The sequence below is a fragment of the Panthera pardus genome, unplaced genomic scaffold (assembly GCF_024362965.1).
Source record: "Panthera pardus isolate Hobbes unplaced genomic scaffold, ASM2436296v1 HiC_scaffold_21, whole genome shotgun sequence".
Taxonomy (NCBI): Eukaryota; Metazoa; Chordata; class Mammalia; order Carnivora; family Felidae; genus Panthera; species Panthera pardus.
Window position 1 is genome coordinate 63,497,862 of NW_026526777.1, and position 1,153,433 is coordinate 64,651,294.

At 41.3% G+C, this 1,153,433-nt stretch overlaps 5 protein-coding genes, 6 long non-coding RNA genes and 2 other non-coding genes across 41 annotated transcripts; 6 read left to right on the forward strand and 7 right to left on the reverse strand.

The window, feature by feature from the left end:
• Positions 1-36,973: 36,973 nt before the first annotated feature.
• CEP170 (centrosomal protein 170) lies at positions 36,974-163,044 on the reverse strand. Of its 10 annotated transcripts, none has more exons than XM_053909387.1 (21): positions 162,827-163,042; positions 128,205-128,350; positions 113,849-113,938; positions 106,626-106,707; positions 97,136-97,191; positions 96,877-97,039; positions 95,378-95,512; positions 89,131-89,607; positions 84,483-84,646; positions 84,003-84,296; positions 73,111-73,260; positions 70,445-70,571; positions 66,213-68,027; positions 58,968-59,202; positions 53,886-54,063; positions 51,688-51,858; positions 47,361-47,449; positions 41,721-41,814; positions 40,955-41,006; positions 39,213-39,338; positions 36,974-38,732 (listed from the first exon to the last, which is right to left on the reverse strand). In XM_053909387.1, exons 2-21 carry the CDS (start codon positions 128,307-128,309, stop codon positions 38,722-38,724), a joined length of 4,614 nt encoding a protein of 1,537 aa, XP_053765362.1. In that variant the 5' UTR covers positions 128,310-128,350; positions 162,827-163,042; the 3' UTR covers positions 36,974-38,721. The 10 variants fall into 10 exon arrangements, with proteins under 10 accessions (XP_053765362.1, XP_053765360.1, XP_053765361.1 ...); XM_053909385.1 differs by having other exon boundaries at positions 39,178-39,338; XM_053909386.1 differs by having other exon boundaries at positions 36,974-39,338; positions 58,968-59,094; positions 162,827-163,044.
• A 204-nt stretch (positions 163,045-163,248) lies between these two features.
• Positions 163,249-409,065, forward strand: SDCCAG8 (SHH signaling and ciliogenesis regulator SDCCAG8). 14 transcript variants are annotated; one of them, XM_019422827.2, is made up of 19 exons: positions 163,249-164,017; positions 175,956-176,114; positions 177,274-177,359; positions 180,215-180,328; positions 191,736-191,861; positions 202,992-203,132; positions 211,609-211,673; positions 215,124-215,312; positions 225,241-225,379; positions 236,086-236,238; positions 244,589-244,723; positions 247,569-247,685; positions 282,707-282,849; positions 318,815-318,942; positions 321,005-321,113; positions 331,496-331,627; positions 398,641-398,767; positions 404,947-405,062; positions 408,727-409,065. In XM_019422827.2, exons 1-18 carry the CDS (start codon positions 163,771-163,773, stop codon positions 405,016-405,018), a joined length of 2,382 nt encoding a protein of 793 aa, XP_019278372.2. In that variant the 5' UTR covers positions 163,249-163,770; the 3' UTR covers positions 405,019-405,062; positions 408,727-409,065. The 14 variants fall into 14 exon arrangements, 11 of the variants coding, with proteins under 11 accessions (XP_019278372.2, XP_053765366.1, XP_053765368.1 ...); XR_008424699.1 differs by lacking the exons at positions 404,947-405,062; positions 408,727-409,065 and adding an exon at positions 348,384-348,493 and having other exon boundaries at positions 398,641-398,745; XM_053909391.1 differs by lacking the exon at positions 404,947-405,062.
• On the forward strand, positions 379,744-379,908 carry LOC128778941 (U1 spliceosomal RNA). The gene has a single exon (XR_008424800.1). It is a non-coding gene; the product is annotated as a U1 spliceosomal RNA (small nuclear RNA).
• Positions 390,960-397,217, reverse strand: LOC109251391 (uncharacterized). The gene is made up of 2 exons (XR_002073505.2): positions 397,120-397,217; positions 390,960-391,271 (listed from the first exon to the last, which is right to left on the reverse strand). It is a non-coding gene; the product is annotated as an uncharacterized LOC109251391 (long non-coding RNA).
• A 1,627-nt stretch (positions 409,066-410,692) lies between the features above and the next one.
• Positions 410,693-716,667, reverse strand: AKT3 (AKT serine/threonine kinase 3). Of its 5 annotated transcripts, XM_053909400.1 has the most exons (14): positions 716,436-716,665; positions 705,662-705,819; positions 583,307-583,432; positions 556,116-556,227; positions 540,243-540,387; positions 531,731-531,862; positions 504,680-504,745; positions 503,296-503,364; positions 477,203-477,325; positions 467,832-467,960; positions 456,277-456,491; positions 449,210-449,297; positions 421,549-421,651; positions 410,693-414,243 (listed from the first exon to the last, which is right to left on the reverse strand). In XM_053909400.1, exons 2-14 carry the CDS (start codon positions 705,705-705,707, stop codon positions 414,158-414,160), a joined length of 1,440 nt encoding a protein of 479 aa, XP_053765375.1. In that variant the 5' UTR covers positions 705,708-705,819; positions 716,436-716,665; the 3' UTR covers positions 410,693-414,157. The 5 variants fall into 5 exon arrangements, with proteins under 5 accessions (XP_053765375.1, XP_053765376.1, XP_053765378.1 ...); XM_053909401.1 differs by lacking the exon at positions 583,307-583,432 and having other exon boundaries at positions 716,436-716,667; XM_053909403.1 differs by lacking the exons at positions 705,662-705,819; positions 716,436-716,665 and adding an exon at positions 574,253-574,366 and having other exon boundaries at positions 583,307-583,415.
• Positions 716,668-790,131: 73,464 nt separating this feature from the next.
• Positions 790,132-815,324, forward strand: LOC109251273 (uncharacterized). The gene is made up of 4 exons (XR_002073434.2): positions 790,132-790,253; positions 791,952-792,060; positions 792,402-792,546; positions 815,253-815,324. It is a non-coding gene; the product is annotated as an uncharacterized LOC109251273 (long non-coding RNA).
• On the reverse strand, positions 814,419-818,012 carry LOC109251268 (uncharacterized). The gene is made up of 2 exons (XR_002073430.2): positions 817,296-818,012; positions 814,419-815,742 (listed from the first exon to the last, which is right to left on the reverse strand). It is a non-coding gene; the product is annotated as an uncharacterized LOC109251268 (long non-coding RNA).
• A 52,810-nt stretch (positions 818,013-870,822) lies between these two features.
• LOC128778974 (U6 spliceosomal RNA) lies at positions 870,823-870,926 on the forward strand. The gene has a single exon (XR_008424825.1). It is a non-coding gene; the product is annotated as a U6 spliceosomal RNA (small nuclear RNA).
• Positions 870,927-921,878: 50,952 nt separating this feature from the next.
• ZBTB18 (zinc finger and BTB domain containing 18) lies at positions 921,879-930,682 on the forward strand. Of its 2 annotated transcripts, none has more exons than XM_053909404.1 (2): positions 921,879-921,989; positions 926,874-930,682. In XM_053909404.1, the coding sequence occupies exon 2, from the start codon at positions 926,888-926,890 to the stop codon at positions 928,454-928,456; it is 1,569 nt and encodes a 522-aa protein (XP_053765379.1). In that variant the 5' UTR covers positions 921,879-921,989; positions 926,874-926,887; the 3' UTR covers positions 928,457-930,682. The 2 variants fall into 2 exon arrangements, with proteins under 2 accessions (XP_053765379.1, XP_019278231.2); XM_019422686.2 differs by lacking the exon at positions 921,879-921,989 and adding an exon at positions 922,600-924,464.
• On the reverse strand, positions 921,975-922,888 carry LOC128778893 (basic proline-rich protein-like). Its single transcript, XM_053909498.1, has 2 exons — positions 922,813-922,888; positions 921,975-922,696 (listed from the first exon to the last, which is right to left on the reverse strand). The coding sequence occupies exons 1-2, from the start codon at positions 922,886-922,888 to the stop codon at positions 921,975-921,977; spliced, it is 798 nt and encodes a 265-aa protein (XP_053765473.1).
• A 136,569-nt stretch (positions 930,683-1,067,251) lies between the features above and the next one.
• Positions 1,067,252-1,077,662, reverse strand: LOC109251255 (uncharacterized). 2 transcript variants are annotated; one of them, XR_002073425.2, is made up of 3 exons: positions 1,077,508-1,077,662; positions 1,076,771-1,076,883; positions 1,067,252-1,071,634 (listed from the first exon to the last, which is right to left on the reverse strand). It is a non-coding gene; the product is annotated as an uncharacterized LOC109251255 (long non-coding RNA). The 2 variants fall into 2 exon arrangements; XR_002073424.2 differs by lacking the exon at positions 1,067,252-1,071,634 and adding an exon at positions 1,075,166-1,075,400 and having other exon boundaries at positions 1,076,676-1,076,883.
• Positions 1,074,091-1,090,027, forward strand: LOC109251248 (uncharacterized). Its single transcript, XR_002073423.2, has 3 exons — positions 1,074,091-1,074,240; positions 1,088,436-1,088,670; positions 1,089,792-1,090,027. It is a non-coding gene; the product is annotated as an uncharacterized LOC109251248 (long non-coding RNA).
• A 48,803-nt stretch (positions 1,090,028-1,138,830) lies between these two features.
• On the reverse strand, positions 1,138,831-1,141,294 carry LOC109250504 (uncharacterized). The gene is made up of 4 exons (XR_002073052.2): positions 1,141,109-1,141,294; positions 1,140,781-1,140,858; positions 1,139,728-1,139,823; positions 1,138,831-1,139,564 (listed from the first exon to the last, which is right to left on the reverse strand). It is a non-coding gene; the product is annotated as an uncharacterized LOC109250504 (long non-coding RNA).
• Between the last annotated feature and the right edge of the window lie 12,139 nt (positions 1,141,295-1,153,433).

Below are 1,153,433 nucleotides of genomic sequence, written 5' to 3' on the forward strand. Positions count from 1 at the left end.
CTGCCTGACTGGCTTTGCAGATGGAGGAAAAGGTCCATGAGGCAAGGGATATAGGCAGCCTCCAGATACTGAAAAAGTCAAGAAACAGATTCTCCCCTAGGACCTCCAGGAGGAATACATCCTGCCAACAACTTGCTTTTAGTTCAATGAGACTCTTTTTGACTTACAACCTCCAGCATCATAAGATAATAAATATATACTGTTTTAAGCCACTAAGTGTGTGATAATTTATTTTGGTGGTGATAGAAAACCAATACAGATATCCTGTGTGGTCAGGGACAGATAGGAGATGGTATCTGAGCAAAGTTGGCAAGAATGTGTAGCAGATCTCTGGGCAAGAAAGAAATGTGGAGAAGGGGATTCTCAGCAGAGAGCAAGATAAACACTAAGGCTCAGATCATGACACAGAGTGTGGGCAGGGGACAGCGGGTATCCTAGTGAGGCTGGCACAGGGCACAAGTTCAGAGCAGCAGAGAGAAATCCAGAAGGACCTGATATGCCAGAATAAAAAGTGAAGATTTTATCTTGCAGGAAAGGATACTATTAAAGGATTTCTAATAAAGACAAATTTTAATTTCAGAAAGAACACTCTGGTTGCATTATTAACAACAACACTCATGAGTATGGAGGATGAGTTGGGAGGAGGGGTGGCCTAGAGACTAGGAAAAAACTAGTTATCTAAGAAAGAGATGATAAAGGCCAGAGAGAGCAAGGTTGGAGGATGTAACAAGTTTGAAAGATACTCAAAAGGTATAATTCATAAGATCTGGTGACTTGTTTGATGTCAACAACCTTCATGGCTTGTGAGATTAAGAGGATGTTGCTATTAGCAAAGGCCAAAAAAAAAAAAAAAAAAAGGCAGCATGCATTGGAAAGAGGGAAGCTATTTTGGTTTTGAACAAATAATGATGGTTACAATTTATTAAGTGCCTATTATGTGCCAGTTCTTTATATATATTACCTCCTGTAATACTCATACTGACACTTATTATTTTCATTGTCAGGTGGCAAAATGAGACTCTGCTCTGGTATAGGAACAAAGATTTTCTTATGGTAAACCAAAATTTTCTCTCCGTCCACTCCAACACTCTGCCATGTGGCATGTGATGGGCTAAAGGGCAAAAGTATTTTATGGTGGTGTCCAATAAACAATTCAAAATTCAAGTCTGAAAGTGAGACTTGGACTTGGCATTTAAAGAAATTGGCTGTCATCTGCACACAGGCTGAGAATGGCTGAAATTGTTCAGATTAAGAAAAAACTAGGGCTCCTGGCTGGCTCAGTCAGTTGAGCGTTCAACTCCTAGTTTTGGTTCAGCTCATGATCAAGGGTCATGGGATCAAGCCCCATGTCAGGCTCTGCAATGAGTGTGGAGACTGCTTAAGAGTCTCTCTCTCTGTCTCTCTCTTTGTTCCTCTCTCCTGCTTGCACTCTCTCTCTCTCTCTCTCTGAAAAACAAAACAAAACAAAACACTAGAATTCAGGCAGGAACCTAGGAGGACACATTGTCAAAAGGATGGACCAAGGAAGGTAAGACAGTGCAAGAGGCCAAGGTGTGCCAAGGATGCAAGACAAAACACGAAGCAAAATGATGTCACAGAGCCAAATGGAAGTGTCACCTACAGCAAGCTCCCACCAGTATGTGCTGGTGAAATATAATTATATACAAAATCTTCCCCAGTCCAGAAATCCTCTTCTCAAAGGTAGTAGAGAAATGGTGCACCTGGGTAGCTCAGTCAGTTGACTCTTGATCTTGACTCAAGTCTTGATCTCAGACAGCCCACATTGGGCTCTGTGCTAGGCGTGGAGCCTACTTAAAAAAAAAAGTACTAGAGAAAGAAAATGAGTTATTATTAAGTAAGCTTTAAAGCAGAATGTGAAACACATCACAGGAAATTGCCAAGACATAAAGAAATCTCATCCTTTTTTTTTAATGTTTATTTTTGAGAGAGATAGAAAGCACGAGCAAGGAAGGGACAGAGAGAGACAGACAGAGAGACAGAGAGACAGAGACAGAAAATCCCAAGCAGGCTCCTCACTGTCAGTACGGAGCCTGATGCAGGGCTTGATCTCACAAACCATGAGATTGTGACCTGAGCCAAAATCAAGAGTCAGTTGCTTAAGCGACAGAGCCACCCAGGCACCCCAGAAATCTCACCCCTTTATACAGAGAACCAGATACAAACGATTACATCATGTGCTTAAGATAAGCAATAACTAGTCCTCAAGTAAGAGAATGTGATAAAACCATTTATCACACATAGTTCATCTTAATTTTACCTACTAGTTGAGGTGACCATCTGTGTTAGCTAAGTGGCTTTATACAAAGGAAAACCACTTTTTCATTTCTTTATGGCAGGAGGTAGTTTTGCAGGTTGGAACAAGGCACCCATTGTCATGCCATTTAGGGTCCTGCCCACCCCCCCCCCCCCCACATACACACACACACATGCAGAATCTGGGAGACAGGGGTGCTCTCTCTCTTGATGTTTATATTACAAAGAGACTGTCCTGTGTCCTGGAAAAGACATTCTCGGAGCATATATCTGACAAAAGACCTGTGAAGTCTTCAGAAGGATTTATAGTCACCTCTCAGGAAAAAAATGCACAATTATAAGTTTTCTAAAGTAAATGCTCTAAGAAGAAGAGAGAGAAATCTCTTATTTTCAACGGAGAATTAAACCTCTTATTTTTATTGTTTTATTATTGTTGTTTATTGTTTATTTATTTATTTTGAGAGAGACAGAGGGAGAGACAGAGAGAGAGAGAGCACACAAAGGAGGGAAGGGCAGAGATAGAGAATCCCAAGCAGCACCCCACCCCCCACCACTGTCAGCGCAGAGCCTGATACAGGGCTCGATCTCACAAACCATGAGATCAAGACCTAAGCAGAGATCAAGAGTTGGACACTTAACTGACTGAGCCACCCAGGTGCACCATAAGCCTCTTGTTTTAAATACGTGCTTGTCTTTACATATGAATGGGGAACCTCCAAGCAATCAAGTAAGATATCATCTGAAATAAGGTTCTTTTTGTTTTGTTCTGTGTTTAAAGATTTGGCAGTTAGAAGTTTCAAGATTGCAATGGGTTGAGAAGGGAATATGGAGAGTTAATGAGGACAGAGAGCTGCTGTACTTTGCAAGAAGTTTGGTCAGGAAGAAAAATAAAGAAATTGAGCTTCTGCTAGAGGCCAGATTTGCGACAGACACCCAACCAGGTTTATTTGTTAAAGGCAAAGAGGCAGTAGAAAGGACTAGTTTCTGGAACCAGGAGATAGAAGGTATGGTGCAGAGTTTGGGAGGAAGTGAGAAAGGGGATGGTCAAGAGCCAGGTAGAGGGATTCACCTGGGCCAGGAAGAGAGACAGATAGCTCTTCTTCCAAGTCCAGAGTGTGGGAATTAAGGAAGGGAAGAAGGTGTGGGAACATGCAGGGTTGGAGGAAAGAGTGAAGTGTGTGTTTATATTTAACATACTCTATAGTTTCTAGGAAAATAGAGGCAAAAAGATCCATAGTTTAACAAGTTTAAGAGAAGGTAGTGTGCCTTTGACTTAGCCAAAGATGAGAATAGGAGTCTCAGACTGACATCACAAGGCTCTGGTCACAGGTTCATCAGAGACTGCATTGAGATGACACATATGATGTACCCAGCACAACACCTAGCAAAGAGTAGTAGTTGGTACATGCTTACTGTTAACATCACCTGAGGTCAGACAAGCAAATCCTGGAGCCCAAACTGGAATCTGCACTCAGTGCTCTGTCCTCTATGCCATGCTACCTTTTGCCATCTGGGTGACCTAGACTACTTGTTAACTTCTCCGGTTCTCAGTTCACTGCAAAATGAGAGGATTGACTTTATTGATCTAAATCTCTAAATCCCACTGAGTCTGTAGCATTGGGGTAGGAACCCATCATTGAATTGTCATCTGGGAACACTACAAGAAGGCACATGGAGAGACTCATAGTCCTGAGAAGAGAGTAGGGCACCAGGAAAAGGAGATACTGGAACTTGGTACACATTGTCTCTTCCTAATTCCTTAGGTGCCTGGATTTTTCTTTTTCTCTTAATTTTTTAAAATGTTTATTCATTTTTTGAGAGAAAGAGAGAGAGAGACAGGGCATGAGTTGGAGAGGGGCAGAGAGAGAGGAAGACACAGAATCTGAAGCAGGCTCCAGGCTCTGAGCCATGAGCACAGAGACTTATGCAGGGCTCAAACCCACGAGCCATGAGATCATGACCTGAGCTGAAGTCAGGCGCTTAGCCAACTGAGCCACCCAGACGCTCCACCTGGATTTTTCTTATACTCGTTAAACATGAGACTCAGAAATTATGTGACTATTCCAAGGTCACATAGCTAGTGTGAGAGGGCCATGATTCAAACCCAGATATGACTCCAGAATTCATGATATTTTCACCACTTCAGGCCCAGAATGGTTCTTAAATAGTATTTCTCTGAGAAAAAAAATTAGCTATACACAAGATCAGTCTAGGACCAGTAGGTGACACTAGAAGGTGGGAAAACACCTGTAACAAGATAGTGTTCATATATATTAGGCTGTTAGAAAAAATTACTGAGAAAGGCTTTGAAATTTAGTGAGTATTCTTAGTCCATCCACCTGAGTTATTTTCAACTTTCATGGTGTTTGACCAGGTTATACTACAGCTTTGTGGAAATGGAAATTGACTATAGAAACCTAATAGTAACCAAATAATTCCTGCTATAGAAATGCAAATTCTGTCACAAGGAAGTTCAATTGGCTTCCCTCCCCCATCCTGGAGAAAGCTAGTTCACTTTGCTTGTAATTTGCTTAATGCAAATACAATTCCAAGTTCTTAATGGCTTATAATGGTGTCTGTTCTTTGGATTCCTCCTTTGAATCATTTGTAATGACTTCCTAGTTCCTTCATTAATTAATGAGCTAAATAAAATCTTTGATGTGTGTTCATTTTATATTTGTATGAAAATCATAATTTTAAATCCCTGTGGCTTTTTTGTGTTTTTTAGTGCTTATTTATTTATTTTGAGAGAGAAAGAGAGAGAGCATGAGCTGGGAAGAGGCAGAGAGAGAGGAAGAGAGAGAATTCCAAACAGGTTCCATGCTGTCAGCACAGAGCCCAGCACAGGGCTTGGTCTCATGAGCCATGAGATCATGACCTAAGCCAAAAGCAAGAGTTGGACTTGAGTTTGGCTTAACCACCTGAACCATCCAGATACTCCCAAACCATGTTTTTATCCTTGGTTATTCCTAGTTTCAAACTGCTCCATAATAAGAGCTACACCCTGCCCACCCAGGTCTTTGTTCCTTTCCAGCATCATGGAAAGTAACCACTGCCATGAAGACTTAAGCTGTGTGTCTGAAGCTTGTCCCTGGGAAGAAGACAGATTAGAGAAATTAAGTCTGGTCCTTTTTCCCTAGGGAGGGAAAAGGGAGATGTATTGAGCCTAATATGGTGATGGGGCTGAGGAAGCAGTAAGGTAGATATGAAAGCACCCAAGAAAACCAGTCAGCTTCCCTGATTGCAGGATGAACAGATACCAGAAGACCCCCCGCCCCGAAAATCCCATGTTCAGCTCAATTCACACAGGTGCTAGGGAATGATACTGGGGAAGGGAGAATGGCTCTATTTGTGCACGTTGAGCAGATCTGGAAGTTGCCATGTACCCCTTGGAAGGGTTACAGAAGTGCTGTGGAGTTGCCACATAAAATATAAGATGCCTAGGTAAGCTTGAATTTCAGATAAACAATGAATAATTTAAAACATATTTTTAGTGGGGTGCCTTGGTGGTTCAGTCGGTTAAGCATCCAACTCTTGCTTTTGGCTCAGGCCATGATCTCACACTTTGTGAGTGTAGGCTCTGCATCAGGCTCCGTGCAGACAGTTGAGGAGCCTGCTGGGATTCCCTCTCTCTCTCTCTCTCTCTCAATCTCTCTCTCTCTCTCACCCTCTCCCTGCTCACATGCTCTCGCTCTCTCAAAATAAAAAACATTTTTAAAATCTTTTAAGATATATTTTTACTTCCATACTTATACTAAACACTATTTGTTGTTTTGTGAAATTCAGATTTGACTGGTATTCCATGTTTTTATTTGCTGAGTCTGATAACCTCAGCTGAGAGATCACACTCAATCATCAGAAGTCCAGAGAACACAACAGAGCATCTCCTCAAGGCAGAGAAAAACAAGAATCCAAAAGCTTTCCAGAGCCTCCAGACTCAGAGGCTCCTTCCATCTACCATCATGGATGTCCCAGAGACAGACACCCAGACACCCAACTGGGGAGGGACAACTGGGAGCAGCAGTCTGAAAGCCAGTGTGATCCAAACAGGATTATCTAAAAGGGAAGAGAATTTATTACCTTCAATTACCAGGTTTAAAGTTGTTGTTCCCATTCTTGCAAATAGGAACTTGTAGGGAAGGAAAATTTTTTTCTCTACCTATCTAGATTCTTCTGGCTGGTCAATTAATCAAATTGACATAAGACAAATTAACAGGAGAAAATAAAATTTAGTTATATGTGTATAGGGCCCCATAAAAAAAATGAGACCAAACACAAAGTTGGCCAGTTGAGGCTTCTATGCCATCCTGAGCTAAGGATGGGATAGGGGCCTGGGCTTCACAAGGGAGGAGAGAAATTCACAGGACAAGAAAAAAAAAAGCAGCTGTTTGCTAATTAGATATTTGCCTTGCCATACAAACAGTATGTTTCAGATAAAACATTCTAGTAATAACACTTTTTCTAGGGCAGGCCCCTGTTAAAGAACAAAAACTCAAGAAATAAATTTGAAGATCTAATTGTCTTTATTAAGTGATTCAAGAATCAGGCAGCATCCTATTTAGCAAGTAGAGAGATGCTCTGAGGAATTGTACAAAAACGGAAGGTTTTTATCAGAAGAAGGGTGGGTCAAGGAAATTATTAGCAACAGGAAAGGTTGTTTCAGGAGAGGTAATATTCCCCTAGGGGGAAAAGCAGGGGCTGTTATCATGCAGATGACCTTATCTTCCTTTTGGGGTTGGAGAGGGCCCATGTGGCAGATTATCTCATTGGTGCTGACCAGAAAATTCCTGACTGACCAGTGAAGACCCCATTTCTGGGGGAGGTTGAAACTGCAGTTAGGTTTAAGCCTCATTTTGGTGATGTGGCCTAGCATAAGTGACTCCATTTTGGCCTGGAGTTTTCTTTTTGATACCCAGTAACTAAATTCTTTTAGGTAGTTAAGGAAGAGATAAAAGTTTTCTTGAGTCTCCTGGGTCTTGATTGCCTTCACCTCTAAATAATTCACATGCCAAAGTGACATATTTTGGGGGTGTTTTGCTTCCTCTCAGAGTCTTGGAAAAAGAAATAAAGAGAAGTGAAGGAGGAAAAATAATTTTCCCTCTACCTTTCTAGGTTATGGCTGAGACACTCCCACCCCCACCCTCATAATGAAGGACAGGTTAACAAGAGAAAAACAAACAGAAGCTTAATAACATATATACCTTCTGTATACATGGAAGAGATCCAGGAAAACTGAGTAACTCCTTGAAATAACTCAAGCCATCACCCAAAATATTATCTCCAGCTAAAGACAAAAGATGTTTGTGGGTGGGGTGAAGTTGTGGGGCCAGTGGTCAGAGGTTTCCAGGTAAAGCACAGTAAGTGAGGTGTGGTTGTTATGCAGATTTGTCTCTGCTTTCTCCACTGAATTGATAAGAGTTTCTAGAGATTTATAGTCATTCTTCTCTTCCTGGTGCAGAGACATCTTTACAAATGGAGATTTTCCCTGTAAATTTAAATGTCTTTTACAAAAGTGTAACTTTTACTCTGTTTTCAGAGTTTCTCTTGTGTTTAGTTCTTCATAAATAACAATCTTAAAATAATCCCTATGCCTAGAGGCATGTTTGGGAGTGACAGATTCCACTCCCCTTAGAAGCTATGTTTTTCTTTGCTTATACATCTAAACAGTGTGGGTGTTAAAGTTTGATTCTGCAATGCTGACTGAACAGATGTTGGGCATAGGAGTCTGGACAATTCCTAACAACAAAGGCCAAGAAGAGCACCTAGTCCCCTAGTGAGAATAGTGTTCAAAGTTCAAGTTACACCCAGATACCAGGGGCAGATGCCTCGTGCCCATCTCTACTTGTATCTGTTAGGGTACCCAGAAAACATGTGCCCCCACCACCACTTCCTGTCATGAAATGGTGAGGATTTGGTCTCTGGTTTTGTATATCGTTGGCTTTTGCATAAGGCATGTTCAGAAGACCACCGGGAACTTTTGAAAATGACTAATCAAGCAATTAAGTTAAATCCAGCAACTAAAATTTCCCTTAAGTGAAAACACCTGAGATCTTCTCTCCAGGAAGGAATTATGCTCAGTACTTCACAAAGCTTTTATGAAGATTAATAAATTGATGTTTTCAAAGGTGTTTGAGAACTCTGGATAATAGTGTCTACATTGCATGTTTTAGAAGTTTATGAAGATTTGCATTAATAAGGCTTTTCCTGAAAAAGCAAACTAGACCAGATCTTTCCTAGGGCAGCTACCTGCCACATATGGCTTTTGAGCACTTAAAAATGTGACCAGTGTGACTGAGGAACTGAATTTTAAATTGTATTTAATTTAAATTAATTTAAATTTAAATAGTCATTACAGGAAGCAATGTTAGAACAATGACAAAACAGGAAAATTTAAGATTTAAAGTAAAGTCTTAATGGTAATGACAATTATTAAGGCACTTACTATCGTTATAAATATTTTTAACATTAACATCAGGGTTTCCCAAATTAGGTTTGCAAATAACACTTTCCCCTCAGGAAATAGAATGCTTGATTAAACAAAATGAGGGGCACCTGGGTTGTTCAGTCAGTTAAGACTTTGACTTTGACTCAGGTCATGATCTCCCAGTTAGCAAGTTTGAGCCCACAGCCGGCTGGCTCTCTGTTGTCAGTGCAGAGCCCACTTTGGATACTCTATCCCTCTCGTTCTCTGCCCCTCCCTTGCTCATGCTCTCTCAAAAATAAATAAAACATTTTAAAAAATGAAACAGGACTTGTCAGATCCTTTAATTTTTTTTTTAAATGTTTATTTATTTATTGAGAGAGAGCGTGAGCATGAGCAGGGGAGGGGCAGAGAGAAAAGGAGAGAGAGAATCCCAAGCAGGCTCCGTGCTGTCGGTGCAGAGCCCAACTTGATCTCATGAACCATAAGATTATGACCTGAGCTGAAATCAAGTTCTGATGCTTAACACACTGAGCCACCCCAGTACTCCAGATCCTTTAATATTAATATGCATTATGCATATCCAGGAAGAGGACACTGTATTCAGGATTTTCAATGTTTCTACCAAATTTATTTACTCCCAGAACCACTTTCGCCCACAAAGTACCTACTCATATCTGAAACTTGTGTTTGAGAAATCTCCTGGAACACAGTTTGAGAAATCCTGGTGTGGAGAGAAGAGACACAGTAAAATTAAGATCTTGAATCTACACATATTGCTTTTGAAGTGAGCTGATGTCCAGACACAGCATTAGGACTTGAGGCTATTCACTATTTTGGGTTGATGTCCTTTTTCCATCACTACACGCATCTCACTCAATCCTATCCCTTAACTGCCCCAACCTACATTCCTTCACAACTGTAGCTAAAAAACAGTCTATATGACAGCCAAAAACAGTTGTTTTTTTGACTTTTTCTAAACATAAGAACACACTTTATTTTTTTAAGGTAATTTCTTCTTTAAAAAAATTTTTTTAACATTTATTCGTTTTTGAGAGACAGAGTGTGAGTGGGGGAGGGGCAGAGAGAGGAAGACAGAATCCAAAGCAGACTCCAGGCTCTGAGATGTCAGCACAGAGCCCCACGTGGGGCTGGAACTTATGAACTGTGAGATCATGACTTAACTGAAGTCTGACGCTTAACCGACTGAGCCACTCAGGCATCCCAAGAACACACTTTAAAAATGAATTCTTATATAAAATGCTATAATCTCTGTATATAGAAGATAAAAACAACATCTCATAGCTATAAAAGTGTTTTAGACATATACATTTACATTAATCTGTCAGGATAATTAATAAAAATAACAAATTTCTCACTGGGAGTTGTGAACATTAATAGGCATCTTACATCATTCTCAGCAGGTAATTGATTTTGTTTTGTTTCAGTTATAAACATATTTTATTTATTATTTTTTAAAATGTTTATTTATTTATTAATTTTTAAAATTTTTGATGTTTATTTCTGAGACAGAGAGACACACAGAGACAGAGTGCAAGCAGGGGAGGGGCAGAGAAAGAGGGAGACACAGTATCCGAAGCAGGTTCCAGGCTGTCATCACAAGGCCTGACACAGAGCTTGGACTCACAAACTGTGAGATCATGACCTGAGCTGAAGTCTTCCACTTAACTGACTGAGCCACCCAGGTGCCTCTATAAACACATTTTAAAACATGACTTAAACACATAAGTAATTGTATGTAGTAACAGAGCTTTATGTGTATTTTGTTTTATTATTTTTTTACTAGCTGACTTGCAATTACAAGATACTCTTTTTTTTTTAATTTTTTAAATATTTACTTTTGAGATAAAGAAAGCATGAGTGGGGAAGGAGAAAAAAGAGGGAGACACAGAATCTGAAGCAGGCTCCAGGCTAGGCTCTGAGCTGTTGCGGGGCTCAAACTCATGAACCGCGAGATCATAACCTGAGCCAAAGTTGGTTGCTTAACCGACTGAGCCACCCAGGTGCCCCACAATTACAAGATACTCTTAAGTTAAGCAGATTTAGCAGGAAAAACTACATGTCAATATTAATTTATATAAATTGAAATTTCCACTTCCAGTCAAGATGCATGCAATAAAAGGGACCAGATTTATCCTTCATACATAATAATAATAAAAAAAACACAGATGAAATATAGGAAACAAAGGTTTTCCATCAGTGGACATCAGGCAGCACAAGAGAGGGAAGCATACAACTTGAGTCCCACAGGTGCCCCAGCTAACGGCCCTGAGAGAGTTTCTAGGTTGCAGCTTAGAGAGGAGGATCCCAAGTGGGTCCCAGCAGTCTCCCAGACAGGAGGAGACAGACCTGGAAGTCTAGGCAGGCCAAGGCAGCTAAATTCACAGAGTACCAAGGAAGAGAGAGCTGAACAGAGAAAGAGTTGAAGAAATCTGCAGAGGGTCCCCCTTGATTCTTTAGGGGAGTACTGACCAGCATATATGTAGGAGAAGCTACCCTAGGAGCTCACATGAGGCTGGAAATAGAGGCATATCTTATTTTACTGTGCTTTGCTTTATTGTGTTTTTTTTTACAAATTGAGGGTTTGTGGCAACCTGTGATGAGCACATCTCTCAGTGCTATTTTTCCAACAGCATTTGCTCACTTTGTGTCTCTGTGTCACATTTTGGTCATTCTCACTATATTTTAAACTTTTTCATTAATATTATATTTCTTATGGTGATCTGTGATCAGTGATTATGACCTGCTGGAAGCTCAGATGATGGTTAGCATTTTTAGCAATAAAATATTAAAATTTTGGTATGTACATTGATTTTACAGACATATTGCCACTTACTTGACCACAGTATAGTTTAAACGTAACTTTTGTATGTTCATTTGATTCTTTTTCTTGTACTTTTCACCTTATTAAGTGAACTTGCAATATCTTCAAGGTATGTCTGTGGTTTGTGTCTCCCCCAGCCAAAGTAGAAAATCCCCTTAACTCATAGGACATTGGGTAGATCAATAAAAGCATTTTGCTTAAACAAAGGAACAAAATTCGCCTTAACCTAAAGACTGTTCTGATCCCACCTAATAAAAGCAAGCCTGAAAAGAATCAATTTGTTTCCAAGTAACTGACTATATCCCAGAACAAAGGCCAAGAATATTTATAAGAATATAAAAATACCCAGCATTCAAAAAGGTAAAATTCAAAATGTTTACTATCCAGTTACACACTACCAAGTGTGCAAAGAAACAGGCAAGTATGAGCCGTGATGAGAAGAAAATTAATCAACAGAAATAGACGCCCAAATGACAAAGATAGGATTTATAGACAAAGGGCATAGAAGTGTTATTAAAACTATGTTCCATATATTCCAAATGGTAGAAGAAAGAGCACATTAAGTACTCAGAAAAGGTATAAAAAGATGGTTATTAATTTCTATTTATTTTTTTAAAGTTTATTTATTTATTTTGAGAAGGGGGGCAGAGACAGAGAGAGAGAGATAGTGAAAGAGAGAGAGAGGATTCCGAGCAGACTCTGCTTTGTCAGTGTGGAGCCCAATGTGGGGCTTGATCTCACGAATTGTGAGATCATGACCTGACCAATAATCAAGAGTCAGACACAGAGCCAGCTAAGCCACCAAGGTATCCCTAAAAAGATAGTTTTTTTAAAGATCTAGATCATATTTCTAAAGATGAAAACTATAAAATCTGAGATGAAAAATACACTGGAATGATTAATGGCAGATTAGAGAATGGAAAGGGAAAGATTAATTAACCCAAAGACACCAATAGAAACTAACTAAAAAAAGTCAAAACAAAAAAAACCCAAAAAACGGTACAGAGCATCAGGACATTAATCAGCCTAATTTCCATGTAATTAGAATCCTGGAATAAGAAGTGAGAGAGCTGGAGTAATGGAATTACCATTTGAAGAAATAATACCCAATTTTTTTCCACATTTCATGGAAGCCATAAACCCAGAAATCTAAGATCAAAACCTCCATGGGTTGGCTGGGTGGCTTAGTTGGTTGAGTGTCCGACTCTGATTTCAGCTCAGGTCATGATCTCACGGTCATGAGATCCATCCCTGTGTTGGGCTCTGCAGTGGGCACGGAGCCTACTTAAGATTTTTTCTCTCTCTCCCTATGCCCCTCTCCTCTGCTCACACTCTCTCTCAAACAAACAGGCAAAAGAAAAAAGCAAACAAACAACTCCAAATACTAGAAACATGAAGAAAACAACACTAAGGCACATCAAAATCAAATTGCTTAAATCCAGTTTTACAGAGAAAAATCTTAAAAGCAGCCCGAGAACCAGGAAGTGGAAGAAGGCCCAGCCCCAACTCAGGAAATTGCAGTCAACATCACACCACCTGCCAAGGCCCTTTGCTCTTATCCAGACTAAGATATGACACTTTGCCTCTCCTCCTCAATACTTTTATTCTCCTCAGCTATTGTGCTTTGGTTGGGAGATATTTGACCAAAGTCATTGGTATCAGTCAAGGTCAATCAGAGAAGCAAAACTACTAGATTTTATAGAAGATATTCCTTAAGGCAGTCTGCTGGGGAGGGAAGACAGATGTGAAGTGAGGGAGAGCAGAAACAAGGAAAAACCCACAAAAATGGATGGGGGGTCTTTGTCAGTTCTTGTTGCATATGACCCTGATGATACATATGCCTTCAGAAGCCAACGCCCTTCATCACTGAGCTAAACACACACACAGGGGTGAGAGAAACTGCAGGATAATTCAGGGGATGGAGGGACAGTTTTAGTCCTGACCCCTGCCTCATCCTAACAAAGTGCACCAGAAAAGAGTCAACAAGGTGTGTGAACCACAAAGTGGCTGGAACTTCACTTACTCCCCAAAGTTTCCTACAAGAATATGTCTAGTGGGGACCCCTGGGTGGCTCAGTAAGTTAAGCATCAGACTTCAGCTTAGGTCATGATCTGGCTGCCTAGGAGTTCAAGATCCACATCAGGCTCTGTGCGGACAGCTCGGAGCCTGGAGCCTGCTTCGGATTCTATGCCTCCCTCTCTCTCTGCCCCTCCATTGCTTGCACTCTGTCTCTCTCAAAAATAAACATTAAAAAAAAGAATTTGTTTAGTGGTCCATCTTAACCAGAAACAATACGAACAAGATTTCCAGGAAATATAATCCAATCACATTGACAAATTAAAAACCACCACAGCAATTAAAACAGCGTTTGTGAGATAGCAGAGAATTTCAATTATTTTTCTGGTCCTAGTTAGAACTGATAATCAAAAATGTGTCTTTGGATGGTCTATCTAAGCATAATGAATTATTCTATAGTCACCTTTGTTTGTATTTAGAAATCCTGCAAGAGGGGTGCCTGGGTGGCTCAGTCACTTAAACGTTCGACTTCAGCTCAGGTCATGATCTCGCAGTTTAGGAATTCAAGCCCCTCATTGGGCCCTGTGTTGACAGCTCAGAGCCTGGAGCCTGCTTCGGATTCTGTATCTCCCTCTGTTTCTTCCCTTCTCCCACGTATGTGCTTTCTCTCTCTCTCAAAAACAAATAAAAACATTAAAAAAAAATTTAAAGAAATCCTGCAAGAAAACTGCTGAATTCCTCAGGTACAAGTGGCACACACTGCCTTTTCAATGGAGAGACCACACACTGGATACAAATATTTTTATTATTATTATTTTTAACTTACATCCAAGTTAGTTAACATATAGTGCAATAATTATTTCAGGAGTAGAATCCAGTGATTCATCCCCTACATATAACACCCAGGGCTCAACCCAGCAAGTGTCCTCCTTAATGCTTCTTGCCCATTTAGCCCATCCCCCCCCTCCACAACCCCTCCAGCAACCCTCAGTTTGTTCTCTGTATTTAAGAGTCTCTTATGTTTTGTCTCCCTCTCTTTTCTTATATTATTTTTGATTCCCTTCCCTTAGTTCATCTGTTTTGTATCTTAAATTCCACATATGAGTGAAATCATATGATATTTGTCTTTCTCTGACTTACTAATTTCACTTAGCATAATACACACTAGTTCCATCCATGTTGTTGCAAATGGCAAGACTTCATTCTTTTTGATCTGGTCCTTTCTAGTCTTTGTTGATTTGGGTATTTTTTGTCTTGTTTTGTCTTTTCTCCCCCTCAGAGAGTCCTCCTTAAAATCTCTTGCAGGGCTGGTTTAGTAGTCATATACTCCTTTAGCTTTTGTTTGTCTGAGAAACTCTTTTTCTCTCATTCTATTTTGAATGACAGCTTTGCTGGATAAAGAATTCTTGGATGCATATTTTTCTGATTCAGCATGTTGAACATAGCTTGCCACTCCTTTCTGGCCTGCCAAGTTTCTGTGGATAGGTCTGCTGTGAACGTGATCTGTCTTCCCTTGTAGGTTAAGGCCCTTTATTTCCCTTGCTCCTTTCATAATTGTTTCCTTGTCTGTGTATTTTGTGACTTTGACTATGATATTCCTTGTTGATGGTTTTTGCTGAATCTAATTGGAGTTCTCTGTCTTCCTTGGATTTTTATGTCTGTGTCTTTCCCCAGATTAGGAAAGTTTTCAGCTATAATTTGCTCACATAAACCTTTTACCCCTTTTTCTCTCCCTTCATCTTCTTGGACTCCTATGATTCAGATATTATTCCTTTTTAATAAGTCACTGAGTTCTCTAATTCTTGTGTCATGCTCTTTTGCCTGAGTTTCCCTCTTTTTTTCTGCTTCATTATTCTCCATAATTTTGTCTTCTGTATCACTGATTCGCTGCTCTGCTTCGTCCATCCTTGTTACCATGGCATCCATCTAAGATTGCATCTCAGTTATAGCATTTTTAATTTCATCCTGACTAGATTTTCTTTTATCTCCACAGAAAGGGATTCTATGCTTTTTTTCAATCCCAGCTAGTATTCTTATTATCGTGGTTCTAAATTCTAGTTCAGACATCTTACTTATATCTGTGTTGATTATACCCCTGGCTCTCATTTCTTCCTATTCTTTCATTTGGGGTGAATTCCTTCATTTTGTCATTTTGGAGGAAGAAAAAGAATTAATAAAATTAAATTAAAATTAAAAATTAAAAAATTAAAAACAACACAAAATCTCAAATAAAGGAAGCTAGATCCTAGGTGTGTTTTGGGCTAATTGTTGAAAGAAGCTTGATAGAATAGAGAAAAAAAGGGGAAAAAAGTAAGAAAAATCTAAAACATTTTAAAATATATATACCATAAAATAGAATAAAATGAAATGAAGAAAGTGAGATAGAATTTAAAATTTTACAAAAAATAAAAAGCATCATAAAAAGAATTTTTAAAAAAATTTAAAGGAAAATAAAAATAAATGTTTCTCTTTCTGTATTCAAGAAAAAGAAAAGAAAGGAGAAAAAGAAAAAAAATTTAAACAAAAGCAAAAAGCAAAACAAAAAAAACCCAAATCGATGACCCAGCAAACAGAATGAAACATGAATGAAGTTACATCCATTTTCCCCTAGAACTCAAACTATGAAGCACTCTATAGTCTGTACATTAAGCAGGTGGATAGACTTGTGGTTGTCCTCTAGGGCATGTTCTTAGAAAGCGCAGTTGGGCAGGACTTGGTGTAACGACTCCTTTCTCCAGTAGGTGGAGTTGCTTAGCTTACTGGGATGGATCTGTGTGGCCTGCGTGTGAGTGTATGTGCATGCGTGAAAGAGGTGAAAATGACATCATCCTCTTCCTAGTTTCTGACACAGGAACCCATAATCAAGTGCCTCTCCTTTGTCTCTGGCTTCCATCCATTCCCAGCTTCTACACTGTCATTGTCCAAACCGTCAGCTTGCCAGGTGGCATGTACCTCCTGCATTTTATCTCAGATGGGGGTGTGTTTCCAAACCCCTCACTATGGGGGCCCTGTGGCTTGGACCTGCTCCAACCCTCTGGGGGAAGGTCTTACTGAGCAATAGCCAGGTGCCAGCTTGCACCAGAGAATGTTTTGTGGTTGCACTATGGCAGAGGTTCAGAAATCATGGCCAGGTGCTGGCTTACCCCAGGAAAAGTTCATGTGGTAGTGCAGTGGCAAGGTTTCAGAGGTTACAGCAAATCACAACACACAGCCAGCACCAGGTTTCACTGCATTCTGGCATCTCTGTTCCAATACCAGAAAACGTGGCTGCTTTCTGGGATCCCCTGGGATCTTTGCCTCTGGAGAGGCCATAGGGCCTCTACCAAATGCCCTTCAAGCAGGGGAACTACTTCTCCCTGTTTGGCCCACAGACCCCTCAGACCTTGCTGCCTGCTCCTGGGGATTCATCCTTCTTTCCCACCAGAGTCCCGCCAGGTACTGAGCTCTGGAATTTCCAACTCTGTGATCCCCTGTTTATAGAATCCTAATGGTATTGAAACCCTCTCCTTTCTCCCCGTCAGTGGTGTTAGGGAACAGATTTCTTATTCAGTCCCTTGTGTTTCCACTCTTTCTCTTTTCTCTCCAGCTACTTTTTTTTGGGGGGAGTGCTTGTCGTGTACTTTCTCTGTCCTCTCTCTGCAAAAACAGCTCTCTACCCCCTGCAGCTTCTCTCTCCCCCAGTTCACCTCTCTGCACCTTGTACTTGCCTAGTTTGGTGGCTCAAGTTATGCAAATTGTTGTGTTCATCCTCATATCAATTTCCTAGGTATGCAAAACAGTTTGGTGCTGATTTTCTGCATTTTTGGGATGAGAGAAGCTGAGAATTTCCATACTGCTCTGCCATCTTGGCCCCCTCTGGATAAAAAGATTTATAAGAATACAAACCTACAAAATAATGATAAAGAAGGACTCCATCTTGAGAAATTCCCCCTCAATACTTGAGGTCACAGGAGAGGGGTAAGGGTATCTTCTCTCAGAAAGAAGGATGTGGGCGAACTGTAGGAAAAGCCAGGATGGAATTAGGTGGTTAATGAACTTGAATCCTGGCTGCCTCTAAAGAATTATTTTCCAAACATGAGCTGTTGAGGTTAATTTAGTGTGATGTTGAAAATAACTCACTGGTTGACAAAATAAGAGGAAGCAAAACCTTTCCTGAGGGTGGCCCAGAGATCATTTTCCCTGGTGAAGGGAAGTTCTGGAAACATATGTAATTATAACCTCAGAATGTTTCCACTAAAAATTGGTGGGAATGGCTGCCATGGTTCTTCACAGACACAGAGGGAAAGGGGCTCCATTTGTGAGAGACAGACAAACTTCAAATAGTCTCCAGTGAATAACAATGTAGAGTGATTGTTAGTGGTCTAAAGGGAGTAATACAGAATCTGGTAAAGGAAAACCTGTGGTAAATAAGCCCACAGTGGAAAGCAGCTGGCAATAGAAGAGGGGTGGGGACTTCTCTTTAAGAATAGGGCTTCTGTAAACAAAGTAGGAAACACGTACACACATCATCACCACCCAACTACCACCATCACCACCATCACCACTGCCATCACCGCCATCACCACCACAACTACCACCCCAACTACCATCACCACCACCATCACTTCTGTGTAAGGGGGAAGGGACACTATAACAACAAGGATTTCCAAGTTCTAAGTATTGACAATACTGAGCATTTCTCTTTCTATTTTGATTTTCCTCATTAAAAATATTTAAAAGGTCATAAAGATGGAGCAAAAACCTATATTAGTTCATGTAAGAGTCATTGAGTCTACAAGAGATCTAAGGATCCTTTGGGGTTTTTAAACTAATGGAGCTCAAGTGGAATCCTACCTTCCAAACTCCGAACTCCAAACTCTGAATATATCTGCACTTCTGATTTCTTTTCTCTGGAAGGTTTAGGGACTAAGATTTCTGCCCCCAACTTCCTGTTCTCTGTAATAATGGCAGACATGCCGTCTTCATCCTTGCAACACTCCTGTGGAGTAATCACGGAATGGGGTTTTCAGCACTCTTAAGCTGATAAAAGCAGCCACGGAGGAGTGCTGAGGATAGCTGCATGATGGAGTAGTCCCAGGTCATCAACGAGCATCAATCAAGAAGCATAGGCAGCCCACCTCTCTAATATCATTATGAATTGGAAACCTGCACTTAACATGTGCAATGAGTTCTGCCTGTTGACATAATTGCCTTTGCCTAGAAACCACTAATGGTTTCTCAGGATGAACAAACTGTAGTAAGATGTGTGATGTCTGTTTATGGATAATTGAAGATTAATTTGATTTTTAGTGACATTCATCAAGTGTCAAATCACAAACAGGTCATCTGTAGACATAATTACATCAGTGCTTGGGTTTCACTTCAATTATCCAGAGGAAAAGTGTGATTATGAATAGCCATTACTTTTCACTGCTCTGGCAAATTCCAGAGAGTTGCAAAATATGTGAACTAAGAGTATTCTTTTTTTTGTCCTTTGTGCTTAAAACTATAATTGGCTTTAAGCCTCCATGCTTAAATCTTGACATTTGGCTTATTAAAGAATGTCAAATGTTATGAATTATCTAACAGTCTTCATCAAGCCAACAAGAGTTTGTAATTAGTCTTACATTAGTTTCCTAATGAATCTGTAACATAAGTAAATCACTGTTGCATTGAAATGGTCTTGCTTCCCCATTTTCCTAATTCTGCACTCCAGCAAGTATAAAAATGTACTTTGTTCATGTTCCCTAATTTGGTAGATTTGATTATTGGCCCCAATTGTTCATCCTTCCCTGAATCTATACTTTTTGCTATGTTAATATGCAGCTCTTTTCACTAAAGATGTGAACTTTCCCCAATCCATAACTTTAGGCTTTAGGAATATAATTTCCTTTGCCTACTTGAATGGGGGCAAAGTGATAATTTGCTAAATATTTTTTTTTAGTTTTTTTTCTTTTTTTTTATTTTGAGAGAGAGAGAGAGAGAGAGAGTGGTGGTGGTTGGGAGGCAGAGAGAGAGGGAGAGAGAATCCCAAGCAGGCTCTGCACAGCCAGCACAGAGCCCAATGCAGGGGCTCAAACTCATGAACCATGAGATCATGACCTGAGCCAAAATCAAGAGTTGAACATTTAACTGACTAAGCCACCTAGGCGCTCCTATAGTTTGCTAATTCTATGCATAAACTTTAAGAGGTTACATGTGTTTTTCTTTTCTCTATTGGGTTTCTGCCATTGCCATGAAGGGAATATGCCCCGAGTCACCTGCGAGTCCAAGGATAATGAGAGACATATGGGGCAGAGCTGAACCCCACCTGCAGCCAATAGCCAAACTCAACTGAGCCAAGATAGATTAGCCCACCCCCAGCTGGCCCACAGATTCCAAGCAAGGTATTTGTTTTAAATCATTGAGTTTGCAGATTGTTTGTTCAGCAGCAAAGCAAACTGATCAATCATTTCTTGAATGCCTACAGTATTCCAGATATGGGTTAGGAACAGGGCAGTCAGAGATATGCAAAATGTAGGTCTTTGCCCTCAAGGGAAGTCTAGTCTCACCAGGAAGTTGTGTCATTTCGCAACAAGATACTTCTCTGATTGGGAGGAGGTTAGAGAGTCCTAGACTCTCACACTCCAGCTTCATGTCCTGCCTTATTTCATGCACCCAGAAGTATTAATGTAAACAGTGACAACAATAGTGCCAGTAAAGAAATCTAGTAAAAGACTTAGGAGAATTCTTATTCCCTTATTAATAAGGGAATCCCTTATTAGAAGGAATTCTTAATAAAGTCTTATTAAAGGGCTTTAGTTCAAACTTTAGTGGCCACTTTTCAAAGAATGTTTATAGATAGATTACATGCATAGATGACACAGATAGATAGGGATAGATACATTTTTTTATTTACAAAAAAAAATTCACCAAAAGACCTTTTTAAATCTATGGTTCTCAAAAAGCTGCATAAGACTCACGATTAGAAGGGAGTCATTTTATTTTCTTTTTGAATTCAGAATCCTCAGGAATTCTGATTTAGTAGGCCTGGGATGGGGCACCCCAGTCTGAATTTTTCTTGCCCCCCTTTTTGTCCCTCCAATTATGATGGTATAGGTCTACAGGCCACTACTTGAGAATTTCTGCTCAAAATGGCAAGCTTCTTGGGACATTCAAAACATACTATGACATGAATTTACATGGATCCTGTCTCAGGTTTCTTATTGACAGAGCTTGGCCAGTTCCTAAACTTCTGGAGGCCTCCCTGCTCCATTCTTTCCATCATCTCACCTTATTTCTTGATCCCTACCTCTTGACCAGATCAGCCTGGATTCTGGATATTGCTCTGCATTTCATAGGTGCTCAACTAACATTTTTTTAAATGAACCATATGCTTGTCACTCACCTGGACCCAGACCCCTGCCAGCTTCTCCTTGCCCAGCTGACTCCTATAGATCTATCACTGACCTGATGATGGAAGCTGTCCTGGCCCTTATCTATCTATCCATCTCTTTGTTCTGAATCCTCCTCATTCCTTCATCCCTTCCCCCAACAATTTGTCTTCCTGGACCACTAACACTCAGGGCCAACAATCCCTGAGCTTTATGTTTATTGGGACCTAGTGCAGCTGGAAGATCAGACCCCAGACAAGACCTTTTGTTATCATTAAGACTGGCCTGAACTCCCACAGCTTTAGCACGTCTTAAGAAGGAAGAATGATGGAAAAAGCAGAAAACTGGTTTGTGTCTATAAATAATGACTGGCCTCCTGGGAACAGGCCAAGGCAAAACAGACTCAAATGCCATTCCAGAAATGTCAACAGTCCCAGGGAAGCAGGCATGTTTATAATACACATCCAAGTCATTTAGAATCATTGAAGTACAGTCCAGAATATGGAGCTGCTGGCTGTTTAATAGATATCAATAAATAATCCCAGCACACAGCAAAATTACAAGTCTGCACTGCCATCTGGAGCTTGATGTGGAAAGCTGATTAGAAACCAGCCACCTGATGTCATTCTATTTCTCCCTTGCCTATTATAAAAGGACTTTGCAATATCCCAGAGCATGAGAGGAGTGAAGAAACCCACAAGTGACAGTGAGGTTCTAGATTGCTCTGCATGTTTAGGAGTTGCTCTCGGACACAGAACAGGAATTGAGTTTGGTTTGGTAAACGAAATTCTTTATTTAGTGGCCCTGCGACCCTGGGATTCTGCCTGTTTAGATGCCGCCTCACATTAATTATTAAACTCAATTTCATTTTGAGAACAAATATAAAGAGCTTATTCAGTGACATCTTTCACCCAGTAAACATGTGACCGAAGACTTGCACATCAATTCAACTGTGACCAATCAAATGACAGTTTGAATTCGTTCAGGAAAACTGCCATTTAGAGGAATCCTATGACGAATTCTTTTGTAAAGCCAAAGATCCTCTTAAAGTATACAAGTGATAATTATCCTTTTTATTTTTTTAAATCAATACACGTTTCTCGTGAGTGCACAGAACACTTTTCTGTATCTCTCTCTGTAGGCCCATGTTGCTTTCTATCTGCCCCGGCCCTTGGCTTTGCTTTTTTGTGCCCTGGCTAGTCTATTCACTCTTCTGGTCATGGGCCTTCCTGATATTTGAGTTCTGTGAGCACCTATCTCCTGCCCTGAGCAAAGCAGGTCCTTGTGTTTGTTATCGGAGTGAATATCTGGAGAGCACAATTTATGTTGTCTATTACAGCAGCCAGCATATATGCCTCTCTTTGCTACCAAGAGGCAACAACACCGAATATATAAATCAGCCTTGAAAAGGTTTTACTGCATCCAGTGATGGTGTTACAGAATGGCATTGCCCTGAATTTTAGAGGGTAGCTAACATTTTCTCTTGTAAAATCTCTCTCTGTGTCATTGTCAGAATAGGAATCTGATATTGAGCAGAACAAGAGTTTAAACATTTAGTGTTCTTTGCGTTTTAGGTCCTCAAAATCATTTACCATTTCATTAGCTATACGCACAAATAATATGTAACGATTCCCTGCAGTCTGGTAAGACTGATTTTTCTCACAAACCTTTATTGTCCTGTCACTTGATAGCATATCATTGCAAAAGGTGAAATGAAATGAGATCATTCATGGCAAGGGGTTTTAAAACGGAGCCGGGAGGCCATTAAGGAACCTTATGCAAGTCCTCACTGGCAAAGCCATGAACTTTTGAATTCACCTAACCACAAATATTTCAAGGACTCGGCCTGAAAACCTGCATTCTGTATAGTAGGAGACTTTGCTTAGTGAAAGCCATAATAAACCAATGATCTTCAGCCAAGATTACTTTTCTGCCACCAACACCAATCAAAATTCTTTGTAAACACCATATACAAACCTCCCTTTTTGTTTTTTAAAACTCTTGACTTTTGTTCTGGGCTGGGGAGGCACAAGTTGGATTCCTGCCCAAATCTGTACTCCCCAAATTGCAATTCTGAGGCCCTAGAGAAATACTTTTGTTTTTATTTAATTCAGCCTCTTTTCTCAGTTAACATTATGTATTGCGTCAACTCCTTTATGGAATTAAAAAAAAATTTTTTTTGACTCCTTGAAGTCATGGACTATCTTAGGGGTTTTGTTTTTTATTACATGGACTATCATGGTTCTGTGTGAAAATAGACACTCAAGGAATAAATTCATGGACTTTGTTGAAAATAGACTATGGAAGAAAACACACCACAGATAAGATTTTTTTATTTAATTGCTGCAAACCATCTGGATGACTTTTTCAGCATCACAGAGAGCAGACAGATTCTAGTTCTTGGTCATGTAACATACCCTTAACCTATTTTTGCATAGTAAGAAAGATGTATTAGGGAGCACTCCCTAAATGGCATCATCATGAAGCTAACATTTGAGCAAACATGTCTGTGCTGACAGTCATGAGGCAGTTAGTGTTGGGAGAGAGTTCTCCATGGGCCTGTCACATTTCCACATGATGAGAGCAGAGGCCTTTCTTCTGGACTATCTTTTCCAGAGTATTTGTGTGGCAAACAGCCTTGGAAAAGAGTGTCTCCTGGGGAAAAGGGCAGGTTTTCTCACAGCTTTGGAAGATAGAGATGAGCAACATTATTTGTTGTTAAGACAATAAAACGTTTATATAGTTGGCATTCGTCACAAACATGGAAAGCCATGACAGCAGGCCCCAAGGGTCCATCAGGCATACTCCTGGGGGTCTCAAGGGTGCCCTCTATGGTTTTCACATTTCCACAGGTAGATGACAGGTGAGGAGGTGAGGCATACTTGATGCAGCTAACGGTCTGGTCACAAGGAATTCTCACTCATCTTTGAGTCCTCAAAACTGTGACAGTGTCTGGTTCTCAGAAGACCTTCATTAAATGTTCTGTTCCTTCTCTCCCTCCTTCAAAACAATCTCTTCCCTCATAATGTCTTTCCTTTCATCAAACCCATTTTGTACTCTCTCCCCTTCAGTTTCTTTTCTCCACCTTCAATTTCTTTAATGAAAAACATAGTTTTTCACTCTCCGATTATTTTTAGGGCTTAAAATAATTTTGGAAGAGGTAATACTTAAGCCTAAATTTACATTAATAAATTAAATATCGATAAGATACATTTCCAAAAACTCACTTTTACATAAAAGATCACTGAGAAAAAAAGGTGGGGAGGGGATTTCAAGAGAGAATGTGATATAAGAGACCTATCCTATTGGAAAGCTCACAGTATATTTGACAACAAATTTCCTAACTTTATATCCATCTCAGAGTACGTTTTAAAATTTAACTGACATGGGACACCTGGTGGGCTCAGTTGGTTAAGCATCCAACTTTTGATTTTGGCTCAGGTCATGATCTCACAGTTCATGGATTGAGCCCTGTGTTGGGGTCCATGCTGTCAGTGTGGAGCCTGCTTGGGATTCTCTCTCTGCCCCTCCCCCTGCTCATGCTCTCTCTCAAAATAAATAAACATTTAAAAATATATATAATAAAATAAATTTCAACTAGCACATTAAAAAATTCTGAGTCAGTAGTTGTCAGGGAAATGCAAGTGAAAACCACATGAGCTCTTCTAAAAAAAAACAAAGCTCCACAATGATATATGTCTCCCCAGCTAGTAGAATGTCTCAAGCTGAGAAGACTGATAAAACCAAGAGTTGGAAGGATGTGGAGCAACTGAACTCTCATACATTGCTAGTGGGAATGCAAAATAGTACAGCCACTTTAGGAAGCAGAATGACCACATCTTGTGAAATTAAACATACACTTTCCAGGTAACCCACCAATCCAACTCTTAGCTTTCTCCCAAGAGAAATGAAATATATCCATGTAAATATTTGAACATGAAGGTTCATATCAGCATTATTCAAAACCAAGACAGGTAAAAACTATAACCAAAAACAAAGATGTCTGCTTTCACCACTTCTACTCAACATAGTATTAGAAGTTCTAGCCAGAGAAATTAGGCAAGTAAAAGAAATAAAATGCATTCAAATTGTAAAAGAAGAAATAAATTTATCTCTGGTCATAGATGATATGATATGTAGAAAAACCTAAAGATTACACACAAACCTATAGAGCTAATAAATGAATTCAGTAAAGTTTCAGGATACAAAATTAACAGACAATAATCAGTTGCATCTCTATACACTGACAATGAACAACCCAAAAAGAAATTAAGAATACAGTCTCACAATAGCACCTAAAAGAGTAAAATTAGAATAAATATAATCAAAGAAGCAGAAGACTTGTATACCAAAAACTATAAAGCATTGCTGAAAGACATTAAAATACACATAAATAAATAGAAAAACATCCCATGTTCATAAACTGGAAGACTGAATATTTTTAAGGTCACAATGCTACCCAAAATGATCTACATAGTTTTCATAGGATTCAATGCAACCTATCAAAATCTCAATATTGTTTTGTTTTTCAGAAACATTAAAGGCTGTCCGAACGTTCATATGGAATTTCAAGTGTGCTTGCTTCAGCAGCACATACACATATGGAATTTCAAGGGATCCTGAAGAGTTAAGATATTCTTAACAAAGAAAAAAGAGGACTCACACTTGCTGATTTCAAAACTCACTCTAAAGCTATAGTAATACTGGGGCGCCTGGGTGGCTCAGTCGGTTGAGCGTCCGACTTCAGCTCAGGTCACGATCTCGCGGTCCGTGAGTTCGAGCCCCGCGTCAGGCTCTGGGCTGATGGCTCAGAGCCTGGAGCCTGCTTCCGATTCTGTGTCTCCCTCTCTCTCTGCCCCTCCCCCGTTCATGCTCTGTCTTTCTCTGTCTCAAAAATAAATAAATGTTAAAAAAAAATAATTAAAAAAAAATAAAGCTATAGTAATACAAACAATGTGGCACTTAAATAAGGATACATATAAACCAATGGAATAGAGTCTAGTAATAAACCCAAATATATGGTCAACTGTTTTTTGACAAAGGTGTGAAGACTATTCAAAGGGGGAAGGGCAGTCTTTTCAACAAATGGTGCTGGGGAAACTGGATATCCACGTGCAGAAGAATGAAGTTGGACTTTTTTTTTTTTTTTTTTGCAAACCTTCTTTATATCACATAAAAAAAAAAAAATTAACCCAGAATGGATTAAAGACTTAAATATAAGACCTGAAACTGTAAAACTCCTAGAAGAAAACAGGAGAAAATCTTCATGACATTAGATTTGTCATGATTCTTGGATGTGACACCTAAGCACAGGCAACCAAAGAAAAATGGATAAATTGGACTTTGTCAAAATTAGAAACTTTTGTGCATCAAAGGACACCATCAAGGGAGTGGAAAGACACCCCAAAGAATGGGAAAAAATATTTGCAAATCATATATATTAAGGGTTTAATATTCAGAAAGAATTCTTACAAAAAGATAAACTACCTACTCAAAAAATGGGCAAAAGACTTGAACAGACATTTGTCCAAAGAAGACATGCAAATGGCCAATAAGCACGTGAAAAGATGCTCAAGAACACTAGCTTTTAGGGAAATGCAAATCAAATCACAACCACAAACTTCACACCCATTATAATGCTATTATAAAAAAAAGTTAAAAAGTTAAAAAAAAACCCAAAACAGAAAATAAAAATTGTTGGTGAAGCTGTAGAGGAAGTAGAGTCCCTAAGAGTGTTGGTGGGAATGTAAAATAGTGCATCCCCTGTGGAAACCAGTTTGGCAGTTCCTCAGAAAGTTAAACATAGAATTATCATATGATCCGGCAACTCCATTTCAACTTCCATAGAATTGAAAGCAGGGGCTTGAACAGATCCTTGTACACAAAGGTTCACAGCAGCATTATTCATAATAGTCAAGGAGTGCATATAATCCAAATGTCAATGAACAGATGAACAGGTTAATAAAATATGATGGATACAAGCAATGGAATAGTATTCAGCCTTTAAAGAATGAGAATCTGAGACATGATACCACATGGGTGAACACAGAGCACATTATGCTACATGAAATAAATCAGTCACAAAAGGTCAAATATTGTGTAATTCTATTTATTTGTGATACCTAGACTAGTTACATTCATAGAGACAGGCTCAGGGGAAGAGAGAATGGAGAATTAGCATCTTATGGGTAAAGAGTTTCTTTTGGGGGATGATGAAAAAGTTCTGTAGATGGACAGTGGTGGTGGTTGCTCAACATTGTGAGTGTACTTAATGTCACTGAATTGTAGATTTTAAAATAGTTAAAATGGTAAATTTTATGTTATGCATATAGACAATTAAGCAAAAACTACCTACAACCCAAATGTTTATCAGCTTGTGAATGGATAAACAAATTGTGCCTATCCATTCTTTGGAATACTATTCAGCAATGAAAGTAGAAGATATTACTTACTCAGACACTAGCTCAAAAACATTCTGACTAAATGAAAAAGGTGACACACAAAAGACTCAAGCAGTGAGATTCCATTCATGTGAACTTCTAGAAAAGGCAAAGGTAAAGAGACAGAAGGAAGGTCAGCGGTAACCCTTGGCAGGGGGCTGGAAAAGAGAATTAATGGTGGAGTCATGGTGAAACTTGATAGAGGGATGAAACTCATCTATATCTTAACTGCCATAGAGGTCTGTCTCTGCATACACATACCAAACATCATCAAACACTTAAAATTAGTGGATTTTTCAATGCAAACATACCTCAGTAAAGCTATTTTAAAGGTATAATCCTTAAATTGTGCTAGCAATGGCAGAAGTTTAATGGTCAGGCAGATCACTTGTGTCATAATGACTTTAGAAACGTATATCCAATTCTTCCATGGTGCATCTTCTAGAACAAGGGTTATTCAATAACATGGGTTATTCAGCAATGGTTGGCTGACTCTTTAGCCCTTTTCCCAATTATTCTAGATACTTGTGATACACTAATGAACAAAAGAGTATATGTATCAGTTAGGATAGATAAACTATTCCAAAATCTCAGTAGCTTCCACCACAAAGGTTCATTGATGACTCAAGCCACCTGGCCATTGCCAGTTAGCTGTTCTGCCACTTACTGCCTTCCCTCTGGGCCCCAGCCTATGGGAACAGCCATTATCTGCAACACTGGAAAAACAACTGTCGTATTGTTTTTTGGATGTTATCCAGCAATGAAAAAGCACAACATGTTATAAATTCAGAAAAGTAAAAAGGATGAACTCAAAAGTATTATTACTAAGTGAAAAGTCAAATTCAAAAGACATCATGGAAGAATAACAAACACCATAGACCACATGCTGGCTCTAAAACTTCTGCAAAGAAGTGGCAATATCTCTGTTCACATGTCATCAATCAGAGCAAGTCATATAGCAATGTTGGATGTCAATGGAGTGGTATAATCCTCTCCCAGGGGGGCATGAGAGAATATATTTGAATAATAATTCAATTTATGTTATCTACTATCATATTATATAATAATAGTAAAACAGAAGGAAGTAGGGTTATAGAGAAAAAATAGAACAGAGTAAGGGGGTCAGACGCAATGGTATGGAGCAGAAGATAGCATTGAAGAGCTCCCAGGGCAGCCCTCGGTAGGAAGCAAAGAGGTGGTAGAGGGGATGGAGTTGGCCAAACAGAATCTGGGAAAGAGCACTCCCAGCAGAGGCAGCATCTAGAGTAAATGTCCTGTATCCGGAATGTGCCTGGAAGTCTGGAGGTATAGTAAGGAAGCCAGTGTGACTAGAGTAGAACAGGAGAGCACAATCAGAGGGCAGGTGACCAAGGCAATAGGGTGGGAGCAAACAGGACTTTGTAGTCTCTGCAAGGACTTTAGATTTTATTCTGGTGAAACAAGGAGCCAATGCAGGGTTTCAAGGAGAGAAATAGTTGATCTGAGTTACGACCTATGTCCTACCTTAAAAAGATCACTGTGGCTGTTATCCTGGGAACAAAGGCAGGAAGCAGGGAGACCAGTAAGGGGGTCACTGCAAGAATCCATGCAGGTGATGATAGTGACTCAGGCCAGCAGGACAGCTGTGGAGGGGGTGAGACGTGGTCAGATTTTGGATATTTTTCAAGTCAGGTCAGGAGGATTTTGTGGGTGTGAGAGAAAGAGGAGGGCAAGGATGCCTCCAAGGATTTTGCTTGTTTGTTTGTTTGCCTGGGCAACTGGAAGAATGGAGTCACTGTGATTGAGATGAGAAAGGCTCTAGGTTTAGCAGGTCCCGTCTAAAATGAGAGATCAGGTGTTTAATGTAAAACATGTTAAATCTGAAAAGTCTGTGGGCATATAGGCAGATTTCCACACTACTCTGGGTGAAACAGGTCTCACTTTTCCATTGTCTGGTGTCTTGGAAAACCCACTGGAGCCAGAGCCAACAAAAACAGATGGAGATGCTGGCCTTACCACCTGGAAGCTCTTTGACCTTGGGAAGGTCACTAGTACGCTCGCCCCTCCTAATCTATGCACGGAACAATAAAACATGCTCATGGGGATATTATGAGCCTTCAATGACATATGTTTATGGCTGGGCTCCATAGACTCAAAGATGGGATAGAAAATGGCCTCACTGTTGCAGCTGCTGTGATCCACTGTGGTGGTCTCATCAAAGGGTCCAGTTGGCTGCTTTGGGATTAAACACAGCATATACATTATACCACAGTCTCAAGATCCCAGGTGTCTGAAACCACAATTTGGAAACACTAAAGCTACTGACTGTTTTTCTTCCTTTGATATGCTGATTTTTTATTCTAACCTACTCCATTCTGGGATTCATCCCTGTAGAATTCCTTGAGCAATGTAAGATCTTTTGGTGACTCTTAAAATCAGAAGTTACATAAAGCCCCATGACCATGCCTGCAAGCTATCCCACATCAGCTGGCTTCTGGGGCGGGGTCCCAGACCCTCAGAACCAGGCAACACTGAGACTCTGCTCCTGCTGAGCTCCCTGCTCTGTGCCCTGGAGAGCAGCAGAGCACAGATGGGGGCCAGCCCTAGTGTGGCCTGGAGGAGTGGGAAGACACTTGGAGACAGGCCTGGAAGCGAGGAACAACATTCTACGTCACCATGCGGCCTGGGCCAGCTGCTCATCTTCATGAGGGTGAGGTTGAGGAAAATGACATGAAACATGGTGTGCATTCGTGTCTGCCACATGGTGGGTATCCAACAAAGTAGAGTTTCCCTTCTCCCTGGTGCTGCCTCCCCCTTTAGTTCAGGCACATGGCCTACCAGGTGCTGTCTCTGTCTTTGAGGTCATAGGAGTACACTGTGGGAACAGCATCCCATCCCCTTCCAGGTGTCAACCTAACATGCCCCACAGCATTTTATTTCTCTCAAAAAAAATTATGATTTGGTCATCCATGGACAATTTGGATTCTTTGTTTTAACTATTACACAGGTTATATCTCCATTCCATATATTCCCTTAGTGAAACGAGGCCCCTCAATTTCCTTTTTTAAGCATAAAATACTTCCTCCAATTATTTTGTTTGAGAACTGCCTCACTCAAGCCTCCGAGGGGTTCTCTTCGTCCCACTAATCTGGGGTTTGGTGGCCTTGCTCAGGCTCCGTGTACTTTGGAAGATGCGCCTTGGAAAGTGTTCTTCCTTGGTCTTTCTGAGGAGCCAACAGTTGTGACAAGTAGATATGTGCACACATACCCAGGGTGTTGACATTTCGGGTAGGATGTCTTAGCTACTTGTAAGATAGCCTTAATTATAAATTCTTCATTAGGATCTTGGAGTCTAGGAGAACAAAATATTTTCAGGTATTTTGTTTTTTTCTCCAAAGCCAACGAGGGTGAATCTTCACTACTCAGAGAATCTAAAGTTGAATACTGAGGTAAATAATGCAATTTAAGCAATACATTGCCCTATGGAAGTCATGTCATTATTATCCATGTAACACTCTTATAAAATATGAAGGAGAAAAATGTTTTCCTATTTGCTTATTACTTTAAGACTGAAATAATCCTAGTGGCCTCTGGCGAACAGCATCTTCTCCAAATGTCTAGATCAGCACACTTCTGAGGGATTCTGGAATGGATTTACTGCTTTCTCTGAAAACCAGGGCATGACCTACTTGATACAACATTGTTTTGATTGAAGTGCACAGGATGAAAAATAAAAAATTTCCAATGCTAAAAGCCAGCAACCTTGAGGTACAATTTTGTTCCCGGAGTGTTAGGATGGAAACAACACATGGATTTGTCCGGTATTGTCTCTTGTGTGGTTGAAAAGAGTAGATAAGTGGGTTTTTATTTCTCCCAACCCAGGAGAAATAAACACTGCCATTTTCGCAGCGACCACCTGTTTGGGACAAAACGTGTGCCCAGCCTCATATCTAATTTGTCCTTCTCTTACTCCAGCCACTGCTATAGCAACCAGCTTCGAATAGATGTAACCTGGCAACACTTCCTGTCTGCTGGCTCCACCCCATGGAACACCTGCAGGGGCCAGCCCAGTGCTTACACAGGCATCGTCTGAATGTACACAGGACTCAATGTCCCAAGAGGCAACACTTGAACAATGGGAGGTGGGCACTGGTGAATAAAGACTCCTTGTACCCTTTGAGTGCTTGGTTGCATATATTAAGACACATATATTAAGTAGCCCATCATGAATTATCAAGGGACTCTTGGAGAAGTCCCTGGTGCACTGCCCCCTGGATCTAGCTGGGACCACAGCTAGGTCACTGACCAAAGAACAGTTGTATTAAAAAAGCAAAAAGAAAAAAAACAACTCTCTGAAGAAAGAAATTCTGAAATCTTATTTCACTAGGTATTCAGACCTTTATTGCATATAAATTTTCCCAAGTAGAAGGCAGGACTAAGAGAGGCCTGGGGTTGGATGTAAGCCACTAGGCTACAATTTCATAAGCCAATGAATGAGCTTAGTGGACTTTGCTCTTTTCGGTAATGCTAGATCAGTTTCTGAAAGGAAGTTTTGTGCCAATTTAGTTCTTTTTATATTTTGTCTCCTTCAAATGTGTGACGAGTAGATCTGACGACTTCCTCTCCTTGTTAGACATGCCAGAAATTCAGTATCAATTTTAATCTTTTAATTGATCGACGTTCTGTAAGCACAAGTCAAATAAGAGTGGAAAAGGAAATATATTTCAAAACATTTTTTAACGTTTTTTTTTTTAAACTTGACACAATTCAGGCATACAGAAAAGCATAGGAAATAACAAGTTCTATGGGATACTATCAAAATGAGGTAGTTACTAACACTTTATCTTATTTGCTTTAAACCCACCATTGCCTTGAACAAAAAAGCTATTTTTTTCAATTTTATCTTTTAAAATTTACATCCAAATTAGTTAGCATATAGTGAAACAATGATTTCAGGAGTAGATTCCTTAATGCCCCTTACCCATTTGGCCCATCCCCCCTCCTGCAACCCTCATTTTTTTCTCCATATTTATGAGTCTCTTCTGTTTTGTCCCCCTCCTTGTTTTTATATTATTCTTGTTTCCCTTCCCTTACATTCATCTGTTTTGTCTCTTAAAGTCCTCATATGAGTGAAGTCATATGATTTTTGTCTTTCTCTGACTAATTTCACTTAGCATAATACCCTCCAGTTCCATCCACGTAGTTGCAAATGGCAAGATATCATTCATTTTGATTGCCAAGTAATACTCCATTGTATATATATACCACATCTTCTTTATCCATTCACCCATCGATGGACATTTGGCTGTTGTTGATAGTGCTGCTATAAACATTGGGGTGCACGTGTCCCTTCCAAACAGCACACCTGTATCCCGTGGATAAATGCCAAGTAGTGCAACTGCTGGGTCGTAGGGTAGTTCTATTTTTAGTTTTTTGAGGAACCTCCATACTGTTTTCCAGAGTGGCTGCACCAGCTTGCACTGCCACCAACAATGCACAAGAGATCCTCTTTCTCCGTATCCTCACCAACATCTGTTGTTGCTTGAGTTGTTAATGTTAAGCCATTCCAACAGGTGTAAGGGGGTATCTCATTTTTAATAAAAAAAAAAAATATCACAGCCTCCCTAAAAACTCACCCACTGTCCACCCCCTTCTTCTCTCCATTCTCAGGGATAACTCAATTCAAATATTTGTGTGTGTCTGGGCGCCTGTGTGGCTCAGTTGGTTAAGCGTCCGACTTCGGCTCAGGTCATGATCTCACAGTCCGTGAGTTCGAGCCCCGCGTCGGGCTCTGTGCTGACAGCTCAGAGCCTGGAGCCTGCTTCAGATTCTGTGTCTCCCTCCCTTTCTTCCCCTCCCCTGCTCATGCTCTGTCTGTCTCAAAAATAAATAAAAACACTAAGAAATAATTTAAAAAATTTATATGTGTCATTCCCATATATGCTTTTGTACTTCTGCATGGATATGAACCATGAACAACAAGTAGCCCCCTGCATCCTAGCTCTTGCTGCTGTTGAGAAGTCTAGCTGTAGTTCTTGGTGAAAAATAAGTCTCTTCTCTTTGATTAGTTTTTAAGATTTTGTCTTGGACTTTGGTGTTCCATGGTGTAACCAGGTATTTCAGAACAATGTATCAGGGTTGAGACTTACTGTGATTTATAAATCTGAGGATCCGTGTCTAAGCTCATTTCTGGAAAAAGACTGTCTATTCTCTTCTGAAACAATGCCTCTTTGCCATGGCGGGTCTCCCTCTCCTCGATGTGGCTCATGTGCACATCTTCACTCTGACTGCCAAGCAAGCACACCCTTGAGGCTCATGTCCTTTCTCTGCTCCAAGCAAAACCCAAGGCCCTTGGTCACCAAGAACCAGCGACTAGCACAAGACACAGAATCACTTCTGTATTTCGGTTTTCTTTTTAATCCTGGCCCCTGGGAAAGTTTGAATTATACTATTAAAATTAATGCTAAAATTATTAAAAATTAAAATTATGCTATTAAAACCATGTTTGTTATATTTTATCCAGTGTTTTGAGGTGTTAAGAGGGAGAGAGACTTTATGTCTGGTTGATATTGCTGGAATTAACAAGGCCAGGACAACACATCCTAAAATGTATCCTCCTGCAGATTCCTCTCTCTCTTGTGATACATTGATGACTCTACCAGCGTCTTAATAAAACGCAATAGCTTGAAGCTCAGAAGTTAAGTTTAGGAGTACCTTGGGACAGTATTTACTGATTTACTGCATATAGCTTGTGAATACAAAATGCTGGCCTTTCAAGTCAAGGCATCTATCACTCACCTTCTGAAGATTTTCAAAAAGGACCTTCCTTGGAGCCTGTAGTAATCTTAAGACAGTGCCTCTAAGTGATAAGGAGGTTTGATCCCAGAAATTGCTAAGTGATTGGTTGGGGCTGGGTTGGGAGGAGGAGGGGACAAAAGGGCCTCTGATAGGCGGAAGTTTCTCTCCAGCTCACAACCTCCTGAGCAGCTTTGTGAGTCTGATGGCTTTGTCTCAGGACTGATGCCAGGCTAGGAAACCAGCTTCAGTGCGAAGCGGCCCAGAAAGTTCCAGGTGCAGAACTTTTCCAACATCCTGGCTGTACTCCAGTGCTAATCACAGTGCCTAGGATAAGTAGATGTTCAGCAAGTACTTCCTGAATGCATCAGCAATCTAGTACATTTCCAGAGGACTCAAGTGCTCGGACTGGAGAGGCACAGGGAAGGGGAAGACAAGGGCAAGCTCCAGGCAGGTTTACAATTTGCGATTGTTAAAGTTACTGTCTCTTCCATCCTGAACTTCGCCCTCCTCCCTCCACACTTCCCCGTGTCTGTGGACATCGGAAATGGGAATGGGCATGGATAAGGGGGATTCGAGTTGAGGACCGGGTTTGTTTGGGTTTAGGATGTTACATGGTTCTTAGTCTCTTCTTAGCATAGTTAAGCGATTCCTACCTGTCCTGGTGTAGGAATGGTCTTCAGAAACCCTCCTACCTGCACTGGTGCCATCTTCACCCACAGGGCACCACACGATGGTGCAGACGCAGTATGAACGTGCTCAACAATGACCCACAAAGGCAACATGTGGGGGTGGAAAGAAACAGGTGGGCCATGTGAGGAGCTGGGCATTGGTCTCTGGAACTTCTTCCCGGCGTCTTGATGTATCATACTATAGGTGGAGGAAGGTCATCACAGGGAATGCATCCCCAAAATGCAGGACAAAAATACGGTAGAGGTTTCTTTTTTCGGGTTTGGTGATGCTGTGATACTGTGGAAACTTGCAACGAGCTGTCATTTCTTGTCTCACTCTAAATAAATCTTCACTTCAGTGCCAAATGTTGTACTTACAATTTTCTATTCCTCAGTAGTACAGGCTGAAGAATGGCTTCCTCAGTAGCACAGGCTCGGGGCACACAGCATGGCTTGGCTGCAGAACTGCCCCTCCCTACATGTGCAGACTAGAGGCTGGAGGCAGGAGGGCTGGGGGACAGGATGCAGGGAGGCTGGAGGAAGGGAGGTGGGAGGCAGGGAGGCAAAGAGGCTGGAGGTGAGAGGCAGGGAGGCTGGAGGAACGGAGTTGAAATCGCTCGCCGTAAGCCAAAACTACAGTAACTTTAGTTGCAGGATTTCTAACACCACTGAGACTCTACCCTCTTGTGTCTTCATGACAGAGAACAAAGAGGACCGGAGCAGTCAGTCAGACCCAGGGTCACATCTTAACTCCCACACTTACTTTCTTGCAGCACGGCCAGCACCTGGTGTCCTGCAGGGATGTTGTTCCTCCTTCAGATGAGAGACAGTCCTAGCAGACCACTTACTTCCTAAAGAGTGAGGGGTTCTGCAGCACATGTGTATTTCTAGAGAGGAGCCTATAGAAAACACCTTTTAGGAGACAGGCATGTAAACAATTCACCGGGAGGAAGACGCAGGATGTAATCTTTCCATCTGACATGATCAATGTACTTAATTTTTAGTTTCTATTTTCTGTCACCCTATTCTAGAACAGAAGGCCTGTGAGGGTATATTTAAGGTAAGTGTTAGGCACTCAGTACCTATTTGTTGAACAGATCTGTGATTTGGGCTCTAGCAGAGAAGAAGAGGTTATGACAACATGGTGAAAGGAAGGTTTTCTAGAACAAGGAATCTGAGAAGGTGTTCTGGAGGAAAAGAGGAAGGGGAACCATTTCACAGTCACAGACCACATGGACTGGCAGGGACGTGGAGAATGACCATGATGCTCTCGTTCTGCAGATCAAAAGGAGAGAAACACATTTTAGCTAATGAGGGATGGGTCTGGATCCCATGCTTCTAAGTCTAGTTTCCTTTCAAAAGTTAGGGTCTGGTCAGGCAGAGATATGGCAAGCAAACTCGAGGACAGATGAAGGAGGCAAATGGCACAGATACTTGAACGTACAGGGTCTATTCAGGAAGTAAAGATTAGTTTGGTGATTTGGAAGGAAGAAACACGCATATACAGTGGGGGAAGGGAAGAGAAAAATGCAAGTATGTGGCACAGCCCTGTACTGTGGCCCAGTCAAGTCAGGGAAGCTTCATGAAGAAGAAGACAGAGGATATGGGACAGCAGGAAGGAAGAAGAAAGGGAAGCTACATGTACAGAGCAGTGAAGGAGCTTGACTGTCAGGAGCTAGTGGGAGAGTCTGTATCAGGTGCACACAGACACGAAAGAAAAGGACCAGATCGTGCAAAGCCTCCAAAGGTCAAGCTGAGAAACAATGTTGAACGGTAAGAGGGAGACAGTTAAGATTCTTGGGTGTGGACGGTACGAGGAAAGAAAATGAATCCAAATGGATAGTTCTCAAATTTAGGATGTCCAAGATATCTGAAATTTCTTCTTCGTTCCCCAAATAGATCACTGTCATAGAACCTTCTGATGACTGATTCTAGGCCAGTTAAAAATAAAGGCCTTGTGTGTGCACATTACATTAGGAGTATTAAGCTAAGAGAATCAGATTTACAGAGATCAGCCAAGAAAAATTTTTCTTCCTTAGTCAAAATACTATGAAGCCTCACAATTATCACATGTTAACTAGAACTGAAGGATTTTTTGTTTCGCTAAGCCTTGGAAAATAGTTACTTGATAAACTGATGAAGTATTAGCAATTCAGATGGTAGAATAAAATGTACAATCATTGTGTAAAGTTCCAGAAACACTTTATTTAAAAATGGAGTTGTAAATGCATAACAAAATAACATAAGTAATAAATGTAACAAAAATAAATAAGGAGGATAATGTATTCATACAAAATAAAAATAACATAGTAAAAGGCCAAATGTTTATAAGTGAACAAAACCGTGTAAACACTTAAAAGGATAACGTAAGTAGAGTAGATGCTAATATTTTCCTTGACAACTCCTTACCTTCCACTTCCACGGGGGTATAATCAGTACCCAAACATTAAATAAAAGAGGGAACAATGGTGTGATTATTGTGTTCGACTTTTTCTTCAAATGGATATTGACCCTGTTTTAATGTTTCACTTATTCCTTCAAAGCATTTGTTATCATTCCATTCATGTTCTTTAAAACCTTCTCTTCAGTCTTCCTTTATCAGACAGAATGGAGAAGTTAGCTTTACAAGGAGAATAGTTCATTTACCGTGTTTTTTAATTTAAAGAAAAATATGAGATTCATTATACAACAGACTTCTGTTTTTACATCTCTACAAAAGGCTTTTTTTTTTTTTCTTTTTTTTGCATCTTTATTAACTGGCCTAACAGTACAGGAGTTTTTAAATCTTGTAAGGTTTTTGAAGTGCATGGACTTAGTTTGTTTCTTGAAACAAATGTAGTACAGGATTATTGCTGAAATATTAAAGACCATTTTGTACAAGGTGCAAAAGCTGCAGTTTTAACCTTTATAGACTGATGGGGTCAAGGGGAAAATCCAAGTCTGCTAGTAATATTTAAATGAATTCATAAGATTCACCCAAATTATAGTGTTCTGGAAACACAAAGGTAATTACTTTCTTTTAAAACTTAACCAAATGTAAACTTACTGGAAAGAGAAAAGACAAGTTTACAGAAGGTATCTGTCACAGGCTTCCTGTTCAGTAGCACAGGCCCGAGCCTTCATCGTTGCTGTCCTGCAGGGTCCTTACAAATGTATAAGACGGACAGGATTTACTACTGGGTCCTACAGGGAAACACACAGAAGCAATTCATTGCTTGGGAGTGAAACTATCAGCTAATCTTATGACTACTGGCTCTCCAAGTCTCCTAATGAAGAAAATTTTAACTTCATGATCATTTCAAGGGAATTTTTTTTCGACTGTCACATATAAACTTGGTAACACAGGACCAATATACGTGTTCTCAGATTAAAAAATATACTCCACCTAAGCAGTCCAGTTTAATCTTTCTAGTTATCATTTGCCCTAAAATGAGACAAAATCTTACTTCCGTTAAAAAAAAAAATCGAAAAAAAAAGTGCCAGATTAAGCTTTTTGAAAGTGGAGTAAAACACTGAGGGGTTAAAACAAATACAGTATTATCAATCTCCTATGTACAAAAAACACAGTTAGTCCTTATTGATATATAGCTATGTCCACCTAGCACTCCCGGCAAATCTTAGTGCAAACATAATAGTTCATCTCCGTAAACCCCAAGACAATTTACGTAGCAACAAGGTTATATAAATCACATAGATGCTGGAAAATTTCAGAACACAAGAAGGACTATTTTGAAAGGTCAGTTTGACTGTGGAGAGTAACAGGTCATTGTATCCAATGGTAATGAATACTAATATAAATCCTATTATTAAGAAGCAAATATAAGTGTTTAACAAATCTGTACAGATGAAGAAGAAGTCCATTTCAGGGAGCAGCTTGGCACAGAAGACATGGGGGTCAGAAATGTTGGGTATTTAATTTGCTTGTAGGTCACAGCATGGCTTAAAGAAAAAAAACAAAGATCTATGAAGGGAAAGGATGCAATTACAGAATTCAATTTGAAAATCATAAAACCACAAAAGGCAACACTGCCACAATCTGCTTTTGCCTACGTGTGCATCAAGTGGTTCGCTAATGGTCTGCAAGGATTAATAGGATGCCACGTCACAGGTAAAAAATAAATAAATAAAATTAAGAAGACAGAGATAACAAGATTGTAGCTGACCAAGCTGTCTTGTTTTGTGTAAGTCAACACTACGCTGCTGCCAATATTCCTAGTCAATCCACAGGTAATTATTTTTAACAACCGAGAGAAAGTCATTCATGTACTGTAACGTCTTCCTCTTCCCCATCAGGGTTGAACCTATTGAAATGTATACTGAAATCAGCCTCAGACTCAGCATTCTCAAATTCGGCCGACACAGGGATAGCGGCAGGGTGGAGTACCCTAGCTTCTGGTTGGCAAAGTGTCGGTGTCTGACCCGGGCTGCCGTGGTCATTCACAGGACTTGACTTCTGCTTTGGTGGAGACGGCAAGATAGCACTGGGGAATCCCATGTTGTTCAAAGCCTCCAGAGTTCCATCTGGGTCAATCATAGCATTGATTGCTGAAGGGGAAAAAAAAAAGGAACACAGGGAAAAAAAAGAGAATTGCAGATGCAGTTAAATTTGGACGTGAACACTGCTCATGACTTGGATAATACTTCAACTACTGATGGTTGTATGATCTTAAAATTTGCCTGATCCTCTTGACACTGTATTTTAAACCCATTTGTGGTAACTCTGGGGCTGATCTACATTGGAGATTATACCGACCTGATTGCTTTCTCTGGTGCCCTGAACAGGCTCACACATGGGCCTTCTGGAGTCTGTTGGAAGACTGAGATCTGAAGATGTGGAATTTAAGAAAGATCTTTTTGAAATTTGCTCATCATTGCAAGAGGATAGGGATAATACTGGTTGTGGTTTTAATAAGCACTCCTAGATGTATTACTACTTGGATAACTGGGGATTCATTGCTAAGATGGGGTTCAGAGTAACTGGAAGGTTGGGGAGGCCCGAGAGAACATCCTCACACTTTGAATGCTACCACAAGCATGTTGTCCCTTTTCTTGGGTAAGGATGTGGGGCATCAGCCGTGTGCATTGTGTATGTGCCACTGGGCCTCAGGGACACCCTCAGAACCTCTATACTAATATCCCATGGCGGCACCCGCGAGCCACACAGACCTGGCTACTGCATGGGAGGGGCTTTCATTCCAAAAGATCCTTGAGTTGATGAAGAAAACTCTTAGGGAGTGATTTCCAACTTGGTGTTGGGCAGAGGGCGGAGTTGGCAGAAGGAAGTACCTCTGATGTTAACAATCACTCAGAGGTCCTTTTCAAAGTATACTTCCATTCTACCAGCTAACAGTCGCTGTGTTATTAGCAAGACACTTTTCCCCATGGGAGCAGAACACATAACCCTTCGGGGTGTGGAAGCTGACTGGACGTTAACAATCACTGAGCTACGGCCAACAAATAATGCCTATGGTAATTCAAGCATCAAAGACTGAGTAGAATTAGCAGTTAACTCGGGAAGCTATTTGTTCTATCGCTGCAGATCCTAGCTCAAGACACACACAGGCATTAGTGCCTAAGATGTGCCACATACCCAAACAATGGCCCTGTCAACGTTCAGGAGGCAAACAGAGTCCCTTTCTCTTTCTTCTCTCTCTCCTTTTCCAGCCCCTTTGGCCAAGATGCACTCTTTTCTTGTGGTTCATCCAAACAACTATCACTCATTTTAGAATACAAACTCATTTGGGGTGACATCATAAATGTAACTTAAGAAATGTCAAATCAGATAAATAGTATCAACTGTCAATAAGGATTCTGAGTTGCTCACACACATTTTAATACACTATTTTACATATTTTTTATGTATTAGTATTTATATACAAGTAAAATAGATAATATATAGAATACTATGACTTCATCTACAACAGCTAGCCCACATACCCAAGATTTAACTTTACCTTTTTATTTATACTGGATTTTAAAACTTCCTTTTTATGAGTAATTTGGATACGTAGAACTATATATCCATACATTACTACATTTAACCAAATCACATTATAATATAGTAAGAATATTTTAAGAGATACCACATTCTAAAGTGGCATCTTAGAAGGTACTTGTTTGAAATCATTAGCTCTTCCTACTTAATTCAGTAGTAAATGTACCTTGTAGCTGCTTTTCAACTCTTTTCAGCTCTTGTAAGATAGAAGAAATCTCCTGTAGGGAGAGCAATGACAAAAATTAGCTTACTGTAAGGAAAGCATTTTTATTTGAATAGCAACAAATCTCACACTTCTCTTATTTGGAATATTTAACATCTACATGGCACGACATCTGCAGCAACAAGACAGGAAATGATTATGATATCCCATAAACAAGATGCAAATTTTATAATCTTTAATGTTTAACTAGAATTATTTTTTGAATGAGATAATGGTAAAAGATGAAAAGTTCAAGATAATACTACTGTAATAAGCAAAGACTTTGAAAAACTTGCATTGATCAACCTCACAACTTTGTAAAACTGTGTTAAGGATTTTCTTTGAAAAATGCATGACTAAGACTCTGACAATGAAAATCTGTACAAATTCTTAAGGAGGAGATAAGCAATCTACTGAGTAAGAGGAAATGATTCATGTCAACTTCTATTTAAGTTTGGCCCCTATTTCAAATCGCCTATTTATAATATATAATTGTTACAACAAAAAGAATGTATTAGCGAGAAACACAAAGTTCCTCCTTCGTACTGTCTATAGCTTTGAAGCAATCAACATTTTAAGCCCCTATGACAGACAGCTGAAGGTGTAAAACTTCCCAAATCTGGGTATTTGCATCTATTTAAAACCGTAAATCAACAAGCACTTCAAAAGTAAGCATATCATTCCCTTAAACCTATTAAAATGTTTTAATATTCAAGCAGAATTCCCATACCATGCTTGAGGTTTTCACAATCGGGACTTCACTCTCAGCTCTTAACTTGCTTTCTATTTCATCCCAATTCCGATCCTTATCTTTAAATAATATTCTAGAAATCAAAAAAACATAAACATTTTACTTTTCATGTTTTAAAAATCTGTCATATGTTTAACAGTCAAAGCTACACGAGGATAAAGAAACCACTAAACAAAAACCGCAAATAAACTACTGAGCCAATATTACCAATTAGCTCATTTATGTGAGAAATCTGTATCAAAAAAAGCAAGTGTGTGGTTGTGAATACACACATACATCCTTTCACATTTATCACATTCGTTACTGAAAACCAAATATACAACAAATGTTGATGACACCCCCTCCAAATTGTTTTTATCTAACATTTGTAATTAACCATAAAATGACCACTTATTAAATTAGCACAACTTGGTTCAGAAAGAATGTGTGCAGTATAAACCTAAGATGAAATTAAGATGAACACAGACTGAATTAGGTATGAAGAATTTCCAACTGATTAAAGTGTGAACATTATTTTAAAGGCTGAAAATTGGAGTACTTACTGTGCTTTTCTTTAAAAATCTTAATTCAGGTTAGATTTGTATATGATTAACCAATTAGAGTAAGACACTATCCTTCTGATAAAAACAACTGCCACACAGATAATTATCCTTACATTAGGAACTAAATATCTTAACTCAATATCTTAACTTATTAAATATCTTAACTTATTAAAAAAAAGTACCACAAAGTTTTGTCTTTCAAAAGTGGTGTCCTTCTCTCCCAAATACTTTGGAATCTTTGAGAGAGGACTCAGCAGCTTTAGAGAGATATAAATAATAGGCACCTTTCTGGTTTCCTTCTAAGATTTCTTTGTTGAGCCTGGAAATCTAGTTTAACTGACTTTATATAAACATCACCAGTGTACAAGTAAATAAATTATTACTACTGGAAGCTGATCAGTATTTAAGTAGTAAACTAAATTATATTATTTGTATTTCTTCAAAGATCAATATGGCAAGTACAACTTACTTTTGGCAAACATGAAATTCATCAACATCAAATCAAGTCTGGAACATCTATAATTATGCATCACCATTCTTAAAAGGGCAATAATGGTTCTAGAAACTGATAAATTTTCTAAACCTGAAAGGCTAATAAATGTCCTTGCCAGCTGTCTAAGAGCTGTTTTCATAATACTAAGATAATTAGGGCACTTATGGAAATTATGGGATATTTGTAAAAGAGTCCTTGCAGCATTAGGACTGGGGGGAAGAAATAGTGACTGTTTCATGGACCAATGGAGAACTGCAATGGACTCGTATAATAGAGCAAGTCCGTGCTTAGCCACAGCGTGCTAAAAATTTAGTGAATTTTGCCAGAAGATGGTTACTGGGTATAATGCTTGGGCTTCTCAAACTGTTAAATGGTACATATTTCACCTCTGCTTTTTTGAAAATGGCTTAGAATGGTCACCTGAGGTCCCTGACCCAAGAAAACCTGGAGCTCCTCCACAGCTTTAAGTACTGAAGGGATGAAAAACTTACTTTAAAGATAATCTGTAAATATTGCGGTATGGACTTAAGAAGCCAAACTTACCATTTTGGCTTTAGGAAGTGAACTCTAATACAGTATTTAAATCTAAGGAAGCAGAAAACTAGATCAAGACATTACATTAGACTAGGTCATACTGGTTAGAACTGTTTTTGTTTAAAGGTCATTACAGATCTATCAGGAAAAAATTCATAGCTTTTGAGTGATCTTCGTATTACATTACAGATTCAAAATGGTAGACTAAATGTCACCATGGGAACACATTAAATTCCAAGGATAATTCCATTCAATAATTTAACTATTAACCTAAAAAACCTTTCTTTGATAAGGCAGTTGGCTTTAGAATAAAGTCTCTGGTTCATACTCTACGACTTTCACTATCTATTCTCTAGTGCCCTTAATCCATGCAAATTAGGGTTACAAACTGGTAGTCTACCAACACAGGGCCATGCTACGCAGCTTGAGGGGGTCCTTTTCACATGGAATACTGTGAGAACTCTGTAAAACGGTTTTTGCATAAATATTTTCAGCCGTGCCCATAGAAAGCATTGGGGCAATTTAAATAGGTGTATATTGTTAGGCCCAGGTAGGCATTTGAGCTTATAACTCTTGGCATAAAAGTTAAAGACCAGTCATTCTCCAAACTGCCTGGTACTCCACACAAAAGGTTCAGGCTCTCTCCCTTAGATCTGCTTATTAAAAATTATACCTATTTTTGAATACTACCTTCCATAAAGCCTTCCTTCATTGTCCTGAATGAAAGTGATCCTTTCTTTGTCTTTAAGTGGGCACCAATCTACCACATGCTACCCTGTACAATAGTTAAGTGTGTATGTGCTTCACCTTGCTGATCAGATTGTAAACCCCGTAAGGGTAGGGACGAGGTTTTATCCTCCTTATGATCTTCCGCAGAGCCCACCATAGTGCTTTACAACACATGGTACAATTCAATGCTCACACTGAAGGCAACAATATCAAACTTGATTGAGGCATTTTTACGTATTTAACCTTTTTAAATTCTGTCAAGTTTCTGGGACAGTAAGATCAATCAACCAATGAATGAATGTGTTTTTTGGTCTCAATTTTAATTAAATGTTAAAGCCACAAAAAGTAGTTTTCTTTGGAGGAAACTAGCGAGGAGTTCAGTGCAGACTGAGAAAGATACTTGGTAGGAAGCAACAGTCAACAGGAAGAGAGAATGGTATCAGTCAGGGACATGATGAAAATCTACTGAATGAATACATGAGTGAATGGGGACCCAGTTACTGTGGAGGACGACTTGTATTTCAATAGGTGGGATGAAATAAAAAGGGATCTCCATTTACAGGTGAGAAGACTTCAGAGTTTTCCTGCTGGTAGGTCGTATGACCACATGATGAGACCTACATGTACTTTTATGGTAACGTTGGCTATTGAGAGGACCCTATTAAGGTATTAGCTTTCCATGGTTTTTTATGGTAAAGTCCAAACTCCTGAACAAATTCAACCTACATGGACCCTCCCTTACCTCTCCAGGGTCATCTCTCATCACCCCTGGTCCTCTTACTTCACCCAGGTTTTGACCATCTAACACCATGCAAAATTTAGTTATATGGGTCATCCTTCTAAATTTACTGGAAGAGAAAGCAAACTGCCTTTACAGTAGCTTAAAACATGTTAAAATGGTTGTGTTTTTAAAAGAACACCTTAAACACAATATTTTAAAAAGGTACTTTTGGAAGAGTTTTAGAAAAGAATTATCTAAATGATTTCTCTTAAACTAGATAGTTAGCCTTGAAATTCAATAACACGGTGTTCAATGTGTTTTTACCATCATTAGGTACTTATCAAACACTGATGAAATGTATTATTTCAACATACAAGCAATATAAGATTGTGTGCAATATTACAATTCACAAACCATATTCAGACATGGTTTCATTATATCTTAAAATTTTATTTACAGGAATCAGAAATTAACCCACAGCATCAATGAATTTCTGAAGTATTTTTACATAGTTTTTATACCTTGAACCTTCTTTTATACCTTGAGCCCTTATCTTGATATCCCTTAAAAATGTACCAGTTTATCTCTTCATTGTATTGCCTTGTAAAAAATATTAAATTCTCCTTAGGTTAAAAAGGATAATGTAATCTACATTGTCTTGTCCTATTTTTTACTTTTTAGATTTTTTTTTTTAACAAAAGTAATACAGAACATGGTTAAAAATACAAATATTTCAGAAAAAAAGCATACATATTATATGTAACACCTATTATGTGTGTATGTGAATGTTCATATACATATAATTCTTCCCTCCAGGTTTACTTCTTAAAGGTTTAGGCTTCATAATATATTTACTCTTCTATACCTTGGTCTTTTCACTTAATACCTTTACCTTTACAAAAGAGTTCTCAGAGAAGTATATTAACAGCGTCTCCAAATACAGTTGAAACACGAGGCATATTACCTTCACAGTGACTGCATGTTTGGCTTTTCTTAAGGAGTACCTTGTACATTTAACTAATTTAAATAGTTATTTTAATGACTACCATTATGCTGCCATCCATGGTTTTTTTTTCCAAGATAATTTACCCGTATCAATTTTCAGATCTTCCTATAAATTTTAAGTAAACTGAACTTCCTACAAAGTAATAGTAATTTAATATTCACTCATGAACAAATAGTTACATAGTATATTCTAGGTACTTTATAATTGGACAAAGACCACTGCTCTCATGGGATTTACACATTAGCTCACTTACTGAGCATATCCACTTAAACGAAGTTAGCTTTTCCTGCTATCTCCATGTGATTTGTCTTCATTATTTTGCTTTAATCATCTGATTTTACTATTCACAACTTCTATTCCAACCAAGCCCAATCACCCCTTTTTCCTTTTTATTATCAAAATCACTAGTTACACAGAATAAAAAGTACAAAGACAATATAATTTAATTGGATCCTTTCTAAATTAGGAAAATGTGTCCATTTTAAGGTTCGTATTTGATTGTAAAGAAATCAAATTAGTTGCATGTTATTTATAAATAACACATTCTGTAATTTCTGATTTGGCTTAGTGAGCCCACTGTTTTTCTTTTAATCATACTCCGTGACTAAGCAATCCGCACCCTTGGTATCATCTTAGGTAAGGTATGTGTATGTGTCCCCCAGTAGCTACATCACTTCCAAGTGTGCTGATCCCACCACCTTCTCTGAAAAGTCACAGTGCTCTCCTTCACCACAACAGCCCATCATCCTAGGAGTTGCCAGTACAACATGCAGCTGGACAAATTAAGTCCAACCAACTGAAATTTGTAGGGAAAAAAATTTTAAGCCTAACCAATTAGTTATTACACACGAACTAACAATCGTGCCTGCCTAATACCAGGAGTCATGCCTCAAGTTTGGCTCAAGTACTCACTGTAGTTGGAGGTGGTAACATTGTTATTCTGAATTTAATTCCACTAAAATTATATTCTAGAACTAGGACATACTGGAAGGATAATGAACCAAAGGAATAAATAAATGAAATAAATATTGATAAAAATAATCTTATATGGGAACAAAATCTCCAAATTTCATCAGACTGAATGATTTTTGACTGCATATTATTTGTCCTGCACTGTTTTGATGCCCTCATAATTGAGTACACAAGGCAGACAAGTAACCAGGTATTCTGAGTCTTATAAAATTATGCAATACTGTCCTCTTTACTGATGAGGAAGATGAAATTAGACTCAACTTTCAGGTCTTATAAAAGCCACCCCCAAAGGTCTGTTAAATACTTACCTATTATTTTGTGGAGGAGTAAACTGTTCCTGGTTATTAATAAAGTTAACCTAAGTAACTAGAGCTGTTAACTCTCAATTACAAAGGGCTGATTATTTAGGACATTTCTTTCCCTTTTTGCCCCCTGCATGTGATCTAGCTTATGGCTGTTACTTACACCTACAAAAGACAAGGAATGGGACACTGGCAGCAGGAAGACTCAGTGCCACCGGCTTCACTAGCTCCTACTAGCTGTGGGGGTAGGAGGCTCGCACAAAGTGGAACACGTGTCTGTTAATAATGGAAGCCGGGAGGTTCCAGTGACAGAACAGTACCTGATCTTTCCAGCTGTTTTATCTATAGACTGTCTTATCTTCCTAGAAAACTGAAAGACGGATGACAGCAGCAGATTATCTCCCATGACCTGAAACATCCAAAGAAATTATATTAAAATATTACCACTGTATTGTAAAACCATTGAGAACACCAGTCACAGCCCACTATGTTTAGGGGAATTTAGTATGTATGCTAATTTTAATAAAAGGTCAATGAAGAATATAATTAGAATTAAACTATATAACTCAACTATATAACTAAATTGAGAAAGAGAAATAACTATCAACAAAGGAGTTCCTTTTTTAAAAAAAACTTGTCAAGGTTCCATGTTATTTTGGTCCACACCACTTTTAAAAACCAATCCATATTATCTTATCTTCAATGACTATCATGATCCTCTCTCTCATGCCTCCAAATCAAATGATAATAAAAGGGAAAATACAAATAATTTAGAATGCTAAGTTTATTATCTATTCTTTCACCAAATAATATGAACGTAGAGATGAAGAAGGTTACAATCCTGCTCTTTGGAGCAGAGTCTAGTGGGAGAGATAATTTTTAAAAATTTACTCAAAAGAGGGGCGCATGGCTCAGTTAGTTGGTTAAGCATCTGACTTCAGCTCAGGTCATGATCTCTCAGTCCAGGAGTTTGAGCCCTGCATTGGGCTCTGTGCTGACAGCTTAGAGGCTGGAGCCTGCTTCAGGTTCTGTCTGTCTGTCTCTCTCTCAAAAATAAATGTTAAAAAAAAAATTTACTCAAAAGAGTAAGTTTTTATTATGGAGGTTGGTACCACCCTACTTGAAACTTATGGGCAAAACTAGGGCTTGGCAAACTTCTGTAAAAGGCCAGAGTGAAGGTTTCAGGTCATCTGGTCTCTGTTACAACTATTACCAAACTCAGTGTTATGAAAGCAGCTGTAGATAACACACAAACGAGCAGGCATGGCTGTGCTGAGATACCGCTTTATTTATAAAAACAGGTGGCAGGCTGGATTTGGTCTCCAGAAGCGAGAAAAAGGACTGAACTTGGGGCTAGATGTGGGTTCCCAAATCACCTCCTTGTATGTCAAAACTGTATTTAGACTCTCCAAGACAATCCAAAAAATAAGATATGGCCTTGGAGGTTAAGAAGCTTTAAAGAGCAGTGTGGGAGTTAAAAGCACCTAGGAAATACTGTTAAATATTTTATCAAAAAGAACATAAATAAGTGCTAACTTTTGTGAATGGTGCCAGGCAAATTCTAATGAAAGGGAGTTCAGTGAAAGGAGGCAGAAGTAAGGAAGGCACCATGGAAAATGAGAACCCGAGAATGACAAGGGTTGGGGGATAAGGGCTGACAAGTCAGTGGGGGATAAAAAGTTACTTAGGATGTGATCAGCAACATACAGGCAGTAAAAAGGCTACATAAACATGATTTTGAGAGCCTTGAGAAAACAAGCCAAAACAAGAGTGGAAGACATGTATCACTTAGGCCAGGGCAGGGAGTGTGTGTTAAAAGCATCTAGAATAGGGCACCTGGGTGGCTCAGTAGTTAAGCACCTGACTTTGGCTCAGGTCATGATCTCAGGGTTTTTGAGTTCGAGTCCCACATTGGGTGAGCTTGAGCCCCGCTTCGGGTGAGCCCCGCTTCGGGTAAAAACATGAGCCCCACTTCGGGTGAGCCCTGCTTCTTTCTCTCTCTCCCTCACCCTGCCCCTCATGGGATTCTCTCTCTCTGCCCCCTGCTCACTTTCGCCACCCTCTCTCTCACAAAAAAATCTTAGATAAGTAAATAAAAATAAACCAACCAAACAAAAGCATCTAGTATATAGTGCAGTGGCAGCCATGGAGCTAGCTGTGTGCTTTCCCGTTGGGACATTTTTTTCTACTTAGTATTATGCAAACATACACATTCTTACGTACTTTTAGCTCCTGTTCCTTAAATCCAGGGATGCACAGGATGCCAGCCTATGATCAAACCCTTTTTGCCCTCTGCTGCTTTCTACAATCTTCTCCTACCCGTGCCCTAAGGCTTTTTACCTGTACCACCCCTGCATGTCGTCCTTCAATTAGCTCGTTCCATGGTGCCATTTGAAATAGCCAGTTTCTGGTGAATAAACCAAACTATATCCTTGAATTTTTCCCAAGCTCATTTCATCTAATTTCCATTATCATAACCCTTTCCAATAAACCTCTCTTTACTTGATTTGTCACTGCCACATTTACTTAATAATTTTTATCTGCATTGGTTCACAAGTATATAGAATTAATCACAATTCTTTTTAAAAAAAATTTTGTGTTTATTTTTGAGAGGGGAGGAGGGGCAGAGGGAGAGGGAAACACAGAACCTGAGGTAGGCTTCAGGCTCCAAGCTGTCAGCACAGAGCCCGATGCGGGGCTCCAACTCATGAACCGTATCATGACCTGAACTGAAGTTGGTTGCTTAACCAGCTGAGACACCCAGGCACCTTTAATCACAGTTCTTAATTCATGACATAGCTCACTAGTCCAACACGGACCACTTTTTCTTTCTTTCTCATGAATAACGTAAGAAGCACTTATGAATCTAACACCAAAACAAAGGCTAGAATGCAACAATAAGCCATTTGCTCCCGATGCCATAGGAAGAGGATACTTGCCTCTGACCTCAAGCTGTGTGATTTGGTTTCACCAATGGGACAGTAGCAGACACGACATGAACGTGAAGTGTGCCTGCATGGTGGGGCTTGCTCCCTTGTGTTTCTGATACAACCATGACAAGAACATGCCTTAGCCAGCCCACTCGTCCAATCAATAAAAGACACATGGGGCAGACCTGGACTCAACCTATAACTTTTTTTTTTTAAAGATATTTCAAAGTTTATTTGAGAGAGAGAGAGAGAGAGAGAGAGAGAGAGAGAGAGAGAGAGAGAGAGAGAGAGAGAAAGAATGGGGAGGAGCAGAGAGAGAGGGAGACACAGAATCTGAAGCAGGCTCCAGGCTCTGAGCTGTCAGCACAGATCCCGACATGGGGCTCGAACTCACGAATTGCGAGATCATGAGCTGAATTGACGCTTAGCCGACTGGGCCACCCAGGCACCCCTCAACCTGTAACTTTCAATTGTCCAGCTGAGCTGTCCCAGTTAACCCACAGGTATGTGATAAATTTATGCTTACTGCTCTATGCCAGTGAGATTTTTGTAGTTTGTTATACAGAAATAGCTGACTGATATAATCTACTTCTACTTCTGTGGTTTCCCCCTCCCCATTTCCCTACTGCCCTCCGCCCAAGTTGAACAGTATCTTAAATTCCATTCATCATTCCCTTGCTTTCCTTTTTATATCATGTGTTACTTCCATTTCTGTCCTAAGTATATCTTTTCATTTTTAAAAAATGTATGAGAAAGAATCACATTATATATCTTCTGAGAATTACTTTTTTCATTTACTGTTATACTGTTAAAATTCATCCATGTAGTGGCATAGTGCTGTACTTCATTTATTTTTATTACTCTGTAAGTATTCAATTTGTGAACATACCAGTTTATACATTCTCTTTCTGCTGATAAAAAGTTAGACAGTTCCCAAGTTTTTGTTAGGCCCATAGCGGTACTATAAATATTCTTTTGCATGACTTCTTTTGGCAATAGGAAAGGGTTTCTCTTGAGCCTGTACTAGAGGTAAAACTGTGTGATATGATCATGTGACATGTTTACATTCAACTTTAGGAAATAATGTCAAACTGTTTTTCCAAAGTGTGCCAATTTAACCTCTAGTGGCAACACAAAAAGGAGTCTATGTATCCAAGCTCTCCAATACTTACTATTTTAAGATTTTTAATTTATTGCCAATTGAATAAGAATCACATTTTCGCCCTGAAATGTATTTCTCTGAATACTCATGAGGTTTAACATCTCTATTTTGTAGACTTCAGTTAATTTCTCTTCAGTCAAATGCTGTTCATGTCTTTTGGAGATTTTTCTGTGGAGATTGTTTTTGCCTTACTTGATTGGTAGGGCCTTCTTTATGTATTCTGTATACTACTCCTTCATTGACTGCATGTTTCACAAAGTCTTTCAATATACTCTAATTTATCAGTCTTTTATTTTAAAGCTTTTTTGTGTCTTTTTTTGAAAGACATTTACCTATACTTTTAACTAAAAGTTTTAAAGTTTTGCTTTTGCCCTTTAGAAACTTAACTCATTTGTAGTTGATTATTTTGTACATGATTTAATGTCAAGATGAAACTTCACTCTACTCATAAGGGCAAGCACTTTTTTCCCCAGCCCCATTTATTGAACAGTTCCTCCTTTTCCCACAACAGGACATGTTTCCTCTGACATTTGTTAAAGTTTGTGGTTTACTTACTTCATCTCTGCTCCAGGTTCTCCGCCTTGTAATTGTTAAGTGATCAGGAGGCTCTGTTGGTTGAGGTCTTGGATCATTAGACCGACCGTTGTTTCCTTCTGGTGTTTTAGAATGAACTAATGGAGGGATCTTTCGGAAGTTGAGGCTTTCATCAAAAACACGATCAACCAACTAATAGGACAAAAGCATATCCTTATGAGAATAATTTGGGTAAGTACCGATATTGGCATTATAATTTTTTTTATTAGACAGAAGTTATTACATTCTCAAGTAGTAACAGAAGCATGATATCTTCAATAAACCAATTACTCTTTCTTTTTATAAGTTCTTCAAAGGTGCCTGTTTAATAAAATAGATGTTCATCTACACAGATTTTTAAAATCCAAAATACAGAACTTTGTTAAGTTCAATCCTTCCATGGATAAGATTTCCCCCAACTGTAAAACAGATAGTAAATAGAAAAAGCTGAGCCATGTAGATGGACAAGTTCATTTTACTCACAATGCCTTACCAATGTAAAATAATGTTTCTTTTTCTTTTAGTTTCCTATGTTGTTTTTTGTTTTTCTTCCCCAAATCCAGGTGCCAAATTTCTTCACAAATACATAAATTGCAAATTCCAATTAAGTTTACAAAGGAAACAATTTTAAATCCACAAAGTAAGTATTTTGGTCTTAGGTAAACTTTTAACAATGCTACAGCAGTTACATATTCTAGTGAAAATGACATACTGCCATCTACAGTGCAAATTATACACATCCAATAATACAAAGTAACTCAGGTTTACTGAAGAAGGAATAAATTTTAGTACAATATTCTAAGATAAAACAAAAAGGAAAAATGAAAGTCTATTCAATGAAATGACTGAGTAATTTTACTGGGTCTGCGTGAGTGTATAATCATGTTAGGTAACATTTAGTTAGATAGCTGAGGAAATAATGTCTTCATTGTTTTAAATGTACCAGAAGAACTGTGTATGTCTTGCCACCAAGAAGATCCTTTTGTTTTTCACCAATGAGGATGATTTTATATACATTTACAATTGATCAATGTGGTAACAAAACTCTACACAGATTCACAAAAGCTCATTTACCAACTTAGACAACACATGAAGGTGAAAAACAACAACTACAACAACAAAAATGACCATTAAAGAACTGGATTATAAAAGGAATGTGACAAAAAGCAAAGGAAGAGATTATTAAGAGAGTTTGTCAAAATCGAATCTGTCAAAAAGGCTAGCCATTTGGAGCTACTATTGATGACATTATTTTACAAAATTAACGAAGCACATTAGAGGCTGGCATTTTTTCCTGTAAAAGGCTAGATAATAAATACTTTCAGCTTTACAGCCATACAGTGTCTAACTACTCATTTCTGACATTATATCACAAAACAGCCAGATAATTAAACAAAAGAATGTGGCTTTGTCCCAATAAAACTTTTAATTCATTCTCTCAAATGCCAATCTTTTGCTTGTATTTCTGCACCAGATCGAGAGCCAACATGTCAGAGTACCATTTATTTTTCATTATCCATTAAAGGCACCCTCTGGAGCAACGTTAGAGAGCCAGAGAGCAGGAGGTTCCGGTTTGGGGAGGGCAATAGTCTCTACGTGCTACCTTGCATTCCAGAACTTACAGGAAGGTTTCAAAACTAAATATGCATGTATTTGTGTGTGGTTGTGTATGTGTATATATCTTTGTGTATCTATGTGTGTATATCTTTCAGTTTTCAAGGTATCCTTAAGCATTTATGTGTAATTTTCAACAGAATTATTTCAAATTAGTGGAAACTGTACAATTTTTCCTTTATTTGCTATTAGAGGTATCTACTAGCCAGCTACATATAAAAATGCCTTTTTAATTGAAGTATTTTCATAGCCAAATTTTATGGAAGGGTTATACAATCATTTATCAAATTTTAGTTTGCTTTTCAGATGTCATTTATAGTCATATTTTCCAGTGAAACTACATACCAGTAATTGGCAGACAAAGTCCCGGTTTTAAATAATTTTACAGCTTCATGGAATAATAGACCAAATGTTAGCCTTTGCTAGTTTTGTTACAAAAACATAAAAAGAAAAATTTTAAACCAAAGTTGGAAAATGCAGAGCTTCATGCAAACAGGGAGGGTGGGTATAACTCAAATAAACTCAGCAAAAGGCTAAAAGCAAAAGAAACAAAGAAAAGGAAGAACCTTCTGCATCTGTCCATGAAGATCTCCTACCTCTTCTCTAGTGTCTATGGCAGAGCCCGGGGTGGTGGCCGCAGTGCTTACTGTGGTGCTGGGGGCGGTGCCCGACGATGTCACTGAGTCTATCTCGCCTGCTACGTCGTTGATTTCCCGAGCAATGAGGGCAAGATCCTGGCTGATCCTGGTGATAGTTTCAGAAAAGAAGTTTAATCTCTTTTAAACAACAGCTCTAGACACAATCACTTGTGATAGAATCCATTACATAAGCTCGACATCTAATTAAAGATCTGTACCAAAAACTTAAGACTTTTTGGAAATCCTATCAACTATTTTGATACTCAAAAAAGCTTTCAAGCTTTAATCCAAAAATTAATAAAATTAAATTTCACGTCACTTTGAAAAATATGTTAAACACCCTGAAGTAGTGACACATCTTTCAAAATACAGTTAATGTTAACGACCAGCACTAACAGATGACAGCTCTTAGACTTGGGGGTGGTAAACAGAAGAACCCAAGGAGTCCATGAACCTGGATAAGAAGGAGCAATTACAACTTCATTCTCACTAACCTCCACCTGAAGCTTAGCATTTCTTTCAGTGAGAATTCGGGTAACAAACAGTAGCGGAATTAGTGATACTGGGGTTTTTTCCACCCACGGAAATCATAGATAGTATGGTTGCTATAGGTGTCCCAGAGCCTTTCATCATCACTGCCTCAAGATTACTGCGGTCATTAAACCCACAGCAACAAAGTTCCAGGTATTACTCTGTCACTTTAAAAATACTTTGATAACATTACAAAGAAATGCAATCATACTGAAACACAACGAAGTAATTTCATGTTTATGTATTTATTTAGTTTTAAAGTTTTTAAAAGTTTATTTTATTTTGAGAGACAGAGCACAAGCAGAGGAAGGGCAGGGAGAGAGAGGAAGAGTCCCAAGCAGGATCCCAACTGTCAGCTCAGAGCCTGATGTGGGGCTTGAACTCACAAACTGTGAGATCATGACCTGAGCCAAAATCAAGAGTTGGATGCTTCTCTGACTGAGCCACCCAGAGTCCCTATGTTTATGCATTTAGAAGCACTGTTCTGAGGGGCACCTGCATGGCTCAGTCTGAAGCTGAAGTGTCTGACTTCAGCTCAGGTCATGATCTTGCCGCTCATGAGTTCGAGCCCCATATCGGGCTGTATGCTGACAGATCAGAGCCTGGAGCCTGCTTCGGATTCTGTGTCTCCCTCTCTCTCTGCCCCTCCCCTACTCGCTCTGTCTCTGTCTCTCAAAAATAAATAAAAACATAAAAAAAAAAAAAAAAAAAAAAAAAAAGAAGAGGCACTGTTCTGAGAAGAGATCCGTAAGCTTCCCCCAGGTGGCCAAAGAGGTTAGTAAAACCCCGACACAGGAGTCTGTTATGCACAGCACCTCACAGTACACATGAGGTCATTTGAGAGGCACAGTGTTCTTGTGAGGTAGGCCTTCTCTAACTGAATGTGAATGAGGACACATTCTCAGAGAAGGTGAGAGGCTTGCTCATGACAACACAACTTACAAATAGCTAAGGCAGAGGGCCACATTCCAGGTTTAGAGCTCATTCCCGGAGAGCCATTTATTTGTGTCATCAGCCACACAGATTGTAGAACTAAATAAATATTAACCAGTGATAAGCAAAAGAAAAAACTGATTTTTCTCTATTTTTAAAAGAGAGAAACTTACATAATCTACTACTGATATTCCTGTTTTAATCAAAAAGATTTCAATTCAATGAGACTTGAAAAACTTCTAAGTTATGGACCTACTGAACTCAATTTGGCTACTTCCACAAGGAAGGTTTTGAAATGACAGAAGGTTCAAATGAAAGCTTCTTCAACTTTAAAATCGAAAGCAGAAGCAAAGTAACATGTTTTGACTTGAGCAAAATGTAAGACTTCCAAGGAATGCAGTAATTGCATAATAATTTAACTACAGATTAAAAAAAAAGGTGCTAAATGAAAGCTTATGGCCTACCAAGAACAATCTGTGGTCACTTCCTTTATTTATCAATACAAAAAGGTAGGAAGAACACCAATAAACACTTTCTGGTCTCTTATTAATGTTCCAGGAACCGTGTTATGACCTAAGGGCTATAATGATGGAGAAGCAGATAGAGTCCCTGCTCTCATAAGCTTACAACAATTGTAATGAGCACCATCATTATAATACAGTCAAAACCACTATTTGATAGTGAGCACCATTATATTTGTTTTTTAATTTTTTTAAAGTTTATTTATTTTGAGAGACAGAGAGAGCAGAGGAAGGGCAGAGAGAGAGAGAGAGAGAGAGAGAGAGAGAGAGAGGATCCCAGGCAAGCCCCTGATATGGGGCTTGAACTCACGAACCGTGAGATCATGACCTGAGCCAAAACCAAGAGTCGGACGCTTAACCAACTGAGCCACTCAGGCGCCCCGTGAGCACCATTGTAAAGAAGCTTTATGCTCATCAACTGACTTCATTCTCACAGCCACCCTGCAGGAGGAGAGGTATTCACCATCTCGTTTTACAGAGGAGGAAAATAAGGCTTAGGAGAAGTTATGTGACCATTTTTTTGGTCAAGGTCACAAATGGTTAAGTGGTGTAACTAGATCTTTTTATTATGTCATGCTATATCTCACATAAAGTGTTCTCTAAGATGATATATTCAATTTTTGCATTTCTGAAACAAATGAAGTAGGATGAAAAACAGAATAACCAAGCTTAATGAGACAAAAAATAGATAAGCATGAGCTTATCCAAAAAATCTATTTTTTGCTCTCAAGTTTTGTATGCAGACTTTTGTACAATGAAGCTTCTGATATTTGTAGAAAGCAGGAGTTAATTAGAAAAAAATGAGTCAAAAAAAACAGACAATAGCAACATCAACAGGTCATGTGGTAACAACTGTACCAACACGAACAACTCTTATAATGTGTGTATACACAACATACGTTGTTCACTTGGCAAGCACCCCAAAGCCACCTTTTCGTTTGTGAGTGTATCGTGTATATGCCAGCGATTTCTTACACAACAATTTGTATCTGAAAGTCAACTCAGTAATACAGACCGTTAGACTGGTTTAAATCCACATGGCTTAAAAATCTCAGCACCTACTAAAACCAGCATTAGGAATTCTAAAAAGCAAAATTATCAAGAAAATCAAAGTTATAAATATCTTCAAGTAGAAATAATAGATTTATGATTCAGTGTAAAGTACGGACCTATTCATAAGGTTGTTAAATCGAAGCTTACGAATTCCGTAAGCTTCTAGGTTTACACTCACTGGAATATTTTATAATAATGTATTTCTTTACATCTCTTGTATCTGTGCTTTTTTTCAATGCTTAGATTTGTAATCCTCATTCTTATTCTTAGTCTCCACCCCCATCAAATCTGCTAGGAGGGGAAATTCTAAAATGATGCACACATTTTATTTGGAGTTTTGCAATCCATCTGCTTTCATTGCTTTCAGATACATGGCTGAAAAATACACCTTAAAAAATTAAAATCCCAAAGGCAAGTTTTATTAACACAGTGCTACTTAACAAACCAGAGGGAAAAGGCATAAAGTCATTAGAAGTTAAAAGGCCTGGCCCATTAGCTGTCCCGCTACGGGTAACAAGACACACAAGAGACAGGAGCAATAAAATGCACATAATAAAGACAGAACCAAGTGAAAGTGTCACCTCCAGTTCCCCTGCACTTTCCCCTCCGCAGCATCTTTTCTGTTTGGGGGCAGGGAAGTGGGTGTGGCCCGGAAGGAGGGGTCCAGGTTTCAAAGAGGTGGCCCCCTAAGGGGAACCATCAGGTGCCTCCTGAGCTGCAGCAGGTCCCCCCTCCACAGGAAGGGAAATGATGTCAGGAGAGTGAGGCCAGCCGTGCCCACAAGAATAAAAAGAGGTAGAAACTCCCTCACTGCGGGCGTCCTGTGGTCTCCTAATAACTCAGGGATCCCAAAGCACATACATATGCCTGTCCCCTAACTGGAACTGGCTTACAATGCTTCAATAATTAGTCTCCCAAAAAGCAATTTATATGGTAAAATAAAAATGTTTAAGAAGCACAGTGAGATTAAAAGGGCATGTTCTCAAAGAATGATAAGCAATTAAAAGCAATTACAATAGTCATTAGCGACCAAAAACCATAGACATTACATTGAAGTAATGAGCCAGAAAAAACATAATTCACAGAAGTCAACAGAGCAAAGGAAAAAAAAAAAAAAAGATAAAACACCATTAAATTATGGTTAAGAGTTTATTTTTTTAAAAACCATCTCTGGACTATTACATATCACATTCTTTAATAATGTTGCCAAGTGTAAAACTTGAAGTTTAGGGTCTTAAATTGAAGGCAGAAACAACTGTAGAGTGTCACAGGGAAACGTTTAGGTGACATACGGTATACCACAGTAAAATGTACTATCTTACAAAATGAACAAAACCCATATTTTAACTACAATAGCATCTGTTTGAGTACAAGCCTCTCCTCAGTGTTCAAACGTGGTAAGGTACTCATTAAAAATCACATCTGCAGCATGAATTTTACTTTTTAATCATATAACCTAAAGGGTATAATAAACAAATTTAATATTCAAAATAATAAAGGGTTCAACTGTACCTCACGAATTCATAAAAGTGTGAGTAAAAATCCACATCCTCGCATTCTCCCCAGAGAATAAGAGCCATGTATCTCCAACAACTATACTATTACCTCTTTGGAAGTGGAAGGTAAAAGGAAAAGTACTCAAAAATTTAGCTGCACAATTCTTAATGGTGTAGAGCCAATACCACCTTTCAAAAGCGGTATTAACTCATCGGCATCTCTACTAGAAAGAAGAAAGGGGGTTGCAAGCAAAATAAATTAGTTCTACAAGATGTTAGTAGCACTGGCACTAAAAACACAAACCCAGAGAAACTGGATGGAGAGCAACACTCTGGATGGAAGTGCGTGCGTAGCTACCTGAGGATTTCACTCCTTGGACAATCTGTAGAAATCGAATAAAAGCTACGCTTTTGCTATCGAGTTGAAACACTGACACGAAATTCCAGCTCTTAAAGATAATCCATTTAGAACCAACCTGGCTATCTCTTCTCGATGAGCAGTCCAATCTCGGATGTAGTCTTCCTGTTCTTTTATCCGGTGCTTGAACGAAGAACTAGTAGGCATTGCTGACCCAGAGCTCTGCAACCGAGTGGTTTTCAGGGCTGGAGAAGTACGTAGACGAGTATGTTTAGGGGAATTACGGTTTGATCCAAATTCATCTTCTGAGGTGGAAGCATAATCAGTAGGAAAGCGCCTCCATCTTGAATTTACTAAATTAGTTTAATTATTAAAAAAAGAATTATTATGTTACCTTTTAAAGGAGATAAAAATCATGATTTCAAAAACACCATGAGACACACACAGCACAACTTTCAATAACTGACATACACACACCTCACGAAAATAAGTCTACTACTCCTTAAAGATAGAAACAATATACTTCGGTGAATTAAAAACAATGAGGAATTAAAAACAATCGAAAGACCACGTTTTCCATAGTATGGTGAATAAAACATTCAGATGAAAAATTCACTAATGATAAACAACTAAGCAAGCTCTATCCATAAATGTTTAACTTGGGTACTTTATCATTGCAAATAGTTCTCATTTGAGTGACGATATGGATTTTTGTTTTAGAAAACGACAGTAACAACAACAACAGAAATAAGGGAAAAGATTTCCTCATGCCACATGGACTTGCAACATGGATATGGTAAACCCTCTTTTCCCAACATACAAATGTGCATAATTCCTGCTGTGGAAATTATGCTTTTATGGCAGAAAAAAAACATTACCTCTGTCATTCAACATCCTGTTACGCTATGATTGGAAAAAATCTTTTACATGGTAAAAACACAACAAAGCATCTTCAGTACAACTCGCGGCTGCTTTGACACTGAAAGCATACAGTGAAATTAGACAATGGCGTAAGACCTACAAGGAGCGAAGCTCTACAAAGCTATTCTCACAACCACTGACATTTAAGGCACAGGAGATACTGTGAATATTCACAGTAAAGAAAGTGGCAACCACTTTCGTGTTTGAGGTTAGGAAAGACATTTAAAAGATGGTGTTGCTGACACATCTGAAAAATCAGAAGACAAATTAATTTCACTAGTACTGTTAATGCGAGAACCAAACACACAAATAATTTGTGAGGCATATACAGAGGTCAAAAACAGGGCAATGATGGCTGATTTACAGCAAGCTTCACAAGGGCAGGAATCTACTACTGCATACCTAGGACTTGCTGCAGAGTGCCTGGCTAGCAAATGTTTAATGAATATTTTTGAAAAAGTAAGTGAATTCCTAGCTACTGGCCATTTGCTTTTCTCAAATTAGGGAAAACCTAGTGAAAAGCAGATGTTTTTGGTGGGTACAGGGACAAAAACTTAGCACCTGCTATATAAATTCTAGTTGCTATTAATATCAGAAGAGTTTTGTTTTTCTTTCTTTCTCTCTCTCTCTCTCTCCTTCTTTTAAAACAGAAACTGACCCGAGGCTGCATCGTGGTGAAGTCTCGAATTCCTTCATCCTACCTCACTAGGATTTTATGCACTCATGTCTTTTCCTCCCCAAACCACATTTTTGTCTGGGACTCTGTAAGTCTCAGGTGGCTGTCAGACAAAACTGACTGGTATATATTGCCAAAGAGTTGGTTTAAGAAGCAGAGAAATCTGTAATCAGGAATATGCCCTAAGTCAGAGCCTACCTATTTGTCCTGATTCACACTCCCCTTTGAAGCTCCTGGAGCTTGGAACAAGATTCATGGGTACAAGAAGATAAGCAGAAACTCCACGGCTTTTTGTAAAAGTGTGTGTGCAAACACATGTATAGAACTCTAGGTAATTATTCATAGTGCCTTTTGAAGGTGGTAGTCAGTACTGTTTCTGGTTTTACCAAGATCGTTCATTAACATAAAACTACTTTTACCATAGTGGAAAATTACTAAATTCTAGACATCTGGAAAATCCTACGAATTGAACTGACCCTAAGACTTGAAAACAATTTTAGAAAAAGTTTAGGAATAAGAGCAAAACACTAAAAATATTGCAAAATAGCTATATTTTAACAAAGGCATTTCACTAAGCGTTAGATGTTTATTTGTTTTGCTACCTTAGAATATTATTCGTAGAAAACAAGTTCAGAAATAATAAAAAGATCATTTGTTAGACTGAATTTCCTGATTTTTGATTTGGGAACTATGGAAACCATACTTACAACGGAAAGTTGTTTGGAGTGAAAACAAAACCACTAACAAAGAGTTTCAATAAACTGTAGGAGATGGTAAACTAAGTAGGTATGATGGAGCTCAGTTAGTTAACTCAGAGGTAACTTAGAATAGCATCAATGCCTGGTATATTTCAAGAGTGGGACAATACAGGAGGGCAGAATGGGAAACTGAGAACCAGGTGCTGATTGCCAGTTGACAGTCAGGTGTCAGTAAGTAGAGTCACGTTAGAAATAACTTTTAATAGTTTCAGTCTCGAGATCAGAAAATAATTACATATTTGAGGAATAAAAGAGAAAAATTCCTTTTTCAAATGACATTCATAAAGTTCCCACTTAGTTTTACAGGTCTACTTTACTATCTGGTAAGAATAGTGAAGTTCAGTAATACCTTGACAAAGAAAAGCAACCACAAGGACAGAGCATATTTTTCAAACTGAAAGGTAACATTTTTAGGTCTGTTCTGTTAAAATTGAGGGCAAAATGAGAGAGAGAAAAAAAAAAGTAGGGTACGGCAGAGAAATGAAAATAGGATTAATAACTCTTCAACCGATCAAGGGTTATCTTTACCCCTGGAAAACTTATCATCCAGGGCGTGCTAGGAAGCAGGGCTCAGTTATGTCTGGACACCACTCTGTTCATGTAACAGTGAAGAGTAGATCACTACTCGGGGGCCAAGAGACCAGGAAAGGGGATTTCATGCCAGGACCTGTTATTTCTCAAAGAACTTCTTTCAATAGCTTTTGCTTTCTTAATCTTTGCTTCTAAACTACAGCAGCAACACAGTTTATCTGAAAAAAAAAAAAAAAAAAAAAAAAAAAAAAAAAAAAATCCCTACCATCTGCTAGTTGTTGCAGAGTAAACTTAAAGTTCAAATGTTTTTAACTTTTGCTAATGCCTACTTATTTTATTTATTATTTTGAGAGCGAATGAGCAAGTAAGCAGGGGAGGGAAGGGGCAGAGAGAAGGAGAGGGAGAGAGAATCCCAAGCAGGCTCCACACTGTCAGCACAGAGCCCGACGAGGGGCTCCATCTCATGAATCAGGAGATCATGACCTGAGTCAGAATCAACAGTTAGAAGCTTAACTGACTGAACCACCCAAGTACCCCAGAAAATCTTTATTTAAAAAAAAACAAAAAAACAAAAAACAATTCCAGTTAGGCTAATTCTTTATAAAACAGCCTCAATTTCTCATAGGATGGTAATTTTTGTGATTTCTACCCATCAAGAAAAATGTTACTTCTTCTTCTTGAATTTTATTTTGTTTGGGTAAAATTCTATAAAGAATTAAATTTAATTGTATAGCATTAGGCTTATTTAATATATATACTGGTATAAAAAGGCATTTCTGATAAATCATTAAATTGAACATTGATATAGAAGCTATTTCAAATGCCAATCCCCAAGAGGCTCCTTGGTTGGTGAAGGGCTGTATAGGACATAGATTAAAATCAGCTCTAAGATCAGCTTAATTAATTTTACAGCTAACCTGAAAATTATTTTAGTTATGAAATTATGCAGCACTTCCTCTTGTGGAAATAATCAACTACTATATTCGCTCTGGAAACATACCATCCAGAATTTAAAAAGGGAGAAAGAGTTCTTAGCATTATTCATTTGTGAATGCTCAGATTTCTCTTACTATTAACCAAAGCTTTGTTGGCCTTAAAACGCAATCACAACTACAGACTTAACAAACACATTTCAGGAAACAAACACTGCATTTTCACACTTTCTATCACAATATCTTTGTGGGAAACGAAACCACAAACATATTTTACACATATGTTTATAAGCACGTAGCAATAAGATCATTTGGGGAAAAGATCCCTGACAATGTGCTATATTGCTCTTTGACCTGGAGGAAGAAAGAACTGAAGCCATGCATGCCTAACATTTCATTCCTACCATCCATAAAGTTTGAGGTTTAGAATAAAAATGAGAAATCAGTCTAAAAAAAATTCTAAGGATGTTAAAATGATGCTATTTTTTAGAATGTACACGTAAAACATAATGCAAACCAACTGCTTTATTTTGATAACTCCGCACACTTAGTTTTAAAAGCATCTTATCAAAATAAATCTGGATATTTTACTGTAACTTGATATTGAAGGATCACTGAAGGAACTGGGGTGGGGACAGTGGGGACTAAACTTTCCTAAAAGCAAATTACATCAGAATTAAAGAAGCATAAAAGAACTTTTACTCTGTTTTCCAATCAGATATTTCCATTCTTATGTTTTTATCATATACATTTCTTTGAAAAATTTTTTAAGACATGGCCTAAAATATGAAATTTGAAACATCACAGAATTATTTTCACATATGCCAATCTGGACATATCACAGGCTCTGGGTTCAGATATTTCTAAATCCTTTAAAGTTTACAGTTGATACAACACTGACCAGTATGATTTTACATTCTTTTCAATTGTATTTCAAAAGCTAAGACTTTTTATTTTCTTTTTCCACTCAAGATATTATAATTTTCTTAAATAGAAATGTCATGACATCAAAGACACCCCAATTAGCCACTAGACCAAAAAAGTGTCTGTTTTTCTTACTGCTGTTTTATTACCTACCCAATGTAACTGTTTTAATACCTTATCACTGACTAAAAGATCCTAGCTTTGTCCTTCCAGATAAGATGTAATAAGATATAAAAGTGTATCTTGAGAGAATGTGCATTAACAATCCTGGATCACAAGGTGGAACACAGAACATGAACTCAGTAAATCAGGATTACACAGATTACAGTGCACAATATATCAAATACACGGTACAGTGGCCTTGTATATACTCCTGAAAATAATCCAGTAGATTCCAGCCATCCCCTGGCAGCTTGCAAGCAAGCAGATAAAGACTATTTCTGAGAGCCAGACTAGACGTGGAAAAAGCCAGAGGCTGGGAAGGAAAAGGCCTTGACTTCTTCTCCTGCCATAGCTGTGTGAACAGGGCACATGATTTCATATCTTGCCCTTAGTTACCTGAAGTGAATAACCCTTCCAGCCTTTGAATGCCATGGTTTGAATTATTTAATACACTGCTGTTATGTATGAAGAAGGCCCACATCACATACCTCAATTTATCCTAGGGGATTTCATTAAACTGAATTCAAGGTACTTTTTGCATACAGAAAACTGCATGTTTATCAAGTTCTGGATTCAAGGCAGAAAACAAAGTTTATCTTTAGACATGGCATCTTATAGTGGTTTTTTAGACGTGCTTAAGTAATGGTACTTGGCTTGCATCTCATGTAAGCCCCTCCTGTTACGTACTGAGGAGCAGAACCACAGCACTCGTGTTAAGGACCAGACGACCAGTACAGAAGGAACTGCTCCACGCTACTCGGGGACACACAGCTTGCGTTACGGCTCATGGTAAGACAGGAGAAAAGTGTAACACTTCTCTTGTGCTAAACAGAGATGGGTGAGCAAACAGGCAACGTGGCAGAAGAGATCTGATCGCACTACGCGTCACAGAATGCAGCACAAAGGAAATGTGAATTGAAGAGGTAGGGCCATAAGGAACGACAGGAAAACGATAGGTAAACATAAACCAGAAGACAGCAGTCAGTTTTAAAACACCTGCAAAAACTGCATGAACCACCAGTGAAAGCCTGAAGCGCAGAAGGAAGATGGCACTGATAAGGGAATCTTATCCATTCTTTTGGAATCGTGATTGTATGTTGCCTATCTTCAGCCTACGACCGTTCCTACCACAGTTCTGACCATCATCACCACAGCCACTAACCGGGAGGGAGGGAGATGTGAGTGCAGGGGAGGCAAGCAGCAGTGGGAAGGAGACAGAAGGAATAAAAAGTGAAAAAATAAAATAAGGAGCATTGTTTGGGGTCTTGTAGGCCACAGAGAGGTAGATTCCAAACTATGAACATAGGACTGCAGACCAACCTTCCCCTCACTCTCCCCCCAAGACTCAGCTCACTTGGATGCTTGCTGACAAGAAATTTTTAAGTCTTTTAACAGCAGGCTTCCCCACACTGGCCCTTCCAGCCACACCCAGGGGTGAGGCCGATTATGAAGTAATGATACCGTGCTCACAGGAGACATACAAATATCTGGGTCACATCTCTGGCCATGCACATACTCTCACTGGCTGCAGCTCTGAATACGAAGGTATTGAGATAATGCTCACAACCAGTTACATGTCTATAGCCCAGTGTGACCCATATGTGCTTAGTGATTATCTCATGGATCCATCTTCTTCCACTGAAATAAACCATGGATTAGTCTTCACCTGCCCCAACCACAAACAGATTGAACCTTAAAAAGTATATGAGGGGCGCCTGGGTGGCTCAGTCGGTTAAGCATCCGACTTCGGCTCGGGTCATAATCTCGCGGTCCGTGAGTTCGAGCCCGGCGTCGGGCTCTGTGCTGACCGCTCAGAGCCTGGAGCCTGTTTCAGATTCTGTGTCTCCCTCTCTCTCTCACCCTCCCCCGTTCATGCTCTCTCTCTGTCTCAAAAATAAATAAACGTTAAAAAAAAAATTTAAAAAAAAAAGTATATGAGACATTTCTAAATAAATGGGAAAGAAAGGGTAAAACGGCAATTATTTCACTTAGCCCTGAAAGGAATAATAAAAGGTATACTGCTTTTCTTCAGGTTAAGGGCTCTGAATCACGTGAGGATATTTAAGAATCAGCCACACACTTTTAGCAGTTCAATGTTATTCCTATTATTTAAACCAGATACCATTCCTCCTCTAACTCTGACACACGGGTCCAGATGCCTCGCCAAGCAGGCAACTAAAACTCCTAAATAGGTTCCATATACTTCTAATTTTGAAATCACTATTTTGCCCTAGGTCATTAACTGGAAGGGTGTGTAATGTCTGAATTTTCCATTTACTAAGCTAACAAAAATAATTTTTAGAGGAGAAAATATCCTCTTATAGCATAACTTCTCTGTTGAATATTTTTAGAAGTAATACTAGACACTTATTTAAAAAAAAAAAAAAAAGAAAGAAAGAAAGGAGTCCCAAAACATAAAAGAAATATGCTAATATTATAAAAAGTCTGGACCCAATTACCTGAAGGAGAGCCATGTGCTGAGGTCATACTTTTGACTTTGGAGTCTGATAGTCGAGAGATACTGTTAGCTCTAATTCTAGGAGAAAATTTATCTGAAGGTACGAGTCTGGCTCCGCTTCTAATGATGGCCTCTGCAGTCCGTGAGGAGGCACTACCTCTAGAGATGGTTGCTTCAGAGTCACTGCGAGCCGACAATGAGCCAAGCCTTGTACGACGGGGCTGAGCCAATAAATCAATCCGAGAGATGTTACGCCTTCCTGTGGGGGGCTTGGACGTGGAACTGGTGGTGGACACTTCAGAGGCAACAGATGCTTTGTCAGCATCAGCCAGTTCACTGTCGGACACTTCGCCAAGCCGTGCTCTGCGCAAGAGGGAAGTCCTGGTGGGTCGTGGCCGCGGAAGAGTGGTTGACTTACTGGATGATCCAGGTGTGACGGGAGAAGTCTTAGATTTAGTCACTTTGCCTCCTTCCAGTTTGGAATGTGCATGCTCATCAGTTGAGGTAAGTGGAGTCCTTCCATGAGGCTTACAAGAGTAAGTTTCCTGATCAGAGGACATAATATCAGAGATCGCAGAATGAGGTACACTAGAGGTCTGGTCGTCGTCTGTTAGGTCTACAGAAGGCTGTCTTATTCTTCCACTGGACTGTACAAATTTACGACCATCTGCTCTTGAACCTACATCTGTGGAACGACTTTTCGTTTTCTTCTCGATTTTCTCCCTACCACCTGAAGAGGACGATTTTGTAACATCTTTGGAAGGAGAACCTGTGGAACATCTGTCTTTATAGAGACTAGTGAAACTCTTTCGCTTTTGGGTTGACTTTCTTTCAGTCTCTCCAGTAACCAGACTGATTGTACTAGCTGTGTCCACATCAGATTCTGGTGAAATAGAGTTGTCTCTATTGTAACTGGGAGTATCCGGGCCTTCATCAGTTTTATTATCTTCACGCAGTTTGGCTTCTAGAAAAGCCATTACTGCTTCTGTGTCTTTTAGAATAAGGGTTGTGTCCATACTAGAATCAGTATCCATAGAGTCACTTCTTTCTCGTATTCTGCTGGCAGCTGTCAACGCTAGAGAAGGGGGTGTAGATGACGTCTGCTTATTTATGTGGGGGATAAGTTCTATGGGTATGTTGGGGCTAGGTTTTTCTATAGTGAAGCTTCCTTGTCGCACTAAGGACTTGGAGGATTCCTTCTTGTCTCCGCCCTTTGAAGACTGACCTTTCAGAACCTCCTCCGCTTTTCTTCGCTTGCCCTCATTTTGTATCACCCTTTCTCCTTTGCTTGTAGAGTGTCCTGGAATTTTTTCTTGAGGTTGTGACTCCTGTTTAAAAGATTCCTCCCGACACCTATCTATCTGACCCGAAACATTTTTTGAAGAAGACAACTTGGTAGGCGTCCACTGCGCCTGTTCTTTTTGTTCTTGTTGCTGAATTTTAGCTAACGTTTGCTTCACCAAAGAAGTTTCCTTATCAGTTTCACTTTTGTCCTTCCCAGAAGAGCTGCCCAAGTGAAGCAAGGTTTTATTGTCTCCGCCAATTTTAACAGCCTCACCATTCACTGCCCTGTTCATCTTGCTCAGGGCTCTGTCGGCATCCTGCTTATCTTTCTGGTATACCTGTGTGGGTGCTTCTTTCTCCTGAAGTTCTGTGTCTTGTTTTTCTCCTATCTCTGACCTCTGTGTTAGAATCTTGGACTTTTCTTCACTGGGAAGCTGAGGAAGGGTGCGTCTCCTCCTCTCTCCCTGACTGACCAAGGACGTTGCTGAGCCAGTACTTCTCACTGAAATGCCAGACTCACTGATGTCTGTATCTATAAAATAAAACCACAAAGAATAAAGGTATTAGGGCAAAAAGGTACAAATACAGAGTACCTTATTAGATTTTGCCGTGTAAGTTAAGAAATGGCTTGATGTACAAGAAAACTCTGAATAAACATACCAACATGGTAACAGAGTAGTTTCAAAAGCAAGTACAGTGCCAAGACATAAAACAGGCAGATTACTAACAGGGGAGTCAAGAAAGGCAGTTTTAGGAGATGAAAACTGGGGTCATCTGATCTTACTCCTATATCCGCTGCTCTCTTTTTCTTTCAATGTATTTTATGGCAGGGAAGGTCACTGTGTTCATTTTTGCTTTTGTGATGTATTCCACCCATGAGATTTTGCCCAAGAAGCTGTTTTACAGAATTGCACAGAGAAGGCCTAAATAAACACTTCCAATTATATAAGAATAATATATTTAGCTTTTAATGCCCACTGTTATCTATCTGAAAGAATGACAAGTTTGGATTTCCTTAAGTAAAACGGAAAATGCAAACCTTTATTAGGTTTTCTAAAAAAAAAAAAAAAAATTTAACACCAATTAAAAGAATTTTAAAAAGTGTGAATGTGAAACAAGATCACAGGACTTGTCATAATTTTAAACACTGAGGGATTTTTAAATTATGGTCTTCTGGCATATTAACACCTCATATACAAATACATGATCACTTTCTCTTTTTACAATTAAGTAGAAGCCAAAGAGAAAATACATACTTTGATGTTTCCATGTTAGAGAAATTGAGAATGCTTCAGGATTTTCCTGACTTCTATAAATGGAACACATTTCTGACAAAGGGAAATATAAATTAACATATAAAGCATTCTAATCTTTGGGAGATAAGCGGATACAAGATACTAAGACATAGCTTCTGTAAGTCTTTTTTCCCCTTATAATGCTGAAAGTTTAACATTTAAATTTCACAGCAATGTAATGGTATGATGCAGGAAAATAGCTACTAAACTTACTGATTCAACTTCAGCAATTATTGTTAAGTTACTGTATTATGTCTTGGCTCCTTGATACTACTTGAAGCGCTAAAATGTAAGAACCGTTTTATCTTTTTTTATTTTTCTAGCATTTCTCACACTGTCCTGCTCCTAACACACATAAGATGAATGTTTAACAAGAATATTTTAAGATTTAAGTGGATTTATCAGTTAAATAATTTAGAATATGATGAAATAGGAGCACCTGGGTGGCTCAGTCGGTTGAGCATCCGACTTTGGCTCAGGTCATGATCTCACGGTTCGTGAGTTTGAGTCCCGCATCAGGCTCTGTGCTGACAGCTCAGAGTCTGGCATCTGCTTCTGATCCTGTGTCTCCCTCCCTGCCCCTCCCCTGCTTGCGCTCTGCCTCTCAAAAATAAAAAAAAAAAACATTAAAAAAAAAAAAAAGAATATGATAAAACAGAAATGAGATAATGAGGGCCAGGCAGTTTGTTTTATTTTGTAACAAGGGTAGAATTTTGCCTTCTACAGCTAATGCTTACTAATTTTATAATGGGTTCTTTGGTAAGTTTATCTAGCCCCTCTGACCCTCTCTGTTTGGGTGCCTTGTTTCCCCGAAAAGTGACCAGTTTATGTTAATCAATCTGCAGATCATTCAGTCTTTGATTTTTGGGAATACTATCAATTACTTCTAATTTCTATAGTAAGTAAATGATATACCTTTTCTAGTACCCTGCTCAAATCCTTGCTGAGTAATGTTTACAAAATTCCTAAACCAGATTTTTGGGGTGCCATAAGCCAGGGGCAAAATAAATTTTCATTTGTTTTCAACAATAACAAAATTAAGAATACACATAAAAAGTCACAGCAAATTCTCCTTGAGGGTTTTTAAATTAAGAATGTAATTAACTGAATCTAAAATAAAATCATTAGGCATAAAATTTCATTTTTATTTTAAGGAAACTTAGTTCACAGAAATATTACTAGAAGGTAATAAAAATCACATTACACAGACTTGCAAAAGATACATTAAGTAAATTAAGTGTGTATTCTTTTTTATTGAACTGTATTGAATGTTTTTTAAATGCACAAAGTAGCATTTAAATATTTGTTGTATTAATGATATTAATGAATGTTGTAATTTAGAACTGTAATTTAGAAAATTTAAAATTTTCATTTTTACATGTCATATATAAAAATACATACATATATATATGTATATATATATATATATATATATATATATATATATATTTCATCTTCAAATTACCTCTCATCTTCAGTTAGGGTTTTATTTTAATGATACCTGCATTATTAGTGCAAATAAAATCATATATGTAAAATAAGCAAGAGAATATGTGATTTGTTTATTTAGGTTTAATTTACTTCTCACTATGCAGATTTAGCTTGTTTTTTACAAAGCTGATTTACAAAAAAGAGACCAAGAGGAAGAAAATACCATTCTCTAAAGGAACAGGTGCAGATAATTCCATTATCCTTTCTTCTTGATCATGTCTTGTGTGGTTTGCAGCCAAACTAGCCCACTGTGAAACCCAGCGTTTGTTTCCTGATGAAGATGTGCCTTCCTAAAGGAGGAAAATAAGGGAACGAAATAGCCTATTTAGACAAGAGAGAATTCCATTTAGTTACATTATCTTGTCATAAGAAGCCGTATTTAAAATTCACATTGCTATATTATCATTTATTAAATGTCCTCAGATATAGAATGAAAAGTCTCTAGGTACCCCTTTTAACTACATCTTATCATTACTGTAAACGTAGTATAATTTTCTCTACTTATTAAATACTAACGATGGCACTAAAATAAATGCTTGGAGCTTAACATTTTCTGCGGCTGGATACACGTGGGTGTGTCACCAGGGCCTCACGGCTACCACACTGAGGCTGGCTCTGCTTCTGTCTCTGGAGCAGGAGTCTAAAGATCTATTCCTAAGTTGTTCTCTGGCCCTCTACGTGATTCTAGGACGCGGACTGGTTCCAGAGTCTCAAGGAACATTAAATCTGCCAGGTCGTGTCTTCAAGGATTTCAAAAACAAACCCAAAGCTCTAGACTTCTTTTTACAACACTTCGCTGTTTCCAGAAGAAGCTAGAAATCACTCAGCCTTTAGTCTGAGCCTAGACCTGCACATGTCTAGATCTGGCCTTAAGGCAAGTACTCTCTGAACTTTCATAGTCAAATGTGAAATGGAATTTAATTCATGAAATGGCTCTACAGACTTATGGACATAGAATGGTAACTTGAGGGCAATCCAGGCAAGACCTAGGGAGTACAGAAAAAAAATTATGTTCCCTCACAAAAAAAATAAGTCAAATCTTAATTTTGAGACTGGAATGACAACTAAGGAATGGAAGGCTATCACCAAAACTGTATTACAAATGATTCAAAACACTATCTTAAGTATCAGATTTACAGGCTAAAAACTGATGAATATTTCAAACAGGCTACAGATAACGACTTCCAGAATAGGTTAAAGCAGTAAGTATACAGTGACTTGCACACAATGAAGCCTAAGGATTCCAAAACCTGCTGGATCCTTGAAGTCCCTTTCAAGACTCTACTAACTGCTCATGCTTCTCAGCAGGAAGGAAGTACCAGAGCCCCTCCCACCTTCACTGACACACACACTTATGTTCTGTGAAGAGGTTCTCATGCCCTGTGTCGGAGATTCTCTCCACGGCAGGTACATACTGGGCTGTATATCAATTCCACTTCGGATGGGTTGAGGGGATGGGGAAGGGAAGAGGGAGTCTTATATAAAAGTTCATGGTCACCAGAACCATTCCTGGTAATCAGAACACCAGAACACTGCCTCGCATAAGTATCACTTGTTTTCAGTAAGTAAATTAAGCATCTTATGAAACGGAAACCAGAATTACAGTTCTGTATGATCAAGGAAGGAAACAGAACACTGAAATGCAAGAAATGCTTTAACAGCTTTCAGGAATAGGCATGCCATAAAGGGACCATTTTAACAATAATAAACGGATAGGTGGATTTCCCTGTCTATAGAAATATTCTATTTATGTTTCTGACAAAGGTAACATTTCATTTGTGATTGTTTTATTTGCCATTTGTATAAATTAACTCATTTCTGGAGAGGTGGTGTAGCATACTGAGTAAGAGAATGAATTAAGAAAACAGGGCTGCTTACGGTTCACATTCTGGCTCCACAAGGTGCTAGTTTTATGACCTTGGTCTACATATTTCAGTTTCCACATTTGTAAAATGGCACGAGAAAATTCCTACTGGATGTTAGCTCTGATTGAATACATTATAATGAATTAATACTTCTCAGTTACATATTTTTTTTTACATTTATTTTTGACACATCACTGGAATGAAGTTTCTAGTATCACTTCCAATAAGGGAATAACCATTTGTTGAGGGCACAGATCTCAGGCAATTACTATGCTGAGTGCTTTACATACTTCACTGACCTCCCTGTAAGTAGGTTTTATCAAAAATCCCAACTGCACAGACGATAAAACTGCAGCTAAGAGAGGGGAAGTGACCGACGACACAAGGGCACTTGGACAAATGTGGCAATTCTGGGACCTGAGCTCAGGTCTCCGTAGCTCTACTGCACCCATGCTGACTCCCCAAGCTTGCTAACCAAGCCATCCTTGACTAACTTCAGGTCATTCTAACAACATCGGGGGCTGTACTGCACTGGCACTTATTCAGGTATAGAAATTCTATCTGCCAGGCACTACTGGGCACATCCTTCCTGGCATGACAGAAAGATCTACAGATCTTTCCATTCTAACTACGGGCCCTCCTAGGAAGTACTACTGGAGTATACTTTTCCTTTTATCTCATAATGCCAATCAGAGCAGTGAGTTCATTAACTGCTTACTGAAATTAACATTTTCCCTTCACCGATGAACAGAGTAACATAATTTAAAAGAAATAACAAAAACTGAAACAGAATTACTGCAAAAATTGCTTTAGGCTTTTATTAGAAACAAATTCAGTTGTGAGAATTTAGTTTTTAGGAGAATTTTCAAAGGAGTATATCAGTTACTTAAAATAATATAACTACAAATGATAAAAATTCACATTTCATGTGTGTAAAAGTCACATATGAGGAAGAGATGTATACCTCTGAGTTGTGAAATCCAGGTGTACTCAGTGGCTTTCTTTCTTCCATTACTACCGCAGCAGAATTGAGAGCCCAATCTTTTATCAGGTCTTTATGTTTCTCATTAATAATAGGCCTATTATAATCCTGATTGTCATCTACTCCAAATACCTAAGAGAAGAAATTATTTTATAAATGAAAAGTCTGAGCACCAGATTAATATGAATATTATCAGTAACTTCAGAGGCAAATAAAAATATTCTAATTTCAACAGGTAATTCAATAATCAGGGAAACTTATTTAAGGACAGGGAGTGAAGGTTGGAGAGGAAAATTGGGTGTGGCAGCTCATGTAAATCAAACTATCCTTTTTAATATGTAGCAAAGTTCTGTTTGATAAGTAAGAAATATCCAGGATATTACATTTGATTTATTAAAAGGTGTTAATAATGTTAAATACTATAATAATGCAAAATTAGGAAAGAATACACTTTGGCTTGTTTTCAGCTTATCTCTTTGCTCTTTTATTTTTAGGAAAGAGGCATGTTGCAAAACTGTAAACATAAGGCTGATTTTACCTGTTTCTTTCTTAACAAATGTTTAACGTTTATCTATATGAACTAAATTATACTTAGAATTTTCTAAGGTCCCGAAGAACAGAGTTTGTTGTATGATCTCTGTATGGAATACAGTGAGATCGTCAAACTTTTTTTGCCTAAAAAAAAAAAAAAATCATTGAAAGGCCTTTGAAATGCAGATCTTGGGTCTACTCTCACAGATCAGCATTTTCAATAAGCAGGATGACTGTGGTCAACACTTGTGAAATATTTAAATACAGAGACCAATAATCATATGTTTGATCAAGGGGAGGATCTGAGTCTGACTGACTTCCTGGCACGTAAATAGGCCCTGATGTTGCCAAACAGATTGGAAAAAGGTTGTAACTACAAAAACTGCAACGTTCCATTTTATTTACTATTAAGTCTCTTAAGCATTATTCATAGGTGTTATTTGTGGCTCTAATTATTACAATCAAGAAAAATACTATGTGTTTGAATTGGTGCTTTGTAGAAAAGATCTTAGGAACATAACCAAAGGGCCTTTTTTGGTATAAAAAGGGGAAAATACCTTAGGTTAAACTATTTTCTAGAAAGCTTTTCAATGATTGCCTGATCACATCTGATAAATTCTGAAGTCTACATTTAGTAAAGGAAACATCATTCTCAAATTCACTGAAACTTGGAAATTTTACCACTAGATGGCCTTATTACTTAATATTTAACTCAAATAGAACTGTATAGTTTTCAAAAATTGTGATTTAGTATTCTGTTGAAGCACTCAATATTCAAATTACCTTTGCTTTAGAAGCAAATTGTATATTACTAACTTTAAATCAAATATGGATTTTAGTAATACATGGAAGCACATGGAAGTTTACAGAAGGGAAAAAACAAACCTGTTTCATTTTGTTAAACATCAGAATTAGTAAGTTCAACAACAACAACAACAGTAAAAATACTGTGTATACTGTCCTGTGTGTTCGGCCTCTAGTGTCACTTGTAAAGAAAGCAAATTAGAGCTACTCGAGTTTTTAGGACTGTCTTACAAGAACACTGAGAAATTTTTCTAGCTTAAGTCACTGAACTCCAAATTTATTTCCTTATTTTTATGATTACGAGGAATAAAAATCTAACTCAAGTTTGGAAGTAAAAGATAAAAACACCCAGGTGTGAGTATGTGCATGTGGTATCTCTCTGGCATGTTAATTTGCAAATGATCTCAGGTGATTTTCTGACTTGGTAACATTTACTTGGACACTTCACACTCAAAATGGACTTGCAAAACTTGCTTTCCTCAAACATAGAAGCACCACAAGTTTCAAACAAAATATAATCTCTCCAAATCACTCTGAAGCTATTTTGAAATGACAACAAAAGACACAGACACAAAGAAGTAACGCTTCTAGGGAAGAGGGGCTGACGTCGGACAGAAAGAACACTCAGATGACTTTCCACAGATTCCTTGCAAAGCATCGGAGACAATTATACACACATCTGTCAAAGAAGTTAAATCACTATTTGTGCCCAAACAAGTAATAGGGCCTGAAGCACTACTGTGTGGAAAAAGAAGCCTTCAAAGTTCCTACCTATATTTTTGAGTGTTCTGGAAAATTAATGATAGCAACGACCAGCCCAGCTTGAAATCTAGATCTTCCTGTTTGTGTCTAGGTGCAAAAACATCCCCTCGTGAGGACTTTCATGTGAAAACCAAGAGGACATAAACACGCTGTGTCTGTGTACTTTAAAGCTATTAAAATTTTCACATTTCGAAAAGTACATACAATCTGACATATGAATCAAGAGTTGGACCACACTTCAGACCAAGTTTGCTACATTTTCTCTTTTCATTATAAACTTTGTCCCTGGGTGATTTCATCCACATCCAAGCTTCTCTTCAATTTCCAACTACAGACAGATGCTTGCCTGTCATCTCTCCTCACAGATGGCTCAAAGGTGTTTCGAACGCACTATATGTTAATCAGGCTCATGATTCTCTTCCCTTCTCTGGGCTCAATCACACCCCCCAACTTGATATGTGTAAAATCTGGTTCTCTCATTCAGCTAGAGACTTTTTTAGGCTGGAAGTCTAAAGTGAGGAAGGGAGAGAGATCAGATGCCTGTCTGATTGTTAGGCAGGGCCCTGCACACCAAGTTTGTCAGTTTCTAATTCTTCCAGATGGGGGCAAAAGAAAGGAGGAATAGATGGGAAGAAAAATTTTCTTTTAGAACTTGCACTGTCAGAGCTCTGTGGGTCTGGGAGAGGTTTAAAGAGAACTCATTCACGCCAGGGGTGGAAAGTGTTCATGCCTCTAGGGGCTTTGATCCAAGCAGGTGCATCTCTAGTTTAGGGAGTGACCTGTGACCCCTCCTGTGGCTTCTAGCTCTCGGGTAAAAAGATGGCACTTCCCTCGTCATTCCACTCTCAGCATTATGGAACACGCTTTACCCCTTTCCTTTGAATGAATGCATGTGATATTTGGTATCTTACCTTGGGATTTCACATCTATGTCTCAGCAACTACTCTAATTTTAACAACCTGGGACTGAGGTATGGTACTTACTCTTTGTAGGCTACTGGGCTAGCTGCCATAGGGGCTTCAAAAATTTACATAACTCAGCCCTTGCTCTCAAGGAGCTCAAGTCTAATACAAGAAGCCTAAAAAAAAAAGAGACTGTCACCTGAACCATGCAAGGGCACTCTGTAGTTAAAATTTCCGTAAGATCTTTAAGTTTTAAATTTAAAGAAATGAAACATTCTCCAGATGATAAAGGACCAGTATGTGCAATACAAACCAAGCCTGTGAAAAGTGTGACCTTGGTTTTTTCACTAGCATGTTATCATCAGTGTCATTATGTAAAAGCTCAGACTGTACAGAAAATGTCCACAGTTCCTAATTCTGAAATTGGAGAGCTGGGGTGGGAGAGGGAATAACGGTATATCAAACCAAAGAGTACAGGGTCAATTTTCATGGGGGTAAATATCCCACCTACTAAATACTCATAAAGGGAGGTCAAATTATTTTTGGTAACATCAGATAAGGAGCTTTGTTTATTGTGACAGGGAAGAGACCAGTGTGAAAAGGCGTGTTGAAAGGGAGAAGACTTGGGCATATAAAAATAGTAATAGGTACAAATGCTGAGCAAAATGGTAATTCAACAGCAATAATCCTTAATTTATTAGTTAAAACACTTTCCAAATCAGTTGAAATTCAGGTTTCAACTTTCCACAGAAATAAGAAACACAATGGTAGGTTAAGTATCAAGCTTTTCTGGGTTTATTTTAAATTAGCAACTGAAGACAGTACTGCATTAGTATATCAATCAGGGTGTCAAGGCTCAACCTCAGATGACCAGGACAACGCTTTCCTCAATGAGCAAGGACCTCCTAGGTAGAGAGAGCAGGGTCTCTACCAGTTCAAGTCAACAGCAAAGGTTCCCATGAAAATCACTTGATACGTTAAGAACTATGCAGAATCCTAGCTTCTAACATCAGGGAACAAAATCAGGATGACTTTATAGAGGAGAATTTGTTCAAACATGTAATTTTTCATAAAAATCTAATTTCACTTTTGGAAAGAAAAATTCTTTAAAAATCAATGGAATAAATGGCTCTAAATGTTTAACACTGTGATTTTTAGAACATATTTGTAATCAACTTTTAAATTTAAAACGCATTTAAAATTTTAGGAAAAACGAGCTCAGAATGGGGTTAAGAGAGACATTTTATATTTTATCATGGGATACAAACATGCGTACATGCACGTCCACAGCAGTATTATTCACAATAGCCAAAGGTGGAAATGGCCCAAATGTCATCAATAGATGAATGGACAGATAAAATGTGGTCTATCCACACAATGGTGTTATTAGTCATAAAAAGGATGAAATACTGATACGTGCTACATCAAGGTTGAACCTTAGAAGCTTTATGCTTGTGAAAGCAGCCAGTCACCAAAGGCCACACACTGTATGACTTTCCATTTATATACGAAAGGCCCAGAAGAAGTAAATCCAGACACAGAAAGTAGATTAGTGGCTGCCAGGGGCTGGGGGAAACGGAACCGGGTTTGGCGTCTCTTTCTGGGGTGACAAAAATGTCCTGGAATTAGACAGTGCTGGTGGTTGTATAACTTTGTAAATGTGCCCAAAGCCAATGAAATATACACTTCAAATGGCTAAAATGGTGAAAGCTATGTGAATTTTACCTCAGTTTTTTAAAAAAGTCACCATCTAGTTTGATCCTGTTCCTTTTTACTTCTGTCTGGGTAAAAACATGCTCTCAGAACTTTGCCCTCTCCCTGCCCTACCCCGTGCGCCTTGACTCTTCCGTTCCTTAGGAGTTATATCCACGACCTCTTGCCTTTCCAGCACTGCTTAACATCTTCTGTTAGCTCCTCCTTTCATGTCCTCAAATTATGCTCAGGTCTAATCTCCTGCTTCTACACTTAAAATGTCCAATTTCTCTCTTTATGGCTCATTTTCTTGACATGCATTCCTTCCTTTCGTGTCTAAAATATGGCTGTTCATCAATGACCATGTTACCTTTTCCTTGCCAACCGGATTTCTAAGTGCTGTTAGCTGGGTATTGCCAGAAACGTAAAGGCATGCCCAGTCTCCTACTAATCAAGGCAACTCCCCTAAGACTTAAACACATGGATTTCTTCTAATACAACCTATACTCCTCAGCTTTCTACTGACAAAGCAAAGCTTATAACACATACAAGGTTTTAAATGACACATCAAGGTTTTAAACGACCCATTTTAACAAGTTATGTTAGGATCAAGATACAAACTAGTTTCAGCAAATAAAAAATACAGCAAAACCTGTTTGTGGAGGACTGGCTGAAAGTGACCAATCCACAAATTCACTAAATAAAGCAGCTTATCTATAGCTTAACCACATACAAATATTGACAGAAATTAAAAAGCAGGTCATGCAGTTTTCTTTCTCATCCATTCATTAAAAAGGGATTGAGTGTCTGCTATGTGCCAGGCACTGTTCTAACAAGCACAAGAGATACAGAAGTGATCTGACAAACCGGGTCATTCTAGAAAGGCCAGGCAGGATATAAACTAGCTAGAGGGGAGTTCTATAAGGAAAATAAAACATGGTAATGTGATACAGAGAGAGCAGAGGTGAATGCCAGGGCTACTTGGGCAGGGTGGGGAGAGAAAGTCTCTGAGCATGAATACGGAGAAGGAGCTAGGTGTGTGAAAGCACTCTAGGTGGCAAGTACTGTTAAGCAGGAAAGTCAGCAGGATTTCATATAATAACACAGGAAGGAAAGGGGGAAAACCTAGTAAATGTTAAGCTTTCAACTGATGAAGAAAGGTGAGGGTTCAGTTGTGAAGCTCTGGGAACACAGCAGGAGAGGGTTTCCTGTACCTGAGGAGGGCTACGAAGGAGAGCTGAGAAGGGGCAAGGAGCCATAATCACAGTGACCAAAAGTAAATCCTTGCGATACAGATTAAAAGAAAAAAATGATCAGTGAAGAGAGGGCAAGAAAGATTAGTATTAGAGGAAGAAAAACGAAGCCCTCAGAATTTGCTGGCTAAGAACTGCTGTTTGCTTTGGCCCGGGAACTCAGATTGTTCCTGGATTGGCACAAAGTGGAAGCAAACATGAAGTCCAAATCAAAATGCGGCCTGTTATCAAGGTCCTCTCTTCTTACTCAAGGCTCTGAGCTGATCTCCTTGTCTTAGTTCCCACGCACGTCGGACCCTGAGTCTGAGTGGACCTGGGATGTGCTGCCTTTCTGTGTTCCGTTGGGCACTGTCACCCAGATTTTGACTCAGGTTTATCAGGGTTCCCCTGGCTCTGACTTGGTCGAATCTGAAGTCTTGCTGTGGACTTCAAGGTTTGTAATATCCCCTATTCCAAACTGCTTACAGCTGGATTCAGGTTCTCAGCACTGACTTTCTTTGGGCTGTAGATATTCTTCATCCTGTGTTTCCAGTCTTGTCATAGTTTTCCTGGTTCTGGATTCTTCCCTACCACTTGCTGCCTGCAGAGCAGCACCAGTAGACACAAGGCCCATGAGAGAAGAGACTATGCTGAGAAGAGGTATTTTGGGGGATATATGGACAGGAATCAAAACTCAAGGCAGGAAACTTATGGAAAGTACTTTTTTCAAAAGAGCACCTCAAGCCAATTTTTTTGACCAATTTTTTTTTCTTGTTGTTAATATTTAGCTTTCTGTTCTCACTACAAGTTTTTCTCCCTTTGCCTGGAAGACTAGGAAATTGCCCTCATAACATCCTCCTCTTCCCTCAGCAGGGTCTGTTTCGATAGAGGAGTGGGAAGAAGAAACTGGTTACTGTGATGGGTTCTCTAGGTCCCAGAGGAAGGCCAGACAAGGGAGGGCTGGGAGGCTATCAGTACTATGGAAGGCAGTTACCTTTCATCCAGGCAGTGAACAGCATTTTCTTATCATAGCGCATCTCCATGTAAGCTTAGACATAAAACTTAAGAGGTCTTCATAAACAACAGGCATTTGTGTTATAAAGAGAAGTGAATTTGGGGACAATGCATAAAATAAGGCTACCTACTGACAACCACACAACAACAACATGAACCAAAATGCTGTAATCCCATAACCTGGAGTTTGGTGAGGGGATATTTTGGTTACCTTCTGACTACAACCAGCACAGAAAAACAAAGATACAGTATTTCAGCTTGGTAATTTCTTTAAAGAGATCCTATTTTAACTACATGCAACTTCTCCTAAATTATACCTGTCCTAATTAACTTGTTTAGGCCCAGGAATATGATGTATTTGGGGGAAAAATTGAAGAGGCATTCAATGCTGTTATCATGCGATACTGTGGCTTACTGCTTTTTGATTCCAATGTGCTATTTTCTGTTTCTTGTGTTCAATCCTTTTCAGCCTCCTTTGTTCACTCGTATTCCTTTTGTCCACCAATGTTGGTGTTGCTAAGAACTTCATACTTTGTCTCCTCTCCCTCTGTACATTCTTTCTAAGTAATCTCATCTATTATTTTGCACAGAGCTACTCCTTGATATTTCCCAACTTAGTACTTTAGCCCAGATCTCTTATCTAAGACTCAGATGTTTCTATCCAAATGAATACTGGACACACCAGCAGCTTTTTAATTGCTTTCTGTTTCCAATCCTTTCTTCACACTTCTGACAATGATTAGATGTCACTGCCCTATTTAAGAGTTTTCACGGATTCTCCTCCAGCATTAAAATATCTAAAGTCCTTAGTATGATACACAGGGGCCTTCAATATCTAGTCTGATCTCATCTGTCTAAAATAACTGTGGTCCTCTGAACAGGTCCTCCACACTCTCAGGCTCCATATTTGGAACAGAGTGCTCCATATTTCTGAAAAACCCTACTTTACCACGCCTGTTATGGGATTGATTCCACCTGCTTAAAAATGAGCTCGGTTGGCAATTAAATTCCGTATTGAAGACACGTAAAATGCCAGGCACTAGGTTCCCACAGTTATGGAGTTTACATTCATGTGTGCACACGTATTTGGGGGAATGGGAAGGTGAATAAATAGGAAAGTGTTAAGTAGTGATAAAGCTTATGATTAAAATCAAACAGGCTGACTTGACAGTGAGTGCCTACGCAGGTCTCTTTAGACTGCTCGGCCAAAAACTTCTCTGAAGGTGGGATGTTTCACCTGAGATCTTTTCTTGGAGGCTCCTGGCACCCTTCCTCCAATAGCTTATGTCTATCAAAGCACTCAGCATTACTATTCTAATTCATGTTTTTACTTGTGCATTTCCATTCCTCTACAGACTCATGTTTCGAAGGGAAGAACTCTGTCTTTTCAACTTGAACCTCTCTCTTCTAACACAAAGCTTGGCATACAGTTGATGTTGAATAAAGGCTGTGAAAACAAATCAATGAAATAAACCGGTTTTCAAATGATGGAGTGAAAAGGGTAAGAGACTAAATGCAAGTTTTCAGGGCCAAACAATGAAATTTAGATGGAGAGCAGCTAAGGCCCCAACTTCTATCCACACACCTGAACTCATCCAAGCAACTTGATATGATGCATGTACTGCTACACCCTCCCAGAGCACTCACTTCCGGGCTAGTCCTGGTCTTTGTTTTCTCCACACTTGCAGGTTACTTCATCTTCTTCACACATTTGACTCCTGCTTCCCTGCTTTTGTTTCCCAGAGTCTGACATTAACCTAATTTGGCCTCTGGCTCTAACCACAACGAGTAGACTCACAGCTCTTTTTCTCTGTATTCACAAGACAACCAGTGACTGTTTCCTATAGTTATGGGCAGCTTTGTTTTCTGGTTTATGCAAACTAGGAATGACCATTCACATAGAACCATTACTCCCTTAAAGGAATGCCGCTTTAAAATCTTGGTTTTCTCTTCTATCCACAGTGTTACCATATAATTTGCCACTGAAGAAAAAATGCTCATGATAATTACACACGGCAGGTATGCAGCAGGTTTTGTGGTCACCCTTTCCATCCAGCCGTTTCCTAAGGGTCATGTGTACCAGGGGCATGTGCACTTGTTTTTTGGCTTTCTGCTATCCTGGACAGGCTGCTCCCTTGCACTTCCCCTTGGGCTTCAGATTTGACTCTTTCAGGCTGAAAACACTTTCCAGCATTTATCCATACCTTGTGTAGAGATCCGTATGTGGAGACCCTTGGTAAGGGTAATAACATAGCTAACATTTTTAGATGTCTTATTACAAGACAGGCATTGTGTATTATTTGAATTATATATTTGAATTCTTTTTATAAAACCTGGTGAACTTTCTTCCATTTTAGAAAAAAAGAACGGTTCAAAGAGGTTACTTTACTCAAGGGCACATATCTGGTACGTGCAGAGTTTAACTCAATCGCAGATCTGTCTGCCTGCAGATGCTCATGTTCTTCAATACTACAATATAATCCCTCACCGTGAAATAACCTAGTAGAGAAAACATTGACCACTATGATCATAATATCCATAAACCAAACAAAGGCATAATACGATCAAAATCATTATTAATCTGAATTCTAAAACTTATCATTCTCCTTTTCAAACCTATTCCTTTATTTTGCATGTGACAGTATTTTAGATAGCGATATCCTTGTTCTCAATGACCAGACAGAATGTTCTTAGACTTCTTTTAATATAACTGGAAAACTCACTTTATTCATCTGCTTCTTACTTGCTTTATTTCTCTTAGACTAATGGGTCTCTGAAAGTTTGGTGTCATACATCCAACAGTAAACAATTTTGAGCATGTGTTCCTCAATAAATTATATACATGTCTATCCGTGTAGTAACAGATTGCATACACCACAGAACACACTCCAACGTGTAAACAAAGACTAAAAAAATAAAAGTAAAAGTCTTAATAATTTTCCTACCTCCCAAAGGTGGACCTCTTCGACTCCCTGAAAGCCCGCTCCGTGAACCCCTCACCTGAACTAGTGCCTCTCAAAAGTTAAGGTGCATACGAATTATCACCCGCAGATCTTGCTTTTAAAGCAGATTCTGATTCGGCCTGTTTAGATCAGGGCTAAGAGTCTCTGGGATTTCTAGTAGGCTCTTAAGTGACGCTAATGCTGCTCACACTGAGTAACAAGAACTTAAACAAGAGGTTAACATGTAACCAAACTTAAGCTGTGATTTTCTACGGTAAAACAAACAGCTGATCCTAAATTCAACTTTCCATAACTACAGGCAAAATTGTTAAAAACTGCTTTTAAAACCAAACAAAACAATCATTAGACACATTAACTAATAACATCAAAGAACACGTCTAAAATGTAAATAATCATCATGGCTGGGCATACACTTAAGTGGCTGAATTCAGAGTATCACAGTGAAACAGATTTTGTTTCCATACACTTCTTTTCTATCTCCAAAGGCAGCAGTGAACAGAAATTAAGAAGAGAAAATAAGGACAAAGAACAAAATGGACTAAAACATACACACTTTCACCTATTTCTGACATGAAACCAGTAGGCAAGATTCACGGGTGAATATCATCGGGTGATGTTTATGTTTATATTAACAGGGGCAGAGCAGCCTGGCTTTTTATGTAAACACAGAGTGAGAATGGTCACACAAAGTACACGGTTTTAAAACTCTATCTTATATTTACACAACTTTAAAAGGTCCAAACAGCTTATAGACATAAAGGACTTTACATGTGGAAGTCAGGCAAGTTCAGAAGATCAGCAGAATAAAATCAGAAAGCAGTTTGGTTTTATTGTTAGTTTTGCAGTTCCCTCACAAAATCCTAAAGTTCCCATGCCGCTGACTGCATGAGAACATTTCATGCTGACCCTCCAATAATTTCCAACAGTCAAATACACAAGAAAACTACCACCATCCCCGAATTTCAATTATTTACCTTGTCAATCATTTTTCTTGCTTCCACTTCCTCACTGTTGGGATTCTCTAACTCAATGGTATAAGTACCCTTGTCACTTTGGTCATCATCATTATCCTTTTCAGAAGTGGCAGAAGTAGGTTGATTTTTTAACATTTTATCCATCTCCTGGCTTGGTCTGTGCCCAAGACTCCCTGAACTTCTCAATAATGCAGTTTGTAGGAAGGGAATGGACACCGATGGCTCCTCTGATTTCTGTTTTAACAATTTCCCATGTGGAACACCATGCCCCCCTCTGTGATGCGTAGAGCTAGTCTGGAAAGACAAAGAAACCACTTTGGCATCTGCTGTTGGAGATTTTGCTTTTTCAAGTTTTGTATGTGGTGTCGAGTAAGTAGTTTCCTGACACAAGATTCCCGCACTCTGAGTAAAAGAGTAGGACCGTCTTTTTCTGGGATTGTCTTCGTCAAAGAATGCAATCATAAAAGCAGTTTGACTTACAACAGCTTGGTCTTGATGCTTCTCAGTGGCCTGGGCCTTCTGCAGCTTTTTCTGTTCGGAGTGGTGCCGCCTTAAGTGTTCCTCGAGAGCAGCACGCTTGCTACAGCGCCTGTGGGCCCCAGCATTTTCTGAATCGCTCTGTGTACCGTCATCATGTTTATTTCCTGGACACAAAACAGAAGCCACATAATAGGGAAGGAAAAAGTCCCATGTAGAAAATTAGACGCGTATACAAAAGTGTTACTTGCTTTTGGCCCCCTCCCCCTCTTCAACCCCAGTCATATGTTCGTTTCAGTAACAGGCTCGGCAAACTTCCCTCAACTGCAACGCTCACATTCAAATTTTCTCAACCAACAATGAGGTCCTTTATAAATAAATGAATAGGACTGCTTTTCTTTCTCTAACTTTTTAACTTTCTAATGATTCATTAATGCCTTAACAGATAAGCAATGCTATATCATCTGCGGTAGTCTGTATTTATAACATTAATAAACGTTAATCCGGCCTCCAAACCTTATACCTTCTTTAGCAATCAAAAATTGGCTTCTAGCCTGAGAGGAAAAGAGAAAAGAGAGTGATCCTCCTGAGATGCTTATTACTACACAGTAAAATAGAACACAAATGCCATAAAATGTGGTGAATTTTGACAATGTTTAATACTTCTAAAACTACAGCATACTTTTATAAAAAGTATACAAAATTTTAATACGAAGATGCAAATTTGTAGTTTCCACCAATTACTATACACTTCTCTACAAGTGTCTTTCTAGCTATGAGAAGTTTTGCAAATTTACATTTGTGCTCTAAACTCTGGTGGCTTCAAAGAGTTAAATAAAGCATGCTAAAGGCCTATCACAGAATAGCATCGTCTATGAAATCCTATATAAATCTAACCACCTTCTGGGCAAATGGCAGGGTGCTAAATATAACCAGCTAAAAATCTGTCTTCTCTATAAAGCATATAGAGTCAAGTTAGAATATGTTTGAATTTTGAAACATTAGGTTCCTAACAGCTTTTCTGTTACCCTTCATAGTTCTACTAGGGATTAAATGTGAAACATTAGAGAAATTAGTTTTCAATGATTTAGAATTTTAAGTATTTAAATAAGTACATTAGAAGAAATTATCAAATGATACTTATATTATTACAGCATAAATTTTTTTGAAGGTCAAGAATTTTTCTAGGCTTCCTAAATTATTCAATTTTAGACTGAATGAATTACAAACGAGGGCTTAAATGATGGCTTCATTGGAAGAAAAGTGCTTCCAGTCCCAAGCCTGAGTTAAAACCTTTCCTGGGCTACAAATTCTAAATCTGAAGACCTGCTGAATAATGTAGTAACAAACAAGACAATGATCAGAACTGGACGATGCATTGGCTGGGAGGGGCAAAGGGCACACATCCAAAAGAGAAAGGGGAATTTTAATACTCATGGGGTTCTTTTTTGTTTTTTGTTTTAAATGTACTTAGAGGTTACCAACTGGTGCTAATGATTTAACAGAAGACTAGTTGTAAAAATGTACATAAAAGGTGTGAGAAGACTCAGAAGATAGAAAGAATCCACAGAAAAGGGTAATGTTTTGAAAAAGTCACAGGCAAGGGAAGCCAAGGGAGAGAATTAAACCAACAAGAAGGGAGGCACTTCCCAGCAAAACAAAACTGACGAATGTCATAAACATCAGATACAACAACAAATCTGAAAATCTTTCTTCAAATTAGCAATTATTCAAAATGCAATCTGAAAAGAATAATAAAACCCCAAACAGGTGTTTAATTCATGGAATCCCCACCCTCAGGCAATTAAGCAAGGAATCAGGGATAGCAAATGGAACGCAAAACCAAACTAAACCAGTAATTTAAATATAAAACTCATTGAAAACATGCTATTTTACAATCTTTTTCATTGTTGCACTGGCTGAACTGAAAAGGAATCCAGTTTCCAAGAGCCAGTAATAACTAAACTCTAAATTTCTGTACCAATAAGACCAAATAGCCCACACAGTACACATATACAACATGAAAACACCATCTTTACAAGACTTCAGCTCTTGTACCAACGTGTAAAATTTGGCACTTAAGTGGTGTTGGGTCCTTTTGGTATTTTTTAAGTTACAGTTTAAAACTTTTTATGGAGTAGCCATTTTCTTTCATGGAGTATTGCTATTCCTTCTTGTATTTCTCAGTGTTACAAAAGGGGAGACCCCTGGCAAGAACTGCAATTTCTCTTTGTACTCAACAACAAAAATCACTGGGAAACTCTCCTCTCCGAGTTTCTGTGTTGTCTACCATCAACCACGCCTAAATATGTTGAAGTCTGTTCAGTATTTTGGGGGCAGGTTAGCTGTACCAGGTCAGACGTTGTGGTCAAAAGAAGCTGCAAGTCTCCTAAAGGGAAAAGTGTACGGGCTTTGTGAGCATGATTTTCTTCACTGTCCCAAAGCGCGTGCACTTTACTCTTGTAGGAGCAAAGGTTTTTGCTTTTATTTTACTTACTTTTAATTTTTGAGACTGATTCAAATAATTGCTGGAAGTCTAATTAATGTAAAATTGTTACCTTTATTTAAAGTCTATGTATACACTTTCAACATCCTACCTAGATTGTGGAAATTCTTTGTCTAATGATGGCATATCTGACTTTGGGAAAAAGTCAAATGTCATTTATAAATATAACTGGAGCATTAAAATGGATCTATCTTGAACCAAAAATGAGTTATATTCACAAAGATATTTTTTTTGTAAAATGGTCTGAAAGCCAATCCAAAAGAAGAGTTCTGAGCGATGGCAATATACTAGAACATGTGTCTACCCATAAATCAACTTTGAGGGAAAACAGCAATTTGTATAATTTCTGGTAAAATTTTTAAATATCATTAATGCACAGATACAGTGTGATTATGGGCATTAATGCCTGTGTTTGGAATCAGGCTTACAGATGGGCCTTGTTCAAGAAGAGAATGAGTAAAAATGATGGCTTAAAAATAATAGCTAATACAGAAAATGCTTATGATGACTAAGAAAAACAGTTATAAAATAAAGGGATAAAGGTATTTTAAAATGGCAACTTTTAAAATAACCTTTTAGCTCACTTTTGGCACATTTATTAAAAGTAGTTGAGAAAGACCATGTCATTTCTAAATTGTCAAGGTTTATGCTACCTTTTATATTACACTTGGATATCAGTACTATTTATCGATTCTTACAAATGGTCAGCGTACAGATGGGTAGCTTTTATCTGTGAGCTTTCACCTATACGTACATATATAGTTCTCAGTTATGAATTTAATATTATCTGACAGAGGCAAAAGATAACAATCAATATGAAGAGTATAATGCAGGCAATTGCTTATGATTATAATTAGATTTAGTAATAGGCCCCAGCAAAGAATTAGGTAATCACACCACCTCACTATCCTGAAATGTCTTAGAAGCAAATCAGAACAGGTATTTCTTCAGTACGGGCATAAAGTACAGGTTAAGCCAGGGTTCGTCTTATCATTGATAGCAAAGTCATTCATTGTGTATTCAAATTACTGAGTACTTGCCACATAATTAAGTCCCAGGTGAAGTGTTAGGGATACAGTGACCTCAATTAGCATTTGTTAAAGCTCATTAACTCCTTGTATAGTAACAGAATGGTCATATTAGCATGCAGTCATTTCTCTTAATGATAGCTTATGAAATAAAATTAAGATAGAGTAATTAAGATAGAGCAAAACAACAGAAAAATTATTCAGCTGATACCCTGTTGTACAGGTATAGACATCTGACTAATTTTGGCCAAGTGTTACACTAATAAAGCATATACTGACTACTTCACAAATAAACACTCAATTGTGGTTTCATAAGTTTTAATATCAAAAACATTTTTAATTCAATTAATTCCCAGTATCTCTAAACCAAGAATTTTGTTCTCTAAACCAAGAATTTTGTTTCATGAATAACCACTGAGAAAAGTTTGAAACATTTTCTCAACAATGTGACTGTATTACTGGGGCACCTGGGTGGCTCAGTCAACAAGTGTCTGACTCTTGATTTCAGCTCAGGTCATGATCTCACAGTTAGTGAGTTTGGGGCCCATGTTGGGCTCTGCACTGGCAGGGTGGAGCCTCCTTCGGATTGATTCTCTCTCTCTCTCTCACAAAATTAATAAACATTTAAAAAACCCCAATGTGACTATTATTACTAATGTAGAACTTCTCGCCCATTATCAAATGGCTTAAAATTTCTTTCAAAATCGAGACACTGACATTTCACTGCAAGTATCACAATAGAGAAGAACAGAATTGAACACATCTTTTCCTTAAGTCAAGAAAACGATGAGAAAGGTCTTCTAAGGGAATTCCACAGGTGAACTGAGTGAATCTTTTATTTCCATAGGAAAAGAAATATTTTTAATGGCATAAATATAAATTCACAAAACCAATCTGGTTTTGGCAAGAAAATGAAAGCAGACTATTTTCAATGAGTAAGGTGGATATGGGCAGTATGGCTTGCTTCTGAGCTTCAAAATCAAAACAGGAAGCTTTGAAAGAGCTGAAGTTTCCTACCATATAATTTTTTATCTAGCAGTAGTTTGGTAACTGTGAAGACTGAATTTTCTTTGTCACAAAACAGCAAGTTCTGAAATGATCAAGTAATTCACTTTACCTTTCAACCTTTTCAAGTACACTGGAACATCACTCTTAATACTTTTGGAATCCTCTTCTGTTCTTTCCCATAGCATCTGAGGAGGGTTGTTCTGTGCTAGCCAGTCAGCTACTTTATTTTCCGGTGCCATCATTCCTGTTTGAATCCCTGGTAGGTCTTGAGTTCCGGGAGAAGACTTCTTGGACTTGTGGCGCTGATCAGAAGCAAATTTTGTCACATGGTCTCTAATAGTTACCTTCCCTGGGGTACTGTCATCAAATTCAATGGTGAATGAAGCATGCCCTGCACCTGCTGTATGGGAACTTGGTGTGTCTTTTGTCGGGATTTCATGAATAGTGCTCTCTGCTATTTGTGATGGCTGCTGAAATTCTTTGGTAGGGATTTCAAAGTAACTCGGTTCCCTACAGAGAGGGAAAAGTACGTCTTCACTTGCAGCTGCAGATTGTTCCTCAACGTGCTTGGCATCTATGCTGCACCCTAATAAAAAAATAAGAGAAAATTCAAAATATTTGGGAGCTTCTAGCACAGAAGGAAATATAATCATGGCCATTTGTATTACGCCATGAGAATCAGAAGGCAGATCAGAGCCTGGATGAAAAACCGGCAAATGTCAGAGAGAAGAGATGTCGACTATAAACACGGCGTTCAGGTACCAACAGAAGATGCAAGAGAAGCCGCGACGGCAAGAGATGGATCCTTCATGGCTAGACCGTATTTTTTCCAAATTGGATCCAGAAATCATCCAAGTGCAAAAGAACTGAAATCAAATGTGGATGGAGATGCACGTTCAACACACATATCTTAGAGTGACAGAAAAAATAGGAATTTCCTTATCAAGTCAGGAGGATGAAATATGTATGAACAAAAAGTACAGCTTCTGCACAAAGTAGAAATAAACATGAGGTCACCATGTGAGCAATGTTCTAGAAGTAATTATTCCACTTACCATTCTTCACCATGACACTGAGAGGCATTACTTCTCGAATTACAAGAATAACATTGATGTGCGATCCTTGTGAGAAGATGGATACATTTTGTAAAGAATGAAAGAATAACTAAAGATAAAACATGGTTTGCTTGCAGCACTGCGATCCAAGCAGCAGTGTGAAAGAAATAGGTTAAAAATAGAAAATTTAGTTGCCAGCCAATAAGCCCAGAAGAAAATTCACGTATATGTCTATACATGTGTCAGAATATGCACAAGTGTCAAGAATTCTTGGAGGAAAGCTGAATTAAATCTCAGATCAAAACAACCAGAGTTGGCAGAAGAAGTGAGCAACGCTGGGGTGCTGTCACTATTGTTCTGCTGTCTCAGAAATGAATATAAAGGTATAAAAATGCATTTATACATAATATATGTAAATGAATAAGTAAACAAAATACATAAATGAAAATGATAATTGAAAAATTTTTGTAAACTGTGTTACCAGATACTACAAATGCAAAAAATAAATAGATAGAGAAATAAAAAAGATTAAGCTGCTCTATTTTTCAGGAAGCAAAACAACCATAGCCATTATTAAGATGATAAAGAGTTCAAATGAAAAACATTTTCCTAAAGCTCATAAAAGCACTCTGTTTTTAAACAGATTGATGGGAAAACCGTATGCAGGTAATTTACTAGGAGGAAAGGCAATACAGGGAGACTAGGCTGTTTCCAGTCATTCCCCAATTAAGTGAAGTAATATTTGGTCTCTTGAAGCATCGAATATTAGATCTTGATGGGATTCTTCAGGTCCTGTAATTGAATTCTTGGCAGTACTCTCCGAATATAAACAAACATCAAACTGTTTGCTTTCAGGTAACAAGAAGGGGACAGCAACACTGCTGTCATCCAGTGTGTGGAACAGGGTATAGAGAACATCAAGCTCCAGTCCCCCCGCCTCCCAAAACAAAACACTACACAGAAGGTAAACAGAGTATCTAACAAAAACAACTTTCAATGTAAAAATTATTCTTATCAAAGTATACTTAATTTTTCTTATAACTGAAAATGAAAAATGTACATCAGAAAATACATCAAAGCAAAAATTTTACATGCTATTTGGAAGAAGAGATTATACAAGACTAAATAACCTAAGTCATGTTTTAAAAATTTCTTTCAGAGTTAATTCATCTTTATCTTAATAAAAAAATGTTCACTTGGATTCTGTTTACTCTGAAGGCCTGTCATTTAAAATTTCCATGACAGTAAAATTAGGCGCTTCCCATGTATTAATGAATTCACTAATAAATGCTATTTGTAGTTTTTCATACATGGACTTACTTCCTGTTCATTACGGTGTACTGTACTTGGTCAATTCCATATAGGACAACTGGCTTATAAACCTATCCTCTCTTACCTATGTATCTATCTATCTATCTATACACATGTATACAATCACTCAGTCATTTATTACCTGCTTTGCTCATCTTTCTAGCAACAGGATAATACTGGCTGGGAATAAGGGGTGGTACTTTCTTGCTACCACCACCAGATACCCAAATAAAATGATGCGGCTGAAGTGCAAGCCCAAACCGTGAAAAGCTGCTCCGGGGGTACAACACTTACTATCTATTTGTCATTCATGATTTAAAGGAATATTTTCCTAATTTTCCTTCCTTGTGAAGGAAAAGTTCACAGTTAATATTGAGATACTTTCAACATGTTTTCACATTATAACACATAAAAACAGCCTAGATCAACTGCACACCACTGCTTTAAAGGTTATCACCCCTTAGTCCTACATCCAAGTCACCTTTACTTCAAGGACTGGAAACCTGAGACTTACACAACTTATCCAGAAATCAGTTATCTTGCAACATCAGGTAGCACAGTAGAGGGGAAAGGCAGCATGTTATGATCTGATGAATCCTGTGTCTGTCAGTCTTTAATTCTCATTTTTCTCATCGGAAATAATGGTATCTAAGCATGAGATCACCGTCATGATCCAGTGAGGTTCAGTATTAAGTGACATAATGTACATTACCCAGAACAAAGCCTGGCACAAAGTAGGCACACAAATAAATGTTTCTCTCTTTTCCCCAACTCTCCAACATAGCTAAGAATTAGGGAAACAAGAAAAACTAACTCTAAAAAAACTCAAGAAGGATACAATAACACCTATACTCCCATATTCATGACCTTTACTAACAGAAAAGTCACTCACTCGAGAGTCTTTTTACTATCTGCACAGACACATGTAGCAAACCTGAAGTGAGGATTAAGGTAAGATACACTGCACCAAGAAGTAAGGGTCAGACAGATGGCAGGAGTAAGACAAAAAACAAGAGCTTGGGACCCAGCTCAGAACCACAACAGTCCAGAACCATTCTGTGCAGAGGGCCAACAGTCCCACACCCTGTAATGTCTCCCAAGGCTGTCATGTGATGTATCACACTGCAGTAAGTGACATCCATCATGATGACTTTGGGTCATAAACCAGAAACTTATATTATATTCAGGCTTCTCCACTTGAGAAGACAGTGATATGGGTAATTCATTAATAGAAATATAGAAAATGGTCAAACTTTTACAAAAATTGTCAGTTGTAAAAGTTCAGTCATTTGGAAAATTCATTACGTGAAGGAATTCATCTCTCTGGAGATGATAAAAACAGATCAAGTGTGGACCTACTATACTTGGGAAATGTAGGCCTACTAGAAAAATTATTGGGAAAATTAATACAGAAGAATAAAACAGCTCTATCTCAGAACGCTGATGGAACAGATTCTGGAAATCTGTGAATTTAACATTCATTTACCTTCAAACTCAGTTCTGTTTATACCAAATTAAGTAAATTAATATATTAAATATACTAATATTTTGAGTATACTAATATTCTGTCATAATCTCAACTGCTAGGTATTTAAAACTATTTAATAACTGATTATGCTAGAATTGCTTATCTAAATCAGAAGAGAAAATGGGGACAATACACCTCCAGAAAAGCCATTCCCTTCATTCTTCTGTACGAAATTAAGAAATATTCAATTCCAGATGCTAAAGGCAATGATGAAAGCACATTCACTCAGCCTACAACATACATCCAGCCTGGCATATTCAAGGACTGCAAATAAAGACTAGGAAACAGCAAAAGGAGTCACAACTTGAAAGTTTCCAAATTTAGTGTGATTAGATGAAAATCAACGTAAAAGAGCCAGAGCTTTATTCCTCACAGCTGCACGCACCTTCTTTTCAAACACACCTTTGCAACACTAGAAGACCTTTAGATGTAACCTACGTAAATGTTTACAGCAAGTTAGCAGGCCCTGGGCGCACCTATAGCTAAAGTGAGGGCAGTTCTCCTTTTTAATTGGACTAAAAATACTCGGACAATTTCTGGAGAATTTGATTGCTCCAGTATATACATTTGCTTCCAGGGTTAGGTCTGTAGGAGATTATGGATACATGTGGACCCACTGAGAGGGACATAACAAATTACTAGGTCGCAGATACTCTATTAGCTTTTCTGAAATGTTCCCCCCTCCTAACAATTACTAAGATTTTGCATTCTAATAATGGGTAACCAAGAAGCAAGTCACTTTTTGTATTTACAAGTTGCATGCTTAAAGCATAAATGAATCACTTATTTTCATAACTGGAAACATTTAATAACACTTTCAAAATGATCAAATTAAATAAGTACCCATCTTCAAACTGATTCTACAATCTCGACTAGTATCATAAGTTATTTCAGGTCAGTAAACTGTTCCCCTCATCCTATATTGTAAAAACTGCCAATGATAAATCTGAAACAATAACATCCTTGCACTAACATAAGAAAGCAGATAAGATTCTCTCACAAGACACTTAATAGGCTAAATCTGGCTGGGTTCTTCAAGCAATTTAACACAAACATAAATCACTTAATTCCTTCTTACTCAAAAATAATCCCAAGATTATGAGACAGCTTTTGTCATCTGGCAAAAATGACACTCAATGAGACATGCCACATAAGCTGATAATCATTTAAGAATTTAGTTTCATTCACACAGATGGCCATGAGGGGAGACACCCCCCTATGCGGCCCTATACGCTCACTGTGGACTGGAGGGCTGAGAAAGGGAGAAAAACCAGTTGCTGATGACACTGTAGAGATGCCTTAGCCAACCCTGAAGAGGTACAGTTATTTAAGCCAGGAAATTTCTTTCCTGTTCAGTCTCAGGTAGCATTTGTTATTTGCATCTGATGTAATGCTGAATGACACTCAGTATGAATACTAAGTATTTCTAAGCTTGGACATGAAGAAAACTGCTGGTGGAGAGAAACAAGGAAGCTATGATGGGAATTTATTTGCAAAGTTGACAACTTCAGTTTGGGGCACTTGCAAAATCAAGTTGATAAAGCCAGCTTTCTTAGACCTGTCCAAGGTCAAATTAGCACATATTTAAAGAACAGTGTTCTTAATAAATTTATTTATTTATTTATTTATTTATTATCTTGTACAATTAGGGTCGAAGGTAGAAAATTGAGAAGAGTTGTGCTGGGATCTATCTTTGACTCAGTCAGACTTAGTTTTCCAGACTGCTCCCTGGTACCTGTGTTCAATTCCTACAGTTCTGGATCCTTATCTGACATTATCGTAGAAACTGCCCGTTTCACCCTTTGGTGTTGATGTCTTTGCCAAGTCCTTACGTGACGAATGACACCTCCATTCATTTCCTGGAAATCTTGACCCTTGCTGGTTTAAGGGCACTTGGTTCATTACTAAATCCCTCCAGCAACACAAGAATATGTTCCTTGACTATTAATGTGACCCAGAACTAATTTTTCATTCTGGCTGAACTTGGCTAGTCTTGCTACCATATCCCAACAAACAAAGCAAACTGAGGTTTTAAATAAGTTTTAATTTTATATCACATTTCTGAACATAACAGAAACTGTTCATTTAAAAACATGATTATATACCTGTGAATCTAAGGAAACACACAATTCGTTTGTGCCCACTATTTTGGTCTAATTGAAACATTTTAAAAATTCTTTTTAAATACCTTAAATGCTCAGTTACATTATTAATCTATTTTCCAAGTTTTAATCTCATAAGTTGGAAAAACCTTTTAAATAAAATGATACTGGAATTAATACTTTATATGAGAATCATTCATAATAAACTTAAAATGACAACATCATTAAGACATTCATCAACATTTTTTATTAAATTAAGGAGTAGTAGATATCTTTTTTTCAGAGTTGCCAGATTTTTGTTTAATTACAAATTCTTCCCCAAATGTCCATTTAATGTCACAGTCTTGAGATTTTCCTTACCTGCTGTTCCAGTTTCATGACTTTTTTCTTCAGGTTTGCCATTTGACTTGAAAGCCCTTTGTTCATCCACCTCATCATCCCCCCACCATGATGGCTGCCCATATAATGGAGTACCACGGGGCATCGCAGAAATATCTGGAAAAGGTGAAAAAAAATCTGTCTGAAGTATATGAAACAGAAAAAAAAAATGGTTTTGCACAATGCTAGAATTGTCTGGCTAATTTATTAAATGAAAACAACATATAGTCTAGATAGTTGAAGAGTACTCTAAGTTGAAAAACTTAGTTTTTGTGTCAGACCTTATTCAATGTTGGACATGACTAAATAAATGAAATTTTGCACTGGCTGATATCTAAGTAATGCACACTGCTGTAACCTAATAGCTTTTTGCTAAGGTGTACTCAGTGTTTTGGTATACAGAAATGGCTCATTAAGTAAGTCGAGATAAAAAAGACAAAAGTAAGTTTTGGTATGAATGACCATGAAAAAGTTTTTTAAGCCTAGGGGGACTGTACAGTAACTAAATTTAACCTAGATGTTAACATGACTAGTAGATTTATATTTGAGCAAATTTGGTAATGCCTATTCTATTAATTTAAAAAAATTGTTTTTGTATGAATAGGATTATTTATGTAGAGCTGTTCCTGGAACATCATATATACAATAATAATTATGATGACATAATATCATTGGATATTTCCTTTTATTTTTTTAGATTTTTTATTGTTATTTTTAAATTTTTTTAACATTTATTTACTTTTGAGAGACAGAGAGAGACAGAACACGAGCAGGGGAGGGGCAGAGAGAGAGGGAGACACAAAATCCGAAGCAGGCTCCAAGCTCCGAGATGTCAGCACAGAGCCTGACACAGGGCGTGAACTCACGAACCGTGACATCATGACCTGAGCCAAAGCTGGACGCTCAACTAACTGAACCACCCAGGTGCCGCTGGATATTTCCTTTTAATTCACTTGTTATAATTCAAAAAAAGCAGACAAACATTAAATAAAAATATTGAAAACTATATTTCTCTCAAATATTTAAATATATTAAACACACCTACATATAACTGTCATATGTAATTATGTGTTATAAAATGCTTTCTTTTTTTTTTTTTTTTTTTAAATTTTTTTTTTTTCAACATTTATTTATTTTTGGGACAGAAAGAGACAGAGCATGAACGGGGGAGGGGCAGAGAGAGAGGGAGACACAGAATCGGAAACAGGCTCCAGGCTCTGAGCCATCAGCCCAGAGCCTGACGCAGGGCTCGAACTCACGGACTGCGAGATCGTGACCTGGCTGAAGTCGGACGCCCAACCGACTGCGCCACCCAGGCGCCCCTAAAATGCTTTCTAATGAAAGCGTTGGCTATATTAAAACCTACTCTAAAATTGTCATTATTACAAATTTATATGGACGTGGCCAACTTTTTTAGAACAAAGGATGCAATTTCTTCATAACCACGTATAAATATGGTATTTTCAAACAGGTTAACTTACCCATGGCTTTTTCCTCAGACTTCAGTGCTTCTGTGGCTTTATGCTGCACCTCTGCTGATGTATCTGCTCCCTTTGAATCCAGGCTTTTGGCACACGCAGATTTTGATAACTCTGATTCTGAAGATTTTTGGGACAGCTGAAGCTGAATGGTAAACTTCTCATGCTATAAAACATTTAAAAATGAAAGTGAAACATCCAGGAGTGAAATCGACCCTAGCAAATGGTGGATTTACAAAGGAAATAAGTAAAAAATGTTTACCTTTAGTGCTTCTTCAGGGACCCTCATTTCTCCTCGAACTACAGTGAAAAGATTTGTATGTAAACAAGGCTAAGGAAGAATATATTTCAAAATTGTGATAATCAAGCTTAAAATAATCAAAGATAATTTAGGAATTGTCCTATTTTCAATAGGTAATTACAACAGAAGTATCATATTCCCCTTAAGAGTTAAATGTTAAAATATGCTCATAACTGTGAGGACTTTACTTTTTAAATACCAGAGAAAAATCTTGGGGCACCTGGGTGGCTCAGTTGGTTAAGCATCTCACTTCAGCTCAGGTCATGATCTCATGGTGCGTGGGTTCGAGCCCCGCGTGGGGCTCTCTGCTGACAGCTTGGAGCCTGGAACCTGCTTTGGATTCTTTGTCTCCCTCTTTCTCTGCCCCTCCCCATTTGTGCCCTCCTTCTCTCTCTCTCTCTTTCAAAAATAAAGAAACATTAAAAAAAAATACATACTAGAGAAAAATCTTAAAATCTAGCAAATAATTCTAAACTTAATAACGGCCTTCAGGAAGTAAATAACTGGGTAATAAATCAGAGCACAAAGACATGTTCAGTTCTCACAAACAAACAATATGACTACAAAGAAGAAAAAGCACCTGGATCAAATTATATTAATACTTAATCACAAAAATGTAAAAGGAAGTATGTCATCAGTGATTATCCAACAGCAAATCCTGAAAGAATTCGATTACTCAGACTTCACAAGCATTGATAAAAATGAAGCTCACTCTGAAAGTGCAGAAGAAATTCTATAATTAGGGTCCTTACAACAACCACAATCACCCCTTTCCTCCAGACATTGCAATCAGGGTCGTATCACATTGACAAACAACTGATTCTATACAATTAGAACCAAATGCTAGAAATAATGGGTGCTTTCATTATTATGCCAAGAAGAACAATGCCTCTGTATATTAAAAAACATCTTTCACTAAACAGTAGAGGTCACATTTCCCACCATTACTTAACCCTGTACTGAAAGGACTTTTATAACCATGTACTAAATTCTATTATCCTTTACCAATTCATAGCACCCTATGACTTCAAGGCTAGAAAGCTGTAATTATCACAAATGACTGGGGTAAAAATAGTTCCCATGCATAAGGAGCAGTAAACTTGCAAATGAGTTTTTAACTTCTATTTCTGTTCATTAAAATGATAAAAATTCAGAATTTTTTGGAATTGTAAAGAGCTTTAGGGACTATCCTGTTTAATTCCTGTTTAATATCTCATCCTTCTCTTCTATACATAGGGAACTTGAGGAATGGAAGGGCAAAACCTAAGACGAGAATCTTGTCAGCTGAAACCCAGTCCAGGGTTCCTGTAGCTGTGAAATATTAGAATTTTCCTTTTTTGTTATATGCATATGCTGATACATATTTGCTGACATATATGAAAATAAGTATTTCATAATTAGTAATTTCATACTTAATGAAAAATAAAAGTCCAGTAACTTTGTTTTATACCCAAGAAATGCATGAACAGCTGGAGGAGATTCACAGCATTTGCATACTTCCAATGGAAAACACAGTGTCTCAAAAAAACAGAAAGCCATTTCCATTTTTTCAATGGGAAACACCAATGATTTTAGCCTGCTCTGGGGGTTTTCCGGTGCTCCATTCAAGTTTATTGCTGAGGGAGTTCCAGGCTGTCCCCTAAGGCTAGTGTGGGGTCTTATGTTTACACTGAAGACTCCTTGAAGATCTGGGAAAACTTGAGAGAGCCCACCCTTCTTGGGGTCAAACACTTCATCTTTCAAAAAGTTTCATGTGTGTGAAACCAAAGATTTCAAGGATCCTCTTGTTTGGGTCATGAGTTCACCTGAGAACACCGGTCTGGCTGGGAGATTCTGAGACTGCCCTAATTCCAGCTTAGCTACCTTCTTCCTAATGTAACTTCCTAAGTTATAAAAAGTTTAAAATCCTACTTATTAAAAATTGTATCTGTTAGGTTATTTCCCTGTTTCTTTACATCGGGCTGTGATTGCGATTTTACATCTTCCCTGTGCTCAGTTTATTCAAGAAATGTTTATTGGGGCACCAGGTGGCTCAGTAGGTTAAGTGCCTGACTTCAGCTCAGGTCATCATCTCCTGGTTCGTGGGTTTGAGCTCAGCATCTGGTGCCACAATTACAGCGTGGAGCCTGCTTGGGATTCTCTCTTTCTCTCTCTGCCCCTCCCCCACTTGTGCTCCCTTCAGGGAGCTGTCTCTAAATAAATAAACTTAAAAAAAAAAAATGTTTATCTACAAGTGGGGTCAAAGAAACTCATCTGCATACTAGTAATGCATTCAAAAACATCTTATCTAAATGTTATCTCTTATCTAGATAATCTTAGCTAGATAAAACATCTTATCTAAATGACAATTAAAGCTAACTAAAAGGAGGGCAACATTTTGAACAGTTTTAGTTACTCCTAGGGCCTTAAAACAACAGGTGTCAGTGTGAACTTGCATCTCAAAAATCATTTTAAAAATTAATTTAAGTTGCTTCACTCGGGAGATACCAAACACTTACAGAAGAAATCAAATATTATATATGAGTTTTTGTTGCTTGGTACAAGGTTTCCAGTGTTAAGGTTTCAAAAGATGCTGTATTTTCAAACTGTTTAATGGGCATTAATACAATATTCTCTGAAAAACTGTATTACTAAAAAGAATGTGACTTTCATGGTGTTGAAGACACTGGATGCCACAACAAATGAGAATACTTGAATTATTTTACACAATGAAAAATACATTCTTTTTCTAAAATTTATGTGTCTTATATGTGTGATTTAAAATACATATATAGTAAGACTACCCTTAAAAATTTTCCTTAAAGTTAGCCAAAAACTTGTCTGTTTGGATCTTCTCCTTAGAAATATGGGAAATTTAGGGGCACCTGGGAAGCTCAGTCGGTTAGGTGTTCGACTTTGGCTCAGGTCGTTATCTCACTGTTTGTGGGTTCTAGTCCCATGTCGGGCTCTGGGCTGACAGCTCGGGGCCTGGAGCCTGCTTCGGATTCTGTGTCTCCCTCTCTCTCAAAAATAAATAAACATTAAAAAAAACCAAAACATTGTTTTAAAGAAATGTGGGAAATTTAGGGGTGCCTGCATGGCTCAGTTGGTTAAGCACCCAACCCTTGATTTCAGCTCAGGACATTATCTCCCAGTTTGTGAGTTCAGGCCCCCCATCAGGCTCTGTGATGACAGTTTGGAGTCTGCTTGGTATTCTCTCTCTCCCTCTCTCTGCCCCTCCTCTGCTCGTGTTCTCTCTCTCCCTCTCAAAATAAATAAACATTAAAAAAATATATATGGGAAATTTGTTTGACTACATTCATAATATAATACACAATTACGCTAAAATAGATTGCACATTGTATTAACAAGGCAGGTCCTAGAAGATGCCAAAGTTAAAAAAAAAAAAAAAAAGTTCATAGCAGAAAACCTTCCAAGGGTAAAATTTTATTTCTTTAAGCAAACTTTCTACTAGCTTAAGTTTGTCTTTATCTTCAGAAAGATGTATCGTTTTGTTCTGGCAGATCAATTCCTTTGTCCAGCTTTTAGAAAACCTTGTTTTAAAACAACTCCTTTAAACTTTTCTTCTATGACTTTATTCCATATCTAATAGCTCATGTCAATTTCTTAAATTTAGCTCTCTCAAACTTTGGAAACATCCTCCATTTTTGAAATCTGGAAAGTGTGTTCATGCTTTGTTGTGGACATCAATCACATTAATCGGGAAGAACCCTAACTTCTCTAAATGAAGAGTCTTTGATTTTTAGTTATGTTTATCCCCTTCCCGATCATTTTAGCAGCCATGATCTGGACCCAAACACACAATGCCATAGGTAATGTTCCAATTATAGATAAATCATCATCTTAAAAGCCACAACAATGATTTTTACCTTGTTTCTAATACAATTAATCCAATCGTTTTGTGGACATTACAGGAATAGACAACTACTTTGGGAAAAAGCAGCCCATTAAAAAAATTAAGGTACTAGGTTCTTATAATAACCCTGAGATGACTGAGATGGTAAGGATTTTGAGATTTATGGTATTTAAGTAATGTTTAAATCATTTTCCACTAAACATGGAAACCGTATCATATTCTGATATTCCTTCTAGTTCACCAGTGATTCCATCTTTTTTTCTTTTTAATGTTTATTTTTGAGACAGAGATAGAGTGCGAGCAGACACAGAGAGAGGGAGACACAGATCTGAAGCAGGCTCCAGGCTCTGAGCTGTCAGCACAGAGCCCGACGCGGGGCTTGAACTCATGAACCATGAGATCACGACCTGAGCCAAAGTCGGATGCTTAACTGACAGCCACCTAGGCACCCCTGCATCTTAATCTTTTTTAGACTGGTTCCTTATCTCTCCCACCTCTTAATACTGGTATAGAATAGGTTTCAGTTCTTGGATCTCTTACCAATCTATATACACTACTATATATTAACTACTACTTTTCCAGACACATGAAAGCTGAAAGAATTCATCACCAGCAAAACCATACTGCAAGAAATGTTAAAGGAAGCCCTGAGCAGAAAGAAAATGATATCAGATGAGAAGAACAGATCTATAAAGAGGAGCGAAGAGCATGAGAAATGATAGTTACACTGGTTTAAGCTATAAGAGTACAATGGGCATAAAGATATGATATTTTTATTTCAATCTCATTAAAAGATAATTGACCTTCCACTTGTAATAATGTAGTATGGAGTTTGTAACATCTAAGAATAGAGTTTGACAATCATAGCACAAAGGTCAGTACAGAAGAAATGAAAGTATACTACTGTAAGGTTCTTATACTATATGTGAATTGGTACAATATTGCTTGAAGATACAACTTAAAGAAGTAACTACAAATCTTGAAGCAACCAATCAAATAAAAAAGTTATAGTTAATAAGCCAATAAAAGACATAAAATGGCATCATACAAAATGTTCAAAAAATCCAAAATAAATTAGAGGAAAAAGAAAACTGATGGCACAAATAGAACAAATATCAAGATGACAGAGGTAAACCTAATTACATCAATAATCACACTGAATGTGAACGACCTAAATCCCCTAATTAAGGCAGAAATGATCAGATTGAATAAAAAAAATACCAACTGTATGATGCCTACTTTAAATGTAAAGATACAAATAGGTTAAAGCAAAAGAATATAAAAAAGAATAGAAAAGATGTTCCTTGCTAACGGCAATCCAAAGAAAGAAAGGAAAGAAAGAAGAAAGAGAAAGCTGGAACAACTAAATCAATGTCAAAACAAACTATATTTTAGAGCAAAGAACATTGTCTTGAATAGAGCAGGTCTTTTTCTTTTATTTATTTTTTTTAAGTTTATTTATTTATTTTGAGGGAGAGTGAAAGTGTGAGCTGGGGAGGGGTAGAAAGAGAAGGAGCCAGAGAATCCCAAGCAGACTCCAAGCCCAGCACAAAGCCCTACTTGTGGCTTGATCTCATGACTGCGAGATCAAGACTTGAGCTGATATCAAGAGTTGAACACTCAACCCACTGAGCCACCTAGGTGCCCCCAGCAGGTCAATTTATAATAATTAATGGGATCAATTCATCAAGAAGATATTTTAATCCTAAATGTTTATGTACCTAATAACCAGGTTTCGAATTATATGAAGAAAAACTACTGCAAGGAGAAATAAGCAAATCCATAATTATAGCCTAAGATTTCAATATTGATGTCTCAATTAACAGAACAAGTAGACAATCATTCGGTAAAACATAGAAGGTGTGAACCAAATTGGCCTGACATTAATAGAACACTTCACCCAAACAACAGAAATGCACATTCTTTTCAAGTACATATGGAAAACTTACCAGGAGAGACAAATTAGGTATATTCTGGGCCATAGGACAAGTCTCAATAAATTTAAAACGATTTGAGACATACAAAGTATGTTCTCTCATCAGCATGGAATTAAATTAGAAATTAATAACAGAAAGTCTCTGGGAAAATCTCCAAATTACTTAGAAACTAACAAACTTATTCAAAATTATTTGAATAACCAGTACTCAAAAATCAAGAGAAATCAGAAAGTATTTTGAACGGTAGAGCAGTACTTAGGAGAAAATTTATAGAACTAAAAGCCTATATTAAAAAAAAGTCTCAAACGAATAACCTCAGTTTTTATCTAGGAAAAAGAAATTAATAAGATACAAATCAAAGAGAAAATAGAGGAAACTCAGTTAAACCAAAAGCTTGTTTTTCTCAGAAGATTCTTCCCATTTTCTCCATGAAATTCACTCTACCCACAGAATTCTGTCAGTTAATGGTGACTCTACTTTTCCAACTGCTGAGATCAAGTGCCAAATCTTGGACTTTCTTTCATTCTACTTCCAATCTAATCAAGAATATTACTGGCTTCCTCTTCAAGATGCATCCATAATCTGATTCCTCACCACCTCCTCTTTCACCACCCTGCCATAAACCTCTGACTCACTTGGGGCTACTACACAGCCTCCTAACTCACCTCCCTCTTTTCACCGAGGCCCACTTCCATCCTTAGTCTTCTTGAACAAGAATAGCCACAGGATGTTTCTAAGTAAGTCATTATCATGCCACTCTTCTGGTCAAACCCCTGTAAATGGCTCCCCATTCCACTTAGAATAGAAGTCAAAATCCTTGCAATGGTCTGTTAGGGCAGATGTGCACCCCGCTCCCATACCCCATCTTCCTACTCTTTTCTGGTCCCAACCACAATGACTTTTGAAGGCTGTTCTTCAAACATGCCAAACATGTTGCTGCTTCAAGTCCTTTGTATTTAACTCTTCTATCTTCCTGAAGAGCAATTTTCCCTGATATCCATATGGCCAGCTTCTTTACTTTCTCCTTATCTTTGCTCCACTGTGGGCTCCATGAATATCCTTTTTTAAAATTACAACCTCCCACTCACCACCACGAGCTCTCTGGATCCCCCAGTTACACTTTTTCTCCATAGAACTTATCATCCTCTACTATTCTTTTTTTGTGTGCTGTCAGCTTCCTTCAACCCCATTAGAGTATAATCGCCAGGAGGACACGTATAATGGCCAGGAGGACAGAGTGGTCTGTTTCTTTCACTTTCGTGTCCCCAGACCATGGGGACAAGGATCTCCCAGCACACAGGAGATACACACATTTAATAACTGTGAAGTGAATAACCTTAGGCTTGCATATCTGCTAAAGTTTGGCCACTTGGACACTTAAGAGCTCCTTTTTGATTACTGCAGGGATTATTATCCCTCATGAGTTTATAGTCATTTCTTAAACTTGGATATTTCTTCCACTACTGGCTTTTCCAAATCACTTAATTTCTTTAATTAGAAAAGCGCTTGTGGCAGATAAATTTTGTGTCTTCAGTTCTATCTCAATTCATGGTAAGATGTTCCTTCTATTACTGTGACATTGTAATAAAGAGTTTTCCACTCCAAAGAAGAGGAGTTCGTAAACTGGCTAACTATTAAGCTTAATTTTAATAAAAATAAAGCACAATTATTTCAGCCAAATATAAAACAGGTAAATGTAACATATAAAATTTGTTTTAAAAATTTCATCCTAATGTTCATTTATGTATAGTTTTCAAAAATCATAAGCAATAGGAGATGCTATTTTAAAATAATAAAATTTACTGAGCCTACTCTGAAGATTTGGATAACAGTTCTGGTTCAACACCGATTCATAACACGAAGAAAGTCCTTTGGAACCAACAAAACATTTGTCCCAGCAACTCCTATTGCTGACTACTATGAGCTGGTATATAAAAAAGGAAGTATTAGTTCACTACTAAGAAATCACTACACAAATTGTAAAAGTGGGAGTTATTTCTCAGCAGTTTTCTTTCCTTTTTTTTAATGTTTATTTGAGAGAGAGAGGGAGAGAGCGAGCGAGGGAGGGGCAAAGAGAGAAAAAACAGGCTCCAGGAGAATCTGAAACAGGCTCCAGGCTCGGAGCTGTCAGCACAGAGCCTGACATGGGGCTCAAACTCACAAGCTGTGAGATCATGACCCGAGCTGAAGTCAGGCGCTCAACCGCGGACTGAGCCACCCAGGAGCCCCTCAACAGTTTTCTCTTGATTTAAAAGTCAAAGTAAACATTATAGAGTTTTATTGAAACTCAGATTTTCTATTTTCTCATGTTTTGAATCAGATTAAGGAGGTATTTAAATTCAAAATATATTTATTTGCATTTATTGTTTGATGAAACTTTTTATGCTGGTGGAAAATGGTCCATGGATCAAGGCTTTAATGTTAATTCTTAATCATTTTATGTGATTCATATTCTTAAAAGGATTTAAAACATACAACTCATAAATACTAAGATTCAACGGTTTCACTTTTCAATGTTCCTTTGCTGTACAAGTATAAAGTTCATATGATGTGCTAAAAACTATTTTTCACAAATTTTAAGTTAAATCTAAGAAAAAAAACTGGTTATGCTTTAAGAACAATTTTAAAGTGTTAGTACATTTATTTTATCTATGCATCAACTCCAGGTAGCTGAGACTATATTTGCTATAGTATAGTGATAAAAGTCCATCTGACTTGCCAATGTTTAATATATTCTTCAATATTAAAATCCAGATAAATGTAGTAACTGAAAAATGAAAACTCAAGAAAAACATTCAGTATAGAATATGTATATTTTAATTAAATAAAGTAAGTCCCCTTTATTTCAAAGCTTTTTGCCTTATATGAATAGAAATGCTTTATTCTTCTTCACTAGTGGTTCTTTACTATACCCTAGGGAGGACAAAGTCATGTCCCCACTCACTTCTTAGAATCCTATTTTGTTACTTACTTATTTACTTATTAAAAGATTTTATTTTTAAGTAATCTCTACAACCAACGTGGGGCTCAAGCTCTGAGATCAAGAGTCGCATGCTCTACTGAATGAGCCAGCCAGGCGCCCCTAGAATCCTATTTTTAACGAAAGAATTTTAAATACACACTAACTGTATAATGAACTGAGCCAGGGAGTATGGGTCTCAGAAGATATAGGATACTGAAAAATCTGAGTTAAATAAGTGACAGAGACAGAATTCTTAAAACAGAGTAAAAGTACTAATGGGAAAAAAAGGTAGGGATAAGTTCTCACACTCCTCCCGGGACACTGATCTGTGCCATGCTCATCCAAACAACAACAAAATCCCTGGGCTGGGCTAATATTAAACAGTCCTTTGTCCTCTCCTTGGACTGTAACAGTCCTTGTTACATTCTCTGATACCCAAATTACACATGTAAATACCACTGCTGAAACTATAGGGATGGGGGAAAAGCTGAGTCCATCAACTTTTCTAGGATTATTTTTAGGAATAGGCATAACAACCAGAAAATATACGTATTATTTTTAAACATGTATTTTAGTATGGGAGGGCAAAGAGACTTCTAGCATGCCTTTACTGAAAATTCTTAGATCAAGAAATGTTAATGTACATCAGAAAAGCTTTATGAATAAATTCAATAAATGCACAAAATCATATAAGGATATCATATCCAAATCTCAGCTTATCTTCAAGTTTCAAGGTGATATAAGTCTGTTCTGGAATCCTTACATCATTCACAAAAGTCTACAAAGAGAGAAAAAGATCTTAGGTTATATATGAAGTATTAATTATTACATTTCAGACAAACAAACACTCAAACCTTATACTTAAAAATACATTAGCTATGGTGGCTAACACAGCTTGTGTATTACAAAATGTGCCAGGCATCTTATAGGCTGATAAATGATTTTCATACTAAGTCTTTTATTAATAATTGAACACACAAAGAACCAGGCTGTACCTCCTCTAAGTCCATCATGCTGCCAAGACAAATACAGGCATTTAAAAATGATGCTAAGAAAAGCTCCTAATGTGAAGCTAGCAAATTGTAAAATACTTAACTTTTGATATATCATCAAGATGCAGGGGACTCAATTTTAGCTTTTTTCGGACAATTCTAATTATTTGTGAGGTCTGATGTTTCATTTCATTACTTTTTAAAAAAATTTATTTATTTTGAGAGAGAGCTCCAGCAAGTGGGGGAGGGGCAGAGAGAGAGAGAGAATCCCAATCAGTAGCTTGATGCAGGGCTCGAACTCAAAACAGTGGGATCATGACCTGAACCAAAACCAAGAGTCAGATGCTCAACTGACTGAGCCACCCAGGTGCCCCTATTCCATTTTTTAAAGTAAATTTTCTTTTTGTTCTTTAGAAGAATTCTAAGAATAAAAGTAATGAAATACTGGGACACCTGGCGGCTCAGTCAGTTGAGCGTCTGACTCCTGGTTTCAGCTCTGGTCGTGATCTCACAGTTCATGGGTTCAAGCCCCGCATTGGTCTCTGGACCTGCTTGAGATTCTCTCTCTCTCCCTCTTTCTTCTCTAACCCTTCCCCGGCTCACAAGCACATGCCCTCTCCTCTCTCTCTCTCTCAAAATAAAGAAATAAACTTAAAAAAAAAAAAAGGAATAAAACTGCTATTCTATTTCACAATTGCCATATGAGTCTTTTAGACCTTTTTATGACTCTAAGATACATTATAGGATCTTACTGATCTTATTTTTCCTTTTTTTTTTGAAACACTGTGCTATTTCACATCATTATTTTATCATTACTCATCAATTATTTCTAACTATGCTGAAAATGACCAACATAATAAGAAAACAGAAGAAAATGGAATTGCCCAGAACATTGCTATCCAACAGAAATATAGTGCAAGCCCCAAATGCAAGCCAAACATATACTATTAAATTTTCCAGTAGGTGCATTAAAAAAGTTTATAAAAGGTGAGATTAATTTTAATGCTATATTTTAACCCAACCCATATATCCAAAATAGTACCATTTCAACAAATAATTAAATATTTTTCAATAAGAACTTGACCAATTCTGTATTTCACATTTTCACAGCATTCTTGCATCTTTTGATGTTTTCCAACACTCATTTGATTTAGTTTCTAAGTGGATAAATGCCCAAGGCAGGTATCTATCAGGTACTAGAAGCAAAGATGATGTAAAAAGAAATAAATTAACCTTCTGTTAACAAATCTAAAACTGAGAAATGTTTTGCAATAATAGAAGAAAGCTATCATCTTAATAAAACTATAAGCTATCAAAGTCTTAAAAATAATGCATTTTGACAATACAATGCAAGAAGAACTAGAAATAATGATAAGCTAGAACCAGCTGGATATGTACTTGAAATTTGAAAAGCAACATTTACAAAACGGATATATATCCCAGGTCTCCCTTGACAACTGATGAACAATACCCATTTTGTGTATTATGTACCTTTCAAAACCAGAAAAATATGAAATAAAAATATGAGCTTGTCATGACTAATTTTTACTTAAAATTTCAAGTTGTTTTTCATTATCCTTTTATCCTTACTTCCGCAAATTATTTGTAAAAAGACAAAGAGTCAACTAGACACAGATGGCAAATGGTGATGACTATTTTTCCTGGCACGTTGGAAGTTAAATTGGAATTTGCTAGATTCACAGAACACAGAACAATGTTATACTTAACTGCTCAGAATGCAGATATCATATAAATACCCAAGTTTTCCTCTGGTAGGCTGAAACTTTAAAAATTACTTTTTTCCTAGTGAATTCCATTTTTTAAAATCTTCTATTTTATTGGATTTGAGATGGCCATAATACCTTATCTGGGAAAGCTCCCTCCATGGTGAGGAAGTTCAGAAGGGTCCTAAGTGACATACAGTAAAATATTACAGGAAATTATGTGATTACGGTCATATGCTCAAATTCCTATGCACGACTAGCACTTTGTAATAGGTCACAGAATACCAATTTATAAATCTATAGAAAAAATTAGAAGTTATAGTCTTAATTTCAAGCACAGATATATGAAGATAGTGGCATACTGCTAAAACTTGAGATCACACCTTAGTATGATGCATGAGTAATCCTAGAAAATAAGCTTCCAACAACCTTCACAGAAAGATTAAAATGTTAATATAAAGAAAATTTTGAATACAGGCATTTATAAGCTTTAATTTCATGTTCATTTCCAAAATGAACATTTTACAGTGTTTTAAAAGTTACACCCTGAGGCAGGCACCTGGGTGGCTCATTCAGTTAAGTGTCTGACTTTGGCTCAGGTCATGATCTCATGGTTCGTGAGTTCAAGTCCCACGTAGGGCTCTGTGCAGACAGCTTGGAGCCTGGAGCCTGCTTCAGATTCTGTGTCTCCCTCTCTCTCTGCCCCTCCCCCACTCACGTTCTCTCTGTCTCCCTCAAAAATGAACATTAAAAAAAAAAGTTAAACCTGGAGTTTTCCAAAATATTCTATGTAGAGTTACAAAACAGAAGAGCTTTTTCAAATGATGGAAAAGAAAAGAATAAAAGAAAACATTAATTCACTGATGTTTAGTATGCAGAAGACAAGCAATTAGATACTTGATGTACAAGGAATGCCACACTTCTAAGCCAGTTTTACTTAAAATTGTTTCAACTTAAACAACCATTTTACTCAAAAGGCTTAACATGACCAATCAGATCCACGCAAAGCTTAAGACAGCTCAATTCTCTTAATTATTAAGCACCTACTGTGTGTTTAACATACATACTAGGTAGGTACTTGCACAACAAGAAACATACAATTTTAATATGCTGGCATTTATGACGGAAATATTCCCTAAGGTCTAAGAAGGCTTAGGAAATATGAGCCAAACGCAAAGTTTCAGCTTACAAAAATGCAAGTGAAAACATCTGAAGGGAAAAAGTCTCCTGAAGGTCTGAAATTACGCAAGGAGGAGAGAAAATTTCAAAGAGCAACAGGCAAAAAAAAAAAAAAAAATCATTTAAGTAAATCAATTATGGAGCTATTTTAGTAAGTCAAACATGGGGAAAAATAGGATTGATTCCTTACGTCAACACCATTTGATCACACTTGTGCCTTGTAGGAGGAACAGACAACAACAAGGAGGCACAGAGAATGAATTGACAAACATCTGAGTTCAGAAGTGGAATAAGAGCTGGGACTCACACTGAGGTCTCTGAACTACAAATCCCACATTCTCTCCAACTCAAGGAAGTATGGGTGCCCGAGCCAGGCCAGCTCTTCAAACTCCCTCTTCCAAACCACTAGCTCATAGAAGCAAACCAAACTAGAAAAACATCTATTTATTTGACATACAACAAAATTGCATAATTGATTGCATAAAACCACATAACCACTGTGTATTGTATTAACGCTCTGGGAAATCTGAACAGAGTGAGTGGCCAGGGGCGTAACCACCCCAATCACACTGCCAGAGACAAAAGTCATCTCTTTTTTCCTTCTCCTCTGCATACTCTCTCCACTCTACGCCACTGTGGTCTGATGCCGGTAGAAACCCCAGTGCCAAAAGGGGATCCAGCAGAAGCTAGAACACAGGGAGTCAAGGGGGCAGCCTAGAACAAAAGCCAGAGGTAGAATGCCACGGGAGGCACATGGCAGAGGCCACAATGGCTCTCAGAGGGGCAAGTGCCCCAGTGGGAGAGGGAGGCAGGAAGAAGTGAAGGCAAATAAGGGTTCTCATAGGAGAAGCTTCTAGGGGCTTGCAGGGAAACAGGCCACCATAACATCAGCAACAAAACCCGTTCCAGCTTCCTTAGGCAGAGCAATCTCATTTTGGTAGCAATAACATCAAGTATAAATCTAGGTCCCCTGGGAGTGTTCTTTTAGGGTAGGATGAAAGGGAGGAGTGAAAGTGGTCACAGTTAAGAGTTATTTATAAGCTGGGGTTAGTTGGTACGTGCTTTTAAAAAAAATAAGGCAGTGGATTCACTGGAAAGCATGTAGGCTACAGGGTGCTGCACTCGTTGTCACTGCTTTGCTTGCCACGCCACCACCGCCAGCACTTACTGAATGCTCACCACCTACTGTTCTAATCATTTACAATATGAACTTATTTATAGCTTTGGCACAACCTGAGAGAAACGCCATTTTGCTACGAACATTAAAAAAGTTGAGGAACAGAAAAATTAAGTAACCCGTCTACAGTTACGTCACTGGTAAGAAGTCAAGCGGGGCTCATAACCACTACATCGTGTTCCCTGACTTCTGAAATTACTGTTAACCTGATGCTCAAATTTCTAGAGTTATATGAATATGAAGAGCAAACGGTCTCCTTATGGATTAAGCGCACGGCAGCTGGTGGTTCACAGCTCTGTTCTGGTGTATTCCCTAGGCTGCCATCTGGGTCAGAGCACAGTTATCGCTTGTGTGACGGATGCTCCCAAGTTCCGTAACAGGCACAAACTCACACGTACTGTCGTCAGGCTGCATCCCCACGCCAGTACTACTGAGCAGGAATTTCCATTTCATTATCTGAAAGCTAAAACCAGGGAACTGAACTTGTCAGTCCTCACACTCACAAATATGAAGATGTATGAGGAAACCAAATTTCAGAAAGTGATTGTCCCTGTGTTTAGGACTGGTAAATTACAGACTGACATTCAAATCTAGGTACTGATTTCAAGTTCAAAGTGCAAATGTTGCCCCCTATGAGTTATTATCTTCCACAGAATTACTGAGTATAATCGAATTATGAAGAAAGGTCAACCTAGAGAAACTTAGAAGTACTTCACCTGACTTCTTTTTATAATGAAAAACAAGTAATTTTTATATTTGATCACAGTCTTTTAAAAGAATAAAACACTGTGATGTAATTCTCACTTATTATTTTCCAAGATAATAATGTAAAGACATCTACGCACAGCACTGTGGTAAAGATCAATCTTTCTGGCTTAAAACCAGAACATAACATTGTTAAAACAGTCCACATACAGAAGTTAAAACTTTTCTCCATAAATTCCTTAATAAAGAAAATAAATTCAATTTCATCAAAAAAAGACTGTATTCGTGCACTGTGCAGACTCCTGAGCAAACATGCATGACTGTTCAGGAGCTCATGACTCAACACCGTGACAGAGAAGTAAAAGAAGATGTAATACAAAGCAGAGAAAGCACCCCAAATCAAGATTAAAACAAAGGCTTACAGATGTGGAGAAGGACGAAAGAAGTTCTGCAACTAGGAGCTGGGAATCACAGTAGCTTACTCACCTGTCTCACGTTAGAACGGTTTCTACCTAGTCTGCTCTGTTTCTGCTTTATCTGCTCCACGTATTAATGACGTCAGCAAGTTAATACTCCTAAATACCTTTCCTTTGTTCCTTCCCTTCAGGAAGAAGTGGAATCTGGGCTTGACTCGTATAAATTTATAAGTACAACTTTTCTAAATGACAAGGCAGATGGGAGAACTACTAGGTTGAAGAAAATCTAACAAAGTATTCGGAGGAGGAGACAGGACAGCAGCAGAACTACTATTCGGGAAGCAGGACAAGGGAAAGCCCAAGGGAGCAGGAATCTGGAAAAGTGTCAAATGTGAGGGATTTTGGTTCAACCCTGAATTGAGACTTAATTCTGTGTGCCATGAGAAACAAATAAAGGCTAGAATAAAACTAATAGAAAAACAAAGTATCTCAAAGATTAAACATCACTCCTTCAGTACCAGGGCAACTTAGAACAAGAAAACAATGTTTCACTATAATTGTTCAATTTCTGCATTAAGTTTTTTTTTTTTTTCATTATAGGAAGTTTATTGTCAGATTGGTTTCCATACAACACCCAGTGCTCATCCCAAAATCTGCATAAACTTTAATGTATATTTCAAAAAGCAGTGGCAGTTGGAAGCAGTGGGGATACATTTAGCTTCTGTTAAATTCATTTTAGTAATTTCAACAGCACAGATGTAGACAAATATTGCATCAGCTTATATTACCAAGGCTATTAGAAAATTAAAAAATAAGAAATTATTCAATACTTCAGCATTCTCTTAGTCTGTGGCTAGTTATGTTCCAACAATGTGGAAAGACCAAATGAAGAATTAGGAAAAAAAACTCACTGCAGTAACACAAAAATATCTTCAAAGCAGGAATACAGAAAAGCAATAATGAATACTGGTGTTTAGATCACAAAGTCACATGTTTAAGGTTAATGGATGTGTTTCCTGTCTTTTTTACTCTAGCACAGAAAGTTCTCCAGCAGCTGGCATCAAACTATGTTTTCACCTTTATCTTCTAAGTTAACCTATACTTCTTGGGCTCCCAAGAGTCCTTTTTTTCATACTTACTGCCATGGCTTTCCACTATTCTCCCACATATAAATTCAAACCATCCGGTGAGGTCAAATTTCATTTCATCTCCTTAAAGAAGTCTTTTTTAACCATTATGGATAGTAAGAACCAGCAACCGTCTGCATTCCTGTATTTACTGCCTATACAGTTTCTTGGGACATGGGCTCATTCCGTATTCTACTGTATGGTCCCCAAAGTGCCACATATCTAATAAGCCTTTAGAAGTAAAATGCAAACCCGGGTGCCTGGGTGGCTCAGTTGGTTAAGTGTCCAACTTTGTTTGGCTCAGGTCATGATCTCGCAGTTTGTGGGTTCAAACCCTGTGTCGGGCTCTGTGCTGACAGCTCAGAGCCTGGAGCTTGCTTTGGATTCTGTGTCTCCCTCTCTCTCTCTCTGCTCCTCCCCAACTTGCGCATGCACGCAAAAAAAAAAAAAAAAAAAAAAAAAAAAAACAACCCAGAAAGAAAGTAAAATGCAAACTAAAGAGAAGGAAATATAACACAAATAGCAACTATAACCTGATCTGTTTACTTACAATATTAAAAAAATATTCAAATAAAGCAAAAGAGAAAATCTTCACTTACCCCATTTAGGCTGCCCAAATCTTTCACCAAATGTTCATCTGTAGAAGTGTCATAATTGATTACAGCATGTTGCTTATCCACACTACGGGACTGAAAGGAAGTTTTCTGAGTTAGTAAATACAAGAAAATACTAGAATAACAAACACAAAGTTTTTTGGCTAGATACTTCATATTAATAGGATAACAGATAAGTATCAGGAAATATCAAAGTAAAAGTGGATTAAATGAGATTTAAACTGTGTTACTACTATATAACACAAATTTGGCATCACTCCCCAAAGAAGAAAGCTGCCAAAATTTGAAGATGTTCTTCGGATGTCCATGCACATGCGCTCACGCTCCAGAGCTTAGCGACTTGTCTGTAGATAGAAGCACCTGAAAGATGAACTGTATAAAGGCCTGTGGAAACTTTTATTGAAAGAAATATCAATCCAGTCACAGGAAGAAACAGTCTGAGAATCACAAAGAATCTGAACTCAGTAACACTGAGGGCTACTCTGTGAACCTTGGTATATAAAAAGCAAAGGAAGTATCCCACATGGGAAGAGACAGGACTTCCAGTTCCCAGTCCAACATGTCAAGAGCCTGGAGTCATCAGTCCCATCCTTACAAGAGAAAAGATGCACAAACTGAAAATCAAAAATAGTCTTTATTTTATCAGAGAATTGAGGTCATATGGCCAACTGCCACCCTGACAACTAGAGAGACAGGTGAAATCAGAGAATCACAGCTTCCTGAACACAGAAACCATGGCTGTAGCCGGCAGGGCAAGAAAACTTAAGGGTAAGATGTGTAATTGCTAGAGATGTGAATGCGAACTAGCTTGCAGACAAAAGCTCCCAGGGACACAGCACTGGGGGCCATCACTGCCATGGGTTCATGAGCTTTACCCTGGGAGCCCCACAAGGGTGTCAGGGTGAAGACTGGAGAAACTCTTCTTGTGTTCCCCTCAGTATGAGAGTGAAATACACCCAGAGCATTCTGTCACCAAGCACCTGTCCTCCAGGAAGACTACTTTACCAGTGCTCAACCAACGTGGCTTTTACCAGCGCCTAACTGACATGGGAGAACAGGAATCCCGAACTCCAGTCTCCTCTAGCCTTCCTGTCTCACCTCAGGAAGAGATGAGATGCACTTGTGGAGGTCATGACCTCACTGAAAGACTGAGAACTAAGACAGCATTATGGAACGCTTCCTTTCCCTCCAAATGCTACCATCACATCCACAGGGGTTTACACATGCACACAGTAAGAGATTACAATGGAAAAAATGGCTAAATTCAGATTATTGAACAAAAAGGGTCTCCAAGGACACTCAAAAAACCACAGGAGAGACAGAAACAAGGACACCAGAGGAAACGTTAACTTCTGATACTTTCAGCTACAGCCAACAGCAACCACGGCCTAACTCCCAGCCACACCCACAAAATGAGGAGAGGGTCAGCAGCTAATAAAATAACAATACAGACGTAAATCCTAGTTGAAATTGTCCTATCCAAAAAAGTACCACCAAAATTAAAAGTCCTTGCCTCAATTAGCTTAAATCCCATATTGAAAAGTTCTGGTTTTCCTTCTAAGTACGTTAGAAAGAAACAGTATGCGACCTAAAATAATCTTCCAACAAAACCTAAACATTCATCACACGTACATTTTCATTCTTAAAAGTTTTAAAAGTTGGGTTTTGGTTTGGTTTTCTCTGAAACCTCAGTTTCTCTAGGACAAACTGCAAACCCCAGACTCAAGAGCGACTTTGGGCAGAGCAGTATTAATGCCACTTCTCTACAACTTACCTGAAAACCAATTATTGTGTCAACTTATAACTGTAACCAATACAAAACATCTGCATTAATCTAAAAGTTACTTAAACTTTTAGTTTTTACTGTTGTGTTTTAAATCGTTGCTCTGTTTAATGAAGTCCTAAATTCAGTTATTAGGGTGACAAAAAGAAATGTGGCACCATTAGGAAAATAATTCCTCCATATTGCGGATTTACCAAGTTGAATTAGTCTAACGATAAAAATCACATGCTGTAAGGCAACTGAGATTTCAGGTATATGTAGTCTCTTAATAAATATGAATGAAACATCCATCATAAATAATCTCTGTGAGGAAGAAAATAGTAGGAGCTCAAGTCTTAGCACGGTGTACTGAAATTCATGGGGGGAAATTTAAATGAGAGCAGAGAAAAGAAAAATCATACAGGGAAGGGAAGTTACGGTTAGATATGGAAAACAAGCCAAATGGCTGCGCATGGAGCCAGGGAGTCGTCACAGCTTTGGAGGGAAGTGGTCAACACGGACCAGAGAGAAGGAGAACAAAATGGTTTAAGGAGGAGATAAGGAGAGGCCACTTGACTAAGTCAACAACTTGCCAGAAACCTGGAAATCTTGAATCTGATATACATCTTGCCCTCAAAATGTTTATGGGGGTTGGTAAGTGCAAGAATGCCTCCTATACAACATAGAGCCAACTTAAGACATAAGAAAACGACAGAGTGCACTGAGTTGAGACACCAACTTTGGAGTTGGGGGGTGAAGGAGTGAGGATGTTATGTGGGATCAGAAAAAGCAACTTAGTAAATAGGGTAGTAACTCTTTGAGAAGATTGGTCTTACAAACTTAAGGCTAGAGTTATCATAAAACAGAACAAGTCATTCCCATTTGTGTAACTCTTTAAAAAGTAACAGCCAAGGAAAGAAAGCAAAACAAAACATTCCTGTTTTTGGTTATCCACTGTCTTCAAGGTGCCAGTGTGTTTCAGTACCCATCAAAGAAATTCAGCAAAAAGCCAAGATTATAGAGAATACATCTAAGTGAGTGGTCAAGAAAAACTGAAGGAATAAGAAAGGTTTGCTTTTTACATCTAACCACTTAAGTATTAATTAACCCATTTTCATTTCCAGATAATCATATTCTCATTTTCTCTAGATTAAACTAGCCAGGAGAAGGTGTGTTACAACTTAATTTTCACAACCCATTTGGCTATCTCAATGGAAATCCAATAGTATCTCAGAAGCATATAATTTAAATCCTAACAAAGACTGTAACTTCATCGAGTTTCTGATTCTAACAGGAAAGTCTTAGCTGATCAGGCATAAACTGCAAAGATTATCAATTTTTACCAGTTCTGTTATTCTTGTCACTTTAAGCCTCCAATAAGAATGCAAGCCTCCTTATCACAAGCAAACAAATTTTTTCTGCAGCTTTGTAGGGGAACTAATATTAATTACACTTACTACGGTGATCGCTTCTCACTATATACATATGATTATTGCAGTTCACTTTAAACTAATAATGTTGTAACTCAATTACACCTCAGTAAAAAAAAACAAAAATCAAGACCCTCTAGTCACTATCTCCTTATAGGTAATATCCAGAAGAGTGTGCCTCCTCCCTCTTGATTTTCACTGTCTAGAAAGACTCTCTTCCCAAGGCTTTGCATTGCTGCTGAGAATCCGCCTTACCGGAAACTCTTCATTCTCAAGCTCTCACAGATATTTACCTCCTACTTCCTTCCTTTAACTGAAATCTGCTTTTCCCCCTGAGAACACTATTTCTACAGCATTCCTTTAAAGTGGATGCTGTCCTCCCAAATCCACCATTCTGCTGAATTCAGAGACACAGAATGAATTCACACAGTTTACACTGTGGCTTTTGGCCATTACTTTCCCCCTGAAGGGGAAAAGCCCTTTCCTTTTTTGAAGTTCTTGTTATGCACCTATAAATATAAATACAAGTATATATACATACTATATATTTCCATACACACACACACACACACACACACACACACACACACACACCCTTCCTAGGTTGCTGCAATCATCTGTGGTCACTCTTTGTTTTGAGTAAACTGTACCCCCAAAGTGGGGCTTGAACTCTATGACCCCAAGATCAAGAGTCACATGAAGCCCTCATTCTCACTTTCTGACTGAAGTTTGGGAGTTACGGTTCAGTCTTTCTCTTTGTACAAACTCCTACTTCATCGTGACTGATTTTCAACATCTATGTAGACAACCCATATAAAAATCTGGCCTTCTTGACTTCCACAACCAAACTCCATACCCTATCCTGGCATACTGCTCCCATTGCTTAGACCTTCTACAAAACTGATTCTATCTCTGGAATCTAAACTGCAGTATTTTTCTCTAGGACTACATTCCTCTATTCTTCCAGTTCCCTCATTTATTTACAATAATTGACAAGTATGCTACTTCAGTTCTCTGACTGCAGCAGGACATCTAATACTCCGACCCTTCCTTTTCTCCCACGCAACCACCCGTCACCCCGACTTTACCTCCCTTTCTGTAATACAGCTCCCCCTGGCTTCCGCTACCTCTTCATGCTCAAAACTCTACTAAACCTCTACCTTCTGCCCAGACTACTCTGGCTCTGCTTCACATATTTATTTCCTGCTTTCTACTGAATATCTCAATCTGGATGTCCCTTCAGAACCTCAAACTCATTATCTTATTCCCCAAAAGTGCATCTTCTGTACCTCTATTATATTCATTTCTATGCCAAAAACAATAGATCTGAAACTCTTTTTCTCCCCGTCCCTCATTATATAACTAGAAAGCACATCCTAACTTCCCGCTAGCACTCTGTTGCCTTTTCATTTCAAAGAATTCTCTCTTCTCTTGAACTTTGCCTTACTTTCTAGATTATTATCACCTCCTAAGTGCTTCCACCGATTCCAAGCTCCAGTTCCTTAGCAGTAATGAATGTAGAGTGATAGTTTAAAGAGCAGGTGCTGGAGTCCAAAAGAACAGGTCACAACATCTGGCAGCTGTGTGACCTTGGTAAAATGACTAATCTTTGTTGAGTCATCTATAAAGAAGATAGACTAATCTCACAGGTTTGTTTGTAAGGTTTCAAAGACATAACAGGGAGACATTTAAAAAGGCAGTATTTCCCTGTGCAAAACCTCCTAAGTGTACTTGCTGGTTAAGGTGAAACATATAAGCTTTAATTCAGCACATGCCCTCCAAGGTCTGGTCTCTTTTAACTTCCAAATGTTTGCCTTCATATTCTATACATAAATTATAAGGAACTATTTTAATTACCTAAACAGACACTGAACATGGTCATGCTGTCTTTAATACCATGGACTCCATCATACTCTAAACCTTCCAGAAACCATTTATTCACCTTTTAAGATTCAGCTCAAGCCATTTCCTCCATGAGTTCTTTCCACACTTCTCATCTTATGTCCTTGCAGGTAGGGACTGATTAATCTGTCTTTTGTGCATCCCACATCAACATTCTATGTCGTAACGTCTATATTTGTTTACATGCACATCTCCTTCTACTAGACAATAAGCCCTCAAGGACAGGGAGACCCTGCCTGGGATATGCACTGATCCCTTGGAAGCCAGCACAGGGCCTAGTGCATTGTAGGTGCTCAGGAAAGGTTTATTAGAAAGAAAATACATGCTGTTTAGCCAATCTCACTTCGTAAAGAATGAAGGTAGAAAAATTTTCTTAGAGATTAAGATATCAAAAGTACTGAACTTACAAAGATCAGACCAAATTTTAAGAAACCTACAAACTGGGTAGCTTTAAACAACAGAACCAAAGCAGTCACAACAAAATTCTGGCCCCCAGACAAGATAATTATAAAACCAGGAAATTTTGGAAAATAAGAGTATAAAAATGAAGTAATAATATGGTTTCATTTGTTTAAGAAATATTTCCTTTTCTGCAAAAACAAAACAAAACAAAATAAAAAACAAACAACAAAAAGCCTGTTATCAAATCAACTAAAAACACAAAAACACAATTCCAGGCCAGGCACAATAAAAAGCAAATCTCTACCTAAAAGCTAACATGAAGTGGCACCAATGACCACCTAATATGTGTCACATATGCTTTGGATATGAAATGGTTACTTTTTAACATTATTATTACTTCTTGTATTATTTATTTTTCCTATTAAAACATTTAAGAAAAACACAGACATACATGGACACACAGACTAAAAAAACCTGAAGAGAAAAAGAAAGATGGCCATGGTGTGTCATCACTGTTTTAAAGTATTTTTTAAAGACACTGTGGCTGTATCAGACAAAGGGCTAGTATCCAAAATATATGAAGAACTCACCAAACTCCGCACCCGAAAAACAAATAATCCAGTGAACAAATGGGCAGAAGACATGACTAGACACTTCTCTAAAGAAGACATCCGGATGGCCAACAGGCACATGAAAAGATGCTCAACGTCACTCCTCATCAGGGAAATACAACTCAAAACCACACTCAGATACCACCTCATGCCAGTCAGAGTGGCTAAAATGAACAAATCAGGAGACTATAGATGCTGGTGAGGATGTGGAGAAACGGGAACCCTCTTGCACTGTTGGTGGGAATGCAAACTGGTGCAGCCACTCTGGAAAACAGTGTGGAGGTTCCTCAGAAAATTAAAAATAGACCTACCCTATGACCCAGCAATAGCACTGCTAGGAATTTACCCAAGGGATACAGGAGTACTGATGCACAGGGGCACTTGTACCCCAATGTTTATAGCAGCACTCTCAACAATAGCCAAATTATGGAAAGAGCCTAAATGTCCATCAACTGACGAATGGATAAAGAAATTGTGGTTTATATACACAATGGAGTACTACATGGCAATGAGAAAGAATGAAATATGGCCCTTTGTAGCAATGTGGATGGAAGTGGAGAGTGTTATGCTAAGTGAAGTAAGTCATACAGAGAAAGACAGATACCGTATGTTTTCACTCTTAGGTGGATCCTGAGAAACTTAACAGAAGACCATGGGGGAGGGGAAGGGGGAAAAAAAAGTTACAGAGAGGGAAGGAGGCAAACCATAAGAGACTCTTAAAAACTGAGAACAAACTGAGGGTTGATGGGGGGTGGGGGAGAGGGGAAAGTGGGTGATGGGCATTGAGGAGGACACCTGTTGGTATGAGCACTGGGTATTGTATGGAAACCAACTTGACAATAAATTTCATATTAAAAAAATCACATTTTATTTTTATGCTTCTTTCTCTGAAGCAGTCCCTTTTAATTATGCGACAGTAAATTTCATATCCAACAATCAAATACAGTTTTGCTGTTTCATCAAAAAAAAAAAAAAAAAAAAAAAGGCACTGTGACTGAAAGACTCTTTAAAAACCCAACTGCATTTTTACAATCAGAATAATAAAGTGATTTATCCTTTGCTATGTGCTCCAGAAGACATATTTTGAAAATATGTTACCTATGATCTTTAAAACATACCATTACCCTCCTGGAAACTGTTCTTACACCAGTGTGAAAGTTAAAACATTAAAATAGTAAGTCAAATGTAATTTTGCTATTTCAGTTAGTATGACGGTATTTCTCAAAACAGAGCAAAATTCAATCATTTGGTGCAATTAAAAATTTTATGAAGATGGGGCACCTGGGTGGCTCAGTTGGTTAAGCGTCCAACTTTGACTCAGGTCATGATCTCAGAGTTCGTGAATTCGAGCCCAGCGTCAAGATCTGTGCTGACAGCTCAGAGCCTGAAGCCTGCGTCAGATTCTGTGTCTCCCCCTCTCTCTGCCCCTCCCCTGCTCACACTCTGTCTCTCTCAAAAATAAACATTAAAAGAAAAATTAAAAAATTTTTATGACGGTAAAATTAGAATTTAGGTAACCAACTTTTTAAAATGCAACTTTATTTGTACTTAGAAGTATACCATATGTTGCAAGAAGTGTTTGAACATGTTTACTAGAAGAATTAAGTTATTAAGTCCTTTTTAGGTTACACACACACACACACACACACACACACATGCAGTAGCTGCTAAGTGGTGGAAGAGAAAGGTCATTTGATTTTCGAGCCAAAATGATAAAGGTTCTAACACCAGCTTCCATGACTTAATGGTTGTATGATACTGGCCCAGTGACCAACTCTTTCCAAATCTTGATTTTACCATCTGTAAAAATGGGGATGACTGTATCTTTTAGAAAACTGTTGAGAGCAACATCTAAAAATCACATAAATGAACAATGAGAAATAGAAAGTACTATTTAAATAGAATGTACTGTTAATAGTGATATTCATGTGTTGCTCCAAAGCATAATTTTTATCTAATAAATTATACTTTATGGCTTTTCATCCATGGCTATGCAAGATTCATCTTGCATAATATGTCTTACGAAAGAGCACAATCATCTGTCTACAGCCAGAGACAGGCACAGCAAGTCTGCATAATTTGCTGGAAGCTTCCAAGCTAAGTGAGAAAACTCATCCAGAATCTTTTGTGTAATTACCTACTCTTCAGTATCCAGGCACATTTTCTTCTGGATGATCATATTCTTTAGAGTACATTTTTTGGAATGAGATGAAGTAACAAAAAATATAAAACTCAAAAATCTTTATTTTTTGTCATAAAATAACAAAAAAAAATTAATTATAATCAAACAGATCATTTAACCTTATAGATCATTTATTTCTCTTCTGCACTGGGTTTAAGCCATATTATCATCAAAGTATTTTTTTTAATGCCAGCAAATCTAGTTGTAGTTGAAATCTTTACATGTAAGAAATTACTTAAAATTATTCAGAGGCAGAGATTCTAAAATTTAACAAGTGATTTCCTGTACATTAAAAATGGAGGGCTTAAAACCATAAATGCAGACTTAGGTCGACCAAATTTTTAAAGAACTCTTATTTATTCATTAAAAAGCAATCAAATATTAGCTATTTGCACTACTAACAATTTTAATTACCACACTGACTGACCTAACCAATGCAGAACCATTTAAGCTATGTCAGGTCTTTAAAAGGAAAACATAATTTCATCAATTCTACAGCACTAATCTTTTAAAACAAATATATTTTGCATGTATAAATGCAAAATTCTTCACTTTTCTACCACTATAGTCCATTTTTCAGAAATGACATAAAAGATTTTAAGTATCATTTTACTCCTATACTAGGAAAGATTAAATTAACATTAAATCAGTTAAAAACTAAACACAATTTACAAATATTTGTTCTTACTTCCACGTATGTCTTTCAGTGCTAGGAAGAGGACTATTAATATGTAGCATTGATTCAGACTAGCAAATGACCAGCATGCCAATCTCTTCCTGGATCTCTTTCAGAGAATACACAGAGTCGAGAACAGCGCTAAAACCAGTGTGCTACTATCAGATAAAGGGCAGAAGTTATCTTTAGGGGTGGAGACTGAGGAACGGTTCAAAACTGTTTCTTTGCCCTGCCTGATCATGGAGATCTCTCATCTCTTTTACATTCTATTTAAAAAATAAAGCATAAACAAAAACAGTCATAAATAGGATAGATGCCCATATCACATTTATAAATTTAAATAAAAATGTTCTTTAAACTTTTGACTTTATAATACTGTGATATTGGTTCTACTCATTAAAATAATACTGATTTTTGTTTTAAATTTCTGTTATAAAGGCAGTATGAATCAAATGTATCAATTCAAAGATATTTTAAAATTCTATTGCCATCGATTTCCTTTTTTCATTATGGTGATATATATATATATAAATTTATATATATATAAAGCATAATATTTGCCATCTTAACCATTTGTAAGTGTACAATTCAGTGGCATTAATTAAATTCACAATGTTATGCACCACTATTTCCAAAAAATTTTTATCACCTCAAACAGAAACTCCTAAGAACTCCCTAATCTTCTTTCCCCCAGCCACTGGTAGCTTCTAACTCATCCTATGTCTGTAAATTTGCCTATTCTAGCTATTTTCAAAGAAATGATCATGTAGTGTTTGCCCTTTGTGTCTGGCTTATTTCACTTAGCATAAGATTTTCAAGGTTCATTTATGTTACAGCATATATGAGAACTTCATTCCTTGTTACAGATGAATAATCCAGTGGATGTATACACTGCATTTCATCCATTCATTTGTGCCTGGACACTTGGGTTGTTTTCACCTTTTCGCTACTGTGAATAATGTACGTATAATTCATACAAGTATCTGTTTGAAACCTTGCTTTAAAAAAAAAAAAAAAAGCTTATTTCTAGAGAGCGCACGCTTGCATGAGAGAAGGAGGGGCAGAGACCGTGGGAGAGAAAGAATCCCAAGCAGGTGCCACATACAGCATGGAGCCTGAACACTGGGCTCGATCTCAGGACCCATAAGGTCATGACCTGAGCTGAAATCAAGAGTTGGACACTTAACCAACTGAGCCACCCAGGAGCCCAGAGACCTTGCTTTCAATTACTGTGGGTATATATATAAAAGTGGAACTGCTGGTCACATGGAAATTTTATGTTCAGCTTTTTGAGGAAGCACTATTTTCTGCAGCACTGACACCATCAGCGACATATAAGAATTTCAATTTCTCTGCATCTTCACCAACATTTTCCTTTTTTTAAAAAATTTATTTATTTTGAGGAGACAGAGAGAGACAGACAGACAGTGGGGGGAAGGGCAAAGAGAGAGGGGGGGAAAGAGAATCTTATGCAAGATCCACCCCCAGCTCAGAGCCTGATGCAGGGCTTGAACCCACAAACCGTGAGATCATGACCTGAACTGAAATCAAGAGCTGGACGCTCAACAGACTGAGCCGCCCGAGGTGCCCATTTTCCTCTTGTAACAAAATTATAGCCAGCTTAACAGATGTGAAGTGGTAACTCACTGAGGTTCTGATCTGCATTTCTTAATGATGAACGATGTCGAGCATCTTCTTTTCACGTGTTTATTGAGCATTATTGTATCTTCTTCTAAGAAATGACCAGTAAAGTCTTTCACTCATTTTTTAAGTTGGCTGCTTTCTGTTGTTGAGTTGTAAGAATTCTTCATATACTCCGGATATTAAATCTTTATAAGATATATAGTTTTGCAAATATTTTCTCCCATTCTGCCAGTTGTCTTTTCACTCTCTTGGCAATATCCTTATATACACAAGTTTTTAATTTTAATGAAGTCTAATTTACCTTTTTCTTTTGTTGCTGGTGCTATGGTGTCATACCTAAGATTCCACTGCCATATTCAAGGTCATGATGACGTATCCCTATGTTTTCTTCTGTGAGTTTTATGGCTTTATCTCTTATATTTAGGTCATTGATCCATTTTGAGTTAATTTTTACATGTGGTATGCAGCAAGGGTCCAACTTCATTCTTTTGTATGTGGAAATCCAGCTGTCCCAAGCTTCCTCTGCCATAGTCATTCTTAGCTCCACTGAATAAACTTAACAGCCTTCTAAAAACTCAATTGCCATCGTAATGGTGTCCTAGGAGTACCATAACAAACTAGGTGCCTAGGTGGCTTAAAACAACACAAGTTAATTCTCTCATAGCCTGGACTCTAAAAGTCTAAAATCAGGGGTGCCTGGGTGGTTCAGCTGGTTAAGCATCCGACCTTGGCTCAGGTCATGATCTCACGGTTTGTGAGATTGAGCCCTGCACTGAGCTCTCTGCTGTCAGCACAGAGCCTCCTTCAGATCCTCTGTCCCCCTCTCTGCCCCTTCCCCACTTGCTCGCTCTCTCATCTCAAAAATAAACATTTAAAAAATTAAAAATAAATAAACAAATAAAAGTCTAAAGTCAAGGTGTTGGTAGGGCCATACTTCTTCTAACACTTCTAGGGGAGGATCTTATTTTTCCTTGCCTCTTCCAGCTTCTGGTAGACTCAGGTGTTCCTTGGATTCTGGTAGCATAACTCTAATCTCTGTTTCTATCTTTACATAGCTATTTTCCTTTTGTGTCTGTCTTTTCCTTTCCTTATAAGGATACGAGGTCATACTGGATTAGAGTCTACCCTAATGACTTTATCTTAACTTGGTTATATCCCCAAAGACTCTATTTCCAAATAAGGTCACATTCATAGGTATGGAAGTTTAGGACTTTAATATACCTTTTTGAGGGGACACAACTCAAACCACAACAGCTACAGATACATAGGGGTTTATTTCTGGACTCTCTATTCTATTCCACTTGTCTATATGTCTACCTTTATAAAAGCCAGTGACGCTAGCTTTATAATAAGTTTTGAAATCTTCTTCAAGATTTTACCGTTTTACTACTTTTTTTTTATTTTGTCAGACTTTGCTAAACTTAGCCAAACTCTTCAGAAACAAAACATCTTCTATCATCAGTCTTTATAATGGGCCACACTTCCCTGCTTCTTTACAAGACTGTGATTTTTTATTGCATGCCAGACACCATAGATTTTGCCTTTTGAGGGTGTTAAATATTTCTGTGTTCCTATACATATTCTTGAACTTTGTTATGGGACACAGTTAAATTACTTGAAAAGAGTGTGACCCTTTTGGGTACTGTTTTTAAGATTTAGATGAGGCTAGAACTCAGTCTATGGTAAACGACTCCCCACTACTGAGGGGGTAGAGATCAATGCCCTGTGTGTGACTCATAAGGTTTTCCAGTCTGGCTGTTAAGACAGGCACCATTCCTGACCCTATTAGTGTCCCACACTGTTAACTCTAATCCTTTTGAGTGTTTTTTCCCCACTGCCTTCGGTTAGTTTCCTCACTTGTATGTGATCAGTACTCAACCTCATACTCAGGGATTACCTCTGCAAAGTTCCTTCTCTGTGTAACTCTTTCCACTCTGATACTGTGTCCTGTGAACTGGAACCCACCTTGGTCTCCTTGGACTCACAGCTTTCTCTGCCCACCTCACTTACTGTCAGACAACTTCCATTTGTTATACATAGTCCAGGAAAACTATGACCTTGTCAGTCACGTCTCTTCATATTCCTTATCTCAATGTAGGAAGCTCCGGAACAACCATTCCCACATTTCTTGGCTGGTTGATAGAGATGCCACATAGAAGGCACCACTTCCATTCTCTGATAAATGAGCTCCCCCTATTTGAACCTAAGATATGGCCCAGTTCCAGGAGGCCTTTATCCAAACAGAATCACCACTGCCTTTTTCTCAGTTGCCACTCTCAACACTCCATCTCACTGAGAAGCAGATCTCTGTATTATTCTATTTCTCGCAGTGAGTTTGTTTGATATGAATATGCAACTTACTCATATGCTATACTTACATACTGCATTTATATACCAAACTAACATAGCTGTATGGTGGCTTTACTTTTATTGCTTCAAACTATAAAGTAAGTTCCCTAATTTTAAAATAAACATGTATACAAACACATGCAAGTTTGATTTTTCTAGGGAAAATGCAGGGTTTCTCAATCTCAGCACTGCAGACATTCGGGGCCACATACTTCCTTGCAGTGTGTGTTGGGGTGGGGGGAGTGGGGAAAGTATGCTGTACATTGTAGGATGCTTAGCAGCACACTTGGCTTCTTGGTCTCTACCTACTAAATGTCAATAGCAACCACCTCCAACCTCCCATCACTTGTAACAATCAAAATGTCTCTAGATATTGTCAAATGTCCTTTGGGCAGGGGAAGACAGGATTGCCCCAGTTAAGAACCAATGGGCTAACAGAATAAACATTTCTATTCTAAGTATTTGCTTAAGGCTTTTAACAAAAAAAAAAAAAAAAAAAAAAAAAGGAGGAAGAATAAGAGTATAAGACTTTATTCAAAAGTACCAGGACTTATTGGGGTGCCTGGGTGGCTCAGTCGGTTAAGCGTCCGACTTCAGCTCAGGTCATAATCTTGCAGTTTGTGGATTTGAGCCCTGTGTCGGGCTCTGTGTTGACAGTTCAGGCTGCTCCAGATTCTGTGTCTCCCTCTCTCTGCCCCTCCCCTACTTGTGCTCTGTCTCTGTCTCTCAAAAATAAATAAATGTTTAAAAAAAAAAAAAAAAAAAGTACCAGGACTTATTAAAATAACCAAATTCTCAAAACTCTGGAGATCAATTCTTTTGCTAATTACTTTACTCAAAGATATCTTCAAAGTATGTTTTAAAAGTAACTCCTTTATACATAATGCAGTAAATACTAACAATCTTTAATTATGCTCAAACTACTGAAAGGTATCTCAATGAACATCTCTAAAAGAAACAGAGAAACTACTTTCAGTGTTGTTGAAACATCTGTGATTAAAATTCAGTTTTACTTCATGCTATGCTAATTTTATGAATTATTTACAAGTCTTATTTTTGAAGTATATAATGTGAAACTTCTTACTTAAGAATAAACTCTACTCTGAGCTCTCACTTTTGAAAATACATTCCCCAAGACCTACAACTTATTTTTAGAGGATTCAAGAGGGAAAAAATGAATTAAACTGATAGGTGGAGCTAAAAGAGGAAGGGTCAGAAAGTTCAAATCCACGTAGTGTTGTTTTCCAATGGAACAGAAAAACATTTTATACCAGTCCCAGGTTCTGAGTGGACACATTTTATACACAGTCCCAGGTTCTGAGTGGACACATTTTATACCAGTCCCGGGTTTTGAGTGGAGTCACAGAAGTTTGATGCAATTACCTGCAACATGAGCTCACAGTCATCTCTTCCAACAAAAATCATTTCTCGTGGCAGCCTGTGGCGAGTGCCTCCACTGCTCACCAAAAACCAGGATGTTAAGCTCATTTTCTGCTTAGCTTCTAAGTCTTCGGCAAAGCTACGTCATCCTGCAGAGATATTCAAGAAAAACATACATTCAGATATTTAGCTTTGGTATCGATTCACCAAACCCTTCAAGCAGGCCTAAGAATAGAACTTGGTTCTTCATCTGCTCCTACTGTAAGTAAACAGACCATCCAGAGGCCCTCAGACATGGCACATCTACCAAATTCTCGTTAGTAATTTAAGTCCACAGACTCCGTGAAGAGTTCAATTAAGAAGACAGACAAAAAGGGTGCCTGGGTGGCTCAGTCGGTTGAGTGTCTGAGCTCAATCATGGGTTTGTGGGTTCGAGCGCTCCATTGGGCTCTCGGAGCCCAGCCCAGAGCCTGCTTCGGATTCGGTGTCTCCCTTGCTCTCTGCCCCTCCCCCACTCATGCATGCCTGCACGTGCGCACTTTCTCTCTCAAAATTAAACAAACATTAAAATAAATTTTTTTAAAAGAAAGACATTATGCAATTAAGTAGTCAAGTAATAAACATTTATCATACTCCTGAAAGGCTCTGAGCACAGCTTATAATAAAGGTCTAATCCTCAAGTAAATGATCACCTTATTATCACGTTAACCTTAGTAAACACTAGGAGCATTATACACTTAAATGTCTAACTTATGACTTGAGAAAGAAAGACTAAGTTCATCTGAATACATCTGAGATCTAATTAAGAACAATAAAAACTAAAGAAATTGCTCTTAGTCAACTAAGTGTAACCACCAAAAGAACTTTCAGAAAGATGCAATTTCAATTTCTCTCCTCACATGTACTTCACTTTCTTAGTACATTTTTCTACAGCACCAATTCTTAGGCTTTTGTTCTCTTAAAAAAAAAAAAAAAAACCCAAAAAGCATTTTGTTTATGTGGATTATATATATTAATATTTACCATATAAAAACAATGAAACCTGAGCAACTAAAATTTATTAATTCATTTATAATAAATTAACATTTTAATGAAAAATCTTTTTCATTAAAAAAATCTTTTTAATGTCTAGCATAATAGATTTTTGCATTTGCTCTGCATTCAATCTGTTGTCAGCACACTGTTGAACTTGAAATATTTAAAGGCCTGACTTCATTCAGATAGTTAGAAAAGGGAAATGTAATTTAATAGTCTTCTCAAATAACTGTAGTGTTATTTTGATATTAATATCAAAACTTCAATAATGGTAGTTTCTTGAAATTTATTTGTAATATGAAATCTTAACACTTTTATAGTGTGTTATGTAAATACCCATCTTCAGCTCTGAAGGGATCTTGGGAACACTGTCCCTGAGTTACACAGTCTCCCAAAGGTTAACATGTTCACTTTATTATTAAAACATCACATCTGCTAACTTTATCACCCATCTCACCTTCTCAGAAAAGTCAAGTACTGGGTACCTGTGAGGCTCATGGTGGCAGAACCAAGGTTTCTAAAATTCTAATTTTCTCTTGAAAGCTCAAATCTTATTGGCAAAAAACTACTACCAATTCTTTTCTTTGGAGGTGACAGGCTTACTTTGTTTGCCAAACACTCAAGTGTACAAAACCATTAATCTGTCAGTCGTTGTTTCAAGTAACAAGGTGGTCCATGAAACAAGCCTGTAGTGCAGTTCACAACTCAAACAACGGCACAAATGCTTTTCCTTGAGACAACCATGGTACTTTGGAATTCAATATAAGTGTTTTACATGTGCTTCCAATTACTTCTACAGAATATTAAAAAGATGTGACTTCCATTTTTACCACTTGATCAAGGACATTTAAAAAAAAATTTTTTTAGTGTTTATTATTTTTGAGAGACAGAGAGAGACAGAGTGCAAGCAGGGGAGGGGCAGAGAGAAAGGGAGACACAGAATCTGAAGCAGCCTCCAGGCTCCGAGCTGTCAGCACAGAGCCCGAAACAGGGCTCGAACTCACAGACCATGAGATCATGACCTGAGCTGAAGTCAGCTGCTTAACTGACTGAGCCACCCAGGTGCCCCTATCAAAGGCATTCTTAAGTGAAACTGGTTTTTTCTCCTCCCTTAACTGCACGTGCATGGCGGTAAATTACTGTTAGTATAATTTGGTGCTAATACCTAGATCTCTGCTAGAAGCCAGCAGCTTTACCCACCACTCTTTTTATACTAGCAACTCAAATGTCAATACAATATAAAAGGCCAATTATGTTTGATATTATTTTTAAAATAGCTTTGACCTCATGACCTTTGAAATGGTTTCAGGAACTCCCAGAGGCCTGTGGATTGAGCTTTGAGAACTACTATCCTAGAGAACATGGTGATGTCATTTAGAACCTAAATCTTGGAGTCAGACTAACAGATCAAGAATCTGACTCTTGGTTCCAACACTTGACCTTGGGCAAGTTATTTATCTCATGTCCCTTAGTTTCCTCTTCTGTAAAACGGTGATAATAATAGTATCTACTCAACAGTTTTTTCTTTTTTAAAAAAAATTTTTTTTTTAACGTTTATTTATTTTTGAAACAGAGAGAGACAGAGCATGAACGGGGGAGGGGCAGAGAGAGAGGGAGACACAGAACTGGAAGCAGGCTCCAGGCTCCGAGCCATCAGCCCAGAGCCCGACGCGGGGCTCGAACTCACGGACCGCGAGATCGTGACCTGAGCCGAAGTCGGACGCTTAACCGACTGAGCCACCCAGGCGCCCCTCAACAGTTTTTTCTTATGAAACTACTACTTGCAAATATTTTTTCCATGAAATGGCATATTGTTACAATTTAATTAGAAGCAAACTACAGTGAAATGAAACATTCTGCAATAAGAAATATATCTATACATTAAAACAAAATCCTATAAAATGTAAAACTTCATGTGAAGGTAAACATCCCATATATTATAAATTTATCAACATATACACGAAACAATGGGTTTCACCAAAACAGGCAAAGAGCCTTCTGTAAAGCTGAAACAATCAAGCCTTACTCCACTTTCAGCTTATCCCTTGATATGGTCAATTTATGTGGATTTTTAATCTTCCATCCACTTAACTCCATGTTGGAGATGTGGTTGGTTTTTCATCCATCCACTCTCTGACAAACAGGCATTTAGCACTGCATATGTACTTCCTGGCCAAGTCAACAGAGAATCAAAAAAAATTTACCCAAGAAAACCCCTCCAATCTAAATACAGCATATAAGTGGCACACACACCAGAGCCAAACATGGGCAACGGGAACAATATAACACTTTCAAAATCAAAGTTTTACATAAGCATTATTCATATGCTACAAAAACACTGTTTTAGGTATTTAGATAATATCAAACACAATTACATCATATACAAATACATAATACATAATCCTACAATACAAACATACAACAATAATTACAGTTGACCCTTGAAAACCATGAGATTGAACTGAATGGATCCACTCATATGTGAATTTTTTGATAAATACAGTACTGTAAGCATATTTTCTCTTCCTTATGATTTTCTTAATATTATTTTATCTAGCTTTTTTTTTAAGTAATCTGTACACCCAACATGAGACTCAACCTCACAACTCTGAGATCAACAGTCACATGTTCTACCAACTGAACCAGCCAGGCACCCCTCTAGCTTGATTGTAAGAATACAATATATGATACCTGTGACATGAAAATATATATATTAATAATTTATCTTATTGATAAGGCTTCTGGTCAACAATAGGCTATTAATAGCTACATTTGGAGGGAGTTAAAAGTTGTAAATGGACTTCTGGGGTGCCTGGATGGCTCAGTTGGTTAAGCATCCAACTCTTGGATTTCAGCTCAGGTTATGATCTCAAGGTTTGCGAGTTGCAGCCTCAGGTAGGGCTCTGTGCTAACAGCGTGGAGCCCTCTGGGGATTCTTTCTCTATCCCTCTCTCTCTGCCCCTCCCCCACTCTCTCTCTCAAAATAAATAAAGAAGCTCTAAAAAAAAAAAAAAAGTTATACATGGACTTGGCTGTGCAGGGGTTGGCACTCCTAGTCTGTGCGTTGTCCAAGGATCAACTGTACATAACTACATAAAATAATATAAAAATAATGGCTTTTAATATATTTTGTTTTGACTTTCTTTTTTTTTTTTTTTATTTTTTTATTTATTTTATTTTTTTATTTTTTAATATATGAAATTTACTGTCAAATTGGTTTCCATACAACACCCAGTGCTCATCCCAAAAGGTGCCCTCCTCAATACCCATCACCCACCCTGCCCTCCCTCCCCCCCTGCCCTCCCTCCCACCCCCCATCAACCCTCAGTTTGTTCTCAGTTTTTAACAGTCTCTAATGCTTTGGCTCTCTCCCACTCTAACCTCTTTTTTTTTTTGTTTTGACTTTCAATGACACTTGAAAGGTACCTAAAAGAATACATACTTTCTGAAAAACAAAAATAAACATAATCCTCAAGATGAGGGGTATTTATCCATTGGCAGTGGCGCAATGGCCTTGAGTCTTCTAGCTTCTCAACAATGGGTGGGAATGAGATATTACAAAGAGCTACTGGGCCTTTCAATTTTTACACAGGGCTCTCTCCTTCAATAACACAGCTTTCTCAGTGGCCCTTCAATTCCAATGATCTTTTACTACTCACAGAGTAATACTGACACTTAACACATGGATAAAACTGAAACCTGGTTGAGAGCTTCCTCAATGACCAAGAAATAGGTTTCAGCTCAGATTCCTCAAAAGGGAGGGGGGAAAGAAGACTTTGGGTTTGATAATATGTTCAAGGTCTTGACCAGATGTGACAGCAGTTACATTTCTCTGTAGAGTTTCTGGATGAGCCAAAAAAACATGTGTTTTGGAGTAGACTTTTTTTTTTTTTTTAATTTGCATCCAAATTAGTTAGCATATAGCGAAACAATGATTTCAGGAGTAGATTCCTTAATGCCCTTTACCCATTTAGCCCATTCTCTCTCCCACAACCCCTCCAGCAGCCCTCAGTTGTTCTCCATATTTATGTCTCTTCTGTTTTGTCCCCCTCCCTGTTTTTATATTATTTTTGTTTCCCTTTCCTTACGTTCATCTGTTTTTGTCTCTTAAAGTCCTCATATGTGAAGTCATATGATTTTTGTCTTTCTCTGACTAATTTCACTTAGCAGAATACCCTCCAGTTCCATCCACGTAGTTGCAAATGGCAAGATTTCATTCTTTTTGATTGCCGAGTAATACTCCATTGTATATATATACCACATTTTCTTTATCCATTCATCCATTGATGGACATCTGGGCTCTTTCCATACATTGGCTATTGTTGATAGTGCTGCTATAAACATGTGGGTGCATGTGTCCCTTCGAAACAGCACACCTGTATCCCTTGGATAAATACCTAGTAGTGCAATTGCTGGGTCTGAGGGTAGTTGTATTTTTTAGTTTTTTGAGGAACCTCCATACTGTTTTCCAGAGTGGCTGCACCAGCTTGCATTGCCACCAACAATGCAAAAGAGCTCCTCTTTCTCCGCATCCTCGCCAACATCTGTCGTTGTCTGAATTGTTAATGTTAGCTATTCTGACAGGTGTAAGGTGGTATCTCATTGTTGTTTTGATTTGTATTTCCCTGATGATGAGTGCTGTGGAGCATTATTTCATGTGTTGGTTGGCCACCTCAATATCCTCCTTGGACAAGTGTCTATTCATGTCTTTCGCCCATTTCTTCACTGGATTATTTGTTTTTTGGGTGTTGAGTTTGATAAGTTCTTTATAGATTTTGGATACTAACCCTTTATCTGATACGTCATTTGCAAATATCTTCTCCAATTCCACTGGTTGCCTTTTAGTTTTGCTGATTGTTTCCTTCGCTGTGCAGAAGCTTTTTATTTTGATGAGGTCCCAGTAGTTCATTTTTGCTTTTGTTTCCCTTGCCTCTGGAGACATGTTGAGTAAGAAGTTGCTGCAGGCAAGATCAAAGAGGTTTTTGTCTGCTTTCTCCTTGAGGATTTTGATGGCTTCCTGTCTTACATTGAGGTCTTTCATCCATTTTGAGTTTATTTTTGTGTATGGTGTAAGAAAGTGGTCCAGGTTCATTCTTCTGCATGTCGCTGTCCAATTTTCCCAGCACCACTTGCTGAAGAGACTGTCTTTATTCCATTGGATATTCTTTCCTGCTTTGTCAAAGATTAGTTGGCCATACGTTTGTGGGTCCATTTCTGGGTTCTCTACTCTGTTTCATTGATGGAGTAGACTTTTTGAGTTAAAACCCTAGTCCCTCATGTTTTCTAGGTGACTCAAAAAAAAAAAAAAAAAAAAACCCAAAATGACAAAAAAAAAAAAAAGTAACAACAAATGTTTCTGAACTTCAGACAAAGGAAAAAAACCAAAGTGACAATATCTAAAGAGAAAATGAGACACAGAAATAGTATCTGATAACACTTGGCATATGAGAGGCACTCAAGTAATGTTCATTTCCTTTTCTCCCTCTCCTCTTAATCTTTTCTGCCAAATAATACCCTAAAGTCATAACTTATGACTGGAACAATATCAACCAACCAATCCACATTTATGGAGTATATTCTATGTCAACATCCTAAAAGTATTCCCTTAAAGGAATATTTTAGAATAAAAATTAGGACAACATAATGTGGCTTATGGCTTACCCATAAAATTAAAAATGCTATGGTCTTTATTTCATACATATTTCAATTTTAGATAAGTAAATTTAATAGATCAATGATTAAAATTCTTACAACACTTTCTCAAAGCATGAATAGTTTTCATTGGGATCAAAAGTCTGAATAGTATACAGGATTGCTGACTTTTTTAAAAAAAGTTTTTATGTTTGTTTATTTTTGTGTGAGAGAGAGGAGGACAGAGCACAGCAGGGGAAGGGCAGAGAGAGTGGGAGACACAGATTCCGAAGCATGCTCCAGGATCCGAGCTGTCAGCAGAGCCTGACATGGGTCTTGAGCTCATAAGGTAGGAGATCATGACCTGAGCCAAAGTTGGATGCTTAACTGAACTGACTGAACCATCCAGGCGCCCCAATCACTGACTGTTTTGAAGACTGGAGCCCCAGGCCCTCTTACACAAATTCTACCACAAACTATAACCTTTGTCCTGTGACTGCAACTCTTCCAATGAGAGGTGGGTATAATTTCCCACAGCATAATTCTGGGTTCTGACTCATGACTTGTTTGGGCCAATAGGATGGTTAGTAGATCTGAGGCAAGTAGAGGCTCAAATGTGCTTGGTCAGTTGGCTTGCCCTCCTGAATCTCTGCAATCACTAAAAAACCAACATGCCCTGGCTGGCCTGTTGGTTCAAAATGAATGAGAAACATGTGGAACAGACATGGGCCTCATGTACAACTTGAAGTCAGGCGCTCATATATCATCCAATCTCCAGCTGAACAACAGTACGTGAGCAAAAAATAAAAATGATTGTTGTTTGAAGCCACTGAGAAATGTGGGCTGACTTGTTTCACCAATGAGTATAATGCACACTGAGTATAATTCACTAAAATACAGTATCTTTTAGTAAGTACATTCACAGTCTAATGCACTCACTTGAATAGTTTTTGAATTAATATACCAATGAGGTTTTTGTTTTAGTTGTCTCTTTATTCCCAATTTACTCTTTTCTTGATAATATTTATTTGTATAATGAGACATAAGGCTGCTATATATTACAGAACTAAAAATTATAGGTAAAGCTCTTAGCTTATTGTAACAAAGACCCCAACAACTGGAAAATCGTACAATGGAAGAAAATGCAATCTCACTTTTTGGAGGGGGGTGGGGAGCCAACATCATTAGTTTACTATTTTCCTCTCTGGAACAGTTCAGATTCCAATAGAAGAATCCTGCAATATTCCCCAATAAACACAATGTAAACAGTAAACACCCTGCTGATCTTGTAGGAACTAAACAAAACGGTTTAGGTGGTTTCACTGTTCAATCTGCAGTTTCTATGTATTCGTCTCCTTGGTTAAGCATAGCACTTCTACCTTGGTAAGAAATTCTATAAAAGCTACTTAGGAATACCACAAAAAATGGAGGAATAGGAAGCTCCACGAATCCATTCCTCCACCTAAACAACTATTGAACTCCTAAGAACCATCTGAAGTAACTCTTTTGGGGCTCTGATGTCTAGCTTGAAGAGGCTGCTAAACTTCAGTATTTCGCATGGTAGCAGGTGCCATCCCATTTCCCATTCCAAAAGCTGCAAGAAGTCACCTGTGGACAGCCTCTTGCATTTCTGGTGTGGCTCACCGGAACCAGGATACATAATAAAGACTTTGTCATCCAAACACTGGATTGTGCGCTCTGGCTGCTGATTGCTGCTTTTTATCACTTAGCCTTTGTGCTGACCATCACTGCTGCTTCAACTCTTATGAGCTGAAGCATCTTTCAAGGAAATAGCCAGTGTGTGCATGTTGCTTCGTTTTCTTTCCCCTTTTGGGAGCCAGGTATTTCAGGAAATCCTTATCAGGTCACTGGATGACCACAGAGATGACAGAACATAACTTTAGTGACCACACACAACAAGGAATACACAAAAGTTTGGAAAAGTAACAGTTGGCTTCAGCCCTCAACAAGAAAGATTCAGCAATCTCAAAGGAGTGTGATAATTAAATTGCCACATTTACCACAATATAATACTTCAACTGTCCAGTTCAGTTTTCAAATTATACATATAGAGCAGCAACAGGAAAGCTCACTTGCCGGGGGTTAAAAATGGACAGAAACCGCCCCTGAGAAGCCCGGATGTTCTAATTATTAGTCAAAGATATTAAATCAACAGTCTCAAATGTATAAAATAACAAAGAACTAAGGGAAATCTTAAAATGACCTATGAGAAAACCAAGAGCATAACAGACAAATGACAGAAAATGAAAAAAATCACTAGAGAAGTTTGACAGGTTTGAGCAGAAAGAAGAAATATGATCAGCAAATCTGAAGATAAGACAATTTGTGAGAATTAGAAAGGAAAAAATGAAGTAATAACATAAACAGAGCCTGAAGGATCTGTAGGGTATCATCAAATATACCAACATATACATTACAGGAGTCCCAGAAAAGGAGTCCCAAAAAAGGGGAAGAAATAGGGGCAAAAAACTTCCTAAGCCCGAGGAAAGATATAGATCTACACATCCAAGAAGCTCAACAAACTCCAAGCAGGATAAACTCACACAGGTCCACACTCAGTTATACTCAAACTGTCAAAACTGAAAGAAAAAGACAATTTTGAAAACATCAAAAAAAAGACACTTGTCATGTACAATGAATCCCTAATAAGATTAAGAGCTGATTTCTCATAAGCCGTGGAGGCGAGAAAGCAGTGGGATGGCGTTATTTGTAAAGTCTGGAGGGAAAAGACCGTCAACAAAGAATTCTGTATCTGGTAAAACTATCTTTTAAGAATGAAATCACAATTAAGATATTTCCAGTTAAAAAAAAAGCTGATGGAGTTCATTACTAGTAGACTGGCCTACAAAAAATGCAAAAGAGAGACTTACAGGCTAAAACAAAAAGACATTAGACAGTAACTAGCAACCCTAAGAAAAATCAGCTGTAACACAGGTAAAATAACTACACAAGTAAGTATAAATCCAGGATGACCATACTTTTGATATGATTTGTAACTTTTCTCTTTTTCCAATATGATTTAACAGATACATAAAACAATAATTATAAAGCTATGTCAATAGGAATAGAATATATAAAAATTTAATCTGTTACAATTATAAAATAAAAGGGGAGAGATGGAGATGTATAGAAGCAAAGTGTGGTATACTCTTGAGATTAAGGTGGTATCATTGAGATTAGGTTATTACAAATTTAAGGTACTGTTTGTAATCCTCAAGGTAACCACTAAGAAAATAAGTAAATAAACATATAGGAAAGGAAAGAAGGGAATCAAAATGGCATGTTAGCAAAAAATCAACTAAATACAAAAAGCAGGCAGGGTGGTGAAATTGAGAAACAAAAATAGAGAATACAAAACATAGAGAATATAAAAAATAATCAGGTAAGTGACGAGGTAAATCCTTCAGAAATCACATAAAATGTAAATGTTCTGGGGTGTGTGGGTGGCTCAGTTGGTTGAGTATCCAACTCTTTATTTCAGCTCAGGTGTTTATCTCAGGGTCATGAGTTCAAGCCCCACACTGGGCTCCATGCTGGTCATGAAGTCTACTTAAAAAAAAAAAAAAAAAAAAAAAAAAAGTAAATGTATTAAATTCTCCTATTAAAAGGAAGAAAAAGACAGATCAGCTAAATAACAGGATCTGTCTATATAATGTCCACGAAAGGTTCTGTACATACGAGGACACAAAAAGTTTAAATGGATGAAAAAAGATATTCCATGCAATTCGTAATCCCCTCCCAAACGTGTAAGTGGCTATATTAGCATCAGAAAAAAAATACACTTTAAAACAAAAAAGATTACAAGAGACAAAGGAGGACATTACATAATTACAAGAACTTAAATAAAGCAAGACATATAAATGTAAACATATATGCACTTAACAACAGACCTCCAAAAGATATGAAGCAAAAATAAACAGAATTAAAAGAAAAAAAATAGACAGCTGAACAATAATAGTCAGAAACTTCAATACCCCACTTTCATCAATAAAACAAAAACAAGTAGATAGAAGCTCAATAAATAGAAGACTTGACAAGACCATCAACCAATTTGACCTAACAGACATACATGCAATGCTCAATGAAATCTTGCAAAACAACTTTTCCAATCACAATGGAAGGAAATTAAAATCAGTAACAGAAGGAAAACAGGAATATTCTCAATAGGTAGAAATTAAACAACACACTCTTAAACAACTGGTAAAAGGAGTAATCATGAGAGAATGGAAAAACACACTGAGACAAGTAAAGACAAGAACACAACAGGAGTTCCTGGGTGGCTCGGTCAGTTAAGCGTCTGACTTCGGCTCAGGTCATGATCTCGTGGTTCATGAGTTCGAGCCCTGAGGCCTGCATCAGGCTCAGTGATGACAGCTCAGAGCCTGGAGCCTACTTCACATTCTGTGTGTCCCTCTCTCTCTGGCCCTCCCCACCTCACACTCTGTCTCTTTCCTCTTCAAAAATAATAAACATAAGAAAATTAAAAAAAAAAAAGACAACACAACATACTAAAACTTACTAGACAGAGCAAAAGCAGTGCTAAGAGGGAAATTTGCAGCTGTGAACGCATACATTAAAAAAGAAATATCTCCAACTAATAACCTGTTAAACTGTTAATAACCTGTTATTCTTTTTTTTTTAATTTTTTTTTTAATGTTTATTTACTTTTGAGACAGAGAGAGACAGAGCATGAATGGGGGAGGGTCAGAGAGAGGGAGACACAGAATCTGAAACAGGCTCCAGGCTCCGAGCTGTCAGCACAGAGCCCGACGCGGGGCTCGAACTCACGGACCGCAAGATCATGACCTGAGCCGAAGTCGGCCGCTTAACCGACTGAGCCACCCAGGCGCCCCAATAACCTGTTATTCTTAATACCTTAAGGAATGAGAAAAGAGCAAACTAAACACAAGCTAGCTGAAGGAAGAAAATAATAAAAAATCAAGATAAATAATAGTATAAAGAACAACAGAAAAGTCAGTAAGAACAAAAGCTGTTTCTTTGAAAGAGCAACAAATGAAAAGTCTGGCTAGAGAGAAGACTCAAATCACTAAAATGAGAAGTAAAAATGGTGACATTACTGATTTTAGAGAAACAAAAAAGGGCTGTAAGAGAATATTATAAAGCACTGTAAGCTAAAAAAACCCTGGATAACCTAAACAAAATGGACAAATTCTTGGAAACATACCACCAAACCAGATTGAGTCATGAAGACACAGAAAAATGGAATAGATTTATTGTAAGGAGAATGAATCAGTAATTAAAACATTCCAACAAAAAACAGTCAAGGACCAGATGTCTTCACTGGTGAATTCTACCTAACATTTAAAATGGAATTAACACCAATCCTTTTCAAACTCTTCCAAAACACTGAAAAGGAGGGAAGATGTCCTAATTCATTCTATGAAATCAGCATTACCTGATACCAAAGATAAATATAAAAATCACAAGAGAATTACAGACCACTATCTTATATTGATACAATACTCTTTAACAAAATACTACCAAACTCAATTCAGTAGCATGTTAAAAGGACTACACACCACAGCAATGTGGAAGTTGTTCCTGAATTAAAAGCATGGCTCAACATAGGAAAACGCATCAATGTGATAGACCATATTAGTAGGATAGGGAAAAAAACCTCACATGATCATCTCAATTGATGCACAAAGAAGCATTTGACAAAATTCAAAACTTTTCTGATTAAAAAAAAAAAACAAACACTCAAACTAGGGGAAAAAAAGGCTCATGATAAAGGCCAAATATGAAAATCCCAGGGCTAACATCAGACTCAATAATGAACGACTGAAACCTGCACCCCTAAAACTGGAAACAAGGGGCACCTGGGCGGCTCAGTCAGTTGAGCATCTGACTTCAGCTCAGGTCATTATCTCACAGCTGATGAGTTCAAGCCCTGCGTCAGGCTCTGTGCTGACAGCTCGGAGCCTGGAGCCTGCTTTGGATTCTGTGTCTCCCTCTCTCTCTGCCCCTCCCCTTCTCGTGCTCTGCCTCTGTCTCTCTCAAAAAAAAAAAAAAAAAAAAAAAAATTTGGAAACAAGACAAGAATGAGTGCTTTCATCATTTCTATTTAATATGGTACTGGAAATCCTAGCCATAGTAATTAGGTATGAAGAGAAATTAAAGGCATCAAAATTGGAATGGAAGAAGTGAAATCATCTTTATCCAAAGATGACATGATTTTATATGTAAAAAACTTAAGATTATTACCCCCCTCCAAAAAAAGGTCCAACAACCGTTTACGGCAAGAAATGAATCAGAAAAGTTGCAGGATCTAAACCCAGTCAAATGCACTTCTACTTACTACCAATGAACAATATGAAAGGGAAATTTTTTAAAAAGTCCATTTATAACAGCATCAATAATAACAAAATACTTTGGATTAAAAATAACCAAGATGGCTCAGGACTTGTACACTGAAAAATGTAAAATACTGATGGAAGAAACTTTTGAAGACCTAAATAAATGGAGAAACACTGTCTTCATGAACTTGAAGATGTAACATTGTTAAGATGACAAGACCACCCAATGCCAAGTACAGCTTTGATGCAATCCTTATGGAAATCCCAACATTATTTGAAGAAATAGAGAAATCCATCCTAAAATTCATGTGAAATTTCAAGGGACTGTGACCAACCAAAACAACCTTGAAGAAGAAAAGCAAAGTTGAAATGTTCCCATTTCCTGATTTCAGAACTTCCTACAAAGCTACAGTAATTAAAACACTGTCATAAAGACAGATATATACACCAATGAAACACAACAGAGAGCCCAGAAATAAACTGTCACATAGATGGACTATTGATTTTTGAAAAGGGTGTGAATACCACTTACTGGGGAAGGCAGTCTTTGCAACAAACAGTGCTGGGAAAACTAGATATTCACATGCAAAAGAATGAGGTTGGCTACTTACCTAACCATCTGTGAAATTAACTCAAAATGGATCACAGATCTAAACCTATACAAAATTCTAACAAGAAAAAAAAAAAAAAACGGGAGGAAATTTGCACAACCCTTGCATTTGGTAATGGTATCTTAAAGATGACACCAGATCACAGGCAACGAAAGAAAAAAAGAGATAAATCAAACGTTATAACAATTCAAAGCTTTTGTGTATCAAAGGACCCTATCAAAACAGTGAAAAGAAGGGAAGAAAATGTATGTGAATTATTTATCTGATAAGGGATTAATATCCAGACTACTAACATTAGAAATGCAGATCAAAACCACAATAACATACCACTTCACGCTCATTAGAATGTGTGTGATCCATTATTATAAAAAATGAAAATAACAAGTGTTGACGAGGGTATGGAGAAACTTGAACACTTGTGCACTGCTGGTGGGGCTGTAACAAGGTGTAGCTGCTGTGGTTTTTCAAAAAGCTGAACATCCAGCAGTTCCACTCCTGGGTGTTTAGTTCTCAAAAGAACTAAAAAGTATGGAGTAACAGATACTTGCACACCAGTGTTCACTGCAGCATTATTCACAGTAGGTAACAAGTGTAAACAACCTAAGTGTCCACCAACAATGAGTAAACGAAATATGATCTGTACATTCAATGATTATTGCATCATAAAAAGAAATGAAATTCTAACACATGTTACAACATGAAAGAACTCTGAACACATTATGCTACGTGAAATAAGCCAGACCCAAAAGGGCAAATATTGTATGATCCACTTCTATGAGGTACCTAAAACGGACAAATTCATTCGGACAGAAAGGAGAATGGCTGGGAAGAAAGAGAGTTACTGTTTAACAGGCAGAGAGTTTTTGTTTAGTATGGTGATGAAAATGTTCTAGAAATAGATAGTGGTATCAGTTACACATTGTGAATGCACATACATAATACACATTTTATACATAATACACATTGTGCAATTAATGTCACTGAATGGTGCACCTAAAAAATGATATATTTTACATTATGTATGTTTTACCACAATTAAAAAAAAAATGTAATTGGAAAAAAAAAATCTACTCAAGCCCTCTCTCTGCTTTGATTACTCTGTTTTTAAATTGGAGACCTAGTGAAGGCTTATTTGTTTAGTTTTCTATTTCTTTTTGCCTACTATTTCTTTTAGCACTACTATTTGCTACCTAGTATAATACAAGAATTTAACTTAATGAGAAATATAAAAGCCTACAAGACTGGCCCCTAAAGCTACTAGTAATGTTTCAGGGATTAGACCATATGGTGTATGCTGACCCATTAACCATGAAACATATAATTAACATAGATAGGTATGGCTTAGGTTTAGATTAAAAAGCTAAACAAATTCAGGGTCCGAGGAGTTTTATACATAATTATGAAAAATCAACAAAACACTAAATATGTATGTATATTCTGGATATGAGAAACAGGTAAGAGATTTAATTACAAGCAGTAAAAATTCCAGGAAATTTCACTTAAGAATTATAAACATGAAAGCCTATTAATGAGGGGCGCCTGGGTGGCTCAGTCAGTTAAGCGTCCGACTTCAGCTCAGGTCACGATCTCACGGTCCGTGAGTTCGAGCCCCGCGTCGGGCTCTGGGCTGATGGCTCAGAGCCTGGAGCCTGCTTCCAGTTCTGTGTCTCCCTCTCTCTCTGCCCCTCCCCCATTCATGCTCTGTCTCTCTCTGTCTCAAAAATAAATAAACGTTAAAAAAAATTTTTTTAAAAGAAAGCCTATTAATGAAAAATAGATACAATCTGCTTCATTTAAAATGATTAACAAAATGAAAACGCAACTCAAATCTCTTCCATCACCCTTACCAGCAATCCTCACGGACTTTTCTAACACTGTAACAATTATCAAAGCCTAGAGCCTTAGAAATGCAAACTAGACATGATACAAAGTTACATTAGTCTCTAGCTTCTGTGCTTAATTGTAGCATTCAAGAAATCTCAGTGTGTGACAATGTACAAAGTAGATGCCTTTCTGTAAGTCTATTCCCATGGCAGAGTAAGCCATTCTTTCCTCTGTAGCCCTACAATACTTTTCAAACATCTCTTATGCTGTTATTTAAACTATAATTTATAGCATTAATGATACTGTACTATGATATGATAATGTCTCTAGTAGATTATCTCTTGAAAACAAGAAAAATCTACCTTTTTCCATCACCAGTTCCTTCAGTAAATATTTATTGAGAAACATACGAAATCCGGGCACTTTGGGCATTTAGGGTGCACAAAGACAAAACAAAAATGGTAGCATTCCACAAGGAACTCAGTCCCTGGGGAATGCTGGTTAGTAGATACTATGAGAGAGGTAAGTCTAAAGTAATGCTTGAGCAAACAAGAGGTTGTCATTACCCTGGACGGGGATGGTGACACTGGGCGTGGTATTCTTCCAAGTCAGTGCAGAGCTGAACTACAGTCATGTTTCTTTACCTCTGTATCCCCAGAGCCCGGCCCACTGTTTCACCTCTAGAGTGTCTGACAAGCTATTTAAAAAAAAATTTTTTTTAATGTTTATTCATTTCTGAAAGAGAGAGAGAGAGACAGAGCACAAGCAGGGGTAGGGCGGAGAGAGAGAGGGACACAGAATCTGAAGCAGGCTCCAGGCTCCGAGCTGTCAGCACAGAGCCCGACGTGGGGCTCGAAACCATGGACCACGAGATCATGATCTGAGCTGAAGTCAGATGGTTAACCGACTGAGCCACCCAGGCGCCCCTGACAAGCTATTTTTAATGAGTGAATGAGTAGTTCTGAAGCTGTGGCAAATCTTCTTGAGGTGGTAACATGGAGATGTCCAGGGACAGAAGGTAAGAAATTAATCATTTAACCATTGGTACAATCAAAGTCATGAAACCGTAGTTTCCGCCCCTGCCTTCAGGTGCCTCCTGCATACTCTTCATCTCCTTGTCACACAGGTTTCTTTCCAGCAGCAACTGGACAAAAGCTTAAAGCCCTGATCTTTGGAGGTCAGAATCACAGTCTGGTTTCCGTGATCCTGATAGCTATTACTGGCTTTAAAAACAGACTCTCCTGTTAGATTCTAGCTCATTTCAGAAACAAATGTACTAAAAATCTAATATTTAAGGTTTAAATTTAAAAAAAAAAAAAACTGCAGATGTTCAGAACACACAGCTTCAACTACACTTCTAAGTTTCAACCTTCCAGATATTTTACTGCTTTTGTTTATTTATATTGAAACATGTTGCTTCCAGTCACTTAAAACTGAGGACTAATGGCAGGAATCCGAGTGCTATTAATTACTGGAATTCTGTGAGACAGACAACACTGTACTGGATATGTAATAACACTACAACAGAACTATGAAATAACACAGAACATAACCCATGGCAAAGAGCAGTTTAACTCAGATGACTGAAAAGCTATTCTATAAATGATCATCAGTGTATGTAATTATTGGAGCTAAAACACATGTTAAGGGCAGTCTATCCTTATGCTTCTGGCAATCGGCTCGCTGATTCATCACCAGATGGCTTTAGAGTATGAACTTCCTCCTACCCCACAAGTCCTGCTATTGCAGAGTAAGAAATAACTGGGGTAGCATTAAGACTATTGGGGAGCCTGGGTGGCTCAGTCGGCTGAGCATCCAACTTCAGCTCAGGTCATGATCTCACAGCTTGTGAGTTCGAGCCCCATGTCAGGCTCTGTGCTGTGACAGCTCAGAGCCTGGAGCCTGCTTCGGATTCTGTGTCTCCTTGTCTCTCTGCCCCTCCCCCACTTGTGCTCTGTCTCTCAAAAATAAATAAATGGAAAAAAAAAAACTATTAATCTACACAGCTAAAAATGCTTTCCTCCAATGCATCCAATTCTTATTTCAATAAAATATTATCTACTGATGAATCCAAGTGACAACTTTTCTTCTGGTATCAGGAGGCATCAAAGGGTGACAAAGACCTTCATGGGCCTGGCCCAGTTTTGTTCAAGCTCTGTTTCCTGAATGAATACATAACAGGGAGAAAGAAAATAGGATTTTCATAACAAAATAAGTGAAAACTTAAAGGGAAAGAAAGCAATAAATTTCACTTCCTGAAATTGTCATTTAAACCAGCAGTAAAACTAAGGTATTTACCCAAAGGATACAAAGTTATTGAAGGGATATATAAATGCACCTTGATGTTTATAGCAGCACTGGCAACAATAGTCAAATTATGGAAAAGAGCCCAAATGTCCATCGACTGATACCTGGATAAAGATCTGTATGTATACACACAATGGAATATTACTTAGCCATAGAAAAGAATGAAATCTTGACATTTGCAATGATGTGCACAGAGCTGGTGAGTAGTATGCGAAGTGAAAGAAGTCAGAAAAAGATAAATACCATATGATTTCACTCGTAAGTGGAATTTAAGATACAAAACAGATGAACATAGAGGGGAAAAAAAGAGAGAGGCAAACTAGGAAAAAGACTCTTAACGATAGAGAACAAACTGAGGGATGCTGGAGGGAGGTGAGTGGGGAATGGGTTAGATGGGTGATGGGTATGAGAGAGGACACTTGTGATGAGCACTGAGTATTGTATGTATCACTAAATTCCACACCTGAAACTAACATTACACTGTGTGTTAACTAAATGGAATTACAAAAAAAAAATAAGCAGTAAAGTGAACTAAGCCACTGCATTAACTGCCATACAGGCTTTTAGAAAAAAAAATTTTTTTAATTAAGATTTTATTTGTTTAAAGCAGTTAAAGGTTCACAGCAAAATTCAGGGAGAAGGTACAGAGATGTCCCAGTACCCCCAGCCCTTACAAATGCAAAGCCTCCCCCATCATCGATATCCTTCACCAGAGTGATTATTTTTTACAACTGATGAACTTACACTGACACATCATTATCATCCAAAGTCCATAGTTTACATTACAGTTCACTCTTGGTGTTGTTCATTTTATGGAACTAGACAAATGTTTGATGACATAGTGATGGATATATCACTATGGTATCACGGAGTATTTTCATTGCCCTAAAAATCCTATGCTCTGCCTAGTCATCTCTTCCCTGCAACCCCTGAACTTCTTATTGTTGCCATAGTTTTGCCTTTTCCTGAATGTCATATAATTGGAATCATACATAGCATGTAGCCTTTTCAGATTGGCTTCTTTCGCTTACTAATATGCATTCTGGGCTCCTCTATGTCTTTTCATGACTTCACACCTCATTTCTGCTGAACACTATTCCACTGTCTCGATGGACCACAGTTTATGTATATACATCCACTTGCTCAAGGACATCTGGGTTGCTTCCAAGTTTTAGCAATTATAAATCAAGCTTCTATTAATACCATATCTTATGCCATCATACCAGGTACCCAAAAGATAACTGAATAAATTTTAAGCAAATGTATGAATCCAAAATTCATATTTTACATTTTCCCCCTAAATCCCTAGTGGAAAATATCCTTAACATTAAAGTGTCTGCCTTCTGGGATGCATATCAGCTGAAGACTCAGGATCAAATAAGGTGTAGGTATGACTGATCATATGTTATAAAATCAAATAGACCTAGTTATCTGTAATCTTTTAGTTATAATAGGTATCATTTATAGACCATGTACCATATACCATTTTAAGAACTTCATTCATATACATACACTCATATAATTTAATTACAAAAATTATGTAAGTTCTAGAAATTGGACATAAACATTATGTACCAATCATACATGAGGACACCATTTTATAGAACACTCTAAGATGAATTAATCTGTTTTTTTTTTTCATTCACAAGTATTTAAGTACTAAGCACTAAAGGTAACGGGGTGATGATCAACATAGAAAAAGTTCCTTCTCTCATCAAAGCAAAAACAAAAATAGACAAACGAGAGCTAAGTGAGTAAGACCACTTTAGTGACCATGAGAAGACAGGAACATGAAAAGACAAATAGCATGATGTTAACAGTTTTAGGGTGTTGGGTGTTTAGGCTGGATGGTCTAGGCCAACATCTCTGAGAAAGTGACATGTTAAAAACTTCAGCTCTGCTGTATAATTAACTTGACCTGGAACAGATGATGAAAAATATACTCTTGGGAAAAATTTTTTCTTTTAAAGCTCCACCCCCATTTGAAACGTACAGTTAATCCAAAACAATAAATCCACAGCTGTGCTTTTTTTGGGTAATTACCAAGATACTTGCTCTATACTCATGTGAACAAACTTGGTACTGGGAAAATGTCTGTTTTCATGTACTCCTGCTTACTTTGAAATGAGTGCTTCAAATTTTACCTTTATCATCTGCCATATACATTAATTTTTTAAAAAAACAAAGCAAATATTGAGACAAGTATTCAGAAAAACTGTAATTTACAACTTTCACCTAAAATTAATTAAAGTGTGAAAATTCTTTTCACAAAGAAAAAAAAGGAAGATGACATTCCAATGTTAATAGTCATATATTCTATATCAGAGTTTATTACATATTTTCAAAAGAAGACTTAGTTTGGATAAAAAAAAAAGCTAGTGATTTAATAAGACATTTCTTCATAACAATCATTTTATAAAGTGCTTAAAGAAAATGCTTGAGAAAACAAGCATACATTTCCATAAATTATCTAGGCATTAAAAGTTCTTGCCAAGTTTTCTCTGCCAGTTTATGAAAAATGCAAAGTCTGACTTACTTTCTTTTGCAGAACTGCACAACTTTGCTGTTTTACACCAACAAATCAGTTAAGACCAATTCAGGGGTGGCTGGGTGGCTCAGACAGTTAAGCATCCAACTCTTGATTTCGGCTCAGGTTCTTGAGTTCCAGCCCTGCATCGAGCTCCACACTGTCAGTGCTTGGGATTCTCTCTCTCTCCCTCTCTCTCTGCCCCTCCCCTGCTTGTGCTCTCTCTCAAAATAAACAAATTAAAAAAAAAAAAAAGACTCAGATTCAAATATTTACCAGGTACCTTCTTTGTGCCAGTAACCGTGCTAAGAGCTCACACTCTCAGGGTTCATTTAACTCCCAGAACATACGTGTGAAAATCCTTTTTCCCTTCAAGAAAGCTGAAGTTCAAGGACTCACCCAAGGTCACAAATCTAGTAAACAGGAGCCACCTGGATCCAAACCTGGGCTTTCACATACCAAGGTCTGGGCTTTTCCTCACAACCACAGTCTTCTTCATACTGTCCTCTGGTATATCTTACAATGATGCTAGTGATACCAATTCCCACAAACGCAGATTTTGTGTAAGAATTTGAATATGACTGAAAAGAAATACATATTTTATCTGGTAACATATTCTCTGACACTATCTGAGCCACAAACACTGAAGGTTCATGCAAATTAATCTACCTCTTACCCTCCTGCTTGGCCACCAGTAGGCTCCAAGACTGCCTCCCTCAGACATCTGTAGACAAGAATCAAATGTCAGCTGACTCATCTGGAGGAATGATGCAAATTTAGTAAACAGGGTTCAGCATGGATCAGAAACCTAGAATCTGAAAGAATGGTAAACTATCTCCAGGCTCACTGAACAACAATGATCTGAAATTCTTGGTCAGGTCATGCATCACTAGGAGCAGGAAAAGGTGCACAAAGCAGTTTAACAGACTCTACAGGAGGGGGTGACAGTGGGGAGAAGGCAGTATGAACTGAAGGTCTGTAAGATCCTGAAAGCCAAATATTTTTGATTCACCTTTCCTAATTCAACAGTTTCTTAGTTGACACCAATTCCTCTTGTTTCTGCCATCTGTCTGTAATGAATTTCACAATATCACTGCCTAATGTGCCCTTTAAAAATAGTTCCTGCTCATAACTACTACCGTAATTCAACCACAGGGTCAGGACAACACATGAAAACCATAATCAATCTTCAAACTGCAGAATAAAGAATCTTAGAGTGTGTTAAAAGCAAGGGTATTTTCATATATATCATAAATGTGCTTATTTATTGTGTAACAAAATGTTAATAGCTTATATTTTGCAGTATTTCTTTTCACCTTCATGTAAAATTATAATGCTGATAAGTATCTCTAAAACAGTACTATGCAGTAAAATTGTGCTTATGGAAAGGTTTTAGATCTACGCCATCCAATTTTTTAACCACTAGCCACATGGTAACTATTGAGCACTTGAAATATGAACAGCAAATGCATCTGTGAAAACTTATTTACTATTAATTAATTTAAATTAAAAAAAAAAATTTTTTAACGTTTATTTATTTTTGAGACAGAGAGAGACAGAGCATGAACGGGGGAGGGTCAGAGAGAGGGAGACACAGAATCTGAAACAGGCTCCAGGCTCCGAGCTGTCAGCACAGAGCCCGACGCGGGGCTCGAACTCACGGACCGCGAGATCATGACCTGAGCTGAAGTCCAGCCGCTTAACCGACTGAGCCACCCAGGCGCCCCTAATTAATTTAAATTTAAATATTCACATATTGCTAGTGGCTACCCCAGCTTACTCAGCTCTACACAAGGAGGAATCACATGATTATTTACATTAACAGAATAGCTTTAGTTATACCTACAGAATATAAACTCACAGATTAGGCAGACAAAAAATAACCTATGTTGGAAAGAAAAATTCTGATCTGATTACAACAGCATAAGGAGCTTCACATTTTCATTTATGAAGGTATATAGCATTCATGTAAACAAGCCTATCTCTTGGCCAAAACTTTTCAACCATCATTTCAACTGTTACTCTAAGTCTATGCTTTCATATTATAATTAAATAGACTATAAATGCTTAAAGCAATTACGTTATTGTTTACCAGGATATACGCCATTAAGTATGTAATAGTTCGCTGGAAATATTTTGTGGTGTGAATATTTCTGAGAAAGCAATTCTTTTAAGGGAGGGAATCCCCACGCACAGTTAAAGAGTAATGTCCTACTGACATTTATTTCATTTGGAGAAGAGCTGCTCTCCAAGTTTGAGGATAAAAAGCAGCTATAATAGATTAAAAGATATTGGTATTTTTGTTTGTTTTTGAGAGAGAGAACTCACAGAGGGAGGGGGAGGGAAGGGGGAGGGAGAGAGAGAAAGAGAGAGAGAATCCCAAGTAGGCTCCATGCTCAGTGCAGAGACTGACACAAGGTTCAATACCACAACCCTAGGATCATGACCTGAGCTGAAATCAAGAGTCGGACACTCAACAGACTGAGCCACCCAGGTGCCCCAAGATATTGGTATTTTTAAGGACAATGATTCTTAGGAAATAATACTCTGAGTCCAAATGAATATCAGGATACGTGTAAAAAAAAAAAAAAAAAAAGTTTACCTTGTCTCTCTTCAATCCTACCTTTCTTTCCTCCTCTATTCAGCCTTTTTTCCCCTTTTCTGCATCTCTGTGTGCCACTGAACACCACAGACATCCTTCCAATCCTTTGACTCTCTTTCTGTGACTAAATGGGCCATAAACAAAACACTGAAGAATACTTTGAAATTTTCACATACACCATATTGCTTTAAAGGTTGGGAGTAACCTTAGAAATAAGAGAGTTTAAGTCTTTTATTTTTTACAAATGAACAAATGAGATTATAAGATTAAAGACTTGTTCAATGTCATATAGCTATAATGCCAAAACTAAAATGGGGATCTAACTCCTTGTACAAAGTACTCTTTTATTCACACCATGTTGACAAAGTGTGTATGTGTGTGTGAATTTACCCTAAGATCAGGAAACAACCTCAAAAGTCATCTGTGACAGAAAATAACTAAGCCATCTGGTTTTTCTGGAGCAGATATCTGATGACAGTATTTATTAAATAAAATTATATATATATATATATATTAGTTTATAAAACAAACAGGTTTATACAAATGACTGTCTCAAAAGAAAATAATTTGGTTCCTATCTTCCTGTGACCCCCATTTTTTCCCTGCAGTTTTGCAACTTTTAACAGAAAAATGGTTCCCTATAACTGCAATGGAGAATAAAATCATGTCACACTATTAAAAACCAATCTATGGGGTAAATCAGCAAAAGGAAAAATAAACATTAAATTAATTAATGAAAATCCTATTGAGATTTCTATTGTTGATTTAAATTTATTTCTTTAAGTTTATTTATTTACTTTGATGGAGGGAGGGGCAGAGAGAGAGAGACACACAGAATTCCAAGCAGGCGCCTCGCTGTTCAGGGCAGAGACAGACATGGGGATGGATCTCACAAAGGGTGAGATCTTGACCTGAGCCGAAACCAAGAGTCAAATGCTTAACCGAATGAGCCACCCAAGAGTCCCTTACTTTTTTAGAGGGAGAGAGAATGCACATGAGCAGGGGAGAGGGGCAGAGGGAGAGAGAGAGAGAGATAACCTTAAGCAGGCTCCACACTTAGCTTGGGGCCTGATGAAGGGCTCAATCACATAACCCTGGGATCACAACCTGAGCTGAAACCAGGGTTAGACTCAACAGAGTCACCCAGGTGCCCCTCTAATGTTAAATTTTTTATTTGAACCAGTTTACTGTTTCCATTAGATCTTTGAGAATCTAATAAAAAGGTATGATAATCTTGCATTTCATTGATATATATTAATTTCATATTCATTTCTTAGGGGACTTAGATCAGACATTTTCACGTAATCAAATAAAAATATTTAAAATATAAAAAGAAGTAAATAAATTTTGTTCCTATTAAGTGCCTAGAGACTCTGATTAATAAACATTTTAGTTATTCTTCCCTTCTCTGGACATTAGCCCTTATTCTGTCCTTTTTTTTTTTTTTTTTTTTTTTTCAATTTTTTTCAATTTACTTTTGACACAGAGAGAGAGACAGAACATGAGCAGGGGAGGGGCAGACAGAGAGGGAGACACAGAATCTGAAGCAGGCTCCCAGGCTCTGAGCTGTCAGCACAGAGCCTGATGTGGGGCTGGAACCCACAGACTGTGAGATCATGACCTAAGTCGAAGTCAGATGCTCAACCAACTGAGCCACCCAGGCTCAGTCCTTATTTCTGACATTGATATATGTTTGATAAAAGTTTACTTTTGCTTCCTCATCTATGCTGGATCAACACAGGTGTAGCCAAATACTTACACATTTTTAAGAAATGATTTTGATCATTATATTTGAATTCTGTCAAATAGTAATCTTACTTAAAAAAAAATTTTTTTTTTAATGTTTTTTTATTTGTGAGAGAAAGAGAGACAGAGCACAAGAGGGGGAAGGACAGAGAGAGAGGGAGACACAGAATCCAAAGCAGGCTCCAGGCTCTGAGCTGTCAGCACAGAGCCCAATGTGGGGCTGGAATTCAAAAGCCATGAGATGATGACCTGAACGGAAGTTGGATGCCCAACTGACTGAATTACCCAGGTGCCCCAGTAATCTTACTTTTTAGAGTCATAAGGTATGCGTACATATCAGCGAAAAACTCAAATCAGCAAACCAAAAAGTAATTTTGTAACAGAATTCAGTACCCATATTAGTAAATTCAAATTTCCAAGACCAATGCAACTTTTGGATTTTGAACATGATACCCTTAGACAGCAACTCATTTTGGAAAGTAGGTTTACTACTTTTAAAAATGCTATTTCCTATTAAGAAAACGTCTAATCCAGCTCTTACAAGCAGAGTTGCTTGTACACACAGCAAAGCTGGAATATAAAATACAAATGCCCACTAGAATCTAAGGATATCTTAGCCTTTCAGAATGCTATGTCCTAAAATTAATGAACTTTTCAAAAAAGGTGTTAATGTATTACTGTATGCTACAAGAGTTTATTCGTTTTAAATGTAAGTTTTTGCATCTGAGAATTTGTTTTTACAAGAGAGTTGTAAAAAAATGTGTTTTAAAATGAATTATTAGAAAGCATAAAATTTTGTAGCACCTGGGTGGCTCAGTCGGTTAAGTGTCCAACTCTGGATTTTGGCTCAGGTCATGATCTCACGGTCTGTGAGACTCAGCCCTGTGTCAAGCTCCATGCTGAGCGTGGAGCCTGCTTGAGAATCAATCTCTCTCTCTCTCAAAAATAAATAAAAGAGAAGTGAAATGAGAGAATAGTTTAAAAAGTAATCTCTCAGAACACTATATATATAAAAATCTAAGGAATGTACCCAAAGCTGAAGTGAGCAAAATTCAAAGCCTTATAAGTATTTTCTACTACACTAGAAAAAATAAAAATAAACTCATCCGACAAACTAATAGAGATTAAAGATTTAAAAACTAATGAATTAAAAACACAAAAATAAAAATGATAAATCAGAAGCTCATTCTTTAAAAAGTATTAAAATCCCTAACAGATATTTTTCTTCATTCATCATAAACATTTGGCTTTGTAATAAAAAGATGTAACCACAGGGGCTCCTAGGTAGCTCAGTCAGTTAAGCATCCTACTCTTGATTTTGGCTCAGGTCATGACCTCACAGTTGGGGAGCTCCACGTTTGGCTCTGTGCTGACAGTAAAGGAGCCTGCTTGAGATTCTCTCTCTCTCCCAGTCTCTCCCTGGCTAACACGCATACACACACACACATTCTCTCTCTCTCTCTCTCTCTCCCCCAAAACAAATAAATAAACTTAAAAATGCTTAGGTTATGGCAACAGGCATGATTTTTTAAATTTATAAAATAACTACAACTCTGTGTGTCTAAATTTGAAAATCTCAAATAAATAAACTTCTAGGAAAATGAAAATGACATATTGACTAAAATAATAGGTAGGAACTTGAACAGATTTGAAAACACTATCAAAACTAAGATCCCCAAATATACAATGGACTACTACTCAGCCATAAAAAAAGAATGAAATCTTGCCATTTGCAACAATATGCATGGATCTAGATAGAGGGCACAATGCTAAGTGAAATCAGTCAGAGGAAGACAAATACCATAAGATTTCACTCATTTGTGGAATTTAAGCAACAAAACAAGGAAAAAGAGAGACAAATCAAATAGCAGACTCTTAACTACAGAGAACAAACAGGTGGTTGGGGGGGGGGAATGGGTGAAGCAGGTGAAGGGGATTAAGAGTGCACTTAAAAATAAGCATACAAGGACAACAAAGTAAATTCTGTTAAAACCAGTATAGTGTAGACAGAACAGTCTGCTGATAAACAGATATTATAAACCTATGTTATAAAACATGGTAGTAATATAGCAGTGCAGGAATAGGTAGACAGGCAAAAGGAATAAAAGATCCAGAAACAAACCTATGCATACTAAAAGGACATTTCAAATTGTATCAGATAATTAAGAGTTACAGAATAAATGGTACTGGGACAAAAGGTGCGCATGCTCTTGTGTTCTCTCTCCTTCCTCCCTCTCTCTCTCTCTCCCCACCCCCCCCCACACACACCTAAATACATTTTAGAGAAAATAACACATTTGCACATATTCACATTATAAATTCTGTAAGAATATAAGTATGTATATAATAAAACTGTGTATAATGGTATTACTTCATAAAGGAAAAAGGAAAAGAGAAATACCCAAGTTAAAAATCCTTGTTGGGTAAAAATAACGAATTTAAAAAGGAAAATGACAATCTGGGGAAAATATTTACAATGTATATGACTTATAAAGGAGTTGGTTGTTACAACTATATACAATGATGAACATTACTTCAGAAAAAATGAATTTAAGTAAATTACAAATTTGGTAACATGGACTCCTATACCACCATGAAAAATTGGTTGGAAAGTTTAATCTCATGATAAAATATCACCAGATTAAACCAGAATCAACAAGAATATGTAACAGTGGCATCAGTGGCTAGTGGGATTACAAGAGAATATTCTTCCTGACATAATGATATTTTCTAAATATCTGCAATAGACAAGGATTAGTTTTTTAATATGAAAAATAAAAGCATGAAAAAACAAGGTGACCTTCAATTTGCAATGCACTGTTTATCCAATGAGAAGTGTTTATTGAATAACCAGAGCAAATAATAATACATAGCGTCCTCGAGATAGATATTTTGAAGTTACAGTCCAATTGCCTTGAAGTCTTTATCGCTTAAGACTATTGCTGAAAGTCCTACAACTGCAATATTCCTTTTTCACCAAAATAAGCATTTTATACTTTATATCAAGTATGCTCATTTTCCCTGTCCACTGTCTCCTCAATTCAGCTTCTAGCTGGCTGCCTCAAAGACCCCTAACAACTTGTACGATTTGAACTTGTACTTTACTCTTCCATGGGAGATGTGACAAACCCTTAGCTGGCAAAACGCCTTCCAGAAAAGAAGCCAGTGAGAAGAGAAAATGTTCCTTGTGGGCCTGGAAACAAGAAAGCTGGCCTGCTTACTTTTATCGACTTCATTCTCATGCAGACACTGTGCCTAGAACTGAAGGATGAGCGTAGGACTTGGGGGAAAAGTCATTCTCTCAAAGCCTCTTTCCCACATCATGTCTCTCTCCACTTCTAAGAACATTAAAATAATGTGCAAAACTGCCTAATGGGGATGAAATGAAGAAGCACAAAACTATTCCTACAGTGTCTGATTGAAAAAAATGTTTCTATTCCTCACCCCTAACAAAATATCTCTTCACGTGAAACACCACCAAGTGGTGCCACATTTGGGGCAATGGGAGGAGATTCCTACCTACGACCATCCCTTTCATTTGCTTTATTTACATCTACCTCATTTGTTTCTCAAAATAAACCTCCGAGGTAGATGGACTACCACTAGTGTTATTTTTACAGAGGAAGAAACCAAACTTCTGAAATTAAGTGACATGTTCGAGATCACACAGGTAGTGACTCTGAATCAATCCTGACTGCAAATTCTTCTCACTGAACAGTGCTGTCTCTCCTGTTCAAACCTCAGTAGCAGCAGCAACCACATCCATCCATCTAAGACACAGCAGGGACCTACTTACACATAAAACTTTGTTCAGGGCTTTAGATTTAGTAGTTTCTGGGGAATAGTTGTGAACATCCCCATCAAAAACTAGTAAGAGTAAGGAGAGGTCTAACAAAATCTTCTCACAGACAGTTTAGAAGGAGTGTTCAGGTGATCAAAGGCAGTATAGAGTGAACATCCCTATCTCTACAAATACTTCTTTTACTTGGCTTCTGGGACAGCATACTCTTATCTCACTGGCAACTTCTCAATCCTTCTGGGGAACTCAGTCTCTCTTGCTAAGCTTTCACTATTGAAGAGTAGCAGGTCTCAATTCTTGGACCTCTTCTCAAACTAAGTGATTGTAAGTGATGTCTTACAATCCTATGGCTTTAAATATAGTCTACTGGTGATGCTTAAGATTTGAATATCTTCAGTCTGAACTTCTCTGAATTCCAGACTCATATACTCCACTGTCTACCTGATAGCTCCACTTGGATGTTTAACAGACATTTTAAACAACATGAAAAAAACTCACAACCTTGCAACTTTCACTATCTCCACCATTATCACTCTAGTCAAAACCATTAACATCTTAGTATGGATTACTCCAAATGTCTCTTAGCTCATCCCCCTGTTCCCATTCTTTTCCCCTCCAGTCTTCTACACAAAACAGTCAGAATCACATTTTAAAAATGTAACACAATTATTTTGTTATTCCCCTGCTCAAAACCCTGCAATGAACTCCCAAAGCACTTGAAATAAATCAAACCATGCAATCTCTATCCAGCCTCATTTCCTCCTATTCTTCCTTCCTCTTGCTCAGTCACCTTCAGCCAGTGGTATCTATATTCACCGAATTCACCCATCCCTGCTGTCTCAGGACCACTGCACAGTCCAACCACACACCTCCATGGCATACTTCCTGACCTAACACAAGTCTCTGCCAAACATCACCTCCTCAGAGAGCAGTATTCCTTAACCACTCCTAAAACGGGAAGCTCTCAAGGTACAGAATATTGTCTGAAGAGGTTGTCTTTGGTGTAAAAGAGGGGAAGCAGATTAAGAATATACATTATATTTGCTTAAACTGAAAAAGAAATTCACCGGAATTATACACAAGAAATAATAAAAAGTTATCTACTGGATTAGAGTAAGTGGTAACTCAGCAGGCAAGTTGAGGGATATGAGGATTTTTCACATTATTTGTTTTTAGAAGTTTGATTTTTTTTGGAACCATTTGAATGTTCTATTTGAGTGACTACTTAAAAATAAATGAAAAATAGCAGTCCTCCATCACAGTCTATCCCTTTACTCTGAATTTTCTTCATAACACCTATGCTTACTTGACTTGCCATTATACAATTATCTGTATCACCTCACAGACTGTAAGCTTTACCCAGTACTGGAGAATATAATGGTTTTCCCCTTAACTAAAAACAAACAAAAAACCATGCAAATGGCTTTCATTATCTTTGTGTTGTCTCTTTTCTTAAGCATATTTTATTTATGCTACATTTATTCTATTTATAAATCCGCACAGCTTTGTCCTTGGCTATATCCAGTACACGGCCAGGATGAAGACATAAGAGGGCTGGTATGTTAAATTTATAAATGTCTAAAAGGCAGGAAGGGAAGCTAATCCCTTGGATGACAGAATCATGATTCAATAAGATCTCAACAAGTTTTAACTATGGCTACATTCAAGGAGATGATACTTGAAAGGGTTAAACAGTGCTTCAAAAAATCATCTACAGAATGGGAGAAATCTTAACATAGAAAAGACACTAGCTTATGATGACTGCATCAGTGGTTTCCAAACAGATTTTTCAAAAAACAAAATGAAAAACAATATAAGGTTGCCAACTTTTCATTGTTCATTTAAGAACCAAACCAATACAAAAAACCCAAGGCAAATATTAAAAGAAACTTACTACACATTATCATTTCATAAAGAAAGGTCATTTTAACATTAAAAAAGTAGAAATACAGAATCTCAAATAATCTTTTGAATTGTATAAATATAACTTGAAAAGCCATATAACATTTCCTTCTCTTTTTTTGCTTAGAAGTAGCAAAGGTTATTAAACAGTTAACACAATTTTAGACTGTAAACACAAGCGTATAGCTTGAATTAAAGAAAGGGATAATTTCACTACACTGTTTTTAGACCATAGCTGGAGAACTAAATATAAAAACAAGATCGGAACAAAAAGAACAGCATCAACAAAACTGAATGTAGTTGACAGAGATGAGAAAGGTAGAGGGAACAGCATCACATGAAGTTGTTAGGGTTGTAGTATTTAACAAGAAAAGAGAAGACCTGGTAGAGAAAAACCTTACTGTGGCCTACACTTAAGACAAAACTACAACCAATGGGGAGAAGTTACACAGGAAAGCAGATACCGGCTCTAATTAAGACCTTCCTATTACTCTTTCCAAAAGCTAAATGAGACATCCTATGCCTCATTGTTCGTGGAAGTGTTGTTCTTGGAGAAGCTGACTCAATAAAAGTCTCAGAGATATTTGTAGTAGGAGGTACACTGTACCAGATGACTCTAAAGTCTCCTCTAATTCTAAAAATTTGTGAATCAGAAAAGAGTAAATTTTGCTTTTTTAATTTACCAAAAAGAATGAGTGGAAATCTAGGCTTTTGTTAAAAAGACATAGGTTCAGTTATAGGCTCTACCACTTAGTAATGTGTGACACAGAGGCAAAATTATCACTAACTCTGGGTTTCAAATATTCTCAGATTTAAATGTGTAAAATTATACCTTACATACAAGACTCTTGCATTAATTACATACACATACACACACCTGCCGCCTGACAGTTAGTAGGTCTCAATACATGGTAGGTTGTTGTCATTTATTCAACAAATATCATGTCCCAAAGGGTAATGTCTTCTACATTATTTCTTACTGATATACTCAAATAATGACTTATTCTCTGCTATGTTTCATATTCTGTTTCTCAAACCTAAGCAATGCACGCTTGAGATTCTTTCCACTGTCATGTCCTGTACAATCCCTATATGGATTGAAGTAATTTTTGTAAGGTTTTCTTTAGCTTTGCTTTTGTTTGTTTTCTCTCTACCTTTGTTTGACATAAAAGAGGGCTTTATCATTGGTATACATTGACCATATCATTCATTTTAGCCAAAACATTTTTTTACAAAATAGATATACTGTTGCATAATCATTTCAGCTAGACTATATATCTACCTAGTTTAATCAACTCTACTACCAAACAGATGTCTTCTTATTCTTTTGTATTGCCCACAGCGACTAACTCATTGCTGAGCACTTCCCTCAAGAAATATTTGAGTCAATAAATTAAATCCCACTTCAACAAGGGTAGTTGATTACTAGAAATCTTGGTTATTAACCGAAGTTTATGAAATAAAGATGGTCTGAGGTTTCTCTCCATAAGAAACTCATTATTCTTACTGAAACACATCGACACATGATGTTCTCAATATTACCTACCCACCAAGGATTTTTCAGATGGCATCTAATTGCTCTTTTGTTATACTTACACTTCCATAATAATTTGTAACTGTACAGATATTTTAGCTGGCAATTTAGTACACTGCTGTCTGTTAAGTATTTATTAGGACACTCCTTGAAACCCCAATGTTCATGATAGAGAACAAAATCATTCATTTGAGAAAATCATTCATTAATTAAAATAGTAAAAATTATTTTACAGGAGAATTTTGTTGAATAAAAAAACATGTTAACAAGGTTAAACATACAGTGCTGAGTACTAGATGAGTGATATCTGATTGCTATCAGATGCAACAATAAAACTAGTTTTTTCTTCAGTGATAAAAGGAAACAGATACTTGAAATAAAGAAAATAGATCACTAAGCATAGGATTTTTAAATACACTTCGATATCTGCATCAATGGGCATAATGTATAATTTTGTAGCATAAATTTCATTATTTTAATGCTAAGATAGAAAACACAGATGGTTATTTATTTCCATACAAAGTAACTGACAACAGCGAAATTTACCAGTAAAATACATTTAAAGTTTGACTTAATACAATTCCCCGTGCTGCATTTAACAATAGATTACTTTTAAGTAAGCTAAAATTTAAAAGGCATATTACTAAATTCTTTTTTAAGTCTGTTGAAATGCAATGTAAAATTTAAAAGTTTATAAAGCAAAAAAGCACTTTGTGTGAAAACCAGCTCAATGAAAACACATAAATTTAATTTTGATTAAAAAGTTCAACAAAGATTTTTTCTCAAAAGGCAAGTTGCAAATAATATAATTCATTAATAGAAGAGAAAAATGAACTTCACAGGTTCTTGTTACCTGGCAATTTTATTTGTAACAGCTTACAGAGTTGATCACGCTATCAACTAATACTGAATGTTAGGAAATGCTATTAAAATATGGTTACTAACAAGTAGTAGGGAAAAGCTTCCAAGAGTTTGTTTTTATGAAAACCCCCTGGTAGGGCATCTTTCCTTACATCATAAGTTAATTTATAAAACTAAAGCTCCACTTCAGCAGAATTACTATTTTTACATCACAAAGAAAAGGACAAGATTAATACAAACTAGGGTATCAATGAACTTGATTGTCAAAGACAACTCAAGGAGCTGTAGAGAAGCTTTCCACAAATTTTCACAGGGTAGGCAGACTAAGGGACAAAACTGAAAGAGCACTCTGCAGGCACAGATCTTGGTTTGGCTCTGCCCTTTCATTAGCAGTTAGGCTCGGACAGACAAATCAGTGAACTTCCCAAGTTTTAGGGTCCTCCTCTGTGTCAAGTGCACTTAGATTGAGTTTTAAAACATCAAAATTCTACCGTATATACGAAGTTAGGAAGGATGAAAAACAGCCCTGGTTTTAGTTTTTCAAAAATAACGGCAGAAAAATACAAAATTATTTGTCCCTTGCAATGTAGTATTTCCAGAGCTGAATTACTAAATTTCTGAAGCATGTCCAGCTAGGGTTGTATCATTGAAGATTTAGATAGAGTACTCACAATGTAAGACTCTCCTCTCCCATTATTCCTCCACCTGCTCCTCCCCATCCTGCTTCATTCTTTCTTCCCCTGGTTTTAACGCCAGCAAACGGTTGTAAGCAATGAAAGCTTAAGATCAAATCATTTTAAAAGATGCATTTTCAATCACCTATCATCTGCCTCACTACATTTTTCCCAAACGAGTGAATTTTCATTAAGGGAATAAAAGTATTTATCAACAAAATCAGTAACAGAAAGGTAGGAGGCCTATTTTTTGTCTTGAATGCTCAAAAAACAAAACGGAAAGATGAAGCCTCATGTATTCCCTTAGGAACGTGAATGCGTTACCCACCCATCGAAAAAACAATTCTGCTGGTTCATTTCCCTGCTACACAACAGCCTCGTCGTCAGGCCCTTTCTAAGTCCACTCTTCCTCGCCATCTGGTAATTTTATATTTATCACCTTGGCAATGTTTGGACAGGCACCGTCCCTGTCTTCCAGGGGCTTATATTCTTCAAATAAATAAAACTCTGCTAAACACCATCCCCCCCCCCCAAAAAAAAAACCCAGAGTTTTTATAACTTAGGATACAAATCCCACGTCTTCCCGCCCTGTGTTATGCATAAAATGACGGGAAGCATACCCAAACCCCACATTTGAATCTTAGGACAATGAAGCCGACAGGAAGCCACTCTCTCCTCCCCCGGGTTTACTACAGAGCCAGAGCCAGCGCGGGTGCAGTCGCCTGGCAGGGTGCGTGACTCCACGTCTTCCACGCCCTCCAGCCGCGTCCGGAGGGCTCCTCGCCTGACCTCCCCCAAACCGCCCCACATCGCCAGACCAACCTCACAGAAAAGGCCGGCACTGTTAGCTGCTCGGATCGGGGCGGGGGGGAAAAATCCCTGCCCCGGCGGCAGCACAGCCATTCCCTCCGATGCTCCGCCCGCACCCCTAGCAAACTGCTACGACGCAGGGGGGAGGGCTGCACAAAGCCGAGAGAGGGCTGAAAACGATTCAAGACGTCCTCGGGAAGAGGCGGCGGCCGCGGGCCCGGAGGGACGGCGGGTGGGGCTGGGGGCAGGGTGGGGGAGGGGAGGGGAAGGGAGGGGGTGGCGGCGCCGTGCGGAGCCGCAGGGAAGCAACCCCGGCCGCCGCGGGCCGCGCCCCGAGCCCCCGCTGCAAACCCCGGAGGATGTGGGGAAGCGGCGGCGGCGGCATCGGCAGCGCCTCAACCGAGCCGCTGAGCGCATCACTTACCCCTCACCGCTGAGAGAGGGACCGGACGGGGGAGGCGGGGCGCGTCGCGTCCCGTGAGTCTCTCGCACGCCGTCCTCCCCCCACCCCGTCGTCGTCGTCGTCGCTGTCGTCGTCGTCGCTGCCGCTGCGGTCGAGTTCCCGGCCCTGAGCTCCGCTGGGCAATAACGTTATTCCACACACGCCCCACACATAGCGGTAACGGCAGAGAGCGGCCGCCCAGTGCGCAGGCGCCTGGGGAAAGGGCGAGGAGCCCGGCCCTATCCCCTCCTCCGGCCGTCCCAACGATCTCTTACTGCGCAGGCGCCAAACGCAGACAATGAAAAGGGGCTGTGTGGAGGGTCTCACCCAAAGGATTCTCCAGCTGCCTACTGCGCAGGCGTGCTCCAAAAAACCAGCTTGAACAATGAAGAGGACCCTGGTGTAAGGCCGGGACCGCAACTAAAAAGGACTACAGTTCCCAGAGGGCAGTGCGCCAACTCCAAGTGGAGGTCGGGTTGCGGGGCATGCTAGGAATTGTAGTGTCAGCCGCTTTCACAATCTAGGCTGTTTCGAAGATATAAAGCTTGTTTTTCTTGAGAATGTATTTGGCCATTTTGGCAGATGTCGCGGCTGAAGGGTGTAGAACTTGTTATTTGTGTCCTTGAGAAATTTCAAGGACCAACTGCAAGCCAGCAAATTTAGAAGAGTCAAGACCTTCAGTGAGCTCTTTCTGTCGATTGGGTGATCCAAACAGCAGGATGGGATAAAGGCAGGACTGAGCCAGGCTGGGCTACAGAAAAAGGGCGGAGCCTCCAGGCAGTCTCTTGGCAACCGGATCTGGCTGCCAAACCGCCAAACCTTGAGGCGCAATGACCTCTGGGAATTGTAGTTCAGTTGGAAGGGCCTTTTAGGAGCCTCGTGACTGCAGGCCCGCAGTCTGCGGACTACAACTCCCGAAATCAACCATGAGGGCGAATGGGTGGGAAGGGCCCCCAGCGAGCTCCGACCGGGATTCCATGCTCCCCAGTGACAGCGGCGGCAGGAAGCTGGCGGGTGCTACTCCGGCGCCAAGGCCTCTGGTTCCCCGAAGGGCGACATCGGACATTTCCCTACGTAACTCCCATCTCTGGGCCCCGAGTCTGTGCATGGCGAAGTCCCCGGAGAACTCTACCCTGGAGGAGATTCTAGGGCAGTATCAACGGAGTCTCCGGGGTGAGTTGCGCCGAACCTCTGCGCCCTAGCCCCTTGGTACCAGGCCCTACTGGGCGGGAGATGGCCCAGGTGCATTTCCTGACACCTTGGATTGGCCCCAGCCAATATGCAGAGGAAGATGGATGTTGCTGTGATCCTTGAGGGAAGATGAAGTCGTTTGTGTTTGTTTTTACAGTTAAGCAGTATTGTTTCCCTTGATTCCCATAGTTACCTGGACCAACTCCCTGAGCTTGACTTAGCATCTTTCTCACCCAAGTCCAGCAGAACCTCTTGGGTGGCTCTATTCCAAACTTGCCCAGTTCCCATGCTTTGCTCTTTAATCCAGTAAATTCCTTATTCACATTTTTTACACATTCCAACTGTAGTGCAATGGGTTGAATGTGATTTTTCGGACCAAGAAAAAGGAAATACTAATTATTTTAATCAGAACAGTTTCTATTTAGTCGTCTAAACTATTTACATACATCAAGTCATTTAAAACTTAACAACTTGATGAATACCCCTCTTTTACACATGGGGAAATCTAGGTGCAAAGAGATTAAGTTCGTCCAAAGTCCACATAACTGGTTAGTGGCTAAGCCAGATATTAAATTCAGTCAGGACTGGCCCCCTTAAAAGCTTTTTTTTTTTTTTCTTTATTAATCATGTCACAATTACTATTACTGAAACCTTGCTTAGTTAATTCAGGTTTTCTTAGTATGGTACCCTGTGAGTGAGTCTTTATAGAAATGATGTTCTTACTTGTAGATAGCTCTATCATCATGGGCATCATATATGCCATCTGGAAACCTCAGTTCTGTTATTTTAAAGTAGAAGTTATGGTATTGTCTACAGGGTTATTGTGAGGAGCAAATGAAATAATCCACGTAAAGCAGTGATTTTCAGCCTTTTTCTTTTTTACTGTTACACAGATATGACATATACATGTAAAAGTTTCATTGAAGAATATTCTACTAAATGTAATACATTCCACTTATTCTTTTGCATTTTCTTAACACTCTAGGCCATGACTGATAGTTTTAAATTTTTTTTTTCAACGTTTTTTATTTATTTTTGGGACAGAGAGAGACAGAGCATGAACGGGGGAGGGGCAGAGAGAGAGGGAGACACAGAATCGGAAACAGGCTCCAGGCTCCGAGCCATCAGCCCAGAGCCTGACGCGGGGCTCGAGCTCACGGACCGCGAGATCGTGACCTGGCTGAAGTCGGACGCTTAACCGACTGCGCCACCCAGGCGCCCCATGACTGATAGTTTTAAAAAGTTAAAGTGTTTAGAACAATGAGTCATTTAACAATTCAGTGCCTACTATATGTAAGGCATACTAGCGATGGGGATACAATAAAGAAGTAGACAGAGTCCCTGTCCCCATGGAGCCTCTGGATTAGTGGGAGGAAAAAACAATAAATAAAATAATGACAGATTACTATGACAGAGAATAAGGGTAAAAATCACTGCTTGGCACATAAGCACTCATTAAATGTCAGCTGCTATTTATAATTGGGACTTGCAGCAAAGTGAAGATTTTTCGAAGAGACTAGAAAGTTTACCTTCTAGTAACTCTAGATTTTGTAAGGGTTATTATGTATTGTTTCCATCTGTCAACGTGTTACAAACTGTCAATATTCTTCATGCTCAAACTGCATGAGTAAAATAATTGGTCTTGATGAATGTTTTCATCAGCCTACTGGTATTTCAAGAGCTGTTAGATACAGAAATAACTACTTTTAACTTCTCATTTGAAAGCAAGAAAAGTACTGTGCACAATGATAATGAGTGATTTTTTGAGGTTGGTGAAAACAATTTGTTCTCTGTTGTAAGTTTCTGCTAATGCTGCTCTTCCTCTTGCCTTATTTTGAACCTTTATGTAAGCATTGGGGGCTTAATTTTAGGCATTTTAATGCAATAAAGTTAATTTCAAACTAATACTGCTTTCAGTAATTATATAGAGTGGAGAGTTTTCATTCAAAGATGATACATTTAGAGATAAATTATAAATGTAGTGTGATAGTAAAGAACATTTATAATCAGAAGCAAACATAAAGAAGAGAAAAAAGTTAAAGGTTTTTTTCAAGTGATGGTTTTCACAACAAATCAGGAAATGGATCCTGAAATTTTTCCTGGGTTTTCATGACTTATTTTATTATTTATTTAGTAGCATTTTAACTTTTATGTTTATTTGGTTTATATAACAGCTTATGGGGGCACCTGGGTGTCTCAGACAGTTAAGTATCCGACTCTTGATTTTGGCTCAAGTCATCATCTCACAGCCCTGTGTTGGGCTTTCTGCTGACAGCACAGTGCCTACTTGGGATTCTCTCTCTCTGTCTCTTTCTGCTCCCACCCCCAAAATAAATAAACTTTAAAAAAATTATAGCACATGGAAAGAAACAACCAATCCTGAGTTAAAACACATATAGAAGTTCTTTGCTTCACACATATAAAAATTCGTGCTTCTGAATAAACAAAGTACAGTGGCATTATTTTACACGTGGAACTTCATTATTTTCAGTGTTTGTGCTTAATAACTTGAGAATTCTGTTACTATACAATCAGATAAAAGGTAATTTTAAGTACTTCTGTCTTATTTTGGTTTGGTTTTCTTGCTTTGTTTGTCTTTGTTTATCTGCTATTATGTCCCCAAAATGTTTTGCCTTGTTTGTGCTTAAAGAAAGGCTCATAAGCATTCTTGGTCCTTCCTCACATGTTATTTCTCTGGTTCCTAAATAACTGTACATGTAATCGTTATTAATACCCATTCAATTATATTCAGCCAGGAAGTAGCCATATAAAAACGCAAAATGCTTTCACAATTTTCTATGATAATCCCTCATTTTCATAGCTTTTCCTCAGTTCTTTGCTTTAAATGTAATTTTAGGGACTATTATAGTATATTAAGAATTTGAAGTTCTCATTTGAAAGGCAGAGTCAACCTGCTTTCTTTCTTATGAATCTTGAGTGGGATTCTTGCCTGTCCTTGACCTGTGATCTTAGAGCAGCCATGGAAGGAGGGAACCTGTTTGCAGACTCCACACTCCCCTCATCCTTTTCCTTAGGCCTCCCAGATGTGACCCCTCTTTATCCTCTCTAAAGGGATCTCTGGCTTTGGCTTGTCTGTCTGCGCCGCCACTGCAAGAAGTTAGAGAGATTTAGTGACTGTCCTTCAAAGTAAGCATTCTGACAGAAAAACTAGAAGGCCTCATTACCCCTCAGATCTGTAATATGATTGCTTCACAGTAGGTGATCTGAAAGTCTCCAGAGTGGGGAAAAGTGGACATATCCCATGTACCCTGAGAATCACAGAGCTTAATACAGAAGTGAAAGTGACTTGGGAGGTCACCTGGCAGTATGGCTAGGTGTTCATCCCCTTTGTGGTTAATATAGGCAGCTAGCATTCAAGACCTACAGAAGGACTGAGGATTGTCTTGGGAACTGCGGAGAGTAGCATATAGCTCTTCTCTCATTGAAATCTGATTGAAATCTCTCATTGTACAAGGCCACAAGGATATAAAATAACTAGTATGTAGCCAAGAAAGGGTCAGAAAAACCAATTTAACAGGGAATCCAGGCTGTTTTCAGTCCTGTACCCTGAATGTAGTGCTATGGTAATGGAAAGAAGGAGAGAACTTGTTAGAAGAGCAGTGTCCCAGCCTTAATAACACAATGATGTCTAGTCCATTGCTGCAGTGTTAGCTGTGGGTACAGTTGTGTCAACAGCACTGCGTTCATGACTCACCTATTCACGTAGGTCCTGACCACCTTTGGTTAGGTGAGCATAAAGAAATATGGAACAAACTTGAACTGTGACAAGAATACAACATTTTCCATATTTTAGCCATTAACCAGCATTTTAGATACTGGTTCCTCATTTTCTTTCAACATGGTGGCATTCTGGGCTCTAGATTGAATTTGCGTAAGAGTATAGTGGAGTCAGAGGAGAATGTGGAAGCAGGAGCCGGGTCACTGAAATCTTACTATGGTTTTGCCAATAACTATCGGTGTCACCTGAGGCAGTCAGTAAACTGTTCTTGGATTCTTGTTTCCTCGTCAGTAAAGTGAAACATTTGGACGAGGTGGCAGAATTACTGCCTTTAGGACCCAAGCAGGTGACAAAATGTGTGATGGCCTCGTGGAAGACACTAGGGAATGGTGAGGCTTATGGCCAAATTGGGCAGCTTATGCTTTTTTCTAAAAACATTGGAATTTCTTTCCTTTTCTTCTCCCTTCCACACTGTGCTGGCCAAGCAGAACACATCTGAGAGCCGGTTCCTCCTCCAGGCACTTCTCTCAGACCCCTGGGTTTCTAACATCCCTTCCATCAACACTGATTGGCCCCATGCGCATGATAAAAGGTTATGTGTCTCTCTTATAAAAATGAGAGCTAGAGTGGAACTAGGCCCATAGAACATGAGAAGTTGAATATGGGAAGAAAATACATAATTTGAGGGGGAGGGTGATTCTTTTCTCTGTAAATTGATCTAGTTTGAGAAAACTGAAGATAACATTGATATTCTATGTTTTACTTATATGTATGATTGGCACATCCCCACAGATTCTATAATTTTTTTTTTTTTTTTTCCTTCCAGGGAAGGGCTCACATCTGTAGAAGGCCTGTGTTAATCTTAACTTGCCAATACTTTGGTCACTGAATTAGCCAGCTGTGATATCATCTGGACCTTGCACAAACTTAACATGTGTGGAACTTAAGTCAAGTTCTTCCTTTTCTCAGTTTTACTCATGAAACTTATATTTCTTCTTTTTGTTTTTGCTTTTCTTAACTGTTTTCTGCATATTTTTATATTCTTTGCCATGTTTGCTGTATATACGCTGTCTCGCTCCCTCTCTCTCTCTCTCTCTCCACAGCTAGTGTTTGATTATTTGTTTGCTTTACTATCAGCCTCATTGAGACCAATGTAATAAAGGCCCCAGAAACATTCATTACGAATGGAAAAATTATTCTGGTATTTCACTGCAGACTGAAACAGCTCTCTTTTCTCAAAATTAGAGGCATGGAATGGTTTGGCTAGTAATAAGTAAGGATTGGTAATGCAAATGAAATTTGTAAACATTTGAGTTTCTTTTTGGGGCTGATAAAATTTAAATTAAATGTATTCATTTTTTTGTTGTATGTGCTCTAATGGCTTTTCTTTTTTAAAAAAATTTTTTTTTTTTTAACGTTTATTTTTGGGACAGAGAGAGACAGAGCATGAACGGGGGAGGGTCAGAGAGAGAGGAAGACACAGAATCGGAAGCAGGCTCCAGGCTCTGAGCCATCAGCCCAGAGCCAGACACGGGGCTCGAACTCACGGACCGAGAGATCGTGACCTGAGCTGAAGTCAGACGCTTAACCGACTGAGCCACCCAGGCGCCCCTCTAATGGCTTTTCTTAACACTTTTAACTTTTATGACCATTTCTTCTACCACAATAACAAAAGCCAGTATCTCATCCATACTACTGATGAGATAAAATAGGCAAAAGACGGGACTTAGAAGCCAAAAAAGAAAAGCCAGCAAAAACCTGTTTTACAAGTAAAGAGTCATCCCTGGAATTATCTAGAACCAAAACAATGCTGAGCGTTATGAAATTGTATGGGCATTTTCACATGTTCTTGGTCAGAAAAAGAGATTAAGTTACTCTCAAACTATTGAGAAACTGAGAATAATTATATTTTCTCTTGGGATGTTTACAAACTTATGCTCTGATCACTTCCCCAGTGTGTGCTGAGGTTTTCTACCTTTTCATTTAGTGATAGTCCTGTCAAGGTCAAACGGTAGAGAAAGTAGCTTGAAATGTACTTGTGTACTTGCCAAAGCAACCTTGATGGGGAGGAGGGTCTTCTTCAAAGCCCACTAGAATATTTACAGGAATGATCACCCAAGGTGTCTCTGAAAAATGGCTCTGAGGTGTAACTATTGCTTCATGTGTTAAGTCTTGAAACAATATGAAGCTAAAACACGAATTTCAAGTTCTCAGTTATAGTAGGTATAACGCTTTCTCCTGACACCTGGATCAGAGGTGCCCCATCGTGGCTGTGATAGATTGTAGGTTGTGCACTGTCCACCACCACTACTGTGGCTGAATTGCTCACTGTCCTGCCCATTTTTCATTAACAGGTGACTGTAGTTACCATGTCGTAATGTGGGAAGTCTCTCCTCGGAACTGAACAGTGGCTATCCTGTTTTATTGCTCTAAACCACTGGTTCTCAACCAGGGGTGATTTTTTCCACCCAGGGGACATTTGGTAATGGATGGAGACATTTTTGGTTGTCACACCTGGTGGTGGTTTGGGGGGTTAATTTCGACTGGCAGCTGGTGGGTAGAGGCCAGGGAGACTGCTAAGTATGCACAACACAGGCCCTTACAACAGAGAGGTATCAGGTGCAGACGTCAGAAGGGCCGGGTTGAGATACTGTGACCTAGAAGTAGCAAGGCCTTGCTCTTAGCCTTTGTTCCTCGAGAATCATTCTTTTTTTTTTTTTTAATTTTTTAACATTTATTTATTTTTGAGAGAGAGAGATGGAGTGAGAGTAGGGAAGGGATAGAGAGAGAGGGAGACACAGAATCCGAAGCAGGCTCCAGGCTCTGAGCCATCTGCACAGAGCCCAATGTGGGGCTCAAACTCACAAACTGTGAGATTGTGACCTGAGCTGAAGTCGGACGCTCAACCGACTGAGCCACCCAGGCGCCCCAAGAGTCATTCTTTTTTTTTTTTTTTTAACGTTTATTTATTTTTGAGACAGAGAGAGACAGAGCATGAATGGGGGAGGGTCAGAGAGAGGGAGACACAGAATCTGAAACAGGCTCCAGGCTCTGAGCTGTCAGCACAGAGCCCAACGCGGGGCTTGAACTCACGGACCGCGAGATCATGACCTGAGCCGAAGTCGGACACTTAACCTACTGAGCCACCCAGGCGCCCCAAGAGTCATTCTTGAGAGTAATTACCATCAAGGATACAGGTTGTATCGGTTGTGCAATCTGCCAGTCTGGCTAGGATGACTTCCTTATCAGTGGAAAGTGATGGGTGCGTAAATCCTCCCAGGTGGTGCCCCAAATCATACCTGGCATATCCCCCATTATGTAGATAGCCAGTCTCCTTGATTTGCCAGCATCCACACATCCTTCACGATCTTCCACACACTGCTTTCTTAAGATGCTGACATTCTTATTCAGATTATCTTTCACTCCCGGTGCCAACCGCTTCACATTTTTCAGCTATTAGTGTCTTTTATGACAGTATTTTCTTTTCGATCTTGTAGTTTCTGGGTACTTCTTTTAATCCCTTTCACTATCATAATTGCCATTTCCAGATCTGGCTCTGCCTGACTTCGGATTATGCTGTTCTTATCTTGGTTGCCCTACCTGTCCGTCCCCAGGTGAACAGTGACCACAATCTTCTGAACGAGCTGAGGCCCAGTCAAGGGTGGACAGACAGACGTATCTCTTATCTCGCTGTGGCTTCGTTTTTCTGCTTGTCTGCCCTGGTCTGAGCTTGTTTAGAGGAGTGCAGTGCATCTCAAGTCCCAGGGAGCTCTGGTCCGTTGCATGGTTTCTGAGAGACAGCTGGGCACTACCCAGGGTGCGGTCCCCCCTCCCTGTCACTGGAGTACTTCTTGTTCACATCTCCCTGTGCAGATGGATAAGGCAGACATTAATAATTCATGGTGGGTCTACAAGTGATGATCCTTCCTAGCCTGGGACTCCTTTGTCTTGGCGAAGACACCTTGGTGAAGAGAGACCTGATGGTGAGCCGGGAGGGAACTGGATTACTAGAATGATGAAGACAGACTGAAATTGGCCAACAGTCAGCAGCTCATTCACTTTCGGGGCTCTTTGTACAGATTGATGTTTGGACAGTGCACCCCCAGAAATACTGTTTACTTACCTTTATGTTCACGTGACTCTGTAGGACTCAGAGGTCCTGTTTGTGTTTGTCTTCATAATTAAGTTTATTTTCAATGCATGGGTGGTGTGTTGAAATCAGGATGCAGCGTGAAATACTCTTCCTGTCCTCTCTGGAGAGAAGAGGAAAGGAGTATTCTTTCTGTTTCTCGGTTATAGATAGATAAAGTTGTGCCCAATAGTAATGGGACAGGAAGTGATAACTGGCGCCTCCTGTCTAATGTGGTGGGTAGCAGATAACTGCATGTGGGGAGTAGTGTTCCTTGTAAGGATTCTGGGGCCTTCAGTTACAGTGGTTCCAGCTGAAAAGCAATAGGGTTTCATTTGTTTTAAGTCATCTAAGCATTATTCCTCCTCAGGACTGACTTGGTTTGTCTGTTACACTGTATAATTATCATTGCTGTGTATATATTGAAGAGCATTTCACATGTTTTGAAATGTAGTATTGAAATGACTTAAAACTGTCACCTCCTTAGTTTTAGTTTTAGGATGCAGTTCTTGCTAATTCCTTCTCTTCCTCTCTGATCCTAATAATTGAAGTCAGTAATTGCAAAACAAACAAACAAACACAAAAAAAACACACAAAAAACCCCACAAAAAAACCCAAACCGTGTTTTGGATATCACTTTTCTTCAGGATAGTTATTGGTTTCAGTATCTCACTATTTCATTAATAACTATTTTCATAGCATAATTTTAACATGTAGTCTTTGAATATTATAAATTCTAAAAGATTAAAGAAGAAAATTGGGAAAGGGATTAAAAGAGCTCATGAAACTCTACTGCCCTTGTAATCTGATTACAAGAACTCTACGTATAGAGTTTCAACTGCAAAATTGTTCCAGATTTCCTTTCTTTTTCCTAATGTAGCTTATTAGTTTTTAGTCAAATTATGTATAAATAAATAATTATTCTTTATCTTAGAAGTGAAATCATTTCTTAGCTCCACAGAGCACACTTTTCTTTGAGGGGTTGGGGAGGGGCAGAGAGAAAGGGAGAAAGAATCTTAAGCAGGCTCCACGCTCAACAAAGAGCCTGACGTGAGGCTCAATCCCGTGACCCTGGGATCATTACCTGAGCCGCAATCAGGAGTTGAATGCTTAACTGACTGAGCCACCCACATGCCCCCGACAGAACACACTTTTAGTGTTAGTCAGACTCTGTTTCCTTTCTAATGGATGCAGTAAAGGTAAGTACTTTATTCATAGATTCCATGTGTAAATCTAAAGCTCTGTGAACTAAATTTCTTATCAAGTAACACTTTGGTTTTCCGTTTCCATTAACAAGTCTCTTTAGAAAATCCGAAGTTATGGGAAAACTATTGCTACTTCTTATTTTGCTAAAACTAGTAATGTGTCTTATCCAGGCTTTTCTTAAACTCATGATGAGTAAGAGGAAGCCAGGCTCAGTTAGTATTTAGCACCGATGGCCTGTCACAGAAAGGTCTGTGCAGAAATAGGATTGGTGTGTGGAGAGAAACGTAGAGATAAATGCAGTGAGTCTCTTGTGTAGTTAATAATAAAATTTCATTGTTGAACCCTGACCTGAAAAACCTGTTTTCTTTAGTTTAATCAAGAAATAAAATGAGTTCCTCTAAGAGAAGAACCTATGTTAGCTATTTTGTAACACAGAGTGTATTTTTTTTTTCTCTTACTTTTTCTGTTCTAAACTTTGAAATCAATGAGCTTGGAGAAAATAAAATCTGTTTTTCAAGGTCCTGCAGAATATATGTTTGTAAATATATTTTCATCCATGGCTGGTAATGAAAAGATAGTTGTTTTGTTGCTCTCTTAGAGTTCACATATAGGTGGCAAAGATTAGGAGCTTTTCTGCTGAGGCCACAAGAAGAAACAGATCTAAGTTGTCAAAGAAGAGCCTAGATCAGAAGAGTAAGAATGTCATTGGCCATCATTGTTATGAGTTGCTCCTTCTTAGGGAACGTACCATCTCCTCTAAGGATCTGTTTTTTTTTTTTTTTCAATGTAGTTAAGTTTTTTAAGCTTATTTATTTATTTTTGAGAGATGCACCAGAGACCATGAGTAGGGGAGGGGCAGAGAGAGGGAGAGAGAGAATCCCAAGCACACTCCGTTCTCACAAACTGGGAGAACCTGAGCTGAAATCAAGAGTTGGATGCTTGACTGAGCCACCAAGGTGCTCCTCTCCTCCGAAGACCTTGAGGATTGTTTAGATGCAATCTATCTGAAATAGATAATAGATGTAGGTGAATTTGCATGGGAATCCATCTTTTTCTAACATAAATTTTCATATTAGATATATGTAGATGTTTGGTAAATCAATGAGTGAATTAAAAAATAATTTTCAAATACAAATGTCAGAATATGAAAATGGTGACAGAAATCGGGGTCCCAGCTCTAATGTACAAGGAACATTTTTTGTTAAAGGTTTCTAGATTGGAACCAGTGAATTGAATCATAAGAGATTAGCAGAAACAACAAGTTTAAATGGAGAAAGCACATGGACCTTAATTAGTGAAATTGCCAATCGATTGCCTGGTTCTCTAGTTGTTCTACTGTAAAAATATCCATAAAGTAGGATAGGATTATTATTAATGCCATCACTAGTGTCATTAATAGAGGTCTTTTAAAAAAAAATTTTTAATGTTTATTTTTGAGACAGAGCGCGTGTGTGAGCGAGCGGGGGAGGGGCAGAGAGAGAGGGAGACCCAGAATCCGAAGCAGGCTCCAGGCTCTGTGCTGACAGCACAGAACCTGATGTGGGGCTCAAACCCACAAACTGTGAGATCATGACCTGAGCTGAAGTTGGACGCCTAACCAACTGAGCCACCCAGGCACCCCAGTATAGGTCTGTTTTCAATGTAAGTCTTGGATCCTTTGCTGAAAATGCTTTCGGGTAGGTATTTCACTGCCTAATTACTTTAGTTACCTGTTGCTGAGTAGCAAACCACTGTAAGGCCTGATGGCCGGCAGCAACAACTGGAGGCATTTGGGTATCTCTCGGATCTGTGAGTTGACTGAACTCAGCTGGGCATTTCTTCTGGTCTCTTTTCTGCCATTGCAGTTACATGGCCTCTGGGGCTGGAGTCATCTAGAGGCCCTGCTGGGGTCAGCGGGGCCGGACTCCTCTCCTTCCCTTGTATAGTCTCAGAGCCTCTCCTTTCCACATGGCCTCTCCACAATCTCTCCATCAGGCAGACTTCCTACTTAGTGGCTTATGGATTCCAAGCGGGAGGAAACAAGCTACCAGACATTTCAGAAATGAAGCCTGGTCTGGCCTCGTGTAACTTTTGCATTCCGTTGGCAAGTGCAGGTCACTGACTTACTCTGTTACAGCCTGGGAGGGGACAAGGGCATGAGGCTAGATTTGTGGGAGGCTATTTGTAGAGATGAACTACTACAGTAATATGCCTTCAGATACTTTGTTTCAGACTGTAATGTTAAGTATGTGCTAATGAGCTGAAGCTCCAATTCTAGGGGTGTTGAGGTTCACTAAGCGACACTTTCTGCAAGTATGTGGTCAGCAAGCAGGGCAGAAGAAGGACTGTACTGCAGAGGCTGGTACTATGAGCACATCACCTATTTCAGTCTTGACCAAAACGCGGCCGGGTAGTCAACTGTCTCCTGTTTGGGGAGGGACATCTGGCTCACAGGGCAACTGGGCTTCCCTGGGCAGGAACTTGGTGTGGAGTCCCTCTTGCCGGTTCTGCCCACCCACCCCAGTGTCTCCAGGAGGGGAGGGGGGAGCACTTTCTGGGGTGGGGTTAGTGCTTGTAGGGTGGGGAAGAGCTCTCCCATTATCCTCTTTGGCGGTAGAGCTATACTTAGTGAATATCCACCACCGAGATGTCAGGGACCTTAGAGATCATCAGGTCTAACCTCTGACCCATAAACTTCATCTCTGTCTTCCTCTAGCACTGTCTTCAGCAGGCTAGAAACAAAACTCTGCTTTTTTTCCATGAAGTATGACAAACAATTGCTTCTTTAGAAACCGTCTTTTTGAGTAAGTGTGCATGGTGGCATGCAGACTTCCCAGGCCCTGATTCTCACCTGGCTGTTGTTGCAGAACGTGCAAATAGAAGCATTCACCAACTGAAATGTGCCCTGAGAGAAGGTGATGTCACCGTTGGAGAAGATGCTGCGGGTCCCAGTGTGGAAAATGAGGAAAATGAGGAAAATGAGGACGCTGGGACTGCCTGGCATGAACTGCGACACAGCCATGCCGGTGAGTGTGGATGGATAACAGCCCGGGTCTGAATGACACACAGAGAATATTCTACATCCCGTACAGTAAGAACTCCAGTCCACCCTCTGCTCTACTGCTAGGCTTTTCTTCCTCAGACACAAACCAACTACTATAATCCTCTTGCTTAATATTTTGTTAATGTTTATTTATTTTTGAGGCAGAGTGCCAGTGGGGAAGGGCAGAGAGAGAGGGAGACACAGAATCCGAAGTAGGATCCAGGCTCTGAGCTGTCAGCACAGAGCCCGACACGGGCTCAAACTCACCAGCTGTGAGATCATGACCTGAGCCGAAGTCAGACACTTAACTGACTGAGCCATGCAGGCGCTCCTTAATATTTTTCCTTTAACTTCGTGATGCCTATAGGCTGAAGTCCCAATTCCTTTGTGTGTCTTAGCAATATTTTCTTAAGAGGCTCCAAGATACCTCTTCAGCCTCATTTTTCTGTCCTCCTCCCAGCCACCCATCTTGCAAGGCATGTTCTAGTGCATACCAACCTACTGGCCCTGCTTCTATGCCCTTGCATAGGCCACGCCCTCCAAGTGGGATTTTTCGGACCCTTTTCTGCTTGGTAATCTTCTGTTCATCCTTCACAGTGTTAGCTCCTCCATAAAAACAGGCATGATTGGGGCGCCTGGGTGGCTCAGTCGGTTGAGTGTCCGGCTTTGGCTCAGGTCATGATCTCGTGGTTCGTGGGTTCGAGCCCCAGGTCGGGCTCTGTACCGACAGCTCAGAGCCTGGAGCCTGCTTCAGATTCTGTGTCCCCCTCTCTCTCCGCCCCACCCCTGCTTGTGCTCTGTCTCTCTCTGTCTCTCAAAAATGGATAAACATACAAACAAATTAAAAAAAAACAGGCATGGTTAGGCGCTTCCTCTTCTTACGGCACTACGTGTAGCTGCTGCTCTACATGTGAACTTACTCTATCGTCTTGTATCTGTCAGTGGATCTCTCTTGCTCGGTGGATTCTTAGCTCTTACGTGGTAGAGATTTTCTCATGTTTGCCTTCGGATCCCCACTCCATGGCACAGTTCTTGAGGCCTATAACATGTTTAAACAATATTTGTTACGTGGATGGAAGCATGGATGGGTGATGATAAGCCTCTGCAGTAAGGCTGATGAAACCATTGTGTTTGCTCTCCAGTTAATCAGCTCAAAGCTTTGTTGCGCCAACAAGCAACTAAGGAAAGTGAGGTGTCTCCATCAAGAAGGCGAAAAGTGTCCCCTCTGGTAAGTCTCAACATCTGCAACCCGACAGGAAGGAACATTGTCTCTGTGTTTTAACTCCACAATGTCGTTTCAGTAGTACATTTTGTCGATAGATTCTGAGCAAGACATTCTAATAATGTAAAGCATTGAAAGGAATTATCTTTCCTCTGATTATTTTGGCTGAGGAAGAGGCAGAGGGAATCCTGAGTTTTAAATCTATTGTGTGCTTGAAAGATGTAAGTGAGGAAACAGTTTGGAAAATTTACTTTGCAACTGTTAGCAAATATAAAAAAAGGAACAATATATGGAAAAGAATTGCCTTTTTTTTTTTTACAGGCTCCTATTGATATCCTATCATTTTTAGAATTTACTTAATTATATATCTAGCTGTCCTTTGTAATATTTGTCTATTTTGAATGTCAAAGCCAAAGTATGTAATCTTATTCTGCATTTTTAATTCATGCATTAAAATACATGGTTATAAAATTGCACAAAATGAAAAGCTATATTCTATTTTTGTTTGAAGTTGTTTTTTATTGCTATTGCTTTAACAGAGTGAATTATTCCTGATTGAGGCAGTATGATACACTAAAGCCTGGGATAGATGTGAGGGAGGGAGAGGATTTGGCCAGATTTAAATGGCCAAAATAACAGTCTAGCCTTTAGGTGTATCTAAGGCCTACTGTGTACTTTCTAGAAGGATATTGTGTCTCCCAGGGTTTCTGTAACAATAAGATAAGAGTATATATACTTAAAATTCTTTATGAACCTGTGAAGTGTGACACAAATAGAACATGTCATAGTAGCAATAACTACCTTGCATTTTCAGTGTGTGTGACAGTTAGATACCAAGGCTATATGCTAGAAACCATGGAGACACGTCACTTTCTCTACTCACAGCCGAAATGTCATAACCGTACCCCTATATTAACACTTCGTTCCAGCCTGACACATACCTTCATGCTTAATTCCCACTCTGGAGAAATGTACTACATATGCCTATTCAATATTTACGGCTCTCAATTATAATTTTAATACAACATTTCACCATTAAGTAAATGTATTACTGTTGCCACCTAGCTTCTAGAATGCTCTTAAGTAGACAGGGTGGAGTACTTTCAAGTCTAGTAGATGAAGTTGCTGTATCTGTTGAATGCTCAGACACGCTGATTAGCATTTTAAAGCTACAAAGCAGCAGCAGGATTGAACCTGGAGAGTGGGAGGAGCCTCATCAAGAGTATCATCAGAGCAGTATGTGCAGCATGTACGTTACAGATGCACAGGTCTGTGTACATGGAGCCACGTGGAAGGATGCAGCTCACGTTCAGAATGTATACAGCCCACATGGAACGATTATAAGCCACAGTAATAATAAGCAGCTTTTGAAGGTTTAGATCCACTTTTATTTGTGAAGTTTATTTATTTATTTGGAGAGAGGCAGAGAGAGTGCGAGCGGGGGTGGGGACAGAGAAAAAGGGAGAATCCCGAGTAGGCTCTGCATGGTCAGCGCAGAGCCCAGTGAGGGGCTCAAACTCACGAAACCATGAGATCATGATCTGGGCTAGAATCAAGAGTTGGACGTTTAACCCACTGAGCCCCCCAGGTGCCCCTAGATGCACTTTCATAGCCCGTATGCCATACTGGAAATAAGGGGCTGTATGGACAGTGAAATTGAGACACAGTTGAGAAGGATTTTATGGCTTATATTTTTGAAATGTGGATATCTAGACTATAATAAATCCTTCAAAATATATACAGGTGATTTTATTTTCTACAGAGTATTAGCTTGTGTTTTTGTTTGTTTGTTTTGTTTTGTTTTTACACAGACTTTCCTTTATGTGCCCAGAGTGATATTTAATTCTTATTTGCCATATTCTGGACCCATTTCTATTAATATACCTTTATTATAATGAATTGCTTTCTATTCACAACAGATCATCCATTTAATTAAAGTTATTTTGATTTTTAAATTTCTTAAATGTTCCAAGAAGCAAAACTCTACTTAATTATTCTGCCGTGAGAGCTGGTACTTTGTTGTCAGGAATTTCTGCCAGACTGAAAAATAGTGACTGGGTGTCTGATCTCAAGCTTTCTCTGGGTTCATCTATCTGGTTGACACTCATTTTCCCTTCCTGACTTCTTCTTTTCTTTACAAAATGTCATGGAATGATAAATGATTCTAGAAACCATTCTACAATCATTTTAGGAGAAAGTAGGATATATATGATATTAAAGTCAATTCAGGAATGCTGCAGGAGTACGCAGGAAGTCTCTTCTCTGGACTCCCGGTGCAAGGGAGCTCTTGAGTTTTCTCCAGTGTCTGCTTTAGCACTCTAGTCTTGGAGACTCTGTGCCCCAGACCAGCAGGGTCTCCAATTGCCTTGAGTCAAAACTCAGAAACCACGTTTGGCTAATGTACTCCTTTGTAGAATTTTACCTCATTGACCCACCCGGCGGCAAATGCTTGTCTGAAGAATCCCTTCTTCCGGCAACTGTTCAGTTTTAGGCAGCAGTGCTCTTGCATGGCAGTTTCTTGAAGGGAGTTGTCCTTTTATCTCAGCATTACTGAGTGGGGCGTCCCATTTCCAGATGGCTCTAATGGGCAGTTTTTCCCAAGCCAATTAGACTAGTCCAGCATTCTTCCACTTGCCACTCTTTTTGTAACCACTCCCACTTTCCATCTTTAACACATGATATTGGTATCCTTGAATCTTATCTATATGAAATTTATAGGATAGAGAAATGAACACTATTGGCCACATTGTGATCTCCTCGATGTTTATATGACATCAGTACTAAATTGAGTATGGAGGCAGTATTACCTGAGTCTCTGCTAAATCCAAACATGCTTAGTTTTTGTTTGTTTCTTGCCTTAGAGGGCGTCAGAAGATGAGGAAGCCAACGTGCCTACCATCCACAATCTTGTTCCGATCATCAATGACCAGTCTCAGTACATTCATCATTTAGAGGCAGAAGTCAAGTTCTGCAAGGTAAGTTTCTCATTAAAAATTTAAATGTAACTACATTAAAGTTTATATTAATGATACCTTATGTGAAAATTTGCTATTATTCGTCTTCATGTGTATTGCGATACATTTGACAATTATCACCCTTAAATGATTGAGGAGGCTGATGTGTTACAGGGGCTTCCCAAGCCGGGGAATGATACTCCTGACCATGCCATTTATGATTGCTTAATTTCCCAGCCCATAACTATGTCTGATATTTTGATAATATGCTCTCACGTTTCAGAGTTTTTGCTTTCCACCCCATGTTCTTTAGCCCAGCTGATGGCACATTCTTTGGGACAGTACGACCGGTCAGTCATCTTCCCACCTTGTCAGCCTACTGAGCACTGGTGCAGAAGCAGGAACTATAAACTGCAGACCAAGTCCATTCCATTGTCAGGGTGAAGGTTCTTCCCTTAGCTTTGAATAAGGATGGCTCGTTAGCCATTGATAGCAATGATTGAGAAACCAAATGTGTCCACTACGGCTTAAAACACCAGATGGTTCTATTGCTCAACTGTATGCAATTTAGTAGTGTCACTAATGCCATTGGAGCTTTTCTGCCTTTCCAAACTAGGTTAGCATTTTAGGTTTCTTTTTTTTTTTTTTTATTCATTACCAATGCATCTTGTTATTATATGTATAATTTTTAAATGTTTATTTATTTACTTTGAGAGAGAGAGCGCACCAGCATTGGGGACAGGCAGACAGAGAGGAGAGAGAGAGAGACAGAGACAGAGAGAGAGAGAGAGAGAGAGAGAGAGAGAGAATCCCAAGCAGGCTCCATGCTGTCAGTGCAGAGCCTGGTGCAGGGCTCAGTCTCACAAACCGTGAGATCATGACCTGAGCCAAAATCAAGAGCCAGATGCTTAACCGACTGAGCCATCCAGGAGCCCCTCGTGTATTATTTTTTTTACATTCTGGTTACTCTTCCAAGGTGAAAGTTGATATGTGCCTTCAGAAACCTTTAAACATTTCATTGTCTTGACTTTACAAAGACGTTCCTGATTTTAGCAGATACAGTCATCATTGCACAGTGTTCTTGGATTACCAGAAAGGCTGAAATAATGTCCTAGGACTCATTCCAGTAATAAGCTCCTGTTAATCACTCAGATGCTGTGGGTAAAACTTAAAAAATATTGTAGCGGAGATAAAACTTCATCTCTACCCTCTTAGAGTTTACAGCTGGGACTTAGACTTAAATTAACATAAGGCAGATTAACAGGATGAAAGTATACACATTTGTTTTTATTGTTATTGAAGTACAACTGACATACAATATTATATTATTTTTAGGTGTACAACATATTGATTGAATACTTCCATATATTACTCAGTGCTCAACACAATAAGTGTAGTGACCATCTGTCACAATAAAACATTATTATAATATTATTGACTGTATTCTTTTGAGCTATACTTTTCATATCTGTGACTTATTTATTTTATAACTGAAAGTTTATACCTCTTAATTCCCATTATCTACTTCATTCATCCCCTTACCCACCTCTCCTCTGACAACCACCTCTCTGTATTTAAGAGGCTGTTGGTTTGTTTCTTTATTTTGCTCTTTAGATTCCGTGTATAAGTGAAATCATATGGTATTTGTCTTCCTCTGTCTGATATATTTCTTTTTTTTTTTTTTAATTTTTTTTAACGTTTATTTATTTTTGAGATGGAGAGAGACAGAGCATGAACAGGGGAGGGGCAGAGAGAGAGGGAGACACAGAATCCGAAACAGGCTCCAGGCTCTGAGCCGTCAGCACAGAGCCTGACGCGGGGCTCGAACCCAAGGAGTGTGAGATCATGACCTGAGCTGAAGTCGAACGCTCAACCGACCAAGCCACCCAGGCGCCCCTGTCTGATATATTTCACTTAGCATGATACCCTCTAGGTCCATCCATGTTGTCACAAATGCAAGATCTCATTCTTTTTTATGGCTAAGTAATATTTTATGGCTAAGTAATATATGTATATATATGTATATATATGTGATTGTGTATGTACACATACATATGTATGTATACCACATACACACACACGCACACGCACACACACACACACACACACACAGCCTGCACATCTTCTTTATCCATTCATATATCAATGCACACACTTGGTTGCTTCCATATCTTGGCTATTGTAAATACTGCTGAAGTAAACAGAGATGTGCATATATCTTTTTGGATTTGTGTCAGTTTTGGGGGCGAATACCCAGCAGTGGAATTACTGGATCATATGGTATTTCTAATATTAATGTTTTGGGGAATCTCCATGCTGTCTTCCACAGTGACTACACCAATTTACATTCCCACCAACAGTGCATGAAGGTTCCCGTTTCTTCATATCCTCATCAACTCTTGTTGATTCTTGTCTCTTTGATACTTAGCCATTCTGACTGGTGTGAGGTGATATCTCATTGTGGTTTTGATTTTTTTCCCCCCTGATGATCAGTGATGTTGAGCATCATTTCATGTGTCTATTGGCCATCTGTGTGTCTTTGGAGAAATGTCTATTCAGGCCCTCTGCCTATTTTTAAATCAGGTTATTTATTTTTGATGTTGAGTAGTGTAGGTTCTTTATAAATTTTGGATATTAACCACTTACAGATATATCATTTGCACATCTCTTCTCCCATTCTCTAGGTTTCCTTTTTGTTCTGTTGGTAATTTCCTTTGCTGTGCAAAAGCTTTTTATTTTGGTGTAGTCCCAATAGTTTATTTTTGCTTTTGTTTCCCTTGCCTGAGGAGACATATCCATAAACGTGTTGCTAATAAAAGAGATTACTGCCTATGTTTTATTTTTTAGAAATTTTATGGTTTAAGGTTTCACATTCAGGTATTTAATCCATTTTGAGTTTATTTTTGTGTATGGTATAGGAATGTGGTCCATTTTCATTTTTTTTCATGTAGCTGTCCAGTTTTCCTAACACCATTTATTGACAAGATGTCATTTCCCTATTGTATATTCTTGCCTCTTTTGTCATAGATTAAGTGACCATATAGGTGTGTTTATTTCTGGGCTCTCTATTCTGTTCCATTGTTCTATGTGTCTGTTTTTGTGCCAGTACCATACTATTTTGACTACTATAGCTTTGTAGAACTTCTTGAAATCTGGGATTGTGATACCTCCAGCTTTGTTCTTCTTTCTCAAGATTACTTTGGCTATTCGGGGTCTTTTGTGGTTCTGTACAAATGTTAGGATTATTTGTTCTAGTTCTGTGGAAAGTGATATTAGTATTTTGATAGAGATTGCTTTGAATATGTAGGTTGCCTTAGGTAACATGGACACTTTAACGATATTTATTCTTCAAATCCATGAGCATGGTATAGCTTTTCTATTTGTATCTTTTTCAGTTTCTTTTATCAGTGTCTTATAGTTTTCAGAGTATAGATCTTTCATCTCCTTGGTTTAACTTATTTCTAGGTATTTTATTCCTTTTGGTGCAATTGTAAATGGGATTGTTTCAATAGAAGTTTTATGTGACATGGGAGACCTCATAAGGAAATGATGTCTGAAAGAAATGGCAAAACCTAAATGCTTTTATACGTTGAACAAAGAGAGGCAATGTGGAAACATAACTAAAATATATGGGGAGGTTAAAGGAAGATGAGTTATTTTAATGAGGTCTGTTTGCACAGATGCCTCTCAGCCTCCACTCCCTGTCTCTGGTGATAAGAATGTTTCTTTCCTCCTGATAACAGGGAGGCCATCTTTCACATGGGAGTTTTATCTCCTGCTTTCAGGAAAAAAAGGGGAAGTCAGAGCACTCTTTTTGTATTTTCTGTTTTTCAAGTGTCTTTAGCTCAAAATAATTCTTATTCCAAAATGGCATATTTTGAGGTGGCAGATTTTGCCACCCTTCAATATAAATTGTAATAAATTTACCATCTGGTCAAGAAGAGAGTACTAATGTCTATGAGCACCATAGCAACACTATAGAGAGTATAATGTAGTCTGTATTCTGTAATATAAACTGTAGTTATAATAAGAGTAGAAAGGTACTAAAAGCTGGAGTTTTGGGAGATATTTTTCTGGGAGAGAGCAATCTTAAAAGAGTAAGATCATTTAGATCAGCAGAAGTGGGGTAAAAGAGTTCCATAGAGAGAACAGCAACACTGAAAGGATATACTCAGGATGAATAGGGTTTATTTATGGGGGCCATGAGGCATCTATTCTAAATTTCTGCAGTAGAGGATTCTGTTAGAAATTATTAAAACTATGCTGAGCTGGGAAAATGGAAGATTACAAAAGCCTTGAAAGGTAGACGGAGTACGCATTTGATATGTTTTAACAAGAGAGTAACAGAATAAAAGTAATATTTAAGGGCTTAGAGATATTTTATTAATTTTTAAAATTTTTTATTTAATAATAATTAATTGTTATATCCTTTTTAAATGTATTTTTAAAGATTTTATGTATTTTCTTTTTCTTTTTTAAATTTTATTTTAAGTAAACTCCATGCCACACTTGGGGCTTGAATACACAACCAAGAGATCAAGAGTCATAAGCTCTACCAACTGAGCCAGCCAGGCACCCCTAAGTTTTTATTTAAATTCTAGTTAGTTAACATATAGTGTATTAGTTTCAGGTGTACAATATTGTGACTCAACACTTCCATACAATACCCAGTGCTCATCACAAGTGTACTCCTTAATCCTCATCACCTGTCTAACCCATCCCTCCCTCCCCGCACTGACCTCCTCTCTCTCTGGTAACCATCAGTTTGTTCAATATAGCTAAGAATCTGTTTCTTGGTTTGCCTCTCTTTTTTTTCCTTTGCTCATTTTTTTTTTGTTCTTAACTTCCACATATGAGTGAAATCATATGGTATTTGTCTTTCTCTGAGTGACTTATTTCCCATAGCATAATACTCTGTAGCCATAGCATAATACTCTGTAGCTCCATCCATGTCGTTGCAAATGGCAAGATTTCAATCTTTTTTATGGCTGGGTAATATTCCATCATGTATCTATACCATGCATTTATCCATCCATCTGTCGATGGACACTTGGGTTCTTTGTATAATTTGGCTCTTGTAGATAATGCTTCTATAGACTTTGGGGTGCATGTATCCGTTTGAATTGGTATTTTTGTATTTTTTGTATAAATAGTTACTAATGCAACTGCTGGAACTAGGGTAGTTCTATATTTAACTTTTTGAGGAACCTCCATTCTGTTTTCTAGAGTGGCTACACCAGTTACATGCCCCCCAACAGTGCAAGAGCATTCCCCTTTCTCCACATCCTTGCCAACATCTGTTGTATCTTGTGTTGCTTATTTTAGCCACTCTGACAGGTGTGAGGTGACATGTCATTGTAGTTCTGTATTGTAGCTTTGATGTGTATTTCCTTGATGGTCAGTGATGTTAAGTATATTTTCATGTGTCTGTTGGCCATCTGTGTGTCTTCTCTGGAAAAATATCTGTTCGTGTCTTCTTCCCATTTCTAATTGGATTATTTGTTTTTTGAGTATTGAGTTTTATAAGTTCTTTATATATTTTGGATACTACCCCTGTATCAGATGTCATTTGCAGACACTTCTCCCATTACATAGGTTGCCTTTTAGTTTTTTTGATTGTTTCTCTCACTGTGCAGAAGCTTTTTATTTTGATAAAGTCCCAATAGTTTATTTTGCTTTTGTTTTCCTTGCCTCAAGAGGCATATCTAGAAAGAAGTTGCTATGGCCAGTGTCAAAGAGGTTACTGCCTATGTTCTTCTCTAGGATTTTTTTTTATCAGTTTCAGGTCTCACATTTGGATATTTAATAATCCATTTTGAATTTGTTTTTGTGTTTGGTGTAAGAAAGTGGACCAGTTTCATTCTTTTGCATGTTGCTGCCCAGTTTTCCCAACACCATTCGTTGAAGAGACTGTCTTTTCCCCATTGGACATTCTTTCCTGCTTTGTCAAAGATTAATTGACCATGTACTGTGGGTTCATTTCTGGGTTTTCTACTCTGCTCTATTGATCTATGTGTCTGTTTTTGTGCCAATAACATACTGTTTTGATCAGTACAGCTTTGTAATATAATTTGAAGTCCGAAATTGTGATGCCTCCAGCTTTGCTTTTCTTTTTCAAGGTTGCTTTGGCTATTTGGGGGCTTTTGTGGTTCCATACAAATTTTAGAATTGTCTGTTCCAGCTCTGTGAAAAATACTGTTGGTATTTTAATACGGGTTGCATTAAATGTGTAGATTGCTTTGGGTGCTATAGACATTTTAACAATATTTGTTCTTCCAATCCATGAGCATGGAATATCTTTTCATTTCTTTGTGTCCTCTTCAGTTTCTTTTACTAATGTTTTATAGTTTTCACAGTACAGGTCTTTCACCCCTTTGGTTAGGTTTATTCCTAGGTATCTTATTTCCTATTTTCCTTATTTATCCTATTTTTAATTTCTTTGATCTCTACTCTAATTTTTATTATATCTTCTTTGGATTGAATTTGCTCCCCCTTTTTTGAAAGTTTCCTAAGACAAAAGCTTAGATTACTGATTTGGAATCTTTCTTCTTTTCTAATGTTTTTCACTAGTTGTGTTGCATCTCCCAAATCTTGATTAGTTGTATTTCCATTTTTATTTTGTTCAAAATATTTTAAAATTTTCCTCAAGACTTTGTCCTTGACCTGTATGTTATTTAGAAGTGTTGTTTAGGGGCTCCTGGGTGACTCAGTCGGTTAAGCATCCGACTTTGGCTCAGGTCATGATCTCGCAGTTTGTGAGTTCAAGCCCCACCTTGGGCTCTGTGCTGACAGCTCGGAGCCTGGAACCTGCTTCAGATTCTGTATCTCCCTCTCTCTCTCTCTGCCCCTCCCTGGTTCTAGCTCTCTCTCCCTCTCTCAAGAAATGAATAAACCATTAAAAAAAAATTAAGAAGAAGTGTTGTTTAATTACCAAGTATATTGGGAGTGTTCCAACTCTCTTTCTGTTATTGATTTCTAGTTTACTTCCATTGTCATCTGAGAACATACTTTTTATGGTTTCTATTCTTTTTAATTTGTTAAGGTGTGTTTTTACACCCAGGATGTGATTGGTATGTCTTGGTGAAATGTTCTGTTAGCTTGAGAAGAATGTGTATTCTGTTGTTGAATAAAGTGTTCTGTAAATGCCAAATTAGATCCGGTTGATTGATGGTGCTGTTCAGTTCAACTATATTCTTATTGATATTTTGCCAATCTGCAAGATCTCTGGGTCTTGTCAGTTATTGACAGAGGGGTATTGAAATCTCCAGCTTAAATAGTGGATTCCTCTGTTTCTCTGTACAGTTCTATCAGTTTTTGTATCGTGTATTTTGATGCTCTATTGTTAGACACAAACACGTTGAGGATTATTATGTCTGCTGGGAGAATTGACCCCTTTATCACTGTGTGATGCTCCTTTTTATCCCTTATATTTTTATTTGGTATGAAGTCTGTTTTGTGTGAAATTAATGTAGCTACCCCAGCTTTCTTTTGATTTGTGTTAGCATGGTATATCTCTCTCTATCCATTTACCTTTAATCAATCTGTGTCTTTATATTTAAAGTCGACTTCTTATGGACAACATATACTTGTGTCCTGTTTGTCATTCACTCTTACAGTCTCTGATTTTTATTGGTGTATTCAGACCATGGACATTTAAAGTTATTACTGATATAGTTGGATATCAATATAGTTGGATAATATCTACCATATTTGTTACTGTTTTCTACTCATGGCCCTTGTTTGTTTTCTTTCTTTCTTTCTTTCTTTCTTTCTTTCTTTCTTTCCTTCTCTTCTACTGTTTTTTTGCCTTCTCTGGTTTTAAGTGAGCATGTTATATGATTGCAGTTTTTCTCCTCTCTTAGCATACCAGGTGAACTATTTTTACTTTTTGTAAGTAGCTGCCCTTGAGTTTGCAGTCACACTGATCAATAATCAAAGGCTGTTGTCAAATAGCTCTATACCACTACGTGGGTAGGGCAAGGTCCTTGTAAGAGTGTTTCCAATCCCTCCCTCCTGTCCTCTACAACATTGCTGGCATTCATTTCAGTTATTCATACACTGTAATCACTATATATAGTGCTACTACTGTGATTTGAGCAAACTGTTATATGTTAGATCAGTTAATATTAAGAAAAATAAAATATTTTATCACCATATAATCCTTTTTAAATGCTCTTTCTTTTTTTTATGTAGACCTTAACTTATAAATTGTATCATTTTCCTCCTTTCTGCAGAAGTTCTTTTAACATTTCTTGCAAGGCAGGTCTACTGGAGACAAATTTCCCCAATTTTTATTTATCTGAGAAAGTTTTTATTTTCCCCCTCATCTATGAAGGTTAATTTGCCTGAATATACAATTCTAGGTTGGTGGGTTTTTTTCCTTTTAATACTTTAAATATTTCATTCCATTGTCTTCTTGCTTACATGGTTTCTGAAGAGTAGTCCAATATAATTATCTTTTCTTCTCTATAAGTAAGGTTGCTTTTTTTTTAAATTCTGATTTCCTTGAGGATTTTCTGTTTGTCTTTGATTTTCTGCACTTTGAATGTGATATGCATAGGTGTAGATTTATTTGTTATTTTATCCTGCTTGATGTTCTCTGAGCTCCCCTATACTTTTCTCTATAGGCATAGACTTTCTGCACTTTGAATATAATATGCATAGGTATAGATTTTTTAAAATTCTTTTTTAACATTTATTTATTTTTGAGAGACAGAGAGAGACAAGAGCGTGAGGGGAAGAGAGAGAGGGAGACACAGAATCCAAAGCAGGCTCCTGGCTCTGAGCACAGAGCCTGACGCAGGGCCTAAACTCGTGAACTACGAGATCATGACCTGAGTTGAAGTCAGACGCTTAACTGACTGAGCCACCCAGGCACCCCAATTTTTTTTTTGTTATTGTTTATTTTATCCTGCTTGATGTTCTCTGAGTTTCCTGGATCTGTGTTTGGTAACTATCATGTTGGAAAATTCTAGGTCATTATTCCTTCAAATATTTCCCCTTTTGTCACCTTTTATAATTGTCCTGCATTTCTTGGATCTTCTCTTCTGTCTTTTTCATTCTTTGTTCTCTTTGTATTTTCTTTTGGGAAGTTTCTATTGGCAGTTCTTTAAGCTCACTGATTCTTTTCTTGGTTGTGACCAGTCTATTATTAATGAGCCCATCAAAGGCATTTGTCATTTCCATTACAGTGTTTTTGATTTCCAGCACTTTTATTCTTTCTTAGGATTTCCATGTCTGCTTATATTGCCCATCTGTTCCTGCATGTGGTCTACTTTTCCCATCAGACCCTTTAACACTTAACATATCAATCATAATTATTTTAAACTCCCAATCTCATAATTCCAAGATCACTGCCATATTCAAGTCTTGTTCTGAGCTTGCTTAGTCTCCTGAAACTGCGCTGTCTTTTCATGTGCTTTCTAATTTTTTGTTGAATACTGGACACGATATAGTAGAAGGAACTGAGGGAATAGTTTTTTAGTGTGAGATATTATGTTTTTCTTGGTAGGAGTTGGGCTGTGTTTACTGTTTTGTGTTATTATAGGTGTCAGAGGCTAAAATTTCCTCTAGTGTCCTGGTTTATGTCTCCCCTGTTATCTTTGGGCTTCCCTTGAGAATTCTTCTTAAATATAGTCTGAGATGTGTAATTTTACTGTATTCCTTTGTTGTTTTACAGACCCCCTTTTGATGTAGTGGTTAGATGTGGGAGCAGGGGAGGCATTTTATAGTCGTATGGTTAGGTTTCCATCTTAATGAGTCTGTGCCCCTTAGCTTTGACCTTCACAAGTGCTTCTCAGTCATCCTCTCATCTTTTTTTTTTTTTTCAATTTATATATTTTGAGAGAGAGAGAGAGAGAGTATGCATGGGGGTAGGGGCAGAGAGAGAGAGGGAGAGAGAATCCCAAGCAGGCTCTGCACTGTCAGCATGGAGCCCGACGTGGGCCTTCAACTCACGAACTATGAGATCATGACATGAGCTGAAATCAAGAGTTACATGCTTAACCAACTGAGCCACCCAAGTGGCCTCACCCTCTCATCTAACGTGCAGTGAGAAGGCTTGAGTGAGCTGGAGTTGGGTATTTTCCTTCCCTCAGGTCACGTAGGTTCTGAAAAGCCCTAGCTGTTAGGTTCTGAAAAGCCCTAGCTGGTAGAATAGTTTCTCTCAAGGCAGGCCTTTCTTAGAATGCTTTGGGCATATTTCAAAATAGCTATTTTTCCTCTCCTACTAGAGAAGATTGAGGGGATTTGTCTCTAGTCTTTACTGTAAGAACCTGGTAGTGTCCTAAAGATAAAACTCACAAAACTGTGACTGGGTCCTTCTGGGTCCTTTAGACTGGGTCCTTCTGGCATTTTTAACTCTCAAACTTGTCCACCCTGAGCTTCTGGCATTTCACCAATCGCACTTGACCTTTCCCTTTCCTGGTACTGGTTTCCCTGGAAGTTTCTGCTCAGGTAGGTTGTGATTCTCAGAGACTGGTCTGTCTCTCAAATTTCGTGGATGGAAGTTTTCCCTGTGACCTCAGTTCTCTGACGGATTTCAGAAGAGTGGTTGATTTCTTGGTTTGTTCAGCTTTTCGCTTGTTGTAAAGATGAAAATGATGTCTTCCAAGCTCATTATATGCCAGACCAAAAATTGCAAGTCTGCAATGTTTTTTTAATTATAGCTTTCGAGCTCAGATTTGGTTTTTGGGTTTTTTTCTGAATAAAATAATTGAAATAGAATTTGCATATATTGCTTAATATGTTTTTTTATTATACTGGTAATGAAGATTAAGGTAAATATTGTACCATCAGTGCATTGATTTTTTTTGTTACATTTTTTTCAGAGAGTGAGACGCCACTCAATAGCTATTCTAATTGTTATTTATCTGTAATCATTTGTATTATTCCTCACCAGGCTAAGGAAGCACTCTTAAAGAACTCTCTGCCAAACTATGTCACTCATAATTTCCCTCCATCTGGCTACCAATTCATGGATAACTATTCCAACTTTCCATGCCTTTCTGTCTCAGAGTCCTGTTATCTATTTAATCACTCTATCAGGTTCAACAAGTTATTAGCATTTGAGCATGAATAATAATATATCTTATTTTTCGGCAGTCTACCTTATTCTTAAAAGTCTTTTAGATAAGCCCTTTAATTAAAGCCTTTCTTAAGCCTACAAAAAAATTGTCAGAAATCACACATTTCTGTGATATGGCCATTAACAGACCCTCTACTGTATTCCCTAGCCTCTTGTTTTGTTTGTTTGTTTGTTTGTTAGCTAATGTTTGAGTTGCTTTATTTCTCTAAATATAATAATTCAGAAAATGGATAGAGAGCTAAGTTTTCCATGCTTTATAGCATGTTGGATCATTTAGTAAACAGCAATTAACAGTGCTTAAAAATGCTTAATGCATTTGCTATTTGTTTCTGCTTTTTACAGGAGGAACTCTCTGGAATGAAAAACAGGGTACAAGTAGTTGTGCTTGAAAATGAAAGTCTCCAACAAGAGCTGAAATCTCAAAGACAAGAGGAAGCAATGAGGGAACAAACACTTCTGGATGCATCTGTGAGCATTGTTTTTAAACCATAAATTATATTTTAGTTTGAACGTTCCTTCCTACCCTCCCCGACCAGCCTCTGAACTGCTGAAATCCTCCACTTGAAATTTGCCACATGTACTCTGCCGTTGCTCGCTTGGGCCTCAAAAATTAAGATTCGCCGTGGTGGGACGAATCCTCAAATGAAATGAGGTAGCAATGCCTCATATCCACACTGGTTTCCTCCCTGAGCGCACCGTTGATGTTTCTTCCATATGGAAACAGCAGGGTAAAGCAGGAAGTGCATTACATAGGAGGGACTCTGTTAAATCCAGAAACTGTATAACTGGAGCTTGGATTTCTGTTGTATTTCCCTAAGGGTTCCAATCGTGCTCTGAATTCTGATCCGTCTGATTGGCAGAATGGAGGAGCAGAAGGAACCCTGGCCCGAGGGTCCAGGGATCAGCATGTTAGTCTTTCCATTGTCCCTAACAAGCGGGTTAGCGAGTGATTTTACAGGGTTTTCCAACATGGCTTTAACCTCATGTTCCTCTGTCTATTGGCAAATGGAGAGGATTCAGCTATATTAGCAGTTCTTAATCTTTCACGTGAGTGACAATCACTTGAGATATTTGTTGACCGTGCAGAGTCCTGAGTGCCATCCCCTGAGAGTCTGATGCAGTCGCTCTGGGTTGAGACCTTGAGTCGCAAATATGAATGTGCCATGTTTTGCAGAACAGTGGATTCGAGGATCTCTATAATTCTAGGACACAGAATTCTTGTGATGATCCTTAAGTAGTGTTTAAACTCAATATCTCCTTATGACTTTTCAGAGGTACTGTCACCTTAAAATTTGTACTTACGCTTTTGCTGTAGGACACAGTTAATCACAGCTTGTTCTGCTTTTTTGAAACAAAGTCAGGGTTGCATGGGGAAGTTTTAATACTTGCCTGCTGCAGCTTTACTTTACAGTGGATTTTGGCTTAGTCATCATTAGCAAATCCGTCCTGTTAAGAAAAAAACATGCGTGTCTTAATGTTTTATCTAGGTGTCCTCTAATTTTTGACTTAGAAGTTTTTTTTTTGTTTTTTTTAAATTTTTTTTTTTAATGTTTTATTTATTTTTGAGACAGAGAGACAGGGCATGAGCAGGGGAGGGGCAGAGAGAGAGGGGGGACACAGAATCCGAAGCAGGCTCCAGGCTCTGAGCTGTCAGCACATAGCCTGACATGGGGCTCGAACTCACGAACCATGAAATCGTGAACTGAGCCGAAGTTGGACGCTTAACCGACTGAGCCACCCAGGTGCCCCGACTTAGAAGTTTTTTAAATTTTCCTGACCTGATGTTTCATTTGTAATCCTTGAGGTCTGTGTTAGGATTTACTGTTTAGAGACAGCTGATTGTGTTAAATCTGAATGACAAAGTGGGCCGATCAGTGTTTCAGGTTATTTTTCTGCAGTACATTTCAGTTTGCGGTCAGCTGTTTTCCCTTCCCTGGAAGACCTTTTCTTAATATTTATATTATTATGTTATATTATTTATTATCAATATTAGTAGTTAAAATTTCCATCTTAATTGCTTATTCAATGTCAATTTAAGATGTCAATTTAAGCCATATAAAAAGTACTTAGAATTCACTCATTTTAAAAAATTAGTACATTCTTTTGGTTTTCTTCCCAATATGCAGTCACTTAGCAAACAGCTACTTGATTATTCATAGTCTTCAGTATTTATACAGTGGCAAGGAAGTGGAAGAAGGGGGAAGTGAAGTGAGAAAGGAAATCAGGCAGACAAGTGAACCAGAGGGCAGAGAAGTGAGTAACACCAAAGGGGAAGGAGACAATGGTAAAAGTGCAACATGCTTTGCTACATGAACAAAGGAAACTAGCTGAAGTCAATTGCGCCTTAATTATGGATAAAACACAGCTGTCGAGAGTTATGTTTTAACATTCACATGAACTAAAATATAATGCAGACAATCAAAATTATTGTTGCAGATATGTCAGGAGACCTTGATGTCTGTTTTAACGTTGGTCGTCTGTTACTTTGTAGATATAGAATTACTACCCGTACTGCTTTTTTTTTTTTTTTTTTAAGAGAGAGAGGGCTCAGGCTGGGGAGAGGGGCAAAGCCGGGGGGGGGGGGGGAGGGGGGGGGGAGAGAGAGAAAGATAGAGACGGAGAGAGTCCTAAGTAGGCTCCACACTCAGTGCAGACTTCAAGTAGGGCTCGATCCCACAACCCTGGGATCAGGTTCTGAGCCGAAATCAGGAGTCAGATTTTCAACCAACTGAACCAACCAGGCACCCCTACCCCCACTGCTTACTGCTTTTTGCTTGCGTAGGTGAAATGAGGCATTTCAGCAATATAAGCATGGTGCTATAATTCAGAGGGGTTTTTAAATTTAAATTCAAGTTAGTTAACATGTAGCGTAGTATTGGTTTCAGGAGTAGAATTTAGTGATTGATCATTTACATGTAACACCCAGTCCTCATCCCAGCAAGTGACCTCGTTAATGCCCGTCACCCATTTGTTCCATCCTGCTACCTACCTCCCCTCCAGCAACCCTCGGTTTGTTCTCTGTATTTAACAGTTTCTTATGGTTGGGAGCCTGGGTGACTCAGTCAGTTAAGTGTCCGACTCTTGGTTTCAGCTCAGGTCATGAACTCGTGGTTTGTTCCGGGATCGAGTCCCATGTTAGGCCCATGCTGACAGCACAGAGCCTGCTTGGGATTCTCTCTCTCCCTCTCTCTCTGCCCCTCCCCAACTCATGCTCGCTCGCTCTCTCTCTCTCTCTCTCTCTCAAAATAAATAAACTTAAAAAAAAAGATCTTATGGTTTGCCTCTCTCTCTGGTTTTATCTTATTTTACCTTCCCTTCCTTATGTTCATCTGTTGTGTTTCCTAAATCCACTGATGAGTGAAATCATGTGATATTTCTTTGTCTGACTTATCTCTCTTAGCATAATACACTCTAGATCCATCCACATTGTTGCAAATAGTAAGATTTCATTCTTTTTGATTGTAGAGTAATATTCCATTGTATATATATACCATATCTTCTTTATCCATTCATGAGTCAATGGGCTTTTGGACTCTCAATAATTTGGCTGTTGTTGTAGTGCTGCTATAAACTTTGGGTTGCATGTGCCCCTTCAAATCAGCATTTTTGTATTCATTGGATAGATATGTAGTAGTGTAATTGCTGGGTCGTAGGATAGTTCTAGTTTTAATTTTTTGAGGCAACTCTGCACTGTTTTCCAGAGTGGCCGCACCAGTTTGCATTCCCACCAGCAGTGCAAAAGAGATTCTCTTTCTCCGCATCCTTGCCAACATCTGTTGTTGCCTGAGTTGTTAATGTTAGCCATTCTGACAGGTGTCAGGTGGTAGCTCATTGTGGTTTTGATCTGTATTTCCCTGATGATGAATGATGTTGAGCATCTTTTCATGTGTCTGTTAGCCATCTAGATGTCTTCTTTGGAGAGGTATCTATTCATGTCTTTGCCCATTTCTTCACTGGATTGTTATTAATTTTTTTTTTTTGGGGTGTTGAGTTTGATAAGTTCTTTATAGATTTTGGATACCAACCCTTTATATGATATGTCATTTGCAAATATATTGTCCCATTTCACAGGCTGCCTTTTAGTTTTGTTGATTGTTTCCTTTGCTCTATAGAACCTTTCTGTCTTGATGAGGTCCTAATAGTTCATTTTTGTTTTTGTTTCCCTTGCCTCTGGAGATGTGTCTAGTAAGAAGTTGCTGCAGCTGAGGTCAGAGAAGTAGCTGCCTGTTTTCTCCTCTAGGACTTCGATGGCTTCCTGTCTTACATTTAGGTCTTTCATCCATTTTGAATTTATTTTTGCATATTGTATAAGAAAGTGGTCTAGGTTTCATCTGCATGTAACTGTCCAGTTTTCCCATTTGCTGATGAAACTGTCTTTTTTCCATTGGATACTCTTCCCTGCTTTGCCAAAGATTAGGTGGCCATACATCTGTGGGCCCATTTCTGGGTTCTCTATTCTGTTCCATTGACCTAAGTGTCTGTTTTTGTGCCAGTACCATACTTTCTTGATGATTACAGCTTTGTAGTACATCTTGAAGTCTGGAATTAGTTTTCATTTTCAGGATTGCTTTGGCTATTTGGGGTCTTTTCTGGTTCCATACAAATTTTAGAATTGTGTTCTAGCTCTGTGAAGAATGCTGGTGTTATTTTGATATGGATTGCATTGAATGTGTAGAATGCTTTGGGTAATACAGACATTTTTGTTCTCCTAATGCATAAGCATGGAATGTTTTTCCATTTCTTTGTGTCTTCTTCAATTTCTTTAAGAAACGTTCCATAGTTTTCAGCATTCAGATATTCACTTCTTTGGTTAGGTTTATTCCTAAGTATCTAATAGGTTTTGGTGCAATTGTAAATGAGATCAATTCCTTGATTTCTGTTTCTGCTGCTTCATTATTGGTATATAGAAATGCAACAGATTTCTCAAAGTTGATTTTATATCCTGAGACTTTGCTGAATTCATATATCAGTTCTAGTAGATTTTTGGTGGAGTTTTCCAGGTTTTCCATGTAGATTATCATCTGTAAAGTGAAAGTTTGATTACTTCCTTGCCAGTTTGTATGCCTTTTATTTTTTGTTGTTGTTATCTGATTGCTGAGGCTAGGGCTTCCAGTATTATGTTGAAAAACAGTGGTGAGAGTGGACATCCCTGTCTTATTCCTGACCTTAGGGGAAAAGCTCTCAGTTTTTCCCCATTGAAAATGATATTAGCTATAGGTATTTTGTATATGCACTTTATATAAAGGTATAAAGGTCTAAAATGAGTCTTTTGTGGGGATCATGTAGATGGGTCTTGTTTTTTATTTTTAATCCATTTTGATACACTGTGTCTTTTAATTGGAACATTTAGTCTATTTATACTCAGAGTGATTTTTGAAAGATATGAATTCAGCGCCATCATGTTACCTGTAGAGTTGGTGTTTCTAGTGATGTTTTCTGATCCTTTGTAGTCTTTGTGGATTTGGTCTTCTTTTTTTTTCTTCTCCACTCAAAGAGTTCCCCTTAAAGTTTCTTGCAGGTCTGGTTTAGTGGTCATGAACTCCTTTAGTTTTTGTTTGTCTGGGAAACTCTTTATCTCTCCTTCCATTCTGAATGACATCCTTGTTGGATAAAGAATTCTTGGCTGCATATTTTTCCCATTCAGCTTGATGAATATATCCTGCCACTCCTTTCTGGCCTGCCAAGTTTCTGTGGACAAATCTTCTGTAAACCTGATCTGTCTTCCCTTGAAGGTTAAGGACTTATTTTTCCCTTGCTGCTTTCATGATTCTTTCTTGACCGTGTATTTTGTGAGTTTTACTATGATATGTTGGTTGGCTTTTATTAAATTTCATGGGAGTTCTTTGTGCTTCCTGGATTTTGGTGTCTTTATCCTTCCCAGATAGCAAAGTTTTCAGCTATAATTTGTTCATATAAACCTTCTTTCCCTTCTTCTCTCTTTTCATCTTCTGGGACTCCTATGATACAAATGTAATTCCTCTTTAATAAGTAGCTGAGTTTCTAAGTCTTGTATTGTGATCTTTTGTCTTTGTTTCCCTCTTTTTTTCAGCTTCATTATTTTCCATAATTATCTTCTATATCATTGATTCACTGCTCTGCTTCATCCATCCTCACCATCATGGCATCATTCAAAATTCCATCTCAGTATAGCATTTTTAATCTTGGCCTGACTAGGTTTTAGATCTTTTATTCCTACAAAAAGGGATTTTCTGGTGTGCTCTATGCTTTTTTCAACCCCAGCTAGCATTCTTATAATTGTGGTTTTAAATTCTAGTTCAGACATATTACTTATATCTGTGTTGATTAAATCCCTAGCCATCATTTAACCTGTTCCTTCTTTTGGGGTGAATTCCTCCATCTTGTCATTTTGGAGGAAGAGAAAAAAAAATTTAAATTAAACAATTAAAACAAAACAAAAAAAATCAAATAAAGGAAGCTATAATCTAGGTGTGTTTCATGTGCTTCCTGAGAAAAGTTTGATAGAAAAGAGAAAAAAGAGAAAAGGAAAAAAAGTAAAAGAAAAAGAAATTAAAAATAAAAAATTAAATAATAAAATAGAATAGAATAAAATAAAATAAAAAATAAAATAGAATACAAATTTTGCTCTTGAGGTGCCTGGGTAGCTCAGTCATTTAAGCATCCGACTTTGGCTCAGGTCATGATTTCACCATTTGTGAGTTCAAGCCCTGTGTTGGGCTCTGTGCTGACAGCTCAGAGCCTGGACGCTGCTTCAGATTTTGTGTCTCCATCTCTCTCTGCCCTTCCCCTGTTCGTGCTCTGTCTTTCTCTCTCTCAAAAATAAACATTAAAAAATTTTTTTAAATGGTTCTTTCTGTATCTAAGAAAGAAAAAAAACCCCAAACTCCACAACATAATCAAAAACATAAGCAAAGAAAATGAACAAGCAAATAAGAAACAACCCAAATAGAGGTAGATCCAGTTTCCCCTAGAACTGAAACTTTGCAGTACACTGTGATCTTTAGACTAAGTGGATGGAAAGGGTTTTTGCTGGTCTTCTGGGGGAGGGGCCTACTGCTGTTTCTCAGGCCAACTTGCCCTAGTGGAGATGTGCCTGGAGAGTGCAGGTGGGTAGGGATTGTAACAGCTCCATTCTCCATTTTATGGTACTGCTTAGCTCACTGGGGTTGATCACTGCAGTTCAGCTGGTGGTGAAAATGGCTTCACCCCACTGTCTAGTCTCTATAGTGAGAATTTTGCACCTTCACAGATGTGTGATCAATCACTCCTCTTTCGTCTCAGGCTTCCATCCTCTCCCCACCTTTACTCTCCTATCCAAGCTGCTCTCTTGCCAGGTGGCACCTCCCTCCAGAGTTTTATCTCAGATGGGGCTGCGTTTCAAAACCCTACACTTCAGAGACCCACGTGGCTCAGACCCATGCTGATCCTCTGGGGGAGGGTCTTGCTGAACAATTGCCAGGTATTGATTGTCCCAAAAAAACATTCGCAGGAGACCACACAGCAGCAGAGGCTCAAAGTTTATGGTAAATCCCAACACATAGCTATCGCCAGGGTTTGTTGCCCTTAGCTAGTGTCTTTGTTCTGATATCAGTAAACATGGCAGCTCTCTGGGGCCTGCTGAGACTTTTGCCTATGGAGAGGCCATATTGCCTCTACCAAATGCACTCCAAGTAGTGGAACCCTCTCTTCCCTGTGTGGCACATGGACCCCTTAGACCACACTACCCGCTCCTGGGGGATTCACCCTGCTTCCTCACCAGAGCACTACTAGGCACTGAGCTCAGAAACTTCAGATTCTGCACTCCGCTGTGTGTGTGGGGTTTTTTTTTTTTTATGTTTATTTATTTTTGAGATATAGTGTGAGCAGAGGAAGGGCAGAGAGAGAGAGACAGAGAGAGAGAGACAGAATCCAAAGCAGGCTCCAGGCTCTGAGCTGTCAGCACAGAGTCCATCACGGGGTTCAAACCCTCAGACTGTGAGATCCTGATCTGAGCTGAAGTCGGATGCTTAACCGACTGAGCCACCCAGGCACCTCTGTACTCCACTATTTATAGACAACTGTTGGTGTTGAAACCCTCTCCTTTTTCCCTGTCAGTGGTTTTTGGAAACAAATTTCTTCTTGTCCAGTTCCCTGTGAGTGTTTTCACTCTCTCTCTCTCTCTCTCTGTCTGTCTCTCCCTTTAGCTACTTTCAGGGGAAATGCTTTTCTTGCATGATTCCAACACACTGCACTGTCTCCCCCTTCTCTCTCTGTCCTCTATCTGTGAAAATGGCTCCCTAATCTCTGTGGCGCCACGGCTTTTCTCTCTCCCAATTCACCTCTCCACACCATATACCTGCCTAGATCTCTCGCTCAAATTATGCAGATTGTCATGTTCATCCTCAGTTTAATTTCCTAGGTGTCCAAAATGGTTTGGTGTTGATCTAGCAGTTTTTCTGGGATGAGACAAGCTCAAGATCCCCATACTATGCTGCCATCTTAACTCTTTATATTCAGAATTTTAACGTAAAATGAAACTTTTTAGAATATCTTAAATATAAACACACCAAGAGAGATTATCTTTTTTTTCTGAATGCTTTTTACTGAATCTATTACCATATTGATAGTAGATCTTGCCAAAGCTATTGGAAGATTTGAGTATAGATTTTCAGTATTCTTAATACTTTCTTTTGAAAAATAATTAAAATAGATAGTAATGATTGACATTTATTGATCACTACATGGTTATGATGTAGCAGGCACTATATCAAGCACTTTGTTTACATTAAATTATTTCAGGCTTGTAGTAGGCAAAGAAGGCAGGTGTTATATCTATTTTCAGATGAGTAAATTAAGGTATATAGCAGTTAAGTAAATAAAGCAACTCTACGAATGTCACACACACACACAGCTAGAAAATGGCAAAGTGAGGACTCAAATATCAGACTGTCTGACTCCCTAGTCATCTACTAGTCATCTACTAGGGATCCATCTACCTAGTCTAGTGTTATACTGTAGAACTTCCTGGATAGGTTAAGAATAGCTTGTCAATATTGAACCAAACCATCTTTGTTTGCCATTGCATAGAAGATTCTCCCCAGAAGAGAAGAACGTCCTCTCTTTTGTTCCTTGATTTTACCCTTGGACTTGGATGGTAGCCTACATGACTTTTAGCTTTTAGTCTATTTTATGACCTAGTAGTTGAAGGAACAAACAGTTTATTTTTTAAAAACTAAAACTGTTCAAGGGATATTTCATTTCTATCTTTATTTTTCATCGTTTTTTTCCTATGAAATTTCTTTTCATGGAGAGCTTTTCTCAAGAGTTCCAAAAATTATAATAATATTAAAATATGCTATTTATTAGAAATTTTGGCATGTATACTCATTCAAAGATCTAGGAGATTTGTTTTTAAAGCAGAACATTTCTGAGCCATTTCTTTTTCTGTCTATTTCATTCTCCCCACTACCACCCCTCCCTCAATTAAGAAATCAAAGGTTTTCAGTGATCTTCAGGGATGTAAATGCTAACTAAATTTTTAAAACTTTAGTCAAATGCCATTCAGGTTTTTAAATGTTATCTGTGAAAGGACAAAGTGTCAATTAGACTAACACTGCTTTCCAAAGAATGACAGTATTTTATACCATAAGCCAGCAATCTGTGGTCTATGTGCTTTCTCCAATTTCTCCACAGGAAATTAGATAGTTTTCTAATGCAGCTTTGAATGCACTCAGTCAAATATTGAAAGATTTGTCCTTACCTACCAAATCAAATTCAAACTTGTTATACCATACTTCCCAGACCCTTATTTGCCTCTGAGGCTTGACATTTTGAACATCCATTGTTTTGGATTGCTTCAATCCCTAGTCATTTCAGATAGCCTGAATCTCTTGGAGGCACCATACTTATTCACACTTCTGTGATTTTCCCCGTGATGTTTTCTTCCTGGCATGCTCTTCCTATCTAGCTCTCTCTTTCTCACCCAAGATATCATGCCAGTGTCAACACCTCCAGAAAACCTTCCTTGAATCTCTGGTTGTTCTTAGTGTCCCTTGTCTGTTTTGGCATAGTCCCCCATGCACACCTCTGGCTTAGCACATACCATATTAAACTGAAATTATCTGCTTAGGGTTTTTGCCTTGAGGATAAGATTGGTGTGGCTCATTTTTACCCTCCAAGCTCCTTAGCACACTGCCTGAACGTAGGAGGTATCATACACAGGCGTTTGCATTAAACTGAACCTCCAGAAGAATGTGGAGGAGACTCTCGGAATACTATCTCTTTCTAGCATGATACGACACCGCAGTATAGTTCTGGGTTTCGGACCTGTCCTCTCTTGTGAGTGCTTCTTTGGCCCTTAGCAAGAGTTCCATAATTATTCGTTGATTTACATTTGTATTTCCGTCCTTGTGGTACATATAAATTACCCAGATCTTTGGGCTGCATATTTCGTTGAATGTTGAGAGGGTAACAGAGGTGGCATACACAGTGGCAGCAACAAATTCAGTCTGTAGACATGTTTTGTTTGACGAGCTATGAACCAGTGTTTAACAATGTTTTAGCTGAAAAGCCAGATACCCGGTTTAATCTCTTAAAAACTCAAAAGATTGTTTTTGTAACTCAACTTCGCATTCACACATGGCAGCAATTGCCTGGAACTGAGTAGTGGCTGCATGTTTTAGATGGTTTGTCATGGTCCCTACCAATTCTTGGTGAGTCCCTGGCATGCAGGCTGCATGTCAGTTCTGTTTATCTGCATGCATTGGTTTTTTTGTTGTTGTTGTTGAAGATAAATATTTTTCTGGAAGGGCAGGAGAGCATCGTCGTTCAGGGTGTGGGCTAGGGAATTCGATTGCCCGGGTTCAGATCCTAGCTCTGCCGCTTATTAGCCACTTCTACCTTTGTGACTCTTACAAGTTACTCAGTGTCACTCAATTTCCTTTTCTATAAATTGGAGATAACAATAAACTCACCTCCTAGGGTGGATGTGGTGATTAAATGAGTTGATATATGTGAATCACATAAACCGAGTCTGGCACATAGTAAACACTGTAGGTATTAGCACTATTATTAGTCATGGCTTTAGGAAATGTGGAAAATGAAAACAAGAGAGGGCCCTGTGTTGTAAGAATATACGTCTCCAGGGGCTCCTGGTTGGCTCAGTCAGTTAAGTGCCTGAATTTGGCTCAGGTCATGGGCTCACGGTTCCTGAATTTGAGCCCCACATCCGGCTGTCTGCTGTTAGCACAGATCCTGCTTCGGATCCTCTGGCCCCCTCCCTTCCCACTCCCCCCCCCCCACACACACACACATACTTTCTCTCTCAAAAATAAATAAATGTAAAAAAGAGAAAGTATGTCTTCAGAGAAATAAGAGAAGTTCATTTGTTGAAGCACTGGTATCCAGCCCTCCTTGCTCATTTATGTTATTGCCTGTGCCTGTAGGAATTTGACCTTGTACCACCTGTGCAGTATGACCCTCATGGGCCCACACTTCAAATTCATTCTTGATTTGCAGTTGAGAAGCATATGCTTTTTTACCCCTTTCATCACAGATGAGAATCGGTATTCCATTTGTAAAGCATGCATGTTGACTTAAAGTTAAAATGCCCATTGTAATTACTGGTACATTTTATTTTAGGGAAACATGCAGAATTCTTGGATTACAACAGGTGAAGATTCTGGGGTGGGTGAAGCTGCCAAGAGAGGATTCTCCCATGGCGATGCGGATGTTGTCGTAGGTGCATCTGCTGGGGAAGCTGAAAAATGGAAACTGGAACTGGTGAGAATTTGAGTGCTTTTCTCTTTTGTACTATATTGTGGTAAATATATATAACATAAGCTTAACACTTTAACCATTTTAAAATTTACCATTTAACAATTTAAGTGTACAACTCATTTGCATTAAATACAATGACAATGTTGTACAACCATAAACACTATCCATTTCAAGAATTTTTATCATCCCAAACAAAAACTGTTGGGACACCTCGGGTGGCTCAGTCGGTTAAACATCTGACACTTGGTTTCCGCTCAGGTCATGATCTTGTGGTTTCGTGAATTCGAGTCCTAAGTTGGGCTCTGTGCTGGCATTGAGGAATCTGTTTGGGATCCTTTCTCTCTCTCTCTTTCTCGCTCTTGCTCTCTCTCTCTGTCTCTCTCTTTCTCTCTCTGTCCCGCCCTGACTCATGCTTTCTCTGTCTCTCTCAGAATAAATACATAAAAAATAAAAAACAAAAAATCAAAAAACTATGTACCCATTAAATAAAACTTCCATTCTCCTCTCTCCTAACCCCTGGCAACCTCTTCTGCTTTCTGTCTTTATGAATTTGCCTAGTCTAGGTACCTGACATATGCAGAATCAAACAATATTGGTCCTTTTGTGTCTGGCATGTTTCATCGAGCATGTTTTCAGGGTTCATCGGCGGTGTATCATGTAGCAGAATTTCCTTTTTCAGGGTGAGTCATATTCCATTGATGTCTATACCACACTTTGTTTATCCATTCATTTGTTGATTAAAGTTTCGTTTGTTACCACCTTTTGGCTCTTGTGAATGAAGCTGAACATCAGTACACAAGTATCTGTTTTTGCCCCGACTTTCATTTCCCTTGGGTATATAACCAGAAATGGAACTGCTGGATCCTATGGTAATTCTTCACTCTTTTTTCTTTCTGCTCCTCAGACTCCATCATTTCGTCTGTCCTGTCTTCAAGTTTTCTGATTCTTTGTTCTGCTGCTCACATGGGCCCTTCCATACCTTTCGTGAATTTTTCATTTTGGTTATCGTACCTTCCAGCTTTGGGACTTTTGTTTGGTTCCTTTTATACTTTGTTTTCTTACTTTTTTAAAAGTTTTATTTTCATTCCAGTTAGTCAGCACGAAGTGTTATATTAGTTTCAGGTGTACAGTGTCTTCCTTACTGCTTGTAGTTCTTTGGACATTGGCCATGTTTCCTTTTAGCTCTTTGGGCACATTTAAGATTATTGTTTTAAATTTTTTTTCTAGTAGGCCTGGTGCCTGTAGATTTTTTTAAGGGTGGTTTCTGTAGATTTATTTGTTTGTTTGTTTGTTTGTTTATTATTTATTTATTCTATGCCTCTGAGTAGGTCATATTTTCCTGCTTCTTTGTATGCTTTTTTTTTTTTTTTTTTTTTTTTTTTGTGGTTGAAAACTGGACATTGGAATGAACTGTTATACTGTGATGACTCTGGAAATCCAATCCCCCATTTTCCCCATGGTTTTCTGCTTCTTTTATTGTTGAAGGTTGTATCGTCTTTTTGTTTCGAGACTTTTCCAATTTATTTTTGTAGACTGTTCCTTGTTGTGTGTGATCGCTGAACTCTGTTTCGTTAGCTCATGTTCCACTAATGCTTGATAGATTTCCGTGAATGCCAGGAGCTAAAACAAGTAAGCCAACAACCACCAAAACCACACACGCCTAGAAAGCCCAGAAAGAAGAGCCACCTCTGCCAGTCTTTGTGGATTGGTTCTGTGCTGGGGCATTTCTTCCTTCAGCGTGTAGCTGGGCTTGCTCTCAGCCTAGAGATCAGCTGGAGTGAAAGCTTAAGGTCTTCTCAGGCCCGAGCGTGTATCTTCCCGGGGAAGGCTTTCTAAATCCCCTCATATACGTAGCTGGTTTTGAATGTCCTCACTTCCCAGAGTCTCAAATAATTTTATTTTCAGATCAAATGATGCTTTCAAATCTTTTGATGTTGTAACAGGCCTTTCTTTTTCCTCTTGCTTGAAATCTTATTTGCATTAAATTTGATGTGCAGAATTGATCAATGATGATGAAAATGTAAAAATGACACTGTATAGGGAGGACTCCAGGGGGAGATAGGATGGATTATATAGTCCAGCTCTCGTTATCATCTCTAGGTATTATTGTTAGAGTATTCTGAGGGCTCATATGGCTCTAAACTCCCTCTCCTTTCTCAGCCCCTGACCCAAGCTTTATTCTACTATTTTGGAAAGAGTTCTTTTTTTTTTAAACAAAATGAAAGATTACGTAAACTGTATTTTCTTCCCAGCTGAATAATCTATGAAACTATTTAATGCCCACAGGATAAAGACCCATCTCCCAAGCTGTCCACAGTTTGGTTCAAGCTCCCTTTCTGGACTCATTTCTGTCAGTCTCCCAAACATTACTGTAGACATACAGACCCCTCACTACTTCCTACGTCATAAACTTATTACCCACTTCCATTAATTTAAAAAAAATTTTTTTTTAATATTTATTTAGTTTTAGGGGAGAGAGAGAGAGAGAGAGAGAGAGAGAGAGCATGACGGGGGAGGGGGAGAGAGAGAGGGAGACACAGAATCTGAAGCAGTCTCCAGGCTCCGAGCTGTCAGCACAGAGCCCAGCACAGAGTTGTGAGATCATGACCTGAGCTGAAGTCAGACACTTAACTGACTGAGCCACCCAGGTGCCCCTACCCACTTCCATTTCTGTTTGCATCACTGGCTGTGGTTTATGCAGATATCCTGACCTAAACTTTCCTTCTTAACTTCTGCCCACCGAAATACTTCCTGCCTACAAGGCTGTGTTCAGATGCCCCCTCCCGTTCTACCTTCCTTGATTACACGCTTCCACTCCTCCTTCTCCCACATTAGAATTAGTTTCTCTCTTGGGGCACCTAGGTGGCTCAGTCGGTTGTGTGTCTCACTCGATTTCAGCTCAGGTCATGATCTCACGGTTTGTGGGATCAAGTCCCATTGTTGATCTCTGTGCTGACAGTGCGGAGCCTGCTTGGAATTCTCTGTCTCCCTCTCTTTCCGTCCCTCCCCCGCTCATGCACGTGAGCACTTGCACTCTCTCTCTCTCAAAATAAATGAATAAACTTAAAAAAAAGAATTAATGTCTCTCTTACATCTCCTCTTAGTGTCGTGTTTACAATTGCTATAAATTCGTTTCTTATCCAGTCTGTGGCAAACTGCAGTCCCCATGTCTGTGTGCCCTGTGTCCTGATCCTCCTCGCTGTTTTCAAGGGTTTTGCTCTTGTACTGATCTCCTCTTGCTCTTGCATCTTTCCTCCCTCTTTACTGGGTTTTTCTCAGGAGAACATGTGCTCTACTAGCTCCCATCTTGAAGCAAGTACAAAATATGCTCTCTGGATCCTGTGCTCCCTTCGAACTATCACTCAACGATTGCTCCCCTGCATACCAACACTTTCCCAAACAGTTGTCCACATTCATGTCACCACTTCTCCCCTCCCCCTGTCTCTTTAACATACGTCGGTTGAGCCGATACCTCACGTTGGCCTCAACTTGTTCTTTTCAAGGTCATCAGTGACCTGCACCAATCAGTCCTCCTCTTCCTGAACTTTGTGGCAGCATTCTAATTATGATACGTATAATGCTCATGTCATCCCCCTTTACTTGTCTAATGGCCCAATTTAACATACGCTCAGAAAAATGCACAAAACAGGGGCGTCTGGGTGGCTCAGTTGGTTAAACATCTGACTCTCAATTTTGGCTCAGGTCACAATCTCACAGTTTGTGGGACTGAGCCCCGTGTTGGGCTATGTGCTCGCAGCTTGGGATTCTCTATCTCTCTCTCTCTCTCTCTCTCTCTCTGCTCCTCCCCTCCTTGCACACTCTCTCTCTCTCTTTCAAAATAAATAGATAAAAATTTTTAAAAGTGTACAAAACAAAAATGTGCAGCTTCATGATTTTGTTCTAATGAGCACCCTCTCTCTGTGCCCCCTCCTAGTCACTGCCCCATCATTCCCTTAGAGCTAATCACTATCTTGACTTATGAAAATTGCCGAAGCAAGATCTCTGGACACTCTAGTTGATGTCTACCTGACTTTTTAAACACTGTAAAAATTGGGTCACACAGTATATAATTTTTTGTGTCTGACTTATTTTGTTTGACATTATGTTTGTTAGATTCATACACATTGTTGCATGTGGCAGACATTTGTTCATTTTCAGGGTGGGTCTACTGTGTAAATACACTATAATTCATTTATCCATTCCTCAGTTGATGGGTTTTTGTGTTGTTTCCAGTTTGGGGCTATTGTAAATGTTGCTGCTATGGACTAACTCTTTCTTTCTTTCTTTCTTTCTTTCTTTCTTTCTTTCTTTCTTTCTTTCTTTCTTTCCTTTCCTTTCCTTTCCTTTCCTTTCTTTCCTTATTTCTATCTATACATCCATCCATCTATTTTATTTTATTTTATTTTTAAATTTTTTTTAACGTTTATTTTTGAGACAGGGAGAGACAGAGCATGAACGGGGGAGGGGCAGAGAGAGAAGGAGACACAGAATCCGAAACAGGCTCCAGGCTCTGAGCTGTTAGCACAAAGCCTGATGCTGGGCTTGAACTCATGGACCGCGAGATCATGACCTGAGCCGAAGTCGGACGCTCAACCGACTGAGCCACCCAGGCGCCTCTCCATCTATCTATTTTAGAGAGAGGGAGAATGAGAGAGAGAGAGAGTATGAGCAGGGGAGGGACAGAGGGGGAGAGAAAGAGAATCTAACTTATTTAAAATTTTTTATTAGAGAGAGCGCGTGCAAGCAAGAGAGGGGCAGGAGAGAGAGAGAGGGAGAGAGAGAGAGAGAGAGAGAGAGAGAGAGAGAGAGAGAGAGAGAGAGAGAGAGAATCTTAAGCAGGCTTCACAGTCATCACGGAGCTGGAGGCGGGGCTCGACCCCACAACCATGGCGTCATGACTTGAGCCAAAATCAAAAGTCAGATGTTCAACCGGCTGAGCCACTCAAGGCATCCCTGAACATTCTTTAAGATTGGTCTATTAGCGTACATGGCACACATTTATGTCAGGTGTATATCTTGGAGTGGAATTATTGGTCTTAGGGGTATATAGCTGTTCAAACTGAGTGGTTAAGTTGAGCTTTGGGGTGGTTTTTATCAGTTCACACTTCTACAGCAGCATAGGAGTGATACCTTTGCTCCATATCCCCCCAACACGTTGTATTGTCAGTTTTTCTGGTGGGCTTATAGTGCTATGTCCTTGTGGTTTTCACCTGCATTTCCCTGATTATGCATGAGATTAAATACTTTTCACGTACTTATTGGTGTGCTCCTCTTGTGAGGTGCATGTTCAATACCTACTCATTATTTTGAGTTATCCGACACTGTTTTTTTGAACTTCTTTATGTATTCTGGATACAAGCCCTTTGTTGGTTCTATCTGTTGTAAATATATTTTCCCACTCTGTGGCTTGCCTTATAATTGTCTTGATAGTTTTATTTCTTTCTCTTGCTTTCTATTTTTTTCATTCCTTCCTTCATGACTAAAATTTCTTAATTTTAATGTCATCCCCTTTATTGTTTAGTGCTTTCTGTGTCCTATTTAAAAGAATGAAATCTTTTCATTTGTAACTATGTGGCTGGAACTAGAGTGTATTATGCTAAGCGAAATTAGAGAAAGACAAATACCATATGACTTCACTCATATGAGGAGTTTAAGACACAAAACAGGTGGACACAAGGGAAGGGAAGGGAAGGAAAAATAATATAAAAACAGGGAGGAAAACAAAACATAAGAGACTCTTAAATATGCAGAACAAACTGAGGGTTACTGGAGAGGTTATGGGAGGTGGGGTGGGCTAAATGGGTAAGGGGCATTAAGGGATCTACTCCTGAAATCCTTGTTGCACTATATGCTAACTAACTTGGATGTAAATTTAAAAATAAAAATAAAAAATAAAGTGAGTTTCTCATAGACAATTAAAAAAAAAATGTATCCCTGCCCCAGATCATGAAGAACTTCTCTTAGATTTTCTTCTGGAAACTTTATAGTCTTGCTTTTAACATTTAAATCTCAATCTACCTGCAATTTAGTTTTGTATTTGATGTAGTGTGTAGGGGATCACCTTTTGCTCTTTTCCCATATAGTTGTCTACACACACACACACACACACACACACACACACATTAACCACTTGTTGAAGACAGTCCTTTGTCTGAATCTTTGTCATAAATCAGGTGTACATAGATGTCTGGGCTCTGTTTTTTATTGCCTTGTTCTTTGTGCTACAACCATCCTCTCCTCTCTTGATTGTTACAGCTCTCTATCTGTTAGGGTAGGTATATCTACCTATTAGACTACTTACCACATCTTCCAACGTTGTACTTTGTCCCCAAAAATGTCTTACTTCTGGCCTTTTGTACTTCCAAATACATTTTAGAATTAATTTGTCAAAGTCCAAAAAGCCATTATGAGGTTTTGATTGAGATTGTCTATTTAAAATTTTTTTTTAATGTTTATTTATCTTTGAGAGAGAGACAGACAGAGTGCAAGCTGGGGGTAGGTAAAGAGAGAGAGAGACACAGAATCCAAAGTGGGCTCCAGGCTCTGAGCTGGCAGCACAGAGCCCGACATGGGGCTTGAACTCAGGAATGGCAAGGTCATGACCTGAGCTGAAGTCAGATGCTTGACCGACTGAGCCACCCAGGCATCCCTTGATTGAGATTGTCTTTAAGCTATAAGTCACTTGGGAGAAAAGATATCTTTATGATATTATATCATCTAATCCATTAAACTTATGTATTACTCTATTTATATAGGACATCTTTAATTTTTGTCAATAACCTTTTACAGTTTTTTTTCTTTTTTAAAAAGTTATTTTATTTTATTTATTTTGAGAGAGACAGAGAGTGCAAGTGGGGGAGGGGCAGAGAGAGAGAGAGAGAGAGAGAGAGAGATTGAGAATCCCAAACAGGCTCCCCACTGTCAGCATGGAGCTCGATGGTGTTGAACTCACAAAACCATGAGATCATGACCTGAGCCAAAACCAAGAGTTGGACACTTAACTGACTGAGCCACCCAGGCTCCCCACCCCCCAGGATCATTTTTAATGTTATTTTTCTCCCCAGTTATCTATTCAGTTATAAAATTCTGTCAATTTCAGTTTTATATAGCTCCGTACTAAATTCTTTCTTTTCTCTTCTTACTGTTTGATTACTCTTGTTTGTGTGTATATCTCTTCCTGATGTAATTGTAATGCACTTCTTCATTGGTCTTTGTTTTCCCACACTTCAGAGTGACTTAAGAATCAAATCTGATAGAGTTTTCAGTGTCCACCCAATGCCTCTACTACATGGAGACTACACGAGTTGTCTGGGTAAAGGTCTTGCGTATTTATTCTTCTCGTGGCACATTCTCACCTGTTCCACCCATCTCTATCCATTCTTCCGCCTCGCATTTTATTTGTAGGGATACAGATCTGCTTACCACCCAGATATTCAGCATGTTTTCTCTCTGTGCCTTTTGCTCTGTTGGAAATTAATCCTTTAAGTGTTAGCACTTCCTCCATGAAGTCTTCTCTACCCCTCTTAAGCTGAATTACAAGTTCCCACCTCTGTGATATCAGTTTACCTTCTATATGCCTCACTGGAGTGAATTATGTATAATTGAAATTGTCCATGTGTTTTTCTTTTTCTTGTTTTTAATTTGTATTTTTTAGAGAGTGAGTATGAGCATGCATGAGTGGGGGAAGGGCAGAGGGAAAGAGAGAAAAAAGAAAGAAAGAAAAGAAAAGAAGGAACGAAGAAAGGAAGAATCTTAAGCAGGCTCCATGCTCAGCACGGACCCTAACACGGGGCTCGATCTCCTGATCCTGGGATCATTACCTGAGCCAAAATCAAAAGTCAGATGCTCAACCTACTGAGCCACCCAGGCACCCCCATCCATGTGTTTTCTATCCTGTACTAGATGATTAGCTCCTTAAGGTTAAAGGCATCTTCATGTTAGGTACCCCCAAAAATGTTTGCTGAACGAGAGAATAGTGGGACACCAACAGACCCTTGTAGCCAGTATATTAGTTTGGTCTGTCATTTATTGTGATTCATAACTTTGCTTTTATCATTCATACAACACACATTTATTGTATGTCTATATGCAGCAATCACAGTGGGGGATTCTAGTAAGATCTGATCCTTGCCCTCACAGACCTTACAGGTTATAATCGGTTTTTCCCAGAGTCACACTTTTGTTTATTTTTTTATTCATTCTCAGTCACACTTTTAAAAGTAAGACCTGATGGATGCATTTTTGAAAAAAAAAAATTGGGGGGGGGGTGGCAGTGATACCCATTTTATGACTCGATAGTTCTTTGCAGGTATATAGTCAATAAAATACAAAATTTGGGGTGGACTAGGGAAAATGTTTTTTAATTTTTAAAAATTTTCCTCCTGGGTAAAAGGAAAAAAAATTGAGTTTAATATGAATAATTAAACCTTGTTTGTAAAGCACGGGACATAGAGAAAATGTACATTTTTGTTTTTTAAAGGAGAGGCTGAAACTTACTTATGAAGAAAAGACTGAAGTCCTAGAATCTCAATTGAAATTTTTAAGGTAAAGTATCATTGTCCATTTAAAATAATCATATCAAAAGCATAATGATCTTTCAAATATATTTGAATGTTTGCTGACCTGCCAGTCTTACTCAATATAAGAATTACTTGATGACATTTTATGTGTATATAAGAAATATCCTCAGGTTATTAAAGGATAAGGGGGCATAAAATTGTGAAGGCCTTTTCCAAATCACATGTCAAAGAACTATGAGCTGAATTACAAATTTTATGCCTTCATCGGTTATAAAATATTTGTGTTTTCTTATACAAATAAGAAACACTAGCTGCTCTGATAGAAACCATGCTTTTAAAATAAAATACTGAAAATAAAGCATTCTTCTAGTTTTAAAATTACATGAAAGTATTTTTTTCTCTATAGGTATTTGTATCTAATTTTTAAAATTGTAACAATAATAGTTTGAGTATTTTTCTATACGTGATGAATAAGAGAACGTCTCCACCCCCTTCTCCATGGGGGATACGTTCCAAGACCCCCAGTGGATGCCTGAAACTGGTCAGTACTGAACTCTGTACATATTGTTTTTTTTCTGTATGTACATACCTGCGATAAAGTTTAATTTAGTAAGAGATTAGGCACAGTAAGAGATTAACAGCAATAACTCATAATAAAATAGAACAGCCATAACAGTACACTGTAATAACAGTTAAGCGAATGTGGTCTTTCAAAATATCTTATTGTCCTTCTTGTGATGATGTGAGATCTAAAATGCCTGTGTGATGCAATGAAGGGGGTGAAGGATGTAGGTGTTGTGAAACAGCCTAGGCTACTACTGACCTTCTGATGATCTGTCCGGAGGATCATCTGCTCTGGACCTCGGTTGGTGGTGGGAAACTAAGCTGTGGAAAGTGAAACTGTGGATAAGAGAGAGACTGGTTTTTTTTTTATTATTATTTATTTATTTTTGAGAGGCAGAGAGAGACAGAATGTGAGTCAGGGAGGGGCAGAGAGAGAGGGAGACACAGAATCCAAAGCAGGCTCCAGGCTCTGAGCTGTCAGCACAGAGCCAGATGCGGGGCTCGAGCTCACGGACCACGAGATCATGACCTGAGCTGAAGTCAGACACTTAACCATCTGAGCCACCCAGGTGCCCTTAGACTTCTTTATATATAATAACTTTTCATGTAATTTTTGACATGTTTTTTTTAAAAAATCCCAATAAAACTTATATATGATAGATTAACCATCAGTGATTTATTATGTGTTATGTGTAGAAAAAGTAATAGGAATTGATTTTTTTGTGCATTACAGCTTATTTTAAATAACAGTAATGAAATGTATTTCAATCAAAATTTAAAATACTTTTTATAATTTTAATAAGTCTAATTTTAAATAAAATTTAAGATTTTCAGGCCATGTATTGTTTGGAGATGTAAGTAGAGTGATACTAAGAACCAGAGCTCCTGACTTTTAAGCACACTATCATTCATTTATTTTAATACACTTTTATGTGTATTAAACCTTTAAACCTTATCCTGATCTCTATGTATATACCTATTTCTATAGATATTTTTTTTTCATGAAGAAACCTAATATTTTTTAAATGGCCTAATTTTTGCATTCTTGCTTTTTATCTTGCTTTATTATATTTTGATGTCTAGTGTATTGAGTCTTCAGTTTAAAAAAAATTCTTAACATTTATTTATTTATTTTGAGAGAGAGAGAGAGAGAACGTGAGCAGGGGAATGGCAGAGAGAGAGGGGGACAGAGGATCTGAAGCAGGCTCTGTGCTGAGAGCAGAGAGCCCAATGTGGGGCTTGAACCCAAGAACTGCGAGATGATGTCCTGAGCTGAAGTCAAGACACTTAACTGACTGAGCCACCCAGGCACCCCAAGTCTCCAGTGTTTAAATTAATATACTTCTAGGTTACTATACTATGGAAATGTGACTTCTGTTGTTTCATTCAGAAGTCAAATATGCCATAGTTAATTACATTAAAATACTACTTTGTAATGACTTTATTCCCTGCATCTTTGTTTTTTTTTTTTTTTTTTTTTTTTTGTCTTTTCCTTTAGTGTAACTTAAGAGTACTTAAAGAGGCATTTTCTTTCAGAAAGAGATAAAACCACCACTCTCAGAAACTCTACCTTTTTGGTACCTATTTCTTTTTCTTTTTTGGCATTTCAAGTAATCAAATCTACCTGAGTGTTTTGAATCTGAAACTGACAGAAAGAGTAATGCAGACCCTTTGACTTTGGAATGTGCTTCCAAAGTTATTTTTATAAAGCCTTTTGAAAGTCAGACTTTTTCTACATGGAACTTAAACAGAAAACTAAGTGTGTTGGAAAGAGTATCTTGGGCATGGGACAAAATCAGCTCCCCCCCGCCCCCCCATCCAGAGATGAGGTAGCGTGTGACAGCCAGGTGTCTTGATTATTGGCTTCCCCTCTGTGACAGCAAGTTAAGGTAGCTACAGCTCCCTGAATTTAATAGAAACTGACAACAGAGAGTTGACACAGACAGAGATCACGTGCCTGCTTTCAGGAGTCCAAGTACTTAAGGGCTATTTTCTCCTTTGTAAGCTAGGAAGTGGGGTTTTTTTGTTTTGTTTTGTGTTTTGTTTTGTTTTTTATACAGTGGGAAAGTCAGTTCTCCAAGTTGATTTTGCCAAAGCTTTATGAGAAGGGGTGGGGGTAGGAATACAACCCATACATTTTATTCTTAAAACAGTCAGCTTGGAGCAAAACCTTTTCCAGGAACTCTCTCATATATTAAAACAAACAAAGTAACCACACACACACACACACACACACACACACACACACACACACACACACACACACACACATTTCCTCTGTCCTTTCTTTATCGGGCTGCGTATTTCCAGTTAATAGCTTCTACTTACAAGTCTTATGACTGGTAAATTCTATACAACTTCTTTCTGAAAGACGAGAGGAGCCCACTTTCTTTTGAAATAGCTCTTTATAGAACTTTGTGGTTAGATAATTGTTTTTAAGTTCTTTTTTTTCCTCCTAAGGAAGAACGGGCAATAATAAATTACTCATGGACAAAATCTGTGAGCTTTATGTAATCTTTTGAGGTACTCTACAAATTTCAAGGGTTAACACTTGGAATAGGGTATTTCTCTCAATACAAGGATGTTTTGTTATATTGCCTTGCCTCTTTATTAATAAAGAGAAACTGTTGAGGATTTGTATTCGCAGTTTTACTTTTGGTTTGTGGGTAATATAATGCCATGGAGATGGGATCCTTTGAAATGAGAGCCAGTATCAAGAGGTAGACTAATCTGTGTTAAAATCTTACAAGAACTTTGGTTAATTACTTAATATATTCAAGCCTCATTTTATCCAAAGTGTCAATTATGACATGAGGACCCATCAGCAATAGTAGGAGTTACCACTGTGATGTTCCAGGTGAAAGTAATGTTCCTGGTCATTTTGCTAGAACTTTCTCTCCCTTCTTTTCAGGAAAGACTTAGCTGAATATCAGAAAAATTGTGAAGATCTTAAAGAGCGACTGAAGCATAAAGAGTCTCTCCTCGCTGCGAATACTTCTAACTGGGTTGGTGGCCTGTGTTTGAAATGTGCTCAGCACGAAGCTGTTCTTTCCCAAACCCATAATAACGTTCACGTGCAGACCATTGAAAGACTGACTAAGTAAGTGTGCTTCTCCACATGGAGAATTGCATCTTTATTTATTTATTTATTTTTTTTTTCAACGTTTTTTTATTTATTTGTGGGACAGAGAGAGACAGAGCATGAACGGGGGAGGGACAGAGAGAGGGAGACACAGAATCGGAAACAGGCTCCAGGCTCTGAGCCATCAGCCCAGAGCCTGACGCGGGGCTCGAACTCACGGACCGTGAGATCGTGACCTGGCTGAAGTCGGACGCTTAACCGACTGCGCCACCCAGGCGCCCCGAGAATTGCATCTTTAAAGGAGCGCTGTGTCCCTTTATCCCTGTGCTGTCTCATATGCGATTGACCCTGAGCTTCGAGTGAAATGGACTGGAAACGGTCCCTTCATCAGAGCTTTCTGGAAGACAGAATAGCTGGGTTCTGCCAGGGTTGTGCGATCAGGTCATTTCGGACGAGTGGTCTTACCTCTCTAGGCTTCAGCCTCATCTCGAAGTAAGAGAATGGACGTAAGGAATCTTTACAATTCCCTGCGTGTCTCTGAGTCTATAACTGCAAATCCAGCACTACTTTTAACAAAACTGAGTTTGGAGGCTCTCTTTTGATGTTGTCAAGTCCTGGACTTCCGTGCTGTAGTGTAGGTAGAGTGAGTTCTTATCACGTCTTTGTCTCGTGCCTGCAGTGAAGAGTATTACCAGTGCATTGGAAGAAGGACTCCCTATGTCCCAGTATCAATATTTGAAGATCAACTAAGGACAAGTTACAAATGACCTTTCATGTAGTCCATCTAGGCTGAAATATGACAGTTCTCTGTGCATATCCTTTTTGTCTTATTTTCACTATTCCAGGGAGGTGTTTTCCTGTGGAAAGGTTATCCTGTGCAGTTGAGAATTTTTATCTACAATACTGTCCAGTGGTGTTGGTTCTTATTCCCTGTGCTCAAGGTCACCCCTGTCTGTTTGGACTCATTTAAATAGCTCAAACAGCACCACCTCTGAGAAGTATTCTCTGGCCAACCTCATCCCACCTGGTCTTCAATTGATTTAGGCTCCTGTCTTCCATGATTTTATAATATGTTGGAGGCAGCACGTGTGATCTGTTTTTGTCTGTACGCCTGGCGTCTAGCAGAGGACCTGGCCTGTGGTAGACGCTCCATGAGTGTTTGCTGCTCGCAGGACCAGGCATTTTGGCCTTTACTGCTTAACAGTCAGAGATCCTACTGTTGGAACTGGCGTGGAGAATGGAAAGACTTGTTCATTAAAGTCAGACCAGTTTTACTCTATGTTTTGACCTTTGGACAAATTACTTCTCTGCATCTGGTTTGGGGGTTTTACGGGGACGCTTAGCCTTGGGGCCAGAGCACTAGCTTTTGAGTCAGACTGGCTGCTGAGACTTACACTCTATTCTACCACTAACTACCTGTGTAACCTCACGAAAATTACTTAACCTCTCATGCCTCAATTTCCCCATTTTTAAAATGGAGATAAAAGTACCTAATAGAGTTATTTTGAGGTTTCATTAAAAGAATACCATACACTGCTTAAGACAGTTCCTACCAGTGATGTGAATAATTCAGAAAACAACAAAAGCACACAAAAACCCAGTTTTTTTATTATTTGGCAGGCCAGATAATAAATGCTCCATAAATATTAAAACTCCTCTGTACCTCTCCTGTTCCAAAAGAATCAAAATGCCATGGTTTCCACACGTGATTAACCTGTTGGTTTTTGTATAAAAACTGAATTTCTCCAGTATGGACTGACTGATACGTTTTACGATCTCAGCTGATGGTTCTGCTTTTTGTTATATTATATTATTAAATATATTGTTAAGTTATTCTTATAGATTTCACATAACTATGAAATTTATTAAATATATATTAAATATACTTTCAGATACAACTACCATGTGGTACACATTTATATATGTCAAGGACTCTGCCAGGCTGTTTAAAAGCATAATCTTTTTTAATCTTAGTAAAACATTCGTGAGGTAAATATTATTAGCTCCATTTTGTGGCTAGGGAAACTGAGACTCAGATAAGTTAAATTTTTTCCTGTTTACTTTTGAAAAAAAGAGACTTGTTTCACAAAAACAAATTCAAGATGGTTTAAAGACCCAGATCTAATTCAGACTATAAAAATATTAAAAGAAAATGTAGAAAATTATTTTCATGGCATTCAGCTAAAGCCCTGTGCATGGTATGGAAAATGAATGGCATAAAGGAAAAAGGTTATACATTTAACTTCATTTAAAAAAAGCGTTTTCCTTTTAAACGTTTATTTATTTTTGAGAGAGAGAGTGTGCATGCGTGCGATCATGTGGGGGAGGGGAAGAGAGAGAGGAGGACAGAGGATCTGAAATAGGCTCCGTGCTGACAGCAAAGAACCCAACACGAGCCATGAGATCATGACCTGAGCCAAAGTCAGATGCTTAACCGACTGAGCCACCCAGGCGCCCCCAAAAGAAACTTTTTATGATACAATAATACACATTAAAAGACTGGGGAAAATATTTGCATGTTACATAACAAACAGTTGGTATAATGTATAAAGAACATCCTTTGAAACAAACACAGAGGACAAACTACCCAGTGGCAAAGCACATAAAGAATAGGAATTGGTGAGCAATGAAAGAGGAAACTGTCAACGTAGGAGAAGGTATTCACTCTGCTTTCATTCAGGGAAAGACAGATTCTTTTTCAAAACCAACCCATCAAATTGGTGAAAATTAAGGAGATTGATAGTGACAGGTACTGGTGAGGCTATGAGTGAGTAATATTTAAGTTGTGTCTTACGTATTTCAACATCACCCCCAAGGAATATGGATATGCAAAATGGAGTAGTTTCAGGGAATGCTTTTACAGCGTTATTTGTAACAGTGTTGTGATATTGTGATATGATCAGAAATACATATTTTGGTCTTCATCTCTAGTTCCTGGCATATAGCTCCCAAAATCCTTATAATTTCTTGGGGTGCCTGGTTGGCTCAGTCGGTTGAGCGTCCGACTTCAGCTCAAGTAATGATCTCTCCGTCCGTGGGTTTGAGCCCCACATCAGGCTCTGTGCTGACAGCTCAGAGCCTAAAGCCTGCTTTGGATTCTGTGTTTCCCCCTCTTTCTACCCCTCCCTGGCTCATGCTCTGTATCTCTCTCTCTCTCTCTCTCAAAAATAAATAAACACTAAAAAAAAATTAAAAAAAAAAAAATCCTTGTAATTTCCTAAAATGGTAAGAACAGAAGGAACATCCTTTGTTTGGATTTTGTCCCTTGCTCCTGAAATAGCTGTGGAACATAAAGGTGAAAGGAACATCTTTTGTTTTTCTTAATAAGCTTCTTTCAACCACACCTGGGTTTATGTTAATAAGATGACTTCTGGAACCCCAGTACGGACGGGTGTGCCGCTTGCCAGGGGAAGCATCCTGGTGAGTAGAGATTACTCCCCAATCTCTGGGAAATGGGCAGGGACTAGAGATTGAGTTCAATCACCAATGAGTAATGTTTTTATCAATCCTATAGAACCCCCTATAGAACCTATAGAACCCCATGAAAACCCTAAACCATGGGATTTGGAGGGCTTCCGGGTTGGGGACCAAGGTGCTGGGAGGGTGGCATGCCCAGAGCGAGCACGGCAGCCCCACGCCCCTTCCCACATACCTTGCCCTGTGCATCCCTTCTACTTATTTACCTGTTAGTGAATTGTATCCTTTATAATGAATGGGAAAGAGTAAGTAAAGCACTTTCCTGAGTTCTGTGAGCTGTCATAGCAAATTATCAAAGCTGAGGAAGGGGTCAGGAGAACGCGTGATTTACGGCCAGTTGTTCAGAAGTACAGGTGACAAGACGGGACTTGAAAGTGGCACCCAAAGCCAGCAGACAGTCTTGTGGGGCTGAGCCTTGCCCTGTGGGGTCTGTGCTGACTCCAGGAAATTAATGTCCCCACTGAGCATCAGGGTCAGTGTCAGTATCTGACACCCCCACACGAGCTGTCAGAAGTGTTGTGAGTATAGAAACTACAGAAGAAACCAAAAGTGTTTCTTTTGGATGTGAACAACTAAATATCCTTCAGAGGTTTGCATCTATTATGTTATGCACAGTAAAAGAAAAAAAGAATGAAATAGATCTAGATGTACTAATGTGGGACTAAGCTCCACAATAGATTTTTGAAGGAAAAACATAACACACATGTGATACACATGTGATACATGAAAAAGACACATGTGATACAAAACTATTTGTATTTTTATTTTTGTAAAAGTCCATACACAACCATACAGTATATTTTCTCCAGGTTCATACATACACATAGAAAAAGGCTTAAAAGGATAAACACTCAGTACTTAACCGTGATGACCACTGGAGAGGTGGAAGAAGGCACTGAAATTGAAAGTATGTGTCGAATGGGTCTTTAACCACATTGGTAATGAATTTTTCAGGGAGAATGTAATGAAAAAATTAACTTAAAAAGGGCAAAAAGCATATTCAAAGTCACACGGATGAAGAGAGGCAGAGTTTAAGTAGTCAAGCACAACCAAACCAAAAATTAAAGGCAGGGTTTCTTTCCCTATTGCCTTTCATATTACCCTTGTAGGTCATGAGAAAAGTATTTTAAGAGGAAGCTACAATGTTTACATTGATTTCAAGACTGGCAGTCATTTAGAAATTAGATTCTTAGTTCTGTATTCCTTTGTCTCTATCCTAAATTTCAGCTCTTAGCCTTTTAAAATAAATGTCAGCCTTCTCCGTTCAATTTTCTGCTTTGTCAGCACATCATTGGCTCCTGTTCTACTTTAATAACAGAGTGCAGTGGAAGGCCCCTGCTTTTATTGTCAATGAAACCTTTGTCTAGAGGAGTCCTTTGGCCAAAGCTGGTGTTCCACTTCTTTCAATGTGTTAATGCAGAATGCTGAATATTGAGTGTTATGCTCACTTGGAGGAGGGACCAGCCCTCTTTAGGTCTGGATTTCTAGTTTCACGCATAATTAGAAGGTTGAACCCTCAGTGAGCTGCATCATAGAATTCCCTGCATGACTCTAGGATGGAATTAAAAAACAAAAAAAACCCAACAAAACTTGTATCCCCAAATATGACAAATCAAGACTTCCCTCCTGGCCTCTACTTGAAATGTGGCATTGTGACACCAGCTGTCAGTTCCTTTGTTGATCTGTGAGCACGGAGTGTATTGGGTATATGACACAGGACCGACTTGAGCCCAGGAAATGAACAGGATCAGCCATGACGTGGAGGCCAGACCACCAGTCTGTTTGTGGCGTTTTGTTAGGGCCGTGAGGACTTTTGTGGAGAGTATACTTAACAACCGTTGATGACACTGGATACACTTAAAAGTTGATCTGAAGTCTTTGTAGTGTTTCTGAACTTCTGCCTTTCGCTCAGGCCTCATTATGCCTTGAGGTCAGTAAGAGGGAAAGTAACCCCTCCTTTTCACTTAATGATCAAAACGGCTTCGAATGATAATCAAGATGGAATTGCTTTATATTAAATTCTTTCCTGTAGTTGATAGTGCCTTGGAGAAGTTTCAGTGTACTGCTCAGAAAGGAGAAGTAATTACTACTGTACTATCCTGGGACTTTAGTCCAGCTTGTGATTTTTCGAGTGGGTCTGGGCACAGTCGTGTATAGTTGGCTTTGAGAGACCGTGGCAGGAACTTCCCAGAAATGAGGAACAAGGAGATGTTGTAGTCAGCCTTCTAGACCTTCTTTTAAAAAAACAGGGATAATACTGACTAATGATGCTTAATGATGCTTGAAACTGGTACTCACTGTGGAATAACTGAGGAACTAAAGGCATTTCGTAGGCACTTTATATTTCAAGAGGAAGCTCATGCCTATATAGCAGACTGCCTCTTTACCTTATTTTAAGGTTTTTTTTTTTTTAAATGCTTATTTATTTTTGAGAGAGAGAGTGAGCGTGCACAAGTTGGGGGAGGGGCAGAGAGGGGGGAGACACAGAATCCGAAGCAGGCTCCAGGCTCCGAGCTGTCAGCACAGAGCCCATCGCGGGGCTCGAACTCACAGACCGCGAGATCGTGACCTGAGCTGAAGTCGGACGCTTAACCGACTGAGCCACCCAGGCGCCCCTCTTTTCCTTATTTTAAACATTTGACCATGATTATTCAGGGACTCCCTCGGTTCTCATTGCTCTCACTGTTGCTCTGCATTCCTTAAACACCCCATGCACATCTTGTTAGTTGGTTTGTCTGAGAACTCACACCCAGGCTCCTTGCCTCATCTTCTGCTTTAGTTGCTCTCTCAGCAGCATTGAGGCCGTACTGCTTGCTTTGCTTCAGAAAACTCCTTGATAATGTACATGGTGTTGGTTAAGCACTCACAGAACTCTGGCCTTGGGAGACGGTGATATGGAGAGCTGCCATCTCACGTTCACACTCATAGGCCACGTGTGTTTATACAGCTTCCCACTGGGAGAGACGCACTCAGGCCTGGCTCTGGGCTGGGCCTGCGGACTGGGAGCTCTGGACAGGCCTGCAGCTGCCTGTGTAGTTATCCTGGGTGCTGGGATTGGCTGCTCCCGAGGGCCAGGTCACGAGGAGTGGAGTGGGGCTGATAAAGGGGAGCTAAATCAAGAAGGTGACATAGGAACGGGACCGGAAGCAAGGCATGGTGTTGAAGACAGGGCTGAGATGCCCAGAGCTGGGTTCATTCCGAACTCATCTTGCTGTTGAGATGTGGGCTGGCTGAGTTGAGACGACGCAAAACAGAAAATGCAGCGACTGAGTGGGTAATTGCAGATTACCCAAGTGGTTTCCTGTACTGGTGCAGTTTAGGCATCTCTCTCTCCTGATGAAGCTCAGCTTCCCAGTGGTCTGAAGGCCACCTGAAAGCATGTGGTACATTTCTCTGACAGAACATTGGAGTGTGCCCGTCCGGTGGCCCCACAGGTTTTCAGTACAATCATTTTATGGGCTCACTGTTGAATGATGAGCTTAACAAGACATCAGTGTTTGGGGCTGTTTCTCTTTGATGATTGTCTGTGGTCTGAAGTTGGTGAGCTGATAGTCTGAAAAATTTTTTGAACCAGAGCAACAAAACTCCTTAGTTTCCAATTCTAAGTAGCCTAGTGACTTTTTAAATTTAGATCATGCAATACTAGAACTGGGAGGAGTTTTACTTTACCTCTTTGATGCCCTCCTGTGGCAGGATCACTACTCACCCACTTGGTCTTTGTCCTCTGTTACACTGAATATCTACTATCTGGCAGACTCCTCTTAACAAGAGGACACACACAAAAAAGAGATTAAACATATTAAGCATTAAGTCTCCTGTAAGAAGCAAATTTGTTGGATTTTGATCCTGTTGTGATCTGTCAGCATACTATAAACACTGAGCTTTTTTGTTAATTCTTTTTAGTTGGAACTTTGGCTTCAATGATGCCACGGTGCCAGGAACAGATCAGAGCATCACTGAATAGTAACTTGGGTCTCTTAGTCGGTCGTACAACCTTAAGAAAGGTGACTATATGATGCCCATTTTGACTTGCTGCCCTTAAAGAGTAAATTTTTATCTTATTCTAGAATCGTAGGTTCTAGTTGGATTGCATACTTTTCTTTTTCTTTTTCTTTTTCTTTTCTTTTTCTTTTTCTTTCTTAAGTAGGCTTTACACCCAGCACAGAGCCCAACGTGGGGCTTGAACTCACAACCTTGAGATCAAGGGTTGGACGCCCCACTGACTGAACCACCCCTGGACCGTATATTCTTTTTTTTTATTATTTAACTTTTTTTAAAGTTTATTTATTTATTTTGAGAAGTGGGGAGGGGCAGGGAGGAACAGGGAAGAGAGAGAATCCCAAGCAGGCTCTGCACTGTCAGTGCAGAGCCCGATGTGGTACTTGATCTCGGAACCATGAGATCATGACCCAAGCAGAAATCAAGAGTCAGGAGGCTTAACCCACTGAGCCACCCAGGCGCCCTGACTGCATATTTTTTTTAATGCTTATTTATTTTTGAGAGAGACAGAGTGAGAGCAAGGGAGGGGCAGAGAGAGAGAGAGAGACAAAGGATCCGAAGCAGGCTCCAGGCTCTGAGCTGTCCGCGCAGAGCCCAATGAGGGGCTCAAACCCACAAACCGGGAGATTACGACCTGAACTCAAATCAAGTGTCAGAAGCTTAACCAACTGAGCCACCCAGGAACTCTGACTGCATAGTCTTAATGAACCTAGTCCCCTTTCATGTTAGAGCTTTTTTGGTATGCAAATAGGCATACATTCACTTTTGCCTTCATATAATCTATTTTTTCCTTAACCAGAACAATTTAACCATGCTTTGACTCTTCTACTTTTTCACATAATCATTGTGTTGGTTAGATTTGACCAAAATAATGAACTCCATTTTCTTTCCCTTTAGAACAAAAGAATTAACGACAAATTGTTTTTCTCAATTTAAAACAAACCAGGAAATTCTAAGTTGAAGATCGCTATGCTCCCATGAATTTTATATTTGCAGCAGTCCTTTTTTTTTAACAAAAAGATCATTTATGAAACTGCTAATAATTGTAACTTTGTTCAGTATTACATATTTCTTAAAATATGACTGCTTTCCAAATACCACAAATAGTTTAAATTATTTTGTCTTAAGAGATTTTTTTTTTTTTACATGGAGTCATTGGTTAATTCTGAAAGCCACTCAAACTCAAAGACTATAATCTTTGAAATCATTGCTCCTTAAATGTTGCTAAATTAAAAGAAAAAAAAATCAGAATTGGCTCTCTCCCAGTAGTTTGGAACTTGGCCCAAAAAAAAAAAGGAAACTTCAAGCAGTTACTTTCACTGAATTTGAAACCATGGTTTAAACTTGAGCTCTCAAACAAAGCATGGAATAGCATACATAGCAGCCCAACTTAGAGTTCTTTGCTTTGTGTGTATAGAAATTTGCCCACCTCATTTTCTCTTTGGTCAGCTGGTCATTTTTATCCAGTGGATAAATTCCAAATATCCTAAAGTCTTATACGGGATTTATTTAACCCATGGGACTGGGCCTTTGCTATGTTACATGCCAAAGTGTTTTGGCATCTGGTTCCATCTGTCCCCAAGGACAGAGGGCTTCTGAGAATTGCTGACAAGGGTGTGGGACCAGGCAGCAGTCCAACCCAGCAGGATGGGATTTTGTTAAATCGTGAGCATTCTCTGTGGAACCAGACCATTTGAGGGATTCAGCAGTACCACCCTTTGAAAGAAGAAATGGGTTCATAAGTAAGTGAAAGAATTTAATTGAAAGAGTAGGGCAGGGGCACCTGGTGGCTTAGTCAGTCAAGCGTCCGACTCTTGATTTCAGCTCAGGTCATCTCACAGTCATGAGATCGAGCCCTGTGTTGGGCTCTGCACTGAACATGAAGCCTGCTTGAGATTCTCTCTCCCTCTCCTCCTGCCTCTCCCGCTCGTGGTCTCTCTGTTTCTCTCTCTCTCTCTCTCTCTCTCAAAGTAAATAGAGAGAGAGAGAGAGAAAGGTCAAAAAGAGGATGGTGGAGAAAGACAAAAAGGAAAGGACCTATTTGTTCAGATAAATGCGTGGGGAGTCAGCAGTGTAGACAAGGCCTTAGCAGCCCCTGAACCTGTGTACAGCCCCCACCTTCTCTGTCTTATTCCTTTTTTTCCTCCCAGCCCCCAACCTTTTAATTTGTAGACTAACTTCCTCTTTTCTGGGCTTGAATCTGCAGCCCGCAGTGCGGCCATCCTCTCCACAATAGGTGGTTGTCCCTCCAGACGCAGTCCTGCCATGAAGGCTCAGCCTTTCTGGCCCCACTGCATGCACCTCGCCAGGGGAGGACAGAGGGCCTTTCTCCAGGGTGTGCTTTAGGACGTGCTAAGCCGGCCCACCCTGGCTCTTCTTCTACTATGTGTTAATGCCTTTTTCTTCCTGACTCACGAATACATGATTGTGTGACCATTTCTTGTTTTGAATGTTCTTTTTGTGCTGACAGGGAAAGAGATGACTTAATGTCCGCACTAGTTTCCGTCAGGAGCATCTTGACAGACGTGCAGGAAAGAGAAGCCGGCGCTTATGAGCAGGTGAAGCAAGCCGTGCAAGTGGCCGAGGAAGCCAATTTCGAGAAGACCAAGGCAAGTCTCAGAAGATCAAAATTAAGGCAGCCTGTCACTGCTCTTTTTTCTCCTCCAAGTATTCCTGTGGCTGTTCATCCTTAACTAAACTCTTTTTTTCGAAACATGCAAAGCAAAGACCAGTGTTTTAGTGTTGGCTTTGCTGAATTAAACAGATTTCCTGTTGGTAGAATTCTTAGTCCTCTGCAAATCCTCTTTTGTTATATCGCTGTTCAGAGAACAGAGAGCGACATGGCAAGGTACTTGGAGAGACTTGCATGCCTCACCTTTTCATTTGCTGGTGATTTCACGTGCTGTGAAGATCTTAACTACATTTGTACACGTTCAAGTATGACTGCAGACAAATGTTTCTCCTCCATGCATGGGAGATTTTGAGAACATCCAAATATGCCACAGATAATGGGTAATATATGTGTATGGAATAGCATCTTTAGCTATGAATGAGTCCAGACGCCTGGATGCTAAATCAAACACATTGAGTGATCGTGATAATGACAGTAATAGTTACCACTTCATGATCAGGCAGTGTCATAAGCACTTTGAATTATGGGAGGTTATCGTGGATTCCTTGCTCCGTCTGAGTCCACTGAAGTTGCCATGTATTCTCCCTAGCCATACCAGCCACACTTCGAGTAGCTAGTGATTACTGTATTGGACAGTGTGGATATAGAACATTTCTGTGAAGCGTTCTCTTGGATCGCTTTGGTCTAAGCCATAGAGCAGCAGCAGTATTTTATTAAGGTATGGGCTCTTCAACTCTCTCTTTAGCTCCTCAGTCACTGCCTTATCCATTTGTCTCCATCCAGTTCATCCGTGACTCTTCCCAGACCACTGGCCCTCACTGCTTTCATTACTAATGCCCCTGTGCCTCTGAAAGTTCTATTCATTCAGACCAAGCTCCCTTATATGCTTTGTCTTCTCAAACACTCCTAGTTCTTCACTTGTACTGAACTCTAGCTGTCCCTCGATGACACCGTGACCCTCCAACCCTCCGGTGAAGGCCCTTTGCCACTCCCATCGCCTCATCTGGCTGTGATGGAGGGATAAGCATCCTCTCCCTCCTTACTGGCGTTTCCAGGCCTTTGTTTTATCATCTACGTTAGTGGCCATTCCTCTTTGAAATCATTGTTGTCTCTCCTCTCCCTGATTTTAATCAATATAAACTCTCAATCTTAGATGTCACTATTTGAGACTTATTTTAAAGAAAATCATCCATTTTATTACTTGGGTTTATAAAATAGTTGTTGGCTATTTGATACTTTTTAAGAGCGTTAGCATCTGACCCTTTTCTCCCTTGTCTTTGTTCAGGCTGCTGTAACAGAACTTAAACAGCAAATATTTCTTTCTCACAGTTCTGGGGGCTGGTGAGCCCAAGATCAAGGCACCAGCAGATCTGGTATCTGGTGAGGGCTTGCTTCCTGGCTCATACGTGGCTGTCTTCTTATTGTGTCCACATATGGCCAAGGGGGTGAGGGAGCTCTCTGGGGCCTCTTCTATAAGGGCACTAATCCTATTCATGAGGGATCCCTCCTAAGGATCTAATAACCTCCCGAAGGCCAAACATCCTTATACCATCGCATTGGGGATTAGGTTTCAACACATAAATTTTGGAGGGGCACACACTTGGAGTCCATAGCACGCTCCACTGACCTCCTCGGATCATCCTGAAAGGTCTCTACATCCCTGTTGTTAATACACACAGCACTGTAATCCCAGCACACTTTGGCTTGCTTACCTCTAGCGCCTTCCCTGTTCTGCAGTGACTGCCGTGAGAACTGGTGTGTCCATGGGATCTCAAACTCTGCAGTGCTCTCTCTGACCAGAGCCTCTCTCTGCCTCGTCATCCCCATTAAACCTACTCACTGTCCTCATTCCTGCTTCTCCTTCAGCTTCTTCTCACATCTTGTTTTAACTGTTGTCTCCAGGCTGGTCTTCTTCTCTTTCCATTTAAATATGAATTTTATGTCCCCAACTGAACTCATTACATTTGCTCCCCCCAAACTGCTGTGTTCTCTGTCCATTGAATGGCACTTTCATCCATTACCGTGCCCTGACCAGAAAGCTGGTAGGTCATCTCCCGCTTCTCACCTGACTTCCAGTCACTAAGTACACGTCTTAGTTTCTGAACTTCTCTTGAATTCCTTCCTCACTGTCCCCTCTCTTGTTCAGGACACCATCCTCTCTGGACTTATGAATTACGACATCCTCTTCCTTTGCCCTGTTCCCTGCACTGTGGCTACAAGTGATCTTTCTTTAAGCGAGATTTGACCCTGGGACTCTTTGACTTAAAATCTGTCCAGGATTGCCCACTGCCTCAGGACAGTCTCCAAACCCTTTCACAGACTTCCCGAGGTCTGTCATGTGCTTCCTTCCAGCCCTTCTATGTCACTTATTACTCTCCTCCAACAGACGTGGCCACTGTTAGCTTGCAAAGGCAGCTGAGTGTAGGGGTTGGACAAGGTCTTATTAGAGTTAGCAGACCTAGATTCAACTTTGGAGCCCCGCCATTCACCAGCTGCGTGACCTAGGACAACTTACTTAATTCCCCAGGCCATGGTTTTTCCTCATGTGTAACATGGAGATGATGTCTGACTTTGAGGATTGTTCATGAGGACTGCATGTAATTGACTGATTGATTTTAAAACTTAAGTTTTATTTATTTATTTTGAGAAAGAGAGAGAGAACCTGTGGGGAAGGGGCAGAGAGAGAGGGAGACAGGATCTAAAGCAGACTCTGTGCTGACAGCGGTGAGCCTGATGTGGGGCTCGAACTCACAAACCGTGAGATCATGACCTGAGCCGAAGTCGGACGCTTAACCCACTGAGCTGCCCAGGCACCCCCATTGAGGACTACATCTTAAAGTGGAAATCTGTTATCTTGTAGAAACTTGGACACACAGTATTTCCTCAGTAACTAGGTGATGGTGATGCCTCCTGATTCCCCTGTTTATGCCCTGCTTTTTAGCCCCTGGGCCTTTGCACATGTTGTACAAATTCTTCTTCACTTCCAACCTGGATATTTTCTCCCATCTTTCAGGTCTGCTACTCCAGAATATCTCTGGGGGCACCTGGGTGGCTCAGTTGGTTAAGCATCCAACTTCGGCTCAGGTCATGATCTCACAATTCGTGAGTTTGAGCCCCACCTTTGGTGAGCTAAAGCCCCGCTTCTGGTGAGCCCCAGTTCTCTCTCTCTCTCTCTCTCTCTCACTGCCCCTCACTCACTTGCACCCTCTCTCTTTAAGAAAAAAAAGAAAAGAAAATCTCTGTTCTCCCGTGCCTAGATTTGATGTACCTCTTATGTGTCTGTAGAGCAGGGTTTCTCCACCTTGGCATTATTGACATTGTGGACTTTAACATAATTCTTTGTTGTACAGGCTATCCTGCCCGCATGCCATAGGATATCTAGCAGCAACCCTTGCCTCTGTTCACTGGATGCCAACAGCATACCTCCTGTTCCCCAAGTTCTGACAACCAAGGATATCTCCATACATTGCTACAGCTTCCCAGAGTGTGTGTGCGTGTGTGTATGCATGCGGAATCGCCTCCAGCTAAGAACAACTCTCATTACAGCATTTATCAAAGCGTATTATTATTCCTTGTTTGTCTTTATCTTTCATTAAGCTTTAAAATTTCTGCCAGGAACGAACTTACCCATCTCGATCACTATGAAATCTTTAGTACCTTGCATAGTGCTTGGCCCCTGATAGTACCCAGCATCCACTCACTAAGGAAATTGCAACCTGTTTTCACTAACAGTCTAGAATTCTCTTATTCTTATCTTTCCGGTTTACCCACTTTGCCGGTGCCAAGCGAAAGCCCGATCGCGCTTTTTTTTTTTTTTTTTTTTTTATTGCTACTTTCAGCCTGTCAAGCATTGCTGAAGAAAGCCACAGAATGAATTCCACAGGAGAGTGGTACCGGTCACCTTTGGTTGTTTAGAAGTACTGTTTAGCAATTCTTTCCTTTGTAGTTGACCGCCTTCACCACTCAAGGCAGGAATTTTACTTCCCACGCTTCCCCAGCTCCGCTGTTAGCTCATCACTCCATGGCCAACCTATGTCACTGACATCACAACCAACTGACAAGAGCCCCTTCACCACCTTTTCATCCCTCAAACGTGTCTTCTGCTCATTTTTTCTTGCTCATCTGGCCCTCTTACTTCCCAAGATGGATCTCTTTCTCTAAGTTCTTGAAGCCTCCTGCTTGGAGGATTTCAGGGAGTCTGAGCCATTAGTCACCACATCTTGTATCTTCTGTCCCTCCCTCTCCTCTGTTTCCCCTGTCATCCTGTCTACAGCTGTTATTCTTGTTTAAACAAACAAGAGGCAGCCTTCCCTTGATCAGCTTCCACGTAATTGCCTACCTTCCCACCGCCATTTTACTGGCGGACCTTTCAAAACAGGCGTTCACCTTCGAAGCTCTCTGTTCCCTTCTGAACACACTGCAGTCAGGCGTTCAACAAAATGTAGTCTGATTTCATGCTACTGAATTGCTCACTCAGTGGTCACCACTCATTTCCTGATTACTAAACCCAGTGACCTCATCTCTGCCTTCATTCGACTCCAGCTCTGCCGTCTAGGAAGCCATTGGCTGGCCTGTTATAAACACGTCCTCTTTTCCCCTTGATTTATCTGATATTTACTCCTGTGGGAGTCATCCTCTTTGTATGCTTTTTCTTCTCCTCTCCATCTCTTTTCTCTTATTTTCCACAAGCCTTCAACACCGACATTCCTCAGTCAGGAGTTCCTTCCACCCGTGTCGTCCTAATTGCCAAGAATTTGTCTCTCCAAAATCCTCCCTTCATTGGAACACCCCCACCCTGTGCCTTTAGCTGTACCAGCCCTCCTGAGCACCACACCCCCGTTTCTTGCTGCTCCTAGACCCCTGTATATGGGTGATATTCCATTAGCATCTGAAAATCTGCACAAATTATTGTTCCTCTCTATTTTCCTGTCCACCACTCCTTTTCATTCTACCATTTTCTGTATTCTCCTCAGATACTGGCTCCCTCATCTTACCAACAGCCCTGGCTCACAGCCTCTAAAATATCTTGGCTTCTCCCCATCCCTCGCTCTCAACATCCAATCAGTTGCCAAGCTCTCGGTTTTTTGAGTCTTTTCCTAAGCTATGCCCACCCTTTCCTTCCTGGCTCAAGTCCTAACATACTGTTACGCAACCTATGTAGATGATTGCATTAGCTTTCTACTGGTCTTGCTCAGGCCTCTTCCAGTTCCAGTATATCTTTCCCACTGTTGCCAAAGTCCTCCTCAGTTGTAATGCTCCCTGTTCTGGGAGCTCCCTTCTTGCAGTACAATAAAAGCATGACCTGCCAGATCTTTTACAATATGTCCCCCCACCCCCCGCTATTTTTCACTACACTCTTTCATATGACCTGTGCTGTTTCCTGAATGTGACCTACAGTTTTCCTGAATGTGACTTACAAGGTCAGGAATGTGACCTTCCTGAATGTGACCATGAATTTGCTTATGCTACACTTTACAGCACTGTATTGATCTATCTATTCAACCTGTGAGGCTCAACTCAGGTGGCAGTCTTCCCCAAAGTTTTCCCCAGCCCCTTCTTGTTTGAATTAATCTCTTCCTCCTCCATATTTGACTGAGCTGTATAGAATTTTGGTAGCTGTTTACATAGCTCTCACCACCAAAAGACCTTAAAAGTCAGGTCTGTGACATCTATCACTATATCCTTCACATGTTCATTGCACAATGTTTGTTGAATTGAATTAAAGTCAATTGTTAGCTTTAACTATGAATATGAATTTTGTAATTAGTGCTTTTAAAAATTTAACAGTTAAGAACAAAAGAAGCTATTGTGTATTGGGAATCCAAGGCATTTTTCATTCAATTAGTAAGTAGTGCAGAACCGATTTCTAAGCATCATTGAATTAGTAATAACGCAGGGACTGATTTCCAAGCAGTTTACAAAATACAATGCAGATCTACTAGTTTTTATCTCTCAGGGATGTTACAACATATTAGGGATTTTGCTTCGTGAGAGTAAAGAGTAAAATGGCATACATATTTTAATTTTAAAAACAACTACTTGATTGTTGAGCCCCTCTTCTATCTAGTTCCTTGACTGTTGTTGCCATCTAGTGTTCCATTTTGCATATTGCATTCTAAGTACATGGAATTATTTTATGTTATATACTTACATTGACAATGGCAGTGAAAACCTAAGGATTTTATAAGAAAATAAATCTATAACACGAGAAAGTTGTAATGCCATGCATAGATTCAGCTGCGGAATCGCTCTATTCTACCACTTTTTTTTTTTTAATTTTTTTTTACGTTTATTTATTTTTGGGACAGAGAGAGACAGAGCATGAACGGGGGAGGGGCAGAGAGAGAGGGAGACACAGAATCGGAAGCAGGCTCCAGGCTCTGAGCCATCAGCCCAGAGCCCGACGCGGGGCTCGAACTCACGGACCGCGAGATCGTGACCTGAGCTGAAGTCAGACGCTCAACCGACTGAGCCACCCAGGCGCCCCATCTATTCTACCACTTTTTAAAAAAAAATTTTTTTTTAACGTTTTTTATTTATTTTTGAGACAGAGAGAGACAGAGCATGAACAGGGCAGGGGCAGAGAGAGAGGGAGACACAGAACTGGAAGCAGGCTCCAGGCTCTGAGCCATCAGCCCAGAGCCCGATGCGGGGCTCGAACTCACAGACCCTGAGATCGTGACTCGAGCCGAAGTCGGATGCTCAACCCACTGAGCCACCCAGGCGCCCCTCTACCACCTTTTTTTTTTTTTTTTTTTTTTTAACGTTTATTTATTTTTGAGACAGAGAGAGACAGAGCATTAACAGGGGAGGGTCAGAGAGAGAGGGAGACACAGAATCTGAAACGGGCTCCGGGCTCTGAGCTGTCAGCACAGAGCCCGATGCGGGGCTCGAACTCACAGACTGTGAGATCATGACCTGAGCCGAAGTCAGCTGCTTAACCGACTGAGCCACCCAGGCGCCCCTACCACTTTTTAAGTCTGTGATCTTGGGCAAGTTACTTAATGTCTCAAAGCTGCTCAGTTTCTTCAGCTGAGTGATAACAGCTATTTAAAATTCGGGGCACCTGGGGAGGCCCAGTCATTGAAGCCTCCAACTTCTGCTCAGGTCATGGTCTTGCGGTTCATGGGTTCGAGCCCCATGTTGAGCTCTGTGCTGACAGCTCAGAGCCTGGAACCTGCTTCAGATTCTCTGTCTTCCTTTCTCTGTGCCCCTCCCCTGCTCATACTCTGTCTCTCTGTCTCTCTCAAAATAAATAAACATTTAAAAAAAGAACTATTTAAAATTTAGCAAGAGTGTTAAATAAATTGACCCATGTAAGCTATTTAGCAAAGTATTTGGCACATAGTAAGTGGCTAATAAATATTTTTGGTTTTCTTTGAAATTGCAAGTCTTTACAACCAGGGATAATTTTAAAATAGAGGAAAAAAAATAACCTCAAAAAATGAGGGTGGAAAAGCAGAAGTTTTGTAGTGATGCCTTGGTAAAGCTTCAAGATGAAGAGGTTAACCAGGCCTTAGACCTGCTTGCTTCTATTTGAAGAGAAATTGTTGCCTTTGGCATGAAGTTATCATGACCATCTCTATAAGGAGATAACCCTCCAAGGGAAGATTAAAAAAAACAACAACAACAAAAATCCCAGGAGGTTGAATCAATGTCCCCCAACTTTTTTCCTTTCCAAATTATTATTTTTCTTACACTATAGTAGAGTCAGAAAGGTGAAAATTATAAACCTAAAGTAAAAAGATCAGAAAGCAATCGGCCATTTGATCACAAGCACAGGCAGAGAACATATGCTTCTTGATACGTATATTATCTTCCACAAAACAAAAATCATAAACATCTTGAAAATGGGAGATAGAGACTGATAGGTTTCTAGTAGCAAGTTTATAAATTGAAAATCAATACTTTTCATTATTCATGAGTTAAATGCTTAAAACATGTTGACAATCATTTTTATTTTGTGGGTTGTAGTTCATCAAAATGAAAACATTGTCACAAGTTTTCACGTGAATTTTAAATTTAATTTTTTAAGTATGAATTCTATTATTTCTCATAAGATCTTGAATTCTTGAATCATGAATTCTTTGATCATGAAGGTTTCTAGGAACCCAACTCTAACACTTGGGAAGGACTTTCATGTGTCCTAAAATAGATTTCCTATTTTGAAAAATTTAGTTGACGAGATATAAATTTGTTTTGGAAAATGTTTTGACCCCATTAAGACCCCATTTGGAAAATTTTTTGACCCCAAAAAACTTGTTGGTTTAATAAAACTAGAACTGGGCATATCAAGTCCAATAAATTATGTCTTAAAAAGGGTGTTAATGTGGCCAGCACAGAATAACCACAAATGAAAGAAATGTCCCAGAAGAGAAAAGGTTCCTTGAGGATTGAGTCTACTGGGTGGGGGAATAGTATAATTCAGCTCCTCAAGAGCCACAGCCATTTCCACCGAAAAGGGGCCGTGCTCAGGGACTTGAAGAATCCACCCTCTTGGGAGCAATGGCAGCTACAGGTCCCAAATCATCCTGGTCCCCTCTGGACATCTCTCAGTTAGTTGTCACTGACCATTTACTGACCTCACTTGTGAGAATTCAGTTATTATGCCTTTACCAGATGGTTAGACAAGCAGAATCAGGGAGGGATTCCGGAAACTAGGAGAGGGAGCCCTGGAACAAAACAGGGAAGCTTTAATGGAAAGAGTGTATAAATACTTGTTTAGTTCTCTGTGATCTATCTAGTGTGTGAGGTCCGTGGTAAGAGAGATACCTCTAGAAAGATTAAATCACTTTTCTAAGTACAAGTGTTACTGATCCTTAATTTCTTCATTGTGACCAGGCATAGATATGAAAATCAAGACAAATAAAAGTATGCCTTCACACTTCCTCATCATCACCTCTCCGTGGTGGCCAGTCCTAACCAGGAGAAGGCCATCCACAGAAACCGAGGCTTCAGCATTGCTTTTAAGTGATTTACAACTTCTTGCTTTGGACTTTGTGTTTATAACGTCTTACCTTGGCTTAGGCCTCTTATCCTGTCAGGATCATTTACTGTTCCTTGTTCCCGAATGGACTGAACTTCTTGGAAGTGATTCTTTGGTTGCTGTTCATGTTAACCTGATGTTTAGACCTTCAGCAGTCGTGTTCTGCTGTTCCTGTGCTTCATAATGTTGACTCCTGAGTTGTTGTTCAATGAAAAAGCTTTATATACAACAGTCATTTTATTCTTTCATGCCAGTTGTATTCTATCTGCAAAAGTTATGAACATTTTTATTAGGTTCATAGAAAATCTTTTTCACAACAGCAATTGTGTTCTGAAGCACAGAAATCTCAAATTCATAATCTATCAAGCTCTAAGGGCTTAAATTATAGAAAAACTATGCTTTTTCACTTCTTTTAAAATCTAATGTAAAATTTTATTTTACAGGCATCCTCAACTAGAATTGGACTTGGGACCAAGTCCCTGGGAGAATCATTTTTCAGTTACTGTATATGCTTGTCAGTTAATCTGAGACAATTAAGTTTTACCCTCGTATTTTATAACTAGGAGTACAGCAACTTTCCAGAAGAGTTTGAAGGAAATTAGGATTTAATGCTTTCCAGATGAAGAGAAGAAAATTCACCTGTCATACCCTAGATTATTTATTGTTTATATTTATTGTAGCTTTCTCCAGAGGGAAGCAGAGCTACGCATAAAGCCTGTGGTGCTTACTGAGACAACAAATGTGACCCTATCCCACTTGTAACTTGATACATACTTACACAGTTTGTAGGTCATATGAGACTTGGGTTTCTTGGCTTCCCAATTTAGGGGAACGTAGCTGTTGAATGAGGTGGATATTGGATATTAGATAAGAGCCACTGGAATAAGACACCATAGAATGACTCAGATTTTCTGTCAAGCACCTTAGCTGTATAGGGGTTTTTTAAAATTGGGATTTTGAAGCTAGTTTATTGTTGGGTGTTACACATAAAGACACTGTGAATGTAGTCAAAAGGAAGTTAGAAAGTTTTTACTTCTAGAAATCCAGAGTGGGAAATTGAGACTAAGAACAATTATGGACTCGTAAAATACCAGCGGTGAAAGATGGTACTTCTTAGTTCATAAAACTAGGTAGTAAATGTTCTTTTGAGTCTTTCCTTGTCTAAACTTTTTATTATTACCTAATTTTTACTTTAGTTAATCAAGTTTCAGGAACCTCGATTATTTGATAATGTTAAGAATAGATGCCTGTATGTAATAACCAACTCATCTCATTTTCAGTTTTGATCTGTTTAACCAGGAGCAAATGAAAAATCAGTTAAACTGGAGACTCACATATTTCATTCAGTATAAACATGATATATAATTGAAATATAATATGAGAATGCTTGAGTTTTCTGATGCCCTTTTCCAAATTTGGACTCATCTGTGGCCTTCATCGGGGTCCATTAATCTGAATTCTTTTAGTTGCTTAGTTAATACAGCGTTAATTATGAAAATTGAAATACGTGAATAAATGTACCATTTGAATAGTATTTTAGATCTGTAATTGGTATTGACAAACGAGTATAAAATTGTTCTAATGGGCTTTACAGCGAGTTGTGATGATTTTAAGTAAAATCAAGGCTTAATTATCTCATTTTCCCCTCACATTTTCCAAACTCTAAGACCCCATTTCCCTCCATCTTACTTTGGCAGGCTTTAATCCAATGTGAACAGTTGAAGAACGAACTGGAGAGGCAGAAAGAGCGACTTGAAAAAGAACTCGCATCGCAGCAAGAAAAAAGGGCCTTTGAGAAAGAGATGATGAAAAAGGACCTAACAAAAGAAAAGGAGGACCTGGGATCAAAGGTACCTGTGGATTCAGTTTGTTCCCTGCCCTGCAGCAGAAATGTTTGTGGTGATGTCACTGATAATGCTGTAGGCTACAATTTTTGAGTGAACTCTAAATTTTAAAAATCTTGTAAGTAGCCAATTGCTTATAATTTAGAGTTCAGAAACATTTTCCATTTTTCCAATGTATTTCTCGAGAAAAGTATATTCTCGGACCTCTCCAAATAAAACAGTCAATTGGATTCCATGCTGTGAAATTGTAAAATTTGCTTTGATCCCTCCATTCTGTTTGAGTCCCTGTCTCCTGTTTCTCAGAGGAAAGGAGGTGCTCTGTGGATATATCCAGATTTTATTTCAACCTGGGTGAAGTCAAGGAGCAGTGACTCCCCCACTTGATCCCCCACTCTTAAATTAGACTTGCAGAAGATAAAACACATGTAAGAAACCAAGTGGCCAAGGAAAAGTGATTATGTACACGGTACAAAGCAGGTACCCGATGAATAGTGAACATAATCGGATGGATGAATAGAAGGGAGAAGTGAAGGGCCAAAAGAACAGCTGGCCTGAAATGGGCAGTGTTTGGGAAACAGTAAAAAACTGGAAGAGAGAGGGGCACCTGGTTAAGGGTCTGACTCCTGATTTTGGCACAGGTCATGATCTCATGGTTTGTGAGGTCGAGCCCCACGTCCGGCTCTGCACTGACAATGCGGAGCCTGCCTGGTATCCTCTCTCTCCCTCTTTTCTGTCCCTCTCCTGTTCACTCACTCTCTCTCTCAAAATACATAAATAAACTTAAAAAAAAAAAAAGGAACTGGAATACAGAGATAAGTGAAACCTAGCTTTCAAGTTGCTCTAACAGAGTAAAATTGAGCAAGATGTGGTCCATGAAATGACCAAAACAGCAGTTACATGTTGTTGTTGTGTTTACGGCAACTCGCAGCTTGTACCCTGAATGCTGTGCTATAACATTCTAGTGTGTGATAATGACCTTATTCAGCACGTGTCTCTCCTGAGTATCTGCTATGTGCAAGGCAACGTAATCCTGAGGATGCGTAAAGAGAAAAATCACCAACTCTGTCCAGTGAATTTGAAGTCTTACGGGTGCCTGAGTTATTTACTGTAAATTCCCTTGTCTTATCCTTTAAAAAAGCAAAAGTGTGCCTGTGGAAAGCCCACTATGTGTCAATCAAACTTTACCTTCTCTGGCCAGAATTGGTGATCTGAGCCTTGCGGATGGCACCAAGGTGTATCATGGCCTGAGTGTCCACGGTGCTCTTGCTGCTTTCCAGCAGTCCTGCCATGCACTCCTCTCTCCCGTTCATTCAGCATGGGGCAACAGATAGTAACTGGAGGGCTTGGGGGTGTGGGTGTCCCAGGACCAGTGCAGTGCTGCTTACAGAGGAGGGAAGAGGAAGACACTAAACACACACTTCCATAAATGAGTTTTTAATTACCACTGTGATAAAGGCAAAAAAGTACAGTATAGGGTACCGTGAGAAAATCTGACCTAGTCTAGGCAGCCATGGAAGACTTTCCTAAGAAAGAGATTTTCAAAATGAGACTCGACAGCGAAGAGTAGTAGTCAGGTGAGAGTTGAGGGGAAGAGTTTCAGACCCAGGGAAACAGCACCCCCCTCCCCCCAGACTCTGAAGCTAGCAAGCATATACTTTTTAGGAATTTAGAGAAGGCCCAGGTGACTGGGGCATAGGACGTGGGGACAGTAGTGGGAGATGAGTTTGGAGCAGTATGCAGGGACCAAAGCAGGAATGACCTTAAAATCCATGTGAAAGATTATAAGTTTTAACCCAAACCAAGTGGAAAACCATTGAACACCTTGAAATTGGGCAGCGTCATGCTGCCATTTCTATTTGAGAACTTCCATCTGTCAGTAAATTGGAAGAAGACTTGGAATAAATGCCTGGAGATCAGGTGGGAGGTAATTATCATAGTCCCGGTGGAAATGATGGTATCTTGGGCCCATTTGCAAAGACTATTTTTTTTTGTTTGTTTATTTATTTTTGAGGGGGGAGCAGGGGCAGAGAGAGAGAGACAGGGAGGCACAGAATCTGAAGCAGGCTGCGGGTTCCGAGGTGTCAGCACAGAGCCCGACACGGGGCTCGAACTCACAGATCGCGAGATCATGACCTGAGCCGAAGTCGGACGCTCAACCGACTGAGCCACCTAGGCACCCCCAAAGACTCTTGTAAATCACTTTTATTCTCCTCAAATTCTCTACTATACCTCACTCCCCTCATTCTCAGCAGAGTCTTACTTACCTAACAAAGAAAACTGAAGCCAGTGAGTGGTAACCACTTCAATATTTATCTTCCCCTCACCTGTGCCTTCAAGTACGATTTCACCAGCATCCCAACACAACGTTGTCAGAATGGGAGAGGCCTTGCGCTCATTCTTTCCCCTTGCTCTCGGTCCCTTTCTCTCCCTCTACCTCAGGGAGCTTCCTCCTTCTCAGGAAAGTCCCCTCGAGTTTCTCTCACCCATTGAAAGAAACAATCTTTCTTCTAATCCAATGGTTCTCAATCTTGGAGCCACAGAAGTTCCAAAATCTCATTGTCCAGTCTGCGTCCCAAACCAATATGTGAAAATAACCGTGGGTAGGATTCAGGAGACTGGATCCAGGTGACTCCAGTGTGCATCCCAGGTTGGAAACCACCTCAGTAATTCCATGTGCCTCCTTACTCTTGCCCTTTATGGTCCAGTTTCTTGAGAGGTCTGTCAGTACATGCTGTCTTTGTGCTCTCTCCTCTGATTACCTCTTCAGCCCCTGCATTTCAGCTTCTGTGCCCACAGCCAGTGGAATTACCATTGCTATGTCCTCCTTGTGCTAATTTTAGGGAATATTTGTTAGTTCTTATTCTCTTTATTTTTTTTATTTAAAAAATTTTTTTCAGTGTTTGTTTATTTTTTAGAGAGAGAGAGACCACAAGAAGGGGAAGGGCAGAGAGAGAGGGAGACACAGAAACTGAAGCAGGCTCCAGGCTCCGAGCCATCAGCACAGAGCCTGATGCAGGGCTCGAACTCACGAACTGTGACATCATGACCTGAGCTGAAGTTGGACGCCCAACCGACTGAGCCACCCAGGTGTCCCAGTTCTTATTCTCTTTAAAAGATTCTCTTTCCAGGGCACCTGGGTGGCCCAGTTGGTTAAAGCCTCTGACTGCTGATCTCAGCTCAGGTCTTGATCTCAGAGTGGTGAGTTCAAGCCCCAAGTTGGGCTCTGTGCTGGGCATGAAGCTTACTTTTAGAAAATAAATAAATGGAAGGTTCTCTTTCCTTGATTTCTCTGGATTTCTTGATTTGGGAGGATGATAATGTGTGCCTTTCAGTTTGCTCAGAGTTTAAAGTGCCTTTGAGACAATGAAGGAAACGCATCCAGAAAGCAACTTGATGGAAAGTTCTAGAGTTTAGCAGAGAGCATTATATTCTGATGTCTTTGGCATAAGAGTGGCTCCCGGTTTCATGTATGTGACACGATTCCTAGATCCTCAGCTCTCTAGTGATCTCCTAAACCAGCTTCTCTTGCCACACTTCCTCTCCTACGGGAGATTGCCCAACTCTGCAATCTCGCTGGCATTTTTGTCTCCATCCTCTCCCTTACCCTACTCATCACGAAGTCACCAAATTCTAGAGATTCAGACACCTAGGAGTTTCCCATTGCCCTGTCTCCCTGCCATGCATATTGTCACCCCTGGATGACTTCTACAACCCCGAGCACTCTCCTTGCTTCCCGTGTCACCCCTAAGCCACAGCCAGGATGGTCTTTCTAAAACGAACCAGGCAATATGTCAGTCTCTTGCTTTGACATCCTTTCCTGTCTCCCTGCCTCTCCTTGGATAAGATTTTGGATCCTTAAGCATTGCACACAGATTCTGCATTTCTCTGGCTGTCTTTGGTTTCCCAGTCTCATCTCCCTTCACCTTTTTCCTTGCATCACCACCATCCTGCTCTACTATTTTTCTTTCAGGAGTTTCCATGTGCTTTGCCCCTTGCTTAGAGGAATCTTCTGCTCTGTGTCCTTCCTAACTGATCCTTCAGAGTTCTTCTTGAGACCACCTACTTTCAGAGATGAATTCGGAGTCTCTCCTATGGTCTCCTGTGACTCAGTTAATTGCAAATTCTTGTTGAATTGTTTGTCTCCCCCAATTTACCACGAGTCCCCTGAATGTGTGGTTGCTTAACATCGTCATTGCTTGGCACATCCCACTCACATAAAATGTGCTCCATGTGTATTTGTTGAATGAATGAATGTAACACAGGGGAAGAAGAGAGGCCCTGTGCCATTGGAAACATGTGACTAAGAGGTTGTGAACTCAGAGGATCAGAACGGTCTGTGTCTGCCTGAGCTCATGGAAGATCTGGGGAGGAAGGTGGCATATGCACCTGTAAGTAGGATTCGGAAATACAGAGCATGAGGGAAGGGATGCTGGCTGGAACCAACAAGGATAAGGCGTGGAGGGAGGGGACTTTGTGAAGTGAGTGTTGTGCGTGTGACAAAGAACAGGACCAATAGCAAAGACCAGCTATTATTCACGCCATGGAGACTCTTAATTTGGGGGCTGTTCAGTGGAAACCTTTAGCCCTGCTGAGCGGTTCCACTTGAAAAAAATATGGTGGTGAGAATTCCTGATAAGGAAGGACAAAGGAAGGCCGAGAGTGCCAGGCAGCATTCCAGGTGCTCTTGTATAACAGCCTCTTTCTTAACACTAATAATTATTCCAGGAGCAAAAGTGGCAACAAAATACAATGTATGGCTGAGACCCGGTCATGTGTCTTGCCCTCAGTGAGCCTTGGCTGGCATTTCATCTCGAGGTCCTGCCCTAAGTAAAGTGTCTGAATGAAGAGCTGAAAGTGCTTCTCACATTCTGGCAAGTGCTGTCACCAGGAAATGGCAGAAAGTGGCTTTGGAGTCAAAGGATTCAGAGTTGAATCCAGTCTGACCTTTGTGTGACCTTGAACAATTCTTTTAACCTCGCCAGATTTCAGAGGAGTAAATAATGGAGTTGATCTACTCAAGGAACTGATGGGCTTAAATAAGAATGTCTCGGAAGTACCTGATGTACCTCGCTTAGAGCGGACATTTAATGGCTTTCAGCTTGAGGCTAGTATCATTCTTACTGCACAGAAGGAGGAGTAGGCTGAGTGGATGGAGTTCTTGCACCTGCGTATTAGCAAAGCAGGCAGATTTGAATATAAAGCCCGGCTCTCCTTTTTATTCATTAGCTTGAATGCACGTAGGCAAATTTCTGAATTTTCAGAATCTCCTGGTTTTTTTTTTCAACTGAAAAATTAATCCCATATAATTCCTTCTCCAAGGGGATTAAAAGAGAGAACGTGTATCCCACTGCCTAGCACAGGAAGTGTATCCGGGAGGGAGACAGAACAGTTCATCCTAACGCTGGGAGAGCTCTGTAGTTTGTGTTAAAGAGCCCCCTCTCGCCGCCCCCCATTTCCTAGCAGTAAGGAACGCTTGTAAGACTTTTAGGCTTTCCTTCTCTCTTTTTGTTCTTTTTTTCTTTTCTTTCTTCTTACTCATTCTCATTAAATTTCGTGTGTGTGGGAAGCTCTCGGAGAGCAGATGTCTTCTACCTAGACAGATTTCGAATCATTCCCCCATGAGCAGGACTTGCTGTGAGTTTGTTTGCTGTCTTCTGTTATGGTCCTTGGCTGCACTGAGCCCCTAGGTTTGTTAGTTCAGTGGGCCATTGATCATATTTATTGAGCGCCCCCTATGGTCTACCCATTTTTTTCAGTTGGTTCCCTTGATAATAGTCCATCACTAGAATTCTTAACTCTTGCACCCGTTGTATAGTGAGTACCACTTTCTACCGTGTTCAGTACACTAGGGACCACCTTTGTATAGAGATTTCCATCAAGCTGTCCCAGCCTGGGTGTCCTTGTCTCTTGCTTGCCCCTGTCAAAGTTTAAAGGACTTGCCTGATGTCAACGCCCCGGACATCCAGCAGTGTTGCAGCTGTCCGTGTTACTTGTGTCTCCGCAACAGATGTGGATGGAGACGCTCCTGCGGTGTAATGTTGACTTCCAGATGGTGGGCGTGGGGAAAAAGGAGGTGTGACAACAGGAGCGGAGGCCTCAGGAAGTGGGTGACAGGAGGGAGCAGACAGGTAGTGGGCAGAGGGAAGAAGTGATGGGTGGCAGAGGGAGGGAGTCAGATGGAAGGAATGTGATTTGTTACACGCTTATTATAGAAACTGACTCAATTTACAGTTAGCAGGTAAATGTCTGCATATTTACTGCAAAAACCACCAATGTTAATATGTTTACCATAAGATACATCTTCACACAAATATGATTTTTAGTAGCTGGTAATTAAAGTTTGCTGCTGTGGTATGGTTCCAGAGAAGCTAGAATTACATTCATAATATGGATACTCATGAACCTGAATTTTCAAATTAAGGATATAAATTAATCTTGTTATTTGCTGCATTTAACTTCTTTTGAATTTCAATTTCAAGTTCAGATTATAATGTGAATTAGAATCATTTGTAGCTGGGTATTAGTAAAAGTAGCTTTATGTGCAAATTGGACTTTTAGCCAATCTTTCAACCATAAGAAGGACATGTAAACAAACCATAAGTCAAATACACAATTCCCCACAATCGCCAGAAAAGTTAATGAATGTATCTACCATTTAATTAGAAAGTAGCTACCAGGGCTGATTATTTCATGTGTGTCAACTTTAGTTCGTTATGTAATTCAAAGGCAATCTTGATCTGTGTCACAAAATCCGAGTTATTGATTTCAGTTGTGAAAACTGAGTTCACACCCATGTCAGCGTGCAACGGTAGATTTAAAATGTTATTTCAATTTTGTTATGAGTTCTTGTTTACCAGATTAAAAACTGATAGATATCTCTGCGTGTTTCACTCTCGAGGAAGGTAGCGTTTCTTCTTCACGTCAAAGCTGCTAATACAAATAAGAAATTAAGAGTCTAGGAAATTTTGACTTACTGGAGCAGAGTAAAATGTAACCGCAAACAAAAAAAACTGTAAAATGGGTTAAATCTAAGACTAGAAAGCATTTCTCACCCTGAGAAGAAAAACTAAGAACCTGAGATCCGTAGAGTGGAGTGCTCCTCAGAAGAGCTGTTCATTCCAGTGATCCATTCCTCAAACATTTGGTGAGGGATACGCCCTTGAGCAACTTGCAGTCTAACGTGGAAACAGACAACTAAACAGAGTGAGATAAGTACATCGTTGGAAGCGTGCAGACCTTGCGGTGTGATGGAGATATATAGAAGCTGTTGTGGGAGCCATACACCAGAGTGAGAGTCGAGATATGAAACCACAGGACTGCATGAGCAGCAAATCTGTGAGAGTGGATGTCAGCTGCAAACAGCAGACATGGCCCCCCCAGGACACAATAGCTGAATAGCAACCCTGAGTGCATCAAGGGCTCCTATTCTGTGCTGGGAACAAGGGGTCAAAGAAACTTCCTGGAGGAGAGGGGATAATGGCTGAGAGGGGAAATAACAGGAGCCCTGGTGGTTTTGTGTAGCAAAGTGAAGTGCATAGAGCCTCCTCTGTTGGTGTTGGGGGGAAGGAGAGTAGGATCCATTGAATCTCCGTTGCTCTCTCTAAAGAGATCTGCCTCTCCAGCTCTCCCGACCAGTCCTTTTATCCTTCCATGTGAGAGAAGAGTTCAAGACTTCTCTGATTGCTTGACATCGCCCCTGAAATTTATTTGTATCAGCCTCTTCCACAACTTTTCACCTTGAAGTCTCAACCCAAACTTTGATTTTATCATCTTGTTATGTATTTCCCCAAATGAGGGTAGAGACCCAGGAATAAATGGGAAGGAGGTACATATTTGAGTCATGGGGGACGGGTGAGTGGAGGAGGTGGAAAAATGGACATACCCGATCCACAGAGAAATGATCTAAGAGTGAACCAAGTGGCCACGTGAAGACTATTAATTCAAGATTTTTTTTTTTTACATAGTGTCTTATTAGTCTGAGGTGCACCATACAATGACTCAGCAGTTCTATACATTGCTCTGTGCTCATCAAGATAAGTGCACTCTTAATCCCCTTCACCTGTTTCACCCATCACCCCTCCCCCCCCACCTACCTCCTCCCTGGTACCCACCTGTTTGTTCTCTGTATTAAGGAGTCTGTGGTTTTTTTGTCTCTTTTCTCCCTTTCTTTTGTTTCTTAAGTTCTACAAGTGAGTGAGATCATACGGTATTTGTCTTTCTCTGACTTACCGTCTCTAGGTCGATTCACGTTGCACGTGGCAAGATCTCATTCTTTCTTATGGCTGGGTCATCAGTGTTCTCAATATTTATTTTGTCAAATGCCATTATCATTTAGGACTTTCATTTCCTCCTATAGATATTGTCCCTGTCTCAAAATATTGCCCAACTGGAGGTCCAGGTTGAAAAGGTTACAAGAGAGAAGATTTCAGCTATTAACCAACTAGAGGAAATTCAAAACCAGCTTGCTTCCAAGGAAATGGATGTCACAAAGGTACAAAGTGAGATTCTAGTTTATAATTTTTTCTAACGCACAAAACTCAGAAAGAAGCACGGAAAAGAAAGGTTTTGTTATTTAAGACAGAAAAGGTCCACCTAATGGTCATTAAGCAAACATTTGCTTATTACTGGCAGGCCCTTTGATGAGTGCTGAAAATACAAAGATGAATTAGACACAAATAATGTCCTTGAAGAACTCAAAGTGGCTGAGACAGACTTGTCATTAAGCAAGTTTCACTACTTTAGTCATTGAATGTGTGATAATCCCAGCATCTCTAAATTAGACAGTTAGGAAAAATGTTTGCCAGAGATAGCATTGGTTTGGTCCCCACAAAAATAGTAAAAGACATATATATATACAACACCAAGAGTGTGCTTAAAATAAAAAATTTTCTACCTCCTATTCCTTTTCATACCTGGTCTTCAATATCAAGGTTCTCACACTAAGTGTCTTATTTTATTGGTCCTTAAATTTATACTTCAAAACATCACAGTGTCTGCACTTCGGGCATCACAAACTTGTGAACCAAGAACTAAAATGTTTAATAGTCTCAACTGGCCACTGTAAGGTACATATTTATGAAACACGAGAAGTCCATGTAGATATCAGTAAGCAGTTGCCTTAAAACTAAGAAACTGCGTGTGAGCACGCATGATGTAATAAATTAAATGGATATATTTTTTACCAGAATGTACACGGATAATTTTGTTTGCAATGTATACCCTTTTCATGTCGCATTTTAGCTATCAACATATTTTCCTAAATGTTGACACATTTGTAATGCCAATGTTGCTTTATAATTTAGTAATTGCAATTGCCTTTAATATATAGAAGAAACAAAGCCCATTTTTTTCTTTTTTTCCCTTGAATTTCTTTAATTCTCCATTTGCTTTCTAAAATTCAAGTTAGCCAATATAGAGGTTTAAAGCTATCAGATTTGCCAATATCATCATCATGTTTGTGTGGAGGCTAAGGGTAAATGTAAGGGAGTTGGGATAGAGGGGTGACAGTGGTTAATCCAGAATTAGGGAGAAAGCTGTGGTGAGTGTTCAGTCCATTGTAGGGAGAGAACTTTCTGTTGAAACATGTACAGTCAAGATGCCTCTTCTATCTTTAGAACTGTCCAAAAAAACACTCCAGCATCAGAAGGGTGCCTTGAGGTGGCTCCAACCCTGAGATGAAATCATTCTACTTCAGTTTAATTCGTTAGTTTATTTTAGATGAAATTCAAGTGTCATGGATAAACTTAGCAGATGCTAACGTGGAAGCAGTAAGGCAAGGGAACTTTAAAAATAAAATTAAGGGATAAAATAACTTTAAATAAAACTTAATGCTTAGGCATTTATTATTACACAATAATTATATGTTGGTATTAGGTTTGAAACACCATGGCTGTGTAATTATTATTTCCTGGCATCAATTTGTTTTTTTTCATTTCATTCATGTATATACATCGAATAGGTTGGAATAGTGAAGAACCAAGAAAGAAAGGGAATTAGGGCCCCTCTAATTTTTTTCTGTCATTCTTCATTTTAAACTTTATTTAGCTTTAAAATTAATAACTTTTTATAAATTACTAGTGTTTTTGAAATGGGAGGGATCACCTCTGACACATTCAGGGCATTTGAATTTGAACTTCAAGTAGAATTTTCAGTAATTGTATTCTTTTCCTAGTATTTTGAGGGCCACTGGGGAGAAACTTACTGACTTTTTCCTCTGTCAGATTGGTTTATTTTTAAAAGTGTTTTTTTTGTTTGTTTGTTTGAGCATAGGAGATAGATGGAGGTTTTATAAGATTCTAATACCTCAGTAATGATAAAACTAATTTCTAAAGTTCTGATTGTATTTTTGGATAAATACCAAAATTGAAAGGTTTCAAGCACCTATAACCATTGGATGATACATAATTTTTAAAAACTTGTATTTGTAAATCAGAGACTGAATTAACAGACGTGTGTGTTAATCTCTTCAGGTTCTCAGTTATCTCAAAGGCTCAGAATTTCTTTAGATTTATCTGCTGAATTGCATTTACCAAATATATTTACCTGTGTGTAGAGCCCTTGTATAAAAAAAAATTTATACAAAAAAATTGTGTAAGGGATGATACACAACACTTTTAGGATGCTGTGTGTGTCCATTATTTAATGACATGTTAAAATCATTTCACTTAAATGTATGTTTTCCGTTTATGTTGAATGCTACAGTTATAAATGCAGAGTGTGCATGGTTCCAGTCTATGACTCTTACGAGACAGTGTTTCTTAATTTAAGTGCATAGCACTGTGCATAAGATTGACATTATCTGAGAGATTGTAGTGAATACTAAGGACCACTGCACACCTAAATACCGATCATATAGCCTATTAGCAGAGAGAAAAATTCCTTTATAAATTTCTTAAATAAAAGCCTAATTGATCAAATCTTTAAGGGAAACCTTTATTTTATAGAATGTCTGTTTAACTTTAATAATTTGAATGAGTATTGATATAGCTTAATATTTTAGTTAATGATTTCACCTAGTTAAGATTGAGGTGATAATGCATTTTGGATAATAGCGTGCAATTGAAACGATTTTTCCCACAAAAAAATCTTGGGCACATTACTTAAATTTCTCAATACATTTCTTTATCTGTAATCTGAAGTTGTTAAACTCAGTAGTACCTGATACTGCCTTCGCATCTTAACAGATTACATTGAATATTCTAAACAGAAAATGCCATTCTTAGAAGAGTTCTATTGTATTTTATTTATATGACCTCTAGGGGGCACCAAAAGATCTAATTGCAGGCATTGCCTGGTAGATTCCAGCAGCTATTGATGTAGTTTTTACAATCTAACAGGTGTGTGGGGAAATGCGCTATCAGTTGAATAAAACCAAAATGGAGAAGGATGAGGCAGAGAAGGAGCACAGAGAGTACAGAGCAAAAACTAAAAGGGATCTTGAAATGAAAGATCAGGTAAGAGATGACAAGGGTAACTGCAGCAATTAAAGACCTAATTAAAGACGTAAGTTATTTATTTCTATTATATTGCTTCTAACTAATGGAACAATCCAGTTTATACTATTAAAAGAATTTCATTTCTAGTTGCCTAAAATTATCACCTTTCACATGAAATGGTGAGAATACAGCCGCATGCATATAAAATCCCAATCTGACAGGTCATAAATAATACATTTGGATATGTGTATCTATTACTTACAAAAGTAAAAAAAAAAAAAAAATGTTCTAATGCACAGTTTGAACCTAAAATATACGTACATAAAGTTCTTGAAAGATGCCAACTTGAATCCAATTTTAAGTGAAAAAGTTTAAAATTTGTAAGATGAGATGAGTTGATATGTAAATATGTCAATCAAATTGATTGTTGGCAGAGTGAAACCAGTTTTAACTAAGATAACCATGAATACGTTTGCCTAAATACAGGGAAATTAGAAATGTTAGGGGAAAATGCTGCTTACTTCAGTCTCAGCTGAACAGATGTTTTATGTTATATCTTTGTTGAGATCGTGTAGATACTCCCAATTTTAATTGTTGACATGGATAAAGTTTTTAGAGAGGCAATTCTAATAGACTCACTTTGGATTTTCTATTTTTATGTTACAGTACAGAACATTGGAGGCTCTCATTCTTTATATTCAGCAAAAGCAGATTGATAAATCTATTCCATTAAAATGAGTTTTCAGTGTCAATATTTTTTTTAAAAAAAACACCACAATTTAAAAGTAGGTAGCTCTTGGTAAATTTTTTCAAAACATATTTCTAGTTCAAAGCATTGTATTATACTTTCCAGCATATTTTCCCTTTCAACCCTGTCAACTTTCTATGCAGATGACACAGAGACAGTTGGGAAAAGTATTAAAAATGAAAGTGATAATGAAATTTAGTACAAAAAGTTTTTCAAGGCATAGCTGAAATCTCTGGCATTAAGTTAACATCTGAACAACCAAAATCAGATTCTGCTTTTGTGCCGCTATATTCAGACTTTAATTTTCAGAATTTTCATTACTAACATGTAGGGATAATGAAACTATTTCATGGCATCCAGTTGGGGGCGTGCCTGATAGCAGAATTGAAAATCCTCTCTGTCCTCGACTGAAGGACTAAGACTACCACACCAAACGGAACTTAACTTTCCTTTCCTTTCCTTTCCTTTCCTTTCCTTTCCTTTCCTTTCCTTTCCTTTCCTTTCCTTTCCTTTCCTTTCCTTTCCTTTCCTTTCCTGATGTATTTTGACTTTTTTTTTTTTAAGGGTATCATCTTGGTTTGCTCACTAGCATTATTATATACTTTTGTAATAGTATTTTATAGCATCTGCCCAATATAACATCTTGGACTAACTGGAAAAACAAATAGGAAGAGTGTCTGAGTTATTTAAAATTACAGGATAATGTTCCAGAGAGAAAAAACACTATAGGAATAATAAGATTAGCATATCACTTGTAAATGAATAACGTGTAGAAGCGTTTGTAGTATTTGTCTTTCAGAGCTTATAGCTCTTGGCAATTAACCAGCAATGATGTGGAGGCTAAGGTTGCAGGATTTTAAAAGGAGCCGTTTCCATTTGTAAACCATTTCCTGCTACATAGTGAAACATTAGCAGTTTTCATAATGATTTCCAGTGTTTTTAGATAAAGATGTGCCTTCTCAGGAGGTCAGAGGGTTAGGAATAAAACCTTGGAACAGTTACAAGATGCTTGTGATGTGATGTGCTCGTTACCATTTTCTCTTGGACAGAATGTGAGGAAATCTTATAGGTACTCTTTGTAACTATTTTGTATCAAACAGACAGTTTCTGAAAAGAAAGGAGTGGTGTCTCATTCCGAGGATGATCTGGACGAGCAAAGCAGCAATTGTTCTTTGGTCTTTCAGCCATGACCTGACCTTCTGTCCGCAAGACCAAAGAGCTCCTTTGCTTGCCCACCATCTGCACTCAAGAGAGAAATTTACATTCAACTTTTAAAAGCTGGGCATGTCGAGCATTTATCTGAAATACTTATAATAATATAAAGTGTATTTAACTTTTAGAGTGTTACACATCACGCAATTGAGCATGACAAGAAGGCCATCTCTAGCTTCACAAACAAAGTGTTCCTTGTAATATAGTCATTTTATTCATATTTTTGTTAATCTGGACTCTTGATACATTTTTAAAGTAGGTGGGAAACTGTGAGATTGGAATGTGGTAAGAACAAGAGCTTTTTTGATGTCTACAAAATAGGGCAAATGGTTGAGCACCAAAATCATTTTCTTTGTGACCCGAGCCTTGACTCTGGCATAATTAGAAGGAAGGGTTAGGGGACTAACAATAGCGATCTCTTCCTCCCACTTTCTCCTTTTCTTCTTTATATTGTGTCAGGAACCCATGGGCGGATTATCCTTCCCATCAACTCCTTTGTATCACATCAGCATAGAGCGGCCCTGCCAGCCCGAGAGGACGCTTCTTGAACTAAAAAAAAAAAAAAAAAAAAAAAAAAAAAGACATTTGGTTTGGAGGAGAATGAAAAATCTGTACCCTGATTTTTATTACAAATTTTTTGTAAGCAACAGGTACACACACACACACACACACACTCCATTACTGGAATTTAAAAACATACAAAGAGAATGTTAATATGAACTCCCACATCTCCATCACCTAGGCTCACCATTTTGCCAATTCTTTTCCATCGATCTCGTGGGTTTTTTTCCTCTCTTCCTCCTTCGTCTTTTTTGTCGCCTTTGTCGTCTGTTTCTTCCTCTTCTCTCCCGAATTCTGTCTTCTTCCCCCATTGCTCCTTTTGCTGAAGTATTTGAGGCAGATCTCAGACATGATGTTATTTCACTCATGAACCCCTCAGTGTGCATCTATGAAGGATATTTTTTTTCATAACCACCAGGTCGTCATCACACATGACAATACCAACAATAATTCTTTAATATCTGATAATGCCAAGCCCATATTCACACTCCTCTGACCATCTTAACAATGTCTGTTTTATGGCTGTTTTTTTAGAACCAGACAGACAGGATTATTTTTGTGTGTCAGAATGTTATGGTTTGATCTTCTTTCACAGGAGATAAAGGGATATCTCAGCAAAATTTCAACTTTCTTTATCTGTTGTTGTCTCATTAAATTTCACACATATATTTTGATTGTGCTCTGAATTTATAAGGTGCGTCAGCATCATTCTAAAGATTATGAATTAATCCTAGAGCCAACTGTCTGAAGGAAAATGGCTACCATGTCGCAACCCCAATAGTCATATCCTGAAGTGAGCCCTGTAGAGTCTGAAAGACAAGTTTTGTAATTAATTCAGTCTTACATTTAAGATTCGGGAGTGTGACTGGAAGCCCATTACAAAGGTTATGGCCGATGAAGAAGTGAAAGTTTCTTTGTCACCTTCCATTCTGGTAGATGAATCTCCGAAGGTGATTCTTCAGAGCTAAAAGGTTTGATCAGGGCATAATATAAACAGAAAATGCAGTAATTTCAAATGCAGGGGAAAAGTGATGTTTTAAAGGTATTAAAATATAAAAATTTTCCTTTTTTATGGCCTTTCTCTCTCCCCCTGTCCCTTTCTCTCTCTCTCTCTCTCTCTCTCTCTCTCTCTCACCCAGTTATGGTGTTTTCTATTTGCTGTTTAACTTCAGATGATCTCCAGCACAGGGCTCCCTGGGGTGGGGGGTGGGGTGAGCAGTGGGGAGACCTACCTGGTAGCTGGATCAGGGTAAGCAGAGGCTGTATATTGAGGCCACTGGGTGTTGTCGGAGGCAGGGATGTAGCCACCTCTGCGTCCTGCCCTGTGATGTCAGGGGCACACACCCTCAACCCCATCTTCTCCAGGTTCACATCTGGGCTCCTGTCAGAGGCAGAGCATGACAGCAGTACACGACCCCACCCCCACACCACTCCCATGACCTGATTCCACCCGAGACACAGGGCAGGATCACAACACAGCTCGGGCCAGACGAGGGAACTGCAGGGGAACAGGTGTCTGAGGACCGTCTCGGGGCTGCTGTGAGGCAGGGAAGGGACAAGACCGCGGACCCGAGCAGCAGCGCCACTGCCTCCTCAGACTTTCCTGACAAAACACAAGTGCCAATATATAGTCATGAAGAAGTTTGAGAGGTCGACCACAGAGCGCTAAACGGCAGGCTTCTCAACACGGGGCCCCATCTGCCTGCACCCATCACACGCCCGTGATGGTGCCAAGGCAGTGGGAAGAGGCAGGCAGAGGTGTGGTGTGCTGCTGCACGTACGTGCACTCCCACTGACACACGCAGACGTGGAGGAGTGTGTAACACGCCCGCGGGCCCCATACCGTAACCGACGGCTCATGGGCCGAATCGACCGACTGTCTGTTTTGACAAATAGTTGTGTTAGAACACGGCCACATCCATTCGTTCTTATTGTCGACGGCTGCTTTCCTGCTACACAGAGTTGAGTTGTGGCGGAGACAATCGAGCCCACGGAGACTGAAACATTTACGCTCTGAGCCCTTATGGACCAAGTCGGCCAGCCCCGGCCCTGGGTATAGAAATAGAACTGTATGTCTTTGGGTTCTCATTGCCTTACTAAACGGTGGAGCTTGGGTTCAAAGAGTCCTCAATCTTCGATGATAACTTAGTGGTTTTAGAGTATTTCTCAGTGCAGCACGTGGCCTCTTCCGTGGCCTCTTCGTCATCTCATGACCTTGCCAAATGAGTGTGTGACTGCTTATGGCGTCATCATCTTAGTGGTGGCACATGGTGTAATAATGGCTTAGGTGAGAGTATAAATATAAAAGTTGCTTTGCAGCACAATTTCTTTTAGGTTGGTACAGTATTTTTCAGATAAGACTCTTTTTTTTCCCACCAGTATTACGTAAGTTATAACTTTGGAGTTGTAGCTACAACTGAGCAGGAGGCATTGAAGTTCAAAATTACTTGAGTGGGGTAATGAAAACAAATATTTTAGGGTAGGGCACATATAAAAAAGAAATAGATCAGAAAATTTTGGCTAGAAAAATTGGGCCAAACAAGAATTTGAACTCCTATCTACAGCAGTATGATTCAGCACTTTAGTACTGACGTCATACGTGGACTGTTTCAATGGAGGAATTATTTCTGAAGTACAGTTGACTTATTTAAATTGTTGCAAGACGTGCATCTGTTCTGTATGGCTTTGGGTAAAGATGAGAAGAAGGCTTCAAAGTCCTAAAAGGAGGTCCTACTGAAGGGCAGAGAAATAAAGACAATGAAGAAAAGTTGAAGAATTACACCTTTTTATTTCGAGAAGTCTAAATCTTCACTACCTTCACGGGCTAGACAGATTCTTTCAGGGAGGAAGCTTAACACCTGTTTAAACGCCTTGATCCTCAATATGGAAAGAATAAGAAGAAAGCTATTTAATCACAGCAACTGGAAATCACAATAGCCTGAAATAAGAACTTTCTGAGAGTAAGATGATTGCAGTAGATTGCAGCAACAGGCAATGGAACTTTCTTCCCTGAAACTGCCAGTTTCAAACAATAAGAACAATATGCTGAAAACCCAGCAAATGGACCTCCGAGGTCCACTGTCTTCTACTGGATTGTGGGAGCATCCTCAGAATATTTCACTCCGATCTGTTCAAGTGGCTAGTAGTGGTATTTGTCTTTTCTGCTTGTAATTTAGCACCTACAGATTAAAGCGAAATCCTCCTCAGCTCTGTTCTCTGCTTTGTGTCTGTAATGCCATGTGATCTCGTCGGAAGGCTTTGGGGGAGTATACTGAGATAATGGATAGCTTCTGGAGAGCTAGACTTGAGAGACTTTCCAACTACCACCTGCAGTCTCACTTCTGCCTCTGAAAGCTGACTGGGAGAGGGGCCACTTGGGCATGCCGTTAGCACATGTAATCACTCGGCCCTGGTGATGACAGAGCTGCTCTCCAGTGTTCTTCACACCCTCTTCCAGCGCTGGAGGCTTAGCGCGTCCCTCTCCCTGCTCCTCACTCAGGCAGCAGCCGCGTGCGAGGGCTTGGCCTACCCAGGCCGGTGCAGGAGGCACCGAGGGGGTGCTAGCTGGAAGACCCAGGTCCTGCCCTGAGGGAGTTTATATTCTAGTTGAGGAGATGGGGTACACATTTGAACATGCCTACGAAAACCTTGCAAAGCAGCATATCGACAAGTGCAAATTAATGTAGTGTGAACTTCATGCTGGCTACAGCCCATGCGAGGCAGAATCTGGTTCCATGTGTGTGATGCAATAAAGCTTTTTTTTCTAGCATCTTCCCTAAGTACGCCCTAAAGCATTGTTCAGATAAATTTGTGTTCTTATCACAGCCTAACCAAGAATTGTGAGAAAATTCTTCAGCCCGGCGTATGTCTAATAAATCAGCCTCTTTTGTTCTTGTGCCGCGCGCTGCTTGAATGGGACAAATGGGATCATGTAAATAAAAATAAAATTCATTTAATAAAAGATTATTGAACTTCTGTTTTTTCTAAAACACCATGCAAAGTTAATTTCTTCATTTTGAACCGTAATTGTGTCGGTAAAATTACAAAATTAGCAGTTAAAAAGTAAGTTTTTTTTTGTTTTGTTTTGGTTTTTTTTTGCACAGAACAGTTTCCAAATCAATCCAGTGAGTAATACCAAGTTGGAGATTATTGGGACATTCATCATTTGGTAACTCTGTTAATGTTTTGGGCAGTACGTGTTTACCCCATTCATGAAAACCCAGTGGAAATTTATACGCTCAAAAAAGAGTCCTTTGATTCTCCAAGAGACATGGTAATGCTATTCACCATAATGATGTATTTTTTAAAGATCAAATGTGTAAGCAGAAACAATATATCTGAAGATAGCAACTTAGGGCTGTTCAGAGATAAGGGTACAAAGAGGATAGAAAACAAGCCAGTTTAGAAAGCATATGCCTTGTGGGGTAAACATTTAGAAATAAATGTCTTTGGATAGGAATATAAAACTGTAAAGTGAACTCAAGGAATTTTTGCTGTATTTTCAGTTTCACTGGATATACGTATTTTGGTCCTTAAAAAACTTTCTGCATGCTTCTTTTGACTTTAAAGGTTGGACCCACAGACCAACCTGCCACTCTTGGAGACCATCGTCTTGGGTACCAAGTCCGCAATAGGGGTAGCTACCAGATGGCCAGCAGCGTTTTATGTGGCCACACTGGCCAGCAAGCTGGGAAGCGTTAGACATAGGGCAGCTATGTGTGCTTTTCCTTTTTTTACAGTCCAGAAATATTAGTACTGATACCCAGTGTAAATATTACTCATTACTACAGATGTACAACTTTTAAAACAATATTATATAAACATAAGCACATTCACAGAAGCCAATAATTCCATCACCCAGTAGAGCAAATTGTTTTCATTTTTCTGTTTTACCTTTTACTATTGTCCATATGCATATATGGTATTTGCAAATAGCAAACATGCTACTTGGTAGAATTCTGGTTTTTGCTTATTTCACTTAACTATATCTCCAGCATTTTTATGTGTTACTTCCTATTCTTCGTAGTGATCACTTCAATATGGCCATGTACCTGTACTTTTAAAGGAAAGAATAATAAGTCAGGTTTGGGGGCGCCTGGGTGGCTCAGTCTGTTAACTGTCCAGCTTCAGCTCAGGTCATGATCTTCCGGTCGGTGAGTTCAAGCACCGCATCGGGCTCTGTGCTGACAGCTCAGACCATGGAGCCTGTTTCAGATTCTGTTTCTCTCCCTCTCTCCCTCTCTCTGTCTCTTTCCCCTTCCCCCACTAATACTCTGTCTCTGTCTCTCTCTCTCAAAAATAAACAAACATAAAAAAAAAGTCAGATTTGGAATAGAACAGTCACTGTTACAAATTTAGAATTTTTTGCCCTAAACTTCACTTGTTGCTTTAATTCAGCAACCATATATTGCATGCACTGTGCCGGACTGGAGCACACTTCTGTTTTTTGGTTCTTAGAGAAGGGAAGATGTAAGGCAGGTATGCAAATAACTATATGTCAGAGAGGTCCTAGTAACTATAATTAGCAAACTACACAGGGGGATGGGGATTTAGAAGAGGGAGAGACGGCATCCTTAAAGGACGTTGCCCATTAGAGATGAGAGAGGAAGGCATTTTGGTTGGAAGATCCAGTGTGGCAGCTTGAGCAAAGGAATGGGAACGGTGGGGTGGGCTGTGGAAAAGGAAGATGCATTCAAGGAACATATGTGTCTTTTGATTCCATAGCATGCTTGCATAACTGACCCCAACATCTCCAGTGCCATAGAAAATAGGCTTCTTTCTGTAAGGTTCAGAATCCCAGTGCAGTTCCCTATTATATAACATACTGCACACCCTGCAGTCAGGCACAGAAGTCATGTTATATTTGGGGAATATTTGCATTGGTTTTTCATTTCCTTTGTAGTGCTTTCTACGTAATAAAATAATTTCAAGATTTTCAAATTTCAGATAACATACAATAAAATGTCATTTTATAAATAATGTTAGAATCAAGTAGGATGAGTTTTTTTTTAAAAAAAATAAAGAATTCACAGTTCCCTTAATGATTTGTAGAAGGTATCTTCAAATGATGGAAGATATCTTCAAATGACGGGGTCCTACTCGACCTTCGGACTGTGAGTCCAAAGACTTGACTTCTTGATTTGGCTTTTCGGCTAACTTCCTGAGCAAACCTCTCAGAGCCTCACCTTCTTTCCCAGTGAAGTGAGAAGCTTGGGGAAGTGATAGCTAAGGTTTTCTCTAACTCAAAATTCCTCCGTTTCCAGAAACACAGGAGATATTTCTCTGCCTCTCTTAATTATGAACTAAGTATTAATAAAATCAATATAAATCGCATGGAGTTTCAAGTGTCATTTCAAATATTCCAGTTATTCAGCTGATCTGATAAAAGTGAAGTTTTACTGTCACCAATTTTAGATCATATTTTTTCATTATGATTAATAATAGGACAATAAAATGTCTAGCCTTTTAAACAGTTGAATTTGATTACAAGACAGACTTTAATTTGCAATAAGGATTAAAGCCCTACTCTGAATTAAGAATGAAATTCTATTGGATACATTTCAGGCAACAGCACACTGTCCAAGGAAGTATTTTAGAGGAGTAGCCAGCTTTCCTGAAACCTGTGGAATGAAATATCCTCAGCTGGAGTTCCCGTGTGAACTCTCGATCCCCAGGATGACAAGGGTGTATTCCTGTTGGAGAATTATGATCCTAATAGCTTCCACTTGGTGCTCTAACAAAGTGCAGTCCAGGAATGAAATGTGTGGCAGTTCTGTACCTAGGTGACCTAGAATATGATCATGTTCAATTTCTGTATTTTGATTTTTTTGTTAATCATCTGAGTGAAAACAAAAAAAAAATACTTTTTTAAATTCTCTTAGAGATTTCATGTATCCCTGGAATGTTTCCTGGGCCCTCATTGGAGTCCGGTGTAAGAGACACCCCAGGTGGAGGTTATAGATATAACTCTGCAGATTCTAGATGTAACTGACTGTTAGTAAGTTGCAACATGTCTAGATTCTCCCATTATTCTTGTTAACAGACTGTCAAAGTAATCTAACCCTTTTTTGGTGTTAACATCTGTAGTTAGGTGGATCAGTTGTAGTCACATTTAGTTTTTAGGGAAAAGACAAGAGAGCAGCAGTGTCCTTATTTCTTGCCTGCCTACAGCCTTCCTCATGAGGAATGGGAAATTGTTCTTTGTATCACATCTCTCTACTTACAACCGAAGTTCTGATGATCATTCCATCTCTGCTCTGCCTCTCTCCATGGTAATAAGTCATGCACCTGATAGCATCAGCCTGGCTTTGGAAATCATGAATCAAGCTGTGGTTGAAAGTTCCCACTGAAGTGCAGGAGAGTGCTCCTGTTTTCTTAGAGTGGCAGCTAGGGGAAAAAAAGAGAAGTAAATGCTTCTGAGGACACCTTAAGAAGATGGACTGAGGGGCGCCTGGGTGGCTCAGTTGGTTCGGCATCCGACTTCGGCTCAGGTCATGATCTCGCGGTTTGTGAGTTCAAGCCCCGCGTCAGGCTCTGTGCTGATGGCTCAGAGCCTGGAGCCTGTTTCAGATTCTGTGTCTCCCTCTCTCTCTGACCCTCCCCCATTCATGCTCTGTCTCTCTCTGTTTCAAAAATAAATAAACGTTAAAAAAAAATTAAAAAAAAAAAAAAGAAGATGGACTGAAAAGAACTGTTCCACTTGAAAGTTTGTCTCTTCATGGCGAGTACCGCCTTTTCTTTTGGATCCTTCTTTCACTTGCTCAGAATTTTACATAGAAACCTGAATTCACTCATAGTGAGAGATAATTTTCATATCCTAATTTGAATTAGAAACTTTAGGGTATCATGTTCAAGTTGCCTCTCCACTGAAATTTATCATAGAATTATAGGACCGGGTCAGTGTTCCTTTCCTAAGTTACTGAAGGTCCACTCTCTGTATAGTGATTGAAGCCATACAAGGGTTCGTATAGCAAGAACCAGATATGTTTTAATCGAAAGGTGGAGTTAAGATAATGGATCAAATATCTATTTATGTCTATATTTTATTTTTAAAAAATTTTTTTTAACGTTTATTTATTTTTGAGACAAAGAGAGACAGAGCATGAATGGGGGAGGGGCAGAGAGAGAGGGAGACACAGAATCGGAAGCAGGCTCCAGGCTCTGAGCCATTAGCCCAGAGCCCGATGCGGGGCTCGAACTCACGGACTGCGAGATCGTGACCTGAGCTGAAGTCGGACGCCCAACTGTCTGAGTCACCCAGGCGCCCCTGTCTATATTTTAAAATCTATGAGTGGATATTGATCTTTGTATGTATCTTGCTAACATGTCATACAAGAAGTATGACTAGCTGATGATGACAACCAGTCTTAAGTCTCTAAATGCTGAATTTAGGATACCTTAGACTTACCTCATCAGCTGGAAGAGAAGGGAGGACCCTAGAGTTGTCTCAGTTATAAAAACAATAAGAGAGGGGCTCCTGGGGGCTCAGCTGGTTAAGCATCTGACTTCAGGATGTGACTTCAGGTCATATCTCACCGTTCCTGAGTTCGAGCCCCACGTAGGGCTCTGTTGACAGCTTAGAGCCTGGACCCTGTTTTGGATTCTGTGTCTCCCTCTCTCTCTGCCCTTCCCCCCCTCATACTCTGTCTCTCTCTCTCTATCAAAAATAAATCAACATTTAAAAAACAATTAAAAAAAAGAGAAAAGGAGAGTAGAGGAAAAGGGAGGAAAAAGGAAGAGAAAATGAGAAAGATTTTAGAAAGCGTTCTATAGACATTTGCACTAAGAATAACTGGGCTTTCCATTAGACTCTAACTCAGGAAAGGCAAACATGACCACAGATCCATCCATTATGTTCCATCAGCAGTTTCAGGAGGGATCCATAATAATAGATTTTTTAAAACTAGAATTGCTATTATAACCACCTTCTCCCCACTTCCTCTCCCCTAAATCATTACTGGTTGTTGAGAGTAATTCCATATAGCTTGGCATTTTTCAGAAGATGCTTTTTAATCACATAGCAATAAAATTGATGGAGGTGATTTTTTTCATTACCTCCCTCGTTTCATTGGCCACATATGAAAAACCAGAGTTGGAGGGCCTCAGGTCATAAGGAGCAATGGCTTCATGGGCACTGAGAGCCAGAAAGTGTTTAATGACTTAAGCTGTCCCCTTCACGTTGTAGAGGTTTAGACTGCAGGGGAGCACAGAATGATTATCTCACTTTTATGCACTACTTTGTTTAATATTACTGATAAACTATTATATGTCACTCACAAATAGTCACTGGGGTTGCAGTAGGATATATTTAAATAAACTATGTGTATTGCTCATACAACTCTTCTAGTCTGGTGAGGAGGTGAAATGTGACAAGGTGGGGGCTCAGTGCAAGGGGTGGCATCCTGTGGTGGGAGAGAGTTTGAAAAGATTCTACTCAACAGCCAATTCTCCACATGGATGATAAGAAAAATCAATGGGGGAAAGAGTAGTTTTTCAACAAATGGTGCTGGGCAACCTGGATATCCACATGTCGAAGAATGAACTTGGGCTGCTACCTTGCGCCATATTCCAAAATTAACTCAAAGTGAAGACGTAAATGTAAGAGCTAAACTTCTAAAACTTTTGGTAGGAAACATAGGCCTAAATCTCTGTGACCTTGGACTAGACAGTGGTTTCTTCATTATGACACCAAAGGCACAGGCAACAAAAGAAAAAGAATAAATCAAGCATCATCCAAATTGGAAATGTTTGTGCTTCAAAGGTCCGTCATCCAGAAGGTGGAAAGGCAATCCCCACAAGGAGAGAACGTGTTTACAAATCACCTAGCTGGTAGGAGACTTGTAACTAGGACTTATAAAGCATGCGTACAATTTAATAAAAAGACAACCCAATTTAAAAATGGGCGAAGAACCTTCTCCAAAGAAGACAGGCAAATGGCAGAAGAAGTTTGTGCACAGTCACTCATCATCATTAGCTGTGAGAGAAATGCAAATCCAAATCAAGATAAGAACTACTTCCCACCTACTAGAACGACTGTAACCAAAAAGACAGATAATAACAGGTGTTGGCGAAGATGTGGAGAAATCAGAGCCTCGTGCATTGCTACTAAGATTGTAAAGTGGTGCATCTGCTTTGGGGAAAAGTCTGGCAGTTTCTTCAAAGGTTCAACATGGAGTTACCGTACAACCCAGCATTTCTACTACTACATGTATACCTGAGAGAAAGGACACATGTCTCCACAAAACTGTGTTCCTGAATGTTCACTGCAGCATTATTCATAATAGCCCCAAATGGCAGCAACTTCAGTGTTCATCAACTAGTGATGTGATTATATCTATTTCTATATACTGGCAGTAAAAATGAAAGGAGTATTGATGCATTCTATAACATGGTCAAACCTTGAAAGAAGTATGCTAAGTGAAACAAGCCTGTCACAAAACACAACTTATTGTATGACTCCATTTATGGGAAATATCCAGAATAAGCTAATCTTTAGAGACAGAAAGATTAGTGGTTGCTTGGGGCTGAGGAGGTTAGGGGCAAATGGAGACTCCTGCTAATGAGTATGGGGTTTCTTTTGGGGGCAATACAGTGCTCTAAAATCAACTGATGTGATGGTTGCACAACTCTGTGAATATGCTAAGACATGTTCAGTTGCACACTTGAATGAGAGAATTATATGTGAATTATGTCAACAGAGCTGTTGCTTAAAAAAATATTCCTACCACAGGGGCACCTGGGTGGCTCAGTCAGTTAAGCTTCTGACTCTTGGTTTCAGTTCAGGTCACCATCTCAACTTCGAGGTCACAACTCAAGTTCGAGCCCCACATTGGGCTCCGCACTGGCAGTGTGGAACCTGCTTGGGCCTCTCTTTTTCTCCCTGTCTGTGCCCCATCCTCACTCACTCTCTCTGTCTCTGTCTCTCTCTCAAAAATAAATAAATAAACATTAAAAAAAGAATCCTACCCTAGATGTCGTATTTCAGCCTAGTCTGGAGGGGAACAAGAGTAGGAAGGAAAGGCCATTCAGGTAAAAGGGACAGAATAAGTAGAGACACTGATCCGTATATATCTGGAGGACAAAAGGAGGCTCCAGAGGTGAGGATGGAAGACTGAGCCCCAGAAAACTGTAGTCTCTTGCCAGAAATATCTGTGAATCACTTGACGTCAGAGTCTGTATCTTGTTCTGCATCCCCAGTATCCAGCACAGAGAAGGCTTACCAAAAGTTTTATCTGTCAGTTGCACAAGTGAGTAAATGAATGCACAGGTGAACTGAAGAATGAACTTTAAATACTCAGTAATAGGGGCGCCTGGGTGGCTCAGTCTGTTAAGCGTCCAACTTTCGGCTCAGGTCATGATCTCACAGTTTGTGAGTTCAAGCCCCACGTTGGGCTCTGTGCTGACAGCTCAGAGCCTGGAGCCTGCTTGGGATTCTGTGTTTCCCTCCCTGTCTCTTCCCCTCCCCCGCTCATGCTCTGTCTCTCTCTGTCTCTCAAAAATAAGAAAAACATTTAAAAGAAAATACTCAGTAATAGTGCCTCAACTAAACGACACCTCCTCTAACTCCTAGTACATGTTTGTTGTGCTAGAGCAGACAAAAAGTGTTAGAGTCATGAGGAAAGGAACTTGCTTTATAGTCACATTTCCATTTTAGCAGTTCATTAACTTGTTTAAAACATTTGATCAGTCTTTTTGTATTTTGCCACTCTCGTAAGAGCGACATGGTATCTCATGGTGGTTTTAATTTGCATTTCCCTAATGATTGATGATATTGACCACCTTTTTGGGTGCTTGCTTGTCATCCATATACTTTCATCAGTTGCAACGATCCCTGCAGGTTCAAGATACCATTGTCTTCACTGGTGTTACTGCAATCATGTCCTGACTGATTTCTCTTCCCCGGTTTCTCCCCATCTAGTCCCTTTGCAACCAGAGGGACCCTGTGAAAACTGTGTCAGGTCTTGTCACTCTTCTGATTACAACCATCCATTGGTTCCCTATCTCAGTCATGGTGAAAGGCAGAGTCCTTACAGTGATCTACAAGGGGAAGGTGCTGCACAGTCTGGCTCTCCTGTTACCTCTCCATATTCATCTCCTCCTCCATGTTCCCTGCCCCCCTCACCCCCCCCCCCGCCCCCGCCGCCACCATCTCTCTGCTCCAGCTACACTGGCTTCCTTGCTTTTCCTCAAACACATCAGATCCTCCTCCCCCCCCCCCCCCCCCGCCCCCATGTCTTTGCTCTAGCTATGCTGGCTTCTTTGATGTTCCTCAAACACATCAGATCCTACTCCCCCCGCCACCCCGCCCCCCACCTCTCTGCTGTAGCTACACTGGCTTCCTTGATGTTCCTCAAACACATCAGATACACTCCCACTTTGGGGCCTTGGTACTCGCTGTTCCCTTTGTCTGAACACTGTTCCTCAGGATAGCCTTATGGATCACCAGCCTTCAAGTCATTGCTCTCCTATCTCCTCTGTGAGCCCTTCTCTGACCACCTTATTTTAAATTTTACCCTGCTACCCCAGGACTCCCTCTTGCCCTTTCTGCTTTATTTTACTCCCTATCTTTCTCACTTATTTTATTATCTGCCCTCCCCCACCCCACCACAACAATATTGGTTCCATGAAGGCATGTCCCCCTCAGTCCATACTCAACATTTACTGAAGCACATTGTGAGTTGAATTGCATCATTGAGATATCTTCTCATTTGCATTTAGAAACACAAATCCAAACTCCTAGCTTCCAAGGCCCCGTGTAATCTGATCACTACCTGTCTTTCTACCCCTTCACCTGCTCTTCCTGTCTCCATTCTCTCAAGCCTCAGTGGGTTTCCTTTAGCTTCTCAAACATGTCAGCTCCACCTTATCTGTTCTTCTGCACTCTTCCTGTGCTTAACCAGCTGTTTCTCTTTCTAAGTCCCACTTGCCTGTCTCCACCCCATTAGTCTCTCTTGGCATCTGGTTTACTTCCTCCATGGAACTTATTGTAATTTTTAATTATTTCATTATTCATTTTTTTTTTTTTTTTTTACTAAAAAATCTGTCTCTTTTATTGGAATGTACGTTATTGAGGTCAGAGACTCTTACTGTCTTATTCCCTCTGGGGTTCCTGTGCTCCAGTGTCTAACATGAGGTGAAGGCCCCAGTAACTGGATGGATGAGTGGGTAGAGAGGTAGCCAAGCGGTTAGGCCCTGAGAGTACATGCCTATAGTCAAATTCTCCCTTCACTACCTACTACCTGGTGAACTTGCGCAAGTTCCTTAAGATGTCCGAGCCCCAGTTTTCTGATCTGTAAAATGAGGACAGATAAAATTAGCACTTTACAGGGTTTTATAAAAATTGGAGATAATCTATGTTAACCCCATAGCACAGTACGTGACATACAACTGATCTGTACATGTTAACATATTAGTATATATTGGTATATGTTAGTATATTTTTACTAATGTCTTGATGAGTCTTATTCACATTCTCTGCCCACATCTCTTTCTCCTGACTGTGTTCTGTTTTATCTAGTTGCTCTCCAGAGTCATGGTAACTACATATGATATTTTTGGTATGACCTGACCAGTCAGGTGAGCTTACATTAATCTAGCTTTGGAACCAGGTACCGTTTTTGCATTATGTGTTTATCAAATATTTCTCACTGTGAACTCTTCTTGAGCTCGAGTTCAGTTAAAACCCCAAACAGCACGTGTCTGCTTCCTTACACCGGGCAGTAAATACAGCTATTTGCATTTGTCTCTCTGAAAGTTGATCGTTTTAGTTTGGACCTATTGTGTCAGCTGGCCTGAACCTCTTTGGATTCTGTTTTTGACGTCTCAGCGTAATAAATTAGTCCTCTCAGATTTATGTCCCAGGCAGGTTTGACCAGCAACATCATTGGTGTGCTCCGTAAAGTCAGTGCTTTACGCAGTTTATCAGGAATCGCAGAGCAGAACCCTGTGACCTGTGGCTGGAGACCTCCCTAGAGCTGGATACTTTCATTGTCTTCCATATGGTTTCTTAAGCTGATGTGTTTATTTTCTTCTTTGAGAACCAGGCCATTTTCCTTCTTCAAGATAATTTTAGTCAAATCAAAACACATTGACTTTTGTACCTACTATGTACAAGTAGTGTGTGTGGGCCCCACTGAGCCATATGACAGATTAGATTGATGGCAAATAATGAAGAAATTAGGCATAGATGGCTAAGAAATCAAACAAAGTGCCTTTGTAAATAGGGAGCAGATTTGTAGTTGGCAGGATTTAAACCCGTGTTGGGAAGCTCCCATCAGGGGATGGGCCTGCCTAAAATTCCAATTTCTTCATCTAAGTAATCTGGATATATACACTAAATTGGAAATTTGAGGAATTAGACTGTAGCATTCTGTTCTGAGATTTCTTCTATTCATTCTATCGGCCTACTCTCCTTTTAAAAGTATGTTTGTATACATATACCAAATCATTATGCTGTGTACCTAAAAGTACAGTTTTTTTAAAAAAATTAATGTTTATTTATTTTTGGGAGAGAGAGAGACAGAGACAGAGCATGAGTGGGGGAGGGGCAGAGAGAGAGGGAGACACAGAATCTGAAGCAGGCTCCAGGCTCTGAGCTGTCAGCCCAGAGCCCGACGCGGGGCTCAAACTCACAAACCGCAAGATCACGACCCGAGCCAAAGTCAGATGCTTAACTGACTGAGCCACCCAGGAGCCCCTAAAAGTACAACTGACCCTCGAACATCATGGGTTTGAACTGCTAGGGCCCCCTTATGCATGGGTATTTTATGATAAATACAGTACAGTACTATAAATGTATTTTATTTTCCTTATGATTTTCTTAATAGCATTTTCTTTTCTCTAGCTTACCTTATTGTAAGGGTACCATACATAATACGTAGAACTTACATGTTAATCAACTATTTACGTTATTGGTAAGACTTCTTGTTAACAGTAGACTTTCAGTAGTGAAGTTTTGGGAGAGTCAGTTCTGTGTGGATTTTCAAGTTTGTCAGGGACCAGCACCCCTAACTCCAACATTGTTCAGGGTCAACAGTAATACAATGTTATATGTCAATTTTATCTCAGTGGCAAAAAGCATTACATCCTCATCATTACCCTTTTTTTTTTCTCTTCTATGCCAACTTCATTTTTCTTTATGAAAATGAGTGAAAGCAAGAATTATGTTACTTTTCTAATCGTCACAACATGTAAATTCTGTACTTTATATGAAAGTGTCTTCTAAACTGTGAAAAGCTGTATATATAGAGAGAGCTGTTATGATTGAATAGGTGTTCAGTAAATTGAATAGATGAATTTACTCCTTTGTATGTGGATGGTATTAATGTAAAAGAATCATACCCAAAATATTTATTAACTAAAGCATCTATTTTACATTGGAAGCTTCTTGCCAAAATTAGTTAGAAAATACAGGTTATTTTTGAGTTGAAGTGAAGTACAATAAATTCTTAAGTTCCCCAAATAGAACTTTACAGAAATATTTATATAACTCACAGCTAAAGTGAATTTTCTAAAAACTCCCCATAAGGTGAGATCACGTACGCCATGTCTCAGTACAGAAGGATTTTTTTTTTCAATCAGTTATGTCTCTAAAAATAAACCCAGTTTTGTTGTTAAAATTTGCTGTTTCCTCTTCACATAAGAACGTCTCATTAATTTGGGTGAAAACCGTCCAACAAGATAAGGTTAAATTGTCCAGTTTTCCAGTGGAAGAGAACCCATTTTGTGTCACGAGCAGAGTAGCAGCTAAGAGGTGAGTTGAAGACAGACATGCTGGTTCAGTGGTCAGAGGATTTTGAATCCAAGCATAGGTGTTCAGGGAAGAGGTTTGGATGCTCTACGTGTGCTTTTAGTAATACCCTACCTCTCTTACGCTCTTTAGAGTTTTCTAGCCAGAGCACTGATATTGATGTTCTCTGTCATCAGGTACACCAAGGAGTAACAGAGAGGGGGTGGGTAGAAAAAAGGGGTGACCTCTTGGAGGTCCAGTATATTTGCATGGGGCAGAAGAGGGGCCGTATTCCATCGTCTGTACTGTTAAGTGGTCTAGACTCCTTAGATGGGGATTTACTTTTCTTGGTCATTTGAAACTGATTTTTCTGAAAAATTAAAATATGATTTCCTATAAAGTAAAATCATTCAGTTTCAAGTGAAAGGCTGGGAGATCTTGAATAGGTCTAAATGTTTGAGCTTTTCTTGGTTTAAGAGAAAAGGAATGTTTTATTTTGCCCCCAGCACCTATACTAAAGAGTAATATTGATAAAAAATAAAATCCAGTAAAATATATTTTTTAATTAAGGAATGGTATATATGGTTTTATGAAACTAATTTTAAAAAGAGGAGATCTGAGTCTAAAATTTGTTCTGATTGTCAGAGATTGACAGAATTTAACTAATAGGAGAATACACAGAGCACAAAGAAAAACTTCTTGTTGAATAACAGTTGTCAGAGAAGAAACAGATGATGTGTTTTCTTTACTGCATTTAAAAAATTAATTATTGCCAATAGAAGCTTGTTTATGCTTGTTAACTGACTTAGCCTTGTGGTTTGGCATTTTCCCACGTTTAAATAGAAATGGGTTTCGACAGAGAGTCCGAAGACTGGGTTCTAGTCCAGCTGAGTGAACTTCAGTGGGTTCTCTACAGTGGACCCCAGTGTTCCCATTTGTAAAGAGAGAGAATAGATAAAGAGGATAACTGGGCATCTTCTGTTTCACACTGTACCTTTTTTTTATTTAAAGGCCTTTATTTAATTTTTATTAAACAAAGTCTTGAAGTAAACAGGGAAGTTAACACTCAAAATGTTTCAGGAGGCTCCTAAATGATTTAGGGTCATTTTGGTAGAAGCACATTTTAGGAGAAATCTAAGCAGCACAATATTTAAGGAAGAATTTTATCAATTAAAGAATCCACATCGAGGTCTTGAAAGTTAGGTACAAAATAATCCAAAAGCTTTCTTGCATTTTCCTTTTGGGAATCAGAATATTTCACTGATATTTTTCTGACAACTCGTGAAACAGTAACATTGAGTATATAAGAGTTTTAATTTGTTCCAGTTGAAAAATAATAAAAATGTATGTGTTATCTAAGAGACACAATAGTTTTGCCATCATTGCCTGTTTTCTTACCACAAATGAATGGGCCAGTGTATTTTTACGTAATTCTTAATAGCTGACACAGTAACTAAAAAGCCATGCTTACTGCTGGAATAGTAGCAGATTTATTAACTTGTTTTCTTCGGAAATTGTGGTTTGCTAGTTGTCAATACTTTTATGTCTACTCAAAAAAAATTTTTGGCTTTGAAAAGCATACTTGGATATTGGTATTCCTGTAATTATAGTATTTGAAAAAAATCACATTTGAAGCATAAATAGAAGATATAGGAATTCCGCGTTGCTATACCTTTACGCTGCAACTCATTTAAGGTTATGGTGTCGATTTTGAAAAACTTTCGGAAATTAACTATTTAATTTAGGATGATAAATTATATCCTTGGTGTCTTTTAAGTAGTTTTAATCTCATAATGAGAACCTGAAGGCATTGTAAATACATTTGATAATAAAAAGATGTTTTCTAAACCATAAATACATAATAATACACATTGAAATTAACTTATACTTTTTCCTGTAGCATACTCAGATAAAACTTAAAGAATAGCAGTATTTTCAGTTCATGTAAATTTATTTATCTTTATAGGTAGTGAAAGCATCTTTATGTTACTTGAAAATGTCTTTCATTCTCTTGTTTATTAAGATGGTTTTAGTGTGGCTTTATATTTAGTCTTATTTTTTATTTGTGCTTAATTCTGTTTCTATCCATGGGGAATGCCAGAGTAGCAACAACTCTATAATTAGTAATTAGTGGACAATAGGACCAAAGTGATTTTAATCTTATATTTAAGTATATTTTCAAGTGAATTATGTTATTGGAAAATATTAATATCTTTAATATTCAGAGATAGAAGGAACAATATATCCCAAAATGTAGTAATGTAATGTGAAAATTAGGCTTCGACTACATATGCCATGAATCCTAGAGCCCTAAGATTAAGACCTGAAAGACATTTCTACTATAAATTTTGACAAGAACTAAACAAGAGTGTTGCTGCAATTTCTATTATTTACTATAGCCCAGATGCTTGTAAATTTGAGGAGGTAATGATATGAAAAAATTAGATATATCGTTGAGTTTGCTTTTTGTATCACAATGGTAGGGAATTAGTCTATATTTTAATAGTTATAAAGGACAAGAAAGAGTAAGATGGACACTACCTAGTAGACACTGAAAAATATTTATTGTATTGAATAGAGAGGGCTAGGGGGAAGGAATTACTGACAAGAGTTAACAGTTTGTTTTCCTAAATTGGAATTCTTTTATTTTAGTTTTGCTTTGGCTGATTTTCTCAAATGGTGATAAACAATTTTCAAATGGTAATAAAAGTCAACAATTGTAATGAACATGTGAGTTTAGAGTAGCTATTTATAGATATTTTCTTTAGCAATTCTTTTATCTCCCAGCATTTGTACTTGTTGAGTAGTCCTCTTTCCTAAGAGAGAAAAACATGTGAAATAGTTTTTTGGCCTTAGAAAAGACCAATCTTTTTATAAACTTAATTTTTTTTTATTGTTTCTTTATATTTGAGCAAGCGAATGAGAGTGAGAGACACAGACAGACAGAGCATGAGCAGGGGAGGGGCAGAGAGAGACGGAGACAGAATCTGAAGCAGGCTCCGGGCTCTGAGCTGTCAGCACAGACCCCCACGCAGAGCTTGAACTCACAAACCGTGAGATCATGACCTGAGCTGAAGTCGGTGTTGAACTGAGTGAGCCACCCAGGCATCCTGAAAAGACCAATCTTTTTATGCGAGGATGTCCCAACAGGAAAAAGATCCGGGTGCCTGGGTGGCTCAGTCGGTTAAGTGTCAGGTCATGATCTCACAGTTTGTGAGTTCCATACCTGTGTGGGGGCCCTGCTTTGGATTCTGTGTCTCTCTCTTTGCCCCCCCCCCCCACCCCCAACCTCAAGCTCTGTCTCTTTCTCTCTCAAAAAATGAATAAATACTAAAAAAAAAAAAAAAAAAGACTCAGAGCCTGATGCCTGCTTCAGATTCTGTCTCCCTCTCTCTCTTCCGTTTGCACTCTGTCTCTCTCTCTCTCTCAAAAATAAATAAACATTGGGGTGCCTGGGTGGCTCAGTCGGTTGAGCGTCTGAGTTCGGCTCCGGTCATGATCTCACAGTTTGTGGGTTCGAGCCCTGCGTCGGGCTCTGAGCTGACAGCTTAGAGCCTGGAACCTGCTTCAGATTCTGTGTCTCCCTCTCCCTCTGCCCCTTCCCCGCTCATGCTCTGTCTCTCTCTCCTTTAAAAATAAATAAAAGCATTTTAAAAAATTTACAAACATAAACATTAAAAAAATTAAAAGAAAAAAGGAAAGCCAAAAAAAAAAAAAAATCAACAACAACAGAAGAAAAGAAAAGGGATTTTCCTGTTTTTATTGCAGCTCAGTTTGTGAGAAACAACCCAGAGTTTATTTTTCTTTTGAAGTGCCTTAAAAAGCACTGGGTTACAGTTAGTCAAGCATTTTTTAGTATGGATTCTGTACAGAGCTACTATAAAAAAGAATTGTATTAACTTGTTGGGAAGTACAGGTCAAAGACTCCTTTGTGCGGGTCGCCCTCACCTCAGAAACTGGGCTTGTCTTCACTAGCCAAACTCTCCTGCCTCTTGGCCAAAAGACCATGGCCCCACTTCCGGGAAGAATGAAGGAGTCACGGTTTCTTCTTGGCCTTTTTTTAAAAAAAAAAAAACTAATCTCCCCTGTTATTTTACTAAATTCACGTTAAAACCTAATTTGGATATATTACACATATTTAAAACATGCAGACATATATAATAGATTATAAGGTATAATATATGCATATTTAATATACGTGTGTTCCTAAATATATATGAATATATTTAAATGTATTTCCCCATGGGGCGCCTGGGTGGCGCAGTCGGTTAAGCGTCCGACTTCAGCCAGGTCACGATCTCGCGGCCCGTGAGTTCGAGCCCCGCGTCAGGCTCTGGGCTGATGGCTCGGAGCCTGGAGCCTGTTTCCGATTCTGTGTCTCCCTCTCTCTCTGCCCCTCCCCCGTTCATGCTCTGTCTCTCTCTGTCCCAAAAATAAATAAAAAACGTTGAAAAAAAATTAAAAAAAATAAATAAATAAATGTATTTCCCCAGTTTTATTGAGATACAGTTAACATATAACATTGTATTGGTTTTAGGTATACACTCTGATGAGTTGATGTATGTGTGTGTTGTGAAATGATGACCACAGTAAGTTAACATCCATCACTTCACATAGTTACACACTTTTTCTTGTGATGAGCGCTCCTAAGACCTTTTCTCTTAGTAGCTTCCAAATATACAATGTGGTAATGTTAACTTCAGTCACTGTAGTCTACACTGCATCCCCAGAACTTACTTATCTTTTAACTGGAAGTTGGTTCCTTTGGACAGTTTGGCCCACCCTGCACTTGTCTGTTGTCTGTATCTATAAGTTCAGTTTTTTTTTTAGATTCCACATGTAAGTGACATCGTGTGATTCTTGTCTTTCTGTCTGACTTGCTTTACGTACCATAATGCCCTCAATGTCTATCCGTTTTGCCACAAATGTCAGGATTTCCATCCTTTTTTTATGACTGAGTATGTAAAATCACGTTTTCTTGATCTGTTCATTCATCCACAGACACATAGGTTGTGTCCATATCTCCTTCTTTTTAAATGTTTATTTTTAGAGAGAGAGAAAGAGGGCACACGAGCACGGGAGGGGCAGAAAGAGAGGGAGGCAGATGATCTGGAGATGTGGGGCTTGAACCCACGAACCATGAAACCGTGACCTGAGCCAAAGTTGGACGCTTAACCGTTGGAGCCACCCAGGCGCCCCAGTTGTGTCCATATCTTGATTATTGTGAATAAGGCTGCGGTGAACATGAAGGTTCAGATATCTTTTTGAGATAGTGATTTTGTTTCCTTCAGATAAATACCCAGAAGTGGAGTTGCTGGATCATTTGTTAGTTCTACTTTTAATTTTTTGAGAGCTTTCCACACTGTCTTCCATAGTGGTTGTACCAATTTACATCACCATAAAGTTAATTGTATATATTCACATTTTAAATGTAAAATGGTTTCTGCTTTTATTAAATTAGAATGTTAAGTACATTGCCAACATAAATTTCCTTCTAGAAAACAAGAAGCCAAACTGTTACCTTTTTAAAGCCCTCCTTTTTTTTTTTTTTTTTTTTTTTTTAAGTTATAATCTGGGGTGGTTCCAAGATATTAAAGGATGTCCTTTTTATGTACCCAGGAATATATAGACCTTTACTAGTCTTTTTAGTTCTATTTTCTCCACAAACAACATTACAAGACCTTTCATATTTAACTGTCCTAATGTAGCATTTTATGGTAAATGTGCAGCAGAGGTGATGCCATAGGATTACCGGCTTTGTGAAGCAGAGGACTGCCAATGATCTGAAGTGTTTTGAATTTATTAAAATAACTCCAGTAACATAGCTCTCAGCTATGAACGAAACACAAATATCCTCTTGAATGATAGTTCAGTTAGGTGGGTTTGTCAGAGATGAAGCAACCATTCCTAGGAAGTTTTTACTTATTGATACATTTAAACCTATTAGTTCTCCAGCGATTTAGTGAAGTCACAGTTGCGGGGGTGGGGGGGGGCGGTGTGTGGCATAAGGGGTGGTGTTAGGAAGCTGTTTTCCAATCTTTGAGGTTACAGCAGTTTCTTGATTATTTGTTGGGACAAATTCCCAAGTCTTCAATGACAGCAAAAGCAATTAATTCCTCCAATTAAATATAATAAAATATAAGTGACCCCTTCAACTTCTAGAATATTTATGAATATAGAACTGAAATTATTTGTGAAGCTATTGAAATAAATTCTACTAAAATAAACTCAGTATATTTCATATACTATATTTCATTATAGCGAAGTGACATTTCAGCAGAGGGTTATGTTCTAAATTCACTTTGAAAGGGAAATATTGTATGTGGTCAAAATTACTTTTGAAAATCTTACAAATTGCTCATAATTTACACAGTCCACAGGGATTGGAATGTATTGGTTTTATATGTGTTTAGAGCATTCTATTTCTACCACATTGGATACATTCATATCCTTTCTTAAAAATTCTAATTTGCATTTTTTCACTTCCATTATTGGATTAGATTGCCATTTATTTAGACAGGGACCAGGGATAAACAAGTTGGCTTGTGTGTGGGACTCATTTGTATGAAGAATCCATCTGTTTCTTAGATGAACTTGCACTTAATGTACCGGGATGCTCATATGGTGAGAGGTGCACACGTACTGTACCTGACCGGAGGCTCGGTAGGTCCATGTCTCACTCTTCATATTCATTCCAGGACGTTCAGTCACTGAGATAAATGGTGGACAGAGTTATGTCCACTTCTTTCGTTTCTCTCTTGCTGTTGCACATTGCAACTCTACTGTGTGCTCGCGTTGCAGTTAACATTAGCTCCGAACCCTCTGATTGTGTGATCATGATGAATGAAGGCAAAGATGAAATGTACCACACAGATGAAATGTGAGATTGCACACAACGGGGGCTCTTGGCATCAAACTATAGCATAGAAGAAACAGGGGACCTTCAAAGGAGAAATGTCTCCTGCAGGTGACAAGTGTGCCTCTGAAGTGGTAGGTTCTTTTTGTAACATCGCGATTGATGGCTATCTTTTTTTAGTGCAACTCTTGATACATTTGCTGGTATTGAACCAATGCAAAATTTATTCTCAGCTAACGTTAAAACTTCACATCATGGATACATCTATCAATAACTGGTATGGTCAACGATTAGCAGACTTACATATTTACATTTCATTAATTTAAGAACCTAACATTTATTTTAGCATTGTGTCCTTTAAGTCCACCTTTTTACTCACAGTGTGGAGTCTTCTTTATCCATTGGTATCTGAGACCCGCACCTAGTTCACCCAGTCGTTCTTAGCCAATGATACTTTTGCGAAGTATCACTAGAAAAAAATTATCGCCTCTCTTTTTATGGCTTTCCAACAAGCACATCTTATTTCAAATTTTACCTCATCTGGGGTCATCTTAAATTTTTTTTTTTAAGTTTTATTTATTTTTGAGACAGAGAGAGACAGAGCATGAGCAGGGGAGAGGCAGAGAGAGAGGGGGACACAGAATCCAAAGCAGGCTCCAGGCCCTGAGCTGTCAGCACAGAGCCTGACATGGGGCTCGAACTCACAAACCGCGAGATCATGACCTGAGCCGAAGTCAGATGCCCAACCAACTGAGCCACCCAGGCGCCCCTTTTTAAAAAAAATTTTTTTAGTGCTGGGTCATCTTAATGCTCCTTAATATTTCCACAATATGCTACACTTATAATATCATCAGACTCCAAAGGTCAAGATCTTTCTTCCCTTTTTCTTTATAATGTGAATGTGCAAGCACGTAAGTATTGGAACACTGTTAACATTTTACCCTTTTAGAACACTGAAAGAGCATGAGAGAATTAGGGCACTTCAGCGTTTTAAAGAAAAAACATTACAGATTCTGAATGGCTTAATACTTTGTCTCTGATGAACGGAAATTCGCATTCATGAGAAGACAAAGCAAGCCATTTCTCTACCTCTAGCAAGCATAAAGCATTTACTAAACCAGCCCAAAAAGTAGAGCTATCACCTGGGCTCTTTTTTGTAAACTGACTATAGAGCTGAAATGATTCTTATTTTTTCCCTTGAATCTCCTGGCGTCACAGAGCAGTGGTTTAAGTTTGGCTTAACCAAAGAGTCTGCTGTATTGTCACAGTGCAGCAGAATCAATTTTATTTTAGATGACTTCAATTTTCCTTTTCTCTGGATACATACTTTTAGAAAGGCACTTCTTTTCTTCCACAGTCCCTTCTCATCTGTTTTGAACACTTGTTTTGTCTGAGAGTTACTTTAGCTTCTGAATATAAGTGATCAGTTGATACAACTTCCCTTAATATTAAGGAAAGGAAAAAAAGAAACCTCTTGTTAAAATTCTTTAAAGAACATTTTCTTAGAATAAGGATAGATTCAGTAGTCCCATTAGAAACAATTAGAAAACTGAAAAGTTTCACCAAGATGTTACATATTGTACCTGAAAGACTGAAAGGTCAAGGCCATATTGATTCTTAGGCTGGCGTGGAGTCACTCTGTTGTAGAAGATAGAAACCGTGACCCTCGGCAAAGCAAATCCACACTCTACTTCAGATCACCACTGCTAACGTCTCATGGAGAAATGCTTCTTCAAAATTAATCTTGGCCAGGGCTTTGCAAATTGAGATCCTTGTGTTTGCCGGTGTGATATTTGATCTAAGCCATCTGAGTTATGTCCTCTTTCAGTGTCTTTGTTATCCATGCCAAATTGTGGGCCAAGAGGTTGTAGAGAGCACATTGCATCATTTCCTCTCCACCTCCTGTAAACATCTACATTTGCTTAGGGAGACAATACACAGGAGAGTGGAAAGACTAGAGAGCTTGAGATCAGACGAACCCAGTTTTGAATCCCAGCTCTGCCACTATATAATCTTATGTAAGTTACTAAACGTCTGTAAGCTTCAGTTTTTTCATCTGTAAAACCGGAATAGGATGCTTATTTTTACAAGGTTGTCATGAACACAAAACGAGATTAAAAATACAAAATTTAAAAATATAAAATGCTAACTAAGACAGTGCCTGGCACGTGGTAAGCACTCAAAGATGACGACTGGTATCAGTGTTACTATCTGGTCTGCCATAAAAACATTAAATCAATGTCGTGGGCCCTTAACAATGATAACCACGAATAGAACTTCCAGAATGGTATCAGCAACTTCCACATCTACACTAAAAAGGGCAACCATTTTTGTCCATTTCCAAAATGACGGTTTAATCTCCTACAATATCCTTTTATTCCAATAGGCTGTTTTTCTAATTGTCTAGGGTGGAGAGTGAGTCTCAGAAACACATTTTGCTATATTCTAGAGCCGTGCTATGGTAGAATTTTCTGTGATGATGAAAACATTTTATACCTGCACTGTCTAGTATGGCAGACACAATCCATATTGAGCACTTATCCTGTGATTAATGCAAATGAGGAACTAAACTTTGTATTTTGATTAAGTTAAATTTTAACAGCCACAGGTAGCTAGTGTAGCTCCAGACGCAACCTTATTAGTGATTTGGTAAAATCACTCTTAGCATCTGCAAGTTAATACAAGTGTCAACTGACAAATACTAAATTTCCAATGAGTATATTCTTTCTACCTATACAGAACTTGACAGAAACTATTATTTCTCTTCCAAGTTATAGGTTACTGTGTCTCATTTTTCAGTATCGTATACAACTTTACTTTCTAAACTTATCCTATGAATTTATCCATTGGTTTCTGAGTGATAAATTCACACTGTCAAGTTTTTTCAGCTGCAAAACCACAAGTTCTTTCTCACTTAACAAGAACTTGGGTTCTGGTCTTCTTACTGTTCCATTTTTCGCTTTTGTCCCCATTCTCTTCCTCAGTACATGAATCAGTTACCCTGTATTAAAAATTATTACATGATTTTTAAGTCACATTCTGTTTATTAGCAGGGAGCACTGGATTAAAATAGTTTATGTGTGCTACTTTATCTTTCCAGGTAAAGTTATCCTTCCAGATTAAGCTGACATATTTTTCAGATGGGTTTTACATTCATTTCTTTGGATATTTTTTTCCTTAGGAAATCAAGAAAAAATATATACTAGAGCTTCTCCTAATGAAACTCTTTATTTGATTCTCCTTAATTTATGTAAAAAAATGTTTTTTAATTCTCAGAAACCCACAATGCTTTTCAAATTGCAGGATTGTGAAATCGATATTATAGGTTGCAACCAAAAGTTTTTTTTTTTTTTTAAAGAAGTGGATAGAATCAGAAGGAATTGGACATATCTGAGTGCTTCACACATAGTGCTTCACACATAATATTGTTTTATGAAATGCTAGTTACATTTAAACATGTGTGTGAAAGTGTGCATGTTTCTGAATTGTGATGTAAAATGGATTTCTTAGTATGGTCTTATTTGAAGAAAAGAAACAAAAAAGATTGAAAGCCATTGTTTAACATGGTATGGTGTGGGGGCAGTAATGTCAGAAGATCTGGTTCAGGGCTTAGATTTACTCTTTTGAACCGTCATTCAATGTCTCTGACCCCAGTTTCTTTTTGAATAAATAGGGACACCTGCCCTATATGCTTTATGCAGTCGTTTTAAGGATCAAATAACATTTAAAGGTAATAGATAGCTGTAGCACTCCATATTCCTTTCAAGTGGTTTGTCAATCATTTCTACTGAAAAAACTCATGGCTTAAAATAGCAATCATTTGTGTTCATTTTATGAATCTTCAGGTCAACTGAGATTCGGCTGATCTAGGCTGCATTTGACTCAGTGGCTCTGCTTCAGGTTATGAGTTGTGGGTTGTCTGGGCTGTGGTTTGGGTTTGGTTCTGCTCCACATGTATTTATTCTTCAGTCCAGGCAAAAGGGGTAGCAACTGTCCAGGGCATACTTTTCTAATGGAGAATCACTAGAATATGGAAGTGAAGTATTTATGGCTTTTGCTTACATTATAGCCACAAAATTTTTATTGGCTAAGTGAAATCACATGGCCAAGCCCAAAGTCATTAGGAAGGGATAGTATATTCCATTCCTAGTGGAAGGGAGATAGAAGTGAAATTTTTCTGAACAATAATCTAAACTGGCACATTACCCAAAAACCATTTTTGCTCACTACTTCATTCTGAATGTGAAATGACAGCCAGGTATCACCATGCATTTGAAGAAAGCCTCTAACACAGGGGATTGGCTAAAAATGGATGAACAGAGGAAAAGGAAATTGAAGCAATATGTAATGAGCAGAGGAGAATATTTAAAATACTCTAATATTCTAATAGAGAGATGAGATATATCCATAAGGTAAAAATTGCATGCTATGTAAAACAGTGAAAACAAGAAATATCTCGTGGAAATGAAAAATGTGGTAGAAATCTTTTCAGAAATTCAGTAGAAGCTTTGGAAGATGAAGTCAACACAGTCTTCCAGAAGTTAGAATCAAAAGGTGAGATAGAAAGCATAAGGAAATTAGATGATAAATCCAACAGAGTGAAAAACCAATGTCTGGGAGTTCCAAGAAGAGGAAATACTAAAATGTATGACATCAAAATATTTTTAAATAATAATACAAGAAAAATTCCCCAGACTAAGGAGAACAGCCTCCAGATTGAAAGGTCTACTGAAAAACAAGCACAAAACATGAAAAAAGGCCATTCCAAGGTCCACACTGTAAAATTGCAAAATTCCAGGGAAAAAGAAATTAATATAAAAGCTTTCAGAAACAAACAAACAAAAAAAATCACAGACTAAGTATTAAGAATCAGAATGGCATAGGACTTTTCAATTGCGTGTTAGAATCTTTAAGACAATGGAGTAACCCCTTAAAAATCCTGAGTAAAAATTTATTTCAACATAGATTTTTATACCTAGCCAAACTGTCAAATGTATAGCTAGAAAAATGGCATTTCAGGCATACAAATACTTTTTAAAAAGGTATTATTCAGATATTCTTACTTATGAAAGTTGCCTGAAGAATGTACTTTAACTAAAAAAGGATGTAAACTGAAAAACAGGATGACTTATAACCCAGAAAACATGAAACTCTAATAGGAGCATGTCTAAGGCTTGCCCCAAGACAGAGATCAACCAGGCCAGACATAAGGCACCAAGAAGGATATATCTAGGGGGAAATTTTAAAAGGAACTGATAATTTATCTGATGTGTTTTGTTATCTGAAAAAATAATATTGATGGGTATGTGACAGATCTTTTTGAATATTGGGGAAAAAAATGTCAGTTACCTAGAAAAATAAGCTATTAAAAAGTAGGCAATTAATTCCAGAAATAATAAAATATTGTACAAAAAATTTAATCAAAATAAGGTTTGTCTTAGGAGTGAACAATATTTCTATAACCATAATGTAAAAGAACTATTGACTAAGGATTTAACCAAAATTGTTATATGGGAAGATGAGATAAGTATGTTGAGTGACCTAAATTGTTACTTTTTTAATGTAGGGAGGTAACAGGTAATGTCTAATATTATAAAATCAAGAAATAACATTATAAGTATGTCACATAAAAATATGAAGATACATATCAGAAGAGTGGATCGGATGGGCCATTGATGATCGGGCTTGGAGGTGGGTGTGGGGAAGAGCGTGGGCACTGCCCTTCTTTGTTATGAGTAGTTGAGTATTATTTGACTTAGGTAAAGTGAAGTGCTCTGATATGAAAATTTAATAAGTAATAAAAATAAAGTTACATATGTCTATGATTAAGAAAAAAAAACTCCTATACTACAGAAGACTATAGATAAACAGTAAAAAGTCTCCCTTTCTTGATACCCCATCTGTGGTATGATTGTCCTGAGTTAGCACTTTTAAAAAAATTTTTTTTTAATGTTTATTTTTGAGAGAGAGAGAGAGCGCACAAGTGAGGGAGGGACAGAGAGAGAGGGAGACACAGAATCTGAAGCAGGCACCAGGCTCTGAGCTATCAGCACAGAGCCCAACATTGGACCCGAACTCATGAACCGTGAGATCATGACCTGAGCTGAAGTTGGACACTTAACCAACTGAGCCACCCAGGCAACTGTAGCCCTTTTAACAGTTTCTATTTTTAGTTGTTCTGGTGGTTACATTCATGACTGGAAGTACAGCAAAACCTTGGTTTGAAAGCAAAATTTGTTCTGGAAACATGCTTGTAATCCAAAGCACTTTTATATCAAAGCAAATTCTCCCCATAGGAAATAATGGAGACTCAGATGATTCATTCCACCACCCAAAAATATTCATATAAAAATGATTACCGTACTGTAATATAATACAAAATAATAAAGAAAAATAAGCAAATTAACCTCCATTTACCTTTGAAAACTTTCATGGCTGGTGTGAGGGAGACAAGAGAAAGGAGAGTTATTGTGTAGGACGACTTTCAATATCACTAATGGACCTTGACTACAGTACAGTATTAAACTCTTGTCATATACTGTATTTAATGTAACTGGCAATAAGGCAGAAGAAAAAACAGTCTCTATCTGCAGGCAGCCTGACCTAGAATGAAGCAAAGCATTTCAAGCTTACTCTTGCATGGAAAAGCAAAGGACTGTCCATAGGTTGCTTTGAAGTGACAATAAATACACTAGTGCCTATTGTGGTCACCTTCCAACATTCTGAAATGTCACTGATTTCTGCCAAACATCGCGGCCTGAGACTGAGCATCTGAGCATGGGAGATGATCACCCACAATCCTACATAGAGAGAGAGAGAGAAAACCATTGGCTCAGTTGTGATCATGTGACGTTCAGCATCGCTTTATCAAGTTAAAATTTATTAGAAATACTTGCTCATCTTACGGAAGACTCACAGAGCAAATTACTCGCAATCCAAGGTTTTACTGTTTATCTTTTGGTAAAGCGTAAAGCTATCTGGACTTGTCTTTGCCCAGTTGGCCAAGAGATGGCCGCATCAAGTTGCACTGTAGACACTGCAGGTTAATAGTGTGCTTTGGGAGTAACGTACCACTGGCCTATGACTGTTGTTGGTCCTTCATCCCTGAACCACTGTATACAGCCAAGGAAGCAGCGCTGACCTAGTTGGGTGAGGCAAAGGGTTATCCTGCCAGTGGGAGCATGGCATTTCTGGCAAGAGAGTCCTCTTCTAACTGTTGGAGTTGGTGCCATGGCAGATTTTCCTGACTCAGGGAGTGAGTGTTGAGCCCTGGTCCAGCTGGTTATGCTATTTGTTGATTTTGATTATCTGCACCAATAAGCTCTTTTTCTGGCACAGATAATCAGAAGAAGGCAGTAATTTTCCATCTAACAAAAATGCTTTTTGCATTTTGAAATTATAATAAAGTTTTATTCAGCTCTCATCGGATTTATGGGGGAAATTTTATTGAATTAGGTCAAGAACTCTTTAGTCCTCTGTGATAGCCATATATCCTTAGGAAGATCATTTTATCTACTTACCACTGTGCTGTTCTTGAAAGAGAAAAAAAATCAGCAATAGCAGCACTAGCTGTCTTTTATTCAGCTCTTACTATGTGCTGGACACTCTGCTAACTAGTCATCATCTCATTTAATCTTTATGATAGCTTTCAGAGCCGGCTGCAGCCATAACTTCCATTGTGGACTGAACAATCTGATTAACAGTTGAGTGATTCATCCAAGCTCACAGGGCTGGAAAGTGCCAGAGCTGTGTCAAGCTTATAAAAAATTGTTGCATCTTTTCTTTTTAAGAAAGTTGGGGATTTTATAAATTTTCCATTCCTGTAATTTTTTGGCAGAATTCATAATTCTGGAGTCATCTTTGATGTCTCATGATAGCTTTCCTTTTATTTCCGTATATTCACCATGTTCTCTTTATGTTTGTTTGAAGTGTCTCTATTCTTATATCCGGAATATTGCAACTATCTCTTCATGGTCTTCCTTCCGCCAGTCTCTGCCATCTTAAATTGACCATAAACATTTCTCTCATTGTTTTAAAGCTCAGCTTCTCTCATATTGAGTACCTTTTAGAACCATTAATATCTCTCCATTATCTATAAGAAAAATACAGCTTTAATTTGTCTAGAATTTAAGACTCTTCACAATGTGGTCTCATCTATCATTCCATGAGTTAATGTGCCCTTACCTTCTTTCCCACTTTTCTTGCCCATGCTAATATATCCCTAATCTGACCTACTGAAGCACAGATTCTCTCTACTGCTCACTTGTTGTTTCTTATGTGCTTTGTATTTTGATAGTTTTCTGTATATGTATATGTCTCATTTACCCATCTGAATTAACTCCTGAGTATAGAGATGGAAACTCTGAGCCCACCATAATATTCAGTGTGGTTTCTTGCATGTAGCACTGTGTAAAAAATTAGTGAGTGAATTTTTGAAGTTTTAAAGTCAACATCTTATTCCGATTCTATACATGTTTGCCTTTGTTAATTTTGTAAACGTTAGGCAAATAAAACTTAATAGACATTCACGTTTTTTCATTTCCTTAATTATATTAAATTATGGGATTAGAAATAAATTGGTATAGCTTTATCAGTTTGAAATTTTTAAAGAAACAGGTCAGTTTCATTTAGTGTTCTAATCTGAAAGATACAGAAAATCTACTCTGAATGTAAGTGATAGGTTCATGATTACATAGGTTTTTAAAAATAAAACAATATCTGAGAACTTGTAAGTTGTTTTATTAAGTTGCTGGCAATGTACAGTTTTTATGGGGATAAACTGGTATTTATATGTGATAAATGTCAAAAAAACAAATCATTTAGTTTATCTTCCTGATGCATTAAATGTAGTTTGAGCATATTGAGTAATGATATGAGGAAATTGAGATGTACTTAAATACTAAGTTCAAAACACTTAGACATGATTTTGTTTTCCAAAAGGAGATTGCATTTTTGTGAATTAAAATTGCTTCTTGCTTTCTGTTGAATTTGAAAATGTTTCTACCCTTTACTTTCCCCTTTTTTTTTTTTTTCTGGATTTAATAGTCTGAAGATCTATCTTTTATTTTTTGTTAATTTATAGATGTTGTATGATAAATAAATAATTATCCTTTAATGTGTGAACTATTTAAAACTGTGTTCCATATAAGGTATTTTTGCTTCAAAATATTTGAGTTTCAGTAAGACAGGGATAATTTCATCCTGAGACTAGAGAATCATAAATTTTTATATATCATAAATTTTTATATATCATAAATTTTTATATATTTTAGATGTTCATATTTATTAACTGTAGAGTGCTTTTGTTGCCTTTTAATGCAATTTTAGTGTAATATTGTTTTAGCTCAGAAATCTCATATACTCTAAAGGCTTGAAGGTTCTCATGCTATATTTTTTTTCCTAAAAAGTATTTTTTTCCAAATAATGTTGAGCATCATAATGATGCCTTCTTTTACACCTCACATTTTTTTTAAAAGGTGTAACAATTTACCCTTCAGTTTGGCTTTCAAAACATCCAAATGAAACCATAAATATACCTTTCAGAACAGAGTCACATATTTGAAGTAAATCACTGCATGTATCTGATCTAATCTCACAAATGAAAATGTATTTTTAAAGTGGTGACATTTTTAAGTTAATACTGTTTTTAAAAGGACCAAGCCTTAAGAATGAAAGTGCAGATTATCCATTTTGACTACTCTCATTTAATCATTTCATTTCTGAAATTAGACTTCATCTTACGATCCAAAAAAACCTCACTAATGTGCATTTTTGGCTGGGTTAATTCCCTTTGTCATAAAATGGAAGCTAGCCTAAATTTTCTAATAATTTTTCATCCCATTAAAATTCATGGCGAAAATAAAAATGAGATAATTTTGAATTCAAGTGCATATAGTTTATGTGGATGCTTCCCCCCCGCCCCCTCTCTACCTAAGGAAATAGAGAAATTGAGATTAGAAGTCAGTGAAAGCAAACAGCACTTGGAACGGGAGCAGCAGAAGGCAGCCGGGGCCAGAGAGGAGTGCCTGCAACTGACAGATCTGCTGAGCGAGTCGCAGCACCAACTGCACCTCACCAGGTACCCCTAATCCCATTACGCGCCAGAGCACCAATTCCATCCCACTGATTTTTGCCACCGGCTTCCAAACAGTTGTTAGAGTTCGTCTTAGTCATTCAATTCACACACAGCTTTCAGGCATATTAAGAGAAGTGGAGATGTGGAAAGCAAAACACCCAGACATGTGAATGATAAGTGTGGCAGGGAATTATGATATATTACAAAACCTTTCATCGGCAATGCTCAAATATTTAGGTGATTCTCTATCAAGATGAGCAACATGACATGTTCCTCCTACCACCACCAGTACCTCTCCTGTTAATTCTGTGTCTAATAAAAATGTTGAACTGAAAGATCTGAGGAAATATATTTAGGAAAAGAATCAGATACTGTCAGTGGTGAAAGAGACCCAAGTAGAAGGCATCCCAAGATGCAAACTGAGATGTAACTGATACAAAATAAGGAACCTGAGTCCTAAGAAGGTATAGAATTTAGAGATGGAATTGATTGACACTGTTCATGTTCAAACGGTTATTATAACTGTGCCCTGTACCACTGTGGTCTCAAATTACATGGCTTCTGTCATGAGGTACTGTGAGGTGATTGTCAATGTTGTGAAACTTTAGTGAACATATAGCTCAGCCCTGGGTTACGATGAGACATTTTAGGTAGCAAGCGCTGTATAATTTGCTGTGTGGAAAACACACACACGCACACACACACACACACACACACACACGCACACAAATGCATATACACAGAAATTCAAATAGAGATTGTAAAATTTCATGTTACCCATATAAGTGGTTTCTTCTCCCTTTGAATTCTAGTACGATTTTTCATTTTTCAGATCAAGCATTTAGGTTTGTTCAGTTCTTACAGTTTTTCCGTTTTTACAGAGAACTTTGTCTAAATACACATGTAAGTTTATAAGCTTTGATGTGGCTCATAAATTAGAAAATCCCTGGTCTTTTCATCATAGTAATATGTTGAATTTAAACTACGAAAGGGGACTGATCCCTTTTACATTAAATATGACAATGTAATTCTGAGCACGGTATGATAACAGATGGAGGAAAAGCACCACTTGAACAGCCTGCATTTGGAGAAAAAAATATTCTAGGGGTTGGTGAACCTCCCAAAGTTTTGGGTTAGTGTTAAGATGCCTCTAGTTCTGTTAAAATCAAACTTTGTTAAAAACATTTTGTTATGATAATATTCCAAATGGTTTGCCAACTTCGCTTTTAAACAATGCAAGAGAAAGAGAAGAAAGAGAGAGAGAAAAAGAAAGAAAGAAAATAAATCATTTATACATGTGTGATATCTGGAAAAATCCCAATAGATAAAACACTTTTTATGAGAAGAAACTGCTTACTCCTACAGAATAATAGCTGTTCTTTTCATGCCCGTTCAAAGTGTTGTTCTGTAGACCTGAGAATGTAATGTCAAGATAGTTCCTATGGATTATTTAATCTTAGAAGTTTCGAAATTTAGCTGTGTCATGATAGTTAATAGTTGTTCTTCTGAAACAACCATTTGTGTGCTAAGCACTGCCAACGACAGAAACGGGACAGCCTTTAACGTCTCAGTGTGGCTGGGCTTCAGTAAATAAATATTAATGCTGGTTTTGTTCCCTTCGCCATTCTGTCTTAGAGAGTTAATTTCTGAAGTCGAAGTCCTGTAGGGAGTGTTCCTGCACCGTATCAATTTGTACTGTCTGACAAGACCAGTTTCTTGTAAGAGGAGCATATTTAAGGTACAGCGACTGCTGAAAATGGACTCGTAGTAACTAATTCCTTTGTTCTTGAGGAAAATGGTGTTGCTTGGTTCCATAGAAAGCTTTTTCTGTTGGGCTTTATTTACAGCTAGTCTACAGAAATTGAAAACTAGTTTTACAGAAAAAAATTACCCATTTTCTGAGTGCAGTACTCTTTTGTAAGCATATTACATTTAGTCTGCGTTCACGTTTTATAAAATCCACATTCATAAATTTAAAGAGGACAATTAAAAAAGCAAAGAACTATGTGTATCTCTCTTTTGCTCTAAAAATGGGATGTGGTTGTTGGGCTAAATATTTCTGATACACTTTTTTGGGCTTTTTAGAATTTGCTTTCCCTCAACATTCTGTATTGATTCGGTATACTCAAGTATGTGGCTGAGAAACATTATGTCTTCTTTTCCCATGTAGACCAGTGGAAATAAATACATTCCACACAGGTAGCTCTTCACTTAGCCTTAACTTTAACGTTTCGAATGACATAGTCTAAACAAAGTTTGACATAGAATATGAAAACAATGTTGTAAGTAATGACAAGATAAGGATGGAGGTGATCTAGGGAAAGGAAACGTATAAACTAGCATATTAATCCGTAGAGCAATCTGAAACAAAAATAACCCATCACTTGTTTGCTATTTCCCTTTATTGTCCACTTGGACTTAAACACGGAAAATAGAGGGGCGCCCAGCTGGCTCCATCACTGGGGCATGAGACTCTTGATCTCTGGGTTGTGGGTTCGAGCCCCATGTTGGATATACTGATTACTTAAAAAAAAAAAAAAAAAAAAAAAAAAGGAAAATAGAAATTGAACATTTATGGAAGTACCCAGCTGGTAAGTACAACATTTACTCATCCACCATCTATTTATTGGACACCTAGTATCTTTCAAGTACATTGCTTGGTCTTGGGCATAGAGAAAAACATAAGATTCAGTTCTTATCCTTAGGTTGCTCACACTCTAGTACAGAGCCAGCTCTATATATGCAGTTATAGCAGAGTGTGATAAAAATACAGTAACAGGAATAAATACTACCACAGGAGCACCTAGGAAGAAGAATCGGCTCGTTGTACATTGGAGGTGAAGATGATAGGGAAAGCTTTCTGGAAGAGGAGATGTTTGGTAGCTATTGTGATTAATAAGTTCTTGAGTAGCAGTTCTCAAAGTAGAAGAAGGTGGATGGAGCGATATATATGTACAGACATGAAGCTGAGAGGAAATATAAACTCTACAATCAGGTTAGATGTTTGGCAGGGGATAAGCCAGGAGAGGCAAACAGGGACCAGAGGAAGGGCCTTGTGATCTGTATTCTGCAGTTTGGGCCATTCTGAGAGTAATGGGTTACTCTTGATGTATTTAAGCAAGGCTGTCAACATGGTCAACTCTTTGGGTTGGTGTTCAGACTCAGCAGTGTGGAGAGCAAACTCAGAGAGCTGATGTGGGAACAGGAGGACCAGTTACGGCAGAGTCAGCAACTACGGCCTGCAAACATGGCCTGTTGTCTATTTTGGGCCATGAGCTAAAAAGGGGTTTTATATTTTTAAATGGTTAGGGAAAAAAACAAAAGAAAAATAATGTTTTGTGACATGTAAAAATTATATATCCATAACTAAAGTTTTACTGGACACAGCCATGATTATCCCTTATGCATTATGTACTAAGACTATTATGGCAGAATTGAGTATGGTCCTCAAAACCTTAAAATATTTATCATCTGGCCCTTGACAGAGAAAATTTACCAACCCCTCAGTTAGGAGGCTGTACAGTTCAAGGAAGAAGGCAAGAGAGCTTGGACTATAAGGGTTCAAATATGTATTTATTTATTTTTTTTAAATTATTTAATTTTTTTTAATTTAGAGAGAGTAGGAGACGGGCAGAGAGAGAGAGAGAGAGAGAGAGAGGGAGAATCTCAAAACAAGCTCCACGCTCAGTGCAGAGCCTGACAGGGGCTTGATTCCATGACCCTGGGATCATGACCTGAGCCGAAATCAAGAGTTGGACACTCAACCAACTGTGCCACCCAGGTGCCCCCAAAAATGTACTTAAAGAAGGTAAATGGAAGTTAATTGTAGATTGGCCGACAAAGAGACGCTTGACAAGGGCCTGGATTCAAATGTAAGTCCAGGGGTTAGTAATGAATCCCGGGCATGGCTTTGCCAGTAAAACAGAAGGAAAATAGCATCTTTAAGAAGCATTTAGGGTAGGGGCACCTGGGTGGCTCAGTTGGTTAAACACCTGACTTCAGCTCAGGTCTTCATCTCATGTTTCATGGGTTTGAGCCCGTGTCAAGCTCTGTGCTGACAGCTCGGAGCCTGGAGCCTGCTTCAGATTCTGTGTCTCCCTCTCTCTCTGCACCTCCCCTGCTCATGCTGTCTCTCTCTGTCTCCACTATAAATAAACATTAAAAACAAAACAAAACAAACAGGAGGCATGGGGTAGCAAATGAGAGAGGCCAGAATTAAAGGTGACTCCCATGTTAACTGGATGAACCATTAGTTCAACTGGAAAACTTAAAAGGAGCAACAGAGAAAAATAATACACTGTGTTTTGGGACTTGAGTGGAGATGTGCAGTGCAGGTCCAGTGTGAGGAGAAAGGTCAAGACCTGAGACTCTTCGCTGGATGCTTCGACATAAAGCTACTAGTTGTAGCCAAGGAGATGGGTGAAAGCACGAGAGGGCCATGCTTGTAGAGTAGGATGGAAAAGAGCCACCAGCCAAGGATACTGAAGGGGACATCAGGGCACAAGAGAACAAAACAGAGGGGCGCCTGGGGACGTCGAGAGCCCAACCTCGGCGCAGGTCATGATCTCAAGGTTTGTGAGTCTGAAGCCCGCATGGGGCTTGTTGCTGTCAGGGAAGAGCCTGCTTCTGATCCTCTGTCCCCCTCTCTCTCTGCCCCTCCCCTGCTCATTCTCATTCTCTCTCTCTCTCTCTCTCTCTCAAAAATAAATAAGGACATAATATAGAATGATGCACAGGATGGAATAACAAAGCCACATGCTTTTCTTAGGGCAGCCCCCTACCCAGGCGTCCAAGGGATACAAAGTGGAGTTTGGGAATCCTTTCCTGGGGCATTCGCTATCTTTGTAACTTTTGAAAAGTTACTTAATTCTTTGAACCTGCTTGCTTGCCTATAAAATGAGGTTACAAACTGATTTTTGAGTTTCCTTCTAGCCCCAACAGTCAATGATTCTAACAGTAATTTAAGACACCCCATTATGAAGTGCCTTATTTCCTGACATTAGGCATTTAAATTGCTTGGAGTATTCTTTGTTTAAGACCTTTCCTTAGTTTGAATTTCAAAGATTTCATCGAAGCGTCCTTCATGCCTCCAATTTATTTATATTTATCGTAACTTAGGCTCTGCTGACCTCTCACAAGGGCCACGGAAACGTTCCCCTGTAACATCCTCCCAGTCTGTTCCTCAAGCCTCTGCCAGTTGAAGGTTTTTAAGCTCTGCTTTGACTCTGTCACCTGCTGCCGAAACCTTCCATTGGGTGGCGCTGCTTCAGAGGATTCAGACCACTGAGGGTAGTGCGGGGGGGCAGGTATCCAGCCCCTCCAGTTTTTTCCTCGCTTGCGTGCCAGTGACACAGACGAATTGCACACTTAGAATACCCCTATGACCTTCTCTAGCCCTATTGTAATCTTACCTTCCTTTCCAGGTCTGTCCAAAGTCCTGAGTTTTCCACTGTCGCCCTCCCAGATGGCCCTGCCACAGGGGAGCACATTTCCCTCTGAATCTTCCTTCCCACTCAGAGCTGAAGGCTCTGCCCCTGAGTGAATCCCTCCAAACAGGGACAGGGACAGTGAAAATCCGAAAAAAATGAATTAATACTCTGAAGGCTTTTAAGTACTTGCTTTTCTTCCCTTCTGGAATGAGGGTGGGAGGTCTTATTAATGTTCTATTTCTCCAAGCACCTGGCTCAGCCCTTTGCGAAGAGTTGAAGCTTAGTAAGTCATTACAGGGACGGCCAGTGTTTTGCAAGTTTATGACTATTCTTTCAACAGTATTAATACAGATATAGTATACTGATATGCTGAACATAATTATTATATTAATATATTGATATATTAATATAATTTAGTACATTGATATACTAAAATATATCAGGGTAAAAATGTAAGATGGAGGTAAGACGGAAATAGCTTTTTGTTTTCATTTTTAACTTTGCATGAACATACATTTTTTTTAAAAAAATTGTTTTTAATGTTTATTTATTTCTGAGACAGAGAGAGACAGAGCATGAGTGAGGGAGGGGCAGAGAGAGAGGGAGACACAGAATCAGAAGCAAGCTCCAGGCTCTGAGCTGCCAGCACAGAGCCCGACGCGGGGCTCGAACTCACAAACCATGAGATCATGACCTGAGTCGAAGTCAGTCTCTCAACTGACTGAGCCACCCAGGCGCCCCTGAACATACATGTTTATAGCAGGATCAAATGATAGACATTCTGACAATTCAAGTAGGGTTGATAAAGTATACCACGGCTCTCACCTAAATATGCTCCCTTAAAAACCTCTCTCTCTTTCCCTCTTAAACACACACACACTTCCAAATTAGCATTTTTTGTAATTGAGAGGTGGCCCCTCTGAAAGCAGTGCCTAATAAACATGATCGATAAGTGTATATAGCCTAGCATACATGAAAACAAAAGCGAGGCTTCCTTCTTCCAGTTATGTCTTTATTACTAGTCTTATTCAAATGACTTCTTCCTTTTCCATAACAAACTTTCAAACACATCTTAAAATATCTGCTCATTTATTTGCTCATTCCACGTGAAGCATATCCTATCGCAAGACACTGTGCCAGGGATGTTAGGAGGCAGAAATATAAAATAGCTTCAGATGCTGGCCCTCAGAAACTTACAGGCTGCTAGGGAAGAAAAGAAAATACACAGAGTTGGTGAGATAAATGAAAAGATCCAGAGGGGAGATTCCAGATAAAGTATTACAGGGACAGAGAACTGGACAGCGTCTTACGAGCTCAGCAGCATTTTGGAAGCAGGAAAATGGGAACGATGGGCATTCTGGGTAGGGGTGCACCTGTATGTACGAGAGTGAGTTAAATACATACAACTTGTTGTTTAAATATCTAAGAGTATCAGTCTCTGAGATGAAGAATATATCCATGTTAAGATCTACCTGGAACCATGCTACATGCGGTAGTTCTTTCAAAAATAAGAATAGGGGTAGTGGCTAGCGGCAATGGCCATCACTTACCGAACCCCTTCTGTGTTCCAGGATCTGAGCTCAGAGCTTTTAATTTGGTACCTCCCCCCTTATAGCTGTATAAGGTACAGGCTGTTTTACAGCTGAGGTAGGCAGGGTGCAGAGAAGTAAAATGATTCATCTAAGGTCACACAGCTGACATGTTACAGAAGCAGGTTTTCAACCCCAGCAGCTTGCCTGGCACGCCTGTACCATTATCCATCCCGCTGTATTTCTGTGTAGATTACCAGGAAAAGGATTCATGCAGTTGTCCCCGAAAATACAACTGAAGAAATCAGTGGTGTAAATTTATGCTAGAAATAAGTGTTAGCTGCTCCCTTGTACACTGATATAAATACATGTCAGTGTGTTTTAATCTTGGCTTGGGTTTTTCGTAGGAAACAGTGTTTTCAGGTCATTATTTTGCCTTAGTCACTTAACATGTTATAATACAACTCTCATTCTCCTTCACTTTCTTCACTTCATTTTTACCCAAGAGGAAGGAGGGGCCTTTATAAAAAAGTGGAAATTCCTTCACATATTTGCTTTCGACATGTCCAAACATTTTTACAGAGCTACTGGGATTTCAATCCCTCTTGCAAGACTATCATTTACATCCATGCGGGTAGATTACTTTATGATACAATGTGTTAAAACAACCCATTTCAGAACGTTCATATGATTGCTGTTACACGCTTCTCCATCCCTACTGTACCTGTATCGAAGCATATTCTTTTGAATCCTGCGTCTTTTTCTCAGATCCGATCTGGAGGGGAATTACTGCAGGAAGCCTTCTGTTTACTTTCCAGAGAATTTAGAACTTGAGTGGCTCTGTGCAAAACACAAGGGAGACCAACCTGCCATCAAACCTGCAGGCTGAAGCTTATCTCAGCAGGGCTACCTTTCAAATGTTTATTTCCTCTTTTATATAAAGGATGTTTTCAGTGATACCTACTTCAAAGACTTTCTCAGAGCAGGAAGCTCCGTGAGGCCCATAAAATGGGTATTCTGCTCTTCCCTCCTTTCCAGACCCAAAGGGGAAGATCTGACCTATGACCTGGAGAGATATTAACGTGAAATGTAGTATCTGTATCTTTTTGAAATTGAGAAGGGGTACAACAGGTTTTCCTGTTATGGTGGGTGGGTTACTTGGGGAAAGGTGATTAAGCTTCCTTTCCAGAACGTTGGAGAGCATTTAGCTTCCTTCCACATAACAAGTATTGCAAATGCTTGTTGAATGTCAGGACTCTGGTTGAGGTAATTCCCAGAAAGAGGGAATTGAGTATTTACGTGAGTCTGATAATCAGCCCACATAAAATCCGGACGCACCTGGCCTCGGGCTTTCTTGGAGCAGGGACTCGGGGGTCACACCAGTCTGCTGTCCTTCCCTGCCAATCACAGGGCTGGGCTTCTTTCTGAATGTTGCCTCCTCCTTTCAGGTTCTTCCACACCATGGAGTCACTTCCTTCAGTCTGAACTGGAGGTAGAGGACATGCCCTTGATTTCAGACTGTAAGACTGGGGCATCCTAGCTTGTCGTCTTCCAATTGCACAGCCACCCCTTGGATGCACACGGGTCATGTGCACACACACCCTTTTGGGAGCTGGGGGCCTGGCAGTCTCAGCAGAAGTGCCTGAGGAAGGGAGGAGAGTTGCACTGAGCAAGGAGAGGCGCTCTGACTGGGGAGGAGTTCTGTACAGGGTTGCTTTGTGGTTTTAAGTGGAGAACTCTCAGAATACAAAAAGAGAGATGTAAAGGATGCATAAATGAGCATCTAGCACTAACCAGGCGCTGTGCCTGACTCCTGACAGCCTTGCGGCATGAAATGTGGCCTGTAAATTACGAGTCTGCGATAAATACAGAAATGGAGTGTTTGCAAACTTTTAGTTTATTTAAGTTTATTTATTTATTTTGAGAGAGAGAGAGCACGAGCAGGGGAGAGGCAGAGACAGAGGGAGAGAGAGGATCCCAAGCAGGCTCTGCCTGACGTGGGGCTCAAACTCACTTACTGTGAGACCACAACCTGAACTGAAACCAAGAGTCAGACACTTCACCAACCGGGCCACCCACACACCCCGCAAACTTTTATTTTAAATTGCCACATTATCCAGTTATCCAAGTGCATGATCAGTGACCTTTAGTTTTTTTGTATGTTTAAATTTTTTTTAATTTTGCGGTAATTCATTTTTAGTCCATTTTATAAAACCAGTGCTTTGCAAAGAAGAATTAAAAAAAAAAAAAAAAAAAAACAAAAACACCTTTCAGGGCACCTGGATGGCTCAGCCAGTTAAGCATCTGACTTCCACTCAGGTCATGATCTCACATTTGTGAGTTCAAGCCCCGTGTCGGGCTCTGTGCTGACAGCTCAGAGCCTGGAGCCTGCTTCGGATTCTGTGTGTGTGTGTGTGTGTGTCTCTCTCTCTGCCCCTTCCCCACTCACACTCTCTCTCTCTCAAAAATAAATACACATTTTAAAAAATTAAAAAAACAAAAAGCTTTCACACAAGAAGCTTGAACACTCTGCCTTCTCAGACCTTAGAGGAAGCCGGAGGAAGCTGAGGCATGAAATCCTGCAGCCGGGTAGGAAGGAAGGGGCCCGAGTGGAAGAGGCAGGCTTCGAACCAGGTCCGTCAGACTCCAGAGCCTGTGCTCTGAGGCTCCTGTTCACAAATAAGTGCAAAGACGTATTTCAAAGCTGAGTAGAAATGCCCTTTGGATTGCGGAACCTCAGTTCATAGGCCAGGAGGCGGGTCTCATGAACCACGTTTGGCATCTGGCTCAGGGGAGCAAATTGTCCGTAAACGTTGAATAACTTTGCCTCTGTTCTTTATTGTTAGGGGAAATTAAGAAGGAACTGTTCTCATTTTCAGGTGACAGACGGGCTCAGGCCAACAAACCAAACTTCCAGCCTCTCCTCATTTGCAAAGGAGAGTCTAGAATATTGACGTGCCGTCTTGCTCAGTGAACTTCAGTTTTTTGGGTTTTTTTTTCCCCTCCTGAGTTTTATTGAAGAATTTTTAGCCTCCAGTTTCCATTTAAAAGTTAAGCTTATTTTTTTTTCTTGTGCTCCTTTCATGAATAAATTAAGCAGAGAACGTGTCAAAAATACTTTTAAATGGATATATGTGCAACCAACATCTTCAAGTCTTGAAATAGATGGCCTTGGGACTGTTTTAAATTGCATCCTCTTTCCCTTCCCCCACCTGGTACCCGAGAGAACAGGCTGTCAGAGAGCCAGGAAAGCAAAGGCGTTTCATTTTGCCCTGGTGGACACCATGTTGCCTGAGCCCCTTCTCTCCACCTGTTTGATGGACTAAGACCCGGGGTCTCGGGGCAGCCCCGGGGCGGGAGAGGTTGGAGTCAGACGCTGCCAGAGAACGTGTGTCTGTGGGTTCTGCTTAAGTTTCCCTGGCTCGCTCGTCTCGGCTCCGTGAAGCCCGAATGTGTGTGCAATGAAAATCGACGCTGGGGATGTCTCTTCTTCTCCCCTGCCACACAGGCCCACAGCCTGGAGCATGGTGGTGGTGGCAGCCAACTCATTTTCTGGAGAAGCCCAGAGGAAACAGAGAAAGGACTGCCCACAGCACTTGCCTGACTCAACAACAATGAACATCAAGTTCAGTGAAAATAGGAGGTGGGGGGGAGAAACAGGCTAAAACAAAATACGGTGGTTTCAGTACCTCTAAATAGGAATATTTTTCTAAAAGAGAGCTCTGATCTCCAATATTCATTTAAGGTAAATTAAAACAATGTAACTTGACGTCTAATTTCTTCTTAAACACCTCTTCCTAATTGGAAGTGTTGCCTAGACCAATTACCAGGCATTACTTACTTGTTATTTAATGTTTTCCTGGTACCCACGAGTAGATTGTATAGTGATTCATTGATGTGAAATGTTGGAATCAAAGCTCATTTTTAGGGTCCTGAGAAAGGAAGAGGTCTGAGGAATATCCAGTTTCACTCAGTGCCCACCTGGGGCCATGTCTCAGCGGGGACCAGGGCCCAGTGCAAGTTAAACACGTTTTTATTAAGCTACTACTCTGTTAGATCGGCTTAGCAGACAGTGTAGCTCCCTGAATTCAGGAACTCAGAGCGGACACCAAATGGGTCAGAAAGCATTTGGAAGCAGTGTGTAAAGCTGGTATCCAGCTGAGGGGAACACTGTTCCACCTTGGCTCTGGGTGACCTCTCCACAGCGGGCCCCAGTCACCTGAGGGAGGGCAGAGAACCAGGCAGAGTATGAAGGGATTCCTTAGGGAGGGCACCAGTGTCTGGTCACGTATCCCTCCAACACCTATATTGTGTCTACCCCCACACCCCCAAGAAGCCTATTTCCAGCCAGATTTACCAAAAGAATCCAGCCTGTGTCAAGAGTGTAATTATTCTAAATATAACTATACCAACAAAAGAAGGATATCAAACAAAGTTAACAGGTCACTATTGGGATATATGCAAAGGGTGGAGGTGGGGGCGGGGTGTTCAAGATGAGGCATTAAGAGTGGGTTTTAGCAGGTTCAAGGTTGGTTTTCCAGCAGCTAGTCTGAAGTGTGGTTCACCAGCCTGGGCATAGCTTGACTTTCACACTAGCGCTGGTTGTTTCTGAGGATCTCCTGTCCCCTTGGGAAAAAGTCTCCCACCGTACTTTATTTACTACAGATCTTAACTGTAATTTTAGGAGGATAAATGTGAGTATGAATATCACTGAGACGCAATCAGGGCTCTGTAAATCTTGAGGCGTCACTCATCTGCTCAGGGATGACGCCACCGATACGAACTCGTGTAAAGTAAATTTGTTAGCAGGCACCACGCGTTGCTCAGTCTAGAAAACTTCAGGGCCATTGAGGCAAGGTCAGATTAGGCAAGTCCTTTTATGGCAAGGCGGTGGTGGTGACAAGTCAGGGACACCGAGAGAATGTATTGTTAAATATACGACTTCCCGTGTGCTCACTCCTCAATGGCTCTCTTTGTCTTTGGAGGAGAACCACCTTGCCGCTCCCGACAGTAACTGTTTGTCAAGCAAGAAATAATGAAAGCGGCCCCTGCAAAGTTGGATATCTTTAAGCTCTGTCCTTATTGCACTGATGACAGTTCTGGATTCTGAACCTGTTTCTGAAATAAAGCATCGATTCAGGATCCGTCGCTATTGAATAGGTCCACAGTGTTTGGCTGAGGAAAGATGAGGATTATATTAAGGAACGATAAAATTCATGCACGGTGGAAACAGAGCCCATTTCGGAACCGTAGAGGAGCCCCAATTCAGATCTTGCGCTCAGACTGATTTGCACAAAGGGTTATCTGTTCAAAGTGGAAGAAAAGAATGACAGCATGAGACAACTCACGTAACTAATAAACTTTTGAGACGCTGTTTCATATGTTTGCTTTTCATTAAATTCGGGAACGGTTGCGACGTTGTTGTGATTCAGTCAACATTTATTCCTATCTGTTTTTCATATACAAAGGCTTAGGGATGCCAGAAAATAAACTGTTAACGGAGAATTAACTTCTTTGGCATGCTTTCATACTTATCTTCCAAATTAAAGAAAATGAAATGGGCAGAAACAGAGTGTAGATTACCTCCTTTTTGTCAAAAATGGTGGGAATTTGAAAATTAATAATAAAAAAGGGAACAGATGCAGTAACATGCCAGAGGGAGATTAATGTGGAGAGTAAAATCTGTGAGCAACAAAACTGAAGCAAACTGAATCAGTGGGAGGTGGTTGTACAATCAAAATCAGGATAAAAGAGAAATTACAAACAACCCTGCACTTGTCAAAGTAGTAGTAATGAAAGCCTGACTCTGCCAGCAGTGAGAACCTGTGTTAGCACTTTGGGGTAAGGATAGTAGCCGGGTGCCAGGTAGGAGGGCAGTGTTAGGTTCCTGGGCAACAGCCATCTTGTGTCGAACAGATGGCGCCGAAAGCTGGCAGGGGAGGGGCTCCTTAGCAGAACTAATCAGACAGTAACAGATAGGGCAGCTGGGAAGACTGACCACAGAGAGGGAGTCTGCGGGGTAGCCGAGTGCCATGATGTCTGCAGTGGTGTGCCCATTGGTCTGAGATAAGACCTTGCAATGTCTTTCCCATCCACGGAAGAGCAGGAACTTTTGTTCAAGAAGAAAAATGGAGTGGAACGGTAGCACAGTTGGGGGCGGGGGTGGGTTCTCGGGGTAGGGACTGAGAAGGGAAGGCTGGGCCATCTCGAAATTTGTGGTGGGGGTCTGCAGTCCCAGCCTCCACGCAACCTTGGTTTTCGCCGTCTGTGCCCTTCCGCCGTCCTGATGTGTCCAGGGTGGCAACGTGGAATGATCACTTTATGTATTTTATGCATCAGAGAGTTTCCGGGATCAAGGCTGTACTTACAATCAGAGGAGACTCTTTGCTATGATTTCTACCACCTAGGTCTCTAACAAATGAAAACCCAAACCAACATACGGTGCGTGCGTTTGTGCTTGGTGATTTCTCATGACCTGATTGATACCGTTATTGATTCAGAGCAGCTCGCCTTCTTTTCTTTCCCCTGTAACTGCGGGTTGAACGTCAAGACGTTGGGCATAAATCCGAGCCCCAAGCCTTAAAACAAAAGTAAGATTAAGTCTTTCTGACAGAAAGGAAGGTGAAAACGATCTATTAAATTCAATAACTTAATTAAGGAATCCTTTCTTTTTAAAATCTAGAGTTGGGACCTTCAGGTTAAAACTATTACTTTAACAAAGAAATGCAGATCTCCTACATCTGTTTTTGAACTAGTATATTTCCCTCTCTCTCTCTCTCTCTTTTTACAGAAGCTTTGTAGCTTGGCTCAATTTATTCATTTTGGAGGGGGAGGGGGAAACGTTACCAGGATTTGAAATAGGTGGTATAACATAGCCATATGCTATTTATGCAGCAGTTTCTGCAATAAATCTAATTTGGTCCTGTCAAAAAATTAGACTTATTTGATACAGCAGCACATTAGTAAATGATTGTGGCAGATTTAAAGTTGACATTTAGTCTCTCCTCACTCTGAGCAGAATCTCGCAGATCTGCCTCTTCCCCCTTGATCGACTCTATGAAAATGTCTCAGTTCTTTGTCCTGCGGTCCCGCAGATATTTTCACATCCAAGAGAAGGTCTTGCCTTAAGGTAACTGAGGAAGGGGGCGGAAGAAGGAATAGCCTCTGTTTTTAAAAGACTCCGTGAATAGATGGGCAGAAAAATCAATACACCAGAGGAAAACTCATTGTGTTTTCATCATTTTCAGTTCTTAGAAAAGCAGAACTGTTAGTCTCATTCAGAATGTAGATAAATTAAGGAAGGTCAAGTTCTCTGTTACGGAGTTGAAATATTTTTACCTTCCGTCCTACGTCCATATGCTGTTTGAGGAAAACTCCTATCAGAGAATGCGGATGACATCAGCTCTCTGCCTTTACCTAGCAGGGCCCTTAGAAGCTGCTCCACTGCTCTCTCCTGCGCCCTGGCACAGCCCTGCCTCAGTGCCGCTCGATTTTTCCTGTAAAATGTGTGTTTCAGGTGTTGGTATCAAACTATCTCCAACTTTCTCCCAGCTTTTCCGTTTAAAACATAAAATAAGCCTAGTACACATTAGGCAGATGAATGTTAACAGTATTCTCTGAATTCCTTCAATGAGTCCCTTTGGAAAAGTAATCGAGATATTCTTTCCCTTTCCTTTTTCTTACGTGCTTCTGGAGGGGAGAAGTGTGTGCGCGTGTGCACATTCCCGCATCTGTGCGTGAGCATAAGTGATGTGAGACTGAGTGGTTTTTCATTTGTTTACATTCTTACCATATACATTTTCCGAAACCAGCCTACGAGTGTGTTTCTGAAACGCAGTCAGCTAAGAATGAAGCGTTCCTTCACGGTGATTTAAGCAGCCCTGTGAAACTGGCATTCTGCTCACACCTCTTTCTTGTATATAGCAAAGCAGCCCATGGAAGTGATCAAATTACCGGGACTCTTTCCGTGCTATTCAGAAGCAGGCATCCAGGTAACCGAACTACCCTCAAGCACAGATCACACTCCAGGGAAAAAAAAAATGCCCAGAAAAAGAGCAAACAAACCTGCCGAGTGAATTAGATGCTAGTTCTGAAATTTTCTCCACACGAAAATTATTTAGAAATCATGTTTTGGGGGAATTGAAAGAAGGAAGCACCTCAAAGAATCCACATTTTGCGTCCAAAAATCCACATATTAAATTACATAATATATATTAGATCAGAATGATTTATATAGGACATAGGGCATTTTGGAGATTCGTAATAAAATTGAAATTCGAGCTAAAAAAGAATGTCTCAGCCCTCGGATTTGAAGCTGTCTCTGTCGGGTTTTGTTTTGGCTTTTATATTTAGCATCACAACAGTTTTCCTTAATACATCTGAAGAATTGTTCTGAGAAAGTCTTTTTTGTAAATTGTAAATATTTAATCAATCAAACCCTTAGGATTCATATTTTAAATTATTTGTTTTTAGACTGCTTTTATTAATGAAACCTGCTTGCAATTTTATGTCAATGGCAAAAGCCTCAATTTTTATCTTTTCTGAAAAGAAGTCAGAAAATTTTCCTGACTTGATTAATGGTACTTAATAAAAGCCTGTACAATAGGATTAAGTCTTGGGATAATTCTTCCAAATGTAAAAGCAGCTTATGAACGAAGTACCATCCAGGTTTACAGTTAGCTTCACATTTGTAACAGTGCTTTGGCTAAAATTTGTGCCATCTACTTCCTCCTAAAAAAAAAAAAAAAAGTGATCTCCCTTTTTCTTCTAAGAAAATTGAATCGAGTCTTTGGTTTGTCTTTTTCCTAAAGAATACAGTTGCCTAAAATACCGGTAAGGAATTCAGCATCAAGTGATTTCATGTCCGATTTATGAAAGGAGGGCAATTACTTGCTAGCTGTGGATGGATGACAGAATAAATTCAGTTGAGAGTATAATTTTCACCTAATTTTGATGAGTTAAATTTTTTTCACAGAACTGGCCTATTGGTACAACTTACATTTCTTTAGATAGATGGTGTGTTTGTTGGGCAACATATATTTATTTGAATATTATTGAAGCCGAATTGTTCCTTTTTTAAATGATGGAATTTAAAATACACTTGATTTGTATATCCTGGGTTCAGTTTCTCAAAGCAGTAATGGAGCTGTGTGTTAATATATAGCTTATAATTGAAATGGTACATATTTGTACATTGTAAGCATGTCAGTGTAAAATTTCTTAATTGGAATACTCTTTCCCTTGGCTAATTCATTAGTGAAAATATTTATTCCTCAAGTTAATGCTGTATAGTACGAAGCAATTTTTGCATAGTGTAAACTTGTTTACGATATTTTGATTTCACTTTAAAACTTTTATTTTGCTTCTTATACATATAGTTCATACTTGATATAATGAGTGCAGACACACATGAAGGAAATACATATCAGCTGTCTGGTTTTACAAATGATCATTAAAATACCACGTCTTACTACTTTGACTCCAAATTATTGTCTTCCCGAACCCAAAAGTAATTTTCACAAGTGCATTACACAACAGAACTTCATCTTCTGCTGGTTAGCAGGAGAGGATTTAAATCCGTGCCGACAGTTCATTTGACAATGACCTTGAGGGGCTTTGCTTCTTGAAGAAGAAAGCAGAAGCTTGCGGTAAACAAAGTTCACTTCTGACAGATGGATTGAATGACAGAAAGGTTGCGAGTGCCAGAATAGCCCTGGCAGAGGAGGAAATGTTCAGTGGAATCCAACAGGAGAGGAGGTGTGAACAGGTGCAGGGTTGCTGACGGAAGGGGAACCAGATGGAGGGAGCCACAGCCAGTTTATTTAAAGGAAAAGGCAGAAAACATTGAAAGGCTGTGCGATCAGTGGCTAAAAGTGTTCATAGAGGAAGGTAAAAATTCACAAAGCAAAACTGCACAGTGGGGTAGCTAACACTTAGCATAATGGTAGTAATTTGTGAGTTTAGTTTGGAAGTTGCAATTGAAACACATTCATCTTGGCTCTTGACACCATCAAGTATAGATATTTGAGAGTTGTTTATTTTTTTTTTTAAGTTTCTAAGCTTTTTTTAATCCATCCATTAATTTAATTTTTTCCAGCCAGAAGCTCCGTTGTGATAATACCAAAATTGTGTCGTCAGCTAGGAAAAGAAAAAAAAAAAAATTTTAAGTGAAGGTTAACATTCCATTCAGATGGATCTTGTGATGCCTTAGTTTTGTTCACATATGGGAAGCAAATGCACTCACTGTTGGGTGACATCTGTAATATCTAAGAAATTTGCAACGTTGGAATAGATGCTGTTGGTTGCTTTTGTTGTTCGGAGTCTCTGTTCATTTTGTGAAGTCCAGTTTGATTGTTGCAGTGGGATTAATGCTCTCTAAAATACATATTTGCCTGTCTGATCTGCAGGTTAATTTCTGTTGCTGGGGTTGCCCTGGTTTTCACTGACTTTCCGTGACCTGCCTTCAGGCAGACACCTGCAATCTCAAGAGTCATTTGCAATACAAACAGTATATAGCAGAGCAAGGATGGAGGGCTCTCCTATTTTCTTAGACCTATTAAAATTAAACTTTCTGCAAACCAAAGACCTCCTTGCGAATCCCCTGCCTGGTCGCATCACGCATGCCGTTTTTGTGGGCCCTCGTCTACCACTGTTGTCCTTGAGAAGTTTCCTACGTTACATTACTGATAAGGCGATGCCAATAGAGGAGGAGCTGAAGCAGCCCCCAAGAGAAATGATGAAAGTGCACGATTATGTTGAGATTTTAAAAATCTGGTAATTGATCCACAAGAGTTCCTGCACACTTTTCACAAAGATGCAATACTCAGAGTGTATTCAGCAAGCACCGTATTCACATGTATTCACATTCCCCGTCTCAGAGCAGCCTGGATCAAATAGATTATGGTGGAGTCGGGTGGGTGTTTCAGAACATTCTGATTTTAGAGATCACATCCATGGCATAGCATGCTTTTGTCAGTGCAAAGAAAGAACTGAAATCTGACTAGTAATTATAGAAGATGTTTGTTTACGCCTGTGTTGTTTATGGAGATCCATGCTCTTGGTCATTGTTTTTTTTTTTTTTTTGAGACTGAATGAGGCTATACACAACTGTATATTTGAAGGAAAAATCGTAAATGATTTCTTCTCACAAAAGGAAATTGATCATCTGTATTTAAAATCAGCTCCAAAACGTGCCTGTTTCTCCCCACTTGTTAAGAAGTTTTCATCTAATAAATGTTCTTTATTAATCTAAAATTTTACATAAAACTGATTACAGCATACTTGCTTTAATCGTAATGTATTGATTCTGCCATCTCTTCCATCATAGCTCCTGAATACCTTTATACAATCCTTTTTATAACAATATAGAGCCTTTGTATGATAATGTAAAAAACGAGCACTGACCTGCTGTGTAACATAATACCATGAAACTCACCTGAGTTATGGGATACAAACTGAAAGGCTGTAAAAAGAAACTGCAACAATGAGTCATCATTTGATACGTCACAAATTAAATTGCAAAGCTCTTTATAGGTAGAACTGATAGCTTTCCAGAAATATGTAAATTAATTGTACTTAGCATAATGTCTTATGTCATGGGGATCTTGAAATTTTTTGAATGATGGGATAATGGGTTGATTACTGTTAAATAGGCATTCATTCAACAGTAGGTATACAGCTGCGGTAGATTTTTTTTAAAAAAATTGTTTTAATGTTTGGGGTGCCTGGGTGGCTCAGTCAGTTGAGCGTCCGACTTTGGCTCAGGTCATGATCTCACCGTCTGTGAGTTCGAGCCCCGCATCGGGCTCTGTGCTGACTGCTCAGAGCCTGGAGCCTGCTTCAGATTCTGTGTCTTCCTCTCTCTGCACCTCCCCTACTCATGCTCCATCTCTCTCTCTCTCTGTCTCTCTGTCAAAAATAAATAAACTCAAAAAAAATTGTTTTAATGTTTATTTTTGACAGAGAGAGAGACAGTGCAAGCAGGAAAGGGTTAGAGAGAGAGGGAGACACAGAATGTGAAGCAGGCTCCAGGTTCTGAGCTGTTGGCACAGAGCCCTATGCAGGGCTCGAACTCATGAGCTGTGAGATCATGACCTGAGCCAAAGTTGGACGCTCAACCAACTGAGCCACCCAGGCGCCCCTGTGATGGACATGTTTCTAAGGATCGATAATTTCTTGTTGGGATCTGTTGGCAACATTGTGGGCAAATGTCAAGTCGAAGCAAAAAGCCTTTTGCTCAATTTTTTCATGTGGCTAGAGGATGTTTTCTAATTAATTAATTAATTAATTAATTTTTTACATTTATTTATTGAGAGACAGAGACAGAGTGTGAGCAGGGGGAGGGGCAGAGAGAGAGGGAGACGCAGAATCTGAAGCAGGCTCCAGGCTCTGAGCTGTCAGCCCAGAGCCCAAAGCGGGGCTCGAACTCACGAGCTGCAAGATCATGACCTGAGCCGAAGTCGGACACTTAACCGACTGAGCCACCCAGGTGCCCCTTTGCTGTAGGTTTTTTAAATGAAGAGGGTGTGATCCTTCTTTACAGTATCTAACAACCTAGTGGATAGGGTGTACATAAGTGTGTGTGTGTGTGTGTGTGTGTGTGTGTGTGTGTGAAATCTAGAAAACAGTATTTAGATTTAGAAACCTTCCTTAACTCACATTGTGAGTGGATGAATTGTGAAACTACCCATCTAGTCCAACCCTCATTCTCTTGTGTGACAACTGAGGTGCAGTGAGGCTCAGGGACTTGCCCGAGGTCAACTGTTCTTTGTGGAAGCCAAATGTGGGCTCTCCATCCCCTTGCTCTTAGTTCAGTGCTCCTTTTGGTAGTCCACGTTATATGCCCCTGGTATTCAGTGATAATAGGACTGGTCTGAATAAACCTATCAAAATCTTTCTGTGGAAGTCTTGCACAACATGTTGCTGAAAGGAAAAATAAGTCTCTTTTTGGACCTTCCCACATGGTTACTGGTTCTTGAAACAAACAAATAAAAGAGCTGTACCTTACAAACAACAATTAAAACTTTTGGAACATTACTCACATTGACTCCCTTAATCTCCACAAGAGCCTTTCAGGTAGATTCTGCCATGAGGCCCATTTTACAGATAAGAAAACTGAGTTGAATGGAGGCTACTACCTTGACCAGGGTCACAGTACTGGCAATTAAGTAGAGTAGGGATTCAGGCCTCAGCAATTAGGCTCCCGGACAGGTTTATGCATTATACTTCCTATATTGCCTGTGATGGTAGGTGTTGTGAGAAAATCAATCCTGTGACCACTTCCTTTTGGAAAGTTAAATTAAATAGGGTTCTTGACAGCCTTCAAAATGCTCACTAACGCACACTGTGACTCTTCGAGAGGAATTTCTATTTTCAGTATTTCCCAAATGTATATGACTCATGGAAACTCTTCCATTAAATCTCCACATTCTCTCCCAGGAATCAGGTTTTTTAGGAATACACTTTGTGGGGGGCGCCTGGGTGGCTGTGTGGGGGTTGGGTGTCAGATTCTTGATTCTGGCTCAGGTCATGATCTCACAGTTCATTGGATCAAGCCCTGCATCAGGCTCTGTGCTCACAGCACAGAACCAGCTTGGGATTCTCTTTCTCCTCTGTCTCTGCCCCTCCCCAGCTCGTGTGCATGTGCTGTCTCGCTCTCTCTCAAAATAAGTAAGTAAACATTAAAAAAGAGAAACACACTTTGGGAAAAACTAATCTAAATTAATTTGTAGTGGGGTGACAGAATTACCACATGGGAAGTGTTTTTATCAGTACCTCTAGAACTTGTCTCCCTGGCCCTGCCCCCTACCTCCCGTTCATGCAGAGAGCAGGTGGGTGGGTACCCTTCAGTTTGGGTTGTCTGTCCTCCAAAGCGGGGCGAGCGTCGGGGAGCATCTCTGACCATTACTTGAGCGGTTAGCTGTGCCAGAGTCACATGACAATGACTCCTTCCATGGCTACCATTTCAACTTGGCCTTTGTCTGGTAATAGCTCTTGAAAATAAAGGTGACAAGTAACTAGTTGATCAGATTTAGGAACCTCTCAGAGCCTGACTCTTGGAATCAGATTTCATAGAATAAAATATTATGGATGCTTTCGGATATAAATCCTTTCAGACAAACTTCTGCTGGGGATTATTGGCACAGATTCAGGGTATGGGCCCCTAAATCGGACTCTGAAAGAGAGCTTATTCTCCTTCAACTCTTGCTATACCAATATTCCTCCCCTCTAAGTGTATCTTTTCCTGTAGTCTGAAGAAATGGAGCAACTCATGGATAGTAAGCTCTAGAAGTCGAGAAGTTTAGCACTCCTAATGTGTTAATTTTCCTGTAAATACACTTGGAGGTGCCTATAATTTGTAATTACTTCCAGCAGCTCCTATTGGTAAGATTTTCGGTAAATAATGATGTTGCAGTGATAATGATGGCTGGGACTGGGCTTTCTATGTGTGGTCCTGGCTTTCCCACCCACCCCTCCCCTTCCCTTTTCTGGGTTCTTGAATTCTGTTTCTTCCAACAGATAAACTCCAGCAATTTTTGTAGAGAGTTGAAACCATTCATTGGCTTATCTGAATCCCACAAAGTATAGATTATGTTTTGCAGTGAGCGAAAACTACAAAGGCCACAGATTAGCTCACCAAGTGGTGGGATAGTTTATTAAATTGGCTGACAAGCTGATGGACGAATACGGCTACATCGTCCTCTTAATCAACTTTGAAAGTGCTGGTTTTTAGTAGAACCAAGTAATGAATGATACAAGGTTGATTACTGGTGATTCAGGGACGAAACCTGTGGGGAAAAATCTCTTAGAGAATCTGTTATTTCCCACGTAACAATTATAGAAATACTATTAAACGATAAAGATTTTCCAACCGTATGCACATTAACTTATTAGGAGTCTTAATGCGTGTTCATAACTGGATATTTTTCTATAATTTGCCAGCTTGGCTGTATGGAATAATTTTTTAATATGCTTTATAATTTAATTTTAATTATGAATATGTATTCTGGGAGGTGCTTCAAACCAGATTTGATTTTTTTCAAAGATCTCATTGCTTACATTTGTGTAATATGGTAACTGCTTCAGCTTCAGCTGTTCTTAGCTTTCTGTCGTAATTCTCCTTCATTTCTCCTTTCAAGCGATGGTGACTGGCTGACTTAAATGAGAAATTTGGTTTAAAAAATGTCATTTTAATAGTTTTTGCTCTTTAGAAAAATTATGTGATTTGATATCTTCATGAGGCATTTAAAGTTAGCAGGTTTTGGCCACATGGTTATTTTGATTTGTGCTACATCAGGATTAAAAATGATTCTGTGCTCTGGGGGAGTAGACGAAGGAGTTATGCTCAAGCCCCCACTGTCCAATGTAAATATAAGGAGAGCCACAAAATGCAAACCACATACTTAATTAAACATCTCCAAAAAGCTGTATTTTATTTCTTTTTTTAAATTTTGTTTTAAGTTTATTTATTTATTTTGAGAGAGAGAGAGAGAGCACACAGGAGGAGCAGAGAGAGGGGGAGAGAGAGAGAGAGAGAGAGAGAGAGAGAGAATCGCAAGCAGGTTCTGCACTGTGACAGTGCAGAGTCTGATGCAGGACTTGAACTCACGAACCATGAGATCATGACCTGAGCCCAAATCAAGAGTCAGTCACTTAATCGACTAAGCCACCCAGGCCCCCTAAATAGCCGTATATTAAAAGGTGAAATTAATTCTAATAGTTTATTTAACTCAATATAGCAAATAGTATCCTTGAACATGTAATCAATAAAAATTAATCGGATTTTTCTGCTTTCCCACTCCCCCCCCCCCCCGCCCCGCCTCACCAATTCTCCACAGTCCGGTGCATATTATTTACACATACAGAGCATCTCACTTCAGTCTAGCCATGTGTCAGGTGCACGGCAGCCACATGTGGCCTGTGGCTGTTGTATGAACCATTGGAACCCTAAGCCCTTGTTTTCAGTTTTCCCAGCTTCCCCACAACACCCAGTATGGATGCCATTGGGTTTCTCATGAGCATAAACCCTGAATTCTCTTTCTACAATAATTGGCATCATTCTATAAAAACAAGAAAATCATGTCAGCTTCTTCTGTAATTTTGGAGCCAGGAGCTAGGCCTGTCTTTGATTAGTCCTTTTCTGAAAGACTGCCACTTGGAGCAGGAAGGGGAGGAGGAGAGAGGAAGCTGCCATTTACTGGTCATTCTCTGAAGGGCAGCTGAACTCTTAGCTGTACCCGCAGCACACTGGAGCGAGTTCTTCGTATCTTACTGTTGCATCTTTGTCTTTACACCTTAGAGCTGTTGAAAAATCAAATTGACGATTAAATAACGTGATGCCAGGCTGTTAGTTGAATTTAGACATTTTCCAAAGGGTGGTCTGGGCCAGATGTTACTGGTTGCTTTATATAGGTTGCCTCAGTATCCCGATAACATCGTTTCATTAAATGAGAAAATGAACTTAACGCTGAGGTCCCACCTAATGGCACACGGCTAGTATCAGGTAGGGCCAGGGCCCAAATCTAGTCTGTGTGTGTCCAAAGCCCAAACTCACATCCGTTCTGCAATACCACTCCTCCCATTGCTTTTATCAGTAAATTGAGGAAATTTTTTATTGTTTTTATTGTTTCTTCGAGTTAGTCTTTGAGATAATTGTATTGATTGTTAGACTTTGTTTTATTATTTTTTTATTTTGTATTTTTTGAGAGAGAGGGAGAGAGAATCTTAAGTAGGCTCCATGCTTAGCACAGAGCCCAACATGGGGCTCGATCTCACAACCCTGAAATCATGACCTAAGCCAAAATCAAGAGTCAGACACTTAACCAACTGAGTTGCCCAGGTGCCTCTGATTGTTATACTTTGAATCATCATCTTCTAGGAAGTAGCAGTGAGATTACTGATGGTACCGATTCATATTCTTGAACACAGGATATGTCAGTGCTGTACTACATACGTTTTACATATAACATCCTGGTGTTCCTAAGGGAGCAGTACTGTCATTAACCCCATTTCACATTTGCGAAAACTGAGTCATAGGCTAAGTGACTTGCTTAGGGTGCACAGCCAGGAAGTGGGCAGGTTGGGAGTCCCCTGCCAAGGCTGGCTGACACCAAGGTCTGAGCTCTTAACCTCTGGCTCGTTGTGTGCAGATGAGTGGCCCAGCCCTGCTGGCAGTGGGCTTACATGCCAAGGCCTCAAGGCCAACGGCAAAAGCATTGTTTTTAAAGGCCCTTTAGGATTTTAGTTCCTCCTATTCCTTTTCTCGGGACACGGATTCCCGTTTTGGATAAGCTCAGAACAGGCTACCTTGTAGAAATGAGTTTGCATGTAGACTTAGATTAAAGGTAGAATCTGGTCTTCAGGAACAGAAAGGGCGGCTCCACAGCCATAGGAATGGTGAGCGTGACGGCCTATCAACGACCAAGGAAGCAGAAAACCCAACACACACTTACATTACTGCAGAGAAGAAACCTTTCAGAAGGCAGGTAAGAATAGTTATAAGCATGTGTTCCAAGGCAAATAGATAATCCTGTTAAATCATAAAATGACTAAAAGGGAAAACGTTTTGAAGTAGAAAATGACCTGAGCCCTGGGGCAGGAACATGCTTCTCTTATTTGGAAGAGTGAGAGGATAACACAGGTGGGAACCGGAGCACGCGGGCTTCAGGCAGTTTTGTCTTCTGTAAATATAATTGTGCTTTTCATCTCCAGAATCCCGTGGAAAACTGGACAGTTTCCAGAGATCTCAATCAAGTTTTAAAAATGAACTAACTCTAGTTTTGTTATCCAGCCAAGGTTAGTCAGTAGAACACAGTCCTGATTTCCAGGTACAAACGTATTGGGTGTTTGACCAAAAGCACACCAGTTCAGGGACATTGAAAACTCTATGAGTCTTTACTACAGCATGTCCCCACTTACTCAATCTCAGACTTCCGGTAAATTCAGCCATTTGATACATAGCTATAAACCAAGACTTTTAAGAAGCAAAACCAAACGAAATGGAAAGCATGGCAGCAAATCATAGCAAAACAACCAATAAAAAAGCACTATAAGAAGCAGATCAGTATGCTTCCATTTGGTTTCTGGATCTTCAGAATAGCCTCTGAGATTTTCGTGCAACAGCTATTACAAAGTGCCTCTGTTTCCAGTCGCTGTGGTAGCCTCCAGCAGCTACAACAGTGAACGGTGATCCCTAAGCGCGTCCTGGCCGGGACAATAGTAGCAGCACGTGGGCCTTCCTCATTTGAAATTATGACCTTGATTATCAAGTGGAGTTGGTTATATTTGCTATAGGTTGCTTAAGGGAAAAGAGTCATGATAAATAAATATTTTAGACATGTTTCCGCTGGAACTGGTCAGATTTCTGTGGGTCTGATACCTGGAAAATTCTCTCAAGTGGGGACACCTCATCTCTCCACATTCAAGATAAATGAAGCATTATGTTGTGCTTGAGAAAGAAGATTCTATAAAACGAATTTAATAATTGTAATTCTTGCTATATAGCATATTTCTTAATAAGTTTAGTAGCCACAAAGTGACCAACACATTCCTCATTTACTAATGGATCTGGTAAATAAATTTCAAAAACATATAATAATAAAATAGAAGCTTTTTTTCAGTCAGTTATACGCAACTGGACAATGGTGTGTATCCATTGACAGGGTACAGAAATGCCATTATGACATATATTGATCCTACCGATGTCTGATTTGAAGTTACTCATCAGAAGGATTAATTACTGGGACTGTGTAGATCAGCTGATGTTTTTCAGAGAGGAAAGCCAAGAACGGACCAAAGCAGTTAGTTTATGTAGAAAGGTTAGAGATGGAAACTATGAATATTTTGACAATCTGAAGGTACAAAGGCAAAATCATGATCTAATTGATTTTATGCACTAGCTTAATTGTTCTTATTCTTTGGTCCGGTGAACTGGGCCCATGATGTTGTAAAATAGGATATATTTACAACCACTTATGCATCAGAGACCTCTGAGCTCTCCAAAAGTTTTAAGGGTGAAAATTACTGAAACGTACATTTGGTGGCTGTTCAGTCTCAGTATCTACCTATGGTATCTACCATGTCTATGAAACAATTTCAGAAATTGCTCTTGCTATTGCTGTAGTAATAAGTGCTCTCCCTGCTTCTAATGTTGTCCCTTCCCCATCTGTTCTCCACACCGCAGCCAGAGGGATCTTTCTGAAGCCTGAGTGTGATCACAACACTCCCCTGCTTAAAACCCTACGTTGGCTCCCTATTTTCCTCAGGATGAAGTCCTTAAAAATAGCTTCATGTTCTGGCTCCTGCCTACAGCTTCAGGCTCATCGTTCTCCAATCTCCTTCTACCAGCAGCTCACTTCCACCCTGCAACGTGTGTATTCCACCCTTCAGTCCTGCCAAGGCTGTTTGCAATTTTCCAGAGGCACCTGGTTTTCTCTCCTCCTTGAATCTTTGCACATGTTGTCCACTTCACTTGTAACAATATTCTTCTATTCTTTGGATGGCTAATTACAATTCACTTTAAGCCTCTGATTTTTTAAGTTTCCCCAAATCCTCCCTGACGGTACCTTGCCCCTCTCCAACTCCTGTCCCATCTGCCTGTATGAGAGCACGTAGTTAGCCCTATTTTAATACTTACCATTCTACTTTAGTTGTTCTTTCTTGTCTGTTTTCTTCACTAGACCATGAATTCTGAAGGCACAGTCATGGTCTGTGTCTTGTACACTGATGCATCCTCACACTTTGGTGCTTGGCACAAAGTAGGCGTTTAAGTATTTGTTGAATGGATGAGCAATACGAATCTGACGAAACCGCTCATGCGAGGCAATGCCATGGAATGGAAGTACACTGAACTTGAATTGAGAAGACGGGTGTTGGTTCTGGGTCTGTCACTTACTACAAGCTGTGCACCATTGAGCAAATCTCTTAATTCTTTAAGCTTGGGATGCCTCTTGTATCAAGCAGGAATATCTGTTCCATCCCCCTGCCATACAGAATTGTTACGAAGAGTAGGTGGTCAATGCATTTGAATGTTCTTTGCAACACAGAAAGCCTGGAAGTGGGAGGATGTTCAGTTGATAAGAGTCTCTGGTTCTGTCTTCAGTAAATGAGAGTTGCACACGAGATGTAATAGAAGCAGGCAGTATCTAGTTAAGCACGGCCCCCGTTGCCTTGACAGAGTTTTCAAATCAGTTTGGAGCTACTATAAGAGAACACTTTTGGAGAGAAAATTATTTTTAGGGATGTTTTTGTTAATTATTTCCTTTCTTTTGTGTTTATTCCTTTGAAAGAAGTTGATGTCCTTTCTGTTTCTGCTTCCTTTCCTAGAAGTGACTCACGCTCTAATCGGATAACTCATCTTTCAACATTGTACTTAAAATTCTGACATACTTTGCAGTGAAGAAAATAGAAATAATTTACTCGAGAAATATGTATGATGCCATTAGGGTTTTTTCACATACTTGAGGAAGTAGGGGTTCCTGAAAGCTACTCCTCTTGGATTTTTTTAGCCCTGTTTGTTACATCCTAGTATTTCTACATTTGCTTCACTATAAGAACATAGCTCCTGTTAGTGGTAAACAAGTACAGGAGTTTTTGTTCTTGTCAAATATGGAAGACATCATGTTGTCTACTAATTTCACTATTGTTTTTCTTTTCTTATTATTGTCAAGAACAATAATAAAAATCAAATCAAATTGTTGGCCAAAATAGGGTTATCTTATCCTATTCTCTTCTGATCAGTAGACGGGAGGATCCTTAAACCTGTATGGACACTTAGTACTTTCCATCTCTTAACAGTTGCTCATTCATTTGTCCATCCATCCATCCATCCACCCATCCACCCATCCACTCATCCATCCATCCATCCATCCATCCATCCAACCATCTATCCAATATTTGTTGACCACACAACTATGTTCCAGGCACCATTCCAGGCTCTTGGGATAAATTAGTGAACAAAACCAAGGTCTCTATTTTTTAGGTACTTATGTTCCAGATAAGATGTGTGTGTCTTATCTTCTCTAGGACTCTGTGACCAGCTTTAGGCTGGAAGCATATTTGCGTGACTTTCAGTGTTTTTGTAAAGATCACTGTATTTCTTTAAGGAGGATACAACTAATTGGTTGTGTCACTGTAAGAGGAAGTGATCCAATAACATATGGGACAAACTGAAAAGGAGAAGGACAGCTGTCTTGGAATTTGGCTGTCAAGATGGGTAATATAGGTATTAAAAGACACACACTTCTGGATAATTGAAATAAGACTCTTGTTATCCTTTTGACCTTCTCTCATTTCCCTGCACCCCTGGATAAACTAAGAGATTGAAGTATAGGGATTCATACTGTGGACTTGAGAGTCAGGCAGGCCTGGATTGCCTGGCTATGCCCCCTTAATAACTGGAAGATTTTGGACAAGTAGGATAAACTTTCTAGGCCTCAGTTCCCTCATTTATAGAGAAAGGATAATAATAGAACCTACCTCAGAGGGCTGGTGTGAGGATCAAATAAAAGGATAAATGTAAAGAGCTTAGCTTATGGTAAAAACAATAATAAGTAAACAGCTTCCTGAAATTATTAATCCTTTAAGGCGGGATTTTTTTTCTGCCTTATTTGAACGAAGAACCCCCGGATTAAAAGAATTAAGTTACGTGTCCATGGCCACATGAGTAATAAGACAGTGAATGCCATGTTTTGACACTGCAGCTGTGTGAGTTTTCTACTGTACTCTATTGCCTCTCTAGATGTAACTTTCCCAGAACACAAAGAAAATCAACCGAAAATGGTGCGGATGCATTTGTAAAACAAACAAACACAAAAGGAAGCAATAAAACTGTAAGCAAATATTTAATCCTAGGTAATAGATTTGCTTTCTGTAGTAGATTAGAAATTTTGAAAGTGCTTTCTGTGTATACTGGGTAAGTTTGAACAAATGTTGAAGATAAATATGTTGAAGACCAATGGGAACCAAGTTTCTCACTGTTGAGGAAGGAAGTTAGTGATGGAAGGAGGGGAGACTGGGTTTTATCTAGTTGTTGGATTGGAATTGAGAACATTAGTGTGCATGTATTATTAATATGAACATTCATAGAAAAATATTTATAAATATATATTCATACATTGATACATATATTCTTATCCTGGTTCTGTCTACTAAAGTGACCTAGAAGCAAACTTCTCAGTAGCAATGTGTACCCCCTGGTGACGGATCTTGGTTTCTAAGTACCATTCTCCACTAAAAGGCAGAAGAGTTCCTTGGACAAACGCTGATTGCATGACTGATACAGGGATAGTACCAGATGAACCTGCAACATCTTGTGGGGATACAAAGCCAAGATGTTCATAAGAATAATAGAGAGATATGGGGCACCTGGGTGGCTTAGTTGGTTAAATGTCTGACTTCTGCTCAGGTCATGATCTCGTGGTTTGTGGGTTCAAGCCCTGCATTGGGCTCTGTGCTGACAGCTTAGAGTCTAGAGCCTGCTTTGGATTCTGTGTCTATCCCTTTCTCTCTGCCCCTCCCCTGCTCCTGCTCTGTCTCTCAAAAATGGGTAAATGTTAAAAAAAATGTTTTAAAGACTAATAGATATAATATAGAAAACAGCTTGAAGGGGTTCCCACTGGCCAAATCTAGGATGAATTGATAAATAAATGGTGGCCATAATAGTTTGCAACCCATTGAATAAAATAGGAATCCAGGATTCCATGCTGATATCAATAAATTAATAAATGAGAGAGAAAGGAAGGCCCTTTCTTACAGCACAATGTTAATTAATAAATAAAAAAGACTGTTAGACACAGGAGTAACCATGGGATATAAAACTATTCGTTGAAAATTTAATGAGAAATAGGGTATTCACATGGTCTTAACATCTCCCAACAAATCACCTATTGATTACAAAGAGGGACAGAGTAACATTACAGTGGAGAAGCCCGGGAGAGACCACCTAACCAGTGGTGAATCAGGGCTGGCTCATGCCAGCCTATGAAAGCCAACGGTACGCATTTCTTCACAACTCTCTATTCAGTGATGTCACTCTAGTAGCTTGAAATAGGCCACAGTAGAAGTATTTACACTGAAAATTGGTAAACACTACAAATAAGCAATTCTTCCCTCCTCCCCCTCACCCTGGAGACCAGTTATTACACATTTTAGAACACACCAATGACATTACCCAAGTGGTCAAAGATAATATCACCAATCTTGGGACAAATGGACATGATGTGTCTTAACTCACAATAACACCCACGCCTCCCTGCTGCTGCTTTTCTATATAATTCCATCAGCTATGGCTCTTGACGAATAAGCATGTTATAAAGGGTCTCATAAGTTTCGTCATACTGACATTCTGCTGTCACAAAGCTCTCTGTACTGTACTTTACAAGGGAAAGACCTTTTAACCAAAAGGTTGTATGTTTAAACTAGAATGTCAGTTGTCAGTGAAAAGGAGACTAGAAACATGGCAGATGGGATTGGAGCCTCAAATCACTGCCACTACAGGTTTCATTCTCGGGTTAGACTTGAAGCTTTCGTCATTTCTGTCCCAGACTCATTGATGAGCTTTAGGGTCACCAGAAACTTTAGTCCCTCAATGTAGTTATAAAATTAATACATTTTTCTTTAATGTTTATTTATTTTTGGGAGAGAGACAGAGCGTAAGTGGGGAGGGTAGGGAGAAAGAGGGAGACACAGAATCCAAATCAGGCTCCAGGCTCTGAGCTGTCAGCACAGAGCCCAATTCGGGGCTTGGACTCACAAACTAAGCGATCATGACCTGAGCTGAAGTTGGACACTTAACCAACTGAGCCACCCAGGCACCCCTGAAAATTACTTTTCAGGTGAAATGACTTCTCCTTTTCCAGTTTTATCTTTCTTTCTAACACATTGGAAAACTTCGTATTACTTTTTTTTTTTTTTTAAGTTTATTTATTTTTGAGACAGAGAGAGACAGAGCACGTGCCATGGAGGGGCAAAGAGAGAGCGAGACAGAGAATCCAAAGTAGGCTCCAGGTTCTGAGCTGTCAGCACAGAGCCCAATGTGGGGCTCGAACCTATGAACTGTGGAATCATGACCTGAGCTAAAGTCGGATGCTTAACCAACTGAGCCACCCAGAGGCCCCTAAAATTTTAAATGTCTTTAAAAAAGTTCTAGTAAGTCATTTTTGCTTGGTGACATGCGTATTTTTAAAATAGTGGGATTTAAAATAATAAATGATAAAGCTGAGGATCAGAAACATAAAGTTAATTCTTCAGTCCATTTCTTTAATGGGATGGTAAATATCATCATAGCCACTTTAAGAAAATATAATCACCAGAACTGTAATTGTAAAAAAGGAGTGACAAAGCCTCTGTGTGTACTTAGTCCACGCTTGAGGTCTACCCAGTGCTTGTTAATTTCCTTTAGCTCTCAGTTGTTACCAAGAAAACACTGACATGCCCACCAGGGTGCATGTGTGGCCACCAGTGATTGTGAATAAGTTGGAGAAGGTAGCTGTTCCTGTTCTAGCACATTTACTCCTTTTTTTTTTTTTTTACGTTTATTTATTTATTTTGAGAGAGACAGAGAGGGTGAGAGGGAGAGAGAGAGAGAGAGAGAGAGACCGACCATGAGCAGGGGAGGGTCAGAGAGAGAGTGAGAGAGAGAGAATCCAAGCAGTCTCTGCACTGTCAGCATGGAGCCAGATGCAGGGCTCAGACTCACCAACCATGAGATCATGACCTGAGCCGAAGTCAACAGTCAGAGGCTTAGCTGACTGAGCCACCCAGGTGCCCCCTTTGCTCCTTTTTAAAATCAGCTCTATTGAGGTGAATTTAAATATACTAAACATCACCAGTTCTAGGTGTGTAATGAAATATATTTTGACAAATGTACACAGATGTGGGACCATCGTAATCATGATAGAGAACATTTCTATCAACCCCCAGTTTCCCTCCTGCCCCTTTGTTTCCTCACACCCCTCCCCGATCCTTAGGTCCTGGCAGCACTGACATGTCACTATGGTGCCTACTTTCCTAGAATGTCATGTTCATGAAATCACGCAATATGTTTTTGGTGTCTGGCTTCTTTAACTAAGCATACTGCTTTTGACGCTCACCCATGTGTTATACGTACGGTAGCCTGTTTCTTCTTATTCCTCCTATTCCTAGTTCCCTATTGTACGGCCACACCACAATTTGTTTATCCATTTAGCAGCTAATAGGCATTTAGGTTGTTTCCAGTTTTCAGCTATTATGAATAAATCTTTCAGCCTCATTTTTAAAAATGTATTTATTTATTTTGAGAGAGAGAAAGAGCATGAGCGGACAAAGGGCAGAGGGAGAGGGAGAGAGAGAGAATCCCAAGCAAATTCGTGCTGTCAGCACAGAGCCTGATGCGGGGCTCGATCTCATGAAGCACGAGATCAAGACCTGAGCTGAGATCAAGAGTCAGACGCTTAACCCACTGAGCCACCCAGGCACGCCAGCCTCATTTTAATAACAACCAAGAAATTCTTCTTTACAGCCATTGCTTTCCAACTTAAAAATATGGCTAACTTCAAGTTGGATTGAGTGAAATCATCAGTGTTTCTAATGAGAACTGAAAGAAAACCGGTTGGGGAAGACTGGCTCAGCCTACCCTTCATGATGCGCTCACACCCAGCTAGGATTAACCTCTCATTTTCTCTGCCTCGGGAGTTTTTGCCTTGTAGCTTTCTTGTGGTGTATCGCACCCTCTACTTTCTACGTTAGCCATTTTGAATTCCCTGTTAGGAGCAAGGACTATGCCATACTTATCTTTATTTGACTCAGTGCGTAGCAGGCTGTCTTTCATGTTATAGGGTTATGATAAATATTAAATGAATTGATTCAGATTCTTCTCTAATCCCTCCCTTGGCTACCTAAGTGGTTTTTATTACTCTTTCAGTCCATTATTGCATTGCCTCTGGAGTGTCATAAAATAGGCTTCCTTAAATCAGAATACAGTAGAACATTGGTTTGCAAGCATAATTCGTTCCGGAAACATGCTTGTAATCCAAAGCACTTGTATATCAAAGTAAATTTCAAGAACCATTGGCTCAGTTGTGATCATGTGACATTTGGCTTCGCATACTACTCATACTGCAAGACATCGCTGGTTTATCACATTAAAATTTATTAGAAATGTTTGCTCGTCTTGTGGAATACCTGCAGAACAAGTTACTGGCAATCCAGGGTTCTACTGTATTTCAAATCCCATCTCTGCCTTCACATCACTTGCAAAGTAACCTTTGAGCAGATTTCTTTTTTCAGCTATAATGTGAGCAGATTTAAATAAATAGATTTGAGGGGTGCCCGGGAGGAGGCTCAGTCAGTTAAGCATCCAGCTCTTGACTTCAGTTCAGGTTGTGATCTCATCGTTCATGGGTTCGAGCCCCATGTCGGGCTCTGTGCTGGCAGTGCAGAATCTGCTTGAGATTCAATCTCTCTCCCTCTCTCTCTGCCCCACCTCTGCTTGTGTGCTCGCTCTCTCTCTCTCTCAAAATGAATAAACCCTAAATAAACAAACAAACAAACATAGGAGGAAAGGGGACTGAAGGGAGGAAATAGGAAAGTAAAGACAGGCTGTTTTTTTATGCAATGAAAAGAAATGGTCACTAGTATTATTGTGATCATTTTGTACTATGTACAAATATCGAATATGTTTTACACCTGAAACCAATATATTATATGTCAATTATACCTCAATTAAAAATAATAAAATCACATGTCATTTCTTAAATAGAGTAAAAATTGAGGAAGGAGTCAAGAAACAAAAGTTGATGTGTAGCTCAACGTTTGTTGGTAGACTACTCTTTTAAATGGTCTCATTTCGTAATGAGAATTACAATAACAGTAAGTATTTTTCTATAGTAAATTTGGAATGTCAGTAATTAGGCAACTTCTCATGCTGAAAATTGATGTAGAGGCTGGCAACCCCTAGGGAGGGGACCCATAGCCCCAGTTTGCAAAGGGTAGCCCCAGTTAGGACTGTTGTCTGGATGTGCTAATAGTACGCCTTTTCACTCTCAAATAGGTATTGGTTTTGAGCAGTGCATAGTACGGCTACCCAGTTATTAGGGGTCTCAGACCCATAACCAGGGGTCTGACCTGGGAGTGGTTACTCAGTAGAAGAGACCACAGTGCTCTTTTTTGGCTGATTCCTTCAGCAGCATGGTCTCCAGCTGGCAAAGCCACTAGAGCCATTCTCTTCCGGGCACTCTTCCTTTTTAACATGTCTGAAAAGTTTTGCCTCCTCATCTGAGACATGAGCAGATTCTCCAACCTCACTAAAGGTGCATCCACGCTTCCCCCACAGCAAGGGTATAAAAGCATCCGTTCATTAGTGTTCACTGCCCACTTCTCATGTGCCAAGTATTGAGCGGTGCTCAGGGTAGAAAGAGACAAAGACGACAAAAAAGGCCAGGCACATAAACCAATAACGCAAGTGTGCTAAATGCTATCTTATAGGACATATACATTTGCAACGTGTACTTAGGTCATGGGGGAAAGAATAATTTAGGAGAGAATGGAAGGAGAGGGGGAGAATTCTGAGGACACCTCAAAGAGCAGTATACACTGAACAGAACGATGGGGTGGGGGTGGGGGGCATGGAACAGGATGGGTGGGGGGAGACACCCCAGGAAAACAAAGAGACATATGCAATGATCCATGGGCAGAAAAGACACGGTGTGACTGGGGAGGCAGAAAGTGGCCTAGTCTATCTATTTGTTGCAATATACCAGTTTGGAACTGAGTGTGAAGCAAGACCTTGGAGCAAATCCAAGGGGGTGTCGTTATTAGAAGCACCAGAAGGGACCTTATTTCACATTTAGCATGGACTCCTGATGATTCCATTTGAGTGAGATATGGGTGTAGTTTCCTTCTGAAATTTTCCACCACAACATTCCTGCATGCATTGACCAATTTCAACGCAGACTTTCCTTATGTTGCTTTATAATTAGAAGCCAATGAATTGAAGCTCCACAGCGGTATGTAGACTACTAGTGATAGCTTTATGGAATTGTTTATTTTTAGTTTGGCAAAGGCAAGGCAGTAAATATCTCAATTAGTAAACTAAAACAGCACGGATGAGAAATGCCCACAAGGAGATAAGGAGTTAGAAATAACTAAGTCGGTTAATTAAAGGAAACCCTCATTTCACTTACCCATATTTAGAGCATGAGGAACCGACCTAATGTGTGTGCGTGCGTGGTGCCGCCCGCGATGAGACCCCCTGCGTTCGTCAGCTTCTAATTGTTCAGGCAGTCTCTTTCTTTAAGAACCACGGTGATGGGTTATTGGACTCAGTGGCGTGACCCATCTTGCTGGGTCAATATCCCGTCACAGCGGGGTGGGATATTGTCTTGGACTATGGAATATCCTCATCCCGCCATTTCTTTCAACGTGACCCCAAAGGGGCCCTACTGTGACACGCTAGGGGAAGTCGTTCATTTTCATATTCATATTTAGATTCACATTACATGGCCTAATGTGTGAAGACATTGAACGAAAACATGGAGGTGGTACCGCAGAATCATTTCCTCGCTTCTAGAGAGAATCTCCTGCGTTACATCCAAGCGTCTCCAACGCTTCGTTTCGAGAGTTTAGGGTTTGGAGGATTGAATCATGCTCTTCCTAGAACCGTAAGATGATTAGGAAATACCATTCCAAAGATAAGACATGAACTGGTACCACAACATTGACAGTCTTACAGTAGAGGGGGTTTGTGTTTTAAAGTTACAAAACACCAATATTCGGGTGTCACGATTTTTTGATTTGTGAAGTTGCGTCCTTGAGTCCAGTTAGATTTATGGCGCGTATTTACCACAGTACGAAGGGTCCTTTGGATCTCCCCTCCCCCCCCAGGGGGGCGGGAGTGGGGGGAGTCTGACAAAGACTGTTGTCTTCTCACGCCCCACGATCGACGACCGCGTCAGCTCTCTGGGGTCTGTAGGGGAAATGAGGAGGCCCCGTGCATCTGCAGATTAAATTTCTGTCTGTCTCCTCTCTGCTTTGTAGACTGGAAAAAGATAGCATTCAGCAGAGGCTTAGCAACGAAGCAAAGGCCCAAGCCCTTCAGGCCCAGCAAAGGGAGCAGGAGCTGACACAGAAGATACAGCAAATGGAGGCCCAGCATGACAAAACTGGTAGGTGGTAGGGGAAGATTAGAGCCTGGGCACTCGCTCACAAGCCAGGCCCACGCCTTACTGTGAAATGACATCAGGAACACCTGTAACCTTTGGCTGGCCGAAGGGAGCAGATGCTAACTACACCGGAGATTCCGAATTACATATTAGTTAGCGTTTAAAAGAGAAAACGGAAAGTATTGCCCACTGTCTGTTGATTTCAGAGTGCTGCTCTCACATCTGTTGCACCATCTGGATTATGAGTTTATTTACCTGTGTTCAAGAAACGTAAAGCTGAGAGAGACCACAACAAAGTAGAAAAACAAAGGGCTTGTTTTTGGCTGGGTTTTCAGGCACACATGTTATATAAAGAAAATAGCATCAGAGGCTCTGCGGGAAGTGCTCTGAGCTTACAGTTAGAGTCTCCTGAATAGCATTGAACAGTTCCCACAGTACACACATTATAGCTACTCTAAAAGCCTAATGAGTTTGCTTCAGCATCCAAACTGGAGAAAAGCTTTAGCCATTAATCGGTTCTTAATTCACTGTCGCAGCTGGATGTAATTCAGTGGCTCCAAATTGATATGTTCCTTTATTTAATCTTTGCAGCTTCGAACATTTTTAGCATTTGTATGATGTCCCCACCTCCCCCCAGCCCCTGTCTAGAGTGATGTTTAATCCTTCACATTCTTCAAGTTCTCAAACTGCTGGGGAAATTCGCTAATACAAGGCATTGACCACAGCTGGCAGCTTGGCTAAAAATTGCCATCTTTCATCACGTTGGCGCGATTTTGCAGACTGAGTTGGCCAGTAACTCTTTACCTTGCATTTGAAAGTAAAATGCACTTTCCAAGCAGGCAGTTTGATGTGTTCAGTCAGAGCATTATGTGGTTCCTTTCACTTTGGAGTTGTGTGTTCACAGACAGTGTTAGTCAAAACAAGACAGTGGCAGTCATTATAATTCCGCACCACATACTCCAAGCTGATTGTACTATTAAAAACAAAAGTTTAATTGATCCCGTCTCTTCCAGAAAAGTGTTGCCTGGTTTTTAGTGCCTTGATTTATTTTGCTCTGGATGATGCATGCTTTTTGCCAATCGATAGTTAACATTGAAAAGAAATAAAGGGACTTAGCAAAGCTTACACTTAAAGATAATTCGCACATGATTTCATTGCACTGCATTCGGTGACATGCTAAAAAATTACTGCTTATCCTGTAGGTGGAAAATCGGTCATGTAAAATTCACTAAATCATCGATTTGCTTACAAAGAGGCAAATGTCATACCGACTCACATGAGTCCCTCCGGCACTTTCCAGACTCAATAGATGTTTTTCCACTAAAAGTAAAAGGAGGAAATTTCAGGAAAAATTAGCATTTGCCTTTCCTGCTTGCAGGATTCCGGCGATCGAGGGGTCTTGGGCAGAATCTCTGAGCGCTATGTGAGAGTATTTAACTGTTAAGACCACCTTAAGAGCATTCCCTTTTATTTTGCAGGAAAATATCACACTCTCTTCAATTCCTTTGACCAGATCTTCCTTGAAGCTCATGCTGTTGACAATGAAAGCTGAGTTCTAAGGAAATTATGTGTTTCACCTTCATAATGAAAGAACTATATACCAGGGGTGGGGATAGGGAAATATATGAGCAAATGTGAAACTCAAAGCAGGAGTTACAGTATACAAGAGAGTTCCTCAGTTATTTTGTTTTTGAATTATCTAGTCATGATTATTTTTGACACTCTGTTTATAGTAAAATTGTCAAAATAAAAATATAATATCTTGCCTATTACAAAGATATAAGCATCTTGAGGTTTCTGACAGTTTATCAGCACATTAAAACATTACCCCAAGCTGGTATGATAAAAAATGTTTCTGGTGTGTAATTATTAGAAAAATTAATGCCTCCCAAGATTTAGTGTCTTGCCAGGTGACTGGTGCTTCGACTTAGGACATTGAAATTGACCTAGTGGCTTATAGGAAATGGGTAGTGGTCTTAGTACCTTTACCACTCTACATACAGAAGCATGCTGTCACAACCATAAACATCTTATGTTGGGGGGGGGGGTTTGTTGTTATTTCTAGAAAATGAACAGTATTCACTGCTGACCTCCCAGAATACATTTTTGACAAAGTTAAAGGAAGAGTGCTGTGCATTAGCCAAGAAACTGGAACAAATCGCCCAAAAAAGCAGGTAAGTAATATGATAGAATACTTTCAGAGCACTGTTTGTGTAAATACTATCGTTTGTTTCCTTAAGAAAAAAAAACAGCATTTCCACTATTTTAGAGTCTAATGTCAAAATTAGATATATGTTGATATGCTAACTGTGAAAATATTTTCTCTGTATGAACACTTTCTTGATTGTCCATACAGACACCCTGGTGTGTTTTCATGATTATGTATATGTACTATTATTTGACTTTTTTAATGTTCAAAATTGATAACTATGAAACTTCAGAACACAACAGTCAAGATGACAGGTATTCTAATAAAGGATGTGGGTAAGTTAAACAGTTGGAAAGTCTTATGTTAATACAGTTATGTTTTAATCTATTCTCACGATTCTCCGTGAACACACAGAAGCTATCTTTAGGTCAAATGATAATAGATGAGATGTGTACATATAACAGTGAAAGTAGGGGATACTTCAAAATACATAAACCCAAGCCATCCTTTTGTTTCCCCTAAAATTGTTTTACTAGGACAGCTATCATTCATTTTGTAGGTACACTGTTTTTGTTTAATTGTTTTTTTAGTAGGCTCCACACCCAATGTGAGGCTCAAACTCACCACCCAGAGATTAAGAGTCGTGTGCTCTACTGACTGAGCCAGGCAGCTGCCCTGGTACACTGCTCTTTTATAAAATACATTGATTGAGATCTTAATTATTTTTGGCACATTTTCTAATCAGATTATTTTAGTGAATGAATTATTTTAGATTCTAAATTGTAAAAAAAACAAAAAACAACAAAAAACCTGAGTTTTCACCTTGGCTCTGAGAGTAGCTGTGTAGTCACGAACAAATTTATTCGACCTGCTTGAACTATTGTTTCCTCTTGTAAATGAACGATGTTGGGCAGAGTCACTTTGAATTCAACTACGAAAGGCATCGTTCATGTAACTAACAAGCTATCAGATATCACATTAAAATATAACCAAATGGAAAAATAACCTGTAGATCTCTTCTGTATTTTTCTGAAGCTCACTTAGATCTACACAGAGCAAGCAGTAGTGCTCAGCAAACAAACTTCTGACTTTGGTATCTCATTCAGAAAGAATTTCCAGGAGGATCAGAGCATATCTGATGACCCTGAGCCCCATCTTGCGTTCCTGCATCAATGAGGTGGCTTAGCTGATGGAATCCCCATCCCTGAATCTTTTGGGGGAATCCGAAGGCTTATGTTATGAACTCAGTTCTTTCTGCTCTCAGAAAGACAGAGGCTCCCATAAAGCACCCAGAATGTGCTCTGACATGGGCACCTTCTTAACAAATACTAATTAAATATCTTGTTTGGGAAGGGAAAAAGCTCAGGATGCTAAAATGCCAGATATTTTCAGGAAATTTGACAAGGGAACCCAAATGATTTTATCATGGAAGAGACTCTCATAATATATCAACAGTACTGACTGCTAACTAGAAATGTGTGATTTGCCTCACATAAACCCAAAAGTATGTAATTTGTTAGAAGAAATAAACAACAGAACAACAACAAACTGGATCGTATAATTTAAGAAATTGATCTGGGACTTAAAAGATTATGTTATCTTAATATTGCTTCGTGATTATTAATTATCTTGCTCTCTAAGGAGACATAACTGGGGAAACTGCAGCGTATTAAAAGGAGGAGTTGCTATATGCTTGGTATATGTTACTTAATTCTTACAACTTGAGACAGGAATTTTTTTTTAATGTTTTTATTTATTTTTTAGACAGAGAGAGACAGAGCATGAGCAGGGGAGGGGCAGAGAGAGAGGGAGACACAGAATGTGAAGCAGGCTCCAGGCTCCGAGCTGTCAGTACACAGCCCGACGCGGGGCTCGAACCCACGAACTGTGAGATCATGACCTGAGCTGAAGTTGGACGCTTAACTGACTGAGCCACTCAGGTGCCCCGAGATGGGAATTATTACCTTCTTTTACAGATGAGGGACTCCATACTCGGGGTGTTGAAATAGCTGAGAAGTGGGAGAGCTCGAGTTCTATCTTCGATATTTCTAGTTCTGAAGCCAATGATCTTTCTTGTGATAAGTATAATATTTCACATCTACTACCAAAGAAAATCCAGGCCAAAGTAGTTATGATAAGAAAGTTTGGGAAAGAAAATTTAATCTTTAAATTCCCATGGAGTAGGGCGCCTGGATGGCTCAGTCAGTTAAGCATCCGACTTCAGCTCAGGTCATGATCTCAGGGTTGGTGCGTGAGTTCGAGCTCTGCATCAGGTTCTGCTCTGACAGCGCGGGGCCTGCTTGGGATTCTCTCTTTCCCCTCCCTCTCTCTCTCCCTCTCTCTCCCTCTCTCTCTCCCCCTCTCTCTGTGCCCCTCCCTCACTCACGCACATATGCTTTCTATTTCTCAAAATAAATAAAAACTTAAAAAAAAATGCCCATGGAGAAGTAGGCATGCTTGTCATGTGAGGGTAAACCCGTGACCCTGGGTCAACTTGTGCCCTGTGCCCTGGGTCCTCTTTTTCCTGCTCTAGATCTGTTCATTCACCCTGTACTGATCCAGTGAAAATGAACACCAGCCCCTCTCCACCTCCTCTTGCTTAGGATGCCTCCGGTTCCTGACCACTACTTTGTCAGTTGGGTATGTTCCTTTATGCCTGACACACAGATGGCACGCAACACATATTTACTGACTGAATGAATGAAACAAGTGTGGTTTCACCCCCTCCCCCCCCCCCCCCATATCCTAATCTGACTCTGGTCCCAACCTGTTCCTTTGTTGATGACAGGCGGTGTGCAGCAAAAAGCACTTTGGAATTCAGAAAGAGCTAGGTTTGAGTCTCACTCTGCCCCTGGGCTTCATGACCTTGGGTACATTGCCTAATCTCTGCAAACCTCAGCTTCTCCATCTGAAAAACATTTCTAAAATCATGTTGCAAGACTGTTGTGGGAATCAGAAATATAGAGAGATACACGGGAACGCATATATACAGCCATGCATATGTAAAGCACCTGGCACCGTGCTCGATACGTAGAAATATAACTGTAGCCGATGGCATTGTTGGAAGGGTCTTGACAGGGGTGATTTGGATCTGACTTTGATGTAGCCATTATTGTCTTTTCCGGGGAGGGTCTGAGTGCCGTTCTGACAGACACAAAGTCTATACCACAAGGAAATACTTTTTAAAGGCAAAGGAGGATCAGGGAAATGTGGATCTGGTTGTGTTTCAAGTCCTGCTCTGACTCCTTGTTTTGTAAATCTGAAGAATTAGAATAGGCGTCTACTGTAACTTTACAAGTGGACCCCAAACTAAGGCCTGGTAATCATAAGCACTCAAAAAATTGTTGCTTATTATAGGTAAGACTTCTAGGAGCCCCCAAAGTTTACAACGTATTCATTTTGTGTATCTCACAAGAAGGTGGTCAGTAGGCTAAACTGTGATTTTAAGGTTTTTTTGTTTGTTTGCTTGTTTGTTTGTTTGTTTACTCTTAATTTCTTGTCCACTGACTGAGTCTCTTTTCCTGCTGGCTCCCTCCCTGAAGCCTAGGACATTTTCAAAATTCATATAAAATGTAACATGTGATTTCGACATTACCTTTTGCTTTGAATTCACCTATAGAACCTGAAGGGCTCAAAGTGTTTCTTTTTTTAAAAAAGATTATAAACTTACTAAGCCTTATGGGAGACCTCCAGGAGCATGCCTCTGTATACCCGATACTAAACTTTTGGGATAAATAATTTTTCCTGTGCTTTGAGGTGAGGAAAATCTTGGAATTTTCTGAGCTTTCTAAAATTGTCATCGTTGTGGAAGCTCAGTCTCCAAAATAATTAAACCACATGGTAATTTTGATCCGGCTTTTCCTCAGAGTACTATGGTACAATTTTTCTTAAAAGTAGGTGTATTTATTTTGTGCCGGTCAACAATTTAAAACAGTCCTTGTTGCTCCCCTCGTCTTGCCCATGCCGTTTCTCTAAGGGTTCCATGTTATTTATAATCCCATACCAACCAAATGGATTCTTACCATTGATAATAAGCTTTATTTTTTAGTTCACAGATCCAGCCATTTGACTGGAGCCCATGCAGTCGCTAGGAAAGCTGACAATCTGGGCTCACCATTCCGTGGTCTCTAACTCCTTACCCCAGCCCCGTGCTGGGCTGCTCTGGGCAAGTGTTTTGAAACGGTTTCTCCGTGTGTGTCTGATGTACGTGTTTTCTCCCCAAGTAACTTAAGTCCTATCGCTCCCGTTCTCTGGAAGCCCTCCATAGCCGTTAGCAGGGTACTTTCTGCACGGCGCGTGCCATGCTGCCTGGATGGTGTCTGCAACTCCAGGGTTTGTGAATGGCACGTCCCATTTTAAAACTAAAAATGAACTGCCGATCCTGTGCCTTTTACATAGCTTGTTTTTTGACCACGAGACGAGAGAATTAATTCCATTTTGCTCTTAATTGGCACCGGGCAGACATTCTGGCTGATTTTAGTTGACGCTCTCATAAACTTTAGCTACCCTTCCGTCTCTCTTTCCCGGGACCCCGAGAGCTTATTACAGGGATAGGGTTTGTTTTTGAGGTTGGTAAGTGGAGATATTTAAATATCCTTGGTGCAACTGTGATTTCTCTTTATCCAAGTGAGGGAAGTGTTCCCTCTCCGCAGGCGCTTGGATGAATCAGCAGTGAGATGTTTGTGGTGTGGTTTGCTGTGCTCTGACCGTGGCCTGCGAAAGAGCTGAGAAAGGTTGGGCACTGGGAGGGGTGAGCCTCGGGCAGCTGCAGAGCGGAGATCAAGGCTGTGCTGGGTTGCAGGGTCTCAGCACTTGCTTGTGGAAGAGAAGGGCTCGGGAGCACACAACCCCGGTCTATGCGGCTTTGCGTCTCCTCTCTTTTCTGTCATTGTCACTTTCTGGGTTGCTAGGCTTGTGGATTGATGTCTAACACTGCCCATTGTGTATTTGTGATTTGCGTTTTGTAATTAAGAGGAACAATGGGAGTCCATTGGGTCTCGTTATATATAATGGTTGGTTTAATTTGTTTCACTTCTATCTTGTTAATTGTAAATTGATCATTAAGATTTGAATTCTAATCTGTCACTAGGGTTGTGGGTATTGAGGCTAGAGCAATGATCCTGGTTTTAATCACTGATGATGAGAAACAAATTTTATAATTTTGGTACATATTGCAGTTCATATATTTTAACACTGTATTTTATGGTGTTATAAATATTGTTAAATGACTTTTAGTGTAGTTTTACTGTGTGGACTATAATGTATAAATTATATTACTGTTTTGGCAACAGTCGGTATCCAACTGTGTGAGTTTAATTGAAGTAAAGAACACACACCCGGTTGAACTATTTTTTTTCCCCGGCATGTTTGGATGATGTTAGGTTGGGATGCTACAAAAATTATATTCTACAAGGAACGACTGATACTGACCTCTGCTAATTGTCACCAAAAGCCGAGTGAGAATCTAAAAGATTAAAAAATGACGGGGTCGTGTTTTCCCTTAAAAAAGAGTTATTGCTGTAATCCTAATTATAGTAGTAAAATATCATACTTCATGCAAATGCAATTACACAATATAACTGGTGTATAAAAATGCAGGGGAAAGTTCATGCTTCTGTGAAGCCAGAAATTACCTAAATTTTCAATGAAAATGCATTAGAGTCATCTGTCCTTTTATATGACACTGGATAACCGTGCCACAAATGTAACCTCAAACTAACACAGAAACTTGTGCCGGAAGTTTACTCTCTGAACTTTGCAATCTATTTCTTTCAGTATATCATGGGCTCCAGAGAGACAAGAGATGATGTCTGTGTACACTTACAAAGTTTTTATCGAACATTGGAACTTGGAAGTCAAATCAGCATTTTAAGCAAAGGGGAAAAAAAAAACCCAAAAATATGTAGAGCAGAAAAAAATATTCTAGCAATAAAATACCTGGTAGTAGTATGTACTTTTACAAAATAACATTTATATTTTTGTGGTCATGTAAGACAACCTCATAGAGCATTTGGCTATAACTACAAGGTGGCTCAGTCAGTTAAGCATCCAACTTCGGCTCAAGTCATAATCTCACAGCTCATGAGTTCGAGCCCCACATCGGGCTCTGTGCTGACAGCTGGAGCCTGCTTCTGATTCTGTGTCTCCCTCGCTCCCTGCCCCTCCCTGACTCATGCTCTGTCTCTGTCTCAGAAATAAAAAAACATTAAAAAAATTTTTTTTTTTTAATTAAAAAAAAAAAGAAAAAATATCCTGTGACATCACTATCCAGCTAACTATTGTTAACCTGTGGCATACTTCCTTTCAGTGAATTTGCGTGTGGATGTAAATGTGTCTGTACGTGTACGTGTACCTGGTGAGTGAGTTACACTGCATATATTATCCAATGAACATGCATGTCTACATCACTACTCTGGAAACAATTGTAATGGAGCCATTTGTATGCATAATTCATTAGACATTTAAGATGTTTCCGGTTTTTAACTGTAATGAATAATAATAATCTTGTCCATAATTCTGAATTTTTGATGATCCCCTTAGTTGAGATACCCTAAAAGGGGATCATTCGTCCAAAAACAATAAACCTGTTTTTTTTGTTTCTGCTTCAATCACAGGAAGCCTTTGAAGGCTATTAATGTGTACGACTTTGCTCAAGTACTACGCTAAATTCTTCTCGGTATATATGTACCCATCTCAGTATGTGACAAGAAAAAGTGAGAGATTTAAGAAAGGAAAAGTGAGAGGCAATATTGCATGGTGGGCCAGACAGCCCCTTTAGAGCTGGGTAGGCCAGTGTTTGTATCTGGGCGGGGCTAATCACCATTCCGGTGACCTCAGGCAAATCATTAAACCTCCTATTTACCTCACAGAGAAAAGGAAAGAAACACTTGCCCTGAGGAATTAATTGCCATCATTAATATGAAGGATGGATTCCACTACCTGGTGGAGAGTCGGCGTGCAATAAATACTCAACCAGAATCCGATTTTATTATGCGTTTCTTTGAGTAATAGTGGAAATTGCATATTTTATAAATGTTTATTGGCCATTTCTGTTTCATCCTCTGTGAACATTTGTTTTATATTCTCCATATTTGGGTTTTTTTTTAATGTTTATTTATTTTTCAGAGGGAGAGAGACAGACAGAATGTGAGCAGAGGAGGGACAGAGAGAGAGGGGAGACACAGAATCTGAAGCAGTCTCCAGGCTCCGAGCTCTCAGCACAGAGCCCAAGGCTAGGCTGGAACTCACGAACCCTGAGATCATGACCTGAGCCCAAGTCGGTCGCTTAACCGACTGAGTCACCGACGTGCCCTCTCTGTATTTGTTTTTAATTGGAATTTTGATGGAGAGTGGGACAGCACTTTATTAAATGATGCCTCTAATCGTTTAGATTAGGTTTCTTATGTGTTCCCATTTCTTTTTTTAATTTTGCAAATTTTGTTGCCGGTTCCTTTTGTTTTTCATGAATTTTTTTCAAAATCAGAGTGACTTTCAAAATTTTTTTTCCAGGTTTATTGAGGTATATTTGATGTGCATCAGTATAAGTTTAAGATGTACAGCATGATAAATGCTTTGATTTACATGTATTGTGAAATGATTACCACAGTAGGTTCAGCTAACATGACTTTATTTTTTGTCTTAAATAGGTATCCATTGCAAAAATTCAAAAAATACGGGAAAGGAAAATAAATTTTAAAAAATTCCTAATTCTGACACCTACAGATGGTCAATACTAATATATGATATACACATCAAAATATTTTTGATTAGGGGATCCTGGGTGGCTCAGTCAGTTGATTGTCCGACTTTGGCTCAGGTCATGATCTTGTGGTTCGTGGCTTTGAGCCCCGCATCGGGCTCCGTGCTGACAGCTCAGAGCCTGGAGCCTGCTTCGGATTCTGTGTGTCCCTCACTCTCTGCCCCTCCACCACTCATGCTCACTCTCTCAAATATAAAATAAAACATTAAAAATTTTTTTAATTAAAAAATATTTTTGATTATAAAAAGGAATCACTTTATATGCTGATTTTTACTTGTTTTCCTTTCTTACCAGTATATCATATTTTTAGGCCAATGAATAACCCTAACAGCCACACTGTCAGAATAGCCTCTTGATATTCCTTTGCATAAGTAACGTAACCAGTCTTCTGTTGACATATTTCTGGGTTAAGTTTGCAGATACTGGGTTGCAGAGCAAGACTGCTGCTAGAAAGGATGCTACTATGAACATTATGATTTTTTGTATGTAAAGGTTTTATATTTTTATAATGTAAAGTCTATGTTTCCTTTATGATTATTCTTTTAAAAAGGGACTTTTTTCTGGGGAAGTACCTGAGAACAGACATTCTTCTGCATGTTTTCCTAATCAGGTTTAAGGATATTTTTTGCCTTTTGGGGATTAATTTCAGCGCATAGCCCTTGTTGTGATAGGAGACACTATCTTACAAGAACACTAACAATTTCTTATAACTGCATTACATTCTCGTATATTGTATGTGATTTTGAAAGGAGAAACCTAAACCATTATTGACTGATTTAGACTATTTCAAATATAGATGAATTCTTATTAGAAGAAGCAAATGTAGATCGAGTACTTGATCTAAGCTCGAAAATGAGATAATCCCGGCCCTCATGTATAATCTAGTAAGAAAGAGGAGGCGTAGGGCACAATTCAGAGGAATAAATGATAAGCTAATGTATGAGTAAAAGCCAGAGGTAGTTTAAAAAAATGTGCTGACACATTGAGAACTGCAAAGTATTAATCAGGGCGAGCTTCCTTTGAGGTGACGCTTGAATCAAGATGAAAACAAAATGGGGAATGAGGTGAACACAGAGTGACAAATTGCTTGGTACAGTGACACCGCTTGGTCCTTCCAATGATGCGGAGCAAACCCACATCTTCTCTTGACCGGGAAGAAAAGACTCTCTCACCTAATAATGGAGGAGGAATCCTTTCTTTGGAGGGACGTAGTTCTGCATCAAGTGTCTTACTTGAACTTCAAGAAACAAACCAGTCGTTAACTGCTCGTATTTTAATTGCAAGAATTTTAAACTTTCAGTTCCAGTCTGTGGGACAGTGGAACATGAGGAGGTGGTGACCACGGGAGCAAGGTTTATTTAAATCAAGGACAGGGATACAGTTTTTCCCGGAGAGATATCTTTCTGATCTTCAGATTTTGAGACTTGAGCTAATCCTCCATGATACAGAAGAGGCAGCAAGCATATTTCCTGAGGGGCATTAATCATCACCAGAGTACATATCTGTGATCCCAAAAATGAAATATGTGAAGACAGAAAGAAGACAGGGAAATGGTACCTGTTGTAGCAAAGTGGAGGAAGGTGAGGCTTCAGTGTCTACAGAGGGGCACTTCTTTGTGAAGCAAGCTGATCTGCTCTCAGGATTCCAGAAAAACTTGGAAGGCAGAAGTGGAACTTAGGACTGAAAGCAAAATTGACAGTTCCACCTCCACCCCATGCAGCCAGTGACTGTCCTTCTCCACCCAGGAAATTAGGGCCTTCCTCTCTGAAGAGCTTAAACCAGCAGGCTCTGGTTAAAAGAGGGGCACTGAAGGGGAGATGAGAGAAATTAATAGAAAGTCTGCATTCTGAAAGGCGAGATCCCTACCTCTCTATTTCCAACCAGCCCCTAGAACACTGCTGGTTAGTATTATACACAATAAGCAGGGAACAGGAGGATTCTTCTGTTGAGAAGCCGAATGGCCACAGAGGAAAGAATTATAGACACTGATATTAAAAATCTCCCACTGGATAAGATGGCTTCACGTTCTGTCACCCTACCCTAAAGCCCACTGACATAATAAACTACTTAGCCAGCAATGACCAATATTCAGGTAGCCACAGAATGTAAATAGAGATCTTGATTTAACCACACACTGAAATACTAGTAGTTACACTGAGAAGCTGGAGATGGGGTCGGGGATAGAGGAGTGCCATTTTTCATTATTATGCCTTTTGGAACTATAGGACTTAAATCATGTGCCATTGCATTAGCTATGTTAATTAAAAGAAACAACTCCCCGTCATAGAGATGGGATCTGGGGTTGCTCCTTTAACAGCATGGTAGCTGGCCTGTGATAGGCACTCGAGAAATATTGGGTATGAATACGAGTCATGATCACTCTTGTGTCGCTCCTTGAAGACGCCATGTCTTTCGGAGCAAGTTTTTATTCCTTTCTCTACCCACCACTTGAGTCCCTGAATGCATTGTATGTCTCCACTAGACAGTTTGCAATTTCTGAGATATTCTGTTTTATATAAAATAGCTTGTCTTCACACTGTTATGTTTAAGTATGGAGTTGAAGGTGATGCTAAGGTTATACAGTAAAAACATGCTCTGGTGGTGAGAACCTTTAACACCTTGTCATTTCTGTGTGTTCACCTCTCTAGATCTGAAATAGCTCAGCTCAGTCAAGAGAAAAGGTATACGTATGACAAACTGGAAAAGTTACAGAGAAGAAATGATGAATTGGAGAAACAGTGTGTCCAACATGGGAGACTACATGAGATAATGAAGCAAAGGTAATAAAGATTTAATAATCAACTGACATGCCGTATATTAAAAGGGGGTTGGTTCAAAAGCAGGATGGGAATCGATGTGGAATAAATAGAATTCATGGTCACTGTGGTACTCAAAAGACATGATTGAAATCCAATACTCTTAAGCATTAATGCTTTCTCAACTTAAGTTGTTCTTATGATACACAGAAGGGAGAGCATATCCCCTTTTTACTGTTCTAGAGACATAGAGTTAGGTTTAAGAGAGAACTTTGTAGGAAAACATCTACCTTTAAAGTCTAAGTCGGTAACTTAATATAGAAGAATTTCATAGAAATTAGGTTTCACGTGTGTTTTGTGAGATAAGACATGTACAAGGCCTAAGAAGGTTAAATATCTTAATCAGAGGTTTCACTGGTAGTGTTGCTTGAGTCAGGATTTGACTCCACATCTCTTGGTTCTTCCTGGTGGTATCACTTTGAGCAAGTTACTTGACCTCTCTGAGCATCGGTTTCTTCATCTGTATTTTGGGGCTAGTAATGGCCAGTTTGCAGCTTGATATAAAGATCAAATGTATGTAAAGCTCCCAATGGCCACCCACTGAATGGCACCAATGATATTGACTCCCTTTTTCTAGATGAAGAAACACAAGCTCAGAGAGAGACTAATGGATTTGCTCCCAGTGGTAGGTTGAGTAAGTGGTAGAGTTCAGACTTGAAGCCTGATCTTTTGAGTCCAAATTCCTTTCCATTTGTGCACTTTATTTCCATTTTATTATTTTGTAATAAACCCAGCTCCTTATCATTTCCTGTAAATGTTTGGTTTATAATTTCTATATAATGATGGATTCCCCATGGGAAAAAAACTCAATAATGTCCACCACACGATGAATTGGTTGCTGCCAATTTAGACTCCACATGGCAATCCCATGTGTAACACGACAGCCAGCTTTTCCGGTGGTTTTCTGGGCCCCCAGGTCCCCATTCCTATCCCACCTCCCTGACACCCCACACCTTCTCTGCTTCAAAAGCAACTGTTGATATAATTGAGAGGAAAATGCAAATGCTTGTAAACTCTTTTTATTTTGTCTGTTAAATTTAAAGTCAACATAGAGCCTTTGGGGAGGGGGTAGTTTACAATTTTGATCACTTGCTCCATTGAAGAAAAGAAAGGGAGTCAGAAAATGGCACCATCTTTTAGTCACCAAAATATTAAAATATGAGTGTTTTTGGAAAACATTAATCGTTCATTTATTTACTGATTAAAATATTTACTTAATCTCAGACACCGTTCTAGGCCAGACTAAAATATTTTAGGTTTTGTGGGCCACACGTGCTTTCTGTCACACAGTTCTTTGTTTCATTTCTGTTTTTGTTTTTTTTAAAAATAAATTTTTTTTAACGTTTATTCATTTTTGAGAAACAGACACGGAGTGTGAGCAGAGGAGGGGCAGATAGAGAGGGAGACACAGAATCTGAACCAGGCTCCAGGCTCTGAGCTATCAGCACAGAGCCCAACATGGGGCTCAAACTCAGGAACTGCAAGATCATGACCTGAACCAAAGTCAGACTCTTAACCAACTGAGCCACTCAGGCACCCCTCTGTTTTGTTTTTTTCCAGCCTCTTAAGAGAGCAAAAGCTTTCTTAGCTAGAGGGCCAGCAAATCCTGCCAGAGGATTTGTCCTGCCCCTTGAGCTACAGTGTACCCCATACTAGGCAATCAAGGCATCTTTCTTGTTTTTTTTCCCCCTAAATTTGTATTAAATTTCACAAAATGCACTCACCCATGTTATCTCACCTTGAAACAAACCTGTTTCTATCTGTTCTAAGCTGTTACTATCATCCATTTCCAGATGGAGAACTAAGGCTCAAAAAGAAACAGTTGCCAGCTAAAGGTCAGATAGCAAATTAATCATTCATTCATTCAGCAAATATTTATTGATTGCTACTGACTGTCGTGTTCTCCACCACATGCTGGGAATAAAACAGTAAAGTAAATATAGTCCCCAGTGTCATGGAATTTACAGACTTACAGGGAAGATGGATATAGACAAAAGACTTTCACAAATATCTAATTAGTCGTGATAGCAATTAGTTCTATGAAAGAGAAATGTACTTGGTAGGTAAAAGCACATCAAATAAGAGGGCTTAGCCTGATCAGGAAGAGTTTCAGTGAGGAAAATGGTACTTCAAATGAATCTGTAAGTGTCGGGATAGGGGCGTCTAGCTTTCTAGAACAGGAGTTGGCAAACTGTGCCCCAGCCCACAGCCCATTGTGTGTGGCTTATCCATGTGCTATCTGTGCTGAGTCAGACTGTGCTATAAGAGCTGAGTGCTTGAGTCAGACTGTGACCTACTGGCCCACAAAGCCTAAAATATTTGCTCTCTGGCCTTTTCCTAAAAAAGTTTACCAGCTCCAGTTCGAGGGAAAAGAAAACTGTAAAATTGAACATCCTGAGGTAGGACTCCTGAGGAAGGAAAGACATGTGTGTGTTTAACAAAGGGAAAGAACAACACAGGTGAGGTTGGAGAGGCAGGTGAGGGCCAGACCTAATGGCAGGGCCATTAAGTTTTTATTACAAACCTTTAGCTTTATCCTTTTAGTAAAGAGCAGAAATAATTAAAAGTGTTGTTGGTTTTAAAAGAATGATGTGATAGGGGCGCCTGCGTGGCTCAGTCGGTTGAGCGTCCGACTTCAGCTCAGGTCACGATCTCGCGGTCCATGAGTTCGAGCCCCGCGTCAGGCTCTGGGCTGATGGCTCGGAGCCTGGAGCCTGCTTCCGATTCTGTGTCTCCCTCTCTCTCTGCCCCTCCCCCATTCATGCTCTGTCTCTCTCTGTCTCAAAAATAAATAAATGTTAAAAAAAAAAAAAAAAAGAATGATGTGATCAAATTTCCATTTAAAAAATAGCATTCCAGGGGTGCCTGGGTGGTTCAGTCGGTTAAGGGTCCAACTCTTGGTTTCGTCTCGGGTCAAGATCTCACAGATCATGAGTTCTAGCCCCGCGTCAGGCTCTGTGCTGACAGTGCAGAGCCTGCTTCGGATCCTCTGTCTCCCTCTCTCTCTCTGTCCCTCCCCTGCCCCCAGAATAAATAAACATTAAAAAATCAGCTTTCTAAGTTCTGAGTAGATCATACGTTAGAGCAGAGCCACAGTATTTACATGAGCTCCAGTTAGGGAGCTCCAGGAGAGGTTAGTGATAATGGCTTGGACTTGATGTGATGGTAATAATGATGGAGAGAAGTAAAGAGATTGGAGAAACGTGTAGGAGGTGAAATCAACAGGACTTAATAATTGGTCGGCTCTGTTGGGTGGTAATGGGGGACATCAAGGATAATACCCATATTTCTGAGTTGAGCAATGGATACATAGTGGTGCCACTTAGAGGACATGCGCAAAAGAAGCAGGTTTGTGGTGGAGACGGTTCGGTTTTGGGAGGAGACCAAGTGTTAAGTTTGACTCTGTGGAACTCAGCATGCCAATGCCTCGTCCAAATGGAAAGGTCAGATAAGCAGGTGTCCATAGAGACTCAGCTTAGGAGACAGGTCTGGGCTGGCGATGGAAGTCTCCATTGGCCCATCGAGGATATTTGAAACCTTGGGAGTAAATGATGTAGTGGATCGCCTAGAGGGAGAATACAGTAAGAAGGAAAAAGGGCTTGCTGGACCCTAAAGAACATGGGAATTTTCAAAGATAAGGTAGAGGTTGGTAAAAGACTTGAAGACAAGTAACCTGGGAAATAAGTGGAAAGCCAGAAGAGCATGCTGTCATGTGTTCCGAGGGATGCAAGTGCCTCAGGAAAGAGGAGGGCTCGACCAGATGTGCTGAGTGATTGAGTGACTCAAACTGTCCAGTGGACTTGGTGACGTAGACACGGCACTGGTCACACGAACATAAGTATTGTTGGTAGAAGTGTATGGCAACCATATTGGGCTGAAAAGTTAGCGTGAGCTGAAAAACTGATACAGCAAATTTGAGCTGCTTTCTCACGAAGTCTGTCAGCAGAGGAGAGTGGGAAGCATTGAGGAAGCAAGAGAGACAGACCAAACAGCGGGGGACAGGGAAATGGATGAGGAGGGACATTTTAAACAGAGAATTTTTGGTTTTAGGTTGGAGTAGATGTGAATGTATTAAGTTCTAATTGTCAAGTTCATTAAAGTTGTGGGGTCAGGAAAGTTACATTTTCCAGGTGGTGATTTGGAATCCCTGGCATCCACAAAGGCAGTCTAGGGAATTCATGTTAAAGACGGCAATGGCACTTTTTTCTGGTTATGTTTTAAAATAAGTGTGGATTCCCATATTTCACTGTAGAAAATAGAACCACGGGAGACCTCCACAGTGTTTGCAGAGGGAATAAGCCGACAGCCAGTAGAGACCCACTAGGTGTACGCGTGTGCTGCCCTGTGGTCAAGTGTTGTGTTACCAACAATAGCTAGCAATCCTGGGGGCTTTGTCAGTTATACAGGTTTACATAGTTTTATTTCTTTCTTAAGGTAACGTGTAGCTTACATTACATACATAAGAGCCATTGACCAAAGGCCTGAAATGTAACAAATTAATAATGAGTCTAAAATTGGTAATTCTTCTATAAACTACCTCCAAAATGATCTTTACCAAATCTATTATGTTGTATTTTCCTAATAGAAATTTTATTCCTTGAAAATCAGTGTTAAAAATAGGAAATGGGGATGGGGGGCACCTGGGTGGCTCAGTCGGTTAAGCGTCCGACTTTGGCTCAGGTCATGATCTTTTGGTTTGTGAGTTCGAGCCCCATGTCGGGTTGTGTGCTGACAGCTTGGAGCCTGGAGCCTGCTTCAGATTCTGTGTCTTGTTCTCTCTCTGCCCACCCCCCACCCTACCCGCCCCACCCCGACTCACACTCTGTCTCTCTCTGTCTCAAAAATAAATAAAACGTTAAAAAAAAAATAGGTAGGTGCGCCTGGCTGGCTCAGTCGGTAGAGCATATGACTCTTGATCTCGGACTTGTGAGTTCAAGACCCATGTTGGGCCAAGAGCCCAACTTTTTAAAAAAAAAAAAAAAGAAAAAGAGAAAGAAAGTATTGATTTTTATCTAATCTGACATTTCAATTTTGGGTAATTAAGACTCTTCACTGTTTTCAGCAAAGTACCTGAAAATAGAAGCCTGAAATCTTAATTTATCATTTAAAAGCAAAATAAGACAAAATTTGGCAAATAGAATCCAACAATATTTTATTTTTTTAAACTTTTGTCAGACTTCTATAAGCCTTTTTGAAAAAATGTTTATTTTGAGAGAGAGAGAGAGAGAGAGAGAGAGAAGGGGAGAGGCAAGGAAAGAGGGGAACAGAGGACCCAAAGTGGGCTCCATGTTCACAGCAGAGAGCCCGATGCAGTGCTCAAACTCATGGACTGTAAAATCATTACCTGAGCCAAAGTCAGATGCTTAACTGACTGAGCCACCCTGGCACCCCCAACAATATTTTAAAAGAGTTATACACTACATTAAAGTACGATTTATCATTGAAGTGTGTAAGACTGGTTTAACATTCAAAAATCAGTTAATGTAACCCATCACACAAATGGGCACATGATCATATTAATAGACGCAGAAAAAAGCATTTGAAAAAAATCCAACACCCATTCATGATAAAAACTCACAGAAAACTAGAAGTAGAGGGGAACTTCCTCAGCTTGATACAGAACATGTACAAAAAACCTAGTGCTAATATCATACTTAATGGTGAGAAATTTGAAACTTTCCCACAAAGATCAGATATAAGATAAGGATATTCCCTTTCACCCCTCCTTTTCAGCATCACACTGGAAGTTCTAGCTAATGTAGTAAGACAAAAAAGGAAATAAAAGGCATAAAAACTGGGAAGGATGACAGAAAACGTCTTTGTAGATGACGTGACATCTATGTAGAAAATATGAATGAATCAACAAAAATTATTGGAACTAATAAGCAGTTATAACAAGGTTGCAGGATATGAGGTTAATATATGAAAATTAATCGCTTTTCTAAATACCAGCAATGAACAACTGGAATTTGAAATTAAAAATTCAACACCATTTATATTAACAATTAGAAATTAAGTACTTAGGTATAACTCTTACAAAATATGTACGAGATTTATAGGAGGAAAACTACAAAGCTCTGATGAATGAAATCAAAGAATTAATAAAGGGAGAGATATTCCATGTTCATAGATAAGAAAAGTCAATATTGTCAAGATGTCAGTTTTTCCCAACCTGACCTATAGATTTAATGTAATCCCAATTAAAATTTCAGTGATTATGTGGGTAGTGGCAAACTACTTCTGAAGTTTATATGGACTGACAAAAGATCCAGAATAGCCAAGACAATTTCAATATAATGAAAGAGAGGAGCAAAGTTCGAGGACTGACTCTATCTGACATCCGACTTACTGTAGTAATCAAGACAGTGTAGTCTTTGAGAAAGAATGGACAAATACATCCATGGAACGGGACAGAGAGAACTAGGCTCAAATTATATAGTCAAATGATCTTTGATGAAGGAGCAAAGACAATGCGACAGAGCGAAGATAGTTTATTCAACAAATGGTGCTGGGATATGTGGACATCCACGTGCAAAAAAAAAAAAGAAAAAAGAAAATAGTAAATCGAGTCACAGGTCTTACGCCTTACACAAAAATTAACTCAAAATGGATCACAGACCAAAATATTAAATTCAGAACTTTGAAACTCCTAGAAGATAACCCAGACGACCTTGGGAATGGTGATGACGTTTTTAGACACAGCACCAAAGGCGTGATCCAGGAAAGAAGTAATTGATAAGATGGACTTCATTTAAGTGTAAAACTTCTGCTTTGAGAAACATGATGTCAAGAGAATGAGAAGAGACAAGCCACAGCCTGGAAGAAAATATCCCGTATCTGATAAAGGATTATTGTCCAAAATACTCAAAGAACGCTTAAAACTCAACAGTAAGAAAACAAACAATCCAATTAAAAAATGGGCCAAAGACCTCAGCAGACACCCCACTAAAGAAGAGATACAGATGGCAAATATGAAAAATGCTCCAAATCATATGTCCTCAGGGAAGCGCAAATTAAAACTACAGTGAGGTACCGCTACATACCTGTTAGAATGGTCAAAATCCAGAACACCGACACCATCAAATGCTAGCAAGGATGTGGAGCAGTAGGAACTCTCATTCACTGCTGATGGGAATGCAAAATGGAAGACAGTTCGGCAAATTCTTACCAAACTGAATGTGTGGTGCAGCAGTCATGCTTTTTGGTATTTGCCCAAAGAAGTTGAAAACTTGTATCTACCCAAGAACCTATACAGAGATGTCTATAAGAGGCTTTACTCATAATTGTCAAAACTGGGAAACAAGTAGGATATCCTTCAGTAGGTGCATGGATAAAGTGTGGAACGAGCAAGACAGTGGAATGTTACACAGCATTATAAAGAAATGAGCTATCAGGCCTTGAAAATACATGGAGGAACCTTAAATGTTTATTGCTAAGTGAAAGAAGCCAGTCTGAAAAGGCTATGTGTTGCATGATTCCAACTGTATAACATTTTGGAAAAGACAAAATGACAGAGGCAGTAAAAAGATCAGTGGTTGCCATGGGTACCAGTGGGGAGGAGAACATAGGATCTCTAGGGCGGTGAAAATACTCTGGATGATACCCTAATAGTGTCTGCATGTCTACATGTCATTCCACATTTGTCTCAACCCATAAAATGAAGAACACCAAGAATGAACCTAATGTAAACCGTGGACTTGGGGTGATTGTGATATGTCAATGTCCATTCATCAGTTGTAACAAATGTGCTGCTCTCTGGGGATGCTGATAGTGGCTGGTGGTCTACACATGTGTGGGGAGGGGAGGGTATGTGAAAAGTTTCTGTGCCTTCCCCTCAGTTTTGCTGTGAGTCTTAAATTACTCTCAAAAAAAAAAAAAAGACAATAGACAAATGAAGCAATAAGAGTAACAGTTGAATTTTACATTAAAAAAAAACAAGAATCCTCAAAAATATCATGTAGCTATTTTTGTAGGTTTTTGATTCTTATACATCAATTTAATTTAAAATCTACATTTTAGAGAACACTTTGTTCCTAAAACGTATTATGTTACTGGCCAATTGTGCCTTTTTGCTTATGTAATTAATTCATTAAGAATTTAATTTATGTAAATGAAATAGCTGGTATTATTTGTTACATAGGAAAATTATATAAAAAAATTTTTTTAACATTCATTTATTTTTGAGAGACAGAGAGCACAAGCAGGGGAGGGGCAGAGAGAGAGGGAGACACAGAATCTGAAGCAGACTCCAGGCTCCGAGCTGTCAGCACAGAGCCCGATGTGGGGCTTGAACCCACAAATTGTAAGATCATGACCTAAACCGAAGTCAGATGCTTAACCGACTGAGCCACCCAGGTGCCCCAGAAAATTACTTTATTTTATTTTTTTATTTTTTAAAATTTACACCTAAATTAGCATATAGTGCAACAATGATTTCAGGAGTAGATTCCTTAGTGTCCCTTACCCATTTGGCCCATCCCCCCTCCCACAACCCCTCAAGTAACCCTCTGTTTGTTCTCCATATTTATGAGTCACTTCTGTTTTGTCCCCCTCCCTGTTTTTATATTATTTTTGTTTCTCTTCCCTTACGTTCATCTCTTTTGTCTCTTAAAATCCTCATATGAGTGAAGTGATACGATTTTTGTCTTTCACTGACTGACTAATTTTACTTAGCATAATATCCTCCAGTTCCATCCAGGTAGTTGCAAATGGCAAGATTTCATTCTTTTTGATTGCTGAGTAATACTCCATTGTATATATATACCACATTTTCTTTATCCATTCATCCATCGATGGACATTTGGCTATTGTTGATAGTGCTGCTATCAACATGGGGGTGCACGTGTCCCTTCCAAACAGCACACCTGTATCCCGTGGATAAATGCCAAGTAGTGCAATTGCTGGGTCGTAGGGTAGTTCTAGTTTTAGTTTTTTGAGGAACCTCCATACTGTTTTCCAGAGTGGCTGCACCAGCTTGCATTCCCAGAAAATTACTTTTATTTAACTTTTTATTTTGAAAAAATTTGACCTACAGAAAAGTTGAGACTTCCTGTATGTCCTTCACCCCAGCCACCCCCAAATGTAAGCATCTGAAATAACCACGGTTCAGTTATCTGACCCAGAAAATTAGCACTGATGCAATCGTAGGAACTAATCTCTAGACCTTATTAGAATGTCACTAGTTTTTCCCCTAATATTCCAGTTCTGGTCGAAGATTCTATGTTGCATGTAGTTCTCTTTAGTAGTCTCTCTCTCTCTCTCTTTTTTTTTTTTTTTAATGTTTTTTGCTTTTGAGAGAGAGAGAGAGAGAGAGAGAGAGAGAGAGAGAGAGACAGTGCAAGCAGGGGAGGGGCAGAGAGCCAGGGAGACACAGAACTGAAGCAGGCTCCAGGCTCCAGCTGTCAGCACAGAGCCCGAAGCGGGGCTCGAACCCACGAACTGCAAGGTTATGACATGAGCCGAAGTCAGATGCTTAACTGACTGAGCCGCCCAGGTGCCCCTCTTTAGTAGTCTTTAGACACTTAATAATTTCTCTCGTGTGGAGAAACCTGATCTGTGATAGTGCCTATCTGATCTGTGGAGTGGCTGTCAGTGTGGGTTTGTCTGAGGCTGAGGTCGGGCATTTTTGGCATGAATCCCACAGGGTTGTGTCCTCAGTGCATCATGTTGAGGGGAACGAGCCGTCACCGTGTCCTGCCACTGGTGGTGTGGACTTTGGTCACTTGGTCGAGATAGTGTCTGCCAGATCTCTCCGCTCAAGAGAAATCATTAAGCATCTTGTGGGGAGATAGGTAGAGACCATGCAAATCCATTTCTCATCATATTTTTTAATAGGTTATGTTTCTTAGGACATTTTCAGGTTCAGGAAAATTACTTTAAAAATAAGCCTTATATTATATTAAAAAGTTTTAATGTATACCTATTCCAAATACAATTTATTACTTTAAAAATCCCTCTTAATCATACCATATAAAAACTATGAAATCATTTCACTGATTCCTAAGGGGGTTCACAAAAGTATGTATTTCTGGAAGGGGTTTGAGAATCCGATGAATTTGGAGATTTCCAGGACACCAAGCTCTAGCCAGGATTAATCCTGGACCAGGAGTGGGTCACCTCTTGCATTGCGCAGAGGTGGCTCAGAGAAGGATATGAGCTTATGAATGTGGCTTCCCAGATAGGGTCCTGGTAAAGTGAGCTGAGGCCAGAATTGGCTTATTCTCTGTTTATCGGGCATCTACTTAGTCCCAGTCACCACTCAAGGCTAGGGGGTACAGAGGTGAAAAGGGTCTACCCCCTCTGCCTCTCTCCCCTGGTTGCAGGCTCCCTCTGTTTGGGCTGATGGGGGGCAGGGAGCTCCAGAGTGACATCACAGACCATCTCCTGGGAGGTCCCTCCTGCTGTTCTCATGTCTCCAGGAGCTCCACAGGCAAGAAGAAGGGGTATCCCACGGGACTCACCTCCATTGGCAGCCTGGGCAAGAGTCGGTTGTCCTGGAGTGTTTGTTTGATCTCTTGTTCTGACTTGTGTAAATCAGAAGTCCATTGATGTTGGCTTTGGGTCTATAGTCATACAGCTTTTCCTGTCCCTGAGGAAATGTTTTGAGTTGATCTTCCCTCATTTAGAAGACTAATCAACTTACAAACTGAAGTGCCCTGGGTCATGATGGCAGAAGATTGACCCAACATCATAGGACCATTCTGCAGTTCTCAGGGGCAGTTTAAAATCTATTACACGGAAGATTTAGTTTTTATAATCAAAACAATTTATTGAGAATGCTAACGCAATATTCCACTGGCTTCCGCGCCTTGCCAATCTCCCAGGACCCCACACAAACTCAGGTAGTTTGACTTCCGATGATCTGGGGGTGCACGGCCTGCAGTTACCGATGTCTCATTAGTGTTGCCCTGAGGTCATCTGGGTTTTTAATGCTGCTGTTCTTGCTTTCACTTGTAAAATGCTCTTCATTTAGCTTCATGGTAATTAATTCCATTTGTCCTGGGTTGTTTTGTTAACCTCCCAGGGTTCCATATTGCGTTCTTGCTCCAGCAATGTATTGTCTTCTCCATAACTGTGTTTCAAGTCCTATATGAATTGTAATTCAGAGTGAATTGTCTGCATCTCTCTTGCTAAAGCAAATGTATGTATAATCCCCACCTCCCATCTCCTCCCACCCTCACCAATTTGCTGTAGAGAGGCACTGCTTTGGCGATGTGCTGCTTGGGAATCTGTATTTTTTGGGTAACTGACAACATACTGTTAAAAGTAAATTAACATAACTCCTGTGTTATTTTAGATTTATTTATATACCATTATTTTGTAATATAAAATTATAGAAGATGATAAGTAATCCATATGGTGCTAAGAAAGAAGCTGCATCCTGTTTATTTTGAAATGTTGCTTGGGTATCTCTAGCCTTCATGTTGCTGGACCATGGAGATGTGGGGAATTAGGTAGGCTGCCTCCCTAGAGGGTCTAAGGACAAACGATCTGAGAGTATTGTGTAGAGGAAAGGAGGAAGCTACGAAAACCAGGAACAACTTAGAAAACTTGACCCTTTCCCCCCAAATTATACCAAAATTATGAGCCAGTTGGGGTTAGCCAGCAATCACTTTAAAATCCAATTATTCCATGTATTATTGACAAGTCCCTAAGAGGGCTGGAAGCCAGGTTCGATTATATTTTAATGGGAAGACCTGAAGTCAGATTGCTTTCCTCCCAACAACAGAGGAGGTTGTAACTCCAGGAATTAGAATTCTGATCCGGGAGTGGATAATACGTTATTTAGAGCAGCCTGTCTAGACACTACAATTGGAAGAAGGCAGGCACTGTCATAGCTGATCACCTGAGAATAGATGAAATGGAAAGATACCCAACAAAACAGAGTAAGGAAGATGCCACAGACATTTTAATATAATTCACACGTCTTTCTAGAATAGGCCCAATACCCAAGAAAAGGGGGGAAAAAGCCTCCCTTTCATTTATTCATGAAATTTTTTTTGAATGCTTATCATATAGCACTGATATGTTTGGATAAATCACTCGACAAGCAGACAGATATCCCTGCCCTTCTGGAACTTATATTCTTTAAGCTGCCTTCAGGTTCTAGTCCTCTGCTTGGAAGACCTAAAACGGGAAGTAAAGAGACAGGTGTATGGTAGTTAAGAGCATGCATCCAAGTACCAGACCCTGTGGGTTTTTCTTGTTTGCCACTTCTAGCCATGTGGTCATGAGCAAATTCCTGAAATCTTACTTTTCATTATCCTCACTCCCTCACTTCCTTCATCTGAAAAATGCAACCTTATAGGAATGTGATCGTTGCCTAAAATAATCCATGAAAAGTCTTTAGAATGGTGCCTGGCACAGACTTAATGCTCAACAAATGTTTCACACTATTATTCATTCAATATCCTCTGTTCAACATACTTATCAGCCCATTAACACACGCCAGGCTCTCTTCCAGATTCTGGGGATGGGGATGGAACAAGAACTCCAGAGGCTAACATTCTAGAAGGTAGTTTATTTACATTATGGGTTAAATTGGCTCTCATGAGCTAGTCTGTGAAATAAAATACCATGTTTACGTAAATATTGTTTCTATGGGGAAATCCCTTCTGAATCTCCAACAACTGGTTTATGGAGAAAAATCTTGGACCATACCTGGGATATGTCTAAGGTTTTCTAAGTGAGAGTATATGAATGTGTGTGTGTTTATGTGTATACGTGCTCCATTCAGTGGTGGAAGTGTTCAGTATGAGCCCCAAATAAAATTTCAAGAGGGATACTTGTTTTAAAAAGTCATATTTTCAGCATAGTTGGGAGGAGGACAAACAGACAAACAAACAACCAAACAAAAAACTAACAGATTTTAACTTCTATTCCTGGGAAGGAAATTGTTACAACGTTTAAAAATTTAAAAATAAAAACTCTTAAGAACATAAAGTAGTAGGAAATAAATAGTGCCATTTTGGAGACAAATATTTTAGCAAACCAACCATTATAAGCCAGTTATAATATTTTTATAATGTTTATTATATTATATTTTTTCACAATTAAATCTGGATACTGAAAAATATTCAATTAAAAGTAAGTACTAAACATATGTTCAAATTGTACAAAGAACCACTAGAGGTTATGTGCACTGAACACTCTTTGGACAGAGCCTTTGCTAGAAAGAGCAGGCAAATTTCTGTTCTGACATTACAGGACAAAAAGTGTATTTCCATGCTTAAAATCCCTACGCATTTCTTCCAACGTAAACCGCTTTGAGTAAGCTCACTCTTTAGAGCCAAATTTCTCTCTCTGGTTTTATTGTTTAGGTAGACTGAGAACTTCTCATGAGCGTTTTCATTACCTTAACGCTTATGATTTAAAAGTTAATTTAGTGCTGGAGTGCCTGGGTGGCTCAGTCAGTTAAGCGTCTGACTCTTGATTTCAGCTCAGGTCATGATCTCATGGTTTGTGAGTTCAAGCCCCACATCGGGCTTTGCACTGACAGTGTGGAGCCTGCTTGGGATTCTCTCTCTGTCTCTCTCTCTCTTTCTCTCTCTTTCTCTCCCCCCCCTCCCCTCCTGTGTGCTCTGCCTCTTAAAATAAATAAATAAACTTAAATTTTTTTTTAATAAACAAAATTTAATTTTGTGCTTTTAAGTTAAGTAGGATCTATTTTTAATATCAGTAGTCATGTTTGTTGCTTTGCTGTGAACTAGAATTTTAAACATTGCATGTTAAATATGAAAACCTGTACTAGATTGTCTGGCTTGAGCTCTATTTTATATCTTCTGGCGTATTAATATATCCTTATATTTAGTAACATTTATTAATCATTGAGCATACAAAAGCAAAAAGCCATCATCTCTACCCTTAAGGAGTTTCCAGACCCACAAGGGAAGCACACGGTAATCCCAGTGGAATAATCTACTCTAACACGATTAACCCAGGGTGCTCTGTGAGCACGTCAGACTGACACCTTACCCAGGTTTGGAGGGACAGGGTACAGTTCTTTAGAGAAACAGTCCCTGACTGAATCCTGGAAAGAAGTAGAAGTAATCTTAACAGACAAAAAGGAGTACGTGTGTGAAGGTCCTGGGGGTCAAGGAGAACATGGTCTCTTCAAGAACTGACACCATGGCTTTAAAATCTAAAGGGAGAATGAATAGTAGATGAGGTGGAGGAAGTAGGCAGAGGGGTCAGGTCTTCCCATCCTCTCCCTGTCTCTCCTTCTTCTGGACCTCTGCTTACACATTGGTTAGACCATCTGATCGTGGCCCGTAGCTCTTGGGTATACCATTCTAGACTCTCTCCCCCATCTTTGTATTTCACTTGGGATCATTTCTGTTGGCCAGTCTTCAAACTTAATGATTTTCTCACTCTGTTGAGTTCCTTCTGCCAATAGGCCCATCACATGTATTCTTTATTTCTGATGCTTTTTTGTTTGTTCGTTTTTATTTCTAGCCTTTCTATTAGACTGTCATCATGGCTTACGATGGGGATGGGGCTGGGATGGACTTCATAGGAAGGCTTCCACAGGGTCAGCTCCTTTGTATGCTGGAGCTGATTATTAAATTTTTAGAAATGTGTGAGGCATTTGACATCATGTTGGTAGTTTTATTTTTTTAATATTTTAGTTATTTTTGAGAGAGAATGTGAGTAGGGGAGGAGCAGAGAAACAGGGGGACAGAGGATCCAAAGTGGGTTCTGTGCTGACAGCAGCAAGCCTGATGTGGGGCTTGAACACATGAACCGTGAGATCATGACCTGACCTGAAGTTAGACACTCAGCCGACTGAGCCACCCAGGTGCCCCCATGTTGGTAGTTTTAAATTGGCCATGGCAGAAGGATTCACATCACAGAAATCGGCAGACATGAAAGAGGACCTCTTCTCTCTCCCCATCCCCACCACCCCTGAGAGCTGCATTTCAGACATTTGTTATCACACCATGATGGATTTGCTTCTACCCCTCCCTCAGTAACTATCTATTCCTTAGTCCCTGTGCACAACGTTTCCACCCATCTTCCGGGGGAAGATAGCTTTTACCTCTCACCTTCCCCCAGGACCTTTTCCTCAGGTTTCTTACCCCTCATCCAGAAGCTTGAGGCTTTTGCTTTGTATGACAAAAGAGTCTAGTTAGGGGGCAAGATTTTGTGTTTGTGCCCCAACTGGAGATGTACAAGGGGAGCTCTGTGGTCTCCTCTCCTGCCCCCCATCTTTCTTGTGAGCATCCAATGGAAGGAAGCCTGTGGAGAGGTCCTTGAGAATGAGTGCAAATCCCTTTTACCCTCCTGTGTCTGGGACTCATGGGGATTCTAGACTGTTAAAGAGGCCATACTCTAAGAGTCCATTAAAATCTTCACCTGCTTTCCTCTTACCTACATTTATTGTGGCCACTGCTCTTTCCCAGTCTCTTCCAAAGATAAAAAAGCTCAAAAGTTTCTGTCTCTCCTCAGAGCGGCATATCACCTTTTGGAATTGAGTTCGTGTGGTTGTCTAGTGACCTCAGCCCTGGTTGGCTCAAGAAAAGTTATGGTTTTATTGATTATCTAACTTTTTCCTCATTGTTAGGGCAGATCTGGAAGAGTCTTTCTCTTGAATCATGTAAAAATGCCTGGAGTTTATCCTGAGCACTGTTGAAGGATTTTACATCGGGAAAGACTGTCTGTGATGTCAACTTTTTGAATACGGTGATGTTTGTCTCACACTTGCAAAGCCAGAGTGTCCCCGTGAGCACTTTCTGCTCAGCATTTCATATCCTTAATTTTGTACCTTGTTTCTATTGCCTGAGTTCATAGATTGTTTTTGCTAGTATTTTTCTTGCATTATGAGACGATTTCCATTTCTATGACTTATTCCTCTGGTGTGTATTTCTATCTGTTTTTAGATATATTAATTAACCAAGTGCGTGATATCAGTGAAGATTTTGCCAATCCCTTCATTTCCATTGTTTTCAAACCTAAGCAAGAATTAAGGGCAGATGTTTCCTTGCTGCTATCCCAGGAGAATGAGTGAGGGAAAGGAAGGTGAGGCATGGAAGAATGGAGAACAATGTAAGACGATGTATTATCATATTGGTGACTATTTCATGATAAACCACAAAGACACAACCATACAGATGCTTCTGGACAAACCTGTTACAAAGAAATTGCCTCCCAATAGCCCACTGGAGGGAGGAAAAGAGAGCGAGGTTTATCTGTCCAGGTTCTGTCTCATGTCTCCCGTGGGTCCAGAATTTTCCCCATGGGAGATAATTCACCTGCACTTTGGACTAAATTAACCAGTCCTTTTAGAGCTACCTCAGAAGCCAGATCCTAAATTCTAGGGTTTGACATGGCATTTGACTCTGAGTGGCAGGAGGAGCCCATGACTTGAGATGTGGGCAGTGTGCCTCAGTGGCAGACCAAGATGGCCACCATGGGACCAGTGGGCTCGAGGGCAGCAGCGAGGTACTGAGAGCCCAGGAGAAGGTGGCACCAAGAGACGCTGATTGATACACCTGTCAGGGGTAATGACATTACATAGTGTCAGCCTCAAGGCCAGCCCTTGAGAGAGACTTCATTATGTGCATTCCCTGTACCCTCTGCTGCTTCTTCTCTTCCAGACCGATCCATGACCTTTCACCGACTATGCTCATTCCTGCAAATGTGTCTTTGGTTAGGTGTCTTTCATTTTCTTTTCTTCACTTCTCCTCCTGGAATCTCTACCTTGGCTTCTTTTCCTTTCCAGGCAAGCCTGAGTGCCGTACTCTCTGGATGCCTGAGACTCTTCCTCAGGACAAGCTCCGTGACATACCACACCCAGAGACTGCTACTCCATTCCTCCGGGACCCTACAGCAGTCAGTAGTTATTTCTATTTTTCTTATTCCTTCATTTTTTCTTCATTAATTTGCAAGCTTACTGCAAATAGGTTTCCTGTCTTCTGTAGAAACAACAAATTATCATAAGGAAAGAACAGTGGTTAGGGAGCAGAAGCTCAGGGTTTATGTCACCTGCCAACATAGGATTTTGGACAGGCTTAAGTAAGCTCTTTGAGCCTTAATTTCCTTATCCGTGAAATGGGGATTAAAGACCATGTAAAATAATTATGAGGATCAAATCAGATCCTAGGTATGAAAACTGGGGGAGGGGGAAACTCTGCACTATATAAATATAGCATTATTATGAGATCAGCTGTCTTACAGTCATGGTGTCATGGAATCCCAGTGCGTCTTAGGCAGTTGGGACTTGGTGATCTCTGACACAAGACCGTAGTTTTGTAATTAAAGCAGCAGAGAGGCCGTATGGAATGCAACTATTAGATCAGTACTATTAAGATAGTATTCTTGTCTTCTGTGTTTTAGAGGGGCAAACTGAGACTCCTAAAGGTTATGTGACTTACCATGGTCACCATTGTCACTTAGCTAATGCATAGTGGTAGGGCCGATCTAGAAATGCAGGGCCATCCAACACCAGAGTTCATACTGCAGTACCTCTGCAAGGGTCCCCCGCCAGCCAGCATCTGAGCTAGGGCTGGTCCCCAGGACCCCGGAGTCCTGAGCTGTGAAGCTCCCTGGCAGATTTCCCCATTCCAACCTGTGAGTGACAGTGTGACATCTAAAAGTCAAATTCTTTGCTAGGGGCTCTTCAGGCTGATGTGCCTAGAGCCCCCCACCCCCACCCCCCACCTGTTACAGCAAGACTAAATGAGTTTTTGAAAAGATTTTTTAATTACCAGTGGAGCATATGGTGCATAGTGGTTAAGAACATGCAGTTTCTGAAGCCTTCTGCCTGGGTTCTAATCCCAGCCCCATTGCTGAACAGGCTGTCACTCCTCTTGGGCAAGGCACTCCTCTCTCAGTGACTCAGTGTCCTCATCCATAAAAGGAGGGGAGAATGTATCCCCCACCGCTCCCCGCCTTGGGTTGTTCTGAGACTGACAGGAGCTTCAGGTCTGCTACTGCAATGTGTGTTTTTGTTAAAGAAAATAATTCATTCTTGGGTCTTATTTTGCAATTCCAATTAAATAGTAGGCCATCGCTAACTAAAAAATAAATCAAAGGAAAAGAAAAACCCAAAATAGCAGGCTTCCCTTGAACACTAGCTGGGCTCTGCTGATGAGATGGCCGAACCTTCCATTTTCTCAGGAGATACTCAGTTTTAGGCTGCTTTTTGTGGGGTTATGTTCCGAGGCAGACCTGGCTGAGGCAGGGTGGTTTATCTGCTGGTCGGAGAGCTCACAGGGCAGTCTCAGGAAGAGCTGGAGCCTCAGCCTGGCAGGCAGGACTCGTGCATTTGCAAGCCGGGCGCCCAGCCCCTTGGGCACCAGGCTTTTGTGCTCTTTTAGCTCTGATGTTGCACAAAAGATTGCAATCTAGAATCAATCGAACATGATGAATGGACTCCTTTGTGGGATTCCATGTTGTTTTTAACATTTCTTTGGTAATTTTGAACAAAATAACTTCGGAAGTGATTACACAAGGAACAATGTCTTTAGACCCTTTAAAGCGTTTTCCTTTGTTTAGTTGAACATGTACATTTAGGGGGTAAAGCAAGTTCGTGCATTGTTCTCGCCATGCATAACATGCAGACTGCTCGCTGGTGGTGGAAATGTAACAGATTTAAAGAGCACGTTTGGTTTTCTGATAATATCCTGATGATATACGGTGATTTTCTGGGCCTTTGTTTTCCAGAAATTAATTGGTTAAAAAAATTGTTACTCTCCTTGAAATGTTTGTGTGTGTATGAACATGATAAGCAGAACCATTTTCTCCTTATCATCCATGAAAAGTATGTGACAGTTTAAAAAGCAGGTATTTTAAAGTTTATTTATTTTGAGAGAGAGAGAGAGAGAGAGAGAGAGAGAGTGAGAAAATATCCCAAGCAGACTCCATACTGTCAGGAGCCCAACATAGGGCTTGAGCCCACAAACCATGAAATCATGACCTGAGCTGAAATCCAGAGTCGAATGCTTCATTGACTGAGCACCCAGTAAGGAGTGGGGATTTTAAAGGCATTTTGTAGAAATATAGAAAAGCAGCATGAAAGTGACTTTTGAGTCACTCTCTTGCACTAAATGCAAATTGTTAGTGTTTATATGCTAGACGAGAGAGAAAGTAGACATCCATCCAGCTGATGCATTGCCTACTCTAGCTGCTAAGTGGAGCTCACCCAGCCCTCTGCAAATGTGGGCATGGGAGAAAGGATGGGTGTTAAAGATGCCAAACGTGTGGTTCACACGGGGCTGCTTTCCCGCCAGTGAGGGCTACTCACCTGCCCCTTCCCTACCTTCCCCTTGTTTGTCTGGGACTCCCCTCATTTTTACATTATTTTTCCTCTCTCCTGGTTCAGTTGCTTTGCCGCGGCTCTTCATACACATGCAGTGAAATGGTGTGCCCTGGGTGTGGCATTTTATTGGAATCCATACTGTTAGGGTGTATTTTCCAAAATTTGAGACAGCTAATCATGAAACAGGGAATTTTAATCAACCATCCAGTGGCCAGGAAACTCTGTGTCCTTAAAAAAAAAAGTTATAGGAAATGTGAACATTGAACTATCTTAACATTGAGGTTGCTCTTTCTGGGCTCAGTTATAAAAAGAAATGCCTTATATTCAGCTTAATTCTTTACCATCATAGAAATTTTAGCATCATAGAAAAGTTTGATGAATAAGAGAAGAAATTTAAAAAAAATTTTTTTTAATGTTTATTTTTGAGATAGAGAGAGAGAGAGAGAGACAGAGCGTCAGCAGGGGAGGGATACAGAGAAAGGGAGACACAGAATCCAAAGCAGCTCCAGGGTCTGAGCTGTCAGCACAGAGCCTGGCATGAGGCTCGAACTCAACAAACCGTGAGATCATGACCTGAGCCAGAGTTGGACGCTCAATTGACTGAGCCACCCAGGCACCCCTAGGAGAAGAAATTTTTATCACTGACCCAAATCTCAATCTATACTCTGCACATAATATCTGTGTCTATGTCTAGATTAATAGTGCCAGCTTTCCATTGCAAAAAGAGGCTCTTTGGGGAGCAAAATGATTAAAACTTTGTATTGTCAATTCCTAAAATATCTCAAATAGATAGCAGTTAAATTCATGATGGCTTATAGCCAAGATATAAGTTTGGCTGTGTAGTGAATAGTTCACCATACTATGACCAGAGGCGATTTTTACATCTATCTCAGCAGTGCTTCTTGAGGCTGAGGCTTTGAGAAAAAGATCTTAGGAAGCTGGCAGTTCTGGGCAGATGTGGATCTATACCTCTGGCGTCACTGGTTGTAATTTAACTAGAGCGATGTTGCAACCATCTGGGTAGCCAAACGGCCGAGGTCTGTTCTTGCCCGTGATTCTAAGTATGGAGGAGATCTGCTTGACTTCATAGACACTGGATTTATAAAAAGGAAATATGTCAAGCAGTAACCATGGTGGCCTGCTGCTGGGATGTGTCTGCAGCCAACTTCCTGGGGTGGCTTCCCTCAGACACTCAAGTGTTGCGTTCAACTGTGTCTTCGTGCCTGTGCGACACAGTGCTACGGGATTTTATGTCAGTTCCACCTTTAGGGGAAAGCCCTGATTTGCATAGATCACCTACCTAATCTGTAGAACGAAAGAACATTAAAACAAAAAAGTACAGCCCCAGAAGTCCTTTCTACTAATATGTGGACCTTGCCATTTTTTCAGACCAAATTTCAGCCTCACTGTCACAGAATCTTTCAACTTTGAAAATTAACGGCTGATTTCTTGCTCGTGGAGAAAAGCTTACTAGATTCTGGACCACTTTAGGACCAATCCTGGAGCCTACCGTCTTTCCTGATTTCCCTCAAACTGTTTGGCTGTGTACCTCCACAGTGAGAGCTATTAGAGTTTTTGCTGATGCGCTTGGCACATCTCCAGCAAAATAGTCCATTAAAATTCAGATCCTTTCCCAATAATTGAGACAATCAATTTACATTAAACAAGGCACAATTATACTTTCATGTACAATTTAAATTCTATAGAAAATAATCAGTGTGCAATAAAGAGGGACACTTATTTTGATGCAAAGGGATGTTTTTATAGTCTGCATAAACAAATCTTTCATATTTTCAAAATAGTTCCCTCATTATCTTTGGTGTAGGAGAACTCTATTGTGTGTTATTTTGATGTAGGGACAAGTGTGTCCACGGCTGCATGTTTAATAAGCAATGTGACTTTCTCTCTATGCCATTTAAATTGCAAGGGCTGAGATAGAGTAAGGTAGGCACTTGCTTGCTGTTTGACATGAAATCACTCTTGTAAAATGAGCAAACAAAGAGTGTTGAGTGAGTTCGTTTGCTTTTGTTCAAGCCTTAGTGAAATAGGCACCAGGTGTTCGTCTGGACCTTTGTGCAATAGACCAGGGATCATGTGTCAATCCTCAGGAAGTTGTTCAGAGGGATTTGGGAAGGATGCACAGGACAGGGGACGTAGTCGTGATGGTCTCGTGCCTACAAACCGCAGCAAGGGAACATACCAGGCAGCCAGGCTCCCAGGCGCCCAGCCCTCCGCAGCTCTCCTGTGCAAGCTCTCAGCAAGACTGGTATCGTCGGTCAGGAAATCTAGAACACCGGAGAAGCAGTATTAGGAAGAATATAGTACAAATAATGACAAGATAGAAAACAAATCCTGTCAGAGCCCGAGAATATATTTGGCTTCCGCTTGCTGTGTCTGTCTGTTTCTATAAACGGTCCAGAATAGAAACCGGATGTTTAAACTCTCTCCCTTTCACATGCTCGCCTCCCCCTCCTGTCTTCCTTCCTCTTCAGTATTAGTAGACTTACTATTTTTATTAGTTTGTATTTATATTTCCATTTTTCAATATTTGCCATTTGTGTGGGTAACACATTAATTTTTAATGAAATATTTTCAGACTCTTGGAATAGCTGAATCATAAAAGAAAACTTGAAATTGATACAGATTCTAGGGCAGTGTGTAAACTGAATGTTACAATTACTTTTCCCGCTCGCAAGTGGCAAATGGTTATTTTAAAAGGTGATGCGTGCCTAGTTTAAATCTCTTATATTTGCATAGGAGTCTAGTTTTTGTGTCTAATTTTTTTGGCACAGGATACCTCAGGTACCATTCTAATAAAAATGAAAGAAATATCAAAACAATATTAGTGCTCTCTGGTAGTTTTCCTCTTATCTAGAAGCATGTATTTTTGACAAGCCTCGTTGCTGTTAAAGAAATTCATTTGTAATTTAAGTTGAATCCTGAGCTAATTTTTCATTGTAGTTCTATTGCAGAACTCTAGATTTTAAAGAAGGCAGCATTTGGGGCGCCTGGGTGGCTCAGTCGGTTAAGGGTCTGACTTCGGCGTAGGTCGTGATCTCACGATTCATGGGTTCAGGCTCCTAGTCGGGCTCTGTCTGACAGCTCGGAGCCTGGAGACTGGAGCCTGCTTCAGATTCTGTGTCTCCCTCTCTCTCTGCCCCTTCCCTGCTCATGCTTTGTCTCTCTCTGTCTCTCAAAAATAACTAAATGTTAAAAAAAAAAAAAAACTTAAAGAAGGCAGCGTTTGTTTCTTTGAGTAGTTTGTGTTCTCCAGCCAGAACTGTTTGCAGTCTTGTACTTGTAAAATTAAAATTAATCCTTGAAAATCTTTGAACAATTTTATGTTACATGCTATTCCCAGAACTAAAGCTTGTAGTCCACTTTGGAACTGTAAATTAGTAAGTATGGTTTTTCCCAAAAGCTTATTATAGAAAACACGGACATTGGAGATGTGGCATCTTAGAGACTTTTTTCCCATTCTCAAACCATAAGGATACAAATGATCAATTACATGTCGGTAACTTGAATCTTACTTGTGTGTGTTTGTGTGTGTGTGTGTGTGTGAGTGTGTGTGTGTGTGTATATATGTATATATATATATAAATATACACACATACACGTATATATGTGTGTGCACACAAATATGGTGTGTTTATTATATATGAACTTGTATTTTTGTATTAGAAGTGTATATATCACTTTACATTTTTTTCTTTGTAGTAAAAATTTCTAAATAATATTACCTTTATTTTTTTTTTAAGTTTATATTTATTTATTTTAAGAGAAAGAGAGCAAGTGGAGGAAGGGTAGGGAGAAAGAGAGACAGAATCCCAAGCAGGCTCCATGCTATCAGCCCAGAGCCCGATATGGGGCTCGAACCATGAGATCATGACCTGAGCTGAAATTAAGAGTCAGACACTTAACCGACTGAGCCACCCAGGTGCCCTTAAGTAATATTATCTTTCTGAAATACATTTGCTTATTCTTATCATTAACAATAAATTTGTATATTTTTTCCAAATATTTTTATTTTATGTTCCAAATAAAGATGAGTATATGTTTTCGGGAACACTGCCTATCTTGTATGAGCTGAACTACACAGAACAACATTTTCAAGAACCTGAGAAACGTGAAAGATTAGTGTGACGCCCCCCTCTTTGTGTTAGCATCTACTTCTCACCCTGCATCCCTCCTCAGCAGACACTTTATAGATGAGGAAACTGAGGCCTGAAGAGATAAGGTGACTTCTAAGATACAGTTCAGGTAATGACTAGAATCTGTGATCTCTGACTGCCGCTCTCATGTTTTCTCCTGGACCCACTCAGTAATCTATGTTTCCAGAAGGAGGGAGGTGGGCTACTACTAATAATCAAGAGGAGAGTATTAAGTGCAGGTAAGTAGATGTTTCACAAAGCCGGCTTATCCTGCAAGCTCAAACCCAGAAGTTGGGTGGTGAACTGAGAGGCCAGGAAATCATAACAAGGGCTCTGTGTTGGGCTAAGACAGTTCCTTTGCGAACAAATCACCTGATATGGAGCGCCACATCGTCTTTTCTGGACAAGCCACACCAAAGTTGCATCTTTTGACGCATCCAATTTTGGTTTCTCTAAACCATGAGACCCCTGGGGAGCAGCCACCTTGCAGAATTTGCTGTTTCAATGATGCTCTCCCACCAGATTTTTTATGATTATCTCATGCACACTTAATTTGACAGACTTAAAAAAAAAAACAACAGCAACAACTCTGCTTTGTTGATTCTTTCTAAATCATTCCACTTTGTTTTCAATGAATCAGCAAACTTTTTTTTTTTTTTTTTTTTTTTTTACCAATCACTTCTGATTTCACTAAACATTAAGTTATGCTTGTGTAGGCAGCCTAAGCAGGCTTAGGAGGAAACACAAGTGACTGGGGAGCGTGTACGCGGGCGGGGCAGCGGTGCCCAGTCGTACTGGCGGCCACAAGGACTGAGCATGCTCTGGACATTGTTCAGTACATTTCATGGCGAGCAAAGGGAAGTGTTGGTTCATCAGGAGCTCAGGGCAAGTGGCCGTCCATTCAGAGAGCTCCTGCTCTACTTTGGAGGGAACCACTAGGGTCAGACGAATGAAAATGTACAAAATACTAACTCTTGGGTAAGAAGAATCTGCAACACCCTCTCCATGCACAGTTTCCCTCTTGTACCACAGAGGAGGCAAGCCACTTGGAGGCAGAAGACGGGGAACTTTCTCTGTTCCCGTTTTGCTTTCTCTTCCCCTGGATTACGGAGAACGGCCTCGCACCACCCAGAAGTTGGGCCAGTGGAGCGTTCTTATCCCAAACAAACGTTCCACAGCTGCCTGGCAGGAAAGGCAGTGGCCACCGTTCAGCCTAGAGAATCACCCTCGTGTACAGATTTCCGAGTGACCTACTGCTTGGTTGGGGATGGTGGGGGCTGCGGTCCTGCTTTCCTGAGGGAGCTGATCTCTTCCTTCCACAGAGTCCTAGCAGGAGTGGTTTCTTAGGAGACTGGGCTACTGAAAATGCAAATGGTTTCAAAATGGTTTTCCATAGAAGGAGGGCACTTGTTGGGATGAGCACTGAGTGTTGTGTGGAAACCAATTTGACAATAAATTATATTAACAACAACAAAAAAAAAACCCACAATGGTTTTCAATAAATTCTTGGATTGAGAACCCGTGCCTGGTTTTTATTTTAATTTTTAATTTTTTTTAATCTTTTTAATGTTTATTTTTGAAGGAAAGAGAGACAGAGAGTGAGTGGGGGAGGGGCAGAGAGAGAGAGAGGCACAGAATCCGAAGCACTGAGCTGTCAGCACAGAGTCCAACGCGGGGCTCACTCACAAACCACGAGATCATGACCTGAACTGAAGTCGGTCACTTAACCGACTGAGCCACACAGGCCCCCCGAGAACCCGTGCCTGGTTTTTAAATTTTTTTTTCAACGTTTTTTATTTATTTTTGGGACAGAGAGAGACAGAGCATGAACGGGGGAGGGGCAGAGAGAGAGGGAGACACAGAATCGGAAACAGGCTCCAGGCTCCGAGCCATCAGCCCAGAGCCTGACGCGGGGCACGAACCCACGGACCGTGCCTGGTTTTTAAAGGGTACTATGAATGCATTAAGTCCCATTCCTAGAATGATAATGAATGAAGAAATCAGCAAGTAATGAACAACTGTCCTCTCTCTCAATTGGGTGAATGTCATTTTTCTACTTCTCTTTTTATCATTTTTATTTGGTCTAAGCATCCATCCATTTTCCTTTCCTTTTTTTAAATTTATTTTTTAATGTTTATTTCAATTTTGAGAGAAAGAACACAAACAGGGGAGGGGCAGAGAGAGAGAGAGGGAGACAGAGAATCTGAAGCAGGCTCCAGGCTCCCAGCTGTCATTGCAGAGCCCGTTGCAGGGCTTGAACCCACAAACTGTGAGATCATGACCTGAGCCAAAGTCGGACGCTTAACCCACTGAGCCACCCAGGTGCCCCTCATTTTTCCTTTCTTAATTAGGTCATGGTATTTGCCAAGATGATGATTATAGCGCACAAACTGCTTCAGACACACACGCACACACAAAATAATGCAACATCGCTGCCTCTTGCCTCCTTTGCTACATTTGTTGTGGGCAGCACTTTTCCATATGTATTTTGTGAACAATCAGTTCCACAAGATGGTCTTTGAAAAAAGCAGAGGATTTAGTTTGGGACTTATTGCATAAACTACCCACTCTTTAGAGAGGCGAAACTTACATTAGTATATTAAAAGCCTTGATAAATCATAGAAATTATTAATCATTTTTAAAGTTTAAGTTGGCTTTAATTAAAATAATAATATAGATATTTGTAAACATTTAAACTTTACTAAACTTTACAGGTAAGGGTAAAAGGGCAGGGCTTTAAGCCACCCTGCAGGACTGTGTGTGGAGACAGATCACAGGTCGAAGCGTGGAAGTGACCGGTGGACTGTGTGGTTTCTCGTGGCTCCGTGATCATCTCTCATCCCTTTGCCTCTCTGTTCCACTGTATGTCCTTTGTACCCTGGAGCACAGTGATACCAGGTCGTGCTTTCTAGCTCACTGGCAGGGGGACCCACCCATGACTGCTGCACATGCAGGCGGTGGGGTTGTTACCTGTAGGACAAGTTTGAGATGTGATTAACCCTGGTAACTGAGACTGTGTCATGGAGCGGATTTCATGAGAAACAGGTCCTCTGTTACTGAGTATGTGGCTCTCATGAGCCAGGAGAGTAAACATCCATTTTTCTCTCGGGTCATAGGCTCTCAGAAGGGATTTTTTTATGTTCTTCCTCCTTCTCAGGGATCTAGGGTCATTTCTGAGTATATATAGAAAGAAGATCTGTGTTCACTTAATTATTTATTTTTTCATTTATTGTTTATACACTCTTCAGATACTGAGTGCTGACTATGGTAATAGGGGCGTGTGGTAGGCTCGGGGATGAAAGGGACCTGAGACTGAACCCTGGTCTTTGAGAATACAAGGTCAGATGCTCTTGCCTATGTTCCCTGAAGTCTGGAATACTTTTTCTTCTCGGTCTACGGGCCTCATGTTTCTCAAGAGACAGGTCAGCTGTCCTCTCTTGAGGGACGCCTTCCTTCACCCACTGTCTGGGTGTTCAAACCACACTTTGTTCAAGTGCACAGGACGCCATCTTTATTCTTTGAATGTCCAACTGGTTAGACCCTGAGTTCCTTGAGAACAGGACCCGTGTCCCAGTCATTTGTTTCTCAAGCCTGTCGCCCAGGTACTTAGGTACTTAGGTACCAGGTACTTAGGAGACACTCACTCTGTCACTTTGCAATCATTTTTACCTTCAAGCTCGCCTTTTTTAGCCTCCCCAAAAGTGTAGAAGCAGGAAAAAGAGTGAGCTAAAAGCAGAGCTTGATGGGAATATACAACTTTAAAAACATATTTTATAACCTCTTACCCAGATCCTTACATTTGGAAAAAAACCCATTCAATTCTAGGTGTGTCGAGCTGTCATTGAGTAAATACAAATCTAAACTGTTATTGTGTAAGGATGTGTATCCAGTGAGCACTCAATAAATATTAGTCACAACTATTAAACATGCTTTGATCTCCCTAGTACTAGAGGTGCTTCCTCACTCTATTTAGGCCATTTAACTACTCACTGTGTTGTTAGTTGGTCCTTATCTTGTAAGGTTTGTAGGTCATATTTAATGGAGCTGAATGTGAGGGTTGGCAGCAGTTACCTAAATGACTTTGACTTTACAAATTTTACAGCAGTCACTTGGAACGAGTTCTATATTTCCCAAGCTTTTGGTTTCCCCAGTGGCCTGATATATTAGAGGATAACTATTAACTTGCAAATGTTGTGAGTGTCGTTGTTGTTTTGTTTTTTTTAATCAGCCAAAGTTGACGTTTTACCCAATGCCTGTGATTTCTGTATCATAGGTGAAGGAGAGAATCTAGACTTGAGGTGGGGGAACATTTTTCTTGCTTTACATGGCCAGACAGAACAGCCCTTGGAAGATGATCCTTGGAAACAGATGATCATTCCTTGCTCAAACCAAATATACCTTAACTTCTGTTATGTCTCCCACTGTAAAATAATCATTTCTGGGACTTGTGTCTGGAAGTGCCCCAGGTTTTCCACATGACCCTTAAAACACAGGGACATTTGTGCTGCATTTCATATTTCTTATTTTGAATTACGCCACTGTGTCCACCTGCAACGTCATCTCCTCCTGGGCCTGGAGGGATCAGAGGGTCCCGGATTCCTTGGGCTTGTCACTAGAACCAGGAGGGCTGAGCGAGTGCAGGTGAGGTGGCCAGGGGACAGCTGCCTTGGCCCTTCCCCCCCAGGTCTGCGCTCCCATCCTGGTTCCAGATCTCCCCGTCTTCAGTGTGAAGAGTCAGTGACCCCAAGGAAAGGCTGGAAAATGTGTGGGGCCTGCTCTCCAGATATCTCACATGAGAACTACTTTCAGGGTGAGATTTGGGGGGTTGACTAGGGCAAGGCTAACTGAAAATCTGAGTTCTCACGGGGGACCGCCATTTCTTAATTCTCCATAGTTGGTTCCCTCTTGGTCCAGTGTTTCTGTTTTCTACCACTTACAGCACTGAGTTCATGGTATTGTGTGTCCTTTCCTGCCATCAGATGGAGAATTCTTTGGTGTGAACCATGTGTTTCCAATCTCTGAGGTCCCGGTGTATACAACTATGTTGAATCAATGAATAATTCTCTAGGAACTGAAACTGTTTTAATTTAAAAGCTGTTAGCTAATGGTTAGTATTGATATACACTGATTACTTATGTGCCCTCATTTCATTCCACCCAAACATTAGGATTTGAACTCAACGGGCTTTATTAGCAGTTTTTTAGCCCTTTAAACTACAATACTGTTTGGTCCATCCAAAGCAACAGCAGCAGCGACAACAACAAACAGACAAAGGAAAGTGAATACCTGTTACCTGACAGGAATGGCAGGCTATGGGGACAGAGAAGATAAATTAATCACTGGTCTCTGATCTCTGGAGAAAGAGGTGTAAAGCCCTCACCCCATCCCCACAGGCACCATGGGTAAAGACTTTGGTAGAGATTTGTGTGTGTCTGCATAGGATCACTGAAGAGAGGCACCAATCCAGCCCAGGAGATGCTGGAGAACTTTCTAGAGGAAGGGACGCCAAAACGTAACTTCAGAGGGTGTGCAAGGCTGCATGGCAGGCAAAGAGGAAACCCAGAGAGAAAAGTGATGTCACATGAACAACAAACAGGGTGTGTTGGAAGATGCAAAGCAGGAAGGAGGTCCGGGCCGGAGACTTGTCTCTGTGTCCTGTAGGTATTGGGGAACCAATGAAGAGTGTTAAACAGGACACAGTAGCAGATTTGCATTTCAAATAGCTCACTCTGGTGGCAGCATGAAGGGTGGATTTCAAGGAGCCAGGCAGGGAAACTAGACAGGAAATGATGGGTGCCTGAAAAAGAGGTGAAAGGGAGGAGGTGGATTGGGGAAATGTGTAGAAGGTGAAGTTGGCTAGCGGTTGATGGGATATGAGAAGTGAGGGGAAGAAGGAATCAAGTAATTTTCCTCCTATTACTGTTAGTACCTGTTTCTTTGGTCTAAATCCCAGTGACATTTTTAAAAAATTTATTTGTTCTGTTTTGTTTTATTTTTTAACCCACGCTGGGTGTGGAGCCCAATGTGGGCTTGAACTCATGATCCTGAGTTTAGACCTGAGCTGAGATCAAGAGTCAGATGCTTAACTGACTGAGCCACCCAGGTGCCCCCACCCCCCATGACATTTTTTATATCTCTGGGAATGAATCTGCAGGATGCCTGAAGAGCCAATGACTTTGAAGATGACAATTGTTGGTCATATTTCTGTTTGGCTTAAAATTTCCCTAAATCAAGTCTAATTTTTATTTTCAAATTTATTTTCAAATTTACATATATTCCTATGACTATTCAAACTAGATGTGTAGTTTTTGCAAGAAGCACTTTAAATCCCAAGAAATGTCAAGAATTGTATGAGATGAGAGATTGTAGTTGATTTACCAATGTTGCCAATGTATATAGCCTTCCGTCACCTCCCAGCCAGGCTGCTTCCTGCTCCCTGCAGTTCACTTCCCATAACACCTGGCGCTGTCCTTGGTGCTAGGTTAAAGGGTCCTCCTTTATAGGACGGACACCCAAGTAGATAATAAAGTGTAATGAGTATAATGATACTTCTCTTTGGCCAGTCCTACTAATTATGACTCTAAGCAGTGGTATTATTTCTAAGAGATGAACATTGAGAATAATCAATTCAGAATATTAAATAATCAAAATGTCCGGCAGCAGAACATTAGTTACATAAACAGCTAACAATAAATTCCCTACAGTGGAATTCCAAAATGCTAATAAAATCTCTTGTTAGCAGAAAAGTGTTTATTGACATGACAGACATTCAAACTGTCTCCATATCTGTAAGGAGAAATAGGATAAAAGTAGTATATATTACATGATTCCATTTTTGCAAAAAAAAAAAAAAAAAAAAAAAGATACAGATATATAGACCCAAAATATCTTCTTCACGCTCTAGCTTTCATATCCCACACATGTGGACTCAAATTTTTTCTCTGTGCCAACTCGTATGCAGAACTCAGCATCTCTCTGAATTCCCAAAAAGACTTCATATGCACAAAACACGGCTGATCAGCATGGACGTAGAGGATATAATAAGAAAAGTGGTGAGCATTTACACCCTCAGAAATTATAGCATCCCTCAGAAACAATGTAGCAATTTCCACTGATCCGTGGTTCTCTCTTTCAAAGTCCCTTCTAGGCTGTGTTTCCACTCTGGAAACTTTTTCCTCCCTCTGCTTCCCGTCCCCAGCCGCCATCACTGTCTTTGCTTTGTCACATTCTGGGGACCACTAATTCCTTACCCCTCTAATATTCAGAATAATCCAAGTCTGCCCCTGCTCTTGCCTCAAATGTACATACATTCAAACTAGCCTGGGTCTTGAGTAAAAAATAAAGTTAACATTGCAAGCTTTACACACACACACACACACACACACACCTAAAGAAAGTTTAATAAAACAGTACATACCTTTGCTATAGACTGCAATCTATGTTTTCTGTTTAATGACCTGCTAGGGGCTCGTGACCCAGAGTTTGAAAAACTGCCGTAGGAGGCCACTTAATGACCAGAAAACTTCAGCATGCCTGTTTGGAATCTTCTCAGATTATCAAATTACTTCTTCCAAACACCGAGTGAATACATTTGTTTTCATCTTGTTACACACCTGTGTGTGCCTATACACATGTACACACACACATATACACACACAGAGGAATGTCATAGTTTACATTAGCTGTTTCTAGGCAGAGGGGTTATTGGTGTGTTTTCTTAACATTTTCCAAGAATTTCTAAGTTTTCTGCACTGAGCATGTGTTACTTTTGTAAAAGGAAATGTAAACAGTAAAAAAAAAAAAAAATTTTTTTTTCAGAGAAGGCTCAGCTTGGGTTTTTGCCCCTTCTCGGAAGCCTTCCCTGACAAACCCCTTCTAGGTTCCCTCCATCTGTTTTTCCATTTTGCCCTTTTGATTTCGTGTGTCCCACACTTAATATGTTTACCTTATAGTGGCCTGTTTCCATCGTGTTTTCCTCCTGGTTCTCAGGCCTTTCCCTTCCCCATGCTTCTTCACCTCCCTAGACCTCTTCTTCCTTCCCTTTGCAACAAAATTCTTAAGCTGAGATCCATAGATGGGCTGTGAATCTCCCGAAAATGGATGCAAAATTTAATGTTTTTGTTCCTTTTCTGGGAAGCAGGTCCAGTTAGTCAGTGCCTACATTATGCCAGGCAAGGTTCTAGGTCTGATCTTTTGTCAGACTCTCTAAAGAATTCCTGACCCGCTGTTCTCCATAGTCACCCTGTTTACTTTTCTTGCCTACAATGTAGGTGCCACGAGGTGAGGACTGGTCTGTGTTGCTCATCACCAGGGTCCTACTGCCTAGAATAGTGCCTGAAACATAGTAGGAACCCAAAAAGTGGGACCTTTCCTGTAATTACACGTTATGAGGTAGAAAAGACATTTATTTTACTATCCCCATTTTCATAGTTGAATAAACATCGCGATGTTACTTGAGGAAGAAGGAGGGAATCATAAGCATCATGGGACTCTGGGAAGTCAGACTGGGCTTCACGCTATCTTGTTGTGGAACTGGCCACGGAGCGTTCGATGGGCACCAGTGTGGGGGTCTGTCTCCTCATCTCTCAGGCTGGATCCTGTGGTTGCCTAGGCCTTTCTATCGAAAATCCCACCCTTATTGGTGGGTTCAGGGGCTCAGCCCAAGTTTGCAGGATCTGCAAAGTAGGAACACCAGGCCTCCTAACTGCTAACGCTTGGTTAGAGAATGCTCGACATGCTTGAGTTTTACTTTCCCTTTGGCTTCATATAATATGGTTCATTTTATTTTTGAAGGTAGTTTGTTCCATAGAAACCAGACAGGATGTTGTTTCAACAGTAGGCTGATGTCTCAACATGACATATTGGCCTGCTGAGAACTCCAAAAGTGTGAAACCCGCCTCTGTGCACTTTCTGGTACGGTGTGAATGTCTGATACGGTGTGAATGTTCTGACCGGATGAAACTCCTGTTAAGAATGATCAGATTATCTCATTTTGCCATCAAATTGTACTTTGAAGTGTTAAGTTGGGTAGCGTAACTGCTCTTGCTGGTGAAGTAGATTCTCTCAACCCCTGCAAAATATTATTAAAATCTGGTAATTCAGTCTCTAGTGCAAGTTGTATTCCGTGTATTTTCTTCAGACCATGGATGCGACTAGGACCGTGTGTTTCAAGTTCAGCTCTGTGTGTGGTATTCCTGTGATAATTTCAGGATATAAAATAAGATGTTTACAAAAACCAACCTGAGACCGTTACTATACAGCAGTTTAGCAGCAAATTTCTACTCTGGGTATTTAACAATAATTGGGATCTTTCTACTGGCTTCGCATAAACTCAGATTAGTAGTAAAATGTAAGCACCAGCCCATTTGGCAAACTCCCGCACTTGAGGCTCACAAATTTGCTTCTGATTGTGCTTTTCGGTCGCACCTAGCTCAGATTTTTGCTTGGTGCTTTTTTAAATCCTCTCATTTACATACTGTGGTAAATTTAAAATGGGAACAGATGAAGGCTGCTAAACTTTCCTATTTCACTGATGAATATGGTATTTTGCTTCAACTATCTAGCTGTGATATATTCAATGACCTTTAAAACGTGAAATAGATACTTCTTTTCATATATGCTGTGCAAGATGGATTATTAGTGTTGTCTTCCCTTTGATGGGGCTGAGGCACAGAGGCCAAGCCCAACATCTGAGAACTAATTGCAGCAGGGCTAAAATTCTGTTTCCTGTTGACGGGCTCACGCTGTCGTGTGGGCTGAAACGCCCCCTTCACGTGGGGTCCTCTTAGAGCCGCGCAGGTGATGCATCTACTCCCAAGTGCACTACAGTCTGTGGATTATGCCTGTTTGGGGTGTAGAATGCATGGTTAGGTATGAATAAGAAATGGGGTAGTGTCTTTTTGGGTGGCCAATAGGGATTTGGCTCTAGCTAACCTTAATATGTGATCTTCTTTATTTATTTATTTTTAATGTTTATTTATTTTTGAGACACATAGAGAGACAGAGTGCAAGTGGGGGGAGGGGCAGAGAGAGGGGGAGACACAGAATCCAAAGCAGGCTCCAGGCTCTGAGCTGTCAGCACAGAGCCTGATGCGGGGCTCAAAGCCACGAACCACGAGATCATGACCTGAGCTGAAGTCAGACACTTAACCAACTGAGCCACTCAGGTGCCCCACATCATTGAGATTTCTAAAATCATGCTTCTTGTGCAACCTGCGCTGTCTCCTGGTGACACAGGACTGTGTCCCCACTGGATGGTGAGCACCTGTGGGGAAGAGCTCTTTATTGGGGCCTGCATCTTGCATAGCGAACAGACACAGCACTTTGCAGCCAATAGACCATGCATGTGGTTAAGATTTCAATAAACACACCAGATATGGCATTCCTAATGCAGGCATCTGGTGGTCAGAGAAAACTTCCTAGGGGAGTTAGAATACAATAATTTTGTAACTGTTCATTTTAGTTTCAGTAATCAAAATCATTATTAATTTTAATGTTATATATAAATAAATAAATAAATAAATGCATATATATATATATATATATATATATATATAAAACATATGTAGTGCTTACAATACAATGCCACAATGCATAAGACAAGAAAAGTCTAGGGCAGGGGCGCCTGGGTGGCTCAGCCGGTTCAGCGTCCGACTTTGGCTCAGGTCATGATCTCGCAGTTCATGAGTTCGAGCCCCACATCGGGCTCTGTGCTGACAGCTCAGAGCCTGGAGCCTGCTTCAAATTCTGTGTCTCCCTCTCTCTCTGCCCCTCCCCTGCTTGCATGCCATCTCTGTCTCTCAAAAATGAATAAACATTTAAAAAAAAATCTAAAGAAAAAAAGAAAAATTTAGGGCACAATTTTAAAGAAAAGTACAATATTAAGAGAAGGGAATCTTTCTACTTCAGAATGAAAGAATAAAAAGTTTAAAAGCTATAGCGAAAACAATTCCCAGGGAATTGTGAGGCCTCTTTCAGCCCTAACATGAAAAAGTGGGCCAACTGCGAAATATTTAATTGCATTGCGTCAGTCTGTCTTGGGGACACTCAATTGTGCTAAAAAACTGGAGGCTCTGAAATTTCATAAATGACCCTAAATCAAAATGTCTTACTCCAAATTCAGCCTGATAGAAAGCCAAGCTTGTGTCCCTGCATCTCACTTCAGGCAAGCCCCGTATATTAAATCCAGATTTCCAAAATGGATGAGTTAAGTGGTCATTCGTCCCTTAACAACACAATTCACTGTAGTAAATTTGCCTTGTGATGCAAACACATGTGAAACACTACTCAGTTCATTAGAGCCCTCTGTGCCGCATTTGCAGGGCAGAGCATGTTTGAGAATGTTACCCAACCAACCAGCAGTTTCAGCTTTCTCATGGGACCTGGCTGGGCGCTATCCTGGGCCCTAAGGAGACAAATATGGGTCAGAGTGGTCTCTGCACCCGAGGTATGTGTGGTCTGGGAGTGAGGATTAGTGGGGTCCTTTGGTCTCCGTCCAGATGTCGTGTGTCCCCCATCTCCTTATCCACTGCATGAACCAGGAGCATGTAGAGTTTACTTTGATGTCGGCTTCCTCTCCTTGTTTTGGTTTCGTGACAGCGAAAACCTGACAGAATTAGGTCTGAGAAGAGTAGTCAGGTTCTTTTCTTCTTTCTTTTTTAAATGTTTATTTATGTGTTTTTGAGAGAGAGGGAACAAATGGAGGGGGGCAGAGGGCAAGAGGGAGACACAGAATCTGATGCAGGTTCCAGGCTCTGAGCTGTCAGCACAGAGCCCGACGTGGGGCTCAAACTCACGAACTGTGAGATTCACGACCTGAGCTTAAGTCGCATGCTTAACCGACTGAGCCACCCAGGTGCCCCAAGTAGTCAAGTTCTGTTTTCCTCCTCCATCCTGCCCTGACCAGTGGGGAAATTCCCCTATAATTCTAGCTGCTCTGGGCCCTGCAGATTATGGAAAGCTAAATGATGATTCTTTTAACAAGCCTGCAGAAATAGATGACAAATTTGGCCATATAGTGGCAAAATAAATAGTATTTTTAAAAAACGGATGCCTCAGTTATAATGAAGCCAGTGTGGGAGAATCTGCTTCGAGAAAATGATTTCTTAGAAGAAATTAGAGTGAGCTGTTCCCTGTATCTGTAATTCTTTTCATGCAAATATGTAAGGAAAACCAGTCTTTTAGCCTTTATTTTTATACTAATATACTTAGGTCAAAGTGGGTCATTCCCAGCATTAAAAAAAAAAAAGGGTTGGAAGCAGGGGAAGTGGTTTACTTTTTGTTTTTGGTGAGGGGTAGGCTATTTCTTTCTTTTCTTTTTATTTTGAGGGGACTACCTTCTGTCTTTATCTCCTCTTTCTCATTGTGCTTTCCTGGACCTTTCATCATGCTTCCTACCATGGAATTGTCCTGCGTAGGGGGGAGCTGATTAGAGCTCAGCCTGCAGGTTTTTTGGTAGATGGTATACTTTAATAAATAGTAAATACACTCATTGCTCTGTCTTCTAAAGAACGTTTGTTTTTTTTTAGGGTCTTTGTGCATTCATCTGGGGGGGAAAAAAGCAACCAAATCTGCTTTATTCAAATTCCAAATTCTAGGGGAGCAGATTGTCACAGAATATACAGAGATGAACTTCCAAAAATAAAAATGGATGGAGGGAATCATAGGTATTTATCATGAATGCTAGAAACATTAGGGCTTGGGAGTCATAAATGGGTATCATGCTTTATAACAATTAGTCAATTATTTCCTAATTTTTCTTTATGGAAAAGATCATATGAATATTCAAGTTCAGCCCTTGTCTCCTGTGTTGATCCCAGAGACACGAGGATGTTTCATTCTTGGTGTCAGATCAAAAGTGAAAATTATCACAAAACTAGAGAGCGCCCAATCCTAACCACTAGACTACCAGGGAGCGACTATTATCACAAAACTAGAGATAGCTCATGTAAATGTCCACATTGTTTAATAGTTGGTTTTACATCCAAGGCACGGTTCTTTCTTTTTAAATGTAATATCAGAGCCGTGCAGAAAATATTGGGAAAGAATCCACCTTTTAAGTAAAAATGTCTTTGCTTTGCCTGGCCGGTCAGTCTCCATATCAGTAATGGCTTACCACTGTTGACTGGTATCGGTGCACTGAGAAATGTTTTCTTTTAAATACGGTGTATTTTATTTCTGAATTTTCTGCTGGTAGCAGTCTTTGCGCAAACATGGCATTTGTAATGTTGATGGTTGATGTCAAAGTACAGTGTATCTGAAGTTTAATTTTTCATTAGTTTTATAAGGCATTTAACATATTGATTGAAGTCACTCAAAATTGATTCTTAAAAGAGAGATCGTTTCTGTATTTATATAATTGCAACCTCATGCATGCTTTATGAATTTCAGCTCCAACCCTCGGTTAAGTGGTTATCAAAGGTGGTTATCATCATTTACAATATGAGGAATCCAAGAGATGGAGACCTTGTTGACTTGCACTGAGACAGCATGGCCTCTGGGCTGTCACGTGTATTCTTCTCTTTTTGGCTGCAGTACCCAAGGCATCTCTCTCTATCAGAAATGTAATCATCAAGTATCCTGGTATGGATCGAGATCTCTCTGTAGGAACCTTTGGGATCCATCCTGAAATGAGGTCTCAAGAGGTACAAGACACAGTTCTATTTGGTCTTGACTTGTGTGTGGGTCTGAGCAAGTTACTAACTTTAGGAGCATACTTCTTATGAAGAAGTCTGGTGATCAAAACGACGATCTTAAGATCTTTGCCGTAAGAGAAATTCATCCATGCCACCAGCCTCCAGGGCCCAGGACCTTGTCTCTACTCACATTTCATGCGCTAAGGGTTCTTGGTTCCAGGCCCTCTTGCTGACTCCCAGTTTCCATAGTTTGGCACCCATTAAACATTGTACAAAACTTCTTGCTACCATGTACAAATTTTCTGACACACCTTACAGTAATGATGATTATTACCTAGCACATAATCATACAACACATAAATACATATATAATAAATTACCATTACAATTCTTATCACTAACATTGTAGCAGCTAACTTTATTTTTTTTATTTTCATTTATTTTAGAGAGAGTTGGGGACAGGGATGGAGGGAGAAAAAGAATCTTAAGCAGGCTCCATACTCAGCTCAGAGCCTGATGCGGAGCTTGATCCCAAGACCCTGGGATCATGACCTGAGCTGAAATCAAGAGTCAGATGCTCAACCAACTGAGCCACCCAGGCGCCCCGGCAGCAGCTAACTTTAGATAGTACTTTCTATGTACCAGCCACTGTCCATGCTCTAAACGCTTACCTTCATTGACACATCTAATTCTTGTACAACCCTATGAGGAAAGTACTACTCAGGAAATTGAGGCACAGGGAGGTCACACAGCCACTTACACGACAGAGGAGGAACCAGAACCATGTGGCTTTACTCCCAAGTCTATGAAGAAGGGAGGCCGATGTGAAGAACTTAGGAATATTTTAGCTCCCGTGATACCAATTTTTAAAAAGTTCCTGCGTGGTACCAACCAGATATGGCATTATTTTATGTTCTCATTCTCTGTGTCCTCTGAGCTGCTCTCCAGCCACTAAGCCACGACTGTGGTTCCCCGAAGGGCATCTGGTCAGTTTCAGAACGGAGTCCCAACATGCGTGCCTTAAGCGGTGCAAACATATCTCACACCTGAGGATCCTGTGTCTCTGCATGAAAATCTTGGGTGCCGATCGATAGGAGAAAATGTGGTAGAGAGCCTAAAATAGTCACATTCTCAAGTATGTTTATGTTGCTGTAAATTCAAGGCAGATGGATGAATAGTGAGAAGGAGTAGAAGAGGAACAATCATTTGAAATAAGAGAATGGCAGGAAGGGCAATTCAGTAAAATCCTTCCTTCCATTAAAAAAAAAGAAAAAAAGTCATTCCTAATTATTGACAGTTTACCGTGATGTTACACTAGGTGCTCTACAAAAGCTGTCCACAGTTTACCCCGGTTTACAAATGAGGCAACTGAGACCCAGAGGAAGGAAATTGTCTGTGAGAGGCGAAGCTACACTTCAAACAGGTTTACCTGACTCCAAAGCCTGTGCTGTCTCTACAATACCTCATGGTCTTTCTGCCTCTAAAAGAGACAATGGTCCTAGTGGACCCAGAAAAGCAGTGGTATTAGGGGGCCTGTCAAGACGCAGTCCGGTAGAGTCCTGAGAAGTGTTGCCAGGAACAAAAGTCACTGGAAAAGTAGCAGAACGTTACAAAAAGGCCACAGGGGGACAACAATAATTGTACCTACAAGAAAAGAAAACGTACAGCCTCTTGCCTGAGCGCAAATAGAAAGTGATGGTGAAAACTGAGGAAGGTAGTAAGTTTCTAATCTGTTCTCACATGCTTTTGACCATGTTCATGCTTTCCATTCATTACCACTCAGTGGCAGTGAGGTAAACTTTGTGCCACCAGATAGCACTGTCACAGCCGGGCTTAGTGCATACACGTCACAGTGTGTTTGTTCCTTTTTCAGGCCGTTTCTGTGTTTCTCCTTTCTGTTACCATGGCAGTATTAACGTTATTGATCTGGGTGGAGCACAAGGGTGTTATCCATGTGTGGCACAGGTTAGATTTATTAAAAAATCTATTTAGGGGCGCCTGGGTGTCTCAGTCGGTTAAGTGTCCGACTTCGGCTCAGGTCATGATCTAGCAGTCAGCGGGTTCGAGGCCCACGTCAGATTCTGTGTCTCCCTGTCTCTCTGCCCCTCCCCTGCTCATGCTCTGTCTCTGTCTCTCTCAAAAATAGCTAAACATCAATATATAAACGTATATATATTTTTTCTTTGTCGGTCACCCAATATAGAGGGCTCTACTTAATGCAATCATAAAGAGGTACAATTTTTTTTCCCACAAAGTGCATGCTTTCTTATTACAAACACCAAGTTTGTGCAGTGAGCCCTCATCTGCATGGGGGGTCTCTAGGATTGGCAGTAGACGTTGGTCAGTTTTCCCCGAGGCTACAGCTGAGAGTGGGATCGGTACGGTGTCAGGAATGGTATATCCGAGCACACTTAACTAGCAATGTGACTGGTCGTCATTGTAAAGCCCGGAAATTTCCTCTTGTCTCAAGGTTGACGCAGCCCGGTCTTGAGAAACACCTAACTGAACATCTGAACACAGACGAAAGAGGATTCCGAGGAGGACCATCCCTCCCTCCATTTCCACAAGCATGTCCAGTGGGGGTGAAGGGCACACATCCATTGTTGAGTCGGGGGCAGAAGTTCGGGGGTCACTTTCTTTCCAAGATGTCACCGTCACAGATAAGCTCCCAGTTTCCAGCCTCCCTGGGGAGTTTCCCTCCTGTTTCCTATTGGTGTGCGGTCCCCCCAGCAACTTCCCGCTGTATCTCTCAGGCAGTTGAAGTCATTGACCCCTTAGCCTCGGCCTTCCAAGCTCACCTGAGGGGAACCACAGTTCCCAGCAAGGCGCTGCCTGTTGTATCTTATTGCTTAATTATTCTACCTATTTAATGCCACTTAGAACATTGTCAGCTGTTGAGAAAGGGTAATTATCACTAGTCAAATGAAAAACACTTTTTTGGCTGCCTTACGGATACACATTTTACTGGTACCTTGATACATAATGAAGCCTGATAGCAAAACTTTTGCTTGTCTCTTCTTCAAGCCACAGCTGTTTCCCTGCTAAATTCATCCCATCTGTCTTCCCTTCCGTAAAGCTGTAGGCAGTATAGCATAAGTACAGAAGCAGTTCAGTGCTATTTTGGATAAACATAGCTGAAATTTGAATCTTTGCCATTTGCGATGCACACATTTTGTTTTACTGCTGTAAAGAGAGCTGTCAAAATACAACTACATGGATAATTTACTAAAATACAGTCAAATATAAGGTTGATCAAAAAGAAAGTGCACTGGGTCAGCCTGCCTGTTCCCAGCTCTGCCTGTTCCCTGCTCTGAAAGGTGTCCCCGCCTCGCGATCCTATGAATGCTGCTTGGGGAAGGCGGCAACTCTGCGGTCTTTGTTTTAATCCCGCAGCGTGGTCTCAGGAGTCAGCAGTTCCTTCAAACTGTCTGTGGCATGACTAGCAGAGTCCTTGAGAGGCTCTAGAAGTCCATTTTCTTAGTCTCCAAAAAATTTGCATCGATGGGAAACATTTTTTCTTTCTTGGCACATCCAGTCAGATTTGAACTACATTAGCATTCTGCTGTGTTGTGAAATGGATTGCATCGAAACCTTTGTTACCAGTCAGGCAGTACATTTTATTTCCGTATTACTCTCTTTCAGGGTTATTGGTACAGATGAGTGTACTGTCGTATCTTGTTGGTTCATCAGTAACTCACATTGCTTTAGAGTCAATGGAGAGGTTTTCTTCAGTGAAGTCCTCTTTCTGAATTCTAAGACCGCTCACCTGCACCTGGACCCTCCCCTTGCACACCGATCTACTGCTTTCCTTACCCATGTGCCAAGGTCTTTCTGGAGGTGCTGAGGGGCGGGGCCAGTATCTAATCTACTTGGGTAGCCACCGTGGCCAGAGCTCATAAAATGTAGTTGGAAGTCTGTTTAAACAAAGCTTACCGAATCGGGTCACGATGATGCCATCATGAGTGAGTCCTCGAGCAGAGATTTAACTTGCCTCCCCTCCACCACTGAGGTTCCTCTCCCAGCACTTTCCCAGAAGCGTCTTTGCGAAATTTCCCCAGATAGGGATCCCGTCGACAACTACATGCAACCCCCTGGGAGTGACATCTTCTCTGTCTTGTTCTCCACCATTTCCCAGAAGCCGGTAGGGAGTACGTTGTAGGTGTTTGGTAAATACTTGCCGGGACAGGTGAATGTTGTGGTATTTTCTTCACATTGCATTGAAGTCCCTGCCTCTCAGTCACTGGAAAACACCAGCATCAACAGCGTGTATGGTACTTAAACAGCTTTAGCAAGATCATATGCTGCATCTCCAGCTGCTGCCAGTGAAATTGTTTTCCTAGAAAGTCCCCAAGGCCTTCTCTACACCAAGGCATTGCCCTCTTTTTTATCTAGCTTTCTTTTAGCGAAAAAAAAAAAAAAAAAAAAAAAAAGAAGTCCATATTCTTCAGAAGCAAAAGCAATATGACCTCCACAAATGTAACTAATTCTCTACTCCAGCTGAAGGTGGAGATGGCAGCTTTTGCCAGTGGTTCCTTGAAAGCCATCTCTATAAAAAGGGTGATGTGACTGTGATGCCATCTGATTTCAGGCCAGTCGGTGCTTTATAAGCATGGTCTGTGATGCTGTTATTACAAATCCTATTTTCCTTGGGGCGCCTGGGTGGCTCAGTTGGATGAGCGTTCCACTTTGGCTCAGGTCACGATCTCACAGTTCGTGAGTTCGAGTCCCGAATCGGGCTCTGTGCTGATGGCTCGGAGCCCGGAGCCTGCTTCGGGTTCTGTGCCTCCCTCTCTCTCTTCCCCTCCCCCACCACTTACACTTTGTCTCTCTGTCTCTCTCTCTCAAAAATAAATAAACACTTAAAAAAAAATCCTTCTTTCCTTCAATACCTGCCTATGTCAGGTCCTGCGCCAGACATTGTGGCTGCCCGTGAGAACCATCCCCTGCTCACAAAGGGCTGACCTTTCTTCCTGTAGACAGTTCTGATGCACTGTGATCAGAGCGATGATGTGGAACACGGGAGAAGGAACATATAGGAGGAGATCAGATAGGGCTTTGTAGAAGGTGATTCTTGACTCTGAAGGAGAGCTGGGTATATGCAGAGAGTAAAAAAAGGCACTCTTTCTAATAATATTCTTTGGATTCCACACTTTGGAAGATCGGTTTAGACTTAAAACCCAACATGAGAAGCAGCACATGACTTCTGTCTGACCTCCCTTGTATTCCCAATGTCAAGACATGGTTCTATGTCTTGTTCTTCCTGGTGGCTCAGTCAGCTAGCCTGGAGTGTTTGGCTGTCCAGCTCAAGACCGTACTGACTCAAGGACTTCTTATGATGCCTGTATGGCACAATCCAATCACAGTGCAGGTCTCTGTGCAGATTTTTATCTTGGGAGGGAGAAAATAATACACATAACACAAAATGTTCTCTAGGGTAACATTACTCATTTAACTCAGCATATGATGAGTTCTGTGAGTTTTTCAGTAATTCATTGACACCTTCTCCCCATCTTTATGATAATTCTGAAGCCTATGCTTTTGACTCCATTCTCATGGGAAGGACTCTCGGCCATCTGTGATGGGAAAGAAAACAAGACCATTCTGCCACATGGGCACATGCCCACACAGGATATTTAAAAAGCAACGTCTCCGGGAAATACCTGTCCATGTAATCAATCTGAACTCTCAGTGTTCCTATGAGCGCCAGCAGGTGTAGATGGCTATTGTCTGGAGAGAAGGCTGGAAATAACCCTTTATTCAGAACCCTGTAAAGAAAGTTGGTTTGCCACGGTCAGATCCTCTTGACCCTACATTGCTGACAAGGTCAGAGAAAGTGCTATTCCTAGAGGGGAACGGAAGTGGCTATCAAGGGTTAACCCGGCCCTGATTGACACTTGATCTTCAGAGTAGTATTTATTTTTAGACACTTCAGTATAAAGCATGTGGTACTGGTACTTAAAAGAATTTTTTTTTTTTTCCGAACATTGCACGCTTAGGCTTTTCCATCATACTAACTGCTTACAGGGAGCTTGCCCAGTTCCTCCCATTCTCTGGGATGGGTTGGTTGCATGTTGTGAATTTTAACATTTGCATCTGGCTCTTTATTTTCACGAGGGGGTCACAACGTAGCGATTTCGTCTTGTGCTCAAGTAAATGACTGCACACACTGAGTGGATTCACCTAGCTAGAATTTGATCTGAACGGGACAGACCAATGGATAGTTGTCAGAGACTGTCCTTAACAGTTCCCTGCACCAGTAAGCCTGCTACCACTTAGTTAACTGAGATGCCAGGGAATTCCAAAAAAAAAAAAAAAAAAAAAAAAAAAAAAAAATCTAATTAATACACATTATTAAACATATTTACACACACTGAACTATTTCAAACCAGTAATGCTGGAATAAAGACAAAATAATACTGTGTATTTACATAACACCATAACACCTTTCACTAGGAAACTCTCAAGTCTTCACTAACTTACTATGCCGCACTGCACCCCACGAGGTGTGTCGGAAGTAAAGGTAGAACGGTACCAAGTGCTAACGAGAGGAGGGAAGCACGCGTCTTGTGTAGGGTGATAGAGACTCCTGGGTGGCCCCAGGGCATTCAAGTTCAGGTCACCCCGTGGTAAGGTAGCATCACAGGATTATGGATTTTAGTTTCCTTCTTTATGGTGTTGCTTTTGTTGTGTTTCCCATCTAGCCTGAAGCCTGTGCTGTACTTGAATTGACTGCAGGGATGAGCAGAAAGGACTGAGGCAAGCCTACCCTTGACCTTGACAGTGCCCCCTAACCTGGTCACTTGGTCTGTTGTGTAACTTTCCCTAGACCCTGCCAAATAGGATTTTCTTCATTTTTTCCCCTTAGTGGCAATTTTTTTTTTACTTTTTTTTTTTAACGTTTATTTATTATTGACAGACAGAGAGACACAGAGCGTGAGCAGGGGAGGGGTAGAGAGAGGGGGAGACACAGAATCCGAAGCAGGCTCCAGGCTCTGAGCTGTCAGCACAGAGCCTGATGCGGGGCTCGAACTCAACAAACCGCGAGATCATGACCTGAGCCGAAGTCAGTTGCCTAACCAACTGAGCCACCCAGGTGCCCCAATTTTTTTTTTTTTTTTTTTTTAATCAGAGTGTGACAGTCTGCTTTCCAGAAATGCCTCAAGGCAGCCAGACACATGTTAGTCAGTGAGAAAGGTGTTGGTGAGCCCTGGTCTCCTCTGGAAGGGTCAGGGCTGATGCCATTTCCAGCACCTCCCATAACAGGACTGGCCCAGCACAGCAAGCACAGAGAACATTCCAGGACTTCTGGGGAGCACCTGGGGCAGACCCAGAGCTGGATCCAGTCGAGAACCCATGTGAACACAAGAATATAAACAGACCAATGGGAATAGTGAACTATGCATTTAGATTTTTAAATAGCATACATTAACATCTTGGAATGAATTTTGCATTTAATATTCCATTGCATTTCCAGAAAGTTTAGTGCTGGAATTTAGTATTCATTTGGTTATGCTACACAGTGAATTTATTCACCTGCTCCTTTGAGGAAAAGAGGAACTTTCTCTCTAGAAGTCTTTCTCACAGGAAAGCCTTTATTTTGGCTTAACCTCTCAGATTTTTGGATAATTTAGGTGTCACAGATAAACCCATGATAGGATAGCTTTCAGACACTATAATTTAAGTGTCTCTGAAATGTAATAAATAGAGCTTTGTCTGGGTTTGGAGAAATAATGTTTTCTTCCCAAACAGCTGTTCATTTGTATTAACAATTTTCTCTCTCTGGAAAGGCAGTATTTCTGTTTTATATCCAATCTTGTCTCCTTTCTATCACGTTAGCTGTGTTCACTCCATTGTGGCAGTGTTTTTAATATCCCTGAGCACCGTGGGCTGATGACAAAGCTGACCTCAGGGGCTTCCAGAAGAGAAGCTACTACTTGTTTTTCCCTAGCTTATTTCTGGTCAGACTGTCCCTGTATATCTTACTGGGGCTGGCTGATTTCGGTGCCTTTTCATTTCGTCTGAGACCATTTGGAAAAGCCATTTAAACACCAAATGCAGGATGCACAAATCTATACAAATCTATGCCCCCTTCTTCAGTTGGCAAAGCCAAAGGTCTTTGGTTGTTCGTTTTGGGGCCCCTAATTAGCACCCAAAGAGGCAATTTCTGAGGCTGTGATGAAGATAGTCATAGCTAGCTGTGAGGTCTGGCCACAGGGGCTACTGAAATATATTAGATACTGGCCATCCCCTCAAAGAGGTCACGCCCAATGGGCCTACACTAGACCTTTGCACACGGGAGAAAGAAAGCAGAGAATCATGGGAGTGAGAACACGAATATAAAATAAAGTTTCCTAACAATCTTGTGAGATGGACAGGTGGGACATGTATGGTAAAAATTACATTTTACTTTGAAGTCATCTGGTTAGAGAGAGGCTAAATATCACCAAACTCCCATGGCTGATAGGCTGAGAATCAGACCCTTTCCTACTTAGTGTCTCTGAGAGTCATCATAGGGAAGGGTAGTTAAGAACGTGCCTTCTGAACCCAGATGGCACGGCTTCAAATACCTGCTCTGCCCTCTTCTGTGCTGTGTGATTTGGGACGAGCTACTTAACGTGGGCCTAAACATCTCCATCCATAAAATTATGACAGTTGTGTTACGTATCTCATGGGGTTAAGAGGATTGCACGAATTATTACACAAATGTTCAGAGCAGTGCCTGGCACACAGCAAGGACTCAATAAACGTTAGCTATGTGCATTGCCACAGCGCTCAGCACAGGGAGCAACATGTACAACCTGTAATCAGAGCTCGTGAACATTAAATAGGTCTTCCCTCCACCTTTAGCGAAGTTGGAATGAAACAGGGTTTTTGTTCTCATGCTATAACCCAGGACTACTGCAGCCCTTGCAATTAATGAAGGACAGAACGTTCACAATGTCGGCCTCTGGGGAGTACTGTCAGGAGGACGGACGGTTAATATTCAGGTCTCCACCCCTGACAGATCAGAAGTGCCGCCTCATAACGACGCATTCCAGAATACTCTAGAGAGGCCTTTGAGACTCATCTCCTTTAGGTTTGAAAGCGTGGGGGCACTTGGTGCTTATACAGCGCTAACTTCCAAGTAACACATCTCCGTTCAGTCTATTAAGCTCAGACCCTCCTGGAAACTGCTTTTGACTGTTGACTGGAAATGTGACCAAAGATTAATGAATTTGGAAGCACTGAAGTGATAGAAAAGGTATTTGTTTGTTTGCTTGGTTGCTTGGTTAAAATCCTATTCTGTTTTGAACTGAGTTGGAGTCAGCGGTGAAATTAGGAAGCTGGGGGATCCAGTGATTTTGGAAATCAGTCCAGGTCCAATCAGGCGAGGGGGATGCGAGGAGGGAGAGAGCAGAGGCCGGACAAAAACCCACCCCAGATTACAGCCCCCAGACCCCACTGGCCCAGAAGCCAGAGGAGAGTCTCGGGGACACCTCGGGGCTTTGTGTGTGGGGGGGAGCTGTCTGCTTGGGCACATATGTGCACCAAACCTCCCTTTGCTCCATGCCAGCATCTGATCAGCAGCCTCCAAATGTTCTAGCATCCCCAGCAGATCATTTTGATTCAGAAGCCTTCTATTGACAGTTAACTTTTATTGAAAGACTATTGTCTTGATAAGAAATTTCTGACAACTTCAGTGATGTTGGATTCCAAATATATAATGACAGCTCTGATGGTGTGTGTTTGTGTGTGTGATGCATTCAAATGCTCTAAGGAAAACTGCTCTAATTTTTCACTGCGCTGGAGGGGGCACCCAGCGTTCAGGCTCTGTGCAAGTGCACATAAACACACATGATACTTGAACCACGGACCCTATAGAATTTACTAGCATACATGGAAATTCGGTGAGGACAAAGTTGTTTTTTGTTTTGTTTTGTTTTGCTAGGAGACTGTCTTGTCAAATGTCCAGTAGCTTTTAGTTAAGTTCCACCCAAGGACAATGTGGTATGGACAAAGGAGCACCAGATCTTAAACAGAGAAATCTGGCTTTCAGTCCTGTCTTAGCTATTTTATAGCTGCCGTGGGGATCGTGGGTTTAGATGACAGACCTGGGATTGTGTTCTAGCTCTCCACTTACTATGTGAATAAGGCAAGATATCAGGGGCATCTCTGGGCCTCACTTTCTTGTCCATAAAATGAGGATCACAATAGTAGCCATAATACCTTCTTGAAAAGGTTGCTAATAATGACTTACAAATAACTGGAAAAACACTTAGCACAGTCACTGCACATAGAAGACTCTCAATTAATAATAATAATAATAATACCTCATACTGTTTATTGCTTTAGTTATGTTATTATGGAATCTTAATTGCCTCGTTCATTTGAAAGAAGCAGCACTTCGTATATTTGGGGCCGTTTTCAGAGTTAGGTGCGCTCGTGTATGTGAAAGCACTGTGCATATGCTCTGAAGTACTTTTTTAATGTTTATTTATTTGTTTTGAGAGAGAGAAAGCCAGCATGAGCGGGGGAGGGGCAAAAAGAGAGGGGGAGAGAGAGAGAACCCCAAGCAGAGAATCCTGACACGGGGCTCCATCCCACGACCGTGAGATCATGACCTGAGCCGAAATCAAGGGTCAGACACTCACCTGACTGAGCCCCCCAGGCGCCCCTGAAACACTTTATTAAAAATAATAATGACGATGATGATTGTACTTTCACTTAGTGAGGATCTCTAAGGGCCAGGCATTTTACATGCTGTCTCTAACTCTCCAAGTAGTCCTGGGAGGTAGTAGAATCATTTTATATTGGAAATGAAACAGGCTTAGAAGAATTTGCCTGGGACCATGCTCAGATTTCAACGTAGATTTTTTTCTTTTAATTCAAAGTCGTCATTCTACATAGCTGCATCTCAATGGTAACAAAGCAATTGTTAATAATAGGTTATTGTTCCTGTTGATAATAGAATCAGGCTCCCAGCATCTAGTCTGTGTAATCATTGAGTAGTATAACCTGCACTGCATGTATTTTATATTAAAACATATGATTTTTATACTTACCTGGCAAAGGAGATACCACGATCAGCGAAGGTGGTTTTCCCAGGGCGAGGCTTATCCATTGCACTCCGGATGTGTTGACCCCTGCGATTTCCCCAAATGTGGGAAACTTGACTGCACAATTTGTGGTAGTGGGTGACTGCATTCGCGCTTTCCCCTAGGGGGGACAAATGTATGAATTTGACAAAATGCATTGAACACACACTCACAGACTTACGTGTGTATCCACCCATGAAGCCCGAGGCTATGGAGGAAGTTTCAGAAAGGAGGAACCTGTCGGCAAGATCTAGGCAGTGGCCTTGTGGTTGGAAAACACGTGCTATCCCCACATCCCCAAGGGGAATAATTTGAAGGGCATACTTTTTGAATGGCTAAGTTCTGATACTTTCATTATAATATTCAATGCTTTCTTAGTCACTCCTCATGTTTTTGCATTTCAGTTACATGAATTTTCATTCACATTGTAGATTACAAGTAAATGGAATTTACAGTTTGGTGCCCCCGTCAGCATACTAATTTGAACTAGTTTATTGCTCACCAGCTGACAGTGGTCTGCTCAGGTGGGCAGCCTGGAACCCGGGCATATCCTGAGGGGACGTGTCTGTGCAGAACACCTGGAGCCTACTGGACTTCATGAGATCTGCATGGCTTTGGCAGTTACTTTTTTTTTTTAATTTTTTAATGTTTATTTATTTTTGAGAGAGAGTGAGAGACAGAGAGACAGAGCACTAGTGGGGGAGGGACAGAGAGAGAGATGCAGAATCTGAAGCAGGCCCCGAGCTGTCAGCACAGAGCCCCACACAGGGCTCGAACCTACGAACCATGAGATCATGGCCTGAGCCAAAGTCAGATGCCTAATCAAGTGAGCCACCCAGGCTCCCTGGGGTTCAGCAATTCCTCACTGCAGGTTTGCTGAAGTTTTGCTTTTTCTTTTCTTTTTTTTTTTTTTTTTGCTAACCCTTTCTAAGCCTCAGTCTCCACAATCTATTAAATCAAAATAATAGTGCCTGACTACTTAGAGTTTCCAAGCAGATAAAGGGATATTTCATTTAACGTCCTCAGCACTTAACACGGCATCCTTTTCCACCCTTCTTTGACTTCTGAAAGAAAAAAAAAGGGTCTACTTTTGCAACAATGGAATATTCGGTTTGCTTTTTTTACCATCCCTCATTTGCACGGACTTGGAAAACCATGCGTGGTCAACCAACACATGGATCAAACAAATTTACAAGGAGATCAGAAATGGCTTTTCACCTGTGACTGAGTGGTGCCACCAGTGGGGGTGTCCCATCTGCAAGAGGGCTCTCTGCACCAGTCCGGAGGGAATATCCCAGCTGTCCCTATGTTACAGAGGCTAGACCAACTGCCCCTCACCCCCACTCTGCAGATTTTTGCTCCTGAAGCTGAGCGCCCTGGCCTCGATCACTCACATGTGTCTGCCAGGTTTAACTTTTAGTTTGTCTAAAAGTTAGTCTTTCTGATTCCTGGCCTGATAAAATATTTTAGAATACTTTCCCAGTCCCGCTCCCCTCCCCCGTCCCCCACCGCTCTAAGTTACAAATGGCCAGATTTCAGTCATCAGGAGAGTCGAATGTATTATTTTTTTTGCAGCCTGTCTTTCTGGGGGCCGGATTCCAAGGAGGCAGCCCGTGGGCTCACAGGCCAGGAGAGCCAGGATTTCAACAGCGTCAACAATCTTTGCTCATCATACGGAAAAGCAGTGTGTCAGTGCCGGCTCATTAGCATACAGCCGCGCCGTGCTTGCTAACAAAGCAGGCTCTGGGTATCTGCTGGTTTCTCAGATTGTCGGTCTTCCTTGACCAAAAAGAAGAGGAGAAATAGCTTCAGGCAAGGGTGCCGTCCCTCTCCCGCGGCCAGAAAGCCTCCCAAGGATTCCCAGAGGGAGAGCTTTGAAGTGGTTTTCAAGTAATCAAGCTCTTGGGAAAAGGAGACCAGCCACCCTTTGTTTTTCTAATCTTGTTCTGAATCACGACAGGCAAATAAATCGCCATGTTGTCGAGTTAAAAATGAGCGAGCCCCGAATAATTCCCGATCATCCCTTTAACAGTTCTGTTTAGTTAGCAGGCTTCAAAAGAAAGAACTATATATGGGCAGAGGTACGCCTGCGTGCCCCGCGCGGTCTGTCTCCCGATCCCTCTTTTGTTAGGGGGATGGAGGGGAAGGAGAAACTTACAAGCAGATGTGCTGCTAGATCTACAGGCTTCTGCCAACCATATGGCATCTTAAAGAAAGATGGTTGGAGCGTCTGGATTAGCAAAGAGTCGGGATGGGAAGCCATGTGTCGTGTTGGTACAGGCAGTTGTTTGAGCTCTCTCTAAATGGCTTCAGGAGATTGTGTAATGGAACAAATGGTCCTGGGAGCCCGGGAACAGCCTTGCCGCTGCTGGATAGGCAGTCGGCCCTCGGGCGGGAGCTGTTTCCCTTTCCCCCCCCCCCCGCCTTGTGGCCTCTCCTTCTTTTAGTGTTCTTCCAACTCCGAGAATGGACTCAGAACTTTTCCACTTAGAATTTCGCCCTGGGCTCTCTCCGCCTGGATGTCTGCCTGAACTCTCTCCTCTCCCTTGAACCTGGAAGTGAACGCTGGGGTCCTGCTCCAGGTCCCCTCCTGCGGTCCCTGCAGGGGTCCGGGCCGACAGAGGCCTTTCCCAGCTCCCCGGGAGGTGTTCTCCCACCACAACTTCCAGAAACCCCAAGAGATGAAAAATCTTTAATCCCTTAATGGGTCAGCTCAGAGTTTTATGTGGTCCCAGGTGTTGACCACCTGAGACGTGCGTGCCCCTTCACCCTTTTGGATCTCACGTGTGCCACTTAAAAGCAAATTGTACTAATTCCATAGCAGTGAATTCTTTGGTCTTTTGGGTCATGCCTGCCATTAACTGAGCAGGACTCCATTCCCTGATACGAAATGCAAATATAAGTTCAAGACTTGAGACACTGCGATACTGGCACCGTGTGGGCAGTATTTCATCTGGGGTCACGTTCTCTGTCCGTTCTTGTTTTGAGAAACTGAGGCAGAAGGGACACCTTCCAGCCAGAGCAAATCTTTGGAGCTGTTCTCTTGGCCAAGCTCTTTGGACACTTCAGCTGCGTTCTGGGGCAAACAGATCTTTCTTTGTGACGATGCAATGCCTTTCGCTGCTAGCAAGTTGGGTCGGCCTCCTCAAGGGAATGGGTGACCCACCCCCAGGCGCCATGATGTATCAGATGCCCTGATGTATCATGCATTGTGGTCCACGGGAGGCACGATGAGTAGCTGAGGCAGTGAAAGAACTGGCTGATTTATCTGACCACGTTATCAAAGCAGCAGCCAGTCGGGTCAGTGGGAGTCTCTTGTGGGTGCCTGGTTTGTGCTGCGTGCCATGGGAGCAGAGAGCACTGAACAGCAGCATCTCCTTTAGGGTTTGAGCTCGCACCCCCCCACCCCCCCCACCCCGCCCCATCACAGGCAGTGAGCCCAACTGCCCCAGAGAATGGGAGCAAATAAGAAGTGAGAGCCCAGGTTAAAAGTGAATGACCTCCCCCCCACCTCAAGAAATGAAACGTAGAGCGTGTGCAGGACTGGGCTGGCAGTGGGAAGGAAGAAAACAGCGTCCCAAAATCTGAATATGTCTTCAAACTGTCATTGTTTTTATGTACTTGTGGCTGAGGCAGATGATTTTCACTGTCTGACACAAGGTCATCTGAGAATCACTTGGAGATCATTACCAATTTCTTTCATAAATAACTCCTTTCTGCAAGGATACCAATGTCACCCAGTTATTTCAGATGAGGTGCTATTTCATTTTTGTGAATTCTTTGTATTAAAAAATTATTCGTGGGGCGCCTGAGTAGCTCAGTCAGTTGAGCATCCGACTCCCTCTCAGGTCATGATCTCACGGTTCGTGAGTTCAAGCCCCGCATCGGGCTCTGTGCTGACATGACAGCTGGGAGTCTGGAGCCTGCTTTGGATTCTGTGTCCCTCTCTCTGTCCCTCCCCTGCTCGCTCTCTCTTTGTCTCTCTCAAAAATACACATTAAAACATTTCAGAAAAATTATTTGTATCTCATAGACACAGGTTTAAAACACATTACTTTGACCCCCACCCCCAGGGCTCATTTCATGCTGAACATGGGGCGGAGGTGGGGGGCAGTGGGGGAAGTATAATTTTGATTGTTATCTCCCAATTGGAAGAAATTACCACTTTAATCCTTTATACCATCCAAGTGTACATGGTCCCAAATTTGTCAGCATTAGAATTTCTTGAAACAATGCAATTAAACTGCAACATATTTCCTAACATTCTTAATTAAGACAGTAACTGAAAAATGTAGATTAACAGAAGTTACTGTTTTTATCAACACATTTTCTTTCTTTCCCGCCACCATCACATCCCCCTCCCCCATCCCTTTTTCTTTTTCTTTCTTTTTTTTTTTTTTTTTTGCTTTAAATGTCTGATGTCAGTTTCGTCCACATGTACATTATGCACATGGCACCGAAGAAACAAAGTAAAAAATTCTCTTTTAATTCTGAGCTGCATGCCCAACGCCACATGCACTGTCTGTTACATGTCGCTTCTTATGAGGTTCATGCTGGGAGTTTCTTTTTAAAGGCAAAGTGTTTCTGAAGGAAAGAGTTCAGGTTGCGCAGATTGTGTTAGAAAAACCTCACTCTCTCCGAGTGGAATTAATATACTGATTGTTCCGTGCAGGCTCAAACTGGCAATGTGTGCAAAAGTTCAAGAGTATCTGGGAGTGGAAATATGGAGGAGAATTTGAGAGAGTGAGCGCACACAAAGAGATGGGAAGTGTTGCTGGAAAGTGAAATTAATGGTAACTTTGTAAGCAGGCAGAGGGAATGTAAGTATGAACAACTGTGCAGTAAAGGGTCCTCAGGCTTAGAACATTTGTGCGGAATCAGAAAGCCCTGATTCTCATGGCGCATTTTAGGATAGGTCATGAAAACCAGTTGGGTTATTGGAGGACAATGGGGGCGCGGATAAAGCGCTGTCACACCCAGCACCTTTTAACTCGCATTTCTTTGAGGTCTTCTGGTGTTGGGCCCTTTCAATTGGGTCACAGGAGAAGCTTAATCACTAACCCAGAAACCGAAGCGGGCCGTAATGGTGCTTCGGCCTGTCAGCCAATATTTTTTTCCTGGTTGGTTAAAATCTTGAGTGTCCAGGATGATCCACAAACGGTGAACGTTTGGTTTACACGTAAGGAATTAAAAGGTAAGAAAAGCCAGTAACAATCACGCGGCACCTTTCCCATCACAAGGAAACTTTTCCCGCACTGCTCCCCAGGGAGAAGGAGACGGGGACGGGAGCTTGGAGTTAATGAGCCTTTCGCCCATCTCCTTCGACTGCCACGTCGGCTTAATCCTCGCCGTCCGCCACAGCCCGGAGCCCCGCGGGCCCCGCGGAGCCGCCCCGGCCGCCCGGCAGGTGCAGGCGCCTTCCCGGGACCCCCCTCCCGCGGGCAGCCGCGGCGCAGCCCAGAGGTCGGGGCGAGCGGCCGCGCGGCCCGGGGGTTGGGGCGGGGGGGGGGGGGGCGTCGGCGGGCGCGGTGGGGGGCCGGAGCCGGGCGCCTCCCCGCCCGCCGCGGGAGGGGCCGCCCGCAGCCCCCGGCGCGCTCGGAGGCGGCCTGAGAGCAGGTGCAGGGGCGCGGCGGGCGCGCTCGCAAGTGGCCAGCGCGCGGCGGGAGGCGGGCTGCATCCCCGGGGCTCGTCCTGAGCGAGCACCACCGCTCCCCGCTCCCGTCGACGGGATTTTCACTGCAAATCTGAGATGGAGCCTTTCATTGGCGGCATCTAGGAAAAGGTGGGGGGGGGGGGGAGGCGAGGCGGGGGGGAGACGACCACTACCTTCTGTTTGGCAGCTGCTCGTCTCTAAAGCAGGACACTGTCTCCGGGGATGGTTTAGGGCAGGTCCTCCCGTGGCCGTGAGCTCAGGTCAGGGCTTGGGAGGACGTCAGTATTGTGCGCCCACACCTCTCAAAATGCTGCTCTGCGGCCTGTGGGGAGAGACACTAGCAGGGTCCCCAGCCTCCCGTCACCGCCCAGCGCCGCCCCAGGCCCGGCTGTTGGTCCTGTAGCCCCTCACCGCCTATTGTCATCGCCTGGGAGGGTGTTACTGCCACTGCATCACAACCACCAGGACCTGGCCTAGAGAGTAAATACTGGATGGATGATTTAGCATGCCTGGGGGTTCTTCTTAAAATCTGGGCACTGCTGCCCACAGGGGATTCCTAGTCTACACAGCAGAAGCTCCCCGGGCGTGGGGGCCATGACCGGAACCGTGGTGGCAGTGCTGGGAAGGCCTCGGCATCAACACTGAGCCCACTGCTGGGGCCCTCACTTGGCCCGTGGGAGCAGCCTTCAGGAAGCCTGTCCTTCCCTCTCTTTTCTGTTCCTCTCATTCAGGAACTCTTAATTGAGGAAGGATGTCTCCTTTGCTCTGTTTGGAACACTGACCAAGTGCTGTAGAGACAGAGCCCCTGACCCTCTCCGCCATCCTGTAGTGACACCTCCCTGCTCTCTGAACCCAATCCTGTTTCCCCTGCTCTCTCAAAGACTGCACACCTTGGACACAGAGATGGCTTCTGCTTGGAGCACCCCAAGGTTGATTGATGACCGGAGGCAGTGGTGGCCTTCCTTAATCCAGAGCAGTCTTAATACGTCTTCTCTCCCTGCCGCCCACCTCAAGGCCACCGTGGTTTCCTGAGCTGCGTGGGGCACTTTGTTTACTTGTGCTCCTTTTACAAAATAGAGGAAGGAGTATTGGAAGCCTAGTCTGGTTCTCTTGCCACTTTTAAAATTCAGAATTTCACAACCCAAACGTTAAAGTGTTGATAATTGGTTCCTTCTGCCCCCCACGACGGCGTGGAACTGGGCGAGGTTAGGACTCTTGTGCTGCCCGAGTTCCCCGGAAAGGAAGTGGGCAGGCCTCTGCCGGACCTTCTAGCTGGAAGAGCTCTGCCACCGTATTATCCCAACGCCCATCACTGTGTGGAGGACCCCCTTTTACTAAATGATTTATTACTCTTAGCAGAATTCCTTTGGCTGCAGATTTTATTTCTGAGTCACTCTGTTCAGCTCAATTGGTCGCCTTCAGTTACCGTGGCAACCAGCAGATGGGGTTCTTTGACAAGGGTCAGCAGGGAGGCTGCCTCAGTATAGACTATAGAGGGAAGAGGAGCTAAATAAAAAGCTTTCGGCACTGACAGTTCTGTAGCGGATGGCCAGGAGTACTTATCAAATTACTTGCATTAAAACCTAATTAAGATGTGTGCCAGTAAGGGTGCCGTAGTGATTGGACCTGGTTACTGAGCTGCCGTGGGCCCACTCTGACTCGATCACACCTCTGTGACCAATTTGCCGACCTCGAGGATGGTTGAACACGAAGAAGACAGAGGGCAAGCTCACTCCAGTGTGGATCCGCTACACTCCAGGACACTCAGACCCTCTGGGAGCGCCTGGGGGACCTCACTGGCCCCGAATCTTTGTGCTAACACCACAGTGCTGCAGTCACTCCGGAGGGCATCTGAACAGGCCCCTCGTGCGTTCTCATAGTGCCACAGCTGCTTTTAAGACCATACTTGCTTCAGTTGCAAATAGCAGTCGTCAAAATAAAACTGATCTCTTAGTTGTTCCGGATACAGGGTACTAAGTAGACATGCTGTCTCAGCACAAAGGATCTTTTCTGTAGGGAGGAAAGGGACATTTTCCGGTCAGTTGACAAAATTAGAAATCAGTAGGTTAGATAAAGGTGTTTTGTCACTGTTCCAAGTCAATGTAGTTGATAATATACTATGGCACATGGGAGTGTCTTTATCATTAGGATTTACACACTGAGGTCTGGGTGCCCGCAAATTACTGTCAGATGGCTCTGAAAACAATAAAAAATATACAGGGGCGCCTGGGTGGCTCCGTCGGTGAAGCGTCCGACTTCGGCTCAGGTCATGATCTTGCGGTCCGTGAGTTCAAGCCCCGCGTCAGGCTCTGTGCTGACAGCTCAGAGCCTGGAGCCTGTTTCAGATTCTGTGTCTTCCTCTTTCTCTGAGCCTCCCCTGTTCATGCTCTCTCTGTCTCTCTCTCTCTCTCTCTCTCTGTCTCAAGAAAATATAAACGTTAAAAATTTAAAAAAATTAAAAATAAATAAATAAAAAATATACATATCCATTGTGTGTGTGTGTGTGTGTGTGTGTGTGGAGAGAGGAGAATAATAAATGGGTTAAGTGATAACAGGTAAATTTGGATAAAGGGTATGCGGGTATTCTTTGTACTATTCTTACAACTTTTTGTAAGTATGATATTATTTTCTTTTTTTGATAGTATTTTCAAATAAAGTTTTGTTTTATTTTTTATTTTTAGGAAAATTTTTAATGTTTATTTTTTATTTTTTATTGAAAACATTTTTTTAATGTTTATTTATTTTTGAAGGAGAGAGAGAGAGACAGAGCCTGAGCGGGGGAGGGGCAGAGAGAGCTGGAGACACAGAATCCAAAGCAGGCTCCGGGCTCCGAGCTGTCAGCACAGAGCCTGACGTGGGGCTCGAACTCACCGACCGCGAGATCATGACCTGAGCTGAAATCAAGAGTCGGACTCTTACCCGACTGAGCCACCAGGCGCCCCCCAAATAAATGCTTTTTAACAAGGGGATGCTTCCACTGAGGTTTAGGTAGAGGGTGGTAGGAGAGGCATCTGGGGTGCTCTGCTGGTGCTGCTAAATGGCCTCGAGCCGCATGTGGCCTGGACTCTCCTCTGCAGCAATCGTGAGACCCGACCGTCTTCATCCCTCCGTCCCGTTCCCTGTTGCACAGTGGGGCTGTGCTCCCCATGACTGCTTTTGCCTTAACGAGAGCGGGCTACAGGTGACCGTGGCTGGAGGCAAACCGTCTCCTAGGTTCTTTAGAGTTTAAGGTTCCTGACGGTCGGCTCCTGCCCCTCCTGTTCCTGGTTGCAGGATCCTTTCTCCCTGCCAGGCCCTCCGAGGGGATCAGGAGCTCAGCCCGTGTCACATGGCACTTTCTCTCTCGGATGACAAGGCAGTGATGCAGCAGATGTTCTCAGTGTTCTGTGCCGAAGCTGAGGCTCATTTCCAGCCTGTCTTAAGCAGCTGGTCTGTGAGAGCGCCAGGTGACACCACCCGAGGCCTCGGGGGTGCGGCGGCCTGGGGAGCTGGCCCCCAGCAAGCTCCCCAAATGAGTCTCTGGAGCCCTGGGCCTCCCGCATCTGCGTCCTTCGTGCCAGCACCAGTCCGGACTAGGTTGGCATCCAGACTGAGGAGTCTGCAAACCGGTCGGGGACGAGATAACAGAAACGGGGCTTCGAAACTTTTAGGGCAATCGGTGCAGGAGTGTTTTTATTGTCTTTCGCAGAACTATCAGTCCGCAGCGGAGTGCAGTTAAAAAGGAACAAAAGCAAAGCCAGAACTGGCGATCCCCCTGAGCCGGGTGGAGGAGTACTGGCCCAGGGGCTCCCCCACCCCGGCCTCAGAGAATGACTGTGCCTCCAGCCCCCACTAGGTCCCCCAGTGGGTCACCTTTCTCAAGATCCTTGCCTAAAATCCTTTTTTTTTTCTTTTTTAAGTATGAAATAGAAGGCCTTTTTCAAAAGGATTCTGAGATGCTTCCAAGAACACTGGATTTGGAGTCAAGAAACATGGGTTTCATTCTTAGATTTACTACCCACAAGCTGTGTGACCACCGGCCACCGGTTCACCATAATGGGCTGGACTGGATGACCTCTGAGGTGCCCCTCAGCTCTCACATGACTTCATCAGGTGCTCCTTTTGCAGAGAAGAGCAGGGGTCTCTCCCTCAATCGCTGCCCCTAAGCAGCGCCTGCCCCCCGCCTATGCTGATTGGAAATTTAAGAGAATGAAAAATTAAAGGGTGCAGGAACATACATCTCCTTTGCTGGAAAGGTCAACTCTCCCCAGAATGGCACAATCTTTAGAATGAACGACTCAATTACGATCACTGTCGAACAGGCTGGATTTGGGCAAAGGAAATTAAAAGGCAGAGCAGCCATTGAAACTGCCTTCATGTTCTGTGTGAGGATAACCGGCCGGAATGTGTTCCAGATGCCTAAGCACGTGGCTTATTCTCGCTGACACTGTATGACGTTAATGAGATGGGATTACGTAAACTGTGGCGAGCGATGTTCAGGTATTGGAGAAAAGCGTACAACTTTAAGTTAATATGGCTTATTCGCTGAAATTAACTCCCTAGAGCAAGTTTTCAGGGTAATTGGGCTTTGGAACTTCAACTTGGGCAACCCGTGTTATTAGGACTAGAGTGGACCGCAGGGTTTGAGGATGGGAACACAGATTGTATGGTCACAGCGCCATGGACGCGTGGAGCTGGAAGAGAAGGCTATCATCCTGCAGCCCCGGGGCCAGCAAACTTTCTTTCCAAAGGGTCAGGCTGTCCACATTTTAGGCTCAGTTGCAGCTCTTCAACTGGGCTGTTACAGGGCAAAGCAGTCATAGACAATATGGGAAGGAGGAGCGTAGCTGTGTTTCAGTCAGTGTATTTCAGGGCTGAAACTGAACGTCATGGAGCGTTCACATCAAAGTATTCTTTTTCTTTTTTGTTTTTACATTTGTCATTCGAAAATAGAAAAAGCATCCTTAGCTTGCAGATTGTGCAAAAACAGGCAGTGGCCCAGGGTGGGGTGTGGCCTGGGGGTGTGAAGTGTGCTGACCCCTGCTTCTAGCTTATTGTCTCATTTCACATGTGAGGAAACTGACACTCAATGTGACCACGTTGCTTTGCTTAACTTATGACTGACGTCCAAGCCTGGGGGTAGACCATGATAGTTTTCGTTTGGACAGTTGGCTGTTTTGAGGATCAGAGTTGGAGCCAGGGGGAGAAATTTTTCTCCAGCAGAACTCATGTTGTATGTGTGACTAGTATTGTGAATTATCTCATGCCAGTGGTTCTTACCCTTGAGAATGTACCAGAATCACCCAGAGGGCTTAGGAAAACATACACCGCTGGGCCCCACCGTCCCCGGAGTTGCTGATTCAGGAGGTCTGGAGTTATTGTTTTCTCAGTTTTAGAAATGGAGAACCTGAGGTTGACTGAGACCAAGCCTCTCGCCCCAGCAGAATAGGTAGTTCGTGGTAGGATTTTGAAGCCATGTCTGAACATCCAAGTACAGCTGGCACTCATGCATCTGTTCTGGGATCTTTTAAGTTAGTGGCGAATTTCGATAGCATACATCAAATTATTTAATGTATATTTTATGCCCTTTCAAAGTTATTACATCTGAAGGCATGCTTATACTATAGACAAGAAATTACAGGTCTCTTTGGTGTAAATAGTGTCCATTGGAAAGTAGTTTGTTCATTCTGATGTATTTACCCAGCACAGTCTATATGGCAGGCACCTTGCTGAGTGCTGGAGATGGAGAGATGAACAAGACCCCATTCCTGTCTTCTGGGAACCCGAGTTCAGTGACAGTGGCAGACAAGCCACGACTGAGAACAGGACCGTAGCGGGGTAACCAGGGCAGCTGGCTGCGGAAAGAGGGGATAGTTTAGGAACCAGTCTCCAGAGCCGGGCGTCTGAGCCCTGTGGACGGAAAGGGCAAGGGAGGAGGTGGCAAGGTGGCCTCAGAGCCAGGCGACCAGAGGTGGGCCCGCCCACAAGAGAGACACGCACAGCGAGGAGCAGGCCACTGTGACCCAGTCATCCTGGCTCTTACCCCTGCTGGTGGCCTGAGTTAGGAGGGCAGGCGACCGACTTCTGTGCCTCCCTTTTCTCCTGCCCCCGACGATGCGGACGAGAGTAATACCTACCGCTTGCTCTTGTTAGGGGGACCACTCCCTGGGAACAGTAGAGACGTGATTGCATATTTTACAGTCAAGCATTTGCACTTTTTACATCCATATGTTGGTTGAAAAATGTTCATTTCCATGACGAGGCCCCTGTCCCTGTGAAATTGTGGGTCTGAGCATTTGAGAATACTTCTCTAAGAAGGGGAGGCACATCTTTACCGTAGCCAGAGTGATCAAAGGAAGGGGTTCTGGTCTGAAAACATTTTAGGTTAAAAGACATTTGCCCTCCTTCCCAAACCAAAGGCAAAACAACACAAAAAGAGAAAGGAAAAAAAAAATAAACCCAAACAAAAAAAACACCCCACAGTAGTCAGTAGGAAGCTCCTGGGTGAAACTATTGAGCGAAACTCAAACCTCTAATCAAGAACACATACATTTATGGGGACATCGGCCCCCTCTGGAGGAAGAAGGGGGCCGGCCTGGAGAAAACCACATGGGAAAGCAGCCCCATGGTGTTGGTACCAGGTTCACAAGTGTTCATTTGGTTATTATACCTCATAGCGTATTTATACACTGCATATATTTTGTATGTATCACATACAACATAAAAAAATTTAAATATATGTATTCACTCGCTTTCACAGTATTCATGGCAAACGAGTGTCTGAAGCACAGGACCAGAGCTGGCAGCTTGCACCGCTTCTGTTTTGCATAAGATTGTACCCAGCCCACTCAGCTCCTATAAAGTTGTTTTGTATTTTATCACTTGCTCCATCTTATCCTGAAGTCTTGCATATTTAAAAAAAAAAAAAAAATGCTGCTTCTGATCATGGCTGCGGGTGTGGCGCAGGGGATCGTCCAGGCCCAGCGTGGGTACAAGCCACCCATATCCGATCTGCATCCTGGGCTTCAGAAACCCAGGCCCGCTTGTTCCGATGGCAGCTGTGGCCCCACCCGCCTGTACCTCCCCGGAGCCTTTGCACCTCGAGCCCGTGCCCCTGTTGACGGCTCTTCTCCCTCGACAGGCCCGCTTCTGCCCAGTGGCGGTGGCTGGGCACCGGCAGGTCCGTAAGGAAACGGGCCTGGCCCCGGCCGTCAGGATGGAGAGCCCAGCCTGGGGCGCAGAGTGGCCCGGAGGGGCCCTTCCTCGCTGCCCTCAAGGGCAGGGGGCACCAGCTGCCTCACGGGGAGGCCCGGCCTGGCCGTGGCTCCGCTGGGTGCCATGACAGCACAGTGCAGATGCCAAGTGTGTCCCGGGGGCACCTGGCAGGAGCGGAATGGGTGCCCGGTCCAGAGATGAGAGGCAGGCACTGGGTATGGACGTACAAGTTAGGAACCGGGCTCCGAAATCTGTGCCTGCGTGGGGAGCCCGCGTGTGGCTTGCAGGCTGTCGGGGGCCCCTTCTCACCGGAGGGGCTGCTGCCGAGGCAGACTCCAGAGCAGGCCTGGTGAGGGCCGCTCCACTCCCTCCTCCAGTTACGTCGTGCCTTGTGCAGGAAGCAACCCAAAACAGGGGACCCAGACAGAACGAGAAACTGCAGCCTCTCAGGCCGTGAAGCTGAGACGTGAGCGTTGAGAATGCTCAGCCCTGTGAAGATCCGGGGGGAGGGAGGGTCCCGTTCCAGGCCCAGGGGACCTCCAGGGCCAAGAACATGAGAGGAAAAGCAGCAGGGTATGTGGGTGGCTGGAGTGCACGAGTCCCACAGGGCCGGGAAGGGCGAGATCATCCAAAGGGGAAGGAAGTCAGGGCGTCCAGGTCTCCGTGAGAAGGTGCGCCCTGTGCCCGGCCCTTGGGTGCCGGCTCCCCCACAACCATGCTGTCGCCTGGCTTCTTTTCTCAACAAACATGTGTGCCCTCTAACTGAGGCAGAGTGTGAAGGCTGCTGGGCAGGGGCTTCCCCTGCTCATCTCTCTGCCCTCTTGCCTCGGGGAGGAGGGTCCCAGTCTCTGCCGAGGGTGCCTTTCCGCCTTGGGAAGCCTGGTTCTCTTGGCCTTGGGAATTCCCTCCTCTCCTGCGGTCCTCCGGCCACTGCCTCGAGCCCTTTCCATCCTCTGCGTCCCTCTTGCTCCCTTGTCCTCAGAGAAGCCCCTCTTCAGAATAGTCTCCCCTCTTCCATCCTTATAATCAGGCTTCCACCACGCCTCCCTACTGATAGGGCAGGCAGCCATGGCCGGGCACGTCCACAGCGTGTTCCACAGCCAAGTGGCATCTCACACAAAGACCCCCCCACTTCCTCCCAGAAAGCCCCTTTTCCCCTAAGCTCCAGGTCTCCTCTCCTGGCTCCCCTCCTTCTGTCCCCGTCTTCTGTCCCCATGGCTTACTATGGCTTGCTGGCTCCCTGTCCTCTGCTAGCCTGTAAAATGTGGCTGATCCCCAAGGCCCTGCCCTGGCCCTGCTCCCTCACTGCTGTACGTGTGCTTAGCCAGGAAGCTCATAGGGGGCTTATTTATTTTGAGAGAGGGGGAGGGAGAGAGAATCCCAAGGAGGCAGTGTGCTGTCAGTGCGGAGCCCCACGTGGGGCTGGAACCCACAAACCATGAGCTCATGACCTGAGCCAAAATCAAGAGTCAGACGCTTAACCGACTGAGCCACCCAATACCTGTATTTTTAACAAACGTGAAAGTCTCTGCCAGGCTTCCCTGGGTGAATCTTGCCCCAAGTTCATGGCCTCGCCTCTCAGCAGGTTTGGCCAGCACAACCAGAGATCCAGCCAGAGCTGTCCCAGGTGCCGGGCCCCAACTGCTGGGTGGGTGGGTGTCTCACAGGTGCCTCACCCTGGCCCCAGAACTCCCACTCCAGGCCTGCCCTTCCTCCCATCCTCTCTTTCCCGGTGAAGGACACCATCATTATGTGGACGACCAGGTCCGTATCTGTTAGTTTGGCTGCAGAGCTGGCTGGGACCAGCCTTACCCCTGTGAGCAGCCTGCAGACTGTGGGCCAGCCACACTGCCCAGCTCACAGTTCCAGACAGCATGGCCTTTGCAGCCTCTCTTCTCATGGGGGGCTCCCTGCCCCTCCCAGACACCCCCATTCTTCTCACGTCCTGACATACTGGCGGAGTGGCTCGAACCAGCCGTGTATCTTTCTGTGCCTGGGTTTCCTCATTCTTAAAGTGGGGATAATGAGTTTCTGCCCGCGGGATTGTTGTAAGCACTTAGTGCAGCGCCTGGCACGTAGTTGGTGCTCCAAAGATGCTGGTCTGTTTTCCTTGATGGGCACAAGCCTCCTCTACCCCTCACTTGCCCGGTGACCACTCGCTTTCCTGCTTTCACCGGCCCCGCTTTCAGGACAGCACCTTTTCATTTTCCAGCTGGTCTCTCCGGAATTGGCCGGGAGGCCCCCTGAAGGCAGGGACCCATTGTGATTGTTGATGTCTTCCCAGTATCTACCTTAGTACTCCACACTTAGATGCTTGCCAAGGGTTGGCTGGTTTCCTGAATTAACTCCATGAATCAACCATCCATTAACAATACTTAAGGACACCAGGGCACTGGGCCACCTGGGCGGCTCCATCGGTTAAGTGCCCGACTCTTGATTTTAGTTCAGGTCATGATCTCACGGTCCGTGGGATTGAGCCCCACATTGGGCTCTGCGCTGACAGTTTGGAGCCTGCTTGTGATTATTCTGTCTCACTCTCTCTCTCAAAATAAATAAATACGCTAAAAACAAAAACAAAAACACTCAGGCACTGCCTAAACGTGCCTCCAAGCTCGACCACTTTTGTATGGCTTTGTGCAAATTAATCGAACCTCTTAGCTTCAGTTTCTCATCTGTAAAATGGGAAGCTAGCACCTACCTTTCAATGAGATAATCACCATGGAGGAATAAGCACAGGGCTCAGTTAACATTAGCTGTTGTCGGTGGTGGCAGCTGAACACGTGCACTTAGAAGGACAAAAATGAGAGCAACAACCAGTGTGGAAAATACAAGACAACTTTTGTGTCCTAGGACACCCCAAGGTATCTCTTCTGAGTAATGGAACATCCATGAACAGAGTATAGGCAGGGTTGTGTGGTGTTTGGGGAAGGCTGTCCCCCAAAATAACTTTTTATTGTAAAAACAATGTCTTCCCAATATTCCTAATAGGCCTTGAGAGAGCTGCTACTGAAATATATTTCAGTAACAAAATCCCTTTTATCTAAAATCTAGGTAGGTTTCTTTCTTTCCTTCTTTCTTTCTTTCTTTCTTTCTTTCTTTCTTTCTTTCTTTCTTTCTTTCTTTCTTTCGTCACCCTTTTAACAAATGTGGGTTTGGGTTTGTTGTTATTGTGGTTTTTACCTTTTCTGAGCTTGTGATTGCCTTTGTTGCTGCACATGGAGTGCCATAATAGAGGCTGACCCCGAACAACATGTCTTTTAAAGGGAGAAAAGCACCCCAAGGTTGACTGCGTGGAGTGTTCAAGTCGGTTCCAGCCACAAAGCTAGTGGGGGCTTCAGCCTCGTTGAGGGAGGGCCGGGCCCTCCTGAGGCCCTTATTCCCCAGATCGGTGGTCCTTCTGCTGCACAACCCAGGCAGCAGTTTCCTGCTCTGATGCCCAGTTCACACCCAGGGACTGGATTCATCCAGGCTGGGTGGGGCCTGGGCGCTCTCAGGTAATTGCCGCAGGGATCCGAAGCCTACAGTTTGCAAAAGGCTGCCAACAGAGCCTGATTTAGGTTCCGGGGGGCTCCAAAGGGGGAGAGTCTAGGCAGGAACTGGCCCCGATTCTGGCTGTAAGCCAGTGTGGCCAGCCCATGGCCGGTATTTTGTGCGATGAGAGCAGGGTTTGGCTCAGCCCGGAGCTCTGGATCAGGCAGCCACCTCTTTCCAGGAGCCCAAAAACACATACTGAAGCCATCAGTCCATAGGACTGTTTTCCCATTTGATCAAAGCACAGGGCAAGGGACCACATGGAGAAAGGCCATTCTTGGCGCCTTCTTGCCTTTAAGCCTTAATGGTGTCATCTATTTATCACATGTTTCTGTTACATTTGTTTCCAGCGAGCATAAAGCCAGTGGGTTACTACCTCGCTAACTCTTGGCCTGTGGCTGTCTCCACACCCAGGACTTGATTGGAGGGGGAAAGCCACCCAAGGGTTTAGACAGCTCAGCTGCTAACAATGATGCTTTTCGCCTGATTCAAACATCCAAGTGTTAGATTGTGTGCTTCTCAAGGAAAAAGGCTGCTCTCCTCTCTGCATCATCTCCGGGACCCACTCCGGTGCTGGACAGCAGAGTAGCTGCTCAAATGAGTGGTGGCTGCCTGCATCTGTCGGCTCAGTCCCGGCAGAATGCCCCTGCCTGGCGCTCACCCCCACCCCCGCCCCCAGCCCACTGGCCCGGCTTCTAGGCCGCCCTGGGATGCCCTTGCCTCCCCCAGCTGCGCCCGGTCCAGGACGCAACGCAGGGAAACTCCTGTTTGGTCTGACGCCAGTGGGGTGGTTTTGAGGCTGCTCTCAGGAGAAACTGTCTCTGTGTGACAGTGGCGGTGAGGACAGAGCGGGCTTCCCAAAGCCCCAGGTGCCCTGGCCTCACCACGATCGGAGGAAGGGTAACAGGGGCCGGGGGCATTACTGTGTATACAGAACAGGAGCAGGAAAGCACTCACACTTGGATGGAAGATCCTTGTGTTCGGTTCCGGGGACCTGGGAGGCCGATCTGGGCTGGAGCAGCTGACCCTGGCCCGGAACAGCTACAGGCTCAGGAGGAAAGAACTAAGCTCTGCCCTTGGCTCTTCATGCTCTTTCTCCAGAACCCGCAGAAGGCTGGAGGCCAGTGGGCGGGGCATGGGCCTGTGGGCGGGGCCAGACGGCGGTCTCCAGCTCAGGGGGGCGGGGCCGGCTTTGTGAGCATGCGCGCCCTGCTGCCTGGGCGCCCACCGGTGTTTCTCGGTTTCCCGCTCGCTCCCCGTCGCACTTGCCGGTGTGGGAAGTAGCCCGCGGTGTGTGAAGAGGAGGGAACCGGGGTGGGGACTGGGGCAGCAAGTGTGCTGTCAGGGGCAGCTTGAACGAAGGTGCCCCCAAATCCATCCGAGGTTGAGAAGGGCGGGCGGTACGTAGGTGCCGTCTCGGAAACGGAAACGGACAGGGTTGCACGTGGCACAGGCATCCGGGAGAGTGCCAGTAATACTAGAAAGTCGTTAGGTTTCCTGGAGTGTAGTTGTACCACCTCTGAGGTTGCTGCCTCGCTGCTGGTGAGGGCGCCCTCCCACCCCTTGGTTGTGCTCAGAGCTCCCTAGACTCGCAGGAAGGTTAAGGGGGCGCCCCGACTCCGGTGTCTGCAGATTCGGAGAGGTCACTGACTCAGTGTTGGACATGTAGCTTGGAGTTTGAAATGCATCTTGAGCTTTGAAAATCCCTTTCTTGTGAAAATACAAGTTAATTTCACCGTTGGTGCTTTAGTGGGTGAAGTCTGTGAGGAAGGGCGCATGACACATCCAGCTTCTTTCCAGAACAGTTGTGGGTAGTTATGCAACTCTAAATTTAATCCAAAGCCTACATTCCCAGGGGCGAGCGTGCTACTGGCTGTAGGAAGCCGTCTGTGGACAAATGAGGATAATAGTTTGAGTGAATTAGCAAGTCTGGAGAGGAGGGCCCATCAGCAGAATGACAAATTTAGGATCTTTAAAGACATCTGGTCAGCGATGCCGGAGCTCGTGATTGACTGAGTGATTAATAATGGAAAACCCTTAGTTCAGTGTTTCTGCTGTCCCTCGCCCACTTGCCCAGCCAGGGCGGGCTGTCTGCTCCAGCCTGCCAGCAACGTCTCCAGCTGAACAATGGAGGCATTTAGGCCCCTCATCTTTGACCCTGGTGAGTTTACGCTTTCAGTTTTTCTTCTACTTATCCAACTTGTCTGTGTGTTTTCTAATTGACAACTCTGTTGCAAAGGCTCTTAATGCCGGTTCACATTTGATACGATTCCGTTCCACTTAGCCCACTGCTAGCCAGCCACGGCCTCACACCTCAGGGTCGCCCTAGACTCACAGCTCCCGGTTCACCGTCTGGAGCTTACCGCAGACACAGGCAGCCATGGAACACGCCGGAGGGCTGAAGTTGGGCATGGTCCCCCTTGCTCTCTGACACCTATTGCCCCCCGGGCCCTAACTCTGCGGTGGATTTCTCTGCAGGCTGAAGCAGCTGGACAAGCACAGCCAGGCCACGGCCCTTCAGCTGGTGCAGCTTCTCAACAAGCAGAATCAGCTTCTGCTGGAGAGACAGAGTCTGCAGGAAGAGGTGGGGCGTCTGAGATCCCAGGTACTGTGCAAACCCAGCACGGGGGCGGGAGTCCTCAGGGCTGGCTCACCGGCCAGAGAACACAGCAGAATCTGCAGGCAGGGCTTTTTCTCCTTCCTTTCTTCAGTGTTGCGTCTTTACAGGTGAAATGCCCAGCGATCACATTGGTCCATTAGTAACCCGGGGCGGGGTGGGGGTGGGGGGGAGGTAGTTCCTGAAGACTGTGATGGGCACGGGGCGGGGGGGGGGGGGGGGGGTGAGGGGAGGGGGGGACAGAGACGTGTGGGTCATGGGCCTGCCCCCTTCGGTGAGCTGCAGTCTGTGTGGGAGAACAGACCCGGCAGGCCACAGACACCACTGCCCAGGGGTGCTGGCGGTGGAAGGGTGGGGAGGGTGGTGAGCGTTCTGGAGGTGGCGGCTTTGGGCTGCCCCCGGAGGGAGGATGCGTTTGCTTTGAATCAGGTGAGGAAAGAGAGGCCGCTGGCTAGGGGGCCTCTGTGAGCAGAATGCAGGAGTCCTGTCCCAGGTCAGGTGCCTGGTGACCGAGCGAAGATTCTGAGTGTTTGCGGGCGGCCTGGCTGCGCTGCAATACAGAACTTGCCCTTGAACGAGCCTGCGAGATTGATTGTGCCTCCATTTCGTAGATAGGGAAACTGAGGCTCCAGCAAGCCTGCCCAACTAGCAAGTAGGACACTACCAGTGTCCTATCAGAGGTTGACTCCACAGCCCAGGACCTCCCTGTTGAGGTTAGCTCTGGGGCCACCAGAAGGGATGGTGGGGAAAGGGAACAGCCAGGTGAACTTGGAGTGTGGTATGAGACCTTTCTCTCCTAAATTGGTTCTCTTCCTGTCAGACAAGCTGCACTTTTTGCCCCACCGAGCAATTTGTTAGGATGATGGTGGTGGCCTGTGGGCTGGCCCTGGCCTTAGCCTTGAATTAGGATTGCAGCCAGGTGCTCTGTGAGGGCCCAGGGACGCCACACAGTGAGTGCTTGGATGGATGATTAACGGGAAGAATGTATCTGGAGATGAAAAGGCTGGGAAACTGTCTCTCATAATTCTTTCAGAATAACCATGTGCCCGGTGGGTAGTGGGGAGCCGCTCTCCTCTGAGTGAATTTTCCCACTCAGCACAGGCAGTCCCTCTCTAAGGACTCATTTCTCCAAGGTAGCAGGTGAACACCTCCAAGGCCTGGGGCTGGGGACCCGCCCGGCCACTCTGCTCCCCGTGCTGCTGACTCTGTCACACCTCATGCCACAGTCCAGGAGGTTTGCAAACAGAAAAGTATGAGGAGCATGGGTCCTGGGGCCTGGTTCACACAGGCCAAGGCAGGATCTCTGGGAGCAGGGCCTAGGAATCTGCATTTTAAGCAGCTGGTTGGGTGATTCTGAGGGACACGGAGGTTTGAGAACCTCTCAAGTGATTGGAGGCAGAAAGAACAGAGCAGGATTCCAGACTGTGCCAGTGTCGTGAGGCTCAGAACAAGTCACTGGAGTCTCTTCTGAGTCTCAGTTTCCACATGTGCCGGGGATGGGGTGGGGGGGGTGGGGTGTGTCACATCAGCCTGACTCAAAAGGGATGTCAGAAGTGTTCAGTGAGTGCAGCCCTGAGGTGCACGGCAGAACCTCTTGCACATAGTAGGTCCAAGAAACGTCAAGGCTTTCCCCTTCCCCTCCCTTCGCAAGACTGGAGAAGGCCCAGAAGAAGCCCAGGGAAAGCCAGGGAGGGGGCTGGCAGCGCTGTGCCCACTGCGCCCCGCGCTTCTCAGACGTGCTCAGGCCCTTCCTGCTGCCCCCCGCCCCACACACACACACGCTGAGCTGGGCCCAACCTAACTGTCTGGGTGCGTCCCACAGGAGGCCCTGTGTGGCACCAGCCAAGGGTTGAGGCCACTGGCTGTCAGGCAGGTGATGGGGCTCCCGCCACACGCGGTAGAGGAACAGGGACTCCTAGCAGGAGTGAATCCTTTGGCTCTAGAAGCCAAGAGCCACTTCAGGACGCACATTGTGGGGAGTGTTCTGTACAAGCTCCGAGCACATGGCAGCTTCTGGACCAGATCGTTACCGGGTAGGGTTTCCCTTTTAACTCCCCATCTGCCTACCTTACAACCACTCAGATCTTAACATGGACCATCAATGCTTGAAACCTCTTCCAGGGCTTCAAAAACCTAATTACCAAATGGATTGCAAAATTTTCATAAAATGCATTTAAAAAAAAAAACAAAAAAAAACGAACAACCCAAACCTCAAAAAATTCTCAGAAAACCGAGCTGGTCTTTCTTCTTTTGGCTGAAGCAACAGAGATGCTTTGACCGTCCTGAGTTATCTGATACCAGCCATCTGGCTCATCTCTAAAGGGGTCTTTCAGATTCACAGAGTGCATTTGGAGTTATTTTAATATGAACATGACAAAAGGAATTTCATAGAGGGAGTCCTGGCTTTCGGTAGCAAACACTAGTGTTCAAAGAAGAGGCAGGGGTCCAGTTTTGCAAGCTCTCTGCTGAATATCTAAGCTGAAGGCTTACTCTTTCTACCCAAGTGTGGCATTAGACCCACTTGAGCCATGGAGTAAGCTGGAATTGTGAGGTTAGCCTCCAAGTCTTGACATGAACAAGGCCGCTGTGTGCCCCCAGCAGGGACATCAGAGGACACTGCCTGCTGACGGTTCTGGAGGGTTCGGCCACAGTTCCTGTCTTCCTGGAGAGACTGGTTCATCTCTGGGTTGGAGATGGCTTTGCTAAAGGCTTCCATTTTCTCAGCCTGGATAACTTAAGCATAATGACTTAATTTTGTATGTCACACTCTAAAAATCTCTGTCCACTCAGAACCCCAAAGAGAATGGAGATTTCCTGGCCACCCCGAAGCTGAGTCCCCTCCCTCTGATCTGCTCCCATGTACTGAGTCCTGGGCCCTGGAGCAGGTGACAGGGCTCGGGTTGGCCTGTGGCCTCTGACGGGAAACAGCTAAGCCTGTTTAAAAGGCTCTAGTATCCTAAATCACTTCTGCTTAAGTTCTGGAACATGGGCAGTGTCTGCATAGGGAGCTGGTCACAGTCGTAACCAGGCTGCAGTGACATTTCTACCCATGAGGATTCCCATCTTCCCCTCAAACGCTGCTATGGTGCAGGGAGCCAGTCTAGTGCGGAGTGCGGGGCACGGGGCCCAGGGTGCTGACCACTAATCTGCCTTGATCTTAGTATGACTAAAAACGTTGGCTTGATTACTCTCCTGCCTCACTCTGCAGGTGGGGGACTTCTAGAAAATGGCTTAAAAATTTGTTTTAATGTTTATTTTGAACAAGAGAGGGAGAGAGAGAGATTATAAGTGGGGGAGGGGCAGAGAGAGAGAGAGAGAGAGAGAGGGAGACACAGAATCTGAAGCAGGCTCCAGGCTCCGAGCTGTCAGCACAGAGCCCGATGCGGGGCTTGAACTCACAAACCGCGAAATCAGGCTCGAACTCATGAACCTCGAGACGATGACCTGAGCCGAGGTCCGGATGTTTAACCGACTGAGCCGCTCAGGCACCCCTAGCAAAGGGCTTTTGTTAAAATGTCTTGAAATGGCTGTGCTGGTCAGTGTGGAGAAACAGAGCCTGAAGACGGTCACCCAGCCTGACTGCAAACAGGGCCCCATACCATCTCCCCAGGCACAGCAAGTGGCTTCATTACAGGCGAGGCTGGGCATATGCCCTCCGGCCTCTTCTTTGGGGAGAGAGACCGTGGTAGGGGTAGCATGGGGGTGATGTCCAGATGAGGAAGCTGGGCCCCAGGGGTGGGCAGCTGGGACCAGGGTCGGTGGTCTGTGACCCAGTGCCCGGGGCTCTAACATCTGGCCAGGGAGGGAGATGCCAGCTAGTGAGAAAATCAGAGTCTTTTCTTGGGGAGGATTGTCCATTCAGAGGATGGTTTTATACGCCAGGAGTTTGTTTATATACTCATTGGGCAACAACTTGGGGTTCAGCAGATTTGTGTTTTCTGGTCCCCGCCACCTTTGCCACGCACGACCTGTAGGGCTCCATCCTCAGTGCTCAGGGGGCACCCTTTCGTCCCTGCAGTTGAGGCGCTTGTGCGCAGGACGCATCCTGAGACTGACTTATCGGTGATTAATCAGTTGGCCCTGTGACTTTGGAGTATTCTTGGCAGTGAATTGACTTTCTACTCTGATTCGAACTTGTGCACGGATCTAGCAGCCATATGTGGTTATATTCAGAATCATGGACGTTATCTCGTTCCACCAAAGGACCCAAGCAAGAGGGCTGAACCCAGATGAGGGGCAGGGTGAGGCCCCTTTGTTGACCTGATGCAAGGGCAGGATGGCCTCAGAAATGTCAGCATGGCCCAGGGCTGCCAGGCTGGGGTCCAGCTGAGGAGGGGGTGCCCGCGGCTTGCCCAGGATGGGACCCGGAGGTGTGTGTGGGATGGCAGGGGTCCTTCCCCAGTCCTGGGGGCTTCGCCCGGCTCACGTGGGTGTCTTCCTGGAGTTAGCTACCTGCAGGACAGATGGTGCCTGGATAGAACAGCAAATACACTGAATAAAATAAATTAAAAAAGCCTCCTCCTGAACCAAGATTTTTTTGGAAAGAATTCTAAATAGATGAAAACAAACAATTTGATTTCAACCAAATTGTTGTTTTTTTGTTTTTATCCTGATTTTCACCCGAATTGTCAGTCTCAAAAATAAACACTGATACATTCCCAGAAAATATTTTTCAAATAAAAACTGACTCTGTTAAAGTTTGCCCTGATTCTTTCAAAACTGTGTACAAGACACTGTCAACCAAAGTGACTTGCATATTTTTTTAAATACACTTGAACATATGCAGCTAAAATGTCATTAACTCCCTGCTGCCTGAGTGTTTTTCAAGAGTGACACGAGACCCCGGTGTCTGTTTCTGACATACGGGTCTTGCGACCCTCAGGGAAACTTCCCCAAGCAACTCAAATCACCGAGTTTAACTTCCGTTTTGTGTTTTTGTTTTTTTTTTTTTTTTTTCACTGAAGGCCCACGTGTGATTAATGTTGAAAAGCACATAAGGCTTCACTGAAGACAGACCTGCTATTCCGTTAACAGCTCACTTTGTCCGTGACTGAATGTCGGAGTAGGACGCATGGAAGAAAAATAAATCGAATTTTCTGCTGCTGCAGACACACTTGCTCCACTTATTGCTTCCTGAGTCAGTACATTTTGCAATAGAAATTCACAATCAAGATTTTAAAGGGAGCTAAATATTTTAATCCAATCAGACAAGTGAACAAAACACTGAATATTACATGGAGCAGAGAGAAGTGGTTCTTGCCTTTAAAAGACTGCAATCCCGTCACATTACAACCCCAAATGTCAGTGTTGTCTTTATTTCTAACGCTTTCAAACACGAGGCAGCCAGAGGCTCCACTCTCTGCTGTTGGTGACACTGTCTGTCCTTTGGGAATTCGTAAAGTCTATTTACCATGGAAACATGGTTCCTATAAAACACAGACACCTGCCCATGTGCAAAGAAAGTTCTCATGACTTGCGGGATTCCAGGAAGCTGGAAGATGACAAAGTCGGACGGCATGAGGCATGGGACTCCTGCGTCGTCGGAGCTCTGGAGAGGGGAGGGGCGTCCTGGCAGTCTGACCCCTGCGGCCAACGCACCGGGCTCCCCGGTTCCCCACCCCGCCATGCCACGCGTCCCAGGCCCGGCTTGAGATGCTGTTTTCCGGAAAGCCAAGGATTCCTCCTCGGCCCACCTCCGTTCTGCAAGGAAGCTCTTCCTGCCTCTACCTTTTCCTTTCTCTGGCTTCTACAGCCCCTTCCCTCTGTGGGGCCCAGAGGCAGAGAGCCAGGCCGATGGTCTAGGGAAGCCGGGACTCTGACCTCTGCCTGCACAGGCCTGTCATTGTCAGGGGCTCGGCGGACTGCCCGGTGTGCGGGCGACCCGGCTTTGCAGCTGCCGACCACCGGGTTCTGGGGTGCCGGAGCCGGGGGACGAGGCAGGGTTGGGGTCACTTTGCTGGACTCTGCTGACCTGGAGGCAGTCCATCGAGGGCCCCGTGGGTTGGGGGAAGGCTCACCTCTGTGGCCCTCCTGGCCACGTTCCACGACGTTCTGCGGAGGACTGGTGAGGGCACCCTCCTCCTGAGCAAATCGGTGGCCTCCCGCAGCTCGAGTGGCTTGGGAGTGCCAGCTGGCCTCCCAGATCTGACTTCTACTTGATCCCACAGACAGCACACCTGGTGGCTTCTGTGCTGCTTCGCTGGGCAGGTCACAAGAGCATTAACAGGCCTGGACTTTGAGGTCCAGCTGCCGAGGTTCAAATCTCAGCTCTGTACCACTTGGGGTAAAATGTTTAGCTTTCATATCACTCGGGTCCTGCTCAAAAGCAAAACCAAAACCAAAAAACAAACAGAAAACCTTAATAACAGAACCAGCTTCCCTTGAAGAGGCAGCCCCCGCATCACCCGGCTCCCACACAGGTGACCATGAAGCCGGCCAGGTTGGCGGAGATCACGGTTGGCAAGACAGGGCCACTGGATCAATCGTTCGGCATCCTTTCTGTCCAGACAGAAAAATCAGGCCCAGGGAGATGAAGTGCACGGAACTGGGAAGTGAACGGCAGGGAAAAAACTTCTCGAGAAAGTGGTATTCAGGCCCTGGGCCGCAGGCTGCATGGAGGGGTGGGTGTCCATCCGACTCTCCCGGGGCAGAGCCTGCAGTGAGGCCCTGGCTCTCCAGCAGTAGGTACTGGTGGCTTCTCTGGACCTCAGGACAAGGCTCTAAAATGCCCCCAGCTAGAGGTGGGGAAGGGACTCTCCTCTCTCTGGCTAAAAATAGATGCTTTCTTGCCAGAGGCACATGGAACAGGACTTTTTTTTTTTTTTTTTTTTAGTGTTTATTTTTGAGAGAGAGCAGGGGCGGGCAAAGAAAGAGGGACAGAGGGTCTGAAGTTGGCTTTGCAGTCAGATGCGGGGCTCAAACTCACAAACCGTCAGATCACGACCTGAACCCAAGTCGGACACTTCCCCGACTGAGCCACCCAGGCTCCCCAAACAGGACCGTTTTTTGACTTGGCCACACTGACACAGAGAATGTGAAAATGAGTGAGGCCGGTGGGGGGGGCACTAGTGAGAGGTGGAGTCCACAGAGAAGGGATGCAGAGGGAAACTTGGGTCGGGCTGAGGCTGAGCAGGCACGTTCTGTGAGCCGGGATGAGGTGGGCTGTGTGCTTCCGGGTCACAGGCTTGGGAACAAGGCGGCAGAAAAGGCTCTGCTCAACCCCACGGCATGGTTGCCTGGGGAACAATTCAAGTCACCCAGAGAGAGACTCATTTTTTAAAGTCAAAACTTCAGAAATAAACACAAAGGTCAGGGTTTATGGAGAGAAGGCTCTCGTAGGATTTAAAATGAGAACAAAGGAAATGGGCTAGCAGTAGCAGGCATGTAGATGGGGGAGGGGGGAGCGTTTATGTCATCTGTGGACAGTGTTCTAGAAGAGCAGGTGCCAGGGTACCCTGTGGGCCTTCCTCTGTCTTGGAGGGCAGCCATGGACACGGCCGATGTGGCCACACCGCCCAGGCATGCCACGGCAAGGGGCCTTGGTGACAAGTTGAGAGGCAGAGGTCTGGGAGAAGGTGGCCGAGGGCTCAAGCCACAGTTGGAGCCAGCTAATGTCCCACGGGCATGTGCATCCTCATTGTCCCTTACAGCCAGGCCCGCATCGTGGTGGTAAGGACCACGGACCCAGCTTTCTGGAAGTCAGCAAGGCTAATCTCCCTAAGAGGTGATGGCAGACGAGCAGGATTTGGGCAGTAACTAATGCTTCTCGGTCTCTGGACATGCTGCGGGATGGGGGAGGTACCGAGAACTGTTCTTTACTGAAGATCCAGCAAACTGAGGGTGACACTTGAGTGGGGAATTAGAGACCGAGTGGTGATGTCATCGGCTGAATTAGTCATTCTGATATTTACTGAATGCTTGCCATGGGCAGGGCAGCCGTGGGCACTGGGGATGGAGAGTGAAAGGCAAGCACCATAATGGGAAAGTCAGGACAGGCTTTGCATCAGGACCAAACAAAATACCAAACCAGCGAAGAAATAGTGACAGGCGATTTGCTCCAGGGAGAGAGACCGTTCACGTCGGGGACCTCACATCTGCTCCGACAGGGCCCCACGGGGCCATGGTGGCCGGTTCCCAGGCAGAGGCCCGAGTGCCAAGAGGGGACGAGTCGGGCAGGAAGTTACTAGATGGGCCTGGGGCACAGGCACTAGGAAGACTCATAACGAGAGGTGCCAGTTTCCTGGAGCTTGGTTTAAAAAAATTCCCGCGACACCTTTCCTTTCTACTTCAGGTCTTAACCACTACTCTACCGTGCGAGTCGCGGGCGTGTGTCTTCTACCCCCAGTTCCGCTCCATTTGCGATATGCCTGTCGTGGTTTCTGCTTATCCTTGCACTGAGACGTTCCTGGAGTCTCTGAAGTTAGGAAGCGCCCGGCCCGCAGCCTGCAGTCCCTGGGTGGTGCCACACCAGGTCAGCTCCGTCCAGACTGGACAGCATCAGGTCTGGATGGAGACCCCACGTGATGGTCCACTGAGTGGGTGGCAGCCCCCGGGCTGAGTGTGTCGCTGGGGGTGGAAAGGAGCCCTTTCTGCAAGGGCTCTGGGGCAGTGGACTCCTGCTGGCCTGCTCTGGAGAGCCCAGAAGCCCCCCGGGGCCCTAAGGAAGAGGGCCCCTGAGCCCCAGCCCCCCACCCAGGGCTGCACACACACACTGAGTGCTTCCTCACCATGCCGCGGCCCCCGCCCTGTGTACAGAGCCCGGTGGGCCGCACATGTGACATCCTAATTCCCCGTCTCCTCAGACTTGCTCCCTGGAAAGGCATCATCAGTGTCACACACGCTGAGAAACCTACCTGACACGTACACGTTACCTTTTTGCGTTTTTTGAAAGAGACGACAGGCGGATTTTTCTAGTTCTCATGCGTGAATTCTGGTCTTTCACTCACTGTCCTGTCTCGGAAACCCTCGAGTAATTGTGACCGAAACTGGGTTCCCAGGAGCCCCCCACCCTGATTCTAGCTCAGGAAATCTGAGAGTGCAGAGGGCGTGCAGAGCCCGAGGCCCACGGGTCTGTCTTTCTGGAAGGTGGTTTCCAGCCACACAGACCAGACTGCCTGCCCTCCTAGGGACCTCACTCCTCGAGGTCAAGGACTGCCTTACTCATCTTCCCACGTGGTGCAGGGTGGGTGTGCCCTGTTCTGTGGAGCAGGACCATCTGCAGTGGTTTCTGGCACCACTTCCGGACATGGTTTAAGCTAACCTGAGCGGCCCCGTTGCCGGCCAGGGCAGACGAGAGGCTTCTCCGCATCCCTAACTTGTGCCTCCCTCAACCCGATTTTCAGGAGCTAGCTTTGAAACATTTATTCCTGCTCAAAACTAAGGCCAGATACACCGAATTCCCTCTTCCAGTGTGTGGGAGGTGGTTTCCACGGGGGAAAAAGTGGGTGTGTGTGTGATAATAAATTGTCTGCAGCTGGAAATTTGGAGGTTTTAGCTCGTTTTGATTTCACTAGGAATTTCTTAGGGACACTCGGCCTACATCCTGTTTTTTGTTCTGCTTTACCAGCTGTAATGTCTGAGCAGTTCTCAGTAAACAGATTCTGGCATGAATCAGGGTCTCCTTTCCTGGGCAGAGAAGTGGTGGCCCTCCAGCCACGTCCCGTCATCAGACTGCCTTACTCCCAAGACAGATGCCTGCAGTACAGATGTGTTCAGATTTAAGGCCGTAAAACAAAATGGGTTCCCTTCAGTTCCTGTCTGACAGGGGCTGTGATCCAAGGTCAGGGGGAGTAACAAGATTTTCGTGCAGTTGGTCATGTACAATTTCTCTATTTTTAGCAAAAGAATGTCTTCCTCCTTAGAAGAGGCACCTGCACCAGCGAGAAGACAAATCACAGTGAAGAACGTGATCTATTTAAACTTACTTTTTATTATCATTTTTTTTCCAGTTACCCAGCATGCCACAATCTGATTGCTGACCTGGATGAAACAGAGTGAAATAAATGGTTTACAAAGAGATATTTACATTCATCTGATTTGTTCGTGAGATGCCACAGAGCACCACGACCTTCCCGGTGGCCGGCGCCCCGGACGGCAGCAGGCGGCCAGGTCAGCCGCGTCTACTGCCCAGCGGTGCCCGTGTGGCCAGGCCCCGCGCCGGACCAGGAGACCTCCTGCAGTTATGTTTGCAGAAATGGCTTGAAGTTAACTGTGTTCTGATAAATCTGCTCATTTGTATCCTGTTACACATGTGAATTTCAATAAATGAACTTTTTTAAAGACCTGAATTGAAGCGTTTCCTTTTTACCTTGTAGTGATGAACGAAACACACCAAAAAGGCACATATTTTAACTAGGCCAAAGGGCATTAAGGACCAGACTTTCTTCCTGCCACTCACGTTTCTCTCCCTCCTCATGAGCTAGACACCGTCCTTCCGCTTCTTAACGCTCTGAATCAACATCTCGTAAGGCTCCATCGTTTACCATCCTGCTAATCTGTGCACAGTCAGGAGACGCCAGGAAGCGCTGTTCTCCTGTCCGCTCCGTCAACAACAAGAACAGACAAGAACGCGTCTTCGGCTTGGCGGTTTGGGTTTCTTCTTCAGTGTGCGGTTTGAGAGGAGCCTGAAAATGTACTTCCTGAAGTGACACAATTGACTTGGAGTTCTACCAGATGTCTGTAAACAGATCATTGTTTTAGCTTCAGATAGTATTTCTACGATACACAGGTGAGCCCTCAAATGCTGGAAAGTAATAAAAATGGGCGCTGAAGATGCTGGGTTGTCTCTGAGGAGGACAAGGATACACCACAGGCTGCAGGCAGGACAGGGCCCTGACCTCAGGCCGCTCTCCCGGCTGGCAACCCAGCACCCTCGCCCTCGCCCTCAGCGTCCCCCACCCGTGCCTCTCAGGACGGATGGTGGGGGGGCGGGGGGGGGGATTCAGCGTTGGAGGTGGGGAAATGATACACACGCAAAGACCGTTCAAAAGTCTCTCGAGCACGGACGAGTTCAAGCCTGAAAGAGCAGAACGTCTACTCGGATCCAGTTTTCGATCTCCTCAAATGTGCTAGACATAAAGGGTGTCGCAGAAGGTATGTTAATTGTCCCTAATTCTGTGTTAGGACTACAGTAAATAAATGACACAATTCTAAAAATAGCACCTTTAAAGAATTGTAAGAGGTCGCTTTATTTTAGCCTCCTGGATGTGTCAATCCCAGTGGTTTTGAGAAGAGCACGTGGAAGCCTGCCCTCAGGTTTGGCTGTGTGACACACGCATGCCTGACTCACTTTGGTCCCAAAGCCGTTCCTCTACTTAGCTTAGTCCCAGAAGCCAAGCCAAGTTTCTACGATAGCAGGCGTATGAGGTAAAATCGGAAAAAGGCCCCATCCAAAATGCTTCCAGGTAATCAGACTGTGGTACAACCGCCCTACCCGTCTAGCGGCCACGACAGAGGTGGTTAACCTGCCGACACACGCTCTCAGAAGGGAAGCGTGCGGAGCAACGCGTTCCGCATTCTCAGGAAGACGTCACCGCCGAGCGACGCTCCTCAAGAGAGTTCCGGGTCCAGACCATCTGCTGTGAAGACTGTTAGGTCCTGACTGAACACATCTCCAAGGAGACCCGGTCCGTCCCTGACTTCATGGGAGACCTGCCCCGAACCCACCGCGGCGCGGTCGGCGTCTCCCCTTCGGAAGCGGCCCTTCGAGTCTGCACGACCACACTACTGCCACGTCACCGAAGTAACAACATAATCCTGTGTGTGCGTTCGGGGCTACAAGAAACTGCTGTATTTTCCTGTCACATTTTATGTAGGGTAGGTTAATACCAGCTGGAGCTATTAAAAATCTCTTTGTTTTCCAGAAAAGATTTTCTGAGATTACAGAACCACGTCCAACAACAATAAACAGAGAAGTAGCAGATTGACATAGTGCTTTATTTAAGCTGTCTGTACGAAGGAAAATAATGTGCATCCCTATCATATACGTGTAAAAATACTAAGGATGTACAGTGTACAAAAACAGTTTCTTGTAGTTATTTCACATCCTTGTGGGTCATATACTTAAGGAAATGAACAGTTTTAGTTTTAGTATGACCAACAGTAAGAGTAATACAGTTTCTTGGGTTCATAGTTGCGTCTGCTTAAAATCCTTAACCAGATGACTAGATCTTGCGCGGATCTAATGAAAGAACTAGCAAGGTCAAGAAATGTCACAAACTATAAAGCTACAGGGAGGTAATTCAATTACCAATTTAGAGGTTTTCTTTTTATTTAAATAAATACTTTACATTTCATGCTTGCCTGTAATGCACTACCAGGAGCAAGATAAGGAAATTCTACTGTAGACAGTACAAACAGTAGCAGCAAAGTGTGTACGTTGAGGTGTAATACAGAGACCCTGCAGTTAGTAAGGGAGGCCCTTACCTTTGTACTCTAGGAGAAGCAAGGGGCCCCTGCAAGAACAGTCAGCTTTAAGAAGCCGGAAATCAGGTACGGGAAAATGGAAAATACTGGAATAATGCTATGTAATTAGTGTAGAAAGCAAAGCTGTGAGCAACCTGCCAGAAATCCAAGCAGAAATGGCCAACTTCCTCCCAGGTGGCTGCACTGAGACAAGAGGGCAGACTTCACGAGAGTTAGTATGGGGTGGAGTCCACAAAGTCTGAACCGAACTCTGATAGAACGATCCCGGGTTTCAGGCCTTGCCATCTGCCGGCGGCCCATGCCACAGCCACGGGCAGCCTCGAGGGCAGGTGCAGAAATCTCCAGAAATCTCCCTCTACACACACGTGTTACCTGTCGGTCCTCGGCGCCAGCTGATTGAGACCTGGGGGTGAGAGCGGGGGAGGGGGAAGTCTGGAAACACCTCGGTGCCTCTGACGGATCTCGAGGCCGAGAGTGACTGGGCCTGGAGAGCTGGCTGGGAGGCTTGGCCAGCCCGGGGCACCGTCCACGCGGTCCTTAACCTTTAGGAAGTGTCCTTGGCCAGGGTCATGGAAATCACCTTAAGGTTTGGGGGGGGTGGGGGGGAAAGCTATCGAAGTGCTTAGTGTACGGGCCCCCCCCCTTTTCCTCGAAAGGGACGGACGCTCCGCACAAACCTCGGCCAGCCTCAGCCGCCTTCTCTGCCTCTCCCTGTTCCTCTTGTATATAATGGATGCGAGACAACTTACAGGACATACCTCCTAGTCTACTTTCTAGTCAAAGTGAAACATTCAACATAATTCCAAGGGAAGAAAAAACAAAAAAGTGAAGCTACATGTGTCAGAAGGAATGAACTACCATTTCCTGTAACTTCCTACTCGATGCTGAGGATGAACTTCACTCAGGTAGAAATATGAAAAATTAGGATAAAACCTATGTCTGAATATGTCTTAGCTGCCTTAGTAAAATGCCCTTTAACCCCCTCAGCCCCAGTGGCCCGCCCACCGCCAGCAGTGGCGTCTCCTGTACAGACCACACTTCCAGCGTCACGAGGCTAAGACATCTGCGTATGAATATGATTCATCCTACTCAGAAAGTCACTCGCTCTTGCGCACAACGCATCTCGACAGTGACAGCACGTCATGCCGCAGTCTTCCACGGGGAGCTGTCAGATCACGTGACCGATCCATCCCCACGAACGCTCCGTGGGGCCGGCTGCCAGCTTCCGCAACAGGGCCCCCGGCCCCTGGACTTCATAGGCTGCTTTGGAAAATGTCAGCTCCTAGCACCAAAGGGTTTAATCTGAAGATCATCATTAATGAAGGAGAAAGATGAGGTTTGCATACATGTCCCCTCTCAGTGAGAAATGTTGGAATTGGGGGACATGAGTATATACAGAAAAAGAAAAGTTGGAGGTGTTCTTTTTTTGTGTTGTTTTGTGTTTTCCCTGATGGCTTAATTCAGTGATAAATGTACCATGAGCGGAATAAACACACCAGGTTCTCACCCCTTACTGCCTACTTTGTAAATACTCGAGATGCGTTCCTTTTGCCAAGTCAAGTTGGTTTCTCACGGTCACGCGGGTCTCGGTTTCCTCCCCCGCGTTACGTCGCCAGGCGTCAGAGCCTTTCCATCCTCGAATGAGCAACACCGACATCCTTCTGTCTCATTAACCCCTCGGCTTGGAGAGTTGGGGATTTTTCTCACTTTCAGCACCAAGGGGTTAAATGACAGCATCTCTTCTCCCAAAGCCAAATTCTAACCAAGATGTACAATTTCAGAGCCTCGTCCGATTTTGTCACATAGGAGAAAAAGTGCATGCCTCTCATTGGCGTGTACATCCTTGCACACGGGTCCAAATAAACTGCAGTGAGTCTATTTCATGTAAGTTGGCGCTGCATTTGCTAACATGACACACAGTTTTCTTCACTAAGAAATAAATACTACTGCAATATAAACAAAATCATAAAAGGACATTCAAAGATTTAACATCCGAGAAAAAGCGAATTCACGTAGAACTCAAAGTAAAAACTTAAAACAAATAAGGCAAACACCTGTTTACCTCGGTGTACAAATTTTGGTGAAAAGCAGGGTCATTATACCTGTCTACATTCTTCAGCCATCAGAGGTGATAAATATCAAGAAGGGAAAAAGGTTTCCAAGCACAGGGAAAAAAGAAAAATGCTCTCTGGTGCAAATGGTTTCATAGCCCCTTTAAGTGACCTGCCTCTGCTGTGCATATGCCTCCTTCCCCGGAAGGACAGTGTTCGTCTGCCGCCAGCCGCCAGTGAGGTCTGGACGTCCGGGTGGGGCGGCAGGCTTCCTCGGCAGCGTCCGACAGGGATTAAGTGTGTGTCTATCGAGCTAGCTCAACGGTTGGTCAGGCCTTCTCTCGGATGCTTCCCTACGGACTCCAGCCAGGTCTGCGTGCGAGTTCCCCACTCTGTGCACTGATCTGATAGGCTCTCCTACAACCCGCATATGCACATCACCACCCTGCCGCAATCGCTTACTCTGAATTATACGCTAAATCTTCTTAGTCTAATTAGTTTTTGATTTATCTTCTAGAAAGTTAAAAAATGTACCTAGACTCAGTGTATCTCATTTAGCCTTCACTGTTAGGGAAAAACAAAAACCAAAAGATCAAAAGATGACAACTGTGCACAAGTGAACAATGGCGGGCTCGTGACTTCCAAAGACTGTAAAATTACCTCTTAAAGTTGCTTATAGGACAGTAAGACAGTAGCAGCAGCAGCATGAGACCGTAGACGGAGATACAATTTCATGCAAAAACAAACAGGTGTGTTTGCGTACAGGTGTGTTCTCGTGGGGGTGTGCGTGGGCTGGGGTGTCTGGAGGCGCTCCTGCTTTGTAAGAGCTACGACTGGTGTGGTGTCCAGGAATCATCTTGAGGAAGAAAATCCAGGATGACCGTGAAGGAGCAGAATGAGGGCCTTATTCCCGGCCGCTGGCCGAGTAGGAGAACTGAGGGAAATGTGGCCGCCGCTCGCTGTCCACACCGTCCATGCCGTCCTCGTCATCTGTGGGCAGAAAGCGGCCACTTAGCGTACGTTTACCTTTTGCACCACCATCTCTGGTCTTCTTAGTTTGAACTTCTAGCATCATGAGGATTAACAGAGGCAACGAGCTCCTAGAAACTCGGGTTTGTCAGCAAAACACAGACTAAACTTAATCCCCAAACAATCTCACTTTCAAACACACGATCCACAAAGAGATAACATCAAATCATCTCCTTCAAGACATGACCATCTTGGGGCGCCTGGGTGGCGCAGTCGGTTAAGCGTCCGACTTCAGCCAGGTCACGATCTCGCGGTCCGTGAGTTCGAGCCCCGCGTCAGGCTCTGGGTTGATGGCTCGGAGCCTGGAGCCTGTTTCCGATTCTGTGTCTCCCTCTCTCTCTGACCCTCCCCCGTTCATGCTCTGTCTCTCTCTGTCCCAAAAAAAAAAAAAAAAAAAAAAAAAAAAAGACATGACCATCTTAAGACTCAGGATGCTGTGAAAAAAATACTATTGAAGAAAAGATTTTTTTTAAATAAGAAGGAACAGACGAGATTCGGTAACCCTCAATTTCACGAAACCGCGCATGTCAAAATTACAGGGATCAAACCCTAAGGCACCGTGTTTGTCTAGAATCCGCTACCAACTGCCTTTAAATGTGCGTATTTTTTTTTCATGGTGCTTTAGGTGTGACTGCAAAATAAAGCTTCATATGGGCCCTTAATTTTACAGGACTCATTATTTACTCTACATCTCATATCTGTCTTTAGTCACCATTCCCAATTTCCCTAAAATGCAACTTTAAACCAGAGTAAAGAGAGGGTAAGATGTCAGCATCCAAACACTAGCTCCTCGGGAAACCAACAGCAGAAAGACACTCGAAAGCACAGAGGAAGCTGCTTTCACATTAGCCGCCCTCATCTTCCCTGCCTTCCGGCATTTGAAGGATCTTAAATGGTCACCCAAGCCCTTCTCATAACCGTTCTGGTGACTGAAGTCCCACCCAGCAGGAGGCTCTTCCTTGTACGTTGTCATGTGTTCAGTCACCCCAGTCCACACCATCCCCTGTGCACCTGCTCCGGGCTCTGGCCACCCTCGGGGTTCCACGTCTGTGCAGGGGTGACCGCAAAGCCCCTCCTGCTCTCTCCCAGTGTGCGGGGGTCACGTGCTGGCCCACAGTGAAAGCCCCAGAGGAGGCTTTCAAACACCCAACCTTTTTTGCTTCAAGCAAAATAATTCCACTTCCTCAAATACATACAGGGAGTACATTGCTGATTCCTTGGATTTTCCAGCCTAAGAGCATGTATGTCACATCATGGGAGAAATCACAGCCTGTCACACAAGGATGACTCTCTGTGCTCCTCGATGACACACATTCCTCTGGAGAGCAAACGTTTCTGCTCTTGCCTCACTGTGCTTCTTCTCAATATTCTATTTTGAATACAGAAGATTCTAGAAAGGGATCAAGTTGCTAACCATTTTTGGCCTTGAATGTAACAGAAAATATCACTGGATTAGGTGGGAATCAGTCCATGGAGAAGATCTGTGGCTTCCTGCTCCGTGTAGACCATGGACCTCCACGGGCTTCTTTCCTGCTGCTGACAAGCATATCGTCAGCATTTCTAGAAAGCCCTGTGATTTGGGGAAATCTCTGCCTCCCTATTATCAAATATTTGCTAGGCATCAAGCAAACCACATGCATCATTTAGATGAAATACCTTCCACAGTATTTTTAGCTGCACAAGAGGTGGTAGGGGCTGGGGATGGCCTGTTGAGTCACAAAGTATAAAAACTCTAGAGAAAAGGCAGCTGAAAGCTTAATGTTCAAATTTGGAGCATTCTGCGCGAATCACATTTCAAGGCAAGAGTCTTCCCCACCAACAGCTTTGTTTGGCTGCGTGTTTTTCTGCGCCATGAACGAGCAGATTGGCTGGACTGCCCGTGCAGGAGGCTGGGCAGAGAGGGGACTGTGCTATGCTGCCCCTACACCACACGGGAGCCACACAGGAGGGGCCAGGCTTCCTTCCGAGGAGGAGCATTTACTGCTCTAGGCTGCACGACGGCTGAGAATTAAGAGTCTTCGTTCTGTAGCTTGAGTAATAATCACATTTTCGAACACGAAGAAATCTCAGTCTCACAGATGAGTAGGCCAGGGCCCCACACCTTGAAATTCTCTAATGCTGATGACCCCATTCCCTCAGGACAGCTGCCTCCTGGGGCCAGTATCTGATCCTTCCCTGAGGAGGTGCTCAGGGGAGGCAGTGGCAGCCCTCTGATCTGCACAGGTGGGGGGCTGTGGAGGGAGGGGACAGCAGCCTGCCCGAGCCAGAGCACGCAATAACACACCGTCCACAAACAGGTTTCTGCTCTGAAAGCTGGGTCGCAGGGAACCATGCTGACCACACACAGGACCCACACTAAAAACACGAGACCTATCTGGTACAAGAAAGCAGAGGTCGACTCCCCAGTCCGCATCAGAATCTCCAGTCCGAGGAACAATCCATCGCCCAATTTTCTTAGTGTTTAACAACTATAATTATATGGTATTACAAGCTACTAGATCTCAAAGAAATCCTCTTTTCCTGTATAAGGGAAGGCAGAGGACCATTCATGGGTAGAATGCAAGACGACACATTCCCAAATCTGTTCAACTAACACCAGTGAGAACAATCTGGCACGTGACCACAGCTGTTTGCAGGGAAGGAACATTTTGTTTAACTGCTGATTTGTTCTAAAAAGTAACTCCATTCTGCCTCATAAAAGCAAGGTGGCAAGTGGGGAGACAACTGTCACGTATCATGGAGGCTTTGGGAACAAAACCTCCGCGTGTTAGCCGCTGGACGGCCACGGCCATCCCAGCACCACCACTCAGAGCTGCAAGAAAAGATCAAGCGAAATGTAATCAAGCTTGGGGTTTCACCAGATCTCCTTTGATTTGGCCTCCTACGAGAATCCAGGATGCACCCGGGGGACATCCAGGTAAAGACTGGCTGCTGTGGCCCTCCCTCCACCAGGCGCCCCCTGGCCTCAGCTGGCCCTCACTCCCTCTGCAGAATCAGGAAACCAGACGCCCAGTCAGACGCAGGACTCTGCTGGACTCAGGTTTCTGGGTTCCGATACCCGAAACAGCCACACGTTCATAGGTCGATTCTGAGGTCCACCTTGGAAGGTACTACAGTGTGTAGGCCTCCTGCTGACCCCGGTCTCACACTAGAAACACACTTTATACCCTTTCAATCAGCGAGTCACTGGGCAGATACAGCGTTCCCCACGTCTAAAATGACACGGATGCTGTTAGTGACAAAATGCTCTGTCACGACATTCCGTTCTGCTGACCAAGAAGCTGAGACGCCGGATTCAGATTATATTCTGGAAACTGTGCTGGGTCCCCCTCATTTTCTAAGTTCTAGAAATCAAGCCACAGAGGATGTGTTAACGACACGCTCTCAGCACGACCAGTGCCATGTGAGTCTGGAGTGTGGGGTGAGGCTGCAAGTTGAATCCTGGAGACACCTAGGCCTTGACCGCCAGGGCTTCTAAATCAAGTCAGTATGAAGAAAGGACTGATGGCCAGGGCAGCACCTGCCACAGAGCCTGAGGTTTAACTTACTCGTAGTCCTGGATTCGGGAGCTGGTCTGTGGGGTCCCTTCCACTCCCTGCATCATATTTTGGCCTCCCACAGTCCTCCCAGATTCATACCCACTCTTCTGCTGGGCGTTTACTGTACTGGGCCTGTCACCACGCTCCAAGCATGCATCACAGGACACAGAACACTACAGACCGGTTTGTGTGGCACTTCAATAAAATCAAAGCTACGGCCATTCAAAGCTGCACAACTCAGGTGCTTTTCCCAAAGAGATGGCTTCTCAGGCACACAGCAGGGGAAAGTCGGGGCCCGGGGACATTAGCCAGCCCTGCATCCTCTTTCCCAGAGGGCAGAGTGACCCGCCCCTTTCCAGGGATGGGGTGGCAGAGTCAGGACGTGAACAGGGGCACCCCCAACCCCAGTCTCTTCTCATCCTTTACGGTTCCCTTTGCCTTGCATTTCAGGCTCACCAGGCTCATCCTTGCTGGGACTGGACTCCCACCTTTGGAAGCAAAATATGTTCTCGTGGCTTTGCGTTTACAGACTGTCCCTATTTCTGTGACTTTCAAGACCACATACCTAGTTGTCTTAAAAGAGTCCACAAATTCCAAAGCTCTCTTTACTAGAGAAAATGGTCTCGAAGAGGTGGTGGCTGACACAGAGACACGTTGGGACCTCACCTTCTAGGCTGCTGTGGGTATGACGTGGGGCGGCGAGAAGAAGCACAAAATCCTGGACGCGGGTGGAGGCCATCAGTATGATCCAGTATGATCTCTGGAAAGAGCTGGCCACCTTCTGGCCGGGAGCCTACCCTGCCTCCCACCATAATGCTTATTCATCATTTAGTCCCCTACTATGACAGTATCATTATCAATGAGTTTCTTTATGTTTGTGATTGATTTATATATTTGGGTGCTTCCACCTTTGGAGCATAAATGTTTACAACTGTTAGGTTTTCTTGGCGGACAGACCACATAATTATGATATAATGCCCTTCTTCATCTCTTGTTACAGTCTTTATTTTAAAATCTAGATTGTCTGATATAAGTATGGCTACTCCAGCTTTCTTTTGGCGACCATTAGCATGATAGATGGTTCTCCATCCCCTTATTTTCAGGTGTCTTTAGGTCTAAAATGGGTCTCCTGTAAACAGCACAGAGATGGATCTTGTTTTCTTATCCTATGTCTTTTGATTGGAACTAGTTTAGCCCACTGACGCTTAGAGTGAAAGATATGAATTTATTGCCATTATGTTGCCTGTAGAGTTCATTCATTTACTATATGTTTACTGAGCACTGACACTGGGCCAAGTGCCCAGCTAGCAGCTGAGGCCAGCAGTGAATAAGAAACCAGGTCGTTCTTCTCAGGGTTACTGCTTTCTAGTTGGACATATAGACAGTAAACAAAGGAATAAACACATTAACTGGAAGACCATCAGCAATCGTCAACGTAGAGCATCAAGGGGGGCAGGAGACGGTGTCCAACATGCTGCACCGTTCTTTAGATGGGAGGTTAAAGAAGGCTCTCTGACAAAGTGACCTTTAAGCTGCGATGTGAGGACAAGTAAGAGCTGTTCATGCACACGTCGAGGGAAAGAGCACCGGAAGCAGGACAACGCTTAGCACACCAGTGCTGAGGCACGGTAAAACACAGTGAGGCACGGCGTGCTCCAGGGGTGGCTGAACGCAGGGACGGGGGGCAAGATGGAGCAGGAGAAGGCCGGGATCAGACAGGCCTGTGGGAGCCAGTGGGATCAGTCGGATTTAGAGTACAGATTTAGGGAGCCACCAGAGGGTTGTGGGCAAGGGCAGGATGTGGTCTGATCACAGGTGACAGCATATCCAAATGATGAGGCCTAGCAAATGTTCTATGGCGGAAAGTGCTCACGGGCCCACCCACCATCTCACTGGTGCTGCCCAGCATTTCAGACGAGTGGATTGCCTGCCACGGTCCACTCTGGGGCCAGCGGAATCGGTGCCACGGCCTGTGCCCACCATTCTGCTCACGCGGGCCCTGAGCTACCTGCCCACGACTGCACAGGGTGTCCAACGTGGTCTTCAACTCTTACCATTGTAAGATCAAGACAGAACGGAAGCCCGTCGTCCAACTGGGGATATACCCTGAGAAGCACTTCAACATACTAATCTTTCACAACTTGGCCTGGGCCCCGGCAAGGCTGCTGACACTGACTGAGGGACTCGGGCAGCTCAATTTCTCTTTGGGTTGCAATTTCTTCCTTTATAAAATTAAAGTTAAGAGGTTCTTAACTTGCAGCAAATCTTAAGAAAGAAAAGCACACTTATGCGTATCATACGTAATTATATTTTTCACTTCAGGGTGTGTTCACAGCCCCTTGTTGTCAGGCCCCGGGCCCGGGGCTGGAAACCCCAGACCATCAGGTGGCCACGTCCGCTGCTGGAAGAACACCGTGCCTCAACCTTCCCGCTCACGGACCCTCGCTGTGAACAAGCACTTCCGCTACCCTGCCTTTCGCAAAGGAAAGAGGGGGGAAGAACAGTGGGAAGGGACCTAAAGGGAAGAGAAGGAGAGAAAACTACCACAAAGGGATTGTGAGCCAAGAGACGTGTGACTGGAAGACATCTGGCTTTTCAAGCCTGCCCCTCACACTCAATTTTATCCTCGCTGCTGAGCTAATGACGACAGACACACAGTCCTTTGTCGGCACGAGAGTGTCTTGTCTGGAAGTTTTAACTGGTACCTTTCTTTCCTTGAAAGCCCACGTGTTTGGGATATTGATCGAAGAGTGTGCACATACTAGGGTCTGTGGAATGATCTTACGTGGTGCATGAATGTTTAGTTTTAACACACGTGTAATTCACTTTACTTGTATCAAAAAGTTACTAGCAAACAAAATTATGTCTTTACAGATATTAGTGCTTAAGACAAAGCTAAATAAAAACAGGGTGATTCCATTTAGAGTGAATTTAGAACTATTAAGAACGCAGGAAACTAGAATTAGCACGATTCTGAGGGTGGTCTGGGAGTGAGCAGTTGGGGACGCACAGCAGGGTCTACCTCAGAATCCTCTCAGCGGATGGCAAGAGCGCGCTAGAATAGTAAGCAAGGGCTAAGTTGTCTATAATTTAGTCTGTAATTCTCAGGCTGCAATTTTTCTTTATGTAATTTTTCTGGCTCCCAAAAACGTTTCTCTCAGCTACTTCAGCTACTGTCTTTGGTATTTCCACTTCAGAACTCCATGTTCTTTTATGAGAGAAACAGAAAGAATGCACTCAAGCAGGGAAGGGAGAGAGAGAGAGAGAGAGAGAAAGGAATCCCAAGCAGGCTCCTCACTGTCAGTACAAAGCCCAATGCGGGGCTCGAACTCAGGAACTGCGAGATCATGACCTGAGCTAAAATCAAAAGTTGGAGCCCCAGGGACTCCACATTCTTAAGTGGAATGGAGTAAGTCACTGTGGACTTTGATCTTGAAAATATCCGATAAGAAAATATCAGGGGCCCCCTGGGTGGCTGAGCTGGTTAAGCATCCAACTTCAGCTCGGGTCATGATCTCATGGTTCATGGATTCGAGCCCCATGTAGGGCTCTGTGCTGACAGCTCAGCCTAGATCCTGCTTCAGATTCTGTATCTCCCTCTCTGTCTGCCCCTCCCCTGCTCATACTCTGTCTCTCTCAAAAATAAACATTAAAAAAAACTTTTTTTTAAAAAGCGGCTGTTTTCTTCAATTATAGTCAAACATTTTCAACTATTAGGTTTACTTACATTTTTCAGGTGGTGTTATTGTAATAGTCTGAGCTGTAAATTCTTCATCAAAATATCTGGTATCTGTCTCAGATGTTACTTGAGGCTTAAAAGGAGGTACAAGCTGCAAGAAGAAAGAACAAGAGTCCTGTTAACAGATTGCAATTTAGGAAAATTAATTTCTAGGATAAAATTAGGGAGCAAATAGTGAAGTGAACAGTGCCAGAGAGACCACACTCTGAGTCACTGTGTATGGGAGACGTGGCGTTCGGCTTCCCAGTCAACAGTCGGGAGCACAGAACAGGAGGTACTTGGTTGTTCTGTATAAAATTGGAGGGATTGTGTGAAATAGAACACATGAACACCAAAGAACAGGGTGCAAAGAGGATACTGAAAAGTCCTAGTTTTTCCCCCAGTAACAAACACGCACACAAACCATACAGATGTAAACCCCTGTAACAAAATGCAGGCTCTACCCAGTGCAGCAGAAGCACGACCTGCCCTCGGTTCTCTCGCTGGCGCCTGGCCCACCAGGCTGTATCATTAAGAACACAACCTAGTGACAGTTATTCCAGGTCACCGGGTGCTGCCCCTGTCCTTGGCACAGAATGACACCTGCTTACTTCAGATGGGCGTTACCTCCTGCCCCTGCCCTGGGACGGGGGTCTTGGTAGCCCCTGAAGTTAGGTGCAAACGTTGCGTCCCTAGGTTGCATCAGATCCTTGTTGGGGACAGTGACCCAAGAGAGGGTCAAGAGTGATCACTCTAGGAACTGACAGAGCTGGATTCTTCTGCCTCAGACCTGCAGCAGGTGTGGCACTGGGGAAGCCTGGGGCTGCTGAAGGTCACAGAAGCCACAGAAGCCCGAGCCTCTGTGACCTCCACTGGCTGGGGTGTGACTCCTGCTTGTCAGGGCTCTGGCCTCGCAGGAGAGTCTACAGATTTCTTGTTCACACAGGGAGTCCCGACCCAGGACCTGGAGTCAGAGTACACGCTCTCACGAGTACCATTCAGAATACGAGATACTGCTTTTATTGTTTTTATTTTTTTAAGGTTTATTTTTATTTATTTTGAGAGAGAGAGAGAGACGGAGGGGGGGAGGGAATGGGGGAGGGGCAGAGAGAGAATCCAAAGCAGGCTCTGCCCCATCAGTACAGAGCCAGATGTGGGGCTCAGACTCACAAACCTCAAGATCACGACCTGAGTCAAAGTTAGATGCTTACCCGACTGAGCCACCCAGGCACCCCAGGAGACACTGCTTTTATAATAAAATTCCCGTGTGTACAGAAAAACAGGAAACAGAGTGATAGAAATCAATATGTTTTATACAAATTTTACGAAACACACAACTGGCTTTAACTCAGTGCATTTTCCCACTCTTACTGTCACCAAATTTATGTTAAATAGGCAAAAATCTTTAAATTATTCTCTAAACAGACTATGTTTTAAAACACCAGGGGCTGAGCAGAATTAAAAGCGCATTTTCAGAATGAAGGACCACACCTGTTTATGGCCCATGTAACAGGGCATTTTTAATCTCTTTTCTTCTTATCATTCCTTCTCTTTGCCCCCAGTGCACAGCCCTGGTTATTAGCAAGCACTTTTGGGGGGACGGACCTAATCCAGGTTCCACTCGTCACTGGCAGTGGCTTCGGAACAGCAGCCTGGTTTTCTTCCCACAGCCTTGATCTCACCTGGGCCAAGCTCCTCTGTCACATGCACCCTGCTCTGGGATGCTCCCCAGGCCACGCGGGCACTCGCTCCATTGACGGAAGTCTTCCCTCTTCCTCTCAGACTCAAGGGCGTTCTTACACACACGGGAACAGCAAAGGTGATCGGGATCAGAGAACTTGGGGCTTTCCTCTTTGAAGAAGGAGGGGTCACTGCCTCTACCTGCAGACAACTGGAGACTGGGGCTCTGGTTGAGTCACCATTTTCCAAATGCTCAAAAAATGGTTCCTCCACGTCCTTCCAAGCAAAAATTCGCCACAAGAAACTCTTCTTGGCAGAGGTGGGTTTCTGGGCATGTGCCATTGGCTTTGCTAACCTCTGCCCACCCTTCCCAGCGGCCCCCCTCTGAGGGCAAAGACTGACCTTCTAGTTGGGAGAAAAGCTGCCAGCCTTTCAGGTGACAGCCAGAATGGTCACTCAAACAGTTTTCAAAGGTCACAGGAGGCTTAAGCTGGTCGCTGCTCAGATGTCCCAATGCTACAAAGGCTTACCTGGCCTCCTCTCCCAGGTGGCCGCCCTCCCGTCCCCTTCTATCCTCACACTGCTTCATTTTCCTCCAAATGGTGTTTCAGCACCTGACTCAATACACCTACGCACACACATGCAAAACAGACTTACATTTGTTTACCGTCACTGCCATTACACCTTCTCCCAATAAAACAGAAGCTCCGTGAGGGTGAGGGCTGACTGACACACAATAAACTGTACATGTCAGGAGTGTACAAAGTGACATGTTTTGACACGTGTACTCACCCAAGAAACTATGACCAAAATCAAGATGGAGAAACGTTTGTTTCCTCACGAGCCCGTTGTGAGCTCTCTCTCCCTCCTCCGTCCCTGCAGGCAATGACTGACACGCTTTGTGCCATGATTGATTTGTTTGTATTTTCAGGACTTGTATGTAAATGGAATCGTATACCATGTATCCTTTCTCTGATTTTTTTCAGTTAGCACCATTATTTTGACGTCCGTCTATGTGACTTCATGTGTCAACAGCTCATCCACTGCATGGCTGGGTGACGTTCCGTCATACAGGTGTACCGCCATCTGTTTACCCATCACCTGTCAGTGGACATCTGGGTTGCTTCCAGTTTGGGGCTATTACAGATAAAGCTGCTAGGACTCTTGAGGTCCAAGTCTTTGTACAGAGATGAGATTTCATTCATTTTGGACACATACCAAAGAGTGGAATGGCTGGGTCACATGCTAGATGTACATTTAACTGTTTAAGAAACTGCCAAACTGTTTTTGCAAAGCGGTCGCTTCATGTTATGTTACTACCACCAGTGGATCAAAGTTCCACTATGTTCTTGCCACTACTGGTTCGGTTGGTCTCTTCAGTAAAAGACATTTGGATGTGCGGTGGTATTTCACTATGGTTTTAATGTATTTATTTCCCTAATGAATAATCGTATTTTTCATGAATTTGTAACTTCTTTGGTGAAGCGTCTGTTTAATATTTGCCCCACTCCCCTTTTTGTCATGAAATGCAGAGTTTTGTTTTTTTTTTACACACAATCTGCGTGTATGTCTTTAATCAGATTTACGATTTGCATATATTCTTCCAGTTTGTGACTTTTCCTGTCATTCTCTTAACAGTACCTCCTGAAGAACACACATTCCTAATGATGCTGTCTGATTTGTCAGTTTTTCTTTGTGGATCACACACCACTCTCATCTACGAAGTCTCTGTGTAACTTAACACTGCAAAGGTTTTCTCCTGTATATTCTTCTAGAAGGCTCTACCTTTAGGCCTATGATCTGTTTTGAGTTAATTTTGTATATGCTGCAAATTCTTTTTTAAAAAAGTATGTATGTGCATTTTACCATCACAATTTGTTGGACTGAGTGATCTTTGCACGTCTATTCCAGGTCAATTAACCAGTTATGCATGGGTCTAGATTTCTAGATTCTCTGTGGGCAAATAAAGATGTTATCTGTCCAGAACAAACTGTCCTGATTCCTGTAACTTAGTAAGTCTTGAAGCTGGGCAATGTAAGCTTTCCAACTTTCTTTTTTGTCAAAATTGTTCTGGCTATTCTAAGTCCTTGGCATTCCAGATGAATTTTAGAATGAACCTAACAATTTCTACAAAACAGCTTGCTAGCATATTGATTAAGATTGTGTTGAATTCATGTATTAATTTTGAGAGAACTATCATCTTAAAAATACTGAGTCTTCTAAATCATGAATGCATTAGATGTCTCCCCTGCTGTATATTGTCTTTAATTTCCTTACAATATTTTTTAGTTTGCAGTATGAAGGGCTTTCATCTTTGTCAGAAGTATCCCTAAGTACTTCATATTTCTGTTGCAGTCATAAGTGACATTAATTTCCATTTTGGATTGTCCGTTGCTGCTGTATACATTTAGTTATTTTTGTATTGTGCAATCTTTTGTATATTTAGCTTGTATCAAACAACTAATGAGTTAAACTTTAGTAGTTTTTTTATAGATTCCATCTGATTTTCTATATAGGTAATAGTGTTGTCCCTGAATAAGACAGACTTACTTCTTTCTTTCCAATCTGAATGCATTTTATTTCTTTTTCTTTACTTCTTTTCCTGCCCTGGCCAGAAACTCCAGTACAATGTTGAACAGAGTGAACATCTTCACTTTGTGAAAATCACTCAGTCTTTCCCCACTAGGATATTAGTGATAAGTTTTCCTTAGATGTCCTTTATGAGGGCAGAGAAGTTTCCAGTTCCTGGTTTACTGGGAGCATTTTTGTTGGTTTGCTTTGTGTTTAAATCAGATGGATGTTGGATTTTCTCGAATGCTTTTTTTTCCCTGCATCCAGTGAGATAACCATGTGTATTTCTTAGTTATTGTTAATATGGTAAATTTCAGTAGTTGGTTTTTAAATGTTAAACCAACTCTGTATTTCTAGTATAAATCCCATTTGGTGATGATGTGCTATTCTTGTATGTATTGCTGGATTTGATTTGCTAAAATTACATTAAGTATTTTTGTATATAATTTCATTAAGGAAATTGTTCTATAGCTTTCTTTTTTTGTATTACCTTTGCCTGCATTTGGTATCAGGTTAAGCTAAACTACTAGAATGAACTGGGAAATACTGCCTTATTGCTCCAGAGAATTGAAGATTTGCATAGAATTGATACTATTCCTCATGTAAATGTTTGGGAGAATTCACTGGTGAAACCAAATGGTTTGGGAGTCTTTTGTGGGACGAATTTTAACTACAAATGTAATTTCTTTAACAGGTACAAGGCTATTCATGATATCTATTTCTTCTTGGTAATTTGTGTCTTTCAAGAGATTTGTCCATTTCAGCAAAACTGTTGGTTTTATGGACATGAAGATTTTCATACTATTTCCTGTTACCCATTTAATACCCATAAAGTCTATAGTGAAGCCACCCCTCTCATTCATGATATTCATAACTTGTCTTCCTGCTTTTCTGTTCACTTTGGTTAGAAATTTCTCAATTTTGTTAATCTTCTCAAAGAACCAGTTTTCTTTTCATTGATTTTATTTTTTTATTTATTTTATTTTTTTTTATTTCACTGACTGCTGCCCCAATCTTTATAATTTCCTTTCTTCTGTGTAATGGAGTTTAATTTGTTCTTTTTTTCTAGTTTCTTAAGGTGGAAGATAAGGTCACTGATCTTGGACCTTTCTTCCTTTCAAATGCAGTCCTTCAGTGCTACAAATTTCCCTTGACGTATTATGTTAGCTATCCCACAGCAGAACAAGCTTTGTTTTCATTTTTAGTCCATTCAAAATCCTTTCTAATTTCCCTTTTGATTTCTTTGTTTGACCCACAGATTATTGAAGATTGTGCTGAGTTTCCAAATACTTGAGGATTTTCCATGTATCTCTGTTTTGATTTGTTTTTATTCTCTTTTCATGCTTTAAAACTATTTGAATCCTTTAAGATTTATAGAGTTGTTCTGCTCAATGGCAAACGATCTATGTGATCTTGAGGAGAATGAATACTGTTCTGTTGTCGGATGGGGTTCTGTGTCAGTTAGATTAAGTTGGTGGATGGGATTGCTAAACTCTTTCATAACCTAACGATTTTCTCTCTGCTGCTTGTATCAATTATTTGAAAACAGGCATTGACATGCCCAACTATAATGTGGATTTACTTGTTTTTTCTTTCAGTTCTATTAATTTTTGTTTTATGTATTTTAAGTTTTGTTATTAGATGCAAAAATAATTAAGGTTTTTTACATCCTCTTGATGAACTGATCCCTATATCATGATGAAACAATCCTCCTCATCTCCGATAACATTGCCTTGAAATCTTCTTCATGGGATACTGATACAGCCACTCTAGTTCTTGATTAGTATAAGCATGGTACATGGTTTCCCATCCTTTTGTCTTTATCTATTTGTAATTTACATTTAGATGGGTTTCTTGTAGGCAGCATACAGGTGATTCTTGCTTTCTGTCCAACCTGACAATCTCTTTTAATTGTGGCATTTAGACCATCTGCCCTCAGTGTGACTCCTGATATGGTTGAGATTAAATCTACCATCTTGCTAGTTGTTTCATACTTGTCTCATCTGGGACTTGGTTTTGCAGTGATGCCACACCCCCAGTTCCTAGAACAGCGCTTGCCACTTAGTGGCACGAGTAAACGAAAACATCGATCTTGGGGCTGGAGGGAGCTGTCAGAGAGCATGCAGTCTACCCTTGTAGAAACAAGGAGATCGAAGCACACTTAGTAAAATGACTTGCTGAAGATGACACAAGTAACAACCAGAGCAGCAAACCCTCCCTCTCCCAATCCCAAGCTCTCTCTACCGCGGCGCCTGGAGAGACACGGCATGAAAACGCCTTTGCCTTTGACTGCTTCTCTGGACGTCAGTCAAAGTCAAGACATTCGTGCTGGGAGCGTATTTCCTCCCCTCAACTCACACACAGTAGCAGAAGAGGACCCAGTAAAATAGAAACATCCACACAGGGAAGCGAGAACCCTATAGGGAAAGGGATGAGAGAGAACATGCAAAGAACCACCACAGGCCCCAACAGAGGTGCTACCACGCAAATCTGGGGACACCGAGCCGCGGTTTCCTCAGAGCTCCAGGGCAGGTGTTCACTCTAAACCACTGAACACATTTCAAATATTTAATTCTTCTGGGCTGAACTGTGCCCCCTCCCCCACATCCAGATGTTGGGAGTCCTAATCCCCAGGGGCCGTGCTGGGAGAGATGGCCTTTCAAGAGATGACTCCATTAGAACAAGGTGTCAGTGTGGGCCTCAGTCCAACCTGACAGGTGTCCTTGCAGGAAGAGGAAATGTGGACACACACAGAGACTCCGGAGGCACGCACAGGAAGAGGAAAGACCACGTGAGGATGAGCAGGTAAGGTGGCCGTTCACAAGCCAAGGAAAGAGGCTTCAGAAGAAAGCAACCAACCCTGCCAGTCTCCTGATCTTGGACGTCCAGCCCCCAGAACTTCAGGAAAACCAACTTCCATGAAGTCACCCAGTCCGTGGTACTTTGTCATAGCAGTCCTAGCAGATGATCACATCCCATTTTATTTTTGCCTTTAAACCAGTATCATCTTAATTTTCCCTCCCTCGCTCAGGACATATTCTCAAAACACTCCTGTGCCAACTGCAAACTCTCGTTTAGGAACGCGGAGGTACAGGCCAAGTCCAGAAACACTCAACTCCACACCTCAGCTACCTACTCGATGGATGGCCGCGGTGTCATGAACTGCCAACTTGACCTATTTTCCCAACAAACGTGATAAACCTAGGACATCTCTTTCTTTGAAAGCTAGTCTGTTTTCAGGATACGTAGTTCCGGACAATGTAAACACGAAGATCGCAGTGCTGGCTTCTGGACTTTGCTTGCAGTTTACTGCAAAGGCATCATCAGGGTGCATTTACTTGTCCAGCCTCAAGACCACAGAGAGGCAGCAATGCTGCAGCCCCTAACTACTCCCACGCTACTCCTCTACCAGAGTTACAAGTTACCAAGTCATGCTATCATCTGCAATGTTTCTAAAGCACTGTGTAGGTTTTTGGCATAAATGAAAGAACAGAGAGAAAACATGTCCCTGAACTTATTATAGTAAGTCATAGTCCCCACTCCTGGTGTGGCTGGAATGACAGCCGGGGAGTACAGACACCACGGTCTCTTAGGGTCAGTGTCCTCTACCCTTCCCCAGCAACCAATCAATTGTTACCATACGCTTTCTGTGCTCTTCCTTCTGTCTTCAGTGTAGGCGCTCTAGAAATACAAAGCAGGGCTTGAAACTTGCAGGAAAAATGGATACAGTGACTACGGAACCCTAATTGTCATCCTATTTGAATACTATGGTTATGTCCACCACTCTGATATGGATCAAAAAAGACTATGAACACAGATACTAGCAACAAAAACTGCCAACACTTTGGGGCACCTGAGAGACTCAGTCGGTTGGGCATCTGGCTCTTGGTTTTGGCTGAGGCCAGGATCTCACAGTTTGGGGGATCAGGCCCCACATCGGGCTCTACACTGACAGCACAGAGCCTGCTTGGGATTCTCTCTCTCCCTCTCTCCCTACCCCTCTCCCACTGAGGCATGTGCTCTCTTTCTCAAAATAAATAAATAAATAAATAAAAAACATTAAAAAAAAAACCAGAAAGTGGAGGACAATTTAAAAAAAAAAACGCTAACGCTACTGGATGCTTAGATATGCCATAGACAATAATCTAAGGCTTTAACTCTATCTCTTTAAAACAATTCAAGAGAGTAACTAAGCTTAGGTAGGTTTATTTAATCTCTGTTGTCCTAAAAAACTGGTTTTATGCTGTGTTTGTATGTGAATGTGCACACACCCAGGAGAAGTGGGAATATGAAAAAGAGGAATTTATTTCTAACAAAACAAATAAATCTTTGGCAAACGTTATTTAACTACGTCATCTGCTAAGCTTTACAATACCAACAAACATTTCTTGACAGGTGACCAGAAACTCAAATAACTCATTAAATAATGAGAAGACAGAGTTGGAGATGGGCACAGCAGCTTCAAGTGGGGAGAGTGAAAGACGGGGAACCCCACGTTCTGCGTCTAGTGCGCCCACGTGTCCGGCTGACTCCCAAACCGCACTTGCACAGGGCAGACTCCAAGCTCCCCAGGGAAGTCTAAATAAGCCAACGTAAAATTTTGACGCTCCCTGTGGAGGACACAGACGTTGCCATTTCAGTTCGGCCATGACAAACTGCCTACAAATACAAAAACTCAAAATTCTTTGCTGTAATCTAACAGGATTCAGAGGCGCTACTGTGTGTCAGTCACAGTGTCCAGGACATAGTCCAGACTGACGCCACATCAAAAGAAACAGGGGAAGACGACACACCCACCACAAAGAGACAATCAGGGAGATGATGTGAACAAGGCCTGGACTCTGTTGGCAGATGTGAATTTTCAAGCAGATTTTACAACTATGCTCAATGATAAAATATGTTCCTAATGAATAAAGACATGGAGAAATGGAAACTATTAAAAAAAGGGAATCAAATGGAAAATCTAAAACAGAAAAATATGACCTCTGAAATAAGAAATTCACTGTGTGGGCTTAGAGCAACTTAAAGATTTGAGGAAGGTCGGTAACCTGGAAGATTTATCAATAGAAATTTTTCAGTCTGCAGAGCACAGGAAGAAATTAGAAAAAAATGAACACAATTTCAAAGACCAATGGGATAATGTCAAAGGGCGAAATGTATGTGTAATTGGAATTATAAAGGGAGAGGGGACAGTAAAACAAAATATATATTTCTAGGAATAATGGCTAAAATTCTTCCACTGTTAGTGAAAGGTTCAGAAAGCTCAGAGAACTCCACGTAGAATAAATATAAAGGAACCCTCACCTACACACATTATAATCTGAAATCTGAAGTCTGTCAGTCAGGGTTCGAGCAGAGAAGCAGAAACACGTGTGTGTGTGTGTGTGTGTGTGTGTGTGTGTGCACATGAGAGAGAGAGAAAGACTGAGGGAGAAAGAGAAGGACAGAGAGGGACATAGGAAGAAGAGGGAGGACGAGAAGGAAGGAGGATGGGCCAGAGGGAGAGAGCTGGTCATGCAGTCTCTGTGAGGCTGCTGTCTTCACGTTCAAGGACATGTGGAGCTTGGCATCCGTAGGGCAGGGGGTGGGAGGGGAGGATGCGTGTAAAGCAGGGAGAAGAACACAGCGAAACCCAGAAGCAGGAACTGGAGCCCACAGGACAGACTGAAACCCACGCCACTTCTTACTGTCTCTGACCTTGGCACAGATGTCCCACGCAAGCTGGGGACCTGCAATGGCAACACACACGCTGGCCCAGCAGTGGGAAAGCTAACCGGTTTGCAGGGGAACAGGGAACAGAGGCAGGCAAGGTGAGCAAACAGACCAGCAACAACATTAGGAGCTACAAGTCCCTGCTGCTTCACTTCTGCCCCCCGCACCCCGAATCTCACAGGAGAGTCTCATACGACAAAAGGAATTCTGGAAAATGTAGCTTGGCCTAGTCAGACTGATTTATTCTAAAGCCATCACACAAACGAAAATACCTTGCAAGCAGCCGGTGAGATGTGACACATAATTTACAAGGGAAAAGGTAACTGAATAAGCACTCACAAAACTACCAACTCACAATTTTATATCCAGTGAAAATATCCTGAGTGTGAAGGCAAAATAAAGACATCATCAGATAAAAGAAAACAAATTCCTTGCCAGCCAACTTGCACTACAAGAAATGGGGGAAGTTCCTTCGGCTGAGGGGGAATGTACCAGAAAGGAACCTGGGCCTCCAAAGAGGAGTGAAGAGATACGGGCGCTCACTCTGCATTTAGACGATGGTGACCATGACCGCGAGTACACCAACACCCGCTCACGTGTACACATTACGGGTGAATCACGGCTCAGTAAAACAGATTACTTTCTAATTTTAAAAGAAGAATGAAGAGCATTTGAAGTGGTAAACATGTAAAAAAAAAAAGAAAATACTAAAGTTCTAACTTCGCAACTGGACAGAGATGAAGGGTAATGTTCAAGAGGGAACACGGACGTTTCCTGAAGGAACCAGAGACTTACAATCGATACGGAAAATCTGCACAGGCCCTTCCAGAAGAGGTCTTACTTCATGCAGGCCTTGCTCTGCTCCTCACACTAAGTACCATATAAATTACTCATTTAAACAGCTGCCATTTCACTGAAATGAGTATCAAAGAGGTGATCAAAACAAACTATCAAGTACTTAAGTTACACTCTAGAAAGCAAGTTTTCCCTTCTTTTCTGTAGGAAACCTCTGGAAAGTCAGTACAAATGTAATAAGTAGGAGGCAGATCAAAATGAAGATCTTAGTAAAATCAAAATGAGCCACAGATTCCAAATCAATCTTCCCTGAAAACCTCTTGGTCGTCACTTCACCATTCTGTATCAGTATTTTCCCTTTATGAAGAATAAAACCTCAGCACACCGCATGAACTTCTGGAATCTCCTGCCTCAGCTTCTGGCCGGGGCCCCTGCCCTGTCAGCAGTGAGGCTTCCCTCCGTGCCCTCCCCTCCCCATACAAGGCACGCCTCTCCTCAGGGGCCTACCGTGGGGTGGGCCGCACACATTCTCACTCAAAGAGGCCAGGCCTCCCGCGGTAAAGGCAGGGCCCGCAGGCAGACACCACCACCCTGGCTTCAGGACCAAACATTTACGAACACCTTTGCTTCCGCGGTATTCCCACTTCTTCCCATGACTGTCACCACGCAGCTGCCCCGCCTCTTCCGTGAAGACTAACCCCACCGGCGAGGCTTCGCAGATCTTGCTTTTTTCTTATATCTTACTTGCCCCTGTATTTATTAATCTCACACCTCACAATGTACCCACTGTACGTCTTACTGTCGGTACACACACTTACTTTTTTCTACACAGCTCCACTTTCAGGGCCCTGGCTGCATTCTCCCCCCAGGTACATAAGCAAAACAAAAGCGAAAAAACAGATCTAACCCATTCTGTGGGCGGTTTTCCATTTAGCTCTCGCACCCTCTTTACTCCTCCATTTTCTTGAGTAGGACCGCGCTTGGCGCTTCCCTTTCTTTCCCTTCCACCCGACTTACAAAATTGAAAAAGAACTATCTTGAGCATAAAGGAAAGAATATAAAATGACAACCAGATGCAACACATGTTGACATTGTGTCAAATGTACGTTCAGACTTTTGTATTTTTAAGACCTAAAGCACAGACACAGCTCAATACCTATTGCTTTCCCCTCACTAATACCCATTTTTAATTCCCCCCAATTACAATTATGTTCGATTCAAGCAAATATTGTGGTGGAGCTCCTTTGTGTCATTTGCATGCAAATTCCTATACTTTTCTCCCAATTATGTCGCAGATACAATTTTCTTTAGTTCGTTTTCAGTTATTGTAATAATGGTATCATTCCCTAGGCATCTTATGTGACCTGACTTTTTATGTTTATGTATTTTTGACTATCAGTATTGAATGCTGAATAAGCCCAATTTACTCATTTTTTATTCAGTACAGTATTCCACTATAAGAATAGGACAAACTTTAATTATTACATATTCCACCATTAACGATCTATTAAGTTATTTTGTCCTTTAAAAGTCACATATCCCTTATTTCTTTTTCTTATTATGTTGGTTAGAATCTATAATAAAAACTGCCTAGAATGTGATATTGGTGGATACCTTTTTCTTACGTTTAAAGAAAATATTTATAATATTCAAACATTAAGTATAATGTTTGTAGAAAAAAAAATTTTTTTTAACATTTATTTTGAGAGAGAGAGCACGTGTGCTTGAGCAGAGCTCAATCTCCCCAACTGTGAGATCATGACCTGAGTCGAAATCAAGAGTCAGATACTTAACCGACTGAGCCACCCAGGTGCCCTAACTATAGAAAAATTTTTGATAAAAACTTAAAGAAGGTTCATGTTATTTCTATGCTACTAAAAGTGTTTTAAATATATTTTTAAAAACCATGAGTATGTTCTACTTTCATTTTATGACAAGTTTTTCTATAAAGTTTGAGATGGTCATGTGGATTTCTCCCTTAATCTCTAAATGTGGTGAATAACATTAATTTTTTCTAATATAATCACATTTCTAGAACAAATCTAACATGGACATCAGAACATACATATTATTTGCATTGTTGGAAATAATTGCTCAGTAGTTTATTTAGAATATTTATATCCCTGTTCATAAATAGCTTATTATTTTTCTTTCTTGTAATAGTTTTATCAGGGTTTGGGATCAAAGTTACAAAATAAGTTTGAGAAGCATATAACCTCCTCCCCTCTCTTCCTTCAGAACAGATTGTATAAAATTTTTCTAATGATAGGGATTATCTTATCTTTGAATGTTTGATGGAGATTACCTGAAAAATTCATCTGGGTTTGTACTGGTGTTTTTTATTGGGGTAAAAACACTGGAGTTGGAGAAGTGACAGACTGTAAACTAATTTAACAATTAGGTATTTTCACACTTTTCTTGAGTGAGTCAGCTGGTAATTTTAAGCTTGCCTGAAATTATCCATAAACTCTCTTTTTAAAAAACAGGATAGGGGTGCCTGGGTGGCTCAGTCAGTTAAGTGTCCAGTTCTCAGTTTTGGCTCAGGTCATGATCTCGAGGTTCATGGAATCAAGACCTGCGTGGGGCTCCGTGCTGTTGCGCGGATTCTCTTTCTTCCTTTCTGCCCCTCCCCTCCTCACGCATATGCACGCACTTTCTCGCTCTCAAAATAATAAACTTAAAATATATATATATACACACTTAAACTTAAAAAAAAATATATATATATACACACATTCATGGTAGTTATATTACATTTTCATTGCAATATATTTCTGTATCTCATTTTCATTCCTAATATTTTTTATTAATTTTGAGCTCTGTCTGCTTGACTAGTCTTATATATAACTGCATTTTCCTGATGTTTTCAATCGTTTCTATTTATTCATTTGTACTTCTACATTTACTGTGTGCTTCTACTTACTTCCACCATGATGATTCTGTTGCTGAATTTCTTTCCCTCATTTTATTTGGAAGCTTAGCTAATTAATTTCTGATCTTTCTATTTTACTTGCCCACTCCCACCCCAGTACAAGTATTTAAGAACTGCCTTGATTACCTTTCACAAATTTCACTGTCCTTCTAACTCCAATATTTTCTGATTTTCAATGTAACTACTTCTTAGTCCGTGAATTATATTAAAGTTCATTTTAAGAGTTTCAAATATTTGAAGTTTAGAGAAGTATTTCTTTGCTGGTTACTCCTAATTTTACTGATCACAGAATATGGTCTGAGTTATATATAGTTCCTTTGTTTTCCACTGAGGTTTGATTTAGTGCCTCAAAAGAAATGCATTCTAAACTACAGACCAATAGGGGCGCCTGGGGGGCTCAGTTGGCTGAGCAACCGACTTCGGCTCAGGTCATGATCTCCTGGTTCATGAGTTCGAGCCCCGCAGTCGGGTTCTGTGCTGACAGCTCAGAGCACGGAGCCTGCTTCGGATTCTGTGTGTGTGTGTGTGTGTCTCTCTCTCCACCACCCTCCCCCACTCATACTCTCTTTCAAAAATAAACATTAAAAAGAGTAAAATAAATAAACTACAGACCGATATCCCCATGATCACTGATGCAAAAATCCTCAACAAAACAGAAGCAAAAGGAATGCAGCGGCATATTCCAAGACCTGCACTCGTGACCACCGTCCTAAGGATTGCACCGAATCTGCAACGTCGCTGTGACTAGAACTGCCATCTCAATAGTAAGTCTCCAAGCCACAAACATGGGGTGTCTCTCCGGTGGTCATGTCTTTTCATCTATTTCAGCAATGTTGTAGCTGGCAGCATACAAGTCTTGCACCTCCGTGATTATATTTATTCTTAAATACTTTACTCTTTTTGCTGCTACTTTAAATGGAACTGTTTTCTTAATTTGCTTTCCAGATTGTTCATAGCTAATGTATACAAATGTAATATATTTTGTCTGATTTCATATCCTGCAACTTTGCCGACTCTGTTTATTAGCTTTAAGAGGTTTTGTGTGTGTGAATGTGTTTGTTGGGTTTTTCTACATCTGTGAAGAGAGATGATTTAACTACTTCTTTTCCAATTTGATTGCTTACTATTTCCTGTTCTAACTGCTCTGACTACAACTTCCAGTATTATGTTGAACAGAAGTGTCACAAATGGGCATTCTTGTTCTCTTCCTTATTTTAGGTGAAAAGCTTTCAGTCTTTCACCACTGAGTATGAGGTCAGCTGTGGGTTCATCTATGGCCTTTATCATTTGAGCAAGTTTCCTTCTATTCCTAGTTTTCTGAGGTTGTTTTTTTTAATCAGCAAAGGGTGTTGACTTTTGTCAAATTCTTTTTATGCACCAAGATGATCATGTGGATTTTCTTTATTCTATTAATGTGGGATGTTAAAATGATTAATTTTAGTCTGTTGAACTGTCCTTGCATTCCATAAGACTCACTTGATCATGCTGTACAATCCTTTCAATATGCTACTAATTGGTTTGCTAGTATCTTAACTGAGGAATTTTGTATCTATATTAGGGATATTTGTCTCTAGTCTTCTTTTCTTGCAATGTCTTTGTGTGGCTTTGGAATCAGGGTAATGCTGGCCTCATAGAATGAGTTAATAAGTATTCACTCCTTCAATTTCTTGGAGGAGTTTGAGAAGAACGGGTGTTATTTCTTCTCTAAATATTTGATAGAATTCTCTAGTGAAGCCATCTGGTCTTGGGCCTTTCTTTGTTGGGAGTTTTTTGATTACTGATTTAATTGCCTTATTAGTTGTAACTTTATTCCGATTTCCTATTTCTTCTTGACTCATTTTGGTAATTTGTATGTTTTTAGAAATTTTTCCATTTCATACAGGTTTTCTACTTTTTATGTGTACATCTGTTCAGAGTATTCTCCTACAATCCTTTTTATTTCTATAAAGTCAGTAGTAATATCTTTCATTTGTGATTTTAGTACTTTTCTTTTTTTCCTTAGTCAATCTAACTGAAAGTTTGTCAATTTTATCTTTGCAAATAATCAACTTTTGTTTTTTTTTAATTTCTCTATTGTTTTTCTATTTATTTCATTTCTTTCCACTCTAATCTTTATGCCAAAAATTGGCTAACCTAGATGAAATGATGAGGTAAATTCATCAAGAAGACACAACAATCTTAAATTTGGGAGCACCTAAAAGCAGAACTTTAAGATTAAAATAAAGGAAAGGTGATAAAACTAAAAGACAAATAGTCAAAGCCACAATTATAGTTGAGGATTTTCATCCCTTCTCTTAATAACTGGTAAAAGCAAGCCATTAAACATTCAGTAAGGATACAGAAGACTTATCATTAGTTCACTTGACTTAATTGACATTTATAAAACACCATATATAACAAGAGAATATTCTTTCCAAATCCACACAAAGCATTCATCGATATAAACCATAACTTATTTCATAAAACAATCTCAAAAAATTTGAAAGATTTAAAATATACAAAGGATGTTCTTTAAAAGCAAGATAATTAAGCTAGATATTAAAACAGAAAGATAGCTGAAAACTCGACAAACACTGTAAATCAAACAATGCACTTCAAGCACCCATATGGCCAAAGAAGAAATCCTAAGGGAAATTAGAAAAGCCTTTTTAAATGAACAGCAAGTCACACTATCATGTAACACAACTTGCTGGAGTGTTTAGAAGTAAACAGATAGCACAGCCGCTGTGTTAGAAAAGAACAAAAGACTCAAATCTAAGTTTCCAACTGAATAAACTAGAAAAAGAAGAACTGATTTAAAAAACAAGCTGAAATGGAAAAAAAAAAATGAAGACAATAAGTGATCAACTCAATGTCAATTATTTCAACAATTAGATAAAGTTTTAAAACTTCTTGAAACACATACAAGCTACTAAATTTCATTCAAAGGAAATGAGTAACTGGAAGTGTCCTACATCCATTAAAGAGACAATTTCTGTAGTCTGGGCTTGGATGGATTCAACAGGACATTCTATCAAACATTTATAGAAGAAATATACCAATTCCGTGCAAAATCTTTCATAAAATAGAAGAGAGGGAAACACCACTCACTTTTGGTGTCAAGCATTATCCTGATTCTAAAATCAGGCAGGTAGTAACAATAAAAAAAGTACAGCCCACAATTTAATATATAAAAAGTCCTTGACAAAATACAAGCAAAAGAAATTTAGCAATATATAAAAAGTATATATACCATGACTGAGGTTAATCTGAGGCACACAGTATAGAGGCAATATTCAAAAATCAACATGATTCACCATATTAACAAATTAAAACAGAATACCACATGATTGTGTCAGTGAATGCAGAAAAAAGCGTTTGACAAGATCCAGTGTCCATTCATAATAACAATGTTCAGAAAATAGGAATAGTTGAAAATTTTGTCAGTCTGAGAGATGGTGTACATTTAAAAACCTACAACTAATATCGTGTGAATGCTATTTCCCTAATATTAGTAATAATTAAATGTCTGTTCTCACCATTTCTATACTACATTGTTCTGGCAATCCTAACTAGTGAAACAATGCAAGAAAAAAAGAAAAGGCAAACAAATTGAAAAATCTCCTAAAAAAAGGTGTTAGCCCTAGCAAGTAAGTTTGGCATAAAAAACTACCCTGATAAACACATACAACTTCGAAAAACCTATTTACCTCAGTTTCTTCAGTTTCTTTTACCCAGTACATAATGTCTGGCTCTCAATACAAGGCATACTAAAAGATAAAAAAAACCAAACCAAACCAAAACCCACTTTCAAGGTAAAGAGCAGGCACCAGAAAGTCTCAGATATGGCACAGACGTTGGAACTCACCAGACCAGGAATTTAAATCATCTATGAAAGCATAGTAAGGGTCTTAATGGAAAAAATATACTACATTCAAGAACATATGGGTAAGGTAAATAAATAAATGAATTCTCAGAGAAAGAATAAAAAGGAAATGCTAGAAATAAAAAACACCATCACAGAAATTTAGAATACCTTTGGTGGCTCAATCATAATCAGGGCATAGCCAAGGAAAGAATCAGTGAGTTTGAAGAACTGTTAATAGAAACTTCTGAAAGAGAAGTAAGAGTAAAAAAGAATGGAATATCCAAGAATTGTGAAATAATTATAAAATGTATATGTAATGGGAATATGAGGTGAAGAGAGAGAGTGAAAACAGCAGAAATATCTGAAGCAATAATGACTGAAAATTTTACAAAATTAGTGCTAGACACCAATATCTTAGAAGTTCAGAGAATATCATTCAAGATAAAGACCCCAAAAGCTACACCTAGCCATATCCTATTCAAAGTACAAAAAATCAAAGACAAGGATGAAATCTTGAGAGAAGCCAGAAACACACACACACACACACACACACACACACACACTCCAAAAACCTTATTTATCTATAGAGGCTCAAATACAAGAATTAACAATGGATTTCTCTTCAGTAACCATGCAAGTAAGAAAAATAAATGCAGTAAAACACTGCTGAAAGACAAAACCACTGACCTAGAAGTCTGTATCCAGCAAGATTATCCTTCAAAATAAGGAATAATAAAGACTTTCCCAGACAAACAGAACTTGAGGCAAGGCATCACCAACAGACCTACCTTGCAAGAAATGTTACCAAAAAAAAAAAAAAAAAAAGTTCATCGAAAAGAAAGAAAATGATATAGGACAGAAAGTTAGTTCAACAGAAAGAAAGGAGGAATGCTAGAAAAGGAACCAACAAAGGTAAAATAAAATCCTGTTTTCCCCTTATTCTTGATCTAACAGAGAACAGTTTGTAGAAATAATAATGCAACAATGTATACAATAATTATAGTTTATGGATGAATGAACTTAATGACAGCAACATATTTGGGACAGGAAGGAGGAATCAGGAATATTGCTTTAAGGTACTTTTACCATCTGCCAAGTGGTATAGATTATTTGAAAAAGGACTTGAATTAGTTATAAATATGTACTGCAAACTCAAAGGAAAACACTAAAAAAGTTTAAAAAGAAGTATAAATGATATGCTAACGGAGGAGGAAAAAAGGCAGTCTTAGAAAATACTCAGTTAAAACCAGAAGTGTTAGAAAAACAGCGGAACACACAAAAATATACACAGAACAGGATAATGAAGAGAAAACAGTAACAGATAGGGTAGATATTAATCCAACCATGTCAACGATCACTTCAAATTTCAACAGTCTAAAAACACCAACCAAAAGGCAATGACTGTCAAGGGTGTAGAAAACAAGAACCAACCACATTATTATTTACAAGAAATCCACTTTGAATGTAAAGATACCAAGAGATTTAAAGTAAGGGGAAGGAGGAACACATACCACAGTAACACTTAACCAAAAAGTAAGCTGGAGTAGTTACAGTAATTTCAAACAGAGCAGATTTCAGAGCAAGGAAAATTATCGGAGATAGAGAGGGTCATTACATAATGATAAAGTGGCCAATTCTCCAAGAAAAGGTAAGAATCATTAATGTGTATGCATCTAACAACAGAGCATCAAAATACAACAGGCAAAAACCAAGCTGCAAGGACACACAGATGGACTCCCTATTACAGCTGGAGACTGCAACATCCCTTTATCAGTAACTGACAGATCCAGGTGGCAGAAAATTAATAAGGACATAGTTGAACTAAAAAAGTACCATCAGCCAATTGGATCCAAATGACGTTTATAGACTACTTCATCACACAACAGTGAAATACACATTCTTCTCAAACTCCCAGAACATTCACCAAGACAGACCGCACTCTAGGCCATAAAACACACCTTAACAAAGTTATTTTTTTATCTTTATTTTTTTAAATTTTTTTTAAAATTTTTTTCCAATATATGAAGTTTATTGTCAAATTGGTTTCCATACAACACCCAGTGCTCATCCCAAAAGGTGCCCTCCTCAATACCCATCACCCACCCTCCCACCCCCCATCAACCCTGTTTGTTCTCAGTTTTTAAGAGTCTCTTATGCTTTGGCTTAACAAATTTACAAACAGATCATTCAAGGGGTATGCACTCAGACCTTAGTGGAATTAAACTGGAAGGCAATAAGAGAAAGACAGCTCAGAACCCCTCAGATACTTAGAGGTTAAATAATACACATCTAAATAACACATGGGTCAAACAGGAAGTCTCAACAAAAAATTTTAAATATTTTGAACTAAATGAAAATACAACTTACCAAAATTTGTGGGATGCAGTGAAAATGGTACTTAAGGGAAAATTTATAGCACTGAATGCGTTCTTTAGAAAGGAAAGATATACAGTAATAACGTAAGCTTCCAGCTTAGGAGAGTAGAAACAGAAGAGCAAATAAAATTGTGATAAGGAAAATAAATAACTTTAAGAGCAGAAATCAATGAAACTGAAAACAAAATTGATGAAGAATGTCAACAAAATCACAAGCTGACTCTTAACTGGCTAAACCTCTCACACATTGAGCAGGACACTGTATTTCCATCAAGTCCCCACATCTCTAGGAGTATTTTGTGCTTATAGATGCTGCTATTTGCTGCATATTGTTTGTTATGCCAAAAATGACCTTTCACATTTAATATTTAGGTATTGAAATCAACTTAGCTCAAAATAAAGGAAATTGCATATGCAGATTCAGTATTGTTTACCTTGGGGCAATGCGACTGGCATTTAAAAAGGAACTTCTTCAATCTGACAGGATCAGCTGGAAACCCAGGATCAGCTGGGTTTTAAACTTTTCCCTCTTCTTTTTTTTGACATATAGTTGTAAATAAAGACCATCATCATACACATTAAAATACACACACACACACACACACACACACACACACACGAGTCAACTACATGATAACTAAAAGAAAACCCACTTAAATATAACGACCAAGGTTAAAAGTAACAAGATGGAAAGGATATATAAAATCAAAAGAAAGCTGGAATACTTATATTAATATCAGACAAAGTAGATTTCAAAACTAAGATTACTGCTATGAATATATAGGAACACTTCATAACGATTAAAAGGTAAATTCGCCAAGATGTAACAAAACTAAATGTGTATGCAACCAACAGTGAAGCTTCAAAATACATGAAAACTAAGAAGAAAAACAAATCCATAATTATAGCTTTAGATTTCAACAATCCTTTCCCAATAACTGACAGGACAATTAGAAAGAAAATCAGTACGAATACAGGAAACATGAACACCACCATCAGCCATCTTGACCAATGGCTAGTGGTAGAACACTTTATACGATAAAAGCAGAAAACACATTTGAAGTGTACACAGAACATACACCCAAATAAACCATTTTCTGGGCCATAAAACAAGTCTCAGTAAATTTAAAAGGATTACTATCATATAGAGTATGTTTTCCAAACACAAGAGGATTTAGTTAGGAATCAGTAACTGAAAAATATCTGAAAAATCTATATATTTGGAAATCAAACAATACATTTCTAAATAATCTGAGTGAAGAAGGAATCACAAGAGGAATTAAAAATATTTTGAAATAAAAACAAATAGGTCAAAACTCGCAAAACAAAGTTAACAGTCCTTAAATGGAAACTTAGAGCATCCATTGAGGGCCTAGGCTAGAAAAAGAGAACGGTCCCCAAACAATAATCTTACCTTCCCCTTAAAGAAAATAAGGAAAAAAGAGCAAGTAAACTCAAAAGAAGCAGAATAAAGAAATAATAAAGAGCAGAATGAATTAATCAATGAATAATGACCAGAAAAATACAGAAAATCAGTGAAAACAAAAGCTGGTTCTTTGAAAAAACTCAACAGCAGACATAGACCTCCAGCCAGACTGATCAAGAAAAAGAAGACACAAGTTACCAACTTCAGCATTAAGAGAGAGATCATAATTACATAAATAGCAAACACTGTAAAGACAGTAAGATCTTTAAGCCAGTACATTAGAAAGCCTAGAAGACAAAAGATCCCAAGACATTCAAGAAGCAACAGACAACTAGAACAGTCCCAGAACTATGAAAGAAACTGAAATTATAGTTAAAAGCTCCCAAACAAATACAAAATGCCAGACCCAAGTGGCTTCATTGGTAAACTCTATCAAAGATTTCAGCAACAGGTAATACAAATTCTACACAAACAATTCCAAACAATTGAAGAAAGGGAATACTTCCCTCTTCATTATAAAAAGTCAAACATGATTCCGAAATCAAAATCATACAAAGACATTTTAGAAAAACAAGATGATGCCTAGTACCATTGGTGATTTAAGGATGCAAAAATCCTTAAAAAATACATTGTATCAAATCTAGCAATACTTAACAAGGATAACCCGAATGGGTTTTGCCCTAGGAATGTACGGTTTAATGTCAGAAAACCAATCATGTAATTCACCATCTTCATAATGTAAAGGAGAAAAACCGTAAGGCCATTACAACAAATGCAGAAAAACTTTAACAAAATTCAACACCTCTCAGGGATGAAAACTATTAGCATATGAGAACAGAAGGGAACTTCCTCAACCTAACAAAGGAGGTATAGGAAGCTTACACTAACACCACATTTTTATAACTTGTTACACTGGAATAATTTTAGGCTTAGAGATGACTTACAAAAGTAGTACAAAAAGTTCCCATATCCCGTTTACACACCTGCCCCTAAGGCTAGTGTCTCATACAGCCAAAGCACAGTGCTCCAAACTAAGAAATGAATGCTGGTATGGAGCTGTTACCTACCATGTCCCTCTTCTGTCCCAGGAGCCAAACCAGAGCCGCAGGCAGCATGTGGCCAGAGCGCCCTCAGTCTCCCCCAGTCCGCCCAGTTCCAGGGTCATTCCTCACCTTTTGCGACGTTGACACTTTTGAGGCTACCTGGCCAGTTATTTTCAGGAATGCCTCCTCCATTTGGGTACTTCTCACAGCATCGTATCATGGGCTACATGAAGTCAGTCTGTGTTATCACTGGTGGTTAATCTTGATCCCCTGGCTTAAGACACAGTCTGCCAGCTTTTTCTACTGTAAAGTTACTCTCCTAAGCTTTGTATATAATAAATGCTTGAGGAGAGATACACTGAGACTGTGCAAATATTCTCTTTCTTTAAAAAAATTTTTTTTAATGTTTTATTTATTTTTCAGACACAGAGAGAGCATGAACAGAGGAGGGGCAGAGAGAGAGGGAGACACAGAATCCGAAGCAGGCTCCAGGCTCTGAGCCATCAGCCCAGAGCCCGACGCGGGGCTCGAACTCACATACCGCGAGATCGTGACCTGAGCCGAAGTCAGATGCTTAACCGACTGAGCCACCCAGGTGCCCCAATATTCTCTTTCTTAAACTAAACTTTTGCCCACTAATTTTAACATTCATTGGTAGATCTTGCATGCACTAAGTTTTATGCTGGGGGCCTAATGGTGATTTTCTAGCTCTCTTACTCCTTCCACATTTATTAACGGGAATTCATCTTCTTTCCTTAACTGGAATGTCCCTTTTTCTCAACATTTACTTTTTACACTGTGGACTTATGAATATGTATTTTATTCTTTGGGTCATAATGGAATAGCAATATATAATAATCTTTATTTTCTTACTGAAATTGTTTCAGCTTTCACTACTGGGACTTATTTAAGGTTGGCTCCTCCATCCTATTAATGTACCTCTAACTCCTTCCCTCCGTATCTTTCTTTTTTACTTTCTGGCATCACAAAAGTCCTTGGACCCATCTTTTATTTTCCCCCATCCCAGCTGTTAAATCAACTGCTTCTCAAAGTAACCTTGGTTCTTTTTATTGAAGAATGATATTTAAAAACTAAGATCTCAGCACTAGATGTGATAATTAACACCATAATTAGTGATAAAAGTTGTTTTCCCCCTAAGATCAAGAATAAAACCAGGATGTTCACTCTATTCAACTTCTACTCAACATTATAGTGAGGTCCTAGCCAATATACCAAGGCAAAAAAAAAAAAAAAAAAAAAAGTACCAACTGAAAATGAAGTAAACCCCCTTATTTAAATAAGATATAGTCATCTATGTAGAGAATACTAACTTATCTACAAAAAAAAAAAAAAAAAAAGCTAGTAAGTGAGTTTTGCAAGCCTGCAGGACATAAGGTCAATTTACAAAATCAACTGTATTTCTGTATACTGGCAGCAAACAATGTGAAAATAAAAATTTTAAATAACATTTTATCAGAAGACATGAAATACTGAAGGACCTACAAAATACGGGTAAGACGAACATGGAAAATTATGAAACATTATGGAGAGAAATTAAAGCAGACTTAAATAAACAGAGATATACCACGTTCATGGATCTGAAGGCTCAGTCCTATTCAAATGTCAATTCCCCCCCAAATTTACCTACAGATTCAACACAATAGCACACAAAATCCCAGCAGACTCTTTGTAGATGACAAACTGAGTGTAAAGCCTACACAGAAATTTAACTGGACAGCTTCATCTTATACAACATCCTCCAGAGAATCTTCAAGCTTGAAGGCAATTCAGAGATCATAATTTTGTGACACTCAAATAATTTGTCCATTTCCACACAGGAAGGAAGAAGCAAATCCAGGACACTTATTTCCACACTTCAGTGCTGTGCTCTTTTGAGTGGTACACCATGATATTCACAATTAAGGTTAAGTCATTTTTTTATGTTTGTTTGTTTATTTTTGAGAGACAGAGTGTGAGCGGGGGAAGGGGGAAAAAGGCAGAGAGAAAGAGAATCCCAAGCAGGCTCTGCATTGTCACCTCAGAGCCTGATGCAGGCTGTGAGATCATGACCTGAGCTGAAACCAAGAGTTGGTTCTGGACATTGAACCAGTTGAGCTACCCAGGCGTCCCAAGATTAGTTCGCTTTTTACTTAACCTAGGGAGAGATCTACCTTTAAAGATATTAGCATCTCTATATATGTCTTCATCTCTAGATCTGCCACAGTATATAGAAAAACGGGTCAATAACTATGTAATAATAAATCTACGAAATAGTAAAGCTCCTAAAGAGTATTAGTAAAATTGTAATTAAAAACCTTTGGGGCGCCTGGGTGGCTCAGTCAGTTAAGCATCCGACTTTGGCTCAGGTCACGTTATCACGGTTCACGCATTAGAGTGCTGCATCAGACTTTCCGCTGTCAGCGCAGAGGCCACTTTGGACCCTCTGTCCCCTTCTCTCTCTGCCCCTCCCCTGCTTGTGTACTCTCAAAAATAAATAAAAATATTAAAAAAATACTTTATCTTAGAGATGAATTAACCTCTCATGAATAAGTTACATATTTCAAAAACATAAGAGCCCCATAAAATGTTTGTTTTTCTAAATTATTTCATAATTTATGCTGTCCAAAGAGTAGAATTATAACTGGATTCATTAAAATAGTTACTGGCATCGGAACTCTCATAATTAATTCCCTGTTTCTTAGTGGTATGATACAAACCCAGACAGACCCAGTCACATTTTCACAGGCTTTGAGAGAGAGACTCAAACGTCACGGTGCTACTGTAATGCTGCGTAACGTCCTTCAAGTATGTAAAGATGGCTAGGCCACCGCCTCATCTGACATCCACCTGAGTAAGCCTATAGCAGATGTCAGTTGCTGGTGAATTTCGTTTATGGAAACTGTAATTTTTGCAGTTGTTCTTCACGTATGATATTTAACACCTTTGCTCAGATTAAGTGGCATCTATTTTTATCAATTACAACAATTTAAACTCATGTCTCCACATACATCATCTAAAGCTATGTTTCCTTCTCATGGCATACTGGCTCCTCCAATCCCATTCACCACAAGGGAGCCGGCTGCTGTCTTACTGTCACTTCCACTCTGGCCATGGTCTCCACTCTGTCTAGTCCCGTGGAGCAGAGACAGGACATGTGTCTCTCAGAGTTTTCCCCAGGTGAGGCCAAACCTCCACTTAACACAGAGAGCTGAATGAACCCTGACAAGGAAATCTTTGTGGCATATACTAGTCTCCTGACAGGATTGAAGAAAGTTCATGTTTTGCCTCTTCTTTAAGTTAGTGGTGCCATACTGGTGCCTCACAATTGTCTCGTCAAGAAATGCTTTCTCTCCTTTCCTTCTTTCTCCCTTTTTTGTTGACTTCTCCTTGGTGAGGTTATACCAAAGGGATATTTGTGACTTACAGCTCTTTACACCAAAGAAAACCTCTGACATGTATTATTTCTGGGAGACATAAGACCTTGATCATTCCCTTTTACAAGGGTCTTTTGTAGTGAACTGATGTGACAAAAACAGTACAGAGCCAACAGGGTCTAAGTAGGGATGCAACCCAGTTAGAACATCATCAGTTTATAAAGTGGATGTTCAGTTGTCTTCGTGAAGTTGATAAACATTTAAGAGCAGTCACATGCTTCTCATAAGCGTTGAAAAAGATCCAGCACCTACCCCAGTGCTTTCTACATGGTGGAAACTTAAAATGTGGGAGGTATTTTTTTTAATTTTTTTAACGTTTATTTATTTTTGAGAGACAGAGACAGAGCGTGAGTGGGGGAGAAACAGAGAGAGAGAGAGACACACAGAATCTGAGGCAGTCTCCAGGTTCCAGCTGTCAGCAAAGAGCCCAATGCAGGGCTCAAACCCATGAACTGTAAGATCATGACCTGAGCCAAAATCAGACGCTTAACTGACTAAGCCACCCAGGTGCCCTTGTTGTTGTCTTTTTTTTTTTTTTTTTTTTGGTAATGTTTATATTTGAGAGAGAGAGAGAGAGAGAGAGAGACAGAGACAGAGATGGAGACAGAGGGAGACAGAGAGAGAGAGACGGAGCATGAGCAGGGGAGGGGCAGAGAGAGAGGGAGACACAGAGTTCGAAGCAGGCTCCAGGCTCTGAGCTGTCAGCACAGAGCCCGATGAGGGGCTCGAACCCACAAACTGTGAGATCATGACCTGAGCCAAAGTCAGACGCTTAACCGACGGAGCCACCCACGTGCCCCAAGACATGGCAGTTTAAGCTTGAGGAGAAATGTTTAATATCGTGCAACTATTTTACAAGAAGTGCTTTTAGAAAATCACCACACCCTCTATTCCCATAACACAATGCCGAAATTTGGTACTTGTCTTCTTCCTTGTAAGTCATATGATACCATTCTATCTTCACTTCAGAGATTAATAGAAGAGAATATTTAGCACAAAACAGACATTTCATAAATGTTGATTATATATGTTTCAGAGAAAAATAGGGAAAACTGAAATAAATGGAAACTAACTACACAAAATAACCAGATAAAGATTCTAAGCAGCAAATACTGTACTGCGTAAAAATTTCACAGTGAAATTTTAACATGAGCATTTGAAAACAAAAAAAATCAAAATCAGTGCCTGTACTAACAATACCAGAAGTAGTAGAAACGAAAGAGACAAAAATTAAAAAGAAGGACTAGACACAGTAATTTCCTGTTCCTAGGCAAAAATTATAGTATTAAAAACAAGTAATAAGTAGATTACAATAAAAATAAAGTTATAAAATTAGTAGCACCCATTTTGTGGGCATTAAAATTGTTTCAAGTAACAGAGAAGTCTCAAATAAGAAAAATATTTATTACTTTGTTAAATATTAAAACTAAATTCCTTTCAATTCCTTTTAAAATAAGGATTTGTATAAACAAACTTGTAGAGCTCACTCTAAAATTAAAGACATAAAGACAAAGAAAAACATGATTTTTTTTGCTAGTTTTCTTAAAGAGTAACACAACATTGTTTTCTTTATTTTTTCTCTTAATACCAAGCAAACAACGAGTAGCAAACTACCATCACTATGACAAAAGAAAAATCAAGTGACCATGCTGAATAAAATTTCAAGATGCATTTGGGAGTCAAACTTATCAATAAATTTTTGTGCTAAGAATTTCAATACTACATTCAATCAAATGTAGGGGGTAAAAATGAAAAGTATCATTGTATCATTGAATTTTATTCACTTAAAAATTTTTTTTGCTGTCAATTCGCTTTAGCCAAAATATATAAATACTATGCCATGAAAATAACCTACCTTTTTATCATACACATCTTGCCAGTTAACTCCAGAAAAGAAACTGTGCCTCATAATTTCTTTTGCATCATCTGGTCCTCCACCAAGGCTAAGAGACAGAAACAAAAGTGAGCGCGCATTACAACATTTACATAAGCCCAAGGCAAAACAAAAAAGTTTTTGTGAAATGTAATTTTCTGTGTGATAAATAGTCCTTGAGATAAATAGCCAAACCAATAAAGAGCTTTTGCCATGAGATCTAATTTCCCTAATGTGCTATTAATAAGAAGTAGCCTCGGGACAGTGTGGTAGCTGAAGAGAGCACAGGCTTTGGGGACAAACCTGAAACAGGCAACCAGCTCTGGCACTTATGACATGTGTGACAATGAACAAGCTGCTCAGTCCCAGTGTCCCCTCTGTAGAGTGGGCACAATGACACTAGCCTGGTGGATCACGGCAAGGGTTAGAAACCAGAGGCGAGCACCTCGCACAAGAAATGGTAGCAGTTACCGTCGTCAGTTCTATAAGCCAAATTTATTTTGGTAACACTCATGTCAAAATGCATCCTTGTTACCCTGAGTTCTGAAGTCACTACCTAATTAGTTAGAAAAAGCAATTTGTACAGTATTGCTAATAGACAGAAACTCACGGACTGTTTTCATACCACAAATGAACTGCCATAGAAACGAGGCTGTTAACCTATGAAATATCACTGCAAGGTAATTTATTATGCAAGCTGCAACATAAATCATGAATTTAAGGATGCTCCCCCCCATCGTTGCAGGTACTCTTATTTAACTGATAGGTGGCACAGTGTGAAATTCAGGTGTTTTCCGGCTTCCTCAGTTTCATATAGTGTGTACCAGTCATTAGGAGGAAAGAATGAGAAAAGCAAAAATAACACAGAGGGAAGCAAGGAGGGAGTGAAGGAGAGAAAGGGGAGGAAAAAAAAAAAAAGAACAGGGAAAGAAAGAAAAGAAAGGAAAAGAAATCCATTTAAATCCGAACTGATATAGCAAAAGCTCTCTCTAGTCTCGTTCATGGTTAGGAATGGTGCATGCTCCTGAGGTTTACAGCAGTGCTACTGACAACAGTCAAGCTATGGAAAGAGCCCAAATGTCCATCAACTGATGAATGGATAAAGAAGGTGTGGTATGTATATCCAATGGAATATTACTTGGCGATCAAAAAGCATGAAATCTTGCCATTTGCAACAATGTGGATGGAGTTAGTTTAATGCTAAGCAAAGTAAAAGAAAGACAAAAGACCGTATGATCTCACTCATACGTGGAATTTAAGAAACAAAACAGATGAACATATGGGAAGGGGGGAAAAAGGAGAGATGGAAGCAAACCGTAGGAGACTAACTACAGAGAACAAACTGATGGTCGATGGAGGGAGGTGGGTGGGGGATGGGCGCTAAGGAGGGCACTGGTTGGGATGAGCACTGGGTGTTTTATGTAAGTGATGAATCACTAAATTCTACACCTGAAACCAATTTTACCATATATGTTAACTAGAATTTAAATAAAAACTTGAAAAATAAAAGGAATAGTATGGGCTGCTAAGTGCTTAACAGCCAGCTCTCTGGGGAAAATTATGCATGTATAATATTACATATGCATATTATACATACGTTTGTTATGGATTTTACAGATATAAAGGATGCAAGGCACAAAATTTCAAAGAGCAATAAAATACAGAATGTCCTTTATTGTAAATTAGCCAAGTGATGCTCAAAGAGAACATTTGTTAATTTTGCTGAACTCCACAGCCCCTCACTGACTCGGAGTGGCTCCAGCACGAATACCAGCTGATCTTTTCGTTTATGGCGAAGACGAATTTGAAAGTCATACAAAAAGGCACATGTCAGAACTTCACTTGCTTCTCAGTTATGTGAGTGACCTCCTTGATGGATGGTAAATCATCTGGGAACAGTGGGAGAGCAGCTCTTCATTGTGTGTGTGTGTGTGTGTGTGTGTGTGTGTGTGTGTGTGTGCGCGCACGCGCGCTAGTCACAATGTAGCAGATACAGACAGGACAGCTTTAAAATGTAAACCGTATTATTAACATCTTCTCTACTTAGTTATTTAAATCTAATCTAAAAACAATAAATCAAGCCCTGACGTACAAAGTTTGCCATTGTGGTCATGTGAATACTCCCCACATGGCCAATTTCTTTTTTTTTTTTTTAATTTTTTTTTTTTTTGCCATTTATTTATTATTGAGAGACAGAGAGACACAGAGCATGAGCAGGGGAGAGGCCGAGAGATGGAGACACAGAATCTGAAGCAGGCTCCAGGCTCTGAGCCGTCAGCACAGAGCCCGACGCGGGGCTCGAACCCACAAACCGTGAGATCATGACCCGAGCCAAAGTCAGACGCTTAACCAACTGAGCCACCCAGGCACCCCCCCACATGGCCAATTTCAAGTCAGCAACCTGATGGCACTCAACACAGAAGTGGGAACAGGTACGCAGAAGCAAACCATTACATAGTATTTCTATGCAGACACAACAGACAAGAGTAACATCAGAATAGTAAAATGCAACAAAATTATCAAGGAGTGATGAATTTTGAGTGTTTATCACCTTTCTTTTCAATGTACTTGATTTACTTTTGTAAGTTTATGTAATTTGATTTTTAATAATGACTGTATTAAAACAACCAGCTCATGAAATTCCTGAAATTTAACAATTGGCTCTTAAGAGCTGGAACATGCCAACTCCCACACACCACTGGGTAGGAAGAAACACAAATAGGTCAGGATAAACAAACAATAATACAATCTATTATTAGGTATAAGGAACACACGACTGGGAAGAATCTGGGATTCCCTGACACACGGCCAGAATAGAAAATAGAACAATGAGCTGATATCTGAGTTATCTGTAGTAATGATCCACGGGTCTCCCATCCCCAGATCGTGCAGAATGAGCCACAGCGCTGACAGGGACTCTAGATGGGACCAGACGGTATTAGCGGTGATCGAATGCAGAACTTTCCGACTGGCGGTCCCGTATTTAGTCAACGCCAGCACTCCACTCCCTAATCTTCCTCTTTCTTCATTCTATTCCAAGTTGTGTGTGTCCCTCCCCGGTTAGGCTGCAAATTCTTTTGAGGGCAGAGACCAGCCCTGGATTATCCAAAAAGCACTTTAAGCTCCTACTCAGGGAGCCAGAAAAGCAGAGACACCAAAACACATGTTTCTGAAGAGAACTTAACATTTCAAAGTATGAATCAAAGTAGTCTGCAGGAGAAAACTCAGAAGTTCACTGTCTTTTCTCACCCTTACGCTATTGTTTTTATTTCCGTATCGCTCTCATTTTGAATTCTACGGGAGATAGTGGATGAGGTGGGAGCTGGGAATAGAGAGCCGTAATCATTTGGTAAATAGGAGGTTTTAATCCAGCTTTAGTTTAGTTATTCATTTTCTGTCACCCCTCAGTTCTCTAGCAATAGCTTGGCTGTGGACATTGCCAGCATTTAATCTATATTTATCAAATACATAAAAAACTAAAGTATCAGCCATGAGTACTATGTGAAGTCTAAGAATATAATCTTAGACTGCCATTTTAGAAGCTGGGAGAGACTCTTTAACACAAGCTTCCTCCAAGTGTGAAACTGTCAAAAACTTCAATGTCAATGACTCCTTAATATACAATTTAAGACTTCAAAATAATATCAAAATATGATTTGCACTAAGATATTTATGTCTAAGAATAGTAAACTCCAATATCAGAATGCCAAACTAAATCCTCAGCGACTATGGATTCTTCATTATTAGGAACATCATGGAATTCATATTTTCCTGTGTTACTGAATGCAACACACGGTCACGCTTTTCCTATGAACTGCGTGCAGGAGGATAAAGGAGATACTGATAGAATGAGCATAAAGTAGTGGAGCATTAGAAAGAAAGGCAAATGATGGTTGACCCTCTGGTAGAACTGACAGTAATTCAGTAAAGAGTCTCAAAAAATTCAGGCAGTATTTAAAATTGTTGAAGAGGCAGAATAACGAGGTCTAGGATAATGCTATTTTATGAGGCTTCCAAAGACTTTTCAGGGTCTTCTTAGTGGCTGTTTCTCTTCTTCCCACCTCTTAAATTGTGATGCTTCCCAGGATTCTGTCCTAGACCATCTTCCCTTTGTACTCAACCCTGCCCATGACTGTCCGGCCCCAGCTGCCTCCGAGATATCCGTGGGTCCCCAAACCATATATTCAGCCACCACATTTCTGTTTAGCACTGGTACTATTTTCAGTTCCATCTGGGTTTTCTACGGACACCTGACTCGGCACAGCCGGAGCAGGTGTCAGTAAACCCTCCCCTCTCCTACCCCCCTGCGCCCCCCCCCTCCTCGTCCTCTGCCTGTGCTCCCTGTCTGTTGATAACACTCCATCCTCCAAACGAATCACTCAAGCTGGAAAGCACGGAGGCAGGAGACTCCTTCCATGTCCCCACCACGTCTCCTTCATTATTCACAAAGTCCTACTCACTGCTTCTGGAGGACCCCCATCTCTCATCTGGACAATCCCGTATGTGTTCTCAACTGCTCTGCCTACCTGCCCCTGGCCCTTCACCTTTCCTAGCACAAAACTCATTATACCATCTCTTACTTTTAATAACTCACTGGTTTTTTCATCCCCTTCTGAATAAAGGTTAAATATTTTCTCAGAAGCAGAGGTCTTTGAAGTTTACCATTTCAGCTTCATCTCCCAACATTACCCAACTCATATTCTACCTTGTAGTTGCTGAACTTCTCAAATGCCATGTTCATTTGCAACTCTGGATTTTTCTTTTTATTATTATTATTTTTCAAATATTATTTATTTTTGAGAGAGGGACAGAGTGAGAGAGCCAGAGAGAGACAGAGAGAGAGAGGAGGAGGGGCAGAGAGATGGGGAGAGAGAGAATCCCAAGCAGGCTCCGCACTGTCAGTGCAGAGCCAAATGTGGGGCTCGAACTCCCAAACCGCAAGATCATGACCTGAGTGGTAATCGGGGTCGGAGGCTTAACTGACTGAGCCACCCAGATACCCCTGGATTTCTTTTCATGTAAATTTCTCTGCATGAGCACCCCTACGCCTCCCCAACTCTTCCAGCCCCCTGGTCAGAGCTAATAAATTTCAACAGGCATTTGTATGTAGGTCTGAGTATCTGTGAGTACCTGTTTTCTGTCTTGCATTATTCTATGACTATCTAGAACAGAGATGATTTGTCTTGCTCATCGTTCCGTTCCCAATATTGCAATGCAACAGTGGAGGGAGAATGACTCCCCTATCTTAAATGAGAACATCAAAGAACTGAGAAAGAACACCCCAGCTTCTCTTTAGATGATACCAACCTCTGGGTGGGCAAACCTTTAGGAGTTGTCCTACTCACCAGGCCACTAACATTCTAGAATGTACCTCACATTTATTCAACAATTATCAAGTATCTAGTTTGTGTTATCTCCCTCCTCCCCCGGGGGTGGGGGTGGGGATAAGAAAATGAATGACACACAGACATGAGAACCACAGACACAAGTGTGCTCTACCAGCTGCTTAGAGGGGCCATCAAGGAAAGGGCTAAGTTCCCTGGAGTCGTCAGGAAAGGATGCAGTAAAAAATTCGCTGCTCTTGAAATCCAAGCCAAATATTAGATCCCTAAATCAAGTAGACAAAACGGAAATCTTAGCTCTGTTTAAAGATTACCTATCACCAAGTGCTGTGTGTTACATTAATTGTGAAATAATCACACTAAATGGAACACATTTCAAAACCTGAACCAACTGAGAAACTGATGCATTGCAAATAAGCTACGAGAGAAACAGCAAATAGGCACCAATAAAGGTGATTTCTGCTCTTCTTCTATAGGAATTTTCTGTAGGATAAACCGCTTCACCTTCTAGGGGCCTCGGCTTCGTCCTCAATCAAATGTAAATGAGAATAATATACACCTATCAACTCTACAAGGCTACTGAAACAGCAAAGGGAACAACAGATACACAAATGCCCTGAAAAAGAAACCAAAATCACTTTGCAAATATAAGGTAAGATGTCCATGACCAGGATTATAAAACACATGTCAGAAAGGTTCCTCACGAGCAAAAGCTATCTCTTTTATTAAGTCTGCTTATTTCTGAAGGTAAAATCATGCTCCTCACAAATTTAAAATCTAGAAGTGTGTAATGGAAACCATCTCTAAAGCAAACAAAAATCGCATTTTAGGATTCATTCCCTCCTTCCTTCATTAATTCAGTCTGTCAACTAATACACAACGAACACCAACCAAAAACAGAACTTTGTAAAAAATTATTATGTGAGGGAAGATTTAGCAATCTAAGAAATAATCCTCAAGAGCTTAACACCTAAGTGATTTTTAGAGCAACGCTTATATGCGTATGTACCTAGAGGAAAGGACGGCTGTATACATGAATACACAAACACAGATTAAGGGACATTTTTATATTAACAATCATTTCATATATGACTTATAAACTGTATGTGTAAATGAACACAGAAACACGAACAAAGAATGCTACAGTTCGCTAAGCAAAGGGCTGTAGGATTCTTCAGGTCACAGTTGTAGCTACAAAAGAAGTACAAAGTGTGTAAACATATTTTGCTTTTAGTTCTTTCCAGCCACACATGGAAAGGAATATCTACGATGGACAAAAAAAGTAGCTGGATATGTTAACACAGGTTGGGATGGAAGGAGAATACAGAGCCGGTTCTATCCTTTTTATTATGTAAATTAGCATAAATATAAAGGCCCAGAGACTGAAAGGAAAAAAAGGGGATACTTCTGTCCCCACAATAGCAAGTACCAGGGCAATTAAGAAATTGTTCACTCACGGTACGGATAATAAAACCCTCAAAATCCTTATTTGGTAAAATCTACATAAAATTTCCCAAGTTAGGAAAGAGTTGCAGAAATTTTTTAAATGTTCTGTATTACGCAGTTAAAAATAAGTCAGTATTTCAGTGGGAAGATGTCTACACCAAATACATTGCTCCTTGGAGTGAGTTACATTTGAATTAATTTCCATATCACAATTTCTAACCACATTCGTCAGTAACTCAGTGAGTGTTATTTGTGGCTTACCGTTTATTTGGATCCTTTATCAAGAGCCCTGAAAGCAATGATTTTGCATCTGAAGAGAGTGTCCGAGGAAATTTAATGTCTTCCATTAGTATTAGTTCAAAAAGTTTCTCATGATCCTGGTTGTAGAAAGGTAACCTCCCACACATCATTTCATACATGACGACCCCTAGTCCCCACCAATCCACGGCTCGGCCATAGTCATTGTCTTCTAATACCTAAGAGCGAAACCAGCGAAAAGATTCATTACTCCACATTAACTTTTACAGCAGTATTTATAAAATGTAAGACTTTTACATCAACAAAGTGAATCCTAACCTTCAAAGCCTAGGTAGGCTCTTCTAACACTCTGACATTTAAACTATAAGGTATCCTACCAAAGATATAAATCACACCAGATAGGTGAAATGTTCCATATATGTCCAGAAGTGGCCAGCGTACAAGGAAGGGAACAGGCCACACAGCAGATTCCAAGTGAATGACTGAGTACGCTACGGATCAAACAAAAATTTTTGCATATCTGCACGTTTTCTCTTAGGCCTACTTAACTTTTCATTCTGGTTCCATTAATGTGGACTTTAACTTGCAGTCACACCGTGCTGATTGCCGGGTATATATTGAGCCTTACACCCTCTTGCATGGAGAAGAGCGAAGTCATACAAACCAGACGGTGAAAGACAGGAGTTATGCGATGGAACACAGATGAGGTCAGGGCACGGCCACCACAAAAATAAAACTGAAAACTTCTGGAGGCCTCTAGTGTTTCAAGTCTTTAAGGAAACAGTCATCAAAGTGAATATAAAGATGTACTGTGTGAGTTGTATCCAAAGCGTTAGTAAGCCCACAAGCAAATTTCAGTTAAACACAAACAAAACTCACAGACTCTGGTATATGCCCTTAAATTTATTTCCCAACATACATTACATGCAACATAAATTGGGAAAGATATGATGTGACACTACCAGGCTATGTTAGAGCAACCTATTCAAACTGGGGCAGAATGGCTTGCCATTTGTCTTAGGAAAATTTTGATTTTTACCTTTTTATGAGGTATGTTCCTCATTCAATGGAGTTTTCTTCATCTGTTTGGATCTTCCAATATTTTACTTTAAGCTACTATATCTGAATAATCTTAAAGCTTACTTTATCTGATTCTCTTAGCTCTGGGATAAAAAGATCAAGAAAACCAGACCCACGAAATTTACCGATTAAAAAAATCTTGTAACTGATGACATAAGAAAGAATTTGATGCAGAACAAAGTAGTGCTCGTGTTGCAAACTGTCTTAGTTTGAGTAAATAACTTGTTGAGGATTACTCCCATGGGACTTTTATTTAAAATTTACCAATTATGTCATAGGACTGAACATGACATTTTAGATGGTTACATTATGATTACCTATAAATACTATGAAAGGCACTTGGGTAGACAAGGTATTTATATGCGTGGAGAATATAATTTTGAGAAAAAGCTATGTTACTTAAAGATTAATTCAGCAGTGGTTGTCACATGTGATGAAAAGATTTTTAATTCAATTGTATCATTGTTCCAAGATGAACAGGAACTACATTAGCAAGATATCAACACAAGTCCACTTCCTACGTTTTTTCGAAAATCTTTTATAGAATAACAAACTAAGCAGAATATTTCGGGGAAGAACAACAAATTCTAGTTTTCATCATTAGCTAAAAATACTTCAAATTTCTACTTGTTTGAAATGAGTAATGTAAAAATACAGAGAAAACAACAAATAACCTAAAGCAGCAGAAAGAATTCGGCCTGTGTACTTTCTTAAGTGAGAGGAAATGTTGTATGTGTAATTTTTAAATACCAGTGACTTTTGATTATTCAAGAATCTATCTCATGTCCAATTAGTAGAATGCACTGTTTGTGGGCATTAATCTAACGGACCCAGGATTTTACCTAATAACAAACAATTTTAAAATCTAAGTAACCTTTTGCTGAATTCCTACAACACCAACAAAACAGTGGCGCACGCGAAAAAGAGCCAAATGTGGTTTTTAACCTCTTTTTTCATAAAACCATAAAAAGCATAAAAGCTGGATTAACTGCTTCCCGAACCCACATTTCACCAGCCGGGTTCTCATCCCCAGCTGGCAAAACTGGCAATCCTTTATTTTTGTTTAAATACCTGGTTTGCGGCCAGAAGGGAAAGTGAGTACATAAAAAAAGGGTTTTATTTTTGAAGAGAAATAAGCAACTGAAAAATAAAACTGCATTGTAAAAAAATCTGTTTGATAAAAGAAAATATATTTTATTTAGCTTTGTAAAATGAATGCTGATTCTCAAAATAAGTGGTTTTGCTTCCGAACCTAGGCATTTTAATGAATATATAGATACATAACACTATAATTAGAACTGTTTGCTACGTTACTGTAAACAGCACAAATCCGATGTAATGTATTATCTTATCGACATTTAAAGTCCAGCAACGTTCAGGAGAAAACACCCTAAAGACTCAGCCAGCCCTCTTTATCTAAGAGTCTTTGTTATCAATTAAAAAGAAAGACTTCTGTTCAACTCCCACCTCCAAACAGCTGGAAGATGAAAAACACAAGAAATAAAAACGAAAGTGATCCTAACATTCTACATGTGGATACAGAATCTAAAACACGTCACCACTGTCCACAAACAGCCTTTCTCTCTCCTTAAATCTAAACTGTCTCAAAATACAGTACTCTGAAATGCTCTAGAAATTCCAGCGTGAAGTTAAAATCCACAGCCTCTTTTATGTTATTGTTTAAAGATAATTTTTCTCCCTTACTCAAAGCACGTATTTCCCCACAAATTATAGTAACATATAAAATGTATAGTCTTTAACCTACTGGGATTTGCAATTCCTTCTGGCTACCTCTGATGATTTTTTTTTTCCCTAAAAGGCTAATTTACTTCATGGTTATCATGAGGGCTGATCCAAAGAGTAGTGTAATTGGTCCTGCAGTGGTACAACAATGCAAAGTGCATTTCAAGTCCATGACCCTGTGACTTACCATGTAATTTGGATATAAATGCAGATCAAAACCTGCTCCGAGAGCAGCAATCCACTGAAAGACTTATCTTAAAGAATTAATCTGAAGAAAGTGTCTCTTTTCCACAAAATCAATGTTACTCTCATTTTAAACTAAGCTCAAGGTTTGAACACAAATGCACACATTTGGGATTTCCTTCTACCCCTATTGTCCTGTCACCGTGGATGTAGCTTTACTTTGTAACCACATTTAATGCCAAAGACAGACACAAAGGACAACAGGTTATTCGGGACACTAAAAGTAACATAAATATTAAACAATGATAAGAGGTCACATCAAATCAACACCCAAACAGAACACAAACTCTAGGAAACAAGACTTTGTTTCAATTTTCCCCCAGGAACTGGAGATCGCTTCATTTTCTGCTGGAATAAAAACTGGATTCAAGGAAGTTAGAGCAGGTATCAACTGCTGTTAAATATTCTAATAACATCTGATTAATATTTGGTAATATTTGTTGTAGACACTTCCATGTATAAAACAGCCAACTGAGTTAAATAAAAATCACCACGAGTAGCTCTTGAATGGTTACTAATTTCAAGAATGATATTAAATAATAAACTATGATTTTAAAATGGTACCATCGATTAAAGTTCCCAGTGTAAATATCTGTTTGGCTAAGGGGCACTTTCAAAAAACATATTCATTCCAATGTTCTTTTACCAACTGGGATTTACTGGAAGTTTGAAGAAGCAGCTCTTTCAGCTTGTCCGCCAGGCCACACAATGCAGCCACGGCAAGCAGTTGTAAGGAGGGGACGTGTGCCCCAGAGTGGCTTACTGCTCAATCAATAATCCAGACAGAACAGATGGGGGAAAAAATTAAACATCCAAACAAACTGTCTGCACACCTATGTTGTGAAAGTAAACTGCGAACTTGGATGAACCAATTTACCACTAATTCAAAAAGGAATTTTTTTTTTCTGGTAACCTTGTATTTCAGGTAACGGATATGTGTGTGTTCTGTATCAACACGCGTTTATATACTTTACGATTTATGGAAATCCTTCGCATATTCTTAACATCAGAGGAATTTGCCTTTAAAAAAAAAGACCTGTTCAGTCTTCCAATCCAGACTCTAAAATGTATTACAGCCTTAGGAGAAGTGTATGTTTCAGGAGACTTATGAATTCCATGGTTTCTTGGTATTTTCTCCATAATATATATCTTATACCCAGTTCTCAACTGCTCCGTTAATTCGTAAGAGGCTGAAACTGTAAACACCATTTGCTCAGAATTAGAAGGCTGTAGGTTTTAGGGCTATTTCCTGGCATGTATACGTAAGTCCTTGCATACAGCTAACGGCGTCCTCTCAAAAGCAATCTCTGGATAGAGCAGGCGACATTCTTGAACCAGAGAAAAGTGAAATGGATACAATACTGGTGGCTGAATCATACTTAAACACACATCTTCCCCGGAGAGTTCTACCCTGCCCCTTTATCCCGGAGCAAGAGTCATAACGGGATCCCAAGAAATTGGGTCTTTGTCACCAAAGTCAATACAGCCACTGTAAAATATACAGGCCATCACTAGCGGCACCCAGGGAGGGTGAGTTTTGTGTACGTCCTCATGCGTCAGAGAATTTAAAATTAAACTTTGTGCTTAACCTAGAATCATTCCAAAAGCAAATATTCTTACTATTAAAGTCAAAAGACCATACACCATTGCGAAGAACGTTAGGTGACAGGTAGCTGCCACAGAAGTGACAGACCCCTGGGAAGTAGAAACCTCAACTTAACACATACTGAGACATTAAATGTTGAACCAAAAATACTACTTTAGCTCATATGTAAGTAACATCCAACCTGGGGGTGGGGAGGAATGGGATGATTTTTAATATTACCCAGAAACAGTACAAGTAGTAAGCCAGCTCAGGACAGTTAGAAGTCCTTAAATACGCTTCTACATAAGCAGACAGCTTCTATCTGAACTAATATCTCTGTCACTCACTTTTCCCCTGAGTATGGATGGATCCTTTTCAGAACCATTCAGGAGGATAAGGGTTTTTCAAAAATACCTTAAGAGGAGGAGTGCAACATGAATTATTAACAAATAAAATATTAGGGATGTACACGGTTTTAGAAAGGCTACTAAAACTTTGTATTTCTACAAAATGCTCAGCCATTTTAAGACTTGGTTTCACAATCTGTTTGAAACAGTAGAATTTTGTCCAAGGGCTAAGCAAAATGTAACTGTGCTACTGTTTTTACCTACAGATTAAATGTGCAAACATATGTAGCCCTGGGCTCATTCATTTTTCTCAAGATCTGAAGACACTATTGACAGAGCCCATGAAATGACATCTTTTACATCTATTCTTTGTTGTATTTAAAATAAAGAAATAAAATTCCACGTAATGCAATTAAATCCAGTTAGGTTCTAACCGCCCCCCACTACCCATATACCACTTCAAGCCAGCAACATCCTTTATCCTTAATTTATATGATGCTCTTAGCTCATGCTGAAGAAGCGAATGTATTTCTCTGGCTTTAAATTTATATAAAATTTAACTTCCATTTGTGCTATTACCTCTATGGCATCACAATAACTTCAAGCAAATCTTTCTTTATCCAAATAGCAAAATATTCTTGTCTATTTCAAATTATACATTATATAAAAGATAGTAAAGACAGCAGGCTTCAAAATAAAAGCAAATAAAATGACAGCAAGTGGATGTTTTCGAAAACATGAGGTTCTGAAAACTAAGAAAACATCAAACAATGCATCTTTAGCCACTGGAAAAAATATTTTACATTCACATGAAATATAATTATATATGTATTTTTTTCTGAATAGCAACCACAACTAGATACTAGATACTAGATATTTTCCACCAGCCAAGTCATTTTTTTGCAATCTTTTTGTTAGTTCTAACTTGATTATCAAATAATTTTTATTTTTACACTATTACAGAAGTGCATTTCTCTAGGTTTCCAAAACCACCTTATTCAACCTTCCCCATCTGTCACCATCTGCTTCTTTTTAGCATGTACTTTTTGTGTGATCACATAAGCATGTGAAAAATAACTAACATTCAGATGATTATCTGCTGGTACATTTGAGGACTGGGCATAATAAAAGTGAACTGCCAAAACGTACTTAACACTTTTAATTTTGTTGGGTCTTGCATGTAAGCTACATTTGATTTTCAAACTGTTTTACAGTTGGAAAGTTGATCAGGTACTGCTAACTCAAGAGCAAAGCTGAGACTAAATAATTAGCACTGCATAAAGTGGCTTGGATTCAATGAGAGCCAAATCAAATAATAACATTTAACAGTAAGGTCTTATATGTGATTTCCAATTTCTTTTATAATTTCTAGATTGAAAATGCAGTGTGGATTACAAAAACAAAATCCCCCCAAAATATCTTCTTGTCCATAACGTATGGCAGATAAATTTTCTTTCTTCTAATATAAGAAAGAGCAAACATTCATTTAAAACCAATACATACTAGTGCATTTTTAAAGATGTAGGACACTAAATGCATATGTTATATCCTGCTAGGACTGTATTTCTCCAGCCTCTTTAAAAAAAAAGAAAAAACCACATGATTTTATTCTTTATCAATAAATATCTCTAATTCTTCACCAAAAGAGGTAAGAGAATGGTTGTAAATATTCTCTTCTCTTTTTTAAAAAAGGGCATTTTTTATACCGTAAGAGTCCTCTTTTGTGGGGTTTTTTAAGAAGAAACTTAAGTTTAGTTAAAATTTAAGTTTATTTTTAAAATCAGCTAAGAGCCTGATTTATCCGACAGGAAACAATAGGGTTTTGACCTGATCTCTAAGTCTTTTTTGAAGTATCTTTTGATAGCCTTCATGTATCTTTAAGTAGCAAAGCACTTCTGCCCAATTGAGACAATTAACTGGCAGAGGGTGACCACTGCTCGCTGACACACAGATTGTGCAGAGATCTCTCCATAACGTGGAAGCAAGTCTTGTGGAGGAAGAGACAATGCTGACACTGAGCCATTCACAAGAGAAGCAGGAAATCAGGAATGTATTCCAGGTCTGATCACTCACATACTATGAAGAAAAGTCCGGCACTGACGATGGAATGTGCCAGAAATGTCAAGGTTCAAGAAAAGTGAGGGACACCATCCAAAGTAAAGGGGAGAAGCTAGTGTCGCTCTTGCCCACTAACTCTGACCACGTGTATCTGATCACGTTATTGCCTTGCTCTCAATTCAGAAGTGACTCTCCAAGAGATCAGACCTAAACTCCTTTGCATTCCAATCCCTGTGTCCGTGTCCAGCCTCCTCTCCCGTCTCCCACTGACCGCCCCCGGACCCTCCCAGCAGGCTTACGCACCCTGCCTTCTTCCACCACACCAGGCAGATCCCCAGTAATTATTTTCTTGCACAGTCAGGATTGTTTTCCGTCTCTTATCACCCCGGTAAATAGCAAGCTACTTGAGGACAAAAACCATTTCTTACTCTCTTTCTATTCCCAGTCCCCAACATAATGCGTGACACCTAATAAATACTCAGTAAGTACCTCTTTAACGAATGAGAGAATTCTACAGTGAAATGGTCCATATCGGAGAGAAGAAATAAGGACTTCAATTCTTGTTCTTAAAACACATTCAAAGTTACCCCTATTTAACAAAAATGTAATGATTGACAGAAATACTTAAAAAATGTAAGAATTTAAATTGCATGAGAAGTTAGAACTGTCATCCCCAAATGGCAACTACCATGATCAAAAATCAGGGGCTGAGACTGTAATTAGAAATCAGCCATGGGGACGACTGGGTGGCTCAGTCGGTTAAGCATCCAACTTCAGCTCAGGTCATGATCTCACAGTTCCTGAGTGTGAGCCCCACATAGGAGCCTGGAGCCTGCTTCAGATTCTGTGTCTCCCTCTCTCCCTGCCCCTCCCCCACTCACGCTCTGTCTCTGTTTCTCATTAAACAAAAAGATAGGAATCAGCCACGGGTATAGAAATTGCTGTTAAAGACCAGGCTTCTGTAATATCCCCCCCCCCCAAAAAAAAACCCAAAAATAGGTACACAGAAATGTTTTCTTACTTTTTTTTTTTTTTAAAGAAATGGATAATTTCTTGGGTATTGTAAAGTTGCTATTTAGAAACAACTGGATCCTTCTTGCATGAAACCCTTGGTTTTGTTCTTCAGTTGATGATATAAGCATGTAAAACAGTATCTTTGTTTCTTGACAGATCATCTGCTTCTGAATGAAATGAGATGTGTTTATCTTCTTCAGAAATAATTTCCCTTAACTGTGACACAACTAATTTTGTTATTCTAAATACAGGACAGTACTATCCATGGTGCATAGAGAACAGGGGTAATTGAACTCCAGAGAAACAAAGAATTTGTTTTTCATGATATTCACAAAAACAACTCTCTTCTAGAAAATACGATCTTGTATTTGAATCAATAAGGAACAGTGTTCCTAAAATTTTACCTAATTCACCACAATAAGTGGGAGAATCTTAAACTCTAGATTTTATGACAGAGAAAAATAATATTTTTGGCAGCTCTTGAGAAAATAATATTTGGAAATGTACTGCATTTCAAATTATTAGCACTTATTTATAATTATGCAATAATCTTGAAATGTAAATTTACTAATTAAAAAAACTATTATAATAACAAACTGGCATGAGTTATACATGTATAGGAAATGCAATGTATTCCTACTGCCTAATTTCTCTTAATTACCTTTTCCTGTTGAGCATTTATAAAGCATTCATTTTAAAACTGACAATTATTCACATCTATAAGTGGCCTTGAAAGTGTGACTTTTGGGGGCCATAACACCTGTTGTTAGAAAAGCAAAAGTGGCCTTTCCCAGATGGACCTAGTTACAATCCTGTTCCTCTTGCCACCACCTCCCTGCTGTGTACAGATTCCATTGAAAAAGAGTTCTGATCCTCAGTCCCCTCACCTTTAAAAAAACATCAAGGATGCTATCACAAAAAGGTCATTCCAAACACGCAACGCACCTATACAGCAGGTGTTCAATCAACTGTAACCTTCACCCATCAGAGATCAGATGCCTGCCTCGGTCTTTGGCTCCAGCCACACTAACCTTATTGGAGTTTGAGGGAAGAACTGGGCTTGTTCCTGCCTCAGGTTCCGTGCTCATTGCTCCCTGTGTCTGGAGAGCTCGTCCCCTCCACCCTGCAGAGCTACCTCCTCAGCATTCAGGTCTCTGGCCAAGCCTCACCTCCCCCAACGTCCTATCTGCAGAAGACCGTATCTTCCAAAGACAGCTGCAACACTATCTCCCATCTCACACGCTCTTCTACGAAGGGGAGGTGGGCGTCGGGGTCACCACCCCTTCAATCTGTGTGGTCTCAGACTGCTTCGCCAGTAAGCATAGGTGCAGTTTCTGAAACCAGGCCATTAAAGGGGACGCACGCACAAATGTCTGCCAGCAGCATTACAGCCCCACGCTGGAAGCAAACCAAATGTCCACAGACTGCTGAATGGATAAACCAAATGTGGCATATCCATACGATGGAATATTATTTGGCCACAAAAAGGAATGAAGTACCAATAAAATGGTAAAAACATGGACACACCTTGAAAACATACTATGTGAAAGAAGCCACACAACCAGCCTCATATTGTAGGATTCCATTGGTGGAAGTATCCGGAACAGGCACATCTATACAGACAGAAAGTGGGTTGTAGCTGCCAGCGGGGAGGGGGAACTACGGGTATGGGTTTTGTTGTTAGAGTGATGAAAATACTCTGGAATTCAACGTTGGTGACAGTCGTATAATTTTGTGAACATAGTAAAAACCACTGCTGTATTTTATGGTATGTGACCTGTACTTTAATAAAATTATTAAAAACATACTATAAAAAGGAATTTGCAAACAACTAATAAAACATTCTTAATGTTTGCCAGGTGAACAAAAAGAACAAAAACAAAACAAAGAAAAGGGAAACAGCTCATAACTTGTTCCTAAGGACACTCATTTTTTTTTTTTAAGTTTTTTTTTTTGTTTATTTTGAAAGAGATATAGCGTGCAAGCAGGGAAGGGGCAGAGACAGAGGGAGCCAGAGTTCTGCACTGACAGCGCAGAGCCGGATGCAGGGCTCAGACTCATGAATCGTGAGATCATAACCTGAGCTGAAATTGAGAGTCAGATGCTTAACCGACTGAGCCAGCCAGGCACTCCTAGGACACTCACTTTTAGAGCCCAAAGCCAAAGAAGTCGGACTGCCCTGGAGCCGTCAGGTTATGAGGAAGCCTGGACCACATAGCAACGTGGAGGCTCTACATAAACGCTCCTGTTGATAGTCCTGTTCGGGTACCAGTGGACAGGAACATCGGTCGTCAGACATGTGAGTGAAGATGCTTCCAGATTCCAGCCTCCAGTCACACGTCACCCCATGGCTGCAGCGTCCTTCTGGCTGCGGCCCCACATGCTGTGGAGCAGAGATAAGCCATCCCTGCTGTCCCCTGACTATTCCTGACTCTGAATCCGAGATCACACAGAATGGTTGTTTTTCACAACTAGGATCTGGAGTGGTTTGTTACACGGCGAGAGTAATTTGAACTCTATCTAAAATGGCCACCACACCACACCCTTCCCTTCACCTAGCTTTATTTTCTCCCTGGCACTCACTCATTAGCTGACATTATGTTATTTCCCAATTTTTATTGTTTCATTCTGGACAGCAGTGTCTTTTGTGTCTTGCTCTGTAACCACATCACCCAGAAAAATACCCAATACATAGTAGACACATAATATGTAGTTGTTTAACAAACAAATTAGCAGATTATTGTGGAACCCTCAGCATGGGGAGGTCACTGGTTGGGACTGCTTTGGCATGAATTCCAAAATGTGGCTACTGTCATTTCATTTACTTTTCCTATAGTAATGAAGTATGAAAATTCACAACACTACAAATGTAAATTATCACCGTGTCTTTGTTTTCGAAGGAAGATCCAAGGTAGTTTATAAAACCGCAAGCATTCTTGCTGATGCCATCCAATTACTTGATTTTAATAAATGAATCAAAACGGGCCTAATCAAAAAATAAAATGTACATCGCCAAAAAATAAAAATTGACTTACTCTATGGAAGTTTGAGTACCTTTGTGCTCATAAAGTTTATAAAATTTACTTTCTACATATTCTTACTCTATCATACCATGTTAAACAAGTGAAAGCAATTCACTTGTTAATTCCTGTTGGTGGAATTTAAGCAACAAAACAAAGGAAAAGAGAGAGAGGCAAACCAAGAAACAGACTCAACTCTAGAGAACAAGTAGGTGGCTGCCAGAGGGGAGGCAGGTGGGGGGATGGGTGAAATAGGTGATGGGGATTGAGGAGTGCACCTGTCCTGCTGAGGGAAGTGTTTAATCACTGTATTGTACACCCGAAACTAATATTACACTGTACATCAATAATACCGGAATTAAAATTATAAGAAAGTAGTAGGCACTGCAATGATTTTTAATGCTAAGCAGTTTACCCTGCAAACATTATGGCCCTGTTACTCTCCCTACGAATGGAAGCACAGCCTACCTCTGGTGCCAGATATTCTGGTGTTCCACAGAACGTCTTCATGGTGGCCGCATCTGTAATCCCTTCTTTGCAAAGTCCAAAATCTGTAATTTTTATGTGGCCATCTTTATCCAGCATCAGATTCTCCAACTGTGTAGTAAGAAAAATGATATAACGTGTTTCATAGTTTTCAGAAATAGGAAAATACAGTTTTGACAAATGACTGAATGCTGAGTAAGATATTTTGGAAAGAGGACATGGCCGTAGTTAATAGAACTTTCAGAGCTTACAAACCCCACAGCTTCCTAATTTGTGTGAAAAGAAACAGGTTTTATCAAATACTTCATGGTGATAAAATTAGTGATTTTTAAACGAATGGGAGTAAGAGCCATTATTGTGTAATTTCTGAGAATACACACCTAAATAACTTTTCAAAGCAAACATCAGTCCTTAATCCTTTTTGTGTCCTAAATTGTGATCTAAACAATCCCAAAGAGATGAGCACCTTCTTCTAGATATATACAGATGGTTTTCAACAATTTCTCTTGGGAATCTATTGCTATTATAAAATATTCACTTACAGAAATGTTTTTTTGGTGGTTGTTGTAAATCAAACCTAAATCTTATTTTGTAAGGTAAGGCGATATCCTCTTTTGAAGGTCTTTGTAATAAAAAAATACCAACCCTTTCAAGCATAAAAAGAAAAATATCAAAGTCAAACATTCAACAGTTAATGAAAATACATAGCACATACATTTTAAAACTGGAATCTCTTTGAACCCACTAATTCTAAAACACCAAAGAGAATCTCAAAGATTTAACCAAGTACCAAGATCATTTGCCTCAAGTGAAAATTGTCAAATGTAAGGGGAAGGAGTTTGTGCAAAGTCAACGCAATTAAAAGTACCAACCATAACTGATGTTCTTCTCCCGACTTGAGCACAACCTTATGATTGTCATCACACAAAGATACATGTTAGTTCTGAGCTGTGATCCTACAGCCTCACACAGACAAGGATGCGAAGCCCGCTCAGTCGTCTAGACAGAACTTACACACACACACAAGAAACACACACACAAAGAAACGCATGCAGAAACCGTTATCAGCAGCATTAATGACATTTCGCCTATTTCAGGAGCACTCCATCTCCTTCTCCACGTGACAACATGACAGTGCTTACCTCAGCCCTGAAGTCAAGATCAACTTCAAAACAGAACTCCATGTAAGAATATAAACAGGTATCAATCACATAAAATGTGATACTATACTTTGTCATATTATCCAAAGTCTTATAAGCGAGAAACCCGACACAGTTAAGCAAGTTGTGCTCATGGAAGGAGAGATCCGAACAGACCTCAGTCCTTGGGTAGAGGCCTAGATGCATCCCCAGCTGAACTAAATGCTCAGTACCTGGTTCATGTATTGTACAGACTGCAGAGAAGGGAGTCTGTCTTTCACTGGTCTACAGAAAGGTGAACAAACACTCAATATGTTGTAGGACTTTTCATCTTTTTTTTCAAGTTTATTCTGAGACAGTATGTGCACATGCACTCAAGCAGGGGAGGGGCAGAGAGAGAGGGAGAGGAAGAGAGAGAATCCCAAGCAGGCTCCATGCCGTCAGCACAGAGGTGAATGCGGGGCTCGATCTCACGAACTATGAGATCAGGACCTGAGCTGAAATCAAGAGTCAGAGACTTAACGGACTGAGCCACCCAAGCGCCCCCCCAAAAAAACCAAATGAAATTCTGAAAATGCTGAAAGGTCTTTTAAAAATATTTAAAAGTCCCTTTTATTAACACATTACATAAAAATTCTTATAAAAACTTCAAATAATACATAATAATATTGAGGAGAATGTGAATGTGCTATCTACTCCATTCCTTCCTGCTCCCCTGTGTTGGGGGTATGTCAATCCTCTTAAAAACATTTTTTTAATGTTTATTTGTTTTTTGAGAGAGAGAGAGAGAGAGAGAGAGAGAGCGCGCAAGCGACCGTGAACGGGAAAGGGGCAGAGAGAGAGGGAGACACAGAAAGCAAAGCAGGCTCCAGGCTCCGAGATGTCAGCACAGAGCCCAATGCGGGGCTCGAACCCACGAACCATGAGATCATGACCTGAGCTGAAGTTGGAAGCTTAACTGACTGAGCCACCAGGTGCCCCTCCCTCCATCAATCCTCTTGATACATTTTATGTGCATCAGACAGTATTCATGGAGACATGACACCATGCACTGTGTCTCCACATTTTGACAAGGCTACTTGGAAGCACATGGATACAGAAATAACAAGACATATAAACACTGTTTTTAGTACCAAAAAGGGTACATATTTTTTAAAATCTTGATTTGCGCCTAATTCTCTAGCCTCATATCTCAGCTCTAAGATGCCAGGGCTTGAGGGATGGGGAATGGATGGAGATGCAGGACAGGGTTGGAGGAAGGAATAGGCTGAACATGACCAAGTGTCCCAGTCTGCCCAGAAGGGAGGGGTTTTCCCGGGATGCAGGACTTAAAAGTTCTGGAACTGGGGAAGTCTGGGGCAAACCAGATAGTTGGTCATCCTACTTATTTTATAAGTCAGCTTCATAAAAAGCCATCACAATACTATAGTAAGAAAAAAGGGATGCCTGTGAGGGATGGGGAGAGGGTCACAGAGACAGGGGAGGTAGTGTAGTGCATGGGAGGCAGCCGAGAGCAAAGGGGGTCAGATAACAGAGTCAAGTCAGAGAACACACATATAAATTCCAAGCTTTGCCCTTAGTCACTGTGTGACCTTGGGCTTGCTATTGATTTCTGTGTCCCTCAACCTCATCTATGAACTAGAGGTAAATAAGGGTAACAGCCAATGCGGTTGCTTTGAGAATTAGAGATATTGAATGTAGAACTTAACACAATGTAAGTATTCAATAAATGTATCAACCATTTATTTATTAAATGTGGAGAGTTTAATGGCTAAATTACAAGTTATCAAAATGATATGTGTTCTTTGGGATGATGCAGGAAACTACAGGAATGGAACCCAATAAAACACTTCGGTCAGCTGAGCGTCTTCTTAAAAACACTTTCAGTACTCAATAATTTCTTTTGAATAAAACAAAAGATAAATACTTCCTAAGTTTTGAGCCTGTTTTTCAATTGTGTCCACCTTCTTCCATCAATTAATTTTGCTCTCTCACCATCCTGAAATGTTATTTTACTGAGTATGAATGTCAAAACAACCTGTCCATCGAAAGTATCAACCATAGTCAGAGATGTATCACCTTACAGAAATGATATCCCCAAACCTATTCTTGTATAAACATAAACATAGGTCAGGGGTAACTATCCAGTCTTGTTAAAAAAAGAATAATAATTTGACACAGAAGGATAACAAAGTTTCTGTAAAATGTTAAGAACTATGGGTATTGTAATTCACAAATGTGAAGGAGGCACAGAAACCTGCAAGTTTTCAGAGGAGATGGATGGCTCAGATATAATCAAGAACACCTGGAAACCACCTCCTCTGTGCATTTAACCCTGAAGGGGATTTGGTCACACGTTCTGTGTCAAGGAGAAAGAAAAACATTTACAAATGCTCTCCCTTTGGTTCTCTCTCCTAAATCTCATGGCTGTCCTTTCGGTTAGTCACAAAGTGCACAATTCACAGCGTTACTGACTGTGAGTGTTCATGTACTCTCCATTTATAAACTTTAAGTCTACCTGTTTTTACTCCCCTCAGTCTTAGTTTCCAGAACTGAGAGCAGGCATTACATTTATGCTCCATGGATGCGTCCACTGGCAAAAGCAACGATGAAGTCAAATAAGAGGTTTGACAGAAAAGATTATATATTAAAAATGTGGGTAATACTCCTTGCCCCGTTAGAGAGGGCTGTTATCTAACAGTTCATGTTTTCAGGAGGGAAAAAATATTAGATGTATACCTCACAGAGTTCCCATAAAAAAAGGTAACATTTGTACCCAGCAGAAGCATACAGCCATTACCTGACAGAGGGTCTCCATTCAGCATGCATATAGAAAAATATGGTCGATTCTGAAACCTTTTTTCCTCTGTGCTTTGTGGACAAGAAATCATAGTAAGAAAGTACTATGCGCCTTTTGTTCTTGCTGGTGCGTAGCATAAAATTAAACTCTCAAACTCCTATCTGTCTTTGATACTGCGTTTTCAACACTTCAAAGTACAATAAAAAATGAAATTTGCAGCGGGTACCAGGATCAGTGGATGGGCTGTGGAGGCCAAGAATGGACTGGCCCAGAGGCTCCTTGAACCACGTGCGGGCTGAAGGAGGCCACGGCTTGGGCACACATGTAACCCTTTTGTGGTGCACAGGCTGGGAAGCTCTGCTCTAACATACGCCAAGCTAGCAAAGTTTTTTATACTTTCGAATACAGTATTCTAGCATAGATACACATTCTAATATCTAGCTACTGTACGTCTCATCAAAGATCATCAAATGATCTTACGTATCATTTTACTTAAATGGCTGACACTGTAATTAAACAAAGGAATGAAAATAACGCTTCCTAAGGGCTCTGATGGCTGCTGGAGCAGAACACAGTTAGTTCCCCTCCCTCGCCCTCCCACCCCATTTTGGGGCAGCTGTATCAGACTCAGTGCCCGGTACCAAGGCTGCTCCGGTCCAGGAGCAGAGTGAGGAATTCATCCTCCACACACTGCACACTCAGGCTCAGGGCTATCGAAGTAACCGAGTGTCATACAAGCTCACCTGCAGGAACGTACCACGAAGTTAGGAGAGTGTGCCAAAATACTGAAGAAAACACGTCTCCACTTTGAACCTGCCTGAGCTAGAAAGGGATTCACAATGTACAACAGCAGAGACCTTACTTCCGCTGTCCGGCTGCTTAAGGACGGACCACACACAGGGGAGCCTGGGTGGCTCAGTCAGTTAAGCGTCCAGCTTCAGCTCAGGTCATGATCTTAAGGCTGAGTTGAAGCCCCTGCTTGGGATTCTCTCTCTCCCTCGCTCTCTGCCCCTCCCCCATTTGCACTCTCTCTCTCAAAATAAATGAATAAACTTTGGAGAAAAAAAAAAAAAACTGACTACACATAAGGAACATAGCCCAATAATACAATTTAACCTTAGAGGGTGAAGGGGTTCTTAATAGCAGTGGCTTAAAATTTTTATAGAAGAGGGAATCCAGAGAGACTGGTCAGAAGTGGGAGCTGGAGGCTGAGTCCTGAGACAGCAGATAATAAAGCAATTATGCTGCTCTCTTCCAGACTGCAGGATTATGGGGGGTGAGCACCAGGGAGCTGATGAAGACTTGGGGGGGGGGTACTGTGGGAAGACTCTGAGCCATCCCTTTGTGTCAGCACTGAGACTCTGAAGTTATCTAAATCTGGGGCCCCTGGGTGGCTCAGTTAGTTAAGCATCAGACTCTTGATTCTGGCTCAGGTCATGACCTCACAGTTCATTAGTTCAAGGATCCCCATATGGGGTTCTGTGCTGACGGTGCAGAGCCTGCTTGGGATTCTCTCTCTCTCTCTCTCTCTCTCTCTCTCTCTCTCTCTGCCCCTCCCCTGTTTGCACACACACATGTGCCCTCTCACACATGCCCGCTCTCTCTCTCTCAAAATAAACAAACTTGAAAAGAAAAAGAGATGATCTATTTGTGGGTTTCTCATATTAATAATGTAGATAATTAAATTAACCAATAAACTCTAATTGGGTAGAAAACAAGATTAGATTAACCACCAATAGAATACAGTAGCGAAGTATGTACTATTTTCTACCTCTTGCCCTGTTACAAACTCATGGAGAAACTAATTCTTAATGAATTCCAGTATCATTATATGCACTTTTCATAGGTCCATATTCAGCCCATTCTGTACTTGATGGCATGGTCTTTGAAAAGAAATCTTATACTTGCAAAATAAGAACTAGGCAGAAAAGTTTCTAATATAATCTGTACTACTGATGAAATCTTAAAAGGGATTTTTTCAAATTTTTGGGTGATGATGAAGCTATACAAGTTTTTCGTAAGTAACCACAAGGAATTTGGGTCCTTACTAAAACAGAATTTCGTATTACAACATATATTCATAAACTAAGCAAACTTACTTTTGAAAGCGTAACAAAGGTTGCAATAATTTATCTGTTGCTATGAACACCAACTTCTTAGGAACTATGAACTGATAAAGTATCTTACATTAACTTGCATGTGAAGTAAAGCTTTCCTTCCTTGATAAATGAGGCGTCGGCAAATAGGTACTGATTTACTTGAGAGGCACAGCTATGAGAGGCATCTCAAATGGATTTGCATTTTATTAAACATAAGGTCATTAGTAAGGAGATGATCAAGACAAATCTGAGACTGATCAATTAAAGTGGGTACCTAAATCAGATGTGGATGATGCTGTTCTTTAATATATCTGGTGTAAATATAGTTAAAGCATCTATTTTCTTATCTTCCACAGCATTATTTGAATTTTAGATTTACAAACATCTCCCAGAGTTAATCCAATGCATTCCTTGCCCCGCGTAGATTTCATTTCGATTCTACAGAGGCAGAAGGGTGTAAAGAGCAGAACACCAGACTTGGATTCATGCTTTCTATCATCTTGACTTTGAGTAAGTCACCTGCTAGGTGTCCAGGCTTCAGTGACCTCATCTGTCACCTACGGACCAACTCAAAGTATTAATGATCCCACCTACAGGATCTCGTTTGCTTGTGCATAATCCTGCACTACGGATACAAGTAATACTTGTATAAATTTGAATGCTTGGCTTTTAACATTACATGTACTCTTTCTGGTGTATATGCGTGTGTATATTCTGTCCTATGTTATATATTTACTTAGACCTTGAGATTAATACTGTATTAAAAAAATAAACTTAAGAGAGCAGAGACTACCTAATTGTCTAGTGAAGTTAGTGGTCTATGTATATGGTAACTACTTGGACTGGTATTCATATATATTGCCATGTAACAATGTTGATCTAATTCCAACATCAGAAAGGATAGGGCAATGAAACTCATATTAAATGCACAATATGGTGGTTCATTTAAAAAAATTTTTTTTACATTTATTTATTTTTGAGAAACAAAGTGAGACAAAGCATGATCAGGGGAGGGGCAGAGAGAGAAGGAGACACAGAATCTGAAGCAGGCTCCAGGCTCCAAGCTGTCAGCACAGAGCCTGATGCAGGGCTCAAACCCACAAACTGTGAGATCATGACAGAGCCGAAGTCGGACACTCAACTGACTGAGCCACCCAGGTGCCCCTGTTGGTTCATTTAATGATGATTCGCAAAGAATACTGACCAAGACCATCCCAATTATAACATTCCTTAATCAATGTTGCCAATCAAAGGAGCATTCTTTCTCTTCCTCCTTTAGGTTAATGGTTCTATCTTCCAGCTTTAAGCATTCTGAATATGTTACTGAGTACTTCCAGATTATTCTCATTTCCCTAAATCGAGGACACCCCCCCCCCCCCCCGCCACAACTAGGATCCATAAAATATAACACTTCTTCAGCGGGGAGAGCAGACTCAGAGAAGAGCAAACTATTTCTAAGTCTATCTGAAATGCCATGAAACTTACAAGTTTTGTCATGCCATATAACTAATTTCTTTAAAAAAAAATACTGAGATTCAAGACATGTAAACATTAACGGATTATTTGGCCACTCAGACATCAGATGCAGAAGCTTAATTCCATCACATTCTTTGTCATAAAAAACTCAGGCTAAATACAATCCTACCGTTGATGGGTATTCCCCTCTGGTGCATCTGGCCCTTGCACAGCGGCTCACCCCTGACCTAGATGTTTTATAGCTGCTCAGTTCATTTTTCCTAAATACGGTATTTATAGCTACTTTTAAACTTTAATGCATAACATGTTACACAAACATACATACTAAATTTCACCATCAGTGTGCAGAATAATGCTTTGCGAGGTAGTTACGCCTTAGGGTCATTCGTAGCCTAAAAGTACATGATTAAGAACATCTTCAAAGACAAGCACTTAAATGGATGATGTAGGAATCACAGGTTGAAAAGGAGTGAGGTGGGAGTGAGGGACAGTTGTGATGTCTTTCATAGTATTCTAGATCTATACCTCGTTTCGTACAGAAAGATTTCATAAAAGACTCTGGTAACGTCTACATCTACAAATCAAATCACACTTTAAATGGGCTAGTATTTAATAAATTAAGCAATTCTGTATCAGATTTTAATAAGATTACTATAGGATTTACTTTTCATGAAAGCTAGACAGTCACATTTAGAATGTGTTCCAAATGTATCATGGGATACATTTCCCTAACGTGGCCAATCCATCAAAACAGCGTCACATGAGAATTACTACTACCTTTAACGAGCTACTTCAGGGCTTAGCAAACTATGGCCTGGGAGCGAAATCTGGCCAACTGCTCATTCTTGTGAGTGAAGTTTTACCAGAACACAGCCAGCCCCACTCACATGCCTACTGCCCTACAGGAGCAGAGCAGGGCAGCTGCAGAGCGAATCTGGGCAGCAAAGCCTGAAACGGGTGCTATCTGCTCTTTACAGAATGGATGCTGACCCAGAGCTGGTCCCAGAGCCTTGTCAGGAAGGAATTCAGAGAAGTGAAGTCACTATTGCCCATAAAACAATACAGTGTGTTTTTTTTTGTTTTTTTTTTTTTTAATTTTTTTTTTTCAACGTTTATTTATTTTTGGGACAGAGAGAGACAGAGCATGAACGGGGGAGGGACAGAGAGAGAGGGAGACACAGAATCGGAAACAGGCTCCAGGCTCTGAGCCATCAGCCCAGAGCCTGACGCGGGGCTCGAACTCACGGACCGTGAGATCGTGACCTGGCTGAAGTCGGACGCTTAACCGACTGCGCCACCCAGGCGCCCCAATACAGTGTTTTTTAAAATGGAAACTAAGCAAATTAATAAAAGGCTGTATGAAAAGGCTTCAGGGATTTAAAGCCACCACAAAGTCAATACCAAAAGCAAACTGAGTATTTTCCCAATAAATACCTTCATTATTATACGAGTTTCATCCATAACAGTATGGTAGACTATAACAATGAAACTTACTTTAGAATGTCCCTGGCAAAGGCACCTGATTCTTAATCAGATGGTTAACATTACTCACAAAGTTCCAGAAAAATGAAACAATTATTGGCAGGTCACATCTGACCAAAGCAGTGAAACACATATTACTGGGCACTTCAAAACCTCAGACATAAAGGAACTACGTACATATCAGTGAATGGAATCCCTGTCAAATACAATAAACTACATTCTTAAATAGAGTGCTTTCTTTTTCCCAACGAAATCTGCTTTTCTCCAAACTGTATAACTTTGTAATTACTTTGTGTTTGTCCCTATAGTCTCTGCAAAAACAAATTCTGATTACTTTTTTTTTTTTTTTTTTTTTACCTTGAGATCGCGGTACACAATCTTTCCGGAATGTAGATAGTCCAAGGCAGAGACAATTTCTGCACCATAGAAACGTGTGCGGTCCTCGGAGAACACCCGCTCTCTCGACAAATGGAAAAACAGCTGCAGGGTAAACAGCAGGGACAGGATTGTAATAATTACTGATTTAGTGGGGGAAATTAACACAAACATAAAACACCTCTCACCACCATATTGTGATGATAGATAGCGTACTCTCAGTGGACGCGGAGCACTCTTACACAGCAGCTGGCTTATCTTCTCCAGGTTTCCAAGGGGAGACTGCGAGCTGTTAAATCAGCGTTTTAATCAATATACCAATCTTGTTTAAGGCATTCTGCTTGCTACCCATTTAACCTTCAGTTACCAGAGGAAAAAAGTACGCATCATCAGACTGCATTTCCCCTCACGGTCCTGTTGCTTCACTCTTGCAAGGATTAGGTATCGAGATATTATTAAAATAAATGAACACAACAGAGAGGGTACATTTCTACTTGGTTATTTGATTTGTATTTGATTTCCAAGGAAGGCCTGCTGATTCGCTAAAACGGATCGATGTGAACTTGCTTTCTTCCACAACTGCTGTTGATTTATGAGATCTCTGGAAACGTTTTCAAAGTCTGAACCAATGTTTTCTACAATGACAAACCATAAGGCTTCAAGTTTTCATGTTAGTAATGGTCAACACGGACTGAGGAGCTCCCATTATTCCCCTTTTAGTGCTATTTCAATAATAACTACAACACCAACCTCTCCCCTCATATGATCACTTAAAACCATAAGCTCCTTCACTTCCTACGAATCACCTACAGGATTAACAGGTGCTCCCTGTGGCCAAGCACTCAGCCCTCCATTTAGGCCAGCTCTTGATTTGCGAAACTGCCCATCTCATCTCTCAGTTCAACAATGCATGTATGGAAGGAGCAGGTTCCGGGCACTATGAATTGACTCTTAATGTACTGCTTCACTGTATTAAGAAATCCACCAGGAACATTGAAGGTTTGTTAATAGTGTTGAGGCCACTGCTACGTATCACAGTAGATTCTCAATACAGGTCTGTGATTAAAGGAATGAACCAATCAGTGTGTCCTTGACCACTGGATCAGAAATTAACTACACCTTCACACGATTATGGACTTAGTGCCCCAACAAACATGTAAGAATCATGGTTATCCAAGATTTGTTCCTCACACGGCAAATCATAACTTAAGCAACATAAAAGAGGTTCCCTACAGACTTCTTCCCTTCTTCCTCCTCCACCTCCACTGAAGAGTCTTGTCACTGTTTTAAGATAAATTTTATGCATAACGCATTGTCACAGTGAAGAGTGGGAGATAATATGATGTAACAACTGCCAAAAAAGACTGGCTTAACATCAGTTATAGTAAAACTAAAATATTTGGCAGATAGTCCCTAAACTCTAATGCTATTTTGTCATATTGTATCAAATCTAAGATGCTCTTTATTGGGACTCCATCACCATTTTAAGTTAATAGCAAGAAACAAAAAAAGTTGGGGTGCCTGGGTGGCTCAGTGGGTTAAGTGTCTGACTCTTGGTTTCGGCTCAGGTCACGATCTCACAGCGCGTGGGACCAAGCCCTATGTCAGGGCCTACATTGGCCTTCGCACTGACAGTGCAGAACCTGCTTGGGATTCTCTCTCTCCCTCCTTTCCTGCCCGCCCCCCACCCGCTAGCACAGGTACACGCGCGCGCACTCTCTAAATAAACTTAACAAAAAAAGAAACAAAAAAGTTGTCAATTAAATTATAAACCGTCAAATATAAAAGACAATATAGAAGGCATTCTGACTACAGAAATGTTAAATACGCCTTACAAGTGATCAAATACAGTATGCCAAAATAAAACCACTGCATATAATTACTCGGGGATATTTCTCAAAATTCACTCATTTATAGAAGCAGATATATATTATTAATGCATAACCATTCAAATGAGGATGAGAGGTAGAAAGAAGTTTCCATTATCAGTAAAGCCACTCTGAAAAATTTCTGGGCCAAGTAACTTCTGCTGTCCTTTACACAAAATATCACTAACTTGGATGAAGGAACCCCTGTGATCTCTACGTAGATTTATGGCAACCTTCAAATGGGATGAAAATACTGTTTAGATTCCTAACTTTTCTTAAAACAATGTCAAGCCTACCTACTCATCTGCCACACAAAAGATAAAGATCCTCCCTAAATCAATATAATACGTGCAGCCTTCTACAGCTTTGCTTAGACCATATTCTTCAATTTGTCTCCCAGCCAATTTCTATAAAAATATCAGCTAAAAAAAAAAATGATACTTAAGGAAAAGAATAATTTCTCAATCTGCTGTCCTCTGATGTACACCCTTGTTATCTTATGGAACTTATTCTTGCTATGATAACCCATATTCTCTTAATTGCCAAATCCAATGATCTATTTATGTCTTCCTGCTCTGGAACTGACAACATCAGCTATTGGCCCCCTTCTTGAACGTGTTCTTTGCCGTTGGTAATACAGCTCTCTCTTCTGATTTTCTAGCTAACTCTCTGGATATTCCTTCTCAGTTTCTACCTTGGCTTTAAACCAACTTTCCACTTAGTGAGCATTAATTATTTTCAAGTCACTGTGTTGAGCACTAGGAAGAGAAAAAGATGGCATACAGATATAAAGAAATCATATGAAAAAAATTAAAAGACTAAGACACAAGGCAAAAAGGGAAAAGGACACAGACAATTAAAATGAGAGGACTACAAATGAACACAGTTTATGAAAACATGCCACATTATAATAATCAATAAAGTAGAGATAAACACGTAAATGAGGCAATTTAGCATATCCAGAAATAGCATTGTCAATGGAAGTGTTGTGAGATAAGTATCTTTATACGCTCGTGGTTGGGATGTAAGCAGACAGCAACTCTTCACAGGGCAACCGGAAATAGATACTATGATAATTTTTAAAGCACCACAGTTTCTCTTCTAGAAATTTCCTTTAAAAAAAAAGGAAATGTGTAAATCTTCTACATAAGGATATTCTCTGTAGCAGTGTATACAATGACAAAAATGTGAACACAGGCTTCCTACCATGTTGAAAAATATTAGATTTCTCATCTAATCCTGTATCAAAATAAACTTCTGATGTAACTAATAGTTAAACATAATATATTAAACTAATAATTAAAAAACTAGAAAAGTAGAATAGAAAGTCCATGGGGCCAGACTTACCCTCTTGCCCTACACAACTTGGCAGAAATGCATACAACAAAAAAATGACAATTACGAAAAATATGTAACAGAATTCTTTTTAGATACTGGACAAGAGGCAGCACAGGACCAAGATCCTTCTGAAAAGGGAAACAAATGAGTCCTAAAGCCACCCATCTTCTGTCCAAGGGTGCTGGGTGGAAGGAACATCACTGGCAGGAAAGGAGATCCCAAGCATGATTCAAGGTCTCACCACCGGAGAATGAGAGTAGATTTTGAGGAGGGTGAGGTAGATGGCATTTGCTGAAGAGAACACCAGTGAGCAAGAAGCCACACAAAATCCACATCGTTTAGTATGCCACAGAGTAGTGAGCAATGTAGTATGTGAGGTTAAACTCTAGGAAAACCAGCAGAGTAGGAATGGAGATCTGTATGCCAAATAATTCCCAGAGGTCACTCCGAGCTGACAGACATTCAATTTCTACGCAGTCAAAACAGTGTCATTAGTGAATAGCCAGGCATTCAGTAGGTATTTCAAAAAAGTCAAAGTACAAGCTAAACCTACATTATCAAGGTTAACAAATATGAAGAAGGCAACAAAATGCAGACATTCATGTAAAATTCCAACGATCTAGTATGCAAGCAGTAATTACTAGACATAAGAAGATGCAGGAGATAAGACCCATAACCAAGAGAAAAATCAGTCATTAGACACAGACCTTAAAAATAGCAGGGGTGGTGGATTTAATAGACTGACTTTAAAACAGTACATGAGATAAAGGGAAATAGAAATAGAAATAAATGGGACTTCTAGAGATAAAGTGTACAGTATCTGAAAAATTTCAGTAGATGGGATTAACAACAAATTAGACACTGCAAGAGAAGAAAAGCAATGAGTATCAAGTCACAATAAAAGAAACTATGCAAATTGTAACTTAAAAAAAAAAAGAGCCTTAGTGACGGGTTGACAGCATCAAGGAAGCTAACATATGCGTAATGGCAGTTCCTGAAAAAGGGAGGGAGACACCTGCAAAATGATGCCCCAGATTCTCCAAACTTGGATAAAAATGATAAATGCATACATCTGTGTATCTCAATGAACCTCAACATGATGAAAACTCACAAACATGCATGAACTACTGGAACGTAGGAAGTCAGAGCACATTCAAATCACCAAAAAACTGGTGACAGAAAAGCTTTTAAAAATTCTGAGGTTGGGGAAACATAACATACAGAAGAACAAATAGGAGAATAATCCTAGATTTTTCAGAGGCTACGTAAGCAAAAAGGCAATGGAGCAATATGGCCAAATGGCTAAATGAAAAACAAAAAGGCATTTTAAAATTCTGTATCCAGTAGGAAAATCCAAATAGTAAGGAGCAGCATATGTAAGAAAAAGGCTGAGGCCAGGGAAAGAGACCCTGGAAAAGATGAGGTGAAACGATCCCAGGTTCACACAGAGCCCAAAGTGCTTTGCATCCTTGCCAGGCAGGATGGAAAGGCCTCCTAAGAAATGTGGCACCCAGGACAGTGGGTGAGGTTCCTGCCTGGGCAGTGCGGCAATACCAGTGTCACAGCAAAGGCTAGTGTGGCCAGTCTACGGTTAAACGCAAGCCTGGAAATGATCACCTTTTATAAGTAAGAACAACATCATCCAATGAAAAATTATCAGGCACAAAAAGAACTAGGAAAATATAACCCATTACTAGGAGAAAAATGTGTCACTCAGAAATTGACACAAATGACAGAGATAGAAGAATACTATGATAAAATAACTATTAAGATATAGTCTAAAAGTTCAAAAGGTAGAGAGAGAAGCATAAGGACATAAATGGGAGATATGAAAAGTCCCAAATTAAACTTCAAGAGATGAAGTCTGAGATGTCCTAGATGAAAAACAAAAAACTGATTTAATTAACAGCATGCTAGACGCTGGAGAAAAAAATGGTAACAGACTTTAAGACACAGGAAACAGATCTAAAGTTAAAGATATAAAAAAATAATGAAAAAGATGAACAGAGCATTGATAAACCGTGGGATGATATCCCGCAGTCTAACATATGTATAAGTGCATTCTGAGGATCGGATGAGAGAAATGAATGAACAGAAAAAAAATACTTGAATAATGTCCAAAAAGTTTTCAAATCTGATGAAACTATAAGCCTGCAGATTCACAAAGACTTAAAAGAAAACCCAACTGAAAGAAATGTAAAGAGGGGTGCTTGGGTGGCTCAGTTGGTTAAATATCTGACTCTTGATTTTGGCTCAGATCTTGATCTCCTTGTTTGTGAATTCAAGCTCCGCATTGGGATCTGTGTTGACAATGCAGAGCCTGACTGGGATTCTATCTCACCCTCTCTGTCTGCCTCTCCTCTGCTCATGCTCTCTTTCTCTCTCAAAATAAGTAAATAAACAAACAGGGAAACAAAGAAATGTAAAGAAAATCCTATAAGGCACATCATAATTAAATAGCTGAAAGCAAGGCATAAAAGAAAAGTTTAATAGGACAGGGGTGGTGGTAAAGAGACATGTTAAGGGGCACCTGGGTGGCTCGGTTGGGCATCTGACTTCCGCTCAGGTCATGATCTCACAGTTCATGAGTTTGAGCCCCATGTCAGGCTCTGTGCTGACAGCTCAGAGCCTGGAGCCTGCTTCGGATTCTGTGTCTCCCTCTCTCTCTCTGTCCCTCCCCCACTCACATTTCGTCTCTCTCAAAAATAAACATTAAAAACAATTTTTAAAAATTCAAAAATAAAAGAGACCTGTTAAGCACAGGGACCAAAGAATGAGTGCACACTCCTTGTCAGAAACTGTGTAGGGGCGCCTGGGTGGCTCAGTCGGTTAAGCGTCCGACTTCGGCTTAGGTCATGATCTCACGGTTCGTGGGTTCGAGCCTCACATTGAGCCCACATCGGGCTCTGTGCTCACAGCTCAGAGCCTGGAGACTGCTTCGGATTCTGTGTCTCCCTCTCTTTCTGTTCTTCCCCTGCTCTCACTCTGTCTCTCTCTCTCTCACTCTCTCAAAAATAAATAAAGATTTAAAAAAAAAAAAAAAACTCTGCAAACCAGGAGAAAGTGGAGAGGCACCTTGATAGTAAGTAAATATAGAACAGGCAAACTAGAATTTTATACACAGCTAAAGTATCTTTTCAAAAATGACAGTAAAATAGAGCCTTTTGGGGACATGCAAAAGGTTAGAGAAATGAGCCCCAGAAACACTACACTATAAATGTTCAAGGTAAATGCTTCAGGCTGAAGCAAAATGGTACCTGATGGAAAACTGGATCTACACAAGGTAAAGAAGAGACTGTAAATCATAACTTTGTGGGTAAATACATGTTGATTTTTCTTGTGTTATTAATCTTTTTAAAAGACAGTTCTGGTTTAAAACAAAAATAACAATGCATAGTGGCATTTATGGCATATATAAAGGTAAAATGTATTAACAGTAGCATAAAAGCCTGAAGGGGGGAAATGAAGGTGTTCAGGTCAAAGGGTCTTATGGTATGTGAAATGGTACAACCTAACTTGAAAATAAAATGGGGTAAGCATGAGTCTGTATTTAAAACCTAATCCCCAAAAATGCAGTTCCCCCAAAACTTGCAAATAAAATATTAGTGAATACTACCAAACTCTTAAAGAAGAGATCATAACAATTTCATGCAAATACTTGCAGAAAATAAGAGGAGGAAATACTTCTCAACACATTACACAAGGCCAGCATTACCTTAATACAAAACCAAAGCTACTACATGAAAGGTATCAATATTCCTCATAATCACAGATGTAAAAAGTCTTAACAAACTTTACCAAATCATATCCAACAAAGGCTGACAATACAACATGACTAGTGATGGTTAATTCCAAGAATGAAAGATTGGTTTAACATTTGAAACCAATGTAATTCACCGTATTAACAGACTAAAAAAGGGAAAACCATATGATCATCTCAAGCAATGCAGAAGAAGTTTTAAGAAAACTTGATGGCCACTGATACTAAAATCTCTTAACAAAGCAGGAACAGGAGAGAAGTTCTTCAACCTGATAAAAGGCATTTAAAAATGTATAGCTATTATCACACTTAGTAATGACAGACTAAATCTCTTTTCCCTCTGAGAGTGGGAACAAGGATGTTCACTTCTTTTATTTGGCATTGTGCAGGAGTTCTTAGCCAGGTGAAATAAGGCATAGATAGACAGACAGACAGACAGACAGACAAATATATGAATGTCATTCAGATTGGAAAGGAAGTAAAACTGCCTTTATTCACAGGCAGTAAGCCTGTCTCCAAAGACATTCCAAAGAAATTTACCAAAAAAATTATAAAACAATAAGTGAGCTTCAGAAACCCATGGGATACAAGGTCAATACACAAAAGCTCAAATGTATTATATGCTAGCAATTAACAACTGGCAATGAAAAAAACCAGTAGAAATATGTAAGGGAAAAATTGGTAACAGTCGTGCAAGACTTACACAGTGAAAATTACAAAATGTGTCAGTAGAAATTAGAGAAGACAAAAATAAACAGATACACTGAGCACATAGATCACAACACTAATATTGTTGACATGTCAGTTTTCCCCAAAATGATCTACAGACTCAAAGCAAATGCATCATAGTCCCAGCAGGCTTTCTCTGTAAAGATTAAGAAGCTGATACTGGATTGATATGGAAATGTACAGGACCTAAAAGGGCCACAACAATTCTGAGAAACAACAGTATTCTTCCTAATTTTAAGACATACTTTAAAGCTACCATAATCAAGACAATATGGTATCAGTGTAAAGAACGCCACATCAACTTATAGAACACAGTGGAGAGTCCAGAAACATACAAATACGTGACAAATTGATTTCTGACAAAAGTGTTAAGGTCATTCAATGGGGCAGAGTACAGTACTTCCAATAAAAGATGCTGGAATAACTGGATATCCATATGGGAAAAAAAAAGGAACACCAGTCCTTACCTTTTCATATGCATAAAAATCAATTTAAAATAGGTCATAGATCTAAATGTAGCAGATACAACTATAAAGTTCTAGAAGAAAATATTTATGATTTAGGGTAGACAAAGACTTCTTGGATAGCAGACCAAAACAATAAAAACCAGAAAAGACAAGAATTGATAAATTGAGACTTCAAAACTAAAAACTGTTGTCAAAAAATATCAGTGAGATGATGAAAAGACAAGGTAGAGTATGGGGGAAATAATTTTGATGCATATATTTGGCAAACTACTTGTAACCAGAACATATGAAGAACTCTTATAATAACAATGAGAAAATAATCCAATTAATAAATTAGGCAAAGTATTTGGACAGGTCACAAGAAATGAATAGCCAAGAAGTGTGTGAAAAGATATTTAACATCATTTTAATCATCAGAGAAATGCACTTTAAAACCACAATAATACACATCTATATTCTGACTAGAATAACTAAATTAAAGAGATTGACCCCACCAAGTGTTGTGGAGTAACGAGAATTCTCACTACATTGCTATCAGAAATGTCAAATGACACTACTTTAGAAAACAATTCTGGACTTTTTTAATAAAACATAAACGTATGTTTACCACAAACTCAGCAATGATACTCCTCAGTGTTTACCTAAGAGAAAAGAAAACCTGTACATGAATGTGTGTATCAGCCTTTTTATTAGGAAATAACTGCAGTCAGCCCAAATGTACACCAAGAGCAGGGCAGATCTTCGTCTAGCCACGCAATCCATCACGACTCAGCAAGAGAAGGAACAAGCTATTGAGAAGTGCCACGAAAAGAATAAACTCAAAAACCTTAGGCTGAGGAAAAGAAACACACAGAGCAGTATATATTATATGATTCAATTTCAAAGAAACTTTAGGAAAGGTAAATCAAATCTTCAGTGTCACAAAGCAGGTCAGTGGTTGCCTAGGGCCTAGTGTGGGTGCAGGACGGGGTGACAGATGGCATGTCAGAACTTTTTGAGGCAACAGAAATATTCCACATCTTTATTATAATGGGGACTCCATGCATGTAATGTTTGTCAAGACTCACGTAGTGTGTATTTAAAGGGAGCACATTTTATTGCATGTAGATTATACCCAAGCAAAGTTGATTAAGTTAAGGAAATAATCTAAATGTCCCAAAATTTGAAGGATTTGATAAATTATAGTATATCTACATAATTAATCAGTAGACAATTAGCATATATTTTAGAATACTAAATAAAATGGAAAACGTGTACAGTATAAAAACAGGAAAATATATTAACATGGTAAGAGCAATTATTGCTAGGCGGTGAGATTTAGAGTGGTTTTCATCTTTTGTTTTTTACCTTGAAAATCACTTATAATTATTTGTTTGATATGAATTCCCCAAACACTATGATTTCCATAAATACAGAGGCCATCTGTCTTGTTCATGTCATATACCAAGTACACAGTGACTAGCTTCTAGCAAGCAGTCAATAAATTTATTTTACAACTGTATTAAAATAACTACTTTTTTGGCTTTTTGATGTTCTGCAATGGACATGCAGTTGTTACACTGTAATCAGAAAGAAACTTTGCAAAGCTTTCAAATACATGTACTGTTAACCCTCATGGCTAATTTAATGCTGTATTAGTTTTGTTTTCCTGGAAGAAGCACAGGGAAAAGCACAGGAAAAGACCATGCAAGTACTCTAGAGCCTTGAATCTTCAGAGCCAAACCTAATACGTAGCACATAATATGTGCTCAATAAATATGTAAAGAATAAAGGGAAATTCAAAAATACTTTCCAAATAATTATCTATAGGGAAAATAAGGTTTACACTTCTCAAGATATTTTTATTAGAAGCATAAGAAAATCATATAAAATAATTGAATATTCTTGTTTTTGTTCAAAAACAACGAGTTACTTGCTACTCAAGCAAAAAACATAGAAAGTTTAGAAATTTAAGTTCCTTTAAGGGAACGACTACCTGTCTTTTGTGTGCTGTACTTAGTCAAGCTGTTAGGAAGACACTAATGTAAACAGGTGATCTTAACCTACTAAATAAGACTATTTCTTCACAAAACCGGTAATGTTTATTTTGAAAATAAACTGCTATATCTTGCAAAACAGTTATATTCTTTTTCTTAACTGAAGTGTAATTGACGTACAATGTCCCACTAGTTTCAGGAGTACATCATAAGGACAGTGATTTGACATTTTTATATATTATGAAGTGATCCCCACAATGTCCAGTTATGATCTGTCACCATACAAAGTTATTATAGTATTACTGACCATATCACCTATGCTGTATGTCACATCCCCGTGACTAATCTATTTTATAACTAAAAGTTTGTACACCTTAGTCCCCTACACCTATTTCACCCCGCCCTCCCCCTGTGGTAACCAAGTTTATTTCCTGTATCTATGAGTCTATTTGTTTTATTTGTTCATTTGCTTTGTTTTCTAGATTCCATATACGAGTGAAATCTTATGGTATCTGTTTCTCTGATTCATTTCACTTAGCGTAATACCCTCTAGGTCCATCCATGTTGTCATGAACAGCAAGATTTCACTGTTTTTTATGGATGAGTAATAGTCCATCGTAAATGTATGTTTGTGTATGTATACATTATGTACACACAAAGTAATAAAAGTTATAGATAGAGAGATAAATCATCTTCTTTATCCATTCATCTATCAGCAGTCACTAAGGTTGCTTTCAAATATCCTGGCTACTGTAAATCATGCTGCAATGAGCATAGAGGTGCATATATCTTTTCAAATTAGTTTTCATTTACTTTGAATAAAGACCCAGAAGTGGAGTTTGCTGGGTCATATGGTAGTTCTATTTTTAATTTTTTGAGAAACGTCCATGCTGTTTTCCATGGTCACTGCACCAATTTGCATTCCCATCAACAGTGTTCCAGGGCTCCCTTCCCACTACGTTGTCACCAACACTGTTATTTTTCGTCTTTTTGTTAAGAGCCAATCGGATGAGTGTGAGTGAGGTGATATCCCATCATGGTTGTGATTTGCACTTTTTGATGATGAGTGATGTTGAGCATATTTTCATGTGTCTATTGGCCATTTATATGTCTTCTTTGAAAAAAGTCTATTCAAGCCCTCTGCCCATTATGTAACAGAATTGTTTTTTAAAATATTAAGTTGTGTAAGTTTTTCATATATTTTAGATATTAAATCCTTATTGGATGGGGTACCTGGGTGGCTCAGTCAGTTGAGCATCTGACTTCAGCTCAGGTCATGATCTCACAGTTCATGAGTTCCAGCCCCACATCAGGCTCTGTGCTGACAGCTCAGAGCCTGGAGCCTGCTTTGGATTCTGTGTTTCCCTCTCTCTGTTCCTCCCCTACTTGTGCTCTCTCTCTCTCAAAAACAAATAAACATTAAAAAAAATTTAAATCCTTATTGGATGTATTTAGAAATATCTTCTTCCATTCAGTAGGTTACCTTTTAGCTTTGTTGATCGTTTCCTTCACTGCAAAAATTTAGTCCTAATGGAATTTTTCAAAAACAACAACAAAAAACCTGGACTTTAAAAAGTTCCTAACAATTATCATTGCAGTCTAAGATTTACAACCCAACTTTTTTTCTTGCAAATACTATCTTTACAACTTTCAGTCATTCCTTTGTAATAGTAAAAAAAAAAAACAAAAAAAAACCAAAAAAAAAAACAAAAAAACTTAACTCCAGAGTAACAAAATATGTTCAATTTCAATGACTACATTCACTGCCATAATATCTGTTGAAGCTGAAACTTAAATATCCTAAAGACAGTAAGTAAGTAAGCAACAAGAAATGCCAATCTGTGCGATGTGCGGATTAACACCTCCCCTGGGTTTACGAAAAGACAAGATGAAAAGAATGGCTCTGGCCCACCTGCAGGGAAACTACTGGATGACTGACGCTGTCTTAAGTCTGTTTAGGCTGCCTTAACAAAATGCCACAGACTGGGGGTCGCTTGTAAACAAGAGAAATTTATTCTCACAGTTCTGATGAGTCCAAGATCAAGGCACTGGCAGACTGGGGGTCAGGTGAGAACTTCCGCTGTATCCTCACATGGTGGGAGGGGCGAGGAAACTCTCTGGAGTCTCTTTTATGAGTACACTAATCCCACTCATGAGGGTTCCATGCTCATGACTAATCACCTTCCAAAGACCCCACCTCCTAATATCATCACCTTGGGGGCTAGGTTTCAACACATGAGTTCTGTGGTGAGGGGGACACAAATACTCAGTCCACAGCAAATACTACATATAAAACCGGAACAGTATTAATTACATTATAAAACAAACACCTGAATACTTAGTATTCAAGTACTTTGAATGGAAGGATACTCTGAATGCAAGCATTCTTACATTTAACAGGCAATTCATAGAATTATCTTCTAGACTGTGTCTACCCTCTTCACAGGCTAACTCCAGAGTCTGCATTAGTTTTCAAGGAAAGTTCTTTCAGAAACGATTGTGATATAGACAGAAGAACAAAAAATGCTGTATTTTAATAGCCTAGTTAAATTAAAATTTCTTGAAATACAAATTAAACCTTTATGATGTTACAAAAAAAATGAAAGGGATCTAAGGTCAAAGTTGCTGGACACTGAAACACTTGGTTGGTGGCAGCCGTGTTAGCCATAAATTATCAGTTAAATGCCTCAAGCCCTACAGCCTCTACCTCTTGGCCTCTTCTTACAAGTAGGAAAATATATGAATTCTAGATCACCAAGTAGGTGCCTGATATCTGAAAAAATAGCCTGTCAACTGGCAATTTTTAAATTTTTTAAAATGCTTATTTACTTTTGGGAGAGACAGAGTGTGAGTGGGGGAGGGGCAGAAGGAGACACAGAATCCAAAGCCGGCTCCAGACTCTGAGCTGTCAGCACAGAGTCTGACACGGAGCTCGAACCCACGAACTGTGAGATCATTATCTGAGCCGAAGTCAGATGCTCAACCAACTGAGCCATCCAAGTGCTCCTAAATGGGCAAGTTTTAAAGAAGTAATGCAAGACAAGTTAAGAAAATTTTCTGTGATTAAAAGTCAAATAATGAAAATACTTAATGCGAAAAGTACAAAAAATAATTTCCTTTTAGGGATGCCTGTGTGGCTCAGCTGGTTGAGTGTCTGACTCTTAATTTCGGCTCAGGTCACCATCCCAGGGTTGTGGGATCGAGCCCCATGTTGGGCTCCACACTGAGCACTGAGCCTGCTTGAGATTCTCTCTCTCTCCCTCTCCACCCCCACCTCTTGCTTATGCCCTCTTTCTCTAAAACAAGTTTTAAAAAATTAATAATTCCTTTAAAAAATAATTTTAAATTCCCAATATACTATTACAATTTAAATAATTTATATGAAAATATTTTATTGAAACTACATTAACAAGATAAAGAAGAGATTGCTCAGTTCTACCACATTAAATATTAACAGGTTCTTCATTTGGAAAATAAAATATACTTTTAAAAAGGTGAATGTTCCCAAGGTCATTATTTTAAAATATTTGTATTTATTAGGATATATGTGAAATATCTGGGCTATTTATGAAACATATCTAATACCAATACAATAAAAATAATAAACATTATCATTTTGAGCACTCAGGCAAGTGCATTCTAACAATCATAAAAGCTACATAATGTCATCTCCATATTACAGATGATTAAATATAGTAAGTTGAAGTGACTATTCCCATATTATCACATTAGGCATTATTTTCGAATACCTCTACTTGCTGGGCACTGTACTAAGTGACTTACATGCATAATCCTCAAAACGCCCCTTATAAAATAGGTAGATTCTTATCTGCATCACAGAAATGAGAAAACTAAGGCTTAGAGATGGCATAAAATTCACCTAGCGTCCCATAGCTATTAAGTGGAAGGGCTGAGTTCAAACTTAGGTCATCTGTCTCTAAGGCATAGCATCTATTTATTACACTAAAACTACAGTTTCTATGAATTTGAGACAGTCAATGTATAAAGTATTCCATTAAGAAGAAATCTCACTCATGAGTCTCCTTCATAATTGCATAGTATGAACTGCATAGGACAAAGAACTTACTACAGAGTGCAGCTTCTCAAGGTGCAGAATGAGAAGACGACAGCCACCCATCTGTGCTGAAAGATCAGTGCATAGCTATGTGCTGCAGTCGCATCTCAGAGCTGCTCTCTTCACAGCCTCCGTGCGTGCAGCTCCTTCCCCGGTACCTGCTTCCCCATCCTTTTTGCAGTCAAGTCTCAAGTCTAAGTGCAACTTCCTCAAGCCAGGTAACTCAATTTATAGGAAGTAGGTTCTCCATTCCCTCTCATAGCATCTGTTCGGTGCTATTACAATACATTTGTTGGGTTTATTTTATGACTGTTTTACTCACCCCAGTGCACCCTAAGACTGGAACACAATAATCACTCAATAAATATTTTTCTTTTTCTTTCTTTCTTTCTTTCTTTTTCTTTCTTTCTTTCTTTCTTCTAACGTTTATTCATTTTTGAGAAAGAACACAAGCTAGGGAGGGGCAGAGAGAGGGAGACAAAGAATCCTAAGCAGGCTCCAGGCTCTGGGCTGTCAGCACAGAGCCCAACGCAGGGTTGAACGCATGAACTGTGAGATCGTGACCTGAGCAGAGGTTAGATGCTTAACTAACTGAGCCACCCAGGCACCTCTAAATATTTCTGAATGAATAAACAAATCTTATTTGGAAAACATACACCTTTAAATAGTCCACTGGTCAAAGAAAACATGACTTGATAAATTAGTAAATTTGGGAAAAGAATAAGAGACATTAAAACCATGTAAAAACCTATATAAGATTAAAAATATGCTATAAATATTCATATAACATATAACATAAAATTGGTTTCTACAGGGAAGTTTATACATGAAATACTTCGATCAGAAAAGAAAAAAGGCTTAAATAAATGCTGTAAGTTTCCACATTAGAAACAAGGATAAGAAAAGCAAATTAAACCCACAGTAACCAGAACGAAGGAAATAATAAAGAGCAAAAGTCAATGAAATGGATAACCCAAAATAAGAGAAAAAAATCAATAAAAACTACAGCTTAAAATATCAATAAAAATTATTAACTTTTAGGAAAAATGATCAGAAATAAAGAGAGAAGACACAAGTTGAAATATTAAAAGAGAGACACGAACCACTGCTCCCAGACACTGATGCAATACCAGGGAACATTAACAATATTAAGCAGGGGCGCCTGGGTGGCTCAGTCAGTTAAGCATCTGACTTCGGCTCAGGTCATGATCTCACAGTCTGTGAGTTTCAGCCCCGCATTGGGTTATGTGCTGACAACTCAGAGCCTGAAGCCTGCTTCAGATTCTGTGTTCCTCTCTCGTTCTGCCATTCCCCCGCTCATGCTCTCTCTCTCAAGAATAAATAAACATCAAAAAAAATTTTTTTTAAAGAAAACAGTATTAAGCAAATACACTTAAAAATTTAGATGAAAGGAATAAATTCTTGGAAACACATAAACTACCAAAGCCCACTCAAGAAAAAATAAAATGCATGGCAATATATCCATGCAATTTATTTCATATATATATGTATTCCTCCCCACCCTCCACCATTCATTGTTATAAGCCTTCTTAAAAAGAAAACTCTTGGTCCAAAAATTTCACTGATAAAATCTACCAGAAAACAGAACAGGAAGCAATGCTTCCCAATTCATTTCAAGAGGCCAACATTATCTCGAATGCAAACCCAGAGACATTACTTGGGGAAGGGAAAAGGAGGGACCTAAACAATATTACAAGGGAACAAAGATTTAAAACTCTTAACAAAATCTTGCAAACTGGATCTGACAACACATGAAGAGGATAATACCTCACAACCAAGATGAGTTTATCTAAGAAATTCAAAGTTGGTTTAACATTAAAAACTCAACAACAAAATTCAGTATATTAGCAGAATAAAGAAAAAAAACCATATGGCCATCACAATAGAAACAGAGAAATCATTTGACAAAATATTACATCCTATAAGGATTTTTTTTAAAAAAGCTCAGCAAAGTAGGAATAAAAAAAATGTCTTCAACTTGATGAAGGGCATCTATGAAAAACCTACAGCTAACAACATATTTCTTGGTGAAAATATGAATGCTTTCACCCTAAGATCAGATATAAGGCAAGAATGTCTGCTCTCACTATGCTATATAACACTGTCCTGGAGTTCCTAGATGGTAAGAAAAAGAATAAAAATGCATGAGATTAGAAATAAGTAAAACTGCCTCTATTCTCACATGATATGATCATCTACACAGAGAATCTCAACATATTTACAAAAAATATTTTTAGCAATTGAATGCAAGATTCAAGGGGAAGAAGTATCAATTGCATTTCTATATATTATCAACAAACAATTCAAATTTGCAAGTTCAAACCAATCACTTATAAAAACATCAAAAACATAAAACAGTTCAGGGTAAATTTAACGAAAAATATTCAAGACCTGTGCACTAGAAACTACACAATACTGCTGAAAAAATTAAAGAAAACCTAAATAATGGGAAAGATATATCATGTTCATGGATCAGAACACATTATTATTAACACATAAATTCTCTCCAAATTGATCAACAGATTTAACACAATCCCAATTAAAATCCAGGAGACCTTTACATAGAAACAACAAGATTATTCTATAATTTATATGGAAATGTTAAGGAAATAGGGTTGTAAAAACAATTTTTTAAAAGAACAGAAGGGAAAGACCCAAACTGTCTAATTTTAACACTTACTCTAAAGTAAAAATGCTAACGATAGTGTGGCAGAGATAAGAATGGATAGATCTAGATCAATGCAACAAAACAGGGGGCCCAGGTATCAACCCACATGTACACGGTCAACTGATTTTTGACAAAGGTGGCAGGGTAATTTAGTGGGAAAAAGATGGCATTTTCAACAAATATGCTGAAACAGTTAGATATCCAACTGTTAAAAAAAAAAAAAAAGAACTCTGACTCTTATATAGCACCATATACAAAGATTAACTTGAAATGGATCACAGACCTAAATTTAAGTGCTAAAACATTTAACCCTTTTAGAAGAAAACATGGGTTGGGGAGGAGTGGCGCACGTGGGTAGCTCAGTCAGTTAAGTATCCAAGTGACTCCAGGTTTTGGCTCAGGTCATGACCTCGAGGTTCATGAGATTAAGCCCCTTGTCAGACTCCTGTGCTGACAGCACACAGCCTGCTTGGGATTCCTTCTCTGCCTCTCTCTCTCTGTCCCTCCCCTGCTCATGCACATTTTTTCTCTCTCTCTCTTTCTCTCTCCCTCCCTCAAAACAAATAAATAAACTTAAAAAGGAAAAAGAAGAAAACATGGGAGAAAAAATTTTAACTTGGGTGAGGAAAAGATGTTTTAAACATAAAATGCACAAATCACTCATATACAAAAAAACCCTCATGAGATGTATTTCATCTAATTTAAAAGACTTGTCCTTCAAAAGACACTTGTAAGAAACCGTATCAGTGGTTACAAGGAAGCGGGTGATGGGATGCACGGACTGTAAAGGGGCATGAGAGGTTTGTTAGGGTGAGAGAAAAATTCCCCATTAAAAAAAAATGAAAAGGCAGACCACAGACTGGGAGAAAATATTTGCAAAACATCTATATAATAAAGCACTTGTATCTAGAATATATGAAGAATTCTGACTACTCAATTTTAAAAAAGACAAACAACCCAATTAAAAAGTGGCCAAAAATATTTTAGCAGATACTTCAATAAAGAAGACATCCAAATAGCAAATCAACAGAGGAAAAGGTGTTCAATATTATTAGTTGTTCAGGAAGTTCACATTCAAACTACAAGCTACCACTCCACACTCACTAAAATGGGTAAAATTTTAAAAAGACTAACCATGCCAAGCGTGGTGATGATGCTGAGTGACATCTCAGAAATGTAAAATGAAATTTGGCGGTTTCTTACAAAGTTGGACACACCAGAGGACACAGAAATAGCATTCCTAGGTATTTACCCAAGTAAAAATATATGTCCATATAAAGTTTTGTACTGAAATAGTCACAAGAACATTTTTCATAAGAGCCCAAACTGCAAAGAACCCAAATGCCTATCGACCGGTGATTGTACAAGCACATTATGATACAAAAATGTAATGGAGTAAATCCATAAAAAGAAACAAGCTACTGATATATGCAACCATTTTGATGAATTTTAAAAGTAACGTGCTAAGTGAAAGGTGCAGAGCACAAACGACTACATACTGTGTTTGGGGATTATACTTTTTTGGGGGGAAGGGAGATAATACTTTTTAATGTTTAGGTATTGTGTTCCAATGCCCTGTGTTTTCTCTTCAAGGTCTCCAATTGTACGTACATTGTGTCTTCTGTTTTCACTTTTTGGAAATGCTTACTCTGGGTAATCCAACCTTTGTGTGAGAAGTTTGGTTATCCTGGGGCACCCAGGTGGCTCAGTGGGTTGTGTGTCTGACTTCGGCTCAGGTCATGACCCTCGCAGTTCGTGGGTTCGAGCCCCGCATTGGGCTCTGTACTGACAGCTTGGAGCCTGGAGCCTGCTTCAGATTCTGTCTCTGTCTCTCTCTGCCTGTTCCCTGCTCACACACTGTTTCTCTCTTAAATATAAATAAAACATTAAAATTAAAAACAAAAACAAAGTTCGATTATCTTGAAAATGCCGTGCCGTGCCATAACCACATGGAAAAGAATTGTGGAAATAGGCAAATGCCTGATCGGTTCCTACAGTTCCAGTCAGATTCTCCAGTGAGATTCTAGATATGAAAGTAAGCCTCTTAGATGTTTAAACCAGTGAAGGCTTTGAATTATTACCTTAGATGCAGTGATATATTGGTTTAATGATTCACTGTAGGAAGCCAGCCTTGAAATATTATAAAATTATGCTAAAGTATATACTAAAAATATTCCCAAACTTATTTTGCCTTAAACTTTACATGCTAAAGTGAATTTTACAATGTATCTTTCTTGGCTTGGGAATTTTTGAAAACACATCGGACGAAAGCAATGAAACTCTGATATAACCTACATAATATATTCATAATTAAAATGGTGGGCAAAGAAATTAACTTGCCAGACTCCTAACACTAAAGATATTTATACACACATAAGTTTAGTAAAAATTTTAAAGTCATCGCTATGAATATGAAATGATACTTTTAATTTAAAAATCACCCAAATCACACCTCCATAAATTAGTGAGCAGAACTACAATTTCTCACTGTTGGCACTTCTGCCTCACGTGAATTTGAAATGACAGACTTGGGTTCACTGAAGACAAACAATGAAAAACCTAAAGTATGAGAAGATCTCAAGACTGGCATGAAACTGAAAGTCATATGCAAACAACGAAATGAATTTTTTCAAAGAGATTAGTATAGTGTACAATGAGCACAGTGTCCGTTCATCTGTATCCACACAAAGAAAATTGAAGGGTGTGAAGAATTTATCAGGTGAACAAACATTTCTACACAGTGACTGTCCTTTACCCCCTAACAGATATCTTAACTTCCAATTCCAACCTGGAGAGAGATTTACAGAGGTCTGGAAAGAAATATGGCTGTGAGTAAGATTTGGGGGAAGAATCCTAACTAGAGGCATCCCAGTGTTGTTTTTTTGCTTTTATTTGTCTTATTTTTTAAGATTTTAAGTAATCTTACGGAACTCTGGTAATACCTGAGCTACAAAAAGAGATGACTTGGATGTGTTGGCAGCATGTCACTGGTCATATTACTGGAACGCTTTCATAGTATGTTCTCCAGATGCTGGATGGCTGCTTACCAAAGGTGCCCTGAGTTCGCTTTCACAGCCTTGTTCCAGTGAGCTCTGAACTAACTCTTGTACGTTCCATCCTGTCACCAAGGTTCACATCTTACATCGACCCAAGAAAAAGGAAGAATCCATGCTTCTGCTTAGGAACTCGTCAATGTCCAATCCTAGCACATTTGTCAACTGTTATCTTGCAGGATTCACTCTACTCTGTTCTATACATACTTGGCTTCACAGGCTTCTCCTGCCTGGCTCCTTCTGTCCAGGATTCTCCTTAGGCTTCTCTCATCACCAACACCTCTCATGTTGATATCCCCAGGCACCATTCTTGGCCACTAATGTCCTAACTTTACATATTTTTCTCACAACGGACATTTCTTCCCTTCTTTGGTTTCAGCATTGCTGATGAAGCCTATTTGTACCTCTGACCTAACTCTTCCTCCTTGTTAGCCCCAACAGGCTCCTCCAATAAATGATGATCATGCCGGGACTCATTCCTCTTCCTGTGTTTCCTGACTTTTTGAATAGCCCAGTATCCACACAAGTCCCCCCAAGCAACAAGCGGAAAACTGTGCCATGTTTTTCTCTTTCCGTTTAGTCCTTAAATCCTAGAATTTTATTCCTTCTAATATTACCTCAATTAATGACTCTAACAGTTTATAACTGGATGACGAAAAACCTAAATGCAGTCTCAGCTGAAGTAGTTTCCCTGTTTCCAATTCTGTCTTCTTCAGTCCAAGCTTCATATTGCTACCAAGTACTCCTCCTGAAACATTTTCTTACAGAAATCCTTCCACGATGCTTCACTGTCTTCAGGATAAAACCCAAATTACTTGGAAGATCTGTCCTAATACGACACTGAATACTTGTTCATACACTTCTGACTTTCCTCTGCAGGACTTTAGCACTGCCCATCCTGTGTTGTAGCTGGGCAGATGGGGGAGAATTTGCATATTCCTGCACATTCTACACATTCTATTGCCTTGTTTGGAATGCCCTCCTTCTAAGTTACTGATGTAACTTAGAGTTCAACTTAAGTCTTAGCATAGCAACCACCCAAGGCATTTCTCTGGCATTCTCTCCTTTTCTCTTTCCTCTTTCCTCCAGACGGATTCAAGTGCCCATTCTCTGTTTCCCATAGCAATCAGTGTTATCATGGCAATAATAACACTATTAGGTATATACACACTCTCTTGTCTATAATCCCAATTAGAGAGTCATCTTTTAAAAGAAAGTACCAAGTTTTTCCTTATTTGTGTATCTGCTGAGGTCCAGTCAATAGTAGTTGCTCATTAAATATTTAACAGGCAAATGAATTCTAATGGAATAGGTTCTGAAGTTCATACATAAATTATCAAGTATAATCAAAATCATTCCTGAAAAATTCCTGAGGCAGGTGCTACACTGGAGACCCAACATACTGTCTCAATATAGTTAAGCTCAGCACTTCTTCCTTCAGCAACGAAGTACCATAATTTCTTTAGATGAACATCTGTAGTTATGATGCACTTAATGACAATGTTTTCTGAAAACTATGTGTTTTTAAGCACTAGGGTTTGTATCCCACGAAACTCTATGGAGGGCAAGTAGAAACGAACATGGAGTAAAAGAACAGCAAACTTACATTTCTCATCTTGAGGTGACTGCCAACACACTTAACAAGAATGGAAGAATCATCAAATCCTTCCTATCTATCTATTATCTTTCTATCTACTGATCTATCTACTGTCTATTTCTATGATGTCCTTTGCTGAGCTTTTTACTTTGAATTCATATAAGTTAATTGCAATTATGATGTGATTCCCATTGTACTGATATGCCTATAAAGACCTGCTGATTTTTTACAATCGATATCTTCTCACAATCCACTTCCTGAATAATCAGGATTATTCAGTGCTTTCAACAATACTGGCAAACACAGGGAAGATAACAAGCATGGCCACGAACATGCTAAATTTCCATGCCGTCTACTAGGCTGAAAGAAGTTCATATATTCACAAAAATGTTAAGAAAAAGAATGTCTCAACTGTTGTATTTATATTTCATGATAAACATTCCAGAACACAGGCTCAAAGGATGCTACTGCTAATGAAAAATCAAGACAATAAACACAAATTAAGTAAAGACTGGGCTAGTTATGATGATTTCAATAGGCCCACTAAAGAAGTCCATCTCAGGGCACAGGTGAGATACAGAGAGGTCTGAATATGTTGCCGTTTCATGAGCACCACGTTTACCAGAGCTTACTTTCCAATAGGTCGGTCATCTCCTACCCACATCTCCTAGTTACCACCCAGATGTTCCCCACTGGATAATTCCCAGCGCATCGGTGAGTATTGGTATGGACAGCCTGCCTGTGTGAGTTTACGGCTTCCCTTGCTTTACCTCTGTGTCAACCTTATTTCCAAACAGAAGTACTCTGTTTCGTATTTTTTCTACAGAAATTGAGTTTTCTGCATTTCTAGGAAGCATCCCTGGGCAGAATAAGTGTCATGGTGAACCTAAAGCAAAACCAAAATTAAATAAGTCACCATAAGGATATACTGAACATAGATTTCCTTCAGAGAAACAATAAATTTAAGAAGAGAAATAAACACATTAAGTTCCAAGAACAAAATAACTATTTGTATTTATGAAGTACATTCAAAATGTATTCAAAAGTATATTTGATAACTTAAAAGAGAAAAACTGGGAAATTACAAAAAAGAAACTTTCTTTGCACTAAAAGTGTATAAATACAATCAAATTTTCCAAATGTATCTATATAGATGGCAATGCTATAATTGCTATCCATGCACATACAGAATCAGTTCACCTGCTGCAATCCATTAAATAATTCAGTCTTTATCTATAACACATTCTCAAAACAGAAATTCCGAAAAAAGAGAGCTATAATGTAGGAGTTTCAGTGCTAAAGAAAACCATCTGGCTAGTCTGAAAATCTGCTTTTGTGTGTAAAATTGTTTCGACAATCATCAGTTAATTAATCTCAGAAGTATGCTAGAGTGTGGGTGCCGCGAGCACCCCCCCGCCCCTTCCCGAGGCTCCGAAGCTTCCCTCACCCCACCACACAAAACCCTCTCCCTCCCGTGAAGTCCCGTGGTTCTTCATCTGTATTTCTGATACAGGTGATAGTTATCACTCTAAGCTGAGTGTGGGCTTGGTACCTTCACCACATGACTACAAACTCTTTGAGGGGAAGATCAAGGTTTAATTCAGATTTTATGCACCATACCTACCCTAGTGCCTTGCACAAAGCCTCAAAAAATACATATATTTTATAAATACACTCAAAGATACTCCCTCCTGAAGAAACACTTTCAAGTTTTTGGCCAAAATAAACTACATAGTACATTACTTTCTATTCTTCTTCCTACTTCTCAGCAGTTTCCAGTTTAAAAATCCCTGTTGATCCCTGTTCCTGGAGAGGATTTATTTATCCTTTTCATTTATTTATTCATTCAAACCATCCAGTAAATATCTGTCAGGTTCCTACTCATGCTAGGTAGTGAGTAAGTTTCTGGCATTTGACCAGCTCAGAGTCTAGTAGGAAATATATAAAAGTAAATAGGTTAGTTATAAAACAACCTGGTAATTGTTATAATAGATGTAAACACAAGATACTGTGAAAGAGTAGTTCTCCAAGTTTTTGTTTGTAGAGTTTAACATTTTCCCAATATTGTCTTCCCTGGTCATCTATCAATCCATCCATCTGCCTGCCTAACTTCCCTCCTTCCTTTTTTAAATACATCTTTATCTGTAGCACCAAATACAAAAGCTGCTGAAGAACACATAATTGAGAAATAAGTCCTCCCACCTGGTCCCCAGTCACTCGGTTTATCTTCCCAAAGGTACACACTAATGCCCAGTGTATAATTTCAGAGAGCATAATTCCAGAGAGAGTCGACGCATCTATAAAAATGCATATCACATACACACGGTCCTGCCTTCGTTAAATCATTACAGTGGTGGCATGCTTTATACTCTGCACCGTGTTTCTTTCATTTCATAATGTATCTTAGAACTTGTTCTCTATCAGCCCGTATTGAGCTGCCTCGTTCTTTTTAATGGATATAAAGTATTCCACTGCACAGATACAGCAGTCTCCTTACCAAAGGTACTATGAATGCTGCACTGAATGTATTTATCCAAATTCCATTCTGTGGTATATCTGTGAATATGTATGTGGATAAATTACTGGAAGTGTAACTGCTCTAAGAATATAAGCACTTTTTATTTTGATAGATACTACACAAACATCTCATCAACTTAATTTCCCATGAAATGGGAAACAGCCACCCTCATAACTTAAATTATAACATTTATACAAATGGCTCCCAAACCTGTATCCATAGTTCTGACCCCTTCTTTATCCTCAGTGAGATTTCCATGCTATTTCCACATACTCATTTCCTAGGAACCTTAGGAAAACCCTTTTCAAAACCAAATTTATAATCTTGCCCTCAACACATTCTCTGTAATTTCACTATATTAGTTCTCCCTGATTCTAACCAAAAGCCACTTCTGATACCTCTCTTTCTACCCACGACTAAATAATTGGTCATGAACATGTACCAATCTTGCGCAATGCCATGACCTTCATTTTCTTTGTATTTTCCCAGATAACATGTGACCGCATGCCTGGGTTTTCTCATCCAACTACTCAAGTTCTTCTGGCCCCTGTGCTCATCCTGGTAACTCTGCTCACATGATCCCTCTGCTTGCGGAATCTTCTCAAATCAGTTTCCTGCTGAAGTCTCATTAAGCATTAAAGGTCTGCCCTAAATTAGAAAACCCCATAAAGGATTTTCTAATATGACTTTATTAGCACTTAGGTCTTTCACTATACATTCTAATTTATGATACACTTCTATGATAAAATGTAAGCTCCTTCATAGAAAGATGATGTCTTCACACATTCTGATAAACCCACACTGCCTGGTATTTAAAATGTGGTTCCCAAATGAATGAATGAATTTTGCAATGAACTAATTCCTACAAGTCAGATAATTCTACAGGAGAAAATATTCTATAGGGGATATTTAATTCATTTATTTTGGAAAAATAAGACTATTTTAAGGTCTGTGAGACAAATTCCCTATTTAATAATTAAATTTGTTTTAGAAAATCCACAGTGTAAATATTTCCAGTTAGCTATTCCAGTAAATTGAAATTTTCCCTCACATTGATTTTGATCAAAAATACAGAGGAGAAAGGACAGGGAATAAAGGAATAGGTGAAATGTACCACTAAGACTGCATTTGTCTTCAAAACTACAAAAGCCTTTCAATTCTGTTTTTTTTTTTAATAATTTTAAAAAATGTTCGTTTATTTATTTATTTATTTATTTTGAGAAATACAGAGTGAGAGCTGGAACGGGGCAGAGAGATGGAGGGAGGGAGGGTGGGAGGGAGAGGGTGAGGGAGAGAGACAGAGAGACAGAGACAGAGAGAGAGAGAGAGAGAGAGAGGGGGAGAGAGAGAGAGAGAGAGAGAGAGAGAGAGAGAGAGAGAGAGAGAATCCCAAGCAGGTTCCATGCTATCAGTGCAGGGCCCAACACGGGGCTTGATCCTATGAACCACAAGATCATGGCCTGAGCCGAAATCCGGAGCCAGATTCTTAATCCACAGAGCCACCCAGGTGCCCTGACCCTTTGAATCTCTTCAAATACGGTCAAGGTTACTCTAACTCCTATGTAAATAAAGAGGAAACTCAGCCAGGATGAGACTATGGAGTACTGTTAAACCGAGTTCAAAATTGGTTACATTATCTTTTGTAAGGTTACCAAACACTTGAGGAAGAACGTTGTAGAAAGCATTAAAAATCCTGTATTTCCAGTTTCCAAAATTAAATAACATGATTTCAAAACTTGTACAAGTGATAAAATATTTCACACTTACAAAATATAGGAAGAAAAAGAATATGAGTATGCTTTCTAATATATGAAAAAAGTTTTAAAAAAGTGACCATTACATTTCATTAGAAATTATTCAGTTCCCATCTACTCCACAGGAGAAAGAGCTACACATATCTCTACAGCAAAGTACAGAATGGTTACATCATAACTTCTATTTTAAATAATTTTTAAAAATGATGACAATACTACCATGCATATGCTGGATTGACTTCTTGACTCACCTCTCCCCCATTAACATATTCCATCACAAAACACAAACGGTCTTTTGTCTGGAAGGAATATTTCAAGGACTTGAAATGAAAAAGAAAAAATGTTACATTATAATCCAGTATTCTTATAACAATACCAAAATAGAACACTTAGAAACAGTAAGCTTGCTGGATGAAATGTTCTTGCCCTTAAGAATCTACCTACTCCTTAAGAGTGTGTAAGCAAGAGTTCTCAGGAACATAAAACAAATTCTATTTAGATCAGCATTGGATATTGTTAGGGGAAAATTAAAATTAAAATTCTAAGTAAAAACACACTTAGTAATTTTGACGAGCAACTCTCCATCTACTGTGCCGTCTATTTGAAACTGTATTAGTGCCCGAAGTTCCCACCCATGTAACCTTAGAGCGAGGAAGACTCAAAAATACAGCTAGAGTAGTTATGTTCAGGCTTCTAATATAGTTTCACTATTTGCATACTGGGTACAAAACATGACTGAATTCAACAGAGTTGGTTCATATAATTGTGTAAGTTATAAAGACAGCAGAACTTTAGAGCTATCTTAATATACTGGACAATATACACCCAGCAACGTAACAAAGTAAGTCTAGATATCTGGAAATTCCTACTTTACATAATGCTAAATCTTTAAAATGTTCTCCCTCTTGTATGTCTACCTGTTATTTTTAATCTTAATACATGTCATCAGAACCAAGAACATACAGAAACTTGGCAAATTATGTCTCTATTACAATCTAAGAACAGGACTGAAAAAAAAAATCAGTTTCTTTCAAAACAAGTAACATGCATATAACTCATAGTTTATACTTTGTCCAGTCAAGAAAATACATCATGACTTATCCTACCTTTAATTTAATGTGTATTCAGTCTTCCTGTGTTTCTGAGAGTACTCTATACCTAAAAGAAGTCTCAATTTCTATAAAAAATATTCAGTAAAGATATCTGCCTTTCATATTTGAAGAGAATGCTGCTTGATCATTTAAATATTTATCAGAAGCCAACAGACAAAGGAAACAAAATCCTTACATTTAACACTAAGAAATTCTTTTAAGTCTACCATTTTCTCAGTGCTCTACGTATATTTGCTCTGGAGTAATTTGTTTTTGTTTTTGTTTTTGTTTTTAAGGCAGTGAAATTCATGAAGGGAAAAAAAAGTCTCAAAAAAAAATAATGGATTACAAATGCATACATATCGTAAACTTAATCCACACACTGCAGTAATTTCAAAGAAACAAAACTTCTAGTCTTCCCACAAAGAAAATGGCATACCTAAATGAATTTTATTTAATATGTTATTTTTCATGGCTTAGCTTTTGCACAACTCCCTTAAATTTAAAATGTTATGATTATAACATCTGCCCTTCAGCCACTTACTGTTAAAAAGGGGTGTCTAGTGTTCTTTAACACTCTGCTCTCAGTGAGAGTGTGTGCCACTTCATCCTACAAAAGAAAAAGGCAAACCTTTAATATATGTACTAAGCACCAGGGATATAAAATTTTCGCTATTTCTCTACGAGCCAAAGAGGTTAAACCCAGAGGCAGAAAAAGATCTGAAAAGACAATGACATGTGTCCTTTATTGCTGGGCTTTTCCTCCAAACCTCCTCCAAAAACATCCAATTACTTATTTAAATCAGATGGCTGCAAAGTATAATGAACCATATCAACTCAGTCAGGCTTAATCAAAATATACTGATAATGATACAAAAACCACCAAAAAGTTATCAGGGACACAGATGATTAAATAGCTAAACCTTTTCCCTTGAAGGCAATGCCTTAGCAGCTAATATTTAGGCATGGAGTAGTTATTATTTCCAAGTTCGTAATATATTTTATTCAGGGGGATAGAAAGGATATATTTTAGGAAAGATCACAGAATCTATAAGTCTCCTACTTAAAAGAAAAATCAGTTACCAAAAATAGGAACACAGAATATACACATTAAGATTTAATTTTCAACTATACATTTTAGAAATAGAAACAGAATATAAAAATTGTTATCTTTTTTGCATGTGGCTTTTTAACTTGCTTCTTTAAAAAAAAAGTCACAACCTACTTTAGGTGACAATTTAAAAAATCTGGGTGTATTTCAAACCAAAAATAAGTGTATTTCCCCAATTTTGTACATAAATCTCATTTTGACATCAAAAGTGAACTAGGAGAGATTTTCTTCAACATATGGAGAACTGGAAAAATGTTTCATATTTCAAAAATAACACCATCTTAAAGAAGAAAGGAAAGGAAGATCACTGCGGAAACTAACACAGCATCTCCGGTCTCTGCTTCTAGCAAGATCCTAGACAAAGCTCTTGCGGATCCATGCCTCCACACTGTCCGCAAATCACAACTAGATCAGAAGTAAGATGTGAAGAGCAAAACATCAGGGCACCTCATTCTAGTTATCATCTGACCTTAGACCTCAGAGAGAAATGAGAAATAGATTGATCGAAGATGCTAAGATCCCAAAGCCATTCCAAGAGGGCGGGACCAGTCATGTCTGAACAAGGCCAGTGTAATTAATAACACAGTGCTCAAAACTAGTGAAACAAAACATCCCTCGTATCTGTTTGATAAGAATCAAGCTTTAGTGCTCAATCTGAAAGCCTCTGTCATATCATACTATAATTTTTAGACAAATCAGAATAATACAAAATAAATCAGAAGCAGAAATGATACCATAACTTACTGATTTCCACACCTACAGCCCCTAGCATAATGATTAGTACACAGTAGACACTTAATAAATGTTGGTTGAACTCAACTGTTTATCACAGGAATAAATTCCAGTCATCAGGGGTGTGAAACTTCATTTATTCAATCACTCATCCCTTCCAAAAATGTGCAACAAATGTATTCTGGGCTTGTTCTGTGCCCTGAAAACGGTACAAAGACAAGGATCCCTGCCCTCAGGGAACTTTCAGTCTCTCTACACAGATGGTGATCAATGTTAGTGGGGAAAAAAGCAGAGAAGAGGGTGACTGCAATTTATGAGCATCACATAATGAAACATGAAATATATAATGAAGCATCAGGCAAGTGGATACTCTGTGACATACAGACCCAAATTCATTCATTAAAAAACAAAATCCTTGGTGGGCAGTTACTAAATGATAGTAACAGTGCAGGTATAAAGTGGTTTAAAAAAAAATCTGAAAGCCTCTGTCATATCATACTAGAATTTCTAAATAAGAATAGCACACATTTTAATACAAAATAAATCGGAAGCAGAAATGATACCATAACTTACTGATTTCTACACCCACAGTCCCTAGCATAGGGACTTGGAGTCATGGAGCTACAGGCTAGTGGAGAAGGCATAACAGATGGGTAAATATCCAATTAAATAAATAATTACTAAGCCTGATAAGGAATATTAAGAAAAAATTACCCCATAAATGGGGTAAATAAGGAAAACTAACATTACTGGGGGAGTATATAAGTTGGGTAATATGTTGATGTGGGGGGCAGGAGGGGTGATATAATCTGATTTCTATTTTAAAAGTTTACTCGGGCTCCGCTGAGCAGAAAGACACAAAAAATAGGAAGGATGGGGACCCCTGGGTGCTAGGTTGGTTAAGTGACTGTTGATTTCTGCTCAGGTCATGATCTTACAGTTGTGAGATGGAACCCGCCCCGCCCAAATCTCCAAAGCAAGGAGCCTGATTAAGATTCTCTCTCTCCCCCTCTGCCCCCCCTCACTCGCTTTTTCTCTCTCTCAAAAACAAAACAAAAACAAAACAAACAAACAAACAAAAAGGAGGGATAAACCAAGGGACAACAACAGTATTCCAAGAGAGGAATGAGGATGCCTTAGGCTACTATGGTAGCAGCAGGAACAGGAGAAAAGGGGATAGTTTTAAAATCTTTTTGAGATATAAAATTAGCAGCAATAATCCAAAAAATACCTGCCTTCAACATGAGGGTGAATTAAAAAAAAAAAAAAAACAAAAGCACACACCTCTTCACAGGCAGTCAGAAGGAGATTCACAGAAAAGATACCATTTGCAGGTTATGCTGTAGGATTGCAAAGTGATCGGAGGCAGAGAGCCAGGAAAAGACTACAAAAAGGTAAGTATGAAACCCATCTGGAACCAGAAAAGACATCCTAGTGCTTCAGAAAGTATTTCCAGAGGGGAGTTCATTCTGCTTTTTAAAACAAGCCTAGCACATACAATAGTTATTTTCCTAAATCAGTAAGTTTCAAGACAGAAGATTAGTTTTTTCTAAGTTCTGCAATTTGCCTAACTAACCACCCCAAAGGAGCAAGTAAAGATGTACGGAAACAAATGCTAAAACAAGATTTCTTTGTCAGGAGAATGGAAATGCAATTAATACCATGTACGCATCTTGCAAAAATATTAAAATGTATTTTCTGCCATATTTTACATACGATCAGATTAGAATTCTTCCCTCTTAATGCAGATTTAATAGTACTGTATTTCACATACTAATTAGTTTCTGCTATGAAGATAAGGTAGGCACAAGCTAAAAAGTAAACACAGATGCCAATAATTTTTAATTACAGTTAAAAGCAACATGTCAAAACAAAAAGTTAAAAATAACAGCGATAAAACTTAGTGACTAAAACAATGTGATGCCTTTTAAAAAATCCACTCGTTGATCAGGACTATAAATGAAGAAGCGCTACACATGCTTTGGTGTGCAACAGAAGTAGAATGTTTTCGTGAAAAAGCTTCTGAAATACAGCTCCATGTATATTCATCCCCGGTAAAATACTAATGAGTTTTTAAATCTAGTTTCTCTCACAGGAATGGGCTTTGATTTCTTGGAGGATGTGAGGCAGAGAACAGCCCTCCTTCCTCACATTTAGGTTCCCAATCGTCTCCGATTTATCACTCACTCCCTTCTACTACACGTGGTCTCAGCTTCCGCCTTCATCTGCCCCCCCCTCCCCACCCCGCGCCTCCTGTCGCATGGAGGTTGGGTGCTTTGTGGGGGGTGAGGGGTAGGAAGTGGCAGAGAAGGGGAGAAAAAGAAGATCTGGGACACCAAGGGTTTCAGATCCTTCAATCCCTGCACTAACTCAGCAACATAGTAGGCTTGATTACTCCCACCCTGCAGGCAGAAACGGAAGCACCGGGGCTGCAGGTGCGACAAGCAATACTGATGGCATGTGTGAGGCCAACGTTCCCGTCACTTCTACTCCACACGACGCCGCCTCCCGTTCACACAGCCCAGTGTCTACGTAACCCGACACTTGAAGTCCGTTCATGGTGACTTTCTCCACCCTGAACACAAGGCTGTAGCCAGTTGAAATCAACATACGCCCATTGGAACCACTTCCGCCCCCCACCAGAGCAACAGCAAACACCTGGAGGCGAGGGGTGAGCGGGAAACAGGGACAAGGGGGCAGAGAAGCCTGCACCCTGCCTCACTTGCTCTCGATTAACCCGCAGGGAGGGCCAGCGATTGTTATTTACTTGTTCTCTGTCTTGACGCCATGTGTTAGCAATCCATACATTTCTTTCCATAGGAAACACATCACACTTCTCAAGCTCTAAATCTGGGGTCCTAACTTCCCCTCTTCTGCAAACTTGGTTTCTGCCCAGATGAGCCTGCTCACGCCCTCCCACTCTCCGGGGGCCACACTGTCTTCGCGCTGTTCCTTCGTTACTATCTCTACTCTCTTTCTTGCCCACTTGTCACCCTGATGGAGAAAAGCAAAGCACAGGTGGTCCTCTGCGGCCTATGAACACTACGTCTCCGTTCTCAAGCGCTGTCATTTGATACTTTGTCCTGGATGCTCCTGTCCCCACCCCCAGGGCGCAGCCCCACTAACTGCCCCCTGGACCCCCAGGACCCAGCCCCGCTGACCAGTCAGTTGCAAGGGGCTGAGCTGCCGCTGCTCTGACCTCATCCCTGATCCTGGGTCTGGGCTCTGACCTGCAGAAACCAGTGCAGCACTGCTGCTGCTCCGCACCCTGGCCTGGGGGGTCCCAGGCTGAGGCTCTGACCAAACAGAAGTGGCGCTGTGACTGCTCTGCCCGCTGCCACAGGGCCCCGAGTCATGGCTCTGACCTGTCATGGCATGGACCACCCCTGGGTCCTCGGGTCCTGAGTCAGGGCTCTGTCCCACCAGCACCGCACCGGCACCTGGGGGCTCTGTGACCCGCTCCCTGAACTTAAAGTTGCGACTTGACCCAACATTGCTGGGGCAACGTGGGTTTGTGACTGACCATCCACAAAGGAGGCCCTGCTGCCATTGGGCCCGAAGGCACCACTGCACTCTGACATCCTAGCGATCCAGCTACTGCTGCGTCCCTCTCCGCCCCCGGTCCTGAGTCCCTGTGGCGATCCCTAGAGACCCAGGCCCCAGTTCCACAGGAAACGTGCACATACCGGCATCCCAGACACCAGCGCCACCCCACATACACCTGTGCTCCAAGATGCAGCTCTGTGTGCACCAGATCCCGGGACACCAGCTCTGTGGACACCCAGTGCCAGCACATCACACCTCTCACCAAAAGGGATTTCCTTGGCTAGAACTGCCTCTCACAGGCAAAAAAGAACAGGAGGGGGTGTCTGGGTGATTCGGTTGGTTAAGCATCTGAGTCTTGATATCAGCTCAGGTCATGATCTCAAGGTTCCTGAGATCCTGCCTCATGTTTGGGCTCTGCGCTGGCAGCGTGGAGCTTCCTTGGGATTCCTGCTCTCCCTCTGTCTTTGCCCCTCCCCAACTTGCTCTCTCTCCCTCAAAATAAAGAAATAAACATTAAAAATTTAAAAAAAAAAAAAAGAATGGGAGGACCCCAGCTACCTTCAGCCCCAGTAGCCCTACCCACCAGTAACACCCATGGGATCTCTACAGGCTTGGCCATGGAAAACACCCACAATCTTCACTGATGTTGGTCTCAGCTGACAGAGCTGCATGGGGACTACTTGGCCGTACCCTCCCAGCAACCAGACACGGGGCCACACCCAGCTGGTGTACTCACAGAAGCCAGTCCAAAAAGGCTGGGAGAGATGGCCACTCCTTCAAATGCTCAGATAGCAACACAAAGACATTAGAAACACACAAAAAAGGAAGAAAACATGACACCTCCAAAGGTACACAATAATTTTCCAGTAACTGACACCGAAGAAATGGACTTGATAGTTCTCTATCAAGAATTAAAAATAGAGAAGTTCAGCAAGATTCAAGAAAACACAGAGAAATAATTCAATGAACTCAGAAAGACAATACATGAACGAAACCAGAAGTTCAACAAAGATACAGATCATATAAAAGAACCAAACAAAAATTTGCGAGCTGAAGAATATTAAGAACAAAATGAAAAAATGCAATAGAGAGCTTTAAATCAGGCTCAATTAAGTGGAAGAAACTTGAAGACAGACCTCTTGACATTATCCAGTTAGAGGAGAAAAAAAGATGTGAGAATGAAAAAGTGAAGGAAGCCTATGTGATTATGGGATACCACCAAGTGAAACAATATTCACATGTGGGAGTCCCAGCAGGAGAAGAGAGAGAGAGAGGAAGGGATAGAATACTTATCTAAAGAAGTAACAGTCGAAAATGTCCCAAATCTGGGGAGAGATATGGCCATTCAGGTCCACAAAGCTCAAAGATACCCAAGGAGATTCCACCAAAAGAGATCTTTACTGAGACACATTACAATCAAGCTCTCAAAAATCAAAGACAAAGAGAATTTTGGAAGCAGCGAGAAAAAAATGTATTCATCAAATACATGGGAACCCCAATCAGGCTCTCAGTGAAGTTTCTGAGCAGAAACCTTGCAGGCCAAGAGACAGTGGGAGGATATATTCCAAGTGATGAAAGAAAAAAACCTCCTAACTAGGAATACTTTACCCAGTAAAGTGGTCCTTCAGAAATGAAGGAGAGACAAAGACTTTCCCAGAAAAACAAAAGCTGAGGGAATTCACCACAACTAGACTGTCTTCCATGAAATGCTAAACAAAGTTCTTCAAGCTGAAATGAAAGGCTGCTAATTAGTAACATGAAAACATACAAAAGGATAAAATTCACTGGAAAAGGTAAATATATAGTCAAATTCAAAACACTCTAATGCTGCAACTGAAGTGTGTAAATCACCTTGGCCACTAGCATACACTTTAAAGACAAATGAGTTAAAAATAATTATAGCTACAGTATTTTGCTACTGGACACACAGGTAAATTTGGACGTCAACAACATAAAATGTTGGGGGGAGCAAGTACACGTGTAGACCTTTTTCCAATCAATTGAAGCTGTTATCAGCTTGAAACAGACTGTTACAACAGTAAGATGTATTATGACCATCGTGGTAATCACAAAGCCAAAAATTGTAACAGATTCACAAATAGAGAAAAGAATCAAAGTATACATACCACTACAAAAAACCATCAATTCACAAAAAAGCAAGCAAGCAAGAAAGGACAAAAACTACAAAATAATTAGAAAGCAATACACAAAATGGTGACAGTCAAGTCTTGAACTATTAATAATTACTTTAAATGCAAAGGGTTTGAATTCGCCAATTAAAAGACACAGAGGGGCTGAGTAAGTTAAAAAACCAAGATCCAAGTATGCTACCTAAAGGAGCAGCACTTCAGCTTTAAGCTCACGGGCTGAAAAGTGAAGGGATGAAAAAGATGCTCTAGGCAAAAAGAGCAGTGGTAGCTCTACCTATGCAAACAAAAGAGACTTAAGTCAAAAGCTGTAGTGAGAGCCAAAGATCTTTTTTTTTTTTTTTTTAAAGAAGATCTTTATATAATGATATAAGGGTCTGCTCATGAAGAGGCTGTAATAGTTATAAATATATATAATTATGAGCAAATCTGAAGACTGAAACAGACAGCAATATGAAAGTAGTGGGGAACTCAAATATCCCACTTTGGATATGGGATAGATCCCATCAATGGACAGACCATCCTGATAGAAAATCAATAAGGAAATCATGGACTTGAACTATACTTTAGCCAAATGGAGCTAACAAACAGGTATAGAACATTCCATCCAATAGCAGCATGATAATACACATTCTTCTCAAGCACACATTGAACATTCTCCAGGATTAATCATTTATTAGATCACAAAACAATTCTTAACAAACTTAAGAAAATCTATCCATATCAAGTATCTTTTCCAACCAATACAGTAAGAAACTAAAAACGAATTATAGGAAGAAAGCTGGAAAATTCACAAATACATGGAAATTAAACAAAATACTTCAGATTAAGCAACTGGTCAAAGAAGAAATCAAAAGGGAAATTTTAAAAATCTTGAAATAAATGAAATAGAAACACAACACACCAACACTTATGGAACACAGCAAAAGCAATTCTAAGAGACAAGTTAATAGTCGTAAGTTTCTTACATTAAGAATAAATAAAGATCTCAAATAAACAATCTAAATTTACACCTTAAGGAATTAAAAAAAGAACACAGTGAACCCAAAGTTAGTAGAAAGAAGGGAATAATTAAGATTAGAGAAGTGAAATAGAGACTAGAAGGACAATGGAGAAAAAAATCAATGAAACTAAGAATTGGTTCTTTAAAAAGATAAAAAAATTGACAAGTGTTTAGTGACACTAAGATAAAAAAAGATGACTAATAAAATTATAAATGAAAGAGGAGACATTACAACTGATACAACAAAAATATAAGAATCATAACAGACTATTATAAACAATTATCACCAAAATATTAGATACCTCAGAAGAAATGGATAAATCCTAGAAACATACAACTTCTCAAGACTGACTCATGAATAGAAAATCTGAACAGAGCAGTAATGAGCAAAAGTTTAAATTAGGAATCAAAAATCTCCTTACAAATAAAAGCTCAAAAGCAGATGGTTTCATTGGGGAATTCTATCAAACATTTAAAGAAGAATTAATATCAATCTTTCTCAAACTCTTCCAGAATTGAAGAGGAAGGAACATGTTTAAACTTGTTTTATGGGGCTAGCATTTCTCAAACCCAAGCCAGACGAAACACTGCAAGAAAAGAAAATTATAGGCCAACACTTCTGATGAACATACATGCAAAAATCCTCAACAAAATACCAGCAACCCTAATTCAAGAGCACGTTAAAAGGATTATACACCATGATCAACTGGGATTTATCCCTGAGATGCAAAGATGATTCAACACAGTTCAGTAAGTGTGATATACATCACATTAATAAAAGATAAAAAGCGTATGATCATTTCCAAAGGTGCCAAAACATATCTGACAAAAATAAATATCCTTTCATGATAAAAACTATCAATAAACCAGGTATAATAGCAATGTACCTCAACATAACAAAGGCCATGTATGATAAGCCCACAGTTAATACCATACTCAGTGGTGAAAAGTTAAAAGTCTTTCCTCTAACATCAGAAACAAGACAGACACTCACTGTCAGCACTTCTAATCAACACAGTACTGGAGTTACTAGCCACAATAGTTCAGAGGGAAGGAAGGTGAGTGAGAGAGGGAGCATCCAAATGGGGGGGAAAAGGTAAAATTATCTTTTGCAGATTACATGATGTTATATATACACAGTAAACCCTAAAGACTCCACCAAAAAGCTGTTACGATTCATAAATGAATTCAGTACAGTTACAGGATACCAAACCAACACACAAAAAATCCACTGCATTTCTATTCACTTAACAATAAACTATCTGAAAGAGAAATGGAAGAAAGCAACCCTATTTGCCACTGCATCAAAAAGAATAAAATACTTTGGAGCAGATTTAACCAAGGAGGTGAAAGACCCGTGCACTGGAAACTACTGGAATTGACAAAAGAAACTGAAGAACACATAAACAAATGGAAATATACCCTGTGTTCTTGGGTTGGAAACATTAACATTGTGAAAATGTCCACACCACCCAAAGTGATATACACAGATTCAACGCAATCCCTATCAAAATTCCAGTGGCACTAAAAAACTATCCTCAAATTTGTTTGTAGCCACAAAAGACCCTAAAAGCCAAAGCAATCTTGAAAAAGAACAAAGCTGGGTGCTTCACACTTCTTTATCTCAAACTATACTCCAATGCTATAGTAAGCAAAACAGTATAGTAAGCAAAACACTATGGTCAAAGCAATGAAAATGGACCTCCATTGGGGCAACTGGGTGGCTCAGTTGGTCCGACTGTGGCTCAGGTCATGATCTCTCGGTTCGGGACTTTGGGCCCCATGTTAGGCTCTGTGCTGACAGCTCAGAGCCTGGAGCCTGCTTCAGATTCTGTGTCTCCCTCTCTCTCTCTGCCCCTCCCCTGCTCATGCTCTCTCTCCCTCTCTCAAAAATAAAGATTTAAAAAAATTAAAAAAAAAAATGGACCTCTATCTTACACTAGTCACAAAAATTAACTCAAAATAGGTTAAAGACAACTCTAAGACCTGAAACCATAAAAATCTTAGAAGAAAACATAAGAAAAAAGCTCCTTGACATTGGTCTTGGCAACTTTTACCTGGACAAGACACAAAGGGAAAAGGCAACAAAAGCTAAAATAAACAAGTGGGACTATATCTAACTAAAGAGCTTCTGCACAATAAAGGAAACCATCAATAAATTGAAATGGTACAGAACAAGAAAAATATTTGCAAGCCATGTACCTGATAAGGGGTTAATATCCAAAATACATAAAGAACTCACAGAACTCAACAGCAAGAAAGCAAAATAATCTGATTAAAAAGGGGCAGACATTATTCCAAAAAGACAAACAAATGGCCAACAGGTACATGAAAAGATGCTCAATATCACTAATCATCCAGGAAATGCAAATCAAAACTACAATCAGGTATCATTTACACCTGAAGAATGGCTATTATCAAGAGAAGAAATAACAAACATTGGAGAAAAGGAAAGCCTTACACACTGTTGATGGGAATGTAAATTGATGCAGTCACTACGGAAAACAGTATGGTGGTTCCTCAAAAACTTAAAGATAGAACTACTATACGATCCAACAATCCCACCCTGATATACAGCTGAAGGAAATGAAATCAGGGTTTTAAAGAGATGTCCACACCCCCATGTTCACTGCAGCATCATTCACAACAGCCAAGATATGAGAACAACCTAAATGTCCTTCAATGAATGAATGAATGAATGAAGAAACTTTGGCATACAGGGGTGCCTGGGTGGCTCAGTCGGCTGAGCGTCTGACTCTTGCTTTTGGGTCAGGTCATGATCTCATGGTTTGTGGGTTCCAGCCCTGCATCGGGCTCTGTGCAGTTAGTGTGTAGCCTGCTTGGGATTCTCTCTCTCTCTCTCTCTCTCTCTCTCTCTCTCTCTCTCTCTCTCGCCCTCCCCTGCTTGCACTCTCTCTCTCCCAAAATAAATAAATAAACAAACTTAAAAAAGATTTAAATAAAAAAAAAGAAACTTTGGCATATAAATACATGGAGCATTATTCAGCCATAAAAAAGGAGATTCTGCCATTTGTGACAACATGGATGAAACTGGAGAGCATAATGCCAAGTGAAATAAGCCAGACAGAGAAAGACAAATACTGGATGGTGTCTCTTACATGTGGAATCTAAACAAAAACAAAAACAAAAACTTCAAAAAGCTGATTTCGTAGAAACAAAGGGTACTGTGGTGGTTTTGGCCAGGGGCTGGAGAGAGGGAGATGGGGGGATGTAGGTCAAAGGGCACAAATGTTCAGTTACAAGAAGAATAAGTTCTGAGGCTCTAATGTGCAGCATGGAGACTCCAGTAAATAATCCCATATGTTCTACCTGAAAGTTGTTGAGAGTAGATCTTTCTTAGGAATTCTCATTGCACACATACAAAAGGTCAACCAAGAGGTGACGGATATTTTAACTAACTTGATCTTGATAATCATTCCACAGTTCCAAGTCATCATGTTGTATACTTCAAATACATTTATATTTGTCCATTATTCCTCAAAGTTGGGGGGAAAAAGTAGAATTTATTATAATTCTGACTCGCTAAAACACGGCAAGAACTCTGTGAGGGAAAAGCAAAGATGACAGACCAAGCGGGTGATGATGAATGGGCACTGGCCATCTGCCTGGCCATATGTGCGGTCTGGTGGGCGGTGGAAAACCACACTACTGGAGGGATGGACTATTAATTGGGGCACAGCCCTACGGCAATCATTATGGGAATTTAAGGGGTACATTAAAGTAGGGCAAGCTGATGCCCATCAGAAGTACCTGGTCCAGGATCAGGTGATTGGAACCAGCAAGTGTACATCCTTGAATGCTTGTTTAAGGTGGCCATCCAAGTTCATAAAGTGAGTGGATACAGGGGAGCTGGAGAGCAATGCAGAGATAGCTTGACCATCAACATATTCCTCTGCACCCTCTGAGACACAAAATGCCAGTAAGAACCATCCAGTCTATCAGACAGAGAGCAGATCCCTAGGGCGGCAGACTCCCCAGGAGGAAGCCCCTCCCTACTGTATACAGTTGGCCAGGTACACTACAGTGGACCACCACCACCACCAGTATTCCTCAAGGCTATAAATGGGACCTGACAGGCAAATGTACTCTGGACTGGGCTTTGCATACCACCTACTAGTGGTAGGTAAAAACTCAAAAGACTAGAACAGAAGATAGTGTATCAATCTGGACCACCAAGGTACATGTCATCAGACCAAGAAACATACTTTATAACCCACAGCCACCAATAATGGGCAAAGAGGTATCACATCAAACGGACATTTCATGTCCATTTCATCCTCAGTATAACCATCTGATAAAGAATTACAATGGGGAGGGGGGCGCCTGGGTGGCTCAGTGGATTAAGTGTCAGACTGTTGATCCTGGCTCAGATCATCATCTCATGATTATGGGACTGAGCCCTACGCTTGGCTTGGCAGTGCAGAGCCTGCTTGGGATTTTCCCTCTCGCCATTCCTCCCCCCTCTCCCCCTCCCCAAAACAAATAAACATTAAAAAAATGGGGGGGGGGGGCTGGGTGGCTCAGTCGGTTAAGCTTCCAACTTTGGCTCAGGTCATGATCTCCTGGTTTGTGGGTTTGAACCCCACGTTGGGCTCTGTGCTGACAGCTCAGAGCCTGGAGCCTGCTTCAGATTCTGTGTCTCCCTCCCTCTTTCTGCCCCTCCCCCACTTGTGCTCTGTCTCTCTCACTCTCAAAAATAAATACACATTAAAAATTTTTTTTGAACAAAAAAAAAAGAATTGGAATGGGAAAGTGAAACAACTGTTATCTAAAATGGGAGGAGATAAAGACATAAAGGGCTAGAGTACATGCCTTCCCAAGTGTGCCCAGTTGATAGATTTCTCCACTTTTCTGGAGGACATGTGGAACAGGGGGTAGAAAAGGATGGTGTCAGGACTCTGCAATTCTTCCCCACATCACCACAACTTTCTTTTTTTCCTACCTGATGTAGTGATCCTGGGCCCGGGGCTACCACTATGGGTGCTAGGAGCAGGGCTCAAACCTTAGCAAGACATAGTCTATACCTTTAACTGCCATGCCCGAGTTCCAAAGGGCCTGTGGGATGGACTGTGTCTCCACCCCATCTAGGAAAAGCAGGGTTGACCGTGAACGCAGCTGTGATGCCTGGCGGTCGAGAGAGTGCACCAGTTCCGTGACCGTATCTCTACCCCATGAGTGGGACTGGACTGAGGGAGACATATGCAGTAGACTACCGGTACTGCAGGCAATCTGAATCAGCACATACTTACCCCAAATGGGAAAGTTCCCATCTCTGGGTTACTTGTCTGTAGAAGTTTCGTGTCACTGCTGTAACAAATTACCACAAACTTGGTGGCTTAAAACAACAAAAATTTATTCCCTCACAGTTCTGGAGACCAGAAGTCCAAAATCGAGATTGGCAGAGCTAAGTTCCCTTCAAGGGGAAGAATCCATTCATCCCATGCCGCTCTTCTAACTCTTGGGAGGTGCCAGAAGCTCCGTGCGTTGGAGCCCCACCACTCCAATCTCTTTTCAGTCTTTATGCTACCTTCACTTTCTCCCCTGTGTAAATCAAACCCTCCTCTGCCTTACTTGACAGACAACTGTCACTGGCTACAGGACCCACCCGGATCACTGAGGGCAATCTCCTCATCTTGATAGTCTTCATTTAATTATATCTGCAAACACTCTTTTTCCAAACAAGGTCACATTAACAGGTTCCAGGAATTAAGATGTGGAGATGATTGTTCTGGGGTTCAATACTCAACCCACTACAGTTCAAACGCTGGTCCCCCAAATTCAGTTTTGTTTCACATGTAAAACACATTCACCCATCCCAACATCTCCAAAAGTCTTGACTCACACTATCAATTTTAAGGCTAAAATCTCACATAAACCTCATCAGCTCAAAAGTCTGAAACCTCATCATCTAAATCGTGAAGTCAGATATGGGAGAGATGGCTGGTATGATCCATCCTGGGGCAAAATTCATCTGTATCTATGGACCTCTTAAACCAGAAAGCAAGGTATCTTTATCCAAAATACAATGGTGTGACAGGCATAGGGCAGACGTTGTCATTCTGAAAGGGAGAAACTGGAAAGAATAAAGGGATCAGCCATCTCAAACAAGCTCAGCCAAGGAAATTCCTTTAGACCCCACGGTGTGAGAAATCCTCTGTATTTGCATTTATTTTTCCTTTTTTCATGTTTATTTATTTGTAAGAGGGACAGAGAGGCAGAGATTGTAATTGGGAGGGGCAGGAAGAGACAGAGACAGAGAATCCCAAGAAGGCTCCACACTGTCAGCATAGAGCCTGACTTGGGGCTCTATCCCACAACCTATGAGATCACGACCTGAGCTGAAATCAAGACTGATGCTTAACCACTTAACCAACCAAGCCACCCAGGTGCCCCTGTATTTGCATTTCTCTCCTCAAGGCCCATTTCTGCCCTACAGCCTCTGTCTATATGCCTGTGGCTCTGGCCTCAGAGTCTTACTTCTTTTTCCTTTAAAAGTAACATCCATTTGCAGCTCACATCCATCAACTACAGCATTTCTTTTACACTGCCTGGGCTTCTAACACTGTCAGTGTATTCTGTAACTATAGTTAAGTCTTGTGTGCTTTGTCTATTGGTTAATTCTGAAAACCGAACACCAATGTAGTGCCTGCAGTATTATAAAAGTAAGTAAATATCATTTATAGCAGAATCAAATAGTATCGTTAATCAGTAAAAGAGGAAATCCTTTTCATCAATAATCCTGAGTTCCTCTAGGGACAATGCTTCATGTGTCTGGGCCAAACTGCTTCTTATACTACATCCATTACTCATTGATCATTCCATATTTCACTCTGCTTCACATTTGGACTAGGTCTTTTTTGAACAAATATTTGTTTTATCTTGAAGTTCCTAAATTCTTTTTCCTCCTCCTCCTCCTTTATTCTACCATTAGAAACAACCTTAGTCAAATAACCTGCTAGGAACTGATTGGCTATTTATACATATGTCATCTTGAGATTCATTATCATGAACACTAAGTGTTATTTAGCTCTATTGCTTCATGGACTCCATCTCTGACTCTTGATTGAACTTCCTTCTAAATTTTGCTAAAATAAGTATGATACAATTTTATGGGCATTCCTTTATTGGGAGATAATCTGTTTCTTGCTTTCTGAAAGCTTTCAAGATGATGTTTTTAGCCTTAAGGTTCAAAACTTTCCCAAAGATGTAAGAGAGTATCTAGGGTCCATTTTCTCTTCTTTTTAAGGTTTTATTTTTAAGTAATCTCTGCATTCAATGTGGTACTCGAACTCACAGCCCCAAAATCAAAAGTCACAGGCTCCACTGACTGAGCCACCCAGGGGGCCCCATTTTCTTTTCTCTGGCTCAGTACTCAGTAGACACTTTCAATCTGAAGACTTCCGCTGTAATTAATTTTATCTTCTTTGATTAGTTCTTTCAATCTCTTCCCATTTCAAAAAATTTTTAATGTTTATTTATTTATCTTGAGAGAAGAGAGCAGGGGAGGGAGGGAGGAACAGACAGAGAGAGAGAGAGAGAGAGAATGAATTCCAAGCAGGTTCCACACCCAGCATGAAGCCCGATGGGGGGCTTGATCCCACGACCCTGGGATCATGACATGAGCCAAAATCAAGAATCGGACGCTTAACTGACTGAACCACCCAGGCACCCCCACTTAAATTCTTATATTGAGTTTTCTTTTTAATTTTTAAAAAATGTTTATTTATTTTTGAGAGAGAGAGAGAGAGAGAGAGAGACAGAGAAAGAGAATCCGAAGCAAGCTCCAGGCTCTGAGCTGTCAGCAAAGAACCCAATGTGGGGCTTGAACCCACAAACCATGAGGTCATGACCTGAGCCAAAGTCAGTTGCCTAACCAGCTGAGCCACCCAGGCACCTCTTCTACATATTGAATTTTCTTTTTCTTTTTTAAAAAACGTTTATTTATTTTTGAGAGACAGAGAGAGACAGAGTGCGAGCAGGGTAGGGGCAGAGAGAGAGGGAGACACAGAATCTGAAGCAGGCTCCAGGCTCGGAGCTGTCAGCACAGAGCCTGACAGCGGGGCCCGAACTCACAAACCGCGAGATTGTGACCTGAGCCGAAGTCGGACGCTCAACTGACTGAGCCACCCAGGCGCCTCTTCTACATACTGAGTTTTCTTGATTGAGCTTTCATGTCCTAACTATTCTTCCAATATTTTCCACTGCTGTATTTTTGGCACTTCATTCTCAGATATTCCCCCAAGATCTGTTTACAATCCTTGTATTAAATGTTTTATTTTAGCAATCAAGCATTAAATTTACAATTACTTTTTCTTGTGCTCTATTTCTTTTTCAGCCTATTTTTGTTTTGTAGGACGACATCTTTTCCTACTTCTCTACAAATACTAATTAGAGATTGTGAATATATCTTCAGTTCTCTGTTTTGTCTCTGTTCTCACTAGGATCAACTATTCTTTTGTTCTTCTTCGTTCTCTTTTATGCTGTCTTTAGATTTTCCTCATCTGTTTGGTGATCCTCAGCACTCTGTTCATATCCTTGAATGACTAACGAGGTAGATTAATAGAACATGGGTTCTCTAGCTGAATGGGAACGCTAAAAATAGATTCTACTATGTGGATTAGGAAACATGCCGGCACACTTTAAGAGTCTGAGAGAACGGAAAAGCAATTTGACTACTCCATTCTGACCCCAGAAATATCCAAGAAAAGAGGGTGCCAGCTGCCACCACTGGGAACCTCGCCTACCTAGGTCAGACTACTCAAAAACATTGGAAGGAAGGCGGTTCGATTTTTATCCCGACATAAACACTATACCCAACCACTCTGTATGGCTGAGGCTATGGGCGGGATTAGATGGACTCAGCTGATCCGATCAGAGTGAGGTAAAAACTCCGTTCAGGCATACCTTGTTTTTTCTGCTTCACTCTACTGTCCTTTGCAGATAGTGCTGTTTTTCTTCCAAATTGAGGGTTTGCGGCAACCTTGCATCAAGCAGCATTTACATCAGCATTTACTGCTCACGTTGTGTCTCTGTGTCACATTTTGGTAATTCTTGCAATATTTCAATCTTCTTCATTACTATTAGATTTTATTTTACGGTGAACTCTGATCAGTGATCTTTGATGTTATTATTGTAATTATTTTGAAGTGCTATCAACCACGCCCATATGAGGAAGTGAACATAATCGATAAATGTGTGTGTTCTGAATACTCTCCTGACCAAGCTCCTCTCTGGTCTCCCTCCCTCTCCTTGGGCCTCCCTATGTCTTGAGACACAAAATACTGACATTAATATTTAAACCAATTAATAACCCTATAATGGCCTCTAAGTGTTCAAGAGAAGATGTGCACATCTCCACTTTAAATCAAAAGCTAGAGATGGTGAAGCTGACTGAGGAAGGCATGCTGAAAGCTGAGAGGCTGAAAGCCAGGCCTCTTGCACCAACCAGTGAGCCACGCTGTGGGTGCAAAGGGAAAATTCTTGAAGGAAATTACAACTGCTACTCCAGTGAACACATCAATGATAAGAAAGCGAAACAGCCTTACTGCTGATGTGGAGAAAGTGTCAGTGGTCTGGACAGAAGATCAAACAGCCACCACATTCCTTTAAGCCACAGCCTAACCCAGAGCAGGGCCCTGGCTCCCTTCAAGTCTGTGAAGGCTCAGAGAGGGGAGGAAGCCGCAGAAGAAAAGTCTGAAGCCTAGACAATAGCTACATCGTACAACTAACTCTGAAAACGCCCTGCAGACTGGTAAAAAGATCTTCCACAGTTAATTGTAGAGAGAAAGTCATGGCAAAAAGGGTAGGAGGGGTAGAGACACAGCTGGGAACCAAACTCCTTGCAAGATTCCCCACAAACGGGAGAGGCACCACAAGCACAGAGAAACAAGTGGATCGGACAGTAGGTGCCTGCCCTGGGAGGATGAATCCCGAGAACATCAGGCTTTGAAAACCAACGGGGCTTAACTTCAGCAGGTTTTAAAGTGAGTGGAGCTTAACTCTAGGTACTTGAAAAATCAGCAGGCTCACACACCCTTAAAGAGCCAGCATAGTAAGTAACTCAGGAGACGCAGCACAGAAACAGCACTTTGAAACGTGCCCGGGGGGTGCGAAGATTTATTTACTAATCTCGGGGAAGGGATCTTCAGGAGGCTTCTCCAAGAAGGAACATGTTGTGGGCACCGTTTCTCCCCCCCTCCCCTAGCCTGACAGCTGGACTCTGTGGGAACCAGCATTACAACTCCCCACCTAGCCTGCTAACAGCAGTGCTCTGCCCTGGTGTTCCCCTGCAGACCTGCCCCAACCAACCCTCCAAAGTGACCCCTGCCACGAAGGGAGGGGGAGATGACGCACACACTAGCGCACCCAGAGTTTAATCAGCAGGGCCTTTCAGCTGGCTGCTCCTCGACGTGCCCACAACTGTGGCTGAGAGACTTAGTGCAGACAGCTGACCCCACCATGAGCTCCCACTAGCTCTGCAGGGGACCTCGACAGCACAGGGACCGAATCCTGCCCAGTGCTCCCACTGCAGGCAAAGCAAGTCACCGGAGCTAACTGGACTGAAGGGACACACTGCTTAGCCACAACAGTAGGGCACATGCAGCCCACCCAGGAGACACCCTGGAGCACCTTGTTCTAGTGACCAGGGGCATTGCACTCCAGGGCACCACAGGACCTCTTTTATATAAAGCCACTACTTTCAAAACTTGGAGACAGGGCTGACACCCCAATACACTGAAACAAACACAGAAAGTTGGATAAAATGAGGAGACAGAGGAGTATGTTCCAAATGAAAGAACAAGACAAAAATCACAATGAGATAAATAAAATGGATATAAGCAGTATGTCTGATTAAGAATTCAAAGTAGCAGTCATAAAGATATTTACTAGACTTGAAGAAAGACCGGAAGACCTCAGTAAGACTCTCAACAAAGAGACAGAAAACATAAAAAGAACCAGAGATTAAAAACTGAATAACTGAAATAAAAAAATACACTACAGCCAACCAACAGTAGATTAGAAAATGCAGAAGAACACATCAGCAATCTGGAAGATGGTAATGGAAAGCAACCAGCTGAGCAGTAAAGAGAAATAATACTGAAAAATGACAAAAGGTTAAAGGAACTCAGCAACTCCATCAAGCATAGTAATATTCGCATTATAAGGATCCAAGAAGGAGAAGAAGGAGAAAAGGGGGCAGAAAACTTATTTAAAGATATAATAGCTGAAAACTTCCCTAATTTGGGGAAGGAAACAGACACACAGATCTGGAAAGCACAGAGAACCTCAAACAAAATCAACTCAAAGAGGTCCACACCAGGACATAAAGTAATTAAAGTGGCAAAAGTAATGACAAAGAGAGAATTTTAAACCTTATTTATTTATTTTGAGAGGGAAAGAGTGGGGGAGAGGCAGAGAGAGAGGGAAAGACAGAATCCCAAGCAGGCTCTGCACTGTCAGAGCAGAGCCTGATGCAGGGCTTGAACCCATGAACCGTGAGATCATGACCTGAGCCGAAATCAAGAGTCGGACACTCAACTGACTGAGCCACCCAGGCATCCCAAAGACAGAATTTTAAAAGCAGCAAGAGAAAATAAAATGGTTACATATGGGGAAAACTCCATAGGGCTAAGCCAAAGAAAGAATTTTAAAAGCAGCAAGAGAAAATAAAAGTTACATACAATGGGAACTCTGTAGGGCTATCAGTTGTTTTTTCAGCAAAAACTTGGCAGGCCAGAAGAGAGTAGCATGATATATTCAAAGTGTTCAAAGGTAAAATCCTGCAACCAAGAATACTCTACCCAGCAAGATTACCATTCAAAATAGAGTGACAAATAAAAGAGTTTCCCAGACAAAAGTTAAAGGAGTTCATTTACCACTAAGCATGTATTACAAGGAATATTAAAGGGAATCCTTTGAGTGGAAAGAAAAGGCCATCATCATGAGTAAGAAAATAATGAAAGGAAAAAAATTTCAGTTAAAAACAAACATATAATAAAATAATAGATTAATCACTTATAAAGCCAGTATGGAGGTTAAAATGCAAAAGAAGTAAAATCAATTATATCCAAAAAATCAGTCAAGGACTACACAAAATAAAAAGACGTAAAATACAACATCATATACACAAAAAATGGAAGAGGGAGTAAATATTTAGTGCTTTTATGTGTTTGAACTTACGTAATTATCAACTTAATATAGACTGCTATACACGTGTTATACATGAGCCTAATAGTAACCACAAATCAAAAACCTACAACAGATACACAAAACATAAAGTGCAAGGAATCCAAGCATACCACTACATAACTACATAACACTACATAACTATAAAACCAGAAAACAAATTTAAAAATGGCAGTAAGTACATACCAATCAATGATTACTTTAAACAGAAATGGATTAAATGCTCCAAGCAAAAGACATAGGGTAACTGAATGGGTAAGAGCAACACTCATCTATATGCTGCCTACAAGAAACACACTTCAGACCTAACAACACATACAAACTGAAAAACATACACCATTCAAATGGAAGTGAAAAAAAAAAAAAAAGCCAGGTTAGAAATACTTACATCAGACAAAGTAGACTTTATAGCAAAGACTATGGCAAGAGACAAAAAAGGGCACTGCATAGTGATAAAGGGATCAATCCAACAAGAGGACAGCACAATTGTAAGTTGCACAAATTATAATTACAAATTACATAAAGCAATTATTAAGAAATACAGAGGAAGAGACTGACAATGATACAATAGGAGGGGACTTTAACACCCCACTTACATCAATGGAAAGGTCATGCAGAAAGAAAATCAACCAGGAAACAGTGGCTTTCAATGGCACATTAGACCAGATGGAGCTAACAGACATATATAGAACATTTCAGCCAAAAGAAGCAGAATATACATTCTATTCAAGTGCGCCTGGAACATTCTCCAGGACAGATCACATGCTGGGCCACAAAACAAGTCTGAATAATCTTAGGAAGACTGAAATCTTATCATGCATCTTTTCTGACCACAGTGATATAAAAGTAGAAATCAACCACAACAAAAAGTCTGGAGACAACACAAATAGGCAGAGGTCAGACAACATTCTACTAAACAATGAATGGGCAAACCAAAAAATCAAAGAGAAAATGAAAAATCTCAAATTAACAACCTAACTTTACACCTAAAAACAGGTAGAAAAAAAGAGCAAACCCCAAAGCTAGTAAAATGAAATAATAATTACTAGAGCATAAATAAATTAAATAGAGACTATTTCAAACAAGCAAACAAACAAAAATGAAAAAGGACCAATTAAGCCAGGAGCTGGTTCTCTGAAACAATCAACAAAATTGATAAACCTTTAGCCAGACACATCCGCAAAAAAAAAAAAAAAAGACGCAAATAAATAAAATCAGAAACAAAGGAGGAGAAATAACAACCAACACCACAGAAATACAATGGATTATAAAATTATTTTATAAAAAATTATATGCCAACAGGGGCACCTGGGTGGCTCAGTTGGTTGAGCATCCAACTCCTGATTTCAGCTCAGGTCACGATCCCAGGTTTGTGGGATCCATGCTGAGTGCGGAGCCTGCTTGGGATTCTCTCTCTTTTACCCCTCTCCCCTGCTCACGTTCTCGCTCACTCTCTCTCAAAAAAAAAAACAAAAAAACAAAAAAAAAACAACTTAAAAAAATGATATGCCAACAAATTGGACAAACTAGAACAAATGGATAAATTCCCAGAAACATAATCTTCCAACTGAATCAGGAAAAAATAGAGGATCTGAACTGATCAATTACTGTCATGACATTGAATCAGTAATCAAAATCACAGATGAATTCTACCAAACATTTAAAGAAGAATTAATACCTATATTCTAAGCTATTCCAAAAAATAGAAGAGGAAGGAAAACTTCCAAATCCACTCTATGAGGTGAGCATTACCCTGATATCTACCTGATGTCTATTACCCTGACACTACCAAAAAAAAAAAAAAAAAAAAAAAAACAAAAAAAATTACAGACCAATATCTCTGATGAAAAGAGATGCGAAAATCCTCAACAAAATATCAGCAAACCAAATTCAACAGTACATTAAAAAAAAAAAAAATTCACCACAGTCAAGCGGGATTTATTCCAGGGATATTGATTCAATATTTGCAAATCAGGGGCGCCTGGGTAGCTCAGTCGGTTAAGCGGCTGACTTTGGCTCAGGTCATGATCTCATGGTTTTTGAGTTCAAGCCCGGCATGGGGCTCTGTGCTGCCAGCTCAGAGCCTGGAGCCTGCATCCAATTCTGTGTCTCCCTCTCTCTCTCTCTCTGCCCCTCCCCCATCTGCACTCTGTCTCTTTCTTGCTCACTCTTAAAAATAAACATTAAAAAAATTTTAAAAGATTCACAAATCAATCAGTGTGATATCTCACATTAATAAGAAAAAGGATCAAACTTTATGATCATATCAATAGATACAGAAAAAAGATTTATCAAAATACAACTTCCATTCATGATAGAAACTCTCAACAATAAGTAGGTTTAGAGGGAACATACCTCAACATAATAAAGGCCATATATGAAAAACCACAGCTAACATCATAATGGTGAAAAACTGATAGCCTTTCTTCTGAGATCAGGAATAAGACTAGTATGTCTTACTCTCACCATGTTTAACCAACACAGTACTGGAAGTCCAGCAATAGCAATAAAACAAGAAAAAGAAATAAAAGGCATCCAATCAAGAAGAAAGAAGTAAAACTGTCACTATTTGCAGTGACACAGTACTATATACAGAAAACCTTAAAAACTCCACCAAAAAAACCAATAGAACTGATAGATGAATTCAGTGAAGTTGCAGGATGCAAAATTAACATACAGAAATCTCTTGGATTTGTCTACACTAATAATAAAGTAGTAGAAAGAGAAATTAAGAAAACAATCCCATTAACAATTGCACCAAAAAGAATAAAGATGTAGTTTATGACATCAATAACTTAAAAGCCTTGAGTAGAGTGGCAGAGGAGCACAGAAGCAGTTTTCGTATGTTACTGAAGTTAAGGTGGTATAAATTCAAATTAGAGTGTTATAATTTTAGGATGTTAAATGTAATCCCCATGGTAACCACACAGAAAATAGCTATAGAATATATAGAGAAGGAAATGAGAAGGGAATTAAAATGTTTCACGAAAATAAAATCAATTAAACATAAAAGAAGTCAGTAATGCAGATAATGTGGGACAAGGAGAGTATAAAGCATAAAGAAAATAGTGACAGAACTCCCTCCTTATAAGTATTTATTTTAATGTAAACGGATTAAACTCTCCAATCAGAAGATAAGAGATGGCAGAATGGATTTAACAACAACAAAATGATCGCTATCTACAGGAGGCTTACTTTAGAGCCAAAGACACAAATATAATGAAACTGAGAGGATGGAATATTTCATACAAAAATAATCAAAAGAGAGCAGAGGTGGTTTTACCATTATCAGACAAAAAAAATTTTTTTAAAGGTTAAAAAAGACCAAAAAAAAGGTATTCATAAAAGGCTCAATCCATCAAGAAATAACAATTATAAGCATTTATGTACCTAATAATAAGCCCTCAAAATGTATGAAGCAAAAATAGAATTGAAATGAGTAATAGTTTTACAGTAATAGTTGGAGACATCAATACCCTACTCACAATAATGAGAGAGAACAACCAGATGAAAGGTAAGTAAAAAACAGAGGACTTAACATAATAAACCAGCTGGACCTAACAGACACACAGAGAACATTTTACCCAACAACAGATTACACATTCTTTTCAAGTGCACATGGAAAATTCTCCAGGATACACCATATGTTAGGCCACAAATTAAGTCTCAATAGATTTAAAAGATAGATATCATACCCAGTATCTTCTCTAACAGCAGTGGGATGAAGTTTGAAATGAAAAACAGAAGAAAATTAGAAAATTTACACATCTGTAGAAATTAAACAGTAGAATCTTAATCCATGGATCAAAGGAGAAATCACAAGGGAAATTAAATGAGAAAATACTGAGAAATGAATGAAAAGAAAAATGTAACACACCAAAATTTATGGGATGCATCACAAGTAGTGCTAAGTGGGAAATTGTAGATTTAGACGCTTACATTTATAAAGAAGACAGGTATCAAATCTTCAATCTAACTTTACAGCTTAAGAAAAGAACTAAAGCTAAAGCTAGCAGAAGGAAGGAAATAGTAAAGATTAGAAATAAATAACAGAGAATAGAAAAACAGAGAAAAAGCAATGAAAGTAAAAGTTGGTTCTTTGAAAAGATTACAAAAATTGATACAAAGGCACAAAGAATAAAGGCATAAAGAATTAGGGGAAAAAAGAAAATACCACTAGTATGCCACAGTAATAAGTACTGTAGACAAGATCCACTGATGGAAGTTAAAATGAGCGGGCAAAAGTTTAAGAAGAAAAAGGACACTTGTATAGTCTCAGAGTATCTCCCCTAAGATAGTTATTAACTACAACGGGAGAAATGGTAATTCTACAGTGGAGAATGCTGGTAGCCAATACTTTAATCAGGTGGTCAGTGTTAATGTCAACAGTAATAAGGCACATGGACATCACTCCTCTCTATGAGGCTCTGTGATTGGCACATCAGGATTCAAACCCCAGGTCTTGTCAGACTCTAAAACATTATACTGCTTAATCATTTTTCTATAAGCAGACATATTCTCTTTCAAGAAATGGATAAATGGATTTGTTGGCAAACGTTATCAAGGGTAGTATACCAATCTGGATATTCTCTCACTTGTGAAATATACCCAGTTCTGTGGAGTTAGTGAGAAAAGTACAATTAATTAGTAAGGGAAGACAGGATCTAGGTGAGGCTAATGCATAAAAGAAAAAAACAGAATGGAAATGATATTTTTACTGATGCCTGACACACAGCAGATGGTAAGAGTAATAATAATCATAGCAAATCCTCATAACAATAATAGATTTTCATTTAATACTATTTTAATCTTAATTTTATTTACAGCAAATGCTATTACATGTATTCATTCATTTAATCCTGACAACAACTCTATGAGACAGGCACTATCATTTCCCCCATTTTGCAGATGAGGAAACAAAGGCATAAAAAGTTGAGCAATTTGTTTGGGATCATTTAGTAAGTGGCAGAGCCTACTACACTACACTACCTCTGGGAAGATAGCAGTTTAAAGAGTCAGGCACTATACTAAATATCCAAATCCTCAATATTCCTGTCCAGAAATACTTTTTTGTCTTTTAACAAGTAGAATTTTACGAATGAAAAATCCAACGCTTTGTTGGGCTATTCAACATGTACTCAGCACACGTGGCCTCCACCTGGTGACCTCAGTAGTTTCTCTTCCACTGATTCACTGTGATTAAGTGAATACACTACCCTGAAACATTATGAATGTCCCTAAGGGAGCAGTACTCCCCTCAAACTGCTTGTTAAAGGCCATTAGGTGGTAAGATACAAAGCTGGGAAGTGAATCCAGGCCTGCATGACTCCAAGGTCAGTGTTCTTTCCAATACCAGACACAGACTTGTGTACCAGTTGAAATTAAAACAAATGTACAAACACAGGGGAGATGAGGAAACTATACAGCTGACCCCTGCACAACATGGGTTTGAACTGTGCAGGTCCACTTATACGCAGATTGTTTTCAACAAATACAGTACAGTCCTGTGAATGTATTTTCTGTTCCTTAATGATTTTCTTAATAACATTTTCTTTTCTCTAGCTTACTTCATTGTAAGAATACAGTATATAAGTCATATGACATACAAAATATGTTAATGAACTGTTCATGATACCATGAAGGCTTTCAGTCAACCATATACTGTTAGTAGTTAACTTTAGTCAAAAGTTAGATGTGGATTTCTGACTGAGCAGGGAGTCATTCTTTTTTTTTTTTTTTTTTAATTTTTTTTCAACGTTTTTTATTTATTTTTGGGACAGAGAGAGACAGAGCATGAACGGGGCAGGGGCAGAGAGAGAGGGAGACACAGAATCGGAAACAGGCTCCAGGCTCCGAGCCATCAGCCCAGAGCCTGACACGGGGCTCGAACTCACGGACCGCGAGATCGTGACCTGGCTGAAGTTGGACGCTTAACCGACTGCGCCACCCAGGCGCCCCAGGGAGTCATTCTTAACCTCCATCTTGTTCAATGGTCAATGGTGGTTGCAAATAATGGAAAGTTAAAGTAGTCTATAAAGTATGATAATAATATATATTTAAAAAATTTTTTTATGTTTATTTGTTTTTGAGAGAACCACAGCATGAGCAGGGGAGGGGCAGAGAGAGAGGGAGACACAGAACTCAAAGTGGGCTCCAGGCTCTGTGATGTCAGAACAAAGCCCAACACGGGGCTCAACCTCACAAACCGTGAGATCATGACCTGAGCTAAAGTTGGACGCTTAACCAACTGAGCCACCCAGGAGCCCCTCAATTCAGAACTCTTGAGTGAGGACTAGCATCATTAACATGCTAGTTATCTGTATGGATCTAAGTTACGGAGATGGGGGTTAAGGCCTCCTGAAAGAATTTCAAAGACTACTATTTCTTTTAGTTTTATGATTCCTATATTTTCAAATCTATTAAAGATGCTCTTCCATTCACCATTATATAAGCTGTATAATATATAGGTACAAGTCATCTGTGTTATCCTAATCACTTTTTTATTTAATAATAGAAAATTCAGAATGTTGGGGAAAAACATTAAAAAGCAACACTAAGTATAATCAGTGATATAGGTCACAAATAGACAGTAAAAACATTTCCCCAAACACACATAAATAAATATTTCTATCTCAAGGAAATAAAATACCTTCAGATAATATTATAAACTTTTGAAAATGTTAATGTTATAAATAAATATTGATATACAGATACTACCGCAGCAGTAACCAACAATCTACATTTTGGTTACTTAATGGAATTTCTACACTTTAGTCATGTGTATGCGTGAACACACATATGTGCATACCATAAGCAAATATTTAGTAATCAACTCTATTAATCAATTACCTTTGCAATAATAACTTCTTTCTTCAGAATCTTCATAGCATAGTATTTTCCACTTGCCTTCTCTCGAACCAAAATAACTTTTCCAAAAGTGCCTTTACCTAGTAGTTTCAAATAGTCAAAATCATTCATTGTCTGAAAAATATAAATTAAAAAAATGTAATATGAAATATTTGATGCAATTCATTTATAAACATATAGGTATATGTTTGTGGTATCTACCCAAAAGTAAATTTTATAAATTTTTAAGCACACTTAAGAAGAATCAGACTGGCAATAGCTACCTCACCAACAATCATGGATGCTAGAAATAATTTAAGCAATTCTCAGATACTAAAGGCAGTAACTGTGAACCTCAAATTCCTCAGCTAGTCAAACTATCAGTCAAGTGTACGAGGAAAGGAAAAATAGAACCATTTTCATTCACTTTCAAGGACTCAAGTTTCTTTTTTTTCTCTTTTTATTGAAGTATAATTAACATAGAGTATTATATTAGTTTCAGTGCACAACACAATGATTCAACAGTTCTATGCACTTCTGAGTGTTCATCAAGGTAAGTGTACTCTTAATCCCCTTCATCTATTTCACCCGTCTTTTCCACCTGCCTTCTCTCTGGCAACCACCAATTTGTTCTCTGTATTTAAGAGTCTGGGTTTTTTTTTTTTTCCTCCTGTGTTTGTTCATTTGCTTTATTTCTTAAATTCCACGTATAAATGAATTCATATGGTATTTGTCTTTCTCTGACACTTCATTTAGCACACTACTCTCTAGATCCATCCATGTTGTCGCAAATGGCAAGTTTTCATTATTTTTTATGGCTGAGTAGTATTCCATGGTGTACATATACCACATCTTCTTATCCATCTGTCTATCAATGGACACTTGGCCTCTTTCTATATCTTGGCTATTGTAAAAAATGCTGCAATGAACATAGGGGTGCATCTATCTTTTCAAATAGTGTTTTTGTTTTCTTTGGATAAATACCCAGTAGTGGAATTACTGGATCCTATAATAATTCTATTTTTAATTTTTTGAGAAACTTCCACACTGTTTTCTAAGGACTCAGGTTTTTAAGGACTTGGTAGTGTCACTTTCCCCAAACAACATGATCATCGAAAATGCGCCCCACAAACATTTCCAGATACATGTAAGGAAGCAGTCCTTTTCAGGGAAGCTATCTGAGAATGTACTCAAGCGAAGTAAGGATAGAATCCTAGAAAGTGAAAGATATGTGTATAAGAAATGTTGAAAATAACCTGGATCACAAGGAGAAGAAACCTAAGAAAGTGGCAGTACAAATCTGAGAAAGCAATTGGTGCAATCAGAGCAGAAAGGCAGGGAAGTCTAAGAATGCCTTTAATTAATCTGCCTGTATTCAGTTTCATTTCTCATTCCTAAGGCAGGTGATTCCCGGGATTTTGCCAAGCTGACCTGCTACTTGCTCTTTACAGCCCTCTATATGCACACTTTTCCTGCTCTATGAGCATTCTTCCACAAACTTCCTTAATTTCGATATTGCTTGTGCACCGATGCCTCCCCCCCACCCCCCAGCTTTTTGTCTGTATGGACTTATCTCTTTTTAAAATGCCTTTATTACCATTTTAATGGGCTTTTAAATGGAAGGGGAGATAACTGGATATGCTCAGTTTATCATCTTAAATTTAAATTCAGTTCAGAGGGTTTTATGAATAACAAGTTCAGAATCTGGATTTTATCCTACAGATGATCAGAAGTTATTGAAGATTTTTATATTTTTTCCTGGTTACCACCCATCTGAAGTAAATGTCAAGAATGTCCCAAATCAGTGATCTCAGCTTCTACATTAAGAAACTGAACAAGAGCAAATTAAACTCAAGAGAAATAGAAGGAAATAATGAAGATTAGAGCAGAAATCAATTAAATTTTAAAAAGAAAAAAAAGGAGAGGATCTCAGTGAAACCAAAAGCTGGTTCTTTGAGATGATCAATAAAAATGACAAACCTCTAGCCAGATTGGCCTGGAAAATAAGAACAAGAGACACAAATTAACCAATGTCAGGAATGAGAGAGAGCTGACATCACTACAGATTCTACGGATACTAAAAGGATCACATGGGAATATCATAAACAGCTATAAGCTGCCAACACTATAAAATTGGCAATATACATGAAATGAAAAAATTCCCTGAAAGCCTCAAACTTTCGAAGCCCACTCAAGAAACAGATACCTTGATAGCCCTATGTTTACTAAGGAAATTGAATTTGTGGTCAAAAACCTCTCCACAAAGAAAACTCTAGGGCTAGATGGTTTCACTGCTGAATTTTATAAACATTTAAGGAAGAAATGATACCAATTCTATGTATACGCCTAAAGAAGAAAGTTGAGAAAAAGGGAATACTTCCCAATTAATTCCATAAGGCCATCATTACCCTGATTATCAAAACCAGACAAAAACATTACAAGAAAGCTACAGACCAATATTCCTCATGTACATGACATGTAAAAATTCTAAGTTTTAGAAACAAATGCCTATATTCCCTTTCAAGTTTATTTGCTGTCTATAATTTTGAAAATTTTTCCAAATGTCAAATTATAATGTCTTAATCATTCAAAAATATCTTTAGTTCAAGGGGCGCCTGGGTGGCTCAGTCAGTTAAGCGTCCAACTCTTGTTTTAGGCTCAGGTCATGATGTCATGGTTTGTGAGATCAAGCCCTGCATCAGGCTATGTGCTGACAGCATCGAGCCTCCTTGGGATTCTCTCTCTCTCTTTGCCCCTCCCCTGCTCTCTCTCTCAAAAAAAAAAAAAAAAAAAGGCAGGGGGGCACCTGGGGGGCTCAGTCAATTGAGAATCTGACTTCGGCTCAGGTCATGATCTCGCAGTTTGTGAGTTTGAGCCCCGTTTCAGGCTCTCTGCTGACAGCTCAGAGCCTGGAGCCTGCTTCAGATTCTGTGTCTCCCTCTCTCTGCCCCTTCCCTGCTCATGCTCTGTCTCTCTCTGTCTCTCAAAAATGAATAAACGTTAAAAAAAACAAAAAACAAAAAACACTAGTTCAAAAGTAGCAAAATGTATCAGGGAAAATAGCAAAGTACATTTATCAATTTAACGAAAAATCAAACATGTGGCACTAAATATACAGAATATAGTTAACAAAGTTCGTGTCATTTGAATAACAGGTAGTATTAAGAAACTGTGTTTTCATTAAGATTTTTCCAAATCAAGGAGTACTATATGACCACAAAGCTATCTGTGCTAGGTGGTCTCCAACGATGGCACCACTAAGTCCCCTGACTCCCTATACGCACATTCTTCTCATGAAGAGATAGACTCAACTTTCCCTCTCTCTGGGCCAGCCTTGTGTCCTGCTTTGAACACAGAATATGACCAAAGTGATAACATGCCAGTTCAGGTCCAGCCTTTAAATCTGGCAGCTTGTGTTTTCACCTCCTGGAAAAGTCGTAACTGAAAGCCAGCTTTCATGCCATAAGGAAGTCTAGACTATCTTCTGGGGAAAGGGGCCACGTAGAAAGAACCTGGATGATGAGACACCATATGCTAAGAGATCACATGGAGAAGAACCAAGTATCCAGAAATGTGAGAAAGTCTTTCTTGGATTTTCCAGCCTGGCCAATGTGCTAACACTGAATGCAACTGTTTGGGAGATCCATGGGAGACCCGTAGAACTGCCCACACAAACTGCAAAATCATGAGATATATACTGAAATACACTGTTATTGTTTTAATGTTAAACTTGGGTAGTTTAATTCCATGGCAATAACGAGTTGAGAGCTGTTATTCTCATAACTAGGCTATGATGTTATTTTTTGCTCAAAGCTTCATCTGAGCAGTACCCTCCTCAATTTTTAGCTAAATGCACTGAAAAATCATACTTCCTGCATCCTATTATTAAATATCACATAAATGGAAACTGAATTCTTAGGGATAAAAATCAGAAAAGAGTTTGTAAATTGCCTTATGGCATTTCCAGATGAAAAGCACTATGTAATTATATTGCTACATTCCTTAAGATTGCAATTCTTAGAGAAAAGGAGGTTTAAAGTATAATACTCCTATCTTTATATTTCACAGTTTGACTGCCAACCTTAAAAAAAGAGAATTTGCATGGAAATTAATATTAGTAAAAGCATTCTATGTGATAAAATCAGAAACAGTTCCATATTTTGACAAAACTTCAGAAAACTTAAAAAGCATCTTCGATACCAAATGCTCACGTTCAGCACGGTACACACAGTAATTATCTAGTCTTTATAAGTGAAATGTAACCTATTACAAAATGTTTTCCTCTTTTCAATGGTGTTAAGGGAAAAATTCAGTAAGATTTTAATAAAAGATGAGAGCATGGATACTCTGCAGAAAAGTTAATCCTCTAAAACCCAATCCCCAAAATCCATTAAGCAAATATCTTACATAGTGACACTCTTTTCTTCCACGTCAATGTGGCCGTTTTAGGTTAAGAGATGCATGGGCACACATAACAAATGCTTTGTAAGTGTATTCAAATACACACTAGAATGTAAGAGAGAGACTAACTGTATACTTCAAAATTCGGGTTAAAGAATAGGACTATGTAACTGAAGATGAATACAAGAAACCACTCAGAAGAGAATACAGATGTTTTAACATATTTGGTCCAAGAGAATAACTTCCACAATTGCAATGTTACGAGCCGAACCAAACAAAGCCCCATGGGGTACTAAGCAAAAAGGGGGGGCGCTCTCAAAAGATCCACCTCTTTGTCCTGCCAACCTCTCCACCACTGATGAGGCCGCTGCTCCCTCTCTGGATAGGCAGGGAGGGATCATGTGATTTCTGCAGGTCACACGGAAACTTCTTTTCTTCACTCTGCCTCCACATGCCAGCCATTGCTTTGAGTTAGTGTAGCCAGGCATTAGGTGACACAACTCCAAGAACTGGAGCCAGACTTAATGGGAAGGTGGACCATATTGCTTCTGCTTTCTACCAACTCAGGAGATGGTAAGTAGCCACCCTTGGAGAGGCCTACATTGGTCACTGAAAAATGAAGCCGAACACGGGGTGCCTGGGCGGATCAGTCGGTGAAGCGTCCAACTCTTGGTTTCACCTCAGGTCATGATCTCGTGGTTTTGTGAGGTCGAGTCCAACATCAGGCTCTGTGCTGGCAGCATGGAGCCTGTTTAGGATTCTCTCTCTCTGCCTCTCCCTCTGCCCTAATCCCACTCACGCTCTGTCTCTAAATAAATATACTTAAAAAAAAAAACTGAGCAGAACTCTGACTCTCATTTGGCCTTTTATGCTGTGCCCCTTCGCATATCTGACAGGGTCTAGGGAATGGCCACTTGGCAGACCAAGAGTAGGCACTTCTGAGTCCTCCAATCAAATTCTTTTGAAAGACCATCTTTTCGCTTAAACACAGAACCACCAATAAATCTGATTATGAGGCCCTCTGCTTCTTTCCCACCACCCAGTATCTTTCCCTAAGGGACTCTTCACCTCAGGTGGCAGGTTTTGGGCAATACTCTGCCACTAAGAGAAGTGACCATCTGTCTGCTTGAGACAAGAGAAAATAGTCGCGACAATTCTCAGCAGAGCTACCACAATTAGTAGCTAGTCTCTTCATCCTGTCACTCGTTTTTCAAAAAGCAAACGACGAAGAAAACGGACACGGTAAACTATGAGAAAGGTGTTATTTCAGAATATCTGTGTTTACAGTTTGAAATGAAAAATCATCTGAACTTCTACCATTCTTTTTATGATACCAGAGCCACGTAAAGGATGTAGTTTTAGGGAACTAGGGAAGTGACAGTACTATTTAATCCTTTTTAACCAAATTGTTAGAAACATCACAGAATAGTGGTGCACAGGTTCTATCTTTTTTTACACTCTTTGTTACTTAAAACAGTTTCATACTATTTCATTTAAGAGGAAATTAAATAAAAAAGAACAATGGAAATCAGATATAGGTCAAGTAAGTCAATGGATCCCCCCATTTTCAAAATACTTTTGACTGTATCAATTTTGAATTTTGGAGACCCAGTTTCAGTGAGAGTTTTCTTAGAGAATCTACTTTAAAAACCTTACTTTCGGGGCACCTGGGTGGCTCAGTCGGTTAAGCTTCCAACTTCGGCTCAGGTCACAGTTCGTGGGTTTGAGCCCCACGATGGGCTCTGTGCTGACAGGTCCGAGCCTGAAGCCTGCTTTGGAGTCTGTCTCCCTCTCTCTCTCTCTGCTCCTCCCCAGTTTGCATTCTCTCTCTCTCAAAAATAAATACACATTGAAAAAAAATTTTAAACCTCACTTTCTACCACTATTTTGTAATTTTAAAATTCTACTGGTTTTCCCAAGAGTTCGCTGTATAAAATGAAATTAACTAATACTGAAACACTGAGTAAGTGCAACAGCTTGACATAATATTTTGAGAAACTGACTACAATTGTAAGGGAGAATATCTAATTTTGTTCTCTAATATAATTTGGTCATGTAATGAGTATAAATAATTATAGTGATTATAAAGGCTCAAGATATATCAATCAATAAGTTGCACACTGAAGTTACACAGTGTAGAATTGGAAGTCCTTACATGCTTGAAAAAGATATTTAATTTATCTCGATGTCAGATGAATCACTGTAAAATGGGGGTAATAATGGTACCTACCTCATATGATATTTGTGAGGATTAAATGAGATAATACATATAAAAGTACTTCTGAGAGCATAGCACAAAATAAACTTCTAATAAACATTTACAAGTGATAATTAGTGAAGGTGATGAATTCTAAGATAATCTGCACTTGTAACGGCAAAATGAGAAAACTGCATTGTGCTTTTATGATGATTTATAAACAGCCTTACCAGAAAAAAAAATCTCCATACTTTTCCATTTTTACATCTTTGAAAACATTTGTCTCTCTTCATTCAAAATTCTCTGGTTAAGTTTCCATATTCATTTCCAAATTCTCTCATCCATCAGTAACAGTATTTCTCGTTAGGGTGTTATAAACTCCCCACTTTCAACCAGGAACTGCCCCAACAGCAGCTTTTTAGTAACATGGGTTGTTAAGCAGAGTTTTAGCAATTCTACAGACTTAGAGTATAGCTAGTATCATCTGGGGTAGTTTATAATTCAAAGGATGAGATTAACTGGGATCTGATTTTAAATTTATGAGCACAGTCAAATTTTACATTCATCGCGTACATATGCACATGGATGTGCAGAAGCAGCTTTCTTATCTCTTGAGTATCAGGTGAGGAAAACTACATTGTGGGGTTTTTTTGTTTTTGTTTTTTGCAATGACTGAAGAACCAGGTAGGCGTTAAGGGATTCACTTCAACTAACAAACAGAGTATAAGTCTTCAATGAAGACACCACTTTTGGCCAAGATCAAGCATAGAATATTACTGTAATTAGAACAGAAATTTCAGGGGCACCTGGTGCCTCAGTGGGTTAAGTTTCTGACTCTTGATTTTGGCTCAGGTCATCTTCTCACAGTCCTGTGTTGGGCTCTGCACTGACAGCGTGGAGCCTGCATGGGAATCTCTCTCTCCCTCTATCTCTGCCCCTCTCCTGCTTGCACTCTCTCAAAATCAATATAATAAACTTTAAAAAACAAACAAACAGAAATTTCAGAAAAGGAGAGAATAATTAATGAGCCATAGGTTGTGACAGTGTAACTTCATCAAGTTCACACGTGTAGCAGGTGGGAAAAGGAGGATTTGAACTCAAGCAGTCTAACGCCAAAAGAGTTCTTCATCGTTATGCTAATAGCAAATTACATGGGTAATTACATTAAAAATTAGTGTTCTCCTACATCAAGATGAAATTTACAATTTATTATAACAAATACATTCTAACACGATAAATGGCACGTTCATTTACTTTGAACACTGAGACCTTTAGATTAATCCTAAAATACCATTTTCACACAAGGAAGTTGCTTTTCAATTTTCTGTAGCAATGAAAAACATAATTTATAATTTCCATCAATCTCTAAATTGGCATTTATTAATCTGGAGCACTCAGGGAAGGAAAGTCTGTTTCCCTCACTGGCTCAGGAGCAGCCATTAAAATAAAAACTATTATTTCCAAGACTATTTGCGTTCCCGCTGATACTCATAAGGCTGGGGCTTCAGGTAGGAAGCACACTACAACCGTTTCTGCTTCTGCTCTCAGAGCGTACAAAATAAATACCACATGGAACAGGACCCAATCATTAGGGAAAACGTTATTTCCAAGTTCTAAAATGGTATTAAAAACAATAAGAGGAAAATGCAAATTATAAACCAGCATGATGGCACTTCAGTCAACAACGACCTGAGAAGCCCTATCAGCAGTCAGTGCGAAGTGCTGAACCACGAAAATGACGTTTGAATTACTTGGTTTTAAACGATGACAGGTATTTCAGATTTACCTGGATAAACACCACCCTCACCCATATAGTTGTACCGGCCAACACGTTTTACAAATGGCAATTTTTAGTGTGTTTCCTTCCACACGCGTAAGTGCCGTGCCTGAGTAGGGGAATAAGATACTATTTTCTACCTTTCTTTTATGATGGGTTGTGGAAGCGTCCATCTCTTCCTCCCCTATGTTATCAATTTGTGAAGTTGGACTGCAATTCATTCTCTCCTCTTCTTGTCTCTGAAGTCTGTCTGCTACAGCCTGAATAGCTTCTGTCCACTCTTCCCTATAAAAACAAGTACAATTTCCCATTAATGAAGAAGGGTAAATGAATCAAATATGTCCCTTTTGTAAAATATGACATTAACACAAATAAAGTCTACTCCAGGATAATACCCCCACATACACATAAACATATCTTCTCACCCTTACTCAAAGGTGAAATTAATCCCCAAAGCATTTAACATTATAGACCTTAGGGTTGGTTGTAGGAGCATTTATTTAAATGTATATTTTCAAAAAAAGGAAAGAACTATAAGAAAATTCAGTTAAAATTCTTTAAAAGTACAATTAAATTTTATTGCCTATAAACATCTTTCCATAAGGCAAATTGACCCCCAAAAGCTTGCTGCACCTTGAAAAACTTTTTTGTCTAGCTATTGTTTAGTTCATCATTGAAATAGTCAAGATCTTTACCGTCGTCCAATATAAGTTCTAAGAAAAGGTTTTCAAAGCCAAAGCCTTCAACTGTTCCCAAATCACAGAGAAGTTTTTTTTTTTTTTTTAAATAGCCATAGTTCATACGTAAGACAGTAAGTCTCAGGAGCTCTAATTGACAGCTGTGTTATCAGATCAAGAATCATGTCTTTCCATATAAGTTTTTAAGGCAGTGTGTCAGTTTCTTAAAACAAAGTCTATGAGAATTTTGAGTCAAACTGTCTTAAATCTATAGACCAATTCCGGGGAAATTACTATCTCAAAAAATTAAATTTTCCAAACCATAAGCATGGTGTATTTCTACGTTTATTTAGCTCTTTAATTTCCCAATGCAATCTGTGACTTTCTGTGAAAAGGTCTTGCATATTTTAAATTGAATTCCTTCCGAAGTACTCTATTTTTAAAAATGTTAGTTTTCATTGAAATATATTTGACATACGGTATTATATTAGTTTTAGGTGTACAACATAGCTATTCAACACTTACATGCAACATGAAATGCTCACCACGTAAGTGTGGTAAGTGTAATTACCATCTGTCACCACACAAAGTTATTACAGTACTACTGGTTATATCTGCTATGCCTTATTTTACACCCCCGTGACTTATTTTATAACTGGAAGTTTGAATTTCTTAAACCCCTTCACCTATTTTGCCCATTATCCCATACCTTTCCCTTCTGGCAACCACCAGTTTGTTTTCTGTATTTATGAGTCTGTTTGTGGTTTTATATGTTCATTTGTTTTGGTTTTTAGAATCCACATATAAGTGAAAGTACATGGTACTTGTCTTTCTCTGACTTATTTCACTTAGCATAATACCCTCTATGTTCATTCATGTCACAAATGGCAAGATTTCATTCATTTTTATGGATGAAGAGAAATATATCACATCTTCTTTATCCATTCATCTGTGGACGGACACTGAGATTGCTTCCATACCTTGGTTATTGTAAATGCTGCATAAACACTGGGAGATATATTCAATCTTATTGAATTAGTGTTTTCATTTTCTTTGGGCAAATACCCAGAAGAATTACTGCATCATATGGTATTTCTATTTTTAATTTTTATAGGAACCTTCATACTATTTTCCATAGTGACTGCACCACGTTACATTCCCACCAACAGCGCACGAGTGTTCCCTTTTCTCCACATCTTCACTAACACCTGATATTTCTTCTGATACTAACCATCTGACAGGTTATATCTCATTGAGGTGATATCTCATTGTGGTTTTAATTTGCATTTCCCTGATGATGAGTGATATTTAGCATCATTTCATGTGTCTGTTGGCCATTTGTATGTCTTCTTTGGAAAAATGTCTATTTAAGCCCTTTGACCATTTTTTATTGCCCCAAATTATTTGGTTTTTTTTGTTGTTGTTTTTTTTTTTTGGCTTTGAGATGTGTGAGTTCTTTATATATCTTGGATATTAACCCTTTATCAGATATCTCATTTGTAAATATCCTCTCTGATCCAGTAGGTTGCCTTTTCATTTTGTTGATTACTTCCTTTACAAAAGCATGTTAGTTTGATGCAGTTATAATTGTTTATTTTTGATTTTGTTGCCCTTGCCTTAGAAAACAGATTTAAAAAAAAATACTGCTAGAACCACTATCCAAACGTTTACTACTTATGTTTTCTTTTAAGGGCTTTATAATTTCAGGTCTTATATTTAGATATTTATTCCAGTTTATTTTTGCATATGATGTAAAAAAAAAAAGTGGTCCAGTTTCATTCTTTTGCATGTAGCTTTCCAGTTTTCCCAGCACCATTTACTGAAGAAACTGTCTTTCCCCACTGTATACTCTAGCATATTTTGTCATAGATAAAATGTTCTATTCCATTGATCAATGTGTCTATTTTGTTGCCACTCCCAAACTGTTTTCCTTATCATAGCTTTCTAGTATAACTTGAAATACAATTTTGTGATACCTCTAGCTTTGTCCTTCTTTCTCAAGAACGCTTTGGCTATTCAGGGTCTTTTGTACTGCCATACAAATTTCAGCATTATTGTTTCAGTTCTGTGAAAAGATTATCTGTACATTGCTTTGGGTAGTATAAACATTTTAATAATATTAATTTTTCCAATCCATGAACATGGCATATCTTTCTAATTATTCGTGTCACCTTCAACTTCTTTCATCAGTGTCTTACAGTTTTCAGAGTGCAGGTTTTCACCTCCTAGGTTAAAGTTATTCTTTTTGAATTAATTGTAAATGGGATTCTTTTAACATTTATTAATTTTTGAGCGACAGAGACAGAGTATGAGCGGGGGAGGGGGAAAGAGTGAGAGGGAAACAGAATCCAAAGCAGGCTCCAGGCTCTGAGCTGTCAGCACAGAGCCCGATGTGGGGCTTGAACTCATGAACCATGAGATCATGACCTGAGCCAAAGTCGGACACTTAACTGACTGAGCCACCCAGGCACCTCAAATGGGATTACTTTCTCTTTTTGATAGTTTCTTATAAGTGCATAAAAATGCAAGAGATTTCTGTATATTAATTTTGTATCCTGCAACTTTACTGAATTCATTTATTAGTTCTTATAGTTTTCTTGGTAGAGTTTTAGGGTTTTCTATATATATAATATCATTCACCTACAAACAATGAGTTTTACTTCTTCCTTGCCAATTTAGATGCCTTTTTTTTTTTTTTCCCCCCTTGTCTGACTACTGGAGCTAACACTTCCAGCATAATGTTGATTAAAAGTTGTGAGACCGGACATCCTGGTCTTGCCCCTGATGTTAAAGTAAACGCTTTCAAATTTTCACCATCAAGTATGATGTTAGCTGTGGGTTTGTCATATATAGACTTTAATATGTTGAGGTACAATCCCTCTATGCCCACTTTGTTGAGTGTGAATGGAGTTGTGTTTTATCAAATGCTTTTTCTGCATCTATGGAGATGATCAGAAGATTTTTATCCTGCATTTTGTTAAGGTGCTGTATCACACTGACTGATATGTGGATACAAAATCATCCTTGAACCCCTGGAATAAATCCTACTTGACCACAGGGAATGATCCTTTTAATGTATTTTGAATGTGGCGTGCCAAAACTTTGTGACAATTTTGTGTTTATGTTCATCAGAGATATCGGCCTATAATTTTCTTTTTGTCGTGTATTTGTCTGGTTTTAGAATCACAGTATTGTGGCCTCGTAGAATGAATTTGTAAGCAATCTTACTCTTCATTTGTTTGGAATGGTTTGAAAAGAACAGGTATTAACTCTTCTTTAAATGTTTGATAGAATTTACCTGTGAAGCCATCTGGTCCTGGACTTCTGCTTGTTAGGAGTTTCTTGATTATTGATTCAAGTCTATTACTACTAATTAGTCTGTTAAGATTTTCTACTCTTCCTGTGTCAGTCTTGGAAGAGTCTCTGTTTCTAGGAATTTATCCATTTCCTCTAGGCTGCCCAATTTGTTGGTACATAATTTTTCATAGTAGTTGCTTTTAATTCTATTTCTATGCTGCTGGCTGTGACTTCTGTTTCATTTCTGATTTTATTTGAGTCCGGTCTTTCTTTTTTTTTTTTTTCCTTTTTAAAGTCTGACTAAAGGTTTGTCAATTTTGTTTTGCTTTTCAACCAACCAGCTCTTAGTTTCACTGAATCTTTTCTATTGTTTTTTAAGTCCCTATTTTATTTATTTCCACCCTGGTATTTATTATTTCCTTCCCTCTATTAACATTGGGCTTTGTTGGTTCTTCTTTTTCTAGTTCCTTTAGGAGTAAGGTTAGATTGCTTATTTGAGATTTTTCTTATTTCTGGTGGTTGTTGTTTTTAGGGAGGACTGTATCATTGTAAACTTGCCTCTTATAACTGCCTTTGCTGGACAGCAAAACTTTTGAATTGCTGTGTTTCATTTTCATCTACTTTTTTTATTTCCTCTGTGATTTCTTCAAAGACCCATTGGTTGTTTAGTAGCATGTTGTTTAGACTCCACATGTTTCTGGTTTTTTTCCAGCTTTTTTCTTATAATTGATTTCTAGCTTCATATTGTTATGGTTGGGAAAGATGTTTAATATGATTTCAATCTTAAATGTATTAAAACTTGTTTTGTGGCTTAATATGTGATCTGTCCTGGAGAATGTTCCATGTGCACTTGAAAAGGATGTGTCTTTTGTTGTTTTTGGATGGAATGTTCTGTATATATGTTAGGTCCATCTGGTCTAATGTGCCATTCAAGCCACTGTTTCCTTCCTTATTGATTTTTTTTTTTTCTGGGTAATTTATCCACTGATGCAAGTTGGGTGTCCAAATAACCTCCTATTATTATATTACTGTCAATTTCTCCATTTATGTCTGTTAATTTGCTTAATGTATTCAGATGCTTCTATGTTGGGTGCATAGAAATTTACAACTATTATATCCTCTTGTTGGATTGACCCCTTTATCATTATGTAATGCCCATCTATGCCTCTTGTTAAAGTCTTTGTTTTAGCCTATTTTGTCTGATAGGAGTATTGTTACCTACCCCAGCTTTTTTTTTTTCCCACTTCCATTTGCAAAGCATACATTTTTCCAGCCCTTCACTTTCAGTCTGTAAATGTCTTAAGGTCTGAAGTGAGTCTTTTGTAGACATTTGGATGGGTCTTATTTTGTTTCTTCCCCATTCAGTCACCCTTTACCTTTTGACTGCAACACTGAGTCCGCTTACGTGAAAAGTAATTATTGATAGGTATGTACTTATTGTCATCTGTTGGCATATAACAACTGGCATGTATAACCGTTTTCTGGCTGTTTTGAAGTTTTTCTTGGCTCCTTTCTTCTTCTTTTGCTCTCTTCCCTTATGATTTTATGGACTTCCTTTAGTGCTATGCTTGCATTCCTTTCTCTTTAGGTTTTGTGTATCTACTATAGGTTTTTGATTTGTGGTTCATATGAGGTTGATAATATAATAATACTTTGCAGTCTCCTTTAAGCTGATGTTCGATTAACTTTAACACATTCTAAAAGCACCACAGGTTTACTACAACTCTCCACAGTTTATGTATTTGACTTCGTATCTTACATCTTTATTTTGTGTATCCATTAATTATTGTAGATGTAACTGGTTTTACTACTTTCATCTCTTAATCTCCATACTAACTTTATTTTTCTTAAATTTTTTACGTTTATTCATTTTTTTTTTTTTTTTCAACGTTTTTTATTTATTTTTGGGACAGAGAGAGACAGAGCACGAACAGGGGAGGGGCAGAGAGAGAGGGAGACACAGAATCGGAAACAGGCTCCAGGCTCCGAGCCATCAGCCCAGAGCCTGACGCGGGGCTCGAACTCACGGACCGTGAGATCGTGACCTGGCTGAAGTCGGACGCTTAACCGACTGCGCCACCCAGGCGCCCCCGTTTATTCATTTTTGAGAGACAGAGACAGAGGGCAAGTGGGGGAGGGGCAGAGAGTGAGGGAGACACAGAATCTGAAGCAGACTCCAGGCTCTGAGCTGTCCGCACAGAGCCCGATGTGGGGCTCGAACTCACGGACTGTGAGACATGACCTGAGCTGAAGTCGGACGCTTTACCGACTGAGCCACCCAGGCGCCCCAATACTAACTTTATATGTGATTGATCTACTACCTTTACCATGTTTGCTTTCACCAGTAAAACTTTTCTTTAATCATTTTCTTAGTTCTCATTATCATCTTTCTTTTCTTCTGAAAAAGTCCCTTTAACATTTCTTATAGGGCCAGTTCAGTTGTGATGAACTCTACTTTCATTTGCCTGGGAAACTCTTTATCTTTCCTTCCACTGTGAATGATAACCTTGCTGGGTATTCTTGGTTGTAGGTTTCTTTCTTTCATCACTTAGATTGTTATCATGCCACTCCCTTCTGGCCTGCAAAGTTTCTGCTGAAAAATCAGCTGACAGCCTTACGGCATTTCCTTTTTATATAGCTTGTTGCTTTTCTCTTTGCTGCTTTTTAAGGTTTATTTTTTTATATCTCACTTTTGACATTTTAATTGCTATGTGTCTTGGTGTGGATCTCTTTGGGTTTATCTTGTTCAGGACCCTCTGAGCTTCCTGGACTTGGCAGTCTGCTTCCTTCTCTAGGTTAGGGAAGTTTTCAACTATGACTTCTTCAAAGTAGTTCCCCCCCCACCTTTTCTCTTTTTTCTTTTTTGAGAAGCCTATAATGCAAATGTTACTAAGTTTGATGTTGCCCCAGAAGTTCCTTACCTATGTTCATATTTTTAAAAAAATTTTTATGTTTATTTATTTTTGAGAGAGAGAGAGAGAGAATGTGTGTGTGCCCAAGTGGGGGGAGGGGTAGAGAGAGGGAGACACAGAATATGAAACAGGTTCCAGTCTCCAAGCTGTCAGCACAGAGCCGACGCAGGGCTCAAACTCATGAACCATGAGATCATGACCTGAGCCGAAGTCGGACGCTTAACCAACTGAGCCCCCAAGCGCCCCCCTACGTTCATGTTTTTAGATTCTTTTTACTTTTTGCTGTCCAGCTTGGGTGTCTTCCACAATGCTGTCTTTCAGAGTAGACTGAAATCAGACTGCTGCTGATTCCCTCTGAGGGATTCCTGCTGGGTGTGGAGGGGCAGGAGTGGCTTTGGAGGGGTACCTGACAGAGCAGGGCCACAGGGCAGGTGCTACAGTGCTAGCGAGGTAGAAGGAGAGGATCAGAACTGGTGCCTGCCAGCATAGACCAACTATACTGAAAGAGGTCAGAAAAATAGCACCAACCAGTTCTTCCATTCCCAGAGAATATTCCTACAGATCCCTCAGCCTCCAGCAAAACCCTACAATTGGTCAATAAATCTCCTTCATGTATAGCCCAGAAGCTTTCAAACTACTGCCTCTGAACTGGGTCTCAGAGCAAGTGATACTGTGCACCCTTTAAGGACAGCGTCTGTTTATCTATAGTCCTCCAACTTTCCTGGAGTTAAGACCCATTAATTTTCAAAGCTCCTGAGTTAAGCCCCACTGATTTTCAACACCAGAGGCTATGGACGCTTGCCTTCCCAGTGCAAATCCTCAGGGCTTGGGGTGTCCAATCTATGTCCTCCCAGAGGGCCTCAGCACCTTGATAGCCCTCCTGCTTGTGGGTCAGTGTGCCTGGGGTTTGGTTCCCAACTTTGTCTCCATAACTCCTACTCTTTTCTAGGTGGTTTTTTTTTTTTTTTTTAATTTTTTTTTTTTCAACGTTTTTTATTTATTTTTGGGACAGAGAGAGACAGAGCATGAACAGGGGAGGGGCAGAGAGAGAGGGAGACACAGAATCGGAAACAGGCTCCAGGCTCCGAGCCATCAGCCCAGAGCCTGACGCGGGGCTCGAACTCACAGACCGCGAGATCGTGACCTGGCTGAAGTCGGATGCTTAACCGACTGCGCCACCCAGGCGCCCCTCTAGGTGGTTTTTAAAATATAGCTCTAGCCGTGAAGAGTTGCCCTGCTAGTCTTCAGGTTTTTCTCAAAGTGAGTTGTACTACACCTAACTGCAACACTGGTGTGTCCATGAGAAGAGGTGTTCTCAGGATATCCCTACTCTGCCATCTTCCTTAAATGAAATCGGTTGAATTGTTTTCTTAGGATGTTTCTCTCTTTGGCAACATTCTTCACTTTCTTCAGACCTCTTGTGAGTTACCTAATCTTCATGCTATTGTGGAGGGTTTTTTTTTTTTTAAGTTTAATTTTCTAATTTTTCTTGGTAGCACTTACAAATAAAGTTGGTTTTTGTATGTTGACCTTGTACCCTGAAACCTTACTAAGTTGATGTATCAGTTCTAATATCTTTTATTTTTCTGGATTTTTTATACATGTGAACATGTCTACAAATAAGGACAGTTTTACTTCTTCCTTTCCAATCTATTTGCCTTTTACTTATTCTTCTTGCCTTATAATACTCTGTATCAGACCATCATTACAATGTTAAATAAAAGTGGTGAGAGAAGACATTCTTTTTTTTTTTTAATGTTCATTCATTTTTGAGAGACAGAGACAGAGCATGAGCGGAGGAGGAACAGAGAGAATGGGAGACACAGAATCTGAAGCAGGCTCCAGGCTCTGAGCTGTCAGCACAGAGCCTGATGTGGGGCTCGAACTCACTGACCACAAGGCAGGACCTGAGCTCAAGTCCGATGTTCAACCGACTGAGCCACCCAGGTGCCCCAAGAGAAGACATTCTTAATGTGTGCCTGATCTTAGAGAGAAAGCAAAGAAGCTTTTACCTTTGAGTATTATACAAGCTTTTGATAGACAGATAAGGTTTTGATAGATAGCCTTAATGAGGTTGAGTAAGTTCCCTTCTATTCCTTGTCAGCTGAGTGTTTTAGTTATAAAAGGATATTGAATTCTGGCAAATACTTTTTCTATATCTGTTCAATGACCATGCAGTTTTTCTACTTTATCCCACTAATATAGTGAATTTAGTTGAATGCCTTCAGAAAATGCAACTGAGCTCTTGGATAAACTCTATTTGGCCACAATGTATTATTCTTTTTCTATATTTTTTGAATTTGACTTATCAAAAAGTTGTTAAGAAATTTTGCGTTGATGTTCACAGGTATATTAGACTATAGTTCTACCTTCTTATGCCTTTGCCTGGTTTTTGAAATAAGGGTGACCTTACAAAATAAGTTGGAAAATGTTCCCTTCTCCACTATTTTCTGAAATAGATTGTGTAGGACTGGTAATAAATATTTCTTTAAATGTTTGATAGAACTCACCAGGGAACCATCTGGACTTGGGAGTTTTCTTTGAGGTAAGGATTTTAAGTTATTAACCTCAATTCTGTTCATGGATATTGGCTATTCAGGTTTTCTAATGTTTTCTTGGATTGATATTGGTAATTTGTGTCTTCCTTCTCTCTTTTTTTTTTAAGCAATTTTCCAAGATGTTTCTAATTCTTTGGTTTATTGATTTTTATTTTTGTTTTCTATTTTATTGATTTCTGACCTCTACTGTTTCCTCCTTGATGTTTATTTTGGGTTTATTTTTCTAGTTTCCTAAAAAGGAAGCTTAGGTTATTGGCTTAACTTTGTTCTTTCCAAATAATAGGCATTTAATGGTTATAAATTTCCCTCTAAGCACTCACTTAGCTACATCCCACAAATTTGTATGTGCTTTGCTTTCACAGTTATTCATCTAAAAACAATTTTCTGGGGCTCCTGGGTGGCTCAATCGGTTTAGTGTCTGACTTTGGCTCAGGTCTTGATCTCACCATTCATGAATTCAAGCCCCGCATCAGGTTCTGTGCGACAGCTCAGAGCCTGGAGCCTGCCTCAGATTCTGTGTCTCCCTTTCTCTTGGCTCCTCCCCTGCTTGCACTCTCTCTTCCTCTCTCTCTTTCTCTCTCTCTCTCAAAAACAAATAAACATAAAAAATAAATAAAACAAAACAAAAAACCCCCACAAGTTTCTAATGGCTCCTATGAATTTTGTTTTTGACCCAATGATTTTTAAGAGGTATAATCCATTTTCAACTTAGCTACATCTTTTTTTTAAAGTTTATTTATTTTGACGGGGCACCTGGGTGGCTCAGTCAGTTGAGTGACTTCAGCTCAGGTCACGATCTCACAGCTCGTGAGTTCGAGCCCCATGTCGGGCTCTGCGCTGACAACTCGGAGCCTGGAGCCTGCTTTGGATTCTGTGTCTCCCTCTCACTCTGCCCCTAAGCCACTCGCATTCTGGCTCTGTCTCTCTCAAAATAAATAAACTTAAAAATTTTTTTTTAATGTTTATTTATTTTGAGAGAGAGGGAGAGCACACATGCATTGGCAGAGAGAGAGGAAAAGAGAGAATCCCAAGCAGGCTCCACACCGTTAGCGCAAAGTCTGACATGGGGCTTGAACCTATGAACTGTGAGATCATGACCACAGCTGAAATCAAGAATCAGATACTCAACCGACTGAATCACTCAGGTGCCCTTATTTTCAACGTACCTCTTCTTTATACTTAAAGTTTATTTCTTATAGATAGTACATAAGTGGTCCTCATATTTTTAATTCTGAAACTCTCTGCCTTTAACTACTGTGTTTAACCCATTGATATTTAATGCAATTATTTATATGATTACACGCAGTCTACCATTTTACTTTTTTTACACTTCTCCTTTCTTTTTCCCCGTCTGTTTTTGTTTCATTAAATTTTTTCACAATTCTATTTCAATTTTCCCGTTGGCTTTTCAGCCATTTTTTAAATATTATTTTTATATATAGCATTAACTTCACACGGTCAACCTACATAATATATTCTGGATTAATTTTTTATGATGCTATTTCTCCTCATATTAGCATTGTAGTCATCAGATGCTTGCTTTCCTTTTAGCAATTATTCTTGAAATTATAACATTCATCCTCAATTTAGCAAAATCTAATATAACATGTCCACACTACTATGTCTTCTTAGAAAATGCAGTGACATCATAAGACATTAACCCCATTTTCCCCTCAACCTCAATTTGTATGTTTTTACTTCAGATTTTTTTATTCTTTACACAATTAAACCACAAAATATTATTATTCATAAGATCAATATTCATTTGGTTTTATCAATTTATTTACCATTTTTTTTTTCATTCCTTTCTGTATCTCTTCTCCCATCCAGGATTATTTTTATTGTGTGTGAAGAATACCCTATTAGTATTTCCTTTTCTGCAAGTCTGCTGGTGAGAAATTCTATCAATTCTTGACTGAACTTACTAAAATATTTAATTGAAACATTTCCATCTTACTTTCATTCTTGGAACATATTTTTGCTCATTACCACTTATTTTCATTTAGCACTTTGAGAATATCGTTCCATTATCTCCAATTATCATTCTATCCCATATATTCCAGGTCAAGTATTTCTACTTCTATCACCTTTTAGTCTAACTGATGCTCCTTTGAAGACAAATTATCTTTTTTCTCTATCTGCTTTGAGAATTTTCTCATTGTCTTTGTTTTTAAAAGTCTAATGGGATTAAGTGGGTTTTCTCTGTATTTGTTCCTGCATGGGCTTTATAGAACTTCTTCAATATGTGGTTTGGTATCTTTAGCCATTTTAGAAATTTTTCAGCAACTATCTCTTCAAATACTTTGTGCCCCATTCTTACTCTTTTTCGAGACTCTAATTACGTAAACGTTAATACCTTTTCACTGGATTCCTTTCATCTTACATTCCACTCTGACTTATTTTTATTCTCTATCCTTATTGCTTCATGTTTCATTCTGGATATTCTGTTATAACCTAGGTATGAGTTCCTATTTTCCCTAATGTTAGGCCTAATCCACTGCTGAAACCATCTACCAGCACAAAGAATTTTAAATATCTTATTTTTCAATTTTAGAATTCCCATTTTATTCTTTTTTATATCTTCTAGCTCTCTGAATTTCCCAGCCTTAACTTTTATTTCCTTGAAAATACTAATACAGAGTTCTTTTAATTTCTGTCTGATAACTCCATTATCTAGAGTGCTTATGAATCTGATTCAGTTGTCTGTTTTGTCTCTGTGGTTTGTGAATCTTTGAATCCTTGTTTATTTTTTTAATGCATATCGAACAACGTACATTGAAATTGTAAATAGTTTAAGATTGGTTATATTTGCTTTTAACAGGCTCCTAGGAGACTAGCAAAAGTGGATCATGTTAACCAAATTTAAGACCTGAAATAATTTAAAGTAGATTTCAGTCTTTAAAAGATAAGTTTAAATCCAGTTTATCCTTTCTTCTTAGTGCCAACCTAAAAGGTATTGATGTACCATGACCCCTCTTTGGTAGGCCCTGGATTCCAGAATGTGACTCCTAGATCTGACAGCTACTCCACATGTTAACAAATCAGACAGTTCTAGAATTGGCAGGGATCCCAAGTAAAACAGTGGGCTCATCTCTCTAGGTTTCACTCTTCCATAAAGTTTTGATCCCATAATTCTTCACAGCCAAATTGGCTCTTGTATGCCTTTTTTTGTTTGTTTTAAACCATTTTGTCCACCTTTTCTAGGAGTTCTTAGGTGGACTACTGACCTAAATTACCTTATTCACGATAACTAAAATATATATGTATGCTCTACAAAACAGTATTGGGTCCAAATATCACACTAATGAAAGAAAGCACGCAATCTTCTTATTACTAAGTACCAGGAAATGTACTTAATTTGGGAAACAGAATGCAGACCCCGATGAAGCAAGTAAACTTATCTTTTTAATTTAATTTAAAAGAATATACTACTTATATGAAAACTAATTTTCGCAAGAAAACATCTAATACATGTATGTGACTAAAGCCATGGTGTAATATGAACTTAGGGTCATGGGGAAACCTTGGCATTGTGAAGAAGTATAAGAAAGCATTATAGGTAAAATGATAACAAGTATGCACTAAGAACAGTGGTGTTCTAAGGCAAACAATGTTAAGTTTTGAGTGGGGACAGAGGAGAGGAGTGATTTGTAAGCAGAGATGTACAAGATGAGCTGGGACAGAAAGAAACAAGCAAGGGAAGGTATTTCTGAAGGGGCAAAAGAGCCAGGAAGAGCCATAGGCAACGTGAGAGTCCACTATGGAATCAGTAGTTGGGAAACTATAAGTATAGCTCACCACAGCTGAAACACGTGCGCACATAAACATGTGGGCATGAGTGCAATAGGGCCATCATGGTGATAAAGAAAGTGATTAGCTCTAAGAAAGGAAAATAGCCTGGGTCTGTAAAGTGGATGTTCCAGTATGACAAAATAAACTATATACGAAAAATCATATTTAACAGTAAGTAATTTGAAATGCATTCATTAAAACCAGAGAAAAAAATAAATGTATCTGCTATCATGAAGACTATTAAATACTGTTTAAAAACAAAATAACAGGGGCACCTGGGTGGCTCAGTTAGTTAAGCGTCCGACTTCGGCTCAGGTCATGACCTCACGGTTCATAAGTTCAAGCCTCGCGTCAGGCTCTGTGCTGACAGCTCGGAGCCTGGAGCCTGCTTCAAATTCTGTGTCTCCCTCTCTCTCTACCCCTCCCCCACTCATGCTCAGTCTCTTTCGGTCTCTCAGAAATGAATAAACATTAAAAAAAATTTTTAATATAATAAATAGAATAAAAACAAAAAAAATAATTGTCCTATCAGAAAGGAAGAGACAAAATTACTATTTATCTGCAGATGCTATGCCTACAAAAACTAAGAACATTTGGGGGAAAAAAAAATAATGGAATAATAATGGAAGTCTTGCTTTACTATATGTTTCCTTTTCCATGAAATTGTTTTTCCTAATTTTCTTACTTCTACTTATGGCCTTTTCTTTCCATTAGAAGTTAAAAATTTTATAGGGCTTCTCTAATTAAAACCATGTGGTCTTAGTGCTGGAATGACAGAAATCAAAGGCCGGGGGGGGGGGGGGAGAAAAAAACTAAAAATACAAATATTTATGTACATGTGCCATCCATAATGAGTGAGGACAGAATGGATTATTCAATGAAAAGAAATGGACAAAAGAACAGAGCTGAGACAGTGGTCTCATCCTTTGGAAAAAAAATAGATTCCAAACTTCCATCATTCAATAAAACAAATAGACTTTTTTTTTTTTTACATAGATTAGAGATACATATTTCATTTACAGCAAGGATGGATTTTAGACTGGCAGACAGAACACAGAAAATATATAGCTTTCCTAGTTCTCACTACATCTTTCTAAGTCTTCATTAACATTAAAGTCGTATAAAATCTCCAGACACCAGATTCTAGATGAATATAGAAAAACACACTCCAATGGTAAATCTAAATATGCTGTTTTTCATTTTTACTAAAACTGCCTTCTAGTCATAAATGCAAATAAAAACTGATTGTTCAGAAAAGTAGTGTGATATAATTGCAGGAACTATTTTGAAGTCTTAAGATATGGCATAAATCCAGCTTTGCAAAAACATAAATGGCAAAATTAATCATGCTTCAATGGGATGTTATAAATCCACTAAGAATCATATTTTCAAAGAATGTACAGTGACATGGGAAAAGTTCCATTCATTCAGCCAGTCAACAAATACTACGTCGGATCCTGGACTGTGTTATAAAGATAGAATGTTGAGCAAGGAAGATACAATCCTTGCTAGTCAAGAATCTCACAGTCCAGTGAGAAAAGCAAACAGAGATTACAGTGGTGATACACCAGACATAAAAGCTGTAGGGAGATACATAGTATATAGAAGGGGGGCCTGGCTCATCTACAAGACTCAGAGGTTTTGTAGAAAATATGATATTTTAAGCTCAGATCTGGCAGATAAATAGGTATTAGCCCAGCCATGGTTATGAGTGGAAGCATAAGCAAACTGAGGACTTAGCATCTAGAAATGCCCAAGGAAGACAGGGTAGACAGGGGAAAAAAGACATCTCAAATTGTATGTACACTCAAGACCTAAATACATCTGCACAGAGTAAGACTGGAAGTGTAGGAAAGAATTATCTATCCTTAACTGGGATCATAAAATTACGAGTGATTTCTAGTCTGTTTTCATTTTTCTTTCTTTTCTAAAGTAATCACATATTATCATTCACTGTTCATTGATCAAAAGGGTATTATTAAAATAATACTTTACTGTTTACTAGGTCTTGAGGGAGGTTGTTTTTGGTTTTTGTTTTAAATCTTAGACAAGTCTCTTAAGACCTAATTTACTCATTTGGAAAATAGGGCTAACAACATTTAACTTCACAAAGTTGCTGATTTGGATCAACTATGATAATATCTGTGCAGGGAAATGATTCTGTGGTTGTGGTTGTTGGACCGAAGTCAGAACCAGAGCACAAGATAAGAGATTATGAAGACAGATTTGGGGGTGGGGGTGGGGGGGGCAGCGGTTGTAGAAATGCGTAGATCAGGAGGATGAAAATATGGCCCTGATGAAGTCGTCACTCTCCTCTTTAGCATGAGGACGGTCCACGCCAATCTATCCTGGTAGTTTTTTCTCGCGGAGCTTAGCCCCAATCTCATAATCCTTCTCAATGTCATACTCCAGGCCGCCACCAGCAAAACGTCACACTGCTTGAAACCTTTTGCTGTTACTAGCCTCAGAATTCCAAATATGAACACAATTCTACCATTATTTAAGGGTAGTTTAGTTATAAAAATGTCTTAATTTATATTTTAGTTGGTGAATGTCCTGTGCTTTGCTAAGAAGCGTATCTCACAGCAGTTCTAGAGGCTTTGATTTAGGGTGTTGCAAGCCTCTGTTATTCATTATTTATACCAGAAACAGAATTATTAAGGGACTATTGGATTTTACAAATATGTTCACATATATTTACAAATGGTGAAGTCAGATACACATATATCTTTTTACCGATTGTTGCTTTTTCACAAAATAGGAAAAACATTTCTTACCTTTCCTCTGGAGTATCTACATGAAATGTTCTCTCTATAACAGTGGTCCACTGGAGACATCTGATAATAAATGTGTTTGGCTTTGGTCGTTCTGTTTTCATTAACTGGCATTCTAGAAATGACATAAAATGTCTCTTTGAATATACTTACATTTAAACCAGGAAGTAAAGATTTGAGAACTACAGAGTTCTACTCTATGCAACCTCTCAGCTTTCCAGGGCCCTCCATTGAGGGTTGTTCACAATCTGACCTCAGTATTTCCATTCCATCATCCATTCTGGCCACATGCTCTATTAACCAGCCAAACTGGACTACTTACTTTCCCCAAACACATCTTACTCTGTCCTGTATCTGTACCTTTTGTTCCAGCAGTTCTTATTATCTGGGGTGCTGGTCACTGATTTCACCCCTCCCCATATTGCAATCACTTACAGTTGAAAGGTCCAGATCCAATCCCACTCTTTGCAGGAAGCCTTTTATATCAACCTGGTCCTAAACCAAACATTCACCTCTCCATATTCTCATTACTTATTATCATATCCCTCATTTTTCACTCAGTATAGACTATCTTGTATTATTATTTATCATTTAAAAAGGTATCCTTATCCCCCTGGATTATAAGCTTTTCTACAGTATACACCACTTAAAAATCTTAGTAAGCACAGCCCATAGAGCCAGTTCATCAAAAGTGATAAATTAAGTCAGGGAATATCTCAGAAGATTTCAAAGAAGAGGAGGAGCATTCTGTAGTGGCTGAAAGTGTGGATTCTAACACCAGTATTCTTGGATTCAATTTCTTTTCCTACCATTAACTATGTAACCTGGGACAAGTTAATTAACCTTTCTGGTCTGTAAGTATCAAAGGGGAAACAAGTAACTACATCATAAAACTGGTGTGAGGATTAATAATAAATCAGTAGGATGCTGAGACTAGCATGTAACACATAATAAGTTGTCAATACATGTCAGTTATCATTATCAGGTGTATATACTGAGCAGGACTTTAAGGATACGCGGTAGTGGCCAACAAGACAGAATAGGGTAGGGTTGTTTTACTGACACTGCTCTTTTGAAAGAAACAATTTCCCTGCAGCTGACAAAGTCAACTGTGTTTTCTCAGTGTTTATCTATTCTGCGGTCCCTCCATCACTAGCAACTATCGACCTCCGTCTCTCTTTATAGGACTCAAGTCATTGAGCACATTGGACCAGTTCCTTGTTGACTCTTTGACCTAAAAAGATCATTCACCGAAGGGTCTCCACTTAGTTTTCTTCTCGTGTCTAATAAGATTTCACAGTTTCAGCCATCATCTCTTGGTTTACCGATCTAAAACTCCACACTTCTTTCCATCTTGGATCTGTATTTCGTGATACCCATGATTAACTATACAGTGGGTCAATCTACCTGGCTGAATTACTGGTATGACACCTAACACCTACTATCTTTTCCCCTGATTCTGTTCCTCCTCCTGGCTTTCCTAATTTTTCCACCATCCAGACTCAAATCATGGGGTGCTCCTCTTTGATACTGGTAGTATTTGCCAGGACATGACTTTTCCAGCAATGCAGTCCTACTTCAGACTCTCACTGCCAAATGCCTACACCTCCCAGGTGCCATAAAACCAGCTCTTCCTACTCAGAAATGTGGAAGGGCTAGATCCATTACTGAAGGCTAGAAACTGTATTCTAAAAGACATCAGAACTTGGCAACTGTCACGATGAGCACAGGGTGAATCACTGCTTTGTACACCTGAAACTGGTATTTCACTAACCGGAATTTAAATAAAAACTTAAAAAAAAAAAAAAAAGACATCTGAACTCATCCAAAAGTGAGCTGATTGCTCCTACCTTTGCCCCTCCCCCCTCCGCCACCCTCCGCTCTAGCTCTCTCCATCTCAGATGATGGCACCTCCATCCCCTTAAGTGCTCAGGTCAAAAGCCCTGGCACCACCCTTAACTCCTCCTCTCTTCTCATATCTCATCCTGGAAAGCCTGTTGGCTCTGCTTTCCAAATGTATCTAGGATCATTTCTCTCCTCTCCCACTGTCTGGGAACAACCCATCATTATCTTTCACGTGAACGCGCCCAGAACTCGAGTAGCTCTCTCTGCCCCTCACTGTAGTCTGTTCTCAACATGAGTGGCCAGAGATCTTAACATGATCGCCTGCAAGAATACATTCTGCAATGCTTCTGATTCACTAAGAATAGAAGACAAAGGCCTTGAAATGATCAACAAGGGTCCTACATGATCTGGGCCTCCCACCCACCCAGCTTAAGTTTCTGACCTCCCAACCTAGTCAGTATTCCCTTCCAGGCCACCCTGGCTTTGGTGCACTTCCTCAGATAGGCGCTACACCCTTTCTCCTAGCCTTGTGTCTAGATGTGCTCTCTGCCTGGCATTCTGTCCCCTCACACAGCCCACGGCCGACCAAGTCTCAGATCAGATCTCACCTACACGCGACCATGCTGCTGAAATTCTGTGATCTGCACCCTTGACCCAGGCCTCCCCAACCCCTCTTACCTGCTCTACTTTTTTATTTCACATACGTTATCACCCTCAAACATATGAAATGGCTTAGTATCTTTTTTGCTTATTGTCTATCTCCCCAACAAGAATGTAAGCTGCACTGATAAGATTCTTAGCACCTAGAACTGTGCCCATCTGTGCCTAAACACTATTTTTCCCCAAAGCAGACACTTACCAAATATTGTCCAAGTTGGATGAATTCTGATAGGAGTACCTAACAAGAAGGTAGTTTTGATGATATAAGAGGAGTAAATTTCTGGAGCAACTTCCTTATGCAGATAAGAAGAGAGGATTTGCTAGACAAGCAGAGGGCTGGCTCTAGTCAGGAGTATAGACTATTTAGTGAGAGAACAAGACACTAAGAGCCCCAAAGCAATCAAGGGTATACATGCAAGTAGAAGCTAGTAGAGAGGATTTGCATATTACTTCTATTTTTTTTCCCCCAGTGAACTGGGATATAAAGCCATCTTTAAGAATCAGGTTGAGAGGTGCCTGGGTGGCTCAGTTGGTTAAGCATCCGACTTCGGCTCAGGTCATGATCCCGCAGTGCATGAGTTCAAGCCCTGCATCAGGCTCTGTGCTGACAGCTCAGAGCCTGGAGCCTGTTTCAGATTGTGTGTCTCCCTCCCTCTCTCTGCCCCTCCCCTGCTCACACTCTGTCTCTCTGTCTCTGAGAAATGAATAAACCTTAAAAAAATTTTTTTTTTTAAGAATCAGGTTGGAAGAGGGTCGCCTGGGTGGCTCAGTCAGTTAAGCATCCGACTTCAGCTCAGGTCATGATCTCACAGCTCATGGATTCCGGCCCCGCGTTGGGCTCTGTGCTGACAGCTCGGAGCCTGGAGCCTGCTTTGGATTCTGTGTCTCCCTCTATCTCTGCTCCTCCCCCACTCAAGCTCTCTCCCTCTCTTGCTCAAAAATAAACAAACATTTAAACAATGTATAAAAAGAGATTCAGGTTGGAAGAGGATGCGCTGAGGCTCTGAGAAGACAGAAGGTACATAAGAGCCCTCTAGGAGAATAGAAAAGCGAACAGACTAGGGAACTGTAACACGACAGCGGGGCAGCATCAGGGGCCCGTTGGAATTTCACAGTCAAGAATTCACATGGTTGCGTGTTTCCCCCAGATGTATTTATTCAGCTACATGGGTGTGGCTGGGGCATACAGAGGACTGGATTTCAGCAAAGCTGTAATTTAACCAAGTAAGTTTGGCAAAGCAAGAAGCAAAAGAGAGGAGTCACGGCACCCTGATTTAGGTAATCAACTGGTGAATTCAAAATGGGTAAGAAAAGTGAGAACCTGGTGGTGTGCAAAATAATGAAAAGGTGGTAGAATCGACAGATAGTAAAATCTGTTCCACAGTTAAATATTACAGCGATGTCACATACTTTTTGAAATATGAATGTTAAAAACACCAAATACAGAATGTCAATTTATATTTTGTTTAAATCTGAAAGTTCTAAAATACTGTACTACAAATACTATAAATACTATATACTATACGTTTATACCTATAAAGCACAGACCCAACCTGATTCTCTGTGAAGACCACTGTTCTTCCCATTTCCTACTTCACAAAACTCCTATTAAGTTTCCAGTCAGTTTTTATACAGTTCAAGTGACACCCTAGTAGAGAAATTACTTAGAAGTTAGGAATTATGTGCAAACCTTCCCCATAACACCTAGGACGCAATAGCACGTAAGGGGACACAGGACATACCTCATGACTGAACAACTGACTGAGTGACTTTTAAAGTAATGAATAGAGGACAGACACAAGATGGGCAGGCCTGACAGAAATACTCAAGGGTGAACTCTATGGACTGTATGAAGCAGAAATAGGAAGAACAGATAAGGGAAGTAAGAATGCCCAATCCAAGTTCACCTACACTTCCGTTTACTTAAGGTCACTCCTGTGGTGATGTTAAGATGACTAAGACAGCAGACTTTAAAATCAGAGTGTCAGAGGTGTCTGGGTGGCTCAGGTGGTTAAGCATCTGACTTCAGCTCAGGTCATGATCTCACAGTTTATGGGTCTGAACCCTGCGTCAGGCTCTGTGCTGACAGCTCAGAGCCTGGAGTCTGCTTCTGCTGTGTCTGTCTGTCTGTCTGTCTGTCTCTCTCTCTCTCTCAAAAATAAATAAAAACTTAAAAAAAAATTTAAATCAGAGTGTCAGACTCAAATCTAGCCTCTCTCACACCAGCAGTGCTGTGATGCCATGCAAAGCACACCTCCAAGCCCCCAGGTTCAGGAATTAAAGAAAGACTTTAAAGGAAGCATATTTTCAACACTATACCTAAGTGAAGTTTAAGGGATATACTTTTAAAAACTTCTCAATGCTATAATTTAACAACCTACTTAAAATATTACATATGGGATTCTAAGTGATTATCAATTAACATAACTTACAAAAGTGATAAACAAGTGATTAATTACCATTCTCTAGCAGACCACTGGAAAGGAACTTCTTAGAAACGAATAAACTATTTGTATTTACATATAGGATGGTTTTGGAAAAATACTAAAATAATAACACAATGACCTAAGTAGTTATGCACAACTTGGCTATTTGGACTAAACATGCTAAATATTCATGGCCTCAACGACCTATACCAATTCTGGGCCAGCCACTATGTAAGACTCTGGGCATAGTATAGTAACAAAAATGAGTAAGAGACTCTCTACAACCTATAGCACACACCAAACTCTGTTATTAATCATTCAACATCCAATTGCAACACATGTAATTGTAAAGTAGTACTTCATTCATGGCTTAAAGGTTTCAGTCAGGACCTTCTGAAGCCTAGCTGAACAGAAATGTTATTATGAACACGTAGTTTTTACTACTTTGTTTTTACAGAAACAAACCTATGTTTTATATGTTTCAATATGAAATACTCTACAAATGAATCCTATTTCAAAATGATACAGTAAAAGAGATTGAGACAGTAAAAGAGAGAAGCAGTTACCAAAAGCTGGCTCAAGATATTCAATGGTACTCGGGTCAGTACAAGGGAAGAGGGCACTCTATCTCCGTATCGGGTTTATTGCTGCACAAAGATGTAGTCAAAGAGCTGAATCTGAATACAAAACCGTTGACACTGTCAATTACCATGTTTAAACAAACAAGTGAGCCTTGGGTTCTTTTATGTTAACCAAAATATGGAATCATGAACACATCCTACAGCTCCCTGTAAAATGAGAAATACAGGAGTTTTCAGAATATGGTTCATGTCTGAAAACTCTCATTCTTAAAGGAGACTCTTATTCTTAAAGGGAATGGTGGCTGATAAGTAGATTAGCTAATACTTCTTCAGAAGAATATTTTCTTTTTAATTACGGGAAAGTTCCCAAATCAAGGTAGGCCACATGAAAATTCTAAAATCAAAAACAGCAGCTTTGAATAGCAATTCTAAAAAGCTATTAACCAAATGATTAGCTATGATTTCTGGAGCTATTTAACACACAAGAAAAAAGCAAGTGTTCTCATATAAAATGCCAGGCAGCTAACTTTTATTATATCATAACCCATCATACCTTTCAGCAAAGCATTTGTTACACTGGCACTTAAATTAGGTATCCTAGTTAAATTCACCTGAGCAAGTTAAACTGCAAGCTAAATTTCAAGTGTTCTGCTTATGTTTACATGTTCTGAACCACAGACACCCAAGTATATTTGAAGCTGTAATCACTTTGTAAACCTGGAAGCCAATTAGAGGGATTGTAACACGCCAAATCAAAAAATTACATACCAAAAAGAATCTTTTTTATATCTGTTCAGAATTTATTAAAAGATTAGGTTTTATTTCAACCTCTATAACCCTTTAAATACTATTTTTTTAAATAAGTTCTAATAGGCAACATGAAAAACAAAGGCATAATAATAGATTCTATTTATAATGAAATGGCACAATGAAATAATGCTGTCAGTTATAATGACCATAAAGAGGGTGTATTTTTGAGTCCTCAAATATAATACTATTATGTATATTCTTTTTTTAATTTTTTACGTTAATTTATTTTTGAGAGAGAGATACACACAGAGCACAAGCAGGGGAAGAGAGAGAGGGAGAGAGAATCTGAAGCAGGTTCCAGGCCCCAAGTTGTCAGTACAGAGCCCAACATGGGGCTCGAACTCATGACCCATGAGATCGTGACCTGAGCCGAAGCTGGACACTCAACTAATTGAACCACCCAGGCGCCCCTAATTTTAAATGTACAATTCTATGGTGTTATGTACATATACAATGTTGTGTAGTCAAGCTGGTTTTTAACTCACTGATTTATTTACTTTCATTGTATAAATTATCTATGCTTACTGTAGAACAATTCATAAACAGATATAGGTAAAATGAAAAGAAAATTAACCAACATCCTACCACACAAGTATAACCACTGTTAAGGTTTTAATGTACATTCCTTCAGAACTTCTCTAAGCATTTTTTAAAAATAAAAATGAGATCACAACATGTAAGACATATTATGTAGGTGCTCTGCTCATTTAATATGTTGCAAATTTTTCATTTCAGTAAATGAAGGTCTATACCATCCTAATTTTTTAAAGCTTATTTATTTATTTTGAGAGAGACCATGCAAGTGTGAACAAGGGAGGGGCAGAGAAAGGAGAGAGAATCCCAAGCAGGTCCTGCACTGTCAATACAGAGCCTGATATGGGACTTGATCTCACGAACCATGAGATCATGATGGTAGCCTTAATCAAGAGTCAGAGCTTAACCGACTGAGCCACCCAGGCACCCCTACATCATCCTATTTAACAATGGCACAGAACCCCATGATACTCAGCTATCACAGTGGGCAGCTTATTATGATAATATGCACAAAACAAACAGAAGTGGATTATTTAGATGTAAACAGGATAACATCTAACCATTTTAACACAGCCTGTTCTTGGGTACAGTGTTCAAATCTGAAAAATAATCATAAGTGCTAGTTCTGGATCAACTAAATAAGAAAAACTAACTTCTACTTAAAGTATGATGAAACTGGGATCTAATAATAAAATTGTAAAAGAATCTAACGAGAACGTATATTGGATTCCAAGTTCTCTAAGAGCAAGGCCCATACTATTTCATTACCTATTACTGTGCCTAAACACAGCAGGTCTCATATGAATACATGTAATGAGAGAACAGATGACAAATTTTGTCATGTGACAAGTTAATGACACTTTGAGAAGCAATTACCAGAGAATATTCCAGAAGAAGGGACTCTCCACAGGTCGCACAGCCTCGTCTCTCTGCTCAGTGAATGCAGAACCAAAGTGGGGGTCATATAGAACCCAGAACTCTTCTAGACCAGCAGAGCCTTAATGTATTCTGTTAAACAAGCCAGCTGTTAAACCTATTTTAGGTGACAACTGGAAAAAACCCAAGTATGAATTTCTTCTTAGATATTATTAAAGAGCTCTAAATTGATAAAATTTCTAAATTAATAAAATCCACCTAATAAAGGTAGACGGTGATACTGTAACTATGTGGGAAAATTCCTTATTGTTTACATAGAATTCAGGGATAAATGTCATAATACCTGAGTTTACATGAAATATTTTAACAAAATGATAATGTAAGTCTGATAAAACACTAACTGTTAGTTAAGTCTAGGTAACGGGTAGAGGAGAATTCATTAAGCTATTCTATTGTATCCGTACATCTGAAATTTCCCATCATCAAAAGTCAAAAACGGAAACCCCCTCCAAAATAATATTAGATTCTTTCCTCAAAGTACTGTATCCAAAACAAAAAACAAAACAAAAACCCCCAAAGGCTTAAATGGCTGACTGTGGAAAAGGAAATTATTTTTAAAATATAAAATATACATGAGACTATCTAAAATAAAGGCTCTTCTGGTTAATTAGACTCATCTAATGCAATTTAAACTTCAGAATATTTCATTGGGCATTTAAGTTTATAGGAATCACTGCTGGAATAATTGCTTTATTTCGTACCAACTCTAATTTACAACGTAAATGCCTCGTGCTTCTATTTGTGCCAACGGGACAGTTTCTAGTCCCACACGCTCATCACCGCATCGCCATTCGCACCAAGGGGCCTAAGCCATAAATACGCACCCACACCAACACGCGCGTGCACTGCGTGCTGATCGCCCTGCCCTCACGGCCCATGACTCAAAACCACGAGGTACGGAACTGGCCTTCGTCGGTCGCCTTTCCCTAACCATCAGTAACGCTGCGGTTACCGTCTCTCCTAAAATCCCTCGTATCTCTTCCCTGTTCTTGTCCCATTTTTCTGCTGTATCTGATGCTCTTGGCCCCCCTCCTGCAAGTCCCCTCCCCCCGCACCCCCAGGACACTGACTTTCCCGGTTTTGCTTCCATCCCTCTGATGGCTCCAGGGTCTTCTTTCTCAGGGTCTCTTCCTCCGTTCCTCCGAACGGAGCTGCTCCCTTAGGCTCCGTCCTTTGTGTTCAACTGTGCTTTTGTGATCATTTTGTCCTTAGTAAGTTCATTCACTAAATGAGTATTTATCGTGTGCCCACGGTGTGCCAGGCACCAAGCTAGGCCCTGGGGGTGGAGCGGCCAACAAAACAAAGTCCCTATTTTGGCATAAAGCTTCTGCTCCACTGAGTGGAGGCGTGGTCAAGCTATAACCAAGTAAAACAAGGAATTTATTAACCTAGTACTGCTTGTAAGTATTACGAAGAGAAATGAGGCAGGGCAACGAGTTAAAATGGCAGGCAGGCGGTACTACTTTAGAACGAAAGGGTAGGAAGTCCTCCCACGGAAAGGAGGCTCCGGTGCAGCCGTCTGTGGGAGGAGGCTTCCGGTCGAAGGCACAGGAAGTGCACAGACCCGCAGCGGGAAGGGGCCCACAGATGTGTCCGAGAAACAGCAAGGAGTCCAGGGTGGCTGGAGTTCAGGAAATGGTAGGAAATGAGGTCAGGGGGATCTTCAGTGACCTGGGGAGGGCTGCGGATATAATCCTGGGGGAGCTCTCCGGTGGCTTTGCCTCAAATGTCACCTGATGTCTGAAGACTCTCAAACCTGAACCTTCCATATGGCAAAGCTGGCATTGCTTTTCTGAGGCCCTATTATCATCCCATTCTCAACATACCTAAAAGCGTTTCATATTTTCTTTTATCGTCCGCACTGAAAATTACCACATTGACACAGTGTTTCTATTCAATTTATTTCTGTATCATTTTCCTAATCACGCAATAAACACACTCATCTTTGACTCTTCTGACCCATAGCTAAGCCACATTCATCTTAACAATTCTTTCAGAAACGTCTGTTTTCACTGCTCAACCAGACACTCATTACCAAAATCGGGATCCCTGAACTGGCCTCCCAGATGGTCTCCCTTCCCCCACCCTTCTCCCTGTCCAAGGTGTCCCAGTATGACTACAGGCCTGAGCAGTCTTCCTCAAACTCTTATTCTATAGACGATTCTCCTTCTCAAAAATATACAAGTCTCTGCAGGACAAAGCTCAACCCCACTACTCACTCATAAGCAAGCCCAAATCCTTTTCAAATTTTATTCCTTACTATAAAAACAATAAGGGGCACCTGGGTAGCTCAGTTGGTTAAGCGTCGGACTTCCACTCAGGTCATGATCTCAGAGCTCGTGAGTTCGAGCCCTGCGTCGGGCTCTGTGCTGACAGCTCAGAGCCTGGAGGCCTGCTTCGGATTCTGTGTCTCCCTCTGTCTCTGCTCCTTGCCTGCTCACACTCTGTCTCTCTCTCTCTCTCTCAGAATTAAGTAAACATTAAAAAAAATAATAAAAACAAAATGAATACCCCACCCAAAAAAACTACTAGAATTCAGAACTGAATTCAGTAAAGTCACAGGATACAAAATTAATACACAGAAATCTGTTGCATTTCTACACACTAACAATGAAGCAGCAGAAAGAGAAATTAAGAAAAAAAATCACTTATAATTGCATCAAAAAGAATAAAATATCTAGGAATAAACTTAACTAACCAAGGAGGCTAGAGACCTGTACTCTGAAAACTAAAAGACATTGGTGAAAGAAATTGAACATGGCACAAATAAACGAAAAAATATTCCATGCTCATGGATTGAAAGAACGAATGTTGGGGTGTCTGGGTGGTTCAGTCGGTTAAAGCATCCGACTTCAGCTCAGATCATGATCTCACAGTTCGTGGGTTTGAGCCCCACGTCGGGCTTTGTGCTGACACCTCAGAGCCTGGAGCCTGTTTCAGATTCTGTGTCTCCCTCTCTCTCTCTCTGCCTTTCTCCTGCTCACACTCCGTCTCTCTCTGTCTCAAAAATAAATAAACATTTTTAAAAATTAAAGAAAAAAAACCAAATGTCATTAAAGTGTCCATACTACCCAAATCAATCTATAGATTCAATGCAATCCCTATCAAAATATCAACAGCCATTTTCACAGAACTAGAAAAGAATAATCCTAAAATTTGTATGAAAATCAAAGGATCCAAATATCCAAAGCAATCTTGAAAAAGAAAAACTGGAGGTATCAAAACTCCAGATTTCAAGATATAATACAAAGCTATAGTAATCAAAACAGTATGGTACTGGCACAGAAACAGACACATGGATCAGTGGAATAGGACAGACAGCCCAGAAACAAACCCACACTTATTTCATCATTTTATCTATAACAAAGGATGCTGCAATATACAATGGGGAAAAGGCAGTCTCTTCAACCACAGTGTTGGGAAAACTGGACAGCAATATGCAGAAAAACAAAACCCCACCATACACACAAACTCAAAATGGATTAAAGACCTAAATAATGTGGGACCTGAAGCCATTAAACTCCTAGAAGAAAACAAGCAGGAATTTCTCTGACATCAACCATAGAAACATTTTCTTCTACATTCTCAGATATGTCTTCTGAGGCCAGGGAGACAAAAGCAAAATTAAACTATTGGGACTACAACAAAATTAAAAGCTTCTGCACAGCAAAGAAAACCAACACAACAAAAAGGAAACCTTCTGAATGGGAGAAGATATTTGCATATGACATATCCAATAAAGGGTTAATATCCAAACTATGTAAAGAACTTACACAACTCAACACCAAAAAACAAATAAACAACAACAAAAACAAGTAATCTGATTACAAACCAAGCAGAAGGGCTGAATAAACAAAGCCAAAATAAACATGAAAAGATGTTCAACGTCACTCATCATTCAGGGAATGCAAACCAAAACCACAATGAGACATCACCTTCTACCTGTCTGAAAGACTAGAATCAAAAAGACAAATAACAAATGTTGCTGGGCTTGCATGAAAAGTGAACCTTTATACAACACTGTTAGTAGGAAGAGAAATTGGTGGCAACCATTATGAAAAACTCTATGATGGTTCCTAAGAGTAAAAACTGAACTACCATATGATCTGGAAATCTCCCACCTGTTCATTGCAGCATTATTTACAGCAGCCAACGTATGGAAACAACCTAATTTCCCTATGATGGACAAATGGATGATGAAAATGTGATATTAAAAAAAAATACCCTGCAATTTCATGGATAACAATGGATCACATTTGAGGGTATTATGAGAAGTGGGACAAACCAGAGAAAGACAAACACTGTATGGTATCGCTTGTGGAGTGTGAAAAATTTAAAAGCTGATTGAAAATGACAAGGAGTACTTTCTCCTGATATATATGTATATCTTCATTGTCCCTTAAACATTCTCCGGTTCTTTTTTTCAGGTGTACAACACAGTGATTCAACAAGTGTATGTTATGCTGTGCTCACCACAAGTATAGCTGCCGTCTGTCACCTGACAATGCCGTTTCAATACCATTGATTATATTCCCTACGCTGTACCTTTTATTCCTGTGACTTATTCATTCTACCACTGGAAGCCTGCACCTCCCGCTCCCCCTCATCCACTCTGTCCATTCCCCACCCCCCTCCCCTCCAGCAACCATAAGTTTGTTTTCTGTATTCATGGGTCTCTTTCTGCTTTGTTTGTTTTTTAAAAAGCTCCCGGATTATTCTTAATTTCAGGATTTAATTCACACTGCTTCTGTCATGTGAAACACTTTCCTTCCCTTCTACCTAGATTCCAGTCGCTGAAAAGCTCTGATGATTCCAGCTCTTACTCTCTACTCTGGAAGATCTTCTGCACTTAACATTTACATTGCACATGCTGGGACTGATCACATACTGTTAGTTACAGACTGCTTCAAGTGTATCTTCTTAACTATACTGTAAGCTTCAGGGTACCTGGTACTTCTAATAGTTCTGTTTGATTCGTCACAGCCTGAATTCAAACAAACAAAAAGAGCTTCAGAAAACATTTCTGAATACAGGGTGCCTGGGTGGCTCAGTCAGTTAAGCATCCAACTCTTGGTTTCAGCTCAGGTCTTGATCTCACAGTTTGTGAGTTCGAGCCCCACGTCAGGCTCTGTGCTTACAGGGGTCTCTCTCCCTCTATCTCTGCTCCTCCACTGCTCTCTCTCTCTCTCTCAAAATAAATAAATAAGCATTTTTTTTTTAAATAGAAAATATTTCTGATGCAACAGAGTTTATCACAACTAGTTCTCTTTTTCTTATAAGATAATCTCAATATTTTAAAGTTCACATGCCTTGAGAAGCACAATTTACTTTATGATCCCCACCAATCTTACTTATTTCTTCAAAATCCATTTGTCCAGTTTACTCTATGTATACATATAAATAAATCTCAATGATGACATCAATTTGAAAAAACTAAAGCCTAATCAAATTCTTGATTGCACAGCCACGGCTCTAACAATTAAAAGCTAGTATCCTTTCCCTAGTAGAAAGCAGTAGATTTATAGAATAGTTAAAGGGATTTTTTCCTTGGAGAACAACCAAAAGGTAGGCCTATCCATTCAGAGTAAAGCAGAGAACTATCAAAAAAAAATGAATTTTGGAAGATTATAAACCAACAAACCTATTAATTTCATTTAAACCATATGTAAAGATAACCAAAGAGTCATTATTACAATCTGACCGATCTGGAAAACACTAACTTCTTATAACTTTAAGGAAAGACAGAGATGTCTCGGTTTCCATTCAGAATTCTGACTCCAAATAAGCTATCCTGACTTTAAAAGGTTTCAGTCATAACCATAAAGAGGCCTCTGGGTCTTTACTATAGCACAAAAACAGTATGTTTCAAAATTGGGTATAAGTGGTGCATTGCAAGATAAATGAAGAGTGTACATTGGAATAATCAGTTCATTTGTCTCCAGCAGAATAAAAAAATCTCATCTTCTATCTTTTCCCAATTGAGTAGGGAAACTTTGCTTTCCACTACATCTTTCTCCAAAATTTATTCTTTTTAAATAATTAAGTACTAAGCCATTATTTTGGCCTATTATCAGCTGCTTTCCTGTAACATTAAGATTTTACGTGCATTATTTCCCTTTAATCTTCCCAGTAAAGTTTTAGAGGGTTTTCATTATTTCCATTTCACAAATAAGAAAATGGAAGCTGTCTGGTTTTTCAGTCACTAATTCAAAATCATCAAGTCATTAAGGTTATAGAGCTGAATGTCTAATCCATGTTTTCTAGCTCTGAATTCTTGGCTCTTCTTGGTATGTCATGAACTGTTTTAGGAATGTTAGCTACTTACAAGAGAGGAAGTGAAGTTTTCTTTCTTTACAACAAACTTTGTATATTACACTTACCAGTTTTCTGCAATTAATCGACAGAAATAGGTGACCTACAGAGAGTACTGAAATTGTTTTCCCCCAAAGTAAACTGACCAAACTTCTTGTCTAGTATTTGTGCACCAAAAATAATTGCTATCTATTGTGAGAATACAAAACTTAGAAACACCAATAAACTTTTATCACATGATCATAAGATAGGGAAAGTTCTAGATGACAGATGAACTGTCAAGGAATAATACTGTTTCAGAAGTTCTTTACAGAAATTAAATTTGAAAAATGTCTTTCTGTCAATATTAAATTACTGGTTCAAGGCGGAGAGTACATTTGGAATATGTATTGGCCAAAAAGTTAAAAACCGTACAGGAAATAACATGTAACATGTAACATGTGCCTGGATTCGGATATTGGAATTTGTTCAGGCTTGTCAATGTAAGCCAACCCTGAAGATTTCTTACAATAGTCTAAGAATCAAGAGCCATTGATAGGAAAACAATAAAAATGTAACTTCCTATAGGCACAGAAATTCCAAATATTTGCTGAATTATGTCAAGAATATAGTTTAATGAAATGTCCTCTTTCCCCAGGGCCATTGTGAAGCTCAAAGGAACAATGTGTATGAAATACTGCTATAAAGAGAGTATTGCATGTTTATTTTTAATCACTTTATAAGAATATCCTATAGAGACAGAAACTTTAAACTTCACCAGTGTGCTTTTGGAAGCAGTAACTGTTGCTGGTTGGATGATTCAATTATCATAAACTATTCTGGCGTGTTTCAAAAGCAGTGCCATTTTAAAACATAAAAAATGTCTAAAAATGCAACCATAGTAATAGATTCTGAGAGCATGGGTTGGGGGGTGAGGGAGAAAGACAATGACAAATTGGTCCAAAAGGACACTGAGACTTCATAGTTGGAAGACGATTGTGCTGACAATTAGTAACAGGAAGCAGAGCACAAAACAAATGAATGAAAAAAGCTGAACCAGCAATGAAAGACCTTATTATAGGGCAGCAACATTATTGTAATAAAGGGGCAATGTACTCTCCTCCATGAAACTTTCACACAGCCACCCTAGTCTCTTTTCTCTCTCCCTGCATTTCATTTTTCATTAGCATCTGCTTGATTATGTATTATTTCCAATCCAAAAGAATGCCTGCATAGTGTTCCTAAATTCCAAGGCTTAAAGGTCCTTCCCTGCACCCTGGCCTTGGGCCTCAGTTAACTTCACTCAAATAAATAAATAAATGCTTTTAAATTAGTATAAAGATATGGAGGGAAAAGACAGGGAGTGATTTAGACTATAATGGCAGAGAGATCAACAAAACACGTGTCCTTCAAGTCCAATCTGTTAAAAATGCAACGATCGTGAGTCATATGAAATATCCAGATGATTATGCCTCTCATAATCAGTCTCTCCTATGACCTCTCGGACATAATTAGAAAAGCAAAGCTGAAATGGTCACATACCAGTGAATCCTCTGCATTAAGCTTCAGTTTCCACAAAGAGAAGCAGCTCAGAGCTCTGAAACAAATCTTCTCACGCTAGTTGAGAATCACCAGATCGGATCCCTGAGACCGACATATAAACTAGTCTAGAGGCATGGAAAACCCACACTTTCTGAACTACCCACACGAGAAAACCTCTCGCCTCAAGACCCCGGGGCAGCAGGAGAGGTTTCAGTTAAGCAACAGTGCACAAAAAATCACTGCCCTTGAAACCTGCAAGTTGGGGGTTTAAGAGTTCACATGATCACCGGCAAACTCCATGAGCCTCATTCCCTGGCTATCACAAAGCAATAGTATATATCCTGGAAAACTGTTAGTGGGATTAACATACCCATAAAGGTCCTCAACAAGTGGTGGTTGTTGTTGTTATTATTATTATTATTATTATTATTATTATTATTATTACTACTACTACTACTTCTCAGCAGACTGAATGTCTCGAGAAATTACCATGTTGCTGACTGGCAAACCACTGAATATCACAAGAAAGAATCGTATGGATCCTTCATTGTAACCTCCCTGACACCACATGTGACAAAACTCTGGAATCCCTGGGTGGTGGCGGGACCAGTTGATATTACCAGTCGTGTTGATAGCAATCTATCAAATAACCGGCCACCTAGCTATCACCTGCATGCTTGTCCCCCTGCTACAGAATAAGTAAGAATTGCTGTGACATAAAATACATCTCTCAAGAACAATGAGAATCTGCTATTAACCCACTGCGTATAATGGCTGGCATACGGTGAAGTTTCTGTGGGTGCTGACTAAACATTACTTGAAGAGAGCTGTCGTCTGAGCCCTGTGTATGCTTCAACACACTCCAGCCAGATATCAGACGGACCTCTGCCTTCTATCTGCTTAGAGGCTCTGGGAAAGTTTCTTAATCTCTCTAGATCTTGGTTTCAGTGTCTAGTTTGCTTGGATTTTTAGGTAGTTTTATTTCATGTCATTCCTGCCGTGACATAATGTGATCACATAAATAAAGCACGTTGTACATAGGAGGCTCTTAAAAAATGTCAATTCTCTTTCCTTGCTTCCTCAAGTCCCTCTTAATTTCCTATGACAGGCAAATACGATGGACATATAACCCCTTTTAGTCGACAATTAAAAAAATGAATTACACATAAACATCTATGTTCTAGAAAACAAAAAATTAAGTTAAAAAATAAGTATTAAACAAATAAATCAGGTATGTATCCACATTTAATTTAACCAAAAATGATCTATAAATGTAACGAGCTCATAAATGAGTATAGTCAGAAGAGTGTGTGGAAAGAATGATTCTGACCCTTCAGAGATGGAAGGGCATCATGGAGGACAATGCTGGGATCGGTGACAAGATAAAAAACAACAGTGCACACAGGCTGGCTCATGTTGGGCAGTGTTACACATTCAGCAAATTTTTACCTGCAAGACCGAGCTGGATTGACCTGTTAATAATTAACTTAGTGCAAAAGAGTACACAAGCGTGTGGCTGAACCCACATAGCTGCTTCTCATGCCCAGGCTGCAGGGGGAGAGCCTCCCACCCAGTGCCCCTCGCCCACTCCTTTCCACACCACCTTACCTCTCCTTTATCTAAGAAGTCAGGGTCTTGTTTTTAATAAACAGATAAAGAGATAATGTACCCTTTCCAAGTGAAAAGCTATCATTGGAAACCTTTTTAGCTGAAGAAAAAACACTGCCTTTAAGATGGGATTTTAAAATGGAGTGCTACTTTGTATCAGTAAAATTATTTTATGCTCTTCAAGGAGAGACGAGGAACAGCGATGTTACTGCAAGAACCGAACGTACAACACCAGGTCAGCTAAGGGGGGCGAGTGCCTAAATGTGACCCTGAGAAAACAAGTGTCTGGTATGAGCACGGCATTCTGCTACAGATTTCAAGTGCCATATTTATTCCCATCATTTATCCTTCTTCCTCCTTTGATATTTTTCACTCTATACAGGGATAAAAAAATAACATACCATCTGGAGCTTTCATTCATATCTGAGGATTTCATACTCATTTAAATCAACAATAAGAGATTCAGCCGAAGTTTCTCAGAAATAACATTTCAAATTAATGCTATTCCCGTTACCTGGAATGTACTTCATCTTTTGAAATCTTACTCTTTCTCCAAACGAGCACAATTTCCAAGAAGCTCGTCTTGATGATCCAGTCCTTAACGACCCTCCCTTTCCTAAACTCTTACTCAATGTGTTAATTGTAAAACTTACTTCAGAACTGAATGAAACATCTCAAAATACCAATTCCAAGGATTTGTGGCAGATTTTTGCTACTAGATGATAAACCCTCCAAAGCCAAGGGCTAACCCAGGTCTGTGGATTATGAAATGAACACAGGCACAGGCTTCAGAGTCATTCTGTGAAGCACGGGCTGAAATCCTGGCCCGGCCATTTGCCAGGTAAGCGAGCTCACCAAGTCACATAACCTCCCTCAGTCTCTTTAAAATAGAGAACATAATACTTACCTCAGAGCGGTGTGAAGATTAAATGAGATAACATATGTGAAAGGGCCTGGCACATAGTAACGCTCAAAGAAAGGTTGGTTTCCTTCCTTATTTCCTTCTTTTTTCCCTCAGTACCTGGTACAATGTTGAGAACACAATAGACCCTCAATAAAAACTTTCTAAATAGCCATTAGAACTTAGATTTCCTAAAAATATGCTTAAATATTAATTGTGATAACTCCTATGCTTCCAAATTGTGTTACTTTAAATCATAGGCACACGAGGCAGGAAATTTCAAAAACAGAATTAAGTGAGGGAGGCTGTTGGTTGGATAGTGTGTCTAGGAAAGAGAGTCAAGGAGAGAGTCTGAGGTAAAGTGTTTGAGAATAATTCAGTGAAACTAATTACATGCAGGGTGTTCTTTTATGTCAGTATCTTTGGATAGATGGTAGTTAACTGTTGACCTTAGGAGAAGTTTAAAGAGAGAGGAGGAAGGGAAGGAGGAAGAAGAGGAGGGAGAAGAGGAGGGAGGAGAGAAGGGAGGGGAAGAGGAGAGGAGGAGGGAGGGAAAAGGGAAGAAGGAAGGGAGAAAGGAAGGAGAGGAGGGAGAGAAGGAAGGCTGGCTCTGCTGGGGTCTCCTCACATCATTTAACATAAGCTACAGAAACTCATCACTCCTTGCCTGCCTTCCCCTAAGAACAAGTCCCAATGCATCTTCCACCTTATAAAACAGTAATCATCTAATGGAAGAACCAAATTAATCAAAACTTTCCACCAATGGATGGTAACCAAGGGATCCCCTCAGGATAGTCAGAAAGATATGTGAGGATTTTATTCCTTCTATTAAAAAGTGAAAACAACTTCTGACTAAAATAAGGGGTAACAACAGTCACGTGGACCAACCACCCGTGGAAGCTTTGACTTCCCAAAGGCTTGAAGGTTTGAAGAATCTGGTCTGTGCCCCACTCCTCTGAGGCCAATGAAATGGGGCTGGCCTTGCAGCTGTAGTGATGCTTCCTTCCTTGGCCAGAGGTGGCCATGGCCATGGTTTGGGGGTCTAGCTCATGTTTAGTTACAAGGACTAGCTGTTACAGATCAAAGTCCTTGGCATTAAATGAAATTGGGATTTCTTCCCCCAACCAACCCATAGAAACTGTCTTCAAGTGCAAGACAGCACTGCAAATAGTCTCTACCTAAAACTTCTAATGATCTTTAAAGAAAATCCAATCAAGTAGTTTCCTTGCCATTCCAATGTAATGTAGCTGGAAAGGGAAGGATGGCTGTCACTTAACTCAACCGAGCAAAATTACTGCACATCTCCTATTACATTGAGACTTTTATTTGCACACCCTTTCACAATTTACAAAGCGTGTTCACATACAGCATCTCATTTAATCCTTACCATAATCCTGAGAAGTGGGTATTATTAACCTTCGTGTCTAAAGATGGGAGCACCGGGGTGGCTCAGTCGGTTAAGTGTCAGACTTGGTTTTGGCTCAGGTCATGACCTCATGGTTGGTGAGATCAAGCCCTGCGTCAGGCCATGTGCTGACAGTGCTGAGCCTGCTTGGGATTCTCTCTCCCCCCTCTCTCTGCCCCTCCCCTGCTTGTGCCCTCTCTCTCTCTCTCTCTCTTTCTCTCTCTCTCTCTCAAAATAAATACACAAATAAATAAACTTAAAAAAAAAAAGATGACAAAAATGAAGACCAGAGAAATGATGTGATTTGCCCAAGGCCACACACTCGTAAAGTAGCAGAACCAAGACAGATGACCTTCCAGCACACAGACCTTGTCACAAATGTTGCAGGAAAATTTTTACATGAGCATACACAGTCACTGTGCTCTAGAAGTTTATCACTCCCCTGGGTTCTCCATAAGCGTCCCCCAACTTACATTCCGATAAATGAGGCTATGGCAGTAAAGACTGCAACTATAAATTAGCTTCAAGTAAATCAGGAAAGGGGGTGACAGAGAGCTCAGAAAAGTCACGAGGGAAGACTCGTGACAGACGTCTGAGCAGGTCACTTACAACGTTCTAACGAAGGAAGTACTAAAACAGTGAGACTATCTAATAGGAAACTCATGTGACACACAATGTAAATTTATGTCCATAAAGGACGTGATGCTGAGGGGTGCTGTCACACCTAGGAGCCGCATCCGAAACCCTGAACTCCATAGTCATGTCCATGAAAACAGGATTATACTTTTTCTTTTTGCATGTTTGTTGTGTAATGCTGAAAAAAAGAAGGGAAGAATAGACATTCTGTGGAAATTTTTTCTTATCATATCAGGGTGTGATTTGAATGGCAGAAAGAGAATGTGTGACTGAGTATGGCATTATTATTCTTTGTAATTTTCTACAAACAATCTCCCTTTAAAGTGATTTTTAACAAGGTTTTCTCCTTTCCCCGTTCTAAACTTAGTTTATGGGTTAAACTTTGCAAATAAATGATTACAGTACCCCGTAGAGAATATGACAGAAAGGAAGAAAATCTGATTACAGTTACACTTATCCACTACATGATCAAATTTTAAGTAAGGGCTCTATTGTATATAGTGAGACGCCGCTATTACAGGACATAACTTTGTTTGCCTAAAAATCTGATCACAGGCAAGGGGAAGAAAAGCACCAAATCTTCAAATGATCAAGTACATAAAATAAAAATCACTGAAAACAAAAATGAGGTTAAGAACTTTATATGTAATTCAACCTAATAGAATGTAGCAATATACGTCAAAAAGTATGGAACATTAAAGAGTAATAGAAGACAAAGTGAATATTGAAAATACACAGAGTATAAACATAGGTATGATTTGGGCAAGTGTTCGATTGTTGATACATGATACATAAAAAAAATAAATAAATAGCCATTCAGGCTCCTCTTGCAAAAAATGGAAAAATGTGAGATTTTTCTGAGCTAAGGAGGTGATACTTGGAAAGGAAGTTTTTTTCCGAAGATTAATCTATCCTATGCATTGCTCCCAAATACTCCAGAGAGGAGAATACTTGAAGGCAAGAGATCAACTAGGAGACTTAATAGTCCAGGGAGAACCTGATGAAGAGCTGCCCCAGGATGGTAGCAGGGAGACTGCAGAGTACGGAAACAAGACGATATCTTGCTGACCGACTGGCTCATGGAGGGAAGAGCGCCATTTGCTTACGGATGTCCCCTTTCTACCGTAACCTGGTAGGTTCTTCTTTTCATCAGATACTGATTTGGACACCTAATGCATAAAAGCCTCCAACGGTTTCCAGCTGGTTTCCATTAAAAACATCAAGTTGGTATTTAAGATCTTTCACAATCTGATTACAAAGTATCTAATCTTGTTTTTTCTCCAACATGAATGCTCTATCTACCTGTGATATTGCCTATGCTATTCACAAAATAGGCTCCTCATTAATTCTGGACTTCATGTGCGTATGTTGTTAACCTCACCGTGAATGTCCTCCTTCTTCCGAAAACTTACATATCACCTATCCTCCAGAGCTCATGCTAAAATCCTTACCTAGTCACCCTAGCTTACCTTTACCTATTCTCTCAACTTCTATAAAATTCATTCTGGCGACGAATCTCATCATTCCTCCCACTGCAGGGTGTTGTGAATGTCTTCCACAGTCAATGACAAATTCCCACATTCAAACATTGTATCTTATACTCCTTTTAGTATCTAGTATGGTTCTAATGATCAACCCTTTAAAAGTGAGCTAGCCAGATCTCTTGTAATTCTTCTATATTTATGTGGTATAGAGTTACCCTAGATTTATAGGGTTGCTATTCTAGGTTGTATTATATGTTATGTAAGACTGAGAATCAATTAGCAATTTCTCTATCCCCATGAACAGCCACAGTGAAAACATTAGTAGAAATCGCCTCATTTTTCTATGTATTTAAAATATCTTTTATACTACGTATTCAGAGGTAATGATGTCTTTTTGGTAGGTTTAAGCCCCCTTACTTTCTTACAAAAAGAAGAAAAATAGGTTAATGAGTAAACATTTCATTTCAAAATTGGCCTAAGAAATGCAGACTGACCTATTTTTTAAAAAGCTGACTGAAGAAAGGTTTCAGAGAGGAAAGAGATATGGTCAGAATTTGCAACACGGAATAAGCTGGATTTCTGGGAGGTGCTACTAGAACACAGGTTGGCACGTCTCTCTTCCCACCACTAAGAGTGAAAGGGAGTAGATAAAAAGGCAGCTGAGCCCCAAGACACACGGACAAATGTCCAAACTCTCCACTGAGGAGCTGTTTTACTCTTCAGTTGGGCTGGTAACTGTCAAAACATTTGAGACCATGACTACTGGGTAGACCAGCTACTGTGCTCAAAGTACGTGTGAACGCAGCTTTATGACAATGCTCGTGTCTTACGTATCCTATATTATTTCCCAAATTGTAATGTTTCCTGCGCAAAAATAATCTCAATCTATAATTAGCAACTGACCAAATCATAATTCTGATTAGAGAGGCACTTGGCTTGAAAAACAATGGTTATTTTTACTTACATTTCTACAGTACGATATGTAGAGAGGACCTTCGCATAGAGTTCATATATGATCCCCCAAAGGAGGATGAGGTCAGATCTTTTCATCCATGTTTCAGGGGCTTGGAGAGTTTACATTCTGCATGCCAAAGGCTATCTAGCCATTTAAAATATCGTAACTCTGACCCAAAATCATATCTCAAGGCTCTCAATCTAGGGAAAACGGCACAGAATGGGGACAGGGGAGGGAAATAAAATGCAAATGACAGTAGATGAATTTGACTTCTAACCTTGGCACTCAGCTACCACTACCTAGTAAGGTAACTTTATACAGATCACTGAATTTCAAAAGGCCTCCTTTTCCATCTAAAACTGGAGAAATCTGGACTATTTGTTTTCATTCATTCATTCAAAAATGGTTATTAAGCCCTAATAGGTAGGCACTAGGAGATAGAAGATAAATAACACTAGGCTCTTTACCCAAAAATAACTCGCAGATCAGCAGAGGAGACGTAACACATGAACAAATAACCAAAAACCACTGTGATAACAACAAAAGAGACTAGCTTGATGAAAGGCAGGGAAGAGTAATTTAGTAGGAATAAGGATGGGCATTTAAATGTGAATTAAATCTTAAAGGATGAAAAAAATGATCCAGACAAATAGAGGCCACAAAGCCATTCCAGTCAGGGGGAACAGCATGAACAAAGCCTCAGAGTGGAAGAGCTGTGGAGTTTGTGCAGGGAATCAACAAACACAACAAACAAGCACAAACGCTTCATTGTGCCCACATGTGACCACCCAGAAGACACAGGAAGCAAGAGTTGAAAGCAGAAGTCAGACTGACGAGATCCCCACGTGATATACTAAAGAAGCTAGACTTCATCCAGTAGGCAATGGCAGGGCCATCACAGTGGAATGGTACGGTGAGGACTTAACTGGGGAATGGTCCCTGTGACAGTCACGAGAAGGTCAGAATGTAAGTGGTCGGTCGAATCTACAGGCAGAGCATCTAGTTAAGAATCTACAATAGAAGACAATAAGCTTGTTCTGGGGTGATTATAGTTTGATTTACAGTTCAAACACTAATCAGCAGAAACAGAAATGGACTGGGAATGGGGTGAAGATGTGAAGGCAGTGGGGGGCGGGTGTAAAGGCATGGAATAGATTCAGGTTTCTGCTTAAGACAGAACTGACATACTGAGGAGTGGCACCTGGGAGGCTCAGTCAGTTGAGCGTCTGACTTGGGCTCAGGTCATGATCTCACAGTTCTTGGGTTCAAGCCCCACGTCAGGCTCTGTGCTGACAGCTCGGAGCCTGAAGCCTGCTTTGGATTCTGTGTTTCCCTCTCTCTCTGCCCCTCCCTCACTCCTGCTCTGTCTCTGTCTCTCAAAGGTAAATAAACATAAGAAAGAAAGAAAGAAAGAAAGAAAGAAAGAAAGAAAGAAAGAAAGAAAGAAAGAAAGAGAGAGAAAGAAAGAAAGAAAGAAAGAGAGAGAGAGAGAGAGAGAAAGAAAGAAAGAAAAGAAAGAAAGAAAGAAAAGAAAGAAAGAAAAAGAAAGAAAGAAAGAAAGAAAGAAAGAAAGAAAGAAAGAAAAAGAAAAGAACTGACATACTGAATACAGGGGGAAGTTGACAAGATTATCTTAAATTCAGCTTAGGACAGGTTGAGTCCCAGAAATACCTAGGCAGAGATATCCGGCAGTGAGTTGACTATAGTAGCCTAGGGCTCAGGAGAGAGGTCTGCCCTGAAGATACATCTTGTGGGAGAATAAACTGCATACAGGTGGTAACTAAAACCTTCAAAGTGAATGTGACCACCCAGGAAAACGGGGACAAAATGAAAAGCTTCCTTGACCAGAACCCAGTTATGTACCATAATCCACGAAACAGGCAAAGGAAGGAAACCAGAAGAGGCGTCCCAGAACACAACAGGAGAGGTCACCCCAAGAAAGAAGTGGTGATCGATGGCATGAAATGCAGCCCAAGAGGTCAATCCAGGAAAAGAACAACTGAGAAATGTCTACTGGTCTTAGCAATTAAGTGGTCACTGGAGAACTTACTGAAAGTGGTTTCAATCAAGTGACTAAGAAAGAAAGCTAGACGGCAATGGATTGAGAAATAGAAATATATAAGCACAAACTAACTTTTTGGAAATGTTAAATCTGAAAGGAAGGAATGTGAAATTTAGTGAAGATTGGGGAGAGGGATTCGAAGTCCTGGCCGGGTCTCATTCTTCACTTTTTCAGACGGATAAAAAGCCTATTTTGGTAAAACTCAAATAAAACCCACATATATTAAATTGGAAGTAACGTTTTTTAATTATCAGGAAAAACAAGGGACTCATGTAGCCATCAATGGAATATACATATACACATATGTAACATTTTCCAACATACCTTACAAGTACCTGGTAAAATCATCTCTTTTTTCACATACTCCAGGGGGCCAGGGACAGAGGGAAACTGTTGGCCAAGTATCCCTCCCTTGCTCCAACTGTTCCTTCTCTTAATGTTTCATAAAAACATTATGGAACACTAAGGAATATCCTTCTCCCCTGCTTTAACTATTTAACTCCTATTCACTCTTCGAAGGCCTGCTCAAAATCCCCCTCACAGAATCTCAGCATGTAGGAGACAAAAAGGCCTTGCAGGCTCATGACATCCATGTGTTTCTCCCTCTATGCTGAGAGCTTCAGTGAATGATCCCTCTGAGGTCATACTCGTGCCTCGGGGCAAAGCTGGAAATCTGAACTACTTCTTCAACCAGCGTCCATTTCACAACTCATCCTTAGGTCCACTTAAGACTGCAAGGAAGTCAAGCTTCAAGAATAATCTATCTTAAATAGTTGATTTAGTGTAAGACCCATGTTAATACACTTCTGAAAACTAAGGACCTGGTCTATAACTTCACTTGTTGGTTTGTCAACTACCTACGACTACTTGATGATAGAAGTAAAGATTACAGATGTCAACTAATACTTACTTCGTGGATAGGCTGACTGTCAGTCACTAAATAGGATCTCTCCCCCAGAGTGCAGTATTTATTTCCGCCTCTGCCAGTGGAAGTGTTGGAGCAGATGTTGGCAGACTGTGACATACAGTATGTCTTTAAAACTTGTTGGGGTGTGAAATTCATAAGGTCAAAAAATGCTGCATTTTGATCAGCAGATACAGGAGTTCTGTACTTTCATAAATCATTTCAGACAAACCAATACCATTTGCTAGTAAGATAGAGAAACTAAGAAACTGTACTGGCCTTATGGAGGAGATAATGTATGCTGTTAGGGTTTTAAAAGCCAATTTTTTATCATTTTAAAGCAAATGCTCGCTCAGAAGATCTTTAGAGTGAAAATGTGCTCTTAAGTCAACACAAAATACAAGATATTACTTCAATTGACAACAGGATTTTAAAAGTAATTTTCTAGTCAGAGAAAGCCATAAACATCTAATGAGTATTCCAGCGGGGGAAAAATTATTTCCTTAACCAATACATACACATTAAGTGTTCTCACTTGTTAAAAAATGAAATCCCTACATAAGAATCCATTTATATAAATAGAGAGATGTTTGGGTCTTTTAAGTTAGTATTCTTATCACTCAAATGATTTCACAAACCCTTTGGTTTACTGCTTTATCTTACTCTTTAAAAAATTAAAAGATACTATCCATAAAAAGGCTGGGGCTCCATATAATCTTAAAATGACTTTTATGACATTCAAGGACTTTTGTTATCTTGGATATTTTGTTGTTGCTATTTGATATTTTTTATTTTTATTTTTTTTGCTTCCATCTTAACCTCCTACCTTTTCCAAATGTAGCTAACAGAAAACAACACATAACCAAAATCAAAATTAAGAATGGTGTCTAGCTGAAGATTTTATCTCTGTGTTTACCTCTTATGCAAGTTTATTTTAACCTAACGTAACTTTTTAAATGCTTCATTTCCGCGTTAACACAGAAAAACCCTTCTGTTGATTAATCAGTAATACAATCAGCCTAAAGAGCCCGGCATTTCACAGCAATGTTATTTGTTGCCATTATCACAGGCAGCACCATCTTTCAGTTTATTTTGTGCTGTGTTCAAGAAAATATACAGTCCCTAAGTCAATCTTAATTACAAACATTTTTCTGAGATACTTGTAAGGAAGAAAAATTTAACTTCAAACATAAAACCTCCCCAGAAAATAATTTCTAAAGTAAATCATTTGTTTCTCATCAGATGATCAACGAAAAGAGCTAAGATCATGCCAGGAAACCGATCAGAAATGCACTCGGTACCGCAACATCTTACAACCAAGTTCACTCTAGCAACCAAGTTCAAAGGTCTCCAATCATATTTTATGAAGAAAGGCCTGAGGTACATATTTGGGGAACTGTATTTACCACATTTAGGTTCTAACTACATAAAATCTTATACTGTATTGCCTTAGAGAAGGCCATGTTTTATTGATAATCAAAGCTGAGAGTTTCCCTGCTCTTAAATACAAACCTGAACTCTTTCATAGGCTTCTCATATATCATAAGGGATCTGACCCATGAGGTCACACAAGTAAATAGATAGGAGGTGAATCAACAACTATAATTAACTTACTTGCCACTGAAAAGTTGTTGAGGGGATAAGGTAAATCCACATCTTGAGGCTTCTCTTTATATCCAATGAATGAGCCATCTGTCTTCAAAAGGAAGTATCTCGGCCTCCAGTTTTTTATATATTCTCCTACATGAGGAAAGCATGCATGTTAATGCTGGGGGGAAAAAATGAACAGCAGCTTTTATGTGAAAAATCAATTATGGTACAATATATGTCCCACAACACTGGCCTCCAAGAATTTAGTTAGGCAATTTTCTTTTAACTTAGCTTACAAAAGAAAATACATAAGCCTGCAATTAAGATTCAATAAAAACTCAAACATGTTTTGTTTTTAATGATTTCACACTTTGATAATTCATTTGCACCATTATTTCTTCAGAGAATCATTCATCTGAGTACACATTTTGTTCAGTTTTTCATTTTATCAGATGGGCTGTTAGAGCATATTTCAACCATTTTAAAAAGCCTTGGTAAATCATCCACACAGTATCAAGGAATTTCGATGAAAAACACTTATCATAAGGAGGAACATGAAATGGATGTTTATCTTCCAAGTACTACTGACTAATTGTGTCATTTTTTAAGAAGAAAGAGGGGAAAGTCTGTTTTCACTGTTAAATCTTGATCGTAACTTGTTTTAACAACATTTTATTGTTCTGAATAGGGAAATTATCCTCTCTACAATGCTGTAAATAAGTCAAGGAAATGAAGGAACATGGGTGAACAGAGCTTAAAAACCATACACACACTCACACACATTAATAACCGTGAGAACACGTGCTACAATACCAAGCACATGATTGTCAAGAAATGCACTTTATCAAATTTTAACATAAACTGTCACCTCTCTTCCAAAAAGTAAGTTTTTAGCAACCAGATTACAAGTTGCTTACCTAATATGGGACTCTTCTTAATTTTAAGAAACAGGTGTTCCGTGATACCGTAAGAGATGGAAGGCTATCTGGTCTCAAAACTGTCCCCTCTCTACTGGATATTTCTACCTGGTTCTTCAATATCAAATGTTTAATCATAGTACTGCAAACAACTGAAAACAGCCCAACTTTCCCTACAAATCAGCCTCTTCTCTTGATCCCTGTTACCCAAGCTCAAACACCTGGCTGTTGCCTCCCCTTCGGCTCGGTCAGTACTGCCTTCCCCAGTCTCCTATTAGCCTAGCCTGAATGGGGCCCTCGCACCCTGCCTTTCTGCTGTTGTGCCGTGACCACCCCGCTTCCTACTCACCCCCTTCCATCCCAATGCGTCTACCACCTCCAGATTAATCCCATGCCTGGGTGTACCACTTCGATTGCATCACCTGTCTGCTCAAAAATACTCTGACTCCCTGTTTAATCAAGTCTCTTAACAGAAAATGTAAGCCCTTCCATAATCTCACCCCAACATACATTTCAGATATGCAGTGTGCCTCTGAATCAGCGATTCTCAAGGTCCTTCCCTCACACCTCTTTATACTATTAACTGTTACTGAGAACTCCCACAAGCCCATTAATGTAGATCACGTCTAGTTTATTGTATTAGGAACTGAAAAGAAATTTTAAATTCTTCTGTCACTTCCTTTAAGAATAACAATAAACTCATTACATGTAACATAGCTAATATATTTTTATGAAAATTATATTTTCTAAAACAAAAAAAATCAGCAAGAGAGAACTGCTTTACAGTTTTAACAATCTCTCTGATGTTTGGCTTCATAGAAGACGGCCAGGTGCTCGTTATCTGCTTCTGTATTCAATCTATTGTAGTATGTTTGTTTTGGTTTAAAACATAGGAGAGCAATCTGGTTCAAACAGGTATGAAGCTGGAAAAGGGAAGAGCATTCTGACAGTTACAGTGATCTTTCTTTGATACTACATCAGCATTTGACAAGTGGTAGTTTTATGACACCATATCCATGAACTTCCTACACCGGGTTGTGGGAAAATCCACCAGTCAAATGAATCTTTTACATATGCATGGTTTTGTAACATGATACAGTGGGCATTTAGAAAACACTGGTCCGCTGAGTTATACTGACCTTCCCACTACTGACACACCGTATTACGCAAGTATCATCAGAAAAGTAAGCACCGGGAAGCCATCAAGCTCACGATGGCAGATATGTTCAAATTTTTGCTTGAAAACTTGATCTTCCCCATTGGTGGTTAAGGGCTGTCAGTCCTCTTCCTTGCAGTGATGCTTTCTGGGTAAGTGCCAGCCTAGGGCTGCTACTTGACAGAGCTTAATAGTGATTTACCAAATGAATGAATGAATGAATGATACGTATACAAATATCCCAGCACATAAAAGGAACTTAAAGGGCAAGAAAAAGAAAACCTGATTCCCCTCCTCACTTTGTTTTACTGAAAAAATATGGCCCAAATATTGATACACACATGCCAAATTTATAAAACCAGAATGTTAATAAACCCACAGTTCCCATCAAAAAAGATGAAGGAAGTTCCTTTCTTGACTGTCCGTATTATTTTATTTTTCTATTTTTATCTATGGATTCCTACATAAAACTTAAAATCATTAGATATTACTTCCCCAATTAGTGATGGAATATTTAGATTTCAAATGCTACTGTAAAGGAACAGATTCATATCGGTATAAGATGCTATAAGTCTACCAGGCTAAAAAATGAGCAATAGTTTAATAATTACACCAAAGGTAAAACAAATTCATTTTAAATATTTTAATTTTTTTGAATGTTTATATTTATTTTTGAGACAGAGAGAGAGCGTGAGCAGGGGAGGGGCAGAGAGAGGGAGAGACACAGAATCTGAAGCAGGCTCCAGGCTCTGAGCTGTCAGCATAGAGCCCGATGCAGGGCTTGCCAACCATGAGATCATGACAGGAGCCAAAGTTGGACACCCAACTGACTGAGCCACCCAGGCGCCCCATCATTTTAAATATTTTAAAGAAGAAATAATGGGATAGCACTATTTCTTATTTTATGAAAGCACTGAAAACACTTATTCAAGAAATATGAAATTGAAAGAAATAAACATCAAATTTTCATCTCTAAGAATAATTTCCTATCAGCCACTAAGTATTTACATGCTCAGATGTGAGACACGAGATACCACCACATAAATCTTCTTTTTTCTTAAGCAAGTCTTAGGAAATTTCAAATATTTCATATGGTCTACAAGCAGGACTTCTGGTTGCCAAAAAGCGCTCTTAAAAATAAATCTATTGTGCACCCATGACACAGAAAGATTACACCAAGACACTGCAGTAGTCATTCACACAGGAGTAAAAGTCAAAATTTACCTTCTTGACAAAATAGAAATAAGTATTATTTCTCACAAATTTTGGTTAATAATGAGTTGATTCAGTTAAATTGGTCAACAATTATACTATCACATGAAGCTCACAGTGGATCTCAAACTTTCAATGAACACTCTTGATATCTGACTCTTGTTTATAATATGAATAAACTTCCTGAGAAGATGTTTAGAGTACATTTATTTATTTGTTCTGTATGCTGGAGACACAGTCGTGGACAAATAAAAAAGACAAGGATTTTTACTCTTGGAGTTTACACTCCTGACCACATGAGATTTCAGGCACCCCTAAAACTCGGAGAAGCCTTCTGAATACTTCCTGAAAGCAGATCCTTTCGTTTATAGGTTCCCATTGACATTCTCAACTCAAGTTCATACAACAGCATGATGTGCTGGCCTAATTAAATATTTATTTTCTAGTTCCAAAAGTGGAACTGAGAAGAGATTCGTTTTCTGCCAAAGAAATGGGCCTTACCGGGGACACAAATTCACAAGGAGGGAATAAAGCAAAAAAGCAAGCTTTACTGCCACCAACCCAGGCCCAGAACAAAAGAAGAAGATTCCTAGCTCAAGAGATAGAAAAGGTCATAGCTTTTCCCGATACCATGGCAGGAAACTGTGCACACTGGTGGAAAAGGAGAACTGTTCCAGCAGCCTGGGGCTTCCCAAGAAAATCGGACCTTGTCCCACCGGTCATGAAAAAGGACCTGAACACTCTCCTCACTGAGAGTCTGGATAAGGCACACACTCTCAGGCTGCTCTAAAAATATGGCCAAAAAGTCCTCACTTTTATGGGGCTAAGTGCCCGGAACAAAGGTACCCTCTCTGCCTCCAATCCTTTTAAGCCAGACTGCTAAAAGTCAACCACAGCTTGCATTTTAAACACGGCATTTACACCTAAATTTATACGTATTATATGTATTAAAACCAAGTTGTATCATACTTTTATATTTATAGCCCATAGGCTTCAACTATCTAAGACACAGCTTTGTTGTAATGGGGAGAAAGTCTTGTTTAAAAAAGCAGCAGCATTTATGGGGCTCCTATTCAAAACTTACAGCGCGTTGTCATGATCAATCCTCAGCAAGCATCGAGGCCACACCCTCGATGTTGGATAGGTATTTCCAACACCACCTCTTCCCAGCTTTCAATCTACCTTAGTTAAGGGCCCTTTCAATTAGTTCTTACACTCCTTGGTTGGAGGCTTTATGTATTTTGAAGTCTGCTGGTTCCAATATCAAAACACATATATTTCCCAACGAGGATCCTGAGATTTTGGCCTCTGTAGTGAGCTGAATGGTGACCCTCAAAAGAGATAGACACACCCTAATCTCAGGGACCTGGGAAAATTACCTACTATGGCAAAAGACGTGATTAAGTTAAGGGTTTTGAGAAGAGGAGCTTATGCTGGATTATCTGGGTGAGCCCTAAATCCAATCACAAGCATCTCGGAAGCAGGTGTAAATGTGAGGCAGGGGGGCTCTGACATCGAGGAGAAGGCCATGTGACTTGCTGCTGCCCCACAAGCCAAGGACTGCCTGGGGACACCAGATGCTGGAACAGCAAGGAATGGATTCTCCTGTGGAGCCTTTGGAGAGAGTGACCCTGCCTGACACCTTGACCTCGAACTTCCAGTGTCTAGAACTACGAGACGATAAATGTCTTGTTTTGGAGCACCCAATTTGTTGTAGTTTGTTACAGTGGCCCTAGAAAGCTTAATGCAGTTTCTTAGCACCACAACCGAAGGCTTGTTTACAGAACCAGAAAAGGTGCCTACTGATTTGTTAAGTTCTTGGCATCAGTGGTAGAGAGATACATAGTTAATACCTTCTGAACACAAAGGGAGAAATGCACCTCACTCTTATAAACAGGAGAGAGTCCTATTTAGGAAATGCGGGGTTGGAGGAGGCTGTTCACTAGAGTTCACAGTTTTCTTGGTTACAATCACTTCAGATTCTGGACTTCTGCCAACTTTCTTACATTATTTAATAATTTATTTCCTGTAATCTCTTCAAACACACAAATAAAAAAATCTCAGTGTTTCTGAGCGCGTGTGGCCATACAGAACATTCTTGATTTCCCCAGCCAAGTACAAATAATATTTTGGCTCTCAGTCTTGATCTTTAATAACAACCTCAGACGGGAGATGGTGGGAGTTTAAATCCATGCTAACTCTCCACCTACAATATTCTGAATGAGTACCCCCGTGGGTCATCTTTATTAGGAGATGCGTTCAGCTCAGGGCTGTCCAACCAAGTTGACGGTGTTCACGTCCTACCTGATCTCAAATCACATTTGATTTAATAATCTTCAACTTACATTCATCCTCGCACACTACAGAGTATTTCATCAGCACTTTGCTGAGAATCACCTTTGCACTTTTAAAGCTGATATCATCAAAAAGTGCAGAGTAGGAGCTAGGAACGTACGTCTAAGGACTAAAAGCAGACTGATTAAAACGTTCAAAGGGTCTTACATCTAGAACTAAGAAATGCTGAGATTTGTTCAGACATACGAACGGAAAAAAGCTGGTATCCTCACAAATGAATCATGTTGACGAGTATTTGCTTCATTCGTTCATTCATTTTTAAGGCTAGGCTGTGTTCCAGAACCTGGTCCTGACCCTAACTCCTTGAGAAGAACTGGCCGAGAACAGCTCAGGAACGCTCATTCATCCACTGGAGGCCCAGCCAACTGTCCTGGGCTATGCTGAAAACAGTCAGGTGAAGTCACGAAGATGTTACTGAAATACATACAGAGACAATCCGATTGAGAAGCAATTGGTACAACTATAGCACTGTTTGTCATGAATCCCATACACATGATCATTTAGAATTTAGATGATACAATTAAGCAGCAGCTTTAAAATAAGCTACTTTCCTTGGACAAAATATGAAGAAAACAAAAGAGCTGATTATCAACAATTGTACTGCAGACACAGTGAAATTCTGATTTCTGTCAGAGACACGGGTGACACGGCTTTTTAAACATGACTAACAGTCACTCATCCGTGCTGTGACACAGGCTTCCGAAGCTAACCGCTCCCTGAGGAAGAGGTGAGGGCATTCTCACGTGCATGGTGGCACCACCGTCTCATCGTAAAGCCAGGAGAACTGCGGGCTCAGCTTTCCTGAGAATATACATACATATGTATATTCTACTGCCACGTTTAATCACAACCCATATTTTCAAGCTATGTTACTATCTGTCTTTGTTGTCTCGGAGAGGAAGAATGAATAGATAAAAGCCACACTGGATGGGTATGTTAATAATTCAGGATTGATGGAGGGGGAGAGCCCACACAAAAAAGAAGCTGGCCATATTATCACCGTGATAAGGCACGTGGGTCCCCTTTTTCAGAGCAAAAGAAACTCTACTGAAGGCACCTTTGAGGTGACCACAGAGAGTCAGGGTCAATACAGGATCAATACACTTCTCCAGTGAGGCTCAGCTCTTTCCCCGCTCCGCCTCACCCTTCAAGGGCTCCAGGTAAGACGAAATCGTGCTGCAGGGCAAGGACTCTGCAGCCTGGCACCTTGGGTCTGAACCTGGCTCCTCTACTTTCCAGCTGCAGGAACTGCTCCCTGCGCCCCGATCTGAAAAACGAGAAGCGTGGTAGCAGCTCCCGGAAGGACACATTGGGACAGTGCTTACCTGGGCACAGCACAGGTCAGGTTTTGTTACTATTAAGTGGAACCGATGCCATTTACCATACCTCTCCAACCTCACATCCCATACTCCACTCATCCGTACTGCACTTACTCGAGAAGATTGACAGAGATGAGGCAACAGGCAAAACCTGTAGTAAATGTACTCTATCACCCCAAAACAACATCTCTTTAACTAGCGGCAGGTATATAAAACTTGAATCCTACCTAAAGAAATGAAAAGGCTATCCCATATCAAAACACGGCATTGATTTAATACTTCTTCTTTCTTGAGGATATCAGAATAACTAGTCTTCCCAAAAACAGAGCTAAAATTTTAGGTATCTTTTAGATACCTCTGAATTACTTTTTTAGTTTATTTATTCTTGAGAGAGAGAGAAAGCACACATGAGCACAAGTGGGGAGGGGCAGAGACATGGGGAGACAGTGAATCTGAAGCAGGCTCCAGGCTGTGAGCTGTCAGCATGGAGCCTGATGCGGGGCTCAAACTTATGAGCTGTGAGATCATAACCTGAGCCAAAGTCAGATGCTTAACCCACTGAGCTACCCAGGCGCCCCCTCTGAATTATTTTTATTAAGTGATATACACAGGGTACTGTCCCATGAAAATAAAATAATTTTAAATTTCCAAAGAAGAGCTTTTAAGCCAAAAATATGGCAGCTTTCAAACTGAATTTATAGGACTTTAAGAAATCATTAGTCTTAAATAAAAGTCTTCATGGGACAATTTCTACCTAAGACAAGAAAGAGGTTTCGTGTTGATATCAGTATAAAATCTATTAATTTTGAGGTTCACAGTATAGTTAAGTATTTAGTTGCTTACTGACCGACACCAACCAAATTAATACACATGCATTACCTAAAAGAAATATAGCAGAATCCTTTTCCACTAATAGATTTCCATAAAGAAATATTAGGACCACAAATAAATAAATACTGAATATATAATTCACAACCATGCGCCACATCTTAAAGATCTTAAAGCCAAATACAGTTACTGCAGAAACGCGCACGATGATAAACATAACAAAACATTTGCCATCTCTGAAAGAGTCTGTTACATTTTTCTAGAGTGGATTGCGAGTATTCTGTTCAATCAGTTCTAAGTAAAAGCCCTAAGAATGCCTCTCAGGGAATAAAAGAAGTAGAGTTTCTCAATGAAATTATCATCATCCTCTTTTACAAATGTCTTGAAAATAATCTTAAGGAATTATTTTTATATTATCTACACTGCAATGAGCTAGCATAGTAACAATTTTTCAACTGCATGGGGACAACCTGGTAACTTTTTTTTTTTTAAATGGAAGTACTTTTGCATACGCTAAGAGCTTACTAAATACATCTTGATTGGGGTTTCCAGCTCCTACAAACCCCAATGTTTGGGTTATCACGCCCCTTTTATCAAGACCTTTCAAGAACAGTCTTTCCTTGCCCTTGGGCAAAATTCCAAGCGTTACTTTCTGTGGTGTCCTCTGTGAGATCTCCTGGACCCTCATCAAGCAGCTCTGGCTGTGTTCTGATGGTCTCCCAGAACTGGGTAGGGTCTACTAAACAGGCCAGAAGCACCCCAGCTCCTTCATTTTCAGGTAACGCTCACAGCTCAAAGAACAAGGTTCTTGAAACACGGTTATTTAGAACCGGAGATAATGGCCTCTAATCGATCCATTCATTCAGAAGTCCAGAATGGGTGTCAAAATATGCAGGAGCTCCGTGAGTACAGAACGAGTGAGACGGGTACAGCACCTGCCCGCAGGGAGCTTTAACTACAGTAGGGCAGCTGGGAGAAGAGAGAACTGGAGAAAAGTGGACGACCGAGCAATAAAATTCAAAGTGAAAAATCCTCCCGCTTCTCTTCGTCGTTTTTAGAGGTCTAGAAAGTCATGGAGGGTGGCAACATCTCCCATGCCTGGCCTCTCCAAACAGCACCCGGTGTGCCTGGTGATGGTGGTCCTCGGTGACGCCGTCTGACACATCACCGTGGGGAGAGGGGCTGGAAGCAGTATCAGCAGAGGATCCTTCCGCATTGCATGGAGACCTGGTTTGCTGCTGTGTGGGTTCCAAGACAAGGCACCGCATCCACTCCTCTCTGAAGCCTCATGACAATACTGGCAGAGGCATAGGAATAGTTCACGATGCTGCTTTCACCCAGCGGGACATGTGACACACCTGAGCTTTCATGTGTCGAGACCGTGCCCGTGCGGTCTATTTCTCTCATGGCTTTCTGCATCGTATTGGTGAATGAGGTCATACTGCAAAACACTCAGACGTTTATGATGATCTCACGCTGGCTGTCTGGCTGTCACACAAGGTCACTGCGAGATCTGTCTGCTCTTGTCCTGGTCAATGTTACCACCGCAACTGACCAGATGGAAGGTGTTTACAATTTTGGTGATTTCTGCGTTGTGCTTCCAAGATGCCTTAAAAGCTTTCCAGATGTACCCACATTCCTCTGCTTTACCACATATGCTCCTTCGTGATTATTTTGAAAAGTATATTATAGTCAAGAAATTTTGCTTCCACTGCATAATGCATGAACTTGTCATTTTTATATTAGGTATGGTTTTCACATCTACTTCCTAAAGAAGGCTGGACTCCATGTTTTGCTTTGAAGCTGAAGCAATGATAAGAAAAGTACTGCACTGAATACCACAAGATGTTACAATGCAAACGTCTCTAAGGTCCTCCAGTACTTTATCTGCTTTATCTTCTGTTATCCAGAAAACTGCACAATGACCATCTATCCTTAAGCATTATGGTATTTGTTTCAAGGTATTTTGTAAATTAGTTCATCAAACCCCGGTTCCCTTCTAGTATGTTTAGACAACATTATACTTTAAACCAAAAATGTGACACTAATTATTCTTCGAAACATAAGGACATCTTACTAGAATTATAGCAGTAAGTTTTACTTTGAGAGAAAAGCAAGGTGAATGGAGAGAGAGAGAAGGAAAGACAAAGAGAGAGAGCAAAACATCCACACAAACTAGCCAACAGAAAAATAGCATCTTGGCAATTTAATGAAGAATAAACCATGAGATTAGTTTACATACCAGTAGATATGTTGTGGAGAATTACTCAATCTGCACTCAGCTTCCTGCTGGGTTCAATGTGAGCTAAATTATTATTTTGCCTACATTTACACCCTTGTAGATTGTGAAGACAGAGCTTTCTTCTTCATCTGCTTTCTGCATGATAGCAAAAGTCTCCGACTCCACACACTGCGTCAAACACACGGTCATTCCTGGACTATTTTAACAAAGTATCTGGGGCCACAGAACTTTAAACAGTTTGGAAGAAATGGACGTTTTCAAAGACAAAATTGTACAGCTTCTTTACTATAAATATTTTCCATCTCGACACAGGATATTCTCTAAGTGTTTAAATTAGCGTAACATCCTACATTGCATATACAGCAAAGAGCCTTAGTAAATATCAAATATGGAGGCAGCGAGTCCATAACACAAACCTACTCACCATGTATCTCCAGAACCTACCCCAGAGCGGGCTGGCGTTTATCATTAATTGAACAGATAAACCTACCACTGTGTGAAGTATACTCATGTCAGAAAGCTCTCTCACACAGAAATCTCACTCGAACACAACCTATACGGGGTTAGAACACATCTGATGGAGAACAAACACAACCATCAGTGCCTCCCCAGGGCAGTGGTCGGGAGTTGACAGGAGTGCCTGCTCATGGGGAAGAGGCCGTGTCCTCTGGAAAAACCCTCAGGTAATTCAACCCTCCCAGCCCGATATTCAGATTGCTGCCTTAGCAAAAAAAAACCCCAATACAACAGAATAGGGCTTTATCTTAGACTGTCACCCACGGAGTATCTCCTACAGTAAATTTCCAGAGCACAAGACCCCAAAACGACACTGAGTCGAACCACAAACTCACTCTACGGCTGAATCCATGGCCTTCCTAAGCCCTCTCTCCTCCCCTTCATTTTTCCTAGGCAGCATCCTGCCTGAGACTTGCCTCCCAGCACCTAAGGGGTGAAGAGAAGTGCTGAAAGCCAGGATGAAAAGGACATTTAAGTGCCACAGGTCCACGCACTGTTCTCGGGCTTCACCCACAAGACCTGCCCCCCCCAACCCCCTGCCGCAACACGGAGAGACAGGTGCCAGGGTGTCCTCACTTTGCCCAGCGGGGCTGAGGCTCTGAGACACTGCTAACAAGTAAAGGCCAAAGCTGTGATCTGAACAAAGATCTAGTGAAGTAAACACAATCCCACTCTGCCAGGCTGCTCAAGCTCTCAGAAGCGGGGAGCCCAGGGTTCAAAGGCCAACTCTGCCACTAACTCGCTGTGTGCCGCCACATATACTGCTTAATTTCTCTGTGCCTCAGCTTCTTCTGGAAAATGGGGACAACAGTTTGGAGGAAATAAATGAATACTTATGAAGTACACAGAACAACCTCTGGCTCATACACATTACCCAGCATTTGTCAAATGAATAAAGTATGGTTTACATCTTAGAGTATAGCTAAACAAACAAACAAAAAAAGATGTAGCGAGTGCTTAATACGTATAGCATATTAAACTCCACAGAAGTAAGTGGAGTATTTAAAATAAAGTGTAATCTGTTCGGATCATTTGGCCGGCCCATCACTGTTGCACGTTTGTGGAGCAAAGGAGGTGCTGGTTTTTTGCGGATAAATTTCAATTTGTTACTCACTTTGCTTGTATCCTAGTTTCATCCCCCACTATTACTGACAACAATGAATTACATATCATTTATGCTCCCCCAATCGAAATCTTCTGCTAAAAACAGATAATGCTGTCACAGAAACAGCCTTTCTTGATTCACTATCAAGTTACTCTGTGGGGAAAAAAATCAAGCACGCCACGGGATTTACTACCAAACATCTCAATGTTTCTTTCAAAGTATCTCATAAAAACGTTACCACATACAAAACGCAAGGGTGCACAACTCATTACTTTGACACCAGGGCTTTCTCACTCTTCTTTTTTTATTGCGCAAGATCATTATCACTGGACCTCAAACATTCTGAATTTAGATCTCTGTTAAACCATACATTAATGTTACACTTTTATAAACACTTAGGAAGAATACTGTATTTCAACTTCTAGTATATTTTATATTTGCATCTAACAATTACATATCCAGTGAAGTCAATTATTCTTGACTTTATACTGTATTTTAAGATGTGATTATGCTTAAGTGGATAAAACTGAAGGGAATATGTTTCCATTTCAATGAATGTGGTTATGTATTCAAAGTGTGGTTCAAATGATTTCGAATACCAGAATATTTGCGATCAAAAGAGACGAAAAGCAAAAGACACCCAAGTAAAATCATCTTAACTTTCCCATGTTAATTCTCTTATCATTTTTGTAAACGGACCTAATTTAGCAATTTGTGGCCAGTCATCTGCTATCACTTTCTTAGGCAAGAACTGAGTGTGCTTAAGGGGCTCAGCACACTTAGTGCAGAGAAAGCGAACATTTCAAAAGAACAGGACACATCAAATACTATTCAATTATTCTAATAAGTCCATTTCTCCTCCCCAAGGCAAGCTTATCGATCAGACAAACAGCTGAAAAGCTGCCTCTCAATGTTAAAAATGAATTTACTTACCTTGGCCCTCTGAGGGCAGTATTACCTAACACACAGACAGGAAATTTGCTAAAACAATCTACCTACCGTTCCAACAACAAATAATCTGTAAAAAAAAAAAAAAAAAAAACCTTAAATGGGTATATTTCTCATTATACACAAGTATCTCTTTCCTCATCATTACCTACACCTCTACAAGCATAATAAAGCCTGTTTTCAAGTGTTTCCTGAAAGTTTGAAAGGAAAGATTTTCTGAAAATCAAGGCATCACAAAGGAAAACGACTTGGAGCATCAGTCATGAAAGTCATTCAAAATCCACTGAAATGAAAAATTACAAAAGTGATTCCCCATTGCATAAATATTAAGTTCTATTACGTTTCTATCATAATGGCCTCTGTAGAATAATTTGTTACTTAAAAACGGCAGGACACCAGAACATAAAACCTTCCAGTAAAGATAAACTAATTCAACGAGATTAACACTCAGCCCCAAACGGTAGGTGATCGGGTGTCTTCTTACAAGCAGCCACCAACCAATAGGCCCATTTATTACAACCCCCTCGCTTACTGATAAAATAGAAGACAAGTGACAAATCGGTAGTGTAGGGTCAAAGCGCCAACCTAATTTTCACGCTGATTCTCGAAGTGTAAAACTCTTCCCATAGTTTACGGATTATCAGTTCACTTTCCAGAATCTAATGCAATGTGCATTGGGTGTTTTATTCTTTTCTTCTCAGAAAGCACCGATGTCACACAAAGTAGGAGAGAAGTTTTCTGGCCTTCACTTGTCTGAAATACACAACATGGAGTAACTAGCCCTATATGATACAGTCGTGGCAAACTTTGAATTGAAGGGTATAAAATGTGCTGATCTTCATGTCGGGGTCTTGCTGTGCAACTGCACCCCACCAACTCCTCCCTGTCCCCCATGGCCCCATAGAACCCAGCCTAAACCAGAGAGCTTTCTGACAGCGAGTGGCCTTGTGTACTGAGGGAGAGAAGAACTATCACAAGCAGGTTAAGTAACAAACTTTTACTTTTACACGGTAAGATCTGCTGACGTGTGGTTTTCATATCGTGGAAATACACTTTTGTGTAGAATGTGTATTTACTTTTAAGAAAAGCCCTTGCTTTCCCTAAGTTAAGGGTAATTCTCTACTCAGGAACTATACCATCACCTGGCACAACTCTGAGTAAACGAGGTTCTTAAAATATGTGCTACTGGAATTAAACAGTTTTGTTCTTTTGAAATTATATTACCCTATGGACATGTGAAGGTCAAAGAAAAAAATTCCTAAATCCCAAATCCTATTTTACTTTGTTGGTACTTTAAAAAGTACCAACAGTTATCATAAGAGTCAGTTGAACATAATATAATAAATGCAGAGAAGGGACAGAAGGTCATTTCATAAAATTCTTTTCTATAATAAATATACATCCTTAAGTTTAAATATCTCTTCAGAAAGATGCCAGGAAACACCAGCTGCTGTTCTATGTGCTTTCACTTAAAAGTATAAAATTATGAACTTTTGATGCTGTGTTCTAGTCTCAAGCAAATAAATGACTTGCCCAGCCAAAAAATTACACAAACTTCACGCTTTATGCCTCTCTGCCTTTGTATCTTAATCATCTTCTGTTCTAAAAAGTGCTACCAAGTTTACCAACATCTTTAATCAGATTTTCTTGAAGCTAAAACACATTAAAAATTTTAAGCCAAAACATTTAGCAAGATGCCTTAAAGAATATGTCAGACAGAGAAATACTCTTCTGTTTTCAACATACTGGCCAATATTTTTAAAAATTACTATTCATGCAGGATTTTTCTGAGGCACAGTTCAAATACATCTATATACCATTAAAGCTAGAAATTCCTCAGGGGTTTTTGGATTACCCTGAAAATACACCAAGTACCAATTTCACTCATAATGTCTTCACTGTCGAACATTCTCCTCCTAATCTGTGACGCTACGTTTCGTGGGGACAGTGCCACCTCTTTGGTACTGTAACTTGTTTGTGGGCACATGTGACATTATTTTAAAAAGTTAAATGATAACACCTATCTGTATATAAACACTGGCATTTATCACCGTGTGCACAGTAAAGCGTGCTGAGAAGAAGCCAGCGTTGTGTTCTACAGCATTCCGATTGAGGGTTTGTTTTTTCGTATAACAATTTATCCTTCAAAACCAAAGCAGCAGTGGTCATGCCCAGTCCTATGAACCGCTCGCTCTCCCAGGTACAGCATTCCTTGACTCTTCACCCCAAATTAGTGAGTACTATTTAGTAAAGAGGATGCCAGAGAGAAACAGCAAGTTTAAAGGAAAAGCCTTAAAGAACCACCTGCACACGTGGGGGCATCATCACCAGCTACGCTGATTTTACTGCCCCCGTCGGCCACAGCCCCCCTCTTTCCCCTCTGGGAAACAGTGCCCCCCCCCTCGCCCCCCAGCCCGCAGCCTCCTCAGTGTCCGCGTCTGCAAAATCAGGAGTTGGGACAATCCATGTTTTAAGACTCCGTCAGGAGATAAAAACATTACTTTTAGTGTTGTTCGCTATAATCACAAAATTTAGTAATTATAATGTGTTCTACAATCGAATTTTTAAAAATAATTGTAACCCAGATCCAGCGTAAGTACTGGCCACAGAAGAGCAAAATGTAGTTCTAAAATAATGAGATTAACACTGAATTAAAGGAATAAATACAGTTTTCAGCTATCTCATGCTGAGTTTTTTAAAGTAGAAAAATGATTTTATAAGATACAATATAAAATCATTACTGAATAACTACTCCTACCACACCCCCAACATAGGTTCACTCTAATCACAGTTCTCTTCTATTCTCTTTGAACAATCACCTTCCCTGCAGATTTACGAAACGATCGTAAATCACTAAGTAAATGTAAGGTTCTGAGAAAGCGACCTGGCATCTCTGATCTGGCCGCTGGAACTGTGCACGCTCACAGGGCAACACTCACAGCGTTATAAAAGCACGCCCACCAGTGCGGTTACAGACCTGCGGCCCCACAAACGCGTCACACCTACCACAAACACACTACCGCCAGGGGCCAGTCTAAACCTATCGTCATCTCACTGCGTCCTCGCGAGATCTCTGAAGAACAGTCATTGTTGCCTCCCGTCAGTACGCGAAGAAATTAACACTCAAACAGGTGAGGGCATTTTCGTGAAGTCCCTCATCTAAGCGAAGTGACACTGAAATCTGGTCTGCGTAAGTTCAGAGACGCTCTGCCTTCAGTCCCGTGATCACCTATGTATACGTGCCTGTGCCACTCAGATTCCGTAAATGGCTCTGAGAAATAGGAAGTAACAGGACATGACGAACGAAGGCCAGAACCACAAGTTTGCTTTCGCACAAGCTTGCTTTTGTTCAGCCACTCATTGACATCCTGTCACACCACACTCGCTCAGTTTAATAACGCCTCTACCTGCAAAATGCTCCCAAACTTAGCGGGGATATCAGCACTGACTAAGGAACTACAGATATTTGTACATAATTCCACATACAAAAATCGGGGCGTATTCGTGGGCTTCTAAGTAAAAGAGAAAACTAAATACACAAGGAGACAAAGACAAGGTCCGGTGTAGCTGATGAGTCTCTAAGCCTTTTCTGCAAATAGAGATTAGAATCACTTGGAGAGAAACTGACAGTGAGCTGGAAAGTTCTTCTCAATAGACCGGACTTCTATTTCTATATGAAGAGTAGAAAATAACACATAATCTTCCTTTAGTCCTTTCAGAAAGACATTACTGTGGATACAAAGCTCCGTCACTTATGTTTGCCTTTCATCCACACTGTAGGCATTTTTGCTTAATAATTATGCAACAATACCCTAAATGTTTTAGGAAAACATGAGTTTACCAAAAGTCAAAGTAAAAACTCTTTAATTACACCACACACATTTTTTGATAATATAAATCCAAAGAGGAAAAAAAGGGGAAAGAGAAGTCAAGGCTTCCCTTTTCGTGTTCTAGCAATTTCACTCCCATTGTGATTGATTTTAAATTTTACAAAAATTTACAAAAATAAAATTTTACAAAAATTTGCTGTTCTAGAATATAAACACCTTTGAGAAACTGTACTTAACATCACTGTTTCTTCTCAATTATTTAAAGTCAAAGGGACAAAACATACTTAATAACATTCACTCTAAGTGTTATCATAGCATTTAAAAAAATTACAGATACCAGATCTCCAACACCTAATTGACAAGAACGGATCAGAAGGAAACACACAGCCAAGTCAGTACTCCATGATGAAAATGTGTGCCTATCGTTTACAGAATCAAAGACCCCGGAGAGAAAAAGAGTATTAATCAGGGAGGCCTGGTTCCCATATAACTTGGCTTCACAACTACTAACATCCAAGTTCAAAGTAGGACGGAATTACTTAGTAAAATAAATTTGGTACTCTCTATCTCACCCCTAGCGGTCGGCTTTAAAACAAATCAATTCAGTCTCAAGTAAGAGTTCACACTGCCGGTAAACTGTCCGTGTGCGTATTGAAAACACGGCAATCTACCCGATTTCCTAACCCAAATCTCCTGTTAGTGGTTCGCAATTCACACCTGATATTAACCAAATCGATTAGCTGGCGTCTCTAGGGGGAAACAAGAAAGTTTGCGTTGCCGTTTAGACAAGAAGCTGCTTTCTGCAACTATACGTGAATAAGAGAAGGAAGAGGAAGTATTAAGCCCCTAAACTAATTAACAAAATAAGGGGGAGGGGGGCAGGCAGGAAAACAATGATAATTAGTATGTCCCCTTGGTTAACCAAATCCACACATACATTCATTCTGTATACGCACAAACATCAGCAGCATCATAAACCGTCTCAAGTTCTAGCCATTATTCAGTTCGACATCTGCACATGTTTATGCGTCTCTCCAAACAACCTCTTGAACACCCTGCTGGAGCTGTCATTTTTTTCTTCTCCCTATCTGGCAGATGGCAAGTCAACAATCGGCATCAACAGCAGCCGAATATCTCCCCCTCCGTCCTACCCCCCTAAACAGACACAATAATAACTTCTTTGTGCTTCCCCACAATGCAGCTGCTTAAACCATTTCGCTACAAGGCTGCTTTGCCTTAATAAAAAAAAAAAAAAAATCCCTTCTGTCAAGTCTAAAAAGCAGCATAATGTTAAGCAAGCTAAAGCCACAGCACAGCTGCAAACGGGCAGACACATTGACAGCTCCTCCCTTAACAAAGCCCTGCGAATTGAAGGGGGTTCATCTGAGGCTCACACAGTAATTAGTAGAAAAAAGTCCGACAGCCTCTATTATGCTAAGGGAAAAAAAAAACTGGACAGAACTGGGCTGCTGTTTTGCGTCAAGAGTTCTGCTGCAGAGTAGATAAATCATGTTGGGTTTTTTCCTCTCTTTTTAAAGACAGTAATAAGGAGGATGAGAGAAGCTAATTTGAAAACTTGGACACAGTAATTGTACCATATGGTGAGCATTTATCCTTTCTGAAATGCACGCTAACAGTCACTTACATGCACACTGCTTTGTTTTACAGTTGTTATTCTCTCTACCATATTCATAAAATGGATTTGAATATCTGATACTCAAGAGAAGTTGTGTGTAATTAGCAACAGAACTGCCTGGGCTTAATTTATTGGCCTCGCGCTGCAATCTAGTAAATGCAAAACAAAATTAAACAATGTGTCCACTTGGTAAAATGTTTTTTCTTTAACTCCATAAAAAAGAATGACTACAGGTTCATTAAAGTGTTGCTGAGGGAAGGTGCAGTATATTTTGAAAAATTCTCAAAGAATATGCTATGGCTGTTGGAAAGATTTCTGTGGACCCATTTCAAAGATACCAAATCACCAAGAGAATGACCTTTCATTAAGACCATCTGGTTCAATTCTGTATTTCAGTGAAGCAGATGTAACTCTTCTCCATACATATCAGTACATCTAGACTTAAAAGAGAATCTCCTACTATGTGTTCTAAAACTTTTTTTCAAGAAAATCTGTCAGCTATTAAACAGTTATGAAGTATTATGTGCCAAGCACCATGCAAAAGTCTTCACATATCTGAAATAAAATCTGAACATAAACTGATTTAATATTTTTGTTTGTCGACTTCAGCATTCTCATAAAAAGCCACCTACTATTTGAAAAAAGTCTTCAATAACATCAGGGCACAGCTTATCAAGGTCCAATATATATATCAAAGTGACATTTTTCTGACAAAACATTGTGTAAAAAGACTGTAAGATTAGTTTTTTCTCTAATCAGAAGTAAATTCATTTTAATGCCAGCTTTGTCTCTGAAGATAAAAATATAAAGTGTTTATCTACCATTGATAACCTATACTCTAAAACACTGAAATACTGCACTAGAATGCATGAGATCCTTGAAACTCCAAGTGGAATGAAATCATAGGTCTGAACTTCTACAATGTACTTGCATCCACAAGTATTGCCCTGATCACTATTTTGGGGATGTGAAAGAGTAAAATATTCTTACGAATTACTGGTTGAACACAGAACTAAAGAGTCCCTCTTCAAGCCTGAAGTAATCTGTGACTTTAAAATACATGTATCAATGTAATATTACCCCAGTACTATACCAGAAGGCTGTGATCCCACCAAAGGTAGGTGTTATTACACTGACAAGGAATGGCCCCATTCAAGAAGTTCCACCAATTTCCTAGGCTATGTGTCTGTCTTGCCTTAGAAGATATGTTTTATCCATTACTGGCAGAGTGGCTTCTCTTTATGCCACCAATACTGGGCCACAGGACCAATTTACCTTAAGATAAAAATATTTCATTTTTGCATTCTGCTTTACAGCTCATTGAACATTTTCAAATATTAAAATGGATCTCCAAAGTTCATTCTGATACATCAGAATTTGGTTTGACATACAATGATGTTTTGTTTGGGAACTATCTGACCAGTAATCCATGTCTGAGTCCACATACTTTCAAACCAGGTGAATCCTATTATATGAAGAAGGTCATGACACTGTCTTGTGTCAAAAGAAGGGCTCCAGCTACAGCAGAAAAATAAAATTTTTCCAAAACTGTGCAGAATTATATAGTAACTATCCTGGTTAACTGGGCAGAAGAAATAAGCGAATAATATTGTTTGGAAAACAGGTTCAAACATGTGACCATCAAATGGCCAAGGTCTTCATCATATAATAAAAAAAAGCCATGCTTTGGTGCAGAAACAGGAACTTGATTCTGCTTAGGAAAATCAAGTTGAGGAAGTGTTTGTAAGCTTGAAAGCTCCATTCAGTTACCAAACTTAGGATGTCGGATGTGAATGTAAGATCTGAAAACCTAAGGGAACAACGATGTGCTTGACTTCAGCATCTGATCATTAGTGCTTAGCAAAATCTATCAACAGTTGCTAAACTACCTGAAACCATTTCGCATTATCTCAATAACGGTGCAAAAAATCTCATTGTCCACAGGGATAAATTAAGACCATTTTAAAAGTTCTTTCTAATAAGAAGCATTTGTTGAGAGTACAAACAGTGGTTTTAAAAGAATGCTTTCTTTGTGTAAGACTATCCTTTCCCTAAATGGGGGATGGTGACAGAGAGAAAGAAATTCAGGTAGAATAAGCTCTTAAGAAAATGTGCATCAGTTAGACTTGTGCATAAATTAGACACCAGTACGTCTGGTCAGCACCCTCATCTTGACTTTCCTACAATCGTACCTTTTTAAGAGCTCACATCTGACACAGAAGTACGGAAGTGGAGATTCTCTTATTAAGTGTGAAATAGGAAAGTTCTCGTAACAGGTTTAACCAGGTACCAAATGCTATCTATAGTGGATGCTGTACTCTTAAATACTTGCAAACATTTGGTCAAAGCCCATGACACAGCACAGACAAAACAATGCAGTTGTCCACTGACACCCTCATGGTGATGGCAAACCTGACCCAAAACTTTAAGATTCAAGAAGACGACCTACTCACATGGGTCTCCCCGGCGGAACTAAAAGAAATGCATCGGTTTACAACACACTTCTCATTTCTGACAACAAAAGCAAAGCAAGTAATAATAATGCTTATCCTAGAATTTAAAATTATGAGAGCCCAGAAGTTAAAAACGATTACTTAATACATTATTATGACGATGTAGAGATGGAAGAAGGAGAGTATTTCCAGAACAGTATTCAGCAGCAGGCACTAGCCAAAGACGTACCTATCTGATATTTCGTCCTTAACCTTGGTGCTCTTTTGGGGCTCCCCCCACTGCCAGGAAAAACCCCACTGAGCCTAATGCAAGCAAAGGGTTATTTATTATAAGAGTACAAACACCTCATCCAAAGAAAAGAGCTGTGCAGGTATAACTTCAGTGAATTAGATCTGGAAAATCGCCAACTCCACTTCCCTTTGTCTTGTTCAGGGTCTGGTCTCAGTCGGTCTCTGTCTCTGGTCTCTCTTCTCTTTCTCTCTCCTATTCCCTCTACCCCCAGCCTCTCTCTGTCAGAACATTAGAGGCCTTTGCCACATTCTCTGCACCCGCTAGCTCCTCAGCTGGCTCACAAGGGCTCTTCCCTCCTACCCTCCAAATTTCAGGCAGCCCCTGATGGCCATCCGGACCCCAACCTGAGCTAGGGCTTCACCTCTGCACCTCTTAGCTGCTTCAGTCTTCAGCCTCTCCAATCCCTTGAAGAAGCTCTTGGGTCAGATGCCCACTTACCAGCCTGACCAGGGCAGGTGTGTCTGTCCCCAAACAACAGGGCGAGGGCGAACTTCCCTCAGAAAGGGCCATGGAGAGAGCAACAAATCACTGGCATTTCCAGCACACTTAGCAGAGCTAAGTGTGTGTGTATATGTGTGTGTTTCAAGGAACAGATTTCTAGGTTAGTGGATTCGTTTTAACAATTGGAAAAAAATGCTAATAATAAAAGGTCTTGTGAAATAGGCCACTCAATTTTTTAACTTTTTTTTGTTAAAACAAGGAAAAAAAAAAACTTACCCCAAAACTGCTTTGTGTTTTGTGTGACTGAGAACTATTAAGGCATCCAGGCAGGACTCACTGGAATCTGTCAATTCACTGTTAGCACATAAAACACAGTCATGTTTTTATCCACTACATTCAAGAATAACACTAACCATGTGGCAGAAATGCACAGCCGCCCCCCCTTATCTGTGGAGGATACATTCCAAGACCCCCAGGGGGTGCCTGAAACTGCAGGTCAAACCCAATATATAATGTGTTTTTTCCCTAATATCCCTAACACACCTAATATACCTACAGACTCATGATCAAGTTTAATTTATAAATTAGGCACAGTAAGAGGCTGACAGCAATAACTAACAGTCCACCACAGGTAACAGAAACAGTGAAAGCCAAACCGTGGATGAGGGGCTGGGGGGTGGGGCTGCCGTGCAAACGACTTCTTACAATCCTAAGACAAGTTCAGTTTGTATTATGGTCTTTTAGTTAGTTCCAATAGGAACTATACTCTAAGAATGTAAATGTCTTCCCAAGAAGAGTCTTGTCCAGTAGCTCAAACTGTGGGTCAAGATTTTTTAATTTTCAATGACCAGGCAGTATCAAAAATACTAGAAGCCCCTGGCCAACCCCATCCGACAAACAGGCAAGTTTGCAAAAGTTATTAAATTTGTCAAGATTTAAAGCCTAATTGATTGTAGGACAAATTTTACTAGTACAGATGGTGGTTAATTCCTACATAAGCCATTAGTTGAAAAAGCACTACCCAGTAGTAATCATGACTCTTACTATATTTACAACAACATCACTTTGTTTTCACTCTCATTAGCTCATGTGATCCTGACCTCAACTTGAGAGACAGACAGGTCACATATTAATATCCCCATCAGTAGTCAACACACAAAGAATAGGGAGATGTTTTGCTCAAGAGTTTCCATTTGTTTTTTAACTTTATTCATTTTGAGAGACAGAGAGAGAGAGAGAGAGAGAGAGAGAGCGCGCGCGAGCATGAGCAGGGAAGGGGCAGAGAGAGAGGGAGACACAAATTCCGAAGCAGGCTCCAGGCTCTGAGCTGTCAGCACAAAGCCTGATGCAGGGCTCAAACCCACGGACCATGAGATGGACCTGAGCAGAAGTCGGATGCTTAACCAACTGAGCCCCCAAGAGTTTCAAAACTGTATGTACCCGATGAGAGAAGAGTAAGTAAGACTAGGGACTTTCTACCTCATTGGACGGCCACATATTGAACACATTATAAAAGAAATCGGAATGTAAGTTTGGGCCAAATTGTTACTTAGGCCACTTTTAACACTAAGACTCTAAGATATTATGACTTTACAGATTAGGAAACGAAGATTTAGAGCTGGCAAGGGACATGCGTGTGGACTAGCTCTTTTGACTTGAAGTGCAGCACAGTTCCAGATAACCTATACATCACAGGGCATATATTCTACATCATACATCACAGAGCATACATTCTACATTATACTTGTAAGAAGTCCTAGAAATTCCCTTTAATAGCACTTCTCTTTTGGAGATGCATTTATAGGAGTCCAGGACACCGAATATACAATGTATCTATGGTCTCCTACATGCATGGGAGTCAGGGTAGGGTAAAAGAAGAGAGCTGTATTCTTTTTATGATGCATGCTATCTATGCACAGGAAGAAAGAGAACCTCTCCCTTCAATCAGTCACAACAATGATGCCCAAGGCCCAGGTCAGACAGTCTCTTAGCACTTAGCACATGTGCAGCTGGAAAACTTGTGGACAATGGGTACAAACCACCCACATCCCAGGGCGCCTGGGGGGCGCTCAGCGGGTTACCCATCTGACTCTTGGATTTCAGATCATGATCTCACAGTCGTGAGTTCGAGCCCCATGTTGGGGCTGTCCGCACAGAGCCTGCTTGGGATTCTCTTTCTTTCTCCTCTCTCTCTCTCTTTCCCTCTCTCTGCCCCTCCCCTGCTCACGATCTCGCGCACTCTCTCTCAAAATAAACGAATAAATTTTTTTGTTTTAAATCCCCACATCTTATCACCATTGCTACCATTGGCAAGACCTGGGACATGAGTATTTAGAAGTCAGTGACTGCATGCATTCTCTCTGCTATCATTTACACAGAATATGAAAATTGGAAATATCACATCAGTCACGTAGTATATTTTTAACTTACACGTATTGTTAACTCTTTGTTTTTAAAGCTTTTTTAAAAAATGGTCTAAGCCATAAATATTTTACCAGTTTGTTTTTTTATTGGCCGATAAAATCCAGTATTGAGGCACAAAAGGTTAAATGCTATCAATTGAAAATATAAAGAATAAATGTTAGTAAAAGGAATTGCTGAACATTTTCCTTTTTAAATATTCTATCCAATATTTTAATGTCTGAAACACACAGTCAATTTCACCGATACTTAGGCATTGTAAAAATATGATACACTGTATTTAACATATGCATAAAACATGGCCATAATTCAATGATTTCCATGCACCTAAGAGAATGACTCACTCAAGAAAGTATTCCAGTAATGAATCTAAATCATAGTACACAAGACATGTGGCTCTGCAACTCTGTTCATTTCAACATATCACCTTCTGAATATCATGTTTTGTCAAGATACTTGTGCACTAAGCCTGCAGAAACAACAACAAAATGCATACGGAATGAGGCAAAAATTCCTGTTTTAAAAACCAAAAGGGTTTTCAAATCCTCTCCAGCTCTCAGAGTTGAGTTGATTTCATAATGTCCCCTACTCTCCAACTCCCAAGGATGTTCTCCTAATGTGTTTACACTGTAACTCTCTGCTCTTAAGATTTTTCCGATCAGTTCCCTAACAGGGCATTCCCAGTTTTCCTCACTGACTTCCACATTGGCTCCTCCCTCCAGGTGGAATCACACCCAACCTCTCCCTCCTCAGTTCCACTTTCTCTTCTCGACTCCCATTGCCAATTACTAACGAATGAGAATTAAATTTCAAACAAACTAAGTTACTCACTCTAACTCTAAGTGTTGAGTGGATTCGTGAGCTGTGGGTTATCTGCAAGAGAACCACAAGAGCTTAGTGACAAACACAACCAGACTGATGTGGGGCTCACAGAAAGTCAAACACATGCTCCTTCTCCACGGGTGGCTCTTTTCCAGGCAGTGATCCAGGGACCAAGACTCCTTCCTTCTAGAGGCTCAACTATCTCCTTGGCTTCTCAATTGCCATTAGAAGGGCCAAGAGAGAGAGGACTGAACACAGGAGATGTTTATGAGGCATGGCCGGAAGTGATACAGCTAATTGCTGCTCTTAATTCAGGGGTCAAAGTGGGCTTGTGGCCACACCTAACATCAAGTCAGCTGGGAAATACAGTCTAACTGTGTGGAGTGGGGTGAAGGGGTGTGCAAATTTAGTGAATCAATAGCCCATTTCTGCTATACTGAAGAGCTAATATATATTCTAAATAAATTCATACTTAACTAGCTTGTATTATGAGGGACACATAAGAAATGAATGCAACTGTTCAACTAAAAAAGCTAACAAGCTAAATTTTGTATCTATTTTACCAGAAGAAAGGGAGGGAGGGAGGGAGGGAAGAAGGAAGGGGAAGGGGGGAGGGAGCAAGAAAGGGAAGAAAGGAGGGCGGGAGGAAGGGGAAGGGAGGGAGTTAGGGGAAGGGAGGGAGGCAGCCTCTACCACTATGGAACTTAAAAATCTTTTTGGTAACACACAGACACACACACACACACACACACACACACACACACACACACACACCAATCAAAAAACCTTTCATGAATAAAAAATACTAAATCAAGTATGAGCAAACGCCAAGTATCACTAAAGATAACAAGTGCACTCTTCATGTGCTTTACTGTATTACAGAGAGTACTAAGATTTTTGTCCTAAATAGGGCTTCAATCTGACATGGCCTGCCTGTGCTGATCTAAAAGATATGAGGAGAAAAAAAACAGACTTGGTAATATCACAGTGTTGCCTTAGATCAAGAGTTTAAGCAGTTAAAGAGATACTCTCTTCAAATAGGAGTATCTTTCAAAACTATACAGGAGTAACAGACATTAAGGGTTAATGGGATTTGGGACAAATCAAAATGCAATCACTGCCTTTTTTTTTTTTTTTTTTTTTTACCATCTTCCTAGCTCATGGTGTATCTCTCAGAATAGATAAGCATACAAACCATTCTGTACAAGGATGTGCTGTAAAGCATCCCACTGGTAAACAGGGCTCCAGAGATAAACAAGTAGTATTCTTACCATTCTTGTATTTTCTCGCTGTTTCTTATATCATGGAGAGAAAAATAAATTAATAACCCCGTAAAATTTATTATTTCAATGTAATCCTATCTATTGGATGCCTTCTTTAAGAAAGTATCCACATAATCTAGGGATAAAATCAAAGAATGTCAGTGCTAAGAGGAAACCGATTATTGGTGTAGTATTGGATAATGCTTTCTGTTGCTCCTGGACAAGGAGCATCAGAGGTGAGATTACCCTACACATAACTTTTTTAAAAAGATACAACAAAGGCATGCACTATGATATGCTTTAGTTTCATACCAGATATGAATCTCTTCATATTCCATAACAAAAATCCCCTGAAAAGAGCCAAGCAGAAAACATTTCAAATAATTTCCAAACACATTTCAGAGATATATATTTTTTAATTTTACAGTCCCTGAAATTTACACAGCTTAAAAGGTCACAGCAGGTGTTCTGTTATTCTCATGAGCAAAATGTCTAACATTTAAGAACAATGCATACATTTTGACACATCTGAATTCATGTTGCAAGTTGAACTTGTTATCATAACAAACAGGCTATGATACAAAACTTTAGAAAAAAGATATATAAATTGAAATATAACTTAAATTTACATTATAATATAAAGTCATAATTCCATCAAAGCAGTTCCATCTAATTTTTTTATATTTCTAAGATTTTTAAGATCTTATGCATGCTTCTGAGTTCATACATATAAATAAAATGCTGAGGAGAAAACAATATAATTACCAAAATTTGTTTTACAAAAGGAATTCCCCAATCACAAAACATCTTTCCCAGTGACTGTCACATTCCCAGGCCAAACATCACATCACACACAGAGAGTCAACAAATTTTTTCAAACACACAAGATGAACAAATCCCACACTGGAGCACCCTGGATGAGAATGCCCTGTCTAATCCCCACCAGACAAGGAAAAACTCTTCCTAAATGCAGAAAACTGAAGGGAAGATTCAGGTCTTCAATAAAGTATCAATTAACCCAGAAAAAGAAATCGCATGACAACCGGACCTCCAGTATTATATGAGATAGCAGGAATATAAAAACAAGTCACTAGGAAGTAATCCTTCTCCAGAAACGGATGCAACAAATCTGGGGACTTTTTCAAACTTATCAAAGCCACATTTCCTTTGACATTTGCAATTTTTAGTTAAAATATTCTAAGTGAAACTGTTGGTGTGTATCTGTTGTCCTTTTATATAGATACACACACACACACAGCAGTTTATAAGTAGGGATAAGGTCTAAAAGACAATGTATAAAAATAACTAGATGTTGCTATATTCAAAAGAAACAACTCATAAATATCTGACCCAGCTCTTACCAGGTCCTTTAAGAAGCATTACTGCAAAGCAGCTAAAAACTCCATCCCAATATAAGGAAAATAAAGTTGGCTGGCATAGGAGAGTATTTTGAAGTGCTTTCTGAATACCTCAGTCTCACACTCAAATCAGAAGCATCTGTCCGCCAACTGTCAAGATAATGTCTAGCCTAGGAGTTTTCCTGAAATTCATCACTATTCATAGATGCCTGTCACTACTGAAAGAAAGAAAGAAAGAAAGAAAGAAAGAAAGAAAGAAAGAAAGAAAGAAAGAAAGAAAGAAAGAAAAGAGCCACACTTTCAAAGCTACTTTCTTTTTCTGTATGTCATAATAGAGGTAAATACAGATTTTATCACTTTGAATTCATCTCCAGATCTGAGAATGCAAGTTAAATGTTCTCCAGAATTCTAGAGAAGTCACTAGGTCACATTAGTACTTCTCACTTTATGCTGTTAACTGAATTCAAGGATCTGATCCCTTTACTCAAAGCCTCTACCTCGCCATTACTTTCACAACTAGATAGAAGATAAAAACACAATCCAGCTACCAACCCCTTAGGAAAAGGGCACAACAAAGGATAAAATATTTTCACTGGCTTCTTACTCAGTGACACTATAGAATTCAAGTTAAATAAAGCTGTCTCTCTCAAGAAACTTCATTTGAAATTGACTCCTACAAAATGTACATGCTTTTTTCCCAAGTTAGATACAACAAATCAAACATCTAGACAGTTCTCAAATTTTTCAAAAATGCTCTTCTGAGCCACCATACAGAGCTGTGTGAAATGGGGGAACAGGGAGCTTGTCTCTGAGGTCCTTAAATGAAAAAGTCTACACCCAGAAAACAACTGAGACAATATGAGGCAGGGGAAAATCAAGGAAAATTGAGGGGAAAAAAACCACTACAATTCAGAGAACAGTTAAGACTGTGCAGTTGTTGTATTTTTCACTTTATATGGTAACAAATTCAGTTGGCTGTATCTCTAATTTTAGCTATATAAACCCACATACATTAGAGAACTATTATTTTCTCTATTATAAATCAGTAATCAAGATCCAAAACTGAGAATCAATAAGGAAGTTAATTCCCAAAGACACAGTTTTTAAACATAAAAATGAGGAAAATGTCTTACATTATAAAACTTACTGTACCTTAAAGTTAATTAGATTTTGACATAATTATGTCTTAAAAAGCATTTTCTTACTGACTTCCATCATAATTTAAGAGAATAAGGCCTACATTTTAATGGAAATATGAATTACCAGAGTACTTAATGCACATGTAACCATCTTGCAGAATACCCAACCTAGAAATTTTAATTCCAGTTTCTGGAAGATTGCATTTTTAATAAGCATCCGGGATTCTAAAGCAGGTGGACTACACCCCAGCCTTTAAGAAATATTAGCTTAAGTGCTACATTTCTACAGGAAATGATAGATATTTACATTTTACATGAAAATCCATCCTTCATTCATCAAATCACTGGTCAACAAAAACTTACAAGGTGATGGAGGGAGAAAAACGAATCAAAGGAAGTGGTGCTCTAAAATACCCTAGTATCTATGTGGGGAAATCAGGTACAGGCTGGCACAGTTCAGTTTCCATGGGGCACAGGGCACGTGGGGCAAACTGCTAAAGTGGAGCTGACCCTGACGGACTGATTCCTGGGCAGGATCTCACCATCTGACCACAGTGCAGGAGTACTGATCATGGGGGCGCGTGCTAGACCCCCAGGGGAAGCCCGAACCTTGGATGGTACTGAGCCCCGTACGTATGGTGCTTTCTCCCTGCACACACATGCCTGTGATCAAGTCTGATTTCTAAATTTTTTTTAAACGTTTTATTTTATTTTTGAGACAGAGAGAGACAGAGCATGAACGGGGGAGGGGCAGAGAGAGAGGGAGACACAGAATCCGAAGCAGGCTCCAGGCTCTGAACCATCAGCCCAGAGCCCGACGCGGGGCTTGAACTCACGGACCGCGAGATCGTGACCTGAGCCGAAGTCGGACGCTTAACCGACTGAGCCACCCAGCCGCCCCTCAAGTCTGATTTCTAAATGGGGCACAAAAGAGAGTAATGACAATAACAAACAATGAAACAGAACAACTGTAACAATAAACTGTAGTAACAGTTTTAGGAATGTGGTCTCTTCCTCTAGCTGTCACAGGATCTTACTGTGCTACCCTTCTAGTGATGGTGTGAGCTGAGAACATGCTATGTGATCACACGAAGGGAGGTGAAGGAGGCAGGCATGTGATGTCACGTAAGGCTCCTGCTGACCTTGGCAACTTCAGGGGGAAGATCGTCTGCTTGGGAACAGTGGGTAACTGAGACGGCGGAAAGCAAAAGCCGGGGCAGGGGGGCTACTGTACTCCAGGAGGGAAAAGCGTTATGTGCAAAGGTACAGGGAAAGCAGGTTGCATGCGCTCTCCTGGCTGGAGAGGAGAGCACTAGACCTCAGCTGTTCTTCTGTCTCTACGTCAAAGTGAAGACTAACATGACCCGGCAATAACGCTGCTCACCACACAAGGTGATTTGCAAGTGTTGAGGGCAGGGCCGTGAGAGCACAAAAGTAGGTCCTCAGTGGCAACTAAGTGAAAGAAAATAACACGTGCCTTTCCTTTCAAGGGCTACTTTGGCTCTTTCCATATACAGTTCAAGTATGCCTAATTCTTCTAAAACATGCCAAGAAAAATAAATGAAAATGGTAACGCCTTATGGGATTTGGGTATGTTAATGAAAAGGATACATATGCCGCATACACGTGGCTAAAAGATGTCACACTGATTCAAAATGAATAAGCAACATACCTAGTAGACTGTTCACAGTAGCAGCACAAAGTGCACACAGAAACGTCATTGTGTGCATTCTACTCATTTCCCAGGCACTTTGTAGAAGACCAGGAAGGCTACTGCCACTTTAAAAAGGTTACTACGGCTCATAAAGGCCTAACAGAGGGTATGTTTGGCGTTTTCCACCCCAACCGTAATGTGTCGTCATGCCGGTGGGTGCTGATGGTCTTTTCAAGTCTGGTTTGATTACTCCATTACAGAGCATTAGAACAGTTCTTAAAGTCTGACCAATGTAGAACCCCAAAGGTGGGATAGCCTTCTTTCCAGTATGTAGACCACATCTACTTTACTTATCTATGAAAGGCAGACGACAGAAGAACAAGGCTGACTAGATGTGCATTCGAGGACCCTTAAGTGAACCCCAGTGGTGGTAACGTGGTGAAATTCCCTGATGTCACTTGTTTTCTTTTTAACCTATGAAAAAGCAAAGTCAGCATCATTTGACCTACCTACCAGATGTGCAACTATTTCACACATATAAAGTGAACTCAACTAATGGAGAGAATAACGTAAAAATAGAGTAAATATTTAATATGGTCTTTTCCGATAGCTAAGTTTGACTTTTATGGTAACTTGTAACAGTAATTTCTCAAAGTAACAGAACAATTTTCATGAAAAACTTCAGTTATTCAGCTTACCAACCAACATTCTCTCGACACAAGAGGAAGTTATCAAGTGCTCAGTCCCACAGCCATTAAAGAGTTGTCAAAACAATGGAAGATAAAAACCGAACCAAGAGCTTAAGATACAAAATTCTAAATGGGTCAGAATGATCAAATTGAGAGTCAAATGTGTCCTCTTTTATGGTTTGCACAGCCCTTAAAAACCAAAGCATCTTCAGGGCGACTGGGTGGCTCAGTCGGTTAAGCATCTGACTTTGGCTCAGGCCATGATCTCACAGTTCATGAGTTCGAGCCCTGAGATGGGCTCTGTGCTGACAGCTCAGAGCCCGGAGCCTGCTTCAGATTCTGTGTCTCCCTCTCTCTCTCTCTCTGTCCCTTCCCTGCCTCCTCTCTCTCTCTCTTACCTCTCTCTCTCAGAATTAAACATTTAAAAAAATTTGTTTTTAAAGACCCAAAGGATCTTTTTAAAGACCCAAAAAGCATGTTTTTAAAGACCCAAAAAGTCTTTTTAAAGCATGTTTTTAAAGACCCAAAAAGCAGGGAATCTGGTAGAGCAGAGACAGAGTGCAAAATGGACTCATTCTACCGAAACACCTGGCATCCATATAAAGTCAAAATAAGGTGGACAAGATTCTGCCAATCCCATCCCCTCTAAGCACTTGCAGAGGTGACCTAGTCAGGCCCCCCTGCCTGAGCTGAGGAGAGAGATGTGGCAAAATCTGGCTCCTGCCCTGGGGCCCCACTCAGTCTTCAACAGACTTCTTCCACAGCCCCAGGTTCGGATAGAAAATGAGCAATTCACACAAGTGTAAGTGTTTCTGGTTAATGTGAACACATTAACATTTAAAAGGAGCACGACATACCTAATACATACAGAGGCTGAATACACACTACTGGTCAAGCTCAGGACAAGGTGGCTGGCCTGGCATCTGTTATGGGAGGAAAGACACAGGGCAGACAATGGACACCATTCGATCCTGGGGTCAGTCTTCGTAAATCATCCTATAACATCCAAGGTTTATTATTTTAAGGATTCTTGCCCTTGTTTGCAATTTATAGGTTGAAATATGCACAGCTGAAAACTCCAGTCTTCTTGAAACAGTACCTTAGGGGTATTTGCAACTCACGACACCAAGTTTCATATCCTCTTAGTCAACAGAAAAGGAATCTCTACCCTCACATTTCAAAGTATTTCCGGTAAAAAAAAAAAAAAAAAAAAAGTAAAACCGAGTAAATGAAGCATCATAAATACTCTATAAGCATCAACTCTAAAATTAAGTAGCTCTGAACGTGACCTGAGTTAAAATAATAATAAAATGAAGAGAATGAGAACACTGACTTGATAGTTTTTTGTAAGGGAATGCTGACATTTTTATAAGAATTGACCTGTGTAGCACTCAACTACATCCCTCTAAATTACATGAAAACTCACCAGTACAAAAGCTCAGGGTGAAATGTTGTAACCTCATGACATTAAATCATTTTACAGAAACCGCATACGACCTAGATACTGAAGGCTGAAACTACTAACCCCTAACCAACTTGCTGTCTACACTAACACTCTTCCGGGAGACCCTGGCCCAGGCAAATGGTCAGACTGTTCATTCTAGTCACTTGCCGAAATACCCATCGAGTATTCAATGTCAAGTATCAAGTGTCTGGTCTCGAAGATTCTTTGAATCCTTTACTGTTGTATCAGGATCTTCACACAACCCTAATCAAACACACACACGCACACCCTCACACCTGCACTAACCCATCCTAAACCAAACTTTGGTTCTGGACTTCTTCCTGCCAGAGCCCGCCCAGGTGGTGCCATTGTGTACCTCGAAAAGCCATCCGACTTGGTTTTGTCTGATCAACACACATTGTGAAGGAGCTATCTGGAAAGCTGGCATTTGATACTAAGCCAATTATATATTTCACTTCTTTCAGGAAAAAGTTTAAAGAGTTTTTGAGAACTTTTACCTTGCCGATGCAGCACATGAGCCACTGTGAATGTGGATTATAAAACTTCTTATTTCACCTAAAACTTGACAAGAACAGTTAGGACCAGACAGGCAATCACAATGTTCTTTTAGAAAAACTGTTCTGCTAGGGGAAGGGAAGGGAAGGGAAAATAAGATAGAAACAGAGAGCGAAAGAAACCATAGAGACTCTTAAATACAGAGAACAAACTGAGGGTTGCTGGAAAGGAGGTGCGCACGGGGACTGGCTAATGGGGGATGGGCACTGAGGAGGGCACATGTTGGGATGAGCGCTGGGTGTGGTATGTAAGTGATGAATCACTGGGTTCTACTCCTGAAGACGGTATTAGACTCTACACTAACTTGACTTTAAATAAATAAATTAAAAAAAAAAAAAAAACTGTTCCTGCCATATGTTGTCATTTTTTCAAGGAGCCAAAGCATAACCAGTTGAAAGAAAACTTAAGAAACTGAAATCTTTTTTTTTTAATGTTTTTTTTTCTTTTAGATTTATTTTTGAGAGAGAAAGAGACAGAGCATGAGCAGGGGAGGGTCAGAGAGAGAGGGAGACACAGAATCTGAAACAGGCTCCAGGGTCTGAGCTGTCAGCACAGAGCCCGACACAGGGCTCGAACCCATGAACCATGAGATCATGACCTGAGCAGAAGTTGGATGCTTAACCAATGTAGCCACCCAGGTGCCCCCAGAAACTAAAGTCTTAAAGCTTTCTAAGATTAACGAGTTTAAAGTATGTATCTTTAACATTACAAATCCATTTACAGTCAGACTTGAAGGCAGAAGTCAAATGCCAGACTTCCCTGGAGAGCAAGGGGAACTCTCAGGTGAGAAAAGTACCTAACAAGTCTATTCTTCTTTAGAGGAAAAAAGCCCTACATTGAGGCACAAGGCCTTCCCGTATCTAGGCATCAGCTAGAGTTTCAAAAGCCAATGAAGAAGGGAATGGCCAATGAGTTAGAAGAAGTAAGGACAGGAAAGTGTTTCAAGAAGAACCAGTTGCAGGGCACCTGGGTGGCTCCATCAGTTAAGCGTCTGACTCTTGGTTTTGGCTCAGGTCACGATCTCACCATTCATGAGTTCGAGCCCCAGCCCTGCATCAGGCTCTGCACTGGCAGCAGGGAGCCTGCTTGGGATTCTCTCTCTCCCTCCCTCTCTCTGCCTTTCCTCTGCTCTCTCTTTCAAAATAAATAAATGTCAAAGAAGAAGAAGAAGAAGAAGAACAACAACAACAACAACAACAACAACCAGTTGCTAACTGTGCCATTTAACGATATTCAGAAAATAGAAGAGGAGCCAAAAAAATGTCCAACAGACTGGGAAACACAAAAGTCACTCGTGATTTAGTAAGAGCCTGCTCAGTGAAGCGGGGAGAAATGTAAGTAGCCTGGGGTGGTCTGCAAAGTAGGAAGGTAATGACGAGGGGAGAGTACAGGCTGGCGGCACAGATACATTCGTCAAGAAATTGTACAAAAGGAGGAAGCAGAAACAGAGGCGGGAATGGAACAGGTAGAGGTGTCAGGGAGGGCCTTCCTTGTTAAGGCGGGAGGTAGGAGTGGGTGTTTACGTGCAGATGTGAGTGATGAATGAAGGCAGTGAGGGAGGGGCCTGTGGTATGAGAGAGGGTCTGACCAAAACTGAGATGTCTTGGAGAGGATGGCACGGAATGGAGCCCAAAGTATAAGAAAAAAGAACTGCAGGCTCACGGAATTTCAACATCAGAATACGGCAGGAATATAAATTGGTGCCACCCTCCCAGATCAAGCACTTTATACATTACGAAGAGCCATGAAAATAACTATATCTTTGGGGCACATGGGTGGCTCAGTCGGTTAAGTGTCTGACTTCGGCTCAGGTCATGATCTCAGTTTGTGAGTTCAAGCCCCGCATCAGGCTCTGTGCTGACAGCTCGGAGCCTGGAACCTACTTCAGATTCTGTGTCTCCCTCTCTCTCTGCCCCTCCCCTGCTAGCTCTCTCTCTGTCTCTCTCTCTGTCAAAAATAAATAAACATTAAAAAAAATTTTTTAAGGAAATAATTGTATCTTTGAGCCCATAATTTACTTGTAAAATTCTAAAAAAAAATACAAAAATTATCTTAATTATGTAATGATTTAAGGAAAACTGTTAAACTATAGTATAAAATGCTTACGAAAAGTCCTTAACAACATGGGCCAATGTTTCGACTGTTAAAAGAAAAAAGCAGGATATAAAATTGCAAATGTTGTATTTCAAATACATACAAATTCAAGTATAGACAGAAGATGAAAGAAACACAAAATATCAATAACTTACCTCTGGATAGCAGGATCATAGTATGATTATAAAAGACTGTCATTTTGTTCTTTATTGACAGATACTTAAAAATTTTCCCCAATGAATGGGTCATTTTAAATACTAGGATAAAATAATTTGTTTTCGCCTTGTCTGTGTTTTCAGTGCCTCACTCTCTATTACTCCTTCCTAACATCCTTAAATACTTACATGTTTCAAAACCACCTTTGGGTCATCTCTTATCTAACTTAAAACTTTACATGTAACTACTTGGGGGCATGGAAACCAATCCGCCACAGGCCAGAGTGAACGCAAAGGGAACTCAATGTCCCGCAGCAAGTAGACAGCGGCACGAGTTCATGTGCGTGTCCTGCAACCCACACTTCTAAGTTAAATGGCCTAACAATATCGCCAAAGGCAAAGGCCACAGAGAACAGTCTAGAAGGATTTGGAGAACAATTTGCTGTGAGACAGCAGCTAAGGACTGAGGGGGCAAGACCCAGGTGACCCTTCCTGGATGATCTTTCTCACAGAGCAGGGGTGTGTGCGCACCTGCTCTGCGCACGCGGGGAAGCCAGCCTCAAGCAAGGAATTCCGCAGCCACAGACCTGGAAATTAGCAGCCACCGATATTTAAGAGTCGACAGAGACATTATTATTCGGAACCCCTTTATGCAAGAAGGGTGTGCTGTAAAGAAAAGGAGAAAAAAGGAGGCACCAGAAGCGGAACCCTTTTTACACAGCCAGGGTCTCAGCTCACGGAATGATCCCATTTGTGAACCAAGGATTCCGTCCTCTTTCTAGAGTAACGTCTTTCCAGTCGGAAAGCTCCGGCTTACAGTTCCAGCCCCGCCGTTTCCTATCTGTGCCATCTGGGCCACTGACTTCAGGGTTTACTTCATATTCCAGGATCCTCATATTTAATTTCAAGAGTGCGATACTGTACCTGTGGCGCTCCCACGAGGATGAAATGAAATATTACGTAGAACAACATCTAATGGAACACCTGATACATAATTACGGTTTCCGAGTTTCTAGTTTTCTTCCCCAATTTCTTTCTTTTACCACCTTCACAAGTTTTGTCACCTCCACACGCCACCTGCATGAGCTCTGTGATACGCTGCCTTACACACGTGCGCATCTATTTTTCCTGAAGAGATTCAGTTTCGCGGGAACGAGGCCACCTGCGCAGGGGCCGAGCGTGCACACAGACCCCGGGCGGATCGTACACAAGAGAACTCTGCCTGCGCCTGCGCAGCCAGCCCGGGAAGACGCGAGCTCCGCAGCAGGCTGCCCAGAACTGTCAGGACCTGGCCGCTTCCCAAATCTTTGCCCCTGCTTCCGGCTGAGGCCAACCGGCAAAAGCGAAATATGCTCCCCAAACCAATCACGTGAGCTGCCCGCCCCGCCGGGCCAACCACTCCTGTCCGGGCGGACCGGACGCCTTCCTTGTTTGCACCGCGAAGCTCTCCTGCCCTGCCAGCTGCCTCGGAGTCAAAGGCGAGGTCAGGTGGCGGACTCCCTCGCTATGCACGCTCTGGGTAAACTGTTCTCATTCGGGGGTCGACTGTGGATTTCCACACCGTGAAAGGACAGTCTGATAGGCTAGTCATATTCTAATACATAAAAATAAATATTTAATAAACTTCAAAACATCGCCCGAGGCACCACCTAAAATAATCTTCAAATGTCAGACTTTGGGAAATGCTGCACTGCACTTGGGTTCTAGACAGGACCGTCAACCACGTGTAGAATTGTCAGAGAGGTCAGCACTACACCCTCCTAGGGACATAAAGTTAACAAGCTTCCTTTGAAATCTATATAAAAAGCATCTTCTTCATTAATACTACTAAGTCTGAATTTCTGCAGTCTGATGGAACTACCAGAATATTTTAGGTCACAAGGAAAACCTCAGTGACACCTCTAGAATGCTAAGTTCGTGAGTGACCATCTGTCCGCCACTTTAGAAGGATCAGGCATGGGAGCCTGTGGATCTGAGCGTGGCAGGGAGAAAGTGGGAAAGGACACATAGTACCACAGCCTACCAGCTTTCACGGAAGGCTGTCTTTTCAACGGAAGGTGACCCCTGTCTGCACCCACAGTTCAAGATGCAAAGTTTGAGGTCTAAATTAAGTCCTACGATGGGATGCAAAGCTAGCACGTTAGAAAATAAGGGAACACATTCTGTTTCTTTGCTTACAGGATAGATCCACTGGGCTTAAATTTACCTCTCTTTAAACTGGTCTAAAAACTTTCCAGGGTGGGTTGAGCTCAGCCATCCAATAAGCGTAAATACTTCTCAATCTCCGGAATCATTACATGTGTCAAATGTGTTTTCAAATAGTAACCCCAAGCTCTGGCTGGTCTATGAATTTGCTACACTCGTACTTAGCGGTGACTCTGAAGAGCTGTTGTTAAAACTGACACGGGTTCATTTCAAAGGGACAAGAAGAGAGTCTGTGTGCTGATAAATAAAATCTCAAGTTGAGAAAAATAATAAATACCAGTGAGCAAACAAGCACCCTCCACAACTATATGGTAACACAACTATTGTTATGCACTCTCGCCAATCAGTATTGTTGTGGTTTGACAAAGACTCCAGTGCACCAGACTGTAGCTAATTATGTATATTCAAGTGATTAGCAAGCACTTGTTGCCTCGTTCACACCACCCTCCAAACAGCAGCCTTTGAGAGGAGAAGAGACTGCAAATTTATTGAGAGAACACTGTTAATCCTTTGGGGAGAATGTAAGTGTAAACAGGACTACTCTGCATCAAGGTGCTTTGACAACAACAATCATCTGCATAAACACATGCTCAACAACAAACAGGTGTTCTGTTTCACAACTAGCACCCATTTGATGCTTTCAAGTAAGCATTATGCACAAACTGTTAGAAGTACTTTGAAACCAGCTGCAATTACTATAATTAGCTGCTTCCCTCCACTTTTGTTTCCTTCTACCTGTTCAGGCCTGTGCTATGCCAACTCCTACTCTCTTAAGTGACCACATTTCAGGGCTTTCACTCTTAAGGCACAGAAAGAGAAGAGACCAGGGGCAGCTTAAACTAACGCGCCAACCGAAAATACTAAAGCAAAACTCAAACTTTTGTTTGAAAACCACATTAATGAGACAAGAGACAGTTCTTTTTCAAAAGCTGTTCCTATTTTTGGCTCAGAGGAGACCTAAACTACTGTAGTATTGACAAATAGAACAGGGGGGAGAGGAAAGAATTCTAAAGTCCATCAATTAAAGAATAAGTCAAGCGGAATACTCTACAGCAGTTAAAAGGCGTGACCTAGGCGTGGCTACAGCCATAATTAATAGCGTGGACTGCACGCAAAAAATATGATTGTGAAAAGAAGGAAATTCCAGAACACCAAGAAGCGAAGGCTCACCACCATAAAAGTATGTACTAACCAAATCATTATCTATATAAACATCCTTCTAAAATCTGGATTTCCAAACATATGAATATGAAAAACAAAAAAATAGAAAAAACCGGGGAGGGCTTGTGCTCCTAAAATTCAAACCAGTGGTAGAAATGCGGTAAGCCCACGTGGGTAGCCATGGTATCAGCCCAGCTTGTCAGTGTATCTCCTGTGCCCATCCAGGGTTTCCAGCAAATAGTAATTGCTGACCAATAAAGAATTCGTGAATGAATGAATGCATTAAGTGAGTGAGAGAGTGCCTAACTGGAGTTCACAAATAGACTGAAGTGTCAGAATACCGATTGTTTAAAAAACTGTGAGCTACAAAAAGGAAAAAAGATAAAAACAAAAAGTAGGTCATGGTATTACATTATGTTAAATATTTGTTAAAATACCGTTTTTAGAAAGCTATCTGAAACTTGCACAGCAGGCTATACATTCTAAAAATAATTAGTGATATTATCTTACAGCCAGAAAAATATTTTGTTCTATTTCTCCTCCTAACATTTTCCACCATTTTTCTTCCTGATTAGAGACTACTGCACCAGACCCAGCAACGGAACATCCACATCAGAGTGGCTAAGTCTTACCACCATCATCTGCCTCATCATCGTTGTCCTTATTACCGGTTTTCCCAGCTATTTCCTTCCTTCTTAACCAGATTGAGCTACAGAAGTAGACAGGTGCACGTTTGACACAACCATCTGTGGAAAACAAAACCTAAATCCAAGAAAAAGGGTCCAACTTTGGAAGTGGCAGGAAGGTGGAGAAGAAAATGATGGTGTGTGAGATGGTCCACGGAAAAATAGGCAGAATGACAGGATGAACTTGAGGTTGAAAACAATATAATTCAAATATTATTAAAAAGCCAAAGTACTTCCTTTTGCTAATGCAAATATTTATATGTCCTATGTAAATATTAAGCAAAGGCACAGGTAATTTAGTAGGAGATACATTTAGTTTGCATTACATTTAGTCTAAGCTATCTGCCACGTATCTATTTCAAAAACTACAAATCTTTAAGCATAAGAAATGGCAAGGACCAGACAGAAGGCTTGAGGAGGTGAAAAGCGTGTGCTCTGTGGTCAGTTACCTGGGTTCGAATCCTGACTCTCCAACTTATTATCAGTGTAACCCAGATGAAGTGAGTCCCTCTGAAGGGGTTTCTTTCCATATACAATTGGATGATAATATAATAATGCCCACCACATAAAGCTGTCAGAAGGCTGAAATTATACAGTATGTATAGAGCAAGCAGCGTAGTTACCTGTAGTGAGTGATCAATGTGTGTTAGAAATCACAATCACCAATCATTATCAGCCACAACGATCAACATTCAAATTCCAAAGAACTGAGGTCAAGGAAGGAAAAAGCAAAAGTCTTCAAATGTCTGCACTTGGTGCCCCATGCAAACAAAATCCACTCTTCAAAGGAAGGTACTAAAGCGGTTGAAGGAAGCATAGTTCCGGAAGGATGAGGAAGGAAAGGGCTCTACAGGTGAAAGTTTAAGAGTCAGGAGAACACTGGCCTAGAACAGTTTTGGTCTGAAGAGATTTCAAAGGCAAAGCAGAAAAAGAATGACAGATACAGCCATAGGACAACCTTAAAGAAATTAGGGGCCTTGCAAAGTGCTCAGAGCTAAGATAAAGGCGTGGAAGCCTGACTAGAAAATGAGAAAGTCAATGGGGCGCCTGGGTGGCTTAGTCGGTTAAGTGTCCGACTTCAGCTTGGGTCATGATATCACAGTTTGTGGGTTCAAACCCCGTGTTGGGCTCTGGGCTGACAGCTCAGAGCCTGGAGCCCGCTTCGGATTCTGTGTCTCCCTCTCTCTCTGCCCCAGAGGCGCAAGGGAAGGGGCGCCAGGCTGGCTCAATCAGAAGAGCATGTGACTCTTGATCTCAGGGTTGTGAGTTCGAGCCCCATCTTGAGTGTAGACATTATTTAAATAAATAATCTTTAAAAAAAGAAAAAAGAAGAACCTCAAATTCCACCGGATTCCATTCAGACCAGTGCCACCCACACATTTTGCTACTGTCTTTCCACCTTCCCAAAGAACAGTGCCCGTGTGACAGGCACTTCATGGCCATTTACAGACACTAAATGCCCAGTGGCACCCCTGAACAGCACAGGTCAACTGTTACGTGAACACAGAGCAGCGGTCTCTCCAGCACCACCTCTCACCAGCCCCTTCCTCACAGGCTCTCTCCAGCCCTACGGATCTTTCCCTTCCAGAAAGGTCTAGAGTCCATCCTGTCACACTCTGGCTGGGCCCCTCCCAGGGACCTGCTTCCCATCATACAGTAACAAGTCCCTCTGCCTCTCGCTGCAGTCGCGGCTTTTACTTCTTCACGGCCTCTCGGAACCTGTTCCAGACTCCTGCGTACAAGATATGTACGTGAACTTGGCCAAGCCACTTTCCCCCTCCATGCCTCAGTCTACTCACCTCAGGAGACTGTGAGGTCACTCCAAGTGCGGAATAGCATGCTGGGCAAGTAGCAACTATTGAGTAAAGGATTAGCTCCCTTGCTTATTCCCTGACCCCAACTCTAGGTGGAGAGCCTTTGAGTGTTATCATCACAGCGTTTACCCAAGGTTGGGATCCACTGCATTTATTTGCTAAGGAAGGATGAAAAGTAGGCAAAGGAAAACAAACATGGAAAAGGAAGTAAAAGGCAAGAAAAGAGTGGACACTCAACACCGGGATGGACAGAGTGAGCGAGAGGGAAAGGGTAGGTTTCCTTAATAAGACATTATAAAATAAAGCTGAACTCCTGTTTTAAGGATTTCAATACTTTCTCTTGAGCCCACAGAGATCCCACACTAATCAGGATGATGCTCAGGTCCACTGGGGTAAGCTATTGGGTGTCACGATGAGAATAATATTTTGCTATGAATCAAAAGGAAATGAAATCAAGGATCAAAATGACTCCTTGTCCGGATCTGGGAATAAGAAATTACGCCCAAATGTGGATCTGGGCGAAAGTAGGACACGCTTGTAAATTATGAAAAAATTCCAAAACACTGAAGCACCCTGGTCCCCTCATACAAATTAGCTGTTCATTTTTAAACCACAGAGCGTGGCGTCAGGGCCGGAGATTAAGGTACGCCAGTCTGCCCGAATTGCATCGACTACAGCTACAGCCCAAAGAAGTTAAAGAGCAGAAAGCGACGATGAATAGACTCTTCAGCAAAAAAGAAATGTTTGTTTTTGCAGGTTAGCACCACCATTTTTTTCACATTTGCATCCTTCTAGTTCTACTTGGTCTCCCCATTATGCAACAGTTCTTTACAATACAGCCAGCTACCCTGACAACTGGGTCCCTTTGCCAGAGTGGCTTTGTCTAAATCCTAAAGCTGTGCTTGGCTTTGCACGGGGCCCAGTGGCTGTCTGTGATCTGAATGCCAATGAAGAGTCAGACCCTGTTGTCTAACAAGCCAGAGACTAAAAGGTCTCTTTGGGGTCAACAAACTGTCTCGACTACTTTCATAAGCTTAAGAGACTGGAAAATGAAGCTGGAAATGCATCTTATTTCTTAGGAGGACAATAGGAAAAAGTATTAAGTGTTTAACATTCATCAGATACGTTTTAGGGCTTCAGCTTCAAATCAGAGGGGGTCTAGTCAACCTTCATGTGTAAATACGGTGCTTATTCTTTTAATAGGAATAAACTAAATTTTAAAGAAAAAGTGTAAATACATCTCACTTATATCAAATTTAAGGGTGTTTAGAGAATGTATATAACTTTAGACCATAGAAAAAACCTGTGTCCTAGTTCCCATTTGGAGATCTGAACTGGTAACTGATCGAGGGAGATGAATGACAAATATAAAGGTGGTAAACCACGACACTGCAAAACTTAGTCCTCGGCTGCAATCTAAGAAACGTAAAACTACCTAACTCTAAAGAGCCAATTTCTAGCTAGGACCTACTTGAAGGCAAATATTAAAAGGCTTTTAAAACACCCAACAGTCGAAGCAGAAAAACAGTTTCAAGTACACACTTCAACTGTTAATGAAAATAACACCTTCTTTTTGTTTGCTTCATCTGCCACTCAGCCCCTAATATACATTTCCTTGTAGTTTAGTACTCGGAGGGGCGCCTTTTTCCTTCCTTACAACTACGTGGCCACCTCTCTCATTTAAGCAATGCCACATTCTGTTTTACCTCCTGGATAGCTCTCATATTTCTGCATCATACTCTGTGGCCATATCCCTCACTCAGATCACCAGGATGGCGCACCGGGACCCCGGCAAGAGCCTCCTAACCGTTCCCCGGCCAGAGTGTTCCAGCAGGTCCACAGCACAACCCACATGCACAACTTCAACTGCTCTAAACACCACATTTTAGAAGGTAGAAACAAACAAGTGAACTTATTTTCAATAACAGATCTTACTTAACCAAACATACCCAAGATATTGTCATCTCAACAATCAATTTTAAAAAAAGAAGAAGATATTTTACACTCTGCCTTTTCCAAAGCATGAATTCAAAACCCAGCATGTATTTGATACCTACAGAACATCCCAATGTAGAGGTTACGTTTTCAACAGCTTACATGAAATGTAATCTTACCAAAACAATAAAGTTACAGGGAAGAGATTTTATACTGCTTCCATTTTTAATTCAAATTAAACAGAATTCCAAATCTAGTCCCTCAGTCACAGCGGCCATGTTTCGAGCGCTCACGGCCACCTGTGGTTCCCGGCTCCTGTGCTGGATGGCACAGATACCGGGCTTCGGTCTCTGGCCGAATCCAGACTCAACACATTCCAGACTCAACACATTCAAACGTACAAACCGTTCCCACCATCTACAGCTTAAACTCTTTGTCCACTTCTCAGTGATCTTCTGGCAAAACCCCACTTCTACAGCCAGCCTACGACACGGGATCCCCTTCTCTTTCCGGCCTCATCTGTCCCCACTTGCCGGCACCCTCCACTGGCCTGTGGTGTCAGCTCCACTGGACACTTCTCTTCCCCACCTGTTGACTGGCCACCTCTCGCATATCCTTCCGGGTTCAACCAAGAGATCACGATCTCTTCTCAGATCCCTTCCTATTATGTGACACAAGCTCTTATGAGGCAGGAACCGTGTCACTCTTGTTCTGTATGCCCAGCATCTATCAAAACGCCTGGCACTGCATGGGCACTCAATAAATACGAATCCATCAGCGGACTGACTGGAGCTCTTTGATGCATGCCCTCAACGCACATGGAAGGAAGACAAGAGTCCTCCGGTGATTCATTAACATGGTTTCACTATCACAACCAGAAATACACTGACCATGGGACACTATGCTAAAATGAACTCTGAAACACCAAGACTCTCCACATTGGATTCTTCAGTAGCAACGAGTACTGTGTGCCTAAGATTCTCCTGTGTCCCCTGAAAGGGTAGTGAAGGTCAGAGGGAAGCTTTCCCCCTGCTTCTTATGAGGGGAGTCCATTAGCATAACTCCAGGCTTCCTTCTCTCCCTTTACTCACTCTAATTCTGGTGAGATGCAGTGATTTTTCTGGTGGAGAGATTGGAGGCAGGGGGAACACCTGGGTGTGCAGAATTAAGCCCAGTGCCTTTTTCTTCCTTTTGAAGCTAGCCTGCTGCAGAAAATGCAAATGTGCCTTTGTTCCTACATGTAAGAGACCAGCAAACTAACTAACCACAGGAAGCCTGTAGCCGGTTTTTCTAAATAAAGTTTTATTGGAACACAGCTCCACCCGTTACTTAAATATTGCCTAAGGCTGCTTTCTTGCACTATAGTCACAGAGTTGAGTGGCTCCCGTGGTGACCAAAACCACAGGGCCTACAAAGATATCTCAGGGGAGGCCTGGGTGCCTCAGTCAGTTAAGCATCTGACTCTTGACTTCGGCTCAGGTCATGATCTCGCGGTTCGTGGGATTGAGCCCCACATCGGCTCTGCACTGACAGCACAGAGCCTACTTGGGATTCTCTCCTTCTCTCTGCCCCTCCCTGACTGGAGCACACACGGGTTTTCTCTTTCCCTCTCAAATAAATTAAAAAAAAAAAAAAAAAAAAAAAAACATTTTAAAAACTCCTTAAAAATTTTTTTAAAAAGGTTATTTTAGTATCTGTCCCTGTGCAGAAACAAATCCATGCAATATGTCTAACTCTTAATGCCTGTAATGCATTTAGGAAGATCTGCAATTCTATCAGCAAGTCACCAGGCTCTCATACTAAGACTTCCAATTTAATCCTTACTAGTGATATGCTTTGGCCTCCATCTTTACTTTTCATTTCAAATATTGTGTATGAGGCCAGATAACGAGTACTTATTTACACTGTGGCCTGTACACTTCATCTTTGTAAATTTTCTAGGCATAGTTATCAAGTTCTGGGTACAAAAGTTCCAAGGGACGAGCCTCAGGGAAGCACTTGTTTAAGCAAGGAAGTACTTGGAAATGTGTTTTCCGAAGGAAACGCTGGCCCTACATCTGGGAAATGTAGCTCATTAATGTTAACTTCATCACACCCAGAACTGTGTTTTCTTCTGTTTTCAGTGACGGCCACCAGCACTCCAAACTTCAGCCTCGTTCAAGGAAGACCCACAGAGCTGCAGGCCGCGTCTGGCGCCCGCCCTCACAGCCACTGCAGGACACGGAGCTCCACAGAGACCGTGCCGGGAGCCTCACTCAGGAAAATGATTCTATGTGGGGCAAAGGAGAGCCTAAAGAAGCCAGCAGGCAAAATGTCACTGTGCGCATTCCTTGTGCAGACTTGCTGGGAGGGGCACAGGAGGAAGAGCCCGGAGAGGTGGAAGACCATGTCTGCCAAAGACAAAGGACAACTTGAAGACATGGCAAAGCTGGACGGGGCCCATCACGAAAGACAAATGAAGACTCATCTCCCTCCTAAGGGGGGGACCAAAGCAAGAAGATCAAGGACCCCAAAGCACCCAGGAGGCCTCCTTCAGCCTTTTTCTCATTTTGTTCTGAGTGTTGCCCCAAAATGGAAGGAGAACATCCTGCTCTATGCAGTGTTGACACTGCAAAGAAACGGAGAGACGTGGAAGAACTTGGCTAAGTGTGGCCTTAGGAAGAGACGGTGGCCAAGCTGAAGGAAAAATCTCGAAAAAATGAGGCTGCATGCCGAGCTAAAGAAGACTTGATGAGGCAAAAAAGGGAGTCACCGTCACCGGCAAGGCTGAAAAAGCAAAAAAAAAAAAAAAAAAAAAAAGGAAGGAAGGTGAAGAAGAGGATGATGGAGAAGTTGTTTCCAGCGAAGATTTTCCCCTTGTCTGTAAAGCATCTAAACCCCGTGGATCCAACTCACTCTTTTTAAAGAAAAAACCTGCAATGCAAGGCTGTGTAAGATTTGTTTCTGAACTGCACAGTATCTTTTTCTTCGTATAGTTCCCACGCTAGCGAACGTGTCTTCAGACAGCCCGGTCCTGGTGGCACGCCAGAGAGCCACCAACCTTGCCCGCTACAACTTAGAGCAGGTTCCTGTTGGCGCCCAGCACTCCCTAGTTGTTTGTGGGGATGGAAGGTTTTCATCTTCAGCTGCCTCTGATGTGGCTTCTATGAGATGACTGTTGTTCTGAATACCACTCTGCAAACTCACAGACACACACACACACACACACACACACACACAAGCTGCCACCATTTGTTGACATTCTGATTGCTTCTAAGTAAATACAACTTCTTGTATTAAAAAAAGAAAAGACTTAGAGTGTTAAGTTTTCATGTCATGCCCTTTGTTTTAAGAAAACATACAGTACCTGTATTTTTTCTGTAAAAAAAAATAGTCTTTGGACATTATTGATTCTTGTTTCCTTGCAAGGTTCCCTATCTCCTGAAACAAATCAAATGACACAAAAAGTGGCATTAGATCTATTTTCTATTTCCAAGAACACCAGTAAAAGACTATTGTAATAACTTATTAAAGAGCATTTATCTTTTTTTCCCATACTGATGCTATTTAACTAAAACCTTTCAGTCAGTGACAGTCCTACCACACATACCTGTGAAAATGGATGTGCAAGAACATTAATCTTGACAATAACTATAAAGAGGTTAAACAGAGGGAATGAAGGTCTTCCTACAAGTTGATAGAACATGGTCCAACAATAATCCTTCACAAAATATTTAAATAGGTGAGAGTGTTGCATATTTTTATCACATGCTTTTTATTCATTTCAATTTTGTCCTCTCATTTCCCCGTTGTTATGGAGCTCGCATTTCCAAAGTTTTCTACTAATGTTGTTTGAGTAATTTAATACAAGAAGGTTAGCAGACCAGATGATATATAAAATGCCTCTGACGTCCATACTAACTCAGGTTTATATTTGGTTGCTGGGAATTCTTTCTAAAGCAAAACCAAGAGTAAGACATAAACAAATGAGAGTTTTTCAAAGAAATTGCTTTTGTGCAAAAAAATTAAAATGGTACTTGAAGATGAAATAAACTTTTTTTAATAAAATATTTTTCATCTCAACTAGGCCATGACTTCTTTGTAGTCACAATATTCAGTAAATACTTAAAGACTACCACACTTATTTCATAATCTGTCAATCTATTCTGGGACACGTGCCTCCTATGAGAGTTGTCACCTCGCTAAGTTGAAAATTTAAAAATATTTTTTAAAAAAGTGAACCAGTTAAGATCATACAAAATTGAGATTCTATGTAAATGATAAATACATCTCTTGGGGAATCAGAAAAAAGTGTCTGCATTTCTGTTTTCTTCTCTTTTGGTCCTATAGCAAAACAAACTCTGGTCTTCCTGCTTTTCTCATTAGAAACTTTTCTCCCCTTAAGACAATGTATCCTCTGAACTCTAGTATTTAAGAAAGACAGCAAGCACTCTGTTCACCAAAGCCTGTACATAAAAATATGTCAGGGTTTCAGAGTATCTTTTGGAAAAAGTGTTAGACCATTTACTGAAACGAAACTGTATTTAGCGAATACAGTTAGCGAATACAGACAGCTCCCACAGACAAGTGTTGGCCGGCTTCATGCATGAACTTTGGCGCACATGGCCTCCAAGGTCACAGGGGTGAGAGGAAAGATCAAGCGGGGGAAGTACACTGCCTCAGCCCAAAATGACACATAATACTTTCCCTCACAGTCCATTGGCCAGAAACTAGCTATTTGGATCCAACGTAAGTGCACGGAAAGCTGGAAAATGTAGGGAACACATGGAAAAGTTAGTCTGCGCCTCCGAAACACAGCTCTCAAATACTGCTCAAGGAAATCTCAAATTCTGTGTTAAAAGATAAGGTTCTAATTGACCTTTACTAAAACTAAAATTAGATCGACTTTACATACATTTTCTACAATGGCTGGTATTTGTTTCCTGGGGAAACAGTGGATGCTGTTTCTTTAAACTACCTCATTTTGATAGTTCCCCTCACCCACCCAAAATTGTATCAGTAGTCTTAAGAACACTTAAAAGATAAGCATTTAAAATGAATTTTATGGTTTGAAATACAGAAAGCAGTTTCATTAAGTTAGAAAAGATTTTCAAAGACTTCCACAATTTATCAAATACAGTATTAGAGCAAGCGAGGACACCCAATGTTTTAGACACTATCTAATTTGCAACGTCCCTGACCTAAGGTTTAATTAATTTTAAAATGCGTTTACATACAATGTCATACAATTATTTTAGGACTCCAGATGAATAGCAAACATATTTTTAAAAAGTGCTCAACTTCAGTAGTCATCAGGGAAATAAAAACTGAAACCACAATGCCATATCACCAGGAAGACTGAAAAACGAAAAAGACAATCTCAAGTGCTGGTAAAGAGATGGAACAAATGGAACTCTCAAAAACCGCTACTGGGAATATAAAGAAGCAACATTTCAATGTCAACTGTACTTCGATTAAAAAAGAAAAAGAACCAACATTTCTGGAAAAGTGTCTAGCAGGAGCTACAAGATAAGCTGAACATACGCACTCCCTGCCATCCACCAGTCCCACCTCTAGTATGCACCCAACAGAAATCTGTACATAGCACACCAAAAGACATGCAGCCCAAAAGTAAAAATAACCCAAATATGCAACAGAACAGATAAGTTGTGGCCCAGTCACACAACAGAAACATTGTGTAGTAAGAGACATGAATGAACTATCTTCACACACAACAACACAGATCAATTTCATGAACACAGCCTTGAAAATAAAGCCAATGGATTCCATATTCAAAAGCAAGTAAAACTGTTTCGAGTGTAAAAGCCAGGTATGCTTGGTGGAGGGCACTGACTTGGACAGGTAGGAGGGAAAGGTTTAGAAGGTAGCGGTAATGTTCTGTTTCTTTGTATGGGTGTTCGTGACATGGCAGGTTTACTTGGTGAAAATTCACAAAAGGGTATTTGTACAACCTTTCACTTTCCAGTCTGTGTCTCATACTTTAAGAAGAAGTTTACCTTAAAAAAATTATTACTGGTAACAGGAACAGAACCTCTTCATTTGTTATATTTTGCACCATCATTTTTAGTTCCAATATTCCTTACTATGGTAAATGGTAATTTTTGAAACGGCTCTTCTAGTCAACATGTAGGAATCACATTTGTTATAACTACACTTCTTACTCATTAAAATCCTTACTCAGTGGGGCGCCTGGCTGGCTCAGTTGGCTGAGTGACCATCTCTTGATTTCTGCTCAGGTCACAATCTCAGGGTCGTGGGGTCAAGTCCCATATTGGGCTCTACGCTGACAGTCAGGAGCTTGCTTGGGATTCCCTCCCTTTCCCTCTGCGCCTCCCTCCCTCTCTCTTTCTCTCTCTCTCAAAAATAAATAAACTTAAAAAAATGTTTTTTAAATCCTTACTCTTTAAAAATATTTTTTATTAACTTCTCAAAAAGATTTTTCTTGTTGCAAGTAATGTGGGAGATATTTAAATTTTTTTGTAATGAACCTGTTGAAGAATTCAGTTCTAACATAAAAACATGGGCCCTAAGTATATAAGAAAATAAAATATGACACCAAAGACATTGATATCACACCATGTTAACACATGTGGGACTTCAGACATAATTTAGGCCAATCCCTCTTATTTTACAAAAACAGGCAAAGTGATTTACCCAAGGTCACAAAAATAAGTGTAATAGATATTAGTATTCAGCTCTCCAGAATGAGTTTATTATTCTTACCTCTAAACTATTCTCCTGCCCATTTAATCATGGATACTAGAAACGAAAATTTTACTACACAAAGGAATTTCCTACTGGATGATTTTGAAGTTGAATTTAGTGAACTCAAGACCTATAATAATCAAATAAAGTGAGCATCCAGAGTAGTGTTCTTCATGAAAATAGCTTTTTAAGACCCAGTAAGACTTATGTGGTAATCATTTCACAATATATACAAACATCAAATTAGAACAACGTACACTTGAAACTGTTACATGTCAATCAAATCTCAATAAAAATGCATTAAGTAGATCCCAAAAACTTAAATTTAGCAAGTCTGCGTTGACTCTAGAACAGAACTCTTTTGCAACCCATTGCAAAAATACAAATTCCCAATGCGGAACCAAAAGGAAAGATCTTCTGGGTTCAATGGATGATTTTTCACTTTGCTTTGTTTTCTATTTCCAGGTAGCCCTAGTTGAGTACTCTTTTCACTAAATTCAAAATACAGGTAGTACCTTCTGGTCAAACATGTTTCTCATGTATTTTATAGTAGTTTAATATCCATCCCTAACTTGGCCTATGAGTCCCGCATCTTCCCCGACCTTCTCAATGAGAGCTGTGTTACACATTTTCATAATATATAAATCATATCCTATTTAATTATTAGGTTAAAATGTATCCCAGGGGGCAAGTGGATGGCTCAGTTGGTTAAGCATCCAACTCTTGATCTCAGCTCATGTCATGACCTCACGGGTTTGTGGGTTCAAGCCCCACATCAGGCTTTGTGCTGACAGTGCAGAGCCTGCTTGGGATTCTCTCTCTCCCTCTCTCTCTGCCCCTGTCCCTGCTTGTGTGCTCTCTCTCTCTCTCTCTCTCAAATAAATAAACATTTACAAAATATAAATAAATAAAATAAAAATAAATAAAATGTATTCCACCTTTACATTCCAATGAAGTAAACATGATTTGTCTTTAGTATTTTTTCCTCTAAATAATACCAATATAAGCCTACATTTGATAAAGCTAGTTAAAGTTAAAACAAAAATGAAAAACCTTTAGAGACTATTTTATTAACCAGCATGTCACTGAGTTAGTAAGTTATTAACTACCTACCACTTGCTTATGTTATCTTCACACCCAGCTTTTCATTAGAGAATACAGGGAGAGATGAGGAAATTTCAAAATTTGGTAACTGGGCCATCGTCAGACATGCAGACTGAACATCTGATTCCGAGTCTGTCTCAAATTAACGCTCTACAGAGAAGAAGAGTGGTCCCATGATCTCTGAAAATATTTCCCGCTGTTGGGATTTTAAAACATTCATCAAGAAAATGGGTTTATTAAAGATAGTGAGGCATCAGAGAAGACAGAAGTAGAAATACAGAGATGGAGACCAGAAGAGAGGAGAGAAGGAAGAAGAGAAGGGAGAAGGAGAAGCAGCAAGACCTTGCCCTTGAAAATCTCCAGCAAACTTTATTCATGTACTCACGAAAAAGAAGCAGGGAGAACAGAGTTGATAAAGAAGGCATCAGAGATTGAAGAACATGAACATGAGGGCAGGGGGCGGGGGCGGGGGTGGCGGGGAGGTGAGGGGGACCAGGACAGGAAAAAAACAACTGCAAGCTGCTGAACTGAGCTTAAAAACAATCATCAAAGGGGGCTTTGGGAGCTCACCAGCTGCAAAGGTTTTGTATTAGGCTGTGACCCCATTGGGAGGATGGACGCCCCTAAATAATGATGTCAAAAGAGTTTTTACATGCCCAGGAAGCTATTCCAAGCAAACAAAAATCTACATTGGTTCCTAATGGAGGTTAAGACCTTGGGGGATTATAGATAGAGAGTGTAGATGGCTATTATCTAAATAAACTTATTGTTCCCAGCACAACAAAAGAATATATTCCTAAAAAAGGATTTGCGGTATGTTCACTATAAAGCTCCAAACAAAAAAAATGAAATGAACACTCGCTCTTTGCAGGAATGTACCAACATTGTCAGAAGTTTCATGGCAAAGTGAATTTTAGAATAGAAAAGTAATTAATTACAGAATAACTTCCAAGGGAATTTAATTCACGGAGCATTTCTGCATCCTACCTTCCATGCTTTCTTATCACATAGGCAGTAATTCATTACGACTGGGGCAACACACTTCTGAGGAATTCTGATCAGAATTCTGATGGCACCGATGGGAGGTTCTCACTGGCCTCTGTGTTAGCCTTCCATCCAATACACCTCAGTAAAGGCAACACATTCGTGGTCATTTGTCCAAAACAGCAATTTTTTTTTTTTTTTTTTTTTTTGGCAAGAGACATGAAAGATTAAAGGAAGACATCCTCAGTTCATAAAGCAAACTATCACCTAACAACATCTGCTCTTAAAAACCAGCAAAAAATTAAGTTGTTTTTTCTCCCCCCCGTCGTACGCACAATTCTCAAAGCAAGCTGCAACGGCATCTTCTGCCTATTTGCGGTTCTTCCAAATTTAATGTATACGTCTCTTTCTTTGTAGTTCACTGAGCTTGTGCCACGGGTTCTGTTCTTGGCCACCTGATGCAAAGGGCTTTCCTGATTAGCATCTGTTGATTATAATGATGTTAGCAAACACATGCCTTTTCAAATGAAAGGGTTAATATTACATAGAAATATTACAGAAAACAACCTTAAAATATAAACGGACTTTGTCCACAGACACAATAAAATTCAAAAAGGGATAAACTTAAGACAGTGTACTTCAGACACTGTATAAGTATTCTGCAAAATGATTTAAGGTCATAATGAATCACAAGCTACAAAGGGTCACCAGTGAAATGAGGTATGCAAAAAGCGCAGGGACACGTGGTTGGTTGGACATAGTCCCATGAAAACAAAAACGTGACACTATGCTTTTTCTACCATAACAACCTTCAAATCGTTTTATATTGAGACCTGACGGTTCTGGAACAATCTCTCCTCAATCAAATGAAGGAAAAATGAACACAAGTAGAAAGACAAGAACATAAATAGACCCTATAAAATATATATCGTGCCAGGGTGTTGTTTATCTGCGTTTCTGAGGAAGTCAACATGGTTCATTAGTCTGTTTTCACATGCTTGTCTAGTAATTATATTGCACAGCTGTCCAAAATAGTTCGAAGGTTTTGAAAGCACCAAGCTGGAAGACCTTGTGGGTAGGCAAGGAAGTTGGATAAGCTCCCTAAACATAGCTCCTTTATCTGAGCTTGAAGATAAAGAGGCAAAATTGAACTTGGTGATCCTATCTGGTTGAGAGAGAAAACAAGAATAGGGTTTAAAAAAAAAAAAAAAAAAAGAAAGAAAGAGACCCAGACAGAAATGGTATTCTTCCTTACAGTTGAGACCAGAAAGGTTCACATAAAGCAAAACTTTACAAGCTATGGTGTAGTCAAGGACAATGGTGACAGCTTAGCTTCACGGATGCTTGTAAAACTTCATTAATCCCTGTAAAACCAGAACCAACCTAGCAGACAAATAACTAAAACAGTATTAAGGAAAGAGAACGGTTTCACTGACTTTGATGTAGAATTTCAGAAAATTTTAAAGTTCACTGGAGGAATATTACTATTCAGTATGATTAATTTAGCAAAAATAAGTCAATAAGGCAAAGCAGTCTTAACCACATGAATCTTTCAGGGTTTGCTTTTGTTCAAAGGAGGTATTCTCTCAAGATGTAGGTTTAAAATAAGATACCCAGACAATACAGAATCAATCTGCATAAACTCTTAAAGATTGCCTGTTTATGCATGTCTGCCTTTCAAAGCCTTGCATTTTGAAGAGTAAGGTGGCCAGGCTAGCCTTGCCATGTGAGTCAGAGCGACATCTAGTGGCAGCTCCGCTGAACAGTGCATGTTTGGTGCTCCATGTGCCGTAAACACCGAAGGATCGGTACCTAGCACGTGGCAGGCGCTGGAACACTACTGCAGAATCAGCTACTCCACCATGAACACTTTGGGCTAATATCCCAATTTCCCCGTTCCTACTGAACCTCCTCCTTCCTTTCCCGCCATTTTCCAGGCCTCCATTCTTCCTGTTTTCTCAGTCTGTAAGCTCCCCTCCCCGCCCCACCCCACCCCCAACTCTCACCCTCTTGTCTCATTCTCTAGGGACTCCTTGGTCAGTCTGTATTTTTCTCATCTGCTTTTTCTTTCACTGTACACATCTGATCAATCTCCACCCTGTGTCTTTTATAGAATCTGTTTTCTGTAGGACTGTTCTGAATATGGCTGTATTAAGTCATGGAACTATGCCAAATGAAACGACCATAATTCATGCAGCCGTGGGAAAGTAACTTAATTCATCTCCAGTTGACTGACCATCTATCAAGTCAAACTGATAGATGATTATTTACCAAAAGCCATCATGTCACATCTTCTTCACCCTTATACAAACCCCTCTACCCAAACTCTATCTCCCTCATCCTGTAATAAACTTACTTCCCAGAAAACATGGAAATTATTGAATGTAAGTAACCCCAACTTCCCAACTCTGCATTTGAAGCAGACACTTAATTGGAAAACTTTCTCTTTCTCTCTCTCAAAGGAGGACATATATATCCCCCTTGTCGAGGGCTAGCCTTATTCTCGTGTCCCATTTTTATTGTTATCTGTCTTTAAAACTTGGTTACGGCAATGATTATCTCTCTCTTGAACCCTCAAAATTTCCCCTCTGTATTCTGACTCCTTCCCTACAACCTATGAACATGCCCACCCCATCCAAACATCATCTTTATCTTTCTTTGACCTGTTTGAATCTATTCTCTTTTTATCAAAGAATAACTCAAAAGAATAATCTATAGTGTCTTTCTTCATTTCTTCGATATCCATTCACCACCCAACCAAAACTCCACTGGCTCCAGGGAATGGCAAGGAAACCCACCTACAGAAGCCTGGCTGGCTAATCACAGCCAGCTGCTGAGCCAGGGCTGATGCTGTGTGGAGTCCTAATCAGTGCTGGTTGGCAGGCTGCTGTTTTATTATTTAACATAGCTGGAAGTTTCTTTACTTCTCGTACAAAATCAAAAATCACTGAATGAGAGAACATTTTCAACTAAGAAAAAAATCTACGCAATACTGAAAAGTATTAAAAAATGTGACACTTATCCAAAACAAGCATATAAGCACCTGAAAGGTACATCTAGTTAAGTGATATGGCACAGCATTTTAAATAGCCCTGAAATGCTGAACTAATTATAGTAACCATGAGCAATGCTTTCTGAACAGCTCTGATTCTGAAATGAACATTCTTTGTATCTGATGATACCAATTCAGCCCTTTTTGTGGTCGATGCTATAAATGTTACGGAAATTATGTACTGCCCATGTTCATTACCTAAATTTCACATAATAATAGGTTTGTTAAATTAATTTTTCCCTAAAATAGATAAAACAATTATTCTTTATTAAGGATTAATCACTTGCCAAAATTAATTGTCTAAAACAACCTCATTTCAATTACACACTAGTCTTAGATCTGGTGTTTTCAACTTTTTGTTTCTTTAAATTTTACACTTTAAATTTTTAAATAACAGAAACAATTTTGCAGGTAGTTGCCTGGTTTATAAGTGGTCTGCACTCTTTAAGTTCATTGGTACCTTCTGGACACTTCGACCATTTTGTTCCAGAGAATAATGCTATAAATAGTGGTTAAATTTGAGGATGTCATCAAAGGTCTATTTAACTCAATTAAGTAGTACTCATCAGTACCAGCTAAACCAGCCTTAAATCTAGGTCCCTGGAATGGAGGGGTGGGGAAAAGGAAGTTAAAGTTTTTAACACTCTTTCCAGGCACAGAATTCACCGTAATCAAATACCTGAAATGGGCAAATGTACCTTTGGCATAATTCCTACATCCTTTCTCAATACAAGCTTTTCTCCCATATCCTGCTGTTATTCCTACCAGTTTCATGGTCTTCACACCTCTCGCATCATGTCATACCATCTTGATCTGCCTTAACTTCCCCAAATGCCCCATACTTCAAAATTTACTTCTTCCTTCTACCGACATCTGATCTCAGCGGGCAACAAGAATGCAATCTGATTCAAAGGAATGGGTGAAAAGATTGGTCTAAACCTTTTAAAAGATAATTTATAAAATAATGATAACAACAGGGGAAGAGGAGCATCACAGTGCAGAAAACTAGTAGGCACTACTTTAATCAAGTGATCAAAGCTAACATCACTAGTAATGGGATAAATCGAAATCGAACACCACCCCAGAGGATACAAGGACACAGCAGCTCTTCTGTGACATTGCCAAAAATGTACAACCTGAATCTCACAGTGAACAAAACATCAGACAACCCCAAACTGAGGGATGTTCTACAAAATAACTGGTATGTAATCTTCAAAAGCATCAGAACCATAAAAGTAAAGATGGTGGAGCCATTCAGGCTAAATGAGACTGAACATACTTGACAACTAAATGCAGAGCAAGATTTTGGATTAGAATTTCTCAACAGAAAACACTATTGAAAGAACCGGCAAAATCTGAAAAGGGCCTGGTTATTCAATAGTAGTGAGTGATGTAAGAATACCTATTTCTTGACTTAAAAGTTAAGTCTTCATATAGGAGAATGTCCTTTGTAAAAAAAAAAAATAAAAAATAATCCACAAAAGCATTCAGGAGTAATGGAGTGTCTTGCATCCAAATGGACTGGGAAAGAAAAGCTTCTGAGTTATTCTTACAACTTTTCTGTAAGTTTGGAATTATTTCAAAATATAAACGAAAAATAAAGAAAATGTAAAGGTTTTTACACTTGCACTCCCTTTTGCATTCTGATGCAGCTTTATCTAACAATTAAAGCTGTTAATAGGTTTTGGAAATGTATTTCTTTCATTCATTCATTCATTCATTCATTCATTCTTCACTCAACAAACACGGAGTGCCTTACTCTGTCACAGGCACTGTGAACACCACAGGAAGAAGTGGAGAAAAATCCCTGCTTTCATGGAGCTTATATTTGATGGGTGAGAAGCAAGTGGAGTGTATAGTATGTTAAATACTGGTAAGTGCCAAGGAGAAAAACAGAACAGGGACAGGACTGAAGCTTTAGATAAGGGAGCCTGGGACAACATCACTGAGAACTTTTTTTTTTTTTTGAACTCACGACCCTGAGATCAAGACCTAAGCTGAGATCAAGAGTCAGACACTTAATGGACTGAGCTACCCAGGTGCTCCGAAGTAACTTTTAAGAAAAACTGAAGAGATGTGTGGGTACCTGGGGGCGGGGGTGGCAAGATGGTAGAGAGATTCTTGACATAGGGAACAGGAAGGCTTGAGATGGGGACATGCCTGATGTGCCCCTGAAACAGTCGGAGCATGAACGAGGGAGGGACTGCGAGGAAAAAGTCAGAGAGGTGATGAGGAGCCCCTCGTCATCTACAGCCTTGTGGATCCCACAGAGGACTCTGGCGTTTACTCTGAGCGAGGTGGGAGGCCACAGGAGGCTGCTGAGCACAGAAGCCACATCATTTGTCTTAAGTTGTAAGATCACTGAGGCTACTGCTGGAAAACGGAATAGAGGAGGACAGGGGCAGTGGATGAGGGTTAACGATCAAATCTCGCTTCTCCACAACCGCCGGCCCCATGTGATAACATACTATGAGGCAGGATGAAAGATTATTATAGAGGGACCTTGCACTTGCTCAGCCTGCAGGTGAAGAATCGACACTGCCTACGCCCCAGGAGCCTTCCCCACGTGCCTTCTCGGCTCGCATCCCCTACAGGTATAAACGCTCTCCTGCTGGTATGGTATTAACTTACCTAGTTTTTATTAGTGTCAGCACCCAGCTCTGTGTCCCTAAACAACAACGTTTCCTGCGTATGGAGTTCTTACACATTGGAATAGGACTTTATGCATCGTCTCTACCTCACCTCTCTCAAAAATAGGCTGGTGCGATTCTTCCCTGTTTAGTGTAGCTTTGGTCCGTTACTTTTCTTTGCTGTACCGTATTCCACTGTGTGACTGCACCACGACTCATTTATCCATTCTCCCGCACACGGGCATCTGTTTCCAGTTGCTTGTTATCTCAAGCAACACTCCTCTGAACATCCTTACGCGTGTCTCCATGGGAAATAGGCACACATCTAAGGGTTTCTATCCAGGAGCTGAATTACTAAGTCAGAGGGTCTGCACGTCCTCAGCTTCACTAGATCAAGACAAGCTGTTCTAGGTGTACCACTGTTCATTTCGCCAGTATCTCCAACCTTGGATATTATCATGACTTCGAATTGTTGCCAACACGGTGTGTGTGTGTAGACGCTGTCTTACGGTGATTTTTATTTGTCATCTCTCTGATTGCTGAGGATTGGTTTTTTGTTTTTGTTTTTTTTACATTTGTCATTCTTTCATTTCTTCTGATACCTAAGATCTTTCATCAGGAAGTGTGACACTGAGTACATCCACATTTTGCAAACCCCCCCCACCCATTTCCAGAGCTCCTTTCATTTTGCAAAACTCTGTACCCATTAAACAGTAACTGCCCCCCACCCCCCGCCCCTGGCCCCAGCCACTGGCAACCACCATTCGACTTCTTATCTTTAGGAATCAGACTACTCTAGGTACTTCACATAAGTGGGATGGGCTCCTACAGTGCCCGTCCTCGGAGGCCAGGGCTGTGTTGCACTCCCTGCGTGACCACCTGCAAAAACCAAAGAAGGACATCAGTCAGGTACTGAAGGACTAGACTTTGGTCACTGATAAGGCTGCCATCGCACTAGGTGCACGTCCCCAAATGGAGCCCCTCCCACTGCCTAGGTGCTCAACCAATATTGCTTGACTGATTGGATGAATGAACGGTGGAGGACAGCTGGCTGAGGCCAGACTCCGCTCCCATTCAGGCAAGCCCGTTTACTTCACCCTTGCTTTAAGTTGTTACTGAATCCCAAACGTCAAGTTTAAAGCTTAGGAGCTGACAGAACATCTTCCCTGGCTCCTGAAAATTCAGTCAGTCAAGGAACCCCAGTTTATGATTGCTCAAATCCCTGGGATCCTCTGACAGTCAGCTGCAGCACCCGTATGCACAATGAGGGGTGTGTCCCAGTTACCTAGATGGCTGGGCCCAAATAAGACCACAGTCAACCTCCCGTGACTGTAATCCGAGACCTAATGATCTTTCTCGGCTTTATCCTCAGCCACTTAGACATACAAAGTGATATACTAATACAAGGCACACCGTACTCTGCCTGAGAAGCAGTTAGCATTAGCTATCTAGAAAGAAATAGCAGTTAACTTAAAGACGTAATTTTTTCAAAGACAGGTGAGTGTATTTCAAGGAATACAATATCTAAGCATTTTAAGAAATGTATTAAATGTTTATTTTATTGTTAAGGCCAAAATGTCTTGAATTTTGGTTCCTTAATCCAGGAACCTTTGTTTGACTGAACTCCTGATACTAATCCCAACCTGGTATCTCATAAGAAATTACAATGCTAGGGCAATTTCTTTAAGTCAAAATAATAGGTTTTTGTCAGTATACCTGGTGATTGCAAATGAATAAAGCATTCTACTTTAAATAATATGAAATGAAAAAAAAATTAATGTTATTAAAATTAATTTTTTGGCGTGCCTGGGTGGCTCAGTCGGCTGAGTGTCTGACTTCAGGTCAGGTCCTGATCTCAAAGTTTCATGAGTTTGAGCCCTGCGTTGGGCTCTGTGCTGACAGCTCGGAGCCTGGAGCCTGATTCAGATTCTGTGTCTCCCTCTCTGTTCCTCCCCCCGCTTGCGTTCTGTCTGCCTCTTTCTCTCTCTCAAAAGTAAATAAAGATTAAAAAAAATTTTTTTAATTAATTTTTGATTCCTAGAGGGAAAAAAATAATCATTTATTCTCAGGCTACATTGCTGATCATCTGTTCTCAAAATCTTTCATGTCAACAGAAAATACTAAAATAAAATCATAAACAATGATTTTACTCTATATGTTTTTGTAATTGCCAACTGAGACTCCTATGTAATGATTTGATCAAGCTAACACACCATTTTCCAGAAACAAGATTTTTAGAGAAAGAAAGATAATGTCAAAATTATCTTTTTTATCTGACTTATGTATAATCAATGATCTACCCTCTACAGATGGCTACGAAAGCATCCAAAAAAATGTTTCTATGTGACAGAGTGCATCAAGCGCCACAAAATGGACTGTTTTCCATACTATTAATAAGACTATTAACAGACTTCCTCTCAAACTCTTCTTTTCAATCTTAAGTCCCTTCAAGACTCATTAAGCAATTCCAGAAAATAAGCAGGATATGTGAATGGTTAACACTGACCTCGCACATGTGGCAATGCAAATTATGCATGGCAAGGTAGAGATGTTAACACTGTATTTAAAATGTAAATCTCCTAATCTTCCAAAATCACTCACTCACTGTTCCAGAAACATTTCTAGAACTAACCACAGCTTTCAGGATTGGAGCCAAGTATTTTATAGTGAATTTTAATGTTGGCTTATAGATCTGATATCTGTCATTTACTTACTTTATGACATAAAGACAGACTTATCGGAACAGAAAATATTTTAACAACTTATGAAAGCAAAAAAAAAAATGCTATTTCTAAGTGTAATTACTCAATTATGAAATCAAATATCAAATTTTCCTACTGAATAAAAAATTATCTTTCTAGTCTTCATTAAATACTGCCTACTAGCTACAGAGAATTATATGAATTACTTTAATAAAAAATTATCCAACTTAAAGTTTATTGTTGTTGATTATCAATAATACCAATCATTTAATTTCTAAATCACCATTTTACTCTACTGAAGCTCCTATAAGTTTTAAATAATAAATAAACAGCCTATCCATGATGATTTTGTTTCTGGAGATTCTAATCATTTCTAATAATTGCACCAATTAAATTATTTAAAGTTTATACTCCCAGAATAAATCCCCAGTTACTTTTCATATTGGTAAGCTGTATTTCAGGGAATTCTGCTATCTTAAAACTGAGTGTCACAAATTTCATAAATTTTTTTCAAGGAGGGAAAAGCTAGCGCATTCCTGTGAATTCCTGTGAATTACTTGAAAGTTCACCTTTATTATTTAACTTAAGACGAGGTCAGAGACCACCAGGAACAAAATATTCTAGCAGTCCCCTCAGAGGTATGTGTCTTCAATCCCATTGGCTAAAAGCATGCCAATTAACAAGAGAAATTTTACAACAGATTTAGAACAAGAAAGAATTCATAGAACAGATGTCCATACCAAAATTCTTCATAGGATACTCAAATTTAAATGAAAACAATTATGGTTAATATCAAAAAAGTTTAGTAAATCAATTTAGAAGGTTTCTAGACAAGTTAGACCCTCTAAGTGCACACAGATTTTTAAAGTAAGTATATCCAAGAATACAACAATATTCTGAATAGTGTCTGGAGTAGAGATCAAAGGAATGTGACAGCTTATCTCCTTAATAATTCTAGAATTTACCTATCATCTCTCCTTTCAGGTTTAAAATTAAATTCCCTTTCAGCATATCTCCTCTTAGACACAAATAGGACTTGTGTTTTAATGTGAGTGGATCTGGAAGCGCACAGCCTCCACTAACTTTCATTTCATCCACCTCCTGGCACAACAGTAAGACTGAGGCATCCCCTGCCCCTCACCCACCCACCCCACCCCCTCACCCCCTCACCCCAGCCACCAGCTCCACAGCACAATCAGGAGAGCTTTCACCCTGAACTCTTATTTCACCGCAGATGGCTTGGAAGGATGGTTACAAAACTGTGCATGACGCACCAGCTTACAATCCTGTATTTTGGTAAAAAAACCCAACCTTTACAAAATGAAAACCGTAAGTCACTACCTAAAATGGTCTCTATTTGCAAAATTCTGAACTCAAAATTTCCACCACCAATGGTTAATTCCTTTCTTAATGTGCTGTCATCATCAAGCAATATTCAGAAGATAAAATTGGAAGGGAGGAAATTAGTCAAAATGCAAATAGTGAATCCTCCTGAGAGACAAGTACTGCTAAACGTTTAAAGTAAGCCCTTATACGTGCTGCAAAGCAAAGGTATAACTATCTAACATTTCTCCCTGGCCCTCGTTCAAGGGCAATATGAGTTCAACAATGTATAGGAGACCATAATTCCCCACACACTGAGTCTACTCAGTCAGATAAGCATGCTTGTGCATGTTGAGAGAAAAAATGATTGGCTGTGGTTTTAAGAAAACCTTTTACTAAAATTTATGCCAACTTAGAATAGAATTACATGTTCACGTTAACATTTTAAATATAAATCATTAAATCCTGAGTACTGACCTCCAGAAAACAAGATTAGTTTAAAAATACACTGTAACAAAGAACTGTAATGAAAGAAAAACACCAAAAAAGTCTATATTTAACTGGCTGCTCAGTCATTAGAAAGGTGCCCCATTACCACCATATGTTACTCAAATATGTTATCACACCTACAATTTCATCATATGTCTCCCAAGAAATTAATTAGTTCTAACTTTTTCAACTTTGACAAAAACGTCTGCATCAGTCAGATTACCAGCTACTGCAAACATTTCAAAATTCAAAGCTTTCTTCAGCTTATATTTAACCTTTTAATTACTATTAATGATTTAGCAACATTTAGAACAGCATTCATTAGACAGATGTCTAATTCTACAATTCTGAATAATGTAAAGTCATTTATACATATATTTACTTTTGGTGCACATTTGCTCAGTAATTTTTAAAAATAAAATTAATCGAAGGTCCAAAACCATATACTGATACTTCATTTCACAGCTGCATTTAGCGTAAAGAAGAAAATACTTAAAATTTCACTTTCTGTAAATATTTAGAAACTCACAAGAAGTTGAGATCATATAATTTACAATAAATAAATTCTACAATTAACACTGCTCTAAATTACAAGAAAGATATCTGAAAGAACATGTTCATTTGAAAGGGACTTTACAAGCTACCATCAGTAAAAAAGAAAGAAAAAGCAGAGAAAGTGACAAAGCAGAGAATTTTCATAAATACTCTCTCTACCAAACTTTTTTTAACGGGGGAAAAGAAAACAGTCCTGTTTGATTCAAAATCACCAGCGGAGACGATCCTCAACCATGTAAACCAGCTTCTGTCTCCACTCGTTTATTTAAACTACCCTGTAAAGGCTACCACACTTTCTAAGTATTCATTCAGTAAACATGTGTTGAGCGGTGAGGGAAACAGACAAACTCCTGCTCTCACAGAGCTTACATTCTAATGGGAATGAAAGGGAAAATAGACATAGTAAATGAGTGGCAGAAGTAAGTCTGAGTGAGTAAATAGTATTTTAGTAGTGCCAAGTGCTAATGTCTCCTTGACTCCCTGGTTAACCAAACAAAAATCCAACAAATCACAAGCAACAAAAGCTTGCAGTGGCTTCAGGAAAGCCGTGTGTAACACGAGTGAGTCCTTCAGTGAACCAAACTAACAACATAAGGGATCATCTACAACTCGTCTCTATCCAGTAAGGAATGAGATTTCCGTTCTGAAGTTACCACTTAGGTTGAAGAAGGGGTTCAGGTTGATCAGAATGAACCTGCTGGGAACCGCCAGGAACACCTGCTGGGGGCTCTCACTCCCTTCTTGGTAGAGGACCACCCCACCCCCCCCCCTTGCTTTTGCCTCCTGCTAAGGAAAACGGCACCTGCGCACTGCACAGTTTTTGAGCTGAAAAACAACAACAACAACAACAAAACCTTAGAAATATCAAGTGTCCTCCAGGAAGCTTTCTTTGCCCTCCTCAAGGAGATTTAAGCATTTCCACCTCTTTACTCCTATCATGCATAAAAAGCAGGAACTGATGTTCTTATTTGTTTGTGTTCCCAAAACCTGTCTTAAGTCTGGCACAGGAGTCTGACTGGACTTTTCACTAATACAAGCACAGTTTTAGAAAGATTATTCTGGTAACAATAAAGCCAAGATTCAAAGTCTGAGGTAACTCGGATTACGTATATTATGTAGACATGCGCTGCTCTCAGCTCAGGTGGAGGGAGTGTGCCCATTCACATTCGATGAATATTTATCAAGGTCTTGCCATGTATAAGGTTAAATAAGAGGACGCAAAAATGTAAGAGACTGACATGGTCCACACCATCACATAGGGTTTCTCCAGGGAGAAAGACCCATAATAAGAAAGAAAATAAATAATAATTTTAGTTTTATAATGGAAATTTACAGAGTACATTGAAACTCTTGTCACTTCATCAGAAACTCGAAGTTGAGACTACTGTATACAGGAAGCATCCTCAGGAAAAGACAAGACCTTAGGTGGATATATTGCAGGAATACAGGTAAAGAGATTAGAAATTTAATTCAAATCCATTAGCTTTTAATGAATATTACAATGTCTCATGCACCATGATGCAAGCATGAATAAAACCCCACGTTAGCCCCTGAAGACCTGAAATTCTAATGAGGGAGAGGCACATAAGTGGATCATCTTGACTGGACAACATGTGAGGTTTGTGGAATCACAGAAAGAGCACCTCACTGACCTGAAAGTAGTTAGGAAGTTTTCCAAACGGAAAAACAAAACAAAATAAAACAAAATTGAATAAACAATAATAACAAAACGCAAATAACTTACATATTTTAAAGGAAGAATTAACAGGACAAGATAATGGAAAGGAGACTGAGGCAAGAGGAAGATAAGAACATTTCCAGGCTAGTGATTTGAAGAAGCCGCCTAGTGATGTCAGTAAAGGAAAACTGAAGGGGAATCGGTATTAAAAAGAAGATGGGCTCAGTTCTGAAGATCCCAACTGATGAATACACTAGGATATCCACAGGAACTTTTAAAATATTCAGCTAGGACATAATAGGTTCTTTCATTCACGAGTAACAAATATCTGCGATTCACTCTAACACACAGATAATGTATCAGACAGCCAAGGGAGAAGAGCAAAGTGCCTGCAGAGAGGTCAAAAGAGGCCCACCAACAGAGTAAGGATGGGATACAGTAACATTCTGAGGGTCTCAACAGAAAACGTGTCAGTGAAAGAGCACTCCGATGCAGGGATGAACCATGCAGGGATGAACCAAGAATGTCAAATGTCAAGGAAGCCAAGAGAGGGGTGTGTCCGATAAGGAGTGGGCAGAAATCGGTATTACATGATACAAACACTCTTAGAAGGCAAAAGAGTCAAGGCCACTGAATATGGTTAAACAGAGGTAATTACTGTAGAGTTTGATCATGTGTTAAGTCCTAGTTAATCACAATTAATCACAATTAGTTGTGCACAGGACTACTGTGCACAGGACTATGCACAATTAGTTGTGCATAGGAGCATAAGAAATAATACGTTAACCATATTCTTGTAACACCAATTTATTAATTTATAAGCATATCTAATATTTATTAGAAGAAATGAATGTATAAGCAAATTTTAAAAATTATATAAAGGAGGGGCGCCTGGGTAGCACAGTCGGTTAAGTGTCTGACTCTTGATTTCAGGATTTCAGTGACAATCTCACAGTTTGTGGGTTCAAGCCCCATGTCGGCCTCTGCATTGACAGCACGGAACCTGCTGAGGGGTCTCACTCTCTTCCAATCTCTCTGCTCCTCCCCCACTTCCCTCTTCTCTCTGTCTCTCTCTCTCTCTAATAAACTATTTAAAAACTGTATAAAAGAGTAACAGTAACAATTTCCAGTAATAGATAACTTTTGAAACAATTTGTTTTCAGAAGAAAAAAATTTCCAAGTTAAAAAATACTAATGTTTTTTAAAAAAAGAATTCTTGCCAGGGCGCCTGGGTGGCTCAGTCGGTTTTGCGTCCAACTTCAGCTCACGTCATGATCTCACAGTCCGTGAGTTTGGGCCCTGCATCGGGTTCTAGCTCGGAGCCTGGAGCCTGCTTCGGATTCTGTGTCTCCCTCTCTCTCTGCTCCTCCCCTGCTCATGTCTCTGTCTCAAAAATAAATAAAAACATTAAAAAAATTTTAAAAAAAAAGAATTCTTGCCATTTAGAAACATATTAATGAAATAATGTGATGTTTGAGATTTGCTTCCAAATAATCCGCAAGGTAAAGGAACAGGTGGATATATAGTAAGATTGGCCAGGGGCTGAAAATTTTTGAAGCTGGTAATGATTACATGGGTGTTGACTATACTGTTCTCTCTACTTTTGTGCATGTTTGAAACTTCCTAATAAAACATTTTATTATCTCAAACAAAAATATTTGTGTTTATCTGAACTCCAAAGAAAATAATGCTTACAAGGATCTAAAATTCACCTCAAACTGCCAAAAAGAATGAAAACAGTAGAATTTCTACAAACTGAACTTCTAAAACATATAAACAGAGAAAAGAAAAAATCAGCACAAATTCGAGAAGCTAGCTTTGGTTTCACGAAAATTTTAAATTATAAAATGCCATAGACTAGGGGTGCCAGGGTGGCTCAGTCGGTTAAGCGTCCAACTTTGGCTCAGGTCATGATCTTACAGTTCCTGAGTTCAAGCCCTGCGATGGGCTCTGTACTGACAGCTCAGAGCCTGGAGCCTGCTTCAGATTCTGTGTCTCCCTCTTTCTCTGCTCCTCTCCCACTCATGCTCTCTCAAAAATAAATAAATGTTAAAAAAAAAAAAAAATTAAATGCCATCGACTTAAAAAATCTTAAAAATTTGCAATCAAATCATGAAATATAAATGTTACGTTTTCTCAAGATAGTGAGATACATACATACATATCTCATAATCAACACCGTAGGGTAACTGAATTACTCAAGCAAAAGGTCTTTGACAGTCTTATACAGCAACAGCGGTAGGGGCTTAGACATGCTACATTGGCTGGAAGCTTTAATTCTGATATAGTCTTCCTTCCTTCTTCCTCTCCTCATTTCCATTACAACATGTCTTTTCACCTGAATAATTCCAATTCATTCTTCAGGTCTCCATATTACTTATTCCAGGAGTCTGATCCCACACAACAGGAGAAAATGCCATGCCATATCCTCCCACAGAACCCTTTTCTATCTCTGTCACGTAAACCATTCAATTTAGCACCACGAGGAAAGGGCCATGTCTTCCAAAAATTTTATTGAGATATATTTCACATTTTAAAGTGGACAATGTGTGGGCTTCAGGTTATTCACAAATCTGTGCAACTGTCAACACTAACTCCAGAATTTCTCATCATCCCAGAAAGAAATGCTGAACCCACTGGTGCTCCCTCCCCTCTTCCCTCCTCCTCTGGGCTCCTGGAAACTGCTGCACTGCTTTCTGCCTATGCATTTGCCTATTCTGGACGTTTCATAGGAATGGAATCATACAGTATGTGACCTCTGTGCCTGACTTTTTTCACTGAGCATAAAGTTTTCAAGGTTCATCCATTCTGGAACATGGATCACTTCACTCCTTTTCTGGAGGAGTGCAATATTCCAGTTTATGGATTACACCATCTTTGACGTACATTTATGTTACTTTCACTTTTGGACTATTATGAAGAATGCTACTATGAACATTCATACCCAAGTTTTATGGAAACACAGGGTTTCAATTCTCCTGGGAGTATACTCTCAATTCTCTGGATGTGGAACTTCTGGGTCATGTGATCAACTCTATGTTTGAGGTTTTTAGGAACTGCCAAACTGGTTTCCGATTCCACTGCTTTCAATTCCACCAGCCTGTCTGAGGGTTCTAACGTCTTGGTAACCTCACCAACACTTCTTATGATGTGTCCTTTTGATTACAGCCATCCCAAAGGGTATGAAGTGATAGCTCATGTGACTGTGATTTCCATTTCTCCAATGGCTAATAATGTTGAGCATCTTTTCGGGTTATTATTGGCCATTTGTGTATCTTCTCTGGAGAAATGTCAATTCAGATCCTTTGCCCATTTTTTTAGTTGCCTTTTATTGTGGTCTTTCATTATTGTGCTTGAAATATTCTGCGTACCAGACCTTTATTAGATATATAATTTACAAGTTATTCTCTTGCTCTGTGGGTCTTTTCACTTTCTCAATAGTGTCCTTTGACCCATAAAAGTTTTTAATTTTGATGAAGTCCCATTTATCAGCTTTCCATTGGTTGCTTGTGCTTTTGATGTCAAATCTTTATCACCCAATTGAAGGTTGCAAAGATTTACCCATTTTCTCCTAAGAGATTTATAGTTTTAACTCTTATGTTTAGGTCCATTTTGAGTTACTTTTTCATATACAGTGTGAGGTAGGGATTCACATTCATTCTGTTGCCCATGGAAAGCCAGGTGTCCCAGTACCATTTGTTGAAGACTATTCTTCCCCACTGAGTGGTCTTGCCAACCTTGTCAAAAACAATTGACCACAGATGTACAGGTTTATTTCTGACTCTCAATTTTCTTCCACTGCCATCAGTCTATCTTCCATATCTTTTTTTCACTGCATGAAATGTGGGAAGCACTCAATGAAGATTTTTATAGTTAAATACACCTGTCAATAATGCAAGGATGAAAGTTTTGAGCCAAGCGACACCTCAGAGAACATTATCCTCTACCCTTATTTAAAAAGCAAGAAACTGAGACCCAGAAGTTAATTAACTCAAAGGCAAAGAACAAGAAACTGAGGCAGGACTAGAACTCAGCTCTCCTAACTTCTGGTGCAGGGCTCTGTCCACAATGTCATGTGGCTTCCCAAGTAAACCAAATTGCTTTCACATCTGCCAAGGTGCCTGAGAAAACTGCGTGTTCATGAGAGACAAGCACGTACAAGAATACCCAATCAGAGGGGAGCCTTTCTTAAGTGTTAAGTCACCGAAAAGCCTTCCAACCAAAATGGTCCAGAAAATCATATACCACTGAGTACATTTCCCTCCAGCCAGGTGTCCTCTCATTGCATTTTCAGCTCACGAACACAGCAACCCATACAGTCAGCCCCTCGATTATTCTACACAGAAGAAAACCGTTTGTGTGACAGTGAAAGTGATCAAGCATCAGGTCCCTAGCTCCACGACCCTCCTCTCTTCTCCATTTACTGCCACCACTGTGACCCCTCAACGCACTCCCAAGTGCTGTGAAGAATGCAGAAATCGACAACGAACAGTAATCTGACTTTGCTTTACAACCCAGAAATGTTATCTGCCTGCTTCCAAAAACCAGAGAAACTTAAGAGTGGAGACCAGAAAAATAAAGGGAACCAAATGAACACCTATAAGACAAACTTTCTAAAAGATACACGGAGAGAAAACAAAGATACGTGACTATGCAGGACTTACGGGAAATGGGAAGAGGCTAAGCGTTCAAGCGTAGTTAGTACAGTTACGTGCCCATGTGAGGGACCAGCTGTCAGTACAGATGCTCCGTACGAAACACACAGAAGTCGACTAGACGGCCTCTTGTAGTTGACGATATATTCCAGCTCCAGTGAAACTACACCCTCTTCTCTGAATCCCTCCATGAGCCCCCAAGCACATCCAGCTGCTCCTTCCAGAGCCCTGTCCGCTCCTCCCACACACCTGCATTACTGTATAAGGACAGTGCATTCTACTAGGACCTCTCTCGCTTGTCTCCCTCCTAAACTACCATCTCACGGCGGGGGGGGGTGGGGGGAGATGCGCAAACCACATGTTTTCAGTGTTGTGTTCAGGGGAGAATCTAGTGTTGCCCCAGCACACAGAAAGCACTTTATAGCTCTCTGTTGAATGAACATTTTCAAACTGTCTGTAACACTGAACACACCTGTTCAAAAGGGTCAATAAGAAGAAACTGATCAGGTCTTGCTGTGATTGTTTCCAAATGTTAGAGTTCACACGGAACTCATCCACACTTCCTTACTCTAAGTACAAGCTTCAGAGTTGGCCAATCTGCTAAAAGCCAAACCAACCTAACTGACTGTGATTAGGACCGGCGTTGCAGCTGTTGGCTACCTCTGCTAATAAGGCATTCCTATATTCCCAGCCTGAAGCCCAGCAGAGGGTCCCAGTAAGACTGATCAACCACAAGCAGCGGGGTCTATGTGGTGATTAATAAGGGAGCGGGGGAACCATCTCTACAGAAGCAGATGGAGGAATTCATAAGGGCAAGACACCGAACATTCACGAAAAAGGCGTCTGCGTAAAACAAAAGAATAAAATGTGACATACTGGTCTTGGAGTAAAGGTAAAAGCTCTAGAGGCTAAAAGTCCCGACTTGAAGATGTGCCTCCACTGTGACCTCTTTAGAAAGGTCACTTCCATCCCTCTGTGCCTCTCTCAGTTCCTCTTTTGTAAAATGTGAATAAGAATGCTGATCTCACTGTACGGATCAAATGATAGCTATCCTGGGGATTGAGGGCCCAGCACAGATGCCCAGACACCAGCGTGTAACAGGCCCCCTTAATTCCTTCCTACCTCGCAACAGGCTGTGATTTAGGGAGCAGAGTCAAAACACTCTCTTCCTTAAAAATACTTCCCCCAACAGATGTCAGTGTTTGAGCTTTAACCATATGGAAATTGTTTGGATTTTCAAGAGCCTCAATTAAATGTAAAATAATCTGCCATTAATTGTGTCTTTTCATCTTTCAAAGATAACCTGTCAAGGCCCAAAAGTACTAGGATCCCCTCTAATCGTGATAAAACAGAGCAAAACCTATGCAGGGTGATCCTAAATGAGGAGGTTGAAGGAATAAGAAAAAGAGCAGTAGAAGAGACCCAGAGACAGAGTTTTTTCTAACATTTATCATCTTACAGTCAGTCTCATCTAATCGCATACCACCACATACATTCATAGGAAACTCATAAATTCATCAGGAACCCAGCAAGACCAATTTGAGATTATTTTTGTTGCAAAACAGAAACACTTTCCAGAGTAAAGGCCCACAGATTTTCCCCTTTTTAATGGTTCCGCTCTTACAAGGCTCTATTCCTTTCCTGATGTCAATTCATTGCCCTTTTCCTTTTGTTTGTATCACTGCTGCAATACTGACTATGTTCTATAAAATCAGAGCCCAGAGTTATATGATATATAATAATAAAGTTGATCTTGAGCACAGATCATCTTTCTTCTGCATGAAAACGTCTGTCACTTGATAATTATTTTACGTGAGGATTAATACCACCTCCCTGTAAGTTTTCTTACTTTCTCTCAAGTTTGATTTGTGGCTCCAGAAGCATATTTGTCTGCTAATTATAATTAAAATAGTATTTAAGAGTTGAAATGTTTATTATTCAAACAAAAAAGAAAAAACCCAAACTACATTTTAATGAAGTACTCTTTGCCACTATCATCAAAGAAATGATGTACTCTGGGATCAACCATTTGCCATTTCCCCAAACTGTCAACTGTGTGCTGAGTCACTGTGTGAATTCTGATAAAATCTTAGTACAAGTGGCAATGATAACTATGCCACACAAATTATTAAAAAGATTTACATACAGAAAAAACCATTACATTATCTCTATTGTCCTCACCAAGACAAGGTAATGTCCAAACTTATACTTCATGTTTTATTCCTGTTATTAAGGGGCAACCACTACCACTTTCTTCCAAGTTCCAGCCCAAATTCTCAGTCACTCACCCGCCCGCCATCTTATGAATCCTGTGCTTCCTCTCCGCCCGTGGGCTCCACCAAAGAGGACTCTATAAAGTAAATGTGGAGACAATTATTGCCAAAAGTGAAAGAATTAGAGATCCTTAATAGTTCTAGAAAGGCTCATAAATTAAGTCCTTGATTCATGAAGTTAGAGAGGAAAAAGTCTAAATCCAAAAGCTAGTGAGTAAGAAAAGACTATATTCCCATTTTAAAATATCAAAATAGGTCTTAACGTTTGAAATACAACTTTTCAAAATCCAGCAAAATAAATTTAGTATTATTTGTGAGAAAGATCTAAATGGCACTTCTGTTTTCCCGGGCTCAGAGAAAAACTCAAAGTCAGAGAAAAGACAATGAAGAATTGAATAAAAACAAATTAAGAAGTATATTTTAAAGGGCACAAACATAGAATATTAAAGTGCTCTTGTCTTTCAGTGGCAAGGCTAGGCCCTATGTCTACACCGGACATTCACATCTACCTTCTCCTCCCCTGAGGGTAGAGGGAGGCAGCATTTCTGCCAGCATGCCTGAAATCGTGCCCTTCTTCCCGCGTCCCCTTCTTAATTAATATTATTACTCGCCATCAGTGAAGAGCAAAGTCACCACGTCATTTGGCATTTTCCTCCATCACCCCATATGTAAAATACATGCCAAGTCAATGACAACGATGATGATGATGATGGGTTAAATAAACACAACGCGTGTTATGTCACAGGCACAGTGCTCCATGTGCGTCAACCACTGTGTAAGACAGTGTTATGGACTGAATGTTTAAGCCCCCCAACCACCCCACCACCAAGTTCATACGTGGAAGCCCCAACTCCCCACGTGATGGTGTTTGGAGATGGGGCCTTTGGTAGGTGATTATGTTCACATGAGACAGTAAGGGTGGGACCCTCGTGATGAGATGAGTGCCCTTACAAAGGGACAGACCAGAGGGCTTGTTCAGTCTCTCTCCACCACGTGAGGGTGCAATGAGAAGGTGCTGTCCACAAGCCAGGAAGAGAGTCTTTGCCAAACCTGACCGCGCTGGCACCATGATCTCAGACTTCCCACTCTTCACAGCCGTGAGAAATAACTCTCTGCTGTTTATGCTGCTCTGTCCCTGGTGTTGTTACGGCAGCCCAAGCTAATTCCCCATTTTACAGATGTCACAATTATGGCTCAGACGGGCTTAAATAACCTCTACAGTGGACCCAGGTTGACTGGACCCAGGCAGAGCCACGATTTAAGCCTGGTTTTTAACCACTACTATTCCACTGACGTCTCTACATTACTAAGTGCCTCATATGTATCTCCAACTGTGCTAAGTGAAAGAGATCAAAATAAGGTCCCCTTCAGGAATTCACATGTCCGATCATACATTATTGATAAACATATGGATTGCCAGGGTTTCCTTGAGGTTTGATACCCAATAAGTATTTACCGAAACAAACAGAAAAGCCATCAAACGATTAATACAATGTGGTGTTACATGACTGGGTCATATAAAGTAACACGGTTTTCCAGGAGAAAGCAATTAACTCTGGGGGTGATTAAGACAACTACTAAAAGATAGGTACCGAGTATGGAAAAAGCTATAAAAGAAATAAATGAAATGCAGTCAGAACAGGGCACAATGAATTACATTTGTAGGGAATCTATCAGGGATTGCTAAAAAGTAACCTATAAGCTGTCTCTTCAAAGATGAATAGACTCTCACTGCTGGAATGACACAGGCGTCCAGGCTGAATGGACTTGATGGACAAAAACGTGGAGTCCAAAAATGTGACTGCCCGGTCCTTTTCTGATCCCAAACTCAACACTGTAGTTTACAGTATAAAATATCTTAACAGGTGCCTCTCTGTCTCATCTCTTTTTCAAACCACCCTACACAAAGCATAAAAGTAATCATCCTAAAACACAGATCACATTGATTCCCTGTTCAGAAACATTCCATAGTCCTGCTCTGCCCACAAGATACTATTTAAATTCCTGAGACTAGAATGTTAGGCCTCTCACAATCTGTCCCTGTTTTTCCTCCTCTTCCCGATTCACCTTGAGTCATGATTCCTCTATACTGAAGCTGCACCAGATTACGTGCTGCTCCTCCACAGGGCCTGTGAGAACGTGTCCATCTGGACTCTGGCCCCGCTTCAAGACCCATGTCAAAGACCTCCTTTGGAAATAAACTTTGCCTCGGGCCTCTCTTAGTATGCCTGTCCTATGGTAGCGACATGCCTGTATGTCCACCTCCATTAAGACTACGTCAGCTGTTTCAGGGATGACCCTGACCCTAAGGGCAAAGACATTTAAAAAAAAAAAAAAAAAGTTACAACAAATCTTTGAGTGCCTGTGTCTAGGTACTGTGAGCTGATCATGACGACCCGACATGAGAAGAGCAGTAAGAGACCAATCTGCAGAGCATCCGGAGAGAATTCCCTAACTCGGCCTGTGGAGAAGATGACAAATGGACTCTTAAAGACGAATATGAACATGACGTAAGCAAAACGGGCACAAGTATGACACAGTGCCATGTGTGAGAAGAACCACAAGAAATTCAAGGTTGCCGGAATGTGAAATATGGAGCCAGAAATGGCAAAGTAAAAACCTGAACAGACAAAGGGCTTCCTATAGTGTGTTAAGGGCCATTATGCTGGGCCAGTGGTTTATAACTACAAGTGTAAGTTTGTGCTGTGTCAAAACTAGCTTTAAGTTATACTAGAAACATTTTAAAAACTAATTAAATAAGTAGTACCTTTACATGCCACAATCATAAACCACACTCCCGTCTGTCATCTGCCCAGTTCATACCCTGCTTTCTGGGGGAAAGTGTTAGTTTCTTATTTTTTACCTTCCAGACTTCCTTTATGCCAATTTAAGCAAATACAATGACACAATCTTATTTCCTCTCCTTCCCACAGAAAGTAATATATTATCTAATATGTTCTGTACCTGGCTCTTTTCCCCTTTAATGGTAGTAATTTTTCCATGATTTTCCATAAAAATATTATTCTTCCTATTTTCAAATGTGTAAATTCATTGTATTGGTCTATCATAATTTACTCAATCTACTATTAATAAACATTTGAGATTTTTCCCACTTTGTTGCAATAGGTTGTTTTGGTTCACACATATAAAGAAAATCAGGCCTCATGCAGAGTGGAGTAGAACAAGGGAGAAAAGGTTAATAAACTTTTCAGATGAGTGTGGATAATCTCCAAATCTTTTACTATCACATACAATATTCATATGAATGATCCCGTACATACATTTTCATGAAACATGCAAATACACCTGAAAGACATTCCCAGAAGCAGAAATACACATTTGTAATTTTCATATATATTATCAAACTGTCCCAGAGGGATGGAACTAGTGTAGACTGAGCAATGACAGTACCTGGTTCCCTAGAGAAAGGACAGGATCCTAGGCAACTCTACCCTTTAAAACCTAATCAACGATGAATAATCCAGAACAAGAATGAGATAAGCCATCAAAGAAGTTAACAAAAGAGGAACTATGGGTTTCTAGAATAAAAGCAAGAAAAAATGATCGCTCACCAGTGTCAAATATATAGCAGACAGACCTAATGAAATAATAATTAACTAAAATATAAAACTTAATAATTAAAGCAACGTGGTACTCATGCAAAAACAGAATGGATTGAGATAGCACAAAAATAGAGTAATGAAGAATAAAGGTAATTAACAATAAAAGAATTAAGAATAAAAGAAAGATAATACTATTATCCACTAGAAGGAACCAGAACTCTGTGGAGAAGTGGCTGGTTCTAAAGCTGGAAAAGGGAAAGGATATGATAAACCTGGCATATCTTATTGTGTCAGAATGTCAGCAAGTCTCCTCAAATTAACAGGAACATGTCAAAAGAATATAGGTGCTAACTTAAAGGGCCTTCCATGGGCCAAATGTAGGGTAATTTGAGCATTTAAAAATTAGTAATGAGAATGAGATATCACCTCCTACCTGTCAGAATGGCTAAAACCAGAAACACAAAACACAACAAGTATTGGCGAGGATATGGAGAAAAAGGAATCCTTGTGCACTGATGGTGGGAATGCAAACTGGTGCAGCCACTGTGGAAAACAGTATGGAGGTTCCTTAGAAAATTAAAACCAGAACTAGTATTATGATCCAGTAATTCCACTACTGGGTAGTTACCCTAAGAAAATGAAAACACTAATACTAAAAGATATACGCACCCTATGTTTATTGCAGCATCACTTACCAAAGCCAAGATATGGAAGCAACCCAAGCGTCCGTTGCTAGGTAAGTGGATAAAGAAGAGGTGGTGTGTATATATACTGTAGAATACTAGTCAGCCACAAAAAAGAATGAAATTATCTAAATATATTTTTTAAATCTCTACATAAATATGTTTAAAATATCATATATAAAGAGGGATAAGGAAAGAGACAGAGAGGAAAGGAGAAGGAGGAGAGAGAGAGAGACAAAAGAAAACAGAAACAGAAAAATACTAACATTTGAGGAAAGGGTATATGCACTTCTTTGCATCCTCCTCTGTCAAATGCCTGTTCCTATTCTTTGCCCATTTTTCTTTTGGGTCATTTATCTTTTTCTTAATAATCTATGAAGGCACACTGTATAATAAGAATATTTTATTTTATTTTTTTAAGTTTTTTATTTTTGAGACAGAGAGAGAGCATGAATGGGGGAGGGGCAGAGAGAGAGGGAGACACAGAATCCGAAGCAGGCTCCAGGCTCTGAGCCATCAGCCCAGAGCCCAAGGCGGGGCTTGAACTCACGGACCGTGAGATCATGACCTGAGCTGAAGTCAGACGCTGAACCGACTGAGCCACCCAGGCGCCCCAAGAATATTTAAAAAAAACAACGTTAATCCTTATTTTTTTCCCCAATATATGATGTCCTCTATTATAGAGCAGATTTAACTTTTACAATATCAAACCTTTAACAGTTCCTAGTGTTATTCCTAGTCACAATAATGGTGACATTTGGGTGATAGGGTGCTTTTCATTTTTTAAGTTTCTTTTTTTAAAATTTTTAAAAATGTTTATTTATTTTGAGAGAGAGAGAGCAGGGAAGGAGCAGAGAGAGAGAGAGAGAGAGAGAGACAGAATCCCAAGCAGGCTCCACACTCAGCATGATGCTTGATGCAGAACTCGATCTCACAACCATGAGATCATGACCCGAGCTGAAATCAAGAGTTGGACGTTTAACCCACTGAGCCCCCAGGTGCCCCTTAAGTTTCTTTTTATTTACCAATATTTCACAAATCTTTATAAACCATTATCACTTTTTTAATGAAAAAAAAAGCCATATTTTTATATTTCTTAAGCAAAATCCTATCAGGACCTTACATGGAACGTAGAAATACGATAGAGTTATCTAACAAGTTCTCTCTTAATGGCCCTTTGGACACCAGAAGAGCCAAGAAGAACAAAACGAGTCTGAGACTTGGTGGTAGAGAGAGCAGCACTTGTGGTAAAGCAGAGGTGGCAGAAGAAGAGAAAAAGAAGCTGAAGGAAGAGTACAGAGAGCCCAGAAACAAAGCCACATGGAAACAGAACAACGATGATGGATCATTTAATCAATGGGACTGGAACAAATTATACCTTCAGAAGAATAATAGGGTTAGATCCTCTTCTTAACACACCACACACACACACACACACACACACACACACACACCATCCTCAAAGTGGAGTAAAAGAGACCTAAATGTGAAAGAACTTTAGGCATTTTATAAGCAAATGTAAGCCACTCTGGTAGCTAGCCTCCAAGTCAGCCTCCAGAGATCCGCACACCCTCCTGTTGCTGCCCCCCCCCCTCCGCCGTATGATCTCTCCCCCACCTACAAAGCCTTCTAATGGCTTGTAGAAGCCTCGAGAGAGGGCTGAGATGGGATCGTGCAGGCTGTGCTTGAGGCATGGGGATATTTAACAGGACTGAGTCAAAAAGAGCCGTGCACACCCCTTTTCAGGTGCAGACCACCTGACTGATGTCCCTGTGCCCTGATGGCTCCACATGCTGTACAGAATGGCGCTCACACGTTCTAAACCCTAGGACCTCCATTGGCTCCCAACTAAGCACAGAGAGGGTCTATCTAGAGGCACTCCACCTGCCCAAAGATACATCACAAAGTCTGGTTACTCTTCACCTAAAGCTTAGATTCTTTCCAGTATCCAACCTTCCCTCCCCACCCCTACCCCATTCTTCTGCACATTCTCCACTCTGTGATTCTGAGCTCTTCCTGTTAAATTATAATGACAACCATCTACAGTTATCCTATTATACCTATGATTCTTTTTCAAGTACATCACCTTTCTTTTTTTTTTAATGTTTATAAAAAAAAAAAAAAAAAGGCTGTGATCACAGCCTGTGACTTCAAAGGCTGGATCACAAAAGGCTTTTCCACCTCCCTCTCCCACCTGCCTCACTAGCCTCACTCACTCAGGGAGGCCTCCACCTCATGAGGACACTTAGGTGGCTCTGGTGAAGGACCTAAGAAGATGCACTGAGGCCCCCCGCCAAGAGCCAGCACCCACCACCAGCCATGGGAGCAGGCTCCTTTTAAAAGCAAGCCCTCTGGCTCTAGGGAGCCTTCAGACGATAGCAGCCTCACTACCGTCTGGCCTGCAAACTGACCAGAGACGAGGTGCGAAGCACCCAGCCAGGCTGCTCCGCTGTTCACAGGGACAGATGGAGATTCGAGATAGTTACTGTTTGTTTTAAACAAATCGAGATGGGTGGTAATTTGCTATGCAGTAATAGGTAATTAATAGAGAGACTACTGTTATGACCTCAATGTAGGCAAGGAGGTTCTTAAATATGATACCAAAACTATAAATATGAAGCCAAAACTATAAAGGAAAAGATTAATAAATGTCTCTATGTCAAAATGAAAAAGCCTAGAACAGAAGTTGGAGCAAATGCAACAAAGCCACAAACTGAAAGATGTCTGGGATTCAAATAAATTATTTATATCAATACCTGAAGAATTTCTACAAATCAACAGAAAAAGGGCAAATCATCCTATACAAAGAGGGGAGTGGAGACATAGGAGGGAAAAAGCAATTTACCAAGGAAATTAAATAGCAATAAACACATAAAAAAATTCGGAACCCCACTAGTAACCGGAGAAATGCAAATTTTAAACACGAGATAACGGTCCTCGCACATCGGAACGACAACAGTCATGTCTGATGATACAAAGTGATGGCGAGGAAACGACATCGTCTCCTGGACTGCTGGTGGGATCGGCCGGTAACACCCACTTTAGCAAACCATATACGAAACCTAGCAGAGGGAAGGCTGAGCAGCCCCTGCGACCTGGCAATTTCTCCATGCAAGAATATATCCTAGAAGAGTTTCACATATACATTACAGAAACCTCCATCGCACCACTGTTTGTGGTACAGAAAAAAATCCGCAACCACTTAAAAGCCCCTCAACAAACAGAACAGTTCAGTAAAGTGTGATTTATTCGCGCAAAACCACACAGCAATGAAAATGAAGAAATGAGGACTCTAGATATCAATATAAACACATTTTTTAAAAAAACACGTTTAAAAAAAAGGTGCAGAAGATACATGCAATATGGTACCATTTATATAAAGCTTGAAAACATATTAGTTCTACTGTCAAACATATATATTGTTTATACAAACACTTACACATAGGAAAAAACTTAAAATATAAATGCATGAGAATGCTAAACACTGAACTCAGTACATCTCTGGATTAAGTAGGGTAGAAGGGGAGGCAGCAATGTGAGGGAGGGACGCATAAACCACAGGCCTTTCTATAAGGTGTGACTAATAAAGGAAGGATTTAAAAGCAAGACATGACGGAGCCAGGAGGTGGGTACTTGAGTACCAATTTTATTACCCTCTATACTTTTCTGTGTGCTTGACTATTCTTTTCTTTTTTTAAGTTTATTTATTTTGGGGGGAGTGGGGGTAGGAAGGGGCAGAGAGAAAGGGAAAGAGGGAGAATCCCAAGCAGGTTCCACATCATCAGCACAGAGCCCAATGCAAGGCTCAAACTCCTGAACTGCAAGATCATGACCTGAGAGCCAAAACCAAGTCTGACACTTAACCAAGTGAGCCACCCAGGTGTCACTGTGTGCCTGACTATTCTAAAACAGGACATTTTCAACCCAACAGCAGGTAAGAGACTGAAGCAATATTTGCAGCAGAAAAAATCAAAAGGGAATTTACACAGACTGATAAAGACAACCCAGCACCACAGTGAATATACAAATAACATGCCAAAAAAAAATTAGAAACTGTACTAGCAAATACACAGCAAAACATACAAGCTCAAGCTTACTCATAACTTTTCATTCAACAAATAATCCACTGAGTGCCTATTAAGGTGCAGGCACTTTCCAGGGCTCAGGGAATACCACAGCGAACAAACAGCTCTCATCTGCTGAGCTTATGTTTGGAAAGGCAGAGGCAGTCAATAAAAACAGAAACAGAAAGTCAGATGTTGGTAAATGCTATGAAAATAAAGCAGGTGATGTGTTAGGGATGAGGGAGGAAGAAAAGGAGACTTTAGACTGGGTGGTCAAAAACTCTGAGAAGAGAGTCCTGAGGAGTAAAGAATGAAAAGTTCTTTGAAAAGCCCAGGCAAGAGCGTCCCAGGCACGGGCATCAGTTGGTCCTGCGGCGAGAACAAACCAAATCCATCTGAGGAACAAGACAAAGACAGCTTGACTACACAGAGTGATGAGGTGTGCACATGGGATGGGGTAAAAGACACAGGGCTGATGGAGGCTGAGGGTTTACAGGGTTGGGGGAAAGGCTCTCTCAAGGAAAGGAACACACCACTATGAAATAAAATAGGTCCTAATGGACTTTTCCTTTGGAATGAGAAAGGAAACCGCATCAAATTATAAATCTTTAAAAGCTGTCGACCACATCAACAGACCCTAAATAAAATCACATGATAGTTTTAGCATTAGCTCCCTGGCACAATTTTATATTAATTCTAGAGAGAATAGTTTAGTCTTTCATCTAGAATATAGGGTGAAAACTTATTTTTGATTATTGATAGTTTAGAAAGGTTTCTTTCAACTACACGACTATGGGGATGCCATGTAAGTATTTCAAATTATCGAACTGGTGAAAACCTGTTACGATTCTTTCACGTAGAGGCTGTAAAATTAGAATATTCAGCAAACTTGCAAATGGTCCATCTTGGCTTCTCATCCATTGCCCACATCCTTCCGGTGTTGACCGGGCGCCACAGGACACAGACAAGTTCACACCTCCATTCAGCCTCTGGCCGTGCACCACCATGTGCCAACGCCAGCTGCGAGGTGTTCTTATGTGGGGTCAGCTTGCAATCACGAAACTATCCGTGAAAACTGACTGACTGACTGCAAATCACATCAACGTATCCCACACCCCTCTCCTGAGGGTTCCCAAACTGCCGGTGTCCCCTCCAACGCAGCCTGAAAGGATGGGAAGTGTGACGGGAAGAAAGTCACAGTGGGAAACTCTTGTGGCCTTAACAGATTTCGGTCCAGCCTAGGAAATACCCTGCACAAGCAAGAGGCTGTAAACTTGAGTTACCTTCATGCTAAACCCACCTCTCTCCACATCATCCTGAGCCTTAAAAACTATCCAAAGCTGCTTGGATGTTTAATGCTGCACAAGAAAAGAAACCAGAGGAAGATTCTGATCAAGGAACCTGAATTCCATTAGTACCAGAACACACAGAAATGTACTCCCCTAAGGCTTTCTCTAACCCTGCTCAAAAAAGGGGTATTCGAGCACAAAACAGAGCAAAATTATGCTTTCACCTCCTGACAATGTATGTTTCCTCTTTCCTCCCATCTCTGGATTTCAAATCCCAGGCACTGCAAATCCAGTCACCCCCTCATTTTCCTCCACTACTTGAAAAGGAGTAATTTCCAGTTTACAAGTCTATCACTGAAGAGCAGGTCTGCGGTACTAATGTAATAAAGAAGGACAACCTTCAAAAGCAGGGAGCTCTGCTACTGAGCGTCCTTCTTTGGAAACAGAGGCGCTCCCTGCTGCGTAGCCCCAATCCTGAGATCTAGATCCCAGTCCTGGCCTTTTCATCAGTTCGGGGGAACCTAGAATAGGTCCCCATGGGGGCCTATTTCATCAGTTCGGGGGAACCTAGCAAGTCCCCATGGTGCTTAAAGTAGCAAAATGTAACTAGAAACTTTGTTTTTACAAACAATCAAGAACTCTGAATGGAAGAGGGGAATGTGCATGAAGCAAATAGTAAACCAGCCACTCGTGGGCCCTGAAGTCATAGAAAGCACTGGGGATGGAGATGGGGAAGTAATTAGAAGCCACTGAGCGGCTGCAGGGTGACACGTTCCCCAGCCCAGGTCTCCACCCTCCACCCCTACTCTGGGAAGGGCTCAGAGAGGAGCAAAGGCCTTCTCCCCACACAAGCATTCCTGCTACAAAGGAACAGGAACTCGGGGAAGACCAAAGGGGGCACGGGGGCAGAGGGCATGTCCACATGAGAACGGATTTGAGAATACGGCGGAGTGTAACACACGGAAGAGGGAAACACACACGGAATACGACGGAGGTGTGGGACACTGAGCAAAACCACTGCACGAAGAGAGAATCTGGGAAAGCTGCCCCTTGTGTGGCCGAAGCTGAAGCAAGAACGCCCAGCCATCACCTCACCTGTAGGTACCATCTAAACGATGAAGGCAATGACAAGATGGGTTTACAGGTTTCAAATACGACTCTACACCACGGAAACTTTAACTCAACGTAACATTTAAGGGAGAAGCGAAAGCACTTGAAAAAAAATCCACTAAGGGTAACGGGTTCTCCAAAATCTAGAGTTTCGGGAATAAACAGTGCCCACCCAGAGAGTTTTTAAAAAGTCAACTGGATCTCCGAGGTTTGTTAAGGGAAACGAGTCTCCGGCCCCCCTTCGCCAACATTCTCTTTCCCCCCAAACTGTCTCTAACCAGTTGTTTTGGAAATCTACCTCCATTTCTCCAAATAATATAGAATGTTTGTATCTCTGTTTCAGAACTGGCCAGTATGGGGTATTCTCTCGCGACTGCTTGCTGAAGATAAAAAGATTTAGCCCTGTCTCCTAGTCTTGCCACCCTCCACCCTGCCCACCCCCATTGCCTCAATCCATTGGTTAGATCAGTATTGGAGGTTTATTTCATTATGACTACACAGGGTATTCAGAACTGAGCCAAGCAGTAAACAATAATTACCTTTCTTTTCCTGTGTAACATTTTGTCTTCCTCGGAATTAATAATTGCTCGGCTTCTCATTTACTTAGTTTTCTATACACTTATCCCTGTGTGTTTATACAGTATATATTTATCCTTAATTAACCTCAGACTCTCCAGTCTGACAAATCCCCTTTGAATATATCCATTCACATCAGGCTTCCATCAGTTCTTCTTGAAGAAGTCTCTCCCTGCCTTCTGACTTCCTCCGGTCTGGCCTGGTTACCCTGGGCCAGCTGCATGGCCATCACCCTGGTGTCCCTTTCACCCGCTGCTGGGTCTCAAGTCCTCTTCCCTCTCACCTAGGTCCTCCTCTTTCTTGATATACCCCTTTCTTCTGATGGAGCATATCCCTCAGCTTCATGAGGGTTTGTGGGAGGTATTTGCCTCGATGAAAAGATCTTTAGTTTACTCTCAAGCTTAATAGTCTAGTTAAACTACTTAAACTAGATGTCTTTTGTTTTGTTTTGTTTTGTTTTTCAGAATTTTAAAGGCACCGCTGCTCTGTTCCTTCCTGCTTCGACTACTGAGGAAAATTCTAAAGGCACAGATTCCTGATTGTTCATATGTGGGTCTAGTTCTTAAATTTCACAATAACGTGCCTTGTTGTGGGATTATCATCAACCATTGTTCAAAATTTCCAACAGGCCCTTTCAATCTGAAAACATCACGTCCTTCAGTTCTAGAATATCTTCTTGATTTATTTCATTAATGACTGTCCCGTTTCTTCTGCTTTCTTTCTGAAGGTCTATGATTCTGATGTTGGAAACTCCTGGACCAGTGTTCTGATTTTCCTGGCTGCTTCTCTCCTATTTTCTATCTTTTTCTTTTACTGTACTTCTGGGGAGGTGTTCCTAATTTATCTTCTAACCTCTTCAAAAATATCGTCCATTCTTCTTTTCAAAGTATGTGCATGAAATCCTCAAATGGCAGGAATAATATAAACTTTGGTAAACTTTGGAGATATTGTGGGTTGGGTTCCAGACCACCACAATAAAGCTAATATTGCAATAAAGTGAGTCACATAAATTTTCAGTTTCCCAGTGCAGACAAAAGTTATGCTTACACTATGTAGTCAATTAAGTGTGTAACAGTATTATGTCCAAAAAAGCAATGCATATACCTCAATTTAAAAATACTTTCTTGCTAGTTATGAATCCTGAAATCATTATTACACTACACGTTAACTAACTTGGATTTAAATTTTTAAAATAATGAAAAAAAACCTTTCTTATTATAAACAAATTGCTAACCTGGGCGCCTGGGTGGCTCAGTCAGTTAAGCATCCGATTCTTGGTTTCAGCTCAGGTCGTGACCTCACGGTTCATGGGATGGAGCCCCCCTCGGGTCTGTGCTGACGGTGCAGAGCCTGCCTGGGATTCTCTCTCTCTGCCCCTCTCTTTGCCCCTCCTCCACATGCACATGTATGCTCCTCCTCTCTCTACCTCTCTCTCAAAATAAATAAACTTAAAAAATTGCTAGTTGTCATCTGAGCTCTCAAGCAAGTCATAATCACAAATCACCACAACACATACAATAATGAAAAGGTTTGAAATATTGCAAAAATTACCAAAATATGACAGACACACAAAGTGAGACAATGCTATTGGAAAAATGGCGTCAACAGACTTGCTCCATGCGAAGCTACCACAACCTTCAATTTGTAAAAAAAAACAAAAAAACAAAACAAAACAAAAACACACTATTTGCAAAAGCACAGTAAAAACAAGGTATGCCTGTATAGCATAATTTGTAACTTCTGGTATAAACAGATCTCTGATAGATCCGACCAAAATACTATTAATGAAAGAACAGCAGTGATGACACAGGTAAATCCTAAAACTATCCATGTTTAAACATATGCTGATGAGGATGTGGAGAAACGGGAACCCTCTTGCACTGCTGGTGGGAATGCAAACTGGTGCAGCCGCTCTGGAAAACAGTGCAGAGGTTCCTCAAAAAATTAAAAATAGATCTACCCTGTGACCCAGCAATAGCACTGTTAAGAATTTACCCAAGGGATACAGGAGTGCTGATGCATAGGGGCAACCTGTACCCCAATGTTTACAGCAGCACTTTCAACAATAGCCAAATTATGGAAAGAGCCTAAATGTTCATCAACTGATGAATGGATAAAGAAAACTGTGGTTTATATACACAATGGAATACTACTTGGCAATGAGAAAGAATAAAATCCTGCCATTTGCAGCAACGTGGATGGAACTGGAAGTCAGTCAGAGAAAGACAGATATCATGTTTTCACTCATATGTGGACCTTGAGAAACAATAGAAGACCATGGGGGAAGGGAAAAAATAGTTGCAAACAAGAGAGGGAGGGAGACAAACCATAAGAGACTCTTAAATACTGAGAACAAACCGAGCGGGGTGGAGAGAGAGGGGAAAATGGGTGATGGGCATTGAGGAGGGCACTTGTTGGGATGAGCACTGGGTACGGTATGTAAGTAATGAACCGCGGGAATGTACCCCAAAACCAAGAGCCACTTTACACACTGTATGTTAGCCAATTTGACAATAAATTATATTTTTAAAAAGGGGAGGGGCTCCTGGGTGGTTCAGTTGGTTAAGCGTCCAACTTCAGCTCAGGTCATGATCTCATGGTTCATGGGTTTGAGCCTGCGTCGGGCTCTGCGCTGACAGCTCGGAGCCTGGAGCCTGCTTCAGATTCTGTGTCTCCCTCTCTCTCTGCCCCTTCCCTACTCATGCTCTGTTTCTGTCTCAAAAATAAACAAACACAAAAAATTAAAAAACAAAAAACTATCCATGTTTAAAGTTATTTAACATTTATTTAATATGCACCTATGCAATAAAGGTCAAGATATGTCACTAAGGATGTCAAAAACGGGTGAAATTTATTGAGAAATTACTTATCTGCCAAGTATCTTATCTGCATTATTACTTAAATCTCTCAGATGAAAGGAGGAGTAACTTGTCCAACACCGAGTGGCTGGTGCGGTGCTGCAGCCAGAAATTAAAATCCTGGTTTGTCTGACTCCAGATGCAAGCTTTCGTGCACTCACAAAACTGCCTGAACAAAAAGCTCTTCTTCCCGGTCACTTGTTGCCCTGCGGTCTCCCTGGCTGTCAAATGTGGCCGCTTGACAAAGGTCTAGCTACTGAACTATGACAAATGAGGAGCGCGACTTTCAGGCCGGGCCCACCCCAAACATGTCTTTCCCTTTCCAGCATCATGCAGATGAGCACATGTGGAACCATTTGCTGATGACAGTGGAGTCACAGGACAGAAGGAGCAAGAATCAGGGACACTGTGCTTGTTTTGGACTCTGCTGATCAAGAAACAAAATTCAAATGATCTTAATCCACCGAGATTTGAGGTTTATCTGTTTCAGCAGTCAGGCTTGATGCCACACCGCCTCAGGAAACTTAAACCTTTATGGGAGTAATAGTAATAGTAATAACTATAACACTACATGCAAACAGCATCAAAAGTGTAGTACAGACGGACATTTACAGAGAAAAGTTGTATGTGCAGAAAAACAGCAGCACTCGAAGCTGGAGAGATCATGAAAGTATCAGCTTTTAATGTGAGTTTTGTTAATGGGTAAGATTTAGGTAATTAAATAGGTGGCCAAAGAAAAAATAGAAAAAGGAACACGTCTCCAGGTAAAAAGTGTCAAGGTAAGAACATCATGGCCAATGGTGAGCCGGAGTATCAGTGGAAAGAGCATATGGTATAAGTGAAACAGTAGTGAGGGCCAGGTTGGAATGAACGGCAGACAGGTGCCAGACAAGACCAGGTTATGACATTTGGGCCACTTTCCTATGCAATAGTGAGCTACCAAGGGCGCAGCGCAGAAACCCAGCGTTAAGTCACAGAGTGCAACATAAAGTGGTTCAGGACTGAAAGATTTCATCATTTGACAAATATTTACTGATCACTTACGTCATGTCAACCAAAGCAGTGGGACTGGAGGAAAAACTGATGAATGGGAAGGAAAAATGAAGCAGTATTTAGTTACAGGCACTGGGGCTATGGTTGAGTAAGACAAAGAGAAGAGTCAATAATGACTGTGGTCTCGTGTCTGACTGCCTAGAAAAGGGGTAAAACGGTATAATCAAATAGAAAAGCTGGGAGGTGTAACTGTTTGGGAAGAAATGGTCAGTCTGCTTCAATAGAGACTGAATTTGCAATAAACAGGCACCATTTTTCATATGAATTACTAATCCCCACGTCCAGCTTACTCATTCAGTCGGAAGACCCAAGCCCCATATCTGACCTCAAAGGGGATTAAGAAGCATAAACAAACCCTGCAGCAAATGCTAGACACTTAAAGCATCATTCCGAGGCGGGGGCTACATGAGAAAACTACACCAGTCCACCGCGTCCCAAAGAGTGTTCCAGGACTCATTAATCATCATCTTCCTGCAAATCACTGCCACTATCTCTCCCGCTGCCCCACCCCTCAGATCCCACTGCAGCAGTTTCGTGAGAAAAAGAAACTGTGCCAAGGAATTCTGGACAATCTTACAAAGCATAAGTAGTTTTTGAAATTCCACAATGGACACTTACCCTATACTAAAGAAGCCTTTAATTTTGTTTAGTCCAAGTCCCAAAACTTACTCAGTGACAGAAATCTGTTTTTGAGGAACACCTATGTACTAAGGATGTACACTTCGGGAAATGGTTTACAGATGGTACACAGAGAACCTATTAATCTTTGCACACTGAAGGCACCTAACATGGGCCGAAACACACAGGACACGATGTATGGTGAAACAAACAATTACTCAGAGGGTTTCTAAAACAGTAAAAGCCACATATTTTGGTCATTTCCTAAGTATTATTCCAAAATGCCAAGGCTCACCACCCTAGGTTTCTTATAAAAGTTCTCTATATACCTGATAAAATCTCTACATCAATTCACCACATGTGAGTTTATTATCCCAACACCACTGGACGTGGCGTACTTCTCTTTGTTTTCAAAATGAAGTCCATCCTCAAAATGAATCACAATTAACTCACAATAGAGGAGTTACTCAAAACGGAGCATTCTACACCGGCTTTGTAGAAACTGTGAAGTCACAAGTGATGGTAAGTCACTACACAACACAGCCAGTACAGCGGGAGCACTGGACCAGGAGCATATGCTGTATGTTAATGGTAAGAACGAAAGCAAGGGAAAGGAGAAGGAAATGGTGAGCCAACCTTTCTCCCTGCCCCCCCTGCCCCCAAGCAATTCAGGTAAGCTTAAATAAGGGGGGGGGGGGGGTCACTGATTCCAGTCCCGTGCCCTCAACTGGGCGGAGAGGAAGAAAAATATTCTCCCGCTGGGTGGGGGAAAGAACAGACTGTGCCCCTCCAGGCTTCATTCAATAGCTCTGGGCCAAATGAATCAACATGTTTATCTGCTAATACAGCTGAGCTCATTTTAACGTGTTATGCACTTGAAAGGAAACAAACTTTTTTAAAATGGAACCAGTAAAATTCAGAAAGTTTCTGTTTTCCGTTTTAGCAAACTTAGTTAAGCTCTTTGTTTATGAAGACCAAAAATTACAGAATAAATCTTTCATTGTGTCAAAATGTTTATTCCAAACTGAAGAAGAGTTAAGGAAACTTGGGCTCTAAGACATTTGATCTAAGGGTCAAGGACAGTCTGACTTCTTAGCTCTGCCAGCAGTTTTTAAAAGTTGCTTCCTGTACTAGGGAATGTTCACTGTTCTTGCACAAACAATAATAAACGTCATTTATGCAACCACCTTGATTATTCTTTCCTCTCCTTTTAAATTCACTGCTTGGTAATAGCAAAGGCTACGGTCATTAATTCTAGTAAGTATTTTGAGCTTTTAATTTCCATTATATTTCTGCTCACTTACTATGTGCAGGGAAACAATTTTACTTTATTTGTGTATTCAAAAAATACGTCCTGAATGTCAATTATGTGCCAGAACATTACAGATGAAAGTCAGCAGAAGAGATGGGGTCGCTGCCCTCCAAGAGCTTTCAATCCAGCTGGGAAGAAAGCTTATGAAATCAGACACGTATATAATCCAAACAATGGAAAGGGGGAAATAAAATACAAAACAAACATGTAAACATACAACATGATCTAGCCCAGGGATCAGAGACGGATTCCTTTGGTAATGACAACTGAGCAGAGTTCAGCACAACAAACATTAAAGGTAATTTAAAACTTACACACACACACACCCCAAATCACCCTAGGAATAAGAATGTCCATACTGTTGACAGGAAAGGGGTCTGTAAGAGCAAAGGTAAAATCCATGGGACTCTGAAAATAATGGCGACAGCCTCATGTAAACAGTACCAAAGAGTGTTTATATCTCTGTAGGAAGGAAAGCGGTGCCCACTTCTGGTATATTTCCATTCAAAAACAGGTTTCACAGCTAGAACTATTTTCCAAGGGAAAAGCCAAACACCAGCGATTAGTCTAGTAATGTCCAATCACCTCAAGTCCTCCGCACACATAAACCAAGTTTGTAACAATCAATGTATCCCAAGCCTCAACACTCCATAAAACCCAGGTCACACAAAGACACCTACAGCTTTACAGGTCTCAGGATCACATCTTGGCGCAGAAACAAACATTTCAGAAATCATCTTGTAACCCATAAAACACTTCCATTTTGCAGATCAGGAACGGGACCCAAAGTTGGGAAGTGACACACACCACCACATCATTCATCCAGTTAGCAAGATAAAAGGAGGTGAACCAGACCCCGGACCTCCCGAGGCCCGTTCCCAAGCTCTTTCTACAGCATCACCAGAGCAAATCTATCAAACGACAAGGAACACATGTTGCAAATAAATGAGGCAAAACGTTAAAACACAGGAATTGCATTCTGAAAATGTTGCACACCTTCAACTGATCTGCACTTCCCTGAAGTCCTAGAAAAATCATGGTCCCTCTTAACTCATTCCACAGAAAAGGTGTAAGTGAAGGAAACGAACACGTACTGACCTTACAGGGTCCAAGAGCGAGGCTGAGTGCTTGATCTACTTGAATTTCCCCTGATCATCACAACTACCCTCGGAGTTACACAGAGTCTCAGGCTACTGGGACTCGGAAACATTAAATAATTCACCCAACATTACGCAGCAGAAAAATGACAGAGGCAGGCTTTGAATTCAAGTCTGCCCGACTCTAAGCCCATAGTCACTTGACCACACAAAAAAAGGATTTTTTCATAGGAAAATGTTACACAACACTGGGAGCTCTCCGAGAGAACCCACCAAGGCCCATCTACTTGCTGATGAAAAGTCTTCTAAAGTCTGGGAATTCAACAATTATGTTTTAATTATTCCTAGAGGAAGTACCAAGTTTTAAACAACTACTTTACAAACAAAATGCAGAGCACACTCTTAGGTTAAATATTGCTTCTATTCTCTTTTCTGCATCCTTTTTAACCCCGCCGGCACTGGCACCCAGAAAAGCATCAGCTGTCCACTTCTACGAGATGTCGGCTCACGAGCAGTAAGGACAAGAATGCAAGAGTGCACTTGGGAGAACCACACGCAAACAGGCACTGCGTTTTAGTAATTCTGATGTCTCTACTGGTGGACAGCTCATTCACAGCTCCAACTGGGAAAGGGCACAGTACTCAAAAAGTAAGAACTAGTAAGTAGTCCAAACAGGCAAAGCACATCAGAATTAAAGGGAAGACCAATTTTTGGTTTCACAACAACTACCCATTTTCTAGGACTCCGTTTCCACTTTCTCGGCCCTGCTACTAAGTCGGTTACCGCTCACGCATCAGGTTGTCCGCTTCCAGCCTTTAGTTGGCATCTTCGGTTTGCTGTCCTCCCTCATTTAGTTCTCTTTACCCTGATGGATATACGCTTTGGCTTTCTCCATCATTTTAGTGGGAAGAGAAGAATCTATTTTCTCTCATACTACTACTAGAGGGGTGGATGTTTTTTAGGTTTTCTCTTGATCCCTGTCTTTTCCCCAATACCCCAAGTACCATTCCATCCTCCACTTCTTTATTTCTGTTGGCTTATTTTGACCTCTCTTTCCTTATGGGGGCTTTCCCCAAAGGTCCCGTGGTCTTGGAATGTTAATTTATATTTAAGAATGAGGTTCTGACAAACAAATTGACTGAAAGATCTGTGTGAGGAAATGGGGCTTGTCAACTGGTAGCACTCATTTAAGGGGGCTCTGGTAGTGAGCTTATCAGTATCTGAAGATACGTCAGTTTTCTGCAGGAGATGAGCAGGACAGTCTTGACTGTGGAGTTCTGCAGGGAGAGCACAGAAAACAGGCTCAGAGTTCCACAATTCAGATACAGATTTCCCTGAATCTTCCTGTTTTTAAGTCATTCGGCCACCCCCTGCCCCTGGTTTCAGAATGCAGGCACTTCTTCAGTTTTATATTTTATCATGTTAATTTTATAAAGAATAAATCTTGGCCTCCCGAGGCCACAAGCTGGTGGTGGACAGTCACCTATCTACATAGTGTCCTCAAGGAGAGAACCTAAGGACCCCACCTGTAGCATACAGATTTTCTGACCAATCCCTGTTCTCAGCTCCACTTCGGACCCTGCCTCCCTTAGGGTCTGCAGGCTCCCAACGCCGAGCCTCTGGGAAGCTTCAGGACACAGTATTACTTACACTTCTTGCAAGTACTGTGCACTTACAGACCGTTCTGCTCTGCTAATTCTGCTGTTGCCCATCCGTCTGCTTCCTCATTTCAAAACAAAATACAGCAATTTCTATCTCCTGCTGTCATCTCATTCGGAGGGGAACAGAGTTACTTTCTAAAGGGTTACCGATTTTCAGTTGTACAAGAGGAAAAAAGTTGTGGAGATGGGTGGTGGTGATGGCTGCATAACATACTGTGACTGGACCGATTACCACCAAACTGGATGCCTAAAAAATGGTTAGAACGGTAAATTTCCTGGTGTATATTTTACCACAATTTAAAAAAAAATTTTTTTAAGCAATATTCAGAAAAAGCTACCTCTTCAAAAGCCCCTTCCAAGATCACCCTATGCAAAGTTCTCTTTCTCCCCGGCCAGGATAACTCTCTAGTACATCCTATGATTTACCCTCTTGGCAGCACATATAGCTATCTGAAATTATCTTCTTTATTTCAGTAATTGTTTATTACCTCTGCCCTCCAATAAGACAGTGGACACTGGGGCCGCCTTCTAACATCACCTGTGTGTCACAATGATAAGAATAGCAGGAAAGCACTCAGTAAACATCTGGTAGATAAATGAAGTAACTGGTTTCTGGGCCCCACTAGACCGACTGAATGAGATCGTTGAATTCTCAAACACTGATTTATAAAAACAGAAAATCTGCTATTTATGACCCAAATAGGACCCCTCTCCCTAGCTAGTCTAAACAGTTGGACACATCCGACCCTTAAAACAGATATTCTGTTCTAAGCGGAGACTCATGTGCTTTTGACTAGGGATTGACCAATGGGAAAGGTGTGGCTAAAAGAGGAGTTTCTAGTTCTTTCTCAACAGGAATTCCTGATAACATGGCAATATTCTTCCTTTAACATAACTCTTTTCAAATGTAACCATGTAGGCCTTACTAGAAGAGCTTTCACATCATAAAGATGTTTAACAATCTATTTTATCATGTAATTCAAATGTTGAGTTAGGAAAAAAAACAACCAACCCCTTTTCCACTTATGTTCTTGAAAGTATCTAAATTCCCACAGGAATCTGTTCTATTATCTTCCCTCTCCTGTCTTTAAATCTCACCTTGCCATTTCTGTAGCTCCCTCCTAGACGGCAAATGTATGTGCCTCTCGTTATAAAAAATATTCACTTCATCGTACTGCACACTCAACCTACAATCTTATCTATCCCCCCACTTCACCGCATCAAGCTTCCTGGAAGAATGCTTTCTCACTTCCCGTTGATTCCTTAACCCTCCACTCAGGGTACCTAACATGGCTGTCAATCCCTTCACTGTTGAGTGGCCCACTCAACAGCCATTGTGAGCTCCCCGGATACTCACCATGGATTTCCTGTCTGTTCCAGTTCCCTGCTCCTTCCATGTGACTTAGATTCTGCTCGTCCTTAAAGGACAGCGGACAGGTCTAGGTGTGAACCTGGCTCCAACACTGACGATACTTGTCTGAGCTGACTCAAGGGTCAGTCTGTGTCCCTAAGGCACAAGTTACTTGAAGGCACACACTACGTATTCATCTTGATCTGCCCAAGTCCACAGGCTCCAGCACATAGCAGACACTCAGGGAAGCTTTGTGGGAGGGTGAGAAGAAATGACACAGGGGAGGGGTGGAGAGGGAGGAAAGGGCGGGAGAAGAACACACAGGACACGGGTTTCCTCAATCTTTTTAATCCCTAAGTACAAAGCAGGAAAGTTAACCATAAAAGTACCTCAATCAGTGATTGTGGAATCTAACTGAATGCCTATATGTACATGTATGTATACGTACATACACGTATATACTACCTATGTAATGGTTTGGTTTGGTTCAATTTCACTGGACATTCACAGCTAAAATTCTGAGAATTACACATTTATCTTAAAGGTTTGGTTATAAAAATCACACTGTTACCTACAGTTGTAGACTTATTAATAAGCAAATTCAGTTTTAGAAATCACTAGTCAATGAAGGAATAATATAATTTAGCATGCTTTGACTTCCAGAGGGCATCGGGGAGGGGCATACTGAAGTTGGAGTCCACGTGAAATGAGGAAGAAATACAAGGTCAACACTGAAGTCTGGAGATAGGGTAGTAAAAAAAATTCCATACATGTCCTAAAATTAACTTCTTGGTCTCTGAAGAAAATGTCATAAATAAGTTGGGATAGGTTTTACAGGGCTTCTTTAGGGGCACCTGGGTGGCTAAGTCGGCTGGGCGCCCGACTTTGGCTCAGGTCATGATCTCGAGGTTCATGGGTTGGAGCCCCACATCGGGCTCTGTGCTAACAGCTCAGAGCCTGGAGCCTGCTTCAGATTCTGTGTCTCCCTCTCTCTCTGCCCCTCACCCACTAGGGTGTGCTCTCTCAAAAATAAACAAACATTTACAAAAAATAAAGGGCTTTTTCAAAAGTCTGATTTCTGCTACTAAAGGAAAAAGAAGATATCCCCAAATTTAAAACAAAATACACATAAACAAATTGCATTAAATAAATGCTCTTTTATTATATTTCAAGGGAAAACTGGTACTTCTGGACACTAATTAAAAGTGAAAAGGAGGGGCACCTGGGTGGCTCAGTTGGTTAAGTGTCCAACTTTAGCTCACGTCACGATCTCATGGTTCGTGAGTTTGAGCCCTGCATGGGGATCTGTGCTGACAGCTCGGAGCCTGGAGTCTGCTTTGGATTCTGTGTCTCTCTCTCTCTCTCTCTCTCTCTCTCTGCCCCAACCCCACTCACACTCTGTCTCTCTCTCAAAAATAAGTAAATGTTAAAAAAAAAAATTTTTTTTAAAGTGAAAAGGAAACCATCCCTTTGCAGTTAAAAGAAGATGAGGACAATTCCCAGAGGAAAAAAGAAAACAACTTCACCAAATTCTACCTCATGTAGCTTACAGTTCATTCCTCTCAGCTCCGACTTTGTGCCTTATTTCCAAGTCTCCATGCCCTTCACTGACTCTCCAATGTCCGCATTCCCCAAGGTGCTACCCTTGCACTTCCCATAGGTGTGCTCACTGAGCATGCATGTCTACACCGGCCCAGCATGGCAGTTAGAAGCATACTCTTCAGGACCAGATGCTCCTGCCTGTGTTTGAATCCTGGCCACTACTAATCAGGTGTGTAATGTGAAGACTTAACTTCTCTGTGCCTCAGTTTACTCACATGCTAAAAAAAAAAAGGACAAAACACTCTCAGGATGTCATGAGAACTGAATTAGTATACACCAAACGCTCAGAATGCTGCCTGGCACATACGTGATCCAAAAGTGTTAGCGATGGGAGGGACCGCATCATTTATCATCCAAACCAGGGCACTCTGAGATACAAAGAGACTATTAATAACCACACTGGAGCAACAGGCATAAACCAGAACTGTCCTTGGCAAACCAGGACAGAGTCACCCAATCAGCCTAAGATGCACCACAAAATACTGATGACAGGCAACAGTTTCTGTCCTACAATTATACAGCTAACCTAATATTGTTCACTTCCCATTAAACAAACCTACTTATAGGCTATTATTTCTGAAAGTGGGTTCAATGGGGGGAAAGGGTAGAGCAGGTCAAAAAAAGTTTCAGAAGCACCAAATTAAAGGTAAACAAGGTACTACCATCTAGTTTCTACCCAAAAGTCACTGGTATACTAATGTGCCTTATTTGACTTTATAGCTTCAATTAATTTTATTTTGCAACTACAAAGTTTTTATGAAATAAAATTTAAATGAGCAACTGGCTTTTTTTTTTTTAATATAAAATATGTACCTACCTATAAGCAGTGCTCTTTTCCTCAGGACCTAGCCCTTAATGAGTACTATGTATCTGCTGAATGAATGAATACCAGAAACACTTCTCGTAAAAAATGATTTCAGAAACTAAAGCTATATCAGAAAGAAAGTAAAAGTCTAGTTTGGGGTTTTAGGTGAGCTTCCTCAGCTTTTTCTGATAGAAGGTTCCGTTAGAACCCTTGGATAAGAATTGCATTGGTTGTTCCACTGGGTCTACTCTGGACTAAACGTGGCTTGGTAATCCAAGAGGAAAAATCTTCCTAGAAGATAAAAATAACAACAGTCGTAGCCAATGCAGAAGGAAAATACTACGCTCCAGAGCCAACCACACATCATTGCCTTTGATCTTCACAATAACCTTTACGTTAATTAGGTGTCACCTTTAAGTGACATCCGTCTTGGTCGTGGAATTTTAGTAGATCTCATGTCCACAACTTATTTCCAACTGCCTGACCAAGAATTTATTTTCTGTAAGTTTGCACACCTCTTTTTTGCTGGCACAATTTTATGAGGCAAATTCCAACACAATCCACCACCAAGCCCAACTACTGGTAAGGCAATGAACCAACCATTAAGTGCTCAAATCCTGTTACGAAACCGCCCACATGAACTCTACACCATGTGGTCTCGAAGGGCAGCACATCGAAAGGCATAACGCAGCTGTGAGAAAGGTCGCATTTATAACCATACATTTATAACTACACGCTTGTGACTTAAAATAATCTTCCTCGCTGGAATCTCTCAGAGAAGATGGAATAAATAAATATTCAAGCACAAATAATTCCACATATCAAATTCTGGAGCTGGAAGGAAATTTACGGATTCTAATCAAAGTAAAATGTTACTGAAGATAAATGCTTTTCTATCCGTGAACTACATAGCTGTATTATTGCTGTTGCCATTCTTTACATGAGGGCACAGGTTTAGCAATTTGTCCAAGTTTACACAGCTGGTGAGCAGAGGACTTGAAATTCAGACCCAAATCTGTCTAACACCAAAACTAGGATCATTAATTTTCTTTACGGTATACCAAGATTCCTCCTACTTAACATTTTTCTGTAACCCAAATTACTCCATCAAAAATAGGACTTCAGGGCTAGACGAGATCTCTAACAACCTCTCCGTCTTACAGCCTCAGTGACACCAAGTACTTTTATATGTTGGTTGCACAGAGCTGGTCACTGAAAGAGCGAACACGGAAACCCGGGACTTCTGTCAGATTCACACCCAATGCTTTTCGGCGTCACAAAAGATCAATGCTTACCAATAAGAATGATAATGACAGCTTTCACTTATCAAGCACCTACGAGCAGCCTAGCACTACATATGGCGTCCTGCAGAAGTATCTTGAATCCTCCCAATGATCTCTAAAAGCCCACAACTGCAGACTCCAAAGCCAGCTACACTTTTGTATCCATCATGACACTTTCAATAATCCCAACTAGAAACCCAGGGTGTGTGTGCGTGTGTGTGTTGTGACGGTTGTTTTGTTTTTTTGTGTTTGTGTTTGTTGCTACTAAAACTGACCCATGTACACCTGCTGCATTTTTGTGGAGACATAAAAATATTGTTGATACGTGGCGTGGAAAACACTTTTCTTTCTAAAAAAGAAAAAGCTTCTAGAGTATCTTTTTATGAAACCATAAACTAAAAAAGCTGGTAAGCCTCATTTATATAAGCAATCAAAGGCTGAATCTTCCCTAAGGAATCTGATTTCAACATCAGGCTTTCATTAGACAACGTGGTTTGTTATAGCACAAATATATACACGCACATACATACATATGTGTATGTAAGACTGGAAGGAAAGGTGCCAAAATTTTAGAGCCACCATCCCTCCCACAATCATAGAGGTGACTTTCTTCAAGAAATGATCCTACAACCCAGGCTCTCCACTAGCAGCGGCTGCTATCCTCCTGGCTACACTGATAACTGGGGATGGAAAAACGACACCAACAGAATCCAGTCTTGGTTTTATCACATGGCTCCTGGGAGAAGCCTACCTTCCTTTTGGATGGTGAGCCCCGACATTGCCACCCTGGAGCCACCAGGAACCACAGACCTGCTACCAAGCAGAAACCTCCTTGAAAATGAGACCATCCCAGCTGGAAACAGAGCAGAATGAAGCCCGAGAGAGGATGCCTGACGTCATCACCAGGTTCCCTGGATTCAGGCACACCTGAAATCAGTCCAGCCTGGATTCACCATTTACAAGATCTTATTAATTTCACCCCGTCTTTTAATGTTCCCTTCATTGTGTAAACTTGTGTGGTATTCTTTTTGCTTAAACTTCTTAAAGTCTTGACGAATTATCCTCCTAGAGAAAAGTCCTCAGGTAAAAAAATAATAACATGCTGCAAAATTTTAAACATTTGAAAATTTGATCAATAATTTTTTCTACTTAAGACATGCTTTTAAGTGTATATGCTAACAAAACTTCTAAACACAGTGAATACATTTTCTTCCTAAATAAGGTGATTTTAAATCTTTTTTTTTTTTTTTAATTTTTCTTTTTCAACATTTTTTATTTATTTTTGGGACAGAGAAAGACAGAGCATGAACGGGGGAGGGGCAGAGAGAGAGGGAGACACAGAATCGGAAACAGGCTCCAGGCTCTGAGCCATCAGCCCAGAGCCTGACGCGGGGCTCGAACTCACGGACCGCGAGATCGTGACCTGGCTGAAGTCGGACGCTTAACCGACTGCGCCACCCAGGCGCCCCTTAAATCCTTATAGAATAACAGTAATTGCATTTTAGGATAATATTAGAGTAGCTGGTGTTCAATTTTTTTTTTCATTAACATTATTCTAAGGGTAGGAAATACTACATGTCTACTCTCTTGCCCGTTAGCTGCCAGGCTACTCGCCAACTTCAGAATACGCTGGGTGGGTAGGGGCTTTGTCCGTGCAGGCTCCTGGGGTACGTGAACAGAGAAGGAAGGTCTAAAACCAAGACGATTCTGCACTCTCCAAATCCAGAGAACATTCTAGCCACCACACACAAGTTCCTTCTTCCATAATTATCCTTCCTTCTCTCTGCTCTCCCCTCACATTCACTTCTTCCCTCTAGACTGATGATCGCCCCTCCTCCTTTCCAAGAGTAACCCTTCCTCCCAAGTTCTCACCCCCTCCCACCCTCTGCTCCTGTTCAGCAACAACTGTCTCGGTCAACTGCAGGATCTCCCGCCCCACTACCAAGTTCCCCTCTGCCATCATACACATACAACACTGCCCCTGACCAAGCTGTCCTCATCTTATTTATTCCTCCTCTACTTTCACTGACAAATTTTTCAAGCAAATAGCTTCAATCTGCTATCTGAGCATCAATCACTCTCTCTTTACTCCCCAGAAATCTGGCTTCCATACTGCACCCCGCCCCCCTTAATCACTGAAACTGTATTAAGAACATTCTTGGACTACCCAATCCAATGGCCTTTTTCTGTTTCATTCCCTCTGCAGACTCCACTGCTCATGACATCAATGATCCTCTCGTAAAATGTCTTGTGTATTGGCTGTGACCTTCCTATTTTAGCTCTCTTCCTAATAAATCACTCCTTTGGTAAGTGCCTGAAGAGTCTCTTTCCCCTCCCACTCCCCACTTGTTATGAGAGGAAGTGTTTCCTGAGCTGCTTCTTCGGTCCACTGCTCATCTTCCCATATACTCTTTCTGCAAAATTGCACCTACCATTAAAATCTAACTGTGTTGTTCTCCTATATGAGAAAAACTATTTACAGATACACACACACGCACACACAAAAGGCTGAATAACCACGTCTGTCCCACCTTCTTACATCAGGACCCCTCCTGACCTGGCTGAGAATGGCATCACTAGTCTCTCTAAAACCATGGCACACACAGTCACCTCTGGGCTGGTGGGCCCAATATTCTTCCATTCTCCCAAAACATCCTATCAGAGTCAAATGCCACTTCCCCCATGAAGCCTTCCTGGTCACACACCCACACCCATCTCCAAAGCAACACGAAGTCTCAGGTCTCACCTCTACACAGCCACAACGCTGAAGAGATAGTTTGATTAGAGCGCTTTTATGATAAGAGACAGTATACATTCCTGTGATTTCATCTCACTCAATAATCATTTCAGGGGCAAGGGACATGCTTTATCCTTTTTCTGGTTGCTAGAACACAGCAGGCACGTGATATTGACTGCAAAACATGCTTGAAAGGCCCAGGTTCAGAATGTCAGTAACATCTTAAAACACTTCATATACCTACACTGCTTTGCACTCGTCAAAGTTCAAAGTGATCGCGCTCTGAACACTGAAAGCATTTACTGACTACACCAGTAATTTGGCATTTATGATTTTCTGCTGTGAACACTATCCCATTTTTACATGCATATTGTCTTATCTTCTCAACTGGATAAGTACTTGAGAGCTATAATTTTTAATGTTAAGCATATTATACTATATGGTGTGATTCCTCGCACCCTACCAGGCATTCAGTAAATATTGCACGACTGTTTGATGAGCCTCACTGTTAGCAATTCTAAGAACTATCTGATCTGTTATCAACTTATTGTTTTAAACTAAGTCCTCTCAAAATCAGTCATTAAGAAAAAAAATACACGGAATTAAGACAATAAATATATTTAAATTCTACCCCAAGTAATATATTTATTTTTTAAAAAAAAAAAGCAACAGTGTGTTCTTTCCTTGCAAATACAAATGGACATTAAAAAGCAATTTCTCAGGGTGCCTGGATGGCTCAGTCAGTTAAGCATCCAGCTTCGGCTCAGGTCATGATCTCCCAATCCGTGAGTTCAAAACCCATGTTGGACTCCGTGCCTGCAGCCTGCTTTGGAATCTGTATCTCCCTCTCTCCCTGCCCTTCCCCAGCTGGTTCTCTCTCTCTCTCTCTCTCTCTCTCTCTCTCTCTCTCTCTCTCTCTCCCTCCCTCCCTCCCTCCCTCTCTCTCTCTCTCTCTCTGTATCCCTCTCTCCCCCTCAAAAATAAATAAACATTTAAAAATTTTAATAAAATAAGCAATTTCTCTACAATTCATAATGTAAAAATTGATTCAGGCAAGTATCATCAATGGAAGCTTAAACAAGTGAAGGGTTGTTGGGAACTATGACCCACAGATTTACAAATGGGAAAAATACATCTTTATAGTGAAGAGATCCAGAAGTCACCTTCTTGATCAAGTATACATCACCTATGTAGTATTCTCACCCAAAAAAGTTCAACGTGAATCTAATAGTGAGGAAAATTAGACAAATCCAGAACGGGGGACGTTCTATAAGGCAACCTGAGGCATAAAACCCTCAAAAAACTTAGAATCAATTTGATAGAAATATAAATGTCGTATTTTTATTATTCCAGAATGAAATGGGCCAGAGATACAACTAAATAAATAGTATGCACCGTAGATTTTAAAAAAAAAATTTAAGTTTATTTATTTTTGAGAGAGAGCGAGACAGAGCACGAATCGGAGAGGGGCAGAGAGAAAGGGCGACACAGAATCCGAAGCAGGCTCCAGGCTCCGAGCTGTCAGCACAGAGCCCAACACGGGGCTCAAACCCATGAACCAGAAGATCATGACCTGAGCCAAAGTCAAATGCTTAACCGACTGAGTCACCCAGGGGCCCCTGCACCGCAGATTTTTAAAAATGTTTAAGTTTTTTTGGGACTATGGTACTAGATGGGATTACTGAAAGCATTAATTTCTTAGCTGTGTTAATGGTATTGTAGTTGCGAACACCTCATTCTTGGGGATCAGGGCTAAAAGGACTCACAGACAGAATAATACCTGCAACTCCCTTTCGAGTGGTTCAACCAAAAATAAAGAAAAAGAAAAAAAAAGCAGGAGGAAAAGTGTTAACTATGCGAGGTGTTAGATGCGTTAACTAGCATGGTGCACTAACGGTCTCACAATGGATAAGCGCATCAAAACGTCGCACTGCACAGCTTAAATACATAGTTTTGTCAAGTGTACCTCAATAAAGCTGGGAAGAAATAAATGTGGCAAAACATTAAGGCTGCTAACATGCTTGTGAACACTATACTTTCAGCTCTTCGGTATACTTGAAGTTTCCAAGATAAGAAGTTGGGAGTGAATGTGCCCTCCTTTTCTTTCCAGTCACTGTAAAGGTAAGAAGAGGTCAGAGCTAAGGTTAGAGCCCTACTCTATCTAACATTTATTCCTTTTAAATACGTTTCAAAATACGTGAAGTGACCTCTGAGAAGACAGGCTATGTAGATGTAACTTTGGTGACAAAGAAACAACAGTAAATGATTACATGTAAAATAAGCAGAGAAATGTTTTCCTCATTTCACAAGTAACCCTCTGTAGTTCTTGGTAATAATTATTGGTCAGATAACTCCTTTCTCCAATATTTAAGAAAACACACATTTGTGGGGCGCCTGGGTGGCTCAGTCGGTTGAGCGTCTGACTTCGGCTCAGGTCGTGACCTCGCGGTCTGTGAGTTCAAGCCCCGCGTCAGGCTCTGTGCTGACAGCTCAGAGCCTGGAGCCTGCTTCAGATTCTGTGTCTCCCTCTCTCTCTGCCCCTCCCCCACTCATGCTCTGTCTCTCTCTGTCAAAAATAAACATTAATTTTTTTTTTTTTTAAAGAAAACACGCATTTGTGAACGTTCCTGAGTCTGCACGTTCGTCCAGTGCCAGCCTGCCGCCCTGTGAGTCGACCAGCCCCTTCCCCTGCGTGAAGGACCGGACCCTCCTTCCCTTGCGCTGGTGCCCAACCCCCGCCCCACCGCCTGCCATCTCTGGGCAGCTGCCTTCTCAGCCTTGCGACTTCAACCTGTCACCACATTCGCCTTGTACCACTGAATGGCAGGATGCCACAAGACTTAGGACTTTCACAATCAGTCTTTATTATCCACGGTTCCTGTGAGTCAGGAACTCAGGACCAATGGGGCAAGAGGCAAAGAGAAACTACCACAGCAGCGCTGCTCAGAAAGGGGTAAGGAAGGGGGTGGCTGGCTGGTACTGGCTCATAGCAATTCTGAAATCGAGCGGGGCCCAGGCAGCTCCTGAGGAGGGTCTGCCCTCCACGGTCTTGGCTCTGCTTTCTGAGTCACCCTTTCCTTCGCAGAGAGGAGGGCCCACGTGTGACACGATGTTGTGTTCTCAGTGCACTTCCTGTCTGCAGAGGTTCAGCAATCAAAAGGCTGCCCTTCATCTGTACTGTCTGTGGCCCCTTCAGGCCGAGTCAACAGTGGTTCTGCCAATTCGATGGTCTTTAGAAAAAAGAGAGAGGGAGAGGGAGACAGGAGAAGAGAAAAAAGTCTGTGGGTCTCCCGTGTATCTTTGGACAGTTCACTCCATTCTGAGACAAAGGCCACAGCCACAAATCTCTTCAAGCCCCTCTGCGGGGACAGCTGAGGGCCAGCTCTCCAAATGTGCTCAGAACCCCTACTGTTGGACTAGAATTCTCTGAGGGAACACCTTGGATCTTGCTGAGGTCCCAAAGGATTTTAAAGTCACATCTTCAGCTTCACTTGTGGATCACGTTCTCCTGCAAATGTCCCATATTTGATCTTCCCCAGAATCTATTTCCTCATTTTAGTGGTCCTGGTCATGGAAAAGAGGCCAGGTATTTCCAAGCTCAACAGTTCCTTGCTCCTTTTTGTTTAATAGTACTTCCTTTAGTTTTTGTCTCTCCTTTTACATGTTAGCAACTGGACTGCTAAACTCTCTGCCACTACAGAACAAGGATTTCCTTCCTCACATTTCCACTAACATTTTTTCCACTGTTCCTTGCACTCTCAACCCACGGCCCACCCAAAGCCCCTCAAGCTTCACTGACAGTCTATTCTAAGGCTCTTCAGGCTTTCACTAGTTGCCTCCAAATCTTTGGCAAAACAAAACCATCCCTTACAAAATCTGTATTATCAACTGCTACGCAATGAACTACCCCCAAATCAGCACTTTACTGCACAATTTCAACAGAGCAAGAGTGGCTTAGCCTGGTGGTTCTGAAACAGGACCTCTCATGAGGCTACAGGCAATATAGTTAGCATGGAGAGGGCATCAAAAGGCTCTAGTTGAACTGGGTTTTATTCCAAGACAGTTTACTCACATGGTTGACAACTTCATAATATACTTTAGACTATAATTCTATATTCTTGGTGTGAAAAGGAGCTCAGTGGCCACTCCACCCTTACATGGCTCTGGATAATGCTTTTCCAAGTTAAGCACCAGGTTGAAGAACTGCTTTCTAAAGTGGCCTATCAACAGCTTATCTTTCATGTTTTAAATTACAGAACTTGAGCAATTCATAATTTCACTACAGTTTTACGGGTAACCTGCTGAAACCATTTTTATAACCACTTATGTAAAAACTCAGTGGTGATTTAGCAAAAGCTGAAGACCGTCTGGATGCAAAGGGGCTATCTGGTCATCTTCCACCGGACCACTAAACCAAAGACTCAGGCTCCTAATGTCAGTGACACAGCACAGAAGACACTACCCCACTGCTTCTGACACTACCTCTGGTCCTACCACCATACCTATGACTTATGTTATGACCAAAAAATTGTAATAGACTGCATAAAATTAAAGTTCAAAGATACAAAGAAAAGGGAGATAACTAAAATACAGGAAAATACAAGGGCAGAACTAACATCCACACTGGGTGGAAAAGTAATTTTGTGTTAATGAATGGAAACTTGAATCAAACAGTTTGAAGACAAACTATAAAAATTCACTGGAGGGAGGGGGTGCGCTTGGCTGGCTCAGTTGGCAGAGTGTGTGGATCCTAATCTCAGGGTTGTGGGTTCGAGCCCCACTTTGGGTGTGGAGAGGGCTTAAAAATAAAATTTAGGGAAAAAAACCCACTGGGAACGAAAGAAGAAAATAGATAAAACAGAATGGAAGAAATGATAAATACAGAGCATAAATATCCAATCAAAGTTAGTAAGGCACTATGTTTCTACTGCAGATTACAGAGGACCACAAATTCTTTGTCATTCTTTCCATTAAGAAAAGGACTCTATTTCTTTCCATCAAGAAATGGACTCTATTTCTCCCCTTGATTCTAAGCTGATCTTGTAACTTGTTTGAGACCAATAAAATGTGAATAAAGCAAATGCTGTGCCAGCTCTGGAATTAGCCTTTGGGAGGCCGGTGTCTCCCACCCTCAGAAGGCAGCCACACACTCTCAAGAGTGCAGGGCACTCTGTGGGAAAAGGGTGATGTGGGGGAGAACTAAGGCACCCCCAGCCAACACTGAGCCAAGGACCCAAATTTGGGGGAAAGGCTTTCTTGGATCTCCCAGTTTAGCCTTCAAATGCAGCCACAGGAGTGAGTCTGAGTGAGATCACCAGAAGAACTTCCAAATCAAACCATAAAATCATGAAAAATAATAAACCATTGTTGGTTTAAGCCACTAAGTGCTGGGTGGTCTGTTCCACAACAGCAGATAACTGATGTCACAAAACAGATCGAAAACAACACGATACTGCCAAAATATATGGACAAAGCTGGACCCCGCAGCAAAAGACACCTGTATCCTAAGTCCTTGCTAGAAAATATTCTATCTTAGACTGTCTGAAAACCCAGCTTGTTTCAAAAGCCTGGTTGAAAGTAATAGCTTTTCTATGTCTGAAGTTACTTTCTATTATTTACTTACTTGAAAAAATATTCTAAATTCTATCCCAGGATTAAGTCAGGCATGGAAATTTTAGTATCACATTTTCGTATTTTACAATTTTGTATCTACTTTAAGATGCTTTAAGAAAATTCCACCCATGTAAGTGTATTCTCATTCTCTGATCAATTCATTCATCAGCAGTTTTTGAGGGCTTACCAGGCAGTAGGCATTAGAGTGGCAAAGATGAACAAGGCATTGAGGGCAGGTAAAAATCTGACACTTCCCCAACCTCTCCAGAAACTCAATCCCTACCTAGTCTGCGCTCCCAAAGCACTCTGTGCAAATCTCTGTTTTGTGATAACAGTAAGAGCAGCTAACACTTCTGGAGCACTTACCAGTGTAATTCTATACCTTTCACATGATATCCCTCACTCAAGCCTCACAAAGACCATCAAGAGGTAGGTAAGAACTGGCATTATCCCCACTTCACAGATGAGGAAATTCACCTTTTACCCCCACTGACACTCTGGGCTCCATGAGGACAGGCGACCTGTTTCTTCATCTTTATATCCTCTCCCCAGTCTCCAGCACACATGTCTCTCTAATCAAATAAAGACATCAGTTTATCCAAGTACTAGAAATGAGTACGATCATTTCCGTTTCAAGGACAATTTTTCACTCCGCAAGAGCAAAAGTGAGTAACATCTTTTTGGACTAAGAAAAAAATGGGTTAGGACTAAATAAATATCCCTGGTTTACTGGTAAGACAAACCTAAGGTTAAAGTTTACCAATTCATTGATAAACACTGCTATTAAATCCTAAACTTTTATAAATAAGTCTAATTTGATAGTAACACATTTTACTCAGCACCATTTTTTATTTTTTTATTTCATTTTTTTCATTTACATCCAAGTTAGTTAGCATATAGTACAATTATAGTAGATTCCTGAAGTCATTATACCCCTACATATAACACCCAGTGCTCATCCCAACAAGTGTCCTCCTTAATGCCCCTTGCCCTAATTTAGCCCATCCCCTACCCACAATCCCTCCAGCAACCTTCAGTTTGTTCTCTACATTTAAGAGTACTCAGCACCATTTTAATGCTGAAACCCATAAACATCACAATGGCAACTGTACACATCTGTATTTTGAAAAATTTTTTTAATAAGTCCATGACAAAGGAATAAGAAAATAAGGGGTAATACCCATTACAATACATGCCATGGGAAAAACCCAAGTAAATGTAAGACCTAATATCTTGACCAGTGTAATCTGGGTATTTGGGGCTGACCCAGTACTATTTGGGTTGGTAGAGCTGAAATCATCAGCTATAAAACCTGTGACTACCAGTTTCATTGCATACTCAAAGACTTAAAAACAAAAATGAAAATCTTACATAATGTACCTGATACACTAAAAACTCACAATCCTTAGAATCCTGGATAGAAACTGAAATTTGGAATTTATAAGAAAAATAAAGTCAAACTGGGGAGCATTTTACCAACCTACTCCCTAACTCACAATCATCACAAAAGACGAAAAGGAGCACAAGACTAGTACTCCCAAAATCAGACAAAATGGCCCCATTTTAGAATAACCTCCACAGGGGTGCATTTTAGAGAATGCTCATACGCCAAATCCTCAGTCTAACCTCTAGGAAGGCTGCTGTCTCTCCTAGAAATCTGTCTGGGAACTCAAATACACGCACTGTAACTGTATAATCACAACTCGTGGTGGAAGACACTGTTGGCTAACACAGAGTCAACTCCCAGTCCCCCCACCCTTGTCACCTCCCCCTACACAGACTGAAAGACAGATACTAGCTTTCTCGCAGCTATGGGGACACATAACCCAGTTCTGGGCACCACAACATAAAAGGAAGTCTGATAGTGAGCTCTGAGAAAGCTGCTAGTTTCCTAATAAAAGGGACAGTGTGGCTGACACTCGCATCCGTCTTCCCTGAACAGAAATGTAATGCTTGTTAGCACAGCCATCTTGAAACCTTACAGCAACAACTGTAGCACGAAAAGCCAACAAGCCAAAGGTGAAGCAGCAGAGAGAGCTTGAATCTCTGATGATTTCATCTTTATTTGCTAAACAACTAGGAACTGCTCACCTTTACCCTTCTTAAGTGAAAAAAATAAACCAGTCTTTGTTTTGTTACTGTTGGCTGGGTTTTCTGTTATTTTTAGCAGAATGCCTGCCTTACTAATACATTTACAAACATTTAGAGAATATGGTGTACAATTCCTTTAATTAAAAAAAAAAGTTATGGTACTTGTCTAAATAAAAAACAGCATACTGATGCCAAGTGACAAATTAAATCCAGGAGGTCCTAGATAGTTTTCCTTCAATAATTTTCTTCTAAACTATCAAAGTAAGATATCCACTTTAGAAATCTCACAGAATACAGAAAAATATAATGAAGGAAAAAAAACTCACTACCGAGAGATAATATTTGGTATAGTTCCTTCCAATCAATTTTTTAAACATACATTGATATACAAAACTGTATTTTATTTTCATCAATTGGGATCATGCAAGGTATAATTTATTACCGTTGACGGACACATACACCAAGCAACAATAGTTCAATAGCATAAGAAAGAATCCCTTCCACCATTCCCCCGCACAGGCACACACATGCACACACGTGCGTGCACACACAGCCTCACTCTCTATTCCACTTCACAACAATAGCCACTTTTAATATTTTCGGTATTATGCCTCTGTCTCTTGATTTATCACCTGTAACCACATCAACTGACTTCCCACTATGAAGGTGAAAAACTGAGTTCCCCTTCAACCTTCTTCCCAATTCTTATTACTGTTATTTCATTTTCAGTTTTTGTATTGCTTGATATTATAAAGCTAAAAAATACACTTAAGTTCTATTTCTTGACCGATGAATTTTGGACAGAAATGTCTTTGCGTCCAACCGTTAAGATAACAAAGTTAGTGTTCTTATATGGCAAGCAGTTTTAGTCATAAAATTCAAGCACAAGATTAAAATATCATTATCATTTGACCTTACCCAACCCTGAGTGAGGAAGAAAAAAATGTATGTACTTGTTGCTTTAAGCCCTACTTCACTCAACATCAGAAAAAGTGTTGGGAAAGACAAGCATAACGAAGAACAAATACAGAAAACAGAACTCGTAATCCTCAATGAATTGGAAAACATAGTTACAGGCCAACACGAATTTCAAAATTACAAAAGATGAAGCCAGAGGAAGAGAGTATGGCACTCAGGCCAGGCAACAGGAAAGGAATACTGATTAACTCCTCTTTTACACTTGTCTTCTCAAAAGAGAACCATCATAATGCAAACATTGATGCCCAGAGGTGCTGAGAAGACACTAAGTGACTTATCACTCTGAGTTCCAGTTAGCATCAATTATCTCTAAGAAATGCAGAGCACCAGAAGGGATTAAAAAAAAAAAAAAAAAAAAAAAAAAAAAAAAAAACAAACCACAACCCTGAAAAGGGCAAGTATCTTTATTGTTTTTACAGAGGAAAACAATAGATGAGCCTAAACACTAACGATTACTAAATGTGATGTGAAATTCAGCATTAGGACCTATAACAGATTATTAAATAACCGCTACTGTCTATTAATTATTTAGTATGTCCCATGCACTGGGATAAGAGCTAATCAAACATCATGATCTCGGAGTCTTAAACCACTTATTATCAGCACCATTTTACACATGAGAAATTTAAGGCATATTAAGATTTCTGCCCATAGTCACTAGTAAATGGCAAAGCCGAGATCTGAAGTTAAATTCCATCCTCTTGACCACTGGGCTAAACTGACAGTACCTGCGTACTTAAAAATGAGAAAAGTAGATGGATGAGAAGAACAGATTCACTAAAAGCAAGTTACATCAAATTGGTCATTTTTTCAAATTTTCTGAGTGACCATGTTGCAAGGGTGTAGACAAATCTCTAAGACATACTGGTAAGTGATTATGATGTCATTTACGCAAAGTGAGATAAAAGATCCAAATGTTTATACAGAATAAAGTGTAAAAGTCTCATTTCTTTAATTATCCCTCTTCCTGTCCCCCATCTAATCTCTTGAATTCCAACCTCCTGACAAGAGACAAATACTACCTATAGTTTGACATGTATCTTTCTCATTCTTGCCTGTTTTCAGAAAAATGCTGGCTTTATAGCAGGGCATCACACTTGACGGCGGTTATTTCTAACAAGGAAATTGGGAGTGGAGGAACCATATCATACTCTATTACATACTGCTTGGACCTTTTACAAGAGGAACTAACGTATTATGTAGATAATACAAATTGTTTTAATCATAACGATGCTCGAAGAAAACAGGGCAAGAGTATCTAAGTGTGACCTCAATGGACTCCTCAGAAGGGAAAAGTCTGATATACTAAACTATATAACAATTAAAAACTTATACGTGACAAAACCATAGAGTTACAAGATATACTCAAACCAGGAAAATATTTGTAACAACAAATTGATAAATAAAATAATGGTATTCTGAATACATAAAAAGCTCTTACAAATAATAAGAACATATCAAATTTATAAAATTGACTAAAGACATAAGCCTCATAGGGGCACCTGGGTGGCTCAGTCAGTTGGGAGTCCGACTTTGGTTCAGGTCATATTCTCACAGTCCGTGGTTTGAGCCCTACGTCAGGCTCTGTGCTGACAGTTCAGAGCCTGGAGCCTGCTTTGGATTCTGTGTCTCCCTCTCTCTGGCCCTCCCCCTCTCATGCTCTGTCTCACTCTCTCTCTCTCAAAAATAAATAAACGTTAAAAAAAAAAATTTTAATAAAGAAGACATAAGCCTCCTACCATAAAATTGATTAAGGATAAGAAACAAGTAATTCATTTGAAGAAAAAATGGCTAAAAGCATTAACAACAAAGTTAAGCCTCAGCGTAACAAATAAATGCAAAATAAAACAGCAATATGATGGCTAAAATTACAAAGATAATACAAGTGATAATTATGGCAAGAGAAAGCAGAAACTTTTACATACTAGCGATAGGAATGAAAATTGGTAACATGTGGACAACAAATTGGCATATGTAAATGGTCTGCATAAACAAAACATAATAAAAGTTCCTTTAAAAGTTAAAACTAAAGAGGTGCCTGGGTGGCTCAGTCCGTTAAGTGTCCGACTCTTGGTTTCAGCTGAGGTCATGATCTCAGGGTTTGCTGAATTCAAGCCCAGAGTCAGGCTCTGCACTGACAGTGCAGAGCCTGCTTGAGATTCTCTTTCTCTCTCTTTCTCTTTCTCTCTCTCTCTCTCTCTCCCCCCTGCTGATACACTTGCAAACTTTCTCTCTCTCTCTCTCTAGTAAGTAAATAAAAACTTTAAAAAAAATTAAAACTGAAAAAACCAGCTGTGGCCTTGGAGGGCAATCACGGCCCTCCCGTGCCGTGCTGTGGGGAACAGTCCTGCTGTGCTCTTCGCTGCACTGACCATACCTGCAGTATTAGGTTCACTCTGGCGACCACATTTTAAGAAAGACATTGACAAACTGAGATATTTCCACAGCAGGACACCAAAATTATGTGTGAGGGCTAGAAACATGTCATACAATGAACAAGTTAAAAGAAAAGAACAGTTTGCTTAAAACATTTTAGGAAAGGTGTCACAGCAATCCTGAAATATTGGAAGGCCTGTCTCACGGAAAACAGAACTTGTTCCAGATTGCTCAGGAGGGCAAAACAAAGACCCCTACTACTCACAGCTGTTAAATAATCAAACAGTTACGTCCTATACAGTGAGATTTTAGTTACCCACAATATCGGAGATCAATGATCCATCAGCAACGCAGTACCAAAGATTCTTCCAAGCCGGAAAAGTTACGTGTCATGAACTCAGAAGTACTTGGTGGTTCTAAGAGTAAAATATGGATAAGTGTTCCAGAACTATGACCACTACTCTGTTCTCACTTACCTGATTTAGGTGTCTTATATGCTAAACCATTCTGGGACTATCAGAGTCCTGTGCATAGAACATTCAGTCAGTTCTAGCAACTCCTACCCTATTAGCTCCATTTTCCTACAAACAACTTGACAGATATACAACCTGATCTAGAATGCCAGCCCCGCCCTTACCAAAACCCTATCCTAGATTATAGGCTGCTTTCATAATTGTGATCTATTTTGTGTTTCCTGACTTGCCCCAGCTGTCCCAATTCTAGTTCCTTGCCCTGCAATCTGTGACACACTGTTACTGGACCTTTTCTTATTTAAATGTATTTATTTATTTTAAGAGAGAGAGAGAGCGCACAGGGGAGGAGCAGAGAGAGAGAGAGAGAGAGAGAGAGAGAGAATCCCAAGTGGGCTCCACACTGTCAGTGCAGAGTCCAACATGGGGCCCGAACTCATAAACCATGAGATCATGACCTGATCCAAAACCAAGAGTCAAACACTTAACCAACTGAGCCACCCAGGTGCCCCAGCTACTGGAACTTCTAAAAACTGTTTTCTTCCTCATTCACTCAAAGACTAAGAGCCTCCTACATTCAAAGTACTCGCAGAACCGACATGCAAAATGTAGTTGTATTAGACACAGTTCCTGCCCTCAGGGGAGTTGACAACAAAGAGAAATAAAGGGTCTATGTGATAACTAGTCAATATAAAGCCACAAGGGAGCAAAGTGATGTAATACACAGACAAGAGAAATCATTCCAACTTTGTAAGACTGTGATCTGGGAAAAAACTGAGATTATATTAGAATTTATATTTGAAATACTTAGAACATTTTTATTGACAAGGATGCAGGGGAAAGAAAGTAGAAAAACTGGCGTTAAGCATCAACATACATAAAAGAAAGCACACTGGTATGTGCACGGTTAGTCATACCAGTAAGATAACGCAATTGATTACAGAATGTGAACAGATAATTAAAGAAAGTTTATCCATGTCAAAGAATATAAAAACAGTTTCTCCAAGGAGGTAACACAGTAAATTCTAGAGATACAGCTTCCCTGTAGTCCCCACTGGGACACAGAGAGGTAAGTGATACCACTCAAATGGCATAAGGATTCCACCAGATGTAAGATACTCCCCTTTTTCCATTCTCACAGGGTTTTAAACTCTCCTCCTGTGCAACAGTTCTGAGCCCCTCTCTCAGCACATACTAATAACAGACTTTTTAAAAAAGAACTCCAAAACACGTCTGAGTGTCAAAAGAAACAAAAGATGAAGCATCATAAAATTGGCAATAAAGAAATTTCAGCTACTGGTCCGGGCTAAGCCCCTAACTCAAAAAATGACTTGTTTTCTGTAAAGATAAATGGATATAAGACTAGGTGACTTCTAAAGTCTCTTCTATTTTAAAATTCTATAAATTCAGTTGGGAAAAAAAGGTTCAGCTATGTTTCCAGGTGTCTGGAACTCAGCTGGTTGAAACCATCAGTTTCTGAGGTGCCTAGGTGGCTCAGTCGGTTAAAGTCCAACTCTTGATTTCAGCTCAGATCATGATCTCACAGTACGTGAGTTCAAGCCCTATATCAGGCTCTGTGCTGACAGTGTGGAGCCTGCTTGAGATGCTCTCTCTCCCTCTCTCTCTGCCCCTCCCCTGCTCGTGCTCTCTCTCTCAAAATAAATAAAACTTAAAAAAAAATTTTTTTAATTCAAAAACAGAAATCATCAGTTTCCTCAAATATCAATGTAGATGAAATTTCTACTCCACATAATTTGTTATGAGCAGTAACAAAACTAAGTGAATGGTAAAACTTTAACAAATTTGTATATCCACACATTAAAGCACATATACCTATCAGAGTTCCACTTCCAGTAGTTATAGGGTGACTTAGACTAATTTTGCCATACATAAAATTATAAACTCTGTATAAAATATAGAAAACAACTATTCCAGAGAACAGCATAGAAAATATTCTTTAGAAATAATGGCCAATGCAACTTCCCAAGTTTGGTAAAAACATAAATTTATAGATGAAAAACAACAAAAATCCAGTAAATCCAAAATAGGATACATACAAAGAAAACACCTAGGCACATCATCAAAGTGCTGAAATCAAGGCTAGGAAAATCTCACAGGTAGTCACAGAAAATGATATGTTGTATACAGGTAACAACACAACGTAATAGCTGACTTATCAGAAACAAGGGAAAGTAGAAGAAAATGAAAGGACATCTTTAAAGTGAGGAAAGAAACAAACTCACAAATCATAATTCTATATACGATAAAAAAAATCCTTCAAAAATAAAACAAATGAAAATATTTAAAAAAAATTTTTTTTAATGTTTATTTATTTTTGAGACAGAGAGATACAGAGCATGAATGGGGGAGGGTCAGAGAGAGAGGGAGACAGAGTCTGAAGCAGGCTCCAGGCTCTGAGCTGTCAGCACAGAGCCCGACGCGGGGCTCCAACTCACAGACTGTGAGATCATGACCTGAGCCAAAGTCGGAAACTCAACCAACTGAGCCACCCAGGCGCCCCGAAAATATTTTAAAATAAACAAAAATATGAGTGTACTGGTCACCAACAGATTTGCTCTAAAAGAAATGCTGAAGAAAGCTCTTCAAGCTAAAGGAAAATAATATCAGACAGAAACTCAAATCTATAGAAAGAAACACTGCAAATTAAGTACATATAAAAGACTATATTTATCCTGCTCTTCTTTAAAAGACATAAAAAGGGCATAAAACAAAAATTCAAACATTGTATCACATGGTTTACAACATATTTATATCTGCTATATATGAGATACAGCAGCACAAGGCACTCAGAGGAGAGGTAAATGTAACTACAGTATTTCAAGAGTGTTCTATTTTACATAATGCAGTAAAATATTAACCCAGTATATAATGTGATAAATTAGGAATGCATATTATAATCCCAACAGCAGGGTTTCTCAACCTCAGCACTAGTGACATTTTGGAGTAGAAGATTTTCTGTTTGGGGAAAACTGTCCTATACATTACAGAACACTTAGCAACATCCCTGGCCTCTACCTACTAGACGCCAATAGCACACCCACCCCAAGTCATGACAACCAAAAATGTCTCCAGACATTGTCAAATGTCCCCAGGGGAGTAAAATAACCCTGGCTGAAAACCACTGCCCTACAATAACCATTAAGTAATGTAAGATTACAGAGAAGTTCAGTTTTTTCCATTATGGCCCACCTAACAAGCCTTTTTAGTCTTTTTTTTTTCCCTAACCGCTCTAGCCTCCCACATGAAATTTTAATACCACAGATATGCTGTATATGTTTATATAATGTGTCCCACTTGAAAGGCACAAATGACTATAAATATCTGAGTTTTTTGCACCCTCCCCCAGAACCAATGATTACCCCCTTGGGGGAGATATCCTCCCCTCCACTGAGAATGCACACTGACAGAGGGATTTAGATGAAATACTAAAAAAATTCCATCAACCCAATAGAAGGCAAAAATATACCTATATATGAACAGAGAAAAAAATTTTTAAATAGGACAAATAGAGAATAAATAAAAACACAGTAGACCTAAATTCAATCATATCAATAATTACATTAACAAATATGTATGGTCTAAACACCCCCAATTAAAAGGTAAAGACTGTCAAATGAGATAAAGAGGAGAAAAAAAAAACCAGAACCAGACCTAAAACTATGCTATCTACAAGAGAGATGGTTTAAATATAACACACAGATAAGCTAAATGTAAAATAACATTTTAAAAAGATAGAAGATGTAAACTTTAATCAGAAAAGTCTGTAGTGGTTATATTAATATCAGACACACTGAATTTCAAGACAGAAAAAGATGGACATTTCATAAGGATAAAAGATGCAATATATCCAGAAGATGATACAAATCTGGATGCATCTAACAACAGAGCTTCAAAATATATAAAGCAAAATAGAATAAAGAAACAGAGAAATTCACATAATTGGGAGATTTTACTTCTCTCTTAGTAATTGATAGAACTAAAGAAAAAAATCAGTAAAGTTACAGAAGATATGACTCACCATCACCCATCCTGACCAGACATTTATAAAAAAAAAAAAAAAAAAACTACACCCACAACAGCAGAAAAATCAAGATAGACCATATGGTGGACCATAAAAAAATTTTTTTAAATAACAAGAAATTCCAGATGACTGAAACTTTTTTTATAGAATATCTTCTGTAAATACAATCAAACATTAAACTGAAATCAAAACACTAACATATCTAAAAACCCCTATATATTTGTAAATTAAGCAGCCTTCTTCTAAATAACCCATGGTTCAAAGAACAAATCCCAAGGGAAGTTAGAAAACATTTTACATTAAATAACAATGAAAACACATTTCATCAAAACTTGTAGGACAAAACTAAGCTGTGATGTAAGATAAATCCAGGGGCGCCTGGGTGGCTCAGTAGGTTAAGCCTCCAACTTCAGGTCAGGTCACGATCTCGTGGTCCGTGAGTTTGAGCCCCACGTCGGGCTCTGGGCTGATGGCTCGGAGCCTGGAGCCTGCTTCCGATTCCGTGTCTCCCTCTCTCTCTGTCCCTCCCCCACTCATGCTCTGTCTCTCTCTGTCTCAAAAATAAATAAACGTTAAAAAAAAATTAAAAAAAGATAAATCCATAGATTTAAGTGCTTATATTTTTTAAAAAAAGAAAGATTTAAAACCAATGACATACTATTTTACCTTAAGAAGCCAGAAAAAAAAGACAAGTACATTAAAATAATAATGAGCAAAAGCAGTAAAATAGAAAAGGTCAAAGAAAACAAAGCAAAAAGTTGGCTCCTTGAAAAGATCAATAAAATGTATAAACTCCTAGTAAAACTGATCAAAGGAAAAAAAAATGAGAGGGAGAACACAATTTACCAACAGCAGAATTTAATAGGGGATTATAATTACAAATCCCGCAGACACTTAAAGAATAAGGGAATATTAAGAACAACTTTATTCCAAATATATCAACAACTTAGATTAAATGGAAAAATTCCTAAGAAATCACAATTTTCCCAAAGTGACACAAAATGAAACAAAAAATGTGAATAGTCCTATGCCTATTAATGAAATTGTATTTATTATCACAAACCTCACCAAAAAAGCCCCAACCCAAATGGCTTCACTGATGCATTTTACCAAACATGTTAAGTTAGGAATAAACCCTATCTTATGCAAATTTCTTCAAAAATTGAGAAGGGAATACTTCCCAACCTATTTTATGAGTCCAGCATAGCCATCAAACTAAAACATGAAATGAAAATTATAGACCAATATAAATGCAAAAAAAACCCCACAATCCTTGATAAGGTACATCAAAACTGGTAAATCAAATATAACACATCAGGACCAAATGGGACATATTCCAGCCGTTAAAGTAATACACCATATTAACACAATACAGGGAAAAGTCAAATAGTCATTTCAATAGATGTGGGAAAACTTTTTGAAAAAAGTGAACACCCACTCATGATAAAAACTCTCAGCAAAACAGGACAAGAAAGGAACTTTCTCAATCTGATTAAAGGCAGCAATAGAAAGCCCACAACAACTACAATAGTGATCATCACATAATATGATGATGGTGGTGGTAAAATAACATGAGAAATAAGACCAAAAGTCCACTCTCACCACTTTTACTCAAAATTGTGCTGGAATTCCTAACCAGTGAAATGATCAGAAAAATTAACTGAAGACATAAAGATTGCAAAGGAAGAAGCAGAACTGTGACTCTTTGCAGATGACTTGACCACGCAGAAAACTGTAGAGGTAACTAACTTGAACAAGTGAATTTACAAGTCAATACACAAAACAACTGCTGATGGGGAAGGATAAGTATCCCTATCTCGCATAAGATAGGGAGTAGTGTGAGTGTGTGCGTACATAACAGCAGCTCTACAATTCTACAGCTCTAGAATGCATATGAAAGCTTATCATTTGATGGTTCTCTCCATGGTTTACTTGATTAACATTTTCAAAACCAATGTATTCAAATAATAAAATAAGACGAAGAAAATAAGACAAATAAGAAAATAAAATAAAATTCACGTTATTGTAAATACATTAAATCTCAGAGTCCCAATGTCATTAGAAAATAAACTTGGGACGACTGGGTGGCTCAGTCAGTTAAGCATCTGACTTTGGCTCAGGTCATGATCTCAAGGTTCATGGGTTCCAGTCCGCATCAGGCTCTGTACTGATTGCTCAGAGCCTGGAGCCTGCTTCAGATTCTGTGTCTCCCTCTCTCTCTGCCCACTCCTCCCCTCCCCCCCACCCCCCACTCACGGTCTGTCTGTCTGTCTGTCTCTCTCTCTCTCTCTCTCTCTCTCAATAATAAATAAACATTAAAAAAAATTTTTTTAAGAAAATAAATTTAATTTTGTCATGTTTATTCCCCACTTGTAACGTTAATAGTCAAGTGAGCTTCTCTAAACTATCATGTGACTTATACAGTGGCTACCACAGCTCTCCACATTCTATGGAAAATGCTTGCTTCTGCGTAGTAAACAAAATCATACGGTTGTTTTCTATTTCTATAAGCACTTGATCATTTATTTAAAACTCACTTTGTGAATAAAACAGAAGCAAAAGGTACTTGTACAAGTACATACAAAGTTAAGGAAAAAGCCCTTGGACTTGGATGAGAACCCCAAAAACTGTGATTCTGTTTTCTAGAACAGCTTATAATTGACTAGCTCACAATAATCTCATGTTAACACATAGCCCAGCTTACAATCTTCGCCTTACTAAAACATTCTGCATAGTGGCATTAAGCTATTTTGACAGAAAACTCATAGACTTATCAAGTTTAGATTGGAATTACCAAATACTAACATTCCGGTTCACCTAAACAAATCAGTTCACAGAATACAAAACAAGTGTTATTCCAAGGACACAGTTCATGAAGATCCTTGAACTGGAAACTCTAAGTAGCAGGCAAACTAAGGCAAGGAGTGCTTTGAAAGCACAAACTGGTTACGTACACAGAACACAACCTGAAAGTTCAATCTGTTAGATATCAAAGCAACAAAAAGCCTAAGAAACTATCACATGCATGCAGCATTTTCATCAGTCAAATGTTTTGTTTTTCTTTTAATTTTTTTTTAACATTTATTTATTTTTGAGACAGAGAGAGAGCATGAACAGGGGAGGGTCAGAGAAAGAGGGAGACACAGACTCTGAAACAGGCTCCAGGCTCTGAGCTGTCAACACAGAGCCCGACGCGGGGCTCGAACCCACGGACCGTGAGATCATGACCTGAGCCGAAGTCGGACACCTAACCGACTGAGCCACCCAGGCACCCCCACCAGTCAAATGTTTTTAATGATAAAACCAGCTCTTAAATTTGTACCAATTTCAGAATTGTAAGACTGTGCATTGACCACCAATACATTACAGATTTTAACATGTTATCAAGGAACTGGCTCTCCACCTTTAGAAGAGACTACTTACCTTCTTAGGAAACAGTACTATTATGCAAACGGAACTTTATAAATTACAATTAGCCCTGGTTAATGCTATTGCAACCTACTTAATTCAATAATTTACACCTTTTAAGCTGGTTAAATTTCCCACTTTATTAATGCAATACCTTTCTTCACAGCAACTATTAGCCCTCACTGTAACAGGATAAACTTAAGAGTAAAACTTTTGACATCAGGTTTGGAGACTGGCAGCACAGACAGGCTGGTCTGTGACCAGCCTCTGGTCACTTCTCTCTTGTGAAGGAGAGAGTCTAAGAAGTGTTTAACACGTCTGCAGGTATCTCCTAAGCTGATGTGCTCTCCCAGGACCATCAAGCAGGAAAATGTAGACGGTACTTTACTCCACGTGTGCTACATGACGTTTCCTTTACTGTCATTTCTAACACCAACAATACTACATCAATGTGTTATCTCAATTAATATTTACCATTCTGTAATTGCTCCAGAAAAGTATAGGAAAAAAAGGTTTCAATGTTGATATATCACCAATAACCGAAGTTAGGAAAGTATCTGCCTCACACAGTATCATTAATTATTTTTAAGTCTGTTTTTTCCTTCTCCAGGATGCTATTTAATGATGAACAACTTATTTACATCAAAAGTACAAATGAAATGAGATTATATCTAGATAGGAGCTAACATGAACTGATTCATAAATGCAAGTTTGAGAAAAAGGACTGATAGTCAAACTAAGGGTAACTGTGAATTTTTTATATCGATACTTTTATTAAAAGTTTACAAATACTCTGTACACATTAGCTCACAATGCTTACCAGCATACTGTGAGGTAAAGAAGGCAGACATTATATATTTATTCTAAAACAAGTACACCAGAGTTCAGGTGATGATAATCTACCTGCCCAGTGTAAAGAGGCAGAGACTACTACTACTCTTTAAGAAGAAATTCTTTGAGCCAAAATATGTCCAAACAGCAACAACAGACTAATGAAATTTGCTTGACTAAAACAGAAGATTATTCTTAAAATCATACTGAAAATCTCTAAAGGAATAAATTAAGAATAGTTCAGAGGAAAAAAATGCCCCATTTGGTTTCCCCTAATATTTCAACTAATGCTTGTAAGAGTCCAGTTAAAAGTACCATTACAAATCCTCATTCCGAGAATCTAGCCAGTCGTAAGTACAGGGAAAATACATGAATTACAAAAACAGACAGAGGTCACTACCAGTAAACTCAGTCTTTCATTCACAAATAAACCAACAGGGATCATCAGATACCTGAGGAATACTAACACCACCAAGGAAAAAAAAAATAATAAACAAAATAAACAAACTGAAAAAGTTATTCAAAGCAGATAAAAAATTTAAAAATAGTCTCATTGGTGTCCTTTGATTAAAAATCTGTAAAATAAGAGCGGGTGGCTATGAACTACAAAGAATTCCCAGAAATATAAAGTAATAGCTGAAATAAATAATTCAGTAAAGGGCTCAAAGAAAAAGTTGAGGAATCTTCCAGAACAAGGAGAGAAAACAAAGAAATTAAAGAAAAATTTTAAAACAGAGCACTGATATAGATGTTCTAAGGGAAAAAACCATAAAAGAATACAGAAGACACAGAAGGGAAAAAATAACACAAGAAATACAGAAGACTCCCCAGAATTAAATACATTTGCCTGCATATTCTAAGGGTCCACCAAATGCTTTACAGGTGAATTAAAAAGAACCACATCTTATCCTCCTTAAATTTTATAAAGCCAAGGATAAAGAGGCATGAACACAACAAACTTCAAGATGACAACAAACAGGTTACCTAGAAAGAAATTACTCCTATTAGTGTTAAGCCTCTTACCAGTAAAACTGGTTACCAAAAGGTAACGGAATGCAGCCTTCAAAACTCTGAAGGAAAATTGTTTCACAACTGAATTCTATACCCAGCAAAGGTATGCACCAGGTGTAAAAGTGAAAAGCACATTTTCAAACACTGTGTTGACATATTCTTTCTGAAAGAAGTTCTTCAGGAAATTGAAAAAAGGAAAAAAAAAAAAACTACTTCTAGAAAACCATAAAATAAATCCAAAACAGATAGGGGAAAGACAGGAGATCTAAGAAAGCACTGAACTTGTCCAGGAATGCAATTAAATAACATGCTACTAGCTGAGTATCACACCTAGAAAAAGGTCAGTTCACAATAGAATTTTGACAAATACCAGGATTAAAAAGCTGGATGACCACGTGATACAAGGAAGACAGCAAAGCATACACTCTTTACCAATGGGAGGAAACGTGACAATTAGAAAATCCAGGAAAAACCATTATAGCGCAAACCAGAGGCCAAACCAAAGTGCGTCATGATCTTGAACACCAACAGAGTATGAGGCGATCATTTGCTCTCTATGGCTCCCATCATACGCACCCACCATACTGCTCTGGTTGGCAGCAGGTACTGTTTACTTATCATAATATCGATTACTGCTTCTCCGAATCAGCAAGTATAACTATTACAAACCCTGAAAATATAAAATAAACGTTCAGTTGCCACAAACTGGGAGGGGAATGTGGGAAATTCAGAGGAAAGATTGTGTAGGGTACTCTCAAAGTGGTCAGTTTAGAGATGATGTGTAAGTACTTTCTAGAATGAAGAGTGCACCTGTTGGAAGTTTAACCATGAGCCCACTCCCTCCCTTTAGGGAAGGAAGAGAACAGGTATTAACAAGTCAAATTCTTCATTTTTCATAAGGGTGATACACGAGATTATGTAAGACTACTCAAAAATAAAGCTTAGCATATTATATACAACACTGGGATAATAATCACCAAAAAAAGTATAAAATACAAAAGGTCTACAATGGTTATCTCTGAGGAGAGAAACCCGTTGGAAGAGCAGACGACAGAAAAGACTTTTACTTATCATTTTATATCTTTGTGTACTATTAACCAAGGCAGGAAAAATGCAAAGAAATCCTGGTCCATTTTTTTCTTGCTTCTATGCCCCATGCACTTTAAACCGACCTTTTATCATGGTGTTTCAGGTAAGATGCAATTAACTAAACAAACTCAAGAACAACCCTAAATCTTTGACAACACGTGGTGCCAGCAATAATTTACACTTGTGTTCAAGCTCTCAAAACACATCCACATCCATCACCTCACTTAATCCTCAAAACAGACTTAATGGGAGCAGACATTAGAGATGCATAAAGTATTACTCCAAAAGGTTTACGTGATTTGCCGTCCCCAAAAAACAAAGTAGGAAAGACAGTATAAATATAATAGACAAGTTAAAAAAACAAAGAAAAAGCACCTTCAGACAGCAGTGAAATCTGAAAATGTCTTCTAAATTTATAATATAACATACAATAAATTAAACTCAATCGTACAATAGTTGGCTGAAACCGTTTGATAGTTAAGCACACACTTACCGTATGAGCAGCAATCTCGTTCCCAGGTCACTGCCCAAGGGAAAAGGAAAACAAACCACACCAAGACATGATCTCCAATGTGCATAGCTGCCTTATGTGTAATAGCCCCAAACTAGAAATAGCTCAAATATCCATCAGCCAGTAAATAAATAGATTGTGGTACGTCCAGACTACAGAACATGCCTCAACAATAAAAAGGAACAAACTTGTGATGTACACAGCGATGTGGATGAATCGTTCAAGTATTATGCTACGTGAAAGTAACCAGACACAGAGGACCAGATGAGTGTATTTATAAGGAAGATTACAGTTGTAGCAGATTAGGGGTCCCAGGGCTCAGGAATGAGGACGGACTGCAGAGCGGAAGAGGGGTGCTTTCGGAGTGACAGAGATGTTCAACGTCATGACTGCAGTGTTTGTTATGCTACTGCATGCATGTAGCAAAATTCATCCCCGTGTACACTTAAAATAGGGGAATTGTATTGGTATGGAAATTATAACTCAATAGGGATGAATTTTTAGAAATCAGTAATACATAATCTCATTTAACTACTGACAATGACTTTCCAAACATAGGTATTAACTACAGACCCGCAAAAAACATTGAAATCACTATTTAAAAGGTAACTTTTAATCAGGAAATAGATACAGTATACAGGAACTTAAAAGTCCTAAGAATGCAACAGTCTTCATACTACTCAATTTGGCCACGTGGATAAACAGTAGTTGCCTGGCAACGAGTCTACACTCTAGATTTCTTAATAAACACATTGACCACATTAAAAGGTGATCTCTTAGGAGATAAACTAAGCTTTACATTAAAGAGTTCTTCCTTTAAAGTAAAAATAATGTAAAAAGAATAATAATGCATTTGAATTATTTATCTAAAGTAGGAGCGAACAGCAAACAAGAAATACTAAAACTAGATCATGAAAAATAAAAATATGCAATTAAACATAAACACACACACGCAGAAACCCTTTCTTCAGTTGGTCTCTTACTTTAGGACTTTCCTCACCTAACTTACAGGGTTGTTGAAGCCAGAAGTTTGTGGGTGAGCGCTTTCCCCTTTAACCCTAGAAGCCCTTCCCCTGCTTTCACCCAAACCGGCTTAATATAAATTTACATGTCTTTAAATGCATACAAGTTAGACACTTTTATAGATTACTAAATCGTCCTACAGACATCTCTCTGGATTGCAGAGTTGCTGTGGACAGCACAGAAAAATCCAACAGGAACTTTCTGTAACATGCAAGCACACAACATCCCAGAGAGCCAAATGTTCAGAACTGTAGTAAGGATCAAAATCAGGAATTACTTAGAATCCCTACATAACAAGCAAATTCCTAACACATATGTTAAATATCATTTCTCTCTTCCTGGATGTAGTATGTCCGTTTACTTTGTTAACAGCGTCAGGAAAAATATCAACTTCCAGGACACCACCAACCATTCGCACACTTACCAACCACATTATGTGCAGCTTTGTTGAACACTTACCCCTCTTCTGAACCCAACCTTCTTTCACGATGGTGACATCGCTCATGATGGCTCCCCTCTGAGCCCCCAACTTGGAGAAATGGTACTTTGTGATATCAGCTTTGGGGTTTGGATTCTCTGCTGCTGCTGCCCTTCCCACTCTCTAGTGATGACTCAGCCTGGAAGGAAGTATTGAAGAAAGAATTTCTTTTTTTTCCATTCTTGCAACTCATACAGCAATAACAAACAACTAATTCTTTGTAAATGTCTTCAACTGGCCTGACCTCACATAAAAATCTAATTCCTCAAACTGGGGAACTTATTTATTAAATAGTTCTACCATGAACGTGCTTCCCTGGTCTTGTGACAGATTTCAAACGATAGTGAAACTTTTAACCTAAGAGGCTGTAGTAAAAAAATGCCTTCAGAAACCACTGACCCACCTATACAAATAACACAGAAAATCTGTTTGTGGGGCTGTGTGTCTGAAGTGAAAAGGGAAGAAAATGAAAGTGAAGTGGACTAAAAGTAAACTCTCGTGTACATCTAGTTTCAAAATCTCTGTAAATTTAGGAATATTTATGGCAAAGCAATTGTGAATGTTTTTAATTGCTATATTTTACGCAAAATACAACATGCTAAGAAACCAACACTTAGGTATGGTTGGTCTGTCTTGCTCCAAGAAATATTTTAGATTACAAAATTAGATTACAGTGAATTTTTAGATTGTGAATAAAATATTACAAATAATATATAATCAATTATTTTTAAAAGCGGACGAGGTGAAACATGGCGAACATGAAAGTGGAAAAAAGTACGGAGTATTTGAGATGTGTCAAGAACAAGTGCTTACGTCTATTACCCTTAGGTAAGCCTCACAGTAGCCCTAGGAGGGTACCATTAACTCCATTTCACAGAAGAGGAAACTGGGGCTCACGGAATTCAGCAGCTTGCCTGAATCCAACATAGCTCCTCAAGGATGGAGCCAATATGGCCGACTCCAGAGCCTGCAGAAACTATATTGCCTTAAGACAAAAAGAAGCCAGAGTAAAAGTCTACATATCTGTAAAAGATGGGCCACAAATTTAGCAGAAAGCTTTCAGGAAGCGATGCAAATAAGGAAACACCATCGGTTTCAGTATTTACAGTATCCATGAATATTTTTAAAAAGAGAAAAAGAAGTTGCTTCAGAGGGAACACAATTTTTCCTGATACAAAAATCTGAAATTTATCCCATGGGTCTTTATAAGATAGCTTGCAGTGTAACAAAGTCCTCAAAAATACTCTGATACATACACTAATGAGTTTTACTTATTGTCCCCCTCAACCTAAAAGAGGAAAACGCCAAGATAAAGCTGAGTTAAAAATAGTTCCACAGAGGGGCACCGGGGGTGGCTCAGTCGGTTAAGCGTCTGACACTTGATTTTGACTCATGTCATGATCTCACAGTTGGTGAGTTTGAGCCCAGAGTCAGGCTCTGTGCTGATAGTGCAGAGCCTGCTTGGGATTCTCTCTCTCCCTCCCTCTCTCTCTGCCTCTCCCCCTCTCAAAATAAATAAATAAGCTTAAAAATTATGTTTCCACAGAAAGGGACCAAAAACTGTGGTCCAGGTACACGAGCATTATATGGTCCAGAAACATAATTTTAGATAAATTTAGGCATAAATATTAGGTAACCAGAAAAATGGATAGATGGACTATATAACTATACTACTTTCTCAGACTGGGTTTTGATAAATAGTGCATAGCAGTAAGTTCAAGGTTAGACTCCCTCACTGGTACTGGACTGAATTACAACCCCTTTCCCAATGCAAATTAAGTGGAAAGCCTACTCCTTTCACAGTCAGGAATCAAGACTGAGTCAGGAATCAAACCCTGACAAAGTTTGTGTGGCTGAATAGAAAACCACCCCAACATGTGCCCTCAGCACCTACAGGTAAGGCCAAGACTGTCCCCGTAGTCATTGGATCTCATACTACAGAGAGTCCAAATGGATATTAGAATCTGAGTGTATTTTGCCAAGATATGTTTGAAACAATGCTAAACGAAATTCCAAAAAAATTAAGAAAAAAAGATGAAAAGAGAAAAAAATTCTCTGGCCAAATAAGTTTGGAAAATTCCACAAGCCATATCTTTCTCTTAAAACATCACTATTGGGGCACCTGGATGGTTCAGTCGGTTAAGTGCCCGACTTTGGCTCAGGTCATGAACTCACAGTCCCTGAGTTCGAGCCCCACATCAGGCTCTGTGCTGACAGCTCGGAGCCTGGAACCTGCTTCGGATTCTGTGTCTCCTCTCTCTGTCCTTCCCCCACTCACGCTCTGTCTCTCTCTCAAAAATAAACAAACATTAAAAAAAAAATTAAAACATCACTATTAACATATTAAAGATATAAAGTATGTATAACCTTAATTATCTCAGCAAATCCTAAATTTATTGAACACACAGGGCTCTTTTTTTTCTTTAGCAGCATGTACTGATATCCATGGGGGCAAACTTTGAGAAATGGCCACATCATTCAAGACAAGACTCATTTCGCCACTAAAAAACGGGCCAAAAACAAAACAAAAACAAAAGCCTTCAGTAAAGAATCCAAACATCATTTTAATTTGATTTATGTAACTTTCTGAAAATTGGCTACATAATCCAGAACTGGATAACTGAAAAGGGTTAGTTCTTTATACTACATAAATAATTACAAAAAAATTAAATATTGGGAGCACTAGTGCAAAACGATGACTTTAGAAGAGCTGCACTACAGACCTTCTCTTTGGCAATACTTGTAGCAAGGGGCCTCATATCTATTGAAGCCATTCTTGGTTTCTGACTGCAAAATGATATAATTTGGGTTAAAAACAAAACAAAACAAAAAACCCTCCTATCTCAATATTCTTGGAATTGGAAACGGAAGAGATCAGGGGTCAGAAGAGATCAGAGGTCAACATTCAATAATAACCAAAAAATAATACATATCCAATAAACATATATAAAACATATCCCTTTCCATTAAAATAATCTGCATCACAACACCCTTGCAAAGAACACTAAAAAACAAAAGTATTTTCAAAATTCATTGCACTTTTTAAGTTGACATTTCATTGTTGGGAGTTCAAAGCAGGAAAGGACCTTCATTTTATAGTTGAGGAAACAGTACAGATGGATGAAGCGACTTGCCCAAGATCACACAGCTGCTTTCTGAGGGAATCAAGACACCAGAGAACCAGGCACATGTTCTTTCCACTAGCACTGCCCCTTCAGTACAAAACAATATACGGAAATATCCAGGTCAACCCAAATCAATGAATTTTGTTTTATAATGAAACTTTCAAAAAACTAGCTCTTTTGATAAAAATGTTTATCAGTGCTTATGCATTTCGACTAAACTGCTTAAATGTATGTAAATCGACAGGACAAAATTTATAATCGTCATCAGGACCAGTAAACCCACATTATAGAAATGGCTTTATCCATTTGCATCTTAAAATGTTACCAAATTCTACCCATAATCGTAATATTCAGCCTTAAAGGTGCTCCTGGGACTCCCAGCTAAAATGACACCTTCTATGAAAATAACTTAGAAGACATTCAAACGTCTACTACTCCAGAGTTACGACCAATAGGCTAGAAATAAATGCTATCTCGTGTGCATAAACACAATGCTACTGACTCTTAAGCAGTAAACCATATTCTTTGATTTAATTTCCTTACAGTGGCAAGGCTCTTGCAACCAAGTCATCTAACTCTCCCACTCGGTGTTCCATGTTGCCAAAAACATTATTCTGCAAAATGATGAGCAATGAGCTGGACATGAACTTCACCTCCTCCTACGGTCCCAACTTCTCCAGAACTGTGTTCTACCCAATGAACTCTAAGAGACAAAATTTGGTTTCTTTTTCTTGTAAGCTTGTTGCACTAAATATTTCATTGCTGAATAATCTAATTTTGTCTATTCTTAAAAAAAAAAATCATACAAAATTCTTGGCAGATTCAATTTACAATTCACACAAAGCAGTTACACTAAAGGTACTTTTCATTCAAAACTATTTGCAAATTTGATAACTGCATTTGGATATCACTTCACAATTTACAAAACATTTTCACATCTTGTATCTCATTCAACAGCATTATTATTATTGAGTAAAGCAATCTGACAGTGCCTGGCACATAAGAGATGCTCAACAAATACAGGATGAATGAAAGAGTGCACGAATCAAAGAGAGAAGATACAGCTTTGCATAACTAATAAAGAACACACTAAGCAAACTAATATTGTAAGTCAACAGAGAGAATGGTATTAAGTCATCTTAAAAACAAACCTGAACTCAAATGTTATGGAATATAATTAAAATCACAAGAAATCCTCTTTCTTATTCACTAAAGTACGTTTGCTATAGACGTCCGCTAATTGTGAGGACTAGCACGTTTCTCCACATTCTTGGATACTTTTTGTTGAAATGAAGTCAAGTTTCAACTCCCAAACAATTAAGCATTAACACTGCCCCAAAATTATCTATTGTGGAAGGAAAAAAGAGAAAGAATGGCATATTCTCTTAATGATATTTATAACAACTTTTAAAAGATACTGGTTTACTTATGGCAACACAACATTCAGTCTTAAACAATAATTAAACTTCTTCAAACATCTTTTTAAAATATCACTCACGGGGCACCTGGGTGGCTCAGTCGATTAAGCGTCTAACTCTTGGTTTTGGCTCAGGTCACAATCTCACGGTTTCGTGAGTTCAAGCCCCACATCAGGCTCTGTGCTGACAGTGCTGAGCCTGCTTGGGATCCTCTCTCCCTCTCTCTCTCTGCCCCTCCCCCACTTGAGGGGTCTCTGCCTCTCTCAAACTTAAAAACATAAATAAATAAAATGCCATTCAAGGAAAAAACATACAGCCTGCACACATTCAGTCAGTAAACAGGTACTGACTGCATGCGCTGTGACAAGGGCTGTACTGGGCATACAGGGAGGGAAGCAAAACAGAGAATTTAAAAATCTCTTCCACACAACAGTTTGTTATCAGAGTGCTTTCACATATATTACCCCATTTTGACTAAAAACAAATCTATGCAACAGCTATTCCCCTACAATTGTGAGCTCAGGAAAACTGTGACCAATCAAAACCGAGGATGTTATTTCCTCGCTGTTACCATAACAAGATTAAGTGACAGCACCAAGAGTGACTGCCTGCCATTCCAGTCTTCTTTCATTGTGGGACGCCTTCTACCAAGTAACCCAATGCCAAGTCTCAGAAGTATGGGTAACATCTGTGAATTGCTCCAACATTTTTTTCTGTTATCAAATTCTTTTTCAAAAGTCCAGGAGAGCACAAGGTTTTCCAATAAATTCAAAACTAAATATAACTGTGGCATCACAGAGGAAATTATAACAGAAGACTAGAAGGTTGACATAAAGTTAAAATGCACGCCAGCAATTTTATTCTTTACAAATTAGAACAAGATTCACAGGTTAATTCCTAAGTTTAAAGCCACAATACTACCTGTAATACAACTTTCTCTAAACTATACTTGGCTATAACACTACGTAGGACGTACTTGCTCTGCACCGCAATTTTTTATATTCTTTAGATACGCCTAGCCAAACTGAATTAATGAAGGACATCTCACGTTCAAATTCAACAGAATATTACTACACTGAAATACAAATGATTGTCAAGGGTAATCATAGAACAATTCCATGCTATCTACTGATTTCAAGAAATAGGTGAAACTAACATATGCCATAATAAATTCATAAGATCATATCAAACTTTTAAAGGATTTCAGGGAAAGGAAAAATACTGAAATGGAAAGGAAATTCAAGGCAACTTTCTCTGCACTTCAAATAACTCTCAGCAGGTCTGTCCCACTTCAGAGTCATTATTCTGTTAAAAAAAAAGTATCATATGGGGAAAGCGAGCCACACAAACTATGTATCTTGGATCCTTTACTCTCTGCAGAGTACAATAACAAACTTTGTGGATTTTCTTAAAACTCTATGTATAGATCCCTTCACTGTCTCACCCTAGAGAAAATACCTGAAGAAGCATCAGCAAGATTTCCAACTTTCACACAAAATTTCAGTTCTTTCAAAGTGCCAACTCTGAAAAATCAACTTCATCAACTTTTAAATATATACAGAAAAGTGTAGAGCGTTTTCCCCTTCTTCCTTACCCCAGTTTTTCAGGCATCTGAATGCCATTTCAACCAACCCATCCATTACTGACCAAATAAAAAAGCAATTTGTGCTAGGTGCTGATTTAATATCCTGCTTTGAAACAACTAGGAAAATGCCCACTGGATTCCTTTGGTCCAGCTAACGCACAGAATAAGCTATTGACAAATGATCTCCCCACATTTCTTACATGAGGTGTGGCTTGTCATAGGTGAAGTCACATATAATAGAACAGAAACAGATTGAGGGTTGCCACTGAAAGAATTTCAGTTTCATGGCTGGCCACACTTTTCCACTGCATATGTAAAAACGATCTAAGATCATACCCCGTGGTATGGGATCCCATAACAAAGTTCATCACGATGGCTCATTAGAAAACACTGGGCAGGCCCAGAAACTGGGGTCCCTGTTCCCAACTCTGCCCCACCCAGGGTGATGCTATATGAGGTCCTTTAATTCTCTGTGCTTCCGTTTTCTTAGCCATAAAAATAAAAGTGTAGCATTGGATGAGCATAAATAGCTTCACAGCTCTTCCAGAGCTACGAGTTAGGATTCTTCAAGTTCAAATCCACTGAGTATCCACCTGGCTTACAGATGGCATCTTAGGTGACACTATCATGATTATACACAGTTCCCGTCTTCAAAAGGCTCCTATGTAGCTGGGAAGATCAAACACCAAATTCCACTTAAACAAAAACTGCACTGAACTCCAATACTGGCAAAAGACCGTCTTCCTCCCCATCCCATCCCCAGTCTCCCAAACAGAGTCAGAGCCTTTCGTAATTAACACAAGAGAGAAAATTCCTCACTTGAACATCTTCTAGAGATTTCTTCTGGTAAGTCATTTTACTTTTTCCTCGGAAGATTAGCAAAATATACCCATTTACAAAATGTGAACTGGCTGCTGCTGGTGATGAATGAAAATCAAGACAATATTGAGAAGACAACCAAAAAGCAAATCTACAGCTCAAGAAACATATATTATCTATCAACAACTATTTGACAATCACCTGACAAAGGAAATGTGTTTACGGTGCTATGGTATCATATGTAAACATCTGTGGCATTTAACCTGGCCTCTGACATAACCTATGCGAGAGAGAATGTTATGGATCATCGGTATACTTTGTTTTACTATATTAACATGATTTCAGTGGAAATTACTGTACTGTCTGCGTTATCAAAGTTGAGTATGTCACCATGAAGTCTAAGGACAGGTACCAGCAACTTAGGGAAAAAATGAAGGAAAAAAGTGTTTCAGAATAAGGAGAGTTCAACTGAAACGGATTTTCATCATACCGGACTAGTATGTGTTTTCTCTTATGAAAACCACTTTCAAAAGTGTGGCAGGGGCTGTCGTGAAGCCGAAACAAGCGGACACATAGACACGTAGCAAGTTCTCACCAAGGCACCAGCAGCACTGACTCTAAACCTAACCTAACTCTATCTGTCATACGTGAAAGACGGTGATCAAGTTTTCAGTTAACATCACGTGACCCGGGGCTAACCTTCCAGGTGACTACAGAGAAGCGCACGCTGTCCGAAACCAGGATTTAGAAAAACAACGCACACTCCTGAAAACCTGGAGTCAAAAACGGACCAACTTGGAATGACTTACACATTCTAACACAAATCTACAAAGATTCATTATGTGCACTAACATATATTGAGAGAAACAAAACTGCGAGTCAAATTAAGACTGACTTGCTCAAAACAAATGAAATGGTTTACTTTTCTGTCCTGCCTCTTATCTTATTCAAATACAAAGTCTTGTAAATCAAATATTTTTTAATGCTTCAAACTTAATCACATTATACAGACAAGATCCTATCCAATCATGCTAAAAATCCAATTAACATGTCCTTAACAATAATTGCCTTATCTTCTCAAGGGCGAATTCTTGAACTGAAAAGTGTGAAGATTAAAGAAAGTGATAAAAGAAAGTAAAAAGAAAGTGATGAAAAGAAAGTGTAGTTATCTTTTCACAAAAGTATGCAAAATTTAAGCCAACTGTAAACTTCCACAAAATCAATTTGTAAAACAGGTTCCTCTTTTTAAAAGAAACCCAAATAGTTGGAAATTTCCACTGAAATTTTTAAGAAATAAAATCCCTCATGTTTAAATCAAAACCTAGGGCTTAAACAAATCTTAAATCCCTACTTTGCACAAGACTCCATTATGCTAAGTACATTTGTCCTAGGATATGTTTAACCAAAACATGTTTAGATTTACAATGATTCTGAAAACAAATTCTCTTTCTAATGGTAGTAATCTTCTAAATGAAATGTAAATAAGAAAAGTTCATCATCAAACGAGCCCCCCTAGCAACACAGTTCACACTCTAATAGTTTGTTGGAGGAATGAATGAAATCTTATTTAAAATCTTTGACAGCTATAAAATTACATGGACCAAAAAGTCCAAAGCTGAACCCTTAAGTACCTTCACACACACAACTTAAACTAGGAGGCAATGTCAAACCAAAAATTTTTAAGTTGGAAAACAACTCACTACAGTAACCATTACAGAAAGACTAAGTGTAGGGGGTAAAATGGATGCAAATAATAGTTTCCTAAGTTTTTGGGTTTTTTTTTTATAGGATTACTTTAGATATTTTTTAAGTGCTGTAGGAAACCTTACTACTACAAACACATACCACAAACATACAACTGAAAACTGTAACTCTACATTCATCTAAATTCCAGTGTTGTCTCATTCATGTGATACATGCACTCCCTCACTTTAAAATTAGAAGCTCAAGCCAATTAAAGATATTGGGGTCAACCCTAGTGAGAAAAAAACAAAAAGCAGGTCTTCAAATACAGTGTCCTTGGTAAACTTGGAAAGTCAAGATCATGTGTTGGCAAAGGTAAAAAAAAAAAAAAAATCTACAGTCCTGATACAGATCGCCCAAATTATTGGGCATTCACCTTAGAAAGCTGGCAATTTACTCAAAATTGGATATCTTAGTAAGAAGTATTTTCATGTTTTAGACAAGCACTTCTTGAATGGGTGTGTGTTTTAGACAACCACCTCCTGGAATATTCACATTCATTTACACGTATTTTGCTATGATACTGAAGTTCTGAAAACAAACTTTCCTAAACCATGTTTACAGGACTCTTAAAGCTTTGGCTTTTCCAATTATTTCCTAACAACGTATAACCTAATTTAATGAGTTTCCACCAAAGACAAAACCCAGGGGTTTTCTAGTAATTTACAGTCTACTAAAAGATATAAAATGACCATGCCTTACCAAATATGGAACACATGCCTAGCTTGAAGACTTGAGGCAGTTGGCAAGATATTAACTGCCAAAAGTCATCATTTCACATCTTTTAGCTACAAGGTGAACTAATAAAGCATAAACACTTTATTGACAGTACTACTTAATCAATATAGACACGTAGGTCTCGCTGTTGAATTTCTATTTGAAACGTCATCTATTACAAACTACTGGGCTCTCAACCAATTACCACACTGGTGAAATGAGTTGGGTTTTATTTTCATAGCGTTCTCTTGATGCAAGAAATGGGAGCATCCTACCTACCCTACCCTCATGGTTAAGCCTTTCCTCAGCTTTCAGAAGATAAACAGTAAATATCGGTATTGAAGACCTGGCCCCAAAGAGACTCAATCCAGCCTAAACGAAGATCCCCGGGTAATCCCGAACAGGGAGTGACCCCCGCCTGGGAATCAGGGTGAGCACCGCGACCAGCCAGGCTTCAACTTTGGGCTCCGAGGGCCCAGCCAGCATCATGGCTGATGCAGACCGATGCGCAGGAGGAGGAGGTGGACGAGGAAGAGGCTGGTTTGTTTACTTGCAGCCAGAGCCGCCGCCGCCGCCGCCGCCGCCGGCAGCGACAGCATCACTGGATCCGCCAAACCCAGCATCTTCCGCACATTTCTATTCTTAGCACACAACTCCCAAGCGGATTAAAACCCCACTACTATTAAAAACACAGACGAGCACGTTACCCACCTCCCACACACACCCCCACCTCCCCCTCAGGGCCGTCTCTTCCTGCGCGCCGGCAGCAGGGGAGGGTGGGGAGGAAGGAGACCCCGGGGGACGCCGGTGCATCCTCGCCCGCACCCCACCCCGCGCGCGCAGACAGCCCCCGCGCCGGGGAGCGCGGCAGACGGCCCCCTCCCCCCAACCCAAACACGCCGGCACGGGCGCTCCCCGCGTTATATAAGCCCGCCGCCCCCGCCCGGGCGGCGCCCCCTCCTCACGCCGCGCGGCCGAGGCCGGCAGGGAGCGGGCGCTGCGCAGGGACTGGAGGCGCCAGGGCCGGGGCAGCGCAGACGCGGCCGATACCGCTAGGCCGGGAACACCCTCCCCGGCCCCCCGCGCGCGCCGCCGCCCCCCAGCTTCCCCCGGAAAGTGAGGGGGTGCCGGTGTCAGCGGCGCCGGGCATCCCCCGGCCTCCCCACCCACACCCACACCCGAGCCTCTGGTGACCCGGCACCCGCCCACGCCCCCGGCGCGGTGACAACCCAGACGCCCCCGCCTCCCCCCCCCCCCGCCCGAAGGAGGCCCGGGGCCGGGGGCCCGGAGAGAGCGGAGGCCAGGCGGGGAGGGGGCGAGCGGGGGGAGGGGGGGCGGTGGCTGTTACCTGCAAAGGCGGCGGCGGCGGCCCCGCAGCTGCTCGGGCGGCGGCGGAGGATGGAGCCGGGGGGGCGGGGGGAGGAGAGGGGGCGACTCGGGGGTCCCCCCTCCCTCCTCCTCCCCTCCTGTCCTCCCCCCACCCCGCAGAGCCTCTGGCCCCCCTGGAGCCCGGTGCGGCCGGCGGGAGGGCAGGCGAAGGCTGCAGGGGAGGGAGGAGGGAGCCGGCCGGGCCGGGCCGCGGAGCTGGAGCGGGAGGCGGCGGCGGCGGCGGCGGCGGCGGCGGCGGGAGGGGAGGGCGGAGGGAGGGCGGCGGCGGGGGGGAGGAGGAGGCGGAGACTCTACATGGGAATCGGATATCGGCTACAAATTCAATTCATCACCAGAAAACACCGCTCGGGCGGGGGCCGGGTCACGCCGGCTAGGCGGCGGCGGGCGGAGGCTCCGGGCCCTGGGGCGCGCCCGGCGCGGGTCGGGGGTCTGCGGCCTCCTCTCGGGGGCCGCGCCTCGCCCGGGGACCCCGCCGCCTCCCCGCCCCCTCCTTCCTCCCTCCCCGGCCGCCGCCGCCGCCGATCGCTTCTCGCCGCCGCCGCCGCCGCCGCCGCCGCCGCGGGGCTTGTTGTTGACTTTGAGGAAAACTCCTGACGTCAGGGGCTGGCTCTCGGCGACTGGCGGGAGCGGCTTCCCCGCGTCCCCGGCCCTGCCCGCCGCCTCTGCTCCCCTCCCTGCCGCGCCCTCGTCCGCAGGCTTCCCCGCGCCCCCCAAAGCCGCGGCGCCCCGCGCCCCCTCTCCTCTCGCGAGAACATCCCCCCAGCCCGGCGGAGCCGGCAGCGGGGGCCGGCGCTCCTGGGCGGGAAGTTTTGGCTCGCCCCGCGCCCTCGTGGCCCGCGGCGGCCCCCGAGGCCCGCTGCCCGCTGCCCCCCGCCGCCGCCGCTGCCGCCCCGGGGAGGTGGGCGGTGCCCGGTGCGGAGGGGAGCCCGGGTGCCGGGAGCGGGCGGCGAGCGGACCCCACCCTCGGCGCCCCGGTGCTCGGTCCCGAGCGCCCGGCCCTCCCCGACCCTCCCGGGAGACCTGGCCGCCCGGCCCGAGAACACCTCTCGGGAGAGCCGGCCCCGCGCTCCGGGCCGCAGTCGTGACCGCACCGGGAGGACGTCTGGCCCTGGCATCGGAATTCACTCTTAAAATGACACCCTTTTTAGGGATATTAGTTTTCGTTGACTTTGGGGAAGCCATGATGTACTGCATTCACTACGAAGAAGATACCATTTCTTTCCTTTGAACTTCATGGCTCCTGAGAATATTTGCAGTGGAGACACCAGTTTTGCAAGATGGCCATAGTTTCCCATGCAACAGTCCATAAAGTTACAAAGGAAGTTTATTTTTTCTGACCCCATGTTCTGTCGCCTCTGGAACACTTTGAAAAATCCGTATTGTTTCACCACGTGGCTCTAGCCTTGTTGATGTACCTGTTTCTCCCAGTGCAAGATTCTTACTAGTGCTTCTGGCTTGAAGGATTCCTCCTGACGTGCACTTCCTTCTCTGCTTTTCCATGGCCAGACAACATTGTGAGGGTAGTCCTTCTTGTATACTATGTGTGGACAAGAGTCTAAAACGTAAGAAGAAAAAGGGGGGAGGTGGGCCAATTTTCTCCGTTGGCGAGGGAAACCTTTCCCCGACGATTCTAGAATAAAATTTGCCTTTTTAAGATACGCAGTCCACCCCACGGAAAAAAGTCCTCAATTTTCCCCATGTTTCCCAACACATCAAGAACTGATTAATAGATAATAGACTGATCCTTAATCCAGTTTACAGGATGTAAAATGGACGCCACTTATTTCCATAATTATCAGACCTCTAACAGTCCCCATCTGCAAAATGATTCTGTTAGAGGTTTCTTCCTGTAAGACACAATATTGGGTCAGAATTTTGTTCTACAGTAACCCAACCCACTTCTCATGTTGAAGAAAATAATTCCTAATGACACCAGCCCTAAAAAGTGTCTCCAAAGCTCTTACAAATATTTAACGGTGAGAGTTGCGGTGTTCTGAATTACTAATATCTCTTATCAATTTTAATTTTCATTTGTTTTTTGATTTTAACATCAACATTTTTGTGAGAACCAAATTTGTTTTACAAGCCAAACTGCCTCAAACTATTTCATCTAGTCTCACCATATTATAGTAAATCTTAGGTGGGTTACACCCTAAAATGAAGTGTTCTATAAACTACAGTGAACTACATACTCCAGGCTTTTTTTTTTTTTTTGAAAAATTAGAAACTTTTATTTCTGCTCTACTTTGCTCTTCTATAGTAGTTTCATAAATTTCTATAAAAAAATCATGTCAGCTTTTATAATAGAATTATTATAGAACTATTTAAATAGCATTGTTCTTTCCCCCATACTGTGCCATCATGAAATTGGCAGAATCTGACAATTAACGATGTGATGGTACTCCATGCGGAGCGTATGCTAGATTTCTCCTCTTCATTGTCCTCACATGGCAATCATACCGGGAGCAGAGCACGGTTCGTCCATGGGAATGAATGTCCCTCTTAAATTTTGGAGAGAAAGCCCTCCTTCTGTATTAAGCCAGATATTCTCGGGTAACATCTCTCAGAAGTAGTAACTTAGGCATCTTAAGAAAAGTCTAGGGGCGCCTGGGTGGCTCAGTCGGTTAAGCGGCCGATTTTGGCTGGTCTCACGGTCCGTGAGTTCGAGTCCCGCGTCAGGCTCTGCACTGACAGCTCAGAGCCTGGAGCCTGTTTCAGATTCTGTGTCTCCCTCTCTCTCTGACCCTCCCCCGTTCATGCTCTGTCTCTCTCTGTCTCAAAAATAAATAAACATTTAAAAAAAATTAAAAAGAAAAGAAAAGCCTGGGTGGCTCGTTTGTTAAGTGTCCCACTTCCGCTCAGGTCAAGATCTCTCGGTTTGTGAGGTCAAGCCCCGCCTCGGGCTCTGTGCAGACATCTCAGAGCCTGGAGACTGCTTCGGTTTCTGTGTCTCCCTCTCTCTCTCTCTGCCCCTCCCCCACTTGTGCTCTGTCTCTCTCTCTCTCTCTCTCTCTCTCTGAGAAATAAACATTACAAAAAAAATTGTTTTAAAAAGAGAAAAGTCTTTACTCTTCTTGACCACCAATGACTAAATTAGATACTGAGAGCTATTTCTTAGTATTTCCGCCATTTAAAGGGAGTTACTTAAACTGGAAGTACATTTAAAATTTCAGGACAGCAGCTACCACTTCTCTGTATAAAAAGGGTATCTTGTCTCCAGTGTCTAGGATCGGAAATGGAAATGGCACAAAGTACGCACAGAGTAAGTGTTTGTTGAATAAATTAATGAGTGCATGAATGAACAAATGAAAAATCTGTCCGCTATGTCCAGTTTATACAATACTTGCCTCCGGGATGGCTTATTGGCAAGATCACGAATGCACTTTGGAGACTTGCAGACCTGTGTTCAAATCCTCTCTCAGAAGAATTTATGTGTCCAGCAAGTTGCTTAACTTTCCTAAGCCTTAATGTCTTCATTTGTGAAGTGACAATTACAACTGCTTCAACGGCTTATTATGAGAATTGAATGTGATGAAATATTAGATGGTATCTAAAATGTAGTGAGTAGACAGTAGGCTAAAATTCCGTTATCCTCAATGGGAATATGTTCATTAACATAACACTAGCTGCTATCACAAATAAATACAAAAATCTACCCTGGCACACAAGTGTATTTCTCATCCATGTTAAGTTCTGAATGCGAGCAAGTCTCCTTTACACATTTATTCTTAAAAATGCTGGGGGCCCATGTTTCTTCCATGTTAGGGTTTCGATACATTCAGTGCATAATCAAGACACCAAACAGGCAGAAGAGGGGAAAGAGTGGTCAGAACTCTCCGGAGCCACCTACCTATAAGGCAGGCCATGAAACAGAGTCTAGCCCAGGATAGAAAAAAATAAAAAAGGAGGAGGAGGAGGAGGGGAAGGAGGAATAGTTTTGATGAACAGCCAGCCAGTCTCTCCCACACTTGGTTTCTGAAGTAACCATGTTAAATCTACAGCTCTAATTAATGAATAGAGCAATTTCCAAAAGAGCATAGTTTTTAAATCTAGGTGTAAGTAGCAAGAGAGTCTGTTGCAATAGTGATTAGTATGAATTGTCTTTTTCAAAGCTGTCTCTCTTAAGGTGTAGGTCAAGTGTTCGTGTTAGTAACACATGAGAATATGTAAGGAACGGATGTCACCAATCTGATGCCACAAAACTGGGATGCTTAAAGCCCTCCACAATCTCGCTCTTATTTTCTTGTCAGATTTTCTCTCCCTTCTATATTCCTGAACATGAATGAACATCTTTTCATTCATATTGTCCTTCTCCGTCTTAGCTAAGTCTCATAGCAGCTGAAGCCATCTCTGGACGTTACGTGTAGTCTTTCAGGACACTTGAGCCACAGAAAGTTACTGAACACAGGAAAATAACTAGAATTCATGATCTAATTCCAAAGCAACAAACATACATAATTATTATTCCCAGCTGTGGGGGAGAATCAAGGTAAGCAATAAAATTAACACATCCATATTGTCTTCCCAGAACCTCATTTTAGGATGTAATTTTAACTTCCCGAGGGGGTGTGCACCTCTCACTGTTTCTGAATCTGCTTTGGGGAGACTGAACTTCTCAGCTAGCCACGAAGTACCGACAGTGAAAAATTTCCAACCCTCACCAAGGTAATCACCTCAACCCTTTCTGAGGTTGTCTCAGGCAGGTGCAGTTCCATTCCAGGCAGTGTGTCCATCCATTAAAACACAGCTTCTCCTGCTAATGAAAATACTTTCAGAATCAGCCAGAATGTTTCGAATCTATTCCTGCCAATTCCCCCACACACATGCCGCAAAGTCTTTGAATGGTTGACTTTGTAATATGTCATTAGATAGCACTGGCTTGCTTTTTTTTTTAGTAGGAGCAAATTCAGTCTCAGAATTTTTGTCTGGACCTTTAGTTCCTAGACAGAACTATGGCCACGTAAAGTTGCAAACACCATCTCAATTTGGAAATTAGATTTTAATCAAAACACTGAATTTGATGTAGAATTCGAGCCTTCTTTAGGCGGGAAGGCTGTAGTGGGGACAGCAGGCAAGTTCAGCTTCTCTGTTTCTCCATCTGGTTTTCCTCTCCCAGCCCGCAGGTCGGTCTTTTGGTGAAGGACCGAACGGTCCTTTTCCAGCGCTACCCTGCTACCCATGTGAGCCAGTCTTACACTCTCTCCGCCTGATACACAGAACCAAGCAATCAATTTTGCGGGGCCCAGTGCAAAATGAAGATGCTGGGCCCCCTGTTGAAAAAGAATTCAGAATTTCAAGATGGCAACAGGCAAACATTGAGCTACCTGTGTAGAGGTGTGCACAGGTCACACATCCCTAACGCTGCTGGCATGTGTTTAAGGCCAGGGGCTCTTTGGAGAGTCACATCTGGGCTCCTCTAACTGCAACCCCTATGACAACAGTGATGCACGTATTCCTTCAGCTGGCTGTTCCTCAGGACCTCTGGCTTGTGTTTTCTCAGCACTATGGGAGTCTCCCCTACAGGAGTTCTCTCACCCTCAGGCAGGTCTCCTGGGCGGGACTCAAGATGGCACCAGGCCAGGTCTCTTTCCCCAGGGACTTTATCTGGGCCAAGGGACACACTCATACACACTTTGCTCTGCAGGCCACACTTTCTGTCTTGGTTCTGCCACAGAATCAGTTGGGAAGCCTGTTTCCCAGGTTCCACAGAATCCCCTCATTGCAGGGAACACACCCTACACTCTCCACTGATCCCATGGCAGCCCCTGGCATGAGCTGAAGAAACACCCCCGACCCTCTCCCCAGTAGAGATGGTGACCTCGGCTTTCCCTAGTCTAATCCCTTCACAAATCTCTCTCTCAAATTTTCTCTGCTCTTTTATATTGATTCTTAAAGTAAATGAGAGCATTTGAGTTATGGAATAGACTTTGAGCTATTTCCTTCATGATGCTTACCTAACTTGAAATTTCATGATTTTCGTGTTTTGGGACCTTAGTGAAAACTTCAGTTTTAAATTCCTGTGGTACAAGTATTTTCTGTCTGTGGTACAAGTATTTTCTGTTGTTTCTTATTTAGGCATGTGCTTATGGGCTCACATGTATAAAAAAATGATCAGCTATTGCCAAAAAAATATATGAAAGCTAATGGGTGTTCAAGGCACAAAATTAATTGAAATAGTATCTTCTTTACATTTGTTTATATTTCTTTTGTTTGTTTGTTTGTATTTCTGTTTGACAAAATATGTGACACAACACATTGCCTTTTTCATAGATCATTACCTACATCGATGATATTAAATATTTAAACTCTTGCCTTGGTTAATTTCTCAAAATTGAACTCAAAGAATTTTAAGTTGAACACTGTGAAGTTTTATCTCTAAAGAGCCTACAATATATAAACATGCTCCCAAAAACAAAAATAAAAATATGGAAGTACAGTTGGTACTGAATGTTGGTCACTTGGATGAAGGTTATATTGAGCCATGAAAACTTCTGGATACAGGCATTAAGTTCAGATGGATTTTTCTTTTTAAATAGCATAAGACTGCCTTGATTTTTCTTTAATGCCTGTGATTACCAAAGAGGAGTTACCTTCCTTTGTTCTATATCAAAGTATAAACAATTTAGGAAATGATGGACTTTGCAATAAACAGTTATTATCCACCACATATAAACTCAACACCCAGAAAACAAATAATCCATTTAAAAAATGTGCAGAAGACATGAACAGATAATTCTCCAAAGCAGGCATACAGATGGTCAACAGACAGATGAAAAGACACTCAACATCAGTAGTTATCAGGAAAATGCAAATGAAACTACAATGAGATATCATCTCACACTTGTCAGAATGGCTAAAATAAAAAACACAAGGAACCACAAGTGTTGGTGAGGATGTGGAGAAAGGGGGACCTTCATGCACTGTTGATGGGAATGCAAACTGGTGTAGCCACTGTGGAAAACAGCATAGAGTTTCCTCAAAAAAAGGAAAAATAGAACTACCCTATAATCCTGTAATGGCACTACTGGATATTTATCCAAAAAATACAAGAACACTAATTCAAAAAGATATATGCATCCCTAAGTTTATGGCATCATTACCTACAATAGCCAAATTGTGGAAGAAGCCCAAGTGTCCATCAATAGACGAATGGATAAAGAAGAGGTGTATGTATACAATGGAATATTACTCAGCCATAAAAAAGAATGAAATCTTGCCATTTGCAATGACATGGATGGAGCTAGAGAGTATAATGCTAAGCCAAATAAGTCAGTCAGAGAAAGACAAATACAATATTATCTCACCCATATGTAGAACTTAAGAAATAAAACAAATAAGCAGGCAAAAATAAAAAGGGGAAAGAGAGAGAAACCACGATACAGACTCTCAACTGTAGAGAACAAGCTGATGGGAGGTGGGCGAGGGATGGGTAAAATTGATGATGGGGACTAAGAGTGCACTTATGATGAGCACTGCGTAACATATAGAATGGTTGAATCACTATATTGCACACCTGAAACTAATATAACACTATGTTAACTGTACTGGAATTAAAATTAAAACCTTACTCTAAAAAAAAAAAAAGAATAAAATAGACTTTGGAATGGATGTTGGTGACTAATGTAAACTCCATAATTTTATCTTGCTCCATGGAAAGTGCTACTGTGAGCCTTGAGTATATAAGTCAGAGAAAAACAATTTATAAACATGTCATGCTTGCCTATACTAGCCCTCCTTCCGCTTCTCGTCTTCTGAAAAGTTACTTCCTTATAGTTGTCTTTTTCCAAATACCTGAGCTGTGTGACATCTGGAGCTAATGCTTCTTTAGATGATTCGTAAGAAAAAAACTTACAGAGTGAGGATAAAAGTAAAGTCTCCACTTTTGTTACTCTTCATGCACTTCCTCCTTAAAGTGAAAGATGGGTTATCATAACCTCTTTTTCTTAAACCTCCGGAGTTTCATAAAGCTTATTTGCATATTTGCTTGTCTGATTATCTTCCCCAGCAAAATGGTTGACACTTCCGATGGGTACAGTTCATGTTTGAACATTCACTCCAACTTAGTTCCATAAAGACTGGTTAACTCTATACAGACAAAGGTCTAGAGACCGATATGAGCATAATTTTCGAGAAGTTCCATCTATTAGGAGGCCAAATGTAAATAAGCAGCTGTGTGCCAAATACCTGGGACAATATATGTATAAAGGGATAAAAGAATACATCATGGGAATATTAACAATTAATGAGAGGGAATACATCAGGCCAACCTAAAGAAAGATTAATGACATGTTAGCTGTGCTTTCAAATGAGGTCAACAGTTGATGGGACTGGAGGAGACATTCCAGGCAGTGAAAGAAACACAAAGAAAAGCAAGAAAGAGTAACACCAGGGACTCCAGGAAAAGAAAATGTGTGCAGAAAAGGTTTTAGGGACATGAAGAAGTTTGAGCAGGTCCTAAAGAATAATCATGAGAGGAAATAAAAGTGTACATTTATGCAAGAGCAGTGGAGAGGGAGAAGAGGGAAGAATCTCTAGAGTAACCTATGATACAGGGTCGGGAGGACTGAGTGACCAGATGATGGGCAAGATGATGCCTAGAATTCTGTCCTCCTAACACTGGGAAGAAAGGTAGTGTGCGTGTGTGTGTGTGTGTGTGTGTGTGTGTGTGTGTGTGTGTGTATGAGTAGCATGCATACACTATGCTTGTTATTGCCTAGTTTGGGGACAAGGGTTCTCGAGAGGCAGAGTTATGAGGGAGCAAAGAGAAAAGGAACCATTTTGGATATATTAAAATTGACATACACCTGCGAGACGTTCAGGTAGATAGAGTAATAAACACAGCCACTAACATGACTAAGTGCTTACTCTGTGCCAAGCACTGTGCTAAGCACTTTACAGGAATTAACTGGCTTGGTATCGGAGGCATTTGGGGATATGAAAATATGGGGATCTGATGAAAAGACCTGGTCTGAAATTCTAGGTATGCACCAGGGCCTGGGGTGAATGGCATCATGCAGCAGGGTAATGTAAGAACCGAACCTTGGGAAATACTCACATTTGAGGGCAGAAGGAGATGGAGAAACAAATAGTCAAGTGGCTCCATCGGTTAAGCGTCTGACCAGCTCAGGTCATGATCTCATGGCTTGTGAGTTCGAGCCCTGAGTTGGGCTCTGTGCTGACAGCTCGGAGCCTGGAGCCTGCTTTGGGTTCTGTGTCTCCCTCTCTCTCTGCTCCTCTCCACACTTGTGCTCTGTCTCTCTCTCTTTCTCTCTCAAAAATAAATAAATAAACATTAAAAACATGAATGTTTTCTTAATAAAAAAATGAATAAGAAGAGAAACAGAAGTTTTGAAAGCCACAGTAGGAGAAAGTTTCAAAAAGGAGGTTGTATTCTCCCGTGGAAATGCTGTAGGGGAGGATCTGGTAAGTCCCTACCAAATTCTACAACTGGGAAGTCATTGGTTAGCTTTGTGGAAGTGATCTTATCTGGTAATGGGGTTGGAAGCTTCACCGAACGAAGTTAAAGAGAACATGGTCAATTGAGGAAGATAGGGTGGTGCAGGGGTGAGGCTAGGAACTAGTATTTTATTTTATTTTTTTTAATCTTTATTCACTTTTGAGAGACAGAGACAGAACATGAGTGGGGGAGGGGCAGAGAAGGAGGGGGGACACAGAATCCGAAGCAGGCTCCAGGCTGCGAGCTGTCAGCACGGAGCCCGACGCAGGGCTCGAACCCACAAACCATGAGATCGTGACCTGAGCCGAAGTCGGACGCTCAACTGACTGAGCCACCCAGGTGCCCCGGAACTAGTATTTTTTAAAACCCACGATGGGCTCAGTTTTGTGCTGGCCCATTGCTTAAGTGTGGCAGGGTGAGATTTGGAAGTATTAACTGTTGTTTTCTGGTTTCTGGTCCTTCTAGCTCTTCCCCAGCATTTAGAGAGCCGGAAAATCGTCACCTCAGGAGAGAGACAGCAGAGCAGATAGATAAGGATAGGAGCCCTTTCCTGGCTTTCTAGTTTCAAAAGCCTAACCCTAGGCAGGGAGGACGGGAAATGGAAATGATTCTAGAACTTAAAACAGCCGGTTTGGGAGAATTCTGAGCCCAAGAACAGGGCTTCACACCCTTATGCACGTCCACTACCTCCAGAACCGCCCTCCGGATGGCTGGAGGAAGAGAGTATGAGGTTCAGGGGTAGGTTTCTAGGGAAGGGCTGGCCCTGGACCCCAGCCTGTAAGGACCAGCCTGAGCGGGAAAAGCCTTCAGGGAAGTTGTGTTTCTTTCCTCGTGTGAGGCTGGGTGGAAGGAAAAACAGAGGTTGACTTGTCCCTGGGGTTAATGTAGGCATCCAGAGAGCTTCCCCAGCCCCAGCTTGACAAGAGCAGCAACCCAACCCCTGTGTGACTCAGATTTCTGAGGTTGCGTGGGGCTCTAGGCAGACGTCTGAGAGCCCCTCAACTGTTCTACAGGATCAGCAGCTCAGTTGTAGCACATCAGCAAATGACAATGGAGCGACTGAGGGACAGCTCAGCAGTAACTTTGAAGGACCAGCAATCAAGGGCCAATTGAAGCGAGTGACATCTCAGAGGATGCCAGTGTGTGTGGACACCCAAGACCAATCGCCCTGTCTCTCCATGACCTGACACCATGGAAGCCATTCTCCCTACCGCCTTCCCTCCAGGACGTCATCACGAACCCAGGCAGAAAGGAAGCTTCTAGTTACCCGACAAAATGAAGATTCAAAAAAGAAATAATGTTGAGTTCTAGAAATAAAGTTCCATTTCCTGAACACTTGAATTTGGGAATTAAACTCATACCTACCCTATCTGTTCTGACACTTTCTCCTCATTGCAACTTCACTAAATAGAATTGCCCTTCCCACATTACAGATGATGAACTAGGTTCAGAGAGATTAAGGGATTTTCTAGGCTAGCAAGGGCCAAAACCAAGACTCGCACCAAGGTCCCTTTTGCCCCACAGCCAATGTTCTTTCCACTAGACCACTTTGCTCTTTCAAAAAATTTGACACAGAAGAGGCGGGGTAGCCAGAAGGGGATTCAGGGTGAAGGATTTATTTTATTTTATTTTTACTTTTTAAGAATGAGAAAAGAGCCAGTGGAGGGAAAGAGAATTGGAAATGGAGGAAAAAGGAAGACTATTTATCAAGAAATGATTCTAAAGGATCTGAGAAGAAAGATAAAGGAATGGAAGGTGGCTGTTTCCCAAAGATAAGCAAGAGCGTGGAACGACTTTGCTTGGATAGAGTTTTGTAGATGGGTGGGAGAAAGTTGGCAGCGTTCGAGCTTTGTGGAGAGGAGGAGGAAGGGCCAGGTGGCAATGCTGGCAGGATGCAGATAGGATGAAGGCTGGACCATAACTCTCTGCATTCGGTGCCTTGAATATCATGCACTCCACTGAAATCCTTCAACACTCGCAGTAGCGTTTGTTATGCCCAGATGTGCAATCCCTTCTTGCAGGACTGAAGCAGATATTTCTCCAGCTAGGAATGCTGGTCACTGACACTTCTTGTGTCCCCTGAGGAAATGCCCGAGACTAAGAGAGCCCCTTTACCCCAGAATATATTCCCTTCCCAGTGGCTGTTCAGTCCCAGTGTGTAAGGTCCAGTGTCTTGCCTCAGGTCAGGGCAGGTCTATATGGCCCCAGGCTTCCCCACCACTCTCTCCCAGTGCCACACCACCCAGCCCTGGGATCAGCTGAGGACTTTGCTAGACTGTGCTGATTTCCCGTCTGCCCCATCCTGCTTCCTTCCTTCCCCCACAGACTTCTGTCCTGACAACACTCCCCAAAATCTTCCTGGCCAATCTCCACACAGCCTGTGTTACTGGGAATCCACCCCGGGGGTAAAAAAAAAGAAAAAAAAAAAAGCCAGCATGCCTTGGGGAAATCAAGGTTTTGTGAATGAAGAGCTCCTTGGAGGCCAGCAACCTCCTTTCCTCACCCCACCCCCGTCGTTTCCCTGCAGATTAAAGTTACATTCTTGACCTCTCCCATCCCTTACTCCGTTGTCCCCAGAGATTTATCTAGTAGGGAGTTGGGGAGGAAGTAACTGGGCACTTAGCCCATTCCGGGGTCCCTCTGGGAGACAAGTTGGTTCCCCTCACCCCCATGTCAAAAGACACATGCTCTGCAGGCGTGGCCTGTGGTTTTCTTGTTCTGGGATGAAGTGTCAGTAATCTCACTTCTGCGCAGGCCTCAATTCATATTCTCCAGCCTGGCTTGTTCTAATGTAAAGCTGCTATTTTCTTGCCCAGTGCCTGTGTTCTGTATTGCGTCTCTCAGCTGGGATCCAAATTCACAAGGAGGAAAGGGGACAGTTGTTTTACTCTTTGAAAACAGTGACGAGGAATGTGAAAAACAGACATGATGTGGATATATAAGATAAAGGAAAAATACCATGGCTGCAACCCTCGGAGAATGTCTGCAATCTCTAGTCCTTTATGCAAAACAGTTCCTGCCTGAGAGAGAGTGAATCACAAACAGAATCTACCCAGGCTCCCAGTCATTAGATTTAAACCATTGTTCTTTATTCTCCAGATTTTGGGCTTAATTCAAAAGATTCATAAAGAACCCAGAGTGTTGGCTCTGTTACAGAAAAGAACTGCATCAGCTTTTTGCTGAAATCAGTTTTACCATTAACTTAATTACATTTTATTACCAAAAGATAAGTATGCTAAATGGAGCCGCATATCAAAACATCTATTATAGATTTGCAGAAGTGATGGTAAGGGTGACACTATTTTTATTAATGCCTATTTTTAAATTACTTTAATTTGACCTCATTTTACCCCAAATTACCCTTCCAATTCATTTCTCAGGCTTAGTCCCAAGTTACGGATGACTCTGAAACTTTGTCCACAGAAAGAAATCAGGTAAGGTTTCATTTGTTTCGAGAATAAAAAAGATCAAGGAACATTTACATCTGAGACCCGTTGAGTGTTTGAAGTGGCATATTTTGCAGGCTTCACAATTAATATAATTCTACTTCTGATATTCGTTTTCATTGCTTTGTAAATTAACCAGAAATAACAAGGTCACAAGAACTAGAAAGTATGTATTTGGCTCTTCTCCTTTGTTTGGGTCAATGTTAGGATTTCTAAGGTACCATTTCTAAGTATTTCTAAGGATGTCTAAGTATTGATGATATAATATAAAATACATAAATATTGCTTATCGATCATGGTGTTCTCAGTTTACTCAAAGGCATTCAGATTTCCTATAAAAATGACAACTGTGCAATTGTAATTTTCCACCGTTGGTAATAAGATTACAAGGTGCAGGAAATGGGGGCCAGAGAGCAGTCAAGTTCTCATCTTACTGTAGCGTTCCTAGCCCTCCCTGAGAGGAAGAATGTGTGAGCTACCAGAATGACTACTCTCAGAGGTGATGATGGGTTTGCTCTGAGCTATCGACACTCATACCTGGGCCTCTTGTGATCAATGACACACAATTTGGAGACGGCTGACTGGGGTTAATGGTGCAATCTGTGGCTTTGGAACAGAGTTCTGCTCTATGTGAAACTAATTGGCCCATATGGGGATTAAACTGGTAACAGTGTCCTCATTTGTCAACCCATCCATTCAGCGTTTGAATCTGGTTGCATTTGAGTAATGCCTCCAATTCAGCCAGCGTGTTTTTAGATCATAATATCATAACCTTAGAATGAAGAAGAGGGAATTTTTTAAATATACAAGTTACTTAAAACCCAAATCACTCTAAGAAAATCATTAAAAAACTAAACAATAATTATTATTATTCATAAATGCTTATTTACTTATTTTGAGAGAGAGTGGGGGCGAGAGGGGCGGGGAAGGAGAAAGAGTGGATCCCAAGTAGGCTCCACACTGTCAGCTCAGAGCCAGACATGGGGCTTGATCTCCCAAACCCTTGAGATGGTGACATGAACCAATATCAAGGGTTGGAGGGTTAACCGACTGAGCCACTGAGGTGCCTCCCACACCCCACCCAGAGTATTTTTAAAATACATTTACCACTTACATGGCAAACATCCTGACTTTGAAAAGGAAACAAAAAACAAACCACACTTTTTGCCATAAAATGGAAGTCCATCCTTCAGTATAGACTAGAATTCAGACTTCAATTGAGGACATACCTCAACAGTACAACAGATTTAACTTCAAAACTTCTTTTTAAATTTTTCTCTCATTTTCTTCTTGATTAACCTGATGACCTCCTCCAATTCAACTGATGTTTAACTGCACATGAAAACAAGCCCCAGGTTGTCAATTAAGTGAGCTATGGTTGAGGCTACAGCACAGTAGAAATGAAAATGTCAGTCCTGCAAGAAAATGGAGAGGTTACCAGGTTGCCAGGGGTGGGGGGATAAGACTGATGTTGTTTAAGCATCCAAACTTGCAATGAGTTGTAACTAAGCCATAGAGAGCTAATGCACAGTATAATGAATGTAGACCATATTGTACTTTAGTTATATAATATGCTCAATATTGCTACAACAGCAATCATATCATAGCATATAAGTGTATCAAAGTACACGTACACTGTAAATGCACACAATGCTGTATGTCAAATTTATTCAATTAAAAAAATTAAAGGGGGGAAAAACACCAAGAAATCGGTGGGGGAGCTGGGGAGGAGGAGGAGGTTAAACAGGAAGCCCAGTGGGGACGGATAATGATGAGCCATGATATCAAGATGACTACATTTGTGTGCAATGGAAAAGCATTTTCTTTACTCTTGGAAGCTATTTTTTTCCTGCCAAAAATATTTTTTAAAATAAGTGAACTTTAAGCAATAACAGAAACAGCGAGCATTTCACACAAGTGGTGGTAAAGACCCACACACGAGAAAAGTGACAGAGTGGCGTGCACTAATGCACGTGACATGGAGCCTTGACAAGGTCATGTGGACTGACTCTCAAAGAAGGTCCCATTTGAGTCCTACTACCGAGTTTTCACAGCTCCTTAGTGAATAGAAGTTGGAATTTAACATCAAGAACTCTGATGTTTGTAATTTGTAGGAATATCTATATCTGCTTAAACCAACATTTGATTCTCTTGTCTTCATTAATTATTAAAAAGACTGCTTTCGATAAATATATGTATAGGATATATGCTACCTTATTAGAGTAATCAAAATTCTGGTTCCCAGATGAGTCAAAGTCAGTTTAACTGCTTTCCTGAGAAAAGAATGCTTTATTTAATTAGACTATGCAACATATTGTATTTGCGTGAGGGTGAGAAAGGGAGGGAGAGAGAGACATTGAAGCAGTATGTGCAAAATGAAGAATGCACATAGACTTCAAGTCTTGTATTGATTTATCTTCCATTTTTAATTGTGAAATGTAATATTTATTCAGGAAGTACATAAAACACATATCAGGATTGACCAATAAGGTTAAAGTAACATGTGTGTAACTACCATGCAGTTCCATACCCCAGAACAGAAATAGCACTCTTGAATCCAGTGTGGACTTCCCCAGCCATAGCCTCCCTTCCTTCAACAGTAACGACTACCCTGTCTTCTGGAATAATAATTTCCTTGTGTCTTTTTTTTTTCCCTTCAATTTGTCAGTCTATAAGTTCTAAGGTTGTTTTTGTTGGACTTTCTCCTTGTTCTCAATATTACAGATTTAAGATTCATTTACATTGTTGTGAGTAGCTGTTTTTTTTCCCCCATTAAAAAATTTTTTTTTTTTACTTTTCCTTTTTTTAATTTTGAGAGAGACAGAGCAAGTAGGGGAGGGGCAGAGGAGAGGGCAACACAGAATTCCCAGCAGGCTTTGTGCTGTCAGCGTGGAGCCCCACACAGGGCTCGAACCCACCAACCGTGAGATCATGACTTGAGCCGAAATCAAGAGTTGGTGCTCTTAACTGACTGAGCCACCCAGGTGCCCTTCCCACTTTTTTGTGTGCTGTATAATAGTCCACCGAATAAATATGTCATGATTTTTAATTTTTTTAATGTTTATTTATTTTTGAGAGAGAGAGAGAGACAGAGAGTGAATAGGGGAGGAGCTGAGAGAGAGGGAGACACAGAATCCGAAGCAGGCTCCAGGCTCCGAGCTGTCAGCTTAGAGCCTGACACGAGGCTCAAACCCACAAAGCATGAGATCATTACCTAAGCTGAAGTCAGATGCTTAGCTGACTGAGCCACCCAGGCACCCCAATATGTCATGATTTTTAAAGGAGTTTATCTATTTCATCTAAACTCTCAAACTCAGTGACAGTTTTTAAAAATGTCTCTTTATTTGGTTCTTAATATCTGAAAAATCTGTAATGTCCTCTTTTTCATTCTTGATATTGGTTATTTATGTGCTTTCTCCCTATCTCTCCCTCTTCCCCTCTTCTCTCCCTCTCTCCCTCTCTTCCCCTCTCAGCCTCCCCCCTACCCCTCCCTCTCTCTCCCTCCTCTCTCTCTCCCTCTCTCTCCTGGTTGATTCTCACCAGGGGGTTGTCAATGTCACCAATATTTTTAAAAAGTATACCTGGTGGTCTTACTTGACTATTTTGTACTTGTTTTGTAATTCATTCATTGCTGCTCTCTTTATTACTTTCTAGTTTCTTTCTTTGGCTTTCTTTTGCTGTTCTTTCTCCAACTTCTTGAAATGGATGATGACCTCATTCATTTTTCAGTCTCCTTTTTCAGTATATGTATGTAAGGCTCCACATTTTTCTCTAATGACTTCTTTAGCAATGTCTCATATACTTGAGATGTCACATTTTTGTTATCTTTTAGTTCAAAAAATTTTTTTATTTTTTTCTGATTTTTCCTTAGAATTATGCAGTATTTCTTAATTCCCCCAAAGATGGGAACATACTTTATATGGCTTCAATCCTTTACAATTTATTGAGACTTATTTTGTATCCTAGCTTTAGCTCAATTTTTGTAAATATTCCACATGTGCACTTGAAATAAACATGTTGTCTTACAGTTGTTGGGTGTAGGGTGCTATATATATATATATATATCTATATATGCCTGTATGTAAATCTTTAAAAATCATACTGTTAAAATCTTTTATATCTTTACTGATCTCTTTGTGTCCATAATCTTTCAATTACTGAGAGAGGTATATTAAAAGCTCCTATTATGGGGGCTCCCGGGTGGCCGATCAGTTAAGCATCCAACTCTTGATTTTGGCTCAGGTCATGACCTCAGCATCACGAGATTGAGCCTCTCATCAGGCTCCATGCTGAGCATGAAGCCTGCTTAGGATTCTCTCTCTCTCTCTCTCTGCCCCTCTCTAAAATAAAAACATTTTTTTAAATTTAGAATCTCCCACTATGATGTAGATTCATCTACTTTTTTTGAAGTTTTGTCAATTTCTGGTTTTATATATTTTAAGGAAATATACAAATTTAGAATTCTTATATCTTCCTGGCGAATTGTACTTTTTATCATTGTGAGGAGACCCTCTTTTGTCTCTAATAATGCTTTTGACCATTATATACATAATGAGAAAGAAAGAAAGAGGGCTATAGAGCTATATATACACACACTTGTATGTTTATATACATATGTGTATATATGTGTATTTTTACATACATACCCATACATACATAAAGTCTGTGTGCGTGTGTGTGTGTGTGTGTGTGTGTGTGTGTAAAGCTATATTAACTTTCGTTTGGTTAGTATTTACATGCTTTATTTTCATCCTTTTACTTTAACTCTTTCTTTAAACCTTTCTGTATACGTATGTTTTGCAAGGATTTAACAAAATAGAATCTGACATTTCTCTCCTTTAACCAGAGTATTTCATTCACTTACCTTTCATATAACAATCAACAAAATTGGGTTTTAAAACAATCTGCTATCCTATTTGATGGCTCCTATTTGTTCTGCTACTTTCTGTAGCTTGATAAGGAGCTCACTCAGCAGATCCCTGCTCAATGGAAGGACAGAAGTCACTGAAGTCCAGCGGCTCCCCTATTAATGACGCCGGTTTCTTGCTCCGGAAGGTCCCACTGTTACAGAGCTGACTTGGTACCCCTGCCTTCTTCCAAGTCCTTCATGAACACAGTAGGGATCTCATAGGACAGGGTCTTTCTACTGTAGCTCTCTGTTCCTCAGTCTTGCCTCTCTCTGGGATAATAAGCAGTGGAGTCCTGGGTGGTATTTTCAGCTGCTCTGAGCCTTCGAGCTTCCCTCATAAACTTGATTAGCCATGGATGTCCTGTCACGCCCATGGTAGGTATATATATGAATGCCCCTTTGCCCAACACCTTTCTTGCCTTCTTTTTTATGGATTTCTTTCTCTCTCTATTTTTTTTTTTTTTGGTTCTGTATTGATTTGACAATTACTTTTTGCCTATTATTTAAGTAATTACAATCTGGAAAATCAATATATCAATGTCTAAAGTTAATCAGTACCTTTATCCTCCTCTGGAAGTGGTGAGGGGGGGAGCACAAAAAGACAAAAAACAATGTTCAAACCTTATTCCCTCCATATCTGTCAAATTCATATACTTTCACAGTTGTGCATCTTAATTAAATATTTTTTTAAAGATTCATACAGACCTTCTTATTAATGTTTATACAATCAGTGATTGTTTTCTTTATCCAAATAGTTACCATTTTCTTTTCTCTCCGTTCTTTTTCTCATCTTGAATTGTCCTTTTTCCAGAAGCCCATCCTTTAGCATAGTGCTTCTTAAACTGTCTTTGGTGAAGGACTTGTTTTTTTGTTATTTTTTGGTTTTTTTCTTTTAGTCATCATAGACTACTGTTTTTTTAATTTTTTAATTTTTTTATGTTTATTTTTGTGAGAGAGAGACAGAGACAGAGACAGAGAGTGAGCGGGGGAGGGGCAGAGAGAGAGGGAGACACAGAATCCGAAGCAGGCTCCAGGCTCCGAGGTGTCAGCGCAGAGCCCGACGTGGGGCTCAAACTCACGAACCGAGAGATCATGACCTGAACTGAAGTCGGCACTTAACCGACTAAGCCACCCAGGCACCCCAGACTAATGTTTTTTTTAAAGTACAATAACATGCATTACTGGGAAAATCAAATGAAAAAATGAAAGATACAAAATATAAACCCCACATTTCTTTTTTAAAATACTTTTTTAAAGTTTATTTATTTTTGAGAGAGACAGAGACCCCTCAAGTGGGGAGGGGCAGAGAGAGAGGGAGAGGGATAATTCCAAGCAGGCTCCACGCTGTCAGCACAGAGCCCCATATGGGGCTTGAACTCACAAAATCGCAAAGTCATGACCTGAGCCAAAACCAAGAGTGGGCCTCTTAACCGACTGAACCACCCAGGTGCCCCAAGCCCCACGTTTCTATTATTAGATTCAATAGACATTAAAGTACTCTGTCAAATTGCTGTACTTTCTGAAGGCTTGCTCCGAGCTCCTGGACCCCTCTCACCTGGTACCAACACCCACACACCGGCATTAGCCCGTGAACCTCACTGAGTAGTACTGCTTTAATATTTTCCTTAGTACCTACCTGCTACCAATGTGCCCTCAGTTTTTATGTGTCTGAAAATGTCTTTTTAAAACCCCCATGTTTTAAAATGAAGTTTTTAAATGCAGTATACTATACATACATAAATCTGCACATATTATGAGGTTACTGCTCCATAAATTACCACAAAGCAGACCTACCCATGGAATCACCAACTAGGTCAAGACGTAAAACATTACCAGCACGCGGACCATCCTCCCACCCCTCCAAGTCATCAACTGTTCCCCTCTCCCCAAAGAGAACCACGATCCTAACTACAAACAGCATAAATTAGTTTTACCTGGTCTTAGATGTATGTAAGTGGAATCATACCATATATATATATTATATATATATATAATATATATATATATTCTTTCAATATTTTGTTTGTGAGATACATGTGTTGTCTCCCATAGCAATATTTTGTACATTGTCATTGCTGTATGGTATTCCATTGTATGAATATGTTACATTGAGAAATAAAATCCATTCCACTGTTTTTTTTTTCATTTTTTTTTCTTTTTGAGAGAAAGGGTTGGGGGAGAGGGGGATAGTAAGGGAGAGAGAGAGAGAGAGAGAGAGAGAGAGAATCCCAAGCAGGCTGTGCCCTCTCAGCTCAGAGCTCAACACAGGGTTCTGACTCATGAACTTGAGATCATGACCCGAGCTGAAATCAGGAGTCAGACTCTGAGCCCACTGAGCCACCCAGGCGCTAAAGTCCATTCCACTATTGATGGACATTCAGACTGTTTTTAGTTTGCTGCTGTTATCAATAATGCTTCTGTGAACATTCTCATATGTCATTTGGTACACATAGGTATGCACTTCATTTGGGTGGATATCTAGCAATGGATACGTTGAGTAGTAAGATGTACATATGCTAGGCTTTGCTGCTAATCATCATGTGGAAACCCACCTTTACCAGAAACTAGAACTTCAGTTACTGCATTTATATTTTGTAGCAAGAGAATATTTCTCTTTTTCTAGGTTGGTTAATAATTCTTACTTGGAAATATATTCAGAACTTCAATATAAATTATATTAAGTTCCAAATTTGTTTTGAGTATAGTAACTACAGCACATATGTGTATGCATATTTATGAGTGTAACAATTTACAGATAAATTGTTATATTTGTCTTACGTCTTCCTAATGAATGTGATTCTGCATTATTTTGCCATTTGATAAGTAACTCCTTTTCCAGTGACCCCCTCCTCGTCAGTATAATATGGGGAAAGCGTGTTTTTTTCTGAAGGTAAAATAATTAATTATATAACATTTTATGCTTCTTTATTCTTCAGTTAGATCATGGAGGTGGGAACATTGGCTGCCATGTTATACTTGTTAACAGTATGTGACGGTAATCCTACGAGTATGAAAGGAGGTAAATCACTAAGAAATTCCCAAGGCCAGAAACTTGGACTGGGCAGAGATTAGCATGAGGAACTATTACAAATTCAGTAAATATAAAGAACTCAAGGGAAGCTTGCTGATACCAAGTATAATTTTAAGACAATCTCTATAGAACAAAAGGAAAAAAGCAAGTAAGTGTAGCTTGAGGTCATTTGTTCATTAATTTCTTCAGAGCATTAAGAAAGAAGAGGCTTAAGATTATTAATTTGTTTTCAAGAAAAGACTGTGAATAACTATATAACACAGTAGAACGGATAAAGGATTAAAGACTTGGGATTTTGGTTTGAGTCCCAGCTTTGCTATGTACCAGCTTTGGGAAAATGAGCAAATATGTAATGAGACTTCAGTTTTGTCATCTGTAAAATGGAGATAATACTGTTACTTAGATCGATGGTTGTTTCCAGTTAACACGAGAGACTTGTCGGAGCTTAGTCAACTATTGAGCAGAATTCTGGGTCACAGATGTATTGCCTTAGTCTCATGTGGGTAGTTTTCTAAAAGCTTTAATTAGCTGTCACATTTTTAAAATTTGGATTTCCAGCTTCTCTTTTTTAAAACTCAACTTTATCAGGCATTTCTTATGTAAAATACAAGCACCTATTTTAACTGTAGAGTCCTAAACGTATACAGATGCATAGACCTCTGTAGCCACCACTATGGTCAAAATAAAGAACATTTCTGTCACATTGTGTCCCTTGGCACCAACCTCCCCACCGCACTTCCATAGTGCCAGATAACTATTTCTCTGCTTCTAGTAATTACCACTTTATTTTACCCTTTTCAGAATTTCACAGAAATGGAATCATATAATATGTATTCTTTCATATCTGGCTTCTTCTGCTCACCATACTGTTTCCTGGCCACTGATGTTGTGTGTACCAGTTGTTCATTCTGTAAGACTGCTGAGTAGTTGGGGGCATTCCCTTTCGAACATCCCCTCTCTGTAAAGAGAGCTTTCCTACTATTCTTCCTTTCTAATCTTATACTCTAATAAACTTTTGCCTGCTGCTCGAAAGAAAGAAAGAAAGAAAGAAAGAAAGAAAGAAAGAAAGAAAGAAAGAAAGAAAAGAAAAGAAAAAGGATGCTGGGCTGTCATAGGCATCGTATGCTTAACTTTATAAGAAACTCCACATTTTTTTTTTCCAAAGTGGCTGTACCATTTCACATTTCTACCAGCAATGTATGGGAGTTCCAGTGGCTCCCCATATTCACCAGCACTTGGCTCATCAGTCATACTAGTTTTCATTATTCTAGTGGGTGTGTTGTGCTATTTCATTGAGGTTTTAATTTAATTTTGATTACACTGAGCATTTTTTCATGTATTTGTTAGTTATGGTTTTATCTTATCTTTATAGAGTTATGGTGCTATTTCATTGAGGTTTTAATTTAATTTTGATTACATTGAGCATTTTTTCATGTATTTGTTAGTTATGGTTTTATCTTGGGGTGACTGGGTGTCTCAGTCAGTTGGCCATCCAACTCTTGATTTTGGCTTAGGTTGTGATCCCAAGGTCTGGGGACTGAGCTCCACACTGGGCTCCGTGCTGAGCATGGAGTCTGCTTAAGATTCTATCTCTCTCTCTCTCTGTCTCTTTGTCTCTCTCTCTCCCTGTCTGCCCTGCTCTCCTGTATGTGTGTGCACTCATTCTCTTTAAGATAGATAGATAGGTAGATAGATAGATAGATAGATAGATAGATAGATAGATAGATAGACAAAGTTTGTCTTGTTATTAAGCTGTCAGGCACATCACACGTTCTGGATGTGAATCCTTTGTTAGAGATATGAATTGCTGATATTGTCTCCCAGTTGGTGGCCTGTCTTTTATTTTGGTAGTGATGTTTTCTGAAGAGCAAAAGTCCTTAATTTTAATGGGATTCAATTTATCAATACTTTTTTTATGCTTTTTGTGCCAGGTCTAAGAAATCTTCATATGAAGATTTGCTCCTATGTTTTCTTCTAAACATTTTACAATTCTGCCTATTGCCATTAGGTCTATCAGCCATTTTAGGCTAACTTTTTGTGGATAGTGCGAGACAAGGATTAAGGCTCATTTTTTTTTTTTTTCCCAATGAAAAAGTGTCCATGTGGGTCTATTTCTGAATTTTTTTTTCCATTCCAGTGATTTATATGTGTGTACCTATGTTAAGTCCCCATGCTATGATTATAGTAGTTTAATAATAAGTTTCAAAATCAGGCAATGTAAAGTCCTCTAACATTGCTTCCTTTTGAAAAAAATTGCCTTGTCTATTCTAAGTTATTACAATTTCCGTAAAAATTTTAGTGTCAGCTTGTCAATTTCTTTCTTTTTTTTTTTTGTAAAAAAAAAAAAAAACCCTTTTGGATTCTTGATTGAACTTGCACAGAATCTCCAGATCAATGTGGGGAGAATCAAAATCCTAAAATTACTGAATTTTCCAATTCATGAACACCACATATCTCACCACAGATTTAGGTATTTAAAATTGTTTCTCAATGATTTTTTAGTTTCAGTGTACTGACCTTACATATATTTGTCAATTTTATTGTTAAGTGTTTTATGGTCTTTGGAGCTATTGTAAGTGGTAATTTTTAATAAATTTGATTTTTAGATCTTTTGTTGCTAGCGTACAGAAATATAAGTGATGTTTATATTTTGACCTTGTATTACAAGACTTTGCCAAATTAGCTTATTGACTTCTAGTAACTTTTGTGTAAACCCCATATGTATATAATCATGTCATCTGTAAATAAAGTAATTGTTGTCTTTCAAATCTGTTTACTCTTTATTCCTTTTCTTTGTTTTATTATACTGGCTAGGACTTCCAATATAACATTGAAAGAAGTAGGAGAAGTGTGGGGAAGCATTCAGCATTTCACCATTAAGTAACATGTTATAGATTACAGATTTTTTAATTGCTACCCTTCATGAGATTGAAAAAATTTCCCTCTATTCTTTGTTTGCTAAGAATTTTTTGTCACTAACTTGTATTAATTTTGTTAAAAGCTTTTTATGCATCTGTTGAAATACTTACTTGTTTTTTCATCTTTGTTCTGTTAATGTGATGAATTATATTAGTTGATTTTTGAATGTTATGCCAACCTTGCATTCCTTGGATAAACCCTACTAGGTTGTTATGTCTTATCTTTTGTATACATTGCTGCATTCGATTCACTAATTTTTAAACAAGATGTTATGTTCATAAAGGATATTAGTCTGTAGTTTTCTTGTAATGTCTTATTTTGTTTTGGTATCAGAGTTATGTCGTCCTCTTGAAATGAATTAGGAAGTATTTTCTTTATCTCTATTTTCTGAAAGAGCTTCTGTAGAATTAGCATTATTTCTTCCTTGCTTGATAGAAATCAGCATTAAAGCTATATGGTCTATAGTGTTCTCTATGAGAAGGTTTTTTAAAAATTGAATTTGTGGGGGTGCCTGGGTGGCTCAGTTGGTTAAGCATCTAACTTTGGCTCAGGTCATGATCTCACTTCATGGGTTCCAGCCCTGCATCAGGGTCTGTGCTGACGTCTCAGAGCCTGGAGCTTGCTTCAGATTCCGTGTTTCCCTTTCTCTGCCCCTCCCCTGCTTGCTCTCTCTCTCTCTCACTCTCTCTCTCAAGAAGCAAATAAACATTAAAAAAAATTGAATTTGTGTAAGGGATATGGGAGTATTCACATTTTCAGTTTTATCTTGCGTCATTTTTGGCATTTCATATCTTCTAATGAATTTTTCCATTTTGTGTAAATTGTTGAATTAATTGGCATAAAATGAGTCATTATTAGTTTACCCTCCTTGTAACATCTATAACTTTATCTGGTAGCCTTCCTTCATTCCTGATACTGGTAATTTGAGATTTATTTATTTTTTTATCAGTTCAAGCTAGAAGTTTATTACTATTACTCATCTTTCCATAAAATTAGCTTTTCATTAATGTTTCTCCATTGCACATATGTTTCTATTTTACTGATTTCTGATCTTACCTTTATGATTTACTTGCTTATAATTACTTAGGGTTTCATTTATTTTAGTTTAAGCTTAAGATGCAGCTTAAATCATTGACTTAGACTGTTCTTTTCTCTAAAATAAGCATCTAAATTTGTCTGTAATTACTGCACTGGTGGCATCACACACATTTTGGTGTGTTATGTTTTCATTATCAGTCAATCAGAATATTTTATAATTTGTTTATAATTTGTTATGTGGCTTTTTTGGCCACAGTTTCCTTAAATATGTGTTATTTAATTTCTGCATGTTTTGGTATTTTTGCAGATATCTCATAATTGATTTGTAATTTAAATGCATTGTGGGTAAGAGATCATCCTCTATGATTTCAATCCTTTTAAATGTATTGACAATTGTTTTATGATTCAGTATATAATCCATTTTGTTGAATGTTCCATATTTACTTGAAAAGAATGTCATTTTGCTATTGTTGGATATAGTGTTTTATAAATGTTTGTTGCTAACTTCAAATCCTCTAAATCCGTAAAGATTTTCTGTCTGCTTGTTTTATTGACATGCTCTCAAGCTCAGAGATTTTTTTCTCAGTAGTGTCTAGGCTACTGACAGGCCCACCAAAAAAGCATTATTTATTTTTATTAGAGTGATTTAAAAAAAAATTTTAATGTTTATTTATTTTTGAGAAAGAGAGAGGTAGAGTGCAAGCAGGGGAGGAGCAGAGAGAGAGGGAGACACAGAATCCGAAGCAGGCTCCAGCCTCTGAGCTGTCAGCACAGAGCCTGACATGGGGCTCGAACCCACCAACCATGAGATCATGACCTGAGCCACCCAGGAGCCCCAGCATTGATTACTTTTTTTAATCTTCAGTGTTCCTTTTTGGTTCTTACTTAAGATTTCCAACTCACGGCTTACATTGCCCAACTGTTCTTGCATGCTGTATACTTTATCCTTTAAAGCCCTTGACATATTGTCATTGTTTTAAATTCCCCACCTGATAATTTCAAGATCCTCGCCATGTCTTCCAAGGTTTTTACAGTTCTACATTTTATATATAAATCTATGATTCATTTTGAGTTAATTTTTGTATAAGGTGTGATGTTTAGCTTCAGGCTCCTTTTATTTTTCTTTTGCATACAGATATCTAATTGTTCCAATGCCATTTCTTGAAAAGCTACCCTTCATTCTTTGAGTCATCTTCTCACCCTTATCACAAATCAGTTGTCCCTCCTTGTGTGGGGTTATTTCTGACTTCTTTATCCTCTTCCATTAATCTCTATCTGTATCTCCGTAGTCTTCTTGAAATCAGGTAGAGTGATTCCTCCTTCCCTATTCTTCTGCTTCAAAATTATTTTAGCTATTCTAGTTCCTTTGCTTTTCCACTAAAATTCTGAAAAAATCTTGTCTATAGCTTTAAAAAACCTTCTTACGTCTTGATAAGAATTGCATCAAATTTATGTGTCAATTTGGAGATAACTGATCTCTTTACTATGTTAAGTCTTCCAGTCCATGAGTACAGTCTATATCCCTGTTTATTTAGATCTTCTATTTCTTTCAACAGTTTGTTTCAGTTCTTGGCATTATTGTCTTATACATGTTTTGTTAGACTCGCACCTAAGTATTTCATATTTTTGGAGAGCTAACCAATGGTATTGCAGTTGTAATTTCAGTGCCACATATTTTGTTGCTAGTACCTACAAATACAATTGATTTTTGTATGTTGATCTTGGATCCTGAAACCTTGCTGAAGTCACTTGTGAGTTCTATAAGTTTTTTAAAATTGAGATATAATTGACACATAATATTATATTAGTTTCAGGTATACAACATAATAGTTCAATATTTGTATATATTGTAAACTGATCACACACAATAAATCCATTTGACAGTCATCACCACACACAGTTACAGAATTTTTTTCTTGTGGTGAGAAATGTTAAGATTTACTCTCTTAGCAACTTTCAGGCAAACAATATAGTGTTAACTATAGTCACCATGCTGTGCATTACATCCCTATGACTTCTTTATTTTATAACTGGAAGTTTGTACCTTTTGATCACCTTCACCCATTTTTCCCACCCTCCAATCTGTTCTCTATATCTGTGAATTTGTTTGTTTACTTGTTTGTTTGTTGGGATCCCACATGTAAGTGAGATCATATGACATTTATCTTTCCCTGTCTGCCTATTTCACATAGCATAATGCCTTCAATGTCTATCCATGTTGTTGAAAATGGCAAGATTTCCTTCTTTTCATGGCTCAGTACTATTCCATCGTGTGTATATACACCACATTTTCTTTATCCATTCATCCATCAATGGACACTTAGGTTGCTTTCGTGTTCTGGCCACTGTAAATAATGCTGCAGTGAACATGGGCTGCAGATATCTTTTTGAGACAGTGAGTTCATTTCCCTTGGATAAATGCCCAGAAGAGGAATTGCTGGATCATATGGTAGTTCTATTTTTAATTTAATTTAATTTAATTAATTTATTTTTTAAACTGTGATTCATAGGGGGTTTTATGGGAGAAAATTGATTTTGACCTGTGGTGTTATTTAGATATGCTTAAAATGAAAGTAGCTTCTTAAGAAATGGGCCCACACTTAGTATTTGTTTTGAATATCTCAGTGCTTCATAAATACTGCTGTAACACAGAATAAATTATTTTTTTCTAATTTTATTTTTTATTTTTTTAAATTTACATCCAAATTAGTTACCATATAGTGTAACAATGATTTCAGGAGTAGATTCCTTAGTGCCCTTACCCATTTAGCCCATCTCCCCTCCCACAACCCCTCCAGTAACCCTCAGTTTGTTCTCCATATTTATGAGTCTCTTCTGTTTTGTCCCGCTGTTTTTATATTATTTTTGTTTCCCTTCCCTTATGTTCATCTGTTTTGTCTCTTAAAGTCCTCATATGAGTGAAGTCCTATGATTTTTGTCTTTCTCTGACTGACTAATTTCACTTAGCCTGATACCCTCTAGTTCCATCCACGTAGTTGCAAATGGCAAGATTTCATTCTTTTTGATTGCCGAGTAACACTCCATTGTATATATATATCACATCTTCTTTATCCATTCATCCTTCGATGGATATTTGGGCTCTTTCCATTCTTTGGCTATTGTTGATAGTGCTGCTATAAACATGGGGGTGCCTTCGAAACAGCACACCTGTATCCCTTGGATAAATGCCTAGTAGTGCAGTTGCTGGGTTGTAGGGTAGTTCCATTTTTAGTTTTTTGAGGAAACTCCATACTGTGGAGTGGCTGAATCAGCTTGCATTCCCATCTATTTTTAATTAAAAATAATATTTATTTATTTATTTATTTATTTATTTATTTATTTATTTTGAGAGAGTGAAGGGGACAGGCAGAGAGAGAAAGAGGGAGAGAGAGAATCCCAAGCAGACTCCATGCTGTCAGCACAGTGCCTGATGTGGGGCTCAATCTCACAAACTGTGAGATCATGACCTGAGCTTAAATCAAGAGTCAGACGCTTCACTGGCTGAGCCACCCAGCTACCCCTATTTTTAACTTTTTGAGAAACATCCATACTGTTTTCCACAGTGGCTTGCACTACGCTAATTTACATTCCCGCAACAGTGAACAAGGGTTCCCTTTTCTCTACGTCCTCACCAACAATTGCTATTTGCTGTCTTTTTGATAATAGCCAATGTTCTGTAAGATTTATTTATTTATTCATTAATTTACTTACTTATTTATTGTTGATTCCTTGGGAATTTCTGGGTAGACTACAATCTCATTTGCAAATAGGGACAGCTTTTCTTTCTTTCCAGTCTGTATGCCTTTTATTTCTTTTCTTGCCTTATTATGCCAGTACTAATTATGTTGAATAGCAATGGTAAAGTGGATGTCTTTACTTTATTTCTCATCTCAGGGGGAGAGCATTCAGTCATATGCCATTGAATATGATGTTAGCTGTGGATTTCTTATAGGTATTCTTTATCAAGTTGAGAAGTTTCCCTCTATTCCTAATTTTCTGAGCGTTTTTATCATGAATGGTTATTGAATTTTCTCAAGTGCTTTTTCTTCATCAATTCTATTATGACAGATTTTTTTTCTTCTTTAATCTTAACATGGATTGCATTTATTGATTTTGAATATTGAGCCACCTTTGAATATCTGGAATGAATAAAACTTCCTTGGTTGTGGTATATAATTCTTTCTACATATTGATGAATTCTACTTGATGGGTTTTTTTGTTAAGGGGTTTTACACCTGTATGTATGAGAGATACTGGTTTGTAGTTCTCTTTCTATGGGTACTGTGCTTGTCTGATTTTGGGGTGAGGCTCTCTTACTGCCCTGGAAGAGGTGGGTTGTCACAGGAGGGAGCCTGGGAGGTGACACATGGCCTCTAGGGGTCAGGAACAACCCTGCTGACAGTGCACAGAGAATGGGGACCTCAGTCCTATAGTTGCCTGTACCACACGAACTTGGAGGAGCACCCTGAGCTCCAGAGAGGATATGTCTTGGCTGACATGGTGACTGCAGCCCTGTGAGATCCAGGAAGGCCCAGCTAAGCTGAGCCAAGCCCCCTCACCTGCAGAAACTGTGAGGTATGGAACATACGTCTATGTCATTTCAAGCTGCTGAATTAGTGGTAGATCGTCACAGCGCAACAGATACCTAACACAGCACTCCGGTGTCTGAGTCTTTCTTTTAATTGTGTGATCTCTTCTCCTCCAACTCTATGAGCTGCATCAGTGACCCAAACAAGTGGTAGGTGTAAACATTTGGGGGCGTGCTTTATGATGTGTCTGTGGCGAAAACTGATTAAAAACTTGATACCCTTCTTATCATACGACGCAAGTAGGCTTAGTGGAGAAGAGTCTCTTCTGCCAAAAGTTGGAGGAAACAACACAGGGTAATAAAATTTAATATCAGAGGACTGGTAACAGATGGACTGTAGGCTTTAGACAAATGACTGTTGGAATCTCTAAGGTGAATGAATCCTTTATGACTAAAAATGGAAGACAGGTTTCAGAAGTACACAGCGAAAGGAATGAGAAAGTTGAACTATCATGAGAAGGATGGAAAATAAAAAGTTAAAAGAACACATCTATGATTAGCATCAAAAAGTACATCTGTGCCAAGAAGCTCCCCAAAGAATAAAGCAAAAACAATTTTAATAAGGAAGATACTAGTAACAGAATGTCACATGTTCAGAAACACGGAAGTCAAGACAAGATCGCTGTGGGGCAAATAATGATGCTGCCGGTGGGCGCTACAATATCACCAAAGAAACAAGTTTTCGGTTCAGAAGCGCAAGCATGTCAGTCATTTCTTGCCCATTTCAAAATTCCAAAGGAAGTTGGGTCCAAGATCCAGCATGAGTCTCCTGCTAGCCAAACATCGTAGGATTTTCTCCTCAATTAAATCTTCTTGGTGAGCTACAAATGTTCCCTTTGTCGCTAACCACTCCAGGTGGGCCTTGTTAGCTCCCGCTTCAGTGCCAGATTGTTAAGCCCACTGCTCAAGCAAAGTGCTGTCATTTCCTCCTCTTCCCACATTCGCAACCTCCACCCTCTTAAATCACAACTGCTTACCACTCCCACTCTCCCCTTACATTTGCACCTCTTTGTGAGCTTCCACGTGGCCCTATACGGTGGAAACAAAATCCTCTTAACCATCTGACATCACCTTTCTCCTACATACTCCTCCAACAACGCTCACCTCTTTCTGAGAAGGCAATTCTGAACGGGTTGAAATGATTTTCAAGACGAGTTTAAGCAGCACGGAATCTACTAATCAAAATAATCTATTTTTGATCTACAGAAGGTCCATGCTCCACCACCCCCCACCACCCCTAAACAGAATCCCCTCCTTTCCATATGTCCCTGAGTCTTGACTGTGGACCAAGTATGATTTACCAGCTCAAGAGGCAGAGACTGAACCCATGAGAATGTGTTACAGGTAGTGTCTTTTCTGTTGTTAGAGACTAGCAGGCATCATTCTTAGCTGACTGGAAAAAAAAAAAAAAAGTCAGTGGGAACTTAGCCTCCGGTTCAGAAAATTATATTATTTCAATGCTTGATTTAATTATAAATTCAAGAAATGCTTCTTGCTGATTACGTGCTCGGCTGTGCTCTGTGCTATCTGTACGTTGGGGGAAAGACAGACTTTTAGTGTGTGCAGGGAATCGAGACCAAACACGAGGGGAAAATACGGTTGCAGAAGGGTTTTGAAGGAAGAGAAGGGAGTTTGGTGACAGGGATAAGGCCAGAAGGGAGCAAGTGGGGTGGTTGGGAAGTCCTCGCTGAAATGATTTTCAGTGACAACGTTTTTGCTCTGTTCTTTTTCTTGGTCTCTGCTCTTTGTTCTTTGTGTCCTCCAGCCCTATTTCACTTTCGTGCTTCTCCTCCGGATCAATGTGCTCTCTTTTTTACTCAGAAGCCAGTACTCCCTGCTGCATATACCTCGGAAAAGGAGCCGAGTTTGCACTGTGTGGGTTCTGGAGTCAGAACATCTCTGGCCTGGAATTCTGGCTTCTCCACCTGCTAACTGTGCAACCTTGCGCAAATTTCTTCTCAGTTTCCTCATATATGAGATGGTAATAATTATGGCTCCTGGATTCTAAGGTAGTTGAGAAAATTAATTAAAATACAACACGCAAACTCATTAATACAGTGCCTGGCATATAAGCAAAACTCAGCAGATGTTAGCTTTTCCTGTTATTTCCTGTTATTTCCTGTTATATCATTTATGTGTTTAAGATAAGATGCCTTTATAGGTGCGTGTGTGTGGAGGGAGTGCTGATTTATGGATCTGTGGACCCCAAAGATCAAAGCATCCCCTAAGCATAATTAACTTGAAAAGATTGAGTTGAAAAGATTATTATTTTCAATCACATATATTTTTGTATGGGCATATTTCTTGATTGGGGCGCCTGGGTGGCTCAGTCGGTTAAGCATCTGACTTTTGATTTCAGCTCAGGTCATGATATCACGGTTCGTGAGATCCAGCCCTGTGCCTGTGACATTGCACAGCCCGCTTGGGGTTCTCTCTCTCCGTCTCTTTCTGCCCCTCCACCCACCCTCTCTCTCAGAATAAATAAATAAATGCCTTAAGAAAATGAAAAAAAAAACATTTAAAATGACTCTTTTCTTGCTTGTGACTTTGCACACATGTCTAAGAGTCAGTGGGACTACCCTAGAGTACAATTTCAAGAAATATGACTACCTCGGCAATTGTAACACCTCTGTCGTTAATCTGTTTGTATTATTAAATACAATTTATCCCAGTTCCAACTGTCCTTTAGAATTCAATAGTAAACGATTGAAAGATGGAGATCCAACTCTCCCTGCATCTCTCAGGGTGAGGTTGTTTCTACGAGGCTCTGAGACTCTAAGTCTGGTTGGCATTAAAAGGTTTCTGGGCTGGGGCACCAGGGAGACTCAGTCGGCTGAGTATAGGACTTTGGCTCAGGTCAGGATCTCGTGATTCGTGGGTTCGAGCCCCACATCAGGCTTGCTGATGTCAACACAGAGCCTGCTTTGGATTCTCTGTCCCCTCTCTCTCTGCCCCTCCCCCACTTGTGAGTATGCATGCTCTGTCTCTCTCTCTCAGAAGTAAATAAACATTAAAAAAAATGTTTCTGGGCTACCGTACTCGGCTGCCCTAATTAAAAGGCGACTTTTTGGTTTTTTTCTGACTCCACTGCACTCCTCTACTTAGGTTTGTGTTCAATACACTTGGGCTTCTATAGGCTCCTGAACTTGGGTATCAAAAGTTCCTGTAAGCTACCTACACTCCTTCACCTGCTTACTAAAACGAGTTCCTGAACATTTCTGGGACCTTTCCCTTTGGAACTCAACCTTCCTCTTCAAGAAAAGATTGTGGCTGCACTGTCGATCTCCATATGTTGTTGGTCACAAGAATCTTAGTGTTGTTTTTTTTTTTTTTTAATTTCAAGAACATTCATCATTGGACCAATTGCTTCTCTTAATCGTAACTCTTTGCCCTGTGAAACTACAGCTTTATAATTTCTAGTCTGTGCGCAACCTACTCAGTGGTCATTTCTTTATACTTTTGGAAAGCATGCTGTAGTGCTCCTATATCACATCCGTTCACACAGCCACCGCTATCCTGGGTGCACCTCCTTGAACACAGAGACTGTGCCTTTTTCTTTCTTTCTTTTTCTTTTGAAAAATTTTTAAGTTTATTTATTTTGAGAGAGAGACAGAGATAGCGAGTGGGGGAGGGGCAGAGAGAGAGCGGGGGGGGGGGGAGAGAGAGAGAGAGAGAGAGAGAGAGAGAGAGAGAGAATCCCAAGTAGGCTCCATGCTGTCAGCACAGAGCCTGACACAGGGGTCAAACCTATGAACTGGGAGACCATGACCTGATCCGAAACCAAGAGTCAGACGCCTGACTGACTGAGCCACTCAGGCACCTTTTTCTTTGGTACCACACTCCTAGACTAGGCCAGACACAGAGTAGGTGCCCAAGAATGTTTGCTTGTATGGACAAGGCACAAGGATGTTCACACGCTTGCTGCAGTCTGTAATAAGATTATTTCTTTTCCAACACAGCCAGACCTGCTACCCAAGTCTAATTACATGTAAAATTTGACAAGGTGTAAAAAAAAACCAGACACATCGATGGTTTCATCACTGTTTTTATAGTTTAGTAGGTGGTATTTAGATTAGCTGTGCAGAACTGTTTTCCTGCCGTAAAGGCTGTGTTAAATATTGAAATGGTTCCCAAGCGCGGCGACAGAATGTGGTGGCCGGCCTGTACTTACGTGTGAATTGTAATATGCAGTACGATTTGTAGATCTGTATTTTGTGTCATGGTCTGTCCCGTGCCCGGCTCAGTATTAAATTGTATAGGTACAAACACAATAATGTCCTAAAGGCTCGAGACACACATGGGGAAAAACTACTAACAAAATTTCGGCACGAAACTAATAAGCCTTAATAAATATTTAAAAAATAAATTACAGTCCATCTGGGAGAAGCATAAATTTTATTTTCATTCATTTGGGTGATCCACTCACTGACTCATAGTGTTCTAACTTCCTTTACTAATTTGAAAAATTAGTCATCCTATGTGGTGATGAGAACGTTGCAGCTAAGTGGCTATTATATTTTTGATTTGCATAATTTGTGAATACTATCTAGAAACTCTAGTATTTTCCTCAAAACTGGAAATTATATAATGACAGAAGAAAACTCAAACCAACCATTAGTGTGATGGGTACAAATTGACTCTCAAAGATCTTATACACAGAACGTTAGTCAAAATGATCTCACGGAGGGGGCAGCAAAACATTTGGTGTCAACATCCACGCTTTTTGTAAAACCTTTACCCTTCCCCCTCTCCCAGTAGCCCTCCTCTAAAGAGACTTAGTAGAGAAAGGATATTCCGGAAAAACCTTGCCCTTTTTAAACTTCCCAGGAGCTGCTATCTTCCTCTAACAGCTATATTCAAACAGCCAGTGGTTATTCCAAAACAGCAGTGGCTTCCCCGCGTACTTATTTTTCTTCTGAACAGGTATTCCTCTTTAAGCGTAGCCTTCCTTGGGGGCGCCTGGGTGGCACAGTCGGTTAAGTGTCCAACTTTGGCTTGGCTCAGGTCTTGATCTCGCCATTCATGGGTTCGAGCCCCGCATCAGTCTCTGGGTCAGCTCGGAGCCTGGAGCCTGCTTCGGATTCTGTGTCTCCCTCTCTCTCGGCTCCTCCCCTGCTCGCACTCTGTCTCTCTCTCTGTCTCAAAAATAAATCAACATAAAAACAAACAAAAAATATTAAAAAAAAAAGCATAGCCTTCCTTGGAGTGGGTGGCCTGGGGTCCGGTTACACTCTTCCATGTGAGAAGTTTTAATGGTTGAAAGAGTTTCTCCTAAACTTTCTATATCCCAAGGGTTCCAGAATCCCCTTCTTGAAAAATTTCCTAAAGCTGTTCAATGCTATTGCCTCTCAGAGGCACATACTATCCAGAATGTCAGTATGGAAGGGAACAGTGGGAGAAATGACAGCGGGGGCACGTTTCCCTGTGTAACTGGGGACCGGGAGATTGGATTTCCTGCAGAAAAAGGAACAGATGGGAGTCATAGGCTCAGCTTTGCCTCGTGTCTGACGATTTGGTTCAACATCTAAGAGGCTGCCTGACGCCTGCTCCTTGCTCTCCATCAGGCCTGACACAATCATGCTTTTTCTTTCTTTCTTTTTTTTTTTTTTTTAACTCTTTCTGTGTGCAGTTGTGGTGTTGTGGAATCTGCAGCAAAGGACTCATTTGCAAATCTTGTCTTGGTGACTCACTGGGTTTGCAGCAAGCTGCCCTGTAATCTTCCTCAGAGGGCCCTGAAGGATGTGGAACAGAACTCCTGAGCTGATTCTTTAATGCTAACTGCCTTCCTCTGTGAGGAGGGAGAATGTACTGCAGAACCAGGGAGGACTTACACTAGCTGAAAAGTCAGTTGCCAAAAGGCAACCTGTTCCAGATTCCCTGGTTTCAGATTTTAGGACAGGAATGCTTGAGAACATATGAGTCATGATGTGCTCTTAGTAATTTCGCTAGAACATTGGGGACGAGGTGCTTGGTGTTACATACTGCTTGCATCTGGGTGGAATTAGAGCTTTTACTGTTGCCTCAAGAAGGCTTATTAATAGCAGAGGACTACAGTAGTAAGTGTGTGCCATGGATAGCGTTCGAGGAAATGAGCGATGCCAGAGAAGGTTTATCAGGACTTGCTGTTTGTTCTTTCTCTACCCCTGGGGAAACAGATGTATTGATCAGATTTTTAGAGGAAAACAGCCTGCCGTGGGTTTACTGTGCTGAGATATGATAGCCCAGGAAATAGCCTGCCAGAAAGACTCGAAGGTTGGCTATCCTCAGCAGCAAAGGGAAGGCTGTAACACATAAGGGAAGGCAAAAGATGCCAGGGTTGATTTCTGGTTTAAATTCTCTTAGCCTCTTAAGGTAACATTGCTGACTTGGGATATATCATGTCCCAAATCATTATATTCCCAACACAAGGAGCTGATGATGAAAATAGTCTTAAAGATGAAGCACTTTTTCCTCCCCCCCCACCCCACCACTAAATCTTTAGCACTGTAAAACAGACCAGAAATTAAAAACATTTTCTGTAGCTATGAAATTGAAAAATGAAATATACATGACTAAAGACGTCAAACGGAAACTTAACGACAAGATAAATGGGCACAACGTAAGCCACATTATACTTGTCTGTGTATGTGCTGGGACATTTCCTGTTTTGTTTTTCCTTGACCGAACCATTACATAGGGAAACACACTTAAGTGGGTGTAAATTTTTAAAAATGAATTTCTTGGCTCTTATAACTGAGAAGGTCAGGGATCTAGCTTCAGGGAGAGCTGGAGCTGGCCACTCAAACAACGTCATCAGGATTCTTTTTCTCCAGGTTTCAGCTCTGCCTTATTCTGCATTGGCTTCATCCTCAGGAAGTTCTCCCCATAGATGGTTCCTAGTAATTACAGCCTTTCCCCCCCCCCACTTTATTTAAGCTTCATAACCCAAAAGAAAGTAAGTTTCTCTAGGGGCACCTGGGTGGCTCAGTCGGTTAAGCGTCCAACTTCAGCTCAGGTCATGATCTCACAGTTCATGGGTTCGAGCCCCGCGTCGGGCTCTGTGCTGACAGCTCAGAGCCTAGAGCCTGCTTCGGATTCTGTGTCTCCTTCTCTCTCTGCCCCTCCTCTGCTCATGTTCTGTCTCTCTTTCTCTCTCTCTCCCTCTCAAAAATAAAAAAAAACATTAAAAAAAAAAAAAGAAAGTAAGTTTCTTTCTCCCAGTTTCAGCCAATGTCATGGAATGTACTCTCAGGCTTGGGTCTAGGACCCAACCCTGAATCAATTCCTATAGCCACAGTGATGGGATATATCTGGTGGGTCTGGTCTCAGTTGTCCACCCTGCTCAGGAGCTAACTGGACTGAAAGTGGGTGAGAGGCTCATTCCCAGAGGAAATTCAGGTCCTGTCATTGGAAGAGGGAAGGGTAGGTGCTGAGCAGACAAAACGGCGGGTTTATGCTTCGATTGCCAAATGTGCTGAATTTATTTAAGGATGTAAGACTTCTTTTGCTAAACCAGTCTATCAGTCCTGTCCACCCAACCAGGAGCAGCCCCTTCAGGAAGCTATGTGCTTATTCAAATCATGTCACCTTTTACTCAGCATGGTTTTGTTTTTGTCTTAGCATTCCACTTTTGAATTGCTTCCTGAGTCAGTTCACAAAGTATAAAATAAAAATCATCTCATCGGTTTATAATTACATAACACTTTTACCCCAAACGGCTAACCCTATTAAATAGATTAGGTTTCTCTCCCACTGTTTGAGAATGGATCTGCAAAACAAAAACAAAAACAAAAACAAAAAAACAAAATGAAACTTAAAAAATGATCTGAGTAGAAGGATGATCAGATTTAGACAAGAACTTCTTGTACCTGTTTTGAAAGGGACGAAGGGTAGATAAGTCATCTTTAACTGGGTCCTTGCCCTTAAAGAAAGCTTGGCCTCGCTGTGGTTCTGACCATAAGTGTGAATGGAGGTAGAACATTCCTGATCTTATTCCTAAAATCAAGTCTCTTCATGAGAATTTGGAAGATGCAATGGTTAAATACTAAGGAACAACTTGTCTACCAGCACAAGCATCGAAAGTGCTGCGTTCCCCCATCATCAATAATGCCAAGATTGGAGAAGGGTGCATCCTGGGCAGATGGTTGGACAGACTAAAGCATTAGTTTGCTGAGCCTCCGTGCTTGCTAATTAATTCTTCAGTTTACTAGGATTTAAAACGATTGTTCAAAACAAGACACCCCTTAAAATAAATGCTAGGTGAAAGTCTCAACATGGTATTGATTACCAAGATGGTTACTTTGAACAGCTGAGGGTTGTCACTAAGTAACAGAATTGCCTTACCTGCCCTGTTGGTTTAATTAAGCTGTTTTCAATCTGTAAAAAAAAAAAAAATACCTACAGTTTTAATTTTCGTGTTCTCCTGGATTGTGCTTTCCAATTTTCTAGTTAAAATGGTAAATGGGATTCTACAGCAGAATTCATTTTTACAATTCAGATATATGGTAGAGTTGGCATTTATTACTGGAAAAGCAGCATGTGTGGGACTGTGGCTTGCATAGCCTGGGTATTGAGAATTAAAAGTTGTAAATTCTAGTTTGACACAGATGCTTACTAAGTTATCACATGTCATATAACTTCTGGGTATTCCTTCCTCCCTGGGAAATATGAACACTGAACACTGACCAATCTCATGCAAAGTGGTAAGAGTGAACTACATATCTCTTCTGAAGGATATTGAAAGCATGTAGTATTTTCTTAATATTTATTTATTTGGGGGAGAGCGCAAGTGGGGGAGGGACAGAGAGAGGGGAACAGAGGATCCAAAATGGGATCTGCGCTGACAATCTGACAGCAGCGAGACTGACATGGGGCTTGAACTCACAAACTGCGATATCATGACCTGAGCCAAAGCTGAAGGCTCAACAGACTGAGCCACCCAGGTGCCCCGAGAGCATGTAGCATTTTCACTCTACAAAAGATTATGGGAAAAAATCTAAGCCTTAAGATTTTTGTTGTGTAGAAAATTCTTCAAATTTATTAAAAGAGTTTTGGGCTGGTCCTTTTTTTTTTTTTTTTTTTTTTTTTTTTTTTTTTTTTTTTTTTGGGCTGGTCCTTTTTATATTGGAATTCTGACATTGACCATGGGTATATGCAGCTGCAAACCACACAGCTATTTATATAAAGCAGTTGAGAAAACCTCAAGAGCATCTTTATAATCAGACAGGCTCTCCAAGTGTATCTGATTCCCTCAGAATTACAAGCACATTTTGAAAGATGTAATAACTTGGACAGGTTGTTAGGCAAGTGTCATTTAAAAAATGAGCACTATAATCCAAAGATCAGAAATCCAAAACAATTTAAGGCACAACCATTTTTTAAAATCAGACACATATGATAAAAATAGGTTAGTGGGTGTAAATGAAGCAAGACACAAAGTCTCCTTCTTTTCTTACTCTATTTGCCTATTATCATGAGCATCTTTCTTTGGGAGGGAACTTTAGGGAATATTTGTTAAAAGCAGATGCTTGTGTTTGCCATGGTCAAAAACACTAAATTAGCTTCTTAACCATTCAACACTTTTAAATGATCACTATATACTAAGATTAAGATACCTAGGAATAAACCTAACCAAAGAGGTGAAAGACCTGTACTCTGAAAATTATAAACATCACTGAAAGAAACTGAAGAGGACATAAAGAAATGGAAAGACAATCCGTGCTCATGGACTGGAAGAATAAATATTGTTAAAATGTCCACACTACTCAAAGTAATCTCCACATTCAATGCAATCCTTATCAAAATACCAATAGCATTTTTCACAGAGCAAGAACAAGCAATCCTAAAATTTATGTGGATTCACAAAAGATCCCGAATAGCCAAAGCAATGTTGAAAAAGAAAACCAAAGCTGGAGGCATCACAATTCCAGACTTCAAGGTATATTGCAAACCTGTAGTAATCAGAACAGTATGATACTGGCACAAAAATAGAAACATGGATCAATAGAACAGAATAGAAAATTCAGAAATATACCCATAATATATGGTCAAGCAGAAAAGAATATCCAATGGGAAAAAGAGAGTCTTTTCAAAAAATGATGTTGGGTAAACTAGACAGCTACATGCAAAAGAATGAAACTAAACCACTTTCTTACACCATACACAAAAATAAACTCAAAATGGATTAAAGATCTAAATGTCAGACCTGAAGCCATAAAAATTCTAGAAGAGAACACAGGCAGTAACATCTCTGATATTGGCTATAGCAACATTTTTCTAGATATGTCTCCTGAGGCAAGGGAAACAAAAACAAAAATAAGCTATTGGGACTTCATCAACATAAAAAGATTCTGCAGAGCAAAGGAAATGATCAACAAAACTTAAAGGCAATCTACGGAATGGGAGAAGATGCTTGCAAATGGCATATCTGATAAAGGGTTAGTATCCAAAATACATAAAGAACTGATACAACTCAACACCCAAAAACCAAATAATTCAATTAAAAAATGGCAGAAGACATGAACAGACATTTCTCCAAAGAAGACATCCAGATGACCAACAGACACACATGAAAAGATGCTCAACATCACTCATCATCAAGGAAATACAAATCAAAATCACAATGAGATATCACCCCACACCTGTCAGAATGGGTAAAATTAAAAAAAAACACACAAAAAACAACAGGTTTTGGCAAGAATGTGGAGAAAGGGGAACACTCTTGCACTGGTGGTGGGAATGCAAACTGGTGTGGCTACTTGGAAAACAATGTGGAGTTTCCTCAAAAATTTAAAAATAGAACTACCCTATAATGCAGCAATCAAATTACTAGGTATTTTATCAAATAATACAAACTACTAACTCAAAGGGATGCATGTACCCCAATGTTTACAGCAGCATCATTTACAATAGTCAAGATAGGGAAGAAGCCCAAGTGTCCAATGACTGATGAATGGATAAAGATGTAGTATACATATACAATGGAATATTATTCAGCCATAAAGAAGAATGAAATGTTGCCATTTGCAACAACGTGGATGGAGCTAGAGAGTATGATGTTAAGCAAAATAAGTCAGTCAGAGAAGGACAAATACCATGTGATTTCACTCATATGTGGAATTTAAGGAATAAAACAAATGCTCAAAGGAAAGAGAGAGAGAGAAAGAGAGAAACCATGAAACAGTCTCTTAACTGTAGAGAACAAACTGATGGTTACTAGAAGGTAGGTGGGTGGGAGAATGGGTGAAACAGGTGATGGAGCACTGGGTGATGTATGAAACTGTTGAATGCCATATGCTTGAAACTCATATAACATTGCATGTTAAACTATACTGGAATTAAAAATTTTTAAATCACAATAAATTTTAAAATGTTGAGTTAAAAAACATTAAGATTTTTATTGTATAGCATTCTTAAAATTTATTAAAAAGCTTTTGTTGGGCTTCTTTTATTTTGAATTTTTTGGTAAGAATTTATTTTTGAGAGAGAGAGAGACAGAGAGACAGAGACAGAGCGCAAGTGGGGGAGGAGCAGAGAGCGAGGGAGACACAGAATCCAAAGCAGGCTCCAGGCTCTGAGCTGTCAGCACAGAGGTCGGTGCTGGGCTCAAACCCATGAACCCTGAGATCATGACCTAAGCCGAAGTGGGATGCTCAACTAACTGAGCCACCCAGGCGTCAAATTTTGAAATTTTGTTATAGCAATTGGGTCTCCTTGATGCTGTTTGCCTAAGTCTCAAGCTCAGAGCTGTCTCATTCGATTACCTGCTGAACTGAATGTTTGCGGGTACCTTAAACTCACTATGTCCAAAACAGAATTCTTCATCTTCTTCTCATATGTGTTTTTTGCCCAGGGGTCTTATTTCTATAAGTAACATCCAGTAGCCCAAGTCTGAAACCTAGAAATTATTCTCGGTTGCCGCCCCTCCTTCAACCCTTCCTGTATCAAGCAGAGTCCAATCAAAGCAAAGAGCCACCAGAGGGTATGTGTATACTACACACATGTTTATAGCCAGAGGTAGGCAGATAGGTGCCTACATACATGCATACATCTATTAGAGATTTGATCTCATGCAGCGTGGGCACCGGTTATGTGTCTCTGGAAAGCTAATCTGTTTGCATGTGATGTTGGAGCGTAAAGCCCACCGGATGGGAAGACAAATGAAAAGGCAGGAAGAAGAGGAAAGATCTGGACTCAGAAGTACGAGCTGGCTCCCCTCAGCGCAGACTGACACCCAGGCCAGGTCGTGCGCCCCTGCCCTTGGTGGAGTGCTACCTGCCCAGGCCAGGGCGCAGCCCCCACGGCAGGGCCCGGGGAGCAGGTGCACACCCCCGGTGGAGTGTGCGTGTGAGCAACATCACGTGGGCGGCACACGACGCTTGGGGCTTCACTTTGTTAGACCATAAAGCGAGGCATGGTGAACACTGAGAGTGACCTTGAGCAAGTGTAGGCTCTGACCTGAAGCACCAACTCACAAGTGGTGAGGGACGCTCTGCCCCCAGCCGTGAGCCCTGGAGAACCCTGGTTTGGCGATGGGCTGCAGCTTAAAGCCCAACTGGTGGCTTAGTCCAAGGGTTTTAATTTCTTAGCCTGGAGGCGTTTCCAGGTACATGCCTTGGCGCATGGAGCAGGCTGTGCGCAGAGGGCCGCCACCTGCACCCCGCGGACCTGCATCCCTCTCCAGGGCCACCTTAATGGGAAACGTGCAGAGAAGGGAACTCTGGGAGCAAGGGTTCAACCCGGCCAAGTCCACATATCACAGAACAACCACAGGTCTGCCGAAACAGTCCTCAGGTCCTGCTTGTGGGACCTCCTGATGTGCCCCTGCATTCTCTTCTTCACCACCTCGGCCCCCCTGTGACCCTCTCATGCACCTCCCGGCCTCTCTGCTCCCTGACCCCCAAGCCTGTTGATCAGGGGAGATGAAATCTGCCTAAGAGTTATCAGTGCCCCGAGAAGAAGACAGCAGATCAACCAGGTGACTGGTGAAATTACCATGCTTTCTTGGACCTTAACGGTTTTGCATGTGCTACTGTTTCTTCTAATGTTTTCTTTCATCTTCCCCCCCTTTTCTCCTTCCCTCAAGACTCTTCACTATTAAGCTCCGCTCCTAACTTGGGTCTCATGTGAAGATGGTTAGGGCAGAAGGCCTTTCCCAGCTGTGCTGTTGCCCACTAGGGTGCCCTGTTCCACTCTTGACACATACCTATCACTTTGTATTGTTTAATGGGGATCTTTCTCACCTCGTTCTGGGAGGGCAGAGACTGTGCCTGTCTTGTTTACTGTTGTATTTTCAGATGCTGGTGTATAGTAGATGTTTGCTTAATCAGCAGAAGAACACTAGGAAATACAAAGCAAAGCCATACTGTTGCATCCTAGCCAGAGACAGACTAGACATAGATTTCCCCTGTGTGCAATGCACCTGATGATTGCTTTCACAGAATTTTATAGAGGGCACTGCACTGTCTGGGAGACAGAAAAGGCATTTCTGAAGGACAAGTGCAGAAGCTGAGACTTGGCAGAAGAGTTAAGTCTACAGAGGACAGCGGGTGGGAGTGAAGCAGAGAGAGGGAAGAGGACAGCAGAGGTTAGGGCTCAGGAGCTGGTGAGCAGATGTGAAGGCAGGGGAGAAAAGGCAGGACTCAACTTAGCATGCTCGGACTTGAGATTTTCCCTCCTGTGTGGAAGGGGAAGCCTTGAAGAATTGTGAAGCAGCAGTGCCCACCACATTGGTATTTGGGGGAATCATTTGCAGCCGTGTTGCAGGTGGATTGGAAAGGTGAATAGTGTTAGACTCTTCTCCATTTTTAGGGAAGGACACTTGCTCAATTGGTTGGGTGCTACTGACAGAACTGGTGGGGAAAGTGGGGAAGACATGTAGCTGGGTCATCCATTGCACAGCCCAGCTCGACTGGTGAAGACCAGAACGACATTGTTGCCTGTGCTAACTTGTTGCCCATTCTGCTGTAGGCAATCCCTGCTGCTTTTTGGAGTGGAGATGCAGCCACCCTCTGTAGCTTATCTGCATGGCTTTGCTCCCCAAGAGGGAGGATTTGCTTGGCAGCCAGTTTTAATCCAGTGTGGAGCATCCTCACCCTTACCCCTATTTGGGCAGGTCTCTGTTATTGTACCTCCTCCCAGGCCTGTGACTGGCTGCCTTTGGATGTTTGTTATGGGGCTGGTGGTATCACACATTAGCAAAATGACTTCTTAAGAAACCTCTGGGTAGGGGGCTGGGCTCTAAGGCTTCTCAGGAAAGAGGGGGAGTGGAAAGAGCCCTCTCTGGGCCTGTGCGCCTCTGGGGCCTAGCCAGAGGCAGCTTAGCTGAGAGGCTTCTGCACCACTGAGAGATGGTGGGGGCTGGAACAATGACAGGGACCATGTGTATGAAGAAGCAATGGTGACTGAAAACACATGGAGAGGACGTAAGATTGGCAGAACTTGGTGACTTGGTGGATCGGGTTTGGGACGTGAGACAGCATGATTCCTACATAGAAATGGGCTGGTTGTATCTAGTAATATTTAGTGTGTTAGGAAGCATAGGGAAAAAAGAAGCTGATTTATCAAGGGGGAGAGGAGTTTGGCTTTGGATGTGTTTGCTTTTTAGGTGTCTATAGGCCCTCCCAGATTGATTGGCCCAGTGGGCAGCCCATTAATGAATGGAAGAGATTCTGGGTTGGCCATACAGTCAGCACATTCAGGAGAAAGTTCAAGAGAAGGATTGGATCACCCAAAGTTTAAGAGAATAGTTGGATCACCCAAGGAGAAGGTGTGAAATGAAGGAAAAGCAGGCTGAGAAGGGAAAGGTGGTGCTGCTAAGGCAGACAATCCAGTGGAGACGAAGGTCACGCGAAATGTGATATAATTAAAGCAATAGTATTTTAAGCTTTCATAATGTATCAGTTAATCTCAAATGTCTTTAATGATTATTATATTGCTGTCTCTGATTTCTCTCTGCTGCATCTTGTAAGATTTGGATGTATGTCTGAAAACTAACTATAACGGATGTTCACATCACCTTCATTTTGTCTTTAGATCATAAAGAATGTCGGATACAAATGTGTTAAACGGATGTAGAGCAAGAGATTAAATTGGGATAATTTTTAGCTTCATTTCCCCCCCATATTTACCACCACTTGCAATATAACCAAGGCCTAAAATTCTCTCCCCTTTGTTTAGCACCCTTTGGGAAGCAGTACTCAATCCATCGGGTACAAGCTTACCACTTTCATGTCAAAGAATGGAAGTTAATATCCTCCTATCTGTGGTTAGTATCTTTCTTAAGATATATTAGCCTGAAGATTCTCATATTATTTAGTGACATCTCTTGTCTTTATTTCCAAAACATTTCTAGACAATTTTCTTGCTATTTTTAGCTACATACCGACCTACCCAGACTGCTCTTTTACAAACTGCATGTAATGACCATGGGCTCTGAAATGACTTCAGTCGCTTGGGTCAGCCTTTAAAAAAATTAAATGAATGGAACAGAAAATACTGTAGTGTCTCACATACATAAAGGGTGGGTCTGATTTGTGAAAATTGTGTTTCAGTGGGGCACTGGCTGCATAAGTGTTTGCTTGTGTGTGCATGAAGGTATGTGTGCTTTATAGGTACCGAATCAGGATGTAGAGTTTATTTCCTACCATGGATTATTTATTAGTAAAAAAAAAAAAAAGCTTTGAATTTGAGAAATACTGGCCGGACCACTTTGGGATTGACGCATGCTAACACAGATTCCATCACATGGTGAACTTCCTTTTTCATGTCGAGAATCCCAGAGATTAGCACAAGTGCTTGTGTAGGGTGGATGTTAAACAAATACTTGTAGAATAAAGGAGGCAGCGAATGGAGGTAGGAGTGTGAGTGTAGTAAGGGTTAATTTCCCCTGAACTCATTATCCTACATTTGCTGATGTTCAGGATAGGCTGTGATACAGGGAGAAAATAAGGACAAGAAATCAACTCAGTCCCTGAAGGAGCTTTAAAAAAGGAAACCTGATTTTGACAGAAACAATTATTATGCATTGCAGCCTCTCTACTGGGCAGAGAATGCCTGAAACACTAAATGGAAGTGCTATGTATAGCACATTTATAAAGTTTTGAAATATTATCCCACAGCCACAATCTCGTTCATTCCATTTATAGGAAATACATCACTTTTTTTTAAATGCTTTGTTCTGTTAAGAAACAACATATCCTGATTCTTAAGCTTCCCTAAATAACGGTCTAGTCTAGTGAGTATCTGATTATGGCTAGGAAAAACAAATGTATTTTAACATATATATTTTTCTCCTTCCTGATGAACAAAATCACGGAGCTTTGTATTTCTCGAACCTGGGTCATGAGACTTTATCCAGTGACACCTTCCCAGTGGGAGCTGTTCTCTGGAATGAGCTAAGTTTAGTCAGGTTCTCAGATGGAACTTGAATGCAGAGAAACTCACAGCTAATAGAAATAGAAAACAGCAGACGAATCCCACACTGCTGGCAAAGAGCAACTGAGATCAGCGGTGCAACATCCTGAGAAATCGAACCTTCCACCTGGGGAAAATGTCAAATATCCTCTTTCACAATATCTGAACAGCTTGCGCAATTTTATCAATAGAGAAAATCTGCAATTGATTTTTTTTCTAGTTTGTTTTTCTCTTCCTCTATTACTGTTAGCTATTTAAGCGAATTCATTGCATGGTAGTGACCAGAATTCCTTGATGAAAATATTAAACCTTTTTCATCAGGACTCTGACTGATGGCAGAGGCTCTCAATTTTGAAATTAATGATAGCCTTATAGATAGCTGCTCACACGCGGGAGCCAAAAAGTATTCTTTTGTACTGCAAGAATAAGAAATAATATTGTTTTAATACGTTTTTGTGATCGTAGTATCTCAGAGTCGGAAGGACTCCTAGACCACTACCAACTGGTTCTGGCATCACAGGAAGCTTTTCTGGGTTCCACTAAAAGGAAAACCACGGGGGCGCCAGGGTGGCTCAGTTGGTTAAGCATCCGACTTCAGCTCAGGTCATGATCTCATGGTTCATGAGTTCAAGCCCCGTGTTGGGCTCTGTGCTGACAGCTCAGAGCCTGGAGCCTGCTTCGGATCTGTGTCTCCCCCTCTCTCGCGCGTTCTGTCTCTGTCTCTTAAAAAATGAATAAACGTTAAAAAAAATTTTTTTAGGGGCACCTGGGTGGCTTTGTCGGTTAAGCGTCTGACTTCGGCTCAGGTCATGATCTCAGGGTTTATGAGTTCCAGCCCCACATCAGGCTCTGTGCTGACAGCTCAGAGCCTGGAGCCTGCTTCAGATTCTGTGTCTCCCCCTCTCTCTGACCCTACCCTGCTCACGCTCTATCTCTCTCAAAAATAAATAAACATTTAAAAAAATTAAAAATTTTTTTAACAATAAAAAAAGGAAAACCTAAGGACAATGCCATGATTTTTTCCAATAAACTAAATGATTATATTCTCAGGACTGTTGTTTATTCTGTGATTTTGTAGTTACCCGCTTTCTTCATGGGAAGATAACCCTTTAAAACCATTGACAAGATGGAGAATTAATGTTTTTTCTTTTCTTTTTTTTTAACTTGGGAGAAAAGATTGGTGACCCTAACCTGGGAAGGACTAATCTAGTCCAAAGCTCCATCTAGTATTTTAATATCCTCCTCACTTCTCCTGTGGTGACTTCATTTAGCCTTCCAAACCACTGCCAGAAACAGGGAAGGTGGCTTCTCCCAGGGAACATGCTTCTGAAGAGGATGTTCTAAGAATGCTCTCCAAAACCCCATAGAACTCCCTTCATTGAGGATGTATCTGTCTTGAAATCCCCCTGATGGTCCCGTTTCACATTTGATGACTGGGGGAGGGGTAACTAATCAGAAAACTTGTACAGCTTCTTCATCTTTTTGGTGAGATAGTTTAAGATACATTCTAGTTTATTTTAATGATACCTGTTACAGTATATGCATTACTTCCAGCCCCTACTCATGATTTTTTAGTTTTAATTCATCCATTCAGATGAAACCCTAAAAGGAGAAAATTGAAGCATATTTTGAATTTATCATAATAGTATTAACTTGTACTTGGGCAAAATGGGTTGACAATTTAGAGTGGCTGTCCTCTGAACTGTGATCCTTTTTTTAAAACAAAATTTTTAATGTTTATTTATTTTGATAGACAGAGAGAACACAAGTAGGGGGAGGGGCAGAGAGAGAAGGGGACGCAGAATCAGGAGCAGCCTCCAGTCTCTGTGTCAGCACAAAGCCCAATGCGGGGCTCGAACTCACGAACTGTGAGATCATGACCTGAGCCGAAGTCAGATGCTTAACCAACTGAGCCACCCAGGAGCCCCTGGGATCCTTTTTTTTTTAAACTTTAAAAAAATATATTTATTTATTTTTGAGAGAGAGAGAGAGACAGAGTCCAACAGTCGCGGGGCACAGAGGGAGACACAGAATCTGAAGCAGGCTCCAGGCTCTGTGCTGACAGCAGAGAGCCCAATGCGGGCTCCAATTCACAAACTGTGAGATCATGACCTGAGCCAAAGTTGGATGCTCAAATGATTGAGCCACCCAGGTGCCCCTGAACTGTGATCCTTAATCCTGAGTAGTGTGTACATTTTATACTCACTGTGTCACATTATCATCACGATTTCATCATCATCACATTTTAGAGTATTTTACAGTTTGCGAAGCTGGTTCACATCATAGTCTCATTTAATCTTTACTATGATCCTGTGAAATAGTCAGGGGAGGGCTTCCACCTTTATTTTAGAGGTGATAAACTTCAGTTCAAAAATGGTAGGTTACTTGCATAAGCCCAAGTAAAGGGCCAGGGTTTAATCCTAGGTCTCTTGACCCCAAATCCACAGCTCTCCCACCCAACCAGGAAAACTTCTATCTGGGTATAAGGATTAATACTTTTCCTCTTGCCTTCAAGTTTGCTGACATCTGATGTTAAATCCACTAAAAGAACATCAAAGAATACATGATCAATGGTGAATCTCTGGTAAACAGACTTTTAGATCAATTTGTTCTATCTAAATAGAGTCAAACAAGCAATAAGATCAGCCTTCTACTGTTCTGTGTACACATGAGTGCTCAGTAAATATCGTTGACAGACTGCTGTGACAAAGTTAGCACACAAAACGTAAATGATAACTCGAGAGTCATGATACTTCTGACGGGGAGACAAACCCCAAGGCCTATCGATTAAAAAGCTAAAAGTGTATATATTTGGCGCATAGATTTTTCTCCCAAGTCAGCTCATGATTTTGAGTGACCAAACCCAAAATAATCTTTTCTCTCATATTTTTTCTTTCACAAACAGACTGGTTCAGAATAGTGATAGCAATTAGTATTCTGTAAGCAGCAACGCATCTTCAGCTGTGATGGCAGGGTCCAAACAGCCTAAGCCAGAATCCATATGACAGGAGCTCAGTTCTTTTTATTTATTTATTCTAAACACATGTGGTCTCTGTAACTCATGGCTGGGGATTGTGATTAGAAGGGCAGGATGACAATTTCTGCAAAGGAAAATGGTTATTTGCCTAGCTAAAGTTTTAGGCTGCCAAACAGACTACTATGAAATATAGAATTATACTTTTTACCTGCTGGTTCCAGCAAGTCAGCTACGTTCAACAGTTTCTCAAGGACAAGGGAGAATTCGTGCTGGCTTTATATCAAGAAGCTAACTCCAAACAGACAAGAAAAACAAAAGCAAGTGCAGGACCAATAGATAAAAGAGCCCTTGTTAGTGGACTAAAGCGGTTGCTACAAATAGGACAGCGGAAGGAGGGTTGGGAGGGGGAAGAGTAAAGCAAGGTCAAAGAAGGATGATATCAATAGAATATCTCCAAATAGCACAGAATGCAGCAAGAAGTAGCAGCAGATGTCAGTCCAGCCCAATGTCAACCCCCGTGGAGCTATGTAGAAAGACTTGGAAAGAAACAGCATCACTGCAGTTGGTATTAGGAGTAAAGAGAGAGCAGATGATACCTTTCTCCCCATGAATTGAAAGCCACGACTTGCCACTGGCCACAGCCTCATCTCCTTTCGGACTGGCCCCATTCAAGCTTTTAGGTTTTTTTTTTCCCTCTTTCTCTATTTCAGATCTTTACTCCCCTCCTTTCCTTTTGATTTCCTTTCTTCTTCCAGACTCTTGCTGCCAAATTCTAACTCTGATCCTCACCCCACTGGCTGTTTCTTGCCTACGCCACCAGGTACTCTGGTTCCAGATGCTTACTCTGGCCTCCGCAACGTTCCAGGAGTGATGATGCATAACCAGGATTTACTGCAGCACTCAGAAAATTCCCATCGTGATTTTAGACATTACTGGCATGGATTGACTTTCATAACTGTGGAGGGGAGCCAAAAATGTATGAAGGAAGTCTGTTTTCAGAGTTCATATTCCTTAATTTTAGTGAATGGATGTGGGTGTTTTGAAAACTTAGTTTCTTAAGAACTGCCTAAATTTCATAATTATTTCATTTTCATCCGCTCACAGATGGCTTTGCCCTGGGTGTAAAAATTGAAGAGCCAATATAAAATGATGCTACCTTTACTCTGGCAGTTAAATTTTAAATTTCAAACATTGGTTTTCAGAACCTTGGAGAGCTCAAACTCATCCCTCCATTTCCCTCACTGGAGCCAGCTCAAATGTAGGCTGATTTCTTCTGTAAAAATGTGAAATGAGAAATAATGAGATAGGTTTACAGTGAAACTAGATTTTGTAAAAGAAATGCCTTCCACAATAACCTATTTTTATAGCTTAAGTTGCTGTTGTATAGTGTCGCATAGCTCTTAAGAGGTGGATTTGGAGTCAAGAAGACTTGGATTCAGAGCCAGGTTCTGCCAGTTCCTAGTTATGTAACCTTCAACAATCTCCCCAAGCTTTCACTATTCTGTATAATACAGCTACAAATAGTAGTGATTTCACAGGGTCGTTATGATGGTTACATGAGATAATACATATAAAACCTTTAGCAGACAGTAAGCACTCATTGCTTTCTGCATACTTGCAAATGTGTTGTTTCTGACCTAGTTGACAGCAGTTATAGTGACAAAGGCTATACTGAGGGTTGGGGGCTCTTTGGGGGCAGTCCCTTTCAGCAGAAGGACATGCCCAGGAAGTAAGAAAGTAGCCCACTCCCAGCCTTGTTAGTTTCAGCTTCACGTTCTGGACTAGGGGCTCCAGGCCATTGCATTCACTACTCAGAACTTTCAATCGACTGGGGTTTACCTGTTTTCCCATTTTAATCATGGTATCAGCTATTGATACTATATTCTTGCTTTTCTTTTTGTCCCTCCCAGAGACAACTGGATCATACATCCATTTGTTCATTTCGTCCATCTTTATTGAACATCTACTTAGTGTCAGTATTGTGCTAAATGCTTGAGATATGTTGATGAGCAAAAGGAAATGATCCTTTTCATCTTTGGGGGGAGTTTTTTACAATAGGAATCTTGGTACAAGTTAGAACTCACCTCACACTATTGAAGCTAAAGGGGCCAGACTTCTCCTTTCTCAGTGTTCCTTGCGGTTCGGGCCCAGGCACAGTCTAGACTTAGACCTGGTCATTTAGACTCACCTGCCCCAGACTTCTGATTAGGACTGGTGATCCAAAAACACAGGTAGAGGGAAAGATTCTTTCTGGTGGCAGCAAGGATAGCCGCAACACGCAGTTTCTAGGGCTCCAGGAATGGCAGTGCTGTCTTCAATGTCTGGTGCCTCTGCTGGCAAGCTTGGGGCTGCAGCCACTGTGACTCATGTTTAACAAGACGGACTGCACAGTGGAATCAGCCAGACTAGTGTAGGGGCATGATTTTGGCTGTGGTTCTGCCTTCATAGCCTCCCTTTGCTCCTGGCCATTTTTTCTGTGGCTGTTAATGTAGCCCTCCTGGGAATTCTATAAACAAGTCTACTATGCTTTCAATAATTTCTTCCTTTTTGCTGAAACCAGCTGGTCAGTGTCCATCTTCTCAGCTAAGAGCCTTGACTGCCTCAACGGAAACTCAAATCCCAGATCCATTCTTGAAAGCTGGGCGGCCTTGTGCAAGTGACTTATGTTCTATAAGCCTCAAGCTTCTTGTTTATAAAATGGAAGCTACAACAGGTGAAAGAATATACATAAAGTGCTTATCATAGCATACCTAGAACATAGTAGAGGTATAATATATGTTAGCGCCTATCAACATCTTTGATAATAATAAGTAAGGACATGAGAATGGTGGCAAAACTTGTGGGTGAAGCTCTCAGCTATAACATGCTACTCAGACATGAAAGAAAAGAACCAAATTTATTTTAAATTATTTCAGTCACTGAGAATATGATTGAGCTAAAGGAGGCAGGCAAGCTTTAAGTCAGTCAGCTTCAATTTCTTGGTGTGTCAGAGCATTAAATGAGGTTTCCAGATACCTATATTTTTAAAAATACTCAGGGGAACCTGGGCGGCTCGGTTGGTTAAGCGTCCAACTTGGGCTCAGGTCATGATCTCATGGTTCGTAAGTTTAAGCCCTACATCAAGCTCTGTGCTGACAGCTTGGAGCCCATTACTGATTCTCTGTCCCCTTCTCTCTCTGCCCCACCCCACTGGTATTCTTTCTCTCTCTCTCTCTCTCACTCTCTCAAAAATAAATAAACTTTTAATTTTTAAAAAATTTCTCTGAGTGTTTTATTCAGTGTATATTCAGAGAATACATCAAAATGATTGATTGAATTTTAAATTTCGTCTTGATAGTTAAGCAACACATATACACAGATATAGAATCCTTGGGTATAAGGGCCCTAAAATAAATCAATTCAGGTTCTGAGAGGTTATTACAATCTCATGTAACTAGCAGATATGATCCTAAACATTCAAAATTTGTGTTTACCTCCCCTGCTTGTGAATGCTCCATGTATGACCCTCACAACTTTTCCTCAAAAAATGCAGTGCCCAACTTTGGATCCTTACTGTTTCAGTCGCTGCTGCAATTGTCTTTCTCCTCATACTTTTACCTTTATTATCAAGAACTTGGAAGGGCACCTGGGTGGCTCAGTCAGTTAAGTGTCCGGCTCTTGGTTTTGGCTCAGGTGATCTTGCAGTTTGTGGGTTCGACCCCCACATCGGTCTCCTCGCTGACAGTGTGGAAGCTGCTTGGGATTCTCTCTCTCTCTCTCTCTCTCTCTCTGTGTCTCTCAAAATAAATAAATAAACTAAAAAAAATTAAAAAAGAACTTGTGTCATGTCTGACAGCTAATGGAACCAATGTGCTTTTTAATGCTTATGTTCAAAATCAGTTTGGACCAATAAATGTTGTTTTCTGGAATATTCCTTCACGAGAACCGTAACAGACATAGAGATAGAACTAATATGATGATCTTTCACATAAAACCAGATCCTTCAATACTCTTGTTAAAAAATTCAAAATTTCACTGCAAATTATTGCTTTATGCCTTGACACGGCTGTTGTTTCTTCTCTATCATTCGATGCTACCATGTGTACGGCTATCATAAATTGTGCAGAACTATTCATTACCTGAGTAGTTCTGCTAAACCGTTTTGGAAGTTTTATAAATGCTTGACCTTAGGCAAAATAACTGAAGTGTTCATCACCCTGAAACATCCAGAAGGACTGCATTCTTAGTGGGCACCCAGTAGTCTTCATTCCTTTACCCACCTTCCCATAACTAGCCACCAGACCAAAGAACTGGTAAAAGCCCTAATATATACAAGCAAAACTTAGAGCATGAAGATTTACACAGCTGCAGGAAGGGGTGACTTGGAATGAAAATCCTGGCTTATTGCCATGTGAAGTTGTTTTTAATAGGAAAGAGAGTTTAGGGGCATCTGCGTGGCTCAGTTGGTTAAATGTCTGACTTCAGTTCAGGTCCTGATCTCATGGTTCATGAGTTTGAGCCCCACGTCAGGCTTTGTGCTGACAGCTCAGAGCCTGGAGCCTGTTTCAGATTCTGTGTCTCCCTCTCTCTCTCTGCCCCTCCCCTGCTCGTGCTCTGTCTCCCTCTCTCTCAAAAATAAATAAACATTAAAAAAAAAAAAGGAAACTGGTTTTGAGGACTTTGGTCAATAGAAAGTCCCTTATTTATTTTGGGAGAGTGTGTGCAAGTGGGGGGGGGGGGCAGTGAGGGAGAGAGAGAGAGAGAGAAAGAGAGAGAATCCCCGGCAGACTCCACACTGTCAGCACAGAACCCCACATAGGGCTCAAACTCACAAACTGTGAGATGATGACCTGAACTGAAGTCAAGAGTCAGGCGCTTAACTGACTGAGCCACCCAGGTGCTCCAGAAAGTCCCTTCTAAAGCCAACATTCTGGTTTGGATTTTTTAATGCTATTATCATGAAAACAAACAAACCAAACAAAGGGTGCAGGTCAAAATTGTGTAGGAAAAATTGTGGTGAGGCTTAGAGATTTTACCTTTGAGCACCAGCAAATTATTTGGTATTTAACTAAGCAGAATGTCATAGTGGTTCACATTTTCGTGTCATTAGGGGTTAGACTGTAACTTAATTTCTTATCTCTATGTGAAGTTTTAATTTTTATTAAAATTATTGACAGGGGCACTTGGGTGGCTCAGTTAAGCGTTCGACTTCGGCTCAGGTCATGATCTCGCGGTTCGTGAGTTCAAGCCCCGCGTCGGGCTCTGTGCTGATGGCTCAGAGCCTGGAGCCTGTTTCCGATTCTGTGTCTCCCTCTCTCTCTGACCCTCCCCCGTTCATGTTCTGTCCCTGTCTGTCTCAAAAATAAATAAAGGTTAAAAAAAAATTTAAAAAAAATTATTGATGGAAAATTGCCTACAGTGAAGGACTTCTGTCTGTGCATGAACTCCAGGAGTTGGTCCCATTATTCTGAAATTCAAAACAAAAAAAAAAATAGAGGCAATTTTTTCAAAGGATGAGGCCATTGGTTTGAAATATCACATTTCCTATTTCATTAATGTCATGTCATTTCAAACTCTTACAACTGAATAAAAATGCAGTTACACTTTCATTTCCCACCTCTAATACATGTTTAGACTCCTATTTTCCTTTTGTGCTATCTCTTGATCTTTTCTGTTCTTTTTATGTTGAGATTTCTTTTATTTAAGAGCTGTCTCTTTTACTCCAAAGCTCATTTTTCCTTTTATTCCCGTTATTTGACGTTTTTTGGAAGTGTGGTTTGAAAATACCCTCTTCCTTTAGACAAATTACTTTTCTTAAACACAAAAACTTCTTCAGGGTGGTGATCTGTCAAAATACTATGCAGGAAGTAAAAGCACCGAGGCTGTTATTTATCAATGGGAACTGCGTGTCGACTGGTGTAGAAAGATTTGAAAATTACCCCTAAAGAACAGTGGGAGTCTAAGCTGAATACAGATATGAGTCCGTGTCAGCATGATTACTGGGGAAAGGATTCATTCAAATGCAATGCTGGCAAGAAAGGAAAAAAATTTATGGCATAAAGAAATACTTGGTAAATTTTTGTTTGCAACAGCTTATTACTGTTAGTAGGCTGTGCAGTGTGTGGATTAAGAAAACCTTATTATGTGTGACATTAAATATCAAAAATGAGACAAAGAAGGAGCTCCGGCAGGTCCCTTGCAACTCTAAGTGCTTGCTTTTCAAAAAGGACTTGCTATAGTGGCAAATAAAAAGGATGCTGTAGAGAGGGTCTGCCATGTGTTCAGTATCCTTGGTCTGTTATGCCACTTGGCCCTCACAGCCTGTAAGTAGATATTGCTATTCTTGTGCACTGAGGCTCGGAGACCTCAAAGAAATTGCCAACATGCAAACCGGGGAAGGAAAGAAACAAGGACTTGAATTCAAGACCACCTCCCTCCTGAATTTATATTCTTTCTGGCCTGCATTTACTTGAATAAATTGACCCTGCATTTTATGTTAGTTTGCCTAATGGTGTTTTTATCTGTGTAGTCAGTCTTCTCTTCTGTGATTTAAATTGAATTCCAGCTTTATGTTTGCGTCATCAGGGGAACTAATTTGTCAGGCTACACTTAGGTCACCCCCACGGTGGTGTCCCTGGGAGAAAGTGAACACTCAGTGGGGAAAAGTGATTGAGCACTCCCCACACAGTGAGTCTGTGCTAAGGGATGAACTTGCACTATTTTAACTGATCTTCAAAGTAGCAACATACGAATTAGTCGATTAAGCATTTATACATGCAGTACATTTTTATTGATCTGCTATGTGGTTCAGATCCAGACTCTGGAGATACAGCAGTGAACAGGACAGACAAGATCATTGTCCTGATAGAGCTCACATTCTAGAGGGGAGGCAGGAAACAAGCAAGATATACAAAAGTGTGTTTTACAGTTTAAAATATGCTGTTGATGATGTTTGAGCTGAGGACTGTGGGATAAGGAACTGAAAACCATTTGAGGATCTGGAGATGCAAACATTGGCAATAGTGAGTACAAATGGAGAGGAAGCCTGGAGTGTTCAGGGCCCAAAAGAAGTAATGTGAGGCCGAGTGTAGTGATGAGGAGAGCAGGATTCTGGGGGTGAATGAAGAGGTTGGCAGGTGTAACTTATAGAACTTGGTCATGGGGATTGAGAGTAAGAGGGGAATAAAGAAGGATTCTTAGGGTTTAGTGTAAACAGTGGGGTGAATGGCAAAGCCGTCTGCAAAGAAGTGGGTGACTGAGGGGAACAATAAGTTTGGGGAGGAAAATCAAGACCTCTGTTTTGGAGATATTAAATTTGAGACATTTATTAGACACTCAACTAGAGATGACAGGAGGTGATTGGCTCTGAGTCTGGAGTTAGGGAGAGGGTTTGATAGCACCCAGAGTTTTTAAAAAAACAAGTTTATTATGTAGTGATATGTGTGTTTATCTGTTAATGCATTACATTACAAGATCTAGTGGTGGGTCTAATAACTACAATAATTTTGTGTTGTGATGAAGCCGAAATGCTCTTTGGAGATGTCTGCAAAACTGTGATGAAATATCAAAACATCTGTGATTTCTACTGCTGATGAAGAGAAAAAGTCTTGCTGATCCAACTGTGACTTGTTCGGTTAAAGAAAATAGAGATGTATTATCTTTCCCCATGTAAGTTCACAAAACTGAATTTTGTCCATGGACTCCTTGTGGATCTATGGACACTTCTTCCATTATAACCAAGGAGATAGCAAAGATGAATAGTGGTGAATGCTGACTTGTGGATTTGGTGGCTTCTATTTTCTCCAGGAAAGCAAGGTGATCAGCTGAGAGTGAGGAAGTAGGAAAGGGGTAAAATGAATGAGGAATAAAATACTCAAGTCTGATAGAGGAGGCAAACTTTTAGGGAAGAACAGGAGGCTAGCTGGGCTGTATGGTACTTTCATTAAGCACTTGGGCTCAGAAGGCAGTCTCTGTGGTTTGAATCCAAGCTTTGACACTTTCCTACTGTGTGACTTTGAGAATGTTACTTTATGTCTGTGTGCATTTCCTCATCTCTAAAGTCAGGATGTTAGTTGTACCTACCATACAGTATTGTAGTCAGAATTAAAACAGTTATACAAATCAAGAGTTTAAATTAGGTGCTCAATAAATGCTAATATTTATTTATTTTTTTAAGTGTTTATTCTTAAGAGAGAGAGAGAGAGAGAGCACATGCACAAGGAGAAGAAAGGCAGAGACAGAGGGAGACAGAGAATCCCAAGCAGGCCCTGCACTGACAGCAGAGAGCCCAAAATGGGGCCTGAACTCACAAGCCATGAGATCATGACCTGAGCTGAAGTCGGATGCTTAACCGACTGAGCCAAGCGCCCCAAGCTAATCTTTATTTTTAATTCTAGGGTTATAGTAGCAGTTATGGAAATGAATGCATGGATTCAGAAGATACTTGCCAGGTAGAATTGCCAAGTCTTGGAGATAAATCTGATAGGAGTTTTGGAGAGAGAGGAGTCAAGACTGATTTGTATGTTTGAATAACCTGGTGGATGTCTTTTTCCGTCAAGGAGAGTAATGAAAGAGCAGGTCTGTGATAGACAATGGGGAGCAAGAAGAAAAAATAGGTACTTTGTCCAGTGACTGGTCATGCAGACAGACCATGCACTCTGGACCCAGAACAATAAGGCTAACAATGCTGGGGATTACTCCAAGCCACGTTCATGGTCCTGGTTTGGGCATTGGTTTTAATGGATTGGTTGGAAGCACACTCTTTTTTTTTTGTTTGTTTCTATTTCTAGTCCATCTTTGTCCAGGTTAAATATGAGTAAGCTGACCACTGAGTTTTGAAGATTAACAGTTCTAGGTGCCAAGTATTGTTCATCAACAATCCCTCATCAAATTGTCCCGTCCCTTCATAACCCCTTAATTTCACTCTTATTGCCCCTTATGTGTTAATTTATCCATTTCTAAAGAGAATTAAAGGCAATTTGCAACATAAATAATGGAGACTATAGGAGCAGGAAAACACGTCTGTTTAATTCACTGCTCTTTTCCTTGTGTCTAGCAAGTAGTTTTGTATATATAATAGGTATCCATAAATAGGGTTCCAAAAAAAAAAAAAGATTAAGAAGTAAAAATCAGGTGGAATGGGAAGAAACTATATATTGAGATCCTAAGGCAAGAGTCCAGGATTATTCTTACACTTAAAAAAAAAAATTGGCATCCTTTTTCAAGTGAAATACCACCTGGCAACTCAATGTAGTTTATATATTAAGATATCTTAAGTATGTAAGATAGAATATTAATTTAGAACATGTGCTTTTTCAACTCTCAAATATTAAGAAGTAACTTTATTCAAACTTTTAAAATGAATTTTTAACACCAATGTGTACTAGCTAGGGTTCTCCAGAGAACAGAATCAGTATGACATTTATAGATATATATCTTGAAATGTTTATTTTGATAGAGAGAGAGAGAGAGAGAGAGAGAGAGAGCATGCACTTGTGTGGGCGGGGGAGGGGCAGAGAGATAGGAGAGAAAATCCCCAGCAGGCTCCAACGCTGTCAGTGCAGAGCCTGACACAGGGCTTGGTCCCACGAATCGTGAAATCATGACCTGAGCTGAAATCAAGAGTCAGACCCTCAACCGACTGAGCCAACCAGGTGCCCCAGGTATTTATAGATATTTATATAATGTATATATTTATATCATATATATGTTTATATATGTATAATAAAAGGAGATACATAACGAGGAATTGGCTCACGATTATGGGGGCCGAGAAGTCCCACCATCTGCTGTTTGCAAGCTGGAGACCCAAGAAAGCCAGTGGTAAAATCCAGTCTGAGTCTGAAAGCCTGAAAATTGGGAGATTCAAAGCTGTGATTCCCAGTGTGAGGGCAGGAGAAGATGAGATGGGTCAGCTCAAGAAGTGAGGCAGAAAAATGGGGCAAACTCCCCTTCCTGTGCCTTTTATTTAGGCCCTCAGTGGATTGAATGGTGCTTATTCCCCTTGAGGAGGACAATCTCCTTTTTGAGTCTACCAATTCAAAAGCTAATCACATCTAGAGACACTCCCATAGACACTCCCAGAATTAATGTTCAATCTGGGCATCCCATGTCCCACCAATGTGACACATAAAATTAATGTATCACATAGTGTCATCATCAAAAGGAGCTGCTTTGGGAGTCATTTGCCACATTTTGGGGAGAAGAATATTACCTTTTCATATAAGTTATTTGGATACAGCAGCTTTTGAATTCATGTATGATGCAGTCTTTGAAATATTATCTCAAGACCCAAATATCATTTACATAAGACAAGACAGTTAAACAAATCTTGTTTTGCAGGGGTGCCTGGGTGGCTCAGTCCGTTTGGCATCTGACTTTGGCTCAGGTCATGATCTCATGGCTGGTGAGTTGGAGCCCCGCATCGGGTTCTGTGCTGACAGCTCAGAGCCTGGAGCCTGTTTCAGATTCTGTGTCTCCCTTTCTCTTTGCCCCTCCCCTGCTCATGCTCTGTCTTTCTCTGTCTTTCAAAAATAAATAAACATTAAAAAAAACTTTTCAAAAATTTGTTTTGGGTCACCTGGTTGGCTCAGTCAGTTGAGCGTCCAACTTCAGTTCAGGTCTCGTGGTTCACGAGTTTGAGCCCCGCATTGGGTCCTGGGCTGACAGCTCAGAGCCTGGAGCCTGCTTCAGATTCTGTGTTTCTGTCTCTCTCCCTGTCTCTCCCCTGTTCACGCTCTGTCTCTCTGTTTGTCAAAAATAAAAAATAAATAAAAAATTAAAAAAATTAAAAAAAAATTTGTTTTGTAGATGTATGTAATGGGTTGAATCATGTCCTCCAAGAAGACATGTTGAGGTCCTAACTGCTAGGGCCTCAGGGTATGGCCTTATTTGGAAATAGTGTCCTTGTAGGTGTATTTAGTTACGATGAGGTCATACTGGAATAGGATGGGCCTCTAATCTGATACCCAGCAACAGGAGAGGAGAGACACACAGGGGAAAGATGGACGTGTGATGGATAACTCAGGCAGAGATCAGAATGAGGCACCCACTGGTCAAGAGATGCCAAAGATTGCCAACAAACACCAGACACCAGGTGAGGCAAGGAAGGATTTTCCCCTGCAGGTTTCAGGAGGAACGTGTGCCTGCCGTCACCTTAATTTTAGATTTGCAGCCTCCAGAATTGTGAGACAATAAATTCCTGTTGATCTAAGCTATCCAGTTTGTGACACACAGCTGCAACAGTCCTAGCACACAAACGCACTATATATTTGTGATCTTTCCAACACAGTGACTTATCTCAACGCCTTTTAAAAAATGACCTGTATGTAGATAAATAAGTCCTGGAGACTGAATACATAGTACAGTGATTAGAGACAACAGAACTGTATTATGAAGATTAAACTTGCTGAGTGACTAGGTCTTAATTGTTCCCCAAACTAGAAGGAATGATAATTATGTGACACAGTAGAGGTATTAGCTAATGCTTCAGTGGCAATCATATTGCAATATAAATGTATCAAATCAATATGTTGTACACCTTAAAAGTACACACAATATTGTATGTCAAATATATCTTAATTTTAAAACTTTGCTCATATCTGTTGGTAATACCTTCCCCCTTCCCACTCCCCACACAAAATCTTTAAAAGACTTGTTTTGGTGGCATCCAGAAACTTTCATTTGTAAGATCAGACCGCCAGAAATAGCCACTTAAATCTGTGTTACATTTCTCTGCCTTCTTTTAAAGAATTTAAGACTAACTTTGACTGCTATGGTACCAGGCTGTCTTTCTTAAATAATACTTTGTGGTAAAAAATAATTGATTCAGTCCTTTGTAATATGAGAAAGTTTTTAAGAGCTCAAGTATAAGAGGAATTCCTCTTCTCTGAAGGTTAATTCTGGAGAGGGGTGAAACAGCAGGTTCTCATACAGAACAAGTAAAAGTAGATGCCCCTGGTACGGGGGTTTGGCCCCTCAAGCCCCTCCATGGCTCTTGCAACCCAATGCAAACACTACTGCTCTGAAGGGATTTTTATCAGGAGAGTCACTACAGAGCACTATTACATAGCATAAAAATAACATCTGTAGCAAAGGGGTTCTAGAAAAGGGGTTCTTCATATGACCATTTCATTTTAAACCCAGATAGAAGCCAAGTGTGTAACACTATGGACAAGTCAGCAAAGGCGTTTCTGTGGAGTGCTAATTTAATGAGGTCTAATGCAAAGCTCATGATCTCATTCGTGTGGACTAGTACCGGACTAAGCCACCTAAGGAGGGTGGGCAGTAAGCCCCTTAGACTAGCTTCTTTAAATCTCACTTCCCTTGGATGGGCATTTGTCAAGCATTGAACAACAATATTTTCCAGTTAAATTCCCTGGTGGGAGCCTAAGACCTGTGTCTACTCTGTGTTGTTGATTGAAAGACATTCTTATGCTCCAGTATCGGACACCCATGTGACAAGCCTCACATTCCACTATCAAAGTGGTAAAGCCCGAAGGGTGCTCTTGCCGAGTTGGAGGACTGTCCCGACTGTAACTCAGAGGTTGTTTTCACTTTACCGTTATAGGGAGAAAGAGAGAAATTTATTTATTTTTCCTTAAAAGTAAATGCTTTGCATCTGACTTCAGCTCAGGTCATGATCTCATGATTTGTGAGTTCGAGCCCTATGTGGGGTTCCGTGCTGACAGTGTGGAGCCTGCTTGGGATTCTCTCTCCCTCTCTCTGCCCCTTCCCCACTCATGCTTTTTTTTTTTTTTTCTCTCTCTCTCAAAAATAAATAAACTTAAAAAAAGTAAATGCTTTGTTTTTCTTTATTATTCATAGCGTACTTATTAGTTAAAGATAAATGAGAAAATACAGATGTTGGTGGACATCCAGGTCAGTTTCCATTCTATTGATGTTTTTGACTCTTCTTCTATCCAAAGTAAATAGCACTACTGGGTCAAAGATGTACACATTTTAAGGCTATTGATAAGTGATTCCCAATCATTTCTTATAGGTTTGCTCCACTTGGCACAACCAGATGGCAAACTCCATTTTGTTTTTATTGTTTGGCCAAAGTAAAATCTGGTATCTCTTTGCTGTTTCCTTTCATATCTTTAGTCACTAGTGAAGGTGAAACTCCCCACCCCCGTACACGAAGTCAGCAGTTTTCTGATTAATACGCTCCAAACTTTAAGAAATCTGCCTGGACTTTCTGGATTTTATTCACTGCCTTTTTGTTTTCTGAATCATCACTGGATTCCCAGGTACATAGCATAGGATTTCTAGCATTTTCCAGGGTACCAAGGAGATCACCCATCACTGGTTAGGAAACCCCTATACACCACCCTCCTTCCAGGCGTCTAACTGGGAATGGCTAGGGCACACGTTCATGGGTTTACAGCTTGTTTTTTAACCCCCCTTCTCAGAGGCAGAGAGTTTTCTTCAACCCCTTTCATGGGGAAAGAGGATGGCTGTCATTGAACCTGAGCCCTTCCGGAAGCAAAGAAACTTCCATGGGGCCAGGTTTTGCCCCTGATAGATTGTGAACCCCTCCAGCCTCTTCCATCCGGTCTTCTCCATTTGCCCTGGGATGTGACCTGGAAAGTGGCATGCTCTCTCCAAAGGAGACCATTGAGATGGAAAACGTAGATGGTTTTCTGCTGGCGAATGCCAGTGCAGGTTATAGAATAGTTCTGTATCAGTGACAGGTGCGGCTTAGTGGTGAATCAGGCTCATTCTGGAAGGCTGGTTCCACGTGGGGTGCCCCAGGGCCAGTTTGTGCCTCAGTTTCCTCGCCTGCAGAATGCACCTACCTCACAGGGTTGTGATGATCATGAGATCACTCACTCCCTGTAAGGTTCTCAGAACAGAGCCTGGAACATTCAAAGTGCTACCTGAACCAAGAGAATGGAAAAGGAGATGGGAACAGAGGGCAGAGGGTTTAAAAAGTGGGGTGAACCCCAGGCAGAGCGGAAGAACTGGTTTGAGGGAAAAGGTCAGCCGGCCTGATCTTGCTTTTCCCCTTCTGCAAATTCTGGGCGAGGGGCGGCTCCCACACGTGGAGGCATAGTTGAGTGAGGCCCAGCCAGGAGGCTGGAGCCAGGGGCCCGGCTGGGGCCAGGGCTGGGAATGCGGGGAGCTGAGAGTCCTGGGTTGGGAACCTGGGGCGGGGGGGCTGGAGACTGGGACCCAGGACCAGGGGCTAGGGGTCTGGGAGTCAGGGGCCAGGAGTGGGGACTGGAGGCTGGGGCCCAGAACCAGGGGCCAGGATCAGGGGCTGGGGGCTGGAGGCAGGAGGCCGGAGGCCAGGACCTGGGACTGGAGGGGGGATCTGGAGCTGGAGGCTGGAGGCTGGGGCCGGGATGGGAGGGGATGGTGGGGGCTGAGAGCTGGAGGCTGGGGGCCAGGGATTGCAGGCTGAGGGCCAGGGCTGGGGCAGCCTGGGTTGGGGGCTGGGGGCCAGGGGGGACCAGGGGCTGGGAGCTAGGGGCCTGGGATGGTGTGCGTGTGTGGGGGGGTGGCTGGGGGGCTGAGGGCTGGAGGCTGGGGACAGGGGACTGGAGGCCAGACTGGGAGCTGGAGGCTGGGGCCAGTAGGCTGGGGGGGGGGGGGCGTTGCTGGAGGCTGGGGCCTGGGACCAGGGGCTGGGAGCCAGGGGCCCAGGATCGGGGGCTTGGGGCTGGAGGCTGGGGGCAGGGGGCCCGAGCCGGGCGAGGAACAGGCGCCCGGGCCCCACGCGGGGAGCCAGCCAGCGCTTTGTGCGACGCTGCTGAATGGAGCTGGTCTGTGTGCGCGCGGGCTTGCACGGATTAGTCGTGCTTTCCCATGAACTACAAAAGAACGCCCGAATCTGGGACATTTGTCATCAAGGGGCAGGCTGCTCAGGATGCAAGGTAACCGGAGCTTTTCCCGGACTGCTTCAGTCTTTTGGGACGTGGGGTCACTCTAATCCTTCCTGTTTATATTGTGAGCGCGTATGCAGCGGGGCTTAAGCTCTGCAGCGGTAAATAAGAATCGCGACGCAGGCATTCCTAAACAGCTACGTCCTCCGGCTGCTTTTTACATTTGGCTTGGAAGGGGCCACTGTTCCCTCCCGTTTATTCAGTCCGGTCACAGACGGCAGCGCGGCTGAGGCGCGACCGACTCGATTTAGCTCTTGGATAGTTTAATGCTCTTGTTTGCACATATATTTCTGTTTTATGTCTTTTCTGCATGCCACCACTCTGCCTTCCTATTATAGTGAGGGTTTCGGGAGACTGCAGTAGATAACTGTCCGCACACATCTCATTTCACAGTTAATTCTCAGAAAATGGAAGCCAGCGGATAAACTGTAATGGTAGGACCGTCTACAAGTGACTCAGAGTTCTCCCCCAAACGACACGTGTTTCTCTTTCATTCAAATTTGATATGTTTCCGTCTCTGGAATCTCAAGCTTTCATGCACTTACACATCCGTTTCTGGTGAAGTTTAAATCTTGCAACCCCACTCCTGCTCAAGAGGAAAGAAAATATGGCAGTGAAGCCTGAAGTTAGGGCTTCCAGAAGAAGGGACCACTCCCCTTCCTCCTTGTTACCCCTCCCCACCCCAAGCTGAGCACAGAGGGTCTCAGCAGACACCACTGAGGACCCAAGGACCAGACCCCATGCTAACCTTTCCATCTTCAAAGATACTGAGCCATTTTTCCTGGTTCCTTCATTTATTGATTCATTCCACAAAGATGGAGAGGGATTACTGTATTCCGAGCCTTGTGCTAACACTAGGAAGAGTAATATGGTGGAGATCCTGCTTTATATATCACATCTTATTATATTATGATATATTTATATTTATATATTGCTGGGGAGAATAGTGGGGAATTGAGAGGATTAGCAAGCCTTCCAAGAGAAAGGGGTACTTGAAGAGGGTGTTAGCAGTGGTTCCCCAGTTTGCCCGTTCTTTGGAGTGACTTAGGGAGGTGACCAAAATTCATATTCCCAGGCTTCATCCCCCATCAACTGAGTTAGGATTTCTGAGGACAGGGTGGGGAACCTGCATTTACCAGATGGATGAACTGACTGTATGGCAGGTGACAGAGCCCTGGGTCCCACTGAAAGCAGAGTGGCAGTGGGCTGGAGGGAGACGGACTGGGGCTAACAGAGCAACAGAGGCGACAAGGACCTGATACAGTCCATGGTGAGTAGCTACACCATTTGTTCCAGAAGGCATATAGTTGGTATTCCTGCAACAACTATGTAGGAAGCCTTTACTTCTAAAATTTATTTGCTCCTTTAGCTTGGCATTTTTATTACACTAGTAGAAATCAGTGGGGGGAAAACACATAGAGTCCTTGATTTAGGGCTCCTCTCTCTAACACACGCACGTGCGCACGTGCACACACACACACACACACACACACACACACACACTGCTGGAATGTATCTAGTTAATATCATGAGAGATACTGGGGTGCCTGGGCAGCTCAGGCCATTGAGCATCTGATTCTTGATTTTGGCTCAGCTCATAATCTCACGGTTGGTAAGATCAAGCCCCACATCAGGCTCTGTGCTAACAGCATGGAACCCGCTTGGGATTCTCTCTCTCCCTCTCTCTCTTTCTGCCCCTCCCCTGCTCTCGCTCTCTCTCTGTCTCTCAAAATAAATAAATAAATAAACATTGAAAAATATATATAATGAGAGATACCTAATATCCGAGGCCAAGTCTTAGATGAAAGGTAAGTTCTTATTTTTAAAAAAAACTAGATTAATACATGAATGCTTATTTTATGAGTAAAGATATTTGTTTTGCAGACACATTATAAATATATATAGCCATAAAGGCTTTTCATATAATAAGCAGTGACATAAAAAGTCTTCAGGATGCTTATGGGGAAAAGTTACTGTACAGAGCTAACTGTAAGCAACTGACCCTCTCTATTTTAAGCCTGGTAACTAGCCAATGATATTGAAGCATAAGAATGGAGAGCTTTCTTAATTTTTTCAATTAAGGAGATACTCAAGCTTGATTTTTTTTTTTTAATAATTAGAGCTTCAAGCCTTCTGACAAATACTCCACAAGACCTGTCTCCTCTGGTTATTTTCTCTTCTCCTTAATTCATCACTGAACGTTTTAAAGAAGCCATTTCTTCTGTCTGCATTAACTTTAACTGCACACCTGCATACCAAGATTCCTTAAACCCATCCTTCTAGGGGTGCCTGGGTGGCTCAGTCGGTTAAGCGTCTGACTTTGGCTCAGGTCACGATCTCGTGGTCCGTGAGTTTGAGCCCCGCGTCAGGCTCTGTGCTGACAGCTCAGAGCCTGGAGCCTGTTTCAGATTCTGTGTCTCCCTCTCTCTCTGACTCTCCCCCGTTCATGCTGTCTCCCCCTATCTCAAAAATAAATAAACGTTAAAAAAAATTAAAAACAAAAAAACAAAAAAAACCTATCCTTCTAGTGGAACTTTTTCTAATTAGATTAAGGGAAATTGTTCTCCCTCTTCAGTCTCTAGGTTAAGTAGCCCTCCCTTAGGAGAGCCTTTTTGGACCCCTGGATCAGATGGGTTCCCTCATCCCAGCCGCCATTAGCTTGAAAGTCTTCTCTTGTTTTGCTTTGTTTTGTTTCAATTTTTTAATGTTTATTTATTTTTGAGAGACAGAGGGAGGGAGCGGGAGGAGCAGAGAGAGAGGGACAGAGGATCTGAAGCAGGCTCTAAGCTGACAGCAACGAGCCCGAATTGGGACTCAAACTCAAACTTACAAACTGTGAGATCATGACCTGAGCTGAAGTCGGATGCTCAACCAACTGAGCCACCCAGGTGTCCCATAAGTCTTCTCTTACATTTCCCATCAAAATAGTTTTTTCTGCTTAATGTCTGTCTTTGTCACTCCCTTATTCTCCTTGAGGACAGAGACCATACACATCAAATTCAAGAATGCCAGAATCTCGAACAAAGTAACGGTTCAGTAATATTTGTCAAATTGGTGACTGAATATGAATTTTAATAAATTAAAAATACCATCTTTTAATTGACCTGTAACTTTCAACATTAAAATTTCTAGATTTTTTTTATGGGAGTGATACAGAAAGTGATCTAATCATCTTATTATTTCCTGTGATGGATCATCTCCTTTCAAGATGCCAGCGGACATGCTTTTGTCTGTTCTTCCAAAGAGTGTCAGGAAGCTTAGTGGCCATTTCCTAACTGTGATTAGCAAACAGAGATATATCTTTGCGTTTTAGATCTTTTAACGAAGGTCTGTTGCTTTTGTTTTATTCTGCACATGGCTGTTTCCACTGAGCAGTTATCTATTGAGTGTATATTAAAAGCTTGGTGCTCTGCCAAATGTGTGTGTGTGTGTGTGTGTGTGTGTGTGTGTAACCATTAGACTTGGTTCCTGCCCACAAGGAACTTTTGACTTACTTGAAGAAATGATACATAAACATACAAAACAAGCAGTAGAAGATTGAAAAATAAAGTGAATGATAAAGTGCATAGGAGCTGGTTAGTCTGACAGAAAGGAATGGTATGAAAAAGTTTAGACTGAGGAATGACCTCTGTGGCTGGACATCAGCAAAGCCGCCATTTGCACAGCTGGAGATCCAGGAAGAGAGTATGAAGTCTGGGTGGAAGGAATTGCCTTTGGACCCTTAGCTTCAAGAAGGCCAGAAGGAAGAAGGCAAGGGAATCTTGTTCAAAGCAGCTGGCTCAGAATTATGGTTACTGAAAAGAGGGCAAATATCACAAAACTTGATAAAAATAATATCACCAGTAGAAATTTGGGAGTAGACATGGGAGGGGGCCAGTGGCCTCACCTATGGATCCTTACTATCTAAAATTAAACCTGTATTAATTAATTAATTAATTAATTAATTAAAGGGAGAGTGAGAGCAAGTGGGGAAGAAGGGCAGAGAGAGAGAGAGAGAGGGAGACAGAGAGAATCTTAAACAATCTCCATGAGGAGCTCAGAGTCACTCAGGGCTTGATCCCACAATTGTGAGATCATGACATGAGCCAAAATCAAGAGTTGGACGCTTCATCAACTTAGTTACCCAGGTGCCCCTAAACCTATATTTAAAAAATAAAAACAACTTCTTGAGCATTGTATTTTCTTTTTTAAAAGAGACTTAAGATATTTTAAGAAAATAATATATCTTATGGCCAAGAAATACAAGTCTAAAAATTCCACGATAATTTTTAGTTTCACGTCAATTTATTTTTCCTACCAATTAAAAATCAAGTCAAATTAAAGCTAATATTTTTAATTAATAGGAGAATACAGAGCATGCCATTCTTATTAATTTATTTCTCTCTTTATCTCTCTTCATATCTGTTTCACGTGCAGAGTGAGGTCTGCAATTATGCTCATCATTGTTAACATTAGTTGGTTCTCAGCAGTGAGATTTGGTAATCTGTTGCTTTTCTTCCTTTGTACTTTCTGTATTGCTCATTAAAAAAAAGTAAGGAGTGTATATATACCATTTTGATAAAAACAATGAAGTCATTTTAAAAAATGTACATTAAAAAAAATGTATATATGCCCAAAGGAGACAGAAACTTAGGGAGAAGGGCTACCCGAAAAAAAAGACAAAGGAGACTAACTTTCCTAATGGCCAGTTTGCTGGTAGAAACTCCAAGGTCATGTGTTTCCACTTCATTGGTATATATCATTATGCTAGATTTTCATTTACCAAGCACGGGGAATAGAATTGATGGGGCTCTCACAATGTCTCAGCCTGGAGATAACAACCACAATTGTTTGTCTCTTCATTGTTCATTATCCTTGTACTCAGGGAGGAGATCCCAGTCACTCCTGGGGTGATTCTTGATTGGTCCAAGCTATTCCTAGTGGTCTCAGTTCCTGTCTCCAGTGATTGATTAAACAGGAGCATATGATACAATTCTAGTCAAATAGATGTGAAAGGAAGATTCTTGGGTAGGAATTTTCTGTGAAAGGGTTGGGAATGTCCTCATTTTCCTACCACTTTCCATTACTGTGTAAGGATAAAACGCTTGGAGCTATAGCAGCCATCTTAAGGCTTTGAGGCAATAAGCCTGAGGACAAAGGCCACAACACTGAAAGTAGGAGAATGGAAAGAAAGATTGTTGATTACGTAGATTTGGTTGCCAATTAACCCAAAACCATTCCACTTACAGTCTTGTTATGTGAGATAATAAATGCTCTATAGTTTAAGGTACATGGAGTTTGGTTTTCTGTTCTTCTAACTGAAAGCATCCCAGCAGATACATGTAGTCCTGTGAGGCACTGTGACACAGACATTAGTCTGGCAACAGAAGCAGAAAGAGTCTCATAATTTTTTTCTACAATAGAAGTCCAGGCAGAATTGGAGTAAGGTCCCATGTTGCAATTAAATGGGTTCCAATTTAGGGCACGCCCACACGCACAGAAGGCTACCAGTTATTGAAATCTTACTGTGTGCTAAGGCATTATCTTATGAATCTGCAAGCCTGCTTTACAGATGAAAAATCTTGAAGCACTGGGGCAAGGCTCTGCCAGTAAGTGACAGAGCCAGGATCTGAATCCAGGTCAAAACTCTCTTTCGATGACTGGCATTAATTCTCAATCGTCAGATTGTTAATATTTGGGCTATCCCTACGGAAAGCACTGTCATGAGCCTATATTCTAGTGCGTTCACTTTCTGTTTGGGGAGAGAAGAATGGTGGCATTCTCTTCAGCCCCCAGGGAGTTGTGCCCATCTTATCTCTGTCATATCCCCTGGGGTTCTAGCAGTCCATCCCTGTGCTGGGGTGTGTCTGTTCCTCCACAGGATCCCTGTAGATAGGGCCTTTTTTTTTTTTTAAAGTTTATTTATTTATTTTGAGGGAGAGAGAGAGAGCATGAGCGAGAGCAGGGGAGAGGGAGAGAATCCCAAGCAGGCTCCACAGTGTCAGCACAGAGCCTGATGCCAGGCTTGAACTCACAAACATTGAGATCATGACCTGAGCTGAAACTGAGTCAGAGGTTTAACCGATTGAGCCACCCAAGTGCCCCATCCCTTTCTTCAAGACCATTTCAGGCCAGCCCTTTTCCGCTGCTGGTAGAGGTATAGCTTGTGCCAATACAGCTCTTCTTCTCTTAGCTCTGCCAGCTCTAGAAAGCCTCTTATGTCTAGATTTTTACTTCAGAAAAGCCAGATGCCCAGTCTTATTTTTTCTAAATTCCAGAGGAACTATGTCAAGCTAGTGGGGTAGATTTCTTGGAGTTTCCTTTTACTCAGACTTAAAGTGAGGGGGAAGCACTCCCTTCCCCTCCCACGAACCACAGAGATACCAATAATGGCCAATTAGAAAATACACAGTCTTCAGGCGCCTGGATGGCTCAGTCAGTTGGGCATCCAACCTCGGCTCAGGTCATGATCTCGCGGTCCATGAAGTTGAGCCCCGTGTCGGGCTCTGTGATGACAGCTCAGGGCCTAGAGCCTGCTTCGGATTATGTGTCTCCCTCTCTCTCTGCCCCTCCCCTGCTTGTGCTCTGTCTCTTTCAAAAATAAATAAACAGGAGCACCTGAGTGGCTCAGTCAGTTGAGCGTCCGACTTCGGCTCAGGTCATGATCTCACGGATTGTGGTTCAAGCCCCACGTCGGGCTCTGTGCTGACAGCTCGGAGCCTGGAGCCTGCTTCGGATTCTGTGTCTCCTTCTCTCTGTACCCCTCCCTTAATGATGCTCTGTCTCTCTCAAAAATAAATAAGCATTAAAAAAAGAAGAAAATACATGGTCTTTTTTTGCCCCTCCTCACCTCTTTTATAAGCCTCCACGTAAGTGCTGGGCGCTGTGGCAGAACCAGGGCCATGGCCTCGTTTTTCCTTTCAAGGTTGGCTGGAGCACAAAGACAAGGGTAGGTTTTCTTAATCACAGCACTGTTGACATCTTGGACAAGATGAGTCTTTTCTGGGGGGCCTCTCCTGTGTAATATAGGTTATTCAGCTGTTCCCTGGCTCATTACATATCAGTAGCATCACCCAAGTTGTGACAATGAAAAACGTCTCCAGACTTTGCCAACTGTCCCTCAGGGGCAAAATCACCCCCGGTTGAGAGTCTTTAGGGTCTTGTGTTGCTGTCAGCCTTTGGCCTTCCAGAGAGCCCCCATTTTGTCATTCTGTTGCATTTGGCCTCTTTTTATTTTTTAAAGTGTATTTATTTTGAGAGAGAGAGAGAGAGAGCACGCAGATGGAGGGGCAAAGAGAGAAGGAGAAAGAGAATCCCAAGCAGGCTCCACACTGTCAGCACAGAGCCCGATGCGCAGCTCCAGCTCATGAACCGAGACATCGTGACCTGAGCCGAAGTCAAGAGTTAGATTGACTTAACTGACTGAGCAACCTGATATAAGAAGGCGAACCTAGAGGCACGCTGGAAGTAGACCCCGAGAAGACAATTACTAGACCACATTTGTAGTAAGCTAAATCATCTAGCTGCAATCATTTCTGTTTATTTCCTTTCTCTTGCCTCTTTAGAAAAGCTTTCTCTATGTGTTGCAAGCTCACCTCAACGGTAGCACGGGCATAAAGAGGAAATTGGAGGTGGTGACACCCGGGTTTTGGAGAGTGGGTGCAGCTCTCTGCCCCCATCGTGCCCCCAGCAAGGCCAGCTCGGGTGTGGTGTGGCTGATAAGCAGAGAGCGTTCACAGAGAGCCACACTCTGGGCTTCAAGATGGGAAAACCGTTGCCACCAACCCATCCAAGCAGATCTAGATGCCTTTCTTTCTTCCTCCCTTCCTCTCCTTCTTTCTTTCTTTATCAGAAAACCAACAGTTTTCTGATAATGCTCTATTAGGATTGGACAAGCAGTAAGAGCCACAGAATGTGGGAGTGGCAATAATTGAGTGCATCCCCTCCTTAGGTGGGGCTTGATCTGGAAGCCTGGTGTGGAGCTAAGCCCCACCTGGGTGGGAGGAGGGGCAGCAAGCCACAGCCAGGGACTGGACAGTCTGACAGGAACCCTTCTTTCAAAGATTTCTTTTTCCAACCAAATACATGTAATAGATGCTCACAGAAGGTAAATGAGCGAGAAACGCTCATGGCCAAGTGGGTTACACACTGTAGGCGGCAGTAACAAGAGGCCTCGGGGAGACCCCAGCCCTGCCCCCTGCCCTCATGTCTGTGGCCACTGAGGGGCCCTGCCTTGCTCTGATCCCAGAGGCTGAAGTCACCGCTTTAACACACCTGCATTTTTTTTTTTAATTATTCTTGGTGAACTAGAAGGGGGGTGATAGATGCAGAAGGCTAAGTTTGCTCTGACACAGGAGGCAGCAAGCGTGGAAGCCCAGCAAATGTGAGGAAGAGTGCCAGAAGGAAGTCATGTGGCTGGACCAAGGGCAGAAAGGAAAGCAGTAGGAAAATACCTGGAAATACAGAAAGGAGAGAGTTTGAATATTATATCCTATCTGGTGGGCAGCTGTTTTACATGGGCTATTCTTGGAAAGGCCCAAGGACACTGCATAGGACGGTAGAGTTTTTGGAGAATGGGGAGGAGGCCGGGACCTGGCCCCTTGGGGTGGACTGTGTTCCTTGCCCTCCCAACCGCCATTTGCCTATATCTTCCCCTTCGTATCAGGCAGACATTTATTCTGGGAGTGACTCATGCCAGAGTTAAGCCCGTTTTTGTTTTCACTAGTGATTGGCCTACAGAAAGGCTAGAGATCCAGTTTTGCCAATAAGATCCAGGGGGACATCTACAGAGGGTGGCCCTTCCTGAATAAAGAAGGAGCCCAGCAAAGATCAAACCTGTGCCTCTGCCCTTTCTTCGTTGCTGGGATGCCAGTGAGAGAATATGACACCTCAAGCTTTGTTAGCCAACTTTAGACTGGGAGCAGACAGATACTAGAATGAAAAGCCTATGCACAAATGATGGCAGGACCCAATAATGGGGAGGTGGGGCCCTGGAGGGTACCTTTGAGCTGCTGGTCTACCCGAAGCCATCCATCCTTCCAGTCTTGTGAGGACGACAATAAATGATCCTTACAGCTTGAGTCATGGCCCATCGTCTTGTCCTTATGCCCTAACTCATGCTAAGGGATCCACCAGAAACTCTTATGTGTTTCCCATTTCTTTAAATGATCTATTAAAACAAGTTCTTAGGAAATGACTTAACATTTGTTTTTAAACTTTATATATTTTTTAATCCCAACAGCTAAGTAAAAGGTTATGGAAAAATGGAATTCTTTACAAAAATAACACAGTGCGTACATATTTGCTTGATATTGTGAGAACCACTCAGGCTTAAAGAAACATTTTATAATGTCTGGTTTTGTTGATCTTGGACATGGTTATTTTACTCTCTGTCAAATGATGGATTCCCACTGAGAAGCAGGCACTTACTATTTCCCTCCCCTCCCCTCCCGTTTTGTTCTGATGATGCTAACAGTCCGTTGTATGACAGACACAGAAAAGAATGCAGCAGAAAAATGGGGGAATGCATTCAATTCACATGAGGATTCAACGAGTCCACCTAGATTACAACCCCCTCACTGGCAAGGTTATATCTTAGCAGTGATTTGTTCTCACCTTCTCTGTCATTGTTTACTTTATGCCAACAACACGAGTCAAGGAGTTTAGAGTGACTTGTTATTTGTCAATAGAGATTTAGTGGCCTGAGGTTTTGAGCTGTGCCTTTCGTTCTGGCTAGATGTTTTCATGTAGTTTAGATTAATAAAACATGAAGGAATTTCTGGTATAATGCATGAGCTCTGTGTGCTCTTTGATTGCATATTAATTATATGTGTACATCTTCCTTCCAAGAAAATAGAATCACACATCTCTAAGCTGTAACTTGCTACCCAGGTTCTGGTTGATTCTTCCTCTATGTTTTTGTTTGTTTGTTTGTTTTGTTTTTAGGAGAAAATATGTAATAAAAACAGAGACAAGAGCTTTGGGTTTTGTCATTGCTAATAACAGAAAATGACTGGAGTAGCTCTTTCTCTCATCCTTCAGCACAGGCAAGAGCCACGCAAGCAACACCTGGGACTGAAGGTCACGCTGCCTGGCTTTGTGGGGACAGATGGCCATCGCTCATGATGTTAGCAAGAAGCTTGACGCTGACTTCTGGACATCAGCTGTTCACTGTGTATATTAAGTGATAATTTAGCTTCAGGTGGCCTCAGCCCTTGTGCTCTCTGATCTCCCGCCACCTTAATAGAAAACATTTGGACGGCAGTACCTTGCTTCAGGAAAGTGCAGGCACTCCACAAGGAGACAAAAGCAGACTCATTAATGCACCTAAGAATGATCATAATAAACACTATGGCCTCTGATCTTTGGGTTCTGCGCTCCCAGCTGTGTATTTTGAATTTAGGATGCCAAGGGGCAATTTTGTAAGTTGCGGGGTGGGGGTGGGGAACAAACCCCCAGAAAACCAGAGTGAAAATCATGTGGCAGAGCACTGGGGCTGGGGTGAGGGAGGGGCGGAGAGGGGCAGGTTTGGGAGGAGGCATCAGGAGTGGCAAATGTTACTCGGTTTCAGAATATTAACTTCCTTGCCAGTTGCGGCTTTATTGACCAACTCTGCTTCTGAAGTAGCTTAAAGTTCTCCAGAGCATCTATATCATTAATTCTCATTGAATTCCTATAAGTCACTGTCTTCCCAGGTAAATGGAAAAGCCAGGCACAGGCAACTCTTCCTCAGGTGCTATTATTGGTGCTGCTTAAGAGGGTTGTAGAATTTATTTTCTTCATTTATATTCCTTACCATGTTCCACAATGGGTTGGACGCTGCATCCAGAATATATATTGTATCATGATAGAGAAGGTATAAATATAGAATCAGGGCTCGGGAAAATATGGATAAGATTGGAAGACCATAATCCAATAAGGTATGGAGATACACAGGCCATAAATTTTCACATTGCTACCAAGACTTAGTGCCAAGTTTGGATCTAAGTTTCCTGGTTATAGGAGCAATAGGCAAGGGGCGCCTGGGTGGCTCAGTCAGTTGAGCGTCCGACTTCGGCTCAGGTCGTGATCTCACGGTTCGTGAGTTCGAGCCCCACATTGGGCTCTGGGCTGACAGAGAGGAACCTGCTTGGGATTCTCTCTCTCTGCCCCTCCCCCCCCCCAAATAAATAAATACACCTTTAAAAAAGTGCTGTTGCTTAAGCTACTCAAGTCTCTGGTACATTGTTGTGCCAGCTCTAGCAAGCTAATCCACCAGCCACCTGTCAGCACCTTACATGTTCCTTTTTCCTCTCCTGGAGGCTCTCGCTGAGTTTTCCTGATTTTCTCAGACGCTCCCCTCCACCCACAGCATTTGAGAAGCAGGGGGTGGGCCTGAGAACAATCCCTGCCCTCCACTGGAGGCATGGCCTAGGCAGTGAATGAAGAGGTGGTTGGTGGTTTCCCAAGCTCAGCAACCGCCCCCCCCCCCTCGCCGTCTGAAAACAGAAACTGTACCTTATCCCCCCTCCCCCAACCAGGACATTAACCATAGAACCAACATGATGTCTAGTAATTTGTTTCTAAGTTACAAGGAAATACCTGTGGGAGGCAACCTGAATTCAGTCCTATATTCGACATACTAAACAAAGAATTCTGGTAAAGGGTAAGGAGGCCTACTTGGAACAGGGGCTTTTCAATGTCTAACAAATAGCAGAAACGGAAGGGGAATGTTCTCTGAAGGCTAATGAGTCTACATGAGTGCCCTGCTCATGAGTTATTTTCAAGGGTCCCACTTCAGGGATGGACTAGGACAGGATGACATTATTTCATGTTCAATGTCTTCTCCTTTGCAGACTACGTGCAAATACGTCATTGTGTTTGATTTTCACAGCATTCCTGAAAAGTCAACCGTGATCACCCTCATTCCTGAGAAAGAAAATGGGACTCAGAGATTAAGCGACTTGGTCCAAACAGCCGAGCTAGAATCTACCTAAAACCAGGTAAGTTCCCAAAGGCCTGCCACCTAGCCTGGTTTTACAAGCTGGAAAAGGAGCAGGACCCAGGGGAGCCCCTCCCAGTTCCCACCTCCATTCAGTGGCAGGTTGGGTTAGTAGCGCTGTGGTTCCGCTGTGGTTCCGTGTCCTCATCTGCAAAATGGGTAGAACGGCTTTGTCTACCTCAGACTCCTAGAATTGCCCCGAGATTAAGTGATAACATTACATTTGAGCAGTTTAGAACATTCCCTGGCAGATTGTGGCGTCCAGCGACAATTTATCATTTTTTACTGACTTGGCTGCTTTTCTCACCCTCCTCGGAACGTCCTTCCCCTTCTCTCGTACAGAACAGGCCCTTCTTCTACATCCTACCCTGCAGCGCCCTATAGAACATTACAGACCTGCAGTCATCTCGGGGTACGAAGTTCAATCCCAGCTCCCCTGTTCCACTCCTACCCCTGGAATTTTGGCCAATTCTTGGCATCCTGAGCAGTAAGTAAGTCTGAAAGAGCAGCTAACTGGAATCCTTTCCCTGGGGACCTCTTAGCCTGGATTCGTTGTTTTGTTTTGTTTTGTTTTGAGTACAGCCACTTTCCCTTTCAAGGAGCCCAAAGCGTTTTCCTGGAAGGGGTCCGGTGGCAGGCGACAGGCCCCCTGGGCCCCAGGAGCCCTTCAGGTCAGGAGAGTGTGGGAGAGCGGCCCGGGGCTGGGGGTGGGGGTGGGGGTGGGGGTGGGGGACTCGCTGGGATCTGTGCCCCACCCCCACCCTCCGTAGCGCCTCATGCACACGGGGGAGGTCTCCGAGCAGAGTCGCTGGACCTGGAAAAAGGAGGGTCATTATGCAGGACTGGGTGCCCTCCCTGGGGCACAAAGAGGGGACTATGGCCCTGGCGGTGAAAGCGGGGTGCGGGGGTGGGGGGCGCTGAGAATGCGCTGATGCAGCCTCGCTCATTCCTCTCGTTCCTTCGAAGATTCCCGAGGTGCGCGCAGCGCGGGGGCGCGGCCGGATCTGGGGCACCTGCCGCCGCCCCCGCCGCCCTCGCAGCGCTCCCCTGGGTCCAGACGAGGCCAGCAATGCGCTCTTCCTGGTTTCCTTTTGAGTTCTCACTGCGCCCCGGGGAAGCCAGGCCAAGCCACTGGGTGTTTAAGGAGAGACCTTATCTGGAGAAGGGTAGACACAGACGTGCGAAAGAGAAAGCTCCAGGCAGATGTTTGAATTTTCTGAAAATACAGATTCAGACCTGACGGGACAGCGGCTTCGGGCTCCTGCAGACCTTTTGATGACTCATCCTGGCAGGGGAGCAACATTTGGCGCCAGGCACTGTGTGTACCTTGTCGTTTCGCAGATAAGGGCACCGAGCGGGAGAGAATAGTCGAAAGCAGGGCTGGGCTCAGAGCGGGGGCTCTGGCTTTCTAGTGCACCTACTGAAACCCTGAATGAGTGTGGGCTGCTGGGAGCCGCAGGAGCTCAGGTCGCTGGCGGCTTCTGCCAATGTCGCCTTTGGCTATTCGGCATGTTGGAGCAAGCTGCTGTCCCTGGGTGGGTGGGAGAGAGAGGAGGTGGGCGAGGGTGTGTGTAAGGAATGAGGTGTTAGCTTAACATTTGCGGTGTCTAGGGGTGGCATGAGCAGAGAGAAGTTGGCAATTTCCAACTATTGCTACACTCCAGTGAAAATCCTCTAAGTTTCGAGTTCCCTTGGGCTAGAAAGAGGGTAACACTGGGAAGTGTAGGCTGTGGGCAGTAGGGAGTGGCTGCAGGCCCCCCCCCCCCCGCCCCCCACGTCCTACCTCGCCCTCCTCACCCAGCCATCTCTGTTCCCAGCAGAAGGTAAGGCATAAAGCAGTCTTGCTAAAAGGTGGGGGGCGGGAGGTGGGATTCTGTGATTTGACCTCTAACAAATCAGCTGGATGAGAATCCGCACAGTTACTTAGTGTAGCTGCACAAGACTTACCAAAGTAAGTGGGGAGGCCAATCAGCTAAGCTGGTTGTTAATATTTAGTTCTTCCCCCCCCCCCCCCCAAAAAATAATGCATGGATTACCTGCAATGTGTCAGGCAATTTCTCCTTTTAGCCCCTTCATGGAAGGCTCTTTTGGAGGAGTCGGACTTTGTGCTTGGAGATTAGAGGGCACAACTCCAAAATGCTGGTCGATTTCCTAGTTCCATCCTGGCTATAATCTCTTGCTTTATTTACTGAAGGTCGTTTTAGGGTTGTCCCTGGTTAGGAATGAGTTGAGAACATCTCAGTCTTTGGTGCCGCTGGAGGAAAGGGGTATTTTTGGCTTAAGCTAAGGTGAGTGTGTAAAAACATTCAGCCCCCCAGGCAGAAGACTCCCGGGCCACTTACCATCTCGCACCATACTGCAGAACGAGAAGGGGGAGGTGGATGTCCCAGAGCAGGAGAGTAGGGCTGCCTTTTCTCATGTGCTTCTTCTGTTTCGTGAGACGTCTCTCTTAGCATGTGTTTTACATTTTACAATAACATTATCGTCACCTGTGTCCATTCCTTACCATAACTTTGATAGTTTGCTTCCCTCTTTCTAGAAATTTTTGCTGCAGTTTCATTTTTGTTGTGCTAGAGTACCTCCTTGAGTGAGTTTTCCAGAAAGAACAAAGTGGGATACATTTAGAATCCTTGCATAGCAAAAAATATTTTTAATTTGCTCTTACATATGAATAACTTATTGTTGGGTGCAGAGATCTTGGATCAGACAGCTTTCTTCTGGAAAAGTCTGAAGACATCGTTCGTTGTCTTCTGATGTTAGGGTTGACTATGAGATAGTTCCAGAATGATTTTATTTGCTTTAAAAGAAATTAAAGCAAAGAGAGTTGCTTTAGTTTCTGAGAGAGTTGTAAGATTTTCATTAGAAAGGAAAAATTGTCCCAGACCTGGTCTGGATGGAACTCTTTGCATGATGTATTTTCCTACTTCCTTCTGGGAAGAAATTAATATTCCTGATAAAATGCTTAAGTAATTTTAAAATAAACTTTAATGAGCTTAAAGAGAGCCTGCCTCCGGGAGATTAGCTTCCCCCTCAGTGGACTGTCAGTCAAGAATTTAATGATCTTTAACCAGAGTTTCCTACAAATGTGTCCACCAAGAGAGAAATTTTTATGTTGGTCTGTTTCTTGACTCTTCCTTTGAAGCGAGGGCTCATAACTCTCTTTTCTGAAGATTTTTTAAAAAATCTTTATTTAGAGTTCAGAAATCCCTCGGTATCCATGTCTAAATGTGACAATGACACCGCTCTTGATGAATCACAAGAAAGGAAGGCACAAGAAAGCCATGAACTTGGTTCAGTCAGTTAAGCATCTACTCTTGATTTCAGCTCAGGTCATGATCTCACAGTTTGTGGGTTTGAGCCCCACATTGGGTTCCATGCTGACAGCATAGAGCCTGCCTGCGATTCTCTCTCACTCCCGCCCTCTCTGCCCCCCTCCACTCACTCGCGTTCTCAAAATAAACTTAAAAAATAAAAATAAAAAAAAAAAAGAAAGCCATGAACTTGTTCCAGGATTTTTAACCTGCCGATAATGGAGAGTCATTGGGGTTACAGAGGAGAGAGCTTTGGGAAGACAGTTCTGATGGTGGTGGTGCGCAGAGATAAAAACATAGACCTGCTCCTACCATGAAACTTACCACACACAGTGGAGTCAGAGAACCAGTAGTTGGAGCTAATCAGAGCTCTGCTTCCCTCCCCGCAACCCTGCCCAGTGGTCTCAAACTTTAACCCTGCTCCAGACCAGCCAAATCACAATTTCTTGGGGGTGGGGCTTAAGCCTCATGACTTATTTTTAATCTCTCTGAGTGATCTAAGTGCAATTAAGGGTGAAAGCCACTAATATAAATATTCTTCTGCTGCACTGGGTCTCTATCCATTTTTTTTTCCCAGTCAGAGTCCCCAGAAACTCCTACTTTTGTCCAATTTCCCTGATACCTTGGTACCATAAAGCATCTTCATTGACTTAGATGTGTTTTTCCCCACCTTGGTCATCAATGCAATGACTATTTGTAGAACTGCCTTTTATGCCAGGATGATGCTAAAAGTTGGGAACCCAGAGAGTGTAGGTAAGCACCCTCTTCCCTTCCTGACCCAGGTCCCTAAGGCATCTCTCCATGCTCTCACTGGCGTTGCTACCTGGGACATAGAAGGCCTTGTTTTTCCCTGCATCCTTAAGTATAGTACTCTCTTGCTCTCTCCCCCAGATCGTCTGCCATCCAGTCACATGTGTTCCTGATTCCTTCACTGCATCCTTGTCTTGTTGGAGGGGCACCAGAACAGCCCTTTATGGGGGCAAAACTACTCTGAGATGAGACCATCTTTGGTCCTTCTTTGGACCATCTTTGGACCGTCTTTGATCCAGTCCACTGGAGACTCAGTAGGAACAAAATGCCCATAAGAATGTAGAAGGAGAAAAAAATGCCAGCAAGATGGACTCTCAGAACCTCTTGCCTCATACAACATTCCTTCTTTCTCCAGTCATTCTGGTACCTTCTGCTATTTTCTCATGAATAAGGGATTGGGTCCTTTTTCCTTATCTTTGCGTAGTGGGAGCCAAGAGGCACAACAGAGTGACTGGGAAGAGTGTCTATTTGGCTGAGTGTAAAAGGGAACATACGATTTTGTGGTCAATTTATTTTCACCTCATTCATTCTCAGGGGTACATGGTTTTCGCCTCATTGATTTTCTGTGTTCATTGACTTGAAGCCTGCTGTGTATGGGAGTTTGCTTCGTGTCTTCTCAAACCTTCTTTTTTTTATTGCCTTGGCAACTCTGTGCCTGAAGCTTGAACTAGTTTGAACTAATCTCAGTGGTTTACCTACTGAATATGACACTTGTCTTTTTAGTAGAAGCATTATACCGTTTAATCTTTGAACCACAAATGTTACAGTTTGAAGGCTTCTTACAAGTCATTCTAGTCCAACTCCTCCATTAAATATGAAGACACTGGGGGTGGCTGGGTGGCCCAGTCAGTTCAGTGTCCAACTCTTGATTTCCGCTCTGGTCATGATCCCAGCGTCATGGCATCGAGCCCTGTGTCGGGCTCTGTGCTGGGCATGGAGGATGCTTGGAATTCTTCTCTCTCTCTCTCTCTCTCTCTCTCAAATTAAAAAAAAAAGATGAAGACACTGAAGAGCGGGGAGGTTGAAAGATTTGCCTAAGTTCACACAGCAAGAAAAGCTGCAGAGTGGCCTCTTTAGGGAGGGAAAGGAAATAATGGAGAGAGAGAGAGAGAGAGAGAGAGAGAGAGAGAGAGATAAAGAGCTTTACTTCCAGGTATATCCATGAAGGTACTTCTGGCTGTAAGTAACAGAACATTGGAGTGGCTTAATTAAGAAATAAGGGCATTTGTCATCTCTCATATCAAGAAATCTGAGGTGGGCCCCAGATGTAGTATGATTAGGGCTCGGGCTCCACTTCTCAGTGATTGTATACGTGTCCAATCTCTGCATCAGCTTTGTTCAGAGAATGGCTTCCCTCTTGGGATCTCGGTAACTACTAGCAGCAGCACCAGCAGCAGCAGCAGGGACCCTGTGTTTCCTTGTTCACACCCAGAAGAGGAGAGACAGAGGGAGAGGGAGCGAGGGAGGCAGGGAGAGAGAAAGCATGGATCAGAAGTCCTTCCCTTCAAGGCCGATTGGCCAACTGAGGCCACACACCCACCCCTCAACAGATGCTGGAGGAAAGCCATGAAGTTGTGTGCATTCCTGGGCCAAATCTCTGGCAGGGAGAATGAGCTCACCATGATTCATTTAGACCCCTTAGCATCTACCTATGGGGTTGATTCGTCATGTGTTGCTTGGGCTTCACAGGAGAGATGTTGATCGGGGACGAGTGGAGGGGCTGGGTGGGCACCAGAGGAATCTCCTACACCAGCAACCATTCGTCAGTGACTTTTATTTAAATAGCATGTGGCAGAGAGCCCACATTTGGTAGGCAGTAGGTGACCAGCTCTTAGTGCTGTTCTCATCATTGTGTACTTGAGCCTGGTGACTTGGGGGATGAACTGTAAATTTTGAACTTCACCTGTGTGGGCAAGGCGGGGGTGGGGGGGCGGTGATAAAGTCAGAAGAGGACTGGCCATGATTCCTTCTGTGGAAACTCTGTCCTGGATTTGAATGGCTTTGTGCTTTAAAGGCTACCCCATCTTGTCTGTAGAGGCTGTGCCTGAATCCGGGCTCTGCAAGGTGACTTCCTTATTGCGTGGGCCATGGGGAGAGCTCAGTCTGGGTAAGGATCCTACTTCCTCAGAACGACCTGAGCTGGCACAGAACAGAAAGAAGATTGGGCTGCACCTGACCATTTCCTCTTGAATGAACTACAGTCCTCTCTTGCCAAAATGCCATCCTGTTCAGGCGAGGTTGGAAGCATGTGACACCAATCAGAGTCATAATGAGGGTCCCAAGCAGGCATGTGCTTGCCCCGTTCCTGGCTCACGATTTTTCCTTCTCTCTGAAGTTTTTATTTATTACCATCCGTGAATGCGAGTCTCAGGGCAGCACGCCCTCCCCTGTCCGAGGCATTGTTTCGACTTTTGGCCATTCCTGGAACTTTTTACTATTCTGAACACTATCCATTCTCAATTTATTGTCCTGGCCTTTTGCGGCTGCTCCCTTGGGTGTATTTGATGAAGAGTGCTTTGAGGTTTGTGGAAGGCATTTTTTGAGACACTTGCAGTTAGATAACATCCCTGGGTCTCAGAGATCCCTTTTTAAGCATCAGCACCGTCGACATTAATCATCCTGTTTTTGATGCAGAGACAAAGGATGTGGAACTGTTTCTGTAGGGCTGGGATGGGGGGGGGTGGTGTTGCTGTTTCTAGGAGCCGTTTCTTCCAGTCTGGAGAGGTAGCTTCAGCCTGAGTTGTGGGGGCGGTGTAGAAGAGCTTTTGGCTCCTGAATTACAATAAGGATCTGAATCAAGGGAACCCACAAAGATTCTGCCCATAAAACTGTTCCACTCTTATTTTCTGTTTTGGAAGCAAGGCCCTAAGTATTCATGTTTTCCCACTGAATGCAATTATGCAGGAAGAGTGCAAAAAGAGGGGAGGCTCGGGAATTATTCCAGGTCTCTCTGTCGTTCTTTCCTAAATAACGTGCTAGAGTCCTGATAATCTTGGGGAGTGTGTGCTTGTGGGTTCCCTGGCTGGGTGCAGTGGTTCCATGCGGGCTGGGCTGTTCTGTCCGTCTCCCAGGCTGCTGCCTTCAGTTCCTCTCACAGAATGTTCTGACGCCCCCACTGGCGGGCTCAGTCTGGCCCCAGGTCCCGAATCAATCCCGACAATAGAAAGATGTAGGCAATCTCAGCCCTGTCCGCCCCCTGCAGCTCTGAGAATTAAACTGAATGCCCTGCAGACTCCACATATACATGGCTGTGCCACGTCTGTTAAGTTTCCATGCCTGCTAGTGCCCTTTGCAGTCAACCAGCCCTAGGGGTTTGTGCCCACCTCCTATGTGCCCTTAGAGTATTGCGTTTCACCATGCCCTGTGCTGCTCCATCCACCCTGTGCCTGCCTTGTTCTAGCACTCTGACCTCTAACAGCCTCTACAAGGCAGAATCCTGCTTTGAGCCCTAGCCTGCTGGGTGGACTTCTTTATACCATATGCGGCTTTTTAAAAAAGGCTTATTTGTTTTGGGGGGGCGGGCAAAACGGGGCAGAGACAGAAGGAGACAGAGAATCCCAAGCAGGCTCCATGCTGTCGGCACAGAGCCCGACGCAGGGCTTGATCTAATGAACTCTGAGATCAGGACCTGAGCTGAAATCAAGAGTTGGACTCTTGACCGACAGAGCCACCCAGGCGCCCCGACCATGTGTGGCTTGTGCTAGCCCTCCTTCCTGGAGCTGACCCTTGCTCTGCTCCTCTCCCCACCTGGGACTACTGACCAAGGTTCTGATTCCCGAGGGCATCCTGGGTTTGTCACCCCATTGAGCAAACCCTGTTGATGCCTGTCTGTGTCATGCCTGAAGGGCTAGTCCCTTTGACATTGTATCTGATGGTTAGAATGTGAGGACTATGATGCCTGGATGGTGCTCAGACATTCCGAAGGGTCCAGGCACCCGTATGTCCATCAGAGGCTGAAGGTAGACTGGGTGAAGAATCTCTTAGATAAATATATGCATTCTCTTTTGAAAATGTGTGTGGATGCTTCTCTATCTAATTAGATATAAATCCACTTAAAGGCATTGAACTCATAGCATCTTTTTGTCATTATGTATCTTCTCAGTCAGTGGGGGTATCAACAATACCAGTACAGCACAGTACAATGTCAACGTCCCAAAAAGCCTTTTTTTTTTTTTAAAGCTTATCTGTTTGTTTTTGAGAGAGAGAGACAGAATGTACAACCAGGGCAGGGACAGAGAAGGAGGGAGAGAGAGAGAATCCCAAGCCGGCTCCACACTACCAGTGCAGAGCCCAATGCGGGGCTTGAAGCCATGAACTGTGAGATCACAACCTGAGCCGAAATCAAGAGTTGGATGCTCACCTGACTGAGCCCCCAGGAGCCCCACCCCAAGGCCTCTTTTGCAGTCACTTTCGGAACTAACCTGCTGTCACTGATCTGCCAATTCCCTTGGGCTGTGCTATCCTGACTGCCATGCGAAACTCCCCAGAAGCAATTCATTCTGCCTCAGCTGTGAACCTTTGCTGGTGGTTTTCCCTGCCAGCTACTATGGGTGGCCGGCCTCTGAGCCATCTCCATACACGTCTCCAGGCACTTCGGCTGCAGAGTTGTGCCGGCCTCAGCACCACTACGCATGTCGCGTCTGCTCCAGGGTGAATGCTTTGGGGAACATGTTTTGGAGGCTTATCTGGACTCCAGGTCTCTAAGGATGTCCATATCCTTTAAGGTTAGTGGAAGACTAGAGTCCTAGAAATTCCCAATCCATTTGAAGACCCAACTTTGTTCCCATTAATCATAGGGACAAGCTCCAACTTCTAAGATCTTCGAAGCTGTCGTCCATATAAACATTCTATTCTGTAGGAATTAACAGAAGGAAAAGGCAACCAGAATCGATAACTTCCAAGTTAGTATTTTGCCAAGACTAACTCAGACTTGACCAGACAGTAAATTCCTGATGGAAGGAGGTGGGATTCTGAACATACTCCCCACTCCTAGCCCTGCCACATTTCCAATACAGCTGGGTGTCGGTCTGAGATACTAGATTCCAAAGTAAAGTCTCTGAGCTAGGTGGCAGAGTGAAGCCTAACCTTGAGCCCAACATACCCTTCTAATGGCTCTCTGAATGTCTGAAGTTAGTACAGAGGGAGAGTGGCTCAAAGCTGTAACAGAGGAGAAGGCCCCTGCCTCCCTCAGGCCCAGGGGAGCTGTCCCTGGTGTTGAAACGGACCACTGCCCCCTCTGCTCTGGGGGAGAGCTATGTAAATAATGCCTTTGTCTCTTGAAACTCTGTTGTCCCAAGTGGAGGGGAGCCCTAGGTGAAACTTGGCAAGACCAGTGAGTCCCATGTGGTGTCCATTGCCCTTGGTCCACCCTTTCTGAGTCAGTAAGCGAGCACAGGAGAGCCAGCCTGTTGGGGAAATCATGGGCAGGGAGAAGGTAGAGGCCCTGGAGAAGCCACATTATTACCAGTAACACCTCAAAGGAAAACTCCTGAACTCTGAAGGAGAGGATGTTAATAACAAGGTTCCCTCATTCCTGCCCAACCAGGAAGAGCCCTCCCAGGGGCTTGGGACAATGTTCTATGTCTCTTTTGTCAGGACTGAGAAAATCCAAGGCAAGTAAGGTGATTTGGCCAGTTGTCATGGCAATGACAATCCTTCCTCAGACCACACTTCCTGCTGTGAGTAGAATGCAGAAAAATATGGGCGTGGCCCTGACCTTCATGGAGCTTGTAGTTTGAAGGAAGGCACAGGAAAATAAAAGGTTAAAAATATATCTATTCATATATATTTGCATATTATGATATGGGAACAAACCAAGCAAAGAAAGAATGACAATGGACTTCCTTGAGATAGTCAGGGAAGATCTCTTAAAAAATGATACTGGGTTATGAAGGGTGAGAAGGAGTTGGCCAGCTCTGGAGTTAAGGTAAGAGTGCTGAGGGAAAAGTGAGTTTAAATGTCCTGGGGCAGGAAAGAGCCCGCTCCTTTGATGAGCTTAAAGAAGGCTTCTATGAGAGGAGGTCGTACAGGCTGCTTCCCTGACACCACCTAAGGGCAGGGAGAAATGCCCAAGTGAAGATGAAGTAACTGAATAACAAGTTAACTAGTAATCCGGAATTTAATTCAAGTTATTTCTTTTTTTTTAATTTTTTTTAATGTTTATTTATTTTTGAGAGACAGATCATGAGCGGGGGAGGGGCAGAGAGAGAGGGAGACACAGAATCCGAAGCAGGCTCCAGGCTCTGAGCTGTCAGCACAGAGCCCGACGCCGGGCTCGAACTCACAAACCGCGAGATCACGACCTGAGCCGAAGCCGGACGCTTGACTGAGCCACCCAGGCGCCCCAAATTCAAGTTATTTCAAAGGAAGGTAAAAATGCTTGGAATCCACCTTATCAGACTGACCTTGAATTCTGCTGCCTAGCTCTACATTAAGACTTCAACAGTGCTATGAGATTCCCCACCAAATAGAATTCTGTTTTGTACCATGACATGTGCCTTTAAAAGCAGGAGAGAACTGTATTCTCAGTGGGGGGGGGGGGGGAGGGGAGGGGAGAATGACTAGAAAGAGGAAATCTTAGAGAAAACAAAGAAGCAAGCCAAGGCAGAGACAAAGCTCTTATCTGCACAACCCCAGATTCTGGTCAAGAAACGCTCGGAGAGATCAGAGACCAGTTTATCTGCGATAAACAGATGGGGAGACATGGAGGGCCTTTGTTGGTGGAGGGGCTTGGGAAGACCCTACGGGATGGGATTTGGGGAATGGGGTTTTCCAGGCCAGGTCAGGCTGCCCGACAGCATAGCTAGTCTGAGAAGGACAGTGATATGCAGAGCTCTATGTGAGGACGGGGATGGGTCTGGGTGCACGGGCCAGAGTTTACAGAATAGAAGTCTACGCATATGCGTGTGTAGGTGTAGGTGTGCACCCACGGGAAGAACCTTCCACAGGGACAAATGCAAGAGTACCAGGGACCCTCCCCGAGTCTCAGAAGAATCCTGGGCCAGAGAAGGGCCTGCATCTCAAACTTCATTCACTGCGTGGCACCTCTGAGTGTGTGCAAGTCCCTCATGCGAGTTATGATGCAACATGGGAAAGAGGCACCTACTTGGACCACCAGCTGAGTCCCTGCTGTCATGGAGGGAGAGCAGGGAGAAAGAATCAGGCAGGTCAGGGCTGGTCACCAGAGAGGCCACCAGGGCAACCTGGAGTAAGGTCGCAGCCATGGCGGGAAAGGGTGAAGAAAACACAAAGCCAGACCAGTGTGAGAGGAGGTTGTCCTCACTGTTGGTAATTAGCCTGTGACAGGTAAACCTTAGGTGACACAGAGCCTGGTGTGCTTTAGATTCCTTCAGGCTGGAGCCAGCCTCACCTGCTAAGAGGAGCAGTGAGCAGAAATGCTTGTCTCCAGGCTCCTCACCATCTTCACCTTGAAGTTCCTGCCCACCTTTCCAGGCCCCCAGAGCCGTGACCGGCCCTTCATGGCCAGCCACCCGTAGCCCACCTTTTCATTATGCCCTGTTGTTGATTGGGAGCTGCAGACAAACCTATACGTTTCCTAAATAGATCCCTCCTTCTAATCTCCATTCTTCCTGCTGTCCCTATGGAAACAAACACACCCACATCACACCTCACTCCCTGAGTAGCTTGTGACATCAACTCTGTAGGATGAATTTATACTTAGGCCTTAGGTACTGTTGCCTGGAGAAGTATTTTTTCATTGAGCAAAACCTCTGGGCATTTGATGCTGTGCATCAGATGCTGAGTTAGGGTCTGGGGGGAGGGGTCCATCAGCCAAGTGGGAAAAGCAGGCACACAGTGTGTCTTGGGCCATGCAGAGCCCAGTCAGGGCTTTTGGAAAGAGGATCTGGCAGAAAGCAAGCAGTGACTGTCCAACATTGAGAGTCTCAAATGCTGGTTGCAACTGACAAAGGAAACGCAGCAGGACAGAGGGATCTTGCCATGTCCTGCACATGACAGCCCGGGAAATCTCCCATGCACCTGACCAGTCAAGGTGATTACCCGTACTTGGGAGGCTTGGCTCACGGGTCCTGAGTATTTTCTGCCCGGGACCGGGTGATCTCCGAAGTGTCGACCTGCTCTCAGTTGGGTACAGCCTGGATTGGAACTATTTTGCACGAGCCCAGACGGATGGCAGAAAAAGTGACTGCTGATTGGTTCTTGAGTCCTGCCTTGGTGGAGAGCAGTGGATGGTGAGGGTGACTTTGGGAAAAGCCGAAGATGGAGTGACTTAATATCACCCAAGTTTCACCCTCTGACAATCCTGTTGCCCTCTGTATTTGTGGTGATTTGTACGTATTAGCTGGAGTGCTAGCATGTCTCTGCAATGTGAGAGTGGCTATAAATCTGTTCGTTCAAGATTCTAGCATCCTGGGGCTAATCCTTACCCTTTTATCTCCATGAGAAGAAGATGATTGTACCGTCCAGGCAGGGTGTGGTCCTGAGAAGCAAAATGCTGCAAATTGCTTTCGGAAAACATTTGGCTATGATGACCCGAATTGAAAGGTGATAGAGCAATTTGGTTTCACAGAAAGAGATGATTGTGTAAAAGCATAACACCGATGGCAGTTCTTTTTGAATCGGTGTGGAGTGCTGCCCTTGCTAATGGAGAGCACAAGTCTGGGCTGGGCATCTGTGCCTGGTGTTAGATTTCTGCATTTCGTATGCTTCACACGGGGATGGGTTACTGGATTGCAAGTAGGTATATACTCTCCATTTCCTTTTCCTTTTCTTTTTCTTTTCTTTTTTCTAAGTTTTGTTTGTTTACTTAGAGTGAGCTGGGGAGGGGCAGAGAGAGAGAGAAGGAATCCCAAGCAGACTCCACACTGCCAGCACAGAGCCTGATGCAGGGCTTAAACTAACGAATCACAAGATTGTGACCTGAGCCGAAATCCAGAGTTGGATGCTTAACCAACTGAGCCCCCCAGGTGCCCCTAGTCTTGGTTTTCTGACTCTATGTGCCATGTTTCTGCAATGGGAATCTTAAATGTTGCGAATGGCTGAGCACCTCTCTGGAGGTGCTAAAAGCATCTATTGAATCTTTGGAGTGCCAAAGAATTGTTTTCATTTCCGCTTTCCTTTTACCCACCCAGCTGCTACCATACACTGCTCCTGTCTCTATAATTGTCCATGAGTCCTATTAGTGTGTTTGACTCACATGTTAAAAGCTCAAAATAAATCAAATCATGCTAATAACATTTTCAGATTTTTATGTCTTTTAATTTTTAAGATATATATGTATTTTTTAATTTTTTTTAATGTTTATTTTTGAGAGAGAGAGAGAGAGAGAGCGCACATGCAGGGGAGAGGAAGAGAGAGAGGGAGACACAGAATCCGAAGCAGGCTCCAGACTCTGAGCTGTCCGCACGGAACCCAATGTGGGGCTCAAACTCATGAACTGTGGGATCATGACCTGAGCCAAAGTCAGACACCCAACTGACTGAGCCACCCAGGTGCCCCTAGGATATATTTTAAAATTATAATGCAAATCTATTTCATATAACTTTAAAACTTTTTTTTAGAAAAACTGTAGCATCTTGACTTTAGCAAAAATGATTTTATTTCTCCTCTTGTTACAAAGAGCAAAGGCCAAAAGCCTGCAGGTTTTTTTTTCTTGTCATGGGTGGAATTGCATCCTCCAAAAAGATGTGTTCAAGCCCTAATCCCCCCTACTTATGGATGTGACCTTAATTAGAAATTGGGTCTTTGCAAATGTAATCAAGTTTATGCTAGATCAGGGTAGGCTCTAATGCAGTGATGGTGTCTTTATAAGAAGACAGAAGTTTGGACACAGACACAGACACACAAGACAACACTATCTGATCTTGGAGATTGGTGTTATGCTGCTATAAGCCTATGGGTGTGGAGGATTGCTTGCAACCGCCAGAAGCTAGAAAGGCAAGGGAGGATCCTTCCCTAGAGCCTTAGGAGGGCACGTGGCTCTGTAGACACCTGGAATTGGTACTCAGAGCTTCTAGAACTGTGAGAGAATACATTTCTGTGGTCTTCAGCAATGCATTCTAAGGTGTTTTATTGAGGCATCTCTGGGAAACGAACACGGCTTCCTTTCCCTAAGCTTGGATCATTAGATGTTGTGTCTCTAATACAGTGTTTTCCCTGTGAAGGCTTTATGAATACCTCTGCTTACATCTGAGACATGTGAGTTGGATCATACGAATGAATCTTCATCTCATGGGATGCACAGAATTCCAGAAGAATGTCAGCAGCCAAAACCAAGGCCCCAGTTTGCTAGGTCTTATTGCAACAGCCTTGGGGACAGGCCAGAGGGTCTTGTGCTGTTGTTTGCTACCACAGGTGGGAACTCGGTCTCCCCACGTTGTGTTGCATGGTGGTAATAACTTGGGAATCCCATTACCAGGGATCGGAACGTCTTGAGGGTACCCGTCAAGGATGTGAGATCAATTAAGTGACATCAACAAAGTAGCCTGCTGTATCTTCCCTAAATGTAGCTCTTTGGTTTGACCATTGGTTTGATAAGTTCTATCAAGGAGACAGAGACATCTGATATCATTTCATTGTGTGATGATTTGTGGTTTGCAAGTTTTACCAGGCAGGAAGTTAGGAAGCTCTAATGAGAGGGCAGGTGGTACCTGGTCTCACAGATGAAATCATGAGCCATGAGTTCTGTCTAGATTACAAATACTATTTTATTTTATTTTATCTTATTTTGTTTATTTATTTACTTTTTATTTTATTTTTTTATTTTTGCAAAATTAGCCATTATTAAAACTGAGGAACATACTGGCCATAACAAGGCAGAGTGGATAATCTTCTAGCAGGAGATAAGAAAATATACTCCTTTGTAGAGTTTGATCTTTTTGTTGGAAAGATTCATAAGCATTGTACATTTATTGAAGTCTCAGTCTCATATCCAGACTTTATTTTGGTTTTGTTTTTTAGTGATGAACTACTGGCTTGGAGACTACAGACTGGGATAGTAGGAAACCTTTAGAACTCAGAACATAGTTCAATCAACCATAATAGAAAGATGTAGGATTTCGCCCAGCCCAGGGAATGGGGCAGCTAGACAATTACTAAGTATGCTAGATAAATATAGTGTAACCCAGCAAAAGAGCTAACATGTCCACAGGAAGGATATAGTCAAAAGGAAGTAGGCTTCCAAGAAGCAGAATCATCCCGGAGAGGATGATTTCTGAGGGGAGACGTCTGCCCTCAGTGATCTTCTGAGCTTCATTCATGTTTAAACTTAGTTAAATTAACATTCCCTCTGGGTAGTTTAATGGCGCCTCAAAATCAGTACATCCCAAACCAGTGCAGTTCCCAGTATACAGTAGGTACTAAAGAAGGTATTTTTTTTATACATAAATGAATAAATGGCTCATCTCTGCCCACCCACCCCCAAACCTAGTCTCTCAGAATTTCTTTTATTAGGGAATGGCACTGACATTCAGATTAAATTGTCAAGCTAGAAACTTCTGACAATCGGTTCTTTCCTCTGACTCTGCCCTATCTCACTGATCACCTGCTGAAACTGCCTAAATTCCCTGAAAAAAACCCATGGCCTCTGTTCTACCTCAAGCGGGGAAGCTCCGGGGTTCCTACCTGCATGGCCTGACCACCGACTGCAGGCAGCTTGAATCCCTCCCTCCAGCGAGATTCTCACAACCTTTCCTGTCGCTGTATTTAGATTTCTCTCCGCAGACTGATAATCTCCCCCATCTGAAGCCCTTCCTTGCTCCTGTCTGCACACTGCTCCTCATGTTCTGTCTGTTGAGATCCAGCAGAGATGAGACCACGGTGACCGAATGAATGGAAGGAGACCTTGTGGGGTGTGTGTGTGTGTGTGTGGGGGGCGGTTGCTGTGGACACACAATGTGCCATCTCCACCGTCTCTGGCTGAACTTGGTTTGGGAAGCATCCCCCTGAGGCTGAGGAGAAGCAGTGAGTTCAAGAATGGTCCAGAACAGACACCAGAGCGGTTGGCTGGCAGTGGAGTAATAGAGGTGAGAAGTGTCTGTTATTGTAAGCCTCGGGCAGATACTTTTTCAGAAGCAGAGGAGTGTCCATTTAAAATAAATTGGCACCTACATTGTGACACTTGGGTGTGCACTGCCTTGTGTTGTGCACCCCGTCACCAGGGTGAGGGGTGCATTCAGGAGTGGGGTGGACCAACAAACCATTCAGAGGGGGGCTACTACAGCTCTCTCTTCTTCCCTCGCCACAAATGTGCCTTGTAGGTGGAGAGAAAGCACCTGATGGACTGAAGGTCTCCCTCTACCCCCACCCCGAGGGCTATAGACCTACCCATGGGAGGAGAACTTTTGGCACCCCACAAAGACTGCTGGGTGGAGCTGGAGACCCTCTGCCCCAGAGAGGAAACAATGGTCCTGCCTGGAGTCTGTCTCTGGCCTGGATCCTGTGTCCCGCATTACAATCCTAATCAGCATAACTAAGGAAGTCCTTTGGTGAAAGCCATAGTACCATGCAATAAGTGGGGCATGTGGTAATTAGGACATTCCTGGCACCGAGCAAGTTCTGGAAGCAGGCAGGTGGGTGATGTATAAGCACCGTGAACCTCTCCACCCAGCTTTACCTGTGCACCCTGCTCCAGTCCTCCAGGCTATCATGGGTGCTCCCAACAGCCGTAGGCATGGGGCTCTCGGCAAGTCAGCAGGTGCCAAATTCTAGTTGCCTTTTGTCAACTCTGAGTAGACCTTGGGCCCTACCACATTTGACTTTGATCCTAGGCAATATCCAGGGTCAGATAAGGCTGAGTTGGCTCAACACATTGATTGAAATGAGTAACTGCCCTAAAACCTGTTAAGTGAACCCTGGTGGGAACTTAGGTCAGTCTTCTGAAGACCTGGCATCTTTTACCAGTGATACCATTTGTTGATAGACAGTCTGTGGTAGAATCACTTTTATTCTCTAGAATGGTGGTTACCTAATCCTCGCCTGTGGAAGAGGGCCATTCTGTGGCTAAGTTATTGACACTCCATAAGGAGTAAAATAGAAGCTATGGAGAGAGTCTCTCCATTAACTTCGGCGTACTCACTTTGTCTGGATTATGTCTTTCCTATATATTCTGGAGTTTGAAAATGCCCTTTCTACCTCAATTCAAGCATGAACAACAGACGATTCCAGAATGTAGGACATTCTACAAGACAGCTTGCCTAGATTATTCAAAAGAGTCAATGTCATGAAAAACAAATGATTTTTTTAAAACACATGGATCAGAATATACTGAAAAGATATAGCAACCAAATACAGTATATGGAATTGGATTAAATCTCAAATGGGGAAAAAAACTGTATTTTTGAAAGAATTGGTGAAATTTAAATATGAACTGTTTATTAGGTGACATTGAATTCTTGTTAACTTTCATGGGACAACAGTACTGTTGTTGTTTTGGAGAATTAAAAAAAATTTATGTTTATTTATTTTGAAAGAGAGAGAACACTCGCATGCAAGCAAGGGAGGGGCAGAGAGAGAGGGAGAGAGAGAGAATCCCAAGCAAGCTTCACACGGTCAGCGCAGAGCTGATGCAGAGCTCGAACTCAAAAACCACGAGATCATGACCTGAGTTGAAATCAAGAGTCAGACGCTTAACAGACTTAGCCATCCAGAGCCTCAGAGAATTTTTTTTCTTATGGATTCAGGACAAAGTACTCAGGAGCGAAGCAGCATGACGTTGTAACTTTCAAATGGTTCTGCAGAAAGAAAAGGTGGAGATAAAGCAAATGTGGATAATTTAAAGAATTTAGGGGATGGATATTCATTGCGATGTTATTTCAGCTTTTCAATAGGACCGAAAACTTAAAAAATAAAAAGCAGGCAGAGAAGACTCAATTACTCTTGATAAAGCGTTTTATTAGCACTACATGTGTGAACTGTGCTCTCTTGCATGATGTGAGCTACTTTAAAATGTGAACGTTTCGGAAACAAACAGCTCAACACTCCCTTTTCCTTTATAAAATTATAGCCAAGGGTAATACTTGTGCTGTATTAACATCCAAAATAAAAATATGGGAACTCCACATTGTTTCTCCTATGTTTTTTTCTTCTTAATGTTACTGGCCCATGGAATCTAGATGTTTAGCGAGTGCTGCCCCAGCACTTGGCTTGTGCTGTTTGGTTCTACAACATTCTTTGTGTCATGGCACGTATGGAAAATGGTAATATATGTATGGCCAATGGGGTGAGGCTGCTAATGTCTGAAGGCGACTAGCTCAAAAGCTCTGGCTGCCCCAAGATGAAGGTATCGCCATCTTGGCATCCATGAGCCATCTGGGCCACACAAGTGTACCATTGTCACAGGTTGGGAAACTCTGCTTCCGTGCATAAAAATGTGTTTTACATACAATTTGAAGTGTTTGCTTGAAAAAAGCTATCTAGGGGTGCCTGGGTGGCTCAGTCAGTTGAGCGTCCAGCTCTTGATTTTGGCTCAGGTTATGATCCCAGGTTCATGGGATCAAGCCCCACATTGGGCTATGAACTGAGTGTGGAGCCTGCTTGAGATTCTCTCTCTCTCTCTCTCTCTCTCTCTCTCTCTCTCTCTCTCCCCCTCTCACTCAGTTCCTCTCTCCTGCTTGTGCATGCACACTGTCTCTCTAAAACAAACAAAAAAAGCCACAAAAAGCTACCTAGTATATGTCCAACCCACTGTGGATTCATACTTAGGATACAATGAACAGGGTTTAGGTATCATCATGTATCTGCAGTCGCCCTAAATGCCAGCACAGTGACTTATCTCTAACATGTTTCTGTCTGCATCAGGCATCCCAGCACTTGTTATGATGGATCTTGAGTTGCAACGAGGTTAACTACAAGGCAAACTCCTACAGGAGCATATGGAGCAAACTCAGGAGCTAATGTTCTATCTCTGGCTTTTGTGATTCAGTCCAACTTGAACGTATTGCCGTGAGGCAAGAGATGAGTCTGAAAGCAGAAGCCAAGAAAGGACAAGTTAACCCAGTTTGATCCAAACCTTTTTCATGAAGTAACATTTTGCATTTAAAGCTCAGCATTCTGAAGTTCTAAATAATTAATTTAAATGTATTTAAATGTCTCTGTTATGAGGCTGCTTTAATGAAGAGAAAAGAGCACTACTGGGCTTACAAAGTGGTTTCTTAACTCTCCTGGTGCATCTGGATAGCCTGGTGAGCCTCTTCAAAACACACACTCCTGGGTCTTTATTCCTAAGAGGTTCTGATTCAGTTGGTCTAGCATTGCCCACCCTGGTGATTGATAGTAAAAAATGGAAGTCTAAAGTGCTTTACAAATATGAGACACTCATTTTATTATGTAACTACTATAATTTCCTTCCTGTCTTCTCCTCCTAATTTCTGGACATGGTTAACTGGTTCCATTTGGAATGGCGTTTTTCTTCTGGAATCCCTGCGGTCTTATTCCTTCTATTGGTCAGCAAGGACCCGGGTCCTGTATTAGAGACACATCTAATGATCCACATTTGGGGAAAGGAAGCTGTGTTAGTTTCTCAGAGCTTCAGCAATAAAACACCCTAGAATGCATTTCTGAAGACCACAGAAATGTATTCTCTCACAGTTCTAGAAGCTCCAAGTCCCAATTCCAGGTGCCTACAGAGCCATGTGCCTTCTTAAGGCGCTAGGGAAGATCCTCCCTTGCCTTTCTAGCTTCTGGTGGTTGCAAGCAATCCTCCACACCCATTACCTGTGGTTAGCTCCAAAGAGATAACTGGGAAGTATCTGCATGAGAATGTGTCAACACACTACCGACTGAGAGTGTGTTTTCTTCCTGAAGCCAAATATTGCTGTTGCTGTGGCCTCTCTTAGTCTAGATTAATCATGCCTTTGCTTCCTTCCATTCATATGGGCACCTCCGTGTTCTCTGCAGTGACTACATATCTACATTGTGTGCCAGGTAGGATACAGAAAACAGTTGGGTCATTGCTTAACTTCAGAGTCTCATTCCAACTTCCTTTTTTGTAATACAAATTTGATGGTCCAGCTAAACACCTGGAAATAAGATGATTTATTTATTTTTTTACATGTTCATTTTTTAAAATTTATTTTGAGAGAGAGAGCGCACGCTCGTGAGTGGGGAGGGGCAGAGAGAAGGAGGGAGAGAATCCCAAGGGCTTCTGTGCTGTCAGCGTAGAGCCCGACCATGGGGCTTGAACCCAGGAACCATGAGATCATGACCTGATTCAAAATCAAGAGCCAGACATTTAACTGACTGAGCCACCCAGGCGACCCAAAAGTGTGACTTTAAATTGATGCTGAAGTCTCAGCATCAGAGCTGATACAGCCGCCGTATCCTAGATACAGCTTGTATGATATAAGAGAATAAAAATCCCACAGATCCAAGTATCCTAATCATGAGGAGGAGGAGGGCTAGCCCACAGTGTTTACTGTTTGTCAGACCCTGTTGTCAATTCTTTCTGCCAATTGACGCACTTAATCTTCAAGACTCTTTGGGTTCCATACAATTACTATCATCTGTATTTTACAGTTTACACATGACGAACCTGAAGATAGGTTTTCTCTGCACTTGATTTTGCCATTATAAGTTGTGTGAGCTCGGATATGCTCTGAGCACCAGCTTTCTGATTGGATTAGTGGGTCTGTACTAATGATCTCTGTTCTCCTTGTTTCCAACAAAGACAACCCACTTCTGTCTGTTTATTTTATTGGCTTGGTGCAGCGATTTATTCTTTTCTGTCCTTGCCTTGCTTTGTTTTCTATTACCCTCTTGCCCTACTTCCTCAAACTGTTCGACATTTTGACAGTCTTCACTTCTAGGTGTGGATAGTTCACCTACGTGTATTAGCCCTGGAGTTCGGGGACTATTTAGGAACTGAATATAAGGCTTGGAACATTAGTGAGTCAAACAATGTCATTTTCCTGAAAATAAGTAATCAGGTGGTGAAAATGACAGCAATAGTGCTGATGGAGCCATGGCCCCTCAGTGTGGTTATTGCCATCTTTGATAACATTTTCCTAAATATTGCTGTTATAACTGCTAGTGTACTTGTGATTTAAAGAGTCAGAGTGTACTGATGCCCCTACTGATGAAGGAACTACATTAGGATTTGTGTTCTTCCAAAATTGAAAGTGTGGACAGTGGGATTGAGGAAGTAGTAGAAACGTAGTCAAGAAATTTAAGAGGCCCAAGGTGCTCTGTTTACTCCAAGTAGCTAGGAGATCAATGCACAGTAAGTCCATGGTGACTTACTCATTCCAGAGAAACAACTATTTAAAGGGGAAGCTAACTGTCACGAGAGCAAATTTCAAAGTCATTTGGATCTTTTTATCTGCATGTCATTGAAATGTGTGGTTTTCTATTCTTTACCAGCAGATCTGAATGTTCTCATGGTCACCATATTAAAAACTTATGTAAAACAAAAGGCCTGATAGGCGACGAAAAATATTCTCAGCTGTGTATGCCTCTGTGGCACTCATGACACTCGATTCTGTATTTTACATGAAACCTTGAAGTTTATGGATTACTCCAAGTATTCAAATGACTCACATCAATGAAGGCGGTAAATATGTTGGGCCAAAACACCATCGGAAACATCTTTGTCAGCAGGGAGCAGAAGTTATATTAATTAAAATGTTCTGGAAAGATACAGGGTACACTCCCAACGAATCATAAAACTATTTTCATCCTAATTACGGATATTCCCTCTTGGCATCTTGGAACATAGGGAATTAGAATAAAAAAGTCTGTGGCATTTCTAGAAGTAGGGTCAGCAGACTCAGACTTGATCTCTCAAGTTAGGAACTTAGGCATATTTTGATAGAAGGCCACCATTTTACTTAATCAATGTTTATTCAGTCTCCTCTCTACGTTCAGGGAAGATTATAAGAAGGTATGGAGTGAAAAGATCAGAAACAAATGAAATTTGGATAAGAGAGTGAAGGACTCGGGATACTGAGAAATGATCACTGACCCCATAAGGGGAAAGTATGATTGAATCGAGGGTATTCTACCCATACAGGAATACTGGCATGTCCTGAAACCATTGCCCATGTGTGTCTGGACTCTCAGCCTACAGACCCTTGTCTGGGAAGAAATGAGGTCACTAGGATTTTTAGCCTAAGACCTAGACAGATTCATTTGTTTTAGGGTAATTTGGTAATTCCCTGTGGAAGCTTAGTGTTTACTGCATGGAGTTTGAAACCTCATAAAGCTGTTGAGACATCTCCTCACTGTACCTTGCCACATGCATAGACTGAGTACAAATGTTTGGACGTAATCGTGAGCCATTTTATCTGTTGTCAAGAACGTCGCCATTAATGCTTTGAAGCACTGGTGAATGGTTACAACTTTCATCATTGGAAACCGCAGGTTAAATAATCCAAGTTGAATAAACAGGAGGTAGTGTGATGTCCTCTGGACCTCACATTCCTTAGTAAAGCATCAATTTTCATATGACAGACTCTGGGTTCATCCTCCATATCTGAAAATGATTTGAGAGGAAAGAATCTGGTGTAAAGTTTGGAGATTAAGTGTTAGTGCTCCTTAAGAAAGGCCTTCCTAAATGAGAACAGAAAAGAAAAAAGAGAAGAGAAGAGGAAAACACTACTTTTGGGTTTGCAATGATGCAGAATACTGAGCTTTTGAGTATGAAAATACTTTTTTTGTTGTTTTTCAACCTTACAGATGAAAGCGCATTCTTATCCAAAGAATGGTTTGTGTTGGCACTGGTAGAATTGACATTTGAGAGAAGAGAGAGAGTTAGCTTCTGGCCAGAGCATAAGCTCCTGACCTTGCTTCCTTCCATCAGTAAGTGGCCAGTGCAACAGCCTGGCCCTACCCCTGCATGCATCCTTGGTTAATACTAACCCTAACCCAGAGAAGGGGAATGGATGACACACACATCAATCCACACATGTAACTCTGTCAATTAAAGACCAATAAACAGACAGCCTAATAGAACATTATGCCATAGATTACTCTAATCGGCTAGACATATTGATTTTTGCACATTCTCAATTTGTTTATCTGAACGAAGTTATTCTTTTTTAATTAGCTCGCCAATTTATTGTTGTGTCCCACAGCTTCTGCAATATTTTCTCCTATACAGGAAGGGCCCTGCCACAATGAACGCTGAACTGGTTACTGAGAATGAGTTTAATATGATCAAGAGGACATTGACCAACTTTACGTTGCTAGATAAAGTTGCAGTGGCAAAAAAGACTGGAGAGCGCGATGTGAAATGGTTGTAAGGGGGATTTTTGCCTGGATTCCATCTAAATACGTCTCAAAAAATTGTAAAATAGAATCTACCAGCTAAAACTAATGAGCACAGAACTGCATTGATTTGGCCCAGGGTGGACAAATAGAACATCTGGCATATTTGGCACCAAGGACACAGCTGGCATTGTTGGAAACGTCTCTGCAGAAGGTACAGATGCAGAAATGGGAGAATTGGTACAAACAGTGCAGATGGAGCAGTTGGAGCAGATGACAGTGGGCAGAGCTGGCGACGCTGGCACAGGTGTCATAACCTCAACAGCTGGCACGGGTTGTGACAATCCTGGGATTTCTTAGTACGAGGCACATGTTCATTTTGGCTTTGGCCGCAAAGAGATAAGAGCATTTTATAATTAGTAAATGTGCCATTTGAAAAAGAACGTCCCCCCCCCCCATCCTTAAGGACATCTACCTCCAACTGTTAAAGCTTGGGATATAGAGCATTTTTGCAAATTAGAATTTCCTGGAGAAAGCCATAATTGATAAATGCAGATTTCAGAGAGGAGGCGATTCGATATTTTTGTTCTGACAGAGATGAAATCCACGAATGGGATTTCTTCGCTGTAGTTTTGCGGGAAAGAAAGGTCAGATTTGGGGAAATGAATGTACACTTTACATTTCCGCCATGATTTGTTATCAAATTAGCTGCTATTTGTTTCCGAAATAGAGAGAATATTTCCCAATTGTATGAAATTTCCTGGAGAATCATGCTTGAAGACGTGGTTCAGAATTGGAAACCGGTCGGCAGAACAGGTTGGGAAAACAGAAAAAAATGCTGGAATACATAATATGGAGAAATCATGAATTGCCACTTTCAAATACCAGTGGGACTTGGCTCTAATTTCATTTAAAATGCTATAATTTGGGCTTGAATTAAAAATACAATATAGTATAATCTTTTGGGCAACGACATTTAATGCCAGATGAAAAGTTGTGAGAACAAAGCAACTTGTTTGTCAGTGGCTAGAAATACCACTGTAACAAAAGTCCGTTCAAAAAGTCTAACAAAAGTATGGGAAAGCCAAAAAGTATTACCTAATTATAAAATAATAAAAGCATAAGAAAGGATTCAACAATGGGTTCTTAAATTTATATGTATGTTCTCTTGAACATAGTAGGTGCTTCCTAATTTCTGATGAATAAATGAACCTATGGTCTAAGAAGCACCAATATCCAGAACTTGAAAAAATCAATCATTACCTTCTATATCAATGACAAATCTTCCATTAGGAAGAAATAAAGTGAATTAGGTCTCAGTCCTCCTTAAAGTCTTGAACTTGGCATGTACATTTTAGCCAGCTTCCTTCCCCGAAGCAAAATCTTACTGTGAAAGGTTAGTGAGATGTTATGTACTCTCTGTCCTCAAGTAAACCCGAAATTCTTTAGGTTTTCCAGTTCATATTGAACTAAAATCAGCATAATAAATCATCTTCTGGTCGTAATCAGTGCAACACGGTGAGAATGTTTTATGTGTGTTTTGAGACTAGGGAAACTCCTACCATAAGGGTTAATTATTTCAAACTGGATGTCAAATTCTTGACCATTAAAAACATACTGTCTTTGTTTCCAGATGACCTTTGCATATTGTTACTTATAGTTAATTAAAAAAACAAACAAAAACCCCAACAACTGTGGAAAGTCATTTAAACATATTCAGTTTCAATTTCCCCATTACTTCAACTTTGTTATAACCTCATGTTGAACCCAACTAAACTATTCTTATTATTCAGAACTTTCCATCACTTAACATTAGTTCATTTCTTGACTGAGATGACAAAAGTGTTTCTGCTTAACACAGATGAAATACCTTAATTTGTTAACTGTACTTCTGTGACATAGAGCAAGTAAGAGAGGAGGAGGGAAGAGGGCTTACTGTTCTCTCCAGGCACGAAGATGACGACAGTTGAATCAGTTCAGATGAACAGGCTGGAAATGTCCACCTTGTACCTCTTTGCCTGGTTTGAAACACCGCTTCGTGGCTGAACCCCAGATGAGCATTGCTTCTGATCAATAAACACCCTGTGAAAGATGATCAACTCAGGACAGTAAAAAATAAAGGTATTTCCAGGATTTGGCGTCCGAGGGGTCGGCAAGAGTATTTCTGAAGGATGAGCGTGAGGGTGAGTCATTCCTTTGAGCCTCTGCCTTCCTCAGGAATTAAACGAAAATTAAACATGAGAGATGCAGTCTGCTGCAGCAATGTGATTCCTTCATCATTGTCCCAGCCACTGTCTATTTCTAAGCACATTGAACTTTCCGATTTATTGGCGTCTCATCTTATGTAAATATCCTTTTCCTTCTCTTAGCGCCAAGACATCAGGATGTGCCTTCATTCCGCCCTTCAAACAGTTGCTGCGCATTATGTCTCTCCACCATCACTGGGACAGCTTCTCTTCTCTGCACGTGGCAACCTGGGATATGGTTTTTGCTTAGACTTAAAAAAAAAATCTATCTGTTAGTAAATTAAGCATATCCGTTTTATATAAAGCCACTTAGAAATGCGAACAAAAACCCAAGGGAAATCTACATATTAATTTCAAGAACTGAGAGACATTGTCTCCTGCCACCTTTCCTGCATTGTCCCGATGGTCCCCAAGTCTTCTTTGGGGTCATGAGCGTCCACCCACCCACTGGGTCTGGCCCCAAGCTTGTTTGTGAGAAGGCAATGCTTTCCCGCCTGGGGCCTGCTGCAGAAGGCTGGTTGTCGAGATTCAACAATGCAACACTAAAGTGACGCAGTCTTGATAGCCTGTTGGAAGTGGGGAAAGAGGGGAGGACAGACAGGTAAGGATTAGGTGGAGTCATTTATTTCTTTCTTATGGAAACCAGAGTAGACCCGTACAGAGATTAGTGGGTTATTGTCTCACTGCAGTCAGAACTGAGATGATTATTAGTGATTTGTAGTGTAGAGCTTGCAACATTTATTTAAGCTATGATCCATTCCCCAAAACGATTATGCTGGCAACTGTCATTGTGTGCTCTGAATAAACAAGTCACTGAAGTGTAGATACATTTACTCATATTTTAAAATGTTTTAGTACAAAAAAAAAATTAGCAACTTACAAAAGAAGTAGATAGACTAGAATAATGAGCTCTCAGGTGTCCATCACCTGGACTTAACAATTATTACTATTTTGTCAATTTTGCTTCATCTCTCTCCCTGGTCTCCACACACACTTTCCTCCTCCCTTTCCTGGAGTATTTTAAAGCAAATTCAGAATGTCACTTCATCTTGAAACACTTTGCTATTCATCCCTAACAGACCAGGGAAACTTCTTGAAACACAATGGCCAGAAATAACAATATTTCTTGATATCATCTCATTCCTGGTCCATCTTTAGAGTCCCCTACTCTGAGGCCCTTATGTGTTTTTATGGTTAACATGTTTGAAGCAGATCCCAAACAGGGTCCTAATAATGTCTCTTAAGTTTATCTTAGTCCCTCTCTTTTTGTTCCATTGATAGTTGGATAAACCAGGTTATTTGTCCTTACTATGTCCTAAACACTGAATTTGATTAGTTGCATCCCTGTAAAGATATTTAACCTGGCCCCCTATCCCTGTATTTCCTGTACACTGGTATGTGCAGCTGTAGGCTTACTTAGATTCAGGTTCAAGCTTTAGGCAGGAACATTTCATCATTGGCACTGTGTCATTACTTCCTATTGTATCATGGAGCATACAGTATCTGGTTGTCCACTTTCCGTGATGCTAAGACTGGTTGGCGAGTTCAGGTGTATATACTCTTGATCCTTCAGACTATATTCATCAGTTCTCAAGCTTCTTTCCTGACACAGATTTCTCAATATCGTTGTATAATCACCAGGGAGTCCTTCAATTGTTAACAAAAAATCTTTGATATTCTTTTTAAAGACTTTTTTTTTAATGCTTATTTATTTTTGAGAGAGAGCCAGTGGGGAAGGGGCAGAGAGGGGAGACAGAGAATCCCAGGCAGGTTCAGTGCTAACAGCGCAGAGCCCAACGTGGGGCTCAAACTCATGAACTATGAGATCACGATCTGAGCCAAAGTCAAGAGTCGGACACTTAACTGACTGAGGCGCCTTGGTGTTCATTGTATTAGAGAAATGCCACTGGGCAGCGTCAAGTTTCCACAGACACACACACACCCCTGGAACTTTTCCATCAAATGCATATACACTGTTGGAGGCTAAAGCTAAATTATAACATGCTTTGTATGTCTAAATGCACAGGCCATTTGCAGGTTGACCAATAAATAATAGTAGAACAGATTCCTGATCAGTTAGCAACTATAGTAATTAAGTATTTGTAGTCTGGTTAATTTCAGCCACATTTCTCTTCATGGACATGTGACCAGTCTACAAATGATATGTCCAGTAGTTTCAGGAATGCTGATGGCTAAAGAACTTAACTATTCTATTCCATTATTCATTATTTGGAAATTCATCATTGTGACTGTCAAATATTTGATAATTTAAATATGGTACGACTTGTTTTTTATGGCACATCATTGATAAAGAAATAGAATAAATGGAAATATAGAAAAATATGTAGATACATGATTCCAAAATATAAACATTCAGATTAAAAACTTCTGATAAACTGCATAGTAAATTTGATTGGTTGCCACAGAGTAAATGCAATTAGAAGTATATGCAATTACGTATTTCTAATGTTTTAATATCTTTAGTTCTTATGTTTCCTATCTGCTTGAAAATGGAAGTGTTGGTATCACTGGTCTAGTGTTAATAAATATAAAATCCAGTGTTTTTCCAGTGCTGACTAAAAGGAACTGTAAACGCTGTTGGTAACAATGAACCATTTCAAGTTTTTGCGAAGCCTTAATTATGAAAAATGTCTTATTTCTGCAGGAAGTCTGAGGCTTTGCTGCCATTATTTCATTTGATCGTGGCTCCTACCCTGTGGGGGAGGGCATTTGAACAGACAGAGCTGTGACAGAAGGTCACATGTGGTAGGCGAGGCCACAGAAGCAATAAAGGACAAAGACTTCCATCAGGATCACTGCTAAATCCAGTTTGAATTTACTGCATTCTGTTCTAGAAAGAAAGTATTTAACTTCCGGCTGCCCGCAGAGCTTCAGTTATTCTGAAGCCTAGACCTGTCCAGAAGTGCTGAAGAAGCTTCCGGTTTGAACGTGCTCCCGGAAGTTCCAGGGAGCTTCCGTCAACAGCTTTACACAAGCTTCTCTCTGCGCACCTGGCAGAGGACATTTGATTGCCTCGTAATTCTCTTCTGTCTCTCAGGGCATCTCCCAGCTAAAAACCTTTCCGTCCTTTGAATGCTCACTAGGAAGCTGGATTTTTATGTGGTTTTCCCTTCCTTTCTTTTATGAGAACAGAAAAAAGCTGGAGAGAGATAAGGCATTTTTGTAGAATATTCGTAAGAACTTTGATTTTTCGATCTAAGATTTTTCTCCTCCCTCAAACATGAAAAAGTTTTCCCTGGCAACCATCTATTTAGTTTCTTTCCCTCTCCTTCTTGGGAAATGCCCAGTCTGTGTTGGGAAGAATTTCTTTATTAAGCTCCACTAGTCTTCAGCATGACTTCTCATGTTGACCCAAATTTTTAGAAGAATTGCCAATCTTCTCTTGTTTCCATGTTAAAAAACAAATACACGGAATTAGAAAACCATCTTAATTAAATACGTGTGTAAATAGAGATACATATGACTTTTCTTGGAGTGTTTTTCTAATCTTCTAATAAGACTGTGGCCAGTGAAATTGAGAAATAATGTTTTCTCCCTGCTTAGGACCCCATGTTTCAGTGTTTTCATTGGATATGGAGAAAAGCATATAGTGCTTTCGAGACAATTGCTTAAGTGAATTTAGGGAAAAATCAAGACCTTGAAATTACCGAGCCCAAAGGAGAAACAGTCATAGAGCATCTCTTCAAATCTCTATGATTTATAACCTTTGTAAAAAAAAAAAAAGTTCTTGCCTGTTATGGTATTCATTTAAAAAAACAAAGAGAAATATATTGAAATTATAACCAAAAAAAGAATCAGAATGAAATTACTCTGAATACTCTTAAGAGTAATTGTGTTAGGGGTACATGGGTGGCTCAGTCGGTAGGCGTAGACTTTGACTCAGGTCATGGTCTCGTGGTTCATGGGTTTGAACCCCATGTCGGGTTCTGTGCTGACAGCTCAGAGCCTGGAGCCTGCTTTGGATTCTGTGTCTCCCTCTCCCTCTCTCTGCCCTTCCCCTGCTCTCTCTCTGTCCCTCCCCACCTACGCTCTGTCTCTCTCCCTCAAAAGTGAATAAACTTAAAAAAAATTTAAAAAGTAATTGTGTTAATATCAGAGCATGATTCCTTTTTTATTTTAATGTTCATTTATTTATTTTTGAGAGAGAGAGAGGAAGACAGAGAATCCCAAGCAGGCTCTGTGGTGTCAGTACAGGGCCCAACTCGGAGCTTGAACTCAGGAACCATGAGATCATGACCCAAGCAGAAACCAAGAGTTGGATGCTTAGCCAGCTGAGCCACCCAGGTACTCCATCAGAGCATGATTCTAAAAAACTCTTAGAATGTTTAAAAATGACACAGACACAAATTGATCCTTAATCTTTGACTACTGGGAGGCTGGGTGCTGAACTGGAGGCTCAGTTGAAAACCAGGTCTGAGTTTTTACCTACTTGAACCTCAGACACTCTTTGCTTTACAGAAGCCCCTGTTCCATAGGGCTGAGATCTTTTTTTAAAATCTGACTCTAAACTTGGGCCATTTCTTCTTTCCTCTTCCTCCTCTCAACTTCCATCTTCACAATGACAGACTGCACTGGGTAATTGCTGTCTTTTGTAATTGTTCTATCTCCAAATTGGCTGATTAGGGGAGAGACCCAGCTGTCCATCAAAATGGTGTCAAGTGGCTGAAGCCACCATCCCCTGAGCTGGAGAAAGTTAATTGCACTCTCTGAGGCTGTCCCAGTAGGAGAGGTGCTGAGAAGAGCCCTGGGAGTCCCTGTTAGTGCTTTTTTTTTTTTTTTTTTTTTGAGCATGTCCATTCGTAACCTGGAAAAAATGTAGTAAACAGCATGTTAATTAGATTTACAGACGAAATTAAATCAAGAAGAGTTGGAAACACACCAGTGAGTAAAGAAAAATGCTACACAGGGTTTCTGAGCCTAAAAATATGGAAAGGATCAAACAAAATGAGAATTAAGGTAGACAGGTGTAACCCTTGTGCTTTGGAGGGGAAAGAGACAGGCTATAGAAGGAAGTGGCAACAGGGAAAAATCCAGAAAACAGTAATGCCAGAGAGACCAGGGGAGAGTGGACAACAAATTAGACATGTTTGCAATATGCTGTTGAAGCTAATGTGATTTGGGGCTGTATGTGCAGAGACATCACATCATGAGGGAGAGGTGGAGTAATTTAGTGCATTTGGCAGAAACACACCTGGAATATTGTGTTCAGGTCTGTGTATCTGGGGAGCACACAGATATAAAGAAGAGCTAGAGGGAAATCAGCATAAAGCAACAAAAGTGATTAACAGGTGACAGGCTGATGTTTTGAATCCTGGACTGTGCGGTGTGACTTAAAAGAGACACAAGAATGGAACATTTAAGTGTAAAGACATCTTCCTGATTTTTCACCTAAGAGTCAGGAATTATTAAAGCATAATTAGTGTAAAAGTATATAACCTAGTTTAACAGCACTGAAATTGACAACAAGGAAAACTTCTTGTGAATAAAAATGATGAGATCATATTGCGTGCGAGGGGAGGAAAAGGAGGGCTAGGCAGGAAAAATAGGAGTTTGCATTGTTATCATACTTTTCATTCCAAAGCCATTGGATTTACCCTGGCCGTGACCCTTCAGCACTGAAGATTTCAGTGGAACCCGAGAGAACTCCCCGGATGCCCATTCCTCTGCAAAGTTCCACCCAGAGGTGCATATTTAAAATTTTCCCCATGTAAATGTTTGTAGCAGATGGCTTACCCTCCCCATCCTTTTTGGGTGCTCCTGATATCTGCAAAGGCAGTGACCCAAAGCAACAACTGGTCTGCCATATTATCTCTCTGTGTGGCTGGAGGCAGTCATTTAATCTAAGGGTTGGCTTCTGATGGCAAAGGAAAGATGAATCTAATTTTAAGAAAAATCTCAAAATGATAGCAGCATTTTGTACTAGCTAATGAGGCTAATTTGTTCTTAAAATACGAGTTGCTGTGTTTCCTAAATTAAAATTCCCTTCTGATGTAAATACAGAAGATATAAATACAGAGAAGAGATGTGTGCTGTATTTTTTATTTTGCAATTTGGAACTCATTCTAAAAGGAACTGTTAGAAAAGTGATTTTATTCTCTAAGTTCGGGGAGACCTTTACTTCCTGGCTTCAAATACAGGGAGAGACAATATTAGCATGACTTTTACAAGAAAGAGAAGAAGGTGGGATGATGTCTTCCCAGCTAGAGATTGTAAAATGCATTGTCCTAGAGATGATTTCCTAAATCAATGTGATTCTCGACTTCCTCATCTGGAAAATGAACATGGGGGAGTGTATTGCTTTCAGAGTAATTAAGTAGTCCACTGACAAATGCTTTATTAACATTTAGGTATTTAATTAAATCTGCCGGAGAGAAAGTTCTTATTCCTAAATCAAGGGATTTCCCTGCTTCTGTTCACTCTGGTGGGGAAAGCAATTCTCAGGGGGTCTTGCTATAGAAGTTTGTCTTATCCTTTACATTTTGAATGATACAAAGGACAGAGCAGAGTCTTGGGGTAAATGAAAGTGAACAATACAATGAAAGACCTTAAAAAATAAATGGCATTAATTTTCTAAAGACTGTTGGATCTTTAGAAAATGTCAGAACTAAAATGATAGTTCTAACCACATTCTTGAAGAAATAGATACTCTCTTAATGGGGCAGTAGCATTTAATGCATAAACTAACAAATTATACAGGGCAAGTATCTAAAGTTTTAATATCTAGTTTATCTAAGGGATTTATTCTACCCTTTTGCTCTAGATTTTGCTTCTGAACACTGGGCTCTGATTTTTCTTTCCCCCATGTAACAGGGGAGTGAGCTTCCCCAGCTTTATGTCATTCTAAGTTCAGATTTAGGAACCAGAAAAAGTTATGTTGTTTAGATGAATGAATTGATGAGTTATGTCTGGGATTTTGTATGCATCTATAACAGATAAACGTGGCCCTTTATGGCACCTGTAATTCACTTTAAAGCAATTAGAACTGTTCCTCCAAGGAATTTCAACTTCTTTTCACTGACCCATCCATGTCTTCATAACAGGCCACATGACAGCAACCTCAGCTTTAAAAAATCTGAGCACTCAGACTAAAGATTTCTTTGTTTTCCCTTTTCCATCTAGGTTTGGCCAAAGTTTCTCAAAAATGTACTCCTCCCTATGCATTTTCTTCTTTACTATAGCACTGTTGAAAATTTTGGTGTAACAAATGGTTATTAAAGTCAGAAGAAGAGTATGCCAGATCAAAGCAAGATTGCTGTGTGGAGCCTGGCGGCTTAGATGCAAGTTGCTAACACGCTAGACATGTTTTCTCCAGCACCTGCGAACTCCTCACAGTGGTCACAAGGCCCTGCCTGATCTGGCTGCTGTCTGCGTCTCCAGTCTTGTGCTGCGACACTGTCCCACCTTTGGCCGTGCTGGCATGCTTCCTGTGGTTTGAGTAGCCTGTCTCTTCTGCCTCCGGGCCTTTGCACTTGCTGTCCCTTTTGGCAGAAGTCTCTTCCCCTAACTCTGAGTGGCTGTCTGTCTCCTCTTTCAGGTCTCAACCTAAATGTCACTGGGTCAGAAAGGACTTCCCTGCATTCTCAGTGCTGCCACATTTTCTGTAACTTACTCTCTATCACATCGCCTGGTTGTCTCTGCCCACCCCCTTCCTCCTCTTCTGCCTCTTCCTCCTTTTCCTCCCTGGCACTTAACACAAATTGTCCTGCTTGTTTGCCTGTTTATCAATTGTCTCCTCCCCTCAAATGTGTGTTCCACAAGAGAGAGTACTTGCCTGCTTTGTTCTTTGCATTTGAGAACAATACTTGACCCATAAAGGTAAGCCAATATTTGTTAAATGTTGGACGAGATTTTATAGAAATGTCTCATTACACATTTTCCAAACATTTTTTGCTTATATTAATGGAGGAGGAAAGAAGTATTGAACGTAATTGTCTTAGAATACACTGAAGCACTTTTTGTAAGTACAGCTATATCAGGATATTATATCAGGATATAATAAACGTTGCCAACTTCAGCAGACTCATCTGAATATATGCACGGATGCCAGGGTACCACCATCAGAAAAACAACAAATCAAGAAGTTGGATTCTTGTAAAAGCAAAGGAAATTGGAGGACTGACGAAAGGTTACAGGCTGGAAGGTCCTTGAGGTGAAGACCCTTCTTTTAAATAACTCTTTCGGAGCCTCTAAAACAATGGTAGGACACAGAACTCATCCATAGCCCACAGAAGAGGCTGAAGAGAATGGACTGTTGTCATGATAGGTGCCAGGCACGGACACGCCAGTGGGGAGGATGTGAAGTCGGTTCTATTCTCAGTCGAAGGGCATTACCAGTACAAGACACCTAGCACAGCCCCCTTGCCTTTCCCAAATAACAGAGGCTTAAATGAGGAGTAAATCCACGGATACGAAGGAAGCACCCAGGCCCGTGTCAAGAGCAAATCACACAGAAAACAACAACAACAACAACAACAAAAAGTGCATTTCCCCAAGCCCTTCTGCATCTAAGTACTTGTAAAGACTCCTGCCATGGTCCTAGGGGGAGCAAGGAAGTCTCTGCTATGGTCACTGCTACAAGTGCAAAGGGAAAGCCTGCCCCCACAGCAGCAATAGTGGAAAGGGTCTTCTAAGGGGCAGGTGTCGTGTAAGTGCTATGCATACTCATCAAAGCTCCATCACAACCCTGGGAAATACATCCTGTTATCCTTAACCTTTTTATGGGTGAAGGGACCATGACACAGAAAAGGGAAGCAATTTGCCCAAGATCAGTCTGCCAGCAAGTGGACCTGGACAGGCTGGCTCCAGAGCCTGTGGAGACTGAGAACACTCCGTTTTCCTGGGAGATCTGGGTTCTGAGAATATCCCTTGTATAGTCTCCTATCACTGAGGGCAGGAAAACCAGGGTCAAATATTAGGGAGGGATAAGGCCAACAGTGCCTCACCATGCCTGAGCAACACAGTAGAGAGAGTGCTTAGTGACCCAGCTGTAGTCCGCTGCCTCCAGAGAGATGGATGGAGAGAGGCCTGCTTCTTTCTGTGAGCCCCATAGCATTATGCAGGGGGCAGAAAGGAAAGCGTTTATGACTTCCTGAATGGGGTCCACCTGGCTCTCTGTTTGCTGCATTCCAAATGATGCTTGTTGGTAACACTTATCCCACAGGCCCCGCACATACCAGGAGAAGCAGCCCGGCAGAGAGGAAGGGGTGGATGGGGACCCCGGGAAAGAGGCAGCCTTGGATTTAAATCCTGGCTCTGCTACTTAATTAGCAGCATGACTGTTGGCAAGTTATTTAAACCCCTTTATGCCCCAGGTTTTTCATCCACAAAATGAGCTTGGTCATACTCCCTTTCCAGAGCTATTGTAGGAATGATCAATGAAATAAGACCTGTGAAAATGTCTAGCGCATGGAAGACACTCTATAAATGCTTGCTCAGTCTCCCCAAGCCAGACAAAATCCTTACCTGGAGATGGTTGAAATTATGGTTAAGGTCTTGTATGGTTTCCAAGTAAGTTTCTCAGCGGGGGACATGGAACACACAAAACTGGGTTACCAGTTTGCATATGTGTGATAGAAATGTAAGACCACCTAGCACCATTTGAATTCCAAGTCACTGAAATCCACACCAGTTTTATTATTGAAGGTGTAGACCCAGGTTTGGTGATACAGGCATGTGATGAAGGGTGATGGAGAGCAATGTTTACCCAGATGGCAACAAGAGAGTTAAGGCAATTAAACTAGATTTTACCCTCCACAGTCCAACACAGTTTCTCCAAGTACAGTGAGTTACAGAGATAGCACATCATGTACCAATAATGAAAATAGCTCTGTGAACAGCACGGAAGTAAGTTGGGGCTACTTCCACCCACACAGAGATGAATTTTATGGGCAGAAGCCCAGTGGAATATAAATGAATCGCTGTATATGAGAAATAAGGAACAAAAGGCTGAGACTCTGGGATATATCTCCAGAAGAAACCTGCATATTATTTCCTCTGTCTTCCCAAAGTAAGATCATGGACACAGGACTTCCTTCTTGCAGGGCCAAAGCTGGTTGTAATAAAATGTCACACACAGTGTGAGTGAAAGCCTGCTTTTCGAGGCACTCTGTCTCAAGAGCCTCTGGTTCTCATCACAAACTCTCTAGATGCTCTTCTATGTGTCCTTATTCAGGGCACGCTTCACTGGCAGCAGGTGTTTGCTCAATTTGATAAATGTCAGCTTCTTAACATTCACTTTGGAGAGGGAAGGGTGACAGACACCATCCTGCCCTTGCTGAACTGATGGCCCTTCCACAGTGTGTGCTGGAGGGCAGAAGCATATACATGTTAGAGCCACATGGCTGGCGCTGGCCCTGCCTCCCTTCCCCTTGTCAATGTAGGGCGACTCAGCATCCGCAGACATGCTCCAGATGTCCTGCCATCATCTGACTGATGTAGACTCTAGGGAGCCCCTAGCCTCCCATGATATACAAGGAGACAGGAAGCCCAAGGCTTCCAAGTGGTGCCCTAGGGGTTTCTGAAGTGCACTAATGCACTAATTGAATATCAGTGTTCTGCTGTCTGTCCTGCTGCTTCTGTCCCTGCCCGTTCCTCTTTCTTAGTTGTTTGCTTTCTGAAGGCTCACTTAATCAAATATCCCACTCAGTCTAGCGACGCCGCGGCGCTGTCCATGGTACCAACGCTATAGTTAGTTACCGCAGATTGCTGTTTACTACCAGAGGGTATGCTCCATTTCTGCCTCTGTGAAATCTCCTCCTTACGAATATAAAGGGTAATTATAGACAAAGAATAAAGTGATTAAATAATATTAATTGAGAGTTTTGAGATAAAAAGTGATGAGATGTTGTAACTTTCCAAGTGGCTGTTTTTCCAACATTTACTTAAAATTTTAAGGGAAGCATCAGACTGAGGTGTATCCAACTAAAAATCCTTCTTTATTGATCAATAATTATTGATTTATCATCTGTTGTGTCACTGCACTGTTATAGGTCTCAAGAAGGACTTGGAAAGGCTTAGACATGGTTCAAGCTTTCAGGAAGCTTCCAGTCAATCTAGTTAGGAAGATATAATAAATAATGTACATATCTGAATAACCCAAGCAATATGCAATTAAGCAGTAAAAAATTTTAAGGGAACAATTAGCTAAATGCTTTATTTTAAGCTCTTAGACTTATGCATGGACTTGGTTAGCATGAACTCATTTTTTCCTAATTTTTTGATGCAGTACATGTACATATGATATTTACCATAAAATTTACCATTTTTAAGACAACAGTTATGTGACATAGTGGTAAATTTTGTAGTATATACTCATCTGGATGGAGAAATTCAGAAAGGGGGAAGAATAGAGAAGTCTGATGCTCTCAAAGGAGGTATGACTTCAGCTCTTGTTCAGAGAAGACATCTAGGACTGGGACTGTTAGCAGCGTCTGTGGCACACCAACAAGATTTGCCTGAATGTCCACATCTAGGTTGGAATTTATGCAAAGTATTTACTCATTTTTTTGTGTGGCTGCTTAAATGTGAAATAATATAGTTCTGATAAATGTAGAGTTCTATAATAAAAAATCTTATTTTAAACAAATTAAAAACTTGAGGGTCATCTTGCAATCTTGTTACAGCTTTTGTTTGAATACATTTGATAAAAAAATTTCCCCAGAGACTAAGTGTCAAAGAATAGCTCATTAAACATTGCTATCAATCAAAAATGGCTTCAATCTTTCTATTTTTCTAGGTAATAAATGGCCTACTTCTGTAGAGGTGACAGTTGCTATCTCATCTGTTTGCTATTGGCATGGCTATTGGAAACTTACAATTTTTTTCAAAGCTAAAATTTTCTATAGGGATTGTCTTTCTAACAGCAAAAATGACTGGCTTAAGATGCTATGACACTTCAAAGGATACACAGATATCATACATAGGAAAATGCAAAGCCAAACAAAATAGAACAGAAATAAACGAATTCCATGACATATAAGGAACTTCTGATTGGAATTTATTATAAAGAGTCCTAGGGTATGGCACAAAGAAGTAGTCCTAACACCTGGGTTCGTGCCCAGCTTCTGGCACCTTGATCACTTTGGCAAAGAAACACTAACTGGTAAGCTTCAGTGTCCTTCTCTAAGCTAGCCATTAGAGCAACAGCACCTTCCTCTCCATTAAATGTCTGATGAGTTGTCTAAGATGGAGATAATGCCTGTTCTTCCCAATTTTCTTGGTTTTGTTAAGTGTCAAAATGGATCAAGATGTACTAAGAAGATGTAAGATGTTGTTATCAATAAGAAGCCAACAGAGTAAGTGGTACAGGGATCCAACAAGTTCTCTTTTAAGAGTTATTCTTGAAGAACTTTTGGATCACAGAGGTGAGGACTGGACTCTTAGTATTAATTCTGAGCATTATTTAAAAACTTCCATCTGTATGACTTTGGACTTATTTTTGTGTCTACTAGAAAGCTTGTTTATATGTATGTTTTCCCCATTATCTGTCTCTGTGCAAGGCCCCTTAGGTGGCATTTGCATTGAGGGTGTGATTTTTGTTTTCAAAGAGGGAAATTTTACAAATTGTGCTTCACTTTTATTTCAGCTTGAGCTGTTTTCTCCTGGGAAAACAGCTTTTTGCTTGGCAAAAATGGATGTGAAGCATTGGCGAAAACGAAAGGCCGTTTTTATTGCAAAGAAAACTGCCTTTTGCTTTTGCCAAAAAAAAGCAAAACATATGAGACAAAACCACAAATATTTCCCTGTTTGCAAACCCTGTGAAAACGTGATTTTTCACCAGTGGTGAGAATATTTTCCCACACTACACTTCCCATTTCTAAAAATTATGGTTTCACTGGTAAAAGTCATAATTTATACCTATAACACCTCATTGCTATAATCAAATATTATGAGTATTGTTATTAAACATGTTGAATATATTTTCTGCTGGATATAATATTGGAGGAGACACAGCTTTTACCAAGATTATATTTTCAACAAAGTAAAATGAAAAGGGTACTGAGCAATTGTGGGCTGTGAACATGGGGCAAGAAAGCTTGCAAAAGGAAGAGGTTTGGGGTTCAATTTGGACTTAATATAGAGAATGTAGCTGAATGAATCAAGACTTTAGAGAACAGCAATGAAAGAGAATAAAAGCTTGGTAATAATATCATGTGGCAGAAACAGTGCTGAAATGGTATTTGAGAGAATTGTGTTCCAGTCCTGAGTGCACTGGCTCCACGACCTTTGGTAAATCAGTTCAACCTCCTGGGGTCTCAGATTCTACTTGTGATATGTTAAGGTTCAGTTAAATGACCATTCAGATTCCTTTCTTACCTAAAAGTTTGCAATAATAAGATTGGAAGTGCATTTGTAAAATACAGAAATTGTGACTATCAAGGGATCTCCTCTAAATGACTCTCTTGACTCCAAAGTAGCCCACTAAAGTCAGAGGGTTATGTGGTGTCCTTAATAATTTATGTGAAGGTATTCACATAACAAATTTAATAGGGAATTTCTTTGTTTTCACGGTTGCCCTTAATATCAATGTTTTTCCTCATGCCTACCCTAAGCCATTCCTACTGTAATTAAGCTAATTTATTTTTATCCTCCCCAGTGAAGTAGAAAGCATTCACTAACAATTTTTTATATTATTAAAATATTAATACAGATGTGACTTGATCAAAACAAAAAAATTGCTCAGGAAAGTGGTGTGTAAATAAATTTTTGATATGTGAAATGCTATTTTGAAAAAGATTTACTATTTATTTTTTTACTTTTATTTTTAAGAGAGAGACAGGGGAGGGGGGTATGTGCAGGTTGGGGAGGGGCAAAGACAGAGGGAGAGAGAATCCCAAGCAGCCTCTATGCTGTTAGTGCAGAGCCCGATGTGGGGCTCAGTCCCACTAACTGTAAGATCATGACCTGAGCTGACACTAAGAGTCAGATGCTCAACCAACTGAGTCACCCAGACACCCCAAAAACAGTTTAGTTTTTAAAACAAATGGATGGTGAATGTTTTATCAAGCAACGAACCACTTTATCAAATGAAGACATTTCCCCAAATGAATTTATTTTATACAAATTTATTTACTTATTTATTTTTATTTTATTTTTTATTAACTTGTTTTATTTTTTATTTTTATTTTTTAATTTACATCAAAATTAGTTAGCATATAGTGCAACAATGATTTCAGGAGTAGATTCCTTAGTGCCCCTTACCCATTTAGCCCATCCCCCCTCCCACAACCCCTCCTGTAACCCTCAGTTTGTTCTCCATATTTATGAGTCTCTTTTGTTTTGTCCCGCTCCCTGTTTTTATATTATTTTGTTTCCCTTCCCATATATTCATCTGTTTTGTCTCTTAAAGTCCTCATATGAGTGAAGTCATATGATTTTTGTCTTTCTCTGACTGACTAATTTCACTTAGCATAATACCCTCCAGTTCCATCCACGTAGTTGCAAATGGCAAGATTTCATTCATTTTGATTGCCGAGTAATACTCCATTGTATATATATACCACATCTTCTTTATCCATTCATCCATCGATGGACATTTGGGCTCTCTCCATACTTTGGCTATTGTTGATAGTGCTGCTATAAACTTGGGGGTGCATGTGTCCCTTCGAAACAGCACACCTGTATCCCTTGGATAAATGACTAGTAGTGCAATTGCTGGGTCATAGGGTAGTTCTATTTTTAGTTTTTTGAGGAACATCCATACTGTTTTCCAGAGTGGCTGCACCAGCTTGCATTCCCATATTTTTATTTTTTCAATGTTTATTTTTGAGAGAGAAACAAAGGAACAGAGTGTGAGCAGGGGAGGGGCATAGAGAGAGGGAGACACAGAATCTGAAGCAGGCTCCAGGCTCTGAACTGTCAGCCCAGAGCCTGACACGGGGCTGGAATTCACGAATAGTGAGATCATGACCTGAGCTGAAGTCGGATGCTTAACCAACTGAGCCATCCAAGTGCCCCTTATACAAATTTATTTTCATAGATACTGTACAGAACCCTCAGAAGTTGCTTGCTGTTCTTGACCATCATCCTTCAGATCTGGATCTTTGTTTCTCTCCTTAAGAGCTGCCTTTAATTGAATGACAGCCATGAGTCAGCCACTGGGCTAGGTACATTGACTCTTCAACCATGTATTGGTTTATTGATGCTAAAAGTGCAACAGATACCCTTAGGCACTTGAAGTATGTTTTTTTCATTCATCCCTAGAGCAAGCCCTAAGGAGGAGTTATTATCCTGTGCAACCAGGGTGGTCCTCTTTATGGCTTGGGTTGCTGAGAAAGTATGGTAGGCAGACCTCAGATTCCCCTTCTTTCTTCTGCTGATCTATTTGTCTCCAAGGCCCTACTGTTCTCAGCAGGGTTTTGATAGCATTTTTGTGGTTAGGATGACGTGAGAGTTGGGGAATGTCCATGTGCCTTCTCTGCAGAGGGACAATGCTTACTGGGAAGAAGCTACATGGTAATCACATCCAGAGCGCAAAGCTGGTGACACCCAGGCTGCTGTGGCACCCCTGGTTCCAAAGCCGTTTCCTCCACATTGGTAAATGTTCCGAGGTGGGCTGTCCCTTCCTTGATGTACTTGGTGGAAGGGCTCTTGCCACTGTTCCAGGGCTCTTTGAATTCCCCTCATCCTTATTTTGTGGAGGCTCAGAGCTGAACTGGTCTGGCTCTGTGGGAGAAGCGACTCAGCCTGGCTCTGCATGGGCCAGCAGTGTGGATGGACAGATGTGATTCATGAGTGTCCCGCATTCTGGAATGGCCTGAAGAGCCTGCACTTCAGTGGGAAACAAACAAATAAACAATAAACAAAGAAGTAAATGAGAAAAATAACTGTTAGTGAGGTGAAACGCCAAGATGATTTTGAGCAGATGATCCTCAGCCCTATCAAACACAAAGCTCTTCAAAAAAGCTTATAACACTCCATTTACTACCTTGACATGAAAGTTGTGGTTAATATATCAGCAAATGTAATTTTAAAAGAGCACAATACGGGGTGCCTGCGTGGCTCAGTCAGTTAAGCATCTGACTTCAGCTCAGGTCATGATCTCATGGTTCGTAGGTTTGAGCCCCATGTCGGGCTCTGTGCTGACAGAGCAGAGCCTGGAGCCTGCTTCTGATTCTGTGTCTCCCTCTCTCTCTGCCCCTCCCCCACTCACACTTTCTCTCTCAAAAATAAATAAACATTAAAAATTTTTTTAAATAAAAGAACACAATATAATACACTTTATTATTTTCATTTTATTTTTTTTTAAATGTTTATTTTGAGAGAGAGGGTGGGGAGGGAGAGGCAGAGAGCTAGGGAAAGAGAGAATCCCAAGCAGGCTCCATGCTCAGTGCAGAGCCTGACTCAGGGCTCAATTTCACCACTGTGAGATCATGACCTGAACCAAAATCAAGAGTTGGTGGCTTAACTGACTGAGCCACCCAGGGGCCCCTATAATGCACTTTAATAGAAATATAGTGCATTTATAAATGCATTTTATGTAAATATATACCTAGAAAATATTTTAGTTTATGGTAAATATGAAATAGATTTTTATTTATATATAAAATATACTATATTTACTAAATACAAAGAGGAAGTAAGAGGGAAGCAATTGTCAAAAAATAGTATGTATTGCAATATATATGTATATATAAACAATTGAACTCAACTATACTTGATATTGTTCTTTCTCTGGTGGTTACTTCCAACTTTATTTAGATTTTTATTTATGTTTATTTTTCACTATTAATGTTTAAAGTGTGTGCATATTTATGTCTTCCCATTGAATGAAAGAAATGCTTAGCATGCTTTCTGGTTTCTTCTTCCTCAACCCTCTCTTCCTGGCACATTGCTATTGTCTGGAGTTTTAAGTCTGAAATGCTATAGATAGTTTTTGGCAGGGGACAGGGATAGACCATTGCTTTTTTTTTTTTTTTTTTTTTCCTTTAACTGACTTTCCTAGTACCTTTTTTTGAATTTATTTAAAATTTATTTTTAAAAGAGTACAATTTGGTGTGTTTTTAGTATAGTCGCAAATTCATGCACCCGTCACTACTAACTCCAGAATGTTTTCATCGCCCCCAGAAAGAAACCTTGTACCCATTAGCAGCCACTTCTCACCTTCCCCACTTAGCCCCTAGTGATAACTAATCTACTTTCTGTCCCTGGATTTCCTATTCTTAACATTTCATGTAAATAAAATCAGATAATATGTGGCCTTTTGGACTAGTTCCTTTCAGCTAGTATAATGTTTTCAAGGTTCATCCATGGTATATCATATATCAGTACTTTATTTCTTTTTATTTCCTAATATCTTAAAGTGTATACCACAAGAAGTCCTGCAAAGAGGCATAAATCTATGGCACAAATTTTTGTTAGGCTCAGGATGCTTCATAATATCCTCATTTTGTCCTCACATTTAAATATGATTGACTGAATGGAAATATTTAGGTTCAAAGTTCCTTATCTTCAACATTTGGCAGATATTTCTTTACTACTATCAAGAATCCTGATTCCAGTGTGGTTCCTGTTCCTTTGAAGGCCATCTTCTCTTTCCCTCTGTAACCTTTTAGAATGTTCTCTTGGCTTTGACGTTCCTAAATGTCACTATGATGAAAAAAACACATAATTGTGGCTTTCCCCACCATCTTTGATCTTATTTAGCACTGGATAAGACCTTGCAATGTAAACATTCTTTCTCTAATTCTGGGAAAGTATTTCACTAAATATTTTTCTCTTTATTTATTTATTTTTGCCCCTTAGAGACCTTACTATGCAGAGAGTGATGGTTTTAACTCTGCTTTCTATGCCTCTTTGCTCTCATTATTTCCTTTCCTGGTGCTTTCTCTGGGAGTTCCTCAACCTGATCTTCCAGATCATTAAGTCTTTCTTCAGCCATATCCATTCTGACATTTAATGTACCCATGGAATCCTTTACTTGGAAAATTATGTGTTTCTGTATATAGTATTTCTAATAGCTTTACCTTCATAGTTACTTGTTGATGCTCCTTTATGTTGGGGGCTACTAATTATGCCTGTGTAAAATTACTGTTCTTTCTTTCCTATTAATTTTGCTCCCTCTGGAACAGTTGTTTGTTATTTTCTCTATGAGTTCATATTTTCTCCCATTGGGACTCTCAGCTGCATTGACGACTGATGTTTGCCTAGACGAGGGGAGAAAATCTTGCTTGTGCTTTCCAGGTTAATGTAGGTTTGGAGGGTAGGGCTGCTCCTCAAGGTATACAGACTCTTGTATTGCTGACTTGCTCAACAACTCCCTTTGTTCCCTTCTGTAGACATCATCTGTCCCCCAAGGAACCCCCCAGTACTTCTGTCCCAGGAGAGGTGTTTGCAGGTGGGTGCCACGGAGAAGATGCTCAGGCTCCTGCCTGCCCCTCTGCCATGTTTCTTATTCTGATGGGCACTATTGTTGGCCTCATGTGGCCTTTCCAGCTCCACTTTCCCAAGGTGCTGGGCTAATGTTGCTGCACAAAATGATTTCCATGGGTAAATGCAAAAGAGGGAAAGAGAACTGTAGGAAGGAAGGAATCCAGTGGTTTAGGCCCTCTCCAACTCCAGACCACACTGCTCCCATGTTAGTTGTTGAGCTTAGCTCTGGAGTCCTACAGCTTCAGCCTCTTGATCACTTCTGTGGTGTTTCCATCAAGGGTTAGATTTAGGGGAAGGGGCCAGCATGCTGTGCTACTTTGTTATTATTCAGTCTTCACATGTCATCATTTGTCTTTCCCAATATGAAAGAAACATTAATTTTACTTCAACCAAGGCTATTCCAATGTTTGAGCAGCAGGACATTCGGAATAAAATGTGCAAGCCATCGGATTTTATTTGTACCCAAATAGCGTATATATACAAAAAGAGATCATTTCAAAACTTAATCAAACGTCTGATTAATATTTCATCTCAGGAGCCCAGGCACTGAGCCCAACCCAGTAGTCAGTAAGGATTCAGTTGGTTGGTGCTTGGCTCCGAACTTCCAAATTCAGAAAATGGCATGCTTGTGAGGATGTTTGTCTGTACAATTGCCAGCTCTAATTTCAAAAGGCAATCTAGTAGTACAACTTTTGGAGAGGGCGATTTTTGGTGGGGAAGAGTGCATTTGAATCATTTCTTCACTCAAAAAATATTTACTGATCACCTATACTGTTCCAGACTCTATGCTAATATATTCATAAGATATTCTTCTGTGTGAGTGATAACTGGAGTTTTAAAGTATAAATTGATCATGTATTTCCTGGCAATGAACATATAGTCTGAAGAATGAGTCTTATTGTCTACTTGTTCTATTAAAATTCTGGCCTATGCTAAAATTTGGGCAAGTTATCCATGAAACTTTGTTCAACAATTTGATGGCTCAGGAAATACTGTATCAGACAGATGGCTATTTCTTTAGACTGTCTAATTAGACACTGGTATAGAAAAAGTTAGCATCCAGGTCTACAGACACAGCTGAAAGCAGAGAACCAGCAGAGGACTCTTGGCAGATATGTGGGTAGGCGCAGTGGCCCAGAAGCAGCACAATAAATTATCCAGAGAGCTAGTAATTCTGGGATCTTTCCAAGAGATACTGAACTTGTGTCTCTAGGGTTCATGACCCTGACATCCAAAAAAACCTCATGATCTTGCCTGTCTGTGGGTGTCTCCTGTAGTTCAAGGGCAGACTAGATGGCAGCCACTCATGTGAGAAGAAGACAAGGAAGGCCCGAGGAACAGGCAACATCGTGGGCATAGGGGCCATAATAGAAAGTGAAATTGTATTCAGAAGATAGCTCCGTTATTAAGTCCTGAGAAATGAGATTGTGTGTCAAGATAAGTGCATGAGGTGACAGAATCATTGCCAGGATGGGTCGTGAAAAGGAAGCCAAGAGTTAGGTGTGAAATTAGTGTAGCAAATTGAGACTGTCCAGAAGACTGGACAGTGGTAAAACCTAACCTAACTTAGAGCTTCATGTCTGTTGTCACCCCTTGAAGATTCCACTGGTGGATAGAGAGATTATTTTTCCAAGTCCTAAGAGAAAGGTAGCTATTCACTTATTTATTCATTCATTAATTTGTTCACTTAACAGCTAGATGTGGCATATTTATTACTCAACAAATATTAAGGGCATCCTACATACCAGGCACTGTGTGGATGGTAAGATAGGAGAGGTAGGCAGAGATCAGACCGTCCAGGGCTAAGTGAAGTTCTGTCTTTATCCTAAAAGTAAATGGAAGTCATTGAACAATTCTAAGAAGAGATGTGATGCAAACAGGTCACATGTTGAGAGGCTACTCTGCTGCAATGAAGAGGGGAGATTGGAGGGCATGGACATGGCTGCAGGGCAAGTCCAACCGGAGACTGTTGTGATTGATGCTAGACAGACTATGGGGAGGGTTTGAGGGAGAGGGATGTGCCAGGAGTCATTCCTGGATTCCTGGCTTGACCAAATAGATGGACGATGTGCTATTCACTGAGAATGAAGGCTGAAAAAGGTAGGTTGTGAATTATGGTGCTACGCTCAAGCTATGTCCTCTGGCTACTCCTGTTGCCTCTAATGGGCCACTTGGGTTACCTCCACAGAGCATTGACTCACTGCACTGAAGAGAAATGTTTTCTAAACTAGTTGGTGACCAGTATGGGAAGGCCATAAGGTAAAATAACTGGGAGGGTATGCAATAGTACCGGGTCCCACCCCAGCGACCAAGGGGAAGGAAGAACCTGGATGGTTTCATCTTGGAAATTCTTCACTATGGTTATGAAGCCACTGGAATCCACCTTTCTGGCTTTTGTGAGCCTTTCCACCCCCAACATTCATCAGAGTTGGCTAACAAGTACTACCTGTTTTGAATGTCCTTTCCTTTAGTTTTTTTTCTGACTCCTCTGGAGCTTGTAAACAGAAATATGTCAGAAAGGCAGACAGAAGACATTACTCAGCCAGACGATGGTATTTATTGAGCTCCCTGTGTGCAAAACATTCTACTGGTTTTTCTAAGAGGTAAAGAAGAAATGGCTCCCCAAAAAAAGAAGAAGTAGAAGCAAACCATCAAGGTAGTTTTCAAACTGCACAATCAGCTCTTAAAAAAACTGAAGAGGAGGAGGTTGGTTGTCAGGAGTTTCCATGGACAGAAGGTGGGAGCTCAATAGAGGCTGGCGACTGAGCCCCTTGCTTTACTGTTTTACAAGTGGGGACCTGCAGGCAGTTTGGAACTACTGGGGTGTATTCAGGCTGGTGTGATAGACTTTGGCCACTTCTCTCTTTCTCACTTTGTCACTGGAAAGGACCCCTAAATGTGCTGCTGATGTAAATCACAAAAGTTACAAGGCGATATTCCTGGAAAACATACCCTCTGTGTGTAATTTTAGAGAAAATGGAGTTAATTCCCTCTGTCTCGTGGGTGAGTTGATCACAGAAAGCTACCAAAGTAGGAAATAATGTTTATAGAATGTTACAGTGTAAATTAAGAAAGTAATAACTTTCTCTCATTTCTAGACTCAGAAATAGGAAAGATGTCGATCCACATATGGGGTCTAGTGCCTGCATATTTTCTGAATAATGTCATAAAATGGTATGAGGAAAACTCATGGGAAACCAAGGCCGGGGAATGAAATACCATTTCTTGGCCACTTACTATAACCCTGAGTCAGGCACTGCAGGACCTTCCTCGACATTACCTCTAGGTAATTCCTGAATCTTTCCAGCCATCCTATTACATGGTTATTGTATCCCCATTTTTAGAGAAAAGGAGGCAGAAATTCAGAGACATCGATCCCGCAGCCAGTATAGGACAGAACAAGACCCAAAAGAGTTCTGTTGGACTCCATAGTCTGGGATATTATATTGTCACCTGTTCTTTGTTCCTTTCCTCACCTTTACTCTTTACTTTTAATTTTAACCTCTAGAGAATTACTCATCCCAAACTACACGAGCTACAGAGGGAGCTTCCCACACCTTCCATCTCCCCAAGGCATCAGACACTTGGAGCAGTGGCTGTGCAGGTGACCTCAGGACCAACAGCCTCGGCGTCACCTGGAACTTCTTAGTCACGCACATCTTCAGGCTGCATCCCAGAGCTACTGAGTATGAAAGTCTGGGGTGAGGGCAGCAATCTGTGTTGTTATAAGCCCTCCAGGGATTCCGAGGTAACCAGAGATGCAGAGGGATTCCCTGGGGATCTTTGCTAGGGCATCCCCATGAAGCACCCTGGAGTAATTCAAGGAAGTGAGCAAGAACTCTCCAGGGCTCCATGGGTGGCAGATCATTTCCTGGGGGCCTGCAAAGGGGTCTGTGCTTCTGGAGCTTCTGCATGGATGGAGGAGGCCACGCCTGCAGTCTTTCCCTGGCAACGTAGGAAAGCCTCCTAGAGATGTTCACTTCACAGACCATCTGGCTACAAGACAGGCCAGCCTGGTGGTCCCTTACCCTGGCAGGACGCGGCCCAGGCAAGGCTCTCTCTGGCACATTCTCCTCTGTGTTCCCGTCCTCTTTCTGGCAGGGAGGCTGGCATGGTGGCAGAGAACAGGTTGCTTTGGAGAGAGCTCCTCTGGGCCACCGCTGGGGGGATGAGGGCCTCATATTTGAAGATATTGTGATCCCACCCCTGGGGAAGATGTGCACCTGCTGAGAAACAGGTAGGGATCCAAAAATGGTAAGCTAGAGAAGAGACTCAGGGCAGACACCAACACGGAGGGGCTGAGAGCAAAGTGGGGCAGAGACCTGGGATGAGTATTCTGTTCCAGAAGCTGCACCACAGAATTATCTGGATAAAATGACAGATATTACAGGCCTTCCAAGTTTTTTAAAAAAGCTTCTTGGCTGGGAGCCACCTAGGTGGCTCAGTCGGTTAAGCATCTGACTCTTGATTTCGGCTCAGGTAATGATCTTGTGGTTGGTGAGTTCGAACCCCATGTCTGGCTCTGAGCTGACAGCACAGAGCATGTTTGGGATTCTCTCTCTCTCCTTCTCTTTCTGCCCCTCCTCTGCTCTGTCTCTTTCTCTAATAAATAATTAAATGAATAAAATAAAATAAAATAAAATAAAATAAAAATAAAAGGTCCTTGGCTGGCTGACTCTGAAAGAGCTGATCCATAGACCTTTATCTGGAAACCCTTGCTGACTTTCACAATACGATATGAGCCCACTCTGTGTAACATCCAGAGGTAGGGTGGGCTTCTTGGGATCTGTGTGCACTTTAATCATTGTTACAGCCTGAACTTTGTTTTTATTAGTTAGGATGTTGGCTTGGCTGTTTTCACAGAGATGAAAAACAAGAGGACTAAACCATGTAGAAGATTTACTGCTCTTCTGTATCAAAATCTGAGCTGGCAGGGCGTCCGGGGTGGTACATTGACTTTGCTCCACAGTGGTATCCCAGAGCCCCAGATGCCTTCTTTCTTGCTGCCTGCCTCACCTTGGGGTGCTGTTCCCATCCACATGATCAAAACCTGCTCACAAGTGCCATGTCAGTGTTCCAGCCCTCAGGAAGAGAAGAGAAGGAACCAGGGTGCATTAATCTGCATGGGCTGCTCTAACAAAAAACTAAACTAGAAGCCTGAGACCAGGAGGCCAGCAGGACTGGGTGCCAAGGACAGCCCTCTTCCTGGCCTGGAGATAACCACCTGCTTGCTATATCTTCATGAGGCAGATAGAGCTCTGGTCTCTTCCTCTTCATATAAAGGCCTTAATTCCAACATGGGGTCTCCACCAAAATGATCTCATCTAAACCTAATGACCTCCCAAAGGCTCCATCTCTGAGAACCATCACATGTGGTCACGCCTTCAACATAGGAATTTCAGGGGGGACACAACCATTCAGTCGGTAACCTGGAGCAAATGGTTTCCTTTTAACCATGGAATCCAAACCTGCAAATGTCACTTTCACTCACAGCCCATTGGCGAGAATCTGTGCATGTGGCCTTACCTATTGCCAGGGAGGTGGGGAAATAAAATCTTTAACTGGGTAGCCATTGCCCACGTAAAATTTTGGGAGTTTGGTTATTAGAAGGCAAAGGGGATAATGGATACTGAGGGTTAATCAGATGTCTTTTTAAATGTCCTGGAGTCACTATACCTCTCTTCCCCAAGCTAACACTTTCTAGCACTATGCTCTGTCTCCTATCTTTCCCTTGTATGTCACTCTCCCATGACCTTAGCCATTATGGAGGTCCCTCGAAGGCTGTGACCAGTTCTGTATCTGCCACATGGGATGTTATATTTTAAGCTGCCTGGGGTTTTGCTTTCTAAGGAGGAAGTAGAGGTGGGAGGGGGATGGGGCTCAATAAATGGCAGGGCCAGTGGTCCTGAGCTCACTTCTAGCAGCTGCTTACGCATTGATTTAAGACTCTTCCTTCAATTCTTAAAATGGGGATTCCCAGTTTTGTTTGGCTCTTATTGGGTCAGTGCATATTTGCCTATACTTCTATATCATACACATCTATGTCACTACATAATAAAATCCTGTGTTTGCCCTACAACACCTTATCCATCAGATACCCCTCACCCATCAAAAATCCTCAAATTTAATGGACAAACAAGTTTTTTTTTTGACAAACCAGTTTTTAAAATGTATAGGTTGTGGGATATGAAGCAAGCAGTATTTATGTTTGAGTGTTTAGCATCTAATACAAAATGGGCACGTAGTAGGTATTTTTTAAATGAGCAAATGATTAATTGTGGGGATCCGGAGGTGAAGTAAACTGTCCTGAAAGAGTTCATCATTCAGTGGGGAAAATGAACACAAGAAGACCTCATAACACCACTCTGGGAATCTTCTGGTCCCTGACTCTGCCTTCTTGTCCCAGCACACCATACCAGCTTCTCTGTGTTGGAGGGGGCATTGTCCATCCACCAGATTGGGCCACTCACCTCCTTACACACATTGCCAAATGTCTCCTGAAAGGCAGAATCCACCCTGGTAGAAAAACTATCAGACATGTCCTTTACAAAGCGCACTGCTGACATTGACTGAGATCTTGCACAAGTACTCACAGAGGATTCAACAGTTTTTCTCAGGGACACTGGCTTTTCCCAAAGCTTTCATCTCATTGAAGAGGTTGGACTTCAGTCTGGGGGGCACAATACACATCTTATTCTTAAACTTTCCACAACAGAATGATAACTCTTTTCTCACATCTGGTTTTAAGTCATATGGTTCTTGTTCCAACCGAGACACCAAATATTTGCACGGAGGCAGTGGGTAGAAATTCATTCCACTCACATGTGGAATTAAAGAAACAAAACAAACAGAGAAAAAGAGAGATAAAACAAACTGGTGGTTGCCAGAGGGGAGGTGGGTGGGGGGGGGGGTGGGGGAAATAGGTGAAGAGGATTAAGAGTGCACTTGTGATGAGCCCTGAAAATGTATAGAATTGTTGGTCACTGTACTGCACACCTGAAACTACTATGACACTGTATGTTAACTTGAATAAAAAACAATTAATGATTACCAGGGATTGCCAAGATTTACTACAGACATCTGGTATTTGAGAGGCAGGTTAATCAACATGTTTATGTTCTTGGACACATGGTCATGCACAAACTTTACTGTGCATCAGAATCTCTTGTGGGGGGGGGTAGTGTTTAAATACATGTTTTCCAAAGATTTTGATTCAGTGGTTTTGAAGTAAAACTCAGAAGCTACCTTTTCTGAAAGGCCCTTCCAGATAATCCCTGTGTTCCACTTTGAGAAATGGAATTTATTTCTCCAAGTGCTATTTCTGTGTGAAATTAGGCAGTAAGAAAGAAAAGCTCTTGCATCTTATTATCTCAGCCCCCTTAAGGGATGCCTTCAGTAACTCACACCTTCATGTTCTATGTTCAAACTTTATAATCCAAGTTGATCTAAAAATTTATCTTTAGTGCTTGTTTGTATTCAAAATCTATCCATGGTGTCCATAAAGACACACATGATGAATTTCTTCTAGGGCTTAATTTAAAAAGCATTTTTTCAGGGTGCCTGGGTGGCTCAGTTGGTTAAGCCTCCCACTTCGACTCAGGTCATGATCTTGTGGTCCTTGAGTTCGAGCCCCACGTCAGACTCTGTGCTGACAGCTCGGAGCCTGGAGCTGCTTCAGATTCTGTGTCTCCCTCTCTCTCAGCCCCTCCCCTGCTCATGCTCTGTCTGTCTCTCTCTCCCAAGAATAAACATTAAATTTTTTTTTAATTTAAAAAGTATTTTTTCTACAAAAGGTGTGTGTGTATGTGTTTATATTTTTATATTTTGGTGGGGATGGGGCAAGGAAATACAACTAAAAGTTTGTAATATAACGTGTGTCCCTTTTTGCTTGAGTGTCTATCAGCCTTTTCTTGGTATTATCTGGGGTCCAGCTGAGACTTACTCCCAGATGCTCTGCTGTGCCCAAATCTAGAAACATGGAATCCCAACTTGGCGGAATATTGGAAACTACTCCTCTAACACTGAAGGAATCTGATATTGTCATAACTGAGATCCCTTAATCAGAACCCTAACCTATATCACACTTGACCTTATTGTCTCCTGCTTGGGTTTCAGCCTTCATTCCAAGTCTTACTAGGACCAAACCTGCTCCCAACCCCAGTCTGGCTTCCCTTTCACCTGCTTCTTGTGAGCTCTTCACCCTACCCTTTGGGAGCTGGTTCCTGTTTTTTGTTATAATTCCAGGTGTATTACTGTCTCCAGAGTAAGATTCACTGACTACCATGAAGCTTCAATCCTGATATTCGCCAACACCAAAAATTACTATGGCCTAGTAGAAGTCCCAACAAAGCTGGGATGGAGGGCAGCACCATCTCCCTCATGAACCAAAATTTATGGAAAATTTTCAGTCATTGCAATTAATTTATAAGGTAGCAGTTTCCCCTGTGTATTAGTGTTCTCCAGAGAAACAGAACCAATAGGATGCATATTTACCTATCATCTATCTATCTATCCCTATCATCTATTTATTGATTTATTATAAAGAATTGGCTTATTTGATTATGGATGCTGAGAAGTCCAAAGATCTGTGGTTACTGAGCTGGAGACCCAGAAGAGTTGATGGTCTAATCTCCAATCCAAGTCCAAGTCCAAAGGCAAAGACCCATGACCCAGCTTGAAAAAGTCAGGTTGAGAGAGAACAGTTTTCCCTCACTCACTCTCTTTGTTCTATTCATGTTTTCAACAGATTGAGTGAGGCCCACCCACACTGGGGAGAGCAATTTGCTTTACTCCATCTACCGATTTAAATGTTAATCTCATCTAAAAATAGATAAATAAGTAAATGTTAACCTCATCCAGAAACACCCTCATACACATACACAAAATAATATTTCACCAAATTTCTGGGCACTCTGTGGTCCAGTCAGGCTGACACATAAAATTAACCATCATATCCAAATACTTTTAGATGATCTGCTTTTCTAATTGCCTTATTTACCAGTTTATTAAATTTTGTAAGGCACTTAATTTTTTTTCATTCATTCAGTGAACAAATATTTATTGAGCAATTATTTCACACAAGGCAATGAAGATATAATAGTGAACAATATAACTACAGTCCTGCCCTTGAGGAGCTTATAAATTAAAAGGGAAAGCAACTTGAGGCTCCTCAAGTGTGACAAGGTAAGGGAAGAGAGACAAATGTTCAGAGGGATCACTAATCTTGTCTGAAGATGGGGAAGAAAGGACCGAAGTCAAGATTTTAGATATCTAGGGAAGATAATGGTGAGATATTTAGAGAAATGTTGAGAACACAAGATGGTCTAAAAACCAAGACATGACCAACATGGTAGGAGTTGAGATGAGTCCTGAGATACAGGCAGAAGCCAGATGGTGGGAACCCTTGTAATCATTTTGGATATCACCTTAAAGACAATTAGAAGCTACGGAAGGGTTTTAAGAAGAAGAAGAGTGACATGATTAGATCATTCTGGATTCTGTGTCTACAGGTCCTAAATAAAAAGTGAAAAGATACTGGTCATGTACCAAAGTCCAGTTTAAGTGTAATTTTATTGAACAATAACCTTTACCTTGCTCCTAATCTCCTATCTTATTAGAACAGCAAATTGGTGCTCCATTGTAGTCATTTTTCATTAACCTTCATAATATGGGGTGATTTGATTAGCCTAATGCAACGTGGAGGGAGGGTTTGTAAAGGGCAAACCATAAAGACTACCTCTGACAGAAATGCAGATTCACCGGAATGCCTGGGTGGCTCAGTTGGTTAAGTGTCTGACTTCGGCTCAGGTCATGATCTCATGGTCTGTGAGTTTGAGCCCCACATAGGGCTCTCTGTGCTGACAACTCAGAGCCTGGAGCCTGCTTCAGATTCTGTGTCTTCCTCTCTCTCTGCCCCTCCCCTGCTCACGCTCTGTCTCCCTTTCTCTCAAAAAATGAATAAACATTAAAAAAATTTAAAAAAAAGCAGATTCACCAAGATGCCAGTGTGCTACCTAAGATGTGTGTTACCATCTCTTTCTTCAAACACACTACTAATTTACCTCTTCTTGTCTAGCACTATTTCCTGAATCACCGCTAGGACTTCACAGCTCCAATATAAGTATTAGTCAGGACTCTTTAAGTTGCAAGTGAAGGAAGTGCCAACTCAAATGGCTGGTGCAAAGATAAGAGTTCAGATTTCACACAGGGGAGCTTGATGTCAGGTATGATGGGATTCAGGGATCAGTTGATCTCCTAAGAGCTCCTGCTTCCTTTGCTGTGGGTCAGTTTGGTTCCTGGGAAGCACTTTGGTGGCAAATGGCTGCCAGTAACTACACTCTTACCAAGTTTTACTTTCTCAAGACAGCCAGTAGGAAGAATTTTCCTTCCCCAACAGTCCCAACAGAAGTCTTGGAATTGAGTTTCATTCGTTCTAGTTGGCCGGGTCACATGCCCACCTGGAACCAAGGTGGGGCCAGTCCCACGAAACACAGGGGAACTGAGCATGGGGTGAGGGGTCAACACAGGGCAGGAATGGCTAAAAATGTCCCCATGAGCACCAAAGGGGGACCGAGGTGGCAGCCTTTCAAAGGTCAAGCCTGAGAAGATGTCACAGTGGGTCCACTCAGTGCTGTGTTTGCCCACATACTGAGCTCTGGCTCACCTGAACCCCTAGGAAACACCTAGTGTTAACAGCTTCCTGGCTCCAGACCTTTGGTTTTAATAGTGCTCTTCCATTTGCTCCTTTGCTGTGACTCTCAGGTTCCCTCCTGTTTTCTCTTCCAACTGTGGCTCCAGCAGCCACCCCACCATTTACTTGACATCCTTTAAGTTTTTCATACACTTCTCCCAACCTGTGTACCTACAGTTTCAAATGTAGCCACCCTACACTTGTGGTGACAGTATGCAATGTGTGAGATCTGGACGCAGCTCTGCTGGGATCCAAATGCCATCAAGTGGATTCATTAAACGTTGCCACACATCTCCATGCAGAGAAAACAAAAACAAAGTGGAGATTTGGAGATTCCAGGAGAACCTTACCCACCCCACCCCCTTCTCTTTGGGTTCATTGTAGGCACATCCTGCTTTTGGAGGGCCATAATGGGAAGTGTTGTCCCAGTGGCCATGACCTTCCATTATTTTTAAATGACTGGAGCCAAACAAAAGACAAATGAAAACTTTCTCTGCTTGACATTGAAAAAATTACTGGCATGTCATATGGTAATTCATTAAAGAATTCTCATTCATCAAAACAATTCATTTTTGTTGGAAGGGCTGAATAAGCAGTTTCTTGCTGATTTCACTGTCAGCCTCTCTGGCCACATGTGGCTCCAGTTCATTTGCAGTTATTTTGTTCCTAATATTAAGAGATTTGGGGGCATATGTGGAATATTTGAAATCAAATTGGGCTATTTTACTTAGATACCTCCATGTAAGTTTGTTTCTCCCTTTTATATTCTTCTACAATTCTAATACACAGGATAGAATGTAATCATTTTTTTTTCTTTAGATGGAGAGATTCACACCAACTAGATTCTTTCTTTCTCAGAAATTGAAGTATACCTGACTGATTTGAATCCACTGCTGAACTGAGCATAGGAAACTGGTCTCAGGGTAATTTTTAAAAATTTTTATTTAAACGCCAAAATTAAAAATAGATCTACCCTGTGACCCAGCAATAGCACTGCTGGGATTTACCCAAGGGATACAAGAGTGCTGATGCATAGGCACTTGTACCCCAATGTTTATAGCAGCACTTTCAACAATAGCCAAATTATGGAAAGAGCCTAAATGTCCATCAACTGATGAATGGATAAAGAAACTGTGGTTTATATACACAATGGAATACTACATGGCAATGAGAAAGAATGAAATATGGCTTTTTGTACGTGGATGGAACTGGAGAGTGTTATGCTAAGTGAAATAAGTCATACAGAGAAAGACAGATACCATATGTTTTCACTCTTATGTGGATCCTGAGAAACTTAACAGAAGACCATGGGGGAGGGGAAGAAAAAAAAAGTTAGAGAGGGAGGGAACCAAATCATAAGAGACTTAAAAACTGAGAACAAACTGAGGGTTGATGGGGGGTGGGAGGGAAGGGAGGGTGGGTGATGGGTATTGAGGAGGGCACCTGTTGGGATGAGCACTGGGTGTTGTATGGAAACCAACTTGATAAATTTCATATTAAATACATACATACATACATACAAGTTAGTTAACGTATCGTGTAATAATGGTTTCAGGAGTAGGATTTAGTGATTCATCATTTACATATAACACCCAGTGCTCATCCCAACAAGTGCCCTCCTCAGTAGCCATCCCCCATCTAGACAATCCCCCTGCCCAATACCCCTCCAACAACCCTCAGTTTGTTCTCTGTATTTAAGAGTCTCTTATGGTTTGCCTCCCTCTCTGTTTTTATCTTATTTTTCCTTCCCTTCCCCTATGTTCATCTGTTGTGTTTCTTTTTTTTTATTTAAAAAAATTTTAATGTTTATTTTTGAGAGAAAAAGAGACAGAGCACAAATGGGGGAGGGGCAGAGAGAGGGGGAGACACAGAATCCGAAGCAGGCTCCAAGCTCTGAGCTGTCAGCACAGATCCCCACGCAGGGCTTGAACACACAAACTGCAAGATAATGACTTGAACTGAAGTCAGCCGCTTAACCTACTGAGCCACCCAGGACCCCCACATTTGTTGTGTTTCTTAAATTCCACATATGAGTGAAATCATATGATATTTGTCTTTTTCTGATTGACTTATTTTGCTTAGCATAATACATTCTAGTTTCATCCACGTTGTCGCAAATGGCAAGGTTTCATTCTTTTAAAAAATTTTTTTAATGTTTATTATTTATTTTTGAGAGAGAGAAACAGTGAGAGAAGGGGAGAGGCAGAGAGAGGGAGACACAGAATTCAAAGCAGCTCCAGGCTCCGAGCTGTCAGCACAGAGCCCGATGCGGGGCTCGAACTCACATACCGTGAGATCATGACCTGAGTTGAAGTTGGAAGCTTAACCAACTGAGCCACCCAGGCACCCCCAAGATTTCATTCTTTTTGATCACCAAGTAATATTTCATTGTGTATATATACCACATCTTCTTTATCCATTCATCAGTCGATGGATGTTTGGGCTCTTTCCATAATTTGGCTGCTGTCAATAGTGCCGGTATAAACATTTGGGGTGCATGTGCCCCTTTGAATCAGCATTTTAGTATCCTTTGGATAAATCCTACTAGTGCAATTGCTGGGTCATAGGGTAGCTCTATGTTTAACTTTTTGAGGAACCTCCATACTGTTTATAATATCCCAAACTAGGGGGAATTATTTTAAGGTTTCTCTGAGTCCTGAGCCCTAGTGAAATTTTGTAAATGAGTGCTTTATGAAATCCTTCATGACAAAGAACATCTAGTTCATTCTCTATGTTAGCCACATTTAGGCACCACAGGAAGGTAGCTGCTGGATTCGCCCCAATTTCTTCTCAGAAATTGTTAGTCAGGAGTATTTTCCAATATGGAATTCATATTATTCGTCCAAAGGATTTTATCTTTGAAAAGACTTCTGTTTCCCTTTCTTTAACCTTTGAGCTGATCCAGCTGTGAACACAGTTCCCCTCGCCACTCTCCTCTAGCTTCCCCTTACTCCTCCTCATGGCATCTTCCCCTCCTGCAAAGAACAGGGTTGGAAGCTTAAAATGTTAACCAAGGTCACACACACAGGTATTTTAAAATACCCATTCAAATTCACCCATTTGAAAGAAGTGAATAGGTTGGGGACAATAGAAGGGTGTATCGGGACTCTGGGAAACCAGACTCTCTGGCTAAAGGAAAAGGCTGCCACCATTCAGCTCCAGCTGAGTCCCCAGGAGAGAATTCAGTACTAGATTTGCCAGATCTCACACCCTTCATGAGAAGCCAGAAGTGGGTTTTATGTGAAATGTTCCAATTTTAGAAATAGCCAGTTTTTTAGAAGATTTATAATAACTCCTCCCCAAAGCCTGGACATGTCCCATAGACCACTAGAAATTCTTTTTTTCGTGCTTGAACCAAACTTGCTTCCATCATAATCTGATTATGCCAAACTGACCTCGCCCCTTCCCCACCCTCTTCATCCTTGGCACTGAGTTTTGCAGTAACTTGGCAAAATCCTGGTGAGGGAGAGACCTTCTCCCTAAAGGTCGTTTCAGGAGTTGTAACCAGAGTTCTTCCTGAGAGTGAGTTCTTCTTGGCTTTGCCCTTGCCACCAGACTGAACAGTGATTTCGGATGTGGTTGGGGAGGGAAGAGAAGGCTGTGCCCCTTGATGCTGGAGAATTTTATTCACCACCTGTGCACTTCTTTTTTATCACTTGTATCCCTTCCCTTATCCACTGTTAGTCTAGCACCTCCCCTGCCAGTCCACACCAGGCAAGGCTGGATATGGGCTCATCCCTATACACACACATCCACACATGGACTCACATAGATATGTGCGTGCCCACACACATATCCACACATCTAGTCCACACATGGACTCACACAAATGTGCACACATGCATACACATCCACACATGGACTCACACAGATACGCGCATACACACACACACATCTACACACAGACTCACACAGATATGCACACACATCCACACATGGACTCACACAGATACATGCATATGCACACACACAGACTTACACATATATGTGCTTATGCACACACATCCACACACACACAGATACATGCATGTGCACACCCACACCCACACATGGACTCACACAGATATGCACACAGGCACACATAACCACACACGGACTTACACAGATATGTGTACATGCACACATATCCACGCACAGACTCACACAGATACATGTGTGTGCACACACACATCCACACAGAAACTCACACTGATACACACGTGCACTCACATATCCACACACAGACTCACACAGATACACATGTATGCACATACACATTCACACACAGATATACACACATGCACACACATGCACAACTACACAGCCATACATACCCACATACACACATACCACTGTCATTTTGTGACTTGTTTTCCCCTTCTTACCTTGAGGTTCATTTACTTGATTTTATCTGTTCAAACACTGTGGATCTGAGATTTGCTGTGCAACAAAGGACTGAAGAAGTGGTAGGTACCCAATTATATCAACACCCTTCTCAGTCCACAAATTTGGATAATTGGGAATTAACTTTACTGCAATAATTACACCTCAGATTTATATAGTACTTAAATTTTTAAGAACATTTTCACAGTTATTTCATTTTTATCTTTACAAACCAACCCTGTGACTCAGTACTGAGACACGTCATTGCCTTTTCCTAGATCAGGAAACTCCTGGCAGAAAGGCCAGAGACTTGCCTGATGCTGGGGTCAGACCCATGAGGCTCTCCAAAGAAATTCTCACAGCAAATATTAAAATAGAATATTAGCTGACATGTACTTTCAATGAACTGTATCTTTTTCCCTGTGATTCCACTCTTTTTAGCAAAAGTAATTTATTACCAATGGGATCCATACATACGGTTGACTGTAGTGACCCAATTTTTGGTCTGGTTAATCTGATCGCTGTAATTATGAGCCACCCAGCCAGGTAGGAGGAGGTCAAGGACCAGTATTCATTTCCTGAGTAGGATGATTTGTTGATTTTTTTCTAATTAGAACAGGCCAAGCAATACAAAAGGAAGGGTAAATGTGAAGTTTTTCAGGCAAAGTGCCTGTTTGTACATACCTTGCTAAAATTTTCAAAAGCACTACACAGCTAACTCATTGTTAGCTTGTGCTCTAGCAAGATCTTTTGGAAAGACATATCAATTAGGGTTTTTTGGTTACAAACAAAAGAAAACAAAATGGAAAACCCAACTGAATACAGCTTTAAAAAACATGCTGTCTCCAGGGCACCTGGGTGGCTCAGTTGGTTAAGTGTCCAACTTCGGCTCAGGTCATGATCTCACGGTTTGTGAGTTCAAGCCTCGCGTCAGGTTCTGTGCTGACAGCTTGGAGCCTGGAGCCTATTTCAGATTCTGTGTCTCCCTGTCTCTCTGTTTCTCCCCTGCTCATGCTCTGTATCTCTTTCTCTCAAACATAAACATTAAAAGAAAAAAGCATGCTATCTCTTCCAACGGCCAAAGTTGAAAGGATCTGAGCAAAAAAATAGAGTAGTATTGGATCATAACACAAAGTATAAAATAAATATCCATGAGTCCATACTGATATAAATCAATTATTAAATAAATAAATAAATGGATGAATAAATAAATAAGGTTACCAAGACAGATCTCTTGTGTGGAGGAATTCTAAATAATCAATGTAACTGCTCTACCTTCAAGGAGGGTGAGTGTAACTCTCCACTCCGTAAGTGTAGGCTGCTCATTGTGGAAAGGGGGAGAAAGTAAATCTAGAGTGGAAGAACTTTTTTTTTTTTTTTTAGGAATTATATATTGTTTTGAGAAGTATTTCTCTTTTTTTATAAAATATAATTTACTGTCAAATTGGTTTCCATACAGCACCCAGTGCTCATCCCAACAGGTGCCTTCTCAATGCCCATCACCCACTTTCCCCTTAGATACTGAGAACAAACTGAGGGTAGATGGGGGGTGGGACAGAGGGGAAAGTGGGTGATAGAATGGAGGAACTTGACAAACACTAAGTTAGGCAGATGGTCAAGGTTAGTATCAACTGGCCATGCTTCTTTACAAGCAAAAGCAAAGCCAATGACCTTCCTAGCTGGACTGTGTGAAATCTATTTCCCCAGCTTGAATATACCACTCTGTTCCCTATTAAACTCCATCCTCTTTGTGTGTCTATTTCTCTGAGTCATTTTGAAGGTTAATCCTTAAAGATTCTATGTTAAGTGACAGGCACTTACTTTTCTCTTCTCTTTTTAGTAGCTGCTGGCTGGCTTTACCATTCTTTATCACTACTCATCTCTCAAACTGACCAGGGAAAACTGCTTAGCTCTGTTCCCTGCATTGGGCTAGATTGGGGGCTCTTAACTTGCAGTGTTTCCTGATAAGCTCTGAGAGGGCAAAAATATTTCCCCCCTGCTTTTCATCAGAAAAATGTAGATGATGTGTGCATATTGCTCCTTCCACCAGAATCCCTGAACATCTCTCCAATGCCTCAATCCCATTATGTTACTATGTCCTGCCCATTTCAGCTTCTCCAAATGGTGTAAGTGTTCTTAAGATGTTAGATTTTCTGCTTTTAGTGACATGGTTTTTAATAGGTTCTGCAATAATTATTTGTAAATAATTACTACCAGCAAATGGGGTCCCACAGTCTTTCTTCAGATGTGAGGTGGGAGGAAATCCTTAAAACAGGCAATGTTTTTACATATCCAAGTGAAGACAAGTATTGACAGAAATCAGGTTCCATCTCTCCTAAAACCAAGAAAAGGAAAGAAATAAGAATGAGAATAGGAGTTGGAGACTGAGATCCAAAAGTGTACTTTGTTCCAGAGACACAAACAAAGACATTGAAAATCATATATTTTCTGGAAAAGAGTGTAAGCTGAATGTGGTGAATAAACGTGGACCCAAGGAAACCACTAGGGTAAAATTGCTGTTTCCCCCACCCCCCACCACCTCTTACTTCTCCCCTTTATTTGTCAACGTAGACAGTAGCAAAGAATAAAACCAATAACAAACAGTTGTCTAGTGATCATTTCTGAACATTTTCTGCCCCTCTCTCTTACTGAAATCCCCAAGAGGCAACAGTGTGGGCATGAGTCTTATGCTAGTTGAGGGCTTGAATAGAACAAAAAGGCAGAGGAACAGCAAATTTGCTCTCTTTGCTTGAACTGAGACATCCATCTCCTCCTGCCCCTGGACTTTGGTGCTCCTGTTTCTCGGGATTTGGGGTTCCAATTCATACTATTGGCTCCTCTGATTCTCAGACCTTGAGACTCGGACTGAATTACATTGCCAGAGTTCTTGGTTCTCCAGTTTGCAGATGGCAGATTGTGGGATTTGTGAGCCTCCACCATTGTGTGAACGAATTCCTATAATAAATCTCATATATGCATCTGTGTACATATATCCTGTTGATTTTATTTCTCTGGAGAATTCTGACTAATACAGATTTTGGTACCAAGAGTGGTTTTAAAGGAACAAAATTTTAAGGAAGAGCTTTCTGAATTAGTCTGTTGTTTCTGAAATTGGATCTCTATTCTAATTAAAAATGTCAAATAAATTTGTTTATAAAAATATGGAAAATGTTTGCATTGGATACTCCTGATTGGCCACTTATAAGAAACAAGGGGCTAAGTAACTCTGTATATGATCCTTTAGAACATTTTTGGAAAACTGTGGAATGACATCTGTTGGTTTTTCTTAGTATTTCTGGACAGAATAGTGAAAGAAAAGGATGAACCCAGCTCAAGTACCACAGAGATGACCTAAGAACTTCTGTGTCCTAAAGGAGAGTTTTATCTCCTATAGCAGCAAGACTCAAGTTACTAAAAATAAAATGTAGGATCTCATCCCATAACCACTGAAATTACCATGCAAGATGAATTCTCAGCCTTGCAGTGTATTTACTGTTAAAGGCAGGGAATTGGTTGGGAAAGAATGAGATCCTATAAGTTGGTGTGGCAATGTGTGGGAGGACCTTGATGAAGCTGGAAACATTGAGCTTCTAAATCCTGATGAGTCTCCTTGCCAGTGAAAGAGGTCTCCCCAACCGCAGAGGAAGTGGCCTTCCCATAGTGAGTCCCTTGATCAGAAGCAATGCTTTGTGTGTGATCAGAAGTAAAGGAAAAAATATGAAGATATTTGTGTGTCATGTGAATACTCACCAAAGGATGATCTCAGCAGAAGAGGATTTTAATAATCAAGTAGATGATTTGACCCATTCTGTTGATACTGGTCAACCTCTTTCCCTAGCTACCCTATCATTGCTCAATAAGATCATGAACAAAGTGGCCACCATGGTAGCAGGGATGGAGGCTGTGCATGGGCTCAGCACAATAGACTACCACTTACCAAGGCTGGCCTGACTATGACCACTGCTGAGTGCCCAATCTATCAGTGGCAGAGGCCAATACTGAGCCTTCAATATGACATCAATCCCTGGGTTGACCAGCAGGTTGAGTACGTTAACTGCTTCTATCATGAAAGGGCCAGTGTTTTCTTCTTACTGGAATAGATTCTTATTTTAGATACACATTTGCTTACCCTGCACACAATATTTGTGCCCAAACTACCATTTGTGTACTTACAGAATGCCTTACCCTCTATCATAGTATTCCACACTGCATTACTTCTGATCAAGGAACTGATTTCACTGCAAAAGAACTGTGGCAATGGGCCCATGCTTATGGAATTCACTGATCTTCCCACCATCTTGAAGCAGCTGGCTTGACAGAATGTTTTAATAGCCTTTTAAAGATTCAGTTTCAGTACCAGATACATGGTAATATCTTGCTAGTCTGGGGCAAGGTTTTCTAGAAAGCTGTATATGCCCTGAATCAGAATTCAATATATGGTGCTTTTCTCCAATATCCATGATTCACAGGTCCAGGAATCAAAGGATGGCAATAGGAATAGCATCATTCACTATTATTTCTAGTGACCACTAGCAAAATTTTTGCTTCCCGTTCCCATGACTTTATGCTCTGCTGGGCTAGAGATCTCAGTTCCAGAAGAAGAAATGCTTCTACCATGAAACATAACAATGATTCCACTGAAGTAGATGGTAAAACTGCTACACAGCCACTATGGGCTCCTCAGACCTTTGAATTAACAGGCAAAGAAGGAAGTTATGGTGCTGGCCTGACTACCAAGGGAACATTCAACTACCTCCTCAATGGAGGTTAGGAAGAGTATGCAGGAAATACAAGAGATCGTCTAGAGTATCTCTTAGTCTTACATGTCCTATGATTAAGGTTAATAAAAAATTACAACAACAAAATCTAGACAGGATTAATAAGGTTCAGACCCCTCAGAAAAGTTTGGGCCACCCGAAAGAAATAAAGAACCATGAGCAGCTGAGGTATTTGCTGAAGAAAAAGGGAATATAGAATGGATAGTGGAAGAAGGTGGTTATAAATACCAGCTATGACAATGTGACCAGTGATAGAAAGGAGGACTGTAATTGTGAGTATTTACTTTTTATTTTGTTATGAATATATTTGTGAGTGTGTGTGTGAATATATATATATATATACACACATATATACATATATATATATATATATAGACATGTACATATATAAAGTAGTTATCTTTGTTTTCTTTCCTTTTTTAGTCCCATATCATGTAACATAATTTTATATCAATATTTAAATATTGTTAATGTTAAATAATAACATTTAAGTTATGGGATATCAGAAGAAGAGTACATCACTAATGACTACTTTCTTCTGGGGAAGGGATTAACAACTTTCAGTTGTACATAGGATAGTGGTATCATATTAGGTGAGATTATGACTTTCACACTGTCTTTATTTGAAGATTAAGTATGGCTTAAGGAAATATGTATAGGTGCCAAGTTGACAAAGTGTGGACTTGTGATGGTTAATTTTATATGCCAGCTTGACTGGGCTAAGAGATGCCCAGGTAGCTGGTGAAACACTATTTCTGGGTGTGTCTGTGAGAGTGTTTCCAGAAGAGATTAACATTTGAATCAATAGACTGAATAAAGAAAATTTTCCTTACCAATGTGTGTAGGTATCATTCAATCCTTTGAGGGCTGGAACACAATAAAAAGACAGAAGAAGGGCACATCTGCTCACTTTGCTTGAGCTGGAACATCGATCTTACCCTGCCATTGGACATTTGTGCTTCTCGTTCTTGGGTTTTCAGACTCAGATCAGAACTTTCATCACTGAATCTTCTGTTCTTGGGCCTTTGGACTCAGACTTACACCACTGAGAACCCCTAGTTCTCAGCTTTTCAGACTCAGACTGAGTTACACTGCCAACTTTCCTTGTTTTCCAGTTTGTTCCTCAGCCTCCATAATTGCATAAACCAATTCCTATAATACATATATTATTGTCTATCTATCTACTGATTCTACTTCTTAGGAGAACCCTACCTAATACAGTATATATGAGCCTGGACCCTAAAGTGTTAGGTAGAGAGGAATAGAATCACAGTTGGATAAGGGGGAGTTTGTTGATATGGGAATGTTCTCCCATGCTGCAGAATTATATACCCTGTCAAGGACCCTGAGAGAATATATTTTGGGATACACCATCAGGTTGGCTCTCAAAATCATGGGAAGAGTGATGAGCCATACTAAGCAAAGTAAAACCATGAGAATGTCCATGGAATATGATGGAGGAGGGGATCAAAAGGAACTAGAAAGTGGGCATGTTAGAGTGGATACACTATGAAAAGCCCCAAAACCCAGTGTTACCTGAAGTGCCTTGGGGGACATTCTATAGAGTAGGAGATAAATCTTATGATAATCCAAATCCACATCAATGGATATATAAAAGTCTACTCTGAAGCATGCCAGGACATCCTCTGAAAGCAACACAGAAGAGGGGAAGGCAGTGGCAGAGTAGAAAGACAAGGCTCCCCTTGTCCCATAGATACAACTAGTTAACTATCAAATCACCCTAAATACCCCAGAAATTGACCTGAAGACAAAACTCCACAACTAAACTTAGGGAAGAGGCCACATCAAAGAAGGTAGGAAGTGTGGAGATGTGGTTTGGAAGAAAAATGGATTGTGGCCACTGCAGTGGGGAGGGAGCCATAGTCACAGAGAAGGGCCAGAGACAGACTAGCACACAGGGGAGTGCACAGGAAAAATGAATCCCCATAGCAATTGGCTTGGGAAGTGAGAGGGTCTGAATTTCATGAGTTCTTGCAACCAGTGGGAAGATTAATGCCTGAAGTTTTAAAGGTCATTGTGCTTGGCTCAGGGAGAGCTCAGAAGACATTGGGGCTGCTCTTGGAGAGAAGACAGACAAACAGCTGGTAGACATACAGTGTGGTAACAGCGATCTGAGGGCCCCTCACCTGGGGGATACACAATGGGGAGGTTAGTTGCTCTTCTTAGAGCATGTCCCAGAGAAGTAGCATGCATGGAGAGACCCCTCCAGGAACAAGGAACTGGCAGGCAACATTTCTCTCCCTCATTCCTCAGCATAAGCACAGAGCCAACTATGGGAACAAGTGCAGTGCCCACCTACCTTGCTTACACTAAGCTCTACCTACCCATGTTCCAGTGGAACTGCCCCTCCAAGTCACACTTGTCTCAGTCCCAGTGCAGTGCTGCCCACCCCCATCCCACCCCCCAGAAGACTGGCCCAAACCCCTGCATAGACTGTTTCCAGACTTGGGAGTTTTATGAGGCCTAGATTCCAGTGGTGGTGGCAAGAAGTCCCATTTCACAAGTAGACCAGAGCACATTTACTTAAAATGCACTACATTCAGCCTGGGAACAAAACATTGCCCACAATAGGCAAAGAGAGTTTCTGCCGATGACTAGCCTGAAGGATAAAGTGGCTAAGGCACAATAGCACATGTATAGCACACACTGGAGACACTCCCAGAAGTGCTAGGCCCCAGGAACCAAGGACACTACACTGCAGGGCACTACAGGACCTCTTCTTCATAAAGCCATTACCCTCAAGAACAAGAGTTGTAGATGACTTTCCTAACACAGAGAAACAGGCACAGAGACTTAGACAAAATGAGAAGACAGAGGAATTTGTTCCAAATGAAAGAACAGGACAAGGCCACGGCCAGAGACCTAAGCAAAACAGATATAAGTAACACTTATGTAACACTCTCCATAACCTGATGGAGAATTTAAAACAATAATAATAAATACACTCACTGGACCTGACACAACAGTGGAAGACATCAGTGAGACCATTAACACAGAAATTAGGAATAACATAGCAGAGATAAAAGGACTCAAAAAACAAAATAAGAAACACACTTGATAGAATGAACAGCAGGCTGGGAGAAGAGAGGAACAAATTAATGACCTAGAGGACAGAGTAATGGAAAGTAATCAAGCTGAAAGAAAAAGAGAGAGAATAAAGAATCATGCAAAATATAAATAGACTTAGGAAACTCAGTGACTCTGCCAAATGTAATAAATAACATTTGTATTATAAGAGTACTAGAAGAGGAAGAGAGAGAAAAAGGGGCAGAGAATTTATTTAAAGAAATAATAGCTGAAAATTTCCCTAATCTGGAGTAGGAAACAGATATCTAAATCCAGGAGGCAGAGAGAACCCCCAACAACGTCAACAAAAGCAGATCCACACTGAGAGATATTGTAATTAAAATGGCATCCTATAGTAGTAAAGAAAAACATTAAAAACAGCAAGACAGAAGAATAGTTATGTAGAGAGGAAACCCCATAAAGTTATCAGTGAATTTTTCAGCAGAAATGTTCCAAACCAGAAAGGAGTGGCATGATATATTCAAAGTACTGAATGTGAAAAATCCAAGAAAACTCTATTCAGCAAGGCTATCATTCAGAATATAAGGGGACATAAAGAGTTTCCCAAACAAAAACTGAACTAGCCCTGAAAAAAATATTAAAGGGGACTCTTTAAGTGGAAAGGAAAGACCAAATGTGACAGTATGATGGTAGGAAATGTGAAATGAATGTTTCTGTAAAAAAAATCAGTCAAGAAACTCACAAAATAGAAGAATGTAAAATATGATACCATATACCTAAAACATAGAGAGGACAGGAGAGGAAAGGAGTAAGGAATGGGTTAAAATTTAAACAATCATCAACTTAATATAGACTGCTGTATGCAGAAGATGTAAACTTAATGCAGAAGATGTAAACCATACATAAACTTAATGGTAACAACAAATCAAAACTACGAATAAATAAAGAATAAAGAGAAAGAAATCCAAATATATCACTAAAGAAAAGCAGCAAATGATGGAAGAGAAAGACAAGAAAGGATCAGAGAAAATCTTCAGAAACAACAACAAAATAAGTATTAAAATGGCAATAAATATGTACCTATCAATAATTACTTTGAATGTAAATTGGCTAAATGCTCCAACCAAAAAACAGAGAATGACAGAATAGATTAAAAAAAAAACAAGACCAGGGGCGCCTGGGTGGCTCAGTGGGTTAAGCGGCCGACTTCGGCTCAGGTCATGATCTCGCGGTCCGTGAGTTCGAGCCCCGCGTCAGGCTCTGTGCTGACAGCTCAGAGCCTGGAGCCTGTTTCAGATTGTGTCTCCCTCTCTCTGAACCTCCCCTGTTCATGCTTTGTCTCTCTCTGTCTCAAAAATAAATAAACGTTAAAACAAAAACAAAAACAAAAACAAACCAAACCAAACAAAAAAAACAAGACCCATCTGGGGCACCTGGGTGGCTCAGTTGGTTAAGTGTCCAACTTTGGCGCAGGTCATTATCTCACAGTTCATGGGTTTGAGCCCCACGTTGGGCTCTGTGCTGACAGCTCAGCTCCTGGAGTCGGCTTCAGATTCTGTGTCTCTCTTTCTCTCTGCCCCTCCCCTGCTCGTGCCCTCTCTCTCTCAAAATTAAACATTAAAAAAAAAAAGGACCGATCTATATGCTGCCTACAAGATACCCTTTTTAGACCTAAAAATACCTGAAGGTTGCAAGGGAGGTAATGGAGACACATTTATTATGCAAATGGATGTCAAAAGAAAGCCAGAATAGCAATACTTACATCAGACAAAATAGACTATAAAACAAAGACTGTAACAACAGACAAAAGACATTATATGATAACAAATGAAGCAATCCAACAAAAAAGATACAATTGTAAATACTTATGCACCCAACATAGAGCACTCAAATACATAAAACAGTAACAAACATAAAGGAACTAACGGATAATAATACAGTAATAATAGGGGAACTTAATGTCCCACTTACATCAATGGAGAGATCATCTAAATAGAAAATCAACAAGGAAACAATGACTTTGAATAACACATGGCACCACATGGACTTACCAGGTGTATTCAGAACATTCCATACTAAAACAGGAGAATAGACATTTTTTTCAAGTGCACATGGAACATTCTCCAGAATAGATCACGTTAGATCAGAAAACAAGCCTCAACAAATTCAAGAAGATCCAAGTCATACCATGCATCTTTTCTGACCACAATGCTATGAAACTAGAAATCGACCATAAAAAAAAAATCTGGAAAGAGCACAAATACATGGAGGTTACACACATGTTAGTAAACAATGAGTGAGTCAACCAGAAAATCAAAGAAGAAAGAATAATTACATGGACAAAAATGAAAATGAAAACACAACAATCCCAAACCTTTGGGATGCAGCAAAAGTGGTTCTGAAAGAGAAGTTTATAGAAATACAAGCCTACCTCAAGCAGCAAGAAAAATCTCAAATAATGATCCTAAATGTACCCCTACAGGAGCTAGAAAAAGAGTAAGCAAAATCCAAATCCAGCAGAAGGAAGGAAAAAATAAAGATTAGAGAAGAAATAAATGCTACAGGAGCCCCCCCCCAAAAAAAAAATAATCCCCAAAACCAAAGCAATAGAAGATATTGATGAAACCAGGAGCTGGTTCTTTGAAAAGATCAACAAAATTGATATATCTCTAGCCAGACTCATCAAATAAACTCATCAAATAATAGATAAATCAGACATGAAAGTAGAGAAATAATAACTGAAACCACAGAAATACAGAGGAGTGTAAGAGAATATTATGAAAAATTATATGTCAACAAATTGTATAACCTAGAAGAAATGGATAAATTCCTAGGAACATACAAACTACCAAAATTGAGGCAGAAATAAATGTAAAATTTCAGTCTGTTCAATACTGATTACTAGCAATGAAACTGAATCAGTGATCAAAATCTCCTAGTGAACAAAAGTCCAGGACCAGATGGCCTCACAGGCGAATTCTACAAAACATTTAAAGAAGAGTTAATACCTATTCTTCTCAAACTATTCCAAAAAAATAAAAAAGGAAGAGAAACTTCTAAATTCATTCTGTAAGGCCAGCACTACCTTGATACCAAAACCAGATAAAGACACATGTGCGCGCGTGCACACACACACACACACACACACACACACAAAGAGAACTATATGCCAATATCTCTGATAAACATAGATACAAAAATCCTCAACAAAATATTAGCAAACTGAATCCAACAATACAATAAAAAAATCTTTTGCCATGATCAAGTGGGATTTATTTCTGGGTTGCAAGTATAGTTCAATATTCACAAATCAATCAACATGATACATCACATCAATAAGAGAAGGGATGATCCTTTCAATAGATGTAGAAAAGCATTTAACAAAGTACAACATCCATTCATGATAAAAATCTTCAACAAAGTAGGTTTAGAGAGAACATACCTCAACATAATAAAGTCCATATATGAAAAATTCACATCTAATGTCATCCTCAATGGGGAAAAACTGAGAGCCTTTCTCCTAAAGTCAGGAACAAGACAAGGATATCCATTCTCACCACTTTTATTCAACATAGTACTGGAAGTCCTAGCCACAACAATCAGACAACAAAAAGAAATAAAAAGCATCTAAATCAGTAAGGAAGAAGTAAAACCTTCACTATTTGCAGATGACATGGTACTCTATACAGAAAACTCGAAGGAAAAAAAAAGAAAACTTGAAAGACTCCACCCAAAAACTGCTAGAACTGATAAACAAATTCAGTAAAGTTGTAGGATACAAAATCAATGTACAGATATCTGTTGCATTTCTATACACAAAAAATGAAATAGCAGAAAGAGAAATTAAGAAAACAATCCCATTTACAACTGCACCAAAAATAATAGTTAGGAATAAATCTAACCAAAGAGGTGAAAGATCTGTACTATAGAAAACTATATAGAAACACTGTTGAAAGAAATTGAAGACAACACAAAGAAATAAAAAGACATTCCATGCTCATGGGTTAAAAGAATAAATATTGTTAAAATGTCTATTACTACCCAAAGTAATATACACATTTAATGCAATCCCTATCAAAGTACCAACATCATTTTTCACAGAACTAAAACAAATAATCCTAAAATTTGTATGGAGGCACGAAAGATTCCTAAGAGCCAGAGCAATCTTGAAAAAGAAAATCAAAGCTGGTGGTATCACAATTCTAGACTTCAAGTTATATTACAAGGCTGTAGTGATCAAAACATTATGGTACTAGAACAAAAGTAGACACATAGATCAAGGTAACAGACTAAGAAATCCAGAGATAAACTCAAACTTTCATGGTCAGTTAATCTTTAACAAAGCAGGAAAGAATATACAATGGGAAAAAGACATTCTCTTCAACAGTGGTGTTGGGAAAACTGATCAGCTACATGCAAAAGAATGAAACTAGACCATTTTATTACACCATACACGAAAATAAACTCAAGATGGAATAAAGATCTAAATGTGAGACCTGAAATCATAAAAATCCTAGAAGACAGCACCAGCAGTAATTTCTCTAACACTAGCCACAGCAACTTTTTTCTAGATATGTCTCCTGAGGCAAGGGAAGCAAAAGTGAAAATAAACTATTAGGACTAGATCAAAATAAAAAGTTTGTGTATAGCGAAGGAAACATCAACAAAACTAAGAGGCAAAGGGAGAAGATGTTTGCAAATTATATATTCCATAAAGGGTTAGTATCCAAAATATATAAAGAACTTACAAAACCCAACACTCAGAAAACAAATAATCCAATTTAAAAATGGGTGCAAGGTATAAACACACATTTCTCTAAAGAAGACATCCACATGGCTAACAGATATATGAAAAGATGCTCATTATCACTTATCAGGTAAATGCAAATCAAAACTAAATGAGATATCACCCCATACCTCTAAGAATGGCTAAAGTAAAAAACACAAGAAACAACTGGTGTTGGTGAGGATGGAGAGAAAAAGGAATACTTGTACACTTTTGGTAGGAATGCAAAATGGTGCAGCCACTGTGGAAGCAGTATGAAGGTTCCTCAAAAAGTAGAGCCATCCTACTATCATCCAGTAATTGCACTATTGGGTATTTACCCAAAGAATACAAGAACACTAATTCAAAGACATACCTGCACCCCTATGTTTATTGAAGCATTATTTACAGTAGCCAAGATATGGAAGCACCCCTAGTATCCACTCATTGATGGATGGATAAAGAAGATGTGGTGTACATAAACAATAAAATATCATTCAACCATAAAAAAAGAATGAAATCTTACCATTTGCAATGACATGGATGGAACTAGACAATATAAGGCTAAGTAGAATAAGTCAGAGCAAGGCAAATACCATATGATTTTACTCATATATGGAATTTAACGAACAAAACAAAGAGGCAATGGGGGGAAAAAGACAGAAAGAAAAACAAAAAACCAGACTCTTAACTACAGAGAACAAACCGATGGTAACTAGTGGGGAGTTGAGTGGGGGGAAAGAGTGAACTAGGTAATGGGGATTAAGGAGTGCCCCTGTCATGATGAGCAATGGGTGATTAAAATAAAAAACTTTAAAAGGATTATGTCATTTACCCATTCCCCAAAAGCAACATGGAATACACCGATGTATGGGTCTTTGCGAGACACTCAGTATTGACTGTTCTCTGCAGATCGAGTGTGATGGTAGGAAATGTCACAGAACTTGGCTCCCTAATAGCAAGGATGACAATGTCCCCAAATAATACAGGCCAGGTGGTGGATTTAACCACCAGAATCAAGGTCAGTACAATTATTTTTTTTTAAGTTTATTTATTTATTTATTTTTGAGAGACAGGGAGAGACAGAGAGAGAGAGAGCGAGCACAAGGTGGGGGAGTGGCAGAGAGAGAGCGAAACATGGAATGCAAAGCAGGCTCCAAGCTCCTGGGTGTCAGTGCAGAGCCTGACACGGGGCTCAAACCCATGAACCATGAGATCATGACCTGAGACAAAGTCAGACACAACCAACTGAGCCACCCAGGTGCCCCAAGGTGAGTACAATTATTAAAGTGAGCATCAAGGACAGATAGGGAAAAAGATTATCTGCAGAAATTGACATTCTAGGAGCAAGGTAAATGGGCAGCCAATGAGGGTATTGTTTGATCTATACATCAAAATAATCAAGGATGGGTGATTAGGAGGCAAAGACAGCCATCCCAATAAAACATCATGATGCCTTGTCCAGTTTCTATACTGGGAATCCACTGACTAAAGAAGATAGGTCTTGAGGAGAAATGACCTAGCATTACCACAGCAATTGTATATAATGATGATTTGCTCGGTCTTTCCCCAAAGAGACCTATAGCCATTTACTCAGAAAATCATACAGCAGGGAAAGGGGAGTACCCTGGCATTTCCAGTATTATTAGCCATGGAGTCTGAGTGTACATTGATAACTGAGGATCTGAAGCATCATGATGCTCCTTCTATTAGAATAGGGCATATGGAGGCCAAGTAATAAATGGAGGCCCTGACCTGGGCTGATTCACAGTGGGTCCGCTGTGTCAGTAAACTCATCAAATGGTCATTTCCTCAGTCTCTGAATGTGTAATCGGAATGGGTATACTTTGTCATGGACGGAACCTCACGTTCTTTTCAGTTTGTGAGCTTCTGGAACAATAACTACTGTAATAGAGAAGTCTGAAGAGGGAGCTCTGAAACACTAAATGAAACACTAAATGAAAACAGTATTGTACCCGGCCGAAATACTAAATGAAGACAGTATTGTACCCTAGGGAGAACAGAAGAGATCAGCGCCACCCATAAAGACCTAAAGTAGCTGGAGAGTAGTGGCTGTAACCATAGACCCCATTTGATCCATCAGTGTGGGCTCTGTGAGAACCCAACAGATTCTGGAGGATGTAAACTACTGTAAACTCAACCAAGTGACCAATTTCTACTGGTTATTCCAGATTTGTTATCATTGTTGTTAGAGAAACACAACCTGGGGTACATGACATGTGGCTTGATCTAGTCTTGATTCTTTTTCATTCCCATCAGAAGAGGGTTCTGGAAACAGTTACATTCACATGGAGTGAACAACAACGTACACTCAACAGTCTTGCCCTACACCTGTTAACTCTTAGGCTCTTGGGGCGCCTGGGTGGCTCGGTCGGTTAAGCTTCCGACTTCGGCTCAGGTCATGATCTCATGGTCCGTGAGTTCAAGCCCCGCGTTGGGCTCTGGGCTGACAGCTCAGAGCCTGGAGCCTGTTTCAGATTCTGTGTCTCCCTCTCTCTCTGCCCCTCCCCTGTTCATGCTCTGTCTCTCTCTGTCTCAAAAATAAGTAAACGTTAAAAAAAAAATTAAAAAAAAAAACTCTTATGCTCTCGCAATAATTTAATTCAAAAGTAATGTGGATTGTCTGGGCATTTAAAGAACATCACGTTGGTCCACTAATTTGATGGCAGCAAGTTAAAAGGTCCACATGAGCAAGACATGGCAAGTAACTGAAGACCTTGATGGCACATGTGCTCTGGAGGATTCAAGAGCTTGTCATATCTATGGACATTTAGTAAAGGACAAGTTATTGCACTGCACGCCTCTCTTCACTAAGAAGGAAGTGCATCACCTGGTAAACCTCTTTGGGTTCTGGAAGCTGCATTTACCACTTGGAATACTACCCTGACATATTTATCAAGTAATACGTAGGACTGTCAACTTTGAGTGGGGGCCATGTCTGGAAAGAGCTCTGTGTCAGGTCTAGGTTGTGCTACAAGCAGCCTTGCTTCTTGGACCATATGACTAGCAGACCCTCTGTTATCAGAGGTATCTGTGGCGGGAAAAGATGCCATGTGGAGTTTATGGCAAGCCCGATAGGAGAGTCACAATGTAGACCCCTAGGGTTCTGGAACAAGGCCATGCCATCTGCAGCAGACAATGATATACCATTGAAAAAAAAGAGCTCCTGGCATGCTGATGGGCCTGGTTGAGATGGAGTGCCTGACCGTGGGACATTGAGTGACCATGTGGCCAGAACTGCCCATGATAATCTGGGTTCTGTCCAACCCACCAAGTCATAAGGTCAGGCAGGCCTAGGAGCGATCCATCATAAGATACAAATGGATTGTCTAGCATGAACAGGGAAAGTGGGCACAAGGAAGCTCCATGAGCAGGTGGCCATCCACTCCTGTCCCACCAGCTCCTCCTCAGCTTTCATCTGTTATGATCCCTTATATCCTCACAAGATCCCTTATTGATCAACTAAGGAAGAAAAGTTTCAAGCTTAGCTTATGGAAGAATTAGATTAGCTTGTGGGGGTAAGTTAAGAATAGACAATGACTGTATTATAGCCCCTCCCAGGAGTGGCCTTGAAAGAGGTAAGGGGAAGTCCTCCTCCACTGAGGATCTTTGGACTATGCATCTGATCACCTACTTTTGAGGAAAAAGAAGTGGCATGTGCAGAAACTCATGAGCAAACGCGAGGGAACCAGGAAGCGTCAAACTGGAAATATCAGAGTCAAGGACTCTGGGGAAGAGGCACGTGGCTATAACTATGGGAGTAGGCACAACCGGTGAAGACCTTTGCGTCACCTTTTAAATGCCCGCCAAAGAACACCTACCACGGGGGAGGCACCTGCCCACCCAAATACAAAATGCCTCCCCAGTGGATGCGAATGAGCCCTTACGATTGGCCACCCAAGGGCTGGAACCCTAGTGCATCAACGTCAGGGTTTGAGGCTGTGTCTGGGTTCACCAAAGCTGGAGGAAGGAGTCGCCACCCTGGAGGAAGTAATGGATCATCAGGAGGGCGGGGAGGGCTGCAGTCATACGGTGGGGCTGGGGAGAATTTGCTGGCCTCCAGGTGATCTGTGCTGATGTCTGTTGGCGCTCCCAGGGCAGATTCTGATGATGGACGCGCGCAGCAGTTAAAGCCTGAGAAGCGCAGGGTGGCCGGGAGCTGCGGGATGAGACTCAGGGTCACCCCACCAACTAAACAGTGTGTGAATGTGGAATGGGCAGAGGGGGCGGGAGGAGGTGAGAAGCAGTTGCGGTCGAGACCACCTGCAGCCACCGGGCGGTCGTTCATCCCACTACCCTTCCTCTTGCGGTTTCTCCAGGAAAAGAGACGGAGGAGAATCCTGGCCGCGTTCCTGGCGGTGCGAAGTTACATAATGTAAACGGACCCGAGTGTGCAGGGCGGGACTGCAGGTGCTGTGGTGGAGGCCCGGCCAGGATCCCCCATCGGGCTCAGGTGCTCTTTCCCCAGCCCCCAGGAGCGCCCGCTGCAGACCAGCGGCCCAAGGCCGAGGCCCCGCCCCGGGGGCCCCTATATCTGATGCCCACCTGATGTGGGGGTGCAAAGGCCTGGAACCTTTGCCCCACTTCCCTCCAGCTCTGCAGGTCCTCGTGGTTGGCTGAGGCCTTGTGACACCACGCGGGTGCCCAGTCCTGGTGCCCTTGTCTCCCTCACGGGTGGGCCTGGGGCACCCCCATCCCTCTACTGTTGCCCCCACCCACCCCCTTAAACTTCCTGCGAGCACCGCCCTGCCTCCCCGTCTGCCTCCCGGGAACCTTCACCCAGGACATCCTGAGACTGGACCCTCAACAGAGAACCAGGAGGAGCCGCACACGCTTCTGGTTCAATCCGAACATCGACTGCATGCTTCTCGGGGTGTTTCAGCCTAAACTGGAGCGTTCAGCTGAATGATGACAAATGATATTTGCAGTCATTTTACAAAGTTCCTCCAGAGCGGGCCCGACACATCTCCATCGGGCCCACACCAGCCCCGTGCGCACGGGAGTCATTAATAGAGCACGTGGCTCAGCGCATTCGTGCTGAGCACAGGCAGAAGGCAAACCAGAAAAACAGAAACAAAAACCAAACACTTTCCAGCCAATCACGTAAACATCCGTGGCAAACTCCTCTCTTCGCATACAAGTTACGAATATTGATCTTTAAACACCCATCACAAAGAAGTGACTAGTGCCCTCCCTGAAATCTAAAGAAAAAGCTCAAATTTCATTTCATTCAAACACATGTCCAATTCAAATTTCCGTGGTTTTGTCAGAAATTAAATGTGGGGGAGAACAGAGAAGAAGGATATTATTGGGTTTACATGGTGGGCTCCATGCTAACAGGTGCTTAAAATTCACTGCTACATAAACTAGACTCCCATTCAAAACTCCACTTTTGTTGGGTGATGCATATTCCAAACTTTTACTTTTTTTTTGCTGACAGAACCTTGTTTCCCCCCCCCCTTTTTTTTTTTTTCTTCCAGCAGGAAGGCACAATCATTCTACAATACTGCCAAATATAACAAACATCTACAGATGGGTTGGTCTGCAGCTGGAGGCTTTAACTTTGTAGTATTTATTTGAAATACCCAAGCCAGCAAAGCAGGGCTAAGGCACTGTGGGCACGATTCACAATGTTTTGGCTCTGGAGCAAATAGCAGTTGAACTTAGTTTTTCCAGCTAAAATGGAATTTATGCAGATGCGCTTTGCACTAAATTCATTAAACAATTACATCCTGGTGCAGTTTTCACATTTTTGTAAAGGATCTGCATAAGCACTAATTAGATCTAAAACAATGTTACTGAGCAAATTACAGTCCTGATTGTTTGCCTCGTCTCTGCGTTCCGCATCTGCTTCGCAATGATGATGATAATTTAGGTGCAAGCCATACAAATGCCGGTTTTTGTTACATTTACCAGAAATATTTATTTAAAACATACTATAGATTAATTGATCATGTAACCGGCTTTAAAGAGCCTCCAAATGTTTTCTCGTGGACAGTGAGCGGTGAAAATCGAATGTGGATGTACAGTGACTGAAACTTCTCACGAGTGCGAACTGGCATTTCCTCCTGGAGGTTTGCTATTGAAAGGCCACTTTGCTTGTCATCTGGCTGCAAGTGCAAGCTGGGTTAGCTGAATTTCAGCGGTGCCTTTCAGAGCGCGGCATTGGACCTAGAGGCATAAAGACTGCCCTGAACAGCTCCCAGCCGCTGCTACCCACACCACCCCTCCTTTAGGCACTGGTTTAAAAGGATAACTTAGTATGGGAAAAGTATTCAGTTCTCAAGTATTCCAGACCTCCGAGTATGTTTTCTTTCTTCTATGTTTATCTGCTTTCTATTTCACATATCACAAAATGTAAGAAGGCATATTAACATTTAAACATCAGCTCAGTTCTGCAGAAGGGAGGACATTCAGGGAGGGTTTCTATGGCAACTTTGAATGTACCAACTTAATTCAGGGCTTGCCGCAGCGCGGTCACCTCCATTATTGCTCTAGTCCCAGACATTCTTTAACTCGCCTGACCAGCCATGCGGTTGGGAATCCTGAGTGTCACCCAGGATAACAGCTACGACAGCTACCTAGCATTTTCTTTATTCCTGGGAAGGGGGCCAGCTTGGTGAATCAGTCTGGCTGCTGGTCTCCCTAAGAACTACTCTTGTTATTTGACTTTACAAATGGTTACTTTTATTGTTGGTCGGAGCCAGCCATAAAAGAGCAAACTGGGTGTCAGCACCAACCAAGATTAAGAGGCAAAATGTCGCTCCAGATTTTAATCAGTGCAAAGTGCAAGTTGGGAAATATCTCGTCTCCAAGCAGGAAGACTAGTTACTAATGCGAAACACAGCAAGTATGAATGGTGCTTTCAAAATTTCACATCCAGTTTCCTTCACTTTGCTGGATTGCCTCCCTAACCTTTATACGGGACTTTGTTTCATTCCGCAGTTCCTGCTAGGCACGAAGAATCATAACTAGAAGGATGATAATTCCTTCTACAGACTTAATTGGTAAGCCTGAAATTGCTGTGCTGGTTGAATATGAAATTATATCCTCCTTGAAGGAAAACATAATTTAGCACTGGAGCTTTGGGTCATTTAAAGGTAAAATATCATTATGCCTATGTAGAAAGGCAAAGTAAAACTTGTATCAGAAATGTTATTTTGGTGCTTGCTTCAGCAGCACATATACTAAAATTGGAATGGTACAGAGATTAGCATGGCCCTTGGGCAAGGAAGACATTATAATTTGTGAAGAGTTCCATTAAAAAAAAAGGTTATTTTGGGGGCACCTGGGTGGCTCAGTCGGTTGAGCATCCGACTTTGGCTCAGGTCATGATCTCGTAGTTCGTGAGTTTGAGCTCCAAGGCCGGCTCTGCGCTGACAGCTCAGGGCCTGGAGCCTGCTTCAAATTCCGTGTCTCCCTCTCTCTCTCTCTCTCTCTGTCCCTCCACCACATGCACTCTCTCTTTCTCTCAAAAATAAATAAATAAACATTAAGAAAATTTTAAATGTTATTCTTGATTAGAAAAAGAGAATAATAGGTATTTCCTAACTTGAACTCCAAATTCTTCTCTCTCGCTCTCAAAAATAAATAAACATTAAAATCTTTTTCAAATGCTATTTTTGATTAGAAAAAGAGAATAATCAGCATTTCCTAACTTGAACTCCAAATTCTTATTGTTTCACCTTAGGGAGATATTTGATTCTATATTTTACTTCTATGTGTGTGTTATTGTAAGGGGGAGATGATGAGGATTTAATTTTTACCGAGTTAGAAATAATGTGACAGTTTTTTCCTCAAGCTTCCAAAAGTTACCTTTGGACTGATAGCAAGTGGAAAAAATACTAGCCAAAACACTGAAATTTTAGAAAGTTATGAACAATTGGGACAAGGTTATTATGACAACTTTATTATTACAGTTTTTATTTCTCCTGTAGCTGATAAAATATACACTAGTCTTTACAACTGCTAAAGAGATAGTGAAATGAAAGAACAGAGCTCTTGGTAAAACTGATTTAATTCAACTGTTGTGCTTTTGGCCACAGAGGATCCCATTTATGGTTGGTTGGCATGGATGAGACCATTTACTGTTCCTGAGTGTCCCTGTAAGTCCCTGGGTAGTGGCCATCTTTGACCCTAGGGAGCCTCAGATCATTCTTGTTTCCACTTTATCTCTCTTTCTTTCCTGGCCTTCTTCCTGCTTCTACTCAACGAGAAGTTCCAGGTTCTTTCTCTGGGCCAACCACCATATTAGCATTATGCATCCAGAGCTGAATGAGCCTGAGTCTCTGTCTTCATGGAATTCTTGGTGTGGTGGGAAACAGTCACGTATCTTTATCTAACATGGCACATGTTTGTCGTTCTTGATTATCTTAGTCTGTATATTGGGGAAGCCCCAGAGGTTGAGTGTCATGTAGCTATAGTTATTATGAAGTAACCTTAACTATCTGTGGGACAGAACTCCTGAACTGTCTTTGTCAGAATATATTATCCAATATAATATTAGATACTACTTATCTGATATAATATTACATACATAATAATTGACCCACTAATGCCCATCCAGGAAAACTACAAGTTGCTATTACTGAGGATGCTGTAAGGTTCCACTGGCCCCGAGAATGTCTTTCCATACAGTCTTGTCTTTCCATATGGCTGGCAATTTCTATTTCCAGCATTCAAATGTCCTCTTAAATGAATCTTCTTTAAGAAGCTTATCTCTTTAACCAATTTCACTTTATATTACCCAGATTATCTTTATATCACCAGCACTATGGCGTACTTCTGGTAGAAAGTTGTTAGTCTAGGGGCACCTGGGTGGCTCAGTCTGTTGAGTGTCTGACTCTTGATTTCAACTCAGGTCATGATCTCATGTTTCATGGGTTTAAGCCCCACATTGGGTTCCGCACTGACAGCACAGAGCCTGCTCAGGATTCTCTCTCCCTCTCTCTCTGCCTCTCCCCCACTCATGTGTGTGTGTGTGTGTGTGTGTGTGTGTGTGTGTGTGAATAAATAAATATTAAAAAAATTGCTAGTCTAGATGCTGTTTCTGCACTGGACAAGGAGCTAATTCTCTGTTTGTAGTAGTGCCTTCTCTGTTCCCAGATAGGGCAGTGAGAGTTCTTTGTTCTATATATGACAAGAGACTTTTACATTTGGATTTCTGTATCAGAAAGGCTGATGCACTAGGAAAAGGAGCATAGGCTAAACTTTAAGCTATCAACTGTTACGTGAGTTTTTTTTTAATCTTTAAGATTAAAATCTTAAGATTAAATTAATTTATTTAATCAAACCTCTTCTATCCATTGCTTTCCAACAGAAAAGAGGAAATGGGTGTGGTGGAAAGAGATCTAGGAGCCCATGGGTCGCTGAGACAATGCTGGAGGGCTGGTGTCCTCACAAAGGATGGGGGGAGGGGGACTTTATGTGCCTGAGGGACAAGCATAACATCACCTGGAATTTTCTCTGCTCTTTCACTGCAATTCCTCCTTTAAAACACTCAAGGAACCTCATTGGGAGGAAGTTAGGTGCTGGGCTAGGCGGTCCTTTCTCTACACATCAGATTCTGGCTGTTTTGATAGTGTTTTTACGTACTTATTGTGTGCCACACATATGCTAGGCTTTGAGAATATAAAGAGGCACTAGAGATATGGTCCCTCTCTGTTTTCAAACTCTGCTTAGTGGGGGCAAGAACGTATTTGTTATTCCTCCTTATACCCTCAAAGCATAACATAGCATCTGACACTTAGTGTTTTCTACTTATTGGTGGAGACAGACCCCTAACCAGATAATTTCAATGTAAAACAGTAGGTGAGGGGGCACCTGGGTGGCTCAGTCAGTTAAGTCACCAGCTCTTGATTTCAGTTCAGGTCATGATCTCATGGTTGTGAGGAGTTGGGCTCCACATTGGGAGTGGAGCCTGCTTAAGATTCTCTCTCTCTCTCTCTCTCTCTCTCTCTCTCCCTCTTCCCCTCTCCCACTTGTGTGTGTGCATGCTCTCTCTTTCTCAAAAAAACCCACCACTACCACCACCACCAAAGAAACCCCAAAAATAAAGCAGTAGGTGAGAAAGCAATGGAAGTCCTCCAAAGAGTCTCCTAACCCACTGTCGTTGAGTCCTAAAGAATCATCACATGTTAACTGGGCCAAGAAGACTGTAGAGAGCTTCCAGACAGAAGGAATGGCATGAGCAAGTTGTGGAAATCTAAAATGGCATGCCTTCTGGAATAACTGCAAGCTGCATGGTGTTAATAAAGCCAAGAGTCCCAGGTGGATCATCGAGAGAGAAAACTTGAGTGGTAAATACAGACAAGACTTGTGCCCTATGGGACATACGGAGAATCTTGGGTTTTACTCTATAGGCAATGAGAAGTCATTTCAAGGTTTTTAAGTACAAATCAATCTTCTGTATGATATTATCTCTCCCTCTGGTAATAATAATATCTAATATGTATTGAATGCCTACTATGTACTAGATACATGTCTAGGTGCTTCATATGCTTTTCCTTTTCTCATTTTGCAGAAGAGAGAACCTCTACACAGAGAGATTAAGTAACTTGCCCAAGGTCACACTTGTAAGTGTAGAGTTTGAAGTTGAATCGGGTCTTTGTCACTGTAGCCAGAGGCAGGGAGAGTCTGCAGGATTTTACAGAGAAGTGTTATAACACCATGTTTTTTGTTTTTTTTTTTTACTTTTTATAAAGAAATGGTTTTTCTTTATAACTAACACTAGATTTTCAAAATCCTGAATCTCTAGAATATACAATTCTTCTTTTTTCTTTCTCCATTGTTCATATTTCTGCCTTTCTTAAAGAGTACAGGGAAAACATTAATTGTGAATTCCTTTTTCTTCCAACATACATGTAAAAGTTATAGATAAGGCATTAATTGGATCAGCTAACATACTGAATTTGCTTTTTGTGAATCATTTAAGGATGGAAATACCATTTGCTTCTTTCTTATGTCCCTCCAACCCAGTGGCTTCTTTACTGGAGACTCTAGGTCAGCACTCTCCAATGGAACTTTGTGTGATGATAGAAATATTCTATTATCTGTGCCATCCAATACCATATATGTAGCTAATGAGCACTTGAAATGTGGCCAGTGTGCCTGAGGAACTAAAATTTAAATTTTATTTTAATTATTTTAAATTCAAATTTTATTTAATTTTAATTATTTTAAATGTAAATATCCACATATGTCCAGGGGCTACTGTTTTGGACAATATAGGTATAAGACATTTCCATTACAGAAAGCTGCATTGGATAGTGTTAGTCTGAAGCATCTACCTTTGTTAAGCAACAGCTGGCACCTGTAATCCTAATATTACTGAAAATGAAAGCCTCCTCCATAATGACCTATTAACTTCTATCTGAGAGGTCTCGCTGATAATTTTCCAATTTTTTCCACCTTTTCAATTAGATTTTGGATCTCATCCATTGTCTCCTGGGGTAGTAAATTATTCTCTGAAAGCAAACCTCATGAGATCAATGATTCTTCCACAAGATGTAGAAGTTTTAGAATTCTCATCCTAAAGAATCCACTAAAAAGTCTGCTAGGACTAGTGTTAAAAAGAATAATAGTGTTAAAAAGTGTTAAAACACATAATAGTGTTAAAAAGTATAAAATCCTTAGGGATAAGTTTAACAGAAGAAGTCCAAAATTTATATTTAAAAGTTACAAAATATTGAAAGATGTAAATAAATAGGAAAACATCTCATGCCCATGGACCGGAAGGCTTAATGTTGTTAAGATGACAATATTCCTCCAGTGAATCTGCAGATTCAAAGCCATCCCTCTCCAAATCCCAGCTGAACTCTTTGTAAAAATTGATAAACTGATTTTCAAATTTATAGGGAATTGCAAGATACCAACCAACGTCAAAATAATCCTGAAAAGAACAAAGTAAAAAGACTCACTCTTCCTGATTTCAAAGCTTACTACAAAGCAGTGGTAATCAGGAAAATGTGGTACTGGCATAAGTATAGACATATGGATCAGCAGGATAGAATCAAGAATCCAGAAGTAGTTCATGTATCTACAGTCAGGTGTTCTTAAACAAGTGTGTCAAAATCATACAATGGGGAAAGAGCAATCTTTTCAACAAACAGTGCTGACATAAGTAGATAGCCCTGTGCAAAAGAATGGAGTTGGACTTATTTCACACTAGAGATAAAAATTAAATCAAACTGGATCGAAGACCTATATGTAAGGGTTAACCTATAAAACTCTTAAAGTAAATCTTTCCGACCTTAGATATGGCAAAGAATTCTTAATAATGACTCTCAAAGCACCAGCAACAAAAGAAAACAGGCAAGTTGGACTTCACCAGAATTAAAAACTTTTATGCTTCAAATACACCATCAAAAAATAAAAAGAGCCCAAAGAATGGAAGTTGTGGGAAAATTATATATCTGATAAGGGATTAGTATGTAGAATATATTAAGTAACTCCTAACTCAATAAAAAAAAAAAAAAGCAAATAACTCAATTTAAAAATGGGCAAAGTGTCTGGATAGAGATTTCTCTGAAGATATACAAATTGTTAATAAGCACAAGAAAAGATGCTCAACATCTTTAGTCATCACAGAAATGTAAGTCTAATCATGAAATACCACTCCAGACCCCCTAGGCTGGCTAGAATTAAAAAGTCAGATAACAACAAGTGTTGGTAAGGATGTAGAAAAAACAAGAACCCTCACATGTTGCTATATGGGATATAAAATGTTTCAGCTGCTTTGGAAGACAGTCTGGAAGTTCTCCAAGTGATTAAATATAGAGTTACCATATTATCCAGCAATTCCAGTCCTAGATATACATTCAAGAGAAATTGAAAAATATGTCTGCACAAAAATTTGTACACAGATATTTATAGCAGCATTACTCATAATAGCCAAAAGGTGGAGGTAAATCAACAAACAAATGGATAAACAAAATGTTTATGCAAAATGTTTATATTGTATATATATATTCCATTATATTCACATAATGGAATTTTATTTGACAATTAAAAAAGAATGAAGCACTGATACATGCTACAACATGGATGAACCTTAAAAATATTATGCTTGTGTGCAATCAACCAATCACAAAAGACCATATATTGTATGATCCTATTCATTTGGAAATCCAAAATAGGTAAATACAGACAAAAAAGAGGTTGCTTAGGGCTGGGTGGGAAGGGCTGGGGGATAAGAGGTGATAGCTTACCAAAACTAAAGGAGTTCTTGACCACTAAACCAGCCCTGCAAATAATTTTAAAGAGGACTCTTTGAATGAAGAAAAGACAAAATAAAACAAACAAGACCCAAAGCAACAAAGACTAGAAAGGACCAGAGAACATCACCAGAAACACCAACTCTACAGGCAACACAATGGCACTAATACCATATCTTTCAGTAGTCACTTTAAATGTAAATGGACTAAATGCTCCAATCAAAAGACATAGGGTATCAGAATGGAGAAGAAAACAAAACCCATCTATATGCTGCTTACAAGAGACTCATTTTAGACCTAAAAACACCTGAAGATTGAAAATAAGGGGATGGAGAACCATCTATCATGCTAATGGTCATCAAAAGAAAGCTGGAATAGCCATATTTATGTCAGACAAACTAGATTTAAAAATAAAGGCTGTAACAAGAGATGAAGAAGGGCATTATATCATAACTAAGGGGTCTATCCACCAAGAAGATATAACAGTTGTAAATATTTATGCCCCTAACTTGAATGTTCCCAAATATACTAATCGATTAATCATAAACATAAAGACTCTCATTGATAATAATACCATAATAGTAGGGAACTTCAACACCCCACTTACAACAATGGACAGATCATCTAAGCAGAAAATCAACATGGAAACAATGGCTTTGAATGCTACACTGGGCTAAATGGACCTAACAGATATATTCAGAACATTTCATCCTAAAGCAACAGACTACAAAGTCTTCTTGAGTGTATATGGAATGTTTTCTAGAACAGATCACATACTGGGTTACAAATCAACCATCAACAAGTACAAGAAGATCAAGATCATACATGCATATTATCAGACCACAATGCTGTGAAGTTCGGAATCAACCACAAGAAAAAATTTGGAAAGACCATGGATACTTGGAGATTAAAGAACATCCTACTGATGAATAAATGGGTTAACCAAGAAATTAAAGAGGAAATTAACAAGTACATGGAAGCCAATGAAAAGTGAAAATGCAACAGTCCAAAACCTCTGGGATGCAGCAAAGGCATTCATAAGAGGGGAGTATATGGCAATCCAGGCCTTCTTAAGGAAGGAAGGAAGGTCTTAGATACATAACCTAACCTTACACCTAAAGGAGCTGGAAAAAGAACAGCAAATAAAGCCTAAAACCAGCAGAAGAAGGGAAATAATAAAGATTAGATAAGAAATCAATGATACTGAAATTAAAAAAAAAAAATAGAACATATCAACAAAACCAGGAGCTGGTTCTTTGAAAGAATTAACAAAATTGCTAACCCCTTAGCCACACTGATCAAAATGAAAAAGGAAAGGCCTCAAATAAATAAAATCACAAATAAAAGAGGAGAGATCAGAGCCAACATCACAGAAATACAAACAATAATAGAATATTATGAGCAGTTATATGCCAACAAATTGGTCAATCTGGAAGAAATGGACAAATTCCTAGAAACATATAAACTACCAAAACAGAAACAGGAAGAAATAGAAAATTTGAACAGACCCATAACCAGTAAAGAAGTTGAATCAGTAATCAAAAATCTCCCAGAGCCGTATGGCTTTCCAGGGGAATTCTACCAAACATCTAAAGAAGAGTTAACACCTATTCTTTTGAACCTGTTCCAAAAAAATAGATATGGAAGGAAAAATTCCAAACTCATTCCATGAGTCCAGCATTACCTTGATTTCAAAAACAGACAAAGACCCCACTAAAAAGGACTACAGACCAAATTCCCTAATGAACATGAATGCAAAAATTCTCAACAAGATACATTGATGTAATGTATTACAACAATACATTAAAAGAATTATTCACCACAATCAAGTGGGATTTATTCCTGGGATGCAGAACTGGTTCAATATCCACAAGTAAATCGATGTGATACATCACATTAATAAAAGAAAGGATAAGAACCACATGATCCTCTCAATAAATGCAGAGACAGCATTTGACAAAATACAGCATCCTTTCTTGACAAAAACCTCAAGAAAGTAGGGATAGAAGAATCATACCTCAAGATCATAAAGGCCATATATGAAAGACCCACAGCTAATATCATCATCAATGGGGAAAAACTGAGAGCTTTCCCCCTAAGGTCAGGAACACAACAGGGATGTCCACTGTCACCACTGTTATCCAAAATAGTGTCAGAAGTTCTAGCCTCAGCAATCAGACAACACAAAGAAATAAAAGGCATCCAGATCAGCAAGTAGGAAGTCAAACTTTCACTCTTCACAGATGACATGATACTCTATAGAGAAAACCTGAGAGATTCCACCCCAAAACTGCCAGAACTGATCCATGAATTCAGCAAAATCACAGGGTATAAAAGCAATTCACAGAAATCGGTTGCATTTCTATACACCAATAATGAAGCAGCAGAAAGAGAAATCATGGAACAGATCCCATTTACAATTGCACCAATAACCATAAAATACCTAGGTATAAACCTAACCAAAAAGTTGAAAGATTTATACACTAAAAACTATAGAAAGCATATGAAAGAAATTGAAGAAGACACAAAGAAATGGAAAAAAATTCCATGCTCATGGATTGAAAGAACAAATATTGTTAAAATGTCAATACTACCCAAAGCTATCTACATATTCAGTGCAATCCCTGTCAAAATAACACCGACATTCTTCACAGAGCTAAAAAAAAAAACCAATTCTAAAATTTGTATGGAATAAGAAAAGACCCTGAATTGCCAAAATAATGTTGAGAAAGAAAACCAGGGGCTCCTGGGTGGCTCAGTTGGTTAAGCTTCTGACTTCGGTTCAGGTCATGATCTCACAGTTCATGGGTTCAAGCCCCGATTGGGATCTATGCTGACAGCTCAGAACCCGGAGCCTGCTTTGGACTCTGTGTCTCCCTCTCCCTCTGCCCCTCTCCTGCTCATGCTCTGTCTCTCTTTCTCAAAAATAAACATTTTTTTAAAATAAAAAAAAAAAAGAAAAAGAAAGCCAAAGCTGGAGGCATCACAATTCTGGACTTTAAAGCTGTATTATAAAGCTGTAATCATCAAGACAGTATGGTACTGGGACAAAAACAAACACATAGATCAATGGAACAGAATAGAGAACCCAGAAGTGAACCCACAAGCATATGGCCAATTAATCTTTGACAAAGCAGGAAAGAATATCCAGTGGATAAAGACAGTCTCTTCAGCAAGTGGTGCTGGGAAAACTGGACAGTGATATGCAGAAGAATGAATCTGGACCACTTTCTTACACCATACACAAAAATAAACTCAAAGTGGATGAAAGAACTAAATGTAAGACAGAAGGCCATCAAAATCCTAGAGGAGAAAACAGGCAACAACCTCTTTGACCTCGGCCGCAGTAACTTCTTACTTGACACGTCTCTGGAGGCAAGGGAAACAAAAGCAAAAATCAACTACTGGGACCTCATCAAGATAAAAAGATTCTGCACAGTGAAGGAAACAATTGGCAAAACTAAAAGGCAACCAACAAAATGGGAGAAGATATTTGCAAATGACATATAAGATGAAGGGTTAGTACCCAAAATCTATAAAGAACTTTTCAAACTCAACAGGCAAAAAACAAATAATCCATTGAAAAAAAATGGGCAAAAGACATGAATAGACGGTTTTCCAAAGAAGACATCCAGATGGATGTTCAACATCATTCATCATCAGGGAAATACAAATCAAAACCACAATGAGATACCACTTCACACCTGTCAGAGAGGCTAAAATTAACAACTCAGGAAATAACACATGTTGGTAAGGATGTGGAGAAAGGGGAATCCTCTTGCACTGTTGGTGGGAATGCAAACTGGTGCAGCCACTATGGAAAACAGTATGGAGGTTCCTCAAGAAATCAAAAACAGAACTACCCTATGACCCAGCAATTGCACTACAAGGTATTTGTCTAAAGGGTACAAAAATGCTGATTCGAAGGGGGCACGTGCACCCCAATATTTACAGCAGCACTATCAACAATAGCCAGCAGCACTATCGACAATAGCCAAAGTATGGAAAGAGCACAAATGCCCATTCACTGATGAATGGATAAAGAAGATGTGGTATATATATACAATGGAATATTACTTCACAATCAAGAAGAATGAAATCTTGCCGTTTCCAATATAGTCGATGGAACTAGAATGAACCACCCTAAGCAAAATAAATCAGTCAGAGAAAGACAAATACGTGATTTCACTCATATGTGGAATTTGAGGAACATAAAAGATGAACATAGGGAAGGGAAGCAAAAATAAGCTAAAGACAGAGAAGGAGACAAACCATAAGAGATTCTTAAATACAGAGAACAAACTGAGGGTTGCTGGCAGGGTTATGGGTGGGGAGATTGGCTAACTGGGCAATGGGCATTAAGAAGGGCACTTGTTGGGATGAGCACTGGGTGTTATATGTAAGTGATGAATCACTAAATTCTATTCCTGAAATCATTATTACACTATATGTTAACTAACTTGGATTTAAATTAAAAAATAAATTAATTTTTTTAAAAAGAGTAGAAAGGGTTTTTTTTTTTCAGTCCTCAAAATAACTTTTAATAAAAGGAAACAATTTTTTCCAGACTTTTTGAGCCCTGATATCCAGTTTGAGAGTGAAGTTGTCAGCACTGATTGCATTGTTCAGAATGACCATGGAGCCAAGAAAAAAAAATAGCAACAAGTCTTCCACTTCTGTTAAAGTAAGAGTCAAATTTGGGGCAGTCGGTTGAGTGTCTGACTTGGTTACAGCTCAGGTCATGATCTCATGGTTTGTGAGTTCAAGCCCCACACCCACATCTGGCTCTGTGCTTTCAGCACATTTTCCCTAGATGTGGTCCACAGAATATCTCCTTTGGGAAATGTTATTTGGAGAAAATAAGATTTGTCTTTTTATTTTTTTAATATATTTTTTTGTTTTTTTTTCCTTTTTTTTAAAATTTAGATTTTATTTATTTATTTATTATTTTTTTTTTTTAATTTTTTTTTAACGTTTATTTATTTTTGAGACAGAGAGAGACCGAGCATGAACGGGGGAGGGTCAGAGAGAGGGAGACACAGAATCTGAAACAGGCTCCAGGCTCCGAGCTAGCAGCACAGAGCCCGACGCGGGGCTTGAACTCACCAACCACGAGATCATGACCTGAGCCGAAGTCGGCCGCCCAACCGACTGAGCCACCCAGGTGCCCCTAGATTTTATTTTTTAAATTTACATCCAAATTCATTAGCATATAGTGCAACAATGATTTCAGGAGTAGATTCCTTAATGCCCCTTAACCATTTAGCCCATCCCCCCCCCACAACCTCTCCAATAACCCTCTGTTCTCCATATTTAAGAGTCACTTATGTTTTGTCCCCCTCCCTGTTTTTATGTTATTTTTGCTTCCCTTCCCTTGTGTTCATCTGTTCTGTGTCTTATAGTCCTCATATGAGTGAAGTCATATATTTGTCTTTCTCTGACTGACTAGTTTCGCTTAGCATAATACCCTCTAATTCCATCCACATAGTTACAAATGGCAAGATTTCATTCTTTTTGATTGCTGAGTAATTGCTGAGTAATACTCCATTGTGTGTGTGTGTGTGTGTGTGTGTGTATCTATCTCACATCTTCTTTATCCATTCATCCATCAATGGACATTTGGGCTCTTTCCATACTTTGGCTATTGCTGATAGTGCTGCTATAAACATTGGGGTGCATTTGTCCCTTCGAAACAGCACACCTGTGTCCCTTGGATAAATACCTAGTAATGCAATTGCTGGGTTATAGGGTAGTTCTATTTTTAATTTTTTGAGGAACATCGATACTGTTTTCCAGAGTGGCTACACCCGTTTGCATTCCCACCTGCAGTGCAAAAGAGATCCTCTCTCTCCACATCCTCACCAACATCTGTTATTTTCTGAGTTGTTAATGTTAGCCATTGTGACAGGTGTGAGGTGGTATCTCATTGTGGTTTTGATTTGTATTTCCCCGATGATGAATGATGTTGAGCATTTTTTCATGTGTCGGTTTGCCATCTGGGTCTTCTTTGGAGAAGTGTCTATTCATGTCTTTTGCCCATTTTTTTCACTGGATTATTTGTTTTTTTGCATGTTGAGTTAGATAAGTTCTTTATAGATTTTGGATACTAATCCTTTATCTGTTTGATATGTCATTTACAAATATCTTCTCCCATTCCGTTGGTTGCCTTTTAGTTTTGCTGATTGTTTCCTTCGCTGTGCAGATTTTTATTTTGATGAAGTCCCAATAGTTGATTTTTGCTTTTGTTTCCCTTGCCTCTGGAGACGTGTTGAGTAAGAAGTTGCTGCAGCCAAGATCAAAGAGGTTTTTGTCCGCTTTCTCCTCTAGGATTTTGATGGCTTCCTGTCTTACATTTAGTTCTTTCATCCACTTTGAGTTTATTTTTGTGTATGGTGTAAGAAAGTGGTCCAGGTTCATTCTTCTGCATGTCACTGTCCAGTTTTCCCAGCACCACTTGTGAAGAGACTGTCTTTATCCACTGGATATTCTTTCCTGCTTTGTCAAAGATTAATTGGCCATATGTTTGTGGGTTCACTTCTGGATTCTCTATTCTGTTTCATTGATCTGAGTGTCTGTTTTTGTGCCAAGGGGTTTTTTTTCCCTTAAATTCAGATATAATTGACATAAAATATCCTATTAGTTTCAGGTGAACCACACAGTGATTCAGTATTCTTATACATTGTGAAATGATTCCCATGATAAAGTCTAGTTATTATATGTCACCAAAGTTATTATAATGTTATTGGCTATATATTCCCCATGCTCTACATCACATCCTCATTAGTTATTTATTTTATTGTTGTACGTCTGTACTTCTTAGTCCCCTACACCTATTTCACCCCCCCACTCCCCCCACTCCGACCCATCCCTGCTGTGGTCACCAACAGCTTGGTTCCTGAATCTTTTAGTCTATTTCTGTTTTGTTTTATTTGTTTTGTTTAGATTCCACATGTAAGTGAAATCATATGTTATTTCTCTGTCTGACTTATTTCACTTCCCTGTAGATCCATCTCTGTTGTCGCAAATGGCAAGACTTCATTCTTTTTTATGGCTGATCAATTATTTATAAATAAAATACATAAATATAAATATATGTACACACATATATATATATGCCACATATTCTTTATCCATATATCTATCAATGGACACTTAGGTTCTGTCCATATCTTAGCTCTTGTAAATAATTCTGTAGTGAACATAAGGGCACACATATCTCCTCAAATTGGTGTTTCCTCAGATAAATACCCAGAAGTGAGACCGCTGGATCATCCGATAGTTCCACTTTTAATTTTTTGAGGAACCTCCCTCTGTGCTGTTTTTGTAAATGGTGTAAGATAGTGGCCCAGTTTCCTTCTTTTGCATCCAAGTGTCTAGTTTTCCCAGCACTGTTTATCGAAGAGACTGTCTTGTCCCTATTGTGTATTCTTGCCTCCTTTAATTGACCATATATGTGTAGGCTTTTTTCTGGGCTCTCTATATTCTATTTCTTTTATTGTCTATGTCTGTTTTTGTGCCAGTACCATGTTATTTTAATGACAGTGCCATGTACCATGGTTATTTAGCTTTGTAGTAGAGTTTTAAATCAGGGAGCATGATATCTCCAACTCTGTTCTTCCTTCTCTAGGTTGCTTTGAGTATTTGGGATCTTTTGTGCTTCTATAAAAATTGTAGGAGTCTTTATTCTAGTTCTGTGAAAAATTCTGTTGGTATTTTGATGGGGATTGCATTGAATCTGTGGATAGCTTTGGGTAGTATGGACATTTTAACAATACTAAAATTGTGTTCCAATCCGTAAGCACATTGTATCTTTCCATTTATTTGTGTCATCTTTCTTTCATCAATATCTTATAATTTTCAAAATACAGGTCTTTTACCTCTTTATTTAAATTTATTCCTAGGTATTTTATTTCTTCCTTTTGATGCAATTGTAGATGGAATTATTTTCTTAATTTCCTTTTTCTAATTGCTTCTTATTTATGTATAGAAATGCAATCAATTTCTGCATGTTACTTTTGTATCCTGCAACTTTACTGAATTGATTTTTAGTTCTAATAGGTTTTTGGTGGAGTTCTTAGGGTTTTCTATACAGGCATACCTTGGAGATATTGTAGCCTTGATTCATGACCATTGTGAAAAACAAATATCGCAGTAAAGCATGTAAACTTCTTGGTTTCACTGAATATAAAAGTTATGTTTACACTACACTGTAGTCTATTAAGTGTGCCATAGCAGTATGTCTGAAAAAGCAATGTTCATACCCTAATTTTAAAAATGCTTTATTGCTAAAAATAAGTTGAGTATCATCTGAGTTTTAGTAAGTGATAATCACTGATCATAGATCATCATAAGAAATATAAGAACAATGAGAAAGTTACCAAAAGGTGACACAGAGACATGGAATAAGCCAATACTCTTGGAAAAATGGCACTGATAGACTTGCTTGGTGCAGGATTGCCACAAATCTTCAATTTGTAAAAAACTCATCTGCAAACTGCAATAAAATAAAGTGCATTAAAAAGAGGTATGCCCACATACAGTACTGTCATCTGCGAACAGTGACAATTTTACCTCTTCTTTTCCAATTTGAATGCCTTTTATTTTCTTGCCTAATTGCTGTGGCTGGGACTTCCCATACTACATTGAGGATAAAAGTGACAAGAGTGTGCATCCATACCTTTCTCCTGATCTTAGAGGAAATGCTTTCAACTTTTCATGGTTGAGTATGATGTTAGCTGTATGTTTGTCATGTATAGCCTCTATTATATTCAGGTGTCTTCCTTCTATACCCACTTTGCTGACAGTTTTTTTCATAAACGGATGTTGCCTTTTATCAAATGCTTTTTTTGCATCTACTGAGATAATCATAGGATTTTTAATCCCTTGTTTTGTTAATGTGGTTTATCACATAGATTGATTTGTGGATGTTAAATCATTCTTGCATCCCTGGAATAAATCCTGCTTGATCATAGTGTGTGATCCTTTTATTTATTATTTATTTATTTGTTTAAACATTTAAAATTTTTTTAATGTTTATTTATTTTTGAGAGAGAGAGAGAGAGAGAGACAGAGACAGAGCATGAGCGGGGAAGGGGCAGAGAGAGGAGAAACAGAATCTGAAGCAGATTCCAGGCTCTGAGCTGTCAGCACAGAGCCCGACGTGGAGCTTGAACTCACTATCTGTGAGATCATGACCTGAGCCAAAGTTGGACTCAACCAACTAGTCACCCACGTGCCCTAGTGTGTGATCCTTTTAATGTATTGCTAATATCATGTTGAAAAATTTTACATATTTATCAGGGATATTGGCCCGTAATTTTCCTTTTTGGGGGTGTCTTTGGTTTTGGTATCATGGTAATGCTGACCTCATAAAAATGAGTTTGGAATCTTTCCTTCCACTTCTCATTTTTGGAATAATTTGAGAAGAATAGGTACTAACTCTTCTTTACAAGTTTTGTAGAAATCACCCGGGAGGCCATCTGGTTGTGAAGTTTTGTTTTTGGGGGGAAGTTTTAAAATTACTGATTCAATTTCATTACTTGAAGTCAGTCTATTCAGATTTTCTGTTTCTTTGTGATTCAATCTTGAAAGGTTATGTGTTTATAAGAATTTATCCAGAGGTGCCTGGGTGTCTTGGTTGGGCATTGACTCTTGATCTCAGCTCAGGTCATGATCTTATGGATTATAGGATCTAGTCCCACTTTCAGCTCTACAATGACAGTGTGGAGCCTACTTGGGATTCTCTCTCTCCCTCTCTCTCTGCCCTGCCCCTGCTCACTCTCTTTCTCTCTCAGAATAAATAAATAAACTTAAAAAAAATTCATTCATTTATTCTAGGTTTTCCAATTTTTTGGCATATACTTGTCCATAGTAGTCTTTTATGATATTTTATATCTCTGTGGTGTCAGTTGTAACTTCTCTTTCATTTCTGATTTTATTTATTTGGTCTCTCTCTCTTTGATAATTCTGGCCAGAGGTTTATCAATTTTTAAAAATCTTTTCAAAGATCTTGCTTTTAGTTTCAGCAATATTTTCTATTGTATCTCCAGCCTTTATAACATCTATTTCACTCTAGTGTTGATTATTGCATTCCTTCTACTAACTTTGAACTTTGTTCTTCTTTTCTTAGTTCCTTTAGGTGTAAAGTTAGATTGTTTAGTTGGTATTTTTCTCATTTGTTGAGGTAGACCTACATCACTACGAACTTTCCTCTTAGAAATGCTTTTGGTATTTCTCATAGATTTTGGAAAGTTGTGTTCCCATTTTCATTTGTCTTGAGATATTTTTTCTTTCTTCTTTAATTTCTTTATCGACGCATTGGCTGTTTAGTGGCATGTTGTTTAGTCTCCACGTGTTTGTGTTTTTAAAGTTTTCTTCTTGTAATTGATTTCTATTTTCATAACATTGTAGTCAGAAAAGACACTCAATACATGATTGCAATATTCTTGAATTTATTGAGACTTGTTTTGTGGCCTAACATGTGATCTGTCCTGGAGAATATTCCATGCACACTTGAAAAGAATGTGCATTCAGCAGTTTTTGGATGGAATGTTCTATATGTATCTGTTAAGTCCATCTGGTCTAATGGGTCATTCAAAACCACTGTTTCCTTGTTAATTTTCTGCCCGAATGATCTATCTATTGATGTAAGTGGGGTGTTAAAGTCCCCTACTATTATTGTATTTTTGTCAATTTCTCTCTGTATGTCTGCATATTTGCTTTACTTATTTAGGTGCACTTTTGTTGGGTATTTAAATATTTACAAATGTTATATTCTCTTTTTGGATTGACCCCTTTATCATTGCACAATGAATGCCTTTTGTCTTTTGTTAAATCTTTGTTTTAAAGTCTATTTTGTCTGACACGAGTATTCCTACTCCAGCTTTCTTTACATTTTCATTTGCATGGAATCTTTTTCCATCCCTCCACTTTCAGTTTATGTGTGTCTTTAGACCTGAAATGAATCTCCTATAGGGAGTATATAAATGGGTGTTGGTTTCTTTTTAATCCATTCAGTTACCTTATATATATATTTTTTGGAGCATTTAGTCCATTTACAGTTAGAGTAATCATTGATAGGTATATACTTATTGTTATTTTGTTCATTTGTTCTTGTTGTCTTATAGTTCTTCATTCCTTTCTTCTTTTGGTCTTCACCCATATGGTTTGATGGTTTTCTTTGGTGTTATGTTTGGGTTACTCTCTCTTTATTTTTGTGTATCAATTATAAGTTTTTGGTTTATGGTTACCATTAGTTTCATATATACTGGCCTATATATACATAGCAATCTATTTTAAGCTGATAGTAACTCAAGTTTGAATGCATTCTAAAAGCAATACATTATTACTCCCCCCAACCCCAACATTTTATGTCTTCAACATTATATTTTAAATCTTTTTATTTTATGTGTAACTGCTTATAGTAGATAAAGTTTACTATTTTTGTCTTTTAACTTTCATACTAACTTTTTAAGTGACAGATCCATTGCCTTTAGTATATATTTGCCTTTACCAGTGAGATTTTTTTTCTTTCACATATTTTCTTATTTCTAGTTACAACTTTTTTCCCACTTAAAAAAGATGCTTTAACATTTCTTGTAAGGCCAGTTTAGTGATGATTAAGTCCTTTAGGTTCTGCTTGTCTGGAAACTCTTTATCCTTCCTTCAATTCTGAATGATAACCTTGCCAAGTAGCATATTCTCGTTTGGAAGATTTTCCCTTTGGGCACTTTAAATAGATCCTTGCTACTCCCTCCTGGCCTGCAAAGTTTCTACTGAAAAAGATAGCTGATGGTTTTATAGGGTTTCCTTTGTGACTATTTGAGATTCTATTTGTGACTATGTAAGGTTTTCTCTTTATCTTAATTTTTTCCATTTTTAAAAGTGTTTATTTATTTATTATTGAGAGAGAGAGAGCAGGGGAGGGGCAGAGAGAGAGGGAGACAGAGAATCCGAAGTAGGCTCTGCACTGTGAACACAGAGACTGATGCAGGGCTCAAAATCACAAACTGTGAGCTCATGACCTTAGCTGAAGTTGAACCCTTAACCAACTGAGCCACCTGGCACCCCTAATTGTTGCCATTTTAATTATAATATGTCTTGGTATGGGTCTCTTTGGGTTAATCTTATTTGGTACTCTGGATTCCTGGACCTGGATGTCTGTTTCCTACCCCAGATTAGAGAAATTTTCAGCCATTATTTTTCAGCCATTATTTCTCCAAATAAAGTTTTCTGCCCCGTTCTCTTTCTCTTCTCCTTCTGGGACCTCTATAATGCAAATGTCAGTTGTTTGATTTTATACCAGAGGACAGAAGTCCCTTAAACCTTTCTCATTTTTTAAATTCTTCTTCCTTCTTGATGTTCTGATTGAGTGACTTCCACTATTCTGTCTTCCAGAACACTGATGCATTCTTTTGTATCATCTAATCTTCTGTTGATTCCCTCCAGTATATTTTTCATTTCAATATTGTATTCTTCAGTTATGATAGGCTCTTTCTTGTATTTTATAGCTCATTGTTGAAGTTCTTACTGTGTTTTTCCATTCTTCCCCTAAATTTGGTGAACATCTTTATGATTATTATTTTGAAGTCTTTGTCAGGTAAATTACTTATATTCATTTCACTAGTTTTTTTCTGGGTTTTATCTTGTTCTTTTATTTGGAACATATTTCTCTGTGTTCTCTCTCTCTCTCTCTCTCTCTCTCTCTCTCTCTCTCTCTCTCCCTCCTGTCTCTCTGTATTTGTTTCTATGAATTAGATAGAACATCTGCTTCTCCTGGTCTTGAAGGAGTGCCCTTGTGTAGGAGCACCTCTTATTTAGATTGCATGTGCCTGGTAGCTTTGGCAGGTTATCTGGAGCTAGAACAGTTGTGGACTAGAAGGTCCCAGAGCATGTTGTGCCAGGGGTGCCTTGGAATGATGACTGGGGCTGGAGCAGGCACAAGCCAGGGGCTCTGAGGTCCACCTTGGCAATTTGGCTGGAGCTGATGTGAGCATGCTCTAGGAGGTCCAGTGGTGAGCTGTGTTGGGGCATCCCTGGTGAGATGCTTGGAGTTGGAGCAGGAATGACCCAAGGGATTCCAGGACATGCCACACTGGGGCCACATTAGTAGGATGGCTGGAACTAGGGCAGGTGCAGGCGATGGGATTTTGGGGGTAGGGAATGTCTCTCTAGGGCCATCTCGGGGAGATGGTTGGAGGTGGTGTGAACAGGAGTCTGGAGCATGGTGGAGCAGTCTTAGCAGGCTGGTGAGAGCATTTGGACCTGCCTCCAGCCTTGTGCTATCAACATGGAGGTGAAATGTAAGAAATGGCACTCCTGGGTACTTCCAACACTGAGATAGTCCCAGCAGTTCCCAACATATTTGGTTGACACTCTAGGGTTAGCAAAGAGATCTCTTCCACTTATAGTCTAGTTGCCTTTTAACTGATTTATTTTCACTGTGCCTAGTGAAGGGGTGCTGAGTCTCCACACAAGCCCCTCAGGGAAATTGCAAGTTTCTATTACAAGTCAACATGTTGGGGGTGGGCTTTCCTTAGCTACCATATCTCCCTCTCTGCTACCTTTCTCTATGTGGTCTTGCTATTATTTGTTGTGCAGAAGCTGTTCAATCAGCCCTCAGTTCTTCTTCAAGAGGAATTGCTCTATATGTGGGTGTACATTCAGTGTTTCCATAGGAAGAGGTGAGTTTAGGGTCTTCCTATGCTACCATCTTGGATCAGCTTCCCCAAAGTTTCTTTTAGAGGGATAAAAATGTTCTAAAATTGACTGCGACGATTGTTCCCTAAATCTGTGAACATACTAAAAGCCATTGAGCTATATGTACACTTTAAATGGGTGAATTTTATGGTAGGTGAATTATATCTCAATAAAGCTGTTTTTTTTATATTAAAAAAAAAGCTTTAAAGTACTTTGCAAAGAGTCATATTTAAAAGATCCCATGATTCAGCAAATTTTTCATTCTCCCTCAAATGGGTCAGATTGATTTGGAAGAAGTTTTTCTTCTCAAGATCCACCAAAAGATAGGGACATAAGGAGGAGTCAGATTTTCTGTATTTATGAGCTTTATAACAGCTTCGCAAGCTTTGTAACATTGGACAAGATACTTAACTTCTCTCTCTAAGCATCTTTTTCTCACTTGTCAGATGGAACCAATACAGTAAGAATCTTCTCTGTGGTATTGTTGTGAAACCTGGGCAAGAGAGTGGTTGTGTAGCACTCAGCAAATCCCTGCTCAGTGCTCACTGGTCATTATAATTAATAATAACTGATTATATTAGTGTTAATTATAGTAACAAATAGAATAAGTTGGTAAAACAGCCTGAAGACTCAACAAAACAAATAAATCAGTAAAAATATCAAGTTATAATAGTTTTTATTTGATTTTATCATGGAGACTAAAAGCAATGATTCCTCGCATTTATTATAATGGCCACAATAGACAAACAAACAAGCAAATAAAACTCCAGAAAATAACAAGTGATGCTGAAGATGTGGAGAAATTGTGACTCATGTACACTGTTGGTGGGAATGTAAAATGGTGCAACAGCTGTGGAAAACACTATGACAGTTCCTCAAAAAAATTAAAATAGAACCACCGTATGATTCAGCAGTTTCACTTCTGAGTATACACCCCAAAGAACTGAAACAAGGACTCAAACAGATATTTGTACACACGTTAATAAAAGCACTAGGTGGAAGCAATTTAGGTGTCCTTCAACAAACAAAAAGATAAAATAAATAACTCAGTGAAGAAATGAGCAGAAGACATGAACATACACTTTTCCAAAGAAGACATCCAGATGGCCAACAGACACATGAAAAGATGCTCAACATCACTAATCATCAGAGAATTATCAATCAAAACCAGGATGAGATACCACCTCACACCTGTCAGAGTGGCTAAAATTAACAACACAAGAAACAATAGTTGTTGGTGAGGATCCCCTGGAGAAAGGGGAACCCCCTTGCACTGTTGATGGAATTGCAAACTGGTGCAGCCACTCTGGACTACAGTATGGAGGTTCCTCAAAAAGTTGAAAACAGAACTATGCTATGATCCGGCAATTGCACTGTTATTTACACAAAGGATGTAAAAATATAGATCCAAAGGGGGGTACATGCACCCCAATGTTTATAGCAGCATTATCAACAATAGCCAAACTATGGAAAGAGACCAAGTGTCCATCGACTGAAGAATGGATAAGGAAGATGTGGTATATACATACAATGGAATATTACTCAGCCATCCAAAAGAATGAAGTCTTGCCATTTTCACTGACGTGTATGGAGCTGGAGAGTATTGTGCTAAGTGAAATAAGTCAATCAGAGAAAGACAAATATCATATGATTTCACTCATATGTGGAATTAAAGAAGCAAAATAGATGAACATATGAGAAGTTGGGTGGGGGGAAGAGAGAGGAAAACGAGCAATAAGAGACTCTTAATGATATAGAACAAACTGAGGGTTGATGGAGGGAGATGGGTGGGGGATGGGCTAGATGGGGGATGTTGTTGGGAGGAGCAGTGGGTATTGTAGGCAAGGGATGAATTGCTGAATTCTACTCCTGAAACCATATTGCACTGTAAGTTAACTAACTAAAATTTAAATAATAAAAAAGATAAACAAAATGTGGCATATACATAAAATGGGAACATACACAGTCTTAAAAAGGAAGAAAATTCGGACACCTGCTACAACATGGATGAATCTTGAGGACATCATACCAAGTGAAATAAGCCAGTCATAAAAAGATAGATACCTTATGACCTGCTTATATGAGGAAACTAGAATAATAATCTTCATAGAGACAGAAAATAGAATAGTGGTCACAGGGGCTGGGGGAGGGGCGAATGGGGAGATGTTTAATGGGTACAGAGTTTTAGTTTTGCAAGATAAGAATTTTGAGGTTTGGTTGCACAACTCTGTGAATGTATTCAACACTACTCAGCTGCACCCATAAAAGTAATTAAGATGATAAATTTCAGGTTATGTGTATTTCACCAAGATAGTAACAAGAAAAAAAGCAATGGTTATCTGTGTTATCCACTCAGTGTTTGAGAGGTGGTGCAAGGTCATGGAGAAGAGCAGGCTTTGGACTCCCACAAACCTGGGTCTGGATCTTAGCACCGCTGCATATTAACAGAGTGACCCTGGGAAACTTCCTCCATTTCTCTAGGATGAAAGCTATAAGGTTAGGAAAGTTCTCTTTCTCTAAGTGTGATATGGTAGCTAAAGAAGTTTGTGCCTATGGTACGTCTTTGTTATCTTTTTCCTATTAATGCTAATTCAAAAAAATATATATATAGCCCAGTGACCCTACAGCCAGGACTGCCAGATAAGGTACAGGACACTCAGTTAAATTTGAATGTAACACAATGAAAAGTTTTAAATAATTTTCTAGCATAAGTGTGTCCTAAATGTTACATTATATCCCCTGCAATATTTGGAATATAGCTGTATACTAAAGAGCTATTTATTTTTTTACCCAAAATTCAAAATTTTCTAAGTGTCCTGTATTGTATTTGCTAGACCAAACAACCCTGTGAACAACATTATTGTTTTCATCACTCAAATAAGTAACAATGGTTGGCTGGATGGGTGAGGAAAACTGCTTTTCCCCATATCATGGCAGTTCACTCTTGTTCTAATTCCAGTGTCCAGCTATTGGCAAAGAGTCACAATGGACTAAAGTGACCACTGGGTCTTATTTATTAATTGTCTGTTTCGCCTCCTAATTACAGTTGCTTTGAAACAAACACAGACATGCATGGGTTAACTGCTCTCCTGTTCTATTTTCTTCTCTGCATCTCATTGCAGTAAACATCTGTGAAATACCCTTTCCTCTGTGTTATGCTCCCATTTTCCTCCAAAGCAGAGCTTTATCTGTGAAGGTGGTGGCCCTGAGTCATTATCTAGAAGCTCTGCTTTGATAAAAATTAATAACGGTTAACACAGTCATCTAACAAAACTTTCATTAGGGAGTTCTCCTCCCATCTTGGAGTGTCTATGATGTCTAATGTGATTTAAATACTGTTGGCCCTACTTGCACTCACCAGACAGTCTCCTGCTGGGGACAGTGCTGTGTCATTAAAATGGAATCCACTGAGAGAGACAATAGTCACATTCACTGAATAGAAGCGCTAAAGCCATGGTTAAGTATTTTCCAGGCCTTATCTCAGGATATCCACATAATATATGCTTATGGACTTGTTCAGTGTGCTAGATAGGACCCTCTGGCTCTCCATTTAAGTTTGTATTTACACCTGGGCCACCTGGGTGGCTCAGTCAGTCGAGGGTCCGACATCGGCTCAGGTCATGATTTCACAGTTCGTGGGTTCAAGCCCCACATCAGGCTCTGTGCTGACCGCTTGTTCAGAGCCTGGAGTCTGCTTCGGATTCTGTGTCTCCCTCTCTCTCTGCCCCTCCCCCACTCACGCTTTGTCGCACTCTGTTTCTCAAAAATAAATATAAAAAAAATTTTTTTTTAAAAAAGTTTGTATTTACACAAACCTTGTGTTTGATTTCTACAGATAGTGCAGTGTGCAGACATTAGAACCAGGAGCTGGGAGGCACAGATCTCAGTTTCTGTCACCCTTGTCCTGGGACTTGAGTGAGCCTTATAGAATGAATGTTTATGTCCCCTCAAAATTCTTATATTGAAACCTAATCCCCAATGCAATGGTATCAGGAGGTGGGGCCTTGCAGAGGTAGTTAGTCATGAGGGTGGAGCCCTCAAGAGTAGGATTAGTGCCCTTATAAAAGAGACCCCAGGGAGCTATACTATGAGACACAGTAAGAAGTCAGCTGTCTCTGAACCAGAAAGCAGATCTCACCAGACGTCAAATCTGCTGGTGCAGGCATCTTGCACCTCCCAGCCTCTGGAACCATGAGAAATAAGTGTTTGTTGTTTAAGCCCCCCAGGCTATGGTATTTTTGTTATGGCAGCTCAAATGGGCTAAGGGAGCATGTCACTGGACCTCACAGAGTTTTGGGTGGCACTTCTGTACAATCAGAGGTAATGAGTGTCCTTGAGAGCAGATGAGAAAGACTTACAAAAGGGCTCTGAGGACGACACCAAGACTCCGCATGTGGAGAAAGGGCACTTTGGATAAAAGCTTCTTTCCATTTTCTGGACTCCAGCCCCAGTAAAGGTTGAGGGGGACGGGTTGAGTGGCCAATCTTCCTCTGCTCCACCCCCAACTCTCTGCTCCTTGCCTTCCTTCCTGCAGCATCACCGAACCATCATTCACACCAGAAACTTCTTGACTGTGGCCCTCTTGGACAAACTCAGACATGTAGAGGCCCCATGAGGGACCATCACGGACATTTAAAATATTGAGAATCTGCCCACTCCCCTTCAAAGAACACAACAGACCTGGGGTTTAAATTCAATTCAGTTTGTTAAAATTACCCATTCAAAAGCCCAGCTTCCTAAAGGCTTCACGTTTGTGTTACAAACCTCATTATTCTCTTTATAAATGTAGTACATTTTATATAAAATAAGAGGAGACACCTTTGATTAGTTTTTGGATGACTCAATGTGAAAGAACTAAATTCCCCTTGAACCACGAGTGTCATTTACATTAATTATTAGTTTCTTTTAAACTGCAGTGATAAATTTAACACAATTTTCTTCCTAAGGAACTTCCTATGCCTGATCTGGCACGCCAATCACACAGGCATGAAAAGTATTCCAATGATCTTAACGTTTTGTAAATCTAGTAAATTGGAAGTCATAAAAATGTTGCGACTCTTCAGGTTCTATCGGACATTCGAACAGTGTTTACAAACTTAATAAAATTATCTTGGAATATTCAGCTTCTGGTCAGAAGTCTTAAAATTTTTTTTTAACATTTATTTATTTTTGAGAGAGAGAGAGAGAGAGGTGGGGGAGGGGCAGAGAGAGAAGGGGACAGAGGATCCAAAGAGGGCTCTGTGCTGATTGAGCCTGATGCCCGGCTTGAAGCCATGAACCATGAGATCATGACCTGAGCTGAAGTCCGATGTTCAACCAACTGAGCCCCTGAGTTAGAAGTCTTGAAATCACACTTTTAAACTTGTATTCAGGGGACCATGGTGACTGGAAGGATGTGGGTTTGGGAGGTCCTGGACCAAAGGTGCCCCAGGTTAGGGTTGATAGAAACAATGGCTTCAGAGGAGCTGGTGTGTGTTCAGGGCAAGGAGGCAGGGCTGTGAAGGGGAAAGTGGTCAGGTAGGCGGCTGGGATTGCAGGCTGAAGGCAGGACTAAAGTTTCAACCACAAGAGAGAGTGTAGGGAAAGAAAAGAAAAAAGGTCTCACAGAGCCCAGGACCTTGGAGCCTGACAGAAGCTAGTGATGGACCCAGAGAAGGAGTCAAGAGAACAAGTCATTGGTCTAAGGTTCTGGGTCCTGCGCTCTCAACTTTCAGAATTGGAAGGAGATCCTTCAGGATGAGTCATGGGTTCACCCTGTGCTGCCACAGTCGTACTGTGTGAAGGTGATAAATCTTCAACTTTTTGAGTTCAGTTTTCCTATCTGTCAGATCTTGAAGGCAATAATAATTTCTGATATTAGTGGAGAAACAAAACAAAATTACCAATGAATGCTCAATTTCTAAGGAAATAGACTCTTTTAAAATAGAAATTGGGGTACCTGCGTGGCTCAGTTGATTAAATGACTGACACTTGATTTCGGCTCAGGTCATGATCTCGAGGTTCATGAGATCGAGTCGTACCTCGGGCTCTACACTGACAGCACTGAGCCTGCTTGGGATTCTCTCTCTCTCTCTCTCTCTCTCTCTCTCTCTCTCCCTCCCCCCCTCCCCTGATCTCTCTCTCTCAAAAGTAAATAAATAAAAAAACTTAAAAAAATAAAATAGAAATTGACCAAGGAGAAATAGGCCCTGGGGGAAGAAGCTGGGGAAGGGCTTCATACAAATAACAGGAAGTGAGAGTCCCCTGGGACCACCGGGAGGCAGTGAGGATGTGGTTGGGAAGAGAGATGAGGCCTAGAAGGAGCACCAGGGTCACAAGGTGGCCATGGCCACGTGTGGCCACTAAGCACTTGAAATAGGGCAATTCTGAACAGAGACGTGCTGTCAAGTATAAAACACACACTGTGTGGGAGACCTTCTGGAAGAAAGAATGTCAAATATTTCATTAATAGTTTCAAGACATTGACTACATATTGAAATCCCAATATTCCCCATAATAATATCGGGTTAAATAAAATTTATTAAAATCAGCAAATTAATTTTTGAAGTTTTTTTTAAATTTATCTTTTTTGAGAGAGAGAGAACACAACCAGGGTAAAGGCAGAAAGAGAAGGGGAGAGAGAGAATCCCAATAAGACTCTGCACTGTCAGCACAAAGCCTGATACAGGGCTTAAACTCACGGAACCGTGAGGTCATGACCTGAGCCAAAATCAAGAGTTGGATGCTTAACAGACTGAGCCCCCAGTAGCCCCAGCAAATTAATTTTTAAATGTGGCCAGTAGAAAATATGTGGTTGTGTATGTGGATTTTTTTTTTTTTTCTGTTGGACAGTACTGGATTAGAGTTCTTAGCCGGGTGGAAAGGATCAGCTAAGTATGACCCTACAGTAGGATGGATTTTTTGTTTTTTTAATGCATTATGGTGTCTAACCTTCTATCGAACTTGTTTGAATTGTTGAGATCCCCCTTGCCTTCCTCCAGGTCTTTATAAACCTGCTGCATACTTAATTTTCTCTGTGTGAGTGTGATTTCTGTGAATAGAAATTGTGTTGCACACATGGGTCACTGGAACAGGGAGGACACGACTGTAGGGGAAGAGGCTACCATGAGAAAGACCTACTCCAGCAGGGATTCATAGACGCCTTGGGGAGCAATTTTGACTCCTACAGGGTATGGCTTTGAGGCTCCGAGTCTCAATCATCTAGATTTCAAGAGGTAGCAGGGCCCCTGGGGTCACCAGGGTTATATCGTTTTATAGAGATTGTGAGGTCATAGGTAGAAAGCTCAGAGGTCCGACCCCTAAACATGATCAGAGATAACAGGGTGCAAATCCCCATGATGAGCAGGAGGAATTGACTGCCCACTGCTTTAACTACCTGGCTTCTTTCTGGAATGTTCCAAGTAAGCAAGGTAGATGAGATTGGGGGAGAACATAGTGACCAAACACAAACATGGGTGACAGCAGACTCTTTCTGTTAGACCTCCATGTGGCTGTGTCTAGCCAGGGTTCTCACACTCCCTCTGGAATGGTTCTCTTACTCTTTAGGGGCCAACTCTCAACCCAAGCTTACTGAGGAGGGAATATTCCTGCTGCCGAGCCTCTTGAGTTTGATCGTCCATGCCTTCTGTGTCCTGGTCCTCATCTAGCCACCCTTTGTAAATCTTTTTTTTTTTTAACATTTATTTTTAAATTATTCAGAGAGAGAGAGAGAGAGAGAGAGAGAGAGAGAGAGAGAGCATGACTACAGGAGGGACAGAGAAAGAGGGAGACACAGAATCTGAAGCAGGCTCCAGGCTCTGAGCTGTCAGCACAGAGCCTGACACAGGGCTCGAACTCACAAACTGGGAGATTGTGACCTAAGCCAAAGTCAGACCGCTCAACCGACTGAGCCACCCAGGCGTCCCCCTTTGTAAATCTTTATAGCAGCCCTCCTGGCACCAGTTCCTGGGAGAAAAGACATTCCAGAATGATTCTAATATTTTGTCAAAGACTCTCTGTTTCATTGGAGGCTCCATCCTTTTACTCACTTCTTCTGGCCGTGAGGAGGTGAAAGATTCCATGGAGCTCACATCTCCACACTGGAGACAGCATAGAGTTGTCCGTGATCCCCAGCTCCCCATTTCTAAACAGAAAGCATGACACGTAAGAAAGTCGGGGTCCATAATTCCCAATCTGAGATCCTTTGGGCCACAAAGGGTTTCGAATTCAGGCTTTTTTAGATTTTAGGAAGGTAACATGGTGCATGAAGCATAAAACATCCTAGCAAGTTCTTGGGAAACACCCATAAACAAATGCGTTATTGTTTCTGTAGCAAAACATAAGAAGATTCACACTACGAGAAATAAATAAAAAACTCCAGATAGCCTCCTCTCCACTCAGGATAAATTTTGATGCCAAGTGAGTTCGATCTTCACTTATTAAAGACAAACAAACTTTTGGCTCTCAGAGCTGTCTGGATATTCTGTAACTGCAGCATGTGAGTGTAGACCCAGACTCTCAGTGCCAGGTCTCAGTGGGTACCCGTGCTGGGCTTGCTGGTGTGGGCTGTACTGTTACCAGCAGGGCTCCAGGAGACTCTGCTGGCCCTACAAAACCTTTCATGCAACTTTGGCATTTTTGAGGGAATAGTTCACCATTACCCAAAGATTACCCAAAGTCTGAGTGTTCTCTGAATTTGAGTTCCCCAAACAGCCAGTTTCTGTTCCCATTGCTTTTGGGGGGTATTGTGAGGGGTGGCATGGGAAATTTTTCTTTAATGCTTTCAACTCTGGAGTATTATGGAGAACAAAGACTGGTATTTTTTTTTTCCATTTTTCTACTTCACGTCTTGTTTATAAGTTCATTTTTTATTTTTATTTTTTTATTTTATTTTTTATAAGTTCATTTTTAATAAAGTATTTATTTTTGAGAGAGAGTGAGCAAGAGAGTGGATGAGGGACAGAGAAGTGGGGGGACAGAGGATCCCAAGCAGGCTCTGCACTGACAGCAGAGAGCCTGATGCAGGGCTGAAACTCACGAACCGTGAGATGATGACCTGAGCTGAAGTCTGACACTTAATCGACAGAGCCACCCAGGTGCCCCTCTAAGTTTATTTTTAATCAACAAACATTGTAATTGTATGTACTATGTCAGATACTGCTGCAAAGTAGGGACTACTATAATCATTTTGCAGGTAAGATGCAGCCCGGGAGGATCAAAGAATGCGGTCAAGGTCACACAGCTAGCAAAATGGCAAAGGAAGAATTGAAACCCACAAGTCTAACTTCAAAGTCTCTGCTCTTAACCACCATACCACACCCCCTATCAAACACTGGGTTTATAGGAGGTTAAAACATAGTACACACACAAAGAAAGGCACTTAATTTTTTTAACGAGAAATAAATGTGATTTACTTCTTCCAGGGAGTTAAACCATGCCCTGAAAGCATTAACTCTCCATCTGTGGTCACTTATCTCTCACCCAAAGTAAGAGTCAATATGGTTTTCTTTTGGAAGAATTGGCATTTAAATATGGAGCCTGTTGTCCCAACAATTATAGATTTTAATAGAAGAATTTAAGATTGAGTAATGCTTGTGAGTGTAAACTGAATTTCCAGAGCTTAGGAATAATTTACATTATAAAGAACTTCCCTACTCTCTTCTGTGCATGAATCAGCTTAAAATATGATGATGGCTATTCTTGTTCACAGTACTATAGTTATGAATTTAAACATGCAAAATGCTTTAAAATCACAAATTGATTATTAATGAGAATATTGCTCTTGAAGGCTTATATTGTTTCAAAGGAATGCGATTGTTCTATCGGAAGGAATATGTTTTGTACATTGTCATAATTCGGGGTGAGTAAACAAAGCTAGCGTCTGGCCACGTCACTAGGTATTTCAGATCTCCCCTTTTCTGCCTTGGTTATCCCCTCACTGGATGGATTCAGGGTACAAGGATCAAAAATATCCTGCCAATGTTTTGGAAGGTGAGGATCAAATACACTTTAATTAGAAATCCACACTCAGCAACTCTACCTGTTTCTATACATTTGTACTTACTTTACCTTTGTTTCTTAGTAATGAGATTTCCCTTGGCAAAATCCCCATATTGCCTCCACTGGGCAGAGAAGAAAAGAGATATGGGCACCCCGAGGCTGGAATGCTTGGAGGTCTCAGGGGGCCCCCAAGAAGACAGGCATGAAGGAGGCAGCAACTATCACAGCCTAGCGTCCTGGGAAGAGTTAGTGTGACTGGGGTTGGTTGAGAGGGAAAAACACAGGGGGGAAAATTGATTTTTTTTTCCATTGGGAGATTTATTTGCACTGGGTGAGTCTATTATTAGTCCATAAAGTTCCTTCCATTTCTACCAAGGCAGTGATTTCTCATCTCCTCTAAAAGTCCTCAGCAAAACAAACACTTATTAATGGTATTAGGCTGGATAAGCTATGTTGTCGTGCAGTAAAAAATACACTCCCGTGTCTCAGTGACTTCACACCACAAAGGTCTCTTTCCCATTCGGAAAGTCCACTGTGGGTTGGGTGGCCTCCCAGGAGTCTATGCACCATGCTGTCACTCTACCAGGCTGATCTTACAGGTCTGCCATGTTGCCATGAGCCTTCCTTGACAGTCCAGGCCAAGGGAGACACAGCTGGGGGACTGAGCATCACCTCTTCTGAGTCTCGACCTGTAAGATTCACATGGTCACAGCCCATAGGACAGAGCGAGTGGTGTGGCTCCCCTTGAAGGAAAGCGTGGCCAGAAACCCAGTTTCTATTGCGTTGGGTGAAATGAGAATCATTACCCAAAACTGAGTATCAGTGACACATACAGATAGACATTTCAGCCTCTTTCTCTTAAGGGAGACCCAGGGAACACATTTGTTGTGTGAGGTATTTGCTAATATGATAATAACGATGATGACGGTATGAACGAAGGCTCCTAGAAGGCAGGGACAGTGTTAGGCATCTTGGTACCCCTCACACCTGGCAGGTACGTGCCTTGGGAAAAGGGCTCAACGAAGCCTTATTGGGGAAATAAATGTAAGAATGAGGCATCCTGTATTCTTAACTTCACGAGGCATTTCTTATTGCTGTTCTTTCCCAGCAGACCCCAGTTATATCACATTAAAAAGGCATTCTTTGAGCCTGAAATAGCTTTCTACTTGCCATAATTCATCTTGATGAGAACTGGAAGCCATGGCCTTGCTCTGGTAGCGGATAGGAAACAACAGGAACCAAGTCAATTGCATTTCAGTTGTAGACGTAATTGCCACTGTTGTTTGTCCCCTTACCTAAATCTCTTTCCAAAGAAGCGCATTAGCCTTCAGATGCATTTTGCACATTAGACCCCTTGGACAGGTCTTTATCCAAACCAATCCAGGAGCCATTCTTTCAACATCCAACGCTCCGACCACCATCGGCATCCATGCTCATGGTTGATTTTCTCATAACAGTAATGGGCCTGCATTAACCACACGTTGTCTCTCACCTAGTTTCCTGTACGGTCGACGGTGTTCCCCCCTTGTGAGGCAATTTGGCCTTGCAGCCACTGCCCAGATAATGCCTGTCTTGATATTTTGGCTTTGGCCTTCTTAGAACCCACTCATGAATGAGCAAATGGTCCTTGGCTGGACTCCTAAAAATAACTTGTTTTGCCTGCTGCCTTGACATCTGACTGCGAAGTCAGTGATAGGCAGAATTAAGTCAATGTGAATTAAAAAAAAATGTGCTGTGGTTTATGCACTGTTGTTCCTTCTGCAGTGGTTTGAAACAATGTCAGGATTTCTACACACTCTTTTGGGTTTACATATGAACTTGGATATGCCCAAGTACTGCGTTCTTTCATTTCTCTTACACCTGAACACTGGGTTCTTTTATTTCTCTGAGTGAAATCTTGTATGCAGGCTTTGGTTTTCTCCTCTAGGCCTGGTGTCATGCAACAAAACTGTGTATGTGCATGGTCATATTTTCATCTGTGTGCAGGCTGCCCCCTTGGGGTTTGAATATTAGCATTTGCTGATTTTTCCTGCCATATACATTTAAGTGCAAAGAGTTTCATTTAGATGCAGAACGGCCTGGAGGGTTGAGGCCGTGTAAGTTTTCAGTAATGACCTTAGTATGTACGAAAAGGTAATGGGCAGTTTTATATGGACTACTTATAAACTATCAAAGGGGAGGGGCACCTGGGTGGCCCAGTCAGTTAAGAATCTGACTCTTGATCTCAGTTCAGGTCACTTGATCTCACAGCCATGAGTCCAAGCCCCGAGCTGGGCTCTGTGTTGGGAGGCAGTCCCACTTAAAGCAAGCAAGCAAACAAACAAACAAACAAAACTATCAAAGCAGGAGAAAAAAGCACATGTAATTCTTGTTCCCAGGATAACGTAAACTGGACAAGAAGACTGTATTCATTCAAGTTTAACTATTCTCTATCAAAAAGCTTGGAATGGATGGAAATCAGTATTTCAAAAAGACAGCAGGCTAAATAAAAGTAACCATACAATATTAATCCCAAGTAGTTCTATTTTTCTTTCTCTTTGCAATTTATTAAAGTCTGGAAATAATAAGAGAAACCTGAAAAATGAGGAGGGGAATGATCCCAATTTATTTTTAGTTATTTGATAGTCTTGTAATTGCAATCCAATATTTTGACTTTGGCCTCTTGTTCAAACGTGTCTTTGGTTATAGACCAGATTGTTCATAACTGGATATAATCTACTTTCTGGATTTTCTAATTGAAAAAAACAAACAAACATTAATCATATGCCATCGTGCTCTAGCCTATTTCTTATTTACTAACAAATGCATTAATTCTTTTAATGGTTTTAAATGAGTGTCCAGACTGTCAGTTATGGTTTTCTAATTGCTAACAGTCCACCTACACTTACTCAACCTTTCTTTTTTCTAGTGCTCGTATGTTCACAGGAACACAGTCCAAATGGTTAGAAGTTAGGTAAGTTGGTGAGTGTTTAACACAAGGGTATCTTATAAAGATGCCCATGCTGTACGCTGCCTCCTAGAGGTGGGGACCGAGACTGCAGGGATCATGCAATCATTTAGGAGCGAGGACATAATCCAGTCCTTTGCTATTAAGCCCGTGACCAAAAGCCGTGACAGCTACATTTGGAGTCCCAGTTAATTCTGAGTTTCATTCAACTGCAGAGGTGAGACGTTTGTCCGTCTGACAGGTAACAGATTCAACAGGGAAGCTTTTAAGACACACATCCCCAGATCCCACGCCCAGCCCTTCCCCTTGGAGATCTGGCTTCAGTAAGGCTGAAGTGGGATCCTGGCAACAGTATTTGGTAAAAAAGTCCCCCAGGTGGTTCTAATGAGCACTTAAAGTTTGTGAGTTAGTGACCAGTGCCTGTGGTTGGACCTCTAAGCCTGAATACACGAAGAAAGATTCGAGGGAACGAAGGGATGAGCCCAGTTCTGGCTCCACACCACAAGGTCCTGGAACGCTGGAGAATTCCTGATGTTTTCCCCAAACCTCAGAGCCAGGGGCAGAGAGCAGAAAAATCTCTCCTTTCCTAAGCCACAAAATTCTGGCAGGCGCTTGGTGATTTCTTTGTAGCAGATAAGAGTGGAAGAGTCACTTCATGCAGATTGGGAACCTTATTCATTACAACTGTTTAGAGATGCTGGGGCCCCATTTGTGCAGGTGTGTCTCCTGCTGGAGTTGCAGGAATGGGCATCCTTGGGCATCTTCTCATTTCTCATGAAGGTGAAGACCCCTCCCCCCAAGTCTTGTGTCCTCTATTCACCCTCTTCTCCCACTCCTCTGGGGTCCCGGTCATTCACATACCTTCCTTCCAAAATTATTGGAATGCCCATGTGGCCCAAGTGATCCTAAAGCCAGTAATACTAAATTGGGGCTTCCTTGAAACACACATAAATCAGTTAGAAGCCTTTCCATTTTTAACTTAAAATTCATCCTGGTTTTACAAAAGCATTTTTGTATAATTTCCTCTTTTTATTCTATATGAACATTAATACTTCAGATTTCTTTCGTTAACACAAAAATGTTTAATTCACTCTTACATTTCAAGTGAACAATCCAAAACATTAAAGCTTGCTTTTATTTTTCACTTGGGAAATAGACAGTCTGAAATTCACCTTCTGCCTACCAGATACCTCAGATCTCTGGAAGACAGCTAAACTTTAAAACCAAACCGTGGAAGGCAATAGCAGTTAATAGTAACAACATCTTCTGAACAGTTCTGAAAATGGAGGTTGCAAGCTGTTTACACAAATGAAGGAAGGGGCACCTGGGTGGCTCAGTCGGTTAGGCATCTGACTTCGGCTCAGGTCACAATTTCACAGTTTGTAAGTTCGAGCCCCACGATAGCTGACAACTCAGAGCCTGGAGCCTGCTTCGGATCCTGTGTCTCCTTCTCTCTCTGCCCCTCTCCTGCTCATGGTCTCTCTCTGTCTCCGTCTCTCTCTCAAAAGTAAATAGACATTTAAAAAGTTAAAAAAAAAAAACAAATGAAGGAAGGATTCTCAAGATAAAAGGTGATGGACAATAACGTCCTATTGTAGGGTGCAAGCTGGTAATTCAGTTGAAATGGAATCTTGGACTTTATTCCTCTTGAATCCATTATCCTTTATCCCAACCATGTTTCCTCAAATGGATTGCCTTTAATGATTGCCTAGAATTCAAGGGAAATGCTGGTTTAATAAAACCATCATGATAGATTTTCTAAGGAAAAGTAGAGTTTTATCTACTCATCCATCCACTCACCACCTACTAATCTAAATCTATCATCTACTTCTGTTGTCTCTCTCTTTCTCCTACCCCTCCCCATCTGTTTTTGGAGGGTCTAACACTATCAAAAATATCCCAAATGACCTTATATCTCACAAGTATCAGCACATAATCATAGAGCCTATAAAGTATACAACAGAAGTATAAGAAAAAATGGAAAAGCTCTATCTGCCTTGATGATCCATTGGTATATATTCCAAGATCACCACTTAAAGGCATGTTAAACTGTTTTTCTCAGCAATATAAAGCCTTATGGAAACTTTTCTTAATGTCGTCTATAGGTGTTAAAGAATTACCCCTCATTATGGAAAAGGCACGTGAACAAGGAGAAAGACGGAAAGGAAGAATCAAAAGAAAAGTAGTTGGTCAAAAAAGAAGAAACTCCTGCAACTTGGGACAAAGTGGGTGGGCCTCACGCGTATCATAATAAGTGAAATAAGTCAAACAGAGAAAGACAAGTAGCGTATGATTTCAGTTACATGTGGAAGCTAAAAAACAAATCAAAAAACCAACCAGCCAAGAAATAAGCAAGCTCATAGCCACAGAGAACAGAATAGTGGTTGCCAGAGGCGAGTGGTAGACGGTGAGAGAAAGGGAGTCAAAAGGTAAGAAGAAAACACAAAACAGAAGACATCGTGCTGTATACCTTAAATATATACAATTTTTGTCAAGTATATAGACCTCAATAAACTTGAAACAAAAGCTTTAAAAAAAAAGGTCTTCATGTTGGAGAAATATTCTGTTTTCCCTATTAAAAATCTAGCTACAGATTAGATATGTCTAGATATTGCCTGGGTGTCTCAGTCCGTGAAGTGTCTGACTTTGGCTCAGGTCATGATCTCATGATCCATGAGTTCGAGCCCCAGCACAGAGCCTGGAGCCTGCTTTGGATTCGGTGTCTCCCTCTCTCTCTGCCCCACCCCCCGCTTGCACTGGTCTTTCTCTCTCTCTCTCTCTCCCTCAAAAATAAACGTTAAAAAAATAAAACTAAAAACTTAGCTATAAAATTATTTTGGAGTTTCATTAAAAAGCATTGGTAAAAATGTAAAGTCTATTGAACTAAGTGTATTACAGGAAAAGTTTGTGCATAGTGCTTAAAAAAGTCAAGGAAAAAAAAATAGTTGGACTTGATCCTTTTTAACCATAACGAGTCTATAATATTTTGCTACGGACACTCTATAAGGTAATTTAAGGGCATTCAGTATCTCAATGTATACACTTAATACGTTAAGAACATGAAGAATTTGTAGTTGACCAGGGCTTGTGACTGAAGTCACACTGTTTAGGGAGCTCATCTTCCATGATCAGAAATGTTAAGAGTCTTAGATGTTTCAGCACAAAATGACCTGAAAAGGATATTTTGCCACACACTGAGCTGTCTCCTTGAGCATGTAGTGCTTGTTGAATCTGGCCTTTAGATGAGGATTGAGAAACAAGGATGTTGGAAACATACTTCCTGTGTATTCATTAGGTAAGGGAGACCTGGTGCTCCTATTCCTTTTCTCCTTCCTGGAACACAGCGGAACTGCATTTCCCAGGCTCTCTGGCAATTGTTTTGGGGCCCTATAGCTGAGTTCCCCTTGGCAGAATGCGGGCAGAAGTGTCAAAAGCCACTCTAGGCCTGGACCGTTATACATCCGCCACACTGTCTCTATTCTGCTGAGGCTTGGGTGGCCATAGACAGAAAATGGCCCAAGTCTCTGACTGATGGCTGACGTAGAAAGAGCCTTGGTGTCCGAACAGCTGCATGGAACCAGGGCGCCCATATTCTTCCTCCATCCCTAGCAATCCACATCAGACTGTTACGTCAGAAATACACCTTCTATGAAGCCACTGAGGGAGAGGGTGTTTGTTCTAACAGCTACCATTATTTCTCCTGGTATTTTTTTTCACATACTAGATATGTGTTCTTGGAAGTATATTAGAATCTAATATTTAAATATAGCCTTTGTTACATTGGCATATTTACATGATATTGTACTTCATTTAAAGGTACAAACTTTAGTGGTAACATATACCCTACTGTCCACTGTGCTTTAGGGAAAGGCATATAAAAGCATCAGTTAGAATTTGGTTCAGCTGTATGTGAAGAAAGTCTAAAGACCAGGCTTTAAACAAATAGACAGGATTTTCTCTTACAGAAACAAAGTTGAGAAGCAAGCAGTCCTGGGCTAGTATGGTTACTTTAGGAAGTCATTAAATTCAGAAGCTTCTTGGACGCCACCTCTCCAGCCTCCCTATTGTGTGGCTCTCATACTCGTGGTCCATGATGTCAGCCCAAGCTCCAGCCATCACATCCATAGTCCAGGCAGTAGGAAAGAGGAACTCAGCAGAACTCAGCTACAGGGCCTCAAAACAATTGCCAGAGAGCCTGGGAAATGTAGTTCCGCTGTGTTCCAGGAAGGAGAGAAGGAATAGGAGCACCAGGTCTCCCTTACCTAATGAATCAACAGGAAGTATGTTTCCAATATCCTTGTTTCTAAATCCTGGTCTAAAGGCCAAATTCAAAGGGCAAAGAAGAAACGGGTCACAAGGCATATTAACAATCTTTTTAAGGGGGGCTTCCTATAAACTGCCACAAAACACTTCCACTGTATTTTGTTGTCCAAAACTGATCATCTAGGTAAACGCCACTGCAAAGGAAGCTGGGAAATGTAGTTTTATTTTGAGCAGCCATGTACCTAGTGAAAAATGAGTTATATTACTAACACAAAAGGGAAAACAGTTATATAGATGGATTCCAGAGCCTCTACCACATTAAATAAGCACAAACTTTTTGCTGTGAGGGAAAAATAGACTTATACAGAAGGCAATTTTGGACGGATCTCTGTGTACATCATACAAATGTTTGTCTTAAAAATATGTGATGCATTTAGCTTACCGTTTCCATCTTACTCTCAGTCCATCGGAATTCCTCTGGAGTCCGTGAATTTTAACTATTCTCCAGTGTTTGGGGCACAAATAGACCCGCATCAGACAACAAAGGAAGAGTAAAGATACTTTACATTTTGTGTATCAGGATGCCCAGAAATAAGTAATTTCGTGCCCACCTGAGTATAACAGGGTCTGCAATTGTTTCAATGTAAGGCTAGCATTGCGACTGTGGTATTGATTTATGGATAGCTAGTCTCTGTTCTAAGTCTGTTTATGTCTGGGTGTGCTTGAGGGAATGGTAAGAACTTCCTGTTCTCCATTTCTATAAGGAATCATGGAGAAACTCTGGTAGAATAAATACGGATCAAGTGAGAACTCCCTTTCAATAAGATATGGGGTCGACACCTTTCTTTATCCTGTGTCTTTTTGGTGCCCTGTATTTTCCAGGCATCCAATACATATAACAGATTCCCCTCAACATCCTATGACATCAGTAATGCCCTCCCAAGTAAACTGTATATTTGGTTTCAAATTGTATTTATCCTTCTTCCTCATTCTTTAGCCAACCTGTGTACATTCAAACACTGCATTTGCCCAGGCGGCCCCCAATGGAACAGATGGAATGTTTCATACCAAGGATTTGGGGTTTTGAGTGCCTTTGGGCATCAAGTGTTGGGAACGTCAAAAAAGTGACTCCCAGAAAACTAGGGCTAATTAACCACCTGCTGCGGACTGCTTTGCAAAGGACCATGCTTTAAGCTACTTTTGCATTCCCGCCAATTCTGTAATGAACGTGCGTGCTCGTCTGGTCACCCCTGTTTTTACAGAGGTGGAAACTGAGGTTCCGACTTGGGTCCAGTTACACGGCTTGCAGCAGCCTAAGACCCTGTACAAACTGTCTCACCCAAACCCATGCATGTGGGGCAGTCCCTCTCCGGGAAAGGCTTGGGTCTAATTGGAAAACAACAGAGTAATAGTAAGAAATGACTTGAATACCAAATACCCTGTCCTCCAGAAGATACAGGACTGCAGGTGAATTACACATGTGACTCTGGCCACTAACCTTCTTTTAGGGGGCTATCTTGCCTTCCGATAACAGAAACATGGATTTGAGGCAAAGGTTTGGTGGAGATCTTTCATCAGGCAGATCCGTCCTGCCATGAATCAACCACCAACCACTTTCATATGCCCACTTAGTTCCTCCCCCCTCCTCCCAAATCATTTATTTGCAATCACGTTCTCATATTCTGGGCACCGCAAGTTGGTTCAGTTAACGAGGAAGAAGGGAAACTGATAAAGATATTGTTAATGGATCTCTTTGTGCATAAAAAGAACTCGAATCTTCCCTCCCACATGCTGTCCTGAATTCCCCTTTTCCTCCTTCTCAAAGTTTTACTTTTTCTCGAATGTCTGTGTGTGCCATATGACAGTGATTTTCTGTGGTAATTGCTTTATTCTTCACTAAGAACCTTTACAATAGCGAACTCCTACAATACTTATGTGTAAATTAGGGCTGTTCCAAGGCAAAAACTGAACCTTTGAATATAAACCTGTATCGTTTCTCCCTCCCTCCCCCCTGAATGTGAGAATTTTTGACTGGTGCAAACCCCCCAAAATTCCCTCTTTTAAAAACAAAAAATCATTCTTTTTTTTGCATCAATCATTTCATGCCTTTGGGTTTATAATACAGGATCTCAGAGAGGACAGATCGTAAATTCACTTCAAAATAGCTTACTGAGAAAGAGTATATTTCATTCTGTCATATACAAAAGTTGGGTGGAATTCTATATAAATGCAATTTTAAAATTCAAGTGCTGGGGCGCCTAGGGTGGCTCAATCAGTTGAGCACCCGACTCTTGGTTTCTGGTCAGGTCATGATCTTGCAGTTTGTGAGTTTGAGCCCCAAGTTGGGGCTGAAAGTAGGGAATCTGCTTGGGATTCTCTCCCTCTCCTTTTCCCTCTCTCTCTGCCCCTCCCCTGCTTGTGCTCGTTCTCTCTCTCTCTCTCTCTCAAAGTAAACAAATAAACTTTAAAAAAAATTAAAATTCAAGTGCTCTTGGGCTAAGAATTCTCATGAACGGGCTGGCTGTGGGACAGGGGGTGGCTGTGTCCCCAGGCAGCAGGGTCCACGTAGAGAAAAGCCACACACCTTATCCGAGGGGCCCCCAAAGAGATGATCGCGCTAGCATAGCTTTATTTTGCTCACTTGCAACAGCAACAACAAAATGATGCCGCAGACGAAAACTGCCATGTCCCACCCACGCCATCTGTCCTGCGCTGTGCACCCACAGCCCCCTCGTTCTACAAATTAATCTTTCACACATTTTTTAACAAAAAAAGTGTTAATGTTATAAAAGAAAAAAAAACAAGGAAAACAGAAAGGGCTGTGTAGAAAATAAATTAAATTTAAATTTGATGGCAGTTATGACTTTTTTTATTGACTATAAGAGCAAACAGTCACATCAAATTGGTGCCACTGGCATATCATTAAAACTACAGGGCACCCTTAATGATCTCTGACAATGATTGCGTGTGTGTTTTTTTTTAAATATAGCATGCACATTTTGTCCAATTTGGGCTCTTTTTTCCTGTTGCTTTTGTCCTCTTTCTGAGTGGATATTATTCATGAACTGAGCCTTTATTATCTATTTGGCCATCTGCATAGCATTGGCCATAGTCCCCTGTATTGTAATTTTGAGTGAAAATAAGGACTTTAGGAGATTGCAACACTAATACCACTACTACTAATAATATGCTTTAAGAACCCAAAAGTAAAAAAAAAAACAAAAAACTTACAAATTCTTTGTGATGGAGGTGAGGTTTGAGGGAAAATAGCAAGGAGGTGTGGGGGGGTTGTAAACTCAATCATTCCATTCACTCATTTAGCATAACAGAATCTGGATATTCACTCTGACCAAACTAACAACTATTTGCCTTGATAACATGCAGTTCAGAAAGTGATGCTTCTTCATGGTAGAATGTCTTTGAAAGGAAAAAAAATTACCATTTTTTGGTTTTGTTTTCTTACTCGCTTCTCTCGTTTCGGAAGTCTTCACATCTGTTCCTGGAGTGACAGCCCCAAACAGTAGCATGGCCCCAAAGCTATTAAGATTCTAGAATTTGAATATTCATGCTCACAAGGCATTAGATGCCTTGTTTTTAGTCTAGCGAAGAGAGATTTTAAGTGAAAATATTAGGGCATATTATTTCCAATTTTAAAAATTCTGTACTGGGAACAAAATGAATTGACTGGAAACTTGTATACTTTTTTTTATTCCTAAAACTTCACCTAATTTTATTTGGCTTTCTTCATTCTGCTTTCTTTTTTTCTTCCCCTTTTCTCTGATCTTCTCCTCTCTCTCGTTCTGACATTCTCCTAATCAGTATTAGTTTGCCATTTTTTTTTTCTTTCCACTTGCCAGATTTTCCCTGCAGTCACAGGAAGGCCATCGAAGTCAACTGACTGAAAGATGTATGTGGACTAGCTGGGAAACATCTTCTCAGAAGGGCAAACACACAAGGCTGTAATGAATCAGGACGGGAACATTTTTGTTTGAAAAGAAAATGTATAATATCCTATTTGTTTTTTAACATTCCTTGATTTTTTTTCTTGTAGTTGTTTCCTATTAAACTTGAGTACTATGCAATTAAAGCGATATGTACATACACACACACACACACACGTGCACATGTACTCGCATATGTGCATGCACACACAGACACACACACCGCACACACTGAGTTTACTACCAAAGCAAGATGAAGTCTGTCAGTTATCTCATGATTTGGAAAATGAATTATTTACTTGCAGTTAGTAGTGGCTTAAAATACCTTAAAAAATGTTCCTTTCCTCTCCAAATTGGTTCATGTGTGTATATAGTAACAACCTATATGGCATAAAACTTTCAGATTTGGAAAGTTAGAGCTAATCACTTTAGTATGCGTATTGATTCACCTGAAAATAATAGTTGCTAAAACCAAGAGGGATAACTCAGTTTCAAAATTAACTACTTACTCATGGTTGGTAAAATTTGGGCCATATATTTTTATTTATTTTCATACCTATTTAACTTGTATGTTGAGGGTATATTGATCTTTTAAAAATAATTGAATTAATTTATTTTTTTATTTTTTATTATTTTTATTTTTTATTTTAGAGAGCAAGAGTGCAAGCAGGGCAGAAGGGCAAAGAGAGAGAGAGAGAGAGAGAGAGAGGGAAGGAGGGAGGGAAAGAGGGAGAATCTCAAGCAGGCTCGTGCTCAGTGCAGAGCCCGACCCGGGATCATGATCTGAGCCAAAATCAAGAGTCAGATGCTCAACGGACTGAGCCACCCAGGCACCCCATTCTTTTATTTTTAAGACTACTTTAATTACAAATATTACAATAGCCCGGAAATAGTAATTACCATTTCATTGAATGGTATGCAATTTTCATTAACATTATAAAATATATGTTTACATATCAATATTATATATGTTACCTCTAGAAGATCTGCGGAAAATAAAACGATGATGTTATTTTATATATCTATCATATGGTTCTATTTCCACTAAATTGGTGTGATAATCACTGATATTTTTAAATCTTATCCAGATGTACATTTGATAATATGGTACAGGCTTCTCTTTCACAAACTATATTTCCAGTCTGATTGTTAAAAAAAGATAAAAAATAAAAATCTACACCTAACACAGCGAAACCCAAGCTGGAGCATTCACAGTTGAGAGCCAACATTTTTACTCTTGCAACATAACAAGAATAAAGTGATGAAAAATCATGAATTTAGATATTGCCTTTTAGATAAATGGTATAAAATAAATGCTTTTGGTAATATTAACAGACACCATACTCGAACGAAATGGTTTCGGTCAACATCGAACGCCTCGACCCTGCTTTAGTATTGCCTCTTCCCACCACCCACCACCCCCCCCCAAGTATTATTTGCATTGAACATCATCTGAATGCTAAACATCATCTCTCAACCAGGGCTGAGGATTGCTCTAACTAGGAGTTCCGAGTCAGAACAACGCACAAGACCCAGAGTCCTCACCCAGTCTCAATCTGCGGGAATTTTAGGGCTGTTGAGAGAAGCAGGATTGGAGACATGAAGTACAGGTGTGCTTAGGTCAGACTGCTTATTCTTGGTTATTTCTGTAGTTGTTTTCAGCGTCACAGATTGATGATCTCAGAAGCTGTATGAGAAGAAAGGATCTCGATCAAATTTCTGACCAGATCCCTCCTTATGGCCATGAGAGTTTGATTTTTCATTTAAACAACAATAAATGTAGGCATAAGGGTTTGCGATAAATTATGGAAGCCCTTTAGCCGTAACCACTACATTCTGCCACCAAATGAGCTGCTGTTCTCACTTTGTTTTATGGGCTCCGCGTAGCCTGTGTTATTGTATCTGCCAAATAAAACCCAGCAAACCATGCAAATGAAAATATAATCTTTTATCTTTCATGGTCACAGGATGCGCCCATATATACAGTTTTATACATTCCTCGGCACCAGATTTACTGCTATTAGGACCCTACTGTCTTAGTAGGATCTCCAGGAAGGGAAAACATCTCTCTCTGGGATGCTCCTTCATTTAGATCCACCAATGACTTTGTCTGCAGTAGAAGCTACACTTGGAAAGTGAGGGATAATTCTTTTCACTATATTTTTAGCTTATCTGTGTGGTTCATTTGAGATCCTGGACTCTGTCCTTAAGTATCAAGACCTGAGAGCTTGTATTTTTTCAAAGCATAGCAGATTTTAATTTGTTTAAAAACAATGGAGCTTTTCTTTTCCTCTTTGGTTTTAGAGTGGCCTAAACACCTGAAGAATGATGACTTAATGAATCAATGACTAGTTCTGCAACTCACCAATCTTAATATTGGGCCTTAAACAAGCTACTTAGCCATTCCATATAAACAGTCTTCTCCCGGTAACAAAAATAACAACAAATCGTCTGCCTAGAAGAGGTTTTGAGCAATAACTCATTTCTAAAATGCCTCAGAGATGAAATACTCTTTACATATGCTACAGAATTACTGAGGCTCTTACTAGAAGTAAAGTCTCTACCACATCCATCTGGGTTATTTCTACGCTGGGTCAGAGTACTCCCAAGAGAGTAAATGGACGGTTTTCTGGTAGTCTATAGAATAAGATGTACTCCTCACTTTTTCCTGAGTTCCTGAGCAGCTGAACATGTAAAGCTGTGCTATTCCCTCCAGCTGGAAAAATAGAAAGGTATAAGTTGTTTCTTTCCATCTCTCCCCTTCCTCCCTTCCTTTCTCTCTTCCCTCCCTCCCTGCTCATAGATCTTTCTGGAGTGTGTATTCTGTGTCCAGCACCATTCTAAGTGCTAAGGGTACAGCTGTTAAGGTCATAGAAAAAGTCCCCAAAAGAGGGAGCGCATATCCTATCAAGGGAGATTAGCAAACAAAAACTAGAGTCAGTATCTTAGATCATGGGAATTTTCCTGGTTCACTTGATTCCAGTAGTTTAATCTTCTTCCTTTACAATGCTAATTAATGCATCTGGTCATGAGACAGGCCAGATGCTATATATGGAGGCCGATGAGCCTAGCACCAGGCCCTATGTGTGGTAGATGTTTAGTGACCGTTGAATGAATGATTTTCTAAAATGTGATTAGGTAGGTGGATAAATAGTTCATATTCCTCAACGAAATGCCAATACACCCCCACCATCTCTCCATAAGGAAGGTCAACCCCAAACTATGTAGTAAGTGTGCTATGAAGCTCTGAGTCTATGTTAAGAAAGTTCTTATCAACCAGGTCTTATCAGAAAACCAACCAAACTAATGAGGTAGGCATGTGCTTGCATGAGTAGTTGCCTGCACGCACCCATATGCAGTTGCCCTGATAGTGACAACTTAATGTGTAGGAAAAGTTAAATACCAAGTATATTCTAATTCTCTTTACTTTGGGGCTAGCTAATTCGTAAAGCATTATTTAAGGACAAAGAGCAAGATATGATTTGACAAAAAAATAGTGGCAAGGGATCAGCAGAGGCAGGAAGGAATATTAACATCTCTGGTTTTTTTTTTTTTTTAAGTTTGTTTATTTATTTGAGAGAGAGACAGAGCGAGTCCAGGAGGGGCAGAGAGGCAGGCTCCACGCTGTCAGCACAGAGCCCCACTCGGGGCTCCAACTTCCGAAACCCTGAGATGACCTGAGCTGAAACCAAGAGTCAGACCCTTAATGACCGAGCCTCCCAGGCGCCCCGACATCTCTGTTTTCTCTCCTTCTCTCCTTTGCTGCTGCCGCCACCTCCACCCAGGACCACGTCCACCAACCAAGACCTCTAAGCACAGACCAGTTCCCAGTAGGATCTTTTCTTCTCTCCATCTCTCTGCGATTATCCTTCTAGACTGCCGCCATCTTCTCCATGTTCTTTACAGCCCTGCCTCTCCCCTATGAAGCTGTTATCACCTATGTTGCTGTACTCTATCATTTTTTTCCTAAAATTCTCTGTTGTGCATGTGTCTCTGTTACGAACACCCTTGTTGCTGTTCTGTCTTAGTAAGCCTCCCTTCCTGCACCTGTCCCATATTCCAAGTGCTAAGGCATAGCTTGCCAATGTGCACTACTTGTCAGTTTCTTCTTTCTCTTTTCTTTTTTTTTTTTTTTTGACTCACACTACCACGACCCCTCCAATTTTTTTTTTTTTGCTATGACCTTGCTGAACAGCCTCAGTTTTGTACAACAGCTTCAGAGCAACAGGTTCTCAATTAAACATGTGCCAATACATTAAGGTACAGAGCCAGGAAACAAAGAAAGCTCCGAGACACATAGAAGAAATTTGAAATCTGTTTTCTCTGAGTTCATATTCAAGACCCACTTTTCCTATTGTCTCCCATAAAGTCATTACTGCGGCTTCAATTTAAAATGCTTATTTTTACTGAGTTTAATTTAGATACACATTTGCATTGTAAAATGAGTACTTTAAAAATAATCATTTTAGTCTTAAGCATAAATGCTGGTTCTTTGTGAGGGAAGTAACTTCCTGAGTCGCATGTTATCGCTAAGGGCGAAGTAAATTTCTGGAGTGAGATTTTACCTTCTGTCTGCTCTTATTACCAGGAATAGTTTGAAGTTGGTATGTATAAAGACTTTGCATTACATTTACAGAATTTCTGTATAAGCAAAGGTTTTTATTAATACAATTTTATGTGATTATAATAGTTAGGGTTGGTATGCATTCATTAGCCACTGAACAAAAAACAAATGGTGTCTTTGTCCAGTGTGTCCACCATGATATTTACACATAACAAGGTCCTGAAGGGAGGGATGATACTATTTTGTGTATTGTTGGCACCTAGGATGTGGTAGAGATTTTACAAGGACCATGAGAAGGCAGTTCCGTATTTCTCTAATGTGTCATAAGTTCTCAAAAATTTGGAGATGCATCACTTTCCCTCCTGTCCATTTTAAAGTCCAAGAAAGGGCTGCATTTTGGGGGCGGAACAAGCATGAAAGGAAAGAAAAACTTGTCTTTCTGCATCAGAATGTGGACAGACAGGTGCTCCTTTTGGTCTGAAACACCATACTTGACACATAGTAGAGGTACAGCATTAATACCTCTTGGTAATCTCTCTAATTCTCTTTATTTTGGCTTTTCTAGCTAAGTTCATTTGCACTGAATTTCTACGAGTCCCAATTTAAGCAAATGAATATAATTAAGAATATTAGTATTTACATATTTAGGAGCTTTATTCTTTCATTTTGAACAAAACAAACTACCTCTATTTACTATATATTTTACAGAATTTTAGAACAATCAAAACTCAAAGATTTATGCTAGTAAAAAGTGGGGCACAAATATCATAGGTTCCTATCAAATCTTTCCGTTATAGAAGCTATTCATCTGGAAAAGTTACATGCTCCATCAGATTATTTTTAAAAATTAAATCTAAAAAAACCCACAGGTTGAATGAATGTGTCTTTCAATTACCCAAATTAATGCAGCCTCCACAACAGAATGCATCCAACATCTGGATTTTGGAGTCTGGTAGACTTGTCCATAACAATTTATTTTGTTTAGGAAAGAGTAGGGGTGGGGGAAGAGAGAGACAGAGAGAATAGAGGTGTGGGTGGCCAATCCTGATGTCAACCAAGCCTAAGCCATCAGCCTCCTTCACCCATGATGCTGTCTCTGGATTTATGGTGGTCATTAAAAGCACTGATTTACAGCAAGCAACTGAAAACTGGCTACACAGGAGAAACAGTGCTGGGAAGACTGTATCTTTTGCTCTTCTTTTGCCCTTAACCTTCAAACAGGTTTGAATTACTGGTGTAGGCTCTTTCTGCTTTTAGCTTTGGGGGTGTATCCCCAGCGCCCTGTGTAAATCTGCTAAGAATCTCTCATCCAGAGTGTATAACATTATCTCTGTCTTCAGGGCTGAGAATCAGGATGAATTATCTCTTATTTATGGCTTATCAGAGTTGAGGAATTCAATAAATAGATTCAAGTATTACAGAATTTATAACCCAGGGAATGATTTGGTATATAACAGTTTTGCGGGATTATAAACATATATTTTTAAAAACGAGGCTTTGGGAAATATGCTCCCTGTTCATGTCATTATTGTAGTGTGTGTTCCAAATTGTTCATTTCTTTCTTTTTACTATTGTCTCCGCTGTGTTTCTGTGTCTCTTTCTACCTTTAGGCCATTTCAGCCTGTTCATTTCTAAAAGCCAGAAAAGAATGAGAAAGAGAGAATCTAAACAAGTTAATAGAATGTCATGTGTGCTATAACATTGAAAGAGTCTAGGCTTAATAGAAGCTTTAACACATTTTATAGTATACTCTTTAGTATGCTTTCCCTCTCCAGATTCAAAGTCAGGTTAACCTCTACCCACATTTTGTTACATTTTATAGTTATCATATGCAAAATACTACACTTTGGGACTATCTGGTCTTTCATTATTAATGCTTGCCTCCCTAATGTTTTGAGAAAAAAAACCCCCAATTATACAGGAAGTTTATAAAAAGTCAATATTCAAAAATTAATTGCATAGACAACTTTTTCAACATGACCTATTGCACAAAGAGTAACAAAGATGCTGATTTTTTCAGAGATTTGACCTGTGGTTCGCATTTAAAAGTCAGACCTCCATTTTATGGAGTTGCCCATCAAATTAAATTTTATTGGGTCTGTCAACATTTTATAGTGTTAAATTGTTATTATTTGAAATCCATGCGTTATTAAAACATAAAACTTGTTCTCTGCAAGAAATTAACCATGAATGGTTAGATGGACTTGTATCAGTTTTAATTTCAGGACTCCCATAAAAGTATGGATTAATTGTAACTATAGAGGATTGGGATTTTTTTCAGAGGAAAGCAATGGTACATTTTTATAATGGTTTAGAGACTAGTTTTTGCACTTTTTTTTTTTCCTCACTGTGACAGAGAGGAAAAAAATTATTGGCTTTCAAACTCTGTCAAGTAGCTTTTTATCTTGGTAATTTGCTAAGCCTGTTGGGTAGAGGTAAATAGACCCCACTTTGAGGAGCTTACTTAAGGGGGCTATTTGAGTCTGACTTAATACTTTTCCATGGTTCCTAATGGGCACCCAGTTGAAACTGTAATTATTCTGTATCAGGATACCTCTGACATCGGTCTTGCTTTACTTAGAATTTGTATGCTGATGATTTTCCAAAGATGATTAAAAGTATTTTTATAGTAAGTTTATGACACTTTAAAATACGGTCAGGAAAAAACATTTTTTTTTTAATGTAAAAAAAGAGGCAGAGAAAATACAACCTCACCAAGGAGCAGGGATAAGATGGTTGTAACAACCGAATATTAAATTTAGCTCTGATGCTCATATCCTTTTAAATTGTTATTTAGCCTCTCTGTTGTTTCAGGTATTTACATATTATACCATCTCTTTCCCAGCTAAATTTAAACCCCAGGAAGGACAGAACCTGTTCTCACGCTTGTTTGTCTTCCATCTCATCAGAGTGTCTTTCTTGAACACAGCAAATACTCCAGAAATGTTTTTCATTGATTCTGACAATGTATGGATAGTCCATGCATTGTCATAAATTTATAAACTCTTTTACATAACTGAGAGGACACACTTGCTTCCTTAAATATCCATTTAATCTATATTTTCTGGCTACACTACTCAGCCCTCAAAATGAATTCTAGTAATGGCTGTTAGATCTAGAAAACAACGCTCACGACTCTTGACGCATCAATGTGTCTGTTCCCCACACACATCTCTGGTGCCTTTACTCCTAGATGCATTGTGAGAAACCTTTTGTTACAGCTGTGATTTTGCTCTATATGCCACAGAATTGAGTTTCTAAGCTTTTTGTGGATAATCTGTTCTAATTTTCTCATGAATTCATTATTCACTATTTTTTCATATTTCACTATTACGTCTACTCATCCAGAGATCTGTTACTTTCCTTATTTTTAACTTTTAATAGATGAGAAACAGCTTTGAGAATGCAAACATTTCTTTATCCTTTTTCTTCCCTGAATTTGTTGGCAAAGCATGCGCTCCTTTTCATATATATATATATATATATATACACACACGCACACATATATACACACATATATACACACATATATATTATATATATAACGGGAAGTATATATATACTGTACATATACTATACAAATATATATGAAATATAAAATATATATATATGAAATATGGTATATTTCATCCATCAAGAACATTTACAAATTTTCCTAACTTGAAACAGGTCAAACTGAAATTGGGCCTTGTACCAACAGATGAAAAGATCTAGAATTTACCAGAAGCACACGTAAGATTTATTTCACGGACTAAAAAAACCCAGTTATTACAGGGTGGCCTTGGCCTCAGTGATCAATCTTGAGGGCAATATGAAAAAGTTGAGGAAAGAGTAGAGACCATCACTACTGTTTCTAACAGGATATCCTAACAGTATTTCAGTTCCAGGCATGTTACGTGCTCCTGTTTTTACTTCATCAGTAATTCAACATGTCTGATTTGCCCACACAACACTTTCAACTTCGTTTACCCATTTGACCTGGAACAAAATGAAAGCACATTTTGCCCAGCTGAAAGGTCTCCTGGCAAGTTGGTTAACAACAGGCTTGCCAGTCCCGCTTCAGTTACCAAAGAATAAACACATTTCATTCGACAATTACTAGTGTAGTGACTTCCTCACTGTGCAATTTTCTAGTTCACATTCTCGAATTTTAACTTGCTGTTCAACTCTTTACTTGTAACCCCTGCCTCAACAAGATTTCTAATTTCTTGCGAATATAAGTTTCTACATTGCTTCATGGCCGTGATTAACCCAATTTACTTGCAAAGAAGAAGGACCGAATAAAAAGTTCATTTGAAGGGAGGGCAAGTCCTGCATCTTCCCTCGGTGGGTTAACGTTGTGGCTCAGTACGTGCCAATTAAGGAATCAGGCTGGGCTTCCACAAGTACCAATTTTACTGTAGTTCTCTACAATGTGGCCACGTGGGAGTGCGCACTTGCGGCAGTGCGAGTGCACCTGGGGCGTGAAAGCGCCGCCGGCAGCCGGACCTACCTCCCCGCCTGGCCGCGTCCCCAACGCCCGGGTGCGCACCTGGGGACCGGGCGCGGCCGCGGCGGGCCTCGGCCCTGCTCCCCGCGCTTGGGGAGGGGGGGGGTGAGGGTGGGGGCGAGGAGCCGGCGGCGTCGCCCGCGGCACAGGGGGCACCGGGCGCCGCCGCAGGCCAGACTCCGGCCCTCGGCGTCCCCGGGGGCCCTGCCTCCGGAGGAAACCGGCGCAAGTCCGCGCGGACGAGCCGCACTAGGTTTAAAAGTGTATTTATGGTGGTCACGGTGCACACGGAAAAGCTCGCTCCACACCCCCAGGGCGCGCGAGGCCTCCGAGGCCGGAGACAAGCCCCTCCCAGCGCAGCTGTCGCCGCCGCCTGCGGGCTCCTTTCACTTTCTCACGGCCAAGTCACCCAGAGGGGCGCCGCTGCCGCCACCGCCGCTGCGCCCGAGGACTCCGCCCCGCGCCGCCTCGCTGCCGGCCCCCGCCCGCCCGGGCCCAGCCCACCCCGACAGTTTCTGCCCGCGATTGGCGCGCGCGAGCGGCAGCTCCGGCTCGCTTCTCCTATTGGCTGAGTCTCCCTGTCAATCCGACAGTTGCCCGCCACTCCCTCCGCCCTCCTGCAAAGCCGCCCTCCTATTGGAGGAGATTGCGCGCTGGAGGCGGGCAAGGAGCTCCGGTCCAGCCGCTTACGGTCAATCGCAGAGGCCCCACGCCGGGAGGGAGGGAGGCAGGGGGAGGAGCGGGGCGGACCGAGGCTGGGCGGGGGGGGAACATCTGGCCGGCGCCGCCGCGTGCGTGCGTGGTGCGTCCTCCCGCCCCCTCCCCTCCCCCTCCCCCGCCCGCCCCCCTGTCCCCCGCCCCCTCCTCCCCCCCCCCCCCCCCCCCCCCCGGCCGGCGGCTCCGCGCTCGCTCCCTCGCTCGCTCCCTCGCTGTGTCTGGCAGGCTGCGGCCGCCGCTGGGCTGCTGCCATGGGGAGCCGTTGAGAGTGGGGCCCTCTTCGCTCCGCCGCGCTCCTCCGGCTGCCAGCGGGGGTGGGCGGGAGGGAGGGAGGGGGCAGGGGGGAGCGGGCGACGGAGCCGGGATTGGGGGGCGGGGGGGCCGGGAGGGAGGGGGGCAAGAGGAGGAGGAAGCCCACCAAGTCCGGCGGCGGCGGCGGCGGCGGCCGGGAGGAGGAGGAGGAGGAGGCGGAGGACGCGGCGGCGGCGGCGGGGACGCGGTGACTTAGGGCCGCTCCGTGTGAGTCCCGGCGCCCGCCCCGGCCCCTGACCCGGCGCCCCCTCCGCGCGCGGCCCCCTGGCGGGCGGGGGGCGCCAGCTGTGCGGCCCCGGCCGGCGGGGCCGGGGCGGGCGGAGGGCGGGCCGGGCCGGGGGCGCCCCCGCGAGTGGAGTTAGTTTGTGTGCTTGGAGCGGCTGGGGCGGCGGGGGGCGGCGCAGCTGCGGGAGGCCGGGCGCGGGGACGGGGCCGCCGCAGCTGCGGGGTCGGGCGGGGTGCGGGCTCGCCCGCTCCGCGCCCCCCCCCCCTCCCACCCCCGGCCGGTGCAGCTGCGGCGCGGGGCGGGCTCCCGGCCGGTGCAGCTGCGGCGGCGCCTCCCGGGTGCGGAGGGCGGCGGGCTGGGGGAGGGGGGCTTGGGAGCCGCCGCAGCTGCAGCGGCGCCCGGGACGGCCGCGGCTCCGGGGACCGGTGCAGCTGCAGTGGCGCCCGCGGGGGGGCGGGGGGGGGGAGGGGGCCGGCGGGGGAGGGGCCCCTCCCGGGCTGGTGCAGTTGCCGGGAGGCCCCGGGGGCTCGCGCGCCGCGGCGTCGGGGAAGCGGTGGCAGCCACCCTCCTCCCGCGGGCTGCTTCTTACGACTTTTCTTTTGTTGTTGCCGTGACCCGGGTCTGTTTTCTCGTCTGTTGTTTAAGGTGTTTTCCTGCTGCACCGGCTCTCCGCCCTCCTCCTCCTTCCCTGTGGTTTAACCTTCCTCTTTCCCCGTGTGTTTTATGCACGGCCAACTACGTGGACATTTGCATTTCTTACCCCCGCACCCTCGCCCCCACCTCTTGGAAAAACAAAAACCCAACCCCACAAAACCTCCCTGGACCCTGCGGTAGCAAGACGTGAAGGGGTTGATTTGTGGGGTGGGAGTCGCTGGCCCATTGCGGTGCTTGGGACTCATTAAACTGTCACTCACCCCCCACCCCACTGGGTAAATGGGGTGATTAATGTCTGATATATTGGAATGGGGCGAGGGCATTTGTGGAGTAGAGGCTGTGTGGCTGAGAAGGAATTTAGCTGCGAAGGGTGCCTCCTGGCATAGGCGTTCGTCATTCTGTCATTCCCCGCGAAGTTAGAGAAAGTTAGGTTTGTGACTTTGGCAGAGCGAGAAGGACAGGACCGAGACGTTGGGTTTTGTTACTCTTTAACTCTGCCGCGGTTTCCTAATGAGAACGGAGTGCTGATCACCAGGCAGGGCTGCGACACTTGCGCCTCAGGCCTGTTCTACTCCTCACCCTCCCGGGAGTCTGTGGAGATGTATTTGACATTCACAGATGTCGCAGCACCTTGCAGGGCACTGGTCGGCCCAGCCCGGGTTACCTTACGATTTCATCAGCCATTAGTAAAGACCCACAAAGTCTAGCTAAAAAGTTCCCAAACTTACTCAACCTGCTCCCCCCCCCCACCTCCTTTCTGAAAGGTTTTCTTGTGATCACGAAACATTACAGAGTGACCCAAAAAGAGATTGTTATGGGACACAGATCAAGGGGAAGACAAAGTTCTGCTTTTTCTGAGCCGGGAGGCGGATCAGATACGCAGGTGCAGCGTTCACGTTAAGTGGTGGTAGCAGGTTGTGACCGTTTATTAATTTGTCTCATTGAACCGAAGTACTTTCCAGGATTTCAGAAAGTGCAGTTTCACCACGTTGATACCGAGACTTGAAATTTGCATGAACTGGCAGTGTGAGAAATTGCGTTGAGAGGGAAGCTGGAGATAAATAGTTAAATAAGAGGGGAATAAGAAGGTGAACCAGGCTGGAGCAGTAGTTCTGAATAGTCTTCCACCCTCCTGAGACACGTATGCCATGATCTCGGCAGGGGGAAAATATGAAAGTGCCATAATAATGTCGAAATGGGACTGGAGATGTCAATTGGGTTGGTTTAAAAATATCCCTAAGCTGCCTTTGAAACTAAACGTTGGAGTTGAATAAAAGTGAATCTGGATTTCCTGAATAGCACCGTGGCTTGAGTGTGCTGTCAGTATGTAAGCCAGTCCACCAACTTAAGACAGAAGTGTTGCTATTCCATAAATACAGTAGAACTCCATATGCTGAGTTTTTCAATTTCTTCTGTTAGAAAGTTTGGGGGAAAAAAAGGGAGACTTTGAAGTATTTTGTTTATACTAACAGAAGAGAAAAGTTCTCCTAAGAAAAAGCTGGTGGCAGGAGTGTAGAGGAGTAGCATATGGCATTAAAAGGAGCACAGCTGGAGGTAGCATTTCCATCTGAACATGATGTCAGAGCAGCTGACAGCCTGCCATCCCTCAGCCTTTTATTCTAACACACAGACAGGGAGTTAGTGTGTGCGGATCTGTGGTGGAGAAGGTATCTCGTTCCTCTCTAACATCATCTCCACTTTGCATCTGTCTCTCTTAGTCTGCTTTTTTTCCACCGATGTAACAGACCTGGAGCCAGCGAGACTCAGAGGAAAGGACTTAATCAGGTTTATGTGTCCTAAAGGTAGGAGTAGCAAGAGATTAGATTGAGCATATTTCTGTTTTGGTGTTTTGTTTATTTAATTAAAAAAAATCACATTACTTTTCTAACCCAGTTTAGGAATAATATATGAAATCGAGTATTAAATGAACATCTTGTTGGAGTTGAAAGTCTTGGGCTCGTTTAGTTTTAATTTTTATCCCTTTTGCTCGAGCAAGTAAATAACTTTTATACACAGAAATATTTCAAGTTTTGAAATGCTAAGAAAGGCTTTGAAATGTTGCTTTTTGAGATCACTTTGGATTAGAATGCTTTTTTCTGTTCACTGCGATTTAGGCTCCTTTTGCTTTTGGGGTAGTGGGGGAGAGAAATAGTAAACTGCCTGGAATCCAGCGATCAAACTTATATGAGAAGATTATTCTAGTTAAGAAGCTAGATTGTTGTGTAATTAATTCCACTCTGAAACTTTATTCTTCAAAAACATTCAGCAGCACTACTGAAACATACAGCTGTAAGTGCTTTTGAAACCGAAGGTTTTTTAAAAAGGGGGAAAAAAAAAACTTTTGTCCCCAGGAGAATAGTTTGACTGGTTTCCTCATTTCTCTTTCAAATATATATTTAAGAGATCTTTTATTTCAGCATAACAATAATTATTTGCAGGAGTTTTTGTGTTAGCGACTAATTTAGAACTTGTAGATTTGAGCTGCCTGAATTGGCCAGACAGCTGTAATCGCACTCCTCCATTCTTAATCTCTTTATCTCGGCAGCAGCTGCCATATGGCCACAGTCAGCTGGATCAGATGTTTATAAGCTTCCTTCTTCGTCCCTCTCTGTCCTGTCAGCCTCCTAATTTGATCACGGCTACCTTGTGAGCTGCCCTCCAATCTTTATTTTTAGCCCTCTCAAGGATTAGGATTGATGTTAGCTGTGGAGCACTCAAAGTGATTGTATTGTAAATCTTGGTGTATTCTAGCTGGGGCGTCGTGCGGAACGCATTTGGGGGCTAGGATGAAACTTTTAGCCCATCTTGGGCAAAGTGTAGAAAAAGCAGGGAGGTAATTTCTGAATATTAAATTACCATGTATCCGTTCCCCAAATGTACTTTCTGAGCTGGTTGGTGTGGAACCTTGCTTCTGGTCATAGGAAAAGGGAAGTCGGGTTTTCTTGATTTTTTTTTCTTTTTTTTTTTTTTAAGGAGTTGAATTTTACAGTTGAATTTTGACCCTTTGTACCTCCTCGCCTTTGCTCCCCCTCCATTTCACCCTCCTTCACCAGAAAACAAGGGCAACGATGCATATTTGAGAGAATAGAAGCTAGTGAGAGAACAAAATATATCAAGTTTTATTGAAACAAAGTATTTTCTGTTGAATGAGGTAAGGCAGAGTCAGAAAAAAATAGTTTCTCTTTTTCTAGCAAGGCCTTTTTTTTTTTTTTTTTTTTGGGTGGTGGGGGGGGAATGTTGAACCTGTAAAGCTTTGGAGTTTCATTTGAATACAATACGCCTTTATTTAAAAGTTTGAAATCATTTTAATATGGAATTCATTTGCTTTGCAACGGATCAAAGTTTAGGTGAGAATTTTCAGAGTGAAGGGAAGCCCTTCTGGTTCCTCATATCCTAGATGTACAGATTTTTACAAAGAAATACTACTTTTTTTTTCCCCCCTCCATTCACTTAAAAAATATTTGGATTTGTTCATAGTAAAGATGATCTTTTCCATCTGTTGGTGTAGTTCTTTCTGATCTCTTGTACACGTGGGCTCTACCTGCAAATCCTAAGGCGTTAACATCTGTTTTTATACACAGGGCTTTTGTTGTTGTAACACTCTGACTTTAAAAGTGAGTTGTTTGCTAATTTCTGGGCTAATTATGCGATTTCACTTTTTTCCCCTTGATTCAGCCAGTGCGTGTGTGTTAAAATTGTGCTTTCTAAGCGCAGTCATGTATCAAAAGTAATGGAATAAAAAAGGATGGTTGAACAAGTTTTCTGAATCTTCCAGAATGTGTTTGGGACTTTTCTTTGTTCGCTCTACGAGCTGTTGCAGGTTTCGTAGGACATAATTTGATGAGTAGGTTCACTTCTCCTGAAAGAGATGTAAATTCTCACTCTCAATAAGGGCCAGTAGTGAAACAGAAGGCTTTTAAAACTTGCCGGAAAGTTCCAGGAAGGTGGGGATGCGTCAGGGACTGTTGGGCTGGGGTAAGGGAGTTGGGAAAGGGTACGTTTTTCCTTCTCGCGTTTGGGTTTCGTGCGTGCGGTCTGGTCGTCCTCGGGTCATGAGCCTGATTAAAATGCAGGGACGGGTACCTCGGCGGCCCAAGCCGAATCACTGTCATTATCTCTCTTTTTTTTTTTTTTTTTTGTTGGTAACGGGGACCCGGGCGGCGGAAAGTTGTTCCTGAGCAGGCTCTCACGAGGACTGTCTCTGTCCCCAGGTTATGAAGACAGCATGGAGTTCCCAGACCACAGTAGACATTTGCTGCAGTGTCTGAGCGAGCAGAGGCACCAGGGCTTCCTTTGTGACTGCACCGTCCTGGTGGGAGATGCCCAGTTCCGCGCGCACCGAGCTGTGCTGGCTTCGTGCAGCATGTACTTCCACCTCTTTTACAAGGACCAGCTGGACAAAAGGGACATTGTTCATCTGAACAGCGACATTGTTACAGCCCCGGCTTTCGCGCTCCTGCTTGAATTCATGTACGAAGGGAAACTCCAGTTCAAAGACTTGCCCATTGAAGACGTGCTCGCAGCTGCCAGTTACCTCCACATGTACGACATCGTCAAAGTGTGCAAAAAGAAGCTGAAGGAGAAAGCCACCACCGAGGCGGACAGCACCAAGAAGGAGGAGGACGCCTCCAGCTGCTCGGACAAAGTCGAGAGCCTCTCGGACGGCAGCAGCCACATGGCGGGCGACCTGCCCAGCGACGAGGACGACGGCGAGGACGACAAGCTGACCCTCCTGCCCGGCAAAAGGGACTTGGCGGCCGAGCCCGGCAACATGTGGATGCGCCTGCCCTCGGACTCGGCGGGCCTGCCCCCGGCCGGCGGGGACGCAGAGCCACACGCCGCGGCAGCTGGAAAAACAGTGGCCAGCCCCTGCAGCTCCACAGAGTCTTTGTCCCAGAGGTCTGTCGCCTCCGTGAGGGATTCGGCAGATGTTGACTGTGTGCTGGACCTGTCTGTCAAGTCCAGCCTGTCAGGAGTTGAAAATCTGAACAGCTCTTATTTCTCTTCACAGGACGTGCTGAGAAGCAACCTGGTGCAGGTGAAGGTGGAGAAAGAGGCTCCGTGTGAGGAGGGCGAGGTGGGCGCTAATGACTATGACATGGAGCATAGCGCCGCGAAAGAGAGCGGGGGCGCTAACGCCCGCGGGCCGTACGAGCCGGCGCACCTGGCTCCGCTGCGGGAGGACTCGGTGTTGAGGGAGCTGGAGCGCGAGGACAAGGCCAGCGACGACGAGATGCTGAGCCCGGAGCACGAGCGCGGCCCGGCCGAGGCGGCCGTGGACGGCGGCCTGCTGCCCTACGTGTCCAACATCCTGAGCCCGGCCGGCCAGATCTTCATGTGCCCGCTGTGCAACAAGGTCTTCCCGAGCCCGCACATCCTGCAGATCCACCTGAGCACGCACTTCCGCGAGCAGGACGGGCTGCGCGGCAAGCCGGCCGCCGACGTCAACGTGCCCACCTGCTCGCTGTGCGGCAAGACTTTCTCGTGCATGTACACGCTCAAGCGCCACGAGCGGACCCACTCGGGCGAGAAGCCCTACACGTGCACGCAGTGCGGCAAGAGCTTCCAGTACTCGCACAACCTGAGCCGCCACGCCGTGGTGCACACGCGCGAGAAGCCGCACGCCTGCAAGTGGTGCGAGCGCAGGTTCACGCAGTCGGGGGACCTGTACAGACACATCCGCAAGTTCCACTGTGAGTTGGTGAACTCCTTGTCTGTCAAAAGCGAGGCCCTGAGCTTGCCCGCGGTCAGAGACTGGACCTTAGAAGATAGCTCTCAAGAACTCTGGAAATAATTTTCTATCCCTCTCTCTATATAAATAATATATATATCGACACGTACATATATATACATAGATCTCTATCTAGTTGTGGTACGGTCTAAAAGCAGCCTTGTTTCCTGGAACTAAGACGTCGGGGTGTTGACTCGGTTTTGCACTTTAGAGTAGCATGAGACTCTCGCTAATTTAGCATTCTGGTAAAAGAGACTCTGGAGCAAGTCGGAGACTAGAGAGGGCCTTTTCTTTCGAGGGGGCAGGGGGAGGAAGCCAATAAGAACCTTTGAAACAGGTCGTCCTATCACAAGATGCTTTCACAGGGCTTCATTTTGTCGACACTGCATTGTCTTCTGAGCTCTCGCTCTCGCTCTCTCTCTCTCTCTCTCTCTCTCTTTCTCTTTTTCCACTTTGTTTTTGTTTTGTTTTGTTTTGTTTCGGAGTAGAGATCCCCTCCAGTTTTATTAGCCTCTCTATATGTCACAAATTGCATGAATCTTTTCTGGCTGTTGGAAACCTGAATGCTTTTAGACCCAAATGGGAGATTTCTGAGATGCTGGATTATCTATTTTTAAACAAGCAGTTGACTTAAAACTTTCTGTGGCAACTTCTGGTTTCCTGACGGTTCCCAATGAGAGAAATGCGGAAAGTACACTGGGCTCACTGGGACGCTGTCTTTGTGAAGGTTTGCTTGGGATGGAAAAGGATACTGCAGCTCCAGCAGTGTTGAACTGTGTGTTGAAAAATGTGAATTACTGTTCTTGTATACTGTAATTGATTACACGGGCTGGGGGGGGTGTCAAAGAACTTGACAGGTTGTGTTGATGCTCTTAGTTGAGTCTTGAAAAGTAAATATTAACGCTACAGAAATGCATGAGTTTCAATATATTTTTTGTCTTTGTTTGCATTGTATAACTTTAACGAGTGAGTTTAAAATTATTTAATTTCCTTAGAAAAACAAAATAGCACCGTTTGGGGAAAAAAAAACCTGGTGTTATGAAGAACGTAAATGCACTGTTTTTATTTTTATTTTATATAATTTAAATTGACTTTCCCACTGTCTTTAAGTTGAAACTGTTAAGCTGAATAAAAACTTAAGCTGCAAATTGATAACTTCGCTACATAACAAGGAAAATATAAATGTTTACAAACGGCTTAAAGATTTGCATGTGCAGTGTGCATTTGTAACAGACTTCTGATTGCACAGAACCCATGCCAGCTCAAAGTTTAGGGGTACACATTTACCCAGTGGAGCATTTTTAGAATAACTACTGCACAAATTGACAATAGGTCATTCTCTCTTTTTTTTTATTTTTGTTTTTGGGTTTTTTTTTTTGGCTCCCCTTTCTTTTTCTCCCCTTCTTCCTTAACCCTCCCTCCCTCCCCTCCTTCATCATCCCCCCCCCCCCAACACCCACCCCCACCCCCACCCCAACTCATGAAAAGATTCTATGGACTGAAAAAGCCCCGGGCTGAAAGGACTGGCCTGCCTTGATTGACGTGGGGAAGGTGGGGAAGGGGGTTAGTAGACTATGTGTATCACGCAGCACAGGCTGCAGCCCGACGTGTGGTTTTTAATGACCAGCGCGCAGGGCAAAAGCATTTTGCACAGTGTTTGTTTTCCTGTCTTGCACTTACAAATAAGGTCTATGGGAGTAGCATGGAAAACGTTTGCTGTTTTTCCCTTTTTTTTTTTTTTAATTGCTTTTGTTTAAAATTTGATCGCCTTAACTACTGTAAACATAGCCTATTTTTGTGCTTAAGATACTGAATGGAAAACTCCATTGTGTGTTGCTGGACTGTTTTGGAAATATTTGGTCAAATGTGTGTTAATTTGGCTGTAATGGCATTTAAAGCAAACAAACAAACAAAAAAAGCTGTGAAAATGGCCTTGGAGCATTATCTTTAGTTACTTGAAGAGTTTCTAGTTTTTTTTTTTTTTTTTTAAATACAGTTTATGTTAAAATAATTTTTATTAATTTAGAGGAGACAATCAATGTCTGAGAAAACGGACTTTCTTTTGGATTTTCTTTTTGTGGTCATTGTGAGTGATTGCTTTTCCCTTTTATTAGTTTCACATTCTTCCTTTGTTCTAAAACTTAGACTGACATCTAGCTTTGACAATCATAGTATGTTTTATTTTCCTGAGGGGGGAATAACTTATAATGCTGTTTAGTTTTGTACTATTGGTGTGTTGGTGAATTTTTAAACTGTGTGCTAACTGCAATAAATTATATGAACTGAGAATTTCGCGTGTGTTCTTTTCATTGTGCTCTATCTACCCCATAGATCCTAAGTGTGTATGTACCTGGTGCCCTCGTTTTTAATATCCGTTCTATCCGGGGCTTACGAAGTTACTAGAATGCCTTATTAACGCCAACAGAGATGTGCAGTCATCTTGGCTTCTGGTCACTTAAGGGCCTCATGCACATTTTTAAAACGTGACCCGTTTTCTACAACCTAGATCAAGAGTGGGTGAATCTATAAAACTTCAAGGGGCAGTCTAGGCTTTTCATCATACCGCCTACAACAGCTGCTCATTCACACACACGCTGAGTCCCTCTCGCGGGTGATCTTACCCTGAGTCGGCCGGTCCAACCTATTCTGTGTTCTGGTGTAAGTGGAAGGCTGAGGAGACCGGATGTCTTCACCTGGAAGAGTGCTTGGCTAACAACTTGGAATTCTAGGCAATCCAATTAGCAAGCATTCGATCGTTCGAGATTGGCTCCACGGGTCCTTTTTGTGGCTGGGAGAGCTCAGATGTTCCCAACTTTGAATTCTCAGAGTTTTACTTTGAAAATGCAGTTACAAGGACTCCAGACCCTCACTTTTGTGATCGTCCCGACTTTGTGATGGTCTCAGGCGTGTCAGGGTGAGAAACACTGCTGGTGGATGGACAGAGCACGCGTGGTCCCGGACAGCACTTTAGAATTGTCACACTCGGTCCTAAGTGTGCGTAGGGCCGGCGCAGACCTGAGAGAGTTTTTGTAAACCCTCAGATCTGTATCTGTCAGTTTCTTCCAGCCTTTAGAGATACATATGAAGTTACAGTTTTACATGACTGCTGTCCAATAAAATACATTTATGTTATAAGGCCAATAGGAATGGGAATTTTCTTAACTTCCATAGAAAAAGTGAGATACAAGGTCCAGAGCTTGGAACTATACTTGTGAGCTCCTGGATGGCTTTGGTTGAGAATCCAAAAAGATTTTTTTAATCAGCGCAATTAGTAGTTTACTATTTGGAATCCCTGCATTTGCTTTTTTTTTTTTTTTCTTTTGGTTGAAGCAGGATTTCTATTACACGTAACTCACACTGGGTTTTAACCAACCAAATGTTGTTTCACGTGAAAGAGGAATGTGTATTTGAACTCCACAGAATTATTTTTCAGCAGTTACAAGCTTATTTTTAAAAAGGGCTGGAGGTGGGGGTCGGTGCGGGGTGGGTGGAGGGAACTGGGGTAGAGAAGGTGGATTTTGTGTTTTCAGTTCCTGTAGTAACTGGTCATAGTCCCTCAAAACTTTCTGGTTTTGTTGAGATGTTGAGAGTTATAATTTAGTTTCACCAACTAGCATCTAATTTAAAATGAGCATTGTCTTAAACTTAGCTGGATATACTCATGAAAACAATATTTTGACGTGTGATTTGGAAGAAATAACTACTTAAAACATTTCTTGCAAACCTAGGACAGAATATCAATTACATAAATCGCCACATTTGTTAAGAGAAGTGAAGGAATCAGTTGTTCATTTGCTACATTTCAAAAAAAAAAGGAAATTAATTTGTCATGTAATCACGTTGGAAACCATTCAAATTGATTCCCCCTTTGACATCTGGCTGATGTCTAAGTGTATTTTAACTATGTGATTTCATTTACTTTTGAAACCATCTGTTTTTTTAGGTAGTCAGTCATGCCCTAGATCACTGTGGGCCCAGCATTGTGTGTAAGCTGCACCCTAGGGAATATCCCAGAAGTATAAAATGTTAGGGATATTGGTTTTGGATTTCCTTTCTGGTTATTTATGCTATCAGATTAATGGGTGAATCAAGTAGAGTTTTTCTTTAACAGACTTGTCATGATTACCTATAAACAGGTTCTTGAGAGCCTAGAAAAAGGTGAACACCATGTTATAATTACACAAGGGTGCACATTAAAATGGTCAAAATATTCATTTTTCCAAGTAAATCTTTTGTTTTGAACTATCATCAAAGAAAACAGTTGAGTTTTTTACCCAAGAAGTCATGCTACTTAAAAAATCTTGAGTCTCGCAAGTTTCAATGAAACACAAGTACATAAAAATTAGACTTTACAAACCCCACTGTAGGAGACAAGAATTTTTTTTAAAGTCTTAAGATCTCAAAATTTCCTGTATTGTAGGACTATATTTTATTCCTAGAAAACTTAAAACATTCTTTGATTTCTAATATAATTGGGGAAACTTTTATATACCTCTGGTTAGGAAACTCAGATAATCTTATATTTCATTTGTAGACACTGACCTAAATTTTTGTTTAATTGTTTGTTACAATGTTTTAAATTGCTGATAAAGTGAATCAAGTAAGTGTGAACTTTGAAATCCAGGACGGAAGAGCTCTATCCTTTTCCTTAAAATCATTTGGCATTAACATGCTAGAGATCATACCATTTAAAAAATAAAATAATAGTTTTATTGTTTTCTTTTAAACAAATAGCTTTTTTAGGAGTTTTATTTTGGCCATAGTCCAAGTTTATTACACTGACAAAATTTTGTCCCTTATGTTAACATTTTTCTACCTTTTGCCAACAGTAACGTGGCAAAATATCTTCGTATGTGAGCCTTTGGTCTCAAATGTAGAAGTACCTATTTTTTTTATTTCAAGTCAACTCCAATTAGAAAGAAACATGTTTCTAACCTCCCCGCTCCTTAGATTTTCTTAACATTGTGAAGAGTTAGCTAAAGCAGTCAGATCTTACTGATGTCACTGGAGGTGTTTAGAAGTAGTCGTTTATTTTCACAGACATTTTAGAAATTAAACTTTTAGTATTTTTGCAAACTGATCCCTTAAAAATTATTTCTCATTTTTGTTAATTTCTTGTAAATGAAGCTAAACTCTTCAAATTTAAAACATTGTAACAAGAAAGGGTGAGGTCATAGAAATGAAACAGAAGCTTGAAAAGTTTCTCTTCTAAGCCCAAATACCTTAGTACACTCAATTGTTCAATTAATTATCCCGGTAACTTGGGCTCACAGCGTAGCTTTTTCTGAAAATAGTCAAGCCCTTGAGAGAAATCGGATTTTTGTTGAGAGAGACAAATATACCAGTCAACTTTTCTGATTTTATTTTAACATTTCCTAGTTGACTATGGATCACAATCGCTAGGTTTATGTGAATGTGGTATTTCCCGTGGCTGAAGGGTACTTTACAAAACAATTTTTTGAAACTAAAATTTTCCTTGAATTTCCAGGCACTTTCGCCCCCTTTCTAGTCTTCGGGAATGGGTGTGCAGTTGAATCTGCCTTTTGCTATAGGAGGCATTCTCTCTGTTTGGCAAGAGAAGAGTGAAAACCCAATTTGGCTTTAAAATGTGGCACATTAGTCCGTAACAGTTTCAGTGAGGATATTTAGAGTGGCTTTGAGAGGCAGTATGACACCCATAGAGAGTCCCTTCACGGAAATGACTTATTTTACAGTGTGTTATAATCTCTGTAGTTAATCATTAAATCAGGTCGTTTTTATTAAATGTCAGTATGCATGCTTAATATGACTGCATAGGAATTGAAGAAGTCCTATTGGCCTAAATATCGAAGTTTGTTAAGAAGTACATTTGTAGTTAGTATGAGGTGGTGTATGGAAAATGTATCTGAATATTAGGAAACATTTAGAGGGTAGATTAAATCTGGTGTTTCAGTACATAATGCTTATACAACAGTACTGAACTTGAAGGAATGGGAAAAGTTTATTTATGTGTGCTATGCCGGGCCCAAGCTAACTCTGACATGTGACAGAGCATAAAGGAATGCATCTTAACCGTGTGTGATTAAAAAATATCCATTACTTAGAATACTCATAAAGAGGGGTGTATTTACTTCATTGAAAAAATACTACTCAATGCAGTGTGCACTTTCCCTCTGAAAGGATTAAGAAAGACACTAACATTTTTTTGTATGTCGAATGCTCTGAGATGATCTTTGATCAAAGGAAGAACATTCAGGCTTTTCATGGGAATCTCTTACATTTGTTTTAAAAAGCAGACTAAAACTATACATATATCTTTTCTGTGGACCACTTCCTTGGAACCGTATCGTGTAAACAAGCTGTTTGGTAATATTGAAATGCCTCTTTCATGTTTACTGGACAGACGACAATGCTTCCTAAGGATGTCTATTTGGACAATTTTCAGAAAAGCACAATGGTATACTAATGGAGAATTAAAACATTTAAGAAAAGTATTTCTTGCTTGTGAGCCACAGCCACGGAAGTTAGTGAAACAGTGTAAAAAAAAAATCCATTTCTCCTGCTTTACACTGTTTCTCTGTGTAACTTACAGTCCTCACCGGATAGAAGTTTGAGCACAGAATCATATCCCAAGAAGATCAAATTTATAAAGTTATTTCTATAACTAACTTCCTTTGAGAAAGACAGCCTCTCAAGGATGGGCCGGGAAGGGACAATGGTGCAGGTTTACAATCAAAGCACAGACACGATACATTTAAGATTTCAGGATCCCCAAGACTTCGCAACTGAATAAACCCAAAGAAGCTGGAGGGGGTGAGGGGTGCAGACGGAATACGGGAATATGCCTTTACGTTCTTATTTCTGCTGAGACCCAAACTGAAATTTCTACTTCATATAATGTCCTCTGTTTTCTCCATGTCTCCATGTCCCTCCTATAGAGGGTAAAATTTTATGCAAGGAGTGGTTTTGACACCACTCTGCACCCATGAATTTTCCAACCCAGTCGGTGTCATGTCTGAATTTCTACCATCGTGAAAGAATGGAAACGACTTTGAAATGAAAACTACATTGAGATTGGCCGTATTTGCCAGTCTGCACCAGCAAACTACATGGGCGGGCTGGGGGGGGCGGGGGTGGGTACGGGCAGAGCACTCGGACGAAGGAGCTGAGGTATTTCCGGGGACTTATTACAACAAATGACACTGAACTGCATGAAATCCCTAGGTTAAGAGAAAACAAAATTAGAGGGGATGTTGGGGCACAGTGAAGTTTTGTTTTTCATACTAAGTGTGGAGTCTAGAAAATGTGGTGATTTCTCACATTCTATTTATATGTTATTTTACTTGAGGGATGCCTCAGAGCAGTACTAGAATCACTTATGTGCAAAAGGGGAGGGAGGGAGGGTTTGTCATCATTTTTGTTCCATTTGCTTCGTAAAGGTGCTTATCTTGCAGTATAAATAATACTTTAGTCAAAATACAGGCGGGTTTGGAGGCTTGACCAGCATGGAAGGATTTTAATGATTGAAGTGTTTCCGTTTAAAAGTCAGTCAAATGATGCCCTTGAAGGCAATCAATCCTCACATTGTTATTCTTACTTAATAATACATATATAATTTTTTCCTTCTCCAAAAATAACAGAACTTTTAAGCATTATAAACAAAAACAATCCCAGGCTTACTTCTGTATCCTGAATTTTTAAAATTTGCATTCTGGACTGAATGTTCTTGAAATAATGAATTAATTTTGTTATTCGGATTGTAACAATCTAATGGCCAGAATTTGAAAATAATCTAATGGTCCAATTATTCTCCATCATTTGAAGACCTGTATTGTGTGTCGGATACCCTCCCCTACAGACTGCCGTAGCACATGGGCTTCCACAGAGACCCATCTAAAATCACAAAAACTCAGAGCTTGAAGGAACAAAAGTGATTTCCAGTTTATTTATCCTGGGCATAGAGGGGCAGGTGCAGAGCTAGGCATAGGGGAGGGGAAGGAACTGAAAGGATTTTGCAAACATTTCATACATTCCCCAAGCCATTGACCATCTATCATTTCAGACACGAGGTTTTCCTCTCTTTAGAAGCACACGAAGGGTGAATTCCTCGCTCTGGGCACATCTTTGGTGGCGTCTGAATCTGAAATCTACATTCTGGTTATGCCCAGGGGATAAACCTTGCATCACGGAATTATATGTTTACCACCATTGCGCTTACCATTGTCTGCTGTGTGTATTTACAAACCGAACCCAAGACTGGAATTCTACGATGTCTCTTCCTGGCTTCGAGCCTATCAACTATTTTAAAAACATCACAGAAGAACACTCTCTGCCGGTGTCAGAGGTAGGCATGTCTTGGGCCCTCTGCCTCAGGCTCTCCAGGAGCGGAAACCCTGGCAGAAGTCTACTGACTGACACGCTCTCTCTCTCTGCTCCCGGCCACAAAAAGAGTTGCTTGGGTTTCCAAAACATGTTATTTGTTCAACCACAACGAGGCCCTGCTTCTTGCAGGGCTACTGACTATAGGGTTGACAGACCTGTCGCTGGCCATTTGAGAGGGAGAGAAGAAACATGGCGGCATGGCCGGGTGGCAGCCAGACAGAAGCCTCGAAACTCATTTTGCCGCCCAAGTGGGAGAACTGAATAGTTTTCCGCTTAATCTGAAAATTGGCCTCAGTTCTTGGAATGCTTCTCACCTCCTTCTCTCAGGATCGGCTGCTGAACAGAAGACTGAGGAGAAATTTGCAGAAGGTCTACCAATGACACGGAAGGGACCGTGCCCTGACACCTTCATTTTTCCGTTTCTGAGACCAGAGTAATAATGCCCACCTCACCTTCTTCCTTAGAATAATGTGACCACAGATGTGCAAAACGTTAGGCTCAGAGACAAGGGGCTGAGTCTGTCATCTGAGGTGACATCACTGTTATGACAATTATTATTTCTTACCCTGAGAGGAAGTTTCTCCTTAGCATCCAGCCTTCTTACCAATGTGGATTGTGTTCAAGGTGGAATTTTATGATTTTAATCCATGGAGCACTGAATGCCTCAACTTTATTTCAGTTTTAAGCAGGCCTGGAGGAAAGCAACCTCTAAGTGCAGTGCAAACAGGAAAGGAGCACAGTCATGGGAACGGTTGCACATTCCCAGGTGGGCTGGTAGGTGGTCCACACGTTTACCTACACGAACCTTGTGTAACTCACATGCCACTGTTGGTTCCTCTGCCAAATCTCTCAAAGCATTTTCAACTCTCTGATGATCTAATCCAAAAACCCAAGTGGAACACAGATACTTTTTTTCCCCTTTAATGTTGAAGAGACCAAGACGGAAGCTCTGGTTTACGTTTACACTTGCGTCATAATATAAACAACAGCATGATTAATATATATCACGATAACGAACAGGCACCGCTCCCCAGGGAAGCACACAGATTAAAGTGATTCGCCCAGAGCCTTCAGTGGGTTCCTCCGATCTCACCAGGAGAAGGTGGAACACGCCAGATCAGAGCTCGCAGCCTCTCCATTTCTGGCCTCACATCACCGATGTGCTTGCTATGTTACGTGTGCCTAGAGCCACGCTGTGGCACGATGATGAGCAAGTCCCTTTAGAGGAAGATGCACCTGTTCAAAGTCCACACCTTGAAGAAACGCAGAGCTGCTGTGCTCCTTTTAGGGAAACTTTGAGTAGCTATTTATTGCCTGGAATAAACTTACGGTCCGTCTTGCCCATGTAAACAGGCGTCGGAAAGCCCTTTCGGAGTGTCCGCTTGGCTCTTTGATGCAATGCCACTTTACAAAAGGATTCCTGCCACACTCGTCTCTTTTTCTGTTCCTCCTTTCTCCCCTTGATATAATGACGCAAATCTTCCTTTTTATTTTATAATTTTCGTAGATTTTTTTTTTTTTAAAAGGCCATGACTTTAAGAAGACACGTTTGGTGAAATAGGTCCTTTTGGTTGATGTATTTAAGAGTTTGGGTTAGGAAAAAGTTGAAAAACAAGAACCAAAAACAAACGGGTCCCCCCCTCCCCGCCTCCCCCTTCCCCCCCGCCGCTCAGTGCCATAGACAAGAGTCCAAAGGACATTAGCTGCCCCATTGCACACATTGGAAAGGAGAGTTTGCTGTGAGCTCAGTCCTTCTAATAGACTGGCAATTTTGTGAAAGGTTTAGGGGATTTTGTTTAACCATTTCTGCATGTGTTTTTAATGAGCTCATGATGGTTTTAACAAAGGCCAGGTTGTGCGTTTTGCGGCATTTTCTGACCTGATCCCTCCCTGCTGAGCCGGGGAGTGGGCACCTGTGCTCTGCTCCTGGCTCACCTATGGGAGTCAAGGTGGTGGGGCCATCTCCGGGCCTGTCTTCGTGCCAGGGATGAATCATGCAGTAGGCAGAGCGGAAGGAGCCTCTTTGTTGACAGCTTTCCATCTGGACTTTGGATACGGCTGATGGTTCACGTAGAGCGTTGGTTAGCTGGAAGGGACTAGGAGAGTCCGCTCCTCCGTAAGGGATCAGGAGCGTGCAAAGCCCCAGCAAAGAATGGCCCCAGATTTCATCTGCAAAGCTCAGAGAAGCATCTCACTCCCTGAGGTTCAGGTACTGAGGTCCGTGAATGTGTATGACTGCGGCTTTGACACGCCGGTGTTCAATAGTCAATAGGTCATTTACAGCCCCATTCACATAATCCGACTGGAGTCCGTCTGAATAAATTCATCAAGCTCAGGTGGCCAAGAGCGAACCCCTTCCGTGTTTAATAATTAAAATAAACAGGGCTATTGAGATGAATTTCAGTTTGTCATGTATAAATGTAAGAGACTCCATAAGGGATGGTGTTTTGTGATTCATATAGAAATATGATGGATGTATGATACGTTTTCCACAGCTATTTAAGAAAAAAAAGATTATCTTAGTCATGGGGTAAAGTTATGTGATGCATTGCACCATCCAGGCTGTGTCTGGGCCAGTACAGATTTTTTTTTTTTTTTTTTTTTTTGTGAAAGATTACTTCTTGGCAAACTAGATATGCAAACGCCAGAATACAGTAAAACCACATTTAATTGGACCTACTTGCCAACTTCTTGAACACAGCTTGGATTATTCCACGGGAGAGGTTGCTTCTGTTAAAAGCTGGCGGGGGGGCGGGGGGAGGAAGTGGCATATTGACAAGGCTTCAGATAATTTTTTTTTCACTTGAAGTACAATTATGCAATGAGCCAAGTTTGGAAGTATTTTACTATGTTTAATAATTATTATTCAAGATATTGTAAAACATATGCATTTGTTAAGGGGAATGTAATGGGAGTGAAATCATGTCATAAATTATACTTCGGATTTATTTTCCCTATTTTGTGTTTTTTTTTTTTATTTGATAGCCTTCCAAATTGGTTCTAGCCAAAACCATGCACTCTAATACATACCGTACTTGATATCAAAGTGAGAATATGAGTAATTTATAGAACCCGAGTGAGAACAGTTTTCTTCTCTTAGCCAGCTTCTGCCACCTCTATTCAGGTACCAGCCGACACATCCAACAGCCAGTGAGATAATAGGGATCAAGAAGTCCTCCACGTAGAGGAACTGCCACATCCTTCTCAACAACAGAAGACTCCAAGTCCACTCAGCCTGGCCACGTCTATTGTTCGAGTGTCTCTCCTTCACACAGGAGGATGACTATTTCTTTAGTTGTGTGTAAGTCTGGGAGAATTGCACGCCGCTCCCTCTCCCGAGGTGTGAGTGGGGACTCCCTGACCACCCACGATGTGCTCAGGTGAGTCTGAGCTCTGGGCGACGCTGTCACCCCAAACTTGGGAAGCTTGAGAAGGCATCACATCAGTTTGCTTCCCATCTTGAGCTGAAACAAATTTATATTGTTTTTGCAGTCTCTTTTCCAAGGGAGAGAAAAGAAAAAAATTGCCCCTTGCACTTCCTGAAACTGAACAAAGGTGCCATCGCTAAAGATTAGCAAGACGCTACGGATTTGCACCGAACCCCACCTGCTCTGTGAAAACCCCACGGTTTTCTCACAATCCCACTCAAGCTGCTGAGCAATTGGGCCTTGTCTTCTGAGTGTGGTTATTCGTCAGCTTGACTTCTGTTTGCTCTGCCGGTTCATTGTTTTCTCATGCCATGCCACAGCCAGCGACCGGGAGAGGAGAAGGCAGAGCCTTGGGGCCGGCTCCTGGGCCCCTGCAGAGGGGCAGACTTTCCCGGCGGGCAGACAGATCGGCGGCGACCCTAGGTGTGTTTTGAACGTGTGCCCGGGGCTCACGGAGCCTGATGCAGCTTTGCTGCTGTGTGGGGTGGACTGCAGCAGTGCGAGCCTTGTGTCTGCAGAGGGGACATGAGGACATCTGGACCGTGTCCCTGCGAGCAGGGCTTTTGCTGCAGGCCTTTGAAAATCCTGCCGCAACGGCCCCCAGCGCCTTGGAACTTTCTCCCTGGAGAATTTAGAAGAGCCGGTGGCCTTGATTTCTTGGCCATCTACAGCCTCCACACGTGCGGGGCTGTCCCTGAGCAGGGTGATTCAGGGGGTCCAGGAAGCGTTTTGCACAGCCCTTCTCTCTAAGATCCTAACACTAGGACTGGGGTCATGCATGCCTCTCTCCCGTCCTCAGCCACCTAGCTGTGCTGTCTTCAACAAGTGACTTCATCTCTCTGGGCTTCTCCCCACACACACCGCACTCCCCCCCCACCTTCATCTTTAAATAAACCTCTTGGACCATGAGACTCTGAGGTTCTTTTCAGGTCTAAATTCTTGGGCTTTTCTTTTTCTTTTTCTTTTCACCTGTTTAACTGCAATGCTGACTGAGCTTGGGCTGATTAACAAGAAAATATTTTCCAGGTAGAATAGAAATGGTGACTAGCTCATTGCCATGAAAGGCACGCTCACTCGGATAAGGGAGGACACGGGCAGGGTGGGTGAGCATTTCCACCGGCCTTTGGATTTTTAATCTCTAACTGTATTTACAAGTGCCCGTGCTTCCTTGTGTCTTTTCGAGCCCAGCGGGTCTAGGGTCCTTTTCTGTTTTCTGATAGCAGGAAGCTGAGAGGTCCTGGGTAGATGGTAGGCAAGAGCTCATCTAGTTCCAAGGTCTGTTTACACTGCACCCTACCTGCTTTTGCGAAAGTGATGAGGACCATATGACCCTTGCTGTGGTCCCTCATCGTCTTAACAAGCGGTGAACACGTGCAGGGAACACCAGGCTGGGCAATCATCCCTGTCAGTCCTGCAAAGCGGTTTTTTGCTTGTTCAGCTCCTCACGGAGTCTTGGTTGGACAGCTCCCCGGCCACCTTCCAGCACAGGACAGGGCCTTGCGTATGAAAAGGCTAATTCTGGTAGCTTCCATAGGAATGGGCACACCAAAGACCATTGCCGTGGGTTTCGTTCATGGAATTTGGAGTGTCCCAGGGGACTGGTGATAGGTCTACAGATCAAAGACCATTTGATGTTGATCATGAAGAGAACACACCACACTCATAGATGGACTCTGAAATTAAAGAAAACCCAATTCTTAGTGACTGTCATAAAAATCCCATGTTACACCATTCACAGCCAGACCACTGACCTAGTCATCCCCTGTATTTCTAGCATGTACCTAATCCATCCCAGAATGAAGGAAAACCCTACCAGAGTGTTGCGTGGGCGGGGGTGGGGAAGAAAAAAAAAAAAACAGCCAAGAGAATGATTGTGGACTCATTTGTACAAGAGTCTAACTCAAATATTTCCCCTTTTTTTTCATTCTGAAGCCACAAAGCAAAATGGTTGCCGAATTAAAGATTAGCATGTAAGTAAGATCGAAATAGGACTACATTCTTATATTAGTTAAAATTCTTTTGGTTGCAAGGAATAGAAATCCATCTTAAGCTAGTTAAGCCAAAAAAGAATTTTATTATAAGGCTACTTGGATTCAGTGGAATCCGAAAGAGGAATACGGGAGGCCTTGGGAGCAGCTAGAATTAGGAGCTCAAAGGCTGTCAGGCTTTCTTCTCCCTTCCCTGCCTCTGATTCCCGTTCTGCTGATTGGCATTTTCCATTCCTCAGGCCACATGGCGGGACAGGCTGCCAACTCCTTCTGCATTTCCTTGTCTTCATCTTCAGACTCCCAGGGAGAGGCCGATGTCTCTTGTCAGTTATAGTTCCCAAATCCTGGGGGAGAATTCTGGTTGGGCTGTATGGATTGGGCGCCCACCTCTCAACCAATGGGAAGTGCCAAGGGCAAGGCCCATTGTACCAACCTGAGGTCCCCGACCTGGAGCCCCCAACCCCCTGCACTCGTGCTGGGGTGGGGGGAGGGGCAGGGGCGTGGTCCCCAGGGGGGCGGGGAGACACTTCCCTGCAATGAGGCAGGTGCTGAGCTAACAAAACAGCAGGGGACTGCTATGTTCCTCTACAGAAATTAAAGGGAAACAATGAAAAAACTATTATTTACCTGAAAGTGAGACTAATATATTCCCCTTTGTGCTCTAACAACCGTTATTAATTTCTAATCCATAGCCAAATAGTAAAGTGAACTCATGTCTGTTTTCTAAAGTATAAAATATTCATTAATTTTCATTTAGCTTAGTTTATCTGACCTCCCTCAAGTTACCTATCATTTTATAGTCTTAGAGCATGTTCATGTACTTTTTGGTGAAATCCTTACCTGGCTCATCCCGGTGAGGCCACAGAATTCAGTTGTTGACCTTATCTTTCAGCTATTTGATCACCATCCAGGTGTCCTGTGAGTGAGGCAGGGGGTGATCAGACAACAGAACACACTGAACAAAGACACTTCTCGTTGAGGACGTAAGGAGACTGTGCAATGTAAGCTCTGTGTTGGCAGCAGGCAGCACACGTGTGTTCTCTATCTGGGGACACAGGAATCCCAGAGTCCAGAATGGGGGAGGGGCTGGGAAGGCCAGTGTTGGTTGATTTGAGTGAGGTGCTCAGAGCCAAGGTGTTGACTACCAACAAAGCTGTGTTAACCCTCTCAGGTGTCTCCAGAGTCACAGCTGGGAAATGCGGCTGCCTGTTGGGAAGAGAGACTGGCACCCACGGACTGAGGTAAGAGACACACTCAGATAGTTTTAAGTGGAAGACACAGGCTGTTTGGACGTATGACTCCTCACTCCTTAGGTACTTCCTGTCCCATTGCTAAAGATGCAAAATACTCAAGGTTTGAAGGAAGCCACTGGTTAGAGTTAGGTCTTCAAGGCCAAGGTAGAGGAGCCTCCTTGATTCACTGTGTCTCAAACTGTATAGAAAAAAATATGAGTATTTTAGGTACTGTGGATTTCACTGATGCTTTTTTTTGTTTTTTGTTTTGTGTGTGTGTGTGTGTGTGTGTGTGTGTGTGTTTGCCCAAATTATTGTAATCTGCATTTGAGGAACTTTGGAGCCTGACAAAGCACGTTCCTCTTTTCTAGCCTTTGTCGTTGGTCGTCCCCTCCTCCTGTGCACCTCGTGAGAGGCAGCTGGGAAGCCAGGATACAAGAGTTTGTGCTACAGAGGCAGGCAGAACGGGGTTCAGGTTCAGCCTTGGGCCAGCTTTTTGTCTCTACAGCAGAGAACCCACAACTGCCCCTCAGAAGGACCTTGAGGACTGGCCAGATGGCACCTTTAAGGCAACAGAAGCATTGCACCTGCCAGGACCAGTCCAGTCACAAATGACAGAAAATGAACTCAGACTAGCTGGAAATGCAAAGGAAATTATTGACTCACATGTCGGAGGAGTCTGGGGGTGGCAATGGCCTCGGGGGTGACTGGGCATGAAGACTCAGGTGACAGCATTGGGTTCTGTCTTTCCCCTCATTCTCTCTTTCCCCTCCCCACCCCCTTTCTTGGGTTCACTGTCTTTACAGCTATAGATGGGCTTTCCTCACATGATGGGGGAGCTGGGTGTGGACAAAGATGACACTAGCTGAGCTCGTCCCAGGAAATGACCCCAGAGGGAAGAGAATGGCGTCTTCTGAACATCCGCCCTATTAGTATAAGCCTTGATTCAAGCTTCCCAGAGGAGGAGGTAGAAGATGCAGGAGTTCTGGAGAGCCCTGAACCCAGACACGAAGATTTCACCAGGGAGCCAAGGACAGAAGTAGTTTCTGCTCATGGCTTCCTGTCCAGGGAAGACAAATTTGACTTGGGTGTGGGATGGTAGGAAAAAAGGGATACGGCAGAGGGCAAATATTTATTGACCACTGTGCACTTGGCCCTGGGGGTACAGCAAGTCCCTGCCCTCATAGAACTTACTGGTTAATGAAGGAATTAAGGAAAAAATGTTAGTAAAGCATTGTAAGCATTATGAAGAGAGTACATGGCAAGTTCAAACACAGAGTAAGGGGAGTCCAACCTGGCTGCTGTGTAGCAGAATAAGGGGGTGGACAGTGTTTGGGGCAGAGGGATCAACATGTGCAAAGGCCCAGAAAGAGAACCAGGTGGCTTTAAGGAGCCCGTCAGTTTTTTCCCCAGCTAGTCCGAATGGCTGGAGCACTGAGGGTTCATTTTCTGAGGCCGCTGGAGCAGATTACCACAAACTCGGTGGCTCAGAACAACAGAAATGTACTCTCTTGTGGTTCTGGAGGCCAGAAGTCCAAAATCAAGATGCCAGCAAGGCTGGACTGGGCGGGGGGATCTTTCCTGGCCTCTTACATCCCAGCCGCTGGCAGTTCCCGGCACTGCTTGTGTCTATACCATCCCATCCCTGCCTCCATCCACACGCGGCTCTCTCCTGCACGTTCATATCTTCACCTCTCTTGCTTCCTAGAAACACTTATCATTGGATTTAGGGCCCACCCGAGGAATGTGGGGTAATCATCTCATCTCAGGACCCTTAACTTAGTTATATATGCAAAGACCCTTTCTCCAAATAAGGCCACATTCACAAGGTCGGGGTGTTAGGAAATGGACATACCTTTTGGGGGCCACCATCCAATGCAGGACAAGAACAACAGATACTCTGGACTGAGAGGCAAGGCAGGTCCTAGGAAATCGGGACCTCATCCTCCAGCAGGCCAGTGATGTTTCACACTGCATTTTAGAAGGAATACCGTGGTTGTTTCGTGGAAGCAGACTGGAGGTGGGCACTGAGATGGAAGCAGGGCTGTGGTCTATTGGGAAGCCACTGCTGTGGCTCAGGAGGGAGGAAGAGGGGCTGCGCTCAGGAAGTGGCTGAGCCAGGGACGGAAAGAGGTGGATCATAGATCTGCATAGGAAAGCGGGTAATGGGACTTGGGGATCAACTGGTTGCAGGGTGGCAGGTGGCAGGACACAAGCAGGGGATTGTCATAGATAATGTGTATAGTTATGCTATGTACCCCTGCATGTTCATTTTTCCCAGGGGACAGCCCTGGGAGAAGGAAAGAATGTTGGCTTTGGAATTGCCTAAACCTGGGTTGAAATCCTAATGCTTTTCACTTTCCAGCTTCTTGACCTTGACTGTGTTTCTTATTTTCTCTGAACCTCAGTTTCCTCCTCAATAAAATGAAGATATAATACTGACTTCATAGGGCTCTAGGAAGAAGGGAAAGTCACCATGCAAAGGGCGCCTGGCCCGGAGCCCAGCACCACATGGGCACCCCAAAAGTGCCAGTTCCCCCTCCTTCCCTTGCTTGACCAGCCCCCTCTCTTGCAGGGGCTCTCCCCTATCCCCGCCATGGTTCAGCGCCTCCCACCTCCCATCTCCCTCCCATCTGCTTCCTGGCGAGCTGCCTCCTCACCTGCAGCCCCTTCCTTCCCAGGACCTGCCTACAGATTACCCTCTCACTGTCCCAGACCTTCTGCAAATACTCTCCCACTTGTTACACTGAAGTAGCCTAGACCGTGAAAACAAACAAGCTGTGACATGGGTGGTCTCAGCTCCTTGAAGAGGGAACTGAAGTGCTTGTTTCATTTAGTTCCTGCTGCATTTCATCCATTCACTCATTTCTTCCTGCATTTCTGCATCCACTCCCTCAACAAACATGTAGAGCAGGGGCGGGGAGGCAGGAAGGGGCAGGCCTGACAGGACCCACAAAGCTGAACGAACTGTGGCTCCACCTCCTGCAGTTTGCTGATTCTGCTGGGCCACCAACCTTCTCTCCCCTTGTGGATTCTCCTGATGTGCCAATTTCATGGCTTCGCTATGGCTTTGAAATCTCCACAGGTAAACTGAGGGGAAGCATGAATTAGATGTCCTGAGTCTAATCCAGAAATAAGAGTCCCAGGAGGTGGCAGGTGTCTCCTTAGATAGCACATCCTCTCCATCCTGCCTCTCAGGCAGATTTCTAGTCTCGTCCACAACATTGTCCCCAGCCTATCTCTTGCCACAACCTCACTCCCCTTTGCTCATTGCTCTTCATCTGGTTGGCTGAGAGGGCAGGGCTAATCTTTTATTTACTTAGAGCCATGTGTTTTTTTTAAGTTTATTTATTTAGTTTTGAGAGAGATAGAGAGAGGCAGAGAAAGAGGGAGACAGAGAATCCCAAGCAGGCTCCATGGTGTCAGCACAGAGCCTGACATGGGGCTTGAACTCAGGAACCGTGAGATCAAAGTGAGCTGAAATCAAGAGTTGGACACTTAACCAGCAGAACCACCCAGGCATCCCTACTTAGAACCATGTTTTAGGAGGGAGGGTACAAAAACCCACATGGTTTTCAAGGACTGGCCATGCACAAAGTGGAAAGGATCTACCACATTCTGCCCTCCTGGGGGTTTGGCTTGCTCTTTTGGGGAGTGGGGAGGCCTCTGCTTTCTGCCTCTAGGCTGCCTGCCTCATGGTGCTCTGGGGAATTTATACAAGTAAATGCATCCTGATGGGATCACATGTGTCAGGAACCCTCTCCATAAAGGGATGGTCTCAAAGACTTGCAGCAGAGGTTACGAGACGCTGATTCAACCCACCATCTCACACATGCTGTCTTGAGGAAGGGGGAGATGGTGTGAACTCCAGGAAGGCACACATGCTATCTTAAGGACAGGGGAGATGGTGTGAACTCTGGGAAGGTGGAAACTTAAGAAAGAACATATGAATAATTTTATTCATTGGCACATTCATTTATTCCATCAGCATCATTCAAGACACCGTGGGGCTTACCAAAAAGAAGAAGAAATTGTCCCTGTCCTGGACGACCTCAAAGAATCAAGAGTCAGACGCTTAACTGACTGAGCCATCCCAGGCACCCTCTAACAATGTTTCAAGATAGGTAAAAACACCCATTTCATAGATAAGGAAACTGAAGTGCACAGAGTAACTTCTCCAGGAATCACAGTTTCCAACCCAGTTGTACTGACTCCAACGCTTATTAAATGTGCTTGTCAAAATTTAAATTAGGGGCACCTGGCTGGTTCAGTTGGTTGAGTGTGGGACTCTTGATCTTGGGGTCATGAGTTCAAGCCCCACGTTGGGTGTAGAGCCTTCTTTAAACATTTGTAAATTAAAAAAAAACAAACAGATGATGGGGGTGCCTGGGTGGCTCAGTGGGTTAAGTGGTTGACTTAATTTCGACTCAGGTCATGATCTCATCATTCATGAGTTCAGGTCCCATGTCAGGTTCTGTGCTGACAGCATGGAGCCTGCTTGGGATTCTCTCTCTCCCTCTCTCTCTGCCCCTCCCTTGCTCTCACTCTCTCTTTCTCTCTTTCAAAAATAAATAAATAAACATTAAAAAAACAGATGAAAGGGAATTTGGCACATCACAAAATGTTTTTCCTTTCGCAAAAGAATTCGGTTCTTCAATCCTTTAAATTTTAAGTGATTCTAGAACCCTCACTATAGAGTTTTCACTCACCTGACTTACCTCCAGAATTTCAGGAACATCCCCGACTGGCGGCATGAGGCGTTGCTGGCTGAGCTGTTTGCTGCTCTTTCTAGAAGAGTATGTGGCCAGAGTCTTTGGTCTCATTTGCTGATTCCAAAGGTTGATATGAGAAGGCCCCAACACAGAATTTAGAGCCAGAAGGGAATTTAGAGTCTCTCGGCAAAATCTCTCATTATCAGGCATGGGCACTGAGACCCAGAGAAGTTAGCGGACTGGACTGAGGTCACACAGCTGGTTCGTGGTGGGGAGAGGAGATTTGATTTTGCCCAGTGTCCCTTCTGCCATTCAGTGCTACACAGCACAGTAGAGGAGCTGGCTCTGCCCCCCGGTTTCTGTGGCCCATGGAAGTGCTAAGAATGATCACAGTCACCTCTATTTGATGGAACAACCAACTACCATCATTTCCAGCAGTTTCCACATCCTGGGATACCCACAGCCAACTATATGTACCCTTTGCCAGGAGTCAGACGTCCCTGGTGCCGTGTGGGTGAAACCCGGTGAGCAACATTGCCCGTTTCGGCCCCGCTGCTATACATTAAGGGATCAGTTTACATTTAATTGAAGTTTGACCTACCCTGAGCTGAGGTGGCCTTGCTTTGGCTTTCTGAAAAAGGCATGCAGCTTTGGCCTGAGAGTTTTGAGTTTCACACAGCGGGTGCCAGTACCTGAGGGAGACTGCCCCTATTGCTTTCCAGAGTCTTTCTGAACTGAACCTAAAAGTCTGTGTGTTTGCCTCCTCTGCTGTTCCTTTCTCAGCCGAGGGCAGCTCCTGAGTCTGCAAGGCTTGGGGAGCTGAGGCTTGTGGAGAATAAACTGTGTCCCCTTCAGCGCTCGGGCCATTACTCACCACGGGGGACATTCTCTGGAAGTAGAGGATGATCCGAGGAAGGGCTCGGCTGTTACTACCATTGCTGATGCTCACTCAGGCTTCCACACCTGCACCTCCGGCAGACAGGGACCTGGAGGCCAGTGGACGGGATCCTGGGAGGGAAGCGATGGCGTGTGAAGGTTAGTCAGTGACATAAATCAGCCCACAGCCCTGCCAGGCTCGGCACCTTGCCCCTGCCTGCAAAGTCCTTCCCGCTCTCTGACTCTGGAAATCCTAACTGCCCTTCAGGCCCCGCCTTCCCCCGAGCTCTGCACAACCTCTGCGTGCGTTGCCTGCCTTTATTCTCACACGCTGCCTCCTCTGGGGTCCACTCCTGGCCTCGGCCGCTGAGACCCTACTCTGAGTCACTTGACATTGAACATCCCTTTAGATCCTCACATCGACCTTATGCAGTAGATGTTTTCCCCTCGTGATGGATGAGGAAACAGGGTTCGCAGGAGGTAAGTGACTTGTCCAAGGTCACCCAGGGAGTGACAGCGTGGAGGCAGGCTCAGCTCCTCTGTTCCCCAACACCTGCTACAAGGGCTGCTTGCTGGCACTGGGGTAAGATGTGGTCCCTGACCTTCAACCAGTAACGTGTCTGGGGGATGTGGGAGCTTTTCTTTTCTTACACATACATTTCTGTTTTGCAAATCTTTCCCAACAAGGCTGCATCACTTGCGTCATTGAAAATCACGTTAATGATCGCTGACTGTAGACAGGCACTTACTGAGCCCTGGACAGGTGTCATCTTGCTGGGTGAGGCTCCTGTGATCGTCATCCTTGCTTTCTAGAGGAGGAAACCAAGCTGAAGAAATGTGAAATAACCACAGTCACACAGTCAAGAGCAGCAGAGCCAGGAGGCCCAGGGAAGCCTGACTGAGCTTTTCCAAGTGGAAATGAAACTTTGTCTTAGGAATAAAAGGAGAAATCCATTTAATAAGAAATGTGCAGAGTAGGCAAATCCACAGAGACAGAAGCAGATTAGTGGGTGCCAGGGGCTGGGGTGGGGGTGGTGGATGGGGACTGGCCTTCCTTCCAGGGGATGGAACGTCTGGAACAAGATAGTGGCGATGGCCATACACCATCATGAATGTGCTAAATGTCACTAATGGTAGATTTTATGTTTGCATTTTATCACAATTTTGAAAGTATAAAAAAAAAACCCCAGGAAAGGGAGAAACTACTACTGACTATTTCCAGGGACAGTCTACATTCTGGAAACTTTTTTTCAAGAAGGAGTATGGTTTCTTAAAAAATTAATAGCAAGTGGGGAGCCTGGGTGGCTCAGTGGGTTAAGTGTCTGAATCCAGCTCAGGTCATGATCTCACGGTTCGTGAGTTCGAGCCCCACATCAGGCTCTGTGCTGATAGCTCAGAGCCTGGAGCCTGCTTTGGATTCTGTGTCTTTCTCTCTCTCTTCCCCTCCTCTGCTCACACTCTGTCTTTCTCTTTCTATCAAAAAAATAAATAAACATTAAAATTTAAAAAAAAATCTGTAAGGGGTGCCTAGGTGGATCAGCTGGTTAAACATCCAACTTCAGCTCAGGTCATGATCTCACAGTCTGCATCAGGCTCTGTGCTGATGGCTCAGAGCCTGGAGCCTGCTTCGGATTCTGTGTCTCCTCTCTCTCTCTTTGTCTCTCTCTGCCCTTCCCCCGCTTGCACTCTCTCTCTGTCTCTCTTTCAAAAATAAATAAACATTTAAAAAAATCCATAAAAGCAGACTAAGAAGAGGCCCATGGGGATGGGCAACCCCGAGGACCAGATAATCAGATGGCCATTAGAAGTACTGAGTTTACAGAAGGGTCTACAGGTTGAAAAGTCTCACTAAGAGTCACAGTGCACCGAGTGCCAAGGGCGGTATGTGGACCGTTTCATCTGATGCTTATCAAAATCCTGGGCATCACTGCCTTTATCACACCCATTTCACGGATGAGAAAACTGGGGTGTAGACAGGTTAAATGACCTGCTGGAGGTCATGATGCCAGTAAGTGGCAAAGCTGGACTTTGATTCCACGCGGTGTGACCTCTAGGTCCACACTGGGAACTGTAGCCCTCAGAGATCTGTGTTCAGTCTTGTTACCTAGGCGTGCAGCACGGTCCGATTTAACTCCATGAAAACACTCCCACCTTCACCCTTCCTGCTTTCATCAGTAATAACTTGTCCAACGGGGATAAGTGCTTCAGAGATATCGGGCTTAGCGAAACTGCTGAACACAGGAACCCCAGCCAGGCAATGCCGGGGGATGACAAATCGTGTTCAAATTAACCTCGTGCCCTGAAGTTTGCATTTGGTGGGAGGCGAAGGAGAAGGCATGAGCTCCCGCAGGTGCCGGTGGGCATGGTGGCTGTTCCTCGGCCTGTCTGTGCCCAGCACCAGGCTTCGTCACCTCCTGCTTGGATCTTTGCAAGAGCCTGCTAACTGGGTTTCCTGCTTGGACTCGTTTGTCTTTAGCCACCCACCAACCACTGCACCCCAGGGTGAACTTTCCAGAGCCAGGTGGGGTCAGCTGGCTGCCTTGTTCCAAATCTGGCCGTGGTTTCACTTTATTCACAGAATAAAACAAACGCACCGGGCTGGCAATCAGTGCACGCAAGCATCAAGCTCCCTCCAACCTTTCGTTTAGTACTTGTTCAATGCACATTCCTCCACGTGCCAGGCACTGGGACCCCCACTGTGGACATGAGATGACAAAGTCCTGGTACCTTCTCCAGGGGATCTCACAGTGTGGTGGGGTGCACCGCCGGGTCCTATGGGACCACACAGCCCGAGTTCCAACCACAGTCCCGGGGAAGGCAATGAATTCTCCAGAGTCCCTTGAGGTCACCTGAAGGGAGCAAGGAATGGGGCGGGGTGGGGGGGGGGTGGAGGGATGAGCCAGACAAAGACAAGTGGGTCTGTGGTGTGGCGAAGACAGGGGAATGAACCAGGTGTGGGATAGAGAAAGGCCCAGAAGCAAGAGGCTATAAAGCAGTTGGGTCCAGCCACAGCCCGTTAGGACAAGGTGATGGTGGGAGTGCATGGGGCCAGCTTACAAAGTTCAGACTTGGCCCTGAGAGTGGGCGTGGCTGGGGGGGGCACAAAAAGATGTAAGTAGAAGAGTAATAGGACCAGACTGACATTTCAGAGAGACCATTCTGTCTGCAGTTTGGACAAACTGTTGGAGAGAAGGGAGAAGAGAGGCAGGGAGATTAGTCAGAAGCACTTCCCAGGAACCCAGGCAAGAAGTGATCATGGTATTAGGGGTGGGCGGGAATGCACAGATTCGAGAGCTATTGGAGATGTTGAGTGGGCAGGTCTGGGCAATTATCTGTGGCTTCACAGGTTTCTGGCTTGGCTAGCTGTGTAGACGAGGGGGCCAGTTCCTGGGCTAGGAGCCAAGGATAAACAGGTCTGGGGACTGGGTGGGGGTGAGACTGTGAGACTATGGCTCAGCTTCGGACACAGTGACATCCGTGCCTGTGATACACACAAGGAGAAATACTGTGGTCAGAAGAAGCAGTGGGCCTAAGACTGGCTCTGAGGAGCCCCGCTGTTTAAGGATGGCCATGGGAAGGGGCCTGCTCAGTGACACAGCAGGAGGACTCAGGGTTGGAGGCCAAGCTGGGGCAGTAGGTCCCCAAAATCAAGATGCCAAGGCAGATGGGGACGGAAGAGCACCTGTGACCTTGGCAGGGGGAATTCCCGAGGGGCTGGTGCTGGTAGGGGAGAAGCCAGATTTCAGCGGTTGGTGAGAAGGTGAGTCAAGGAAAACAGTAAGATGACTTCTGTCGAGCACTTCAGCCAAGAACACAGGAGAAAAAGAAAAGACTGAGTCTGCAGAGGAAAAATCTTCAAAAGAGGTTTTCTTTCTTTCCTTCCTTGCTTCCTTCCTTCCCTCCCTCCCTCCCTCAATAGGGGATCCTGATCTTGTCATATGGGGAAGGGGCCAGCACAATGGCAGCAGGGAAGACCCACAGGAAGGTGGCCAGGGAGGGAGTCAGAGCCTGGGGAAGAGAGGTCCCTCTTTCACTGCTGCCAGAGGAGGACAGCAGGGGTCGGATGCACATTAGCCTGGGGTTTGTGGCCAGGACTTGGGCATCATCTCACCCTTTCTAGCCTTACCTCCAACTGGTCCTATACAAAAAGGGCAAAGCACACAAGTTCCCCTGTGTGCCTGGCTTTCTCCACTTTGCTGCACCTGCTACCCAGGACCTCCATGCTATCTTTCAGGGGAGGGGCATCCAGATTTTGTGGAACTTGACATGTACATGTGAGACAGCCTTCTTAAGAAAAAGAAGGCTAGAATCAATACCTTTGGAAAATTTTTCAGAAACACATGAAATTGGGAACACGTTTCTTGGTTCCTCCTCAGACCTTGAAGGGAACCCGTGTGAGCGAGGGTCCTCGAAGGTCAAGCTCTAGAAATCCTCCTAGATTCAAATGTTACAAACACAGGCAATCTTCAAACCTGAACCACAGCAGCAACAGCAAACACAACAAAACAAAGAAACGCCCAAACGAAAACGTCCTCCATGAAGCCTTTCCGAGCTATCTACCACCTTGCTGTGAGCATTAAATCAGGTGACATATAGGACAGAACCTGCATAGATCTTTCTTCATAATTGGCACCTTCCTAAATGATTGCCAAGGAAGTCAAATTAACACATGAACCTGCTCCCCTCCATCACTTATCACTCTGACCTGCATGGAAGTTACGTGTATGCTCACCTTCTCCTTCCAAGGGACTCCACACACCTTGCCCATGTCTTGCTATTTTAGATCCTGTACCCATGCCTCTTGCATATGGTGGGCATTCGATGCATTTATCAGATGAATGGATCGATGAATGAACTGTGCACGAACCACTTTCGGAAGGAAGTTCATTGTTAGGAGACTTGCTTAGAACTCCACCTGAATGGGTTTTCCAGTAGCCGCTGTGGATTGTCGGTGTCCACACTGGTGATTGGGAAGAGCAGGAAGGTGTCACGGCAGGTAGCTTGCATTTGCAGCTGGAGGAAGCAGAATGTGGGAAAGGCAGGGCCTCGCTTCAACCAACTTTCAGAGTTTAGTTGGCAGAATCAAGGAATCTTTAAGACAACACGGTGAGGAGTGCTGCTTGGGCTAAACGTGGCAACCCCTCCCCCCCCCCCCCCCCCCCCCGCCCCAAACTAGGCAAGAGCTGTGAGATGCGATTCGCAAGTCTAATGAATATGTAATATAATATGGGCGGATTTCTTGCCTTATTCATTTTGAATATGTTACTGCTTAGAGAAATTTCATTTTCCAGAGCTACCTGTGTGGGGAGAAAGTGCTTTATGGTTTACTTTCCAAAGGACTTTTGCGAAGGTTAAAAGGAAAAAAATTGAAGGTGTTTGATAAACCGTAAATGACACATAAATATATTTTGTTATTACTGATATTACTGCCTCCCTGGCCTGATTGCTCTTCCTCCCCATTTGGGGTCCCCTCTTGTCCTTTCCCTCTCTTCCCACAGACTCCAAGTCCATTCATTTCTTCGAAGTATCACCATTTCCCAAACACATGAGTGAGGGTATTCCTTGGGTCTTTGTTCCAAACTGGTCAGGGTAGCCCACCCACACATGTGTCTGCCTCTCCCCAGATTCTGGAGTCCTTAAGAATGGTCCTGGAACATAGTAGGAGCTCTGTAAATGTTTGCTGGGTAAGTAATACTCTAAGATGATGGGAAAATAGTACTTGTATAATTTCATCTGGATCATTCAGTTGCACAGCCTCTGAGGAAAGCAAATGTAGTTCTCAAGACACCAGCCCCCTTCAGTATTCCTTGGAAAGCAAGGTCATAAATTTTCTACAAGCGTTGAAATCCTGGAAATCACAATATACCTGTTCTGAAGTAACTTCTAAACTATGCTTCATGTCACATTAAGGAACCCAGCTCTTTGCTGTGGAAAAAGCCCCAGCAAGATATGGCCAAGGATATGGGTTTAAAGCTACATGATCTTGTCTAAAACCCTTGACTTCTTGGAGTCTTAGTTTCCTCTTGTGTAATGTGAAAGTAGTAATCCTGTCCTGACTTCCTGTGGGGACTGTTTTTTGGATCAATAGAATAATGTGTGTATCTACTAAATAATGTGTGCACCCTTATTATGCTCCCTCGTCCCAGGACAATCTTTTTAGACAGGACATTGGTAGACACAAAAGACATTTATTGATAAACATTGGTGAAGGGTCACAAATGAAAGGGAAATACTAGAAACAGGTAGAGCAACAGGTATCCCAAGGGGGCAGAGCAGTTGGTGGTTGTTACCAAGTGGATTGTTCTAGACTGGCAAATGGGACCTTTTGGTGGGAAGAAGGAGGGCATAAAGCATAAGGGGGATAATTCTGGGGCTTCCACTCCTCCACTTCTCCTTCCCCGCTCTTGCAACAGAGAAGCCTCGTTTTAGGAATCCATCCCACCCAGTCCCCTCTGGCCCCTGCACTACACTAGTCACATCCATATTTCACATCTCCCTCAAAACCGCGTCCTTTGCACTGATATGCTCAGTCTGCCATCTTAAAAATATCCTCCATCAACCCAATAACCCCCTGCCTCCATTTCTTCCCTTTTTCTGCCCTGCATCTTGGTAGAGTTCTGTGCTCATGGTCTCCATTTCCTCATGTCTTATTCACTGGTGTTAATTTTCCATTTCTCCACAGAATCAGTTCTTGGCAAGAACCATGATGCCCATGTTCCTAAATCCAGGGAATGTCTTGCAATCCAGTGAAATCTAGTCTTCCTCTTATTTATGATGATCCCTCTGTCCTCCTCAAGGTGCTGTTTTCCTGTGGGTGCGTCCATGGTATTACAGTTTCCTGGCTTTCCTTCTGCCTGTGGCTGCTCCGTCTCAGTCTCCACTGTGGGTTGAATTATTTCCCTGCAAAAGATGTTTAAGTCCTAACTCCCTGTATCTAGGAATGTGACCTTATTTGGAAATAGGGTCTTTGCACATGGAATCAAGTTACCATGAGGTCATTAGGGTGGGCTGTGATCCAAAGACTGCTGGAAATTTGGACACAGACACAGAGGCAAGGTGGCCATGTGACCACAGAGGCAAAGACTGGAGGGGTGCATCCACCAGGATTGTCACCAGTTACCACGAGTCACCAGAAGCTAGGAAGAAGCAAGGAAGGACTCTCCCTAAGAGCCTTCAAAGAAAGCATGCCCTATTGACACCTTGACTTTGGACTCTGGCCTCCAGGACTGTGAGGTTAAAAATATCTCAGTGTTTTAAGCCATGGAATTTGGGGTACTTTGCTACGACAGTCCTAGAAAAGAACATAGTCTCTTTTTAGGCTCATCCTACGTTAGATGTCAGTTTTCCTAAACACTTAGTTCTAGACTTCTCTTCATTTCTCTACATATCCTCCTCCCTAAGTGACCTCCTCCACATCTACACGTCAGCCACAGCTTCTCCACCCATAAACCACTCCCCTTCTCAACACTCAACTCAGACCTGACTCCCACAGAGAAGCTTCTCCTGTAGATGCTGTCAGTGCCCGCCCACATCCCTGGGTCTCCTCAATACCAGTTCAGCCTCTTACTGGGGGCTGCTGCTCTCTGCCTGAGCACTTTCACTGGCTGCGAGGGGATGATGGCAGGCCAGAACCTCAGAGAATGAACATCTCCAGGAACCACCTGCCAACAATGGCAGATGGGAACTGGAGGAGAATAGCCAACCCAGCTTCCTCACCACCCAGTCACCTAGAGCATCTATGAAAGACTCCAGTAGATGAAGCCTTACTGGCCCATGGGGTAACCTACTCACCAACTTGGTCCATGTGGGTCACCTTCTTGGTCCCCACTCCCTTCTCATGCTGCCTGAGGTCACCTCCCAAATACACTGCATACACTCAAATCCTTGTCTCAGGGTTTGCTTCTAGGGGATTCTAACCAAGATGCTGTCTCTGAATTACCAGCCTGGGACAGGTTATTCAATTATTCTTTCTAACAGCATGATGAACCTTGGCTGCAGAGTAGCTATTATAGTTTGTGTGTACATATTTTGTGATTATTTGAATAGTGCCTGTTTCTTATGCTAGAGCGGAAGTCAGCAAGCAACAGCCCTCAGGCCAAACCAGACATGACTATTCATTTCTGTGGTGTCTATGGCTCCTTTTGGGCTACAGCAGCAGAGCTGACTGGTTTCAGTGAAGACCGTATGGCTTACAAAGCCATAAGCTTGTATCAGTTAGCTTTGGCTGTGTAAGAATCCATCCCCAAACTTGTTCGAAACAAACACCATTTACTTAGCCACAATTCTATGGTTTTTCTGGTCTAGGCCTGATCAGCTGATTTCTCCTGGGCTCTCTAAGGTTCTTGGGGGTTAGCTGCTAGGTCAGCTGGAGGCAATGATCCTAGGATGGCTTCACCTACACTTAAGAAGTTGGTGGCTGTTGGCAAGGGAGACAGTAGCAACTGGGCCTTTGTGTCTCTCACCATCCAATGGCTGTCTTAGGCTTTGTCACATGTGGTGGTGACAGAGGTTCTAAGAGCAGCCAGACAGGACAAAGGCCTCTGCTTGGATCATGCTGGCTCACATCCCATTGGTTGGAGCAAGTCACATGACCAAGTTCAAAGCAGGAAGGCACTCAAAGGGCATGGTGCGGGGAGGGGAAGAAATTCACCATGAAGCTCTATGGGGCACAGGCCCTATTTTTTGTTGATAGTGCCTGGAATGCAGTAAGTGTTGAATACATATTTATTAAGTAACTGAATAAAGATTAACTGCTTGATAACTGTCTTGTTGAGCCTTTGCTAATGGGTGCTGTTCGAAATGTTTCACATGCATTATCTAATGCTTACCATCTAAGACATTACCGGCCCCATTTTATAGACAAGAATACTGAGGCTTAGAATCAATAAATTGCCCTGTATAACACAGGTAAAAAGAGAGGAATCAGAATTTGAATCAAATTTGTTTAACTGCAAAGCCCGTGCTGTTAACCACTACTCTAGAATGCTCATATTAGTGTTGCTATATATATATATATATATATATATATATATATATATATATTTTTTTTTTTTTTTTTTTTTTTTTTTACTAAAAGCTTTAAATTTTGTAGTTGAAAATTTCTTCCTTCAGTTTAATTTTAAATTTAGTAAATTTAGTAACAGGATTCTCCTTGTTTTTCTTGGCCTCCCCTGCATCACCTCCTTAGAGGTCCAAAGGTCCTATTAACACTTGACAACAGATCTCTCGTTCTCATGGCACTTTTGAGTTAAAATAGTAAGCTCGTGGGGCACCTGGGTGGCTAGTCAGTTAAGTGTGTGACTCTTGATTTTGGCTCAGGTCAAGATTTCATGGTTCGAGCCCTGCTTTGGGCTCTGTACAGACAGTGTGGAGCCTGCTTGGGATTCTCTCTTTCTCTCTCTCTCCGCCCCTCCCCTGCTCACTCTCTCTCTCTCTCAAAACTAAATAAAAATTTTAAAAAGTAAGCTTGTAGGACAATCAAAAGCCTCACATGGAAAATCACTGCTCTTGATGGCTCAGCAAAGCCAGTATTTCACCCAAGAAGGCAATAAATCCAGCCCCAAAGGGAGCTGAGCAGTGCTGAAACAGCCTTGTTTGTCTTATCTGTCAGACCCGTCAGTCCTGACATGAGGGAACCCATGGATCAAAATCAGAGTGGTCTCTAGTGAACATAGTCTTCTAAATGACCATCGTTATTCAAAAGTCAATAATTAATCAACCCCACCAACATTTATTTAACATTTACTCTATTCCAGGAATTGTGCTATTTACGGGAGGGGAACATAAATGAACAAGAGTCCCTGTGGTCAAGATGTTCATGTAGACAGACTTATTTGACAATGTATTTAGTGTGCTGGTAGAGAGATGCCCAGAACATGCAGAAGAGGGGCACTGAGATCAGTTTGAGTGGTGGGGGTGGAAGGGGAGGGGTGGGAGTTCTATACAATTCAGGTTCCAACAGGGCTGGGCTTCCAAAACTGTATAATTGAGTTTTCACACTCATGGACTGAGGGGTCAGACAGACTGGGTTAGTACATTGTTTCTGCCACTCGTTAGGTAATGCAGTTTTGTAGAAGATAACTTCTCTAAGCTTTTATTTCTTCATTTATAAAATGGGCTAAGAATAGCATCTGCCTTATTTTTGTGAGACTTAAAAAATTATCTATCTATCTATCTATCTATCTATCATCTATCTATCTATCCATCCATCCACATGGCAAATGCTTAGCACAATTTTGGGCATATAGTAAATGTCCTAAAATTGACAGGTGTTATTAGTGGTTGAGGTGGTAGTAAGCAGTTGTAATGGCATCCTCAACTAGTTGTAATTCTTTCATTCACTCAACAAGTATTTGCTAAGCATCTGTCATGTGACAGACTCCATGGTAGGTAGAAACATGACAAGGGTCCACACCATGTTCTCAAGAGGATTACAGTTCGGTGTAGCGAGAACACACATATAAGTAGCTACTCTCCTGTCCAGATCCAGCCTGGCATCCAGTAAGAAGGGGCCTGGAATTCTCCTGCACGGAAGGAATGATTTCCCCTTAACATGCCCAGCGATCTGTCTCTGAACACTTCTGAATCTTTTTGATATCAGATTTATCCCCCATCTTTCATCTGTAATCTCTCTGTGGGTAGTTCGCCCACATGTTTTTATACTGACTTCTGGCTTTCGTTTTCTGGCTAGGGTTGATGCTCTTTCTCCCTTTGGTTTATGTGATGTTCTCTTTTTGGATTATGTGGATTATTTGTCTCCAGGCAGACATCTTACCTGACCTGGCTTAAGCAAAAGCTTGATCCAAGCTTAGTCCTTAGAGGTTGGCCAGATTAAAAAGGATCTTAAGGGAGGGATGTGAAAGCACTATGGACAGCTCAAGGGAAAGTCAGCTTGGCCTAGACTTCTTCACATCAGCTGGGTGGGCGGGAAGCAGCCAACCTTTATGGTGTGATTCATTTTGTGCAACACAGAGCACCTGTGCAGCCTCCTAACTGACCTCGGGTGTGTCTGTGTATATATATTCTCTGTTAACGTTCGTACAGAGTCTTCAGATGCTTGACTATCCCTTGACATCGAAAAATCCATCAGTTTATTTAGTAATGTTAACAAACTGGTTTCAGCCATAGGAAATTAGAAGCTAATTTTTCAATAAGCCATGTCTCCAGGGATAGTTCACAAAATCAAAGAGGAAAATACCTGGTCAATTTAATTCATTATCACAATCAAATAATGGTGAAAGGTTATTTGTGGAGTAAGATTAAATTAAGGAATTATATTAGCAGCACTAATCATTATTGATTATTTAATTTTCAGCCTTTAAAATTGTCTCCAGTTTTGAGATTTTGGATCAGATTGAGATTTATAATATTGTTCTTTAATTCAGTCTACCTGTAGCAACGTGTATTGTAATATTGTTGAATGAGCACTGGGCTCCCCTGCGTTCTTGTCATGGATCCTTCATTTAATAACCTGGGGAAAGTCAGCCATTCTTCCTGAGTCTTGAGGTCCTCATTCATAAATGGAGAAAATAATACTAACTTTGCAGAACTAACACAAGGATGAAATGAAATGGTATTTATGAAGGCACTGTATAAAAATAATAGTTAATAGTTATGAGTGCTTATCGTGTGCTAGGAACATGTGTCACTTCCTAACACATGTGGTTGACCATATTTGTTGACTTCTTTAATCTATTTAAAACCCTGTGAAGTTATTATTACTCCCATTATATAGGTGGGAAAACAGAGGCACCAGAGAACCCTTCGTAATTTGATTGAAGTTCTCACAGTGAATAAGCAGTAGAACAAGACTTTGAGTCCAGCTACCCTGGCTCCAGGGTCTACACATTAATCACTAGTAAAATTCATGTCTAACTACTAGGCAACGTTGCCTCTTAGTACCTCCTAAATCAGTGTTCAATGTACAGTGGGTGTTCAACAAGCACAAATGTAGCCAACTACTAGTGTCATCACCAGAGTGTAACCTCTTTTGAAGATAGCAGAGTGTCAGACACTTGGGTGGCTCGGTCAGCTTAGATCATGATCTCCACTGTTCGTGATTTCAAGCCCCACATTGGACTCACTGCTGTCAGAGCAGAGCCTGACTGAGATCCTCTGTCTCCCTCTCTCTCTGCCCCTTTCCCGCTCATGCTCTCTCTCTCAAAAATAAACATTAAAAAACATGAAGATAGCACCATGTCTTAGTCATCTCTGCATCTATCTTTCACAGATGCTAACAGTTGGCTACTAGAAACTCAATACTGTGTGTGCATGTGTGTGTGTGTGTGTGTGTGTGTGTGTGTAATTGGAGGGATGAGATTGGGGGAGGAGGAGAGAGGCAAAAAGGATAAGATACAGATTTTACTAATTCCATAGGTAACTTGAAGTCTAAAGATGTTATGGCCTCTGCTCAGAGTCTTTTGGGGGAAACATCCTAGTGTAACTTGGCCAGGCTTAACTCTGCCTAGACTGCCCCATGTCTGAGAAATCAAGTCTGGACACACTTTCTTGGGAGAAGTATTGGTGGGTAACAAAGAAACAAAGTTGGAACAGTTGGTGCATTAATATCTGAAATGTAATTCGGGTGAAGTCATACTAGGTTCTGCCAATTTTCAATTGCTTCCAGCATCTTAAACATCAAGTGCCAAAACTTTCTATCCACCTCACTCACCAAACACCTCTGCTTCCCAGTCACTGGGGCTCAAGATCCCCATCTCTGAATCCCTGTTCTCCCTGTGCACCCCACGCTCCCCCAAATCACTTTCCAGGGCCACAGCCTGTCTTCTCCACACCATTCACACTGGAACTACACTCCAGGTCCTTCCTTCCCAGATGTCTGCGGTCACCAAAACCTCCTCCCTGTTCCTGTCTTTCTCCAACCATCTATGCACCACTCTTTCATGCATTTTCTTTTTGTTATTTTTTTAAGTTTATTTATTTTGAGAGAGACAGAGACAGTGCAAGGGGGGAGGATCAGAGAGTGAGGAGACAGAGAAGCCTAGGCAGGCTCCCCACTGCCAGCACAGAGCCTGACTTGGGGTTTGAACTCATGAAACCACTTGATCATGACCTGAGCCGAAAGCAAGAGTCGGACGCCTAATGGACTGAGCCACGCAGGAGCCCCTTCACACATTTCCTAGTTGCAGTTCTAAGTACATCATTGCCCTGCTGGAAGAAACTTGGATGCCACCAACTATGTTCTGGAGCACATACTCCTTCTCCTTGAAATCATGGGCTTTAATCAGGTGATTCAGTTGAAAACCTCAGGCTCCATTCCCTCCACTTCTCTCACGTCCAACCTCACCTGCACTCCAACCCAACGTGCCGTTTGTGTTTCCATGACTTCCTTCTGGGCCTTTTGGACCGTTCTGCTCTTCAGCTGGATGCTCCTCTTTCTCACCTGCCTTTAAATCCATGTAACCTTATTGCCGTTTACAAGCCAAAGCCAAAGAGACAGATCATCCAGGGTGGCGAGGATCTTATAATTTTTCTTCTTGAAAGACACAGTGTCTACTCACCAGCTGTCAGGACACCTCAAAAGTTTCTTCATTACCCGCTATGCTTTCACCCGTATCTCATTAAAGGGTTGCCCATTAAATCTGAACCTTACCTTTCTTGTGGACAGGACTGCCCCGGGGTTACTGGTTTACTTAGTGGTCTGTACCAATTACTTTTGAAGGAAACCACTTTGAAGCACCCCATGTAGCTAGGGACATGCCCCCATGGAAGGAAAAGCAGAGGGAAGAGTGAGAGAGTGGGAGCAGGCAGCCAGGGGCCAAGAGCCAAAAGCATGCAGGTGGATGATGGAAAGGGGTGGGAGAGGTGATTGCATTCTGGGGCCTGGTGCTCACTCCTTTTGACCCCTTCAAGTACACGTTATTCCTCAAATGCCAGGCATAAAGCAACTAAGTTAAATTCTTTTCCTCCCCAGGAGGATCATGATGGATCTCAGTAGAAGGTTTTGGATTCAGCCAATAGAAAATGCACGTTCTTCAGATTTGGAGACAAGTTCATCTATGATAGAATGGATGTTACCATCATCCAATTGATAATTGGGCAGATTATTTCATCCACTCCTGCATTTTGCAGACTCTAGGGCACTCCCAGCCTGGGATCCAGTACCCCCACCTGCTTTAAACAGGTTATGAGTAAGTCACTGATTCTAGAAATCCTTCCTGTCCCAAGAGCTGTTGTGCCAGCTCTGTATTCTAGCTCTTATATATGGGTCACTTGTTAGGGACTTCACATAGAAATCTCTCCTGTATCTAAAATAGCTTTCCCTAAAATACAGACCCCTCAGTTTGCTACACATCCCTTTAGAACTCTGTGACATCTTTCTTCTTAACAAATGTCACATTGCAGGGCACCTGGGTGGCTCAGTTGGTTAAGTGTCAGACTCTTGGTTTCAGATCAGGTCATGATCTCATGGTTTGTGAGTTCAAGCCCCACATTCGGCTCTGGGCTGACAGTGCGGAGCCTGCTTGGGATTCTCTCTCTCTCTCTCTCTCTCTCTCTGCCCCTCCCCTGCTCATGTGCTCTGTCACTCTTTCAAAATAAATAAATAAATAAATAAATAAATAAGTCACATCTAGATCTTCAATACTTCATCTGAGGATCATGAAGAATTTAGGTATACAGGTCTATAACAATTTGTTGCTTTACTGTCTCATTTCTCATTTCACCTGAGAAAAAATTGAGCATAATCTACAACTTTTACTGTGTGGAACAATTTTTCATATAACCACAATATCACAGGGGGACTTGGATTCTCCAGGGAACAAGCAGTAAAATCTTAGAACCAACAGTCAGGTGTTAACGTTTCTTGAAAGTCAGAATCATAACTTCTTGCCATTAATTTTTTGGCATAACAGCATGTTTGTGGCACTTTCCTAGGCACTGGGTGGAGGGGAAAACATATACTGAGGAAAATGAGAAAACACATAGAAAACGGGGACATTGGGGCACCTGGGTGGCTCAGTCAGGTTAAACATACAACTCTTGGTTTTGGCTCAGGTCCTGCTCTCACGGTTTCGTGAGTTCAGCCCTCATTGGGTTCTGTGCTAATATCGTGGATCCTGCTTGGGATTCTCTCTCTCCCTCTCTCTCGGCCCGCTCGCGCTCTCTGTCTCTCTCAAAATGAATAAACTTAAACAAAAAAATAACAACAAGACATTGCCCTTAAAGGCGTTACAGGCCGTTTTGTTATGAGCGGTGGTTATGATCCATCACTAGGGCACAGACACTGAACTCAGTGAATGCTGAGTCGTTTCTCCTGGGAACTTGCAGTGTGAGGTTCCTGTGAGTCTCTGGTCACAGCATTTTCATCCATCAATCAATATATAACCTTGTTTTATGTGTGTTTCTCTCTAAAGACACCTTACTTAATACATATTATCGATTCGTTAACATTGAACTCACTGCCAACGACACTATAACTCATCCCACACCAAGCTTGTCTAACGCGTGCTTTCTCCGTAAGGCACATCGCCACCTTCTTGCACTTGGGAATGGTGCACACCACTTCAGCGCTCTGCTTGTGGCCATTGTAAACAGTAAAGTCACCAACAAAAAGCACAATATGGAATCCGTGAATAATGAGGATTGGCCGTGTATTCCAAAAGGCATGTTAACAGCAAATTATAAAACTTACAAGGCAGAATTGAGGCAGAGCATTAGAGCTGGAACCAGCTACATAATTGACAGGCACGGGACAAAATGAAAATGCAGGGTCCCTTGTTCAAATACAGCAGCCCCAGAGCATCAAACCAGGTGAGGGCCTCTGTGAGGATGAGGCCCTTTTGACTGCACAGGTCCTATGTCCACAGAGCTGGCCCTGACCCTGACCCTCGGATTAGTACAACCTGGGGAGCAGGGACAATGTCAGGAAAGGTTTTTGTTTTTGTTTTTGTTTTTGTTTTGACAGACAGAGACAGAGTGCAAGCGGGGGAGAGGAAGAGAGAGAGAGGGAGACACGGGATCCGAAGCAGGCTCCAGGCTCTGAGCTGTCAGCACAGAGCCCACATGGGACTGGAACCCACGAACCACAAGATTGTGACCTGAGCTGCAGTCAAACGCTTAACCCACTGAGCCACCCAGGCGCCCCGTGGAAAGGTTTATCTTGGAGGTAGCATTCACACCAAACCTTGGGTGGCTTGAAAAAGTGGCTCAAATGAATGGCTGAATGCTACCCACGCCTACCACTTTCACAAACAGAACAGCTGGGAAATGTGCTCTGGACCCCATAGTACAAAGGCTGAGGAGCACATATTGACCTTGACTGCGTGTCAGGTACTGGGGCGAACCTTAACATGCATTCTGCCATTTAACATCCCCAGAGCCCCGTGAAGGAGGAGTCACTTACACCCCATTTCCGGTTAGGGGAGGGGAGGCTTGGTGAGGCTGGATAACTTGCCCCATGAGGTGCAGCCAGGGGCAGAGGAAGGTCCTGAACCAGTGTCTCTGATTCCAAATGGCACACAATCTTGACCATACCGTGGCCGCCTAGACAATGGGAAATACACAGCGCCCTGTTTTCACAGGGTTGGCTTTGACAGTCTCACGGCTGCTGGGCCAGGGATGCAGACACAGGTCACAGAGGGGACGGCCCGAGCCTGAGGGGCGCCTCCATTCCTCGCTCGCTCCTCAATCCTATTGGTTCCTGCCAAGGAAACTCGGCCACGCATTCTAGGCGTAGACAAAGGCCTTGTGTTTGCACAGCCCCTTAGAGTTTACAAAGTGCTTTCACTTTTGTTATCTCGTGCCTTCTCACAACAGACTTGCGAATTCCTCACTCACATTTTACAGTCTGGAAAACCATGAGCAAGGGTGAGTGACGAGTCCAAGGGCACGCAGGCGAGGCGCTGAGGCAGGAACTGGAACGCCGATCCAGCTCAGGGTCCTTCGGGCTCAGTCCCTCTGTCTTCACCTGGGACCACTGAGCTCTCAGTAGTCTGGTTACTCCTCTGAATACTAGACACGACAGGAATCTGCTGGCAGCCCGGGTCAGTCTGTGGACTGTTGGGCCGAGGGGGGGTTTCTAGCGGCTCAGAAGAGCAGGGTAATTAAGCAAAGTTGCTTGAGGGGGGCTCCCCTTGGTAGGGGAGAGGGAGAGCAGAGCAGTGTTTGAAGACTCAGGTACCGGACTGGCATCTCTGCCCAGCCCTGGAAGGCTCTTTGGATCCGAGAGATGAGCCTTTCCTTGCTTCTTTGTGGCCTTGGCTCCTGGCCGCCTTACTGTCTCACAGCCAGGGCGCCCAGGCCTTCCGCCCTCACGGGCCTCCCAGGCCCTCTGTCCTCCAGCACATGTGAGGGGACCAGGCGCCCTTTCTAGGGCCATGAGGAGAGGGAAGGAATAAAAAGACACACTGGCTCTGCTTTCCAGAATTAACGGCTAGCATCCGCTGAGGCTATTTGCACAGTAAACGAGAGTAAACAACGAAAAACAGGGAGGAAGCAAAACAACCCAAATGATCAAAAGCCATTCTGGTGGCGGGTGTAAAACTCTCTTTCTCTCTGCAGCAGAGGCCCCAGCACATGCCCCCTGTCGTAAAGGCGAGCTGCTCAGGAGGACACCTGTGCGGTCCCTTTTGCTTGGGGACACATGAGCCCGTGTGCATTTCAGGAGGAACACACACTTCTGCCGCCCTGCACAACATCACACATCCACGTAGGAAGCGGTCTGAGGGGTCTGAATCTCAAGTGGAAGTCCCTGGAAATTTGGGTAAATTCTCAAAAGGGGTGGGTAGAAATTCAGCAACTTTATTCTGTTAGGTAAGGAATAATTCTGTGGCAGCTAAGCATCCTTCTGTCTCACCAAGAGATTTTGTGGTAGACTCATTCTATGGAAAGTTTTGTCTACAGTTTTCCATCTGTTGTGATAATCATTATTAGTCAAGCTGCTGTCACGCCATCTTGGGCTGTGATTTTTGTCAACTCCTCGCTGCTAAGCAGGGTCGGTCCTGGGGAAGGAGGGTGTACCTGAAGGGCTCAGATGGTGCATGTTCCCCGCGTCATGTGAGAAGTCTCTGGGCTGTTAAATACCATTTTCTAAAAGAAACATACTATGGAGTCTGCAAACATAGATATTTTCCAAGGCTCATCCAGCAGCTTTCCCCCCGCCCCCCAGACCCTGTTTCAGCTGGAAAACAGGTACTGACATGGAGTTGACCCAAGTCTCTGACTCTATCAGAAAACTTCCCAGTCACTATCTGGGTTTCTTGGCCCCTGTGGATTCCCCATGCGCAAACCCTCATTTCCAGGTGATCAGAGGGGAGTCCTGGGTCCTGGAGAACGAGCTTCTCTGCAGCTGCCCCCCAGTTGGTGGTCTGCAAAAATTAAGCTGCATGTTTCAATTTTTTTTAATGTTTATTTATTTTTGAGAGACAGAAAGAGACAGAGTGTGAGTGGGAGAGGGGCAGAGAGAGAGGGAGACACAGAATCCGAAGCAGGCTCCAGGCTCTGAGCTGTCAGCACAGAGCCCAACGTGGGGCTTGGACTCACAAACCGTGAGATCATGATCTGAGTCAAAGTTGGACGCTCAACCCACTGAGCCACCCAGGCGCCCCTAAGCTGTGTGTTTTAGAGTCTGTTTGTTGATTTACTTTGTATTATTTCAAAAAAGCAACTGAGGCTAAACAGTATTTTAAAATTAATTTGAGAATTTCGTGCTCTGCTTGAGATGATTGGCAAGGAGAGTTATTTTTAAAACTAGAACCTCAGGACCAGGAGACATGAAACAGAAAGCAGGAGTGGATTCCCATGTTATGATTAGGACAACGGCAGAAAATTTTCAAGTGGAATTTTGGGCTTAAAACCACTAGGATTCATCATGTTGGAAATATCAACAAAGCTTATTTCTCTGTAGTCCTCAACCAATCAAATTCTCCCTCCCTTCTTGGCCTCCCAATATATTCCATTTGAAAGACAGACACAACAGAGCCTTCCAAGAAAACAAGTTTATCATAGCAGTAAAGGATGTGGTAAACATATGTGGGCTAATGGGTAGATCTTTTGTATCTCCTCGTGCAGAATAGAAATCAAAATAACAACAGAACAACAACTAAGATTTACTGAGTGTTTATTGTGTGCCAGACCTTGTGCTAAGTGATTTATGTGATTATCTCATTTCTTCTGCCTGACAATCCAAGGTACTGTTATTATCCCCATCATACAGATGGGTTTGAAGTAGCTTGCCCAAACTATAACTAGTTCTATAACTAGTTCTACATCTCGTAAGGAACATAGCTAGTATCTGAACTCAAGTTTGTGTGACTGCAGAGGCCATGCTCCTCAACACTGCACTTCACTAGAGAGAACGAGCTCGTAGCCAGACCTAAGAACTAAAGTTCACGAGGACTTGACATTAACAAGAATCCCTCAGTCTTTAAAAAAAATTTTTTTTAACATTTATTCATTTTTGAGAGACAGAGAGAGAAACAGAGTGTGAGTGGGGGAGGTGCAGAGAGAAAGGGAGACACAGAATCTGAAACAGGCCCCAGGCTCTGAGCTGTCAGTACAGAGCCCGACTCGGGGCTGGAACTCATGAACCATGAGATCATGACCTGAGCTGAAGTTGGACACTTAACCAACTGAGCCACCCAGACACCCCCTTTTCTTTTCTTAATTTTTTTTCTTTTAAGAATCCCTCAGTCTTTAAGGAAATAGGAAGCTGTGTTCCCTCATCTGTGCTCCCTGGGACAGTTAAGGGTTTTCAGGTTAACCTTGAATAATCCAGGAGTTCAGGTAACTGGAAGATGACGTCGTCAAATGATTTAGATTCATTAAGATTTAAGTTCCTTTTGTTGCTTGACTGTCACGTTTCTGCACCTGGGTATCTAGATTACCCTCCCCATGGTGTTTCTTGTACTTCAAGTCCCCTGGCTTCCATGTACTTCTCTGTTTTTCTTAGTGCCATTGTCACTTGCTTCTGTGCTTGGGAGAATTTTTTCTTTATATATCTTGACTTCTCTTTCCCACATTTTTGTTTTGAAATAAGCCAAGAAGCTCTCCTGAAAAAGGCAGGTAGGATTCTTATTGGCTGTTATGTACTCCTTTGCTCTGCACTAGACTAACTTCAACGTTTTAATTTTTATCTCTCTTTGCATCTCTGCAGCCCTTATTCACTTTATTCCTTTTCCCCTTTCTTCTCCTTTTCTGTACTAAATGTTCAAAGCAGCTCTTCTCTCAGAGGAAAGCAGCCCCTCCAGGAAAGAGGCGATTCGGCTTTCCAAGTTGCCAATTCAGCATGGCATCGGAGGATGCAACAGAGAGGCATACATTTAAAATTGCTGATAGGCATAGAAAAATCTTGTAGGGTGGTAGAAAACTGTGGAAGCCATGAATTTTCTGGGACCCGCGTTCATTACTCACGAACTTTGGCAGGTGGAAGCCTGCTCACCTCTCCCAGAGGATGTCTGCTCCGGCTAATGGAATTCTTCTGTTTTCCTATGGCTCTGTTTTGTTTTCTTTAGGCACTGAGTCAAATGGCATGTGCCAGTGTGGGTGGTAGCTGTCCCCGCTGCTACTGTCCTGGCATGGCTATGACCCTTCTCTCTCTATCAGCATCAAGAGGATGCCGTCATCCCGTGGCGCCCAGCAAAGCCCTCCATCCTCCACCTCCTAGAGCATCACGTTGTCTCCAGATCCTTCCCTTTCGCCATTAACTGTGAAATACCCAGCGCAGGAAATGAAGGTGGGGACACCAGTAAACGGATGCATTCCTGCATCCTGACAGTGATCTTCCTTTTCCTTGGGATTTCTCTTCTGCTGACTCGAGTTTCAAATCCTAGTGTTACTGTAACTAATTCCTGGCAGATGATGGATTTTTTTTAAAGCACAATTAAATTAAAGCAGACTTTGCTCTTCGTAAACTATTTTTAGTAAAATGTATAGGATGAAAAAAAAAAGCCCAACTCAACACTAACAACATGCTCAATCTAGAAGGGAAAGCACATTGTTCACTCAAAACCCTTATACACGTTTTGTTATTGTTTAAGAAATGGACTGGCTTATTCGTCTACAAGAAATTTAACCTTGTGTAAGTACGAATACATAGCAAGACATCTGAAAACTCTAATCTATATATACTCAAACAAAAGATTTGAAACTATCAAAAATCCTAATATGCCTGTAGATATACTATTTAATTTGCATAAAATAGTAAGCAGGGAGTTGCTGTACAAAATGCTACGACGTGGGCTCTAAAGCATATAGGCTTAGAAAATATCTAAAGACCATACACCTCCCATCTTAAAGTCAATTTTAAGTCCATAAACAACTGTCCACCCATACCTGGCATATATAGTGAGGCCAGGATCCCAGTGCCTAATTACATGCTTAGCAAAAGAGGAAAAGGCAGAGGGTCCTTCATCAGAGGGCGGCTTCAAAATGGGCAGTGCTTAATTCCATGTGACCCCCAACTGGCTCATAATAGAAATGGCCCTAAAGTTTCTCTTTTTTCTCTTCTACACTGAAGAGAATTATGAGTGAGAAAATGCAGCCCACTGAGAAGCAAGTCCTCACTGCAAACCCAGTGGTTGGAATCCCTGACTTGATTGATTGCCCTCACGTACTCTCTTCTCGCTGGCAAGAGCATCCTCGCCCCTGCCCAGGACCACAGAGCCACCTCCTCCGCGCTGCTCACCGGACCAGCCATCCATTATCCCTCCCTCAACAGATGTTTTCTGCTTGCACTCCATGCAACGGGAGGCTTTTAAATTCCTCCTTCCTTCCTTCCTTCCTTCCTTCCTTCCTTCCCTCCCTCCTTCGCTCCCTCCCTCCCTTCTTTCTGTTTTCTTTCTTTCTTTCTTTCTTTCTTTCTTTCTTTCTTTCTTCTCTCTTTCTTCCTTTCTTCCTCCCTCCCTCTCTCCCTTCTTTCCTTCCTCCCTCCCTCCCTTTCCCTTCCCTTCCCTTTTCCTTCTTTCCTCTTTCTTTCTTTCTTTCTTTCTTTCTTTCTTTCTTTCTTTCTTTCTTTCTTTCTTCTTTCTTTCTTTCCTCCCTCCTTTCCTTTATTTCTCTTTCTTCCTTCCTTCCTCTGTCTCTCTCTCTCCCTTCCTTCTTCCCTCCCTCCCTCTCTTTCTCTTTCTTTCTTTCCTTCTTCCTTTCCTTTCTTTCTCTTTCTTCCTCTGTCTCTCTCTCTCCCTTCCTTCTGCCCTCCCTCCCTCCCTCTCTTTCTCTTCTTTCTTTCCTTCTTCCTTTCCTTTCTTTCTCTTTCTTCCTTCCTTCCTTCCTCTTTCTCTCTCTCTCCCTTCCTTCTTCCCTCCCTCCCTTTTTCTTTCTTTCTTTCTTTCTTTCTTTCTTTCTTTCTTTCTTTCTTTGTCTCTATAGCTTCCATAATTTCCTTTTGGGATCTAAGACTGTTCTTATTTATTTATTTAATTTTTGAGAGAGAGAGAGAGAGAGCACACAAGTAGGGGAGGGGCAGAGACAAAGGGAGACACAGAGCCTGAAGCAGACTCCAGGCTCCGAGCTGACAGCACAGAGCCCAACACAGGGCTTGAACTCACAAACCGTGAGATCATGACCTGACCTGAAGTCAGACGCTTAACCTACTGAGCCACCCAGGGGCCACATAACTAAGATTATTCTTCCCTTTTCCCCAATTACTATATTTGACAGCACAAAATCAAGAATCTTGTCATCACAGGTTTAACATCTCCATAAGTGGGACAGGTAGACCAGAGCCCCAGGGACAGCAGTCTTGTCTTTGCTTCCCCTGGTGCCATGGCAACATTGTGCCTGCTGGGGGCTCACTGCAGGGTGGGGGTCACAAAGTCTGAGTGGTTCCCTGTGCTCTGAGTACCTGAGAACCACACAGATAGCACCAGGCTCTGACTGGAAAACAGGCTGCTGTCTTCTTTTCCTTCCAGGCAATAACATAATTAAGGATTCTTAAAAGGAAAACGAACAGCAGAAAGGTTGGTGCCTTTGCTAAATCCAGCAGACCGGACAGCCTACACAGAAAATCATCAGGATGGGTATACTTACAGAGCCAAAATGTAAAATTTTCCACAACAGTGAAGTTTCCCTTCTAAATAAAAGCAATTCCCATTATCTTGCAGCTTGATCTTTATATTCATAAAGAGGCTCTTCGATTCTTTTTTATTACTCTTTCCACAGTTTACCCAAAGGGTGAATAATTGATGCTGGTAATTCCCATCTTATTTCTGGAAAAATTAGGAGACAGAAGAGTGAAATGACTTCTATCGGATACACAGTAAGTCAGTGGCAAAATCTCAATTAGAACTCAGGTGCTTGGGTGGCTCAGTTGGTTGATTGTCCGACTTTAGCTCAAGTCATGATCTCACAGTTTGTGGGCTCAAGCCCTGTATCGGGCTCTGTGCTGACAGCTTGGAGCCTGGAGCCTGCTTTGGATCCTCTGTCTCCCTCTCTCTGTGCCCTTCCCCTGCTCACACTCTGTCTCTCTCTCTCTCTCTCAAAAGTAAACATTACATTTTTTTTTAAATAAATAAATTAGAACTCAGCGTCTTTTGAGTTCTCAACTTTCATTTTGCTCATCAAGCCACACAGACAATGATATTCAGTAGCCAGGGAAACACACACTGCCACAGTGTAAATTCTACAATCTTATGAATCTTTCAGGAAATTCTTGAAACGTCGTAACCCATAGAGTCACATTTTGAGTGGTTTGTCACCAGGTCTTCCAGGTGAGATATTTTCTGCATTTTCTTGTGGCCTATTTGTCATATTTTATAACCCGAAGTTATTATTTTGGTACTTCGGGAAATAATTATTAATTTGTATTTCCCCCCTCCCCCCAAATAACATCCTAAAATGACAGCATATGCTAGACGTATGGCTTTGTCTTTGAATAGGACTTGTCAAAAATCACATCCTAACCCTGCCTGGTTGACAAATAAATTTTATAGCTGTCTGAAGGTTTAAAGCAATACAGATTGTCTGAGCCAATAAGTTGATTTGGTGAGAGCGGGATGCTAATGAGTCTTTGATCCGTGCAGAGGCCAGTGAGCTCTAGCATAGTCTCAGCCTGCACCCCTCACCCTGCCAGCTGTCTCGCAAATGCCTGCCATTGGTCACAGGGGGGACCAGGCAAGCTGGGAGTAGAGATGGATCAGTGCAAATCCATCATCTTTCCGAACGCATCACTCGAGTGTCGGTCCTCTGCAACACAAACCAGCGGCATTCTCTTTCTGCACAGAGATGGGCACGTTGCAATAAAGAACCGTTCCCCAACGGCATCACGGTCTTGTTTTTCTAAGGGAGACTTTTCCCCCTTGTGCCGAAAATAAGCGTAGACTGGTGTGTACTTCATGACTTGGGCTCTTTAAAGATACTGTGTCTGGTGATCCTAGGGGTGAGGAGGGGTGAGTGTTGAGTCCTCAGGAAAACTTGCTGGGTCTTAGAAACTGACCATGCGGGTGAGTGATGTCAGGCACGCGGGGGCCGCATGAAGCAGCTGGGCTCCAGCGGGGAGGCCGAAACAGCCCGCAGCAGCTGGACAAACGCAGGAGGTCAGGCCGTGTTTGTGGACATTGACTTCTCCCTAAGCATCCCTGGATGGCAGGACACATCAAAGCCCATCACCCAGGAATAACACTCGGTGGGTTTTCTGTGTCTGACCCCCTCCCAAGACGCTGACCCAGGACAGACCAGGTCTTCTGTTGGCTTCATGCCCTTGGAGGATGGAGTCACATTCCTCCTGCACCTGCTATTTTTGGAATAGGTTGCATGACAGAGGAGGAAATAACCCACATCATTGTATCACGAAGGTAAAATTGGAAACAATTTTGTCCTTTGCTATTCACTTTCTTTTTCTGATGAAAATGCCTTTTTAGAAATTTTTTTTAAATTCATTTTATTATTTTTTTAAAGTTTCGATCCAAGTTCGTTAACATATAGCATGAAAATGCCTTTTAATATTCAACAGATCTTTTTACTAGCACCAAAAACCCTTGGGTATAGTTGAGGTGGCAAGACGTTATTTTACTAACCAGAGCTCTTTTATGATAATACAGAAAAGGACAAGAAAACATAGTCTCTAAGGTTTAGGAGCTGGGATTATCATTAATTTTTAAAACTGTTGATGTTGAATGGATGGAAATAATTAGGGAGCCCTCTTTCGTGGCAAGAGGAGGCATATGCACTGGGGACAACCACAGCAAAAGCTAAAAGAGCTGTTCTGTACAGGGTAACATTCCAATTTTGTGCTCAAAGTGCTTGAACCCAAGATGAGGCAGTGCCATTTCTAGCCTGCTTCCTGTTCACCTGCAGCCTCCGAGTTTTACATGGGTTGGACTCCAAAAGCTCCCTGGAAGACTGTCATGTGGAATTTTGGACGCTCTCCCATAGGAATATAAGGACTTTTCACAAGAGCGACGTTCCCATGACAGCCCTTGAACATGCGTTCTATCTCTGCCGTGGCCTTAAGACCCCCTCCCCAGGCAGCATCTTTTGGGTGGCCCCGCACTGCTCTCCCCATGTGCTGCTGCTCCGGGGCCCGTTCATGCTGTTCCTGCTGCACCGAGTCCTCGATGTTCTGGGATCTCGCGGCAATAGCTCCCACCTCTGCACTTCGTCCTGGTCCCCTCCACCTGGAGGCTGAGTCCCCAGGGCTGCGTGGCTCGCTGCCATGCTTCCTCCAGGGCGCCGTCTCTGACATCCCTGACCACACGCCACCCAACATGCCCACCCTGTGGTCTCCATGTTTCTCCAGAGCCCTCTCACCGTCTCCTCCCACCTACAGGTAGGCAGGCTTCCGCAGGCAGGAGTTTTGTCAACTTTATTCACTGCTTATTTTCAGCACCTAGACAGGTGCCCGGCCCAGGGTCGGCGCTTAGGGAGCACTGGCTGGTGAGCAGTACTGCCCTGCACCTGTGTGGCCACGCCCATCTCACCTAGTCTGTCTTCTCACCTTGGGGGGGGGGGTACATTTCCCCCTTCCCACAAAGCACTGCTGGCATGAGCCACCAAGCAGTGTCACCGAGGGTGACAGTTTCCCTCTCTCAGCCATGGTGCTTCATCTTTAAAATCAGAGTGTCCTATTAGCTGCTGGTTATGATCCTTGAGAGCTCTTTTTTTTTTTTTAAGTTTATTTATTTATTTTGAGAGGGGGAGGGACAGAGAGAGAGAGAGAGAGAGGATCCCAAGGAGGCTCTGCACTGTCAGCGTGGATCCCAACGTGGGGCTCGAACCCATGAATTGTGAGATCATGACCTGAGCCAAAATCAAGAGTCCTATGATCAACCAACTGAGCCACCAGGCACCCGGAGCCTTGAGAGCTCTTAGGGGATGACGATGGAGACAAAACCCCGCTTCCTTCATGCTTCCAGGCGCTTGCTGCTGACTCCTCACGCCCCATGTGGATGTATGGGCTGCACTCCCAACCCCAAGCCTCCACCTGCTCCTCCCATCACGGTGGAAATCTGCCCCGTGATTCTGGGGACTTCCTGCCTCTTATGATCCATGATGCTCCCTCCGGACAGAGCCTCCTGGGTAGGCGGTGGGACTGCCCTGTGCACCTGCTACGCTCTGATTCTGAGGTCCTCCTTCTGACCCTGGGGCATGTGATGGAGGTGCCTCATGGGGCCTGGCAGACAGGGGCCGAGGCATCCTTCCATCTGTGAGCCCTGTGGAGCTCGTCCTTAGGCACAGGTGGGGCTACTTTTAGTGGGGCTGGGTCCTCCCGGCACTGGGACAGAGGACTGCAGTGGTAGAGCCATCTTCCTCCTTTAGCCTGAAAACAAAATTGTCCCCACATGCCAGAGGGCGGCTGTCCCCCCGGAAGCCCTCCTGTGCCCTGACTGACCCATCCTTGGAAGGAAAGTCTCCTCTCTACCCCACCCCGGCTTTCCCTGGAAGGACCTTTCCATGCCATCCAGTTCTCTCTCTAACATATACCGAAATGTAAATTTCTAAGATTTATTTTAAATTTCCTTTTCATATGTCAAGCCGACTTCCCTTTATAAATCCTGAGATCACCTTTGAAATTTTAGACCAGGGCAGATGTCACTTAACGTGACTGGCAAGTGTTCCACACGCCATTTGTTGCGTGCGGTTGTTGTTTTCCCTTTTGCTTCTTTCTTATTTTTTTTCTCCGTTTAAAAATCACCATCGCACTGTAAAACCAATTAAAACAAACTTTTCAAAGACTGTTACTTCCTGGCTGAGCTCTTCCAACCTCTGACTTTCTCTGAAGCGCGAGATAAGACTTTCTGATTAACCGGGGGTGGGATGTTTGTTCAATCTGTTCGTTTTATACATTGTGGATACCGCTTTTTAATTTTTGTGCCGTGTCAGTGGCATATACTTTCTGAAATTAATAAGTACAATACATACCATCCATGTGCGAAATTAAAAAAAATCCACATATTTCCATAGTTTGACATACAAAAATGTACTCACACACTTTTGAAATCTACTGTCAAATAATTTCACATCTGTACCTAAAGCAAACAGACATAATGCTAACAGCTTGTTAGAATTCAGAAATGCCACCCGCTAATCAGCCCACCTGTGGCATATTCTCGGTCCATCTTGCAAGCTGGGGAGCCGGCTGCCAAGAAGCTTGACAAGAAAATGTATATTAAATTATTGAATAAGATTGGAAATATTGTACAGCGTGGGATAAAGAGAGTGCACAACGTGTGGCCAGTGACATACTGTACCTTCTCATTTTAACGCCTGTCTGGAGGTGACCTAGCTTCATTCACATTTGCCATAAATTACGAAGTCTCTGGGTGAAAAATCAGCAGCAAGATTTTCATTGTTTCGATCGGGTTTTGTTATGTGTCACTGGCACTGGGTAAAACAAGAGCCAAGTTGAAAAAAAAAAAGAGCAGAAAGCAAAATTTGAACCGAGTTTGACAGAAACAACCCCATTTGCCTACAATTCCATCCCGGGGTTCAGAGTAAAACAAAGAAGGAGATTTTTCTGATATTGCTGATACTGTTTGGGAACCACAGTAGCGATGATGTGAACCAAACCTAACCTTTATCTAAAATCCTAAGGAAATGATCTTTTAGCAAAAAGTCAAATAACACGCACAAGTGAAATAAAGCTAGATCCTAGAACAAAATGGGGCAGAAGATTAGGGGATAAACTGTGGGTGCACTCTGCCCACGCCTGGAAGCTTGTGAAATCGGGGGTAAGCGTGACATTGCACCACACGATTACATTTCTACCGATTATTAATTTCTATAGAATATAAACTAACGCGCTCGCAGAAGTATCTTCTCTGGGGGTCTGTGAGTAAGAAATGTGATTTTAGCATCTGTTCTTTTAAGGCTATTTGCTCTGGGAAGGCAGTGTGTTTTGCCATAAATCTAGGTCATTAATTTGTATCTGTTCTTTGTTTATTTAAGACACAGGACAAAAGGGCAGCTGCTGAAACATTTGGCTGTGCCGAGGGGTAGTGGGCTCGACATGCTGGAGTTCTGCACATGACCAGCTTGAGTTTGTACCCACAGCTACAGGACAGGACTTTATGGAAACACTTTGCCAAGCCATGTGGTGCGCGGCTTCCCTTTGCATCAATACCCTTTTAATTACCTGATCCTGAGGGGGAAAAAAGTTAAAGAAAAGTGTCAGTGCAAAACCCTAGGAACCTGCCGAGAATCAGACTTAAAAAAAAAAAAAATCCTCGTGATACGATGTTCGGCAATTATTCTACAGAATATCCATGTAAATCCGCAGCTGGTCTACGAAGGTAACGCTATGACCTATATAACTTGATATTTATAAAGCACAATAATATCCAGGAAATTGATTGTTAAGAGCGTTTAATGCTCTGAAATTGGCCATTAAGTGCAGAATCCTTTGAAAGGCATTATTGTTATTATGAAGCATTGCAGAGGTTTTATTTATTATCATAAACCTAATGGACTCAGTAAATTAGGTGTATTTAAAAAGGTCATTTGCTGCTTGTTGAGGCCAAATCCTAAGCACTTGGATTCAGATGGATCACAAAACGTAGCAGTGTTTTTAAAGATGACCCACCGTAAGCTACTTGAGATAAATAACATGGAAACACAGTTCCTTGGATGTGTATATGATAATAATGAGAATGATAGCAATGTCACAAGAACTCTTAGGATTGTGTAAAAGGCTACATTAGAAAATGACGAGTTTCCTTTTCAGAACTACTTATTAAAAATAAAAGAAAAAAAGTAAAATTCATCAGAAGGGAGTTTTAAGTCACAAAGAAAAATCTTTTCCTGGAATTGTATTTCTTTTGGATGGAATATAGTGTCATCTTTGCATCTTTCTAAAAAATCTCTCACGGTGAGAGGGTGTGGTTACTTTATAATCTAAGGAGTCAGCTAGGGACCTGAAGGATGAGAGATACACATGGCTGAGGGGGTCCCGACACGCCGCTGTGGCCTCGAGAGTTTGTTGAGTACACGATGGAAATTGAACACTTATGTGGATGGAGAGTAACATTCTTTTTTCCTGTTGAATGTATTTTCATGTGAGTAGAAATGGCTTTGTTTTCTCAGATGCTCTCTTTTGAGGAAGTCATAGCTGGAAATGTGGTCGGAACTAGGCACTGGTATTTCAGTGCAAAGTCATACTCAAGGCCCTTGCCTGGAACAATCTGGAAACCGGAGGAACATGCAGGTGCCTGTCTTTGCAGAGCTCTCCTTGGGTAGCAGGCAGCAGACAGCAGGCTGCATCTGAGTGGGACCCGGCCAGTCTATATTCAGAGACAAGGATTGAAGGCCTTTAGGAAGAGAACTCCAGCACAACCTTTTCTTTTATTACTGGAGTCTTACACTCGGAGTAAATGTAAACTTGGTCCAAAGAACGTGTTCCTTCCCATCGTTGCGTTGTTTTGTGGTCAGGTGGTGCGGAGGAAAATTTAACAAGTGTCCCAGCCCTAAGACTAGCTGAAAAGACTCTTTTCTCAACATCAGTGAAAAAAGGAAAAAAGAAAAAACCTGAAATCAATTTGGTATGAGACCTGAAAAGAGTTCTTATACTCTGTGACTATGTTCGGAGAAGAAAACACACAAAAGATGCTTCCTGAATATGCACAGGCCAGTCGCTTGGTATTACACACACATGGTACTATCTTAAGTCCATTAAAAAACCATGGGATGGCTACTAGCCAGCATGTATTTAGCACCTGCTATAGGTGATGAGGATGTTATGTATTGTACTGTCTAGGACTCTTTGAAAAATAAAACAAATAATTTCAAAAGGTCTTATCTGCACCTTTGGTGTGTACCAAGTAGAAGTAGACTTATTCTGTAGGCTTAGATCAGTTGAAAACTACATTTTGGCAAAACAAAGGAAACTGACTTGAGATGATTCTAAAACTAAGGGGGGGCATCCTCAGAATTTGTCTGAAGGAAACTGATCACCAGTTCGCTGCTAAGCTGGGACAAAACACTGGATTCTTGTCTCCTCCGGCCATTATGTTTCAGTTCTATGCACCTCTTGATGTTTTGTTTTTTTTTTTGTCTGACCTCATCCAGACTCTTTTATTCTCCCACACTGTCTCCGACTCCCCAAGGGTTTAATGGATGAAACACACACACATAATAAAATGCTGCATTCTCACCCCCCACCAGGAGAGCCAAAAGGTATCTATTTGGTCCTTTATTGGTCTCTCGATGAATATATATAAAAGCCGTTTTGTAGATGTATAAAGATATGGTTATATTTATATGAGATACAATGATCTGAGGTTTTTCTCCTGCTACCTACAACCTTTTCATTCACTAATCTTGCTCACTTTTCAATTCTTCTTCAATATCTTTTGGCTGCTAAGTTCCTCAACTTTTCTCTGTGTCTCTTTCTCCCAAGCCCAATTCAGAGGCTCTCCATCTGATCATCTCCCCCAGGGTGGTTGTGGCCGTTGGGATGCAGTCTAGGTGTTAAATGAATGATTATTCATTGCGATCTCCAAGCATGAAAGCCCTCCTCTCTTTATAGAGGCTCCACTCCCTAGAGAACAGTTTGGCAGCATTTTTTTTTCAAAGTAGAATAAAAAATGCATCACACTTAAAAAAAAAAAATGCCTGGCATCTCTCAAGAGACTTTTGATGCAGGTTCTGTTTCTGTCAAGAGAAGATGCATGTTGTTGTCAAAAAAGCATTGAACTTGGGTCTCAAGAGAACTCCCTTCCAGGCTGGCTCTGCTAATTACGAACTGGGGGATCTTGGACAAGTTACCTACTTCTCCTGGGGTCTTAGGTCCCTGATGTAGAAGTAGAAAATGGGACAAGGGAGTATCCATGGTCTTTCCAGCTCTAACATTTCTTGAGTCTAGGAAATGGGGTCCTAAGACATTAAAAGGAGAGATGTCAAAACTAGGATTTGATGACCTGTGAATAGGTAAACCACCAGAAGGTAAACTCTTCTGGTATTTTACCTTAAAGTAATAGAATTTTGATCCCCTTGGCTGGGCTTCTATAGGAAGAACATCTAATAATCGTGTAAAGTACAATTTACCTTCAGAAATGAAATTTTTTAAAGTTTAAAACCAAAATTCTTCTTTTTGGGGGGCAATGCTGATAGAGTGAGGTACCATTGATTTAAAAAATGGACAACCTCATCATTTTCTCTATTGGCAACTACTGTGAGGCTTGTTTTGATAAATCACTTTTTAAAAGAAAAAAGTTTTCTTTCTGATTCTATAACCACAGTCATCTATCTATCATCTATCTATCTATCTATCATCTATCATCTTTCCTTCTCTATCTATCTATCTATTATCTATGATCTTTCTTTCTTTTCTTTCTTTCTCTATCATCTATCATCTGTCTATCATATTTCCTTCTTTATCTATCTTTTATCTATCATCTTTCTTTCTTTTTTCCTCTATCATTATCTGTCATCTATCTATCATCTATCATCTTTTTTCTCTATCTATCTATCATCTATCATTCACTGTTCCTTCTTTCTTTCTCTATCTATCATCTATTTATCTATCTATATCATCTTTCCTTCTTTCTTTCTCTATCTATATATCATCATCATTTGTCTTTTCATACACCCACATATACTATTTTAACAAAATAAAATTAGGAAACCTTCCTTTCCTCTTTTCTCAATAAATGCTTCATATTAAGTGCTTAGTGTTGAGAAGATTTTCATCCTTGGGATGTATTTCAGGTACACTCAAAAGACTGTAGAGAATTCAGAAATAAACAAGCATAATTGATTGCTCTTAGCTGTATTTGTGCAGATATGAGCAAGATTCATGGTCCTTGTGTTAGGGACAGAATCCATTACTACCCCTGAACTTAGAAAGGACAAGGACAACATGGGGAACTAAGGTGTTTTCCTAGCACACTATAAGTATTGTGCCCCGACAATATGTAGTAGCCTAGAGAGGCTTTAAAAATATCAGTTGAGAGTTGATGCTTTGGGAAGTGCAAGTGTAATTTCAGCCAGTATTCTCCCCATCCCTGGCTCAGCACACATTATCACACCATGAAGCTGTCTCTGAGAAAGCCAAGCTTTCTCCAACCCAAAGGATGTCTATGACTGTATTCTTGAGGCTCTCACTTCCTCCGTCCACTAGTCAACCCGCATTTCTGGCTGGCTTCCCAAACAGGACCCAAATCCAAGTCAGGCTGCTTCCAGCACTCTGTCTCACCTTCCTCTAGGACATCATCCCATTGTGATCACACTCCCTGTCCTTTCTTGGCTCCTTACGTTTTGGACCACATCCTGGAAGTCTCTTCTTTCAGACCTCAGTTTCCCTTTTTGCCACTTGATCTGTTCATGAACACTCTCTCATCTTACCCTTCCCTAATGGCTTAAAAGAAAATTCTAGCAGTTTTCAGTAAATGAAACAGACACTTGAAAAGCTCTGGACTGGCCTGGAGAAACCAAGCCTATCTGGGAGCATGGTTTGTCATGGGTGGGCCAGCTCTGAAGTCATGTTCCCTCTGTTCTCCCAAAATTCCCCAAGGTACTAGGGTGCTTCTGGTGCTGATTGTGTTATTAGAGTGCCATTAGGGAGTGATTTAGAATCACTCGATCTGAACCAATATTAAATCTAAACCTAGATATCTTTCAGTTTTGAAGTTACGTAAGAAAGCGAACTTTCTAGCCCATGGTAATTCCCTAAATTTATTACAACCCAACATCTAAATCTATAGATTTGATAAACAAGCATATAGATTATTTAAGTGATATTCACTACTATTTATTAAGGACTTAGGGACTGTGCTCAGCATTGTCTGTGCATTATTTCACTGTCTTTCCTCAACAAACTTCTGTAGAAGGTGTTAGTCCCACCCCAGTGAGCAATTTGCCCAAGATCATACAGCTAATAAAATCACAGCCAGCGTAGGGACCACGGCCTGACCCCTGACACATGCTAAACATGAAGTTATGAAGATATGTGGTTTCGATTTCTTAGAGTCATTCACCATGGAATACAGACCTTGAAGCAAGTTATTCCTAGAAAGAGCAGTTGAGTAGGACCTTGGGGGAAGATCCCACTAAAGGCTGCAAAGCTCTTTGATTCTAGTCTTCATGGGCGTGTTGGTCTCCCACAAAGAATGGTACCACACTATTCTCAAATGGAAGGGGAAATCAATGGGTATTTGTTGAAGTATGAAGGGTTTAGGTTAAATAGTTAAGACATTTTCCCATTTTAGAGAGTTGCGAGATGCAGGAATGTGTCTCCAAGAGAAAGGACGGAATTTTTTCACTGTAGTCTTTTAAAACATGGGATGGATTTTCTTTTGAACAAAAGTGGACAAGATCCTAAAGAAAGGTCCAGGCCTCTTTTGTGATAGAATTGTGTAATCATTCTATAATTCTAAATAATATTCTGGCATTATGTTCTTTCAGTAACAAATCATTTGTGATCACGATAGCCAAGTGTATGTAGGCCCCAATAAGAGAACCCTGAGGGCCAAAATTGGGTGAGAATCCACTATTCTGAACTTTAAAATGACAGTTCAGACAAGAAATGAATCATTGCTGAAGATAGGGCATGAATCAAGCAAGAGGATTTTATCCTAATTTGATATTCATTAATTAAATACAATTTGACCAGTCTCTTTCCTAGTCTGGATGTGCAATATTCAATCCTCTAAAGTCACTGAAGAGAGAAAAAAAAAACTCCCCCTTTTCATTGCTGTTATGGGAGAAGCAAGCTTTCCAATCTTTGATCAGCCCTTAGATTTCAGCGAGCCTCTGTTCTAAGAGCTTAAGAAATAAAATAATAGCTTTTTGAAACAATGAAGGCTTTTAAGTTTTACTTCTTAAAGTAGTTAATCATTGGTCAAAGAAAAAAAATATCTAGGCATGCAGCAATCGAAACAGGGATTCAAGATCTACTTAACACATGTCTGTGGAAGGTGTTAACAGTCCCACTTGAGTAAGCAAGCTGATTAGTGAACATCATAGCTTTGGGTACTTTGTGGGGAGAAGGGGTTTCAGAGGTCATGTCAGATATATCAGTAAGAATTTTAGTAAAATCTGGAACTTTGATCCATTAAACTGTTTTCTGATGTCTTAAGGCTCTGATTGCTTACTGTTACTAGATGCATTATTATTTTGTCACTAATAAATATGTGAAGGCCTGGAAAAATCTGGTGGGCTGGAAATTGCTTGTGAACCAGTAAGTCTAGCTTTTGAAACCAATTTACTGGAGAAGATAATCATGCTCTTTTTTTCTTTCAATCGTAGAAAATAATCTCTGTGTGCCATTAAGTGCAGTAGTCTGTGTTTTTTTTTTTTTTAAGAAGCAGCAACAATTTCCTAACACCCCAAATGCACTTCAGTGCGCTATTTTAAGAAAAATATACATGAGTTATGGGTTTGAGCAAAATCCATATTTAATCCAGATTATACATTCCATAGCGGTTTAAGAGAGTGTTTGTTTTTATCTCATTATTCAGTTCTCCATTATGTCCCTCGGACTCCCTTCAGAGGTTCTGATGTGAATGTACCTTTCCAATTGTTTTCTTTATTGATTTAATCTTGTAACTTGAGGTTTCAGACTGATTTATCCAGCTTTTTATACAGCAGTACAATTTTTTTTCTCTCTGTTTAACACGTCGCAGAGAACTGAGCGTCAGGTTTCTGTCTCAAATGTTCCATAATGCTGCGTTCTGGTGTGATGCCGGCATAACTGATATAATTTGAGACAAATAGTGATCTTTCCAAGTTTCATAAAATAAGTGCTTATAATTTATAGCATTTATAGGAATTAGAAATGCAAATATTGAAATGCTTTAGAATACCACATGGTTACATTTTTTTTTTTTTTCCATTTCAAAGGTCTGGGGCGTTAAACTGACCTGACCCCCGTACAAATTACAGCTAGCATTCTAGATTGTGTGAGAGTAAGTGGGATGAGTGCCCCAGAAGGAGGGTGTGGAAAGACGAAACAGCCACCAACCACCCTGTCACGTTGTCGCTTTCTAGTTTAGAAAGACCAGCAGGACGCTTACACGGCCGCACGCGCTTATTCATATGTCCATTCAATATTGAAAACACAGCAACATTTAGGTGGATATAAGCGTCGTTGTCAGTTGTCTCCATGTTGATGCCAATCGTGTTGCCCAAATGTCTTAAAAATCTGTTTAAATAAAAATGTCAAACCCCCATATGATTTCTAAAGCTGTGGGGGGCATTTGAGGCGATCTACACAGTTGAGGACAACATCTTCATTGTCTCTTAATTTCCCACAATGCCTAGAGTGGGGTTTTTTTGCTCAATAATTATGTATTTAACAACAGAATAAATGAACGGATCTAGTGCAGCCCACATCCCAATGGGGGCATCGCTGCTTTGCATCTCTGAATATCTCATTCGTCAACCCCAGTCTATTCTTGCTCAACTCAGTGGCTCCAAAGATCCCCCTGATGTTGAGTGAAAGCTTGCCCGGTGGTAATCTCCACCTATTGATTTGGTGTATACTGGGGGGTATAGTCTATTGCCTTTACTACAGGACAATCCTTTTCATATTTTAGGGCAGCTGTCATGTCTTCCCTTAAATATCTCCAGAATCTTCCCCACGTCCTCCTACCATTGCTTATAAGGGAGGCAGTATAAAAAAGAGCTAATTGCTAGGCAAGTGCTCAGTAAACTTGCATTTATGCCCCACTGTGGTCATCTATGAGCAGTGTGACATTGAGTGGGCCACTTAATCTCTCTGGGCACTTACAGATATGTGTATAACATGTCATGTTAATGTTTGTCTGCTTGCCTGATGGTACTGTTTTGGGGATCAAACCTTCCGAAAATTATAAGATATTATAGAAACAGAAGATATTACTATTAGTGTAGTTTCCGGCTACTTCACCAATCTAGTCTCCTTCCTCCAGCCATATTTGTAGTTTGTCATTTGTGTTCCTTAAAATGTAGTGACCAGAAAAACTCAGTTTTCCATCCATGACTGGCCTTGTCCAAAGTACAATAAAGACTAAAGAGGAGAAAGATGTGAACTCACTTTGTTTAAAACTCGTCATGTGCCAGGCCTTCATTCTTTATTGTAATCTTCATAATAACTCTTGCAGGCATGTATACATAGGCAAGAAAAGAAAACCTTAGGAATTGTAAGTAACTTGCTCGAGTCACCAGGTCAACTTGACTCATGTTCTTCCTACTCTGCCATGTTGCCCATAACCTTGTTATCCCTACATTCCCCCTTGGCTGGAGCGTAACACTGACTCCTTTTTCAAGATTGCAGCAAGCTAAGGGCTTTGAGTTTTCATTTTTATTTGGTTTCACATATATTTCTATTCATCTTGTACTTGTGTAACAGATTTGGGAAAGCCTGAATTCAAGACTTTTTACAGATTCATTAGAATCTTGGGTTCACAACCTCTCTCTGTTTAAGAATTCACTCTGGATTTGTATAGGGGATAAACACTGGCCTTACCAACTCTTAGCCTTATCCATTTCTGGTTGTCCCTGATTTTGAAAATGGAAACATTCGTCAATCTGTCTTCTCATACCTCTTTTCTTATTCTCTCTTCTTCCTCCCTTCCTTGTCTCTTCTTCCCTAAGTGACCTAATACATACAAAGCACTCAGAAAAATGCTGTCATATACAGAGTGCTCAAAAATGTTAGCGATTGTTATTTATTTAACAACTAGTGATGGAGCATTTCCTACATACCGAGGATGGTGCCGGGTGCTGGTTATACACCAGGGATGAAAAAGGAAATAATCTTTGTCCTATAGAGTTCACAGGCCAGTGGGTGGGGGAAGTGGGACAGAAAAATCCTTCGGGCAGTGGACCACCCTTTGAAGAAGTGACATTTAAGCCACCACCTGAAGATTGGAAATCATGCAATGCAAGAAGTTCCCTGCTAAAGGAATCCTGAGACCACATCTGCCACTGCTTCTAGACCCTGACAAGAGATTCGAATTCACACCAAAAAAATGGGTACACACACCCCTGGTAATTCCTCACTTAACTTGGCCTTTGCCTGCTGAAGTGTTCAACCATTTTATTTTATTTTATTTTATTTTATTTTATTTTATTTTTTTCAATGTTTATTTATTTTTGAGAGAGAGAGACAGAGCGTGAGTAGGAAAGGGGCAGAGAGAGAGGGAGACACAGAATTCAAAACAGGCTCCAGGCTCTGAGCTATCAGCACAGAGCCTGATGTGGGGCTTGAACCCATGAACTGTGAGATCATGACCTGAGCCAAAGTTGGACGCCCAACTGACTGAGCCACCCAGGTGCCCCTAGTGTTTTCATTTTATTTTTGAGAGAGAGAGTGTGTGTGAGTGGGGGAGGAACAGAGGGAGAGGGAGACACAGAATCTGAAGCAGGCTCCAGGTTCTGAGCTGTCAGCACAGAGCCCAATGAGGGGCTTGAACTCATGAACCACAAGATTATGACCTGAGCTAATGTTGGTGCTCAACCGACTGAGCCACCCAGGCACCCCTGTGTTCAACCACTCTAAATGTGAAGTCTCTTCTCCCTTTTGAAAAAACTTGGAGCAGAATGAAAGTGAATAAATAAACGCATTCTTTGTTCTTCGTCCTTCTCTGAGTGTGGCTCAATGAGCCATTTCTGTCATCCTGGGTGTTTTTACAAGTTCATCCTGGGCTTTGGCCTCCTGTAGTCAACTAACGGCCCACAAAAATATCAGGTCCCAAGCCCTGGAATCTAAATGTTACTGTATATGGGGAAAGGGACTTTCTAAATGGGATTAATTTAAGGATCTTAAGATGAGGACGTTATCCTGGTGGGTCCTAAATACAATCATACGTGTCTTTATAAGCAGGTGCAGAAGGAGGTTTGACACAGATGATAGAGGAGGGTGCAATGTGACCCCGCAGAGATTGGAGTGATGGGCCTTAGACAATGAATGGCTGCAGTCACCCCAAATTGGAAGAGGCAAGGATTAGCTTCTCCTTTTACAGCCTCTAAGGGGGGACAGAGCTGCCCGCCTGGATTTCAGCTTCTAGATTCTGATTCTGAACTTCTGCCCTCCAGAACTGTGAGTGGATACATTTCTGTTGTTTTCAGCTACCAAACTGGTGGGAGTTTGTCATAGCAGCAACACAAAACTAATACATTCTCTTACATTATTCTTTGATGGTCCTGAAATTTGAAACTCTTTTGTAATCTCCTGAGATTCATGCTCCTCTTTCCTTTTTTTTTTTTTTTCCGGTATACACCTTAGTTATGTTTCAATAACATTCCATATGTTTTATTTTAACATCTGAGTTAGCCAAACGGCTAACCATCGTGAAAATGTTTATTTCATTTTATTTTGTGTGTGTGTCTTAATCCCATCATTTAGAGGTCAGAAAATATAAAACATTGCTTGGACAAATAAGGAAAAATTTTCAAATGTCTTCCTTCTTGGTTTTTCAAATATTGGCAGTACAAGAATGCTTACCAGTTGTTTGTAAACTAGGAGAACCTTTGCTCAGTAAATTCAAAAATTTGCACTGGAAGCACTGTGGATGCCAATAGACCCAGTGAGCTAACACCCAGAGGCGGAGATTGGGAGAGGCCGCTGGGGAGGTGGTTGACACAGAGACCCACAGAAAACCCCCTCCGCAGCTCAGCCTCTGCCTCCAACAGCCGGATGAACTTGCTGCCTTTTATGTCAGACAATTTAATGCCTCTTTCAAAAAACTATCAGGACCAGGCAGTCAGGTGGGTCCACATGAAACAGCAACAGAGCATATAAGTAAACAGACTTTACTTATATCCTCTTTCCTGTTCCTTTCTAGTTGAAAAAGGTTGTTTATTGCCTCCTGTCTAATGTTCAGAATAATCAAATCTTAGAGAAGTGACTGCACTTTACAAGTGCCTGGAACAGCCCCATATATAATTTATGTGCTTGCTCTGCATGAAAAAGTATCATTCTTGAGACTATTTGGAAAAGCATATACGCAGAGAAATAACTCACTGTCGTCAGGTTGACTTGGCTTTTGCTCTGCTGCTGTTCCGGCCATCATCAGCCCTCTCTGGGATTGTGGAAGGGGTTGGGAGGGGAAGGCCAGGAAGCAGCTGGAAGGGGAGCGAGCGAGGAGGAGGCAGGGTGATGAGGAAGGAGGCGCAGAGGAGAAAGGAAGCAGGTTTGACCTACATTCCCAGCTGCCCGGTCCTTGAACGTCAGAACTCAGGTCAGCGCCATGGGGGAGGGTGGGCAGAGAACTTGCACCCATGTCAAGTTGGAGCCTGAAGATGGGACCCTGTGCAATTTCAACACAGTGTCACCAGAGGCCGGGCTGGTGCTTAGAGCCCTGCTTTCAGATGCACATGTGTGTCTGCAAATACTGCACATCTTCTTTCTTCGTGAGATGAAACTTACTTATTCTGCCACATGCTCAGAAATACTTAACCTTGCTATGGATAACCCTGTGCTCTTGTGCCCAGGTGGGTGGAGCTGCGTGGATGCTTTCCTGCAGGAAGAGGTGGACTGTCTGAATGAGAAAGTCTCTGGCAGGGAGGCTTTGTGAGTGACCCCTGAGTCAGGCTCGGGGGGCTCAGACACGCCTCCAAGCCACCCTAACCTGGTGATGTGCCTGCGTCCAGTTTGCTTCTCTAGGTATGGACCTCCGGGATTCTTGATGAGTGAAACCCACCCGATTCATTGATAACTGTCAAAGCAAAATAGCAACGGAGTAACAGGAGGACTTGTTGTCTGTGCCTCTTACGTTCTCTAAGCTAGCATTGGTGTTACAGCATCCTGGTGTCTGACCTGAGGCTCCCATCACTGTCCAGCTCTTATGCTCTCTGGGGGAGGCATGCACCGAGTGGAGGGCAGGGAAGAGCACAACGCACGAGCCTTGGTCCCAGAGGGGGACCAAATGCCCCAAACCTGCAGATGACAGGAGCTCTCCCCATAGCAACAGACGCCCACAGTGTACTTGCGGCAGGCAGCCGAGGATTAGATCCAGGCGGGTCCCGGCACTGAAAGCCTTCATCACGGATGCAGCGTGGGAGCAGAGGGGGCCGCACGACAGGGCTGGGCCCAGGGTGAGGCGAGCGAGGCATTTGCCTCTAGTACAAAATTTAAGGGGATGCCAGAAACTCAGGAATCAAGCTACAGAATATCACAATGCAGTACTTTTTTAAAAAAAAAAAAATCACAAGGAATATGAAATAATAACGAATGAAACGTCGGAGTTTTGAAGAACAAGACCGATATGACTGATCCTTCTTTTTTTCTCAGGCCCTGGTATGGCCCCACACAGTACTGACACTGCAGGGTGGGGTGAGCATCAGGGGTGGGTATCAGGGTGCTGAGAAAGGAGGCGGAAATGCACTTGTGCCATGAGGCCGATTGGCTGGGACAGGGGTCTAACAAGGGGACAGCAAAGACGACAGCATGACATGGGGGAAGAGGTGTGAGAACCCTTGGGGGTGGGATGACGAGCACAGTGAGAACAGGCAGGATTTGTCATCATGGATTTTCAGAAATGGTGGGGAGTGTTCCATAGAAACAATTGTAGCACAGAAGCATGGGAGGGTTGGTAGCTGCACAGATTGCCTTGGGGAAGTCGGTCAGCAAAGATGCAGGGTCCGCAGAGGCATCTGCTAAGGGTAGCTGTGGTACTGGGAAAAAAACCATTTCCAAAAGGCACTGTAGATAAAAAGAACTGGCAGAACCCAATCACTTAGACATGGGGATAAAGGACAAAGAAGCAATGGACAGGAAGAGACATCTGCCAGGCTCTGGGTTGATCTAAGTCTGACCTGCCCACCAGACGATCTTCTCTTCGGCAGCGGTTGGCAGGAGGGGCCAGGAGTGATGCTAACAGGTGGGAGAGACAGGCTTGGGGGTCTTGTGTATGTGTGTGTGTGACAGAGAGGTCTGATCCTGCCATTGAAGCAAAGTGCTTTAGAGTAGGGGTTCAGAAATAACGAATGAAAGGTCAAGAATTTGATTTCCCCACGTGGTGTTTCTCAAAAGTGTAGTGCTGTTTGGATTTTGGCAAAACAAACCTTTGTCACGTGGAACTGTCCTGTGCATCCCAGAAAATTAACGTTCTTGCTCCTCTCCCCTCCCTGCACCTGACTCCCATTAAATGCCAATGGCCCCATCACTGGAAAATGCTCTGTATGTATCCAAATTCTTCCCAGGATGTGGTTCCTGACCCTCCAACACAGGATCATTGAGCACCCCTCTGGGGAAGAAGAAAATGTGGATTCACTGGAGGGGTTACCCACGAGCGGCCAAGAGATACTATTGTGGCAGAAAATCCAAAGGCAAAAAAGGTTCTCAAAAGGAAGGTAATTGTTGGTGTCAAATGTAACAGAAAAGTCAACAAATAAGGACCCTCTAAGAAACAAGACAATTGGGGAGGTGTCTCTCATTACACCTTTAGTTATTCCAGAACAGTTAGGTGTTGTCCTGTGCGGTAGGTGACTGGACAGCTGTATTTTTTTCAAGCAGGGCCCAATTTTTATGTTTTATCGTTATTATCATGTTCATACAGTTATGTGGTCTGAGAACCTGGTTCTCTTAAAAATGCCTTGTATCTAATAGATGAATTATTTGTATATATGTTTGTATATATACATGTAATATGAACTGATTCATAGGAAGAATGTGGTCTTTGTAATCAAAACCCTGTCTTCATTGCCGCTACATATCCATTAAAGCCATCTGGAGCTATCTGTAGGATGACAATATGCAAATATCAGGAGACTTAGCTAAAATTTTCTTTTTACTTCTTTCTAAATGTAAAGAATATTTTTGTGGGTGTGTGTGGAAATAAAAGGGCATACCATCACTTTAAAATGAACTTGCCCAACTATAAATGGTAACTTTCATAATTAAATGTAGTCAAGAAACTGATAATGGCCTTTTCCTTATTAGTCGGTTACCTTCAAAGATGTATGGTCTGCATTTCTTTGTATATACGGTTTGCCTTTGAACTCGCATAAAGGCTTTGTTATGACTTCATCTTCTGGAATATTCTGTCTTGGGAGTAAAACAGAGAAGACAATTTTCATGTATTATTTTTCATTCTCTTTCATACACTCTTGCACTTGGACATCAACTGGGCATATGGTCTTCAGAATGGTCATGGCTGTCCATTCCCACAGAGTTCTGTTGCTTGTCCTGAATCAAATCACATACAATTTTGTGAATTCCAACTCAGCGTTCTATCAAGGTCTTCTCTAAATTGTTGGTTTTGGAGTGCTCTGTTATTCCTGGAGCTCCAGCCACTGTATTCTCCCCAGATGAGAAAAGGAACTGTGGAGGAATATTCCTAAACATATAAATACTACCTTTAAAAGTTCTTAATTTCTCTTTCCCAATCTCATATTCTCAACAGAGGTCTTTTTTCCTTCTCATCGTGTTCAAAATGATCTGCCCTTTTATGAATGCCTTGAGACTATCACACAAAGCTAACGGTGAGGGAGCAGATGCCTCATTCAATTCCAAATAGAAGGAAATCTGTTGTCTCAAATAATCCCTAAATTCAGACACTTTCAGACAGCTATTATCAAGAGACCACATTCTAAGAGCAGATGTGTTATTAAGGCTGAGAAATGTTATGAGGACTTCGTGATCTGACAAATGATTTCAATCTATCCAACATTCCAACATTTCATCTTTTAATAAATTAGAGATTAAAATATCCATTTTAGGGAGACAAGTTGTGTAAGGTGGTTGGGTACTGGAGGTGTAACAGACTTCATTTCCATGCAAAACCTGCCCTAAATTATGCCTACAGGTCCCTTTTATATACAAAATCTGTTCATTTGACTAAAGCAATTATGAAGTATTTTAATCTCTGTATTCAATCTTCTGGCTCCTTCCTACATATATGAAACATAGCTTCTGCCTTTCAGTGAGGAATGAAAAACAAACGCACCCAGCCTTCAGTTATTCCACCTAAATGTGCTCAATCATTTCTTTATACCATTAAGTTTACCTTTACGTGATTGCACTATTGAGCCTTTTCAGGGAGGCAATTACTGAAAATTCTGCTGAGGGCTAATACTCTCCCTTTCTTGTCTGCTACTAAAACTCTATTTTTTTTTTAAGTGCAATAGCGTTCTTACACTCCTTGAATAATAGAGTCTTCTTTTGGGTTCAAGTGAATGTTTTCAGCAGCCCTATTCAGAATCACAAAGTGTACCATCCATAACAAAGTATACATTCCTCAGCACTTGCAAACTGCTTATTATCTAGGGGTTGTGCTTTGATCTTCTGAAAATACCTGCAGTGCCAGGAGATTTTTACGTAATCCTATCATTGTCAAATATAATAAAACTTAGATCCAGGTGAACACCAATTACCGTAAATAACCCGAAAAGCAGTGAAGGCCTCCAGACTCTCTTCAGCAGAGATGTCCCCAACTGGACCTGTATGAAAATTTATATTCCACCTGGTCTTATAGAAAGTGGACAATAAAATGATCTTGACTGGTTTTCTTTAATCATCTGGAATTGCTCTCCCGACTCGACATTTGAAGATGTTTCCTTGGTATGAAATTTGGGAGGGGAAGTAAATCATCTCCTAATATTCTACTTATGACAGGTGATACTTTTATCTCAGACCCTAAGGATCAGAATTTGACAATAAGATTCGGAAAACAAATGACACTTACTTTGTAATTTTTTAAATATGTTCAATTGACAAAATCCCAACTATGGAAAATGTTGCACAACATCAAGCATGGATTCCTTGACCGGGTGGAGGGGCACCTCTGTCTTAGCAGTGCTGCAATGCACAGTGGGGCCAGCCCTTGGCTTCAGTGTGCCTTCTACAGGCAGGGGCACAGAATGACCCGCCTGTGGGTCTCCCCCTCCCCATCCCCCACCCTCCCTACCAGTATCCCACTGACCTCTACCCTTAACAAGTTTAAGCTTTCTGGGTACCATCATCCCAAACTTATTCACTCATTCATTCATTCACCATTTTTTAGCTCCTAAACAAAAGTGTTTGGAAAGCCTTTGGAAACTAGACATTTAAAGAAACTTTCTTTGGACCACCAAAATGGTATGATTGTGACCCCACTGCAGTAAAATGTTTAAGACTATAGGACTCACACAAGAAATTGAAAGAACACTCAAATCCATGGCAACTTTGGCATTTGCAAGCTTTGTGATTTAGGGCATGTGGCTAAAGACTCCTAATCTGTCTAAAATGGTGGTGACTAAATATGCAGCACATGTTGGGCACTTTGGGGAATACAAGATAAATGAGATACACATTCTGGCCTTACTGAACCTCCAGTAGCTTTGAGAGCAGAGGTGCTCAAGATTGTGACACACAGACAAAAACAGAGGTGTTGCGGGTGAGAGAGGCAGAGGCTCCTAGGCAATTCACGCAGGCCATTGACTCTTTGCAAGTGTGGATGTCGGGACGGAAATACACTTGGTTTGGGTCTAAGGAGTGGGCAGGATTTGGATGCACAGAAAGAGGCAGGATTTTACCCCAGGCAGAGGAAGCATGAGAGAAAGCACTCAGAGGTGGAATGAAGCTCAAGTATCAGGCTCCAGGTAAGAGAACGTGCTTTGTGGTGCTTGCTTTTTTGCTTATTTATTTGCGGTGAAGAATAGTCTTGACCTAGTGTGTAGGCGCGGAGGAATTTGTCCAAGAAAAGATTTTAAAGGCGTGTTGAGGGAGTGGTAGGCAAACAATGGCAGAGAGTCCTGGATCAGGTGAGGGGCATGGGGCCAAGGGGAGGGATGGGCATTGTGCAGAGAGAAGGTAAGGCCAAGCCAAGCTTGAATGTATGCAGAGGCTCAGACAGAGCTCACGGGGTCTGGGGAGCCCATCCCTAATGGCATCTGTGTTCTCTATGACAGGTTGGCATCTGTTGAGTCAAAGGAGCCAGGGCGTGGAGACTGAGAAGGTTGATGAAGATTTAGAAGCTCTTGTTGCTGAGCAGTCCTGAGGGCCCGGTTGAAATTGGGCATCATGCACCTGCAGTGGAGCCAGACAGGATGGTGATCTCTTCTAAAAGTCTGAGCAGGGGAAGATCCAAGAAAAGGAGGCAGACAGAGGAAGCACAATGGGGCCAAGTCATGCAGCAAGCAGAAGGAGATGAGATCAGTGGCGAAACACGGTAAGTAAAAGGTGGAGTCAGCGCTGGGTTGGAAGGGGGTCTTGGAGCAGTGGATGAATCTTCCTTTCTTTGAGTAGGAAGGGGAGAGGATTTTCAGAAAATTTTCTGTCCCTGAAGATTAATGCATTGAGAATTTCATTGTGCCAGGGCCAATGATAAAACTGACAAATAAATAAGTTTTCACAGATATATTTTAATGGCATCAAAAAAATAATGAGAGGGAAGTATGCAAAAAAAAAAAAAAAAAGCTCTGTGGTTCTTTATGAGAACCCATTCTTTTTTTTTTTAATGTTTGTTTATTTTTGGGAGAGAGAGAGAGCGGGGCAGAGAAAGAGAAGGAGACACAGAATCCAAAGCAGGCTCCAGGCTCTGAGCTGCCAGCACAGAGCCTGACGTGGGGCTTGAACTCATGAACCGAAGTCAGATGCTTCACCGACTGAGCCACCCAGGCCCAATGTAGAGAACTTGGAAAATAATCTGACTCAAGGAAGGCAGATGGATTTAAACTGATAAACTATCTCCGCCTGCTTGTTGGTGGCTGCTTGGGGTGTCATGTTGAAGGATGTGTGTGAGGACCTAGGTGAAACAGCAAAACAGCAGTGAGGGCCCAGAGGAAGGGAGTGGTGGGCGCTTGGCAGTACCTGTCACTCATAAAGTATAGGCAGAATATCGAAGCTTTGTATTTGCTCAGGTAGGTCACCAAAATAGTATCAAAATCTTGTGCAGATGACTTAATTTGTTATTATCAGTTCACCTTAGCAATCAAACATAAATTTACCTATATCTTTCTAGATCGCAAGCATTTTTTTATTTGTAGTGCCCTTTGAGCTCTTACACAGAAGATGACACATAAGTACAAATTGGAATAACGTGAGCAATATATTTTGTTGAGTAAGTGTTTATGTTTTGTCCGAACTAAATTACTGAAGGGAGAACTTTTGCTTTAAGTGAACTATGTCCATGGAAACATGATTCTAATATCTTTCAACTCCTGGCAGCTTTAGAGACATTTGCACTTTAGTGGGCTGAAAACAATAAAGAGAAATGTAATGGTTATTCTTTATTATCAGGGAAGAGAAGAGATTAATGTTTACTGAGACCTGTTTTAGGATCTTTCTGTGTGTTCTCATTTAGGTGACCGGCAAGTGGGGAACTGTGTGAGGCTGAGGGAGGTAGGAATTTGCTCCAGGGCAAACAGCTCCCAGGTAGCAATGGTAGAGCACAAGTCTATGTTCTTTCCATCACCAGGAAAGAAGGGGGTGTGTGTGTGTTCCACCTTTGCACATGGATAACTTACCTGAACTAAAAGAAAATGCTACCACACTACCAATTTTGCACATAATACAAGGTAGAAATTATGGTCACTAGAATGCTGGAATCATACCTGTTAAAAAATTGCTTTCATTTTTTTTTTTTATCAGCAGGAAGAGAGGTTTTAAAAATGAGTCCATCTGGTTTTGCTTTAAAAAAATGGATCAGTAAGGAAGGCAAAATTGTACAAGTGGATATTATCAATCGGTACTTCCACATGTGTGCTAGACTTAAGTGATCCTTTGATAACACTCCTCGGATCCTGTTTGGTTCCTTTTCTCTTGTGCTATTAGAGCCCACACTGGGTTTATGCTTTCTCTCATAACCTTTTAGTTAAGATGTGATGCCAGTCCTGGAAAGCTAAGGCCATATTAGCCAGCTGAGCACTACAGAGGTACTGATAGTCATAAACAAAAGTAAGGTTGAGTGAGGTTTGTCCTCTGAAAATCCCAAGACAATGACAGCTTGTCATCCTTCAGAGGGTTTTTCTGCAGCTCAAATATAAATAGTTTTTCTAACTAAAAAACAAATCTAACATATTAAGTGTTTCATTGAAAGCCCCAATTATGTCTAGGGTTTTGTGCTGAGTTTATTTTAAAATGTATCTTGAAAAGCCAGTGGTCCACATTTTCCCCTAGACTTACACATGATGAGAATCTGTCCCTTTATATTTAGCTGCAGGCCACCTAACAAGTTCTTAGGCGAAACACATTATTTGCTAGTACAAGAAGAATAAATACTGTATTTGGAAAGTTCCAGTGTTCTTCTTTAAAATATCGCTGTTTCCATAGCAATAACATAATGTACTAAAGAGTAGAATAGTGTTTCTTTAGAAACCACGTGTATGGATGCATGTTTCCATGAAGGGCTTTGAAGCATCTCACCTGCTTGTGGCCCCAAAACAGAACAAAGATGATGGATCACCTTATGAGATGGAACTTGGTATTTTATTGCCTGGTTATACATTAGGTTTCTGCTTTTGGTCACATGTGTAATACTTTCTTAGGCTCTGTGCTCTGAGAGGGTGGAGAATAGATTTGTATTCATTCATTCATTCATTCATTCATTCATGTAGTCGGTAAGTATTTATCAAGCACCTATATGCCAGATATGGTTCCAGGCACTGGGGACTCGGTGACATCATGGAGCTTATAGTTCTAATGAAGAAAACAAGAAACTTCCTTTTAAATAATAAGACATGTCACTTTGTGTGCAAATATGCCGATGAAAGTTCTCCTTGATGACGTTGGTGATGTTTTAAATACTTTGCAAGCACCCAGCGTCAAAAAATAATACTAAAAAGGTAAAGAATAAGACAAAGGGGAGGGAGGGTTGGGAACAATCATAACCGATACCGAGATTCCCGGGTGGTTCTGCAGGCATCTGAGAGGATCGATCTGGGATAAGCCTCGCATTACATGTAGCAAAGGGTACTTTAGGGGGTTGTATAATTAAGGTATGGCAAATACACTCAAAGATTCGGGACAATGGTGAGTTCTGTGTGAGTGAATGCTCTTTGGGAAGATGTGGTATGTCTCTTAGGATATGACTGTGATCTTTAAAACTCAGATGAGGTCTCTTTGAATACCTACCTCCTCTGTATTTTGACTTGGGTCGGTGCCTTTGCCTTCCTGTAATCCTCCATATTTGTTTCCTGTGCTGATTGTGTCCTGATGAGCCCCACCTTTCTCTGTACCCCCACTCTGACTCCTAAAGCCGGGAGTGTGGACGCCTGGCTGGTGTGTCACTGGGAACGGCTGCTTCTCTAGTTAACTAATGGCTGTCGAGCATCTGGCAGAGGGGATGCAGGTCACGAATGTCTCCATGCTGGGTCATCACTATTCAGAGAGAGAACAGTAAAAGGAGCAGAGTGTCCCCACCCCCTCCCTGAGGCCACACATCTTTGTCTCCTACACAAGGCTCCACTTGTGCTTTCAGTAGCGAGACCTTGAAATATTTAATGTCTTAGGAAACCTGTGTCTATCTGCCATGTGCAAGGTCCTTTCGTGCCACAGCCTTGCTGATGCCCTGGTCACAAGCAAGCAGCAACCTCTTGACTCTCCCAGACTTTGAAAGGTTTGGCTATCTGTCCACGTTTGCTCCAAAAGGTCTTGGTTTGCAGACACTTCTCAAGCCGCCATGGGAGCAGAAGGAGCTTCGTGGGCCAGATGTGGGGTCACAGAGTCAGAAATGCTCCCAGCGTGGCCACCCTTTCTTCAGAATCAGACATGTTGACTGGCCACCCCAGATGCCTTCTTAGACCCTGCTAATAAATCAGTAGGCAGCAAGGTCACAGAAAGAGTGCTGACATGTAAGCACATATTTTCAAGTAAGCCTTTCAAACTTTTGCTTTTGCCCCCAGCAGGGCCAGAAGTCCCAGAGGGAGGAAAAATCTAAACTCTATCAAGGAAGTGAATTTTTGGTTGCCAACCACCCAATTCTTTTAACCACTGTGATTCTACCCAGATGTTCTTTCTTAATGCAAAAGGCATCATTTTCTTGCCAAGAAATGGAATGATTGATCAAGCCTTCTCTAAATCATTTCATCTTATCCGTTCCCATCTGAAGGAGCAGCCATTGCATTAATATTAATATTCTTATTGTCTCCCTTGAGAGAGGAATGCCCCAGTAACCCCCCTCCCAATTACTGCCAACACCGCGGGGATATGAAGTTAGAGGAGGAAGCGACCAATGCAGGGACTGGAGTTGTTTTATTAGCAACAGCTGGTGGCAGTCTCCTGCCCCCCCCCCTCCCCCTTTTTTAACGCTATGCCTGTCAGATCCAGCTTCTTAAGACTGGATGGCAAAGGGTAAGACAAGAACACGGCATATTTCAGCTTTTGCAGGCAGAAAAGGGGGATTTATGCTAACGAGGGTGCAGGCAGCATTCAGAAGCTGATGAAGAAACTTTGCAGAATTATCTGCTCTCAATATTGTGTAGGTAACATGTGAGCAATTAGACAAACATATTGAGTAACTGAAACCACCTGTAGGCTTTGAAAAAAACCCCCACCACTTTGTCTTTCCTTCTCGTTTGTCCAAGATACTTTTATAGAAATAAAAATGTGGACTGCACATGTCTCACGTGTACCCTTAGTGTAACTTTAAGTGTGTTTATGATCAAGGGTGGAGTCTGTAACACCAGGACTCACTCAAACTGTGTTGGAAACACTTGGCCATCAAAAGGGAACCTGTGCCATTTGCCCAGCAAGGAAATAAATCTTCCTTTACTCACGTTTGCCCTGATTTCTATCTGAGAAGCCCAAATGGACACTGTTTCATCTCATTTCACATTTGGAATCCCAGGTAGTCTTTGCAGGATATTACATTCACATACGGAATCTATATTTGACAGAAACTTTTGGCTGGCCAAACACATGCCCTTTGTAATTGTAGCTGTTCCATTTTCATCTAGTTTTCCTAATCTGATCACAATTGAATGACTTTCATATATATACTAAATTACAGAGCATATACCACACTGTCAGAGTCATGAAACCGTTCCAGTTTTCTAAAATACCAATTATGTATCATGCAAATAAGAACACTTATGAATCTGCATATGAAACCACATTGTAAGTGTTAGTAGAAAAAGGGCATGTTTGGGTAGTGTGTGGCCTGCTCAAGTCCATAATTAATAACTATTGGGACAAAATGGTTAATATAATCTCCAAAATATGGATCCATGATATGCCTGCCTCTTGGGGAGAGGGACTAGAACAATGCCAAATGGAAGGAACTCTTGGCTGTCCTCCCTATTTCTTTCATATGTGACAAATTTAAGACATGTATTTCTTCCTTTTGGAACAAATATTTTTAAAAATAAAAATTTCGCAAGATAACAGTAACACTTGTAGGAAGGACTAATGCTTGATACTGGGGTGGAATCTCAAAAACGTCAACACTAACAACCATGTGGAAGCATGGCCCCTCTCTAGAATGTGCCATTTTGTGGACTGCACATTCCCTAGTCATCTTCTTATCAGAGGGAAGTTCACTGCAAAGGAGGCAGATGTCCCCGCTGTTGGCTGCCATTGTCTGCTTATAGGATAGTTCAGTGGGTGCAGACCTGGGAAATTCATTTGCTTCTTGAAATTTATAAAACACAATCTTTCAGGATTGAACATTGGAATATTATTTTTAGACACTGTTGTGCTAATGTCCCCCCGAAGACGCCCACATCCTAATCCCCGAAACTGTGAATATGTTACCTTCCATGGCAAAAAAAAGACTTTGCAGATATGACTAAGTTAAGGATTTTGAGATGGGGAGATTAGTCTGGATTATCTGGGTGGCCTAATGTGATCACAGGAGTTCTCACTGTGGAGAGGAAGGCAGAAGAGTCAGAGGCAGATGTGGCTATGGAAGTAGGTCAGAGGAATGGGGTATGAGAAGGACGTTACTTGCCATTAATGGCTTTGAAAATAGAGAAGGAGGGTCTCAAGTCAAGGAAACTGGAAAAGGCAAGGAAATGGACTGTCTGCTAAAGTCTCTGGAAAGGAACAGAAAACACTGTGGACATTATGATGTTAGCCCAGTAAGACCCAGGTCTGACCTCAGTGCTCCAGAACCATAAGACAACAAATTTACATTGTTTTAAAGCATGGAGTTTATGCTAACTTAACTTTATGGCAGCAATAGGAAACCAGTACACCTGGGATACATGTTTCTTTTTGCTTCTGAGGGTTCTATTTAGAATCAATGATACTGACGGCTTCTGGAATATTATACTGGAAAACTCACCAAGACTCAAACCCAGACAGGGAAGAAAGTGAATATGGAAGAATAAGGATGTGTCCGAAATGAGTAAGTGTAACCAAACTACTTATCATTTCAATTGTGTTTTCTGAGGTACCTCAGAGGAAGCTGTGATTTTGTTTTCAAGAAATGCAGACCTTGGGTTGGCATTGCTGACATTTGGTTTGATTTGGAATTTAGAGAGAATGGCAATATGCTTTCATGTTAATGATTAGCAAGTAGTAATGCAAAATCCAAGTTTTATTTGTTTTTAATTTAAAAAAAATTTTTTTTTTGAGAGAGAGAGAGACAGAGTGAGAGTTGGGGAGGAGCAGAGAGAGAGGGAGACATAGAATCCAAAGCAGGCACCAAGCTCTGAGTTGTCAGCAGAGAGCCCAACGCAGGGCTGGAACTCACAGACCTCAAGATCATGACCTGAATCAAAGTCAGACGCCTAACCAACTGAGCCACCCAGGTACCCCCAAAATCTGAGTTTTAATGCCTCCATTTTTGGTTAATATATTTGCCTCACAGCAAACTAGGTAGACAACAGCCAAATTGATATCTTTAATGTTATTCAAGGGCATCTTTTAAATCTGTGGGAGAAGTCTTGATCAAACAGTTCCTTTTTGTCTCATTCTCTTTCATCAGGGAAGTTAGAGGTGGAAAAGACTCACTAGATCATAAATTAATGATCCTGTGTTAATGCAGATGTCCCCACTAATTAATAAAGAAAAATAAAATGCAAAGCTTGAACATATCTAAATACCTTTTAGTCTGGGGGAAGATTAAAAATTCTCCTCATACCTACATGAAATTTGTTTACATTTTACATAAAAAGTAGAGATCTAAACTCCTGACCCTAACTAAGTCTTGATCTCAGGGATTCTTTTTAAACAGACTTTCTCCCAAACCAAGGGACAGACAGAATTAGGCAATGCCAAAGAAGTCAGAGATATTCTCATGATGCTGGGTCACTAGGCACCATCCCCCAAGTAGACCCAGATGCTGAAGTTACATAGTTGGTTCCCAATGCCCTTTGCTGGTACTCTGATTTCCTTCTTGGGGGTTCCAGGTACCCAATGCATGGGAGCTGTAGGCCTAAGAAGAAATGGGTCACCAGAATGGGAGTATGGTTTTCCAAAAATAGTACACTTAAAATGGAAGCTAATAAGAATCAACATAAATGAATCTGGGAGCTGAATGCGTTGTATGACCTAGCCCCAGAAATCACATACTATCATTTCTGTAAAATCCTATTGGTTACCTCAACACCCCTACTTCTAAGAGGGGTTACACAGGGGCATGATACTAAGGTGTGAGACTCATAAACAACCATTCTGGAGGCTGATTACCACAGAGTAGATGGTTTTCCTTCAAAGACATTAATAGGGTTTGCTCTCTTGACTTCATGTGACAGAAACACTTCCTTCAGAACTGGAAAGTTGACATAACTGTCTGCCCACATTCTCTTCTTCCAGAGCAGCGACACCCAAAATGAAAGTATGGAACTTCAATGGGAAGACTGATGTCATTAGTATGGAAAAACCATCTGCCAGATAAAATCATGTCCATGAACAATCTCTTCTATGTTCTGGGAGAGAGCCTGTCTTTCTTCTCAGTGCAAGCAAGCAAGTAGCTACAAAACAACTTCTGCCTGAGGTTCAACCAAACACTTCAAGACTTGACTTTGGGGAAGTCACTCAATCTGTATGGATAAATGTCATGTTCTCTTTCACTTCCCTGACAGAGCCTCTTGGATTGTATCTCTTCATTACACATAGTTAATGGATAATTTAAGGCTCTGATGCTGATAAAATTGACAAATGTTATGCCGCGGTGGGCACGATTTTCAAATCATTGGCCAAGTCTTAGATGTGAGCACATGCCAATGTCAAAAGCAGCAAGACACAATGGTATGTTGTGCCTCCTTGTTTACCAGAGAACCAGGTGGGTTGATGTAAAACATTTCATGTGCTTCATCAGTTCAACAAATACCAAGATATTGTGTCTATGGCAGACCCTTGTTTGGCAAAGAAATACCTTTAACAATTTTGAAGATGTCAGTGCCCTTTGAGGTTTCCAAAAGGGACTCACCAAATAGGAATTCTCTGACAGTATCAGAGTGCACCTCATGGACAAAAACCAAGAACCGGAAACATTGAAAGATGTCAGTAACTGTCTTCAAGGGAAATGGCTTATTAGTGAATTCTTCCTTGACCTTCATCAAAGGGCTAAAAGAAATGCTGAGGATTCCGGAATGGATGAGTTTATTTGACAGAGATACTGTTTCAGTGTTCCTTCCTGATCCAAATTAGAAGGCTCCTGAATGTTTTCCAGGGCATGCGGTTTCACAGTTGTGTATGGATTCTTTTCCTTAAGAACATTATAAGCAGCTTTGAGAGATGCATGAAAACAGAGTTTTTGTGTTGAAGCACAGCCACATTTTGGTAAGGTTCCAATCACAAATAACTACCTTTCCTGATGTGTGGAGAGGATAGACAGTTTAATTGGATTTGTGTTTCCATAGGGAGGGTCTGTGGCTTTTGTAATCCATGATATTCAATAGTAAAAGAAAAAGATACAGACGACTTATCAATCGTTTCTTTTCTATGACATTTTCTCCAATTTAACCTGGGCCTATGTAAAAGGGCAGAGATACTAGGGTGTATTTATTTTCACTAATATCTATGGGAAACTAATTTCAGTGCCATATCAGGGGAGCGATGATTTTTGCCTTACCTGACCATGTACAATAGCATCCCTTCCTATCCTGCACTCGTTGGACGCAAAACAATACCATAATAACATGGTTGATAGTAAACGCTATCTTTGAAAAAATTTTGTTTAAGTTATTTATTCTGAAAGACAGAGGGAGCATAGGAGGGGCAGAGAGAGGGGGAGAGAGAGAATCCCAGGCAGGCTCTGTGCTGTCGGCACAGCGCACGATGCGGGGCTCGAACTCATAAGCTGTGAGATCATGACCTGAGCTGAAACCGAGAGTCAGAGGCTTAACTGACTGAGCCCCGCAGCCACCCCAACACTTTTGTTTTTTTAATGAGAGCAATGATCAAAGCAACAGAAAGGCAGCACAAAGAAAAATAATATTCCCATAAGGCTCATCTGTGAATTCTCTTATGGACTGAATGTTTGTGCCCCTCCAAAATTTATATGTTGAAACCTATCCGTTGATGTGATGTTATTAGCAGGTAGGCCTTTGGGAGGTAGTTAAAATTAGACGAGGTCATGAGGGTGAGGCCCTTGGAAATGACATTGGTGCGCTTATAAGAATCATGAGAGAGCCTGCTTCCCTCTCTGCTCTCTGCCTTGTGAGGACACAGCTAGAAGCTGGCAGTCTGCAACCCAGAAGCGGGGTCTCACCAGAACCTGACCTGAACTCTGACTTCTACATGCCAGAACTGTGAGAAACTAATTCTCTGTCGTTTATAAGTCACCCAGTGTATTGTACTTTGTTATAGCCGCCCAAACTGACTAAGACAAATCCCCTAGGAAATATTGCCATATTCACTTGATTTCCTGTCTTTTCCCTACTAGACTAAGCTGTTTGTGGGCAGGAACCATGTCATTTATCTCTTTGTCCCAACAATATAACAAAATCTAAACAAAATAGTTATTTCTTAAGAAACCTTCTTATGGCATAAGGTACCAGTTACTAAGCTTTATATACCATCTGTAAATCTCAGAGTGATTAACAGTGCTGGCCCCATAGTGTGTATTCATTAAAAATTTCTTGAAATTTTTTGAGCCTTGGGTGGCTCAGTTGGTTAAGTATTTGACTTCGGCTCAGGTCATAATCTCACAGTTCACCAGTTCAAGCCCCACGTCGGGCTCTGTGCTGACAGCTCAGAGCCTGGAGCCTGCTTCAGATTCTGTGTCTCCCTCTCTCTCTGCCCCTCCTCTGCTCTCTCTCTCCCTCAAAAATAAATAAACATTAAAAAATTTCTTGAAATGAATGGATGCATGCATGAGAAAAATAACGTGTCCACATATCTCCACCACTAGCTGGGGAAGACAGTCGCTTGGTAGAGATATTCCAACTTAACTGGCAGGTAATGTTCATGCGCACATCAAGCTCTCCTATCTCAAAGGTGATGGCCTTGGGATCAGACAACCGGGGTTCAAATTCCACCTCTGCCACTTACTTGCTGGGAAATAGGTTTCTGCTCCTTAATTTACTCATTCATTCTGCTTGTCTGTTTATGCTCAATCATGAGGCTGGGAGTATCAGTTAACTTCTCTGAGTCCTGTATAACATGACAACATTAGATTTACAAGATCACTCTGAGGATTCAGTAAGGTTGAATGAAATAACACGTGAAAGTATCACAGTGCTTGAGCTGTAAAAGGTGCTCAATAATTTTTTTTTTAATTTTTTAACGTTTATTTATTTTTGAGACAGAGAGAGACAGAGCATGAATGGGGGAAGGTCAGAGAGAGAGAGGGAGACACAGAATCTGAAACAGGCTCCAGGCTCTGAGCTGTCAGCACAGAGCCTGATGCGGGGCTTGAACTCACGAACCATGAGATCATGACCTGAGCCGAAGTCAGATGCTTAACCGACTGAGCCACCCAGGCGCCCCGCTCAATAAAATTTAAATGCTGAACAAGATCAGCCAGCTCCCTGTCCCCTGAGCGCATTCACCAAACAACCTTCTCACACTAATTTAATTTCTCAAGAAAACTCTTGGACTCAAAATAAGAAGTTCTATCCATGTACACGTTCTCATCTTAAGTGTAACTATGTCTCCATGTACCAGCCTCTGTGCTGGTTTTAGTAACTAGAGATGGACTTGCCATTGAGGGCTCACGCTCTAAGAAAGTGCTCGGTGTGGCAGTATGGGGAGTCTGTCAGGCGCCTGCCTAGCTCACATCCTGCATGAACCCGCCAAAGGAAAGCCAGCCCCGCATGAGAGACTGTGTGTAACTGCACGTGCTTTGACATCCATACAAACATGTCGATTAGCATGTCACGCGAGGTCCTGAACTTTATGCAAATTGCATCTCAACAGGAAGTTGACTTGCTGTAATACAGTCCTTAAGGAGCGAGTTTAGAACATCACATCGAGGGGGCGCCTGGGTGGCTCAGTGGGTTAAGGGTCCGACTTCAGCTCAGGTTGTGATCTCACAGTTCGTGAGTTCGAGCCCCCCTTCAGGTGAGCTCCAGTTGTGCTTCCGGCATTTCGCTGACAGTTCGGAGCTTACGTGGGATTCTCTCTCTTTCTCTCTCTCTCTCTCTCTCTCTCTCTCTGCCCTTTGCCCACTCACACCCTCTCTCTCCTAAAAAAAAAAAGAAAGAAAAAACCCATAAGAAAAAAAAGAACATGACACATCATGACACATTGGAAGCTCCACCTGGTTGTCTGATCTATGAAACTGTGTCGTTGAATCTTCTACTTAGAAAATGTGCTTCATTCATTCGTTCGTTCATTCATTCACTCACTTATTCAGCAACCATTTACTGAGAGCCTGCTGTGGGCTGGAGATAGCTCTGGCCTCTGAGCCTCAGTCAGCTCCACTGACCCAGATTCTTCCCACTAACCCAATCCTTGCTTTAATAGTACCATCTTCTGTAATGAAGGCCAGCCCCTGGCATGCGATTCCTTGGAACTTCCGTACTATGGTCTGTATTACCTTCGGGTAATTAAATAAAATGTAACTGAAGCTTAACGTAGATACAAAACAGGGGTGCTTGGGTGGCTGAGTTGCTTAAGCGTCCGACTTTTGATTTTGGCTCAGGTCATGATCTCAGGGTTTGTGGGATGGAGCCCTGTGTGGGGCTCTGCGCTGACAGGGCAGAGCCTGCTTGGGATTCTCTCTCTCTCCCCTTCCCCTGCTTATGTGCATTAGCACATGCATGCCCTGTCTCTCAAAAACACACATATGTGCAAAAAATTGTGCATAAAATTACGTGATTACAACCAAATATACTCATGTAATCAGCACCCAGATAAAAACTGAATGCTCCCACCACCCCTTAGAGTCACTCCCACCCTCCAAACGTGGGTACCTCCTATCCTGACCTGTAACAGCATACATTAGTTTTGACTGTTTCATACTTTATATAAAGAGGATCCTACAGTTTTTATCTTTAGGCATTTATAAACTTCTGCCTGGATTGCTATATTTTATAAATTTTGGGTTTTTTTTTTAAATGATGAGAATGTAACTTATGTAACTTCCTGGTAGAAAAAGCTCGAATCTAGAACAGCGCCGTGGACAGAATACATTAAACTGGGTGCTCCTCAGCTCCTTCAGTTCATGCAGGCTCATGGAGAGGTAGACTTAGGACCTTACCAGGAACATGTCTGAAGATGGGGATCTAGTTTTTTATTCTAGTCCTCCTTCCAGGATGCCACTCTGAGTGTGTGTGTGTGTGTGTGTGTGTGTGTGTGTGTGTGTGAAATTTATCACTGCCTAATGTAAGCAGCATTTCTGAAAATGTGCATGAGAATAAAAAATGAGAGATTTCCCCCCATCCTAATAGTATTAATGGACAGTTCTCCAGACTGGAGTTAACTTACTGCTGACCTTCTGGGTTTGTCTGAAACACTATTCTTAGCCCTGGAGCTTCCTTCTGGTGACTTCACTGATTGACAAGAGAAGAGTGTCATAGGGTCCCATTAGTGATGGTGTGGCAGGTGGTTTATCTTCCTCTCCAACTTAGGAAACACCGAGCTGCCATAAGGCTATTGAAAGAGACTTACACCTGTGGCCTATTCTTATTTTATTTCTCTTTGGTTTTTTTTTTTTGTTTTGCTTTGTTTGTTTTTTTTGTTTTGTTTTGTTTTGTTTTGTTTTGTTTTGTTTTGTTTGACAGATTATCAGCATTAACTCTTACTAAAAGCCAAACAGGTCCTTTGTCAAAAACCGGCATGCAACCTTATTGAAAATATTTTTCTTTTTTTTTTTTTTAACATTTATTTATTATTGAGAGGGAGACAGAGCATAAGCGGGGGAGGGGAGGGGCAGAAAGAGAGAGAGACAGAGACAGAGACAGAGAGACAGAATTCAAAACAGGATCCAGGCCCTGAGCTGTCAGCACAGAGCCCGATGCAGGGCTCAAACCCACAAACTGTGAGATCATGACCTGAGCCAAAGCCAGATGCTTATCCAACTGAGCCACCCAGGTGCCCCTGAAAATATTTTTCTATGTAAGTTACTTTCATTTTCAGCCTTCAGTATTTCAGTCCCCAGTATCTTGGTAGGCACTGACCTCTACCATGCACTCAAGACCCTAGCAAATGAGTTGTTCTAAGAGATAAGGAAATAACACCACTGAAACGTAGTTTCGTAATGGAGCCATTCTGGGAAACACTGACCTAGCAAATGGCCCCAGTGTATTCACTGTGAATGTCCATCTCCAAATAGCCACAAACAAATGCTGTAAAGTCACAGCGCTGCAAGCTGCTCAAAGGGCATCTGGGGAGTAGGAAGACAGTGGTTGAATAATAAGGGAAACCCAGCTGGCAGACGCCTGCGGGACAGGAAGCAAGCTCCAGGTTGTGGTGGGCAGAGCTCAGATCTGTTGAGCTTGAAAGTCATATCCAAGATTTTCTGCTCATTGCTTCTATTGTTATTTTCACTGCTGCCAACTCAGTGTCAGACACTGTACCTACCTGGGGACTGGCACCTCATATTCTAGGTCATTAATCCATTGGCTGGCTCTCCATCATAGCACCACGGCATGTGCCTTTCAAACACTATCTGTTGGAGGCAAAGCTTTGAGACCATCACCTCAGAAATCACAGGCTATGGAGCATCCAGGTGGCTTAATCGGTTAAGCATCTGACTCTTGATTTCGCTTCAGGTCATGATCTCACGGTTCACAAGATCAAACCTCATGTCAGGCTCTGTGCTGACATCACGGAGCCTACTTGGGATTCTCTCTCTCTCAAAATAAATAAACAAGCGTTAAAAAAAGAATCACAGGCTATTCTGGACTCTCTCTTCCCCTTCCCTACACAGACCTTTGTGTTGTTGCTCCCAGGAGATGCATCGTAAGAAATGCTATTAAGCCAAACTACACCATCCATGTGTTGGTTCATATTTTGTTGCATCTATTCAGATTCAGCTGCAGTTTTCCCATTTTACCAACTAGATGAGTGGAAGGGAGTGGGACACAGGGAGCCCAGGGATGGATTCAGAAACACCTTGTCTTCTCATTTGCTTTTGTTGCGAGGGTGGCTGTCAGTGTCAGAGGCTGACCTGCCCATCTTCCTTAGTTGCCATGGCAGTGACTAACAGGGTCTCCCGTTGGACACAAGGGCCTTTTACAGTTTAAACAAAGACAATGGGGAAATATGTTTTCTTGACCCTTTGCAGGAAATCCTGCCCAATGCACACAAGAGCACAGCATTTCCTGGACCGTCCTTGCTCAGGTCTCGCACTCAGGGTGGGCTTAAGTGAACCTGGAAAAAGGCACATTGTTTCTGAATAAGAAAACCTGAAAGTCATTACCCACGTCTGAAGGGGCTACTGTGCAATAAAACCTCAGCATAAATCAGCTGGGCCTTCAGGAGAGGGGGAAAAATGACATATATATTTCAAAATAAACTAAAAGAAGAGAGAGCTATACATTTGACCCTGACACTGTCCACTTTCACTGCTTAGTTTTTGGCTATGTTCAAGAGCAACAGAGTAAGAGACTACTTGGAAAGAGAAGAGAGGAGGTCTCGTGGCCCTACAAACAAATGACTGTTTAATATCTTTCTTCTAAAAGCCACAGCTTCTAAGGGGGGGAAAAAAAGCAAACTACAGTTTCCTTCCCTGGGCCTGGGTGGAAGTCACAAGAATAGGTAAGACAGCTGTCCTGCCCTGTGCTGGCCCTCTCGCATGGCGACATATCAGAGCAGCATTGGTGCCTTTTCATAAAACTAATGAGAGAAACATCTGTCTCTCTGCTACTATCTTTTCCAGGCAAATGGCACTTAAGATTCTCGCTTTGGACTTATCAATGCTCCCACCCCCAAAGCAGCTTCAGCATGAACTACTTCTCCCTCTTTCTCTGAATCTGTTGACCACTTTCCTTTCAGATAGTCGAGAAGAAAAGGCCATGACAAAATGCATGCATATCTCCGACACTGTAGGATTAAGAAAAAAAAGTGAAGATACAGCAGAATCAATTGTTATATGTTTGCAGAGAATTCTTCCTTTCTTTTTAAGAGAAAGTAGAAGAGCCAATGTTTTAGAAGCGTTTATGCCTAAAATATTGCAGAAGTTTGAAAATTATGGAGTGACACAGATCATGAATCGATGGGGTAGTGTTAAGAGTGACACTTCCTTGGGGCGCCTGGGTGGCTCAGTGGGTTAAGTGTCTGACTTCAGCTCAGATTATGATCTCGTAGTCAGTGAGTTCGAGCCCCACATAGGGTCTGTGGTGACAGCGCAGAGCCTGGACCCTGCTTTGGATTCTGTGTCTGCCTTGCTCCCTGTCCCTCCCCCACTCATGCTCTGTCTCTCTTTGTCTCTCAAAAAATGAATAATCATTAAAACATTTTTATAAAAAAGAGTGTTACTTTCTTGAAAAATGTTTTTCCAGCTGATGTCAAAGAAATTACTGCCTATGTTTTCTTCTGGGCGTTTTATGGGTTTGGGCCTCATGTTTTAGGTCTTAAATCCATTTTGAGTGCATTTTGTGTTTGCTGTAAGAAAGTAGTCTAGTTTCATTCTTTTGCACGTTGCTGTCCAGTTTTCCCAACAACATTTGTTAAAGACACTATTTTGTCTTCCCAATGTATATTCTTGCCTCTTTTGTCATAGATTATATGGCTATAAATGTGTGGGTTTATTTCTGGGCTTTCAATTCTGTTCCATGGATTTGTGTGTCCATTTTTGTTCTAGTGCTATACAGTTTTGATTACTACAGCTTTGTAGTATATCTTGAAATCTGGGATTGTGATACCTCCAGCTTTGTTCTTCTTTTTCAAGATTGCTTTGGCTATTCATACAAATTTTAGGATTATTTGTTCTGGCAAAGAAACAAAAGCAAAATTAATCTATTGGGACTGCACCAAAATAAAAAGCTTTTGCACAGTGAAGGAAATCATCAATAAAACAAAAAGGCAACCTATTGAATTGGAGATGTTTTCAAATGATATATCCAGTAAGGGGTTAGTATCCAAAATATATGAAGAACTTACTCAACACTAAGAAAATAGATAATCTGATTGAAAAATGGGCAGAGGACCTGGGTGGACATTTTTCCAAAGGAGACATACACATGGCCAACAGATACATGAAAAGATGTTCAACATCACTGATCATCAGGGACATGCAAATCAAAACCAACATGGGATATCACCTCACACCTTTCAGAATGGCTAACATAAAAAACATAAGAAATAACAAGTGTTGGTGAGGATGTGGTAAAAAAGGAACTCTTGTGTACTGTTGGTGGGAATTGTGTGACTGGTGCAGACACTGTGGAAAACAGTATGGAGGCTCCTCAGAAAATTAAAAATATAAATACCATATGATCTGATAATTCCACTTCTGGGTATTTACCCAAAGAAAATAAAAACACCTAATTTTAAATTATATGCACCCTATATTTATGGCAGCTTTATTTATAATTGCCAAGATAAGGATGCAACCCAAGTGTCCATTGATAGATGGATGGATAAAGAAGACGTGGTGTCTATATACAATGGAATATTACTCATCCATAAAAAAGAAAGAGATCTTGCCATTTGTGACAACATGAGTGGACCTTACCGCCTTTTACAAGGAAGAGGGTGGCACTGGTCAAGCTGAGTGTGTAAATGGTCCTTCCTGGAGATTAGGAGACTGACTTCTTAGGAAACTTCCCCTTCTTTTTCAGTGCCATCAAACACAGTGTTGATCCTTTTGTAATTTCACTTCATCATGTCACAAAGGGGAGAGCCATTACCTCCACAATGATCTGAAAAAATCCCTAAGGGGTGAAGCCTTCAGAATCTGTAGACTTAAAAATAATCTTTTTGTTATACTGTGCACCAAACTGGTACTAAAAAGGTCTGCCTTTCAATGTCTTCTCCACACAAGACCTATCCACAAATGGGAATGAGTTTTCTCCACCTTGTCTCATGCATGTTTCCATGAAGAGTGTTGCTGTCTCCTTGCAGGGTTTTATTAAGGCAACATATCCTTTCTTGCATTGGTTTTATTGATTTATCTATGTGCTTTTATGTCTAGACCGTCCTCCTTCATTCCAAACTTAACACTCATCTCACGTTGATTATTTTTTAAGGACTTCTCTGGACAGCCGTGTTCATGCTGAGGTCAATCTTTCTAATGCCCTTATTATACTTTCTTGAAGAAAATTCAGCCACTATGGTCTTTTTTGCCAATAAAACCAAACCACCCCATACCAGCCTACTCCTCTTCTTATCTACTATCTTTAAAAGAGTCATTAAGAATTTTGAGCTATTAGGGCACCTGAGAGGCTCAGTTAAGCATCTGACTTCAGTTCAGGTCATGATCTCACAGTTCATGAGGTTGAGCCCTGCGTCAGTCTCTGTGTTGATGGCTCAGAGCCTGGAACCTGCTTCGGATTCTGTGTCTCCATCTCTCTCTCTGCCCCTCCCCTTCTCATGCTCTGTGTTTCTGTCTCTCAAAAATAAATAAACATTAAAAAAATTAAAAAAAAGAAGTTTGAGCTATTACTTAAGCATCAGGGATTGAAAGGTCTCTCTACCATTTTCTTCAAATCCTCTTAAAATCAACTAATGAAGATAAAGCCAACCAATAGATTAGGGCAGCATAAATTCTTCTAAGCAGCACTACAGCTAAAATCTACTGTTCATTTTCCACATCCCACACAGCCTAATTTTTATAAGGGTTAAATTGATTCACTTTAAAAAAATTTTTAATTATGTTTTGTTTTTAATTTTGGCCCACAATTACTTCTCCAGGTGAATGCTCTTCTCCAAATTGTGTTAAGAAAGTGGCTTGACAGGAAGATGAAAATAAAATTTCAAATATGAACTTAAAATAATTTTTAATTATTTTAAATCATTTAATACTCCTTAAGGCATTAAAGATCACAGTGTAAGGGGTCATAGAAGCTTAAAGGAAGTATAATTTTTTGAATACGCACCTGGCCACAATGAAATAGTGAAAGGTGGATGACAAAAACATGGAAACATCTGAACTGAGCAAAATGTATTCAAACTGAGCTCATTGGTTATTTAAGGTCCCACGAATAGACCATGGGCAGAATCCATCTGTGGTGGTTTTAAAACATGGCAGCAAATTCTTTGACATCGCCCCCACTGAGAGGTGGGATCCAATCCCCTTCTCCTTGAACGTGGGTTGGCCTTATGGACCAGTTTCTGACAGAGAATGTGACAGAAGGGAAGCTGAGAGACTCCTGAGGCTCAGTTAGAAGGGCAATCTTGTGGGCACCTGGGTGGCTTAGTGGGTTAAGCAATTGACTTTGGCTCAGGTTATGATCTCACAGTTCATGAGTTCGAGCATGCATTGGGCTCTGCACTGACTGTGTGGAGCCTATTTGGGGTTCCCTCTCCCTCTCTCTCTGCCCTTCCCCAGCTCTCTCTTGCTCTCACTCAAAAAAACAAATAAAAAAAGAAAGAAAGAATGATGATCTGCTTCTCTCCATTGTGATGCTCACCCTTGTAACATGGCAGTCATACTGGGAGGAACCTTTGCTACATAGAGATGCCACGTGCAGATGACCTAGCCAGTGGCTGAGGTCCAAGGTCAAATAGGACCAAGATTTAGTCTGATATGGTAAGATTTGCAGAAACAAAAGTGAGTCATAAAAGAAAATGTTTCTATATTCACAGATACCTATAAATGGGAGGCATGCCACGCCCACACAGAACAACATGAGGAAGCACCAGGGTCAGTGGAAAGGCAGAGAGAAAGGGGAAAGTGTGGGCAAGACCCTTCGTTGTGTTTTCCACAAGAAGGAATGGGTGAGGTAGGGCAAGCAAGCTTAGGGTTGGCTAGTTGGAACAATTTCAGTGCGCTCTGGGGCTCAGGGGCTGTCTCTAGTTGTCTGGTACCTGGACCTGGGGTGATTAAGGAAGAGGAATGGTGGCCTAGAGTGTGGGAGTCCAAAAAAAGAGGTGGTTGGGTTATGGACTCTGAAAAGTCATTTGTTATCTCTTGAAATTAGCCAGACCTTGGAGGGGTGGGCCCTCCAGGGTCAGCAAGACCCAAATGTTAAAGCATCAGATTAAAAAGTCATGTTTAAGGGGCACCTGGGTGACTCAGTTGGTTGAGCATCTGACTCTTTGTTTCAGTCCAAATCATGATCTCACAGTTTTATGAGTTTGAGCCCTACGTTGGGCTCCGCGCTGGCAGTGTGGAGCCTGCTTGGGATTCTCTCTCCCTCCCTGTCTACCCCTCTCCCACTCACGCTGTCTCTGTCTGTCTCAAAATAAATAAATAAACTTAAAAAATACAGGCATGTCTAATATATCAGCTGACAGTCAGCATCAACTGCCACATATGTGAGGAAGCCTTTGAGGTGTCTTTTACCCATATCACTGTTGTCTGGTTACAGTCGTGAGACCCTGACGGAGAGCTGTCTACTGGAGCCCAGTTGGCCCCCTGACCCACAGGAGACCATCATCATTGATTGCGTGGATGTTTTATGCTCCTAATGAGTGTTCAATGACCACATACCCTCTGTTTAAGGAACTAATATGATTGCATATATCACGTTTCCATGTTATGCTTATTCTTTAAACATTGAAAGGAGTCATAGGTGTATGGCTCATGATATACATTCTCACATGGAAGACATTCTCCCATATTAGAAATTCTTTAAAAAGCAAAATTATAACATTTCCAGAGTAGCTTAAACACATAGATTGTCTTACCAGTCATAACTTCTATTTTGAAGCAAATTTCTCTCATCAGTCACTAGGTATATACAATCATTTTTATTATGTTCATCTTAGCTGGGATCATTGAATATGAGAAACTGTCTGCTTAACAACACTGAAATTATGGAGCCAAAACTTTGATCGGGCTGCTATCTGTAGGGCATTATTTCCCAGGTGCCCGAGAGGCTATGGTGGCACCTTTGGGAAAGAACAGGAGTGCAAGCTCTCTACCTGGTCTCACTGAGGGATCGGTGAGGCTGCACACTATAACAATTCAGATATTGATTCATTATCTCAAAGAGCAGTCCCTGTGGCTCTAGGACCCACCCATCAGTCTGTTTCTGCTACTAGAAAGTCCACTAGCCGCACAGAGACCTGAGCGTGAACACAAAATGGCTTGGCTCACCACCCAAGAAGAAGGTTCATTCTTTGGGCTCATGCTTATATGTGCAAAGGGTATGAAATAGCAGGTCTTCAGATGGTATTCACGTAAAAGGGTGCTGACAACCGTTAAACACCTCATCAGAATCAAGAAGAGAAGACTTTCCCTTGCAAAAAGGGGAGGGAAAACCACATATTTCCTTCTGTCCTCTTGTGGATGAGAGGACCTAATATAGACCAGGTATGAGCTGCAGAAGACCCTGGGCTCCTTTCCTGTTCCTCTGTTTCCCCTCTTTTCAAGTTTCCTCTCCCTGTTCCCTGTGCCCCAGTCCTAGTCTTGCTGTCTGATAGATTTCTCATTTAAAGGGGAACTCTTTTTTTAAGATTTTATTTTTAAGTCATCTCTCTACACCCAACATGGGGCTCAAACTCACAACCCCAAGGTCAAGAGTTGCATGTTCCATTGAATGAACCAGCCAGGACGCCCCTCAAAGGGAACTTTTGATGTCCTCTCAGCCTCTAAGACCCAAAGTTATGATGCTAATATATTGGTTAAAAGACAGGTGAAAGACAGGGGCTTGTGGGCTCAGTAGGTATGGTTTAGACTGGCTTTGCCACTTCAGGGTGCTGTGAGACCATCCTGCACTATGGGATGACCCCAACGAGAAGTCCCAATGCTACTTGCATCATGTTGAAAGACCATCTGGGGAAATGAAACACAAAGAATTTCAGAAAATAACTTTAAAATCAGAGGGTAAAACAACGAATTTTTTTAATCTCAGGATTCCGACACTAACATTTTAAGAAGTTGTTGTGCACGTATTTTCAAAACAGAACCTGAAATTATCAGTGAAGCCATAAAGGAAATCTCTCTGGAGACAAAGTAAGATTTCCTTCAAGTGCATCAAAAGGGCCTTGAATGTCTACCTTCTGAGGCTTTACATCATCTTGTTTCCCCAGCTCCTAGCTACATCCATAGTGGGAGCTCATCGCCAAGTGAGTGACTGGGAGAGAAAAAGATACAGGATCTTTGAAAAGCAGAGAAGTAACTGATGCACTCAACCAAATAGACCAAGGATGATTGATACTTCTTTCAACACCAAATACTGGGATGAAGAACTATTTGAGACAAGATCTATACTACTAATTAAATTGATAGCAACAGCCAATTGTGCCTGAATCTGGCTGCCCTGTGATCAACAACTTCCCCCCCTACACACACACATCCTGCCAAGTGAATAATCGTCTCCTTAATTCAATTAAGCTGTTTAGAAATTGCTATTGTTAGATGCAGGACTGGTTCTAGAAGGCTTCATGACTCTATTAGATATACCCTTTATTCCAATATAGGTTAGGATTTTGGCTGAAGGCAAGCAAAGAGCTTTGATGACTACTTTGGTTGCTTCTTGTCTTTTAATTTATGATTTCAGCATTTGTTACCTGTACATAAATTTAGAAATTTTTCTTTCATGCTATTACTGCTATTCATTATGAGTCTATAACCACCACGGGCTAAAATGCAATCTTCGGAACCATGATTTGCATCTATATTAAATGCAAATATAAGCATATCTAAGTGTATTCGCAAAGAATTCATTTAAATATTCAATAACACTACTGAGAAACCTGGACTATAAGTGCAAGCAAAAATCACTGAATGTAAATGTGTCCAGTCAGCTAAATAAATGCATAGTGGAGCATGAGTCCTGCATAAGTGTCCTAAAACCCAACATTTTCAAAAAAGGAAGAAACAGAATGAGTAAATACAAAGACCTGAACCACACAATGTCTCCCAGGCTCATCTATTTTAGGGTTTGAAATTGCTATTTAATTACTTATGTACCATGAGCATCTTTAAAAGGGGGAGGGGTATTTGAGCAACTTTTAATAAAAGCGTAAGTACAATAATGCCCCAAACCATTAACAAAGGATTGAAGAAGAAGAAAAGAAAAAACCCATAGTAATAGCCAAGAAGAGGGGGAAGATTAGGTCAAGACATCCTGTCAAGAAAAAAATATACCAACCAAGGATAGAGCTTGGCTTTGAATTCTCTGACAGGCGGGGCATACCTGGTCATTTAAGGATGTTGAACTATTTGGGGCACTGGGTGGCTTAGTCGGTTAAGCGTCTGACTCTTGATCTCAGCTCAGGTCTTGATCTCAGGGTCGTGAGTTAAGGCTCCACGCTGGGCTCTGCACTGGGCTCAAAGCCTACTTAAAAAAATATGATGTTGAGCTATTTCTGGTGACCAAAAGAAAGAAATAACAGTCTACCATTCTTTCACCAAGTATTTACTGAGCACCCAAAATAATGATGAAAAAGTCATTCAGTGTCCCTCTTCATTCATAGAATTTCAAAGCTTCCATCAAACTTATCAATGAAGTATCAAAAAGAAGCCTTCCAAGGCTCCAACAATGCATACAACATACAAACAATATGATGTAACGCTTGGTTGTTCTTCAAATGTTAAGAGTTGATTTCCTACTTTGAAGGGTAGAAAATACACAGCTGAGGAACTCAACATCTTCTAGGAAAAACAGGTTTATTGAGACAGAGGTTACAGATTAAACTTAGGATAGCTTTGTACATATTTTTATATCCCCTGAAATAAAATAGCATAGCAATGAATGATAAACATTAATGACGTTTTGTGTTGCTCAAGCTAGTAATAATAAAGGCTATAAAACTAATTTTTATCTCCAGGGCACTGTCTGCTAGGATTTCCTTTTCAAACATTTGTTATCCTGCAAACAATAATGATGCTGTATCTGTAATTCTGTATCTGATTCTTCATTCAAATTCCCAAATATTTTAAATTCTATCATTTTGATTCCCACACTCCAGGTTTTGCAGCGTTCATAGAAATTAGGATTATTAAATTGGAAAAGGCTTTATGCCACTTGCCACAACGCATCTGGTTATATAGGTCACAACACTGGCCATGAGAACCTCACAGCTTCATAGACCCAGCTCAATTCTCTCCTTTCCAACAAAAAAGTCTAGCTTTAAGAACCTAGTTTCAGGGGCGCCTGGGTGGCTCAGTCGGTTAAGCGTCCGACTTCGGCTTAGGTCACGATCTCGCGGTATGTGGGTTCCAGCACCGCGTGGGGCTCTGTGCTGACTGCTCAGAGCCTGGAGCCTGTTTTAGATTCTGTGTCTCCCTCTCTCTCTGACCCTCCCCCGTTCATGCTCTGTCTCTCTCTGTCTCAAAAATAAATAAACGTTAAAAAAAAAAAAGAACCTAGTTTCCTTTTCCTTAGCTGCCTTTCTTTCCCTAAGATTTTCTTACAAAACCTCTACTCTTGCATCTTTGTTTTAAATTTCTAAACTCTATTTCCTTATATTCTAATTACCCCATGAACAAATGACTCACAATTTTAGTGTATTAGAATCAAATTCTTACAATTGTTGCAAAGGCATTCACAGAAAAGACATCATGTGCTAGAATTTTGAGTAAGAGGAATTTGCTTTGAGCATGGTGGTATCTATGCCAATCTTGAGAGCTCTGGAAATTGGTGGAGATGAAATGAGCATGTGTTAATCTCATACCATGAGCCACACACTGTTCTAGGCACTGTGGGTATGTTCTTTCCTACCGTGAGTACAATTTGAAGCTAAGTGTTATCACATCCAGTACACAGAAGAAAAATGGAGGCTCAGGAAGGTCAAATACATTCTCCAAGGTCTTATGGCTGATTAGCAGTAAAGCTGCAAATTCAACTATACTTTTCTCTGGTACCAAGCTTCCTTAGATTTCGTCTGGAATCTTTTTTTTTAATGCATACACCAACCAAAATGGGCATACTTTCCAACAAAACTGTTTCCAAACATTTGAATCTTTTCTCAACCGTTTACATCAATATGTTAAGTTATATGGAATAAATTTAATGAGCTAAATTGTCATTCCAATGTGTCTGACCATTTAGAAAATGTAAAAATATGGAATTGATGATTTTTGATAGACACGAAAAATTCAGTATTAGCCCACCTGTGCATTTCATTGACCACTAGCCATTATTTTAGTGCCCATCTTTGGTGTCAAGGGATAGTAGCATAGGTAGAAATATAGCTTGCCTCTGTTTTTTAATAGTTGTGTATCCTTGGGCAAGTTTTTTAACCTCTCTCTGCCTCAGATCCCTCTTTTGCAAAACCTTGATAATAATAGTAACCATCTCAGAGTTGTTAAAGGACTCATGAATTAATACATATAAAGTGCCTAGAACAGTGCCTGGCACGTATTAAGTTCCATCTGGTCTTGTTAAATTAAATTTTTTGTTGTTGTTGTTCAGTGATAATGTAATTCACACAATAAACATTAGGGGGGAAATGAATCATAAAACTAAGACTAAAATCTTTTTTTTTTTTAAGAGAGAGAGATAGAGAGAGCATGAGTGGCAGAGAGAAAGAATCACACTCAGCGTGGAGCCCAACATGGGACTCGATCCCACAACCCTGGGGTCATAATCTGAGCCGAAATCAAGAGGCGGACACTCAACCGAGTCATCCAGGCGTCCCATAAGACTAAAATCTTTTTTAACGTGTTTACAGGCTGATGATAAGAAAGGGAAAATGTGGATCATTTGGTCACGACTTGAATACGGTGTGGGACAGTTGGTGTCTTGTGAGGTTCTCATTTGACAAAATGGACATTGAAACCCATCTATATTAGACAATCAGTTCCTTCATTTACTTCCATGCAATATGTTTGTGAAAGTCGCCTTTATTTTTTTTTTTAATTTTTTTTAACGTTTTATTTATTTTTGAGACAGAGAGAGACACAGCATGAATGGGGGAGGGGCAGAGAGAGAGGGAGACACACAGAATCAGAAGCAGGCTCCAGGCTCTGAGCCATCAGCCCAGAGCCCGACGCGGGGCTCGAACTCACGGACCGTGAGATCGTGACCTGAGCCGAAGTCGGATGCCCAACCGACTGAGCCACCCAGGCGCCCCGAAAGTCGCCTTTATTACTATGATGGCAATCTTTGACCTATGAGAAAAATGAAAGGTTGAAATAGCTGAACATAATATTAATGGATACGAAAGAACAGTGGTCATTGGAAACCAAAACAACTTTTCAACTTCCACATTGCTGAGAATGAATGCATCTGGATGTTTGGGACACTGGGTAACTTAGGGGAGGTTGGGAGAATTTCCTCTGCTTGTTTGCCTTTCAGTTGTGAATGATGGGAAACCATCCCCCTAGATTTAGCCACAACATTTCCTGGAGTTTCATACAAAATAGAGTTTTTTTTTTCCATTATTCTTTACTTTGTAGGCTCAAGAATGTCAAATCACTTAGGCAGTACCGGAATAGACTCCATAAATGATCACCACAGACTCAAAAAAAGTTTGACAAAAAGTTTTTGAGTGCCTCCTAAGTGCCAGACCTTAAGAATATGAACATCGTAAATGTCGTAAACATCATAACCAGAAGCAGCATGTGAACAGGTTTGATTTTGTGAGAACTACGTGCAGGTCACTGTGCTAAGTACCTTACATATACATGCCTCATTCAACCCCCAAAGAGGTAGGGTCTCCACTCTTTAAGAAGTGGACAACCCAAGGGCACCTGGTGACTAGTCAGTTAAGCGTTGACTCTTGGTTTCAGCTCAGGTCTTGATCTCACAGTTGGTGATTTCAAACCCTGCATTGGGCTCTGTGCTGACAGTGGGAAGCCTGCTTAGGATTCTCTGTCTCCCTCTCTCTCTGCCCTCACCCCCACCCCCACTTTCTCTCTCTCTTTCTCTAAATAAATAAATAAATAAATAAATAAATATTTTTTAAAAAAAATAAGTGGACAACTCAAAGAAGGTACCGGACAAGCGTCCATAATGTCAGGCAATGGGTAGTCTCCCTCGTAGGGCTCTTCCAGGCACATGCCTTCCATAGCACCTCTGAATTTATGCCCGGCTGTTGGCTACCCTCAGTGCCTCTTCTTCGGAGGAAATCAGCTCCCACAGAAGACCAAGAGCTAATGCTTTATTGTGAACAGGCCACACTGGATCCCTGGGAAGGTAGGTGAATTCCCAAAGTGCATAAATAATGTACAATAAATAAATACAGGTTTCTTTTTCCCGGCTAGATCTCGATTCCCAGGTTAGGCCATGAGGGGCCTACAGAAAAAGGTAGGATGGTAACTAAGAAATGAAAATCCTCCATGTTTAGCTGCAGCATGGGGTGGGCACAGTGATGATCGAATTAGTTACTGCTGATAGTTATTAGTTACCTCGGATGCCCACCAGGTGCTAAGAGCTCTGCACACCCCTGGGAGCTTCATTGTCACAGCCATGCTCTGATGTAGGCACTATTGTCGTTCTCATTTCATTGATGGAAAGTGACCAGGTGTAGGGCAGTAACATCACAGCAGCATGGGGCATTTGAACCCAGGTCTGTCTCCTGTAAAGCCGGTCACATCCCTCAGATGTTGAGCCTCTCCAACATGGGCACAGCTTTATCTTCTGCCTGTCTCCATCTTCCCATCTCCATGTCTTCAGCTTCCTCCTTGCTGTGAAGCCAGCCTGCCACTGACATGTAAGTGCATGTATTGCAGTTACAATAAGGCCAGAGATGCCCAAGAATGGAGGAGAAATGGGATGGGGCACTTATATGGGGGATCTAAGAAGACAGTAGAAGGGCTTACATCCTGGAACCCTCCACATCCTCTAAGGGGCAGGTGACAGCTCTGAGGGCCTCCCATCCATCAGTTCAACAGTGACACGTTACTAATCTTTACCAGCCACGTGCCTTGCCTCTCCTTTTACAGATGTGGACACTGATGCAGAAGGAATTGTGGGAGGCTGACCTAGGGTCAGCACATCAGGGACTACATGCCACAGACTGAATTACTGGCCTGTTGCTTAGCTGTTGATCTACCAGACACGCCCACACAAATGGACAGCTGGGTGCCTCAGTGGATGGAGCATGAATACGCTGCTGATTCACCCTTCTCTTCTGGAGAAGAGTGGGGAGAGTGTGGACTGCACATTTAACTTCAAGGCAATGGGGAAACCTCAAGGATGGAGACAGATTCCAGAAGTGGAATGGGAGATCAGGAGTCACACCTCCCTTATAGACACAGCATGGTGCATGGACTTTCTGTGCTTGGCTGAATTATCAAAGTATCTACAGACATGCTCATTTCCTCCAGAGAGTTCAAGACTCCAGGAAGGGATTCCAGCTGACCACATTAATCTCTTCACAGCTCTGCACCCCCCAATTCTGTGTCATGTGAGCAGGGACCACGTCCACTTCATTGAGGCCAGTGTTCTGACATTTCAAAACCCAACACTTCTTCCGTAGGATGGCTAAAGCAAGACAGTTGCATGACCGTGAATCCTTGGAAAGCCCACACTTCTGGGAAAATGGCACATAGGCCCCTTTCTCCTTTTTACTGCTGATACAGTGAGTGAGGGAACATTAAGAATTCTGGGTTCTGTTTGCCTTTCCACCAGGCAAGTGGGTTTGGCTATGGGTTTTAAATTTTTTTTTTTTTTTTTTTTTTTAAAAAAAAGAGGTTAGAGTGGGAGAGAGCCAAAGCATAAGAGACTGTTAAAAACTGAGAACAAACTGAGGGTTGATGGGGGGTGGGAGGGAGGGCAGGGTGGGAGGGAGGGCAGGGTGGGTGATGGGTATTGAGGAGGGCACCTTTTGGGATGAGCACTGGGTGTTGTATGGAAACCAATTTGACAGTAAATTTCATATATTAAAAAATAAAAAAATAAAAAAAAATTTTTTTTTTAACATTTATTTATTTTTGAGACAGAGAGAGACAGAGCATGAATGGGGGAGGGTCAGAGAGAGGGAGACACAGAATCCGAAACAGGCTCCAGGCTCTGAGCTGTCAGCACAGAGCCCGACGCGGGGCTTGAACTCACGGACCGCGAGATCATGACCTGAGCCGAAGTTGGCCGCTTAACCGACCGAGCCACCCAGGCGCCCCAGGCTATGGGTTTTAATCGGCACCTCGGCCTGAAAAAGTATGTCCTCTACATAGAATACATACAAGCCAGAACTTTCACATTGAGAAGCGTCTGTCCCTGGTCCGCACCCCCGCACCCTGAAATTGCTTTCATGTGGACAGTTCCAGCTGCAATGAGAATAGGATCCAACAGGTACCAAGTTGGGGGTGACACTGTGCTACCTGGCCCCCCACCAGTAACTCTTCTCGCTTCCTGGAGGCTCTGAGTGTGATCTGTGGATGGTCACATGTGGCCATTGATTTTTAGATTCTGATCTACTCTTAATATTTGTAATAATGTTGGAACATGTTTCATGGAATTAGTCATTTGCTTATATCTACTTAATTTAAAAAACAGCCCCTCATTACTGTCTTATGAGAAGTAATGGTACCATTTGAATAAATTCTGATGAGATCAGTTGCTTTAGGAAACCAGGGATTACTGGCAGAGCAGATGGCCCATAGATTCTTTTCTGCAGGCCATAACATTTTCAGAAGCACAAAAGTACTAAAGCACAATATTAACATGATTGTAAATGAACATTCAAAGATGATTATGATTAAAAAAAACCACTAAGAATGTCATATAGTAACTTTGCCAGTTACTATAAATCAGAAGGCCATAAAATCTAAATCTGGCAATAAACTTGAGAGGCCACATTTAGTCTCAGGTAGGAGTCAGGAGTCCCTGGTGATATCAAACATGTCTACAGTTTGTATTTTTAAAAATGTGACTAGGGGCGCCTGGGTGGCTCAGTCGGTTGAGCGGCCAACTTCGGCTCAGGTCATGATCTCGCGGTCCGTGAGTTCGAGCCCCGCGTCGGGGTCTGTGCTGACAGCTCAGAGCCTGGAGCCTGTTTCAGATTCTGTGTCTCCTTCTCTCTGTGACCCTCCCCCGTTCATGCTCTGTCTCTCTCTGTCTCAAAAATAAATAAACGTTAAAAAAAAATAAATGTCTAAAAAAAAATGTGACTATAAATCAGGTATCATAAACTCAGCAATAAATTTGAGAAGCCACCCTTCATGTGAGGCTGGATGTCAGAATTCCCCAATGATAAAAACTTTTCTTCTACAATTGTTACTTTTCAAATGTAATACCCAAAGTAGTTATTATGCTGGGTGCATGTGGCAAATGTCTACATGAAATACTGAGGTTAAATTACTTATGGGCCCTATGTTATAATATTACTTAAAATGTTTCTAATGGAGTGGGGTGCCTGGGGGCTCAGTCAGTTGGTTAAGTGGCCAACTTCAGCTCAGGTCATGATCTCGTGGTTCGTGGGTTTGAGCCTCACATCAGGCTCCGTGCTGACAGCTCAGAGCTTGAAGTCTGCTTTGGATTCTGCGTCTCCCTCTCTCTCTGCCCCTCCCTGCTCACACTCTGTCTCTTTCTCTCTCTATCTCTCAAAAATAAACACTAAAAAAACTTATTTTAAATGTTTCTAATGTAGTATTACTTTCAATCATTTTGTTAATGTAATCCATAAAGGAATTATTTTTCTTCTGGTTGCGTTTGAGAGCTGCACATAATGATTTAAGAGTTGCCTACGTTCTCAAGTGTAAAGACTGCCTTCTCCAATCTCCTTCCATTTACAGCCTTTAAAATGACACCTTTGCCTATGTTCTAGAAGGTTCTATGTGTTTAAATATAAGGCAAAGTAAAATAGGGGTGAATACCCCATGGCTGATTTTGAGACTTTGGCTTTGCTTAAAAATATTTTATATATAATCCTCTACTCTTTGAAATAAAACTACATACACATACACCATATCATAATTATTCCCATTTTACAAATGAGAAAACCGAAGTATTAAGGGTCAGGTGAATTGTTTAAGGTCACCCAGCTCATATGTGGTAAAGCACTGAGTGTTTGTCATGTCTGACACAGGCCAATGCTTTTAATTGCTCTTACATTCTGTTTTTCCAAGCTCCACACATGGCTGAGAAAAATCCTGGGTACCATTGTAAGGAACATATTGGATTGTCTTTACCTTCAGGGGCCTGTGTTGTCCATCATATTCATTCATTCATTCATTCATTCATTCATTCATTCATACAGCTTTTCCTTCATTGATCTGTTCATTCATTCAACAAATAGATGTTGAGAAGCTTTTAACTGCTGGACATCATGCTAGGTGCTGGGGTTTAATCAGAGAATAAAATAGACAGACTTGGTCCTAGCCCTCACCCATTGGGAGAGACATTGTTCAAGCAATCACATCAGTAATTATCTAGTTATAAATTTTGAACTATGATTCAAAAAAGACAAAAAGAGGCCTGTGAAAATATGAAAGGGCAGCTTTATTGAGTCTGACAATAGGAAAGTCCCTCCTGAGGAAGTGACCATTAAGTTAAAGAATATAACATTCAGAAGGAGTGACAGTACATGTCTGGCTCTTGAATGTTCATGAAAAAATGACAGCTTGGTCCTCCTACCTAATACCGCAGTCATTCAGAAATTCCTTTTCTCATTTCAAGCAACCACATGGAATATCTACCTACAGATACTTGTTTAAAAATTCAGCCCAAACCCAACCATTTCTGAAGCTTATGATTAAAAAAAACCACTAAGAATGTCATATAGTAACTTTGCCAGTTACTATAAACACTGGATTTTGGAAAACATCAACTCCTCTCCCTTACCCTCCAATCTATCCCCATCTTGCTAATTTTATCTCTTAAACGTGTATGTATTTGTCTCCCGCCTTTGTGAATAATTTCTCACTGCCTAATATCATCACTCACCAGGACTTCTGCAACCACCTCCCTGCCTTCAGTCTTGTCAAATAAATTATCCCTGTTGGTACCAGGATGTTCTCTCCCAAACATGGATTTAACCAGAGTATTTTCACTCTTACTTTGCTAGGTCCTATTTAGCAGGCTGAGCTAGGTAGCCCTCATGCACAGCATCACATTGCAGACATCAGCATGGTTTTGATCGTATGCAGAATCAAGCACGCAAAGACTGGGGAGAAATTCAGGATCTATTCCGATGATATTCACTTCCTTCAAAAGAGTCAGAGAAACACAAATCCAGTTGAGGCAGTGGGCAAAATTAGTTCCATCTTGGTGGGAATTGCAGATTTCAGGAAGTGAACAGAAAATTAAGTAATGGCAGAATTTAAGTCTTGGGACATGGACAAGAGTACAGTCCCTTTATCAAGTTTTGGACTACCTTTTATAGCGACACAGAGAGATCTTGTTTCGTCTCATCATGATGGCGGAAAGAATCAAGTCCCATGATCTGATGAGGGGGTATCTCTAGGTCTTTAGGCAACTGCAATATATTTGCTTGAATGGGGGTAACAAAGTTTCTTTAGAAGGTAAGTTTGTTTGTTTGTTTTCACCCTGGGAAGATATAGAATTAAGTAGTTAAATATCAAAATAAATCAAACAAACATGTTAAGGTTTTAGCTAAATTTGGAAAATACATGTGTATACCTGCTCTATTGAATATTTAGAATGTTTAAGAGAAATAGGCACGTTTCAACATGTAACAGAATGTAATTCTAATTTCACATTTCTACTTAAAATATGACATTAATTGGGTTGACTTATGAGTCTAAATTAAAAAGTCTAAGAGAGTATTACCAAGGTTGTAAACAATAGGAAAGCAGTTTTAAGAGCTTCAGATTCATCTTGCGTGCAAGTTTCCTTTTATTAGATTCAAAGGAGCAATGCAGGTACTTAAAAATTTTTTGTTTATTAATCACACAATTGAAGCATTTAAAGAAGAAACGACTACATCATTTTAATAAACACAGTTTAAATTATTTAAGAGAATTCAATTAAGTAGTGAGAGTTTTCTTAAAAGTGGTTGTAAAAATATAAGGAATGTATAAATAGAATAAAACGATTTGTAAGTTGAACATAAAAGCTTAAGGTTCAACCTGAAAATGAGGTTTTTGAACTTGTGAATTTTTAATTTTAATAAATTAAGCATTAATTTTTAAGCCTCTGAAGTCTCTACAAGTACAGGAACATTCAAACTGAGAAAGCAATTATCAGTGATTTATCAACTTGTTCCTTTTTGTGGTGAATACCTTGAAGATAAGGGTCAAGTCTCACTGAGATGATCATTTTCTTACTCATATGATTTTTTTCTTAAGTATTTCACCTTTTTATTACCTAGGTGACCTCTTGCTTTAGTCTGCGTGATTGAATATTAAGTTAATACCAATTACTTTATTCAGCTTTTAAGACACAAATAGTCTTGAATCTAGGTTGTTTTAAAATTTTAGTTCAGAAATTCCAGGGAAGTACATTTCTTTCTAGCTTTATTGCAATGTAATTGACATATAATGTTGTGTACACCTTTTTTTTTTTTTTTTAATTTGGAGATCTGATTGACTTTATTAAACATTAGGTGAATTTAAGGTATACAGTGTAATCTTTTCATATATGTACATATTGTGAAACAATTACTACAATAGATTAGTTAGCGCATCACAATTTGTTTTTTTTGGTGTGGCAAAAACGTTTAAGATCTACTCTCTTAAGAGAACAGCTTTCAACTATACAAGACAGTATTGTTAACTATAGTCACCATGCTGCATATTACAGCTCCAGAACTTATTCACCTGACAACTAAAAGTTTGTACCCTTTGACCATCTTCACCCCCACCCTGACCCACACGTTATGACACCCACCAATATGCTCTCTGTTTCTAGGTGTCTGATTTGTTGTTGTTTTAGATTCTTATCTCAGTTAGGATAATGTCCTCAAGGTTCATCCTTGTGGTCACAAACAGCAGGGTTTTCTTTGGTTTTATGGCTGAATAATATTCCATTGTGTACATATACCACATTTCTTTTTCCATTCATCCACTGATGGACACTTAGGTTATTTCCATGCCTTGGCTATTGTAAACAATGATGCAATGAACACGGGGGTGCAAAGATCTCTTACAGATAATTATTTGACTTCCTCTGGTTATACCCAGAAGTGGAATTATTGAATCACATGGTAGCTCTATTTTTGACCTTTTGAGGAACCTGCATACCATATTCCATAGTGACTACACCAAGCTACAACCCCACCAACAGTTAGTTGTACGAGGGTCCCCTTCTGTCCACATCCTCATCAGCGTCTATTCCATGTCTTTTTGGTAATAGCCATTCTAACAGGTGTAAGGCAATGTCCCATTGTGGTTTTGATTTGCATTGCCCTGATAATTAGTGATGTTGAGCACCTTTTCTTATACTTGTAGCCCTTTGAATATCTACTCTGGAATTATGTCTACTCAGTTCTTTTACCCATTCTTAATTGGATTATTTGGTTTTTGTTATTGGGTTGTACGAGTTCCATGTATATTCTGAATATTAACCTCTTATTGGACATGTGGTTTATAAATATTTTCTCCCATTCTTTAGGCTGACTTTTCATTTTGTTGATTTATTTATTTATTTATTTATTTATTTATTTATTTATGTATGTATGTATATATCTATTCATTCATTCATTCATTCATTCATTCATTCATTCATTCATTTTGCTGTGCAGAAGCCTTTTTGTTTGATGTATTCCTTCCTGTTGATTTTTGTTTTTATTGTTTGTGCTTTGGGTGACATATCCATGAAATCAATGCCAAGATCAATGTCAAGGAGGCTTTCTCTATGTTTCTTTTAAAAGTTTTATGGTTTCAGTTCTTACATTTAAGTCTCTAAGCCATTTTGAGCCCATTTTTGTGAAGGGTGTAAGTTGGGAAAATAGTTTCATTCTTTTGTCTGTGAATATCCAGTTTATCCAACATCATTTATTGAAAAGACTTTTTCCCATTGAGTATTCTTGGCTCCATAGTCAGTATTAGTTGACCAGGTATACATGGGTTTCTTTTTGGACTCTATTCTGTTCCATTGATCTATGGTTCTGTTTTTATGCCCTTGTTATTCTTTTTTGACTACTATAGCTTTGTAATATAGTTTGAAATAAAAAAGTAATGCCTCCAGTTTTTGTCTTCTTTCTCAGGACTCTTCTACCTGTTTGGGATCTTCTGTGGCTCCATGCAAATTTTTTAGATTTTTTTTCTGTTGTGTGTGTGTTTTTTTTAATGCTATTAGAATCTTGATAGGTATTGCATTGAGGTGGCTTAGACAGATGGCTTTGGGTAGTACAGACATTTCTACAATATTAATTTTTCTGCTCCATGAGCACATATCCTTCTATTTATTTGTGTCTTCAATTCCTGTCATCAAAGTCTTATACCTTTCAGTGTACAGATATTTTATATCCTTTGCTAAATTTATTCCTAAGTATTTTCTTATTTTTGACAGTGTTATGAATGAGATTTTTTTCTTCATTTCTTTAGCAAATGTTTTGTGGTTAGTGTATAGAAACACAACTGATTTCAGTATGTTGATTTCGTATCCTGCAACTTTACTGAATTCATCGATTAGTTCTAACTTTTTTTTTTTAAATTAAGTCCCTCAGGGGCACCTGGGTGGCTCAGTCAGCTGAGCTTCTGACTTCAGCTCAGGTCATGATCTCATGGTCTGTGAGTTCAAGCCCCGTGTTGGGCTCTGTGCTGACAGCTCACGGCCTGGAGCCTGCTTCAGATTCTGTGTCTCCCTCTCTCTCTGACCCTCCCCCATTCATGCTCTGTCTTTCTCTGTCTCAAAAATAAATAAACATAAAAAAAATTTAAATAAAGTCCCTCAGCTTTTGTTTGTTTGGGAAAGTCTTTATCTCTCCTTTACTTCCAAAAGACAGTTTTGTCAAGTATAGTATTCTTGGTTGACACGTTTTTTTTCTTTCAATATTTTGAATATATCATCCCACTCTCTGCCTGAAAAATTTCTGTTAAAAAACCCAGCTCTAGGATTTCTGCTTGGGACTTTTTAAAAATAATTCCTATTTCCAGGGCATCTAGGTGGCTCAGTCAGTTAAGCATCTGACTCTTGCTTTCAGCTAAGGTCGTTTGTGGGATCAAGCCCTGTGTCGGGATCTGTGCTGACAGCATGGAGCCTGCTTGGGGTCCTCTCTTCCTCTCTCTCTGCCCCCCTCCCCACTCGTGTTCGCTCTCTCTCTCTGTCTCTCTGTCTCACACACACAAAATAAGTAAATAAACATTAAAAATAATTTTAATGTACTTTTCAGTGCCTTTATATCATAACAAAATGATTTTTTAATGTTTATTTATTTTTGAAAGAAAGAGAGAGAGAGAAAGAGAGACAGAGTGTGAGTGAGTGAGGGGCAGAGAGAGAGAGGGAGACACAGCATCCAAAGCAGGTTCCAGGCTCCTAGCTGTCAGCACAGAGTCTGATGGGGGCTTGAACTCATAAACTGTGAGATCATGACCTGAGCTGAAGGCAAACGCTCAATGACTGAGCCACCCAGGTACACTCCCAAAAATAATTTCTATTGCCTGTTGAACTACTCATTTTGTTCATGCTTTGTTTTCCTAATTTTTTTAATTGCCTACCTGTGTTTCTAAAGTTTTCTATAAACTTCCTTAAAAGGTTTATTTTGAGTTCTTTGCCAAACATTTCATAGATGTTCATTTCTTCAGGGCCAGTCATTGGAGCTTTATTCATTTCCTTTGGTGCAGTCATGTTTACCTGATTCTGCATGATAGTTGATTTCTTTTATTGGTATATGTACATTTCTATAAGTGGTCTCCTTTTCCCCAGACTTTACATGTTTACTTTGGCATGGAAGGACCCTCACCAGTCAGCTCAGCTTGGGTTACCAGATGGGTCAGCTAGTATCATCCATGGGCAGGTTGGATTTGCCACTTGTGTCTTTAGTTGAGAGAGGCCACTTCTTGTGATTTGAGGGTGGGTCTTTTTGGGGGGTGTCACTGATTGGGCTTTCTGGTTGTATGGGTCTGATGGTTGGGCTCCACATTCAAGCAGGGACCCTGGGTGGGTCACTGGGCAGGACTGCTGGATGTGTTCTGCAGTCACATGGGGCCACTAACTGGGTTCTGCAATCCCCTCTGGTTGGGTGAGGTTGCAAGCTGTGTCTGTTGGAAGGGTGGTGCCACCCTGGTTAGACTCTGTGATGAAGTAAGGTTGTGGGCCAAGCTCTGCAATCACTCCTGGTTGGGTGGGATCTCAGGCTATGCTCCCAGACCACTTGGTGCCACTGGCTGGATTCTGTGTTCATACTGGGCCACAATCAGGGATTCACAGATGTGCCCTCAGACTTTACTCTGTGATCAGATGAGGCTTCAGGCTGTACTCTGAAATTGGGAAGGGCTGCAGGTTGGACTTTGTGGTTGAGAAAGGCACAGTTGGGTGGAGATAGAGACAATGCTCCACAGTTGGGTGTGGTCACTCTCTGGGCTCCCTGCCTGGGTGAGGCCACAAGTTGTGTTCAGGGATCAAGGAGGGCTATATAAGCTAGGCTCTGTGGCTAGGTACTACCATAGGTTGGTCTCCAAGGATTCCTAGGGCCACTTTTCAGGCACCCTGGTTATGTGAGGCCAGACCAGAGACCTTATTAACAGTTGTTCATGGCTGCTGGCTTGATTCCCTGCTTAAGTGGAGCTATAGGATGGGCTCTGCAGCTGCCTGGCTTCTCTGGCAAAGCTTCCCGGTCAGGTGGGACTGGAAGCGATACTCAGCAGTTGAGTGGGATGGTGAATTTGCTTTCCTGCCTGGGAAGTGCCATAAGACAGTCTCCATGGACAGTATGGCTCATTGGCTGGAGACTCAAATCAGGCAGAAATGACAAGCAAGCTCCCTGGCCATATGGGGCCACTGGTTTGGCTCTGCAGATGGCCAGAGCTGCTGGGTAGGAACTCTGCTTGGGGAACATGCCAACAAGAATGTAATCTGCAAGATCTGAGTGCTGGTTCTGCGAGTGGGCTCCCTTCTTTGTCTCTATCTGATTTCCAGTGGCTGAGGCCTACAGATTTCCCAGTGATCCCCATGAGGTGGGACCCAAGTAGGCCTCCCAGGAAACATCCTGGCATGTTCAGGGGATGGAGTGTCCACTGTGGGCTCTACTTTTCCCACTGGAGAAACTATAGGCCCAGGGGGCCCTCTTGGTGCAGCTCTGTGCTGGCTGGAGGGAGAGGCGATGTGGTCAGACTGTAGCTATTCATCTTACTCTTCTAATGTGGTCCTCCTTGGTCTCTGTGGCTCAGGGGTGCTTCAGCCTCACTCCCAGGTTCTGGGATTTTCATAATGGTGTGTTATGTATGGATAGTGGATAGTTGATCTTTTTGTGAGGGGGCTAAAGTTGATAATGATCTATATTTGTCATCTTGATGATGTTACCCCCTCTGGGAAAATATTTTCAATTCAGTGGACTATAAATATAATTCTTATTTCCCTGAGACAATCCTGTAGGAACAGTGTATATCTTTGAAGTCTGTAATGGACATAAAGTCCATGGAGATTATTTTTATCTAATTTATAAATTCAGCCCATTATGCTGGATTAGGCAAAAACTGAGTTTATTTTCCAGCCCTCTTCAATGAAATGTCCCACATAGCCAGTGATTTACATAAATCATATGAGATTTTAAATTATCAACACATTTTTTTATGCATTCAAAAAGTTTCTGACTAAGAGGGAGAAACTTTAATTAAGACAAGATTGCATTTAAAGATGGGCACCATGACTCATGGCTCAGTCAGTTGAGCGTCCAACTCCTGATTTCAGCTCAGGTCATGATCCCAAGGTCTTGGGATCGAGCCCTGCATTGGGCTCTGTGCTGAGCATGGAGTCTGCTTAAGATTCTCTCTCTCCCCCTCTGCCCCTCTCCCCTGCTTGTGTTCTCTCTCTCTCTCTCCCTCGCTCTCTCTCTAAAATAAATCTTAAAAAACAACCAGCACCATTAAATATACTATTGAAGGTCTGCAGGAAGGCAGGGAGGCCAAGTGCTCCCTAGGAAATAGCAGGGCTCCTTCCTACCAGCCCATGGAGAGAAAATTCTGAGTTGAGTTGAATAATAGAGACACACTTCCACCAGCTCAACCATATTTTGACCTGTCTCCCCTGCAACCAGAGGCACACATTTATGAGGTTCCTGACTAGTTGAGCCTTCTGGAGTCACAGGACAAACGTGGACAACTAACTAGCTCACACGTACATCAGACGTGCTAAACAACTGGCAAAAAGGCAGCCACGAGTGCTGGACAGACAACTCAGTCACTGTAGACAGCAAGGCGTGGCTTACGCAGCCTCCCAGGACTCAAGGGCACCCATGTTGGGATCTGTGGGCAGGATGTGTGCAGGGGCCCGGCAGCTGCTCTGTGCCAGCACAGGTGGGACAGCTGCAATGAATGGGCCAAAGAGCCACCTCAAAGGCACACTGTGCCCAACTCCAAACACATGGCCTTGCTGCGGACAGCTGAGAAACAGCAGCAGCAGCGGCGCAATAGCAACAAACAGCCCACCCAGCCCAGGCGTTGGCAGGGAGGGACAGAATGGCTCCCTATTGTGCAAAGCAGGCCAGCAGGCAGGGCCACACAAAGCTCTGTCAGCAGCAGCTGCAACTGCCAGCCAAAAGTTATCTTTACATGTAAGTCACTTGGACAAGGACTTCCGGTCACACAGGACTTCTTCCTCTGCTCAGTCAGCCTAAGAGACATCTCTAAACTCCCATCAGAGTGCATCCGTAATGGGTTTGCAGGCTATTCTGCTATGTGCCTCTCCTACCCAAGTCTATTAGAATGCCCTCCACATCCATTTCACTGGTAGCAACCTCCAGGTGGACTTTAGCTGTGCTAATTGTCAACTTAAGTATAGAGAGGCCGGTTGTCTACCCTTGTGGAGCCCCCCAAGGTGCATCTCCACCTAACTGCATTCTTGGATCTTTCTCCAAAGCCAGCATTTCCAGGATGAGTGGATGTCATGGATAGATTCCTGTTCATTGCCCTTGTTCCTACCTTATTCGGAATGGTGAGCATTTACAGGAACAAGGCACATGGGCACCCACCATCAAAAATTTTACCTGGATTGAATTTTATCAGTTGTCTCTAAGTGGGTGCCCGCCCTACATCTTGGTTGTTGCTCTATCATCTACATTAACACTCAAACTTTGCCCCTTGATCTGGAACTGGCTGGCTTTAGCTAGAATGCTCACTATTATTCTCAAAGGCCATTGAACAACTTTCTTAGTCCTCCACATGGCACTCTTCCCCGACACCATCTCCAAGGCCACCCCACCAACTCATAGTTTGGAACCTGTTTTGCAAACTGAATAGTTGTTTTTCTAAATAATTCCAATTTTGTTCAACCAGGCTGGTGGTTTTGAGCAGTTCAGTAGCATGGTCTCCCAAGTTTGGAGGGTTCATCCATGATGCACTTATCAGGGGAGATTGGTTTGGCTCCCTTCATACATGATCCGAATCACTACGAGCAAATGTTTAAGATCAGCTAATACCCTAAATAGGCTTAGTGATATATATATTTTTAAAAATAGCATAGATGTTTGAAATGGAAAAAAAAAATTCAACCTTTCCCCAGTGGGCTAAGAAAAAAAATCTATGAGCGAGAAGCTTCTAGCACTACATATAGAACTTCTAATATTATTCCACAGCTAGTTTCCTGATTCATATTTTGTCACTGTTTTCTCACTGCTGGTCCCTTTCTCTTTTAAAACTCTGATCTTTTTTACTGTCTTTATTTTAAACCTTTTCACCACCACCCCCCTCCTTTTTTTCCCTCAGCCACAATATACAACAATCTGAATGTTTCAGGAACATCTTTCTTTATCTCTGGGTCTGTGCAGTGTTCGGTGTCTGGGAACCCTGATCCCATTTTGTGAGGAGTCGCTTGGTAGTCTCTTGTTAGAACATAGAGATACAAAACATACTTCTCTTCTTCACAGAAACAGAGAACAGGTCCCAAATAATGAGAGCTAAGCAATACTTCTTGGCTTGTTTGTTAGTTTGTTTCTTCGTAATTATGGCAAATTATACATAACAGAAAATTTATAATTTTTACCACTTTTAAGTGTACGATTCAATGGCCTTAAGTACGTTCATAATGTGTGACCATCACTACTATCCAAGTCTAGAATGTTTTCATCATCTGAAACATAAACTCTACAACCATGAAACAATACTTCCCTTCCCCCCAGTCCCTAGTGATCTCTATTCTTTCTGTCATTGTAGATTTACCTATTCTCGGTATTTCGTATCAGTGGAATTACACAATACTTCTCTCCTTCTAACTTGCTTCTTTCATTGAGCACAATGTTTTCCAGGTTCATTCATGTTACAGCATATATCAGGATTTCAATTCTTTTTATGGCTGAATAATATTCCATCATATATGTACACCATGTTCTATTTATCCATTCATCTGTCAATGGACACTGACATTATTTCCGCTTTTTGGCTCTTGTGAATAATGCTGCTATGCCTGGTTGCTTTTTGAGGATAAAAGCCTTAGATCCAACTGGAGACAGAGATAGCTGGTTAGGATACTGAGGTTTTCTGAGAAATTTTTAAACTAACTCAGTGTTCAGACTCCTTGGGTGATGTGAGTGCCCTATTAACTCAGTTCTATAAGAACGTAAATTTCAAAAGCTAGTAAAAAAAAAAAGAACAGAGGACATCATAAAATGTGTATCAAGAATTATTAGTGACAATCTCACAATCCCATGACCTTTAAGTGCACCCAATATTTTAACAACTAATGCCCAGATATTACACATAGGACCTGACTATAATACATGACAGTGGGTAAGAGAAAATCATTGTTTTGGTACAAATATCCTTTTTTTTTCTTTTCTTTTTTTGCATGAGTTACAATTTGTCATACTATATCCTCAGTTTTGTATTATGTGATAGTTGTAATGCCCCATCAGAGATGAAATACATATTCATCTTTGGAAATTATTGGAGTTAAAAATAACCAAATTTACCAATAAAAATTATTCTTCTTTCAGCTAGAGTCATTAGGTAAGAAAAGTTTATATTTATGAATTCAGGGATTTTCTTCTCTAAACCACATCAGATTCCATGTGAAATAAGTATATAGGCCATTCTGTCACATTCTTGTCTATCTTCCTTATCTGCCTGCTTCACCACCTCCTTCTTCTGCTCCTGCGTCCTGCCCTCCTAGCAAATGGGAAGCCATGTATATTTGCTAGGATTCTCTTATTTACCTGTAACTCTCCTTGACTATGAAATGTAGGCACATCTGAGGCTCATTCATAGTCAACACTATGATCCGGGGAGATTTTTCCTGGGCTCCAGCCAAAGAAATATTCCTCTTAGTGAGAAAATGGAGAGTTTTCTTAGCAGACTGTGACCTCAGGCTCACTGGCTCTTGTTGGGAATGCAGCAAAATTTGTGCCACAAACAACATAAAAATTTTCTGAAAGGGGTGAAATCAAGGTAGTTGGTTCTCAGGCGTGTACTTTTCCTGTTCGTTAAAGGGGCTGAAGACAAAACATGTTACAGATTGTCTCCCTGGTGGTGACAGTGGCCTGGTGCAGTTCTGGGAGACCTCATGCTCTGGGACTAGCAGGCAGGGTGTCTGGAGGGAATGGGGGTGGGGGATGAACAGGGCCAGGATGTCCAGAACAGGTATCTCATTCCAAAATTATGCCTAATTTGGAAGTCACAGTTTTGATCAAAACTCAGGGTCAGAAGGCATGTGTTCCCTACTCTGTGCCTAAACCCAGACCACCACCTATGTATGTAGTATGGCCCCATGCAGCATAATTATATACAAGTAGCTACTTCATTATTGAACTGTTATGGTCCAGGCACTATGTCACATCACTTCACAATAATTCCAGGAGAAAGTTATATTATTTTCATACCCAAATTTACCAATGAGGAAACTGAGACTGAACAAGATTGATATATCTGTGATGACATAGCTCCTGAGAAATGGAGGTGTGGCTCACTCCATGGGCCTACTCTTTCAACTGGTGGGCTTCACTGTGGTTGGCACCCCATCTTCATGCCTTGTTATTGTTCAAGGAGAGTCAGTAAGGGCTCCGAGGGTGTCTTCAGAACAGCAGAATGTCCATCAGCATTTCAGGTCTCACTGTGTCTTTCCCTGATGTCTTCACCCTTCATGTGGGCACCCAGAGTCCTATTGAAGTGACTAACCTACCCAGCAGAGATTGCTAAGTTTTCTTATACACCACCACCTTCCTGTCCTCAGTTCTTGTCAGATGGGTATCTGTCTTTGCAAGCTTTCTTGGTCCCAAAGACTTCCTGTCAGTCTTGCAGCCCTGACAGGATTCCTACTGTGTGGAGCCAGCCTCATAGGCGCAATAAAGGGGAGCCGTGTTGTCAGGCCTCCCTCACCCCAGTGCCTGGCACATATCATGTCTTAAATGAATGAATCCCTCATTCTAGAAGTCACCTAGTGTGGGAAGAAAGAGCCGGATGTGCAGCTGAATGGGACACTCACTTGGAATGAGAGAGAAACCACACTTCTTAGAGAAGGAAACGCATAAGCCTCCTTGACCCCAGAGTCCTTTTCCCTGGCCTGCCCCCAAGACCGCTAAAACCCCAAATGACTGTTTCCTCCCCACCACTGTCTGCCTCCCTGCCCATCTCTCTGGACTACTGAGTTGAGAAACCAGTAGGCCTTGAAAACAAACTTCCTGGCTTCACCACTGGCCAGGATGCACATGCACCAGGGTGTCTTCACTGTGGAATAGAGAGAAGACAGCAACTGTTTTCCTGTACTCACTTCCTAGAGCATAGATGGCAGGTGCATGTTGGGCTTAGGTGGGCGTGTGCATGCGTGAGTGCTCACACACGTGTGGGTGTTTCTAAGCAGGGACCATGAAGTTACTATTACCCAGCATTTGCATTCCACACACTAAAGCAACGATTGGTCTCTTCTGAGGGTTGGAAAAGGAGCCTCGTCTGAGGGTTCAAGTCAGTCCTTTGACCTGTAGCTTTGTGGGTGGCCTGAGAAGGGATGTGACCCAAGCTTTGCCAGAAGCCACAGGAATAAGTTGGAAGGTTGGGGCTTGTGCTGAACTCGAGCTCGAGGCCCTCTGAAAAGAGGCCTCCGAAGCATATTTCTTCCTCGGCTAATTAAGCATGGACAGGGGATGCGGGAAAATGTGTGGCAACCAAGCAGCCATTTTCCACGTTTTCTTACCTATGGCCATGGCACAAGAATGCGGGGGGAGCAGGGATGTCCATAAATAGTCTGGCCCCAGTTGCACAGAGACAATGCCTCTCACAACCGAAGCTTTAGCATGTGCTAGAAATGACAATGCCATCCAGTGTCAATAGTTCCAGGGGGACCCTTCATTCCTAGTCACAGCAATGAAACCGCTGGTGGGTGGTCTGTGCTGCTGGTCGTCTTCATTATCATTTCATTGTGCTTCTGGGGGGCCCAGTGCATTTTGGAACTCTCGGCATTCTAAAAGCCTTTCATGCATTGGAGTGGCTTGACATTCATATTTATATATCTCCTCTGCTTGCATGGCTGCAGAATCTCTATTCTCAGGATCCCCGTTCTTTGTGCATTCAAGGTCACACCCCATTTAAGTGGGAATTGCAATATACCCCGAGAACATCAAGCCATCATAACTCAACTCTACAATCCAGATTCCTCTCGGGTGCCGAAAGCTCTCTGCCTCTTGATTCAAAGTCAAAGGGAAACCTAGAATAAACTCATCAAATTACGATCTCCGAGTCTACCCAGGAAACTTCAAAATGTTTACTTTGGAAACTTTCAAAGTTTCATCTCCTTTAAAAAATATACCTTCAGAGGTGCCTGGGTGACTCAGTTGGTTGAGCATCCAGCTCAGATCATCATCTCAAGATTCATGAGATCGAGCCCCAAGTTGGATTCTGCCCTGACAGAGCGGAGCCTACTTGGGCTTCTCTCTCTCCTTCCCTCTCTCTCTGCCCCTCCCCAACTCATGCTCTCTCTCTCTCTCTCTCTCTCTCAAAATAAATTTTTAAAAATGAAACATTAAAAAGAAATAAAAAATATCCCTTCAGTGTTGTATTTATAAGCAAAAGTGGGCTTGTCTCAGTCAGAAACCTGGGCACCACTGTCAGCTTCTTTCCCTCTTTATATGGTGGGTAATCACTTCTGGTCAATTCTATTTATGGAGTATCTTCCAGTCCCACACCTCCATCCTCATCCTAAACTCCTAGTATTCCTCCTGTCTAGTCTGCCCTACACTACAACTAGGATAGTTTTCTAAAAAATAAGCCTGATCACACGAGTTTCCCCCAGCTTCCAGAGTAAATGTCACCAACCTTAGTATAGCCCAGAAGGATCTCTGTTGCCTGATCCCTGCCTACTTCGTTTGTCAGGTGTTTACAGTCGCCCTCCTATCCAATCAGTCTCACAATCTTGACTAACTTGTATTTCTCCTTGAATGCTCAGCTTAAGCATCCTTTACATTTACCCTGATCTGTACCCCACATGACATGCTCTGCACACATCAGAGACAGCATGACCAGAGTCATCATGAATTTGCTGTTCTGTTTTTCACTGACCATCATATAAAGCTGACTCATGAAGAATGGACAGGTGATTGTGGAAGAAATATTAGATAAATTTTGCTAAATTGCACCTAAAATCATCCTCCAAAGTGGCATTATACAGAGAACCATCAAAGTGATAAGTAGCTTCTTGTCATCCCTTGGCATTATGGGGGGAACGACTGAAATTCGAAGCAGGAGGCTGTGGGAGATGGTCGCGAGGACCCTTGAAATGCCGTTGAGAAGTGAGACCAAGGGGCATGTTGCCACTTCTCCTGTATGGCTCATCAGGCACTGATTGTCCATGCACATGTTGGTTTGCTTGCTATTTCCTCATAAGGGGATGAATGGCAGCCTCAGGGCCCTCCTCTCCTCCAAGGCCACCAATGGTTCACATGAGAATGTCATACCAAATGGCAGAATGAGTCACAATAAGACCCTCTCTGGCCAGGAGGAAATGGGATATTCAGGGTTTATCGTTTTAAATGGAATTCCCCAGTGTTCACGGAGGTATTTTAATTGGTTTCTTCGTAAAAAATGAAAAGGGGCTCTTCCTCGGTTTCTGAGAGTTTGGGATTCACTCGGATAAAACACTCTGAGAGAAGGGAACAGAGTCAGTGGAGTCTGTGGAAAGCCCAGATGGGCCTGACCACCAGCATGTCCCTCACACCTCCCCAGGGCTTCCCAGGTAAACTGCACACTGTTTCCTGGAAGCCTCTCGCACGTCTTTAGGTGGTCTTTGTTTAAGCATTAGATGGATGTTTGCAAGATTATTTAAGTGGTTTCCCACAATCTATTTCAAGCATTTACTGTAAGTGGCTCCAGGAATTTTAAGTATGAGGTAAACTACAGATCTCCTCCCTAAATGCACCATATCCTGCGTTAGTTTTATACAGTAGTCTAATCTAAAAGATGGTATAAGGCCGGGGTCTGAGCTGCTGCTAACTCCCCTGAAGGGCTCTGGGTACACCGGAAATGCCTGGGAGGGGCCCCTCCCAGTGTCGTCCAGGGTGCTCTCCTTCCCGGTGTGGCCCCAGACTCTCTCAGCCAGATTCTCCTAAAGACCCTCCCACAAGACCCCTTTTCCAAGATTCGACAATGGAACATGAAAAAAAAATCTGAGAATTTAAAGCCCAAGGATATAAACTAAGTCTCTTGTAAATATGATTGCCCTCTTTCTGCTGTGCTGTAAGTAAGCTCTGACTCACTTCCCCTGCTAGAGAGGATTTCCTCCTGCATGTACTCCCAGTGCATGGGATTCTTTGAATGCCTTTGCTATTACCCCTGTGCTTTCAGCGTGTATCTCTTAATATTCTTAGGCCTTGCTGAAGGCGTTCCTAGCCATCCGTCTCCACAGCTTTTGGCATTACCCATCTTGGCCTCGCCCCTGGGGTGGTTCCTGGGGATTAGTCACCCAGAACCTTCCATAGGCTTCACTGGGCATAGAAGCGTTGTCTTGTGCCTAACGGAGCTCCATGCCAGAGCTCCCCCTAGCCTTCCCACACTACGGACAGACAGGCCTGGAGCAACCCCAGAACACACTGGACGTTTTCATGTCTTCAGGAGGTATTGATCAAATTTAGCATTGGCCTGATCAAATGCTGTGGAAAGTGAGCAAAGCAAACTTACAAAAGTTCACAGAAATGGACATGTTCTGACCGTGTACTATAAGTTTTCTGATGTGATTGATGCTAAACTGCAGGCCCTACTAACACCTCTCAAAGAGGTAGTCACTACTCTCCAAACAGCCATTCTTGTCAATTAATCTTCATGGAATACCAGATATCAATTATACATCTACAGATATGTCTATGATCGCTCATATGTCACCCTGAGCATTGTAGGGCAGCATGCTGGGTGGTTTTCTTGCTTGTTTTTTTTTTTTTTTTGATGTTTTCATTAGAGCACTGCTGATGAGAATGATCACATTAAAGAGATACATTCATGTTACCAAGTTTTTACAACACTTTGCTATGAGGGATGGAAAGAAACATAACCTTAGCTTTTAGTCTGTCAGATATCTTAGGGCCTGACTGGGGAAGTGGGGAGCAAAATAAAAATAAACAAATGTCATCATTTCAGGTACTTCCAAGTGCCCTGACATCAGTCAGGCTTATAAGAGAGAGGGTCTGGGGACTGGATTGGAAGGCAGGGCACTGCTGGATGAAGGGTGTAAGGAAAGTTCCTCAGAGGAGGGGCCCTTTGAGCCCAGGCCTGAAAGGGAGAGAGGCTGGCACACAAAGGTCTGAGGGAAGAATGTCCAACCTGTCAGGATAGCAGGTGCAATGGTCTCAAGATTAGAATGAGTGTGACTGTAAGGGCAGTGAGGCCAGAGCATGGACAGCACTAGGGATGAGACTTGGTTGGGGGGAGGCGGTTAGAAGGTGGACCCAGGTCATGGTGGCCATATTGAATTTCATTTTAAACTTAATTGGAAGGCATAAAAGAGCTTTACTTCAGCAGAGGGTGACATAGATCTGATTTATGCTTTAGGGAAATTGTTTTGTCTACCGTGCACAAGATAGGCCATAGGGAGCAAGAAGGGAGGCAGGGAGGCAGTTCAGATGGGAGATGATGATATCTTGAACCATGGTGGTAGCCTTTGAGATGGCGAGATGTGGTCAGTCTGAAGCTGTATCTTAGAAGAAGCACCAGTGGGGGGCACCTGGGTGGCTCAGTCGGTTAAGTGTCCAACTTCAGCTCAAATCATGATCTCACAGTTCATGAGTTCGAGCCCCGCATTGGGTTCTGTACTGACCGCTCAAAGCCTCTCTCTCTCTCTCTCTCTCTCTCTCTCTCTCTCTCTCAAAAATAAATAAACATTAAAAAATTAAAAAAAAAAAAAAGAAGTAGCACCAGTGGGAATTAGCTCAAGGATCAGATGTAGAGTTGGAGGGGGAAAAGAAGAAACAATGACCTCAAAATATTTAGTCTTAGCCACTGGGTGGACCTCTCCATATGCTGAAAGGGGGAGAGCTTGGCTGGTGGGGAGGAACAGATCCAAGGGGAGGAAAAAAGTCAAGAGTTCAGTGTTGGCACTGTTGGTTGTGAGGTACCTATTAGTCATCTAAGCAAGGATGTTGAGTAGGCAGATGAGTATTTGAATTTGGAACTCAAAGGAATGTCAAAGCTGAATAAATAATACAATGGTCAAGGGCATAAATATAGGTCTTAAAATCTGTGAGACTGAATAGGGTCATCTTACCTTGATGGAACATAGATCATTTAGAAAGTCAAGAACAGAGTCATGGGACACTCCAGCCTTACAGAGAAGTGGAGAACAGGAGCCATCAGAGAGGCTTAACATGGACAGCCAAGGTAATGTGGCATCCTGGAGTCCTGAGAAAAAGTTTTTCCAGAAAGAGAAGAAGTGACCCATACCAAATGCTGCTGAGAGTCTAGCAGAGGGAGGGCAGAGAACTGATTCCTGGCTTTGATGTCAGTAGTCTTGGTCAAAGTGTGATGGAGAGGACAGAAGTGTGAGTGGTTTCAGGAGCGGTGATATGTGAGGATATGGAAACGATGAATCGTAACAATCATTTCAAAGATTCTCCGATGAAAGGAAACACAGAAATGAGGCCGTGTCATAGGGACAAGTGTGAAGAGGCTGTTGTTAACATGGATGTTATTGGCTCTTGTGTGTTTGCTGATGGAAATGAAGGTAAGGCATAAAAAATAAAGGAGAAAGAGAGAGGAAATAATTGCAGAAGCAAAGTCCTTGAGAAGAGCACAGGGGATGAGATCCAGATCATAAATGGAGAAGTTGGCCTTAGAAAGAAACAGGTGTCCTTTCATTTAGAGGGAGGCAATGTGATTTCAGCTTAGCAACTTCCAGCTTGTGAGTCCCGGCAAAGAGTAAGTGGATAGATACGTGAGCAAGTATGGGGCTTTTGATAAACATGCATGATTGAGGAAGACAGAGGCAACAGTTGTTAAGGGAATTTGTAAAGGAGCATTTATGCCACTAGACCAGGAATCTAAACTAAGAAAGGAAGTGAGAATACATGTGTGTGGGTGGTGGTGGTAAATAGTGAAAAAGTGGAGGTGAGCTGATGGGATTGTCTGTCATGCCAGTGTAGTTCTGTTGGAGGTGGTCAAAGTGTGAGATGCCTAAACTTGAGATTTTAGAAGCTTTGCAGTTATTTTGAATGACGAGGTCCAGGGCAAGCCATGGGAGTGTGTAGATGAGGTCTAGAGGAAAAGATCTTTGGAGCAAAAGAGGTCAAGGAACTAAGAGACCAGGATGTTTGCTGGATTATCAGCATGGAGGATGAAGTCACCACGAATGAGGAAGTGGAAGAGGGGTCAGTGAGCAAAGGTGCCAAAGTCATCTCTGAATGACTGAGAAACCAGGAGACCAGTAGGCTCAAGAAATGAATAGTGAAGTCTGATGCTATTTAGTTCAAAGAAAGGTTTTGAAGAGGGAAAGAGGAGCAGCAAAGGGAGCAGGGGCACCCACTGCACTCCCAGGGTGTAGAAGAAAAACAGCCTGCACAGGTGAGAGCTTTGAGGGAAGCATGGTGCTCAGAACACCACCAGGTGTCAATGAAAGCAGGATGTTGATGAGAACTTCCAGATAGGGAAAGAGGAGAGGAAACCAAACGTTTACCAAGACCATTTCAGTGGGATAGCTAGAATATACCCTGACCCTCCTTCTGCTCCAGTCTCATCAGGGTGGTTTGTCTGGGAGCCTCAAACCTTCCCAGCATTCCACAGACCCTACCTTGTTTGTGTTCTCTGGGTCCTAACACAATCCCCTCCCCACACGAGAGAGGTGGTGTAGCCAGGAGATCACATGGCTCTGAGTGATTTATAATTGTAAACAGTGCACGAGGCTGCTTACAATGAATGGAAACACCCTATGGTGTTTGGGGGCCCCAAAAGCCACTTCTATGACCAGACCCCTCTTCTAATCAACTTACCTCAAATATCATGTTTTCAGAGAATTCTATATGTAAAAGAAGAAACACAGAAGCTATTGGTTTTGAAGCCTGGAAGGTTGAATGTTCTAGGAAGGTTCTGAGCAATGAGGATTCATTCAGTCTTCAGGACCATCCCCCGTTTTGTTTTGTAGGTATTTTTATTACAGTAGTAAGAGTCACTGCTCATGCCTGAATGAGGAATCTCAAGTTCATTGTGCCTGGATCCTAATGTCTGTGATAATAAGGCTGTGAAACCAGGTACATTTCAATAGTAAGTGATAGTGAAGATTTCATAATATTTTAAGCTGGTGTAATATTTTCTACTGACAAAAACCAAGTGGCAGAATTTTGGGGAACTATTTGCTCTTGGGTGGAGTAGACAAAATTTTCATATAAAGGAAAATATTTTATCAAAAGGTATTAGTGAAAAGGGGACTTCAAATGAAAGTGATTTCAGTATTGTAATTGAGCATTTCCACACAATTGGCTCTATTTTCTTAATGAAATTAACTTATAAATACAGGGAAATGATCGGTCAACTCAGTCAAATATTTGACCAAGAAGGAAAAAAAAAAAAAAAAAGAAATTTCTTATTGTTTGGGTCAAAGGATTTTACCGAGTCCAAATGAATACATCCTCTTCATAAGGGCATCTGCTTGTTAAATAAGTACAAAAGCTATAGTTTATGTTAATTATATTTGACTTATTTAGACTAATTGAGGGAGCTTGATGATGTTAAATATAAGTTTATGAGAACAAACTTCTGCTGTTGTAGAAGTGATAAGATACCAAAAGTGGGACCCAGTATATAAGTAATGGGCAATTGACATTTGTAATGATTAAAAGAAGCAAAAAGAATGGGTTTTTGACACTGATGATGTAGTGATAATCTGAGAACAGTGTTCTAGAATCTGGCAGAGAACCAGATCTAGAATCTGGTAGAGAATTCAGCCACCTGGCACAGTAACACAGCCCTGCAGACCTGCCCCATTAGTCATGTTTCTGTGGTGGTGACTCTTTCTCACAGCTTTTTGTGTGGTTTTTGTTACATGTACGACAGTAGACAAGAGTAAATACAGGCATAACTGGCTTTATTGTATTTCACAAATACTTCATTTTTTACAAATTGTAAGTTCAAGACATCAGGGGAGGATGTCCCTGCAGATATGGTGGAAACAGCAAGGGAATCGGGATCAGAAGTGGGGCCTGAAGACGGGACTGAATGGTAGCGATCTCATCATCAAACTTGAATGGATGAGCACATGGTTTCTGGAAGTGGAATACTCTCCTGGTGAAGATGCTGTGAAGACTGTTGAAATGACAACAGAGGATTTAGAACAGGACATCAACTGAGCTGATAAGGTGGCAGGGTCTGAGGACTGACTCCAGCTCTGAAAGAAGTTCTACCATGGGTCAAATGTGATCAGGCTGCATCGCACGTTCCAGAGAAATAGCCCATGAAAGGAAGAGTCGATCGATGAGGCGAACTTCATTGTGTATTTTTTTTTTTACTTTTTAAAATGTTTGTTTATTTTTGAGAAAGGGAGAGAGAGAGAGAGAGAGAATTAGTGGGGGAGAGGCAGAGAGAGGGGGAGACACAGAATCTGAAGCAGGCTTGAGGCTCTGAGCTGTCAGCACAGAGCCCAACTCAAGTATCGAACTCATGAACCATGAGATCATGACCTGAGCTGAAGTTGGATACTTAACCACCTGAGCCACCCAGGCACCTCTCATTGTTGTATTATTTTAAGAAACTGCCACAGCCCCCCAACCTTCAACACCTGTCACCCTGACCAGTCAGCAGATGCCAACATGGAGGCAAAACCCTCCAGAAGCAAAAAGACCATGACTCACTGAAAGCTCAGGGGGTAGTTAACATTTTTCAAATAACAAAGTATTTTTTTAACTTTATTTTTATTTGTTTTGAGAGATAAATAGAGAGCAAGTGGGGGAGGGGCAGAGACAGAGGAAGACAGAATCCCAAGCAGGCTTTGTGTTGTCAGCACACAGCCCAATGCAGTGATCTAACTCATGAACCATGAGATCATGACCTGAGCCAAAGTCAAGAGTCAGATGATTAACCAACTGAGCCACTCAGGCACACCAACAACAAAATATTTTTTTAAGTTTGTCTATTTATTTTGAGAGAGAAAGAGAGAGAGAGAGAGAGAGAGAGAGAGAGAGAGAGAGAGAATCTCAAGCAGGCTACAGTCTCAGCACAGAGCCCGATGTGGAAGTCGATCCCATGACCCTGGGATCATGACCTGAGCAGAAGTCAGGTGTTGGACACTCAACTGACTGAGCCACCCAAGTTCCCCTGCACAAAAAAAGTATTCTAAGCCTTGATTAACTGCTCTCTGTCTGAATTCTTCATGTTTTCTGAGAGCAATGTAACTTTGATATCAGAACATATCCTTTTTAATTTCCTATTTTCTTATTTGAAGGCACACAGGAAAAAAAAAATGAAGTCATGGTTTTCCACTCTGGTTCAACATGTCTACCTGAAACAAACCTATAGAGGTTGAAATCCTATGTTTTTTTTCCACCTATTAAATGGGGAAAATAACCAGGAGTTCTTATGAGGATCATCTAATACAAAGCATGCCCAGTCCGTAAAACACAGCAAGCACTCAATAAATGTAGGTATTGTTGGCATTATTATCTGGGGCCTTCTGTTGCAACCACCTTCAACTGGCTCACTGCCTAACTCTTACTCTTCTATGGAGTAGCCAAAGTGACATTTATATGTTTTCTCAAACATATAAATTAAATTCTGTCATTCCCCTTCTGAAAACTACCAGCAGCTTCCCTGTTCTTAGAATAAACTCTAAGCTTGTCACCACGACCCACAGTGACTCACTCAGGCCCCTACTCACTTCTCCAATAGGGGCTCACACCACCCTTCTCCCTACTCAAAGACACAACATCTGATGTCTTCCTGCCCCCCACAAGTGCCAAGATTATCTCCACTGTAGTGCCCCTGTCTTTGTTATTTCCTCTTCTGGAGATGCTGCTCTCCCAGATCAGCTGGCTCCTTTTCATAGTTCAGGTCTTAGATGAGATGTTACTTCCTTGAATAACCAATCCCAGCCCATGTTAAGTACTTCCTTTCTTACCCACCAACACTCTTCAGCAAATGACTAAGTTTTGTTTCCTCAGTAGCACTATTGCTATCTGAAATTTTCTTGTTCATTGATCTAATACTTGCTTCCCAATCTTCCCCCAGTGGAAGGTAAACTCAATGAGAGCAGGACTTCCTGTTTGGCCAATAGTAGGTGCTTAATATGTAACTGCTAACAAATGAATCAATGAGGGAGTGAATGCACTCAAGAAATAAGCTTTTATAATAATGAAGCTTTCATGATGATCCTTAAAACAAAAATTAATTACATTTTCGTTAAGGTGTGTGTATATGTATATGTGTACTCAGGGCACAGAGTTTTTTTCAGCGGATCTGAATGATAAAAACAATCAATAGTGACAGGGTTTCACAATGCTAAGAAAATCAGATCGCCTTTCCCTAGAGACCAGAGTCTCGGGGAACACCGATGGACATGATCTGGCTGGGATATGTGTGCTGAGTTTAGACTAAACTAAGACTTGCTGTTCACCCTTCTCTGTAGCCAGGGTACAATCCCATACTCACACGAGCAATCATATGGAAGAGGAGAGAAGATGAGAGGGCCTCATCATGTGTGTTCATTCCCTCAGGGTCTGATTCATTGAAAAGACAAAAGAAAGGGGAGGAAGTCTGAGCTCTCCCATGTTTCTGCCTTTCCAGGTAACTGCTCAGTCTTATCCTGGGGGAACGAGAGATGGCAATACATAACTGGCCTCTTTCCAAGCTCCTTAGAATAGAAGTTACCGTAAGATGCATGGACATGCGTAGGCCCACCTTCAGAAAGTCATGCCCCTGTCCAAATACACACTGACCTCTGCCTTTTCAAAGGCAAAATTTGATCCATTAATGTTCTCCAGTGTTGGTTTCATAAAGCATTTGGATGGGCCCTTCTTCACAAATGAATAAAAATGAGTAAAGTCCTCAGAATCAAAGGAAAGCCAGGACTGGCTTCCAGAAGCACGAGGCAACCCAGAGAGTCCATCTGCAGCCAAACCATGCAACAGACCCAGACACAGCTTAGAGGCTGGCAACAAGTCTGCCTGTAGGATCTGCCAAGGAGCCAGATGCTGTTGCTTCCAAAGCTTGGCATCAGGGCCCCTGACTGCCATCCAACAAAGAGGAAAAATAGGAATGATATAATGTGGTGGGATAAAACACATCCCACCTCAACCTTTTTTATTACTCACTGAAAAAAAATATGGAAGATATTTATGGGAAAGTACCAATGTTTTTGGAAATATTGTACATACATTAGCTACAACACCATTTTTGCCAAATGGGAAATATATTTAAAATATGCAGCCTGCGTCTGTCTAAAAATAAATTGTCATCTTTTCTGATCAATGTATATGTCCAGGATATGGAAATGACTCTGCTAATTGAGGATGCTGTCAACCAGTGCACTTGTAAGTTACCAAGAAGTAAACTTGCGAAGAAGTCTGTCTGTGTGTGTGCATAAAATAGCAATTAATGTTGTTGTCATGTGAAGTGAGTTTAAGAAAGATCGGGCTTTGAAAAAGAACTATCCAATGAAGGTGGTGTGTTGAATCTCATGGTTATATAAAGTATTAGGAGTTATGTTAGGCTGGATGAGATAAGATGTTTATGAAAAAGTAGAATGTGGTGGAGAACGGTGTTGGCAAAGGCTTCAGGGTGGTATTAATAACCCACTATATATGAGAAAGTACTGGTTATGTAGTGAAAATTCACTGTCATTCTGCTTCATCTGGGTTTTAAATTAGCAAATTAATGTCACTTTTGATACCACTGGTGAAATTTCTATTGTTTTGAGTGACTCAGAATTCTACATCTAAAAATTAGAAAAATAAGGCAGGAAAGAGAGGGTACCTTTGTTGGGTGAGCCAAGGGGCGTCACCAACAGCAGAGTGCCTGGATTCACACCCACCGGAAATCCCGCCCCCGAAGTCACTGTGGGCTCAGGCCGCACACGCAGAGTCGGTTCCAGGAGCCTTCAGCTAAAATGCCTATCGCCTCAGCACATTAGCACAGGCAAATTTGTCATCCCAGCCCGTTGACAGGCGTTTGAAAACAGGGGACAGTCTGTGGGGGAGCAAGGACACTGTGAGGGCATCAGGTAAGGCAAACCTGGAGCCTGTTACTGACAAGGTAGAGGGGGCCAGTGCTCTAATCCAGGTGGAACTCTGGGGGAGATCCACCCTCTTCACTGCTTTGCCAGGTTGGAGCATTATTTCATTTTCTGTCTCAAGAGTGAGAATCTAGGACAAATACTTAAAAAAGAAAAAAAAAAGTTTTGGGTCTAAAATGCAGCTGTTTCCTTTCTAAGCTATCCATTTAAATGTGAATAATTGCATCTCGATCATTAAAATATTATTTCTTCACCCAAGACCCTTGGGTTCCTCATATGAATGGAAAAAGGCAATCAATTCAAATAAAATATGAGAGATCATTCCAGACAGGAAAGATAGATGGGATTTTCTTTTTTTTTTCTTTCTTTTTTTTTTTTTTTTTTTTGGTTTCCTTTTTTAAATTCCATACTGCTCCCACACTTCACAGAGAAGAATGCAATCCAAAGAAATAGACCATTTTCATGTAGAACTTCCCAAAGATCTCCCCAGGTCCCTGGACACCGTTGCAGAGAAAAACTACTGCAGTAAAGGGTAGCCCAAAAAAGCCTGGGTTCAATTGCCTGCTTCATTCATGGGACTGGTGTATATACACATGGACACAAACATTGGTCCATGAAAGCCCATGTGTACTTCAAATAAAGACCCAGGGAAAGATTAGTAGACTCTTCTTGACTCTCAGATTCTGAAAGATCAAACCGCCAAGGTTCTTTTCCACTTAATAAGGATGCTGATTGCCGGAACAAGGCAAGTCTGTACTGATCTCTTACACACTATGCTATTTTTGCAAAAAGAATAACGGGTAAGAAAAAAATTGATAAAATGTTTTTATCTCAGTTTTGACCTTCTTGTGATTTGTGTCACTTCTCATTGATCCCCCGCCCCCCCCAGCAAGTGAAAAAAGAAGGTCTTATTATAATGCCAGCAAGATCAAAGAGACTTTCAAAAATTTATGTTCAATACATCTCCAAATCGGAGCAAGAGGTCAGGCTTAGCTCAGGTGAAAAATGTGATGATATAAACATAAATTCATCACTGTTACAGTCAGCAGATCATATGGACATTCCAGCATGTCAGGCAAGGACCATGATTTGTGTCACTGCAGAGAAAGATAAATCACAGTAGAAGACATAACAACCAGAATCACTGCCACCATGTAATAGATCATGATGCACCCCGATCTTTTCCAAACGTTATTTACAGTTATCAGGGCTTAAGGATGGCAAAGCACAAATGGATATTAATCTTTACTCTCCCAGGCCTCGGCCGACTCAGGGTTGCTGTCTATTAGAGTCAGCCCGTGATTTCCAGCAATGTGATAAACTCTGGCTATGTGCAGTCTGTCCAAAAGGGATCAAATATAAATATTTCCAAAAAGAAAGAGTGTTTCCAATCCCATCAATCAAAGCCTTTGAGAACTCTGTCACTGTAGCATTCTGGAAACGATTGCTATGTGAGATTTTGTTCCAGAAAGGAGCTACTGAAGTAAATGAATGAGGCCATGTTATGGAAAGAAGAGGGGGGTAGAGGTGAGCGTGGGGGGCTGGGCAGAGTTAGAACACAGGAAGCTGCAGCAAAGAGGCTTTCAGAGCACTGGTGCTGGAACTGGAAACCTTTTCTCTAAAGCTTATAATGTAACTGCTATTTTATCTTTATATACTTTGGCTTCCCAACTGTGTAGATTAAATGGGAACTTGTCACCCTGCCATCCACCATATGACCGCAGGTCAAGGCTATGTTCACACCTTCTCAGTCCCTAGACTTACTTTTGCAGGGTCCCAAGTCCACTCCATATCACATGTGTTAAAATGTACCCATATCCCATATTATAGGGCATTTCTTTCTTACTTTTTTTTTTTTTTTTGCTATAAGAATAAACTTTCAAATTGTGATGTTGCCTTTGAAATTATTTGGCTCTGAGTAATTTAAATCATGATAGGCGGTGGTTTCCTGGCAGCTCCTGTGTCTACGTCTTCTTGTAAAGAGAAAATATACATGTATACATCATATTCAGCTGCAGTGCAATTTTTACTAATACTAAATTTAGCAATGAAGGAAGTGGCCATCTTGTCATGTTCTGCAAATTAAATATTTATTAATTTCAATGTTTTAGTTTTCTTTTGAGCCACTACATTTTTCAGTTCTTCAATATTTTCTTGGGTCCCTAGAGTTCTTGTGTAAGTGCCTGATGGATGGAACGAACTGTCCTGGGTCCTCAAGAGTAAAAGCACTGGTGTGGGGGCATTCCATCCACTAAACCTTGTGTTCCCATGACCTAAATTCCCCCAGTCTGCTGGTGTCTCTGTAGTTTGCTCACAAGAGAGTACACAAAACTTATTTAGGTGCCCAAGGAAGCTGTCCCGTGGGGGAATGCATATCAGGGCCGTACATTTCTCTACAGTGGACTCGCTGTATGGGGTCACAAGTATGGACCCAAAGACTCAAAGACAAAGAACTTGACTTGAAGAACAGAACAGTCCCTTTTGTGCTACCTATTTTTTTTTGATCTCCTTTTCAAGAGACCTTTCATCCTTGAGATGATGGTTGCTTCTGACAAAGTCTCCATACTTTGTCTTTCTAGACCCAAGGCATGCTTTTGAATTTACATCCTGTCTCTTGGCTCAGCAGTGAGTTTCATTAGGATTTAGGCCCTGGGCACATTTCTAACATGTCTAATCTTTGTAGAAACGAAGAGAATGTGCAAACACCTTCATCTCAGAGCAATCTGGGGGAGTGTCTCTGATTTATCTCCCTGATTTACTCTACTTTCAGAGCAGCACAGATAAATACTGCCTGAGATGTATATTTTACCCAATTTCTATATATTTGTCTATCTTACGTACTTACCCCTCAGTTGAAATAGGAGGAACTAGGAGTTCTTCCTTCTTTTCCTCATCTGTGGTTACATGGATGGCCACACTCTTCTGTAGTGCCAAGGCCCCATCTTGGATCCGGTCAATCTTTCTTGTCTTTGTCTCTTCATCTAGGCATGGCTCTGATCACACCAATTCACCTGTCAGGTCTTCCAGAGTTTCACAAAAAAACGTTTGGCTTTTATGTCACTCCACGCTTGGGGCCTCGCCACACTGGACACAGCAGATATCTGATATCTCGCCTCTCCCACCTGGGCAAGCAGACCCACCCTCACACCCAAAACAAGAGGTTCTTTCACAAGTTACTGGTCACAAGGACCAAATCACAGCCGGCATTCTAACAGCAGCCTTCACTGATTTCTACCATGACTTTTAAATTCCCAAGCCAACATTTTAATATTTTACTTACTCTTGGTTTGCTTCCTGCTTCCCCAGTCATCCCAGTAAGTGTCCTTGTCTGTCAGTTTTCAGGAGCTCCACCCTGACATCCTACCTGCCCTTCCCCCTGTCACCTTCCCCCCTGCCCTCCCAGTGTTCCTGCCCTTAACCTTGTTCTGTTCTTTATTCTTTGCAGTGCCTGCCTCCTTTTAACCTGCCATGTAATTTACTTGTTTATTTTGATGATTTAGTGCTCATTTTTAAATCCCCTCCCCAGTGCATAAGCCTTCTCAGGCCAGGGATTGTTGTCTGTTTGTTCTCTGATATAACACAAACATCTAGAACATTGCCTGGCACATAACAGATACTCAACAAATATTTGTTGAATAAATAAATGAACAATACTTCCTCCATTCCCTAAAGGGGGGGAGCTTTAATAAAAATTTCTCCCAAGCAGTGCTGTAATCTCTTGATGGTGAGTGCTAACATCTATAAATATATCCAAGGTATCTCATCCAAAAGCCTTATGGGACTGCCTGGTCCTTTACTTTTCAGTCAGACTGAAAATGCAGCCTATCTCCTTAGCTGTACAAACACTGAAGATGGGAGAGAAGCCACCACCCAGGCAGGTACAGAAACTGGGTTACCTGTGTCTCAGAAGCCTGATGTGTTGAATAAGCACACCCAAAATATTTCTCACCACATTGGAACATGTTTTGCTTATTTGTTTAACTGAGAGCTCACTAATAACTGGAATGGCCACAGCAAAGGTAACAACACATCCATTGTTCTCCAAGTGTTCTTCTACGGTGTGCCTCAACTTCCACACATGCCTATAAGACAGAAGTCAAACTGAAGAGTTGAAATTCCTTCTTTTTTGCTTTGCTTCAAAGGGCAGAACTGAAACCAACAGGTAGGTATCATAGGAACGTGTTTAAGTAGATGAAGGGAGGTTCTCACAATTAGATCTATTCAGAAATGAAATGGTTGTCTTCAATATGGAGGGCTCCAGTCCCTGGAGAATTGCGTCATGGATGCTGTGGAGAGCATTTCTGCAGTGGGTGAAGGGTTGGACAGAGCGACCTCCCTGAGCTGAGATTCTATGAGACAATGGCTTATACTGGTCAGTTCCTATAGCTCACTCTTCTTAGGGGACAAGGGATGCTATCTTAGCTGGGCGGTAAGTAAACTGAGGTGAAAAAACTGAACAGATGACCCACATTTTCGGAGTGAAAATTCATGAAAAGAACACCCATATTTCTGAATTCCATTTTTCCTTCGCATCAGATATAATTAGCTTTCAAAGTGAAAAGTATCAATCAAATGTGAAGGGCAAGGCAGAAATGTTTCCATATTCTTTATACTTGGATAAAAAGGAATCAGCTCCCAGCAATAAAAATTCATTTCTCAGAACGCAAAAGTAATATTGAGATCACCTAATGGGGAAGATCAACAATCTTTTATTGCTGTTCAGAGAAGTCAAAAGCATCCTGATTGGGAGAAGATATGGAACCAATAAAGTGGGAGTCAGAGAGGTACTCCCATGGGCAGTGTAGACTCAGAAGCTTCAAACCCGAGAGACTTCTAACTTTGGGCATCAACAGAATTGGCTGAGAAACTTGAAGATATAACTAAGAACACTAGCATGATGCTTACCAGGAGTTTGTAATAGTGGTTATCATCTGAACTTCTCTAAGCTCTTGAAAGGGTCACACAAAATTATTTTTCTGTTTTGAACCAGTGTATACACTATACTTGTTTCCCATTAAATGGTGCATCTAAGCAATCTTATAATCGATTCCAAAGTACCCAGTGCCGTATTTGCTGCTGCCACTCATCTTCCTGCTCCTGGATGTGATGACTAAGGATGGAAAGTTCAAGGGGAGCTGTGTGTCTTCCAAGCTGTAAGAACTCTTAGTAAACTTCACCATGGGAAAACAGGAAGTTGGGAGAGGCTGCAGTCATATAGACTTTACTCTCAGAACTAGAAGAGGCCAATAAAATGTATGTTTATTACTCTTTACATTTGAGGTATTTTCAAGCGAGCCAAACACCACAGGACTATGAACCCCTTTGGAACCTTTTCTTTAGAAAATCCCTAATCTTGGGATCCACCTGGGTGGCTCAGTCAGTTGAGCATAGCTCTTGATCTCAGCTCAGGTCCTGATCTCACAATTCATGAGATCAAGTCCCATGTCAGGCTCACTATGATAATGCAGAGTCTGCTTGGGATTCTCTCTTCCCCTCCTCCCTTCTCAAAATACATACATACATACATAAGTACATACATACATAATAAATAAATAAATAAATAAATAAATAAATAAATAAATAAATAAAAGTAGTTTAGAAAATCCTAAATCTTAAAATTTTTGATGGTCATTCCTCTAATCAAGTAGAGGTAATATTGATCTATGGGAATGATGTAAGTTCCAAAGACAAAAAAGATGCCATTAAAGAAAGTTACTGCTTTGGAGATTTATCCTATAAAGTATTCCAAATTTGAAAGCTCATATAAACCCTTCACTGCAAAGTCTTGAGGAAAGGAGTTCTCCTATTTAATATAAAACTGTGTAGAGTAAGGAACTTCTTGAGTTCACACTGTTTCTCCCTCCATCTTTGCCCCCTGAATGAATGTTCTTCCTTCCCCACATAAACTGAGTTAAAATATGGCAAGACACCTTCCAGCCTTTGGATTAATTTTTTTGAACCTATTTGCCCTCAAGAGGATAAGAAGGATGATTCTAGAGAATAATTATCTACCTGTTTCGGTTCTGCAATCAAGTATAATCTGAGCCCATTCTAAAATTAAGAAGAGGCTAGGTGGAGGTAAACTGGGAACCTGACATGCACTACCTCTGCCTTATAATTGGACATTCCTCCTCATTAGTGATTCTTTTTGAGCTAGAAAGTACTAATTACCAGGGTTGTCTCTCCTCACTCTTTTTTCCCCCAAATGATCTCTTTTTGTTCAAGTTCACAGAATTGGCATCCTATTTCTTTTTGCTGTTTTAAGGATGCAGCACAGAACCTTGGCTGCTTTCAGTGCCCTGAATTTTGGAAGGTGATGTGTCCTCCAAACTGCTAATCACTGGCTCTAAACTGTGATCATCTCCTTACCAGTTCGAAGAAGGAAAATATCCAGAGCAGGGGTCATCAAACTATGGCTTGTCACCTGATTTTTTAAAATAAAGTTTTACCAGAACACGTCATGCACATCTGTCTATGTATTGCCAGTGGGTGCTTCAGGGCTACTGCAGCAGCTGAGTAGTAGCCACAGAGGCTGTATGATTCACGAGGTCTAAAATATTTACTATTTGACCCTTTGTTGAAAGAGTTTGCTGACCCGTGGTCTAGAGTATGGTGCGCTAGAGATAGCACATGATAGGGAGTTGAAAAATCAGCAACAAAGACTCACCTGTATTTTGAATTACCTTCTAATTGGCAGTCACTTCACCTTCCAGTTTCTTCTTTCGTAAAACAAAACAGGTAGCCTATAGAATCTCAAAGTGTCTCTCAAGGACCCAAACTCTGTAGTCTGTAAGTGGGACATACCCTGCCATCTCCTTTCTTCCAGGCCTGCTCTGTGCAACACTGAAGCCACTGAAAGTATCTGGCACGATCCTGTTTGCTTACGTCAGGAATATCCATTGCCCCCATTTGGTGACCCAGCTGCTGAGCCCTGAAGTCCCTTCTATGGGGGGGTGCACTCCCAGTAAGGCCTGTCCTCTGTCCCCATCATCATTCACATGTTCTTTTTCAGGTACTTGCTCTGTGACTCACCAGGTAAATCCAAAAAACTACTTCCAGCTTTAGCCACTCAGACAGTTTTGAGTTATTTCCCCATCCAGGAATGTAGGGCAGAGCACACTGGTTCTCCATACCCTCTCCCCAAATAAATGAACAAAACTTAGAAGCCCAAGAAATAAAACTCAAAACCATTCTTTTATTAAGAATCACATTTCAGGGGTACCTGGGTGGCTCAGTCAGGTAAGCATATGACTCTTGACTTAGGTTCAGGTCATGATCTCAAGGTTCGGTTCGTGAGTTCGAGCCCCTCATTGGGCTCTGTGTTAACAGCATGGAGCCTGCTTGGGATTCCGTCTCCCTCGCTCTCTGCCCCTCCCCCGCTCTCTTTCTCTCTCTCTCAAACAAACAAACAAACAAAAGAAACATTGTTCAGCTGATTCATTCCCTCTGTGAAAATTCTTTGTTCAACCTGTTTGCCCAAGTCTGGGTGGTCCAGTGACACAGACATCAGTGAAACAGCTGACCAGAACCTTCTCTCTTGGGGCAATCTCTGCTACACGAGTTCACACACTTGCTAGGTCCTTACTAGTCATGACACCTGGCAAGGGTTATTTAACCTCTCTGGGTTTCAAGTTGCCACGTTTGCAAGTGGAAGTATCAGTGTCCATCTTGCAGCCCCATTCCAAGATGGCGGACAATGCATATAAAATCCCCAGCATGTCGCAGGCATGACCAAAAGTATTCTCCATAATGAGATTTCTTTGAAAAAGAAATGCTTACTCCCAGCTAGGAATTTTCTCCCCACCGGTGCAAGACCTGGGTGTGCTGGCCTTCCACATCATGCTTCCTCTGAGGTCTTTGGTGGGCCAGGAAAGTTGGAAGAGCCTCAGGTAGAAGCAACAAGGAAACCAGGGAACTGGAATCTAATCCATTCCCATGCAACTGCTCCCACCTCTCTGAAGACACAGAAGTATGTATGTATGAAGGTTTAGGACATCATGGGACAGCAACCAGGGACAATTTTCCCAGGGACCGTTAAGTAACTAGAATCAACCCTCCCTTCTGACCCATAATTACGGTGATTCACAGATCCTTGCTTAATTATTTTCTTGCTGAAACTGATTTTGGCTTTTGGCTCCCAGATTAAGTCTAGAAACTCCTCGAGGGAAGCACAGTGTCTTCCTCATATTTATGCTGCATATACGGTGCCTGGCACAGAGCTCGGCATATAGTCAGGGGCCGGTAAATGACAAAATGATTAATCATGACTGATTAATGGATGGATTAATAAATGAATGAGCCAATTGACTGGATATCAGGGAGGGGGATCCTTGAACATTTAGCCTCATCCTTTGTGTGGGACCAGGATGGAAACAGAAGGAAAGATAAGGGGACCCTGAATGGAGAGGATTCTGAAAAGGAAACTGAGCATCCAGCACAGGCCGGAACTAGTCGCAGCCCAAAGCGGCCCAACTGTGAACAGTCCGATTGTCCAACTCTGCAGCTCTCGGCGCCAACCCCCAGTCTCTGAGCCGCCAGGCCTCCCGGGCCCGGTGTCAGAACCCATGCTGCCGCGGGAGCAGTCATGCGTGTTCCCCCAGCAGCCGGGCCTCACGGAGCAGTGCCAATTTACCTTCCGCTACCAGGGCCAAATCACTTCATCCAGTAACTCTCCAGACCCCTGTCCCTCTCTGACATTTGGGGGATGGCAGCTCCCAGCCCACAGTGAGCAGTTTCAGAGAAAAATGCAAAAGTCATTCCTTTTCTTTCGGCGAAGGGAGCCCCTGACTGTGTCAGGGCTACTAGCTGACTATTGATGCATCTGAGTTATTAACAGTGTCTGTTTGTGTTTCTGTGTTTTGCAGGGCTGTCTCCCAGCCCCAGCACCTGCCCTCATGGTCTAAGGACACCCTGTAATGCCAAGCCACAGCACACATTTCTGGGGTGCTGCTCGAGCTGCCCCTTGCACTTGAGAACCCCTGATTGTTGTGGGGCAGAACAGGGACGACACTTTCTCAGTTCATTCTAATTGTTTTGGTTCAGCTTGAAATGCCCTTCTCCTCCCTCTTTGGGGAGTTCCAGGCTGGAGTTCACAGAGGCTCCTGATGTGCAGGACAGTTTCCGTAACAGCCCATCCCGCCTCGGTGACAGAGATGTCCCCCTGCTCTTTGGGGCCAACCCGACACTGCCTGTAAGGAAGTGAGCAGACCCTCCACGAGGCATGCGGTAAGCATGGTCACACATATCTTGACCTCCACTTGCAGACGTGTGGTTAGTGGTTAAGATCTAAAGTCAGACCATCTGGATTCGAATCTTACCAGGTGGGGGAGCTTAACCAAGTTACCTTCCCTGCATCTCAATTTTCTCATCTGAAAAATGGAGTTCGGGATGTGCCCACTTCATAGTGTTGCGGCGAGAATCAGGTGAGCTAACTTCTGGCACACTAGTGCTTCAGCAATAGATGTCACAATGATGCCCAGGCCAAGGCAGTGTCGGGGGCCTAGCCCTAATCCGTGCTGTTGGCTGCTTCCGTGAACAACTGGATATTCTGATCTCAGCTTGGCCTCTTACTAGCTGTGTCATCACGAAAAGAACAAGGCCACGTTGCATCCCATTTTCCTCATCAGGAAATGTGATAACGATACCTTTATCTACAAAGTCCTTATGAGAATCCCATGAGGTAACATAAATGAAAATTCTCTGTAAATCTACACATGCTGCATGGTGCTTGGTGATTGGGTGACACCATCTAGAACAGGTAACTGGTCTGTTTTTTCTTTAAAAGTCTCTCCTGAGAAAGAGATTCTGGAACTTGACTCTGACCCTGGCACCATCTGATACTATGCTACCCTGAAAGTGGATAAGTTCTTTTTCTTTTTTATTTCCTTTTTTCTTTTTAAGTAGGCTTCAAGGAAGCCTAGCATGGGCCTTGGACCCACCACCCTGAGGTCAAGACCTGAGCTGAGATCAAGAGTCAGATGCTTAACCAACTGAGCCATCCAGGTGCCCCGATAAGTTCTTTTTTTTTTAAATTGAGGTATAACTGACATATAACACTATCTTAGTTGTAGGCATACAACTCGATGATTCGGTGTTTGTGTATATGTTGTAAAATGGTCACCGAAGTACGCCTAGCTAATGTCTGTCACCGCACATAGTTATAGATGATAGATTCTTCTTTATGTTGTTTTAATTTCTCAAACTTGGCCCTATAAAAACATGAGCAGAGACTTGTCGTCACCACATCGTAAGAGAAGCAAAGAGCCTGACCAGGAGGCACAAGGCCTGCTTGAGGTCCAGGTATCCAGTTAAATACCCATGTACCCAGTGCAAGCCCGTGAACTTTTCCTTGACCAGAGTCTCCTCATCACTAAAGTAAGGACAATCAGCACACCTTTGCTTATTCATTTTTTCAACACCTGTTTCTAGCAGCCTCTCCTATCACCTGCCCTGTTTGGGGGACAGATCCAGTGAGATGCCAACAGGGGATGCTCCAGCTGTCACCCTGCAGGGCCTCTCGGCGGGACCTACCTGATCTACTTTAGAAGACTCAGCTGCCTTCTCGTAATGTACCCACAAATTACAGTGCTCCCACAGCACATTTATGGACATCAAAGCCCATAATTACAGATAGATCCAAACAATATGTGGGTACCAATGGGCGCCAAGGACCCTGGTAATGCTGTTTCTATGGGGGTTTTGTTGTTATTGTTTTACATTTTATCAATGCCTGCTTGTTGGTTAAATCCCAAACTGATCACCTCTGTGCATGAGGGACTGAGCATGTCTCTAGTGGATCTAGAATTGTGGGAAGTCACCGCATTGCAAGAAACCTCTGAGTGCTCACTCTGGGGCCCTAAAAGCCCCCCTCCCCAAGAGGAGGAATGGTCTGTCCCCATCTGGCTCAGTGGAAGCAGTGTGCCTGCATCGTAGGTAGAGGAAAAGGGTGGTCACGTGCAGGGTGATCTGGCCACACTGTCTTTTCTGATCAGTGAACCATGGGCAGCCAGATCCCTCTGGATATCACATCATTCCTGAACTAGGGGACATGGGTTTTGGTCAGTGCCTCACCTCCTGCCCTGCCAAGCCGCTGACCACACCCTAAGGGTAAATTGGGAAAACACCCAAGCTCAGCACACAGCAGAAGTGAGGAGACCTTCGTGAGGAAATTGTGCGTCTGGAGGTCAAGCCTCACAAGTGGTTTAGTGGGCCAGCAGCAAGCCCCTCTCCAGGCCAGTCTATTAGCAGCTGGTGTGTGTGTGGGGGAGGGCAGTCATCTGCCAAATGCACAGTGTGATGGATGCTTCCTTAGGTGACAAGTCGTGAGGAGAGGAAACAAGATCTACAGGGGGGTGGTTGGAAAAAATGAACTCCAGGGCAATGAGAACAAAAAAGACATGGAGGAGGGCAGCTTTCCCGAAAGTAAGTGAAAAATGGTAAAAAGTCTGTGCTCATTGTGATGAGAGGAAACTCCCTCACTTGCACGCAGCTGCTGACACTGCCCTTCAGGGTTTGGTTTCTGGTTTTCAGAGAACCGCGTGGTAGCAGGCTGTGAGGATTATGAAAGATGTACATTTTTTGATCCTATAATTGAACCTCTAAGAATACAACCCAGAGAAGCGATGGAAAAGAAAAGAAAGACAAGGACTAACCCTATCACAGGAAGAAATTTTTTAAAAAGACGTAAATAGATAAAAACATGTATATAAAAATACATATACATAAATTTTATTTTGAGATGAAATTAGAGATGTAGATCCAGATGTCCAGCCCAAATATCCAGAAATAGTGGGACGACCAAAGCCCTAAGATATCACTACATAGCCTGTTCAGTGGCCACTCAAAGAGATAAAGATGTCATCTGTGCTGATACATGAGAATACACATATTAATCACATTCTGTGGACATGACAGAACATGACAGAGTGTGTGTGCACTGATGCAAAAATGTGTCCATGTACAATGTCGAGGCTCAGGGATAAATTCGGAAACATGGAAATGGTTGAAACTTCATGTTTTCTTTCCTGTCAAATATGTCAGGGCATAATAAAAATTGTGAATTTGGAAACAGTAGTGGGGGCCCCTGGGTGGCTCAGTCAGTTAAACTTCAGACTCTTGATTCCGGCTCAGGTCATGATCTCACGGTTGGTGAGTGGAAGTCCCCCCGCCCCAACCCCATCGGGCTCTGCAAGGACGGTGCAAAGTCTGCTTGGGATTCTCTCTCTCTCCCCCTCTGTCCCCACCCTGCTTGCACACGAAATGGTGCTCTCCCTCCCTCCTCTCAAAACAAATAAACTTAAAAGAGAGAAGCGAGGATGTGGTAAAGTCACTGAGAATTTGCAGGCACCAGAAAAGTGATTAAGAGGAACAAAACTGAACTGCCAATCACAGCAGAGTAAGAATGAGGATCCCAATTCTCGCCCCATCTCCTCCGCCCTGTCCTCCTTTCCCACTTCTACCCACCCACCGTCAGGCCACTACGTCTACCTCTTCTTCTTTTTAAAGGTTTGCTTTTCTGATTCGTGTCTCTTTTGCTCTGAGGTTGGAGAGACTGAAAGCCAGTGGGGCATTTCCAGGTCCTTCCTGGGTCCCTCCCAGGTCCCCTCTCTGAAGGCCAGTCACCTATGATGGGGGCTTTAGACTTTCCAAGAGGTTGGACTGTGCATTTTGCGGCTCGAGCTCCATCACAGCAAGCGTGCGTAGAAAGAGAAGGCACACGCCACAGCCCCAGAGTCCAAATTTGCCACTGGCAGCAGGTCTCAGAGCCCCAGATCCAACAATGGACTCCCCTGGTCCAGCCACAAAACATTTATAACCTCTCCAAGCAGTCCTCTGGCAGAGAAAAGCAAACTGTGAGCTCAGGAAGCTAATGACCTTGAAACTATCCATTTATCTTGGCCTTTCCCCTCCGTGTGAGATGCCACAAAAAGTGCCAGTCTCTCTCTTTCTCTCTGAAGAAGAATGGATGGAGCCAGACAGCCATGCTCGCCTCACCTTTGTTTTCCTCCTGGGCCAGGCCCAGGGCTGGAATACCGATGGGAACCAGGAGGGAAAGGAAATCATTCTTGATCATCCAAACCACCTTCCCGAATCCTCTGTGTAGGGGGGACAGCTCACCTGAGTGCTGCCTCAAAGCCTAATGTTTGTCGGCTCCTCCATAAATCTTCATAAATAGACAATGCAGATTCCCAGCAAACCTCCTGCCTGGTTCCAGAGGCTGGTGTCCACCACAGCGGACAGCTCCGCTCCTAGCTACCTCTGTCCTCCCTGCCTAGAAGAGAGGAGGGCAGCCACCCTGAGGAATCTGAGCGTTGGAAATCAATATTCCTCTCAGTTGCCCACTATCTGCTTCGGTGGCTGCCCTCACCCTGGCACAGGGACATCAGCTTCCCGCTGGGCCCGGCTGAAGCCAAGAGCTGGCACAGCGAGACTCCCCTTTGTTTCTGGTGTGGCCACTTGGGTGTGAGATGTTTCCTCTTCTCTTCCCTGCGACACTCAATTGGATTTGAGTTAAACAACAAATCCGTGGACTGTGGCTGGGCCGAGGAGGCAGCTAACTTGTCTCAAGCCCAGAGCATAAGCAAACCAACAAGCTAGCGAGAGTGACATCAACAAAGAGAAATAAAACTACTGTGCATTTGAAAAATGCAAAGCTGGTTTTAGAGTCCGAAAGCCCCTTTCCCTAAATACCTGCTTCTTTGATTTTGTGTGACCTCCATTTCTTTGATGACTTTTCTCCTTCTTCTTCTCCTGCCAAAGCTGTATCCCTCTCCTTTAGCTGGATCACACCAGGGCCATGTATGCGCTGCCCGTAACACAGCATGCCAAGGCCCCTTCCTCACTAATCTCCTGTGTGCTCGTATCCAAGCCTTTGAGAGAGCTGTGTGAAGATAGGGCATTTGGGGAAAACATCTGGAAGAAGAAAGAAGAGAACTAGGGGCTGATGCAATGGTCTCCCATTCAAATGTCCTGTTCAAGGCTCACGCCTCTCTTTCTCTCAAGTTGGTTTTTTGTTTTTTCCCACATCTGGCTTTAAGGGCGAAAATATATTATTTTCAGGTAAATTCACAGTTGCATTTAAAATTCCCAGGCTGCCTTGGATTCATGAAAAAGTAGTTTCGTTCATGTGCTACTGTATTAATGTGTGAAATGGTTAAATTAATCCTTCCATAGGATGTCTGAATAGGTTATTATAAGGTACTTAGAGATTTGGCAGGCTAAGCCCCATCTTTCTTTCAAGATGTTAAGAGAATAAATGTAAATGCAGGAAACACTGCATGTGAGGCATCTGCTGTCCAACTGTACAATCTGAATGTCAGCACACTATTTAGGAAAAGTTAACCACAAGAGCAAGGGCACAGGATGCCCACTAGGTTGAGACTTCTGAGGAAACCCAGTAACTTGAGACTGGACCGCCTTCCTGTTGCCCAACCCTCCTGTCTTGGTTAAGACTCTTGTCTTCTAGGGGCATCTAGGTGGCTCAGTCGGTTAAGCGTCTAACTCTTGGTTTCAGCTCAGGTCATGATCTCATGGTTCATGAGTTCGAGCCCTGCATCAGGCTCTGAGCTGACCCTGTGGATTCTGCTTGGGATTCTCTCTCCCCATCTCTCTGTTTCTCCTTTGCTCTCAGGCACACACACTCTCTCTTTCTCTCTCAAAAATAAATAAATAAACTGAAAAAAAAAATTCTTGTCTTCTAACAAAAACCAACTTGACCTAATTTGAACCAAGAGGGAAAAGTATTAAAGAGTTGCGGGGGTGTCTCACAGAATCCAGAGGCAGTGGGATGTCTCAAGGAGCACAAAAATAGGAACTGGAGGGAAATTGGGAATCCAGGCTGTACTATTTATTGCTTGCTCTGTTTTTCTCTGTGTTCTCTGTTTACTCTGTTCTTCTGCTCTTCTCTGCAGGTCAGCTTCTTCTATTGCTGCATGCAATAGGTAGCAAGCCCAGTTCCTGAGCTTTGAGATTCCCTCAATGCCATCCCACACAGAGGAAATGGCCGCCTCCGAATCCGAATTTTACATCAGTAGTCCTGTGGTCAGCACACCTGAGCTCACTCTTGCCCTATTCACACAGTTTGCCTGTTTCTTTTGTTCTTTTCTCAAAGCATCCTGTTCTTATGTCAAGGCCACACATTTTGTATCTCACTTAGGATACTAATTAGATGTTTGTGTTGTGTATTTAGTTGATTTTCAGTTTTCCCTTGTATCCCCTTACTTATCTTCTTTTTCAAGGTCAGCTTATTGTGTTTCATTCTGCTTCATCTTGTTTTTATGCTGCTCACTTTATTCTGAGGTCTGGTTAACTTCGCTTGTCTACTTGGAATTGCAGGTAGGAGAATGACTTGGTTTGTTTCTAGGTTGCTAGGTGGGTCTTCTCTGTGTTGAAAGCACATGTCTGTTTCTCTGCTCTTTCACAATCAGAATGACTGGGGCGTTTGTAGATGCAAGCAGTCCGCTGCAATTGGCAGGCTTTACTTCAGAATAAGCAAAGGAGGAGTTGGTGAGGTGGGGTGCTGGGTTTGGGGCTAGGTTGTCTCCAGATGCAATGGAGAGGTCTTCATCCAGGAGCACAGCATCCTCCCAAGCAGCCCTAATTCTTGTTAGGCTGGGACCCCTTTTGTTTTGCCTGTGGGTAAAGCACTGGACTGCCTTTCTAGGGATGGTGGAGAAGAGAGGGGAGGGAATCGTGGAGAAGCAATTGGCATGGCCATTGAATAAGTAGAATTTTCTACCTACCAACTGAGTTTGGAGCATTCCCAGGCTTCAGCAGTAGCTGCCTGGGCTCTCCGGGCTGATGCTCCCTCACACTGTTTCGTTCATCAAAACCCCCTTCGTCCAGCAAAACTCTTTGCTCCCAAACTCCCTTCACGCCCCTGACATTTGCTAAAATATCGTGTCTGCTGACGATGCTCCTGAAGACTTATTCCTGTATATTCTATTGGAGTCTCAGAAGGGAGTAGAAACAAATATTTCACTCATTCTGCCACCTTGAGCAGGAATGACTAAATCTGAATTTCAAATTCCAATTTCAAAATCCAGTTGGTCCACCTACATGATGGGCCCACCCCTGTTCCAATAAACTGGATGGGAAGATCTCATGATTGCTAAAAGCAACCATGGGGTGGGCTGGAATGTCTCCCCTAAGGCAGTCACTACACCATTAATTTTAAGAATTTAGATTTTTCTTGTTTTGTTTGTAGGCTCTTTATTCCTTGCCTTGTTCCAACAGATCCTGGTCTCCTGTAACTCCCTTGTTCTCACCTTAAGCAGGACTAGGTCTATTGGTGAGCTGATAAATGTTCAGCAACTGGATCTCTTGGTTTGTGACATTTTCTGACTTCTGAGTGATGGATATACTTCCACTATGGCAGATTTCAAACCTTCTGGAATTACTGAACATGGAATTGGGGAGAAATGAACAAAATTGACTCTGCCAAGTGCGTGCAACCCACCTCCAGCACACCTCTGACTGGAGTAGAGCCATTGTATAGTCCTAGCCAAAGCATGGCCAACCAGTAAAGTTGGTTGAATCCATTAAGATACTTCAGTTACAAGGAACAGAACCAAAACACTGTTTGATGAAGCAAAAAGAGAAGTTTATCAGAAAGAACCCAGAATAAATCATGGAGTCCAAGGAAGAGCTGAATGTCCAGAACTTGGGAAGAGCTGACGTTGCTTTGGTGACCTCAGAAGCAGCGACACTTTAGGACTTGACTCCTCTTCCCAGTTTCTGGCTCTAATTGAAGTTCCTTAGAGAGAACCTGATTGTCCTCGAGTTAGGTGTTTTCACCTGGGGGAATATAGCCCTATCTGACTTCAGTGACATTTAGTAAAACAGGACTTGCTTACATAATGTGTAGGATTCAGTGTAGAATAAAAATGTAGACCCCTTTGTTACAAAAATTATTAATAGAGCATTAAACCAACTGTAGGGCCCTTTTAAACACAGGACCCAGTGTGACTGCTCAGGTTATATGCTCCTGAAGCTGGCTCTGGCTGGCGGGGGTGGTGGGGGGAGCTCACTCTTGTGGTCCAATTGTGAGGTCTGTCTTAGGTTCTCTTCTGAATTGCTCACTTGGGGGTATTGCAAGGCAAGCCCATGGAGAGGTCATGTGGCAAGTCAACCACATGAGTGAGCTTGGAAGCAGAGAAGCTACCTTCCCCCATCCCCACCCCCCCATCCCAGCAAGTCTTCAGATGATACCGCAGACCTGAATGATACTTTCAACTTCATGAGAGACATTCAGGCAAAGGCACCTATCTAATCCATACTTGGATGTCTAACATACACAAAGTATGAAATAATAGCTGTTTGTTGTTTTAAACCACAGGTGTTTGTTGTTTTTGAGGCTACTTTGTTACCCCACAAACATTAACTACTATAGTGTTATTTATTACTTTTGACCTATCGAAATGTATTATAATTTACACATGGGGGTGTTGAGTGAGTTTATTTATTATGTCATCTAGCCTTAACTAACTTCATCCTCACAGAAGCTGTCCAAGTGATTTTAAAACATTTCTGCAAAGAAACTAGAGATTGGAATTAAGGCTGATAATGCAAACAAACTCACTTCCAGAAAATGGCTCTTAAATACATTTGAAGGAAAAAAATAACAATGACTAATCAGATCCGTCAAGATGATGACCAAAAAAAAATCAACATTTTTGAAATGTGGACTTACATCCACTTGAAATTACAGCTAATCATGGTAGTACATGTATAAAAATTATAAATAAGTAAATATTCATATGTTTGTGCATACTCAAATGTACTTAACTGATGGTTTGCATGATCCAAACAGATCGGTGATGGCTGTTTCTGTGCTTGAATAGGGTTAGGGGAGAACACCAGTACCCTGTTCTGAGGTCACTTGATTACAACACCATCATCGCAAGAGAGGACAATGGTCAGGTGGCCCAGGTGCAGCCTGGGACAGCAGTTCAGAGTGAGAGGCCATTTAAAATAATCAGGAGACTAAGAAGCATTTCATGATGATAGGGACTAGTCACAGTCACACATGATGGAGATGCATTATTCTTACTTGGATATTAAAGAGAAGAGTGATTCCAAAAGACTGGAAATCCACAGGAAAACTGTAATCATACATGCAATTCACAAAATAATTTTGGTTTGGATATATAATATTCATTCAGAAAAATATCTTAAAGACCTGCGTACAGTTTTACAAATAATAGTAACATGAACCTACTGTAACCACCACCTGGGTCGAGAATTAGAATGTGGCCAGCCACCTGGAAACCTTCCAGGTACCTTCTCCAGTCATATCCCTGTCCCTCTACCCTGGAAGCCACTTTTGTTCTGACTTCTGTGATCATTCTTTTTGGGCTTTACTTGATAGTTTTACCACTTTGGCATGTCTCCATAAACAATATGGTTTGATTTTACCTGTCCTTATGACTGGAAATTTTACACAAATGGAAATCATTCCACATCGTATCCTTTTGCCTTTTATCTTTTGTTCAACACTGTTTGAGAGTCATTTGTGCTTCAAATAGCTACATCTATCTTTATTGATACACAGTCCTCATTTTATGAATATCCTACTTATTTATCCATTCTTTGTAAGAGAACATTTGGCTTATTTCCAGTTTTTAGTTATCATCAGGAATTCTGCCTTAAACATTCTGGTACATTTATCCAAGTGTACACATACATGAGTTTCTCTAGGACATATGTGATACGGAAGCACAGAGTTATAAGCTGTGCGCATCTTCAAATGGAGTGGATAACGACAATTCTTTTCCAAAGTAGTTGTACCAACTGACACCTTCCTTCCACTCCACAGTGTTTGAGACTTCTCACTATTACACACCTTATCCAATCTTGGTATTGCCAAACTTTTAAATACTTGCCAGTCTCGTGGGTATGTAGTGTTATCTCTTTTGTGGGTTTAATTTGCATTTTCCTCATTACCCATAAAATGCTTTTACACTTATGTATTGGCCATTTGGATTTCATCTTTGGTAATTTATTGGGTTTTGTCCATTTTTATATTGAATTGAGTTTCTCTTATTGATATGGGGTAGGTTTTTAAAATAGATTTTCAATTTATTGACACTTATATATTACATATTCTGTAACATAACATATTTACATCTTCTTCCAATTTACAGTCTGACCTTTTATTATTTGTATAGAATCCTTTGGTGAATACAAGTTCTTAATTTTAATGTACCCAAACTCATGTATCTTTCCTTTCTGATCTTGTTTAAGAAGACATTGCATATATTTTTTATGTGAAAATATTCTATATTGTCATCTAAAAGCTTATAGTTTCACCTTTTGCACTTAGATCTGTAGTCTACCTGGAATGCATCATTGAAAATGTCTTCCTCTCCTCATTCATCTGCCATGCATCTTTTTCATATGTCAAATGTCCACACATGTGTTTATCATTTTTCTGTTCTCTCTATTCTGCTCCATTAGTCCATCTGTCCATTCTGTGCCAAGACCATGCTGCCTTTACTACAATTTAAAACAAATCTGGTGTCTGGTAGAGCAAGTCTTTCTGCTTCATTGTTTTCTTCAGAAGAGTCAGAGATTCTTTGTATTTACATCTAAGTTTTAGAATCAACTTCTCAAATTCTACCAACACCTTGCTAGAATTTTGGCTAGGATTAAGATTACATGGAATCCATGAATCAGCTTGGGGAAACTTAGTATCCTTCCAAAATTGGGTCTTCTCATCCATGAATATGGTATATTTTTCAATTTGTTTAGGTTTTCTTTAATATCTCTCAATACAGTGTTAAAATTTTGTCTGTGCATATCTTCCATATGTTAAAAACATACTTATATTAATTGCTTCATATGTTTTACATAATTATTTACTGATTTATAGGAATACAATTGAGTTTTGTATATTGCTATTGTATCCAGCTACCTTGGAAAAATCCCTCATTAATTCTAATAATTTATCTGTAGGTTATTTTAGATGTCCTATGAACACACTGTTGTTGTTTTTCTTGCCCTTCCTTTGCACTGTCTAGGACCTCCAGTACAACATTCAATATTATAATTTTTATGCATGTATCTTACACCTTTGTGAAACTGTAAGTTCAATGAGGGATAAATCATTGTACAACAGGGGTATTCAATAAGCATTTGTTGAATGAATCATGGAATGAATGAGCTGTTCCATCATCCAGATGGCTAATCATAGCAGAAACCATAAATGGTTATGGAGGCAGGAGACAAGTTGACAAACTGGGTTAAAAATCAAAATCAGAACCAACAGTACAAAATATACTACTGGAGACCAACATGTAGGTGCAGAATACATGCATTAGCCTAGTCAAGGACCTGAGCTGGGTACAGAAAGAGGGACAATAACTGATTTTCTTGAGCTTCTGGTACAATGTAAGGCACTTAAATTCATAACTCTTCCCTAAAGAAATTGTGGGTGGGGTTTTTTTTAGTGTGTTACTGTGCTTCTACTACTTTTAGCTTAAAGCCCAAATTTGTATATTCCTTTGTATATTCTTGTCCCTGCCCACCTCTCCGACCCTGGTCTTAGAAGGGTCTAACCTCCCCACCTCCCACCTCACCATCCCTTGTTGTGTTCCACTCACTCTGACTTCTTCCCGGTTTCTAGAAAATTCCAAGCTTTCTCTAATAGTGCTTTGCCTATCTGTTCCTTCTACTTGGAACACTCTTCCCACCGTCCCTCCTCTGGCCATGCCTGTTAATTTGTCAGGTCTCTGCTCTATTGTCACTTTCTCAAGCAAGCCAACCCTCATTTTCACCATGTAGCTTAGCTACATGGTGTATACTCTTAAAGCCCCTGTACTTTTTCCTTAAAGGTTCTTACCAAAATAGCAATTTTATTCCTGTGTTATTATTTGACTAACGTCTCCTAATTACATTGTAAATTCCAAAATAGGGGTGGCTGTGTCTAGCTTGCCCACTGCTGGCTTCCCCAGCACCTGGCTAGTGTCTGACACACACATGGTGGGTAAGAGTCACTTCCTGAACTAAAACCTGTAGATCTTCACTCTTGGCTTTCCTTTATGTCACTGCCCCTCTGTCCTTTCCCTTTCTCTCTGATGCCCTCAGATGCTCCCTCCTTGTTCTCACAGCCCTGTACCCTTGATTCTATGATGCTGCTTAACCATGTGGAACCCTACGCACCTCCACCTCCAGACTGGTCTTATTAAGTTCACCTTGTACTGTCAGCCCCTGCAAGGTGTCAGGCACATAGTAGGCCCTGATATATATTAGCTTGACTAAATGAATAAATGCAAATGCATAATAAACAACGAATGAAGTGTGTATGTGCATACAAGTATTTGAGAGTCTCTTACCATGGGGCAGTCTCTTAAATGAAGATAACTAATTGCATGTTCTTTATGACAATTTAGTAATTAATCTCCCTTTGAGAGGGTCTAAGATAGAACCACCTTACACCAAATTGCAGTCAGTAGTGAATATTCTTGCAGAGAGGATCTGGGTAGCGTATGCATGTGTAGATGTGTATGTAATATAATATATATTTTTTTCTTTCTAAAAAACCTTACAAAAATAAAGAAAATGTCAAAGCCTTTTAAAGGGCGTGATCACGCTGAGTAATACAACCCTTCCTTGATTTTTGCATTATTTCAGTATGAGATGTTTTTATGGCTCTTGCTAAAAATAAAAGACATTTCAGAGTTTCTCAGTAAATGAAGCACTGTAGACTTTTTTTTCAGTTTTGTTGTTTCCCCTAAAATTAATATAATTAATTAAAATCCCATGTGAGTGTGATTTACAATCTGTGAGTCAATGAGTCACAGACTCTTATGCTAATAGGGCAGTTCAGCTTTCTGAGCTCTTTACAAAAAACTGTGCCCCAGCAAAGGGCCAAGAACAGAGGTAAGGTGACAAAGAGGCCCAGAAGGAAGGACCTCTCTAACCAGGCCATGGTATATTTATATTGTGTTTGGAATGGAGGAGTCTGAGGATGATTTGGAAAGACAACTGCTTTTATCAAGTGTAAGAAATTAGTTTAACTGAATTTAAATGCAATTACAGGAGCAGCTGGTGAAGGCTAATTTCTCTTCAGTCTGGTTTCTCAAGAACCGCACCCCCATTCTGTTCCCTGGGAAGGGATCAAGTTTCAAGCTTTACATCATTGACACCAACCTTTATAGGCTGGCCTTGGTGGAGGTCAGTGCTAGGAGCCACAGAGGACGGGGATTACCTCTCTCCTGGTGTTTACCTGAATTTGCTCCTCCCCTTTCCTTTGTAAAGAGACCCAAGGCCAGGTGCCAGTATCATGTTGACGTTACTTTGAAAGGCTCAATTTCCACTAGGGTCCATTCTGACGGGATCTCTGTCTAGATGGCACCGGGGCTGGAATCCAGGGTTTTTAGCTGCTTCTCCTGGTTCAGGATGGTGAATCCTGTGTGATGAGGAAAATCTTTGACTTCAGGAACTGAAAAGCTCTTAAATGTCATCTACCTGGGCCAGATCACTAACCTGATAGACTGAGAACAGACAGCCTGGGAGCAATATCCTGACTGCCAGTCCAGTGTTACTGGTACCAACACCCCACACTCCATAACCGCACCTCAAAAATGTCAGGCCCATTCTTTCCACACGGGAAATCCCTACCACCCCAAATCCAGCTCAGTGCACACACCGGATCCCCTCAAATGCACCAAAGTGAATACAGTGTTCGGGCCTGGATCTTCTGCCTTTGGGTCAAGGCTTTGCCGTTCTTAAGATATGGAATGTATAAACCATCTCTGTCATCTACACCCCCATATAAAGGAACTTATAAAATCATTAGTAGGAGAAGGGATTGTCACAGATAAGAGAGAGGAAAGAGAAAAGGACACTGGAAAAGGAGGTTTTGGGGAAGCTGATCAAAGGAAGAAAGAAGGTGGGCACTCTGGGTAAACACTGCAGAGGTCTCCTGGCTGGTCCTGGTCCTGCTCCTGGCTCGGATCAAGTGATCCTCCAAGTGGGGGGTTGGAGGGAGGCCCTGTGGAGTCTCACTTCCCCAAGGGTTACCTGGTTTCTAGCTCTGAACTGGTGGCCCCAGTGGGACCTGGGATTTCCTGTCTTGTGGGCAACCTCCCCAGGGGCCTCCACAGATGAGAAATGTCGTGTGAAGCTTCTGGATTTCTCTCAAGTGTCACCAGACAAGGGCATCAGCCACAGGCCGGGCGGGGCCGAGAGATGGCCAAGCTGCTCAGTGTGCCCATCCAGCCAGTGGCATCCCCCCGCGCCCCCACGTTTCCTGGAACTTTACAGACTGCCAGATGCCTTCAAGACAAAGCTGATGGGCCCCGGAACATGGCTCTCAACTCTCCCCAGCAGAGAACACTCTCCAAAACCATCACCCTGCCGGCCCCCTCTTCACTCTCATCCTGCCTTATCTATGTGTTGGTCTCCCTTCCGCTTGGGTACAAGGCCACTCCCCCATTTCACCCACCTTCCCAGATGCTCACACGTGAGCACACTGAGGCCTGTGCCTCGTGGGGCTGCAGGGACCCCCTGGGCCCTGGCCTCCTTGGAGATCTCCTCAGGCCCCTGCAGCTCACCTGTCTTCAGCATCCTCTCTCTCCCTCCTGTCACGCACACCTCCCTCTTGTCCGCATGCAGGGCACTTCCTGAGGGCTCCTCATGTGGCCCCACGTTCAGCATTATTACTGAACAGACTAACACCTATAAAGGTTGTTCACCGCAGGCCTCAAGGCAGTATGTAGGCTCCAGATACTTGAAGATGGTTTGCCAAAAACAAAAGACTGACCCCCCACAGGAGAACCAAGGCTGTTATCAAAGCCAAAGGTCCCAATCTCATTTCCTGAAGGTTTGTTGCCTACAACCTAGGATTCAGGTCAGATGAAATTATTAATTCCTTTTATGGGGGCTCGCGTGTCTTTTTTCTCTTCCATGAATTGGCGCATCACAGGGGCTTTCTCAAATTATTGGCAGGGTTTGGAGGAGAGGAGGGGCCCCCAAATGCCTGTGAACATTAATAATGTTAGTAAGATCTATTGGAGGTGGGGTCCTAACACACACAGCTCAGCGCCCACGACACACAGCTCGTGCAGCTGATGGCTCCTGCCAGGCCCTGAGAGGTAACGAGGGTGATAAAGAATGGCAGTAGATCTGTGACTCTTAATCCCCAGGAGGGACTCAGCTGTAAGGCAGACCTTACTGAAATCCTTATTTTCCTGGTTCAAACTAGCCAGCCCGGGGCCCCGGCTAGAAGAGCTTGCGGCTTCTGTCAGACAACCTGCTCACTCCTGTCTCCACACCAAACCTGCTCTATTCCAGGCTATTATTTTTATATGAAACTCTCTTCCCGATCAACTCATTTTGTTCAACCCCTGCTAACTGTCTTGCGACTCCCATCCTTCAGTGAGCCATACTGGGAAGACAGGGTATGGCGAGGGGGCAAGAGTGGGCATGGGGCGGGATGAAGTCACTGTCAGCAATGCACCTGAAGTCAGCGGGAGCTACGGCTGGTAAACGAACCTCAAGTTCAGCCCTCCAAGACCCACAGGCAGCCAGCCTTCTGCATAGGACTGGACAGGAGGAGCCCTTTAGGACCGGACAAGAAAGAGTTTTGTTTTCTGAGCATTGACTTGCAGCTCAGCCCATGTGAGGGCTGTTCACTGAGGTGTCTCGGCCAGGTGGTAGATTTCTCCTGTTGTCCTGTGACTTGGCTTGAAGCGGAAGATGACCCGTGTCACCTGGCACCCTGATAACAGAGAGCAAATTCCAGCAAAAAAGTGCCCATGCCTGGGCTGGCCATTCTTGTGCCCAGCAGGCAGCTCCCTGCCATCTGGCCACCTTAGAGGGACCACAGCCGCTCTGCTCCTCGCCCACCTGGCTTCAGCTGCCTCCCAACCCCAGTGACAGGGACAGCATCGCCAATACTAGGCACAAACCAGCCTCCGATTTACCTGCTTTCCTGCTCTGGGGACTGGGGACCAGGTCCCCTAATGCTGTTGTGCCCTAGTTTTCCACAGAGCTGATGCCCTGTCCCTTGAGGTAAGCAATCTTCCAACCTTATTTGCAAATACTGAAAATACAAAGCTCAAATGCATTTGTGGCACTCAGGGCACTAACATTTGTCAGGGGACTTCACTAGAGATTTCCTAAGGCATTAAGTGAAGAAAATAAGTACTGGATAGATGGGAATTTGGGGGCAAAGCGTGCACACATGTACATCGCGATGGCCTCTTATTCTAATATAACATTACAAAGAGGAGGTCCAGAAAGAGATCAGGTAGAGGACCCGGGCAGCAAAGAACTGTCATAATTTCACCATGTTTCTTAAAAGGCGTTTTTAAAAGTGTGGTAGCTTGTGTTACTCCTACAAATCTGAGCACTCTGTTCATTGGTTTATTTACACAGTGACTTATTTTGGGAGTACATTACAAGAATACATGTGATAAAATGTGAAAGTATAGATAGATACATGGGAAAGCATGTATGGCAGGGAAATTTTAGAATGGGAGGGGAAATCTGGCATGTGGATATATGGATTATAGGGTTACATGGATAATAGAGGTGAGCCACTAATCAAGAACAGATGATTGCTAAACACTGTCCTCTTCACTGGTGTTGGTGACATTAATCAACACCTGTATAAACAAGGTGCTGGCTCCACATGGGCTAAGACATGCTCCTGCCTTCCAAAAACTCAGGGTTTTGGCGCAAATAGAAGGGTCCTTGTCCAAATAGGGTCTTGTCACAGATTCATAGAGAAAAGAAGACTGGGGTCAGCAATGTGGGTCCACATAAGTATCCCGGTGGAGACTCACTGTGTACCTGCTGATCTGTGCTATGCTCCCCCCACTGCATGCATGTCTGGCCGGCAGCCCCACTTCTCCCTGGCTGAGGTCCATGGGGAGCCTGGCCACGCCCCCATAAAGCAGCACCCCTAAACTGCTCCTAGCCAACATGCCCTCATCCGTAAAACACTCAGCATTGGTAGCACATCTCATGGTTGGAGCCACTCCTACTTTAATGTCTAACAACTTGCTAAGTACCTGCATGGATTTATTTGTCTGATGAATTCACTTGAACACTGACCCAGAAGAAATATTCAGTGTCTGATGACAGGGGGAAGAAGGCTGAAGCCAGGGCCACATCTCCACACACGTTGGTGTTGGCATTTCTGGAAGCAGTCCCCTCATTGAAGGAAACTGTGAAGACCAGGATGGGGGAGAAGGGAAGGAAGTTTTCGCAGCTCATCATTTGGCTAACACTGTTGCACTGATGGCAAGGCTCTCTGTCTAGATCAATTCTTGTGTTCATTTGAGCAAAGTAGTACTAACACATTTTTTAATGTTTATTTATTTATTTTGAGCGAGCGAGTGAGAGACAGAGAATGTGTGTGTGCACAAGCAAGGAAGGAGCAGAGAGAGAGGAAGAGAGAGAATCCCAAGGAGGCTCCATGCTGCCAGTACAGAGCCTGACGTGGAGCTTGATCTCATGAACTGTGAGATCATGACCTGAGCTGAAATCAAGAGTTGGTCCCTTAACTGACTGAGTCACCCAGGAGCCCCAATACTAGCCCATTTTAATTCATGCATTTGATTTGTTTTTTCCAAGTAAAAAACTCTGGATTTGGTTTTGGCCCCATCTCTAGGCAATTTTGGAAAGAAACAAATTGCATTTCAGCACTAGAGTCTCACCCTGGATTCCCCTGGGTGGATCCTCACCCTGAAGCACCCAAAAGTCTCATATTGTCCACTGGATATTCAGTCTCTTCCTGTAATAGATCTTAATGGGAATCACTTATCTTTTTTCTCATCTCAAGAGTAATCCATTAAATTAGCTAAATCTGACTGCCAACTTTTATATCCAAAAATAATACAGAAAATAAAATTAAGAAAAAGTGTATACCTAAATCCAACTCTTTACTTTTCCAGCTAATATTTGATTATTTTAGACATAATTCAATGATGCTAGACTCTTTTCTAGTATTAAATTACTCATTTTTTTTCTTTTTGAGTCAAAATCCTGATGGAGAACAAGTAAATCCTAGCGCCAGCTCTGTTCCCCGAGTCTGTTACTTCAAGGCCTCTTGACATCAGGCTCTCGCTGGGAGTTCTTGTCTGTCCTTGGGTCCCACTCCAGCAGACCAGGGGTCAGTGGGTACAGGAACCAGAAATAAGGCTTTCTCATCAGAAAGAGCTGAGCTGGAATTCCAGCACAACTACCCAGTTACTGTCTTGATGTTCTCATTTGCAAAAAGAGGTTCCTAACACCTACTTCACAGGCATTTTATAAGGATTAAATAAAATAATAAATGTGAAAAGCTTAGCACGGTGTCTGGCTCACAGTAAGGATGACAGTCATCACCACCATGATGTCCTCCTTATCATCATTGTCACAGCCATCACTGATTCTTACAACTAATTCAAAAACAAGCCACACATTTCCTTTAAATCTCTGATTCCCAGTGGAGGGCTGACCTTGTGGAAAGGTGGTGGGATTTGGGTCCATCCTAGCTGTTAGCTCTGGGTCTGCCATCTTGGACAGCCTGCTTAGCCTCTCTGGGTCCTCTCACCTCGTCTGTCCAGTAGGGATGACAGCTGCTGGGAGGGTTGGCGTGGGGGTGTGTACAATGCATCCAGGTCCATTAAAGATTGGCTTTCTGCACCTTCATCCTTTCTTCTTTCACTGTAACGAAATATTAGAAGAAATCACACCCACATGAGATGCCACACATCTACCTAAAAGCCTTGTAATAGCATAGGCAAAATATTTAGTCTCATTTCATCAGATTCTATTCTCTTTGGGCTCTGCTTACAATGGGTATTAATCACTTAATCATACAAGCTAATTTATACTCATCTGTTAATCAGTTAATGGCTCTTCCATAAGCATTTACATAATGTTTTTAGCCAGAAAAAAAAATGCAGTCTCCCAAAGGCTCCTAGGAAGTGTCCCTGTGGTGAGCCTACCCTGCCCGGTGACAGGGACTACCTTCATGTGGAGAATCTTCCATAATCACCCAACGGCAGCCCATCCTGCCTGTGCCTGAGCCTGAGCCTGAGCCTGGGTCTGCTTGACTTGACAAGATCCCCATTTGTTTGCATGGGTCTGTTTAAATGCTTGCCCTCTGATGGCTACGTTTCTTCACACACCCAGATGCACAGTACAATACCTGCCCCCTCTTGTTAGAGTGAATGCACAGCTGGGATTGTGTCTTATTAGCAGGCTGGGGCTGGGTAAGGGGGCAGCAAGGAAGAAGGAAACTTATATCTTGGAAGCTGGCCACTTCTGTGTATAACAAATACAAACCGGAACCGGGTGACACTTGGGACCATCAGCATAAGCCAAGATAGAAGTCACTCTTGCAAGGAGTCTGTGTTCCTGGTAGAACGACACCAACAATCAAAGTTAAGTGAGTTCTTGCCATTGTACATTAAGACCAGAACATTGGAGAAAATGCCTCTTCAAGACTCAGGGTGCCCACTGTTGCACCATTTGGTTGTATAAACTTGTCACTATCTGCACCTGGGTGGCAGCTCAGCTGTGGTCAGTCCCTGGGGGGAGGATATTAACCCTTTTGGTGACAGAGGCTGGCTCAGCTTATTTTGCAACCATCTCAGTTTCTGGAAACAAGCCACATCATGTCTTGAAGGTGGAGAGTGGATGGAATCTGAAAGAAGGTAGGTCACAGACCGGCAGAGAGTGCAAGGAATGATTGACAAGAACCGTAAGTGAGTCTCTGAGAGGTTGTGTGACTTTGCTTATATTAAAACATAAACTGTGGTTTGGATGGGGCTCAGACATTTGGCTACAGCACACATTTGGAAAACGCATCAGCCAGAGCAGCCACGGCACCTAATACGCATCTTTGTTTGAGTAATGCTGATGGGAAGTGACTCAGCAAAGGCTATAAAATGGGTTGCATTGGGAAAACCAAAGACTTCTGCTCCCAGGTCAGATCCTGAAGGCTAAATCCAGAGTTTCACTTTGTTCTTGGATTTGCTGCTGCTGCCTCCACTGGGGCCACCAGATAGCCAAGGGCCTGGGATGGTCTCCAGTCGTCTCCAGCACCCTGGCTTGGGAAGCAGGCTTTGAGTCCAAGGGTGGACATCTCTGTGGCTAGCCATCTGGTTAATGCTCATCACGCCCGTGTGGGACGCCAACAGGGAACAGACTTAGGACAGAATCAATAATCTGGCAAGGAGGAGGAAGTTCACAGCTTCACAGACGAGCTCCTGAGCATTAATTAATTTATTCATTAATTCAATAATAATTCATTAAGGGCATATTATATGACAAGCAATGTGAAGACATAGAGTGATGGTACCATTATAAAGATATATAAAGACATACCCTCTTCCTGTCTTTAGGAAGCCCATACTGGGGGAGCAAGACAACCACACAGACGTGTAATCAGAATACAACCTTATTAAATAGAGTTTTTGTAATGTGTACAGAGTGTTACAGGACTATAAAGGAATATGCAATTATCTGAGGAATTCCATTAAAGCTTCACAGAGGAAACGGCATGAGGGCTGCAGCTCAAAAGGTGACTGGGAATTTCTACAGACACGGGAAAAGGAGAAAGTAGCAGACTTTAAAATCAGGCAGACCTATCCGCTAGCCCTAGATCTACTTGTGCAATGCTGACTTCAGTATTTAGTCTCTGTTTCTCCATCTGCAAGATGGAAATAATAAGCCTATCTTGCAGAATTTTACAAGAATTGGAGATCATCTGTATTCAAAGAAGTCATGGCTTTAGCACATTAACCAGCTGGGTCTTGAAAGAGGACATTTTATATAGCTGGTATACCATGAGTAAAAACAGAGACATGTGGAAAGAAACAGTACATTTTGCCAACAGGAGGCAGTTTACCACATCGGGAAAGTAGGCCTGGGAGGAGGAAATAACAGATGACGCCAGACAGATGATTGGGGTTCATTTATGATGAGCCAGGACTGTCTTAGGTGAAGAAGAGCCAGGGTCATTCAGGCTTGCCCACGACCGCTCTGCCCAAGGGCTCACTGCGAGTCTGCTTCACGGGTGGCTTCCGCCCAGTCTTCCTGGTTCTTCCTCCTCCCCACGCCTCCTCCGTCCATCATACTCTGACAGTCCCCACGCCATGCCCACGGCTCTATCCTCAGCATCGCCATATGCCATTCCTCCTAATTCTTTAGCAGTCACGTCTATTTAGAGCTGTATTGAAAGTCATTTCTATCACTTCTCCCGCAGGTGCATTCTAAGAATACCCAACAACAAAAATCCAAACAGGCAAACAAAGAAATGACAGAAAGATCTTGATGACACCGAGAATTCATTGCCCTCTAGACTTTGCTTTCTTCAAGAGTTAGTTGGAAAGAATAATATAACCAACTTTGTGGGATTAAATGAGATAATTCCGTGAAGTGCAAAGTAAATCCTTATCAGCTTATTAGCTGCTATTATTATGATTGTTCCTAGCTTTATAAAATAGGTAACCATTCAATACATTGGAGTGCTTACTATGTGCAGAGAATCAAAACATTCCTTTACAAACATATAATTCACCTACAACTTTTTGGGCAGATATACTCTGCAGAGAAGAAAGCACAAGCATATGGGAGCAGTATAATTTAATCACCACCTAATTAGCCAGACTATTTAAAATCGGCCTTACAATGATGATGAAAACATTCTCACTTCTAAATGCCGGAAGCTGCGTCTTCCTGTAATTCTCTCCCTGGAAAACTGCGCACTGAGGGGCTCTTGGCTCAGTGTGGACGCTTCCTCTCCATCACATTCAGACCTCACTGAGTCTAGTCATTTCCTTGCTTTGTCATTAGAGGAGGCCAGGATGGCCTCTGTTATCTTTCCTCATTTTCTTGATGTTTCTCCTAGTGGTGATTGTCCTTTGTGTGGGAGGATGTGCTTGAGATAGTGATAATAGGACCCAATATTTATTAAGACTTGCTACATGGTGGGGGCGCCTGGGTGGCTCAGTCGGTTGAGCGTCTGACTTTGGCTCAGGTCATAACCCACAGTTTGTGGGTTCAAGCCCCGCATTAGGTTCTGTGCTGACAGCTCGGGGCCTGGAGCCTGCTTTGGATTCTGTGTCTCCCTCTCTCTCTCTGCCCCTCCCCTGCTCATGCTCTCTCTCTCTCAAAATTAAATAAACATTAAAAAATTAAAAAAAAAAAGACTTACTACACGGCAGAGGCCATGTAAGCATTTCACTTTTGTTTTTCTTGAGAGAAAGTGAGTGACATGAGACAGAAGGAGAGAGAGACAGAGACAGAGAGATAGAGAGAGAGAGAGAGAAAGAGAGAATCTTAAGCAGACTCCATGCTCAGCATGGAGCCCAATGAGGGGCTCAATTTCACGACCATGAGATCATGACCTGAGCCGAAATCAAGAGTCAGAATCTTAACGGATAAGCCACTCAGGTGTCCTCAAACATTTCACATTAACCCTCCCATAGCCCTATGAGATTAACACCATGAGTATCTCCATTTTCTAGAAGCCAAGGCTCCAAAGGGTTAAATAACCTGCCCAAAGTCTCTCAGCTGGTAGGTAGTGCAGCCAATATCCACCCCCAGGCAGTCTGCTTCCAGCTTCCCTAAGAGTCAGAAAATCCAAAAGCAGTAGAAACCTTTGGGCTAAGAAGAGGCAGTTGCTGTGAGCGAACCCAATTCTTAACTCTTGTTTCCCAATTAACCCAAAGCTTCTCTTACAGAGTTTAGAGAAACCCTGTTTTCAGACTGTCCAGTGATGAAATTATGAACACCCAAGCCAGGTAAATAAATGTCCAATGGAAGGTTTCTCTGAACAGCTAATTATAAAAAAAAAAAAAAATCTGTTATGACAGAAAAGCCCAGAGAAACTTAGAACAGAGTAAGAGGCTACAGTGTTCAAAGAATCAATCAAAAAGGAAAAACACTGTAAATACGGAGAAAGCCCACAAACCGAGACCAAAGTACAAGATGCTCAGCCGGAATGTTCTACAGAGGATTAAAGCGTTTAACAGACAACTGGACTAGATGATTTTAAAAGATCTTTCTAAACCCAGAGATGCCATTATTCAATCAGGAATGTAATTTTTTTTAAGTTCCCAGTGTTCATGTTTTTAATCTCGTGGACTAATTCATAGCAGGTCAGCGTAAGTTTGGTGCTGCCATTGCCTCCAAACATTTCCACATCCAAATTCCACTGTGCACACCAAACCCCACGTGTTGGCTCCACTGACCCCTTCTTTCCATGCACCTTATCTCGGTTAATGGTATCACCATTGCCAGTCACCCCGACCTGGTGCTCAGAGTCTTCCTTGACTCCTCCTATACCCTCAGGCTCCACATCCAACTGGTCAACAAGCACGATCAGCATCTAAAGTTTCTTCCCTAGCTGTCCTCTCCTACCCCACCATGGCCCTGTTGGTGCAAGTAAGTCATACTACAGTACCTACTGTGGACTAAAGACACAAAGATGAAAGTCATGGTCCTTCTCCTCAAAGAGCTCACAGCCTGGTAAAGGAGACAGGCTCATACACAGAACTCAAGACCCAGGCAAGAGGCATACAGGAGGTACAGTAAATGATACAACAGATCAATATGTATCAAGCATCTTGTTACCTCACCTGGTCACAAAAGGCTCTTAGTCCACATGCCTTGTCTCCTCATCCTGTCCATTACTCACACTGCCAGCCCAACAATCCCCTCCTTTGGTGTCACTTGATGCTCAGAAGCATAAGGGCACCTGGGTGGCTCAGTAGGTTGAGCATCCAACTCTTGATTTTGGCTCAGGTCATGATCTCACAGTTTTGTGAGTTCAAGCCCCCCATCAGGCTTTGCACACTGACCTCAAGGAGGCTGCTTGAGATTCTCTCTCCCTCTCTTTTTGCCCCTCCCCCACTAGTGCTCTCTCTGTCTCTCTCAAAATAAACAAATAAACTTAAAAAAGAAAAAGAAGAAGAAGAAACGTTGGATGGCTGCACTTGTCCAGGTATGTGAAGGGCAGATTTCTGCGCCTTATGCTGAATATAACCTACAGCAGAAGTGACGGGTGCTTATGAGCTTGTTCAGAGACGTTTCCGGAGTAAGATGAGCCCCCGGGAAAACAGTGGCATTATATGATTGGCAAGAGGACTAATACCAGACTCAAAAAGAATATTCACAGAGGTGGGAGGAAACCAGGAAAGAGAAAGACAGGGAAGATAGAGTGACAAGAAGTTGAAAACAGTCAGTGGCAATGAATGTTGCTGAAATTTAAGCCAGAAGAGAACTAAAAGCCAGCTACTGGTTGCCTACTGGTTTTGCAAAAGCTACATCTTTCCATTGATTGGATCAGATATCAGGCTTCATGGGTTTGTGATTTGATTATGAGGTACAGGAGGGCTGCAAGGATCCCTGTATCCCCTTTTAACATGACTGGGAGTGAAAAAGATGTATTTAAAGCATTCCATCCTATATTCAATTTATTTAAGCCCAGCATGTTGGTTTTTTCTTTTTCTTTTTTTTTTCTTTTTTTGAGAGAGAGGGAGAGTGAGGGGGATGGGGCAGAGAGAATGGGAGAGAGAGAATACCAAGCAGGCTCCATGCTTAGCATGCAGAGCCCAACATGGGGCTCAAGCCCACAACCATGGCATCATGACCTGAGCCAATATCAAGAGGGAGACGCTTAATGGACTAAGCCACCCAGGCGCCCCCAACGACTTGGTTTTAACTGCTGAGAGCAGAGACCATCTTGTTTCTCTTCATATCCTTATCCCATGGTAACCAGCAAAGTGTTTGATGCATGTTTGTTTGTTTGTTTGTTTAGGGCAATGGTAATTTTCCTGTAATTAGTTCTTAACTAAAATATTTGAGGGTGCGTGGAAATGGTTGCTTCCACCAATGGTTTCAAACATTGTTCATTGGGTTTTTTGTTCTATTGATTTGCATTCTCTCTAGAGAGGCAACTAGCTGAGTAGGCAAAAATAAACTTTCAGAGATCACATTTGAGTAATCACAAATTCTGAACTTATATTGGCCCAAATTAAGATTTATTTTCATAATTTTGACAGCTCTGAATTTGCAGTGTAAGTCAACAAGAAAACAGGACTTACATTGCCCCCATAACCACCAAACGATTTATAAACAACTTGGATGGAAGCTTCTATGATGTAAAGCAAATCTGCACCAGTATGCCACATCGGGTCAGATGGTGGGACTCACTTTACATTCACCCTATTTCCTGGATGGACAGTGCCTGATCCTAAATGTTCCCTTTATTTCTATTTTTATTTTTTAAATGTTTTATTTATTTGTGAGAGAGAGGGGGGCAGAGAGAGAGAAGGGGGCAGGGGATCCGAAGTGGGCTCTGTGCTGACAGCAGCAAGCCTGACGTGGGGCTCGAACTCACGAACTATGAGATCATGACCTGAGCTGAAGTCAGATGCTCAACCGACTGAGCCACTGAGGCGCCCCCAAAATGTTCTCTTTTTTAAAAAAAACTGACTTAGTATGCAGGTACTAGGGTTCTGATGTTTCTGAACACACTGGATTCTGAGCCACCCCAATGGCTCCGCACACAAGGTCATTTACAACATGTAGCAGTAACACGATTGCACACGATTTACAGAGGAAATAATCATTTGCTATGAAATTATCAAAAGCTTCCCTTCTGGCCATCCTGAGAGCAGTTCTCCAACAGTTTTCCCTTAGGTTAGCCCCAGAATATTCTGGAAGTCTATTTATTTATAATCCTGGCACTGACCTCCTATGTCTGTGAGGTCTTTACCAAATCCAAGCGGGTGGACAAGCACTGATTCCCTGTCGCTGGCCTCACCTTGCCAGGTTCTCCCAACACCTCCTAAGCCTTTTCAAACAGAGGGCTCACCCAGCCTGCCCAGGGCCAGGGTCCATCAAGCCTTATCTGCTCTGTTGAGAGTTGGCATCCCACGGCTCCTGGCCCAGCCTGCAGCAACAGCGGTTCAGCAGTGGCCCTCACACCAGGAGCCTGTGCACACAGGCATCTCCCTGGGGCCCGGGGGAAACAGACAGAAAACCCTCATTGAAACACTGGCTCAGCAAGTTCCATTATTCATGGACAGAGAGAAAGCAATGGCGCCAAAGTTAGGCACCCCGTGTCCTGACGGCCAACATGGGGAACAAGTGGGGGTTCAAACCACAGTGCACTCAACCTTCTCTGGGCGTTAGAGGAGGTCCTAAAGCACTTCTGTGTCCCCATAACGTGGGATCTGCATACCTACAGCTGACAGAAAGGTAGGTCGACACGTCTCTTTTATGTTACAAATACCACCTTGACATTCTGAAAACATGAGTAAGCCACCTACTAAAAGCACATCAGCACACACACTTGCAAAGTCAAACTCCTTCCTTAACCAAATGGCCTTGAGAAGAGATGTGTAAAGAGACATAAGATCCATGCTTAGCCTCTTGAGGGGGTGCTGGATTTTTAATTGACATATAAAAAAGGTAATTGCTTGAATCCACTGTAAACCTGAAGAGGCTTGATCCTGCTTCCTCCCAGCCAAAGAGTCCGTTGGTAATTTTTTCTCTTGTTCATCACAACAGGCGCTGTATCCAAGACATTGCCCAACTCAAATCCGGTAATTCCCTCCAAGACCATCATAACCTTCCAAAATAAGCTTGTTCGTTTAAAATAGCCTTGTCAATAGCACTCACCAACTCAGAGCAAATAATGATTTATACCTGAAAAAAAAAAAGGGAAAACTGTCAGCCTCTGGCTCATCCTAGAGGAAAGAATGATGAATTCACAGGCTACTGTTTCAGTAATTTTTACTTTAAAATGTAAATTGTATTTTTTTGTTGTTGTTACAAGAATGACACATGAGCATTATGGAAAATTTAGAAAGACCACTAACCAAAAAAAAAAAAAATAGTAGTCAATTAATTAGACGAACTATAATCCCACAGTGGAGATATAACCTCTGGTATTTTGGCTTATACTCTTCCAGATCTATCTCTTTTTCTTTTTCTTTTTCTTTTTCTTTTTCTTTTTCTTTTTCTTTTTCTTTTTCTTTTTCTTTTTCTTTTTCTTTTTCTCTTTCTCTTTCTTTCTTTCTTTCTTTCTTTCTTTCTTTCTTTCTTTCTTTCTGTCTTTCTTTCTCAAGTCCATCCTCCATGGCATCATGATGCTCACAGTCCTTATTTGTGAGGCCATTGTAGAAGATGAAATCTGTGTCAAGAAATAACTATGAACACACTGGATACTTTTAGCCACTGAAACCCAACAAGCCTCTTGGAGTGCTAGGTCAGGCTCAGTAGGTTCAAACCACAAGAGCTGGCTTCATTGATTGGGTGTTCGGCCACATTTTCATGTCATAGAGTGGCTCTCAGCACTGGGCGGGAGCAGCGACCCGGGGGGAGCCAAGAGGGCTTACTGTAAGTCAACATGTTTGTTGATCCTGGACCAGTGGGCTGAGCCGGAGGACAGGGAGAGCCCTGCAGGGCAGACAGACAAAGAGCAGGGAGACGGAGCTAGAACATGGAGGGGCAAGCACTGTCTGCTCTCTTCTCTGGGGGAGAGAGAGGCCCTGGGATTCTTTCCATCTGCAGAGACTGCAGTGGTCAATGCCCCCATGGCCTGTGGGGCTTTGGGTATATGTCACAAGAGGGTCCTCTCCCCAGTGGGAAAATTGTTTATTTGGCATCTGACCAAAGGCATTAGGGCTCCTTTGAGAAACATTTGATCGGGGCCCAGAATTTTCATGTACGCTATGGAGAAAGGAGGTCAATTTAAAGAAAATTTAGATAGAACAAGAGCCACAACAAAGCAGCCTCTTTAAGGGGCAAAGGCAGGGATGCGATGTTTCTAGGGCAGGGACACTGACCCCGTTCCCATTCTAGGAAAGGGACACTGACCCCATTGAAATAAACAAAAAAAGCTCCTCAAAGAGGCTCACCAAACCCAGGCAGTCACGAGCGGGAAAGAGGTCCTCACGCCTCTGCAGTCTGGCCAGGGACCAAAGTCTCCATCAGCCTTGACACAATCAGTTCTCTTAATATGGGGAGGCCCTGGGATCACAGCAAGCTCCCCTGGGCAGCTGATTTGCCTTCAGTGATCTGCCAAGGCCTGTACAAGTGCTGTTTCCACCAGAGCTGGAAAGTGTCGATATATTGCGGGGCAGGGAGGACCTCATGTTTCCCGAGCTCTTGCTAACAACAGAGTAGTCCACGTTTCCTCACTTACCCCTTACAGTCACCCTAAGATGCTCAGTACTCTTGTTCCCACCTTGCAGATGAGAACACTGAGGCTCCGATCATGGGAGGGATCTGCCCCGGGTCCCACAGCAAAGTGACAGAGCGGGCATCCAAAGCCCCTGCACACTGGTGCCAGAACTCATGTCCTTGACCTTCTATGCCGTTCTGATCTCAGTCCCCTTCAGAGTGTTTCTTTCTTCTATCCCACTGACTTCCTCCTTTTTATGAGAAGAATGGAGAGTCTTTATAGGTGACGATAATGAACGCGAGAGCTTAGTTTTTCATAGACCTCTACCTCCTGCAGGAAAGGATCAGAAGTCAGCACAGTGGTGATGTTTTGTATTCCTCTGCCGTAGCTTAATTACGGGAGCGCGTTGTGCCGTGATTACTTAATACATTTAACATCTAATAATTATCCAACACGTAGCCAGTATTCCAAGACAGACGCATCCGGAGAATCAAGAACGAAAAGGCAGGAAGGAGAAAGGGAGGAGTAGATGAGGCGTTAAGGAGTAGACAAGGTTTGAGGGGGAAGATGAGGTTTGCTGCCCTGTGCGTTCTTAGTGTGGCTGCAATGGCCAAGGCACTGCGGCGAACGCTGATTCCCTTCCAATAAGAGCAGCGCTGTTCCCTGGGCAGGGAGCTGGCCGCTGAGCACACTGGGGGAGCCCTGTCCGCAGGACACAGATTCCGCTTGCGGTTTTCCAAGGGAGGGACCGATGGCCCCCGGCCATCTGTGCTCTCTGCCGGACCCCACAAGGTTTGACCGTGACAGCTGAGGGGGGGCTAGGATTGCAGCCGTGAGCACACTGGAAAAAAACAGCTGCTGCGGGTCCTTTGCTCGCTGGCCTGCGCTCCGCTGGCGAGTGGGACATTACGGCCTTTGTTATTCACGAAGCATTTGGAATCTCTGTCCATTTAAGGAAGGAAGCCGCGGGGTAATCCAGCCCTGGCTGTGCCATTGACGAGTGACTCACTCATTTCTGCCACGTGAACTGTGGATGAACCCGGGCCGCCGGGGCTCAGGCCCTTCCTCGGACGTGGTCGACAGCCTGCACTTGATTAAACTTAATGGATTCCTGAGGCATACGTGCGCTCTATATATTAAGTCAAATTAAGCCCTGTGCACCATAAACCATGCTTTCTGTTTGTTTTGATAACATTAGAGAGTTGGGAAGGAAAAGAGCAGGTTTAGGATAAGAGCAAGAGCCCGGCCACATTGGTTTATCCCAAAGGGAATCCAAGCCAGCGCGGGCCCCCCCCCCCCCCCACCGGGGGCGGTGGGGGCGGCGGGGGGGTGCGGGGGCAAGGCTTGGGGGTGGGGGCTTCAGCTGGTGGGCCGCCTGGACCAGGAAGGGCTGAGGGTGCAGTGCAGAGTGGAGCTCGGTCCTTGGAGAGGGGAAGCCGTGGATTTGGATTCCATCCCTGCCCTACCGCTAATGAGCCGTGTATCCCTGGGCAGCTAATGCCTCCTGCTCTTAGCTTTTTCATCTGTGGAATGGCCTGTCTCGGCTTCAGAAGGCTGGCAGGAGGGTAACATTGGCCAAGGGTTTATCAGAGTGCAGGGTGCACCGCGAACATTAAGAAAGGCAGGCATATACATACAGGTACACCTGCATATATGTGTATACCTGTGCATGTATACATGCTTAATGTAAATATCAGGCTATCTAGGTATATACGTATACCTAGATAGTGTACTTATCGGCCTGTATAGAGACAGATCAGCCCATGTCGATACAGACACAGACATAGATAATGCACGTCTCGACACATAGAGATAGAGATATATACATACACATACATAAAGTATCTACTGGCGTATATGGGTATATGGATGAGGTAGCAGGGAGCCTGGGCAGGGTCGGCAGAGGGGACGGTATGGCAGAGGAGGGGGTGACCCCAAGGCCCGCACCTACCTGAGCCATGAATAGAGCCCCTCCTCGGGGCTGCTGGGGTAGGAAGCCGACATTTATCAGGTGACCCCTTATTGGAGAAGTGATGTCCTCTCATGTGGTTTTTGCTGTTTCTAAAAACAGAAAGCAGAGGCTGTAACCGTGGCCAAGATCGTTCAGGGGAGACTCCTTTGGGAACCAGTAGCTGACGCGCAGCAAGTGACGCCCTCTGGCCGGAGGGAAGAAGAAGCTCAGGGGCCAGTCGGGAGCTGGGGACAGACGCCTGCCTCCCTGGGCCTTGCATCCGTGACCCTGGAGTTAGGTTCCCAGGCCCCCAGGAGGGAAGCAGCTTGGGTCTAAGCCGGCAAAGGAAAAAGGGGTAAGTTTTTCCCGGCAAATCGCTCTGTCCTGACAGAGCCGCCAGCAGCCTCGTCCCCCAACCCAGCATGTGACATGGCTCTCTGTGCACCAGTCGTTCTGCTTCTCCGCCCACTTTCACTTCTCCTCTGTCCTTATCTTGGCCTCCCCTCTGGAGGAGCGGGTCCGGAGCACCATGCCTGCAAGGCAGGGACAGGATGGAGCATTTGTGGTGCCTCTGCTCCAACCGTGGAAGGGACTTTAGGCCCCTGAGTCCAGCGAGTCTCAGGGTCCTCACCGTGGGGACAAGTGTACCAGCTCTGCGAGGACCCAGTGAGGTCACGTGTGTGGTGGGGGACGCAGGCTTTGGAAACGAACACAACACTTCTCACACGTACCTCTTTCAGGGACTTGCACCCCCAGGGACTCTGACAAGCTGGCTCATGTCCTTGCCACCACCACTAGAGCACTATGAGAGCACACAAAAGCTGTACGCTATGGCCTGGCTTGTGCCTCCCCCAAATTCACATTTTGAAGTCCTCATCCCCAAAGTGATGGTTTTGGACGAGGGGCCTCTCGGAGGCAATTAGGTTTCCAGGGAGTCATGAGGAAGGGGCCCTCGCGATGAGCTTAGTGTCCTTTGTAGAAGAGACACCGGAGAGCTGGCATTGTCTCTCTCCCTACCACGTGAGGACTCGGTGAGAAGGCTTCCACACACCAGGAAGAAGGCTTTCACCAGAGCTCGACCAGGTTTGCAGTTTGATCTTGGACTTCCGGCCTCCAGAAGTGTGAGAAGAGGACACACTTGTGTCCTATCAGCCACCCGGCCTGTGGCGTTTTGCTGGGGCAGTCGGAGCTGAGTGGGACACACACATCTCAGGCTTACAACACTGACAGCAGGCTAGGTGGATCCCTACCCAGCCGCGGGGCCATGACACCAGTGGGCCAGGGGCTCTAGTTAGCACAGGATGAAAACTGAGCTTTCCAAAAAGTTTTCAAAAGCAATTTGGTTTTCCTTTGGTTTTTGAATGTGAATGATTCCAAAAAGATGGTGGGTTTAAATGTGGGACGGATATTGGTAGAAAGAATGTACAATAATACATGTTCTTACATAATGTAAAAGTGACTGTCATACATTTTCAGAGCACGTGGGCAGGTACAGGTGGGAGAGAAGTGTGGGGAGCAGCACAGAATGTCACAGCTCCACGAGACGGAAAATGATGGCACCCGGGCACACTGAGACATCGGTACATTCACGCTCACCCTCCTTCACATCTAGTGAACAGATATTTCACAGCGAAGACGTTAATCTCCTTCTGGTCAATAGTTCTCAGCCAAATGATCAAAATAAAATACATCACTCATCGCAAGAAAAAAAACCATAACTATTTGTGGTGATGGATGTTAACCAGATTTATTGAGGTTATCATTTCAGAATACATACAAATACCAAATCGTTATGCTGCACACCTGAAACTGAAAGCATGTTCTGTGTCAATTATACCTCAATACGTTCAGACACACACACACATGCATACACACATGAATACATATACACATGCATACACACATACAGACGTATACACATGCAGACATATGCATGCATGTATACATACACACATACATATATACATACACACATGCATATATATGCACACATGCATGCATACATACACACGCATACATATAGAAATACACACGCATATACACATATGCACATGCATATATACATACATATGCATACATATGGACATACACACATGCATATATACATACACACATGCATATGGACATACACACATGCATATATACATACACACATACATATATACATATACACATGCATATATACATATACACATGCATATATACACACAATGCATGTATACATACACACATACATATATACATACACACATGCATATACACATGCATATATACGCACACATGCATGCATAAATACACACACATACATATAGAAACACACACGTGCATATACACATACACACATGAATATATACATACATACACATACATATATACATACACACATACATATATACATACACATATGCATATACACACATGCATATATACGCACACATGCATGCATACATACACATGCATACATATAGAAATACACACACGCATATACACATACACACATGCATATATACATACACACATGAATATATACACACATACATATATACATATACACATGCATATATACATACACACATACATATATACATATACACATGCATATATACGCACAATGCATGTATAAATACACACATACATATATACATACACAAATGCATATATACATACACATATGCAAATACACCCACGCATATATACGCACACATGCATGCATACATGCACACATGCATATATACATACACACATATACACATACACACATGCATATATACACATATATGCATATATATATACACACACCTGCATATATACATACACACACGCATATACACATACACACGCATACATATATACATACACATACATATACGCACACATGCATATATACATACATACATATAAACATATACATATGCATATACACACATGCATATATACGCACACATGCATTTATACATACACACACATACATATGGACATACACACATGCATATACACACACGCATACACACATGCATATATACATACATATGCATACATATATACATACACACATGCATATATACAAACACACATATATACATACACACATGCATATATACATACACATATGCATATACACCCATGCATATATACGCACACATGCATGCATACATACACACACATACATATATATACACACACGCATATACACATACACACATGCATATATACATACACACATGCATACATACACACATGCGTATATACATACACACATGCGTATATACATACACACATGCATATACACCCATGCATGTATACACACATGCATGCATACATATACACACATGCATGCATACATACACACATGCATATATACATACACACATATGCATATACACATACACATACATATATACGTGTACACACATGCATATACACATACACACATGCATATATACATACACATATGCATATATAAGCACACATGCATGTATGCATACACACGCATGCATATATACATAAACACACATACATATATACATACACACGTGCATATATACTTACACACATGCATATACACACATGCATATACACGCACACATGCATGTATACATACACACATACATATAGACATACACACACGCATGTATACATACACGCATACATATAGACATACGCACACGCATATACACATGCACACATGCATATATACATACGCACATACATATATACATACACATATTCATATATGCACACATGCATGTATACATACACACATGCATATATGCATACACACATACATATATACATACACACATTCATATATACATACACACATTCATATATATGCACACATGCATGTATACATACATGCATGCATATATACATACACACGCATACATATATATACACATGCATATATACATACACACATGCATATACACACATGTATATATACATACACATGCATACCATTATACATACACACGCATATACACATACACACATGCATATATACATACACACACATATACACATACACACATGCATATACACAACACATGCATATATACATACACATACATATATATACATATGCATATATACATAAACACATCCATATATACATACACATATGCATATATACGCTCACATGCATGTATACATACACACATGCATATATACACACATACATATACACATACACACATGCCTATACACACATGTATATATACATACACACGCATACATATATACATACACACATGCATATACACACATGTATATACATACACACGCATACATATATACATACACACACATATACACATACACACATGCGTGTATACACACACATGCATATATACATACACATACACATATACACATACAGACATGCATATACACACATGCATATATACGTAAACATACATATATACACATATGCATATATATATACATATACATATATACATACACACATGCATATACGCATACACACATGCATATATACATACACACATACATATATACACATATATGCATATATACATATACACACATGCATATATACATAAATCACAGCCCCATCCATAGACTTTTTTCCCCCTTCTTTGCTCTGCCATCACAAAGTCTAGGACAATGGAGAAGAGTTCGAAGTCAACTGTCATCTATTTCTGGTCCTTTTTGTCAGTGCTGTGACATCAAAATCCCTGCTGGGCCCCTCCCCAGCCACAGGTGACATTGACCTTGCCCCCACAGGAGAAAGCCTTGGCAGGGCCGAGTGGGGAGGCTCCAGGGTGGCTGGGATGAACCAAGGCACCCATCTCAGGAGACCATGCGGCCATTGATTCTACCCGCCCAGTGCCTGGAGGGAGAGTGACCGCCTTCCCTGGGCACCGCACAAAGTACCAACTGTGAGAGGTGCCTATCAGGCCTCACCGATCTGCTTGGGGACGACAGTGTGTGCCTTTGTGAGCTGAGGCTAAACACAGCACTGGTAGGGAGGAAGAACACACCATAATGAGTGTGGTGTCTTCATCTGTCCCGCATTAGGTAATTTGCTGCATTGAGATTCTCTGTCAATTTAAAGAGAAGCCAGGGGGAGGAGGTGAGCAGCAGAGTCACTACAGAAAAAAGAAAGAAGGAAAAGTGGTCTCACCTGCACCAATGCATTCACTGGGCAGAGAAAGAAGATCCCACACAAAGAGGAGAAAGAGGAAGCTCTTGTTTCCTAACTTGTTCATCCCCCACAGTCAAGGGTTCCTGCATGATCAGGGGTGTTTCCCAGGAAAATAGAAATTCAGAAGGAATGCCATTTCACTCACTATATAGAGTGAAGTATTCCCGATGAATCCAGATTTGAGGAAGAAGGTCTGGAACTTACCCCTTGAGCTCCCCACACAGGCTCTGCACCCATCCCATTGTCCTGGGCTGTGATGAGCAGGAACAAGTCGGGAGGCCGGGGGGGACTGGGGAATTGCAGAATTGAGGGGCACAACATCCCCGACCTGTTGCTTCTACAGAGTCTTTCCTTGGCCCCATGGCCACGCCCCCCCCCCCAGGCTGGCTCCTCCCCAGAGCTGGGACTGAGTCTCTCTAAGGTTGTTTACCCTGGTCTGTCTTGCCCCAGGGTACTAGTATGTTTTAGTAGCCCCTCTAATTGTAGAGCTCCTTGAGAGCAGGGACTATATCTTACATGCTGTGGGTCCCCCTGAAGTTCTGAGCTCAGTGCCTTGTATGTGGCTGACATTTACAACACGTGTTCAGTTGGAAAGGAATGGGGATATATTACACTGAGAGCCGCCCAGCTTCTCTCCTGCCATCTTGCATGAAACCACAGCACGATGCAGTGAAACAGGACACTGAGGAGCCAGCATTGGGCTCTCCCCCAGCTTATAGGGCTGATGCTACGGCCGTAACGTGCTCGGTTACTCGGAAGGGAAGAGAGGGGCAGGCCCAGCGCTGGGGAGCTGGGTTTGCCCTAGGGACCAGGAGGTGGAAGGAGGGCAGAAGGAAGGGGGCCACTGCAGGGTAGAGGCACATCTCTCCCTGGGGATGCAGACAGGACTGGATGGGGGAGAGGCATCCCTTCCAGCAAAAGTATCTCTGCTGATGCCCAGGTTGGGAAGAGGAGCCCGCCAAGCTTTGGGGGTCTCGGAGTTCCCTGTGCTTTAAGGAGGAAGGAAAGAGTCAACGCGAGGTGCTGACTCCAGAAAGCATGGCTCCTGCTGGAATCCTGCTGGTTCTGGTGGCTTCCTGCCCCAGAGATGGGGAGGAGCCCCCCTGGCCGCACTGCTTATGCACTGTTGCCCCAGCTGCGGCTGCAGGGCTTGGCGGGGAGGCCTCCGAGTCTGCACACGGATCCCTGTGATTTCCTGTACCCCGTGATACCAGCAGCAGGAAAACACCTGTTTCATTGGCACAGACCTGCCCCTCCCCTCCCCGCGCTCTGGAAGGGCCGGGAAGCCTGGTGCGGTGTGCAGAGTGAGGACCACGTGGGGCCGGAAGGCACCTTTCCAGCTACAGGCAGAAATGCCTCCCGGTGACCCCTGTGCTGGGTGAACAGTGTGGCCCTCCCTTAGATGATCTCATTTCTTCTACCGCCACCAGAAGGGAAAGGGAGACATTTAAAGAGGAGAGGGAAAAGGAGCCAGGATGCATTTTCGAGAGTCACTGTGGAAAATTAGTCCTTGCGACCCTAACGGCTATTCTGCATTATGCATGCCCCCGCCCCACAAACATACACTGTCGCTTTATTGCGAAGCAAAGTGTCTTCCCCCGGGCTCATCCAGAGCCTAAACAGCCAGGGACAGCGGTGGGCCTGAAGTCTCATTAAAACTTTATGCTGCAGGCGATGCAATTATTTTCACGGGCTCCCTTAAAATCTAAACGTGGCAGGTGAGGCTTACACGAAAGGGGTCGGAGCCCTTCTGTGGGGGGCGTCCTTCCAGCTGTTATACACCGATAAATAATGCCTTGCACATCTGCCAGTCAGGTCGTCCGGGAAAGCTCAGAGCACGTGGGAATCACCAGAATACTGGGGCCGGCTTGTTAAGGAAAGGGAAATCAACGTTCCTCCATCTCCACGTAAGTGTCACACTCTCCCCCAAAGAGGCTCTTGCTGAACAGGGAGGCAGTGGCCAGAGGTCCCGTGGCCCTCTGTGCAGTTACACTAAACTCACGCACGAGGCCAGATGGTGTGGAGTGGGGCTGTTTGCTCCCTGCTCCGAGTGGCAGAAAGGCACGAGAAGGACCACAGGGCTCCTTCCGCTACTTCCCCGCAGGCCTGCGCCCCAGCAGGCTCCCGGAGCCAGCCTGCCCATCCCCTCTTCTCCCGGCTCACTCGCGCGGATGACCGTGGCTGGGGAGGTCAGAGACGCTGCCTCGTCCTGGCTTCCCCAAGCAATCAACTTCGCAAACAGAAATGGTATCTCTTCTCCAAGCCTCAGCACCCCTGCTCCAACCTTCTCACGCAGCCCCCCGGCACTGCTGGGGCACCTACTGCGGATCATGCTGCTATGCCCGCTCAGGGCAAGGAGAAAATGGCAAGGATCTGTGGACTCAAGGATCACAGAGATTTTTGAGAGAGAAAAGATGTAACATTGGTAAAGAGTGCAAAATCAGTAGCCTGGGTCAAAAATGCAAAATGCCCCATGGCCCAAGCTCCTGGGTTTCCCAGGATAGCCCCCATCTCCAATACTCTGCCGTCATAAATCACTAAAAGGTTCAGGTCTTCTGGTATTTAGGGACACCTAAACAGCATCTCTCAGACTGCCCATCACATCTGGAAGCCACACGAAATCCTCTTTCAGATGGTGTCTATTCTGACTCGGGAGCTGTTGCCCCGTCACCAAGGTGCACTAAGAATGAACTTCCATCTAGGGTGACCGAGCAAGTTTCCAAGAGGAAGGGGACGTGGGGGAGCCTGAGCTGAGGGGTTGCCAATGACAGGTGGCTCTCTGCAGAAGGAATCATGGGAGGCCAAGAACACGCTCCCGAGGCCACGTGGATGCAGGCCGGGTGGGGAAAAGATGCTGGGCAGCTGGGCTGTGAGCGAGCATTGGAGGATACAGACACCTAGAGGAAGGGTGTGGACTTGACGATGTCACGTTAGCCAGATGGTGTTCTAGAAGGCACTGTGTTCTACCAGGTGTGAGCAGATGGTCCGTGCAGGGGGAAAGGTGTGCTGGAGGCTCCCCTTCTCTGTCTCCCTCTGTTCTCTGGAAGGCTGACCTTTGTGGACTGTAAGAGTGAATCCCGTGCCCCTTGACTTTGGGTTGGGTTCAGGTGATGTGAGGATTGACAGGTGCCTGGAAGGCGGGAGGGGAAAGAGGCTGGGGTATCTATTTCCCGGGCTCCTCCCTGAGGTGGCCAGTGCCTCTAGGAGAGGTCTCAGCCCCTGTCAGGCAGCGGTCCCCACGCCCATACCTGTCCCAGGCTCTGTCTTACCTCATCCCTAATTTCCTCGGCTAGTCCCCGGGTGCTCCATCATCCCCTCGTTGGTTTCCTTAATCTGTTCACACTTTTGCTAATAGTCCCTGCAATTACTCCTTCGAATCAGCCATCTGTTTCCTGCCAGGATCTCAGTCAAGTAAATTTGGGGGAAATGCTTGAAAATTTGCAATGCTTATTAACATCTTAAGGCTCCAAAAAGTCCTGCTGTAAAGAAACTCTTTAATTTTGTTTGATCTACAAAATCTCCACGACCACCACCCCCAACCCCCACTCCCCACCATGGAATCCCTACCGATGGTTACAGAGGTTAAGACCTGCTCTTGTAAACTAACGGTCCTTTGCAGAAGGGAGCGACATACAGAAGCAATGTTTTAAGAAAATGGGTTTGACCTGTGGGAAGGATAGATTGGGAGGAACAGAGACGGGGGGTGGGGGGAGGGGGGTGTTTCTGGTAGGAACATGGTAAGAGTCTCAGCATGAAGGTGTGATTTAGGTCGTGAGAGTGGGGACAAGGGAACACGAAAGCTGAGATGCTCTGCGGTGTCCCTTTCTGGGGACTGGGACCACTCTCACCCCCCACCCCCTGTGAGAACCGAGCCTCTGTGCGTGGCGACTTCCCTGACTCAGCAGCCTCCTCCTTTTTAAGAATCTTATTAGGGATGCTCAGAAAGTACCATATGTTACCCCCAAAAGTTGACAGGACCGAGGAGTAGAATGAAATCTGACCGTTAAGTCCATGTGGCCTCCTCCCCCGTGACGTACAGGTCAGAGTGGAGGCTGTTTCAGTAAGAAATCTGCAGAGTTGATTAACGATGACGTGATTAACGCGAGTCAGATCAAGATGCTGAATTAGATGATTTGGAGTGTAATTAATAGGCCAGACCCGGGTCTCATGTTGATGTCAAACTGCTCTTTTCTCAAGAATCTCTTTGGTCAAGGGCCTCAGTTTACGAGGTTCTGTGTGAATAGGACTTCAGCCCCCCCCCCCACCCCCCCCAACAAAGTCATTCAAGAAGAAAGAACACCATTCTCTTGACTTTCTGCAAACTCCCGGACTGAGGTCACCACGGAAGTCTGTCTTTCCCTGCAGAGGCTCGCGCCATGGCCTGTGGGGGCCCGCACCCGTTCCTGTCACGGTCTGCATTTATGCCACTGCTGGGTACTTTACCCTGATTGAACCTTTGCACAGAACTCCAGAGAGGGAGCTGGGAACCCAGGTCTGCAAACGGGCCCGTTGTTAAGGTGATATAATCAATTCTCAATCATTTGCAACGAGGAAAGTCCGCTCAGCAGGGCTGGATTCAGCAGATTCTACACCCCACCGCTACAGAGAGTCTCGGTCAGGGTGAACCTGGAGGGACCCCTTTCTTTTTATTTCTTTTCTTTTTTTTATGTTTTGTGTTTAATATTTGAGAGAGACAGAAAGAGACAGAGCGCGAGCAGGAGAGGGACAGAGAGACAAGACAGAAGCTGAAACAGAGACAGAAGCTGAAGCAGGCTCCAGGCTCCAAGCTGTCACAGAGCCCCAATGCGGGGCTCGAACTCATAAACCTCGAGATCATGACCTGAGCCAAAGTCGGACACTTAGCCAACTGAGTCTCCCAGGGGCCCCTGGAAAGAGCCTTTTCTAAGCCATTTGGACTCAGTGGATGACAGCTTTCCTGGAGCAGAGAACATGGCTTTTCAAGACATCTGATGACTGTCTCCAACACTCAGGGGCATCCACAGGGAGGAGTGGGGAGCTAATTCCCTGCAGCTAGTGTGGGCCTAGAACAAACAGTCAAAATGGTAGACTGGGGCTCAATTTTGATTGAGCCAAAGGAAATTCCTGCTATCTTTGGCAACTCTCAGAGAGAATAATAATAATAATAATAATAATAATACAGATCTATCACTGGCAGTTGATTGTAAATCCATTCTTCCTGTATTTCAATAGACAGCAGATCTTCTTAACTTTCCCAGGCAAAAAGAGAGTAGAAATCTCCAGTGACCTCAGTTGTGCAACCTGGCAAATTCTAGAGCAGAAAACAAGACACCCTCGCCTGCCTTGAGAAAAGTCTTTTAGTGCCTGAACATGTTCGACACATTTCCCTGACATGGAACTTACAGAGCGGTCCATTCCGTTTTTCTCAAGGAATGGATGGGTCAGTTTCCAAATTGTAATCTTCACGTTCAAAGAGGCTGGGTGAAGCCAAAAATCTGAACCTCAGAGAGACTCTATCACTGGGATCTGGAAAGCACCCAGGCATGGAAGGCCTCATGGGTTAGTTCAAGAGTTTTACCTTTTTTGTTGCTTGGAATGATCCATTGTCCCACTGATAACTTAGTCAAATCCATGTGTACTGATACACGTACACACACATGCACATATATACCTTCCTGCACACATACACACACTACATACAAACACATATAAACACATACACACATATACACATGCACATACACACACATACACATCTTCTTTTAAAGAAGAAAGGATCTTTTTTTTAAGCGTTTATTTATTTTGAGAGAGAGAGTGAGAGAAGGGCAGAGAGAGAGGGAGAGAGAGAATCCCAAGTAGGCTCCACCATGTCGGTGCAGAGCCTGACGCGGGGCTCGATGTCACGAACTATGAGATCGTGACCTGAGCTGAAATCAAGAGTTGGACATTTAACCGACTGAGCCACCCGGGAGCCCCTCAAGAAGAAAGGATCTTAAACAGACTTCCACAGTCTGTTTGTGCAGACCACAAAGACTGTATTTGCTAGGTGTAGAAGGCAAGAGAAAATGGGAGATTTAAGTTCCCTCTCCATAACAAAGCGATTTCTTGCAAATCTCTCCATCAGGAGGGATGAGATGACACGCGCTATTTGCTTGAACTTGGGCTGAACCCAGAGTATTCCAGCACCCGGGTTAGATCTCCTGCCTCAACCCTTCCTGTCTTAAGGCATGAGACTCTCCCCCTCCCACCCGACCCCCATCTGCAGAGTCACTAAGAGGAAATTAGCCCCTGAATTATGGAGAATTCAGCTCCCAAGGCAAACTAGAGTCAGCAACAATGTAAGTACTGGGACAGATGACCAGGCCATCTTTGTGCCTTTAGGGTGACACTTCGGGGAGTTCATTTGCACTCAGAGGGAAGTTCGATTTGTAGGTGTGGACATTGAGGCTTATGGAGTAGAAAGATTGCTAAGCACCAAGCCAGGACGAAAAGACAGGTGTCCTGACCGAGGCTGTGCCTAAGAGCCAAAACAGCCACTCAGAGGCTCGGGGAACAAAACAATCCAGCCAGCTGTTTTGCATCCTTTTGCTCTGTGACCAGGTAGAGAAGCATTGGGTGGGGCAACCCCCATCAGCTAAGCTCACCCCAGGGTCCAGCCACTGAGAGCCCGTCCCCTTCCTAGGGCCCAGTTGCAATTGAACCCAAGGGTGGGCTTCTTGGAGTCAAGACCCTGTAAACCCAGCCTCTTGCCGTGAAGGAGTGGCTTTGGTCTCTCTGGGTCCTTGAGGTCCCCGAGTGGCGGAGGACAGCGTGTGTCTGCCAGCCCGGCTGCACGTCACTGAGAATAAGACGGGACACTACGGGTTCTTTCTTGAGTTCTGCAGGAAACACCTCACTGTTTTCTTCTACGTAGCCCAGAGTGCCCCCAAATACCTCATTAATAAGGTGGGTAAGCATCTCGTGTGTCCCTCTTGCCAGATCATATCTTGGAAAGAACAAAAATCAATAGTGACCTGTTATCCACCCGCCCAGAATAACTCTGGGGGACGTTTCAGAATGAGGCAGGAAAGGAATCCCTGCAGCTTCCCTTGGGTGACAATGGTGAGGGACATGAGGGCGCCTTGTTCTACCCCATCAGAAACCAGATTTCAGGGAAGGAGAGAGAGGCTGGGGAAGCTGCGTTTGCCCCCCCACCCACCCCCACTTCTCCCTTCTCTGTCCTCTGCCACATCACCTACGGGGCTCTTTATTTAACCCGTGACACAGAGAGATCCTACCTGGATTAAGTCACGGGTTTATAGGAGCTGGTCTGTTTTCAAGAGCCAAGCAAAAATGTGATGGAAAGTGCGGAGAACGTGTCTCATAAACAGCATCAGAGGAGGGCAAGAAGAGAGAGTGGTGATTCTTGCCGCGTATTCTATGTTCTGTTTATGTTTGCAACAAGTGATTTTCCATTCCTCGTGAGCGTTGCGTGAGGGTCACTGAGACAACCCCTCAGGCACCGGGAAAAATACAGATCCCAACAGAAGCAGAATAGCCGCGCTGGCCGGCCAGTGCCACGACACCGCTGACTCTGTTCCAGTGGGGGGTTTTCCTTCCTTGCCATTTTGTGCTTGCTGCTCCGCTCTACGTTAAGCTCTTTGTGGGGGAGACTGTCAATCCTGCCTCCACTTCCTCTCCAGCTACTAAAGCCGAGCCTGGCACACAGTAGGTGCTCAGTACCTACTTGTTGGAGTGAGTGGCATTTTCCCCCAAGAGGACCCCATTACCCACAAAGAAAGGATGCCGACCCACAGCCCACGGCTCTTGGTTCCTCCACACAGACTCGTGTATAAGGTTGTTTAGCGACGCTGAACCACACGGAAAGAGCAGGGGGCGGAGGTGTCCTACAGTCCAGGACTCGAGCTCATGTTCTGCCATCTGCCAGCTGCGTGATGTTGGGAGAGTTTTTAAATCTCTGTCCCTTGGGGCACCTGGGTGGCTCCATTGGTTGAGCGTCCGACTTGGCTCAGGTCATGATCTCACGGTCTGTGGGTTTGAGCCCCACATTGGGCTCTGTGCTGACAGCTCGGAGCCTGGAGCCTGCTTCGGATTCTGTGTCTCCCTCTCTCTCTGCTCCTCCCCTGATCAAACTCTGTCTCTCTCTGGAGGGAAGGAAGGGAGGAAGAAAGGAAGGAAGGAAGGACATTAAAAATTTTAAAATAAATCTCTGTTCCTCAGTTTTCTTATCTGTAAAGTGGGGAGAGTAATTGCACCTGCTTCAATGATGTGCTGATTATGAAGCACTTAGCACAGCACCCAGGACATGCAGGTGCTGAATGAGCATCTGCTCCTTTTCCTCATACTTTCCCCCTTGGCAGAAGGGAAAATGAGCTGACTCCTGCCAGTGATGGTAGAGAGGTAGTTGAGAGAGTTTAGCTGGGGGGGGGGGGGGGGGGTGGCCTTCTGGGAGAGACCCCTAGCTCAGGATGCATAGGTCGAGGGTAAGTCCCCGTGAAGGGATAGCCTGTGGCCAGGGCACCCCCCACCTGCCCAGCCTAGCTCAACGGGGTACAAACATCTTGAAAGAGCGCCGTGGTGATATGTTTTTATAAATAGGCATGACAGGGCTAGAGAACAGAGAATGTGCAGCCAACACTTTGCAAGCTCCAAAAAGCAAACTCAGAAAGACCACGTGTCCGAAGCACAGAGCTTATGGGGCACCTGCTCCTGAACCCCCATTTTTCTCCTGCTCCTGCAGCCATGTCCTCATCAGGACCGTCCCATCTCCCAGGCTGGGATGGCCAACAGGGGAGGGAGAGATAAGGGGAAGCTTTGGAGATGATGGAGGGACAGATCTGAGGCTGGGCAGTGACACGGGGCCGGACATGTGGCCACTGTCCATCCTTTGAACATGCACGTTGCCATCCTTAAAACAGGGATGGGAGAGGCAGAGGCAGTGAGGACGCCCTCCCACCCACCCACCCTCTGACGCCTCTCCTTCTGTTTATCAAGCCTTCCTGAGTGCAGACAACGTGCCGGAGACAGGATGGTGGGCCAAGTGGATGCAGTCCCCAGCTTCCAGAGAGACACCTCACGTGACAGGCACAGCAGCACAGACTCTCAAGCTAGGAAGTGTTGGGAAGGGAGCCGGGAGGGCGTCGCCCGAACTCCCCTGCTCCACTGCTCCTCCGTGACTTTAATTTTCTGAACGGCCAGCCGTCTTCCTGCCTGAGGAAGCAAAAAGAGCAGGAAACCAACTATCCGTGCTGGACACTGGTGGTACCAGGGCCTGGCCACGATTGCATGGCAGGGTCCTGGGACCCCTGGGAAACTGAGGCCCCCACTGTAAGGAACTTGGCTGAGACCCCCACAAGGAGTCAGAGGAGGAGTTGGGACCCGAACTCGGGTCTTCCTGACTCAGGAGCTCAGGGACCTATTCTCCTGCGCTCACTTCTCCTGGACGACATTCCTGGGGACCTGGCCGGCTTGCTGGAGGCTTCCCGGACCCCCGTGCCCTCTGGCATCCAGCCACAGCCCTTGTCCCAGGTGAGCACTTGAGCAGAGGCCCCGGGGCCCTTCAGAAACAGGCCTGGGGAGACTCCAGCACTGACTCAAAGGCCTGGCAGTTGGCCTGGGGGCAGGGATCTCCAGCCCCCTCCTGGCCTTTGACTGCAACAAGTGTGAGGGTTTGTTCCTCCCCCGTCCCCTCCAGAGAAGCAAGGAGCTGCTGGCAAACACAGACCCAGCACCTGCGTGCCAGATAGCACAGCTGCATGTGGGAAACGCGATCTGTCTGCAGCGCCTGTCACACGCCGCGTCCAGTTGTTGGAAGAGGGCGCCTTGAGAACTTTCCAGGGCAGAGGTACCCAGACCTCTCTCCCCACCCTCCTCTTCTTTGCACTTGGCATTTCCGGCTGGGTTTGCCTTTCACCACCCCCCACGTGGGGATGGTGCTGGGGCTTGATGCCTCCTCCCCAGGGCTGCACAGGCTCCCCCCTACCCCCGCCCCCCACAGCAATAAAGGTGCTCAGCCCGCTCTCCAGGCCTTTCATCTTCAAAGCAGTTGTGGACCCTTCACGCCAAGGCCTGCACATCTGGCTGAAACGTTTGCGGATGCCAGGGCGGTGGGTTACCTTCACAGCTGGGGCGCCTGGGAGCCTCCTGCCGTCTGGCTCAGCTCCTCTCCCTCCTCTCCCGTGGCTGCCCACGCGGTACTCCCAAGTACCTCCCAAGTCCCGGGCTCTTCTCCCAGTGCTCTGCAGAGACCTGCCCGCATCCCGCCAGAACTGCTCTCAGAGCCGCGATTGATGCAAACAACCGGCCTGCATATGGAAAAGGGAGCCAATAGGACATTGCACAGGTGCTCAGGAGGGTAGGAGGAAGAAGGAGGCAAAGAAGAAAAGAACAAATTGCTTCGGGATATTCATGTCTTTTGCCAGAGGGCAGCTTTGCAGGGGGATAACTCACAGCTGACTGTGAGGCATTTTCACCCATGGAACAGAAGGAAGACACTAGAATCCCAAATGCCAGGGCGCACCTCAAATATGCCCACCTGTGCCAGGCGCCCTGACTCCTGTGATACTCAAACTACTTGGGAGTCGGCCCAGCTAAGAAATGGGAAAGGGGCTCCTGGGTGGCTCAGTCGGTTAAGCCTCCGATTTTGGCTCAGGTCATGGTCTTGTGGTTTGTGGGTTCGAGACCTGCTTCAGGCTCCCTGCTGACGGCGTAGAGCCTGCTTCAGATCCTCTGTCCCCCTCTCTCTGCCCCTCCCCAGTTTGCACACTCTCTGTCTCTCTCTCTCTCTCAAAATAAATAAATAAACTTAAAAAAAAAAAAAGAAACAGGAGAAGGTCACTGCACACAACAGACACCTGTCTCAGCAAAGCCAAAGGCTTTCCATGGATCGATTGCTGTGTTAATTTGTTCAGTCAGTCCTCACTGCAGCCTTATGCTGCTGTAGTTTTTATTATTATCCCCAATTCACAGATGACAAAACTGAGGCTCAGGAAATTAAATAACTTGCCAAAGGGCATCCAGGCCGTAGGTAGCAGAGTTAGATCTGAGCCCCAAACACACTGGGCCTCAAAGTGGGTGGATGAACCAGAACTGTGGTTGACTTTCCTCATAGTCCCCAAAGTAACAGGCTTGGAGGGAGGAGGCGAGTCTGGGCTTGACCCCTCCACCCCCACCCCGCCGAAAGGCGATGCCAGAGACTCCTGTTTCCAAAGTTCTTTCTTCTCACATAGGTCTCTTTCTTCAACTTTCCTTTCAACAGAAAACAAAATGAGATAAAATTTTACTTCCAGAAGTCACTTCACGTGAATCCAAAATTAGTTGTTGCTTTGCCGCTCTGAAAGATGACACAGAGACAGCATCTGTGTGCCCCATCGCTCCCCTTCCCGCACGTCACGCCAACGTCAGTTCTGTCACCGCGCAAGGTGGCACTTTCTGGGTCCTGTACAGAATGTAATTTTCACTTGCCCCTGAAAAATCAATATGGAAAGGCTCTAATTCCCCAGATTTCGATTTTTCAATACAAAAGTGAAAATGAAACTCTGCGGGATTGCAGCCAAAACGGTGCCCCTGAGCCAACTGCAGTCTGGAGGGAGACTCACCAAAAGTTTTTCGAGAAAAACACCAACTTTTGACATTGTTCTCAGATGACACGTCAGCCGGAAAAGGAAGCAAACGTCGCTGAGTCCACGTGAGGTTTCCCAGCACCCCTTCGCGGAAGACGTCTCCGTCCAAAGAGATTTATGGCAAAATTAGGCTGCCCTGGGGTGTCACCGATGGGCAGTGTGGTCCCGGGGAAAGAGCTGAACTCTGAAATCAAGACGCACGAATTAAAGCCCATCTCATCATATCATGGTTACTTTCCAGCCAGCAGCTCTGAGCATCTCATTTCCTCAACGTGAAGGAGAAGGAGGAAAGTCTCAGCTGCTGGCGCGGGCAGTAAATGAAACAGCGCACATGAACGTGCCCGCACAGGCCTGGGGCAGAGTGGACTTCCTGCCTGTCCCCGCCTCTCTTTCCCTGTCGTTGGATCACTCGGGCTGAAGCTGACACCCTTCGGTATCTAGTGTTGGCAATGGAGGGTCACAGTGAACTATCTACTCACCTAGGACATCCTAGTCCACCCATGCTGGTCACAGACCTAGGGAAGATGTCACCACCCATCTCCAGACTCTGAGACTAGAAGGTCTTCTGAAACAAGACCACCAGGATTCCTCACCACGTCCTTCCGTGGCTCTTTTGACAAAGAATGGAGAAACAAAAGAGCAGCGCCCCCCCAGGTGTGACCTGCTTGTGTAACCTGAACCACCTCCCCTGCTGCCAAGGACGGCGTCCGCCATCAGAAGCCTGCATCCCAGGACCCGGGCATTGCCAGGTGATCCCGGGCAGGTCACGTAGCTTCTGGGTGCTTCTGTGCCCTCAGCTGTCCAGCAGGTTAATGATAATTAGGCAGTAGGGTTTAGCGAAGAGAGACCACCCTGCCACGTTCAGTGATGGGACTACACAAGAGAAAACAAGAAACAAAAACAGCCCCACATACCACCGAATCTGTTATTTCAAGCTTTTGCTCCTCCTGTGCCCTGAAACAAAGGAAGAGAGACACTTGGGGCCACTGGGAGAACACACACCCCTTTCTGGAGGTTCCCTGGTATTTGCTCAAGACGGGCCAGGCCTGGGAGGGACTCTGTCACCAAAGCCAGTAGCTTGCAGGCCTGTGACCTGGAAGCTGGGGTTGGGGGGGGGGGGGGGAGCAGGGAGGCAAAGAGAAGTTGTGGAAGTAGAATCTGGCTTTTTCAAGAATCCACACACAGGGTTTTAAGGGCCAGCTGCCCCCATGCTAAGACTAAGGTCCACTAAGACTGTATCTGGCAGGAGAGGAGTGATTCTGCATGAACTGCTGTTATCAGAAGATGACGAGAGGGATTCCAGAGAGGTAGAAATAATCCATGCCAAGTACGATATAAAAGCATCTCCGAATTTTTCTAGGAAATCAAAAGTGAGTAAGCAAATGTTCCTCCATGTATGGTAGATGAACTGAACAGAGCCTATTTGGTTGATATTAAGAACTGGGTTTGGCGGGCACCTGGGTGGCTCAGCTGGTTAAGCGGCTGACGTTGACTCAGGTCATGATGTCACAGTTGGTGAATTCGAGTCCCACCTCAGGCTCTGTGCTCACAGCTCAGAGCCTGGAGCCTGCTTTGGATTCTGTCTCCCTCTCTCTTTGCCCCTCCCCAGCTCATGCTCTGTCTCTGTCTCTCTCAAAGATAAATAGATGTTAAAAAATTTTTTTTTTAAGAACTGGGTTTGGGGGGCCCTTAAGACCATGTTTTCTGGGCTGGGACATGTGGAGGGAGACCATTGGCCAATGGTTGTGACAGATTTCCAGAGTGATGATGCCATAGGTGACAGAGGCAACCCATGAGACAAGAGCTGCCCGGGACACGCCATGGGGTAGCCTGTATATACAATCTTATCTAACAGCAAAGAGTTGGGAAAACCTAAATATTTCTCAGTAGGAAACTGACTACACGCAATGGAATGCCATTATTCCATTAAAGGCGATTGAAGGTGATGTCAGAGATTTACATATCTTGATGTGAAACGTGTCCTCAAAACATAGTGTTGGGTGAGGAAACAAGCTTCTATAAAATGTGGAATATCAGGGGCACCTGGGTGGCTCAATCGGTTGAGCATCCGGACTTCAGCTCAGGTCATGATCTCACGGTCTGTGAGTTCGAGCCCCGTGTCGGGCTCTGTGCTGACAGCTCAGAGCCTGGAGCCTGCTACAGATTCTGTGTCTCCCTCTCTCTCTGCCCCTCCCCCACTTGCTCTTCTCTTTCTCAAAATAAATAAACATTTTTGGGGCTCCTGGGTGGCTCCGTCAGTTAAGCGTCCCTCTTCGGCTTAGGTCATGATCTCACAGTTCGTGAGTTCGAGCCCCGCATCGGGCTCTGTGCTGACAGCTCAGAGCCTGGAGCCTGCTTCAGATTCTGTGTCTCCCTCTCTCTCTGTCCCTCCCCTGCTCAAGCTCTGTCTCTCTCTCTCTGTCTCAAAAATTAAAACAAAAAAAATAAAATAAAATGTGGAATATGAGCCCCATCAGGTTAAGGGGAATCCCTCATCTATGTTGTAAATATGCATCGAGAAGCGTCCTCAAAAGCAATTGCCATAGTTTGTCAGAGTATGAGCTCTTGGCTGATCCTTGTTCTCTTCTGTGTTATTTGACTTTTCTTTTTCTTACAAAAAAAAACCTGACTTTTTATTTTAAAACAAATCCGTCTCTGTAAGAAGTGAAATATCCTTTTATCTTCATGAAAATTTGTGATTTAACAGTGAAAAGAGCGTTAAACGTTTTCCAGATCCTCCCAGACATACTATGATTAATAGAGAGTAAAGCCCTCTGTGATTCCCCACTATCACATGAAATACTGTGGAGAAAGGCCATCACGTAAGATGCCATCAGAGGTATCTCTCTTGACTCAATGAAATCCTCTTTCCAGCCTCTTTCAAGAAAGACTAACAAAAATCTCGGGAGGTCTAGTTTTGCATAACCATTTCTTCCCCTTTTGTCTTTGGTACTTTCCTTTTTAAAAAAAGTTTATTTATTTAGAGAGAGAGAGCAGGGGAGGGGCAGAGAGAGAGAGAATCTCAAGCAGGTTCTGTGCTGTCAGTGCAGAGCCCGATGTGGGGCTTGAACCCACAAACCACAAGATCATGACCTGAGCTGAAATCAAGAGTTGTCTTTGGTACTTTTCATTCAAATGTATATTGAGCATATATAGTACCTAAGACCTGCTATCGGAAACTCACCTCCTCATCTGCTGGCTGTGCTCTGTTTCAGGCTCATCACTTAAAACAGCGGGAGGAGGCATCCACCCATGGTGGGTCTTCTTGTGCATGGAGTGAGTCAGCACTAACCACGACACCTGGAGCCTCTTATGATGAAGTGAGTTTTCAGAAGCCGTCCCTCCTCCCTTGTGCTCACATGCACAAGCTCAGGGATCATGGAGTTATGATTCCTTCAATATTCACTTGGTCAGCATTTACTGATGCCCACTGTGTGTCAGGATGGTGTGAAGTCTGGGTCTGCAGCAGTGAACAAAATAAAAAATCTCTGCCTTCAGGGAGCTTATATTGTAGTGGGAGAAGCTGAACCATCACACACACACACACACACACAGACACACACACACACACACATTTCAGGAGGTAACAAGTGCTATACAAAAGACAAAACAGGGTAAAGGGGACAGAGTGACAGGAGGCTAGTGTTATTTCAGATGAGGTTGTCAGGAAAGTCCTCTCTGGTAAGATGACCTCTGAGCAGAAGCCTGGGAGGAGTGAGAGGAGTCAAGAGGACACCTGAGGGAAAAGCATTCCAGGCAAGGAAACAGTATGTGCAAAGGTCCTGCAGGAGAGTTTGCTCAACATAGTCCTAGAACTATAAGCAAGTCAGCAGGCTGGGACCAAGGAGCATGGGAAGGAGGTGAGCAAGAGGTCAAAGGCCAGACCTTGCAGGGCTTTATGGGTGATTGGAAGGACCTGGGGTTACATCTGGATGGGATGGGAAACTTTGGACGAGTTCAAGCAGAGTTACACAATCTAACATGGAGGATGACGCATTTTTATTTTTTTAGAAATAGAGTAAAGAAGAGAAGATACCAAATAAATAAAAAGTAAGAGACATAATTTTATTTTTTTTAATATATGAAATTTATTGTCAGATTGGTTTCCATACAACACCCAGTGCTCATCCCAAAAGGTGCCCTCCTCAATACCCATCACCCACCCTCCCCTCCCTCCCACCCCCCATGAACCCTCAGTTTGCTCTCAGTTTTTAACAGTCTCTTATGCTTTGGCAAGAGACATAATTTTAAAAGAGAAAGAGAAACCAATCCATCTGCTACCCAGAAGGGCTGTGGACAATGCTACAGTTGCCCTCCTTTGCACAATAGGGTTTAACCGTGTGTGGACATAACGTCATGAAAACCATTTGTGGCCAGTCGCCAGCCAGTGGTCATGGAAAGCAGAACTTGCCACAGGCAACAATAGGAGCTTTGAGCAAAGTGGTAAGTCCCTATGAGTAATGGGTGACTTTTCTCTCCTTTGTCAGGGCTGATGGCATTTCTCTCCTGACTCTGAACCTCCTTAAGATAAGAATGAGCCCAAGCCACACCCTGGCCATGTGCAAAGGATAACAACTTTCTTCCATGTAGGTCAAAAACCATCAGTCCTGTCATGTTTTATTTTTAGCACTCTATGTGTTTAAAATATATTTAGTAACAAAAGTATTAATAAAATGCTAATGTTTATTAGGTGTTTACAAAAATTACTAATTTCATTCTCAGAAGAACCTTCAGCGCCATTAATACTCCCATCTTACTGCATCAGAAAGATCCAAGAAGCCTTGAAAACTCTTGCAGAGATCTGCACAGGTGGCTAGTGGCTCTGGAAATTCAAACCCATTTCCATCTGAATTGAAATCCTGTGTTCGTAGCCAGTTGGCCACACTGCTCCTGATACAGGGTTGTCCACAGGAGGGATATACAAGTATAAGTCCTGGTTGCTTGAGAGTTTAAAGGTATTGGGGAGCCAACACCAACACCGAGAACAAACAGGCATGGCAGTGCAGGGGTGTGGCCCCAACTGTGAGTGCAGATGTGGCCAGGCCTCAGAGGAAGGCTGTGGGCAATGGTGGAACGTGGACCAATGCCTCAAGGCTTACGTCCTTATTCAGCTGAGTTCTCAGCTCCAGTAAGGCTGGGGCTTGGTGAGGTCAGCCCTTATATAGATTTTTCTAGCCAGTTGCCACCTCCTGAGCACTTACTGTGGGCCAGGCACTCTGTGAGGTGCTTGGGGTACATTAGTGCACCCCATCCATGCTACCCTCTGGGTGATTTCCCCATTTCACAGACGTGTTAAGTAAGGTGGCCAAGGTCTTCTGGCTCATAGATGGAAGGACTACAATGTTATCTAGATTGACTCAAAAGCCAAGGTCTTTTTTTTTTCAGGTATATTTATTTATTTTGAGAGAGAGAGAGAGAGAGGAAAGGAGGGAGGGGCAGAGAGAGAGGAAGAGAGAGAATCCCAAGCAGGATCCATGCTGTCAGTGCAGAGCCTGACACGGGGCTCAATCTCACGAATCATGAGATCATGACCTGAGCCAAAATCAAGAGCTAGATGCTTAACCGACTGAGCCACCCAGGTGCCTCAAAAAGTAGATGTCTTAATTATGATACATACATCATAACTACTGACACTTGGAATTAAGAGTTTCTCCCTTTTCCCCCAGGACTGACTTTCATGGGTGACCCTTAAGGAGACAATCTTTTTTATATACGCTAGCTCAAAGGAAAGTTGGCATCTGAAATTCCCACTCATGGATCTCTGAGTAGGGTACACACTGGGTGTGTGTGTGTGTGTGTGTGAGAGAGAGAGAGAGAGAGAGAGAGAGAGAGAGAGAGAGAGAGAGTTGGGGGGCTGTCAGGACTGATCATGGTAGACAAGAAGTCTAGACTTTCTGATTCTTCCCTTTCCCATTCCTATCTAGTCAGGACACATAGACCACCACATTTTAAAGGGAAGGCTCCTGGCTCTCCCATTCCCTTTCTCTAGCAAATTCTACAACTTTAAGGTACTTATAAAACGTGTTAATTCTGGCTTCTCCAATAAAATTTTGGCTCTCCTCCTCCCCACCAAAAAAGAAAGAAAGTCAGGGCAGAGCCTGCAGCCCCAGCCTCTGCCCTCCAACAGAACACAGAAAGAGGTTTGGGGCTGCTGTCCCCATCTGAAGTCCTGCCCCTATTTATAGAACATTCTTGTAAAATGACTCTCCGAGCAAAGGTTTTGCTCAAAGTGGCCCATGCCCCCAGGCTGGGCATGAGTGTCCAGGGCTGGGTTCCCCACAGAGCTGCCTGAGCCCTGCTGGCAGAGTTGCATCCAGGACCTCCGTGGAGGGCCTCTTCTGCCTTCCTGCCCCACCGCACCCGCTGGGCCTCCTGCTGTTGGCCACTCTTGGCACATGTCCACCCCAGCAGGCTTGTGTCACATTGGGAACCATCAATATGGGCAAATGGGCTCGGCTTTCTAGGTTCATCCTGAGGGGTCTCATCCCACCACTGGAGGCTCACGGGAGGCTGTCGGTGATGATGGAACCAGGCAAGTCACTGGCAAGCGATGTCTCACTAGCCCAGGCCTCACAACCAAGGAGAGAACCTGTCACCTGCACACATTTCTTCTGACCTGGAGGGTGACGGTGCCATAACTTCCAGCCTTGGAAACACGTCCAACAATCACGTATTGAATACCTCTAACTCCACCTTGCTATTGTTGTTGCTTAAAAAAGAAAGAGAGAGTTGATATTTATTACCTCTTGGTAAGTGTAAAAGGCTCTCCCTTCACATGTGACCTTGTTTGCCAAGAGTGTGTATCTGGAAATGTTAGTTTTGTTTGAGTCAACTTAAGTCAAAGTGATCTGAACTTTTAAAAAGTTTCTTGGCCATTGTAGAAGCAGAGACAAACCTGATCACCTCTGATGTGAAGGGGAATTCACATATCTACATTGTACACATGCATCAAGAGGGATCCCCAAGGATGGCCACCAAAATGTCGCCATGGTTTTCTCCAGAGCATGAGGTCTTTGTTAATTTCCCCCCATTGTTGTTGTTCTTCTCTGTTATTTGGGAAGAGAGTAAGGAGAGAGAGATAAATACGACACATGGCACTGTCCTCAAGGTGATGCTAATCTGCAGGTAACACCTGTGCAGAGCTCTGGCCCCGCCAAAGCACTCTCACCTATTTACTGCTTTCAAAACTTTTCCACCAGAGCTTTCCCACTGCACAGAGAAGAGTGACGCTGAATGCCTAACATAACCCACCAACAGTGTAGATTTCTGTGAAGGCAACGTTTCTCCTTAAAATTCATACAAAGTTCGCATTATCCTCTATTATGTTATTTAGGCATAAAAATGCTCTTGGTTAATTATCATCAAGTAAAATGAATGTTTCCAGGAAAATCCTCCAGGTTTACCCCGCAGCTTTCCATATCCCCGGGGTTTTCTAGGACAAAGTCCTCTCAGATCAGCCAGGGGATGACAGTAGATCCAAATCAAGGCTCCATAGACTTTCAGATTCTCTGCTAGTCTCCTCTGGTGGAAGGTTCCCTGGCAAGGGATGCAGGGCCCTTTAAATTTGGAAGTGCTACTCAGGTAAGCTTAAAATAGGTTTACTTAAAATGTATCAGAACTCTTCAAGTAGGATTGCTGGAGAAACAACTTGCAGGCTCTAGAAAATTCTGTTGCATTTATAATTCCACTCCAGTCCTTGATGGAGTGATATCCTACAAGTACCTTGGGCATGCCTTTGGCCTCTTCGACTAAGGATTTATACTTCTTGGCTTTTGTTCTATTTTCTGGCTTTTTCGGGACCTGCAAAACCTGTTTGACCAGTCCAGTGATCACAGTCCTTAAGGCCATCAGACCCAGATGAGCCACCTTGAGCCCAACAGCTGACATCACAGGCTGCCTAGACACAGCACAGGTAGCTGTGGGCCTTCATTTTGTCAGGCTGTGGTCCACGCATAGCACCTACTCTGTGCTTCCAGAAGGACTTCAGGAACAGTCCACTGCACTCTCTTTTCAGGTGGTATTTGTCCCACTTTGGGGTTATTCTCCTAGTTAATAAAAATGAAACATTCGAGTCTACCTTCCGGCCTGCATCTTGTATCTGACAACACAGTTCAATTGTTTAGGTTGGCTTTGGCCCACTGGGTAAAGAGAACCCATCATGGATTTGGGTTCAAATAATTGTTCCAGGGGAATGTCACTCGAGGTGCTGTTGAGCAACTCAGTACAAGCAAAACCCCTCTGTGAATGGTAAAGCGTCTGTGGAGTCCAGGAAGCATATATGGGGACATCTGTTGTTGCTACTCTGTATGTTCTTCCTCTATCTGACATGTGGCCAAGATCATACCATGTCAATTAAAGTAGAGTGACCTTTTCCCAGATGCCCAATGAAGAGGGCTTTGGTAGCAACAGGGAGAGAAAAGAAACCAAGCAGAAATATTGCAATCACTTTGCCTTTTTCACTAAGGTGATGATACTGGATGATGTCATGGAGTCAAAAACACGGAACTGTTGTTCCTCACACACTTGAGGTATTATTGATACCTGGAGTCAGTTGGTCTGAAAAGGAAAAAAAAAAGAAGCAATGAGCATGTCCTTCACAGTGGATTTTTAGAGCTGAAAATGTGCTGCTCTCTGGCAGCATCAGCTAATAAATTGCTAAGTGACATCAGCTAAGGTTTTCTGGAAGAACCTTTTTTTGGATAGGTATCAGTTGTGAATGCATCTGGTCACAAGGAATGGCACACATTGCTATAGTGCCTTAAGGAAATGGGGCTTTATCTCTCTCACATGACAAGAAATATGGAGTTGAGGGCAGGTGCCGTTAACACAAGGATGCTCTCAGGGACCCAGGGCCTCTCTGTGCTGTTCCTCACTCCGTTCTCAACCCGGTCAGGTTCCTGTCTTCATTCACTGTTACCTGGGAGAACAAAAGGTAAAACAAGGCTTTCTCTTGGTAAAACTTGGCCTTTTTTTTTTAAAGAAGCACGTGTTCTTGAAGGACTTCTTCCCCCAGCTCGTTGGCCAGACTATGCTCAGTGGATTTCGCTGGCTGTGGTGAAGACTGCAAAGGGATCATTAGCCGTATTGCTGTCCCATATAAAACTGGAGCTCTCTAAGTAAGGAGGTCTGAGGAAGACAGACGTTGGGCGAACAATCAGGAGTATGTGCCACAGTGGTGGGGACCTGGTGAGGAATTTTGGTGCCCATTCTACCGCTTGTCCACTAGGTTCTCATCCAGTCCAAGGCTACCAGGACACGACATCTGAACAAAGGCAACAGAGCCCCAAGTATCTGATGCCTATGGTCTTGAATGAGAAAGGAAGAGATTCCAGCTGTCCCCTCTGATTCCATTCTAATGGTGCTGAATGAAGTCATTAGCATGCATCACCCAGAAGGTGGCCCATCCATATGGCTCATGTTTGCGTATGTAGCTGTTGCTTATGGCTAAGCAGACGAAGAGATTCCTTCTCCCCATTATTTACTTTTCTTTTCCACATGCTGAATGTTACACAAAGCTACTTAGATTCCCTTTTTCCAGTGATTTCAACAACCAACCACACCTCTCAGCACTTTCTCTCGGCTCTCCCAGGAAAGTCTGCGCACTCCAGGCCTGTGTAAAGAACTATCTAGAACTGTGCCCTGGCCTCCAGCACCTGTCATCCTCCTGTGTGGGGAGATTTCTGCCAGGACCCGTTGGCTCCGTAGACTTCTGCACAAGGCTAGGTTTAAGGTCTATGTTCAATACTTCCATCCTTCAAAACCATTACTGGCATCTACAAACACCATTTTATAAATTATTCAAAGCTTGTGCCTGGTTGTATTATTTCAGATCTATGGAAGACTGAACACTACTAGTTATAAATCCAAGTAGTAGAATTTATAAGCGTTGGGTTACCTTTTAAATAACTTGACACACTCAGATTGTATTTGGCTTATCCTCCACATAACCAGTCATTTTTTTTTTCTCGAAACTGGGATGCCGTGGGCTTTTATTATAAGTGCACAAAATCCCCAGGCAAGAGGAAACAGGTCTATTAAAAGAAGGGAATATGACAGTTGAGTTCCTTCTACTGAAACAAAATAAGCCAGGCAGTTAAGAACACTTAGTGGGGTACAAATGGTCATCTTGTGTTAACAGTCACCCCCAATCTGTAGTTATGCTGTTTCCTTCCCCAACTATGAATGACTTCCTCAACAATGATTAAGTTACTCCTTGTTGGGGAAGGACAGTCTTTTCCAGAATAAATGAAAATCTCTTCACAAAGTGTGAATATTAGAGACTGGCATACTTGAAAGACTGGTCCCTTCCTGCCCTTGAGAAAAGAGGAAAAGCAGTAAGTGGTGGCAGCAGGTTTTGAGTCTCAGTAGGGTCAATGCAAGAGCCACCCTACACTTGGGCTTCACCCCTGCAATGCTGCAGGTCAACACTAAGCCCAATGGGGACCCTGCCTATCTTATGGACTGAGGAGGAGGGGCCTCAGCCCTATTCTGGGGAGAAGGGGGACAGGCCATTAGAACTGGGAAGCCCAGAGAACCCAAGCTGGGGCAGCAAAACAGAGACCCCACCCAGCACCACGTGGACTCAAAGGAGAAACAAAGGAACAGCGATGGCACAAAAGCTAAGTGTGAAAAGACCAGTCAATGAACTTGCTTTCTCACGTGTAAGCAACAGAGCTATAAAAAGAACTTCAAGCCTCTTTTCAAACCTTTGTAGTCTCTCCACCCAAGAAACAGTCTCAAAATTAAACTCTCAACTCCTTATTTGGGGCCGATTTTCCTGTAACATGTCCTCATTTTACCTTGTTTCAGGTCCGAATGAGCCCGCCCCTCGCCACCAGCCACGTTCAGCAGGGCAGACCAACATATACTCCCAGCTCAAGAAACCTGTTTTTAAAAAGAAGCTCCCTCACCAGCCTGTATTTCAGAAGTAGCAATCACAGATCCAGCCAAAGTGAAATTAAGAAATTTGCATGTCATTTATTAATATCCTTCTTGTCTGTCAAGCAGCCTTCAAAAACATGTTTTCCTCCTTTGGAAAGAAGCAAATTGGAATGAGCGCATTCACACAAAGGATCTCAGACCAGGCTATGTTTTTCTGTGGATGTATGGAGGGTGCATGAGACAGACACTAGCTAAGCAGTATCTTCCCCTCTCTGTCCTAACACCTGGAACAGACTTTCCCATCTACAATGATTCATATCATGTCTTCAAAATGGTCTCCTCCCCAGCATAATCTATCTTGAAATCAAGAAGGTCATTCAAAATACTCCAAGATGCCTGGGTGTCAGATCAGAGAATTGTTAATTCATTAGCTGACATAAAAACTGATGCGTTATGTAAAATTGATAATGACATAATTGATAATGACATTACAGTTCTGGGGAAAAATGTATGTTTTGGAGGTGCGCGGGGAAGAAATGCGATGATATTTCTAATTTACTTTAAAATACTACTTAGTGAAATTGAAAAAAAAATAGATCAAATAAATTATGGTAAGATGTTAACCACGGCTGTATCCAGGAAATGGGTTCGTAAGTATCCATTACACATTTCTCTCTCCAATTTTGTGTGTGTTTACTTTTTAATTTTTTTTTTTACATTTATTTATTTTTGACAAGAGAGAGAGAGCATGAGTGGGGGAGGAACAGTGAGAGAGAGGGAGACACAGGATCCGAAGCAGGCTGCAGGCTCTGAGCTGTCAGCTGAGCTCAGTGTGGGACTCGAACCTATGCACAGTGAGATCATGACCTCAGCCAAAATTGGACACTTAACCCGCTTAACCGACTGAGCCACCTAGGCGGTGCCCACACCCCCCCTCCCGCCCCCACCTCTGTTTTGTGTGTTTGAACATTTTCATAACAAAAGAACAGAACCACTGAGATGGTGCTTGCGTGGAATCTCCTCCACATCCTGCATCAGAGCCTCTTTATCACCTGTGGCTGCCCACAGCCATCTTGGCTGCCAGCTCTCCCAACTGAAGCTCTGGGCCTGGGACCGGACGTTCACAGCCAGTGGAAGTTACCTGTAATTCACAGCACTTTCTCTAGGCTCCAGTTACCATTCTAAGCTCTTTATATGGATTGTGCCATTGAATCCTCACAGCAGCCCTCTGTGGTAGCCAAAGCAGCTACTATTATCCCCGTTTGACTGATGTGGAAACTGAGACCCCTAGGTGTTAATGTGGCCAAGGCCACCTCAGCCAGTAAGTGGCACAGCCAGGTTTCAACCCCTCAGCCGGCTAGTAATCAGAGGCCATAGTGCTTCTGTCATGGGTTCCATGGTTTGTGAGGTATACGCTTTACTGCATTATGTAAAATTGATTAAATTCTAAGAGCTCTCTTTCTACATGAATAAAGGTAAGTTTCAGTTGTTCCTTGGTCTTTTTTGTGTTTCTCTCAGAGGCCAAGTCAATGCCTGCTACCTAACAGGCACTTGATAAATGTTTATCTCACCTAGAAGAGAGGGTCAAGGACAGCACTAAGCTGAGAACAATCCTTGAAGCCTTAGCTTTTGGCTTGGCTCCTCTGTTCCTATTAGTCAAGTATGAGCAGGAATAGCCCTTGGCAGGTGGTAACCCTCTTTAGAAGTGTTCTGAATCTTGGGGAACCTGGGTGGCTCAGTTGGTTAAGCGTCCGACTTCGGCTGAGGTCATGATCTCACGGTTCATGAGTTCGAGCCCTGCGTCGGGCTCTGTGCTGACAGCTCAGAGCCTGGAGCCTGCTTTGGACTCTGTGTCTCTCTTTCTCTGCCCCTCCCCAACTTGCACTCTGTCTCTCTCTCTCTCTCAAAAATAAACAAAACATTAAAAAAAAGAGGAGTGTTCTGAATCCAATTCTTCTTTTTTTTTTTAGAGTGGGGGGCAGGAGGGTCAGAGAGAGAGAGAGAGAGAGAGAGAGAGAGAATCTCAAGCAGACTCCATGCTCAATGCAGAGCCCTACTTGGGTTCAATCCCACGACCCCAGGATCATGACCTGAGTCAAAATCAAGAGTCAACACTCAACCGACTGTGCCACCCAGGTGCCCCTCTGAATTCAGTTCTGATGCTGATTGTGGCTCCTTCCTGCCTGACAGTGAAAAACTTGGTGCACATTTATATGTATACTTGTGGAGAACCTGGCAGAAACCCTATTTGTATATCTATATATGCATCTATTTAACCTAATATCTATCATCTATCTATCTATCTATCTATCTACCTATCATCTATTGGCATGTGTGTAATTTTGATCATTAGAAGCCAGGAAAAAGCCAACGTCTTTTATGAACTCATCTCTACTCCCTCATGTTAGGAAAATACATGTCAGCGGGACTTTTGGCCAGGCAAATGTCTATCAAAGATTTAGTCCCAGAAAGGGAAGGCCACATGGCTGTGCGCAGTCATGTAAAAGGCTGTTCATGATGGGCACCTTCCTTTCCTACTTTTCTAAAACTAGGTATAGATTATATGGTCTCTAAAAATTACTTTCTGTTCTTAGCTGGTACGTTTATAAATTTATTTTTCAAGGGCTAGCTCACAGTAGATTGGGAACAGAGACTGGGAGGATGTGGGAAGCTCACCATTTCATGCAGGTAAATCTCCCCAAAAAGACCAGACCAGGGGGGCACCTGGTGGCTCAGTTGGTTAAGTGTCCGACTTCGGCTCAGGTCATGATCTCACGGTTCATGAGATGGAGCCCCACATCGGGCTCTGTGCTCTGACAGTGCAGAGCCTGCTTGAGATTCTCTGGCTCCCTCTCTGCTCATCTCCTCTGCTCACATACACATGCACAAGTGCTCTCTCTCTCTCTCAAAATAAATAAACATTAAAAAAAAAAAAAGACCAAACAGGGATTGCTGAAGCCCTTTCTGACCTTCAACAAAAGCCCCACAGGTGGGATTATCGAAAACTAAATAGTTTGGTGATTGTGTCCTGAAGGATGTTGCAGGAGAAGCCCAAAGGTAAGTCCAGACTCTTTGGGCAGCTGGTAGAGCCCCTCTGTGGGACTGTTCATTTGCTGTCACTGTCATCTTGGGGAGAAGTCTGTCCCCACATAGGAGTGCGCATCTGGCAGTAGGTCTGGGACTGAGGGAAGGAGGTCACTCATTCCCTGGATCTTGAGGACCTAAGCTCCGACTCTGGGTGGGAGAGACACGCTCAAGTTCCTCCCAGGGAGTTGAAGTAAAATGGCCGCCAGAAGGTGGCCGTAGGCCCTGGGGCTCGGAAGAGATCTCGAAGGAAGCAGTCTCTGTGCAGCAGGGTCTACTGTGATACATAGTAGTCTGTGAGACCTCGGGAATTTCAGTGCATTAGCCCTGCATGCCCGGCCTCTCTAAACCTTGTGCTGGTGTCTCATAGAAGTGCTCAGCAGCCTTCAAGTGGCTTGAAACCTGTATTTCTGTTGCTCTTTCGCAAGGCCTCAGACCGCTGGTAATCAGAGAAATACAAAATTAAAAGAGCAATGGAACAGCCTTTTCCTTCTATCAGGTTCACAAAAGTTTGAAAGCCTAACAGCCAGTGTTTACTTAGGCTGAATTACTTTTGTCCTCCCTGAAGCCTGAAACAATTTCTGAGGGGGAGAAATAGAGAAAGAGAGCCCACAGCTGTGATTGTCTTTTACGTAATAATCATGTCATCAGCATCCATGGAGACAAACATCAACAGGGCTGTGAGAGCTTTGTAATAGAAAGCCATCTGATTTACGTATTTATTAATTCACTCATTCGTTCGGGAAATGTGCACTGGAAATCTGGGAACCCAAAGCGGGAGGCAGGAGAGTAAAAATGTCTCAGATGCCAAGTACGTGTGGGGCGTAGAGCCAGGTGGTTTAGATGGATTATTCTTTGAGGTCGGGGAACAGGAGACCCTTTGCACAGCGGAAAAGAGGGGAAGCCACGTGGCTAAAGTCATCCAGCAGATGAACTCTTTGCTGGAGGCTGTGAGACAACAGGGGGCAGAGTACCCCCTACCATCCCGGGGCTTCCTGTCTGTGGGGGGCACTGAGCAAGCTCAGAGAACCCCAACACGAATGCTCAGAGTCCTGGACCTGAGTCACTCGGGCCATGCACACCCCCCCACACACACACAGCCCCGGAGTTCAAGGAGGAGGAATTACTCTGATGTGGGTGGGGCTGTGCTAACAAGGCTTCTCAGAGGAGCTTGTGAACCGAGCCTTTTAGGATGGGTCATATTTAATAAACAGATGAAGGCAGGGAAACCAGAGGAGCAGAATGTTCTGGAAGGGAGACTTGCTTGAGCAAGTCAGTGAAGAGGAAGGGCCAAAGCATGCCCAGGAAACACTGCCAGTAAAGAAACAAATAGACAAACAAACCCAAACCTAGATCAGCACAGCCCTTCAACAACTCAAGTGGATGGACAGAAACCAGTTAGAGTTCACAGAAAAGAGCTGATACAAGGAGCCTGGGGCTCAGGCAACAGCCAACACATGTATCCATCAGACTTGAAGACTTGAGTCCTGGATTTGGAAAAGAGTCCGGGACACAAATACAGAGTGTGGACTCATTGGCTTTCCAGTGGCCAGGGACTCCTGAAAGGTCAGGGATTGGACAGATCAAAGGGAACACGGATGGAACCATGCATGCTGGTTCCCAAATATGGCCCCGGGAGCAATGGAGGCAGAGGCAGGGAGGAGAAAGTGATTACACAGAGCCAGATTTTTTTAATCTTCTTCCAGTGCATGGTACCCTGACCTTCACAGAAAGGGTGCTCAACAGCTGGGGGAAATGAATAAAGGAAAAATGAATCCCAGCCAGGAACCCAGATACTTGTTGTGTGTGAGCACAGGCCCAGTACTAAAAATAACCAAAGGGAATAAAGTGATCTTTCTCAAAGAATCACTAACTCGAGCCCCCTGAGTCCTGTTTGGTTGTGCACGGGAAGAAGTTATTTATGAGAGGAACCACAGAGCCCTGGAAGAATGAGTTGAAAGTGCCAGAACCTTCTTGCTAATGGGATCAAGACCAACAACGGCATTTGCGAATTCTAAATTCTTTCAGGGCTCCGCGCTTCTCTGAAACCTCAGAGTGTCTCCAATTATCTCAAGAAAGGGATGTCATAAAATCCTCAGGACCAAGTTAATGTTAATTCATATTCATCAGATGTGAATGGAGCTGCTGGTGTTCACCACACAGCATCTCGAGGCAAAATATCATGCAAAATTGAACGAAGGTTGCGGAATAGTAACAGCCACTATTGATTATGTGCTTACCATTCTCTGAGCGTGGAGCTAAGTGCTTTAACATCCAGTTAAAGCTGAAAACCTCCTCTGTGCCAAGTGCCCCCACCCTACTTTATACACATTTTCTCATCGAATCTTTGTAACGATGCTCTTGCTAACCCTATTTTATATGTAATCTGCCCAGTGGCACGTGTCTGATAAGTGGCAGAGAAAAGATTCAAACCAGTGGGTCTGATTCTGGAATCTGTGCCCTTAAGCACCCCCTTGTCCCCCCGCTGTCCCCCACCACCCAAGACTTGGTAATCTGTTGGAAGCAAAGTCACCTCCCGAGCTCGCAGGACAGTGGGGGCAGCCCTAGAAGATTCGCCCGTGTGAAGAACACCGTGTGTGACACCCGGGCAGAGTCGCCTGGACACACAGGGATCTGCTCCCCATCACTTTGGATTAGAGCCCATGTTGCATTCCAGGGCTGTGCTCGTCTCGAGACGGCAGCAGGAAGCAATTTCAGTCCTGGGTCCAGACCGCGAGCCCTCTAAACCTTTCTATCTAATTACACTTCCATTGGCTTGCATTTCTGCAGCCCTTTTTACAGGAATACTCTATCTAAAATAAGTAAGTAAAAGACACAGGAATTGGAAGGGTTGACTGAGAATTTATCTAATCTCCACATCTAACTCCCGGGACTAATGCTCTGGGGAACAGACAGGATCTCTGTAGGCATGATTGTGTTTTGCATGAACTGTTATGCATGAAGTTGCTATGTTTGCAACTAGATGGGATCCAAATTTCAGACTCACTCTAATGACACTGCAGTAAAGGTTCATTAAAAAGAGAGAGAGAGAAGTCATGTCACCTTTGGCTTGCATTATGATGGCCTTGGGAATGGGCTGTCCTGGCTGTGAAACTTTCTTCACTACTCTGTGGAAGCCACTGAAGGCACCTCCCACGGACTCAGCCCACCCATGTTCCAGAAACTTCTCTGGAGCATTCACAGAGCTCAAGGAGGACCTTGTTTGGAAGTCGAGCAGAACCAGCATCATCGCCTTGGCTTGGCCTAGCTCTGACCTTGGGCCCCAGGCCGGTGTTGCGTCCCTGCCTGGGGCATCCATGTGGCACCCAGGCCTGCCACCTTCCTTGTGGTGTTAGCCTAGGCAGGCTGGTCACCTACTGCAATTATGCTGCCTTGCACAGAACCCTCTCACACTCCTCTTTGGAAAGTTCCTTCAGAGACATTGTGTCTTCCTTTCCCCTTTAGCCGGCTGTCCCCAGACTTCACTGTCCTTGAGAATCACCTGAGGATCTTCTCCAGCTGCAGACTCTGACCAGTAGGGCTGGGATGGGGCTTAGGAATCTGCATCCTAACAAGCTGCTAGAGTAGGTTCTGGAGACAGTTAATGGTTAATCAGGGGCAAGGATGATGACCAAACAGATGAGGTAGCTACAGCTCACTACTATTTTTGTCTCTTCTTTATTGTTGTTATTATTATTATTATTATTATTTTCTAGTAACAATCTTTCCCCCTAGCCACAGCAATGGTCAAATGGCTCAGTCTGGGACAATCAGAATCCTGCCCAGAAATGATATAAGGACAATGTGGGAGAGAGGATGTGAGGGTTAGTGCGAAGCAGGCCCCCCCTTTCCCTGAGGTTATTAAACTGGCGTGACATCGTCTTGGGGATGCCAGGAGCCATCGTCCTTGACACATGCAAGAAACCTATCATCTGCAGCAAGAGGGAGTGAGTTGAACCACAGAGCAAAGTCAAAGATGACACCATTTAAACTCCTAGGTCCAGTCATACCTGATGCTAGACCACTTTAGTGTTTCCAGTTATGTGAACCAATAAATTTGCTTTTTTGCTCGAATTGAGCTAATCCCTGTCACTCACACATCAAACTTATATAGTGAATAAGACAACTTGGGATCAAACACAAGGTATATAGTGATGCTTCAGGGGGTAACTCTAAAAGTCAGTTCCTGAAATGTTTGAGCAATGGAATAATTGCTTAGCTGTTCCTGGTACCACTGGGAGATGGATAGAACTCACTTGGAATGTTTTTAAATGATCTTATAGCTAACTTCATAGTAATGTCTCTTGTGAGTCCAAAGTTCTCTGGGATAAGGGTAAGCCATGTATTTAAACCATCTCGGTGCCCAGAAGGCAGAGATCAGGGTAGAACAGGACAGTGAGGTGAAGCCACAAAGAAGTGATAGAATATGGAACCCTAAGGGTCTGACCTCCAAGGACAAATAATGCCATAAAAAAGGGACTTGAGATCCTTTAATAGGCAATGTTTGGATTATACCTTCCATGACGGTGCTAACACATCGTACAGACACTCCACATGTACAGCTATTTCTTCCCCAATATAGTTATGTAGGTAAGCTTAGTTAACACAGGATCTTGACTCAAGTTCAGGTTCACAAATGGCCTCCTTTCCACTTCTAGCCCTTGATGTCATCTCTATCAAAATAGATGGAGACTGTGCAGATGTGAGTTGCTGGGAGATGAGCAAATCTCTGGAGGGGGAAGAGGGAATAGGAGGTTCCTGCCTTTCCCTGCTGACTTTTCTATTTCAGGTAATGGCAGCCCTGCCCGTCTGAGCACCCAGGTTCAAACCTCAGAGCCTCTCGACTCTTCTTCCCCCTTTTCATCTCTTTCCTCATTTCTTCCAGGAGGCTGATCTGTCCCAACGCTAACTCTGTTTTCCGTTCCTTTCTCCCCATTCTCTCTCTCTGCCACGGCTATTTCCACCCCAATCACTGTGGCCATGACCTTGCTGTTCTTCTCCTCAAACCTGCCTTTCACCGTCTTGCCAGAGCCAGTCAGAAATTTCAGGGACTTCTTGTTGACTCACCCCCATGGCACACTGGAGTTTCCAAAGATGCCACAACTGTAACTACCATTCCAGGCGATCTTTCTCATGAAGAGATTTTGACTTTCCTGCCATCGAGAGGTGGAGTCTCTGCTTCCTCCTCTTAAACCTGGAGGGGCTTCAGACGCAGCAGAAGTGACGTTATGGGACTCCCAAGCTAAGGCCTAAAACGTGTTATAGTTTTTGCGTGGTTCTCTTGAGAAACTTGCCATCAGACCCTTTAGTTGGCCACTCTACTGCGAGGAAGCCCATGCCATGTGGAGATGCCACGTGGAGGTATTCCTAGTATGGAGGCCTCACTGACAGCTGGCAATGTGAGTGGACCTCCAGATTTCTTCCCCCAGCCAGCGGAAGAAATTTCTTCCCCCAGTCACCTCCGCCTCTGCGTTCTCCCAGTCGAGGCCACAGACATCATGAACTGTGCTCCTTTTGAATTTCTCACCCACAGAATCTGCAAGCATAGCAAAAATGGTTGTGTTAAGCTGCTGCGTTTTGGAGTTATTTGTTACACAGCCAAGAGATAGCGGATACAGTAAAACCCTGGTTTGTGAGCATAATTCGTTCCGGAAACATGCTTGTAATCCAAAGCACTTGTATATCAAAGCGAATTTCAAGAACCATTGGTTCCGTTGTGATCATGTGACATTCAGCATCACGTACGACTCATATTGCAAGACAAGCTCATTTATCAAGTTAAAATTTATTAGAAATGTTTGCTTGCTTGTGGAAGACTCACAGAACTAGTTACTTGCAATCCAAGGTTTTACTATATCGTATTTTAAAATTCCTTGATTTTTGCACAAAACGCGTATCAATCTGGCCCCTAGCCTGCAAGAAGCTACGTACAAAAGGGGTGAGGTTTCAGGACCTGTCAGAGGGGAAGAGGGGAGCTGATCTGATAAGGGTAATCTGGGCACCCTTAGGCATTTTTTCATTACTTACCATGTCCAAGTGCATCACAGCCTTTATCCTACCCAAACCTTCACCACCATGGCCATGAGCTAGACATTAATTTTCTTCTCGAAGAGATGCAAGTATTGAAGCCCAGAGTGGAGACTTAAGCCTCCCAAGCCCTCCTGGATATGGAAGTGGCAAAATAGGAACCCAAACCCTTGCATCCGGGCCCTTGCAAGCCTCACACACCCTGAGAGCTGCACCTAAGAAAGAACACAGATGGGCACTTGGCACAACGTTCCTGGGTTCTCACCTTTCCTAGGACATTACTGGTAACTTCTCTCCTTGCAGCAAAGAAAAACAAAGCAGCCTGGCTTGGCCAGAGAAAGCCCCAGGCAACAATGTCGAACAAGCCAGGAGTAATTTGTTTCTATTCTTTTCCATGTGACTGCCGGAGGTTATCCTGTTTTTTATTAGCCCAAACTTCCCCCTTTCAAAAGATAATTCTTTGAAATCTTCTGGGAAATTAACATGGCTCAATCTGGCTCTGGGCTGGCCACCACATGCTCTCAGAATTAAGAGAACCTGAAATTTTTAACCCCTTGCACTCACATGCACATGCACATGCACGCAGAACTGAATGTGTGTCTATATTGTGCTAGCGCTGTGAGGACACAACCCACAGTGAACCAGCCGTTATGTTCAGCTTTATCCTAGAAAAGAAAAAAAAACTGATTTAGATTCCTTCCAATTCAAGTGTTCTACACAATGTACAGATTTAGGTATAATTCAAACTAACCAGAAATGTTTTATTTAAGAAATATCAGGAACCAGGGGCACCTGGGGGGGCTCAGTAAGTTAAGTGTCTGACTCTTGATTTTGGCTCAGGTCATGATCTCACGGTTTGTGAGTTCAAGCCCCACGTTAAGCTCTGTGCTGACAGTGCAGAGCCTGCTTGGGATTCTCTCTACCCCCCCTTTCTCTGCCCCTCACCTGCTCACTCTCTCTGTCTCTCTCTTAAAATAAATAAACATAAAAAATTAATTAATTAATTAATTAAACCCAAAATAAGAACTCCATATATGAGATCAGTTCTGTGGTGAACACTGTAAATGAATGTACAATTGTAAGGGAACACAGAAAAATACACCCAGAACACATAGATGGTTTTTATACATATATAACAATGCAGCAAAGAGATAAAGGGACTAGGTTAAGAAAGCTCCTAAATTCATTGAACAAGATTTCAAAAATAAGTGAATATTGGAAATAGCAGAGAAGTAATATTTGTAATGCTGATAATTCAATATTTCCCATAACTGAAGAAAGACATGAAATCTTAGAGAAAAGTGTTCTCCAACTCCCTAGTATAAATACACATCAAGATTCAACATAGTGAAACTACAGAACTACACAAAGAGAAGATCTTAAAAGACACAAGAGAAATGTGACAAATTATTTATAAATGAGCGGCAATTAGACACTCAGCAAATTTCATATCAACCCCAGTAAAGGTCAGAAGACAATGAAGGTGGGTGCCTGGGTGGTTCAGTCAAAGTGTTGAACTCTTGATCTCAGCTCAGGGCTTGATTTCAAGGTCATGAGTTCAGGCTCTGCATTGGCATGAAGTCTACTTAAATAAATAAATAAATAAATAAATGCACAATGAAAGAATATCTTCGAAGTGCTAAAAAAAAATTAAACATCAACTTAGAATCTTACATGAGCTGAACTACCCTTTAACAGTGAAAGTGATATAAAGATATTTTCAGATATGCAAAGATTACACTCCCACAAACTCCCACTGTAAGATGTTCCTTAGAAAGAAAAAAAAAAATGACACCCAAAGACAAACTGTGGTATACACCCATGGCAAGAAAAGGTGAGTATGGAAATTGATCGAATATCAATTGTCATTAACAAGGAAGAGTTTAAAAATACAAATAAATCTAATTTTTATTGAAAAGGAAAGCTAAAGGTGTTTACAATTCTAGCAAAAAAGAAGGTAAATGTAATTGTGATCCAGGGACATGAGAAGAATTTCAAGCCACCAGAGGAATAAAGTTGGGGGAGAGGGAGAAGAGGCAGTTAGCTTCCCAATAGGAATCAGGGGGAAAATGCTGCCAAAAGATACTTAAAGAAAAATATTAGAAAAAAAAAAAGTCACAATATATTACAAAAGTGAAATCTGATTAAACTCAACCAAAAACAAAGATCATCAGGTTGGAATTTTTTTAGCCATGTATATAAAAGGTTCAATTGATCAGGAAGCTATAACAATCTTAAATCTGCATGTAGCTTATAACATAATCCAGAAATATACAAAGCAAAAATGGACGTAACTAAAGGAAAAACAATTAAATCCGAAATCATAAACAGAGAGATATTAACACAAACCCCTTGTTTGTGAGTTCAAGCCTCAGGTTGGGCTCTGCGCTGACAGCTCCGAGTCTGCTTGGGATTCTCTCTCTCTCCCTGCCCATCTCCCGCTCTCTCTCCCTCAAACATAAATAAATAAACATTTAACAAAAGCTTATATCAGGAAAGAAGAAAGGCACGTTTCTTAAGAAGTTCAGAAAAGCGTGGAAAGGCAAATTAAACCCAAAGAAAGTGAAAAGAAAAAAAAAATAAAACTATCAGAATAGAAGTTAATAAAATAGAAAACAAATGTATAACAGAGAATCAGTAAGACCAGAAGGTGGTTATTTAAAAACTAATAAAGTTAATAAATCCATGGTAATACTAATCAAGAAAAAAGAGAAAAGTAAAAATATCAGGAGTGAAGGCTGAGACATGACTATATGTCCTTGCATATTTACAAGTTAATAGGTTAACGTCATGGGCAACTTTATGACGAATAATTAGAAAAGGTGTTAAATGACAGTTTTTAAAAACATTTACCAAATGGATACAAAGAGAGAGAAAATCTAGTCTTTTATCTATTACACTGATTCCCGAATTAGAAACCTTCCCACACCTTCAGAGGTGAATTCTTCACATTTAATGAAGAAATAGTACCAACTGTTCACAACTCTTGCAGAGAATGGAACAAAACAAAATACTTCCCGACTTTTTAAGACAGGGTAAAGGTCATTCCCCAGAAGAAAATGATAGGGCCAAGCTTTCACATAAACACCTTTTTAAAAGCCAATCAAATCCAGTGACATAATGGGGATAAAATGTCATGTTATAGTCAAATTTATTTTAAGAATGCAAGGTTGGCTTAACATTCCCACATTGGACAGTGATAGATCAACGTTTCGTTTCCTGACTTGTTATCGAACCCTGGTTATATAAGAGAATGTCTTTGTTCTTAGTAAGTAAACACTGACATATTTAGGGATAAAAGGATCTAATATGTCCAATCTAATCCAAAATATTTCAGGAAAAATAAAGTGCACATACACGTGTTTATAAAAAGAATGATAAAGCAAATGAAACAAAACGTAAGCCAACTGGTAAATGTGGGTAGAGGGTTACGAGAGTTTCTTGTACAAATCAATTTTTACATAAGCCCTAAGTTACATCAGAATTAAAAGTTACCAGAAACTCGGTGTAATTCACCTGTAAACAGAATAAAGGAGAAAAAAAATCATACAATCCATTTTAATAAATGCTGAAAATAATTTGATAAAATTCAACATCCATTCGTGATAAAAACTCTTGACAACCTTGCAGTAGAAGCACATGGCTTTAAACTGATAAAGGTTATCTACCAAAAAGCCTGCAGGAGGTATCATATAATGTTGAAACTTTTCATCCACGGTCAACAATGAGAGAAAGATGCTGCTGTCTAGACTTATTTCGGCAGAACTTCCAGCAAAAAACAAGCCTACCCTAGGGAAATGAGAGAAAACTCTGATCATACAGGCTGCTCATTTCCCAAAAGGAAAAGGCCCATCCTTTTTGGACCTTTATTTAGCTACATGCTAAAACAAGTTCGTCTCTGCTTATTCGCATGGGCCATTCCGTCTCGTCTCTCCCAGGATAAAGCTGGTGAAGGAGCAGAGTGTGTTTTAGGGAAAATCCTTCCTCATGGAAACCAAGACCAAAGACCAAGTTTCCCAATGTTCAAGACCCTTTGAAGAAAGTTAGAGAACAGCATGAAAAGGCATAAAAGCAATCTGGGATAAATGGAGAATTAGACCACACTCATGGACGAGATGATGATAGATGATAAACATGTCAATTTCCCACAAATCCTCCCCAGCTCTCTCTATCTCGTGGGTTTAGATAAAACTTGATACGGACCCAAAAAATGTGTATGGGAGAATAAAAGACCCAGAAGAGCTAAAGCCAATTTTGAACACAAGGAAGACAAAGAAAAAGAAAGGCAACAGGCCTCTCAAATATTATAAACGTGCGTTAACTTTCTGTACCTAAGAGAATATGGTATCGGCACAGGAATAAACAAACAAAAAAGGAACAGATAGAGGTTGAGAAACAGACCCAGGCATATCTGTAAATTTGACATATGACACAAATAGCATTTTGAGTCTGTGGGGAAAAAATAAACTATTTAGTGAATAGTACCTAGGTAATAAGTTATCTCGTGTGGAAAAACAAAATAAAAGTAGATCCTTAATATACATCCAAAACAAAAGTGATTGTGTTTGGATTAACTACCTAAATGAAAAAAATATATCAAAACTTAAAACTTTTAGAAGAAAATAGAAGGGAATATTTTTGCCTTTTCTGAGTAAGGAAGAAGTTTTAAACTGGGCACCAAAGGAACACGTTGTAAAGATAAAGACTGATATATTTGACTATCCTGTTGTCAATAACTTTTAGCAAAAAAGACAGCTTGAGGGGCGCCTGGGTGGTGCAGTGGGTTAGGCGTCTGACTTCGGCTCAGGTCATGATCTTACAGTTTGTGGGTTTGAGCCCCGCATAGGGCTCTGTGCTGACAGCTCAGAGCCTGGAGCCTGCTTCAGATTCTGTGTCTTCCTCTCTCTCTGCCCCTCCCCTGCTTATGTTCTGTCTCTCAATAATAAATAAATTTTTTTTTTAAAGACAGCTTGAGCAAAATTAAAAGACAATTAAAAGAGAAGATATTTCTAATGTGTGTAAAGGACAAAGGATGAGAATCCAGAATATATGAAGAGGTCTTACAGATCAGTAAGAAAAACAAACAATCCAGTACTGAAAAAATGGGCAAGGGATGGGCCTTTCACAAGAGAGTACCCAGTGGCTAATAATTGGGAAATTGCACATTAAATCACCACTGAAACACCATTTCCCACCAAAGCGATGGGCAGACAGAGGACGGCTGATACTACCAAGGGCTGGTGAAGGTGGAGAAGAGAGACAGTCCCTGTCACATGCCACAGGTGGAGGGCACATTGGTACAGGCCCTTCAAAGAACATGGCTGGTGCGTTAGAGACACCGTCTCACCTGAGAATTCCACCCTTAGAGATATACTGTATGTAACGGCGGGGAACACCAGAGACAGCTGAGATCCATCAATGAGATCACGAATAAATAAGCCGTAGTACCAGAGAATACTATATAGGAATTGTAATGAATAAACTAGAGCTACATATATTAACACAGAGAACCCTCAAAAACATCATGTCCAATTTTGAAAATGAAGAAAAACACGTTACCAGGTGATATACACAGTGTGCGGACATGTAGACAGAGCTTACAACATGGAGACAGATATTATATATCATTATGGGTAGAAATAACATTAAAACATTCACAGAAGTGATAAACAACAAATTCAGAACAGTATTCTCTCTGGGCCAGCAGAAACAGAATGCAAAAGAACCCATAGAGGGCTTTACCTGTTTTTAATTTTTCTTTTTTTTTAAAAAAAAAAAAAGGTGACCGGAAACAAACAGGGTCAATGTTAAGGTTTGGTAAGTCTCTGTGTAAGCCCATATATCCTTCTCTATGCCTTTCTGACTCTTGAAATACCTCGTAAGAGAAAAGTAAAATTTAATTCCTTTAAGTCTGTGTTGCAATCATAAGCATTTTCATCAAATCTGCCTATTCTCACAAATACACAAAAATCTCACCTGCTATACAGTCATTGTTTTTCCAAAAATAAAAACTGTATCAGTAAAATTTTTTTTAAAAGGAACAACCTAGCATGCACTTTCAAAGGTCAGCAGCAAAAGGACAAACAATCCAGTCAAAGAATGGGAAAAAAAAGACGAGAACGGACATTTCACAGGTGAGAATATACAGAGGGCCCGTGAGCACGTGAAGGGATGTTCAGCAGCGTTAGGGAAACACGGTCTGGAGCAGCTGGATTGCGCCCGCGAGGGCCGCTAAGGTAAGACAGTGACAGCCGACAGGCCCACGAGACTCTCATCTACTGCCCGTGGCACCCACTCCTGCTCTCCACCTGCTGTGCTGCCGTCCTGTGGCTTGTGCCACTAACCTGTCGTGGTTTGATGCATTCCCCTGATGGCTAGTGAGGCTCAGCGTCCTCTACGTGACTTTTGTCCCCTGCAAAAAGTCTTTTGTCCATTTTCGTACTGGGGTATCCTGTTGGATCATCTGTTTCTCCTTGGGTTGTAAGAATTTTTGTTTGTTTTTAATAAATGCTGAAAGAGTCCCCATCATCTCCCACTCTGTGTGTTGCCTGTTTGCTCCTATTTAAAATGAAGAAGCTCCGGGACGTCCATCTGGGCGACTCAGTCGGTTGAGCATCAGATTCTTGATTTCAGCTCAGGTCATAATCTCACGGTTCGTGAGTTTGAGACCCGGGTTGGGCTCTGAACTGAGCGTATAGCCTGCTTGGGATTCTCTCTCCCTTTCCCTCTGCCCCTCCCCCTTTATTTAAATTTTTATTTAAATAAATTTTTTTTAAAAGCAAAGAAGCTCGTACATGCACAGAATACCTCTGGAAGGGTCCTCGGGCTGCTTCTGAGGGAGAAAGGAAAGCATGAAGAGAAAGCCCAGATGGCAGATAGCCTTTTCTCCATATTTGTGTGCACTCCTTTCTTTCTTTCTTTTTTTTTTAATTATCATTGTTTGCACGTATTTAATTTTTTTATTTTTTTAAATGTTTTATTTATTTAATTTTGAGAGAGAGAGAAAGAAAGAGTACATAAGCTGGGGTAGAGAGACAGAGGGAAACAGAGAGTCCGAAGCAGCCTCTAGGCTCACAACAGTCAGTGCACGGCCAGTCACAGGGCTCGAACTCACGAACCACTAGATCATAACCTGAGCCGAAGTCAGATGCTTAACCAACTGAGCCACCCAGGCACCCTTTTCTGTTCCTTTTTTTAAAGGTTTTAAACAACAAACATTTACCATTTCACAATCTGCAGGCCCGGAATCTGGGCACGACTTAGCTGGGCTCCTGAGAATCACAGTGTCTCAGCAGGCTGCGGCCACCAGTGGGCCTGGGCTGGGGTCAATCTCAAGGTTACCTGCAGGGGGGTCCGGCTCCAGGCTTCCTCGCTGCCTCTTCGCAGGACTGGTGGGCTGGATTCCGGTCCTTGCTGGCTGTTGGCCGGAAACTGATTCTTTGCTCTGAGGGCCTTTCCCCAGGGCAGGTAGAGACCTGGACTGTAACGCGGGACTGACTTCCTTCAGAGCAAGTGACCACACGAAGGTGTGCCAGGGTGGATGCTGCATCTTCTGTCCTTCATCTTGGAAGTGAAATCCCATTGCCTCTGCCACAGGAGGTGGTGAGCAATGGGGGCCGACCGTGACCGTTGTAGGAATTGGCGAGGCCCGGAGGCGATAGTAAGTTTGATAAGGTTATCCAAGGGGCAGCGAAGAGGCTCGGTGGCAGGCCCGATGGCCTGACTCATTGCTGCTTTGCTGTGCTGCCTCACAGTTAGAAGGTGGTGTGGACGGACTCCTTGACCCGGAGGAGGGGGCGGGCGTGTGGTGTTCACTGAGAGGAACAGCTGGGGCAGACATCCTCACCTCTTCCTTTGGGGTAGCCCCACGGGAAAGCTAGGATCGGCCTCGTCACAGTGGGCTCTTTGATGCCTTTCCTTGGTCTTAAAATTTAAAATACGTGCAGGGGCGTCTGGGTGGTTCAGCCTGACTTCGGCTCAGGTCATGATCTCATGACTCGTGGGTTCGAGCCCCGCATCGGGCTCTGTGCTGACAGCTCGGAACCTGGAGTTGCTTCAGATTCTGTGTCTCCCTCGCTTTCTGCCCCTCCCCCGCTCATGCTCTCTCTCTCTCTCTCTCTCTCAAAAATAAACACACACATAAAAAGAAGAAGAAGAAGAAGAAGAAGAAGAAGAAGAAGAAGAAGAAGAAGGAGGAGGAGGAAGAGGAGGAGGAGGGGGAGGAGAAAGGGTGTTTGGTAAGTTTCACTGCTCACATGGCAAATGGTTGATACTTACCCTCCTTACGGGAAGATTTTTACATTTAGATAATCTCTCTGAGGGGCGCCTGGGTGGCTCAGTCGGTTATGCATCCGACTTCAGCTCACGATCTCGCAGTCTGTGAGTTCGAGCCCCTTGTCGGCCTCTGTGCTGACAGCTCAGAGCCTGGAGCCCGCTTCAGATTCTGTGTCTCCCTCTCTCTCTGCCCCACACCTGCTCACGCTCAGTATCTCTCTCTCTCTCTCAAAAATAAATAAATGTTTACAAAAAAAAAAAAAAAAAGGAACAGAAAGACTGGCAACATCTCTCCTGAAAAATTGATCAGTCGCCTGTCTGAGGCAAGAGACCAGACGGAACCTCCCAGTGCGGGATCCCATGAAGTTTTCAAGATGTTATAGCACATCCCTGATTTTAAACAAAATCATCAAGGACATTGGTGATTTGCAGCATTTGATTATCTGGTTAATTGGAAGAAATTTCCTTCATAGAATCTTGGAGTTTAAATGTACCCCATAGAGGAGGAATCTGAAGGTGGGAATAGCGAACTTGCTTCTGAAAGTTCAGAAGCTTTTTTATGGCGAATGCAAGCACAGCACCCGTCACACAGTAGAAGCTCAGTAAATAATTGTGGAAAGAAGAAGGGAGGAGGAACAGGTGGCAGAGAGGAAGGAGTTGGGGCTCTCCGTCTTCACCGCTTCCAATGTCAGGAACTCCCTGAGGTCACGCCCATGGTGCCCGGAAAGCTTGGATTTGGAAGTCAGGAGACTCGGTTGTGTGACGTGGGGCAGCCCCTTGACCTCGAACCTCACACCTTACCCCTCACCTGCTCAGATGGGAAATAGAAAAAAATACTTCCCATGTCACAGAATCGCAGTGAGACTCAAACAAGATCACATATGGAACCCACACTCTGAAAGTGTTGTCCACTGGGCCGACTTAGAAAACAGAGTATAAAATAAAGCATCTCCCAACTGAACACATGGGAAAAGGCCGCTGTTGGGAAAGCTGGTTGTTTGGGTAAGGAGAATCCATATGGATCCTTATCTCACATGATTGACTGACACAAATTTTAGATGAACTGAAAAATCAAGTGTAAATTGGGACACCTGGATGGCTCAGTTGGTTTGAGCGTCCAACTCTTGATTTCGGCTCAGGTCATAGTCTCACGGTTCATGGGATCGAGCCCACGTCAGGCTCTGTGTGGAGCCTGCCTGGGATTCTCTCTCTGCCTCTCTCTCTGCCCCTCCTCCACTCCCTCTCTCAAAATAAATAAATAAACTTAAAAAAAAACAAGTGTAAATTGTAGAACATGTATACATACTGTCATGCAATTAAAAAGAATAAGGAAAAGTTGTGTTCACCGGCATGGAAAGATCTCTAGGAGCTAGTGTTAGGAGAAGAAAACCAAGCTGCAGAATGGTATTGTATACATATGTACGTGTATGCATTTTACTTATGTAAAAATAAATGCCAACATACACGTGCATACACACATATGCTGCAAATTTAGAGAACGTCTGAAGAATTCACACATCAATTGTTAACAGTAGCTGCCTCTGGAGAAGGTAAGGGAATTGGGTGCGAATGTGGCATTTAAATTTTCATGGAAAAAAATATATATATATACGCACAGACATATATGCTAGTTGAATGTTTTAAATGTGTAGGTATTAATTTAAAACTTTAAAAACAAAAAGTAATATTTCAAAAGTTAAATGTAAAGAATAAAACCATTAAAAATTATGCATGAATAGAATACCTGGCCTTGTCAGGAAAAAAAGAAACAACTCTGAAAGCACAAAAACCATGTAGAAAAGTCATGACTGAAAGTATTTCTAGAATTCACTACATTAAATGTTCTGTGTGTCCAAAACAAAAAAAGTAAAGGGTAAATTAAAAGCCGGATGATAATTTAGCATCAAATAGGGATAGGAATTAATCCTTTCTATTCTAAAATGCCCACAACTGATTAAAGATTTAAAAAATAAGATTCACCACCCCACCCCCACCCGAAGAGCCACCGACCCTCGAAACACTCAGCCCCAAGCTCTTTGGCATGAAATATACATTTGAAATTGTCGTCTCATGTCCTTATTTTACAGACACTGATACAGTCGCGGTGAGTCGCACAGTCAACGTGAACATGTTGCGGTGTGCCAAGCCACAGCCCATCCCCAGGCCACAGTGTTGCTGTCACCGTCACCGCTTGTTATGAGGAAGGGTGAGATCAGCCACTTACCACCACCACCCCACCTACCCCATCCCTTCCTTTGGTGAAATTCTAGAACGGTCCGCTTCCCTGGGTCTTGCCAGACCCAAACTCCCTCAATCTCTGCTCTTTAGATTCCTCTCTGAAGGTGAACTGAGGTCCACAAGAGGAAAGTCCAGATGCAAGGTGGTCTACAGAGTCTTCCCCACCCTCACCCCCAGGGTGGCCTCTGGGTCAGCGGGAAACCCCAGTCCTCACTACAGACAGAGCCCGTCATAGTTTTAGCTGCAGATGATTTCACTACCCCCTCAGGCCTCCCCACGGAGAACACTCTGGCTGCTCTCTCTTCCTCTAACTGGACGGGGCTCTGAGGATTGTCTGGGCCTAGCCCCAGGACGAAACTGGAACTGAGAGCCCAGAACCCATTTCTCCAAAGTCACGTGGCCCGGGCCGCATGTCCCAGACCAACCAAAAAGCAGCTCATCGGCCTAAAGACCCCTGTTGGTCAGAGAATGGCTCCATTTGCCACAAATTTTGAGAAAGAAAATGTCTTTGAGGTTCCAGATGGTGCTTTTCGTTTCTGTCAGTGATTTTCCTATGCCCCCTCAGAGTGGAAGATGGGAACTCGTGAAGAACTAACAGCCCTATCTCTAGATAGTCCCTCCCATAGCCCAGCACCCCCAGGGCACTCACGGCAGCCCCGGGGCTCTGGCCTCCCAGGGTGTGGGGAAGGCACCACCACCACCACCACGACCGACCGTCTCTCCTGAAGCATTAGGACAGAATAAAGCAAAATCCAACCTGGGGGTCAAGTCAGTGTGGGACAGGAGTAGACAGTTATTCTTAACGAGAACATTAGATAAAAATTTGCAATGAAGAGTTCTTGTCATCGCTGGGGCGCCTGGGCGGATCAGTCAGTTAAGGTCCAAATCTTGATTTCGGCTCTGGTCACGCTCTCACGGTTCATGAGTTCGAGCCCCGCGTCGGGCTCTGCGCTGACAGTGTGGAGCCTGCTTGGGATTCTCTCTCTCTCCCTCTGTCTCTGCCCCTCACACTGTCTCTCCCTCAAAATAAATAAACTTTAAAAAAAAAAAGCTCTTGTCGTCTCATCAAATACTCACTTCACACTCGACAGCCACGTACTGAGCACTGGGGCGTGTGCAGGCGCTAAGCGCGTACAGATTGTTAACATGGCCTCCTTGCCCTGGGACAGGTGATAATTCCTAGGAATTAAGCCTTCAGTGCGGTACAGGGGAAACCGCTGCTTGTGGGTGAGACTCGAGCACGTTGTTTAATCTTCCTGGGTATGTATCTATAAAATTGGCATAATCATAAAAATCTCCCAGGATCTTCTGAGGATTAAGTGAGATAACACAGCACAGCGCCAGGCATGACAGTCTCAGGCACGCGTTGGACAAAGAAGGCGTGAGATTCCGTCTCCATTGCTCGCCCCTCGGTTTCCTCGTCTCTAAGGTCTGTTACCTTCTGTGACATGAAAACACAAGACACCACACAAATAAATCGTCTTAGGACGGCTGAGCCCCCGACTGAAAAAGATTGAGACTTCTATTGACTCAGGTAGGTGGAGACAACTGAATGCCAACATATTCTGAAACGCTGAGTAACACTCCTCTGCAAAGGTCTGGACTGTGCCAAAGAAGACTGAGTCAGAGACCAAGTCTTCTATCACACTTCAGCCCGAGGGCCCAGGGCGGTTGCCCTCCCGTCTGGTTTTGTAAAGACAGTTCTTCTTATTTTATTTTATTTTTTTAATTTTGAGAAGGGGGGCAGGGGCAGAGGGAGAGGGAGAGAGAGAGAGAATCCCAAGCAGGCATCATGCCCAGCACAGAGCCCAACATGGGGCTCAGTCCCAACATAGTGAGATCACAACCTGAGCCAGAATCAAGAGTCGGACACTCGACCGAATGAGCCACCAAGGCTTCCCCGTAAGGACAGTTCTACGAGAGTCAGCCACGCTCACTCTTCTGCGTGTCCCCTATGGCAGCTTTCATGGGAGAACCACAAAACGGGGTTGTCATGGACACAATATGGCCCACAAAGCCTAAAACATCCCCTATCTGGACTTTTACAGAAAAATAATTTGTCAACCTATGCTCCATTGAATAACTTCTTTCCCTCTGTCACAAACACCCATTGGTAGGAGTTACACTGTGGCCCTAGAGCCGTTACAACTGAGACTGAAATAATCCTGAAGGTTGGAAATAAGAGGCCTCCCTTTGGATTGTGTCTGGCTTATTACTGCTCAGCCCTGACGGAAATTGTAGATCAAAATAGGGCTTCCAGATCAATCTGACGGTTTTAAAATGTGGGGAGGCAAAGGGAAAGGGGCCAGGGCCATCCTGAGGGTTCCAGTCTCTGGCTGGCCACCAGTTTGGTGTATGACGGGGGCAATCGCTTCCCATCCCTCGAGCAGTGACTCCACTTGCAAATAAGGTAACATTCACTGGACACCCGGAGAACTCCTTCTACAGGGAACCCACCCACCTGGACGTGGGCATTTGGGGCGAGATCACGTCTAAGATGCCTTTCCACCTTTCGGCTCTAGTTAAAATGTTCAGTGGTAACTGAGGTCTTGGAGACGGCCCCGTGTGGAGCACTGAGTGGTGAACATTCTCGGGGCATCCTCACTTCTGCCATGTTTCCGTGACATTCACCATCGTGCTAACTCATCATACCTCCTGCCTTCCAAACAGAAGCCTCATTAGTGTAGGTCCCTCACCAGAGGGAAAGGAGGTGCTGGACGGCTCCACACGGGCCCTTCCACTTGGGTTACATAACTGGAGAAGGGCCGTGCAGATGGGCCTTGGGGATCATGCCGTTTCCCACTGGTGTGAGCATGAGTTTTCCACCCTGAACCCTCACCAGCAGACACAGCAAGGGAGGCTTTCTCTCTAGAGCAACTAGCCCATGTGGCAAAAGGACCTTAAAAGGTGCTGCCAACAGTCTCGAGATAATTGGGACCTGGCAGCAAGTAAGTCCTGTGGAATCAAGACCACTTTTCGTTATCCCAGAGCCCCAGAGCGAGGACCGCCTTCCAGAAGCTCAGAATCCAAGCCTGCCGATCCCGCCTGCGGAGAGCCCGTCATCCTGGACTACGTGCCCCTCGCTCCTCTCCCGTAAGACCCATTCGGGGCAGGGACCCCGGCTGGCGACACGGAGCCTCGCGGACCGTGGGCACATAACACCCAGATGAGACCGGCAGCTGATGGCTTGGCATTCGGGTCAGTGGCTGCCGGGCACAGCTCTCCCCCCCGCCTGATTTCTATCTGGAAGCATCCCAGCCCAAACATGGGACAAAAGTTCCCTCTGACAAGCCCATTCCGGGTTCCAAAGTATGTTTTTATGTTTGTTGGCAAATAGAACTGTCACCAGCAACAATAACAACACTGTTTCCCTTCGACTGAAGCTACTTCATTTCTTCCCATTTGTTCCAGGGCTGGCGCTGGACAGATGAATAATGTAGGCTCGGCGGCTGGCCCAAGTCCTGACCTCGTGCCTCGAAAAGCAAACACAGTGGTGAAAATGGAGAGACTTGTTTGTTTGAACTCTCTCCCTGCCTGACTTAAAAGAGAAAAAGAAAAGAAAGAAAAGGGAAAACAAACCTCCCACCACCTCATTTCATCAACGTGGACACTGAAGTTTTATTGTTTTGTTTTGTTTTTCTTTTTTTGTTTTCGTTTCTCACGTTGTGAAGCGAGGAACGACAGCCCCCTACTGGCGCGAGGAATGGAGCCCTCGGTGGTCGGGGCGACCCTGCCATCTCGTGGCCGCGGGTGGGATGTGCACCCGCGGGGAAACTCCAACCTCTGAGCATCGTGGAACACAGGTTGTTTGGAGGATTCTCCGAAGTGTGCGGGGAGGGGTTTCAGTGAAGACATCTCAGGGAAATGGAGTGGAGTCTTTGGAGGGAAACAGAGGCGGATTTGGAGTCAGGATGTCGGTTCTCTATCTCAATGCCGGGCAACTCCCGGTGACGTCACGCTTGAGCAGATGATCTTGTTCTTTAATTTTTTTTTTTAATGTTTATTTATTTTTGACAGAGAGAGAGAGAGAGAGACAGAGCATGAGCAGGGGAGGGGCAGAGAGAGAGAGGGAGACACAGAATCGGAAGCAGGCTCCGGGCCGAGCCGTCAGCACAGAGCCCGACGCGGGGTTCGAACTCACGGACCGCGAGATCACGACCTGAAGCCCAAGTTGGACGCTCAACGGACTGGGCCCCCCAGGCGCCCCGATCTTGTTCTTATGAACCTGTTTCCTCATCTGTAAAATGGACATCACAATACACGTTTGATTCTTAGAGTTTTATGAAGCTTAAGTAAGATGATGCGTGTAGAGTGACTCGTAAACTTTATTACACGAATACACATAAATATATTAAAAATCCCTGAAGACATGGATTCTGGCATCACACTTGGTAAAACTTTTTCAGAGACCCCGAAGCTGTTTGCCTGCCTAACCCTATAAGGATAAAGTCCTAGCTTTAGGATGAGAAGAGTAAAGGGCTTCACTCTGCCTCATGCTTTCCTAAATGCACACACTGTCAAATTCTCTGAAGTAAATCCAGGTTGTCTGACCTTTCTTCGTAGGGCCGGTGAGCGGACGATGAGGAATGTCGATGAGGCTTTGGAGGTTAAGCTTTGCTTACAAAGTGCCCATTAGCGTTGAGGCTTGGGTACTTGGCCATCTCGTCTCCTCTTAAAAGCCCGAGCCAGACACAACAGCTACACAAGCACTCTTACGATGTCTAAGCCGCCTCGTGCAGACACAAGATGACTCATCAAACACAAGAGGGCTTTGGCCACTGCTTCTGTGCAGTCGTTTGGAGGAAACCAAGAACTTCTGGGGTCTAGCTCCGGACTTGGTGAACAAAGCCACGTGTGTGGTCCTCACCTGGCACTAAGTTGCATTCCTGCCTGGGTTAGCAGGCCAGCCAGTGCTTGGTCGACTGATCACATCTCCAGGGCAAAACCCGTTTGAGCCTGGAGGTCTCCGACTCAGGGCTGGCCCTTTCAGGGCCCTCCAGTTATGGCTTATCCCTCGTCTCACTGACAGGAGGCAGGCTTAGGGTACATTTGGCGGCAGGATAGATAGTTTTGCAAGGAGAAAATAGCACACCAGCCAAGGGACAGCAAATCCTTGGGCAAGCGGTGAAGAACTATGACTCAGATTTCCAGGCTGTCTGCCCCCCAGGCTAGGCTCTGTTACCTCCTTGCTCACCTGTTTCCAAGTTGGGTTCACCCAGGCCAGGAAGCCACCTTTAGAATCGTGAATGTCGCCGGTGAGCCTGTTTTGTAGCTGGCGAAGGACACAGAAGAGGGAAACAGGCTGTGTCTCTGGGAAGGTCCTGTGTCAGATCTGGGGCTGGTGGGAGAGGGGTGGAAGGCAAGGTCGTGCCCTGCCCTGCAGAAAGAGTGTGTCCCTCCAACCCCTCGGAGACGACATGCCAGAACTCCAAAACCGGAGAAGGCACTTATTCCCACCCCAACTAACTCTTATTGGGCTGCCCCAGAATCTTCCAGAGAGAACAACCCCCGCCTCAGGCCACCTCTGAAAATAGGTGGTTCTTCCTCCTCTGGTCACCGGGAGACGCACAGCAGCCAGACTCTTCCCCACAGGAGGGTACAAGAGGGGGAGGCTTTTCTTCAGAACTTTTCTATCCCTGATCAATTATTTACATTAGCCAAATGAGAGAAGGAATTCAAGGTGTGGTGGCCGGACTTTCAGAGCTGAAGTGCAGTGTGACCCGACAAGGCAGAGGTGATTGTAGGCACAATAGGACAAAAGTATTCACTTCCTGTGATGTGTCATAAAGGGAAACTTAGAGCATCAGGGTTCAAGAGGGAGCCCCGTGGCCAAGGGTTTAAATATAAACCAATGAATTAATTTATTTGGATGAACACACTTACTTTTAGGATAACTATTTGGGTTTATTTAGGATACACTGCTTAATAGAACCCAGTAGTGAAAATACCTATCTTATGCATCAGACTTCACAAAAGTTTAAGAAGCAGTAGAGAAAATATATTAAAACTTGGCCGCGTGGGGGCGCCTGGGTGGTTCAGTTGGTTAAGCGTCTGACTTCGGCTCAGGTCATGATCTCAAGGTTCAGGAGTTTGAGCCCTGCCTCAGGCTGACAGCTCAGAGCCTGGAGCCTGCTTCGGATTCTGTGTCTCCCTCTCTCTCTCTCTGCCCCTCCTCTGCTTGTGTCCTCTCTCTCTCTCTCTCTCTCTCAAAAATAAATAAACATTAAAAAACCTTTTTTTAACTTGGCCATGTGTTATGTGTTATACAAGACATACGAAGATTTTGCCTGGCCTTTGTCCCTGGTTGCTGGGAGGGGGCCCCCACACCCTTGGAATTTCTGCAGTTGTAAGACTGTCTTGTTATTCATGGCAGGCCCTTCAGACCACACCTGAGTTGACGTTAACATGGGGACTTTTGGTGGGTTCCTAAACAGTTTCAGGATAGGCGCTGGCCATGCTGGAAAGACCAGCCATGTGATTAGAAAGCGGGGGATTTGAGTCACGTGATGTCAGCCCAGCCTCTGGGGAGGGGAGATTGTGTTCAATCACCATGGCCAATGATTCAGTTAATCTTGCCTGTATTGCTAAACCCCAGTAAAAACTGTGGACACCAAAACTTGAGTGAGCTTCCCTGGTGAGTAATCATATACCGACCACCATAACACATCCTGAAGATACCAGAGCTTCCCATTCGGGACCCTCCCAGGTTCCTGCCCTGGCATCCATTTCTTCATCTGGCTGGTCCCGATATGTATCCTTTACAATGAAACTAAATCATGCATGTAGCATTTCCCTGAGTTCTGGGAGTCACTGCAGCAAATGATGGAACCTGAGTAAGTAGTGGGAACCAACGTTTTAGCCAGTTGGTGAGAAGTGCAGGAAATCTCCAAGCCCACGGCTGGTATCTAGAGCGAGGGAAGTCTGGTGGACCAGGGTGCCTTCATTTGAAATTTGATCCAACTCTGGATAGTTGGTGGCAGACCTGCACCGCGCTATGAAACGAATCATATAGAAGCCCCGGGGAAATCCACAAATGGTGCACTCGTCTGGGCATTATGTTTGTTCACGAATTTGCTTCCCACACATCCGAGAGGCGATCAGTCACATGTGTTGGTTGAATGAATGAGTTAATTATGGCACAGGGAGCTCTCTGCCCACTGTCTCAGCCTGGGGTGTGGATCCTGCCTCACCTGACCTGCTCAAATCAGCCACAACCCCACCTACACCCTGCTAAGTGTCCTTTGCATGCTGGATGCAAAACAAATACCAATACAAAGCTAGACTCCTAGGAAGAGGAATCTGACAGTCATGTTTGAAGAGACTTCATCCGAACTGGAAGGTTGTTGGTTTTTATAATTGAGACATAACCGACATGTAACATTATATTAGTTTTAGGTATACAACATAATGATTAAATATATGTACATATTAGGAAATAGTGACCAGAATTAGTTTAGTCAACACCCGTCACCACACATCGTTACGAATTTTTTCTTTGGTGAGAACTGTTATGATCTACTCTCTCAGCAACTTTCAAATGTGCAAGGTTATTAACTGTAGTCACCATGCAGTATATTATGGCCCCAGACCTTACTCATCTTATACAGGAAGTCTGTATCTTTTGACCCCCTTTATCCCTTTTGCCCATCCCCCACCCCCTGCCTCTGGCGTCCACCAATTTGTTCTCTGTATCTACGAGTTTGGCTTTTTTTTAGATTCCACATAGAAGAGAGATCATACGGTATTTCCCTTTCTCCATTTGTTCTCTGTATCTACAAGTTTGGCTTTTTTTTAGATTCCACATAGAAGAGAGATCATACGGTATTTCCCTTTCTCCATCTCGTTTATTTTACTGAGCATAATACCCTTAAGGTCCATCTGTGTGGTCAGATAGCAGGATTTCCTTCTTTTTATGGCTAAATAATATTCCATTCTGTGTGTGCACATGTATGTGTATGTATACACCACATTTTCTTTATGCATTCATCCACTGATGGACAATTAGGTTGTTTCTACATCTTGGCTCTTGTGAATAAAGGTGAAGAAAACATGGTATCTTTTGCAGGTAGTTTTCCTCTCCTTCAGATAAATATCCAGTGGCAGAATGACTGGATCATATGACAATTCTATTTTTAGTTTTTGGAGGAACCTCCATACTGGGTTCCCTAGAGGCTACAACCAACTGGCATTCCCACCAACGGTACACATGGGTTCCTTTTCCTCCACACCCTCACTGGCCCTTGTTAGTTCTTGTCTTTCTGCTACTAGCCATTCTGACAGGCGTGAGGTGAAATCTCACTGTGGTTTTGACTTGGCGTTTCCCCCATGGCTGGTGATGTTGAGCACCTGTTCATGTGACCTGTATGGCCCGGACACTTGTTTCTGATAACTGCCAGAACGTACGCCTCATCTCCCTGCCCGCTCACAAGTCCCTAAACCTTCTAGAAAAGACAGTGTTAAAATCGTGAGGGCACAGGAGACCCAGAAGGGCCGCTCTTAATGATCCGGACATGTTGTCAAATCCTCAGAAACCAGAAGGCAGGCAGGGATGGGACGAGAGGACCAGCAAGCAGTGATACTGCTAATAGGCCAAGGGGAGGGCAGAGATGTGCAAACGGAGAGGCGGCTGGGGGCCGGTGCTGTGACTGGTTTAGGAGCGCCTGGGTGGGCTGGTGAGTGGGGACACCTATCTGCTTGAGAAGCAAGTTCCCTGAAAAAGGAGGAGTCCCTCAAGCTGATGTGCCCCCTCCTCCCTGCCTCCCACGGGAGGGGGGCTACTGCGTTCAGCGACAGGCCAAGGGGAAATCTTGAGTGTGACCGTGAACCCACCACCAGGCAACACCGGCTGCTTGAGGAAAAACCAATCCGGTGAAAAAGAGACACCAAAGTCAACGGACAGAACATACTCATGGACTCCAGGGCAGCAGGTAAAGGGGGAGGGCGCTGCAGAAGAGTCTCACGGGCTGGGTGACTGAACGACACAGCCGTTGGAGGCAGGAAAAGCCCTGGGTAATCGGTAACTCCCATGTTTGCACACAACCTGTCCTGCCCTCCCCAGGAGGGCTCCTTTTCCATTCCCTCTCTTGACCTCAGAAGCCTTCCATCCTCAGGACCTGCAGGCGCCATGCTTCCTTCCTGGATGGAGTCCCCATCCTGTGTCTTTTTTCCTCCTGGGATTTGAGCTGTGACTTGTTGGGCCCCAGCCTTCCAATGTCTTTTTTCCTTCAAAGACTTTTTGCTGCTCTCGTGGGGCCTCTCATGTCTGGAACACATTCAAACCTGATAACTACTTTCTGAATTGATGGACCCAGCAGAAGGCACAGAAGTGCCCCCCCCCACCCCCCTCGGCTCTGGCCCTGCTCACAGGATCTCTGGAACTTTCATTCTGTCAGCCTTCACCATCCAGGAGCTGAGTGACTGAATTCATGCTTTTCTAGATACTCATTTTTAGTTGTTAAGCTTAGTATGATATGTATCCATATTTCATATCTACTCTAGTACATACATCAGTCATGGAATTCGATTTCTAGAAGGATCTAAAAATGGTTCTAGAGCTGGAATAATGAGTGGTTCTTCTAGAGATAGGAGCTGACATACACCAGGAACATGACATATGGTTAGGTCCCCTGGGCAAGGCAGGGTGGGAGGGTAGGAGGGTACGGGGGTGGTTAAGGCAAAGACCAAAGTCTTCTGACTTTCAGTCTTCTAGATCATTCTAATGAGTGATTCTCAGGTGGTTAGGCAAATGTAACTCCCAGGCCTAGGCCCTAGTGCTAAGTCAGCTGTTCACATTAAAACAGTTACTCTGGAGGGGTGCCTGGGTGGCTCAGTTGGTTAAGTGTCTGACTCTTGGTTTCAGCTCAGGTCATGATCTCATGGTTTGTGAGTTTGAGCCCTGCGTTGGACCCTGTGCTGACAGTGTGGAGCTTGCTTGGGACTCTCCCTTTCCTCTCACTGCCCCTCCCCTGCTCATGCTAGCACACATGTGCACGTGCTTTCTCTCTCTCTCTCTCTCTCTCTCTCTCCCTCTCTCTCCCTCAGAAATAAATAAACATTTTTAACAAATGGTTAATCTGGAGGGGTGCCTGGGTGGCTCAGTCAGTTAAGCATCTGACTTTGAACTCAGCTCAGGTCATGATCTCGTGGTTTATAAGATCGAGCCCCACATCGGGCTCAGCACTGACAGAGCAGAGCCTGCTTAGGATTCTGTCTCTCCCTCTCTCTCTGCCCCTCTCCCACTTATGTAGGCATGTAAGCTCTCTCTCTCTCTCTCTCTCTCTCTCTCTCTCTCCCCCTTTCTGTCTCTCAAATGGATAAATAAACTTAAAAATTTTTTAAATAAAAAAATACAAAATCGTTAGTCTGCAGTCTGGCAATGAAACAAATAATTGTGCTGCCACATGTATTCTTATCCCACATCTAATTCTCGACTTTAAACACCGTTCAATGCCTAGGGTTCATGTTGTTCAACCCCACAATTTTCCTGCTACACTACCATTTCTTCTAAGTGTGAAAATTAAGGGCACCAGAATTCCTCTTAAGGACAGGAACTGTCTTTGTCGAGAAAAAGAAAATACCTTGATTAGTGCCTGAGTAGAATATGAGCCTCCCTCTAAAGGGCCTGCATATCAGGTGGCCTCATACCTTTCAAGGACAAGGCTGTATAACCAAGGGGGGAGGAGGGTTGGACAGGGACGCATAGAAAGGGGAGGAAGGGGGAGGGCACCCTTCCAGGACCCTCAAAATCGTGAGCAACATCTAAACCCATTACTACTCCGTGGGAGTGATCTTCTATTGTGAAAGCCAAAAAGGAGCTGAATTGCATGTAAAGGTAAACATGACCTTGGACAGAGACAGCCCAGGGGAAGGCCAGACCTAAGGTAGAGGAGGCCAGGGGACCCAAGTCCCCATCAATTAGGACATCTTTGGTTTCCACCAGGTTCAGGATTGGAGGGTTTTGAGGCATTTCACCTGGGCAACTTGAGTTGATATCTGGATTAATCAAAGATGTGGACAGGAATTTGTGTACAAAGATATTAATAACAGAGTCACATATGTTGGAAGCTGGGAAACCTAAATGTACAACAATAAGGATCTGGTTAAATGCACTGAGAGAGAGCTTAGAAACTTGGGAAACTTGGGAAAGTTCCTGCTATCATGTCAAGAAAAGGAAAGTATACGAAATGCTACTGGTAGTACTAATACTTGGTATTAGTTCGGTTTTTTTTTTTTCTTCTTATAACAAGTGATCTTTTCTCAAAGAAAAGAGGAAGACTAAAATGTTAACAGGTCATTCCAGAGTTTGTGGGGTTATAAGCGACTTGTCTTTTATTTGGTTTGTTTCCGCAGGATTTTCAAATTCTCCATAATGAGCAAAGGAAGGTTACAATCAGGAAAAGTCAACATCACTTTTGAAGCGTGGGAGTGAAGTTTGTTTGTGTTCGTTGGCTTCCTTGGCAGAGGCGGGAGGGATGAGCAAGCAGGACGGTGCCCTTAAGTCGTTGTTCGGGCATGATTTGTTTATGCCAGTTTAGGTAGAGACGACATTTGTGTAGCAGAGATGACGAAGGAGGGGAACCATTTCTAGGGGATCTCCCGTCTTGTCAGGAAAAACAAATTAAAAAAAAAAGGAAAGAGGGGAGGAAGGAGAGAGGAAATGGAGAAACGATACACTGAGACTCTCTCCTGAAATGGGGTCCAAGCTGGTAGGTGAGCTCTGTTTCACTTCTGCGTGTTTTTACCAAGTCAAAAAGGTGACAGTTGCATTATGGGTGTGTTGGCAGTCACTCAGAGAGAACGTGCATGTGTATGCGTGTGCATGGATGTGCCTATGTGTGCAGAGTGAGGCAATACCTTCTTTCTGTGTCCTACGTGAATTATCTGCTACAAACGAGGACAAAGCCTGTAAAACCTCAACTCCTGCCCCCCTCTCCCATGAACCCCCCATAAAATTGAGGACACCTCACTTACGGTACACAGAAAGCTGCAATCATTTTCACCTCTCTCGGCTGTCAGGGTGAGTGGCAAGAGGTCAGGCTTGACATATTCCTATCTCAAAAATACTTGAGGAAGAGATCATATCAGATGTTCTGGGTCAGCCAGATAATGCATGACCTAGTGTCGTGGCCCTGGGCCCGATGTCAGAAAGACACAGCTCATTGTCTTGACATCGAGCACCAGAGAAGAGCATCACGTTCCCAAATGATCCCACAACTAATTTTGCAGACCATGCCGTGAACTTAGAATTGGGTACAAGCTGGGGCACCTGGGCGACCCAATCGGTTAAGCATCTGACTCTTGGTTTCGGCTCTGGTCATGAGCTCACGGTTTGTGAGATCGAGCCCTGTGGGATCCTCTCTCCCTCTCTCTCTGCCCCTCCCCCTTCTCACAGTAAGTAAAAATATAAAATGTTAATTAAAAAAAATTGAGTAGAGGCTATGCCCACTGTGTGCGTGCAACCCTGGGCAAGCCACGTCACCTCTCAAGGCCTCAGCCACCTCACCGGTATCACGAGCCCTTAAGCGGCATTTCCAAGGTGCCTTTAAGCACTGAAAAGTCTGCCGTTCTTTAACTGTAGAAATTATGTACAAGAGTGTGTGTGTATGTGCGTGCGTGTGTGTGTGTGGTGTTTATTTGCCCAAATGGAAGGCAACTAAGGGTGTCTAAAAGGTGACAATTTCAATGATGTTTAATCCTAAAGGGGAAATGGAAGGAAGTATCATTTCTTGAGCGACTCCTGAGAGTCTACACATCCTTGAGTAACATTGCAGTTTGGAAAAGAGAAGCTTGAACGTAAGTGACTTCCTCAAGAGCAGCCGACCATTCAGAGCCACAGGTGAGAAACCCCATCCAGACTGTCTAGCTCCAAAGCCGTGGGACTGGCAGATCAGTCCCTTCACCTTCACGAGGCCCTTTGGTTAGATACCAGGTGGACCTTGTCACTGTCATCGTTCCAGGCACTGGGGCAACACTGCTTGTGCCACTTACCGCTTCTGCCACTGGGCTGGTCACCACGGCTCCTGACAATGCCCGCGGGCACTGTGGCAGCTGTGAAAGGGGCCTTGAGGTTGGAGGAAGAGTGATTGCATCCTGTTGGCTCCCCAGAAGGTCACCTTGCTTACGAGATGGAGACTCCAGAGTCTGGGCTGAACGGTAACACGTCAAGAATGCATTAATCACGGCCCTCACCGTGTCTCACTGTTCCAGGACCGCACGCACCCTCCCACTCAGGGCGAGTTTTCTGCTTCCCGAGGGGAGGTGCACCCCCCCCCATCCCCCAAGCTTCTCATGACGGCACTAACTGCCATTCCTAGGAGCATCTGCTGGAATCGGAGCAGAGTGTGGGCAAGGACCCGAAAGGCCGGAGTTCCACCCCCTTGCCCTACCCACCAGGCCGCATTGCCTCTTTCGGCAACGCCTATCCTGGAGAAAGTAAATTCCAGAAGTTCGACATATGCTGTACCATTTAGGGAGGCTGGGTTATACCGAAAAGAGTAAACTACCAGGAAATCACTCGTCGTTCCGTCGCCGCTTAGCTGCGAGACTTTGGGCAAGCCACCAGCACTCTCGGAGCCCAAGCCCCCACCTCCACGAGGTGAAAGAATTCGGGAAGGCGATCTCTCGCACCTCCGCCATCTCGGGAGTCCACCACCTGCCCCAGACTGGCAGCTTTCACCGGGGCGCAGCGTCCTTCTAGAAACTGTGTTTTGCGGAATGACTCTGCGTTCACCTTTCGTGACTTTTCCGAGTTTCCTGCCTCCTGGCACCGTGGAGCGCTAGCCTCCTTCTGTCGATGCGTGCGGTTGGATGACTGCGGCCGGATGCCAGCCGCCGCCTCCAAGAGGCACCATCTTGCCCGACGCCGGGGCTGCCTGCTGACCTGTCCCCACAGCTGCCGCCGTGTCGCAGCCCCTCCCTGGCAGCCCTCCCCAGCCCCTCGCTGGCTGTCCCCCCGCCGGCCTCTCAGACACCACCTGAGGCGTCAGCTGGCCCTGGGGCCTCTGCCACTGGGAGTACTGGCATTAGCCCTTCCCGGTGCGCCCGCGGCCTTGAGAGGCGCTTCCCCAGACGAGTCCCCACAGGGCCGATAATCTCACCCCATTTCACAGATGGGGCACTGTGGCCACGGGACCTCCTTGTCTTCCAAGAAGGAACAAAGGCGAGGCTGCAGCCAGGGCGCAAATGAAAGCGTGGGCATGCTCCCAGAGCCATGCGAGCTCTCGTAATGGGTCAGGTGTCTTTTTTTTTTACCTTTTGAAAGTTTGTCGGGTTTATATATAGCCTCCCTCTTGTCCTCCGAACGCGGCAGGGCTCGCCATCAGTCACTGGGCTGAACACCTGGAACTCTGTGGGGACTATCATTAGAAGGATGCGAAGCCAGGTGTGGTTTTGGACCAGAGACCCTATTGGAAGAGGGAGGATTTCTCACTTTCCAAGTTTACTCTGCTCAAGTTAAAACAATTAACCTCTTTTCCCCTTCAAACAACTGTTCTCCGCAGCTTTCCACCAGCTATAGCCAACCCGGAGCCACAAAGTCGACAGTGGACTCCCGCCACCCTTGAAGCCTCCGGGTGCAGAAGCATATGGAACCCTTCCTCCGGGCCTCCCTTCCTCCCTGGCTGCCTTCTTCCCCACCCACGTCACCACCACCCACTGGACGCTACACCTCCTGAGAGTGGGGGTTTTCTCCAGTGCTGGGGTCATGACGAGACCCCCGCCAAAGGGGCCTTGGCCACAGTTAGACCCCCACATTAGGGCCCAGGTGAGCCTGCAGGGAGGGGAGCACAGATGGAGAGGTTATTCCCAACCACTTGGGGTCTTAGCCCTCTTAACTGATGTCGCTGTCAGCACATTCCCCTTCTGGGACTGCCACATCGCCCAGGACACTCGCACACGTGCACACACACACACACACACGCATGCACACACATGCTCAAAAGCTCTTGGTGATAAGGATATTTTCAGGAAATCATCTCTCTCCTTGTGATAGAATAGAGTAGCTAGCATGATCTGAATGCTTAGCCCATTCTGGGCACTGTGCTAGGCGATTTTCATGCACTAACGACCCCATTCAATCCTTACCACAATCCTATGAGGGTGTGTGTGGGACAGATGTAAGGCTCAACAATGCAGAGAATAACCCAGTCCCCAGCCAGTATGTGGCAAAGCCAGGAGTTGAAACCCAGTTTTACCTGACAGGTTGGCTTATTTGCCATCCTCTGAGATCCTTTCTGTGATGCGAGGGGTGAATTGCAGGTATGAGGCATTGCTGGTCCAGATGAGGCAGCCCCAGGCAGCTCCTGGTTCCTTCATGCCCAAGAGGAAAGGTCACACTCCCCCATCTCACACAGACTGGCCTTTTCCTGAAGTGACAGGAGGGGACAGTGATGGACTGCCACCCTTCGAGGACAGAGTCCAGTGCCGAGCTTTCGGGGTGGGGAGGAACAATTCATCATGGAAAATAAATTGATCATCTTGCAAAATGACCTAACACAGTGGTTTTCAAACGTGACTGCACGCTAGACAACCAGGGAGACTTTTTAAATCCTGAAGACTGGACTATACCCCCATCAGTGAAATCAACATGTAATTGGAAACCAACCATCAGAATTTTTCAAAAATATATAATTTTTTATTTATTCTCAAGTTTGTTAACATACAGTATAGTCTTGGCTTCAGGAGTAGATTCCAGTGACTCATCTCTTACATACAATACCCAGTGGTCATCCCGACAAGCGCCCTCCTCAATGCCCATCATCCATTTTCCTCACCCCTGTCAACCCTCAGTTTGTCCTCTGTATTAAGACCTCTTATGGTTTGCTTCCCTCTCTGTTTTTCTTATTTGTCTTACCCTTACCCTATGATCAATCTGTTAAGTTTCTCAAATTCCATATATGAGTGAAATCATGTGATATCTAGTGGTCTTTCTCTGACAGACTTATTTCACTGGGCATAATATCTTCCAGTTCCATTCATGTTGTTGCAAATGGCAAGATTTCATTCTTTTTCATAGCTGAGTAGTATTCCAGTGTGTGTGTGTGTGTGTGTGTGTGTGTGTGTGTGTGTGTATTTACCTCATCCTCTTTTTTAAAGTTTATTCATTTATTATTTCTAAGAGAGAGAGAGAGAGAGCACAAGTGGGGGAGGGACAGAGAGAGAGAGAGAAAGAGGGAGACCCAGAATCCAAAGCAGGCTCCAGGCTCTGAACGACAAGATCTGACTTCACCTGAGCTGAAGTCAGACACTCAACAAACTGAGCCACCCAGGTACACCTATATAGCACATCTTCTAAATCCATTCATCAGTTGATGGACATTTGGGCTCTAATACTAGGAATTTATCCAAAGGATACAGGAGTGCTGAATCAAAGGGACACACGCACCTCAATGTTTATAGCAGCACCATTGACAACAGCCAAATTATGCAAAGAGCTCAAAAATATTTTTAAATTTTCAAGCAATCACAGATTTACAGAAAAGTTACATGTTGCTGTGGACAGACTGTCTACGCCCTCCAAAATTCTTATGTTAAAACTCTAATGTGAAGGTATCAGTAGGGGGACCCCTAGGGTGATTAAGTCATGAGGTGGAGCCCTCTCAAATGGTATCGGTGCCCTTATGAGAAGAGACACACACGTTTGCTGCTTCTCTCTGCTCTCCCCGCTGCGAGGATATGGCCATCTGCAAACCAGGAACTGGAGCCTTCACCAATAGACTTCTGCTGCTTAAGATGTCCAGTCTGTGATTTTGTTACAGCCACCCAAGCCGATTAAGATACAAGTACAATACAAAAAGCTTTTTCCCGAACCAGTGGAGAGTAACTTGCCAACATAGTGAACCATCTTCCCAAAACATATTTGGGTCTATTTCCTCCGAACAAGAACATTCTCCTATGTAACCTCAATCAAAAACCCCAAATCAGAAAATTAACATTGTTACATCTCTACCAGCAAATCCTCAGACTCTATTTGAGTTTCACTGATATGGTTTAATAAAAAACTGTTATTATTATTGTCCTGACAACACTTTTTACAGCAAGAGGGTGCGCTTCAGAAATCACAAGGTGATTGGTCAGGTGTATTCAGTCTCCTTCAGTCTGGAAAGCTCCTCTGTCCTTCCTTGACTTCCAAGACCTTGATACATTTCAAGAGTCTTTGGTAGAATGTCTCTCAACTTGGGTTTCTCAAGCATTTCCCTATGAGTAGGTTCAGTTTATTCATATCACAGAATGGTGTTCTGTTCTCCTTGCATCCCATTGGGTGGCTCCCAATTTTTATTTATCCCATTACTGATGACCTTCACTTTGATCTCTTAACTTAAGATGGTGCCTTCCAGGCTTCCCCACTATAAACTTGTTCCTTTTCCCTGGGTCAAGTGATTGTATTTCATGATGAGACGCAAGTGGTGAACTGCATTCTGGGAGACTGCCCAGCCTTTGGTTATGTTTACATCTCCCCAGCTGATCCCAAAGTACAACCAATTTTGAGACTCAGTGGCCTAACTCCTCCCTGTGAAACAAGCATCAGCAAAGACATAGGGGCCTTTGTGAGACAAGTCAATGGCAATAAAAGCTTATATGTATTAGCCAACATTTATTGAGCCCTTATGTGCCATCCACTGTGCCAGTCACTTTATATGCATTATTATAGCAGCTCACGGTTCTTATTCATGCATTCAGAATTTCTTCTTGAATGCCAACTGTGGGCCAAATACTTCTAAGTGCTAGGGATACAGCAGTACACGACAGAGACCCAAATCCCCTTTGTCGTGGAGCCTACACTCTAGTGGAATGCCATGTATCGAACACCATGCTAATTGTGTTCACAGTAATGATGAAAACAATGATCAT

Bases quoted from the DNA above. Each gene is read 5' to 3' on its own strand.
- CEP170 (XM_053909380.1), bottom strand. From the start codon at position 128,309: ATGAGCTTAACATCCTGGTTTTTGGTGAGCAGTGGAGGCACTCGCCAC. The intron at 89,608-95,377 runs GTAAGGAAAATC...TTTTTTTATTAG, and splicing joins TCATGAAACTGGAACAGCAG to GGTGCAGCATAGATGCCAAG. The intron at 84,647-89,130 runs GTAAAGTGAATT...TTTTGTGTCCAG, and splicing joins GTACTTGAAAAGGTTGAAAG to GAAATAAACATGATGACGGT.
- SDCCAG8 (XM_019422827.2), top strand. From the start codon at position 163,771: ATGAGGGCGAATGGGTGGGAAGGGCCCCCAGCGAGCTCCGACCGGGAT. The intron at 203,133-211,608 runs GTGAGAATTTGA...TGTTTTTTAAAG, and splicing joins AAAAATGGAAACTGGAACTG to GAGAGGCTGAAACTTACTTA. The intron at 247,686-282,706 runs GTAAGAGATGAC...TCTCTACCTAAG, and splicing joins ATCTTGAAATGAAAGATCAG to GAAATAGAGAAATTGAGATT.
- AKT3 (XM_053909400.1), bottom strand. From the start codon at position 705,707: ATGAGCGATGTCACCATCGTGAAAGAAGGTTGGGTTCAGAAGAGGG. The intron at 583,433-705,661 runs GTAAGTGTTCAA...TTCCTCATGTAG, and splicing joins AGGTTGGGTTCAGAAGAGGG to GAGAATATATAAAAAACTGG. The intron at 467,961-477,202 runs GTAAAAAAAAAA...CTTACTACACAG, and splicing joins TTGTGTACCGCGATCTCAAG to TTGGAGAATCTGATGCTGGA.
- LOC128778893 (XM_053909498.1), bottom strand. From the start codon at position 922,888: ATGGGCCAGCGACTCCCACCCCACAAATCAACCCCTTCACGTCTTGCT. The intron at 922,697-922,812 runs GTTGGGTTTTTG...GTTAAACCACAG, and splicing joins GTCCAGGGAGGTTTTGTGGG to GGAAGGAGGAGGAGGGCGGA.